Source organism: Canis lupus, chromosome 5, assembly GCF_048164855.1.
Source record: "Canis lupus baileyi chromosome 5, mCanLup2.hap1, whole genome shotgun sequence".
Lineage (NCBI taxonomy): Eukaryota > Metazoa > Chordata > Mammalia > Carnivora > Canidae > Canis > Canis lupus.
Genome location: NC_132842.1, coordinates 69,193,112 through 70,320,341, shown reverse-complemented (window position 1 = coordinate 70,320,341; position 1,127,230 = coordinate 69,193,112). Strand labels below are relative to the sequence as shown.

Below are 1,127,230 nucleotides of genomic sequence, written 5' to 3'. Positions count from 1 at the left end.
ACTTTTTTCTTTCCTGCCCCTGTAACGTTCCATGGGATAAATGGACTACCACTGATCCCTGGTGCAGGACCTTTAGGTGATTTGCATGCAGTCTCTTGAGATTCTTTTTTTTTTTTTTTTAAGATTTTATTTATTAATGCATGAGGGACACACAGAGACATAGACAGAGGGAGAAGCAGGCTCCCTGTGGGGAACCCGATGCGGGACTCGATCCAGGACCCCGGGAATCACGACCTGAGCCAAGGTAGACGCTCAACCACTGAGCCACCCAGATGCCCAGTTTCTTGAGATTCTACTAAGCTCAAAAAAACCTAAAGCTTTGTGCTTTATATTTTTTGGTCTTAATTTAAATTTTTTCTCTTTTAGTAATAAAATCAGCTTTATTGAGATATAATTTATATTTAATTATATTTAGTTACATGTACCCCTTTAAATATTACTGACACATCGGCTGCATTTAGCAGAGAGCACTCTTAGGGGAGGACCACAACGTATGGATGAGCATTTAGTCATTTTAAATTTCCCTCTATTACTTTCCTGGGGTGTGAACAGTGCCACCATGAACTGGCGTGTGTGTGTGTGTGTGTGTGTGTGTGTGCACGGCTGCTCTTACTCCTGTGAGCTGGTACTTCTGCAGAAAGAGATTCTTGTAGGAGCGATGCCTCAGGGGTGGAGTGACTGGGTCAGAACCGAAGATGGATTCTGAGGATGCACCCGAAACAGCTGGTGGTGGGGGCTGGCATGTGCTTTTCTCTCCCTGACCTGGTCTTTCTGGCTACCAGCCCTTGGAAATCCAGAAGTTTCGGGTGTCAGGAACACCTGGATTTTGACCTCCAAGAATTAGAGCGAGTTGAAAGGCCAGGCTCCCTGACTGCAGTGGGACAGCTTTTCCTGTGTCTCAGATGTCTCAAATTGAAGTGGTAACAAGCCAGAGCCTGGTCCTGACTTGGGCTCGTCCACACGTGGTTCCCAAGATCAGTGCTTGTGGGCCTCCACTGTTTTTCTCTGGCATCAGAGGGATTGTTTCCATCCCTGGGGTGTTTTGAAATTAAATGAGGCTGCCATCAATGAGCTAGTGGGCCCTTGGTACAGACAGAATGGGTTCAGACCTCAGCTTACCTGCTATGACCTCTCTGAGTTATTTTCCCCATTTGTGAGTGGGAGGTGATAACACACTTATTGCACAGTGTCAGTGACACTTAACGTAGATAAGGTGCTTTCCGTGGTGCCTGGGACGGAGCAACTCCTAAAGGAATGCCGTCTGGTTACTCCTTGAATCTCAGCACCACTGTCCGCTTGCTGGATGACTCTGGCACATTCTTGACTGCTCTAATCTCAGTTTCCTTATCTGTAAAATGGGACTAATAGCTAGTCTGTCTGTCTGCCAGAGTGTTCTTTATGGTTTCTAAAATACGTTTCTTATCCCTTCTCCCACAAAAGGCAGTCGGGTAGGAGGCAGGGTTTGGGGTGGGGGCGCAAGATATAACCAGACATTGCTAGACCAGTTATGATTGGACCATGAAGAGGAAATTCATTCTGCAGGCATTTCATTTAGCAAACTGGTCCTTGGCTTCGTGGGTGAGAGAGATGGGTAACAAGGAGCATTTCCAGGGGCGTTTCCACTCTTGGGAAGAAGGGAAGCAGAGTTGTCACTTCTTCCTGGAAGGGACCCACTACCCCCAGTCTGAAGTCAGCCCCTGTCTGTGACTCTTCGGGCGGCAGTGACCATGACAGGTGGAATGATTGTTGAGTGTCTTTCTTGAGGGAGGGCAGAGCCACTATCTTTCTTGTTCTTGACTCTTAAACACTTGAGTAAAGGGCTGGGCTGTCTTGGGGGGGAGAAAACTGATGACCAGATGTATCCGGATGTAGGCCCGGTTCCCAGAGGGGTGAGTCCTATTTCGGGATGCCAGCTGTGAATAGAGTGGCACCACCAGCCCCCAAATAATTTCAGCCAGCCCAGGGAGTGCAGGGGCTGACACCGGCTTGGGCAGAGGAGCCAGGAGAGGGAGAGGGTGAGACGGCCCCTGCTGTCCAGGACAGGTCTGGCCCCGGAGCAGGAAATCATAACTCCGCATTCCGTTCGTTCAGTGGATGTTTATCATGTGCTTGCTGTTTCTTGCAGTCTTAACATATGTCTGGGGCTATGCCAGACACTTTACCTTTGTTCAGTTGATAGTCACTAGGCTCCTGCTGTGAGTCAAGCACCATTCCAATTCCTGGGTCTACCGCAGTGAACAAAACCCCTGCCCTGGCGGAACTTACATGCTAGAAAAGGGGGGCTGACAAACATGAGCAAAATAGAAAGCCTGTCAGATGATAGTAAGTCCTGTGGAGAAAAGCCAAACCGGGAGGGGGAAAAGGAAGCGCGTTACAATGTAAAATTCCTATGAGAATTAGGTACCATTATGCTTCCCATCTTATAGATGAGGAAGCTGAGGTTCAGAGAGGTTGAGTGAGTTGTATAGGGCCACACAGCTTATCCGCGTTGGAACTGGTCTTCTGGATCTATCTTTTTTTTTTTCTTTTCTTTTTTTTTTTATACCACTCTGCCTCCTCTTATGTAAGAAACTGAGACCTGACCTTTTTGCAGCTTGGTTTCCGCAGTGCCCTTTGGGGCTTGAAAGTGCAACGGGATAACGTCTGAGGAGGAGATGTGCCCCTGCCGGGGACAGGGAGGGTAGGCTTGGCAAGGATTTGGAGACATGGAATGGGTCTGTGGTGGGTGCTCCTGCGTGGGCGGGGATGGGGAGAGGAGGCAGGGAGTCAGGGCACCATCCTGCCCTTCCACAGGCGTCCTGCCTCTGCGGCTCTGCCCCCTGCATTCTGTGCGGCTGCTGCCCCTCCAGCCCCAACTCCACCGTGACCCGCCTCATCTTCACGGCCTTCCTCTTCCTGGGAGTGCTGGTGTCTGTCATCATGCTGAGCCCTGGCGTGGAGAGCCAGCTCTACAAGGTAAGTGGCCCGGGGACCGGCAGGGGAGGGGGCCAGCCTGTGGGACCCCGGCCCACAGCAAAGGCCCTGCTGCTCCAGGCTGGGGGGCCTGGGCTTGAGGTCCCAGATAATCAAGAAGGCTGGGCGGGCATATCCTGGTGCGCCCGCTATCCAGGGTTGGTGATGGAAGCGTTTCTTCACATGGGGAGGAGAGTTTGAACCTCACATGGGAATTCTTGCCTCTCATAAGCTGTGGGCCCCTTGGAGAATCTGATGAATCATCATTGTCCCCAGGACACTAGCCCTGGGCCATGCTTTCCCCATCTTACTGCTCGAACCTTGTTTGGGGTCCTCACTCTTCCCTTCATCCCAGCGTTTCAGAGTCTGGCACAAACCCAGTGTGACATTTAGGCCAATGGCTCTGACATTTGAATGTGTGAGAAGGTATGGATGTCCTGAGGAGTGTGCTAGAAAAGCAGATTCTCAGCCCCCACCTCAGAGACTCTGGTTCTGTCCAAGAGGGGCCCTGGAATCTCTCCTTCCCCCAGAGTCCCCGGGGGTTCTGGGAAATAAGCAGAGAGTAAGGATCTGTCACTGAACCATGTGTCCCCATCTGTCCCAGGCTCACTCACAGGACTTCAGCCCCAAGGGTGGGTGGGGGTGAGGATGGAGGGGTAGGAGGGAGCTTCCCTCCTGGCCGGCCTTGGCAAAGTCAGCCCAGGGTTCTGGGGGCCTTCACGCTGCTCTGTCTCCCCACAGCTGCCATGGGTGTGCGAGGAGGGGGCCGGGACCTCCATCATCCTGCAGGGACACATTGACTGTGGCTCCCTGCTCGGCCACCGCGCTGTCTACCGCATGTGCTTTGCGACGGCAGCCTTTTTCTTCCTCTTCACCCTGCTCATGATCTGCGTGCGCAGCAGCCGGGACCCCAGGGCTGCCATCCAGAATGGGTGAGGGCACCCCCGCCTGCAGCTGGGACCCCCTCACACTGTGGTTTCTGCCCCCTGCCGGCCTCCAACCATCTCCGGGCCCTGCTCCCAGACTCCGGAGCCACCCAAGCACAGAGATCAACTCACTTAGTTCTTCCCGCTTCTCAGAGGAAGAAATAGAAGTCAGAAAGGATGAGAACATGCCTAAGACCACACAGGACTTTAGTGACACAGTTGGGACAAGAACCTGGGTGACCACCGTTACTCCGACTAAGTCCTTCCCTCTGTCCCTCAGGGTTTTTTCTAGGGCCAGGAAAGACTTTCTGTGGCCATCAGACCATCTTCACTTATACCTGCTCTTTGAGGGTGGGGGTCCTAGGAGCCGGGCCTGGTCCCCTCCCCCAACTTAGCTCCCTGGTCTGTCCCCCCCACCCCCAATAGATTTTGGTTCTTCAAGTTCCTGATCCTTGTGGGCATCACCGTGGGCGCGTTTTATATCCCGGATGGCTCCTTCTCTGACGGTAGGTGGCCTTGGTGGGAGGGATGGGGGCTACCAGGAGGGAAGTGGGGTCTCTGGAGGGAGGAGCCCTGGTGGGGGTTGCTCTTTGCATTGGCACACAGACCCTGGGCTGCTGGCCGGGTCGTCAGCCCCCACCACCCCCACCCAAGGAGATAGAGCTCTGGTGCTTGGTCACATGGCCTTGTCTGGACAACATCCAGGGTGGGGGTAGGGGGCAGGCAGGTGAAACATGCCTCACCTCTGCCCCATACCCTGCCACACTGCATCTCCGTACATAGCTAGGGGTTCTCCGAGGGCAGGGACTTTGCTTCTTCTCAGTGTCACCATTGCAGGGCATGGCATCAATGATTGTTGAATGAGTAAATGCGTGTGCAAGGGAGACAGCACATGGTATGCCTGCCGCACGAATCCCAGGGAGTCTGGCACTCAGGCTGCTCCCCCACGGCCTTGTCCCCTCACCTTTCACCCCTCTCCCCTCTCCCCACCCAGTCTGGTTCTACTTTGGTGTCGTGGGCTCCTTCCTCTTCATCCTCATCCAGCTGGTGCTGTTCATCGACTTTGCACACTCCTGGAACCAGCGGTGGCTGGGCAAGGCTGAGGAATGTGACTCCCGGGCCTGGTATGCTGGTGAGTGCCCTCGGGTCAGCCAGGTCAGCCTCCAGGTGGGCCTGGGGCTTGTTGACAGCAGGGGATCCTTGAAGCTTGAGGAGAGCATGGGGGGCTTCTAGAGCAGTCCCCTGCCTTAGGGCAACAGGGGACTGTCCCAGGCAGATAGAGGGAAAGGTGTGTGTGGGGGGAGGGGTGGCTGGTTCTGGGGGGACTTTGGTGAGGGGGTCAGAGGAGAGCCGGACCAGAGAGGCCTTGGTGGTTCCTACAGGACTGGCCATGCACAGACAGTCCAGACCAAACCCAATGACAGTGGGTCCCTGAAGCCCCGGTGGCTGAACAGATCCCTGTCCGGCTCTCTTTCAGTCCTGAGTCGATCGAGGTGAAAGGCTCACGTAGGTGCTGGTTTGGTTTCCACACCTCTCGGAAGTGGCTGGTCTCTCTGATGGGAGGGCGGGGCTTCAGCAGGTCACTGTGCCTCCAGTTGACTTTTAGAAAGACTGTTTTGTATTCCTTGTTTGTCTTTTCATGGTTAACTTATTCGTGGCAAGTGAGTCATCTCGGTTCAGGATGGGGTGGAAACTCACAGAGGCACACGGGTGTCCTTCCTCCTCCGAGGAAGCCGAGGGCCCCCACAGGGGCCTGCCCGACCAGCCCCCTCAGGGGTTGGGGCAGGGTCCCCGTGCCTCCTGACCCAGCGCTTGCCACCCCTTCTGCCCAGGCCTCTTCTTCTTCACCCTCCTCTTCTACACGCTGTCCATTGCGGCCGTGACACTGCTGTTCATCTACTATACCCAGCCCGGCACCTGCTACGAGGGCAAGATCTTCATCGGCCTCAACCTCACTCTCTGTGTCTGTGTCTCCATTGTCGCCGTCCTGCCCAAGGTCCAGGTGAGCCTGTCCATCCTGATGCCAGGCCCTGGGGTGTGGGGGACTGCTGGTAGGAGCCTTGGGGTCCTGGGGCAGGGCCATCAGTCACAGAGGCTTGGGCTAAGAGTGTGCGTTCCCAAGTCAGCCTCCCTAGGTTGGAGTCACAGCTTTCACGTCTACTTGCTGGGTGTCTTTGGGAAAGTGCCTTAACCTCTCTGTGTCATGTAAAATGAGAGTGATACCTACTCTTTGGAGTTACTCGCAGGATGGCATGAGTGTTTGTGAGTGTAGAGAAAAGGGCCTGGCATATAGATATTCATCAGACGTTAACTGTTGTTATTGGAGACCGCTAGGGAGGACCACGGAGTGATGACTCCTAGACCTCTCAACAAGTGGTGATGGGAAGTGCAGTTGCACAGTTTTCAGTCCCAGAACATCTGGGGTAACGGGTGCAGCTCCAGGTCATCACATGCTATTCAGAAAGAAAGCCCTATGAGCCCAGGGGTGCTTTGCAACTGGGGATGTCAGCCGACCAGAGGTTTCACAGGTAGCTTGGGGAGCCTTTGAGAGTCTTTAGCAGAAAGGTGGGGAACCTCCCATCTAGTCTGAGCCTCTATTTCCCAGAGAAGATTAAAGCCCAGAGAAGGTGATGCCTCTGTCTCAGCTCACACAGCAATCAGTATTCCTTCAGTGAGTACTTCCAGAGTGCCGACAGTGTACCAGGCCCTCTTGGGGTTGTTGGGGATGCAGCTGTGAGAAAGAGAGGACGAGTGACAAGAGCTGCCCATTGATAGCACCTGTCCTGTCATGTAGTCCATGCATTGCCATCGTCCCCACTTTCCAGATGAGTAAAGGGAGGCTTAGAGGAAGAAAGAGATATGCCTGAGGTCACACAACTAGTGGGGGCCCAGCTAGGGGCAGAGCTGGCCAACTGGCTCCGGAGCCTGTGCTCTCAATCATGGAGCTTAGATTCTTAATTCCAAGAGTGTGTGTGATGAGGGTGGGAAAGAACAACTGCTTCGAGATGAAGCCAAGTAAGATAATTTGGGATAATACATGCTATGTGGGAAATTAAAGAGAGTGGACAAAAGGTAGGTGAGTGGATGGGTGGGGAGCTGCTGCTAGGGTCGGGGTTTCAGGGCCTCATTGGGAACTCTGAGCTGAGGCCCGAATGCTAAGGAGAGGCTGGCTGTGTGGAGATGTTGGGGAGGACCGTGTCGGAGAGAGGGCACAGCAAGTGCAAAGGCCCTGAGGTAGGAGAGGGTTTGGTAGGTTCTGTGGACAGAGAGGAGGCCACCTTGGCTGGAGCGCAGTTGTCAGCAGGAGCTTGTGGGGGAGGGGGCGGGAGAGAAGGCAGAGGCAAACTAGGGAGGGCTTTAATTCGAATGTGAAGGGATGCTGCCCTGGGAGCGAATGTGAAGGGATGCTGCCCTGGGAGCGTTCCCAGCAGGGGAGAGGCTGGAATTATCTGTTAGGAGAAAGAATGAGGATTCCACCTTTAATGGGCAGGGTGGGTGATCGATGATCCAGGTACTGTGTTTTCCTAGAGGGTGTGGGGTGGGATGGCCCTAGGGTGGTGGGGGTCCCTGAGGTCTCTGGTGGGCTAGGTGCAGGTGGGGTATCCCCCAGGGCAGATCAGGGTCTTGCTGATGGACTGCTCTTGCCAGGATGCCCAGCCCAACTCAGGTCTGCTGCAGGCCTCTGTCATCACGCTCTACACCATGTTTGTCACCTGGTTGGCCCTGTCCAGTGTCCCCGGTGAGTATAGGCCTGGGTTTGATGAAGACTGGCTCATTCCTGGGTCTGCAGCAGCCTTCCGGGGAGTGCTGGGGACCCTCACAGGTGACAGGGACATCTTAGCCCAGCCTGTTATCCTTCTTAGTCCTTCGGGGAGGTAAGAGGACCCTGTCTGTTCCTGGATCTCCTTCTCTGTCATTTGTCTGCTAAGTTCTGTCTGTTGCTGGGAGTCGAATGGTCGGTTGTATGTCTATCTGTCCACTGGGGTTGGCTCTCTGCCCTTCCTCAGATCTGGCCCACAGGGGCTGAGGGTGACTGTGCTCCCATCCTCAGACCAGAAATGCAACCCCCACCTGCTGACCCGCTTCAGCAACGAGACGGTCCTGGCAGGCCCTGATGGCTACGAGACCCACTGGTGGGATGCACCGAACATCGTGGGACTCATCATCTTTATCCTCTGCACCCTCTTCATCGGGTATGGTGGGGGGCTGGCTTCTGGGGAGGGATCGTGACTGGGGGCCTGAAGGCACAAGTGAGGGGGGAGGGTCTGGGGTCTGGAGTCTGGACACTAAGCTGGGAGGTGCCCTTGGCAAGGGCATGTCTAGCCCTTTGCTGGTGGAAAACTGAGTCCCTCTGAGGGTACAGTGTGACAGGGTAGCAGAGGCACGGCTGGAAGCTGCCTCCTGGCCTGGGGCCCTTTCTTGCACATCAGGTTGTCTGTGTCCGGCTCGTGCAGACACCTGTGGGAACAGGGCAGAAGCATGGATGGGGGTCAGCAGGTGCAGGCTCTGTCACTCACCTGCTGTGTGGTCTTGGGGCAAGTGGCTTAACCTTTCTGAGCTTCAATTTCCTCCTCATAAAAGGAGGATGGTAACCTTCAATGTTTGGGGCAGTGGGGACCCCATAGTCTCATCTGAGAGAGGGCAGCTTAGATCTAAGGTCACATAGCAATGTTTTGTTTTTTTTTTAAGATTTTATTTATTTATTCATGAGACACACACACACACACACACAGAGGCAGAGACATAGGCAGAGGGAGAAGCAGGCTCCATGCAGGGAGCCGGATGTGGGACTCGATCCCAAGACCCTAGGATCATGACCTGAGCCAAAGACAGACGCTCAACCACTGAGCCACCCAGGCGCCCGCAACGTTTTTTTAAGAGGCATCTTAGCAGGTCTTATCAGTGTGGACTCTGGAACCAAACTGTCTGTGTTTGAACCTGGCACTGCCACTGACCAGCAGTGCAGCCTTGGGCAGGTCGCTTAACCTTTCTGTGCCTTGGTTTGCTTATCTGTAGAATAAGGATAAAAAAATTACCTACTTCATTGGAGGCACTTAGAAAAGAACTTGGCAAGTTGTAGGCACCAAATAACCATTTGCTTTTATTGCAAGTAACTGTGGACATTTGCACAGCTGGGTGGCAGTGACTGGCCGTTGTGTAAGAGTCACCAGATGATAATACTGAGTATAATTGCTGTTTACACTAAATCTGGCAGACCGATGACTGACTCTGCGTGGCCCAGCATTGCTCCAAGTGCCACTTTCTATGTCTCTCCCTGACTGCCAGGAGGGAGCCTCTTTCCTGCTCCTCTGGCCTCCCCGAGTGGTCCCTCCCTAGCAGCGCCTCTTTTCTTAAGAGCAGCACACCTGCCTCTGAACATTTTGAGGCTGTTTCACATTTAGTTTTGACTGTTTCCAAAACACTTTCTCCAAGTCAAGCCCGGGCAGTTCACAGACATCTCACTTTGTCACCTCATCTGATCCCTTTTTCAACCTGGGAAGGTCTATATTATGTCCATTTTACAGATAAGGAAACTAGAGGTTCAGGAGGGGCCGCCGCTTGTCTGAGACCATGTGCACATGGTGGCCGCAGAGCTTGAGCACACATTCCCGGCCCGCCCTGACCCAGGCTCAGAGCTGTGCCTTCTGCTGCTCCCCGGACGCATGCCTCCCTGGCCTGCAGTCCCTGGGCAGGGCCTCTGAGAGCCCAGGGGCCTGTCTGTTCTTAGCACAGTTCCTTTTTTTTTTTTTTTTTTTTTTTAAAGTTTTATTTATTTGTTTGAGAGAGAGAGCATGAGCAGGAGGAGGGGCAGAGGGAGAGGGAGAGAGAATCTCAGACTCCTTGTTGAGTGCAGAGCCCAATGCAGGGCTCGATCCCATGACCCTGAGATCATGATTGGAGCTGAAATCTAGAGTTGGATGCCTAACTGACTGAGCCATCCAGGTGCCCCCTGAGCACAGTTCTTAAAACCCAGGAGGCAAAGAAGCAAGAGCAGCCACAAGGGCAGGGACCCCTGAGAATGGCCCCCATGCCCAGCTATGTCACCAGGATCTGGGCTCCCACGCATTGGATATTGCCATGATGTTTGGTGATTAGGGGCAGCAGAAGCTCAGTGGGTGACTCCTCAGCTTGATGGAGGTAGTGGGAGCTGGGGTCCAGATCTCCTTCTCAGTCACATTTTTCCCCAAATGCAAATTGGATTTTCAAAATTGGCTCTGTGTCTCAAACTTTTAAATACTGTTAAAAACATCAAGACTTCATTACAGAAATGACCAAAATCTCTTCACTGTTAGTATTTTCCTATAATAAACCTTGAACAAAGGAGATGTCATTGATAAAACTACTCACCTAACTAATAGAAGGAAAACAAACTTAATGGCAAATGGGTATTTTTAATCATTAATATTATCAATGAACGTCATCTCTGGTATGGTCTTTTGCAGTACTAGGTACTTAGTATATGTTTATGGAAATGGCAGATGGGCAACCTGAATAATAGTGCCTGTTTCTTTAGTTTATACTCTGTGCCGGGCACAGTTCTGGGGGCTTTACGTTATTAATCCTCCTGACAACTCTTCAAGGGAGGTACTATAATCCCCAATTTTACAGAGGCTCAGAGAGGTTAAGTGTCTTGACTATAAAGCCACACAGCAAGTAGGGGTGGAGTTCGGAGTCAAAGCAGTTAGCTAATCCCTGGGCCCAGAGCCTAAGCAGTGGGTCACCAGGCCCCAAGGTTCTGGAACCGTCGTGCCCATTGTTATGACCAATGCCGTGGCTCCGGGGGCCCCCTGGAGCTTCCTACCTGTCTTCCTCTTCCCTCCCCTACAGTCTGCGCTCCTCAGACCACCGGCAGGTGAACCACCTGATGCAAACGGAAGAGTGCCCGTCCGCACTGGAGGCCCCACAGCAGCAGCAGGTGGTGGTCGGCCAGGGCCGGGCCTTCGACAATGAGCAGGATGGTGTCACCTACAGCTACTCTTTCTTCCACTTTTGCCTGGTGCTCGCATCCTTGCACATAATGATGACGCTCACCAACTGGTACAGGTGCGTGCAGCCTGGCCGGGCATGGAGGGAATCCACGGTGCTGGGGTGTGAGGGCCACATGTCTCCTCTCCTCTGCCCCCACCCCACCCCGCCCCTGGTTTGTCCTGATAACTGCTGAAGGCTTGGGCATAGAGGTGTCTGTCCAGGACCCTCCATGGAGCCTGTCCATCCATGCCTCCCGGCTTCCCAGCCAGTGCCTTAGTCTGCTCAGGAGTAAGTGCCTGAGAAGTGGGGGTCATAGGAGGTGCCGCTGAGCCTGTACAGGGCAGACGGGGCCTACAGATCAGGAGTGGCAATTTGGATTTTAAGGTCAGAGTTGGGATTCCTGGTTGGAGCATTTGGATTTAAGATATGGGGTTAGAGTCAAAGTCACAGGGTCAAGAATAGGAGTCATGAGCTCAAGGGTTGGGATTGGGGCCATATAAAGTCACAGATTGGATCATTTGGTTATAATTGGGGTTAGCAGGGCATAAAGCCAGGATTGAAGTTGCCGGGTCAAGGAACTAAGATCAGAGTAACAAGGTCAGGGCCTAGGGCTGGGGTTACAGGGTCAAGGGTTAGAATTAAGGTCAGAGATATGGGAACTTGGTCCTGAGGTCAGGGGTCGGGGATGGAGTTACAGGATTGATGGTCAGCGTCAAGGTTGGAGGTTAGGACTACAGTCAGGAGCCCCAGGGTCCCCAAAGTCAGGGACCAGGAGTCAGGTTATAATATTATAGTCTAGGACCGGGGTCAGTGTTGAAATTGAGGTCAGGGTCAGATCTGTGGTGTTTTCTAAAGCTACATCTAGGGTCAAAGACACAGCTAAGGCCAAGTGTCAAAAGTATCAGAGATGGGCTAGAGCCAGGAGGCAAAGTCAGGGCTCACGACCAGGTCATAAGGGCAGGACCAGAACTGACATCACAACACGGGGTGGAAGCCAGGCTCACTGGGATGACGGTGTGTTCCAGACCTGGCGAGACCCGGAAGATGATCAGCACATGGACGGCCGTGTGGGTGAAGATCTGTGCCAGCTGGGCGGGGCTGTTCCTTTACCTGTGGACTCTGGTGGCCCCGCTCCTCCTGCCAAACCGCGACTTTAGCTGAGGTGGCCCCCGGCAGCCTGCCCTCTTGGTGCCTCCGGGCTCAGGGAGTCAGCCACGCTGAGCCTCTGCCTGCACCCACCTCCAGGACTTGCCCCTGAGCTGGGCCCCTTGTTCTTAGTGCCTTCGGGGATGGGGGGGAGCATCAGGTCCCTAGCCTGAGCCCTACCTTCCCACTGCCCCCAAACCACAGAGCTGCCTCTTCCTTGCCCTTGTCCCCCGTCACCTGCACTCATCCTCTGGGGAAAAAAAGGCCCCTTATTCTCATGCTCCCCGGGAGAGGGACCTGAAGGAGAGAAGCACTCAGAGCCACTCTGAGAGTGGGAGCACTCCCCAGGATGGGGTGCCCAGCACTGAGCCTGGGGTGTTCCTGACCACATCCCTCAGGGCACCCCGGCCCCTTCCTGGACTCCGTGCCTTACTGAGTCTTCACGACTTTGCGCAATAAACAAGCCAGTACATGTGCCTTTCCATGTTCTGTGCTCCACACCCTGGGCATGGCTCTCCTGCCATCTGAGGCCACTGTTGGGGTGGAAACGGATGGTCAGAGCTGGGAAGGCCAGACATGAGACCTGGGCTCTGTTTTGTAGGGCATGGAGAGCCTTGGGGTGGGTGGGGGAGGTGATAGGGGAAGGAGGGGCTTTGGGAAAGGGGAATCTGGGGGCCAGGAAAGGCCCTGGAGCAGTGTCCACATGAGGGGTGGTGAGGCCAGAGTCAGGATGGAGAGGAGAGTTTTTGGGGGGTGACTGAGGGGGCCATCTTCATCATCCCACCGGTGTCCTGTCCTAAGCTCCTGCCCATCTCTGGCCTGCTACCAGGGTCCTACCCCTTCTTCCCGCCATAGCCATCGTCCTTGTCACCTGCTCTGGGCCGGGTGCCTTGGGGAATGTAGAGAAGAATCTGAGCCACACCCACACCCAGGGCACGGTGGGAAGAGCACACACTGAGTCAGCCAAGCGGGTGTGGATCTGGTGAATCTTGGAAGCCATGGGGCTCCAGGCAAGTCCTTCTGCTCCAGGCCCTAGCTCCTCATTCATTGGCCGGGAAAGTGCCCCCCACTCCCAGGCTGTTGTGAGGCTTGGAAGAAGCAGCCTGTGTGAAGTGCCCGGCAGGTGCTCGATAGTTTCCATCTCTGAAGGTGATGCAGCGGTGACAGGCTCCTGGCTGTGACCCCAGAGCCTGGTCTAGACATGATGACTGATCATAGGCCATGCGCCATCTCCATTTGTGAGTATAACAATTAGATATGGACATGACTGGGTTTTCTGGGTGCTGGGAGTGCAGTGGCCAGAGACACAGCCTGCTTCCCGGGAGCCCTGGGGCTTAGGAGTTGGTGTGAGCTGGGGCGGGGGGGCTGGGCCCCAATCACACAGGCCCTTGAGGGCCATTGTGAAGAGACCAGGTGTTATCCTCAGCGGAGAGGGGAACCATGGAGGGTTTTGGAGCAGGGTAGAAGCAGTGAAGATGAGGTCATCATGGGGGAAGCCCCAGAAGGCTTCGAGCAGAGCAGTGACATGGCCAGGTTGTTATTTTAGAAGGATTTCCCTGGATGAGATGGAGGCCGTGTAGCTGGGACAGGTGCCAGGGCCCGGGAATGAAAGGAGGGGGTGGTGTGCAGACTGGGGCAGGGACAGAGGATGGCATCTCTCAACCCTGGGACATCCTGGGGATGCTCTTGGCCCTGGATGCCTTCCAGCCCAAGGAAACCCTCTCCATGGAACAATCTGAACCTCTCCCACTCCCTGTCCCCCTAAGATTTCATTTCTTTCCTCCTTTCACCTTTGGGAGAAAAAAGGGCACATTGTGCTCCCGATAACCTTTTTTTTTTTTTTTTTAAACCAATTTGAGGAAGTGGACCATTTTGTCCTGCCTTTGTATCGCGTTGCTCTATAGTTTTCAAATTATTCACTCAACAAACATTCACTGAGCATGAGTTCTGGGCCAGTGTCTGGGCCAGGGTGGGCCTGGTGGGGAAGGAGGCAGAGGCCAGGCCCAAGAGTCTGAATGCCTGGCTATGGAGTTTAAGGTTCCAACTCGGAGGGCGCTACCTCTGGGAAGTCCTCTGAGCGCCTCCCACAGAGGGCAAAGGGCCTCCCCCAGCCATATTTCCCCCAGGACCTGTTCTGCCCTCTGGTGGTCACACTCACTCACCTGTGGGCGGTGTGGTGGGGTTGGGGGGCGGATGCCAGGGCTGACTGCTGCCCAGCACCTGTGGCTTCCACATGTCCTCTCTCCCTTCCTCCCTTTCTCTCCTGCCCTCCTCCCTCCCCCCAGCCCCCTCTCTCCTCCACCCCCACCTGCTTCCTTTCTCAATTCTCATCTCTTCCTTCAAATCCTCTCTGTCGCCTCTCTCCTCTCACACTGTCTTTTGTCACCTCCTGCCCTTCGTGGGTCTGTGGGCCAGGCGCAGAGGACACCGGCCCTTTTTGTCTGCCAGCCCCCGACAGGCCAGACTGTGATGGGGAAGGGCCACCTCCAATGGGGAGCAGCCCTGGACCTGCCTGTAGGATGACCACCTGGGCAGGGCGAGTGTGAAGGGGAAACCGGCGGTGTGGTGGACTGGAAAGCTCTCTGGGCTCAGCTCTGGTCCTGCCCCCCCCCCCCACCGTCTACTCCGCCCCCTCCCCCTCCCCACGTCATCTTGGGCACCTGGGTCCTGTCTCTGAGCCTCAACTGCAGCATCTGTAAAATGGCAACAGTAGCAGTTTTGTAAATCACGAGGCGTGGTGCCGGGGTGAGCCAGACAGGGTGCTTCACCCACAGACATTCCCAATCCGCTTCTCCCCTTCCCGCCACCATCATGAAGGCTGCAAAAATCAGCTGATCGCTTTGCAGCTTCCCTGAGAGAAGTGGGCACCTGACAACATGCTGGCTGGTGATACCCGAGGGGAGAAGGCTCAGGAGCAGTTCTAGAAGAGCTGCTGCTTCTCCTTGACAAGGCGCTGCTCATTCTCCCCTTTTCCTGTCTGAACACGAACGAGATGGCTGGGGCTACAGCAGCTGTCTTGGGACACTGAGGCACAAGCCCGAGGATGAGAAACCAGCAAGGTGAGGCTCATTGTTTGCGGATCCGAGAATTGGAGGGGCCCCGGGTCCTCCCCACGCTGATGAGCCACCGCATCAGCCCCACTGCGCTAGTCTTGGCGCTTCTGTTGTGCAAGGAAAACACACGCCAACATGTGAAAGGCCCTGTTAGTTGGGTATTAATTTCCTTGCAGCTGAATGTATTTCTGATAGAACATGCAAGACGATCATTCAGATCAGTGATAATAATAAAAATAATAAACAGGAGAATCTGCTCTCCATGGTTCCGGACTGTCGGGTGGCGCTAGTGTAGCGCACACTCGCGTCTATGAATGTATTTATAGATAACTGTATATTATATGTGCTTGTATAACCTACATCTGTGTTGAGTAGCAGGAGAGAAACTGTGACAAAATAGTTTTTTGAGATAAGTTTTTTCTCCCCTATGAAATACACTGGAGAAGAAAGTTCTAGATCTCCCTGCCTTGGGGGAGGTTTGAGGAAGTGTGGGAAGCAGGAGAGGGAGGTTACTTGCAAAATAACACTTCCCCTCCTAGCTTTGGTAACCAAAAGCTCAGTCTGTTGAGAAGCTTCTGGGCAGGGGGGGTGGGGCAGTGAGGGGGCAGCTGAGGTTGGGGGTGGTGGTGCCCTGCAGGAACCTGATGAGAGATAGGGCCGTTTCTCCGAGACCCTAAGACGTTCTCTGTGCTGCAAGAGGAGAGAGAAGGCAGTGGAGTCCCTGTGTGTCGGGGGGTGGAAGTCCAGTTTCCACCTGGCGGCAGGACGTCTCTCCCATTCTGCTCACTGCCTCACTGCTACGTGACCCCAGGACTTTTGCACTATCTTGGAGGAGCCCCCGAATGTGGTGGGGAGGACAGTGAAGGATGGCCGAGGTTGATTTTCCCACCAGCCCGAGGGGATGGGGCTTTGGATAGAAAGAAAGATGACGTGAAACAAATGAACAAGAAAAAGAAAGAAACAAACGAACAGATGCCCTGTCCTGCACACCTGTGAACTGAGCTTCATACCCACTTCCAGATCATCTTAGATACAAGGTATGTTCATGGCAAACAGTACAAGAGTGTGAAAAGCACTCATCTGCTTCACTTTTGCAAGCAGCAGCAGAGGATCCTGTTGAATGAACATTCTATCATTTCGTTCATTAATCTTCTCTTGATGGGCATTTACCTTGTTTTCAGCGGTTTTCTTTTTTCCGTTCCCTTGTATTTCGCCTTTGCTGCCATTGTGTCTATTAGGGCAGCTTGCTGGGTTGCAGGAAGAGCATGGACTCCAGAGCCAAAAGCCTTTAGCTTCTTACCTTGGCTTTGCCCCCAGCTGCTGTGGCCTCCTGGGGCCTCAGTTTCCCCATCTGCACAATGAGGATTGTAGTAGCACCCACCCCGTGGGATGTTGTCACAGTCAGTGAAAGCATGTCCACAAAGGGCCGGCTACCATTTTGGGCCCAGAGTGGGACAGGAACATAGGAACAGTGGCTCTTTCCTTTCTGTGGCTGTCAGTCCTCAGAACCTGAGACAACAGGCCAAAGCCATATTAGTTGACTGACTGACCAACCATTGCAATGAATATTAGTTGGTTCTGGAACAGCCACAGGAAAGCCCAGGGGCTGGAGGCTGTGCAGCTGAGTAGGAGGGAGAGGTGTCCTGGGCTGCATTGAGAGGTGTGCAGGGTTACAGAGATGTGTGGGGGCCAGAAGCAAACTCCAAGGCAGAGCTCTGGATTTGAGACTTACAGAAGAGTGGCGGTCTCCTGACGGCAGGGCATGGCAAGGGCTCCGCGGTGACAGGGTGGCTGGCTCAGGCGCTGAGGAGCTGCAGCCTCGTGATGAGGGGTGCATAGCCAAGGTGGGAAGGCCCAGGCTATGGTGTTTTGAGACTGCAGACTGGAGAAAGTGCATCTGGCTCGGCCTTGTTGCCTTTAAAACAGAACCATTGACGGGGCACCTGGGTGGCTCAGTGGTTGAGCATCTGCCTTTGGCTCAGGATGTGATCTCAGGGTCCTGGGATCGAGTCCTATATTGGGCTCCCTGCTGAGAGCCTGGTTCTCCTCCTACCTATGTCTCTGCCTCTTTCCCTGTGTCTCTCATGAATGAATAAATAAAATCTTTAAGGAAAAAAAAAACATCACGAAGACTGTGGTGTCTTGCTACAGAGCTCACCCTCTCTCACCCCATCCCTGCTGCTCCTCTTCTGTGTTGACCTGTGCATCATGTAAGTGCCCAGCCTGGCCCACAATGACCTCCGCTTCCAGCCTGATTCGGGGTGAGGGGACTGTGGCTGGGGTACCGGAGAGGCCTAGACCTGCCCTTCCTCCTCTGAAATGGCTCAAGGATGATGGGCTTTGGCCTCAGACATTATGGGTTCTGCTTCCCCAGAGGTCCCAGGCTGGTGAGGGTACAAGGGCCTTTGGGAGGGGCGGCACCCTGTGGTGGCCAGATCCTGAGTCGAGTCTGGCAGGCCTGGCTCCCGGCCCAGCCCCTCCACTGCCTTCCCTCTCTGAGCCTCAGCTTCCTTGCCTATAAACAAAAGTCCCTGCCCTGCAGGGTTTGGGGTAAGTCTTGTTGAACTCAGCTGAGAGCTGTTCTGGGCAACCTGCTCACTTAGTCATCCGTCCAATGTGCCAGGAGGTGAGAGTTCAGCCAACTGGATAGTTTAGGATTGCAGCCCTCAAGACCTCTCCACTTCCAACACCAAAGGCAAATTTGTGGGTTTCCAAAACCTCCCTTAAGTTTGAAAATTCACTAGAAAGACTCACAGAACTTAGTGAAAGCTATTATATTCGTGGTTATGGTTTATTATAGATAAAGGGCAAAGATTAAAATCAGCCAAAGAGGGCAGCCTGGGTGGCTCTGCGGCTTAGCCCCGCCTTCGGCCCGGAGTGTAATCCTGTAGACTCCCTGCGTGGAGCCTGCTTCTCCCTCTGCCTGTGTCTCTGCCTCTCTGTCTCTCATGAATAAGTAAATAAAATCTTAAAAAAAAAAATCAGCCAAAGGAAGATACTGTGAAAAGAATCAAAGGAAATCTCACTGAAGTGGAGTCAGGAGGCCAGAAGGAAGGGGGAGCCTTCATGGGCCACCTACCAGTCAGTGTCCATCCCGGGGGAGTTGTCAATTACTGACCCCAACAGAAGAGTCAACAGGAAAGGGGTGCCTGGATGGCTCAGTGGGTTGAGCAGCTGACTCTGTTCGGGCTCGGGTCATGATCTCAGGGCCATAGGATAGAGCCCTAAGTTGGGCTCTATGCTTGGCATGGAGTCTGCTTGGGACTCTCTCTCTCTCTCTCTCCCTCTCCCCCATCCCCCACTCATGCTAAATCAATCAATCATCTTAAGAAAAAAAAGAATCATCAATTATAGGCCCCAAAAGGAAAAGCTGTACATGTACTTTCCTACAAGAAATCGACTACCCCAGCAACTCAGCCAATGAAAAACCATCATCACTCTGAACTCTTGCTTTCCTCCAGTGGACTTTTGTTCAAAACCATCTCTCCTGGGGCACTTGGGTGGCACAGTTGGGTAAGCCTCTGATTTTGGTCAGGGTGTGAATCTCAGGGTCATGAGATTGAGCCTCACATTGGGCTTTGCAAAGCTCAGCATGGAGTCTGCTTAAGATTCTCTCTCCCACTCCCACTGCTGCCCCCCCTTCTCTTTCTCTAAAAAACAAAAACAAAACAAAACAAACCCCACCTCTCCTAACTTCCTTCTGCTCTGTAAAATAACATTCGTCTCGTTTGTTGGCCTAGCCTATGGTATGTGCCACAGCTTGCTTGTCCTGAATTGTAATTCTCTGATACTCCCAAAGAAGTTTATTTTTGCTGGTAAAATAACTATTTTGTTTTCTTTTTTTTTTTTTTTTTTTTTTTTTTTTTATTGGTGTTCAATTTACTAACATACAGAATAACACCCAGTGCCCGTCACCCATTCACTCCCACCCCCCGCCCTCCTCCCCTTCTACCACCCCTAGTTCGTTTCCCAGAGTTAGCAGTCTTTACGTTCTGTCTCCCTTTCTGATATTTCCCACACATTTCTTCTCCCTTCCCTTATTTTCCCTTTCACTATTATTTATATTCCCCAAATGAATGAGAACATATAATGTTTGTCCTTCTCCGACTGACTTACTTCACTCAGCATAATACCCTCCAGTTCCATCCACGTTGAAGCAAATGGTGGGTATTTGTCATTTCTAATAGCTGAGTAATATTCCATTGTATACATAAACCACATCTTCTTTATCCATTCATCTTTCGTTGGGACTATTTTGTTTTCAAAGTCAGCAACATGTAGGGTGGAATCCGAGGAAGCATCAGATGCTAAGCTTCCATTGTCTTCTCCCCATGAAGCCAGGTATTCATTTCCCTGCGTCCACGTCCACGAGCCACAATTTGCATGGAAGACTGCCAACGAGGGCAGCTCACCTGAACTTTGGCAGAGTTTTGATTGGCCTCCATTATGCAGGCATGATTGATTGATGACTGATTGATCCCAGTCTCCGGGTCAAATGATGTGTGACTCAAAGCCCCTACCCTAAATCACGTGGTTGGTCTTTCTGGTGTGGCCAGCCCCCACCCAAATTGCATTGTTGCTATCTGGCTAGTCCAAAAGGCCCAAGAAAGCAAAGATTACTGGCCAGGAGCTAAGGGCAAAGGTCAGACCTCTTTTTGCAAGGTTAATGTCTATTTTTTCCAGCTTTATTGAGATCTAATTGACATATAACATTGTAGATGTTTGAGGTGTACAATGTGTTGATTTGATACATTTATAAATTGCAAAATGATTACCACCATACTACTAGTTACCATGTCCACCCCATCTCATAGTTGCCATTGCTCTTTTGTGGTGAGAACTTTTAAGATCTACTCTCTTAGCAGCATTCAATTATATGATGCTGTATTATTAGCTATAATCACCAGGCTGTAAATTAGATCCCCCAAACTTGTTAATCTTGTACTGGAAGCTGTCCCCTTTGACTAGTATCATCCCATTTCCCCAACTCTCAATCTCTGCTACTATTAAATTCTTTATTACTTACAAGATCAGTCTGGAAAAATGATGTGACTTTTGGAACTTTGGAGACCCCGAGGAGCCACCTTGCCTCTGCCCACACTTACAGCCTGAGCAGTCTGGGGCTGGCAGGTTGAGGACTTATGAGGAAACACAGCAAACACTTAATGAGGATTTCCTACAGGCCAGCACAGGCTCAACCTTTTTTTTTTTTTTTTTAATTTTTTATTTATTTATGATAGGCACACAGTGAGAGAGAGAGAGGCAGAGACACAGGCAGAGGGAGAAGCAGGCTCCATGCACCAGGAGTCCGACGTGGGATTCGATCCCAAGTCTCCAGGATCGCGCCCTGGGCCAAAGGCAGGCACTAAACCGCTGTGCCACCCAGGGATCCTAGGCTCAACCTTTTTGATGCACTACATCATCTAACCCTCTTATCTTCTCCACGAGCAGGAAATGTTCATGGCCTCATTCTGTGTATGAGAAAACCAAGGCAAGGAGAGGTTTACAACTCACCCAAGGCACACAGCTAGTAAGGGGAGAGCCTAAGATTTGCACATTGGTCTGGGTGACACTCAAGTCCACCTTCTCACTGTCCTGCCTCCTAGATTATAAAACTACGCATTTGGAGTCAAATGTATTAGGTTCAGATTCTGGGCCCAGACACTAATAGGCTGTGTGATCTTGGCCAGGTCAGGGATTCTGAGTCTCAATTTCCTCATTGACAACATAGCTACTGGACATCCCTACAGTGTCCTCTCCCTCCTGCTGGTCTTCTGACTCTGTGAGATATTTACCCGACTTCCCCACGAGACCAGGGACGCCGGAGGGGAGGAATTGCAGCTTACTTACTCATTCACCTCATGCCCCACCTGCCACACTGCTGGTGTGCTGTTACTGAAACACATCAGAGCGTGCCCCCAAAAGGCCAGCAGCAATGTCAAGTTCTGCGAGTCCTGCTAAGCAGACAGAGGCGGGTCCTGCCGGGCGTCCTCAGGGCTGGGTTCCCAGTGTGGAAGGAACCCACGGGTAAAACCCTCCCTGGGAACCTGGTCACACCTCAAGTGGGAAACATGGGCCTTAGACCCCCAGGGGACTTGGCAGGGTTTCGGTCAACGCCACGACTTGCAGTGTGACCTTGGGCACAGGACGTAACTCCTTTGGCCTTTGCTTTTCCCATTAGGAAAATATGCAGGTAGGACTAGACCATTGGACAGTTTACAGCCTGTTTTCCTACATTGGCTGAATGGCCCTCAGGAGCTCTGGTCCAGGTCCTCCCTGAGGGAACACCTGTGATGGTCTTTGGATAACTGCTTCCTTCTCTCTGGTCTGGATGGCCTGTTACTCCCCTAGCAGCCCCCGATCACACAGATGCATATATGCAAGCACACGTATGCATACGTGATCCACAAGCACAAGCATACAAACAGGTACACAGCACATGTGCATGCACACAGCGAACTGCCGCTCAATATCTGTCCACCCTACCTCTCGGCCCTGTCCCTCCAGTAGGAGCTCGAAAGCTGAAAACACATTTCCCACAGCCCCTTTCAGCTGGAGCTGCAGTTCTGGGTGACTTAGTTTCAGCCAGTTGGAGACACATGGCCTTTAGAAGGTGGAAATGAGTTTTTGCAGATAAGAATTGTCTGCAGATGTTTTTTTCTGTGGCCATTTCCAGTACATGGGCACCAGGCCCGGGCAGGTGGGAGGTGGGACTGGGCTGTGTGCTGGTGCATATGCCGGTCCTTCTGATCAGTTAATTGATCTTGGCAGGAGCAGTGTGGCCCTGCAGTGGCAGCAGCAGCAGGGGCTCTCTCAACCTGGTGGCTTTAGCAGGGGTGGTGAGTGAGGGTCTAGAGACAGAGGCAGCTCCCTCAGTGGCCCACTTCCACGTGTGATTATGGGAGTGTCTCCTGAAAGCTCAATTTTTTTTTTTTTAAAGCACAGGAGGCATTTTCTTTTTTTTTTTAAGTATTTTAAAAAATATTTTATTTATTTATTCATGAAAGACACACAGAGAGGCAGAGACATAGGCAGAGGGGAGAAGCAGGCTCCACGCAAGGAGCCTGATGTGGAACTTGATCCTGGATCCTGGAATCACGCCCTGGGCCAGAGGCAGACACTCAACTGCTGAGCCACCCAGGCGTCCCTGAAAACTCAGTGTTAAATTTGTTTCTTTCAGGTCTGCTGACTATTTACAACATGTAATACTCTGTAATAACCGTATTTTCTATTTAAACTAGCTAGAGCACTTTGTGTTCTCTGCACCTAAATCCTCCTGGTTTTAGCTCCCATGTCCTGACTCCCGAGCTAGAATCCTCCACTATGGGCTCCTCGTCCTCTGATCACACCTGCCTTTTGACATCTGACCCAGGTTGTATGGTGCCTATGGGACGGCTGCTTTGTACAAGCACACCCTGAATGCCCCCCATCATGTTACCATCTTAGGAATGTACAGATCTCATCTCCCCTCTACATTCTCATCAGAGTACGTAGAAAAACATGTTGTTCAGCATTCAAGATCCAGGGCTCTGGGAAGTTGCGAACCTGGGGAGTCTCCTTGGTCATGAAGCATGTCTGGGTGCCAGGCCTCGATCTCTTTGGAGGGCTGGCTGCGCAGGGAAGGGAAGGGATGCCAGGTTAGTTGCTACACTCTAAAGGCTTGCTGCATGCACATCCCAGCCCTGAATGCTTTGTCCAGCCGGCCGATCCCGGGCTCCCCGGAGGTAAGTACCCCTAATGAAGCTATGGCTCCATCACTTCCTCCGGGTAGGGTCATTCCTTCAGTCTTGCTGGAGCCTCACCCGTCCATGGCTGAGCATCTGCCAGGGTGTAGCTACACAAATGTCCATGCTCTCAGAGCCTGGACCGTATTCACGTCCTCGCAGCAAACAGCTAGTGGCCACATGTGGACTCTGGAGAGAATAGCCATTCACAAGGTAGCCCAAAGCAGAGGCTTAGTAAATATTAAGGAAACATGCACTAAGACAACAACAACAAAAACCCAGAAACACACATACAACACACTAAACACTAAACAGGTCAACAAATTCATAAGGTAGCCGCAGATCATGAGAAGCATTATGAAAATAGAAAGGAGCAGAGGGACTGAGAGTTGGAATAATTTCTACCCGAGCAAGGGTGGTTTGGGAAAGCCTCTTGGAGAGGGGGTGATATTTGAGCTGAGCCCAAGAGGGAGCCAGCCATGGGAGGGGCTGGGGAAGATAATTCCAGGCTAGTGCAGAGGCCCCGGGGCAGAAGGAGCTTGGAATGTTTGAGGAACATGGACAGGACAGTGTGGCTGGGATGGAGTAAGGGCTAGGAGGCAGATGTAGGCTGGGTCCCACCATGTAGGGCCTCGGAGGCCACGGTGAGGAGTCAGATTATATTCTAAGTACAACAAGAGGCCGTCAGAGGCCCTTGAGGAGGGACAGGAAGTGCACAATTTAGATTCTAAGAGACCCTTAGGATGTCAGGGGTGGAGGGAGATCAGAGAGGGGGCACAGTGGCTGTTTGGGAGGTGACTAGCACACCATGAAGGAGTCTGGCTTAGTAGCAGTGGAGATGGTGGGATGTGGACAAAGCTGGGGAATATTTTGGAGGTGAAACCACTAGAAATTGCTGGTGAGTTCGAAGGAGGGCGTGAATAAAAGGGAAGAGTCGAGGATGACTCCTGACTTTTGGACAGAGCAACTGGGCAGATGTCATCATCACAATGCAGAAGACGAGTTGGTTTCAGAGAGGTGATCATATTTTCCGTTGGGATGCCTGTGAGAACATCGGGGGTGGGGGTTGGGGGGAGATCCTGAGCAAGAGCTCGGCAGCCAGACCTAGTTGGGTTGGATTTTTGGCCACCTAATAACTGGGCAAGTCAATCTACTTTCAACTAATGCCTTAGTTTTACCATCTGTAAAATGAAAATAATAATTGGTTCTCATGTCACAGGATGAACAAGGATAAAATGAGTTGATTTACATACAGTGCATAGAACAGGGCTTGGTTCAAGTGCGTGTATTCTACGTGTTGTTGGTTAATGATGATGATACTGTCGATGAGGCCACGTAGGCTGTTGGAATCGAGTCTAGAGCTTAGGACGGAGGCCAGGGCTGGAGGCGCTGACTTATGAAGACACATGTACAGTTCCCAGATTGGATGAATTCTTTCTGGGAGAGAATATCGAAAGGCATGTGGACATGCATATTGTTGAATACACCGCTGTGTCCCAAGTGCCTCACACAGTCTGTATACAGTAGGTGCCTAAGGAATGTGTGCTGAGTGAATGAATTTCCCTCCGCAGAAGGCTCCCCTCTAGTGGCCAGACTGACCACATCTGACCATGTTGGTCCCCCAGAGTTTCCGTCTCCCTCCGCCACAGACTTTGCCGGGGCTTTGGCCCACTCGCTGCAATGTTCTCAGGGCTCAGCACAGGGCCTGGCACATAGCAGACCCTCCGTAAATATGAACAGTAGTGGAAAGGATGAAAGATTGTGTGCCTAACTCGGGGATGGTCACCAAGCAGCCACATCTCCCCCTTCTGTGTTCTCACCGTGGGTGGGGACCGGACATTCAGGAACCACTTTTTCCAGGCTTTTTTACCGGCAAGGTTACAGATACAGGTCAGAGCGTCCTGAAGAAATGTTTTCACATCAATTTGGAAGGTGGAAGAGGGGTAGAAGCCACTCTTCATCCTATGGCTGCAGTGGTAGATGTGTGGGCCTCTGCAGATGGGAGTTTTTACAGTGACTGGATGACGCTGTCCCACTGCCAGTCACTTGCCGGGGACCTGCAGGACAGTGCTGATGGCAACAGGGCTCATGATATCCTATAGCTTCCCTTTCTTTCTTTCTTTCTTTCTTTCTTTCTTTCTTTCTTTCTTTCTTTCTTCTTTCTTTCTTCTTTCTTTCATTTTTCTTTCTTTGATTTTATTATTTGACAGAGAGAGAGCACAAGCAGGGGGAGTGGCAGGTGGAGAGAGAGGGAGAACAGGCTCCCCGCTGAGCAGGGAGCCCAATGAGGGGCTCCACCCCAGGACCCTGATATCAAGACCTGAACCGAAGGCAGAGGCAGAGGCTTCACCACCTGAGCCCCCCAGGTGCCCCTGTCCAGTAGTTTCTTGACTCCAGGTGGCAGCAGCACACACTGACTCTTCACACCTAGCTGTGTGATGACCCTTGCTCCTAGAAGCTGATGGCATCTCCCAATTTACTTCTGATTCCCTCTTTGGAAATAGCTAATTCTTCGTGTTAAATTCCTCCCTGTTTGAAGTTCCTGGGGAGTGGCTTTCGTTTTCTTGATGGAATGCTGTTGATAAAGCCACCTACAGAGAGTGACACTTGAGTTGCAGAAACAGCAGGGACTCTGGAGCCAGGCCAGGTTGAAGGCAAGCTTGTCTGTTTCTTCAGCCCTGTAAGCATGAGCAAGTTACCCCACCATCCTTTGCCTCCATTTTTCCATCAGTTAAATGGGTATAGAATTAAGTCGTAAATAATAATAATAATAAGTGCCTATTGAGTGTATGATATAGAATAAATACTTTTCTGAATGCTTCAAATATATTAACTCATTGACTATTCTGCAACAAGTTCATGGTCAGATTTTAGATATTGAAAACAAATTCTTAAAACCGAGGTAAAATTCACATAATGTGAAATTGACAATTTTAAGGTATACAATTCAGTGGCATGTAATATATTCATAGTATTGCACAGCCATCACCTCTCTCTAGTTCCAGAACATTCATTACCCCAAAGGAAGCCCCCTATCCATCATGCAGTCACTCCCTATTCCTCCATCCTCTCGGTCCACGGCAACCACTAATCTGCTCTCATGTCTGTAAATTTACCTGTTCCAGACATTTCACGTAAATGGAATCCTACGGTATGTGATTTTTGTGTCTGGCTTCTTTCACTTAGCCTCGTGATTTTGAGGTTCATCCATGTGGTAGCAGGTGTCAATACTTCACTCCTTTTTACAGATAATGTTCCATTGTATGAATACACCACATTTTGTTTAACCAGTTGATGAATATTTGGGTTGTTTGCACTTTAAAACTGTTATGAATAATGCTGCCATGAATGTTCACGTACGAGTGTGTGTTTGAACACCTGCTTCCATTTCTCTTGGGCATGTACATACCTAGGAACGGGTGTGAAACTTGTGCATTTGTGAATGTTGTGGCTGTCCCACACTGATAGGCTGTATCATGCGCCTGGCTGCCCAGAGAGAGGCAAGGCAGGGGATCACCACCCGCTGTACCCTGCCTCTCCTCAGGGTGATAAATCGGAATGTGCACTGTGTAGATCTCTTCTCTGACAACATCTTAACTAGTGCCTGGAGACAGACCAGCCTGAGCCATGGCCTTATCTTATCGGACTACCTATGATTCTGAAAAGGATGCCTCCACCCAGCTAGGTGTCTTTAAAACATTTAGTGACCAAGACAGGACAATGGATCCACTCACCAGTAAGGCATGAACCCTGAGGTGCTACAGGTTAAGAAGGTGACTCTGAACACATTAGTTGAGCAAATGGCGACTCGGTTTCCTCACCCATAAAATGGCAGTGATAATACCTTCTTCATTCATTTACCAGCCACGTATTATGCACCTGTTCCATGCCAGGCCTCATTCTAGGTACTGAGAATGCAATGGTCAGGAGCAGACATCGTACCTGCCATCGTGGGGCTGACAGTCTGATGGAGGAGGTGGGGGTCATACACCCAATAGCCGCACAACCACATGTGAACCACATGAATTGTGTCAAAGGCCGGGATGGAAAGGCAGCCAGTGCTATGAGCTTCCATGACAGGAAGATCCAGCCTGCCTGGAAGGGAATGGAAGGCTTCTCTGAGGAAGTGATCCTTGAGCTGAGGGCTGAAGCAGGAGTGTAGAGGTATCCTGTGATCTTAATTTACTTTTCCTTGATCACTGGTGACGTAGGGCACTGCTTTATGTGCTTATTGGACAGTTGAATAAACTTATTGACACCTGTGTGTGTGTGTGTGTGTGTGTGTGAAGTGCTTATTTAACTCTATTTCCCCCCAGTTTTATTGAAATATAATTGTCAAATAAAATTGTAATATATTTAAAGTGTACCTTTGATAAAGTGATGGTTGATATGCATGCAATAATACATATATTTGTTAAGGTGATGATTGGATATAAATATATATGTAAAATGATTCCCACATTAAGTTAATGAACACCTGCATCTACCTTGCACAGTTTCATTGTTTCTTTCTTTGGTGAGAACATGTAAGATCTACTCACTTAGCAAATTTCAAGAATACAGCATTGTTAACCGTAGTCACCATGCCATACACTAGTGCGCATAGGATCATCAGAACTTACTCATCCTATAGCTGAAAGTTTGTACTTCTTGATCAGCCTCTCCCCCCAGTCCCCAGCCCCCAGCTCCTGACAGCCACTTTTAGGAGTTTGACTTTCTTTTTTCTTTTAAAATTTTAAAAAGATTTTTATTTATTTGTTCACAAGAGACACAGGGAGAGAGGCAGAGGCATAGGCAGAAGGAGAAGCAGGCTCCCCTGTAGGGAGCCTAATGTGGGACTCGATCCCAGGACCTGGGGATCACACCCTGACCCAAAGGCAGATGTTCAACCACTGAGCCACCCAGGTGCCCCTTGACTTTCGTTTTTAGATTCCATGTGTAAGCAACACCCTACCATACAGTGTTTGTCTTTCTTTGGCTTGTTTCACTTAGCATGACGCTCTCCAGTTTCATCCATGTTGCCACAAACGGCAGGAATTCCTTCTTTTTCTTTTTCTTTTTTTTTTTTTTTTTTTTTTTAAGATTTATTCACTTATTTTAGAGAGAGAGCACACAGGGAAGAGGGGCAGAGAGAGTCTCCAGTAGATTCTGTGCTAAGCGCGGAGCCCAACGTGAGACTCCATCTCACGACTCTGAGATTGGGACCCAAGCCAAAATCAAGAGTGCCACTCTGTGGCATCCCATGGTGATTGATCTTTATCTTGTCAACTTGTAAAAGCTACTTGGGAGTAAGATTTTCTTTGGTATGTATTTTGCAAACATTTCCACCTAATCTTTTTTTTTTTTTTTAGTATTTTTAAACAATATTTACAATATTTTATTTATTTATTTATTCATGAAAGACACAGAGACAGAAAGGCAGAGACACAGGCAGAGGGAGAAGCAGGCTCCATGCAGGGAGCCCGATGTGGGACTCGATCCCAGGACTTCAGGATCAGGCCCTGGGCCAAAGGCAGGGGCTAAAACACTAAGGCACCCAGGGATCCCCTCCACATAATCTTTACCTTATTTCTTTCATGCTCTCACTGGTGTCTTCTGATGAACAGTAGTTCTTGATTTCAGTGGAATCTGATTCACTAATTGTTTCTTTTATGGTGTTTATTTTGCCCTCCTTATGACCTTTTTGCCTCCCTCAAGTTCATAAATATGTACTTTTTATTTTTTGGAAGCTTTACTGTTTTACTTGTCAGATTTAGATCTCTGATTCAGTTCGTCCTGCTGTTTGTGTGTGGTGTGAATAGAAGTCAAAGTTCATTGTTGTTCTTTTTTTCATATGGAAATCCAGTGACGGGCAGCTCTGGTGGCTCAGCGGTTTAGCGCCTCCTTCAGCCCAGGGCATGATCCTGGAGACCTGGGATCAAGTCCCACATCAGGCTCCCTGCATGGAGCCTGCTTCCTCCTCTGCCTGTGTCTCTGCCTCTCTCTCTGTGTCTCTCATGAATAAATAAATAAAATCTTAAAAAAAAAAAAAAAAAAAAGAAATCCAATGACTCAGTGCTACTTATTGAAAACATCATTTTCCCTCCATTGAATTGCCATAAGCCATATGTCATTCTGCTTCTGGGCTCTCTGTTCTGGTTTGAAGAGTTTTAAACAAGGCAGTGACATGTTCAGATCCATATTTCAGAAATGCTTACCCCAGCTGCATTGTGGATGATGGATTGGTGGCAGAATGGATTCAGGAATAGGACACAATGTGGCAGTCCAGAGAGTGATGACAGTTACCCAGACAAGGGTGGTGGCAATAGAGGTGAAGAGAAGTGGCTGCATGGAGGTATTTAGGAGATAAAATCAACAGGGCTTGGTGGTGGGATGGAAATGGGGTGGGGCTGGCAAGAGTGGTTGTCAAAAATTTCTCAAAGACTTGTGGTTTGTGGAAGGGTTCGATGGTGGGGTCATTCTTTGAAATAAGCAGCAGTGGGTGTCCAGGTTTGTATGGCATGATCAAGAGTTTCTTTTTGGACACATCAACGTAATGTATATAAAGTGCCTGAAACGTTGAGCGTGGCACCCGCAGGTGTGTGATACATGGTGACTGCTATTATTATTTTTTATTTATTTTATTTATTTCTATTTTTTTTATTTTTTTATTATTTGTCTTAACCTCTATTCTTCATTTGGTGTCCAGTTCTATTTTTTTTTTAAGATTTTATTTATTTATTTGAGAGAGAGAGACAGAAACAGAGCACAAGTAGGGAGAGAGAAGCAGATTTCCCACTGAGCAGGGAGCCCAATGTGGGGCTCGATCCCAGGAACCCTGGGATCATGACCTGAGCTGAAGGCAGACGCTTAACCAACTGAGCCACCCAGGTGCCCCCAGTGTCCAGTTCCATAATTGGCTTTTCTTTGGAACTCCCTATGACCTCTCTAGACTTACTAGAAAATGCAGCTATCTCACTGAGCATACAGTCATTCGGTCAGGGTTCAGGGGCAGGCTTGCTCAGTTTAAGCAGGAAATAACTTACCAGGCTGTTCAGTGGCTCACAGAATGCCTGGGCCAGCAGAGCAAACAGCTGAAGAAACAGGCTGAAATTTTAGGAACGACTCCCAGAACTAGGCCATCAAGAGAACTGCTCTAATCAAAAAAGCCACCAGCTCCAGAATCACTGCCCCAGCCAGGAAGTCACCATCATCGGGAGGTTGCTACTAACATAGCACACCATGCCTGCCACAGTCTTTGGTAGCAGAATGCATGAATATCTGAATCTTATTCTTTTTTTTTTTAAAAGATTTTATTTATTTATTCATGAGAGACACACAGAGAGAGGCAGAGACACAGGCAGAGGGAGAAGCAGGCTCCCTGCAGGACTCGATCCTAGGACCCCAGGATCATGACCTGAGCCAAAGGCAGATGCTCAACCCCTGAGCCACCCAGGTGCCCCCTGAATCTTTTTTTTTTTTTTTTTAATTTATTTATGACAGTCACACAGAGAGAGAGAGAGAGGCAGAGACACAGGCAGAGGGAGAAGCAGGCTCCATGCACCGGGAGCCCGACGTGGGATTCGATCCCGGGTCTCCAGGATCGCGCCCTGGGCCAAAGGCAGGCGCCAAACCGCTGCGCCACCCAGGGATCCCCTGAATCTTACTCTTAATGTCCACTAAGCGAGGGAGATCACATCATTACCCACCTTGCTCACTATTCCAACTGAGCCAGCTGGGTGCCCCTCATTTAGGATACTTTCAATTATCGCCAACAGAAAGCCCAGTTCAAACTGGTTTACAAAATAAAGAGAACCTATTGGTTCATGTAACTAAGATTAAAGGTAGGTCTCCCTGCAGGTGAGGCTTGATCAAGCTACCCGACAATGGCACCAAGAGCCTGATTTCTTGTCATCTCTCTGGTTTGACTTCTCTGATGTTGGCTTCATTTTTTTCACTTAATTTTAAATTCAGTTTGGCATGACTAAATCTGTAGACTACCTATAACAAACACCGTATACCTAATAGGATTCTGCGTACTAACCACTACCACTTACTGAGTAACTTCTACGTGTCAGACACTATGATTAAGCTCTTTAGGTAACTTACCTCATTAAATCTTCACATAACGCTTTGTTAAGTAGATATTACGTGACTTTCTCTTGTATACACCAGGGAACAGAGAGCTTCAGGAATATTTAGAATTACAAAACTTCACAAGTGTTTTACCAGTCTGTAGGTCTTCCTCACTAAGGGAACTGACCTGGAGAGCTAACAGCAGGTATATTCATTCATGCGGGTTTTTTTTCATTTTTTCTTTTTAAAAAGATTTATTTATTTATTTTGGGGGAGTACAGAGGGAGAAGCAGACTCCTTGCTGAGCAGAGAGCCCGACATGGGGCTCCATCCCAAGACCCTGGATCATGACCTGAGCTGAAGGGAGATGCTTAACTGAATAGCCACCCAGGCACCCAAGCCAATGGTTCTTAATAGCTTCTGTGCTATAAACCTCTGACAGTCTAGTGACACCTAGTGATAGAAGGTTTTTTGTTTTGTTTTGTTTTGTTTTACATTTGAGATAGAAAGAGAGAGAGGTGAGAGGTGATGTTGGACCCACTTCCTTTCGCTTCACTATCAACAAATTATGTAAACAGGGAGTCATGGAAACCAGTTGTCGTATCCAGGTCACCATTTTGAGAACATGGGATGTCGCTGTTTGGCTGCCTGACATTGGCCAGCAGGGCTGCAGGAGATCAGATGAGAAGATTTTGATCACGTGTGTTCAGCAGCAAGTTTAATAATTACCTTAATTTAGAAGTAATGGCAAACAGGTGATATTTGGAGATGTCTGCAACAATCGTAACGTGATACGAGTATCTGATTTCCATTGGTGACCATGACTCAGGTGCTGCTCACGTGGCTGTGGTTTGCTACCTATATACCTAGTTGAGAAAATGATACATTTTAGTGGGAGGCCGGTACAAATAAAGAGGTAAAACTATAGTTTTATGAACTATATTTTAACTATATATCCTGGGATGCAGGACTTTCAGCGCTAAACCAGGACAGTCCTGGGCAAATTGGGGGATGATTGGTCACCCTAAGCACCATCACTATCACTACCACCATCGTTACGGTCATCATTGTCTCATAATTTCATTATGATGCCATAAAGTCAGGACTCGTTCTCAAGAACTCAGGTTTAGGAATGTGACAGTCCTGGCTTTAAATTCCACTTATATCATCATTGGCAAAGCTCAGCAAGTCCATTTGCTCCCTTGAGGCTTCTTTTTCTTCTTTTTTCCATTCCTAATACCTTCCTCTTGCACCCTGTTGTACATCTTTGCCTCTAGCGCTGGATTTCAGGATGCCTGAGAGAAGCATTCATTTTGTTTATTTTCCTCTGTCTTTCCACCTCACTCAAGAGACTAATATATATAGAAGAAGCATCTGTAAATAACAATACAGTTGACCCTTGAACAACACAGTTTTGAACTATGTGGATCCACTTATATGTGGATTTTTTCAATAAATACAGAACAAGACTGTAAACGTATTTTCCTTATGATTTGATAATAATATTTTCTTTTCTCTAGCTTACTTTATTGTAAGAATATAGTATATAATACACATACAAAATATGTTCTAATTGATTTTTTCTGTTGTTGGTAAGGCTTCTGGTCAACAGTAGGCCACTAGTAAAGTTTCCAAGGAGTCAAGAGTTATACATGGATTTTCAACTGTGTGGGGGGGTCAGTATCCCCTAACTGTGTTGTTTACAGGTCAGCTGTAATTATTATAATAATTGTTACATAATAGAAAGACTAGAGCCCTTACTTTGTGCTAGGCTTTTTCTAAGCACTTTGCATATATCAAGTCACTTCAGGTTTCATTTATTACATTATATATAAACAAAAAAGAGCAAAGAAAAAGGGTGGACAACAAAATGATGAGTAATTTGGTATATTTTATTGTATGGAAAAGGTATCTCACTAAGTAAATACGAGAAACAAAAAAATAAGATAGGAGATATAAACGCATGTTTGTCAGTCATCACAATGGATGCAAATAGATAAAATTTACTAGTTTTTTAAAAATTTTTATTTATTTATGATAGTCACAGAGAGAGAGAGAGAGAGAGAGAGGCAGAGACATAGGCAGAGGGAGAAGCAGGCTCCATGCACCAGGAGCCCGACGTGGGATTCGATCCCGGGTCTCCAGGATCACGCCCTGGGCCAAAGGCAGGCGCCAAACCGCTGCGCCACCCAGGGATCCCTAAATTTTACTAGTTTCTCATATAGGATTAAAAATGAAAGATGGGATGCCTGGGTGGCTCAGTGGTTGGGTGTTTGCCTTCGGCTTGGGGCGTGATCCTGGGGTCCCGGAATCAAGTCCCACATCGAGCTCCCTGTGAGGAGCCTGCTTCTCCCTCTGCCAGTGTCTTTGCCTCTCTGTGTCTTTCATGAATAAATAGATAAAATCTTAAAAAAACAAAAAACAAAAACAAAAAAACAAAAAAATAAAAAGAAAGATACATCGGGACACCTGGATAGCTCAGTTGTCAGTTAAGTGTCTGACTCTTGATTTTGGCTCAGATCATGATTTCAGGATCCTGAGATCAAGCCCTAGGTGGAGCTCCTCCATGAACGTGGAGCTTGTGTGGGATTCTCTCTCTCCCTCTGTCCCTCCCCCCATCTCTGCTCATGTGCTCTTTCTCTATCTCTTTAAAAAATAAAAAAGGAATATACATCTACATACCATTTGCAAAAGTCACACCTAAAACACAGTGATGTAAAAGAGGAAAGTAAATGGATGGGAAAAGACACAATGGGCAGATGTTAGCCTAGAGAAAGCCGGTGTCTTGGTATTGGTGTAAACAAAGTAGATTTACAGGCAAAAGTCTTTAGTAGAGGTCTAAGACTCATCATTTAATGATTTTTAAAAAGTTTATCTGGAAATTACAATGAATCTAAACCTTTACAGCTCTAACAATGTAGACTGAAATTATATAAAGCAAAAATCAATAGACTTACAAGGAGAAATCTACAAATGTACAATTAAGATGGGGTTTTTAGATATATCTTGCACAGTAAGTGATATCTCAGACAATAAAATGTACGAAAACGAAAACTTGACTGGCATATACAACAACTTATGGAGATAGAGGTGGGAAAATAGATTCCTTAAAAATTAATCATGAAGGCAGATGGCATTTTATGTTGTTGGCAAGATGCAGAGAGTCGGAAGTCACATAGCTACAGCAGGCATGTGTCCTGGGGCCATTGCTTTGAAGAGAAATGAGGCAATACTGGTCACCTTGATGATGAACATGTCTATGATCTAGCAATTCCTTTGATGGAGGTTTGCCCCCAAGACTCCTCACCCACATGCATAGGTGATGTATCCCCAGATGGTTATCGAAGCTCTGTTCATAATAGTAAAAAGTGTGAAAAACTTAGCACTCAGTTCAGGATGGGTAAACAACCTGAAGTTTACACAGATAAAGGACCACTCTATAGGATTAGAAACAATTTCAGGAGAGCTCCATAAACCAATAATGATAACCTAAGAACACATGAAAGATTGAAAAACATCAAGTTGCAAAATGATATGTGATACCATTTATGTTAACATTTTTTTAAGGCACAAAAATAACACTCTGCATTGTCTGCAGTACATGCATAAGTACAAAAACATGCCTGGCAATGATACCCACCAATTTAAAGATTTCCCTGTGGGGAAGAAGAGGGAAGGGAGGGGTCCTGGCCACACCTAAGCTGCACCCTTAATCAGGACTGGGTGTTGAGCATGGGGAGAAGGTTCCTCCTCATTTCTGTTGGGTATGAGTCAGACCCGCAGAGGACCCTCATTCTGCTCTCTGTCAGGTGTGAATTTGGGCTTGTGAACCTCTGCAAGTCCTGGGACCTCTAGGGACCTTGGTTTTCCCATCTGTGAAATAAACTCAAGGTGCATGCTATAGAGAACATGAGGCTCAGGTGGACTCAGTCTTGACCTTCATGTTGGCAGAAGCTTGCCATGGACAGATGGGGTTTAGACTGATTTGTACTGTATGGCTTCAAAGAACAGAGTTGGGGGGTGTCTGGGGGGGCTCAGTTGGTGAAGTATCTGCCTTTGGCTCAGGTCATGCTCTCAGGGTCCTAGGATCAAGTTCCACATTGGGCTCCCTGCTGAGCAGGGAACCTACTCCTCCGTCTGCCTGCCACTCCCCCTGCTTGTGCTCTCTCTCTCTCTCTCTCTCTCTGTCAAATAAATAAATAAATAAATAAATAAATAAATAAATAAATAAATAAAAATCTTTTAAAAAAAAGAGAGAACAGAATTGGAAGCAAGAAGTGGAGATTTGAAACTAAACTGCTCCTGCATGAAGCCTGCTTCTCCCTCCCTCTGCCTGTGTCTCTGCCTCTCTCTCTCTCTGTGACTATCATGAATAAATCAAAATCTTAAAATAAAATTAAAAAAAATGAAACTAAATGCTATCAGCCAAAACTACCACTCAAGAACTGAAAGGAAGTGAGCTCTCTGTCTTTGGGAGTGTGCAAATGGAGGCAGCAAGATGGACACGTGGGGAAGACATTGGAGAGGGAGTTCCTGTCCTGGGACACGTCGCTAACGTCCCAGGGACCCTCCACAGTCCTTGCTGACTCTGAAAGTCTGGCCGTAAGCTTCCATGATTCTAAATGTCTTTGATTATAAGCACTTACTTAACTGCCAGGTCACTTTTCTTTACCCTTATTCTGAAGATAAGGAGACTGAGAACACAAGTAGGGAAGCCCTTACACGTGACCTGAGATCCCCTGTCACTGTCACTGTCAAGTGACACTTTTCCCCTCTGGGAGGGAAGCAGCTGGAATTAAAAGATTGTGAGCGACTATTGTTAAGTTCCCCACACAAGCACTGCTGCACCTCTTCTGTGAAGATTTACGATGACAAAGGGAATTATATAGTCTTGAGGCCCCTTGTTGACAATTATCTTCTTGCTGGATAATTATGTGGCGTATAGAGGACCTTCATCCACTCCCTTGGGTTAAGTCATCTGCTTGCCTTGCTAAGTGCTCTGTCAATATCCATGGCACCTTTCAAGAGCTTGCACATCAGTGTCCCAGTTCAGGTAAAAGGAATCTGCTATTGTCACCAAAGGCCCTGACTTCACCTCTGAGATGAAACAATGAAAGGTGGGTGGCCCTGCCCCCAAGCTCTTCAGCCCGGGTTTGGTTGTGGGTGCTGGGAGCCCTGGCTGGCTTCTGCTGCCAAGTGGGCTATACCAGCTCTGGGGATGGGTTGCTTTTGTGTGACTGAAGACCATCTCCTTCAGACAAGGAACAAGAAAATGTGGGAGCAGTTTGCATTGTAAGTAACAGGATCTAAAAGACTCCTCATATCTCACGATTTCTGGTTCATTGGAATAAAAAACATAGTATGGTCTGGTATCAACTCTAAAACATTTGGAATTTCATTTGCTGGATCTGAGATCCCAATAGATCTTGCATCATTTGCATCATGGTGTGTGGGGGGGAAGACCACCAAGCTCAGATTCTTTTTTTTTTTTAAAGGTTTTATTTATTTTGAGAGAGAGAGAGAGAGAGAGAGAGAGAGAGAGAGCATGTGTGTGCCCATTTGCGTGAGCCATGGGAGGAGCAGAGGGAGAGGAAGAGACTCTCCAGGAGACTCCATGCTGAGCTCAGAGCCCACCGTGGGGCTGGATCTCACCACCGTGAGATCACACTGAACCAAAATCAAGAGCTGGGTGCCCAACTGACTGAGACACCCAGGTGCCCCCCAGCCCGGGTCCCTGATGGCATTCTGGGCTGCATCAGTGGGGAATGGGGCTCCTTCCCTTTTCTGCTGCCAGTAGCTGAAGCAGGTGTTGGAGAAGAAGAGCCTAGGAGTCAGTCCAAGGCAGGGAGACAGAGGCAGCAAGTCTCCAGCTTATGAGAGACTGCCCTTGGTGAGCCTGGTAGCCGCAAATGGACCTTTAAAAAAAAAAGTTGTAGTGGGGCACGTGGGTGGCTCAGCCCGTTAAGCATCTGCCTTCAGCTCAGGTCATGATCCCAGAGTCTTGGGATTGAACCCCACATTGGGCTCCCTGCTCAGTGGGGCGGGGTGTCTGCTTCTCCCTCTGCTCCTCTTCCCACTAGTACTCTCTCTTTCTCGTTCTCTCATCTCAGATAAATAAATAAATAAATAAATAAATAAATAAATAAATAAATTCTTTAAGAAAAGTTATGGTAAAATATGTATAACACGGAATTGACTATTTTAACCCTTTTGGAGTGTACAGTGCAGTGGCATGAAGTACCTCCACGTTGGGGTGTAACTCTCACCACTGTCCATCTCTGAAACTTTTCTATCATCCCAAATTAAAACTTTGTACCTATTAATCAACAAATGTCGATTCTGGGGATCCCTGGGTAGCTCAGCGGTTTGGCGCCTGCCTTTGGCCCAGGGCGTGATCCCGGAGACCGGGGATCGAGTCCCACATCGGGTTCCCTGCATGGAGCCTGCTTCTCCCACTGCCTGTGTCTCTGCCTCTCTCTTTCTCTCTCTCTCTCTCATGAATAAATAAATAAAAATCTTTTTTTTTTAAATGTCGATTCTCCAACCCTTTCCACCCCGCCCCTGCCCACACCCAGTAACCACTACTTTCTGTGCCTGTGAATTTGACTACCATAGGTACTTCATATAAGTGGAATTATACAATGTTTGTGTTTTTGTGTCTGACCGATTTTACTGAACATGATGTCTTCAAGGTTCATCCGTAGTGTAGTGTGTGTTGGTGCTTTGTTCCTTTTATGGCTGAATAATATTCCACTATGTGGCTATGCCATAGTTTGTTTATCCCGATTGGATAAACTGAGGATAAACATTTGGGTTATTTCTACTTTGGGTTGTTGTGAATATTACTATTGTGAATAGAAACACGGCCCTACAGATATCTGTTCAAGTGCCTGCTGTCAGTTTGGGGGGAGCGGAATACATACCCAGGAATTGCTTGATTGTGTTTATTTTTGAGAAACTGCCATAGTGCTTTCTACACCAGCTGCATCATTTCACATTCCCACCAGCCACACATGGAATTCCAGTTTCTCCTCACCAACACTTGTTACTTTCTGTTGCTTGGCTAGTAGCCACCCTAATGGATGCAAAGTGGGATCTCACTGAGTAGACTGGGTTATGAAACTACAAACAGGCACTTTTCCTGAAAGTACAGAAGCTTGGCTGTGGCCAGAGGGCATCTGTCAGGGGGACCTGGGTGGGGAGAAAGGAGACTGGAACAGTGAACCCCCTCTGGTTGCTAGATCATGGGATAGACCAAGTCTCCTGGGGGACTCAAGGGAACAGATATTTAACAACCAGCAGAGGGGCACCTGGGTGGCTCAGTCAGTTAAGCATTTGCCTTTGGCTCAGGTCATGATTTCGGGTTCCTGGGATGGAGCCCCGTGTCAGGGTCCCTGCTCAGTGGGGAGTCTGTTTCTCCCTCTGTCTCTGCTCCTCCATCCACCATTCCTGATCATGCACTTGCTTGTTTTCTCTCTCTCCCTCTCTCTCTCTCTCTCTGTGTCTCAAAAAACAAACAAACAAACAAACAAACAAACAAACACACCTAAAATCTTAAAAACAAATAAACCCAGCAGAGGAGGGTTTTAATACTCTGGAAAACAGTCACATCCTAGTAACCATCCACCCTGACTGGTGGGGCCCAGTAGCCCGCTGGCAACCACTGTTGCAGATGCTCCAGCCTGTGTGCATGTATGTGTCCACGTGTACACTAATAGGCAGGGAGGGCATGGTCTCTGGGGGCCAACACACCCCCTCCTTGCCAGCAGGGGAGGGACAGTGTACCTCGAATCCAGTTTATTCATCCAACAGATATCTATAAAGCACGTACTGTAGGCCCAGAGTGATGTGAGCCCTGAGGACAGAGCAGTGAGCACATCAATCTCGTTCACAGAGTTCACATTCTGTGGCTCAGTCATGGGGGAGAGGTGAGCCCTCAAAGGCGTGATTGCGCACAGGTAGCTGCGGAGTTTTGCTCTGCCAAATGCAAGTGTGGGGAGGAGCTGAACTGTTGAGTGCAGGAGAGAGACTTGTGGGGAACCTCCGAGAAGATGGGGAAGCAAGGGCACCTGGCATTGCCAATAGTCTCCTCACACTAGATCCGCAGAGCATAGCCACGAAAGGGAAGATACAGACTAGAAGTTTTGTCTAAAGCTTTTTTCATTTAAAAATTTTTCATGGGCCAAAAACATGAACCTCGTGTTCTGTATCTCCATCTACCTATTTGAAACCATTTTGACAATTTTCCTTTTAATAATGGCATTATTCGTTCCTTTGTCATTAATCACTTTCGTGGGGAACTTCAGTTTTCTAGAGGCTTTGGAGCTACACTGCTGCTTACTCCTAGCTCTCAACCTGGGACAGTCTAACTAATTTACTTGAACCCTCATTTCTCTTTTGTAAAATAGAGATAAAAATAACTTCCCCCCTTGGAGTGTTGGGAGTCAGATGAATGTCTCACTTAGGATTAGCTTTTTCTTAGGCCACCCTCTTCTTGCTAGCTCTCATCCTGGGCTCTCAGTGTCTCTGCGACCCCACTCCACATCCTGAACCTTTTCAGAGCGTGGGGTAGGGTGTCCCCGGCCAGCCCACCTCTTCTATGCCAGGGTGTGTGCTGGCCACTGGGGGACCTCTGAGGCAGGTGTAGACCCAGCCATGGAGGATTGTCGAGGTCACTAGAAAGACCAGGTCCAGCTGGCTGCAGTTCAGGGTGGAACATGGGCTATTAGTCTTCAAGGGCAGGGCAGGTGGAGCACAGCCATTGGGAGGATCAGAGGGCTTCTTGGAGGGAGAGCAATGGAACTTGAAGACAGCAGAATCAGGGAGGGAAGAGCAGGAAGAAAGGGTGGTTCAGGCTATAGGAACAGCTCCGGTGAAGGGCAGAGAGGAATGAGAATAAGCATCGGCCCGGAGAACAGGTGACTGGTCACAACAGAGATGAGAAACAGAAGGAGCAGAGCCTGGGGACCCAGGGTGAACAGCTTGTCTGGGTTTATAACTGGCACTTTCCTGGCATTAGTATTTCCTCCCTTGAATCATAAAGAGCGCCCCCAATCAGTACAGCTTCAGATCCCACAAAACCTCTCAGAGTTCTGGAGGCCTCGGGAGGAAAGTCAGGTCACCGTGTGGCTGCAGGGGAGCTGGTGAAGGCCTGGGGGGCTTCCGGGAAGATCAGGGCACTCGCCACAGCCAGAACCCACCGGCCAACATTCACCTCTGACCTCGACAGCCTCCTGCATCCTTGATGTGGCCAGGCTCCTAACGGCCTGGGGGCCCTGGACAAGCCATTTTTCTGCCTGGGCCTTGGCTTCCACTTCAAAGCAAAGCCGGAAGAAATGTATGAATGAGAAAAGGGGGACCACCTCAGCTTCCTACTGCTTTCCCCTCCTGGTTCTGTCTTTCCTGGGCTCTCACTTTCCAAGAAATCCCCCTTTCAGTTAGTGGGCAAGTGGCTCTCCTTAACCAGAAGAACTAAGAACAGATAAAAGGAATACAGAACCCTTTGGCAGAGTGTGCAGAGCGGAGCCCTCCTGAGTGGGGCTGCTCCGTGCTCAGGCCTTGGTCATGCATGCCGACTGTTCAAGCAGTGGCTCTAGGAAAGCAAGAGTGGGACTGGAAGAAAGTTGAAATCTTAAAAGGATTTGTGAGCTTAGATTGACCTACTCCATTTTGATTTGGTTTGGAAGCCAGTTTAACCTGGCTTTTTCTGCCTGGACCCAACTGGCTATAGACCAGCAGGCAGAGGCAGGTTTAGGCAGGTTTGGACCAATTTTCACTGTTTGAGCAGACACAGGCTGGTTTGAGCTGGCCCCTCATCCATCACATCAGCCAAAAATGTGTAAGTAAGAACCCTTGGGGAGGGATGTTCAGGGTGAGAAGTGCAAGGGAAACTGCACATTGTCAAGTGGCACCTGCTGGAACTGGGGGTCAGTACTATTTGGCAACACTTACTAGAATTAAAATCACCTAAGGGGCGCCTGGGTGGCCTAGCTCTGCCTTTGGCTCAGGTCATGATCTTAGGGTCCTGTGATCCAGTCTCTGCGGCAAGCTCCCTGCTCAGTGAGGGGTCTGCTTCTCTCTGCTTCTCTTTCTCCCTCTGTGCTTTCACTCTCTCTCAAGTAAATAAATAAAATATTTACATAAAAAAGGAATTAAAACACAGACATGGAAGCATTTAAGCACGAAGATCTTTGGTTAGCAGCGTTGTTCATAGTAACAACACTAGAAACAAAATGCATGCCCATCTAGAGAGAAAGAGCTAATAGCTAAATAAGTTGTAGCGCCACTTTGGCACGGAATATGATGCAGGCATTACAAATAATAAATCAGACAGATCTGTTGATTTGGAGGGATTTCTCATGCTGCGTTGTAAGAATTGCAAGACACAGAGAAATGTGTATTTTTAATACAATCCTATTTTTATTATTATTTTTTAAAGATTTTATTTATTTATTCATGAGAGACACACAGAGAGACACAGGCAGAGGGAGAAGCAGGCTCCATGCAGGGAGCCCGACATGGGACTTGATCCTGGGTCTTCAGGATCACACCCTGGGCTGAAGGCAGATGCCCAACCGCTGAGCCACCCAGGGATCCCTACAATCCTATTATTAAATGAAAGGCCCCGGATGCCTGGGTGGGTCAGCAGTTGAGCGCCTGCCTTTGGCTCAGGGTGTGATCCCAGATTCCTGGGATCAGTCCCACGTTGGGCTCCCTGCATGGAGCCTGCTTCTCCCTCTGCCTATGTCCCGCCCTTATCCCTGTGGCTCTCATAAATAAATAAATGAAATGAATACAATCTTTAAAATAAATAAATAAAAGGCCAAAAGAAAGACATTTTTCTTATGGAGTTTGGTTAAAGTAAGTTACATGGGTGGCTGGGAGGGGTGGGGGTATGGGAAGAAGAGAGAGGAAAGGTGGGGGGACGACAAAAAAAAATGTTTACTTGAAAAGGTGTTCATGATAATACAGAGTACATATGGTTATGGTCCCAGTGATCTTTAAACTCTATAATAAAGATTTCCAAACATACAGAAAAGTAGAGGGTATAATAAACCTTCATAAACCCATCATCCATTTCAACAACCATAACAGTTTGCCAAATTTATTTCACCCGTCCACTCTCCCCACATACACTTTGCTTTTTTTTAGCCAGAGCATTTGAAAGTAAACTAAAGATGTTATTTTACTTGAAATACTTTATTTTTTATTTTTATTTTGCTTCATTTTATGTTTAAAGATTTATTTATTTACTCATGAGAGACACAGAGAGAGAGAGGCAGAGACGTAGGCAGAGAAGCCTATGTCCCAGAGAAGCAGGCTCCTTGCGGGGAGCCCAATGAGGGGCTCGATCCCAGGATCCTGAGATCATGACCTGACCCAAAGGCAGATGCTTAACCAACTGAGCCACCCAGACATTCCACCTTAAATACTTTCAAGTATATTTCAACAGAGGATAATTTTTTACATAACTGCCATACCATCCTCATACCCAACATGATTTAAAATTGCTTAATATAGTGTAATATCTAACCTATATTAAAGTGTCCTTGTTGGAGGCACCATGAAGAACTCTTACCTGAATCAGTTATGTCACTGGGGGTTAAAAAAAAAAAAAAAAGATGAATTTCTAGTACTCTTTCCTCCTGCATTTAATAGCTGGAATTCCTTCATAGAGAAGAACTTTTCCTCGTTCATTTTGGTTCTTTCGTGCTCCATGGTTTCCTTTTAATTATCAATTTTCAGAGAAATGAGTCAATGCCCTTGATTCCTCAGTGGTGGCCAATCAATTTCTTTTCTTTCTGGACCTCCTCTTGTCCTCTCTCGGAACTGTTGGCTAGATGCTGAAGAGCCAGTGGAGGGCTTTGGTGACCTGGTAGATGGCAAGGCCTCGTGAAGGAAGTTGTCTGGGGCCCTGAGTGACTGCATGGAGCAGATGCCTCCCTGTGACTTCAGGAAAAATGAGGCTGTCACGGAAACAATAACATTGTGACAAGCCACTGAGATCCTGTGGTTTCTTATAGCGCGAGCCTATGATGATGAATACAGCTGTTCCAACAATTTAGTTTCTAAGAGCTCTTTCTTGTCTTTTCTTTCTTTTCCACAGCACAACGTTCTTGCTATACGCATCCAACATCTCTTATTCATCTGATGCCATTTAACTTTTTATGACCCATTCTTTGCATTTTCTCCTGTTTCTTCTGAGTTCCTTTTCGTCATTTGTTGGGTATGCTCTCAATTTCAACTAAAACTCTAACTTAACACTTATTTGGAGGACTAAGCATTGCATGGAGTAACTTATTTTTTATTTTTATTGTTTAAGATTTTATTTATTTATTCACGAAAGACACACAGAGAGAGGTAGAGACATAGACAGAGGGAGAACCAGGCTCCCTGTGGGGAGCCCGATGTAGGACTTGATCCTGAACCTGGGATCACGCCCTGAGCCAAAAGCAGATGCTCAACCACTGAGCCACGCAAGCATCCCTGCATGGAGTAATTTAGAAGGGTAATTTAGAAGTTGATGGCCCTCAGCTTCACCTTTCCTGTCCTGAACAATTTAGCTCTGACCCACATTTGCACACCCTAATTAAATACAAAGCGAAAGTCTAGAAGTTACCCAGACTTAGTCCCCCAGGAAAGCAGCCTACCACCAGTCATTCTCATTGAGGCATGCCTCTTAGACAACTCCTGCCCTGAGTAGTTTATCAAATAGTGCTTCCAACGTTTTCTTTTTATAATAAAAAAAATTTTTTTTTAAGTAATCTCTACACCCAATGTGGGAGTCGAACTCACAACCTAGAGACCAAGAGTTGCACGCTCCGCTGACTGAGCCAGCCAGGCATCCCCAACATTTTCTTTATTTTCCCAGATTTTAGCCCTTCATATGATTTGGTATCTCAGCAGCCAGAAGATGAATGATGGGGAAACACTGTCTGGGCAAAGAGAGGGAAGAAACCTGACTTGGACAGAGAGAGGGAAAAATGGGTATGAGATGAGAGCGGGCATGGGGAATACATCTATTGGAAAGAAGACCAGCACTTCAGGGGAGGAGATGAGAGATCCAGGACACACGATGAGGCAAGAAAGACCGTGACAGGACAAGATTAAGCAGGACCTGGTCAGCCATGTGGAGAATCCTAAATCACTGGGAATATTTTCAAAGGGAATGGACCATGATCTTATCTCCCCTTAGAAGGGGGTCACTCTGACTGCAGTGCAGAGTGGTTTGGAGGGCAGCTCCGAGGAGAAACTGCTGACCTAGATGACAAACACGAAGAAAAGTACAAATATGGCAAATATTGCCCTGCCTCAGACAGATCAAGCTCCAACTTATTCTGTGCTTCTACTGTGGCCCAGAGGTCTATCTTCCTATGTCCAGGTAGGCCATGAAGGACATAGGCATCTGTGCTCTTTTTCCCAGAAGGCAACCAGGATCTTTTTGCTTTCCAAGGGAGGTAGCCATTGAGTTGTGAGCTCCAGACCCCTGCTTCAGCGTCTCTGGAAGACCTGTTTCAGTCAGAGAAGAGACCTGGAAAGTATCAGCCAATGGCCTCATCGCCACATCTATGAAAATCAAAGGTACTGGAGCACCTTAGGGGTGCCCCAAAACATTGCCTTGACACTGCCTTCTGAAGGGTCATTAGCTTTCAACGTTCATTAGAGAACAGAGTGCTGTATGACATTTATGATTTTTTTTAACCTTTCAATTTTCAAGAATATCACATTCAAAGCAGCCTCAACAGGTCAAACCTGGAACCCTGCCTTGGAGCATCTTTCCAGACCTCACAGCTCTGACACCGGTGTCCCCATCAGGGCTAAAATGTGTGAGGTGTTTGTGATGTGCCAGTAAACATTCCAAGGCTTCTGTGTGTTGACATCTCCTTTGACCTTCACAATAATCCAAGGGAAGCAGTTGCCACTTGGCCCACACCTTCAAACCCGGGTTGCAGCACTTTGCCCCAGTGACCTAAGAACGCAGGCCCTGGAGTCAGTCCCAGTCCTGAATCAGTGATGTGTCTTGAGCAAGCCTTTTTTCCTCTTTGAATTTCAACTTCCTCATCCACAAAGTAGGGACTTCCTTCTTCCCCATTGTCTGTGTTCATGAAGTTACCTCTTTGCTAATTTTGAATTATGTAGGAACATGCCCCAGAAACCCAAGACACAAGTCTTGCTTGGGGTGGGGCTGGACAGGCAAGCTCTGCTCCCCTGGGGTGTCCTCAGGCAGGAGTGAGTGTGGGATGATCCCTCTGGGATGGCTCTCTCTCCAGCCTCCCTGCAGGGTTACCCTGTGGAACCGAGTCATAGCTCAAGAGAACCCACAGTCCTATTGGGGTGTGCTGTTGAAGAAGCACTGGTAAGGGTGCAGAGTTTGGCTCTTGCTTTATAACCTTGGGATAAGTTTATAATAGGGATCGTTAGAGAGAAAGAGCTTTTGCAGTCCAGGAAAAAAGGGTTCATCATGCTGACAAGAGAAGTGTGGTGTATTCTGTGGGCTTGAGGTAATTTGAGATGTCTCAATCTTCCCATATGTCTTTATTACAATTCTTAGGATGCATTCTTTCCAAATAAACTTGACTTTCAAATAAGAGACCATGGCCATAAGATTTTTTATCTTAAGTGTATAGCTCAATAAATGAATACACACACACATATATACTGTACATATATACACACAGAATATATACAAAAATATATATGTCTGTATGCATGTAGGAAGATATGTACATATAAAAAAAAGAACATATAGGTTTGCCCCACTATTTGAAAGTAGGAAGCAGAGTGTTCCTATGAAAACTTTTCTAAGCTGAAATGGTGCAAATCGAAGAAACCATGGCAAATCGAACTCCAATAAAAAAATATACAAAAAAAAGAAGAAACAATTACTGTTCATTTATATGGAAACTTTTTTTGAGCATTCCCAGACCCAAAAAAATAACATTTCTGTGGCTTTTCTGATACCTTAGGACACATCTTGCAAGCAGATGAACACATTAAATAGAGATCAAGCACAGATGATCCCAGACACAGTTCAGAGCTATGGCATCTTGATGCTGAGATGCTGAGTGTAGCTCCGGGGAAAAGCTTGGTGGGGCTGCTCCGGGAGATTTCTGCCTCTGTAATTAATAGCCTCTGCAGAACAAACACTGAATGACTTTTTTTTTCCCCGTAAAAGCAAAAATCCTCTTTGGATTTCCTTCAGTTAGCAAAAATAGGTACTAATACACCTTTCATGACAGCAACGTGATTTAAGGCAAACTCTCAAAAAGCGGGGGATATCTGTAAATGTGTGTGTTCTTTATTACTATGGCCCAGAACAAGATCGAAGGTAGAACATTTCCAGCACCCCAGAAGGCTCCTTCACACCTCCTCTCAGGCAATAGTTCCCTACCCAGAGGTAATGATTCTCCTGACTAACAGCATGGATTAATTTTGCTTGTTTTTGAACTTCATGTAAATGGAATCATAAAATACGTATATAGTATTATTTTGGGTCTGGCTTCTTTTGCTCAACGTTACATATATGAGATTCATTCACATTTCTCTAGCATTAGTTTGCTCTTTTCACGGCTGGGTAGCATTCCACAGAATATACATGAATTTACTTATCAATTCTATGGTTGATAGATTTTTGGAATGTTCCCAGTTTTGGCATACTGTAAAGACACTTCTATGAACATTTTGTGCATGTTTCCTTTTTTTTAAAGTAAGCTTTATGCCCAACTTGAACTCATGACTCCATGATCAAGAGCCGCATGCTCCACCAACGGAGCCAACCAGGCACAGCTACATGTCTTTGGGAGACATATTTCTGTTAGCTATTTCTTATTTCTGTTGAATACATACTCAGAAGGGGAAATACTGCGTCATAGGGTCAGTGTATGTTTAGCTTTAGTAAATACTGCCAAAGAGGTTTTCCAAGTGATTTTACCAATTACACCCCCACTAGAAAGAATAGGAATTCCAGCTGTTTTATATCCTCAAAAACACTTGGCATTGCCAGCCTCTTTAATTTTAGCCACACTAGGGAGGATTATTAGACTCCCATGTGGTTCTAATTTTCATTTCTTTGATAACTAGTGGTGGTGCGCGCTTTTCAAGTGTTTGTTGGTTATTTAGATACCTTTCATGTGTGTCTGTGTGCGTGTGGAGTAAGGTTGTACATTTAACCGGCATTGTAATGCGGCAACTTTTATACCCAAACTTTTATTTTGATTATTGGCTCCTTTATCTCTTTGGCTGCAAGAGATGAGAGATTCTTTATAGTTTAGTCATAGAAAAGTCTGACTCTCTGGCCATGTCTTGTGCCAACAAACAACTCTGAGCTTTCCATTTTATTTCTGTAAATTCTCTAGTCGATTAGAAGTTACTCCACTCCTAATCCTTGTATTGCTCGTGCCTTTTGTGCCATGCCACAGCAGAGAACATTGGGTCCCGTACTTTCATTGGGAACTTCATTCCAGGGCACCTGGATGGCTCGGTGGTTGAGCATCTGCCTTCAGCTCAGGGCATGATCCCAGGGTCACAGGGTCAAGTCCCACATCTGCTCCCTGCTCTGCAAGGAGCCTGCTTCTCCCTCTGCTTATGTCTCTGCCTCTCTCTGTGTCTCTCATGTATAAATAAATAAAATCTTAAAAAAAATGGGGGGGGGACTTCATTCCAGTTGATAACAGGTAATAATTTAATTAATGATTATCCCACCACTATACACCACCAATATACACCACCACTATACACCAGTGACTAGAGTCACTTTTTTTCTTTTTTAAGATTTTGTTTATTTATTTGAGAGAGAGAGCGAGAGTGCACAAACAGGGGGTGAAGGGCAGAGGGAGAGGGAGAAGCAGGGAGCCCAATGTGAGACTCGATCCCAGGACCCTGAGATCATGACCTGAGCCAAAGGCAGATACTTCACTGACTGAGCCCCCCAGGAGCATCTAGAGTCACATTTATAATATTAGCTGGTTCTCATTGCCTTCAGATTATCCTGAGAGAACCTGGGTCATACTCACACATCCTGGCTGCAAGGGAGTCTGGGAAAGTCTGTTTCTTGCTTTCACATGACACAAGTGTTCAAAGATGCTGGGCACCCACCAGGACATGACAAACATCCACTATTGGGCCCACATTTTAGGATTTTTGTTTTGTTTTGTTTTTGGTTATAAAAAGAAACTTTTATTTTTTATTTTTTAATTTAAATTCAATTTGCCAACATATAGTATAACACCCAGTTCTCATCACATCACACACCCTCCTTAATGCCAGTCACCCAGTTACCCCAGGCCCCCACCCACCTCTCCTTCCACCACCTTTGTTTGTTTCCCAGAGTCAGGAGTCTCTCACGGTTTGTCTTCCTCTCTAATTTTTCCCCACTCAGTTTCCCCTTCTTCCCTTATTACATTTTAGTTTTTAAGAGAAAAAGTTTTAGAATTCCTGGTTTATTTTTTTAAAGATTGTATTTATTTAATCACTAGAGACACAGAGAGGGAGGCAGAGGCACAAGCAGAGGGAGAAGCAGGCTCTATGCAGGGAGCCTGGGCAGCCCGGGTGGCTCACAGTTTAGCGCCGCCTTCAGCCCAGGGCCTGATCCTGGAGACCCAGGATTGAGTCCCACGTCGGGCTCCCTGCATGGAGCCTGCTTCTCTCTCTGCCTGTGTCTCTGCCTCTCTCTCTCTCTCTCTCTCTCTCTTTCTCTCACATATATAAATAAAATCTTAAAAAATAAAAAGTAATAAAATAAACCCTCATGCAGGGAGCTTGACATGGGACTCAAATTGATCCCGGGTCTCCAGGATCACACCCTGGGCTGAAGGCGGTGCTAAACCGCTGAGTCACCTGGGCTGCCCTGAATTCTTGATTTAGACGCTCTCTTAGGCCCTTATAATGCCAACATTGTCATTATTATTAACTAGTTTAATGAGGTCTTAACCAGTGTCATGAAGGCACAGGGATGTGGGCTCTATATGCACTATCTCATTACTCTCCACGAGCCTAGTAAGTGAATTCTATGACTATGCTGCCTCTCTGTGCCTTGGTTTCATTGTCTATAAAATGGGGATGGTAACCATAACTACATCCATAAGGTTTTATGAGTATTTAATAGCTTGCTGCCTGGCAGGGGGTTTGGTTGTAAGCACTTGATAAATAATGACACGATTTACACCACCACCACCATTTCCATTTGGCACATTAAATTCTATGTGTGTAGCCACTTAGTTATGCTGCCTTTTATTTATTTATTTTTTAATTTTTTGAAAGACTTTATTTAGTTATTTATTTGAGAGAGAGAGAGGCAGGGATTGGGGCGGGGTGGTGGTGGGAGGAACAGAGGGAGAGAGACAACAGACTCCACTGCTGAGCGTGGAGCCTGACCTAGGGCTTGATCTCATGACCCTGAGATCATGACCTGAGCCAAAACCAAGAGTCAGGTACTTTGCCAACTGAGCCACCCAGGTGCCCCGTGCTGCTTTTTAATTCCTAAAAACAGAGACTATGAGGTCAACAGGGCTGGGTTCAAATTCCCGCTCTCTGTGTGTTGGTCACTGTATGACCTTGGGTGAGTCTCTTCATCTCCTTGATTCTTCTTGAATAGAATGGGAATTATAAGTCTTCCTCTGTGCTCTCTGGTTGTCTGTACATCTACTGCTCTTAAAACACTGGCGATTACTTGAGGAAAGAGAGCCTGTTTTATCCATCTTTCTGCTCTTCCAGGGACCATCATAATTATTGGACAGTGGTGATTCATTCCAACCAGGCCTCAGAAGGACCAAGGATGCAAGTCCTACCGGGCAGGCTGGTGAGGTGTCCTTGGGGCTAGATACTGTGTTCGTCATGATGCCCGTTTGATAAATTCTGCACTCACCCCCAGGCTAGGAGGCAAGACACAGAACTCAGGGGAGACCCAGTGCTGACTCTGGGGATCCACATTCTGCCGTCAGAGGAGTTCTGGGTAGACTTGAACTGGGGCACTCACTCCCCATGTGTCCTCTAACTCACCGTGTTACATGTGGTGAATCTCTCTGGGCCTTTGTTTCTGCATTGGAAAAACCACAGGGTTCAACAAATGGAAGTCAGATGAGAATGTCTGACCCAGTAAAGGACATATAGACACAAAATTCAGGTCTGAAGAGGTTCTGTGGGGCCTGAAAGGTAGGACACAGCGCTGATAAGTGGGAGCCAGGAGGGAACAGTTTAACTCTAAAGAAAGACCCTGACATCAGTCAGAGCTTACCAAGAACAGAGCTGGCTGTCTCGAAGAGGGGGTGAGCTCTCTGTCCCAGGGGGCATACAAGCAAACCAATGGGATGATCATCTGTTTCAGAAGTTGAAAAGGGGAATTATGCACTGGGAAACAGGGAGGTTGAATGACACATTCTTTCAGGCTTTTGTTGAAAGAGTCTGGCAATCTAAGAGTCAGTGCACTTAAGAATCTACCTTATAGGGGATCCCTGGGTGGCTCAGCGGTTTGGTGCCTGCCTTTGGCCCAGGGCGTGATCCTAGAGATCCGGGATCGAGTCCCGTGTCAGGCTCCCTGCATGGAGCCTGCTTCTCCCTCTGCCTGTGTCTCTGCCTCTCTCTGTGTGTCTCTCATGAATGAATAAATAAAATCTTTATTTAAAAAAAAAAAAAGAATCTACCTTATATATACTTATTATCATAACCCTTCTATGGGTGGGAATTCCAAGGCTTAGAGAAGATACATAACTTTCTAGGTTTCTGGATTGCTTCAAACTCAGACTTGCAGGTTTCCAAGATTTATGTTCTATCTGCTTTACTCAGGGCTGGACTGAGACACATAGGCCCCCTCTGTAGGTAAGTAATATTTCAATGCCTCTAAGTGAATATTATTTTATTTTTAATTTATTTTTAAAAAGGATTTATTTATGTATGAGAGAGAGAGAGAGAGAGAACAAGCAGGAGGGGCAGAAGGAGACGGAGAATCTTCAGCAGATGCCACGCTAAGCACAGAGGCAGACGTGAGGCTCTATCTCAGGACCCTGAGATCATGGCCCGAGCTGAAACCAAGAGTCAGAGGCTTAACTGACCGCACCGCCTAGGCGCCCCCAAATGATTATTTTTTAAAACAACATATTTTGAGGTATAATTCACATATTATACATTCCACCCATTTAAAGTATGCAATTTGATGGTTTTTACTAACATCACTGAGTTGTGCAACCATCACCACAATCTAAGGTTTGATTATGTCACTCATAAATCCTGTACCTACTTAGTCTCTCCCTATTTCATTTGGTGTCATGTCGAAGAAACCTTGCCTAACCCAAGATCATCAATATACTCTCATCTTGTCTTCTGAGGGTTCTATAGTTTTCATTCTTATATTAGGTCTTCCATCCATGTTGAGTTAACTTTTACATATGGTGTGAGGTAGGGGCTCACTTCATTCTTTTACACGTGGATGTCCAGATGTTCCAGCATTAAATAAATATTCCTCAAATCTTTGCTCACCATTGATTCAGAGGGGATTTTCATGGAGGGAGGGTAAGTGTGGGCCTGTAGGTGACAGCATCCTGCTTCTCCTGTCCTAAGGAGTTCAGCTCCACCCCACCCCACCCCCCACCGACTTGCAGCCTTTCTTCAGCAAAGCAAAAGCCCACCGTTCAGCAGACCCAGCCTCTTCTGAAGCCAGGTTGGTCACAAGAAGTGATCACATGATTATAACCTCCCTCCGAATGATCTACCAAAGTGCGATTTCCAGTCTCATACAGAGGTTTGGTCAGACTCAATTTTCTTCTCGGCTTTCTTTCTCTCCTCTCATTTTCCGGTGTTTTGATGCCTCAGCAGCAGAGCTGATTGGTCTGACCCTGACCAAATGATTCCTGGAAGCAATAGGAAGCATGATTTCAATACCGTCCAGAGCAATAGAAGGGGTTTCTGGCAAAAGGAGCACCTGTGCCCAGAAAAGAATGTCGCTGCAGCTTTGGAGAGAGAGTCGGGGGCAACCAGAGTGGTGTCTGTAGCTGGAGAGACTATAGACAAGGAGTATCCTTCAGGGTTGTGGATGTGGTAGAGAAAGAGAGGCTGGCAAAGGAACAGAACGGAATGCCTTTTCCTCCCCGGGCACCTAGCTGGGCCTAACTTGGGTCTGTATCGGATGATCATCCTATTAGAGGGGCTCTTTGGGCTCTGGATGCACGCTCTGCCCTTCTATTTTCATGTCCATAACAGGCTAATACTTGACATGTATCAGCTTCGAAGCCTGGGAAGGCTACACTCCTATCCCTCTGGGGGCCAGGCGTCTTCCTGCTTCTGCGTCTTTGCACTAGCTGCCACCTGCCCCTGGAATGTTCTTCCTAGTGGCCTGGCTGGCACCTACTCAACCACGAGGGCTCAGTTAAATGTCTCTACCTCTAAGAAGCTTCTGACTACCTGCACTCCTCCTGGGCCTCCCTGCCTCCAGATCCTCTCTCTGCCCAGCGGGGCTGGCTTCGAGCAGAGGTCAGTCCCTGGGGGTACTGGCAGGAGCCTGGGAGGCCATGGGAGGAGCCAGGGTGTGTTACCCCCTCCCCTCTGTCCCAGGTAGTGGCTCTGTGTCTGTGGTTGCAGCTTCCACATAGTGACCTCAGACCCTGGTTTGGGGAGCACCCCTTCTTCCTTTGCCTGGCCTGCCCTGGCATGGAAGCAACCTCCTTCCAGGATTCACTTGCTTCACTCTTGCCTACCCGGCCCTCAGCTCTTCCCTCTCGTGTGGAAACCTTGGTCCGCATTCAGTTGTCTTATAAGTAGTTGAAGTGGTCTTTGTTTTCTTAGTTAGACCCAAACTGACTCTCCCAAGCTAGACTATGCCCCAAATTCTTGTTGAATTCAAGGGACACGGAGACTTTCTCCTCAAGCTGCTCCGCGGATGGAAGGACTGAGGGTTCCTTCTTCCCAAGTTCTTTCTGGTTCTGGTGTGGCTCTGATGGTCCCTAATTAGCAGGAATCTAAGCTTCACCTGTGCACCTGTCATTGCAAGCAGGCCTGGGTAGGTGACTTACCCTGGCTGGCGGGACATAGTGGGGTGTTCCTCGATGGGTTCCCCTGCTTCATGGCGATCTGGGCTGGTCAGCTCTATCTGTATGGATTTGCCTGGAGCCAAGCTGGGGTCATGCATGTGGGCCTGCAGCCCTTCAGGGCAGGACAAAGTGTCAGCCATCCCTGCTCCAGGCTGGCAGTGTCACCCTACGTTGGGCAGGTGACTCACCGGAGCTTCATCCAGGTACTGAGCTTGTCCTGAGGTTAAGGTTTCAGTCCTTTAGGGAGTAGTACCTGCCTGGCATAGACTCCTGTTGTCCTGTGTCCCACAAGTATATAGCTGGCCCTGGGTAGAAGCTGCCTCATGAATTGCTAGAAAGATTCAATGAATCATCTACAAAAGTTATCTCACATAATTCCTGGGACTTATTTAGGGCTTAGTACTGTTGGCCATTGCTGGGTTGTCATCAGGCTTCCTAGAATGTGCTGGCCCTTTGCTAAACTCTTTGCAGGTGTCATCACATTTCATCCTCACGGCCACCCTGTGACATAGATGTGGCTGTCACCCCCATCTTGCAAGTGATGAACTTGATGTTCTAGAGGGGAGGTCACCTGCCCAGAATCTTAGAGCGTGTAAGAAGCTTCGCTAGAGGGACGCCTGGGTGGCTCAGTGGTTGAGCGTCTGCCTTCGGGTCAGGGCGTGATCCTGGGTCTGGGGATCAAGTCCCGCATCGAGTTCACCAGCAAAGGGGCTTGCTTCTCCCTCTGCCTGTGTCTCTGCTTCTCTCTCTGTGTCTCTCATGAATAAACAGATAAAATCTAGAAGAAGAAGAAGAAGAAGAAGAAGAAGAAGAAGAAGAAGAAGAAGAAGAAGAAGAAGAAGGAGAAGAAGAAGAAAAGAAGAAGAAGCTGCACTAGAAATTGGTTCTACCCCAATTGATCTGGGGTGGGAGTGGGCGGGGGTCTCTATAAAAGCCATGGACTTTACCATCTTGTTTGGAATCACAGATCTCCACCTCTATCCGCTACCCCCCACCCCACCCACCCTCTTACAGGTGGAATTCATGAGGCTTCTAGAGGTTATGGGATTAGCGCCCTGACCTCCTCAAATCCAGGCTCTTCCTGTGGTCCCTTCCTGGATTTTTAAGGCCACATGGCTTGGGGGAGATGGGGTGGGGGGTAGGGTCATGGGCTTCTGCTGGGAGGAGGGGTGGGGAGGTCTCAGCAAGATGAATGTGGGGCAGAGCTAGCAGAGAAGTCGGGCACAGGCAGGTTGCTGCTGGCAGGGGAGGCTCCGGGTCAGAGCACAGGTGTGCAAGCAGATGCAACAGCTGACATCCCAGAGGTGGGGCAGCTCCAAGGTGGTGGCTTCAGCCTGGGAAGGTCAGCGGGCAAACTGGTGAGACCTCAGAAGGCCACAGAGAGAGGGAGAGTGAGGAAAGGTTAAGGGACAGGATATGCCTGGACACCAAGTGACGTAGGCAGCCACCTTTCCATTCAGAGAAGCTTCCAGTGAGGCATTGAAATCTCTGGTGGAGAGCGGAGACACAGCACCAGGAGAGATCAGCTCACAGTCTGAGGAGGTGGGAACCGGCTCCTAATTGACGTCTGAGGTCCTGGTTCGCTCCCACGTCCCCTCCAGGTTTGCTGAATCATCTGAAGACCTTCGGGCCCCACGGTTCTCCATCTGTGAGGTGGGAAAGGCGGATGACAGGGTTTCCAGGGTCCCTCTACTCTGACCCTTGCTGATGCTCACTTATAACAGGAGTCTGACTTCACTCCATGGTCAGTCGTGTGGGTGACCTAGGAGGGCTCGTTCTCTGGGCCTGGGAGGCTGAGGCTGAGCAGGCAGGGTGGCTGAGGTTTTGGGGGACAGCCCCTGAGCTCTAGGCTGAGCTTCGATCTCCCTATAGGAATTTACTGGAAGCCCAGGATACCATAGATCCCAGTCCCCGTGCTGTGCCTGAAGAAGCAGGTTGTGATGGATACCAGGTGAGTCCGGGTGTGGGGTGGGGGCCATGGGTGCTGTCCTAACTGCTGAGGCAGGCAGACAGACTGGCTGCAGGCTGCCCTCACTTCGGCCTCAGGGACGTGTGGCCAACAGTGGGTCCACTCCAGTGGCTGGCTGCTCTCGGGAGCTCGGGTGCCAGTCCTAGCTCTTCCAATGACTACTTGGTGATTTTGGGCAAGTCTCCTCCCTTCTCTGAGCCTCTCGTCCTCTGTGTAAAATGAAATGTCTCCTAGGCCCTAACTCTAAGTCTCATAATCTGAAGATCGTGGACTCCTTGCTTATCCATTCTGTGCCTCTGTTTCCTCACATGTGAATGGGGCTGTGGGTGTGAAGGAGCCTGGGAAAGGATGCCAACCCTCTATTCCATATGCGTGGTGTGTGCATCTTGCTTGGTCTTCCACTATGTCTCTGAAGCAGACTGGGCCAGGCCAGTGGCCCATTCTGCAGATGGGAAAATTCGCTAGGGCTCCATGGAGCTCTCTGAGGGAATGGGAGGGCCGAAGACTGGCTGGCCCAGGGAACTCTGGACCCCGGGGCTCGCAGGGAGCTGGGAGACGGGAGGAGGCCGGATCCTTAGAGCAAAACCTTTCCAGGATGCCGGGACTGTGCCTGCCAGAGGGATCTGTTGGGGTGTCCGGGATGAGCATCCCCCATGGGAACCCGAAAGAGAGTCAAGGACCCCTTGGAAGCATGTGGCCAGAGGCGCTCATCGCCCTGGGGCCTGGGGAAACTGCCTGAAGTTTCTGATTCAGTACGAAGGAGGGGCAGGGGTGGAAGGGAGCAGAGGGCAGAGGGTCAGTCTCAGTCCCTACTTTGATGGACAAGAAATAAGACTTTCTGTTTCGTGGTTTTATAGCTCCATTTATTAGGTCTTATTCCAAGGCCCGATTCTGCTGGGGCTCACGGAATAGTTTCTCTGTCCCCTTCTCATACCTCCCGTCACCACATGGAATTTAACTCAGTGCCAGGCTAGGTGGTTGAGGATTTGGCACCGTCTTGCCCCCGCTCTGATCTACAAAGATTGTTGTTGTCCTCACATCTCCCTGATTAAAGAGTTAGAAGACCTGGGGTCGAATCCTGCCTTTGCCACGTACTCGCTGTTGACCTGGAGCCAGTGACTTCCTATTTCTGAGCCTCTGCTGCCCCATCTATAAAACGGGAAGAGCACTAGTACTGACCACGCAGGGTCATTGTGAGGACTAAGTGAGGCACCCACCACCCAGGCTCCCCGCCCTCTTCCTCAGCCCTGGCAGGACCGCCGAGGCCCCGGCAACTCATGGTTGCCGACCTGGACGTGCTGCCAGCTGCCATCGGGCCTTCCCCCGGGGCCCCGCCACGGGTCTTACCCTTCTACGTGGAGAAGTGCAACAGCAGTGCCTGGGTGCTGCACGTCCTGGCCTCCCTGGGCACCGGCTTCGACTGTGCCAGCCAGGTAAGCCTGCACCTGCTGCTGGTGGGAGGACAGGAGGTCAGCAGTTGGGGATCTTGGGGTGGCGTCTGCAGTACCTAGGACAGTGGCCACCACAGGAATTACTTGATTCTGAAGGAAGAAATGAATGAACTATGAGGGGGCCACGTGGCTGGGGCAAGCAAGGGGAGCCGGTGAGTGGAGGGGCACAGGCTTTGGGCCTGTGCAGGCCCTGTTTCTGTCCCAGCACAGGCATTTTATGCAAATTGAATACATTAAATGCTTCCTCTTTAAAATGGGGCCAACTCTGCTTTCTTGAATCCTGAAAGCCTAAGTGGCACAGATGTGCCCAGTGCAGCGCCAGGTGCAGAGGGGGTTTCAGTCAAGAGCAGCCCCTTGTGCTCATGCTCTGAGTTTCTGTCCCCAGAGAGTAGAGGCGGGCAGCAAGGCAGCCCCTGACTGTGTCATCCATGCCAGCTGGAGCTGGAGCAGGTGCGGGGCCTGGGCGCAGCCCCCTCGCACATCATCTATGCCAACCCCTGCAAGCCTGTCTCCCACATCCATACGCTGCCCGCCACGGGGTGTGGCTCCTGACCTTTGACAATGAGGGGGAGCTGACCAAGGTGGCCCAGCATCACCTCGAGGCCAGGTGAAGCCAGGTGAGGCCTGCCAGGCAAGTGGAAACAGGTGGATCAAGGGACAGCAAACCTGGGGCCTCTGCCAGTGGAGTTGGGCCTCTGCAACCAGGTGAAGGCAGTCCCATGAGGTGACTTGGGAGAGGTCCAAGGAGCAAAGTACAAGAACTTGGGTCACTGGGCCCAATGCTCCCCTGGTGCATATTTGTGGGGAAGGAACACTGCTTATGTCTGCATGGACACTGGGCACAACCTGGCATTGGGAGGTCTCGGGTCAGGCGAACTCATGGAAAAAGCACTCCCATCGGAGTCAGGGAGGCCAGTGCTCGTGTTTCAGATTCATGTGCACAGGCTGTGTGGCCTTGGGAAAGTTATTTAACATCTCTGATCTTGTAACATGGAGGCTTACAGAAAGTGTGTGTATAATTTCATCACGTTCCTGCTTTTTCTCGCCTGGGCAGAGGTCTCTAAGTGATGAGTGTTTTTGTTCCTTGAGACTCAGTGGCTGGAGAGTCCAGAGAAACTAGGCAGGGGCTGGTGGGAAGGTGGGGAGAGATTGGGGGGCAGGCTGGGCCTTGGGGGCTCATGTGTCAAAGAACCCCTGACATCTTTCACAGCCTCTCCTAGGCTGGTCCTCTGGCTCTGGACCCAGGACAATGAGAGCATCCTCCCCCTGAGTGCCAAGTTTGGGGCCCCCCTGGATGTATGTGAACATCTGCTCGGGTTGGCCAGGGACCTGGGGCTGGCTGTGGTTGGAACAAGGTAAGAGCACTGGCTTTCCCTGCCTGGGAAGCAGGGGTCCTGGTTTTCCCTGTCAGTCTCCAGTCTTTGCCCCTCTGGGCCTCAAGATGCTCCATTTGTCCTCAGCAAAGGAGCTGGGTGTTATCTGGGACCAGAGCAGGGTGATCAAAGTGAAAATTTGGGTGAAAAATTTGAGGAGATGCCAAAAAACTTAGTACTCCAGATAAATCACATTTTAATACAGTATTTTAAAAATATCAAAATTAGGGACACCTGGGTGGCTCAGCGGTTGGGCGTCTGCCTTCAGCTCAGGGCGTGATCCCGGAGTCCCAGGATCAAGTCCCACATGGGGCTCCCTGTGGGGAGCCTGCTTCTCCCTCTGCCTGTGTCTCTGCCTCACTCTCTGTATTTCTCATGAATAAATAAATAAAATCTTTTAAAAAATATATCAAAATTAATGCAAAAATTCATGATAAGGAAAATATCAGAATTTTAAATAAAGGCAGGATTGAGAGGTGCCTGGGTGGCTCAGTTGGTTAAGCGTCTGCCTTCGGCCCTGGGGCGGGGTCCCAGGGTCCTGGGATCAAGCTGTACATCGGGCTCCCTGCTGTGAGGGAGCCTGCTTCTCCCTCTCCCTCTGCCTGCTGCTCCCCCTGCTTGTGCTCTCTGTCAAATGAATGAATAAAATCTTTTTTAAAAAGGACACTTCCTTGCCTTTTTAAGAAAAAGGAAAAAGACAGGATTGAAATTCCTGTTTTTTCCTTTTGCCTCAGGGTCCAATTACTGTTACCAATTTTGTCTTTATTTAAAATTTCTGTGTTTCGTTTCTTGTGGATGTTTTTGCATCAATTTTGCTTCTTGAAAATATCGCGTTAGGGGCACCTGCGTCGCTCAGTGGTTGAGTGTCTGCCTTTGGCTCAGGGCATGATCCCAGGGTCCTGGGATCGAGTCCTGCAACAGGTTCCCCGCGGGAAGCCTGCTTCTCCCTCCGCCTGTGTCTCTGCCTCTCTCTCTGTGTCTCTCATGAATAAATAAACAAAATATTTTCGAAAGGAAGGAAGAAAAAAAGAAAGAAAAAATGGCATTAAATATTATTTATCCTGGAGGCTTAGTGTTTCGGCCCCCGCTTACGTTCTGCACCTGAGCTGAGGGCCTCACTTGCCTCCTGCTCCCTTGCCTTGATTGGTTCCTCGGCTGCCTGCTTGTGGGGGCCCTGGGATTTGGGGTTCTGATCACGTGCCCTCTAAGGAGAAGAGGAGCCCCACGATGGGGGCACTGGGAGAGGGCAGCTGAGAGCAGTGACTCGCACAACCGTCAACACCCTAACTCAAGGCCTGTCACATGCAGTGTATGCATCTCTGGGGACAGCCACGTGTACATCCAGGGGTGCGTGGTTCTGTGGGCCGAGGCAGTCACATGTGTCTCAGTGTGTGTACTCATGCTGGTCTCCACAATTTACCCATGTTGGCACTTCTGAATGTCCCCCTTCTTCCCAACCCTTATGTTTCCATGTGTGTTTCTCCACGTGTCATTGACCTACGTCCAGCTTCCACGTGGGCTCGCACTGCCAGGCAGCGCACAGCTCCATGCAGGCCATCGCTGACTGCCGGCGTGTGTTGGAGATGGGCCGCACCTTTGGGCCAACGTGACCCCCTGGACATCGGAGGGGGCTTCCCGGAGTGGAGGGCTCAGAACTGAAGTTTGAGGAGGTCAGGGGGTGGACGGCGTGTGCGTGCTTGTCTATAGGGGAGGCTCTTGCAGCCGAGTCACGTGTACGCCTGTAGCTGGGATTTGCCTTTGTGGGGAGGTCTTCGACTCTAGGCACATGGCCTGTGTGCACGTACGTGCATGTGCGTGTCCCTGGCTCCATGTCTTTCTTTAGACATGGTAGTCGCTATACCCAACTAAGCTGCAGTCAGGTCGAAAGTTCACTATGCTCCACATCCAGGGAACATCCCATCTTTGCTGACCATGTATTGATTTCTGTGGCTCCGAATTCATACATCTCAGGGTGCTACGACCTGTACGCTGGCTGTGTCCTTGGAAAAGTTATTTCCCCTCTCTGGGCCATGGTTTCTGTGTCCTCCCTAGTAAAGTGGGGACGAGAACACCTCCCCACAGTGCTGTTATGGGAATGAAGGGGGATGATGCAGGGAAAGCCCCCACATAGGGACGGGTCATGCTAGGATCGGGATCTGTCCCTGCAGATGGCGAGAGTGATCGATGCTGCCCTGGCCCAGGACTTCCCGGAGGGGAGCGGTGTTGAGATCATCGCGGAGCCTGGACGCTTCTAACGGCATCTGTGTGCATGGCCGCTGTCAATACCACTGCCAAGAAGGCTGTGCTGCAGGCTGGTGGGTGGGTCACCCTGGGTGGGGACGGCCCTGTCCACACGTCCCCAGGCCCCGGGGAAGAGGTTAGATGGAGGGTCTGGGCTCCACGCCCAGTGGCTAATTAGTGAGAAACATGTTGTGAATCGGGTATAAGGACGAACCTGTTAGTATCACTATTGTGTTGTTCTCAAGTAGCCCGGGAGGTAGAAAACCAAGACAGTCTTTACTGAGCAGCCATGAATTTATATTGCGTTATGGAGGCAAAGCCACAGAATATAGCTGATGGGGTCACAGACACCGCTGTGCTGCCCATGCGCATTTGAAATCTTCCATCCGGTGCTTTCTAACATGTGCAGATTCTTATAACGAAAAATATACTGAATAAATACAAATTCTTGCAACAAATATAGGAAAGCAATATCGTTGTGTCTTGGCCTGAAGGTCAAAGGTGACATCTACGGGGTAATGGGAACCTTTTGACAATTGGGGTCGACCGTCATGGGAGACTTGTTTGGTGGTCTGCTATTTTTGAAGCAGGCGTGGGGTGGGGTGACCGTTCCCACAGAGTGAACTAACCAGAACTCAGTTTCATGCCGAGATGGAGAGTATGGATAGATATCACCACTCTAATCTGTGGCTTTGTGATAACTGACGTATAAATATTTATAAATCCCATTAATCCTCTCCCTTATCCTTGTGACACATGCTGGTCCACAGCTTTTAATCCCAAAGGCGCTTGTGTCAACTGATTTCGTTTCCTCACAAAGTGTCTTGTTCAAGAATATGGTGATATGCAGCCCATGATTTTAGCCATCGGTTAACAGAAGTCCAAGTTATAAGTATGGGGCTTATTATTTTTATTTCCACTATAATAAGAGCTGCTAATAATTAAGTATCTATTTTGTGTGAAATACATATTTTGTCTCATTTCTGCTCAACAGTTCTGGAGGGGGATAGTTTTGGGTCATTCCTATGTTACAGGTGGAAATACTGAGGCTCAGGGAGAGGAAGAGATTTGTCTATGTGGCACGGCTCGTTAGGGATGCAGTGGGACCCCTGTCTGCCTGGCTGAAACGCTGTGCACTTGCTGAGCTCTCCGCCTCGAGGATGTCATGGCTAAGTGGCTTAGGACACCTGGGGCTGGGGTTGTGGAGACAGGATCAGTAATGGCAGCTGGGAGAAAGGGAAGGAGATGCAGAGACTGACACCGGGAGAAGATGGTGAGGAGAAGACCCAGAGGAGGAGAAAAAATCAATATTCAGAAAGATGTGAGCATCTAAGTGGTAGCTGGAATGTCCCCAGTGTTCACGGAGATCACTGTACAATTCTGAGTTTAGATTCAAGAAAGCAATATTCTGCGGACAGGCTAAGTGGTTGTGGAGAAACTGGCTTGGTAGTAGTAGGTCATGTCCGAAGGATCTCGGGGTCACAGGTGACTTCAGCTTCATATGCACCAGGAGTGTGATGGGGCAATGAGAAGGTCATCAGGTGCTTCCTTCAGCAACATCAGTCGAGGTGGAGTATTTAGGTGAGGGAGGCGAGAATCATGCTCCGCTCTGTGCTTATATGAGTCGGGCACTGTTTTTAAAACTTTCCGAGGTTTGTTTTAATCAGGGAACATGCAGACATGGAAACACTGTCCCGAAGGAAGAAGTTTTTACTCACATTGCCCTAGAAAGGGGGCACCTGGAGTGCGCCGCAGGGCCACAGGGGAAGCAGCTGGGTGGGGTGGGAACAGAAGGAGCAAGCAGAAAGCCAGGCTGAGAGGCTCCAGTGCAGGTTTCATGGACAGGAATGGGTGAGGCAGGTGAGCTGGCTCAGCAGCGGGGACAGAAGGAAGCCAGAGGACAGGCCCCAGCCTTGCATGGGGTCAGGAAGCCTCCTGGAGCAGAGAACGGGGGTTCTCTAGCCCTGGGCAACGGATTGGGGCCCCTCCCAAGGGTTCTGCACTCAGGCGTTGAGAGCCAGTGGTGAGATTGGCCACACACACCTCTTGCCACTCCCAGGAGGCCACCAGAAGCTGGTGTATGACCTCAAGGGCTACTACGGCATCTTCTGCATCTTCCTCAGGGAGCCTGTCCCCACGATGCCATCCTAGTGAAGGTAAGGGGCCCTGTGGGACTTTGGCCCTCCTAGACTCTGAAGCCACTGCGTCTAGCACCCAGTCCAAGAGAGGCAGGGATCTCTGTGGCCAGGTGGGGAGGTGAAGGAGCCCAGACCCTCCGTCTAACCTCTTCTCCAGGGCCTGGGGACGTGTGGACAGGGCCGTCCCCACCCAGGGCTGACCCACCCACCTGCCTGCAGCACAGCCTTCTTGGCAGTGGTATTGACAGCGGCCATGCACACAGATGCCGTTAGAAGCGTCCAGGCTCTGCAATGATCTCAACACCGCTCCCCTCCGGGAAGTCCTGGGCCAGGGCAGCATCGATCACTCTCGCCATCTGCAGGGACAGATCCCGATCCTAGCATGACCCGTCCCTATGTGGGGGCTTTCCCTGCATCATCCCCCTTCATTCCCATAACAGCACTGTGGGGAGGTGTTCTCGTCCCCACTTTACTAGGGAGGACACAGAAACCATGGCCCAGAGAGGGGAAATAACTTTTCCAAGGACACACAGCCAGCGTACAGGTCGTAGCACCCTGAGATGTATGAATTCGGAGCCACAGAAATCAATACATGGTCAGCAAAGATGGGATGTTCCCTGGATGTGGAGCATAGTGAACTTTCGACCTGACTGCAGCTTAGTTGGGTATAGCGACTACCATGTCTAAAGAAAGACATGGAGCCAGGGACACGCACATGCACGTACGTGCACACAGGCCATGTGCCTAGAGTCGAAGACCTCCCCACAAAGGCAAATCCCAGCTACAGGCGTACACGTGACTCGGCTGCAAGAGCCTCCCCTATAGACAAGCACGCACACGCCGTCCACCCCCTGACCTCCTCAAACTTCGGTTCCGAGCAAGCCCTCTCTCTCCTCTCCGGGAAGCCCCCTCGATGTCCAGGGGGTCATGTCGCACCCGAAGGTGCGGCCCATCTCCAACACACGCCGGCAGTTTTCTCCCAGAGTGGGCCTGAAGTCTAGGTTAGCTCCTCAGGCAGCCGCCCCCACCCCAGCCGCCACCCCCAGACCCAGGTCAGGGAGGGCTGAGAACCTTGTGCCCTGGTGGCAGGTGGCCCCAATGGCTGTGGCCTGGGTGTGAGGCAACCTGCACTGCCCGGGACCTTGAGATCTTCTTTCCCCTCCTGTCGTTCAGTTAGTGACTCCTGTGCTGCCCCAGGAGGGTCTGCGTGAGCTATGGGCACCCGCACTAATGTGAGAGCACTGGCTTTGGAGTGACCCCAGGCTTTTCCACATACCGGCAGGGGTGTCAGTGCCTCGGTTTCCCCTTGGATATTAGTATCCCCCTCACAGGATTGTTGAGAGGAGTAAGTCCAGTAATGCAAATCCTCAAGCAATGTCAGTTCATGTCCAGGGCCCTGCCCCTGGCTGCCCCTGGTCCCAAGCCTGACCCCCTCAGAGACCACCCTCTCCCCCGCCTCCTGCCCCGTGGTCAGAGTGTCTTCAGGGAGCAGGCAAAGCCTTGGACACACAGCTAATGGACCAGCCTTGTGGGTGCCTCGGACCCGGCCTCAGCCTCACAGACCCCCAGGCTGGGAGGTTGGATGGACAAGGTGTGAATACAGCCAACTCCAAAATAGTGTGGACACTACTGTGTGTCCTCCAGGCAGACTGACACTTTAAAAACGGTATTTCCAGAGTTCTGAGCTCAAAAAGAAAATGAGTCCTATAGAGAAGGAGGTTGGCAGAGGTGAGAGCGGGGACATGTCAGGATGACTAGCTGCATTCCTTCAGCCAGTGAAGGCCCAGAGGCCAAAGCCACCCACCTCCTGTGCCCTTTTTAAGTTTTTCCTGCTGTGATGTTCTCTGATCCCCAGCCTTGGCAATGGTCCTCCCGTCCACCAGAGTCCATCCCATCGATATTGTTGCTGCCTCTTCAGCTCTACCGATGCCAGAGGACTCTCCCAGCATCCCTAGGCTAAGGAGAACTATCCCCCAGCTATGTGAGAATGGATAGGCCCCGGATGCTACCCTAGGAAGCCAGTGGCCTCAGACATTCTTCAGCCTCTTCCCAATTCATCTCCTCCCAGTGCCTGAAGATTGGGGGGTGGAAATATCCACCCCAACCACCCCACCCCCCAGAAGTGTCTGGAAGCACAAACGTAAGTGGGCTTCAGGGAAAATATAAAGTTTTATTCAGATGCAAGAAATGTTGGTGTGTTTGTGTTTTGCCCTCTGATGCTGTAATTGTGGTTATCCACGCATTCATCTATCCATCCACTGATCCATTGATCCTATCACCCCTCCATCCCTCCCTCCCTCCATCCATCCACCTACCCATGTACCCATCCACCCATCTATCCATTTACTCAGCAGAAATCTGAAGGCCCAGTGTGTGCCTGGCCCTGCTCTAGGCACAGGTAACACACAATGAAAATCCAGGCTCGTGGAGCTTACCTTCCAGTTGGGAAAAGAGACAGCCTTGGCAAGCACATAAGTATATAACAAGGTACATGCTGTGAGGAAAAATAAAGCAGAGCCAGAGGATAGTGAATAAAGGATGATGTGTTATTTGAGGCAGAAGGATCAAGGGGCGCCAGTCCGAGAGGGGGCATAGGAGCAGAGACCTAAGGGCACAGAGCGAGAGGCCGTGTGGTAGCTGGGTCAGAGCCCCAGGCATTGCAAACTGCAAGTCCAATGCCAGGGACGGAGACAGTTTTTTAAAAAGGCAAGAAGATGCATGTGGGTGAGCAGAGTAAGTGAGGGGAGGTGACGGGAGAGGAGACAGGAGGAGGGCTGGCTGGTGGTTGACTTGTCAAGCCTCATGGTTAAGGCAGGGCTTTGGCTTTGCTGTGAGCTGGAGGGAAGGCCCCTGAGGGTTTGAGCAAGTCCATGCAGTGGGAATGCAGAGAGAATCTGGGGAGGCTCCTGCCAGTTTGCAGGAAATGATGGGTGGTCACAGTGTTGGTGGGAAGTGGTCAGTCCAGGACAGGGTGGATGGGTTGAGTCAAAAGGATTTGCGGAGGAGCCAGCTGGGGGGTCCCTGAGGCAAGGAGAGGAGTTAAGGGCGACTCCAGGGCTTTTGGCTGGAGCCACTGGTACATGAACAGGAGCGCTGGGGAGGAGAAGCAGGTTAGGAGGGGTTAAAACCCAGAGCTCAGCTTTGACAAGTCAGGCTGGAACAGTCTAGTCAACCTCCAAATGGAGTCACACACGAGCATCTGGTCTCAGGGCCAGGGCTCAGGACAGGAGATCCCAACGTGAGTGGCGTCAGCATCGGGTAGACTTGACCTCCCTGAGGCCAACCAGGAAGTGAGCGTAGCCAGAGAAGACAAGAACACTTCCAAAGACGGAAGGCCCAACTGTCTAATACCGCCCAGAGGTGGCTGAGGTGGGGGCCGAGGGTGGCCTTGGGAAGAGATCACTGGTGATCTTAACCAGAGGCTTTCAGTGCAGGAGAGGAGAGAGGTTGGTGGAAGTGGGATCCCGAGAGGACGGGTGGAGAGCGTGGGGGTGGGCCCCGCTTCCAGGGAGGTGTGCTGGTCCCGGCAGCTGGCGACATGGAAGGGTGGCTGGAAGAGGGCAGGTCGGGTGGGAGGTTTATTTTAAGATGAGAGCTATTACAGCTTGTTTGTAGGCTGGGGTGGGGGGTGCTCCCTAGCGGGGAAGAGAGTTAAGATGCAGAAGAGAGGAGACGGTTGCAAGAGCCCACCCTTGGGTGGGTGGCAGGGTTAGAAAGTGGAGTTCTGGGATCCCTGGGTGGCGCAGCGGTTTGGCGCCTGCCTTTGGCCCAGGGTGCGATCCTGGAGACCCGGGATCGAATCCCACGTCGGGCTCCCGGTGCATGGAGCCTGCTTCTCCCTCTGCCTATGTCTCTGCCTCTCTCTCTTTCTCTCTCTGTGACTATCATAAATAAATAAATAAATAAAAATTAAAAAAAAAAGAAAGTGGAGTTCTCTTCTGTCGGGTTCTCTTTTCTCAGTGACAAAAGAAACAAGGTCAGGGCTGAGAGGGAGCGGGCAGGAGGGCGCCTTGGTGTTTCCAGGAAGGGGCAGAGATGGGAAAGTCACAGGAGCGGGAGAGCGGATGGGCCAGCGAAACGGGGTCAGGTCGCCAGCACAAGGGCCCACCCAAGGTTTGTGAGGGTCAATCTCGAGCGAGGCTGGCCATCTGGTGTGCTTTGTCTTCAGCCGTGTTCAGCCGAACAGGTGCACACGCAGAGATCGGTGGGCTGGAGTGCGAGGTGCTCGCAGGAGTCTCTGCGGGTCCAGGCTCCAGCGACGGCTGGCCACCCCGAAGCCCCTGCGGTCCTCGAAGCCCTCTCGTGACCCCACATACTGTCCTTCCACAGCCATATCTGCTGGGGACTCAGAACGATCCCCAGGAGCTCACAGTGATGCCCACTTTAGAGAAGCCAGCCAACCAGGGGCACCCAGGGGTAAGAGGCAGAGCTGGGATTCTTTTTTAAAGATTTATTTATTTAAAGATTTTTTTTAATTTTATTTATTTATGATAGTCACAGAGAGAGAGAGAGAGAGAGGCAGAGACACAGGCAGAGGGAGAAGCAGGCTCCATGCACCAGGAGCCCGACGTGGGATTTGATCCCGGGTCTCCAGGATCGCGCCCTGGGCCAAAGGCAGGCGCCAAACCGCTGCGCCACCCAGGGATCCCAGATTTATTTATTTATTTATTTATTTATTTATTTATTTATTTATTTATTTATTTATGAGAGAGAGAGAGAGAGAGAGGCAGAGACACAGGCAGAGGGAGAAGCAGGCTTCCTGCGGGGAGCCCGATGCAGGATTCGATCCCCCAGGGTCACGACCTGAGCCAAAGGCAGCCGCTCAACCACTGAGCCACCCAGGCGTCCCAGAGCTGGGATTTGAATTCACACGCCTATCGGTGTTCTCCCTTCAGGACAGCAGGGGCGTGCACGCTGTGTTTGAGAAAGTCTTGCATCCCAGAGGGTGACAGTAAGCCAGCTTGGCCCTGCGGAGAATTGAGCCTCACTCAGGTGCTCTCAGGTGCCTTGGGAGGGCCAGACTTTGTCACGTTCAGCTGCAGTGACTTGCTGCCACCCACTGGCCACTGGCGGTATTGCACCCAGACGGACCGTGCAGGATTTGCTTAGCCAACTCTCAGCCTCGTCGAAAGGCTCAGGGAGGAGGGGTGGTGCGCACACGTCCCCCACCCGCCCCCGACTTTGACAAATGTCTCTCTCTCTCTCTGTGTCTCTTATTAATATATAAATAAAATCTTTTTTAAATATAAATTTTTTTAAATAAATTAAATTTAATTTAAAAAGGAAGGTTGTATGAAGCAATGGGTAGGTACCCTAATACCCAACTTGAAGCTATGTTTGGACACACACCAGCATCAATGCAAATTGAAATAAGCATCTCTACTTCTGAAGTAATTATCATAAAAACAAAGCTCGAGGGCAATTAATACTATATGTGTTTTATTTTTTTATTTTTTTACTATATGTGTTTTAAATTTTCATTTTAAGAAGCACCTTTAAAAAGTAAACATTCATGATATTATCATTCCATTTTTATTTATTTATTTTTTTTAAATGTTTATTTATTTATGATAGTCACAGAGAGAGAAAGAGAGAGAGGCAGAGACACGGGCAGAGGGAGAAGCAGGCTCCATGCAGGGAGGCTGATGTGGGATTCGATCCCAGGACCCCAGGATCATGCCCTGAGCCAAAGGCAGATGCTTAACCACTGAGCCACCCAGGTGTCCCTCATTCCATTTACAAGATAATTTTTATTTGGCATTTGCTTTGAGCTAACGTTCCCCTTTTTATTTTTTTTTAAGATTTAACTATGTTTTTAAACAGTTAATCTCTGAAATGTTTGGTATAACTCTTTTACAGAAAAATGTTCACTGTTATTATGGTCAATCATTAGTTTTCAAAACACATAAAGTATTAGGAAAAATAGAACAACATAGGATTTAAGCAATTTCTGAAATTTTCCTGGGATTATGATATCACATACCCAAATCCCAAAGATTCATGTCTGTTGGGAATTTGGAAATGCTTTTCAAAGTTCTAACATCTCTCATCTCTGCACGCCATCCCATCCCAAAGCCATTGCTCTAACTGCCAGACTCGTGTCATTTCTCTGCCCTTATGTGTCAGTCCCCTAGGCTCCTTTAACTCACCCCCCCCCCCCCCATGATCCTCAGAAGGATCTTTCTAAAGTGAGAAGGCATGTCATTTCTCTGTAAAATCCTTCCCTTGCTCCCTGGCACCTTCACCGGGGTTTCTTAAAATGAATCCAAGGATGACTCTATAAAAACATCTGGGAGTTTTCTTAAATGTGGCGGTCTGGGGAGCCTCATTCAGGGACATTGAATCAGAATTTCTGGGAGTTGAAGTCTAGGATCTCTGCACATTTAACACATCAAGTTCAACTCTCTTTACAGCCTTCTACCTTTTGTGCTATTATTGTATACTTCACTTCTACATGTGTTATTAACCCCATGGGACATTTCTATTATTGTTTTATAGCCGATTATTTTAGATTTGCCCACATATTTGGTTTTCTTTTTCCAGTGCCCTTCGTTACTCCTGAAGATCTGTGCTTTCATGTGAGATCATTGTACCCCAGTCTGAAGAATGTCCCTTAATATTTCTTGTAGTACAGGTCTGCCAGCAATGCATTTCCTCAGCCCCTTCTTTGTACAAAAATGTCTTCGTTTCATCTTAATTCCTAAAGGATTTCCCCCTACCCCTGGTATAGAATTCTTTATTAACAGTGCGGTTTTTTTTTTTTTTTCTTCTTCTTCTAAACTTTAAAAATGTCGTGACATGACTTTCTGGATTCATGGTTCCTGTTGAAATGTGGGCCTCAATCATATTGTCATTGCTTGAAAGATAATATGCCTTCTTTTACCTAACTTTTAAGATTTTCTCTTTGCCTCAGTTTTCAGCTGATAACAATGATACGTCTAGGTGTGGTTTTCTTTGTCTTTATCCTGCTTGGGTTTCACTAGGCTTCTTGAATTTGTGGGTTGATGTCTTTCAACATTTTTAGAAATTTTTAAGTTATGTCACTTCAAATATTCCTTCTACTCCAGTTCTCTTTTCTCACCTTCTAAGATTCCAGTTATGCAGATGTTAGACCTGACTGTGTCCTACTATTTCTTATACTATGTTCCTAATTTTTTATTTTTCTGTGTTTCAGGATGGATATTTTCTACTGAATGGTCTTCAAGTTGTTAACCCTGTCTTTTGTCTTGCTATGCTCTGTCTTCTGTTAAGCACACCCAATAAGTTCTTAATTTCAGGTGTTGTATTTCTCAGTTTTAGAGTATTTGATTATTTTAAAAAATATCTTCCAGTTCTTTATTGACAATCTCCATTTTTTATCCACTTTGTCTATCTTTCCTCTTATGCTCTTCAACATATTATCAAAGATGTTTTAAAGTTCTAGTCTAGGGCAGCCTGGGTGGCTCAGCAGTTTAGCGCCACCTTCAGCCCAGGTCGTGATCCTGGAGACCCAGGATCGAGTCCCACGTCGGCTCCCTGCATGGAGCCTGCTTCTCCCTCTGCCTGTGTCTCTGCCTCTCTCTCTCAATCCTCTCTGTGTGTTCTCATGAATAAATAAATAAAATCTTTAAATAAATAAATAAATAAATAAAGTTCTAGTCTACTAACTCCAGTATGTGGATCATTGTGGTTCTCACACTTATTGTCTATTTTTTCTTTTCATTACCAGTCACATTTTCCTGCCTGTTTGCATGTCTAGTAATCTCTGATACGTAACGTTGTTCAAATTGCGGATTATTCCAATATGATGAACGCCTTATTTTGGTCTTAATTTGCATTTCTCTGATTACTAGTGAGAGTGAGGACTTTTTCATGGCTATTTTGTCATTTGATTTTCCTCTTTTGAAAGTGCCTGTTTCAGTATTTTTAAATTTTATGTATTTATTTATTTATTACATTTATTTATATTATGTTTCAGTTTTTTTTAAATTTTTATTTATTTATGATAGTCACAGAGAGAGAGAGAGAGGCAGAGACATAGGCAGAGGGAGAAGCAGGCTCCATGCACCGGGAGCCCGACGTGGGATTCGATCCCGGGTCTCCAGGATCACGCCCTGGGCCAAAGGCAGGCGCCAAACCACTGCGCCACCCAGGGATCCCTGTTTCAGTATTTTTAAAAAATATTTATTTGTTTGAGAGAGAGAGACAGACAGACAGAAATAGCAACAGAGATAGCGAGAGAGCTCGAGTGGGGAGGAAAAGGAGAAGCAGGCTCCTGCTGAGTAGGGAGCCGATATATGAGGCTCAATCCCAGGATTCTAGGATCATGACCTGAGCCAAAGACAGACACTCAACTAACTGAGCCACCCAGGCATCCCGCCTGTTTCAGTATTTTTAGCCATCATTTGATTAGGTTGTATTTTTCTTATTGATTTTAGGTGTATATAAACTGATATATGTTCCTGATGCCTTGATTCATTTATCATCATACAGCTGTCCTCTACTCCTGACAGTTATTGTCTTAAAGTCCACTTTGTCTGACATTAATATATGTGTGTATATTTTTAGTAGGCCTCACCCAAAGGAGACTTCTGCTTTCCTTTCCTAATTTGGAAATTATACTGTTTTTATTCTTTTATTGGTTATCTTAGAGGTTATAAGCTGCACACTTTGCTCATTCAAGTCTAGAGTTAACACATTTACTCCAAGACAAAAAAAAAAACCTTAAAATAATTTAATCACACATACTTGCCTCCTGACTTGTCATTTTTGTCATGAATTTTAATTCTATAATGTTATTCTACTTTAAACACCACAAGACATTATCATTGTTTTATCCAGTCATGGTTCATTTAGATTTGCCTACATATTTGCCATTTCATTATTCTTCATTCTTTCTCACCTTTTTTATCTTCCATCTGGATTCCTTTTCATTCTACCTGAAGTCAGCCAGTGGCATAATTCTTCAGTTTCTCTTTGTCTGAAGATGTCTTGATCTCATCTTCATTCATAAAGGATTTTTTCCCGGGTGTGGAATCCTAAGCTGGTTGTTGTTTTCTTTTAAAATATTGAAGATGATCCTTCTGCCGTTTTCCTTCTTCTACTGTTGATCTTGAGAAGTCAGCTCTTAGTCCACCTTGGCCTTTGAAGATAATCTATCTTTTTCTTCCCTGATAGCTTTTTAGATTTTATCTTTATCTTTGGCATTCTACTGTTTCACCATAATATGTTAGGTGTAAAAATTTTTTTGAATTAATAGATTTATTTAAAGAGCAGTTTTAGGTTCATAGCACAATTAAATGAAAGATACTGAGAGTTCCCACATGTCATTTCCTTTTGCCACCAAACACAGCCTCCTCCACCATCAACATTCACGTTGAGTGCAGTGCATTTGTAACAATGAATCAACACTGACATATCATTATCAACCAAAGTCCATAATTTACATTAAGGTTCAGTCTGTATTTTCCATTCTATGGGTTTTGACAAATGTATAGTGACATGTATACGACATTATAGTGTCATACAAAATAATTTTACTGCCCTAAAAATCTCCTGTGCTCCACCTAAACATCCTCCTTCCCCTGAACCCCTTGGAAACCACTGATTGTTTTATTGTGTTTACAGTTGTGCCTTTGCAGAATGTCACAGAGTTGGAATCATACAGTGTATAATCTTTCTATGTGTAAATTTTTTAAAAATCCTACTTGGGATTTGTTGGGCTTTTTGGATCTTACACGAAGTCTGGGGCTCTGTACCCCCTTACTGAGACTTGGTTTCTCCGTACATGATGAAGAAGTCAGGCCACTTAGCCTCTGAGGGCCTGTTGGACTCAGACATTCTCAGACTAGGATTCCATGGTTTTTCAAACCTCTGAGATGCCAATCAGGGGCCTCACCACCTTCAGTTCCCAGATTCCCTCCCCTCCACCTGACAGGCTAGTCATGGAGAATTCCCAGATCGGCCACAATATCTGCCACAAGGGGGCAGTGGTGTGCAGAGATTGTGCAGGTTCCGAGATGAGGGCAGAGCCAAGGGCTTCTTTCTCTTTGGAGGTCTTTGCTTATGACTGCCTGAGTAAAGGGAAGATGATTAAGCCTCGGATTCAAAGACCCGTGTCCCTTCTCCTTCATTTCATTTATCAAACTCTGGCTGATGCATGGAGATAAGTCATACCCTGTCCTTAACCTTGAGGACCTCATGGTTCACTAAATCGTTCTCTCCAGCCTACACTTCAGGCTGATTTCCCATCTCCCTGTCTTTGCTCCTGCTGTGCCCCTCCCCTATCACCACCATCCATTTCCCCTCCTTCTTAAGGTTTGGGTCAGAGGCCAACTTTTCCTTGGAGGATCCCAAATACCCCCGTCAGAATTCTCCTCCTCCCCTGTGCCCTTAGCCTTGTTCTATATCTGGATTGTGTTCTGGCCATGTGCTTGTCTCACTCTCCAGATTGGAAGCTCTTCAGGCAGGACAGGGCCCCCCCAACTCTGGGTCCCCAGTGCCAACCCTAGGACACAATGAGTGCTGGAGGAAGGGAAGTGAGAAGCTCTGCTGGCTGGGATTTCTGGCAAAGCTGAAGGAGTCAGAGCCCAACACCTAGAGGGCTCCACCATGCAGCTTCTCTCTCTACCCCAGGCCTCAAGCCCTTTGGGATCCAGCTTTGTACTCACTGTTGAGGAGATGACAAGAAAAGCTGCCAGTTCCAAGGACCAATGGATCAAAAAATGAAATCATAAAAGTGCCAGAAGAAAACATAGGAGGGCTTCTGATTGACTTTATGGTTAGAAAGACCTTTCTATGACTCAAAACCAGGAGCTATACTGAAAAGGAACTATAAATGGCTTTTAAGCTTTTGAAGAAATCCTCAGCCTTATTCATAAGAAGAGACCACAAATTTAAAATACACTTAGGTTCCATTTTTCACCTATCAAATGGACAGAAACCCAGAAGTTGAATAACCTTGTTTAGGTGACACTGGAAAAGAAGGCAAGGTCATCATCACTGGGGATGGGGAGACCTCTCAGCACAACCCCTGTGGGGGACAAAATGGCAATATCTATAAAAATTACAAATACACCTACATTGGGCAGAATTCTAAGGTGACTCTCATTGGCTTTTACCTTTGTGTGATCTATTGGAATATAGGCAGAATCTGTGAATATGAGAAAATGCGAACTCAAGAATTTTGTTTCATTATGTGGCAAAGAGATTTTTGCAGATGTAAGTAAGGTCCTAAATCAGTTGATTTTAAGGTAGAGATTACATTGAGTGGGCTGGACCAGATCAGGTGAGCCCTTTAAAAGCAGAAAATTTTCCCTGGCTGGTCTCAGAAGGAGAATTCAAAAATTCAGAGTTTTTTGAAGCATGAAAAGAATTTGTCATGCCATATGGGGAAAGCCATGTGGCAAAGAAAGTAGATGTCATCTAGGAGCTGAGGGAAGCCCCCAGATGAGGTTTTGGCCCCCAAAACCCAGAGATCTTAGTTCCACAACTCCACAGGAACCAAACTCTGCCAATGACAGAAAGGAGCTTGGATACAGGTTTTCCCCCAGAGCCTCCAGACAATGAGAACTAAGCCTTGCCAGCACCTTGATTTTACCCTGAGCAGAGCACCCCACCTCACCAGGCTGGACTTCTGACCAACAGACTGTGAGCTAACCAATAGGTGATGTTTTAAGCTGCCGAATTTGTGGTAATTTGTTACACAGTCATAGAAAACGAATACAATACCCCCAAGCCAGCAATCCGTTTTAGGAAATTTATTCTGCACTTATACTTGCATGCATATGAAACAAAATATGTACGTGATTATTGCGGCAATTGTTACATCAGAAAAAAAAACCCAAGAAACAAAAAACCCAACCCCCTAGAAACAAGTCTAGGGTCCATCAATAGGGAATTTGTGAAATGAACTGTTTCAGTCTCTACAGTAGCATTACGTGCAATGGTATGAAAGAACGAAGAGGCTCCGTTTGCTGATAGAATTTTCCAAGACGCGTGACAAGCTAAAAAAAGGTACAGCACTGTGTATGTAGTTTGTTGCCTTTTATGTAAAAAGGGCATTATGAACATATACTCATTTTTAGACTCGCATAAAGAAACTCCAAAAAGTACATGAGGTGCTAATAAAAAGTGGTGTCCTATAGGGGGTGGGGGCAGGGAGTCAGAATAGGGCAGATGAAGCTCATGGGTCAGGGTGAGACTTTTTACTCATGCTTTTTAAATCTATGTTTTGAACTTTGAAAATGTATTAATGAAAAAAAATGAAATAAAAGTAATTATTTTTAAATGAATCAATGTGGGGGGCGCCTGGGTGGCTCGGTCGGTTAAGCATCTGACTCTTGATTTCAGCTCAGATTGTGATCTCAGGATGGTGAGATCCAGCCCTGAGTTGGGCTCTGTACTCAGCAGGGCCTCTGTGCCCCACCCCATCCCCAAATAATAAATAACAAATCTTTTTTTAAAAATGTAAAATGAATCAAGGGGGCACAGTCCTCCCTGCTTCTTTCTGGGCCTCAGTCTGCTCCCTCACCTTGCCCCGACAAGTTGATCCGATTCTGGGGAACGTCCTCTACGGAACTCTTGACTCTAGACATTTCCTCCTCATTCTCCCTTGTGTCTCAGGAGAATTCAATAACTGTATCTGAGCAAGTCATCTCTCTGGAACTTGGTTTTCTGATCTGTGAAATGGAGATAATAGCTCAATTGCGTTGGTGGGCAGCTTAATGAGATCATTCAAGTCCAGTGACCAGCCCTTAGAAGGAGCCCAGCCCATGGCAGGTACTCATGGCATCCGTGTCATCTGGGATGTAGGAAAGGCCCCTCCCTGCGGAGGTAGTTTATTAAGCACACACTAGATGGACAAGAAATGATAGTGCCCTTCACTTCCTACCCTCGCACTGCATGACTGTGGTTGGATTCCTCCCCTTTGCTATGAGATTCCTCAGAATCCTAGATTCTGCAGTTTCAAGCTTCTGCAGTTTCAGACGAGAGGAATGCTCACCTTTGTGAGCACTGGCACGACCACTAACTTTTGGTGTGTCACTGGAAACTCCTAAGGGTCTCCCTCATCTCATCCTGCTGTTCACTGAGCTACCAGCCTTGATGGAGTTGCTTGCCCTCCCTGCACCAGAGAGAGAGGGCTCTTGGGTTCTGGCAACCTTCCAGATCTCCATGGGCTTAGCTGCACTTCTTGTCCTTGGGTTCCAGGAGATTCCTTGAGATCCCGGAATAAGAGATCTGTCTTTTGTCTAATTCCTGTGAGATAGGTTCCTGATAGTTGCACCTTGACCTGACATAAGAAATGCATTCGTTTTAGGAGATGTTGGCTGTGTGTCTGACTGGAAAGCCGGTCTTAGTCCATCTCAGGTGTGAACCTACTGCCATGGCCCCCTGCCTGCGTGTCACTGCTTGCTCCTCGGAGTAGAGAACCCGTGTGTGAGCAAGCCCGGGTGTGTAGATCCCACACCTGTCCTAACCCCGTGTGACTGATTTAATCTGGTTTAAGTACAAGTCCGCCTCAGAGGTTTGAGTGGGTTTACACTGGCGTCACCTCGTTTTAACTGGTTTGACTCACTTTATGTCAGTTTAAATACATTTGTGTCTACTTGGCTCTTTGGAACTCATTTACGGCTCTTTTGATTTGGGTTCGTTTAATAATAGCAGACACTGATCTTGCACTGGTGACGTGTCAGCATTGTCGATTCCCAGTGCTTTATGTACATAAAGTCATATAATCCTCACACCTGCCCCACAGGTGGAGACTATGTCTTCATTTTACACACGGAGAAACTGAGGCACAGAGGGCTTAAGACCCTGGCCCCAGGTTTCATGGTTATTGAGAGGCAGAGCCAAGATTTGAACGTGTTCCATCTGGCCCCCAAGTCTGTGCTCTGAACCTCGGTGTTAAGCTCTAGCACTGCAGAGGAGTGTTTGAACCACTTCAAGAGGAGCTGATTTGAATCTGGCCAGTTGGTTCTGTTTTTGCCAACATAAGCTGCTTTGTCCTGGCTCGATCTGCCTCCAGCCCTGCATTTGGCACATCCTAGTTGACACACAGATCTCAGGCCCCTCAGATCCTCCAAATGGAAGACCACCATATTAATTTTCTAGGCCTGCTGTAGCAAACTGCCACAAATTTGAAAACAACAGATATTTATTTTCCAACAGTTCTGGAGGTGTTGGCAGGGCCCGTCTCCATCCGGAGGCTGTCAGGGAAAAGTGGCTCCTTGCCTCCTCTAGCTTCTGGTGGTCCTTGGTCATATCACTCCAATCTCTGCATCTGTGGTCACATTGCCTCCCTCCTCTTCTGGGTCTCCTGTGTGTCTCTTGTAGGGACACTGGCCAGTGGATATAGGGCCCACCCAGATATCAAGGATGATCTCATCTCAAGATGATTGCATCTGCGAGGAGTCTTTTTTCCAAATAAAGTAACATTCATAGGTCCCAGGGATTAGGACATGGACATATATCTTTCTCAGGGCCTCAGTGAACCCATCATGACCACTAAGGTCACACCAGAGTATTTCCCCTTAGGGACCCAGCTCTTAACAGTAACCCTTCCCATTAGATTGGAATTCACTCATCTGTTGGGGTTTTATCATTTTCTGCTCAGGAATGGAGAGGCAAAGTGTAAAAAGTGCTGGCCGCCATGGAAGAGCCTCTTAGACTTTTCAAGACTCATTTATTAACATTCCCGGGTGAGAAGATCAGGACTTCCCGGAAACATCAAGTGAAGTGTGGATGAGTTTCTGTAAATAGGCATTCAAAGATTGGACCAGACTTCTGAGATGTTCACTGGTGGTCTCACCAAGCTTACTAAGCCTGGGGGAGCCTTCTTTACTGAAAGTGATGCTGAGCTGAAGGAGGGAAGATCATGAAGAGATGAAGGGGCGCTTTAACCCCAGAAAATCCCATACTCCTGGCCCAGGTTTGCAAGAAGTTAACAATTTAGCTGTGGGTGAAGATGGCACAGTGGTGTCATTACTCAGCACATAGACTTTGCAAGGAAGTGGCATCCAGGGGCCTTTTGTTCGCAACAGGCCCCAACACCAGTGATGCAGAAATATTACACAAAAGGAAAGTTGCGTTTCTCTGTTCTGGATTTTCCCACTTGAACTGACAACTAAAAACCACAAACACTACCAGGTATTAGAGTCAGGTTAGCCCTTGAACACATTTCGCCTCGACAAAGGCATGTGTCCAGACTTTCAGGGCTTGGGCTCAAGGTCCTGTTCTGTCCCTAACAGCTGTGTGGGGAAGCCAGAAAGTCTTTCTGAGTCTTGACTTTCCCATCTGTAAATTGAGATAATTGGATTACCTGGGGAAAGGCTTACGCTTGGCACATGCCGTGTATGGCAGAGAACAGAGTGGCGGTCCAGGGTCATCACAAGTTCATGGGCAGCAACTCCAAAGGGCCACTCGGCACTGCTGGAAATCCTACTCTGTTTCTCCAATGGCCTTGGTAGTGGTAACGACTTCACACCTCACCCTTGATCCTCCATCCCTCCTTTGTACCTGTCTGGCTTTGGCAGTGACCTGCTCCGACTCCATTGGAAAAATGTAAACCATCAGAGGAGGCTCCCCGGTCTTTGTATGTATGGCTAAATCTACAAACCCATCTCCCCTTCTCTTCCACCTCTAGGGTCATTGTCCCTGCTCCTCTCACAGTGGTTCTGTCTTCCTGTGCTCTGGGTCCCCTCCCCTCTTACTTTTTTTTTTTTTCTCCCTCCCTCTTACTTTATCAAGCACTTTGCTCCTGAGTAATCCCTCCAATGGTCCTGCCCTCCTAGCGGTCATTGCCATCAGCGCAGACACGGTTTGTATCCTCCATAGTTGGATGAAACCCTCCCTTGACCCTCCTACTCCCTTCCAGCCACCACTCCAGTTCTCTGCTTCCCTTTGCACGAAAACTTTCTGAAGAATTGCCTATGGTTGTTCTCTCCAATTCACAGGCTCCCGTTTGCTGTTTCACTCATTCCAATCCAGCTTCCAGCCTCCTTCTTCTACTAAGACTGCTCTCAGCGAAGTCGCCTGATGTCCCTGTGGCCAAATCCACTGGACCTTTCTCTGTGTTCAGCTCATTCGACTGTTGGGTAGCCCTGCACACAGGTCAACTCCCCTCTGTCTTTTTTTTTTTTTTTAAGATTTTATTTATTCATTCATGAGAGACACACAGAGAGAGAGGCAGAGGCACAGGCAGAGGGAGGAGAAGCAGGCTCAAGGCAGGGAGCCTGATGCTGGAATCAATCCTGGGACTCCAGGATCACACCCTGGGCCAAAGGCAGGCACTAAACTGCTGAGCCATCCAGGGATCCCTCCCCCTCTGTCTTGAAATGGTCTCTCCCATTGGCTGCCTGGTCTCACATCCCTGGCTTTCCTCCTCCCTCCCTGGCCACACCTGTTCAGCCTCCCGTACCATTCTTTCCTCTCTGCCCAGCTTCTGATATAGGAGCATCCCCAGGCTCAGTCAGTCCTTTCCCTCTTTTCCAGTCTGAACTGGAAACCAGTATAGGTCACACAGTAGCCTATAAGTCCAAATGCCCTGAGGCTGCCTAGACTTGGGGGAGGGGGGCAGTGTCTGACTCTCAATGCAGAGGCAGAGCGTCTGTGGCCGTCTTCAACCCACCGGGCTGGAAGCCCAGAAGACCTGCTCGATTTCCCCTGTCTCCCAGCCCTACATCTGCTCCTTCAGCAAGTCCTGTCAACACCACCCCCCGCCCTCTGCCAGAATGGGTCTCAAATAGGTCCACTTCTCTTGTCTCCATGGCCACCAGCCTCGTTCAAGCCCCAGAGCCTCTGGCCTGGGTCCCACTGTTGCCTCCTCCCTGGTCTCAGAATCCACTTCCAGCTTATGGTCAGCTGTTCTCGCCAGAGGGGCCAGAGTGGGCTTTTTTTTTTTTTTTAAGATTTTATTTATTTATTTATTTATTTATTTATTTTATTCATGAAAGACACACAGAGAGAGAGAGAGAGGCAGAGACACAGGCAGAGAGAGAAGCAGGCTCCATGCAGGGAGGCTGATGCGGGACTCGATCCCAGGTCCCCAGGATCAGGCCCTAGGCCAAAGGCAGACGCTCAACCGCTGAGCCACCCAGGCGTCCCCCAGAGTGGGCTTTAGCTTGTGCACATCACGTTAGTTCACTCCCACACTTACATCTCTTCAGTCATCCAAAGACAGTTCAAGCTCCTCACTCCAGCCTGGGTCCCTCCCAGCCTCCAAGCCCTGCTTGGTCACCACAGTGTGGCTACTCTGGGCTTCCTTATGTTTCTCGAACAGACCACCTCGGGCCAGGCTTCAGGGCTCTTGCTCACACTCATGGACTTCCTGGAACACCCTCCCCAGGCTCCAGAGCTGCTGGCTCCTTCTCAGCCTTCAGGTCTCAGCTCAAATGTTGTCTCCTCCCCAAGACTCCGGTGACCACCACATGACTCCAGGGTCCTATGCCAGGTGCATGGAGGAGAGCACTTCACTCTGTGGATGACCCATGGAGATGTTTGTGTGCTTTTTATTTGTCCATCCTCCTGTTAGATCGAAGACTTCACCACAGAAGGATCTGGGTCTGTTTGGCTCAACCCTGAAGGGTCAGCACTTGGCACCGAGCCCGGCACGTAGTAAATGCTCAACAAATAAATACTCACTGAATGAATGAGAAAATCAGACAGGAAAGCATGCCACAGAGTGGTACGACACACTTCCACATGGCCCCGAATCTTATCTGGAAAGCTGCAGCATGTTATGGCCACACACCCTTCTGCCTGTCACACAGCCCCGAAGGCGGTGCTTTTCATTACACCGTCCAACAGGCCCCGGGGAGCCCAACATGTCACGACATGGCCCAACACTCGCAGCATGAGGCCTCGCCGGGACCGCCCAAGTATCACCGCTCTAAGCTCCAGAAACGTCTAGCTGACCATAGTGGGCCACAAGGGACACCCCCCCAGCCTCAGCTGGAGTGTCATTTGGGACCCAAACATCTGAGCCCCAGACCCCAAGTGGTGGGCCCTTGGCCACAGCCCTGGGTCCAGCAGAGAACAATGGGTCTTTGTCTTCCCAGGAGGCCCTGCTCAGCCTCCAGAGGAGAATGGCCCATTCTGAGCACCCAGGGCAGCTGTGTGATGGTGGCAGCGGGTTGGGGGGGTGGTAGTGGTGGCGAGTAGCCCTGGACTGCAGGGAGGAAAAGAGGCCTGGCCTTTGCTCTGCTGTGTGACCTTGGGCATGTCCCTGTCCCTTTTTACTTGTACCTTCCTTTGTGGAAAGAGAAGAGCATGAAAGGGCCTCTAAGGAGCATCCGGGTACAGATGGGAAATCAAGACCCAGAGAGTCACAGGTACCTAGTAGATAGGCGGATGCGGACAATGAGGGTCACACAGCTCTCCATGCACACACATAAGCCAACAAACACACAAATACTGGCGAAGAATACACTGCCAACCAATAACCCAGACATGACCGACACAGAGGCAACATCCAGACAGACACTCAGGCACACTGCACACACGGAACAGAGACAAGCAGACGCAGACAGACACACCCAAGCAGAAACACCCCACAAACACAACTTCTCAGATACGCACACATATACACACACACACACACACACACACAACAGACACACGGGTGGCATACAGGGAGTGATATGGGGCAAAGGATGAGCCAGATGTCCTAGGGCCACATCCCAGCCCCCAGCCCTAGAACCAAACAGAAACTGACCCACAGAAGTGGGTGCTCTGGGTATGAGCTCTTCGGAAGGCAGTCTCCATCTCCTCCCCTGAGGATGTGATGTGAACCAATACTGAGAGCCTGCCTTGCGCCTGATGAATGGAGGTTAGACTCCACCAGGGACTTCCCAACTGGGAGGGTGTCGAAACCTGTAGTGGGTGACTAAGGGTGGCTAGAGGGAAAGGCACCAAGTGGTAGCTGGTAGGGCGCCTGCATTCTGGCTGAGTAACCTCAGGCAAGTCTGTTCTTCTGAGCATCAAGTTCCCACTAGGCTCTGTCCTCCAGGGTCCCTGCAGGGAGCAGCTGGCCAGCTCCTGGTGTGTTCCTGCTAGCGCTGGAGCCCTAGGACATTACTTGGCCCCGCCCTGCCCCGGCTGTGCCCTGTAACAGGGTGACTCCCTGCCCAGTGCCCCCTGGCAGGGGGTAACCCAGTCACAGATGCCTGTTGTCTTGTTCCCACCGCCCCCCCCCCCCCAACCGTTCCCTAGGAGCTGGCCAGCTGAGGACATCCCTCGGCTGGGGGAGGGGTGGAGAAGTGGTCAGAGAGAGGGCAAAGGGAATCCCCAAGCCTAATGGATGCTTCCCCTTGGGGCGGATGTAGGGTGCCGGTCTGGGGACCGGAGAACAGGAGAACGTGTCCAGGTGTCAAATTTCATCCTCCCTGCTGTTAGAGTCCCAGAGCCAAAGACCCAACCTGCTGGAAGAGAGACTTGCGCAATGGTGAGGTAAAAGGTGACAGCGGGCCTGGCGGGACAGAAGTCCCATTGTTTGGGGCCCAGGCTGGCCTGCGCTAAGGGTTTATGCCCTGGGCAGGAAGGGGGGCTCTGTGGGGGGGGGGACCAGCTGCCAGGGCTCTTGCCCCTTGGGCCCTGGAGGGGAACAGGTGCCAAGCAGGATGCCCTCGGGGTTGACAGAAGGGAGCAATGCTTGGCAAGGTGCCTGGGGAGGGCAGCCCTGAAGACCAGTGAGTTGCGAGTTACTGCGGGGCAGGGAGGTGGCCCCCACGCCACACCCACCCCACCCCCTCAAAGGATGAGCCGCCAAGGCCTCTGCAGGGACCTCAACCATCCTCCAGATTCCAATCATTCCCAAGAACGGAGGCGGCTTGGGGCGGCCCCAAGCCTGGGGGGCACTGTGACGGGAGCCGGGGGTGGGCATAACTGTTTTTATTACTGATTGGAGAGGTTCTGAGAGATTTGGGCTGCCCACACCCTCCCCACCGTCTCCCAAATCTCGGAGCTCCGCTGCTCCCTCTCCCCCCTTCTCAGCTGAAGCCCCCTGGGAAGTTCTTACCGATGTCAGACCTCAGTCCTTTCAGCTGCACTTGGAGTTCCGCGCCCTGAGGGAACGGCTGTCCGCAGACACCCAGCGAGGCAAATCACGTGCTCACGTCCCTCCTCGGGTCCCAGCTCCCGGGTGAGGGGCTACTCCAGGTGTGAGCCACGGGGCCCCTCCTCCTGCAGCCCTGCCCGGCGGGGGGCGGCGCTGCGGGCTGGGCGGTACAAAAGGCGGTCCCGCCCTGCACTCACTTGACTTTTGAGTGTCCCGTGGTCGCAGGAGCCGGCAGGCGGAGGCGCGTGGGGCAGCCTGGGCACAGCCCGTCCCCAGGTAGGGACCCTCCCCTGCGCGGAGGGAGGGCGACAGTCAGAAGGAAGGAACAGAGGAGGGGGCGGGCGGGGGGAGCATGAGGGCTGGCCGAGAGGGAGTGGACCGGGCAGAGGGACACGGAGGAGCACAAGCCAGGGGCACCCAAGTTAGGAATGGCGCTTGAAAGAGGCGCAGAGGGACCCAGATAGCAGAGAAGACCTCAGTCCAGGCCATGGGTGCTGAGCCAGGGGGGCACCCAGAATGCCACAGTCCCCACGGCCCGTCCTTGAAAGTCCCCAGGCAGGTCAGGGAGGGACTCCATTTCTCGCTCAATCCCCTTCCTGTCCAGGGACGGGGCGCGGGAATCGGGGTCTCTGACCCTGCCCACCCCCCTTGGACTCCCAGCCCCAGGAAGCTGGGAGATGAGGCCTGGGGTGCCGGGGAGTCTCTGCTGCCCACCCCCTCTGACCCCTGACGTCTGCGCTCCCGGGCCCAGGAGGCACCATGTGGCGATGTCCACTGGGGCTGCTGCTGTTGCTGCTGCTGGCTGGCGAGTCGGCCCTGGGTGCGCGCCGGGGTCGCGGGCGCCGGGAGCTAGCGCCGGGCCTGCACCTGCGGGGCATCCGGGATGCGGGCGGCCGGTACTGCCAGGAGCAGGACCTGTGCTGCCGCGGCCGCGCCGATGACTGCGCCCTGCCCTACCTGGGTGCTACCTGTTACTGTGACCTCTTCTGCAACCGCACCGTCTCCGACTGCTGCCCTGACTTCTGGGACTTCTGCCTCGGCGTGCCACCCCCTTTTCCCCCCATCCAAGGTGGGCACCAGACGGCCAGGAGGGGTGGGTCTCTTTGTCAACCCGGACTCAGCAGGGCTCAGGAGCAAGGCTGATGCATTGACATTTCCAAGGGAGACTTTGTAGACTCTGAGAGAGGCCCTGCCCCCCTGTCTGTGCCTCTGGGAAGTCCTGCTCTGGTCTAACTTGAATCCCTCCAGCAAGATTGAGAAAAGAGAAGACCCTGGGTCGGTGGGATTCCCAGCTGGCTCAGGAGGAAGGCACCCTTCTGCCCTTTCTCCCAGTCCAGTCTCCTTGCCAGACAGGGAAGGTGCTGGCCCCGCCCGCTGACTCACCTGGAGGCTAATAAAGGCTTCAGGGGTTGGTCAGGCTCTTCTTAGCCATTCCTCTGCCTTTGCTCAGGATTCTCTACTGGAGGTGGCTGGTCACACCTGGGAGATGAGGATGAATCTGTTCCTGCCTTCAGCCCATGTCACCATCTTTTCCCCAGCCCTTGTCCCTGTCGCATAGAGGAATCATTTGAATCCCTTCCCGCGGTTCTGTGGGCCTGCGGGTTAGAGACTGGATACCTGGGTTGTCACCTCAAAGGGCCGTGTTATCTTAGGGGAGTCACTTGCCTTCTCTGGGCCTCGGCTTCCCCAGGCCCCTCTCACTCCTCATCTCCAAGTTTCAAGTCATTTAAATGGCAAGGGATCCAAGGAATGTTGTGGCTGGCATCCAGGTGGAGCAGGAGGGATCCAAGTTGGGGTCAGTGAAGAACTTCCCAGGGAGCAGTTGGTATGTGACCCTGCAGGAGAGGTCTTAAGAAGTGATAGTTTGACTTTAGTTTCAGTGAGGGCTGGGACATGCGTGCATGCATGTGCGTGCGTGTGCACACTGTGTGTGTGTGTGTGTGTGTGTAGGAGGATTCAGGACACCTGACTTCTGAGGACCTGGCCATCTCAGCCTATCGTCTCTGGTCCTGGTCCCACTTCTCTTCTCCTCTTCCCTCCCACCAGGATGTACACATGGGAGTCGCATCTATCCAGTCTTGGGAACCTACTGGGACAACTGTAACCGTTGGTGAGTGTTTGGATGTACAGAGGTGGCTTGCCTTGCGGTCTCTGTGGCCTACAGACTTGGCTCCAATTCTATCCCTGTCACTTACTTGCTGAGCCTCAGTTTCCTTGTCTGTAACATGGAGATTTTCACACTGACCATGTCAGCTTAGAAAACAACATTCTACAAGCATTCCCCGGGAGCATTCAGCCAAGGATGCCTGGCCCCAGGTGTGGCCCCTGACCTGGGAGAGGTTCCCTGTCCCTCCTCCTGGCTCAGGCTGGGCTACTGCCCCTCCCAACCTTTCTCCATGTCACAGGAGAATCCGGAGAAGGGGGCGCCAGGAAGGAAACCTCTGACTACAGCATCCGCTGCCCTGAACGGGATGAGGGTCAGGGATGGCTGGGCTGGAGGCCAGCCAACCTGCAGCAGGGCCTTCCCTGGAATGTGGTCTCTCTCCCTCCCTCCCCTTCCCCACCGTTCCCAGTGGGAGGATGAAGGGTCAGAGGGACCCCCCCCTACTCTAGTCGGAGTCCTGCGATGGGAAGCAGAGAGGGGTTGAGAAGGAAGCCTCAAACGCCTGATGGGAATAATGGGGACCCTGTGGCTTTGAGGAGGCAGCCCTGCACCCACTCCACCCTGTGCCCTCTTTGCCTGGGACTGAGAGGCCCGAGGGAGGAGGAAACTTTTTGGAATGCATTACACATAAGCTGTTTCCATTGCCTCACTCGGGTGAGGGGTGCTGGGTCACAGTGAGAGTGGGGACTCATGAGGTTCTGTGTGCGACTGGCTGAGAGAATGTGTGTCTGGTGTGAGTGTGTGCGAATCATGCAGGTGCCGAGAGGATGTGTTTGTGTGTGTATGGTGTGAGTGTGTGTGTGAACCACGTGTGTGTGTGTTCCGAAAGACTGAGCGTGCCTGCATGATCTTGATCCTGCTAGTTCCTGATAAGATGCCTCTGGGCTTTGACGGGTTAACCTCTTTCCCACTCCTATCCCTGGGGCCTGGCCGCCCTGGGCCCCTCTGGAATGCTGGAACCTGCTGCTACCAGCCCAGTCTAGACCTGCTTGGGGAGCCCTGAGGGCAAAGGGGGAGGTGGCAGGAAAGGAGTGACCAGCCCACTGCCCCCGCGCTGGGTGGCCCTGTTCCTTGTGCTTGACACCTGAGTGAGGGTGTGGAGCAATGTCTGTGGGCCTTCCAGGCTGTGCGAGACCTCGAGGAATGCTTCGAGAGTCAGAGAAGGAAGGGGAACGTGAGGAGAGCCTCCCCTCCCACGCAGCCTCCTCTAGCCCGCCCCGAAAGTGCCCCCGCCCACTCCGGGGGCTGAAGAGCCCAGCCATACTGGGTTTGTTCCCCTTGAGGCTCCTTAAAAGGCAACAGGGGAAGGAGGCAGTTTAGCATCTTGTAATAGCAGAGTTATGAGCTTGTAAAAGCATCGTGGAATTCACAGTATTCCCTGCTCGTCGACACCTATTTATTAAAGACCTACTATGTGCCAGGCACTGTCCTGGGCCGGGTTGATGCAGCCAAGTGGGGCAGATGGTTCTGGTCTACACGCAAAGAAACGTATTACAGCCTGTGACAGGTGTGGACGGGAAAGGAAACAATGGGGGATCCCGGTTTAGAGTGGAGTAGGGGCTTAGGAAGGCCACTCAGGAAGGAAGATAGTTATGCTGATACCAGGGAGGTGGCCAGGCAGGGAGGGAAGGTGAGGGAGCAGCTCGTGGTAAGGCCAGGAGGTGGGAAAGATCTCGCTGCAGCTGGAGCTGTGAAGTGGGAACAGAGGCCCCGAGGACGTGCAGGGCCACGTCCATGGATCTCATAGCCGTGCTGGGGGTTCTGTTCTAAGTGCCATGGGAAGCCACTTACAGGCAAACAATCTGATCTATGTCCTTGAGAGATCTCTGGCTTCAGAGCAGGTAGGGGATAGACTGAGGGGTATGTGGGGGGTTGAGAGGCAGGGAGCCTGGGTAGGAAGCCATGGCCATGGTCCAGGTGACAGGTGATAGGGACTGGAGGACGGTGGTGGCAGTGGAGGGGTGAGTGGCAGGTGAATCCAGAGCCTTCCATGATGTGCCATCCCAGGATCTGCTGATGGCGGGCATGGGAAATGGGGGTACTCCACGGACCTCAACAAGCTCTGCTTTGAACACGTGGGTAGCTAAGGTGCTGTGTCCTGAGTTGAGGATGTTAGGGACAGAGCAGCTTTGGGGGAAGGCAGTTTGGGCCATTTTAAGTTTCAGATACACCCAGAGGCGATGTGAGGAGGCTGGGTGGATAGGAGTCTGATGGGCCAGGCCCTATGCTAACTGCTTTACAGGATTTACAAAAGCCTGGCATTAAATCCCTGGAAGTGGGGATGATTCACTTCCTCATTTTACGGACAAGAACTCTGAGGGAGTTTGAGTAACTTACCTGAAGTCACGTGACTAGTCATTTCAGCCCATGCTCTTAGCCCCTTCACTACCATGTCTCACTCATTCAACCAACAGATACTTCTTGGGTGGCTCCTATGTGCCAGGTTTAGTTTTCTAAGCACTGAAGATACCAAACAAACCCTGCCCTCCAGAACCTTAGTGTCTACGAGGAAGCAGGTATGAAGAACACAAATAGCTAAATACACAGTGTGCCAGGTGGTGATGACATGCTAAGGAGAAAATAAAACAGGAAGCAGGAGAGGAAGGCGGCCAGGGCAGGCCTCCCTGAGAAAGTGACATCTGAAGAAAGACTTGGACATGGGCGCCTGGGTGGCTCCGTCGGTTGAGTGTCTGCCTTTGGCTCAGGTCATGATCTCGGGGTCCTGGCATCAAGTCCCAAGTCAGGCTCCTTGCTCAGCGGGGAGTCTGCTTCTCCCTCTCCTTCTGCCTCTGCCTGCCACTTCCCCTGCTCATACTCTCTCTCTCTGTCTGTCAAATGAATAAATAAAATCTTCCCAGAAAGAAAGACAGACAGATTTGGACAAAGTGAGGGCAAGCCTTGGGGATATGGGAAGAAAAGCAGCTCAAAGGCCCTGGGGCACGGAGCGCAGATGTTGTGAACAGTCAGGGGACCAGTCTGGCAGGGGCCTAAGGAGCCAGGACTTGGAGGAGGGGTCACAGAGAGGACAGGAGGACAGATTGTGCAGGGCCTCGTTAGCAAGGCAAGGACTTTGGCTCTTATTCTGTGATGTGAAGCCAAGGGAAGGTTTTGGGCTGGAGGATGGCATGATATGACTTGGGTTGAACAGGGTCATCTGGCAGCTGTGTTAAAAATATACCGAAGTGGGGGTGCAGGGAGAACAATGGGAAAGCTTCAGCAGAATCCAGGGGAAAGGTGATGGCTGCGGGAGGAATGAGATGGGGTTTGGATTTTGAATGTTTAAAGGCAAAGCCAGCAAGGATCTGCCAATGAATCCAATCAGCACCCGAGGGAAGGAGTAAAGGGTGACTCCCAGGCTCTTTCCATGGACTATAGGAAAAGCAGGCATGGGAGTAGGGATCAGAAATTCAGTCTGGGATGTGTGAAGTCTGAGCGGCCGTTGGACATCCCCAGTGGTGACACTGGGTAGCAGCAAGATTCTTGGATCTGGAGAGATCCAGGCAGCAGAAATAAACTGGAGAACTGTGAACTTGAGGTTGACATTGAAAGCCACCAGGCTGAACGGGATCATCCAGGGGTTGTCTCATAATTCTTAGCATAGAATGTCAGGCCTGTGCTGACTTCTGCGGCCCCTTCCCTTCAGAGGATGCCCCCCCTCCATCTCTTCCTTCCTTCTGCTCTCCTAGCACCTGCCAGGAGCAAGGACGGTGGGAGTGTGACCAGGAGCCATGCCTGGTGGACCAAGACATGATCAACGCCATTAATCAGGGCAACTACGGGTGAGAGGCCCTGGAAATGTCCCCACTGGGCACAGACACACCTACATTCCCCTGAGAGGCATGTGCTGTCAGGCACATCCTCACTTGGATCCTGGTCATCACGTGGACACTTAGCCAGTACGCGTCTCTCCCGCCCATATGCACATAGCTCCAGGGCCCCAGCCTTGGCAGGTCTGTGACTTCCATCCCTTCTCTTGCAGATGGCGGGCTGGGAACCACAGTGCCTTCTGGGGCATGACCCTGGATGAAGGCATTCGCTACCGCCTGGGTACCATCCGTCCTTCTTCCTCTGTCACCAATATGAATGAGATTCACGTAAGTCCATCCTTGCCCACCATCCTGCCCTCTCCCCGTGGCTTGGGACCCCAGGAACCCTGACACACTGCCTCCCAATCCTCCAAGGGCCGGGGCCTAACCCTCTCCAATAGGCTGTGTGTTCCTGGACAAATCACTCCCCTTCTCTGCGTCTTAGGTTCTTGCCCATAACAAGATGTGCTGTGCACGAAGAGTTGATGCTCAGATTCTGAGTTTTGTGGTCTCAGCACGAGCCCCTTGGTGGCCTCCTCAGCCTGGGAAAAATGTTATTCCTTCCAGTAAAGCTGGGTCAGGGCCCAAGGGGCCAGGAGGTCACCTTGGTATTTTGGGAAGAGAAGGACAGATAGTCCTCTGGCTTTGGCTAAAGAGCCGGAATTCTCGGAAACAAATACTGACTTGGTGGAACCCCAAGGGAGTAGGGGGCTTCTCCCTTCCTACCACTGGGACCCTCTATGGGGAGAAACAGGAACCAGACCTGGAATAGTCAAAGGGTGAGGAGGGAGAACTTCAGCAGGTCAGGGCAGGGGCATAGGCTGCACGATCTGTCCGTCAGTGGTGGGCAGGGAGGAGGCAGCCGTTGGCCAGAACGGCCCTCCCTGCAGAGGGACTTGGGCTCAAGGCTGGGGTGACCAGACCCTGCCCCTGCCCTCACTCCCCTGGGCCTCTGCTATTTTCTGCCTCTTGCTGTTTGTCTTGGCGGCCTGCCCGGTCACAGGACCTTACTCCTTCTTCCCTCCCCAGCCCTGTAGGGCCTGAAGCCCAAGGTCCTGGTAGGAAGAAGGAAGTGTCAGATCAGAAGGTGCAGAGGAAGAATGAGGCAGGAGTTGAGAATGGAAAGTGGGTGACCCTGGCTTGACCACTTCCCTGCCAGCTTTATTTGTACAACAGGACTAGTCACCCTCACCTGACGCTGGGGAGGCACTAAATGATGCTTGGGTCTTCCCCATGAGTCAGTGTGGAGATTGCTGGGATCCCTCAGCAGCAGGAATGCTTCAGAACAAGCTGTGGAAGGCCCCAGACTCTTGGTGGCCCTTCAAAGCCAACGGGCCCCTGGGGGGTAGGCCAGGGCAGAGCAGGAGGCAGATGGAGTGGCTTTTGCTTTGCAGACAGTGCTACGTCCAGGGGAGGTGCTGCCCACAGCCTTCGAGGCCGCTGAGAAGTGGCCCAACCTGATCCATGAGCCTCTTGACCAGGGCAATTGTGCAGGTTCCTGGGCCTTCTCCACAGCAGGTATGTCCCGACGGCAGAGGCTGGCGCAGCGGGAAATGAGGGCTAAGGCCTGACTCCCCTGACGGCCCTTCCTCCTCCCCCCAACAGCCGTGGCGTCCGATCGTGTCTCAATCCATTCTCTGGGGCATATGACGCCTGTCCTGTCGCCCCAGAACCTGCTGTCTTGTGACACACACAACCAGCAGGGCTGCCGTGGTGGGCGTCTCGACGGTGCCTGGTGGTTCCTGCGACGGCGAGGGTGAGCGGCAGAGGGTGTGGGCAGGGAAGGGGACGTGAGGCCTGGGCTTTAGGAAGGGCCCCGGGCCGGGCTTCTCGTGCTCACCTGGCCTCGCTCCCTCCCGCTTCTCCAGGGTCGTGTCTGACCACTGCTACCCGTTCGTGGGCCGTGAGCAGGACGAGGCTGGCCCGGCGCCCCGCTGTATGATGCACAGCCGGGCCATGGGTCGGGGCAAGCGCCAGGCCACTGCCCGATGCCCCAGCAGCCATGTCCATGCCAATGACATCTACCAGGTCACTCCTGCCTACCGCCTCGGCACCAACGTAAGTTTGTGCTTGGTTGACGGGGCAGAGGGAGGGGAGCTGGAAAGTTGGCCAGAGGTTAGAACCTCACCCTTGATGCATACTCTCATCCTCACTCCCAACCCTCCAGGAGAAGGAGATCATGAAGGAGCTGATGGAGAATGGCCCTGTCCAAGGTAAATGCCTCTCATCCCGCCCCTCTGGTTCCAGAAGCTTGTGTCTGCCTGAGACTGGGCACAGCACAGCAGCACAAGTAGTCTGTATAGCATTGAGCAGCCATTCCACTGGGGCTGGGAGTTAGGGGGACCTTGTCTGCTCCCCACGGGCAGCAGCCTGTGGGGGATACTTAGAGTCTTGGTATGGGTCTGGGCATGTATCTCCAGACTCGGGCATCTCCAGACCTGTGCTGTTGGGCTGAGCCGGCCCTACTCCGACCTCTGCCCACAGCTCTCATGGAGGTGCACGAGGACTTCTTCCTGTACCAGGGCGGCATCTACAGCCACACACCAGTGAGCCTGGGGAGGCCCGAGCGATACCGCCGGCATGGGACCCACTCGGTCAAGATCACAGGGTGAGGGGCTCGAGGGGGCCAGGGGGTGGGGGCAGCAGGGCTTGCACTCAGGGCTCTGAGCCTGCCTTGAATCCCCACCATCTCTCTGCAAAGCCCTATTTCCAAGAAGAGGAAACCAAGACATAAAAGGAAGAGGGACTTCCCAGGGTCACACCCAGAGGTGGGGGCCCTTTTAAGGTTTTCTAGGAACTCTTCCTTCCTGACACACTGGGATAAAATAACTCCTGTGAAATGCAGACACGGATTCCAGGGGTGGCTCGGGCCCTCCCCATCTCAGCACCTACCACAAAGCTGCCTGCCTCACTGACTCCCACACCCAGCATTCAGTTCCCCACCTGATATAAACACCCAGAGATGTTCCAGTCACTGATTTTCAATGGTCCAACCAATGCAATGTCCTTTGTGGTAGGAATTTGGGGCCTCCAAAGCACCCATGTTCTTGGAGTCTTCCATGTGGTTCTTAGCCCCGACCCCTCCCTGGCTCCCCCAGGGAGGATGGAAGGCAGGCAGATGTGTGAGGTCCCAGAGAACTGGTCCCCAGGCTGTGGGGCCCTGCAGGAGGGAAGCCCAAGTTCTCCTCCTTTCTGCTCATCCCCCTTCCATTATGCCGGTGATGCCCTCCCCCACAGGGTGGAGAGGGCACAGACTCCCGGAGCTGGAGACCTAGGGGGGTAGAGAGGGAGCAGAGTCTGGAAGGGGGAGGCCCCCGGGTTCCAGCCCCTGAAAGCAGGTGGAATCAGCTCTTTTCTCCCTCCGTGGCTCTGCCCCCACCCCTGCCTCTAGGTGGGGAGAGGAGACGCTACCGGATGGAAGGACGCTCAAATACTGGGTGAGTCCCCGAGCGGGGTGCCTGCGGCCGCTGCCTCCCCCCCTCCCCGGTGCCCTCCTCACCGCCCCTTCTCCTCCTCCTCCTCCTCCAACTCTTCCTCCTCCTCCTCCTCCTCCTCCTCGTTCCCAGACGGCGGCCAACTCGTGGGGCCCAGCCTGGGGCGAGAGGGGCCACTTTCGCATCGTGCGCGGCGCCAACGAGTGCGACATCGAGAGCTTCGTGCTGGGCGTCTGGGGCCGCGTGGGCATGGAGGACATGGGGCACCGCTGAGACCCTGGCAGGCGCCGGGCCAGCCGGCGGACGAGCCCCTGGGGGGCGGCAGCGCCCCGCCCCGCCCCTCCCGACGCAGCTCCGGCGCAGGCGGGCGCCTGGGGTCTAATCCCCGCGGGTTCCGCTGACACAGCGCCCGGCCTGGGAGCCGCGGGCAGGCGAGGCTGGCGGAGCCCCCAGACCTCCCAGCGGGGACGGGGCAGGGCCTGGCCCGGGAGGAGCGGGCCTGCAGACCCTGGGCCCCCGGCACGCCCCGCTCAAGACCACTGAAGCCAGGACACCCCCAAGTCTGCAGCCCCACCACCCTGTCCCACCCCACCCCTGTACTTTTATTCTCCAAAGATATTTATTTTTCTTTTCACTGTTTTAAAAATAAAAAGAGTACTGATAACTGTGGTACCTCGGGACCTGGGGAGTGGAGAGCCGGGCCCGAGATGCTGTGGCATATGGCGAGACCGTAGAAAGGACCGCCTGGGGCCTTGCTGGTTGGCAGGGGTGGGCAGACTAGAAATCTTAGCCTCCATTCAGCCCTAATTGTCAGTGGCCGTGGGCGCTGACCCACTTGGAGGTGGGGCACGGATGGATGGCATGGCCTTTGGCCCCCAGAGAGACATGGGCCCGTGGGAACCACCTTTCAGACGCTGAGTCAGCGCTGCCTGGTGGGGGAAGCCTGACCCACCAATCAGCAGAACTGGCGCCGGTGCCCAGCAGGCAAGGGGGGCACAGCCCCACAGAGGCTGGAGCCTCTGTCTCTGCAGATCAGCCTCTCCAAGCCACCCAGGCGAAGCTCACCTCCCCCCCCCCACCCCACCCTACCCCACCCACCCGGTGCCTAGGCCATACTGGACCTGCCTCTCTGAGCCCTCTCCCTAGCCCCAGGCTCCCAGTGCCAGCAAAATAAGCCAAGTCCTCAGCCCACCCTTCAAGGCCATCAGGACCCACCCCATCAGCCTCCTCACCAGAGCTTCTTCACCCAGTGTGTAGGCAACTGCGGAGTCCTCACTGCTCCCCAACTGTCAGGCACACATGCGGACTGACAGGCATTTGCACATGCGTTCCCCAGTCTAGATGCCCTTCCATTCCACCCACCCCTTGTCCCATGTCACTTCAAAGCCAACTCCAGGATTCCTTCATGCAGATAGGACCTGAGGGGGCTGCTGATGTGCCAGGTGTTGTGCAAGGGCCCCATGCTTTCCCAAACCCGGCGCCCCGCCTCCCTCCTGGACTCATCTGGCCCTGCCCTTTCACCCAGTGGTTCACGATTCTGAGTGAGTGTCTGCCTTCTTCCTCGGGGTGGAACCCCTCGAGGGCAGGGACTGGGTCTGGTTCATCGGGGGTCCCTGTCCCCACACCTGGCACGGCGTTACCGGTTGTGCAATGGTGAGTGACTGTGCCCCGTTCTCCGGGCGGCTCCCGAGACCCCCGCCCAGCCCAGCCCTCCAGGCGCTGGCGTCCCTTCCTCTCCGGGAGCCCAGGGGGGCCGCGCCTGGGGCCCGGGGCTCCCCGGGGAGCAGCCGCGACCCCCGCCCCCCGCCCCACGGACGCAGGGCAGGGGGAGCTCGCGGGGCGGGGGGCGGCGGGAGGTGCTCCTCCGGGGCAGGCAGGCAGCCCCTCGGGGCCGGCATCACCTGAAAGGAATGCGGGGCTCCCGATAAGCGGCCGCCTTTGTCTCATTTCCTGTTTGCCAGGACGTCCCGAGCCCGCTCCCCTGGCCGGCCCGCCCGTCCCCCAGGAGCCAAGGCCGGCGGGGGCCCCGGGGACAGGGGCGCGCGGGTCCCGGGCGGGGGGGGGGGGGGGGCGGGGGAGCGGGGGGGGGGCTCCCGCCCTCCTGCCCCTCGGTGCGGCCTGGGCCGCGGGCCGCGCCGGCTGCTTCCACCCGCTGGAAAAACCCTCGTCCCGCCTGGAATTTTCTACAAGGACCTTTGGCAGAGGCCGTGCGGGGTGGGGAAGGGAGGGGAACTGGGGCGCGGCTCTGTCAACCCTGCCGGGAGGCGCGGCCCGAGGGGGGCCCAGCCCTTCCTCAGTTGGGCCGCCACCCCCAGGAGCCCCAAGCCCGCCCTGGGGCGGGGGCTGGGCTGGCCAGAGCCTCGGGGACCTCCCTCAGCCCGGCTGGATCGCTGCTGTTGGGGGCAGCAAGGGAGGCGCGCCTCGCGGCCCACGGGGCAATCTCATCCCTGTCCCCGCTGTGCGTCCTGGGGCCCAGGGCTCCCTCTCTCTGGGCCAGGGGCTTGGGTCTTAAGGCGGACCTGGGTTTGACCCCTGCTCAGTTGGTTACGCTGGCCATGCTGGCCGTGCGGAATCCTGGTCCCAGAGCCTCTGTTTTCCTCTTTAATGGGGTTGGTAATTTTCCTCGCCTGGGGGTGTTGGGAGGATTGTGGGAGACAAAGCATCCCAAGCATCGAGCACAATGTTTGGAACATATTAAGAGCTCAATAAATGGTAACGGCTATAATCATTTTAGGGGTGTTGGACTTGATAATGCAAAGGATTGTCATAATGAGCTAAACACTTATGGAGCGTTTCAACCACAGCCTTCTGCTAGCACTCTTGACTGCTTCACATATATGATCTCATTTAATACTAGAAACGGACAAATTCCTCTTCCCTTATTTTGCAGATAAGGAACAGGAGCCTAGAAGAGTCTGAAGGTTGGTTGATGCAGGATTCAAACCCAGGCAGTCTGAATCCTCACACTAATCAGTATTGGATTAACCATAGTGGGTGATCCATAGTGATAGTCCAGTGTCGCTTCCCAAGTCCTTTCCCTGTTTGAAAAACTCATTCATCCTTAAAAACTCAGCTCAGATATTCCTCCTCTGAAAAGGCTTTCCTGGACCCCATCTTCTGGTCCACCAGGAACTCTAACATACCTCCTTGACAGAGACAGAGTACCTGCGGACAACCTTTGCTCCCACAAAGGGATGAGGCAGGAAATTTTTTTCTCAGCCCCATCCTTTCCTATCCACCTGAGGTTCTGCTTGGGCATTCCTTGTGGTCTCCTGTGGGGCTCTGTGGGGTCCGAGGCACCTGACTCTCGTCTTCCCGGAGCTGCTGGGTTACATCGCTTCTCAAGTACTGATGCCTCACATCTTCCTGGTATCTTGCCAAACCCCCATCCTTGCCTGGTGCCTATTAAGGGAAAGGGATTTGTGCTTTACTGAGCCTGCAGTGGGCCAGGACTTGGGCTGGGCACTTCACACGCTTTAGCTCATTTGATGCTATGCACATCCCCGTGAGAAAGTATATCTTTAGAAACCAATGCCAACCCGAGAGGTGACTTTCAGAAGCTCAGGGAGAGGCGAACTTCTAGATTGTAAGCAGAGCTAGTGGGCCCAAGCACAGCCAGACCAGGGACCCAAATACTTCTGGGACTACTGACTATCCCATTCTTTCCCCGCCTTTGTCTCGACAGACTAACTGCCATGAGGAAGGACACAGGCATTTTCTCAGTTTTAATTCAAAACAAAACAGAACAGATCAGGAAAGGCTTCTGATTGTCCTGGCTGGAGTCAGGTGCCCACCTGTGGGCCAATCACCTAGGGCCAGGGGACAGGATCATAGGAGCAAGGGACTATCCTTGCTGAAACAGTGTTTGGAGGAGGAACAGATCCCCAAAAAAGGAGAGGGCTATTGTTCCAGAGGAAGGGAGCAAAGCTGAGCAGATGGCAGAACAGTGTCCCCCACAGCTAGGGACTACTGCTACTGCCATTTGACAGACAAGGAAGTTGAGAGTCAGGGAGGGGAGGTGACTTGTTAGGTAGCACAGCTGCGAACCAGTCCAGCTGGACACAGACCACACTGCCTTCCTATGAATTTGTAGAACAAGTTAGAGAGATACCCTTTGTAGGTCAAAGATTCCTAACACCACCCCTCCTCCCGCCTTCTCCCTCGTTGCTGAGCCCTGGGAGGGGGATAACTTCTAGAATTCCACCCACTTGATGAAAATTCTGTGGCTATGACACTAACCTGGGAGGCAGTCTCTTTCCAAAGTGAAGCAAGGCCGAGTCCAATTAGGCCCTCAAGAGTAGGATCCTTGAGATGGGCGATGAGATGGTTAACAGCATATGTCACTTTATAGGTGAGAGAGATGGGTGCCACGTGAGCCATACTAGACATATGCACAATTGGTAAGGACCGTTATTACCCGCACTTACAGGGAGGAAAATGAGGCCCAGGGACTCACTGCTAGGAAGTGGTAGAGAACTTCAGTTGTCAGGCTCCAGAGCCTGGGTTTTCCCTACACTCTGTCCTGTGCGCAAGCAGCCCCTCTTCATCCTGTACCCAAAGCAGGCTCTGTGACCTCCAACTCTGCACACATGACCGGACCTGAAGTTTGGGGCTTACAGAAGTTAGTGGTCAGGGACACACCTGGCAGGAGGAGGAGTGAAGTGGGTTATGAACACTCAGGTCAACTTGGCCTGGGACTGCAGGGAGGGATCGGCGTCTGTGCAGTGGGAGCTGGATCATGGCTCATCCTGGCAAAGTCAAATTCAAAAGCCTTCTCTGAGAAGCCTTCCTGACTCTGTACTGTCATTGTCGTCGTGTTCAGTGCTCTGGGTTCCCACCCCAACCCCACTTTCTCCATCCGCCACAATATCCCTTCCTGACTGTAGGCTTCTCAAGAACAGGGCTGTGCCTTGCCCTTTCTGCTCTCAGGATCACCCCAAAGACTACTGGGCCCAGAAAAAATATAGGAGCTGTTTGTTGGCAGAGTGGAGGAATCAGTGAATGAATGGATGGACACTGGCAGGGCCCAGAGGCCTGGTCACCCTTGGCAGCAGGGCCCCCTAGTGGCTGAATCCACCAGGCACCCTGTGCAGCCCAGAGAGCGGGAAGAGGAGGGACCCAAGCCGACTCCTGGAACCGAGCAGCTGCTGTGTACTGCGTATTTTACATATATTCTCTCATAACTGCTCTGTGCTGCCTGGAGACTGGCCCAAGGGGACAGAGAAGCAAAGGGCAGAACTGGGAATAGATCTCAGCCTGTTGGCCTTCTGGCCCTCTCACCCAGATGTTGTGCCCCTGCCTGGCCAGGAGGGCTTTGGCTCTGAGGTTTGTTTCCCTCACCCACCATCCTGCCTCCCTGCCTCCACTCAGGCCTCCCTGTCTCCCCAAACACACACCTCCCTTGGAAAGCCTCTAACTCAGAGCCAGACAGACCCAGGCTCGAATTCCAGCTCCCCTGGACTCCCCGAAATTCACTTTCCTCTCTGAACCTCAGTTTCTCAGTCTGTAAAATGGGAACAGTGATCTGTGCTATCTCTGTGTGCCCTACATTGAGAATTTCCCTAACAATGAGGAAATGAGAGAAACAAGCTGGGCCCACTGAGAGTTGGACAGAAGAAATTGGTATGTGAAGAATCAGAGCAAAGATGTCCAAAGTCTTAATTTTTAAAGATTGATTGATTGATTGATGATAGACACTGAGAGAGAGAGAGGCAGAGACACAGGCAGAGGGAGAAACAGGCTCCACGCTGGGAGCCCGATGCGGGATTCGATCCCGGGACCCCAGTACCACGTCCTGGGCCAAAGGCAGGCGCCAAACTGCTGAGCCACCCAGGGATCCCCCCAAAGTCCCCTTAAAGGGACCAGGCTAATGCGGTCCTGCAGAAGCCAACAGACATTAGGTGAAAGTATTGACCCATCTAAAGTAGTAAAGCATCCTCAGACAAAAGTGAGTTCCCATGACCCCAAGATACGGAGTTTATCCAGGGAAAGGCAGCTCTGGCCATAGGACCAAGAGTCACACTGAGCATGTGTTGAAATGGACAAGGTGGGTATTACTGATGAGCTTTGGGTAGTTCCTTTCCCCATGGCAGGACAATGCTCTGGAGACCTGAAGTGGTGGCTGTCTTATCCTGGGGCCATTAACTCAGAGTATCAGCCTCAGTTGTCTTTGAAAACAGGCAGATCTAAGAGTCAGCCAGGAGTCGGAGAATAGGGAGTGGTGGGGCCTGTGCACGCTTGCCCTATAGGTATTCACAATCAATGACTTAAGACGATGCCAGCCTGCATCACTCAGGGTCCCAACAGGAAACAGATGGCATCTTCTAATTAGGGGAATTAGGGCAGAGTTTATTTCCAAAAAAGACTAATGACAAAGCAGGGTGTGGGGGAGTCACAGGAGAGAATGCAAGATCCTAAGGGAGCAGCAGCAGCAGCAAAGCTTCACCTCTAAGCCTGCAGGGTCAAAGGGAGGCAGAGGTGACCAGTACTCAGATGGAAAGAGCTGCTAGAGCAATGGTGACCTCAAGAAGAAGGAGCTGAGAAATAAATACCTCAACCCCTCTCTTTTCCCTCTGTCTCATCTCCTGCTGAGGTCCCCATTTACTGAAACCCCACAGGAACCCCCGAGGGGCTGTGGACTTTTAAGTGAACAAAAATACACTCTCTTATTTAAAGCACTGTTTTTAAAGTCTTTGTAAAATCAGCCCGATCCTAACCAATACAATCATAAAAGAAAACATCTGCCAAGAAGAGATAATAGTCATGAATTTGTATGTCTCATGAACTTATATTTATTTTGGTGAGACATATAGAGCAAATCTGGCAGATCTCCTGTAAGGAGAAAGTCATGAATCTATAAACAAAGTGGGAAACGTTGATTAAACTTTCCTAAAACCAGTGGCTCAAGAAGCAAAACATTAGTAAGGATAGGGAAGTTTGAACAATATAATTAAGGAACTTCATCTACTAGATAAACATAAACTTCACAGCTCCCCCCTCCTCCCACAGAATACCTATTGTTTTCAAGCTCAAATGGAAAACTAAAAAAATATACCACATAGGTGGCATCCAGAAAAGTCTACAGTTTTTTCAAAGAATCAATATCACTGCTGTGTTCTCTAATCCCAATATAATAAAATTAGAAACCAACAATAAAACATTGGCCAAGGAAATCCAGTATGTTTGTAACTTAAATTCTTATTTCTAAATAATTCATGAGATAAGGAGAACATTATAGTGGAAATTGCAAGATATTTAAAACTGAATAACAATAAAGCTAAAGGAAAATTAAAAGCTAAGGGAAAATTCTAGCCTGAAATGCATTTATTAAAAACAGGAAGGATTGGCAACAATGAAATAAGTGTCTGACTCCAGACCTTAGGAAAAGACCATCAGAAAATTCAGAGAGCAGAAAAAAGGAAATAATAAAGCAGGAAGGAACTCTATGGAAACCAACAAAAAAAGTTGGACTTTCTTTAAAAAGCTTAGTAAATTCATTTAAAAGCCTCAATAAAATAAACAAATTATTAGCACAATCTGTACAGTGTCAGGAACAAAAGGTAGGATTGCACTGGAGATGCACCCAAGTTTAAAAAAAAATCACTTAAGGGGCACCTAGGTGGCTTAGTTGGTTAAGTGTCTGCTTTTGGCTCAGATCATAATCCCCAGGTCCTGGGATCGAGTCCTACATCAGGCTCTGCACTCAGCGGGGAGTCTGCTTCTGCTTCTCCCTCTCCCTCTCCCCCAAACCCTCACTCGTGCTCTCTCTCAAATAAATAAATAAAATCTTTGAATAACAAAAATAAAAGTAAATTTTAAATCAGTTAAAACACCATAGAGATCTTTGGTTCTGGCAAGACGTCAAAGGAAGATAATAGGAAAAACCCAGGAAATGAACCCAAAAGGAAGAAGTAGCTTGCAAGAAGTGGAGAGAAGAAGAATGATTAAGCTTGGGAAATTCAAATGACCATGGACTTTATAAGAACAATTTTACAGACTGATTTAAGGAATAAAATAAACAAGGTAAGACTAAAAACTTAGGGAATAATCAAATTATAGGCAGGAAGCTATGATCAGAGTTTAAAAGTATTCTAAGGTCCTTGGTTGTCCTAGAGGAAGATATTGATTAACTTTAGACTCTGTGAAGTGGATGTGTGCATGTTAAAAATTTAAGGATGACTAATGAAAAAACAGAAATAGAATGTATTCTAAACCTGCAGAGAGGAAACAAAGGGAATGAAGACATTCCAATCCGTCCACCTCCAGCAGGAAATGACAAATAAAAGAAGCAAAGGAAAAGCGTGGTGTGGCTGCCGGTTTCCAAGATGGGCCCAATGATCTCTGCCTCCTGGGACCTATGCCCATGTGAAGTCCCCGCCCAAAATGTGTGGGTGGAGCTTTAGTGACTTGTTCCTGTGCCAAAGAACATGGTACAAGTGATGGTATGTCACTTCCAAGCAGGACTGGCTTTCGGGGAATACAACCCATGCCTTCACAAAGGGGCACTGTCCCCAGAAGGGCTCCATGCTTGGGTTAGTGCTCTGCTTTCGCTAATTGGAAATTCCTATTAATTTTGGGGGGTGCCTGGGTGGCTCAGTCGCTTACGCTTCTGCCTCCTGAAGTTGAACCCTGTCCCCCATCTTGGGCTCCCTGCTCAGCAGGCAGTTTCCTTCTCCCTCTCCCTCTGCCCATTCCCCTGCTCATGTACACTCTCTCTCTCAAATAAATAAATAAAATCTAAAAAAAAAAAAAAAAAGAGAGAGAGAGAGAGAGATTCCTCAAATTTTTTTTTAATAAGGGACACCATGAATTATGGAGCCAGCTTTGCTTCCAAGGCCAGGTTATAAATAGGGTTGCCAGAGAAAAATCAAGACCAGTCAAATTTAAATTTTGAATAAGCAATGAATAAGTTCTTAGTGTAAATATATCCTGTGCAAATACTGAAGTATTATCTGAAATTTAAATTTAACTGGGCATCTTGTATTTTTATTGGCTAAATCTGGCAACCCTAATAGAAAAGACCCATGGCTTTCATTCTGAATGCTCTCTCTGTGTGTGCTATCTCTCTCAGATCACTCACTCGGGGGAGGCTATGTCACAGGCATGGAGAAGTTCATGGGGTGAGGAGCTGAAGCCTCCTGCCCCTAGCCGTGGGAATGGACTTGGAAGTAGATCCTCAACAGACCCTTCAGATGGCTGCAGCTCCACTGCACCCTCTCAAACAGCCTGTGCCAGAATTGCCTGGCTACACCATTCCCTGATTCCTGTCCCGAAGAAATTAGGTGACACAATACATGTTTGTTGTTTTGAAATGCTCAGTTTGGGGGTAATTTGCTACATAGCAATAGGTAACTATTGATGATACACGTGGTAAGTGGAAAACACAAAAGAGGATTTAGGAATAAAATTTTAAATGAAAAAAAATTTTTAATGCTGCTAATCACAACCAATGTAAAGGGACTGGTTTCACCAGTTGCTAGATTATCAGAGGGAAAGAAAACACATAATCGAGCTGTCCACTCACTGTTCATGAGAGACATATCTAAACGCTATGGGGACGCCTGGGTGGCTCAGCGGTTGAGCGCTGCCTTCAGCCCAGGGCATGATCCTGGAGACCCGGGATCGAGTCCCACATTGGGCTCCCTGCATGGAGCCTGCTTCTCCCTCTGCCTGTGTCTCTGCCTCTCTCTCTCTCTCTCTGTATCTCTCATGAATAAATAAATGAAATCTTAAGAAAAAGATAAATAAAATAGAACAAAGCTATGGAAATACTGAAAGCAGAGATATGAAGAAAGACCACCCAGGTATAACAGACACCATCATGGTCTGACCAATGGTGTGCTGGAAACCTTTTGCACTTTGCTTCTGAAGTCCAATTTTTTTTTTTTCTGGGACTTGGCAGAAATCTGTTATCCAGGAGGAGTGTCTGTACCCCACCCCCAGTTTATTTCTTGTGATGTCAAAGTACTGGCCGCAAAGGATGAATCATGATTTGCTCTAAGCCAATCGTAGAGCCTCTTTTCTCTCTGTCAACGATTAGGGAAAAGATGCTCATATGTCCTGGTTCTGGAAACTGGGATGTAAAGGGAAATCTGGGAAGTGCTTTTTTTATTTCCCTTCTGCCTGGTGCATGAACACAATGCCTCAAATGTAGCAGACTTTTGGCAATCTTGACATAACCGTGAGCACAAAAGCCACCAAGCTAATGCTGATGGAGAAGAGACACACAGCAGGCCTGGGTACTGATGGTATCACAGAGCAACTAAGATAATGCCGGCAATGGCCTGACTTTGGGATTTTTGTTACTTAAAGAAAACATACCCCAGTTTGTTTCAGCCACCGTAGTTAGGTTTTGTTACTTGAAGCTGAAAGCATTTCTAATAAGCCCAGCAGGCAAATACTAAGCCAAAGGGAGCTAGCAGAGCTTTATAAATATCAGACAAAATGTACTTTAAGTCAAAAGGCATAATTATGGATAAGAGAGTCATTACATATGATTTAACATTTAAGAAAAATATTACCAGGAAGATATAATTCTGAACCTCTTTGAACCTAGCCCCTGCCTAACTAGCCCTCAGTTATATGAAGCAGAGTCAGCAAACTTCTCCTATAAAAGGACAGATAGGGGGCACCTGGGTGGCTCAGTTGGTTAAGTATTTGCCTTGTGCTCAGGTCCTGATCCCATAGTCCTGGGACCCAGGGTCTTGGGATGGCGCCTGAGTAGCTCCCTGCTCAGGAGAGAGCCTGCTTCTCCCTCTGCTGCTTTCCCTGCTTGTGCTCTCTATCAAATACATAAATAGAATCTTAAAAAAAAAAAGTATAAAAGGACAGATAGTAAATATTTTAGACATTGAAGACAGCCTCTGTCTCAACTACTTAACTTTGCCATTGTAGTAAGAAAAAAGTCATAGAGAATGCATAAACAAAAGACCATGGCTGTGTTCCAATAAAACTTTATTTACAAAAACAAGGAGTGGGCCAAATTTGGTTCACAGACCACAGTCTGATGACTCCTGATAGGAAATGAAATTTGAGACAATTTCAAAGAGACATGGTTGGATCTATAATCCTCCTGAGGATCTTATCTTTCCTTTCTCCATAGTTACTAAGTCAAGTGGCCATACGATTAGTACATATGTAGAATATTTGAATAACACGATTAAGAAGCTTGATCAAACAGAAAAATTGGCATTCTTTTCATCCAGTATGAGAACATTTACAGAAATTGTTCCCATAGTAGGTCATGAAGCAAGTCTGCCAAGGAGTGAACTGATATCACATAGGCCATTTTCTATGACCACAATCCATTGAAATGAGAAAACTAACAAAAAAGGTAAACTTATGTTTGAAAATTATTTTAAAAAATTTTTTTAAAGATTTTATTTATTCATTCATGAGAGACATACAGAGAGAGGCAGAGACACAGGCAGAGGGAGAAGCAGGCTCCATGCAGGGAGCCCGACGTGGGACTCAATCCAGGGACTACAGGATCACGCACTGAACTGAAGGCAGACGCTCAACCGCTGAGCCACCCAGGTGTCCCTATGTTTGAAAATTAAAATCAAACTTCTAAATACTTAATGGAACAAAGAAAAAAATACAAAACACGAGAGCTGTCTGATAAAGTGTTACGTCTTGAAATTTAAGTGCAGCTAAAACAATCTTTGAAGGGATGTGCATCCTCTTAAATGCCTATATTAAAAATTGCACCTTAATAAAGATTGCACATGTGACTTGAACATTCAACTTAGGACACCAGAGAAAGACCACATAATAATGCCGCCCTGCCCAAGAGCAGAAAATAATAAAGATAAGAGAAAAAAAATCAATAAAACAGAAAACAAAGAACCAACACAAATGATCGATAAAGAAAATGACTAATAAAACAGACACATTAAGAAAAAAATAGTTGGGATCCCTGGGTGGCACAGTGGTTTGGCGCCTGCCTTTGGCCCAGGGCCCGATCCTGGAGACCCGGGATCGAATCCCACGTCGGGCTCCCGGTGCATGGAGCCTGCTTCTCCCTCTGCCTGTGTCTCTGCCTCTCTCTCTCTCTGTGACTATCATAAATAAATAAAAAAAAAAAAAAAAAAAAAGATTTAAAAGAAAAAAATAGTTGTTCGGGGTGCCTGGGTGGCTGAGTTGGTTAAGTGGTTGTCTTAGGCTCAGGTCATAATCTCAGGGTCCTGGGAATGAGTCCACATTGGGTCCCCTGCTCAGTGGGGAGTCTGCTTCTCCCTCTCCCTCTGCCAGCCACTCCCTCTGCTTGTGCTCACGCTCTCTCTCTCTCAAATAAATACAATCTTTAAAAAAAATAGTTGTTCAGATTGTTCTTTTAAATCTCTCCTAAATGTGTAGTGATCATATCCTTTCATTCTTAATATTTACTTGTTTGAGGCGCCTGGGTGGCTCAGTGATTGAGCGTCTGCCTTTGGCTCAGGTAGTGACCCCAGGGTCCTGGGATTGAGTTCCGCATCAGGCTCCCTACGGGAAGCCTGCTTCTCCCTCTGCCTGTGTCTCTGCCTCTCTATCTGTGCCTCTCATGAATAAATAAAATCTTTAAAAAGAATCTTTACTTGTTTTCTGTCTTTTCTTTTTTATATGTAAATTAATCTTTTCAAATAACTCACTTTTGGCTTCGTTAATCCTCTCGGTTGTATCTTTGTTTACTGTTTTATTAAGTTTTGCTCTTACTTCATCATTTCTTCATCCTGCTTATTCTCTGCTTCATCCTGATTTATTCTCTGGTTCTTTTTTCTTTTCCTTTTTCTTTCTTTCTTTCTTTCTTTTTTTTTTTTATTAAAGCTTTTATTTATTTACTCTTGAGAGACACAGAGAAAGGCAGAGGCACAGACAGAGGGAGAAACAGGCTCCCTGTGGGGATCATGACCTGAGCCAAAGACAGATGCTCAACCACTGAGCCACCCAGGCATCCCTCTTCTTTATTTTCTAAATGAGAACAAGTGAGAACAGCATCCCTGTCAGTAATCACCCCCATCGTCCCAAAGGAAGCCATCATTCTGACTCCTGTCACTGTGGATTAATTTTGTCTGCTTTTAAGTTTCATGCAAACAGAATTACAGAGTATTTACTCTTTCCCTTCTTTCGCTCAACATTCTGTCTGTGAGGTTCCTCTAGTTATTGCCAGTTAAAATAGGGTATGTATGTGCTTGTGTAGAATGTGTTTTGGTGTGTAGCCTCCCATTGTATGAATATACTACAACTTATTCATGCATTCAGCTGTTGATGAACATTTAGGTTGTCTCCAGAGGTATGTTTTATTTATTTTTTATTTATTTTATTTTATTTTATTATTTATTTATTTATTCATGAGAAACAGAGAGAGAGGCAGAGACACAGGCTCCATGCAGGAAGCCTGATGTGGGACTCGATCCTAGACCCTGGGATCACACCCTGAGCCAAAGGCAGACGCTCAACCACTGGGCCACCCAGGTGTCCCCAGAGGTATGTTTTTAAATCTCCAAACATATGGGAGTAAGTTCTTCTTTTTTTTTTAAATTAATTAATTTATTTATTTTAAGTTCTTCTTTTTTAAAAAGATATTACTTATTTATTTGAGAGAGAGAGAGTGGAGAGAGGATAAGCAGGCAGGAGAGGGAGAAGCAGGCTCCCCGTGGGCAGGGAGCCCAAAGCGGAATTCGATCTCAGGACCTTGAGGATCATGACCTGACCCAAAGGCAGATGCTTAACCAACTGAGCCACCCAGGTGTCCCTACCACATTAACTTTTGCTTTCCATTTGTCCCATCTTTGCTCTGCTTTTCGGTTTCTATCCTTGCCTTTTTATTTTTTTTTTTAAGATTTTATTTATTCATGAGAGACAGAGAGAGAGAAAGGCACAGATACAGGCTGAAGGAGGAGCAGGCCTCATGCCGGGAGCCCGGCGTGGGACTTGATCCCGGGTCTCCAGGATCACACCCTGGGCCAAAGGCTGCGCTAAACCGCTGAGCCACCCTGGCTGCCCATATCCTTGCCTTTTTAAAAGTAGACTGTTTCTTATTCCACTTTTTCTGCCTCCTGGTATAGAAGTCATTGACCCTGTTCCTATTCTTAGAGTAACTCCTTTAAAATCTTACCTTGCACCTTAGCAAAGCTTATCAGTATTACTCAGTATCTCAACGCTCCTGCCAAGCAGTAAGAGTTTGTTTAGAATTTCCTACGTGTTTACCATGGCTTTTTCTCAACACTCCTTTGATCATTTTTCTGCTTTCCAAAGTGCATGCTTGGAAGTTCTTTTATTTTTTATTTATTTATTTAAAGTTTTTTTTTTTTTAAGATTTTATTTATTCATTCATGAGAGACACAGGGAGAGAGAGAGAGAGGCAGAGACACAGGCAGAGGGAGAAGCAGGCTCCATGCAGGGAGCCCAACGTGGGACTCGATCCTGGGACTCCAGGATCACACCCTGGGCTGAAGGCAGGGGCTAAACCACTGAGCCACCCAGGGATCCCCTATTTATTTTAAGATTTTATTTTTTTTTTATTTGAGAGAGAGAGAGTGAGAGAGCACGCATGAGTGGGGCGGTGGCAGGGGAGGGGAGACAGAGGGAAAGGGAGAGGCTGACTCCCTACTGAGCAAGGAGCCTGATGTAAGGCTCAATCCCAGGACCTCAGGATCAGGGACCTGAGTCGAAGGCAGACACTTAACCAACTGAACCACCTGGGCGCCTCTTGGAAGTTCTTTTAATATAGGTGCTGGAGGTGATTTAAACACATTTTTTTTTTTAAATTTTGAGATAATTGTATCCGAGTGCTGGGGAGAGTGGTGTACCTGAAACCATTTGAACTTACTTGCAGGGTCCCTGTTCAACCTAGGAACCTCAGGTTGGTCTCCCTATCCTGCTCTTGCCTCATCAGCTTCCCCCACCCCTCCAGTTGTGGTTCTGAACCTGCAGGTACCTTATGGATAGGACTACTCTAAATGTATACCCCTCATAGCTCTGGGTTGGCCTCATGATTTTGTTTTGTCTCTTTAGAGATTTAATTTCCTAGAAAACTAGCAATAAAATAAAAAATTATGTTTTGTTTTTTTCCCCCTCCAGCATCTGGCTCTCTGGGAGAGGGAGGCTTTTCAGAGTGCCTAGTCTGCCCTGCTGCCCCACATGGTCTGTCCTTCCCATGAAAGCTTTTTTTTTTTTTTAAAGATTTTATTTATTTATTCATGAGAGACACAGAAAGAGAGAGAGAGAGGCGGAGACACAGGCAGAGGGAGAAGCAGACTCCATGCAGGGAGCCTGATGTGGGACCCGATCTCCGGTCCCCAGGATCACACCCTGAGCCTGAGCCAAAGGCAGACACTCAACAGCTGAGCCACCCAGGCATCCCCCCATGCAAGCTTTTATAACTTTGCTCCGCTCGTACACATCCTTGAGCAGTCCATAGTAGTTTTTTGTTTTGAAGGTTCACATAATGCATCACATACCACATGTCTCTCTGCCTTTACTGTACGACTTTACGTGTGAGGTTTGTCTGTGTTAACAAATAGCACCTCACTTAGACTCAGGCAGCTGGGACCCAAGACCCCCACCCTGGCCCTCCTCCATGGGGTAAGGAGTCCATACCCACTCACAATCCTTCTCTCCTTCTTCTAAACCATGAATCCTAGAATTCCTCTACCCCCAAGGCCCAGAGACTATTTCCAAGGCCAGGGCAGTGATTTCTCTAGAGTTTTCTTCATCAGATGACCACACAGCCATACACACTCTAATCCTAAGAGGTGGCCAGGGTGGCTGGTTGTGGGAGGGTGGGGTTAGTAGACAGAGTTCAGACAAATAGGCTGAAGTATCTACATGAGTGTGTGTGTACGTGTGTGCCGTTCCTCACTATGTGGAATGGAACCAGAGTGGGAAGAAAATAGAAGTGGGCCCTCAGCCCCCAGATTACCCTTGCCTTGGGCCTCGTAAATGTTAGGGGTAGCCTGTCAATTAATATGTGTCCCTCCAGTGCATTCATCTTAACTGTGTCCTTTGTAGCTTTAACAAGATTAACTTGTACATTATTCTGTTGTTTCCAACTTTTTCACTCTACATGGTGTTGTAATGAACATTCTTGTACCTGTCAAGAGTTAGGATTTATTTCCAGAATTGAATTGCTAGGTTGGAGAGTATGCATGCACATGCTAGACTTTACTAGATATTGCCAAATTGCTTTTCAAAGTGTTTATAATTTAAACTCTCTTTAGGATTAACAAGAGTGCCTGTTGTCCCACATATTCCTCAACACATAATATAGTCGGACAGGATATGTTAGTGCTGCCAACTTGAGATGCAAAATTCTATCTCACTGTTGTTTTAATTTGCATTCCAATAATTACAAGTAGGGTTAAACATCATTTCACATATGGTTGTTTTGTTTACCTATTTATAGCTTATGCTTTTTTTTTTTTAAGATTTTATTTATTTATTCATGAGAGACACAGAGAAAGAGGCAAAGACATGGGCAGAGGGAGAAGCAGCTCCCTGCAGGGAGCCCTATGTGGGACTTGATCCAGGACCCTGGGTCACACCTTGAGTGGAAGGCAGATGCTCAACCACTGAGCCACCCAGGCATCCCAAGCATATACTTTTTTTTCTGTTGTTTGGGATCTTCTTATTGATCTGTAGGTCGTCCTTGTGCGGCGTGGATACTAATGCTTTGTCTGTTGTATTCATTATACGTGTGCCTTGGATTTTGTAATATTTTTGCTGTACAATACTTTGGAATTTTAATGTAGTCAAATCTATCAGTATTTTCTTTATTGCTTGTCCTTCTTAAACTTGGTTAAGAAGTCTTCATATTGTGGGCAGCCTGGGCCTAGGGTGTGATCCTGGGGACCCAGGATCGAGTCCCATGTCGGGCTCCCTGCGTGGAGCCTGCTTCTCCCTCTGCCTGTCTCTCTCTCTCATGAATAAATAAATAAAATCTTAAAAAAAAGAAAAATCTTTGTATTGTGAGGTCTAGAAAATATATATATATATATTTTTAAAGATTTTATTTATTTATTCATGAGAGACAGAGAGAGAGAGGCAAAGACACAGGCAGAGGGAGAAGCAGGCTCCATGCAGGGAGCCCGATGTGGGACTTGATCCCGGGTCTCCAGGATCACGCCCTGCCCCAAAGGCAGGCACTAAACTGCTGAGCCACCCAGGGATCCCCTAGAAAATATTTTTATTAAAAATTTTTAAGGGATCCCTAGAAGGCTCAGCGATTTGGAGCCTGTCTTCAGCCCAGGGTGTAATCCTGGAGTCCCAGGATCGAGTCCTGCATCAGGCTCCCTGCATGGAGCCTGCTTCTCCCTCTGCCTGTGTCTCTGCCTCTCTCTCTCTCTCTGTGTGTGTGTGTGTGTCTCTCATGAATAAATAAAATCTTTAAAAATAAATAAATAGAAGTTTTAAGCTTTCTCATCTTTAGTATCCTTTTGCACTAACTTTAGCAATCAGGGTGATATAGGAGTGCAGTTCTCTTTTTTTTCCACATGGAAAACCTATTTTTGCACCATTTGTTGGAAGGAACTGATTTAACTATCTGTTGTTGTTTTTTTTCTTAAGTAATCTCGACAACCAACATGGGGCTTGAACTCATGACCCTGAGATCAAGAGTTGTGTGCTCTGCCAACAGAGGCAGCCCGGTGCCTTATAAAAGGAACTGGCTATAGAGAGGGATGCTATCTTCCATAAACTGGACAATAAGCAAATCTGCCTTCTGCTCTGGAGGGAAATATTTATTCTATGATCTGAAGATGGATGACATACAAACATCCTTGAAGAGATTGTCCAAAAAAAAAAAAAAAAAAAGATAATCTCAAATAAAAGGGTAGAGTCTCTGCAAAGCATCCAGAAATGCAATTGACCCATGGAAAATTACTTCTCAACATGAATCCTCTCAATAATTTTAATACCTTGCCTGTAGAACCTCTTCAATTTTTTTAGGTAGACAATTACATGTTCTACAAATATATGATGACCATTCTGTTTCTTCCTTTCCAAAGGTTTGTACCATTTATTCCCTTTGTTTTCCTTAGTGCACAGGCTAAGACATCCAGGATAGCTTTGAACAGCAACAGAGGTAATGAATATCCTTTTTAGGTTTCTCACTCTAAAGGAAATTCTTTACATTTTTATCATAAAGTGGTGCCTTTACTGCAGGTTTTAGAAAGATACCCTTTACCGACGTATCACATTAAGGAAGTTCCCTCCTATTCCTAGTTTGCCAAGAATTTTTATAAACTGCTTAATTTTATCAAATGCACTTTCTCCATCTGTTTTATGTGATTGTAGGATATTTGTGTCTTTTAATCTGTTAATGTTGAGACTTAAAATAATAAGGGCCCCTGGGTGGCTCAGTTGGTTAAGCATCCAGCTGTTGGTTTCCTCTGGGGTCATGATCTCAAGATGGGGGGATAGAGCCCTGCTCAGTGCAGAGTCTGTTTGAGATTCTCGCTCCCTCTTCTTCTGCCCCTCCCCCTGTTCACTTTCTCTCTCTCTCTAAAATAAATAAATAAGCAAATCTTTTAAAATGATAATTTTTTTAAAGGATTTTATTTATTTATTTTAGAGAGAGAACATGTGTGAACGGAGGGAAGGAGTAGAGGGGAAGGGTGAAGGAAGAGTGAAGAGAAATCCAAGCAGACTCCATGCTGACTGTCCCACCTTGGGCTTGATCTCACCAACCTGAGACCATGACCTGAGCTGAAACCAAGTCTAATGCTTCACGGACTGAGCCACTCAGGTGGCTGAGACTTAAAATGACGATTTTTGGGCAGCCCAGGTGGCTCAGCGGTTTAGCGCCGCCTTCAGCCCAGGGTGTGATCCTGGAGACCTAGGATGGAGTCCCACGTCGGGCTCCCTGCATGGAGCCTGCTTCTCCCTCTGCCTGTGTCTCTGCCTCTCTCTCTCTCTCTCTCTCTCTCTGTGTCTATGAATAAATAAAATCTTTTAAAAATAATAATAATTTTCTAGTGTTGAAATAGTCTTGCATTTCTGTAATAAACCCAACTTGGTCGTTATGCATTTTTAAATATGTTGCTGTATGTAATTTGACAACTTTCTATTTAGGATATTTGAATCTATGTCCATAATTGAGATTGACCTCAAATCTTCTTGTCTCAAACTTCCTTGTCCAGATTGAATATTTACTACCCACATAAAATGCAATGGGTAGTTTTCCCTCTTTTTCTACTTTATGGAGGAATTTGGATAAGATATGGACTGTCTGCTCTCTGAACACATACCTGAGCCCAAGATGCTTGATTGTTATAGTCACATGCCACCCCGAGGGGACAGGAGAGGCAGGGCTGGAACTGAGAGCCCCCCTCTGGGGGAGGAGGGCCCAACCATCTGCTTCCAGTCAGTGATGGAGGTTCAGTTGGCGGGTCCCACAGCTCCCACTCTAAGCTGAGGCCTTTGCAGTCATCACTTTACATCACCAATAATAATTACTCTTTTATTTTATTCCCAGCATGTCAGAATCAGGCCAAGGAGGAGAGGGGCTATTGAAAGGAGACTCCCTTGGAGGCCCACACTGGGAGAAAGCTCAAGCAGTTGATTGGCCGGTAATCAACACAGTAATTAATTTGAGAAGTATTTTGCGAAGTATGGCACATGCACCATTGCTGTGGATGTTATTTGGTAGTAAATAAATAAACTTCTGTATCTTAATAGTTATGTATATAGATCAGAAAATAAAACACATCATGACAAACAACAGAAGGTACAACTGTAACATCAAACTTGCAATTTGATAGCTATAGGGTAGGACTAGCATTGTTTAAATGCTAGTTTAATTTAAACAAGAATAATACCATAAGTCAATATTCTTCCTGTTGTAGGCTCCACTGACTGGTGTCCAGATGGGGGAGTTCATGAAACCCCCAGAAGGTGGTGGTGGTGCAGGTCCTGGCCAGACACTACAGCAGTCATTGTGAAGAACATTGACGATGGCACCTCAGACCATCCCTACAGCCAAGCTCTGGTGGCTGCAATTGACTGCTATTCCCACGAAGTGACAGCTGCCATGGGTAAGAAGAAAATCACCAAGAGGTCAAAGATCAAATCTTTTGTGAAAGTTTATAACTACAGTCACTTCATGCTCACAAGGTACTCTATGGATATCCCCTTGGACACAACTGTCATCAATAAGGATGTCTCCGGAGACCCTGCTCCTAAACACAAGGCCTGGCAAGAAGCCAAGGTCAAGTTCAAGGAGAGTAGGAGACTGGCAAGAACAAATGGTTCTTATAGAAGCTGTGGTTTTTGATCTGTCTTGTTTCAGTCATTAAAAATACATTTAAAAAGGGTAAATATTAATACAGGTAGTAACAAGATATGGCAAAAATTGAGATGGTGGTATGAGAATAACCAGTTAGGAAATAATTCAAGGAAAGGCCTGTTTAATGAATAACCAGCCAGCATCCACCACTAACAATCCCCAGCAAACAAGAACAATACAGAGAAGGGAGATTAAAAAGCAAGAGGGGTACCTAGGTGTCGCAGTCGGTTAAGCGGTTAAGCTTCTGACTCTTGATTTTGGCTCAGGTCATGATCTCAGGATTGTGAGATCAAGGCCCACATTGTGCTCCATGCTGGGTGCAGAGTCTGCTTGTCTCCCTTTCTTTCTGCCCCTCCCCTGCTCTAATAATTTTTAAAAAGGTGAGAAAGAACCACTTTCTAAAGAATTTGAGTGATCTTTTTCTTTTTAAAGATTTTATTTATTTATTTGAGAGTAGGAGAGTGAGAGAGCACTGGCAAGGGGAAAAGAAGGCTCCCTGCTGAGTGGGGAGCCCAACATGGGGTTTAATCCCAGGAGCCGGGGATCATGACCTGAGACGAAAGCAAACACTTAACCAACTGAGCCACCCGGGTGCTCTGGAGTGATCTTTTTCAAAAGGACCAGAATTTCTACTCAGGGCATTGGTGTCTAGAGGAAATCACTCCTTATGTTGGCCCAGGGCGGAAACCTGGGTGTCTACTTGCCCATCTGGCCACTTTCCGCATGCCCTAAAATGAAGTCTGCAGATTGGTCTCCCCAACTCAGGAAGAATAAGAACAAATTAAAAGCATTTTCAGACATGCAAAGATTCAGAAGGCTTTCCTTCCATGCATCCCCTTTAAAAATGTTATTTGAAGATATACTCCAGCAAAACAGAGACAAAACCCAAGAAAGAGAGACCAGATTCACCCAACAGAAGAACTGACCCACAAGTGTAATGAATAGAAATGCCAGAGGTCCATAAAGCCATCAGTCAAAATTAGAACAGGAAGTCAGAGGGTTTGGAGAAAAGTGTCTTCAAGAAGAAAATGGGCTTCATTCAACAAATAATGTAATTAAGAAACTGGGAGATTTTAATGACCTAATTAAAAAGACATATGTTTCTTTTCTCAAGAAGAAAAGAGTAAAGCAATGAGAAACTCCAGGAGAGCAAGAACTTGTATGAGAAGGCCTTGGTCCAAATATGAAGTGAATTAAAACATAACATGACTTTGAATGTTGAGGGAGTGTAGGAAAATACATTTGCACTTAAAGCCGGGAGCATTTCCCTTCAGGCAGCATTGAAAATCATAAGATTATAGTTCCTTCTCTACGGGTCCCTGGATGCTAGTTAGCTCTGTGGAGAATAATGTTTACATAATCATAATATGTTTAAAAAACACTTCATTTATTTTCAATTTTTGAAATTCAGAGATGGACAACACACAAACACCAGAACATTTTCACTGTGGAGACAGAACTAGATTCACATGTAGTGGTTTAGCAAGAAGATTTAGGAGGGGGGAGGGCACGTATGATAAAGGATGTCTCATCTTACACAGCAGGAGTCAGGAGCTATTTCATAAAATTAATGGCATGAGAAAGAAGAGCTGGCAATGGGTATCTAACCAAACTCTGGAGGGAAGGTACCTTTGCTAAACTTCTCATCTTTCACAGTTGGGCACGGTGCCAGACACTGTTAGCTCAGGAGCCACCTGCCCTCCCACCAGGTACATGGCTACCCAGAGAGACAGCCTATCCCTCAGGCTCCCTTGCAGCTACATGGGATCAGCTGGTCCACTTCAGGCCAAGCAGCCTGGCGCTAGAACCTGTGCTCATGACCAGGATACTCTTCCACCCAAGCAGAATTCTGGCTTCCTGATGATTGCAGAGCCACCTGGCCAGCTCTGGATGGCCTGTGGAGAAAAGGAAACTTCCATCTTCTAAGACATTGTCATTTGGGAGTCTTTGTTGCAGTAGCTATATTCTAATACAGAAGTCCATAGCTCCTCTACGTAATTTAAAAGAATGATTTTACTCTATTTTGTTATGAGTGGTTTGAATCTATTATAAGAAAAAAATGTACTTTTTATTCATCTCAAATGTGTTTTAATTGGAGGGCATGGACGCCAATCAGTCCATATCACAACCTTGCTTAAACCCATCAGGGACCCCACTGCCTTTGGGATGGAGTCCAAGCTCCTCAGCCTAGATTCAGGCCAGCCCTTCACCTGCCTTTCTATTTCTTACTGCTCTTCTTCACAGGAGAACCCTTGGGCCCCACTAATTATTTACTGTGGACCCAGAACGGACCTTTGGCCATGCCCACTCCTCACCTTTGCTCATGTCAACCCCTCTGCCTGGAGTCCCAATTTTTCTTCCTCTCCCACCTCTGCCCAAGATCTCCCACTCAAAGCTCATCTTCGAACTCCTATTCATCCCTCAAAGCCCAGCCCAAGTTGCCTCTGGAACATTTTTCTGTTTATCTTGGTCTTTCTCTGTCCTGTTAAAGATTTTCCTCAAATGTCTGGTGATTCAGATCATAGTTAAATGAAACGAAACAAAAGTACCCAGTCTCAATGGGTTAAGCGTCTGTCTTTGCCTCAGGACATGATCCTGGGATCCTGGGATTGAGCCCTGCCCCTCGGTGGGTTGGTCCCTGCTCAGCGGGGAGTCTGCTTCCCCCCCTCCCTCTGCTGCTCCCCCTGCTTGTGCTCTCTCTGTCAAATAAATAAATAAAATATTTAAAAAACAAAAAAAGCCCTACCCAATCTAGACACACACACACACACACACACGCACGCACACACACACACACCTCTCCTAGAAGGATCAGGCTTCTTCTTTTCCTCCCCCTTGTGTGTTCCTTTGCCAAAATAACCACACCAGCACACGTTTATTGTGGTCATTTTTTATAACTAATATTATTTGTAATTTTAAGATTTAAGCCCGTTAGTAGCCTCCTGCATGGATATGTGACTCAAACCAAAACCAGTACCAGATGACAAGACAAGCATAAGGATGTCTGACAAAGCCCTGATTTTTCCCATGATGACCATTCTGACTTTTCTTAAATATTAAATTATTGCTAAGGATGAGTGTGTATGAGGATGTGAGTGTCCGACTTGCTGGTGCCCGGCGACCGCCGCTCCACACCGCTGCCTGTGCGCAGTGAACCCTTACACAAGTCTCTACGGCAAAGGTTCCTGTTGCTCTCAACTCAGAACCAGTGAGATGAGGCCCAGAGAGGTTGTATTCATTTCTCGTGGCTACTATACAGATTACTGTGAATTTAGGGCCTGAAAACCACGCAATTTTTTTTCTTGCCACATTTTAGGTGAGGAGCCCAAAATGAGACCAGTGGGGGCTAAAATCAAGGAATCGATAGGGTGAATTCCTTCTAGAGCCTCTAGGGGAGAATCTGTTCTTCCCCTTTGCCAGCTTCCAGAGACCGCCCGCCCTCCTGGGCTGTGGCCTCTCCCGGCACTGGCATCATCACTCCCACTGCTGCTCTGCCGCCACACCTGCTCTTTTTGTCCCTCCTGTCTCTTTATTACAAGGTCCCCTGTGATTATACCAGGCCCACCTGGATAACCCAGGCTAATTTCCCCATCTCAAGCTCCCGAATTTAGTCCCCTCTGCAAAGTCCCTTTTGCCATGTAACATGTCACAGTTCCCGGGCTTAGAATGTGGACTTCTTTGAGGGCCACCACCCAGCCTGTCACAGAAGTGAAGTGCCTAGTCCCAGATCACACAGTAGTAAGCGGCAGAGCTGGGAGTCTGACCCAGGTCTCTCTGGCCCCAAAGCCTGTGCTTCTAACCACATTTCAACATGAGACTCAACAGACTGGGAGGGGGGCAGTTATGTCTGGGTTCCCATGCACCAGCACTGTCCATCCCGGTCCTATCCCGTCCCCCACTCCCGACTCCACGAGCTCCCACTCTAATGCATATGACACCCACCCCCACCCTTTGGTTCACATGCGGGTCTCCCCAGACTAACCAGCAGGGCCCCCATCTTGGCAGCTTACTTGCTGTCTATGTTTGTTGAGTGACTATATGAGGGAGGGAGCAGAGACCACCATCTCCAGCCCATTCCCTTTTGCCTCTGCCCCGGCTTGAAGGTGCTCAGTAGCCTGTGAAATCACCAAGGATGCCTGGCTCTGGGCCCTGGACCCCCTGCTCTCTCAGGAGATGTCCTTCCCCTCGAGCCACCCACACCCCGAAGGAGGGTCAGCTCTTCTTGAGCAGAAGAGTCATAAATGCTGAGCACCTGGCCTGGAAACAGAGGACACGAGGTCCCCGGTCCCTCCCACGGGCAAGGCACTTTGCTAGGAGCTCCCAGAGGCCAGTGCCTTTGGGCCCAAGGACCAAACACCACAGCCTCTTCAGTGGCCTGCCAGACTCAGCCCTCAGAATCCCCCATTCGGGGCCTGCAGTCCAGCCCTTCTGCACACCTCTGCTTGCCTGCAGAGTTCTGTTCTTCTAAAAGGCACCTCTGCCCTGCTCAGAGTGTTCCCATGCACAGCCCAGGCCTGTGGCAGCATTAGCAAGTCGAAAACCCAATTATATTTTGATTATTCTAGTCCTAGCCTGACAGAGGTTACTGTAAGTCACACCAGGATTGGGCAGGAGGGGGAGACAGCACCTAGGGCCAGTGCCCGGGGATAGCACTTAAAGATGGATGTGACAGGGACCTGTGGCTCAGAGGTTCGGGATTAGATCAACCAGGCGGGGGGGGGGGGGGGGGGGGGGCGCTGGCTGGTTCCAGGAAAGAGGTCATGTGGCCACCAGTTGACAGACAGCTCAGGCAAAGCAAAGGCTTCAGGGTGGCCCTCCCCGGGCAGAAGAGGTGCCAGGGCTGAGTGCCCAGCCTGGAGATGGAGGATGTGAGGTTCCTGGTTGCCTCTCCTGGGCACTGGTGCTTTGCCAGGAGCTCCCAGAGACCACTGCTGTTGGGCTCCAGGACCAACCACCGCGGCCCCTTGTCAGTCTTCCAGAGCATCACTGGCCCCCTCCTGGGATCGCAGGATTTTCTCTGAGCTTCTACCCAGGCCAAACAACTGGGCTCTCCCACCCTCAGACCAGGGCTGACGGAGCCAGACTCACGACCAGAGGGCTCTGGGAGCCCAAAGCCTCCGGCCTGGCCAGGGTCTGCTAGGAAGAAATAGCTGTTGCCTCTGGGTAGAAAGAACCACTCCTGATCCTTTGTCCTGGAGAGCAGCCATCTCTGGGGGTACCAAAGGATGGAGAATTGGTCACTGGGATCCCTCTTAAGGGGAGATGGGACTGGCTCTGCGAAACCGAATCCTCAGCTGTGACTCCTTCCCCGTACAGACGCGTGCACCCCATATAGAATGGTTTGGGGGACCCAGGGTGTCTGGGAGGCCCTGGACTATGGCATCCTGAGCTCTGGGCTGGGCTCTAAGCCCTAGGCTGTGCTGGGCTCCGCTGGTGCCCTCCATCCACGCAGACACACATTGGTCTATACCTGTCGCATTACCAGCTGCACCTCGTTTGCTGCAGCTGTCACTTGAGTGTCCCTGCACGATGCGCCTCCCATCCCACCCTGTGCTGCAGTCCCCTCCCTGGCCTTTACATAGCAGACAGGCACAGCTCTAGCTGGGGGGTGAGCGTGGGGGATTAGATGAGTCATCGCCGTGGGGGCAGACATACCAAGTCCCATAGTTGCGGAGCTGCGGACACAAAGACATGCCCACACTCACATTCCCACACTCACAGGGGCACATGCCGGGAGGCCGATGCTTGTCAGAGCCAAAACCACACGCTCAGACACAGACAGACAGACAGACAGACACCCCCTACACACACACACATACACACTCTCCTTGTGTACACAAACACCAATACACACATCCCACTCTGGGTGACCCTCAGTCATCAACCCAGAGCCTGTTCTCTGCTCACATGCACACTCAGAGACACAAGCACACACAGTCACACATTAGATTCTCCAGACACACACTCACAGCCCTTCTAAATAAGAAAAACATACGTGCATCACACATGCACATGCCCTCACACACAGGCACATGCATGCACGCGTGCACACATACCAGGCGCTCCTCTCTCGAGTCCCCTCATTCATTCCCCTACCTCCACCAGCACCCCCGGCAGACAGGACAGAGCACTAGAACCACAAGGATGCTGTGACCCCGTTGTCCATCCTGCCCAGGGACAGAGTCGTGCCCTAGGGTCAACTTCGGTTCTGGAAAGGCGAAGTCACCGACCTGTCCGCTGTGTTGCCTCAGCTCTCACACACTCTGTGCCTAATGGCCCATCTCTAGCTCCTCTGAGAAAGGAGGAGCCGCAGGGAAGATGGAGGTTACATCTCGGGAATAGCCTCCATCGAGGGAAGGAGTACGAGTCTCCGAGGCTGAGAGAGGACGGTGGGATCTGATGTGCTAGGGAGGTCCTGTCCTGAGGCAGGGCACGGTCCGGGTGCCTGCCTGATGCCCAGGGGATTGCCCGTCACCTGCCTGCGGTTCCTGGCAGGTCCACCCTCCATACCTTTACACCTGCTGTTGCCTCCACCTGGAACCCTCTCGGTGGTTACCATAATCCCCCTTGCAAGGCCACTTTTCAGGTTCCCGAGTTCCTGCCCTGGGAAGTCTGTCCTGAGGCCCTGGCTGAATCAATCTGTCCTTCTGGGCCGCTTCGCAGCTCTCCTCATGCTGCCGTAGCTCACTTGCTGGCCTGGGAGCCTCCTGCCCCCACCCAGCCTGGGACTGCGTGAGGACAGGGCGCCTCCGTCTGGTAAGGAGGTGGGTAAACCTGGAGGGGATCACAGGTCCGGATCCCAGCTCTGCCTCTGCTGTGTGGCCTTGGGCAAGTTACTGAATCATGTGAGTTCAGTGTTCTCATCTGGAAAATGGGGCAATAGCAACCACCTGCCTGGACTGACAGGAAGGTTAGGTGAGATCATGGGGTGGGTAGGGGGCTCTATTATTCTAGCTCATTGCCGGACACACAGCTTAGTCAATGCTTGTGGAATTAGCCCCTCTGGGTCCCCTCTTCCTGCCCCCACTCACTATCCATCTTGGGAGGTGGGGGGCAGGTATGAAGGAAAGGATTGGGGGCAGATAGAAGGGGGGCTGGGAGATGGGCAGGCCGGGGCTCCCTCCCGGCCCCTCTGGGAGCTGGCTGCACCTGCCAGGGCAGCAGCCGCTCTCACCCCGCGACCCACCTGTGCCACCGTCCTCGTCAGCCAGGGGAGGCCGCGAGGGGAGGTGCGGCTGGGACCCCCCCGCGCTGTGGCCCCCCGGGGCTGCCCAGGGCCGCGCGGGCACACAGTAGGTGCGCTCTGAACGCCGAGCGGCGAGCGGACGCGTAGAAGCCGAGCGAACGCGAACGCATGAATGAACGAACGGCTGGACGCATGAATGGAGGTGGGATGGAAGCATGGAGCGGCAGGCGAGGAGGAACGAGCGTCTCCCCCGCCCTCCCGGTCTCGGGCTGGGCGACACGGAGCCCAGACCGGCTGGGGGCTCCCTCCGGCCCGCCCCTCCCGCTCGCCCCCCCTCCCCGCGGCGCGCAGCCCGGCGGAGCCCGCGCCCAGCAACAGCCCGCGGAGGAGCTGCGGCTCGCGCCCAGCCGAGCGAGCCCAGGCGGCGCAGCCTCGGGAGGGGGCTGCCCCGACCTCTCCCCCGGCCCGGGGCCCCCGAGCCCGGCCTTCGGGGGCAGGGACGCGGAGTCCCCGGTGCGGGGGCCGGGGGCCAGCAGCCGAGGACGCCGGGGTCCCGGAGCCAACAGGTGCGGGGCTTGGGGGACCCCCCCCCAGGCCCGGGGTGCGGGTTCCAAAGGACCCTCGGCGGGAGCCAAGAGCCTCGGGGCACGAGCTGGGTGCTGGGAGGCAGGGTCCCCGGGAGGCTCTGCCCTCCTCCGCGCAGGCTTCTGCAGAACCCCCAGCGCCCTCGCTCCTCCACCTTCTCCCCGCAGCCCCCCACCGCCCCCGAGGTGCAGGGAGGTCCCGCTGGGGGAGTGGGTCCGCCGGCACTTGGAGGGGGTATGAAGGAGCCCCTTGCCCTCCCCCAGGGGTCTCTAGGGACCGGTAACCCTCCTACACACGTCCGGGGGCGTCCCTGCCCAGCCCCGGGCAGGAGGGTCTGAGCGAGCGCGGAGGGGCGGGGAGCGAGGCCCGATTTATGAATGGAGAAAGCGGCCTGCGCGCCGGCCCAGCGACCCCTGGCGGCCATCGGGGCGCATCCCGGCCGCGGGGATTCAAGTGGAGCCGATCTGGGGGGCTGAGGGGCCCGGCCGCTGGGCCTGGGGCTCTCCTCTCTCTTGCAGGGAGGTCCTCAGTCCTTCCAGCAACCCTGCGTGTGTACCGGGAGGGTCCAGGTCTGGCCGGCGGGGTCTGGGTCTCCAACGCCTCCCTCGACCATTTTTTTAACCAAAATTTCAGGCCTGTGAACTGACTCAGGAGAGAACATTTGCAATCAGGATGGCTTCCCCTCGCAGATCTATGGTGTTTCGCGGATTCAGACAGACCTAGCATAGTAGCTTTGTGACCTTAAACAAGGGGCTCAGGCTTTCTGAGCCTCTATAAAGCAGGGTTCTTTATTGGTACCCGGAGTCGGCCCTGAAGCCGGCTACCCTTGCCAGTGTCTGGGTAAAGCACTTGGCACGCATTAGAGATCATTAAGCCTCACCATGGCCCTATGAGCTTGGTACAGTTATGACTCCTTTGGCGAGATGGGGAAACCGAGGCTGGAAGGGGAGACGTAGGGTATCCAAGAACAACTTGCATATGGAATTGAGATGCAAGCCACATCTGTCTTTCTCCATCAATTTCGGGCTCACCGCAACCTGACAGCACCGTGAGAATTAAGAGGGAGCTTATATGCCAATTGCCTGGCACATTCCTAATGTTCTCTCTTTCTTCCTCCCCTCCTTCCTTCAGGATCCTTGGGGCTGGGACCCCAGAGACCTGCGTGCTAGGGAAGTGGGCTGAGGCCTGGCCGGGCTCCCCTCCCCCTGCAGGGCCCAGGATGCCGCTCGGCATCAGCAACTCCTGAGCTCATGGAGCCCTCAGCCACCCCAGGGGCCCAGACTGGGACCCCCACCGGCGGCGGGGAGCTGTCTCCGTCACTGGTGCCTCCCGACTATGAAGACGAGTTCCTGCGCTATCTGTGGCGCGATTACCTGTACCCAAAGCAGTATGAGTGGGTCCTCATCGCTGCCTACGTGGCTGTGTTCCTAGTGGCCCTGGTGGGCAACACGCTGGGTAGGTGTTTAGGTTGCTTGTGGTGGTGTGGACTTCTCTGGGGACTGGAAGGTGACCTAGGCCTGGCTTCTCTCTCTCCTTCTCCCCCATCTCCCTTGGTTGGGTAGTTTGGGGATGGGTGGCATGGGGGAAGAGACTTGCTTAGGAGGATCAAGGATCCGCATGACTCTGCCCCTGGCTTCACCTCCTCCTCCTCTTCCCACCTCCCCACCTGCCCTGCAGTCTGCCTGGCCGTGTGGAGGAACCACCACATGAGGACGGTCACCAACTATTTCATTGTCAACCTGTCCCTGGCTGATGTGCTGGTGACAGCCATCTGCCTCCCGGCCAGCCTGCTGGTAGACATCACTGAGTCCTGGCTCTTCGGTCATACCCTCTGCAAAGTCATCCCCTACCTACAGGTGAGCTCCACCCAGGGGTGCTGTTCACCACCCCTCTGTCACCCCAGGTACAAAGACCATGGCCTTGCATAGACCCTAAGTGACCCTCAGACTTGCCTTTCAGACAGGACTCGGTGGCTCAGTTCCTCTGCAGTGTCATCCTCTACTGTCAGCAAGGCCAGGCCATGAGGCCTGACACTTGAGGACACAGACACAGCCCCACATATTCATACAGAGTCCCCTCCTGGTCACACCCGCAGACCCACATGCACACAGCCACTGGACACATGTACAGTCACCTCCGGGTACTTGGGCACACAGGAGAGGAGAGAGGCACAAGCCCATGGGGACAGACACAAATGCATGCTGGGCCCACTCCCTGGTTCCAGGGGGGCCACTGGAAAGTCTCTCCTCATCCCAACCACCCTGGTTCCAAAGGAACCTTCCAAAGGGCCTCCCCCCCCCCCCCAGAGGTGGGAATCAGGATGTCCAATGGGTTTGGTGGAGTGGAAAGAGGGCAGAATTGCCCTTCAGCTGCATCCCTCAGCCCTCTTCCTGTACCCCAGACGGTAGGCCCGCACTCCTGGAGGCAGTACCCGCCTCCACCTCTGGCCTGGACTCATGTCTGCCTCCCTGAGTTAGGCTCTTTCCTAACACCGGGGAAAGAATGGCATCCCTGGGCCGAGAGAAATGCCTCTTGGATTTCCATTGTTTTAAGGCTTTCCATTCAGTGGATTAACCCTGGGAACGCTGAGAACAGACAGGCTGGGGAGGAAATTCACTGGGGACAAATTATTTAACCTTTCTGTGCCCCAGTGTCCTCATCTGTAACATAGGGATGGGGTTGTTGTGAGGATAATGAGAACTGTGTCTGGCACATAGTAGGTTCCATGAGCATAAGTTATTAATCATAGTAGAGAAGCACCCACTATGTGCTAGGTCTCGAACCTAGACATTTTCCACCCACGATTTCATGGATTTTCAAAAGAATCCTGCCAGGTGGATGACATAGTCCCATTTCGCCGATGAGGCTCAGAGAGAGAAAGAGAGTGATTTGCTCAAATCGACACAAGCAAGCAGTGTGGTCAGGATCCGCACCCCACCTGAGCCTCGATCTCTCATCCCATGTCTGTGAGTGGCCCCCGAGAGGGCTGACGCTGTGTCCCCATGGGGCAGGCCGTGTCTGTGTCGGTGGCAGTGCTGACTCTCAGCTTCATCGCCCTGGACCGCTGGTATGCCATCTGCCACCCGCTGTTGTTCAAGAGCACCGCCCGGCGCGCCCGCAGCTCCATCCTGGGCATCTGGGCTGTGTCATTGGCTGTCATGGTACCTCAGGCTGCCGTCATGGAATGCAGCAGCGTGCTCCCTGAGCTAGCCAACCGCACCCGCCTCTTCTCTGTGTGTGATGAACACTGGGCAGGTAATGGTGGGAGCCTTGTGTGGGCATCCCTGAAGTGGGTGCCTCTGGGACACGTACCCTTAGGGCAGGCGTCTGTCGGTGCACTCCTGCGGTGGGCACTCCCAGGGTGGCTATCTCCCAAAAGACACCCTGGAGCAGGCTTCTATCAGGTACACTCCCAGGGTGGGGAACCCCTTGATGGATGCCATAGAACAGGTGTCCGTCCCTTGATGGATGCCACAGAGCAGACATCTGCCCAGAGATACCTCCACAGCGGGTACCTCCTCCAGTCTAGGCCTCTGCTAGGGCTCCCTCCAGGATGGACACCGCCAGGCTGCGCATTGCGAGGGTCTCTCTGCCATGGTGTCTGTGTGAGGCCCCGCTGCTTGCTTTGACTTTGTGGCTCTAGTTGGGGCAGGGTGGCATTGCTAAGTGGAACAGGCTAGAGGCTCCCAGAATGGGAGGACCTCTTGGCCTTGTATCTCTTGACCCCTACAGATGACCTCTATCCCAAGATCTACCACAGTTGCTTCTTCATTGTCACCTACTTGGCCCCACTGGGCCTCATGGCCATGGCCTATTTCCAGATCTTCCGCAAGCTCTGGGGCCGCCAGGTGAGGCCCACTCTGGGGTCACTATCTGGGTTGGTGGGAAATGGGGTAGTGGTCCAAGGGAATAGACAGTCCCTCGCCTCAGAACATGCCATCCTGGCTGCAACCAGAGAGAGGCAAGGCCGAGGGATGTGGCCAAGTCAAGGCCAAAGTGCTGGTGCCTACCCTGGAACCGAATGGTAACTAATATTGGTTTCAACATCTAATATCTGATCATCATTCTGACATCAGTACCTGCCATTTATTGTACCATGTACTTCCAGCTTTGTTTAGTCTTGCCTCCTCTCAGCCATCATGTATTGTCCTCAACTTAATATATGAGAAAACAGAGACTCAGAGAGGCATAGCAACTCCTCCTGAATCCCTCAGCCAGCGAGGGGAAGGGCCCTCCATGGCTCAGGTCAGCACCCACCCCCCCACCACAGCACCTCTGTGTTTTTGCCACATTTGGCACATTGCTTGCAATGTCTTCACAACTATCCAGCCAAAGAAGCCGCAGTACCCACGTTGCATGCGCTGAGTAAGGGCGGCCAACTAGCCACGGCCGTGAGTGGCCGAGCCTTACTGGTTCCGGGGCCCCCTTCGGGGCTCCGTTGCAGACTGACCAACCTAACGGCAGGTTCTGGGCGGGGAGGGGAATGCTCAGAGCTTCTGGGCGGAAGCAGGACTCTGTGAGAGACTGTTCACCCTCCAGTCCAGAGTGTTGGTCTTCGTCACGAATATTGGGTTCCTCCCTGTTGCAAAAGGGCTCGCTGCCTTGTCCACCTCCACCCTGCCCCAGGGTCCACCCGGAGCAGGACCTGGCGAAGGAGGAGGGCCCTCCCAGGGAGCTCCACCCACCGCTGCTCTCTCTGTGTGCCCGACAGATCCCTGGCACCACATCGGCCCTGGTGAGGAACTGGAAGCGGCCCTCGGACCAGCTGGAGGACCAGGGGCCCGGCCTGAGCGCGGAACCCCCCCCTCGGGCCCGGGCCTTCCTGGCTGAGGTGAAGCAGATGCGAGCGCGGAGGAAGACGGCCAAGATGCTGATGGTGCTGCTGCTGGTCTTTGCCCTCTGCTACCTGCCCATCAGTGTCCTCAATGTCCTCAAGAGGTGAGAGCATGAGGGCAGAGGTTGTGGCCTCAGAGGAAGGCGCTCTCTCTGCTTTGGAGAAAGACGGGGCTCTAGCCCTCACCCACTGTGTGGCCTTGCGGCAGATCATAGTAATGACCTTTTCTGGGCCTCCCAACCTCAATTTCCAGCCTGTAAAATGTGAATAATAACCGTGTGAGCTGCTGGTGGGATATTGTGACATTTCTCCCATCTATTCACTCAACCATCAGCTCGCAGGGGTTGGGGGCACGGTGACCACGTGCACAAGACAGTCTCTGCTCTCCTGGAGTCTACATCTTGGGGGCAGGGAGAGGAATGAGTCTCCACCGTCCTGGCAGGCAGCGATAGGGCTATGAAGACAAATAGGGGAAGAGGTCAGAGAGTGACGGTGACAGGGGTTGGCGGGGATTTGTGTGTTTATTTTTTCATCTTTTTTTAGACACAATGGTTAAAAAAAAATGGGGAGAGGCTCACCTAAGGAAATGACATTTGACAGAGACCTGAAGGCAGGGAAGCAGCAAGGGACCAGGCCCCGCAGGTGTCTGGAAGGATAGAGCACCAGAAGCAGGTGGGGCCACGGGGTGCAGGGAAAGAGCAATGGGCTGTGTGCCATGAGACCATCTCAGTGTGAGTTTGTGCTTGGCCACTTCCTGGCTGCGTCACTTTACTTCTTTGCACCTCCGTTGTTGAAAAAATGGATGATGTCTTGACTTCTCATGTTGCCACGAGGATGGAGATCAGATGGTGGGGTGACTGAGTAGATGAACCCTGGTCCCTGTCCCTACACCTACCCTGGTCAAACTCTCTGTGCTCAAGACCCCAGACCTAAAGGCCCAGGAAATGGTCACCTGGTGGACAGAAGGGGCTGTGGGAACCCATACCTTACAGCCACTCGTGAGCAGTGTGACCTTGGTTGACTCACTTTCCCTTTCTGAGCCTTGGCTTTCCTGTGCTTTAGATGAGGGTAGTGACTCCTGCCCCCTCCCCCCACCACACACACACATACTCCATTTCTGACTGTCCTCCCCCTGGTCCTAGGGTGTTCGGGATGTTCCGCCAATCCAGTGACCGAGAAGCCGTGTACGCCTGCTTCACCTTCTCCCACTGGCTGGTGTATGCCAACAGCGCTGCCAACCCCATCATCTACAACTTCCTCAGCGGTGAGTGGCCCGGGGAGGCAGAGCAACTGAGGGTGGTAGGTGTCCTTGGGACAGGAGTCTGCCCGCCCCCGATCCGGGCTAAATAAAGGGATGGCAGGAGAGGATGTCTCTGCTCCTGCCTGGGGGTCTTGAGCTGGCTCTGGAAAGTCCTATTCGGGGAAGATTTACCCCTGCGACCCTGGTCTGAGTGGAGACAGGCCACGCTCCCAAAAGTTGCCAGAACCAGCTGACCAGCACCCAGGATCCAGTTGTGCAGACCATACAAATCAGTGAGTGGGTGAGACAGGAAAGAGCTAGGCCAGCTCACCTCCCGTCAGCCCCTGTCTGGCCAACGCAGGCTCTGGGGGGAGCCAGGAACTATGGGAAGAGGGCCCTGAGCTCCTACCTAAGAGGATGACTGCATAACCAAGTCATCCAGGTAATGGAGGGTCACCAGCAGAGGCAGCCCTGGCTGGGGAAGGGCTTCCCCATGCCCAGCTAGACACGTACTGGCAGAGTGGCCAGGATGTGAGGGGCTGTCCCTGGATCCACCTGCCTCCAGTACCAGCCTTCTTGCTCCCCTGTCTGGAGTTCCAGGCATCCCCAGTCCCCTAGCCCTACCCCAGGCCTCTCCCCTCTGCTGTCCCACTGTCCACACCTCCACCCTCGGATGCACCTGGGCTCAGCAGAAGTGCAGCTTGCTAGACCCGTGGCTCCAGATCTAGGCCTAACAAACAGGTCCAGATGACTATTCAAGCCTGGGAACAATACTCTTTGAGAAAAGGCTGAAGAAGGAGGAGCTGGGGGTCCATATCCCAATCCTCAGTGAGACTAAGGAATTAGTCCCCAAAGGCTAGCCTCCTCTCCAGCTGGTGGTCTGGTGGTCCTGGTGGTCTCCAGCTCAGGGGGAGAGGCGGCAGGCAGATTCCTGCCGGGCATTCCAGTCTGGTCCCCATTCACTAAGCACCTACTGTGTGCCTGCCTCTGCTGGGGCCCCAGAGAGGCTTGTTGGGCAATGAAGCATGGTCAAGGAGGTTTCTGCCTCTCGGGGTGCTGGGACCGGGGGTGGGGGTGGGGGGGGCAAGGCAGAGGTGCCCAGCACAGTGCCTCTTACAAGCTGGTTCTGTCCTTCCCATCACTGTGGGGAGCACAGGTGGGGGAAAGCCTAGCCACAGCTGGTGAGTCTGAGCCCCTCCACCTACACGCCAAGGAGGGCAGAGGTGGCCCCAGGCCCCTGAGCCAGACACCACGTTTTGAGCCGGGCTCACAGCCAGAGCGCAGTCAAGGAATCAGATGAAAATTGCATTTCTCCTTGGGAACTGCTCTGGGGCCTCTGTCCTCACTCTCCCTGGCAGTGACGAGGTCGCCTTGGGGCTTTCTCTTTCCCAGCTCTACTCTGCCCTCCCACCCCCTCACTGGCAGCTTGGCTGGAGCTGCGTGGGTGTCCCTGGGCCCAAGGCCCTTCCTGCTTCATCCATCTCCTTATGGCTGTGTCTTCTGTCTCCAACCAAGGCAAATTCCGGGAGCAGTTTAAGGCCGCCTTCTCCTGCTGCCTGCCTGGCCTGGGTCCCTGCGGCTCTCCGAAGGCCCCCAGCCCCCGCTCCTCTGCCAGCCACAAGTCCTTGTCCTTGCACAGCCGGTGCTCCGTCTCCAAAGTCCCCGAGCACGTGGTGCTCACCAGTGTCACCACGGTGCTGCCCTGAGGGCTGCCCTGGTGGCTCCGGTGGGGGCCAAGCTGTTTCCTGCCTGGGCTGCTCCTCTGGCTCCTGGGGGACCCACCTCCTCGTGGAAACTGCTGGATGCAGTGGGAGGCCAGGGCTCCAAACCTGGCTTTCTGCCTGTTTAACTCTGGGCAAGTGACTTCCCTTCTCTGAGCCCTGTCTCCTAAGCAGGATTGATGGGAGGATTAAGCATGCTCGGAAAAGCGGAAAGCTCTTTGTAGATTGTGAAGTGTTGTGGACAGGATTATCATATTCCTCTTGCGTGGCTGTGCCCCATGGTATCATCCATCCCCATCATCCTTCCGCAGCTTGGCCTTCCTCCCAAAGATCCCTCTCCCACCCAATTACAGGCCTTCCCTGGAGTTTGCTCTAAGGGTCTCAGCGGGCAGTTCCATCTGGCCCAGCGGTTCCAGCTAAAGCCCAGCTGCTCTGAGGCCTACGTGAACTAATCTGGGTCTGGCCTTTCCCTGGTAGGCACACAGCCCCATCCCTAACCAGGTGCCGGGTGCACGCACCACAGTCTGGACCCTGTTGGCTTTCTGGTGTGATAGAACACTCTCCGTGTGGCCATTTGGCATGGAGGCCAACAGCCTGAAGCAATTGTAATTAAAAGCCTGGCACTGAATGTTCCCTTTCCTTGTCATTGCACAAAATCTGTGCTGCTTAGGTGAGGAGAGAGAAGGTGGGGGAGCATGGGGGAAGGGAGAAGACAAGGCAGCACTGGAATGATATCTGCTGACCCTCACCCCCGCCCCCAATACACGGGATCCCAGATGGGCTCCCAGCCAGGATTCACAGCACACGCAGTGCTGCCTCCTCAGGTGGTGCCAATCCTCTGATGCCCAGGACCTGGATCCTTGACACATCTGTCTGCTTATGGGCCCAGTGGCTTATGGGAGGTAAGGGAGATGCAGGGCCAGGGGGAAGGGCAGACAGTGGGGTTAACAGACTGATCTTCACCTTCTTGGAAATCAGGCTTGCATTTATTTTCTATGAACTCACAGGATAAAAAGAGAAAGCCACAGACGTGCTCCGTCTGCCACCAAGATGATTAGAGGGCTGCCAGAGGCCCTGATCCTCGTTGCCAGAGCAGGAAGTGGAGAGAACTCTGAAGTACTGCTCTGCCGAGGGGCGGGAGACATCTGGCAGGGGCCAGCTCGGCCGTGCGCACCACCGGCTCTGCTTAACTTGATTAATGGAGCTTCGGGCTCCTTCTGACCTCACCCGTCAAAAAATGGGGCAAAACTATGGTCCTGCCAGGAGTCCGGTCCAGGAATGCTTACGCACCCCTCCTCTTAGGCATCCCACTTCTCCCAGAGCAGGTGGAAGGTATGGCCTAAGTATCTCACCCACTCTCTGGGTGACTCACCAACCCAGCACTTGTGGGCACTTCCACAGATGGGTGGTTGCTGCCAGGGATGGGCTGCCCTGCTCCTTCCTCACTCTCTTGGTCTTGTGATCCAAAGCTGTTTGTGAAGTTTTGTGTAGCTGGGCTTGGAGGTGCAGGGGGCAGAACCATGTGTGAGGGCTGGCTCCCAAGCTCAGAACCAACCATACCCACAAGGACCAACCCAAGTCCGGGGCTCCTTAGCTAAGGGGCTCCCGGCTAAGGAGCCCCAGCTGAGCACAAGGCTAAGACTATAATTGGGACCATTCTAGAGACAGATTTCAGTAGACACTTAGCTCAATAGAAACAAAGAAATGACAGAAGCTTCCCCTAATGGCCTAATGGCCTTCATTCTACTCTACTCTGCTGGCTGAATCCAGTCCAACAGTGGGCCCGAGGCCTCTACTTTGAGGAGTTCAAATGAACTGGAGAAAATTCAGAGGACCAGGATGGCCAAGGGGAGCAATGCTCAGGGAAGAGTTGCTGAAGAACCGGAGACTACCCAGCCTAGAGAAAGGAGGCCTAGGGGAAACACGGTGGCAGGTTCCAGTTATCCAGAGGTGTGGCATGCAGAAAGGGGTGGCCCAAGAGAGAAAACTACAGTCAATGGGTGGTTTTCAAAGTGGCAGGATTTGGAATCCCACCAGGAAGAAGTTTCTGCTAGTCAAAGAGGAAGCCTGCTTCCTGGAAGGGCACTGAGCTGTCACACAGAGGCAGGACTCACAATGGGGCAAGAGAGAGGATTCTAGCCCTGGGGGGAGGTTGGCCTCGGGAACTGGATTCCATCCAAGTTCGTGCTGACAGCAGCCCAGAGGACAGAAGGGCTGAACTGGGTCAACCCAACACACCTGCTGGGCCTCACTGAGCTGCTTGCTCCCAACCACCCACCCACCTTCTTCCACTGCAGGGAGGAAGAGCTTTCTTATCTTCATCCCCAAGAGTAACAGGATTATTACACTGTTGCCCATGATAAGGTCCTCCAACAAACCACAATGTCTGGTGTCTTAGCTTTTGATTGAAATTCTGTTAGATCACTATAGACATTTGGTGTAGACTGGTTATCACACTGATCTAATGATCCAGCTAGCAAGTACAGATGTCTGTGCTTAATAAAAAAGAGGGGGGAAAGTTATGATTTAATAAATGCAGTTGTCTGGAAGATAAAAGTAGGGCTTGAGATAATAAAAAAGACCATGCTGTGAAGCTTGGGGTGGTGCCTGTAGCCCAGAGTGCCAGCCCTAAAACGGTGATAGAACACATGAACCTGGCCCGCCCCTACACTTCAGCTCCACCCTGGTAAATGGGACCAGCCCCATGTGGGCCATGTCCCCCTAAGACGCTTCTTCCTACACGGTGTGGTGGTGTATACAGCAGGTACTTAAATGGTCACTGAACAAAGAATAAATGAGTGGCCAAATGGATATGCAGATGTCTCTGTAGCTAGGAAGGTGTGATGAGACATGTGAGAGTCTAGAGTTTTGTCCTTTTATTGAAGCTTACAGTTTCACTGAACTTTTGGCCCCGAAAGAAAAAAATCACAAATAACAAAAGAGCATTGGCAGTGGGAGGTGGCAACTGTCCCCTGGGGACTGGAGCCAAGCAGAGAATGGAGGGCAAAGGAGGGGTCCAAGCTGCAGAAGGGGAGCCTGGCCAAGGATGCCCAGAGAGCAGGCTGTCTGAGCTCCCCAAGCAAGGACAGCACCCAGGCAGCCAGAAGTCAATACACATGGATTTGGGGCATGGGGTTGGTGGGATCCAAGCCGCTTGGTCCTGCAGACAAACCTCTCTCATGCTTGGTTAGCTTCCACTTTGGAGAAACTGGATTCATCTGACAAGATGAGATGCGTGAGGGAGCTCAAGTGCTAACAGCAAAAGGCTGATGACGACTACCACTGGTGTCAGGGCGCAGAAGGAAAAGCTACAGGCTAGAGCCCAGCTGACCAGACACTAACTCCCCTGCAGTGACTGGCATCTCCTGCTCCTGGCATAAGGCTGGGCCATTTAGATACTCAGGACTCTAAGGACATTCAGCTTCCAGTCCTCTCTTAGGTCAGGCCACTACCTGTGTGGCTTCAGCCCAGGTCCCTGTTATTTGGTTGACTGTGACACGGGATTCCCAGCCCTCTTTGGAAACAGTGCTGCATCAGGCAAGGATCTTTTTCTAGGAGGGGCAGGAAAAGAGGAGAGGCCCACATGCCTCTCCAACCCTCAGGAGCCAGGAAAGGTCCCCAGTACACCCACTCTCTCCAGATGGGCTGCATCATAGCATCCGAGAAGCTGTCATGGTGACGAAGTCCTCGAAGCTGAGCCGAATGTTGCCCTGCACGGCTGTGTCCTTCTCCCTGAAGGCCTCGGTCAGCACCTGCAGCTGGGTGCACACCTGGATGAAGCGGTCTAGCTGCATGGCAGGGTTGGCGGAGCGTGGGCAGTAGCGGGAGACCAGGAGCTGGGTGAACTGGGGGCTCAGGTTGTAGCCCATCTGGGACAGAGCTGCAGAGGAGGGGCACACAGAGCAGACACAAAACCTTGCCTTGAGCACCGCCATCAGCCAGCTCTGGGGAGCACGGCAGTGCAGGGGACTGTGAGGAGACACGCACCAGAACAGAGGAGACAGAAGTCCCTGGGGTCTGTCAGAGACGGCAGGAGCCCAAGAGGGGCTCTCTCTGGATGCTCCCCTTAGCTGGAAGGCCCCAATCCCTTTCTCCAAATCTCCATTACTGTCTGTTTAATCAGGCCCATAGGATCCCAGAATGACAGAGGGCTAGCCATGCTCATCTGTGACTCATCCGCACTAGAGAAGGAAGCCTGAGCCCCCAGGGAGCCCCCTGCCCAGGGCAGACATCAGAGGCAGTGTGGCCCAGAGGCAGACATGATAGGCCTGCTCTGGAGTCAACACAGCCCCTTGGGCAAGTTGCTTAACCTTGCTAATCCTCCATCTTATCATCTCTAAAATGAGGATGAGACTTAGTTTGTAGGTTCTAGTAAGGATTAAAGGAGGTTATTCTGTGAAGCACTTGGCATAGTGCTTGATACATAATAAGCACTCAGTGTTACTTGTTAAAAATAAAATCATCATCATGTCCTAGGAAAGGCTGCTGGGCAATTCCAAGGTCACAGCCTTCGTGCTCCTCTGTCCCTCCACCTGGGTGGGAGGCTTCCTTTCTTCCTCTCCGTGTATCTACCAGCCCAGGCTAAAAGCTCCCCTTTTGCTCTGTGGCCCTGAGGCAAGTCGCCTAAACTCGGCCTCGGTTCTCTCATCTGTAAAAGGGCAATAGTAAGAGATCCCTCACCTAAGAATGGGGAAGAACAGACAGTAGCTATCACACGGGGAGAGTGAATGAAGTGCTTACTTGTGTTGACACAACAAGCAGTCAGTAAATATAAATTTTGTTGTGATAGTATCACTCTCACCAATATCTGTAACGGGACTGGGCAAAAGAGGAGGTGATCAGTACAGGTCATGTCCTTTCCCCTCAATGGGTGCAGCCACGGTGAGCTCACCCCCACCCCCACTTAGTCTCACTAAGTGGGCAGGGCAAGGGGCCGGGTTCTCTGGAGAGCCCTTTCTCCCTCCCAGGTGGCAAAGCTCCCCGTCAGATTCTTATCACCCCACTAACCACCCATCTTCTCAAGTCAGTATTGGAACCAGACCTGGAGCTATGGCCTCAGGTCATCTTGGTCTACTGCAACTTTTAGTGTGATCTCGGTCCCAGAGTTGGGAAGGAAACTGCCTTCTAGCAGAGCTGGCAACAGAAACCACCTTTCTGAGTCCCTATACAGGGCTCTTTCCATTCTTTATGCTAGCAACTAGAGAGGAAAGAGCCCCATGAGCCCCACATGCTGACTTCCAGGTCCCCTGGGCTGCTGAGTTCCCATCCCCGAGGCTCCTTTCCGGCTGGGTCTGTCTCACCTAGCAGAGCCAGGAGGACCATCACAAGGGAGTGCAGGCCTCATCCTGGAACCAGGTGCTCCCTTCCCCTGGATCTTGGCTCAGTGCCCCAGCCAGATCACAGAATGGATGCGGAGTGGGCCTGTGTTGAGGACAGCACATGGACAGCTGGTAGTCAGAAGCTAGAGGAACCCCCTTCCCTGTCACAGAGAGCAAACAAAGAAGTCCAGCTTTGCCTGTCCAGGGTCCCTACCATGGTCCCCACCTTGCTGCAGTTCCGTGTGGCTAATGGAGCCTGAGCGGTCCCGGTCATACTGCTGGAAGAGGTTCTTCCACTGCTGGATGAACTTCCACAGGGCTGAGAAACCATAGACGTCGATGCGGCCTGACTTCGTCTTGTCAAACATGTCTTGGGGAGAGAAGGAATGGAGGGAAGAAAAACTTCGAGACTGAGGGCCAGAGTAGGAGACTCCCCAGAACCTCAGGCCTGGGGCCCAGATGCCTGGACCTGAGACATACTCTCGTCAAGTGCGGACCAGCCCCCACCTGGGCCACTCTCAGCCCTAGCCCTTCCAGAACTGCAGTTTCTCTGCAGGCCTGGCAGCTGACTCCCTCCATGCCATCTGCCACCAATGCAGGGAGTCCCATTCTGCAGAGCGGAAAAGTGAGCCTGTGACTCCACAAGGTCTGGAACTTGAGAAAAAAATCAAAGGGAAAGAGCTCTCCTTCTAGAGGATTTCACCTTGAACCCAAATTCCTGCCTGAAAGATTTCTCCTCCAAATGGCTGCCCACCCACCGTCAGATAGTAGGGAGCTCTCCCCCCCCCCCAAGCCCATGGGGAAGGGCTAGGACTTACTAATCATCATGAGGCATGTCTCGTCATTGAAAGAGGACCAGTTGGAGTTGACCAGAGCCTGCTTCAGCTCCTTGATGGAGATGTAGCCACTGTGATCGGAGTCCACTGACTGGAACCAGGAGTAAGCCTCAGGATCCACATTGGGAGGAATGCCACCTGCACAAAGGGATGCAAACCAGAGGAGTCAGAGGCAGGTCTCAAGGCCAATCCAAAGACATGCTGGGAGGACCAGGCCCAGTGCCTCCCTGGGGACAGTTATCCCTTACCCACAAAGCCTCACAAGTCCACCTACCCTGCCTTCCATCAAGCCAACAGCCTTGCTCTGATGGAAGAGGACCTTGGATGTAAACGCTATGAGTATTTGTATCTGGCTTCTATTCTGTGAATCTGCTGGGATTTTCCTACAGTGTTTCAGTCATTTCTCTCTTTGATCTTAAGTTTCTAAGGAACAGGGAGTTTCCAGGTGACTAACAATGCTAGGAAAAGAAGGGTTATCTCTTCCCCACAGACTGGGAACCCAAAAATGTTTGCTGAGCAGTTAACATGCACAGCCCAGAAACAGGTATTTTGAGAGTCGCAGCAGCAGGGGGCTCTCTGATGTGGGAACCAGGTCTGATCCATGTCTGACTCCCCAAACACAGCGACAGTGGACATACTCTATCAGGAGCCACGGGAGTGTATGTGGCCACAGAACACCATCTCTTCTTGTTCCCCATCAGCTCCAATGCATAAGCCTCACTGAGGAGGTGTCAGACATTTCTGTCACCTCCTCAGCCCCACGCAACCAGAGAGCTGCCCAGTTCTGTACCTCCTCCCCGCTCCTACACACCTGCCCTAGTTCAGACACCTCTCATGTGGACTGTTGTAACAACCCCAAAGGCCTAACCAAATCATCCTTATGGCTATTCTCCACCACTCTTCACTTGCTACCAAGTAATCTTTAAAATCCAGCTCGGTTCTAACCCATTCCCCCCAACCCAACTCAAAACTCTTTTGAGACTCCCCACCACCTACAAAATAAAATCCAGCATCCTTAATACAGCATTCCGAGTCCCCCTGCAATGTGGTCCACTCTTGCCTACCGCTCCATCTCTGTCCCCCTCTCAGCTCTGTTCCAGCCCAGATGAAGCATTAGTCTTACTCTTAGCCATCCCTGCTTATTCTCACCACAGAGGCTTTACTCCCTGTTCCCTGCCATGGAAACCCTTCTCCCTCATCTCTGCATCATTTCCTGTCCCCCTGCAAGACCCAAATAAAATGCTGTTACTTCCATAAAACCTTCCCTCTTCTTCCACCTCTGGACAGGCTTCCTTTTCTTCTCCTTTTATACACCTTCTCTCCTATGGCTCTGATCACCTGGGTACATGTTTTCTTCTACCCTCTTCCAGGTTAGAGTTGGAGCAACCTATGGCAAGATGCCCCCCTAACTCATTTCTGAGTCCCCAACGGCTAGCACAGAGCCAGACACAGACAGGGAAGGTGCTCAATTCATGCCACAGCTGGCCTCGTGGCTTAAGGCCCAGCTCCCCTATTTGTGTCCTTGGTTTATTTAAATTGTTTCAGTTTTCTTATCTGTAAAATGAGGAAACAGGAGCATCTACTTCATCAGGTTATTGTGAAGACACAATATATGAAAATCTTGAAGTCAGCATCTGGTATAATCTAAGTACTATCTAACTGCTTACTGGCGCTGTTGTGGTTCAAGTAGCTTTGTGTGTCTCTCAGAAGGTGGGGGAAAGTATCATTCATTTGGAAAGACATGCAGGGTAAAGGGGTGGGAGATGAAAGTGAAGTATACCGGCCTATCTTAGAGAAAAGCCAGAGCTATACAGGACTGGAGAGCCTACAGAGTGAACTGGCCACCCAGAGGGCTCCTTCCCACAAAGCAGCATCAGAGGCAGCCACCAGCTGTGGTGGAGCACAAAAGCCACCACCTAGGCCCAAAGGCGAGGCCTGAAGAAAACAGTCTGCTTGACTGAGGGCCTAGTCCTACCTCCGTGTAAGGGAAATCCAGGCAGGCCCCAAAACCCCTTCCTGAAACAGCAGCTGTACCACAGGGAGTGAGGGCCATGGCGCTGGGACAGAGTCTCTGGGACATGTGGTCTAGGCATTTTGCCTGACAAAGCCCAGGCTCTGGAAGCAAAGAGCACTGATCCTCATTAGCTGGTGTGACTTTAGACAAATGATTTAGTCTTCTGAGTACTGCTTCCCCTATTCCCAAAACAGACCTACTTCCCAGAGCTATATGATGGGTAAATGAGAGAACAGCAAAATGGAGCTCTGGCAAAGGGCGTGGCCCCGCATGCAGGCACATCTTCCCAGAGGAAGGGCCATCTGAAAGGAGGAGAAAAGAGCTACGACGGGAAGAAGGCAGGCAGGCAGCAGGGGCAAGGTGTGTTCAGAGGCACACAAATGGGACTCAGGTGGATGGCAGGGAGGGGCCGTGGCAGGCATTGGGGCTGGGTCTTGAGCACCTTTAGGATCTTTCCTGAGGGCAGTGGGGCACCTCCAATGGGCAAATGTGTCTCATCATAGAGCAAGGTGCTGGCACTTTAGATCCTGGACTCATCCAGGGGGGCTGAGGTGGGGCCTTCCAGGTGACTCCCATGCAAGTGAGCTCTGGGCCATGCTTTAAGCAGCACTGCTGCAGGGAGACATAAGCCGCACCAGAGAAAAGGCCACAGTGGCCACACAAGGGGAAGCTGCATACGGTGAGCAGCTGAGAGTCTGAGGGACAGCTTTCCTCTCTCTACAGCCCAGACATGGTCTCCAGCCTCAGGCCCCAAAGGGATGAGCCTCCCAGGCAGGGGCTCCTTTACCTGCAGCGACCTCATGAGAGCTCACAGACGAGATTTTAGAAGGATGAGTAACTTCACCATGAAGCTGCTGAGCTGAAAGCAAACAGTCAGAAACTCGGGGCTCTAACAAGATCAATGCCACTGACTGTGTTTAGAACCCCCGAGGTGTGAGCTCTTTCCTCAGGGCCACCTGCCCAGGAATGCGTGCTGAGATGCAGCAGCCTCCCCACAGGGCCATTCCTGGGAGGCCCTGCAGGTGCACCAGCGCGCAGCCTAGAAGCTTGGTCTCCCGGGAATAAGCATTCTGTGAAGAGGCTGACTAAATTAGTTTGGGAGGAAACAGGGATCTAGACACTCACCTTCCCTGACCTGGCTGAGGTCACTCTGTCATTTTCACTGAGCCTGAAGCCCTCTACCAGGACTCTCTGCCTCCACTGAATCTCCAAGCCCCCTGCCCCACCCCGCCCTCCTCATCCAATTCCTCACCTTCAGCATCTCTGCTCTCTACCTGCCCTGCATCCCATCATTCTCCTGTCTGCCTCAATATATCAATCGGGGTTGAGGCCCTTGCCACAAGTGCTATCACATGACATGCTCGATACCTCTTCGCTGAGAATGTCCCAGAATGAGTCCTCCCACAGAATATTGCATATTAAGCCCTTCCCACTGTACCCAGTGCTTACCTGCCCCTTCTCATCAAATCCTTATTAATAATCTTGTTAGGTAGTGGCATTCACCCATTTTACAGATGTGGACATTGAGACATAAAGAGGTCAGGTAATTTGGTCAGATCAGTATGTGGCCTAATCTCAAAAGCCCAGGCTCTCAGCAACTATGTTTGCCTTTCTATATAGTGGCCAGTCTCCCTCACACAGAAATGGGTTCTCCCCCACAGTATACCGCTTTCAACTATTTGCTAATCCATGCCCTCCCCCCAACCCCATAAGAGCACTGTACATCCTCTCCCCTGCCTGGTGGCTTGCAGAGCCCCTGCACGAGAGGAACATCCACTTCCATCCTACTCGTGTCAGGCTTGACCAAGAGATGTGGTTTGGCCAACAGCATATGAGTGGAAGTACTTCAGCACAGAAGCTTTTAAGAGACATTGTGCATTCCTCCTAGCCCTCCCGGTTTTTCTTGCCACCAGAACAGCATATCCCAAATAAGGGCTTCTCCTTCCGCCTGGATCTGGAAAGAAAAGACACGTGGCACAGAACCTCAGCAGCCAAATCCACAGCTGCTGACGCGTAAGCAAGAGTAAGTGCGTGTGAGCAAGCAATAGAAATAAATGTTTGTTGTTGTAAGCCGAAGTGATTCTGGAGTTGTTACCACAGCAAAGCTAACTAGCAGACTTCTGGTTCTGCTGATGCAAGCTGGAGATACAGGCAAGATGCTAGGGTGCCAGTGACCAGGCTGCCTGCGTACCCACAGGAAGGGCAAGGATGGGCCCTGGATAACCCAGCATAGTCAGAGGCACCTGGAGTCCAAGATCCTTACTTACCTGGAGGAGGTCCCTGTCCATAAGGCCCAGGATGCTGGGCACCGTAGGAATTTGGAGGTGGCTGACCATAGGGGCCCCCCGGGGCCGCACCACCATATAGTCCTCCTGGAGTTCCAGAGGGGAGCCCCCCATAGGGTCCCCCACCAGCTGGTGGTCCATAAGGCCCTCCGGGGGCAGGACCCCCTCCATAGCCACCACCTGGGGGTACCCCACTGCCATACTGTCCTCCACCATGGGGGGGTCCGGGGTAGTAGCTACCCGGAGGGGCTCCGGGTGCTTGTCCTCCACCTCCTGGGCAGCCCTGCAAGAAGAACAAAGTACTAGTTAGAATGGGAAGGCCAGAAACCAGCCAGAGTATGGCACTTTATAGTCACAAACCATTGCTACTGCCACTCTTTCAACTGATCCTGTAGGCAGGGCTAGAATTATGACGTCATTGCTCAGACGGACAACCTTCTAGAGAAAATAATACCTACCCAAGGTCATACCACCAATGACCTGTGGGGAAGGGCTGGAATCCTGCCCTCCTAGCTCCCCTTTCCATCATATCAAGAGGCTCTGTGATGGCCTGGGATCATGTCTGGTTTGCTGTTTTGTCCCTAGCCCCCAGCGCTGAATGGATGCTCAGTAAATATTTACTGAATGAATGAGGAAGCATATGAATCAAAATCCCAGATCCTCACCCCGTGCTACTTCCATCTCCATCTGGACAATGCATAGTGCAAATGCAATCTCCATCACACACACCCTGACCCTCTTCAATCATGAACACTATATCCATTGCACGGGCTCATCTCCAGCATGTCTTCCTTATCTTCCAACAGCTCGAGATACAAAAGCATTTCCCCTTCTCACTCATGACTCTGTGAGACAGGCAGGGGAGTCCCCTGATCCTCAGGCACCATAGTGGCAACAGTGAGAGTCGAAAAGGACCAGTGTGAGTTCCAGTTTTGCCACTTCCTAACCAGACTAATGACTTGCCATCTCGAAGCCTCCATATCCTTTGTTCTTATTCTCTTAAATGGGAATAATAGTGCCTAACTCCCAGGTTGGCATGTGAATGAAATGAGACCAGACACATGAAGCGCTCTGACACAGGAGGAGACTCCAGTCCAGAAAAATCGCAGATAGACTGTGTGGAGGGAGGGGTCGTGGCCAGGACCCAGGCCATCTGTACATTAGCACGTACAAGGGGTCGCTCCCTCTCTTGTCCTTGTCCCCACACCACTAGCCAGGGAGCCCCACACTCAGTGTTCATGGCTCTGAGCACAGAGCACAGCCCCAACACAGCTGCACACGGGCTGGGCTCAGAGGTCCAGGGAGCAGCAGGGCCCAGCTCTGAGGAGGTACCACCTAGACTTGTTCTAGATAAACCTATAAGGCACACTAGTAGCCCAACTGCTGAGAGCCTGGACTTGCTCTCTTTATTGTGGAGTTGTTGTTTTTTTTTTTTTTTTTTTTTTTAAGATTTTATTTATTTATGAGAGACACACACACACACATACAGAGACAGAGACACAGGCAGAGGGAGAAGCAGGCTCCATGCAGGGATGCCGGACGTGGGACTCGATCCTTGATCTCCAGGATCAGGCCCTGGGCTGAACTGCTGAGCCACCATGGGGGCTGCCCTCTTTATTGTGTTTGACAGCGTCTGGGACACTTGCCCTCAAGGCTGAGGCCTGAGGCCGAACTTATACTTCATCTTAAAGGAGGTCTGCTGGTTGAAGGAAGGGAGGCTTCAGGTCCTTCCCTCCACCTTCCCCACTGGGCATGCTGGGAGCTCTGCTGCCCTGGAAGCCGCTAGAGCTGGCAGCAAGACTTCTTTACAGTGAAGTCACAGACCAATCTCAATTCAAAACTGCACTCACCAGCTGAGTTCTCGCTGGGGGCCCCGGGCTCAATCTCTGTGCCTGCTCCCTCACAAATAAAATACAATAATCTCTCCCTCACTGCATCACTCTGCTGATTACAAGAAATAAATGCAGCAGAACCTTGCCAGTCTAACTTTTAGCTAAAGACTCTTTTGATAAAACTTTAAAAAACTGATAAAAGTGGCTTTGGTTGAAGCACGGTGGGGGTTTCATAGCCCCAACCACACAGGGCCCGCCTTTGTTAGATCCTCAGGGAGCTCTGTAAACGCCCCACAGTGACTCAAGAGACAGTCTGAAAACCACTGATGTGAGAAAACAAGTTCTTACAACAGTGCCTGGCATAGAGCAAATGATCTATAAATCTTGGCTGCTGTTTTTATCATATTCATCATCCTCAGCCAAGCCCTGGAGCAGGTAAAATCTTGGAGGGGGGTGGCGTATAAAGGTGTGAAACGGTCTGAAGGAGCTTCCAATGAACTGCAGAAGCACAGAAACACTCTCCATTAACATCTAACAAAACAGCATAAGGAACCAGGTGTTTCAAGTGGACACACAAGCCTGCGCCATGAACCAGAAAGCAAAGAGGGTGATGGAGGGAGTTTCCATGAGAAAGCAGCTTTAAGCTGGGATGAAAAGAATGAAAGAGATTCCAAGAGAGCTGGAGCAGTGTGATGGGAGGGTGCCCGGGAGGGGGCCGTCTAGCCTAACCCTTTCAGGATCTGGATGGGGAAACTAAGAGGGAAAGGGTCTTGTTCAGATCACTTGGAGCTGGAGGCAGAGGTGGAGCCAGACCACCCCCCCACCACACCCGAGGGCTCGGTACTCCCACTGCCCTGAGCTACAGTGCCGGTTCCTTAAGCAGCAGGGCACCGGACTCCCATGCTGGATGGAGAAAGGGGTGGGGGCCCTGCAGAGCCTGGGCACACCCAAAGAACAAGCCGACCCCAAGCCAAAAAGCAACTGCTCAGCAACCAGCCCAGTGAACAAAGCTATAAACTGTCCCTGGCCTAGGGCACCTGAGGCACAGGCCTTCCCCCTGGGAAATGCCCCCAGACCAACAAAGCAGGTGCTACTGGCAGGTCTTCTGACCCTGTCACTGTCACACATTCCAGGGACCTGCTCGGTTTGGTGCAGTCTGGCAGCAGCTAAATCCTTTCCTATCTGTCCTGTGTTAGAACCCTCAGCACTACGTTTCACAGAGCACTTTGACAAACGCACAAATGCCAACAGTCCCCTAACAGAACAAAGGAAGGTATTAGTCGGTTGCTTTTCAGAGGAAGAAACTGAGGCACACGACTCCAAGGACTTCATCCGGCAAGCACTTATAGAGTGTGCCGTACTAGGCAGGGGTGCAAAACTAAATAGGGCCTGTCCCTGAGGGTCCCATCAGTGATTAAGACACAGTTCGGTTGGTGCCACCAAACTCTACTTAAATGCTATTAAGGAGGCACAGACAGGAATTTGTTCTTTTTTTTGAGTGACAAATGAGCAATCAAATGAAGAAATGCATGAAGTGGGTCAAGGAAGGCTTCCTGGAGGAGGCAGGAGTGATACTGAAGCTGGCCTTGAAGGATGCCCAGGTATTCCCCAAAAGGAGAGCAGGAAAGGACATTCCAGACAGGAGGGAGAAGACGGGCACAGACCTGTGAGTGAGCCCAGAGAGATGGGGGGAAATGGCTGAAGACCAAGGGTGGGGGCAGGAATGCAAGGTGAACTCAGAAAGGCAGACTCTTTCCACACTCCTTGACCAAGCTCCCCTCCTGCCGCATCTCGGTCAGTAGGGTGAGTTACCAGTGTCTTAGAGGACCTTCTATCTGTCTGTGTCTCCTCCGTGCAACAGTGGGCACCCCAAGGCCAGACACTGGGCCCCATTCATCAGGGCACCCAGGCTCCAGCACAGTGCCTGGCACCTGCAAGCCTCCATAAATATTTGAACAGATGAATACCGCTCTGAAGAGTTTGGGCTTTATGCCTGAGGAAACAGAGCGCCATAGAAGGGTTCCCAATAGAGGAGGAACGTGATCAGAGCCCTGTTTAGAGAATTAACCAGCAGCGGGGCGGAGGATGAGCTAGCGGGGGAGGCAGCAGCCCAGGTGCTAGGCAGGCAGGGCTTGAACCAGACAGCGGACTTAGACATGGAGAGGGCAGGATGGATTCTGAAGCTATTTCAGAGATAGGCTAGACATGACTTGATAGCTAATTCGATTAGGAAAGAGATGGAGGGGGGAGGAAAGGGAAGCATTCAGAATGACTCAGGTATCCAGCATGCACAGATGAAGCGGAGCCACCATCTGAGGCAGAACCCAGACCGGGGAGGAAGTCTGGGGACGATGGTTCCCAGGGTCACTGAGTTGTTCGTGAACGTCTCAACCAGACACAAAAACTGGAGTCCCTGACTCCCTGTTCTTTTATGCTACTCCTCGCTGCCAACCCTTCTGAGATTTTTCCCAAGGGCATTTCGTGTTGATCAACACAAGATTGAGGGAGGGAGAGGGGGGAAGGAAGGAAGACAGGCAGGAAGAGTGCAGCAATCATGGTTCTGGAGCAACACAGAAAACTATCCCTAGGTCTTTTTTTGCCCTCAAGATTTTATTCTCAAGTAATCTCTACACACAACATGGGTCTCGGACGCAACCCCATGATCAAGAGTCGCATGCTCCACATGCTCCGCTGACTGGGCCAGCCAGGCGCCCCTCCTTAGGTCTTTATTGATTGCACATAAACTATATTTGATATACTGGGGCCGGTGGGGGAAGGGGCAATTAACATTTTCCTGAGGCTCTGCAAGGTGCTTGCGGTTCAGCTGGCTCCCCCTGAACTGAGTCCTGCGAAGGAAGTGCTATTACTCCCATGTTACTCATGAGAAAATTAAGGTATAGGGTTTACTAGTGTGCCTGTGATGACACAGCTAGAACTGGTGAGTTGGGATTCAAAACAGGGCCTCTACCCTACTACCTTCTGTTGTTCTCTCAATTGTGACTGAACAGGGATTGTCCTCAATATGATGGATTCCTACAGTGGACAAGGCCGAAGGGGGAAGGGCTGGAAGATGATTCAAGCCCAGAAATCAGGGAGACTCAGAAGAATCTTACTCTTTTTTCACCCCAGCACCTAGACCTGATTTGAGAGGCATGGTACTAGAAGAGATCTCAAAAAGCCTCCAGTCCAACCTCTAGGGAGATGATGCAGCATCATTTTGGATCTGTTTGCATTCCTGCAAGTGGTGGGGAGCTCACCTTCTCCTAGATAACCCACTCAGGAAGTTCTATATCTTCCTTTGGCTCTGAGGGTTCATCCCAAAACGCTCGTGAAATTCAGAGATATCAAAGGTTGGTCCATGCGGAGTCCTGATGGGGAAGGGAGTAAGCTGTCTTGCAAAAAGAGGCCTGTGCTCTGGGGCTGCCCCATAAGTGTCGGCCAGAGGAGGCTAAAGCACATATTAAGGGGTTAAACAATCAAGATGACAGGAGTGGTTTGGGCATTCACCAGCAGAGCCTCCTAAAATATTTAAAGGCCAGAAACCTGCAGCAAATAAACAGTGGGCCAAGAGCTCTCCCAAGCCTTCAATTACGGCCCTGTGCTGACACTCCAAACATGTTCTGTCCAGCTTCATCTCTCCCGGGCTGTAGACGCACGTATCCAACAACCTCCTGGACCTTCCCTCCAAACCTACCCCTCCCCTCTGTCCTCAGTCCCCCACACCTGAAGCCCTAGTGCCCTCCTGGGACCTCCTCTTTCGTCCCCTCCATCAGCCCAATTAGGGATCAAGTTTTCCCAATCCTACCTCCCAAATGCTTCTCTTTGCCAGCCCGACGTTCTCTCTAACCAAGGGGGTACTTCAACGGCTTTGAAACCAGTCTCCCTGCCTCAAGTGTCTCCTGTTTCAGTCCAGTCTCCCAGTGGCCCCAAGGTACCAGCTCCGAAGCACAAATGACAGAAGACTCTTCTACGGCTCCCTCTACAGCTCCCTCATTAATCAGGATGAAGTCCAGCCTCCCTCAAAAGGCGTGCAAAGTCCTTGAGGATCTAGTCCTTGCTTAGCTTTCTGGTCCCATTTCTTAGTCCTTCCCCCTTCTTCACGGTATATTGATCTCTTGAAATTCCTCCCAAATACTGGACTCTCGTCTGCTGACCTTTGTGCATGCTATTCCCTCTACTTTCTTGACTCAGCTAACACATACTGGTGACTCAGCTTTTGGCTTCAATGTCACCTCCTTTAAGAAGACTTCCTCCCACCCAGACTTAGTTAGGCATCCCTCCTGTGCCATTCTAGTACCTTACACTCACTCCCATTTAATGCTTATCACACTGATTCCACAAGTCATCTATTTGTATTGCTCTTTCCTTGGAGTATTTACTACATGCCAAATGCCATGCCAAACACTTTACACGAATTACCTCCTTTAATAACTCTTGAGGTAGGTACTCTTATGACCCCATTTTAAAGAAGGGGAAACTGAGCCTTGGACTTTGGCAAGAAATTTCTGCCAGGAAATGACAGAGCAGGAATGTGAAGGCAAATCTCTCAGTCTCAGACACCAAACTCTCAATCACTGAAACCCATCAAACTGCCCCCACCACCCAGGACCAAAGGGTAATTGAGTTTCACTACTCCAACACCCAGTCCATGCTCAAGGGCCCCAGGGCTGGAGGCAGCAGAAGATTAGAGTTTATTGGAATCCTGCTATGTTCTGGGCAGAGGGGAGGTGGCACTAAGCCTTTGTATGCTTTAAAACCGCCAGGTGGGGATCCCTGGGTGGCGCAGCGGTTTAGCGCCTGCCTTTGGCCCAGGGCGCGATCCTGGAGACCCGGGATCGAATCCCACGTCGGGCTCCCGGTGCATGGAGCCTGCTTCTCCCTCTGCCTGTGTCTCTGCCTCTCTCTCTCTCTGTGTGACTATCATTAAAAATAAATAAATAAATAAATAAAAATTAAAAAATAAATAAATAAATAAATAGCAAATAAAACCACCAGGTATTTTGTTGGAATACCTTGGACCAGGAGTTGGACAGGTGGACAGGGTATGATGGGGGGGATAAAAGCATTTCTTCTATTCTAGACATTGTTCTCTCCATGCTCTTTTTCAGAATTTCACTCTGAGCAGAAGCCCAGGCCATGTGGCCTAACAGTGATTCCAGCAGCAAGAGCCACCACCAGGCACTGGCACACACTTGGTATCAGCACAGTGCCAAGCTCACTGCAAGCTTTATCACAGTTTGTCTTCATTTCAGCCCTATGAAGTATTATTCCTCCCTTCTTAAAGGTGAGCAAACTGATGGTCAGAGCCCTTAGATGGTTTGTCCAAGGGCATATAACTATTAAGTGCTAGAATTAGGATTCTAGCCCAGTTGTATCCAACCTGGAAGCTTAGGCTCTTAATTTCCATGTTACTGCCTCTAAGATGCTTACAAAATACCTCCAGAAACTTATTAAGATGTAGATTCCTGGGCCCTTCCTGGGTATGGAATAGGTCTGAGGTAGAACCCAAAAGTGTGCCTTTTTATTTTATTTTATTTTATTTGAGAGAAAGAGAAAGAGAGAGAGAGAGAAAGGAGAGAGCATAGCAGGCAGGTACAGAGGGGAAGGGAGAGAGAATCCCAAGCAATCTCTGTGCAGAGTGCAGAACCTGATGCAGGGCTCAATCTCACAACCCTGAGATCATGACCTGAGCTGACACCAGGTCAGATGCTCAGTTGACTGTGTCACCCAGGTATCCCCAAAGGTGTGCTTTCTAAACAAACTTCCTGGTGATTCTGACACAGACCATCCACTAAAAAACAACGCACCATAGCAATGTTTTCCCAAACTGTGTTCCCCCAAGATAGTAGCTGTACCAAAAAATGACCAGAAATTTTTTAAAAAGGGGAGTTGGGAGTGGGAGGTAGTTCCACAGTTAAATAAGTTTAAAAATACTGCATATTCTATCCCTCAATGGCAGATTTACAAAAGCATATTGACAAATTAAGAATTCTGAGATGCCCCGTGTTGAACAAACTTATTCATGGAGTATTTCATGGAGTATCTCCCAAACTTATTTAACCACAGAATCCTCCTCTATTAGCAATACCTATTAACATTTCGTAAGACCCAACCAATGGAATGGAGCTTTGGAAGCCCTGCTAGATTATTCCTCTTAACATCAGCTTTTTTTTTCTACCTCTGCTAAAAATGCAACGAAAAGGAGCAAGCCACTTAACCTCTTTGGGCTCCTTCCTCAGCAATAACCTTGGGACAATAATCTCTGCTAGCATGCTTACAGGACCTTCATCACTGAGATTAAAAAGGTTCAAATACTGTGTACAAAAGCCATACAGGGCTGTACTCCCTCACCTCTCTTTTGGCATGGGACTATACTCAGTTGATTGCTAATATCCCATATAATTTTATTTTCCAATTTTCCCTGCATGGGTTTTTAAATATTTAATTTATTTATTCATGAGAGACACAGAGAGGCAGAGACCCAGGCAGAGAGAGAAGCAGGCCCCATGCAGGGAGCCCGACCTGGGACTCAATCCCAGGTCTCCAGGATCACACCCTGAGCCAAAGGCAGACAGACGTTCAACCACTGAGCCACCCAGGCATCCCCCCTGCATGGGTTTTACCTCCTAAATTAGTATGATCTTGGGCAACTCAGGAGCCTCTCTGGGCTTCAGTTTCTTAAAATAAAGGGACTATTTTGAGGACCCTCCTGGCACTGACCTAGGAGTCTTGAAAAAAAAAAAAAATCCAAATACTAAAATACTGTTAGACTCTTAGAAGTACCAAATGCTTTACAAGCATGACAGCTTGCTATTCACGACAGCTCTCTCAAGTAGACCCTATTTATTGGGCCCTATTTTATGGACGGGGAAACAGGCTCACAGAAGCAAAATACCTTGCTTAACGGCTCCTAACTATTTAAGAGGTGGGGCCAAGGGGTGAACCTGCTGACTCCAGGCTGAACTTAACCACTCTACCGATCCGTCATCCAACAGAGGCTTCTGGTCACAGAATCCCCTGGCTGTGGTGCTCTTGGCTGGATCGAAATGGGCTGGGGAGGGGGTAAGAGGCCTGTGCCGACAGCTTCCGGGTTCCGCTGCCCGCCCGGGGGCCTCGGGTAAGTTCTGCGTCTTCTCTGGGTTTCACTGTTCCCATGCATGAAACGGAGGGGTCAGCCTAAACGAGCAAGGTCACTCGTGGGACCCGCAGAAGCGGGTCAATCAAGATTCTCCCGATTCTTCGCACGCAGTACGTCAGGGGTGTATTTTTATCCGACGCCCCGAACGTGGCAGGCGCAACCAGTTGTCTCAGTTCTGCTGGCGCGTGTGAGCCCGTCGGCAGCCCCCCGGGAGCCCCGAGGAGGTAATCAGAGCCTCGCCTGATTACGTGGGGTCCAAGGTCCCCAAATCCTCACGGGCGCGACGTCAGAGGGGGCGCGACGCGACCTCCCAGACCCGCAGTCCTGCGTGACGTGAGACAGGCGCGACCGAGCAGCCTTTCGCCTTCCCTGGCGCGCGAGACCTCGCCGACGCCGGCCTCCGCGTAGGAAGGGCGCGGAGAACGCCCGGACAAGGCGAGGCGGCGCCTGGGCCTGGACTCGGCGAAGCCCCTACCTGGAATCGCCCGCCCCCCCGCACACTCACCTGCCCGTACGGGTAGCTGGCCATGGCGACTCGACGTCACACGTCGGCGAGGGGCGGGGCTTCCCGGCCCTAAGCCTGCCCCGCCCGGGCCGGGGGTGGGCCCGCTTGTGATTGGGTGGCCGCCGCCGTCAATCCGGGACGCCGGGACCGACGGAAGTGACGTTCTAGGGCGGTGGTCGGGTGCCTGGGGAGAGGCCGGGGTGCTAAGGAAGGCGTGAGGGTTTCCGGAAACCCTGCCAGCCTGCGGGCGGGGCCGTTCTTCCCTTTCCTGCCCTGGCGTGGGCTCCGGGGCTGCTCAGGCCCGGGTATTCAGCGAGAAACTGGAGTCGGGTGTTGCGGCGGTGGCCATGTTTTAACCTGGCAAATGGGGCGCCTGGTAGCGGGTGCTTGCAGTCGTCACGGGAAGTTTCCGCCCGCGCCCGCCGGAGGAGGGCCCGGGCGGTTGCCGTGACGACCGGAACAGACAGAGGCCTCTTGGACAGGGGGGAGGCAACGGCGGGAGTACCTCGCGCTAATGTCAGGACACCACGTGCCAGTTAGTAGCTTTGGAGTGAGACCCGTGGTCTTTGGGGAGGAAAACCCCCGGCCACCAGAGTGGGAGGAAAATTAGATCATCTGGGCTCTCTTCGTAAAACAGCGATACTGTGGTCCGGAGAGGCAGCGACTTGCCCTGGTTCACAGTGGGCGGGGGCAGAGGTGGCCTAGAGCTGCTGTCAGTGGTTACCGGGTTCTCAGCGGGGAGGTCTGGACTGTTCCCCCAAGTCAGTCCAGTTCTGTCACTGAGTGACCACGTAGAGTCATGTACTTGCTTGCTCATGGTTCAGGCTCTGCACTTGTTTGCATGCTTACTTGACTAAGGGGTTAAGCTCTTACACGTGGGCATAGGTATGTGGTTTTTCTTGTCCTATCCCATGTACCTAGGAGAGTGCCTGGCACGGTTTTGTTGTTGTTTTTTTTTTTTTAATCGATAAGTGAATAAGGTGTTACGAGGTGTTATCCATTCCAGACCATCTATCTATCTATCTAGCCAGGCACTTTTCAAAATCACTGTGCTCATCATGCTACCTGCTGGCTGGACAGAGGCTACAACGACTCCATCTGCACCTACAAAAAAGGCCCAACGTCTTCATTCTGGCCCTCGAGACCTTTCACATATGACCCAACTTCACCTTGGCATTTGGTATTGTTACTGTGCTATATTCCAGCCAGCCTCATGTAAGGGTTCTCTTTGTTATTTTCCTCAAAACGTATTCCCCTCTTTTATCCCAGAAAATTCACCCAGTCTCTCAGGCCAAAACCTAAGACTGTTCTAGTGTGGCCTCTGTCTCTCCAAATGTTTTCCCACCTCCATTTGCTCGACTTCAAAAGTAGACCCACATCTGCTCTTTTCTCCCTGTTTGCGCTATCACCGTAGTCCAAGACTCTGTCATGTGTGGCCTGGATCATTGCAGTAGCCTCCCAATCAATGTCCCTGCTTTTGTTCTTTCTCCTATTTTCTTCATGGAGCAGCCAAAATGCTTGTCTTAAATGTAGATTGGGTCATGTCATTACTGGGTTTACTTTCCTTCCCATAACTCTTAAATAAAATCTAAACTCAGCCTTCTGACCTTCATGGCCTTGCCTGTATCTCCAGCCTCACTTCCTGTCCCTGCTGTCCCCCTCAATTCACTCCAGCCATGCTGGCCTGGTCTCCACACCTGGAACTGAGCTCATTCCCACCTACAGATTTTTGGATTAGCTCTTCCCTCTTCCTGGAATGCTCTTCACTGGCTGGCGGCTCCTTGTCATCCAGGTTCTGGTTCAAATATCACCTCCTTGGGTGGTAGTGGCGGGTGAGGGGGTGGTTCTGGACACCACATCTAAAGTAGCATTGCTTCCCCACATTCTAGTCATCTATCATATTACAATATTTCATTTTTTCAAAAAAAAAACTATTTAATTTTTTCATATTACAGTATCACTTTTTTCATAGTACTTGTCACTACTTGAATTGTCTTAAAGTTTACTTGTATATTGTAGGATTGTCCTCTTATTCACTCCTGTACCCCAGTACCTAGAATAGTGTCTGGCATGAATTTAATAAATGTTATTAGGTATCACCATCGTCATCATCATTATCGTCATCATTGTAGTCCTGTATTGAATAATTAATAGGTGCCTGATGTAGTGCTAAATACAATAGTAAGTAAATAGATTTTACTATTCATTTATGAGGAGCTGAGGCAGACAGAGGCTAAGTGACTTCCCTACTAGCAGAAAGATAAATGGAGAGGTTAGGATTTGAACCCAAGTCTACCTCTTTTAACTACTCAGTAGTTTAACTACGTAGTAGTCTTGTCTTTACCACTGTAATCCCCCTACCCAGTCCAAACAAACAAAAAACAGGTAGAATTGAATTACAGAATCTCAGAGGAAGAAGTTCTAATATCTGGGCTGAAGGTCAAGGGGTATTTGCTGGGAGAGAGAATAGGTGACACCTGGACTGCAAACGGGGGTCATGCAATGCACATTTTATTCCACAAATATTTTAACCCTATTGAGTTCCCACCCCTTGCCAGGCTCTGTTCTAGGTGCTGAGGATTAAATTTCTGTGAAGATCTCACACCCTTAGCCCCTCTACCCAGCAAAGGGACTCTTAGGAGAATGTTCTGTTGGATGTCTGTACTCTTTGGGGGCAAGAGCATCTAAGTCATCTCTCAGGCACTGAGACTAGCCGGAGCCAATGTCCAGGGCTGTGCCTCTGAGGAGCTGGGGCAGGCCCAGGTGTGTTTATTTTGGAGCAGGCTGGATAACACAGAGATCAGGAATTCCAGAGCCTGAAAAACAGTCAACTGATTTCCAAAATCTCAACTACCTGAGGCAGACAGAGGTGGGTGGGGAAGTTCCTGTTATTGTTTCAGCTTTAGCCAAAGGGGAAAACTTGGATTCCAGCCCTTTTTAGAGGATAGAACACTTCCCTGAGTTCATGGAAACCCTGTGGTTGATTCTTTAGAGGTGAGGCAGAGCTTGGTAATGGAAGGCCCATCCACTGGAAAATACTGTCTCCCCTAGGGACACATCATTCCCCCCAAGCTTCCTGGCTCAGCTCCAAGCTCCAGTATTGCTTACTGAGAAGGAATACCAATGACCACCTAATTATTGTGGAATTAATTCTCTTTGATTTCAACTAGATCCATTTCTGAAATTTAAACTGCAGTTGGATGCTGTGGATGAGAGGTTGATTTGCAGCAGCTTTCCACAGAACCAGCAGAAAAACGAGAATAACAGACGTGGCATGTTGGCCACACTCTCCTTCTGTTATGGGATCATACAGAGAATACATTGATATATTCTATTCCCATAAATTATCCAAGACCAAAACAAAAAGAACTAGTCTTATAAGGGGTTAACAGGCCACATGTGAAGGAAGCGGCTAGATTCTGTTGAATTCTGGTGACCTGGGAAACTATGATGACAAAAGGGAAGATTTAAATTCCAGAAGACATCAGATCCGGGGTTTTTCTCTGCAGAATAAACATGCAGCAGCCTTTTTTCCCTCTTATAGAGCAGAGGGTTTTTCAAATTAAGGATCCTCCAATCCCTTTTTCACTTTACCATCAGTGAACTCCCCAGCAGGCAAACCTGACCCAACACCCCACCCCCTTGTATAAAATCCTTGCCTCCCACTGTCTGCCCTGCTCGCATTCCACATTCCAGCCACCAGCAGCACTGTCCCCTGCACCGTGCCCTTGTCACTCAGCAGGCCATGCTTAACCACCTCTGGACCTTGGCACGTGGTATTCCCTCCGGCTCCATTGATCTGTGTCTAGACGAGGTTAGGTCCCTCGGCCCTACGCTCCCATGGTGCCTGCTACTGCCCCACCATCCCACTTTATTTGTAATTGCTTGTTTAACTCCCTGCTCTCTCTGTAGACACTGTTGGTGCAGGGGGCCAGATATGTCTTGTTTGCCTCTGACTCTCCAGAGCCTAGGACAGTTTCTGGCACAAAGTAGTGAGAGAAAAACAGACTCCTCGAGTTAGATTTTGCTAATCTGAATGAGCTGTATGCTGCCTTTAAAAGCCTGGACTCTCATGCAGCCCATGTGGCTCAGCGGTTTAGTACCTGCCTTCGGCCCAGGGTGTGATCCTGAAGACTTGGGATCGAGTCCCATGTCAGGCTCCCTGCATGGAGCCTGCTTCTCCCTCTGCCTGTGTCTCTGCCTCTCTCTCTCAATCTCTCATGAATAAATAATAAAATAATAGAAAAAATAAAAGCCTGCTGCTAAGACATGAAGGCCAAAGAATAACAGGGCAAGAATGTGAGAAAACTGACTGAAGCTTGTGCCCCTCCTTCCTTTCTCTTCAGTTTACCCAGCTCCTGAATTTATGAGCAAAATCCATGGATTTTTTGCTGACCACAGTAACAGAAGAGACTATAAAATTCAGCTTTCCATCTGGTTCTTCATGGTCCAAGAAAATACAGTAATTCCAAACTCCAGGGAGACAAGCACTCAAATCATGAAAGCCTAAACCAGCCTGTTGTAGACTCTCCTAAGAGTAGCATGAAATGTGACTCAGGAAGAAAAGTGAAGAAAGCATCATTTACTGTGTACCGATTGGTTCCCTGGTGGCCCTCAAAGGGTAGGAGTTTGATGCTTCCCCATAGTGAGATTCCCCTCTGGCCTTCAAAGCCAACCCGCTCAGTCCAACAGCTGGTCCTAGCTTCTCTCTCTACTCCCGCCAATGTGCTCCTTATCATGAGGCCAATCGCCAGCTACCACTTTGCAGACTGGGGCCCAGAGTGGAAGCTGGCCTTCCGATAGGAATGCTTTAACATCTGTCCTCCTCCACTGTCCAAAACTGGCTGCTACTTCGGTGCAAAGATGATGCGTTTGCTTTTTAATGTTTTATGTTAGAAGGGGAGTTAACGGAAAATTGCTGATGAGGGACAAACTCAGAATCGGCGCCCCGTTGATCTAAAAGCATCACGTGAGGCACTCGGGCGTGCTTGGGCCTCTGCCTGATGTCATTCCCCTGGCCACTGGTACGCCTCTTCTCCTGGCAGGAAGAAAATAGGGCAAAGGTTCTGAGAAGCCATCAGTAGACTGGTCTCTTGGTATTCGGGGCCCAACTGAAGAAGGAGATTTTCAGAACTGTGCTAGTAATACCAGCTCTGGAGAGATGACAGCCAGTTTGAAGGCTTCAGGCAGTCTGGATAAGCATCTAGACTCTGGGTGCATTTCTGAGTCTGCTCTGTGATCCCTTTGAAGTTTATCCAACTTGAATAAACCTTCTAGAAAGCTGGGGCCAATAAAAAGGCTTTCTTTAGAAGTCCCTCTGGATGTGCCCTGTTGCTTTCTCACAGGGCAGCCAGCCCATCAGGACAAGAGATGTGAAAAGGACAGACGGAAGAGGCTTGAGACGGAATGTTTCCATAATATTCAACTTGCTGTCTTTTTTTTTTTTTTTTTTTCCTTTTCTTCCTGGCCTTTTTATATATGGAGGAGACAGGAGATAGATCACCAAATTCCCAGTGGCCTTTGACGACTTCGAGCTTAGATCTGATCATGGCTTGCCTGTGACCCCTTTGCACATATGCAAACTGTTTCTAAAGGCCGAGGCTAAGATGTGCAGGAAAAGCACCAAAAACATTAGATGAACAAAGTTTAACAAAAGACGCCATTTGCAGTCCAGGAGAGCTGGTGACAGGGCCATGCAATGGCACAGGCAAAAAGTTCCATTTCATTTCCTGGAGAAGCAGTCCCTGGTTGCCTAGGCTGGGAGCTGAAGCCTATCTTTCCTGTTTGCACAGACGTTTTAATCACAGAATTACTGGAGCAGCAAGAAGGGACTGCACGCTTGGAGATGCAGCCAGGCAGGTGAATACACCTCGGGGCTAGGTGGCGTTTCCCCAGGTGCAGCCTGAATTGGCTCTGGGCCACTCTCAAGAAGTAACTAGGGTGGGCAGCCCCCGTGGCTCAGTGGTTTAGCGCCGCCTACAGCTCAGGGCGTGATCCTGGAGACCCCAGGATCAAGTCCCAGGTCGGGCTCCCTGCATGGAGCCTGCTTCTCCCTCTGCCTGTGTCTCTGCCTCTCTCTCTCTCCTCTCTGTGTATTCTCATGAATAAATAAATAAAATTAAAAAAAAAAAAAGTAACCAGGGAGGATGGGGTACCAAACACCAGTTTCTCTAGGGAAGCAACCAGGAAGGGGCCTTTATGAGCCATAAGCAGGGTCTTCAAACCTGCTTTTGGCTCATTTATGGGAACAAGCTGAGTGATGCCCCTTCTCTGACTTTGAGAAGTGTGCCACGGAGGGCAAGACACAAGTTCCGCAGAGGACTGAAGCAGGACTCAGAAGCATCTAGAGAGGGGAGCTGAGCTGTGGGCATCCTATACAGCAGCATACCCCAGCTCCGCTGGTTGACCACAGACATGAAAGGCCCTTTTTTTTTTTTTTTAACTCTAGGAATAAATGACAGAGGGGTATGACAGAGAGGCAGTGGCAGCACCAGAGAACCCCCACTGGAAGTGGGGTTGCAGGTAGTTTTGTTCATTTATTGATAAAAAAATATTAATAGCAATTCAGAAAAACAAAACATTCACAACCCATCACAGAGTCCTGTAAGTTTCAGCCATATGTTCCCAATGGAGTCCTTCATCTGACGGAGCTGGTGGTTTCAGCCGAAAGGCCCCTTCATGTTCTTCATGGGTGGGTACTGCTGCTCCATTGGCATGGCTCCAAAGCAGTCAGAGGGGTTACAGTGGCCAGCCTTGCCCGGCTGGCCCATGGGACCTGGGGGCCCAGGGATGCCAGGAATGCCTTGCTGGCCCATTGGTCCAGTGGCACCCATCTTGCCATACCCTGGAGGGCCTTGAGGACCTAGGGAGGGAAGAGTCAGAGGAGGAACATCAGGAGACCCAGGTGTCAAGAATAGAAGAAACCATGGTCATGGTAAATAATACTTTACATTTGATAAATATTTGTCAGGTTACAACGGGTTTAACGTGAAGACTTGATCTGATCCCCATGATAATTTAACAATAACAACAATATTATTGGCTAGTTTTATTGGGAGCTGCCATGTGCCAGGCACAAGGCGAGTGCTTTTGATGCATAAGTCAATGAATCTTCACAACGATTCTGTGAGACAGAAACTATCATCTCATTTTGTAGATGAGGACAGAGAGATGAGGCTGAGAGACATTGCCCATGTGGTAAGCAGTGAAGCTAGGTCTCAGAGCCAGGCCAGCAGGCTTTGGTCACTTCTCTTTTGTCTCTACAGCCTGACTTAGTGACCTCATCAAGGTCAGACAGCCAGGATGATGCCGAGCAGGACTTGAGCTCACATCCCCGGGCCCCACCATATCCGACTGTCTTCCCCTATGTCCCGCTAGCCTAGTTTAGGACTTGAGGATGGACTCTGGGTCTTCCGCTCCCTTCCTTCAAACACCTGGCATTACTGTAAATGTTGGCTGATAGGCCTGTGTTATTTGAGGTTCTCCATAACTATATTGTGTTGCAAAACAGATCTCAGCTGCTCAAGATGCATGCTCTCAAATTCTGGCTCTTCCTACCTGGCGGGCCGGGGAGACCATTTTCTCCTGCAATGCCGATACCAATGTCCCCTTTTTCACCTTTGGTACCGGGCAATCCTGGGACAAAAGAAATAAAATAAGTCCTATTCCTGAGCAGAAAAATGACACAGCTGGTCAGATTAGTTGAAACACACACACACACACACACACACACACACACACACACAAATCAGACTCACAATAGACCTCATGCATGCTCATGCCTGCCCCCAAAGAGTCCCCCATGCACTTTGGGAACTGGGGTGGGGGCAGAGCTACCTCTCATGCCTGGCACGCCCTGCCGTCCTTCCCTGCCAATCTGGCCAGGAAGTCCGGGTGATCCCGGAGCGCCTGGCCGGCCTGGGGCACCGTCCTTCCCCGGGGGCCCTGGTCGTCCTGGAGCTGCGGCCATCTCCATGGGGAACTGCATCCTGGAGGTGTAGTAAGCCATCCTCTCTGTAAGGAAGGATGGGGACAGGTCACATGGTGCCCCAGGGGCCTCAGACGGGCACAGATAGGCTGCCAGCCTAGAGTCCAAACAGCCATTCTTCAATGGGGAGTCAGAGCGAGGAACTCTGGGGCTGATCTCCTGAGTGGCCTCCCATGCCCTCGCCTCCACCTTCCTGTGCACGGTGGTCCTTCGGCAGCACAGACCTGACGGCGGCCCCCCTCTTGTCCCACACCCTCATTAGTCCACCACTGGCTTCACAATAGAGTCCAGACTCCTTGCCCGGCATTCAAGGTCTGCTTCCCAAGCAAGATGGCCAGCCCCATCAGGACAGGGTCCATGTTCTCCCCAGGCCCTAGCATGGCAAGGTTGGATGAACAAATGTACAGGAAAAATGCTTAAAAGTGAAACCACACCAGCTATCTCATGGTTGCCGCTCGCCCCTCTATTTAGAGCTCACTGCACGCGGACTCGTTTGATTTCAATTTTCTTGTCTGTCTCCTTTGCTCCAGTGGGGGCTCGCGGAGCACGGGGGGAATCATTTTATCTCTGAACAGAGCAGGTGATAAGGTAGGTCTGACGTCTAATTGAACATATGCCTGGAAACGGAGGGGGGGTGGTGGGGGGTGACTGGAGAGGGGAATAGAGCTTTAAGGGAAAGGAGGCCAGGGCAGGGCGGAGAAACAGCTGGGAAGGGCCAGCAGCACCCACTGCCACCCAGCCAGCTGCCAATTACCATCAAACATTTTAATGATCTCTTGTCTGATGAACCTCTTGATTTCATCATAATTCACCATGTCTCCCTGAGGAAAAGGAAGAAAACCTGCCTCAATTATACTTCCAAGCCTGGTGCTCTACCCCTGGGAATACTTTACGGAGATAAAGGATAAGGAGGGGAACAAAGCTGCTAGGAGCCTCCCACAGATACTTAATCCAAGGTCCTAACCCCCAGGAAATGGTGCAAAACGTTTTGTGGAGCAGCTCGTTTTTCTGGGGAACGGGCTCCCAAACCTCCCCACTCTTCCACACGCCATTAAGAACCACTGATACGGGAGTCATGCTCCTTCCCTCAGAGGGCCAACAGGAGCTTCCAGAATGGTCCCAGCTCCGCCCTGCGTGCCTGCTCTGCGGCACGGTGCCCATGATTGCTGGCCTTCCCTCTTACCATGGAGCCAGGCACCCCGGGCAATCCTGGGCTCCCTGCAGGCCCCGGAGATCCAGGGTGGCCCCTCTCTCCTGCAGGACCTGGTGGCCCAACAGGCCCCATGGAGCCACTCTTGCCAGGCCCACCAGGCATGCCAGCTCTTCCCTTCTCTCCTGCCTGGCCCTTCTGTCCTGAAGGTCCTGGATCACCCTACAAAGACAGGAAGTCACATCCAGCATTGCCAAGTACTATCTAGTCTACTTCATGATGTCTCAGCAATCAGCCCGCCTACTTCCATCCCCCATCCTGGCCCCTGGTGACTTCCCCTGACTGTGGCCGCAGCATCCTGACAAGTTGCCCCACCTCACTGCCCCCAGAGCGGCCCTCTTGAAAAGACAGCTTTCATGCTTAGACATTCTGAAGGTTCCCGGCTGCCCTCAGGATAAACCCTGATTCCTTGGCCAGACATTCCAGATCATTCATAATGTGGTCCCAATCACCTCTTCTCCAGGCCCACCTCCCTGGCCCTGTACCTGCAGCCACGCCTCACAGGTTAGAACTTGCCTTCGGCCACACACCTTAGCCCTCCTGGCCTGGAATGCCCTTCCCCTCCTTCCACCCGGTGCACTCCTCCCGCTCAGCTAAAATGCTCCTGTACTTTGCCCTGCCTCCCTGACTTGCCAGGCTGAGGTGGGTGCTGTATCTAATCTGTAAAGCCTGCCATGCCCTAGCGTAAGTGCGACTGGACTAAGTGAGCAGCTATTGTTCAGAGACCTCGGTTTGCCCAAGGCTGGGACAGAGGGCCTGGAATCTACGTTAGATCAAGCAGATGCTTGTAGCCTGAGTGGATCAATCAATCAACTGGTCAATGAATGAATGGACTTGAGATTTCCATCCTCCCAATCATAGCTAAGAAATAGGCCCATGTGAGAAGCTTTTAGAGATGAGGTTGCTCCAAGTTTGAGTTCTGCCCACGATTTTCTTCCTGTCTACTGACCTTCCTGTGCCTCCTCTCCATGGCTACAGTCAGAGCTTGGAACAGGCCTTCATCACTCATGAGTTTTTCCCCTCAAAACCAGCCATTGTCCACTCACCTTTGGACCAGGGGGTCCATAGAGTCCCTGTTTTCCAGGGGGTCCCTAGAGGAAAGCAAAGGTCAGGGGTCAAGTCTGGGCAGCATCTCCAAGCCATTCTGGGGAGGTAGGTGCCATGAAAGGACCACCTTCCACAGCCGTAGGGCCTGGAGCTGTATCCAGCTAGGCTCTGGGTGAGGAAGGACACCAGCCTCCTCTCTGTTGGTTGACAGCTAGAAGGGAGAACAATGTCCCCCAGGGCATGGCCTTGTGTGATCATATTGGTTGGGTCCCTTGTCACAAACAAAAAGAGGTGAGAAGTCAGAGTGAAAGGGCCAGTCCATGGCATATTGGAAGCCCTTCCAAGAGCTGGGGCCCAGGAAATGTTTGTTTGGAGTCTACTACCACCACCACCTCATCACCACCACCACCACCACCACCACCACCACCACCAGCCCCAGCACCACCACCACCACCACCACCATCACCACCACCACTACCACTACCACTACCATCGTCACCATCAGCTTTCTTTGGCCAGGTACACAGTCAAAAAATAGGGAAGAACAAGTGTCATGCATCCTTCTCCCCAGCCCCCAATCCTTCTCCCCAACGCAGCAAGGGCCACCAAACTCCTGCATATCTGTCTGGAGGGAGTCTGTGCATTCAGGGAGTGTTCACTGAGTGAACAAAGAGGGGTGAGGGCCAGGCTAGGAACAAGCAGCAGCATCCCCCAGGGAAAGGAGGAGCCCAGCATGACAGTACCTCTTTGCCAGCTGCACCATCTGCCCCAGGTTCACCCTGTGGAGTAGAGAGTGGTAGACATATGATTGGCACTAACCCAGCATGGCATCACCTGCCTCCCCCTGCCCACCACCCGCACTGAGCCCTGTGCCACCAAGAGACCACAGTTCTCCAGCCCTCACCCTGAGACACTTGGGGCACAGGCCATGGAAACCTAGACATCCTCCCTCCCTCCACTCCAATCTCTCCCAGAGCCCCAGCCAACAGCCCCAGCTGCCCCCTGAATGAGCTGTACGAAGAAAGAGCACACTGCATGCTCCTTGCTCCTGGCTTGAGGTCCCAGGCTCTTGCAGGATCCCTAGCTCTGAGTTTATGTTACATGTTTGCCGAACAGAGGCAGTAATTGTGAACCTCTGTCCTCAGTGAGGTTCCAGGGCAGCCTGAGCCTGTTCCCTCCCCAGGACAGGTTGTATCTTGGGCCCAGCCTGCTTCTGGTGAGATGAGAGAGGGCCAGAAGGTTGGAGGGACCTGCCTGCCCTGGGGCCATGGCAAGAATCAGAGTGTGTAGGTGAGATTCCACCTTCTTGGCAGATGGGCCAACTATCACCCCTGTACCAGCCCCAGGGTCATGGCTACAGCTCCAGAAGAGAACACCCTGACCTGGGGGCCAGGAGATCTGGGTTCCTGCCTCAGTTTCCCCAGGAGACTTAATCCCTAAGACTGGCTGGCAATCCATCCATCTGATGTTGGTCACTTGTCTGGAACTTTTGAAAGAGGGCATATTGCAGAGTGGCTAAGGACGTAGGTTTTGGAATCAGGCAGGCTCTTCGGCTCACTAGCTGTGCAATTCCCCCACCACCTACTTAACCTTGTTGAGCTTTGGTTTCCTCATCTGTAAAATGGGGACAATCAGATCTACTAAATAGGGTTGCGGTAGAGATTAAATGACAAAATGTCAAGCGCTTAGGTCACCGTTCAGCACACAGTCACAATATATCACAGCTCTTGGTATTAAGCGCCAACTGAGACCAGGAGTGGTTTGGGTTGCCAAGAGGGCTGCGGTAATGGCACTGCATTTCTGGTCCCTGGCATTTAGATTCTTGGGGGTTGCTAGCAAGCTCCCCCAGGGAGGGGGCAGGGGCAGAATGGGCGCCAGCTCTCCCTTGCCTGACACCTGGTCAAGGGATTGGCACAAGTGGTGCGTGGTCAGAGGCGGTGGCCTGGTGCATACTTGGCAAGCACTGGCTGGCAGGGCTTGTCCTTTCTTCCAGATATGATGTGATCCTCAGGCACAAGCTCTGTGCTGCCATCTTCCATGCTAACAACCTCTCCTTCCCTGGAGACCCTGGACAAGCAGCGCTGTGCTCCAGTGACCAAGCCAACTGGCCCTTTATCCTTGGGGCTGTGCAGTAAGATGTGGGGTCTTACCGGGGGGCCAGGGTGTCCAGGGGGGCCAGGCTGGCCTGGAAGCCCTAGAAGGCCCCTTTCTCCAGTGGCTCCCCGATCTCCTTTTAGGCCCTGAAGAGAAAGGGGGTGGGTGGTGAAGGGGATGGGAGAGGCAGCAGTGAACCCCACACAGCAGAGGCAGGTGTCATTGTGTGCCTGGGACCATGCCCCCAACCCTCAGGCCCTCCAGGGCAGGGGAGCGCTGCTTGAACCTGACATAGGGCCCCATGATGGCCTCTGGCCCCCTTCAAAGGCATTTACCACGTGCCACTTGGGGAGACCCAGGAGGCAGGAGAGGCTGAAGCCAGGAAGGAGGGGGGTGGACACAAACTGTTCTCCCCACTCCCCTCTGTGCAAGGACCCCCAGCCTGACTCCCAGGAAGGAGGGGTGCGGGGAACATGTCACTCACCATTGCAGAGATCCCGGCAGGACCTGGCTGGCCTGGAGGCCCTGGAGGCCCCTAAAGATAGATGAACTCAGTGGGCTGGAAAGAGTCCTGGGGAACAAGGCCCCCCAGGAAGCAAGCGAGGGACCAATAGACCTTAAACCTCAGTGGCTCCGTCCTCCTCCCTAAACCCTCCTTCCCTCTGCTCTTGCCCTCAAGCTTCTACCGAAAGATCTGTGCTGGAGCTGACACCTAGGAAGGTCCCTGAGCTCACAGGACGGAGAGGATGATCTGGGAGCCAAGGGCAGAGGGCAAAGGCCTGAAGGTTAACTATGTGCGCCTGTGGTCTTCCGAGGCACCCCACTTCCTCCTGTTCTGTGGGAGAAGTAAAGAGCAGGAGCTGGGGGCTGCGTAGCAGGGGCTCAACCCCAGCCCCAGAGACCAAACAGATAAGCCCAGGCCTCAGCCACTGGGCCTCCCTGGTCCCTTACTCTACTGCCACTGGAGGGCAGTGGGACTCAACACGCAGGGGTGCTCGACCCTGCTGGGCTGGGGTGGTGCCTGAATGCGGTCCCCATCTCTGAATCACAGCTCATATGCCAGCCCCCTGCTGAGAGCTGTGCCTTCTCTGAAACCCAGGGCATGCAGACCGCTCTCTCAGCCTGCCCCTCCACGCTCCCAGTTGGAAAGTTCTGGAGGCATGGACTCTACTCATTGCTAGACTTCTGGGGCAGAACTGTCCAGCGTTGGGACTAGCACAGAGCAGGGGCTGAGGCTGGACAGAGAGAAGTGAGGGGGGAACCTTGTGCCCCCTTTCCCCAGCCCCCAGTGAGTCTGTGATGGGCTCACAATTCAGAGCGTGCAGTTCCTTTCATCTATAATGTGAGCGGGGAGTAGGCTAGACCCGGGGTCCCCAAGCCAGGGCCTCTGGATCCCTCATACACACGGTGATGAGGACCTGAGAGCTCCTCTTTTTGGTCATGAACTATTTTTAACATTTCCAGAAGCCTCTCAGAAACTGTAGATCTGCCACAACAGGCCTGCAATCAAACGCGAGTGTTTCCTTTGCTCAGGAACCCCATCAGCGTGGGGCCGTCACACTGATCAAAGGCGCCCATGGGCAGCCATCTCTGTTACTGAGGAGCAAATTCAGACGGGGAAACTCATTATTGCTTAATAACTGTCCTCTCCAAGTTGTCTTACCTCTGTAAGTGCGCCACCCACGCAGCTGGCCACCCGCCTACACGCGCACACAGAAGGAGGCTCCCCGCCCCTCCCCCACGCGGGTTGTCAGCACGTCCTCCAAACACGGCCCCTCTGCCTGCGGCCACCACTCCGTGCCAACCACCGACCACCGCGACCACCCCCACCACACCATCCCTCCGGACAGCTCAGCTTCCAGGCTGCCACCTGCACCCCTCCCCTCCTGATCACACCTCCAAGGTCCCAGGTCTGCACTAGGTCCTCTGCAAGCACAGCTTTCCGGCTCCCACTCAGGCCCTTCTCAAACTCCACTCCAGCCACCCTGACCTTGGGGCTCCCCCCACCCACCAGGCCCCTCCCTGCCTCAGGCTCTTTGCGTCAGTAGCCACCCTCCCAGCCCTCCCTTCCGCCTGGACACTCTTCCCCAGACTGCTAGACAGATGGCTCCTTTTGTCATTCAGGCCTTGGCTCAAATGCCACTTCTGCAGTAAAGGTGCCTCTAAAGGCGCCTCCCAGGCCCTCCCTGAGACATCACATCCCTGCCTGATGCTTGTGCATTAATCTGTTTGTTTGTTATGCCAGTGCGGAAGCTCTGGGATCAGGGGACCTTGTCGATCTCGCTCACTGCCTTTAGCCCCATGCTTGGAACTGTGCCTGGCATGGAGCAGGTGCTCAATTATTGCTCATTGAATAGCTGAATGATCTCTGTTTGATAAGTAAACTCAAAATGTGCCCAGAAAAGAAGAAAATGGCAAAAAGCCTGGGCACCACTGGATTAGGTGGGTCCGAAGCCCCTTACTGCGCTACAGGGCTGCTCCTGGGGCCAGTGCTCTCAGGCCATCACTGGCTCGCCCACCCCAGCCCCAACAGAATCCTAACTCTCATAAAGGCAGAGGCAAGAACGCTTTAACTCACAATGTGGCCTGGGGGGCCGGGTCTTCCCTGAGGTCCCATGGCACCAGGCTCACCCTGTAGGAACCAGGAAAAAAAAGCGACAGGGAAGCAGACTTAAACACATGGGGATGTTAGGTAGGACAAGGCTGAACAGAGCAAGCGGACCGCCAACAGAGACGCTGAGCTGGGTCCCGGGCCCCAGGCCCACACTTTCCAGGGCCCACCTTGGCCCCTGAGTATTGTTGGAGAGACAGACCTGAGCCCCCAGCCTGAGAGGGCCAGGCCCGTTTTTTTTTTTTTTTCCAGGCCCTGTTTTTAGACGAGTGACCCAACAGCCTGCAGTTGCAGGAGCGAAGAGGTGAGGAGGAAGAAGGTGAAGGTGTGCAGTTTGGGGCAAACCTCCCCCAGAAGGCCCTAGGAGAGAAGGCAGCATCGGCCAGTGAGTGGGAGGGGAGTGGCTGCGTCCAGGCCTCGGCAGAGCCCACAGTCAGCTTGTGCTCAACTCAGCCCTTACCTCTGCTCCGGGCCGACCACTGCTGCCTGGGGGACCCGGTTTCCCACAGTCACCCTGGAAGAGAGAGGGCCAGCTGGAGCGCCACAGACCTCTGCTGGTCTCCTCCGGCCTCATGTTGACCCCACATCCGAGGAGTCCTGCTCCCTGCCCCGCCTCCAGCCAGCAGCACCCCCGATGCCCTCAGGCTGGTGGACGGCGAGGCCTGACCCAATCTGCTGGCACTGTGGTCTCAGGAGGCTCGGACGCAGGGATGGCATCTCAGCCAAGGCTCAGTGGCACGGGCACTCCTGCAAGGAGCATAACCCCCATATCTGCCTGGGGTCAGGCCTTGAGGAGAGCTGAGAACACCTGCTCGGCAGAAGTCACCAGGCCCTCACCTTTGGTCCTGGGAGGCCAGGGTGTCCTGTTTTTCCCTTGAAGCCCTGGAAGAAAAAGTGGGAAGCTGCTACGGCCCTCGTCTCAAGCAGAGGCCACTTCCCTTGCCTCCTTCATCAGGTTGAACAAATCAGACCCCTCCAAAATCCTAACATGGTCCTCAGAGGATCTGGACTTGAGCTGCCCCACCCACCAAGGAGAGCTCACACCTGCTCAGCTTTGGGACTTCCCAGCTCCTCCTTGCAGCTCAACTTACCGGGGGTCCCATGAGTCCGGGGGGGCCAGCGGGACCAGGGTCCCCCTAGAGAAAAGACAGGATGCCCACTCATTCACCACTGCCTTCCTTCTCTCCAGGCCCCACCTCCACCCCCAGGATAGAGGGAATGTCACAGGAGGTGGAGGGAAGAATCTTGAGCCCGGATCGGCCTCTGACTGGCTGTGGACCCTCAGTGAATCTCACTTCTCTCTAGAATCCCAATTTTTCTTCTTTGGGGACAGAATGGTGTAGATCTTGATGCTCTGCCCTTCGCGACTCCCCATCCCTTTCAGATGCCCCAGCAAAACCAGATCCAAGGAGCCAGGGTGATTCCAGTCTTTCCGTATCTGCAGCCTACTCTTCCTGACACCCAGCCTAGTATCTTTAGCTGCCTGGGCTTCTGGATGTCGATCCACTCCCTTGGCTGTCTGCCTTTGGTGAGACCCAGCTCATCCAACCTGGTTAAGGCCACCAGGAGAACTGAAGAACCCAGGGGCTCTGGTGCCATCAGAGCAGTGGGGCGAGAAGCAGATGGAAGGAAGGCAGCTCATCTGGGTTCTGTTGACTTTGGCTCTTGGAAGAGGAAGAAGGAAAGGGGTACCTATCATCTCACCCTCAAGCCAGGCTTGCCGTCCTTCCCATCCAGACCATCCAGGCCAGCAGGGCCCTAGAAAGAGGAAAAAGGCATATCTGCATACTTGTGCTGGAGCCCTAGGAGGCAAGAGGCCTGACCAAGCCCTTTCACCCTATCCACCCCTCACCCAACTCCCGCCCCAACTAAGCACGCACATGCACCCCTATGCACACATGCACACAGCTCACATGCTCACCTGAATCCCAGGAGATCCTGGTGGCCCAGGGGGACCAGGCATGCCTGGTGGGCCTCGAATCCCTTCACTGCCCTGGAAAGAAGCCCACCCCACAACAAAGTCAGCAGGGCCTCGTCCCGCTGGGTGCTGGGCATTGGGACGAGGCACTGGGCACTGGGTTCTGATGATTACCGGAAATCAGGACAGCTGGTTTCCAGCCCCACTTCTGTTCTGGCCTAACTGGATATACTCCACAGCACTCCCCAGGAGGATCTGTCTTCATCTGCAAAGCAGCCCCCTTCCCACACTGTTCCACGAGGAAGGGACAGAGCCTATTCAGTCTAGCATCTTCTTCGGGTTTGATTCAGAGACTCAATGGGTGCTCAACTAAAGGCACACATTCAGTTCACGTCGGTCCCAACATCCCAAGCACTATATAGCCTCTGATCTTTCCAGATGAAAAAAAGGTGGCCCCTGTCCTCAAGAAGCTCACAGTCACTTTCAGAAGAGGGAGCGGCTCACTCCGGCCAGGGGTCAGGGAAAGTATCACAGAAGCATCACCAGACACTAGACTCTGAAGCATAGCTGGGATTTGGACAAGTTGGGGAAGGACAAAAGGGCAAGCCAGAGGGAACTTCAGAGAAGGATACAGATTTGGAAGTGGTCATTTGCCTGGGGGGCCCATGTGAGGGATGGGGTGGGAGGTAAGGCCGGAGAAAGGTAGGGCCTAAATGGGGGGCATGCCCTGAACACTGTGCTAGACTCTATCTAACAGACCAGTGCTTTTCAAACTGTACTTCTCAGAGCCCTTGACGTTCCTGGAGGAGCGTCAGAGATGGGTGCATGAAGTGGGACCCCAGAGAGTGGACCCAAACCCCTTGCCCCTGCCTTAGCCAGAGCGGCTCCACTCGTGTCTGTTTTATACATTGAAGGTTCACGTGAGCTCCTGTGTGATGAAAGGGCCCGGGGACTTCAAAATAAAGTCTGGGAACCACTGCTCCAGGTACTGGGGAGCCACCGACTGTTCAAAGCAGGGAAATGATGAGAATCAACGTGTGAACTAGAATGTTTACTGGAGAAGGGAGGGGGCAGCTTGGTGTGGAGGGCTGCCACGTAGCCTAGTGGAAAGGGAGTGGCTGCTCTGGTGCAGTGGCTGAGGACCCGCCAAGGGGAAATGATCCAGCTAGAGACCCCCTCCATGGGGGGTGGGGAGGAGAGTCCCCTGTGGCATTGCAATGCCACCAGCTACCAGGAGGGGTCAGCACAGCCCCAGAAAATGTCAGTCCCATGGGGCGTGGAGTGGGGAACCCCTGGCCAGGGGTTTGGGATTCTCTGCAGTGAACAGCCTAAGGAGAGCAGGCAAGGACTGGGGCACGGAGCCAGCCCGGAAGGCTCTGGACAGGGCTGCCACCTGGGTCCTCCACAAAGAGCCACCACCACCTCCACCATGACTGATAGGTGCAGGCTCTGGGGAGGCAGGGAGGCACACCCAGCCTCTCTGGGCCTCATGGCCTCACCAGGACAGTGAGAAGTTAGACCAGGGTGGCCCTTTTGCAAGTCCCTTCTAGCTCTGACAGCTATGCTATGAGTGTTTTCCGACGAAAGAGGCTCCACCCATGGTTGCAGGTCTCCTGCCTCTCCCCTTGGGTCATGAGCCCCCCACCCCAAGCTTAGAAGTTCATTTCGGGCCTCATTATACTACCCAGGCATCACATCTGGGGAGCCCAGAGGCTGGGCAGAGACAGGAATGTCAGCCCCCAGACCAAGGCAGAGCTAGTCTCCAAACGAGCAAGTCAAACCCAGGGGCAGCTGGTGTGGGGGCTCCCCAGGCTGCCTGACCCTTGTCACCAGCTCACGGGCCATGCCTGCCCTCTCTGGGCCCTTGGAGACAATCTGAGCAGGTTCTATGCCTGTTGTTGTCAGACCTGGAAGGTGAATGGCCAGAGCTGCTCTGGCTTCAGGGCTTAGGGGCTTAGGGAGTTTGGGTTTGCAGTCTGGATGTGCTTCCCTACTCCCTGCAGCTCCTCCTCCTTGCCCTGGAGACAAAGCCAGCCCACTGTGCTCTAGTCACCTCCTCTCACACGCCTCCCTGCGCCCCACTGCGTCCTCCCCAGCCCCTGCTCCCAGCAGGCATCCTGGGCTTAGCTGCCATCCTAGGGCCACTGGTCTGTTGCCCTGTAGTAGACATAACTGAGAGTCAGTCCTTGAATTTCCAAAGGCCTGATAGTGTGTGGGATGGGGCATGGTTGCTGCATGGCTCAGATTTGTGCCTGTGGAGGACTTGGGGTCCTGCTCACCTTCTCTGCTTGGGGGCCGGGTGGGCCAGGCGCTCCAGCCTTGCCTGGGAATCCAGGGGGACCCTATATCAACAAAGGAGCGGATGAGAATGAGAGTGGGGCAGGAGGGACAGCTCCCCTTCCTTCTTCCTCCAGGTCAGCTTCACTGCAGTTAAAGTGAAGCATTTTGACTTCCTAGAAACACCACCTAGGAGCGTTTCTGCTGGCTGGCCTGCTGCACCAGGGCCCACCCAGGAGGCTCTGCCCTCCAGGTCCTGGCTCCTGGAATCAGGCCTGGCCACCCAGGCCGTTCCTCCCATGCCTCTTCCCTCCCCAGGCCCATCTCCGTCCAGCCTGGCCTGGTCAGGCCTGCCCCTCCCAAATAGGATCACATCAGACAGAGCTGGCTTTGTGTTCTCACTCACCGGTGGGCCGGGAAAGCCTGGCTGGCCTTGAAATCCCTAGGGGGAAGAAGCAAGGGACAGTTTGCCACGCCGCCCACTCTCTCCCTCCTGGCTGCCCAGATGGAAAGAGTGACAGGGTGAGGAGGCTGCCTTGAGCCCTGGGGCCTAGCCCCTCCACTCCGCCCAAGATGACCAGCTGGTGAAACACTAGTCACGAGGTGGGAGGTTACAACTCAAGGACGGGTGAGGGCTGGAGGCTAGAGCTGGTCACCCCTCCACACGTGACGGGGGCCACCAGGGAGAGGACCCAGCCCCTCCTCTGTGCCCACCCCCCGGCCCTCCCCCACTGTCAGGACAGCCAGCTACGTCCTGCGGTCACTCACCTGGTCACCCTTCTCTCCCGAGTTCCCTTGGGGTCCTCGCTCTCCTCGGGGACCCTGTCACCACAGAAAACAATGCAGCTGGAACCCAGTCTTTCTTCCCTTCGACCCCAGGGCTGGACCAGGACAAGGAGTCCCCATGTCCACAGTCCCATGTCCACAGTCCCCATGTCCACAGTCCACAGTCCCCTTCACTCACCGCTGGGCCTGCGGGACCTGGGAGACCTTCAGATCCTGGTGGGCCCTGAGCAGACGAAGAGCAGAATCAGGCATTCTGACTGGGGGAGGTGGGAGGTCAGGGGATGGGGTGGGGGAACAGATTGTGGGGGGAACAGAGGCTCCCCTCTGTCTGACTGAATAAAGTATATACACTTTCTACCTGTGCTGGGTTTTGAGGCCTCCTGTGACCTGGTACCAACCACCCTTCCCTGCTTCACTTCCCTCTCCCTGTCTTTTCTGCCTCACTTGGTCAGACTGCTGTTCTCTGAATATACTCTATGCATTCATACCCCTGGGCCTTTGCACAGCTGTCCCTTCTCCCTAGAATGCCTACCCTTCCCCCACCCTTTCTGGAGTTCTTAAAGCCTTACCAAGAGATTAGATGGCTTCAATCTCTTCCCCCTGTGGGATTCCCCAGGATGGATAGCTATGTGCCTCCCCAACCCCTCACTCTATTCTGGGCTCAGCTCAAACAGCACCTCCCCAGAGAGGGCTACCGATCCTCTAATAGCACCCTGTACTTCAGCCAGTCCCTAACCCTGCTCTCTTTCCTCCATTGCTTTCTCATCATTTATATGCATTGGCTTATTCATCTGTTATCTGTCTCGCTCACTGGAATGTGAGCCCCATGAAGTCAAGGGGCACAAGTGCCTGTTTTATGCATTGTGGCACCCTCACAACAGCCCAGCACCCAGAAGGCCCTTGAAGAATGTCTGTTATTGAGTAAATGCACATCAGGTCTGCTATATCCCACCCAGGCCTCACTGACATGTGGAGGGAAGGCAAGACTAAGGTTGGGCAGGGTGGTCACAGATGGACTTGGGGTCAAGCCCAGGCTCTGCCCTAACTCATTCACTAACTAGCTGCAGCGTGCTGGGTGAGCCACGTCCCTTCCTGAGCCTCAGGGACAACCTCACTGATGTGATGTCCTCACCTGATAACAGCCCTTGTTCCTGCACTCACCCAGCCTGGAATGGTGGCTCTGGGCTTGCGGCATCAGGCCAGGTTCCACTCTGGGTCTGGGGTCTCAGGCCTGGCCCTCCCAAGGCCTGCCCTGCCTGCCGGCCTGCCCGCCCACCTTTGCAGGGGAGGAGGAGGATCTCCTGAGGGCCGACTCCAGGCCCCCTGCCCCCTGGCAGCCTCTGCCAGCCCATTTCCACAAAACCTCCTGGGATCCTCTTTCTGGCCTCCCCTCAGCCTCCTCTGGGCAACCAGCCTCCACTGCCTGCTGCCTGCTGCCTGCATGTGCACCCAGCTGGAGCGACCCAGGGGGCAGGGAAGCTGGGGTCACATCTCTCCCTCCACGGCTGCTGGGAAAGTCTCCGAGGGCATTAGTGGTGGCGGTGGAGGTGGGGCAGGGACCCTTTCTTCCTGACCCTGCTGAGCCCCAGAGCCCCGGCTTAAACTCACCGATTCTCCCTTCTCTCCCGGGGGCCCGATGTAGCCCCGTTCCCCCTTGATGCCCTGACAAGTGAGCAGAGAGAGAGCCGAATTAGCCCCGTGGCCCACCGTCACGGTGCTAATGCGAGGGGTGGAGGCTGCAGCTGGCACGCGCTGGCACCGGCACCGAGGACGAGGACGAGGGCTGGGGGAGGGGGGCGCCATGGAAAGCGGGGACATGTCCACCCAGCAGGCTCCTGCCCAGGGTAGGCTTCTGGTGGTCTCCCCTGCTCTCCTGCCCCTCCCCAGGAGGGGAGGTCCCAGGCTGGGGGCTGGGCGCTCTGAGAGCCTGGCACCTCAGTGTGCAGTGCCCAAGTGGGGTGGCAGGGCCAAGCTGCTCTGTCACAGGGGTTTGGGGGAGCCCCTCACCGACAGCCTGGCAGAGGCACAGGCCAAAATGCTTATGAGGGAGGGAGCCTGCTGGGGAGATGCATCAGCCTGCTCCCATCCCGACCACCACCCTGAGGCTCTGTTAAGCCACGCCAGCATCCCCATACTCACAGGCAGTCCTGGGGGGCCCATGGCGCCTGGGTAGCCAGGTTGCCCTGGAGGACCCTACAAAGAAAGGTTGACATTATGGACCAGCCCCTCAACATTTCTGTCTCCCCTCACCAGGGGAAAATAGAGTAGCCATAGCCAGGATGCCCATCCCAGGGCAGCCACCACCTGGGCAAGCACACCCCCAGAGGCCCAGGTTCCTTTGCCTGAGACCGCCACCACGAACGTGGGGCTGGGTGACAGGGCCAGCCCGGCCAGAACCCTGGGAGCTGAGCCAGAGAAAAGGCCCAGAGCAGGGAGGATGAGAAGGGGAGTGGGAAAGTGGGGCGTGGAAGGGCCAACTGAATGCTGCAGGAGGAGGATGGAGGGAGGAGCTGCCAGGAAGCTGCTGGAAGCCAGGAGGGGGCCGGGGGCCTGTTTGCCCCTTCTAGGGAGTCAGGGCACTTGGAGTTCAGCCTCCTTTGATCCTGATGGGGTGTGAAGACCCCCAATCTGAGGGTTCAGGGCAGACAGTTTCAGAAGGAGTCGGCCTCCCATCGTCCACTTGGCAACTATCCCCGAGGGCCCACATTTGCCTCCCCAGGGCTGCTCACCATCTCCTTCCCCGAGCGGCCAGTGCCTGCTTACCGGTTCTCCCTTCTCTCCTGTCGGGCCCCTGAGGCCTCGCTCCCCTTGAAGACCCTTGGAGAGAAAAATCATGAGGACCTGCCGGGGAGGGCAGTCCCCACCCAGCCCCCAACTCCTCTTCTCTGTCCTGCAGCCTTCCATCCCCAGGCCAGCAGAGCTGGGCATTGCTGATGCCTCCACTCCAGGGTCCCCAGCAGGGTGACCATGGGGTATACCCCAGAAGGATAACTGTGAGAGGCATAGACTCCCACCTAGGGGTACCTCTAAGAACATACCCCCAAGACAGGTAACTACAGAGATATGCTCCCCCTCCCCAGGTAGGTGACGCTCAGAGGGTACCTCTCAGGCAGGTGACTGTCACTGATGTGCCCTACTTCGGGAACTGGCTGGGGTGTATCTTTAGGGGGTTGACACGTGTGTGCTCCCCCAAGGGGCAGCTGTCAGGACAGGTATCCCTCTGTGATGTTCTGCTACCAAAATGTATCACTGAAAACCCAACACTTACCTGTACACCCCCACCCCCAGCCACAAGTCACCTTCTTTTAGGGATGCAGGGGAGAGACATGGGAAGGCCCCCAGAGCAGCCTGCTCCCTCCAGAGCAGTCACTGTCACTTTTTGGGGTGGAAAGGGGTATCACTTTCGATCAAAGCCAGAGCCCCCACCCCTCACCCTGACCTTTGTGGATTCGCCACAGCATTAAGGGGCTGTGTCTGCCCCTTCTCTCTCGTGCCCTCACGAGACGGTGCCCAAACCTTTCCACAACACAAGACAGATGGCTAGACGGACAGATGGCCCCTTCACCCAAGCAAGCAGAAACAGACAAGGTCCGGCCAGGATGAGGACGTGGGGACAGATGGAGCTGTGACAAGGCAGGGCCCTGCTCCCTGAGCCTCCATCACCAGGCCTGGGAGGAGAGGAGCCAGGCCCCAGGAACACCAAATCCGACAAACAGGAGGTTAGTTTCCGTGACCCAGGACGGAGCAACAGTGAGGCTGGGGATGATTTAAACACACTTGTGACGATGACGAAGGCAGAGCAATTAACGACACCCGGCAGAAGGCGCAGACCCGGGCGCCGGGCGCAGAGGGGCAGGGCCCCACGACACCCAGAAACCCGACTGGCTGGCATCACACGCCCAGCCTTTGGAGCAGCAGACGGGGCCTGGAGCCAAGGAAGAGGAGAGGAAGAGGAGGAAGCTGCGAGGTTCCTCTAGGACGATGGGAAAGGTGCAAGCAGGGCTACCTTCGGATCCCTGGGGTGCCCGTGGACGGCCCTGCCGAGCAGCGGGGCAGCAACCTGTGCCAGCCTGCAATGTGAAGCCCTAAAGCTTTGGCATCTCTGCCGGGCTCAGTGCCAGGTGCCTGGCAGGGCCCCAAGAACTACTTCCAGCAAATCTTTAGTCAACAGCAAAGGTGGGAGAAGCAGGAGGCAGAAGTGAGAAGGGAGGAATCAAGAGGCCCCTAGAGGCACCAGCTTCAAATAAGAAGGTGAAACAGCTCCCTGGCCTGGGTTGGGGGAGGGGGGGCAGTGATGTGTGGGGGAGATCATGGGCAGGGGAGGGTGGGGAGTTGATGAAAGAAGCAGGAGCAGAGGGAGAAGTGAAGGAAGTCAGAGACTTGGGAAGATGTCCAAGCGGCTGGGCCCTCAGGGAACCTGTGTCGTTATGTGCCTGCAGGGACCAAAGACAAACATGGAGGGGGGAGGGGGGAAGGGGGAGGAGGGAGGGGGAGGGCTCCACAGGAAGGGAGACAAGCAAAAGCCACAGAGAGCTGGCTGGCGGTGGTGGGGGGAGGCTGAGCAGTGCTAGGTTCTTACAGGCAATCCGGGGGAGCCAACAGCACCAGGAAAACCTGGAGGGCCCTGGTGGGAGAGACAGGCAGGTCACAACTCATAAGCACAGTCACCCTGGGCATCGTCTGGGGCAGGGGGTCGTGGGGAGAGGAGATCACAGGAATATTTCCAAGGTGGCTGGAAAAGAGACTCATTGAAGACACCCGCTCCTCCCCTTGGCTCCAGGAAGAATGGCTCCGCCATCAGCAGAGATAAGAAATAGCCCCCAGAGTCAAAGGGCCCTTGCCAAGTTCTCTCGAGTCCAGCTGGACACCCTTGCTGGGGTGCAAGCCCATCAACGCCAGCAACCTGACCTCCAGATGCCCCCAGCTGGGTGGCTCCCTGCTTCTAAGGTGACTTGCCACCAGCCACTTGTTCTCCAAAGAAAGCATTTTTGGTTCTTTCCGTCTTCCCTGATAACTTCTACTTTCCTGCCATAGCAACTCCATGGAGGACTCCAGGGGAGACATCCCTGGTCTGGCCTCTGTAGACCTGCCCTAGAGATGGCCCTACAGAGCAACATGGGGCAGTTCTGTGTTAGCCCCTAGCCCCTGTAGCGACTGGTGGCGTGGAGGCATGAAGGAATCTGGTCAGGTTGCCACACGCCTTCCTGGCAGCCAAGACCACAAGCCAGAAGTCTAGGCCCTCCCGCTGGGGAGCGTGGGACCATTGTGCAGGACAGTGTAGGGATGGGGACAGGGAGACAAGGGTGTGCCCTTGAGGGCCTCCCCCTAAGCAGAACCATAGGCAGAGCAGGATGGAGCAGGCCAGTTCCAGGGGCTCGGGTGGTGGGAGTCCACAGTCCCCACTGATGCTCTGATGAGGGAAAGGAGTGGGCAGTAGAATTTCCCTCCTTCTGCCCTGCCCAGCTTCCTGGATACAAGACAGAAGAATGGTGTCTGGGCATCAGGACCCTTTCAAGAGCTTCTCAAGTGGGCCAGGAAACCACGGATACTTACAATAGGGCCTGGAGGACCCGGGGAGCCCCTCATGCCAGGCGGACCCTGCAAAGGAAGCCAAGGGAAAGGGAGGAAGAGGCTCAGGCCCCCACAGAGCCCCAGGATCTCTGCAGCCTTCCTCCCAGCTCACCACAGCCAGAGTCAACAGAGGGATGGCAAAACAGGGCCATTTTAGCTGATAGTACACCTTTCATTCAGTTCATTCAATCATCCAACAAACATTTATTGAGCAGCTATTATGTCCCAGGCACTAGCCCAGGTGCTGGGTACACAGCAATAAACCAAACATAAAAAATCCCTGCCTGTGGCACTGACAGTCTAGGCGAGAGGTGGACGGTAACGAATAAAACAGGGGCTGGCATGTGGTGCTCAGCAGATGCTGAGATGTATTTCCTAAATAAGTGAAATACATAGTATTCAGAGGGTGACACGTGCACTGCATGGACTAGAGGTTTTAGGGTTGGTGGGGGGGGGGGCGGTGGTCAGTTTTCAAGATGTCAGGGGAAGTCTCCCTGAGAAGGTGATCTTTGTGCAAAGGGTGGAAGGGGCAAAGGAACGAGCCCCAGCGAAGAGATGCGGGCAGGCGAAGCAGCTGGCGGGAGCAGAAAGGTGTCCTCTGGGCCAAGAGCGGCCAGTGTGCCAGCAGAGCAAGGGAGTCAGAGCCATGAGACATGCCAGGTGACCTGAGACTCAGAGCCCCCCGAAGGACTCCCAAGAGACAGGGCGCCACCGGAGGGCCCAGGGGACATTTGGCAGGAATGAAACCCACCCCCAGGACCTGAGGGCCACTTCCATGGAGAAACCAGCCCCCTTGGAGCCCTGCCCAGACAGGGCCCGGCCGAGGCCTTACCTCTTCTCCTCTCTGGCCGGGCAGTCCCGGAGGACCGGGCAGGCCGGGGCTTCCAGCACAGCCTGGATCCCCCTCACCGTTGTCTCCCTGGAGTGGGATGGGGACGGTGAGCTGAGCAGCCAGGGCCCTCCCTGGGAGCCCCGGGCGCGGGCGAGGAGCAGGGGCCACTCACCCGGGCCTCCTCAGCTCTTGGGCGCTCCCGCTCCGCGAAGCACTGAGGAGGACAAGAGGCCCTCCGTCAGGTGAGGCAGCCGAGCGCTCTCCCTCCACCAGGCCACCCCGGAGCCCAGCCTCCTACCCGGGCACAGCTGTCCAGGCCTGGCACGCCGGGGATACCCTGGTCTCCCTTCTCTCCTTTTTCCAGGAGCCCCACTGGGTGGGCTGTCTGCCCCTGGACACAGTCCCCGCAGATGCTCTGACGAGAGAGACAGGAGAGGGCAGTGGGGCATGGGTCCCAGAAGGCCAGGGCGGGCCGAATGGGGGAACCCCACCCCGAGCTCAGCCAGGGCGCCCTGCCCAGCCGTTCCCCCCTCCCCTCGCCCACACACTCTCTCTCTCCCCAGCCACATCCCTGCGGTAGCTTCGCTCCATCCTCAGGGGACCCAATCCCAGCACTGGCTTTGAGTTTCCTCCAGGAAGCAGCTCTGTGGGGCCAAGCCAAAGCCACTTTCCAGACAGGCGTGTGGGAGGAGGCGGAGGGGCCCGCAGAGGGACCATCTGTCCCGGCTGTTCCTGCAACCTGCACCCACTGTGAGGACACGCCACGAGGATTCAGGCTGAAAAGGCCGGCTCCAACCACAGCTTCTCTGCCCAAGGGTGCAAAGGAGCAGCTGCAGGAGGAGCCAGGCCCTTTGCAGACACCCTCTGGGATGTGGCTTGCCCTCCTGCCCCAGTAGATCCTGACTGTCATGGGCTCCTTGGTTCACCCATCTGTAGAGGAGTGTCCCTGGACCTCTGGGCAGGATCTACGTTCACTGTTCAATGCAGAGCCCAGTGACAATGGCTGGCATTGACTCAGCACCCATGATGCCAGCCATTGTAATAGGCCTTTGCACATTATCACATTCGCTCCTGACAGTGCAATGAGGCAGGTAATCTTATAAGCATTCTGGAGATGAGAAAGCCGATGCTCAAAGAGACAGTGCGACTTGTCTCAGGTAAGTGGGAGCCTGTGCTGGACTCTGCTCTGCTTAGGTCTGAGGTGGCACTCTGTCCACAGGCCAAGGCTTCCTCTGAGGTGCCATCTGACCCCTTCTCCAGACCACACACTCAGTTCCAGTTTGAGGTCCTCCACAGAGCACTTGTCGAATCCTGCATTTGGAGTCATGCAATCACCTGCCTAGGGGCAGGACTTGGGGTATCCTCGGCTTGCCAGGAGCCAAAGGGAGAAGAACTGGGACTTCATTGCCACACTCCATGGTGATCCAACCTGCAGCTGCTGTCAGAAGGTTAATCGACAGGAAGCTACTTCTGGAGACATCTGCTGTCCAAAGCAGGGGACGGGGTGGGTGGTGGCAGGGCAGGCAGTCCTCATGCTCTGGCCTAACCAGGCCCTCGGGGATAGCGGGAGGTCCAGGGCTCTGGCTGGCCAGTACTAGAAGGGGGTGACCAGGATGGCGGGGGGGGGGGGAGCTCTGGAGAAACCCCGGAGGATGTGGAACTGGTGGAGAGGAGAATCCAGGTCTTGTTTCCAGAGGCGACTAAGCACAGGAGGCCTGTGTCACCCTCGGTGCCAGATGCTTGGAAAACGCATGTTCCCCCACCAACAGCCCCATCGTGTCTGCAGCTCTCCCTGTGTGGTGCTGAGCACTTCCCACAGCGATCCCCTTAGGAGGCTTCTCTGCCAATTCCTCCTCCTTTCCTCTTACCCTCTTACCTTAAGGAGGTGCTGTTCGATTGGTAAGGACCCCTGCAGGAGACAAGATGGGAGGGCTCAGGCAGGTGAGGGGAAGGGGGTCGGGGACTGATGGGATCAGAAGGAAGCCACAGGCCACCCTGGCTTCTCCATGCCTTGCAGGAGGGAAGGAAGAGGGCCCCCACTGCAGCTAAGGGAGCTGGCACAGGCAAGCTCGTCCCTGGGAATGGTGGGGAGGGGGCTGCTCAGGGCCCACAGTGCCCCACCAGTACCTACCAGTTCAGCGGTGAGCCCAGGCTGTCCAGGCAGACCGGTGTTTCCAGGCAATCCCTGCCACCAAGAAGATACTGAGTGAGTGGACTTGAACCCGAAGGCCACCCTGCTTCGTGCCCACCATCCCCACTGCCCCTTTTCTTCCTGCAGAACCGAGAGCCCGGCTGGTGCAAGGCTGGCATCCATCCTTAGCTCAGAATCTCCAGACCATTTGTGGGGACAGTTGAGGAGGTCCAGAAGGGTGACCTCCCCCCCGCAAAACCAGTCCAGCAGGAGTTAGAGGAACGTCCAAAGCCAGGCAGAGGGGCTTCTACATCATAAGTAATGACATTTCTTTCTCATACAGCTCCTCTATAATCTCATTGAATCACAGCGTTGGTGATTCAATGAGATTGAATGCAGAACAAAGACTTCAGAGAGGCTAAGTAACTTGCCCAAGGTCACAAAAAGAGCAAAGGGCAGAGGTGAGATTTGGAGTCAGGACCACTGACTCTTAACCACTATTCCAGCACCTTCCACAAAAGACATTCCCCAGAACACCTGTGGACACAGCAAGGTGGGGGCTTGGGAGCCAGACCTATGCAGATGTAAGCCCCTTACTACTTCACTGGTAATTTCTGCCAGCTTACTTGGAAAAAAAAAATCTCTGTGCCTCAGTTTCCTTATCTGTGGAACAAGGATGGTTTACAGTGAGGCGTAAAGGACACCGTGAGTGTGAGGAACTCAGGTGAGGTGTTTGCCACGCGGACTCCCTGTGACCCCTGCGGGCTCTCAATGCACATTTGCATATTAAATACCCCACGGAGGCCTGGGAGTATGTTCCAGACACAGAGGAGGCGTGCATTAAATACGTGTTGAGTGAACGCACCACCGCACACCCGGCTCTCTCCGCCCGGGAATTCCTTGGCCAGTACTGAGAGCTGGCCTCCCTTCAAGTCCCAGCTCCCAACGACAGAAGAACACGCCACCTTCCCCTGCGAGCCCTCTCTGCTCCAGGCCAGGCCCTACCAAGGCCCAAGGGGACTGGCGTCAGCCTCCCTCCCGCAAGCTCCTGTGCCACCAGTTCTGCATCCTGAGTGGGTTCACAAGGTAACAGGCTGAGGACAGTGCCTGGCGCAGGGAAGACACCACGAACCTGTTCGTGATCCTCATGCACCTAAATTAATCTGCTCTGCTCCACCTGCCATTGCCCGTGGGTTAGTTCAAGCCTGATACTTGGTTGACTTCCCTGCCCTGCCCTCCTGGAACTAAATGTCCCACCTGTTGTCCTACCAGAGAAGCCAAGAGCTACCCACTCACTAGCTACTACGTGGCCTCAGGCACATTGCTTGACTTCCCTGCCTCAGTTTCCCCTTCTGGGAAATGGATGGAAATTACAAGAAATTACATTACTTGAGCAAATAAATGCTCTCTCTCTCTCTCTCCCGGCCCATTTCTGAGCCTGAATACAGGAGCTGCTGGGCCCTCCCTTCCTTGAAAGGACTGCAGGGCCAACCTGACAAGGAAGAGCCATATCTTGCCTGGCACAGGGCAGGTGCCTATTCATGGCCGCCTCGGCTTGGTCTCCGGCACTGGCTCGGGGCGAGGACTCCAGTGCCTGGGACCAGACTCTGCCGCTACTCTTTTCTGCCTTGTTCTCCACCCTCATCTCTTGGCAGGGTTCACACTCCATCAGTGTGTTAATGGGTCACTTTGCAATGACTCTCATGCTTCCCCAAGCAAACTGCAAGACCCCTGCAGACAGACTCCCATTTCTTGGCGGTGCAGCAGGATGCTGGGGCACTTGGTAAATGTGTGCTTGGCCCATGGGGGACTGAGAGTTGGCTCTAGTTCTGAGCTCTTGATGAGACAGAGAGAATTGGATCCCGGCAGAGACTCCCATCAGCAATGGGGACTCATCAGAACAGATTCTCACCCCCAGGGTGGCAGCGGGGGATGTATAAAATCTCCAGGGCGGGAGGTAGGGGGTAGGGGAGCAGTTTGTAAAAAGCTTCCACGTGATTTTGCTCTGCTTTCTTCAGGAGCTGGGAGCCAGATATGCAGAAGCCACTGCCTCTCCCTCCTAGGACCTTCAGAGAATAGGACCTGGTCTGTACGCTGCTGGGGAACTGTCCTGCAGGTCAGCGGCAGCGAGGAGAAGATGCCTGGCACCAGAGAAGCCCAGTCCAGCGCTGCCAATTCCTAGCCACATGACCTCAGGCAAGATACTTCACCTCTCGGAGCCCATTTGCCCAACTGAGACTTAGGGATAACACCATCTGCCTATCAGAGTTGATGTGAGACTCAAATTAACGAGAGAATGGATATAAAATAATAAAAGTCATCACTGGCCTAATGATCGCTAATGCCTCCGAAGCATTTACTATGTGCCAGGCACGGTTCTACATGTTTTGCACATGTTAACTTGTTTAAAATTCACAAAGGCCCCATGAGGTACATGCTGTAATTATCTTCACTTAACAAATGAAGGAAGTGAGACAGAAAGGGTGAGTAACTTGCCCGGCATCACACAGCTAGCATGCGGCAGAGCTGGGATTCAAAGTCAGGCTGACGGGCTCTGGAATGCACTGTCTCATCACTGTGCCACATGGATCTCCACTCCCACTGCTCTCCCTTCCCTGTCTCTGGCCTCCCTGCTATTCCCCCAACTGTCAGGCCCAGTTCCGCCCCCAAACCTTTGCACCTGCTTTCACTGTCAGGCGCTCTCCCTCACGGGCCTACTCACTCATTTCCTGTAAGTCTGGATTCTTTCCAACCCTCTTCTCAAACATCTTCCTTGCCCTCCTCCTACTTTCTGACCCCACACCCTGCTTTATCTTCCTCCTCACCACAGATCACTTTCCAACAGGCTGTATTCCATTTTATTTCTCTATCTTGCCTATTGTCTGCCTCACTTACTAGAATGTGTGCTCTAAGAGGGCAGGGATTTTTATTTTTGCACCCTGCTATGGTACTAGCACCTAAAATAGTGGCCGGAACTTAGCGGATGTGCAAAGATATTTGTTGCACAAATGAATGTCGCACGCTGCTCCAGAACACTGGAGCGCCACAGGAGCGTAAAGGATTGTTGGACCCAGATTCTGGGTTCCTGACAGCTGACCAAGGGCTGAGCTTGGCCCGAGAGTCAGTAGGGTGTCTGGGCCAACACACAGCAGGGTGTTCCTCAAGAAGGCGGGGACTGCCCACAGCCTGCCCTAAGGGATCAATGGCCCTCTCCCTATGCCGCTCTGGGGAGCAGGAATGGAGAGGAGTGAGGATGGCATGCATAGGTGTTGGGTGGAGGCGCAGCACACAGCCCAAGCCCTGCCACCCTGCCACCCTCCCTCCCAAACTCCCATTCTCTCTCCCCTTTTACCTGTAGCCCAGGCATTCCAGGAGGGCCAGGTGGTCCGGGAACCCCTGGGGGACCCTGAGAGAGAAAAGAAGCAATCAGACCCCAAAGAAAGCTCTGCCCCACTGCTGGGGGGCAACAGCATTAGGGTGGGCAAGCCGTGGGGCGCTGGCGGACACGTGGAGACAGAGGAGACAAGCGACACACACCTGCGGGCCCGGCTGCCAGGAGCTGCCCATCCAAAGTCCCGGAGCACCCTGGGTGGGAGTGGGGGTCGCAAAAGAAGGGAGAGGTTATAGGCAACGTCCACACCAAGCGCAGAGCTGCGTGGGGAGGCAGCTGGCCGGGGCGCAAAGCCCTGCGGGGGCCCTCGCATGTTGAGCCAACACAGGAAGCCAGGCCTCGCCCCGGCTGGGGGAAGGGCTCTCAGCACCACTTACCGGCATGCCAGAGAAGATGGGATCCCCCCGAGAGGGGCAGGAACACTCCCCTGGCTCGCCCTGAAAAGACAAGAGCCTTTGTCAGAGTAGGGGCAGGGGGCAAGGATGGAGGACCTTCTGGAAACCAACATCTGGGAGGCAGCCCGGGTTCTAGGATGAAGAGGCCAGGGTTTAAATCCAGGATCTGCCTCTTATGACTGTGTCCTTGGGCAACCTGTTCAACCCTCTCGAGCCTCAGTGTCCTTATTTGTAAAATGAGGGCAATAGCACCAAACGCAGAGACTGTCAGGAGGGTGGAATGGATGAACATACACAGAGTTCCTGCCACTGGGAAGCCCTCAGCCCCAAGTTCTGGCTTCTGGGTAAGCCCCAAGTACTGTAATTCCTGTTGGTTTGGGTTCAGTGTCAGTTGCGACACAGGTGTTCTGCCTCCAGGACACTCACGGCTTGGCCACTGTTGTCCTGCTCCCCGTGGCAGGGACCCGTCCCCCAACACCTCTGCCCTCTCACCACTGGTCCTCCCCAACTTAGCTCCTGCCCTGGCCTCTGACTTAGGCCCCATCTGCAAATGCAGCTGCCCCTATGGGTGCCTTGGAGCTCTCTGGGTCTCCCAAGATCCTGGCTGTGCCCTGGGCCAGCAACCAGGTGAAATGAGAAATGTTTGTGCAGGGCCCCTGTTTCCTGGAACCAGGGAGCTGGGGGTAGCAAGGAGACCAGGATGACTCCTTAGCCTCCATCCCCCGTTCCAGAGCCAGTCCCATGTGTACAGATTCCCTAGGGGGCGGGGCTACTGTTAACCTCCCCACATATTGGCCACAGGGCCTTGGGACTCACCTTCTCTCCCTGAGGTCCCTTTTCACCCTGCAGGGAAGAAACACAGCGAGGTGAGTAGATGGGGTGTGGAGGTGAGACTCCCCCTGCTAGAGCTTCCTGCTGCCCTGAGACATCATACTCACTGGCATCCCCCTTGCTCCTGGAAGTCCAGTTTGTCCTTGCTGTCCATCAGGGCCCTGAAGGGAGAGAGCCTAGGGTCAGTGGTGAGCCTGGTCTGCAGCCAGCCACGGGGCCCACCTGTAGGGGAGGGCAATAGCCCATGTCCTGGAAAGAAGGGCCTCTGGCGCAGGAGACAAGGAGCAGAGGAAGGAGGAGACGGGCATTTCCTGAGCACCTTCTGGGTGTCAGGCACTGGGCCAAGTGCCTGTCACACAACAGAGTGGGATCCCCCTCCCAGCCTTGCAGGACAGTACTGTTCTGCTTTACAGGTGAGAAAACTCAGGCTTCAAGAAATGTTGTAATAGATTCCCCAGCACGACTGCACCAGCTACAGGAGGCCCGAGGTCCCCTCTCCCCCCCCTCCACCCCCACTTAAGCGCTTGACACACACTCTGTCCTCTGTCACAAAGGTTACCTCCGATGACTTAGACCGAGACAGGAATTTCTGCTTTTATTTTTCACCAAGAATTTGGAGACTCTGAAAGGCTGTCACTCATGTTGGGTCACACCACGAGCACAGTGTGGCAGGTGCCCCGGCAGTCCAGCTCTACCGGGCCGCACAGACTGGCTGTGTGGACATGGACAGGTTCCTGGCCCCTCTGGGCTTAGGGCTCCCTCAGGGGGCTCTATCAGTGATTGCCAAACTGGAACGGAAATTTCTCTAGGGATCCATAAAGACAGAAAAGATATCCTTCACTGGGCTATTTTCAACATTACCAAAAGCCCAAGGAAATTACACATTTGCTCACAACCTGGCATGGCACAGGCTGGCTGGAAGGTAGTGTTTCTTTGATTTAGGCTAGAATTATACCATCTCGTACAAGTCTAGTAGGTTCATGTGGAGTGGAAGCAGACTATTATACAGGTATTTGATGAATGAAAGTGAGCAAATGCATTTAATATTACTTAATCTATGTGATTTGTTCAATAGACACATCTTTTAAAATGGAATCATTAGTGGGACGGTCATAAAGAGAGGTCTTTGAGGGTAATGAAGTTGAAAGTATTGCTGGTCTCGAGACACCTGTGCTGTCCAGTAGGGTAGCCCATAGTCACGTGTGCTTATTTAAATTTAAGTTAATTAAAATTAAATGAAATTTAAAATTTAGCTCCTCAGTTACACTGGCCACAGCTCGAGCACTCGATAGCCACATGTGGCTAGTGGCTACCCACTCGGGCAGAGCAGAACAGAACATTTCCATCGGCGTGGATAGGTCTATGGGGCAGCAGCCATTTAGAGATCCCCCAAGACCCAGGGTCTGAAGTGGGGGGTGGGTGAGTTAATATACATGCTTTGCGACAGGCAGACCTGGGTTCAAGTCCTGACTCTGACTCCTCACCCTCTGGCCTTCAGCTTCCTCATCTATGAAACAGGGATAATCATAGCCACTCCCTTACTGGGATATTGGGAGGTTTAAGTGAATCTCTGTTGGTCTAGAGCTTAGCACAAGGCTAAGCTGTCACTGCTCCAAAAATTGTGATGATAAGTAATGTCCGTGGTCAGGTGCCCCAGTCCAGGCAATGTGGCCCTCCTTCTCGGAGGCTGGGCTTCTTTCCTCCCATGCCCCATGCTGCCAGCCCCGGTGGGGTCAGCCCCATGCCCTTTTCCCAGCAGCAAAAGCCTTGGCTCCAGCAAGACCTCCAGCACAGCGTGCAGAGAGGACCCTTACCGGAGGCCCAGAGACACTGGCACCAGGGGGCCCCATAGGCCCAGCAGCTCCTTTCAGCCCCGGAGATCCCTATAAAAGAGAGGACACAGAGGCTAAAAGGGACAACCAGGCAGTTGAGATGTATCAGACCAGGTCTGGGGTGGCCCTGTGATAGGCATGTCACAGGTCCTGTGCCCTCTGTCCCCTCTTCCAGGGCACTCCAAAGGATCTCAGGGTTAGTGCCTTATGAGGCAGAGGCTCACCTTGGCGCCCTTCTCTCCAGTGGGACCAGGAGGCCCTCGAGGTCCTGGAAATCCCTGCAGATGGAAGCGCAGTTGGTTAACCCCTACCCTAAAGTGACCCCTTCCCACTCCCCACCCCAGCCTCCTCCAGGCCCAGAAAAGACGTACCTGAATGCCAGGCAAACCCTGGACTCCAGGTTCCCCCTGCAAGTCAGAAAAGACAGAGTGGGCCACAGCTGCCCGAGCCAACCTGTCCCACTGACATACCTGGTCAGGGTGGGGAGTATCTACCAGCCAAACTCAAGAGAGCTCCCCAGGAAGACTGTGAGGATGAGAGAGGCAGGGGGCAGGGGGCAAAGGGAAGATCCTCCACAGAAGTAATGGCAGGCCAGGGCTGCTGCCCAATTCCTTATCTCAGAGCTGTGCCCTTGAGCATCTGAGGGCAAGCAGAGCTCTGTAGCCAGGAGATGGATAGGAGCGGGCAGCTGGCTAATGGAAGTGCTGGGGGGTCTGGGGGCAGGTAAGCAAAGGTAAGGCTAAAAACTCACCTGGGGCCCTTGGGCTCCCTTTCCTGGAGACCCAGGCTCTCCCTGAAGAGGTAGAAGGACAATCCTTGGCTTGAGATTCCCCACTCACCCTTAACACGTTTTTCTCCAACCTCTTCCCCTTAACCTCTTCACTTCCATCCTGTAGCTGATCTTCCCCACTCCAGGCCCAATGCTCCCATGTGTCTGCCCACCCCGACCCCTCACCACACATACCTGCAGCTCAGGCTCCCGGGACCAACACATACCTGGATGCCCTTCAGTCCTGGGGGCCCTTGAACTCCAGGTAGACCAGGCTGGCCCTAAAAGATACAGGTGGCCCATGGGTCCCGCAGGTGGAAGAGAAGGCAAAGCTCAGGCAGAGAAAGACCAGAGGGTGGGCAGCCGGAACTCACCGGTTTACCAGGCCGGCCCACACCTTCTGGGCCTGGTTCTCCTTTGGGGCCGGGCTTCCCAGGCAGTCCCGCCACATTCGTCACTGCTCCCTGCAGGCTGGGGCAGGCGCTGCACCCGTCACCCTGGTCAGAGACACAGCCAGGAGCCCTGAGCCAGGGCTGACAGCCAGGCCAGCAGCAGGCATCAGAAAGGGAGCCCTTGTGCCCCTTGAGAGCTCTGCCCATCCACTGCCTCCGCCTTGGTCTGGGAAATAAAACAGCCGCTGACACTCCTCGCCCTTCTCCTGCCTGCTGGAGAGAAGGGCTGAGGCCTCTCCACCCGGTGACTCTGGTATCCTGTAAGGCTCACAGCTTGACTCTGCAGTCCATCCCCTCGTTAGCTCTCAGGCTGATTATTTTTTTGCTCACGCAACAAAACACCCCCTGCCCAACCCACCTTTTCTCCTTTAGGGCCTACGGGGCCCCGAACGCCAGGCTCTCCCGACAGGCCCGGCTGCCCCATGGTGCCTGGCACTCCAGGATCTCCAGGATTCCCAGCATCACCCTGGAAGGAGTAGGGTTCACGGAGGGCAGAGGTGACCCAGCTGGGGGCCAGACTGCCCTCTTGGGGACTAAAGGCACTCGGAGCCCTCCAACGGGGCTGAAGGCTGTGCAGGGAGTGGGGAGTAGGTGCGGGGCAATCAGGAAAAGGAGGTGGCAGGCTCATCAGAGAGGCAGTGCCCCCCCACGCGCACGAGGTTCTCACCTTCTGCCCCTTCAGTCCACGCTCTCCGGCCCTGCCCTGGGGAGAAAGCATTTCTAGCACCCAGTCACTCACAGCGGACACCCCTAAACGTCCGGCACTGTCAGACCCAGGGAATACAACAGTACGGAACACAGACCAAAATCTCTGCCCTGTTCTAGGGAAGCAGTACTGTAGAGATTAAGGGAAGAGACGAGCCAGGGACCTGCCTGGGTGATCCCCGGGCAAGTTACTTAACCTCTCTGTGACTCGGTTTGCTTATCTGTCAAAGGGGATGATAAAAATGCAGCTGGCCTCTCTCCTGAGAGTCCCTGTGAGGTTAGACGAGCTAGCACACGTGAAGCAGCGCGTGGCACAGAGCGTGCACTATGGCAGTGCTCGCTGCTATCAGGAAAGCCGTAACAATAATTGGCCCCGCGGTAACTATCACTTTCTGAATGCCTATCGTGTGCTGCCAAGTGCTTCACACACATCACTCCTAGGCTCCACGGCGCCACCATGCAGAGGAAACAGGCACAGAGAGGAAAGGGAACTGGCTCAAGTCATAGAGTGAGGAAAAGGCAGAAAAGAGAATTTAAACTCAGGCCCGTCTGGTCCCAAGTTGGTGCTCTTTACACCCTGCCAGGCTGTGTCCCAGGGTGAAGGGCTGAGGTCCCTGAGGCCAGCTGCCTCTGGTTGACCCTTCCGCCCACTCCCAGCTCCTCCCCACTGTCCAGGGAGCCAAGAGACCCACGCAGGGGTCCCTCCTCACTTTGAGCCCCACCTGCAACAACCTGGGAACTCACTTGTTTTCCTGGCAAGCCGAAGCCTGGAGGCCCAGGCTCTCCTTTGTCTCCAGGAGGACCAGGCAAGGCCACCACATAGCCATCCTCGTCCTGAGGCTTGGACAGGGCTGGGCACGGCTCACAAGGCTCCCCCTGCCAAGCCAGGACACAGGGTTGGGGGATCCCGGGCCAGGCTTGGAATCTGGGGCTGGGGAATAGAGCTGGGCCTGATATAGCACCTCTGCTGGGTGAGGGATATCTCAGGAGAGATTTTGGGAGGACAGGGAACAAATGAAGGTGGGGGCCAAATCATCAAGGTCTCGAACGCCATGCTAAGGAAGAAGATGTTACCCTTAGGCAGTGGGGAGCCTCAAAGGGCTTGAATTAGTACAAGAAGTTCTCCCCACTGCAGCGTGGAGCATATCCCCTGACTCACCTTCTCCCCTTTGGTGCCTGTGGGTCCCGCTGGCCCTGGAGGCCCCTGTGTGATTAGAAAAAAGGCCATGTGTGAGGCCTAGCACCTGCCCGGGCTATGCTAGGGCACAGCCCAGGCCTGTTGTCCCCGCAGCAGCAGGCAGCACCTCCCACGTTTCCCTCTCCCCAGAGCTGTCCCAGAATTGTCATATGCCGAGCACACTTACCTGGCGGCCAGCTGGCCCTGCCTCCCCAAAATTACCCTGAGGACAAAGCAGAAAACATGGGGTCAAAGTAAGGAGGCATTACAGGTGCTGAGTCAATCCCAAACCACAAACCGCAAAAGTAGCCTGTGAGGACTGCTAGACTACCTCTCTCCCTTCCTGGCTAGGAACACTGAGGCCTAGGACGGGCAGGGGATTTCCCCAAGGTCCCCCAGAGAGTCTGTGGCAGGCTCCTGCCCCCAGCCTCACTTCCCAGAATCCCAGCCCCATACACAGCCCTCACCCCGCACACAATGACCGTTAATTCAGTTATCCAACAGCCGTGCACCAGACACCTCCACATCTGTGCACGGGGCCAGGTGTTGGTAGGATGTGGTGAGCAGCATGCACGAACACCTCGTGGAGCTTATACACTTGTGGGGGACAACCAGAACTTTTTAAGTTACCATAACACCAAACAGCGATGAGTGCCATGGAGGAAACAGGCAGGGAGGTGAGATGGGGAGGCCATTCTGGACAGGATGGTCAGAGAAGAGTTGACCATGACAGTTCTCAGAAAGATGAGAATCAGGCCAGCCAGCAAAAGCACGGCAGGGGAGAGTAGAGAGGAAAAACGTACTAGATGGTGGGAGTCACGAGTACAGAATCTAAGAGGTGGGAATGGTCTTGATGTGCTCCTGAGTGGAAGGAGGCTGAGAACCAGGGAGAGGAGGGCCAGGAGAAAGGCAGGCAGGGGCCGGCTGTCCAGGGTCTTGTAAGGCGTAGCAGGACTTTGGTACAGAGTCAGTCGTGAAGGATGTTAAGCAGGGAAATAATGAAACTCAAGTTCTTTTTACAAGGTCAGGTTATATTAGCTGCTGGATGACAAACAGGCCGTGGACGGGTTTGGTGGGTGCAGGCTGGTGAGCCACGATGGGGTTCAGACCACGGTGGTGCGCGTGGAGGTGGAGAGGAGCAGGGGACGTCAACAGAGATGCTGTTGGCAGGACTGTCAGATGGAGGAGCAGACAGGGATCTAGGATGCTGCAGGTTTGGGGCCTGAGGAGTGGGGGGAGGGGACACGCCATTTACTGAGGCTGGGACACCCCAGAGAGGAAGCAGCCGTGAGGCAGGGGTACAAAGCTCCATCTGAGAAATGACAGGTGTGGTTTGCCTGACAGAGCAGAGTCTAAACATATATTTCAGTGTTTGTCACCCTTGAACACTCGTCCACCCCCAGAAGCCCTCATTTGAGCAACGCCGCCTTGTAAGTTCAACACTGTCATTTGTCTCCGACACTATCATAAATACAAATGTGAACACGGGCCCCGAAGTTGAGCGGCGAAGATTACAGACTCCGGAGCCAGATTCCTAGGCTCAGCTCCCAGTTCTACACTCAAACACCCATGTGACCTTGGGGAACTGACTTGGCCCTCTCTGTCTCCGATTCTTCAACCGTAGGACGAGAATAATGGAGTAGCTCCCCCATAAGGTTTTAGGAGGATGAAACCAGTTAATACACGCACCAGCGCTTGGAACAGTGCCCAGCCCATTGTAAGTGGTAAAGGAGAGTTAAATACGGTTATTTTATTAAAAGGTAGCCTTACACGTGCCTAATTGTTTTAGATCATCAATAAAATAGAAAATACAACACTAAGGAATTCCCGTGGAGAACATGAGGGCTCTCACAAGTAGGTTCGTTGACTCCCGTCTGCCAAGCACTGATGAATTTTTCTCGCTGTGGATTTGAGCTCTTGTCTGTATCCACCCCATTCCCTGCCTCCCTGCCTCCCTTCCAAGAAGCCCGGGTGCCCCTGGTGGCTAACCCAGATCTCACCTTCTCTCCTTTCAGCCCTGCTGGCCCTGGAGCCCCAGTTTTCCCCTGAAAAAAACAATCAAGTCACAATTAGAGCATCCTCCCACTCCCACCTCTCTGAGACTCCACGGTCCCAGTGTCCACCCAGCAAGAGAAAGGCCAGCCTGGAATTACGAATGCCACAACTAGGCAGGTAGCTGGACAGTTGCTTCTGTTACACAGCCGGGTACTTGGAGGTTCTAGGAGGGAGCCCTAGGGCAAGCAGCTTGGGGCAGCGGAGGGAAGGAGGGAGAAACCAGGCTGCGGGCTGGGGACACCTGCGTCGGGACCTCCATCCTGGTCTCTGCCTGGAGGCTCAGAGCCTGAGGAGCCAGGGAGGCTCCCCGTGTGGCAAAGATGCGGCTGGACTGGGCCAGGCTGGTCACTCACCGGAAGGCCAGGCAAACCGAAGCCAGGGGAACCCACATCTCCTTTGGCCCCTGTAGAGGGCCCAAGATGCTGGGCTCCTACGGCTAAGCTGCAGGATGAGCAGGAGTCCCCCTGGGGAAGGAACAGAAAAAATCGGAAAGGCTCCCAGCAGTCGGGGGGTGGGCAGCCAGGGGGGCCAGTGTTCCCTTACCTTCTCTCCCTTGGGGCCTTGGATGCCAGGATCTCCCTGTAAGGGAGAAAAGGTTTATGGGCTGAGGCTGGGCCTGCAGGGGCACCCCAATTTCCTGGCCATACCCGAGGACAACAATGTTACACACCACAAACTTTTCAAATACCCAGGGGTCCTATGGGGCTCAAGATTAGCATACAGAGCCAGGGCTAATCAACCCATGTAACACATGGAGGAAATCAGGCCAGGCTATGCTACCCTACTGGAAAGTTCCAGTACCTACCCGATCACCTTTCCATCCAACAGCTCCCAGGCCCTCCTGAAAGAAAGTATGGGTGAGGGAGTGGAGTGGAGTGGGGAGTCGAGGCGAGGACCCTGACCCAGCCCTGCCCACTCCTCCACCCCTAACCAACACAGTCCCAGGAGGAGGGCACAGCCTCACTCACTATAAGGGTTGGCTCCACCCCAGCTTGCCCAAAAGGCATCTTAGAGGCTCCTCAAGAACCCTAGGAGGTAGCCATGGAGACCTGGAGGGCCCTCTGGCCCAGCCCCAAACTCTATGGTTCAGCCCCCTCCCATCTAGCTAAGAGCCGGGACCCTCTGCCCACAATCTTTCTATGGCCAAGAGCAGTACCCAGTCCCTGTGTCAAGTGCCCAACTCCTCTCAGGATCACACTCCCAGGACTTTTGTGGGGCCCCTCCATGGCCACCCTGGGCACTCACCTTGGCTGGTGCAGGATCACCTGGCTCCCCCTTGGGCCCTGGCTTTCCAGGGAGCCCCATGAAGTTCTGGAAGCCCTCAGGCAGTGTCGGGCACACTTCACAGGGGTCACCCTAGCAGAAGGGAGAGATCATGAGTGGACAAGTTGGGAGAGACAAGTGGACCCTGGGGAAGACAAGGAGCTCCAGCTAGACACTGGTGGGGGGCCCCACCCTCAACATTAAGGTGGACAGCAAGAACACTGGAGAGGCTCTCTGTTCAACTGACTCATTCATTCCACTTATGATTCCTGGACATCACAAAACTCATCCTCGCAACAAGCCATGGGAAGACATGGTGTCCCATTTACAGATGTGGACACTCAGGTGAAGAGGAGCTAAGTGGAATATTCATTAATCATGTGAGCGGCCGAGGCAGGACCCAAACCCAGCTGTCTAACTCCCAAGCCAGGCTCTTTATTCAGTAACCACACACATACACACACACACACACACGCACACACACACACACACATACACACACCCCATAAGAACCAACAAAGTCCAGCACCCCTGATGCTCAGTGTCACCTTCAGAGAGGGGCTCCCACTCCCACCCCATCCTGGTGCAACCCAGCCTGGATCTCACCTTCTCTCCCTTCAGCCCCGGCACCCCTGGCTTCCCCTGTCAGAAGAAGCAGTGGGTGTTAGTGCCAGCCAGAGGGACTGGTATGCCAAGAGAGGGCCCAAGGACCTAGCCCCCCCTCTCTCTGGAGGCCTTGGCAGAGCAGCCCTGGGCATGGTAGGCCACACACCCCCCTCCCCCTCCAGATTGGGCCTACTTACAGGTTTCCCGCCAGGACCTTCCTTTCCTGGCACCCCCGAGCTGCCCTGTGGTCAGAAGAAGTGTTAAGGGGGAGGCTCCTGGCCATGACCTTGGCCCATCCACCCCTTCCCCATCAGTCCCTTCTCTGAATCGGCAGTACAATCTCAGCCAAATCTCCCATCTCCTCATGGTCAGCTTGGTCAGCAAGCACTCCCTGCCTGCTGCCTGTCCTTCTCCACGTCTAACCCAAGTCCTTCTCCTTGCAAAGGAAGGAAGAATATGAGGCCTCTGTGTAGCCCTTCCCTCATGCAGCAGGTCCAGAGGAATCTGGGTGACCCCAGAGGAGCCAGAGCAGACAGACATGGTCAGACATTTCCAGGGCTTTCTGCTCATCAAGGCATATGACCTTAAAAGGGGCTTGGGCCCTCCGGTTATGGCCTTTCTGGTCATTACTAGACTTAGGCCTACCTGTCCCCGCGCCTAGAACCCAGGCCAGGGCTCCCAAGTCAGCAAGCAGTGGGAGGGGGACAATCCCCACTGAGGGGCCTGGCTGAACTAAGCCAGCCTTCTCAGCTGAATGCCTGGCTCCCTCCCTCCACGTATGCCTGCTGCCCTGGGTCCCCTTCTCTCTCCTTCCACCATGCAGGGGGTTCCCCAAGTGCCACGCTCCCACCTGTGCTTACCTTGTCTCCTTTAGGGCCTGGTGGGCCACCTGGGTCCCCCTGAGGGCAGGAACAGCATCAGGTAGAGGCTTCCCAGAGGCCCTACATCATAGCGAGATCCACCCAAGCCCCTTCCCCCAACCAGGAGCCCCAGAACCGAGTCTTATCTCCCCAGCCCTGGCCAGACCAGAGAAGAGTCTCTGAGGAAAGAACAGCAGGAGGGGCAAAGAGTACTCACCGGGGTCCCAGGAAGTCCTATCCCAGGGGGCCCAGGGTGGCCAGGGGGTCCAGGCTTTCCAGCCAGCCCCTCAGGCCCAACAAAACCGGGGTCTCCCTGGTACAGACAAGGTGGGTGTGAGAGAGCCATCGCCTCAGCCTCACCACCCACTCTCCATCCCACAGGTACCCACAACTCACCTTCTGCCCTTTGGGCCCCATGACGCAGATCTCCCCTGGCCGGCCCTGTGGGGTAGAAGGTGGAAGAAGAGCCTGAGGCCTGGCACCACCTGGGACAGCAGCCCCACTGAGATGGGTACGCACCCAGCTGCCCACCCTCAGAACCCCTCCCCAAAGCCAGACTCCAGCCCTGTGCCCCAAGGTCATCAGATGTCAACCTCAGGGCATCAGACGTCAAGGGTCAGGCTGGGAGTCAGGGGGCCTGAGTTCAGGTCCTGTTCTGTCCCCTCCTAGCTCTGCTTCCTGGGGCACAGCCTCCCCCTCCCTGGGTTTCCGTTCTCCTGTCTGAGCAAGGCTAGTAGGTTGGACTCTGATGGCTAACTCCAGCATTTCACTGAGGGCCATGGGGTGGTGGCGAGGAAGGGTCCCGAGCACCGTACATCGCGGCCTGGCTTTCCTGGAGAGCCCTTGATGCCTCCGTCTCCCTTCTCGCCTTTCTGGCCCTGGGGAAGGAAAAGGTAAAGTGATGGGGGCTGAGAGAATGGGCTGGAAGAACCAAACCAGCCCTATCGGGAGGAAGGACAACTGGCTTCTCGACCCCCAGTTTCTGTCTCCCCAGAGACTGAATGGCTGCAGTCACTACAGGAAGGTAGACAACAGAAAGAACTTCTGGGCCAGGGAGTCTGTGGGGGCACGTGGACAGGGCAGGGTGACAGGGAGGGACAGAGAGTATTGCCACTTCTGGCCTCCTGTGGGGATGGTACCCTCCGTCCTCTGGCAAGATTTTAGACATCTTCCTCAAGTCTGAGGGCCCACAGGCCTCCCTGGCACCCGCCCCTCCAAATCCAGGCCCATTACCTTCTGGCCTGCAGAGCCTGGAAGTCCTGAGGGTCCCTGAGTTGAGGAGGGGACACAAGACAAGGGGTGAGGGAAAGAGGGGGAGGCTGGGCCAAGACCCCGCTGCCCGGCCCTGTCCTCAGTCCCACACTCACCAAGGCTCCTGACTCCCCCTTCTCTCCCTTGGGGCCTTCTGCACACTGAGAAGGGAGATAAGGGGTGGGAGATAAAAAGGTCACCTGGTGGACAGCAAGGATACACATGCCCCTTCTCTGGGGGCTGACCCCATATTGGCCTTGCCTCCAGGTCTTTATTAAGATTTTATCTATTTATTCATGAGAGACACAGAGAGAGGCAAAGACACAGACAGAGGGAGAAGCAGGCTCCCTGTGGAGAGCTCGATGCGAGACTCGATCCCAGAACCCCAGGATCACAACCTCAGACGCTCAAGCCTCTGAGCCACCCAGGCGTCCACCTCCAGGTCTTACCTGAAGTGGGGCCTCCGGGGAGACTCGGACGCAGTCACTGCCCTAGAGGTAGGGAACCAGGGATCTGGGTGAGACCCTGTTTTGAGAAGGATAGGCTCAAGAGTCCCACAGTCCCCTAAAAAATAGAGGCCTCTGTAAACTGACTCCTAGAAAGACCCCACCCATCAGCCCCCATGTAGGCCAGGCTGCAGGATTTGGGCTGAGCTGATGGGATGGTTCACATGGCAGCCCACCCCCAGGGTACAGCTGGGGAGGGCCCTGCAGTGGGCATGGCTGGGGCACTTACCCGGGCTCCCTTCTCTCCTTTGGGGCCTGATGGGCCAGGCAGGCCTCGCTCACCTTTCCCTCCCTGTGAATGAGATCAAAACAGGGGCTGGGACCCGAGGGAGCACATGGGAGACCTGCCGAAGCTCTTCCCAGCCCGTCTTCACCCATCCACCACGCTCGGGTGTGTAAATGAGCACAGCCTGCCCCAACCCCCAAGCATGCACACAGCATATGGATTCCATATGCATTCATCCATATGGCCCTCCCACCCCAAGAGGCTATATTTGGCAGATCTATAGTCTCACAAAGAGGGTACTTTCCCCACACCCCTACCCAAGCACGCGAGCTCGCACGCAGCTCGCCTGGGGCACATGGACACATATGCATGGATACACACATGTGGGATGACAGATCCATGATGGGGAGTGTCAGGCTGCCAGAGTTCAAATCCTGCCCCTACCGCTTACTAGCATGTGACTCAGGGCAGGTCATGTCACCTCTCTGAGACTCAGTCTCTTCAGCAATAAAAAGGGACTCATGGGGATCCGTGGGTGGCGCAGCAGTTTAGCGCCTGCCTTTGGCCCAGGGCACGATCCTGGAGACCCAGGATCGAATCCCACGTCGGGCTCCCGGTGCATGGAGCCTGCTTCTCCCTCTGCCTGTGTCTCTGCCTCTCTCTCTCTCTGTGTGTGTGACTATCATAAATAAATAAAAATTTAAAAAAAAAGAAAAGGGACTCATGTTAGCCCCTCCTCAGGGGGCTGTGTCAAGGAAGAAAGGTGACAGTGCACTCAAGGTGCTCAGCACGGAGCCTGGCACTCACGCAACACTCACACAAAGGCAGCCCCAGGGGCTGTGCGATGTACCCTTGGGCACCCACAAGCACACAGCTCCACATTCACATGCGTGCCGCCTACCCCGTCGCTCATGCCCTCTGTGGTCCTGTCAGGCCCACGGGCACAAGGGCTCACTCCCCCTGCCACAGGGGGCCACACACACATGTGAACGTGTGTCCCAGAAGGCACACAGCCAGACCCCCACACTATCACCCCAATACCCCCAGGCCCACACGGGGCACTGCTGAGTCTCAGTTTTTTATGAAGTAAAATGCTAGTGGCCTCCCCGCAGGATGCCCGAGGAGGGGGGAAGGTAAGAGATGTGCAATGCAAGGCCCAAAGCCTGATGCACAGTAGGACTCAGAAAAGGGGCACCTTTAACATCCTTATACACACACAGCTCCCTACTCTCCCCAACACACACACACACACACACACACACACACACACACACACAGACACCTAATCACCCCCCACACATACAGGTTCGGGTAGCCCTGATAGAAACACACAGCCATGGGGTAACACACTGTGGGGACAGGCCGGGACTTCCAAAGCGGGCAAGAATGTCCTGTTCTCCATCTTGGACTCACCTTGGGTCCAGAGGGACCGACTGTCACCTGGGGGGCAAAGAAAACATTGTACCTCAGGGATGGAGGAAAAACCAGGGATGCAGAGAAGGCAAGCAATTAAACAGGGTCACACAGCATTGTGGCAGGACCAACACCCCAAATCCAAGACCACCAGCAGATCAACAGCTCTACCCCCAAGGCCACCCAGCATGCTGACTTTATATCCTAAGGCTGTCAGACTTGCAGAGGGGTCTAACCTACCTTCTTTAAACTGCCTGGCTTTAGCTAGTCCCACCCCCTACTTGTTAGGATTACAGGGCTGTTCGGTTGCCATGGTAACTCCTGCATATCCGGGGACCATCAGCCTTACCAGATTTGGTGGGGGGCTAGATGGAAAGAAGGCCAGGCAGCAGAGGAGTACTTCCTGTGTCCCCCAAGGTCAGGGGGCTTGAAGCAGAGGGTAACCAGGGCTGTGCCCTTTATAGACTAACGTGGCATGTCAATTCAGAATGTCAGGCTATGGGAAAGTGGTGACCTATGCCGCCCACGGAAGAGGTACAGTTGGGTACTAGCTTTGCTCACACCGAGCCCCTCTCCTTTGTCCTTCTGTACCCCAGAAGGAGGCTGGACCAGAGCCAGCTAGAGAGGGATATGAGGGGAGGTCCTGAGCCAACATGGGGTTGGGGGCCAGTGCCGAGCTGTGCCACCCTGAGTCAGCCTTCCCCTTCTCAAGGCCTCCAAGCTGATGTGGGAAGCCTTCAAGCAGGGCAGCCCTGAGTCCTGGTGGGAAGTGGAAAGCCGGGATCAGCAACCAAGGTCCTAGCCCTACCAGTCACTATCCTGTCCCCATTTCACCCCGGATCCCAATACATTGTCTGGATCACAAGGCGTGAGGCTTCCTTCCATGAAGCCCTTGGTGGGGATGGGGTGGGAGTCAAGTCCAGCTCTGGGGGATGTGCAGGGAGGGAGTGTGATAAGAGCACAGAGGTCCACTTGTTTTTAACCAGAAAGCCAACTAGCCCACTCCCAGCCCCCACCCACCCCACCCTGCACACTCTCTATTCACTCACATTGCTTTCCCGGGCACCATGGACACAGGGTGGACACTACAAGGGAAGAATGGGCCAAGAGGTCAGTTCTGAGAGCCCGGAGCCGGCCTTCCAAACCCCATTTCCCTGCATACACACAGCAAGCACACAGAACATCATGTGTGTCCTGGGTGAAGTCCAAGGGAGCAAGAAGATAGGAATCCTACCAAACAAGCCTCATCCCTCAACTTCCAGCATCCCGGAGCCAAGCCATTTCTCACATGAGGAACTGAAGCCCGGAGAGAAACAGCAGTGGGATCTGGGTCACGCAGCATGTGGGGGCAGAGTGAGGCCTAGAATCTGGGGTCCCACAGCCAAGGCTTGGACTCTTCCCATGATGCCCGTGGCCATTTGCTGCCAACTCGGCAGGAATGTCCAGGAGGAGCCCCTCCTCCTCTACCCACCCAAGGAGAGGCAGCAGGCAGACAGGGCCCAGCACTGAGCCCCGAAGGAATGCTAGGAGCTGAGTAGTCATCCCAAACCCCCATGCCCAGGCTCAAGCGCCCCAAAGTCTGTCAAAAGGGTTCATGCTGGCACCTCCTCAACCAAGCTCTTTTTGCCAGTCTAGATGGGAGGCTTACCTCATTGGCTGCTGGCTCCTGATGGGCCTGGGAAGAGGGAGGGCATGGTAATGGGCAGGAAGCAGAGGGTATGAAACGCTGCTTCCAATACTCCTACCCAAGAACCATCAGGAGCGGGTGCCCTACATTGTGCCAGGTACTGTCTGTCTCGCCCCCATTCATCCTTCCTTCTCCGAGCTGGCGCCTATACAGCCTAAGCTCTGTCCAGGAGTGGGGGCAGGTGGGAAGAGTGTGGGCGTACAGTGGCTTATTCAAGGGGTTTACAGAGGGTACAGAGAGCAGACCAGGTCACCGTGAACTCCTCTCCCCACCTCCCCCCTCCTAGCTCTACCTTTGTTCCTCTTTCTTCTTTCTGGCTGATACTTCCTGTCAGCTGGGCATCCACCTGGGTAGACAGAGTGAAAAGGAATTTTTCAAGAGGGAGCAGCACAGGAGCCCACGCCAGATAAAGGCACCCAGGTAGGGGCAGGGACCCAGGTACCCCCTCAGCTGGCACCTCCCAAGGCATCAAGAGCCTGCCCAGGCCCCTGGCACTCCCACAGGTCCCCCTCCTTCTCCCCTTCACCCATGTGATGTCGGAGAAAACAAGACCATGAATCAATGGGATCCTGTGTTCCTGCAGCCAAAGGCTGGGCATGATGCCCAGCGGACAGGGAGACTGCCCAGCCTGGGGGTGGGGCAAAGGGAGGAACTGGGTTTCCCTGCCACCCTAAAGAACCTGAGAGTAGGTAGGGCAGCTGGCCATGGTGCTGGGCGTCGAATCAGCCTGGCATTGGCTGGGGCTGGGCTCAGGAGGGCAAGCAATCCCTGAGGGAAGTAGTGTGTCCTGGCCTCTGATCTCACATAGCTCTGTCCCGGAGCAACTGCCTTTGGGTGCAAGCCTGGTCTTGACCTCGCCAGAAGGGTCTGGGGTGACGTCAGTGAGGGGCTGGGTAGTGCCAGAGCTAGATGGGCACCTCCCTCAGTGCCAACAGGCAGGTAGGCACAGGTTTACCCGGTGGGCTCTCTGCCTCCTGGAATCCTATAGGGGTGGGGCTTCCGGTGCCCTCCCTACCCCAGGCACAACTGACCCTGGTGGTCCACCTCGGTGCCACTTCTACTCACCTATGCTCATGTCTACCTGCCCTGCCCACCCACCTTGCTGTTTTGAGGCTCCTCCAAGCAAAAGCAGCGGGTGTAGACCTTGCCTTCAGTTTGTGGATTGATCTCGATGAGCTCATTGCTCTGGGTGTCCCGGCGGGCCTTGGACGTTTCTGGGGGACACTGTCCAGAGTGACAGAAGGGTTGGGGTCAGTTCAGAAGTCACGCCCTCCCCACCCCTCACCCACCATCCTGCGATCTCATTGCATCCCTATCCAGGTCCCCATCTCCAGCTCACCAGGCCCATGGAAAGTGCCCCGACCTTCCCAGCGGGGCCGAAGCTGGGTCACTCACCCCTCCTGGCAAAATCTCACAGCATCCTTCCTCCAGCACAAGCTCTGGGTCACAGTAGATGTGTGCCTGCTGAAGGTCAAACTGCAGGAGACATGCAAGTCAGTTTCCCGCTTCATTTTGTCAAATAGCTCAGTGCCCTTGGCTGCCCATGAGGCCCAGAGAAGGCCCCACCCCAGAATGCGCCCTCAGCGTTTCTGGTTTCACCGGGGGAGACCTTCAGGAACAGAACTGTCACCAAAAGCAAAACAGAACTGCACACACAAGAAAGACAGGGAGGAGGGAGACAAGGTCACTTTGGTCCAGAGGAACAGGGGCGGGGAGGTTCCATTTCAGCAGGGCCTTGAAGGCTGAGCAAATACCCTGCAGGTGGGTATGCATCCCGGGTGGAGGTGACAGCATAGGCAAAGGCACATGGGTGTGAAAGGAGCAGGCAAGATGTATGACTAGGAAGGAACTGACCAGAAGAAGCTAACGTGTAAATGAAGGAAAAGATACCATAGACATGTTAGGGATCAGGTCGTGAAGGGCCTTGAATGCCAAGTTAATATATTTAGGCTGCACCCGGAGGGCAGTGGGCAACCACAACAGGATTCTGAGCAAGGGAAGGACCTGGTCAGACAGAGATTCCCGGGAGCTCACCCAGGCTCCCAGGTGGGAACAGAGGCCAATGCCCGACCTGGCACTCACCGAGACGGGTTTCCCCTGCTCTGCATCCAGGCCCAGAAAGACGTGGCCCCCTGGCCGCATGGGTCGCCGGGGCCCCAGAGGCCGGGAGGAGGCTGAGGTGCAGTCCACGTGCACAGAGGCCACACGTTCAGCCACGCTCAGCACCAGCTTGTGCCAGCGCAGGTCAAAGAGCTGGGGCACTGGGAAGATGCAGGACACAAAGTCGCCGTCTTGGCCCCGGGCCCGGAGCTCCAGGCTCCGCTCTTGGCTGTTGACTTCCAGGGAAATCTGTGTGCAATTGAGAAAGGACCAGGACAGAGGATCAGAGCCCCATGGGCTCAGTAGAGCAAAGCTCAGGGCTCTCAAGGTCATTTCCTAGGAGGGGGCACTGAAGCCCAGAAAGAGGAGAAAGCTGGTAGGGCAGGAGCCGCTGGGGTAAGGGTAACCTTGAGGGTGGGCACTGGGGATGGGACACAGAGCCCCTGAATTCACAAGCTGGGACAGAGGTTGGACTGGACTGGGACTGCTCGATGCCCCAAGAGCCAGGGGGGGTAGTCTGGCTCACCTGTGGGTACCCATCTCCATCGGTCACTTGAAATAAATACCACGTGTGCTGGTGGGTGTGTTTCTTCAGCAATAGCGTCAGCACCAGGGCAAACTCACTGGGGAGGCCCCGAGGGAAGACTCGCCTGGGGGTAGAGCCGGGAGGGGTACCCTGAGGCTCAGGTGAGAGGCCACCTGCTGCCTTCCCTGGGCCCTCAGGACTGCTGAACCTACATGAGACACGCACAAGCCCACACCTCCAAACCGACACATGCATATGCGTGTTTGTTTAGTCTACTGACATTTATCAAGTGTCTACTATGTAGGTGGAACTGGCTACTGGGGATAACAGTGGTGAAAGCACAGAGAAAGTTCCTGCCCTCATGGAGCCTTCAAGTCTTGGGGGGGGGGAGCAGAAATAGGACCCTAAACAAAGAATCCCTGGGATGACTATGTCACTAAATCATGACAATTGTGGTTAAGTTCTTCTAAGAAATCCAGGATGCCCTGGAATCCAGGATAACCAGGACTGGGGTAGAAGAAGATGCTGGAAAAAGATAAAAAGCATTCAGCATGACTAGAGCAGCAAGAAAGAAAGAAGAACGTTTTAGAAGTTGAGGCTAGAGAGGAAAGCAGGAGCCAGACTCCCCGGGGACTTGTGGGAGTATGAACTTTACATGTGGACACATGTGGGTGCGCACACACACACACACACACACACACTCATACACACATACAGACTCTTGCCAGGTTCCCATCCCCATCCCTGGGTCTTCATGGTGCCCAGAGGATACAGACCTGTCCCCCAGGGGCTAGCCAGAGGTAGGGGAGGGACAGAGGGTGGGTCAGCCACACATTTCTTCTGTGCCTACCCTACAAGCCCCAGAAGTGGAAACCAGGTTGACTCCTGGCAACGAGTGGGAGAAGATGACCCACAGAGCCCCACACCCAGAGTTGCTGGGGAGTATTAATGCCCAGTGGTCACACTGGGGCCTTTACCGCATGGGCTGGGTGAGCGGGGCTGCCCCCAGTCGCAGGATGAGGGGCCCCTTGGGGTTGCGGATCTTCTTGATGGCAGATGTTTTCATGAGGTTGAGTCGGCGGATGAGATTAAAGCCTTTGGGGGAGACACCAGGTGAAGAGCTCAGCTGGGCAGGTGAGGAGGGGGTAACAGCCGCTCCAGCAAGATGGTGGGGGGGGGGGAACAGCAGAATGAGATGGGCACTCACCAGTTACGTTGGTCGATAAATGGCTTCTATGTTCCAACTTGAGTCCTTCCTCTTGTGAAAGTGGGCACTGCTCACCTGGAAAGGATTGGCAATGGGCCATTCAGTGGACCCTGGCTAAAGAATCCATTGGGGAACCTGGAGAGAAGCAAATTTTTGTTCCCCATTCTGGATCTTTAACCAGGCCTGCCCTGGGGGCTGCTTTTACTCTTGCCTTCTGACTCTAGCTACCCTGGGAGCCAGGAGGACTCCAGTATACAGATGGGAAGACTGAGGCCCAGAGATTGAGGCTGGGCCCAAGGCCACTAAATGAGTTCACAGCAGAGCAAGGCCAGAACTCCTGAAACTCATATCCACCAAAATGCCAAGTCAGGGGGCAGGTCAGCAAAAGAAAGAGCAAAAGAAACCCTGGGCAGTCCTAGAACTCAGATGTGGTAAAGAGCCAAATGTCTACATGTGCTCCCTCCTTCATATACACCCAAGTGGGGAGCAGAGGATCACTTCAGGGGTAAAGAAAGTCACATTATGCATGCTTGTGTTATGTACAAGCACATGTGTCTGCACATGTGTGAGTTGTGGATGCCTGTGCCCCAAGGGATGCCGTGTGGAGCTGGTACATGTGTTCTCAGCAGTGGGTGGGGTTTACTTCCTACATCTACAGCAGAACAACATACCAGACACAAGTCTAAGCCAACAGAATGATTTTTCACCTGGATAACTACCTTATGAAACAGTAAAAAGAGACTGAGGGCCCAAAGGGACCACAAACTCAAGGGAACCACCAGGATCTTGGGGCTTCCGACATGGTATATTAAGTGGGTAAAGGCTCCTAGAGAAGAATAGCTTAATTATGGTCTCCAAAACCCTGAAGGGACAGGTAGGTAGCCATGGGCCTGTCTCCTCTTAGGGTTGACTGAGCAAAAGGTTAGGAAGGGTTCTGCAATAGGAGATAAAGGCCAGACTCAAAAAAGCCTCCCCATCACTGCAGACGGGAGAGCTGGGACAGGACAATGATATTGCTCCTCGAAGCTGAGCATTGGACTCCCTGGCTGCCTGACTGGAAGAAGGAACCTTGGATCCCTCGGCCCAGTGACCCCACTGAAGTCTCCCTCCCCCAGGTCTGGCCAAAAAGACTATCACTGTCTTCAGCATCGGCAGCAGCAGTGGGTGACTCACCCCTTGGCAGTGGGCCCAGATTCCTTACAGATGTTGAAATTCTCTGCCCCAACCCCCAGGGGACCCGGTGAGGGAGAGAGAGCAAGGCACACGTGCACGCACGCATAAGCACATATGTACGCACACACAACCTGCAAGCAGTCACGTGCACCCTGGGTTCACACCCCTCTCACATCTGCACCTCGGTTTTTCTGCCTCACTCAGCTAGATTTGGGTTCTAGGAGTTCTATTTCTGCTCGGCTGGGCAGCTAAGCTATGAAGCCCAGAGGGCACCCAGCAGGGCAGGGCAAGTTGCCCGGTCAACTTCCTCTGGCTTCAGGCCCTGGAAAGCTGCACCCTCTGCTCCATCCAGCGTCTGGGTCTCGAGGCGGGCCCTTTACTCAGGATCCAGGGCCAGCCGTGGAGGAGGAGGAGCACGTGGGTTGGAGGATGGATTCTCTACCATGAAAAGGATCAGAAAGGCCTGGGCCTCCTTCAACTGTTTGCACAGGATGGCTTTACATGCCGGGGAGGAGGGCTATTCTCTCACACACACAGACACAGGAATGAGTACAGATGCACAGAGCAACTCTGCGATGCAGAAAGGCTCACAGATGTACAAACACGCAGACAGAAGCACACAGACGCTCAGCTCACCCCACACACGTACACATGGACCATGCCTCAGCCCACCCTGAGCCCACCCTGGGATGGGCTCCCTGGATGGATTCTCCATCCCTGCCCACATGACCTAGGCACATGGTCACACATGTACATTGGACCCCAGCATCTCAGAGAGCCAGTCACAGACCAGTGGCACCCCAATCTTCATGCGGCACCTCACCTGTATCTGCCGCCTGGCTGCACGCAGCCCAGAGACTGAGCAGCCACAAGCCGGGAAGCCAAGATACCCACATCCTGGTCCAGAGAGGTCGGCCACAGCCACAGCACCTGAAAACCGCAGAGACCGTGAAGGTGGATTCCTGAGCTCACATGGCATGATACATAGGCAAGTAGCAGCCGGTCCATGGGGCCTAGGCCCAAGGTGGGGTGGCAGGACGTCTGGCCAGCATCGGTTCCTCTCAGAGGCCCAACCACAGGCCTTGGGCTACGATTCGGCCAGGGTAATATTCAAAATATTTAACCACCAGTATGGCACAGACAGCGACCAGCCAGAGGAGAATGCTGGTTAGAGCACTGAAACTGGGTCGAGGCAGCATCTAATGGCGCCAGGGGATAAATGCTGGATTACTGAGAGATCTAGAGGGTCCTAGAAGGCCAGGTGAATTGGGGTAGTGAGGGGCTTGAGACAGAGACTATTTACCAAGACGCTTAGAAGTATTTCAATATTTTATCAACCTGTGCACTATATTGCTCTACGCTAGCCTGGTACCTGGCTAGCTGCACCCAGTTCATCCAGTCCTGCCAGGCACCCACAAAGGTCAGGGTCTGAATCTCCTGTCAGGTATCATGGAGTTTTGTGGGGGCCAAGGAAGCATCCCCCGTGGGTACAGTGGGTAAGAGAGCAGGTTACCGAGCTCAGGACCTTGTTGCCAACCTCCCTCGCTGATGGATGCTCGTCTTTTAGTTTTATTAAACCGTGATGGATGGGCCCAGATAAATCAATGCAGGCTCAGCAAGCCGCCAGCAGACCCATACATCATCCGGCCTCCCCTGAGACGGGCAGCTCGCACGTGCACACACAGTCATTCATGTGTCAGCATGACACATGCAGATATACACACACGTACACACGCAGACACATTTGTGCTACTGGGTGTGTACAGACCTACCTGCACACAGGCATGCTTACAGAGACCCATGTCACCCGTATACCTGGACATTCCAGCTTGCCGGTACACACGTGCACAGAGCCAGCCTGTGACTCCCCTTCCAGTAGGCCTGCCTGTCGGGAAGTTCTTGTGCAAGTCTGACCTCATTCCCCCCAGCTGTTATGGAATTCTACTTCTCTTCCCTCAGTCCTGAATAGGGAGTGAGCACCCGAAGGACCCCTCACTTCAATATATTTGGAGGTAGGACCCTGTTCCCCTCGTTCCTGGGGCAGAACTGTTCCTCCACCCCATTCATCCCCCTTCCTAGTGGTGTGCACTCAAAACCCTATCCTGGCCTCCCCGTCCTGCCAGTCAGTGGAAGAGTTGCCAGCTGTGGGAGGCATGTGAACGCATGTGGAGGCGGGAACATCGCTGTGCTTGTGTCCCCTTCCCGCTCCTCATCTCTAGCCCCTGGCCTCAGCCAGAGCAGGGGCTGCAGGGATAGGAGAGAAGCTTCCAAGGATGTGATCCCATCCCAGTAGAAAGGCACAGATCTGGAGGCAGGGAAAGCAGAACTGAGATGGAGTTTAGAGCTCCCCTAAAGAGAAGGCAACTGAGGTCCAGAGACGGGATGCCACTGGGCCCAAGTCACACAGCAAGTTGGAGGCAGAAGAGGCGCTTCAGCCCGGCCGCAGGCAGCCCACTCCACCCCCACTTACCGTGGCCGGGGATCCCCACCTCACTGAGTAATCCAGGCAGCCCAGGTCAGCCGACCAGGGGATCCTCAAGGCCGCTGGGAGGTCGCGGACCACTCGTGGCCGGCGCGGGGCCCCAGTGCCAGGGCGCCAGCTCCGGGGGGCTGAATGCGGCCCCGCGAGCGCGCGCGCCTGTCTGCCGGGACGCCGGCCACCGCGGGTGGGGGAAGAGGGGCGGTTCCAGGGGGCTGGGGACGTGCCAGGGCCGCTAATGGAACACAGCTGGACCCGCCCGCCCGCCGAGCAGGAGGCGGGACGCAGGGCCGGGAGGGGGCTCCGGCGGTGGCAGAGGCGGCGGCGGGACGCGCGCCCCGCTCCCGGCCTGGCCCCGCGCCCGCCCCGCCCCGCCCGCCTCCCGCCAGGTGAGCGAGCGGGGCGGGCCCCTGCGTGCCCGGAGCTGCCCTGCGAGGGGGCTCCGCGGCCGGCGCGGCCTCGGGGGCGGGGGGCGGGGGCGGGGGCGGGCAGCCCTTCAAGGGCCGGCCGGAGAGTGAAGGGCCTCCCGGGCCACCCCCTTCCCCTCTCCTGGCGGGGCCTCCAGAAGGCCCTGGGCGGGGGGAGCGGCGGGCAGAGGGGGTGTTGGAGACCCTCCTCCCCAGTTCCGTGGCAGCGGTGACGTGGCTGCTGCCCAGGCCTCCTCGGGCAGCTTTTTCCAGTTTCTCAGCCTCACGTTCCCAGTTAGTCTGTTCCTCTCGGTCTGAATTGGCAGGGGGGTGCTCCTGGGCTATGGGGCGTTGGGGGGGTCTGCATTAACCCGTTCTGCTCTAACCTCATGCCCGGAGAAGTGGAGCCCTGCAGGCTCCCTTAGTCTTCCTGATTCCATGAGGTTAGAAGGGCTCCAGTCCCTGTCCTCTGCGCTCTAGCTTTGTGGCTTGGAACTTACTATTTAACTCGGACTCCCTTTTTCATCTGTATGATGGGATAATGATCTCTATACCCCACAGGGTTGTTGCAAGCAGGAAACGAGTGGAAAGCTGTCAAAGGGCTTGTACAGGGTCTGGCACGAAAGAGGAGCTCGTATGGGGCGCCTGGCTGGCGCAGTCGGTGGAGCATGGGACTCTTGATCTTGGGACTGCCAGTTTGAGTCTCGAGTCGGGGGTTGAGTTTACTTAAAAGAAGTAAACATGCAAAAATAGCTGTAAACCGTGCCCCCCCCCCAAAAAAAGGAGAGCTGTAAGAAACTAGGATTGTCAAGTAATAAAAATGATATTAAAAAAGGAGCTCAAAAATAAATAAAATAAAATAAAATAAAATAAATAAAATAAAATAAAATAAAATAAAATAAAATAAAATAAAATAAAATAAAAAAGGAGCTCAATAAATATTCACTGTTATTATCATTATTACCATGAACGCTGGCAGGAGGTAGGAGTGTGGAGGGTGCTGAGGTTCAAGCATATGCACTAGGGATGGGACTTCTGAGCAGAAAGGAGCAGGTACAGTGTCTAGTTCTATCCAGATGCAGGGATGATCCCAGTGACCCTCTCAAGGTTACCTCACCCAAGGCAGCAAACAAATTTGTGGGCACCAAGGCTGAAGAACTACCTACCAAGAATTGGGTTCAAGAGGCCCATGAATGGTAGGAATGGATATGGGGAGCAGGGAGCAACTGGGATGCCCTGATGAGGGGAGACTTCCCATAGAAGCTATAGGGTTGAACCACAGCCCTGTGGCCCCATCTAACCCGAGAGAGGGGGGGAGCAGGCTTGGGATTTCCCGCCTTAAGAGCCAGAGGCGCTGAGTCAGCGGAAACCCCAACCAAGGCCACAGAAGAGCCCCACTGTCGTCCAGGCGGGGCCAGGGAGCCTTCCCAGATGTGGCTAGGACAGCGGTGGGGCCTGGGAAATGCTGAGCTCAGCAGGCGGGAAGCGGAGGGGTGGGGCTTTCTGGGCACCCCGGCCTGAGAAGTGGGAGGGCACAGGCTCTCCCTGCCCCCAGGGTGCTGTTCCAGAGGTGGGCTTTTGGGAACTCATAGGCAACACATATAGGCCAGGGTCTGTGCCAAGGACTCCACATGGGCTGACTCCTTTTCTCCTCACATCCACCCCAGGAGGGAGAATTCTATTCTTATCCCCATTTTACAGATGGGGAAACCTGGAGCGTAGGAACTATGCAACTGCCCAAGATCATGTGGCTACGACAGGTGGAACAGGGAGCCACGTCCAGCTAGCCTGCACTCACAGCACAAGTTCTTAAGGACTGTGCCATCCTGGGCAGCTCCTACCCTTTCTCCGCTCGTACATGACTCTCCCAGGCAGGAGGGGACGGCGGGACCCAGAGAAGCCAGAGCCAGAGGGAGCGGACAAGGGGGAACACAGATACCTCCACATAGCCCCGCAAGCGTACTCACCAGAACCTGGCCTAGACACACTGTAGACATGGTCTAGAAAGGTGCCCATGCGCCATCCTCCCTCGGACGTGCATGTGCACATATCCAGGAACATGCAGAGATGCTCTTCACAACAGGTGTGTAGACTTCATGTGCCTATGTAGGCACCTACATTTATATACAGACGCATGCACACACATGATAATCCCCCACATAAACACGCATGGAGACACATGTGTGAGCACATATGAACCCACAGAAACATATCCCTGGACATACTCCAGCACAGGTGTGTAGTTCTCAGAATGCATACATACAGCATTGCATGTACTTGGATATGCACACACCCAGCTATGTATGCACAAACATACATAGACCCATGCACATGTGCCCACAGGTGTAATTACTCATCTACACAAGCAGAGAAACCTGCAGATCTACATATACATGTGTGCACAGGTGGCTCGCACGGGAAGCACCCCGCTCACACGCGGACACATGTACATACATGCGCACATTTCTATGCTTCAGCCCCAGAAAGCCCTGCACACCAGCAAGCAGGGTATCCTGTGGGGCTGGGCTCAGTGCCCTCACCCCAGATGGCATCACCACGAGGTAATGAACGCTGCTAATCGCCACCAGCTGCCCTGGAGCCTGGCTGCCGCTGCCGGGTGGGGCTACTGAGGCCTCCCAGGCCCAGGGTAGTATGCCCAGATGTCCACCGCGCCCAGGGCTGCCCACCCGCCCTGTCCCAGCTGGCTATCGGGGAATCCCCATCTGGCAGGGGCAGCACAAGCTGGGGGAAAATAAAGAGCCAAGATGGGGCTTGGTCCCAGGACAGGGCCAGGAACTCCCACAGGGCCAAGCAGAGGTGGTCTGAAGCCCACATGCACGTGTCACAAGTGAGCCCTGGCATAGGTGCACACAGGTGCACATGCGTGCACTTGTATTATACACTGCCAAAACAGAACTCTCTAATTTTTCCCCACAGATCTACTTCTTCCTGTCTTCCTCATTCTGGTAAATGCCACCATAATTCATTCAGATGCTCAGGCCAAAAAACTAGGAGTCATCCTTGGTTCCTCCCCACCCCCCACCCAGTCCTGTTGACTCTACCTCCAAAATACAGCCTGCATCCATCCACTCCTCCCCACACTCACCCAAGCCACACCCTCTTCTGCCTGGACTGTTGCAGGAGACTCCCAACCCCTACCTCCCACCCAGCTGCCAGCAAGGCCTTTCCAGATCTGTAGCTGTTGCATTCCTGCTCCTACTTCAATTTTCTAGTTCTCATTTCACCTAGAATAAAACCCCAAATCTTTTCCTTGGCCTTACTAAGTCCAGCATGATCTGTCCTCCGCCTTCCTGTCCAGCAGCCTTGCCCCCCAGCTTCTGGGGCCCCCCTGGCTTCCATTCTCGGTCCTGAATTGGCAGGTTGATTTTCCCCTCAGAGCTTTTTACCAACCCCCCTTCCTCTACCTGGAAGGATCTTTCCCTGATCTTTGCTGGGCTGGCTCTTTGACAGATCTTGCCTCAAAGTTACCTCCTAGAGTGGCCTCTCCTGACCACCAGATCCAGAGGAATCTCAAGCCATTCCTGATCACATGAATCTGTTTTAAATCTCTGCATAGCTGCAGTATCTGTGTGTGCGTGTGTGTCTGTGTGCGTGTATACTGTCTTTCTCTACTAAGAAGCAAAAGGCACCCCAAAGGCCCTTGTCTACTGGTACTCACCGCCCTACAGCTGAGCGTGCTGCCCCAGAGGCATCCCCTGGTGAAGTAGCGGATAAATGCATGCTAGCCCTGTCCAAGCACTCATACACAGAGGCACACCAACAGGAGACAGCACACACCAGCACATGCATGAGTGTACACACGTGCAGAAACAGCCACATCCGTGCGGCTTCTGGGACCCAAAGGAGAGATGGTAACCAGAGGGTCAAGGTCACTCTCCGCCTCCTTTGGTTCCTCTGCGTATCTCTGTCCCATCGCCTTAAGACTCTGGCCATCTCCCACTGTCTCTGTCCTCTTTGCTGAGCCAATGTCACCCTCGGGTTCTCTAGCCTGACTTCTTCCCTGTGACTCTGGCCCCTCTGCAGCTCTCTCTCGCCTCTGCCTCTGCTTCTAACTCTCCTGTGTGCCTCTGGGAATCTACATCTCTAACTCCGAATCTCTGTGGCTCTCTATGTCTCTGATCTCTGTCTTCTTCTCCCACGTTCTGTATCTTTATGTCCCTGTCTCTGTCTCTCCCTGTTTCTATCTGTGTGTGTGTCTCTGTTTCTGGCTCTGTATCTCTGATCTCCGACTCTGTTGCCCGTTTTCCCTCCCTCCATCTCTTTGCCTTAAATCAGCCCTGCCACCATGTCTCCACGGCTGTCCGCATCCCTATGGCGGGGAGACCCATCTTTCACCTCCAGAGGCAGCTTTACGGTCCCAGCGGGTGGACTGGTGCTCTACTCTGCTAATGCGCACCTCCCCTGCAGGGCCATGGCGAGCTCCATACAGACAGCCTTGCCCCTGGCAACATTTACAGATGCCCAACCAGGGGGCCTTATTTCAGTAGCTCATGTCACCGGGTGCCTGCCTGTTTTGACCACCCTGGAGCTTCTGGAGAGGTGAGCGCAGACTCTGTGGGGCACTGCTGCAGATGTGGTGTCGGCCAGGCAGGTGGTCACTGGGGTAAGAAAGGAGAACGCACTAGGCATCGTGGGCCTTGCCTGGATTGTCCCCTGGGCTCAGCCTGCTTGTTCTGAGGGAACTTTTGGGAGGTGATGGGCACAAGAGCCCTGGATTCCAGTCCTCCCTTTACCCACTGTGTGACCCTGAACCCCTGCCTCCCCAGGGTAGCATAAGGTAAACTGTAGGCTCCCACATTAACCCACCTCACATCCTAAAGCACCTCAAAGCACCTTGTCTGATTATGCTAACTCAGCAACTCTCCACTGAGGCAATTGTGCTCCCCAGGGGACACTGGACAATGCTGGAGACACTCGTGATTGTCACAACTTGGGGGCGCGCCTACTGGCATCTGGAGGGGTGGAGGCCAGGGAGGCTGCTAAGCATCCAGTGATGCACAAGACAGTCCGTCACAATTAAAGAATTACCAGGTCAACCTGCCAGTAGTGGCAAGGTGGAGAGACCACTCTGCCCCAAGGAAATCCTGCCCCTTGGAATTCCCACGCTCACCGACCATTTGTAAACTCTTCATCATACTCTGAGCAGGGGTGAGGGCCGTTAGAAGACACTAGCAGTGATCCTGGCTCTGCCTTTAATAGCGACAGCTGAGATTTATTGAGCCCTTCTAAAGCACTGGCTGGCACCAAACATGGAAAAACTCATTTTAGTCTCACAATATCCATAGGAGGCCCAGGCACAATCACGATGCCCATTCTGAGTGTGGGGATACAGGCAGAGAGAAGTGAGTCATCAGCTCAAGGTCACACGGCTGGCAAGGATGGAGCTGGATTTGAACTGGTCATTTTGGGACAGAACCACAGGGCAGAGCCATCTCTGGGAAAAATTCCACCCAGCACGGTCCTGGGTGAGTCCTTTTGCCTCTCTGAATCTCCCTTTTTTTTTTTTTTTTTCATCTGTCAAATGGGATCTACTCTCTCATTTAACTCAGCCAGCAGCAATTCTAGGAGGTAAGGCACTGTTCTTACCTCTTCACGGGCTAGAAAGGCAAGGATTCAAGACTGAAGTCTCAAGGTCATAAGACTGCAAAGTGGTGGAGCACAGATCTGAACTCAGCTTTACCTGACTCCAGGGCTCCTGATCTGAATCAGGTCACCTGCAGTGCTACAAAGCAGGAGAGCAGAGGTCCTCAAGCTTGGAGTACTGGTCCCACCAGCCCCACCCCCAGGGTTTCTGATTCAGTAGAGCTTGCTTTTTGAGTAAGTTCCCAGTACATGCTGGCCCAGGGACCATATTGAGAACTACTGCAGTAGAACCTGGTGTTAGATCACCTGTCCCTGGGTTCAAATCCTGGCTCTGGCTGTTGCTGGCTCTGTAACGGGGGGTGGGGGGATGTCACTTAACCTCTTCCTCTGAGAAGCACAGGGATAACAGCAACATCTATCACTTAGGGTTTGCTGTAAAGATTGAAGAGGATAGTGACAAAGGGAAAGCCTCTCTCAAGGCGCTGGCACCTAGTCAATGCTCAAAGATGCTCGTTGGCATAATGATCCCTAAGCCAGGTAATTCCCCACCTCCCCAGACAGACTGGAAGCTCCCGAGGGTGAAGGTCTGACGCGTCCTCTTCTCTTGCCTACTGGCCACCTCCCCAAGCCTGCACAGAGATGACATCTCAGAACAAGCACAAGAAGGGGCAGTGGGATGTAGCCCTCCTTTATCAAGGCACTCCAAGGGGCCTCTGCCCCACAGCACAGGGCCTCCTGGAACAGGGGGAGGGAAGAGCACAGACAGCATCAGGGCCCCCCAGGCTGATCTGGCCCCAGTCTTCCTCCAAGCTCTGCCCCACTCCCCATGATCCCTTTGGGGGCAAGCGTTGGCCTCCTGAGGCCCCAGTGGGACACTTTATACCCAAGCATCCCTTTGGTTACCGATCAACCCAGATCAGTCTTGCTGTGCTGTGTGACTCTTAGCCAGTCCCTAGCCCCCTTCTGGTCTTAGTTTCTTCACCTAAAAATTAAATAAGAACAGTAGCTCAGAACAGTAGCTAAGAGTGGGGTCTCCAGCTTCAGAATAATTACCCCTTACTTACTAGCTCTGTGACTTTCCGCAAATCGCCTTATCTCTTCTGGGGCATCTTCTGTTTCCTTGCCAGTAAAACAGAATTGTCCTCAGCTCATAAGGGTGCTGTGAAGGTTCCATGAGACGATATGTTGAAAGAGCTAAGCGTGGTTCCTAGACTTAGGAGACACATATTCTGTGTATAAGTTGAGAGTAACCCGCACCACCTACAACACACCATCTGAGGGCAGGCTCCCCTGCCCGCCTGCCCTCTACACCCTTCACTTGGAGACTGTGTTGGCTTTCCTTCCCAATAGGGGGTAGGGAACAGTCTCCCAGAAGAGGTAAATCTCAACAGAAGCTTGGAAGACCGAGGGGTGTAATCAATGATCAGCCATTGATTCATCTAGAGACTGTAAGCCGTACAAAGAGCTGCTTTCGCTACCATTTAATCCCCAGAGCCTATGACAGAGACCAAGTGTTTTACAAATATTTGCTGCATGAATGAAAGAAGGGCTGAGCTCCCCTTAAAAGGACAAACTTCCCGCCCTGGAAGGCAGGTCAAGGAGTCTCCTGGGGGAGGTGTGGTTAGGAGAGGAGCAGCCAGGGACTCCCAGATTCTTCCTTGGCATGCAAAGCCTCAGACAGTTGGAATCATAAATTCTTTGAATCCTGGAATCTCTGGGTGGAGAGAAGCTTTTTGGTTACCCAGCCCCACCTCCTCCCAGTAGCGCCTCCCGGGGCTGGGCTAGGAAGGGAACTTGAGGGAGTGGGCAGGGGGAAGAGAAAGTTCAGAATGAAAATGCAATTTTTTAATTAAGGCAGAAAATAAAATCAAAGGTCAGAGAGGGTTTGATCCTGGCTGTGCTACTTCCTGGCTTTGTTCTCTTAGGCAAATTCCTTCACCTCTCTGAGCCCTTAGTTTCCGTATTTATAAAATGGGGTGATCATGATAACACCTAACCGCATGGAATTCAGGGGAGGATTACATGATCTCATGCGTGAAACTAAGCCAAGCCCATACAAACACTCAAAAATGTGCATTATTAACATTATTATTATTATTGGGGAGAGCTAGTAATTCACCAGGGACTCTTGCCCCAAACCTCACACCCACGTTCGTATCTGTCCCCTTCACTAATTACAGAGCAGATATCATGTTGCTTTGAGAGGTCAGTGACATTTCTGACATATATAAGACACAGTCGTTTTTGTTTTTTGTTTTTTTTTCCGTCCATGAAGCAGCCTAAATAATAATATATAAAGAAATAAAACCAACTGGAGTGTAGGCAGCCTTGACCATTCAGAGAAGGCCTGACAAAGCGAACAGGTGGTTGGAAGGTAGGGGGAATGAGTCTAAGATTGAGGACTTGGGTTCAAGGCCAGGGTTGGCCTTGCTGCTCTGTTTGGCTTGAGGTGGAGCGGAGGTCCCTGACTTTGGCAACGAGATAAAGCTGAACTTTGGGGACTCTTGAGCCTCTTCCATTCCTCTCAAGTCTGCAGTTCTTAGACCTGTAATGACCCAAACATGCTCCCTTCTCAGAACTGGAAACAGGGTTAGGTGAGCCAGACCTGTGTAAAGCCCAGGATGCAATGTCGCCTCTCCTCACCTCCCCCCACCTCCCACCCACTAAGAGCTAAGTGTTCCACACCCATCCCAGTGTCCCTGTGACCATGCCACATCACCTTAGCTGAGTGCCTCCAAGGCAGGGAGCTTACCCATTCATTCTCTTCAACACATCGGGAAAGGAGGAGAGATAGGCGCCAGAGATGGTCACAAGCTTTTGGGACTGGAATCCAACTCAGGTGTGAGAAACTCTCAAAATGCCTTTGCTGCTTTCTGCTTTCTAAAAAGTAATTTTTGGAGTGCCTGGGTGGCTCAGTTGGTTAAGTGTCTATTGGTTTGGGCTCAGGTCATGATCTCAGGGTTGTGAGATTGACCCTACATAGGGCTCTGTGCTCAGCACGTAGTCTGCTGGAGATTATCTCTCCCTCTCCCTCTGCTCCTCCCCTTGGTCTCCCGTTCTCTCTCTCTCTCAAATAAATAAATAAAATCTTTAAAAAATACGTAAAAAATAAAAAGTTATTTTAATCATCAGGATAATCCTAAGTGTCTGTCATGATTCCCATTTTACAGGTGAATGGCTATCATCCTCAACTTAAGCACTTTACATACAGTAAGGAAACAGGCACTAAGAAGTGGCTTGCTGAGAGGCGGAGTTAGATTTGAACCCAGGGCTATTACAGTACAGTCTGCTCTGCGATAGATCCCTTCCTCTCTTTGGGACTCAGTTTCCTCTTCTGTAGAATGGGGTGGTAGCTCCAGAATCTGTAAAATCCAAGTTGGGATTTTTTTTGCTACTCTGAGCCCAGGTCCCCACCCAGAAGCCTAGAACAGCCCCATGGGACCTGGGCGGGAGAGAAGGGCAGGTGTAGACCTGACTGTCCCGCCAGGGAAGTGGGGGGGCATCCCCGCCAGACGCACAAAAACAACTAAATAAATCAGGGCCGGGAACTTCTAATCCGTCCCGGCTGTGGCTGCTACCGCTACGCCCCTGCCTGGCCTGCCATAGTCTGGCCGGTTCCTGGGGCCTGGGAGGGGAACAAGGCACCGCCAAGAGTGCAGAGTCCAGCCAACAGAGCCCGAGTGATGCCTGGCCATCAAGTTAGCCTTGGCTCCTAGAGATGAGGGGAGGCCCCGCGGGCAGGGTGACTCAGGCATCCCAGACCCCCTCCTGGGCGGGCACGTTAGGCGCCTAGGTCTATTTTTAGAGCCGGCTCCAGGCCTGAGCACAGAAGGGCAGGATGGGGGGGGCGCCTGAGGCGGGGCGCCTGACCAGCTCCTCCTGCTCTGGGCTCAAGCCGCAGGCTCTCCAGCTGTCCACCTAGAAAAGAATGGAAACACGTGGGGGGGGTGGGGTTGGAGGGGGTGAGGTGTAGGCTCGAGAATGTGTTCCCCCTCCCCCCTCCTCCCTGCAAGGCCTGGCAGTTCCAGAGAGCTGGGCGCGGCCTCTGGAGAAATGACCTCTGTTAAGTAGGGCCAGGAGCGTCCCGACGGAGGATCTGTCTGGCCATCAGACCGGGGGCCAGCGCGGGCAGGGCTCCCGGGAGGGGCCAGGCGAGCGGGGGAGGACGCTTCCAAGTTCGGGGATCCCGACCACACCCCGCCGCCGGCCACGCCCCAGCCCGCTCTGGCCACGCCCCGGGCCACGCCCACTGCCTCCAGACTCCGCACCAGGCCCCGCCTCCTATGTGGCTCCTCCCGGCCCTGGCCCACCTTGCATCCTGTCCCCAAGGTCCAGAAAGGCCTAGATGCCAGGCTTCTGACCGCCTGGGACTGGACCTGGGCCTGCCTCTGGGTGCCTCCTCCCCCAGTGTGGGGTCTGGGAAAATGAGAGCGTCGGGGGTGGGGGTGAACCCCAGCGCTGTCGGCAGCGAGGCCTCTCAGCTGAGGGCGGACCTGGGGGAGGCCTGCGGAGTTTGAGGCCCAAGTGGCCGAGGCCCCTCGGAACACGGAGACGCTGCTGTGTTCGCGGGCACAGAGCGGTTCGCCGAGGCACCTGGGCGGAGGTCTCTGGGCTGATACCCCCACTACTGGACCCTAGAAGTGGAGGTCACAGTCCTGGGGAGTGGGGGCAGCCGATAGCCCCAAATACTTGAGCTCTCTTGGCGAGTTCAGGGACCGCCGGTTTGGAGAGGCCAAGGGAAGGCCCATCCCTTGGGGGGGCCCTGAGGGGCAGAGAATGGGAGGGGAGCCGGTCTCTTAGCACCAGCCCTCCATCTAGTGGGAAGTTTGGGAATCGCAAAGGGGATGCAGGGGGGGAGGGGTCCATTGCACCCGGAATCCTTCCTCTCCCTGGGTGTTCTGCTGGCACCTACCACCACCATCCTCCCCAATCCAATCGCCTTCATCTCAGGGATTGACCCCAGATAGTCTTTCGAAGCCCTGTCCTTCCTCCCCACCGCCCCATCCATATGGATGTTGTCCTCTTCTGTCCATCGAGGCCACCGCCCCAGGTTCAAGGCAGCCACCATCCTTTGCCTGGATCCTTGCAGCTCCTGCCAACTGCTGCCCGTTTCCAACTTTACCCTTTTCCCCATCCATTCTTCTACTTCTAGCCAACTAGCGTTTTTAAATCAGAAATCTGGTCATGTCACTTCCTTGATTAATATCTTTCAAAGGTTTTTTTAATGATCAAGATGAACAGCCAAGGCTTGGCTGGGGACTTAGGAGGCTTTTCACCACTTAACCCCACCTCTTTCACACAGGCCAACTGTCAGTTCTTCACACACCTCTGCTGGCGCTCACCAAGCAGCCTTCCCACCTGCTGTTCCGTTCTTCTGGAACTTTTCCTTGCTGTTCTCAGGGCTCAGTCGGCAGAAACTCTGCTCACTGGGAGAACTTTCCTGACTCCTAGGAATGAGTTTGGTGTCCCTTGTCTCAGCTCCCACTGTCCCGGGTGCATCCCTGCCCTCTCAGAGTCTCACAGCTTGGATCTCACCACTCAGGCACTCCTGTGACAGGATAATTTATTGAGATGCTCTGTTTCGTGGACACCCCCTCCACCCCCACCCCCAGCCCCCTGCCAGTTTCATGCTGATAGCCCAGCCCTTTGGTTTTCCTAGCCTCAGGGAACTGTGCGGGGCTGAACACAAAAGCTGTTTGAAGTCTGATGGCTCATCCTCACTTTGGAAAAAGCTAACCTTCTAGAAGTGACTGAGCTAGGCATTCCCAAGGCATGAGGAGAAGAGGATGGCCAATGAGGGCAGAGAACAGAGGCAGAGCAGATAGCTGCAGAGTGGGCGGAAGGGGGTTTTCCTGCTGAGAGTGGTAGGGACGTGTGTCCGGCAGCCCCACCCCTGGCTGGTGGCGAGAGCTGTGGAGGCCCGGTAGCAGGGCACCTGGGGAGGCTGGAGTTCTGAAGTGGCAGAGTTGAGTTGCCGAACCTCGAGCCAAGACATGGGCATCTCTGCGTGATCAAAGTACATGGGAGGCATGTGGCACCTCCTTGGTGCTTAGGCCCAAGTGGGACAGCGAGTCCTGGAACAAGACTCTGGAGGAGGTGTCAGGGGACCCCAGTGATGGCTGAGATTGCATTTTCTGCCAACTCGTAGGACAGGGTTTCGCGTGAGTCAGATTGGAGCTGACTTAACAAGAATACAGAAATGGAGTATTTCTTGAGTTTGTGCGCCAAGATTTCTACCTGCCACACCTGTCTGTTGTATCTGTACTGTGGGGCAGGGAGTGTGTGCCTCATTCAGAATTGAATCATCAGGACCTAGTGGGGTGCCTGGCACATAGTGCTCAAAATGTATATGTTAAATATACTTTTCCTTGGTAGCTATAGAAATCTTTCTAAAACGCAGGTCTGGGTTCAATGATTCCCTGGAAACCCTCAGAATAAAATCCAAACCCCTATCGTGGCCTGCAAGGCCCACTGTGATCAGAACCTGCCTCCCTCTTGGCCTCATCTCAGCAGCCCATCCCCCGGTACTCTCCTCTCTCTCCAGCCAAACCATACAATTCAGTTTCCCAGATGTGCCAGTTTGTTTCATGCCTCCCTAGCTCCTTTGCTTGCATGGCCCCCTCCCCCTGGAGTGCCCCTGCCCTTTCTCTTCCTGCTGAGCTTTCAGTTAGTCTTCAAAGCTCAGCCAAGAGTGTTGGTTTCCATCTTTAAGAAGCCTTCCCAGATATCCTCTCCACAAAGGCAGAGAATACCCCTCCTGCCCCTCCTGCTCATGTCCATATGTGACTCCCTCTTCCCCTAGCCCCAGTTCCCAGATCCCAGTTTCACTACTGTGGTGAGTCCCTAGTGTCCCGCACAATGCCATGCACACCATAGGTATTTCCGTAAATGCTCACTGTTCACTGAACATTAGCCTTGACCCTTCATAGACTCATGATGTGACCTGGAGCAACCTTTCCCCTCTTTCAGCCTCATTTTTCCTTTCTGCACAATGGGGGTGGGAGTGGAACTCTATGGTCTAAATAGCACATAAAACACCATTCACCTGTGCACACCACAGGCCAGCTAAGAGCAGAGCATGCCCGGACATGCAGCTGCACATGGAGCACACATGCACAGCCACCTGTGACAAGCCCCTGCCTATATCACTGCACGTGACACTCTTGTGCAAAAGCATGTGTGGTCTTCTGGATGTCTATGCTCTGTCTACCCAACCCCCATCCCTAATCAACCACTGGCCCTGACGGTGAAAAATTCAGCAGGAGCCAGAGCTGCCAGCCCAGCAGCAAGTTAATATGCAAGGAACGAGCCTCCTGCAATATGCATGCCCTGAGGCTGGTGTCCTGTGGGGCTTTCTCCTTCCCAGGCATGCACATGCAATACCCTCCCTCCACCCCCAGGTCTAGACAGGACACGATCAGCCTGTGGCAGGGCATGAAGGGCCAGAGCTTTAGCTTCGGGTATCCCCCTCCTGATGTCCTATGGGAACCTTAAACTCCACATGCATTCATTCATCCATTCAACAGTATCTATTAAGTTCCCATCATGTGCCAGGCAATGGTATATGTCAATGAATATCACCCTAGAGGTTCACAGTCTAGTGGGGGAGACACAAGAAACAGAAAACAAGTGCTGTAATTTCATATGGGGAAAAGCAGTACTAAGGAAGGATTAGGCTAATGTGATACAAAATGACTCAGAGGGGCAAGGGGTATGTACGGAAGACCTTTCTGAGGAGATGGCTTCAATCAACAGATGAGGGGCCAGCAAAGCAGATAACTAGGAAAGAGCCTTTTGAGTAGAGGGCACAACACATGCAAAGGCCCTGGGGTAGGAGAAGGCATGAAATGTGTTTGAGGAGTAGAAAGGAGACCGCGTTGCTGGAGCTCCATCAGTGAGGAGAGCGTGGCAGGGGACACATTAGCGCTTGAGCCATAGTGGGGAGCCTTAACTTTATTCTGAGAGCAAGGGAAGGTGCCTAGAAGGTTTTGGGCAGAGGAAACAAAATCTATCCTTTCTCTCTGCCTCTTTGGTATCCTCCTTAGAGACTATGTTTTCCTCATTTTCACATTGTCAGTTCCCAGCTCAGGGCTTGGCACGAGCTGGCATCAATGATTACTGAATAAATGAATGACCGATTCAGGCTCTCTTGGCTCAAGGCTTGACTGAGTGGCTCAGAATGGGCGAGCTAGGCCACTGGGGAGTCCCTTGGGCAGCTCGGATGGGAGTCATCTGGGCAAGATTAAGATATTTAGGAGCCCTGCACATTGAAAAGAGTCTGGTGTTCTTCATACATAATTCATAATAGAAATAATACTATTCAAAAAAAAAAAGAAATAATACTATTCTGTGAAGCATAATACTTACATGCATGCTGAAATGGAAACAACTTCTTTTTGGATTTTTCAATTGCAAAATTCTGGATAAGTTCATTGAAGCAGAATTTATTTTTGCTTCTGTTTGTGTGTGTTGCTGCCACCTTGTTGGTGCCCCAAGCTGGTCTATCTGCCCCTTGGGCCAACTATCTAGAAGGTAGGCCTGGCCCAACTGTCCCCTCAGTGATATAGTCTTGGCTTTGGGCTCAGGACAACAAGGAGTACCAAAGGTGCCACAGTGGCCCAGGCCTGATACCAAGTGACCCATAGCAGCATTGTTGGCAGCTTCTCAAGGCTGCACCAAATGTGGCAGGTGCTCAGTGCAAGAATTCTGGTAACATCCCCCTGTGCCACCAAGGCTTGCCCCTTCCCATCTCTGACCCTCTGAAAACCATACAAAGTGACCAACGCACTAAGAGACTTCCCAGAGGAAGAATCTGGGGCTCAGAAAGGTTATTAACTTGAGGCCATTCACCAAGTGGGGATCAAGTTGCAACTTAAGCATGAGCCTAGCCCCCAAGCCAATTCCATTCCCCTCCTGATGGTGGGTGGGCCAGACTAGGCAAGAGTGCCAAGGATCCCCAGAGATGACAAAAGCAAAGTATGGAGCTGAACCCAGCTCTGCCCTTCCCCCGGCCTCTTTTGCTGCCCAGCTGAGCTCTAAGTTCAAAGCACTCCCAAACTCCTCCCAGAGCCTAGAGCTGGACCTTTGTCTCAAGGTCTCCATGAGCATTATATAGGCACAGTGCTAGGCACCCAGAGGGGCTCCAGAAGCTTGAATGGAATAGCCCTTGGGCTCTGGGTCCCAGGATTCTTTGCTTCTCTCCTCCAGTGGCATACTTCACAAATTCTATCCATCATTCAATTCCAACCACACCTGCTCTGCTTATGGACCCTGCAAGGAATTAGACTCAGTCCCCACCTGGGAGGAAAGCTGAACTCCCTTTCCCATCTCAGTGAGCTCCCTAGAGACAGGGCTCAGGAAACTCAAAGCAGATCAAAGATTTCTTGGGGAGAATGGGAAGGTGGGTGGCTCAGGGTAGCACCCTCACATGCAGGCCAGTTTTCCCAAGCTAACCCCAGGGTAAGCTCTGCCTCCACTGGGCCTTAGCGCGCTCCACCCCCACAACCCTCAGTGGGTGGGAAGTGACAAATGAGCCTGAGGAAGCAGAGAAGGGGAGGCAGCGATCAATAGCATTAACATGATGCCCAAATTAAATATTGACTTTCTTGGTTGACTCTAGGGATGCCTAGATTGATGGCTGGGGCTGTGCCATGCACCACAGGGGATAGGGACATACCAGCCTAGAGCAGGCCCAGTGGGGAGGCTTGCAGGGAGGGCTCACCCCTGTTCCTCCTGACCAGGCAGTGAGGGCTGCCGACAGCCCAGGGCACATGCCCCTATCTTCATCTTGTACCCCAGAAATCCCCAGGGAATCCAAAGTTTCCTTCTCTTAGAGGTCTTAGAGCTGAGGTTTTGTTGAGCACCCACCTCTACCTTCCATCCCCTCTTCAGGAACTGCTGCTGGCCTGCAGCCCAACAAATGAACAGAATCAATCTCTATGATGATATCCATTACCAGGTCTCAGGACCCTGCCTCCCAGAATGGCAGAGCTGGTTATTTTTGGTCTATCATTATGTAGGATCTTGGGGAGGGGGTAAGGATGACCTCTTCATTTCTGGAAACATTCCATCATCCTTGCCAGCTAATTCACTTTCAGAGTCTACAGTGGGCCCCAAGTTTCCTCTCCCTTTTCACAGCCCCACTTCAAGAACTCTATATGGTCATTTCTTCATCTCCCACTCACTCTATGACCTACACCAATACGGACTCCTGCCACACCCATGACCCTAATCCAGCTCTTTGTGTTCCAGTCCTATGCATCTAACCACCTACTTCCTACGTGACATTCCCCTTTGACCATCTCCAAGGTGCCTCCAGGTTAACATACTCAAGACCAAAATCATAATCATCTCCCCCAAAGCTAGTTCTCTTCTGGTGCCCCAAATCTAATGGCACAGTTGTCTGTTGAGGTGCCTAAGGTAGAAGCCCGTGAGTCATCCTTGGTTTCTTCCCATACTGTCCATATTAGGGCCTGACCACTCCACCCACCACATATAAATTCCATGCCACCTCCACTAAAAGTCCCCTTCATGGATGGTCTCCTCACTGGTATCTGCATCCACCCTTATTCTTCACTAATTACTCGCCCCCATTCATTTCCCATCTACCCAGAGCAATCCTATTAATATATAAATCTGATCATGCCAGTCTCCTGCTTGATACCTTTCTGGACTTCCCACTAGCCTGCAGTGCCAAAGCCCTTATGGGTGGCTCCTCTGCCCTCAACACTTAGCATGTATGTTGAGGGCCTGAGAGGGTAGGGATCTTCCTGGGGTTGGTGGCCTTGGAGAAGTGCAGGAAGGAATAATAGGAGGTGCTAGGAATTGGTCCTAAAAAGCTTCATATGTGGGACCCCATGAATTGCCAGAGTGGGCAAAAAGCCTTAAGGGAAGTCAGTTCAGAGAGGCAGAAGTTGGCAGCATCCTGCACCCAGGGTCTCCCTCAGGCCTCCTTGGCCACCTAATTTCCTTTTAATTGGTGCCTAATGGAAGTGAATTAAACCCTATTGAGTTTTAATGTGTCTGTTCAAGTGCCAGTCCTAACCTGCCTCCCTTCTCCCAGGGTCTGGTGCTGCAGGTGGAAGGAAGGAGAAAATAGGCTGTGTGGTGGGGGGTAAGGTCTCCTCAGGACACCCGCTCCTTGTCCACTTGTATCTCCTGAATTACTAGATTCCAGGAACAGTGACTTAAGACCTACTTCATGCTGGCACTGTGCTGGGAATTTTCTGTGTCAACTTCTTGAACCCTTACCATGAGCCAATGAGGCAGTAGTATTTGTGTCTCCTTTCCACAGAGGACACTGAACTGACTTGTCCAAGGTCACTGCCCTTATTCTATCTAGCATGGTAGCCACTAGCCCCACATGGTTACTGAGGACTAAGGACAACACCAGGCCAAACTGAGATGTGCTGTCTGTGTAAAACAAACACTAGATTTCAAATACCTAGTACAAAAAACAACATAAAGTATCTCGTTGGTAATTACTGCTGATGTGTTGAAATGATGTTTTTGATATATTGGACCAAATATATTAAAATAAGTCTCACCTATTCTCTTTGTATAAATGGCTACTAGAGAATTTGAAATTTACAATTACATATGTGGTTTTCATTTTTGTTGTTGTTGTTGTTGTTGTTGTTGTTAGATGTTCTCCCAGGGTCTGGTCGTACAAGATAGGGCTGGCGTACTCATCCATGACCCTGCCATGGCCTGTAAGGCACGGGAAGCTGCAGCTGAGCTTGGGTAAGCCTCTCAGGCTGTCCCAGCTCTTGGGAGGGCAGTGGGTCCGTTTCAGCACCCCGGACAGCGTCCTGGAGCTCCCCAGCTAGGCACCTAGTATAGCACCATGGGCCTGGGAAGGAATAACTGGAATGAATAACTGGGACAGGGTCGATGTCACCTGCAAAATGTTCCCCATGAATAATATCAGTGAGGAAGGCTGGGTAAGAATTATCGATATCCCCATTCTGCAGATAAGGAAAGCAATGTTGGTGTGTGCATTCCATCTGTTCACTCAGTAAAGATCCACTGATGCCTGCTCTGTGTGGAGCCCTCGACTGAGCACACAAACCTGAACCAGATCGACATAAATGACACCAATTCTGTGAGCAGTGTGACAGTGAAAGTGTTTGCCAGAGCTGAGGGAGCCCAGCAAGTGCCGACTGCCGAGTCAGGGAGTTCAGGGATGGCTTCACAGAGGGGACACTTAGGCTGGATCTAGAAGGATGAAGGGATTTGTCAGTGTGAGAAGGTGGGGGGTGGGGGAGAGTCCCAAGCAGGAGAAATGACATGTGACCCTGGGCACAGAGGTATGAGAGACAGGTAGGTCATGAGAGGCAGGCAAGGGTCACATCACGAAGGGCCCTGCATTCTAGGATCCTTAGGAGGCATCTGAGCAGGGCAATGGCCAGGCCAGGTGGACAAAGGACTGGAGACAGGAGGCAGAGAGAATAGAGAGGACGATGATGTGAGAAATTCAAGTCTGGGAAAGAAATGACAAGTTAGTTATCGGCCTTGATGGGAGGGCTATCAGGCCTACAGATAAGGAAACGCAAGGCTGATAGGGTCCAGCGGCTGGTCCAAGGTCACACCACAGGTCAGTGCCTGGGGGAGTGAGGACTGAGCAGGAGGGAGGCATAGAGCCTCAGCCCAGGAAAGCTCTGCCCCCGACCACAGACGTGGCAAGTCTCCCACCTTGGGAGCCTCTGCCGCAGCTGTGGTTGCTGCTTGAGCAGAATCAACAAGGTGAATACTAAGCTGCCTCAAACCAGACTCACAGCAAGAAACCACAAGAGGGAGGGGGAAAGTGCACCATAGCTCAGGCCTGGAGATCCCAGTGGTGGCCAGTGGAGCCCAGGACTGGGAAGAAAGGAGACAGGAATACAGGAAAGACATTGAGAAGGCTTTAGAGGGTAGCTCAAAGGAAAGCCTGGCCCATGGCATGAGGTGGGTTCTGCTGGCACAAGTCAGGGCCAGCATAACTCACGATTTGTGCCAATTGTGCCCATCACAGCACCCCAACCTCTGCCTGGAGCCAATCACAGCCCTTCCCTGGGGAATTTCTGGTCAGAATTTAAGGCAAAGTCTCCCCTCTGAGGGCAAAGCCAGTGATGGGACCCGGGAGAAGGAAGTCCAGTAAGGGGTGAGAGGCTTGCCTTAAAGAATGAAGCTGAGGGCAGCCCCGTTGGTGCAGCAGTTTAGCGCCGCCTGCAGCCCAGGGCGTGATCCTGGAGACCCGGGATCGAGTCCCATGTCAGGCTCTCTGCATGGAGCCTGCTTCTGCCTCTGTCTGTGTCTCTGCCTCTCTCTCTCTATGAATAAATAAATAAAATTCTTAAAAAAAAAAAAAAAGAATGAAGCTGACACAGAGCAGCTGTAAGGGACGAACATCTGGAGCCACTCTGACCCGGGGTCCCATCACCTAACAGACAGCCACACGTGCCCACCACCTGCAAGCTGCAGCTGGCGACTCCTGAGTGAACAAAGTTCTCTTTCACCCAGGTTGGCTGGTAGCAAGATTCAGCCCCAGTATATAGTCACTTACGAGGTGTGGGAGTCTGGAAAAGTCATGTCCCCTCTGTGAGCCCTGATTTCCCCCCATCTGTCGAATGGGGGAGTCACAGTACTTACCTTGAAGACTCAAATGAGGTCATGCCTGAGACAGCACTGAGCACAGTACATGCCTGAGCTGCCCGAGGGGAGGGAGGCCTAGAAGGTTCACAGGAGCACAAGGATTCTGGGAAAGCCCAGGACCTAGGGGCACGGGTCTGAGGACTCTGCTCCTGCTCCTCTGACGAGGCCCACAGCAGGCAGGATGCAGAGAAGACTGAGGGAGCCTGTATCTCCAGGGCCACCACTCCTCCAGCTCCCCCAGGGGGCTGTCAGCTGTGAGCCCTGCCCCAGCAGCCAGTCCCTTTCCCCTTCCACCTCAACCAGGCACCTAACCCCTCCCCCTCTGATGTGTTAGCCATCCCCGGAGACTGAGTCCTGGGAGTGGCTCAGGGGTGCCGGTGCTGCTGAATGACTAGGCCGGCAGTGGCACCCAACCACAGAAGCATTACTGCACACGCTGCAAGACATTTCAGGTTCCCATCCTCTATCCCCTCTTCCTGGGTGCCCAGGAACTGAGCAAGGGTCCTCCACTTGGGCATGTGAAAAAGACACCCCGGCAAGGAGTCTCCCACCCTGGCCCTCTAGCCCCTCCACACCACACCACCCTGAGCCCTGGACTCTGAGGCTCCACACCCCCCAGTACCCTGCCACTCTCCTGCAGCCATGAAGGTCAGGTCCCAGGGAGCTGAGCTCAAGCTTCTTGTCCCGTGAGGAGGGTGGCTGATGAAGGGTGGGGGGGGCGGGCTCCACTGTCCACCAAGCCTGGGCTTAAAATCCCAGCTCTGACTGTGACAGTGGCCTTGAGCAAGTCACTTTCCATTTCTGGTCTCGTTTTCCCATCCACAAACCCAAAGCTTCCAGCAAGGTTATTCTGAGGGATCAGAGGCTGTGTGTGCAAAGCTCCTAGCACAGAGCACAGCATGAGACCAAGTGCCAAGTGATAATAGCTAAGCCTTTCGAAGTGTCTTCCATGCCAGGCCTCACTGAGCACTTTGCGCATATTAACATGTCTCGTCCTCTTAACAACCCTATGAGATCCATACTATTATTACAGTCCCTATTTCACAGAAACCAAGGTCACTAAGCTCCGTCTTGGCTCCAGCCCAGGCAGTCTGGCTTCTGAGTCCCAGTGAATAGCAGTCATGACCATCAGGGCCAAGGGGGAAGGCCAGCTGCAAGGGATCCCATCCCATGTTCCCAATCTGCTTCCCCTACCCAGGCCCCACAGGGAGACAGGATGTGTCCAAGGTCACCCCGGGAGTCAGGGGCAAAGACAGAGTCAGAGCCCAGTCAAGGTGGGCCTGACCCCATTATACAGTTTCAAGAGACCAAGTGAGGTGAACCAAGGAGACAGGGGAACAAAGTCGGGGACCCTGGGCTGGACCTTTAATCTGGGGGAAGCAAACAGCTCAGCGGCCAAATCCACAGAGTGAAGTTTATTCCCGACAAAGTTTCCCTCCCCCCTCCCCAGCCCAGGACAGGGACAGACAGCTGGGGTGAAGATGGGGGGGCCTCCGAGAAAAGGGGAAGGGCCCTGGTCCCCCAGGCCATGCCGTGTCTGGCTCCCCCAGCCCGGCTGAGTCCACTGCACCTCCCTGCCCAGCCCTCGGGAGAGGGGAGGGGGCGCCGGCTCCTGGGTGGTTCCAAAGTGGAGTGTGAAAATAGAGAGATATATATATTTATACGCAGTGGGCAGTCCGGTGTGGCACTCACACCTCTGTCTGGAAGTCACCATCAGGTGGTTCTGTGGGCTCCCAGGCTGCTGCTCGGTGCAGGGCCAGCCGTTCTCGGGGCTTGGGGGGCAGCGAGCCCAATGTCATAGACTTGAAGGTGCTCCAGCTCTGATGTCTCCGCTGCTGGGACAAGCCAGGATGCTCCCCAGGGCTGGGCTTCTCCTGTGGGAAGCAGTGGGAAGGACCCATGAAGAGGGGCCAATACCCTCTCACTCATCGTACAGGACAAACTGAGGAGCCCCAGAGAGGGCCAGAGAAGCCCAAGGTGACCCAGTAACCAGGCGCCTGAGATCTCCCTAGCTCCAGAGTTGGGTTCCTGAGCCCTGTGCTCTGAAAGGCCCCCAGGGTCAAGTCTTCCGTGTGCCCACTCTCCTCCTGCCAGAGCCCCGGGCAATGCTCCCCATTCACAGGCAGCCCCAGAACTGCCACTTTATGCATGGGTAGTCCCTTGGTGAGGCGGGCCGAGGTTGCCCAGGCAGGGGAGGAGGGTTGGCAGGGGATAAGCCCCTCAGAGCCCACCTGACCCGGATCCAGCCTGGGGGGCACTTACGCTAGACATGTTCCGTTCGGCTGTCCCACCCGAGGACACACTCCACCGCTTCTCCCTCTGCAATGGGGGCCATGGGTCAGGGTCCGACCCTGGGGGGCCCTGTAGTAGGTGGGGCCCTGAGCTTTGGGCAGGGAAACCTCGGGAGGTGCCCTCACCTTGGCTGTAGACTGGCTGCGGTAGCGGTCGAAAGTGTGGAATTTCTGGTTGAGCTCGTGGTAGAGTTCTGAGTGCCGCTTCCGGGTGTGCATCACCTTCTGGGAGCCACAGGGGGTCAGAGGAGGTGCTCCCCCACTGCCCCCCGCACTTAGCATCCTGGCACCCCACATCTCTCTGCCTCTAGGACAAGGCCTGGCTCTGCCTCTGCTTCAGAGCTCTGGGCTTGGGCTCGGGTTGGGGAGATGGTGGGAAGACCCCACAGAAACCACAGGCTCGTGGTCCTAGGGACTCTGGCTAATTTTAGGAGTGGATCCTCCAGAGACAGACACCAGACAGATGCCTCTCAACACACACACACACACACACACACACACACACACACACACCACTTACCTCAAAGTCCAGGTCTGAATATCGTAACTTCTTTCGCTGAGAGGGAGCACCAAAGAAACAGTGGAGAAGTTTTTTACCACATGCAGGGACTTCAGAGACAGGAACCCTGGCACCCAACATCTGCCCTCGCACCTCCCCACCAGCCCGGGCCTGGGAGCCAGGAAGCTTTAAGGGCAGAGGCCTGGGGGATGAGGAGCTGATGCAGAACCCGGCCGAAGGGCTTTGGCTCCGGCCCCAGGCCCACACTCGGCCACTCCTGTAATGCTCACACATACCCAACACCGTAGGCAGACACACACAGGGAGTATACACATACACACACACACACACACACACACACACACACACACACAAACCATGGACATGCAACCTAAGCCAGGAGTGTGGGAGACACAGATTCCCACATGGGACCACAGAGCAGACACTCCTTCCTCTGCTCCCTGGACTCTACCCCTCCACCCTATCTTGTCCACCTTCTGCCAGCCACAGGCTCCCCTCTCCTTGGAACCCTCCACTTGCCCTGCAAACACAAGGACTTGGGTCTCCAGTCCTTCCTTTGACCCTGCTTTGCTGACAAACCAGTTCTGTTCAAGGAGGAGCCCTTAGAGTCTTTTAATGTTGGAACCAAAAGCGCTCATGAGACCAAGGTCAGCTGTCCCGAGTTATGTGGGGGAAACTGAGGTCCAGGGGTGATGCTAAGACCACCATCCAAGATCTCCTAAAGCCCAGGTCCAGCAGACATGGTCATCACCCCCAGCCTCCATGACATCAGCCTCTCGTGGTCCTCCCAGCCCCCACCTGTCTCCTCTCCATCATCCCTGGCTTCCCCAGCACTAGGCCCTCCACGCTCTGCCCTAGACTTTCTCTTGGCTGTCACCACGCACATGTGTGTGCCCTCCCTGTCCTGGCCACATCTCTCTTTCTGGAGGCAGCAGGACATCACTTCCTGTCCTCTAAGGCCCGCAAGCACCACACACACAGCTGTGCCCAACTAAAAAAACTCTGAATTCCCCGCCCCAAACCGGCTCCTCCGCCTCCACTCCACTGCAGTTGCCTGCACCAGAAGTCTGGACGTCATCCTTGACCCCTCAAGACACCGTCACATTTATTGCTACCTCCCACACAAAGAGCCCAAAACTGGCCCCACCTCCGTGGCCCAACCCTGGGCAGGTGTCCACAGAACAAAACCTGCCGTGACGCCGAACGCGCTCTTCCCTGGTGCCGCTGTCGTTTTGTCTTTGTTATGCCTTCCTGTCTTTGCCATCTGCAGCAGGAGCAGGCACCAAATGTTCAAGAAACATTTTTGGGAGAGAAACTAAACTTGCAAATCTCTAGCTGCTAACTTAATTTCCTTTGTGCGGAGGATGGGGAGAGGTGTCTGAGGCCAAACATGAGCAGCCAACGGTGTCTGAGCTGTGACTCCTGCCCCTGTCCTTATCCACATCTCCATCATCCCTCCCAGAGTTCCAGAACCTCCCAGAGTTCCAGAGCATTCTAGAGTTCTACAGTAGCTCACTGTCACCTGCTTGTTCCCAGTAACTCCCTGAGGAGGCCAGAGGGAAGGTGGGGCAACCACAGAAAACACAGAGGCAGTGAGACAAAGGGGCTCATGTTCTCCTGAGAAGAGAGGGTCAGTGACCACAAGCCTAGGAGCAAGGGCCTGAGGCTGATTTCTGGGATGTTAACAGCATCAATTCCTAATTGCCTAGCACTTTCTACCTGCTTCATATAGAGACAAATGTTTTGTACACTCAATTAGTTCTGGAACAATTCTACAAAGGAGCTCCCCTCTTTATAAACGAGGAGACTGAGGCTCAGAGAGATTACACTCAGCATCTCACCGCTGATCAGTCAGCGCCCAGAAGCAACCTCAGACCTGCCAGACTCAGAGACCCAGGCTCCTGGCCCCCAGTGTGGCTTCTCTAACAACACACTTGGCCCAAACCACAGGCCCCTCAAAGGAAGACCTGTCCTAGCCAGTCACCGCAAAGGAGGCAGTGAATCAAGTGGGGGAATGCACGAAAAAGTGAGCCCTCAGTGTGCACGAGGTCCAGCTGAGGAGTTCAGAGGAGCCAGGTTCCCTTGTATTTGCGGGAGCACAAATGGAAGAAGAACTGCACAGTGTACACACTCCCAGCCACTTTGTACAAAGGGGCTCCTTTGGGGGCAAGCTGGCTGTCCCTTCCCAGCTGCTGCCTGTGACTCAGACATAGTCTCAGGCACATGGGGGCAGGCCTCCCCCCCACCAATGCCCTACAGCCCCTCACCTCCAGGGAGCCCAGCTTCATGGTAGAGCCTGGCACAGTGCGGGGCATGGTCCGGCTGCGTTCCCCTGGCTCAGATACTTGGCGGGCACTGGGCGTCGGTGGTGGTGGCTGGAAGGTCATCCCATAGGGGTTCTGTAGAGACCCATAGGCAGGGCCCAGCCCCAGGCCTGAGTGTTCCACAGACAGGAAGCTGGGGTAGCCTTCCGGGTGGGCCAGTGTCTTGGCAGCCCTCCGAGGGGTGCCCTCAGGCCGGGCCCTTGGGGGATCTTCACCAGCTCCGCCACCACTGCCAGGCTGCAGGCTCAGAGTCCGCCGGGGCAGCACCATGTAGTCCCCCTCAGAGCCCGGCTCGGGCCGCAGCCATGTGAGGTCCAGCTGCCGGAGGCCACCTTCCCCACACATGTACACAGGGTTGGCCTCCTGTGGGGGCGGTGGCTCCCCCAGCCCTGGCGAGGCTGCCATGGGCACCAGGATATTCCCAGGCAGCGGTGAGAAGCTGAGGCCGCCCTCAGGACCCACGAGGCAGGACTTGGGCTCCTCGTCCTCGTCCAGGGATAGGCGGGACAGTGTGCCCGTGATGGTAGATGGGTTGCAAGTGTTGACCTCCTTGAACAGAACTGAGAGCAGGAGTGGGAGAGAGGTAAGTCCTAGGGAGGAGGAGTCCCTGATGCCCTTGCCCAGGCTGGGTAGGTACCAAGCTCCTGAGCCTGGACTGAGTCCAAGGAGAAGAAACTGAGTCCTAGAGAGATGGCTAGGTGATAGGTACTCTCTCACACACCAGATGCATTACGAAGAAGTGGAGTCAGACCCGCCCAGAGACCCACAGCAAGGCAGGGCAAGGAATGAAGCCAAGGCCCAGCTCCTACAGGTCAGCTCCTGGTGCAGGTCCTGATCTCTGACCCCCGTAGCCCTCAGGCTGTCAATACAGCCTTGTACCTCCCCTCTCCCCAGCAGCTCCTCCCCAGGAGCCAGAACTGGAAAGAGATTCTGGTAAGAAGCATGAAAATGATAGAACAATGTGACAGCCACTGTATGCCAAGTACCCATGCCCTAGTAAGGCATCTGATCCCCCCTAATTCATTAAAGCTCAGAGAAGTAAACCATTGGCCCAAAGTCACACAGTAAGTGGTGTTCAGTTTGACTCCAACTTAGAGCTGTCTGACTCTACAGCTAAACCCCACAACCAGACTGTTAACGGGGCCTCCCATGATGGGGCTGGAGGGGCTCCCTTTTTGCCCACCCCTGGGGGCCATTCTCAGTCTCCCACAGACTCACCTGTCTGACAAGCCAGATCCACATCTTTTTCAAAGTCTGACTATAGGCAGAGAGAGACAGAGCAGATGGGCAGAGAGAGGATCAATGTATCAGGGTGGGGAGAAGGGACTCAGGCCCCTCCCTAGCCACCCAGAGGGGCTGCCCTTGGCATACTGCCCAACAGAGCCCACCAAGGCCCCCACATGGTATTCTCCAACCTCACCCAACAGGTGGAAAAACCGAAAGTGGAAAAGACTTGCCCAATACCAGCAGGCTGTCAGTGACTGGGCCCGAATCAAACCTAATCTCTGTCCCCTCCCTGACTCTTATCCCCTCCATGGATGGGAAGATAAGCCTGGGGCAGGAGGACTGGTGGCAAGAGGAGGGAGCAACCCACCCATACCCTTCCTAGGCCCCCTCACTCACCAGGATCTGCAGCTGCCCATTTTTACATGAGTCGGGGGAGTCTTCACTCTCATCGGCCCGGCATACACCCATCTGGCACTTCACCACGTCCTGGACCTGGGGGCAGCGGGTGCCTGCTGGGCCTGAGGCCACCACAGGGCCCCTGGCCACAGCTGGCTGGGCCTCCCACCCCAGGCACCCGGGTGGGTGTGGAAAGAGAGAAGCGCATCCTGTGTAGGGGAAGGTCAAAGGGGAAAAGGAGCCCCAGGAGACCCGAAGGCCTAGGACAAGGCTGCCCCAGGTCCCCAGCTTCCACACCCAGCTGGGGACCTGGTTGGGGCCTGGCTCCTCCCCATCTGCACAGGTGAGGTGGATGGGAGGGGGCGGGAGCAGCCCAGCCCCACCTCTCGGCGCAGGAAGCAGTGCACAGCAGTGATGACAAAGCCCTGCGCCGAGTTGAAGACAGCGAAGAGGGCCTGGAAGAGGACGGAGCGCCGGTCTGTCATGGCCAGGACGGCCGACATCCAGGTGAGCGCCAGCAGGGGCAGCACCACGCAGGAGCTCCAGAGCGAGGCCCTGAGGATGGCAGCAGAGGGCCCGTCAGGGTGACACACCAGGGGACAGGGGTAGCTGAGTCCAGGCCTGCGCTCGGCCTGAGGCCCTCAAGCTGCAGACTGGCAGGGCCCTGAACCCCAAGACCTCAGCAATGTCCCCAAGCAGACAGAGGCCGAGGAGCCAAAGGCAGAGAGGCAGAGAAGAGAGACAGAGAGCAGAAAAGAGCGGCGAGGCCAGAGCAGAGGCTGGGAGAGGTGCGAGGGGCTGAGCCGGAGCCAGAGGCAGCCTCAGGGCACAGAAACAGAGAAGGTGGAAGAAGCCCATGGGAGAGGAGGCTGGGGAGGGAGGCAGATGCAGATGCTGTGAGTTTCAGCCCCAATCTGCGTGGAATCACAGGCCTGGGCTGCACCCCCAGAGATTCCAGGAGAGGAGGGAGGGGACTGGACGAGGAGAGACAACAGACCCAGAGAGAGAGAGCATGAGACAGGCCGACACACGGAAAGATCCAACAGTCAGAGAGCACGGCACGGAGGGCATCAGAGCACACATCTTTGGGGATGGGGTCGGGCCCAGTGCAGCAGAGCCTCTTCCCCCTCTGGTCCCCAAGGAGGCAGTGCCAGGCTCGGGTGGGGTGGGGGTGGGGTCGCTCAGAGCCCAGGGCAGAAAGAGCATAGCTGGGGCTGGCGGGAAAAGCCAGGGTCATGACCAAACCCACACATCCCCCACCTTCCCTTGGCCCCAGGGAGGGCCAAGGGAAAAGGCAGACAGGCTCTGGCATCCAGGCACCAGAGCCAGCCTGCCCTCACCAGCTAAGGCCCACGTGGGCACAGCAGGGCAGGCTTGCCCTACTGGGCCAGGTGCCACGCCCAGCCTACTCTGCCTTAATGAACACCCCGGTAGGAGAGTCAGGCAGGGGTGGGAACAGCTCTGGACAAGGCAGAGAGATGGGCAGGGGGCCAAGGACCTGTCCTAGGAAGAGAAGTTCAGGGCTATTCAGCCTGGCGGGGGGGGCGGGCACAGTGGTCTCCACAGCCCCCGGGGGCGCAGCCAAGACTCAGAAAAGGCCTAATCACAGTCATAAGAGCTACCATTGATTAACCACCAATCCTCTGCCAGGCCCTACACTGAACAATTTACATACATTAGTTCACGCTGTGATCAAAACAACTCCAGTAAACAGGCATGGGGATTATTATCCCAATTTACAGATGAGGAAACTGGAGTGTGCCCAACTGGGAGAGAGACGGAGCTGGGATGCAAACCCAGCTTGGCCACCTCCAAAGCCCAGGCTTGTAACTGCTAGTTCTGAGAGACTGGGTCAGAGAGGCAGACAGCAGCCCGAGGGAGAGGGAGCTTTCTACCAGGCACAGCTTCCCAGAGAGGGTGCCAGATGCTTCCAGAAGCAGCGAGCTTTCCTGACCCCAAAGGTGTGCAAGATAAAGCTGGACCCTCACTGGTCAGGGAGGCTCCAATGGATTTCTGGCCTTGGGTGGGAGGTTGGGCTCCAGGCCCCTGGGGATTCACTCATTCACTCATTCTACTCTTACACGGCTCTGATTTTAGGATTCTCTGCTTCCAGGGGATATCTTGGTGAAGTAGCTCTCTATCTCTAAGATTTTCTGTTCTCCAATCGATTGTGAGATTCAATGCCTCTGAAATTCTAAATCTCAGATGCTATGACAAATGATAAGAGTATGATTCATTCATTCTAACATTCTTAGCTTCTGATTGTCTTATTCTAAGATTCTATCATTCTAAGGTTCTATGAGCTCAAAAATTCTAAGGGCCTAAGATTCTAAAAGCCTCTGTAGGTTGGGGGGTGTAAGGAGGGCTCTGCAGCTGTGCCTGGGAGCTTAAAACATAAGCTGGGAGTGGGGGCAGGGTGGGAGCGAGGGGTGGGCACAGGAACCCAGCATCTTCCAAGAGGCACAGACATTCACTCCCCGCTGCCCTTTGCCACATCAATGCCAAGCCCTTGAGAGTGTGTGGCAGATTGACAGGGCAAGCTTTCCAGGGCACTGGGCTGATATCCCTCCTCCCCCCCACCACGGGCACTGCCCCCCATTCTTTTGCCCCCGCCCGCCCCCACCCCCACCCCCCCGGGGGGCACAACTAACATGGCGTTCCTGGCCGAGGCTGAGCTGAGCAGGGGGCTGGGGACCGCTCCGCACGCTGAGCAGGGGAGGAGCAGGCTGGCCCAGGGGCACCGCTCCGACCTCGGGGGCGGCAAAGACACGGGAGAAGGAGGGGGGAGACACATGGGAAGCGGGAGGAGACAGGGCAGCATGAGCCCCGAGTGGGGTGGGAGGGGGAGGGCAGACGAGAGAGAAAGAGGTGGGTTAGGGTGGGCGAGGGGCTGCAGCAGAGCACTCCAGGTGCCCACCTTGCCTGCACCCTTGATGCACCAAGGTCAGGAAGCCCCGGCCGCATGGGCAAACCCTGAGTCTCCACGAGGCCCGGCCCACCCTCCCTGCACCACTGCCCACAAGGCCACGTCGCAGCCCCCTTACCCGGCCCTCTGCTTCTTGGACTTGTCCGAGATGCCATCGCGTGCCATGAGCTTGTTAAAGACGATGATTCCGATGAGCATGTTCACCTGGGGCCCAGTGGGGGTGGGGTGGGGGGAGACAGGATCACCAGGTGCCCTCCTGGCAGCGAGACCCCCAAGTGGAGATGGGGTTCAGGGAGAAGATTAGAGCCCCTATGGCCACACCCCTCCCCAGATGCTGAAGGGGGACGTACCAGGACGATGACAGCAGCGGGCCCCACAAAAGCATAGAGCAGGCCACCCTCCAGGGAGAGCCAGCAGCTGGAGTGGAGGGGAAAAAGGGGCATCAGATACCCAGGAGGCCCGCTCCTTGCACGCCACCTCTCAGGGCCCACTCCCAGCTGGGTTACAGTGAGCCTCGGTTTCCCCTCTAAAAAAGATCTGGCCCTGACAGGTATCAAACAAGGCTGATCCCTGAGCTCCGTGGTTCTTGGAGGTTACCCCCCAATCCCAGTACATCCCTTCACAGTCCAGGAAACAGAGGCTCAGAGACGGGGAAGAATTTGTCCGAAGCACGGCAGACACAGGCCAGGACCGCAGCCTAAGAAGACCCAATGCCCGGTGTGATGCCCCAACAGGTCCGCTAACCCCCGCTGCCCGCCACAGGAGGCCCACGTACTAGCTGGATGTACCGTATCCTTTGGTGCGGGTGAAGCCGACAGACACGGCCACCACCAGGGCGGGCAGACCTGGAGGAGCGAGGGGGCCACAGTGAGATGGCTGCCAGTTCCCGAAGCCCTCTCATCCTCCCAGACCCAGCGCAGCTGACCCCGGGCCCAGAGAGTGGGGCCAGGGCCAAAGTTGAACCCGTCCTGCTGCCCCGGCCCCCAAGGCCCGGTGCCAGAGTCCATCACGGGCCCTGCTCACCCCAGCCCAGGCAGAGGAAGCGCTTGCGAACAAGGCGGGTACGCATCCGTCCGATGACAGCCAGGTAGGACTGCCAGGCCTCAGTGAGCACCCAGCAAAAGGAGGAGAGGAAGAAGAAGTGCAAGAAGGCGGCAGTCATGGTGCATACACCCTGCAGAGAGAGGAAAGGGAGGGAGTGGCCCTGAGCAGCCACCAGGGTGGGAGGCGCCAGGCTTCCCACACCCGCTGCTGGGCGCTGCCGTGGCCGCCCACCCGAGCTCCGCCCCCCACAGAGCCCTGTCAGGCACCCCCGCCTTTCTGCACCCACACGCAGCACGACACGGGCCCGGTGACATGCACACAGCACTCGACATCCGGGAGGCGGGCAGGCAGGCCACCCACGCGCAGACGGGGCTGGCAGGGGTGGGGACAGACAGGAGCACCTGCCACGTCACGGCCAGGCGGGCCCCACGCCTGGCACTTGTAGCGCTGACACTGCAGAGAGGGCCGAGGGGGCTCACAGGGGACAGCCAGCCCAGGTCATCCACAGGCAGGTGGCACAAGAGGCCTCGCTCGGGCCCCACAAATGCCACCCACCTGACACATGCACAGAAGCTCAGCTCACATACGTGTCCCTAGAGGCACACATTCACCACTCAAGTACACACACACCCCTCTCCCGTGCCCTCATGTCGGCTCACACACCCTACTTCCCACACACACCCTCCCCCAACACAGGGCTCGGGTGTATACAAACAGCCGCCACCTGGGCACGTACGTGCAAACACATGCGCTGTCACCTGCAAACGCTCTCCGCCCTCAGCCCTTTCACTCCACTCTCACCCTGGTGCCCGTGACCTGCACCTGCCTTGCTCAGCACCCGTGACTGGCCCACGAGGATCAGGACGTTGGACGCCAGGATGGACAAGCAGAAGTTCAACAAGATGATGGAGCGCTCGGATTTGATGAACCTGAGAGGGCGCAGTGGCAGGGACACAGGAGCTAGCGGCCCCGCCCAAGGCAGGCGGGCTGGCTGGCCGCCTCCCACCTCAGCCTGCCCCACGTCCCACCTACCTCCAGAAGGCCGCATAGATGGCGAGGAGGGTGAGCAGCGCCATGCACGACACGGCACAGCCGATCACGAGGGGGACCGAGGGGGAGCCTGCCAGCTCCAGGGTCTAGGGAGGATGAGCAGGACTTACCGGGTCACTGGGCCAGGCAGCTGCAGGGGTGCCCTGCCCCTCCCCACTCCCCTGTCTAGGCCTGACTGGCGCCTCTATCTTCCTCACACTCACACCGTTGGATTCACATGAGCACAGGGCAGACACAGTCACACACGGAGATGTGCGTTCATGCTCGGTCACCCACACTTTACTCTACGCAGCCAGACATGCACGTGTGTGTACCCGCACACGGTCGCCCACCACCACACATCCCCGGGCACACGTCATCCCTGTGAGCACCATCCCAGCGGCACAGACTTCCCGTGTGCCGTCCCACGAATGCACCTGCTCAGACTCACATGCCGATCGCCCAGGTCCCTGCCAACACGGTCACAGATGGCTACTGGCAGCCCAGGAGCACCCCACCCCGCCCCCACCCGACCCAGGCACTTCCCTCCTGCTCACCAGGTCCTTGGGTGGCTGGGCCAGCACAGCAAAGGTAGACAGGTGCTGGCACTGGCAGCGAGTGTGGGCTGCCTGTGTCTCCAGCGTCTGGCAGCTCTCGGTGTCCCAGTCCCCTGAGCTGGCATCTCTGGAGTGAGGGGAGAGGTGGAGTCATACCCAGCCCAACTCTGTGGCCCCACCCCTAGTGCTGGCCACTGCCCAAGGACAAGGGACATCCAGGGTAAGGCCCCACACAAGAGGCAGGCAGCTGAGAGCCCCAGGATGTGCCCCTGATCCCCCGGCCAAGGACAATACCAAGGAACCCTCTGGCCTGCCTGGTGAGACAGCCCACCTGACAGATAAGCACTAAGGCCACACCCTCCCCCACATAGAGCCCCTGCCCAACTCACGCTCGGGAGTAGTCCCAGCTGGCACAGTGGGGATCCGTGGTGCCCTGGGGAGAAGTCACAAGTACAGTTTGGGGTGGGAAGCTCACCAACCCAGACTATCACCCATCCTGCCATGGCAGAGCCCCACACAGGCCAGAGGTTTAGCCCGCTCTCAGGGCAGACCACCTGCCCATCAGATAGGCCTTTAGGGTGTCCCCAGGGTTACTGTCTAGGCCCCTACTCACGTTGATGATGTAGGAGAGCTCCACTGTGATAAGAGGTTCAGCTGGTGGCTGGGTGGGGGGCCGCACAGTCACTGTCATCACTCTGGACGTGACGGCCAGCGGGGGTCTGGGGGACAGGTACTGAGATCAGCTCCTGCCAGCGGTGCCCAGACCCCATCAGGATCCCCAGAGGTACTTGGGATCAGAGGCAGGGGGCTACCAGGGAACCATGGGCCTGGGAAAGGCCTAGAATTCAGTGGGGCCTAGAACTTCAGATGAGGTCCAGAGCTCAGACCAGCAGCCCCCAGTCCCTGTGAAGCCTCTGGGAGCTGTGTGGACACCTCTGAGAATCACCTGTATCCCCAGCCAGGCAATGATGCCCAAGGCCACAGAGGGAGCTCTCCGTGGCCAGCACAGGCTCAGTACAGAATAGTACAGGCAGGCTCGGTCCTCCTCCTCTCCCCTGGGCAGCCCCCTCCACCCTTCTCAGGGACTCACCTGGGGGGTGGCAGGATGAGGCCAAGCGTGCGGTAAAGCACAGCACCGATCACAAAGTAGGAGGACGACTCCTCAGGATCTGCTGGCAGGAGGCGCTGGTGGGAGTGGCCTGGGCCAGGGGGCACGGTTCCTGGGCCCCTCCCCCTGCCAGGGCTGCCCGAGGTGCCAGAGGCAGCTGGCTTCCCAGGGGTGGAAAGGCTGAGCACCTCCTTGGGTAGGAAGAGGCGGTCCTCCGAGTGCCGCACCCAGTCCTTCATGCCCCTGCGGCCACGCATGGGGAACGTGATGTCACTGGACACGGCGGAGACCGGTTCTCGCTGAATGCTGATCACTGCAACCCACACCAGAGACAGGGGGACAGAGGCAGAGGGGAGAGTCACAGGGGAAGAAACAGATTCAGGAGAGGCAGATCCCGAGGTTGGTACATACACAACAGGTGCGGGGTACATGCACAGAGAAACCACCCAGAGGTGGGGGAGAAGAGACATGGAAAGAGATACAAAGTAGGGGCAAATGAGGGGAACAGAGGACCCAGAGAAAGAGAGAGAGAAAAAACAGGAAGAGCCCTCAGAAACCATCCCTCCCCCACAGCGGCTCAGGTTTTCCCATATCCAGCACCCACTCCCCAGCCTGCCTCCTTGTACCCAGGTTGTCTGTGACAATCAGAGAGCTCTGGAAGGCCTTGAGGGCATCTCCCACCAGGTGAATGAAGTCCTCCACAACACGAAGCAGGTGCACAGAGCCCGGGGATACCTAGAGACAGACAGTATATGAGGTTTCCAAGGCAGGGGTGGGTCACGGAGGAAAAAGCCTAGGAAGCCCTGTCCCTCACCTGCTGAGCATCATCCCACTTATCCTTGTTCTCTGCATCCACCATGAAGCTCACCACCTGGAAGAAGCGCTGGGGGAAGAGCAGTGGGTGTCAGGAGGTCCCAGCCCCAGCGATGGTATCTTCCCTGCCACAATCACACATGTGCCACCCCCAGCAGACCCTGCCAACCTCCCACTTCAGTCTAGGGTGCCCTCCTTCCTTCCAGTGGGGCAGGGCAGTACCTGCACATCATCAGCCGAGGGCACATAGGTGGCCCTCTTGAAGGTGTCAGTGACGTTCCTTAGAATGTCCACAGAGAAGAGCAGGTCCCCACTGTAGTAAGTGCGCCGGGCCAGTAGCTCTTGCAAGCTGCGCACCACTTGTGACATGCCCTCACCTGCCAGCATGCGCTGCCCTTTGGCCAGGTGCTCCCGAAGCTGCAGGGGGACAGGCGGGAGGCTGTCACCAGAGTGTCAGGAGCTGGGATCGGCCGCCAGCCCATCCCACTCTAGTCCACCCACTGCTTGCATCCAGAGGGGGAGACAGGGTGAAAAGGTCAGAGAGCAACGCTCAACGGGGCTCATGGGAGACAGAGTCCAAGAAAAAAGCCTAAAGATACTTTAAAAAGACTGAAATAGAAACAGCTAGAGAAGGGAGGTGCTCAGATGTACACATAAAAGATGACAAGCACGGCACAGGGACGAGGTGCCTCCCCATCCCAGGGGTCATGCACACTCTGAAGCGTAATGCACCCTCACTATCACTCTCTCTTTCAAACACAAGCTCCGAGTGCAATCACACAAGTACCAATTGCAGTCAGACACACACGACACGCAGGCCACATTCACTGCCAACACTCGTAGCCCATGGCAGGCCCCGGGCTGGGCACTGGGAACACAAAAGCAAATCCAACTTTGTCCCTGCCTTTAAGGAGCTCTCAGTCTAATAGGACACAGACATCGCAAAGAGCATTCATGACACCTAAGGACTGGGAAGCTCAGGGGACCAGAGAAGCACAGAAGCAAGTATCGGGAATAAGGGCAGACACTTGCGACTCAGGCTTTGAGGTATGAGTAGGAGTCTGCTAGGCAAGGAGAAGCACAGCCAGGCAGAAGTAGGCACAGCATATGTTTGCCAAGGCACATAGGCAAGAGCAAGAAGCAAGTTCCCTCCATCCCCCACCAGAGCCTGGGACAGACCCTGTGTTGCCCCAGCCCAGCAGGGCACACTCACGGACAGGTATAGGTAGCGGTACTCGTGGGAGATGCAGCGGGCGAAGCTGGGCAGACCCCAGTATGCCACGCCCTGGGCACTGAGGAGACAGCGGCGGCTGGCAGACCCTGCAGGGGGACAGGACAGGACATGGGGGGAGGTGTGGGGGCCAGACTCCACACCTCAGGATGGAGGCTCAGACAAGCAGTGAGGGAAAGGGAGCCCAGAAGGGAGTGATCGGGAATGGCCTGGGTGGGGCCCTCAGGGAGAGCCACGTCACCCCTCACCTGAGGCGTTGGGGGGGCACTTGTTATAGATGATCTCGCCAGCAGCCGCCTTCTTCCACGTCATCAGCATCACATACTCGTCCCTGCACATCTCATGGAAGGCTGTAGGAACAGGGGAGGGGCTCAGCCAGGCCCACAGGCTTGTCCCACAACCCCCTGAGTCCTGTGGCCAATACCTGGACATCTCTTCTCACTGCAAGGCTTCACCTCCTCTCCGGTACCCTCGCAGGGGTAGCCCTGCGCACCCGTGGCCTGGCACATGCGGAAGCGGCGCTGCCAGCCTGTGTCACACGTCTTGGAGCACAGGCTCCATGCATTCCATGGCCCCCACTTGCCATCTGTGGCTGCAGGAGAAGGGGGGCGTGAGTGGCCCCAGGTGTCCCCTGGGGGGCAGGGCTGCCACCTGCCACCCTTGCAGCGAGCACTCACCCGGGCACTCAAGGTTGCTGCACTCGCGTGTGTCCGTGAGGGCACCCGTACACGTGGCCCAGGCTGGGCCCGCCACACTGCACTTCCGGCTGCGCTGCTGGGTCCCATTGGCACAGGATGTGGAGCATGGGCCCCAGGGACCCCATTCTAGCCACTGGCCTTCCACTGCATGGGGAGACACAAGCAGGGGTGGCCGTTGAGCAAAGGAGTGTGGGGACCCGGGGAGCGGGGCAGGGAGAGGGCAGAGCGTGCTGGGCATTCAGACTTGAACTAGGCCAGACCCACGGGAGAGGGGTGGATGAGGGGATGCTGCAGTGAGCAGGTGGGGCCTGGCCTGGGCCCGCCTGCCTGTCACCAGCTCCAGGAACACAGGCTACCTCACCACGAGGTGGCACTTGCTCTCTTTTGTTTAGGGAAATGGGCCCCAGGGACACCTTTGGACCTCTGCCCACTCTTAAGCCCAGATTTGTGTCCCCTCACAGCCAGGCTGGCCAGGAGCACCAAAGGACAATGAACAGCAAGGCCATCGGAGGCTTAGGGGAAGGGGCAGTCTTCTTTGGATGGGGTTACAGAGTGCCAACGCCAAGTCTGGGCGGGGCCACCTCACCTCCCACGCGGGCAGGTACACTTCACCAGTCTCCCCATGCTTGGTCAAGTCTATGGGCCCCCAGGGGCAGGGCACCGGACCTGACTGCCTCCCCTGGCTCTCCCGACCCCCACCCGGCTGGGCAGCGCCCGCCTGGAAGCCCACGGGCGCTACTGACCCGGGCAAGCGGCCATACTGCAGAGCTTAGTCTGCAGCTCGGGACCCTCGCAGGCCTTGCCGCCGTGCTGGGGGGGCACGCAGGTCCGCATCCGGCTCCGGGACCCCCGCCCGCAGCTGCGGGAGCACAGGCTCCAGGACCCCCACTCCTCCCACACGCCGTGCACTGCAAGGAAGCACGTGGCCGGTGGCTGGGCGGCACCTTGGCCCCGCCCACTGCCCATCCGCCCACCAATCAGGAGCCCCGGCAGCTCTGCGACCGCTCCTCATTGGCTCTGCATTGGGCCCCAGGACTCCGCCCTTTGGGGGGATGTGGAAGACACAGGCTTCTAGTCCCAACTCCCACAGGATACCTCCTGTGGACACCAGGACAGGGAGACTAGGACCGGCCCAGGAGGGGAGCCAGGGCTCCTCCTCTCCTGGGGGCACAGGAAAGCCCAGGAAAGGGCTCAAGATCCGCCCCAGCCTATTCCCACCCCAACCCTCCGGATCCCCAACCCCAAAGCACAAATCCAACACGACAGGGCTGGGGCAGGAGTGGTGCCCCTCCCGACCCCAAGCGCGTGGACACACAAAGAGACATGAACCTCTACATGGACACTGACACACAGAGCTCACACTCTGGAACACAGCTTTCCCCCAGCCTTCTGTAAGCTCTTGCCACACCCCCAAGTGCCGAGACCCCTTCCTGGGTAGCCCTACTCTAAATCCACAGCCAGGAGTTGGGCATGGCCTGGGCACCGCTTCACTCCCTCAGTGAACAAGGAGCAGGACTGGCTGAAGCTGCCCACCCGGCCCCGCCCCCGTCCCATGGCAGACCACCTGTCCCAGGCAGGCACATGCAAATTCTCAACACTCCATGCTGGACTGAGGAGGTTCCCAGGGGACCGGGATGGGGCGCCAGAGGAGGGCAGGGATGGTCAGGCAAGGTTTCATTCAAGAAAAAAATGGCATTTGTCTTCCATCTCAAAGGGCAGGCTGAACAGCAACAGCCAAGGTAGAAGTAGTGTGGGGGGGTGCGGTATAGGATGGGAATAAGCAAATGCAGGGACCTGGAAAAGTGCAAGAGGTGCTAGTATGGCCAGAGCGTAGGGAACAGAGGGGGCAATGAGGGTCAAAAGATGAGCCTTGGTTACCGGGACACAGGCATCAGGAGAGTGGGACTAGAAGTGAGCCCCCTGGTGTGGGCCCTGGCCTGATTCATCTGCGTCCCCAGTGCCCTTTGTGGGGCTGGGCATGGTGTAGGGGACAGTCAAGTTTGCTGAATAAAAAAAAAAAAAAAAAAAAGGAGGCAACCAACCATCTTTGGAAGATTAACCTGCCCAAGTCCCAGGCAGGACCTAACCCTGCAGGCAGACCAGGCGGGAGGATGGGCATACCTGGGCAGGTGGCTGAATTGTTGCAGGGCCGGGTCTCCCGCAGGGGCCCGCTGCACAGGGTCCCATAGGGGGAGGACACGCAGGAGCGGGTCCGCACCTGCAGACCCTGCCCACACGTCAGGGAACACACGCTCCACGGGGACCACTCCTCAGCCGCCGGGTCGCCTACGAGAGAGGGACAGCGTCGGCGGCAGGGGGCACCTCCCAAGCACTCAGCCTCATAGGGATCCTCCTACCCTGACCCCAAGTGACAGGCTCTTGACGAGGCCACCCGGCCCTGCCCACAGGCCTCACGTGGAAGAGATGTGACTGAGCTCTAGGACACAGACACGGACGGGCACACGCCAAGCACACATGCCACCAGACGCCACACAGTCGGGCCCCCGCCGCAGAAGGAGGGAGGCGGGCCCGAGTTACCTGTCTGCGCCATGTACAGCCCAGGCTCATCTGCAGACCTTGGCCACTGGGTTTTCACCTTCGGTTCCTCTTCCGGCTCCTCACCTGGAACACGGAAGTGGTGGCAGGGGCTCAGCAAAGTCCAGCTCTGTCCTGCCAGAGTGGCGCAGAGAGGACAGCCTTGCTCGCCCTCAGCCTGAGGGTCCAGAACCAACTGCAGGCGATGCTGAGAAGGCATCAAGGCCTTTCCTCTGCCCCCGCACCTCCATTTCACAGATAAGGAAACTGAGGCTCAGAAGGCCACACAGGACTCGGCCATAGCCTTAGGACTCTCTTCTCCTCTTGCCTCAGGTAGACTGAGGCAGACTGGAGAGGAGTGGCTGGCCACTCATGTCAACGAGCTCTGGGAGGCTTCTGGGTCATGTGCGATCCACACCTACTCCTTTAATCCTCAGGGACCATCATCTCTGTTTAAACATGAGGACACTGAACACCAGAGAGAGGAAGTGACTTGTCCAAGAGCACACAGCTTGGCGGGCCTGAGGCCCTGGCTCCTTCCTCTCAGGGGTCTGAGTCCCAAGGCTGACAAACAGACCACCTCCCAGCCTGCCTCTGGGACATAATTCATGCCAAGCCATGGGCTGTGTTTCAGGCCTGGATTCTGCTCCCCAGGCAGCACTGGGCTGTGACCTGGAGGCACAGGTCAGAATGCTGCTCCTCTGTAGACCAAGGGCCTACAACCTGCAGACCCTCCTCCCCACAGCCCCTGTGGCTGGGAGAGCAGGAGGTGCTCCTGGAGGCCGCCGCCGCCTCGGCCCCAGCCTCACCAGGCTCTCAGCTGACCACCCTGATTTATGTGTCTGGTCTAGGCCTTGGAAGCACCACCCGTGCTCGAGAAGGGGCTGGGAGCTCCCATTCTCCAAAGCTGGCCCCTCCTGCTCAGACATGAGCTCATCCAGGCCCTCTCCCACAGACAAGGTAGCACGGAAGGGGGCCGATGCAAGCCCAGAGGGGAAAGATCCAGCCCATGCAGAGGCTGCTGGGCAGATGGGAACAGCATTTGGGACAGGACCCAGCCCAGGCCCTCTTCTATGTCTGAAAGCCAGGTACTGCATTTGAAGGAACCCAAGAGGGCTATGCTCTTTCTGCCCCCTGCTGCCCAGTCCAGGCCCTGCGTCTGAGAGAAAGCTCTCTCGGACCAGGTGCCAAGAGGGCCCCCTTGAGTAAACCCGCTGTGCAGGAGACCCTGAAGCGCCACTCAGCCCAGCTTCCGGTCTCATCAACACTGGGGCCCTTCCCTCTATTTCAGCCACTAGTCCCAGAACTCAATTGACAGCCTCCCCAAAACTTCACCACCTCAGAAACCTGGACCACCAGTCCCCCTCCTCCCCAGAACAACTTTGGAGTCAGACAACCCTGGATCCCAAAAGGGGCATGGACACTGACCAAGCTGTGTGACCTTAGGCAAGTGTCTTTGCCTCTCTGATTCTGGTTTCACCTCTGTACAACAGTACTCGGAATACCCCCTACCTTGAGGGCTGACTGGAGGACTCCCTGAGAGGAGGTCATGAAGCCCTTAGCACCCTACGTGGCATGTGGTGAAGACTCAGAAGGCAGAAACTATCTGGCTTATCTTTACCATCTCCCCTCCCCTCACAACCTGCACCTCTTCTGCATCCTCACTTCCACCCTGCAGCCCCCCGGGCCTCCTCCCTTCATATAGCATCTGCGATCCCTCCTGGCCTCACTTTGGGCCCCACCTCCACAGAGAAGGTGTCCATGCCCCACTTGCCCACTCCTGAATCCCCTCACCCAGCACTTCCACCACACCCGCTTAGCCAGTCCCCAGCCCTGGAGCCTTGTGACAAGCCGCCTTCTCCACGCCCACCCCCAGGCTGCTGAAGAAATCCACAGCTGTGCCAACTGGCACCAGGACAGATTCAGGGCTGCATATCCGCTGGGTGCCTGGGGCTTCTCAGCAGCGCTCCCCGGCTCCCCACCTTCCCCGTTCCCCACCTGGACTGTGCCAGACCTTGACCTCTCTCCTTGAGCTCATCTCTGCCCCCTCTCTCTCTGCAAGGAACTCCTTTACAAAGAAAGCAGACACTGTGTCATAGAAGTGCCCACCACCTTGCCCCTGACTTCTTGCCCTATCCCTCTAATTCCCAAATTCCCTGCAGTCCTTTTTACAAAGGCCACACATCCCACCCCGCCCCCAACCCTGGCCTGGTCCTGCGTCTACCCCTCACACCCTCCAGGAGCACTCCATCCATTACCCTCTGGCTTGGCATTTGGTCAGCACCGTTGTCTCATGGAAGCTCAAGAATGGACCTCCATTCTGCGGGGAGCCCTTCTTTGACTCTCCTTCCTCCAGCTACTGCCCTCCAGCTCCTCTTCCCCATCAGTAAGTAGTCCACAGCTGGCACTCTAGTTTTTCACCTGCCACTCACATCCTGGCTCAAATGTCATCTCGCCTGGTAATCCACTGCAGTCTGGCTTCTGACCACATCTTTCTGCTGAAACTGTTCTCGACAAAGTCATCAACACCCTCATTGCTAAATCCTATGGACGCTTTCAGCTTCGCCCCGCTTGACCCCTCGGCAGTATGGGGCCCTGCTGACTCTTCCTGCCTTAAAACACTCCCCTCCCCAAATCTCCTGGTTTCCTCCTACCTGTCTGGCTCTTCTGTCCCAGTCTCCTTGACTGGGCTGGTCTGTCTTGCTGCTGCTTCCCACATCAGGCATCCACGCTTCATTGGGCTTCCACTGCACTCACTGCACCCCCTGTACCCCCAGCCCAAGGTTTGATTTAGCCCCTCTGAATGTCTGTTCCCGAGTCATTACCCCCTGCACCCACTCTGGGCTTTGCTCCTGTGTAGCCTCCTGCCTTCTGAACAGGTCTCCTGATGAGGGAGGGGCCCCCAAAATTCAAAATAGGACCACCATTTCTTCTCAAATCTCTACCTGCTTTTCCCCCACCTTTTTCACCTAGAAAGCTCCTACCTGGGATGACCAAGGAACGCACTGCTCCTAGCTGCCCCTGTCACCCCACAGGGGTCACTGGAAGTGATCCCTTGTAAATCTGGAGTATCAGCTCCGCCCAGCAGTCCTCCACCGAGACCAGCCTCAATCCTGACACCCATTTCCTAGTAAACGTTCTGCAGATACTGCTTGACCTATCACAAATCCAGCTGAGAATCCCCTCATCCAGCTCCTCCTTTGGCATCTTGATCATCATTGTGTCTGTCTGTGGCAGCCACCATCCACCGGCCTGGCATCCAAGACAGCCAGCAAACACAGAAGTGTTGAGAGAGCGGTCTGACCCTCCCGCCAGGACTCCCACTACTTCCCAGGGCCTCCAAAGCCTCTACAAACTGTGCATCAACCCTTTGCTGGCCAGTCCCATGATATAACCAGAGGTGATGGCGGTGGCTTCTAGAATCCACCCCCATTTGAAAATCAGAATGTGTCCCAGGCCCAGCTCTGGAGTCCCCCTCCTGGCCTCCTGGGCTGGGCCCAAGAGGGGAGGGTGAAGGTGAGGGTTAGGTAGCTGGGGCCTACACTGACTGTCCTCCCTTCTGCCCTCACCCCACTGCCCTCAGAAGGGAAGCCAGCAATTTACGTCCCCCTCGTCCCAACATGTGAAAGCCAGTTCGACCTGAGTGTGAGGAACACAGGTAGGACCAGAGGAGTCACCTATGGAAACCACACGTACTCAGCACATCCCACGTGAAGGCCCACAGCTGGGGGAATCTAGGAGGCCGCTGATCCAACAGGGCAAGAAGGGGTCCAGGAAGGGGTGCGAGTGCCCCCAGAACTCCCGAGCTTGGAGGACCCGGGGTTCGGCCGCTCACCGTCCTGCAGCCTATCGGCTTTCCCCCCCTGGGAGCCCGCAGTGGGCAGGACCCACCTGCTGCCTGGGACTCACTTCCCTGCTCAACCCGATGACCTCGTAACCTTTCTGTTCTGTTGGGAATAAGGTAACGCTTACTGCTCCACCTCTGCTTGCCAGTCACCAGGCACTCTATGTCCCCTCATCTCATCCTCACGAGGGTGGGTTCTCCCCCGTTACTAATGAGGACGGAGGCCCCGAGGCCTCATCCTGGGGAAGGGCTGAGCAGCACTTGAACCGGCCTGCCAGACTCCTCCAGAGGCCACGCTCGCTCCACTGAACTGCATGGGCTCTAACAAAACACAGTCCAACTTAGACCTCCTCAGAGACACCTTTCTTAATTCCCACGGGACCTGCAGTCATTTTATCCCCCCAAAGCTCCACACGCTTGCTAGTGTTATTCTGTTTTCACACCACCATCTAATTGTTCCTTTGCACACCCACTCCTCACTCCCCACCCATGAGCCTGATTCTCTTCTGTAGCCTCCAGCATGATCCTCTGGGAGCCCAGCTGAAGCCACACACACTCCCCTGCTAAGGAACTTTCAGTGGCTCCCCACTGCTACCCGTGCAAACCTCTGAGCCTGGCATGCGCAGGCCCCTGTTGACCTCTCCAGTCCTGTTTCCTCTTCCCACCAGGCAGCTAAGCACACTCCAAGGTCATGTGGGCCAGCGGGAGGGACGGAGATTTAAGGGCCAGACATATGCAGATGTGATTCCCAATTCTGCCACAGTCTTGCTGTGTGCCCCTGGGCAAGCTGCCCAACCTCTCTGAGCTTAAAAATCTTCAACTGAAAATAAAAATGATACATCCTACCACAGGTTTAGAATGAAGTGAAACAAGATATGGACCGCCTGAATATGATAAGCTCTCCATACAAAGGGAGTGCCACCTCCTTCTTGTTATCAACACACTTTCCTCTCTGCCATTGGTGTTTCCTCTCCCTTGGAATGCCCCTCCTCCACCTCAATCTGCCCACCTTCTACATGTTAAATGCTGCCTCCTCCAGGAAGCCTTCCTAGGCTGACTAGCCAGGAGTTTGGCTATACTGGTCTCTTCTGTGGCTGAGACCCTAGGCTGCCTCCCTCTGCAGCTATGAGTATCCTGGGCTCGTCCGTCTTGTGGGCACTGTGTGAGGATCTCAATCCTCTCTTGTACAGAGGGTCTAGCTCTGAGCATCTAGACAGAAGACAGGCATTCAGCAGACATGGACCAGATATCCCTGAGGGTTCCTCTACCCCAATCACACAGGGGCCACTCTGGTTCCCCCCTGGCACTGGCAGGCAGGGTGGGCACAGGCCCTCTGCCATCTAAACAGGACTGCAGGGCAGCCCCGGTGGTGCAGCAGCTTAGCGCCGCCTGCAGCCCAGGGTGTGATCTTGGAGACCCGGGATCAAGTCCCACTTCAGGCTCCCTGAATGGAGCCTGCTGCTCCCTCTGCCTGTGTCTCTGCCTCTCTCTCTCTCTGTTTCGCTCATGAATAAATAAATAAAATCTTTAAAAAATAAAAAATAAAAAAAATAAACAGGACTGCAGAAACCTGCTATGCCACGCTTTGTAGACCCTGCCCCCAAATTCCACAAAGTGCAGCCCCCTCGGTGTCCTTTGTCATGAATGTGTTAAAAATAACCACGGTAATCATCACTTCCACGGGGAGAGCAGTGCGATTTACAAAGCAGTCATCCCTCCCAGGGCTCTCTACATCCTCCCTGAGGCTGGCCCCGGAGCCCTGAGTGGGCACCAACAGATCCCCTTAAAACATGGCTCTGTCGTGCGCCTCCATGGCTTCCCACCCCTAGCAGTGTATCAGAATGCCAGGGGGCAGGGGCACAGGGAGATGGCTTTGAACCTCCCAAGCTCTATCTCCAGTCCAATGCAACAGGGTATCCCTAGGGGACCAGGTACCCAGCCAGAATGCCAGTTCCCCTCCAATGACGTCCTCCCCCAAGCTACTGGCCTATCTGCCCAGCCTCTCAACAGAGCAAGCTGGGTCCCTGTGACCTCCCCCACGCGGCCAGGAGCTCCTGGACAGCAGGATCACATCTGACTCATTGGGCCTCCTCCACACCCAACCTCCTGCTGCCTTAAGTCCTTTGGCCAATGGGGCAGGGTCCCAGTGTCTGGGGATGGCAGTCAGAGCCTTGGCCCCATCTCCCACCACCAAGGCTACTGCCCAGTAACACCAGTCTACTAGATCTCCCTGTACTCACTCACATGCTCACACCTCCATGTCCTTGCATGGGCTGCTTCCTCCTGCGGGGTTTCCCAAAGTAAGTGGTAAGAAATGATTTGAGGTGGCTCACAAACATGCCATTAAATAACCCTGGATCATGGACTAAGGCAGTTCCCCCTTCCAAGTCTCTCTTAATCAGGACGACTTCCTGCCAATCTGCCTGGGGTAGTCTAGATGTGCCTGCCCTGATGTAATTAATAGGACCCCTTCCCCTGCTTTAAAACCTCAAAAATGTCCCCGTTTAGATGATAAATTATATGGTTGCTCTACTTTTTTTAATCCTTCCAAATGCATGCAAGATAAAGTCTCTGTACCGTCTGAGCCTTAACACATCCCCAGCACGTGCTCATTTCTCTAACAAACTGAGAGGAGAGACGAGCATCTAGCTAGAATTTACTAATGTCGTTTTGTTTTCACTATGGTTGTCTCTCCTGTTATTTTCTATTTCAAATAACTGATACTCTTTTTCCATTTATGATATGAAATTTCTTCCAAATATATCAAATTTCAGAAGCGGTTCAATTAAAAAAAATTTCATGGGCTAATGATTCTTATTTAATCCTCAAAACCCAACTCAGAATCACCTTCTTTAGATTGCCTCCCCACCCCTTCGTGTTAAAATCCCCTCCTCTTCCTCCTCCCTCGACATCTGACACATTTAATGCCCACTGCATTAAAATTATGACAACATGCAACAATTTATTAGGGATTTAGCACCTGCCAGGCACCGTGCTAAGTACTGACCCATATTCTCTTGCTTAATCTTCCTATTACTCTATGAATAGCTCTAGCAGCCCCATTTTACAGGTGATAAAGTGGAGGTGAAGGAATTTTCCCATAGTCACACAGCTAGTCAGTGGTGGGGTTGGGAACTGAACCCAGGGCTGGGCGACATTGGCCTGTGGCCTTGACCACTGTACACTAGTGGTCACCCTCACCCATCAGAGGGCAGAAGGTGTGTCTAGTTCACCTTGGGGTTCATTTACCCAGAGCCGACCCAAGGCCTGGCACAAACTCCACTCCAATAGACATGAAGATGTGTGTGAGGGGTGGCCTGGGACTCTGTGCTGCTGAGATGTCTCAGGAATCTGGGCCCAACTCCCCATCCTGTGATGGAGCACACAGAGCTCCAGCAGCCCGGATCTGGGTTGGAAGGACCTTCTAGGAAATGTATCACCCTCCCACTCCCGCCCTGAGAGAAGCCTGGCCTCCCCAATGTCTGAGCACCCCCCGCCCCCCTGCAAGCAGGTAAGGCTGCACTTCCAGCAGACAAGACTGGTGAAAAGAGGACAGCAGGGCCTGAGTGCTGGGAGGAGAGAGACCAATCAAGGACTAGGTTGGGAAGGTAGTACTAGTTTCCTAGAAGAAAATAGGGTTTGAGCAGCACTGAGAAGAATGGGAAGTTCTGGATAACTAAGGGCAAAGGGCATTCCAGGTGAGAGGGACAGCCCAAGCAAAGGCAGGGGTTCGGGGGCCAGTGAGGAGCCCCAGTCAAGGGCAGGACAGAATCAGAGGGAAGGTTGAATAGCGGGTGCGGCTGGGTCTGGGATGGGGCCAGAATGCCAGGCTCAAGAGTCTGGGCCACTATGGGGAGTATGGGGGCTGGATCAGGGAAGTGAGGCCCCCGTGGGGCAGCCCCCCATCCAAGTCACACAGCCGCAGCGGCAGAGTGGGGATCTGAACTCTTGCCTCAGGAACGGAGCCTGGAGGATGGGAGGTGGGTTAGCGGCAACCAGCCAAGGATGGGACAGTGTCTCTGAGGAGGCTGGGCGGTGTGGGAGAGGACGGGGAGGCTTGCCAGAGCGAAAGCCACCTTCCCCCGGGTGTCACTCTGCGCAGCCATCCCTCCTGGCCAGTGCCTCATCGGGACTGGAGGGTCAGTGGGCAGGAACTGCAGGGTGGCAGCCACTACCTCTTCCACCCGTTTCCTGCCCCGGCCTCGGCCAGCATCCGCTGAGCTCCTTCCTGCCTGCCTTCTCTTTCTTCCTCTCTCCCCACTTAACAGATTGCGGCAGCAAGATGGCACAAATTTATGGCTCAACTCACCAAAAATAACAAGAGATCTATCAAAGGCAGTTTGCGTGAAATTAACAGGCGCCTGTACCCTCTTGTCAAATGCACTCGGCTCTGAGGCAGGCCCAGGCACTCCGCTCCGGCACTGCCCAGCAGCTCCCGGCCTCATGGCTCTTCCAGTATCGACCCAGCCCCGCTCCACCTGGCCTTGCCATTCATCCTACTCAGGGCATCCCAGGGAAGGGAAGCATCGCTCCCCTGCTGTGCCACCTGGCAGAGGGGGGCTGGCACGAGGGGCTTACTCTTCCCCTTCTCCACCGATCTTATTCTCAATCTGGCATTTCCACGTGTGAACCGGTTCTCCTGTAGCTGGTACATGTGTCCAGCCGGCCCAGTGGGGAGGGGGTGGTGCTGCCACCAGGCACAAAGTGCCCTGAGCCCTGATGATGGCCTGGCCCTCAGACGCCCCTTGCCACATACAAGAGACTGAGCCATATGTCCATTGTCTCTTGCCCCTAAGAGATTGGGCAGAGGGAAGAGATGGCAGAGAGGAAAAGTGCCTTGCCTGCCAGGGGAGAGGAAGGAAATCTGGGCACCAGTGTGCTGTGCAAGCCCACTTAGGATGACTGATGCCATATCACCCCCTGCAATGCCCCATGAGGGCCCTCCCTGCAGGCAGCCCCATGGAGCAGCCTGAAAACACGCCAAGCAGGACAAGGGGCATGAGCAGAGGTCAGGCGTGGAACAGCTGGGAGCCTGGGGCTCCCTGCTCAGAGATGATACCAGGCCTCATGCCCAGGCACAGTCAGCATCCAATCTCCACCCATCCTCAGTCCCAGGGGCCCCTGCAGAGGCTGTGATGATGATGGGGACCCTCGTGGCCTTCCCATCACCAGCCCTCTCTGACCCCCAAAGACACCCTGACTACCAATCAACTCCTGCTTCCGGCTTCCACCAAGCCCAGCTGGCTGCTCCTGGCTCTGTGCTCCACATGGCAGCCTGCCCAGATGGTGCCCGCCCATGAGGGCAGAGCCTTCCTTCGTCCACTGCGGACCACTGGGCCGATGGACCACAGGGAAAGCCAGACAAAAGAGCCTGCCCTCTGCTGAGCACAATGGGGGAGGCCCCCACAGAGTGATAGGCAGTGGCCGCCAGGCAGGAAGAGCCAATAAACCTCCTGATATACGCCTGGCGCTCTCCGCCGATGTTCGACAAAGAAGTGAAATTCAATTTCTTCCTGCAGGCACTAAATCCCAGGCCAGCCTCCAGGGCCCGTAACCTGCCCACGGCCTGGCTGTCACTCGGACGGCTTCATCGACCAATGTTAAGGGCCAAACTGCCAGGTGGAGAGGCTAGAGCAAGGCCACTGGGCACTTGCCATGGATAGGCATGGTGCCAGGTGTCTCCTGGGGGAGGCTGAGGAGCCCCTCCCCTCCCCCACTGCATTGGGAGACGCCACTGTCATGACAACTAGCCCCTCTAATTGATTCAGAGATATCTCCCCATTTTACAGATGAGGAAACTGATGCCAACAAAATGGGATCCGCTCAAGGGAACGGTCAAAGGCAGTGCCCAACTCGAGGGCTCTGGCCTCCAAAGCAGGGGTGGGGAAAGGTCATACTCCAATACTCCTAGCGGCCCTCACACAAAAACCCCTTGTCTCCCTGTAAATACTCTCAGGCAGATCTAGATTCCTCTTGCGACTTCCATCCCTGCATGACATCCTCATGATGGTAGGCCAACACCTGTTACCACAAATAAAGAAACTGAGGCCCAGAGAGGGAAGGGAACTCTCTTTTAGTAGCAGAGCTGGGGACTGTATCCTGGATCTGCCTCCCTCCCAGCCCACTCCCTGCCAAGCCCCCTGGCCAGTCACCGACCCACACACAGGATCCAGATGAGGGACTGCAAGAAGGAGGGTAGGCAGAGGGTGGCTGTGGTGAGGGAGCTGGGGTGGGAGCAAGAGCAGGCAGGACTCAAGGGCTCGCGGAGCTTTTGCCCAGTCAGCAGGAAGCTCTAGCAGCTGGCAGCTTCGGTCCCAGAAGACAGGGGCCCAGAGGGGGAGACAGGGGATGCTGGGAGCTGAGCCAGCCCAGCCCTCCAAGGCAGCCTCGAAGCCCGGGCCTCTTCACCCAGGCACATTCTTCTGCACCTCCCTCTGCCCTGACCCTGGGGCCACTGCCAAAAATCACTGACCCATGTGGACAGGAACACATCCCTGCTCCCTGTCTACTCTCCAGCCTCCAGGCAAACTTGTCAATTTGCAGTGCCAGAACCTGCCACAATCACTCCCAGCTTGGGGCCTTTGTTTGCACTGTTCCCTCTGCCTGGAATGCCCTCATCACTTCTTTGGCTTGGCTGGCTTCCACTTGTCCTTCAGATCTCGGCTCCTGTATCGCTTCCTTCAGGAAGTCTTCCTTGATTGCCCAAGGTGGGGAGTCCTCTCCCTGGGTTCGCCACACTGCACTGTCTGGTCTCTGTCCCCCACTACCCCACCAAGACTACAAACCCCTCAAGAGGAAGGTCTAACCCAGATCCACTTCAGGGACCCCAACATCGGGACAGAGCTGGAGATGGAGGGGTTGGGGGCAAAGGACCACACGAATGGCCTGAGGATCTGCCAAGACTCTTGGGCACCCTCAGAGCCCCCTGGACACACCCACCCCACCAGGGCCCTGCCCAGACTCACCATATCTCATCTCAGTCGTAAACAGGTCATTGCTGCTCCCTGAATGCAAATCGGCCTCAGCAGGTGGGGCCGGGCCCCCAGGCACCAGGGCATTGGACAGAGTGTGGGCAGCAGGAGGGCCTGGAGGCGTGGTGGTGGCGGGACCAGCCCCCGCCTCCCCGGGGCAGCTGCAGCCCGGCTGGGCGAAGCCACAGGCCCTGCCGGCAGCGCGGCCGCACTCTTCGCTCCAGCGGCAGAGCACGCCACAGGTGAACTGGCTGGAGTTGTTGTTGTTGATGAGCAAGACCTCGACGAAGCGGAAGGCCAGGGCGGCCGGCGCCAGCAGGCGCGGGGCCTCTGAGGGCTCTGCCGACAGGCACAGCTGCACGAAGTTCTTGTCGAAGTGCAGGAAGGTGAAGGGGCCCGAGCCGCCGCACAGTTCCAGCCCCGCCGCTGCCGCCTCCTCCTCCTCCTCTGGCCGCCCTGCCTCTGCCTCGGCCTGGGCCCCCGCCTCCTCTGGGCTAGGCCGCAGGCAGGTGAAGTTGACCAGGTAGTGGTCCAGGGGCAGCAGACGGGGGGCAAAGTGAGTGCACACCTGCTCCTGGCGGTTGAAGCGCAGGTAGAGGGAGTACTTGGTGGGGTCAGGGTTCTCCAGGGTCCAGGAGCAGCCTGAGGCGATGGTGGGAAAGAGGTCCTGCAGTGAAAAGGCCCCGTAGAGCACGCCCGAGGCCAGGGCGGAGCAGGCGCTGGGGGCAGGGTCGAAGGCGGCGGCCAGGCGCAGGGACAGAATCACAGATAGTAAGAGGGGACAGGCTGGGGTCATCCTATGTCCCTTGCCCTGCGGAGAGAGACGGTGGTCAGCAGTCCCGGGCACTGTGAGCATGGGCTCTAAGTCTCCTGTTACTCGCTGCAGGGAGTGGGCCTCGTGTTAAGACTCTGAAGTCCCCCACGCCCACCTGTGTGATCTTAGACAAACTCGGAGCCTCAGTCACCTCACCTGTAAGATGAAGGCACGGAAGAGAGCCTGACTCTGTGAGCCCGTGAGAAACATCAGCTGTCATGTCTGTCACCCTCTGATTCCTCGGTGGGTCCCACCAGCCACAGGCACCAGGCCTGACACGTGGATCTAGCCTCATCCCCGCCACCTAGCTTGAATGCTCCAGAACCTTTGCCCTAAGTCGCAGTGTATCGTGATCAGCTGTGAGGCGTGTCACGCGTAATCCAGCGGTAATTGTCAAAGGAGCAATGTTTGACAACGATTTGCTTTTTTATAAATCAGAGCAATTCAAGGTTATTCCCAGAACAATGTCATTCTCACTCGCTTGCTTTACTGAGTGGGCGAGAAAGGGGAGGAGTTACCACCGGTGTGCCAGGGACTGCGCACAACCTGATCCATGCCCCTGGAGGGCGTCGCAAGTATGAACGTCATGTGTTATCACGGCTGTGGAAATGGGGAGTGGGAGGCATCTGCAAAATGGGTGCAGTATTGCCCTTAATCCCTCTTCCCTTCCTGCCACAGGGTTACCATCCAAGGCCTGGCTTGCAGCCTGCTACCCGTAGTGAGGCCACCAAGCCAGCTCACAGCCCTTGCCCGAAAGTCCCTAGCCCCAGTCACCACCTCTATCCCCGGCTCTCTCCCCAGGGCTAGCTCACTCATCTCAGGAGTCTTTAAGCTCCTAGGAGCGGAGCCCAGAGTTCACTGATGTCTCCCTCCCTGCAAAGTGCTGCCCTAAAGCCGAACTCCCAGCAGGTGTGAATGTACTCCGGGTGTGGGCAACAGCGAGGACCTCTTGGCCATACCCTGACAGCCACACAGGGCGGTCAGGCCCAAGGGGACAAAAGCTGCCCTCCCACCCACCAGGCCAGGACAGAGACACTGCCCACCCTAGCTGCCCAGAGAGCAGAGCCTGGCACCTGCTTCCAGCCCTGCCCCCGAGGTGATCCACACTGCCTCTCTCCTCCGTGGCGACAGCACAGCTCACAGCACTGAATGGGCCCCTAGAGCCTGGCTGCTCCACATTAGAGGAGAAAAGATGAGGCTCCAAAAGGGGAGGCAACCTGCTCAAGATCACACAAGAGTAGTCCAGCTGGGACTGGAACCCAGGACCTGAGGCCTCAGCCTGGGGTTCCCTCTTATCCACCAATCGCCTCTTGCTCTGTCCCCTTCCCTTGCCCAGGCTTCAGGACAGATGGACAAGCCATTAGCTCTGGGAACTGAATCACAGAGAGGATAATTCACAGGTGTGGCTGGATTTTCCAAGACCCAGAGGCTCCCCAGGCACAGATTTCCCCTTGGCTTTTCAGGAGCCTCAACAGTGGCTGGAGGGGTTGGGTTGGGGTGGGAGGGCAGGAATTAGAACCCCAGAATTCCAATCCCTGTACAGCTTCCATGGAACTCCTCACTGCCCCAGATCCCACACTTGCCCCTCCCCAGCCATAGTGGTAAGGGGGGTTGGGGGGGGACAAGCTCCAGGCAGGTTCATTGACTGGGAAGGAGCCACCCCACCATCCTCTGAGACCTGTCTGGAGTTATTCAGCAGAAGTCAGAACAAGCTGTGTCTCCCTTGCTCCCACCAGAACTGAAAAACAGGACACAAGACCCCTGGCCTTCCCTGCTCCATATCATGCCTGTCCCAAACTGTTCAGTCCGCCCAGCCTGCTGCGGCACCAGGGAAGCCAGTAGCTGATGATGAGTGACATCCAATCCCCCCGCTGCCCCCAATTATTTTTAAGCAGGCTGCAAAATTCAGGCCATAGCTGCAGCTCAGCAGAGGGGAGGTGGGGGCTCATTATAACTGGTCTTGCCTCCCCCACTTAGAGCAGGGTGGGGAATCTACATACACACACACAGAGGCTTGAACATCACTGTGCTGTGCAGGCATGCACACAAAAGCACATATGCACAGACACACGCGAAGACAGGTGTCACCAGCATTCTATATGTGAACAGACACACATGTACAAACACACACACATAGATGAGTGAAGCCACAGATGTGTGAATTCACATGCACACAAGGGTTTAGGCTCTCACATGGACAAGGTGTAAAGAGCCAGCCAGACACTTGTACACATGCAGAGATGCAAATGTACTCTCGTGTGAACACACACAGGTTCTTTGAGACTTAGCATATGACAGCTAAGTGTCAGGCAGGATCTGACTTACTGTTCCTTCCTTTGTGTGCTCCTGACGCTGGGAGCTCAGAACACCCCTTCCAACCCCACCTCCTGGGCCTAGGCTGCTCCCTCCTCCGTAGCCCCGACCCATCAAGAAGCGCTAAGTCCAGATTCCCAGAGCCACAGCCTGGCTTCTGTACCTCTTTAGAGCCACCTCTAAATCCTGCCCAAGCCCCCTCCTGCACTCAATCTCCTTCAGACACTCCCTTCACACCAATTCAGGAATTTCACCCTGGGTATGTATGACCCTGGTGGTTCCTGCTGGGACATAGACTTTTTGGGGGGAGGGCCTTTTATATATATATATGTATATATCATTCCCCCATCCACAAAATAAGGCAAAAAGCTCGATTCCAAGCTAAGTCAGAGAGAGACTCTCCTGGGAGGGGGCCTGGAAGGATCCTAACCTCACAGGCGGCCCAGGTGGTTATTAGCCATGATCACCCTCCCTGAGCCTCAGGCTCCCGGGCTGTGGAATAGAGACCATGATCCCTGCTCTCAGGACTGCTCCTATCTCTTCATTCAGCCTCCCAGTGAGTTCCGCGCACCAAGCCTGGTGCAGGCGGAGCAGAGCACGCACATGGTCCCTTCCCCTCCTTCCCTCCTTCCCAGAACCTCACAGACTCTCCCGATTTCCCGCTGAGGTCCACCGCTATCTCTGGGAAGGCCCTTTGGGCTGAACCCTGGAAATGTCTCTGCCACCTCCAAGCCCAGTAAAGCTCACAAACATGCACCAGAGCTGGAGAGGATAGGTATGGAGCTCAGCTCTGAGGAAGAACTTCCTGGGTCGCGAGGTTAATGGAGAGGATAATCTAAAGGCCTCCTCCCTCAGGACTTCAATGGGCTGAGATGGGTGAGCTGCGGGTTGGCCTAATCCCAGTCTCAGAGATCCCCCCGACTCCCACACCCACCAGCAGACCTGAGAATCCCACCCTATGCCCAAGCACACGGAGACCCCGTTCCTCCCAGACCCTGCAGGCCTGCCGGCCCCGGACTCCCCTCCTGCACTGAGGACGGAATCGGAGGCTTTTGCAGCAGCTGGCAGGGACAAGACGGGGAGACGGAGGGGGCACCTCAGGGCTCGGGCTGGGTCTCCGGGATCCCGGGGATCGAGCCCCTTGCGCCCCGCGGGCTGGGAGCAGCGGCGCGGGTGGCGGAGCGCGGGGAGCCGGGGCCGCGGGCGGGGGAGGGGCGGCGGTGGGGGAGGGGGCGCGGCGGTGCGCACGTCGGTCGCGTTTATCCACCTGGCAGCTCCAATTCGCCCGCCCGTCACTCACCCTCCGCCTCCCCGGCGCTCGCTGCGGGGCCCAGCCCGGGCCGACACGCGGGCGGGGACCCCCACCCGGGGCCTTCGGGTCCCCTGCCCATGCACTGGCCGGGTGGCCCGGTCCCCAAGGACCCCTCCCCCGGAGCTCTGGTACCCAGGAGGGTGCACACCTCCATCCAGCTCCTGGAGCTGGTGGGCAGGACCGAGGCAGGGGGCTCCCCCACCCCGAGGGCGGCCCCGCCTTCTCCACCTGGCAGAGAGGGCCGCTCCTCTTCCAGCTCAGGGGTCTTCCGGCCCGGGGAAGCCCCCCACCTCCACCACGAGGAGGTAGACTTGGGGGGCGGGGGCGGGGCCGCGAGGGCGGCGGGGGAGGGGGCGGTGACTCAGCCGCCCTCCGCCCGCCTCCCCGGAACTTTGCAGCAGCTGGAGCCGTTGCTACAGGAACCGAAAGCTTTTGTTCCCCAATGTCAGGGCTGCCCGGCAGACTGGAGGCTGGGAGGCTGCCACTCCCCGGTGGGACCCAGGCCCAGCCACCCTGCCCAGAGGACTTCCAGCAGCACAACGCCACACATTCGAGCCCTCTCTCTCCCCCTTACCCACCCTTCACCAAGCCAATCCCGGCAGAGCCAGGTTTCTTCAAACTCTTGGGGCCCTTAGGCGGGGGCGCCCCCTAACTCTGACCTGGAGCACTAACTGTCCTGGAAAGTTCCTGATGGCGTCTGACCTCCTGGGGAGAGGTAAGAGGTTCCTCTGTGCGCCATGTGCTCCTCTGTGGCTGATTTTCTACCTCGGGCCCCTTTTTCAGGCAAGCCTACCTTTGGGCACCTTGACTTGGGTTTCTCCCCTGCATTGATCTTACCTGCCCAGCCTCTGTACTTGAACCAGGACCTCAGAGACCTTGGCCTGGTTTTCACTGATGCCCCTCTGGCCAGAGCTGATCCCAGAGCAGTCCAGGGGCATGATGAAGGATGGGTGAGGGAGGGGAGAGGCTGACAGTCACAGGCTCCCTCGACCCACTCTGGTTGCTGAAGGTGGTGTCTGGCTTTATTATCCTGGGGGGTTAGGGTGAAGTCACTAAAACCCATTCTGTACTTCTCCTCTGGGAATAGGAATAGCTGGGAGAGGGGCCTGACCTTGGCCTTGAAGACAAACAGCCCAATAAACCAATCACTGTTGAGCGTTACTAGGTGCCAAACACCTAACAATCTAATTTCATTCTCCCAGCAACAATATGAGGCATTTTATCCTGACCTATTTTAGAGAGGGCCAACTGAGGCTCAGAAAGGTTATGTAGCCTGCCAGGTCACACAGCTTTTGAACCCAGCTCATCTAACCAGAAGCTACTACTTACTCAGCTCCATTACCTGGGTGTTGGGAGGGAGAGAAGAGGGCAGAGACCAGCTGGGACCTCACTTTGGGTTACAGAAATGCCTACCACATACACCCACCCCAGGCTAGACCTATGCCTTTCTGAAGAGTGATGGGGGAGGGGAGTCAGAAGAGGAAGAAGAGGGGGAAACTGTCCATCTCAGTCCAGGGAAGACCTTCTCCCAAGCCTCACCACCACCGCCATCAGGGCACACCCTGTACAGAGTCCACACTGACCCCTGTGGCAGCAAAAGGGGGGCACTCCCCAGGTGCCTGCTGTCCCAGGGCCAGGTGGACTCCCCCATCGCCTACGCCATGCCCAGACCAGATGAGCCCACCTTTGCCCCCATACCCCACCTAGTGGAAACTGCCATAGGGTAGACAGAGGCTCCCTGAGGACACCTGCCCAAGCCCAAACAAACCCATCCAGACCACCTCAAATCCAGGGACTAGTCCTGTAGGTCTATCCCTGATAGCTCAAAGGGCTCCCGAATAACTGCTGGGATGAGCCCTCCACCCCACCCCACCCCACCCTGCGCTATCCCCAGAGCATATGGCCCGACAACCAGGACTGTTCCCCCGCGGCTAGCACGAGGGGGCACCCGGCCTCGCCCGCCAGCCTCCTCTTCCCCAGGGACTTCCCAGCGCCAGTCCCGCAGCCGCCGCTGCTGCTCTGGCTGCGGAAACCCGGGGTTACCCGCGGGAGGAAAAGGGGCGGCGGGTCCAGAGCTGCGGGCAGGGGGCGCCAGAGGACGCCCAGGGGCCCGGCCGGCAGCTGGCAAGGCGGGCAGGCGGGCAGTATCTCCGGCCCGGGAGCCCCTCCCCCCGCGGGCACCAGACCCTTCGCCCGCTCTGCACCGGCCGCGGCGCAGAGGACTTCCCTCGGACCGAGCTGACTGCGGGAGTGGCCTCCAACTTCACAACCTACAACCCCCCCCCCGCCCCCGCCCCATCATGCCAGCCCCGGGGCTGCGGGAGGGTGCGTTTGGTGCCCGGCTCTATGCCCCAGGGGTGGGAAGAGAAGGATGGGGGATGGACAGACTCCGACCAAAGATGGACACGGGAGCCAGGGATGCAGGGCCGGTGGAGATCCTGGCCCAAGAGGAGGGGGCTCGAAGCCGACCCGGGGGACCCGGCCCCAAGTCCAGGCTGAGGGGGAGGAGACTTGCAGCAGAGATTCGCGAGGGATAGGGAGACTCCAGGCAGATATGGGGGAGGATGCATCGGGACAGAAATAAGAAGGGAAGCATGGTCGCGGTACTGGCGCGGGGAAAGGCAGGAACTAGGGGCAGACGTGGATGGGGACAGGAAGGACTCCAGGCAGAGATGAAGTGGAGGGGAGGAGCAGGGTCCGGCATCCAGACGAGGAGGGGGGATACAGGGGGAAGGCACAGTCGAGCTGCAGGTTGGAGAAAGGGGCTCTAATCAAGGTGGGGGGCGCACTGCCAGGATCCAGGCTAAGAGAGGAAGAGACTCGAGACAGTAATGGGGGTAAGGTCTGGGTCAGGATTGTGGGGGAGGGCTTTAGCAGAAATGGGGAAAGGGAAGTGGATGATCAAGGGACTCACCAGCGATGAAAGGGGCCTCGGCCCCAGGCTTGGAAGTTCCCAAAGAGATGGGAGTGGGTAGATGCTGAAAGAACTCAGTTCGGGAGAGGGAGGATTCAACAGAGACGGGCTGGGGGAGCGCCCCGAGTCCGGGCCGGTGCGGAAACTCGGGACCGCGCCGGGAGGGCTCGGTGCGGGGCCGGGTCGAGGTCTGGGACCGAGCACTCACCTGGGCGCCGTCAGCAGCAGGAGCGGGGGCCGGCGCTGGCGGAGGCAGCCACGGGGCGCAAGTTTGCCATCCCTAAGGCGGGGGCCTGGCCGGGCGCGGGGCGGCTCGCGGCAGCGGCGCCGAGGGGCCGAGGCTCCCGCTCCGCGGAGCGGCGGGTGCAGAAAAGGCGCCGCGGAGCAGCGCGGGGCGGGCGGGCGCCGGGCCGGGCGCGGGCTCCTGCCGCCGCCTCCTCGCCGCGCCGCCCCCCCGCTCCCCGCTCCCCCGCCCCGAGCACCGCCCGCGCCGCGCGCCGCCTCCTATTCGCGGGCGGCGGCCGCAGCCCCAGGCTCCAAAAGCCGGCGCCGCATCCTCGGTCCCCGAGCGCCGCCGCCACCACTGCCGCCACTGCCGCCGCCGCCGCCGCCGCCGCCGCCAACCCCGGTTCCTCCGGCCGCTCCGGCCGCTGCCCGCAGCGCGCGCCGGGCCGAGTGACGGCCGAGGTGGGACGCGGCGCCTGCGCGGGCTGGGCCCGGGAGGGGGCGCGCGCCAGGCCGGGCGCGAGGAGCCGCGGGAGAAGGGGCGGGGGGCGGGGGCGACGCGCGCCGCCTCCTGTTAAAGGGGGAGCAGCGCCAGCCGAGCCAAGCGCACCCTCCTCCTCCCCGCCCTGGGCCCCAGGCGCCGGCGCGGGAGAAGCCCCGGGTAAGCCCCCGCCCCGCCCGCGGCCTCCTGGACCGCAGGATGCGGCGATCCGCGACGCCCCTTCAGCGATACCCCAGGCCGGAGGCGGCCCGCCCAGCCAGGGTCTCCGGGGCCCCCGCGGGGGGGGGGGGGGGGCTGAAACACTTGCCCCACCCTCCCCCGTATGCATTGCAAATTGCATATCCCTGTGCATGCAGGTGCCACTCCCGTGCGCTGAACTTTGCATATGCTTATGCACACAGGTGCCCTGTGGGTGCACTGCAATGTTGCCTGGCTCTGTGCATGCAATTGCTACATACAGACACGATGTGTTAACATGTGTTCAGGTCCTGAATGTCTGTTGGCTGTTCCTGTGGGTAGACACGCTATGTGTGTGCAAGCTTATAAGTGCCACATATGTGCTGAGTGCTGTGGGTCAGTTGTTTGTAGGAGCCACATATGTACACTGCAGTGTGGTATGTTTGATGCATACTCTACTGTAAACTGCAATGTTGCATGTCCCTAGGCACGGGGATGCTACACGTGTGCAGTGTGTTACATGTTTTCCTGAGTGCCTATCTATTCCCACAAGTGCCTTTTCCTGTGCCAGGGGCGCCCCCATGTTGCATCTGTTTGCGTAGAAGCAGCCGGAATGTACGGACCTGCCCCCTCCCCAGCCTGGCACAGTGCGGTTGGGTGGGGCCAGAGCCCACATGGTGAAGGTGGTTCCCAGGGAGATGCCTATGGCTCAGGGCCCTGGTCCGGTGGTTTTGTGGCCTGGGCATGTTGCCACCAGGAAGGTGGGCAGACCAGGGACACACCACTTCAGCCAAAGACAAGTAGGTTAATCAGATGGTTCTGGTCAGAGGAAGAGCCAGCAGGGGGCAGCTTTGCAGTGAAGGTTGGGATGGTTTCAGGAACCCTACTTTTTGAAGGTTCTCTGGCCAGGAGGGGGCTGAGCCTGGGAAGCAAAGAAGTCCCCAGTCCACCCAATCCCAATCCCACCTCTCCACTGAAGCTCCTTGAGTTGGGTCACCCTGGAGACTAGGGCAGAATGAAAAGGCTTCACATCCCCCCAGGGACAGTACCAGGAAGACGTAGAAAAGCCCCCTGTTCACTCCCTCTGTCTCCCCTTTGCTCCAGCAGTCTTGGTGACATTTGTTGTGAATGATTGTGAGAGATTATCGACTTTAATGGAAGGAGGTAATAAGGGGCGATGAAGGAATCTCGCCCGTCACCTTAAGGGAATTTATGAGGCTGTATGAGGCAGGGAGGAGGGCTGGCACCTTTCCTTTCCCAGCGGGAGCCCGAGAAGGACTGTGCTTTACGCCTAGTACTGGCAGGCAGGGCTCCTGGGTTCTTGCTGGGTACTCTCAAACACACCCTAGGTGTCTGGGTTTGGAGGCTCAGCTGCGACTGTGAAAGCCAAGGCAGGCCTTGCCATCTATAGAGGGTGTCAAGAGCCACCCCAACAGCAGTGGAAGATCCTAAGCCTCCTTATTTGGGCAATGCAAAGGGCAGTGGGGGTTGCTGGAGTTCAGGCCTTAAGGAGGTGGACAAAGGTGGGGAGAGTGGTCAGGACAGGAGGTGCACTCAAGGATATAAGGACAGGTCCTCCCTCAGAAGCTTCCAGGACCCTATACTCCAGAGCTCCAGCCCATTCCAATCCCATAGGGAGCCTGCCTCCCTCTTTATGAATATTCATTAAATTAGCATACTAGAGACCCAGAGCCCAGAGAAACCCAGGCAGGTCCCTCGCAGATGTAGTAATGCAGCTGGATCCCTGAGGCCCTCCCGTTCCCCCCAGGATCCAGCTGGGTGCAGGGATAATGGGAGGGGCTGGCTCTGGAGAGACAGCAGCGTTCTGTCTGTTTCTGTGTTCCTTGGTAGCCCTCTGGCTTCTCAACCCCATTCTTTCAGCCACAAAAGTACAGGGAAATATAGCTCTGGGGAATACAGATGGTCAGAGAGAGTGAGGGACTGACAAGGATGGTACTGCCTACCTGGGGACTCACAGGGCAGGGTGGCAGGTCAGCAAGGCAGCAAGGGCTGCAGGAGCAGGGTGGAGAGCACAGACCTCCCCGGGGTTATGCGGGAGCAGGCTCGATTAGGGCCAACCTCGGGAAGGCTCTCCCGGAGGTGCCTCCTCGCATCAGGGCTTCCCCACCTCCTTTCCCAAGAGCCCCTGCCCTTCCAGACTCACTCTGGTGATAATGCCGCCCGGGAGGACTTGGAGTAATTACAAATCGTTTCCATATTCAAATCCAGCTGGTTGAAGAGAAATTACTTCTCTGACAGCCCAGGCGGGGGTGGGAAGAACAAGTCTAAGCCCCAGGAGGGGCCTCTAGGGAGCTGAGGGCAAGGGTAGGGGCCCTGGTCAGAGCTTGAGCACAGAGGGTTTAGGCGGAAGGAAGGGATACCTCCCACCCACCCCTCCCCCTGAAACACAAAGACTGGGTAAAGGACGATTGATCCCAGCCCTTTAGTCCCACTTGGAGCTCTGTCTGGAACCTCTGATGGGATGTTGGGGACCAATGCCACAAGGGCAACTAGAAGTCAGGCTCTCTACCATGCTTTCACACTGTATCCCTAGGTGACCTTGAGAAAATCCCTCCGGCTTCCTGGGCCTCTATTTCCTTACCTGTGAAATGGTATAAATGATCTCACCAGGGCTCCAAGGAGATAAGGGATGTGGATGTGGATTAGCGAGAGCTACATTCCTGAAAGGGGCCTTTTTAAATAATTGCTTTATTACCAATTAATTCGTATTTTGGTTAACAATAACAACCACCAGTGGTCCATTCCGGAGGCAGCACAGCCCTCAGTGGGGCAGTTCAGGGCAGGATAGTGGGTCTACCAGGGGCACAACCCTGGCCTCACCCGCCTGGCCTCAGCCCTGCCTCCCACTGGGCCAGCCACTGCTATGCTTCATTGCCCTTTAAACAGATGAGAAAATGTTCTTCTCTTCCCAATGATTTATTTGGCCCAGAGCCTGGTCAGGTTTCCTTCCAGCCGGTGGGACCTAGGAGTGTCCCTCCCTCAGCCCCTACCCTCCAATGACACTCAGCCAAGTAGGTACCCATGGCAACCCAAAGCTCTGAATACCAAGGTCCCCTTTTAATCCCCCAGCCCCACCCCAGATACCTATCAGGAGCTCATAACATGTCCCCAGAGACACTCAAATCCACATGGATCCCTTCTATCAGGGTCTGTCCCAGAGCTCGTGTGACAAACACCTTACTGCTCTGGATGTCAGGGATCCTGGAGAGGTATCCTGGAAGAGGTGGACTGGCCCTCCCTGCCTGTGGGAAGTCCTGCATGTCTAACTTCATCCATCCTGCTGTAGATGCCAAATGGATTAGGAGCCTGGGGCAGCCTAGGCTGGGTGTTTGTCATTTTCTTGGTGCTGTAGATCAAGGAGAGGAGGGAAGATTCTTTGTTCTCTAGCCAAATCCTCCCAGAAGGTTAGGGCCTGGTTTGTATGCAGCTCTCTGAGCAGTGCCTGCGTTCTCAGGCCCCTGGGGCAGAGGGCAGAGAAGACCTTTAGGGACTAGGTGATCCTCACACGCACCTTACTCCGGAGGGTGTACGCAAGATCCTGCCACCTAGAGGGTGCCTTCACTTACCCATATATATTTTTTTAAGATATATTTATTTATTTATTCATAAGAGACACAGAGAGGCAGAGAGAGAAGCAGGCTCCATTCAGGGAGCCGGATGTGGGACTCGATCCCGCAAGCCCGGGATCACGCCCTGAGCCAAAGGCAGGGACTAAACCTCTGCGCGCCACCCAGGGATCCCCTCAACTAATATTTATTGAGTGTTTACTGTGTTCTAGGTGCTGGGATCCAGGCCATCATCAAATTCTGTTGCTTCTACCTCCTAGAATATCCTACATCTATTCTTCACGTGCCCACTGCCAACGTGGGAGTCCAAGCCACCATCATCTGGTGCCGGGACCTCCTATCTTGAATCTCCATGCTCCCCCTTCTGCCTCCCTGCCCCAATCCATTCTCCTGGAGCCCACTGAGCCATCTCTTTAACATGCAAATCAGAGACCCTCTTCTTAAACCCTCTAGTGGCTTCCTGCTGCACTTAGCACCAGGAACTTCCTAGCCCGGCAGAATCTGGCCCCTACCAGCCTCTCCAGAGCCATTTCCACTGCCCTCATCTTCACCCCACCCCCTCACAATATTGGAGTAACACAAGTCTTCTTGAAAAAGTCCAAATCCTTCTTCCCCCAGCACTTGCCCCAGCTCACCAGGAAGGACTCAGTGCCAACATCACCTCTTCTGGAAGACCTCCCCAGATTACACTTCTAAAGCAGCCCTACCCGCCCATCCCTAGTCGCTCCAAACCATGGCCTTGCGTTTCCATCACAGTATCATTACTTGAAAATATGTTGTGTATTTACACACGTGTCATCTGTTCCCCCTGCTGGACAATGAGTCCTGGGAAGGCAGAGACCTTGTGCATCCAGTCACAGTTGGATCTCCTGGCACAAAGCATTATGCCAGGTATGTGATAGGTATTTGTCAAGGGAATGAATGGCCCAAGGGCAAGTGAAGACCCTGCCCGCACAGAGCTTCCAGTCTGTGATTCTTGATCCACGTTTGTCCAATAAAGCCGTGCTTCACAGTTTCCCATGTGATGACCTAGAAAGGACATCTCCCTCTATCTCTCACTGGTTGTGTGACCTTGGACAGGTCATGTATACTCTTCAAGCCTCAGTTTTCTCTTCTGTAAAATGGAAATAATGATCCCAACCTAGCAGAGCTGATGTGAGTCACAAAAGATAATAAAGCTGAAGGCCTCCCATAGGGCCAGACCCAGGGAGGTGTCCTCTGCAGGAATGTGGCCCCATCTTGAGACTTACTAAGGGCTGCAGCTGTTCCAGGCTCTGGGGACATGGACATGATTCAGAATGGGGCTCTGCCCTTGAGGCCTTCCAGGACTCCCTCCTTCCCACCCAGGGAGAGAGGAGGTCTCATCTGCCGAGATCACTGCTGTGAAGGAAGCCACCCGAGTGGCCGGGACACTGTGAGTGTGTGATCCCTGCAGAGAAACTGAGTCCAAATCGCCTTCTCTATAGCACTTCCTCTCCTCATTTGGAAGCCCTCTTCCTTTTTAGCCTTTCTTGTCTGTGTAAACACACACGCACACACACACATGGATGCATGTACCAGTGAATCCATGTCCACACACTTACACAGTCACTGGCCCACAGACATACACTTGCCTAGGAAGCACAGGTGCATAAATAACCACACACACACACACACACACACACACATACACAATCCCAGGACACAACCCTCCTCCATTTTCTGGCCCAGGGGGGACCTGTCTGGCTCATCCATCAGTCTTGTCCCCTCTCGCTCTAGGTGGAGGTTAGACATGACCCCTCCAGGCTGACAGGAGGCAGTCTAGGCTTTACCCCCTGGTAAATTCTCCTTGAGACCTAATTCCACCCTCCCATACTGCAGGCCTTAAGGACAAGGAGCCCTGGCAACCACTCGGGACACCCAGAAATGATAGCACCATCCCCTATAGCCACACCCCCCAGGCTGCTGGACATGCAGAGGGTGAAGGTGCCTGAGGAGAGCTGCTCCCACCCTCCTGCCCAGGTGGAAAGGGAAGGGGAATCCCTCAGGGAGGGTCTGGGACACTTGGCAGGCACCGGGCACACCAGCAGTAGGGGGCCAGTGTGTTCCCACCATCTGGGATGCCCCATGTTCTCTCCCCTGGGCTCTGTGCCACCTGGATCCAGCTGGACTGGGCTTGTGCCAAGCAGGACACATTGAGCATAGCAGGCAAGGGTGGGGGCAACCTAGAGGTCTAGCGGGACCAGCTCATCCTGTTGAGCCCCTCTGTGGGCTTGACCCAGTGCCAGCTGCTTTTAACTTATTGTCACAACAAACCCTTACACTGGTGTGGTCACCCCCATTTCCCAGATGAGGAACATGGCTTAGAAGGAGGCAGAGAGAACCAGAGCCCCCTTCATTCAGAAAGGCCCTGCCTTAGTCTTGCCTCTCCCTTGTCCCCCCTATGTCCCCCAAAGGACCGACCAAGCACTGACTGTGGAAAACAATTTATTTTAGGATTAGAGCTGATCTTCCAGAGAGAACCAGCTCCCTCAGGGTAAGAGATCTGAAGGGGTCTGACTCCCAGGGCCTGACTTCTGTAGGGAAAGACTGAAGCAGGATGCCTGGATTTGGGGGAGGCAACCAGAGTTGCTGGGGGTGCCAGGAAGGACCTCCCAGAAGACCACTGACATGTACACACCTCCCTGGCAGGCACAGCCACACTCCTCGCTGACACACCCCAGGAGGACATCCCTTTCTCTAGAATCATACACCACCTCATGCTGGCAGTAAAGCAGTCACTACTTGGTGAGAGGGTGGGCCTTCAAGCTCACTGCCAAACCTGGCACAACTCTGATCTCTAGGGGTCCCAGACTTGGGGGCAAGGCCTACGGATGGGGCAGGGGGTGGAGGGAGAAGGCTCTGAGTGTTGTGGTTGGAGGGGAGAGGCCCTGGGGTGCATCGCCAGCCGGTGTTCTGCATGTCAGAGTAGGAGTGAGTGGGGCTGAGCTCGGGTACACGTGTGGGTGGTTGTGTGCGTCAATGCGTGGGGGGAGAGTCTGTGTGTATGTATATGGTGTGCCTGTGCGCAGGTTTTGTATGTGTCTGCCTAGGCCTTGTACGTCAGAAGCCTGGGCCTGGCTTTGGGATCTCTGCTGTGTGTGTGTGTGTGTGTGTATGTGTCTGTCTTTGTATGCAGGGTGCGCAGTGTTTCATGCATAATTTTTCTATTTGTGTATACCTATGGCATATAATGCATACAGCCATGTGATGCTGCGGTCTGTGTATCTGCTCAGTGTCTAGGTGAATGTGGGGTGTGTTGACGGGGCCGGGTTAAGTTGTTGGAGTTTGTGTGCAACCAGTATGTGGTGTTTCTTTGTATTTCATGCTCAAGCCTGTGTGTGTGTGTGTGTGTATGTGGGGGAAGTGTTTTCAGGCCCGTGTCTGTGCCTTTTGGTGGGGTATGAGTCAGGGCATATGGCATTTGCAGGTCTGTGTGTGACTGTATCTCCGTGTGGCAGTGTTTGGTAGGTGTCTGTGCCAGCCTGTGGTGTGTTTCCCTGTGTGTGTGTGTGCGGGGGTTTGCTGGCAGGCCTTCAAGTGGGGAGGGGGGCGGCATTGTGTATAATGCTGTGTTTGTTGTGTGTGACTGTGGGTGGTTGTGGCCCCGGGTGTCCTCTGTATGTGCCTGGATGAGGCTGTGGGTTTGTGCGCAGGGTATGTCTGCAGATCTGTAGGGATGACATTGTTATTCTTGTCTTTGGGCACTTTTTAAGCTAATGCCTCCCAGGAAGCCCCCTCCTCCCCAAGGCTGAGACCTCTGGCCGGCTCTCCCTCCCAGCCACCTTGGCCGGCGCGGCACTTGCCTTTCGGGGAGAGGGAGGGGGGTGGGGGAACCCAGAAACTGGCGGCCGCGGGTCAAGGTCGAATGGCAGGAGGCGCAGGGGCTCCTCCTCCTAGGGCGCCCCGCACCCTCCCTCTCTCACAAAGGGCCCTCCCGGCGAGGCCGCCCGTGCGCCCCTCGCTCGGCCCAGGTCTCCCCCGAAATGAATTTTAATTTCCGCTCCGGGCCGCGGGCCGGAATGAGGCTGGAGCCGGGGGCGGCGGGCGCGGGCGCGGGGCGCGCGGAGCTGAGGACGAGCGCGGATTTGAATTTCAAAGGCGGCTGCGGCCCGAGCGCGTCTGCGTGGGGCGACTGTGCGGCGCTGGTGTGTCCGCCCAGGCGCGCCTGCGTGCGCCGCGTGTGTCCGAGTGAGCGTGCTTTGCGAGTGTGCCTGAGGGGCGCGTGCGAGCCCCGCGTGGGCTGCGAGTGCCGGCGAGCCCGCGGTCGGGGGCTCGAGGCCGCGGGGACGGCCACGGCGGCGTGTCTGGACGCGCTGGCGGGCAGGCGCCGGCGGCGGCGAGGGCTGTATTTTTAGACCGAGCCTGCACCACCGTCCGCGCGCGTGTGCGTGTGCGCGTGTGTGTGTGTCGGTGCTCCAGGCCCTGCGTGTGGCTGCGAGTGTGGCCGCGCGTTTGGGCGCTCGTGTCTGTGTCACTGCGTGGACGCCCGCAGGGGTGTGAGGGTGTGTCCGCGTGTCTGCGCCCACGTGTGGATGCGCATTTGCACCCGAGTCCGCGTGGGCGTCTGTCTGCAGGCACGGGGGTCCGTGTGAGCGTGCCCCGCCCCAGCCCCTGCGCGAGCCTGCGAGCGTGTCCGTGCGTCCGAGTGCCCGGGGTCTGTGTCACTGTGTCTCCCAGCGCTGGCTGGCGCGGGCGTCTGCGCGACTGTGCGGGGCTGGGGGTGGGGCAGCGGGGAGCAGGGTCGGGGAGCCAGGGCGCCCCCCACCGCCACTCTCCGCCCGCTCCCCCGCTCCCCGACCCGCGGGAGCGCAATGGGCTCTCGGGAGGCAAAGGCCGGAGAGGAGGGGCGGCTACCCGGGGGGCGGAGCGGCGGTTCCAGGCTGTCGCTCTCCCAAGGCGCGGGGGCAGCTCCGCCGTTGCAGACGAACGGCGATCGTCACCGCCCTGTGGCTGCACTGGAGGTTGAAGCCAGACACCAGGAAGGACCGCCAACCGCCCGCCCCAGGCCACGGCCATCTCCTAACAGGAGACTCGCACTCATGAACCCTAATTCAGACACAGCGGGGCACACTCCCGGGCACACCTAACACACACAGGAGTGTGGGCCAGGCTGCTGTCACCTGGATCAAGGGGTAAGGCCCACTGATGCACACCCAGGAATCCGCGCACGTGAGCAAGTGCCCACGCACACACAGGGGAGACACAGGTGAACAAACTCACCCCTCTCTGGGTCTTGGACCTTGTGGGGTGAAGAGGGCTGTAGCTCAGAAGTCCTAGGGAAGAGGGGCAGCCTGAGTCACTTCATGTCCCCTTTACTGTCAGGCCCTGGGTTGGATCCTGACAGGGATGGCTCAGCCTACATCACTTCTTCCAGAAGTTGGGGTGGGGGTGGGGGGTGGGCATAAAGACCTGAAATCCAGTTATTCCTGGTCATTCTCATGAGGAGCCATCCCACAGCCAGAGGCAGGTAAGAGCCAGGGGCTGCCTTCTCATGGGAGGTCTCCCAGCGTCCTGGCTAGAACAGGTGGGTGGGTAGGGGGGCTGCTGTCAGGAGGACCAGAGGACAACAAGGAACTAGGGATGGGATGATGGTTTCAGGTCCTCCTCTTCTGTGGAGAATTTTGAGAAGGGGTAGAGGCTGACTCCCGTCAGTAAGGCTCAGCAAGGGGCCTAGCACCAAGAAGCTGCTCCAAAAATACTATTAACTGAGGCTTTTTTTTTTTTTTTTTTTTTTAAAGGAGGGGCACCTAGATGGCTCAGTTGGTTAAGCATCTGCCTTCAGCTCAGGTCATGGTCCCAGGGGCCTGGAATGGAGCCCCTCATCAGGCTCCCTGCTCAGTGGGGAGTCTGCTTCTCCCTCTCCTTCTGTTTCTCCCCTCTGCTCCTGCTCTCTTTCAAATAAATAAATAAAATCTTTAAAAAAAAAAGAAAGAAAGAAATGAGTCAGAGAATGTAGAGGCCCACCTAAGGGCCGAGGGAGCCGTACAGAGGCATAAATAGTATATCCAGGCTCTCTGCATGGCTGTGTGTGTGTGTGTGTGTGTGTTTATGTCTGGGGGGAGGACACAGGAAGCTGAAGGTTAGCCTGGAAACACATCACTGTGGGCCTTGTAAGCTAAACCAGAGGTCACTTTTATTCTGAAAGCAAGAGTTTTATGGAGGGTTTTAGAGAGGAATCATAGTCAAGTTTGCTTAAGGAGAAACAGCTGGGCACCTGGACGGTGGATTTGAGGAAGCCAGGATTGGAGAAGAGGACCAGTGAGAGGCTCATTCATTCATTCATTTATTCATTCAGCAAATATTTATTGAGTGCTTACTAAAAGTGTCTGGCACTGGGGCGCCTGGCTGGCTCAGTCGGTGAAGCATGTGACTCTTGATCTCAGGGCCGTGAGTTCAATTGGGCGTGGAGCCTACTTAAAAAAATAAATAAATAAAACTGTCTGGCACAAAGGGTGGTGAAATGGATAGAATCTAGAACTTCAAGGAATTTCTAGAACCTGACCACATAACGGCTGAGCTTATGAGCAGTTTACCTTCTGGTGGGGGAGGGGAGGCAGATGCAAAAGCACAAATACATAGACTGTTAGTGTTGATAAGAACAAAGAAGGAAAATAGTGTTGGGTAGGGAGGCAAGGGGGTTAGAGGAGAACAGGAGGCGAGTTTAGGCGAGGTGGTCAGGAAAGGTGTCTCTGAGAAGGTACCATCTGAGCAGAGACCCGAAGGAGGTGAGGGATACTTATAGGAAGAGCAGTCCCTATAGGGGTAATTGTAAGTGCAAAGGTCCTGAGGGGGAGGGCGCCACTTATTCACAAGGGGAAAGACTTAGGGGAAATCCATGATTTCTATTTTGGACATGCTGCATTGAGGTGCCTTCAGGACATCCAGGGACAGGGACCAGGAAACAGGAGAGATGTGGGGAAAGATAGAGATTAGGGAGAATGGAAGCCCAAGCACTGCTGCAGTAGGAGAGATTAAGGATAGACCACAGGCAGGGAGCAGCCCAAGGTGTGAGAGTTGGTTTGAGGGAGAATGGCTGCTAGGGATGGGGAGCAGGGATGGGGACCGTGTGACAAAAATGGCACCCCCCCCAAGATGGTCCTGGTACTAGCTTCCCCTCCTCCCCTGCCCTGGGGCCACAGTCTCTCCCCACTTGCCAATCCACCCTCCTGCCTGGGAAGGAGTCATTGGGATTGACTCTCCCAGCCAGGATGCTGGGAGACCTCCCATGAGAAGGCAGCCCCTGGTTCTTACCTGCCTCTGGCTGTGGGATGGCTCCTCATGAGAATGACCAACAACTTTGAGGTTGTTGACAGGAGCCCCTTTCTTTTTTTTTTTTTTTTTTTTTTTTTTTATGATAGTCACACAGAGAGAGAGAGAGAGGCAGAGACACAGGCAGAAGGAGAAGCAGGCTCCATGCACCGGGAGCCCGACCTGGGACTCGATCCCGGGTCTCCAGGATCGCGCCCCGGGCCAAAGGCAGGCCCTAAACCGCTGCGCCACCCAGGGATCCCCACAGGAGCCCCTTTCAACGAGGAAGTCCCCTGGGCCCCCTCCGCCACCATCCTGGCCAGTAGAGCCAACCTGTCCACCCATAGTGCTTCTAAGGGTGACTTGATGGATCCTCAAGTCACTCTGCAGCCCCCTCAGCAGGAATCAGCCCCGGGGAGCAGCAGAACCTGGGATTAGAGTCCACAGGGCCACAGACTTCCCAGGGGGCCCCTGAGCCTCCGGGGAGCAGCAGAACCTGGGATGAGAGTCCACAGGGCCACAGATTTCCCAGGGGGCCCCTGAGCCTCCGCGTCCCCCTGTGTTGGGATTGGGAGGGACAACACCTTAGTGGGACCTTCCAGCCCTCCCAGGATCAGAATTTCCAAGGCACTTTCATCACATTTCGGATGGTTTCCTCACCGTAGACAGGTGACGTGGGCATCTGGTCCAGCTCCGCCACCGGCTCCCAGAGGGTTCTGCTCCCGACCTGTCCTCAGTTTCCCTATCTGTGAGATAAGCAGCACTTGCTGACTCTCCAAAGTTCCTTGGAACTGTGAGATGCTGCCATTTCTGTAATTTCTTATCTCAGCCCTGATGGCAACTTGGGGCCTCCTCTCTCAGAACATTTCCCCAGCCTCCTAGACCCCCCTGCTCCAGCGGCCCCCCACCGCCTCTGGCTCCCCAGGCTCCCTGATAAGGGGCCCAACTAATTACATTAGGATTTCATGCCAATTAGCAAACAATTACACGGGCAGATTGGTGCCTAATTTGGAGCAATAACGAAAGCTCCACTGGCCGAGGCGAGAATGCTGCAGACAAGACAGTTCACCCCGCCTGGCCCTCCTGGAGCCCCCGGAGGTGGGGCGCCGCCAGCTCTCCTCCACCCAGACCTGGGCCACAGTCTGCGGTCCTCCTTTAAAGGTCTTTAAGCGCTGTTTATGTTGAGGACATGGTCTGCCCAGGCCTCTGCTAAGAGAGGGTTTAGAGGAGGGCAAGGAAGGGTGGACAGGGGATCCCTGGGTGGCTCAGTGGTTTAGCGCCTGCCTTTGGCCCAGGGCGTGATCCTGGAGTCCTGGGATCGAGTCCCACATCGGGCTCCCTGCATGGAGCTTGCTTCTCCCTCTGCCTATGTCTCTGCCTCTCTCTCTCTCTTTCAAATAAATAAATAAAATATATATATTAAAAAAAAAAGGAAGGGTGGACAGTGGGGAGTGGGGAGTAGAGGCGGATAGGGCCATCTTCCTTGAGGATGTTGGGAGGAATGGGGGACAGGAATTGAGTGGCTAAAGGCTTGGATGACTCAGTGGGTCATATGAGCTCAGGACCAATGGAAAAACCAGTTAGGCCAGAGCACAGGCTCATGTAGGGGGGTGGGAGGGCCGAGGCTGTAGAGGTGGGTAAGGCCGGCCAGGGAATGCCAATACAGAGAATTCAAGCATGCTCCTGGAGGCCACTGGGGGCTCCTGGTGGGAGAGGGAGACCATGCTGAGACCCATGCTGGGTCGTGACCTTGCTTGGGCCACCAGCAACCACCCAGGCCACCTATAGCCACCCTGGGGTCTCCTCTAACATCACTGGAACCCGCTGCCCTTGTCCATGACCACAGAGACTGTGGCTGTAGCTGCCAGCCCTGCCCCTCATCCCACATTTTCCCCAAGTGATCACCCTAAGGAATAAAACAAATCGGATTCCTCATCTGCTTAAACTTTCAATGGCTCCCCAGTGCTCTCAGGATAAGTTCAAGCACTCAACCTCAGCGTTCACTGCCTTTGAGCATCTGGCCCCTGAAGACCTCCCAACCAACCGCCCCCCTCCTTTCTGCCTCCACAGCTACCTACTGTCCTGGGAACTGGACTCTGATTCCTGATGGTGCCAGGCTCTCTCCCACCTCCCAGCCTTTGACTCTGCCGTTCCCTCTGCCTGGATTGCTGTCTCAACAACCCTTCCCTGTTACCAAACGCATCCTTCAAGGTCCCCTTCCTCTGCCTCCCAGATTCCTCCAGGAAGCACTAATTCTTCTCTCCTCTGGGCTCCTTTTGTCACCTTCTGTGGCACGGTTCACTCTGCATCAAAGCTGTTGGTATCAGCGTCTCCTGTCCCACTGGACTCGGAGCTGCTCACAGGTAGGGCCTGGAGCTGATTTACTCTGTGTCTCCTTCATACAGTACAGAAAGCAAATGAACAAAGAAGACAAAGGAATGAGATAAAAACAATTTTCCCCTGAGGATAGCAGGGAAACTGAGACAGAGTCCCAGAGAAATATTCATGAATCTGGTGGACGCTTCATTTAGAAAGGAAAGCTGAATTAGCTTTCAGCCCTCTGTTCACTGGAGCCAAGCCCTGATCCCATCCCTCCAGGTTTTCTTCCTGAACAGTCTCCCAAAGCTCGGAGTACCTCCCTTCAACCTATTCTTACCCAGCTGTTTTCAGCTCTGCTTTCGACAAATGAGATCAAGAAAACCCCTACTAAGCTCAGGATACCAACCCCCCAAATAAAGGCAGCTCTTGTGAGGGCAGTGGCACAGCAAACTGAACTGCCGCATGAAGGCCTAGCGGCAGACTCAAGGAGGAACCTGCTGACCATCAGCGTACAGCCCCTAAAGTGATCTCTAAAGGAATGAGCAATGGGTAAGGGGTGGGGGTGGGGGAAGGTGGTGGGGGGGGGGTGGTGAAGCAGCGGCGCTTCAGCTTATCTAAAGGAGACCAAGCAGAGGCCAGGGATGGAATGCAGACCTTCCTGGAGGCAGGGGGATGACCTAGCTGACTTTCCCGGAGAGCTTCATTCTCACTTGGGGGGCTGCCACTCCATCTCAAGGCCCATCACTCACGTTAATTACCAAGAAAAAGCCGATTTCTCCTCATTTCCAGACTCGGAATGACAGTATCATTAGGCTTGTAATGTGCAGAGAAATTGTGTGTGTCTGTCTTGGAACATGTCCTGAGCCAGAGTGGGTGAGGGCACCCCCAGCTAGAGTTTGTCTCCAAGGCGTTCCCTGTGGCAGCGGGCCAACCTCAGGAAGAGATGCTGTGCCACCAGGGCAAAGGCCCTCTCCCTCTCTGTTTAGTGGCATCTGCCAGATGTAAACAAAACCAGCAATTCCCTGCTCAGAATTATACAAGGGCACAAACCCCCTTGTCTAAGCCAAACTTGAACTTAGGCCTCTGCCATCATGGCCCATCGCGGTCCTGTCCAGACCCTTTGCTCTGGGCTCCCTGCCCACCTCTGGACCACCAGGCTTCTGGGTACCATCTCATCTCTAGGAGTAGGGCGTTGACTCTTCCTGAACATTCCTTCCTCCCTCAGCAAAACCAATATCCTACACATGAACAGACCTCAAACAATAACCACTGCTCACAACCTTTTACACACCTCTTCACACTCTTCATCATGTTTAATCCTCACTCAAACCCACTTGACACATGAAAAAACTGAGACCCACACAAGTTAAGTGACTCGCCCAAGTTCACGTCTCAGAGCTAAGCTTGACCCCAGGTCTGCCCAATGTCAGAGCTTAGGTTGAAGACAGACTCTTCAATCCAATCCATGCAGCACTCTGGGAATGCATCCTCTGTCCCTGCTCCTGATAGAGGATTGGACCCAAACAAGCTCTGCCCTTAAGAGCCGAGGTTGGTGAGGGAGAGGCAGGATGTAAAAATATAATTATAGCTCAGTGTGTTCTGTGCATGACACAAAAGAGAAAATACAAAAGGTTTATCCTCACCAGTAATCAAAGACATGCAAATTAAAACAACAATGCAATGCAGTTTTACCTACTGAAATTAATACAGTTTTGTTTGTGTGTGTGTGTGTGTGTGTGTGTGTGTGTTTTAAAGACAGTACCAGTGTTGATGTGAACTGAAATCTGGGGCACTCTGAGACTCTGCTGATGGAGGAGTAAATTAGAACAACTTTTCTTACATTTTTTTTAAGTAGGCTCCATGCCCAACGTGGGGCTCAAACTCACAACCCTGAGATCAAGAGTCACGTGCTCTAGCCAGTCAGGCGCTCCCTAGAACAACTTTTTTGGAAGGCCATCAGGCCATGCTGTCAAGAATTTTAAAAACAGACCTCTTTGTCCTGTTAATCTACTTTTAGGAACTCAATCCAAGAAATAACCAAATACTGGAAAAGAACCATGCATAGGGATGCTTATTGCCATTATTTATAATTATGAAAAATCACAACCAACATAAATGTTTAGCAATAGAGGGTTGGTTCAATAAATGATGATATATCCATATACAAGAATATTACACAACCATTAAAAGTCACATTCTTTTTTTTTAAGATTTTATTTTATTCACATGAGACGAGAGAGAGAGAGAGAGAGGCAGAGACCCAGGCAGAGGGAGAAGCAAGCTCCCTGCAAAGAGCCCGATGTGGGACTTGATCCCACATGTCCTGAGCCAAAGGCAGACACTCAACCACTGAGCCATCCAGGCATCCCTAAAAGTCACATTCTTGAAGAACTTTTAATAGCCTGGGAAAACGGGCAGCCCCGGTGGCTCAGCGGTTTAGTGCTGCCTTCAGGGTGTGATCCTGGAGACCCTGGATCGAGTTTCTGCATGGAGCCTGCTCCTCCCTCTGCCTCTCTCTCTCTGTGTGTGTCTCTCATGAACAAATAAAATCTTAAAAAAAAAATAACCTGGGAAAATGCTCAGTATATAATGATAAGTTAAATGAAGCTATACCTATAGGATGCTCTTAATTTTGTGAAAAAAATATTTAATCAATTCATTTAAAGAAAGTCTGGCAGGAAATAAGCCAGGAGCTAATCTGAGGGGATTGTGGGTAATTTTTTGTTTCAATTGGTACTTTTTTGTTTCTTATAAATCTCCAAATCTGTGGGGAGAAGTAAAAAAATACATGCAATGGGTGCCAGGCGGTGTTGGGGGGCAGCCCAGGAGGTCATGGGAGCACAGAGGCTCCTAACTTCAGTCAGGGAAGGGTTCCTGGTAGAGGTGGTGCTTGTGCTGTGTCTCAGAACTCATAATCTTTATCCAAAGAGAAGACGACTGGTTCCAGCTTGGGAAATCACATGCAAAAACACAGAGGCAAGGAAGATCCTGATCTCTTCTGGAAGCTCTTAGTTGCTTGTGCGGCTGAGTGAAGGGGGCACAGGTAAACCCAGGCCGAGAGCAGAGACCAGACCAAGGAAGGCGTAGAAGACCAGGCTGGGAACAAAGTCAGTCAACGGTCCCAAGCAGGGGGTGTCACAGGATCCAAGTTGTGTTGTGGAAGGATCGTCATTGTGGCCACAGAATGGAGGTGAAGAGAGGGGCATGGGAGGGCGAGGCTCAACCTGGCACCGAAGGCAGGGAACGCTGAGAGGAGGCTGTTTCAGTGCCTGGGTGAGGGAGGGGGTTGGCCTGGGCTGCTCGAGGGTGGCAGAGAGGAAGAGAGGAGGGGCAAGCTGCAGCAGTGATGATGACATCTGACAGGACTTGGTGATTAATTGGAGAGGGGAGGCCGAGTGGGGGAGGGGAGGCTCTGCCTCTGACAGTGGCTAGAGCACACACACGTGCACACACTCAGAAATTTAGATCACACATCATCAGGAGTGACTTCCCCCCTCCATTTCCCCCAAGAGGCAGTTTTGGATCTTATTTTATATTTAGCTGCTGACCCTGGAAGAGGCTGACATTGGCCAGGTCGCCACACCTGACCTATGGCTCACCTGGGCATGCCTGTGCCTCCGTGCTCCCAGCCTGCATCCCCAGGGAGTGGGGGTGGGCAGGATTAAGGGAAAGCCCACAGGGAGTGGGCGGGGGGGGGCGGGTGTGGGCAGGAGCAGATATAAAAGGCCACAGCTAGATCTTCCGCAGGGACCTAATACACGCTGTCACACACATGGACCTGGATTCACAAAGAGAGAGGACAGTCACCCACGGGGACGCTGAGAGTCAAGTCACAGGCAGAGAAGCACACAGAGCCAGCCTGACGCAGGCTGTTAGCCACAGGCCTGTCACACACAGTCACACCCCCACCATCAGACAGCCTCCGACACAGCCCCAGACAGGTCTCACACTCAGCCCATTGTGCTCAGCTGGAGCCCCAGGTCCTCCGGCTGCTCCACCCCCAGCCCCACACGGCTCCTCCCTTCCCCAGGAGGACGGAAGGAGGGCTGGCAGAGGGGCCAGCAGAGGGGACTGGCACAGGGACCCGCAGCCAAACGGGGCAGCAGCCGGGAGGGAGGCCTCTGAGAAGGGGTTGCCAAGGCAACAGGCTCCGCAGAACCAACCAGGAGCTTAGATTCTTGACTCTTATTTTTAGAAGTTGGGCCTGGGCTGCTTGGGCCGGCCAGCAGCCCAGCTCGGCTCCCTTGGGCGGTGCCTGAAGACATCATACAGCGACACCAGCCTCAGCCCCCCGGGGGGCTCCCGGTAGCCACTACCCATGCCAGGCTTCTCCCACACACCCCAGCCTCCTTCCCCAGGTCATGCCTTGGGTTGGATCTTCTACTCCCTTCTGTCTTCACACAGACCTGGGGTCCTGCCCGCAGTACCCTCTAACCTCCAGGCCCCAGGAATGGGGGACACAGCCTACCCACCCCCACTGCAGTCTGTTGATATCTGTGGCTTAATTTACAGTGTGTTGGGGGAAGAAGCAAAGGGTGGACCTTGGCCAGATTTGTGAAGTGGTATATGTGAGACTTGTGTGTGAATCAGTGTATGTGTGCATTTTAGGGGTGACTCTCGCATCAGCTCTGAGTGCTTGTGCATGTGCGCGTGTGTATGTGTGTGTGTGTGAGAGAGGGAGAGAGAGAGAGAGAGAATTCTCCCTTCCACAGGGGGAAAACAGAGTTCTCCCTCTCTCCCAACTCCACTCACCACCCTTACCCCTAACCTCCACCCCTGCGTGGGTCTCTTAAAAATAGGGGGAAAGCAGAGATCTCAAGCTGAAACCATGGTAGAGAACCTGGGTCTGGGTGTCCCTCCTTGGCTGGACACTCCCTGTGTCTGAACAGGTAGCTCCTGAGCTGGGCCGAAGAGTGGTGGTGAGGGCAGGGAGGGACCCGATAGATCCATCCAGGTGGACGGAGCCTGGAAAAAGAGGGGGTTGGGGACAGCGTGCTCCAGTGAGCTGACTTTATGGTGACTCCTCCAGCTGCTGGGGATTTCTCTGTTAATCTGGGACTGCTCTGTTTGCATCTCATTTGCCTATATTTGCATAACAAGGGTCTGGCTGGCACCAGAGATCGAAATTCCTAGCCTGAGTAATTGTGTGAAAAAGCCTCTGGAGATGGAGCAATAATTTGGGGGCCAGGGAAACAGAGGCTGGGAGCTGGATGCATTGATGTTGCTGGCCCTCCCTTAATGCCTCCATTTCTCCCCTAATGCCAGTGTAGGAAGGGTGGGGATGTCACTGGGAATGCGGTTGGAGGGATAAAAGGATTGAGAGCCGGTCGCCTTTGAGAACCCTAGGCTCCCACATGGGGCTGGGCACAGAGCAATCCCCTCGGTGGAAATGGCCTGAGTTTGGTAGGAGCAGAACTGACAGTGGGGGTGGGGAGGTTCCACTTGGCTAGTTCTGCCCCCACCCCCTCCCCGGCAGCCCCCTGGCAGCCTCAGCACCCGCAAGTCTAGTTAAGAGCTGGCTCAAATCAGAGTTCTGGGATGGTCTCCTGGATCTGCCACTTACCAGTTCCAACAGTCTCAGACCTGGGCAACAAATGCCCCTGCCCTAGGCCCTCCTCTGCACGGAATGAAGAATTTCAAGGCTCACAGGCTCACAGGCCCACAGGGTGATGCTCACCTGGAGCTCCAGCCCCCCTTTAGGGCACACCCCAACCCCGCACCCCAGAATTCCCTGCCCCAACAGCCCTAATTCAGCTGCCAAGGGCCCAGGTAGCCTCTTTCCCACATCCCTTCTCAAGCTCCGATGGGTGGCAGAAGGGTGGCTAGATCCCAGGAGTGTGGAGCAAGCAGGGACTCCAGTGCTGGGGTATCCATAGGTCTGCATACGAAGCCCCTCACACTGCTGCCTGGAGCCCCGGGGTGAAGAGGAGAGGGATGGGTGGAGGTCTAGAGGTCTCCTGTTGTACTCTTGCCCTAGGCTTTTTAAACCTTTGGGGTGGCTCTGATAAGCTGTTTGATTTTGGGCAAGTTACTTAACCTCCCTATGCCCCCAAGTGGGGTTAATAATAGTACCTGCCTCATGCAGTTGTTAGGAGGAAGAACTGAGTTAATTCATGTAAAGCACTTAGAGCGGCGGTGCCTGGCACAGAGAAAGGGCTTGTAAGTGTTCGCTATTATTGTCTATATTATCCTGGGATTTGGCTTTTTTCCCTCCAGCTGCAGAAGCAGCACCTTTTCTTTCACTCTGAGAGATGGAGGAAGAAGTAGGGGATGGGGACATTGCTTCCACTCCCCCCATCATCCCTCGGAGCACAGCCTCCCCCTTTGTTTCCCTCCCCAGCTACACACCCCCACGCCAGGCTGCCAGGCTGCCAGATGCCAGGACAGCGAGGCCACTGGACTGGTTATAATGGTTTGTTTAATGTCCTTATTGGTTGAATGAACGAGTGAACAAATGAATGAATGAAAAACAAAAATCGAATGACCAAAAGTCAAACAGAAGGCTGGATTCACTGATAGAAGGACAGGCCTACAGCGGATGTTTTGGCTTTGGGGACCCACTGATCTGTTTCATATTGCTTTCATTCCACAGTAGGAGGTGGAGGGGGTTAGGGGCCTGGCCAGGCTTTCTGCAAACTCAGCCCTGGCCTTGGTGAGTGGCTCATGCATGGGGAGGGGAGAGCCGTGCCTGTGGGGGCTGGGGGGTGGTGGTGTCTGCCTGTGTCTGGGTCCCTGTGTGTCCTGTGGAAGCCTGAGTGTGTGGGGGTGACTCTGTATGAATCCGTGCATCTCTGTGTCTGTGTGTCCTGGCTTAGAAGCTCCTCCCTGCTCAATAATGAAAGGCCCTGGGGTAAGCCTCCTTTGGGTGTGGGGTGTGGAGAGTACTGGCAAGCTTCATTACTTCTTTATTTCCACCCATGCCCCGCTCTGGCAGAGCCAGGCCTCCGTGTACCAGCCTGTCAGCTGGCGGGTTAGCAGTGATAGAGAGCTCTCCTGGGGCCTGGCAGCCTCTACCATCTGGCCAGGCTGGTATTAGGTGGGTGGGGGGACCTGTCGTAGGACGCCCCTCTGGGCTCTCAGGCTTGGCACTGGGCTCATCCCAGAGAGTAATGGGTGTAGGGGCATGTGGGAGTGCAGGTGTGTGTGAGCACTGCTGCACGTGTGCCTATATGTGTGTGATTTTGGGTATGGCAAGAGTGTGCATAGGTGGCCGGGTCTGGGTGTGACTATGAGTGGAGTTTTATGTTTGTATTCATGACTATGTTTGTGTGTCCCAATGACTAGATCCTCATGGTCTGGGGTTTCTGTGTATGACGACCTATGTCACAGACAAGGGGCCAAGTGTTTGGGTTTTGGCTCTGTACGTTTTCCATGGGATGCTCCCAGACACAGGTAGGAGATAGAAAGGTGTGCATTCTCAGCTTCAATCGGGAGAAATTAACCTCCAGATCCATTTCTTTATTTTCTTTTTAAGATTTTATTTATGTATTCATGAGACACACACAGAGAGAGAGAGGCAGAGACACAGGCAGAGAGAGAAGCGGGCTCTCTGCGGAGACCTCGATGTGGGACTCGATCCTGGGACTCCAGGATCACACCTGGGCCAGAGGCAGTCACTCAACTGCTGAGCCACGCAGGCGTCCCTCCAGGTCCATTTCTTTAGAGATTGTTCTCATTTCTCTCCCTCTGCCTGGGTGAGGCCCAGTAGTGCCGAGTCCCACTAGAGGGGCTGGAAGTTCCTGTGAAGAAAACCACATTGCCCCAGGAGCCCTAGGACCTTGTTCCCTAGAGGCAGGCCCTGGTTTCAGGCACCGTCAGAACCCCCAGGCTCCCTGGGGAGCTCCTGCAGTGACTCTCGTCACCTGCCGCAACACAGATGGGACACACATAAAGCCACTCTGAAGTAGTCACACAATTATCCAGTCATGAGCGCTGGCACAGTATCACACATGAACCAGAAACCCACACAGTAGTCACAGATCCACTGGACACGAGAACATGTGCACACACCCATGCACACATCTTGACATACAAACATTCATATGGGCACACAGATGTAAGGCACATGCCTGTTTACACACAGGAACATGCCTATGAGTGGGAGGACACACATGCTTAGAGTTACATGCATGCAGACATGCTTGCTTGTGTGTTCACACACATTCTGTCCCTTCTCACCCTGGTTTCTAGTTCTTAGTCCAATACTCTGCTGCAGCTCTCTATGGATGACCCTTTGCAAGGTGGGCAAAGAAGGTCAAGTGCCACGTGCATATGGACCCCAAGAGGAGATAACTGTGTCCCTGTCTGTATACACTCCACTGTATGTCTCATAGTCTATGGGGTTCTAGCCCTGTGTAAAATAGGGAAATGTCTCTATGTGACACTGTGGATATTTTTCTGGATCTATGTGTATTTCCAGCAGGACTTGTATCTCTGTGTATACATTTTTGTAAGTGTGGATGACAGTGGGAAATGTGTGTATTCTGTGACTGGATCTTGTGGACCATCGCTCCACAAATGTATGTCTGTATATGTCCGTGCATGTGTTTGCACATATGTGTATTCCTCATATGTATATGGCTCTAGGGTCTGGAGTAAACAGGAGGGCCGGGTGGCTCCCCTCCCTACAGAGGCTATGGCCTGGGGTGGGGCTGGGCCGGACTGGACTGAATCCCTCAGCCATTGACAGTTGTATTTACAGAGCTCCGAGGAGGACGTAATTGCTTCTATTAATCTTTCTCTGGTTGTTAATTGCTCACTTATCGGGTTGTGTATTATGCCGACTGTTGCTCTTAATTCGCCTCCGTAGCTGCAGGTGTTTGCTGCCTTATTAACTGTTAATCGGCGCGGCTAGGGATGGAGACTTAATTGGCCCCCAGAGTGGGACACAAGCAGGCCAGCCGGGCACTGACAGGCTCTTAGCCTGTCCCTGGAACCCTTACCTGTGGAGTGCAGGTGGCTACAAGGGAAGGAGTTGGCCCACTGCCATCCACAGGCAGACAGCAGTCTGGCATACAGCGGTCAGAGTGACAACTGTAGGGTATAGCCTTCATGTAATCCCGACCTCCAAAAAGCCAACCAACCAATCAGAATCCAGCTCCTATACTCCCTCTCCATCACCAACAAACTTTGTCTACCCAGGAGAGGAGCCAACCTCATTTATCTTAATTATCTGAACCTAATTGAGAACTAAGAGACCAACACAGAGTGGAGCTGGTTCTCCTCCTTGAACACCTCCTCTGCCTCCCCTCTGACCCTAGCAGTCAAGGCTAAGGTTACAGAGACTCTGGGGAAAAGGAAGGCAAGAAGGCCAGAGCCGGAAGGGGTGATGTTAGACCCAGGAAGGCCTTTCCAGCTTTTGAAGAGGCTATACAGACAACTGGAGTCCAGACAAGAGCAAGAAATTCCAAGAGGAGATCTGCTACTCCCTAGCAGGGGTGCACCCAGTCCTGCTGAGCCTCTGCTTCCGTATCCCCAATGACAGAGAACTCACTGCCTTCATGGCACTGCTACACAGCTCCCGCGGTGACAGGGTTCTTCACCCGGAGCTGACCTCTGCCCTTTTTCCCCATGACTCAGCAGAGGAAACCCAGTTGTCCACAGTGTGGGGACACTGAGGCCCAGAAAGGACAAGGGTGTGGTCCTAGGGTTCCCCCCCACCCCGTCCTCTCTGATAAAGACTCAAATATTTGGCTCTCGAAGCAAAGTTTCTGTCCTTAGCCTATGGCCAGACCCTACTCCACCCCAGACATCCAGTCCTGGGGGGACTTTCTTGGTCATCACCCCCCTAGCTCTGGTTTTTAAGCCTCTTAAGCTCAGCTGCCACTGCGGCAGAGGTCTTGGCTCCAGCACCTTTGAGACAGAAATGCAAGGTTTCTGGAAGCAGATGATCCCTGAGAGGGAAAGGGGTAGAAGGACGTGCATGAGTGTGTAGTGGTGATGATGGGTGGGTGATGGAGCTCCATGCTTCACCAACCTAGCCTCCAGCCTCCAAGGACAAACAGGCAAACCAGTAGTCCTCATCCTGTGCCTTGAATCCTGACATCTGGAAACTCTTCCTGGTGTTTAGTTGTCAAGTCTTGAGCTGCGAAGGAAGTTGATTTGCTTTGGTTGGGTCCTGAGAGGAGCTGGATTCTATGGAGGGTGGGCAGAAGCTAGCCTAAGTGCCTGCTGTGTGCCAGAAGCAGCATAAGTGAATATAAAAGTGACATCTCATTGAATCCTCACATCACCTGATGAATTAGGAAGTTGATTTGCTTTGGTTGAGTCCTGAGAGGAGCTGGATTCTATGGAGGGAGAGTAGAAGCTGGCCTAAGTGCCTGCTGTGTGCCAGAAGCAGCGTAAGTGTATATAAAAGTGACATCTCATCGAATCCTCACATCACCTGATGAATTCGGATTTACAAAGAAGGAAACTGAGCCACAGAGAGGGGAACTAAACTTGCCCACGGCCACACAGACAGCAAAGGGCAGAACTGGGATTCTAACCAGGCCTGGTATTGCCTGGGGGTGCTGGGCAAGGTCTTTGGTCAAGGGTACCTGGGCCAGTTCATCCTAATGGTTCCATGGGGGGTAGGGCCAGAACCCGAGGTCACTATTACAGTTCACCCACCCACCCCAATTCTAGGAACATTAACAAGCAAAACACTCACGCATGCGCGGCCCATGTGCCCCTCAGGCGGGATGAGAGAGAAGCAAAGGGAACCGTCCAGGGATAGTTGCCCGAACAAGTTCCGGCCCCGCCTCTATGCTAATGACATGCAGATATATGTAAATGTCTACACGCCGCCGCTCAAAACCTTTGGGAGAAATGGGATGACACAGGAGCGGTTGCTATGGAAACCCAAATGCGACACCCCCGCCCCCTCTACCGCTCCAGCAAGCGCATAGACACGTGCACAAAGGCCCCGGGTTCCCGGCTCCAGAGCCCAGAGGATCCCGTCTCGGAGGGTGTGCCCCGGAAGGCCCCTCGGAGACGGCGTCCAGCCCAGGGCAGCTGAGGCCCGAAGAGAGTCGCAAGAAAGCAGCTTCGAGGGGCGCCTGCCCCTGAAGCCGAGGGGAGCTGGGTGCCTCTCCAGTCCCTGGGGACTGCTACTCGGGCCTAGCAACGTGAGCCCCGCCCAGCGTTGCTTAGCAACATCCCCCGAGCCCAGCAACCGCCGGCCACGCCCCCTAGCAACAGCTCGCCTAATCCTTGCTCCCGGCCTCTGCCACCGGAAAGCCGCGGAAAGGGGCTTGCGGCCTGGGGCCCAGACGTGGGTGGAGGTCCTGCCGTCCGCCCCGGCCCCAAGCACGCCGCAGGGTTTCGCGGTCCGCCTCTAGCCCTGTTCGCGGGCCGAGGTGCTAGAAGGCCGTCATCGCCCCCATTTGCAAGGTGGGGGGGGAAACCAAAGCTCCCAAAGGAAGTCCCGTCCCGGCCGAGAGTCCAGAGCCTGTTCTATCCCGTGTGCCCCGAGAAGGCAGCACACGCTCTCCTGTCTCCCTGCGGGGGAGCCCTAGGCCTGGGAAGAAGGGGTGCGCAGCCGTCTAACCCTCGACCTGCCCCAACTGCATGACCCAAGCCGCCGACTCAGATCAAGCTGCAGGTTGCATAGTAATTTGTGTCATTTACATATAGCACGGACGCTGTGGCGCTCACCAGCCCGTCGGAGCCGGTAGTTACCGAAGGAGCCCCGACCCCTCCCCTGGTCCCCTCCCCTGGTCACTAGTCCAGACCTCCCTCCGCGTCCTCTCCTGCCCCGCACCACACCCCGGCCCCTCTTCCCGTCCCTCCGTTTTAAGTTCCAAACCTCTCCCCGCCCCCAGCTCGTCCTCCCATCCCGCCCAGCCCCGACCTCCATCCCTAGGCCGAGGGCCCCCTCTGCTGTCAGCCGCGGGTAGGGCAGCAGCAGAGCTCATGGGGCAGAGAAGAGGGATTCCCCAAAACCAACTCCCCATCCTTCCCAGCCCGGCACCGTCCAGAGCGAGGCTGGTGCAAGGGTACACTTCCAGAGGGATGGACAGGGTACACCCCTTTAGGACAGGGGATGGGGGCTAGAAGGAGGGAGGGGGTCCTGCCAGAAGAAGTTCTCTCCTGTGAGCCAGGCTCTGCCTCTTCCCACTGGGTTAGGGAGCCAGGGGGCAGCTAGTTTCCAGGTGGGTCCCCAGACTCAGTTCTCCCGAGGTCCACTCCACACTGAAATGTTTTACAACTGTAGCTGCTGTTAGGAGCTCACTCCAGGCCCCAGGCAAAGCAGCACCATCCAGCCCTAACAGCAGCTTCCAACCCCACACCGTGAATGCCCACCCTGTCCCAGGCAAGACCCTTGGGTTTCTCCTGTACCAGTCTCTGGGAGCTAGCAAGGGATACAGAGAAGAGTGGTTCCATGTAGATCTCCCAACTTACTCGACAGAGACCCACACATAGACATGCAAGCAGACATAACATACATGCAGATGCACACCCATGCTCACGGATGCACACAGACACAGAGACGCGTGGGAAATATGGTGGTACCCAACTATCCAAATGAGAAAAATCTTGGTAATGGAAAAAAATCATTTTTGGTAACTGAAAGCTTTAAAAACCATTGCAACTTGCTCTTTTTCTCCCTAACAATCTCTAGGTGTCTGTGCCCCCCTGCAAAAACCTCACTTCTGTACCCCCCACCCTGGTCTTGCCCTCTCTCCCATCGTTTCTTCCTCCTAGTTCAGAATACTTGCAGAATACTTGCAGAATGGCCCTGGGGCACAGTGATGGTTCTAGATCTCAAGACAAGCACCTGGCACGGCTGCCCTTCATTCCCAGCCCTTTAGCTCTGCTACATCTGTGCACAGAAACTCACAGACAATACCTACCCCGACCCACACCTGCCAGCAGATGCAGTCTCACCTTTGCCAAACTCTTTATTGAACCAAAAATCAACACCAAGCAGAACGCAGAACAGGAAATTCAAACAGCTAACCCTCCCCTGCCTGCCCACTCCCTCTGGAACAGCCCAGGACTCAGTACTGGGGAGGGAATCAATGCCTCTCTTCTGGTGGGTAATGAGGTTCAGGTCTCTCTGGGGAAGGTACACTCAGAGCCAGCCCCATCTGAAGGACCCAAAGAGTCAGGAGTCTGGCCAGGGGGTTCTGGGGCTGCAGGGGGCTGGCAATGTAGGCCAAGATTTCCAGGGGCTGTAGGGGGCTGGGCAGGGGTTGCAGGATGGAACCCCTGGCCAGGGGATATCAACGAGGCTTGGAGCCGGTAGCTCATGGACACCAGGGATTCAAGATGCTGGAGCAGGGCCCAGTGGGGACATGAGGCCCTGTGGAGGTGGTGGCCACGGCCAAATGGTGCTGCTGAATAGGGATGCCAGGACTGGCACGGGCCTGGTTTGGGGGGCCACTGCCCTCTCCCAGGACTTTGCCAGGTTCCAGGCTCTCCCCACACTCTCCCCCTGCCTCTGGGGGGCCTCGGCCAAGCACAAATTCCCCTTGGAGCCAGGCTGCTATTGCCCTGGCTCTGCTGCAGAGCAGGCCTTGGGGGAGGAGAGCCCTTCGGGGCCACATTGGGACTCCTGTCCTCCGGCTGATGGCGTCTCCTCTCCACTTTTCTGTTGAAGGAGGTCATCTTTTGAACCTTCTCCCACAAAGGGCTGGACTCTGCTGTGTCTAGAAGCCCTGCCTTGGGGAGCAGTACAGCTAACACCAGACTTGAGTGAGTGGCTTCCAGGCCTGGGGAAAGAGGGAGCGGAGAGTCCAAAGGCCAGGTAGGAGAGAACATACAGTCCCGAGAAGCTACATGGTGGCTGCAGCAGGAGGTCTACAGATTAGGCCCCAGGAAGGGCTCTCCAGCAAGGAGATGGGGGCCCATGAGATGCTGGAAACAGTAAGGAGGAGGGGGAGGTCGTCTCGGTTGAGTTACTTCCAGCAGGAGAATGACTCCCCTGACTGAAGGTGGGGAACAGATGGCTGGACCTCAGGACCATATGGGTTCAGAGTCTACGGCATTGTCTCCAAGACAGGCAGCTCAGAACGGCCAAGCGCTCTGCTTGGAAATGGGTGCAGCCCACCCCTGACACCCCACCCTCACCCCAGGTGTTCTGCTGAAGCCACGCCCCATGCACAAAGGCCAACCTTGGCCTAGGACAACTGTGGCAAAAACTTCCCTCTTTCCTGTGTCAGGTGACGCTTTCAGTTGTTTGAGGGTCCCGCCCCTGTCCCCCTGTCGCACTAGGTCAGGATCAAATGTGGCTGTCCCATGAGTTTCTATTCAGGATGCCTCGTTGAAGAGGCCAGTCTGTGTGGCTGTTAGGAGCCTAGTCTCTGCAGCCGAGCTGCCCGGTGTGAGGCCTGGCTCTGCAACTGGCTGTGTGACTGCGGGCAAGCCGCCTGCTTTCTCCCTACCTCAGTGTCCTCATCTGTGAAATGGAGAAACCGATAGCACCAATCTGATGGGGTTATTCTGAGGACCAAATGAACTAGTATAGTTAAAGCTTCTGGGACACTGCCTGGCACATGGTAAGCAATACACAGCTCTCACTGCTACCCCATGTGCCCGTCGCAGGAATTCCCTCCTGAGATGGGCCTGCCTCTGTGGACACAGGGGGGACTGTCAACCATGCCCCCTCTCGTCACGGGTGAGGGGAGGCAGGGTCTGGTATGGGCAATGGGGCACTCACCGGGTCCTCCAAGAGGGCGCAGTCTGGTGGGCAGGAGCTGGAAGGCGGGCAGGGGCAGCAGGACCACCCACACGTGTTCCACGGCGGCCAGGCCATGACACTGCTTATTGTTGAGGTAGGAATAGAGTAGGCGGCAGTTCTGGGTGTCCCGAGCCCCTTGTGGGCACAGTCTGACTACGCAGATGTCCTGCAGTTGCAGGAAGGAAGGTGGCTTTGGGGGCAGAGAACACCCCTGCTCTCATCTAAACTTCTGACAATGGGCAGCCCAGGTGGCTCAGTGGTTTAGCGCCGCCTTCAGCCCAGGGCATGATCCTGGAGACGTCGGGCTCCCTGCAAGGAGCCTGCTTCTCCCTCTGCCTGTCTCTGTCCCTCTCTCTGAGTCTCATGAATGAATAAATAAAATCTTAAAAAAATAATAATAAACCTCTGACAAGGGGCACCTGGGTGGCTCAGTGGTTGAGCGTCTGCCTTTGACTCAGGGCATGATCCCAGGGTCCTGGGATCGAGTCCCACATTGGGCTCCCCACAGGGAGCCTGCTTCTCCCTCTGCCTATATCTCTGCCTCTCTCTGTGTGTCTCTCATGAATAAATAAATAAAATCTTAAATCAAAAAACCTCTGATGACCTTGTGAACATGTGTGTCCCCACTTTCCAGAGGAGGAAAGAGAGGGACTTGAGTGTCTACAGTTATAGTGGGAACTAGACCCCAACACCCTAAACCAGGTCTCTGCTCCAGAGGTGGAGAGAGGGGGACCATGCTAGAAGGGTCCCATGCTAGAAGGAGAGGGGGGAGAGGATGGCAGTTACCTTGGCCTTGGCTGGGCAGATGCTGGCCAAAAGTTCCCAGACAGTATTGGAGGGGATGCAGCCTGCTGAACGGATCACCTCAGGCAGGGCCTGGAGATAGGTAGGGATGGCCAGTCAGCCCTCAACACCAGCCACTGAGAAGCCATTGCCTTCAGTGACAAGGGTGGACCGACAGGATACCAGGACCCCAGGAAGGTCAGTGGCTGCCCAGGAAGCCGTGACTGCCACTGGAGGTCTACAGCTTGTTGGGGCCAGTCTCCTACAGCTCCTCAGAAGCCCTGTCCTCCCTCCTTGAATCTTCCACCCACATCCAACAGTTCAGCTGATTGTTCACTCAACAATCACTCCTAAAACCCTCCCCTGGGCTACAGAGGCATGAGACTCCTCTCCTGGGGCCCTCTCACATTAGGCCTTGGGTTACAGGGAGTCTGACCTCTGTGTGTCCCTGCAGGAATGGGCTGGTGTCTCATGTGGCCCATGCCCAGCACAGGGCCAGGCACAGACAGTGTGCCAATGCCTTATTTTTAGAAGGAGTAAAAGAATGAATGAAAGTGGTGCGAGGAGTTGACTGGCCAGTGTGTGAGGGAGACCCTGGCGAGCAGGGCTGGAGTACCATGAGGAGCTGACAGCTGCTTCCAGAGACCAGCTGGGCTTTAGCTCTGAACCGCTTGATGGAGAACATGTCCAGAGCTCCCTCCCAGGGTGGCTGGCCGGGCAGGGCCTCTGTGGGCCCAGCAGGCATCTGGAGCCTAGAGAGGACAGAGAGGGCCAGACAGAGCAGGCTGGCAGGACATTCCTCAGCATCTTCTGACTTTTCAGAGAAGGTCTTGTGTTCCTAATGTGGGTGCTGGAACACTCATCCAAGCATGGCCTTGTAAGAGTGGGGGTGGGGACCAGCAGACAGGGATGATTGGTTCCATTGCACAGAGGAGGAAACTGAGACCCCCAGAAGAGGCGGGGTTAGCCCAATACCACAAAGAAGAGTCCATACTGTGTCTGCTGCCCCCCACGTGGCCGCCTCCATGGACCCTCCCCCAGCCCCAGTCCCCCACCTGTCCTGGAGCTGTGTGGGAGGCTTCTCCCTAGTTTGGGGCATCTCTGGAGAGGATGCAAGGGCTGGGCTTGGGGCCCTCTGGAAGACACTGTCCCCCATCCTCCTAGTAGCTGTGAGGGAGTCTGGCAGCTCACACGAGGGCTTCCAGTCTGCAAAGAACAGAAGGGAAGCTGACAGGCAGGCAGCTAGATGAAGCCAGCCTAGGGCTTCAGAACCAGGCTTTGAACAGGTTCTTTTCGAAGTGACCTGGGACACAGGTGTACCCAGCCTGCCACCTTCTCCCAGGGCTATGAATCCCTGTTACTACTGAGCCCACCCTCAGCCCCAGCCTGTCTACCACCCCTTCACCCAGCCTGTGTCTCCCCAAACCCATGCAGATTCGGCAGCTGGGGTCCAGGAAGTGGTGCTCGTGCTGCTCCGTGGTGTCCTCGTCCTGCTCTGTGGTGGCCTTGTCCTGCTCCGTGGTGGCCTTTGATGGGGCAGGCAGGGCCAAGGTGCTGCAGTCTATGGACACCATGGGTTCCTAGGAGGCACAAGAGGAGAGAGCGGGTAGACTGCAAAGGCGCTGGGGGCGGGGGTGCGAGCAGATCTCCATGAGTGGGGAGCCTCAGGGATGTGGTCTTATTTTTCCAAATAACATCCTTTTATTGCAGAGGTACCATGAGCTTGTTATAGAAAATCCGGGAGAGGGCAGTCCGGGTGGCTCAGCGGTTTAGTGCCGCCTTCAGCCCAGGGCGTGATCCTGGAGACCCTGGATCGAGTCCCACATTAGGCTCCCTGCATGGAGCCTGCTTCTCCCTCTGTCTCTGTGTGTGTGTGTGTGTGTGTGTGTGTGTGATGAATAAATACATAAAAAGAAAGAAAAAAAGAAAAGAAAAGAAAAGAAAAGAAAGAAAAGAAATCTGGGAAATATAGAAAATATGAAAATTACCTAAATATCACTCCTCGTCCCAGCACTCAGAGACAGTGATGGGCATTCTGGGTATTCCCCGTAACGGTTTTCCTAACCACAGGGTTTGGGGGGTCCTTTGACTAGAACAGCTGGGATCAGATGTTCAACCTGTATTCTCACTGCATCCGTGCACCACAGCGGGGCCGTGCACGTTACACGGGCCTGTCCACTGGTGCGCTGACACTTGAGGCACTGCCTCGATTGCGGGACAGTGGGGTGGTTCCCACATTTTCACCACTGCAAACAGTGCTGAGGACATCCTCATGCAGAAAGTGTTTTTTGAGAATTTCAACTACGTCCTTGGGACAAGTTTTCAGCCCCAGACGGCAGAATCAGGGAGAAGGAACGTTTTTCTGAGACTTGATGCTCCGTGCCTAATCCCCCTTCTCCCTCTCAGTAGAGACTGCTTCAAACAGAAAACAAACCTGGCTTGAGGAAGATTTTAAAAGATCCTGAAACTCTTGCCTCCTAAACCACCTCCAGAGTAGCACCAAGGCACGAGCTTCAAGTCACTGCTCCCCCATGACCCACTACATGACCCTGGGCAAAGGGCTTCAGGTTCCTGATCCAGGACATGGGCTCCCCTACCTCGTAGGTCACGGTGGGATCTGAATGAGGCACTGTTGGTAAACAGTAAAGGGACACACAGCAGGTGCTCGAGGAAGGATGTTATTATGCTACTCTGCAACTCTCTCCCCAGTGGAGACTTCTTTCTGGGTCTTCTAGTTCCTCCATCTACAATTATGTTCAATGTACCGCTTGGTTTGGGTTGGGGACTCCCTTCCACACAGGCAGCCGTTCTGGTGCTTGGCCTGGATACCAGCTTGGAAAGGGTGAGGGCAGGGGAGCAGGGATTTTTGTCTTTCGTGCTCATTGTCATTTACCCAGTGAGCATGGCTCATGGGGTCCATCCGCACTGTCCATCCCGGACACATAGCTGATTAGAGTCAGGTGAACATCTGACCCAGGGAATACCTCAGCTAAGCCAGAGCAGCCTCCTGAGAGTGGCTGCAATAAGCCAAGGGGAGCTCCAATCGTCTGTGGGAGGCTGAGCTGATGATGAGCTCATTGATTTGAGGACTGCTGAGCCACCATGTCAGGCCACATGCAGGATGGAGGGGCGAAGGGGAAGAAGGAAGGAGCAGGATGGACATGAGGATGGAGCAGATCCCCAGCAATAAGAGGGGAGTGTAGCAACTGCCTTGGGCTCCAGGTGGTTCTGTGCAGCGCACATAGCATCCCTAACCCCCACCACCAAAGAGAGTAGGTCTGTATTGTTCACATCCAGAAGCAGTCACTGACTCAAACAGCATGGCCCTCCTGCTTCCCAACCGGAGATCTGTGGTGGACACAGAGATCTTGCTACCACTCATGTGGGGTGCCTTGGCAGCAGGCCAGAAGGAAGTGACTGGCACCAAGAAGGTGTGGACAGGCCAGGGCCAGGGTTCCGCCCCATGTCACCTGGACCCCCATGGTAATAGTCACCACTTTGTTCACGACAAAGAGCTTGAGACGCACAGTAGTCCAGTGACTTGCTCAAGGTCACCCAGCTGCTGAGGTGAGGAGTGGGACCCTGGGCACAAGCCCCCAACCCGAGCCAGGCCAGGCTGCCACTTACCACCAGATCCTCTAGGGTCAGCGTCTGGTCCACGTCCCGCAGGATCTCGACTTCACCCTTGTGAGTCAGCTTGAAGGCGGGGAGGCTGCACAGCTCCTTCTGCTGCTGCTCAATGATTTCCAGGCCCTGGTAGGGCCCAGCAGCCCAAACTCAGCCGGGTCAGGGGGTCTCAAGCCCCCAGGAGCCCAAGCGCGTGCTTTCCTCCTGAGGCCCCTTTCCTGTGCCAACCTTTCCTCTTCCTTCATACTTCTGCTTCCACCACTCCCCTCACCTAACAAGCCCCATGCCCTACTGCTCCATATTCTACTCATTCACCCTCCAAACTCAAGACCTGCCTCCTCCAGCAAGCCTTCCTGAACTTCACCTTCTCCCACAAGCCATTTCCGCCTCTGACTGCACCCCAGCCTCTGTCCTGGGAAGGATAAGGTGGAGTCGAAAGAGTGCAGGCTCTGGAGCATCAGTTGGGTTGTTACTAGAGACCCCCAAGGTAGTGTGGCCTTGCACAAGCACTTCACTGCTCTGAACCTCGGTTTATCTGTTCTCTAGAAATTCAATTAAGGGCATTAAATTAAACAGCAAATGTAGAATGCTTGGCTGGAGGCTGGCTCACAGTAAATGCTACCTGTCATTCTTATTGTTGATCAATGTCATCCTATCTGTAATGTTTCCTGGAAGCCTGGAGGAGGTCCCATCCTCTCTGGCAGGGCTGGCTTCATGAGTGTGGGCTCCTGCTGTTGTACAGGGCACCACACCTCACAGGGCCCCATGCTTTACACTGTCGCCACCTTGAAATTCTTAATAGTTGCTGAACAAAAGGCCACACATTTTTGTTTTGCACTGCCCCCACCAAGTTATGTAGCTGGTCCTGCTCCTGGTCCTCCACATGTCCCTGGACAGAAGCCCAGCCTATAGTGGACAGAGTCACCCAGTGGATTCTAGGTGAATCTAATCAGCCCAATGTCTTCCAGAACAGGGGCCTCAGCATGCCAACCCATCCCACTGGCCTATTCTTAGATTAGTCCCCTCTCTCTCATGGGCCACCAGCAAGCATTCCCCAAAGCTGGCTCAGTGCCCACACCTTCCCTGTCCCTGAGCAGGAAGGAGACACCCATGGACATGGGGTATACAGGGCCATAACTGTGGAGCATGAGGGCTATGGGGTCCTTCCCCCAGCCTGGGGGCAGTGAGAAGACTTCCAGTCTTTTGGAGGGCTTCTGAGGCTGAGATGGGAGTGGGGGCACCGCCGGGGGGGTTGTCTACCCCCATCAATGGTGGATGACAATCCTGGACTCCAGACTCCGGACCATCACGCCCAGTACCCCGCCCCACCCACAGCCCAGCTGCACAGAAAAGCAAGTGGACGATGACACCTCTCGGGGTTTCACCTCTCTACCAAGCTTTCCATCCCTAGTCCCTTTCACCCCCGCAGCTTCTTTTCCATTTTTTTGTGGAGAGAGTCTCTCTCTCTCTCTCCATGTGTGCCCGCTCTTTCCATTTCCTCCCATCTCTGTCTTGTGCTCCCCAGATCTCACTGCCCAGCCCCCTCACTCTGCTGTCTCTTCTGCTGCATCCTTGGGCCATCCCCTCCCTGTGTCCCTCCCCTGTCACCTATCCTGACCTGACCCAACAGCTCACCCTTTTTTCCTCCTGGTCCCGCCAGCAGGCCAGCTCTTGGGGCGCCAATTGGATTGAGCTCATCTGCACCAGGTCTTCGGGGGTGACATCTCCCCGAACCACTTTGAGAAATAGGTCCTGCAGGGGCAGGCATGGGGGCTGCACCACACTGCTTCAGAAGCCCCCACCCTAACAGGGCCTCAAGCCTCCAAGAGAGGGTCTGGCCTTGCCCCAAACCCAGCTCACTGGATTCCGGGGGTCACGCAGGTTGAACAGCAGGCTGCGGTACTTGGTCTTGTAGCGACAGCTGGTGGTTTGTGTCAGATTGAAGAGGGCTGTCTCGATGCCAGCAGCGATGCCCTCCACTGCCTCCTCACTCAGCACCAGGTCTGGGAGCTCCTGGAGGCTGTGGGGGTTAAGAGTGGAACCATGGCTCTGAGCCCATGAGGCGATTTAGGCTCTCTACCCGACGGGGAGAGTATGGAGCAGGATCTGGACCCCAATGGAGGGGTTTCCATTCTGCACATCCTCCTACATATACACATTTATTCTCACCCCAACTCTGTGAGGAGGTGATGTTATCATTCTCCATTACAGATGGGATGAGCAAGGCTCAGAGAATGTAAGGGGTTTGCCTACGGCCACATGATAATGACAAAGCAAGATCTGACTGCTCAGCCCAGGCTTTAGCCTTGGCCAGTGGAACTGTGATGGAGGAAGCCTGGGTGGGGGTGCAGTGGGGTGAGAAGGCAGGGGACAGAGCAGGGAACAGAGCCCTGCACCAGGTCGTGGGGGGTGACGTGTGTGGCTTTTTTTTTTTTTTTAAGATTTTACTTATTCATTCATGAGACACACACACACACACAGAGAGAGAGAGAGAGAGAGAGAGGCAGAGATACAGGCAGAGGGAGAAACAGGCTCCATGCAGGGAGCCTGACGTGGGACTCAATCCCGGGTCTCTAGGATCAGGCCCTGGGCTGAGGGCGGCCCTAAACCGCTGAGCCACTGGGGCTGCCCGATGTGTGTGGCTTTTGCCAAGTCCTACCATCTCTGAGCCTTGGTCTCACCATTGTAAATGAAAGCTCGGGGTTCAGATCTCTCAGATGCTCCCAGTGGAGTCTCACTGTGTCTGAAAGCATTTGCTGTGGGTGATGACCATTTGGACATGAGCAGCATTGGCAAAATGGGAGAGCATGACCTTGAAGCCAGAGAGACCCAGGTTCAAATGTCAGTTCTCCACCAGCTCACTGTGCTGGCAAAAGACTTTACAGCTACAAAATGGGGTTAGTCAGACATTCAGAAGCCCTGAGAACATGGCATGGGCCGGGGAGGTGAGCACGGCTCTCAGGATGTCACGGATGTCAGGGAAGTGGGGAATGAGACCTTACCGGCTCCGCAGCACCTCTTGCATGGCATGGACCACAGTGTTCCGTACCCCAACATCCAAGGATAGCTTCTCCTGTTGAGGCTGAAGCTGAGCTACAGAAAAGAGTCACAAATTCCCATGAGATGCAGCAGAGCAAGAGGAGGGGGTAACTCAATGCTGAGGGGTTTAGGCAGGCAACGGGGGGTCCCACCCTTAGGGACCTGAGATGTCTAGGATCCAGTCCCAGGCAGCTGGCAGCCCCCATCCCTCTGGGGAAGGACTGAAGGTGGTGGGAGTGGGGGATCAGAGGTGAGAGAAGAAAGAGTGCTAGCAGGGGCTGGGGCCAGAAGCTGGGCAGGAGGCCCTGACAGTCCCAAGCAGCCCCTGGAAGACAAGTCCACAGCCCCTCACCCGAGTCTTCTCCTCCATCTTGTTCACCAGGCTCCTCCTCTTCAGCCTTGACAGGGACAGACTGTGGGGAAGGGGAAACTGAAGCCATGATCTGGGAGCAGCTGCTCCCCCAATCACCTCCCCACCTTCTCCTTGAGCCATGCTGGGCAGGGAAGCAGCACTTACCCCAGGACACTCAGGCCAGGCCTCCTGAACAGGAGCTCCCTCCTGCCAGAGAAAGAGGATATGGGGGGGGGGGGGGGGTTGTCGCTGAGGGGAACGGAATGACTCCTCAGATGGCAAAAGAAGTCAGAGGCCACCAGGGGCCCATGCATCCCTGCTGAGGGAGGGGGCCAGAGGGCCTGACGATGGCAGGACATGCTGGTCAGCCAGGAACAAAGATCAGTGATTGCTCTTTCTCTGAATGCACTGGAAGCTCAGCCCCTGCCTTGCTCCAGTCACGCTCCTGAATTCAGGAGTACAGGACAAAGGACACACAGACACACATACCACCGCCCAGCCAGACAAGTGGCGGTCTAATCCTGTCTCTGGCTATCATGTTCTGTGTGACCATGAGCCAGTCACACCTGTGTAGTGGCAGTGACATCTCTGTGAGGCAGGTGTGAACGTGTGTCTCAGCAGGGATTATGTAACGCTGCCTGTGTGAAGAACCTGCTCCGTACCTGGCACCTGCTGGGGCCTTGGGCCATGGACCTTTCCTTCCTTCTGGGCCTCTGGACCAGTGATGCTAAGCTGACCTCCATCATGTTCTCCAGAACCTCCAGCTTTGGAGGCTGAGGCTCCCCTGCCTGGCCATGGCTGATGGCCCCCAGGAGGTGGATCACTGGCCCGGAACCAAGCTGCAGGGGTAGGAAAGCACTTCAGAACTGAGCAGCGAGGCCCTTCCCAGACCTCACTTCACCTGTACTTGTTTTAGTCTCTTTCCCCCAATGCACTGCAAGCAACATGAGGACAGAGAACTAGATGTCTTGGTCCCGCTTTATTCCCACTGCCTAGAATAGGCCTGACACAAAGTAGCATTCAAGAAATGTTTGCTGACTACATGGTCTCTGTGACAGGAGAGAAATCTGTCTTTATTCTCACCCTCTCATCTTCCCCTCTCACCCTCAGCCCTTTATAAGTATTTCAAGGTGCAGAGTGGTTTTTGGTCTTTTTGTGAGCTATAGAATCTATCCTCTTGCCCTTTTTGCTTTGGCTGCTGGGAAGCTCAGCATTAACTTTGTTGTACCTTTCCAGGATTGGCAGAGGGTGAGAGGTTATCACATCAAGATTTTCCCTTTTTTCTCCTTTCTCTCTTACTTTAAGGCTCCTCTCCAATTTCAAGTATGTTTTGATTCTTTTAATTTATTGCAAACCATGGGGAACTATTGTGAAAGTAGATGGGTCTGAAATCTAACCTTTGAGTGAATTGTCATGAATGGTGAGGTTCCAAGTTTGGGGGAAACTGGAAGTCCTAGGTTCAGCATCACAAGAAGTGGGGAGTACTACAGAGCAGGCCAGAGGGGCTTCTGATGTGAACGACCCCTCCCACCCCACCAGACCTGAGGACGGGGAGGAGGAAGAGCAGTAATAAAAGCAAAAACCTACGTAACACACGTGCTTCACCCCATGGGGCATTTTCATTTCCTCCTTGGAGAGAAAGGATGTAGAGATTAGGATTCAGAGGGCCAGTGACCCCACTGTAGGGAGTTCACAAGAAGACACTCACACAAAAGAGAAAGATGTTCAGTGTTCATGGGATTGGCAAAGACAAACAAACAAACAAAACCAAACCCACAAAAAGCAAATGAGTACCCTCCAATGTTCATCAAAGAGGAAATGGTTAATAAACCGTGACATATCATACTGTGGATTCTAACTGGCCACTAAAAAGAGTCATAATAAAAATTATCATTCATCAGAGGCTTATACAGTAGCTGCCCCTGAAGGAAGAAACACATCATACATGATCTTATTAAGGCCTCAGATCAACACCATGAGGTATATACTATTTCTACCCCCATTTTACAGATGAGGAAAACAGGGTCAGAGAGGATCTGAAAAATCCCACAGCTACTAAGGAGCAGAGCTAGGATTTGAACATACTTCCATCTGACTCAAGACCAGGCGCTGAACTGCGGGCTATATAGACAACACGGACAGATGTGGAAAGATTCATGGAAAGATGTCAAGGCTTATTATTTGGAGGGAAAAAAATAGGTTACAGAGCAGTATGTTGCATAAGCCCATTTATGTAAATATATATTTATAGACGTGTAATGGAGGTTATCTCTGGGGAATGAAATTCCAGAGGGACTTTCACTTTCTGCTTGTAGGCACTTGGGTATTTATGTTATTCAAAATGAGCATGTATTTCTTTTATAATCAGAGACATATTCTTTAAATTACAAAACAAGTTTAGAACAATGTATGTAGTGTGCTGCCATTTGTGTTAAAAGAGAAAGAAATTTTAAATTTATTTGCTTGAATCTGCATCAAATATCTCTGGAAGTGTCCACAAACCTAAAAACAGAGGCTGCTGGTAAGAAAGGGACAGGGAGCTGGAATGGAGACTTTTCACTTTTTTTTTTTTTTTTTTTAAACCACGGGAATGAATCAGCCTTTCAAAAAAGTAAATTGAGGAAAGGGAAGAGGGGAGAAAATGGGACATCTGGGAAGGAAAGCAGGGAAGATATTTAAAATTGCCTTCCATGGGCACCTGGGTGGCTCAGTGGTTCAACATCTGCCTTTGGCTCAGGTCATGATCCTGGGGTCCTGGGATTGAGTCCCACATCAGGCTCCCTGCATGGAGCCTGCTTCTCCCTCTGCCTACGTCTCTGCCTCCCTCTCTATGTCTTTTATGAATAAATAAAATCTGAAAAAAAAAAAAAAAAAGAATTACCCTCCATGGCTGAAAACTTTCTGACAGGCCCCTGTCTGGGGGTGTCTACATCAGCGTTATGAGGCTGCAAAACAACAGGCAGCCGAACCTGACCAGCAAAGACTTTAGACGCTGGATTTATCAGACTAGAATACAAAATATGTGTAATGTGTTTAACAAAACAAAAGGATTCAAACGTATGAACGAGGGGCAAAACCATATTCAACTGTAACCAAGCAGCTCTGGTTGAGAACAAGCTTCTGGAAATAAAGAGAAGATAATAATCACTAAAATGTAAGACGTTAATATGTAGGTTTGATAGCGTATTAGACACAGCTGAATAAGTTGGAGAACGAGAAGACAGATTTTAAATCATCTGGAGTATTTGCAACACAGAGACTGTGAAACACAGTGAAAGAGACAGAAGGACAGAGGGAATAGGGACTAACTGATTAATTGATCGGACTGAAATGAAGTTCCAGGAGAGAGGAGAGAGAGCTGGGCAGAGGCAGGATTTGAAGATACATGGCTAAGACTTTTCCTGAATTGGTAAGAGGCAACAATTCACAGAAAGCTCGGCGAATCTCAAACAGGGTAAGTAAAAGTAAATCCACACCTTGACACAACATAGTGCAGCTGCCCAACACCAGTGAAGAGGAGAGCCTAAGAGCATAAAGAGAAAAAACAGCAGCTAACACTGCAATAGCACGAAATTGTGCCACCATGCTTCTGAATGTTTTACATTAGCTCATTTCATCCTCACCAAAACCCTGTAAACTAGGGACTGCTTCTCCATTTTACAGAAGAGGAAACTGAGGGTCACAGAGGCACAGAGAGGTTAATCAGCTTGCTCTGTGTCTCACAGCCACCAGACCAAAGAGCTGGGATTTAAATCCAGGCAGTCTGATTCTAGAGGCTACACCTTTAACCATGTGCTATAAATGCCTCTCGCCAAGACATTTTTAGTACAAAGAATGGCAATTAGACTAACAGCTAACTTCTTGACAGTCACAATGGAAGACAAAACATAGAAGAATAATATTTTTAACCTGCTTAAAGCAAATAACCATCAACTGGGGACCCAGACAAAATATTTTTTGAGAATGAAGATCAAACAAAGGTATCCTAGAGAAAACCAAGAGAATTATTATCCTTGATAATTTTATTTTTCTCAAGAAACGAAATGTTTAAAGGATGAACCTGAAGCAGCAGAAAGGAAAAATAATACCTGAGAGGAAAGCTGAGATGCAAGGAGGAATTTTGAGCAAAGAAAATAACAAATATGTTGTTAAATCTAAATGAACATTGATCATATGAAACTATAACAGTGTGTAATTGGGGGATTAAAAAATAAGATAGGATCAATTTACTAGATAATAATACATATATTAGAAAGGCACATTTAAAGCAATTAAATGTAATTAACTACATTTAATTGAAATATTCCAGGATCCCTATATCATTTCCAAGGCAGATAATGGTAGTAACTACCTTTAAACTTTGACAAGTTAGTATTCATTTTAAAATTTGCAAAATTGCCAACAAAAGAATATAAACAGAGCATAGAAAATTCCAAACTACTAGAGGAATAAAAAGGAATAAGAAAAAATAATCCATCTAAAGGGAGGCAATAAAAGGGAGAAAAGTATAGAAAAGGCAGTATATATATATATATATGCGCAAAGCACAAAAAAAGAGAGTAGGAATAAATTCAAATAAGTTAGTAGCTACAACAAATGAAAATGGACTAATCTTTGAGATAAATAAAAAAAAATCAGACCTTTAAAAAAGAAAACCCAATGAAAGGATATTTATAAGACCCATTTCTAAAATACAAAAATGCAAAAAAGAGTATGAGAAAAAATAGAATAATATGTAAACAGGCAAATACGAAGCAAAATAAATCTTTGTTGCTATTCTAATATCTGATAAAACAAATTTCAAGGAAAAAAATAACTAGGGGCAAAGACCTCACTACATAAAGACAAGCAGTTTCATCAGGAAGCTACCACAAGTCTAAACTTATAAACACCTAAAAAAAAAAAAAAACTTATAAACACCTAATAACATAAGAAATACAAAGCAAAAAATGACAAAACTACAAGGAAAAAGACTAACCCACCATTATAGCAAGAAATTCTTATGTATCTCCCTAACTGTTGATCTGTCTGATGGACAAAACAGTAAAGATCCAAAAAGATTTAATAAAAACAATTTATTTTTAAAATATTTTTTATTTTTTATTTTTATTTTTTTTAAGATTTTATTTATTTATTCATGAGAGACACAGAGAGAGAGGCAGAGACACAGGCAGAGGGAGAAGCAGGCTCCATGCAGGGAGCCTGACATGGGACCCGATCCGGGAACTCCAGGATCATACCCTGGGACGAAGGCAGGCGCCAAACCGCTGAGCCACCCAGGGATCCCCTAAAATCTTTTTAAAAGATTTTATTTATTTATTTGACAGAGAGTGAGAGAACACAAGCAGGGGGAGGGGCAGAGGAAGAAAGAGAAGCAGGCTCCCCACTGAGCAGGAAGCCTGACATGGGGCTCCATCCCAGGACCCCAGCAGGGATCATGACCTGAGCCCAGGGCAGACACTTAACTAACTGAGCCACCCAGGCACCCTTGATAAAAACAATTTAAAAATTTCACCTGTGCACATATATAGAACACTCTTCTTCACAAATAGATAACACATATTCTTTTCAAGGATACATGCGACAGATAAAATTAAGCACAGCCTGGACCATAAAGCAAATCTCAACAAATTTCAAAAGATTAGTACTTTTTTAGACCAGCACTGCCCAATAGAAGTATAAACATCAGCTTTGTACTTTCAAGCTTTTTGGTAGCCACAGGAAGAAAAAGGTAAAAAGAAACAAGTTAATTTTAGGGACACTTGGGTGGCTCAGTTGGTTGAGTGTCAGACTCATGATTTAGGCTCAGGTCATGATCTCAGGGTAGTGAGGTCAAGCCCTTCATTGGGCTCTACCCTGGGTGTGGAGCCTACTTAAGATTCTCTCCCTCCCTCTTCCTCTGCTCTAAAAAATTAACTTTATATTGTATTTAATTCAACATACCCAAAATATTACAATTTCAATATGTAATCAATATAAAAATCTATTAGACTTTTACATTTTTTTGGTACTGTCTTTACACTTACTCAATTTTGACCAGTTCAAATGCTCAAAAGATACAAGGGGCTAGTGGCCACCATATCAGACAACTCAGATAAAAACTGCATTCTCACACCACACTGATTAAGTTAGAAAGCAATAACAAAGAGAAAGAGAGAAAAAAAAGAAAAAAGCCTAGAGGAATAGGAATTAAGGAAAACATTTCTGAATAATGTGTAAATCAAAGAAAAATTGTAATAAATATTATGAAATATTAGTAACTGAATGATAAGAAACATTATGCATTAGAGTCTGTGTATGCAGTTAAGGTGATAATTACAGGTTCCTTTATAGCTTCAAATGACTTTATTAGAAAGGGAAAAGAGACAAAATTAATAAATTCAGCATAATTCTTAAGATTTTATAAAATAAGAAAATAAATTGAAAGAAAGATGACACTAAAAACAAACATACAATGGAGAGGATCAACAAAACCAAAAATCAGTTCTTTGAACAGCCTCAAAACATAGACAATATCTGGCAAGAATAAGGAAAAGAGGGATGATACGACTAGACCATATCTGGGATGAGTAATCACAAGTGCACTGATATTAAAAAGATAAGATGCTATCATAAAATGCTTTATGCCAACTTGCCAATAAATTTGAAAAACTCAGATTAAATGGATACATTTCTAGAAAAATACAACTCACCAAAATTGACTCAAAGAAAAATGAATAAACCTCTAGCCATAGAATGAATTAAATCAGTAAGAAAGGAGACCTCATCCCTAAAGAAAACACCAGTCCAGCCTCTTTGTTACCAGTGACTCTTCCAAAATGTTCAAAGAACAAATTATTCCAATCTTATACAAATTCCTGCAGCAAGCAGAAAAGGAGAAAACATTCCAATTCATTCTAGGAGGCAAAACCTGGACACCAAAACCTTATAAAGCAGATGAGAATAAATCATTTCAGGTCAATTAACTCATCAATAGAAATACAAAAAATCCAAGCCAAATATTATGAAAATGAATTCAGAAAATATGAAAAGAGATAACATGATCAAGTTAGGTTTATTCCAGAAATGCAAGACTGACTTAACATGAAAAAAAAAAAAAAAAACCCCAACTCATTAAATTTACAATTATAAATTAGAGAATAAAAACCACATTATTTAAAAAAAAAAAAAAAAAACCAAAACATTATCTCCCAAAATGCAGAAATTATATTTGGCCAAATGTACTGTCCTGTCCATTCAGAATAATGAGCAAACCAGCAATGGAGGGGAGCGTCCTTAACTTGATAAAGGGCATCCATGTAAAAATTTAGCAAACAGGGGCACCTAGGTGGCTCATTGGTTAAGCCTCTGACTTTGGCTCAGGTCATGACCTCAGGGTTCTGGGATCCAGCCCTGCCTAGGGCTCCATGCTCAGCGGGGAGTCTGCTTCCCCTGGCTCCTCCCCTACTTGTGTGCCAGCACTCTCTCAAATAAATAAATAAATAAATAAATAAATAAATAAAATAAACAAATAAATAAAATGAATAAAAATCTTGGGGAAAAAAAACAATCAAAACATAGCAAACATACTCTGGTGAAAAGGTGACCACATTCCCTAGAAAGTTCAAAACAATACAAGGGGCTCCCTCATCATCACTTCTATTCAACATTATACTAAAGGTCTTAGCTAGCACAAAGGAAAGAGGGCAGAGAATATGCAAAAATTGGAGAGGAGAGAAGAAAACTGTCATTATTTGCAAATGATATGACTGACACACAGAAAACAAAATTTCAATAGGTAAATTACATGAATTAATAAAAGAATCCAGCAGGATTCCTGCAAAATTAATTGCATTTTTATACACCAGCAAAAGTGAGAAACTGTAACTTCCCTCTCCCTCTGCCTGTCCCCCCGCCCCCGCACTCATGCTCTCTCTCTCTCTCTCTCTCATTTTTTTTTAAGATTTTATTTATTTATTCATGAGAGACAGAGAGAAGAAAGGCAGAGATGTAGGCAGAGACATGGGCAGAGGGAGAAGCAGGCTCCCCACAAGGAGCTCGATGCAGGACTCGATCCCAGGACCTTAGGATCACACCCTGAGCCAAAAGCATACACTCAACCACTGAGCCACCCAGGCATCCCCTTCTCTCTCTTTTAAATAAATAAATAAAATATTTTAAAAAATAGATTACAGAAAAAATAAGGAGAGAGAACCTAAAGGCTGAAAGCAACTTATTTTTTTTTTAAGACTTTATTTATTTATTCATGAGAGACACAGAGAGAGAGGCAGAGAGACAGGCAGAGGGAGAAGCAGGCTCCATACAGGGATCCCGATGTGGGACTCAATCCTGGGATTCCGGGATCACGCCCTGAGCCAAAGGCAGATGCTCAGCCACTAAGCCACCCAGGTGTCCTGGCTAAAAGCAGTTTAAAGGTATATCAACCTATTGCAATGTGTGCATTTTATTCAGATCTTGACTTTAAAAAGATAAAGTATAAAAAATATTTATCTTTATGAGACTATTAAAAATTTGGATATTGAATATTAGGTGATATTATTGGAACTATAATGTCAACTTTCAGGCAAAATAACAGATAGTACAGTTGGGTGATAAGTACAAGAAACTTCATGCCAGGGGCCAGCAATTTTCTTCTGTAGAGAATCAGAGAGAAAATATTTTAGGGTTGCTGGTTATATAGTCTCCATTAAAATCCCTCAACTCGGGATCCCTGGGTGGCGCAGCGGTTTGGCGCCTGCCTTTGGCCCAGGGCGCGATCCTGGAGACCCAGGATCGAATCCCACATCAGGCTCCCGGTGCATGGAGCCTGCTTCTCCCTCTGCCTGTGTCTCTGCCTCTCTCTCTCTCTCTCTCTGTGACTATCATAAATAAATAAAAATTAAAAAAAAAAAATTAAAAAAAAAAAAAAATAAAAAATAAAATCCCTCAACTCTGCCACTGGGGCATGAAATTAGCCATAGATAATATGTAAACAAATAGTTGTGTCTGTGTTCCAGTTTATTTACAAAATCAGGTGAGGTGGCCAACTCACAGGCCATAATTTGCCAACCCCTTCTTACAATGCAGTCTATTTTTACATATATTTGAAGTTTTCCATAACAAAAAGTTATATAGAGATATATAGTATTTAGGAATAAGTTGGAAAAAATATGTAAGATTTTTTTTATGGAGAAAATATAAAACTTTATTGAAAGACAATAAAGATCAAAATAAATGGAGGAATATACCATGTTCATGGATTGAACATGTTGTACAATACTTCACAAAGATATTAGTGCTCCTCAAAATGATTTACAGATTCAATACACATCCAGTCAAAAATCCCAACAGGTGTGTGTGTGTGTGTGTGTGTGTGTGTGTGTGGAAATTGACAAGCCGATTGTAATATTTATATGAAAGTGCAAAGGAATATAAAAGTAAAGATCCTCCCGAAAACAACAAAGATGGGAGACACCTTGCCAGATATCAAGAATTTTTAACAGCAAGCTACTATAACTAATACTCTATAGTATTAGTAAAGGGAAAGATTTCTGAACAGGATGAATACAGGGAGACCAAAAACTAATCCCATATACATTGCGACTTGGTTTGTGACAGATCTGGCACTGCATATAAATGAGGAAAGGCAGAATTTTCAGTAAATGGTGTTGGAACAATTGGGTATCCATATAAAAAAGATATAGTCCATATCATTCACAAAGATTAATTCTAGACACATTATAGACCTTACTGTGAAAGGCAAAACAACACAATATACAAAAACATCTTCATGACCTGGAGAAAGGAAAGGAATTTCTTAAAATATTTTTATTTTTTCAAGATTTTAAAGTAATCTCTACACCCAATATGGCACTTGAACTCACAAGCCTGAGATCAAGAGTCACACACTCCACCAAATTAGCCAGCTAGGTGCCCCTTAAAGATTTTTAAAAATACATAAATAAAATAATGGATAAATTAAGATACATTAACACTAAGAATTTCTCCAGCAATTCTACCTCTTTTCAATTCCACTTTGATTCAACTGCCACTTCTGGGCATAGTAGACACAAAAGAATTGAAAACATGGACTTGAACAGACATTCATACACCAATGTTCCTAGCAGCATTATTCACATTAGCTATAAAGTTAAAACAACCCAATGTCCACTGGCAGATAAACAAAGTGCATACAATGGAATATTAAGTAGCCTTAAAAAGGAATGGAATTCTGATGCATGCTACAACATGAACCTTGAAGACATCATGGTAAGTGAAATAAGCCAGTCACAAATGGACACATATTGTACAATTCCAGTTACATGAGGTAACAAGAATGGTCAACTTCATAGGGATAGAAAGAATAGCAGTTATCAAGGGTTGGGGGAAGAAGGGAATGGGGACTTACTGTTTAATGGATACAGAATTTCATTTTGGGAAGATGAAAAAAATTCTGGATGGTGGTGTTGGCTGCATGACAGTGTGAATGTACTTAATGCCACTGAACTATATACTTAAGGTTAAAATGGTAAATTTTATGTTATGCATATTTTACTACAATGAAATTTTTTTTAATAATTAGCAATTTCTACCCAACAGACACTGCAAGGCAAGCAAAAACATGTGCAACACTTTGAGAGAATATATTTGCAAAACATACAACAGACAAAGGAACAGGATCTAAAATATGTAAAGAGGGGCAGCCCGGGTGGCTCAGCAGTTTAGCGCCACCTTCAGTCCAGGGCGTGATCCTAGAGACCTGGGGATTGAGTCCCGTTGGGCTCCCTGCGTGGAGCCTGCTTCTCCCTCTGCCTGTGTCTCTGCCTCTTTCTCTCTCTGTGTGTCTCTCATAAGTAAATAAATAAAATCTTTAAAATAAATAAACAAATAAATAAAATATGTAAAGAACTCCTACAGATCAATAGTGAAAAGTTGAACAACCAAAACATTTTTTTGGCAAAAGACTTAACAGTAATGGCCAAAATGTATGCAAAGATTCTCCTCAGTAACAGCAAAATGAAAATAAAAATAAAAAATTAGGGGCACTTGGGTGGCTCAGTCAGTTTAGCATCTGACTTTGGCTCAGATCATGATCTTTGGGGTCCTGGGATCAAGTCCTGTGTTGGGCTCCCTACTCAGTGAGGAAACCCCCTCTGACTCTCCCTACCAGCTCTTGCATGTGTGTGCATGCATGCGCGCACACTCTCTCTCTCAAATAAATAAAATCTTTTTTTAAAAAAAGAAAAAAATCAAAACAACATTGAGAAACCACAGCATAGGGCATCCCTGGTGGCTCAGCGGTTTAGTGCCACCTTCAGCCTGGGGTGAGATCCTGGAGACCCGGGATCGAGTCCCACGTCAGGTTCCCTGCATGGAGCCTGCTTCTCCCTCTCCTTGTGTCTCTGCCTCTCTTTCTCTCTCTCTCTCTCTGACATGAATAAATAAATAAAATCTTAAAAAAAAAAAAGAAACCATAGCATATTCCCATTTTGGCATAAAGCGCAAGTGTTGGTGCAGGTGCAGAGCTACTGGGATTTATACACTGCTGGTCGGAGTATCTACTGTTTCAATCACTTTAAAAAAAACCAAAACAACTTCTGGCGTTTGTTTAAGTTGAAGTTCCATATACCCTATAGCCTAGCAATTCCTCTCCCAGGTATATTCCATGGAGATATTCATGTCTGGGTATATGTACCCAGACATATACATAAAGCTCTTCATCATAGCAGCACCAGATATAATAGCAAAATGCAAACAACCCAAATGTCTATATGGAGTCAATAAATAAATAAATTATGGCATACTCATGCAATGGGACACTGGCAGCACTTAGGATCTGTGTAATCTTTTTTAAAAATATTATTTATTTATTTATTTATTTATTTATTTATTTATTTATTTATTAATGAGAGACACAGAGAGGCAGAAACAGACTCCTCGACGAGCAGGGAGCCAGATGGGACTCAGTCCCAGGACCCCGGGATCACAAACTGAGCCGAAGCCAGACGCTCAACCACTGAGCCACCCAGGCATCCCAGGATCTGTATCATCTTGGGAAAATTACTTAGTATCTCTGTGCCTCAGTTTTCTTATCAGTAAAATGAGAATAATACCAGTATCTACCTCATAGTGCTGATGCAAGGGCCATTATTATTTAAGTTTCTTAGAACAGTGCCTGGGACCCAGCACATTCTCTCTGCAAACACTGATTTAAGATTCCTCAGCTCATGCCCTGAGAGATCCTCTCCTGATACTTGACCACACTTAAGTTTTTCCACTTGCATTCAAGCAATATTGTCCTTGCTGATGTCTCTCATCTCACTCCTCCCTCTCTAGACCCCATTCCACCTACTGCTCCACTCCTGTAACACTCTGAGCTACCTCCTGCCTCTGTACCTTTGCTCTCTTCCTGATATGTCCTTCCTACCTTCTCTGCTTGCTGAACAACCACTTCCTTTGCCCAAACCCAACTCAGACAGCCCCCTCCTCTGCCCTACCCTATCTTAAGCCCTGCCACCCACCCTTCCCCAGGACAGTCAACTGCCCTCTGGGTGTCTAAGGTCTGCTGGGCCTCAGTCCACCTCTGGTTACTTGTTTACCTCCCCACACTGAACCATGAGATCCCTGGAGGAGGCTCCTTGCTTGTAAAACAAATTATAATAAAATCCCATCAAAATCAAACTCCTGGGCAGCCCCGGTGGCTCAGTGGCTCAGGGGTTTAGCGCCGCCTTCAGCCCAGGGTGTGATCCTGGAGACCCACAATCGAGTCCCACATCAGGCTCCCTGCATGGAGCCTGCTTCTCCCTCTGCCTGTGTCTCTGCCTCTCTCTCTTTCTGTGTCTCTCATGAATAAATAAATAAAATCTTAAAAAAAAAAATCCAAACTCCTTAGCCAGGCCTTTGGCCGCCTGACTCAGAGCACAGATTCTGGAAGCCTACAGGCCTGGATTCAAAAACTAAGTCCAGGGACACCTGGGTGGCTCAGTTGGTTAAGTGTCTGACTCTTGATTTTGGTTCAGGTCATGATCCCAGGGTCATGAAATTGAGCCCCAAGTCGGGCTCTGCGCTCAGGGTGAAGTCTGTTTGAAACTGTCTCTCTCGTGCTATAAATAAATAAACTAGCTTAACAACAACAACAGACTAACTAAATAAACTAACTAGCTTAACAACAACAACACTTACTTGCTGTGTGACCTTAACTTAACTTCTCTGAATCCCAAACGGGAGTATTGAGTATTGACACTAACTTTTAATGCTATTGTGAGGATTAAATATGAGATGATGACATCATGTGAAGCTCCTGGTATACCTTAAGCATTCAGTATAAAGAGCTATTCTCAGGCTACCCATCTGCCAGAAAGACACTCCTCTCTCGCGCAGCTCCTGACACTTTGCAGCTGCAGACAGCGCACCTGAGCCTGCACACCTGGGTGGGACCAGAGGAGCTCTGTGCCTCCCAGCTTGTGACAGGCAGAGCCAGGGGCCTGTGACAGAACTGCCCTCCCCACGTCACCTGCTACTCCACCACAAAGCAGCTCCTGACCTCACTGGCCACCACGGGGCTCAGGACAGAGAAGAAAATGACATTTCAACCTACCCTGTCATATCCTCGCAAAGTCTGTATCTCATACCAGAAGAATACAACACAACCAACCTCTCATACCAGATTCCCATTTCATAGAGGAAGAAACTACAATTCACAGAAGAGACATCTCTCATCTAGAGTTGCCCTGCAGAAAGAAGCAGGGACTAATCTTCAACCCACCTGTCTTCCCCTGACATGAGCCAGGCTGCCTCCAGGAGAAGGTGCTAGGGCCAGGGCTGGACGTTATGCCCACGCTTGCCCATGTCACACTCAGCCCTGGCCTCAACCACCGGCTGGTCCCTGTCACAGCCCCGGCTCAATTTTCCTGCAGCTGGCATCAGTTGCCATAGCAACAGGCTGTTTAGGAAGCTGTGCTGCTGAGTCAAGGATGGGGCCTGGAGGAGGGAGCAGCTGTGGGCTCCTTCTCGTCAAGGCAGGTTGGCACCTGGCACTACCACGAAGCTCCAACGAGCCCCTCAGACCAGCGCAGGCCCCAGAATCCCAATTCCAGGTATGTGGCCCAAATAAATCATCAGAAACGGGGAGAAACCAGATGCCCAGGGAGCTTCACCCCAGCATTACTCAGAACAGCACACAACTGTATATAGGTCAACAACAGGTAACATTTCTGCATGTTCATCTTGTATAAGGCTCTGCGTTTAATGCCAAACACGTGTCCTCTCATTTGCTCCCCTCCACCACCCAATCAGGTAGGTACTTTTCACACCCTCATTTTGCAGATGAGGAAATTCTGCTCAGAGAGGTGAAGCCACTTGCCTAGGTCAGATAGTGGCAAAGCCGGGACTGAGTGCCAGGCTGCCAGGCTCCAGGCTTCGGACTCTTAACTACACGACGGCGGTGGGAAATGAGAAGAGGAAGTCCCGGCCCATCCTCTGGTCCTAGCAGCGCCTGTGGCTCTGACAAATGTCTGCAGCCTGCTGCATACAGGGCACAGGAAAAGCACAGATTCAGCAGAACAATATGTACCAAGTTGGAAAGATCTCCAAATACTATAATGCTTGAAAAATAAACAAAGCACCAATCCCAGAACAATGAAACATAGCATGAGCTTATTTATATATATGTACGAGATATAGAGGCAGATGTTCATAACAATGGCCATTAACAGTGATTGTCTCCAGACGAAGGGCAATGGGGCCTGGAAGCATTTAAATGGGCTTCCTCTTTCTGTGTTAATAAATTAATTGTGAAAAAAATTTTTTTTTTAAGTAACCTCTATGCCCAATGTGGAGCTTGCACTCACGACCCCAAGATCAAGAGTCACATGCCCAGGGTGCCTGGGTGGCTCAGTCAGTTAAATGTCTGTATGACTCTTGATTTCGGCTCAGGGCATGATCTCAGGGTCATGAGACTGAAACCCATATCAGGCATGGAGCCTGTGTAGGATTCCCTCTCTCCTCTCTCCACCTCGCTCTGCCTCCCCTGCACTCTCTTCTCTCTCTACCAACTGAGCCAGCCAGGCACCTATTGTGAAAAATTTTTTAAATACCAAAAAAGTCAAGTTATACATTTGACTCACGTGATCCTATTTCTAGATGAAGAAAAGATATGCATGCACAGGGAAAAGACAGGCATCTGGGTGTTTTTTTTTTTTTAATTTCTTATTTTCTATGGTAAACACATACTAGAATTTTTATTAAAAACTAATGTTTTTGATGAAAGATGTTTTGTTTACAAAAACAATGTAATAGCATTCTAATGCCATTATAATAGCAAAGAGTGGTATATCACCCAGCAGCTCATTTGTTCCTATCCCTGTTCTATGAATTTGCTGCTTGGCCTTGAACTAGTCATTTCACCTCTCTGAGCCTCAGTGTCCACATCAGTAAAATGGGTATATAGCAACAGCATCTACCTCACAGACCTGTTAGGAAGATAAAGTGCTCAGTGTAGTACCCAGCACATGGTAAGCAGGCTAGATACTATCACTACTGTGATGCCAACAGGGAAGGTGCAGAAGCAGGCACGCAGTGGGCTCTCAGGATGGACCACCAGGGTTTATATACTGGCTCCATCATTTACCAGATGTGTGACCTTGGGCCAGTTACCTTACTTCTCTGGGCTTCATGTGACTATTCAAACAGAAGTGCCCAGCACAGAATACGTATTCATTGAATGTGATAAAAATTCCACTATGTGAGAAGACCTTCTGCCTTGTATATAAACACGTTGCTATCAGGGCACCTGGGAGCACAGTTGGTTAAGCGTCCGACTCCGTTCTGGCTCAGGTCATGATCTCAAGGTCGTGGGTTCGAGCCCCACTTCAGACTCTGTGCTCAGCACAGAACCTACTTGGGATTCTCTCTCTCCCTCTCTCTCTGCCCCTCCCCCTAATCATGTTCATGCTCTATCTCCCTAAAATAAATAAATAAAATGACGTAATTTTTAAAAACATGTAAGCTGTTATTAATAAAATAACAATTTAATTAAAGAGCAATGGAAAGAAAAGTAGTGAACTCAGGGGGAACATGACTGGACATTGACTCTCTTTTGTGTGAGCCTGGAAGAGTTTATTAATGTTCTCGAGCCTCAGTTTCCCCACCTGGAAACATGGAGCTAATGTCCATCTTATAGGGCTTTTGCTAACACTAAAGGAAACACAAATTTAACATAAATTAAGTAATTTACTTTGTGCCTTATGCGGTGCAAGGCACATTGTTTTACACCACCATCTCATTTAATCCTTAAAACAACTCCCATTAAATTGGAATTAGTATTTCCTTTCTATAGATGAGAAAACTTAGTTTAAAAAACATTTCAAGGGGATCCCTGGGTGGCGCAGCAGTTTGGCGCCTGCCTTTGGCCCAGGGCGCGATCCTGGAGACCCGGGATCGAATCCCACGTCGGGCTTCTGGTGCATGGAGCCTGCTTCTCCCTCTGCCTGTGTCTCTGCCTCTCTCTCTCTCTCTCACTGTGTGCCTATCATAAATAAAAAAAAATAAAAAAAAATAAAAAAAAAACATTTCAAGGTCACTCAGCTAGGAAATGGACAGAGGCAAGATTTGAACCCAGGACTCACCAACTCCAAAAGATAATGAACCCTCACAAGATGGGAGCAAATGTAGTTCATGTTCTCTTTCCTGACACAGTGGGTCTCAGTTGACTCATGCGTGAAATGGGTAGGAAGGCTAAAGTCCACTAAAAGCCTCTCTAGCTTACCTCTATTCAACTCCACCGCCAAGCATGGTGTTAAGATGGCCAAGCCCTTCCTATCCCAACTTCTCAGGCTCAACTTACCAGTTTGGGGAAGCTTCCTGCGCTAGATCCCTCTGGCTGGTCCTGGCTGGACTTGTCTGCCCTCCTGTCTGTGCCCCAGTGTTGGGCATGGAGCACTGGGCCTCGCCTCAGCCTCTTGGTACACTTGGATCTTCTTTGCCCCATGGATGGGCCTGAGTGAGCCTTGCTGGTTGCAGGTTCCAGAGAGCTGGAGGCAATGTCAGTGGGAGCAGCAAGTCCTTGTCCCCGCCTCACCTTGGACACTGGCTGAGCCGTGACCTCTAGCTCCTCCTGATTGTATGAGACAGCAGGGCCACCATCACAGCCAGCCCTGACTACAGACTCAGCTTCTTGCCACTCTGTGGAAGCCTTTCCAGACACTCCCAGGCACCGTACAGAGCTTTGTGAAGGATCCCAGGCAACTGGCCTGAGGGGACTCTCCTCCATCAGGCAGTAGGACCTCCATGGGGTCATGGGGGCTGCCTAGCTGGGCCCCATTCCCCACAATAGGCAAATATTCCAACTTCTCGGTCCCTGATACACATCCCACACAAGTTCCACCCAGATCTTCAGGCCCAGACCCAGTGTCTTTGGGAGAGAGAGGACTGCAAGGGTCTCCCAAGGACTCCAGGTCAGCACTTGGTGGGGGGCTTCCCTCACACTGGGGGTGGTCCCCACTGGGGCTCTAAGCAAACCACAAGAAGCCGCCTGCCCCCTCCCCACCCTCTGAGTGGGCCTCATACTTCCTGTTTTTCTTTCTTGCCCCCGCAGGGGCTGGGCCTGATGAGGATGGTAGGCTCCTTTTGGGGGGCTACTCTTTGCTGAGGGTGGGGGTTCTTTCACCACTCACACCATCTCTGGCCTCTCCTGCCTTGGAGCAGCTCGTCTCCCCAACCCCTGCCAGCCTCTCCCTGCCAATCAGAGCTCTCTCTGGGAGATCCACAGACATGCTACAAGGGTTCCCAGGTCAACTTTCAGCTAAGATGTCATGCAGAGAAATCTGGAGCCTCTCGGAGGCCCAAGCCTCCCGCTGAGCAGGCACTGTGGGCAGCTGGAAGCAGAGCTGGGGGCCAGGCACCAAACCCTGGCTTTGTCCCGTGGCTTACAGCTCCAGGACTATCCAGTGGGCCTCGGCCTCCAAGGTGGCCCCAGGAGCAGCCCCAGCCTGGGAGCTGGCACCTCCATGGGTCTCTTCCCTCAGGACTGTCTTCCTGCTGCCAGCCCAAACTCAGGGCCCGAGAGCTCGCCCCCGGCAGGTGTGGTGTCAAGCCTGCTGCGGAGCTGGCTTCTTCCACATTCTCCTGGAAAGGCCCACAGCAGCGGCGACGGGGAATGAGAACTGGGCCTTCCCTGCCGGAGCCCGCCGCAGCCCCCTCCTGGGGCATGTCTGCCCTCCTACAGGGGCCCAGAGCAGAAGCCTCCTCCATGAGGAGACAGGGAGGAGAAGGCATCATGCAGCGCCAGGCTGCCAGCGCGTTCAGAACACTGGGCTGGGGACACCTGGGGGGCACTCCCAGGGGCCACAGGGAGTCAGCACCCAGTCATGTGCGCACCCCAGCTTGGACCTGGGGCCCCAGGGGAGGCAGGGCAAACAGCCACCCTTCAGGCCTTCCCACCTCTGACGGTTCCACTTTTGCTTAAACGGGATGGAATAATAGCAGCTGCCATCTCTTAACTACCCACTGTGTGCATTTTTTCATTTCATGGGGGCAGCCACAGGCGAGGAAACGGAGATACAGGGACACTTAGCGACTCACCGAAGGGCTCGCAGACGCGAGGCGAAGAGCAGGGGTCCTCTGTCCACCGAAAGCGCAGCTCCTAACCCCTGGGTGGGGAGCAGACAGTCAGGGGGTGCCCGTCGCACCCGTCCCGCTCCGATGGACACCTCCACCAGGTATGACCCGGCGGCCCCCGGCGGCCCCCGGCGGCCCCCTGCGGCCCCCTGCGGCCCAGCCGGCCCCAGGCTCTCACCTGCGCACCCCGGGCTCCCCCTCCCAGGATGCCCCCCGGAGCTGGGCTGGAGCTGGGGGTCACGTGAGGGCGGGGGGGAGCCCGGCGTGAGAAACGGGGGCGGGGCCTCCGAAGAGACGCCGAGGACGGGCCCCCGGGCGTGCGGGCGTCCTGGCACCGGCAGAGGGCGCGATCCCCCGGGCTTCTGGGCAGGGGTGGGTGGGCCCCGACCCGAGGGCAGAAGCCTTGGGGGGCCGGGAATCTGTGTGACAGTTGACACTTGGTCCTCAGGCCGCGGGGAGTTACTGAAAGTGCCTGAACCCCGAGGAGAATCAGAATCACATTTTTGCCTAATTATTATTTTTTTAAGATTTTATTTATTCATGATAGACACACACAGAGAGAGATAGAGACAGAGACACAGGCAGAGGGAGAAGCAGGCTCCATGCAGGGAGCCCGACGTGGGACTCGATCCCGGGTCTCCAGGATCACGCCCTGGGCCGAAGGCAGCGCTAAACCGCTGAGCCACCCAGGGATCCCCTTTACCTAATTATTTATTACTTTAATTGTATCAGATATAAAAATATAACTCATACGGAGGAAAATGCCTACCCAAGCCCCACTGAAAGGTTAGAAAAAAAAGCTTAACCGTCCTCTCAGTTCCTGACTCTGGGGAGCAACCTTTCTTTCACCGTGTTTGTTGTCGTTTTTAGTTTTCTTATTACCGCTGCTTTCATAACTGTGAATAATCTCATACTCTACTACTAATTAATAATATTAATAACATTAGTAATATCCTCATATTCTATCACTTGACTTATTCATGGTAAGAGTCTCTATTCACTCCCTGCTGTGATGATTGCATTAACCACCTGTGCCCCCCTCTCCTCCTGTTTTTTTTTCTCTTTCATATTTATGTTGCTATTGTTTCTATTGATAACTATCACCACTTTGAATAATAGTCTTAAAATGTCCATTTCTTCCTGAGATTGCATCTCTTGACTCTCCTCTGTGTGAAATGAATAGTTTCCCATCCCGGCTGCTGCCCTTCCTCCAGCCACTCACCTTTTCGCTTTGTCAAGCTTTGTAGCTTGTACATCCAATCCTGTAGAGCTAATTCAGTTTGCCATACTTTGCCTGTAGATTGATTCTTAACATTAAAACCAGATGACATTTATGACATTACGGCTATGTAAATATTTTCACTGCGGAACTAGGAATCTGATAGACATCAGCGAGAGGGAAATGGAATTCACTGGCACTATGTGAGGCCAGGAGCAGCTTTCAGGTTGGGGGAATACTCTGCTGCAGTTAGAGGGAATGTGCTAGATCTATAGATCAATACGGCTGTATCTCAGAGACATAATGTTGAATTTCAAAATCAAGATAATCTCGGGGTGCTTGGCTGGCTCAGTCAGTGAAGCGTCCAACTCTTGCTTTCTGCTCAGATCATGATCTCAGGGTGGGGAGATGGGAGTTCCGCCTGGAGCTCCACCTTGGGCTCCACACTCAACGGGGACTGTGCTGGAAATTCTGTCTCCCTCTCCCTCTGCCACTCCCCCTGCTTGCACATGCTCGCTCTCTCGCTCTCGTTCTCAAATAAAGAAATCTTTAAAAATCAAGATAATGTTTACAGTGCGGGAAACTGAGTGCCAGGTATATGGGAACTCTCTGTATTTATCTTCAATTTTTTTCTGTAAATCTAAAACTCACAGAAAAAAAAAGATATTGTGTGATCCATCTCGAAAGCTATCCATCTCAATCTGGCTGTCAGGTTCACAAATGAGGTTGGAGTTGAGACTGGGTGCCACTAATGACCTCCAGTACTGCTCTAAAGAAATGATTTTTGGGGGGGGAATCTCTGGGTGATTCAGCAGTTTAGTGCCTGCCTTTGGCCCAGGGTGTGATCCTGGAGTGCTGGGATCGAGTCCCGCATCAGGCTCCTGGCTTGGAGCCTGCTTCTCCCTCTGCCTGTGTCTCTGCCTCTCTCTCTCTCTCCCTCTATGTCTATCATGAATTAAATAAATAAATAAATAAATAAATAAATAAATAAAGATTTTTTTTTTAAGTGAAAAGACCTCCCACTATGGAATGTTCCGGTCATGATAACAGAGACTTGATCAAGTCTCCTGAGAACAGGTGAACTGTTATTCTGGTCCATTTCAATAATGGAAGTCTCCCACCATTGGCAAAGAAAGGGGACGTGGTGGTGTTATTAGCACCATATGGTACTGAGGATAAAAAGACAGTGGTTGCTGGGACATCTGGGTGGCTCAGTGGTTGAGCTTCTGCCTTTGGCTCAGGTCATGATCTGGGGTCCTGGGATCGAGTTCCACATCCAGGTCCCCATAGGGAACCTGCTTCTTCCTCTGCCTATGTCTCTGCCTCTCTCTCTGTGTGTCTCATGAATAAATAGATAAATGATCTTAAAAAAAAAAAGACCATGATCACTAATACATGTAATGATACTTTGAGCCAGAGACTGATCTAAATGCTTTGCCTATATTTATCTATTTTGATTTACCTATATTAATCTTTATATCAAGTCTATGAGGTAAATATTGTTATTATCCCTATTTTACAGATGAGGGTTAGGGTCAGGGTTAATATTTGTTGTGTGCTTGAAATCATGTAAAGTCTCAGTTTAATGGTATAAGCTTTTCCTGCCTCTTTATTATCTCAGCTTTTGAATAATGTTTTTCAAATCCACAATAATCTATAGTAACTTGAAACTGTAGAAACGGGGGTTCAGTGCAAAAAACAATGACCACCCCAGCAATACGAGGTGGTGGGTGTTTACCAGGTTGCTGGAAGGGCCACAAGAGTGCACTCTAGGCCGGGCTTGGGGACACCGCCACTAGAGCAGTCCACAAATATGGCATGCTGGTAGCGAGCCAAGATCGGGACACGGCACGGTCCTGGCTGCCACTGTGTCCCAACATTCACAAAACCGGAGGCCAGACACAGGCATAGAGAACCCCAGTGGCTCTCCCACTGAGCTCGTAAGCAGCACCTGCCCAAGGGAGAGCACAATGACCTCCGCCTCTCATCCACCTTCCAGATCTTGCACAGTGGCACCCGGGGCCAGAAATTAATCCACATTTGGAACACTAGCTGTAAGGGACTCTGGGAAATCGTTTTCGGCTTTCCATCCTCTGCAAGATAAGAAAGCACGCCTGTATGTGGGAACAGATGTGGAGTGAATCAGTCCACATTATCCTCTATCGTGTTTTTAATTATTTTTTATCTACTCGATCTATCAATTTCTAGGAGAGGTGTTTTTAAATCTCATGATTTTAATGGACTTGTCAACTCCTTTTTTTTTTAAGATTTTATTTATTTATTCATGAGAGACACAGAGAGAGAGGCAGAGACACAGGCAGGGGGAGAAGCAGGCTCCATGCAGGCAGCTCGACGTGGGACTCGATCCCAGGTCTCCAGGATCAGGCCCTGGGCTGAAGGCGGCGCTAAACTGCTGAGCCACCCGGGTTGCCCCTTTTTTTTTTTTTTTTTTTTGTCAACTCCTTTACTTCGCTGAGTTCTTGCTTTTATATCTCAAACACCATTTAAGGTGCATACACATTCATTTATTTTTACCTCTTTTGGGTAGATTACAACTTTCTTTTTTTTTTTAATTTTTATTTATTTATGATAGAGAGAGAGAGAGAGAGAGAGAGAGAGGGAGGCAGAGACACAGGCAGAGGGAGAAGCAGGCTCCATGCACCGGGAGCCCGACGTGGGATTCGATCCCGGGTCTCCAGGATCGCGCCCTGGGCCAAAGACAGGCGCCAAACAGCTGCGCCACCCAGGGATCCCAGATTACAACTTTTATTTGTGCCAAATATTCTCTTCCTTCCTATCGATGTTCTTTTTTTTTTTTTTTAAGATTTTGTTTATTTATTTGAGAGGGAGAGCGAGAGCACGAGCTGGGAGGAGAGGTAGAGAGAGAGGGAGAAGCAGACTCCCTGCTGAACAGGAAACCAGATGTGGGTCTTCATTCAGGAACCTGGGATGAGGACCTGAGCCAAAGGCAGATGCTTCACCAACTGGGCCACCCAGGCGCCCCCCTCCTTTTTTTTTTTTAAAGATTTTTTACCATATATGTTCTTTTGCTTTAATTCACTTATTAGTTCATTCATTTATTATTAATAATAAACTATTACAGTAATTAGTTATTCATTTATTATTTGCTTAATTTATTAGTACCCTGCTTCCTTGTGATCAGAGTTTGCCTGGTATAATTTTTCTACCCCCACTTTTTTTTTTTTAGATTTTAATTATTTATTCATGAGAGACACAGAGAGAGAGGGAGAGACATAGGCAAAGGGAGAAGCAGACTCCATGCAGGGACCTCGATGCAGCAGTTGATCCCAAGACCCGGGGATCACGCCTTGAGCTGAAGGCAGATAGATGCTCAACCGCTGAGCCACCCAGGCGTCCCTCTACCCTTTTATTTTTAACCTTTATGTGAAGTTCTGCTTTTCACCACACCTCTTGTACATGACATATAGCTAGACTTTAGAATTCCCATCAGAGCATCTTTGCCTTTCATCGATGTGTTTAACCTAGTCATATGTCTGGGACTACTGATACACTTGGTCTTATTTCTACTCTGGCTGCATATCCTTTCTTATTACAAATTCCCCGCTTCCTTTTGTGTTCCTTTTTGCCTTCTTTAGGATTTATCAAATCACACTTAGTCCCTTTATTTTCCTCCGAAGATTGGAAATTAGATTTTCCTGTTTCTAATCTTTAGTAGTTATCCTTAACCTTATAACGCGTGTGCTTTAATTTCTCCCGGTCGAGTGTACCCTCCCGAGACACCCCTGGATGTGGTGGCCCCTCGAAGTCCTGGTTGCAGCTGAAGTGACCACATTTCCCATGCTCCTGAGCTCCCAGCCACTTAGGCAACGTCGGGTCCTCTAGGGCTCCTCATCCCCATCCTGCAGGGTTGTGGACAGACAGCCAGGAATGAACCGGAGCTGTGGCTACCCCAGGTGGGTATGCTTGTTTTATGAAAAGTGGACCTTTTCCAAGGCTGCCAGGGACTGAGGATGGACATACATCATATCGACATGACTTATCACTGTTGATGTTGACCTTGATCATGTTTGAGGAAACTCTGTTCCCCAACAGTTCTCTTAGGAAGGAAGTCACTGTGTGCAGCCCACACATAAGCAGTGGGGAGCTATGAGCCACCTCCTGGAGGGTGGAATATCTACATAAATTATTTGGAATTCCATATGGGAGATCTGTCTTTTTTCAATCACTTATTTATACCATTTATCCAATCATTTATTAATATCAGTATGGACTCATGGATATTTATTTCATACTTCGGGTTGTGGCCCAACACTGCCGTATTTATTTTGTTGCTCAAACTATTCCAGCTTGGGCCACTGGGAGCTCTTCTAGCGGACTCCTGTGTCTCTTTACATTTTCACATGTCCTCATTATTGGTGGTGGCAGTGGTGGTGGTGGTATATTTCCCCCTCCTTAGAGACTTTGACCTTGCTGATGTCAGATGCAGCTGGGACTCAGACCGACCCCCTCCTTCACTCACCTCTGCAACTTGCTACTGGGCCTCCGAACCCTGAGCCTTGGCCACACCTCTGATCAGGGGAGACCTCAGAGCTGCTGGACTCACAGAACTTGAGACCCTGCCCTTCTATCCCACCCCTAGCCACTGCCTTGCAGACACAATGCCCTCTCCCCTGACTGAGGCTTTCTACTGGTTTCAGCCCAGAAGCACTTTGTAACCTTAGTAACATTACTGCTATCCTCAGTGTGAGAATAAACTGATTTAAAGGGAAAAATTTTTTTTCATCTCTGTTATCTTTGAAAACTACCTTATCGTCTCCATTCCTGAGACCTCAGATAAATGTCCTTTTGCCAGAGACTGTTTATTACTCTGCACCCTCCTATCTGGCCAGCATGGCACCAAGGTCTCTGGAGATTCCCGTTCTGGTGGCCCTGGGTGGTCACTTGACCTCACAAAGCCTCTGTTTCCTCGTCTGTAAAAGAGGAATAACAAAAGCGTTCACAGAGCCACCACGGTTGGAGCACCTGCCCTGTATATTAGGTGATCGCTTATGAAAAGGGCCTAATATGAGGCCAGCCACACATAGCAGGTGTTCAACAAATGGAAGCTGTTATTACTGTTAGTAGTGGGGATAGCCATTTGTCTCCCTCTCCCCGGCCTTTTTCTCAAATCCACCCCCTGCTCTGAAGCTCAGACATGACAATGCCACTCTTCCACCCCTAGTCCTTCCAGGATCCAGAATACGGAGACTCCCTGACTGGGATTGAAGAGCTTTTGGGATCTTGCCCACCTCCTGACCTTATCTTCCTTCTCTGCCCAAATCCTACCAGACTATTCACTATGCCCTGAACCAGCCTCACTTCATATCTCCTTGCCTTTGCCTATGCTCTTCTTTCTGCCCACAATGCTCTTCCAGCCTTTCTCCATCTGGGGACTCCCAGGCCTGGGTTTCTCTTCTCAGTGACAGAAACCAACCAACAGCACAAGCAGCTGGAGCTTTTGGCTCCTTCTGGCCTCACAGCACCTCCTAGTATCCTGGTTGCTGCAGCCAGCCTGCCCTGCCCCAGCCCCTCACCCCCTCACCGGCCAGGCTGCCCCACAGCCAGGGGCCTGTTCTATTGGACAAAACGGTAAGGAGGAAAGTGCATGGACTCAGGGTCCCACAGACTTGGGTGTGACCTGCCTTTGGATCCTGACTCTGCAGTTTATCAGCTGTGTGGTCTCAAGCAAATCCCCTAACATCTTTGAGCCTCATTTTCCTTATTTATAAAATGATAATAATAGTAGTTGTTTCATAGGAATGTTGTAAAGATTTAGGCCGATAATCCATGTTAAGCACTTTGCATAATGCCCAGCACACAGAAAGCGCTTAATAAACAGTCCCATTCTCTCTTCTTATTAATACCAGGCAGCCAGGAGTTTGCCTGCTCTGCCAGGCTCCACTTATTGATGGATTCAAGGCTAAAAATAGAGCTGCAGCTTTGGGGAGTAGATCCTTCCAGAGCCAGGAATTGATGCCCTTGCTACTGTGGATGGGGAAGGAGCCTGCTTCTCCCTCCAGGGGTTCTCAGAGGAACACGAGTCTTGATGCCCATCTCCCATTGATTCCAGGGCAGGCATGCAGGGGCCAGACCAGCCCAGGCCAATGAGCTCTCCTAGCAGGGGGTTCTGTGATCCCACGAGCCGGCTTCTAAATCCAGCCCTGCCATCCACTAGCTCTGTAACCTTGAGCAAGCAACATTCCCTCTCTGAGGGTCACGATTACTCTCTAGCCTGGGGAATTGACAATGGCAATAACCTAGCTTGTGATAACAAACACCTTGCAGGCACAGAGGCCTAAGGCCAAGGATAAGCTCTGGGACTCTGGGTCATGATGTCCCTCTCCAAGGCTCAGTTTTCATATCTCTGAAAAAGGCACAGTAGCCCTCACCTTTGAAGGCTGTTCCGAGTAGGTCATGGACAGCAGTTGCTGACAGCAGTAACATCTGATGGGAACCTGAGTTATCCAGTGGCCCGTCATCTCCTGTCAGAGGGTATGGAGAGCAAAGACGAAACTTTATTTTAGCTGTTTGTAGCTATTGATCTGCCAGCCTTGGAAAATGCAAAGAAATGCATCCAACAGAAAAACACCTCTCTCTTGCCTTGCACCGCTAACAGGCTGGCCTGGTAGATAAGCCATTTCTGTGCAATTGACTTCCCCCTGCCACCAGTTCAGTGCTCTTGGCGAGTTATTTTGTCTCCCTGGACAAGATCTGATTTAATTAAAGCAGAATCTGAATTGGTGGCAGGAGCCCCCATTTCCCCTTGTGCAGTTAGTCTTAACAGTGACGTCAAAGGGCATAAATGTGGCTTCTAGGGGCATTGAGCCAGGCTCCTTCACATAGATAATGCGGGGTCGGGATGGCTCACAACCCCAAGGCCGCACACCCTAGATTATTTCTCTCCTTCTTCCCTTCCTGGGACAAGTCCATTTGGGCTCTAGCCCCTTACTTATTTCTGAGTATAAGATGGATATATAATTGTATAACAATACTATTAATAAGAATATACAATCTGGGGTGCCTGGCTGGCTCGGTTGTAGAGCATGCAACTCTTGATCTCAGGGTTGTGAGTTCGATCCCCGTGTTGGGTGTAGAGACTGCTTAAAAATAAAATCTTTTAAAAAATAGAAAATAAAATTTTAAAAATACACAGTCCCATCCCAATACACATCACCTTGCAGTCCTCAAGGAAGATACAAGGAGGGGAGGCAGTCATGTTGTTCTGCCCAGGCTGAGCATGGATGATCATGTGAGGGTGCCAGCAAACCCTTTCGGCCTGATCCCACCAGGTGGGGTATCACCCCAGCGGTACCTAGGATAGGAGATCAGGGTCTGGATTCTTCCTTTCCTAGGTTTGGTCCCAGAACTACCACTGGGGAACCCTGGGCTAATCTCTTAGCCTCTCAGTTATCTATTCCGGCCAGTTTAATTAGAAAGGGAATTTACTTAGGGATGTTAGGCTTATCGGATGATAGAGAAACAGGCTCTAGACGCAGCTTCACAGGGGCATCTCCAAGAAGCACACTATAAAATCGGACCGACGAGGGAGCTGCTGCCACTGTCACTGACTCCAGAACCATACTGCGTTGGCCGCCACCAGGCCAGCAAAAGGTGTGCCCCACATGCATCTGATCCCACTCAGAGCTCACCGCCTTCTTGGTATCTCCGATGGGTGAGTGGGATTGAAGGAAAGTGGGTCACATGCCTGCGCCCTTGCTTCAAAGAAGGCAGGCTTCTGCTTTGGGAAGAAGGAACTTGAGATATAAGGAATAATCAAAATGTAGAAAAGGAATTTTTAAGAACATTGGGCAAGAACTAACATTCAGTACGTTTTCTTTCTTGTCTATTTCCCCCACCTTGAATATAAACTCCATGGGGCAGGTGTCTTGAGTGTCTTGTTTACCTCTGTGTCCCCAGCACCTGACATGGAGACTGCGGGGAATAAACAGTTTATTACAGACAGTAAAATGTGGGTTAGGAAAGAACCACCTGTACTTTGAGGCTGGCTATTGGCCAACTTACAGTCTCTCAGGGGGCAAATCTGCTTCTCCTTATATCACACAATACATTTGATTCAACGGACCACAATTGGGTGGTGCTCATTCCTCCACAATCCTTTGCCTGATGGTGAAATTGTCTTCACCCTTTATTTCTCAGTGCTGATTCATCTCCTCCAGGAGGCTTTCCTTGATGGGCAACTCTATCACTATCACTGCTGCCATCACCACCCTGCCCCTGGGAGTTGGTTTGGTAGGGTGGTTAATAACACAAGCTCTACAGTCTTAACTGGTTGATTTCAAATACTGACTTCAACTCTTAGTAACAGTTGGAGCGTGGATAAGTCACGTTAGCAGTCTGAAGATCATTCTCCCTAACTGTAATGATTTTGAAGATCCTCCTCCTCCTATAAGTCACAGAGCTGTTGTGAGGTTTAAATGAGATATTGTATGCAAGTTCTTGGAAAGGGGCTGGATGCAGAGAGCTAGCTCAATTGGCTGTTGCTGCAGCTGCCATTGCAATCCTCACAGTTCTAGCCCTTACTGGGACAACACTGTGATTGTTTTCATGTCTGCATCCCCAACTTAACTGGAAATCAGGAACTGGGGTGTCCTTTACTCCCCCACTCCAAACCTCTCCATGCACCTGTCATATGTACCAGGTCCTCACACTGTATTTGTTGGATAAACAATGTACTAAGTCAAAGAAATCACAAATGCAAAGACTAATAGGTAAAACACCAAATTTTGTGTGTTAGAAAAGTAAGTAAAATGTAAATGTCACCTGGGAATGGGGAAAATGGCAAGTGGTTAATGTCTATATTATGTAAGGATTTCATACCCACCAATGAAAAATAGGTTGCTAAGAGATATCTGTCCGGACAAAGGTCACGAGCAAGCAATTCAAATGAGGAAATAGAAGTAGTAAGTAAATATGGAAGAACATTCAACTTGCGTTAGGAAATAAAAATGAGGTACAAATGAAAGCAACAATAACATAGAATATATAATTCAATAGGAAATTATTTGTAACACTACAAAATGTCCAGTAGCAGAAGAATGGTCACCTAAATAATGACACGTTGATTCAATGGCATGGTGTGCCACTGTCAAATACTTACAAAAGTGTGGAAACTAATGCTTATAATAGTTAGGTTTACAAGCATACTGCAAAATTGGATTTGAAGCATGATCACAAGTATGCAAAAAATTCATCTTGACTTGATGAAAGCCTGGCAGAAAATACAAGAAAATTAAAGTAGTCACCTTGATAATGAAGAGGAACTTCACAAAATTCCCACTATACACCACACACTATGCCAAGGGCTTATTTCTACTAAACAAGAGTACAGAGAAGAGATAGAAGAGCTCACAGAAATAAAAGCAAAAACACCAAAGGAAGTAAAACAAGCTGTCAGGATTCAGGAAAATTACAATAACACAGAAATAAAAGTTAGCGTGGATGTAGTGCCAAAGAGCACAGACTCTGCTGAAACACTACAGGGGACAGAGGATAGAAATGAGAACATGAGAGAAATGGAATGAAAAGATTTTTTTTTAAGTTTAAATGATGAGAGAAAATGACAGAGACCATATACACGTAACAGAAAAAGTAAACCAAAAAATGGCATCAAACAAATATTTCAAGATATAATTCAAGAAAATGTCTTGGAAAAATGGAGACATTGAAAAGGTAATGAGACCCAGGAAAACTGATCCATAATGATCAATATCAAATATGTCCTAATAAAGGTATAAGATTTCAAAGTTATAAAAAAAATCCTTTGGGCAGCTTAACCAAAGCAAACTAGTCACTTACAAGGGGGTGGATACCAGGCTGGCCTCTGACTTCTTCATGGCAGCATCCAGCATTCAAACTCAATAGAGCACCACCTACAAAGTCAGCAAGGAAAGAAAGTGTGACTCAAGTATTTTATTTTGAGCCAAACTGCTGATCAAGTATAAAGGCAGAAGACAACATTTTTGAACATGTGTGGGAGTTTGGAGGCTGAAGCAAAAGCACAGTCTGGATTTGTTGGAAGAACAGGACTTCCTTCCTTTCGGTAACCTAAAGTCTTAGTCAGGAGTTCATATGTGTTTATTCAACAGACACATACATAAAGACCCTAGTATGTGTTGGGACCTGTGTCCCCAGACTATAAATGAATCTTATGCCGAGTGCTGGAGTGGGCGGAAGGCAAGTTTCCTTAATGAGGTAAGTTGGCTTTTCAAAGATAAGTGGGAGTAAGTACGTGAAGGGAAGGGTATTCCAGACAAGGAGAAAAGCAGGCAGGCAAGAACGCAAAGGACAGATATTCTGAGATAGAATTTAAGATCTCATGAAGGGTGTGTTCTGGAATGTCCAGACATCTGGAATGGGATGAGTGGGTAAATCCTAAAGACTCAGAATTGGGAAAGGGTAAGAGGCCTTGAATGCTAGGCTTTTAAAAGGCTTAAACTTCATTGCACTGGGACTGTGGAATCTTGGAATGGTTGAAGCATGAAAACCACTGTTTAGTTGCAAGAAGAAAAAGATCAGAGGTTCTGTGAGGATTCAGATTTCACTATTCCCACAGCTGCTTAAGCTAGCATTCATACTTGATGATGCATATGCGAACCATTCCCTTTAAAGTCAGGAACAAAGCAAGGTTGCCTACTAATACTGCTTTTGTTCAGTGTTGCACTGGTAGTTCTGGCCAGCACAGAAAGACATGAAAAAGAAATTAAAAGCTTAAGGATTACCCTCACCATCTAAACATTCTTCATTGCTGAGTTAAGAAGTGGCTTGTATATTTCCTTCTTTCTACATCTTTATGTTTTTCCTAGAGGTTGTTTTTTGTTTGTTTGTTTGTTTGTTTGTTTTTAAGTAAGTTTCACATCCAGTATAGATCCCAACTGGGGCCTGAACTCACCACCCTGAGATCAAGACCTCAGCTGAAATCAAAGTCAGACACTTAACAAACTGAGCCACCCATGTGCCCTTTTCCTGGAGTTTTTAATTGTCTCCCCTTTATTCTTGCACTATTTGCCTTTATTATTGAGGACAGAATCTTCCCAACAACTTAGTGAGGTCAATTTTCTCATCCCCATTTTATGGATGGAGAAGGAGGCTGTGAGGATTGTCAAAGACCACAGCCAATACATGGTGGATTTAGGACTCTTTTCTTTCTTTCTTTCTTTCTTTCTTTCTTTCTTTCTTTCTTTCTTTCTTTCTTTCTTTCTTTCTTTCTTAAGATTTCATTTATTTATTCATGAGAGACACAGAGAGAGAGAGGCAGAGACATAGGCAGCGGAGAAGCAGGCTCCATGCAGGGAGCCTGATATGGGACTTGATCCCGGGTCTCCAGGATCACGCCCTGGGCTGAAGGCGGTGCTAAACCGCTGAGCCACCAGAGCTGCCCTGGAGTTAGGACCCTTTTTTTTTTTTTTTTGGAGTTAGGACTCTTATTGGTCTTGGTGAGATGACCCAGTCAAACCTAGGCTGGCCCTATATGAAGAGACCAAGTACATGTCGGGGAGATGGTGGTATAGTGAGGGTATGTCTCAGTTATTTGAACCTCACAAAGTTCAGAAAGACGAAGGTAGTGTAGAAAAATCCCAAAGGGCATCTAATTATTGAAAAGTTTATGAAATGAGGCATGGAGGACTAGCCAAATTGGCCAATACTCAGCTCCCCAGGGGGGCTAAGCAACCCGTCCCCAGTGTCAGGACTTTTGCACATTCCATCCAACATCCAAGCATGTTCCAGACACACTTCTTGTGTCTGGATCCTCCTCATCCTTCAGGTCACCACATTCTTTTTTTTTTTTTTTTTTAATGTTGGTTTATTTATTATTTATGATAGTCACAGAGAGAGGCAGAGACACAGGCAGAGGGAGAAGCAGGCTCCATGCACCGGGAGCCCGACGTGGGACTCGATCCTGGATCTCCAGGATCGCGCCCTGAGCCAAAGGCAGGCACCAAACCACTGCGCCACCCAGGGATCCCAGGTCACCACATTCTTTCCCCTCCTCAGAAAGTACCCCCTCCCATACCAGTGATTCTTCATCTACTCTTCGTCTTCACTTCCCTAGATTGCTCACAGTTTTGTTACCAAGTCAGTCTCCTTCTTCTTCCCTGAGTGAGGATGCTTCTTGGAGGCTTCCTAAGACCTGGGGTTTCCATCCCACCAGATCATCAGATTGAACCATTCCTGTAGAGGTCACAGCCTAGGTGCTAGTGGACACCATCCCCAGCACCTGTAGAATTAAGAGAGATAAAGTACTTGGAATAATCTGTGTTATTTTATATCTGGAAGCAGAGGACTTCTTTTTGAGCTCAAGTGAGAACCCCTTAGGGGTTCCCTCATCTCCTTCTCCCTAAGCCCCCACATCTAATCATCTATCTATTCGATGAATTCCTTGAATACCTCTCATGTTGCCAGGCCTGTGCCAAGCACTATGTATACAAACTGGGGCAGGTCACTCACTACACAAGGGCACTCAGTTGAGAGACAAGTGGGAGCCAAGATCCAGCCAACAGGCCAATCACCAGACTGGATTCACAAAGCTGTGTCTGCTCAGAAGGGTGCCTTTTCCTAATTCCTTCAAAAGCACTGGATGGGCTAGAAGTAGCCCTGCACATTGATGAATTGGTACCTGCCCATGTAGAGTTACAGGTCGGTGGGGGGGGGAGGGGACAGACAAATGATCCAACAACTAAATATGTAATTAGAATTACATTACACTCTTATTTTGCTGGTGAGGACACTTAGTTTCTGAGCAGCAAAATCAGTGGCCCAAAGCCACTGAGCTAGTAATGACAGAGCCAGGGTTCAAACTCAGGTCTCTTGGCTCCAAAGCCACAATCTGCTCTGCAGAATGAAAGAGGCATTTGGGGCACATCAGTATTCAAGGTGAGCATAGGTCCCAACCTTCATCATCTCAGTTTCTCCCTCTTCCTGACCACACAGGTGATAAACTTGGCTTTCTCTGATCCTGAAGGTCCTTCCTCTTGACCTTGCCAGCCTCTGCGGCTCAGTTCGCTTGGATACACCTGCTGCCTATTGCAGAGGCTTTAAATGAAATGACAGTTTTTACTTCCTGACTCATGTGTCTTTTGGATCCAGTCATTCATCCCAGGGGCTGGGCTGAGGACAGACCTGAGTGACAGCCCCTGTGCTATACTCATGATTCCATTCATAGTGGCGACTAAAGCCATCATATATCTAGGAATAAGCTGATATGAATAAAATTATAAAACTTTACTGAAGAATATTTTAAAAATGATCTGAATAAATGGAAAGACACCATGTTCCTGGGTGGAAAAGCTCAGTATTATAAAGATGTCAGGGGATCCCTGGGTGGCGCAGCGGTTTGGCGCCTGCATGAGTGCAACATGAGTGCCTTTGGCCCAGGGCGCGATCCTGGAGACCCGGGATCGAATCCCACGTCGGGCTCCCTATGCATGGAGCCTGCTTCTCCCTCTGCCTGTGTCTCTGCCTCTCTCTCTCTCTCTCTGTATGACTATCATAAATAAATTTAAAAAAAATGTCAGTTATCCCCAAAGTAACCTATAAATTTAATGTAATTTCAATCAAAATATCAAAGGTACTTTTTATGGAATTTAACAACCTGATTCTCAAGTCTAACAGGAAGAAAAAATACACAAGATTAGAAGATCCAAAAAAAATTTTTTTAGAATTTTTTATTGTAGTATAATATACATAAAATTGCCATTTTAACCATTTTTACGTATAAAGTTCAGTGGCATTACGTACACTCACACTGTTGTGCAACCATCACCACTATCCATCTCCAGAACTCTTTCATCTTCCCAAACTGAAACTCTGTCCCCATTAAGCAGTAACTCCCATTTCCCTCTTTCTCCACAAGAAAAAATAATTTTAATGAATAAAAATGAGCCAGAAATAAAAATACTTATAAAACAAGAGAATTTCTTTCTTTTTTTTCTTTCTTTTCTCTCTTCTTTTTTTTTTCTCTCTTTCCTTCCTTCTCCCTTTCTTTCTTTTCTTCATCCTATCTATCTTTTTTTTTTAAGGAGATGGGAATTTATTGACTACACCACAAGGGATCGGCAGGCAGGATAGCAGAAGAGAGACTGTCTGCCTATCTGTTTATCTGTCTTAAGGGTAGCATTTCAAACCCACAAGGAAAATATAGACTATGTAATCAATGGCATTTGGACAAATGGCTCTCTGATTTGAAAGATAAAAAATCTGAACTCTGCCTTACACACATACAAAGTACCGTTGATTTAAAGAACTGAATATGAAAAAAACCCATGAAAGCTTTAGAAGAAAAGTAGGAAAGGTGGATAGATTTGACTACATCTTCAGAATGACAGAGACCACAAGAGCCAAGTTGAAAGACAAGTAACAGACTGGGGAAAACAAGCCTGCCGTGAACATGCAGTAATGCCGCAAGTATATATCTCAAAAATAACAATTTTGCTCTTAGTTTTTCCACTTCCTCACGTCAATCAGAGGTTCCACTTTACCTCCAGGAGAATTAGTGCTTTTATATCGGGAATATAAAGAGAGAGAAAGAGCCAACGTTCAGATGGCATTGTTTTTTAACTTTCCGGATCATCTGCTGAAGCCCACATAAGAAACCACATTTTTGAAAGGCAGAGCCTTTGATCTGCAAGAAGCTGCTTTTGCTGAAGAAAAATGCTCTTGAAAATCAAAAGGGTAGATCCTGAAGGAAGCTGGAGGTAGAGTTTATAAATTAACTATAGATTGCAAAGAGGACAGAGAAGACCCAGACCAGGTGCTACCTAGAGCAATCAATGGAGAGATGGGGCGGAGAGGGAGAAAGAGAGTCGGATCAGACATGACCTTGGAAGAGGTCAAGGGGGACTAGGATGAGGGTACCAGGCCTCCAGGGCCACAAAGGAGTCAGTGCCCAAAGATGGCCACACCCTCTAACCTCACTGCCTGGGAGCTTTGTGGGGGCTGCGCCTTTACCGGCAGATCTTCTATGGCCACTTATGTAGGTGCTCCAGGCCACTTAGGCCATTCAGCTATTCACTCTCCAGCCAGGGCCTTCACTGACAGTTGTCTGGAGTGCTCAAAAGAAGTGATGCTCACCCCTGTCCTGGGATTTTGCTGAGGATCTCTGTCCACACTTAGTCCTACCAATGCCTCCCCTATTGAAGTGACTTAAGACTTTTACTCCTCCTCCTAAACCAGTGGGTGAGATCTTTGACATCCATAGATTAGGTGGTACTATGGAAGTGAAGACCCCTGGAAACCTGTACTTGGCTAGAACTAGATAATGGTAAAATCTACTTTGGGCTAAATAGATCCACAGCATACAAAGAACTCATAAATCAATAAAAAATAGATGAATAATCCAATAGAAAAATGAGAAAAGGATACGAAAAATAAAATTCCAGGAAGAAATATAAACTTGTAATAAGTGTATGAAAAGATGCTCAATGTGAGTTCTAATAAGGAAAATGCAGATTAAAACAATACGATGCAGGTTGCTTATCAAATGGGCAAAAATTAGGCAAATAAGGGGAGAAAGCATTGTCAGGTGCCACTGGTAGTAGTACTCATTGGTGAAGCCTTAATATAGAGCGAGTTGCCAATGCTATAGAAATTTTATTTATTTATTTTTTAAAGATTTTATCCATTTATTCATGATAGACACACACACACACACACACACACACACACACACACACACAGAGGCAGAGACACAGGCAGAGGGAGAAGCAGGCTCCGTGCAGGGAGCCCGACGTGGGACTCGATTCCTGGTCTCCAGGATTGCGCCCTGGGCCAAAGGCAGGCGCTAAACCACTGCGCCATCCAGGGATCCCTGCCATAGAAATTTTAAATGTACACACCTTTGAACCCAGCAATTCCACTTCAACCAAAATGTCCCTCCAGGCGATGGTTGAGAAAATCACAGGTAAAGGTGTCTGCCCAACATGAGTGCAATAGAGTTGTTTCCCAATAATGTTAGAGTGAAAAATTGGGTAACAGATTGGGAGTGCAGTTGGGAGGTGCTGCCATTTAGGGAGGGTGGACATGATAGCCTTGACTGACAAAGTGATCCTTCAAATTTGGGGGTGAGAAGTGATCCATGCAGACTTGGGAGAAGAGATTCCAGGCATAGGAATAGCCAGTGTGAAGGCCCTGAGGCCTCAGCATCTTCAGGAAATGTAAGCTCCCATTGTAGCGAGAGCAGAGTGATGGGCAGAGGAAAGAAGTATCTGGAAGGAGGGTGCACCACTGGGCACCTGTGGGAGGCGGGGTAGGTAGGCAGGTCACGTAGGGCCTTGTAGGCCACTGCAAAGGTGCTTTGATATTTGCTTTGACATTGGAAGCCAGCAGAAGGATTTATTATTAAAATTAAAAAGCAGAATATAAGATCAAAGTATAGGATGATATGTTTAGAAATTCATTTTGAGAAGACTGAAAGGAAATAACCAAAATTGACCACAGCTGCTGAGTTAGAGTGACAGGATTATTCTTTTTTTTTCCTCTTTCCAACTTTTAATGTCTCTTTATAGCGTGTTTGTAATTAAAACCTTTTTATAAGAGTCGGTTTTTAAAACTGGCTCTTGAGGTGGAAACGAGGCTGGAGGAGGAAGGACACAAAGAGCGATGGAGGGTTCGAGGCAGACGGAAGGCCAAAATGGTGGCAGACATGAAGGGGAGCCACACTGAGGGGGGAAGAGAGAGGGCTGGGAAGGATGAGTGGAGAGAGGAGAGATGGCCACCAGGATGGGGCAGGAGTGGGGGCAGAGGCCAGTCCTACTGTGGCCCTGCCAGGGCCCCCCAGAGAAACCCAGGCAGCCAAACTGCATTCCAGCATCTCAGGAGGCCCAGCAGCTGCCTGGATGATCCTAAGCAGGGAAGCAACATGAAGGAACTCCAGGGCTCACAGAGCCCCTATCTGTGAACTATCTGTGAGCAGGAACTGCCATGGCTCCACACAAGCACTCTGAGAAGCACCTGGTCCTTCTGAGAACAAGGCAGGGGCTATACAGCACTTTTTTTTTTTAAATATTTTATTCATTTATTCATGAGAGATACAGAGAGAGAGAGAGAGAGAGAGGCAGAGACACAGGCAGAGGGAGAAGCAGGCTCTAATGCAGGGAGCCTGAGGTGGGGCTCGATCCCAGGTCTCCAGGATCAGGCCCTGGGCTGAAGGCGGCGCTAAACCGCTGAGCCACTCAGGCTGCCCCTATACAGCACTTTCAACACAACACACACACACACACACACACACACACACACACACAGCACGGATGGCCCTGCACTTCCACTACAACTGCACAGCAGAAATTCTGGTTCCCAGTGAGAGCCAGGGGTATGTGCTGGAGGCAACCAGGAGGGCAGCAGCAGGATTCTTTTTGGAGCCTCTTTTGGAATCCGCCAAAATGCATACAGAGCCTGGTGGTGCCCCTTCCACATCCCCTTGGCCCCTGACTCAACTGGAAGCAGCTGGGAAGATAGTTTTGCGTGCCTTCCCTCCCCCACATCAACAGAGCCTATGTTCTTCTGTCTCAGGGCTCTCGGTTTCACTGGGGAAGGCCTCACAGCCCTCCAGCTGGGAACAATTTAGAAATGCGGGAAGCTGAGGCCCCCAAGGGGCAACCCTTAAAAAAGGGAGCCTGGAATCTTGGATAAACACCTCAGCTTTCAGTCCTCAAGTGGAACAAGTCCGAGGCTCTTCCTGGTGGGTCCTCAGAGGGACCCTGGCCAGATTGAGCCCAGTTGCCCACAGCTGTAACCAACTCAGAGAACATCCTCCCTAAAGAAATCGTTCCTCCCGTAGAAGGCTCCCCCATGCTGGATTTGTCTACTCACTTCCTCATAGTACTGTTTACCTCGTTCCTCCATCCCCGTATCTCCTAGAACTAGAAGCCAGCCCAAAGGTCAGCTCTCCTGACATGACACCACAGCAGGTGGCATCGGTGAATCATCTAATCCTCTGGGCCAGTCCTGGAAACCACTTACCCACCTGCCAGACCAATGCCCTTTCAAGTCTCGCACCCTGAGAGTATTTTCTGGTCTGGAGAGCAGCAGGGGAGCTAAGGCCCCAGTAACAGCCTTGACTAGGGCAGGGTGGGAGCTGGTGGCTCAAGACCCCAGCCTCCTGGCCTCTCCAAGAAAGTTCCTGACACTTTGCAGTCTTTCAGAGGATGATGCACAGGAACTGGACCCCAAGTGGCCCAGTGGTGGCTCATTCCTTACTTCACTTTGTTTTGGTTTTCTTCTTCTCCTGCCTCATTTCTCCAATCCCTTAAAGGTACTTTTTGGGATTATTTCCCAAGTAAACCATTTGCACCCAAATGTTTTTCCTAGGGTGTGCTTTTGAGGGAATCCAAACTAAGGCATGTACTTCACATGTAGGGCTGTGTGCACCATATGACATCATGTCAGGGACACACATAGTGGTGCTAAGATGGATCAGTGGGCTCAGGCAGTGACAACTTGACTCCCTCCATTATAAAATTACCTATCAACCTTTCATATAATAATTTCATCCACTGGTGATTATTGCCTTAATCTATTATTTTCTTAGTGGTTGTAAAAAAAACAAAGGTGATTTTCTAATCCCATCAATCCTTCTAGATTTATTAGAATTTTTTTTATAAGGAACTACCATTGCTCACAAACGACGGCTCTAGGTTGAGATGAAATAGCACAAGAATGACAGTATAAAGACCTAATTCTCTTCTTGTCACTGCTAATTCTCAGGATGAGGATTGTGGTCTGGTTACCACCAATGGTGTTTAATAGTATTTGCTTGATGTGAGGCTTTCTCTCTCTCTCTCTGTCTCTCTGAATGTCAATATGGACAAATGGGTGTTTATATATTCAGTGTGATCCCATTACTCTGTGACAATGTCCTTGCTGGCTGGCTCAACAAGATGTTTTAGGCTCCTGTTATCTATTTCCTGCCCCAGATTTGGAATCACCTGCTTCTCCAAGAAGCCCTAATTCTTGGTGGCTGGAGGACACAATCTGAGCACTAAATGTGCTCACTGATAGTGAGTTATCACTGCTTCCAAATTTTTCAGTGGATGGAACTGGAAAATACATAACTTTTGAACAGAAAAATGAAAGAATCATGAATTTCTGCTAATATTTCCAATTCAAATGCCACATTTCAAGGTTTTTACTTAACCTCTTTAGTTTTATCCTCATATCTCTTTTCTTTTATACTGAAGATCTTGGATTCTCCTATTATCATCATTACTTATTTGCCTTATGCTATGATTTACATAAAATAGTTTCAAAAAACAACATCAATATTTATACTGACAGTGAAACTTCCAAATGCAATTTTGAAATTTATTTGCAGCTCTTTTTGTCCTTAGAAAATATATTTTTAAGCATTTACTGTCAATATATTGTATTGTGAAGCCACTTCAGGTAATTATCTCCACTGAGTAGTTATATCACCAGTGTGATGTAAAGTCCTTCATTTCAGATTGTTTTCAAATTTTAGACATTGTTTTTTTTTCTCCTTTCCTTTTGATTTAATATTTTTCCTTTTTAAAAAAGATTTTATTTATTCATTTTATTTGAGAGACACAGAGAGAGAGCAAGGAGGGAGAGGGGCGGAGGGAGAGGGTGAGAATCCCAAGCAGACTATGCTGAGCACAGAGCCCAATGCAGGGCTCGACCCCATGACCCTGAGATCATGACCAGAGCTGAAACCAAGAGTCAGACACTCCACCAACTGAGCCATCCAGGTGCCCCTTGATTTAATATTATTGTTGAACGTGTGAAATATTTATCTGATCCAAGGCCAAAGCCACATAACAATATGCATTTAGAAAGTTTCCCTCCCATCGCTGTCCCTCCACCATATTCTTTCCTCCATAAGTAATTGTTTTTATTGTCGTTGAGTGGTTTGGGGGTTCTTTTGCTTTATTCTCCCAATGTTTCTTTTTGCAAATACAAACAATTTGTATACATATTTATAGCCCTTCCCACCCCATTGTTACACGAAAGATAGCATGCTAGATATTTAGTTCCACAACTTGGGTTTTTCACTTAGCAATATATCCTGGAGATTGCTCCATTGCAATGCATCTTCCACATTCCGTGTTACAGCTGGATACTATCCTTGGTTCCTCGGTGTGAATGTATCACAGCTTATTCAGCCAGTCTCCCTAATGATAGACATTTGGATTACTTCCAATATTTTGTTATCTCAAATTATGCCACAATGAATAACCTGGTGCATAAATCATTTTAACATTTTTCCCGGTGTATCATTAGGCTAGAATCCTGGAAGTAGGATCATTGGGCAAAAGGGTAAATGCATAAGTAATCAAGGATTTTTTTTATTTTTAGGTATTGCCAAGGTCACCTTCCAAAGAGTTGTACTATTTCACAATCTCCCTGATAATTAATTTTCAGTCATTCATACAATAAGCACTTATCGAAACAGTGACAAAAATCGACACGATCCCTGAGCTCAGGAGCTTACTGTCTGGTAAGAAAGCTAAAAAGAAATAGGTAATCACATAAAGAATCATCCCCAATGTGTATCAGAAAGAGAAGTATCAACTCTATAAGAGTTTACAACCAGAAGCCCCAACCTGATGGGGGACATGGTCAGGAAGATTTCCCTGAGGAATAGTGTCTAAGCTGAAATTTGATGAGCAAGGAGGAATTCGTCAGGAAAAGTGGGTGAAGGAAAATACCTGAATAAAGAGGGAATAAAAACAGACATCACAATAATCAAATTAATGGAAATTTATATCAAAATCTATGAAGCATAGTGATCTTCATTCAGAAGATAATTTACAATTTGAAATTATTTTGTTAAAATATGCTGAAAGTGAACAAACTTGAGATGCAGCTTAAGACCTGGAAAAAGAACAAGACAAAGTAGAAGAAAATTAATGAAGCAGAAAACAAAGAAAGAAAAAGCAGTGAAAAGGATAAAGAAAAATGGCTTCTTTGAAAATATCTTGTAAAGTACAGAACCACTAGTAAGCCTAATTAAGAACAAAAGTTATAGGGCTTGGAGATACAAATACATATAGATCATGGGAAAGGAGATACAGCTGTGGGGCAGACAGGGCTAAGGAATCTAGATAACATTATGGGGCGCCTGGGAGGCTCAGTGGGTTAGGCGTCTGCCTTCGGCTCAGGTCATGATTCCAGGATCCTGGGATTGAGCCCCGAATTAGGCTCCTTGCTCAGGGGGGCACCTGCTTCTCCCTCTCCTCTTCCTTTCTCATGCTCTCTACCACTATCTCTGTCTCTCTCTCTCAAATAAATAAATAAAATCTTTAAAAAAATAAAGATAACATTATGACACATCCACAGGAGGATGACACTGTATCAAAATATAAATTACCAAAATTGACTCAAGAAATAGAAAAATTGAACAGGCTAATAAAGAAAAGGTCTCTCTCCAGCCCTTCCTCCCTGACTTTGTCTCTCCCACCCTCTCACCTCTCTACCTTTATTTGTTTGTGGCCTCCACGCCTTTGGTGTTACACACAGTCTCTCTGTGACCAGTGGGAGCCCCAGAAGCCACCTCACTGACAGCCTACACTCATCCCCGTGTAAAGCAAGAAAGAGTACCAGCTGTCCTCTTAGTGACAATAGTTGTAGTAACAACACTAATAAAAATTCCTGGCTGATTGCTCTGCTTGAGTCACAGTGTTGATCAATCACAGGACTGGCCGAGGCTGGGTCATGCTCCCCGACTCCGTGGCGGTGGTGTTCGGACACCTTGACAGACAGGTCCATCCGGCTCACGCAGACCTGGAGCAATTACCCAAGAACCCAGAAGCCTGTGGAGGACCACAGTCCACTGTGACAGTCTAGCACTTTCAGATAATGAAACGGAGAGGAGCCAAGGAGAGCAGGTAATAAATTGGAGAACCGTGTAATGAATCACAACCTCGAGTCAGACAAAGCCACGTGAGGTAGCTAAAATTTAACTAGATATTATCCCAGATATTATTCACTCAGCATTTAACAAATATCTGTGGGGCATGGACCTGGCTCCAGGCACTGCTCTGAATCAGTAAAGAACAAGAGAGGCAGGGTATCCAAGAACACCTGTCCTCATGGAGCTTGGGTTCTGTTTTTTGAGTTGCGTGACCATGAAAACATGACAGAATTTTTTTTTTTTTGAGGTTTTACTCATTTATTTGAGAGAGAGAGAGAACATGAGTGGTGGGAGAGGGGAAGAGGCAGAGGCAGACTCCCTGCTGGGCTCAGATCCTGGACACACATGAGGCTTTATTCCAGAACCCCAGGATCATGACCTGAGCGGAAGGCAGAGGCTTAACCCCAACTGAGCCCAGGTGCCCCAAAACCTGACAGAATTTAAGTTCCCATCCAGTTCAAAGGTCTTTACTGTAAAATGGAAAACCATGCTTAATATCTTAACAGATAAAGAAAGGCAAAATCCATCCCCAACCTGAGTGGGAATACAGCCTTCTTTGATGAAAGAGAATTTAAGTGATTTGAGTACCTGGAATCCAGAGAGTAGCCTATAGCAAAGGTTCCCATGTTTTAAGCTACAAAGGCATCTAGAGTAGTGACTGAGCCCATAGATTCTCAGTTCAAATCCCCACTCCACTTATTGGCTGAGTGACCTGGGACAAGTTCCTTATCTTCTCTGTGCCTCGGCTTCCTCATCTGTAGGACAGAAGTACAAATCGTACTCTTCTAATGAAACTGCTTATATAAAAAGTATTCCCTGAGAGCCCACTAAATGCCAGGCATTATTCTAGGCATTTAGGAGACACTAAGGAACAAAACAAAAGTCTTGGCCTCCAGTAGGGGAGATACAAAATAAGCACGATAAGGAAGTAAATGATATGTCTTTTCTCTGGAGATGGGGAAAGCAGAGCAGGGTGAGGGGAACAGAAAGGACTGGCAGCAGGCTGCCATATTAGTAGGGTGCTTGGAGTAGGCCTCCTAGAAATGGTGAGATTCAAGTGAGGACCTGAAGGAGGTGAAGGAGTGAGGAGGAGCAGGTATCTGGGGCAGGGGCTGTCCGGGCCCAGGGAGCATCTGCTATAAAGGCCATACAGGAGGAGCTCGCTTGGGATATTGGGAGAATAACCAGGAGACCAGTGTGGCTGGAGCTGATGAGAAGGGAAAAAGAGTAGGACAAGGAATCGGATCATGAGGGTCTGCAAGGATTTTGGCTTTTATTTCGAATAAAGTAGGAGCCACTGAAGTTTTTGAGCAGAACAGGGACATGATCTGATCCAGATTTTAAAAGGATCCCTTTGGGGCGCCTGGGTGGCTCAGTTGGTTGAGCATCTAACTCTTGATTTCAGCTCAGGTCTTGATCTCAGGGTCGTAAGCTTAAGCCCTGCATTGGGCCTATTTAAAAAAAATAAAAATAGAGTTTTAAAAAAAGGATCCCTTTGGATACTATATTGAGAATAGAATGTAAGTGGACAAGGTAGAAGCAGGGAGACCACTTAGGAAGCTATTGTAATAATCCAAGTGAGAGGTGATAGCAGTGGAGGTGGTAACAAACGGCCCAATTCTGGATATATCTTTATGGCAGAACCAGCGGGATTTTGCAATTAGAATATGAGATGTAAGAAAAGAGAAAAATCCACAGATTTTGGTCTGAGCAACTGGAAGGATGCTCATCAACTTGGGGGGGCAGGTTCAGGGAGGGCTCCAGGTGAGCAGACCTGGTGGTGGGTGGAAGATCAGAGGTTCCTCTTTGAACACGTTTAATTTGAGATGTCTACTAGACACAGAAGTGGAGATGTCAAGCAGGTGGTTGGATATGTAAGCATGGAGTTGAAAAAAGAGTTCCAGGGTGATGACACAACTCTGGGAACCAGAGGCAACTAGATAAATGTATAAAGACCATGGGACAGGATGAGAGCACCAAGGGAATGAGAGGCCATAAGGAAGGGAGGAACACTGAGGACCAACACTGGGATATGTGACATGAGAGAAGACAGAAGAGGAAGAACCACAAAACAGCTAGAGTTGGGATGGCAAGGAGTTAGGAGGAAAATCCAGAGACAGTGACATCTTAGACGTGGTGTCTCCAGGAAAAGAGAGTGATCAGCTGTGTCAAAGCGCTGCTGATGGTCTGGAAGATGAACCAAGGTGATTTAGGTGGGCGTGCTGGAAGTGGGTGGAGGCAGGGGAGAGGAATAACAATGCCTTTGAGGAGTTTTGTTGGAAAGGTAAGGATTGCTTTTTTTTTTTTTTTTTAAGATTTTATGTTTAAGTAATATCCATACCCAACGTGGGGCTCAAACCCACAAACCCGAGATCAAGAGTTGCATGCTCCACCAACTGAGCCAGCCAGGTGTCCCAAGATGAGTTTCTAAAAAATGGGCTGATAGCCAGCAGAGAAAATCTGGTTTAAAAAAAAAAAGAATACTTTTATTTTGCTTTATTTTATAAGGTGGGAGAAATCACATTTGCTGTGTGACAGATCACTGGCTAATATGGGAAGGTGTTGGGAGGTTGAGAAGTGGGCAGAATGTATGAAAGAGTCACTTAAAAACATGTGAGAGTGAAGGCTCTCGTGGCATGTGGTGTGATTGCCGGCAGCCTTCGGGGCCTGCTTGAAGTTTATGGTCAAGAGTTGTGACAATTAAATAAGCTGATATATAATATATGAAAAGCACTTAGAACAGAGTAGCATATAGAAAATGCTATGTTAGTGTTAGCTATTATTATTTTAAATTAAGTATAGAGGGGCACTTGGGTGGCTCAGTTGGCTGAGCATCTGCCTTTAGATCAGGTCATGATCCCAGGATCCCGGGATGGAGCCTCAAGTCTGGGGGCAGGGCGGGGGGGAGGCAATGCTGCTCAGTAGCCAGCCTGCTTCTCCTTCTCCCTCTGCTGTTCCCCCTGCTTTGTATTCTCTCTCTCTCCTTCTCGGTCAAATAAATAAATAAAATCTTTTTTAAAAAATAAAGTAAGTATAGAAAGGCTTGGGGTGCCTGAGTGGCAGAGTCAGTTGGGTGTCCAACTCTTGGTTTTGGCTCAGGTGGTGACTCAGGGTCACGAGATTGAGCTCTTTGCCAGGCTCTGCACTAAGCGTGGAGTCTGCTTAAGACTCTCTCTCTCTCCCCCTCTGTCTGCCCCTCCCTCCTGCACTCTCTCTCTCTCAAATAAATAAATAAATCTTTAAGTATAGAAAGGCCAAAGGGAATCAAAGACTATAGCATTAGTAATGTTGTGATAAGAAGAAATTTACTCATATTGGGTGTTTTATGCAATTGTAATGTTTAAGAATATTTTCTCTATTAGAATGACAACTGTATAACTCTGATTTAAATGTGTAACTGAGTAATAGACTAAGACTTTGATTGCAAGTTGAACTCTTACTAAAGTAATGCACAATATTGGGACATCTAAGTGAGTTTGGGGCTCACCATATTTATTAGTTTAATGTGCTAGATTGATAAAAACTATTTTGTACTTAAAAATATTCCATTTGTTAAGTGAGAAAATATAAATACTTAAAAAGAAATCAAATACAATTAAGCTTATCAGAGCAATTTTCCAATGTGAAGGTGTTTAATTGAGTTTGTAAATGGGACCAAACATTTAAAGTCTCCTTAAAAATTATTCTGAAGATGCATTAGGCTTATAAATAGAATAATAAGATTTGTAACCTGAACATAAAAGTCGGAGAACTAAGGTTTTTAAATTTGTAATTTTAATAAATTGACTCCATTTTTAAAACCAAAATAAACTTTCTTAATTGTCTTCTCTGCAGACAAAAATTATCCTCAAGGGCATCTAAGAACAGGATGAACGATATCCAAGGAGAGCTGCTTCTTGTTGGAGAAGCAATCAGAGCCCAAAACAAGCTACTTTCCCGGGAAGGGTCATGTTGGGGGCTGGGCTCCAGGAGTGGGCACCGTGAGGAGATGGGGGGAATGGTGATGTGTGTGTGTGGGTGACTAGACAGAGGAGATGATGATCACCCAGCTGGGGTGGGAATTGAGGTGAAGGGCTGGATCTTCAAGGCAACTGGGAGGTGTGGGTGGGATACATGAAAGGAAAAGGAGGCAGCTTCAGATGGGAGTGCTCTTCACTGAACTCCCTTTTACATTGTTCAGGACACACCATGAAAAATGTGAGTTGCTTTTCACTTTGGTCACTGAACGTATCCCAGGCCAGAGGGACCACATGGGGCCTTGATTTAGGAGAATCCAAGGTGTCCAGGCAGCTAGCATGACTGTTGAGAAGGTCCCTGCAGCTCTGTCCTGGCAAGGGGTATGAAATCTGGAAGGCATTTGGGGTGTGGGTGCTAGAAAGGGGATGCTGCTCTGGGCAGAGATCATTCCTGAGGCTTTTCCTCAGCTTGGAAGGAGCCATCCCTGGGACTGTGCTCCTTTGGCCTGATGCCTGGTTCACCAAGTAGCTTTCTGGGTTTTGAATTGTTCTATTCTGTTTTTAAATTCTTGTCTATTTAGTGTTTACTGTGTGCCAGGCATTGTTCTCCAGTACACACACAATCATCTTGTTAAATTCTCATAAGAACTCTGGGTGGAGGTGGCTGCCTGGGGTTAGCTGGTTAGTCTAGCCCTAGAACCCAAACTCAACCACAATCCTACACTACCTTTCGTTGACAAAGTCTGCCTCCCAGAGACCTTGATACTGGGCTTAACAAGGGCAATCCTAGCCAACCTCAGTCTCCTTAGGTGTAACATGGGAATAATGCAGCTTACCCATGGGGCAGTTACATCAAGCAACAGGGACAACTGTTGGATAAAGAAGGAAATATTTCTGGTTTTCTTTAGGAAGACCCTGTGCCCCAAACTCAAGTATAGTGAAGAAAAGGAAAAGAATAGACCAACCTTGCTCATTCATGTTGATGCAAAACTCCTGAATAAAATCATGGCAGAATGAGAAACATGATATTTCTTGTACAACTGGGTTTATAGACTGAGTTCATACACTTTAAAAAATATTCGCAAAGGGGGATCCCTGGGTGGCGCAACGGTTTAGCGCCTGCCTTTGGCCCAGGGCGCGATCCTGGAGACCCGGGATCGAATCCCATATCGGGCTCCTGGTGCATGGAGCCTGCTTCTCCCTCTGCCTATGTCTCCGCCTCTCTCTCTCTTTCTCTGTGACTATCATAAATAAATAAAAATTAAAAAAAAAATATTCGCAAAGGGAACTTAATAGTATATTAGGAGAGAAAGATGCCATGATCAAGTGGTATTTATTATAGTATGTTAAGATAGTTAAATATTGATAAATCTATTAATATAATTTATTATAGAAAATAGACTATAATAATCATTTAAAAGAAAAACATACCATGACCAAGTGGTATTCTTTACAGAAATAAAAAGATAGATCAATATGAGAAAATCTATTAACATAATTTATCTTATTAATAAGTAGAAAAAGAAAGCCATACAATATTATTAAAAGATAATGAAATTGCATTTCATCAATTTAATATCTATAACTAAGTTTTACAAATATTAATAAAATAGAAGTGATATTTTCTTATGATTATTGTTTTCAAAGGTCTCTAAGCATCATGCTTCATAATGAAACTCTAGAAATAGTTTCATTAGATAAAGAATGATTAAGGATCTCTACCACAATGGTTAGTTAACAGTTCTAAATGTTCTAGTTGATTTAATTAGGGAAACATGTAAAAAGAAGTATAAATATTAGAAAGAAAGAGGCAAAATCATCATTTTTTTAATAAGATTTTATTTATTTAGTCATGAGAAACAGAGAGAGAGAAAGGCAGAGACAAGGGCAGAGGAAGAAGCAGTCTTCATGTAGGGAGCCAGACGTGAGACTCGATTTTGGGTCTCTAGTGTAGCAGGCCCTACACTGCTGAGCCACCCAGACTGCCTCAAAATCACTATTTAAAGCTAATTGATTATATATCTGGAAATCCCCCCAAAATCCATTTACAATATTAGGTAAGTCCAAGAACCTGGCTAATTACAAAATCAATACACAAAAATCAATAGCATTCCCATCAGACAATAAAAAGCAGAGGGGTCTTGTTTAGATGTTGTGCTTGCATAGAAAATATGTGGTTTTTTGGTTTGTTTGTTTTTTAAGTAGGCTCCATGCTGGGTGTGGGGCCTGAACTCATGACCCTGAGATCAAGACCTGAGTTGAGATCAATAGTTGGACACTTAACCAACTGAGTCACCCAGGCACCTTAAAAATATGTGTTTTTTTCTTAACCAACTTGGAGGGGCTCATGGATATTACAGAGAAGTGTTTTCAGTTAGGAACTGATTCAAGCAGCAGGTAAGACAGCTAATAGAGGCTTAACTGAGTCAGGGTATTTTATTTTATTTTATTTTATTTTATTTTATTTTATTTTATTTTATTTTATTTTATTTTTTTAAGATTTTATTTATTCATGAGACACACACACACACAGAGAAGCAGAGACAGAGACAGAGGGAGAAGCAGGCTTCATGCAGGGAGCCTGACATGGGACTCAATCCAGGGTCTCCAGGATCACGCCCTGGGCTGAAGGCGGCACTGAATTGCTGAGCCATCAGGGCTGCCCGGATATTTTATTTTGGCTCTAGTGTCCTTTTTTTTTTTTTTTTTAATTTTTATTTATTTATGATAGTCACAGAGAGAGAGAGAGGCAGAGACACAGGCAGAGGGAGAAGCAGGCTCCACGCACCGGGAGCTCGACGTGGGATTCGATCCCGGGTCTCCAGGATCACACCCTGGGTGAAAGGCAGGCGCTAAACCGCTGCGCCACCCAGGGATCCCACCGCTGCGCCACCCAGGGATCCCTGGCTCTAGTGTCCTAATGGTGGCTTCTTGTGTCTCCCACTCTGCCATTCTGCTATTCCAACATCATAGTCACAATAAGGAAGAAGGGAGAAAGCATATAGAAAATGCAACTAGCAGAGTCTTCCACATGGGGGATAAAATCATGAAGCCACACTTTGGCACCACCACTATGGAGCCTTGATTAAAAAGAAAAATAAGGCCTAAGAACTTTGAAAGTCAGCTAGATTAGAGGAAAAGCAGAGGGAAGTTGTAGAGAAACCCTTATCTCAAGGCTCCTCTCCATGTCTCTATCTACTTGGTGGGCAGCCCTTAACTTTACCCTTGGCTCCCAGAGAGTATATGATATAGCAGCCTTGCAGAGACATTGGCCTTCACAGGATGGGCAGTGGCAGTGGATGGGATTTTCCAAGAGCCTTCGCAAGGGGACCTCAGCAGAAGAGGAGCTAATACCATCTGGAAACAGTTTATTAGTTTGGGGACCCTTGTACTGGTAAACTGCCTCTAATTTTTTTTTTAATTTAAAAAACCATTCTGATATGTAATATTCGTTGATTTCCATGGTATAAATACTCCCAGTGTGGCCAATTTCAAGCTACCACAGTATAACAACAGTTCACAGAATTCTTGAATATTTAACAATCAGCTCTTAGGAGCCCACACAGGCTAACTCTAGCATGATACTTCTAGGAATCCTTCTTTGGGGATTCTCAGAAATAACTGGATGGTCCATTTAAGGAGAGACTGAGGATTTGCCATTATGTGGATGGAGTGTTATGTCATTTTAAGTTGAGAATGAAAAGGCACTAGGCAATTAAACTCACCTTTGTAATAACAAGCTAATGAGGTTAAATACTTGGGCTATATTTGCATTAAAATCTTTTAATGTGCATCTCATTGTAAAATAGACAACAATGCAGATCCATCCATTCAGCAAGTATTTATGGAGAACTTCCTCTGTACTAGGGATGGTTTGAGACACTAGGAATGAATAAAGTGAATAAAATGAAGTCCTGTCCTCAAGAAGTTTACACTCCAGTACATATGAAATGATGTCAGGTAGTTAAGAGTTGTTATGAAGAACACTAAAACAGAGAAGGGAGTAGAGTGGTAGGACTTTATTTTAGAAAAGGTATGGGGAGTGGGGAAGCCCTTGCTGATTACTTAATGTTTGAGCAGTTTGAGCAGAGGTGGGAGTGAAGTGAGGTAGGGAGCCAGGCTTGGTCTAGGGGGAGCACTCCAGCAGAGCGAGAGGAGAGGCCCTGAGATGGAGCGGCAGGATCCCAGTGCAGCTTGGAGAGCTCAGTGAACAGAGGCAGCATGGAGTGAAACAAAGTTAGTGGGGAGAAGCCACATTGCATACACTATGTATGGAGTTTGCATTTTATTCTAAATATGATAGGAAGACATCAGAAGGTTGGGGGGGGTAACAATATCTCTTTTGCATTATAAAAGGATATTGTGTCAATGTCATGTGGGTGGTAAGAGAGGAAGCAGAGGGCCCAATTAGGAAGCTATTGCTACACTTAGAGAGGGGAGATGATGGTGGTTTGAGCTAAATTAGTAGAAGTGGAGGAAGTAAGAAGTGGTTAGATTGAAATAGAGTTTACAAGACTTAACAAAGAACAGGATATGAGATGAAGGAAAAAGAAGATAAATCTCAGATAACTCCAATATTTTGGTACTCCCTGTCCAAATTTGGGGATTGCTAGGGAACAGCAGGTCTGGGGCAGGAAGAACTAAGAGTTCAATGGATGATGACAGATCTTTATTTTGTCTTCGTTCTTAAAGGATATTTTTGATGGATGAGTTCTGAATTGACAATTTTTTTTCATCATATTAGACCTGCAGAAGAAAAACAACCATAAAGGTGACAGTTTCAGACAAAGACTGAAACAGTTTGCCACTAGCAGATCTAAACACTCTAGAGGCACTGTACATATTTTATTTCAGGCAGATAGAAAGTGATCCTGAGCAGAAAGTCTAAATTAATATTGAATGTAAATAGTAATAATAGTAATCATGTTAATAATAATAATAGCACTTTGAAGTTTCAAAACTAAGTATCTTAGTCAAACGGCAAAGACTGCCAGATTGGATATTAAAAACCCAATTATATATTTGTTGTCTACAGGAGATATATTTAAACTATAAATATAAAAAAAAGATTGAAAGTGAGAAGGTAGAAAAAGCATGTTATGTAAATATTAAACAAAAGAAAGCTGACATAGCTAGACTGATAATAGAATAAAATACAATTTAAAGCCAAAAACATTTCACAATGGGGCATGAGGGTCATTTCATAATGAAAAAAAAATTTCATTTAAGAAGATATAACAATTCTAAATTCATATGTACCTAATAACATGCTTTTAAAAGGTATAAAGCCAAAAAATGGCAGAAGGAAAAAGAGACACATCAACCATCATAACAGTAGATTTCAACACATCCCTTTCAGTGATTGCTAGGACAAGCAGACAAAAAATAGTAAGAACAGAGAAGATGTAATGATTAACAAGCCTGACCTAGCAGACATCTGTAGAACATGGTACCCAACAAACTGTAGAATTCATGTTCTTTTTCAGGACCCATGGGACATTTACAGAAATTAACTATATCCTGGGCCATTAAGCAAATCTGAGCAAGTGTCAAAGTATTGAAATCATACAAAATGTGTTTTCAAGCTACAATGAATTTATGGTAGGAATTAATAAAGAAAAGATAACTAGAAAACCCCTATATATTTGGAAATTAAGAATTATGCTTCTTTTTAAATTAAAATATATATTTTATTTATTTATTTGACAGGGAGAGAGAGGGAGTACAAGCAGGTGGAGCCGCAGGCAGAGGGAGAGGGAGAAGCAGACTCCCTGCGAAGAAGAGAGCCTGACATATGCTCTATCTCAGGTCCCCAGGATCATGACCTGAGCTGAAGGCAGACACGTAACTGACTAAGCCACCTGGGTGCCCCAAGAATTATGCCTCTGAATAATTCATGTTATTCATTAACTACATAAAACCATAATAAAAATGTCATCTGAGGGTTAAAAAAATAAGATTGTGAAATATATATGCAACAATGGCATACAAGTTGAAGGCTAGTTATTGGGGACTCCTGGGTGGCTCAGTGGTTGAGCATCTGCCTTCGGCTCAGGATGTGATCCTGGAGTCCTGGGATTGAGTCCCACATCGGGCTCCCTACATGGAGTCTGCTTCTCCCTCTGCCTGTGTCTCTGCCTCTTTCTCTGTGTCTCTCATGAATAAATAAATGAAATATTTAAAAAAATAGAAGGCTAATTATTGGAGTTAAGATGTTTTAAGGTTGTGGCAAAGTTCAGGGGGAAAAAAGACACTGATTAATTTTAGACTTTGCTCAGATAGCAAGATGAAATTAAGAGGGTAACTATTATAAGAATAGGAACAGAAAGTATTTCTTCCACGCTAATGGAAGGGGGGAGAACAAGACAAAATAATAAACCTCTCATAATTGACAGAAGAAGTGAACAAAACTCTTAATAATGATATGTGAGATTTGAAGACATGTGGACTTCCTTGTGGATCGTGAAAATGTTGTTTCCAGCTGTATCTGGGGACTGGGTGGGAAGGTGCTGTGGTGTGGGAAGATTTAGTTCCTAGCAAAATCCTGGCCCTGAGAATATTGGTATCAAGATGTAGCAGAACAGTCGATTCCCCCACCCTCACCTCTTAGACTGATCACTTTAGTATGCTCAGTGAACTTCCACTTTCTGCATCTCATTACCTGAAGGCTTATCCCAAAGCTGCAAAAGACCTCTCTGCCCTGAGAGTATATAAATACCCCAGCTCCCTCACCCATCTGGTGAACTCACCCCAGGACATTCTCCAGAGTTTTTCCATGGACTTTAGCTTTGGTTGCCGAGAATGGTAGCTGGTGATAACATACCCTTCATTGGAAGACTTCCCTTCCCTGTGTCATTTCCTCACTCCCCTGCTGGTGTTTCCTGCACTTCCTGAAAAACTGTGTACTCTGAAATCCATGTATCAGGGTCTGCTTCTGGGGGAAGTAGGTCCTGGGTTAGAGAGAGGCTACTGAACCCGAGTGACTATTGGACACAAGAGTCATCCCTTAGCGGCTGCTGTTTCCAAGGAAGCCATGGACCTGGACCAATGGGAGGATCCTCTCTGTTTGACAGGAAAGCACAAGACTTAGGATTGGGCTGGACAGCCTACAGGCCTCAGCTGGTGAGAAAACCTGGAGGGCCCAGTGTGCTTCTCTTAGGGCAGAGAGGACAACATCCAAATCTGCTTCTCAAGAGCACAAGGCTTTAGGCAGTCATGGGCCTGATGGCTGACAGGGGTGGCCCAGATCTAAGACTTTCGGGACAGCCCTCAGGGAAGACTGGGTGTCTTTGTTGGCAAGTACATACACTTTCTTAAGGGGAAATCGATCCAAAACTTTTGGAGCTCCATTTTGTTTCAAAAGAGCTAGATAAGGGACCTTCTAGGCTCCTTGCCCACAAACCCCTTCCATCCCGTGGCTGCAAGAAAGGGAATTTAAGGAACGCTATTTCAGTAGTTGGGACACAGCACAACTGAGAGGAGAGAGGGTGGGCTGTAGAACAAACAGAGCTCCATTTAAATCCCGGTATTGTCACTTGCCGGATAATGTAGACAGATGGCTTAACCTCTCTGAATTGCAGTTAGCTCCCCTATAAGATAGGGATTATAACTGTATTACCTTATAGGACTCTTGTGAAGATTAAATTAAATAATGCTTACAACGTGCTTGGCAAGTATCTCTGGTTCATATAAAGTAATCAATAAATTGTACCATAATTATTATATTTGCCATAAGCTTGTTTATAATAACAAAAGAGAATGGAAACAACCAAATGTTTGTAAGAGGGATATTAGTTAAATAAAGAAGTTACATCCATATATACAGTGGGACTCTGTACAGTCATTAAAAATGATGATGTAGGGCAGCCCGAGTGGCTCAGCAGTTTAGCACCACCTTCAGCCCGGAGCCTGATCCTGGGGTCCTGGGATGGAGTCTCGCGTCAGGCTCCCTGCATAGAGCCTGCTTCTCCCTCTGCCTGTGTCTCTACCTCTCTCTCTCTCTGTCTCTCATGAATAAATAAATAAATAAATAAACAAACAAATAAATAAATAATCTTTAAAAAAATGATGATGTAGGGACACCTGGGTGGCTCAGCGGTTGAGCGTGTGCCTTTGGCTCAGGGAGTGATCCCAGGGTCCTGGGATTGTGTCCTGCATCGGGCTCCCTGCAAGGAGCCTGCTTCTCCCTCTGCCTGTGTCTCTGCATCTCTCTGTGTGTCTCTCATAAATAAATAAATAAAATCTTTAAAAAAAAAAAAAAAAGATGGGGACGCCTGGGTGGCTCAGTGGTTGAGTGCCTGCCTTCGGCCCGGGGCGTGATCCTGGGGACTTGGGATCAAGTCCCATGTCGGGCTCCCTGCATGGAGCCTACTTCCCCTCTGCCTGTGTCTCTGCCTCTCTCTCTCTCTCTCTCTGTGTCTCTCATGATTAAATAAATAAAAATCTAAAAAAAAAAAAGATGATGATGCAGATCTATACTGTTAATGTGGAAAATTATTCATGTACAGCTCTTCTGAACTTAAGACAGTTGACTTTATGATTATGGGAAAATGATATGCATTCAGTAGAAAGTACATCTCACATTTCAGATTTTGATCTTTTTCTGGGCTAGTGATATGCGGTACCGTACTTTCTTGTGATGCTGGACTAGCCGCAGCTCTCAGACAGCCACCATAATCAGGAGGGAAAACAACCAGTACCTTTACAACCATTCTGTACCCATACAACCATTCTGTTTTTCACTTCTAGCACACTGCTCAATAAATTACATGAAATAGTCAACACTTTATTATAAAACAGGCTTTGGGTCAGATGATTTTGCCCAACTGTAGGCTAAATATGTGTTCTGAGCACATGTGAGTTAGACTAGGTAGGCTAAGGTATGATATTCTGTAGGTTAGGTGTATTCGACGCAATGCAACTTAATATTTTCAACTTAAAATGGGATTTTGGGGATGTAATCCCATATTTTTAAAAAGATTTTATTTATTTATTTGACAGAGAAAGAGCACAAGCAGGGGGAGCAGCAGGCAGAGGAACAGGGAGAAGCCGGCTCCTGGCTGAGCAGGGAGCCTGATGCAGGTGGGAATCAAACCCAGGACTCTGGGATCATGACCTGAGCCAAAGGCAGACACTTAACCAAGTGAACCACACAGGCTCCCCAATCCCATCTTAAAAAAAAAAAAAAAGATTTTATTTCTAAGTAATCTCTACACCCAACGTGTGGCTCAAAACCCCAAGATCAAGAGTCACATGCTTCACTGATGGAGCCAGCCGGACACCTCATCTTAAGAAAGATCTATATTTATTATTTAGTAGACCAAAAAAGCAAGTTACATCTTGGCATATATACTTTGACCTGATTTTATGTTTAAATCCAACTTTGTATGACTGTGTATAGACATATGTGGAATTCCATGTATAAGTGCTTAGAAAGATGTTTGTAATGAGATACACCAAACCATGAACGCTGGTTATCACTGCAGGGTGAGTACATGAGTAGATTTTTTTTCTTTTTGCTTATCTGTATTTTCTTATTTATTTGTTATTTTAGAGAAGGAACAAGTAGGGGGAGGGGCAGAGGGAGAAGGAGAAGGAGAGAATCTTAAGCAGGCTTCACAGCCAGTACAGAGCTTAACGCAGGGCTCAATCTCAGGACCCTGAGATCATGATCTGACCTGAAATCAAGAGTCAGACACTTAGCTGACTGAGCTGCCCAAGCGCCCCTGCTTATCTATATTTTAATCTTTAAATAAGTACCACGTGTGATATATGTAACAAAAATAATAATAAAGGAAAAGATAAACATTTGCGGTCCAGAACAGGAGCTCCAAATGAGGTTGACCCACCACAAAGCAGAGCAAAAAAATGAATGAAGTTTTTGGGTTTTTTTCAAATGAAAGGGAAGTTTGATAAAGCTTTTTTTTTATGGTGATAAAATATACATAACATAAAATTTACCATTTTAGCCATTTTAAAATGTATGATTCGGTAACATTAAGCATCTTCACACTGTTGTGCAACCACCACTGCCACCTGTGTCCAGAACTCTTTAATTTTCTCAAACTGAAACTGTCCTCACTAGATACTAACTCACCATTCCCTCCTCCATCCAGCCCCTGCAGCTCCTAGTCTATTTTTGTTAAGATTTTATTTATTTATTCATTAGAGACCCAGAGAGAGAGGCAGAGACACAGGCAGAGGGAGAAGCAGGTTCCCTGTGAGGAGCCCGATATGGGACTCAATCCCAGGACCCCGGGATCACCACTTGAGCCAAAGGTAGACGCTCAACCATTGAGCCACCCAGGTGTCCTCCCTGCAGTCTACTTTCTGTCTCCATGAATTTCACTGCTCTAATATGAGTAGAAGTGCACATTATTTGTCCTTTCGTGGAAGCCTTATTTCATGTAGCATAGTGTTCAAGATTCACGAAGCATGGGTCACAATTCCGTGCTTTTCAAAGGCTGGATAATACTCCACTCTATGTCTGTGCACTTTGTGTATCTATCCATCTGTTGGTAGACATGTGAATTGTCTCCACCTTTTGACTACTGTGAATACTGCTGCTATGGAAAGACATGTTTTACCAGATTTTATTTTATTTATTTATCTGAGGGGGTTGTGCAGACGGAAAGGGAGAGGGAGAGAATCTTAAGCAGGTTCCATGCCCAGCATGGAGCCTGATGCAGGACTCAATCCTACCACCTGAGATCATGACCTGAACTGAGATCAAGAGTCGGACATTTAACCAACTGAGCTATCTAGGCACTCCTGTTTTGCCAGATTTTAAATAAAAGGTCACCATCCATTGGTCTCTGGCCTCTTTCCAGTTGCTGATTAGGTTGAGATTCAATTAAATTTAATAAGCTACTGAGCTCCCAAAAGTAAGCTAAGTGCTTGCAATCCATTGCGTTATGTAAATCCTGAAAACAGCCCTGAGAATGAAGTAAGCCACAATTATTCCCATTTTATAGAAAAGGATACTTAGGCTCTGAGGGGTCAAAGTAGCATTCCAAGGCCACTGTATCAGGATGGGCTAGGTTAAGCTGTAAATAACATATGCCCCCAAATCTCAGGGACAATTTTTCTTCTTGACAAATATTTATTTCTCACTCATGTTAACGTCATTATAGGTCAGCTTGTCTGTCGTCCAAGTGACCTTCACACCAGGCAGACAGAACAGTCCCTCTCAAGGCCATTGCTGGATTCATGGCAGAAAGAAATGAAAAAGATGGCAGCCCACAAGCTAACCCTTAGCGTGGCTTAGCTTGGAAGTGGCATGGATATTTACATCCACATTTCACTCACCAAATCAACTAATATATAATATTTATATATATAATATATGTATTATGTCTATATATAATTGTATATACATTATTAATATATAGTGCATGCATATAAATAATGATCTTGCCTGCCTATATTTTATATATATACATAATATATATGTTATATATTAAGCATAATATATAATACATACATATTATATATAATATACATATGTATATAAAATGTAGGCAGACAAGATCAGAGGAAAGTCAAGAAAGTTGTTTTTTTTTAAATTTTATTTATTTATTCACAAGAGAGGCAGAGACACAGGCAGAAGGAGAAGCAGGTTCTCTGGGAGGTGCCCGTTGTGGAACTCGATTCCAGGACCCCGGGATCATGACCTGAGCCAAAGGCAGACGCTCAACTGCTGAGCCACCCAGGTGCCCCAAGAAGGTTGTTTTTCTGGTGATTAAATTTTGAATATTTTTATTTTATGGCTATGTAGATATTTAGAAACAGTGATTTTCTTTTTTTTCTTTTTAAGATTTTATTTATTCATGAGAGACACAGAGAGAGGCAGAGACATAGGCAGAGGGAGAAGTAGGCTCCCACGGGGAGTGTGATATAGGACTCCATCCCAGGATCCTGGGAACATGACCTGAGCAAAAGGCAGATGCTCAACCACTGAGCCACCCAGTTGCCCCGAAAAAGCGATTTTCTGATCTGCATTGACAGGGACATGTCCTCACAGAGCTCCCATAGTGAGAAAGAAAGACAATAAATGAGGAGTTTCCATAAAGTGTTATGGACTCCCAAGAACCCGGGAGTGGTTAAGAGGTTTTCCCAAATTTCCCCAGCAACTAAGTGGTTAAGGGCACTTAAACAGAGTGTTTAAGAGCGATAGCTTTTTTTTTTTTAAGATTATTTATTTATTTATTAATGAGAGACACACAGAGAGAGGCAGAGACACAGAGGGAGAAGCAGGCTCCCTGCAGGGAGCGCCACATGGAACTCGATCCTGGGACTCCAGGATCATGCCCTGAGCTAAAGGCAGACACTTAACCACTGAGCCACCCAGGCATCTCAAAAACAATAGCTTTAGCTTTGAATCAAAATCCTGGTTCCCTCAATTTAGCTATGTGACCCCCACCCCCACCGGCCTCTGGCAAATTACTAAACCTCCCTCTCAGCCTCAATTTTATGCTCTGTAAAATGGGTTCTCGTAAGACTCACTGAGATAATACTTGGAAGATCCTGAGCTCGGTGCCTGGCACACAGTGAGTCACTGATATTTAAGATGACACTTGACCCAGGGTTTCCAAATCCAAGTTTGTTGCTTTTCCCAGGGCCTCGCACTGCCCCTACCTAGGGACAAGGCCTCTTTCCACAGACACCGTGGGCTCCCTGCAGTGTGGTAAGGGACCTCCTGTCTCTTCAAAGGTAATGACTGACAGGAAACTGTTGTCTCCAGAGAGAGAGGGAGCTGGCATGCAGGGATGAAGAGACTGCATATTCTTCTGACCTGTTTGAGAAGACCATTTACTTGTTCATAAATTCCTTTCAGGTTTAAAAATATGGGAATGAAATTATTTTAATGATTTGAATTCATGAACTATTCAATTACTCCTTCAGTGGAAAGCTCTTTTCCCTCTGCAGACCATGGTTTTCCTTAGTTTAGTCTGAGGACCACTTGTATTAGAATTATGTGCTCCCCCCCACCTCCCCCTCCAATGAACCAGAATTTCTGGGGCAGTAGAGGAGGAGGGAGCCTGCTTAGCCTCACTTTTAATTAGCTCCCCTGGTAATTCTTAAAGACACTAAAGTTTAAGAACCAGTACTTTATGAATCCTTCGGCATATCAAGTACTTAAAAATGCTACCTATCCTTCAGTCTACCTTCACTGAGATTATATTACAGTTCAGAAGGCCAAGAGAATCCACCTGCAATTTTGTCATTACTTACTGTGCAAACTAAAATTATTCACCCTGTCATCCCCTTGTCCTACCAATACCAGTGGTCAAATGCTGCCTCAACTGGTTGAATAAGTATAATGGAGTATTATGTAAATATAAAAAAAAGAACGAGCAGGCTCTTTTCCACTGTACTGTGGATTAAACCCAGAGATATGTAAAGAGAAAAGAATCAAAGTGTACCAGAGTGTGTTTAGCTTGCTAGCACTTGTGTAAAAAGTGCTATGCATACACACAAGATACATACACGTATGTGCTTATATTTGCAGATTTTTGTATATGCAGATATCTGGAAAAACAAAGGGACCAGGGATGGAGAATTGTGGTTGCCTCTAGGGACAGGAACTTGGTGGCTAAGGACATGGGTAAGAGAAAGACTTCACAGTACTGTTTACCCACCCTTGCTCTTGAATATTGAGCCATCTGAATGCATTCCTTTTTCAGAAATCAGTTCAACTCAAATGTAAAAGCATACTGCCCAGGTAACACTGTTTTTAAGCTCTGAATGTTCGAGACTCATTCTTAGCTAGCTCATCTTATGGCTGGCTCCCTGTTCCTCCGACTATCTTTTCCTTCAAGGCTCTCCTTCTCTGGAGTTGATCACTGCTGTGGTCTATCCACAGACATACGTTGATCACACTGTTAGGGCAGACAACTCTGTCGGCACTTCACATTCCAATCCAGAGGCAGCAAGAACACACTTGAAAAAGATTCCCGGAACGAACAAGGGGTGGTGGAAAGGGAGGTGGGTGGGGGGTGGGGGTGACTGGGTGACGGGCACTGAGGGGGGCACTTGATGGGATGAGCACTGGGTATCATGCTATATATTGGCAAATTGAACTCCAATAAAAAATTTTAGAAAAATAAAATAAAATAAAATAAAAATAAACCTAGAAATTAAAAAAAAAAAAAAAGAAAGAAAGAAAAAGATTCCCAGATGTTAGATTTTGGCAAGGAGCAAGAGGTCGGCGTGCTTATGTAAGCCAACATTGCTCTCAAATGCGACATGCCCAGGAAGCTAAGGTGTTTGCTCGGCCAACTGCGACAGCAGGACTTGCACAGTAACAGGGACAGCCCAGAAGGAGGCCAGAGGGAGGGAACTGAGTGACAGTCCTGCTGAGGGACCTTGACCAACCCTAAATTGATTGCCTCAAGCAAAAATAAAGAGAAAGAAGAAAGAAAGAAGAAAGAAAAAAAAGAAAGAAAGAAAGAAAGAAAGAAAGAAAGAAAGAAAGAAAGAAAGAAGAAAGAAAGAAAGAAAGAAAGAAAGAAAGAAAGAAAGAAAGAAAGAAAGAAAGAAAGAAAGACAGACATTATTAAGGGGCACCTGGGTGGCTCAGTCGGTTAAGCATCTGCTTTCAGCTCAGGTCATGATCTCAGGGTCCTGGGATCAAGCCCTACATCGGGCTTCCTGCTCAATGGGGAGGGGAGTCTGCTTCTTCCTCTTCTTCTGCCCCACCACCCCTGCTCATGTTCACTCTCTCTCAAATAACTAAATAATATATTTAAAAAAGAAAAAAAAGAAATACCCAGCGATTCCACTGATACGTACTTACCCAAGAGAAAAGGAAATGTTATGTCCATACAAAGACTTGTACAGGAATGTTCACAGCAGCTTTATTTGTAATAATCCTGAACAGGAAACAACCCAAATGCCCATCAATAGATGAATAGATGAACCAGTCATGGCATATCCATCCAACAAAATACTACTCAGTAGTGACAAAAGCATGAACTATTGATACTTGCCACAACATGGATGAATCTAAAAATAATTACAGAGAGAAAAAAAGCCAGGCAGAAAAGAATGCACACTGCATAATTTCATTTATATAAATCTCTAGAAAATGCAGGCTAACCAACACTGACAGCAGAGTGGCTATCCTCAAGTGGCTGCTGGGGACAGGAGCACAGGGGCTGAGAGGGAGGGATTACAAAGAGGTGGAAGAAAACTTTTCAGGGTAAATGGGGATTGATTGTGGTGAGAGTTTCACAGGGGCACACATATGTCAAAACTTAACGAAATAACACATTTTAAATACATGTCACTCTCTGTGTATCAAATATACCTCAACAAAGCTGTTTTTTTAAGTTTTTTTTTTTTAAGATTTATTTATTTATGATAGACAGACAGACAGACAGAGAGAGAGAGAGAGAGACAGGAGGAGGGAGAAGCAGGCTCCATGCCGGGAGCCTGATGTGGGACTCGATCCCAGGACTCCAGGATCACGCCCTGGGCCAAAGGCAGGCGCTAAACCGCTGAGCCACCCAGGGATCCCCCAACAAAGCTGTTTTTAAACAAAGAATCTTGGGGTATCATGTGTAACTCCAGAAACATATCATAATTTTTGGGTTGAAGGAAATGTTCTATATCTTAATTGTGGTGGTAGTTACACGACTGTATATTTGGTTTGTTTATTTGTTCTGTTTTGAATTTTATTTTTAGGTAATCTTCATACCCAACATGGGGATTGAACATACAACCCAGAGATCAAGAGTCACATGCTCTAGTGACTAAGCCAGCCAGGCCCCCCTGTATATTTGTTAAAGCTCGTTGAATTGCATACTTAAAAATCAGGGTTTCATTGCATATAAATTTTACCCCCATGACACTGGTTTTTAACCAACAGGACATACACATGAGTACTTACACACATACACTTACCTAGAGAGCAGGTTAGCAACTGGACCCCAGGAACATCTGGTGCCTACCTACCACTGCTGCAAAGATGCTCTTTTTCCATCTTTGTCTCTTGTCTCTGGTTCTCCATATGCCCACATTATTCTTCTCCCTCTTTCTCCAATCTTCTCTCCATTGATTCCTTACCAGATCTCTGGTCTAAAAGGCAGAACCTTTAGCCACCAATACTTTCTGAGCTTTATATGTTAAGGCTCTGGGATCCAAAAAAGAAAGGAACTTCTCTCTGAGTCAAGCTACAAAATTCATGGGGAAAGATTTGAAGATGTGTGTCGGCCTTTAATCCACTTATTAAAAAATATGGAGCAGCTCTTGCAGGGATTGGACCAAGTCCCAGGGTCCCATGGAGAATGATACTAATGAAGTCTCTGCTCCAGTGTGGTTTAGAATCTAGTGAGGAGACAAGAGAACAACACTCCCACTTCAAACTGTAATGAGCACTTTAAAGAACAAAAATGAAAGCGAGGGCACAGATTGTGATGGGGCATGGCGTAACTTCAGATAAGGAGGCCAAGGATAGTCTCTAAGGAGGTGACATTTGAACAGATATGAAGGGGCAGCCCAGGTGGCTCAGGGGTTTACTACTGCCTTCAGCCCAGGGCATGATCCTGGAGACCCGGGATCAAGTCCCACATCAGTCTCCCTGCATGGAGCCTGCTTCTCCCTCTGCCTGTGTCTCTGTCTCTCTCTCTCTCTGTCTCTCATGAATAAATAAATAAAATATTTTTTTTTAAAAAATGAACAGACTTGAAGGATAAGAAGTCAACTCTCCAAAGATCTGGCTGAAGAGAGGTTATTTCCAGGCAGAAGGAATACCAGGTGTAAAGCCCTGAGACAAGTGTGAGAGTCAGTGTGCTGGAGCTTAGCCAGGAGAATGGAGATGAGGACCGATCATTGAGAGCCTTTCAGGGCAGGGAGAAGAGTCCACCTCATTCCTAGTGTCTCGGAAAACCTCTAGGGCAGTTAAAGCAGAAGACTGGCTTGACGTGTTTTTTTTTTTTTTTTTTTCAAAACCTCCTGTAGCTATGAAAAGAACAGGTTGTCACCAGGCAGGAGAGGAAGCAGGGAACCAGTAGTTGCACATGGTACATGTACGGAAGGTATAGCCCACAGGACTTGTTGACAGGTCGGGTGTTGGGGAAGAGAGAGGGAGAGGCAGAGGGGAGAAAGATGGTGTGTAGGCAAAGACAGGAATAAAGTGCCTAAATGTGGCCAGGGCAGAGTCCTGCTTACCAACGAGGCCCTTCCCACAGTGATCACGTGGCTGAAGATGGAGCTGGGGTGAGCAAGCAGTCAAAGGAATATGTGCCTATTTTAAATTCCCTCTCTGAGTCCCAGTAACTAGGTCTGGAAAAGGAGATGGTTGGAATAGCTTCAGTGGTTCTCAGTGGGGGTGGAAACACCCACTACAGAATACTGACATTTCGAGGAGGGGGCTGGGGATTCTACACATCCAGAAATATGTAGGACATCCCACACAGTAACGAATGGTCCCATGTCCCACTTTCAAATGCCCCATGCACATTTATGAAGATGAAAAACCTGTAAAGTTATCTGAGTCTGGAATCTAATTTGAACTTACATACAAGTATGGTTTTAAAAAAATATTTCCCAGGAATGCAACTCAAGTGAAAATCAAAAGATTTAATCTTTTTAAAGATTTGCCTAAGGGGTGCTCGCTTCAGCAGCACATATACTAAGATTTGCCTAAGGGGCGCCCGGCTGGCTCAGTCAGTATGGCTTGCAGCTCTTCATCTCGGGGTCATGAGTTCAAGCCATGAATTGGGTGTAGAGATTACTTTAAAAAATGGGACAGGGATCCCTGGGTGGCGCAGTGGTTTAGCGCCTGCCTTTGGCCCAGGGCGCGATCCTGGAGACCCAGGATCGAGTCCCACGTCGGGCTCCCGGTGGATGGAGCCTGCTTCTCCCTCTGTCTATGTCTCTGCCTCTCTCTCTCTGTGTGACTATCATAAATAAATAAATAAATAAAAAATAAAAAATGGGACAGCTGGGTGGCACCAACTCTTAGTTTTGGCCTAGGTCATGATCTCAGGGTCCTGAGATCAAGTCCTGAGTTGGGCTCCATGCATAGCAAGGAGTTTGCTTGAGATTCTCTCTCTTTCCCTCTGCCCCACCCACTCATGCACTCTCTCAAACAAACAAATAAATAAATCTTAAAAAAAAAAAAAAAAAAAAAAAAGATCTGCCCAAGAATTGGTTTCGGAATAGCATGTCACCAATGGCAAGGGTCAGAATTTTTTGTTTTTTGTTTTTTTTCTAAAGATTATATTTATTTGAGAGAGAGAGAGAGAGAGCTAGAGAAGAGTACAAGCAGGGGGAGCAGAGTACAAGCAGGGGGAGAGGCAGAAGCAGACTCCCTGCTGAGCAGGGAGCCTGACACAGGACTTAAACCCAGGACTCTGGATCATGACCTGAGCCAAAGGCAGACACTTAACCAATTGAGTCACCCAGGCACGGGCTCAGAGTTTTTGAAGTACAACATGCCCCTGTCAGTCTGTATTTATAGCTGCAGCGTCCAGATTTCTTCTACATATAGGTACAAATACCTAACTATCTCAGTCTCCTAGGGTAATCATGCCTAGGTATTTACAGATTTAAAGTGCATTTTATAAATTTCCTTTTATTTCTTTTTTTTAACAGTTGAGATTGCAACCCCGAACATATTATATATAAACTCATTTAATCTACAACACAATCTGATGAGATAGACACTGTCATTGCCCCATTTTTTTTTAAGATTTTATTTATTTACTCATGAGAGACAGAGAGAGAGAGAGAGAGAGAGGCAGAGACACAGGCAGAGGGAGAAGCAGGCTCCACGCAGGAAGGGACTCCAGGATCACGCCCTGAGCCACAGGCAGATGCTCAACCACTGAGCCACCCAGGGGCCCCATTGCCCCATTTTATAGATGAAGAAACCAAGACACAGAGTAAGATCCCAGTTCACACAACTAATAAGCAGCAGAGCAGGGATTCAAACCTGGGAAGTTTATTCCAAATTTTATACCACCTAAAGCACAAGCACTACATCATGTAAATTTTAGGTAGGTAGGTTTCCTGTGAATTTTTACTTCAGGACTAAGTAAGGACTAAAATCATTACTAAGTATTGGTCTGCTAAGAATGAGCCCAATGAAACTAGGTGCCCTCTGGGCCCCTCCCAGCTTTAAAATCTGTTAACTTAGTTTGTGCTTCTATGGAAGCTCTTATTCAATTTAACCTCATGCTTGGAAGTACAAGGAACTTCCTAAGGAACGATGTTACACCAAGTGAATGAAGCTGGCTGATGGCAGGGCGTGAGTGACCCCTTCTCAACAGAAGTTCAGTGATATACCACATCCTTTGACTCTGGCTTCACTTCAGAAAATCTTTCCTTAGGAATATTTTTCATCATGATAAAAATACATGTTACATAAAATTTGCCATTTTAACCACTTTAAAGTGTGCAATGCAGTGGCATTGAGTACATTCATGCTGTTGTGCAAGCAGCACCACTATCTTGTTCCAGAATATTTCATCACCCCAAAGGGAAACCTCATATCCATTACAACCACTCCCCGAAAGCCTCTGGCAGGCCCAAGTCTGCTTTCTATCTCTATGAATTTATCTATTCTGGGTATTTCATATAAATGGAATCATACAAGATGCAACCTTCTGTGTCTGGATTTTTCATTTAGAATAATGGTTTCAGGGTTCATCCGTGTTGAAGCAGGTATCGGTACTGCATTCCTTTTAAAGATGTTTTTATTGAGGTAAAATTCATGTAACATAAAATTAAACATTTTAAAGTGTACAATTCCGTGTCATTTAGTACATTCACAATGTGTGCAACTACTACTTACTCTACCTAGCTCCAAGACATTTAATTACCCCAAAATAAAACTCATTCCCAATAAGCAGTTAATTCCCATTCTCCACTTCCCCCTACTCCCTGGCAACCATCAATCTGCTTTCTGTACCTAAGGATTTATCTATTCTGGATATTTCACACGAATGGAATCTTATAGTATGTGACCTTCTATGTCTAGCTTCTTTCACTCAACATGTTTTTGGGGTTCATTCACGCTGCAGTATCAGTACTTCATACCTTTTTATGGTTGAGCAATACTTCATTGTATGCATAGACATTTTGTTTATCCACTCATCCATTGATGGATATCTGGGTCATTTCCACCTTTTGGTTCTTGTGAATTGTGCTGCTACAGACATTTGTGTACATGTTTTTGTTTGAACACCTGCCTCTTTGGGGCATATACCTAAGACTGGGATTTCTGTGTCATGCAGTAACCATGTATAAGTTGCTGAGGAACCTCCACTCTGGTCCATCATTTTACATTCCCAATGGCAATGTTCCAATTTCTGTGTCTCCACATTCCCCCAACGTTTTTTAAAAAATTATTATGGCTATTCTGGTGGGTATAAGGTGGTTTCTCATTGTGGTTTTGATCTGCATTTTCCTAATGACTACTGACATTGAGCGTCTTTTCATGTGCCTATTGGCCATTTGTATATTTTTGTTAGAGAAATGTCTATTCAAGTCTTTTGTCCATTTTTAAAAATTGGATTGTTTGTCTTTTTGTTGTTGAATTGTGCAGGAAATATTTTTAAATTTGAAAAAGATATCTAAACATAAAAATATTCACCATAGTATTATTTGCAATAGGGAAAAGGTTGAAAGTGACATTAATGTCTAATAATAGGGAATACAAAGACAATCCCTGTTCTCAAGGGGCACTCTGTCCCATCAGCAAGACACAAGAAAAACAATAAATTCATTAATTTCTATATTCAGGGTGTACACAGGATGCTAAAGGAATTCAGAAGAGGGGTGGAGAGGGTGTCAGGGAAGGAAGGTTTCCCCAGACAGGTGGAGAAATGTGAGGGTAGGTGTGTGCAAGGCAGAAAGCCGGCACTCATCCATAGCTATGAAAGAGAATGATACAATTGGAGAACCACAAACAATTTTTTGGGTTGTGGTATAAGTTTCAGTGTAGTGATGCAGGAAGGAGCTGGAACAAGAGAATCTTTTGTGCTAAATCTTTACCTGAAAACTCAAGGAGCTTCCAAAGGAGGTGAATTCCAAACATCAACCTTATGGTTTGGAGAAATCACTCTGACAGCCACATGGAGGATGGGCGATGGGGCCAGACTAGGGGCCAGTCAGGAGGCATACCAAGACAGGATGAACTAAGCAGCTATCAGGAGAGAAGAGGTAAGAAGGTTGGGGAACAAATATAATTCCTAGATCATAGTTCCTGCCTGATATGGGTTGGATTGTGTCCCCTCAAGACAGATAAGGTTTTTTTAAAGATTTTATTTATTTATTCATGAGAGACACAGAGAGATAGAGAGAGAGGCAGAGACACAGGCAGAGGAAGAAGCAGGCTCCATGCAGGGAGCCCAATGCAGGACTTGATCCCGGGTCTCCAGGATCATGCCCTGGGCTGAAGGCAGTGCTAAACCGCTGAGCCACCCGGGCTGCCGAAGACAGATATGTTGAAGTCCTAGCTCCCAGTACCACAGGATGTGACCCTGTTCTGAAATAGGGTCACTGCAGCTATAATTGTTAAAATGAGGTCATCCTACAGTAGGGTGGACCCCTAATTCAATAGGACTTATGTCCTAAAAGAAGACAGCATATGAAGACAGAGACACGGAGGAAGAAGGCCATGTGATGATAAGGCACAGACTAGGGATGTGCAGCTCTAAGCCAAGGAATGCCAAAGATTTCCAGCAAACCACCAGAAGTTAGGAATAGGCAAAGAGAGATTCTCCCAACAGGTTTCAGAGAGAACGTAGACCTGATGACATAGGGTTGGAGGGGCAGAGGGAGAGAGAGAATCTTAAGCAGACTCCCCACTGAGTGTAAGTCCAACTCTGGCCTTGATAGGATGACCCTGAGATCACGACCTTAGTTGAAACCAAGAGTCAGATGCTTAACCAAATGAGCCATCCAGGCTCCCTTCAGTCAGACTGAGTTATAAGTGTTTCACCCAAAGCAACTCATTCCATCCTCTCAGTTCTCCGTGAGGAAGATTCTACTAGCATTCTTACTTTATATTTAGGGAAATGGAAACACAGAATGGTCAAGCAAACGTCCCAAGGTTTCAAAGCTTGGGAAATGGCAGAGCCAAGATTTGATGCCTGGCAGGCTGACTGCAAGCTCTAGTGCTCTTGCCCAATATGCTATACAGCCATTCTGATAAATTTGCTGTACGTTTCGTGGGATGGATGAATGAATGAATCAGTACATCTGGACATGGTACCAGCGAGAAAAATGGGGCCAATGAAGAAAAGAGAGGGATCAAGAATGAGCCCTGTGTCTGTCTCAGATAACTTAGTAAATAAAGCATCTGTATTGTAGAGGCAAAGTCAGATTTGAGGGGTAGATATTGAAGGCTTAAAGAAGCAATGAATAAAAAAAAAAGAAGCAATGAATAAAATCTTGAAATGCTGAGTTTGAGTTGCTGTGAGACAAGCAAGTGAGATGTCCAGTAGACTGCTGAACAAATGGCTCTGGAGCTCCAGAGAGTTGTGGTTAGGAATCACAGATTTAGGAGCTCTCAGGGTACTTAATGTCAGGGAATTGGATGAGATCACCGAAGCAAGATGTATGGGAAGAGACAAGCAGACCACCCACAGCAGAGCCCTGGGGAAAACTAGAATCAGGGGGCCAGCACAGGAAAAGGATATTTTACCTATTAGCACAGGATCTGTCATAGAAAGGGCAGAAGACAGCTTGTGGTAGGTTTAAATTGAGTAGAAAGTGAATCAGAGGGTAAGCAGATGAGCTGCAGGTGAGAAAGTGACAGACATGGCTTTGTGGGCTGGCATCCAAGAGTAGGTGCAAATAATGATTCTTCACAGTGCTGTGCTGGGATAGTTAATATCAACTGACTGGTAAATTTTAGGAATTTGCTAACTGTTGTTAAATACAGCCATTACTTAAAATTAGGTTATAAAAACTTACATTGAGTGCTTGCTTCAGCAGCACATATATATAAAAACTTACATTCAAATAAATTATATTTAAAGACAAAGGTCAAACTTTTCAAACTCATGTCTTTTACTATATTTTTTTTTAATTTTTTTTTGTCTTTTACTATATTTTACTATTATCTGTTGTTTCTGTATGGTGGAAGGACTATAGTGGTGCGCCACTGCATCTCTCTTCCCAGTTCTATGTTCAATGACATCTATTATAGCTTGAAATTGGCTGGGGGGAGGGGGTTGTATTTATACCATGGAAACTGGCAAGAGCTACAGATTAGAATTTGATTTTTTGTTGATTGTCTACACTTAAGAAAATAATAGAGAAAATGTTGGTAATGCATATTAAACTTTTTTTTTTAATTTATTTATGATAGTCACAGAGAGAGAGAGAGGCAGAGACACAGGCAGAGGGAGAAGCAGGCTCCATCCACCGGGAGCCCGACGTGGGATTCGATCCAGGGTCTCCAGGATCGCGCCCTGGACCAAAGGCAGGCGCCAAACCGCTGTGCCACCCAGGGATCCCTGCATATTAAACTTAAAAGTGCATAGTATCTGTAGCCATTACATTGTAAATAATGCCAAAAATTGAGGAAATAGTCTTCCTGGGATGCCTGGGTGGCTCAGCAGTTGAGCGTCTGCCTTTGGCTCAGGGAGTGATCCTGGAGTCCTGGGATCAAGTCCCACATCGGGCTTCCTGCAGGGAGCCTGCTTCTTCCTTTGCCTATGTCTCTGCCTATGTGTCTCTCTCATGAATGAATAAATAAAATCTTAAAAAAAAAAAAAGTTAATAGTCTTCCAGAATTCAAAAACTATTATCTAAATCTGTCAAGAAATCACATCATTGATGAATGAGTGAAGTTTTAACATAAATCTTCATTTTTTTACTTTTGAGTCTTTAACATAGAGGAAAATTTCAAACAACACTTATGTTGGGTTTGTCAAGTGCAACCATAGATTGGCTAGGATATAAGTTTGGCAAAAATGAACAAAAGTGTTCTGTGAGAATCAGCTGGGGGCACCTAGGTGGCTGGCTCAGTTGGTTAAGTGTCTGACTGTTGGTTTCAGCTCAGATCACAAACTGAGGGTGGTGAGGTCAAGCCCCACATTGGGTTCCACACCAGGGGAGTCTGCTTCTCTCCCGCTCTTTCTGCCCCTTCCCCATCCCAATCCCCACCAGCCTCATGCTCTCTCCCACACACTCTCTCTCAAATAAATAAAATCTTTTAAAAAGAGAGAATCTATTGGCTACATAGAATTTACAATAAAGAGTAATACATATTTTATTATTTTTAAACTGTAGGTTATACAACCTTTATATCAGTAAAATGTAAATTATTATGTGTGTGGGTACACACACACATATCATTTAACCTCCTGACTCCAGCAGAGCCAGAACAGTCTTACTCCTAGAAATGAGTCATTGGAGTTAAGGTAGCAAAGGCCTTCAATGATGAAAGGCCTGATGATGCACTAAATTTGCCCAGGATGAGAATGACTAGGGGTGGCCTTCAAGAGCCAAAGAACTCCATGCACTGAGTGATGGGGAGGGTAACAGAAGACAGCAGCAAGGAAGGGTAGTGGCTGTAACAACCTGATGGTAACTGTCTCAAGCTGGTATTACCCAACGGTGGAAGAGCAATGGTCTGGACATGGCCCCATATGGATTGCTGAGCCCTCATCTCACCTGTACTTTTGAGGTCCCAGAGAAAGCAGTGTTCACAGGGAACAACGTGGTTTCAGCTAATTCTAATAGCTTCCTCTTATTGAGTTCAAGGGGAGCATAGTGCAGTGAGATGATCAGGGTTCTTGAGTTAGACATTTCAGGTTAGGATTCCGGCTCTGCTGCTTCTTGGATGAGTGATACTGGGCAAGCCATGTTCCACCCTGTGAGCTTTCATCTAATCCATAAAATGGAGAATGACCTAACACTCAAAAGGTAATAAACTGGGGCACCTGGGTAGCTCAGTGGGTGAGTGTCTACCTTTGGCTCAGGTGGTGATTCTGGGGTACTGGGATTGAGTCCCACATCAGGCTCCTCACAGAGAGCCTGCTTCTCCCTCTGCCTATGTCTCTGCCTCTTTCTGTGTTTTTCATGAATAAATAAATAAAATCTTTAAAAACAGAAAAAAATACCTAAAACACTAAGTACAGTGCCTGGAATATGGTAAGGTTTCAATTTATAAATATTGGGCAGCCCCAGTGGAGCAGCGGTTTAGCGCCGCCTGCAGCCCAGGGCATGATCTTGGAGACCTGGGATCGAGTCCCACGTCAGGCTTCTTGGGTGGAGCCCGCTTGTGTCTCTGCCTGTGTGTGTGTGTCTCTCTCTCTGAATGAATAGATAAATAAATATTTTTTTAAATTATAAATATTACTGTGGCTGTGTAGTAAAAAAAGAAAAAAATATGTATGATTTATACATAATTATAAAACTATAATTACACATGGCAGGGGGAGGAGAGGAGGAGAAAGGAATACATCATAATGTTAACAACAGTTGTCCCTGGATGGTAGGACCGTGCTGTTTTTCTTTACTTCCTCTATATTTCCCAAAACGTCTACAATGACCCTATTTTTACATTCATTCCGAAAAAATATTTTTTAAAGCAAGGAAGGTGCATAGGAAGGAAAATATTCATTAAAAACAAAATAAAAACAGGGGTGCCTGGGTGGCTCAGTCAGTTAGGCATCTACCTTTGGCTCAGGTCATGATCCCACAGTCCTGTTCAGCACGGAGTCTGCTTTTCCCTCTCCCTCTGCCTCTCCCCATGCTTGTGCTCATATGTGCTATCTCTGTCAAATAAATAAAATATTTTTTAAAAATAAAAATAAAAAAAATTTAAAAGGCCAGTGTTGTCTCAGGGCATTAGAAAAATTTTACAGTCTTCTGTGGTAAGTACACAGGCCTATCACCTGAGTAAATGATTGCAAAGGGCAGAAAAAACATTTGCAGAATTTAGTATTCCCAAGTCATCCTTTTTCACCAGTAAAAAAATGGATAAGTTCAAAGGCTGTTTCCTCTTCTCTATTTTCTGTCTCATCCTGTGATTTTTACATTTCAGGAGGACTTATAATGAATAAAATGCTATAAATTAATCTAAACATGATTCAAATCTTTAATTTATGTATTCATTAAAATTTTACCTGTTATCAATCTTAGGGTTCCAGGTGTTAATGGCAATTCTAAATGAAAGTCAAATATAATCATTTGCATAAAAGCATTAGAAGATGATTAATTGGTATTTTCAGACAGCTGGGATCCATTCTGCACTTCTAGAGCTGAAAAAAAAATTTTTCCCCTAAAAACATTTACCTATGCTAATCCCCAGGAAGCTGCAGAATACCTTCCAGTTTTTCATGTACTCAGCTACATTTATAGTGCTTTCGTTACTAGAGCCACATTTCATATTTCCTGACTTTAAAAGACATTACAATTGTGCACCCTTGAAAATTAGGCTGATTTCCACACCATTCCTTGAATATTTATGTGTTCCATTCTGACAGGAAGCTAAAAATTAAATCTACCGATGTTAACAAATTCCCATTTGTGTGTTTTAACATGATTTGGGGGAATATATTCCAATTTCAAGGGGCCTAAACTTGAGGTACCCTAAAAAAATAAGTCACAGGACTTAGGAAGAAAAGTGCTTTCAGAAAAGTGCTTTATCTATGCTGAATAAAAGCTGTGGCACTGGCAGCTCAGATCCAGTTACGATTGCTAAAGCATGTCCAGGCTGGTTATCTAATGCCTCTGCAGGAATTTAGGCCACGCATTAATGCACTAAAGATAAAATCAATTTGAAAATTTCTTAAGTCAAATACCAATCCTGGAGTAAAACTCTATGTGCAAGAGAATCAGCCAACAGTAATAGGAAGCCAATTATAAACTCTAAACTACTCTGCTCAAACGTCCTGGTTTGTTACTGGTAGGGCCCATTACACACAGTTTGCTCAAGTTAAATCCACTGACTGGACAAAACTGCTTGCTAGACACAGGCATACATGTGCTCCCCTCCCCCACTCCACATACTTATAAAGCTGCAGTTCAATTAACAGGAAGTCATTGGGTGCAAAAACCACAGCAACGTCCTGAATATAAACATCTTCCCATTCTGCTAGGCCGTAGAGCCAGGCATTTTAGAAATAAGGCCCTAATTCATATACTGGCCTGGCCAACTTCTTGCTATTATTTCCCTTTTCGGCTTCCTCATCTATAAAATGGGGTCATAATGAGTGGAAGCCTATGGAAAATACATGAGAAAACACATGTGAGATTCCGAACACAGCTGTATTTGGCAGATGTTAGCTAGTGTCACCCCTTGTTCCTCTGTCTTCCTCACTGCCCAGACCCCCAAACAACAAAGGCATGGCACTGTTGTCACACTGGCCAGTGAACTGTTGCAGCATGGTTGACAAGGGTGCAAGCAATTTCTATTTGCTTTTATTTGCAAGTGTGACCTGCAGAGAAAATCAGAGGTGAGGGCCATTTTATAAACCTTTCTCAAGGCCAGATAAGCCAGCTGATGTAAATTAATCCCTTGAAATGTGAATGTAGATATACAGATCATCTTTTCATGTAATCCAGGCTCTGGTGGCTGAAAAAAAAAGATAGTTTTCGACCCTATTCCTCTGCTGCTCCCTTAGATCAGGCTCCAACACCTCTGTCCTGGCCTACTGCAGGCCATCATCAACCCACCACCCCATAAATGGTCTTTCAACTTCTATTCTCTGCAATTCATTTTCATTCATTCAGCTATTTATTGCATGCAGACATGAATCAAGCACTGGGTTTACAGGTACAGTCTCTAAAGAGCTTCCTCAATAGCCTCTTTAAGCACAGATCTGACAAGGTAACCGCTGTGTTTACCAACCTTCAGAGGCTCTCCATTGTGCAAAAGCAGATTCCCAACTTGAAAACCTGATTTAGAATGACCTCAGTGGTGCCTAAGCATGGACATTTTGAATAAACCACATGGTTGAGTCTGATGTTTCCTCCTGATTGAGAAACAATAGAAAAACTTTCAGATTTCTTGCTATGAATACGTAACAACCTCTGCAATATGACCCCCACCTTCCCAGACTCACTAAACACAATTTGGCCTCTGCCTAAATTTTGCCTTTCCTCCTTACTATACTCCAGCCATACTACCTACACTGTTTTGTGAGCATACCAAGCTCACTCTTTCAAGTTTACACATACTGTGACAGGCACTACTTGGGAAGTGCTTCCAGCACCTTCCCATAACATTTACACATAGTAGGCTTCTTCACCTTCCTCAGACACCTTCCCTGACCATTCCACCTAATTCATACATAACTCCAGCCACTAACCCCTTACTTACTTTACTTTCTTCCAAACTTCATAGCACCAAACATTATCTGAACATATATTCCTCATTGGTGTCCCTGTTTATTCTTTCATCTCAACTAGAATTTAAGCTCTGTAAGGGCAGAGAGTTTGTATAGTATGTGATAGGGGCTCAAATACTTAATGACGAAATCATCACTCTCTCCCTATAGGTGCTTCAGTCACAGCACTTAACATGCTGTTTGTATAATCAAAGCCTAAGCTCTATTGGTTATTAAGAAACTGACTCAAACTATTTCACAGAAGGGACAAGGGAAGGGGCAGAAACTACTGAGAAGGCCTCCTGGGAAAGTGCAACTTGGCTGGAGCCAAGGCATTTCTATTTCTCCCCAACTCCCAGGCCATCGTCTTTTTGTTTTGCTCCCCAAGCTGCTACTCCATTCTCCTCATTGTCCTTTGTTTACTTAGCTCACATATGACCTAATTTATGTACTAGCACTACTGGCTTCTCAACATTTAAGAGTCTCCCTCAGTGAAAAGTAAGAGCCTGCTGGCCACTGGTTAGCTTTGAGTCAACTATCTATCTCTGACCCAATTAATTGTAGCCTTGGGGTGGAGAGGGAGGGACAAAGGAGGAGTGTCTAGCACACTTTCTAGTTTGAGGATGATCAAAGCAGCCTGGCACAAATCCATACCCTCCAGAGATATCAAACCATGCCACTTCTCCCAAACATACCTTGCTCTTTCATACCTCCAGTCCCTTGTATTTTCTGCCTGAAAAGTACTTTCCCCATATCAACCTTTTTTTTTTTTTTTTTGTAAATGCACAATTCAGTAGCATTTAATACATTCACACTGTTGTGCAACCGTTCCCACAAATTTCGGAACGTTTCATCACTACAAAAAGAAACCCCATACCCATGAGCAGTCACTCCACATCCTCACCCCCAAGCCAACCCTGGGCAACCATTCATCCTTTCCTTCCTTTCAGGTATGTATCTAGAATTGGATGTTGGATATATTGGAATTGCTGAGCTATATGGCAAATATTATGTTTAACTTTTTGAGACGTTGTCAAACTGTTTTTATTTATATTTTTTAAAGATTTATTTATTCAGAGAGAGAGAGACAGAGACACACAGAGGGAGAAGCAGGCTCCATGCAGGGAGCCCGATGTGGGACTCGATCCTGGGTCTCCAGGATCACACCCCGGGCTGCAGGCGACCCTAAACCACTGCGCCACCGGGGCTGCCCTGTCAAACTGTTTTTAAAAGAGACTGCACCACTCTACATCCCCATCAGCAATGTATGAGGGTTCCAATTTCTACACTCTTGCCAGGACTTGTCATTATCCATCTTTTTTATTTTAGCCATCCTAGTCGATGTGAAGTGATACCTCACACATCAGCTTTTTCTACATCACCTTTAAAGCCCAGCTCAAATATGACCACTACGGAACTACGTAACATGCTCCAGGACAGTTTTAGTTACTCTCTTTTCTATAGTACCATCATTTACCTAGCAGCACCAATTCACTCAATTACTGAGCACCTACTACATGCCAAGCACTGTTTTAGGTGAAGATATAGTGAACAAAACACACACATACAAATCCCTGTGCCCTGTGGGGCTTATAGTCTGGTGGAGAGGCAAACAATAAAAAGTTAGTGAAATGGTAGTAAGCAGTATGGGGAAATCTAAAACACAGCAGGGTAAGAGAACATGCCAATGGTACAGGGGTGGGGGGCAATTCTAAAATGAAAGTCTCACTGAAGTTACAGTTAAGCGTGAATTAAAGTTTTTTGAACTCTCGGGACATCCATGAGAGATGTCAAGTAGGCTTTGGATAATGAATCTGGAGTCCAGAGAATAGAGTCCAGGCAGATATAGTGGAGATGATGAAGAACCAGAACCTCAAATTGAGGTGTGACTGCTAAACTAGGTGAAAACTCAAGAGTATGAGGTCTGTCCTAGAAAGCAAAAATCCGTTTTCTGTTGCAGCTGTAACAAATGAACACAAACGTAGTGGTTTAGGACATAAATTCATCACCCTGCTGTTCTATAGAAGTCCCACATGGGACCAAAATTAAAGTATTGGTAGGCGAGTTCCTCTTTGAGAGATTGTAGGAGAGAATGTTTCCTTGATTTTTCCAAGTTCTAGAGGCCCTCTTCCTCTATCTTTCAGCCAGCAACATTCCATTTTCCAGACCATTCTTCCTCATCCAAGAAAGATCCTCTGCTTTTAAGAACTCATGCAATTAGGGATCCCTGGGTGGCGCAGCGGTTTGGCGCCTGCCTTTGGCCCAGGGCGTGATCCTGGAGACCAGGGATCGAATCCCACATCGGGTTCCCGGTGCATGGAGCCTGCTTCTCCCTCTGCCTGTGTCTCTGCCTCTCTCTCTCTCTCTGTGACTATCATAAATAAATAAAAATTTAAAAAAAAAAAAAAAAAGGAACTCATGCAATTAGGCTAGACCTATCTAGAAAATATGAGATAATCTCCCCATTTCAAGATCCTTAAAGCCATAAAGTCCCTTTTACCATGTAACATATTTACACGTTCCAGGGATTTCGAGTATGGACATGGGGTGGGAGGTTGGGGATATCATTCCTCTTACACAGTAAATAAGGAACACATTTCAAAAAGGAGTGATCAACTATGTCATAAACTAACGCCAAAAAAAGGGATAAAGAATTGACCATTGGATTAAATATAAGTTCTAGTGATCTTTACATAGGCAGTTACAGTGGAATCAAAATCCTCAATGGAGTAGGTTCAAGACAGAAGTACAGTGTGCAGTTAGAGAACTCTTTTTGAGTTTTGCTATAAAGAGCAAAGGGGAGGAGTGTGGGCCAAACAGGATTTTTTTTTTCTTTAACACGGAAGAAATAATACTATGCAGTAGGCTAATGGCAATGATCTAGCAGAGGGAAGTTAATAAAGAGAATGGCTAAAGCTGCATCCTCTGAATGGGGATGGAATCTAGGACACAACTGGAAGAGCATACCTTACAAAGGGCAAGCATGTAACTAGAAGAAAGACAGCTTACAAGCAGAGATGCAGGTAGATGAGTAGATGTGATGGCAGAAGCCTGTGGAAATTTCCTTGCTTCTATTTTCTAAGTTAAGAAAAGAAAGAAAAGAAGAGAAAAGCAAGCAAGCCACAAACTGAGAGAATGGGAAAAGTGTTAAAATTTAAGTGTTTTCAAGGAGAGTCAAGAGTAAATGAAATAAAGAAATGTAGCAGGATTGTCAGATGGTACTACGGTCTATTTGAGGTCGTGACTTTCAACAGAAACAGAGTCAGCATGTTCAGTTGCACAAGTGCACAAGTGCAGATAAAGTGGCAGACTGAACTTAACTAATGAAGAACAGGAGGTGGGAATTTTAAAATAGCAAAGAGGATCAATTAACTCTAAGTCACACAGTACTGTATCCACATAACTCTGTTAACATCTACAAACCTAACTTCTCTTCTAGACTAAGATCCTCCAAAGTGGAAACAGTGTCTTCTCTTCTCATTCTTAGTACCTTACTAGATAAGCTTATTTTCTGAATGAATGGATAGATTATTACCCACGATCTAAGGGAAATTCCCCATCCCCAGTCCTACAATATGTAAAGTTCCTCCTTCCTCACTGTTCTCGGAGTTTGAGTAAAAAGTTGCAATGCTTCATCAAAATCTATGGTATAAAAAAAATCCCTTGGAAAGAAACAAGATGCTTAATTCCTAGAGTGTTGTGTCCAAGAACTAAACCACAAAATGTACCAGATATATCCCAACTCTGGTTAGGTTTGCCCTGGTTGAACACCTGGGTGGCATGAAATCTTTGAACTTCCCAACCTCTAATTATTTTACCTCTTTGCAGTAATTAACAGGACCCAAAACAAGCCTTGAGAATACCAAGTTTTCTAAGGAGACATAAATTAAATTCAACCTAGGGTGGAGAACGATACACAGACAAAGAGCATGTAAAATACGTTTTATTGTTCTTTAAAAGGGTTCAGGGTTTGGTTTTAAATCAGGCTGCACACCTTTCATCAGTCTGACATCTCTCTCACCATGTCAAACTGGCTTCAGCTAGCAATACTTCATTAAATCCAAAAGAAAAAAACTTTTAATTTTGAGGAAGAAAATCCAGTTCTGAGAACAATTAACATTAGTATGTAATTTAAAACAAAATGAGGGATAATGTTTCTTGTTGCTTTATACACCCTTCTCCTCATACAGAACCAGGAATGTAATTTTCCTATCTCAGGCAGGCACTGATACTGCTGGACACTGCACACACACACACACACACACACACACACACACACACACTCCCCACAAACAACAAAAATCAGAGCATGTCAAAGGGAAAAAAGTTTGTTACTGTCTTGATCAAAAAAAACCCTTGGAGTCAACAGACAGTCTGAGTTTAGAGGGTATGCTGTTTTGATCCTGAACCTATGTTAAGAATCTATTGTCATGTTCTGAAATAAAGAATTTTGGAGAGTACCATCATTTTTCACTTTAAAATTCTAGAAACAGTTTCAAAAAGCATTATTTTGTTTTGTTTTCTGGGATAGGGGAGGAAAGAATCTACAGATATTCATTTAGTTAAAAATCAAAACAACTCCAGCATAGGAAATAGGCAGTTCACATAGCCAGCCAACGTCTGAGGTATCATCAGTGTGAGACAAGGTCCCAGTCCATTCCTACTGGCCTAGCTGATCCTTAAAAAAATGGGAAGTTTATGGCTCTGCATAGCAAATTCCAGCAAGACAAGATGACCCTAAGCCTTTATTCAAATCCTTAGAAGCAGAGCACTATTAAGTAATATTTAGATGAAGAGTGCAAGAGCCCCAGATGGTGTCCTTCAAATTGCTTTGTCAATGCAGCCTGGTCACAACTGCCGTCTGCAAATGAGCAGAGAAACAGCTTCTCTAGATCAGCACATTGAACCCGGCAAAGAATCTCCAAAAATGACACTACACCATTTCATCAACAATACAGTCCCTTTGCTACTCATTGGGTTGCTTTATGTCTCTCTTCTACCCTGTATGGCCTGTGGACACATACTCACTAGGCATTGTTGGTTTGGAACCAGCAAATTATTTTTTTTTAAATCTCATAAAGAAAATAACAAGGCAATCAGTGGTTAAACTGAACTGTACATATAGGGGGCAGTTTGAAAAATACACATCACAGGCATTTCTCAAGTCCAAAATATCCTATCTTTGCTGTTATTACTTTCACCATTCCTGAAAATTCATAGTACAAGTCAGTCCTAAATAAAAATTTTAAAGTTGGTAGTAGTTCTCTGATATCATTAGACAGAAAATCAGAGTAACGCTACAAATCCACAATTCTAAGAAGTGTGCTAACTCTCTGCCTGGACACATCTTTAGTGATAACCTGGAGTGCTCCCCTTCAGAAAACAGAAGTTTCTGGGATACCCACTTAGCTTCATTGGTTGGGAAAGAGAAAAATTTGACTCTCAGCTAAGTTCTTTGAGAAGAAAGACTATTCTTAAAATGCCATCTCCCCACTAATTTACCAAAATAAAAACCAAAACAAAAGGCTCCTGGCTACTTTGCCTAATGTTGAATAGGGTTTTCAAGAAAAGAAACTAACATGAACACCCTATCATCAGTAAAGACTAAAAACCACCTGGATCATATAATATATATGCCACTGTTTTTTTTTGTTTTTGTTTTTTTTTTTGGTACTTTTTGTTTCTTTTTTTGTTTTTTTGTTTTGTTTTGTTTTTTCTAAAAGTGCCCAGGTGGGCTTAAGGCTGCCAGACTGCACACACATCTACAGCAACAAGGGCTTCTCCTATTCCATCTAAAACATGTATTAGGGGAAAAAAAGAGGGATGAAGAAAGAAGAGGGGAATAATATACGCCTACCACCAAAAAAGAGAGAAAGAAAAAAAAAGAGAGAGAGAGAAAGAAGAAAGAAGAAAGAAAAGAAAAGAAAAGAAAAGAAAAGAAAAGAAAAGAAAAGAAAGAAAAGAAAAGAAAAGAAAAGAAAAGAAAAGAAAAGAAAAGAAAAGAAAAGAAAGAAAGAAAGAAAGAAAGAAAGAAAGAAAATAAGAAAAAAAGAAAAGAGAAAGAGGGGGAGAAAGAGAGAGAGAAATAGAGGGAGAGAAATCCCACAATAGGGAGATCTATGTGCCAAGCATAATGGAAGAGTGCGCTCCCCAAACAGATGGTTCTGCACAGGCTAATGTTCTGCTGGTTTTCCTTGGAGACATATTCTGAAAAGTTAAAAAAGACAGGAGATTTTGATATAATTCAATCCTGGCAGAAATTCAAACTCCAACAATTAGGAGCAAAATCATCCTTCACTGAATTAATCCCTTTTTTCCTTCTCTTTTTCTTTTCTTAAACATTTTATTCATGTTATAGAGAGATTTCTTTTTTGTTTGCTTTTTTCCAATCATTAGGAAAGTGGTTGAGGAGTACTGAATCCATCACTACTTTGGTGACACAGTTAAGATTCCAGATTCACATTTCCAGGTACCAAGAGTTCCCCCTAAATGCACAATCAAGCCAGCCTTCGTTTACACTTCTTTCTACTGAACACAGCAGTGCCCATTGGTGTCTCTGACGCGCAATCGCATCTTAGGTCGGTATTTCTCCAGGTAAAGCAGCTGTTTGGAATTGAATGCTCCCCTTCTTTTTCTGAAAATACAAGAATGACAAACTTGATCATGTAAAAAAAAAAAAAAAAAAAATAGAGCTGTCTGACTCACTAAAATGCATTATTTATGGCCTAAGGCCTTTCTAACTCCACACAGCTGAAAACCAGCCTATTTCCTATACAATATCACTTAAGAGAAAAGGGCTGATGAGTGAGCAAGTATTATATGAAGCAGCAGGCACAGATGGTGTTCCTTGAAATATGTCACCTTCTTAGAGCTGCTACCATACATTTCGTGCCCTCTTATCACAGTCTTTTTTTCCCCCTTTTTTTAAAAAAAGAAAAGGTTGAAAGGGAAAGACAAGATAATGATTGCTAAAGAATTCTGGACAACAAAATAACATGACCCATTATTCCAGATGGATGCCAAGATTCTATCTGGGCAATACCATTCTGATTTTGTGCCTGAACAGGTCACTTAAGAGTCCTAATTAACTACTTCTCTATAGATTCTTCTCTGCCTCTTGGTCATAGTTGCATTTGGACGGTACTTTGAACATTCATTAAGAGAGTCACTAGATCACCTAGACTACTACTTAGTTATTCATTTTAAAGATTCCTAGATACTCAAAAGTCATATACTGGACATACTCTACAGTGTCCAAATTTGCCAACTAAATTAGAAAATCTTTAAATCTGGGAGCAAACAATACCATTATGAGTCTCTTCACCACATGGTCCTCTTGATTTCTTCAATCAAACAATATTTTTTTTTTCCAAACAATATTTTAAGCCAAAAAATTATTCCATACTACAAAGAGTACGTTCCATAATTCCTTCCTCTTGTATGGTCTTGTTTTATGAGTTTGTGAACATAAAACTTCATACTCACTGTCTTATAAACTGAACTGCGTCTTCATACTTCATTCCACATTCAATCAAAGCAAGTGCAACCAGCACAGGTGCCCTACAGAGAGAAACTCATTTGTAAATATCCACAAGTCTTTGGAAATAAAGGATCTTTTTTATTTTTATTTTTATTTTATTTATTTTTTTTTTAAGATTTTATTTATTTATTCATGATAGTCACACAGAGAGAGACAGACAGGCAGAGACACAGGCAGAGGGAGAAGCAGGCTCCATGCTGGGAGCCCGACGTGGGATTCGATCCCGGGTCTCCAAGATCGCGCCCCGGGCTAAAGGCAGGCTCCAAACCGCTACGCCACCCAGGGATCCTAAAGGATCTTTTTTAAACCCAGGATTATACATTACCAAAACAATGAAAAGCTCGAGCTTTCCTTTCTCCTATATACTAAAATTTTTGCTATTTTCCCTACATAGGAAAAATGTCTGTATCAGGATAGGGTCTTTGGTGTCATCTACTTTTAGTAAAGCACTTTTTTTTTTTAAGATTTTTTATTTATTTATTCATAGAGACAGAGAGAGAGAGAGAGAAAGAGAGAGGCAGAGACACAGGCAGAGGGAGAAGCAGGCTCCATGCAGAGAGCCCACGTGGGCCTCGATCCAGGGTCTCCAGGATCAGGCCCTGGACTGCAGGCAGCGCTAAACCGCTGAGCCACTGGGTGCTGCCCAAGCACTAAATTCTATACCTTCATTAAGAGATCTTTATTCTTGGCGTGCCTGGTTGGCTCAGTCAGTTAAGGGTCTGACTCTTGATGTCAGCTCAGGTCATGATCTCAGCATCGGGAGACTGAGCCCTGTATGGGGCTCCATACTGGGCATGAAGCCTGCTTAAGATTCTCTCTATCCTTTCCCTATTCCCTCCCCTGTGCATGCACACTCTCTCTCTCTCTCTCTCTAAAAAACAGATCTTTATTCTTTAAACATCATGACATTATCTGAATGTTCATATTCTATGTTATCAAAAATTCTTCATTGGTCTTTAACCAACATTGCAGAAAAAAAAAAAGAAGATTTGGGATCCCTGGGTGGCGCAGCGGTTTGGCGCCTGCCTTTGGCCTAGGGCGCGATCCTGGAGACCCGGGATCGAATCCGTCGGGCTCCCGGTGCATGGAGCCTGCTTCTCCCTCTGCCTGTGTCTCTGCCTCTCTCTCTCTCTCTCTCTGACTATCATAAATTAAAAAAAAAAAAAAAAAGAAAGAAAATTTGAAAAAAAAAAAAAAAAAGAAAAAGAAAATTTGACCAAACGTGTCATCTGTATTGAGTATCTCAAAAACTTTATTACAGGGACACCTGGCTCAGTGGTTGAGCATCTGCCTTCAGCTGGGGTCGTGATCCCGTGGTCCTGGGATCGAGTCCCGTATCGGGCTCCCTGCATGGAGCCTGCTTCTACCCCTGCCTCCGTCTCTGCTTCTCTCTCTGTGTGTCTCTCATAAATAAATAAATAAAATCTTTAAAATAAAATTTCAGCACAAAACCTTTTTATTATCTTTTCCTCATCAAATACTAAAAAGGCACTAGATTTCTTCAACAAAATCCTTTCTATGAGCTAAGAGAATTGATAATTAGAACAGTTCTCTATAAAAGTATGTTTTTAGGGTTATGGTTTTTTTTTTACATCTAACAAGGGGACACTGAGGCCTGAGCAGGTCTCAAACTGTCCATGGTTTGGGGAATGCCCTCTGCTTCATGAACCAAAAAATAGAGGGTTTGTCTTCTGGGAAGACAAAGCTGTCTTCTCCTTTGAAAAAGCCTCCAACATAGTTGAATTTGGAGTCTTCCAGGAATATGAAGGCAGGGATTGAAGCCTCATGAGTCTGGATTTTCAGCTGGGGTAGAGAAAGAAGACAATGGTTATAAACAGCAAGTCCAGGTGAGGTATAGTTAAACTCCAGGACTTGTCACTGTTAATCCAGCCTGGGTTTCAGGACAGTCACAGAAGTAGATTCCTTAACAATAAAATACTACTACACACATAGACAAAAATCTAGCAAGGGAAATGACTTTTAAAAAAAATTTCATTAGAGAGAAAGGCAGAGACATAGGCAGAGGGAGAAGCAGGCTCCCTGAGGAGCCTGATGCTGCACTTGATCTCAAGACCCCAGGATCTCAACCACTGAGCTGCCCTGGTGCCCCTGGGAAATGACACTGTAAAACATCTACTACATGGTACCAACTTTAGACTACCTGCTAGGATAGTCACCAGTTTTAAAACTGCCCAAGTTAGGACACTATCTTCACCCTTCAGAATAAGGACTGGAACTTCTGGCCCTGAAGAAGAAATTATACAACACTAAACTGCAAAAAAAGGGGGGAAAAGAGCAAAGAACAGACCTGAGCAGAGATAATAACCTGAGTCACCACCACCTGGAGGCAAGAGCACCCTGCACTACTGTTCTGAGTCAAAGTGCACATCATAAATTAGCATTTAATCTGTTGTTGATGAGACTGTAGCAACACCGTTCCATGCAATGCTCAAGGAAAAAGGCTTTAAAATCAAAGTTAATTTTTGTTCTCCATACATCTCCTTTCAGAAGTTTAAAGTTCGGCCATCGGCTCTCCACCTATTAACTTCCTGTTCATCTCAATCCAAAATTAACCACACAGTTTCTTCAGAAATTTAAAATTATTTTTTGTTGCTCATCTCAAAGACTTAAGCCCCTCTGAATATGTGAAATGAGGGGGAAAAAATCCATACTGAATTAAGACCAATTTTTAGCTCAAAAAAAAAATTTTTTTTTAGCTCAAATATAAGATAATTACATTAAATCAGTTTCAAAACAATTTCTGAGCCATCATCCACTAAATCTATCATGGGCATCAAACTCTTAAGAAACCATTGCACCAACTTTAGCTCTCATTTCCTTTTCTTTTAGGCAATTTAATATTTGGTGTAATAAATACAAACGTCTATCAGAGTGAAATTTTTGATAATGAATTCACAGACAAAAATGTAAGAGCTTACCTTCCCAATCCTGCAACACAATGCACTGCAACACAGCAACCTGGCTCTTCACGAAATTTGGTTTTTAACAAGTTTAGCCAATCGTCTACTATCTGATTAGGGGGTGGCGCTCCATCATCAAATGGCCAATCCTGGAAAGAAAAGATGTTTTACATTAAGTTGTTATTTTCTCCAGGATAAAATCTACTGCAGAATACCTGCAATAGAACACATCTAACTTTTAACTAACTGTAGTTTATATACCTATCCAGTTTTTTTTTTTTTAGAAGGTGAGTGCAGGGGATGGGGCAGGGGGTGTGGATCTTAAGCAGGCTCCACTCCCAGCACAGAGCTAGACTCGGAGCTCAATCTCACAACCTTGAGATGATGACCTGAGCCAAAATCAAGAGCTGGACACTTAACACTGACCCACCCAGGTGCCCCTATATACCTATCCTAAATAATACAATTCTGATCACTGCTGAAAAGTTTTTTCCAAGATCAAAATTCAAGTGTGCCAAGTAACTTAGCCTTCTCAATCACATGTAGCCAGCATTGTAAGCATCTAATTTTATCTTATGGAAATCTCTTATCAGAGTGGTAAGAAACTAGGGTCTTCAAATAATTTATCTGAATAAAGCAATAATTAGACATAATAGAGAAAACTATACTTAAAGCCTAGACAAAGTAAGAGAGAATACAACACCTATCAATATAATTTAAAAGTCCACTGTGGCAAAGAAGTATACCAACTGGGACGCCTGAGCGGCTCAGTGGTTGAGCATTTGCCTTTGGCTCAGGGTGTGATCCTGGGGTGCCAGAATTGAGTCCCACATCAGGCTCCCTACATGGAGCCTGCTTCTCCCTCTGCCTGTGTCTCTGCCATTCTCTGTGTCTCTCATGAATAAAGTCTTTAAAAAAAAAAAAAAAGTACACCAACTAGTATCTCACTGATCTCTACAAATATTTTGAGGATTATCCCCCAAATAGCTCTAAGTTATGATGCCTTTTCTTATTTATTTATTTATTTATTTATTTATTTATTTATTTATTTATGATAGTCACAGAGAGAGAGAGAGAGAGAGAGAGAGAGAGAGAGGCAGAGACACAGGCAGAGGGAGAAGCAGGCTCCATGCACTGGGAGCCTGACGTGGGATTCGATCCCGGGTCTCCAGGATCGCGCCCTGGGCCAAAGGCAGGCGCCAAACCGCTGCGCCACCCAGGGATCCCCTGATGCCTTTTCTTTAAAGAAAGATTCTCTCATAAGAAATCTCCAGCAGTTAGCATATCATAACAGAAATATACTATCATCTTTGGGCGTATATACTAAAAAGGCAGGAGAGGGGGCACCTGGGTGGCTCAGTCAGTTGCCTCTGCCTTCGGCTGGGTCATGACCTGGGGTCCTGGGATGGAGCTCCACATCTGGCTCCTTGCTTGGTGGGGGGAATCTACTTCTCCCTCTCTCTTTGCCCTTCCCCCGACTTGTGCATGTACATACATGTACTCTCTCAAATAAATAAAATCTTTAAAAATAAATAGCCAAGTAGCTAATATTTTTAAAGCTCTGCCTAAATCATACATATCCCATTTAACAAGCACAGTGCCACAAGATAGGTTACTAAACAAATGGAGACCTTTTTCTCAAGTATCCCTTTCTCTTTCTATATTCATTTGTACATGTGTATTTAAGTAATCTCTACCCCCAAGGTGGAGCTGAAACTCACGACCCCAAGATCAAGAGTTGCATGCTCTACTGACTGAACCAGCCAGGCTCCCCTTGGGTTGTTTTTTAATTAAAGCCAATCCCATGTGCATATAGGCAGTGTTTATCTTCCTTTCTACCTAGCAAGAAGACCTAAGTAGCCAACATAAATCAGCTTTAAAGAAAGAAGGGAAGGGAATTCACATTTTGCATTCCCTCTCTCCCATCTACCTCCAAGGACAGAAATGCAAAAACGCTGGGAACTTTTTTTTAAAACGTAGGATTACTCTAATGAGATTGGATAAGGACACTTTAAGATGCTAGAGAAAGCAAAAGAGAAAAGTGACAAAGCACTAAATTGATTCTGCACTCATTATGGGCACTACTAGAACACTTCATGTAGCCCATTAGCCATGACAACATATTATGTTTGATTTGTCAACTACGCCCCATAATTAAAGGGTTGTCAGTGTTATTATTATAAACGTCACTAAGTTTAACTGTAAATAGCAGTAAAACCAGTAAGCAAGTACCTTACTTGAGAGCTTACTTCCTCTAATACCCCCTAAAATGCACTCATTTAAGTAACAATAATATGAAACATGCTTCACTTACTCATATAAAGCAGTTTCTATCAAAAACAAATCATTAAAATTATTATTTGGAATTTGGAACTGTCTGAACTTCAAACTGACATAATGGATACCACCATTAGGCTTTTCCAATATGCCTTGATTTGCAAGAACATTAGTCAAAAGATTAAAAGATCTTATTTTGGGGATATCCTCTTACAAAGTATTCCAGGGGGTACCTAGGTAGCTCAGTCAGTTGAGTGTCCAACTATTGGTTTCAGCTCAGGTCATTATCTCAGGGACATGAGACTAAGCCCGATATCAGGCTCACCAGGAGCATGTAGTCTGCTTAAGATCCTTTCTCTCCCTCTCACTCTGTCCCTTTTCCCATTTGCACTCTTTCTCTAAAATAAATAAAATCTATAAAGTATTCCAAACCCTCTTTACCTAGCAAAAGTAGATTATCAATCCACTTAAAATCTCTGGGAAAAGGAAAGAAAGTCTAAGCTTAATTCTGTTTTTATTTTTTTAAAAGCTTAAGTTAGACCTTTAATTTTATCTGATCACATCTATTTAAAACAAAAGTGTAGATTTAAAGGCCCAGAATAAATCCCAGACCTACCATTATCTTTTACAAACTAGTTCAAGTTCTCTGGTTCATTTCTATTTCATAAAGGTGTTTATCAACATTACTGATTCAAACAAACTACAGTCAATCCATAGTTCATTTTCTCATTCATGCCATCTGTCAAAACAAACTGATTTCTCATCTGCCCACTGGAGAACATACAAGAAAAAGAAGTCATATTCAGCCTAGTTTCAGAAGTTAAAATTTTGTTTTTATAAACACAGGGTTATATTTTATACATGTTTATACTTATCCCCACAGTGATTTCCACCCAGGGGACCTTAAAGTCCTTTAGAAATGGGAATGCAAGCAAATTATTACCACGCCATTCTATTAAAATACATTTTTAAAAAACATAATGCTTGGCTATTTGGTTTTTGTGTTTTCACCAAAATGGAGGTGAGAGAACTTTATGGATCAGATATGAGACAACTGCCTTACCAACAGGACATTTATTTTCTTTGCATGAACTGCCTTCCCTACTGACCAATGCATAAAGACTACAGAACTAACAGGAACATAACTTTGTACCAGTATCATCATCTTTTTTTTTTTTTTTTTTTTTTGAAAGATCTTATTTATCTGAAAGAGTAAGAGAGGGAGCATGCGCATGCATACACAGGCAGGGGGAGTAGCAGGCAGAAGGAGCAGGAAGCAGCAGGCCCCTTGCTGAGCAGGGAACCTGACTTGGAGCTCAATTCCAAGACCTTGGGGGATCATGAACTTGAGCCAAAGGCAGATGTTTAACTGACTGAGCCACCCAGGCACCCTCAGTATCTTATTATTTTCTTCCTTTTTTTTTTTTAAGATTTTATTTATTCATAAGAGACGGGGGTGGGGCAGAGACACAGGCAGAGGGAGAAGGAGAAGCCAGTCTCCATGCAGGGAGCCCAATGTGGGACTCGATCCCGGGTCCCCAGAATCACGCCCTGTGCCCAAGGCAGGCGCCAAACTGCTGAGCCACCTAGGGATCCCCACTTTTGCGGTTTACACAACTATTTAGGGAAGAAGGTAGAAAATTTTACCTCATCTGAGGCTGTTTCCAATAAATAAAACAGTGTATTTAGGGGCCAAGGAGGAATTTAAAATTCCAATCACATTATGTTCAAACTGAAAACAAAAGAAAGCTAATCACACAAAAGCTACTTAGAAACTTACCACAAAGTGTCAGAAACTATGTTGATTCTCTGAAGCAAGATGCCTTTCCCTCTCCTAAACCTTTTTTCCAGACTTTGTCCCCTATAGGTTATTCACAAAACACTAAGTAACTAATTAGTACTTGCAAAGTGAGAGAGAATACAGCTGACCCTCAAACAACACAGGTTTGAACTGTACGGGTCCACTTACATGCAGATTTTTTCCAATAAACACAGTATAGTACTATAAATGGATTTTCTCTTATTTTTTCTTAATAAAATTTCTCTAGCTAACTTTATTATAAGAATATAGTACATAGGGCAGTCCAGGTGGTTCAGTGGTTTAGCACCACCTTCAGTCCGGGGCGGGATCCTGGGGTCCCGGGATCGAGTCCCACATTGGGCTCCCTGCATGGAGCCTGCTTCTCCCTCTGCCTGTGTCTCTGCCTCTCTCTCTCTCATGAAAAAATAAATAAAAATTAAAAAGTTTTTTTTTTTTTAAAGAATATAGTACATAATATATGCAACATACAAAATATATGCTAGTGGCCTGTTTATGTTATTGGTAAGCCTCTGGTCAATAGTAGGCTATTAGTAAAGCTTTTGTTAAGTAAAAAGTTACATGTGGATTTTTTACTATGTGAGGGTTGGTGTCCCTACCCCTGCATTCAAGGGTTAACTATATTTCCATGTAAGTTAAGAACTTCTGATGAAAATTATTTTCAGGACAGTCTGGGTGGCTCAGCATTTTAGCGCCACCTTCAGCCCAGGGCCTGATCCTGGAGACCCAGGATCGAGTCCCACGTTGGGCTCCCTGCATGGAGTCTGCTTCTCCCTCTGCCTATGTCTCTGCCTCTGTGTGTGTGTGTGTGTGTGTGTGTGTGTGTGTGTGTGTGTGTCTCATGAATAAATAAATGAAATCTTTAAAAAAAATTATTTTCAGTTAGATTGAAACCAGTAGCCTATGGGCAGCCCGGGGGGCTCAGCAGTTTAGCGCCGCCTTCGGCCCAGGGCGTGATCCTGGAGACCCGGGATCAAGTCCCACGTCAGGAGCCTGCTTCTCCCTCTGCCTGTGTCTATGCCCCCTCTCTCTGTGTGTGTCTCTCATGAATAAATAAATAAAACCTTAAAAAAAAAAAAGTAGCCTAGAAACAAAAACTAAATATTGCAATTAATTTCCTAGAGAAAACAAAATGCAAATTTCCATTTTCTTGAAGTAAATGTATATTCAATTTTGCTTTTCATTTGTTGAAAATACTCTGCATATATAGACTTTAAGGGGACAAATGAATAAAACTGCAAATCCAAAAATTTTTAAAGATTGCTGTCAACACTGTATCTCCTATAAACTTAAAAACCATACTAAGTGCCCAGTTTTAAAAATAGCTAAGTTTAAAAGGTACTAGTTGTTTGTAGTGAAAAATTAAAACACTACACACTCACTAGAACGTGGATTCCTTCTTTTTCAACTGGAGCTTTATCATATGTAGCATCACAAACTCGAACCAAAGTTGTCACTCCATACTTCTTAAGTTCCTTTAAAGAAGAACAAACATAAGGGAACATACTTTTAGAACCTGCAACCAAAACTTTAAAAATGTACTATTATAAATTGAAGCAATGAGATATCATTCTTGGACAAAGATCAAAATCATTCTCATTGTGGCAATATATCAAATGGACACTCAGGCTCTTAGGGGAAGCACCAACACAATCACCTTTCTAAAGGTAACAGGTCACAAAAACTATAAAAGCACATATACATTTTGACCTAGAAATGCTACTTCTGAGAATTTACACTAACAAAGTAATTAAAGACATATATAAAGATTCAGGTACCAGTGTGCTCAGCATGGGCTTTTTAGAATGGTAAAATGATGGAAACATTAATGGTCCAAAAACAGGAGAACTGTTAAAGTATGTGACAGCTATAAAAATAATACTAAAAAGGTTGGGGGAAGATTTTTTAAAACATAGTGTGATCCTATCTATGTGTATATAAGTAAATATACACATATATGCAGAGAAAAACATCTAGAAGTTAGGTACTAAGAGTTAAGTATTTTTAAATTGTCTTTTGCTTATATGTATCTTCTGATTTTCACATAGTAAAAATACTTATTGTTTTTGCTTTTTTAATTTAAAGAAACAAAAGCAGGGAGCCTGGCTATCTCAGTCAGTGGAGCATACGATCCTTGATCTTGGGGTTGTTGAATTCAAGCCCCTTGTTGGGTGTAGAGATTACTTAAAATCTTTTTAAAAAATTAAATTAAATTAAATTAAATTAAATTAAATTAAAAAAACAAAAGTAATATTGAAAGTAAGATTAAAAAGTGATATCATAGAGTACCTGGGTGACTCAGTCAGTTAAGTGTCTACCTTCAGCTCAGGTCACGACCCCAGGGTCCTGGGATTGAGCCCCAAGTAGAGTTCCCTACACAGCTGGGAGACTGCTTCTCCCTCTCCCTACCTCCCTGCTGGTGTTCTCTCCCTCTCTCTCTCAAATAAATAATTTTTTTAAAAAGTGGTATCATATTACAAAGCCAATAAACAAACACACAAAAAAAGCCAATAAACATACAATTACAGCCAGAGCCTTGCTCCTTTAAAAATTTTCCTATAGTAAGGCCTAATCCAGTGACTATCTATCTTCGATGGGCCACCAACATCTTTTTATAGTTGTAGGACAGTGGCCTCTGCCACTTTTGGAGTCTACAACCAAGGAATCCACAGGCTGAAAATAGGATCACATAATTCAACCAGGCTTAAAGGTGACTGAACAACCCTAAGGGCACACAGGCCTGCAATCAACTTGTACACTGTGTACACAAAGTTAAGCAGCTCTGGGAATTAGAAGTATAAATGAGCAGGAATAGTTATATCCTACAAGAGGTGTTGATTAGTCATTTGGTTATCTAAAGAGTAAAGTCATTTTAATTGCTAAAGGACTTTTTCACAAAAAGGCCTTCGAAAACAGACCTGGGATAGTTGTTATTACATGGAGTCATTTTTAAACATTTCAAAATATAAAACAAATCCTATTAAAATGAACTCCATAGTTGCCATTCCCTGAAAGGTTATAGTAGAAATTTTTATAGTATTTGTGTCCTCCAGCAATTCAAAATCTCTTCTGAACTCAGTTTTGCCATCTGTAAAATGAGACGGGTAGATTTAGAATCCCTGGGAGTTCATCCAGCTCTCTAAGTCTAGTCCATAAATATAGCAGAGAAAATGAAGGGTAGGACATAAAAATGTTACCTGTAACACCTTTCCTCCCTGAAGGTTCTGACCCTTGTATATGATGGTTACTATTGCTAAACAGTTCTGGAGTAGGTTTTTATCAAAAGTGGCCAGAATATTTGAGGCAGACATGGGTTTTTGAGTCAGAGACCATTCTACCATATGCTATAACCTTTAGGGAAATTACTAAATTGCCCTGAACCTCAGTTTCCTAATCTGTAGGAGGGACAAAATAACAGTACCCATACCTCATAGGGCTATTTTGAGTAGTAAATGATATAATACATAAAACTGCGTACTGTAATGTTGGGTACATACTAAATGTTCAATAAATGTTAATTATTTTTATTTTTAAAAATATGGGGCAGCCCTGGTGGCGCAGCGGTTTAGTGCCACCTGCAGCCCAGGATGTGATCCTGGAGACCCGGGATCGAGTCACACATCAGGCTCCTTGCATGGAGCCTGCTTCTCCCTCTGCCTGTGTCTCTGCCTCTTCTCTCTCTCTCTATCTGTGTGTGTGTCTCTCATGAATAAATAAATAAAATCTTTAAAATAAATAAATAAATAAAAATATGAACTATGTTGAAAGGATATTAAAAAAAAAAAAAAGACTACATAATCTCTAAAGTCTCCCAAAATCCCACAAATGTTCTTTTAAATATCTGTTGTAACTAATTCACCTCAATTCAAAGATTGGTAGGATGACCATCCATATCCTAATCACAGAAATAAATGGCTTTGTGATAAGAGATTTCTTTATAATGGTGTTCATTTATAACTCTATAAATTAATCAAAAAGTAAAAAAATAAATTAATCAAAAAGTAGACCATACTACAATCTTACCTCTGTGAACTTGTTGAGGGTAGCATTGGTAGGGTTGTGAGTTATCAGAAAACGCATATTCTCATAGGAGATCTCCACAGGGGCTGGACGGTTCATTATGGCAAATAAAAAGTGTGAGCGTGCGTGTGTGGGTGTGATGGGGAAAATGAAAAAAAAAATCAAATCTTGAAATGTTTCACAGCAGAAAACATTAAAAAGACCACTAAAATGCCTAATATCGATCAGTGTTTTTCTCTATTCAACTTGTTTATTCTTTAAGAAGCTTCTCTCTTCAAGGTAAGCAGAAGTATTTAGAATCCACTTGAATCCAAATTCAACTTGGGCCTCAATGTCTGCAGATGGATACCTTCGGACTCCAAAAAAATCCAACTACATTCAAAATTTAAGTAGCCTTTACTACATTTAGGCACTAGTGAGACAAGTTAAAAGTGTAGGTTGCTTTCCACTTTTGTTTACTTGATGCTTAATTTTACTGGAGTCATTAAAAGAAATATGCTTGCAATAATAAAAAAAAAAAAAAGCCAACTATTTCTGAGGCCAGTCTCGGTGTCCAGAGTCTTCAAGGCAATGTTAATTATGGCACATAGAACCCCCAAGCTCACTTGTCAGCGAAAACGCTGTGCTGAGCCTGGCAGAAGTCTGCCCTCACGCTCAGAATCGCCATAAATGTGCAACGTATATTCCAACGAAAAACCTAGAGGAGAAAAGCATAAATAAAATGAACTGGAGGTTGACAGCATAGTGAACATCATGCTCAAAGTCAAGAATATGTACTCTATGAGTCCAAAGACATTAAAGGTCACCAATTCTAATTAATTCAAATTATTGTCATCTATGAAGACTAGGATAAAAATGTAGATCAAGAGTTTTAAAAGTCAGAAATTCAAAAGTCTTTCTTTTTTCAAAAGGGAGTTCAAAAAAATTTGTGTTAATAAGATTTGTAACTCAAGTCATTTTTAAATGACCTTATTATTTTTAAATATAGTTATTGAAAGATCCTTAAAGAAACCTTCCCTCCATAGATTCTTCATAAAGTTCATAATGATCTTATTCTTCTGCTTTGATGATTAAGTCCTTCACATATACACTTTGATTAAAATAAGATATATTTGTAAATCGATGAAGGATATTTACCAAAATTTCACTTTGAGGATTTAATTCTTTCTATCCAAAGGATATGTACCGGCCCCCAATTATAACACTAGTCCATAAAGTATTTTTCAAAAAAATTAACTTATTTTCCTCACAACTCTTGAGTAGTTGTTACCACCTACAAGGAATGAGGAAAGAGGATCAGAAAGTGAACTTTCTTCATGATTTATCTAAGGCGAATGTCTTCTGTTAGTCCAATGTTTTTTCCAATGTACCAAAATGCCTGTTGCCTCAATTAATGCATAAATACCATCATTTCAAGTCCAATTTACCTTTTCTCTCTCTCAATCTCTCTCTCTCTCTCTCTCTCTTATTTATTTATTTATTTTTTTTTTTTGAAAGACTGTGAGGGGGTTTGGTAGGGTGAGAGAGAGAGAGAGACTCTTTAAGCAGGGTCCATGCTCAGCACAGAGCTCAATGCAGGGCTTGATCTCATGGTCCCAATATCATGACCTGACCCAAAATCAAGAGTTGGGACGTTCAACTGCCTGAACCATCCAGGCACCCCTAGTCCAGGTGACCTTTTAACTATTTCTCACAACACATCACTACCTCAAGAGTACAAAAGCTTATCTAAAGGTCATTGATTCACACAGCATTCTTCTGCCCATACCAAAAACAAGGTGAGAAAGTGATAGAATTTTTAATATAATTTTGGGCCTGTTGCACTGAAACACAGCAATCTTTATAGTTAGCTCAGAGTATCAACAAAATCATCGTCTTTATAGTTAGCTAATCAGAGCATCAACATAATCATAAAATCCTCTGGGGGGGGGGGATCCCTGGGTGGCGCAGCGGTTTGGCGCCTGCCTTTGGCCCAGGGCGCGATCCTGGAGACCCGGGATCGAATCCCACATCAGGCTCCCGGTGCATGGAGCCTGCTTCTCCCTCTGCCTATGTCTCTGCCTCTCTCTCTCTCTCTGTGACTATCATAAATAAATAAAAATTAAAAAAAAAAAAAATCCTCTGGGGGCACCTGGCTGGCTCAGTTGATAGAACAAGTGACTCTTGATCTCAGGGTCAAGTTCAAGCCCCATGTTGGGTGCAGCAATTACTTACATACATACATACATACATACATCCTCAGAAATAAATAGCTCTGGAAATAGGGACAGGGTCTAAGTTCTTTCACTTGCCTTTTCTCTAATCCACCAATAAATGCTTATTTAGTAGTCTCTGAAAAGAGGACTGACCAGATAGAAAAAGACATGAAAGAGGGCCATAGAACCATTTTCAGGAAGAAACTAAAATACATTTAAGAAAGAACCAAGGCCTACAAACTTTCAAGCCTACTCTATTCACAAGTCTTTTGTAATATTCTTATGGCATTATGTAAGTTACATGCTTGTGACTATATTACCATGGACAAAAGCACAAAACTAAAACATTCCTAAAATATGAAAGATATGTAAGAAATTCAAAATGGCAATCTAACCTCAGCAGAGGTTATATACTACAGTAAAATCATGAAACTTCTAATATTCAAACTAAGAAAAAAATATGTACCACCACTTTCCTAACTGTAATCCCCAAACACAGGCACCTTAGATCACACATTTCATAGGGTATTCCTTGTGCAGTCAAGGAATTTTAAAGCTAGGAGAAGGGCATCTGGGCAGTTAAATCAGTTAAGTATCTGCCTTTGACTCAGGTCATGATCTCAGGGTCCTGGGATCAAGTCCCACAGCATGCTGCCTGCTCAGCTAATAGCCTGCAGCTCCCTCTGCCTGCAGCTCCCTCTGCTTGTGCATGCGCGCGCTCTCTCTCTCTCTCTCTCTGTCAAATGAATAAAATCTTTTAAAAAAATAAATAAAAATAAAGCCAGAAGAAGCTTAGAGAGCAACAACAACTCCAATCTTTAAAATACAAACAAACAAACAAAAAACCCAAGATGATGTTTGGGAGCAAGAGAGGTTAAAATGAATTAACTAAGACCACATGACTAATTAGTAGCAGACCAAAGACAAGAACCCAGGTCTCCTAACTATTCATTTTTCCTTCAATTTTGATTATGGCGGTATCCACATATTTTTCAAGTCATAATCTTCTTCATGTAACTATAACTTTTCTGCAAATATTTGCTTGGATGTTGATCTACAACTCTGTGACCTTAAATAAGGGGAGAAAAGATTATTAAAGTAACCATTCAAGAACAATGCTCTGCATGCAGTGAAAAGCAAAACACAAGGAAATTCTAACCTGTTTGAATCCCTTTGGTTAAATGATGTTATCATGCTAATATGTGTGTCAGCTGAGTAAAGGCACTGAAAGACCTGCTTTGTAGTGATGGCCAGGCTTGAAAGGTTACATCTCTAGCATTAAGTTTTCTACCTAGTCTCCAATGTTTGTCTGCTCAGCAAAGAGAACAAGTTTTATGCCATCTTACTCCTCCAACCTCATTTTGGAAGGACCACTTCCAAAGATAAGGATTCATTATTAGATTTTCAATTCTTAACACACACTGAGATCCCCGGCAAAGGAATTTCCATCAAACGAAACAGTATGTTCTATCAATGTTAACAGATACATGATAAAAACAAGCTTCTGTTCCTTCTCCCACCCCCAAGAGTTCAACTATGCATCAACAGTTAAATGCTCTTGCACCTGTCAATTCAGATAAACTAATGTTAATTCCTGTAACAGACATAAGAATACAAAGCAGTCTGTAAAAAAAAATCATTAACAGTCTACCACAGCTGGAAAGTACTCAAAAGTTATAGCCTTGTATTTTAGCATAAACTCAGCACCTGTACATCTTACAGGAAAACTTTCTTCTAAACCTGTCTCTCTGACATTAAGTGATTTTACCTTTATAGAACCTTTTCTTTTTTTAAGATTTTATTTATTTATTCATGAGAGACAGAGAGAGGAAGAGAGAGAGGCAGAGACATAGGCAGAGGGAGAAGCAGGCTCCCCATGGAAAGCCTGATGTGGGACTCAATTCCCAGACCCAGGATCACGCCCTGAGCCAAAGGCAGACATTGAACCGCTGAGCCACCCAGGCATCCCTATAGAACCTTTTAAATGTTGAATTTGGGACATTCCCATTTCCTATGCAACATTTCCATTTTTAACCAAAGAAGGTGACTTCACTGCAGTATTAGAAGAAATGGTTTGTAACAGAGAAATCCTTTTAAATCAAGAAGGGAGGGAAAAGAGAAAGAGCAAAAGGAATGAAGAAAGAGGCTGGAAGAACAAGCAAGCAGAGGCCAACCAAGCTAAGATAGTGTACTACCAGTAAGACTAAGGAACACAACAGAGGCTACTTAAAAACTTTGAAGAGGTTTATGTTAGAGTTTAAATGTCCTGTGTTGATACTCTAGTGCTAACATCTAAACTCGATGAGAATCAAAAAACTCAAATGCATGAATACAACAACAACAATCACTTAATCATTACATATTCTTAAAATGGAAAACTATGCTGATGTTAAAAAAGAATAAAACCGATCTATATGAAATATGGAAAGCTGAGACACTGATAACTGAAAAGAGCACATGACAGTATGAACAGTACATATTGAAATATTTGAGAGTGCTACATTAGCTTTCAAACCCATCAACAATCTGGAAAGTTACAAAGAGGTAACTGGTTGTCGGGGTGAAGGTGACAGGAGCTGAAGGCCAGAAGCATGATTTACTTTATCATAGTACATACCTTTTGAAATGTTTTGTTTTTCCCATGTACATGCACTACCTCTTTTTTTTTTTTTAATTCTAGGGTGATAAAGAACCCTACGATGATTTACAATTTAACCATGTTCTCAAAAGTGCTATAACCATAGGCTTATAAAGAGCCTTAAGAGAGCTCTGTCCCAGGCAGGCCCGTACCTACACAATTCCAGACAATTTTGTTCTTTGTTAAAGAAATTAAATTACTGAGTAAAATTCAGGTTCTTTTCTGGGATTTCCAATTCTAAATCAAACATATATATAGAGAACTTGAGGGCAAACCAAACATAAGCATCCTTTTAAAAATCCTGTCAATCCTGCTTCTCTCTCTGCCTGTGTCTCTGCCTCTCTTTCGCTCTCAATGAATGAATGAATGAATGAATGAATAAATAAGTAAATAAATAAATCTTAAAAAAATAAATAAATAAATAAAAGGTCAGCCCCGGTGGCGTGGCGGTTTAGCGCTGCCTGCAGCCCGGGGTGTGATCCTGGAGACCAGGGATTGAGTCCCACGTCCGGCTCCCTGCGTGGAGCCTGCTTCTCTTTCTGCCTGCTTCTCTCTCTGCCTGTTTCTCTCTCTGCCTGTGTCTTTGCCTCTCTTTCGCTCTCTCTGAATAAATAAATAAATCTTTAAAAAAAATAAATAAAAATCCTGTCAATCCACTCACATTGTTTTCTCTTTTTTTTTTTTAATTTTTATTTATTTATGATAGTCACACAGAGAGAGAGAGAGAGAGAGAGAGGCAGAGACACAGGCAGAGGGAGAAGCAGGCTCCATGCACCGGAAGCCCGACGTGGGATTTGATCCCGGGACTCCAGGATCGCGCCCTGGGCCAAAGGCAGGCGCCAAACCGCTGCACCACCCAGGGATCCTTCTTTTTCTTTTTTTAAGATTTTATGTACTCATTCATGAGAGACACAGAGAGAGAGAGAGGCAGAGACACAGGCAGAGGGAGAAGCAGGCTCCATGCAAGGAGCCCAACGTGGGACTCGATCCTGGGACTCCAGAATCACGTCCTGGGCCAAAGGCAGGTGCCCAACCGCTGAGCCACCCAGGGATCCCCCCACATCACGTTTTCCACTGAGAAATCCTCTATTGAAGTAAATGATATAACTCTCTAATTTGATGGTTATGCCAGAATTCATCAAATTAAAACAATACATTATAATATAAATGTACAATAAAGAAGTCTAGATCTAAGAAAAAAATATAAAGGCAAAGTTCTGGAAAAACAAGGAAGCATACATTTACTGTTACTTTTCTTACCAGAAATTCTACAGGAAGTCATGCAAATTTAAGTCAGCTTGGTTTGTACAAACAGGCAACATGAAAGCATTATAGTGCAAAAAAGCTAAAACCTTTATACAGTGCATATAGGCTAAAACCTTGCAACAATTTCTTCCTAAAACAAATTCATCTCACTTCAGCAAGGACCCTGCACCTCTCTTAAGTATGAATAATCTGTCTATAGTTAAAAATTAATTCTTAGGGACACCTGTATGGTTCAGCAGTTGAGTGCCTGCCTTCAGCCCAGGGTGTGATCCTGGAGTCCCAGGATCGAGTCCCACATCAGGCTCTTTCCATGGAGCCTGCCTCTCTCTCTGTGTATCTCTCATGAATAAATAAATAAAATCTTTTAAAAAAATTAATTCTTATGAAGAGTTAAGACATCTTCCTTACAATTTGGCTAATTAACAATTTATTAATAAATTTAACAATTAATAATTCAAGTATTTATTAGACACATACTATGTGTCATAGTACTTTTTAAAAAGATTTTGTTTATCTGACAGAGAGAAAGTACAAGCAAGGGGAGCAGCAGGCAGAGGGAAAGCGCAATGCAGCGCTCCATCCCAGGTCCTAGGATCGTGACCTGAGCCAAAGGCACTCAACCAACTGAGCCACCCAGGTGCCCTGTGTTAGAGCTTAAAAGTGCAAGAGTAGTAAACAAAAATTCTTATCAGAGTGGATCTTTTACTTTAGAAGGCAGAAAAAGGCAAAATATGCCACTGTTATGGACAAAAATGCAAAGCAGGGGAAACTACAGTGCCAGAACGCAGAGGGCTTCCCATTTTAAATAAGGCTATCAGGTAAGGCCTCACTGAAAAAAGTGACATTTTATCCAAGACCTGGGGGTGTGAGCCAAACATATTTGAGGGAGCATTCTAGGCAAAGGGATTAGCTGTTGCAAAGGTTATGAGGTGGGGCCATGCTTGGAGTGTTCTAGGAACAGCAAGGGGGCCAGTGCTACCGGAGCAAAAGGGAATGGAATGAATAGGGTGTCAAAGAAATAAGAGAGCCTTACAGGACAATGTAAGTATTTGGACTTTATTACAAGAAAAATGAGACAGTTTCAATCAAGAGTGACAATTTATGTTTAAAAAGACCGCTTTCACTGCTATGTGGAGACAGATTATACAAGTAGGAAGAGTAGAAGCAGGGAGATCTGGTAAGAGGCATTGCCATAATCCAAGAGAAATAGCATGGACCACAGTAGCAGCAGTAGACAGCGTAAGAACACATTAGTTTCAAGATACACTTTAGGAAAAAAAAAAAAAAAAAAGATACACTTTAGGATCCCTGGGTGGCGCAGCGGTTTGGCGCCTGCCTTTGGCCCAGGGCGAGATCCTGGAGACCCGAGATCGAATCCCCCACGTCGGGCTCCCGGTGTATGGAGCCTGCTTCTCCCTCTGCCTATGTCTCTGCCTCTCTCTCTCTCTGTGTGTGTGACTATCATAAATAAATTAAAAAAAAAAAAAAAAAAAAGATACACTTTAAGGTAGATCTGTCCACAAACTGGATGTGAGGTCTATGAAAAAAGAGCTAAGGCCCTGAGTAACAGCAAGAACTAACAGAAACCTAACTTAATATTCTGAGACTATTCAAACAACAAACCATAAAATCATCACAATTATAAAGGAAGAAAAGTAGAGAAATTCATCCATAAAGTACTACTGTATCTACTGCATTCTGACCATTTGGGAAAAAAAGGTATCTTAAGAACTTGTTCATTAAATAGAACTTAACTTTGCTAATTAGTTTTCTAGTTAACTGGTCTCAAACTGAAATCATACTCCTCTTTGATAAATCTACTCCCATCTCATCAGAACCTTATGGAAATAATAGTTCTACTTTCTCTGCTACTTATCTTTGTTCATCCCTCTATGGTTGCATTTATCAAACTAAAATTGTATACAATTCAAATTAATGTTAGTTGCCATCCCCTACTATACAGACCCGGGGAGCTGATAAGGAAAAGAGGTATCATTAAATTCTACACAAATTGGAATCCAAAATATCTGTAAACAAGCTAAAAATAGCTTCTTTACTGCTAAAAAAAAAAGTTTCATAGTTACTCTCTTGGTTATTCCCACTTTTCCACTTCCTCATTTAAGGAGGGAACTTGAGAATCAAGTTCCAGTACAGAAATCAATAATCACTTATGTAAAAAGAAATTATGACCTTGATGGTGGGAAAATATCTTAACATTTCAGAACCAGCATGAGATACATGGCCTGCCACTCAGAAAGGAAAGGAAAGCAATTAACCAACAATCGCACCTGCTTCTGAGAACAGTAACCGTTATTTACTGAAGTCTTGTGGGCCCTGTTCCCACTCACACGAAAAGGGAGTGGTTTTCAAATTTGTATGTACCCTAGTGATTAGAAGTACTTGTCATTTTCTAGAAATTCCTACCCTCTACAAATAACTCTGAGACAAAAATTATATTAAATATTTTCATGCCATACTCGAAAATATTTAGTTTTCAATTCTGTACTGTTCTTCTAAAGATTAGCAAATTCTCCAGCTGAATTCATTGTCCGAAAATGTTTTTCCTTCTATAAATAAAATTTAAATGGAGGTAACAGGACTATAGCCAATTTTCACTTTTTCTAAAAAATTATTTGAATACCCGTAATAATATTAAAAATCCTACCAGCAGAATTCTAATATTGGGTATTATTGATTTCAGTGAATCTTTTACAAATTAAGCTAAAAAGCTCTATTAAATTGATTCTATTCATTCACACTTTTCACTTCCAGGCAAAGGTATCATGGCTATCCTCTTCGCGGACTTTATGCTTAAAGATTTTAGTTTATGTGCACTTTAAGATTCCCAAGCTTCTTTATTATAAAGTTTAAGCATATTATTTTTCTAAATAACTGTGGTAATCTCCCTTATACAATAAAAAGTAACTCAAATTCAGCAGCATTCCCATATAATTAAATTCTAATATTTGTTTTCTTCTTTTCTTACATCCTTCTTTTAACCTCAAAAGACTAAGTAATTTTCCTGGAGAACAATTTAAGTCTTAACCATTTTAATTTAGTTTCCAACATTAATATACATTAACCCAGAAACAGTGAATTGATTATTTCACTAATAAAGAAATGTATTTGAGATTCTGAACTCCAATTGTAAAAAAGCAAATTCAGTAGTGAAAATCAAGAAAGAAAGGAAGGAAGGAAGGAAGGAAGGAAGGAAGGAAGGAAGGAAGGGAGGGAGGGAGGGAGGGAGGGAGGGAGGGAGGGAGGGAGGAAGGAAGAAAGAAAGAAGAAAGAAAGAAAGAAAGAAAGAAAGAGAGAGAGAGAGAGAGAGAGAGAGAAAGAAAGAAAGAAAGAAAGAAAGAAAGAAAAAAGAGAGAGAGAGAAAGAAAGAAAGAAAAAAAGAAAGAAAGAAAGAAAGAAAAGGGGAGGGGGGAGAAAATCCAAAGGGACACCTGGATTCATCCTGTCAACACCACTTGAATATTTTCTGAGCTATATCAGGACAGTTAGAATGACTGTAACAGCTGTGAGTTCCTGAGGTTGCAAAATAGATACTTGGGAAAAGGTTATTTGAATCACCTTTCAAAATAACCTACAGCACAGGAGCAGCATGCAAAGTAAGAACTTCCAGGCTATTGTTAACATTATTTAAAATACAAGTTTTAGAGCTGAGCAGTTTATGGGTCAGCTTAACTCTTTCATTTCCCCATTTTGTCAAATGCATTGAGCATTATTTAAAGGTCTTATTCAAATATTCACCACCAATAAGAAGAGAAGGAAGCTCACTATGTACAGGATACAGAATAAAAACATTCCAAATTACATCTTGTCAGCATAAATTCTTTTGTTTGAGCCCCTGAAATTTTTCTGCTGTTAGGGCAGTTTGGTCCAAGTTTCCCCTAAAACCAGTTAAGTTACACTTCACTTCCTCTCCTAAACTTGCTTTTTATAAATCACATTGTACTTCACAGCCATCTCTCTATGTACTGAGAATAATACAAGATAAACAGAACCCAAATCATTCTATTTGGAGCTTCTGATGGCTTCTTAAAATATACTTTCTTCCCACTAATTGTCCAATAATGGCTTGATGTTTATTTTCATAAAACACAACATTTGCAATCTTTAAAAAACATACAGTGAAAGCAGTTGTTTCACATTAAAACACGAAAGTAAAAATGGTGAAATACTTCTATAATGCCATGTCAAGGGATTATTATTCTTTGCTCACCAGCTTAGTTCAACATGGATCCACCTTCCTTCTCTTCCCACTTAACGCAAAATTTAATCTCCTGTTCTCTTCCTCCAAATGCTTACTGAGACAGCGGACAATATACCACCTCTGAATAATACTAAAATGCAGCATATCCAATCTTACAACATGCATTTGTGGAGCTCTTTGTGCATACCATACAAACACTATCGAGGATTAAGATACTAGAAGAATCCAGGTGGATGAAAAACATTTTATAAAGGACATTAAAATTTCATATTAATGCTATATACTTTGAAGACCCAAAGTATGAATAGAATGGAGAAGGATTAATTAAGACTTCAGAGGAAAGGTAAAACTTTTATGACAAGATTGTACAATCAGTGAAGGGCCATGGTAACATGATTGAGAAAGGACTCTTTGGTTAGGTTAAGTCTAGGAGGCTTTGACCATGCTGAGAATTTCAAACCAATTCAAATGCAATAAAAGCTCTTAGGAATTTAAAAGTATGAGCAGCAGTAGGCAACTCTTTGCTCAATGAGAAGAAACAAACAGGCCACGTTTGTGCGCATCTTATGATCTACTGAGTAGCTTCATAATTAACAAGCTTCACAAAAATAGACAACTTACTAATTCCTATGGCATAGGTGAATTATTTTTCCTACTAAACATATAGGAGTTTAAATTCTACTTGCTGATAACCTCCAACTAAAGATCTCAGTTCATCAGAGAAACAATTTAGGTTATAGTCTATGACTTAAAATTTGAAGTGACTTTCATCGAGAAAGATCTAAATTATTTGAATAATTTAAACCAATCACCAAAAGGAAACTTGTTTGTAACTACACGTGTGGAATGAAGAATAATGTCACTATAGTCTATTGTTTCTCCATCATATCCTTCTCAATTTGCTGACAAATCCTACCGATGACTCATATCCTTCTGCACTAACCAGTCACTCTGTTCCCTCATGATAGGCTTTTCACTAATAATGGAAAGTAGAAAACACATCAATTTGTTTTCCTACTAAAAACAGTAAATATCAACATATGTATATAAATCCAATTTATGGATACTGTGATGATACAATCTAGTGAATGTCTCCTGTAAAAGACTGAAAAAAAAAAAAAAAAACCTTATGCTCAAATATCAACTAAAACTAAAGGACTACAAGAAAGCAGACTGATTGTGAATTTGAATTCTTGTCAAACGATACATTAGTTAAGAGCCAACATTTTTGACCACTGCAGAAATAAAAACACAAAGCAATTTATCTGATCTGCTAAAGCAAATATATCATGTGTGCATTTTATGCCAAAAGAATTAACATTTTCTGAGAAGAATGAAATTTCAACCCAAAAATACTATGAAAGGAATTAAATTTCTCTAAAGGTAAAGACCATTCTTATCGTCAAAATATTTTTTCAAAACAGGCTCAACTAGCAAAGAAAGGGCTGTAGAAAAGCTTAAACTTCTCTGCAGTTTCAAAAGGCAATGTTGTGCAATGTAAATATACATTCAAATGATGAGATTTAGTTTCTAGGCCACTTAAAATGGAGTGGACGCTGTGTTACAGAACCTATGGGTATAAGAAATCAGTGCAGGAAAACAAAAAACATTTGTATTAAAATCACATAAAAACTGTCGGTATAATCTGTCAACTCCTCATAGTCTTTTTTCTAGGAAAGTTTTGTTTTGTTTTTGTTTTTTTAAGATTTTCTTTATTCATGAGAGACACACAGAGAGAGAGAGAGAGAGAGAGAGAGAGAGAGAGGCAGAGACACAGGCGGAGGGAGAAGCAGGCTCCATGCAGGGAGCTTGATCCCGGGTCTCCAGGATCACGACCTGAGGCAAAGGCAGAAGCTCAACCACTGAGCCACCCAGGCACCCCCAGGAAAGATTTTGTACCCTGTCAGTCTATGTTGATTGAACAGACAGTTCGGGGGGGGGGGGGGGGGGGGGGGGAAGGGTCATTTTCTCACCTGGGTCCTGGTAACTCCACAGGGTAACTGTGGAAAGTGGACAGAGCCTGCAATGCTGTGTAGCTTCTTTCTTAGAAGTGCTAGAGTAGTGATAGTTTCTGGTTTAGCTTAGACCTCTACAACTCCAAGGAGCAAAAAACAAAACATATAATATCTACTTGAGCTCTACACCAAGCAATCCTATAGGGCTGCAAGTCCCAAGAGAGTGGCCAGGAAGTCAAGGAAGCTAGAGAATGTGGTTCAGTCAATAAAACAAAAGATAACCAGAGAAAGCTACAGACACTTCTATACATATACTAACCCTAAAGATGAAAATGGATAAAAGGCTTTTCTAACATTCCAGATTAACAGGCTCAAATCACCATTTCCCAAAAAAGTTGTAATTGCTGGTATCCACTGTTCACTAACAAACCCAAGGTACAAAATTATGTGAATTGTAGTATTACAGACTCTCACTTTATAAATTTAGAGAATAATCATCATTTCTATATAACCCAACTAGTATCTCAAGAAACATCTCAAAGCAGCAACATACCCTCACAAAAAAGGATCCAAGTAACTTTAGCATTGTTTTAAAAAAAAACCTAAAAACTAAATTTCAAACAAAAAAGGCCAACTTTAGAATATCCACTTAATTCCTATATAATGACCAGAGTTAACTAAAAAATGAAGTTTAGCAAGAGATTTAAAAGTACCTTAAGCCTCAAGGGGAAACTTTTTTCATCTACTGCCATCTATTTACTGATATTTTTAACTTAGATTTCAAAATCTGGAATTCAACAATTGATTCTATAAATCAATCTCCTTATCTGTACAAATGAAAGTGCCACTTATTCAAAGGATTATTATGAACTTCATTAAGTAAAATGATTTATGATTCAGCATAATAAAATTCTCAAGAAGGGAATGTTGAAACCTGAAACATCGTGTTGGACTTCACAAGGGTCCTAAGACCTCAAGATCTCTACTACGGCCCTACTCAATAAACATAACTAAGTCTACCGTGTTAAAATTACGGATCTTGATTTCCAGTTGCTCAGTTTTTAAAAATCCCCAACCTCTCTAAGTAATATAGCTGATTACATAGCATTTGAAGAAATTGAGCTAACTTGGGTTTCACTCTCACTTAAGTTTTACTCTTCCAAGAGCAACAGCTAAAAATTTATGTACTGTTCTTCTGCATCTTATTTGTAAGATGCAGTAAGAGGCTTCACTGATTACTAATCCCACATTCCAACAAAAAGGAACAGTACAAACCCTGTTAAATAAACCTCTACTAAATTTAAACTCTATGTGTCAAAAATCATAGTTCTATAACTACTGCATACAAAAATGCCACCTTTAAAAGACAAAATGTTAAATAAATAGAATAGAGTTAAATCTTAAAAATATTTTATCTTGTTTCACACAAATGTCTTTTCAAGGAAATATAAATATGCGATTTCCAAACTTTTTAAGAAAGTTATATGCAAAAGCATTCAAACGTTTACTCTTCCCTAGTGCCACCAAAGTTCAATGATGTTGTAAATGGTTTCTGCTTATAAATTTAGTTAGTTCAAATTAAATATTACTTGACTGACTCATGGAGGGAGTGGTTTGACTTTTGCTGTTCTGAGTCAGAATAGACCCAGTTCAGCAATTCTAAACAATTTTTCATTTGTATAGGTGTCCTAAATGCTAGCTTTTTCCAGTTACCAAATATAACAAACTGTTGCCTTAGTAAAAAAGGTCTTAGTGGTAATATTTTGAATCTGTAGTTCAATTTATAATTAACAAAGTACTTCCACATATATTTTCTTATTTGATCTTCACAATCTCCTGAGTTAAATATCTCATACAGCTGAACAGAAAGACTTTCACATAGGAGTGACAACTTCTAGTTGACTCTTAGCGCCAATAAATGCCCCAATAAATACACTCTTTCTCTCCCCCAAAATAAAAAACATAAAAGGCTGCTGGGTTTCTTTAATCAGACTTTCCTCTCCCAGACATATCCCAGGTGCCTCATAAAAACTATGTCTCAAAGCACACACCCTGGGGCCCCAAGAGTTTCAAGGCAGAATCTCCACCCACATAAAAGCCTAGCTTAGGCCCCAAAGAGCCTCAAGTCAGCATCTCCTAAATGATCCCCTTGCCTTCAGCCATCTAGTCTTCTGCATTAAATTCAACACTTCTCATCTGTACAAGCTGCTAGGTCACTGTGTGGTTGAGAAACCTCAAAGTGAGACAACCTATTGAGAGGGTGGTAATGGTGTAGTGGAAAAACCAAGGATTTAGGAGTCAGACCTGGGTTTTTAATCCAGCTCCAATTCTTATTATCTTGTGTCCTAGGACAAGTTACTTAACTTCTTCTTTGAGTCTTTAGATCTCTTCATCTCATCACTGTAAATCATCGAGGGCTCATCACTGTATGGCAAGTGCCTAGCCTATAGAAACCACTCAGTATGTGCCAAATAAATGCAACCATCTTTATAGTAACTGAGAATTAAGTGAGAGTGTGTAAAAATACCTGGTACACAGTAGACCCTTAATACTAATTAATCCAATCTCCCACTAAATATTAGTTAACAATACTATTTACTATTTCTGAAAGCACAAAGCATGCTAGTGATGAAAAAAAAGGACACTCTAGAAAAACAATTTCTGACTCCTAATTATACACTGATGTTCTGGCCTATAATTCTATTAGGTCTACTATTAAAAGGACTACCATACTCTTTGCTTATCCTATTGAAAGACTTCCAACTTCTGAGAAACTTCTCATCATTAAAGTGTAAAATCGGTATCAAGGTACTCTTATCAACAACCCCTACTTCCACAACACAAGAATCTGGCAAAAGTCTGTAACAATGTCCATTTACTATCCAATATGAAACAATTTTTAAAATGTCAAGATTAGAATATGGGCAAACAACTTCTCACCATCTTCACCAGCACAATGGCACGCTGGCAAGTGATTCTGAAGCCTTAAAAATGTGTCATTCTGTAGCCTTCATTTCCTTTTGCACACTGAACAAGGCATAACTTCACTCACTTCCTGTCTGAAATTACTCTGTAATACAGAGCATGGCAGCAAATAACTACCATATTCTAACCCAGCAGCAGTTGTAGTTTAGTAATTCCAAACAGACAAGCATGCCTACAGTAGTGGTGCTACAACTGTTAAGACACTTTATATGCTTCTTGACAAACTCCAGGGAATAATAAACTAGCCTCTGGTTGTTCTTCGTCATCAGTGCTACATTATTTTTTTTTTCTTAAAAGATTTCTCCAGAAGAGCAGAAAAGAGCCAAAAACCTAATAAAAATTCTTCCCATTTATGCAACGATAAAATACCTTTCGCCTGAAAAACTAGCAGCACTTTACAAAACAGCCTATGCTTCTGAACACTCGGAAGGCGAAAGCCTAGGACCCTGGGCAATACTACGCAAGACTGTTTTAGTTAGCTCTCAGAGCGCCAGACTAGGATGGGATGGCCACCATGTCCTTGACAAATTCAGAAATTTATATCGATGTCACAAAGCATTTGCCCCTCCACACACACACACACACACACCAAAAAAGAAGGACTTTTCTTTTAAAAATCCCAGAGCCAGAGGACGATTCCTATACCGTTTTCTCACTGTGGAACCCAAGAACTGAGGGCCAGGAGCAGGGTTCACCATCGCCACACACGGCGCCCACGACCTCTGAGAGCCTCCAGGGCGCCCGCTCACACACTGGACAATCCCAGGCACACCCTTCCACGCTCCCTCAGCTGCCATTCATCCTCTCCCCGGCCTCCCTCCTCACACCGCACTCAGGTTCCCCACACACACTCCCCCGCTCTACCCCATACACTCGCCGCCCTCCCTCTCCCACCTCCCCCCTCTCCCCCTCGACCCCTCGCGCCCCCGCGCACTGCCCCCCACGCCCCCTGTCCTCCACACGCACTGCCCCCGGACACGGCCCCCAAGTCGCTCAGCCACACTCCCCGCCCCGACTCCGTCTTCCCTCAGCGCACACGCACACCCAGCCCTCTCCCCAACTCACACCGTCCCCCCTCACGCACGCACATTCCCTCCCGACACTCCACATTCTTCCACACGCACCGTCCCCCCTTCCTCACCCACCCTCGCTCTCCACGCTTCCCGGCCGCACTCCCCCCGCCCCCGGCCCGGCCCGGCCCTCCTTCCGGGGACGTGTCTCGGGCCTGCACTAATGGCTGCGGCGCCTCCCGCCCTCCCCTTCCCCGAGGCCCCGGGAGCCGGAGCGGGGGCCGCCCGGGAGGAGCGCACTCACGCTGGCGAGCTGGGGACTGGGCATTGAAGTCCGGCGGCGGCGGGAGCGAGGAGGCGCCTCTCTCCTCAGTCACCTCGGCGGCGGCGGCGGCGGCGGTAGCGGTGGCGGCGGCGGCGACGACTCCCCCCCAGCCTCGGCGCGCGACACCCGGCCTGGCCCGGCGGCGGCGGCGGCGCGTGTCCACGAGTCCGTCTTGCTGCTGCTGCTGCGGCCGCCGCTGCGTCTCCTGCTGCCGCCGCTGGCCCCGCTGCCGCCGCTGCCCTGTGGCGTCGCCTCGCGCCGTGCCCGGCCGCCGCTGCCGCTCCAGCCGCTACCGGACGGACGACGGTTACAGCCCGGCCGATCGCGCCGCCGCCACCACCGCTGCGCGCGCAGCCGGAACCAGCTCCCGCCACCGCCCCTCAGGGGGCGCTGCGGGGCGCGGCGCGCACGCCCACTGGCCCGCCCCCCGCGCCCGCTGACTGGCTGGCCGGCCGGCTCGCGGCGCGGTTGGGCCCGCCCACCTGCCCCGCGGGGCTGTGACCCACTGCCCTCGGCGCCTCCCCCGCTCCTCCTCGTGGTTCGTTCCTCTCCGCACTCCCGGCTGCGGAAGGCGCGTCCATGTGACCGGGGAGGGGGGGCCGGTACGTGGCCAGGGGAGTCGTTCGCCCACGCCGCGGCCTCCGCATCCGCACCTGGGCAGAGGCGAGACCCGGCGGCCGCGCTGTGACCTGCAAAGTCGAGGGGCTTTTTCCCGCATCCCGAGCCGGGAGGCCTGGGGCCAGACCCTGATGGGATGGGGCGGCCACCCAGCCCTTTGCTCGGGGATTTCCAACTCTGAAGTGACAACCGGGGCAGCTCGGTTCTTGGCTGCCCTTCTTCGAGGCCCCAAATAAATAGCGTGCGTGTCTGCAGTTCTGCAGTTGCGAAGATGTTTCTGCGCCTCTCCTTGTCCCATCCCCGCGCGACACATACACATACACACACACACACACTCACATACACACACCCCAAAGAACCCTTCCTGACAGACCAGAATTCAAACTTCCGGAACGTAGCATCTTGGGCAAGTTATTTCCTCTCTCTGAGTGCTCTCAACTATTAATGGAAATAGCTATTAGCTACCTCCTGGGGCTCTTTTCACGTTTCAATGATATAATGTATGAACAATTCCTGATTAAGAGGAAATCCTGAATTTAAAGATTTCCAACCTAATGTCCTCTTTAACGACAGAGATTAGCCTAGAGATTCCAATATTCTCTCTTACTCTTGGAAGGTGACCAGAAATTCTTAAATTCTTTGTCAGACCACGAGTTCTAAGTTTTGGTTTGGAAAATGTGGTCACCGGTGAGTTAGGAGGCTGGTCTGGGCCACTGCTGGAGGGCAGCCAGACTAAGAGGTACTGGAGACTGGCTTGGGAGGATGAGGGGGAGGCTCATCCATGAGAGTTGGGGTACCAGGGCTCTGTCTTCCCTATCCATCCTAGGAAGTCATACCTGCCCAGAACTGGCATCTACCTAGAAGAGCCCCCTGCCCCTTGGGCTGCATCCTTCCCCCCACCAGACCACACACATGTTTATCTGGCCCTGTGGGGAGAAGCAATGGTCAGTAGACATCATTAGGCCATCCCCACAAGGTAGACCTGAGGCATTGCTCCTGGCCAGAAGGCTTCTATTAAAGCTTAACAGTAAAAAGAAAGGTCTTATGACTCAGCCACATCAAGCCACAGAACAGAACCCAAGATGTTCACCACCAGCAGGTGGCCCAGGAGAGGGTATTCCAGGGCAAGGCTGGCTGGCTGGCAGGACTGTGTGGGAGTTGAGAGGCCCTGAAAGGAGGGGCTGCAGATCAGAATCAAGGCCCTTGGATGAGGAGCACAGGCTCAGCTGCCCCTTGCATTCTGCCTGCCTCCAGCAGGCAGCATTTTCCACTTCCTGGAAGCACAGATTTGAAACAGAGAACTACTTCCTCCAGAAAACTTTTGTTGAGTCTTCTGGTCATTGATTCTTCCACTAAAATCTCAAAACACCTTGTGCAATCCTCTATCATAGCACTTATCACAGTGAATAGTAAATGTCTATTTTCATGATTCTCCCCCCTCCTTAGAATGACCTACTTGGGGCAATCAGGTACATGGTTGAACAAATGAATGCATCTTCCCTCATCTAGCTCTCAGCCTGGTCCTAAAATGTTAGTAAATAATACAATAACAACATAAGGAAAACAATAACGGCTATGATAGTGGCTACGAGTTATTAAGTATCTACTCTTTTCTAAGCCCTGGATAAGCTGTTTTAAAATATATTGTCAAGTTTACTCTTCAAAATAACCTTATTGGGCAGCCCGGTTGGCTCAGCAGTTTAGCGCCTGCCTACGGCCCGGGGTGTGATCCTGGGGACCCAGGATTGAGACCCGCATCAAGCTCCCTGCATGGAGCCTGCTTCTCCCTCTGCCTGCGTCTCTGCCTCTCTCTGTGTCTCTCATGAGTAAATAAATAAAATTTTTAAAAAACAAAACAAACAAACAACAACAACAACAAAAAACCACCAAAGTAACCTTATGAGGGATGCCTGGGTGGCTCAGCAGTTGAGCATCTGCCTTCAGCTCAGGGTATGATCCCAGAGTCCCAGGATCAAGTCCCACATGGGGCTCCCTGCATGGAGCCTGCTTCTCCCTTTGCCTGTGTCTCTGCCTCTCTCTCTCTCTCTCTCTCTCTCTCTCGGTCTCTCATGAATAAATAAAATATTTTTTTAAAAAAACAACCCTATGAGAAAGGTATTATTACTTTCATTTTAAAAGGAATTGGAAGGGGCAGCCCTGGTGGCTTAGCAGTTTAGCGCCACCTTCAGCCCAGGGCGTGATCCTAGAGACCTGGGATTGAGTCCCACATCAGGCTCCCTGCATGGAGCCTGCTTCTCCCTCTGCCTGTGTCTCTGCCTCTCTCTCTCTCTCTCTGTCTCTCATGAATAAATAAATAAAATCTTTAAAAAAAAATAAAAGGAATTGGAGGGGCAGCTGTATGGCTCAGTGGTTGAGTGTATGCCTTTGGCTCAAGGTGTGAACCCGGGGTCCTGGGATGGAGTCCTGTTTCAGGCTTCTCGCAGGAAGTCTGCTTCTCCCTCTGCCTCTCTCTGTGGGTCTCTCGTGAATAAATAAATAAAATCTAAATAAATAAATAAATGGAATTGGAGGGGCACCTAGGTGGTTCAGTCAGTTGAGCATCTGCCTTCGGCTCAGGTCACGATCCCAGGGTCTTAGGATGGAGTCCCACTTCAGGCTCCCTGCTCAGCGGGGAGTCTGCTTCTCCCTCTCATTCTCTCTCTGTAATCTCTCTCTCAAATAAATAATAAAATCTTTTTTTAAAAGGGGGGGGGAAGGGGATTGGAAGATCAGAGAGATGAAGTAGGAGACCCAGGATTCAGGTGTCTGCCTCTGAAGCCCAAATAAGCATCTTAGTCTTTGACTCCAATCAATAACTGTGTCTCTCAGAGTAGGCTGGAACCCCTTCTGAGATGTTGGAAACACCCACCTCTGAGAGTGAAAGCCCTGATACCATGACACAACCAGATAAGCAGGGAAATACTCTAACCTCTGACATAAATGATCTCACCCAAATGGTTTCCCAGGGATGACTGCACCCCTCAAAACAGCAGGAACTGGGCTGCAGGCACCTTTATATGGTGCGAACCACCCTTGGCAGTGAGATTCCCACATAATGAGTGCCCTGAGTTTATCCAGTACCTTTGCTGAAACCTTCCAATTGCCATTAGCTTATTAATCTTTGTGAGGTAAAGTTAGCAGTATTGTTGGACAGTTTTTTTTAAAGATTTTATTTATTTATTTATTCATAAGAGACACAGAGAGAGAGAGAGGCAGAGACATAGGCAGAGAGAGAAGCAGGCTCCACGCAGGGAGCCTGATGCGGGACTCAATCCCTGGACTCCAGGATCACACCCCGAGATGAAGGCAGATGCTCAACTGCTGAGCCACCCAGGCATCCCTCTTGGCCAGTTTTATAGTTAGCTTCTTCTTTTTTTTTTTAAGATTTTATTTATTTATTTATGAGAGACACAGACACAGAGAGAGGCAGAGACGCAGGCAGAGGGAGAAGCAGGCTCCATGCAGGGAGCCCCACGTGGGACTCGATCCTGGGTCTCCAGGACCACACCCCAGGCTGAAGGCAGGTGCTAAACTGCTGGGCCACTCGGGCGTCCCTATAGTTAGCTTCTTAAGAGCAGGAGCTGTATGGGTCTGCCACATACAGGAGTTCGAAGAAGTAATGGTAGTGTGGCAAAGAAATGGAGACCTTTGAAGAAGTGGTTTAGACAGAGGTGGGGACATAAGCCAGGTGCCTAGAACCCACCCTGGGATTGTAGACTGTTTCATCTGGCATCCTCGCATTGCCATTTAGTTCCTGGGTAGTCTTGGGAATTACTTCATCTAGTCTCAATTTCCCCATCTGTAAAATGGAAAAGGTAACAGTACTTACCTCCAAAGGTAGTTCTGAGCATCACAGGAATTCATATATATAACTTGGAACGATGCTGGACACCTAGTAAGTGTTCAATAAATATTAGCTAGTATTACAATTATTAGCATGGTACTTGGCACTGTGGAATGAATAAATGGAATAAGCACTGCTACTATGGTTGTAGAGTTTATTTCAAAATTGCAGGCTCTGCTACTTACTACTAGCTTTGTGACCTTGGACAGGTGGCTTAACTTCACGATGAACCTCTGTTTTCATCTGTGAAATGAGATAGCTCTGAAATGAAGATCTTGAAAGTGCTTTGTAAACTGTCCATCACTATATAAACATTAACCATTGTTTTGTACCATCTGCAGGAGTCTCAGCTCTGCCCCTTAGAATTCCTGACCTCTGAAGTTTCTTCATGTGTAATATGGCCATGGTGATCACGTCTCTCTCAGGGGGTTATTGTGAAAAAAATTAAATGATTAATGACAATATATTTATAGTACCTCACAGGGAAGAAGTGGACCATGCATGCTACTTCCCTACCCCCTAACAAGTGTTCCTTTTCAGTGTCCCAAAGTAAAGGAAGCTGCAGGGCACTGCAGCTGGTGGGAAATTGATGAAACCAGGGGAGCTGGGATTATTCCAGGCTCTGCCACTGTGAGGCCTTGCGCAAGTTACCCAACCTCTCTGAGCTTTCAGATTCCCTTCCTTTAACGAGACCCTTGAACTACTCTTACGGAAAGGACCCAGTTGGAAGCAAGGACCCAAATTCCCCACCCTCTATACCAGATGGGGTCAGGAGCCGCAAAAGAAGCGATCCAGGCTCTACAAAGTTGAACTGAGCTTGGGAGGCTCCCGCCCAGCACTGCTTGGCTTGTCCCAATCCTGTGGACCGGTCAGGAGAAGGCCACGGGAGGACCCCACCCCTCCCAAAGTGATAACCGGGGAGGAGGAGGAGGAGGAGGAGGCAGGGGGAGGAAGGAATGTACTGATTCACCGCCCCACCCATCCCCTGCCTCTAATCTCTCTTCCGGAATTTTACAGCCCTCTCGTACAGGGGCGGAGGCGGAGGGGGCAGGGCGCCGCACTCCGCCGGCTGCTGGAACCCCCCCCCCCCCCAACACACACACACACACACACACACACACACACACACACTCTCCCCGGGCAATCAGCGGCTGCGGGGAGCCCCGGAGAGTGGTGCACCGGCCCCCGGGCAGCGTGCCCCCCGCGGAGCGTGCTGGCGGGGGGCGGGGAGGGAAGGGAGCTGTGAATTCCCACGGGCCGCCAGGCTCGCTCCGGCGTGGCTGCCTCTCCTCTAGCCGGTAGGAGCCGGAGAGCTGGGGCGGAATCCCGGCTCGGGCCTGAGTGCCCTGGAAGGCCGCGGCCTCCTTCAGGAACTTTCCCGCGGCCAATCAGCTCTCCGGATCCCCATCTCCGCCGCAGTCAGGTGTAACTGGGTTTCAGCCAGAAACCCAGAGAGAAAACGACTTCAGGCACTGGCAGCGACGGAGAAGGAAAAGTTTAGAGACGTAGCTCAACCACCTTAGTTTAGCTTCCTCAAGATGGGACAAGGGCGGCTCGGACAAGGCGGGGATGTGCTCCAGGCGGTAGGTGCTGAGGGCCCGCGCGGTGGACTCCCCAGAGGAGCCCTGCACCCAGGCCTTGAACCAGCCCGTCCTGCTGGGTGCAGTTCACAGCATTCTCCGCTAACCTCGAGACTACATTTCCCCCGTTTGGCAGTCAAAAAATGTAAAAGAATTTGTTAATAACTGAAGCAAGTGCTGTTGGAACTGCAACTCCCAACAAAGGGATTAGGAGGTAATGATGGCCACAGCTAACATTTACTGAGTACTTACTCTGTGCCGAGGACTGTTGTTCTAAGCATTTGATACGTATGAACTAATTTAATTTTCAAAATAATGCTAGGACATGGAAATTTTTATTATCCTTCTATGGAAACTGTGATAACAGCAAAGCCACTTGACCAAAGTCACTCAGCCAATACATGATAGAGACAGGATCTGAACCCAGTGAGGATTTTTCCAGGGCCCCACACCCTCAACCACTATGCCATCTGCTGCTCCTGATGAGAATGTGGTTTGCGTCTACCCACCTGGACATTGGATTACGGTGTATGTTCTCTTCATTATGGCAACCTCTTTCAGAGTGACTTAGATTATCTGTGTGTGTATAAATGTTTAAATGTGCTCTCTGACTGTGATAATGTTTCTACACACTGAGACATCAAAGTACTAGGTTAAATGAGGCAATCAAGGTCACATTGTGAAATCGAGAAGATTCCTTCCCCAATGGTGCACAGTTGTCTTAATTCTGTCAAGTGCTAAGGCCAGAATCTTGACTTCCCCTCCAAGGGGGTCCCCTTTTACCTAGTGGTAACCTGGAGTACCCATCTCCACATCAGTGATCCTAATTTGACTACTGCTATGTTTTTCAAGGATGTTGCCCTGGCCCCCAAAACTTATTCCTTACCCTATTCTCATCTGTGTGCATATAAACTGCACCATTGGAGGTTTCTTTTTCTTTTTCTTTTTTTTTAAGATTTTATTTATTTATTCATGAGAGACACACAGAGAGAGAGGCAGAGACACAGGCAGAGGAAGAAGCAGGCTCCATGCAGGGAACCCAGTGTGGGACTCGATCCCAGGACTGCAGAATCAGGCCCTGAGCCAAAGGCAGGCACTAAACCACCGAGCCACCCAGGGATCCCCAACTGGAGGTTTCTTACTTGGTTTCAAGCCAAGATGATAGTTCATCTATTGTCAAAATGCAAACATTACAAGAGAGAAAAATAAACTGGATTTCACCAGCCATTTTCATGTAATGAGAACAAGATTATAAGAGCCTTCCTAAAAATGAGTTTTGGTGGAAGAGGGAGAGCAGAAGGACTATGAATCCCTGAATTAATGTCTGAAAGAACAGCAGAAATCATCTAGTGCAACCCCCCCTTTTATAAACCCAGGTAAAGAAAAGGAATGTCGCAGGCCTCTCAGAGATACTGAGATTCCGAGGAGAGGAAGGGGGGACCCTTGTGGGGAAGGGAACAGAAATAGAGGCAAAGGGACAAAAGACCAGGTTAGCCTCAATGTCAGAAGCCTTTCCTTCCAGTGGCAGGGGTTATTTTCCTAAGCAAGCTCTATGCCCGATGTGAGGCTTGAACTCATGACCAAGAGATCAAGAGTTGCCTGCTTCATTTACTGAACCAGCCAGGTGCCTCTCCAGTGGGGTTTTAAAAAATCTGTTCTCCCTGCAGCCTTAAAAATAATATATGCATTTTATGGTATGTAAGTTATACTTTAATAAAGCTGTTATAAAATAAGACATGCTTCTTATAAATATTTTTTAATTATAGAGATGAATATTTAATAAAGTAAAAGTCCCCCACAGTCATATCCAGAGAAGGAGCCACTTTTAACAATTTGTATTATATTGCTCCTCTAGATTTTTCTCTGCACATTCATATTTTTTTTCTGTGTATTCATTTACACATGCATGCCCACACCCGCGCTCATGGGTATGTTTAACAAAAATGGGATCGTTTCTCTTAACAATATGTCTTGGACAGTTTTCTATGTCAGTGCATTTAGATCTACTATATTCTTTTAAAGGCTGCCTACACAGTATGGATGAACTATAATTTACTTAACAGGTTCCCTAGTGATAGATACTTGGATTGTTTCCAATATTTTGCTATTACAAGCAGTACTGCAATGGACATTTTTGCACATGCATTTCGGAACCCTTTTAGGGGAATTCTGTATGACAAATTCCCAGAGAAACCGTTCCTTTTAAAACAGCATGCTTCATAAATTATCATTTTCATCCTATTCCAAGTGCTTTGACATAACAGCCTGTTCCTGATCCAAATGACATAAAGTGCTTAGGATATAGTACACATTAAATAAATGTTAGTTATTTTCATGATTATTATTGCCTTTGTTTCACAAAATCATTGGTCTGGTTGGAAGAAATCCATTCCTTCAGTCAACAATTATTGATGAGCTGCTGCCACATGATGGGCCTGAGGAGGCAAGGGTGAACAGAGGTAGATCCTGCCCTCAAGAAGTTGACAATCTCATTGTGGATGGATGTGTCAGCTGTCAGTTACAACACAGAGATAAGTACCACAAAAGTGGTATCCACAGGGGAGATAAGGGAGCAAGTAGGAAGGACACTAACCAGTCTGAGGAAGGGCAGGAATGATGAGAAAGAAGTAACAGCTTCAATTATCCAAAGAAGTAAAGTAGTTAGTGCCCCAGCCACCTAAGCAAAGGCCAACCCACCATCCCCAAGAGATACTGATAGGACCCACAAAACAAATCAGTGGTTCTCACATGTCCATCCTCAGATTGGTGCTAGTACATGGGGAAAGGAAGAAATTAAAGATAAAGTGGTGAATTTTTATATGTCAAATCTGTTGGATTTATTTTTTTTTTAGGATTTTATTTTTAAGTAATCTCTACACCCAATGTGGGGCTCAAACTCACAACCCCAAGATCAAGAGTTCTATGGTCTACAGCCTGAGCCAACCAGGAACCCCTGAACTTGTTTAGCTTAAAAGAAAGCCTTTCCACTTGACAGGATGAGCACTGGGTGTTATGCTATATGTTGGCAAATTGAACTCCAATTAAAAAAAAAAAAGATAGCCTTTCATTCTGAGAGTATATCCCTCCTTGTTTGGTGGGTTGTTTTTGTTTTGTTTTGTTTTGTTTTTTGTTCTTTTTTTTTTTTGTATTAAAATGTTCTTTCTTTTATGAAGCAGTGGTTGTAGTACATGATAGTTGTTTTTCTTGAATGTTCTTGTCTGACCAAACTAAAAGCTGGAAACCCAAGCTCAGATACCCTCCTCATTTTTTAAACTTTTGACTATTGATGACGTCTAAAAGTCTGGGGACCTCTGAGCCAAGGGACTTCTTTTATCATTATTACTGAAGTATAATTAACATACAGTGTTATATCTGAGCCAAGTAACTTCTAAGGTTCTTTCCATACCTGTGGTTATAAGATTCTCTGCTCAATAGTGATTAAGTCCCAGAGCTAAATTAAGTTTAGAATCCGTGAACCAAATCTTTTTCAACAGACCCCAGGTAAAAATAAATACATAAATACCTGAATAAGTAAAAGAAAGAAAAAAACAATTTGGTACCCTCTCAAACACTTTCATTTTTTGGTTCCCAAACCACATAAGAGTGTGTCAAGTTTTCATATAGACTTGGTCTCCTGTTCCCAGGAAATGCAGCACTGAAGAAGAGAAGCCACAGAAATAACAGATAGAAGGGATATGGGAAAAATCAATTGATGCAGTTTTCACAAACCTTTAAAATAGATCAATTTAGGTGATGATGGGGTTTCATGACCAGTGGTGACAGAGCCTCTGATGGGAATGCTGGTGTTTTTCTGGCATTTCTCTGAGTGGGCTGGAAGGGGAGGAAGGTGGGGTTCCCCCCCCTTCCACTTATAAAAAAATGGAAGTGATGAAAAGCAAAAGTTTCCTGTAATGTAGTGTTAAGAGGAACAAATGAAATGCAGCTCCTCTGCAGCCAGAAAATGCAAACCCTCTGACAGGCACTGGGCAGGCCCTCCCCACTGATGCTGCGGGCACTGGCTAAGTATTCACCACCACACCTGGCCCTGCTGTTGCCATGGCGACTTCTCACCTTTTGCATTCCTTGACTTGGGGGTTGAGAGTGGTTCAGGGCGCATTTGAGCTTTCATGTTTCTCCTTGGCTTCTGGAAAAGGAAAGGGGAGGCAAGGGAAGGATTCTAAGTTAGCTTGGCCGGCCTTGGCTGTTTGCTTTTGAGCTTATGTAACTAAAGCCTCACTAGGTGAGAGGCCTCTGCAGCAAGGGGAAGGAGTGGAAATGGCTTTGGCAGAGCCCAAAAGACCTAGGTTCAAATCCCAGCTCATCGATGAACCCCTCGTCTGGGCTGGCACTGGCAGGTACAGAGAAATGACTGAACAGCCAGAGTTGGCCCTCAGAGAGGCAGCAGTCCAGAGGGACAGCTGGGTCAGCAGAGCCAATATAAGTGTCTTCTCAGCGGCCAGTGCCCACTGCCCAGAGAGATGACCTTATAGGGAAGGGAGAACCAATATGGTACCCACATAGCATTGAGCAGCACTTTTAGGAACACTCCGGCAAGGATTCCTTCCCCTTGAGCATGAAGCCATCAAATTAAGGGTGTCAAGAACTGAGACTTCCACTATGACCCCAGGCAAATTAATTCATTCTCCCAAGCCTCACTTTCCCCATCTATAAACCAAAGCTAATGATAACTACCTTAGTCTCGTTGAGAAAAGTTGCATTCATTAATATATAATGATGAAGCAAAGAGCAGAGAGACCCAAATTCAAACCTCGACTCTCCGATGCTCAATTGAGTGACCTTGGATAATTCTGAACTTTGGCCCTTCTGAGCGAGATTCCTCACCTGTAAAAGGGTAACCATAATCATACCAACTCCTAAGAATATTGCTAAAATTACACGAGGTAATGTATAGCATCAGCATGTAGCAAAATGCTGCTTACTTCTTACTAACAAGTAGAGCTCCTGCCCCAGTGCCTGATGTGTCCTAAGTCAGATACTATTGCTGTTGTTACATGGCACCTGGTTTGCTTTTGGTAAACATTCCTTTCCCAGCCTTCTTCCAGGCTTCTTCCTTCTTTCCTCCAGCCACTCCACCTTTGTGCTTTCTTTAGCTTTCACAAGTGTTAGCTAGGTCTCTCCCAGGCCAAGGAGGGTGCAGCTTAAGATCCATGTCCCTCTCTCCCTCCCCAGTATCCCTTTTATCACCTTGGCTTAAGCCTCTCTTCCTGGTCTGAATGAAGGGGAGAGGGCCTGGGCCCATCCCCATGGGGCTCCCCTGAGAGTGAGGTGGGGAGAGGCAGGGAGTGCGTCATCCCTGATGCAATCACGGGCTCATTGCTTGGCCCACTTCCTTCTCTTTGGGTGTTTACCAGAGCCTGGATTCCACACGATCCCTTGGAAGTGTGCTCTGACAGCAGGGGCACGCAGCACAAGAAATCATGTGACAAAGCAGTACTGTGTCCACCTGGGCCTCATGCGCCATGGCTCAGGGACACAGGAAAGAGATACCAGGTGTGAGTCCTGAGGGAGCGGCAGGGAAGGCAGGCTCTAGGAGGGAGGGACTAATCCCTAGCTGATGCCAGGGCCAGCTTCCAGACCCAGCTCCCTGAGTCTTGATGAATAGGCCCTTTATCCTTGAACTGAGAAACTTAGGGGGAGGGAGCCACAGAAGGGGTCTCAGGTGACATGGAGACCCTGAACAAGCTCAGAAGATCTGGTCCCTTCCTTCCCAATAGAAATCCTAGCCGGGAAGAAGCTTGTTTTCCAATCATTTGCGTAGGATCTTCATTTGGGGTGGGGGAAGCCTCATCAATATCTCAGCCTTGGGATCCCTGGGTGGCGCAGCGGTTTGGCGCCTGCCTTTGGCCCAGGGCGCGATCCTGGAGACCCGGGATCGAATCCCACATTGGGCTCCCGGTGCATGGAGCCTGCTTCTCCCTCAGCCTGTGTCTCTGCCTCTCTTTCTCTCTGTGACTATCATAAATAAATAAAAATTGAAAAAATATAATAATATCTCAGCCTTGCTTAGGATGTTAGCAACATCCTAATAAGCACAGGTCGCCTAGTGCTAAAAAATGGGGCTTTGGGCAGTCAATTCTTAGCTCTTCCAGCTACTGGTTGGATGCCCCAAGCAAGCCACTTCCCGTCTACCTCTCAATTTCCCCTTGTCAAATGGGATAATAACAGTAGTCAACTTCAGAGATCAAGCCGGTAGGCCCACAAACAGTACAGGGCAATGGTAAAGCGCTTAATGACTGTTTGATATTGTTATTTTTATTCAGACCTTGGGGGGAGGCAGAGACAAAAAGCATCCCAGCATCAGCTGTTTGCTCCCAGATCCAAGCCCTGGAATTCTCTAGTGCTTAGAGAGCCTTTTTTTTTTTTTTTTTTTCTGAAGCTAGGGCCTCATTGTCCTTTCAATATCTAATGACTGTTTCCCAGTTATCAGGAGAGAATCTGACCTCCCCTCCCCCAGAGCTGTGAAACCAAGTAGCAAAACTTGCTCAAGTCCTGAGTCATTCAGCAAAACCGGCCCAAGGTAATCGGTGGATCAAGGAAACCAGATGCAGAGTGGGGAAAACCCAGCCACAAAGTCGGGGCCTTCTCTTAGGGCAATTCCCTCTGTTGGTCCCTAGGATGAGCTTTCACCCAGGTTCCACAAATAAGATGGCACCTGATACCTGAGAGCTTCCCAGGCCCTCTGGTGCCAGAACAAGACATTGGCTGCACCTAGGTCTCCAGCCCATGGCCAGGCCTTCCCACAGAATCTTGTTTGACACAAGATCTTGGACAAACTCTCTCTGTCCCTCCACACCCCAGTCCCAGTCCTAGGGAGAGTTGACACCTTGTCCTCCCATCCTCCCCACCCACTCATTTCTCAGCCCCTGCAACTTAACCCAGCCACTCCACTCCCATGGCTGATCTCTTAATTGGCAGACTACCTCCAGGCCTTTCCTTCCTGCCCTCTGTAAACATCCAGCACTGTTGACCACTCTATTCCTCTCTGGATTTCTCTGAGGTCATAGCTGCCTGGTTCTCCTTCCCCCTCAGCAACCAGCACTGTTCAATCTGGGTTGTTGGCTGCTCTCCATTCTTTAAAGGTTGCTTCCTGGTTCTGCTCTTAGCCCTCTTTCCTCCTAGCCTGCATTCCCTTCCAGAGTTAACCTGTGTCCAAGTCGTTAACTTCCACTGCTTTGCTGGTGACTTCTCAGTATCTCCAGCTCAGATCATCCCCCTCCCCCCCATTGTCACCTGCCTACCAGGCAGCTCTGTTTGCATGACCCCAGGCAGAGCAAAACCCATGTGCCCCAAAGTGAACTCCTTATCTCGCTCCCCCCAACCCGTTCCTCCTCCTGTGTTCCCCTGATGAATGTGCTCCCTTGATGAATGACACCACCTTTTCACCCTGTTACCCAAGCCAGCGGCCCCAACATCACACTGGCCCCCTCCCTGCCCTGCCCACAAATCACTCTACTCTTAACATCTTCTCAATCTTCCCGATTCTCTTCCATCTCTATGGTTTCTGCTTCAGTTCATGCTTTCACCATGACCTGAAGCCTAAATTTCTATGTCTTATAAATGGGATCTAGGCCTTAATTTCTCCCCCATTTGTACAGACTCATCCTGGAGTGTTTGCCCAGCTACAGTCCTTTTTCTAAGGACCCACTGTTGCCCACAGACCTTGCTGATGAGGTCCCCCCCCAAACCCCCATGTTGACCTCACTGAAGCCTACCCTGCTAACACCAGAACATTTTGAACCAGAGATGCACATCTGACCCAAGTTGAGTTGAATTCTATCTCCTTGGATTCTTGTCCAAATGTCCCCAAGGGTTACATCTGTAATAAAAAACTAGTGCAATAATCTAAAGAGACAATGGGGAATGGGCAATTGTGGCAAATGGAGAGTATGTGTCTTGTCTAAAGGTAGCAGCTGCTACTCTGCACTAGCAGATGGTTGCCATGGGAATATAAGCCCAGACTTGTCAGATATTCTGATTTTCCAGGTTTTTTTTTTTATGTGAAATTTACCAATTTTTAAATTTTGGGCAATAATTCATTCTTTTAAATGCCACTGGCTAAGCATATCTTGTGCATGATATTTGGCCTACAGGGCTGCCAATTTGTAATCAGCACCAGGGAGTCAGGTTTAAGCACTGGACCCAAAGCTAGAGACAGCCACTTCCTGCCAGTGTATGGAGAAGCAGAGAAAGCCCTCTGCATATAGAGAAAAAAGCCTGTTCCTGTTGGCTTCTTGCCCCCGATATGCCACATGCCCACATTTCCTGTCCCAACATCTCCTGCCCTTCTTTCCAGACCAGGGACTATATAATATAGTAATGGGCTCTGATGTCAGACAGACTTGGGTTCAAGTGCCAGCTCTGCAACTCTTCAGCTGTGTGCCCTTGAGCAAGTCACTTCATCTCTCTGAACCTCGGTTCCTTCCTCTGTAACATGTGGTATGTGTTTAATAGGGTTGTTATTGGGATTGAAGAAGCTATTACTCAGAAAGCCCTGAGCACAGTAAAGCACCCAGTAATCAGTGAATGAATGTTAGCCAATATCATCATTATTGCTATCAGCAGCAGTAGTGTCCTGCCTCCCAGCCTAGCCCTTGTTCCCAGAATGCTTCTTTTTTAAAGATTTTTTTCTCTAAAAGATTTTATTTATTCATGAGAGACACAGAGAGAGAGGCAGAGACATAGGCAGAGGAAGAAGCAGACTCCCTTCAGGGAGCCTGATGCAGGACTTGATTCCAGGACCTTGGGATCATGCCCTGAGCCAAAGGCAGATGCTCAACCATTGAGCCACCCAAGCATCCCTTTTAAAAAAGATTTTATTTAATCATTTGACATATAGAGAAAGCACAAGTATGGGTAGGAGCAGAGGGAGAAGCAGATTCCTTGCTGAGCAGGGAGCCCTATGTGGGGCTCAATCCCAGGACCCTGAGATCATGGCCAGAACTGAAGGCAGACACAAAACTGACTGAGCCACCCAGGTGCCCCCCCACACACCCCAAATGCTTTTTTGTCTGTATAACTCTCTGGGCTTTTACCATTTGCTCTTATTACATATCACTATTTTATCTGCCTTGGTATATTGTAAACTCCTAGAGGGGAAAAACACATTTTATCTCTCTTTATATTGAGTAAGGAAGTGTATGTTTTGTACACGATAGGTGCTCAAGAGACATTTATTTGTTGGTACACTACTGGAATTTAGGCTGTGGGAAAATAAAGACCTTGTCTCTGATTCAGTTGTGTAGCCCGAGCCTAACACAATGCTGAGCACATATAATACCCTCCATTAGGGGCGCCTGGGTGGCTCAGTCCGCTAAGTCTCCAATTCTTGATTCCTGCTCAGGTCATGATCTCAGGGTCCTAGGATTGAGTCCTATGTCAGAGTCAGCACAAAGTCAGCTTAAGATTCTCTCCCTCTCTCTCCTCCCCACCGCCCCACCCCCAGTTCTTGCACTCTCTTTCTCTCTAAAGTAAATAAATAGAATCTTTTTTAAAAGCCCTCAATTACAGACGCCTGGGTGGCTCAGTGGTTAAGTATGTCTGGCTTTGACTCAGGGCATGATCCCGGAGTATGGGGATGGAGTCCCAGATAGGGCTCTCTGTGTGGAGCCTGATTTTCCCTCTGCCTGTGTCTCTGCTTCTCTCTTTCTGTGTCTTTCGTGAATAAATAAATAAAAGTTTAAAAAAAACCCTCAATTAACATATATTGAATGAAAGAATGAAAGATATCTCTTCACATTCCACCAAGATTCTTTATCCTTGGTGGTTAGTGGTACAAATCTCAATCTACTGTTTAAAACAGTAGGTTCTGGGGATGCCTGGGTGGCTCAGTGGTTGAGTATCTGCCTTCAGCTCAGGGCATGATCCTGGGGTCCTGGGACTGAATTCTACATTGGGCTCCCTGTGTGGAGCCTGCCTCTCCCTCTGCCTATGTCTCTGCCTCTCTGTGTGTGTGTGTCTCTCATGGATAAATAAAATCTTTAAAAAATAAAAACAAAATAAAACAAGAGGTGGCAGCCCCGGTGGCGCAGCGGTTTAGTGCCATCTGCAACCCAGGGCGTGATCCTGGAGACCCGGGATCAAGTCCCGCGTTGGGCTCCCTGCATGGAGCCTGCTTCTCCCTCTGCCTGTGTCTCTGCCTGTCTCTCTCTCTCTCTCTCAATGAATAAATAAATAAATCTTTAAAAAAATAATAAATAAATAAAACAATAGGTTCTGGAATCTGTTTGGATTTTTTTTTTAATTTATTTTACTAAGAGAGAGAGCACAAGCAGGTAGACAGCAGGCAGAGGGAGAAGCAGGCTCCCCACTGAGCAAGGAGCCCAATGCAAGGCTCCATCCCAGGACCCAAAGATCATGACCTGAGCTAAGAAGGCAGAGGCTGACAGAGCCACCCAGGTGCCCCAGGAATCTCCGTTAATAACACCCCATTTTGGGGATCTCTGGGTGGCTAAGCGGTTTGGCACCTGCCTTTGGCCCAAGGCGCGATCCTGGAGTCCCGGGATCCAGTCCCACGTCAGGCTCCCGGCATGGAGCCTGCTTCTCCCTCCTCCTGTGTCTCTGCCTCTCTGTCTCTGTCTCTATCATAAATAAATAAATAAATCTTTAAAAAAGCACACCCCATTTTCCCTTTGGGGGACTATCCTTCTCCCCTTAGAAGGGCTGATGCCCCTTCAGCTCTGGGAATGGTCCTGTGACTCTGGGCTAGCCAATCAGACGCAGCTATCCCCTGACTATTGTGATTGGCTCAGGATGGGCTTATAACTCAATCAAAGCCAATCAGAGCCGGGGCTATTGGAAAGGAGAAATACGCTTTCCACACCAGAAGCTTGGTCATGAGAATATAAGGAAGGAGCTGCTAGTGATTGTACTACCACCGTGAAGAGAAAGCTTCCCTAGTAATGACACAGGAAAAGGTCTGAGGAAAGAAAAGAGATAGGTTCCTAACATTTTTTTTGAGCAAGTGGATCTAGCTGTGCCTGAAGCCAAGCCCTTGACTGTTCTGTTAGATACAGTAAATTCCTCTGTTGTTGCTGTTGAAGGCATAGTGGACATAGACATACACCTTTATGGGAATTTGCCAAGACCACAAAGATCCCCTTTCTCTAAGAACTGCCTCCTATTCACAGACTACACTAGTCACCATGTTTGTATGGTGGAACTCTTACACAGGCCACAACTGGTTGGGCCCAGAAAAGGACACGTATGGCTGCATAATCAGATAAATTCTTTGTCCTAGGGATTTGTTTTAGGACTGAGAGAACTGCATGCTTAAACTGAGGGATGAAAAATTGGGAGCTGGGAGAAGGTCACATTCACAGAGCAGCAGAGATGATCTGCTGAAGGAGAATGAGGCTGCCACACGCATGGAAGACGAAGCTGGAGGCCATGTTTTCCCAGAGATAGAGTGGAAAGAGAGTGCAAGAGAGCAGGGCTGCTGCTTCCTCATCCCTCCTGAGACTAATTACTTCTCCTCTTGGGTTCCATGAGATTTCTCAGTGTTCATAATTCTCTCCCCTGCCACCACCTCCTCCCCCCTTTTGAACTTAAAATAGCTCTAGTGGTGTTTGTCTTGTTTTTAAAGATTTTATTTATTTGAGAGAACATGAGCAGAGGGGGGCAGAAGGAGAGGGAGAGGCTGACTCCCCGCTGAGCAGGGAGCCTGACAAGCAGCTCAATCCCAGAACCCCGGGATCATGACCTGAGCCGAAGGCAGATGCTTAACCAACTGAGCCACCCAGACGCCCCTGTTTTATTTTTACTTGTAACTAAATGGTGTTCAGACAACCATCCCAGGAACAAGTCTGCTGCTAAACATCCTGTTCACTTGGCTGACAAAAACCCTGGCTCCCTGAATTGAGACAACTTCACATCCAATTACTACCTGTAACTGTGGCCCAAACACCTGGATTCACTAAACTGGCTTCCTCTTTTGTAAATTGGGAATAATAATGCCTACCATACTGGATTGTTGTGAAGACTAAATGAGATTAAGTGGAAAGAATAGCTTAGCACATTTTGGGGTACCAAGAAGCCATGTAATTGGTGTGAGCTGAAGGCAGGAGAGAGACTGGGTACAAGCCTAGAGCCAGTTCACTGGTGGGTCCCACACCGGACTAGCAAAGGAAACTTAAAGGTGCAGTCTTTCTCCCCATCAGCACCTTTTTCATCTCATTTGTACCAATTTTTCAAAAGCATTGAGGAAGAAAGGAATATCTTTGTTTTTAAACGTGTCCATTCTGGAAATCTATTCTAATAATATAGTCAAATAAGAGAAAAAATATATGCATAAGAATGCTCACTGCAGTAGTGTTTATATTAGAGAAAAATTAGAAGTGACTTAAATATCCAATACTGTGTTTCGCTTAGATGACAGTACATACATACATACATACAATATTTTTAAATAAAAAGTAAATATGGAATAGAATGAAAAATGTTATGGATTTAATGCAAAATTTGTCTGAATTTTAAGGTAAGGGCCCAATGTGTCCAAGAAGTTTTTCCCATTGTCTTACACTCCAGCACCATGCACACTGTCTCACACACCAGCCACCCAGCAATGCGTTCATTCATCTTCTCTGCCTTTGGGGTAACTTGAGTGGAAAAATTTAAGAAGCATTTATGTAAGTACAAGTCCTGAAGCCTCTAACATTAAAGGTATTGACAAGGATAAATGTCCACAACATTTTCCAAGTAAAAAAGACAGTTTACAAAAATATTGCAACATTTGTAAATAGTAGTTATATCATGCCATGGGATTTCAGGCAATTTTTTTTCTTCTTTATATTCTTACACATTGTTTGAAATTTAAAAAATGTACGTATTATATTTATGTGAAAAAAATAAAGCTATTTTCATGGGGCAGAGGAGGTTACTTTGATTTTATTTTCTCTTATATCGTCCTCGACACACGTTCTACCAGATTTCCTCTAACATATCTTTCTTCCTCAAGAATAAAGAGGTTTACCTGGCTGCTCAGTTCTCCATGAAGCTGCTCCAGACAGAAGCCGCTTCTATAGGGAAAGAGCCTGCCTGTCTGGCAGGAGTCCTAGGCAGCTGACTACTGCCCTCTCCTGGTCAAAATGGATCAGAGCCTGATGTAGCCAACACGATGTACCCAGTGCACCCTCCAAGGTCATCCCCAGAGGTATGACTTCTGGCTACTCCTGCAGTCAGCAGCGTGCTGCACATCAGTATCAGTAGCTCAGCACCTCATCCCAAAACATACTATGACCTGGGCATAACCAGGCTTAGCCTAATGACTGCAAACCCATCTGGACAATGTTGTCCATCCACTCCAAGCCAGAGGATCCTGGGAAATGCTCTATTCCAACTGCTAGAGCAAGTGATGGAGAGCTTTCCTGTCTGCCAGAAAACACTGATGGGCTTGGGATTTGAGAAAGTAGAAGACAGGATTGCAGGAGGACAAGCTGATCATAAAATCCCTTGTCCTTGTATGGTTCCTTTCACTTTTTAATGCATTTCCTGAAATAGTATAGCATGTACAAATAAATTCATACAAGGATGTCTGCTGCAGAATTGTTAATAACGACAAAAGGCTGGAACAATCTAAATATCCCTCTGTGTGGGAACATTTGGACAAAATGGAATAGGATGCAGCTGTTTTAAAAATGAGGTGGTTAAAAAAATGAGGTGGTTCTGGGGGCACCTGCCTGGCTCAGTTGGAAGAACATGTGACTCTTGATCTAAGGATTATGCGTTTGAGCCCGACATTGGGTATAAAGATTACTTTAAAATAAATAAATAACCTTTTAAAAAATGAGGTGGATTGGGCAGCCTGGGTGGCTCAGCGGTTTGGCGCCGCCTTCAGCCCAGGGCGTGATCCTGGAGACCCGGGATTGAGTCCCACATCAGGCTCTCTGCATGGAGCCTGCTTCTCTCTCTGCCTGTGTCTCTGCCTCTGTGTGTGTGTGTGTGTGTGTGTGTGTGTGTCTTTCATGAATAAATAAATAAAATCTTTAAAGAAAACAAAAACAAAAAAATGAGGTGGATCTGTACATGCTGCTATAAAAAGATTTCCAAAATTCATTAAGTTAAAAAAAAAAAAAAAAAGCGAGATGCAGAGCACCTGAATGGCTCAGTTGGTTGAGCATCCAGTTCTTGATTTCAGCTCAGGTCATGATCTCAGGGTCAAGGGATCAGGCTCCACGTTCAGTGTAGAGTCTGCTGGAGATTCTTCTCCCTCCTTCTCCTTTCCCCTACCTGAGCTCTCTTGCTCTCTTGCTGTCTTGCTCTCTTTCTCTCAAATAAATAAATACAATCTTAAAAAGGAAAAGCAAGATGTATCAGAATCAATAAGTGTGAGTATATGTGTCTGAAATAAGGATATGTATAACTGCAGAAATAAGTTTTTAGGTATATAATCAGAAGGAAACAGCAGAAACTAATAATCATGACTGTCTCTGGGGAACGAAGGACTGAGGATCATGGCAATAGGAGGGAGGACTACTTCCACTATATCTTTTTGTAACATTAAATTCTTTACCAGGTACATGTATTACTTTTTCAAGATAAATTTTTAATTTAATTTTATTTATTATTTTAAAGATTTTATTTATTTATTCATAGAGACACACACACAGAGAGAGAGAGAGGCAGAGACACAGGCAGAGGGAGAAGCAGGCTCCATGCAGAGAGCCCGACATGGGACTTGATCCAGGGTCTCCAGGATCACGCCCTGGGCTGCAGGCGGCGCTAAACCACTGCGCCACCAGGTCTGCCCAATTTTTAATTTTAAAATAATATCTTTCCAAAAAAGCTTGATATAATGGCATCAGAAAGACTTGGGTTCAAAACTAGTTTCTGATATTTACCAATTGTATGACCTCGAGTAAATCACTCAGCTACTCTGAACCCCAATTTTTTCGTATCTACAATGGAATTAGTAACATCAGTCTCATGGCATTATGAGAGTTAAAGATAAGCATTTAGCCTCAGGACAATCTTGTTGCACACCTCCAGGGGCACTATTCACATTACTTTCTGCACAAAGGCTGCCCCCGGGAGATGAACATTATGATGCCCTGTTGAAGGTGGGGCCTGATATGCAGTAGATGCAGGGAGATAAACTTATATTTTCATATATAATTTCATTTTAAGTGGTCATCTCTTCAAAGAATTTTGTACCTAAAGAAACAGGAATGGATCAGCTGCCAAACTTAGCCTGAAACATAGGTCTCCAAATTCCTACTCCAAATTAAAAGCAAAACACTAGGGAAATTAGCCTAAAGGTCATGTGTGAGAAGAAAGACAGGATAAGAGTTGGAAATCAGGCACCTAGATTAGAAGGTAAGAAGTAAAACTATTTCTATTTGCAGATAACATGAACTTATACATAGAATATCCTAAGGAATACAGACGTACACCATTAGAACTAATAAATAAGTTCATCAAAGTTTCAGGATACAATATCAAATACACAAAAATCAGTTGAATTTCTATACACTAGTGTCTTTGTCCATTCAGGCTGCTAGGATAGAATACCATAGACTGGTACAGAAAAACAAAAATTGATTTCCCACAGTTCTGGAGACTAGAAGTCTGAAATCAGAGCTGGGCCATCACAGCTGGGTTCTGGTGAAAACCCTCTTCCAGGTTGCAGATGGTGATTTTCTTTAGGGTCCCTTTTATAGGGGTTCTAATAAGCCCATTCATGAGGGTAGAGCCTAATCACTCTCCCAAAGGGCCCCCCTTTCCTAATACCATCACACTGGATCTTAGGATTTCAACATGAATTTTATAGGGACATAAGCATTCAGTCCCTAATAACTAGTAATAAGCGATCTAAAAATGAAATTGAGAAAATAATTTAATTTATAATAACAAGAAGAATATACTCAGTAATAAATTTAACAAAAGAAGTACAAGACTTATATACACTGAAAACTACAAAATATTGTTGAAAGAAAAAAAAAAAAAACAACTAGGGGCTCCTGGGTGGCTCAGGCATTTAAGCATCTAATTCCATCTCAGCTCAGGTCTTGATCTCAGGGTCATGAGTTCAAGCCTCTCATTGGGCTCCATGCTGCGTGTGGAGCCTGCATAAAAACAAAAAAATTTAAAAAATAAAAAGGCTAAGGCCCCTGGGTGGCTCAGTCAGTTAAGCATCCAACTCTTGATTTCAGCTCAGGTCATGATCTCAGGGTTGTAAGAGTCCCACATCAGCTCCACACTAGGTGTGGAGTCTGCTTGATTCTCTACCTTTCTCTCTGCCCTTCCCTATCCCTCTCCTTAAAAAAAAAAAAAAAAAAGAAAAGCCTAAATAAAGGGGGAGGGGGTGTCTCATTTTCATGGATTGGAGTAGAACAGATGACATTGTCTCTCAAAATCTCAGCTGGCTTTTTTTGTAAAAATTGACAACCTGATCCTAAAATTTGTATGGAAATGCAAGGGACACAGAATAGCCAAACATTTTTTTTCTTAAAATTTATTTATTTTAGGGTGACTGGATGGCTCAGTCAGTTAAGCATATGCCTTTGCCTCAGGTCATGATCCCAGGCTCCTGGGATTAAGTCCTGCATCAGGCTCCCTGCTCAATGGGAAGTTTGCTTCTCCCTCTAACCTTCCTCCATGCTCGGGCTCTCTCTCTCAAATAAAGTAAAAAGTAAATCTTAAAAAAAAGATTTATTTGAAAGAGAGAGAGAGCTTACACACTAGGGGGGACAGAGGGAGAAGAGAGAGAATTTCAAGCAGACTCCATGCTGATCGCAGAGTACCATGCAGAGCCCAATCTCATAACCTTGAGACCATGACCTGAGCCAAAACCAAGAATCAGATGCCTAACCAACTGCAATATCCAGGGGCATCCCTTAGTCAAAAATTTTTTTTCAAAACATAGTATATAGCCTATTACTTAGCTAAAATAATGTGTGGTACTGGTGTAAAACTAAGCATACAGATTAATGGAATAATGAAAGTCTAGGGGATCCCTGGATGGCTCAGCGGTTTAGCGCCTGCCTTTGGCCCAGGGTGTGACCATGGAGTCCCGGGATCGAGTTCCGTGTCGGGCTCCCGGCATGGAGCCTGCCTCTCCTTCTGCCTGTGTCTCTGCCTCTCTCTCTCTCTCTGTCTATCATAAATAAATAAATCTTAAAAAAAAAAGAAATAAATGAAAGCCTAGAAAAAACCCTTATATTTATGGTCAATTAATTTTAGACAAAAGTGTGAAGACAACAACGGGATATCCATGGTAAAAGAATGAAGTTGGACCCCTTACTCACATCATACAAACAATTTAATTCAAAATGCATCATAAGCCTAAGCTAAGAGCTAAACCCAAAAACTCTTAGAAGAAAACAGGAGTAAATCCCCATGACATTGGATCAGGTAATAATTTCTTAGATGTGACACCAAAAGAAAAAGCAACAAAAGAAAAAAAAGATAAACTGGACTTTCTAAACATTAGAAACTTTAGTGTTTCAAAGGACACCATCTCTTGATGGTGATAAGATAACCTACAGGGACACCTGGCTGGCTCAGCGGTTGAGCATCTGCTTTTAGCTCAGGATGTGATCCTGTGATCCCAGGATTGAGTCCTACATCGGGCTCCCTGCATGGAGTCTGCTTCTCCCTCTGCCTCTCTCTCTCTCTCTCTGCCTCTCATGAATAAATAAATAAAATCTTTTTAAAAATTTTTTTAAATAAATAAAATCTTAAAAAAAAAGATAACTTACAGAATGGGAGAAAACATTTGCAAATCATATACCAAATAAGGGACATGTATTTAGAATACATAAAAAAGTCTTAAAACTCAACAACAAAAAGACAAATAGTTCAATGTAAAAATGGACAAAGAGGGGTGCCTGGGTGGCTCAGTTGGTTAGACTTCTGCCTTTGGCTCAGGTCATGATTCCAGGGTCCTGGTATCAAACCCGACATTGGGCTCCCTGCTCAGCAGGAAACCTGCTTCTCCCTCTCCCTCTGCCTGCTGCTTTGCTTGCTTGTGCTCTCTGTCTCTCTCATTCGCTGTCAAATAAATAAATAAAACAAAATAATAAATAAATATGTAAATAAATAAGAAGAATTGAAAGACATTTCTCCAAAGGAGATAAACAAATGTTCAGTAAGTACGTGAAAAGATGCAAAGATGCTTAAAATCAAAACTACAGCAAGATACCAATTCATATCCACCAAGATGACAAAAAAAAAAGAAAGAAAAGAAAAGACAGTGACAAGTGCTGGTGAAGATGTAGAAAAATTAGAGCCTTCATACATCCTGTACATTTTTTGTGGGAATGTAAAGCAGCGCAGCCACTTTGGAAAATTATTTGACAGTTTCTCAAAATGTTACACACAGAGTTACTGTATGCCCTAGCAATTCCACCCCTAAGTACGTACCCAAGGGAAATGAAATCACATCCACACAAAAATGTGTATATGAATGTTAATAGCACCAGCATTCACAAAAGTCAAAAAAGTGGAAACGACCCAATGTCCATCAGCTAATTAATAGATAAACAAAATGTGATATATCTATACAATAGAATATCATTGGGCAATAAAAAGGAACGAAGTACTGACACATGCTACAAAATGAATGACTCTTGAAGACATTATGCTAAATGAAAGAAGCCAATCCCCAAAGTCATGTATTTTATGATTCTATTTATATGAAATGGCCAGAATAATCAAACCCATAGAAATAGAAAGTTGATTAGTAGCTGCCAAGGGTTGGTGGGGGTTAGAGGCTGACTGCTAATAAATATGGGGTTTCTTTTGGGAGCAATGAAAATATTCTGGACTTGTTCGACTCTGTGAACATATTTAAAAAACCACTGACTTGTATACTTCAGAAGAGTGGTTTTTTGTTTTGTTTTGTTTTTTTAAGAGTGGGTTTTATAGCATGTAAATTATATATCAACAAAGATACTATTTTTTTTTAAGTTGGGGATTGTTACATGGGAAATACTCATAGCTTCCTCCTGATGTTTCCCTTCCATGGAAAAGACATCCATTAGTGCCATACTCTTGGCTTCTCTCTGCCTGCAACTCACTCCTACCCTAAAGGAGAGAAGTTATGTAATTGATCTGTGTATTTGGAATAAAGAACTAACATATGAAGCTCCTCTCTTTCTGAAGGAAGCATTCTCCCTATTTCTCTCTGCCTTAAATTTTGCAACATCAAGCATTGCCTGTGAATGGATAGTTAAGTTGGGCTAATTCTGGGGTCAACATTAGGAAGCACCTACCCACAGACAAAACTCCGACATCAGCTTTATCAATACTAAGGCTGCTATTTTGGTCTCCACATGCCTTATTGCCTCATCTTATTTCTCAAGTGGCTCAGAACCTTTTGAAGCAAGGAGGGTGCTATTCATTGACCCCAAGAACCCCAGGCTGATAGGAGCTCCATCCAATAGCTACTTGTAAATCACAGACATTGAGTTTGGACAGGTAGCATGGAGCAATGGGATGAGTCAACAGACCTCATTGGGCAGCAGCGGTTTGGCGCAGCCTGTAGCCTGGGGTGTGATCCTGGAGACCCGGGATCAAGTCCCACATCAGGCTCCCTGCATGGAGCCTGCTTCTCCCTCTGTCTGTGTCTCTGCCTCTCTCTCTGTGTCTATGAATAAATAAATAAAATCTTTAAAAAAAAACATACCTTATTTCTCCCTCTAAATTCATTCATTCATACATACATTTATTCAAAAAATATTTAAGTACCTAGCATGTGCCAGGCATTGCTAAAGGAGTTGGAGAGTTAGCAATGGAAAAAAAAAAAAGTGATCAAAACCCTGCTATAATGGAGCATATATTTTAGTGGCAAGACTGACAGTAAACCAGGATATACATTATTTTAGATGATGGTAAATCCTTTTTTTTTTTTAATTTAAAAAAATTTTTAAAGATTTTTATTCATTGACCCATGAGATACACAGAGAGAGGGAGAGAGAGGCAGAGACACAGGCAGAGGGAGAAGCAGGCTCCATGCAGGGAGCCACAAAGCCGGGATTCGATCCTCGGACTCCAGGATCACACCCTAGGTCGAAGGCAGGTGCCAAACCGCTGGGCCACCCAGGGATCCCCACCCCCTTTTTTAAGATTTATTTATTTATTTAAGATAGACACAGAGCAAGAGAGAGAGAGAGAGGCAGAGACACAGGCAGAGGGAGAAGCAGGCTCCATGCCGGGAGCCTGACGTGGGACTCGATCCCGCGACTCCAGGATCGCGCCCTGGGCCAAAGGCAGGCGCCAAACTGCTGAGCCACCCAGGGATCCCCAGATGATGGTAAATCCTAAAGAGAAAGAAAAAAAAAAAAAAAAAAAAAAACATAGAGAAGGAGAATAGGAAATATCAATGTAGGATGTGAAATTTTGGAATAGAGTATCCAGGAAAGGCCCCAGCAAGCAGATAGCATTGGAGTAAAGACCTGATACAGGTCTGGAAGCAAGTCTTGGTATTTGGGGCAAGAAGTTCCCAGGCACGGACGCCTGGGTGGCTCAGTGGTTTAGTGCCTGCCTTTGGCCCAGGGCATGATCCTGGGGTCCCAGGATCAAGTCCGACATCAGGCTCCCTGCGTGGGGCCTGCTCCTCCCTCTCCCTATGTCTCTGCCTCTCTCTCTCTCTCTCTGTGTCTCTCATGAATAAATAAAATCTTTAAAAAAAAAAAAAAAAAGGAAGTTCCCAGGCAGGGTGATCAGCACATGCAAAGGCTGTGAAGTAGAAGTGTGTGGTCTAAGGAAAAGCAAGTGCAGGGCACCTGAGTGGCTGAGCGTCTTCCATTGGCTCAGGCCATGATCCAGGGTCCTGGGATCGAGTCCCACATTGGGCTCCCTGCAGGGAGCCTGCTTCTCCCTCTGCCTATGCCTCTGCCTCTTTCTGTGTCTCTCATGAATAAATAAATAAAACCTTAAAAAGAAAAAGAAGAGAAAATCAAGTGTAGCAGATTGATGGTGGGGAGGGGAGACTGGACAAGGTTAGAAGTCTTGGGAAACCGCCTTGTAGCTCAGTGTAAGGACTTTGGCTTTTACTCATCAATTTCCCCACTGAAACATTTTGAGCAGAGGGCTGACATCTGAATCTACTGAGAAAAGATTAAAGAGGACAAAGGCAGAAGCAGGGAAACCCATGACAGATGATGATGGGTTGGACCAGAAAGGGAACAATAGAGACAGTGAGAAGTAGTCAATTCTGCACATATTTTGAAGAAAGAGCTGACCAAACGTGTTGATGGGTTACAGCTAGTGTGTATGAAAAATAAGTCAAAGATAACTCAAAGTTTTTGTCCTGAGTAACTGAAAGATAGAGTTGTAATGACCTGAGCAGATAGAGGGGGGTGGACATCAGGAAGTCAGTCTTGGACATGTTCATTCTCAGATGCCCATTGGACATTCAAGTGCATGTGTCTGGTAGGCAGTTGGACAGGTAAGTCTGGAGTTCAGGAAAGAGGTTCCTCCTACTTATTAGCTTACCATTCAGCTGTTTGTTAGCCTCATGACCTTAGACAAGTCCCCTAACTCCTAGAGCCACACTCGACTCTTGTGTCAAATAGAGATAAAAATGGCAGCTGTGACACAAGTTTGTTATGAGGGCTGAATTTGATGGTTAGTAAAGTAACTGGTTCACGGGACATTCTGAATCAATGGTCACTATTATTAAGTTCAATTAAACATGCAGTAGTTGAATGAAAGATACATCCCCTACCCTCAATCCCAATGGAGAAAATTTGGCCAACCCTCTCAACAAACAAACTTGCAGGTAACAAGAGTTCTGTGGGGGGATCATCAGGTCCTAGCACCTGGTTGGACAAAGAGAATAAAGGAAGAGCCAAAGATAATGGACAACAAGCTTCAGGAAAGAAGAAATCCAGGGAACTGGAGAGTAAACCAGAATGTCTATCTGGTCCTCACAACAGCTAGCCAGGAAATGCTGAACTCACCAGGCCTCTACCTCTCACCTCCCCAATAGGGTAAACCCCAATCACCCAGGGAAATGTTCAAAGCTGCTCAGGGGGAAAACACCGATACAGTGACACTCATCACATCACATTCCCATGTCTGTTCTCCCTGCTGCTCTCTTCTGATTAGGTCCTGTCCCCCTGTCAGGACTTCTCTGGTATCTTGATGGCCCTGAGTCTGGTTCTTCTCAGCTTCTGGGCAACAGGGTATTAGCTCAGAGACCCTGCACAACATCAAAGAACCAAAAATGGCAAACACTAAGGAGACACTTGAACCAACACGAAAAGAAAAGGCAGAGAGCATAAGGAGAGAGAAGGTACCTCTGAGTTCCCACCAGCCCAGGGGCTGTGCTAGGTGCCTTCAGGACTGAGCTGTGGCAAGAATTAAATATGAGACCATATAAAGCATTGTCAAATAGAGATAAGCTCAGGGCTTGGCACACAGTAAGGGCACAATACATGTTGGCTGCATTATTTTTACTACGTCTCTTTGAATCCTCACAACAATCCTGGCAAGCTGGGCTCCAAATTGAGAGGTAGATTGTCTATTGGTGCATGCTCTTGTGTCAGACAAATCTGGGTTCAAAGTCCAGTTCCATCTAGACTTGTGACCCTGGGAAAGCTACTTTACTTTTCTGAATCTTGGTTTGCTTATCTGTAACATGGGAAAGATAATGGTACCTGTCAAACAAAGATTCATCTAAAAACCTGAGTCCAGGACCTCATATCAGGAACTTCTCAATAATCATTAGCTATTCTTAGTGCTCTTGGAAGAGAGGACACCAAAGTTCCAGAGGTTGGGTCACTTATCCGAATTTACACAGCCAAGTAGAATAGACTCTTGTAGTTTTACCTTACTTGGCATCCATGCCTACTTTTTTGGTTAGAGTATCTTTACTTTCTTTTGGAAACAACCCTCCTCCACACTCAAGCCGTGTGATTTGGGTGTGGTTGACACCTCTATTTCAAGCTCCAGGGTTGGGTATGTGACCCAGGTCTGGCCAGTTCCTTATTCCACCCGTCTGGTCACAGAGATTGGTTTGAGAGTGGACTTGTAACCCATACTGAGTCAATGAGAATGCTGGAACTTCATTGAATCCATTGGGAAAGAGATGAACCTGATTTTGGACTTAACATAGGGAAGAGATAAGCTTGGAACTGCTGGTGGGAGCTGCTAGGTGGAGAACACGCCTGCAGGCAAAGCAAATCTAAAGGAAAGAGTGTTGAAGGATGAGATGAGGCTGAAGCTGAACACTTTGAGCTCTTGCCTAAATGCTTGAACACATATATCTAAAGTCTATACCTTAAGTTTCAGGCACAGGAGGCAATAATTCTCATTCTTTCTCTTTCCCTAAAGTCAACCAAAAGAATCCTTATTTGACAAATGTATTCTTCAGGGTCCCAACTGAATACAGATGGCTTGGTCAAGTTAGAGTCATTTGAAGAGGGTTTATTTATAACAGTATAGGTGGCTTAGGAGAACCACAAGAGATAGCACAGTGACCAGGGGCTAGTGACGACTGAGGGGCTATCACCACCCCTAGGCCCGAAGGGACAGGGGAGAGTTAGTCACCTGAACCAGAAGAGGGAGCTTTCGTAAAGGGACCTCCGTAAGAAGAGCAGGGACTGTCAATCACACTACCAGCCTGTGGAGGGAGCAAGGGGAATATACCATGCATGACACCTCTCTCTCTCTCTCTCTCTCTCTCTCTGTCTCCATCCAGACTCCCCACTGGCTGAGCCCTCCCAGAAGCCAGAAGGTAAAGGAGATCCTGCCAATGCATCAAAACAAGTCAGACCCAGAAGAGAATGAAGTGTGGCTCCGGAAGAGCAGACAGGAGATAGGGGGCCAAACAGGAAAGCTACACAGCCTGATCTGGCTGTCCCTCCCACAGTCCCACGATGACCTCTTGGAAGCTCAGATGAGTGCTAAAACTCTCATAGTTTGCTTTGGTCTTTCCCATACAGTGCTCTCCCTGCTTGCATAGAGAGGACCCCAAATGATGCTGCAGAGGAGATAGGCACTCTGAGCACCTGGGAAGAAGCCACTGACTAGCCCTATTACTTGGGAGGGAGAAAAAAAAGCCTCTGGCCCAGCTGCCCACATGGCCAGGAAGTCCTGAGCTGACCCTTAAGCCCTTACCCTGCCAGTTCCCTTACCCCCACAGAAATCTGTCTGCTGGTCGGTTTGGCCCCAATCTCAGGCAGCACCAGACAGCAGCTCTGTGACTTCCTTTTCTCTCCATAGGAGACGTCTGTTCCCTTCTGCAGCCAAGCCTGAGAAGCTTCTGGGATTCCCCACTACTGGCAGGGGCCCAACAGTGCCCTGAGGACAGGGCTGAGCTGCATCCAAGTATCTCACTTTGGTCACACAGAAACCTGTTCCCTCTTCTTCCTTCCCAAAACACTCACCCTAATCTTCTACGCCAAAATACATTCCTCCCTACCTCTCAAATCCAGTTAAAACCTTCAAACCTCCTCGGAAAACTTTTTTCATTAATTTGCCTAACTCTGCACTCTTCTGCTATTATGGTGATGATGATCAGAAGTGCTTCTGCCTGTACTATAACTAATAATAACAATTCATATTTACTGAGTGTGTTCTCTGTACCCATGACTGAGCTATCCAGGAACCATCTCAAATCATCCTCACAACCACCTTATACAGTAGATACAGTAGGTGCCATCAATAGAGAATATGTTGTGATTGGCACCCCTTGGATTACACCATGAGGCAACCTGAGGAACAATTACTTTATCCATTTCTATAGAAGAGACAACTGAGGTTCAGAGAGGATAAATCACTACTTTAAATTCACACAAATAAGCAAAAGGTGGAGAGGAGAACTAAACCCAGGTATGGCCAACTGCAAAGCCCATGCTCCTAATACTGAACTGTTTTACTGTGTTTCAGAGGTAGGTGGTGGCTGGAGGAGTTCCTGAATCTTCTCCAAAACATGGATGTACATGGGCTGGCATAATGGTCAGTGAACCTCACTTCTTATGTACAGCAAATCCATACCATGTACATTATAAACAATGCAATCTCCCAAGATTTTTTTTAAAAGATTTTATTTATTCATGAGAGACACAGAGAGAGACCAGAGACACAGGCAGAGGTTGAAGCAGGCTCCCCACAGGGAGCCCGATGCAGGACTTGATCCCAGGACCCCAACTACTGAGCCACCTGGTGCCCCAATCTCCTAAGATTTTACAGCAAACACCACCATCATCTCTTTATGGTTAGCCCACTTGGCTACTACTCTGACTCCCAAGTCCCAGTGAAATGTCAAACACTTGAAATAATTTCATTAATAATGTCAGTGTGAGATTAAGAACTCATTACAGGCTAGAGCCCCTGGGTGGCTCAGTCGGTTAAGCATCTGCCTTCAGCTTAGGTCATGATCTCAGGGTCCTGGGATTGAGTCCCATGTGGAGCTTCCTGCTCAGCAGGGAGTCTGCTTCTCTCTTTCTCTCCTTCTGCCTCCTTACCCCTATTTGTGCTCGTTCACATGCACACTCTCTCTCTCTCTCTGCCTCTCTCTTTCAAATAAACAAAATTAAAAAAAAAAAAAAGAACACATTACAGGCGAAATACAGAATACAAAGGAACCCACTAGAGGTTACTGGTCAGACACTCAGGTATTAGCCTGCTGCATTTCCTGCCACCAGTAAAGGCATCTTGAGTCACTTGGAAACCCGGCCTTGCTTTCACTTCCTTTGTGAAATGTCCCTGTGGTATTTCCCTCTCTACCCCGTGTAAAGAAGTGTTTTTACATTAATCAATTTATTTAATTCTCACAGCAACAGTATAAAATAAGTACTGTTCTTGTTTTCATTTTATATGTAAGGAAAGTGATGCACAGAGAGGTTAAGCTAGTAAGTAGAAGTGCTGGGATTTGAACACTCGAGTCAGCCTCCTGAACTTGTACTTTTAGTAACTGCTACTCTTTAGTTTAACATAAAGCTGAATGAAGATAATTAGAAAATCCATCAAATATGCAAAAAGAGCTGTGTTTTTTGGTTTTTGTTTTTTTTAGAATCTATGAGTTCCAGTAACAGAGAGGGGATCTCCTACCAGAATGTGTGGCTGGTTGGATTAACCAAGGAAGAAAATCTGGAGAACAGTGAGCTAAAGAACAGCCATCACAGCCTTTAGTGGGACAGGCAGATGAATGTAAAGAAGAATCAGAAGAATCAGAACTTAAAGAAGATCCATGGCTGAGGGCAGCCCTGGTGGTGCAGTGGTTTAGCACCGCCTGCAGCTGGGGGTGTGATCCTGGAAACCGGGGATGGAGTCCCACATCAGGGTCCCTGCATGGAGCCTGCTTCTCCCTCTGCCTGTGTCTCTGCCTCTCTCTCTGAATAAATAAATAAATCTTAAAAAAAAAAAGAAAAAAAGATCCATGGCTGAGAATGTGTGACAAACCCTCAGACTAGCAAGGGTATAAGGGTATACCTGAGGATGGTGGGCTGGATGGAGCATCAACTGGGAGGGGAAGTCAGAGGAAGGATCTAGCAAAGAGAAGAAGAGGAGCTCTTCCATGTTTCCTTCCTTGAATCCCTCTTGCTGAATTCCTGTTAAGCACCAGGCACTCCCGCCTTCAGGAAGTTTGTGGTCTAGTAAGGGAGTATATTAGTCAGCACGTTTTTTGGTTGCAAGTGACGGAAACCAATTCAAATCAGCTTACACAAAGGGGAATCTATGGGCTCACTTACTTGAAAAGTCAACGAGCCGGGTGTGATTCAGGCTGATTGACCAGGGGCTCAAGCATGTCAGTAGGATTCAGTCTCTTCCCACACGACCTTGATCTCCTCTGGGTTTCCTCCATTCTTGGGTAGGCTTTCTCTTTGTGGCAACATGGTGGCTGCCACTGGCTCCACACTCTCCTCTTAGCTCATCGGTAACCCCCTCAGGAAAAGGATGTTTCTTTGTTTCTTTCCCAGTTGTTCCAGTAAGAATCCTAAGGTCGACTCACATCAAATACCTTGATTCCATGGTAAGACCCAGTTATGGGGCTGAAGGATGGAGCACACAGACTAGCCAGGCCGGGGTGATATGCACACCCCTTTGTGCAGCCCCACCTGGACCACACAGACTGGTTCTGGATGGGATGGTTCATGGGCCACTGGAGTGCTAAGAAACAGGGAGGTACTGCTGAGTGAGCAAAACAACAGCTGTCTGATCCAGAGATTCGGGCAACGATACTGGTAATTACAACACAGAGTGGTAAATGACAGAAAGGGAAGGAACTGGCGCTGGAGGGGCACATAGGAAACACCTCTCTCAGAGGAAGTGGCATGCAAGCTGAGACTCCAGAGGAGGTCTCAGGGCAGGAGGGGCATGGGCTGGAAAAAGGAAATAGGTCATACAAATTTCTTGAGCTTTATAAGATTGTGGCCTGAACCTTAACAGGGACAGTGAGAATGAATATGATGGACTGGATCATGAGTGGGCCTGAGCAGAAAGGAAGAAGAATAGATTTGGGGCTAAAGAGGAGATTTCAGTTTGGGATGTTGATCTTGAGGGGCAGGTGTGTCACCCTGTTAGAGATATCCAAGAGCCAGCTAGAAAGGTGAGTGTTGAGTTTAGGAGCAAGATCTCTGGAGGCAGCACAAACATGTGACCCGCACAAGGATGGTCGTTGACCCCTGTGTGAGACACCTCTGGGTGAGAGGATCAAGCTTGAACAGAGTCTTGGGAAAGGACATCCAACTGGCTAATAAAGATGAAAAGGCCATAGGCAAATGAAGTAAGCGTATGAAATTAATATCATACAATATCACACAAACACAATAAAATAGTGAGATGTCACTACACATCGACCAGAATGGCTGAAATGAAAAGGATTGACAATGTCAAGTACTAGCAGGGCTGTACAACAAATGGAACTCCCATACACCACTAACAGGAGAGTAAAAGACAAACCACTTTGGAAAACTGGCAGTGTTCACCAAAATGAAACACATGTATCCTCTAAGACCTAGAAATTCTACTCCCATATGCTATATAGCCAAGAGTTAAGTGATTAGTTCCACCACAATGTGTAAAAAATATTTGTAACAGCATTTTTCAGAAGAGCCAAAAGCTGGAAATAAACCAAGTGTCCATTGATAGACATTCATTCAATATAATAGCATACCACACATACGAAAATATTTAAGTACCAATATGGATGAATCCTACAGGTATAACGTTGACTTTTTAAAAAGCCAGACTTAAAAGAATATATACTGTGTGAGTCCAGTTATAAAAAGTGCAAAAACAGGTATCACTGTTTTTGGTGGTTGATGGTGCTACAGGTCAAAAATAGTAGGAGGGGTTATACCTGGAAGGGAGCCAAGGAAGCCTGCTCTGGTGCTGGAAATGCCTTAGTATCTTGATTTGGGTGGTAGTTATAAAGACATACACAGTATAAAAATTCACCCAGCTGTTCATTTAAGATTTGTGCACTATATCTATTGTGTAACTTAAGGAAGAGGAGGGAAGCTTCTCCCCTCCCCGAAAAGACACAAGAACCAAAGACAGCACTGATCCAGGGACTATGGATATTTTAGTTTTATGTTATTACATTTTGAGAGGCCCAGCTTGATGGTGAAGTTTCCCGGGGCCAGAAGTCTTGTTTTGATTTTTCTCTCTCCTGTTCCAAAGTGTACTGGGGTTCAGATCACAGCAGGTCCACAGCAGCCATGACCCAGTGTCTGCTCAGAGCAGCACACTCCAGCCCTCGACTGTCAATTCATTGCTCTTTTCCAGCACATCTGCCTTGTGCCAGACCCTGTGCTGAGAGCTGGGACTATGAAGGCAAATAAAACATTATCTCTGCATTTCAAAGCTGCCAAAGCTGCTCAAACCAAGAGGTGGGTGCTGTGGGAGAAAGGAGGGGTTCCTGCAGCAGCCAACTCATCCATCAGCACATGTAAAATAATAATAGTAACAAACAACCACCATTTATGAACTGCCAGGTGCTTTATGTGTGTAACAGATTTTTTTCCCTCTTAATTGCTATTTAAAACCACAACTGCCTGAAGCTACTTTTGTCTGTGAGGGGAATGGCATAATTTTTCTCTGGGTAGATGGCTCTTTGTTTAGGAAAATACTTAGTAAGTTGCTTTGGCATGAAGAATGAAGGTCCCCAGGGCTAGGGCCAGACAAAGGGAGCTGACTTGCTTTGCAAATTAGAGCAGGGAAAGGTGGCAGTATTGGGGGGTGGCTGAAAACAGGAGGGGGCTAACAGGTAAGAGGAATAGTTCAGGAGATCCGTGGGGTTTTCTGTTTGCCCGGACTCTGCTCCTTAGGGAACCACCCCCTTGCCTCCCTAATCTCACTCATTCTCCAGGTTTTACTTTTCAAACATCACTTCCTCATACCACACACAGCCTTCAAAAAGAACCAGGCAAAGCTCTCTCTACTGACATGGAAAAAAGCACTGGATATATTGTGAAATGAAAAAAGTCACCAGCAGAGTAAGTACATAATACAATTCCATGTTTTAAAAGGAGTGCCATAGATAAGTATTTACACTTGGCTACATGTGGGAAATTCCTTAAAAAGTCTGTAACACTATACTGACAGTTGTTACCACTACGGAGGGTGCTTGGGGATCATCAGAAGCTTCTATTTTCAGTTTTCACCTTTTCACCCTTTTTACCTTTAAAGGCCTTTTTTTTTTTTTTTTTTTAAGTAGGCTCCATGCCCAATGTAGGGCTTAAACTCACAACCCTAAGAGTCACATGCTCTACCGACTGAGCCAGCCGAGCGCCTCCTTACCTTTAAAACATTTTATCATAAGATTATATCCCTCTTTCAAAAGTCTCTTCCTCCAAGCAGTCTTCTCTGACTTCTACTGTAGAACAGGTCTTCACAGCTCTGTTGTGACATTCAGCACCTTTCTACTTACCTGTTCACTCCCTCTCCCGACCTCCCCCTCCCATACCCGCCAGGTTCTTCTCTGCCCCAAGATGACTGGCACCAGAAACTCCTGGCAGGGTAACTATAGCTGCTAACCAAATGAATGAATGCTTCCAAAGAGTTTTCTCCTGCCTGGCTTGGAATCATCCAGAGGGAGGAGGGGGCAGTTCAGCCACACCTGTGTGTGCTCCCCAGTCCTGGCTCACTGTGTTCCAGCTCATTCCCAGCCTAGGGCTGGGTGAGTTGCCCTCTCTCTTGTTCTGGAGGAAAGTGTAGAAGCAGCTCCAGCCCTCTTCACTGCCTCAGCCCTGAGGGATTCCGGGGTGCCTGAGACTATGACAGCATGTGACAGGTGTGACTAGGTAGGGGACCCAATTACTGGAACAGGCCAGAACACCCTGGCTGACCTTGGTGACAGCAGGGACGGCTTCCCTTCCATGTTCCTTTTCTTTCCAGCAGTAGGGGGAGGGGGGAGGGGACGAAAGCTTAATTGTTTTCACCTTGAGAAAAATCTGCTGCTGACTATATACAGAGAGAATCACTCAGTTATACAGCAGGGAGCCTGAAATTAGATCAGATCAGGAAGGCTGACATCTTCCCAGAGGCCCTCTGACTAATGACCAAGGGGAAGAGAGGCACTTGGCCTAATACCCCTTCTTTGCTCTACCTACCAACCAGTGTTGGCGGAGCTCCTGCAGAACCCCACAGGCAAATCTCTGTGCCCCCTCCCCACCCAGGCTTCTGTCACTAAGACCAAGCCTTCAGCAGGGCTTGCCCAGGCCACAGGTAACGTTGCTGAGAGAGAATTAGAGCTCTGTCTCACAGGTCCCTGACTGCCAGGCGGATGCCTCTATCGACCCAGCCAGTCTCTTCCCGCCGAGTTCAGACAGCAAAAGTGATGCTGGCCACTGGAAATGCGGGGGAGAGGCACCGGCCAGCCCCAAGTACCTGATTCCACCCGAACACTTCTAACAATTAAGGCAGCGGTGAACTCTCATGCTTTCTCCATCCCTGATGGAAAGCAAGTTCAAAAGCCACATACTGTCCTCAGCCCCTGGGGTGAGAAAAGAATGTGATAAAGAGAAGGTATTATAACTCAATAAAGCTGCCTTGAATAATACCAAGGCTAGACAGGGAGTTGGCCACGAGAAGCTCAGCATTCCAGCCACTGAAAATCACCCAGGAAGTATGCTACTGGCTTTATGCAATTAATGACTTCTAAAGCTTTGGAGCACTAGCTGGTCACCTATTGAGTCCCAAGAAGAAATTTCCTTTAAGAAATTCTTGAAAGACTGGGGATCCCTGGGTGGCTCAGCGGTTTAGCGCCTGCCTTCAGCCCAGGGCATGACCCTGGAGTCCCGGGATCGAGTCCCATGTCAGGCTCCCTGCATGGAACCTGCTTCTCCCTCTGCCTGTGTCTCTACCTCTCTCTGTGTGTGTCTCTCATGAATAAATAAATAAAATCTAAAAAAAAAAAAAGAAAAGAAAAGAAAAGAAATTCTTGAAAGGCAATAAAAGCCCATAGCTTCATTCATAGCCTACTTCAACTACTTTCTAGCTGTGTGACTTTGGTCATGTCACTTAACCTCTCTGAGCTTCATTCTCCCCACCTGTAAAATAGAGGTAATTATACCTACTTCAAAGGGTGTCATAAAGGGGCACCTGGGTGGCTCAGTGGTTGAACGTCTCTGCATTTGGCTCAGGGAGTGATCCTGGGGTCCTGGGATTGAGTCCTACATCAGGCTCCCCTGATGTAGGGGAGTTCTGTGGGGTTTTCTGTTTGCCTGGACTCTGCTCCTTAGGGAACCACCCCCTTGCCTCCCTAATCTCACTCATTCTCCAGGTTTTACTTTTCAAACATCACTTCCTCATACCACACACAGCCTTCAAAAGAACCAGGCAAAGCTCTCTCTACTGACATGGGGGGAAAAAAGCACTGGATATATTGTGAAATGAAAAAAGTCACCAGCAGAGTAAGTACATAATACAATCCCATGTTTTAAAAGGAGTGCCATAGATAAGTATTTACACTTGGCTACATATGGGAAATTCCTTAAAAAGTCTTCTTTTTTTTTTTTTCTTAAAAAGTCTTCAAAGAAGACATTGACAATACTGGCTTTGTCAACAGGATAGAGTCAAGGCATCACCTGAGCCTGAGCACATAGAAGGTGCTCAGGAAACATAAGCTACATTGGTAAAGACTCATCACCCTCTTTCCAGCACCCTTCATTCACCTTGTTGGGTAGTTTTTACTAAGAGATGAAAGCCTGCTCGAAATGATTTACTTTGGATAGCATATTGATTTTATCAAAGCCAGTGGTCTCTTTCCTGTTGTGATTCTTCTTGTCATCTCTGTACTACTTGAACCTGGTGGTCACTTCTGACTTTATAACTTTTTTGAGACCTCCTCTCTCTCTCCCTAACAATTTTCTTGACTCTTTGATCCCCTGGTATTTCTTTTTCTCTCCCCCCACCTTCCTTCCCAGGCTCTTCATCTCCCTGGGGTTATTCCTCTGTCCTTTGCTCTCCACATCCCACCTGCTCTCTCCTAGAGAGAAGCCACAACACAGCCACCAAAAGCAAGTTCAGTCTGTTCTTGCTTCTGATCTCAAAGCTATCATTATTCTCCTGGCCACCCACACATCAAATTCTAGATTCTGGTCTATTTCCTTTCCTCTCTTTCTGAATCCAATCAATTGCCAAGCATCTCTATTTTTTTCTTCAAAAACGTTTCTCACATCATCTCCTTCTTTCCCATCTTTCCTCTTGTCCCTCTAGACCAATATCAACCCAAGTCTGATCCAGGTTTAATGGCTAATTCCAACCCATCCTGAACATTGCAGCCTATGTAAAAAGATCACTTTTTAAGCATGCCAGATGTGCTCCTTCCATCCCCTCCCATCTCCTTCAAAATCCGATTAAGGCTTATTCCCTGGTAGATTTGAGAGCATTCAAGTCCTCCATATCTGATTTTCTAGATTTGACTTTCTATTAGCCCCAATCCAGACTGTCCATCCCATGCATGCCTCACCCATGCCCAACCTCTCTTCTTTGTCCCCTGAGTCCTCCTCCTGGAAAGTCATTCTCTCCATTCCCTCCTCTATTCAAATTCGATCCATCCTTTAAGGTCCAACTCAAAACCCAGTTCCTTCCTGTGGCTACCCCTGCCCACTCCTGTCCGCAGTTACTGCTTCCTTCCAGTTTCCTCTGCTGATGATAATGATAGTGGGCACAGAGAGCCACCTGTCTGAGGAGCTGGTCAATGTCTGTCCGCACACCTGCTTCTGCCGTCTTCACCTTGCACCTGAGGGCAGAGTTGGTATCTTCTACATCCTCCTGAATGACACAGCATAGTGTCATCATGTCACAGTGATGTGTAGCAGGACCAGACTTGTGTTCCAATCCTAATCTGTCACTTTCCCACTGGTTGTAGGGCCTTAGCAGGTGACCCGACCTCTTTCCAAGTCTCCCTCAGCTGAAAAACAGGGGTGATAGTGGCCACAGAGAGCTGTTGTGGGGATTAAATGATAATGTGTGCAAATGGCTTTGCACAGTCCCTAGCACCCATCTACATTCAATAAAAGGTAGAGATAATTTTAGTCCCTGGCACCCTGCAGTCCCAATATTACTTATGCAGCCCTGTTCATTTGCATAGCCAAACAGTAATTCCATGGACTGTGATATTTTACTATAGGTATATCTGCTTTCAAAACAGTTCTCTTTTTCCAACTTTCCATTTTTATAAATCACACCACTCTTCCAAGGCTCCAAGATTCAAATGTTGGCAGTGGACTCAGCTTTTCCTGCTCTTTCATGGGCCAAACCTGTTGGCACTTAACCATGGGCTGTCTCTAACTGTTCTATCTTGACTTCCCATTGGGACTATAAATGCTTTAAGAACAGGAACTTGCTTATACTGCCTTGGTATCTATTACACTGGCAAAGAGCAGGGACTCAATATATATTTGTATTCTGACAAGATGCTATCAATGAATTAATTTACAGAGGCAGGTATAAAGGAGAAACTAGGAGAATTTGAAACAAGGATAAGATATTCTGTGATTATGTTTTATTCTTTCCCCTTCTCTACTCCCTGAATTCCTCCTATTCATTCCTTTCTTTTTAGAATGATTTTATTTTTAAAGTAATCTCTCCATCCCATGTGGGGCTAGAACCTACAACCCTGAGATCAAGAACCCTTCCCATTGAGCCAGCCGGGCACCACACACACACACCTACTTATTCCTTAAGGCCCAAATCAATGTCTTCCTGAGATCTGCCATAAGAATTATTTCCTTGGGATCCCTAGGTGGCTCAGCAGTTTAGCGCCTGTCTTCGGCCCAGGGCATGATCCTGGAGTCCCGGGATCAAGTCCCACATCGGGCTCCCTGCATGGAGCTTGCTTCTCCCTCTGCCTGTGTCTCTGCCTCTCTCTGTGTCTCTCATGAATAAATAATAAAAAAAGAATTATTTCCTTTCTTTCTTTACTTATATTACATATTTAATAATATAGAGTTTTTACCAATTTTTTAATTTAATATTTAATTGAAAAAAATGAAAATAATACAGAAAGATACAAAGTGAAGATGAAATTTTTTTCTTGTATTCCCTCTTGCCAAAGGTAACAACTGGAAACACTTTGTGGAGTAGCCCTCCAGATCTTTTCCTGTTGCATTAAGAATTAATATCCTATCCTAAGACAGAATATGAAAATAATCTTTTAAAAATAATTGTGTTTCGGGCGCCTGGGTGACTCAGTCAGTTAAGCATCCAACTCTTGATTTTGGCTCAGATCATGATCTCAGGCTAATTGGATTGGGCCACATTGGGCTCCATGCTCAGTGGGGAGTCTGCTCAAGATTCTCTCCCTCCCTCTGCCCCTCTCCCCCTTAAATAAATACATAAATCTTTAAAATAATTATGTTTCTCTAAGATTTTGTATGCCCCTCTAAATGGCCACTTTATAGGCCACATGGGAGGGAGCTTAAAATAAATTCAGCTTGTGAAATAAAACAGTAAATGTCTCATTTGTCCCCAGCACTTTGACAATTCTATTTCAGAGCACCTAGCACACTCCTCCCAGCTAACTTATACACTGGGGCAGCAGCTGACATCCATTTTGATATTCCCAATACCTAATTTGCACGTAGTAAGTACAAATAAACATTTAGTGGAAGAATGACTGAACTTTCATCTCCCATCCTTCTTAATACGTTTTTTGGCTTGCTTTGTTTTATTATTTTTAAGATTTTGTTTATTTATTCATGAGAGACAGAGAGAGAGAGGCAGAGACAGAGACAGAGGCAGAGGGAGAAGCAGGCTCCTTTCAGGGACCCCGATGTGGGACTCAATCCCAGATCCCAGGATCATGCCCTGAGCCGAAGGCAGATGCTCAACCGCTGAGCCGCCCAGGCATCCCTATTTTTTTTTTTTTAATAATAAGCAGATTTACTTTGAAAATTTTGCATCTCACCCTTGAACGATTGATCCATCAGAGTCTCAGCAGGAAATGAAAACAGTTTCAGATGGTTCCAGAAACGTTAATGAAGGGACTATTCATGAAATGTGGGTACAGTTGAAGGAAACAAAAAGAGAGGTCGAAGTAACCAGAAGCTGGCAACAGCAGCAAGTTATTATCATGCTTGGTCCAAAAGATAAGGGGAAGGAAATGGGAGTTTTGTGAACCCGGTGAGGTCCTGAGCTATGGAAGAGGGGCTGCTGACAGGAGCTGTTGCTTGGAAGAAAAGCAGTCACTGCCAGAAAATAAGAATATCCAGCACAGAGCAGAGGAAGACCCCAAATTCTCTCTCCTCCTGCACACCAGTCTCTTGCCAGTACCTCCCATTGGTAGAACCCAAGTGAGCAATGAGTCCAGGTGATACAGTCCATGGAGCTTAGCTTCCTGGGCCATAGGACAAACAAAGGCAGAGAATAGATCAGGGTGGGCTACACAGGAGAGGCACCAAATCCATCAGTTAACAACCACCCTGTGGTCAAGTGAAGTCACCTCGGTTATTCCTCCATCTAGAACCTAAATTGTAAAGGTACCACCACCAGTGTTTTTCATGCCAGATAGTAAGGAAGTGGGGGAGAAGGAGAAACAATCAATGAATAGAAGATACTCAGAGTAGCTACAGATCCTACCTCAGCAGGTAGCCGGGAGGCTAAGTGGTACTCATGGGTGCCTCCTTCTGTCATCCATTCCATGTTGCTTACTTCTGCAAGCATATTGGCTGGAGGGGATTCTTTGCTTGGTGGGATGACCTAAACCTCCCTTTCCACAGGATTCAAGCCGTTAGCATTCCCATCTTTACTACTTTGCTACAATTTTACATTGATGGAAGTACTAGGAGGTACCCTAGTGAATCCACTGGGAACGGACAGGGTTCTCCTTGCCCCTGTTGATAGCAGCAACCTAATTTTCATTTGATAATCAGGATCAGTCACCCTAGCCAATATTGTAAACCTCCTTTCTTTCTTTTCTTTTCTTTTAAGATTTTATCTATTTATTTGAGAGACAGAGTGAGTGAGAGAGAGAGAGCATACATGAGTAGGGGCAGAGGGAGAGGGAGAAGCAGACTCCCCTGCTGAGTAGGGAGCTTGACATGGGGCTTGATCTCAGGACCCTGGGATCATGACCTGAGCCAAAGACAGGCTCTTAACCAACTGAGCCACCCAGACTCCCCTGTAAACCTCTTTTCTTCCATTGGCTGAATAGCATGAGGAGCCCTAAATGACCAGGGAAAAGTCTCAGCTTCCAATATAATGGAACCAGGTTAATGTCTGTGTTCCCTGATGGAAGCATTCTTTGGGAAAGAGCCTCCAAACTCACTGAACCCAAAGTTGCAGGGACAAAAAATAAAAAAATTCTATGGATGAGTTATTAAGTATAAATAAGTGAAAGCTCACTCTCACTTCCATTCTGGACCTTTGGATTCTGGCCATGAAGAAGATAGCACCGTATATTAGTTGCTCGTTTAAGGCATGAACCACTTCCTTTGAAATCATCCTAACTTTGCAGGTTGCTGTCTCCTAGATGGCATTCCCAGAAATCACCTGGGTGTGATTTACTAAACTATTTCTATGCCATCCAGAATTTGTCTTAAGGTGTGATATTTGTCTTAAGGTGTGAATTGGAAGTTTTTGCTTGTGTCTTCCCATCTCTCAATGAAAGGGATATTTTGGTTATTTGGGAAGACCTTGTATTTTCATCACTAAAACAAACAAAACCAAGAAAATAAACACTTTTGTTCTACAATGATCTTTTTAGATTCCACAGGCAGACCCAACTTGGCTTCTGCCATGCTATTCAATGCCTAATCTCAACTCTTGTTTTCTCACCCCATCTACTAGAGAACAAGTCATCTATATCAGCCATTTTCACAGAGATGTTTTACTTTCATTTTTTAAAATTATTTGAGAGAGAGCACACGTGCGTGCACAAGTCAGGGAGGGGCAGAGGTGGGGGCGGGAGAAGCAGACTCCCCACTGAGTATGGAGCCCAACCAGGGGACATTGACCTGAGTCAAAGTTAGACACTTAACCAACTGAGCCATCCAGGTACCCCCACAGAGATGTTTTAGATCTCTTATTAAAAACCATTTCTGGGGATCCCTGGGTGGCGCAGTGGTTTGGCGCCTGCCTTTGGCCCAGGGCGCGATCCTGAAGACCCAGGATCGAATCCCACGTCGGGCTCCCGGTGCATGGAACCTGCTTCTCCTTCTGCCTGTGTCTCTGCCTCTCTCTCTCTCTCTGTGTGACTATCATAAATAAAAATAAAAATTAAAAAAAAAAAACATTTCTGGGGCACCTAGGTAGCTCAGTCAGTTGGATGTCTCTCTTCTGCTTGGGTCATTATCCCGGGGTCCTGGGATTGAGCCCTGAGAGTCGGGCTCCCTGTTCATCAGGGAGCCCCGCTTTTCCCTCTCCAGCTCCCTCTGCTTATGCACTCTCTAATAAAATATTTTTTATTTTTTTTTTTAAATTTTTATTTATTTATGATAGTCACAGAGAGAGAGAGAGAGAGGCAGAGACACAGGCAGAGGGAGAAGCAGGCTCCATGCACCGGGAGCCTGATGTGGGATTCGATCCTGGGTCTCCAGGATCGCGCCCTGGGCCAAAGGCAGGCGCCAAACCGCTGCGCCACCCAGGGATCCCTAATAAAATATTTTTTAAAAGAAGAACCATTGCTAATGACAAGCTGGTAATTCTGTGACATTCATAAAGAATGATATGCTCTGTAACACATCAAGAAAGTGTCAAGTGGGCCCAGTGTTGAAGTAAAAAAAAAGAGAGAGAGATAATGACCCCTAGTGCTTCCTGTTTCATATTTTGATCTGATAAACTGAAAAGCAGTTTGGGATGAAAGGAGAGTCTGATTTGCTCAAAATTGTAGGAGAAAGACTTTCATTATAATAATCATTTTCATACATTTAAATAAATATCTATTTCTTAGAGCCAATCTCTATACCGAGTTGTAGTCTGAGAGCTTGGACTCCAAAATTGGACAATCCCAAGTTCCAAACTTTAACTCACCACTTTTGTGATCTGTACAAGTTATTTAAACTCTGAGGCTCAGTTTCTTCCTCCCTGAGCATAACTATAGTCCTTTCTCTTAGTCTTAAAGGCTTACACAGAACCTGACATATATTAAATCCTTTTTTTAAAAAAAGTAATTGTGATTTGCAGTAGTAATATACTAGACATTATAGGTGTTGGGCTCTAAGGCGAATGAAAGATTTTTGAAGTCTCTGCAACAGGGAGACTTACCAACAGGAAAAGACTCCAACTTTAGTTTCCTTTAGACTGTTTTTTTAGAGGGTTAGTCATTCTTCCTCCCTCGTCCTGCTCTCCCCTGCCAAAGACTTGATAAACTTTAAGAAAGCAAGCACAATTACTTACCATGAGCTTATCATAGAAACTTAATATTATAATAGTTTTAAATTAAAATTAAAACTAAAAAAAATAATAGTTGAAAACTAATTTGCTTAGGTTAACTTAATGATGCAAAGAAATTCCGTTGTTTTTTTTTTTTTAAGATTTATTTATTTATTCATGAGAGACAGAGACTGAGAGTGAGGCAGAGACATAGGCAGAGGGAGAAGCAGGCTCCTCACAGGGAGCCTGATGCAGAACTCGATCCAGGATCCCAGGATAACGACCTGAGCTGAAGGCAGGTGCCCAACTGCTGAGCCACCCAGGCATCCCAGAAATTCTGTTGTTATGGGTTGTTAATATCTTGTCTATAAATGTTTGTGTTCATAAATATCTCAAACGATTGTATTGATACCATCATATAATTACTGAATTCAATATAATCATGCCTGGGGCACCTGGCTGGCTCAGTCAGTGGAGCATGCCACTCTTGATCTCAGGGGTCATGAGTTCAAGTCCCACATTGGGTGTTGAGATTGCCTAAATAAATACTTTAAAAAAAAAGAAGTATCCAATATAATTATGCCCAATTTTATAGAACTAGAGGACAAAATTTACCTATTTATATCACTTATTATTTATATTTATTTATATCACTTTATTATTATTACCAATTTATATAGGGGTTTGTGGTTATATCCTTGTAATTAAATCCCTAAATTGGTCCCACTTGCAATGTATTGCTTAAAAATTTGGGTTGAGTCTAACTGCCTGGGTTCAAATCCCTGGTAACCTGGAGAAAGTGATATAACCTTCCTGTGCTTGTACTTTTTCAACCATAGTGTAAGAATAACAGCACCAGCTTCATAGGACTGTTGTGAGAATTATATAAATTGAACACATGGAGATGTTGACTATTATTGGTTTTCTGTGATTCCAAGTTCCTAGTAAGGACTGAATCGTGGAGAGAAGTAGGACCAGCTTCTCCTATCAAAAAAGATTTGACTGGCGCTTGCGTGGTACAGTTGGTTGAGCATCTGACTCTTGGTTTCAGCTCAGGTCTCCTCCCACTCGTGCTCATATTCTCTCGTTCTCTCTGTCTCTCTCAAATAAATACATAAATCTTTAAAAGAAAAAAGGTGGGGTGGTTAAGTCGGTTAAGTATCTGCCTTTAGCTCAGGTCATGATCCCAGAGTCTCTAGATAGAGCCCTGTGTTGGAGGGCAGGAGTGTTTGTGTGTGTATGGGGGGCGGAGGGTGTTCCTGCACAGCAGGGAGTCTGCTTCTCCCTCTGCCCCTCACCCTGTTCGTGCTCTCTCTCGCTCTCTCAAATAAATAAAATCGGTTTAAAAAAAAAAAAAAGTATCTGAAAAGTCCTAAGTGCTCTAGTGATCTTGCCTCAGGAAAAAATCTGACCCCACAGGTAGTGAACCATTATCCAAAGAAATGCAGACTAACTATGCCAGTCAGGAATCCATTTTTCTTTTTAAAGATTTTATTTATTTATTCATAGAGACACAACACAGTTAGAGAGAGAGGCAGAGACACAGGCAGAGGGAGAAGCAGGCTCCATGCAGGGAGCCCGGTCTCCAGGATCACACCCTGGGCTGCAGGCGGTGCTAAACCGCTGCGCCACCGGGGCTGCCCCAGTCAGGAATCCATTTTAAGCACAACCACCCTAGAGGTTAGGGACAAACCTAGCAAGTCACCTTATTGGAGCATAGAATCAACTGACTGGTCCTATCCTTCAACTAATAGAATTTTTCAGGAATCTATAAGAAAGATTAAAGCAGGGGCACCTGGGTGGTTCAGTTGGTTAAGTGTCTGCCTTCAGCTCAGGTCATGATCTGGGAGTCCTGGGATCCACCCTGCATTGGGCTCTTTCCCTCTTCCTCTGCCTGCTGCACCACCTGCTTGTGCTCACTCTCTTTCTCTCTCTCTGTCAAATAAATAAATAAAATCTTAAAAAAAGAAAAGAAAAGAAAAAAAGCTTAAACCAGGGGCGCCTGGCAGGCTCAGTTGGTAGTGTGTGACTCTTGATCTTAGGGTTGTGAGTTCAAGCCCATTGGGCGCAGACCCTACTTAAAACAAAACAAAACAAAACAACAACAACAAAAAAAACAGGCCCCAAGCCACTGTCCCCCTGGGCTGTGGCCTCATGGATGGTAGGATCTAAGTTGTCTCAAGCAGTTTCCCAAGTAGGGTCTTTTCCATTACTCAGAGAGTAGTGATTTTTCCCTCCACAGCCACTTCTCATCTAGCTAGGGGAAAACAGAGGTGTTCATCCAGGATGCTTTGTGCTTTTCGACACTAGGTATAATATCAGGTTCAAAGTTACAGCTCAATAGATTATTATTAAAACTAATCCAAGGAGATTAGGGAGAGGCAGTTGAGAGTTGGGCAGGCCCCTGAACTATGTCATTCTGTGCTGAAAAACCTTTCCCACACAAATTCAAAAAGCTTATATTTAAAAATAAAAGCAGACAACTTAAGACTGATTTCTTTAACAGAAGACATATGTCTAAGACCTGGCCATGCTGTACTCTCTGCGGGTCCTCAAACTCACTAAGTTCTCACTCCCCTCTAAGCCTCTCAGTGCCTGGGATGACCTTCCTCAGCCCTTCACCGAGCTGATTTGATTCCTGAGGTCCTTCGAGTTCACCTTAAATGACACCTCCTCCAAGAAGCATTCCTTAACCTCTCAGACAAAGGACCCCCCTCTGTGTTATCATGGCACCTTGTACTTACCCCATTCTAGCATTTACTGATAGACAATCCCCAGTTTTCTTGTCTGTCCTGCACTGTCGTCAGCAACTTGAGGACAGAAACTTACATCTTATTCACCAATATATCCCTATAGCATCTAGCACAGTTCCTGGCATATAGCAGATGCACGAAAAATATTTGTTGAATATTTTACTGTAACAGCTTCCTAATTGGTCTTTCTTTGTACTTCTGTTCTCTCCCATCCTGCACATCACTTTTCCACAAAAGTCAGGAAAAGGGGATCCCTGGGTGGCTCAGCGGTTTAGTGCCTGCCTTCGGCCCGGGAAGTGATCCTGGAGTCCTGGGATCGAGTCCGACATCGGGCTCCTTGCGTGGAGCCTGCTTCTCCCTCTGCCTGTGTCTCTGCTTCTCTCTCTCTCTCTCTCATAAATGAATAAATAAAATCTTTTTAAAAAGTCAGAAAAAACTTGGTGCCACAGCCCTCATGGTTATATAGGATTCTGAACCCACCACCTCACCCATCTCACTTCTATGGCTAATCCCCATGCTCACTTTATTCTCCAGCCAAATGGCCTTCTTCTGTTTCTAGAATTCAATCAGTTCCCATCTCAAAGCCCCTGCACTTGCTGTTCCTTTTTTCCAGAATCTCCTTCCTTCAGCATTTGCCATGGCCAGCTTCTTCCCCCTCATCAGGACCCTCTCAGAGACCTTCCCCACCTAAAGTATCCAACCCCACCCCTTCTTGGTCACTCTATCAAAGTATCTGGTTTCATTTTCTTTTCTTTTTTTGGGGGGGGGTCTTTTTTTAAAAAAAGATTTTATTCATTTATTCATGAGAGACTGAGAGAGAGAGAGGCAGAGACACAGGCAGAGGGAGAGGCAGGCTCCATGCAGGATGCTCAATGTGGAACTTGATCCTGGGTCTCCAGGATCACACCCTGGGCTGAAGGTGGCGCTAAACCGCTGAGCCACCCGGGCTGCCCCATGGCGGAGGGGGTGGGGCGGGGGTTGTTTTCAAGTAATACCTACACTCAATGTAGGGCTCAAACTTACGACCCCAAGATCAGGAGTCACATGCTCCGCTGAATAAGCTAGCCAGGCACCCCTGGTTTCATTATCTTCCTGAAACTTATTCTGACCTTGTTTATTTGGTAATTATCTGCCTCTCCACTTTACAAAGTACCACAAAAGCTGGGACCTGCCTATCTTGTTCACCACTTCCCTCAATGCCCAGAACAATGCTTAGCATCTATTAGGTAGGTATTTAATAAATATTTATTGAATGGATGAATGCATGCATACATAAATGAAACAAGTGCTGTCCTTGAAGGAGTTGCTTTGGGTGGGTGTGTCTACCCTTGTTCTGACAGTCATCATCGCTCAAAAGTATTTGGGGATGTCATCTTTTAGAATTGATTTCACGATCACTTTAAAGGTTACTCAAGAAAATCAGATTCACTACTTTGTCATCACACCTTTTTCTTTAAAAAATATTTCTCCTGGGTGGCTCTGTCAGTTGAGCGTCTGCTTTCAGCTTAGGTCATGATCTCTGGGTCCTGGGATGGAGCCCCACATCAGGCTCTCTGCTCAGCGGGGAGCCGGCTTCTCCCACTCCCTCTGTGATCTCTCTCATTCTCTCTCAAATAAATAAATAAAATCTTTTTGGGCAGCCCTGGTGGCTCAGTGGGTTTAGCGCCACCTTCAGTCCAGGGTGTGATCCTGGGGACCCGGGATCGAGTCCCATATCAGGCTCCCTGCATGGAGCCTGCTTCTCCCTCTGCCTGTGTCTCTGCATCTCTCTCTCTCTCTGTGTGTCTCTAAAAATAAATAAAATGTTTAAAAAATAAATAAAATCTTTAAAAAAAATCCTCCCCAACTTGATATCTTTTCTTTTCTTTTTTTAAAGCAAGCTCCATGCCCAGCACGGGGCTTGAACTCATGACCATGAAATCAAGAGTTGCCTGCTCTACTGATTGAGCCAGCCAGGTGCCCGTAACTTGATTTCTGGCTTATTCACTAACTTTGGCTCTGAATTATTTACTTCAACTTCAAGAATAAAAACTTGTCACCTTTGATAACAGTCTGAAGAATGGACTTTAGGCTCTGAAGACAATTTTGAAAAGAGGAATTCAAAACCTCTCATTTCAATGTGTAAGTTCTGAACTGTTGTGTTGATTTCAGATGAGATCGCGGGTGTTCAGGGTCGTATGGCCGTAGACAGTTGTTGATTTCAAACGATGCCCTTATTTTATAGTGAAACTCTTTATACTGGGACAATAGTATTTTCACCCCCTGGATTTGTTTTTCATTTTAGTTATTTTTGAAACAGTTCCATTTTAAAGATTTATTTATTGTTTGAGAAAGAGAGCAAGCATGCACGCATAAATGTGGGGGCAAGGGGACAGAGAGAGAGAGAGAGAATCTCAAGCAGACTCCCCACTGAATGCAGAGCCCTTGTCAGGGCTCAAACACATACCCTGAGATCAAGACCTGAGCCGAAATCAAGAGTTGGATACTCAATCAATTGAGCCACCCAAGCCCCCTAAAACAGTTCCATTTTAAAGAATTTATTTCTAGAAAAAAATCCAATGGTTTTTAGATTCACAGGAAACCTAGGGTCTAAATAATATGCTTCCTTCTCTTCTATAAAAGTCACTCCAACCCAATACTTCATTATTCCTTAAATATTCTCACCATTCCTTCCTGTTCTTTCTTCTGACTAGAATGGATCTTCCATGCTTCAACCCAAGCCCTAGCAACACTGTAAGCTTCTTTTCAGGCCCAACTCAAATGATTGGCTTCCAGATGTTAGACTCCTGTCAGAATTAATTCCTTCATCCTCTGATCTCCCAAACCACCACCTGGATGTAAGCTCTGAGTCAGAGGCGTATCTGTCTTCTTCAAAATTATATCTCAGCACCAAGCATGGTGTCTAGCAAATGGCAGGTGCTCAAAATATATCTATTGAATGAACAACTGCTTCTCTATTCTATTATCCAGCATGTAATATTTAGTTATTTATCTTTCTCCCCCACAAGACTATCAATTTCTTCAACAGTAAGAACTATAGTCTTATTCATCTTTTACCTCTCTGTGACATGGACAGGGCATAGGTGAGCCCAGAAGTTAGCATTTATCTTGCTAAAATTCCAAGATTTCCATTAATTTACACTCAGATCAGCTAGGATCAAAGTAGATTTCCTGGTTTGTTTTTATCTTCTCTTTACTTTAGTCCAATAAAAGCTGCCGATGGCGGAAGAGAGTCTCTAGGTTCTGAAGCTTCTTTCCCTCCCCCATCCCAAGCCTAGGCCAGACTGACTGGGTCCAGATGTAATGTCCCTTAGATCTAGGGGTCTCCAGCTCCTACATGAACTTCATTCTCTTCTTTGGTTCCTCAGTTCCACGGCCCTTCCCCACCTGCTCCAACCAATGGTTCCCTCTAGAAAAGGGTCACTAACTCAAATGCTTGAGTCTGGTTGGTAGTAAAAATGTCTAGGGAGTTAGAGGCAGTTCCCTCTAAAGGCAGAAACTAATTATTCCTTGAAGGAATATGAACCCAGGGTTCCTAGAACGTCTGATGTTTCAAGAAAACTAGAAATCCAGAAATTATTTTTATTTTTTTCATAAATTATTTTTAAATGTGAACTCTCCCAATGTTTAAGTACCAGCAACTATTTCATTTTTAAAAATTAGGCAAGCCAATTAAAACATATGCACGCACAAAAAAACAAAAACAGGGGCAGCCCCAGTGGCCCAGCGGTTTAGCGCCACCTGCAGCCCCGGGTGTGATCCTGGAGACCCGGGATCGAGTTCCATGTCAGCTCCCTGCATGGAGCCTGCTTCTCTCTCTGCCTGTGTCTCTGCCTCTCTTTCGCTCTCTCTGAATAAATAAATAAATAAATCTTTAAAAAAAAAAACATATGCACAGGGCAAAGCTGGCCTGTGACCACTGGTTTCCTTTTCTTTTTCTTTTTTAAATTTTTATTTATTTATGATAGTCACACACAGAGAGAGAGAGGCAGAGCCACAGGGAGAGGGAGAAGCAGGCTCCATGCACCGGGAGCCCGACGTGGGATTCGATCCCGGGTCTCCAGGATCGTGCCCTGGGCCAAAGGCAGGCGCCAAACCGCTGCGCCACCCAGGGATCCCCTGGTTTCCTTTTCTACTCTAGATCTGTGACTGTGTCACCTCACTGCTCCCCAAGGGCATCCTATTTCCTTACTTGAGCTTTGAAACACAGACTACCTCCTGAGCCTCATCTCCTGCCATTCTCCAGCACACTTCCCCTCCTCTAATCTAAGTCATATGACATGACTTGTCAAACCAGGGACCCATACAATGTTTTGTAATGTTTAAATGTAATTTTTATTTATTTTATTTATTTATTCATGAGAGACATACACAGAGAGAGAGAAAGGCACAGACACAGGCAGAGGAAGAAGCAGGCTCCATTCCATGCAAGGAGCCTGACATGGGACTCGATCCCGGGTCTCCAGGACCACACCAGGGACTGAAGGTGGCGCTAAGCCACTGAGCCACCGGGCTGCCCTAATGTAATGTTTTAATGCCTCTGCATGTGCTATTCCTATTTCTATTCATTGAGCCAACAAATCTTTGTTGAGCAGACAGTCCAGCCCTGCACTCTGCTGGGTGCTAAGACATAACCCTAAACACCACTGGCAAAGTTCCTGACCTCCTGGGGCTTACATTCAAGTGGCAGAAGCAGATGTTACTCAAACAATAATGCAAAGTAAATTTAAAATGTGATAGGTTTTAAAATAAGCCATAAGAACATATAACAAGAATTAACCTGACCTGCTTTGGGGATCTGGGAAAGATTCCCTAAAGAAGTGACATTTTGGGGCCACCTGGTTGGCTCAGTCAGTGGAGCACGTGACTCTTGATCTTGGGGTTGTGAGTTTGAGCCCCACAGTGGGTGTAGAGATTACTTAAAAATAAACTCTTTTTAAAAAGTGACATTTTAATACATCTGAAATTACAGTGACAGTATCTAAGGAAAATACGTGGTGGGGAAGGGAGGGGTAAAGTGATCAGAATTTTAGGGTAGGGAACCAGAAAGTGTGCAGTTTGGAGGAGGCAGGAATCTGCCTTCTTTGAGGAACTGAAAAAGGCCAGTGCTGCTAAGTACAGGAACTGAGGAGAAAGACCTGAGTTGAGGCAAGAAGGCCAGGCGGGGCTTACCATGTGAGCAGGGTGAGTCAGGCATCTTCAGGGTTCTGGTCTTTAATCCTGAGGGCAATGGGAAGTCAGTGAAAAGGTTTTATGAGGGATACGTGCGAGAGATAGAGAGGAGAGAGCAGGAGAGGCAGAGAGACAGTGACAGGAACAGAGACAGACACAGAGAAACAGGCAGGCAGGCATACATGATCAAATCTGCATTTTGAAAATATGCTGGCTTTTGGGTAGAGAATAGAGAAAGGATGCAGTAGTAGGAATAGAAGTAGGGGACCAGTCCAGGGATGGCAGAAGTTCAAGTGAGGCATTATAGCACCTCTGATGGAGGCAGAGGCTGTGGAGATAGGGAAACATTCATGGGATTTGCAATATTTATGCAGTAAACAATAGGATTTAGGCATGGATTGTATAGTTGGCAGTGAGGCAGTGGAGAGCAGTTAAAGAGGACTCCCAGACTTCCAGCTGTCCAATGAGTTAGGGGTGCTCTTCCCTAAGACAGGGGACACTGGAGGAGGAGCAGGTTGGTGGTGAAGGTAATGGAGAGAATGGGAGTTTAATTATTTTGCAGATATTTACTTGGTCAGCATACATTTATTGAATGTATGAAGCTGCTCTGTTCCAGCCTCTGTCTGTGTATACAAAGACAGAAGTGTTTCCTGCCCATGAGCTGCTCACCATCCAGTTGGGGAGACAAACAGAAAAGATGATTATAATCCAAATATCATGTAGGCCTCCTAAGCCTGTGGACAGAAACAAAATCACATGAACACTAATTCATCATCCCGAGTTCCAGTTGTTGGCCCTGCAAAGTCCCCTTTGAGTATTTTTGGGACACTTCTAGGGACTTTTGACAAGTGGCTGTCAGACAAAGCAGTAGGTTGTCACTGGCCACACCAACCCTGCTCTGATCCCCACTGTCCCTACCAAAGGCACCTTCTGTGAGAATGCAAAAAGCACCCTGGGACTAGAATGAGGCAAGCAAGGAGCATAGCCTTGAGAAGGAATCCCTCCTTAAATGTTGCTTGCCCTGATGCTCTCGAGGTGCTGGAGAGGCCTGGGTCCTGAAAAAGGAGCTTCTTCCAAGCTCTGAGCTCTGTTACATCATCTGGGCCATGAAGCAGTGCTGCTAAGGGCTGCAGTTGGAATGCTTCTGGGGACACATGGAGTTAGAGGAGTCTCTGACACAGCTAAACATGGGTATAAAGAGGGGTGCAATTGGCTATCTAGATTTGGAACTCAGAAGTTTGGGCTAGAGATCTACATTCCCGAGCCATGAACATGGAAAATGGAGAATAGGCACAGGAACCACACTCTGCTGAACAACCAATATTCATTCATTCATTCATTCATTCATTCATAACAACCAATATTTAAATGGCCTGCCCCCACTCCACCTGGCAACTTCCCAAAGATCCAACTTCCTTAATTCATGTCCCTGGTTGGTCAGTCACTCTTTCCTGTGCATTCCTACGGCTCTTTGTAGTCCTCTACTATAACACTTTTCACTCTACATGGTTAACTCTTAGCTTGTATATTTGTCTCCTTCACTCAGCAGTGAGCTCCTTGAGGGTATGGACTCTTTTTTTTTAAGATTTTATTTATTCATGAGAGACACACACACACAGAGGCAGAGACACAGGCAGAGGGAGAAGCACGACATGTAGGGAGCCCAACATGGGACTCGGTCCCGGGTCTCCAGGATCAGGCCCTGGGCTGAAGGCAGCAGCAGTAAACCACTGAGCCACCTGGGCTGCCCCAGGTATGGACTCTTATTCAATGTTCAATCTCATGCCATTTTCATCTACTACATTGGCAAAGACTAAAATTATGGGAAGATGATGCCCAGAATTAATGCGGAGAAGAGAGAAAAGAATGCGGCCTCCCCGGCTGCATGGCACTGTCTTTTTATATCATTTCTAGAATTAACCTATAGATATATGGATACTAGTGCACAAAGATGTTGTTCAATGATGCTCATTGCATTATGATTTGCCATACTAAAAAGGTGGAATGACCCTTACACATTTCCAAATATAAGCACCAGACCTAGTTGATGGAATGCTAGGCAGCCATGAAAAATGAAGTAGATGTATATTTACTGAGAAGAAAAAATGGCCAGAATATTTCTTTAAAAACAAGTCCGAAACTGTTCATACTGAATGCTGCAATTTTTTTAAAAAGATAGATTTGCATATAGATGTATTAAAATGTCTAGAAAGCTACACAAGTAACCATTGAATAAGGGCCTTTGGAGAAGGGTAGTCAAGTGAATGGGCAAGGTTTGGGGTGTATTTTACTTTTCACTTTATGCCTATCTTATGATTGGATTTTTTCTTTTCTTTTTTTTTTAAGATTTTATTTATTCATGAGAGACACGGAGAGAGAAGCAGAGACATAGGCAGAGGGAGAAACAGGCTTGCTGCAGGGAGCCCAATGCAGTACTCGATCCCAGAACTCCAGGATCATGGCCCGAGCCAGAAGCAGACTCAACCACTGAGCCACCCAGGTGTCCCTGGTTGGATTTTTCTTAAAACTAGAAATATATGTATATATACATATATCTATATGATTTTATTTTTAAGTGACCTCCATACCCAACATGGGTCTCGAACTCAAAACCTCGAGATCAAGAGTCACATGCCCTACTGACTGAGCCAACCAGGCTCCCCAGAAGTATATATTTTTATAGAAAACAAATTTAGAAAAAATTTAAGACATCAAATCTTGATCTCCCTTTCTCCTTCTCCACCCTCCACATATTTAGCACCAAGAAGATGTTTAAGCTTGAACAGATGAATTACACTCTTGGAAGAGAAAGTCTCCTGTTCAGATCTGGAGCCCTTCTTCTCCCAGGAACTGGCTGCAAAGCAGGAGAGGTAGACAGGGCTTGTGGATCTCCATTGGTAGAGATCACACAGATCAGGCAGCTAGACAAATTTCTACCTTTCCCAGTCCATCCATTAGGGACTCACATGAAAGTGAAAATCTGTAATAAGGTACTCAAAAAAAAATGCGTGTAGTAATAATAACAATGGTCACTATCACCTCTCAAGCACCTACTAATTACCATCCCTGGTGCCGAGTGCTTTAATCCTCATAGCCCGGAGGTAGGTATTGTTTCAACTCCTGATTTTATCAAAGAAGAGGAAGGAGAGGCTGAGTAAGGGTAAGTAATGTGCTCAAGCATCCAGCAGGTAAGAAGCAGCCAACTCCATCTGAATAACTATGCTCTCAATTGCTCCTACTACACCATAGTAACTGGATTATAGGAGGAAACAGGGTAAAAGTGTATTTGAAAAACTCTCCTTCCAAATTAATCTAGTTATAAGTCAGTGAAAGTGATACAGATTAGAGAGCAGGCCTTTGAGATCCACAACCGAGATGAAGCACCTCAAACTCTTCATTGGGCACTAGATGGCAGGATGATAATTTTTCTTTTGCTTCTAAATTCTGTCAGGAGGTTTACATTGGTATTTGTTCACACAAATTCTGCAAAGTAGATGTCATTACCAGTTACCTCCACTTTAGAAAGGAGGAAACTAAGGCTCTGACAGGCCGTGCTTTTTGCTAATGACACACAGCGAAGACAAGGCATTGTCGTGTTTGAATCTGTCTAGTAATACTCCAAAGTCAGTCTTTTCACAAGGCTTTATACTGTTAATACCTTTAGTCAAACCTGGAGAACCAGGTGATATCATGGTTAACACAAAATGAGCTCCAGACCTCTGGGCTTTCAGGACAGGAATTACTCTTCTAACCTCCAGGGAACTCCCTTCAGCCCCTGGACTGGCCCCGGCCCACCTCCACCCCAACTGAAGGCTGCTGCATCCCTTACTTGTTAAGTACAGGACAACGTCACAACCTGTTGCCTCAGAGATTACCTTTTGTCTCATCAGGAAGAACTCAAATCTCCCTTCAACCCCACTCTTTTCAAATAAGTAAAGGTTTGGCAGCCATCCGGAAAGACTGGTGATTCTAGTCTAGAAACCCACAGATACCATTACCCAGCTCCTTCTCAGACACTTCTTTATCAAAGTTTTATTAGCCTCAGCTCAAGGTACCTCCATCTGGACATCTCATTATAGAGCAAGGACACTTCAGCCATTTGTAATACCACTCCCACCCAAACAGGATTTTCAAGGACAGCAGCAGGAATGAGTTGCAAGAGAGCTATAAAATCCACCTTGCCCCCTTTTCCCCTCCTCCATGCATTTGCTCTCTCAACCTACCTATTTCTTCATAGTCTGCAATTGGATTACTTCCAGTCCTTAAACGCATCTCTGACATTCTCATTTTGAATGTTCATTTATTCACACTTCCCCTTGCCTGGAACTCATTCTCCCCTGGCCAAAATCTATCTCCTGCCTTGAAATTCAATGGCACTTAATAGTCACCTATCTTTTGGCACTGGTCACTTTACATTTTTCATTACAATTACTCAAAAACAGTTTTCTCCTACTTATAAACTACCTAATGCTACTTCAAAGTCAAGTACTAACAGTAATATATTACTGTTGTATATACATAACAGTAATATATAATAAACGTGATAGTTTATGGAGATATTTGTTCTCATTTCTGTGGGTAATCCCCCCCACCCCCAGATGGTAGCCAGACCTTAAATCTTCCCTAGTTTGAAGGCTTCTAAGTTTCAGAGCCAACAATTAAGTTTCCAGCCACACAAAAGACAATGTCCAGAAATGGTTTTGAAAAGCATGGGCTTACTAGGGGAACTGATCCAAAAGGAAAAGGGAGTGCTTTGGATGGGGGAAACACAAATCTGTGGAGGGAAAGAAAGGTTAGGGAAAGCACCAGGTTTCTGAGAATTCTGGAAGTAGAGACCTGGGCTCATTTGCATATAGCACCCCCAAGATGAGGAGACTGTTGTGGGAGACTGTCCACTATATGCCCTGGCCTGGAGAGCAGTGGTAATGCTCTTTCTGAGCAAGTCTGGAATGATCCATTGTGAAGAGTCCAACAGCGGCAGGGGGATTAACACTCGCATCAGTAGAAGGAGCCATCCTAGTGGTATAAGTAACCATCACGGATTAAGGACCTGACCTCTTCCTCACTTTTTTTGCGGAAGAAAACACTAAAGTCAGCAGAAAGCAGCACTGTATAAGGAGCTAAAATGCTTCGTCTTCGTCTTTTAAGACGACTTCTCAGACCAACAATGGCTCACCTTTTAGAGCCTACTATATTGGAAATCATGGGATAGGACTTCTGAGGTTCCTGCTCCCATCGGGCGCCCTTTTCCTCGCTAGACTTCAGGCCTCCAATCTAAACCTTCCCTCTTCGTTCGAGTCCCTGGCCCGTCCTTCCTCAGTTTCTCCCTGCAAGCGTCCCTTCCCCAACTCCACCTCGCATCCCCGAAGCAGACTCTTTCAGTCGTCCCTTCTTCTCTCCTAGTTCCCCCGAGTCCTGTACCTCCCCTCCCCCCCCCCCCCCGGTTCAGGCAGTCGCTCTCCTCTCTTCCGACCCAGACCGCCCTCCAGCGACCCCCCGCGCCGGACTCTGTTCCTTTCTACACTTCAGGGACCCCCTCTACCCACCCCATATCCACCCCACTTCACTCCCACCCGGAACCCCACTGGGCGCAGCCCCCCTCCGCCGCTCAGCCGTTGGCGGGGGCGTGGCCCCGCGAGTAACAGGTCTCCCGCCCCACACTCCGCGGGCCCGCGCGCAGACAAAGACATTCCACAGCCCCCGCCCCTTCGCGCACCCGGCCAGAGGGGGAGGAGACACGTGTCCCGCTAGCGCCGAGTCACGTGGAAGAGAAAACGAACGAAGCCCGCGGCCACTCGCGCACGCGCACAAGACTCTGGCCTGGCGGGCTCGGAGGGAAAAGGGGAGCGGGGAGGCGACTTCTTCGGGCTCCGCGGCGGTGCGCAGGCGCCGTGGCCCGACTGGAGACTTTGTTCTCCGCGGAGAGACCCAAGGGCGGTGCCGGTGGCTGGCTGCGCACGCGCGCCGCCTCATTTCCGGTGCTCTCTTTCGCTGGGTCGCTCGGGTCGGCTTCGGTCGCTGTCGCTCCCGCTCTCCCACCCCCGCCAACCGCCGCTCGGGCCTCTGCCGCTGCCGCGTCGCTTCCTCGATCCCTCGATCGCACATCCGCCCCGATGCAGCGCCGGGACGACCCCGCCGCGCGCATGAGCCGGTCCTCGGGCCGCAGCGGCTCCATGGACCCCTCGGGTGCCCACCCCTCCGTGCGTCAGGCGCCGTCTCGGCAGCCGCCGCTGCCTCACCGGTCGCGGGGAGGCGGAGGGGGATCCCGGGGGGGCGCCCGGGCCTCGCCCGCCACGCAGCCACCACCGCTGCTGCCGCCCTCGGCCACGGGCCCCGACGCGACGGTGGGCGGTCCGGCGCCGACCCCGCTGCTGCCCCCCTCAGCCACTGCCTCCGTCAAGATGGAGCCGGAGAACAAGTACCTGCCCGAACTCATGGCCGAGAAGGACTCGCTCGACCCGTCCTTCACTCACGCCATGCAGCTACTGACGGCAGGTAAGCGGGCCTCCCCGGTCCCTCTGGGTCGTCTGGCCCCCCGGGGGCATGGGTAGCAGTGGCTTTGTTCCGCCTGCCTTCCGCCCCCTCGGGGCCGAGGCCATCGTGAACTCCCCTCCTCTCCTCCTCATCCCGGGAGCCTGGATTCCACGCTCCCATCCCGGCCCTCGGTGCGAGGGAGAATTCTGAGGCTGCAGTGGAGGCCCAGAGGGGACTTGGTGATCTCTTAGCGCAAAGGTCTTGATGGATAGCGCTGCGCTCCCCGCCCCTTTGCCGACCCTTCCCCCTCCCACCTTTTGCAGCTGCCCTGCGCTCTGAGTATTCAGATCCTTCCAGAAGCGAACCTTTTATCTCCCCCTACCCCCAAAGGGAAAGCCTTCTTCATTGCAGGTGGCGGTAGACGCCTCTACTGAGGGTGTAGGGGGTGAAGACAGCCGGAGCGGGGAGGGACCGTGGGAGGGAGGGCCGGGGTGAAATGGGGTGAGGCTGGAGTGCCCTGTCCAGCGCGCCGCGTTCTCTGGGGCCGGGTCGGACTTAGCGGTAACAGGAGCTTAAGTTGCTCGGAGGCAGGAGCAACCTGTGGGAATCGGATCTTGAGGCTTTCCGAACCAGACTTCCGACTTGGGCCGATAAAATGATCATTGCTATGGACCCCTTTATTTTATAAGGTGGTGTTCATCATAAGGGTAAGAATAGCCCTAGAGACAGTGAAATGGAATCGGAGTAGGTAAAGGTTGGTTTGCAGGACATTCCTCACTCAATAAGATGGACAAAAATTGAGGGAAGTTGCAAGATGCTTGTACCTGAAAGGCTTGGTCTTCCTGTTTTATTTCTTTTTGCTTCAATAGTGAAATAGATTCTGAAAAGTAGTCTTTGTTCTGTGCCAGTAGACTAACGCTCCTTTCCTGCCCTAACTGGCTAATCACCTAGTCTAAAGCCGTCTGTTTTGCCCCCACTTACAGTTTAAACGTTGTTTTAATAAGTTATTTCTTATATGACCTGAATTTTATAAGCAAGTAAAAAGTTGCAACCTTCAACTCTAAATGAGTAGTTGGACTCTTTGGCAAGGTTGATATAATGGACTGATCGATATTTCGTTTCCCTCCCCTTTGTTCTCTATCTCCTTACATTGGTAAGGGGTCTTCGTTTTTTTAAAGCAATAAACAAATCTCGCTGTGGTAAAAAAATAAGAACATTTGGATAAATCGCTTACATTTTCAATTGGGTGTTTTGCTGTTCTGTAACACAGTCAGATTGTTTGAAACATTACTGTTCATTGTGTTCTTCTGGCAGTCGTTTTGAAGGCCAGGATGTTTTTTTTAATCTTTATATTTTTCATGTTGTCTTGCAATATAGCAAACACCAGGTGTTTGAAAGCAACTACATGCAGACTTAAGAATGTCAAGCTAAATGCTAAAGGTTGACTTGGTAGTCTAATTTTTATTTCCTTTAATCTTTAAGCAGTCCAGGTTAAATGAGTGAGAATAACAAACTTTAGAACTTAAAGGTGTTGGCTTGGGTTTGAAATTCTGACCCTTAATTAAACTTCTTGGGAAGTTTTCTGAACCTCGGTAACCTTATCTGGAAAATGGGATGATGAGAGAATTAAGTGTCATGTAAAAGCACTGGCGCCATTCCCTTTGGCCATAATAATAAAGATAATAATTTGTCACCACAGTTTTCTAATAGTTGTAAATCCGTGGTACTGAGTAAAGTATGAAAACAAGGTATTTTTTGCCTTTCTGACCACACCAAGTGCCTAGTACAGTGTTTTCTTTTAAGTAAAAGGTGATTTTTTAGGATAACCATCAAAAACTGTTGATCCTTGAGGACACCTGGGTGGCTCAGTGATTGAGCATCTGCCTTTGGCTCAGGTTGTGATCCCAGGGTCCTGCAATGGAGTCCCACATCAGGCTCCCCACAGGGAGCCTGCTTTTCCTTCTGCCTATGTTTCTGTCTCTCTCTGTGTTTCTCATGAATAAATAAGTAAAATCTTAAAAAAAAACAAAACTGTTGATCCTAAAAAGTTATTTACAGGGGTGCCTGACTGGCTCAGTCGGTAGAGCATGTGATTTTTGATCTTGGGGTTGTATGTAAGTTGGAGCCCACCTTGGATGTAAAGATTACTGAAAAAAAAATCTTTTTTAGAAAAGTTACTTAAAATTTTCACTGTTCTCTCACTGCTTAAATTCTGTTACAAGAGAGTATTTAATATTTTTTAACTTGGGTTTTGTTTTTTTTTTTAATTTTAATCAAGTTATTTTCTTTTCTTTTTTTTTTGTTTTAGATTATTTATTTATTCATAGAGACAGAGAGAGAGAGAGAGAGAGGCAGAGGGAGAAGTGGGCTTCATGCAGGGAGCCCGACATGGGACTCGATTCCAGGTCTCCAGATCACGCCCTGGGCCGCAGGCGGCGCTAAACCCGCTGCGCCACTGGGGCTGCCCTTAACTTGGGTTTTTTGATGTCTTTTTTTTTATAATGAATTGAATTAAAAAATATTTTTATTTATTTATTCATGAGATACACGAGAGAGGCAGAGACATAAAGGGAGAAGCAGACTCCTCGCAGAGAGCTCGATGCAGGACTCGATCCCTAGACTGGGATCACACCCTGAGCTGAAAGCAGATGCTCAACCACCGAGCTACCCAGGCATCCCTAAACTGAATTTTTCATTGGAGAATTGGAGTTGAAGTAATGCTGGCTCATTGAGAGAGCAGACTTGGGGTATATGTTAAGTCTTGATATACATTGGACCTGGCTTTTAACATATTTTTTAATGATCTGGAAAAGGGATTGTAGTGAAGTCAACCCACTGTGAGGAAGTGAGACACTGAGAAGACAGAATAGTAGTATTTAAACTCTAATAAGGATATGTGTAAGAAAAACATAGTTAATACTTACTGTGCCAGGCACTGGACTGAGCACTTTTAAGTCATATATTTAGTCTTTGTGACAATATTATGAGAACGTTATTCTTATCCTCATTTTTACAAGATACCCAGAGATTAATTTGTCTACAGTAACAAATTTAGAAAATCAGCATAACTAGGATTTGAAGTCAGTCTGAGCCTGGATCCATATACCTAACCTTCTTCACCCACCCCACCCCCTACTATATAACTATATATAGTAACCTGCAACAAATTGTACCTTAAAATATTTTGTACTACTTGGACAAAATATTACAATTTATTAGAATGCATTGGAGTGCTAGCTAACAGGGCAGTAAAGATGATAATGCCAAAAGAAGAAGGAAACCCAAAGAGCAGAGCCTAGCTCTTGGAACTGACTCTCCTCAGGTACCTCTGCTCATTTCCAAAGAGAAGCCTCAAGACCCAGGCCACTCCTCCCTAGCCTTTTTTTTTTTTTTTTTTTAAGATTTTATTTTTAAGTAATCTCTCTACCCAACGTGGGGCTCAAATTTAAAATCCTGAGATCAGGGCAGCCCGGGTGGCTCAGCAGTGTAGCACTGCCTTCAGCCCAGGGCCTGATCCTTGAGACCCTGAATCGAGTCCCACGTCAGGCTCCCCTCATGGAGCCTGCTTCTCCCTCTGCCTGTGTCTCTGCCTCTCTCTCTCTCTCTCTCACTCTCTCTCTCCTGAATAAATAAAATCTTAAAAAAAAAAAAAATCCTGCGATCAGGAGTGGTATGTTCTATTGACTGAGCCAGCCAGATGTCCCCCAGCTTTACTTTATTTTGTACTTAATCAGCATCTGATATACAATATATTGTAGTTATGTGTGTATTTGTTAACCACTCCTTCACAGCTAGAATGTCAGCTCTACCAGAGCAGGAATCTTTGTTTTTGTTCACTGCTATATCTCCTATTCTTGAAGAGTGCTGCCCAGAATGGACTCTTACTAAATATTTGATGAATGAATATTCATCTTCATTGCATGATGGAAAAATATCAACACCGTTCTGAAAGACTTACATATTGAATATAGACTTCTGTGTTAGCCAAATTGTTACTCAGTTATGATGACAATTAAATGCATTTGCAGACATGCAAGGACTCAGAGTACACATGCTTGTTTTCTGAAACAAAAAATAATTTATCTTGTGTTACATATTTATGTAATAAACATAAAATTCTTGTATGTGTATCAGCGTTTTTCTACTTTGTACAGTTAGGAAAATATAAGTTTGTAAATGTTTCAGGAGTAAGTAAACATTTTGAAGAGATTAACAATCCCCAGAAGATCTTGAAAATATACCTAGAAATCCATCTTTCAAAACACTCAGTAGACTTTTAAAGACAGTCTATTGAAATTTCAGAATACTTAATTCCTTTATTTCATTCACAATATGCTCTAAAAGTATATCTATTTCTTTTTTTTTTATTTTTATTTATTTATGATAGTCACAGAGAGAGAGAGAGAGAGAGAGAGAGGCAGAGACACAGGCAGAGGGAGAAGCAGGCTCCATGCACTGGGAGCCTGACGTGGGATTCAATCCGGGGTCTCCAGGATCGCGCCCTGGGCCAAAGGCAGGCGCCAAACCGCTGCGCCACCCAGGGATCCCAAAAGTATATCTATTTCATTTCATCACAGAGCTAGCAAAACCTATTAAATTCAGAAAGTGGAATTAGTTGCAAAGAACTCTAAACCAAATATAGATATAGTAGGATAAGCAGGCAGAGATTATCACTATTTGGAGCAATATTTTTGTTTACATAGGAAAGTGATCAGTGATGCAGCTGATTACAAGATAGAGATGTACAAATCAGTAGGTTTCTGATACATGAGCAGTAGCCAATTAGAAAAGAATTGACAAAATCATTTTTAGAATAGTATCAAAAAAAAAGTGTCTCTTAAGGGATCGAATCCCACGTCGGGCTCCTGGTGCATGGAGCCTGCTTCTCCCTCTGCCTGTGTCTCTGCCTCTCTCTCTCTCTCTCTCTCTCTGTGACTATCATAAATAAATAAATAAAAAGTCTCTTGGAATAGTATCAAAAATTAAAAATTTTTAAAAAATAATATCAGTTGTCTTGGGGTAAGCAATAAAAATCAGTTCAAAAATGTATGTGAAGGAACACCTGGATGGCTCAGTGGTTGAACATCTGCCTTTGGCTCAGGTTGTGATCCCCCCTGGGATGGAGTCCTATATCAGGTTCCCCGCAGAGAGACTGCTTTTCCAAACTCCGCCTATGTCTCTCATGAATAAATAAAATATATATTTTTAAAAGTACATGAATAATAACATTAAATAATATTTAACCTTGTGTAGAGCATGTTAACATGTGCCATGAAGTATGCTACTTACTCATTCAGTCTTCCTGGCCTTTATAGGAGGGAGAATTTTTTTTTATCTCCGTTTAACAGATAAAGAATTGGAATATTGTGATCATATTGTCAACTTTATTTTTTTTTGTTTTTGTTTTTTTTTATATTGTCAACTTTAAAATTTTATTGAAGGTGATAAAGATCTGAATGAAAAGAGAAATATGCCATGTCCTGGGGAAGTTGTGGGGTTGAGGGGACTAGCATTATAAAGATGACAGGACTTTTATTTTTATTTATTTGTTTATTTGTTTGTTTATTTATTTATTTATTTTAAAGATTTTATTTCTTTATAGACAGAGAGAGAGAGAGGCAGAGACACCAGCAGAGGGAGAGGGAGAAGCAGGCTCCATGCAGGGAGCCCAACGCGGGACTCGATCCCGGGCCTCCAGGATCATACCCCAGGCTGCAGGCGGTGCCAAACCACTGCGCCACCTGGGCTGCCCGACAGGACTTTTAAATTAACATGTTGATCTTTTGCATTTTCCAAACTAATTCCAACTGGATTTATTTTTTTTAAGAGATTTATTTATTTTAGAGAGAGCATGAGTGGGAGGGACAGAGGGGGAGAGAATCTCAAGCAGACTTCATACTGACTGTGGAGCTGGAGCTGGTCACGGTGATCCATCCCACGACCTCGACCTGACCTGAGTGGAAACCAAGAGCCAGACACTCAACAAACTGTGCCACCCAGGTGCCCCACCTGGGTTTATTTTTTCAACCTGACATGTTGAATATAAAGTAGATAAAAGAGGAAATGAAGAAAAATGAGGAAAAAATTTTGGAGACAGGAAAATAATGAAAATCTGAAGTACTGATGGAAATTTGGTTAAACAAGACTTAGGGTTTGAGAGTATGAGAATTAGAAGGAACTCTAAACATTGCTGGTGGAAGTGTGAATTGATACAACCACTCTGGATAACAGTTTAGCATTTCATCTGAAAATTAATTTTCAAATTCCTTAAAATTCAGCAACATCATTCCTAGGAACATGCCCAAAGAAATTTTTGTACATGAATGCCTCATTCATAAAATGGTACACCTTGTTCATAAAATAGTGCACCTTGTTCACAAAATGGTGCAACGTGTTTCACCATTGATTGGAGATTGAACTTTTCAAAATAAAATATATATTTTTTTAATTTTTTAATTTATTTATGATAGTCACACAGAGAGAGAGAGAGAGGCAGAGACATAGACATAGGCAGAGGGAGAAGCAGGCTCCATGCACCGGGAGCCCGACGTGGGATTCGATCCCGGGTCTCCAGGATCGCGCCCTGGGCCAAAGGCAGGCGCTAAACCGCTGCACCACCCAGGGATCCCCAAAATAAAATATTTATATAGCAGTGAAAACGAAAACTTACAGCTACATGCAACAACATAGAAAAATCTTGGAAATCTAATATTAGTATAATAATATTACTAATATTAGACTAATATTAGAAAAGCAAGTCCCAGTAGGCTAGATACATACAGTACAATACTATTTTTTTTGCAACATAATACTAGTGAGACTAAGTATAAAATATTGTTAGCATACATTTTTCTCTGATAAAGCAGCTTTTTACAAAACTAAATATATGTTTACCATACGACTCAGCAATTGCACTCTTGGGCATTTATCCCAGAAAAATTAAAACTTAGTTTAACACAAACCTGTGCATGAGTGTTCATAGCAGCTTTATTCATAATAGCCCCAAAATGAAAACAAACCATATGCCTCCAATAGGTGAGTAAACAGGTACCATGGAATACTATTTAGCAATAAAAAGAAATGACAAGTGGAACAACTTGGTTGGAGCTCAAGAGAATTATGCTGAGTAAAAAGAGCCAATCTCTAAAGGAAACATTGTATAATTCTATTAATTTAACATTTTTGAAAATACAAAATAGTAGAGATGGAGAATAGATAAGTGGTTGCCAGTGGTGGGGGACAGCTGGAGAGAGGGGACTGTGGCTACAAAAGGGTGGGTGAGGAATGGAACTGTTATGGAACTGTTCTGCGCCTGGACTGTGGTGGTACTCGTGTGACTGATTAAATTGCATAGAACTGAACATAAATAAATGGGTGTAAAACTGATGAAATCTGAATAAAGTCAGTAGATTGTATTAATGTTAATTTTCTGGTAATGATATTGTATTATATATGTGCAAAGTATTATGGAGAAAATGGGTGAAAGGTATATGAGATCTTTTTATTACTTGGAACTGCATATAAATCTACAATTACCTCAGAAAGCTTTTTTTAAAAAAGAAAAAGGGTGCCTGGGTGGCTCAGTTGGTTAAGCATCTGCCTTCAGCTCAAATCTTGATCTTGGGGTCCTGGAATCGGGCCCCACAGTAGGTTCCCTGCTCCGTGGAGTCTGCCTCTCCCCCCCTACTTGTGCATGTACACACATGCTCTCCCTCTCTCTCAAATAAAATCTTCAAAAAAGAACAGAGAAAGCTCTAATCTCTAAATTGTATCATAAGAAAGAAATTCAGGAGACCATGGTCTATATGTCATAATAGGGTTTGCCACTATCCTGGAATGTGAGAATTGAGCCCCTTAGAGGGCTCTTTACTCAGACTAGGGGGATTTTTCTGAACCAATACCCACTGTCAGTCAACCTTGTCTGTGAAATATTGTGTTATCTTTTCCTAGGGAACCCATCTGTACCTTTCATCAGATTTTCAAAGGAGCCCATGACCCCAAAAAAAGATTGAGAATCTCTATTGGTCTCTGCTCTTGCTTAAAACAGTTAAGTAATTTGATCAATAAAAAAAATAGAATTTTTTTATACAGAGGTAGTATGCTTACTGGACTTGTGATTCCACAAGGTGGATATCAACAGAAAAGATACAGGGCAGAGAACTACAAATTTGGGGATGCTAGTCATGAATCATTGATGGTGTTAATGGTATGTTTCTTTCATTCAGTTAACATTTATAGATGCCTATTTTGTATTAGGCATTATACTAAAAATGGCAGGTACTCAGTTTAGGATTGGAAGGGGTCCAGAAATCATTAACAAAGGAAGGAATAATGTAGTTAGAGGTATGAAGCAAGTGCATTGAGAGTTGAGAGGAGGGCATGATCCCTGACCTTTTGGAGTAGAGATCCTCTGAATCTTGCCCTCTTAAAAACACTGCCTCTGAAAGTGTTAGCCAGAGAATCTTGACCATTGTCTTATAGCTTATACAGCCCTTATCACATGTTGTTAATGAAACATACATGGTAGTCTTTTTAGCCTATCCAGTTGATAAAATTTGTATGTAATTTTCCCAAACTTCTCTAGTATTAACATTTTTGTTTATTAGATCTCTTCTTTTCTCTTCTTTTCTTTTCTTTTCTTTTTTTTTTTTTCTTTTCTTAAGTATCCTCCTTTTTTAAGAAGTAAGAAGGAGGAGTGCCTGGGTGGCTCAGTTGATTAAATGGCTGCCTTTGATTTAGGTCGTGATCCCAAAGTTGGGATCAAGCCCCACATCGGGCTCCTTGCTTAGCAGGAAGCCTGCTTCTCCCTCTTCTCCCCACTCCCCATGCTCTCTTTTGCTCCCTTTCAAATAAAATCTTTTTTAAAAATGAAAGTAAGATGGGAAGACTAAGATTTAATGACTTGCTGAAGATCACATACCAAGTATGTAACAATACTGGGAATCAAACACAGTTCCATCTAGCTTAAAATTCATGCTCTTTCCTCTGAGATATGCATTTGAGAAACAATCCTTGGCAGCTCTTTTTGCCCATAGGTCCTGTCCCTGTGTTTTAATAAAACCGCCTTTTTGCACCAAAAGAAAAAAGAAAAACCTCATTCTTTAGAGCTTACAGTCTGTGCTAAGACCAACCAAAAAAAGGAATGGTTAAGTTATAGTAAAAGAATAAAAGAAATGCCACCAGAATAGTTGAATTTGTTCTGACTGATGGAAGGAGTGACCTGGATTTAAGTACCTCACTAACTAGTCTTGTGATCTTGGACAAGTTACATAACTTTTCTGAGCCCAGCTTTTTGCACCTGTTAAATAGGGATAGTCCTGGTTATAAAGACAAAATGAAACAATAAATGCAAAATTCCTGACACAGGCACTGCATGAAATACGATTTCTGTAAGCATCTGGCTAGGAAACAAATGGGTCACCTCGCTGTTGTTTACACCTTAGCTTTCCTTTCTTTGGCTCTTGGGACATCCAAGGTCTCCAGAGGCCCAAGCAAAGATCACTTAAAGGAGTTGGTTTCAAAATGTTGTCTAGAAAGTACTTTAGCCTGAGGGTTAAACCATTTTTAGGAAGCTTCTTGATTTTTTTTCCCCTCCCCAATATAGCCTACTGTAAGCTCTCTGAGAAAAGTAAGGCCAAGGAGAGAAATACAGAATTGTTGAAGACTGTACCCAAAATTTTGCAAAATCAGCTCTTCCTTGCTTAACTAAGGTATATGTGTCCCATCCCCCTCTCCCTACCCCTGTATTAAAAGTATGAGGTTGAAGCTGGAGAAAGCCTGGGTTTTGATCCTTTTTCTGGTACTTTAACAGCTTTGTGACTTAGAAACTTTTCTCTGAATTTGTTTCCTCCTTTGTAAAATGGAAATAGTACCAGCTATTTCATGGAGTTATTTTGTAGGATAAATGAGGTAATATTTGTAGGGCATTTGATACATAGTAGACATTGAATGAGTATTCAGTCCTTCCCCTTCCAAACATGGAAGATGAGCCCTCTTAAAGACTTAAAGTTACCTCTTTGTGTTTTGCTTTCTAGGCTAAACTTCCCTGATTGATTGATTGATTTAAGAGAGAAAGAGAATGAGTGAGAAAGCATGAGCAGTGGGGAGAGGCAGAGGTGGAGGGAGAAGCAGAATCCCCAGGACTCTGAGATCATGACCTGAGCCAAAGGCAGGTGCTTAATCCACTGAGCCACCCAGGCGCCCCTCCCCTTTTTTTCTTTTCAGTTCTCGGTTTTATTTAAATCACCATTCTGTGACTTCTCCAAAAATGCTTTAATGTTCTTTTTTAAATTAAGAGATAAAATGTACAAAAGGATTCCTTTTTTTAAAACACAACCAATTCATTTTTTAAAAAATATTTTATTTATTTATTCATGAGAGACACAGAGACATAGGCAGAGGAAGAAGCACACTCCTCTCAGGGAGCCCAGTGTGGGACTCGAATCTCCGGACCAGGATCATGCCCTGAGCCAAAGGCAGATGCTCAACCACTGAGCCACCCAGGCGTCCCAAGGATTCTAATTAAGATACAGCTAGTACAGAATAGAAAGGAAGGCCGTGTTATAGAAGGAAAGGCCTGAAATGTACAGGGTACATTCCATTGCATCAAAACAAACCTTTCTCTTGGTTCAGTCTTTGCAGCCCTGCTGCCTATAGGAGTACAACAGATTAACAGGCTTAGAGTCTTCTCTTCCTGCACTGGCCAAGGAAAGTTTCTGGAAAATGGTATAAAATACAGCTGAAGGGCCTAACTAGATGATAGCAATTAGGACACACAAGAGAGAATTAAAATGAGGCATGTAATTTGTTCCACATTTTTAGAAGCTCTTTGGTGATGTTTTCAGATCACAAATGTGGCATCTTTGTTCCTAGGATTTTTGAGAGTTGAGTACCCAGCTTTTCAGCCTGGAAACTCAAGAAGAGATGTATTCAGAGATGGTAGGCTCAAAACTGGTGACTAGAAAAAGCTAATATTAGCTGTAAGTGGGAGGGGAGAATAGAGGTCAGGATATACCACCAGTAAAAGAGCAAACAAACAGGGTGTTGAATGAAGCATTTAGTCTGTTAATTTAAGGTCAAATTTATTTTCTTTTCTAAGCAGTGAAACATAGGAGTGTGTAGAGCATCGTCATCTACAGTTCTCATAGGAGTAAAGGTTTAGTTAAGAATATTTGCAATATGATTAGCAGTTTTAATTGTCAGAAAGCGAGGGAGTTTGTGCTTTTGGGCATAAACAGGTCAGTTAGCTCACCATATTCTGCAACCTCTGAAATTGGTTTAATAAGCAGAAAGCCTTCAGTTTGAAATTCTGAATTCCTATGAAAGTCTGTCAAAATCAAAAGGATTTTCCTTCATCTGTGTACTTCACAGCTGGAATTAGTCTAAACAGTTATTTTTTAAGGCTGTTAAAGGTATGGGTTTGCAGAATGTGTTTGAAATAATATATCTTTTAATATTTTAAAATAATCTCCACACCATCATGGGTCTCAATCTCACATCTCTGAAATCAAGAGTCGCATGCCCTGCTTACTGAGCCAGCCAGGTACCTCTGAAGTAATTTATCTTTACCCTTTAAACCAGTGGGTTTCAAAGTGTGGTCCCTAGATGAGTAATATCAGCATCACCTGGTAACTTGCTAGAAATGAAGATTCCTAACACAAATCCCAGCAGTCTGTTGAGTAAGCCCCCAGGTGATTCTGATGCATACTGAAGTTTGAGAACCATTACCTTAAAATTATAGAAGATAGAGAGGTGCCTGGATGGTTCAGGCGGTTGGGCATCCAACTCTTGGATTCAGCTCAAGTTATGATCTCAGGGTCATGAGATCAAGCCCTAGCTTGGGCTCCCTGCCTAGCTGGGAGTCTGCTTGAGATTCTTTCCCTCTGTCCCCACCCCCCACATTAGGGCAGACACATTCTCTAAAATAAAATATTTTTTAAAATTATAGAATTTAGAAACTGTGGGAATAGTATATAAGGAGGATATTTGGTGTTACTTAGAATGTTCCACTGACTTTAGGGAGTATAAATTTCTTTTTTGACTGTTTTCAGTGGACCATATAACCTTTTGTTGCTATTCATTGCCTTTGCGCACACTGCCCCATCTCTGTTAGTACTCTTGTCATAGTACTTAAGTGTATTTCACTGCCAACTTCATAGACTGGGATTGTCAGTGTATAAACATAGTGAAGAGGGAGATCATATTTGACTTATTTTGTTGTGTATCCTATACTTTATAGGTTAGATGCCTGGCCCTTGGCAAGTCTCCCCTAGTGGTTAATGATCATTCCTATATCTCTCCCTTATCTGCCTCTCCATAGGAAGCACTCAAATGCTTCCAATGAGTGGATGAAGTTCCCTAATTATAGGAGATCTTTTTGGATACTAAGATGATAGTTTCATCTGATGAAACTGTCTTAACCTGGGAATTGAAAGTACCTTGGTTTTCCTTTAGGACATTGAATTTGCCTAGATAATGTTGACCGTATATCAAGCACTTCCTAGGAAATGGGTTTTAGTTGGTGTGTGTATATACATTATTTTACTCGGTCTTTATAGCAGCCTCATGTGAAGTAGGTATTCCCCCCATTTCACAGATGAGGAAACCAAAAATTAGGGCAATTAATTAAACAACTTTTGAAAGTTTACACAACTAGTAAATGGCAGACTAAGAATGACGTCTTTCAAAAACTCTTAAGAACTACTATGATCCAAAGCTCTAATATCACAGTGGAATTTTAATGGAACCCTTCATTTTATTAGTAACTTTTGTTTCTTCATCAGGACTGTGCTCTTTTTTTGATACAGACTTTTTATTTTTAAGTCATTTATCCTCTTTTCCCCATCTCTCTGCATTTGTTTTGTTAAATTCATTTATTCTTGAGAAACATTTGAATGGCTCTGATGTAGAGGCTTCAGGTCGGGATGGAAGAGCAAACTACTTTCATAAGAAGCAACCTCTGGGTTTCCTAGTTAACTCTGTACACCTTTGATGCTTTCAGCCAGTCTCTATCTGAAATTAGCACATTCATCTGAACTATTTGGTCTTATGTTGTTTTTGCTTTATGCAGACTTGGATATTTGCATTTAGTTACCAGAACAAAAACTGAATTGTGTTTGTCTTATTCAGAAATTGAGAAGATTCAGAAAGGAGATTCAAAAAAGGACGATGAGGAGAATTACTTGGATTTATTTTCTCATAAGAACATGAAGCTGAAGGAGCGGGTACTGATACCTGTCAAGCAGTATCCCAAGGTAAGGCCAGACGTGCCTCACTTGGTTGTCTTTGTAGGTGTGAGAGCCACGGGCTATAATAAAGACTTCTGGAAATTGTGATGCATTAGGTCCTTGAGCCTGTGAAGCTTCTCTTCCATACTTGTAGTACTTGTTTTTGGTAGTTGAAACATCTGAGTCTGTAAGTAGCCGTATACCTATATCTAGGAAGGAAATATCAACTTTTTATTACCAAAAAGAGTTTCTTTCTCAAACATTCAGGCTCCAAGTTCAAAGAAAAAAACTGAAGAGTTGCTCTCTGTCAAAAGATTGATGTGGGGAAAAAAAAAGATTGATAAAATCTCAATACAGGGAATATAGCACAAATCTTTGACTAGATGAAGTTAATTTTATTTCTTAATCAGTGTTTTACTTTCAAATAAATACTTTCTTGTTTTTCTCCTCCTCCTCCTTTTTTCCTTTTTTTAAAGAAAAGAAATTAGTTATATTTAGTTTACCAAACAAGTACTATAAAAGAATGCCATATGTCTGTTCTGTAGTCACTGCCTTAAAAATATTTGTTTGTTGAAGCAGTAAGGGTTGCAGTGTGATAATTTGGAAAGAGCACTAGACTACATCTGGAAACCCAAGTTCAAGTCTAGGAACTGCTGCTTTCTATATGTATAATCTTAGACTATTCATTTTTTTCAGTGTATCCTCAGCATATCCTTTTCAGTAAAATAGGAATGGTAATATGCACCCTATTTTGCAGGGTTGTAGATCAAATGAGACAGTAATACATGTGGAAGTGTTTTATAGGAACATACGTATTTAGAAATCTATTTTTCTTTTCTGTCAGTTCAATTTTGTGGGGAAGATCCTTGGACCACAAGGAAATACAATCAAAAGACTGCAAGAAGAGACAGGTGCAAAGATCTCTGTGCTGGGCAAGGGCTCAATGAGAGACAAAGCCAAGGTAAGCTCACATCAGTGAGGCAAAAAGACAATGCCTCCTGGAAGCCAGTACTTATAAAAATACAGAATGTGAATCCCTTAAATTTGTGTTGGGTGTAAGAGATTACAGACCTAGTTAATTTACTTGTTTGGCAACGCTGGAAGAGGCTAGGTGTGCCCTAGTGGTTTTTTTTTTTTTTCCTGACTTTTGACTGCCTCGTAATAGAAGCAGCAGTAACAACTTTCACATTTGTAAGCTTGTCTCTGAAAACTTGGAAGGGAAGCTGTATATGCTAAAACTTATCCAGACTAAAGACACTAAAATGTGAACAGCACATTCCCTTTCCAGTAACATTGAAAAATGAGAGCAGTAATGTTGTGAGTACAGGTGAATCTGAGGATTAGTTGTCTGGGTTTTTTTAGAGCCAGTTGGAATGTAAAGAACACTAAAAGAAAGTATTTCAAAAGGAACCATAGTAATCCTGACAACAGAACCTAATGCTAATTTTTTTTCCCATGTCGTAGCCCATGAGCTTTGTATTCTTTATAAGCACTCAAAAAAAAAAAAAAAGAAAGAAAGAAAGAAAATTCTACCAAAACAGAATAGTCTTAGCATTCTAGGGTCAGCTTTTTAGATGAGATATATCAGGTACAGTCTAAGAACTTAGTCATTCAGGGCTCCTTTTATGCAGCCTAAACTGATGAACATTGTTTTCTTTTATCCACTCACATTTCTCACTAGATGAATACACTTAGGGCTGAAGTATGTTATTCTAGCTAATGAGATTTTCTTCACTCTATCCTGACTTCTTTCCTCCCCTAGAACATCCCAGACAATAAAAAGAACTGGTACTGGGACATCTGGCTGACTTAGTCACTAGAATATGTGACTCTTGATCTCAGGGTCCTCAGTTCAAGCCCCACAATGAGGGTAGAGATTACTTAATGAATAAAAAAAGTTTAGGGGCACCTGGGTGATTGATTCGGTTAAGCATCTGACTCGGTTTCAGCTCATGTCATAATCTCAGGGTTGTGAGATCGAGCCCTGCTTTGGGCTCCTCACTGGGCATGGAGCCTGTTTAAGATTCCCTCTCCGTCTCCCTCTGTCCCCCCACCCCCAAAATAAATAGTATTTTTTTTTTTTAGTGTAAAAAAAAAATGAAGAGCCTGTGCTCAACAGCTCTACCTAGGATTGATTGATTGATTGATTGATTTAAAAGATTTTATTTATTCATGAGAGACAGAGAGAGAGGCAGAAACATAGGCAGAGAAGCAGGCTCCATGCAGAGAACCCAGTGTGGGACTCGATTCTGGGACTCCAGGATCATGCCCTGGGCTGAAGGCAGACACTCAACCGCTGAGCCACCCAGGCATCCCTCTACGTGGAATTTAAAAACAAATGCTTGGCAATGAATGAATGCATGCATGCTTGGCAAACAGCTTATATCTGAATGAAGACTGGAATTAAGTTTCTCTCTTCTACACCTAGTAAGAGCTGCAGTGAATATACCATGGACTCAATACAGTGGTTAACTTTTAGTAGCAGACCAAATTACAGGTTTAGCAGGTTGTGTGAATTACTATCCTCTAGACTTTGTTTGCTTTTGTCTTACACTTTGCTATTTTTCTTAGATATTTAATTTCTTTCTCTTTGAGCTGGAAATAACTATCATTTTCTCCCATTCTATGTGATGTGATGTTTTTCTGCATTTTTCCATAGGAGGAAGAGCTGCGCAAAGGTGGAGACCCCAAATATGCCCACTTGAATATGGATCTGCATGTGTTTATTGAAGTCTTTGGACCCCCATGTGAGGCTTACGCTCTTATGGCCCATGCTATGGAGGAAGTCAAGAAGTTTCTAGTACCAGTAAGGAAATCCACATCCTATATCTTTGAGCAAAAGAGAACTGGGATCTTGTACTGTTGCTAATAAGGCAGGGGTTCTTAATCATGATCTCTGCATAACCTGAAATTGCATACCAAATTCTGTATTTATGTTCATTTTTCTGAGGTAGTGTGTTACTTATACCTAGTTCTCAAAGCACTGTGCCCCAAAGCTACTCTACCCCTCCTTGTCTAATGTGGTTTTGGTTATATACCAGGATCTATTGTTAGTATCTTGGGTCTGCAGTGTGTCTGGCGTTTTAACATCTGATTAACAAAGATTTAACAGTCTTCACTGAATTAAGTGTGTTGGTACTAGTGTGGAACCAGGAGGTTATGATAAGAAGAAGGCTAAGATAGTCGTAAACTCCTTGTACTCAGGGGTTAATGTTCTAGACTTTGGAGAGTGTAGAAGATAACAGCAAGAGGCTTCTAGCATCCAGTGTTAATATATTAAATTTTGACCTGGGTGCTTTCAGGGCTTTCTCTCCTGGAGGAATTTACTGACATGGAGTTTAATTTGAAAGAGGCATGATTTTATAGTCTTGACTATTGATATTAAACAAATTGGTGTGCAGTTCCTTTCAGAGTGTAACTGAGGCCCACAAAGAATTGGGACAGACCAGGTTACATATCTTGCTTATTTTACCACCTGGTCAGAGGGTCCATTCTTTGAATAAGCAGAAAATGTTGTGATTTTTGCTCAGCAAGACTTATTAGTTGTCAGAGTTAACAAACTACAGTTGAATGTTTAATAACCAAGGATGAATCTGGAACCTTAGGAAGTATGTGAAATACTCTTAGCTAGAATTGAGTAAGCATCCTGTTTTTATCACTAAAACTAATAGGAGGTGAGATACAGTTCTTGGTTTTCTTGAATATGCAAAATGAGGAGTTGGAACTATATGTGTCAGAGGATGTGAGAATTGGTAGAGCAAAAATTTATAGGCAGTGTGTACCTATAATGCTGAGCTTCAAGAATTTCAACACTGTCTCAGATGTCTCAGCAGCTGCTTGGCTTCCAAGTACTTCATCTTCGTTAGAATGTTCAAACATGAAACAGCCAATTTAAAATATCCTAGAGAAGAACTCAGAGCTGGTAAATTTTTCCTTGAGGGAGTCCTTTTTACTCTTTTTGAGGTGTTCTACTGAAGCATCGTGAGCCACCTAGTTCCTGAAGGACTATAGGGGAATGCCCATCTCCTCTTTATCCTTAGTCTCAGCATATTTCTCAAAAGGGATGACTTTGCAAGGTTTTGATGTAAGTGGATCTTCTAAAAAGATGCCTATCAGGCAGATCTGGGTTTCCTCCGTATTGGTGTAGCATTTCGAAGAATCTAGACAAATGGGCTGTCATTGGTTACTTGATTCTCCAGAGTGTGGGTCTCAAGCAGTAGTGTGTAAGATAGGAGGAGGTGAAGAGTTGAGGGGGGGCATCTCTATGGTGACCAGAATCTTCTGTTCTTGAAGCTCTATCCACCTGTGATATATATATAAAAAAAAAGCATGGAGTATTAAAACTGAATGGCTCTCATCAGGAAGTATGTGAAAAGATTTGCAAATGGCATTTGACTCAATTCTTCCCTCTTGTGAAGAAAAAAAAAGTGAGCCTATTTTTGCATCCATGACCAGAGCCTCCGTTTTCCCCTTAGAACCATTAACTGTACCAGAGAGGCTTCCTGGTACAGTAGGAAGAGCACTGGACTGGGACCTTTATCCGCGTCATCTTGGACAAGTTATTATTTCACTTTTCTGAGCCTCAGGTTCCTTGTTCATCCCAAACATTTGTTAAGTATCTGGTAGGTGCCTAATACTCTGCTTGGGTCTGAAGTTACAAAAATGGCTCCTTTCTCACAATCTAGTGAGAAAGACAATTCTAGAATGACGTGGTAAGTGCTTGGGTAGAGAAAATTACACGGTGCTATGGAAAAAAGAGGAGGGAGTGGGGGTGGCATCAAAGAAAGTTTTTCAAAAGAGGTAGTATTTTAGTTTAAATCTTGTAAGAGTTAGTCTCTCAGGTGGACAAGAAAGGCAGTGTAATGTAATGATTCAAAGCCTAGATTTTGGAGACAGGTAATTCTGAATTCACATCAAGTCTACCACTTAACTAGCTGTATATCCTTAAGTTGGTGGCTTTATATGCCTTGATTCTATTTCCCAACCATAAAATGGGAAGACCTGCCTACTAACTTTCAGAGTTATCGTGAAGATTAAACTGCAAAATCTATAGAGAGCTTATTATAAAGTACCCAGGGCGTAGAGCTTAATTAACGGTAGTGGCTTTTACTATTCTAGGAAGAGGGAGCTCTTTGCAAGAATGGGTGTATAAATATGCCAGGTTCTGAGCAACAAGTTGTTCTGCATGGCTTGAAAGGAGGTTATCCATGAAGAATGGGTAGAAGTGATCTGGAGAGCTAGGTAGGGACTAATTATGAAGAGCTTCAGCTGAATAATGAGAGGTCTGCCATCAGGACTTTTCCTTGAAGAGGTGACAGGTAGGGTGCCATTTGACTTCAGAGAATGCATGACCTGAGACTTCATCCGGGCATTCAGAGCTGGTCTTAGTATCCAAGGCTTATGTGGGCTGGACAACTTCTCAGCAGGAGGTGGAGACATGGCACAATAGTCCTCATTATCTTTCATTTGCAGGATATGATGGATGATATCTGCCAGGAGCAGTTTCTAGAGCTCTCCTACTTGAATGGAGTACCGGAGCCCTCTCGAGGACGTGGGGTGCCAGTGAGAGGCCGAGGGGCTGCACCTCCTCCTCCACCTGTTCCCAGGTAAAAATAATGGAGACAACTACAAACAGGATATAAATTTTTTTTTAAAGATTTTATTTATTTACTCATGAGAGACTGTCACAGAGAGAGAGAGAGAGAGAGAGAGAGAGGCAGAGACATAGACCGAGGGAGAAGCAGACCCCGTGCAGAGAGCCTGACACAGGACTTGATCCCGGGTCCCCAGAATCACGCCCTGGGCTGAAGGTGGTGCTAAATCGCTGAGCCACCTGGGTTTCCCAGGATATAAATTTGATCGGTACCATCCTGGTACCAGATGGCCGGTAGCATCTCTTTCGTAGTGGTGCTCTTACCTCTAGCTTGGAAGGGGGCCTCAGGATTTGTACCATCAAAAGTGGAATAGTAGGGATACCTGGATGGCTCAGTGGTTGATCATCTGCCTTTGGCTTAGGTCATGATCCTAGGGTCCTGGGATCGAGTTCTGCATCAGGCTTCCTGCAGGGAGCCTGCTTCTCCCTCTGTCTATGTCTCTGCATCTCACTCTGTCTCTCATGAATAAATAAAATCTTAAAAAAGAGTGGAATAGTAGATCTTAGGTACTTTGGCCATAGTCAGGTGCAGCAGTCCTGTTGAAACTTCTGGTCTTTTAATTCTGGACAGTTGTAACATTTTAAAATGGTCTCTGGCTTTAGAATTTTACCTTTTGTGAATGACCTTTATGGAATATTCAGCCTTTCCAAAGTAGTCCACCAATGAAACATTCACAGACCCACTGTGGAACCTGGGGAGTCACCAGTATGGGTCTTTTATCCACCCATATGTTCCTCTGTGGGTTTTTTGTTTTGTTTTGTTTGTTTCCTCTGTGTTTTAATAGTAGTCTGTTTAAGGCCTCGTGAAATCTGCCTAGCTCCAGATTTTGCAAACAAATCTGAACAGGAATGTGTTAGTTGATGTATTAAAAGCTCCATTTAACGTAAATTTTCTTTTTGCAGGGGCCGTGGTGTTGGACCACCTCGGGGGGCTTTGGTGCGTGGTACCCCAGTGAGAGGAGCCATCACTAGAGGTGCCACCGTGACTCGAGGAGTGCCACCCCCACCTACGGTGAGGGGTGCTCCAGCACCAAGAGCACGGACAGCAGGCATCCAGAGAATACCTTTGCCTCCACCCCCTGCGCCGGAAACATATGAAGAATATGTAAGGAGTTGGAACAGTGTGCTGTTTCCCAATACCTAGAAGGTTGCCAAAGTTGAATGATAGGGCGTTGGCCTTTGACATAGGTGGCAGGGACAACCTATAAGAGATCTGGAGTCAGTCTCTTCTCTTGCAGTGAGCATTAAAATATGAGAAGATTTTTTCCATTTTAAGCAGTTTACTATGTGTGAATAGATTAAACAGGAAATAGGCTGTACCTTGATATGTATAGTCTTTTAGTAAGGGGTCTTTTTGCTAGTACTACTGATAATTCTCAACTTCAACTGTTTACCTTGTTTCCTGCCCACAATTTGAAAGATGATTTGGTTTGGTTGGTAGTTCAGTTTTGTTTCGTTTTTTAAAAAAATAACCCTTTCTCTCTCAACAATTCCCCAGTGAGTGTAAATTTTGGAGGGAAGTTTTGCATTGTTAATCTGGGAGTCTGCCATCCTCCTATGAGTTGTAATTACCTTCCCTACTCTGTGTGATTCTGACTATTTCATTTTATTTGTTCCAGGGATATGATGATACTTACGCAGAACAGAGTTATGAAGGCTACGAAGGCTATTACAGCCAGAGCCAAGGGTAAGTCAGGCAATAGAAGTGCTGTTTCGTGTCCTAGGGATGGATGGGAGGGAGTTTGAGCAACTGAGAGATTTAGGTAGGACACATCTAAGGAGCAGCGTGGCTCCCTTTTGGAAAGTATCGCCTTTACTTTCCATATCTGTAGGGCACACAGATCTATAAGCTTAGATAGCTGTGAATCTTAATTTACAGTGTAGAATTTGGGAATAGCAGATGGAAAATTACTGAGCTGTGACCGCATGGAAATGAAGGGAAAATGCCATTAAATTGTTTTGATGTATTCTTGTCACATTAAAAGTGCATTAAAGTTTAAAAGGAAGCCTAGAATCTTACTACCATAACTTGGGTTGTTTTGTGCACTCGTCTTAAATAATAATGTTTTTGTGTATACATATTTTGTCTGTGATTGATTGAAAAGTGTCTCATAATTATACAGTGGGGACAGGAACAGCATGTTTGTTTATTCTCTTCCAATGAGCCCTATAAATGTGTGTGTGTACACTATAATTAAGATGGTCAGTTTTGGATTATGCTCTCTCACTTTAAATTATGTGGCATCCATCTTTGCTATGGTTATCAATTTTTTTTTAATAATTACTAGCTCCTTAAAAAAAATAATTACTAGCTCCTATATGTTTTGAAATGTTTTCTGGTTTGGAGATGGGGCAGAACGAGCATTTTCCTGTCTTCCACACCTATTAAAATGACTGAAATGTGAGAGGAATGAGAAATGGAAACAAGAGTTACTCTAGCTCTCTAACGCTCTGTCTTTGGCTTTCAGGGACTCAGAATATTATGACTATGGACATGGGGAGGTTCAAGATTCTTACGAAGCTTATGGTATGTCTTTATTTCCATGGTGGGCAAAGTGTGCAAGTAAGTGCCTGCAGGAATGCTGGTGACTCAATTATTGGGGGCCACCAGTCACATACTGAAAGAGGAGCTTTTAGAAAGCTGAGATGTTGGTAGATGTGACAGTAGCTGTCCTTCTCTTATTGAAATTGTGTGATGTGGCATAGAAAGAGGAGCTCTTAAGGTGAAATGGGGTACTGTTACTCTTGGAAGGCTAAGTAGGTATCTTAAACTAGGGCTCAGGTCCAGCTTGGTCTGGTTGGAGCAGCAGACTTTTAAGTTGATGATGATCTTTTTCTACGTTAGACCAGGAGAGATGGCCAGGCCTAGGTCATGTTGCAGGGCCTTTGCTGCTGGTGCCTAGGCCACATTAGTAGATAATAAGAACTTAATCATATCTAACTTTATTCTCCAGCCCCACTTCATTTTTAGCAACGATTTTGGATCTCATTGAAAAGAATCTCAATGTAGAGGAAATGTTAGCTGAAAGAGAACGAGACGGCAAGTAGCTAGCCAAAAGCAGGTTGGGTGCAAGAAGAGTGCCTATCAGCCTCAGATCTGAGGCTATAAGAGCTAGAGCCAATTCAGCTCCTTACTTGCTTGGAGACCTCTCAACTCAGTCCCTGATCCCAAAGGACCTATAGAGGCTGGAATGGCAGTAGGACCAAGCTGTCTTCCCTGAGGTTTAGTTGAAAACACATTGCTCAAGAGTGTCCTCAAGAGCCAATTATGGCCCTGTGTTAATGGGCCCCAGAGGGAGTGCCATGTGGCAATGGGTGCAGAGAGAGCAGCCTTTTGAATGCAAGGATTTTCAACATACTTGAGGGAGTTCCAGAGTGCTTGGTGAGGGGCTCAGTAATTGACAGTTCATCTTAAGACGCTAGTAAACAGTCTCTCCTTACCCCTAGCTAAAAAGGAGGAGGTGGGGAGCCTCTTAGAGCTCCCACTGACAGACAAGCTGAGCTTTACTCCTCAGCACAGTTATGTAGTAGCCAGTCAGCTGCTTGCCTAGAGAAATGGTTTTTACCAATTCTAGCTAAATGGTACTGGACAGTTGCCATCAGTAATGCTGCACTGCTCTGAGGCCACCGTTTAAAAGGGCAGTGGGATTGCCCTAGGGCATTCCATCCATTGGTGAGGCGGCACAACGGGGCCTCTGTATGTGTTTGACTAAATTACATTTCTGTTTTGCCAGAAAAGAGACTGGACTGAAAGAGTCAGACTGCTTCTTTTGCTCCTGGTGTGATGTTGCTGCAGTTAATCTGTTATGATTTCTACCTTTTATAAACAGAATTAGAAAAATAAACTGTCTTGTTAGTACTAGAAGCCACTTGGAAAGTAATGGATGTACCTATCATACTAAGGGTATAAATAGGCTTGCATAGGGTTCTGTGGGACTGCGGGTCCATATAGAGGTTTTAGACCTGTAGAGATGGAGGCTCATATTTGTGAATGCAGGCAGCTGGAGAAATACATTGGGGATGAACTGGCATAGGTAAAGTATGGGGGCGAGTGGGAAGAATAAGCTCATAATCCCAACTCCTGTTCATAAGAGGTCAGCTGTAGAAGTAAGGGATCATGTCCCTCAGGCTTTTCCCTGTATCAAAGGAAAACCATTTGAGGATGTCAACCACGTTATCTGGCTTCTCTGGACTACTGCATGAGAAAGGAAATCATGAATTCTCCATCATATCAGTGTTATGAATACATTCAATTGTACTTCCCTCCGCCAGAGCAGTGGACCAGCTCTGCTGGTGGGGAGGCCTCATGAAATGTGGCCCTTGCTTGTTCCTCCCAGAGAGCCAGAGGACACTTCTTAACAGGGAAACCTGACTTACTGGTGGAAAGGGAGGCCACCTGATTTCCAGTCTGAAAGACCTCGCAAAGTTGCCACATTACCCAAGACTTTCTGCCAGATGCTTTTGGGAACGGGAAGAAGGACATTGTGGACCCACTGAGATTCATCTCCTTACTGTCTCAAGCAAGGTGTTGGTTTATCCAGGTTTGGGGGTTGGAGTAGATCATGTTGCCAGTGGAGAACCTCTTTGCTGAAGATGATTCCAGGCCTTTTCTGAGCTGTTTCCTTCTGTCCACTCAAAATTGCCCCGTTCCAGAAGGCCAAACAGAGCGAAAAGTGAGGACCACTGGGATGTGGCAAGACACGGGAGGGAAGCAAAGCAGTGTTTTTGGTGATCTTTACCATATGACCTACTCCTGCTCATCCCAGCATGCCAATGGCACATGGTTTATAAATTGTTCTTGCTTTCCCCACAGGCCAAGACGACTGGAATGGAACCAGGCCGTCGCTGAAGGCCCCTCCAGCTAGGCCAGTGAAGGGAGCCTACAGAGAGCACCCATATGGACGTTATTAAAAACAAACATGAGGGGAAAATAACAGTTATGAGCAAAGTTGTTACTGATTTCTTGTATCTCCCAGGATTCCTGTTGCTTTACCCACAACAGACAAGTAATTGTCTAAGTGTTTTTCTTCGTGGTCCCCTTCTTCTCCCCACCTTACTCCATTCTTAACTCTGCATTCTGGCTTCTGTATGTAGTATTTTAAAATGAGTTAAAATAGATTTAGGAATATCGAATTAATTTTTTAAGTGTGTAGATGCTTTTTTCTTTGTTGTTTAAATATAAACAGAAATGTACCTTTTATAATAAAAAAAAAGAAGTTGAGTAAAAAAAAAACCACAAACCTGTTAGTTTCAAAAGTGACATTGCTTGCTTAAAGGTTCTGAAGTTTAAGGCTTGTTAACTTTCTCTTAGTTTTGATTTGAGGCATCCCGTAAAGTTGTAGTTGCAGAATCCCAAACTAGGCTACATTTCAAAATTCAGGGCTGTTTAAGATTTAAAATCACAAACGTTAACGGCAGTAGGTGCCACCATGTAAAAGTAAGCTCAGACGTCTCTAAAAATGTTTCCTTTAAAAGCACATGGCGGTTGAATCTTAAGGTTAAATTTTAATATGAAAGATCCTCATGAATTAAATAGTTGATGCAATTTTTAACGTTAATTGATTTAAAACAACAGCAACAAAATTAGGTTTGTAAAACTGACTTTTTCATTATGTGGGTTTTGAAATCTAGCCCCAGACATACAGTGTTGAGAGATACTTAGCCGGGAGTAGGTTTTGAAGAGGTTGATTCTGGGAGAGGGGCTGGCCACCTGGATTGAATTTATGCAGAGCTTTTTAGCCTTGAAAAATCTTTCAGTAATAGTACTAATACTTAAAATTTCAGTATTTAAAAAAGACAAAAGTGTTTTGTCCATCTGAGGTCTGCACTCCATGAAAAGCTCACTTGGACACTGGAGCCAAAAGCTGATGATTTTTTTAAATTGACAGTTGTCAATATTGAACTGTTCCCAAGGTAGTTAGTCAAGTATGTCTCAACACTAGCATGATATAAAAAGGGACACTGCAGCTGAATGAAAAAGGAATCAAAATCCACTTTGTACATAAGTTAAAGTCCTAATTGGATTTGTACCGTCCTCCCATTTTGTTCTTGGAAGATTAAATGCTACATGTGTAAGTCTGCCTAAATAGGTAGCTTAAACTTATGTCAAAATGTCTGCAGCAGTTTGTCAATAAAGTTTAGTCCTTTTTTAATCAAAGTAAATGTGATGAATTGTCATTTTTTTGGGTGGACAATAAAATAGTTTTCTCTTTCAAATAAACTTAAATTAACTCTAAAGTTAATGGGCTTGTTAAAAGTTGGAGACATTCTTAAAAGTGGTGGGGGGGATTTTATTTTAAGTTTACCAAAAAAAAAGTTTATCGAGTTGTTAAGTTTTAGTTTAAAAATAACCAAAGCTTTTTCACCCCCTGGAAGTTGTTGACAGCAGTTTTATCCCATCCTATCCGCAAGCTCTAATTTCTGGAGAGAGAAACCCAACTGAGCCAAAACTTGGATTGGTTTCCACACATAGGCCTCAGCGTTTAAAGTGCCAGCCACCCTCGTCTGCACCTTTTATAGAGCCCCTAGGTGGCCCTAAGCAAGCACCAAATAATCTCCGTGAGCTTGAAAAGGGATAGCACCTGCCTTTAGATAATGACAATTCAGCAAACCCTGGATACCCTTCAGGGTTTCCCTTCCAATCCCAGAAATGCCGTTAACAAATCAGATGGGCTGGGGCAGGATCTGGCATGATAGGCTGGCTCTAAACTCCCTCCTGAGAGACCAAGAGAGGAAACGATGGAATTGGTTGGCCCTGTTTCCACTCCTCTGTTAATTCTCAGGGTTCTTATGCCTTCCCTAAGGGAGCCACCTAAACTGCTCGGGGGTGAAAAATCCTCTTGTATGAAGTGCCAAGCTGCCTGCAGCAGTGCATGATGGACATTTTTTTTCTTTTTAAAACACACCAACAAAAAAATGTATTTGTAGATTGTGATAAAGTGTAAATAACTGAATTTTCAACCATGGTTTGAAGTCAGCTTTCAGGGCATTATGTCTTGTTTTGATGAAAAGAGATCACTCTATACCCCCCTTTTTAAAGGAAAATTATCGCAAGAGAATCAGGATGTGTAAAGCTAACATGCATCGCAAAAAACCAAAGGTAACCTAAATGTCTGATTTTAATAGCACATATTTCTCTTTTACATAAACTGTGACAGCAACTTGCATAAACAATTCTTTAGCTGTTAATTTTAATGTTAAAACTTTGCAAAACTTGTTTAATAAAAATAGCTGTAAAAAGAAAAACCATATGCTGCCGCATAAATTAGCCATAACTCTTAATAATCCTGCCCATCACAAGTGAACTGTAATGTAACCTGGGCACAAAGTCTGACATCTTAAATGACACATTGTAAAATTTCAATGACTGTAGATTAGACCTGCTGCTCCCCAAAGTCAAGCTTTCTGCTCAGCTATTTAAAAATGTACAAGGATGAGCCCCTATAGGTCCCCATATTGATATTCACAATGAAATGTTACTTAAAATTTCTTTAAAGTTGCATGTTTCTCTCCTGTAATGTGTAAACTGCATGCAGGATCTCTATCTTTTATTTTGTATGTCTTTAAAACTTCCTCTTCAAAAGGCTCATCTCTTACTTCTCCGTTTTCAGGTGGTTGAAAACTCCTGAGGCATTTGCTGGAGTAGAATGGGTAGTGAAGACCCATTTCAGGTATGTTAAGGTGGCTTTCTGTTAAGGATGTGGGACTTTTTTTTTTTTTTTTTTAAAGATTTTATTTATTCATGAGAGACACACAGAGAGGCAGAGACCTAGGCAAAGGGAGAGGCAGGCTCCCAGCTGGAAGCCTGATGCAAGACTCGATCCTAGGACCCCAGGATCACAATCTGAGCCAAAGGTAGATGCTCAACCACTGAGCCACCCAGGTGCCCCAAGGATATGGGACTTTTATCCTAACTATAGTTTCACCAGGTGGTGGCCTGGGAGGTGATCAGTAGGCAAATCTTTCTCACATGTCATTTGTACCATATTTACAACGCCATATTTATATGTTGGTTTATAGTCCATATTGAATTTACTTGTGATGACGGTAGTGTCAATATATCTATCAAATCCCGCCCTATCCTGTCAGTAACCTAATGGGACAGTGTTTCATTTGGAGTTCATTGGTTGTAAGCAACAAAGTGACTGGCTAGTATAAATGAGAATTTATTAGAAGGATGTTAGGGGCTCACAGATTTAGTGTGAAGCCCAGAAAATCTGGCATTGGAACAGGATTGGCTGCAGAGAACTGAGACAGCAGTGATAGACCACAGGAATGTTCTTGAAGCCAGGAGTAACTGTTTAGGTGCTATTGCTAGAATGAGTGAACTCTAGCCCTGTTTGCTTTCTTTTTCCCTTGAGGTTCAAGTTCTAGGGCGAGAATGTCAGACTGTATTAGCTTGAATCACATGTTCATACTTTACCAGGATGTGGTAAGAAAAAACTAATTCCTCAAGAGGAAGTCAGGGTGTTATTAGGAAAAAGGAATGGATACTGAGCAGGCAAACAGCAATTGTCCAGTATTATTTGTGTATTACGGAAGTGACTGAGACTTAGGTTAAGTGACTCCCCGGGGTCACATAATTAGTACGGTTATTAATCAAGCCCAAGTTTGTTGCTAGATCTTTATTCTCTATATTATACTACTTTTTTTTTTTTTAATTTTACTTATTTATTCATGAGAGACACACATAGAGAGAGAGGCAGAGACACAGGCAGAGGGAAAAGCAGGCTCCATGCAGGGAGCCTGACATGGGACTTGATCCCGGGTCTCCAGGATCAGGCCCTGGGCTTAAGGCGGTGCTAAACCGCTAAGCCACCCAGGTGTCCCTGTATTATACTACTTTTAATCTAAGAAAGAGGTATTTTTCACCCTGTGGATACCCTCGGAAAGGGTAATGTGGCATAGGAGGAAAGGCATTAAACCTGACAAACAGTATTGAATCAACAAGCTGTCTTTGTTTAGTGACCTAAAACAAATTATTTATTTCCACATCTAGCAGGGAAGATGGTGATAATGTATACTTTATAGTGATTGACAAACTGAGTTTTACTGTATATAAGGCCTGTCAATTCAGTGTCCTATACATAGCAAATATTCATGTTCTTTCTCTAAGAAAGCTTAGCCCCCTGATTTGGATTGGGCGGGGGCTCTGACAACTGAGAAAGCCATCCTGCTGATTGAAACCATCCAAAAAGCAGCTGCATGATTTTTCCCTCTGCCCCTGAGTGAGTTGTTAGGCTTAGGAGAGTACCAAAGGGACAGGTCAAAAGCACGTACAGCCTTTGACGTGAAATACGCCTTTTTGGAAATCCAGTCTTCCCACCCTGCCTCTCAGGAGCCTCTGAGTTCAGGAGACTTTAAAGAGGACTGTGTGTATTGAGCATGATTCTGGGCACCAGGGAGGTCCTAAGTTTGATACTGATTACATGAATGGCAAGGCAATTTTTAGGGAAAAGTCTCTGAATGCAGAGAATTAGTTCTAACTCTTCCTAGAGTGATCTTTACAGCAGAATTTGGGGGATGCTTCTTTCTTCATTTGGCCTATAATTTACATCCGGAAAAACAGGTTTAATTGTTGGCAGACCCAGGTTTGCCAGTGGTCTGCCTTTTCTGAGCATGGAATTTAGTTAGTTGGTCTCAGTGTTTTCTGTAGCTTTCTGTTACTACCTGTAAATTTTTATTATAGCCCTGTAAGCTTTCAAGCCAGGCAAGATTGGGGACCTATCCTGACTCTGCCTCATTATAGCCTTTGTCTTTGTTTTAACAAAACCAAACCCTTAATTCCTCTCTGGGCTTCATTTCTTTATCATCAAATGAAGTTGATAATAGTAGCTAACATCACTGTGATAATATCCTAAGCAGTTAATAAAGATGATCTCGTTTAGTCTTCTCTACCTTTCACTCTTAATTGATATAAAATTTGTGTAAATTAAAATTTACCATTTTAACCTTTTTAAAGTATACAATTTGGTAGCTTTTAGAATATTCACAGTGCTGTGCAACCATTGTCACAAATTCCAGAAAATTCCCATTACCCCAAAAGGAAATCCCATACCTGTTACCAGTCTCAATTCCCCTCTCCCAAGCCCCTGGCAACCACTAACCTACTTCGGTTTCTATGGACTTGCCTATTCTGGACATTTCACATAAATGGAACTATATAACATGTGCCTTTTGTGAGGCATCTTTCACTTCACATAAAGTTCTCAAGGATCATCCCTGTTGTAACATGTATCAGTACTTCATACCAGTGATAGGAAGCATATTACTTCCAAAGCAACCCATTTTATTTAAGACAGCTTCAAGTATTACAAGTTATCCCTCATTTTGCATGAATCACTCCAGTAACTTATACTGGTTCTACCTTGGACCCCTGAAGGAAGATCCTGTCAAGCATTTGAAGTTCATTTTCATTCATGTTTCTTTTCCAGCTCCACAAGTTTTTTTTGATAGATTTTATTTTCCAGAAAAACTAGAAATTTGGATTTTACATACTGGCAGTTGTTTGCTCAGATTAGTATTAGTCCCTGTAAAACCTATGCTGTAAGCCAAACATTTGCCCATAGGCAGCCTACCAGCTTGCAGCCTCTGGTCAGCTTCTATTAATACAAATTAAAAGACACATTAGGATTATTGAGATGCAATCATATCCATACAATTCATCCATTTTAACACAATTCAGTGGTTTTTAATAAATACAAAATTGTATAGTCATCACCACCATCGATTTGAGAATGCGTTTATCACCCCCAGAAAAGAATTCCCACGCCCCCCCCCCCTTTTTTTAATTCCTATGCCCTTTAGCTGTCTCCCCTGCCAGCCCACTTACTTCTCCAGCCCTGAGCAGCCATTCATCTACTTTCTACCTCTTGACTTGCCTGTTCTGGACATTGGGTACAAATGGAATCCTACAATATAGGATCTTTTTTTACTGACTTCTGTCACTTAACATCATGTCTTCAAGCTCCATCCATGTTGTAACATGTATCAGCAACTCATTCCTTTCCTTGTTAAGTAATGTTTCATTGTGTGCATTTTGCAGCTTTATCCATTCACCCATTGACAGATCTCTGGGTTGTTTATGCTTTTTGCTATGATGAAAAATACTGTTATGAGCACTCATGTACAAGTTTTTGTGTGGTCATAATGTTTCCAGTTTCTTGAACATGCATCAAGGAGAGGAACTGCTGGTTCTGACTGGCAGCTCAATGCTTAACTGTTGGAAGGACTGTCAGACTCTTATGCAGAGGCTGCACATTTCCACCAATGTATGAAATTTCTAATTTCTCCATATCCCTACCAGCACTTGTTATGTTCTGCTTTGTTTACTGTAGCCATCCTACTGGGTGTGAAGTGGTGTCTCACGGTGGTTTCCATTTGCACTTCCCTAATAACTGATGTTGTTGAGCTTCTTTTCATGTGCTGATCCACTATTTGTGTATCTTCTGTGGAGAAATGTTTATTTAAATCTCGTGTCAGTTTTTAACTAAATTATTTGTCTTTTTATTATTAAATTGTAAGTTTTTTATGTGATCTGCTGCTAGACCCTTGTCAGATAGGTGACTTGCAAGTGTTTTACCCCCACTTCGTAGGTTATCTTTTTATTTTCTTTAAAACACAGAAGTTCCATTTTGATGAAGTTCAGTTTATTTTCTTTTGTTGCTTGTACTTTGGCTGCCTAGATAAGAAACCATGGTCTGATTCAAGGTCCTGAAGATTTAACCCTGTGTCCATCTAAGAGTTTTAGTAATTCTTACATTTAGGTCTGTGACTCATTTTATATTAACTTTTGCAAATGGTGTGAGATCGGAGTTTCATATTCATTCTTTTGAATGCGGATATCTAGTTGTCCTAGCAATATTTATTTAAAAGACCGTTTGGGGGGAGGAGGTGCCTGGATGGCTCAGCTAGTTGAGCATCTAACTGGATTTCAGCTTGGATCATGATCCTCGGAGCCATGGGATTGAGCCCTAAGTCAGGCTCTGAGCTTGGCAGGGAATCTCCTTGAGTTTCTCTCCCTCTCCTCCCCCTCATGCACACACACTCAGATGCACGCTTTTTTTTGTTTTTGTTTTTTCCTCTCTCTCTAATCTTTTTTTTTTTAAAGCATTAAAATGACTGTTTTTTCCCCATTGAAGAATGATCTTGGCACCCTTGCCCATATTGGCACATCAATTGGCCACAGAGGTAGAGATCTACTACCTTTTTTTTTTTTTTAATTTTTTTAAATTTATTTATGATAGGCACACAGTGAGAGAGAGAGAGGCAGAGACACAGGCAGAGGGAGAAGCAGGCTCCATGCACCGGGAGCCCGATGTGGGACTCGATCCTGGGTCTCCAGGATCGCGCCCTGGGCCAAAGGCAGGCGCCAAACCGCTGCGCCACCCAGGGATCCCCATCTACTACCTTTTGAAGTAGGTATTACTTAAAGGTGATTAATATAATCTTTGGCATGTAGTAGCTACTCAATAATAAGGACTAGCTGACTGGGTTATTTTGGCACCACTAAAGGCTAGTGGTAAGCGATGGGGCTAGAATTTGATCCCACATGTGGGTATCTCTGAATCACATCTTTACCCTGTGCTTATACTGCAGGCTCTCAAGTGGAAATGAGGCTAGCCATTCTAGCTGCCATGCCAGCCACATGTAGTTCTTCAAAGGCTTTCGAGGCTGCGCCCCACATGCCATTTCCCCTGCCATCAACATCCTTTGCTCTCTCCATCTTCCTCCAGGGTGCTCCTGGCAATGACTGTCACTGCAGAGGGAACACTCTCACCCCCTCTTACCTAGGAATATGGCAGCTATTCAAGAAGCCTTGGTGTTTGTCCCTCTTGCTTTCTCTCCTATCACTTCCCACTCCCTGCCCCAAGCTACGAATGAGGGTAAGGATGCATCAGAAGCTGCTAGGGCTCTCTGGCCACTAAGAATGAAACAGATTCAGACCGTGTTTTGTTTCAGGAACAGCAGCCTGAGAGTTGGGACCGAAAAACTTTCTTGCCTGCACATATGCAGAGTTCTGTACCATGTGAATAGGGGGATAGAGGTGGTGTGGTAGTGGAAATGTTTTGCTCAGGTTTTTGAAACTTAAGTACTCCCTGCCTAGTCTCAAACCCTGAAGCTCTGCCCCTCAAGGCTTTGTCCAAAGATCATATCAGAATTAGAATCCATAAAGCAAAATATGGGTTCCCTCTTCTTGATGTCTTTTTGTGTTTTGTGTGAGCCTAAACAAGCTGCTGTTTCCTGGCAGTGTCACTGTTAAGTAGTCATTTAAATTTTCCCTCCGTCTATTCCCATTCATTGATTTTGTGACCCCACTTTGTGAAAGAAGGAAGAAGTGACAGAGAAAGTAGGCAGCTCTGCCTGGCTGAGGGAGGAGAGAACTGAATTTGCATGCCTACTGTGTGTCCCTATTTTTGTAAAGGAGGCAGCTGATAGGAGAGGTGAAGTAATTTGCCAACAGTTGTAGAGCAAGTTGTGGCATGTGCCTGTCAACATTTTTTAAACCGAATTCTCTAAGATTCAGTAAGATAACACCATATTTTCACTGATACTGAGACCATTAAGATGTATCAAGTACTGCAAAGAAAGAAAAAATACTGCCAATTAAACCAACATAGTAATTTGTTGTCGTTATCAAGTGTAGGATGCATCCTGATTTCAGGGATGTTAAAATCAGAAAAATATATATTTTAACTACTATTGCATTTTGTCCATTCTTTTTTTTTTTTTTTTTTTTTTAAGATTTTATTTATTTGACAGAGAGTGTGCGCAAGCAGGGGAAAGGGCAGAGGGGGGAGGAGAAGCAGGCTCCCCACTGAGTAGGGAGCCCATCATGAGGCTCGATCACAGCATCCTGGGATCATGGCCTGAGCCTAAGGGAGACACTTAACTGACTGAGCCACCCAGGTGCCTACATGTTGTCAATTCTAACATTGTTTCTTTACTATGTGCCATGCCTTCTCTTCTCCACCTGTAAAGGAGCTATTGTCTTGTTTTTTTTGTGTGTTTTTTGTTTTCTTTTTTGGGGTTTTTTTAAGGATCCTATTTATTTATTCATGAGAGACACAGAGAGAGAGAGAGTGAGAGGCAGAGACACGGGCAGAGGGAGAAGCAGGCTCCCTGCAAGGAGCCTGATGTGGGACTCAGTCCTGGGGCCCGGGATCACACCCAGAGCCAAAGGCAGATGCTCAACTTCTGAGCCACCCAGGCATCTCATATTGTCTTGTTTTTACAGAATGATGAAACTAAGGCCCAGAAAATTACTTACCCAAGGTCATGTAGCTGCTAAGTAGCAGAGTTGGGATTTAAGCATAGGCAGTCTGATTTCAGAGTCTGTGATCAATCTCAACTACTAGATTATGCTGGAATTTAGAAGCAGTTTTGTCAGCCTGAACCATCTCTGGGAGCCTAGGCAGCCATTCTCTATCCTTGAAGGAGGCTTCTTCTGCAGGAATATTATTGCCAGTGCAATAAACATTTGCTGATGCCACTTAGGTCTTTATTCTGGCTGTTCCAGGTCATGGGTCTCCATCAGTGCACAGTGTCTACCTATCAGAAACTCAGTCTAATGGGAGAGAGTAAGTCTTTAATAGTTGCAGTAGTGTGTGGCTGTGCTCTGTTGCTGAACTGATTACCAAGGAGCCTGGGGGAGCTGTCAGAGAAGGCTTAGGAAGCACCAGGCAGGCAGATTAACACAGCACCTTATTAATGGTTTTAAACAGACTAACATCAATTCTGCTGCCTCCAGAGTTAATTTTTCTAGCTTCAGAGCTATCCTCCCCAAGACTCAGTTTCATCATCTGTAAAATGGGGGATTATCATTTATTTCACCACATTGTTGTGAAGATTGCATGAATTCATAATAAACATTCATTGTGACTTATAGTAAGCACCCAGTAAATGTTAGCTATAAATAGAGGCTGGAAGAGAAGTGAGCGCTCATTTTGAAAAGGTAAATGCTAGGCAAAGTATTCAGACTTGATTCTGAAGTTTAGGGAGCTATTTGAAGGCCTTGAGCACGAGAGTGACTTGACCACACCCATGTTTGCCATTGTGCTGGCAACATAGGGAAGGAGGGAAGAGGCAGAAGAGCAGAGCCTCCTGTGCAGTAGCACCTATCCTTGTGGGAGAGTGAAGGGGATATTCTCCCCTCACCTTTCCTGCCTTTTGCTGTCCTCTTGCTCCATGGCCTTTTGGTTTTTACCTTTTTCAGAAAGAATAATCCTCTCTTGTCAGAGATTTGGGCTACTTGAGGGTCGGACGTTAGGCCTTCGCCATGTTAAGGGAGGCTTCCCACATCCTGTGCTTTTAACCCACCTGTGAGTTGGAGACCAGAACCTGCGGTCTCCTCTGATACAAACTTTGTTTTTAAGGAATTGTGAAAGAAGGCTTTGCTTCCTCTGAATGCATGAAGTCTCTGCCTCCATTTTAAGCTCTTAATTCTGTGCTAATTCCGTTGGAATTACCATATGAAGATGCAGTGACCCATTTAATTTTCACAGACAACCCTGTGAAGTGGGGATAATCCTGGGATCCCCTGGGAAATTGACAAATCTGGGTTAGGATGACCACAGGGCCCAAGAGCTGGAGTTTAAACCCAGGTCTCTGCTCTCACTTGACTGCCTCCTGGTCTCTATACCTATAGTGGGCACCAGAAGATCAGCTTACACGGCAAATAGTTCCCAGCTTTGGTGTACAGGATAGGTACCCCTTGCTGCGTTTCCAGATTCCTGAAATTAAGAGAATTGGATTGTTCTAAGCCTTCTCTTTCTCTCTCCAGAATTTTCTTTCCTTTTTTTTTTTTTTTTTCCTCTCCAGAATTTTCATGTACCTCTTGCTCTCTGGATTAATAGTCGTTACATGTTTAAAGCTAGCAGGCATCTGATGAATATTTAATAACCTGAGCAGACAGGCTGGATACAGCTGTCTAAGACAGCAGCTGTTGGGGGGAAGGGGAGGAAGTACACTGCCCCACCTAACTACTTGTTCTTTCCTTCCCTGAGCTAGCCCTTGTAGGCCCCTTAGGAACAAAGGCATATGGTGGGCACTGTACCTGAGTCGTGTTCTGGCCTGATTGCTCCCTGGGCTTCCAGAGAAGGCTGCCTTTATGGAACAGACCAAACCGTTTTGGAGGGTAGTGAGCAGATAAGTTCACTGATCTCTAAAGTCAATTTTCTGGGATCTCTGGGTGGCGCAGCGGTTTAGCGCCTGCCTTTGGCCCAGGGCACGATCCTGGAAACCCGGGATCGAATCCCACATCGGGCTCCCGGTGCATGGAGCCTGCTTCTCCCTCTGCCTGTGTCTCTGCCTCTCTCTCTCTGTATGACTATCATAAATAAATAAAAGTTTAAAAAAATAAAAATAAAAATAAAGTCAATTTTCTGAGGTGTCTGGGTGGCTCAGTCGATTAGGCATCCAAGTCTTGGTTTTGGCTCAGGTCATAATCTTGGGGTCATGAGATTGAGCCCCACGTTGGGCTCCTCGCTCAAAGGGGAGTCTGCTTGAAATGGTCTCCCTCTACCCCCCCACCCCTCAAATAAATAAAATATTTTATATATTTATTTATATATATTTTTTATATATTTATATATGAAAATTAAATCAATTTTCTAGCCCCTAGGCTGAAATTTTTATTTTTTTTTGAAAATTTTTTACTCTAACCTGTTTTAGCACTGCAGCTAATGACATGTTCTTATCCAATTCTGCCAACTGTAGCTCTCTATTCTAAGAGGAGGGAGACTTCTATCTGGAAGGGACTCCAATTTCCTAACCATGCTACTGGTGTTTAGCTTCTTGACATTCCTTGACTACAAACGCAGCAGCCTCTTGGCAGTGGCTCTACTGCTGTGATGAGTATCTTTGGCTACTGTTTTGGGCAGGAGATGGACAAGTAGAAGTTCTCAGATAGGTACACAAGCTATACCAGTGCTTCTCCCTTGCCGAGACCTAGGAAGCTTGTCACTTCAGGAGGCCTTGTCGGTTCCAGGGCAAACTTGGGGAGGATATGGGGACTCCTGAAAAAAGATAACTCATTTGAGAGGTTTCCAGGCAGAATATGAAGCACAGCAGGCTGTCAGCCCAGATCTGTCACCGTGGAACACATTTGCCAGGCATTAGGAGACTACTCCTGTTCTTAAAACTGCATTAAGGTGCCTGAATTAGCCATTCCCTTACAATCTCTGAAGCCTACCTATTCCACCTCAGTCTCTTCTTCCCAGACACTGTGGTGTGAGAACTTGAGATAGAAGAGTTTGGATTTAGATAGAGCTAATTCCTCCCATGGGCTTTTGGCTCCTCCAGCCTTCATGCTTCCCATTCATGGCTCAGCTTTAGGTATAGAACAGGCGCCTCTCATTTCTCAGGAGGCTTTCTGCAGTTAAGAGTTCAGAAACAATCTCTATCTGCCTTTGAGAAAGAAATGCCTTATGCTCTGATAGGATTCATCATAAGATTGTCTCCAGGGATCAATATAAATGGCCCTTTCTTTTTTTTTTTTTTTTTTTTTTTTTTTTAGATTTTATTTATTCATGAGAAAGACAGAGACATAGGCAGAGGGAAAAGCAGGCTCCCCATGGGGAGCCCAATGCGGGACTCAATCCCAGGACCCCAGGATCATGACCTGAGCCAAAGGCAGATGTTCAACCACTGGGCCACCCAGGTATCCCAGATTTATTTATTTTTAGAGAGTGTGTGTGAGTGGGGGCAGGGGCAGAGGGAGAGAGAATCCCCAAGCAGTGTCCCCAGTGGAGCCAATTCGGGGCTTGATCCCATGATCCTGAGATCATGACCTTAGACAAAATCAAGAGTCAGCCACTCAACCAAAGCCACCCAGATGCCCCAATATTATTAAACACATTGGCTAATATATACTGGAACCTCTACTATGTGCTGGACCCTGGAGATTGGTGAATAAACAGTAAAATTAGTCCCTGACTTCATGGAGCTTATATATGAAGAGACAGACACTAAACAGATATTAGTCTCATAAATGACATACATCATTTCAGTTGTGATAAGTGCTGGAAAGAACAGGGTGCTATGAGGACAGACAACAGGCAACCTAGCTCAGGGGTTCTCTTTGAGGAAATGATGTTTAAGCTAACATCTAAAGGAAGAGGTGGCTAGGCAGAGAGTTTGTAAGATGATAAGGACACAAAGCACATTCTAGGTAGAGGGCAGAACCAAGGCAGGTTTGGGGTGAGATAGGAACCTGGACTTTCCTCTGAGGTCAACACTGAAGACTACTGAATGAGACGTCAGAAACAGCATGATTAAATTTTTTTTTAATTTTTTATTTTATTTTACTTATTTATGATAGGCACACAGTGAGAGAGAGAGAGAGAGAGGCAGAGACATAGGCAGAGGGAGAAGCAGGCTCCATGCACCGGGAGCCCAACGTGGGATTTGATCCCGGGTCTCCAGGATCGCGCCCTGGGCCAAAGGCAGACGCCAAACCGCTGTGCCACCCAGGGATCCCCAGCATGATTAAATTTAAATTTCACTTGCTCCTGAGTGGAGAATGGATTATGGATAATGAGGACCTATTAGGAAACTTTGTGTTAATCTAGACAAGAAATGAGAAAGGCCTATAGTAAGTAGGGTGATAGCAGTGAAAATATAGAGAAGTGAGTGGATCCAAAGACTTTTCAGAGCTACAATAAACATAATTTGGCACCGGATTAGCTGTGAGAGAAGAGGGCATGATTAAGGAGGGCTCCCACGTTACTGGCTGGAACACCCAGCAGAATGGGGGTGCCATTTTTTAAAAGAATGAGAGCACTGCTACAGGCTTAGGCATTAGAGCAGGGCCCTGCCCTGTGCCCCAGGCTTGAGATGTGTGTCTCCTACAGATAACCCTGAGTATCTGGGGCTGAGATGAATCCCTCAAAAAGCCAAAAGAGACGGCCCCCTGCACCTAGGATTGAGGTGCTAATAATAGCTGTAAGAAGATGCTGTTTCCTCATTCTCTTTTCCTCCAAAGGTTTTAAAACTCTTTGTTAATCTCTATCTTTTTCACATCTCTGAGAGAGCAGAAATGATTTTCCCCTTCATACATCTGGAGGCCCCAAAGCTTGTATAGCTAAAGGCCCAGAGTGGCCAAGTTGATTCTGCCTTGGATCACTCAGCCCGGCATTGCCAAGGATGGGAGGTGTATAAAGTAAGACTCCATTTTCATTGCCTGACCATCAGCAAAAAGCTCTTAGGCTATGGACTTCTATTGCCTATCCATCTGTGCACCTAGAAACCTGTACCGAATGAAGTAACTAGAGCTGTGCTGTGGGATGGGGAGATTGCAAGGGGGGGGGACACCCTGGCCAAATGGGAGGCTAAGAAGCCCCCTGATAGGGTAATTTCATGTCTCTTCATTCTCTACCTGTGTCTTTGCAGTGATCAGAGGACTCCGGAAACCAGGAGAGCTGCCTGCTGTGTGTCAAGGCTGGCCTGAGGGCATCTGCCGAGCACAGAGAAACCCAGGCCACAAGAGCAACAGTCTTTTCCCACTCCACCTCTTGAGCTGTCTGATTTGCCCACAGAACACCAGCCAGGATTCCCCTAACAGAGTCTCTGAGTCCGGAATGGAGTCCTCAGGGCTGCATGGGGCTGTGATGCTAACAGTTACACCTGCTCAGGACTTGAAAGAGTTGAAGGGGACTGATGGTATCCCAGGCACAGCCTCCCAGATCTGAATAAACTGCCACCTCCCACTGTGTCACTCCCATTTTGCCTGCTTCCCCTTAGCCTCCCCTAGAACTGGCTGGAATACACACCAGCATCACCTATTTCCCACCCTCCCACACTTGTGTTGTGGATGCCAGCCTGGAGGCCCTTGGGCACCTCCAGAGGGCTCTCGGGACAAGACCGCTTGTCACCTCTATTACAGGCGGAGGAAAGCCAAGTGAGGAGGTTTATTTACTTTGAGCAAGTTATTTAACTTCTGAGCCTGTTTTTCTCTTCACAGTTGATTACTTACTTTGCTCAAAGACTACTTTTGCAGGGTAGGGCTTTTCCTATTCACCTCTGTACTATATCCCTTCCCCAACAAATAAAAGATTTGGTCACATGAAGAATGGTCCCACTCTGGTAGCTTCTGTCAGCTTTGGGAAAGACCCAAAGGCCCCTTGTCTAGCTAGTCCTCCTCCTCCAGCTATGTTGAGCTAGCTCTTGGTCCCAACACTTTGTTTTGAAGGACTGGAAAGTCTGTCCTCAGACAGACTTCTAGTTTCCTGCAGCCTGTGGTCTAGGCTGATTTCACATTGAGCTACCTGAGAGGTTAGGGATCTCTAATATTATACTCTTCCTTTAATAAAAATAACTCTTCTGGCCATTTATCCTAACAAAAGAACTGGGAGGACTAAGCCTGAGAAGAAAGACTGTCTGCATCTTCACTGTGCCTGGGGCATTCTGATGAGCTTGGATTCACTCTTAGCAAGATAAGGATGTTGAAATCAGTTGATTTACTTTGGGCAAGTTATTAAACATCTGACCCCATTTTTATTCTCATTTCTGATTATTACTATAAAGAATTACAAATATTTTGAGTGCTTATTAGTATAAACTAGGCACTGCATCAAGTGTTTATGTGCACAATTTTACTTAATCCTCCAATCCATTATACTCATTTTACAGATGAGAAAACAGAAGCTCAAGGAGAATAAACTTGTATGAGGCTAAAAAAAGAAGCTATCATATAGACTTCATAGTCCCTGCTTTTCACCCATTCATACCTTTCACCACAAGTACTTTGAAATACTAAAGCATTTGTGTTTGTGTGAGAGGTTTGTTTATGGTTCAAACCTGGTCCTGGTTTACCCAAGAAAGAGAAGGTTCCTGGGGTGTCAGACTTTCAGTGCCCAGACCAGGCAAGTCCCAGGCAAACTGAGATGAGTTTGTCAAATGTTTGCATGGAGACTCTTGTTTCGGAGCTGGCCACTAAGGTTGCATTTTCCCTGGCTTCTTGGTCCCTTAGGCCTCACCTTGTGGCTAGAGATCCTTTATATATCTAGCATTTGAAGACTTGCTTCAGTTCAGCAGGCAGGGGAGGAGTTTGGGGCAGGGAGTTAGGGATTTGGATGGCATCTGAATGATAAATGGAGGCACAAAGCCTGGGTCACTATCTGAAAGCCCAGTGCTAGTTTCATAAGCAGCCACACCCTCAACCCCCAGATGCGGGATATCTACTTGGGAGCCACGGAATTACAGTAAAGCTCACAGAGCTAAAGCCAAAGCCTACATTCAAATCCTAGCTCATCAGTTGCTGTGTATTTTTCTGGGCCTGTTTACTCCTAAAAGTAGGATAATAATCCCTGTCCACTGAGCAGGATCTGAGAAACAAATGAAATGGGTGTCAAACACCTCTAACACAAGATCTACATAGAATACTTCTCAACACAAATCTTCCTCCTTTTTTCCCGGCTTGTGTTTCTTAACCCAAGTCCTGTCACCTGTCACGTCTGTCACTAACAGCCTCCTCCCTCCTCCCTGTTCCCACTTGCAGCCCTAGGGATCTTTGAGAGCCCTGATCTAGTGGCTTTGGCTGGCCCACCCACCCAGCTGCCCTGCATGTCAGTCACCTCCCCTGCAAGCAGAGAAGGGATGACATCAACCCTCCTCCCTCCCCCATCTGAAGCCTCTGAACTGTTTTGAGCCATAAATATTTTAGCTGGGCCTTTCTCTGGCTGTTGCCAGGGTGATGGGCTCTCAGGGGACTGGGGTGGGAGTGTGGAGGCAGGGCTGGCAGCCCAGGACCTAGCAGCAGAGCTGGCTCTGGAGGGGCCATGATGAAGTCTGGCCAAGAGCCAGTGCTTGCTGCAGCAGTTCTGAAGGCTGTTGCTCTGTCTGCCCGCCTTCCCTTTCCTGGGCCCCTCAGAGTTGTTCCTACTGCTTCCAGGCCCAGCTCTGCCCTTGAGTGCTGTATGATCGTGGGTAAATTGCTAAGTGTCTTTGGGGCTTCATTTTAACACCTGTATCAGAAAAGTCCCTGCCTAACTCAGTACCGGGAAGTAGAGAAGACAAAGCAAAGGAGGTTTTATAAAAATCCTATCAAATACTAGGTTAGTTGTGATTGGAGAAGTTAGGCCCCATAACCCTTTCTGATAGACCTAATCAGAGTCCTAGGGCAGCATGGATGCCACTTTAAAGACTGATCGTCAGGTAGGGTGCTGCCTCTCCTCTCTCCTTCCTCAGGCTGCAGCCCCAGCTCCTTTTCTAAGGTTCCCAGGTCTTGCTGGACTACCTGGTCTGGCACAGGGTGTTCTAGGAAGGAGTTGGGCCCAGTGACTTATGAGAAGAGTTGATGAAAGCCTTTTTTGTTTGAGATACAGAAACTCAGAACCCCCCAGATTAGATCTGGCCTCCATCCTCTACCCCTTGTCCTAGAGATCTTATGTTTGGCCAGCTAAGTTTGTGGCAGCATGCCTCACCCCTCCTTGGGACGAGTCTACTAAAGAAAAGAGAGAGGAGGCACCTGGGTCCATGTCCCACTCACACCATTAAGAAGCTCTGGATTGGGTCCAGGATTCCATATCCTCTGCCCAACCAGGCCCACCACAATTTTCCTGTTGAGCCCAGAGCTCTGATTCCTTTGTATCAAGCTCCCTCTGGTGGTTGCCATATGCATTGCAGGAAAATAAGTGGAACTAAATTGCAGGCCATCCAGAGAGGTGAGATGGTTTGCTTTTATACCAAGGAGACAAGAATCCTTGTCCACAACTCCTAACGACAATCTTTTTTTTTTTCTTTTCTTTTTTTTGAGAGAGAGAGTGAGCGAGTGTATGGGATGTGGGATGAGAGAGAGAGTTCCGGGGATCCCTGGGTGGCTCAGCGGTTTAGCACCTGCCGGCCCAGGGAGTGATCTTGGAGTTCGAAGATCAAGTCCCACATCAGGCTCCCTGCATGGAGCCTGCTTCTCCCTCTGCCTCTCTCTCTGTGTCTCTCATGAATAAATAAAATCTTTAAAAAAGAGAGAGAGTGAGTTCCAAGCAGGCAATACGCCCAGCACAGAGCCCAACTCGGAGCTCCATCTCATGACCCTGAGATCATGATCTGGACCGAAATCAAGAGTCAGACGCTTAACTGACTGAACCACCCAGGTGCCCCTCATTCCATTTCTTATCTAGGACATCTCTCCCACCTGTTTGCTTCTGTCATTAATCATCACAATGACAATGATCCTAATTATACCAGTGAAACAGGCTTAGAAAAGTATAGTCAAATCCAAATTCTTCACTGTATGTAGCATTCAGGAACTTAACCTATTTTTCCAAGCCCATCTTCAATTACTCTCAAGCTGAAATGGACTTGCTCTCCTGCAACATACCTTGCCTCTGGGCCTTTGCTCATGCTGTCCTCTGTATCTTCGCTGCCCACCCTACTCCTGACCAAGTACATTACCTACCAAAATCCTATTTGTTTTTGAACACCTAAGCAAGAAATACAGTATTTTCTAAAGCTTGCATTTATTATCTTTGTAATCAAATACTATAAGAAATGGAAAGACAAACATCTGGATGAGTACAAATGGGTGGGGGCCCTGAGATATGGAAAATTCAGACAGGGAGACTAAGATATACATGGAAGTAAGAACGGCTTAGGAAAGTAGAAGAACACGAAGACATGGATTCTCTTGGAGCTTGTGATAAAAATCAGGTGTAAGTACTCTTGCTGGCAGAAGAAAAAGCAAATCCCTGGGGAGCTGCGACAGCGCTATGGATGACATTTCTTCAAAGTCTTCAGTCTTAAATTCACATTAGTTTTTGTACTTCATAATAGATCTATTATAATCATAGTAACTAATACTTACATAGCACTTATACTGTGTACCAGGACTATTCTAAGTACTTTACAGACTGATTTTCACCATAATCTCATAAGATAGGTACTAATACTACCTTCACTTTACACTGAGGAAACTGAGGCACAGAGAGGTTAAGGAACTCCCTAAGATCATGAGGCTTGTAAGTGCTGAAGCCAGGATTTTATTCTAAGACTAGCACAGAGAAGGCATCCTGAATAACTACACTTTAATATTGCCTCATGTTTTCGTGAATAAAACTGATACTCCAGGGTCTCCTGAGTGGTTCAGTAGGTTAAGTGTCTGTCTTCAGCCCGGTCATGATCCCAGAGTTCCAAGTCGGGCTCCCTGCTCAGCAGTGAGTCTGCTTCTCCCTCTGCCCATTCACCCAGCTTGTGCTCTCTCTCACTCTTTCTCTCTCTCTCTCTCTCTCTCTCTCTCTCTCTCTCTCTCAGATAAATAAAACTTAAAAAAAAAAAAAGAAAGAAAGAAAAAGAAAACTGACACTCCAGAAAGCAGTCCTGTGTTTTATCCTGTGGTTTCAGCACCCTCACAGGGTGCCACTAGAGGTCTACATAATCCAGGTAGAAAACTGCCAATCTAGAGGACAGAATTGCCAGCTATGGCCCCAGAATAACATGACCAAGGAAGAGATCCCAACTCTTGACACCTAATGACATAGGGCTGGCCTAGAGCCAGTGGCATTTCCTTAAAAATTCAGACTCTTGAAAAAGCCAATAGAGAGTAAGTTAATAAGGAAATAAAGATGCAAAGAAAGGAAGCAAGGGCTTTAAGGTCACAGAACAGCTGAGACATGTAACCACAGATCTGAAAAACAAGAACCTAACCAACATCCTGCCACCTTATGATTCTTTTCCCCAGGGATCCTGTAGGAGGCAGATGTAGAAGACTAAGACCCTAGATATTTCTGCTGGATACTGGAATAGAAGTGTACATTGTTCTGGATTATGTCAGTTGCAGTTGTCAGACACAAAACACAAACTGACTTTTTGTAATAAAAAAGGCCAGGAATGCCTGGGTGGTTCAGTAAGTTTAGGGTCCCACTCTTGATTTCGGCTCACAGTCTCAGGGTCTTGGGATCAAGCACGGCATCGGCTCTGCACTCAGCTGTGAATCTGCTTAAGATTCTCTCTCTCAGGGCAGCCCAGGTGGCTTAGCGGTTTAGCACCTGCCTTCGGCCCAGGATGTGATCTTGGAGACCCGGAATCGAGTCCCACATCGGGCTCCCTGCATGGAGCCTGCTTCTGTCTCTGCCTCTCTCTCTCTCTCTCTCTCTCTCTCTCTCTCATGAATAAATAAATAAAATCTTTAAAAAAAAGATTCTCTCTCTCTCCCTCTGCCCCACCCCTCTCCTGCTAAAATAGGTAAATAAATCTTAAAAAAACAAACAAAAAAAACCAAAAAACCTCCATAAAGGGTTCAGGTGTGGCTGGATCCAGGGGTTCAAATGATGCTATCAAGACAGTGTCTACCAATTTTTTACTTTTCTATATTTCTTTTATTATCTAAGTTCTATCCCCCTAAAAAGTGGCAACATAGCCACCACAAGCTCCAAGTTTATATCCTGCTTGCTTAACCATCCCAGAGGGGAGGAAATTATTTCCTAATTGTTCCAGCAAAGGTCCTAGGATTGCATTGCATCTCATTTGGCCTGACTGATATCACTACCCCACCCCCCGTACTCCCCACCCCTAACCAGTCATTGTAGCGTGGAGTGGCAGGGTTGGAATGCTTTGATTCGCCAGGCCAGGGTTATCTGCCCACACTGCAACTGCAGAGTAAGGCAGCCCCACCAGACCACATGGACTCAGAGAGAGGAACGAAGGGTAGCTCCCCAAGGGAAAATCAAAGTGTTCTAACCAGAAGGAGGAATGGATGTTGGGCAGACAAAATCAACAGTCAGCCTGTTCAAGATGGGCAAGAGCCACAGATAATGGGTTACGTGCATAGCTGTCCATTTGAGTGGCCTTAAGCTCTTACATGGGGTCACTGGGTTGTATGAATGCCCTCAAATCAATTAAGCAAACATTTCCTGAGTATTTGCCATGTACAAGGTCCAGCACCCTTCTACATAATGGTTGGACAGCAAGACATGCCGTTGTCACCAGCACCACTAAGACAATTACCAGACCCAAGCTACTGCTTCCTCCCATAGGAGCATAACAGGCAAACTCTTATTCCTCTCTCAGAAACCAGCTCTGATGTCATCTTTCATGAAGGCTTCTCTTGATCACCTCCCTGTCAGAGTTAGTCACCTTCCATCCACCTCTGGACTTGGTACATACTGGTATTGTTATCACACTGTGCCATAATTTATTGATTCTCTTGTCTCTCCCAAGATGAGTGGCACCCTGGTATCCATAGTGCCTGCACTATGATGACACTAAAATTTTTTTGTTGAACTGAGTTAAAACAAGTTCCCAGGAATAGCCCAGCTTCAGTCCTTTATGGACTATTCCTGAAACCATTTGGCATTCCTTCCCGTTCCCTTTCCTTTTAAGAGCCAGTTTGCCACTACCTGAATTTAACTCAACTAATACATATTTGAATGCCTATCATATGCCAGGTAGTGTTGGGCTTTGGCCATTCAGAAGTTAACAGGATATATTTCAAATTTAGTACTCTAAAGAGGTCAGAACCAGCTCTTCTACCAGAATTTTCTTTTAAGATTTTTATTTATTTATTCATGAGAGACACATACAGAGAGAGGCAGAGATACAGGCAGAGGGAGAGGCAGGCTCCTCGCAGGAAGCCCAAAGTGGAACTCGATCCCAGTACTCCAGGATCACGCCCTGAGTCGAAGGCAGATGCACTTAACCGCTGAGCCACCCAGGTGTCCCTTCCAGAATTTCTTTAGCTGGAAAAAGGAATCTTAGCCCTGGTCTCTTCTCTACTTTGTGAGCTGGTCATTCTCCCTCTCTGTACATCTTTTCTCTCAGAAGAGAAGGCCTGACATGGTGTAAAATCTATAATTTAATAGGTGTATACATGTTAAACACGTTTCCATTTGCCAAGGCTAAAAACCTTGGAGTGATACTTGATCTTCTCTTTCTTCCTTACACCTATCCAATCTGTCCACAAATCCTATTGACTTTTACCCTCAAATCCAGAATCTAACACATCTCCCTCACTCAATCTGTTACAATCCATCAATATCTCTTGTTTGAATCATTGCCATATGCTCTGTCTGGTCTCCCTGCTTCCACCCTTGCAGCCCTGCAGTCTACTCTTACACAGCAGCCAGAGTGATTCTTTAAAAATATAAGTTCAAACCCTCCAATAGCTCCCCACCTCATTCAGAGTAAGGAGGAGCCCTATATGGTCCGTCCCTTCTAATGTCCCACTCTCATGTCTATTTCAGCCAAGCCACACTGGTCTCCTTGCTGTTTCTTAACCACATTAGCTATGTTCATACCTGATGGCCCTTCCACTGGTTTTTCCCTCTGCCTGGAGTACCCCTTTTCTCTGGATAACCAAATGACTGACTCAGTCATTTCCTTCAAGTGTTTGGCCAAAAGTCACCTTCTCAGTGAAGCATTCTCTGACTGTCCCAATTAAAATGGCACTCTCCCATCCCCCTTTCCTGTTTACCTCCACAATTTTTCCCTTCTAACATACTACCGAATTTACTAATTTTATGTCCATCTCCTCTCACTTAACTGTAAGCTCTGTGAATATATACTAATTAAGTATCTACTAATTCATTCGATTAATTGAATATTGATGTCTGTTATGTGCCAAGCACTGGGCTAAGCCATGGAGCTACCAGGTGATTAAGACAGCTGATAGGGGACGCCTGGGTGGCTGAGTGGTTGAGCATCTGCCTTTGGCTCAGGGCGTGATCCCAGATCCTGGGATGGAGTCCCACATCGAGCTCCCTGGATGGAGCCTGCTTCTCTCTCTACCTGTGTCTCTGTCTCTCTCTCTGTTTCTCATGAATAAATAAATAAAATCTTAAAAAAAAAAAAACACAGCTGATAGGTTTTGTGAGGGAAGAAGTCCTAACAATTGGTGGTAGTAGGTCATTTATTGAGTGCTTCCTCTGTGTTAAGCACTTGCCATGTATCCTAATAATAATGATGGCTGACATTTGTTAAAACAGACTTTCTACATGAGTTATCTCATTCATTCCTCACCAACACCTATAAGGTGAATATTACCAGCCTCATTGTAAAGAGCAAGAAACAAGATTGCAAGGCTCAGAAAGAGCAGAACCAGGATTTGAACTAAGGTGGTGGCAAGAGAAAGATTTAGGACTTAGGGTGGGCAAAACTAGGTGAAATACTGGTTGTGGGGGGTCGAGGGAAAGAGGAGAATGACTCCCAGGTTTTGACTAGGGTGGACCAAAGACAAATAAGGCTGAAGACAAAGACCAAAGCCCGCGTTGAGTTTGAGGCGCCTGTGGGCCACTCAAGGATACGGTCCATCTCGGGCAGGAGCCGCGAAGCGGTTCCGGCCTCCTCCCTCGGGCCTGAAGACGCTGGGAGAAGAAACGCACGGGAAGAGCAGGAGGTGACTTCCCTCCCTCGGGGTCTCGGAGCAGCAGCTGCAGGAAGGGCGTAGGGGACCGCGAGACAAAGAGCGCGCACGCACCGCCTTAGTCCGCGCGGCCCCTTTAAGAAGCGCGCCCCCAGCTTCCAGCCCGCCTTGTATGCAAATTTGGCGGCCAGGCGGGAGCGCGCGGCTGCTACCCGGGGACTGGGCTGCGGCGGTTAGTCCTCTCCCGGCCGCCGTCGCCTCCGACATATTGCCCGCAGGAGCTGCGGCGGCGGAGCGGAGAGCGCCGGGGGGAGGAGATGGGTGAGAGGAGCGGGTCCGGCTCGGCCGGGGAACAGGCGGGCGTGGGGGTCGGGATGGCCAAGATGCTGACTGCTCCCCCACGCGGACAGGATCCCAGCGAGGGAAGGGGGAGGGGATGCGGGGCGCAGAGGGACCCCGCCCCCTCCGGTCGCTTCGCGGGGTGGGGCCTCGCTCGCGGGGGCGGGGCATTGGTGCAGGGGCGGGGCCTCTGAAACGGAGAGGGCCTGTTGGGGCTTGGGCTCGGTGCAGGATCCTCGCCCGGGCCAGAGCGGGGACGGGGCTAGGCGGGCGCCGGGGCGTTGGTGCTCGGGGGGAACCCCGGGGCTGTTGGAGCTTGGGCGGGGGCGGATTTTCTGGGCTGTAGGGTCTTTGCACTGGGGGCGTTGGGGCGGGAGGGGGACCTTGCGGACCTAGGGAGCCCATTCTGGATAAGGGCTTCTAGGCAGAAAGCCTTTATTGGCTTGTGGGCGGGTTTTCTTGGCTGACAACAGTGTGTAGGCGGGGCTTCTGGGCCCAGGGGCTTTATGTGGGTGTAAGAGCTTCTAAAGAAAGGAGTTAAGTGTGGGCAGAGTTGTGGGCTGAGGGTGCACGTGTGGGATGTTTAAGCCAGGTATAATACTATAGGAACAGGGCTTTTGGGGTGGGGGCTGGTGGGGTGCAGAGCTCCTTGACAAGTACTTTTTTGGAGACGTGTGGGAAAAGCTTCTGAGCTGAGAAGCTAGGGCCAGGGGTGTGTGTGGGTGGGGTGTGTGTAGACTGTGCAGCCGCGATTTGAATAAGGCTGTAGCTTTGATTAGGACTGGGTGGTGCTTTGAGCTTTGTACAGGACCTTTGTGCAGGATGGTGCCTGGGAGCTTGGGGTGGACTGCTGAGCCTAGAGAAATAGGTTTTGGGTCCACCACCACAGCATTCTCCCAGAGCCCACATCTTTGACCCTATGTTCAGGCCCTGCTCCTGACCATGAGACACAAGGATACTTGTTTAAGCTGGATCTCGGACTCTTGAAAAGGCTTTAAGGGTGCCCAGAATCATAAGACTTGTAGGATCTGAACAGAGCAGTGTTAAACCGACCTAACAGCTCAAGCCTCAGACCCAAACTACCTGTGACACGTTGTAAACTCAGTTTCCTAACCTGTGGAAAACTTACTTTGCTGGTTTCATTAATTCATCAACATGTAGTTCATGGCACTTTATACCGGGCACTGTGGTGGGGGTAAGGGATACAACAGTGACAAAGATGTAATGACCTCACTGACCTTCCATTCTAGTGAGAAAGACAATAAATATGTTAATAAATGAATAAGATAAATTCCAAGGGTGAATTCTTTGTGAAGAAAAAAATAGAAATGAGAATTATGGAGGCAGATACTTTAAAAACGGCAGTCAGAGAGGGGCTTTGCAGATAGGATACAGCAAGTACAAGAGGTAACAAGTTTGGTTTGCTTAAGGAGAGAAAGGATAGTATGGTTGAAGCATGGAGGCCAGGCAGAGAATAGTAGGAGGTGAGGCTGAAGAGGTAGACAGGGGCCGGATCAGAGGTCTCTGCAATTGAATCATACAATGAGACACCCAGTAACTAGTAGCCAGTATCATTGCTGTTATCCTTGATATACGCCTTCTGGCTTGAGGATCTACCTTATGTTGAGTCCCACAGGAGGACGAAGAGGTCCCAACAGGACATCCTACTGTCGAAATCCACTGTGTGAGCCAGGATCCTCAGGGGGCTCTGGTGGGGGCCATACTTCCAGTGCATCGGTCACCAGTGTCCGTTCCCGCACCAGGTAAAACACCTCTGTCTCTTTCCCCTTGCTGTGGGCTCACAGGGACAATACGAACAAGGCTCTTCTTTACTAGGCTCGGACTCTAGGATATGATACTCCAGATGGCAGATGGGGGTTTGAGTATATAGCAAGCAGGAAAAAAGCTCAGGTGGTGCTCACTTGGGTAGATGCGGCAGGACATAGTATAATAAGCCCAAAGGCCTGGATTCCAGTATACGGTCCTGCTCCTGATTTTCTCATGACTTGAACAAGTTGTTTCCTCTTTTTGGGCCTCCTTTTCCTCATCTGTGAAATGGATCTAATAATTTTTTCCTTCCTGGGACATGTTGGAAGGCCTAAATAAGATTAGGGGTAGGAAAGTCTTCGCTGGCTCCTTTGTCTGACAGGCAGGATCAGGAAACTCAATCCTTGCCATGAGCTGCCTTTCTGATCCAGCCCCGCCATCCTGTGTCCTGGAAGCCCGTCTTGGTGGGGTTCTCTGGTCAGCTCCTAATGTTTTTCCCTCTCACTTCCCAGGAGCAGTTCTGGGACGGGCCTTTCCAGCCCCCCACTGGCCACCCAGACGGTTGTGCCCCTTCAGCACTGCAAGATCCCTGAGCTGCCAGTCCAGGCCAGCATTCTGTTTGAGTTGCAGCTCTTCTTCTGCCAGCTAATAGCCCTCTTCGTGCACTACATCAACATCTACAAGACAGTGTGGTGGTATCCACCCTCCCACCCACCCTCCCACACCTCCCTGGTAGGTGCCCAGCTAGGACCAACTGTGTGCGTGTGTGTGTGTGTGTGTGTGTGTGTGTGCGCTCCAGTGCTCATGACATTTGGTTTCAGTTTAGTGTAGCTTACCAAGCGCCCTGTACACTTGGCCTCATGCTGGGCGAATAATTCCTGAACGCTCACCCCTCATTGCTCAGTACCATTTTAGGCATTTTAAAGGTAGCAGAGAGAAACCTGACAGATTTTGCCTAAAGGCACACAGAGTCTTAAGTCCTGTGCGGGATAAGAGCCACAGGCATACATGAGTATTTCAGGAGTGGAAAGATCTCCATGCAGAAAAAGAGGTTCAGGGACAGGGTCATGGGTGATCAGCAAGAGGGCTCACACACCACTCTCTTATCTCCAGGGACTGTCCCACTTCCCTCCTCTGGGTCCTGTTCTGCTCCTCTAGGTAATTTCCTGGCCTGACTCAGCTGGAGGCCTGTGAAGGTCAGAGAGTGGGGACAGTCCCTATGGAAAGGACTGGGCAGGGGGAGGTGGGTATGAAAAACACCCATCTATGGGCAGGGGGCCCATGTGACCCCCCCGGCCTCTGCCCCCTGACAGAATTTCCACCTGATCGACTTCAACTTGCTGATGGTGACCACCATCGTTCTGGGCCGCCGCTTCATTGGGTCCATCGTGAAGGAGGTGACTGGGTCCTAGAGGCTGGCCGGGGACTTTGGGACTCCCCTTTCCCCTGGGGGGTACCAAGGAAACATGCCAAACCCTTCAAGCCTCAGGCATTTCCTTGGGGCTCCCTTTGAACTTGGTTGAAGAACGCTACATCATCCCATCACTCTTTGGTGTTTGCTGGGCATTGAGGAAAAAGATTCACCTTGCCAGATTCTGCCCAGGCTGCTGTCCCCATGTTTCCCTGGGTGGGATCGCAGGCCATGCTGGGCGGGACTTGGGCACAACCCCTGTGGCCTCCATCCAAGGCCCCAGCCCGTCCTATCTCGCCCTGACCCAGGCTTCTCAGAGGGGGAAGGTCTCCCTCTTACGCTCGGTCCTGCTGTTCCTCACCCGCTTCACCGTTCTCACGGCAACAGGCTGGAGTCTGTGCCGCTCCCTCATCCACCTCTTCAGGACCTACTCCTTCCTGAACCTCCTGTTCCTCTGCTATCCGTGAGTACCCCTCACTTCACCCTTCACCGCGTAGCACCCGGCTCCTGATGTCTGCCCTGAGCGTGGCTGGGTCAGCAGGCCTGCATACCTGGAAGACTCTCCCACTGTCTGACCTAGCCTCCTGAGAACAAGGTGATTAGCTTTCTCCCGCAGGAGCAGAAACTGAGAGAACAGGCATCATTTACTCTAGTTGCCACCCAGGAGGAGGTCAGAACGGGACTCACATCTGTGTGTGTAGGCCAAAGGAACATTCCTGAGGAGGATGCATGGGCTTTGTCTCCCTCTCCCTTCCTTTTTCTCTCCAGTTCTTTCTTTTTTTTTTCTGTCTTTTTTTGTATCTTAGTGTTTATGTAATCTCTCAGTGCCTCCCCCAGCTCTGTGCATGCAAGCACCGGCGTGTGTGCCTGTTTCTGTGTGGGTGTCTGTGCATGAAACGTGTGTGTCTGCATGCACGTGTGTGCGTGTATCTGCACATACGTGTGTGTATGTCAGTCTTGGTGTCTGTTTGCTCAGTCACTCCATCTCCAGAGCCCAGATTGTTGAGGATGGGAAGGTAGTGTCTGGGAGGAGCCCAGGACTGCCCCCTTCTGGCCTTGAACTGGGGAGAACTTTGGCAAGCCATCCACTCTGGCTGAGCCTAGGGCAGGTTCATGGCTGCCTGGGCATTTACAGTCATTGCCCAACCCCTGGCCTTTCTTTCTGGTTCATGAACTTCCTCAGGCTGGGCCAGTTCTCTGGCCTGAGAAGCTTCAGAGCCGGATACTCATTCCTCTCTATCCTGCATGATGAAAAGGGCACTGTCATGGGAGGAGCCCCATCGCACCTGTTTCACTTATAACTAGTTTTTAATTATAAGAGTGAGACATGTGTCATATAAAAACATTAAACTTTACAGAAGCTTTTAATGTAGGAAAGTCCTCTAATATCAGTGTTCCAGAAAACCATTATTTGCAACATATCCTTCTAGACTTTTTTCTGTTCAAGCATATGCACATACTTTTCTTTTGTTGTTAGAAAAAAGGAATTAATTCATGCATGATGTTGCACAATTTACTACATTTTTCACATAATCATATAACTTGGGTATTTTTCCATGGCAATACATAGAGGTTGGCCTCATTTTTTTTAATGATCTCATAATATCCCGTTGTATAGGCTTTTCACAGTTGTCGTATTTGTCTTCTATTGATGACCTTTTGAGGTGTTCCTAGCTTTTCCCTATTGGAGACAATGAAGTAAGGAAACTTCTTTTGCGTACATCTTTGCCTGCTTGTCTAATAGTCCTGTATAACAGATTCCCAGAAATAGAATTACTGTGCTGAAAGGTGCAGTCCATTTATATTTCTGATATTAACAAACGGCCCTCCAGGGGTTAGTTGGTTACAGCCGTCAACAGTCACCTTAATTTTTTTACTTTGTGGTTATTATCCAGTGAATCCATTCTCCTCAAACACAAGTATCACCCAGTATTCGTATTTTGCTTTATTTTTTTATTTAACTTATAAATTTTTATTAACATAGGGAAGGCATATCACAGCAAATCAATCCAGGAGTGCAGAAAGCTTATGATGAAAAGCAGCCTCCAACCCCACTTTTCAGCTTTTTAACCCACTTCTCCAAAGCTACCCCCATAATTCTAGCATCCTTGTATCTTTATTCTTTTTAAAAACGTAGGATTGATTTTATAGTGGGATAATAGTTTACAGAGTTAAAATTCAAAATGTTTAAATATGTGTAAAATGTATATATTCAAAATGTGTAAAGAATATAGAATGAAAAAGTCTCCTTGGCTCCTGTTTGTCAGCTGCCCAGTTTCCCTTCCAAGAGGCAACCACCAATAGTTCTGATTTCTTATATATCCTGGAAATGTTTTATGCATGTACAAGCATACCATATACCCATATATGCACACATATACATTGATTCCCTTCAATTTCAGATGAAGATTTACTTAGTTCACCCTTCCATCAATACTATTCCCAGTACTTTGTAACTGTTATTGCTCTATTGATTATCTTTTCCAATAATATCCGTATGCCTGTATTTTTTTATTTCATCAACAATAGTATCTTAATCCCTTTTCTGTAGACAGTAATCTTAGGAACTCTACTTGTCCATTTTTCCTCCCCTCTTCCACCTCTCACTTCCTGGCAGGTATTCTCTTAAAGCATGACATACACATTCTCCTCTATAACCACATTCAAGTCTTCCATTCTTTGTCTAAGGTTAATTCTAAACACTAAAAAGCAGTAAGTAGTATGAATATATTATTCACTTCAGGGCCAAGTAGTATGCATAGATGATATTCCTTCTCTATAGTTACTGAGTTATAATCTTAGGCCTCTTAAAAAAAGAAAGTTCCTTGTGTCAAGGTCAAATGGTTTCTCTTTTCTTACATTCCATCAATTGCTTAAAATCATGACACATTTTAGTTTGCTTCATATTTAGATTGTAACTTTCTTATACAGCCTTTTTTATTTTCTTGGAGTTCTAATTGCCTTTCTTTTTTCTTGTTGACAAAAGAATGATGGGCCTTCAACATATCCTCAAGTTTATCCAGCCTCTCAATCATGCTACCTGTTGCCTGGAGTCCATTTTTCCCCCTAAAGACATCCCTCCTGGAGCCTTCCATCCTCCTGCTCCAGTCTGGAGTGGTTGTTCTTTAGGCCTGCTGTACAGCTCTCAGCCTGGGACTTCCCTTCGCTGCCCTCCTGGGTTGGATCCACTGTTTCCTGGATCCCATGTCTTCCTCTTTCTTGGTTTTCTCCCTTATTATGCTGGAGTGCATTATCAGGTAATTTCCTTAACAATGGGTATGTGGGAGGTTTATACATTCTAAGGCCTTGCATGTCTAAAAATGCCTTTATTCTACCCTCATACTTGATTGATGATTCAGCTAAATGTAGATTTCTAAGTTCAAATTCATATTCTCTCAGAAGTTTGAAGATATTACTCTATTGTCTCTGGCATCCAGTGTTTCTAATGAGAAGTCTGATGCCAGTGTGATCCCAGTTACTTTGCAGATGACTTGTTTTTCCCTTTGAAAGTTTTTAGAAATACCCTGTTAATCTTTTGATTTGAAATTTCACAAGGTGGTATCTGGTGTGGCACTTTTGTCATTCATCTTATCAGTACGCTAGGACTCTTTCAACCTGAGATGTGGGTATTTGTTCAGAACAGGAAATTTTTCTATTATTTCTTTGATAATCTCTTCCTTCCATTTTTTTCTATTCTCTATGGGACTTCTGTTCATCAGGTGGTAGACCTCATAGATTGGTCATCTGTTTCTCTTATATTTTCTCTCATATTTTTCATCTCTCTCCCTTTCTCTCATCTTTCTTTTTCTCTCCCTCTACTCCCTCCCTCCATCCTGCCTTCTCTGTCCTACTCCTCTCTCTTTTTACTTTGCCTTTAGAGAGATTTCCTCAACTTTATCTTTTAGCTTTTTACTGAGTTTTTCAGCAGTCATATTTTCATTTCTAAGGCCTCTTGTTTTCTGATTGTTCTTTTCTCATAGCATTCTGTTCTTGTTTTAAAAATCTCTTCTGTTCCCTGAATTTTGTCTTTCTACTAGAGTCAGTTTTTTGTTTCATGCTGCTAGTTTTATAAGCATAGTTTCTTTCTTTTTTTTTTTTTTTTTTTAAGATTTTACTTATTTATTCATGAGAGAGAGAGAGAGAGGCGGAGACACAGGCAAAGGGAGAAGCAGGCTCCATCCAGGGAGCCTGATGTGGGACTTGATCCAGATCCCAGGACTCCAGGATCACACCCTGGGCCGAAGGCAGGTGCTAAACCACTGAGCCATCCAGGGATCCCCTAAGCATAGTTAGTTTCTTTGGTTGTCTCTTTACACTTATAAATGAAGGACTGAATAGGTTGAACCACACTTCATCTCCCTCTGCCATTGTATATGTGAGTGGGAGTTTTGATCAGGAATTCTAAGTACATAAGTAGGACACACTGACTGGCAGACTTTGCTTTAGGATGAGGGAGTATGGTGCTAGTTGTCGGGTTGTGGACTCCAATAGGCCAGAAGCCAGAGTGAGGGGGTTACTCTAGGGTGCCCCCATTAGAGACCACAATTCTCCCTAGACAGTTTGTTCAAATTTTTTTACAGAAGAATCCTTCAGAGTTGCATGAGGTAAGAGAATGAGGGGACTGACTCTTGCAAATAAATACAGATCTTTGCTTAATCCCATTTGTTCAGTCCTGCTGCTTGCTTCTACCCTTTATCAGCTATGCCTACTTCAAGCCAGAGTCTCCCTTGGGTCACTGGGCAGATAAGCTCCTACCCCCCAGGGCAGCCCTCTCATAGCATATTCTAGACCTATACACTCTAGACCTATATCCAGTTTAGTAGCTTTTAACCACTTGTTACTGAACATTTGAAAGAGGCTGGTTTGAAGTGTGTTATAATCTGAAATAAACTTCAGATTCTGAAGATTTACAACAAAAAAAGAAAGTAGGTTATGCCCGGATGGCTCAGTCCATTAAGTATCCGGTTCTCGGTTTTGGCTCAGGTCATGATCTCAGGGTTGTGAGATTGAGCCCTGCATCGGCTCTGCACTCAGTGTGGAGTCTGCTTGAGATTCTCTGCCTGTTCCTCTCCCCTTTCTCCTTGCATGCACTTCTGTGTACTCTAGCTCGCTCGCTCTCTCTCTCTCAAATAAATAAGTAAAATCCTAAAATAAGTAAAAATCTCATTTGTAAATGTTGATTATATGTTGAAATGATAATGTTTTGCATATATTGGGTTGAGTATTAAAATTAGCTTCATATTTTTTTCTAATGTGGCTATTAGAAATTTTCAAAGTACGTATGTGATTCTCATTATATTTGTGTTGAACAACGCTGCTCTAGATGATGGCTTCCTTCCTCATCTGTCAACATGTTTCCATCTGCTTTCTAAATTTGTTAAAATCACTTGTGAACTGATAATCCCACTCCCATTCTTTTTGCTGATAGGAATTTCTTTTCTATTTTTATACTGTCACGTCTTAAGTGGAGAAAAGGAGAGGGAATCTGCCATCTTACATGTGAAGTTGCTTCTAACTTGTGACCTGCGGAGCAGTCACTTGCTGTTACCAAATAATTTAATTATATTTGCAGTCCTTCTTAGAGGCAAAACCAGGGAGATTCTTAAATACTTGGACTTAAGTTTGGGTCTGAATCCCTTGTATGTTCCTGTAGGTTCCCCACTCCTTCATTCCCACAGGGTGTCCTGAAGAGTGTTTTGGGAATCCCATTGGAGTCTTCTTTTCTGTCCCATACAATCACTGATCTCTCTTTTCTAAACAAAATTTTATGGATCTTCTCCTTTGGATCAAGCACCGTGCTGGGAATTATTGGAAGGTTTAAAGAGAGTATTTATGAACACTAGGTGTAATGCCTGACTAAGTGTAGAAAATCAATACAAGCTATGTAACTTAGGGCAAATTAAGGAAACTGAGGTTCATATACATTAAATAACTTGCTCTAAGTTACAATGCGAGTAACTAGCAGAGCTGAGATTTTAACCCTGGCCTATTCGACCAAAGGCTATGCTCTTGACCACAGTTCTCTAAGTTCTCTTACTTAACCTTACCCCAGGGAGAGCAGTAGCATCCCTGTTTTATAGACCAGAAAGCAAAACCCAAAAAGGCCAACTGCTTGCCCAAGAACACTCATGTATCCCTTCTTGGAACAGAAAAAAGGAAGAAAAAAATTATACTGATAAGAAAATGCAGCATTCTCATTGGCCTTAACTCCTGGGGGCAGCCCAGGGACCCTTGTGGGGCTATGTCTGAGGTCCTGGGGAAAAGGATGAGCCCCAAGCTAAAAAACGGAAAGCCTGTAAATAGCACCTATTACGGTGTTCCATGTACTGAGCTACTGTTTCCCATTTATTTACTTATTTGTTTTTTTATTATTTTACTTAAAGTAATCTTTATGCCCCAGTGTGGGGGGCTTGAGCTCACAACTGCTAGATCAAGAATCATATGCTCCACCAACTGAGCCAGCCAGGTGCCCTGGCTCTTAACTACTTTTTTTAATTATCTACTTTCCCTACTTATCTACTTTCCTGGGCTTTGGGTCCATCTAATTTTCTCTTCAAAAGATACCAGCCAAAAAAGAAGATAGCAGCGATACACCCTTTGACTAATTAGCTACAGCCCTAAGGGTACTGCACAAGGAAAGGGATTAGTACTTTTTAAGGGCCCATTTCAGTGCCTGGCACATAATAGGCACATAGTAAATACTGTTCCTAAACCACCTTCCTCCACAAGCTGATGAGCTGACTCTCAAGTATGCAGCTGTAACAACTTAGACCTCTCTTGTGGTACTGCATACATTTTTTTTTAAGTAAGTTCTGTGCTCGGTGTGGGGTTTAAATTTATGACCCCCACAATCAAGAGCCACATACTTCTCCGACTGAGCCAGTCAGGCACCCCTTGTACATTTTTAGCTAATTAATCACTCATAGTATTTGTTGAGTATGTATCTTGGTCTTTGGTACCAGATGGTTTTGGGCTTGAATCTCAGCTGTATTGCTTCCTTACTTAGGGTAACCTTTGGGAATCCACTTCAAACTCAACCTTTAGCTGAGCCACAGCTTCTTCGGAGGGATACAAAATAGTACTGAGGGGGATCCCTGGGTGGCTCAGCGGTTTAGCACCTGCCTTCGGCTCAGGGTGTGATCCTGGAGTCCCGGGATCGAGTCCCACATCGGGCTCCCTGTGTGGAACCTGCCTCTCCCTCTCTCTCTCTCTCTGTCTCTCATGAATGAGTAAATAAAATCTTTAAAAAAAAAAAAACTAAACAAAATAGTACTGAGTGCATAGTGTTCTTAAGAGAAGCAAAAGAAGACAACGTGTGTGCCCAATGAATCTGGGCTGTTAGGATCACTGTTAGTCAGCAATAGACCACGAGGCAGGGCCTCATCTCCTGCTTCCTACTCTATTCCCCGATGCTCGGCACAGTGCTTGGCCTGCACCCAATAACACCTATGTTGAATGTCTGATCAGAGAATGGCTGAATAGAAAGATGGGGGTAAATTCTACCCCTCTGAGTAGCCAGGAAAGCTAAGGCCCAGGGAGGAAAGAAGATTCCCTCCGTGGGTAAGGGTTGGGATTGTGGCCCATGGGCAGGCTTCCCCTCACCACTGTATTCCCCAGCAGGTTTGGGATGTACATTCCGTTCCTGCAGCTGAACTGTGACCTCCGCAAGACCAACCTCTTCAGCCACATGGCCTCCATGGGGCCCCGGGAGGCCGTCAGTGGCCTGGCACGGAGCCGGGACTATCTGCTGACACTGAGGGAGACGTGGAAGCAGCACACACGGCAGCTGTACGGCCCAGATGCCATGCCCACCCATGCTTGCTGCCTGTCCCCCAGTCTCATCCGCAGTGAGGTGGAGTTCCTCAAGATGGACTTCAACTGGCGCATGAAGGAAGTGCTGGTCAGCTCCATGCTGAGTGCCTATTATGTGGCCTTTGTGCCTGTCTGGTTCGTGAAGGTGCGTAGCTCAACCCAGAGAGGGGAGGGACCTGTTTGGGGCCTTACTCTGCTGCCTGCCCCCCAGGAGCCCTCCTGCTTGCATAAATAAGTGGACCACTTTTGATCAGATTGCTATCTGTTCTCTGGAGGGAACCCTGGAGGGTTAGAGTAACTACTGCCTCCATTGTAGAGTGGCGAGAACAAGGCTGTTCTCCAAGTGACCTGCACCATCTATCACCCAGCCAATGAGGGGGACATGACACTGTTGTTCATAGTACTTGATAACAAAACAGTGATGTATTTCACTATGACTATTGTGGCCCAGGCATGTCACAGTATCCAGCTTTATCATTCAGTAGGAAAGCCAGGATTCATCCAGACCTGAGTGATTCCAAAAGCCTGTGCTTTCTCTCTAGCAGTATGGTCACCTAGGAAGGTCCCTCCCCAGCTGACAGTAGGCTTGAAACATTTCTCTGGGGATGGACTGCCCTGAGTGATTTGAGGCTGAGACGACTTACTGTTTCTTGACCACCTACAGTGTTCTAGAGCTTTCATGAATGTGATAATCCTCCTAACACCTCTCAGAGATGATTGGTAACTATTACCATTTAAAAGAAGAGAAAGCTAGAGCATGGAGAAATGAAATGACTTGCCCAGCATCACATAGTTCATAAGCAGCAGAGCCAAGATTGGTACTCATGTCTGTTGGATCCCAGAGCCTGTGCTCTGGCTCAGAGAAGTAAGCAGTGGGAGCAATTTTTCTGTAAGAAGAGTTTGTAGGACTGAGTAGTGGCCACAGGGTCTAAGCTTAAGTCTTCTTTGGTGTTTGATCCTTGGTCTCAGGCCTCCCCACTCCTCCCAGAAGGCTGCCATGGTTTCTGAGGCAGGTAGAATCAGGTAAGGGGGAGGGAGGGAGGCCATTATGGACATTCCTGGCCTTATCCATCTCTCACTGCTCCCAGAACACACATTACTATGACAAGCGCTGGTCCTGTGAGCTCTTCCTGCTGGTGTCCATCAGCACATCAGTGATCCTCATGCAGCACCTGCTGCCCGCCAGCTACTGCGACCTACTGCACAAGGCCGCTGCACACCTGGGCTGCTGGCAGAAGGTGGACCCAGCGCTATGCTCCAATGTGCTGCAGCACCCGTGAGTCGCCCTCCCCTCCCCTGCCCAGTCTACCCCCTTATGGTCAGTGCCTGTGGAGTCACTGGTCTCCTCCCTTACCAGCTCATTCATTCAGTTGGCAGATAGTTGTTGAGCACATCTCATATGCTAGGCCTTGAGGCCAGAGTAGGGTATGGCAGGGCCCAAGGCAAACGTGTCCTCTGTGCTTAGGTAACTTGCAGTGTGCTGGAGGTGGGAGGAGGCCAGGCAGTAAATTCATAGACCCATTGACTTTCTCATTCACTGACCATTATTTATTCACCTCATTGACCAATATGCTCTTGCATTCATCTTCCGCTTCTCTGCTTCTGTCACCTGCTCACTCATTGTTCAATCATTAGGTCATCTGCTTTTTGGCAGACATTTACCTTCCTAGAGCTGTAACTGACCTGGTGCTATGTATTGGACAGAAGAGCTTGGATTTTGACCTACAGGCAGAAGGGTGCTATGGAGGGTTTTAAACAGTGGAGGAACCCATTCCAAGGTGCCTTAGAAACATCAGTCTGGTCAGAGGATATGGTGCCATGTCAGCCGATGGTGAGGCCTGGCCAGGGAAGCAGAGCCACAGAGAGGGAATGACTGAGATATAGTCCTTGAGGATGTTGGTGTGGTGGAGGTGATAGCCATGTACACAAATGGTTATAGGATGATGGGGAGAAAGAAGCCCAGCTGCAGGACAGCATTGCAGAGACAGAAGCATCTGCTCAGGAGCCCTGAGGTGCTAGGTTGGCCTCCCCTCAGCCTGGTTCATCCTTCATAGTACCTACCTCACGGTACATTTCATCCAGGTTACCCTCACTTTCCATTAGACCGAAAGCTCCTTAAGGCTGGGCCCACCTGAATCAAATCTAAGCCTTGGGCCCAGCACAAGGTGTGGCAGAGAAGAGGTCCCTAGGACAGGTTTTAGAGGTAGATCCACCAAGAAGCAGAGATGCCAAGGGAGGCTACAGAGGCACCTGGCTGGAATTGTGAGTTCAAGCCTCACAACTTGAGCACAGAGGTTACTTTTTTTTTTTTAAGACTTTTTATTTATTTATTCACGAGACACACACACACACACACACACACACAGAGAAGTGAAGAGACACAGGCAGAGGGAGAAGCAGGCTCCATGCAGGGAGCCCGATGCGGGACTCCATCCTGGGTCTCCAGTATCATGCCCTGGGCTGAAGGTGGCGTTCAACCGCTGAGCCACTGGGGCTGCCCTAGAGATTACTTTTAATAAAAAATAAATAATGCAGGGGAGTAGCATGGAACATTGTAGTAGGTGCTGTTTTGTTTTGTTTTTTAAGATTTTATTTATTTATTCATTAGAGACAGAGAGAGGCAGAGACATAGGCAGAGAAGCAAGCTCCCTGCAGGGAGCCCGATGTGGGACTCGATCCTGGGATCACACCCTGAGCCAAAGGCAGATGCTCAACCTCCTGAGCCACGCAGGCGTCCCATAATAGGTGTTGTTTACAGGCTTTCCTTTTTTTAGCTTGGGGCTTATCCATTTCCTCAGACACAGCCCCACAAGGGTCCCTGGGTTGCCCCCAGGACTTAGGGCAAATGAGAATGCTATATTTTCTTATCAATGGTCATTTTTTTTCTTCCTCTTTTCTGATGTTCCAAGAAGGGATACATGAGTGTTCTTGGGCAAGCAGTTGGCCTTTTTGGGTTTTTGCTTTCTGGTCTATAAAACGGGGATGCTACTGTTCTCTCTGGGGTAAGGCTAAGTAAGAGAACTTAGAGAACTGTGGTCAGGACCATAACCTTTAGAGTCAAATAGCCCTCTGTGCTAGTCAGGGTTCTTCTCAGGCTCTGTCCAAATGGTTCAGGAAAGGGGATGGACATTGCTAAATGAGCCAGAAGAGGGCCTAGCTTAGCCTTGGCCTCTGTGGGGGAAGGAGGAATAGAAAGATAAAGCTGAACATGAGGAGAAACCTGTGCCTTGCTCACAATGGTCCTGGTCTGTAGAGAAGACCCAGACCCCTTCACATGGCTTCCCAGCTGCTGAACTGGGTCCTGCCAGCCTTTTCTGCATCCTCTTTTACCCTGCCTTCCCCATTCATACTGTGCTCTAGCCAGACCAGACCGCTTCAGATCCTCAGATTCTTTTTTTTTTTTTCAAAGATTTTATTTATTTATTCATGAGAGACACAGAGAGAGGCAGAGAGACATAGGCAGAAGGAGAAGCAGGCTCCATGCAAAGAGCCCAATGTGGGACTTGATTCCAGAACTGCAGAATCATGCCCTGAGCCGAAGGCAGACGCTCAATCACTGAGCCACCAAGGCATCCCAGATTCTCAGATTCTTTGTGTATGTTTGTATCTATGCCTAAGCCACATGACGCTTGTTTTGCCTGGAATACCATTTCCAACTTTCTGTCTTGATTAATTCCTATGCATCCTTTAGCAGTTTGCTTCCTCTAGCAATACTTTCTTCACCAACCACAATGGGTTCAGGGCCCCCTCCCCTGTGCTCTCACAATCCTGTAATATCGCGATTATTGCACCTAACACTTCCTACTCTGTTTGCTTAGTCGCTTGCCTATTTTCCCAGGACTAAAGCTCCTGAAGGTCAGGATCCTTGCCTGTTAAACACTTGGCCATCTCTTAGCAGAATGCCTAGCAGAATGCCTGGCTTATAATAGGTCCACAGAAAATTTTGGTGGTTTGTGTTTCATGTTTTTTTAAGGTAAAATTTATATATGGTGAAATGTGCAATCTTTTTTAAATTTAAATTCAATTTAATGAACATGTATAATTAGTTTCAGAGATAAAATTTAGTGATTCATCAGTTGCGTTTAACACCCAGTGCTCATTCCATCAAGTGCCCTCCTTAATACCCATCACTCTGTTACTCTAGCCTCTGCCTACCTCCCCACCAGCAACCCTCAATTTGTTTCTGTAGTTAAGAGTCTGAAATGCACAAATCTTTTTTTTTTTTTTTTTTTTTTTTTTTAAGATTTTTGTTTATTTGAGAGAGAAAGAACATGAGCTGGGAGAGGGGCAGAGGGAGAGGGAGAAGCAGACTCCCCACTAAGCAGGGATCCCAATGCAGGGCTCGATCTTGGGACTCCAGGATCATGACCTGAGCTGAAGGCAGACAACCAACTGACAGCCACCCAGGCACCCTGAAATGCACAAATCTTAAAGTGTACAGTTCTTTGAGTTTTGATAGTCCTGTACACCCATGTATAGGTAGAACAAGATGTAGAACATTTACAACTTCTCAGAAAATTTCCTCTTGGCTCTTCCCAGTGACCACCTTCCACTCACCACCACCACCTAGACAACCATTTTTCTACTTTCCTCTACTTCTTCTGTTCTACAACCTAACATAAACGAAATCTTGGTTCTGTTGCTTTTTTTTTTTTTTTTTTTTTTTTTTTTTATGATAGGCACACAGTGAGAGAGAGAGAGGCAGAGACACAGGCAGAGGGAGAAGCAGGCTCCATGCACCGGGAGCCCGATGTGGGACTCGATCCCGGGTCTCCAGGATTGCGCCCTGGGCCAAAGGCAGGCGCCAAACCGCTGCGCCACCCAGGGATCCCCCTGTTGCTTTTTCATTCAGTATATTGCCTATGAGATTCATCCACATTGTTAGGTATAACATGATAACTGGTTTTTAAATTTTTTTTAAAAGATTTATTGGGACGCCTGGGTGGCTCAGCAGTTAAGCGCCTGCCTTCAGCCCAGGGCATGATCCTGGAGTCCTGGGATCAAGTCCCACATCGGGCTCCCTGCATGGAGCCTGCTTCTCCCTCTGCCTGTGTCTCTGCCTCTCTCTGTGTCTCTCTGTGTCTCTCAGGAATAAATAAAAATCTTAAAAAATTTTTTTTTATTTACATGGTTGAGAGAGAGAGAGAGAGTGCACATGTGAGCAGGGGAGGAGTCAAGCAGACTCCCACCAAGTGCAGAGCTTGATGCTTCTCTCATGAGCCATGAGATTAGGACCTGACCTGAAACTAGGAGTCAGATGCTCAACTGACTGAGCCACCTAGGTGCCCTGATAACTGGTTTTTAAATGAATGAATCCACAGGGTAGGAACCTGAGTTAGGGTTTTTCGTGGACAGCAATTCTCTGTCCTCTGGCCCAGGACCCTTGGAGTCCCTGGGAAATCTGACAGAACACTGGAAGAATCAGAAGAATCCACCATCCCACTTTCACGTGCTCTCTAAGGCCCCTCTGTGCCAGGCCTTGTGCCATGCTCCAAGGACACAGAGATGAAATGGACACCGTCCCCTCCCTCAAAGGCTCCCAGACTATTGAGGGATACAGGGAAATAAGTAACGAAACATTGAGGAGAGTGGACCAGTAGCAGGAAATCCAGGGAGGTGCTGAAGGATGCTGAACTCTAGGGAGTTGGAGAAAGGCTTTCTGGAGGATCCTGAGTTTAGAAAGAACTTGCCAGAAGGATGGGATCAGGAAGGGCAGTCCAGTTGGAGGGAGTAACTTATGCAGAGACATGAAACAGTAAACTGTGCTGGAGGAACTAGAAGCAGCTCTGAATGGCTTGATCACAAGCTGTGCAGTAGGAGGGAGTTGGAAGACCGAGCAGGGCCTCAGAGGCCACGGCGAATCCTTAGGGACTTGACTCCAAGGGCACTGAAAATACTTCCAAGGGTTTTGAGTGGAGAATAGGCTCAGCTTGGTTTTTCCCAAGACCACTCAGGTAGCTGTCTGGTGGACTAATTGGAGGCTCTAGGTGGGACTAGATGAGGGAAAGGGTTTTCTTGACAGTCCCTCAGACGTGAATCTCAACCCTAGACCTTCTGACTCCCAGTGCAGTGGATTTCTCATGATTCTTACCCCATTTTTACAGAGGAGGCAACTGAGACCAAAAAAGGAAAGTCACTGTGTCTAAATAATAGAAATGGGAGTAGGGCCCTGGTGGTCACACCAGGCCCAGTCTTCTGGTACCCCGTTTTGGGGGCGAGCTGGGCATAAGGGGCACTGTTGGGCTGTGCCTCCAGGTGGACGGAGGAATGCATGTGGCCACAGGGCGTGCTGGTGAAGCACAGCAAGAACGTCTACAAAGCAGTGGGCCACTACAATGTGGCCATCCCCTCTGACGTCTCCCACTTCCGCTTCCACGTGAGTCTCCTCCCTGGGGAAGAAGGGGCGAGGGCTGCTCTCAAGGGCGGGAGGATCTGGGGGCGGGGGATAATGTCCTAGCAACAGAAAGCCATTTTCAGCATTTCTCAAATCCAAAGGAAACTCCACCTGTGCAGCACAGGACAACCGTCCGTATGGTGACTTCATAACGGCAGCTTACTTGGTAGCAGATCTTTGAAAACATCAGGTGGAGGCAGGAAAACTGATAAAATAAAAGAGAGGTTCTCAGGGGCAAAAATTGTAACTGTTCTCATTCAGTGTGGTGTGCCAGGCACAATGGTAAGCACCTGCCACACACCCTCCATCCAACTATTGCTGGATGTGTGTGAGAGAAGTACCAGGGCTATCCTCATTTTCTGAGGCTAAAATTTACTTAGAATCTGACTTGTTCAAGGGTGCTTTGCTAGGAAACTTGGGGTCCCATAGTAAGGACTCATGGCCTCAGCATAGTGAAAAGAACTGCTCAAAATCACTGAGGCTAGTGGTCTCCATTTTATTTACTTATTTTGTTATCAAAATCCTTTTTTTCCAACACTTTAGTCATAGACTAAAGTCTGGTATATAGGATTTCATGGCACCATTCTATTTGAAAGGGTTGGAACTCCCTTTACTTCCCACTCACCACTGCTGTAGGCCCCTAAAAGGCTGCTTCAGAACCTGGGGTTCCAAGGAACACAGTTTCAGAAATCATTGATATTGGTGCCCTCTTTACATTAGAGAAATCTGAGCCCCAGACAGGAAAGGGACTTGCCCAGGGTTCTGCAGGCTGTCAGATGCAGAGCTGAGACTGGTGGGCTGGTTTCTTGGACTCCCATCTCCTGTCACATCTCTTCTTATCCTGTAAGCAGCTCTTGAGGTTTAGGTACCTTGGCCCCTGCAGAATCAAGATTCCCTAAGCATTGATCACTCTTTCAAACTGATCAAAACATTTTTCTTGAGTTCCTGCACTCTCCCTTGCTTTGAAAGCAGCAGGTCAGAGTGAGGTGTTGCCACATGCCCTGGAAGTTTCTGGCCTAAGTCAGGGTGCTCCCCATGAAAAAGTGGGTGACTCAGGCTGTAGAGTCTGTAATAACTTTCCACACCTGTGTCGTAAGATTCTAATTTGTTCAGGCCTGACTGTACCCAGAAGGATCACATATAACAAGGTGTTGATTGTAGACTAGAAAAAATTTGAGTGAGCAAGCAAGATCTCTCAAGAAAAGCTTCCTGGGGGAGGTAGAAGTTCAGCAAGATCTTAAACAACTGCTGTGGGAAGCAGTAGTCTTGACAGAAGAACGACCACAAGCAAAAGCAGAGAGGTAGCAAAGTCCACACCCAACCCTACAGTCTTCCTCCCCACCCACGTCTGCATGGGGCCCCATGAGCTTGTCCCCTTCACTGCCACCCTCCCCCCCTCAGAAGCCCTTCCAAGAGGTAGGTTATTAGAACATACTTTCCCATCCCTGCCTACCTTTTCCTGGGCAGTTCTTTTTCAGCAAACCCCTGCGGATCCTCAACATCCTTCTGCTGCTGGAGGGTGCTGTCATTGTCTACCAGCTATACTCCTTAATGTCTTCTGAAAAGTGGCACCAGACGATCTCACTGGCGCTCATCCTCTTCAGCAACTACTATGCCTTCTTCAAGCTGCTGCGGGACCGCTTGGTATTGGGCAAGGCCTACTCCTATTCAGCCAGCCCCCAGAGGGACCTGGACCACCGGTTCTCCTAAGCCCCAGGGTGACCCCAGGGACAGCATCCAGGCTTCAGCCAGGGGTTCTCTGGGAAGGGGCTGTTGGGGAGGGTTGGGTGAGGGGCAGAAAAACCCACAAAAAGAGACAAAAAAAACTTACCAGAGCTTTGTATTTTTGTTACATACTGTTTGTTTCTTTGATAATTGATGTGATTATGAGGGGGGGGAAAAGTCCTATTTTTATACTCCCATTAAGTCTGTGTGTCATTTGTTTCTTTCCCTTCTTGCCTCTGGGGCCTCTGTGGGTCCTGCCTTCTCCATTGGAGAAGAGTTGAGGCACCAGAGGTCGTGGAAACAGTGGTAGCTTCTGACGGCTGAATACTGTATATGGGACATTATCCTTATGTGTATTATAGGCCTTGTCTCAATCCAACCTTTATGACAACCCTAGGAGGTAGGTGCTGTCACTCCAATCTTATAGTTGAAGAATGAGCACAGAGAACTATAGTGACTTGCCTAAAGTATCACAGAAGCCAAAAAACACCACTATCCTAGGAGAATGTGATGTCCTGCTGCTCTCAGCATGCAGTCACTGAGACCCTGCTGTGTGTCAGGTGCTGTGGTGGACAGGATGCCAAGACAGAAACAAAAAAAGTCTTACTACACTGAGATGGGTATAACAGTTGCAAGATAGTACCACAGGAGAGAATACTCTCTGGACTTTTTGGAGGATGGGATAGTCTGAGTTGTCAGCCACTTCCTAGGTGGACAAAATGGGGGAAGGGCACTTCAAGGACACACGGAATAGCCCAGAGATTTGGAACATCCTGGTGTATTTTGGAAGGGGAAGCAGAATGTTTTCTAGAGCAGGGAGGATAAGAAACATGGAGCAGGGTGGGGTGGGTCTGCAGAGAGGTGATGGATTAGGGAGGACCAGTGGTTCTCGGCAGGGGAAGGTGTGTAAGCAAGGTCAACTACTAGAGTGGAAACAAAGATGCTTAGAGAGCTACCTGGCTCCTACAGGACAGGCTGGAGGGCTCAGGCTGGGAGAAAAGGACAGTCCTAGCCAGTCTACTCTGCTTTCCTTCGTTGAGCCCTTGTTAGCCACAGGATATGCGGATAAGACTGTGGTGGCGTATGGGAGACAGACACTACAACAAAAGTTTTTGGTGTCTCTGTTGAGGGAGGCATCATGCTAGGCATGGAACAGATACAAAGATGAGGAAGATGTTGTCCCTTCCTTAGACAACCAGGAGAGAGAGGCATACCTTGTGAGCAAATTAGGGTGCTAAGTGCTGAGGAAAATACATGTCCAGGGCACTGGGAACAGAGAGGACAGAGAGACCCAGACTGCCTGGAAAGACAGGGTTTTTCAAGAAAGGGAGGGTTGAATTGGGTCATTTTATTTTACTTAGTCATGAGAGACAGGGGCAAAGGGAGAAGCAGGCTCCATGCAGGAAGCCCGATGCGGGACTTGATCCCCAGACCCAGGATCATACCCTGAGCCAAAGGCAGATGCTCAACCACGGAGCCACCCAGGTGTCTCTGAGTTGGGTCTTGAAAGTGAACTTGTTCACCCTTTGGTCAAGGGGGAAGGGGAGGGCATTGCATTTCAAGCAGAGGAAACAGCACATAACAATGGCACAAAAGATAGCGTACTTGGGAAAGGGGGTTCCCCAAATATGGATGGAGACTGGGTTGCCTAGCGGGGAGACCAAGAAGTGAATAAGGACCAGCCTGTGTGACAGATTGAAATGTTTGGACAGTACCTAATGACAGAAGATGCTAAGCAGAGGAACAAACTTGACCATGTCTCTGCTTTATTGAGACGGTGCAAGTGGGAAAGCCTGGAGCTGGGAGACCAGTGAGAAGCAGGCAAAATCAACCAGGAGAAAACACAGAGATTCAGCCTTGAGCAGTGGCAGTAGGAAGAGAAAGATAATGCTCCCTTTCCTGGCCTGACCCTGAGTTCCAGAGTTGACTTTTTGAGTTGTTTTCCTTAACGGGCCAGGCACAAACTAGAGAAGGCAATTTGTTGCAACAGAACCTGGAAACCCAGGTCTCATTCTGCTGCCAAAAGACAGTTCGCTGTAGGACTGGTGACTTGAAGACATAGCCTTCTGTTTGTTGAGGTGGGGGACAGGACTGGCCTGTCATTATGGAGGAAGGGAGGTCTGATGTATACCAGCCATAAATTCCATGAATCAAAAGGCACATGAACACTTAGCCTCAATTTCCTCATCTCTAAAAAGGGAGATCATCCTCGCTTATTAGAAATCACGGGCTTATTTATTTGTTCCTTTTTTACTAAATTATTTATGGAGCATATACCATGTGCAGATCCTGTGCTAGGTGCCTAAGATATGGTGATAAAAATACAGAACCTATCCCGCCCACACACCCCACACCCCCCCCACACTCCCACCCTCTGCGCTCAGCTTGCTGGGGGTAGGGTGGAGGATGAAAGCGCTCTGTCAACTATAAAGCCCTGGACCGGTCTCATTATTTTTCCACTTCTTATCTCCCAATAAGGTTGTAATCGGGTTTACTCTTAACTTCATTTCCTTATCTCCATATCCTTAAGCAAATCTCTTCTTCCAGAGGATTCCTTATAAATATCTAGCTCAGGGTCTGTGATCGGCTTTAACTACGAGAGGAAGGAATGCGTTTCTGGGAGAAAAATTTTCTAGGGGAGGAGACCGCACTATAAAGAGGAGGAAAGGCTGAGAATTCCTAAGCACTCTTGATTTTCCTTAGTAAGTATCCCTCCTAGTCGCTCTCCACTACTCCTTTTATAATCCATCCCTATTTCCCCGCCTTTAGTAGCTGCGGTCTCTTTAAATGCGCTCCTCCCAGTAAACTGGGCTGTGGGGCGGAGAGCGCGTTTCTTCCCCGGGTTGAATGTTAAATTGTTTGTCCGTTTCGGGCTGCCGTCCTGCAGATCCGCCATATTGTCTGCTGAAGCTACCGCTGAAGCTGCCGCCGCTGCCGCTGCCGCCGCCAAATAGGAGCGAGCGGAGCCGCGATGGGTGAGTAAGGACGCCAGGCAATTGGGGACTCGAGCTGAGGCAGTCCTGGGGCTTGGGATCTAGCAGGAGCCTGTCTCTGGTCTGCGGAAGATGTCTGAGGCTCCTCCAGAGAGGTCTGAGGGGAGAAGCCAGGCCGGGAGAGCCGCTCAGGCCAGTTCGGGGCCGGACGAGGGCCCTTGCGGGAGCAGTCTTCGGAGGCTGGTTCCGGGAGCACCTTGCCACGCCTGGAGCCCCCACGTGGTGGCCCTGGGCCGGAGCCCACGCGTTCCCGGGGGCTGGAAGGGGGCCGCCCCTCCGGCCTGCGCCGAGACCGGGGCTGGGGGACGGGCTACCGGCGGCAGGCCGGGGCGGCGCTGAGGAGCCCTCGCCAGGCGTGTGTTTGACCGACGCGCACCTTGACTGGATCCGGGGGCTCCTGTAAACTCCGGGGAAACCCTGCTTACGTCGTGAATAGTCCTCTGGTGAGGCAGCGCCGGGCGAGCCGACTCCAGGCCCGTAACCAGGGGCAGCCATGCCGAAAGCAGCCCGGGCCGCTGAAGGCCGGCAGAACTTCCCGAGCCGCGGGCGGAAATGGGGTGGTTCGGTTGGACCCATTGACAGCCCAGTAGTAGGAAACCGCAGGCCAAGACCTCGGGGCCACATGTGGTAGATTGGGGATTTCAGGTGTGGGCCTGGCCCTGGTTAGGAGAAAAGGAGCGACCTGTTGCTCTCTCTGAAGGGACTCCGGCTGGCAAGGCCTGAGCTCGGAATAAGAAGGCGAGGTCTTTGGACTTAGCGACAGCACCATCAGTGAAGAGCTGTTTTCTCTTAAGCATTAAAAACTATTCGTCTTGCTAAGCTCTTCCTACGCGTGGGCATGGTTCTGACTGCTTTACATGTCACATTTTACTTAATGCGCACAACCCAGTGAGACAGATACAACTGTTACTCTATTTTACAGGTAAGGAAACTGAGGCTTAGAGAGGGGTAAAGTAACTTACCCAAGGTCACACACAGTTAGTGGCTAAACCAGGGTGATCCCACCAATGCCCTGGTTTATAGCTGCATTTTGTTATGGCTTGGCCACCTAGTGGTTGGGCTGGAAAGAAGGGAAGAAAGCTTTTAACCCCTAGGCAAAGTTGTAAAGGGTTTTGTTTTGGGGTTTTTTGGTGTTTTGTTTTGGTGCTAATGGGTCCACTTTGAAATCTTTAGTCTGAACAAAACGGAAAAACTCCAAAGTGAATTGCTAACCCCAACTATTGTGTGTAGAGGGGAGAGCTAAATGAGATTCTGGGATTGAGTTTTGTAAGAACTCTGATCCTGAGGAAACATAAATTTTTCCCTTGAGCTGCAGGGCAGTAACTTTAGAATCAGATCTGGTATTACAATCCTGCCTGCCACTTTCTAGCTCTCATCCAGAGAAGTCACTTAAATATCAAATGCAGTAGAAAGCATCTAGCACAGCCCACAATCAATGTTATTTTCCTTTCCGATTCTTCCTTTCCTCATCTCTAGAAGGAGGGGAAAGGGAGTGTTGTCAAGATCTTTGAGGACTAAGATAGCACAGTGTTTAGAGCCTACTAAGAGCTCCATAGGCATCAGAACAGATTTCTTTTCTACCTTCAATAGCATTCCTTTCCCTTAAGCACTTTTATTTCTAAAATCCACTGTCAAGCCTTATGGACTTATCTTTGTAACTGCAGCTTTATTTATCAATAGAAAATTTAGGGGACTTTTATGTTGTAAATTTCCTATTGGCTTTCAATTTTAGAAACACTGGTGCCTCAAAGGGAGGGAGGGAGCTAATGTTAAGTTTATCAAGCTCAGGGAAAAAAGTTTATGGATTGGGAAGCAACCTTAGAGAAGATAACACAGCTAGTAAGCTACAAAGGCAGAAGTGAGATCCTTACCCATTTTGTTGTACACAAACCTCTTAGAGTTAAGGTGTGAAGTAAAATTAGTCATTTTCTGGGAGACTTAAATGGAGGTTCTTATGTGGAGCAACAAAGTCTTTCAGGACACTTTCAGGGTCCTGAAAGTGATTTTTAGTATAGAGTCAGACAGCCTCTCTTTCTCTTCAACTCTATTTCAGGTACCTCTGCCCTGTCCCACTTGGTCTTTCTGAACATCCAGCTATTGGTGTATGTGTTTTTTTGGCTGATCCTTATATGATGTGAGTGAAACTAGTGTAAGGATATATTTAATCCTAACATGGAATCCGAGGTAGTTTGGGTTATCCCCATTCATAAATGAATAAACTGAGGCTTTGAGAAGATTAAGTGACTTGTCCAAGGCTGGTGATCTAGGTCTTTTGTGTGCTGGGGTCACTAACACAGCTTGTATACCACACCTCCATGAATCTAGAACTTGCTGTTCTCACACTGGTTCTCAGGTGAGCTCCACTCAAGCTCTGGCCCATATTTTATACTGTTAGTCCTGTACCAAACTTCATTAGCTTTAACAGACTTGTAGTGATTTCACTGCCATTAGGAGCCTGTGGGGGGTGATGCTTGCAGCTCTGGAAGTTACTTACTGTAACCTTCCCTAGCAGAGACCACAGTCTCTAAAGACTAAGCCTTGGCAGACTCTGGTTGTGTTATCACCGATTCCTGACATCTTGCTAACCAGGAACCTGGCAGCCCCTCCTCAGCCCCAGGGATAGGTCTTGATTAATATAAACTATAAACCAATTATTGTAATTCTGTCTCCCTAGGCAGTGATTGATTGGGTTTGTGATGCAGCTCTGGCTAATTAGACAGGAAGGGAAGCCTGGGGGACTTCTGGAAAATACTTCCTTATTTAAAAGAGATTATCCAGGTTTTGATTGATTGATTGATTGCCAACATCTATTTTAATTTGGGTATCAACAAAGTATGAGGGCCTCAAAAAAAAGAGAAAGAGATGGGCAAGCTATAATAGCCAGCACTTAAATAGAACTTGCTATATGCTAGGCACTAGGTACTACGGTATTAACTCCTTTACGTCTCAGATTCTCGTGTTCTAGTTGAGGAAACTGAAGCACAGAGAAGTTTAGTCATTTGTGCAAGGTCGGAGCTAGTAAATAGAACACTTAGATAGTATGGTTCTAACCAACTTGTAGGCTATTAAGGGCTGTGTTCTGCTTCTCGAAAAGAGCCCTTTTCTGACTTTGAAATTAGCATTAGTAATGGTAGGGTCGTGAGGCAGAATTTATAAATAAGAGCAGGCTGTTCTCAGGGTGAAAGAGAAGATGGGAAGAATTTGATGTTTTTGAGCAACTGAATTAGGCAACTTTGGAATCGTCTTATCTCTTGGTTTAACTAGGATACCTAAGGCCACTTCTAGTTTGTTTTTTGGCTGCAAGTAACAAAACCGTTCTGATAACACTTCCAGATCAAGAAGTAACTTAGCCCATCTCTTTTAATTTCCCTCCAACATTGCCCACCCACCCAACAGTGTATAACAGCTATTTGCAGAGCAGGCACCTAATCATCAATGACCTTAGTGTCACACAAGCATCAAACTCAAACTCCTTTCCTGGCCTGCTTTTCCTACATTTTTGTTAATGGTAGGACTACTGGCCCAGACACTAGGGCATCTATCCATCTTTCGTTCCTCACTCTTTTATTCCCTTTCTGTATTGGCAGTTGAAGATTCAGTGAAGTACTAGATATCAAAAAAGAGTAAATTGTAAAGTTAATAATTTAGAAGTCCTCCAGATCTTTTATATAGCTTCCTGTACCACTGCTGTAATTCTTGTAGCAATGTTGCTAAAACATCCATTTGACCTTGTCACTCTACTCCTTAGTTTAGGAATCTTCATGGAGTTATCATCTACAGGATAAAATCATAACCTATACAGTATGATATCCAAGGCCTTCCTATTGATTTTACTAATCTTATTCTATTTTAAAGACTTCATAATCTGCATTCCATTCAGACTACCTCCTTTGTCCTTTAGCATTGCTGGCTGAGAATGTAAGAAGCAATCCCTTCCCCGTCCATCTTTTCCTATGGAAATCTTGCTTGATTTTCTGTCTTATTTATTTACTTTAAAGATTTATTAATTTATTCATGAGAGACACAGAGAGAGAGGCAGAGACCTAGGAAAGGGAGACGCAGGCTCCTCATGGGACTCGATCCCAGATCCCGGGATCACGCCCTGAGCCAAAGGCAGACGCTCAACCACTGAGCCACCCAGGCGTCTCTCAGTCTTAATTTAAATGCTACCTTCAGGCACCTGTGTGTCTGTCACTTATTCAGTTAAGCATCTACCATCGGCTCAGGTCGTGATCCTGGGGTCTTGGGGGTCCTGGGATTGAGCCCTGCTCTGTGAGGAGCCTCCTCCCTTTTCCTGCTGCTCCCCCTGCTTATGCGCTCTCTTGCTCTGTCAAATAAATAAATAAATCTTTTTAAAAATGCTACTTCCTTCGTGAATTCTCAAATACTTTATGCCTTCCAAACTGCAAGTGAACTCTCCTCTGAATTCCATGGTACTTTGTTCTTACCCTTCATATAGCCAATTTCATATTCTTTATTGCATCAGTTATTTAATCTGTAATATAATTTTTTTTTCAAATAACTTAATCTCCACAGTCTTACAGTTATCATCTCTAAAATAGGGATAATAATATCTACCTCATAAGGGTTAGGAGGATTCAATGAGCAAAAGCATGTAGACCATTTTAGCATGGTGTTTATAGCCATGTAATAAAGTACTCATAGTAATTGCTTTTAGTCCATGAATAAATAAAGGACTTAGTATGCTTCAGGCTCTATGCTAAATACAGGTTAATTAGTTTGTCTTTGAGGGGAAGGCAGTAACATGCTATGAAAACTTGTCAGAAACATACTTTTAGGGGCCAGGCAGGCAATGGTTATTCATCAATTTCAGCAAATGTTTCTTGAATACCTAGTATGTGCCAGGGACTGTTCTAGGCCCTGGAAATACAGTGGTGAATGAAACAAACAAAAATCTGTCTCTCTGGTGCAATTTCTGAGTTTAAATTCTAATGGAGGGACGCCTGGGTGGGGCTCAGCGGTTGAGTGACCGCCTTTGGCCCAGGGTGTGATCCTGGAGACCCAGGATCGAGTCCCACATCGGGCTCCCTGTGTGGAGCCTGCTTCTCCCTCTGCCTATGTCTCTGCCTGCCTCTCTCTCTCTCTGTGTCTCTCATGAATAAGTAAATAAAATCTAAAAAAATAAATAAATAAATTCTAATGGATAATCAACCACATGGAGACTGGCAGGCCAACTACAGAGCTCCATGCGGTCTATGCAGCTCTAGCCATTTTTTGCCACGGGGACTAGAGGTCTAGCATTGCCTTATTGCATAATTTCCCATTTCTTTCCACAGTCCCTCTCCCCTTGAAGTTGGAAATCCAGATTTTCATGATATTATTGGATTAAACATTTGTAAATATTACAAGTTAACTCTTTAAGATCTAAAAACCTTAGGGCACCTGGTTTAAGCGTCTGACTCAATCTCAGCCCAGGTCTCAATCTCACCATCATGAGTTTAGGCTGTATTGGGCTCTATGTGGGGTGTGGAGCCTACTTAAAAAAAAAATACCTAAAAACCTTAAGCTAACCAAATATTTGGATATTTGAGGCCAAATATAGCCCAAGAACTGCCTGTCTTACTTGTAAAATATTAGAAATAATGTGTATTTTATAAAATATTTCTTGATTTATGTGTTTAAAAACATTTTGAAAGGATGAAGACAGGAGCACCCAGGGGGTGTGGTTGGGTGTCTGACTCTTGGTTTTGGCTCATGTCATGATCTCAGAGTCTTGGGACCCTGCTCAGCAAGGAGCCTGCATTTCCCTCTCTGCCCCTCCCCCCCAACTCTTGTGCACTCATACACCCGCTTTCAAATAAATCTTTTAAAAAAGATGCACAAGAGATTAGAAGTCCGTATTTTAAGTAGTCTTCTAGATAATTTAAATTTTTGGCTGACTATCTGATTAGCTGGCCACTGTTTTTGTTTTATTGTGATGCGGCAGGTGAAATCCTGGTACTTAGGAGTCACACTTTCAAGGACATCAGCTCTGCTGTTTTTTTGTTCCTCTTGTGCTTACATTATTATTTTTTTTTAATTTTTATTTATTTATGATAGTTACAGAGAGAGAGAGGCAGAGACACAGGCAGAGAGAGGGAGAAGCAGGCTCCATGCACCAGGAGCCCGACGTGGGACTCGATCCTGGGTCTCCAGGATCACGCCCTGGGCCAAAGGCAGGCGCCAAACCGCTGCGCCACCCAGGGATCCCTTGTGCTTACATTATTAACATTATCTCCCATTAAGTTTATTGATAGGATTCCAAGCCATTTATCCATTTTGTGAATATTTAGTTAAAATTAGATAGCTTGTAAATCCACTTTAATATAATGTAGCTTGTAAATCCAAACTACATTAGGAGGCAGTATGAACTAGTGAATGAACTAGTATCTCCACCTTCTTGGTATAACTTCCAATATTCCTTTAGGAAAAATTTGGCCATTTGACCAGGAGATAAACATTGCCACATTGACCAGGCTTCTTGTGTAGACTTGATAAGAGCCTCATTAACCTCTTCTTTTGTCACACACTCCAAATTTCTTGAAACAGTTTGCCTCTCCTCAATCATTTCTTAGCCCACTCTAATTTGCTTGCATGCCATCAAAACATTTTTTTAAAAGATTTTAAATTGGGATCCCTGGGTGGCGCAGCGGTTTAGCGCCTGCCTTTGGCCCAGGGCGGGATCCTGGAGATCCAGGATCGAGTCCCACATCGGGCTCCGGGTGCATGGAGCCTGCTTCTCCCTCTGCCTGTGTCTCTGCGTCTCTATCTGTGTCTCTCATGAATAAATAAATAAAATCTTTTAAAAAAAAAAAATGAAGAAATAAGAACTTTAGGTTAAAAGTTAAATTTAAAAGTGTTTGCATTTAACTAAGGTTTGTAGCTGTATTTGCTGAATAACTTTTAATGTAATCTATTTACTTACAGATTATAATATTGATTTGCATATGCGTCTCATGAATAAATAAAATCTTTAAAAAAGAAAAATGTCAATAATATCTAAACGAATATCTAAAAGGTATTTAAGTTGTAAATTTTTTCATGTCAAGCAGTTAAGTTTATCATTTAATTCTTTGCATATGCAAATTATCATTTATAAATACTTAACTAATCAAAAGCTTTAAAATCAAAGTGTTCATTTTTCTAATAGAAAAACAAACACTTTCTTAAAGTTATTTTAAGTGAACTTTTAACTGCTATAATTTCCAAGAAAGCATTAGGTATCAAACATAAGTAACATCTGCAAGGGATAATGATAGGTATGCACAAACCACTTCTTGTATGACTTCAAAATCCAGTGGTCAGTCAAGAGAAAGTCCCCTAGTCGTGGCCATCTATTCACCATAACTTTGTAGTACAGATTTTGCATACTTACTGTCTGCCTTCCATGAAATCAGTGTCAATAATGCTCAAGTAATACTCAAGAATGCCCAATGAGAAAAATTAAATACTAAGAAATAAAACTTGGGATACCTGGGTGGCTCAGTCTGTTAAGCATCTGCCTTTGGCTCAGGTCATGATCCCGGGTCCTGGGATCAAGTCCTGTGTCAGGGTCCCTGCTCAGTGGGGAGCCTGCTTCTCCCTCTCCCCTTGTCATGCTCACTCTTGTACTCTCTCTCAAATAAATTTAAAAAAAAAAAAAAGACTTTGTTGATAATGTTGAGCTTTGGAGAACCACATACTGTTGTAACATTTTAAGTCTCCCACTCTCCATGAACCAGTTTCACCCTTTTGGGTGCAGTATTTACCCCATCAAGAATGCATGTCTTTAAGAAACCATTTATGCCTAATATTTCAGAATTCTTTTATATTTATATATATATATATATATATATATATATAAAGATATATAATTTCTGAGTTCTGAGATATATAAATTTCAGAATTCTAATCATTTAGATTTTTTTAAATTATTTTTTAAAGATTTTATTTATTTATTCATGAGAGACATAGAGAGAGAGAGGCAGAGACTTAAGGCAGAGGGAGAAGCAGGCTCCATGCAGGGAGCTTGATCCAGGATCATGCTCTGGGCCAAAGGCAGGCACCAAACCGCTGAGCCACCCAGGCACCCCTCATTTAGATTTTAGAAAGGCATTATAGTGCATATGAATTGGATAGCACCTCCAGCAGGGTCTGGGGTAGAGTCCTATATAGTTAAGTATTAGTAACATTTTTTACCAAACCATTATGTGGGATAAATAAAGGCTGTAGTCTCATGGGTTTGTTTTTTTTTTTTAAGATTTTATTTATTTATTCATGAGAGAGGGAGAGACGTAGGCAGAGGGAGAAGCATGCTTCATGCAGGAAGCCCAATGTTGGACCCGATCCTCGGATCCTGGAACCCCGGGATCACACCCTGAGCCAAAGGCAGACGCTTAACTGCTGAGCCACTCAGGCATCCCTGTAGTCTCATGTTTTGTTCAAGTTCTGCTAAATGTTTTGAAGCTGTATTTACTAAATATTTTCAGAGCTCTTTTTCAGAATTTCAAATAAGGGATTGTGGATAGTGAATTTAAAAGAATGTATAAGGAACAGGTTTATGGAAAAGATAAATTTTTTTAACATGCTTTTTAAAAAGATATTTCTGGGGGGTGGCTAGGGGGCTTAGTCAGGTATCTTAACTCTTGATCTCAGCTCAGGTCTTCATCACAGGGTTGTGAGTTAAAATCTTGCATTGGACTTCATGCTGGATGGGGGGCCTACTTTAAAAAGATGTTTCTGGGATATGGATAGAAGGACCCCCTTGGGTATTAGGTGTGGACTGCAGATGTAGATTTGAAAATTATCACACTTTTTCAAAGATGCAATAATTGTCTAATGAGACATGATTGGAATTGCTTATTTTGGGATGAGATAAATGATAAAGGCCCTTTTTAAAAAAATGATTTATTTATTTGAGAGAAAGACTGGGGGGAGTGGCAGAGGGAGAGAATCTCCAAGCAGACTCCCAGCTGATTGGGAACCTGAAAAAGGGCCTGATCTCACGACCCATGAGATCACTATCTGAGGTAAAACCAAGAGCTGAACGCTCAATCGACTGAGCCACCTAGGTACTCCAAGAATAAGCTCTTTTTTAAAATATGGCTCGTTGGTTCTTTCAGCCTAGCTTTGGAGGGAATGAGTATGGACTAGAAGGGTAAAGATTAAGAGAAAGCTACAGTATTGGGAAAAAGGAAAAGGAAAAACCACCAATTATAGAGAGCAAGAAAATAAAGCTGTCCTCTTTGGCCCTAACTTCCTAAAAATTGTCCTCGTGGGGAATTGAGGCCTTTCAGAGTAGAAGCTGAGAAGAAAAAGAAAATACCAGTGTTTCAGCATTGAGGCCCTACATACCGTCATGTTACTTCATCAGTCCTACAGGACTATAAAGTTTATTCTTATTTTATAGATCATGGAGGTAGAGACTCACAGGTAGTGGTTATGCCATTAGGATTGCAGCCCAACCCAACTGCCTCCCAAATTGGTGCTCTTTCTCACTGAATCATTTTGGAAAGAGTTGATGGGGTTTAAGGGGCAACACTGGATGTCTATATACACAGCCTGCCTTTGAGAGCAAAAAGGATTTCCTTTGTGGCCTCTCAGTCTGGTGCTTCTCCCCCATATTGTCTTCAGCCCTTTGTAGTTCGGGCCTTAGAAGATTGCCTCCCCAAATTGGTTCTTTTTTTGGATTAATATGTATAGGTTAGAGAAATCTCTCCTGTTGATTTGTCAGAAGGACTCTTGGAAAAGCCCTTTCTCAGATTACTAACAGTTAAAGAGCAAATCAGAGAGATTTGTGAGACCAACCTACAGACAACCCAGAACCCTCCATTTAAGGACTAGGGATGGAGCAGCATCGTGCTGCAGAATAGAGGCCCAAGTAGCCAGCAGTTCATCTCAGAGACGTTTTGCCATGGACTAACTAAACTGTTCTTGTTCCTCAAAACAACCTTGGGCTCTTCTAATCTCATCTTTGTTCCTGGTGAACTGTTCTCCTTTTCTACCCCATTACCTTCAGAAGTATTAACCACCGGGATCCCTGGGTGGCGCAGCGGTTTGGCGCCTGCCTTTGGCCCAGGGCGTGATCCTGGAGACCCGGGATCGAATCCCACATCGGGCTCCCGGTGCATGGAGTCTGCTTCTCCCTCTGCCTGTGTCTCTGCCTCTGTCTCTTTCTGTCTGACTATCATGAATAAATAAACAAAATTAAAAAAAAAAAAAAAAGGAAATATTAACCACCTAACTTCCAAAGACCCGTAGAGCATATACAGGACAGATAGTTCTCACTCCCACCTTCTGAACTCATTGAACACTTAGATTCATTGTCTTTTGTATTCTTGATGCTGTAAGAATTAAGTAAGTTGTAAAACTTCCTAAAGGCAGAAACCTTTACACAGTGCCTGGCACACACATTTTTTAAAATGAATAATAAATCACTTGTCTATTTGAGTCAGTTTGAAGATGATTATTTGGATTATATTTATAATTTTTTTTACTATTTTATTTTTAAGTAATATCTACAAACAGTATGAGGCTCGAACTTACAACCCCAAGATCAAGAGTCACAAAGCTAAAAAAAAAAAAAAAAAAAAAAGAGTCACAAAGCTCTACTAACTGAACCAACCAGGTGCTCCTATTTTCTTCTTCATTCCTTGAGTAATGTGTGTAGAAGATATTCAGTGAATATTTTGGAGCTAGCTTAAATGGAAGTTGAGCTCTTTGGTTTCTGTACTTTATTTTTATTTTTTTATTTTTTTTAAAGATTTTATTTATTTATTCATGATAGTCACAGAGAGAGAGAGAGAGAGAGAGGCAGAGCGAGAAGCAGGCTCCATGCACCGGGAGCCCGACGTGGGATTCGATCCCGGGTCTCCAGGATCACGCCCTGGGCCAAAGGCAGGCGCCAAACCGCTGCGCCACCCAGGGATCCCTGGTTTCTGTACTTTAATTCATCTTAGTTCCTTTCAGCAGCTAGTGGTAGTGACAGTGGGGTATCCCTAAGAAGGTGAGAGCTGGGGTGGCTGGGTGGCTTAGTCAGTTAACCATCTGCCTTTGGCTCAGGTCATAATCCCCAGTGTCCTGGGATCATCAAGTCATTGGGCTCCCTGCTCATCTGGGAGTCTGCTTCTCCCTCTGCCTCTCCTCTGACTTGTGTTCTCTCTCTCTCTCTCTCTCTCTCTCTCTCGCTAACTCACTCTGTCTCTTAAATAAATAAATAAATAATTTTTTAAAGGTGAGAGCTGCCAGATTCTGCACAGTCTACAAAGGATAATTGGAAATTTTCTTTGGGAGAAATTGTCTGGACTATAGCTATCCTAGTCCTGTCCTGTGTTTCCAACTACCCCTTATTTCCCACCACTAGATCTGACCATTGCACTTATATATAGACTCAAGGGCCAAAAGGACTAGTAAATCTATGGGAAAATTAGCCTTAGAGAATTAGTGCCTGGGACTGTCATCATCTGATTCAGGACTTCAGTGTGCCATACTTCGCTTAGACCTTATACAAACTATAATACATAGTTTGTATGCAGATAGAGTTTTTCCATGTGGTCTTTTAGCCAAACCACCTAGTTTATAGATTCAGCTTTGTTTCCTAGAGTGATCACTGTTCAGCCCAGTCCTGTGAGGATCTGCCAGAATAAAATAGCCTAATTATGGCCCCATTGTGGTTTGACCCAGTTGTCCCATAGAAGAGCCTCTCCCATTGTCTTCGTGACTAGCATTTCTGACAGGCTGGCAGATAACACCGTGAGAGCCTCATGCTATGCTGTTTCATAATACTGTTTTCTTGTTTGCAGTATTTCCTGGTCATAACACTATGGGAGAAACTCCAGAAGTTTGAAAGGCTATTACCAAACCTAATCCTAAAGTACTTTCATGTGTATTGTTTATCTTCATCATAACTCTGAGGTAGACAGGGTAAGGATAGGAAAGTTGAGATACACGTAAGTGACACCCAAGGTTGTACATTTATTAAGTAGCAAGACCAGAAATCCAATTTTCTGGCCTTGTGGCTCCTTTTACCAGTACCACACTGTCTCCAGTATGGCTTTTGGTGGTCCATTTAGCACAGCTGTCTTCTCTCTCTCTCTCTCTCTTTTTTTTTAAGATTTTATTTATTTATTCACGAGAGACACACAGAGGCAGAGACACAGGCAGAGGGAGAAGCAGGCTCCATGAAGGAAGCCCGATGTGGGACTCAATCCTGGAACTCCAGGATCACGCCCTGGGCCAAGGCAGGCGCTAAACCACTGAGCCACCCAGGGATCCCCACAGCTGTCTTCTCTTAGCTATTTCTTTCTAATGCAAACCCTTGAAGATATTTTGTCCATTTACATAATATTGAACTTTCTATTTAAGAGTATTTCTAAATATTTTATTAATTAGAGAGCATGAGCAGAGGGAGAGTGGCAGACTTCCCATTGAGCATGGAGCCCAACACCAAGCTCAATCTCATGACTTGAGATCATGACCTGAGCTGAAATCAAGAGTCAGATGCCTGAGTCACCCAGGTGCCCCTATAATGTTCAACTTTTTTTTGTTTTTTTTTTAAGATTTTATTTATTTGACAAAGCAGGCATGTGCACAAGCAAGGGGAGCGGGAGGGGCTGGATCCTAGGACCCTGGGATCATGACCTGAGCGGAAGGCAGGCTTAACCGACTGAGCCACCCAGGTGTCCCCGTTGAACTTCTAAAAACATTTTCAAATCCTGCACCATACTTAAATGACATTTATCTTAGCTCATCATATTTCCCTCAACTTGATATCATCAGCGCAGCAGCTGTAGCCACCTCCAGGAACTCCCTTCTACACACACAAACACACACGCAGGGTGGAATACTTCTAAAACAAGGAGGATTAACTCAAATGATTGTTTTTGTTTATCCTTTGAAGTGGCAGACTGCCTTCATATGATTGCCTAACCACCTGCCAGTCCCTACAATTTTCTACTTCTGTTCTATCAGTGTTGTTGTCATCTAATATTTGTATTCCCCATTCCTGGCAGAAACTGGATCACATCTCATATGAGGGATTGAAGCAGGCAGTCGTTAGGGTGGTAGAAGGAACATTGACACTTCTTCCAGAAAATAACAGGCTGTTAAGTATATGTGGTAGGGAGAGCATTGGCTTTAGAAATACCTGGATTAAACCCATTTAATTAATTGGGTCCTTCTGCAAGGTATGCCTTTGTCTCCTTACCTCTGAAATGGGGATTCTATATATGAGTTTAGCTTTAAAAGCTAACCATAAATGTTTGGGCGCCTGGGTGGTTCAGCGGTTTAGCACTGCCTTCAGCCCTGGGCGTGATCCTGGAGACCCAGGATCGAGTCCCACGTCAGGCTCCCTTGCATGGAGCCTGCTTCTCTCTCTGCCTATGTCTCTGCCTCTGTGCGTGTGTGTGTCTCATGAATAAATAAAATCTTTAGAAAAAAAAGCTAACCAAATTATTACTAAATTGTTACTAATCAAATTTGAGTTTTCCTTGGGAATGTCTTCTCATAGATGTTAGACGTTGACTTTGGGCTATTTCAAAGATCTTTCAAAAGGGATATTTTGGATTTTACTCTGGATTTAGATAAAACCTTTTTACCATGGTTAGAGACTTTGGAAAGCATTCTGGACTGAACTTGAAGACTACACAAATTTTCTTGGCAGGAGTATCATGAGCCTTACCTGTGTTGGGGCCTGACAGAGGTCTTGCAAGACACAGAACTAAGAAACTTGACACAGGAAAGGAACATGTGTACTGCAGCAGTTTGTTGGTTTGATAGACTAGTTTAATCCTAAAAATCATTAATTTTGAAGGTATCACAAAGGTAAATTAGTTAAGAAAGGACTTAAGTGGATCACTAGTTTATTTTTATTATCCTCATGTGCTAGTTATTATATATAATGCCTAAAAAAGAATAAGTATCCATTTACAAAAGAACAGAGTTAGACATATACAAACATATACAAAATTAACTCAGTGGATTAAAGACAAATCTAACGGGCAAAAAATCTTTTTTTTTTTTTTTTTTTTTAAAGCAGAGGAAAAAAATAAATAAAAAGCAGAGGAGTAAAACTTCATGACCTTGGATTAGACAGTAGTTTCTTAGATATAAAAAAGCAACCAAAAAGGAAAAGATAAATTGGACATAGTCAAAATTTAAAACTGTGGTGTTTGAAAAGGCACCATCATGGGGGCGCCTGGGTGGTTCATTTGGTTGGGCATCTGACTCTTGGTTTCGGCTCAGGTCATGATCTTGGGGTTATGGGAGTGGGCTCCACACTCAGGAGTCTGCTTGAGATTTCTTTCAAATAAGTAAATGAATTTTTTTTAAGGCACCATTATGAATAATGAAAATTATGTAAGTGTTAACTCATTGCTTTGCTTTGGCTGCCAGGCAGCTGACATGTCAAAATGCAACTCTTTTTTTTTTTTTTTTTTAAGACTTTATTTAAAAGAGAGCATACATGTATGAGCAAGTGTGAGTGGAGGCAAGAGACAGAGGGAGAAGTAGACTTCCCACTGAGCAGGGAGCCAGACACAGGGCTTGATCTCAGGACCCTGAGATAATGACCTGAGCTGAAGGCAGATGCTTAATCATTTGAGCCACCTAGCTGCCCCAAAATGCCACTCAGTTTTGATAATTGAGCCCTGCTTACCTGTATTCATCTTTCCCTGTTTTGTTTTTTGTTTTTTATATTTATTTGAGATTGAGAGTATGAGTGGAGGGGGTGGTGAGGAGCAGAGGGAGAGGGACAAGCAGACTCTGCGTGAAGCATGGAGCCTTATACGGGGCTCTGTTTCTGACCCTGAGATTGTAACCTGAGCTGGAACCAAGAGTTGGATGCTTAACCGGCTGAGCCACCCAGGCACCCCTCATCTTTCCCTGTTTTCTATACAAATTGGTATATTCCTATTCCAGATTTTTTATTTTACATTTTTATATTTATATTGTAAACCACTTTGGATCCTTTGGGAAACTGAAGCTTAAGATGTCGGATGGAATGTTTGAGACTGGTGTGCACTGTGCTGTGGATTCTTGCTCTCAAAGATTTAGCGGTTTAGAAGTAAGAGGTGATGAGTTGTAAACTACAACAGTGTCATTGCAGATTGTCAGTAGGAAGCAATTGGGAATCCCAAGTCAATGATAAAGCTAGATACTAGTTTAAATGACTAGGACAGATGTTAATAATATACTATTACAACAGGGAAAAGTTGAACTGAATTCAGCCTCAGTTTGTACAGGAGTAACTGGGCTGTTTAAAGGGAGGATGGAAGAATAGAGGGGCCAGAGAAAGGAGGTTAAGAAAAGTCAGGGAAGTGAAAAATAACAAAATATGAGAAATGGGTATTAGTTCATGTGAAACCCATCTGGGTTTGCTAACTGGTGCTTATTGACTTTAGGCTCCTACCCTCCCACGGAGCCTGGGATATAGGGGCCTTATTTTCAGGTATTGGTGGAAGAAACAGTAACTCTTTGCAGTCTTGATTTTCTCAGGCAGGTACTTTAAGGAAGGACTAGGGTCACCCTAGTGATGCGACCCTGACACCTTAGAAACTGTGTTAGTGTTTTGTTCAACTGTTTATAGACCATGGTTGAGGCCTAGTTGAGAAAAGGCTCAGGGGAGGCTGAGTGGACTTTGGTTAAGAAGAGACTCTGGCATAGGTAAAAATCAGTTTATAAATCTGTTGAAATTTGGGGAGGAAGAAGTTCATGGCTGACTCTAAGGCCCGGTGAATGGTAATTATATTAACTAGGGAAGATGAAAGAAGAAATTGATTTAAAGAGAAAGCAAGGGGGATCCCTGGGTGGTGGCACAGCGGTTTAGCGCCTGCCTTTGGCCCAGGGCGCCATCCTGGAGACCCGGGATTGAATCCCATGTCGGGCTCCCAGTGCATGGAGCCTGCTTCTCCCTCTGCCTGTGTCTCTGCCCCTCTCTCTGTGTGTGTGACTATCATAAATAAATAAAAATTTTAAAAAAATAAAAATAAAGAGAAAGCAAGAAGGGCACCTGGGTAGCTCAGTCGGTTAAGTGTCCTCTGGCTCCCGTCATGATCCCAGGGTCCTGGGATCAAGCCCTGAGTCGGGTTCTCTGCTCAGTGGGAGACCTACTTCTGCCCCTCCTGCTTGTGTGCTCGCTCTCACTCTCTCTCTGTCAAATAAATAAATCTTTAAAAAAAATTTGTTTTTTAAATAAAGAGAAAGCGAGGTGGAGATATAGCCAGTAGGCATTGGAAATACACTTCATGTAGGAGGCAGTGATGGTAGAGATTTGGTACTTTGGTATAAAAGTGGAGGTTGAAGCCAGGGGAGATTCCCTGGGGAGCAGGGTGCTCCTGCTGAGAAGAGGACCAAAAGTAGAACTTTGATCCATACTGACAGTGAGAGATGGGCATTGAAGAGGAACACAGTATATAACCTGAGGAATGGTAAGAAAGAGAACTGGTAGAAGGGGGACGCCTGGGTGGCTCAGTGGTTTGGCTTATGGCGTGATCCCGGAGTCCTGGGATGAGTCCTGCATCGGGTTCCCCTTGAGGAGCCTGCTTCTCCCTCTGCCTGTGTCTCTGTCTCTCTTGTGAATAAATAAATTTTTAAAATCTTTAAAAAAAAAAGAAAGAAAAAGAAGTGAAAGAAGGTGGTGGTCTCAGAATCATGGGTGGAGTTTCAAGAAAGCAAAAGTGATCATCAGTGACAAATTAGAAAGTCAAATAGAATCAACACTGACAATATCACTGAATTTAGCGGTTCAAAATGTATTCTTCTGAAGCACCTGTGTCCTGCTGCTTGACAACTCATTTGTATTCAGTTTTTGTATCAATTCTAGAGGAAATCTATAATTTCTGGGTTTCTAGGAGGAAACTCTTCTAAAATCTGCCTTTGGAAGTTGTGCTCCACTCCAGTCACAGGTAGATTTCTTTGCTGTAAGGTCTTCTTAACTTACCTTACACTTAACTGGCAAATACGTATTATGCAACTGTTAGCACTAGGCCTTGTGTTTGAGGCAATGTAGGTATTCAGTAAATACTTAATAAACTTTTTGAACAGTGATTCATTAACAAATGCTTGTGAATTTATGATACTAAAATGCTGGAGATACAACAATGGTCCCTGCCTTTGCAGAATTTAAAATGTCCTACAGAAGAGAATAGAGACTGGAAAATAGTATAATGAAGGAAATAAAACAGATGTTCTGACAGAAATAGAGTAGCTTACTTTGGGTTAGGGTTATGAGGAACGGACCTAGCAATTTTAAGCGCTAGGGAAGAGCATTGTGGGCAGAGAGAAAAGAGGAAGTGTGAAGACTTCAGCCGGAAATAACCTGCAAATACTTGATAGCGCCATTGTGACAGGAGCATATGATGAATGAAGGTAGGGAGTTGAATGAGATGAATATATATGCAGGGCCTTGAATTGGGTAGAGGATTTTATTGTACATGGTGTCTATGGTATTATTGTGGTGATGGATGGGGAGTGTGGGGGAAGAGAAGAAGAGATAGAGTTTTTTTAGTAGCCAGAGGAGAGATAGTAGTGACTTGGATGACATCAGGGTCAGAAATTGATAGATGTGTAAATACATTCATGATATATTTGGAGATAAAACTAAGACATGTTTTGGCAATAGATTAGATGAAAGTGGAGAGAGTGTGTTGTATTAATGCTAAGAAATTGTAGGGAGGGACGCCTGAGTGGCTCAGCAGTTGAACGCCTGCCTTTGGCTCAGGGTGTGATCCCGGATTCGAGTCCTGTATCGGGCTCCTTGCGTGGAGCCTGCTTCTCCCTCTGCCTGTGTTTCCGCCTCTCTCTGTGTCTCTCATGAATAAATAAATAAAATCTTAAAAAAAGAAAAAAGAAATGGTAGGGAAGCAGGGTTTGGGTTCAGTAACTGGTAAATGCCGTTGAGGCTTGGGGGGGGTTAGAGTTAATTTTAGATATCCAAGTAAAGATTTTGATAGATAGTTAAATATATGGATCTGGAGCCCAAGGGAAAAGGCTGAGCTTGGGACATAAATTTGGAAGTTATAATGGGAATGGATGAAATCACCTAGTAAGAGTGGAGATAGAAACCAGTATGTAGTTGTAGGGAGGAGGAGCCAGTAAGAGGACTGAGAAGATTGGTTGAGGTTGGGAGGGGTGCCAAGAGAAGTGCTTCTGAGAGAGAACGGATTAGTAATTACTACTGAGGGCTTTAAAAGAGGACAGAAATTTCTGTCCATTAGATATGGATGGCAACAGGGAGGTTGTTGGTGACCTTCATAAAAGCAGTTTCTGTGGAACATAAGGAATAGAAGTCGGATTTGAAGAATTAGAGTGAACAGAGCACACATAGGTTAAAAAATAGTAGTAATGCCTACTTTTAAAAGTCATTTTATCATGCTTTATATCTTACATATAAAATTCTTGCCAAAAACGTATTGTCAACCCAAGATGCCTGGGTGGCTCAGTTGGTTAAGCATCTGCCTTTGGCTCAGGTCATGATCCCAGAGTCCTAGGATCAAGTCCTTGTTGGGCTCCCTGCTCAGTGGGGAGTCTGTTTCAACTTTTCCTGGCCACCCCCCATGCTCGCTCTCGCAGATCTCTCTCTTCCTCAAAAAAATAAAATCTTTAAAAAATAAATATGAATTATAAACCTGAATCTAGCCTCAAGACCTAACTTCCATTTTGCAGGAAATACAGGAGATAGGCATATAAATTAATGACAAAAAATGAAATTGTAGGGCGTTCATTAAGACAACTGACCTAGTCTCCAGAAAGTCGGTATCACAAGTAAAATAAAGGGATTGGAGGAGAGAAGGATAGGGATTTTACAGATTAAAAATGACCAAATATTGGAATAATAATATTGTAATAAAAGAATAAAAGTTTTTATTGCTTAAAGCTACATACTGAAGTATATATAGATGAGATATAGGAATTTGCTTAAGTGATTCAGGATCTGGGAGTAGATAGAAACCTGGATTAATGGCTACTAGTTGATATTGAATCTAAATGATCACATTGAGATTCATTTTACTTGCTATTCTGTCTACTTTTGTATATATCTGAAATTTTCCATAATAGTGTTAATAGACTAATATAGTGGCTGAACTTTGACTGGATTTTAGCTTGGGTTGAAAAAAAAAAAAAACCCAACAAACGAAAGCAACCATTTTGAAATAAATAAGAAAATTTGAGCACGGACTGGATAACAGGTGTTTCATTAAATTGTTGAATCTTAAAAGAGAGTTTATAGATATTTATTATGCTATTTCAAATTTTCAGTGTTTAAATAATTCATGCGGTGCCTGGGTGATTCAGTTGGTTAAGCATCTGACTCACTTTCAGCTCAGGTCATGATTTCAGTGGTAAAATGGAGCCTTGCATTGGGGTCTGTGCTGAGCATGGAGTCTGCTTAAGATAATCTCTCTTCCTCTGCCACCACCACCCCTTCCAGGTACTCTTTCTCTCTGTCAAAATAAATACATTATTTTTATTTTTTTTATTTTATTTTTTTATTTTTATTTTTTCATTTATTTATGATAGTCACACAGAGAGAGAGAGAGGCAGAGACATAGGCAGAGGGAGAAGCAGGCTCCATGCACCGGGAGCCTGATGTGGGATTCAATCCCGGGTCTCCAGGATCGCGCCCTGGGCCAAAGGCAGGCGCTAAACCGCTGCGCCACCCAGGGATCCCAATAAATACATTATTTTTAAAGTAAATCATAAAAAGGGGACAAAAAGTTCTTTTGCTCTTAATGAGAACAGAGAAATGGGGCAGTAGCTTCAATGGGGAAATGAATGAAAAGATACACTCACAAGTGACTGGCTGATTATTAGGATAAAGAATTAGGTAGTCGGGGCATCTGGCTGGTTCAGTAGGTGGAGCATGGGACTTGATCTCAGGGTTGTGAGTTCCAGCTCCACATTGGGTATAGAGATTACTTATCTTTTTAAAAAATTTCGGGTGGTGAGATTCCTGGAACTATTCATTCCCATGGTGCTGACTTTAGCTAGCAAAGTTGTAAATCAGCAATACCAAAACTTTGTCATCAACTTTGTATGCATTCACAGGAATTATCTACTAGATAGACCAGCTCTTTATAGACAGACAAAATTTAAGCCAGTCTGTGTTATATTTGATAAGAAACTGAGTAGGTAAGTTGGAGGAATGTCTTTGAAAATGTTTGAATTTACCTCTGTCACTTGTGTTTTGTGTTGTCTTCCCACCTTTCCAATCCTATCATTGCTAGCTTTATCTGTTCTAGAGGAATTTTGATTTGGTTAATTCTGGTTTGTACAGGTGTTTATACAGTGTAAGATGTACTTTAGGTTTGTGGTTAGTTGGATTTGTGGTCTAGAGAGAAGTCTCTGCAAAGAAAAACATACTATGAAAATGAGTTCCAGGGTGCCTGGGTGGCTCAGAGTGGTTGAGCATCTTCTTTGTCTCAGGTGCAATCCCAGGGTCCTGGGATCAAGTTCCACATCGGGCTCGTCACAGGGAGCCTGCTTCTCTCTCTGCCTATGTCTCTGCCTGTGTGTGTGTGTGTGTGTGTGTGTGTGTGTGTGTGTGTGTGTTTCCCATGAATAAATAAATAAAATCTTAAAAAAAAATGAGTTCCCAAAAATCAGATACGGTGGATCAGGGTGGAACTCTTAGGCAAACATCTTGGCAAAGTTTTCAGTTGCTCCCTGTATTCAGGTGCACTGTTTAGAGAATTGATTGCCAGTATTTCTCAAGTTAAAATGACTATGAGTACATAGATCAGTATAGACAGAACCTAGTCTAAGGGCAGGCCAAATTGAATAGAATTATATGTGTGGTGGGGGGAAAGAGGTAATTCTCAGAGGTTGGATGAAAAGTGGAGGCCATTAGAATTAGAGATCTAGATTCCATTCCCAGCTTCACAATTTAATGGCTGAATGATCTTGTGTAAGTAATAACACTTCTAAACCTGGTTCCTTAGCCATTAATTTGTCTTTAGTTACCGTCCAAGGGCTTAAAACCACTGATTTCACCCTAGCCCCTGTCAAATCTTGTTTGGCTGGCACAGTATTGTAAAAACTGAGTATGAGTATAGTTCCTGATGTAATACTATGACTGTCTTGTTAAAACTCACTCACCTCTTTACCTTTTAAGGCATTTAAGTTTGTAGTTAACTGAAATTCTGGGACGTGACCAGATTTGTTTCTTTATGGTGATGGAGTACCTTTCAACCCAGAATTCTGATGGATTTGTTATTACCAGTAGCTTTTCTTTTCAGGAAATAAGAACCTGGAGTTTGGGGCAGCCCTGGTGGCGCAGCGGTTTGGCGCCGCCTGCAGCCTGGGGTGTGATCCTGGGGACCGGGGATCAAGTCCCATATCGGGCTCCATGCATGGAGCCTGCTTCTCCCTCTCCCTCTGTCTCTGCCTCTCTGTGTCTATGAATAAATAAATAAAATCTTTAAAAGAAAAAAAAAAAAAAAGAACCTGGAGTTTGGGACCAACTAGGTCAGGGTTGATGTATTAGCTTCCTGACTTGTTCACTTGCCCTCTGAGTCTCATTTTTCTCATCTGTAAAATAGATTCTCAGGATTGTTTTGAAGATTAGAGATTATATCAACAAAGAGCTTGGCACATTATTAAATGTTACTAGCCTGCTAAGGTTTATGGATTCTTTTTCCTGGTACCCCCTTAGTCCTTTTTTTTATTTTTAATTTTATTTATGAGAGACATAGAGAGAGAGAGAGAGAGGCAGAGACACAGGCAGAGGGAGAAACAGGTTCCATGTAGGTAGCCTGACATGAGACTCGATCCCAGGTCTCCAGGATCATGCCCTGGGCTGAAGGTGACACTAACTGCTGAGCCACCGGGGCTGCCCTCCCTTATTCCTTTTCAGTAGCAGGCATATGACCATAGGGTTTTATCATAGGAATTGTATGTTGATACATATTTACTAGAGAATTTCTAGTGAACGTTATGAAAGGCCAACTGAAAAAAAGTCACTTCAACCTGGGAGAAATCTTGCTTTCCTGAAGGAAGAGGCTTTAAACTGGGGAGTAACTATTTATTTCTTTTATCTCTCTTCCCAGTGCCATTATGAAAACTTTAACACATCACAAAGAGTTGTAAAGCTTCTAACTGTAGCATATGTCAAACAGTCTGTGTGATTTAAAGCCTTAGCTCATTCTGAGTACCGGGGCAGCTACAATAACATTTCTTTAGAAAGCCTCCTTCTGCTGAGGAGCACCCACTCAACTTAGCACCAGGACAAGGGAAATCATTTGTAAAGAGTGATTGCTTCATAGTGTTCCAGGTCGCATCTTCTTTGAAGATTGTCAGGCCATTGCCTAGAAAATAATGCTAGTTCCCTTATTTCCTAAATATAGCTCTTCTGGGTTATTCCAGGCAGATGCCTTCAATCAATGATTGCTTGGTAGCTTTTTGAAGTACAGACCATGAACATAAGTCTTTGATTTGGAAAGCCCTAGAAGTCAGCAGGTGTACACGATGTGAGCTTGAAGGTGTAGTAGTATTCTTCCCATCCCATACACAGGACAGCTATGTGTAGTATGCCTTTTTCTGAAAACATGTGCAAAATTTTAAACATATCAGTGATTAAATGGAATGTTGCAGTAATCTATTGCTACTCCATATGTGACTTGAGACTCAGATTCTTTATCAGTTAGGGCTTACAGTAATTTGCTAGGGCTGCCATAATAAAGTACCACAACCTGTCTGGCTTAAACAACAAGAATATATTTTCCCACAGTTTTGGACGCTAGAATTCCAAGATCAAATATCAGCAGGGTTGGCTTTTTGTGAGACTTTTCTCTCTTTGCTTTATCAATAGCTGTCTTCATGTTTACATGGTATTCTCTCTCTGCATCTATGTCTTAATTTTCTCCTCTTTATAAGGATACTAGTCATATTGGATTAGGGCCTCACCCCAGTATCCTCACCTCTCTAAAGACCGCATCTCCACATAGTCATATTTGTAGGGACTGGGGGCCAGGCCTTCAACATAGGAGTTGAAAGCAGGGCACAGTTCAGACCATAACAAGGTCCATGCTTATTTTGTATTATTATTGGTGATCCTTGCAAGTTTAGAGAGTGCATGGCAACATTAGCCATTTATTTTCTAGAAATGAGAGGTATAACTTCTAGGACCTCTTCATTTTGAGAGAGTTCCTTGACTAAGAAAACCCAAAGGCTAAGACAGATATTAGGAAAAAAAGAAAGAATAAGACAGATGCTAGAAAAGGTATATTTGTATCCTAGATTTCTTGATCCAGCCCTAGCAAGTAAGGGAGTGCATAATGAAAATAGCAAGTTTGCCAGTGGTTTCTCAATGAGAGTCCAACATTCCTTTGGTTGCTGATTCCAGATGTGCTTCTGTGGTCGTTCCTTCTTCCAATCTAACCTCCCCTGCCTGGCTTCTCCAGTGAAGTCATAAGCAAATATTTGCAATAGTTTCTTGTCACCATGGTGACTAAAGAAGCACAGCCAGGTTCTCCTTCCAGCTTTGCTGTCAGCTCTGCTTGAAGGAGGAGACCGCCCCCTGGGAGAGCCCAGGCTCAGAGTCATGAAAAACCATGTGTCAGGTAATGGGGGACAGCAATCCACAGTGCTGCCTTTAGAAATCTGTCCTGTGCCTCTTAGTCTCCAGGCACAGGGGTAATCAGGAACCCCAAAGGGAGGCCACTGCAGTCCCCTACAATTTTTTTTTATATAATAAATTCACTTGGGCTTCACCACATAGTTGTGTCTCCTACATTCTAAGACCTGCTGTGATTGGTTTGCCAAGCTACTTTTCAGAATGATAGAGGCACCCTCTCTGAAATTTCATTTCCTCAGTTTCTCTACCTCCAGAATTCAGCACTTTTTTCAGCTTCCATTTTCGGTTTTCTTTCACTCAGATTCTCTTAAGACTCTTCCCTGCCCCTCTCCCATTTATGTCCTTATTGTATTTCTACCCCCAACATGACTTCGTGGTTGAAGAACCAGCCCAAATCTTGAGATTTCTTTTTAAAAACTCCCCATTACACTCACCCCAACTACTTCAGAAAGGGGGTACTCTTAGAATTACTTGTTCTGTTTGCCTGTAAAACTTATTTTTCACCCCTTTAGCAATACTTTTAGTAACTGTTTCCAGTTAGCAACTTAGAGAGTGGGGGGCACCTGGGTGGCTCAGACAGTTAGTTGTCCGACTCTTGATCTCAGGGTCATGAATTCAAGCCCTACGTTGGGTTCTCATGTAAGCTGAGAGCTTACTTTAAAAAAAAGAGAAAAAATAATTTAGAGAATTAGGAAATACCTCTAGAGGAAGCCTTACTTACTTGTGGGTTAACATAATCAGCCTCACTTTTTTTTTTTTTTTTTCTTTTCAAGGGGGAGAGAGTGGGAGGGAGAGGGAGAAAATCTCAAGCAGGCTCCATACCCAATACAGAGTTCAATTACAACTCTGAGGTCATGACCTGAGCCGTAATCAGGAGTGGGCCATTTAATCCATTGAGCCACCCAGATGCCCCAATCAGTTTCACTTTTACCAGTTTTTTACATATTGAGATTGTTTTTCAAATGTCAGTATGGGGTAAGCTATGATAAAGTCATTCTGGCCACAGGAAGGGACAGGAATGAGGTGTAAAAGAAGTCTGTTAGGTTCACAGATCAGAGAACCACTGCATGCGTATCGGGTCACAGAAGAAAGCACCAGGCAGAAGGGGAAGGGCAAGCCAATTTAGGCCAGAGCCTTTACTAAAGTTTCTGAGGGAAACCATGAAGGCAGGGCAGAGTATAAACAGTTTAGGATTGGCTAGTTTGAATGAATCCATAGGGCTTTGGCCTACAGGAGTGGTCTCTACTTGCCTACTACTACCTGACCAAGGGATGAATTAAAATGGAGGAATATTGCTTTTTGGGGTGTACAGGTAAGATAGAGGAGATGTGACCTTGGACTAGTTAGTTTGCATTCTGTTGGACAAGTTGTTCCCTTTAGGAATTACCAGCCATGGGAGGGGCAGTCTCTCCCTGGGTCTGTAAAGCTTGAAATGGAAAAACATCAAGAACACAAAAATAAGAAAATACGGTTAACATAATTGGCCCTGAAATGAAGGAATGTAAAGAGACAAATACAGAATCTTAAAAAAAAAAAAAAAAAGATTTAGAACAGGGATTCTTTGTCAGATTTAATTGGAGGAAGTGTGCTGCAATTTAAATTTTTGTGAGGGGCAGCCCCGGTGGCCCAGCGGTTTGGCGCCGCCTTCAGCCTGGGGTATGATCCTGGAGACCTGGGATTGAGTCCCACGTCAGGCTTCCGGCATAGAGCCTGCTTCTCCCTCTGCCTGTGTTGTGTCTCTGCCTCTGTGTGTGTGTGTGTGTGTGTCTGTCATGAATAAGTAAATAAAATCTTTAAAAATAATAATAATAAAATTTTTGTATGGTAAATATATCAGAATTCACCATTTTTAAATGCCTAGTTAAGTAGCATTTATTATATTACATTGTTGTGCAACCACCACCACTATCCATTTCCCAACTTTCATCACCCCAAACAGAAACTGTGTACCCATTAAGCAATAACTCTCTATTTTTTCCTCCCTGTAGCACCTGATAACCTTTAATCTACTTTCTGTCTCTGAGTTTGATTACTCTAGGTACCTCATAAATGTGGAGTCATACACTTGTCCTTTTGTGTCTAGCTTATTTCACTTATAATGCTGTCTTCAGGGTTCATCTATGTGTCAGACCTTCATTCCTTTTTATGACTGAATAATAATCCATTGTATGTATATGCTCCATTTTGTTTATCCATTCAACTTATGACTATTGTGAATAATACCACATTGAATATTGGCATATAGTATCTGAGTCTTGTTTTCAGTTCTTTTTTAAATATACCAAAGTCATGAATTTACATTCCCACCAGCAATGCACTAGATACCCATTTCTCCACATTCCTGAGAACACTTGGTATTTTTTCTGTTTTTATTGTGGTCGTTCTAGTAGATATGAAATCATATCTCATTGTAGTTTTGATTTGCATTTCCCTTAAGGTTAATTATGTTGAGCATCTTTTTTTTAATATTTTATTTATTTATTAGAGAGAATATAAGCGGGGGGGGGGGGTAGAGGGAGAGAGAGAATCCAAGCAGACTCCTTGCTGAACTGTGGAGCCACAGACCCTGATCATGACCTAAGCCCAAATCAAGAGCTGGTTACTTAACTGACTGAGCCACCCAGGCGCCCCTGTTGAGCATCTTTTCATGTGCATATTGGCATTTACATATCTTCTTTAGTGAGCAGTGCACAAATCATTTGCCCATTTTTATTTTTTTTTTATTTATTTATTTATTTATTTATTTTTTTTAAATTTTTATTTATTTATGATAGTCACACAGAGAGAGAGAGAGGCAGAGACACAGGCAGAGGGAGAAGCAGGCTCCATGCACCGGGAGCCCGACGTGGGATTCGATCCCGGGTCTCCAGGATCACGCCCTGGGCCAAAGGCAGGCGCCAAACCGCTGCGCCACCCAGGGATCCCCATTTGCCCATTTTTAAATTGGGTTGTCTGTCTTTTTGTTGGGTTGTGGAAATTTTTTTTTTAGATATTTTATTTGAGAGAGAGTGTGAGGGAGAGAGAGCATGAATGGGAGGAGGGGAAATTCTTTATATATTCTTGATATTAAATCCTTATCAAACATGATTTGGAAACAGTTTTTCTCATGCTACAAGTTTTCTTTTCACTTTCTGTTAATATCTTTTATTGCTTCTGCTTTTGATGTCATAGGTAAAAGAATCCATTGCCAAATGAAAAGTCATAAAAAACTTTCTCGGTGTATTATTCTAAGCATTTTATGGTCTTGGCTTGCATTTAGGTTGTTGATCCATTTTGAGTTAATTTTTGTACATGGTGTAAGCTAGGGGTCCATCATCTGGAAATCTAGTTGTCCCCACACTATGTTTTGTTTTGTTTTTCTTTGTTTTTATTTTTGTTTTTTTTCCCCCACACTGTTTTGAAGAGACTATTCTTACTCCATTGAATGAACATGACACCTTTATTAAAATTTGGCTCACCATAGATGTGTGAATTTATTTCTACACTCTGAATTTTATTCCATTGATATGTAAACATCCTTATGCCAGTACTACGCTATTCTGATTACTATAGCTTTGTAGTAAGTTCTAAACTCAAGAAGTGGGGATCCCTGGGTGGCGCAGCGGTTTGGCGCCTGCCTTTGGCCCAGGGCGCGATCCTGGAGACCCGGGATCGAATCCCACATCGGGCTCCCGGTGCATGGAGCCTGCTTCTCCCTCGGCCTATATCTCTGCCTCTCTCTCTCTCTCTCTCTGTGACTATCATAAATAAATAAAAATTGAAAAAAAAATATTTTAAACTCAAGAAGTATGAGTCCTCCATCTATTAAGAGTATGAGGACGCCTGGATGGCTTAGCAGTTGAGTGTCTGCCTTTGGCTCAGGTCATGATCCCAGGTTCCAGGGATTGAGGCCCACATCAGGCACCCTATAGAGAGCCTGCTTCTCCCTCTGCCTGTGTCTCTGCCTCTCTCTGTGTTTCTCATGAATAAAATAAATAAAATATTTTTTAAAAGTAAGAGTATGTTGTTAGGTTCCACATATTTGTGAATTTCTTGTTTCATTGCATATGGTCAAAGATACTTGGATTTTGATCTTTTAGAATTCATTGAGACTCTGTGGCCTACATGGTCTGTCCTGGAGAGAGCATTCCATGTATACCTGAGAAAGGTATATTCTGTTGTTGGGTGGAGTGTTCTATAGGTCTTTTTAGGTCTAACTGATTCATAATGTTGTTGAAGTCCTCTTTTTCTTTATTAATCATCTATGTAGTGTTCTGTTTTTTGTTTGTTTGTTTGTTTGTTTGTTTGTTTTAAGATTTTTAAATTTATTTGAGAGAGCACAAGCCAAGGGAGGGGCAAAGGAAGATGGAGAGAATCTGAAGCCAACTCCGTGCTGGGCTTGATCTCAAGACCTGAGATCATGACCCTAACTAAAACCAAGAGTTGGCTGCTTAACCAACTGAACTGCCCAGGCACCCCGATACATATATTTTATAATTGCCATATCTTCTTGATGAATTGACCCTTCTAGAAGTATATAATGTCATTCTTTATCTCTCTGTTTTAAAAAGATTTTATTTATTTATTTACTCATTCATTCATTCATTCATTCATTCATGAGAGACACACACACACAGAGAGGCAGAGAAACAAGGCAGAGGGAGGAGCAGGCTCCATGCAGGGAGCCCAACGTGGGACTCGATCCCAGGTCCCCAGGATCACATACTGGGCTGAAGGCTGTGCTAAACCGCTGAGCCACCTGGGCTGCCCCCTTCTTTATCTCTTGTAACAATTTTTGACTGTAAGGGTTTTTTTTGTCTGTTATTAGTATAGCTAACCTAGTTCTCTTTTGGCTACCATATGGATGAAATATCTTTTTCCATCCATTTACTTTCAACTTGTCCATGTCTTTGTATATGCAGTAAGTCTTTGCAGACAACCTATAGTGACTAGAGAGCTTAATCTGTTTACATGTAATACATTACTGACAAGGAAGAACTTCTGGCATTTTACTCTGTTTTTCTTGTCTTACACCTTTTTCTCCTGCTCTTCCTCCATTACTGCCTTCTGTGTTTAGTTGATTTTTTTTTTTTTTTTGGTAGTGAATTGTTTTGATTCTCTTCTCATTTCCTTTTGTGTATATTTTTAATTTCTATTTTGTATTTTTTTTTTTAGATATTGTGGTTACCATGGGGATTACATTTACCATTCTAAATTTATAGCAGTCTAGTTTGAATTGGTACCAGCTTAACTTCAAAAAGTATTTCTGTACAGGTCCAATTCCCTTTATGATGTTGCTGTCACAGATTACATCTTTACTTGTATGCCCGGTAACACAGATTTATAATTGTACATTTGTCCTATAAATCATGTAGGAAATAAGTGAGTTACAAACCAAAAATACAGGGATGCCTGGGTGGCTCTGCCTCTGTCTGTCTGTCTCTGTGTGTGTGTCTCTCTCATGAATAAATAAAATACTTAAAAAAAAATACAATAATACTGATTTTTATATTTACCCATGCAGTTACCTCTACTGGCTTCAAGTTACTGTGGAGTGTCTTTTTGTTTCATTTTCAGTTTGAGGGACTCCCTTTAGCATTTCTTGTCTAGCAGGTCTAGTGGTGACCTGCTTCTTCAGCTTTTGTTTATGTAGAAATGTCTTAATTTCTCCCTTGTTTTTGTTTTTAAGATTTTATTTATTCATCCATGAGAGAGACACAGAGAGAGAGAGAGAGAGAAAGAGAGGCAGAGACACAGGCAGAGGGAGAAGCAGGTTCCATGTAGGGAACCTGATATGGGACTCAATCCCGGGTCTCCAGGATCACACTCTGGGCTGAAGGCCGCGGCGCTAAACCACTGAGCCACCCAGGCTGCCCCCCACCCCCTGCCCTTTTCTTTAGTTTAAGGAATCTCTACATCCAGCATGAAGCTCAAACTCAAAACCCCAAAATTAATAGTTAGCATATTCCTCTCCCAACTGATCCAGGCAGGGACCTCTCCACTCCAGAACTTACTGGTTCTTTTTCTGTTTGATATTCTCATTTTGTTCATGCATTGTTTTCCTGATTTCCTTTAGGTGTCTCTTTTTAAAAACATTTTAAAAATTATTTTTAGCTCTTTAAATGTATTTAAGACCATTCCTTGAAAGTCTAACATGTCCATTATCTGGGTTTTTGCAGGGATACTTTCTGTCAATTTACTTTGTCCTTTTGAATGGGCCGTATTTCCCTGTTACTTTATATGCCTTGTGATTTTTTTTTTAATTAAAAACTGGAAATTTGAATATTAGAATATTGTAACTCTAGAAATCAGTTTGTTTTCTATTTGTCATGTGTTCTTGGTTTGTTTTTTTTTATAATTGCATTTTATGTCCATTATTGGCTTGTAAACTTTAAAGAAATGTTTTAAATGGGAAAAAGTTACTTTATATGTACTTATATGTTTACCATTTCTAGTATCCTTCCTTTTGTGAGGATCTGAGTTAACATCTGGTATCATTTTCCTTCTACTTAACTGTAGTTTTTGTTTTGAACAGTAGTATTTCTTTAGTACATGTCTGCTAGAGACAAAATCTCAGCTTTTGTTTGAAGAGGTTGATTTGTATTTCACTTTCATTTTTGAAAGTATTTTCATTGAGTATAGAATTCCGGTTTGACAGGTTTCCTTCAGTATACTAAAGATGGTATTTCATTATCTTCTGACTTGTATAGTTTCTGGCAAGAAGTCACATCATTCTTACTTTGGTCTTCTGTGTGTAATGAGTCAGTCTAGCTAATTTTCAGATTTTCTTTATCACTTTTTCAGGAATTTCACTATGATATGCCTCATTGTTATTTTCCTTGTTTTGTCTTTTAAAGACTGACTTATTTATTTATTTATTTGAGAGAGTGCGTGAGTGAGCTTGTGTGCAAGTGACAGGGGAAGGCAGAGGAAGAGGGAGAGAGAATCTAAGCAGACTATGCTGAGTCTGAGCCCCATATAGGGCTCAGTCTCACGAGCCTGGAATCACCACCTGAGCTGAAACCAGGAGTCTGGGACACTTAGCTGACTGCATCACCATGAGCCTTTGATTTTCTTTGTTTTTATCATACTTAAGGTTTATCATGATTTTTGGAGGTTTTATGGGATCAACTTTGGAAATTTTTCAGTCTTTGTTTCTTAAGTTTTTTTCTGTCTCCTTTCCTCTTCCATCCTACTTTTTCTCCTGTGACTCCAGCTGCAGATATATTAGGGCATTTGATAACACTTGCACTGCGGCATCATTTTCAAGTCTATCTATTAATTGATTTTTCATCTGACTGCAGGTCACGTTTTCCTGCTTGTTGGCGTATCTGTACGTTTTTAATTGGATTTTTTTAAGTATGTAGAGCTTTATAGGCAGTTGTTACATTCTTGATTGATTAGTTTAAGTCTTGCTTTTAAACTCTGGTTAGTAGTCTTTTCTGGGGGTATTTTAATGTGAACATTAAAACATAGCCCTTTTAGGGTCTTCACTCCTTACTGAGTGATCAGTAAGGAATCTCCACTGATTCATCAGTTGCCTTCCAGCCTGTGTGAGGTCTGCTTTGCCTGACACATGTATATCTTTAGCAGCACAGATTTAAGGGAACCCCAGGCAGATTTCCTGAGCCTTTTTTCTGTGTATCTCACTCTTCTCTGGAATTCTGCCTCACAATTTCCAGCTGTCTCAATCTCCTTGAGCCCTCTCCCTGCTCAGCGAAGCATATAATGTGCTTTGAGACAGAAAGCCAAGGAGATAAGTAGGGCTCCCACTCTTGGGGATCACAGGTTTTCACCACCTCATGTCCAATATCTGAAACCGTTTGTAGCAGAATGGTTAATCCAATCTCTGTTATTCCATCATGATCAGAATGGAAGCTATGTTAATGTGTAACAAAGTAAGACAAAACACATTGTTAAGGAATAATTAGGCTGTTCACAATTCGGGGGGAAAAAAACACTTGAATAAACCAGGAAGACAGGACTGTTTCTAAATGTATGTACCTCTAATACAATTGTCTTAAAATACATACAGCAAAATAAAACTACAGGTGAAATGGATACATTCAGTGTTGAAAAGTCAAGAAAACGAGAAAAAAATTTGTAAATTAATGGAAGAATTGAACAACATGGATAACAACCTGATTTAATAGATACATGGTATAGAGAAGGCCATGAACAATTATTAAAGAATACAGATTCTTTTCAAGCACACATGAGGCACTAAACATAAATTGGATATATACAAAGACAAAAAAGCAAATATGTATTTATATACCCACCCCAACTCACTATGGTTCAACTTAATAAGTTTTCAACTTTATCATGGTATGAAAGCAATATACAGAGTTCTGTCCATTCAATAAGTTATTTACTCTTATACATTCAGAAAACAAGAAGGAATTTTTTTTAAGGTTTATTTGAGAGAGAGTGAGAGTGGGGAGAGGGACAAAGGAAGAGCAGACTCCCTTGGCAAGCTGAGCCAACCCAGAGAACTAGGGGGTTCATTCCCAAGACCTATGGATCATGACCTGTGCAGAACCAAGCTGACACTTAACCAGTTGAGCCACTTAGGCTCCTGAAGAACATTTCTTTTGATAACACCAAAGAAGAAAAATAGGAGAAAGTCCTATACTTTTTTATGTCACTTAATTCTAAATAATATTAAAACATAACCAGTGTATTAAAAACTCTAATCATCCTGACCAAGTGGAGCTTATTACTGGATTTCATGTGTAATTTTATATTAGAAAATCTATAGTTCAATTATGCTTCTTAAAAAAGAAAAACTAGGGACCGCGTGGGTGGCTCAGTGGTTGAGTGTCTGCCTTCAGCCCAGGGAGTGATCCTAGGGTGCCCGGATCAAGTCCCGCATGGAACCTGCTTCTCTCTCTGCCTGTGTCTCTGCCTCTCTCTCTCTCTCTGTGTGTCTCATGAATAAATAAATCTTAAAAAAAAAAAGAAAAAGAAAAACTGCATATCTCAATAGATGCAGAAAAGGATTGGATATAATATTCAATAGTTATGATTTAAAACTTACAGAAAGGGAACCCTGGGTGGCGCAGCAGTTTAGCGCCTGCCTTTGGCCCAGGGCGCGATCCTGGAGACCCGGGATCGAATCCCACATCGGGCTCCCGGTGCATGGAGCCTGCTTCTCCCTCTGCCTGTGTCTCTGCCTCTCTCTATGTGTCTCTCATGAATAAATAAATCTTTTTTAAAAAATGTCCTTAATTGGGGGGCCTGGGTGGCTCCATCAGTTAAGTGTCTGCCTTCGGCTCAGATCATGATCCCAGGGTCCTGGCATTGAGCCCTGCATCGGGCTCCAAGAATGTTCTTGATGAAACAACAAATTCAGGGCACCTGCGTAGCTCAGTGGTTGAGCATCTGCCTTTGGCTCAGGTCATGATCCCAGGGTTCTGGGATCAAGTCCTGCATCAGGCTCCCCACAGGGAGCTTGCTTCGCCCTCTGCCTATGTCTTTGCCTCTCTGCATCTCTCATGAACAAACAAATAAAACTAAAAAAAAAAAAAAAAAAAGAAATCCAACCTTTGAAAATGTGTCTGTAGGAAAATCACCTTGTCAGTAATTAAGTTACTAAGTAAAGTATACACTTTTTAGGGCAGCCCTGGTGGCGCAGTGGTTTAGCACCGCCTGCAGCCCGGGGTGTGATCCTGGAGACCTGGGATCCAGTCCCATATCGGGCTTCCTGCATGGAGCCTGCTTCTTCCTCTGCCTGTGTCTGCCTCTCTCTCTCTCTCTCTCTGAATAAATAAATAAATCTTAAAAAAAAAAAAAAACACACTTTTTAAATTGACACCCTTTTTTTTTGACACTTTTTTTTTTTTTTTTTAATGAAAAAGAAGACAAACCAAAAAAATAGACTCAACTCCAGAGAATAAACTGGTTACCAGAGGGGAGGCAGGTGGTAGGACAGATGAAATAGGTGATAGGGATTTAGAGCACACTTACCTTGATTAGCACTGAGTAATGTATACAGTTGTTGAACCTCTGTATTTTATGCCTGAAACTAATACAGCTAATACTAACACAAAGTTTACTGTATGTAAACTGTACTGGATTCTTTTTTAATTGACACTATTTTTACTTGAAAGAAAAATTGACAAACTGATTTTCAGACCTTGATACTGGGCAGACGTTTTACTCAAAATGCTTGAAATTTAGGATAGCAGTTTCGTTTTGGTTGGAGTTGCAGTGGGGCATCCTCTAAAGAGCTTTTGTATTTTTTATCTTTTTCTAGAGACCATGGCGAGCCCAGGGAAAGACAATTATCGAATGAAGAGCTATAAGAACAATGCCCTGAACCCTGAGGAAATGAGACGAAGAAGAGAGGAAGAGGGCATTCAGCTCCGGAAGCAGAAACGGGAGCAACAAGTAGGTTAACCTGAGTATGCTCAAACATACTGTTAGGGAAACAATGCTCAGTTGGTTAAGCCATCTGACTCTTGATTTTGGCTCAGGTCATGATCTCAGTGTCATGAGATAATCTCCCCTTTGGACTCCGTGTGGGCATGAAGCCTGCTTAAGTTTCTCTCCCTCTGTGCCTCCCTACCATGCTGTCTTTCAAAAAAAAAAATTAAAAATTTAGAAAAAAAAGAACTTAGACATCATTTATGTCTTCAGTATATAACTTTCTAGGTCTAGCCCTTTGTTGTCTTATCTTTTCCTCACCCCTGTAGTCAGTATTAGGCCTGGCTGGTTCATCAGCTATGCTGACTGTCTTCAGTCCACTCTTTGTAAGTCTCCCTAGGACTAAGATTTTATTAATGCCTCATCATCTGTGCTCTGCCACAAACCACCAGACTGATGCCTTGCCCAGGTCTAGATGCAGCCACCTAACCTGCTTTTGCCCATCTTCTTGCTTTACTACTTTTTCAAAGCCTTTTTTACCCATCAACTTTTATACAAAAGGCACAGAAATCTTTAAATGTTCTCTTAGGGCCATCTAGCTGGCTTAGTAGAGCATGTGACTCTTAATCTCAGGGTCATGAATTGAAGGCCCCACATTGGGCACAGAGCTTACTTAAAAAAAAAGTTCTCTTAAAAAACGTGAACAATTAGATATAATAAAGCCTTTGAATATCTTTCCCTGTCAATACAGTAAACTTGGCATTTTCTCAGCTATGCTAGCATTTCCTTGACAGTTATTGCAATAATTTAACATTGGATCATTCTTTGTTTTCTTTATTACAGTAAGTAGTTTCACCACTATGTCTTTTTTTTTTTTTTTCCAGCTTTTTAAACGGAGAAATGTGGAGCTGATTAATGAAGAAGCTGCTATGTTTGACAGTCTCCTCATGGACTCCTATGTGAGCTCTACCACTGGGGTAAGGCCTTTGCATGTGCTTTAGGCAGCCCTGGGAAGCACCAGTGTCTATAGAACAGAAATTGGGCAGTTCACATCCTCTAGTGGTTTTGCTAACAACCATGCTAATAAGCTCTTTCTTTCATGGGTCCTTTTGTAGCTGGTTAGCATAAGGAATCAATAGGGTTTCATCTTTGATGGAGACACCTGAGGAAACACTTAAGGGAAGCCATCATTTGCCTCAGATTAGGAATCATCCAAATGTCCCAATTTAAAGCAGCCATGGATTAAACAAAACCTTCTCCTGACCTTACTCTGTTATGCCATCCTCTTGTCCTCAAGTCTTTAGAACACAGGATGCCAAGCAGACGTGTGTACTCATATCTAGCTCTGGCATTGGTTTGCAAAGTCTTAAATCTGTCTTACGTTTTAGGAGAGTGTGATCACACGAGAGATGGTGGAGATGCTCTTTTCTGATGATTCTGACCTGCAGTTAGCAACCACACAGAAATTCCGGAAACTGCTCTCCAAAGGTACAAAGCCTGGTCCTCCCCAGGGAAGACCTACATGATTTAACCTTGTTTCTTCTCACTGACCTGATCTATTACTCGCCTTCACTAGTTCTGCTCCAGCTATACTGCTTTGGTGTTCCTTGATCAAACCAGGTACATTCTTACCTTTGCATTGGCTGTTCCCTCTGTCTGATATCCTCTGGTTGCTGATATATGTGTGACAACATCTCCCTTATATGATCATATTCTGGGTTCTTCATAAGCCTTCCCTGATGCCCTATCTAAAATTGCAGGTCCCCTTCACTCTTGGCATTTTTAACCTTACCCTGTCCTACCTCTTCTTCTTTATTTCCAGTTACACTTATTAACATAATAGAATGGCTCTCCTCATTAGGACATAAGCTTTCTGAGGGCAGAGACTTTTGTTTTTGTTCATTGTTGTATCTTTACCTAGGACTGTGTGTGGCACATAGTTTATACTCAGTAAAAATTTGATGTATGATAGAAATGCTTCTTGTCTCAGGATATGAGGCAGTCCTCCCAAGAAACGAGTGTTCTTTTTAGAAGGGAAATATTTAAATAAATGAAAGAAAAAGAAAAATAGAAGGGAAATATTTAGATAAGGGTTCCTCATTTATTGGACTTTCTTCTCTTCCTTAATTCCTTACTTCAGGAATTAAGTTTCAGGAAGCCAAAGGTGAGTATACTTAATTTAGGATTGATTTTCTCTTTAGCATCCCAACTATATCACGCATTTCAAAGGTGACTAATATGAAAGCTACCTCACCAAAAAGAAGGTTGGGAATGTTGTTAAGAATGGTCAGGACAGGGATCCCTGGGTGGCGCAGCGGTTTGGCGCCTGCCTTTGGCCCAGGGCGTGATCCTGGAGACCCAGGATCGAATCCCACATCGGGCTCCCTGCATGGAGCCTGCTTCTCCCTCTGCCTGTGTCTCTGCCTCTCTCTCTCTGTGACTATCATGAATAAATAAATAAATAAATAAATAAAAGAGAATGGTCAGGACAAAAAAAAAGAATGGTCAGGACAGGGGATCCCTGCCTTTGGCCCAGGGTGTGATCCTAGAGTCCTGGGATCAAGTCCCACATCCGGCTCCCTGCATGGAGCCTGCTTCTCCCTCTGCCTGTTTCTCTGCCTCTCTCTCTCTCTCCCTCTCTCTCTCTCTCTCTCTGTGTGTGTGTGTGTGTCTCATGAATAAATAAAGTCTTTAAAAAAAAAAAAAAAAAAAAGGATGGTCAGGACAGGACAGCCTGGGTGGCTCAGCAGTTTAGCTCCACCTTCAGCCCAGGGTGTGATCCTGGAGACCCAGGATCGAGTCCCATGTCAGGCTCCTTACAGGGAGCCTGCTTCTCCCTCTGCCTGTGTCTCTGCCCGTGCCCCCTGCCCCTGTCTTCCACGAATAAATAAATAAAATCTTTAAGAAAAAAAAAAGGAATGGTCAGGACTACTTAGGAATGCACCAGCCAAAACTTCTCCTGACTTTTCCTTTCCTTTCTCCCTCTTCCAGAGCCTAGTCCTCCAATAGATGAAGTTATCAACACTCCAGGAGTTGTGGATCGATTTGTCGAGTTTCTGAAGAGGAATGAGAATTGTACATTACAGGTGAGGCCTGGTGTAGAGGGATACCAGATGAAAGCCCTTTTCCCAAGAAATTGTGGGGTGTTTCTATAGACACATGTCTCAGGAAATAGACAAGTGATATGAGGAAGTATTTAAGAGATGCCTCAGAGGTCTTGGCCTCAAATAAGAGAACCAAAAAATCTCTTCCTACAACAATCTCAAAGGAAAGATACGAGAGGGGCACCTGAGTAGCTCTGTCAGCTAAGCATCTGATTCTTGGTGTCAGCTCAGGTTGTGATCTCGGGCTCCTGAGAGCGAGCTCCTGGTCATGCTCCAAACTCAGCATAGAGTCTGCTTAAGATTCTTTCTCTCTCCTCCTCTGCTCCCACAATGCTTGTTCACATGCTCGCACTCTGTCTCTCTCTCTCTCTCTCAAAATAATAAATAAGTCTTCTTTTAAAAAAGGAAAATACCAGAATATGACAGCTAATTATGCAGTTATAAATTAAAGGTTCTAGGAGTACCTGGCTGGCTCAGTCAGCACAGCATATAACTCTTGATCTTGGGATCATAAGTTTGAGCCCCACAGTGGGCATAGAGTTTACTTAAAAATACGTAATATAAATCAAAGGTTCTAGTCCGCTTCTAAATTACCTGTGTGACCTGAGGCAAATCATTTAGCCTCTCTGGGTCTTTCTTTTCAGAAATAGGTAATAAGTCCATTAGAACATTACCAGAATCTCAGCTGAAAGAGACTTTGAAAGATGCATGTCACTCTGATCCTGGTTTCAGAAATGAAGAACTTGAAGCTCAGAAATAAAGCAACTTGCCATAAGGCTCGGGTGCTGCAGTAGTGCAGAACTAGACTTAGGTCCATTGAAGCCTGCGTCCAACTTCCCATTGTGTTACATCACTGCTCATACTGTTTTTTGCTTTTTTTTTTCTCTTCTTAAAGATTTTATTTATTCATGAGAGACGGAGGGAGAGATAGAGGCAGGCTCCCTGCAAGGAGCCCGATGTGGGACTCGATCCCAGACTCTAGGATCACACCCTGAGCTGAAGGCAGATGCTCAGCCACTGAGCCACCCAGGCGTCCCTTTTTATTTTATTTATTTATTTAAATATTTTATTTATTCATGAGAGACACACGGAGAGAGAGGCAGAAACACAGGCAAAGGGAGAAGCAGGTTCCATGCCGGGAGCCTGATGTGGGACTCGATGCCGGGACTCCAGGATCACACCCTGGGGCAAAGGCAGGTGCTTAACCACTGAGCATCCCAGGCATCCCTTTTTTTAAAAATTTGTTTTTAAATAAAGATTTTTATTTGTAAGTAATCACTTAAGTGTAGTGATTACTCACAACCCCAAGATCAAGAATTGCATGCTCCACTGACTGAAACCAGCCAGGTGCCCCTGCTTTTTGCTATTTAAAAAGTAAGAGGAAGTAGTTCCTGTGTGGTGGCTCAGTCATTTGAGAATCCAACTCTGTCTCAACTCAGGTCTTGATCTCAGAGTCGTAAGTTCAAGCCCTGCATTAGGCTCCATGCTGGATATGGAGGCTACTTAAGATAAAAATAAGGGGGAAGAGGAAAAGGCTCATATTTTAGTTTTTTGGTCAGGGGCAAGAGGCTTACAGCTCTCAACCAGCTGCAGACATGGCCACTCTGGAATGATCTCTGAATAGCGGTCTGATCTCACTTGCAGTTTGAAGCTGCCTGGGCTCTAACGAACATTGCCTCTGGAACCTCTCAGCAGACGAAGATTGTCATTGAAGCAGGGGCAGTCCCCATTTTTATAGAGCTGCTTAACTCGGACTTTGAGGATGTACAGGAACAGGTAACGCCCAAATTTGGCTTAATTCCTGATGGTACCTATATTATAATTTTAAAAAGTTTGGTTTTTGTACCCAGTTCCTAAAAACTACTAAAAACCTTGGAATTTTCTGAGTGAAGAGTGTGTTTTTTATTATTTATGATGGAACACACCTAATGAGATGATTGAGTGGGGCCCCTAGGCAACCTCAACATGAGGAGAGTAGTTATCAGAACTCCCAGCTCTACCAATGCCTCTATCCCAGCCTCCTGCAGAGAAATTCTGGGTTGGTGAACACATTGGTGTGGTGCCCTAGAGAGGGGATGGAAGTTCCATACCGCCCTGACTGCTCACCCCATACCTTGCCCTATGCATCTCTTCCATTTAGCTCTTCTGAGCTGTATCCATTAGAGTAAGCTAGTAAATGTAAGCAGTTTTTCCCTGAGTTCTGTGAATCATTCTAGTGAATTACTGAACCTAAGAAGGGAATTATGGGAACTTTTGAATTTATAGCCAGTTGGTCAGAAGCATGGCAACACTTGGGAATTGCAACTGGTGTCTTTTTTTGTTTGTTTGTTTTTTGTTTTTTTTGCAACTGGTGTCTGAAGTGGAGACAGTCTCATGGGCCTGAGCCCTTAACCTGTAGGGTCTGCACTAAGTCTAAGAGTGTCACAATTGAGTTGGATTGTTGGACATACAAATGGTGTTGGAGAATTGATTGCTGGTGTAGAAAATAACTCCACATATTTGGCATCAGAGGTGGTATTGGGGGGAAAAAAACAAAAACATCACAGTACCCATTTATCAGTACCTAGATATCACAGTGATTAAGACAACTTAATTTCTTCCAGTGGATTTTTACTGATTGGATAGAATGTAGAACGTGGCGCCTAGATTTTTTTTTTTTCCTCACTTACTACATATAGGATAGATCCTGTGAGGCTGCAGGAATGCAACTTCTCACTTTCTCTTTTTTCTGGGAAGTAGGCATAGGGAGGTCTTGGTTTGGCTTCTTTGGCTGCAGTACGGATGTCAGCCTGTCTTTCCCACTAAATCAGAAATTCTCCGAGGAAAGACCTTCATAGAGCAAGCTCAGTAAGGACGTCAGCAAAGAGAGGACCTGATCCTGTTCAGGATATCTCAGGCCTCGATATGGTTTTTGTCTAAGTTATTGGTGTGTCCTCACTCTTGTATAAAATATGGACAGAAGCCATTTGTCTCTGCATGACAGTTCCATCATCCCCTTTTCAGGCAGTCTGGGCACTGGGAAACATAGCTGGAGACAGCTCCGTTTGCCGAGATTACGTCTTGAACTGTTCCATCCTTAATCCTTTGTTAACGTGAGTAATTATGATCATCTATACCTGGGGCATCATCTATAAGGCAGCCATGTGGTAGATCCTTTGGGGGCAGCTTACCTTAAGATGTTAAGTAAATGCAAAAAAACACTAAAAGTATTTCTTTTTGAGAGTAAGAAGATTGTGCCACTGGTCTGTGCCAAGGAGGAGCTTCTGTTTCCTTTCTTCATTGCACAGTAGATTCTCATGTTGGTCATACTTACTTGCCTCATTGTTGAGCCAGGAGAGAGAGGCAAGACTAACCCATATAGAAAAATGCAACTTTCTCTACAGATGCATTAATTTGTTATTTTATGCCTAGGTACATTGGAGAGCTCTGTTGTAAACCACAGATTAAAGACACCATGAAAGGACATAGGGGGATCCCTGGGTGGCGCAGTGGTTTAGCGCCTGCCTTTGGCCCAGGGCACGGTCCTGGAGACCCGGGATCGAATCCCACATCGGGCTCCTGGTGCATGGAGCCTGCTTCTCCCTCTGCCTATGTCTCTGCCTCTCTCTCTCTGTGACTATCATTAAAAAAAAAAAAAAAAAAGACATAGGGATCCTTCTCCAATCCCTCCCTCCCATACCCTTCAAATAGAGTATCTAAACAATAGATGGGATAAGCTGTTCTTTTTTTTTTTTTTTAAGATTTATTTATTTATTCATTAAGAGAGAGCGAGAGAGAGGCAGAGACACAGGCAGAGGGAGTAGCAGGCTCCATGCAGGAAGCCCGATGTGGGACTCGATCCAGGGTCTCCAGGATCATACCCCGGGCTGCAGGGGGCGCTAAACCGCTGCGCCACCAGGGCTGCCCAGGGATGAGCTGTTCTTCAGAGACTACCACTATAACTCTTTCTTGGGCCTTTCACAGAAAGTCATTGCTTACTGCATGGCTAAAGCCCTTATACTAGATATTCAGCATTGATTTCCAAAGAGAACAGTATACTCGTCGTTTAAAACTTGTGGCCATTTAGGAGCACAATATGCCCTATCTTAAAAAGGTTTGCAGTCTTACTCAACTTCCAGCTTGCTCTTTGTCCTTACAAGCTATGGTCCTAACTAGCCACAGCTGGTTCTAATCCTCTGTGAAGGTGTAGATTGGCCTCTTGGCCCAAACAAGCTTAGTTTACTTAGGTCTGTGGGTAGAAGAACACAGTGAGGCTGCCAGAGTCTTAGGGGTCTTACTGGATTTGCTCCTGGGGTTCATAGGTGACAGCCCCATGCCAAGGTCATCATTGCTCAGGATCTGTCTGGCTTTGCTGTTTCCTTCAGACTCCTTACTAAGTCCACAAGACTGACAATGACACGGAATGCAGTCTGGGCTCTATCAAACCTCTGCAGAGGAAAGAACCCACCCCCAGAGTTTGCAAAGGTGAGAGAGTTTCTTAACAGTTTCTGAATGAAAGCAGTTTCCTTCACATGCAAGCATTTTGATAGGGAACTTTCAAGTCTTTGGGGGGAACCCCTTAGGGTTTCAATCCATGGGAAATTGAAAGAGGCAATTGTCAGTGAAGTAGGTGATCTTGTATGCTTTGGATAGCAAAGTGAAAAAGATAGTCCTGATGGTAATGTAGCAGAAATCTCTAGGGCTTAGAATTACTTGTAGAGGAGGGGACAGCAGTGTTAGGATTAGTGGGAGAGCTGATGTTAGCCCCATGCCCTCATGAGTCCCTCTCACTCTGCTTCCAACAGGTCTCCCCTTGTTTGCCTGTGCTGTCTCGCCTACTCTTCAGCAGTGACTCAGACTTGCTGGCAGATGCTTGCTGGGCCCTGTCTTACCTGTCTGATGGCCCCAACGAAAAGATCCAGGCAGTCATAGACTCTGGAGTCTGCCGAAGATTGGTAGAGCTTCTAATGTGAGTGGTCTGGTTAGAAAGATTCCCTAAAGCTTCTCCAACCTCCCACTTAAAGAATGCAGCAAGCAATCTGCTGCTCTATGCAAAGGTCTGGAGCCATGCGAGTGCTGCTGGCCTTGGTGGTTGGCAAGGCTGAAAAACTATGTGCTGGCCCTGTGCTGATCAGATCTCCCTCCTCTGTAGGCACAATGATTACAAAGTGGCCTCTCCTGCCCTGAGAGCAGTGGGTAACATCGTCACTGGGGATGACATTCAAACCCAGGTAAGGAGGGAGTTGTTTGTGGACAAAAGCCTTCCCTACCAAGGGTTTGGTCCTGTTGGGGGTGGCATGGTCCCTGAAACAAAGCATGGGCTTGAGTGAAAAATTCAAACTTCGCCACTTTCTGTATGATCATGGGCAACTTCGTTGCCTTCATTTCTTCTTTAAGTTGGAAGTAAATCTTTGTCCATCGCGTGCTTTTGAAGGAAAACTAAATGGAATAAACTGACTATCTGGGACTTAATTCTTAAGTTTTTGAGTCATGGTCCCCTTGAGACACTGAAAGTTGTGGAAACCGTACTCTTACTTCCTTCACCCTTAGAATCCTACAGACACTACCTCATGTTAATAAGACCTCCAAGGAGGGCATGGTAAGAAAGGGTTCCTTTGTTCAAAGTCTAGAGATCAGAGTATTCTTTTGGTCGTGAATAGTTGGCTTAATTCTGTGGGATTCTTGACAAATTTCTAACAGGTGAGTGATCTCATTCATACCCACAGTCATTTCCTAGGTCATTGTGTGAATTTGTATGTATGTATGAATTTTTATAACAATGTACTGCTTTTATCAGTCATTTTAGTGGCATTTAGTCCATTCACATTATTGCTTAATTGTTATCACCCCCCATCCCCACAATGTTTCATCAGCCCAAACTGATTCTCTGTGCCCATTAAATAACTCGTTTCTCCTCCCTTGTATCTTAGTCCCTGGGAGCCATCACAATGCTTTTTTTCTCTTAGGAGTCAATTGCTGTAGGTCCCTCATATAAGTGGAACTATATATAAGTTGTTCTTTTGTGTCAGCTAATTTCAATTAGCATAATGTCTTCATGGTTCATTCATATGTGAATGAAGGCATGTGAAATGCCTTCATTCCTTTCAATGGTTGACTAGTAGTCCATTATAGGCATATGTCACATTCTGTTTATCCATTTGTCTGTTGGTAGATACTTGGGTTGTTTTCACCTTTTGGCTATTACGGATAAGGCTACGTACGGTGAACAGTGGTGTACAAGTATCTGAGTCCCTGCTTTCAGTTCTTTAGGTACACACTGAGAAATGGATCATATGCTGATTTAATGTTTAAGATTTTGAGAGACCACTAGTGGACTGTTTTGTATGGTGACTACACCATTTTACATCCCACCAGCAATGTACTAGGTTCCAGTTTTTCCACATCCTTACCAAAACTTGTATTATCTGGGTTTTTTTCTTAATAGCCACCCTAACAAGTCTGAAATGGTATCTTATTACAGTTTGTTTTAGTTTTGTTTTGCTTAAGTAGGCTCCACATGCAACATGGGGCTCAATCCTGTGATCAAGAGTCAGATGTTCTACCAACTAAGCCAGCCGGGCACCTCCTTATTGCAGTTTTGATTTGCATATCCCTAATGATTAGTGATGTTTGGCGGGGGTTTTTGTATGTTTTTTTTTTTTTTTTTTTTTTTTTTTTATTTATGATAGTCACAGAGAGAGAGAGAGGCAGAGACATAGGCAGAGGGAGAAGCAGGCTCCATGCACTGGGAGCCTGACGTGGGATTCGATCCTGGGTCTCCAGGATCGCGCCCTGGGCCAAAGGCAGGCGCTAAACCGCTGCGCCACCCAGGGATCCCGATTTTTGTATGTTTATTGGCCATCTGTATTTCTGCTTTGCAGCAATGTCTGTATAAGGCTTTGACCATTTTTAAAATTAGTTTTGTTAATTTTTTGTTGTTTAGTTTGAAGAGTTCTTTGTATATTCTGGATATTAATTCTTAACAGATATAGGATTTGCTGCATATATTTTAAGTCCTATTTACAAGATTTTTCTTTTGTTCCCTGTGCTTTGGTTTTCTAGGTCATTCTTAACTGTTCAGCCCTCCCTTGCCTCCTCCACTTGCTGAGCAGCCCCAAGGAGTCAATTCGGAAGGAAGCTTGCTGGACCATTTCAAATATCACTGCTGGCAACAGGGCTCAAATACAGGTAGAACAAGCAGGAAGGAAGGGGGCAGGGCAGGAGCAGGTAGAAAGGCATGGGAACATGAAAGGTGGTGGGATTTTTGCTTCTAGAAGAAAGATTTTGTTTTCCCTTTAGAAATTGGGGTCAACGTGTGCTATTAAAGACTGTTTGTAAGAAGTCAGGTTCCTCTGTAGCCTCTTACTTCTATGGGAAGAACAAAGGACCTCAGGAAGAGGAAGGTGTCTGAATCTTAGGTGATTTTGCGGGCTAGATGTGCTTACTCTTAAAGTGACTTTCTCTGTGCACTCCCCACCCCCAACCTCTCTCAGGCTGTCATAGACGCAAATATCTTCCCTGTATTGATCGAAATCCTTCAGAAAGCTGAGTTCCGTACAAGGAAAGAGGCAGCCTGGGCCATCACCAATGCCACATCAGGAGGAACCCCTGAGCAAATCAGGTATCCTTTCGTTTTTCACTGTCTTGAGTGATACATATACTCTCCTTCTTGGTTCATGGTCTGCGGTGACTGCTAAATGGCTTTTCCCGGGATGCCTGGGTGGTTCAGCGGTTGAGTATCTACCTTTGGCTCAGGACGTGATCCTGGAGTCCTACATCAGGCTCCCACAGGGAGCCTGCTTCTCTCTCTGCCTGCGTCTCTGCCTCTCTCTGTCTCTGTCTCTCATGAATTAAGAAATAAAATCTTTTTAAAAAATTAATAAATAAAAAATAAACTGCTTTTTCTGGACAGGCCTGCCCCAGTCCAGCAGCACCAGGTTTAACTGTTAAGCTGCTAGATTGGCACTGGAATCTGAAAGAGATTCCTCTAGAGCATGTATCTCTTCTTCCTAAAGAATAGAAACCTAGGACACAGACACCCATTTCTCCTATACTTTCTACCCTCCAGAGAATTTAAGTCTATGTAATTCTCAATTATTCGTACAAATAAAGGAGAACCATGCTGTGGCTCATTCACAGCAACTTCTTTGGGAAATGATTTTTGGGAGTGACACTTGGGAGAAGCAAGTAGAAAGCCATTTTATGTGTGTATATGCTCTTTGATTTTAGTTTCCATCATCAGCATGAGTAGGAGTGATGGGAACTGGATGAGTGTTTTGCCCTCAGTTTGTAGCCCAGGAAGAGGAGTAGGAATATCTTCATCTTTATTTATTTACTTTTTTTTGGGGGGGGGGAATACTTTCATCTTTAAAGCCTTAGGAGAAAAGGGATAGCCATTGAGTTAAGCTTTGAAGAATACAGGGTTATAAAAGCCTTTTTGGACAGGAGAAAGCATTGAGCACCTAGGTGGCTCAGTTGGTTAAGCCTCTGACTCTGGCTTAGGGGTCCTGGGATTGAGCCCCATATTGAGCTCTCTGCTTAGTGGGGAGTCTGCTTCTCCCTCTGACCATCCCCTGCTCATGCTGTCTCCCCCTGTACTCTCCCCAAAATAAATCTTAAAAAAAAAACTTGGGGATCCCTGGGTGGCACAGCGGTTTGGCGCCTGCCTTTGGCCCAGAGCGCGATCCTGGAGACCCGGGATCGAATCCCACATCGGGCTCCCGGTGCATGGAGCCTGCTTCTCCCTCTGCCTATGTCTCTGCCTCTCTCTCTCTCTCTGTGACTATCATAAATAAATAAAAATTAAAAAAAAAAAACTTAAAGGTACAAGAATCAGAAACCTAGAGATGTTTACATGTTTGACTGGAATGTAGTGTCCTTGGAAGGGAATGATGGGAGGTGACACTAAAAAGGAGGATAAGAACCTGATTGTAAAAAAAAAAAAAAAAAAAAAAAAAGAACCTGATTGTAGAGGGTCTCTTTTGTCATGCCTGTAGAGCTTGGACTGAACATTTTAAGCAGAGAAGTGAAGTGTTCAGAGTGGTAACATTACAGTAAGGGGACAATAGAAACAACGTGGAGGAATCTATGGCAGCCTTCCCCATGGAAATGAACTAGACCCAGAGCATTGGAAGGTTGGAGAGACTGAGTTAAAGGATGGGTGGTTATGAAGGCTCAGCAAGTGAAGGTTGCTGAGTATTGACATGTATCAGGGAAACCCGTAGGCCCTACAGCACTTACTTAGCACCTCTCTTGCTTGCCCTGCATTAATTTAGAACTCATCTGGTCTCTGCCCCTAGGTACCTGGTCTCACTTGGCTGCATCAAACCCCTGTGCGACTTGCTGACTGTGATGGATTCAAAGATTGTGCAGGTGGCCCTCAATGGGTTAGAGAACATCCTTCGGCTTGGAGAACAAGAGGGCAAGCGCAGTGGGTCAGGGGTCAACCCCTACTGTGGCCTCATCGAGGAAGCCTATGGTATGTGCCCTGTCCCCAGCCTCACCTCAGTCTTAAGTAGAAAGGTTCTAGGTCAGGACCCTGGGATTTTTGGGGGGTCATCATTGAACAAGGTTTTAAAACCATCATTTCCTTCTCCCTCCAAGGAGCAGTAGATCACTTCTCTTTTTGATAGGATCTGCCCAGTAAGTAGGCATGGCACAGATGCAAAAATAGAGCTCCAGAATTGGTGGGAGAATCAGGTACTGGAAGGTATGTTTTAAGCTCAGATTCTCACAAATTCCAGTAAGATTGTTCATCACTCATCTCTGAGACCTTCAAAGCTAATGATTTGCCCAGGCCACACAATAGTTAAAAAGCAGAACCAGGACTACAACTTCTGATTTATAACTGACATTTTGGTCTTTTCCCTTTGGGGTCATGTAGTTTTAGGAAAAGATTTCTCTCCTCTTTCGGATCAAAGAGAGATCTGATCATATTACTTAGATTGATAATCATCAACATACCTCAGGTAAGGAAAAACAGATAAATGTTTCATGGCTCCAGAGAAGATCACAGTTTACTCTTGTCCCTCCTTCCTTCTTGCCACCATAGGCTTGGATAAAATTGAGTTTCTCCAGAGCCATGAGAATCAGGAAATCTACCAGAAGGCCTTCGACCTCATTGAGCACTACTTTGGTGTAGAAGATGATGATAGCAGCCTGGCTCCCCAAGTGGATGAGACACAACAGCAGTTCATCTTCCAGCAGCCTGAGGCCCCCATGGAGGGCTTCCAGCTATAATGTCTGCCTCCGGGGAGGGGAGGGGATGGGAAGCACCACCAACCAGCGGAAAAGCAGCCCTCTGGTGGGCGGGAAGCCAGCCCCCCCATCATCAGCCACCACACGCCTCTGCTGCCCTGGAAACTGTGCTCTTGACCTGCTCCGCCCCCTTCCCTGGAGGGAGCACCCTCTGGACAGACAGAACCATCTGAGGCTCACATTGGGGTTTTGTGACAAGAAGGGGACGTGTTGGGTTTTTCTTCCTCACACTATATTTTGGCTGCACATGTGTCTTTAACCCAGGAGCCCAGGGGTAGACAAAGGAGAACTGAGGTAATCAATTTTGCACCTTTTTTATTTTTATTTTTATTTTTTTCTTTAGTGGTGACTTCCTTCCCTTTTATCTTCCTTCATCCTTCCCAGTTCTCTGCCCTGATCTGTGTAACTCTTATCTTGGGTACTTGAGCAGATGGAATATTCCAGAGGTGGGGGGTGAGGGGTGGGGAGAAATTCAAAACAAAGTGTTCTTGCTCTGACAGAATATTAATCTTGTATGCTTGGATTGAGTTATTTAATTTTTTTTCTTTTGCACATTTTTCTTGTATTAAGATTGCTCTTTCCAAGAGCTATGAGTTCCTGGTTTTAGGAATCCCAGCTGCCAGCATGGTCTGGGACTAGAGGCTGGGGGTGGGGGGTCACCATGAGACAAAGGCCCCTTCCTCCCTCTAACCCCTTCCCAGACCTCTTAAATTTGGGAGATCTCCTTCCCTCCAGGGGCAAAGTACACCAGTGGGAGTGGAGGGGAGGAGCATAGGCCTTCAGATGGGGCTTCCCATGTGTCGCTACTGATCCCATGTTTCCTACCCACCTTCCAATGGTGCGACCCAACTTCATTTGTTTACTTGAAAATTCCCCTCAGAGTTGAATGAACCTCTGAGGTAGCTGTATTTTCTCCTAAGCATGAGACAGGGGGCTGTAATCCTTCCTCTCTCCTGAGGAGAAAGTCCTTGCTCTGGTGACCCATAAGTTGTAGAGGAGGTGGAGTGAGAGTGTCATTTATTGGGATAGCCAGGGATCCCTGCGTTTGGCCTTTCTTCTTCCTCTTCCTCTTCCATAGTTGGATCATGTATATTTTACTTCCAAAGGAGAGAATGTCAAAAAGTTCTGTATTTTTTTATATTCTATATATTAGGTAGGTCAATCTTAATTGGTCTCAAGAGGAAGAACTGTCTGTAATTTCTGTAAGTAGGATACTGTGAGGAAGACCAAAAAGAGATAGGGAAACTCCTTCGCTCAGGGAGCCTGAGCTTGGTTCTTTTCCTCTCTGCTTAGGTTCTGGGCCACCACCTGGGACCAACCCTTAGCTCTGGAACCTTTATGTAGCAGGTCAGCCTGGTCTGATTGTCCCCATACCTAAAGGGAGCGAGGATGGCCCCAGGGCCCAGTGAAGTCTACCACTCTAGTCCTTATTGCTAAGCATCCTGCTTATATCAGGAAACCCAGAAAGCAGTCTGCCTTCTCAGATTAAGTCTCAAAGGGCCTGTCAACATAAGGTATCACCTATGGCTGCCTCTCCAATTATCATAGTAACTTAACAGCCTCAGGACTTTTGTGAGAGTTATTGGTATCTTTCCTGTTTGTGATCCTTGGGTCTGGTTTGGGTTTTTCTCTTCCTTGTGACAGTTATAATTCTAATGCCTTTTCTCTTTGAGTAAAGCTAGTGCGATGCCTCAGTGGCTTGCCTATGCTTCAGTGGATTATATAATAAAGTCCAGTTGTTAGGAAGAGGGGTGGAGAAAGCTGCTGGCTAAGTGTAGACCAACTGTGGAGCTGTGGGCACAATCTGCTCTGCCCCTGCTTTCCCTCTGTGGTCAGTCAGGTGCCTGCCCTAAGCTGTAGTTTCCCTTCCCAGAGGCAGTGCTACTCTTGCTCCTGTTCCTGCATATCCCTTCTGGCTCAGGTTAAATCCCTACCCCTCTGCTTCTAGATCTAAAGTTCAGGTGCTCATTGGTCATTGGTCTTGACTCTGCCCTCTTGTAGTATTGAGATCCAACTCCAGAATCATTTGCTGAGGAAGGTGGTTTGGGGCTTGCAGTTATCCCTGAAGTGTTACACCAGTGCTGTAACCTTGTAAGTCAGATGCTGTTCTTCAGCTTAGGAATGATGACTACCAACCCACAAATAGGCAAAGGGCAGGACCTCTATCACTTGGCCCACTGGTTCCATTACAAAACTTTCCCCCTACAGTTCAAAGAAGAGCCACCTGCCCCACCCCCTTGTCCTTATCCAAAGGGCAAAGCACTTTAGTAGGACCTATTTTGTACATCTCAAGCAATAGTTGAGTCCCTGTCAGTGGGGCCAGATTTTTATTGTGAGACATACATACCTTTCTGTTCCTAGCAACTCCTCTAAAATCTTGCACTTCAGATCTGGAGCCTGTACCAGATGGAAGACTTTTTTTTTTTTTTTTTAATTGTCTCGCTGCTGCTTAGAGCCAGTTTTCTCCAAGGACTCCAAAGGCTGAAGTCTCCCAGGGTGCAACATGAGGACAGATTTCTCATCAGATAAAGTGGCCTCTAGGAGCCTTCCTTTGTTGGTGTCTTCCTCAGACCATATTTTCCCATTATATTCTTGCACTCCCCCTTTCTGTCAGCAGGTGAGGTTCTTCCAAGCCCACAGGGGCAATAACATCATCTTCAGTGTCTCCTCTCCTTTGATCCTCTTGGAAAACAAAACAGCATTTCTGTAGCCCAGCCTTGACAACCAGTCTTAGTGGGCAGCCCCCATCTGGACTTCAGACCCTGGCTTCGATGAGGTCAAAGGCTGCTTCTGGGAGATTTCTGAATGGATGTTGTAGGGATGAAGGGGCTCCACAGCCTGTTGTAGGGAGTAGCCTGAAAAGACATGTTTTTGGAATCTTCATATGTTGGCACATGGCTGGTATATCTATTTTAAGATCTCTGCTGGAGGTGGAGTATCTAGGTGTGGATTAGGGGATAAGGAGCCCTTTTCTTAGCTAAAGGGTTCAAAGACTGAACAGTGCCAGCACTTCTTTATCACCAGCCCCCATAGTTAAACACCCCTAACACCCCACCACCATCCCCTGCTGCCAACATCTTCTCATATTAATAAAGTCTCTGGTCTTCATAGTCTGCCCTCAATTCTGAGCTATCCCCAGGTGACTGCCTGGCCTTGGTATTGAGTACAAGCTTCTGGTAGAACCCACATGGGTTCCATTTGGAGCTGGCCAGCCTGGTTATTTGGGTCACTGCATACAAATGACCTTCTGAGAAGCAGGCATTGATGACCTCAGCTTTCGGGGACCCTTGCTGTTTCCTTATCCCCTTACCTAGAACCCTTATATCTACTCCTTCTACTCTTTGCCCTGGAAGCCACTTTCCAAGAGCCCTATTTTTTTGGAGCTAAACTGCACAGATTATAGCTGCTACTGTACTTGGTCAAAGAAGAGCAAAAAGCTCTCAGGCACACTTTCTATTTCTCTCAAGTCACACTAGTTTAAAATGAAAACTGTCTAGCAGAATGAACTGGATTTCCATGTTCTCATGTCTACCTGTTTCCCTCTACACCCTAGAGCCACTTGTTTCTAGCAAACTAGAAGGAAAGGAGATAAACACCTAACACTACTTCCCTCCTCTTCCCCGAGGCTCACTCAGCTTGGTATCCATCATTTTGGATTCCTCAGTAAATTCATCTGTGAGCCCAGATTCCGGATTTTCAGTTGAAGGAGGGAGCTGTAGAGAGAATGAGCTGGCTAGAGGCCTCCCTGGCAGGCTGAGGAAAGGTGTGAGGCTCAGTATGTTGAACCATAGGAAGTGCTCATAGCTAGTAGCAACGTCTTCCCGGTAAGACTGTCCTAGAAGTGAGCGAGTGTGAGACTGAGAAATTGCTCAGAGTAGGTTTCTTCCACAGCCGTTTAGGATTGCACATTTTAGACCAATCTTGTCCAGTATTTCTTGTGTCCTAACTTTTGAATTCTTTTGTTAAGCCAACAAGCTGAGAATTTGGCCCTGCGGGGATCCAAGTGGTAGGCACTAGCTACTCTTTGGCCAAGGCCTTCATAAATGATTCAGTCAATCCACTGTCTACCCCCTAGCCACATGCCCACTTTAAGACCATGACAAGGGAAGAATTTGAAGTCAATACCAATCAAGTCTGAACTAAAGCTGTTTTTCCTCTGAGAGGGCATTTTGCATCGGGCCTGAGGTATGTGCAGAACCAAAACTGGGTGTGGGAGGCAACATTAAATTTTGGTCCCAGAACACCCAGGAAAAAGATTTATGTAGTATTTCATAAAGGTCTCCAGTGGATTTGGGCCTACCTCGCTATTTTTGGGCCAGTCTGACTGCTGATGCCCATGTTAGCACATACCTGAACCCCTTTCCTAATGTTAGCCCTGCTACCCTGTGTAGGTTAAATTTTCAGCTCCTGGGTTTGGGGAGAGAAAACTGCTGTGCCGTGGGGCTGGTGAAGAAAGTCAAAGCTCAGATCCTGAGACTGGCTGGGAACCTCTTGACTCATGATGTCATTAGAGTCCACCTCTACCAGAACCTTCAGGCTGTGGAGTTAGGTATTATCTTTCTTAACTAACTTCTATGAGAACTGCCTTTGACTGAACCACTAAAGAGCAAAGGAAGGATGGGGGTCGGGTATGAGGTCCCAGCCACCTAGGACAGATGATGTCCTTCAAAAACAGCTTGGGTTCCCGGCTAAAGACCCTAGAAAGGTGAATCGAAATGTTTTCCTCATTGGTTTATTCTTTCCAAATTCATTTGCTTTTAGTTTTCTAAGAACTATAAACTCTGGCTGCTTTCCATGTTCTCAGGGCCCCTGGGTAGACAGACAAAGCTTGATGATTTCAGAGCAGACATAGGCCAAGAAACCGTGGCATTGAGTGTGCTGAGTCCAGACAAATGATATTTATATACACATCCAAATTTGAAGAGAAAATGTATTTCTTTAGGTTTCAAACACTGTACTAGATATAAAGCAAAAATAAAAACCTGTTGCAAAGTTCTAAATCGTCTTCTTGGAATCATCCTAAACTGAGTTTTTTGGTGAGGAAAGGGTGTTTTTTTGTTTGTTTTTTATGATAGTTACACAGACTGTGAGAGAGAGGCAGAGACACAGGCAGAGGGAGAAGCAGGCTCCATGCACCGGGAGCCCGACGTGGGATTTGATCCCGGGTCTCCAGGATCGTGCCCTGGGCCAAAGGCAGGCGCTAAACCGCTGCGCCACCCAGGGATCCCCAGGAAAGGGTGTTTAAACATGTGGCCTAACAGTGGAATTAGGATTGCAGCAGCCTACTCCTGCAATAAATAATTTTTTTTAGGATTTTATTTGAGAGAGAACAGAAGCTGGGGGGAAGTGAACAAGCAGACTTCCCTGCTGAGCACAGAGCCCGCCACCACCTGGCAGATCCCAGGACCCTGAGATCATGACCTAAGGCAGATGCTTAACATACTTGAGCCGCCCAGGTGCCCCAAGAATTTTTTTTAATCACCTTTATTGAAATACAATTGATACAGTAAATGGCACATATTTAAAATATACAATTTGATAAGTTTTGACATACACACCCATGAAACCATCATCACAATCAAGATGGTAAACACATCCATCACCTCCAGAAGTTTCCATATGCCCCTTTGGAATCCCCTTGCATGCCCAACTCCCAGCAAACACTGATCTGTTCTGTCACAATAGTGTGCATTTTCTAGAGTTTCTCTACAGGATTTTGATCACATTTAATCAGTTCCACTTACAGCCCTTTGAGCCACTGAGGTCATGCAAACTATTCCCATTTAGGTCAGTTCCTAGGACAAGATTAGGCTAGGACAAGACCTAGCCATAAAGCTGATTTAACCTAAAAGGATTTCGGTTGTCTGATAGTGTGTTTAATTCATTGCCAACATTTTTATTTTTATTTTTTAAGATTTATTTACTCATGAGAGAGAGAGGCAGAGACATAGGCAGAAGGAGAAGCAGGCTCCATGCAGGGAGCCCGATGTGGGACTGGATCCGGGGAGTCGAGGATCATGCCCTGGGATGAAGGCGGTGCTAAACCGCTGAGCCACCCTGGCTGTCCAATTGCCAACATTTTTAAACGATCTATCTTGAAATTTTTCTGGCACTACTAGATCTGAGTTTCTGCTTAAAAACAATCTGCAAGAGCTCTCTATTTTACCACAATCCCCAGCGTTCCCAGTGGTCTCCCCAACTGACTCAACTTTCCTTTATAGCAAAGGAGAAAATAACCTTTAACCCATGTTTCTCAAATTTTCTTATTCCTTGCCTGCCTATTTTAATCAGCTTTATTGAAATACATTTTTACCCACCTGTCCTCTGTAGGCCACTGTTGATCCTTCTAGCTACACCATTCTACCCCCTGGCCCCACAGATACCTTGTTCTTATTATCTTTATAATATTATTTGCCTAGAACATCTTCTTCCCATTGGGAAGCCATCAAGGCCTGATTATATGTAACCTCAAGAGATTTCCAACATGTTTTTTCTGGAAATAATCAGGGCCTTTGAAAGACCTGGATTCCAAGCATTTCTGGCTTGAGTTCCACCTTCATACTATATCATATTGCCTCTCAATGTTAGTTGATAAACAGCAGACTAAGGGATGGGGAAGAGCACTGGCCATAAGTCTAACTGGGGAAAATAATTGAACATCTTTAAGAGCCCCCACACTGTTCAATTTGCATGATTTCATTCTGTCTTCACTGCCCCAGACTGATGCTAGGCTTTAGGAATACAATTTAGCCAAGAGTTCTTGTAATGTTCATTGACTTGTAAGCAAATAATTTGAATATCTCATTACAAATGTTAAAGAGTTCTATCCAAAAAAAAAAAAAAAAAGGCTCTATCCAGACCTAGAGAGCTGGGACAGACTACAGAGCACTGGGAAGGGTCTGAAATGACCTTTGTGCTAGACCTCAAAATACTAGTTTTGCCAGAAGGGCATTTTGGAAACTGGACTAGCACCTGCAAAAAACTTGGAAATCCTGGAAATAGAGTATAGTGGGAGCAAAAAAGGCAAAGGGCATGGACAGAACTGACTGGAAACAAAAGCCAAGCCATTTACACATTAAATTCCAGGCACAGGGGTTGGTAGCTTTTATTCTATTATGTATAGACAGCTGAATATAGAACTGTGATCTCACATTTAGAGAAAGTTTGGGTTTTTCCCCTTGAGCCCATGGCAATTCCGATTTTGTCTGTAGAGGATGGGCCAGTCAGAGAAAATGTTCAGGAATTGGCTGAGGCCAAAGTTCTTGCAGAGCCCTGTCAACCCCTTCCAGAGAAGGACTCAAGCTGGTAACGCAGAGTTGGGGCGGGTGGGGGGAATAATTCCACCAAATTACCTTGACTCATCCTTTGAGAAAGTGCCATGGTGAATTTCTTCTGGGTACGAGTCAGGGTAATCCAGGAGGTAAAACGGAAGACTTTCTGATTTTGAATCCCTACTCACTACTCAATAGCGATGGGACAAGTTATTTAACTTTTGCCTTACTGTCCTCAGATGCAAATGGGAATAAAAAATAGTACTGAGCTTAGTAAATAGGCGGATTAAGCTAGTAGGTGGGAAAGCACACTGTAAGCAAAGAACTACTACTGTTATGAAAAGTTTTCATTTGAATACGGAAAATGAGGCCTGGGAAAGAAAAGAATGGCCCCTCAGCGAATTCGCGATGAAGTTAGAACTGGAATACAGGTCTTGATTCCCAGCCCAATGCTCTATCCCTTGTCATCAGAGTTCCTGGTCATAGATGTTCACAGCAGAGGGTTGAGGCTGGTAAGGGCGTGCGGGAAAGAACAGCCAGGCACAGGGCTCTGGACCTGAATCATAAATTCTGCACGACAGGAACCAGGCGGATTCCAGTATTCGTGCAGAATGACTAGCTCCTTTCAGACCTCCTGGGTATCCGCCTCCCAGGACTGAAGTCCTTTCTATTGCATCTTGGGAGTTGGGGGTCAGCCGCGGTGCATGGAGGGACATGTAGTCCTTTCCCTCCCCCTCCGCCTGCCCAACTCACCCGCCTCAAAGGCCGCCTCAGGCTGCCTTCGCTTCATCTTTCCCAGCAAGCCCCGCGAGAGCGCCGGCTATTGATTGGCTGTGGCAGGAGCAGGCGGCTTGGCCGGCAGCGGTTACCCAGGGTTTCCGGTGCGAGGCCAGAGCGGGCGAAGCCGTCAGGAGGTCGGCAGTGAGGTGCGTGTTGCGGAGGTTTGGGGGGAACAAGGCGACCAGCAGGTCGGTGGGCCTGAACACTCTCGGTCGGTGGAGGGAATCACGCCGATTCCGCGCGAGGGAGTGGGCTGGGGGGGGCAGGGCTGGTCCTGTGCGCATGCGCGGACGGGAGGCGCGCGGGGCGTGGGTGGCTGCGCGCGGGGGGGCCCACGTGGGGCTTGGGGGCCGGAGGAGGGATGGGAATCGAGCGTCCCGCCACGTCAGTCTCCGGCCCTGAGCCTATCCCGCGCTCGGCCTGTGGTAAGGGGGCTGTGTAGTGCCGGGAAGCGGCTTCGAGAAAAAGGAGGCCTCGCCTGCCGCGCTTCTGAAGCAGCGCCCCGAAAACCTGCCTGGGCGCGCCGTGCTCCTCCGACTGGCCAGAGAGAGAACCGTTGGCTCCCTCTGGTGAGGGACGGCCAGTGTGTCCTAAGAAGCTTTGTGCACCCGGGATTGGGATTTCGGATCCAGGCTGTGAAGAATTTTGAAGTCTGGAATATAGCGAGTGTGCTTGTTTCTATAGGATCTGTTTCCAGCCTAGCATTGCAAACCACAATGAAGAACCAAGACAAAAAGAACGGGGCTGCCAAGCAGTCGGGCAACACTTCCAACCCAAAAAGCAACCCGGGGCAAGCCGAAGTAGGACCAGAGGGAACCCAGGGGCGCCCCAGCCAGCCGGCTCCTGCGACAGAAGCTGAAGGTTCCTCCAGCCAGGCTCCAGGGAAGACTGAGGGTGTGTGCCATTTCTGCTTTCCAGCGGGCAGGGGGAGGAGTTTGTGGTGCGCCAGGATAGCTTCTGGAGTTCCAGGCCTAGGCCACTGTTTACCCAGGAAGGAGGAAATGTAGAATGAGAGGAGGACTGCCACCCGCAGATCCCTCTTTCCCCAGGGTGTTGATAGAGCCTCCCACTCAAAGCACAGGAGCAGAACTCTTAAGAGAAGGCTCTGACAGGGTTAAGTCAGGTGGCGCTCAGATGAGACACCCAACCAGCTAGCCCGGCTTAGAAATGCTGCATTCACCAGTGGGCAACTACTCTTCATGTTGGAGGCTTTCTTAGAACTTTTTTAATAGCAAGAAATGATTTTTGCAGGGAGGGGAAAGGGAGGGACTAGATGTTGAGCTCCAGGTACATGCCATCCCTATATGCTGGATGCTTTATTTCCTTGATTCCTTTCACATCTATAACAGACATGATTGGGCAATAGTGGGAAATAATCTTATTTTATGGGTAAATAAACTAAGGCTTAAAGAAAGTAGGCAACATTTAGCCCCAACCAGTAAGTTTGGGCCTGAAAAATCCCAGCAAATGGAATTAACCATCTTGTTTCTCATTTCTCATTCTGCCGCTCATCTTGCCCTGCCACAGGAGCACAAGCCAAAACTGCTCAGTCCGGGGCCCTCCGTGATGTCTCTGAGGAGCTGAGCCGCCAGTTGGAAGACATCCTGAGTACATACTGTGTGGACAACAATCAGGGGGGCCCAGGTGAGGATGGGGCACAGGGTGAGCCTGCTGAACCCGAAGATGCAGACAAGTCCCGGACCTATGCTTCAAGGAATGGGGAGCCTGAGCCAGAGACCCCAGTGGTCAATGGTGAGAAGGAGACCTCCAAGGGGGAGCCGGGCACAGATGAGATCCGGACCAGTGACGAGGTTGGAGACCGAGATCACCGAAGGCCACAGGAGAAGAAGAAAGCCAAGGGTCTGGGTGAGCAGAGGGCAGCTACTGGTGAGGTGGGGATGTTTGGGCTAACCTGCTGTCCCAGGATTCAGAGGAAATTACTTTCTGGAGCACCGAGTCACATTAGTTTGATCCAAGCAAGGGGTGTGGACCGTAGAACAGAGGGGTGTAGATGGGATCCTGTGTCAGCCAACACTATCTCTAACCTGCTCTGTAAACTTGGGCAAGACCTTTCTCCTTTCTGTTCCTTAGTTTTCGTTTCTCTACAGTAAGATTTGGACTAGCCCAGGGTTGAAAACACAAATAAACCAAGTTAGACAGGGGACCCTAGGAGGACAAGACATTGCCTACTTCATCCAAAGGGGTGATTGCCATCTGGTCCCACCATGCTGATAGCATATAATACTACAGGCTAAGTGTAGCCAGCCTTTTTTTTTTTTTCCCCCCCTCATTCTTTTTTCTCCTTTTTTCCCCTTTGTTATTATGCAGTTAAGTGAAATCTCTCTGGATTTTTAACAATTGGCAACTGAAGAAAAAAAAAAAAAAAACAATTGACAACTAATATGCTGGGAGCCAAACAAAACTCGTGTGGGTTTTGGCCTACGTGCTAGTGCTTTGCAGTCTCCACACTGATCTTTCGAGCCTCTTGGGTTTGACACTTCAGGAGCCTGGTGCTGTGCTATGTACAGGAGCCCTCCAGGGAGACAGAAGGAAGCCCCTTTGACTGAAGCACAGTGAGAGAAAGTTATTGGGGGCAGGGGACTAGTGTGTATGTTAAAGAATCAGAGTTAAGTGATATTATACCTGTGTCTTAGTCCTTAATTCCCCACCCTCTGTTTGTCATCCTAATGGAAAGGGTTTTTTTTGTTTGTTTTTGGTTTTATTTTGTTTTGTTTTTTAAGATTTTATTTATTTACTCATGAGAAACACAGAGAGAGAGGCAGAGACACAGGCAGAGGGAGAAGCAGGCACCATGCAGGGAGCCCGATGCGGGACTCGATCCAGGGGACTCCAGGATCACTCCCTGAGCCAAAGGCAGACGCTCAGCTGCTGAGCTGCTAAGCCACCCAGGCATCCCTGTTGTTTATTAATCTTGGGATCACATATCGGAAGATATATTTGTTTAAAAGTTCACTGTTTAGGAGGGAACAAATAAAGTTCACTCTTTGGCTACCACTGTTGACAAATGTTTAGTAGTTACCGAGGAAACCTATTCCTTTTTGCCTCCTTCCTCTTTCGAAAGGGCTTTCCTTGCATTGACACAGTAGCACTTAAATTGGCCATTGGGATGTCTTTTTTTTTCCTCCTGCTATTAGAGCAGGCAGGTTTTTTCTCCCACTCTCAGTGTTCACCATGGAGTCTCCACATAGACTCAGTTATTAGTCTATTAAGCATTTGTTGAGCATGTCGTCTGAGATGGGCACCAAAGACAATATGGAGCAGCACTGGGGCCACAGTAATAGGCTGAGTTCAGTTGGTGGTAACCCTCATGAACCACACGGTCTAATGGGATGACAGCCAGGTCAACAAACAGTATCAAATATGATAATGTAGGGCTGCCTCAAGGCCTGAGAGTGTGGGCCGAGGCCTGGGGAAATCCCCAGAGAAGGGGGTACATGATTTTGATCCCTGTGCTTTGCAGGGAAGGAGATCACGTTGCTGATGCAGACATTGAACACCCTGAGCACCCCAGAGGAGAAGCTGGCAGCTCTGTGCAAGAAGTATGCTGAACTGGTCAGTTCTCCCCCTTCTTCTTGCATCCGCCCTGCCTTGGAAAGTCAGCAGGCCACCTGGCATGGGGTTGAGGGTGCCGGGGCAGGTGGGTGGCTTAATTCCTATTCAGCCTCTCTCAGCCTTTTCTCCATCTGTTAAGTGGAGAGTCAAGTCCCAGCTGGCCCCTTCCATGTTGACTGTAAGAAGAAACCCTTCATATTACAGTGGTAAAACCATAGCTCCTGGCCCCAGTCCCACATACCATGTCATCTCACACCTGTGTGCCTCAGTGTGCATCTCCCCAAAAAATGCACAGTGCCATCCTCACATTTAAACTAACACTGATGTGATACTCTAATACGCATATTTCCCCATTTGTTTAAAATGTCAGTTTGATCAAATCAGGGTCTACAGGAGATCCATCTAATACTTTAGGTCCTTACAACTTTTTTTCCTTTTATTCCAAAATAGTCTTCATTTACTGCCAACCTTTTTCTCATGACATTGATTTACTGCAGATCAATCGCCCTGTGCCTCACTTCTTCGCTTTTGTGGTGACATTTAACTTCTTCCTTTACCTCCTTAGTTCCTGTAGATATAGGGGAAATTAACTCTAGAAGCTTGATCCAATCCAAGTTCAACTATTTTGATAAGAACTCTACATAAGTGGTACTCTGTAGAGAAAGTGTGTTCCTCCCACTTTTACTGATGGAAGATTGTCCACTGAGTTCAGGTGGGGCCAGCCAGGTTCCTCCCTTGTCAGGTTGCCATCAGAATTTGTATAAATGGATTAATCCACTGTGGGTCATTTCCTAACTACTTGTTTTTAAGTTCTTTCACTCCATTTTCATTTATTAGCTAGAATTCTCTAAGAAGTTTTTCTCATTTGTAAAATTGGGAAAAATCACACCTGCCTTGTGGGGTTGCTATAATGATTAAATAAAGGATAGGATATGAAAAAGATACCACCCCTTCAGAATGAGCCATCCAGGGAAAGATTGATGAAGAGAGCAGGAGCTGAGTGATGTTCTCAAGTAGAGAAGGAGCTAAGGGCCAGAGCATAAGGAGAGGGCTGGCTGTGTTGGGAAGCACCACTGGATCCTGGTAACCAGAGGAAAAGGCCGGTGCAGGTGGATGGGCAGAGGTGGAACTTATGCCCCTGTGCCTCTGGTTGCTTCCATTCTCAGGGAAATGAGAAAGATATTTTTTGCTGGGCCAAAGGAGAGCTGAGAAGGAGGAGGATGAAATAGTTCTCTGGAAGAGGAGTGTGACTAACATAAGGAATATGGTTAGGCCGCATGGCAGACGAGGGTCTTCCTCAAATGGGTAGTTAGGAATTAAAAGAGGTTCTTCTGCTTCAGTGCCTGTGCAGAGGAATCAGAGGTTGGGATATCAGGGTTGGGGTTTTGATAGGAAAAGGGGGCAAGAGAGTTGAGTGTAAGAAGTCTTAAGACAAGTATAAGAAGGTCAGTGATTATTTAAAGACACATTCAAGGAAAGTGAAAGGATAGTTGGGTCACTGGGTTGGAGGTCCAGTATGGTAGACTTTCTGGGGCCACAAATTTTGGATGGAATGAGCTAGAATGGTAGGGGATAGTGGTCCTGCCCTGGGATGAGATAATGGAGGGGTGTGTGCTTCTGGGTAATGACAAAATCTGGATCTGATGTCCAGGACAGTAACCATTAGCCAACTGAAATGTGGCTAGTCTAGATTTGGATGTGCTCTAAGTGTAAGATACAACTTAGGTTTCAAACACCTAAGGAAAGGGGAAGAAAAAATGACAATGTTCAATGACTTGAACAGTTGTCATTACATAGAGTTGCACTGTATCAGCGTTGACTAGGCTCATGGGAGGGTAGCTGATGTGGGGAAAAGACAGGGTCTGAGAAGGTTAAGATCTGTCCATAATGAAAAGGCCAAAATGATAACAGCAGTCATGTTGAGTGAAGTGGCGCTAAGTTTCAGAGCAGTGAAGAGGGAGTGACGGGGGTCTATTGAATACAAGGAGGAGTGGTAAGGGGTGTCATCTGAGGACATGAGTGTCACAAAGGTTGAAGGAATGTAATGGTCTGAGAGTCTTGAGAACTTCATCTCTAGAGTTAGAGTGGGGAGAGGCTGGGGTCTGCAGCCTCTGAATCCCTGCTTGTCGTAAGTGCCTGTTTCTGTATACTGGAGATGGAGCCCTTGGGTTTATCGGAGAAGTACATTAAGCACCCACACAGTGTCCAGCCAGAACTGTTAACAACTGGAGTCGGGAGAGGGCCGGGGTCCCTTGGGAAAAGCCCGACTAGGCACTTACTTGCCTTCCTGCTCCACAGCTGGAGGAGCATCGGAACTCCCAGAAGCAGATGAAGCTGCTGCAGAAGAAACAGAGCCAGCTGGTGCAGGAGAAGGACCACCTGCGTGGGGAGCACAGCAAGGCTGTCCTGGCCCGCAGTAAGCTAGAAAGCCTGTGCCGGGAGCTCCAACGCCACAACCGCTCCCTCAAGGTGGGCTGGCCCCTACAACTCTGGTTCCCTTGACTTCCACTTTTCCTTGGTGGGCTTTCCCCTTAAAAAGTAGCACGGAGGGATCCCTGGGTGGTGCAGCAGTTTAGCGCCTGCCTTTGGCCCAGGGCGTGATCCTGGAGACCCGGGATCAAATCCCACGTTGGGCTCCTAGTGCATGGAGCCTGCTTCTCCCTCTGCCTGTGTCTTTGCCTCTCTCTCTTTCTTTCTCTGCCTATCATAAATAAATAAATAAATAAATGAATGAATGAATGAATGAATAAATAAATAAATAAATAAATAAATAAATAAATAAATAAAATCTTTAAAAAAAAAAAAAGGTAGCATGGGATTTTGGCAGAGAAATTGATTTCCCCAGTAACGCCCTGCCTTAGGGATAGCTGCCTGTAACCACTTGACCTGTCCCTGTGTCAGGTATGGTGAGGGAGCCCAGGAGGCAGGTCTTTGATATTGTTCAGTTCACTGGCAGTCAGCAGGTAAGTCAGGTTCCAGCGCTGGTGGACAGCTCCTCTCCCAGACTTAAGCAGTCTGAAATGCTGGGTCTTTTTTCTTTGTCCTGCTTCTCCTCAGGCAGGGTCCGTCTGGTAAAGCCCAGTCACTGCTGTGACCTCTGGGTGGTTTTTATATATGTATCCTTTATATATTTGTTACAAATTTGGGTCAGTGAATATATAGTGTTTTCCAGCTTGTTTTGTTCATTTTTAGTTTGTCTTTGACAACATTTTTACTGTAATATAAACTTGATATGAGAGATTCAGAGGTGACAAAAGTATGAGATTCAAAGGTAACAGTTGCTCACCCTCCTCAGCCCCAGTGTCCAGGAGAAACCACTGGGAAGTACACCTACTTACCCATAAGTTTAAGTACAGCCTTCAGACTTCCTGCATCCATATGTAATTTTCTATAGGGTTCTTTAAATGGAGAGGTCATGTGTATTGTTTCACATCCTGTTCTGTCCTCTCACCTAACATGTATAGCTCACTTTTCCTTTTTTTTTTTTTTTTTTTTTTTTTTGAGGCTGTCTCATTCTTTTTTTTTTCCCCCTGAGATTTTACCTATTTATTCATGAGAGAGACCCAGAGAGAGGTAGTGATATAGGCATAGGGAGAAGCAGGCTCCTTGTAGGGAGCCCGATGGGGGACTCGATCCCAGGACCCTGGGATCATGACCTGAGCCAAAGGCAGACCCATCATTCTTTTCAATAGCGTTGTTGTATGCGTATTCTGTATTTTGTCAGTGCCCTAGTTAAGGAATTGCTGAGTTGTTTTTAAGTTTACAGTACTTCATACGTAGAGCTACAGTGAAAGTTCTTGTTATATATATTCTTGGGTAAGTGTATCTAGTTTGTCCCTAGGATAAACCTCAGAAGTTAAAGATCTGGGTCAAAGAGCATGCACGTTATATAAGTTTTAATAGACTTTGCCAGATTACCTCCCCACCAATATTGTCCTCATGCCTAATTCTGCACAATCTTGCCAACCCTGGGAACTACTAAATTTTAACTAGTTGGTGAGAGGTGAGAAATGAAAGCACAAAACAAGACTGCTTAGCCTGAGTCTGGAAGAATGGACTTCAGGAGACCTAGATTGCTCTAGAATGACACTTAGGTGTATGCCTGCATTCTTCTAGGGAGAGAATATCTCCCTTGCTGTCACCTGATAGAAGGGTAGAGGGGTCCCCTGGGAACCCCCATTGGCATGGCATCTTGGAGCCTGGCTGGTGCTGCTCACTGAGAGTAGAGAGGGTTGTGGGTATAGAGCATTGTGGGCTGGGGAAGAGCAGCTGATGGAGCCAGGGCTGACTTCTCTGCCCAGGAAGAAGGCGTGCAGCGGGCCCGGGAGGAAGAGGAGAAGCGCAAGGAGGTGACCTCCCACTTCCAGGTGACACTGAATGACATTCAGCTGCAGATGGAGCAGCACAACGAGCGCAACTCCAAGCTGCGCCAGGAGAACATGGAGTTGGCTGAGAGGCTCAAGAAGCTGATCGAGCAGTACGAGCTGCGGGAGGAGGTAAGGAGTCCCAAGCAGCCAACACCCGCCTCCAGGCCACCTTTCCTTTACTATCTAGAACACAAGTGTGTCCCCATGTACCTTTTCTCAACTGCTCTGACCTTTGAAGTCCCACTGAGTTCCGCGCCTCCTCCTCATTCCTGCTCTCACCTGCCCCCGGCTCCTGGGGCTCCTCAACATTTAGGACTGCCACTCCCTGAAATTTGCACATCTAGTCTTGGTCTATAGGTGGGGAGATCTTTGCCAATGGGGCTAAGCGGTTGTGTTGGTGGAGGTGTCGTTTTTGTCCTTTCTTCCCATTTACAAGGGAGTCGGGCTACAAAAGTGAGGGTTGTTAGCCCAGCGGAGTGATCTCTTGGGGCTGGAGGTTTGAGTGTATTTATTACTTGGCTTCCTGGGAGCTGATCTCATCCCTGTGCACACCTAGGACTGACTGGAGAGAAACAAGGTGAGGTTGGGAAGTAGACCTTCCAGGGATTTGGGGCCCATGTGCTATAGAACATGCGGGAGTCCAGCGTGTCACAGTGAGATGGGAGGCTGGGCAGGGTACCCTGGTGTCTGCAGATGGGACATCCATGCAGCCCACTGGGCCTCCCGAGAAAGAGAGCTGCTGACAGGTGGCCCTCCTACCATGCCTTCCTGCAGCATATCGACAAGGTCTTCAAACACAAGGACCTGCAGCAGCAGCTGGTAGATGCCAAACTCCAGCAGGCCCAGGAGATGCTGAAGGAGGCAGAGGAGAGGCACCAACGAGAAAAGGACTTTGTGAGGCTCGGGCCCTGTACAGGGGAGTCTGGAAGGCGGGGTGGATTCTGGCTCAGCTCAGAGTCATGTTTGTAAGGGAAAGTTGCTGCCTGGCCGGGCCAGGACGCAGCTTACTCAGGGAGCAGGACACTTTGTGGGTACTGGGGTATATGGCTAAAAAAGACCAGACAGCCCCTAAGGGTTTCTGACAAGATCTGGGGTCCTATCTTGAAAATAGCTCCTCAAAGAGGCAGTGGAGTCCCAGAGGATGTGTGAGCTGATGAAGCAGCAGGAGACCCACCTGAAGCAGCAGGTGAGACAGTGTGTCCTGATCCTGTGCCTCTGAGGTCACCTTACTGGGCCCCCATCCTAGGGGAGGGAAATGGGACCCTCGTTCTAGGACCACCTTGACTGCTGTGTGACCTTGCTGAGCCTTTGTTCTGTCTGGACCCGCCCAGCACCTATGGTGACCAGGTGGCTAGGTGAGCTTGAAGGACTTTGTTCCTAGTTGGAAGTGTTGTGCAGCTTTTGAGGAGGCAAAATGAGAATGGTTGTTCTTAATTACATAAATTGTACTTAATTTCGAAGAGAAGTTTGAAAACAAACATAGAGGCAAAATATAAGTCACCCCAAATCCTACTTTCTAAGCTTAACATTTTGGATTCTGTTCTTTAAAATAGCTTTTCTGCTTTAAAGAAAAATGGTATCTCGATAGAATTGTTGGGTCAGAGGTCCAAGGATAGGTCTGACTGCATTAGCCATAAGTGCATTCTAGAGAAGCATAATCTTATCTCTGGGCTTCTTTCTCTCCCAGCTTGCCCTATACACAGAGAAGTTTGAGGAATTCCAGAACACTCTTTCCAAAAGCAGTGAAGTGTTCACCACATTCAAACAGGAGATGGAAAAGGTAACTGTGTCCAGCCTGAGTGTGGCTACAGGGGCACCCTGGGCCTGCCTTCAGGAAGCCCCCAACCCCTGGGGTTCCTTCTGGGGAGCTATTCACAGTAATAGTATGATTGATACCAGGGATGGGCTGTATGGAGGGAAGGGGTCAGAGCCTTTCCCGCCTCTCAAGGAAGCATCACTGATATGTGCATCCTCCAGGTTGTCCTGGAGAAGAGGGGCAGCCTTGTCATGTGGTGGTGGTGGTGGTGGTGGTGGTGGTAGTGGCGGTGACATTTACCTTGAGATGTCTTCAGGTGGCACAGACAGCGTGCTGTAACATGTTGCCCACCTTGGAGATTCAGATGGACAGTCTGGCCCCCTGACTATTTTCTTCTATGTGTCCCATAACTCAGATGACTAAGAAGATCAAGAAGCTAGAGAAAGAAACCACCATGTACCGGTCCCGTTGGGAGAGCAGCAACAAGGCCCTGCTTGAGATGGCTGAGGAGGTGGGCCGAGTGTGCTCTGCAGCTACGGGGGGTAGGGGAGTGCAGTTTTTGAGTGACGGGCCCTTTCCTATATGTTCTGCAAGTAAGTCATGCAGCTGGCATGAGGTGGAGCTGGGACTCATAAGTCCATCTGCCCAAGTCCAAAGGCACTGCCAGTGGTCACCCTGTGGGAGATGATGAGCCCAGTGGTAGATTTGCAGTAGAAGCAAAGAGAACAAATGGTAGGTAGAAGTACAGGAACTGAAAAACCAAGGGGTACCAGTGGTGGGCACAGTTTATATGCAGGGTGGCTCAGCTAATTTGATTTCGTGGTTTGAGATGCAGAAGGGAACTAATTAGTGTATGCCAGATCCTCCTCAATGTTTTAGGTGATGCCAATTCATTGAACCTTCTTGAGATCTATGAGGTTAATGTTAGTAGTTTGTTTGTTTTTTTAAGATTTATTTATCTAGGGGCACCTCGGTAGCTCAGTTGGTAAAGCATCTGACTTCAACTCAGGTCATAAGCTCAGGGTCCTGGGATCACTCTGATTTGAGCTCCCTGCTGAGCAGAGAATCTGCTTATCTCTCTGCCCTTCCCCCCTCACTCGTGCACATGGGCATGTGCACACATACACACTTTTTGTCTCTCATCTTTTTTTTTTTTTTTTTTTTTTTATGAGAGAGAGGCAGAGGGAGAAGCAGGCTCCATGCAGGGAGCCTGATGTGGGACTCGATCCCAGGTCACCAGGATCAGGCTCTGGGCTGAAGGCGGCGCTAAACCGCTGAGCCACCCAGGGATCCCTTCTCTCAGATCTTTAAAAAAATAAAAAATAAAAAAAGATTCATTTATTTGAGAGAAAGAAAGCATGCACCTAGGTGCATATACAGGCGGGGGAGATGAAAGAATCTCAGGCAGGCTCCTTGCTGAGCACAGAGCCTGACATGGGACTTGATCTCAACCCTGAGATCATGACCTGAGCCGAAATCAAAAATCAGGTGCTTAACCGACTGAGCCAACCACGCACCCCAGTAGTCCATTTTAACAGATAAGGAAATAGGCTCCAAAAGCCAAGCCTTACTTTGCCAGTGTCACCTGATGGATAAAGGAAGAAATATGTTGTCTTCAAGTCGTGCTGCTTCTCTGCACCACAACCCTACCAACAGCCAGGTCTTGGCATATGCCAGGGCTATTTTCCTAGGAAGGGGCAGGGTTTTGATGCTGGCCTGCTCATAGTATCATTCAAGTGTGAATGTTTTCTACCAAGTGACTCTGTTGGGTGGGGGATTAATGGCATGGCACTAAGGCCCGGTTTCTCTCCCCAGAAAACACTCCGGGACAAAGAGCTAGAGGGCCTACAGGTAAAAATCCAGCGGCTAGAGAAGCTGTGCCGAGCACTGCAGACAGAACGCAATGACCTGAACAAAAGGGTGCAGGACCTGAGTGCTGGTGGCCAGGGCTCCATCACTGATGGTGGCCCTGAGCGAAGACCAGAGGCTGCAGCTGCCTCCAAGGAGCAGGGTTGTGAGGGTCCTGGGGCCCAGTCACCTGGGTCCCCAAGGGTCACAGAAGCTCCTTACTGCCCTGGAGCACCGAGCACAGAAGCACCTGGCCAAGCAGGGCCCCAGGAGCCCACCTCCACCACCGCCTAGGAAACCTGGCACAGGGGGCGTGCTGGGAAGGGAGCAAGCAGCCCAGCCAGGCCTGGCCCATGCAAGGCTCCCACCGCTAAGCAGTCCAGTGCTGAGGCCCAGGGTGCTTTAACCTGGCTGACATCTGACACTTGGCAGTTTTGGATTTTGTGGGTCAGTTTTACTTAACATATGGCATATGTGCAAGGCCTCATACATTTCTATCTATAAGTGTAAAATGGGCTTGCACTGGAGGTGGGGGTGTGTACGCATGAAGTCACTGGCTCTTCTGTGAGCTGAAGAGTCTTAAAGAAGAGCTGCCATCTGTAGCTGCTGTCACAGTGGGCTGGCAGGACAAGTGACTTGAACATTCCCCTGCCTGATTTGAGGCTCAGAGCTCAGACCCCCCCCTCCCCCTTCCTGCCCTTCAGGGCTCGTGACAAGTGGCACACACTCAGGCCTTGACTTTGTTTCCCTCGTTAACAGGGCTTGGGCGGCTCTGGCTCTCGTAGCTACCCTGGAAGCTCCTTTGCTTCTCATAACCTGGAGAAGGGGGTCCCTGGGCAGAGCCTGCAGAGCTGGGAATCCACCTGCTGTCCTGCTTTGGACAGGGGATCTGGAGAAAGTTGCTATGGGCTGGTACACTGTTAGGAGCCCTCAGGTGGTGCCAGGACCAGGCCAGCGATGCTTCTCAGTAGCCTTATCATTCACAGGTGCCTCTCTAGCCTGCACAAATGATTGACAAGAGATCACCCAAAGGATGCTTTCTGAAGGTTTCTGTTTTGTTTTTTGTTTTTTTGTTTTGCACATGACAGTGTGTGTATGGATCTGAGGAAGGAGGTGGGGTGCTGGTGCAGTTGGCCTCCAGTGCCCCCCACCCTCACCACCCCACCTGGTATCTTTGCCATGTTGGTGCTGAGCTTTTCTGTTCGGTGAAATCAGATTGTGGTTAGGAGGAAGGGAAGGGTATCTGATGGTTTTGCCACAACCTTGCCTATGTGTTTGAATCCTGGGAAGCCACTGCTGATGCCCATCACCACTGTCTCCATGCAGTAGTTGCTGGGCCCTGTGCCCAACTGCCCCCTTGGCATTTAGGAGTCTGTGTCTGCTTCTGACCCCACCCTTCATGTGCGATCCTTGAGATTTGCCCTGGTTCCATTGCCTAAGGAATAAGCTGAAGGATGTCCTCCTTGACATCCCAGTGCCTGTGTGGAAGCCCCTGGCTCTTGTCTGACAGCTGAGGAATAGACTTGGCAATTGATGAGCCTCAGAAGTCCACAGAACGACTGCAGGTATTTGGGTCTGGTGCCCCCCCTCCCTGCAACCCCCAGCCCTTGCTACTCTGGACTGGAAGTTCTGCTGGTTGCACACTTGCTAGGGTATTAACCAGTCTGTATCGAGCAATTTTCTGGAACAACAGAATGAGGCTCAGACTGGGAAGCTGGGCTCTGGTGGGCTCATACTATAGCCCACCTCTAGCCAGCCCTTGCTTCAGTGTAGCTGAGGGAGCTGTGGGCCAAGAGGCACAGGATGGTGCAGTTTTGTTTCTTGCTGAATTTCCTTGAAGCTAGTTCATTATTCTGCAGGTCCCTTCATCTTCAACAACCAGCCCACTCTCCATGCCTTTTTCTTCAATCCCTCACATAAATAGGTTCACTCAGTGCTCGTGAAATTGTCTTATGACTTAGACCAGAGATGGCAAATGAATGGCGCACCATGTTTCCTCTGCCCCCAGGGCAGGTACCACTAATTAGCCTCCGAGTGTTTCCCACTAATTTCTGGTATATCCATTTCTCAAGATTCCCCCAGCAGCCAGTACAAGTGTTGAGACCTGTTTGCCATTGCTGGCTGAGCTACTGCTCTCCCGTGGAGACGTGTTTCCTAAGATCTTTCCCTCTGAGATGCCTGTATCTGGAATAGTCCCTGGGTCTGTCTTTTCCTTTCCTGATATGGCTGTCCCCCACCTCCAATCCGTGTGTCCGGCTGAGACACGAGAACTGCCAACCCCATACAGGGTTTGCTGGGCTCTGGAAGTGCAGGGAAGAGCCAGAAGCTTCTGCCTGCCCCAAGTAAAGAGCAAGAGGCCTGCAGTAGCCCATGTGATTGCCTCGTTTGCTTCAGCTACCTCGTAGAGCCCAAGGGGATTGAAGGGGAAGGCTGTCCCCCCAGTGTGGGGGATCATGGCTGTGCAGCCCAGCTGCCCTCAGAGACCCAGTCCAGCCATTGTGGGATTGTGGGGCTACAGTGAGCAGGGTGGCCCCAGCCAGTCTTCCCAGGTCCAAAATCCAGGCCCTGGGTGACTAGAACCTTTGCTCTCAGCTCCAGCTGAGTCTAGGCATCCAGGCCAGGCTATAGGAGGATCCCATTCTCCCTCTTCTTTCCGTTGACCAAATCACACTAATCACTACAGCTGCTCTGCTTGTTCTGCTTTCCAAAGTCAACCCAGGTACCTGGGTGCCGCCCTCACCAGGGCAGGTCCCACGCACGTGACCTCAGTTTTAGGACCAAGAGCTGTGTTGGATTCTTAGATTGCTAGCTTTTCCTCCAGGGGACCATTGCCGGTGAGGCTCACAGCCCAGAGCCCTTGGCCCTGCTGAGAGTAATTTGTATTCCGGACCTTGTCCAGCTGAGAGCCTTGTACACCAGATTCTTGAGGTATCGGCAGCACTTTTTGTTTTCCATGAGGTTTTTGGACCATGGGCTGAGCTCAGGCACTTTCTGTAAGAGAATGTTGTCCGTAAAGATGGTTGATTTGCTTTCACTCCTCCACTCCCATCACAGCGGCCCTCCTGAGGGCTGACCAAGAGGCCAGTGGAACTGCCCTGGTGGCTGTGGGGGAGGGCCAAAGCCTGCTGAGCTGATTGTCCAGCTGCTGCTCCAGCCCTCCCACCTTAACAGCACAGAGGTGGTCACCCCAGGGACAGCCAGGCACCTGCCTGGGGGAGGGGTGCGCCTTCTGTCCCTGTCACTGCTTCCCATATGGCCCAACCTGGCCACCTGGATTGGTTTTAAAGCTGTGCTGACAGCCTTTTTTGTCTCCTTTTGGTATTCACAACAGCCAGGGACATGATTTTGATGTATTTTAAACCACATTAAAAATAAAGAGTCTGTTGCCTTACTTGTTTCTCTCCTAACCTTTGTGGTCATTTGGTGCTTCTGGATCCATCTAGGCATCACTGACGTGTCTGGATCTGCTGCAGAGCCCTTGGCTGTGCCCTGTGGTGCATCTTCCAGAGTGCTGCCTGCCTGCCTGCCAAGAGCCACCACAGGCAAATTCATTTGAGCTGCCTGAATAGAGCCCTTGGCAAAGTTGGCATGATGTTCATATACATAGAAGCATCAGATTTCTTTCATTCAATGAAAAGTTGTCCCTGCCCCGTGAAGGGCTAGGCTAGTGATGAAGATACTTTTTTTTTCTTTTTTTCAGTAATCTCTATATCCAACGTGGGGCTTGAACTCCCCAACACCTAGATCAAAGATCACATGCTCTACTGACTGAGCCAACCTGCTCCCTGGAGAAAGATGCTGGGTTTTTTTTCTTCTTCTAATACTTTTATTTGAGAGAGCACATGCAGGGGGAGCTCCCAAGGGAGAAGGAGAAGCAGGCTCCCCGCTGAGCAGGGGCCCTGACAGGGGGCACCATCCCAGGACCCTGGGATCATGACCTGAGCCAAAGGGAGATGCTTAACTGACCGAACTGACCGAGCTACCCAGGTGCCCCAGAAAGTTCCCTTAAGACAAAGCTGGTGGTGCCATGGAGCACAAAGGAAGCTCCTGTCCCCTTCAGCAAGGAGCTAGGGGTGGACACCTGGGAAGGCCTTATGACCCAAAGGGCAAGTAGAAGTTTGAGAACTCGATTTTAGTAGTGTAGTTCACCTCGAGGTGCAGGTGCACAGGAGGGCAACAGGAGGATGTTATCGAGAACCTGTGTGCCAGGTTAGGGGATTTGGAGTAGATCCAGAGAACACAGGGAACCACTGAAGGTGCTAAGTTGACCATCGGGAAGATCCATGAGGAAGGCATAAGGTAAGGAGACCAGAGACCTAGGCATAGGCCAATTTGGGCATAGCCCAAATCAGATGGCTGGACAGTCACCACTGCTGTTCAGGGCTGTCTGCTATGGGCAGCATCCTCTGGCATTGGCCTACCTCTGAATTCCTTTGATTTTGTACGTTCCCTAAGAGCACTTTTGCATGCAGTTCTGAAGAATGGGTTGGTTTCTTACATACTCCTGCTCACCCAACCAAGCCCAGGTACAAAAGCTGGGGCTCCTGTCCCAGCACCCTATTCTCTCTGGAGGCTGGGTTGGCCTGGCATAAAGGGTGGTATGTGAATGCCCAACAAATGGCCTGAGACAAGTAAAGGCCCCTTCCCTCCAGGCCTCCACAATGCCTTCCTCATGGAAGAAGGGGAAGAAAGTCCCCTCAGAGCCTCTGCCCCCTCTAATCAAGCTCCAAACAGGTTGATACTTCTCTGTGCTGGCCACATGGCTGTAGTCAAAGATCCTTTGGAAGGAGTCAGGAGAAGCTGCCCCAACTCTTGAAGCCCCCAAGCCAAGCATCTCTGAGAACAGCTTCACCCTAGAGCCCTAGGGCTGCACCCGGGCCTGTCACCACTTTCCTGGAGGAGCCCTGGAGCCCCTCTCACAGCTGGAGGAGAGCAACTTCCCAACTGTTCTTTCTGCCTTTGCAGACCCCTCCCTCCAACCTCTGGTTATTGAAAAAGTCCTGAATTAATGTCTCCCCTTCTGGAACCATCTAGGTGTTGGAAGCATGTGGGCAAGTCCTTGTGTGGATGCCTTAACTTACCCAGAGGCCCAGGTGCAGGGAAGCTGCTCCTGCCCTGTGGGAGGGGAAGGTGGACCAGGGTGCCCCGCATATTGCCCCGCGGCAGTTATTTGAGACCGCAGGGCAGCCAGGCCAAGGATAAGCCTGGCTCCTGTTGCATCAGATGGTTCTCCAGGGACCTGAGCTGGGAGCCTCTGCCAGGGCTTTAAACAGCTGCCCCATCGATCTGGCCTGCAAGGCGCACAGGCGGCACCGGGCCAGCCTCTGCGTGGCACTCGGGTTTCCCTCCTGGGGGCTGGGGTCAAGCGCCAGGTAATCGCCCGATTCCCTCCTAGACCTGGGGGTGGGAAAGGAGGAGGCTTAGTCCCCTCCCTCCATCAGATGCCGGCTAGAGCCCCCACTGCTTATCAATGAGGAGGAGTGACCATAGTTGGGGGTGCCTGGGTGGCTCAGCCGTTGAACGTCTGCCTTTGGCTCAGGTCCTGGGATCGAGTCCCGCATCCGGCTACCCACAGAGAGCCTGCTTCTCCCTCTGCCTATGTCTCTGCCTCTCTGTCTCTCATGAATAAATAAAATCTTAAAAAAAAAAAAAGACTAGTTGACTTTCAGCAAATGGGATGGTGACAGTATTCCTACGGGATTGTTATGAAGATTAAGCGTATGTAAAGTGCTGAACAAGCGACTTAGACCTGATAGGTGGTTGTCTTTTCTTGCAGTTCCTTCCTGCCGCCGCCGCTGCTGCTAATAGGCTTGTGTGTATATATATCCTTTGTGCTTTTATCTATTTTCCTGCTTATGTACATTTCCCTCCTCCTATCCCCCCACCCTGGCCTTCTGACAAAGCCACCACCATTTTGTAAGGGACTGTAGTTTCTCTCCAAACCGATGGGAAAGTGAGTTTTTGGATTGCCATCACACAACCAACATTTGTCACCTTAGTTCAGGTGGGGAGGTGAAGTCAGGTGAGGGGGAGAGCCTAGGAACGGCCGTAGGCTCCTCCCATCTTATGCATCCCAACCGCTAAAGGAGGTCACTTTCGCTTTAAATGCAAATTGCCTCCTGCCAGCTCCACTTCCACGGCTCCCTTCCCTAAGAGGGGAGCAGCAAGGGCGGAGGGACCCGCTCGGAAGCCTCCGTGCAGACCCCACACCTCCAGGTCAGTTGCCCCCGTCCAGGGTGTGGGAGGGTGCAGGACGTCGCAGGTCTGATGCTCCGTTTTGGATCCTGGCTCCCCCGCTGAGCGATCCATTTGGCGGCACACGGCTTTGAAGACTGAGCGTGGGAAATAGATCCCAGGTAGCCCCAGCCTTCCTGGGGAGCAGGGGTTCCTGCTCCAATTCGTCTACCGAGTCCGTAATAGGGCCAAGCTGCTGCAACGCGAGACGCAGGACGTGCTCCTGTCTCCCCTCCACCACACCCCTCGGGGCCAGCCAGCCGGGGGCCAATTCCGATGCTTATGCCCCCGGTGGCGCCACCATCCCAGAGTGCGGCCCAGGGCGAGCCGCTTGGGAGAGGCCGGGCTCCCCCGGGAGGACCTCAGCGGCCTGAGGCGCAGGGTGGAGCTGGGCTGGGGGCTGAGCAGTGCCGGCCGCGGCGGCCCTTGTCGGAGGCCGAGTGCGCCCGCCGCCCGCCGCCCGCCACCCGCCCGCCCCGGCTGCCGCGGAAGCGGAGCCGCCCTCCGGCTGCGGAGAGGGAAGCGGCGGCGCGCCGGCCCGGACGACTGGGAGCCGCCGGAGCCTTGCGGCCGGGCGCGGGCGGCAGGGGCCGGATGCCAGCGGCCAAGTCGGGGAGCCCCGTCCCCGTCTTCTGGTGGCTACTGCCCGACACCCAGGTCTCCCCAGGTGCCCCCCCGGACTTGGCCACCCCCCTTACTGACGGGGCCGAGGGGCTTGTCGGCGTCTGCCCGGACCGCTGGCCGAATAGAGGCGGGCCCAGTGAAGGCGCTGCTAGTCCGCCGCCCCGCCGCCCCGCCGCCCCCTCCCTTCCCTTGCCAGCTCCGCCCCTCCGCTACTGGGGCAGGAAATCCCAGCAGCAGCAGCGGGAGGATGGTGGCCGCTCCACCCCTCCTAGGCGCGGGCCAGGTTTTCAGGCTGGGGCTGGAGGGCAGGCGGGGGGCCTAAGCTGGGTCCTGGCAGGCCCTTCAATACACATCCAAGACCCCAGCAGGAAGGCACTGGCCTCTGGCCCTGCCCATACTGGACAGAGGAGGGGACAGTCAGAAGGTCCAGGGCCCCTGCTTTGCGGCTCTCAGGGCTTGCGGGATGAAGTGATGACTTTGCCTCTCACTGTCTCAGTGGGACCTGAGGCCTAACTGGCATCCAATGGAGGACAAGAAGAAGAAAAGGAGTCCCAAGCCCTGCCTGACCCAGCCAGCCCAGGCCCCGGGCACACTACGAAGGGTCCCTGTGCCCACCAGCCACAGCGGCTCCTTGGCCCTGGGACTCCCTCATCTGCCATCCCCCAAACAGCGGGCCAAGTTCAAGAGGTGGGTACAGAAGGAAAGCAAGGCAAGGAGGGAGGGACCCCAACTCTGGGCTGAGCCCTGTGGGAAGGAAGGTAAAGACAGCCTTAGCCTAGTTACTAAGCAACAGTTGATGCCTTCCCTGGGGCTGCCCTACTGGCTCCTGAGAACTCAGAGATGCCTCCGCCCCAATCTCTGCCCTCAGGCCTAGGGTAAAGCTAAATGGGTGACTGTGCACCTTAGAGAAGGGAGTGAGGCGATGCTGCCAGAAACTGAGAGGCTATAGGGCACACGGGAGAGAGACAATGTCAAAGCCAAAGGACCTGCCTGACATGGAAGAAAAATATTGCCCAGAAGGTTCCCAGAACCACAGGTGGTTTGTGGCCCCAGAGAATCATGGAGCAGGAGATGGTAACAGGATACTCAGGTGTACGTACGATTTGAATTTTCTGCTAAATTTTTCTTAATGATTAGGAATTTGCATCCTACCCTTCAACCTGTCCATGTGTGTTTCCCACTAAACACGAGGTGTTCTTTCTCCCATTATCATGCCTCCCTCTGGCTTTGCACACTACTAGCCTGAGACAGATGTCTGGGGATGGTGACAGTGGGGTGTGACAGAAGCTCAGAGCTGGAACAAAGACTGTAGGGAATGCAACAGGAGAGAAGGGCGGGCAGGCTGAGAAGGGTCATTCAGTGTTATCCTGGGGTGATGGAAAATTCAAAACAGTTTTGAAGTAGAAGAGGAGCAGAAAGACATTTTGGGGAGAGATAAGATGGCTGTCATGGCAATAAGGAGTAAATGTCCCCAAGTGAGGGCAAGTGATACTCGGGGTCAGGTGAAGAATGAAGGCAGGGCTCAGATAGGAATCCAAAAGCCCCCTTCCAGGCCTGGTTCTGGCCATGAGGGTCATCTGAAAACAGAAACTTCTTTTGACCTCTTCTCCCTTCTCCTCACCCGCTCCCTTCCCATCCCAATCTGGTGCTCAGGGCAGGGCCACAAGAACAAACATCCCTTTCTGTTCTGGAGTAGAGAGGAAGATGAATTAGTACATAAAGGGCATAAAAAAACCCTTTGGGTACCTGGCCACTCCCACCCTGTGACCATGGTCATACCCACCCCAACCAGGGTAGGCAAGGAGAAATGCCGCCCAGTGCTGGCTGGAAGTGGGGGCGGCTCTGCAGGCACCCCCCTGCAGCACTCCTTTCTGACCGAGGTGACCGACGTCTATGAGATGGAGGGGGGACTGTTGAACTTGCTCAATGACTTTCACTCAGGCCGGCTGCAGGCCTTTGGTGAGTTCCAGGGGCTGGGCCAAGAGGGTATGTGGCGGTGGGGGTGGAGGGCCTGGTCTCTGGGAGGTGGCTGGGGACCGGGTCCCAAGCTGCTCCCAGAGCTCAGACAGGTGCTGTCCAGGGAAGGAATGCTCCTTTGAGCAGCTGGAGCACGTGCGGGAGATGCAGGAGAAGCTGGCCCGGTTGCACTTCAGCCTGGACGTGTGTGGGGAGGAGGAGGAGGAGGAAGAGGAAGAGGACGGGGTCACTGAGGGGCTGCCTGAGGAACAGAAGAAGACGATGGCTGACCGCAACCTGGACCAGCTGCTTAGCAATGTGGGTCAGGGCTGGGTGCTGCTCTTCCCCGCGACACTGGGGGTGGGGGAGGTAAACCTAAGGCTAGTCCTGGCCCCTGGGTGAAAAGCTGGGGGTGCATGGAGCCTCAACCCCCACAAGATGGCTCCCAGAGCATCCGAGGTTTGGCCTGGTGCCTCTCCTGACAGAAACCTCCTTTTCTCTCTGTTGACAGCTGGAAGATCTTAGTAATTCTATGTATCCTTTCTGGGCAATCCTTCTGTGTGTATGTGTGTCTACACCTCCCACAGCTGAGATGAGTTCCCTTCTTCCCACCACCCTCTAGGACTATTTACAATATAACCAACCTCTCTCCCCTTTCTGTGGAACTGAAGAATTAGCCACAAACTGCCCCACACAGAGATTTCACCCAAATAGCAGGAGGAAGGTAGTTGCAGGGAATGTGATTTATGTACTTACGAAGATCTTTGCAAGTGAGGCTTTTGGCTGGCTCGGTTGATGGAGCACAGGATTCCCAGTCTCTGGGGTTGTGAATTCGAGCCCCATGTTGGATGTAGGGATTACTCAAAAATAAAACTTCTAGTTACACTAGTGAAAAAGATAATTTTTTTTTTCTTTTAAGAGAGGGAGATGGGGTGAGCCGAGGGAGAGGGAGAGAATCTTACACAGGCTCCATGCCCAGGCAAGAGCCCCCTGCAGGGCTCCATCTCACAACCCTGAGATCATGACCTGAGCCAAAAACCAAGAGTGTGACCCTTAACTGACAGAGCCACCCAGGCGCCCCCAAAATAAAATCTTTAAAAGAAAGAAAATCTTTGCAAGTAGTTTAGCTGACACCAATCCATGGCAAAGCTTGTCGGATGTCTTCCTACTCTTTCAACATTGGACAATTATTTTCACTGATTTCGGTGGGAGATCCCCATCTAGTCTTAAGCCAGAAATAGTGCAGGTGCACGTACCTGCAAGATCTAGACCAAGAGGGATCCCTGGGTGGCGCAGCGGTTTGGCGCCTGCCTTTGGCCCAGGGCACGATCCTGGAGACCCCGGATCGAATCCCACATCGGGCTCCCTGCATGGAGCCTGCTTCTCCCTCTGCCTATGTCTCTGCCTCTCTCTCTCTGTGTGACTATCATGAATAAATAAATAAAATCTTTAAAAAAAAAAAAAAAAAAAAAGATCTAGACCAAGAGAGAAGGGATAAGCCACCTAGCAAGGGGGGCAGGTGTGGACTGCAACCTGGACCACGGATCACCCGAGCCCCCGCCCCCGCCCTAGTGCAGTTGGGGAGGGGCGGACGGGGCGGGACAGACTGAGGTCCAGAGCGTCACAATCCTTGACCGGCACAGCCAGAAGCTGCACCTGGCGGAGAACGCCGAGCCTGAGGAGCAGTCCGCCGCGTAGCGTCGGCCCCAAGTCGGACCTCTCACTCCGTTTAAACTGTGACTTTTTACTGATTCGATCGGGTGTTTCGCGGCCCCCCAGGTGCTATGGGGGAGGGGGGCACTGGATGGAATTAAACCAGACAGACAGACAGACAGACACCGGCTCCGTGTGCTTCCTGCCTTCCCTGCGCCGTCACCCGGGGAAGCCCCCGGCCCCGACCCCGCGGAGGCACCGGGCGCCACACACGGTGGCACCGACGCGCCAGCTCGGGGGCTGCAATTCCCAGCGCGGGGTCTGCGAGCGCGAGGGGTGAGCCGGCGGCCCGACGCCGCGCATCACTGCGGGAGGAACAAGGTTGCCATGGAGACGGGGGCGGAGCCTGCGCGCGGCGCGGACTCGTGACGCATCTCGTAGGCGCCCGGCGAGCCGCGGGTCCGTGGGCGCCGGGATGGAGCGGGAGCGGTTGGTGTGGAGCGTCTCGGCGCTGCAGGTGCGGAGCGGGCCGGGGGCGCACGGTTCCCACCGCGGGATCTCGGACTGGGCGGCTCGGACGAGATGCGGCTGCCACGCTCAGTCGCCCTCCCTCGTGCCCCCCTCTAGAATCACCGGCCCACCCCCACCTGAAGAATGCTGGGACCCACGGACCCCCCCGCCCCGCCACTCCCCCGTACGCTCCTGCGGGATCCAGGAAGTGGGGGGAAGGGCCTCAAATTCAAAAGGGGGATCCAGTCGGGCATCCTCCCTTGAACGCTCGGAGACTGTCCTGACGCACGGAACCGCCTACCCTTTCCCCGTGGCCAGATCCCCTCTTACAGTCCCTGGGATGACCTCTCCAGGAGAATCCCCCACAAGTTCCCGCTTCTGCAGTGATAAGCATTTTCTTTCCCCTTATTCTCCACGCCAGGCCTGCGTCCGGGGCTTCTTGGTCCGACGCCACTTCCAGAGCCTTCGAGCTGAGTATGAGGCTATTGTACGAGAAATCGAGGGTGATCTGGGCACGCTTCAGTGGACAGAGGGCTGGATTCCCAGGCCCCAGTTTCTCCCAGAGGTACTAAACACCCCAGTGGAAGATGGGCGGGGAGGAGGGACCTGGGCAGGGAATGCAGAGAAATGGTAGCATCCACCCCTTCCTGTTGACAAGCTTTTCTCTGGGGAAGCGACTCCACTCTTCACATTACAGTCCTTAATCCTTACCACTTTGCATGCTAAATCTGGGCACCCAGATGTTTTTGGATGGTTTAGCTGTGAGGTTCTCATACTTCTAATTTCTTAGAAGGCAAAATACCATCGGACCCGGAAACCCCAAAGGAGGGCACCAGATCCACAGCAGGAACTTTGGAGCCGCTTCTCAAGTAAAGAACCTGAGAGAGATGTTGTCTTGGGGGAGGTGATGCTGAAGAGGTCAGGAAAGAGCTCGGCAGACTCAGGAAGTCTTCTTTGCAGAAGTGACAGCCTCTGGTTTCAGGATGAGCACAGCAGGAAAGCCAGGAATGTCAGCCGAGAGGAGATCAGAGATACGCCAAGTATGGAGAACCCAGGTACCTCTCTGCCTGGACTCAGGGCAAGCCCCTGACCTGCTCTCGGCCTCAGCTTCCCCATCTGACTTTTATTTTATTTTATTTTTATTTTTATTTTTATTTATTTATGATAGTCACAGAGAGAGAGAGAGAGGCAGAGACATAGGCAGAGGGAGAAGCAGGCTCCATGCACCGGGAGCCCGATGTGGGATTCAATCCCGGGTCTCCAGGATCGCGCCCTGGGCCAAAGGCAGGCGCCATACCGCTGCGCCACCCAGGGACCCCTCCCCATCTGAAAAGTGAAAGTCTTGTGCTCAATAAGGTGCATCCCTCTCCTCTTTCCCCATGCCTAGTTAATGGCACTCATGGGTAGGGAGGGGGAGAGTAGCCAGTACCCAGTGTGTACCCCTAAAAGCCTTCTCCCTCTTTTCTTCCCTCCTTCACAGAAGCTGCAGGTCCAGGACTGCCCTACAGCCCCACAGAGCTCCGGGAGCTCCAGTACCACCACAACCACTTGGCCATGGAACTGCTGTGGCTGCAACAGGCTATCAGTAGCCGTAAGGAGGTAGGCACTACCTTGGAGCCCTTCCTGCATGTTTAGGGCCAGGGGTGGGGCTTAGAGAAAAGCCTCCTGCTCTATGCTTAAGCAGTCCTGCCTGGTACAGTGTCTGTACTCTTCCCCAACAGTACCTGATTCTTAAACAAACACTGACATCTGGCCCAGAGGTGAGCCGGCCCAGAGACAAGCCCAACTTGTGCCCAGATGGCAGGACACAGACCTGTGAGAGGGCTGGGTCACAAACAAGCCCACCACCAAAAAACCAGTCCTACAGAGACAGGACCACTAGAGAGCCAGACTATGTGGATGACTGTTGGAGGCTCAAAGCACAACGCCACAAGTCCCTGGAAAGACTGGCCACTACAGACAAAACTACTGCTGGGATCAAGTACAGGGACCCATGCTACAGAAGAGCTGGGCCACAGCTGCCCACACTATCAGATAACCAGGCCTTAGAGAACAGGTTCACCAAAGAGCCAGACTGTGGGGAACAGACCTTTGGACGGACCTGCCCGCAGCGGATGACTGCCCTGGATGACCACACCCCCAAAGACCTCAAACCCAGGGGCTCCTATTCCGAAAAGGCCAGGACCTGGGTGCCCACACTCTGTGAAGACCCAGATATTGAGGACAAGTCTCCCACAGGGCCGGAACACAGAGAGGCCAATCGCCAAAGAGCTAGGCCACGGAAGTCGGACCTCTCAGAGGACTTTGGCATATGGGATGAGACCTTGGCAGAGTATGGTGGCCAGGATCTCTGGAAGACTAAACCACCTAAGGGCCAGTTCCCTAGGGACAAAAGCTCCAGAGACAGAACCTCCAATGAACCTAGCCATGAGGAAGGGAAAAACCAGAGGATTGTACCATGGCAATCAAGGCCGCCTGAGAAACTGTCTTCAACAGGGACACTCCACATGGGAGAGGAAGGCCCTCCCTGGGGAGCCAGGGGGAAGACCCGCTTCCAAAGGGGGGTGCTATGAGAGGGTGATGAGGGAGGCAGGGCTTCATCCTTGTTCCCTGCTACCAGCTCTACCTTCTGCCCTTGGCCATTGGTGGCTAATGGGGCCAAGAGAAGCTGGAGCAAGGAGCTGGCACCAGCATAGGGAGAGGATAGGAAGAGACTCTCTTCCATCCTCTGTCTGTAGCTTAATCCAAATTTTGGGACAGGGAGTTATCCGGGGTAAGTAAAGTGGGGAGCCTGATAGAGAATAAAGGTTTTTCATGGATTCTACACCTGGTTGCATTCATCATCTGTCTCTGTTCAGGATCGACATTGGGCCTTCCTGTTCCCTACCTGCTGGCATGCGGCATCTTCCCAGGGCTGGCTGGGAGCCACAGTCCAGGGGCTGACTGGCCATCCTTGGGAACAGCCCCCAAAGCTGATCTTCCTTTGAGCTCAGCCCTTGGCCTTCGGAGTGGCAGGGTGCCTCAGAATTCTTCCCTCTATCCAGTATTGGAACATCTGTGTTTCAGTGTTATCTCCAGCACTGCCTCTCACTAAGCCCCAGAGTCTTCCTTCCAATATAGTCATCAGACCCACCCAACTCTCGAGAGGCCCCACCAAGGGCTGACTGGCTGAGACCCAGAATGGAGACACATGCTCCTGCAGTCTCTCCCTGCCTTCTTTGGTGAGGGGGCAGGACTCTACTTATGATTGGCACTACTCCTGGCCTGCCTGGTTGCCTGGCAACAGATCTGCGTCTATGGCAGAGGACACACTATGGCTGGTGGTGGCAATCCAGCAGCCAAGAGGGTGGTGATATACCGGAACGGGGACCCCTACTTTCCAGGCCACCAGCTGGTGGTGAGTCAACGCCGCTTTCCCACCCTGGAGACCTTCCTCCAGGAGGTGACATCGATTGTGCAGGCCCCAGTGGCAGTGCGGGCCCTCTATACGCCTTGTCACGGCCACCGTGTCACTGACCTGGCCGACCTGCAGAATGGAGGGCAGTATGTGGCTGCTGGCTTCGAAAGATTCTGCAAGCTGCAGTGAGTGGGCTGGGGCTGGTTAGAGCCTTGGGAGGGAGGGAACTGCAAGAGCAGTAGTATTTGTATTTAGTACTTGTATGTGCAGGCACCTCATATGTTCTCTTCTGGAATACAGCAGCCCTATGCAGGGGGTGGTCTTATCCCTGTTCTGTAGCAGGGAAAATCAAGACAGGCTAAATATCCTGCCTAAGAGCCTACAAATTACAAACAGCGGAGCCACAGCTCTAGGGAATGTCTGACCCTGGTATTTATGCCCATCACAGTCAGGACTGGGCTGCTAGGAGAACATTCTCTGCAAGGTGAGCCCCTTTTTCCAAAGGCTCTTCTTGATTGGATCCTCTACCACCACCATTGCCCACCGCTAAATCCATCCATCACTTCCTCCCTGCTGTGATAAGGCAACCTGTGCTCTCTGCTGGCTGGGGTCATCCCCTCTCAAGGTGGGGCCATGCCTTCCAAGATGGGAGAAGAATTTTGAGTACCTGAGCTTCCAACTCCTATCTGGTTTCCAGGTGCTCCTCAGCAGTCACCTGAGGTTGCTTAGGGTGGCATAAGGAGCAAGGGGTGGGAAGCCAGGCTGACCTAGAATCTGGGCTCTGGCACTTACTTCCGTGTACTTTAGGGGAGTCACTTAACTTTCTCTGTCTCACGGAAAATGAGATACAGTTGTGAGTGAGAATATTTCTGAGATACAGTATGATGCTTAAGGAACTAGTTTCTCTTGACCTTTAATCTTAATGGTTGGTGTCTGAGACCCCAGTCTGGATGTTCAGCCTGACACAGGGCCCTAAGGCAGGTTCAAGGGCCACATCTGTTTCTGGAAAGATGTTTTGAGACTATCCCAGTGGGAATGGATACCTGGTAAGCTGAGCCCCCAGGCTCCCCAAGATGACCTGTGACCCATCTGTCCTTTCAGCTATTTACCCCCCGGAAAGAAGGATTCAGGTGGAAAGGGCAGCAGATTACCAGTGAGTACTGGGAGTCGTCCTCTAACCCTTCGTGGGGTTGCCCCCAATTCTGTCTTGGAAGTCAGGGGCCCTGGAAATAACAGGACCTGCCAGTTCCACAGGGGGCACTCTGCACACCCACTCTGGAGTCAGTTGCTGCCCTTCCTGGGGTGCAGGATTTCAAAACTTTCCCTTGATCCTTTCCCAGCCTTTTACTTTATCTCCAGATTGTGGTCCCCAAAGCAAAGAGGAAGCTGTAAAACACATGGGGGCAAGGGGATGGTTGGAATGTGACTCCAGGGAGATGGAAGGGCCCTTTGGCGAAAGATGTAATCTATCCCATCCCTCCTTGCCCCCCTTGGACTGACCCCTCCAACCAAAGGCTTCAATTCTGTCCTGATTTGAGGGCGTGACTTGGGTTTCAGGGTCCTCCTGTGACTCCCTACCCACGTGACAGGACCCTTGGATCGCAACCACCTGCAGGCTCCCCCTGCTATATCCAGTGAGTACCAGCATCAGAGAGCAGGAACAGAGATTCTGTTTCAGTAAAGACCAAGAAAACGGCAGTGGATTTGTTCCAGGAGGCCCCAGGTCACCAGCAGGGATATAAAAATTCCCAGTGTGAGACACCTGGGTGGCTCAGTGGTTGAGCATCTGCCTTTGGCTCAGGGTGTGATCCTGGGGTCCGGGATCGAGTCCCGCATTGGGCTCCCTGAAGGAAGCCTACTTCTCCCTCTCTCTGTCTCTCATGAATAAATAAAATCTTTACAAAATAAAATAAAAAGTCCCAACGTGCCTGATGGGTGAAAATGGACCCATGCACTGGCTCTTAGATCATCTTCTGGCCCCGTGCTACCCTTCTTCCTCTCACACAGGGGGTTCTAGGGACTCTTCTTACCAGACTGCTTTGTCCCAGTGTGTTCAGGAATGGGGACCTGTTAAGTCCCCCATTTAGCCTGAAACTGTCCCAGGCTGCCAGCGAGGACTGGGAAACCGTGTTGAAGCTCCTGACTGAGAAGGCCAAACTGCAGGCCGGGGCTGTGTGCAAGTGAGTGCGGAGTGCGGGTCTGGGGAGGTCCACAAGTCCCTAGAGGGAGCCTCCCTACTGATTCCGGCTGCCCATGAGGGCGACAAGGCAAAAGGAAAGCACATTTCCCCAAATGGGATTCCTTCTATGCCACAGGGAGAGGCCCCTCCAGCTGAGCACCTGAAGGCAGGGCAGAGCCTGGGTGACTGGGCCAGGTGCCCAGAGGGCCAGCAGCCAAAGGATACCTTGGAATAGCCAAACCCATGCCATCATAGTCTGCCAAATATGAAGAGGCGTCTTGTTCACGGGCCTTTACTCACTTACCTCTCTCCCAGACTCTGCACCCTGGAGGGGCTCCCACTGTCAGCAAGAGAGGCTCTAGTGAATGGCCATTATTATGTGGCTGTCGGAGAGGAGGAGTTCAAGGCCCTCCCCTATCTGGAGCTGCTGGTGCCTAACCCCTCACTGCCCAGGGGCTGCTGGTACGTATGTGTGAGGTGGTGGGGCAGCAGAGTAGGGCAGAGGAAGCCACCCTGATCCCATGTCCTGCTCTGCTTACTATAAACCTTTTTTTTGTTGCAGGCACCCCCCAGACCCAAAGTCTAGGCTCCTCAAGCAGCAGGTAGGTGACGGGGGAGGCCATGGGAGGCAGGAAAGGAAAGAAAGGGGGTGACTGGCTAACCTCTCCTCCAGCTCAGGCTCTTATCGCATCTTCTTGTGGAACAGAGGTTACCATTCCCATTTTCCAGAGGAAACACTCAAGTCACAGGAGTGAAGTCAGTTGTTCAGGGCGATACGATTACTGAATGGTGAGGGCCAGACCAGAAGCTGGGGTAAAAGACTACAGCTAGGCTCTAACGAGGACCTTAGACTCTGAGTTGCTGGACCTAATGCCTTCCTGCCAGGCTGGATGCTGGGAGAGAGAACTGGCATATCTGGCATAGTAGGGTCCAGAGGAGCTTATCAGCTCCCCAGCTGATCCCAGACCTGAGCCCTCTCAAGAGATGAGCCACTGAGCACTTTGTGGTAGGGGTTTGAGGGACATGGCCTCGCTTCACTGGGCCTCTTCACTGGCTTCACTGGGCCTTCACGGGGCCTGAGTGCCAGGCCCTAGCTGCTGTCCCTGGATAAGGCAGCTTGATGGGAAGAGGGAGACAGGAGGGGATGCAGGCTGTGAAGATGGATGGCATCTCTCCCAACTTCCCACAGGCACCAGCAGCATTCAAGCTTGGCCTGCCAGGAGTGAAGGCAAGAAGAGCCAGTACCCAGAGTCCAAGCCCCATATCGCCTCTACAGGCCCATGGCCACAGGGCACAGGTACCACAGCCCTCTTCAAAGGAGCCAAGCCAAATCGGGCCTTTTTATGCCAGACCCCAGCAGGCCATTCAGCCAAGAAGCAGGCTCCCCATACCCTCATTTTCATTTCCATCAGGTGAGGGGACCCTGGGCCCTTCTCAGCCACCCTCTACCAGTGACAGAGAATGTTCCCCACTGTTGTGGGAGGGGTCCATGAAGGCACGGATGCCCGGGTATAGAGCTGGCCTGGACCTCCGCACACATCCTTCCTGCTGCCCCATGTGCATTCGTGGCCCCTGGCATCTCCACAGGGACCTGGCAGTAGGAAAAGAAGCACAGGGAAACTCAAAGCACTGAAACTTCAGGGGTGGGATTTGGAAGGAATGGGGGCCAAAACCCTGCATCAGAGCTACCCTGCCAGCCTCCAAGATAGTGGGGAACATGGAGCAAGGCTCAGGGGAGGGGAAGGGGCTGGGACAGAAGGGCAAGGGAAGAGCTGATGGCTCCTTGGCCTACCTAGGCATCAGCCAACACTGCCTCTTTCATCAGGAGTAAAGGGAGTGTATGAGGCTCCCCACCCAAGGAAGGAGACAGCAGGGGCCCAGGAAGTGGCAGATGACCAAGACACCTGCACAGACGACCCCTTGGATCAGGTAAGCAGGAGCTGGAAGCAATATGTTGGTTCAGGAGTTCTGAGCTGGAATGGCAGCCCTGGGTCTCTGGAGAGTTCCCCGTTAGGACTGTGAGCAGATCTAACTCTCCAAGCCTGACCTTCTACCTTGTTAAATGAGAGGGTAGATCCAAATGTATAAATTCTCTTCCTTTCCTGGGGTCAGAAACTTCAGCTGAGGGCAGGAGGCGACAAAGGATGCTAATGTTCCTTCCGTATGGCCTTCCGCCTCCTCCAGAGGGCAGCGCAGATGGTGGATGAGGCCCTGTGCCCAGAAAAGCAGCCTGGGGCTGAGGCAGCAATCTCAGCCTGTCTTGGGATTCAGCAGCGCCAGTGAGGAACTGGAGTGGCCACTCAGCAGCCACCTTTCATCCTCCTCTCCAGCAGCCTGTTTCAGAGGACCCACAGCCTCCTCTGGGCTCACAGGATACTCTGTAGCCCCCTCAGCCCTGCCCCACTCTTCTGCTCCTAAACCTACAGCCCAGTCTTCTTTTCCTTCTGAGTAGAACAGCCCTACCCTTGGAAGCCATGTTCCTATGGGGTTCTCTGGCCAGAGACAGGAGGAACCAACCAAGCTTGGGGGAGAAGCTATAAACTTGGGAGCAGCGGGATCCCTGGGTGGCGCAGCGGTTTGGCGCCTGCCTTTGGCCCAGGGCGCGATCCTGGAGACCCGGAATCGAATCCCACGTCGGGCTCCCGGTGCATGGAGCCTGCTTCTCCCTCTGCCTGTGTCTCTGCCTCTCTCTCTCTCTCTCTCTCTGTGTGACTATCATAAATAAATAAAAATTAAAAAAAAAAAAAAAACTTGGTAGCAGGTCTGTCGCAATAAAAGAATACTTACTGTCCTCCGTCTGTTTAGTGCAGATTTATTTGAGGCTACTACTCTCCCGGCACCGTGCCACTTGACTGAAGTGACCTGGTTGGGACCCCAGGCTGTCTATTTGAGAGGGGCAGGCAGGTGAGTATTTCCACCCATCTCACAAGTGGAACAGGCAAGGCTCCTAGACTGTTCATCTCTACACCTGCCATTCTGGTGTACCTTCTTCCCCTCAGGTCCTCACCTCAGCCAGCCAAGGCCTCTGACAGCCCTAGAAACCTTCTGTTTGCATTTCTGGCTCAGGCTGCAGCTGGCCATCTCCATGCCGTCCATGGCCCCTGCTGCTGTGGCAGAAAGGTTGCTGGGGAGGTATGAAGTCTCTCGTGCTAAATCCTAGCAGTTGAACTGCAGTTCTCCTGTGTGAGCCACCATGAGGTAGCTAATGCACCCTAAGAGATGAGGGTGTTGAGGCTCGGAGGGGGAAGTGCTAGGTCCATCTGCTCACTGGCTGCACCTCACAGCTCAGGGAGTTCCTGGAGGTAGAAGGGCTGGAGGGTGGCATCGGCCCACTCACAGGGCAGATAGTTGCCCCTGGGTCTTGCTCACGGAGCTTGTGATGCAGAGTGCAATTCCTGTCACGGTGAGCACCATGCCTGTGAGTGCTCCTGGGAGAACGGGCAGAAATTGAGGGGCTGATCCCAGCTATGCTAGGAGGAGCTGGTGCAGGGCTGAGGGATCAGGGCAGAAGGGCTTTCCCCAGAATACCTGGAAGAAGGAAACTCTGATGGCTGTAAGGAAGCAGGAGAGCTGCAGAGGCAAGGGGAGGGATGGGAGCTGGCTCTGGGAAAGCACTAAGCAGGGTGGCAAGGCCCAAGTAGCAGCTTCCTGCACTTGCAGTGGCCTGACTTACCTTTTCCACCAATATCTTCTCCAAGGACCTTCCCAACAATCATTGTGAAGACAATGGCCAGAGAGTTACTGATGGGCACAGCTAGGGTCAGATCTGAGTAGTTGGAATGAAAAAAAATCTCTGAGTTGCCAAAAACTGTCTTTCTAGGCACAAAACACATGTTATCAAGACAGCCAGTTAAAAAAGAAAAAAAAAAAAAAAAGGCGGCAGGGGAGGGGGGAAATCTCATTTTCCAGATGAAATCACAGCACAGCTCAGGATTCAACCCAGGTTTCCTGAGTCTAAATTCAATGCTCCCTCAACTCCAGCACAAAGACCTGAACTATAAGGTGATCTGGGAACACCCTGGTTTGCTGATAAGGAAGAGCTCCTGAGATCTCAAGGATGTGGAGACAGACAGGCCCCAACACCGAAAGGACACAGTAGGATGAGTGCAACGGCACAGCCCCCCTTTATTAAGTGCCCACTGTGTGCTAAGTGCTCTGTGTACGCCTCTCCTTCAATCTTCATAACACTGCGAGATGAGCATTATCACTTCGCAGAGATAAGGGAAACAAAAGCTCAAAGAAGACACAGACACTGAGGCAAGTTGAGGACTTAAACCCAGGCTGACCTGATGCCAAAGCCTGTATCCTGACTGAACTGAATGGATGTGGACAAACCAAACAGCAAGTGAAGCATACCTGATGGTTTCAGCTCAGGCTCAGGCCTTATGGAGTTAAAGGACAGAAATAAATGTCAGAAGCCGGGAGCCAAGGATAACTGGGTGGCTCAGTGGTTGAGCATCTGCCTTCTGCTCAGGGCGTGATCCTGGAGTCCCAGGATCGAGTTCCACATCAGGCTCCCTGTGAGGAGCCTGCTTCTCCCTCTGCCTATGTCTCTGCCTTCTCTCTGCGTCTCTCATGAATAAATAAAATCTTGAAGAAAAAAAAAAAAAGAAGCAGAGACCCAGGTACATGTTCAGGATGGGCCCCACAGGGCTGGGCCTTGGGTAGAGGACACAACGGTCCAGCATCTGTCCCCTAATTTTGAAGTTCCAAGGGACTGACACCCAATAAACAAACTTGAAAGGCTAAACCAGTCAATACTGTTACCTTAAAATGTGTTACATAGGAACATCTGGGTGGCTCAGAAGTTAAGTGCCTGCCTTCGACCCAGGACATGATCCTGCAGTCCCCGGATTGAGTCCCACATCGGGCTCCCTGCATGGAGCCTGCTTCTCTCTCTGCCTGTGTCTCTATCTCTGTGTGTGTGTGTCTCTCATGAATAAATAAATAAAATCTTAAATAAAATGTGTTACATATAAGTTTTGTACACTTAAAACCTTTTAAGACAGGCAGGCACCTGGCTGAGCATGGTCAAGAGCATGTGACTCTTGACCTCAGGGTTATGAGTTCAGGCCCCACGCTGGGCATAAAACTTACTTAAAAAAAAAAAAAAAAAGAAAAAGAAAACTTTTTAAGAAAACAGATCTCAGGATGTGTGGGGGGCTCAGCGGTTGAACACCTGCCTTCAGCTCAGGGCGTAATCCTGGAGTTCCGGGATCAAGTCCCACATGGGGCTACCTATGAGGAGCCTGCTTCTCCCTCTGCCTGTGTCTCTGCCTTCTCTCTGTGTCTCTCATGAGAAATAAATAAAATCTTAAAAAAAAAAAAAAGACAGATTTCACGTTGTGTTCTTACTACACACACACACACACACAGAGAGAGAGAGAGAGAGAGAGAGAGAAGGATACATCAGAAACTGACTTCTTGATTATAAGACTTGTAACTGCCAGGCTGACTGCTCACATTGGCCCCTTAGCTCATTCCTTTCCAAGCATTCCTGGTTTATCTGCTTCTCCTCCCGAGAGTCCCCACCATGGTTGGCATTCCCCATCCAAGAAACTGACCACAATTCCTACCTACTCAGAGCTGCTTCCCTGGGCTTACGCACCTTCCCAGGAATTCCATGACTGCTAAAGACTACTCTGCAACAGTAGATAGGAAAGGGGAGCGGCAGAGAGCAGTGGAAGAGCAAGGGTGGTGGAGTGAGACCGACCCAGGTTTCTCTGTGCAATCTTGGTTAGGTCCTTGTTCACTGGGCCCTACAATAGTGATAGCAAGGGGACAGCATCTCCATACCACAGGGCTGGTGTAAGATGAAACAGGGTAACGTGTCTAGCCCCTGGCTGAATATACACATCCTTGATCTAGTGACCATTGCTGCTGATTATTACACGGGCAGATGCTAAAGAATAGAGGTAGGGCAGGTGATGACAAAACAGGACCCTAAGATTGCCATTTGCTCAAAACTTGGTAAAGGGCTAACCATAGTATAGGAAAAGGGTTCAGCATTCTTGGGCAGCAGGATGTGTGTGCCACAAGCTTTCAAACTTTCTTTTCTTTACTTTTTTTTTTCAAACTTTATTTTTTTCAAGTTTTATTTAAGCAATCTCCACATCCAAAATGAAGCTTGAACTCATGACCCTGAGATCAAGAGTCACACGGTCTACTGACCGAGCCAGCCAGGCACCCCTCAAACTAATGCAGGGCTCGATCTGACAACCCTGAGATCACAACCTGAGCCGAAACCAAGGGTTAGATGCTTAACTGACTATGCCACCCAGGTGCCTCTGTTTGCGTTTTTATTTTTAATTTTATTTAATTTTATTTTTTTTAAGATTTTATTTATTTATTCATGAGAGACACAGAGAGAGAGAGGCAAAGACACAGGCAGAGGGGAAAGCAGGCTCCACACAGGAAGCCTGATGTGGGACTCGATCCCAGGTCTCCAGGATCACACCCCAGGCTGCAGGCGGCGTTAAACCGCTGCGCCACCGGGGCTGCCCTTTAATTTTATTTTTAAGTAAACACTACACCCAAACTTACAATCCTGAGATCAATAGCCACATGCTCCACTGAATGAGCCAGCTGGGTGCCCCTAAACATAACTTTTATGCACTGGGAAACCAAAAAATTCATTTGATCTGCTCTGCAACATTTGTTGTATTTATTTTTATTTTTTTTTAATTTTTATTTATTTATGATAGTCACACAGAGAGAGAGAGAGGCAGAGACACAGCAGAGGGAGAAGCAGGCTCCATGCTCTGGGAGCCCGACGTGGGATTCGATCCCGGGTCTCCAGGATCGTGCCCTGGGCCAAAGGCAGGCGCCAAACTGCTGCGCCACCCAGGGATCCCCATTTGTTGTATTTAGTAATCTGGAACCAAACTTGCAATATCTCTGAGGTATGGCTGTAAAATGGGTAAAACTAGTACAGAATCTGATGCAGTAGAAGTCAGTCAACAATCAGTAGGAGAAAGGAAATATATATTTATTGAGCTCCTACAAGTGTTCACCAGGTATTCTGCTAGATGCTTCCCATACACTGAATTTAATCCTCTCAATGCTACAAAGACCATCATATAAAACCAATGCTCAAATAAGAGACTTGCTCAAGGTCAGCCAGGTAGCAACACAATGGAAGCAAGAGTGTCAAGGCCAGCCATTGGCATAGCAAAATGAACCTTCTCTCTTCCTCTGCTGCTGCACAAGACTGACAGGCTTCAAACCAACCCAAGTGCCCGGCAGCATACTCCTAATCAGCCCACTGTGCCCCAGCAGCTCAGAAAAGAGGGTGCAAAGAGGGAACCAGAGATGATAGGCTCTGCCTCACTCATGGAAGCAAGGTGTTTCAGGTACCCTCCCCAAGTGACTCTTCCGGGTAGCCCCCACCACTGAGCATAGCAGTTCTAAGTCAGAGACCCACCTGTCGATGCCAAGGTGAGGTAGTAGAGAAGGGAGCCACACTGGTTGAGGAAAAAGGGCATCAAATACTGGAAACAGAAGAAATCTGCAGTCACTGTGATTGATACTTGATTGAGCAGCCCTGCCTTCTTTGAGCTTCTAGATATGTTCTTCCTTGGAGGAAGGGATAGCTATAAGGGTCCAGAGAGTGGTTAGCCTTCTGAAAAGGACCTTTCCAACAAGTTACTAACAAGTTACTGACTGAACTCTGTGCTTTTGCTTTGAAGGCTTCTCCCTCAGCCCGTGCAAGTCCCTGAATGCCAATGTCACTCCCTCCAAGAAGCATTCCCGGAGGCCCCTACTCCAGCCTCCCTTCTGTGAACTCATGAAGCACTTAATCTGTACCTCTCTCATAGGCCTTAGCTCTAAGCCGTGGTTGTGTCTATGTCTTGTCTTTCCCTCTAGCCTAGACTGGCAGCACTGGAGTCAGAGGTAGTTCTCTGGATAGAGGTTATCAGAGAATAACCTTCCCTATCCTCCCTCCCGGGTCCATTTGAGCCCCAAGTCCTGCCTCAGTGAGGTCTGTTGGACAGATTACCATAATAAAATACTAGTCATCTCAACCATAGATTGAACCCTAATTATTTCCTAGACCCAATGTTAAGTGGTCTATGTGCCTCGCCGTTGAATCCTCACAACTGCCCTCATAAGATGGTTTACCACTATCATTTCCATTTTACAGATGATGAAACTGAGGCTCAAGGAGGACCTAGCGACTAAGCTGGTGGAGAGCCAGATTCTGCTCCAGACTTGGATCAGCTATGCACGAGAAAGGGGCCATTCAGAGACACACCTCAGTATTCAAGAAGAGGGTCTTCATCTCCTGCAGCAACTGCCGGGCCCACGTCCGCTCATGGACCTGCTGCAGGCTGGCGGAGGCCCGCTTCAGCAGCGGCTGTGTGCCACCCCACAGGGCGGCCACCAGCACCAGAGCCAGCACCTGCCCTGGAGGGAGATGCGAGTGACCCTCATCCCCGACAAAGGGCCACCCGCCGGGCCCAGCCCTTCTCGGGCCTCTTTTCCCCCGTCAGCCACCCCCACATCCCTCCCTCGCTCTCCGACGCCCCGGGTGCGACTGGTGGGTAGGAAAGGTCCCGGGGGGCGGGTGGATGGATCCGGCGGCCCGGAGATTGGGGATCGGGCGGAGATCAAGTTCAGGGAGGGGAGGCGAAGCGGCAGAGGAACCCCGGGTAGGGTCTGGGAAGCCCCGAAAGGGGTGGGACCGCCTACCCACCAAAGGACGCCGCCATGGCAACGCCGCTCTGGCCCACTTCCGGGGGCGAAGGGGCGGAGACCCATAATCCGGAAGTGGCGCCAAAGCCTCTTCCGGTCCTACTCACGTTGCCGCTTCCCTCGCGTCAACGCCAGGATGGTGAGTTCTGAGTTGAGGTGTTAGCCTGGGGGTCTGGGACTGGGGCAGGGGCCGGTCCGGGGCGCTGACACTCCTGTCCTGTCCCCACAGAAGCCCATCCTGCTGCAGGGCCATGAACGATCCATTACGCAGATTAAGTACAACCGCGAGGGAGACCTCCTCTTCACGGTGGCCAAGGACCCTGTGAGCGTCGGCGGCCGGCGGCCCGGCGGGACCCTGCGAGGGTGGGGGGCGGCGAGAGGGGGAGACTTCTTTCGGCCGGGGTGAGGGGTGGACAGGCCGTTTTTGCCGTGAGAGGGGAGCCAAAGAGCTCCCCATTCTGAGAAGTAGGGGGAGGCCATCCCGGGAGTAGGTGGGCGAGACATTATTCCGGGATAGAACGCAGTAGTTGGTAGGAGGAGGGAGTGGCCAGGAGGAAAAAAAAGCAAGAGACCATCACGGAAGGGGGACGGAGACCAGAGTCAGACTATTCTTCCAGGGGAGGGGAGCAGGCCACCCCTAGAAGGGGAAAGCTGCTCCTTGGGCGGTGAGGGACAACAGAGGACTTCCTGGAGGTGTCCCGGGTCTCATTTCAGTAGGTCCTTGTGGGTGTCTTTCACTGAGTGCAAACAGCCCCTCACAGCAGTGCCCTTTGAGGCACCTCCATATGGAAGATGTGTTAACTCTAGTGGCCAAAAGTGGGAGTTCAGAGGCCAGCAGACCTGATTTGAATCCCGACCCCTGCATCCAGGAGCAGTGTGACTTGGAGCGTGTCATTTAACCTTGATAAACTTGGTTTCCCTTTTTTTTTTTTATGAATTATGGGTACTAATAATTCTTCCCTTGTGAGAGTTGTCTTCAGGGTTAAATGAAGTTATTTGGGGAAGGAGTTTAGCACGGTAAATACCTCGTGTATGTTACTGGAGAATTGTTACTGTATTTTAAATTCCTTAGACATTATTTTTATTGAAGCCTCACAGCTACTCTTTGAAGAAGGCATTATTGTTGTGGCCATTTTACAGACAAGACAATCTGCTCAGAAGAGAGAAGCACTGTATTTGAGAGTTTCAGGAAAGACCGGAATAATGGCATGGAGATTTTGTTTTGTTTTGTTTTAAGATTTTTTTTTTTTTTTAATCTATTAAGGGGCACCTGGCTGCCTCAGTTGGGGCAGCATGTACCTCTTTTTTTTTTTTAATTTTTATTTATTTATGATAGTCACACACAGAGAGAGAGAGAGAGAGAGAGGCAGAGACACAGGCAGAGGGAGAAGCAGGCTCCATGCACCGGGAGCCCGACGTGGGATTCGATCCCGGGTCTCCAGGATCGCGCCCTGGGCCAAAGGCAGGCGCCAAACCGCTGTGCCACCCAGGGATCCCCAGATTTTTTATTTATTTATTCATGAGAGACACAGAGAGGCAGAGGGAGAAGCAGGCTCCATGCAGGGAGCCTGATTGGGGGACTTGATCCCGGGTCTCCAGGATCATGCCCTGGGCTGAAGAAGGCAGGCGCTAAACCACTGAGCCACCCGGGGATCCCCAATGGAGATGTTTTTACAAGCCTCCTGACTCCCCTGCCACTTACCTGCAGGAAGGAGGAGAATCCAGGAATTGTTTTTTTTTTACCAGCAGCCTACTGTTTCCCAAGAGATGAGCAGGAAAGGGGAGAATCTGGCCTGGTTAGAGGTTGCTGCGGTTCCTGGGGAACCTCTAAGTAGGAGACCATTGCTCTGCCTGGGATGTTTACTATGTGTCACACTGTCATTGACTCCTCCAGATTGTCAATGTGTGGTACTCCGTGAATGGTGAGAGGCTGGGCACTTACATGGGCCATAGTGGAGCTGTGTGGTGTGTAGACGCTGACTGTATCCTTGTCTGCTCTGAGTGTGGGATCCCAGGGTCTGCCAGCAACGGAGAGGCTGCCCATGTGGAGTTGGGAGTTTGGGATGCTATTGTGGGTCTAGGGAATGATATCTCCCGCCTAATCCCTGGTCTTTTCACTGGTTGGGGGAATATTCAGGACAAGTTCCAGTTCTATATGAGAAGGTTAGAAAGTTCTGAAGTAAGAGAGGAAGAAAGGCTGTCTGGGGCTGAACAGGGAGGTGATTCCGTTGGTTTTCCAAGAGGACAGGGGCTCAGGTGAACTCGATCATGTTTCTTTAACACTTTCTTCAGGGGACACCAAACATGTCCTTACCGGCTCAGCTGATAATAGCTGTCGTCTCTGGGACTGTGAAACAGGTAAGCCTGGATCATTTACTTTTCCATCAGACAGTGACGACCTACAGTGTATCTGTTGAGGTGAACAGGTTTTGGGGAAACAGATAATCCAGAGATGGCTCCTGTTCTAAGGAACAATAAACAGACAAGAAAAGAAGCACTACAGTAAGATATAAGCCATATTAGAGAAAGCACAAAGCACTGTGGAAGGCCAGAGGGGTGAGGGGGCGACTGACTGCCTGGAATGGGAAGGGGAGCCGGCAAGGTTTCCCAAGGTGAATGTCATACGAGCTGGGGCTTTACGGATGAGAAAGAGGTCATCACTTTGGCACATACTGGAATGAAAACATGGCAGGTGTCCTGTCCAAGTCATTTGATCTGATGGGAGCTTCTGCCTCTTGGGGAGTAAGAAATAGTCAGGAGAGAAGATGAGGCGGACTAGGGCAGAATAGGCTCCAGGCTCAGGAGCTTGGCTTTGTTCTATAGGACTTAGTGTGCCATGGAGGTCCCTGAGCAGCGGAGAGTATGTTTCATTTTAGCAAACTCAGGTAGCAGTGGGGAGTATTGGAAGAACAGACCAAATACATGGGAGCCTATTAAGCTGCTCCGTTAAGTAAATATTTACTGGGCACCCAACACCCAATTCTATGCCAGGTCTCTGCTGGGTTCCTTTTTTTTTTTTTTTTTTTTTTTAGCAAAGTGATAGAAGTTTATTAAGCAGAGATACGGAGATACAGAGGAAGCTCTCAGAAGTGAGAGGGGTCCCGACAGGGTTCCCTCTCTGCTGGGTTCTGGGGACATGCAGAGAAATTAGAGCAGATCCTTGTTCTAGAGGAATGCATTCTGAGAAGACGTATGTATTGCAATTCACTATGAGCAGTGCCATAGGAACAGGATGTCTGGGGAGAGATGGTGGGGAGCAAGTTAAAAATCTTGAGCCAAAGCCTAGCAGTGAGGAGGAAGTAGGGGTGGGTTTTGGTCACTAGAGCAGGAGAAATAGTAGACAGGAGGATAGGCGTATGGAGAGTGTCCTCCCCTTGATGGCATTAGGCAAGGGGTAGCCCAAACTCTGCTTGTCTCCAGGGAAGCAGCTGGCCCTACTCAAGACCAATTCAGCTGTCCGGACGTGTGGCTTTGATTTTGGGGGCAACATCATCATGTTCTCCACGGACAAACAGATGGGCTACCAGTGCTTTGTGAGCTTCTTTGACCTGCGGGATCCAAGCCAAATCGGTGAGCCAGCACTAGGGCATTAGGACTGGGGTGAAGGGTGTGGCTCCAGAGCCCAAGGCCTGACATCTTCTACCCCACACAGACAACAATGAGCCCTACATGAAGATCCCTTGCAACGACTCCAAGATCACTAGTGCTGTTTGGGGACCCCTGGGGGAGTGCATCATCGCGGGTCATGAAGGCGGGGAGCTCAACCAGTATAGCGCCAAGGTGAGGAGGTGGGTGGAGCCCCAAGCCCACCAGAATGATTCCCTTCAAGAGTCAGGATAGCACAGTAGTGAAGAGCAAAGATTGGGTTCAAATACAGATTTTACCACTTTTTGGTTATGTGAACTTGGCCAAATTACTTCACTGAGCCTGTTTATATATGCAAAATGTTCCGAGGATCAAATGACATAAGGCATTTTAAAAACTTGTCACAGGATACTCTGTGGGTTGTTTTTTGTTTTAAGATTTTATTTATTTATTCATGAAAGACACAGATCAGCAGAGACATAAGCAGAGGGAGAAACAGGCTGCCTGCAGGGAGCCCAGTGTGGGACTTGAACCCAGGGCCCTGGGATCACAACCTGAGGCAAAAGCAGAGGCTCAGACACTGGGCCACCTAGGTGCCCCTACTCTGGATATGTTAATAGTGATCATAAATAAGCATTTTCCTGCCACCACTGAGTGCCAGGCCTTGTGTTGGGCTCTAAGGAAAAAGACCTGAATCAGACATGGGCCCTGCCCCCAGGGAGACAGACTGGCAAACAGCTAGCATGAGTCAGGTTGGAAGTTGTGCCAACATAGAGGTCTCAGCCAATTACATTAAGTGCCCTCTGTCATAGAGAAAGTGGCACATACGTTAACCCGTGAAGAATAAATGGAGCTTTAAGCAAGAAGGGAAGGCCATTCCACAGATGGGAAAAACAGTACACACAAAAGCAGAATTAAGGGAATAGGGGGATTGTTCAGGGAAGGGTCTGGGGTTTTTGGGACATGGCATTGGAGAAAGTGGATAGCAACTAGATTTTTTTTTTTTTTTTTTTTTGAGTGTCAGGAGGTAAGGAACTGATTTTTCTGTAGGCAGTAGGGAATCTCTCTCTCTTTTTTTTTTAAGGTTATTATTTATTTGTTTGTCTATTTGAGAGGCAGAGAATACAAGCAGGGTGGGGAGGAGCAGAGGGAGGGGGAAGCAGACTCCCCACTGAACAGGGAGCCCAACATGGGGCTTGAACCCAGGACCCTGAAATCATGATCTGAGCCAAAGGCAGATGCTTAACTGCCTGAGCCATCCAGGTGTCCCAGTGGGGAATCTTTAAATGGTTATTGGTGATCAGATTTTCTCTTTATAAGGCTTTTGCAGGCTCAGTTCAGAGAATGGACCTGAATGAGGCCATAGCTCTCGGGATGTGGAGCACCTGACAGAGTCAAGAGATATTTAGGAGTGACTTGATGAGATGGAGAGTAAGCCTGGGCTGCCCTGGATTTCTCTTGGGTACCTGGGTTCCTGGACAATGCTGGCATGTACTATGATAAAGTTTAGTCGTTCAGCAAACACTGACTATAGTCCACCAGACCCCAGACCTACCCACAGGCAGGTAATGGAAACCAAGGTCAAAGGCATACATAAAGCTTGTTGCCAGCAAATAGTGAAGCTGTTCTGTGTTGTTAGATAGGCCTGACTGCAAGACTCCTGCTTGTTCCCCAAAATACAGGAGCTGGATCTGACTCTACCATGTGTCCTCACTGATGGAGGAAAGCAAAAATACATCCTTCTCACAAAATAGATAAAAATAATTCAGGGGGGACTCCTGGGTGGCTCAGTGGTTGAGCGTCTGCTTTTGGCTCGGGGCGTGATCCCAGAGTCCCAGGACCGAGTCCCACATCAGGTTCCTTGCATGGAGCCTGCTTCTCCTGTCACTACCTCTCTCTCTGCCTCTCTCTGTGTGTCTCCTGAATAAATAAAATCTTTTTAAAAAAAAAAATTTTTTTTCAGGAAAGGGACACTTGGCTGGCTTATTCAATAGAGCATGCGACTCTTGATTTCAGGGGTTGTAAGTTCAAGCCCCACAATGGGCACAGAGCTTACTTAAAAACAACAATAAAAGTAATTCAGGAAAGGAAAGTTCTCTGAGGGCCCACTCTGTATGAGGCACAGTGCTCACAAGGCCTTTAAATCATCTGACCAATGTCTGCAGAACATAGGCCAGGTTCCTGTCACAACAAAGTCAAATAAGACAGTCTCAGTATCCCTCTGGTGACCCGGGTGGTGTACTTTTAGTAATCTTGTTTTCTAGATAGAGAAATTGAGGCAGAGAGAGGTGCTTCTGAGGGCAGACTCTAAAGCTCTGCCCTTTGTACTCTACAGGCTAGCAGGTTGCTGAATGGGAAGGGAAGTAAGGAGATGAAATGACCCTTTGAAAGATCTAAAAAAAAGCTAGACATGCAGCAGTACTGGTGGACTGTGGCTCCAAACTAGCTGGGAAGGGGGTGAGCACAGGCTCTCTACATCTTACATGTGGCAGGACCTCCAGCGAGTCATATCATCCCTATGAACCTTACTTTCTTCCTTTGAAAATGTCCTTTAAGGGGTGAGCCTGGGTGGCTCAGTCAGTTAAGCCTCTGCCTTCAGCTCAGGTCATGATCCGAAGGTCCTGGGATTGAACTCCCCTCTCGGCCAAGCAAGGAGCCTGTTTCTCCCTTTGCCTGCTGCTCCCTCTGCTTGTGCTCTATCTCTCTGTCAAATAAATAAATAAAATCCTAAAAAAGGAAAAAAGAAAAAAGAAAATGTCCTTTAAAATACCCACTTCGGGAACCCTGGTGGCACAGCGGTTTGGCGCCTGCCTTTGGCCCAGGCGCGATCCTGGAGACCCGGGATCGAATCCCACGTCGGGCTCCCGGTGCATGGAGCCTGCTTCTCCCTCTGCCTATGTCTCTGCCTCTCTCTCTCTCTCTCTCTGTGACTATCATAAATAAATTAAAAAAAATTAAAAAATAAATAAATAAATAAAATAAAAAAAATAAAATAAAATACCCACTTCGTAGGATGGTTGTGAGGATGAAGTCAGCTGACTTCATTCATTATGTAGCACAATATTTGGCAAATGTGACTATTCACACAATTCAGTGACTATTTGTTAAAAGAAGGAGTGAGTGAAGGATGTCTCTACCATTGTAATGTCCTGATTCGTTAATAGGTCCATAGATTTGTCATCATGAGCATGTGTTTTCCTAGATGAACTAGCTGTGTTTATGAAATGTGTACGCATGGGTGAGGTTTAGGATGTGGGCTTGGGGGCAGTGGCGGAGGTGAATGTTGGTTCAGGGGATACTTAGGCCCACCCGACCCAGGCCTCCCCCCCCCCCCGCCCCCCCAGCCCAGACAGGGAGCAGTATAGAACAACCCCGGTGGAGCAGTGGTGCTGGTGGAGTTCAGGCCACCCAGAGCCTCACTCTTCTGCCTTCCCCAGTCTGGAGAAGTACTGGTGAATGTTAAGGAGCACTCCCGGCAGATCAATGATATCCAGTTATCCAGGGACATGACCATGTTTGTCACTGCTTCCAAGGACAACACAGCTAAGGTGAGCCTGGGCAAGGAGTCTGGTGGGGCTGCTCCTACTCCCCTACAAAGCTTTCAACTTGACCAACTTTCCCTCAAGAAAACTCCTTTTATAGATTCCCCTCCCCCCCAATCTTCTCTTTCTAGCTCTTTGACTCCACAACTCTTGAACACCAGAAGACTTTCCGGACAGAACGTCCAGTCAACTCAGCTGCCCTCTCTCCCAACTATGACCATGTAAGGGAACCCCACCCAGGCTTCCTGCTGCAGCCTCAGAATACTTCCAAGATCTAAGTGTTCACCAAGCAATTGAGATAGGAACTCTTTGGGAAATAGTGTCAGGCAGAGAGGAGATTCCCAGAGCAATGAGAAGGCTGAATTCTTGGAAAGCCCGAGGGGGCAGGGTAGGAGGTGGCTGAAGTAGCTGTTTGGGTCCTGCCCTTAGCATCCTCTCAGTCTGATGGGGCTAGGGGTGAAACACGGAAGATGGACTTGGCAGCCCTTTTGGGCTGTCTAGAGTTTCTTTTTCCCTTCAGGTGGTGCTGGGTGGTGGTCAGGAAGCCATGGATGTAACCACCACCTCCACCAGGATTGGCAAGTTTGAAGCCAGGTAAAGAGGGAGGGGGCTCTTTCACATTGAAACCCCACAGAGTGTCTTTCATGATGGACACAAACCATATACTTGTGGAGACTTCCCTTATTTCCTTGCCTGCTAGGCGGTACACCCAGATTTGTGGCCTTCCTAGGACATGTGTATAATGTAGCAGTTATGAGCATGACCTTGGGCTCACTCTGAGGTCCTGGACCCTTCCTCCTATTTATCTGTGCCTGGTTTCCTCCACTGTAAATGGAGACAACGATAATATTCTTACCTTATAAAATTGTGCAGATCAAATGCATGAGTTACTACTCGTTGCCCAGCACACAGTAAGGAAATGTTAGCTGGGTATGCAGGCAGACACTTGGGTCCAGTCTTTGCCTCCTCTTATTTTGTTCACATTCATTCCCCCTCATCCCCATTTCCCCACTTTTTGCTTTCCCTTTGGGGAGTGGTACATGCATTGTGTTTTGAGAGGAGATGGAGAGTGACTTGTCCCTTCCCACCATCCCCTTCCAGGTTTTTCCACTTGGCCTTTGAAGAAGAGTTTGGAAGAGTCAAGGGTCACTTCGGACCCATCAACAGCGTTGCCTTCCATCCCGATGGCAAGAGGTAGGGAGGGCTTCGTGCAGGAAACTGAGCTCAGCCCAGATCTGGCCTCTGGCCCTTTCCCGTGCCCTGCCCTCCCTCTCCCTCCCTCCTCCACTGGGGCCAGCCTTCCCCCAGAGGGGACACCTGACTGGTCCCTGACTTTCTCTCCCTCTCCAGCTATAGCAGCGGCGGTGAAGATGGTTATGTCCGCATCCACTACTTCGACCCACAGTACTTTGAATTTGAGTTTGAGGCTTAAGAAGCTTGGATCTCCATCAGGGCCAGGGGAAATTTCTGGGCCAGGGCTCACAAAGTTTTGGACTCTGAGAAGTAAATTAGTTTGGAAATAAGTGGTTTCTGGTCAGAAATTTTGTGGGGACTATTTCATTCATTTCCCTTCTTAGTGACACCCCAGAAAATGTATACTAGTCGTGGAGATCTTTATTATTTAGACCTTCTCCTGACACTATAAGATGCGTCAAACCTGGAGCTTCTGTATGTTTTGGATTAGGCTGGGCTGCAGACGCCCTGATCCAAGGTCCAATGGTGCTGAGGGACCCTGCGGGGTGAGGGGTGTCTCAGGAACATTACAGCCATCATCCAAGGAGCCAGCACTTAATGTTGGAGCTCAGAGGTTGTAACTGTCGGCTGACAGCCCTCTGTTTTCTCCTTATCTGTCACTATTTGCCACACCTTCTCCCATGCCACCTCTGAAGGTTCAGGCAGGCAGATCCAGTGCAGAAACAGGCCTGTGGAGGAGGACAGATGAAGCTGGGCAGAGGGGCTAGCTCCACAGGGGAGAAGGTGGGATTGGGGGTTACCTTGCCACAGTCGCAGGCTCTGGGGCTCCACAGAGGGCCAGATGGCCAAGGGATTCGGGATGTAGAGTGAGTTCCGGAGCTTCCGTTGCTCATTTGGCTGGTTGAGCCCAGACCACAAGGAGTGGGTTCAAGTCCTTACTTTACACAGGCATCTCTAGGGAGTGAGTTTCCAGACTCAGATTATGCCTTCTGGGATTCGGGACTGGGGACCCTGGTGAGTAGGGTGACAGCCACCTCCTGGGGCAGTGATGACCTGTCCTTTTTTCCTGCCAATGTTCTTGCCAGTCAGATACTGTACTGGGCACTGGAATAAAGTAGGACAAGACAAGGTCCTAGTTGTTCAGGAGTTAGTTCCATTAGTTCCGCCTGGAAGTGTCAGGGAAGGCTGAGAATGTGGGCTGGGTCTGTCTGAGGAAACTCACCAGGTGTGCAAAAGCATAGGAATATTTAGGAGGGGAGACTACAGGGCCAAGACCAAGAAAGTGGGAACAGGCCCAACTGAATGTTGGTGGATTGTTTTTTTAGAGAGGACGCGCACAAGCAGGGGATTGGGGGAAGAGGGAGAAGGAGAGCAAGAGAATCAAGCAGGCTCTACTTCCGGCACAGACCCTGACATAGGGCTCAACACTGGGCTCCATCTCATGAGCCTGAGATCATGACCCTGACATCAGGACATGAGCTGAAGTCAAGAGTCAGATGCTTACTGACTGAGCCACCCAGGCACCCCTGTTGGTATGTTTTTTAAACTGGTGGCAGAACTAGAACAGGGAGGCAGCTGTTCCAACAGCCCAAATAGGAAGAAGAGTCTGGACTGAGGTTAGTAGGAGAGGCCTTTTACAGGAAAGGACATGGTAAGAAGGTTTCAGGAGAAAGGCTGTATATGAAGGATGGGTGTGGGGGGGGGAGGTACATAAAGATAACAGGTTTTTTTTAATATTTTATTTATTTATTTATTAGAGACACAGAGAGAGGCACACATGCAGGGAGCCCGATGTGGGACTTGATCCTGGGTCTCCAGGATCAGTCCCTGGGCTGAAGGTGGTGCTAAACCGCTGAGCCTCCCAGGCCACCCAAGATAACCGTTTCTAACCTGGGTGACCCAGCAGTGGAATCCATGAAAAGTGTGTGTGTGTGTGTATGCGCGAGCACATGCACACAGGGCACATCAGGCAACAAAAGAGAGGAGTGTGAGCCCTCCCTCCCCTCAGGCTGATGAGAGAAAGATGGCTTTGGGGGGCTTGGGAACATATCTAACAAGCCAACCAGATAATAATGACCACTGCATGTGTGCCCACTGCGCCCACTGTGCCAGGCCCTTCCCATCCTTTAACTCAGCTAATCCAATTCAGCCCCACCCCACAGACATGGCTGTTACTGGAAGCCTCCTTGCTACTGACAGGAAACAGGTTTCCAGTGATCACCCAGCAGGTGAGTGATGGAGCTGGAAGTTAAGCCCAAACCACTGGACTCTTTTCAACCTCTACTCCATTGCTTCACTAGAATTAGCCCCGCAAAGTGGTGGAAAGCCCCAGAAATGATTTTGCAGCAACTTTCCCCTTCAGTCCTTATTTTTAAGCTGGAGTGTCCTTGTTCTTTGTTATGGACAGAGTGGGTAGGTCTAAAGGATTGGCCTTGGATCCATCCAAATCTGGGTTTGCAGAAGTTCTGAGGAAAGGTGAGATTTGGAGGCAGGGAGGAGAGAACACTCAAAAGTTTTACCCAAAGAAAAACTCATCCAAAAGGGAAAGAGGTCTTCTCGTGCTGACAGCAGGTACCTGACCCTGGCCTGTGCTTGGCCCCTGACCCACCTTGACTCCCCCCTTGCTCACCTCTCCTTTCTACTGTTGCAGAGGAAGGTGCCAAAAGGGGAGGCATAGGCGTGCTCAAACAGCCAACAGCAGCCCCTCCCCAAACTCCAGCAACAGCGGGAACTGGCGGCCCAGCTGCCACACACAGTGCAGGACGAGAAAGATGGGTGCCTCATGCTTGGGGCAGGCATGGGAGAAGGCCAAGGCGGCACAGTGCAGCCGGAAGGAGTGGCATGCCTGGGGAGGGGGCAGAGTGATGGGCACAAGGAAGCAGGGTTTCTGGATGGAGGGGGAGGGCTGGGGCTCAGCGGCCAGTTACCTGAATCCATTCACGCTCCACCAGTTCCTAGAATCCAGCCATGGTCCGGCTCAAGGGGTTCAGGATGAGTTGGGCCAGCGAAGTCACAAACCGGGTGCTGTCCATGCCTTCAGTCCCATGCACCAGGATGCAGGCCCCTTCCCTGTGGGCCAGGGCTTATTAACAGTGGCCAGTCCTCCCCAGCCCAGGGTGCCCTGGCCAGGAATCAAATGGGCCCGTTTCTAGGCTGTATGTGCTTACTGAGACATGGCTATGTGCCCAGGGGTAGAGAGCCCTGCCCGTCCACCCTGTTCTCTGCCTCGTTGGTGGGTGCTTAGCTTTCCATGCCCCGGGCAGCTAGGCAGGTGGTGCTCAGTGCCTCCTTCACGTGTACCAGCCAGCGGCAGCCCTCTAGTCGACTGAGCTAGCTGTCCATGCTCTATCCAGGTCCCCAAAGGCTTCCACCAGACACAAAACTCTCCTGTAGGGGGCGACCCCTGCACAAGTGGGAATCTGGTCATCCCATCCCCAACCAAGCTCTGGTGAGCACAGCCCTGGGAACAAGTGCTCTAGACCAATGAAAGAGACAAAGAACCCTCAGAGGAACCCTTTGACGAAAGGGACACTGGACCCTTTGGGGGAGCCCCCCTAAACTAATGGAAATGATTCAGTATCTTTGAGGATTTCCCAATCTGATGGAGGAGACCCAAGACCCCTTGGGGGAGACCTAGTCTATTAGGGGTGCCTGGGGAGTGGTCACACATCCCTCTCTAGATATAAGAGGAAGCCCCCAATTTGATGGAAATGTCACAGTACCCGTGAAGTAGCCCAATGTGATAGGAGCAACATGGTACTACCTGGGGGAGTCCCATCTGACAAGAGAGACACAACACTTAGGATTCTGGTATCTCTTGCTTCCCAGGAACTGCTCTGCTCAAGATCACCAATGCAACCTCCTGCTGGAAAATCTAATGAAGGCTTTTCCAGGCCTGTGTAATAAAAGCCTTCAATGGCTCCTCTCTCCTTTACGAGATAGAGTCTAAGTTCATAATCATGGCATTCAAGGCTTTTGCTCAGGTCCTGTCACCCCCTTAGCCCCATCTCTCTCTGCCTTTCACACTCGGCACTTCCACGTTTCTGAAATACTTGTAGCTCCCCAAACAGGACAAATGACAAGGAGTTCTGCTCCTATACACCTGTAGTTCCTCCCTTCCATCTGGAATGTCCTTTTGCTCTCTGGCTAACTCCTCTTTCAGGTGTCAGCAAATGCCTCCAATTCTCAGGGAAACTTTCTTTGCACTGCCTACACACAAGAGAGGGGAGCCTGCTCTGTGCTGATGCTCATCACACTGAATCCCAACTGCCTAATTACTACTGATCTCCCAACCAGATGGCTGGCCACCATCTCAGCCTCTGTGCTCAATCAACATTGGTTGAATTAAGGAATAAACAGTTATGTATTCTGGAAAGGGGAGCAGTCCTCTCTCTCAAAGCACAAAAACTCCCTGAGGACCTCCTTCTAGTACTACCATCACCTGGATGGATACAGCTGTGTAGGTAGAGCCCTCAGGGGAGGGCTGGGTCCAATGGGGAGAAGGGGGTGTGTGGTGAGGTTGTTCTTAGAAATCAAATTTCGGGGATCCCTGGGTGGCGCAGCGGTTTGGCGCCTGCCTTTGGCCCAGGGCGCGATCCTGGAGACCCGGGATCGAGTCCCACATCAGGCTCCCGGTGCATGGAGCCTGCTTCTCCCTCTGCCTATGTCTCTGCCTCCCTCTCTCTCTCTCTCTCTCTCTCTCTCTCTCTCTGTGACTGTCATAAAAAAAAAAAAAAAGAAATCAAATTTCAGTTTAATGTAAAGAGAGACTTTTTCTTTCCAGACAGAATTGGGGTGCCGAGAGGAATGAGCTCTCAGTGGGCAGTGTGCAAGTGCGGACGCTCACCGGGTAGGATGGCTACCTGGAAATGCTTAACAGTCCCCAAGGTCCGTGGAGGACACTCCCAACTCATACCCCTTCCCTGAAGAGTCCTGTAGGAGAGCCCCTAGGAGAGGATCCGAAGACCTCTCACCTCTGCAAGTGGCCAATGCAGCGGTTCCCAGCCAGGGCAGGCGCCTCTGGCCTCGGTGCCGCCGCCGGTCACAAGGGCCTGTTTGGCGGCCTGAGCCGAGCGGGTGTCCAAGATGAAGCCCCGGGCCCCAGGGCCAGCGCCTGCAGCTCGCAGCAGCTCCTTGTCCTCAGCGCAGCACCTTTTCTGGGGACCAGTCAGGGGCTGGCTGGAACGTAGCAGAACCTGCGAACCGGGACGCCACTCCGGAAGCCTTAGCCACCCGGCCCTGGCTCGGGGATTTGGCTCTGGGAGCCCCTTGGGGGTGGGGGGGTGGCCTAGACCCTCGGGCTGGTCTAGAGCTGGTGGGGGGCGGGTTGGAGCTAAAGGACCCTAGCGGCGGAACTCGCAAGGCGTGGGGCCCAGCTGGAGTGGGGTGTAGCCGGGGGGAAAGCGACCCGAAGAGTAGAACGTGGGTGGGTCCACGGTTGAGGAACACGACTGGGCTCCAGGGACCCCACGGGCCGGGGGCGGGGCCCGAGATGGGCGAGACTCGGAAGCCCCGCAGAGGGGCAGGGGCGTGGGCGGGGGGAGGGGAGGGCGCAGGGGGCGGGGCCCGTTGGAGGGCGGCTGGGGGTCGGCTAGAAACGGCAGGAGCCCGGGCTGCAGGCGCGCGACGAATTGGCCCGGCCGTGCAGGAAAGGGCCGAGAAGGGCCGCAGTTGGTCTTAGTAGCGGAGTCTGGGTGGGTGGGCCCACGGTTCGCTGGGGCACGGTGGTGGCTGAGCACCGGGCAGCGGCCTCCCCGGCGGAAGCGGGAGCTGAGCGCCAGGGCCCGGTCCTTTACAGCGCGAGCCACGATCACGGCGCGGGGGTAACTGGGGCACAAGCTGAAGTTCTCGTTCACCTCACTCAGCCGCCACGCGTTGGTCTGCCGCGCAGGGAAAGGCGAAGGCCAGGTTAGGGCGGTCAGGGAGCGCCGGGGCCTCACGCCCCTTGCAGGTGCGGCGACTCTCGCACGACCACAGGCCCGCGCGACCGCACCCACCTCGCGGGCTACTCGCTGGTAGCGTTCGGGTGGGTGGAAGTGCCAGGCGTCACCCAATCTCAAGCCCTTGGGACGGTAGAAGAATGGAAAGGAAGTGATGACCGATTCCAAAGACGACAGCGCCTGGGGAAGGAAGTCGGGGGATCCGGGCAAAGTCGGAATTGTCTCGCCCGCGCCCTCCCAGCCCCTCCGCTCCGCAGCCCCTGCTCTGCACATCCTGCAGAGCACCCCGCATCCCCTGCCATTAGCTGTGTTCCACGGTAACACTGGATGCCGGGTCGTCTTGCGCAGTAGGCCTTGTTTACTCCCCTCCTAACGAAATAGGGGTAGCTTAAGGGCCTGGGGAGCGCGGCTTGCGTACCTCCATGGAGCGGGCGATGTCCAGCGTCGCTTCCACGCCATGTCCAGCTGCAACACTCGCAGGTCCTTACAGCTCCACGTGATGGTGCTGAAGCCACCCGAGACCCTGGGGATAGACGGGCTTGAACTTAGTGTCCCCTGCCCCCCTACCAGGGGAGGAGAAACGAGTTTATTAGGATTGGACGTAATGCAAGGGGGCACCAGCTCCAACTGTGCTTGCCCTTCCCCCTCCCCCGTGGAGCAGAAAGCTCTGCAACTACGGGGACGCCCCCGCCACGTCTCACCGCTTCTCGATGGAGTCTACACTACGCAACAGCAGCAGCCACAGGTCTGAAGTGACCTGGGGCCCTGGCGACAGCAGCAGGTGGTGGCCGGTGACGCATAGCGCGCCACGCAGTGGGGGCGCCCCGGACCCCGCAGGAGCTTGGCTTGGGCCTGGCCCCTAGGGCTCAGCTCCGAGAACTCCATTCCGCCTGTCGTGGGCCTGGAGCCCAGCAGGACAGACTCCAGGAGCGTCAGGCGGGGCGAGCGCGGGCTCCGGCTCCTAAAGGGACGGGAACTGGCTGGGCAGCTGGCGACGCCGGCTGGACAGCTGTTAAGGAGGCCCCTTGGAGGAAGTGATCGAACGGTTTCACAGGAATGTCCCCCTCCTACTGCCAGCACCTCTGAGCCAGGACCCCGGGCCCGAACCTTTTAAGGAAACCTCAATTTCATCCATCTGTGAAATGGGGAGAATAATCTTGCTTAAAGCCCTTTACCTCGTGCCTTGGTCGCAGGTGGCACTAAACATTTTTTTTTTTAACAGGTGCTGGCACTCTCACTGACTTAAAAAAGAAAAATACCATCTCTTCTTGTGTACCCTGGTAGAAGGGTGGAAAGGGTAGGTGTGAAACTGGGAACTATCTACTTCCTCCCCTTATAGCGGAGGCTGGGTGGGGGAAATCCCTCAGTCCACCTTAAGTGCAAGCAGCTGTGTAGCTGGTGCCCCTCCCCCACCGCAGCTGGAAATCCCTGCCTGAGGGCGCTGTAGAGACCACTTCTGGCTTAGTCCTGCCCTCCAAAGCTCAGTCTCCTATCACTTCATCCTTCAACCAAATTTGAATGGCCCATACACTAAGCTGGACACTGTATTTAGTGAGGGGACCCAAGGATATTGGAGGAAGGTTCTGTTCACTAGACCAGAGTGTGGTCTGGCAAGAGATACACCTAAACTGATAAATTACAAGAGTTGCAAGGATTTACTGGAGGACTCATCCATCCATTTATCCATCCATCCAATTATTATTTCACTTAAAAAAAATTCTTTCAGGGATCCCTGAGTGGCGCAGCGGTTTAGCGCCTGCCTTTGGCCCAGGGCGCGATCCTGGAGACCCAGGATCGAATCCCACGTCGGGCTCCCGGTGCTTGGAGTCTGCTTCTCCCTCTGCCTATGTCTCTGCCTCTCTCTCTCTCTCTCTCTCTGTGACTATCATAAATAAATAAAAATTTAAAAAAAAATTCTTTCATTTCTTAAACACTAATGCCTACATCGTGTTAAGTGTTGATTATCAAGAAGAATAAAAAAGACCATACCTTTAAAGAGCCTTTTGGACCACTGGGTTCCAGGCTTGGTGTAGGTGCACATGTATGCAAAACCTTTCTTTTAAAACACACACAAACACACACTCAGAGGGACACCTGGGTGGCTCAGTGGTTGAGCGTCTACCTTCTACCTTCTTCGGCTCAGGGCCTGATCCCCAGGTCCTGGGATGGAGTCCCACATCGGGCTCCCTGGGCTCCCTGGGAGGAGCCTGCTTCTCCCTTTGCCTCTGTCTCTGCCTCTCTCTTTGTGTCTCTCTTGAATAATAAACAAACAAACAAACAACAACAACAACAAAAACCATACACAAAGAAAAGAAATCAGGTGGATACCCATAGTATAAACATAAAATCGAAGTAGTCTGTGAAAGGAACTAGATGTAAAAGAGTGTAAATTGTAAAAATCCGAACCAAATGGGCTGGGAATTCCTTAGAAATGTGCCCCAACCCATGTGTCTCTTTAAACAAGTTTTTCAGGAGATTCTCTTGCACAAGAAAGTGTGAGAACCATTGGAAAGTACATAAAAAAGGACAAAACTAGGAGTACCTGGGTGGTTCAGTCAGTCAAATGTCTGCCTTTGGCTCAGGTCATGATACAAGGGTCCTGGGATAGAGCCCTCCCCTAAGCAGGGAGCCTGCTTCTGCTTCTCCCTCTCTCTTTGCTGTTTCCCCTGCTTGTGCTCTCTCTCAAATAAATAAATAAAATCTTTAAAAAAAAATAGGCAAACTAATCTTCACTGTCAGAAATTGGAAGAGTAAAAAGAAAGAAAGAAAGAAAGAAGAAAGAAAGAAAGAAAGAAAGAAAGAAAGAAAGAAGAAAGAGAAAGAAAGAAAGAAGAAAGAGAAAGAAAGAAAGAAAGAAAGAAAGAAAGAAAGAAAGAAAGAAAGAAGAAAGAGAAAGAAAGAAAGAAAGAAAGAAAGAAAGAAAGAAAGAGAAAGAAAGAAAGAAAGAAAGAAAGAAAGAAAGAAAGAAAGAAAGAAAGAAAGAGAGAAAGAAATTGGGAGAGTAGTCACAGACCAGGAGCACTTCCTGGATGCTGGTAATGCTCAGTTGTTCTATCTGGGTGCTGGGTACATAAGTGGGTTCAGTTGGGGAGAATTCAGCAAGGCATGTCCTTAATTATGATGTGTGAAATTTTCTGCGTGTATGTTATAGATAAATACAAAATTTTAAAAAGGGAACAGCTCTGGTTGAAGCCCTGGCAGGGGCAGGGATAGGCCGGTCTAGGAACCCAGCCACAGCTCTGTCTTTATCACATACAGACCTCCTGAGGGATTTCCAAGGGAACCTAAAGTTCCTGAGAGTACAGGTTGAAATCATTGATCTGTCCCCATAGAGTCAGTGACTTGTCTAAGTGTCATGAGTGAGGAGAGAGGGCACCTTACCAAACTTCAATCCACTCCCACCCCCTTAACTTGGGTCTTGGGAAGAAGGCCAAGACTTTAGTGTGGATGATGCTTTTCTCATCCTGGAGCAACTTCCTTTCTGGGAACAGGGTGTCTCCTTCTGGGCAAAGACAATAAAATTCATCCAAGGGGCAGGAGGAGCCCTGCTCCTCCGCCATCCGCCATCCGGATGGGCGTCACGTGGCTCCCCAGAGTTGCAGGCCAGGAAAATCCCAGCTCTTGCACACTCGGCCTTCCATACCCCTCTATTCGCCCTCCCTGACACACTCAGCCTCTCTGACCCACCTTGAACATTCACCATCACACACTCCCTGGAACAGCTCTGTCACTCTCAGCTCCTGCCACCACTCCCCAGCAATACTGCCAGCCTTTCCCAAATTCCCAGGGCTGCAGCCTTGCCCTGTCACCCACTCCAAACCCACCATGTCCCTGGGGCCACTGAAATTCCAGGCACTAGGTGAAGAAAATGAAGAGGATGAGGAGGAAGAGAGCCTGGACTCTGTGAAGGCACTGACGGCCAAGCTGCAGCTGCAGACACGGCGGCCCTCATACCTGGAGTGGACAGCCCGAGTTCAGAGCCAGGCCTGGCGCAGAACCCAAACCAGACCTGGGCTGGGGGGCCCTGGGGCCCTCTGCGGATTCGACTCAATGGACTCTGCCCTTGAGTGGCTCCGACGGGAGCTGGTGAGTTGGGTAGGGTGGGCAGTCATCCTTAGGACCCAAGAAACATGGGTTTGGGGAGGGCATGAGAATGGGCCTCACCTCTAGCAACTGCCTACTCCTTGGCTTTGTCCTGGGGCTGAGGAGCCGTGAATGGACTCCTCCAGCGATTTATTCAGGGATACTTGCTGAAGCAGGATTCCATCCAATCTACCTACTACCAACTACTCCCGTGACTCTGGGGACAGAGCCCTGCCCTTCAGGGCCACGGGTCTTAAGTGGGGAAGGCATAGCCTCCCCTACTCTGGGAATGGCCATACCTCAAAGTTGCAGGGAGGGACAAATGACGCATTGACCACACTGTAGGCAGAATCTGAGGAAGCCAGCATTATGCAGGTGGCTCTTAACCCAACATGTGCAAACAAAAAAATGTCTAGGCTCCAAATTGGAGATTGCGCTTAGTTGACCTGGGGTGGGGCACCGGACACCTGTGTTTGTGTAACAACTGCTCCTTAGCTTAGTTTGAGAGCGAGATCTGGACGTTGGGGAGGGCTCAAGCTGGGGCGATGGGGGGTGGGGAAGACACAGCCTGTGCAAAGACCCAGGGTGTTGACAGGAAGGGAAGACTGATGCGAGTGGCTGAGGACCCGTCAGGCAGCCTCACGCCTCCTCTCTGCTGCAGCAGGAGATGCAGGCTCAGGACCGGCAGCTGGCCGGGCAGCTGCTCCGCCTGCGCGCCCAGCTGCACCAGCTGAAGGTGGACCAAGCCTGTCACCTGCACCAAGAGCTGCTGGACGAGGCTGAGCTGGAGCTGGAGCTGGAGCCTGGGGCCGGCCTCGCCTTGGCCCCGCCGCTGCGGCACCTCGGCCTCACCCGCATGAACATCAGTGCCCGGCGCTTCACCCTCTGCTGAGGGGCACTTGCTTGCCTCCTGGGACCTCTTGGGAAGGGGGAAGGGAGGGGTGCCTCAAAGGTGCCAACACCTGGCAAGGGGTGGTGGGAGGGTTGCTAGGGGCGGGGCTCCCTCAGTTCTCTGGGAGCATAAAGCCCCAGCATCCTGTTACCCTTGCTGCCCTAGATTGGGGAAGAGAGGTTGGAGGAAGGGGAGAAACTCACAGACCTCCAAGCTCTTCAATAAAGGCCCTCTCTGTTTCCCAACAAGGTCTCTGCAGTCATTTATTCAGGCCCAAGGTCACTGTGCGTCATCTGTAGCTAGGGCCAGGACTTCAACTGTGGGAAAGAAGGCCTGGGTTGGGGGTAGAGATGAACAGATGGATCCCCATATCTCTCCCAGCTCCAGCTCTGTCTCTCTATCTTATCAAGCTCAGAACTGGGCAAGAGCTTGAAATCCTGAATCACCCCTATGGAAGGTGACAGGTCAATGGGCAGCTGAAGAATGTAGGACCTAGTAGACCTGGGTTCAAAGCCAGCTCCACCTTGCATTTCTTTTCTTTTCGCTTTTTTTTTTTTTTTTTAATTTATTTATTTGAGAGAGAGATAGAACAAGTAGGGTGGGGTGGAGGGAGAGGGAGAAGCAGACTCCCTCTGAACAGGGAGCTGGAGGTGGGGCTCATCCCAGGATCCTGAGATCATGACCTGCGCTGAAGGCAGACGCCCACCGGTTCACTGAGCCACCCAGGCGCCCCTCCACCATGCATTTCTAGCAGACCTTGAGGATGTCCCTAAGCTGGCAGCTGTTTCTTTACCTCTAAACTGGAAATGCTATTTCTTACTCCACAAGTAGTTGGGGATGTCTGAAGTGAGACAACACTTAAATACTCAAAAAACATGAACTCTCTCTTGCTGATCCTTGCTTCCGCCAGTGGTATGAATGCTGTTGTGCTGAAGGCCAGAGGGGCCTGTGCAGGGCTCTGGGTCACCATAGGTTTTTTTTACAACATATCTCCTCAGCCTTTGTTTCTGTGTTACCCTCTTTGTCTGACTTTCCAGCTCAGGCTTCCTCTTCCCCCCACCCATTTCCTGTCTCCCCCTTCCCTCTGCAGCTGAGGTGCACACAGCATCAGCTTCCACCTCACAAACCCCAACAATGCTCTGTGGGCTCCCCTCCCCCAAACTGCTCGCTAAGTGTGGGCTCCAGCAGTGGTGACTGTGACACATTTATACTTTCCTATGGGTGGGGCCAAGGCCCAGCTCTTGTGCCTCATAGAGACCGTCCAGAGTTCCTCATAACACTGATAACCTGGCACTTAACCTATGATGGGTGCCACCCTCAGCTTGGCCCAGGGGGAAGGGAGATTCTCAGCCTGCTTGCTGCTCCTGACAAGGCTTCTCTGTCCTGCCTCTAACAGAAAAGACCTGCCAGTCAGCGGCTGGCACCTGGGTGCCTGGGCAGGAGTGTTTGTCTGCCTTCCACCTGTTGCAGGAGATGGTGGCAGGCCCTACATGTCTAACAGGGGCTGTGACCTTGCCTCTTCCTGAATTAGAAGTGTCGCCCTGATGAGTGGGTGTTAGCCTGTCCTCTGCCCCCAGCAGGAGCTGTTAATCTGTCATTCTAAAGACACAAGGTGGTCTAGCCTGCTTGCTTAAACAGCTTGCTGTCCAGCCTTCTGTCTGTAAGAAGCTTACCCTCTGACTCTAGTAAAGTTGTTGTCCCTTGCCCTGAGATGGCATGACAGTTGCTAGGCAGCCGTACTAGCCTGACATCTGACTGTAGCATAGGATGTTTGGCTCCCCAACTATTTAACAGGGCTAGTGTTCTCTCCTCTGACTTGGAAATGGGGTCACCTTTGCCATCTCTAGACTGCAATGAAACGTTCACTCAGCTCTCAGACTGTGACAGCTGTGCCACTCGCCTTTCACTGAAAGCTAAGTGTGTGTCTGCTCACCCTTTGCTCACTGGGGTATAAAGGCTGCCCTTGACTCTCTTGTCCAGGTGCTCCCTGGGGGGCAGGAGGGAGGTTCCATCAAGTGTCCTCTCTTCAGCTCCAAGTGCCACCCTCAGGAGGGCCTGGAGATGGTTAGGACCCCCAGGGGCTGAGGAGTGGGGGGCTCTAACAGCAGGAAGCTTGGGGTGCCGGAGGCTTGTGGTTGGGCTGCTGGGGCCCGGTTGGCTGCGGAGCCCTCAGGAGGAGGCAGGAAGTCAGGGTGGGACGTGGGCGCGCTAAGACAGACGGTGGCCACCTTAGCAAGGGGAGCCAAAACCGTGTGTAAGCAGCCAGGCCAAGCCAGGAGGACCATGTGAATGGGACCAGAGGGTTCCCGGGCCGGGCAGGTAAGGAACACTGGGAACAGGGGTCTCAGGGCTGTGCTGGGAGCCTGACAGTGGGGGCTACACCTGGGCATGGGCATGGGGCTGGGCTCCCTGGGCATCCAGCAGCCCTACAGGCTGGGGAATAGAAAAATCTTGCTAGAGGTCAGGTGGGCCTCATACAGTTCAGCTGGATCACCTCTTGCCCCTGCCACACCGTCAGTCACTGGTCCCTACCTCACTGGGAGCATTTTCTTAGAGATCTGGCACATGGACTGTCAGGTATTTTAAAAAGGCCTCAGAAATCCCTGAGTTCAAGGGCACCTGGGTGGCTCAGTTGGTTAAGTGTCTGCCTTCAGCTCAGGTCATCATCTCAGGGTCCTGGGATCGAACCCCACATTGGGCTCCTCTGTCAGCAAGGAGTCTGCTTCCCCCTCTCCCTCTGCCCCTAACCCCACTCATGCTCACTCACTCTCGCTCTCAAATAAATAAATAAATAAATAAATAAATAAATAAATAAATAAAATATTGAAGAAGAAAGAAAGAAAGAAAGAAAGAAAGAAAGAAAGAAAGAAAGAAAGAAAGAAAGAAAGATCCCTAAGTTCAGCCCCTGATCCGATGATGGGTGAACATCTTGAGGCCCAGAGAAGGCAAGACCTCCCTCCCCACAGTACTCAGCAAGGCAGTGGCAGGGCCAGTCTCTGGGAGAGGGTGGTGGCCTAGGCTAGTACTACCCCCCACCCATGGGGCAGGGTGATAGGCTTGAGTCAGGGGACCCAGGAATCCTGTTGATTGCTGGGGCAGACCCCAGGGACAGGAATCGTCTGAGAGAGACAGAGTGAGATTGAGAGAGAGAGAGAGAGGAATCCCTCGGAACATCCGGATGGACACGTGAGAAGTGATTTTAGCCTCAGTGACCAGCAGCGCTGGAGAGGCAGAGGTGTCTTCTTCGGAAGCTGCTGGATACGTGAGGGTATGTTTATCATCTGGGATGGGCCTCCAGGGCGGAAGTGTCTGACTGGAGGTCAGGGAGTCGAAGGACAGAGAATGGGAAGGGAAGAGCAGAGGAAGGGCTATTTTTATCCGAGACTGGGGTGCAGTTGGCCCTGGGCAGAGAACGTCTGCATTTCCATCTGGAAAGTTGCCATTCCTGCCCCTGCTGAGTGTCATGGGATGCCCACCCCCTTCCTCTGGTTTCACCCCTACCCCCCACTGCATGTGTAGGACCAGTTGGTCCTACTGATTGCTGCTTCAAACCCCTGGGAAGTGGAGGCCCAGGAAGGCATAGTCAGCTACCTGCCCACCCCCTCACTTTCTTCTGAACCTTCAGTTTATGGGGGGCATCCCCATGTGAGCCAGACTTTCCAGGTTTCCCTCACCCTACCCTCCACCATTGGAATTTTTTTGACACATAGTTTCCACCTAGTCAGCAGCGTATCCCAGCCTTTCTCTTGTCCCCAAGTCCAAGGCTGGTAGCCTTTTGTGGGAACTCTCCCTGTGCTTCAGAGGGGCTCATCTACACCCTGGACTTGCACCCCTCTCATCCAGCATGTGCTGATAGATTACTCAGGGTCCCTTGCCTTCATGGCTCAGGGACAGAGGTTCTCCTCAAAGGGTTAAGGACCAAGTGATGGGCAAGAGAAAAAGGTGAGGTTCTCAGAGAACAGCCTTCCCTCAGGTGATCTGGAAGGCTCCCTGGAAGTCAACACAGTTCTGAGAAGGACAAAGGCCCATTTTGGAAAGAGGTTATGACATAGCCAAGGGCACTGTCCTTGGTTTCTGTTTCTTGAGAAGCAAGAGAATAGAGCAAGACCAAACACCAGACAGTTAATGGACATGGTGTAGTGCAAAGAACATGGGTTTCAGGGTTAGGCCAACCCAGATACAGTTTTGGTCCTGGCATTTCCTTGAACAATATTGACTTCATCCTCCAGACTCCCAACTCCAGATCACTAATCTGTGAAGAGGCAATAATAAATCTCTCCCTTACAGAATGCTTGTGGGGACCTGTGACATGCCCTGGGTTGTACCTGACACATTGTAGGTACTTAACAGAGGTTAGGTAGTCCCTCCCCTGTAAATAGTGCACCAAAGGGAAGACTGTTCACACCCAGAATTACACCTATTCAGCACCTTGGCTGGCCAGTGCACCACCATTCCCTCACACTTGTGGTGTGGCTTTGCAAATGAGCTTGTTTCCTGTGTTTAGTAGGAGTGAGAACTCTAAGCTGAGCCACAGAGTCTGCTCAGCGTTAGATGAGAGTTCCCCCCACACAACTTCACACTCACCCTATCCCAAACACGAGACATATCACCAGAAAATATATGTGTGCACGAATGGGCAGAGGCAGAAGCAGGTTCTATACACACAACATACACTGGATCTTACAAATCTATACACACCCCCACAGGTCGGTGACTTCAAGGCCAAGCTCAGTTCAGTGAAAGCAATGCTGAGGGGAGCTGGGGGTGGGGGTGGGATGGGGGCCGGGAGGACCAACATACCATCCAGAGAGGTGGCCTCCAATAACAAACTTTGGTGTTGGCTTTAATGTAGCTGGCGCTGCATTTCCAACGCTTGTTCTTTTTTTCTTTTTTTAAGATTTTATTAATTTATTTGAGAGAGAACGAACAGCGAGGAGGGGCAGAGAGAGAGGGAGAGAGAGAGAGAGAAGTAGACTCCCCGCTGAGCAGTAAGCCTGGATCCGGGGCTTGATCCCAGGACTAGAGATCATGACCTGAGCCAAAGGCAGATGCCCAACCGACTGAGCCACCCAGGTGCCCTTCCAATGCTTGTTCTGAAGAATACCAGTTCCATGAGGCACCTGGAAAGGGAATCATTCTGGGGCCAAATCAACATGGCCTCAGCTACAGACTGGCCCATATTAACTTTTCAGTCCAAGTCAGCTTGTTAGCACTCTGAGAGTTCCCCCAGAGAAGGGGCCTGATCCATTCTGTCTAACTTAGCGTTTCCCAAACTACTTTGGACACAGAACCCTTTTTTCCTGGATGACCCATTCCACGCCTACCTTTGAGACAAGGAGAAGAATGGAAGGGTAGGCTATGCAGTGAATCTCCTCAAATGATTGTGTCTCTTGGCAGAGTTTCTGCGTTGGCGGTGGTTTGTTGTTTTTTGTTTTTCAATTACAAAATTAGCACATGGCTGTCGTTAAAAACTCAAACAGTGCAGAGGCATAAAAAGAAATATAAAAAAGCAGCCCCCTCTGATTTCACTTCTGGGATGTGTTCACTGAGAACGATTTGGTGTGCATTCTTCCAGATTTTCCTATGAACAGCTGCTGAAAAGGGTAGTGGTTCAAAGCTTAGTCTCTGGAGGCAAGTAGACCAAGGTTCAGCTCACTACTCCGCCACTTATTTGTTTGTTATGAGGCCTCACACAAATAGCTTTACGCTGTTTGTGCCTCAGTTTTTGCATGTGTAAAATGGGTATAATAATAGCCTTTACGTCACGTCATAGGATTATAATGAGAATTACATGAAAACATGCAAATAAAAGCTTAGCACAGATCCTGGCTTAAAAGAATACCTTATAAGAAAAAAAAAAAGAATCCCCTATATATATATATATATACACATATTTAAATGCAAATAGGCTTCTATTCTACATTCTGTTTTGTAACTTGCTTGCCATATTTTTTGTTTTTTTGGTTTTTAGCTTGCCATGTTATGTCTGGGATATCTTTCCAGGTCAATATATGGAGATCGACCTCATTTTCAGTGATTTTAGCTAAATGTCAACTTGGTAAATGGGTAGTGGTGGTGATTTTGCAATGCTACTTCCTGACAAGTATTGCTGTTTTGTGTTGCCAGTGTCGTGAGCTATAGACATTACCAATCACTGAGCTGAAGACAGGCCTATGGCCTCCTATGAAAATGGAGTGACCTGCTAGAGGGGCACTCACTCACCTCTGTCAGAGAGAGCAGGGTTAAATGGACAAGAACCTCTCTATCTGCTCACCTCTGTGTCTCCAGCACTAGATCAGAGCCTGGCACATAGAGGTACCCATTAAATTTTTGTCAGTAGACTGGCCATTTAAGAAAATTGTGCCTCTTCCAACCCACTAACAGAGGTCTAAGCCCAAAATTCTGTCTCACACTGCAGCATTTCCCAAAATATCCTGTGTACTTCTGATGTGGAGTCATTTTAGGGGGTAATGAATGTGAATTAACATATGATATTATGTGTTTTTTATAATGTATATTGATTTCTATCTATGGCTGGTAATACTGGTTTTCCATTTATAGCAGTGAAGTTTCCATTTTAGGTAAATATATTAAAGGTGAAAAGGTGGTTTGTGGAAGTGCCCAAAATCACAAAGGAAAATGAAATGAGGGCACCTGAGTGGCTCAGTGATTGATCGTCTGCCTTTGGCTCAGATCATGAACCCGGGGTCCTGGGATCAAGTCCCACATCAGGCTCCCCACGTGAGGAGCCTACTTCTTCTTTTGTCTATGCCTCTGCCTCTCTCTGTCTCTCATGAATAAATAAAAATAAAATATTTTTTAAAAAGAAAATGAAATGAAAATGAAAATTATTGATAATAGCTAATGTTAGGATTTAGACTAGAAAATGTTCAAGGCTGGTGTAATGATATGCTCATGCTAGCCTCAGTAACAGAGTTGACCTTTAAACAATAGTGGGGTTTGTGTTCTGACCGCATGTAGTTGAAAATCCACATATAACCTTTGACTGCCCAGAAGCTTTAACTACAGTTGATCCTTGATCAACGTGAGGGTTTAGAGGTGTTGACTATTAATGGGCTCAAAAATCCACGTATAACTTTGATTCCCCCCCAAATTTTACTAATAGCGTACTATTACCAGAGCCTTATTGATAATGTAAATAGTTGTTTAACAAATATTTTGTATATGTCTTATATACTATATCCTTACAGTAGAGTAAGCTAGAGAAAAGAAAATGTTAAGAAAATCATGGGGGAGGCACCTGGGTGGCTCAGTGATTGAGCACATGCCTTCCGCTCAGGGTGTGATCCCCAGGTCCTGGGATTGAGTCCCACATTGGAGTCCCCACAGGGAGCCTGCTTATCCCTCTGCCTATGTCTCTGTCCCTCTCTCTATGTCTCTCGTGAATAAATAAATAAAATCTTAAAAAAAAAAAATCATGAGGAAAGGGCACCCGGGTGGCTCAGTCGGTAAGATGTCTGCCTTTGGCTCAGGCAGTGATCCTGGGGTCCTGGAATTGAGCCCCATGTCAGGCTCCCTGTTCAGCAGGGAGCCTGCTTCTCACTCTCCTCCCTGCTTGTGCTCTCTCTCACTATCTCTGTCTGTCTCTCCCTCTCTCTCTCAAATAAATAGAATCTTAAAAAAAAAAAAAAAAATGGGATGCCTGGGTGACTCAGCAGTTGAGCATCTGCCTTTGGATCAGAGCGTGATCCCGGATGCAGGGATCAAGTCTGCATTGGGCTCCCTGCAAGGAGCCTGCTTCTCCCTCTGCCTATGTCTCTGCCTTTCTCTCTGTGTCTCTCATGAATAAACAAATAAAATATTTTTTAAAATTATAAAAAAAAAGAAAGAAAAGAAAAGAAAATCTTGACGAAGATGGAGTATTTGGCTGGCTCAGTCAGTAGAGCACGTGCTCTTGATCTTGGGGTTATAGGTTCAAGCCCCATGTTGGGTGTAGAAACTACATAAAAACAAAATCTTAAAAAAAAAGAAAAGAAAAAAGGAAAGACAAAGAAAATCACAAGGAAGAAAAATGTATTCATAGTACTCTACCGTAAAATATCCAGTATAAGAGGAGCCACACAGTGAAAACTTGTGTTATTCAAGTGTCAACCGTATTCACATTTATTTAGTTTTACTATGTGCCAAGCACATGATAAGCACTTTATGGGATCATCTGTATCTCACATGTAATGCTTACAACAGCCCTACACACAGGTCCCACTTTAATTCCCATTTTGCTGATGAAGAAATAGAGAGAGGCTCCAAAAGGTTTAGTAACCTGCCCAGAGGCCCTCTGCCAGTGAGTGACTAGGAGGCTTTGGGATTGACTGTGCATCACTATGACATGGATACGGTAAGCTGAGACTCTATGACCTGCAGACTCCCAAAGACTAATAAAACAGCATGGTTTGTCAAGCTGTAAGTAAGGCTCCAGGCAGCCCAGGTGGCTCAGCGGTTAGCGCCGCCTTCGGCCCAGGACCTGATCCTGGAGACCCAGAATGGAGTCCCATGTCAGGCTCCCTGCGTGGAGCCTGCTTCTCCCTCTGCCTGTGTTTGCCTCTCTCTCTCTCTCTCTCATGAATAAATAAATTAAATCTTAAAAAAAAAAGTAAGCTCCATCCGTCCTGATAAAACCCTTATGTCACAAAATGTGCAGAGAGGTACACAGGGAGTAGACTCGCTGAAAGGGATTTCTAGGTACGTACAAGTTACTAGTTGGAGGGCCTCTACCAAAAATAGCAACTTTATTTTTTTTATTTTTGTTTATTTATTCAAGAGAGACAGAGAGAGGCAGAGAGAGGCAGAGACACAGACAGAGGAGAAGCATGCTCCCCACGGGGAGCCTGACGTGGGACTTGATCCCAGGATCTCGGGATTATGACCTGAACCAAAGGCAGATGCTCAACCACTGAGCCACCCAGGCACCCAAATACCAGCTTTGATATATAGAATCATTGCTCTGTAGCCCATATTTATGGCAATAATTAATAGAATCAGTCTTATGGTCAAGCCACTTCCAGCTCTTGCTTGCATTTAAGAGAAACTTATCTTTTTGTTCTTTATGGATAAGAAACAAAGGGTGTTATATCACAAAGGAACACATCAAAAAGGAGGGAACTCAGGACACATCCTTCTTTTGTTTTATTTTATTTTATTTTATTTTATTTTTAAAGATTTTATTTATTTATTCATGAGATACACACACAGAGAGGAAGAGACATAAAGGCAGAGGGAGAAGCAGGCTCCCCGTAGGGAGCCTGATTTGGGACTTGATCCTAGGATCCAGGGATCAGGACCAGAGCCAAAGGTGGATGCTCAATCATTGAGCCACCCAGGCACCCTCTTTTAACCATTAGAAATTACTTACCATGCCCACCAATCTTGATTCTTGAGTACTGTGGTGAAGGAACTGGGTGGGCCTCTATAGCCAAGGCTTTTCATTGAACATATACAACTTTGCTAATAACCAAATCTCCGCCAAAGAAAAAGGCCAAGAAAGTGTTTTAAGTGATTCCTGACAGATTTTGCCACAAAGTGGCCCAGAGAACCACAATGGTCTGCCATAATATAGCCACTTGACTAAGAAACCCCGGCAAGAAACCTGCACACACTATGGACAGAATGTTCAATACGTGAATAGGTTTATAGTGTAGAGAAGGAAAAATGTTGCGGGCCCCCCCCCCCCTTTTTTTTTTTTAAAGATTTTATTTATTTATTCATGAGAGACACACACAGAGAGAGAGGCAGAGACACAGGCAGAGGGAGAAACAGGCTCCATGCAGGGAGCCTGATGTGGGACCCGATCCAGGGTCTCCAGGATCATGCCCCGGGCTTAAGGCTGCGCTAAACCGCTGAGCCACCAGAGCTGCCCCCTCCCCCTTTTTAAGGGGACAGAACACATTCTAGGCCCAGCCGAGTGAGATAATGTCTATGGAGTTGATAAAAGTAAATGGGTTGGCAAAACTCAGAACTCATGGTGATATGAATCCTAAACAGGTCTGGGTTCAGACAATCCAGTCCAGGAGCTGCACATAGCCTGGGATTTTTGGTCAGTTCTACACAGTGAACAGGGCCACTCTTGTGTTTGGTGCTATGCTGAAGGGCATGAAGGGGTGGGGAGTGAGGTCTCCTCCACTCTCCAAGTTTGAAATCCCAGGGAGGAGTGGTTCTTTTTATAATTGGCACAGAGTACTCTGTGGACCATGGGCAGCTTTGAATTTGACCAAGAACAGTATAGACCCTGGTCAGAGGAGGTCTAGATCTATAAAATTCCTGCTATTGACCTTGAATTCTGAGTTAGGAGAAGAGAACGTCCTGTTTCAGTCACCCCAGAATCTGCCCTCGTTGCTGGTTCTGAGAACCCTGAAGATTCTCTGGATCTGCTTTTTCTTCCTTTCAAACAATGAGCATTAACTAATTTTTAAAATATTTTATTTATCTATTTGAGAGAGAGTGAGAGAGAATGAGTAGGGAGGATGGGCATAGGGAAAGGGAGAAGCAGACTCCCCGCTGAGCAGGGAGCCTACCCACGGGGGCTTGATCCCAGGACCCCGCGATCATGACCTAAGCCGATTGAGCCACTCAGACAGCCCTGACAATGAGACATTTATATTAAGCTTTATTTTTTATTTTCTTTTTACTGACCTCATTTATTAACCTGGTTAGATTGCTTTGGCTCCCCAGTAATCTCTGTCAAACTAAGACCAGAAGGAGGGGACCCACATTTTGTATAGATAGATGTATCAGTACATGACCTCACAATTATATAGGGACAGGCACAAACCATACATAGTCTCATTCTGTTACACATCCATCTACACCCACAGCCTGGGACAAATCCACAGGTATGCACACAAAAGCAGGATGCTCACTGAATCATGTGCCTTCATATACACAGAGCTGCTTTCACCAGTCAGGTAAATGTACACTTAGAAACATGCATTCCAGGTGGAAGGAGAATTTTCTTGGAGAAAAAGGCCTTTGTCAACAGCACAATGATCAAATTTTTGATGAAGAGTGGCTCCCTACCCTGCCTCCCTGCCCTGTTTCCTCCAAGACCTCTCAGGATCCTCCACCCTCCCCTTTTAGACTTCCCAGGGAGTGAAGAGTAGAGGAGAAAACCCCCCAAAAGGAGGCAGGGACCTGATTTGTATTGTGCTGCTGCCTAGAGCCCTCCTGTGCTCTCATGTAAACTCTCTGATCTTTAAAACAAGGCTGGTAAAGTACTCTTGTGTTTCTAAACTCTTCCCTCTCAGACTCCATGGCCCTTTCTCTGTTGTACTCCCTACCCGCCTTGGTCATGGGTCCCATGATTTTGAAGTTTTTGCCTACTAAACTATTTTACTTAGGTACTCATTTTCATGTTTTCTCTCTTTCTTTTTAAATATTTTATTTATTTGACAGAGAGAAAGGGAGACAGCAAGCACAAGCAGGGGGAGCCAGGCAGAGGGTGAGGGAGAAGCAGGCTCCCCACTGAGCAGGGAGCCTGATGCAGGGCTCAATCCCAGGACCCTGGAATCATGACCCAAGCTGAAGGCAGATCCTTAACTGACTGAGCACTCAAGGGCCCCTCATTTTCATGTTTCCTTTTTTTTTCTAATTTTTATTTTTTTATGATAGTCACAGAGAGAGAGAGAGAGAGGCAGAGACATAGGCAGAGGGAGAAGCAGGCTCCATGCATCGGGAGCCCGACATGGGATTCGATCCCGGGTCTCCAGGATCGCGCCCTGGGCCAAAGGCAGGCGCTAAACCGCTGCGCCACCCAGGGATCCCTATTTTCATGTTTCCTAATTCAAATTTTAATCAGAGACTTCATCAAGTATGCACTGAAGAAACAATAATATAATTTGTCAAACCTTCACAAATTATAGTATAATTTTCCTTCAGGTTTTGCAATACTGAAATAACCTGGTGCCTCCCAGGAGCATGGAGCGTCCAGTAGCTGGGAGCCATTGAGCAAAATCATCTCTGGTATTGGCGGAGCCTAGGGTCTCATGACTACTGCCAGGCCCTACACTCTACAACTCACGCTTTTGTAGAGGGCAGGATACATCCACTCCCTGCAGTTGGACAGCTCCAGGAATACACAGCAAGCCACAGAGGAAACACTAGGGGTCAGATTCCCAGAAGAGTTAGAGTTCCTTTTGGCTTAATCAAGGCACAGCTTGACATTTTCCTCATTCCTGGCCCTAGTCTTTAGGGACATCAGGTCTTCTCTGGTAGGCCCAGACACAGGTCCAGGACATAGGTCTTGTCTTCATGCTGTCCTGGTTCCTGGCTCTATGCCTTGGGGTTCTTCCCTGTGCGGTCCTCCAGCCCCCTGCCCCCGCATGACCCAGTACCAGCTTCCAGCCCTGTGATCTGCAGCCTAGCTTCCTTCTGGCCCTTCCCCTGGCCTCTCCTCACTGCTGTATTCATATTCATCCCATTACCTCAACTCTAAACTTTTCTCATCTCTCTCTTACTCTTTGCTGCAACCTTTGAGAATGTTAGCCTGGAAGGGACCTTACAGATCTAAGTCCAATTCCATCTAATGTTGGCATTCTCTCTGCAGTACCACCAGTCTGTGATCTTCCAAGGCCCACTTGAGTGTCACAAACAGGATGCTCAAGACCTCACTAGATAGTTCATCTTAGGCTGCTTCCAGATTGTTATCAGTGCTTCTCTGGAGGCTTTTGCTGCTCATTAGTCCCTAACCATAATAAAATTAGCTGTCAAAAAGCCATTTGCAGGGGATCCCTGAGTGGCTCAGCGGTTTAGCGCCTGCCTTTGGCCCAGGGCGCGATCCTGGAGTCCTGGGATCGAGTCCCATGTCAGGCTCCCGGCATGGAGCCTGCTTCTCCCTCCTCCTGTGTCTCTGCCTCTCTCTCTATGTTTATCATAAATAAATAAATTTTAAAATAAAAAAGCCATTTGCAGGGATGCCTGGGTGGCTCAGTCAGTTAAGCGTCCTATTCTTAATTTTGGCTCAGGTCATGATCTCAGGGTCCTGGGATTGAGCCCCAAGCCATGCTCCACCCTGAGCAAAGAGTTGGCTTGTCCCTCTCCTTCTGCTCCTCCCTTGCTCACTCTCTCTCTCCCTGTCTCAAATAAGTAAATAAATAAATAGATTAAAATATTTAAAAAAATAAGCCACTTGCAGCCATAAATGGCTGGTTGAGCAGGATTTCTCAAATGTCTTTCCCCCACACTCCAGGATTCTTAACAGTAGGGAGGAGAGTGAATTGTACCCTTTTCCTTGAAAGTCTCTTGATTTGGCCTAAAATTCCATCTGTGGGCACCCTGGGTGGCTCAGCGGTTTGGCGCCGCCTTCCGCCCAGGGCCTGATCTTGGAGATCCTGGATCGAGGCCCACGTTGGGCTCCCTACATGGAGCCTGCTTCTCCCTCTGCCTGTGTCTCTGCCTCTCTCTCTCTGTCTCTCGTAAATAAATAAATAAAATCTTAAAAAATAATAATAAAAAATAAAATTCCATCCGTGTACATTTTGCATTTCCCTCCATAATAGATCTATGCTTAACTATATGAGTAAGGTCAGATAACATTCATGTTCTGGGAAGATGCACACCCATGACTCCTGGTACTCATGAAGGGTTCTGAGTATTTCAGTTTAAGAAACATGAGTTTCAAGGGTGCCTGGCTGGTCCAGTGGTTGAGTGTCTGCCTTTGCCTCAGGGTGTGATCCCCAGGTCCTAGAATCAAGTCCAACATCAGGCTCCCTGCACAGAACCTGTTTCTCCCTCTGCCTATGTTTCTGCCTCTCTCTGTGTGTCTCTCATGAATAAATAAATAAAATCTTTAAAAAAAATTAAGAAACATGAGTTTCTAGCAAGAAGGATTATTTATCAATCCCATTCTTCCACCCTCCAAAGTAGGTGCTGGGAGGACTGAATGAGCAGTGGTGGAAGTCTTTCTAAGCTCTAAACTAAGCTAATGGGATGCCTGGGTGGCTCAGCGGTTGAGCGTCTCTGCCTCTGGCTCAGGGTGTGATCCCAGAGTCCTGGGATCGAGCCCCACATCGGGCTCCCTGCATGGAGCCTGCTTCCCCTCTGCCTGTGTCTCTGCCTCTCTCTGTGTATCTCTCATGAATAAATAAATAAAATCTTTTTTAAAATTTAACTAAGCTAACATTTGTGTAAACTTATGAGAAAGGGATGATTATCCCCATTAGACAGGAAAGGAAAAGGAAGAACAATTTCAGCAAAGCCATACAGTAAGTGTCAGAATAGGGGCTAGAACTTAGGTCTCTCTGACTCTGAGGCCTGTCCTTGAGTCTTTTTTCTTTCTTAAGATATAATTGACATGTGTCCTTCAGTCCTGCAAACCAAAATATCTCCACTACTCCCCACTTTCACTTGATTCCAGCATGGATTAGCTTCTCTGACTTTGTTCTGTCCCAAATAGGTTGTGTGAGTTTAACTTTTTAAAAGATTTATTTATTTTACAAAGAAAGCATGCCTGAGCCAAGGGAGGGACAGAAGGAGAGAGAGAGAGAGTTCCAAGCTGGTTCCCTACTGAGGGCAGAGCCCAAGGGCAGGCGTGGGGGAGCCTTGATCTCACGACCCTGAGACCATGATGTGAGCTGAAACCAAGAATCAGATATTCAATTGACTAAGCAACTCAGGCATCCAATATGAGTTTATTTATTTTAAGATATATTTAATTTAAAAAATTATTTAATTTAGCTCAGGTGAGGATCTCAGGGTCCTGGGATCAAGCCCCACATGGGGTTCCCTGCTCAGCAGGGAACCTGCTTCTCCCTCTCACTCTGCCCCTCCCTGCATCAAATAAATAAATAAAATCTTCAAAAAACCCCAATATTTATTTATTAATTCATTTGAGAGATTGGGGGAGGAAGAGAAGGAGAGAAAGAAAAGACTCAAGCAGACTGTGCTGAGTGGGGAGCCCGACACAAGGCTCAATCTCATAACAGCAAGATTGGCCCTGAACCAAAACCAAATGTCAGTTGCTCAACTGATTGCACCACCCAGGCCTCCTTAAAGCAGCCCTTTGGGCCTCCATTTGCTCATCTAAAATCAGAAGTTAGGGGACACCTGGGTGGCTCAGCAGTTGAGCATCTGCCTTCGGCTCAGAGCGTGATCCTGGAGTCTTGGGATCGAGTCTCACATGGGGCTCCTTGCATGGAGCCTGCTTCTCCCTCTGCCTATGTCTCTGCCTCTCTCATGAATAAATAAAATCTTAAAAAAAAAAAAAAAAAAACACTTCTGTTCTGGATGAACCCCCTCCCATCTCATTAAAGGGATGGGAAAATCAGTGGGACTGACCTATAAATCAGTCTAGTCACAGCACTCAGTGCTAAGGGGACGACTGCGCCTGAGTGTTGCAGGAGCAGGGTATTTGGAGGGCTTCACAGAACAGGTAATATTTGAGCTGAGCCTTAAAGGTTGAGTTAGTTCAGTAAGCGGACAAGAAAACATTCAAGGCAAGGGAACCACGTGTGCAAAGGCATGGAGTAAGAAAATAGTATGGGGTGTTTGGGAAAGGCAATGGTAGCTCAGAATAAAGGCTCTATGAGTGTGTGTGAGTGTATGAGTGTATGCATGTGTGTGTAGCAGAATTGAGTGTGGAGGTAGATTTGGTCTTGATATTTAAGCCTCGTGTGTTGGGACGCCTCAGTGGCTCAGCGGTTGAGTGTCTGCCTTTGGCCCAGGGCGTGATCCTGGAGTCCTGGGATCGAGTCTCACATCAGGCTCCCTGCATGGACCCTGCTTCTCCCTCTGCCTGTGTCTCTGCCTCTCTCTCTCTGTCTCTCATGAATAAATAAAATCTATAAAAAATAAATAAAGGTTTGTGGGGGAATGCCTGTGTGGCTCTGTCGATTGAGCGGCCGACTCTCGGTTTCAGCACCGGTAGTGATCTCAGGGTTGTGGGGTTGAGCCCTGGAGGGCTCTGAGCTTGGTAGGGGGTCTATTTGGGATTCTTGCCTCTCCTTCTCTGTCTGCCACCTGGGTGTGAGCTCTCTCTCCAGAATGAATAAATAGATCTTTATTTTTTATTATTTTATTTTTAAAGATTTTATTTATTGTTTATGAGCAGTAAAGAGGAAAGAGAGCATGATTGGGAGAGGGCAGAGGGAGAAGCTGACTCCCCGCTGAGCAGGGAGCCCAAGTGGGCATGGGGCGAGGTGGGTGGGTGCTCCATCCCAGGACCCCAAGATCAAGACCTCAGCCGAAGGCAGAAATTTAACCGAGTCACCGAGGCTCCCCAATAAATATTTTTAGGGGTCATGGGGCACCTGGGTGGCTCCACCGGTTAGGCATCTAACTCTTGATCTTGGCTCCAGTCTTGATCTCATGGTGGTGTTTAAGGCTCACGTTGGAGCCATTGGAACTGTGCCTAGCGTGGAGCCTACTTAAAAAGGGGGTCTTGAATGGTAAATTGAATTGTATCTGAGGACTAGTGCTTTCTAAGAAGTCCGGAGGAGCAGCCCTAGGGCAGGAGGGGTCTCAGGAGTCTGAGGGGCTTCACAATGACATCTCCACTCTGTTTCAGGCAGAACAGCCTCATTTTTACCTGCTTTATCTGTGAGGTTCTGCTTGATTTTCAGCTGACAGAAAGTTTCCACTGCTTAAGCAAACAAATAAAAAAGTTATGGCCAATAGCATCACTGAAGGGTTTTCAGCTGGTGAGAATGAGAACTCTCTGAAGGAGACTTGTTCTGGGGGAGGCTGGGGCCTGACCTCTGACATTACAGAGCAGGAACCTCTTACTCTGCTTCCTTGGCCAGAGAGGGGAGTTGTAATTAGAAGGTAGGGCACACACACTTCTCTGGTAGGGGAGTACCAAATTTAGGGCTCCCCCAGAGCCTGGGAAAGTGTGTATGATCTCTAGTAGGTAGTCCTCTAACATGGGGGATGGGAGGAGAGACAGGGGTGGGGGAGAGGCAGGAAGTGGGCAACTAGGCTAACAAAGGTATCTGCGGCGGTTTGCCCATCCCAGGTGGGAGGGCGGGGCCTAGGGTTCAGTGGGGGCCCATGTGTGACTCTACTTGTGGCCTGGGGGTTCAGAGGGAGCAACAGTAGGGAGCTCCCACTGACCTGGCCTGGCCCTGCACCACCAGACCCATTTCAGCTTTTCTGTGGCTGGTGAATGGGGGTTGGGAGGCCTGACAATCTCAGGTACTTCTGGAAATTCCCAGGGCAGGTCTTAGGATGTCTGATGTTGGGGACGTAGATCTTGGGGGAGCCCCTTCAGCCCCCTCTCCATTCACCCAGGGACCATGGGCTGTAGCTGCAGCTCAAACCCTGAAGATGACTGGATGGAAAACATCGATGTATGTGAAAACTGCCATTACCCCATAGTCCCACTGGATGGCAAGGCCACGGTAAGAGGCAAGATGGGGGACTTGGTGAGGGAGATGGGTGGAGTATACCAGCCAGGAGAAAGAAATGGATCATCACTGAAAAAAGAGTGGCCCTCTGACCATAGAAAACAGAAAGGAAAGGAGGACCAGATAGGAGAAGGGACTCTCCAAAGTAGTTGGCAAATGCAGGGATAAGATCCAGGCAAGCTGGAGAAGTGGGAAGGGGAGCTAGGATCTGACTCAGGTCTCTTGTTCTCTGACCCCACTTTTGAACCTCACCCCACAGCTGCCCATGCGGAATGGCTCTGACGTGCGGGATCCACTGGTTATCTATGAAGGCTCCAATCCCCCAGCCTCACCACTGCAAGGTGACCTCACAACCAGAAGGGCCTGAAAGTTAAGGGCCAGGGATAGATCCTTGGCTGTCCACCTCCATCTCCGTATCCACTCTCTATTCCTGTCTTGCCTCTCTTGCCCCCCGTCTCTGCTGCCCTGGAACTCCTAAACTCTGTACTGCCAGCACAGTCCAAGCTAGTTCTCCCTGACATCTCCTGTCTTTCCAGACAACCTGGTTATCGCTCTGCACAGCTATGAGCCCTCTCACGATGGAGACTTGGGTTTCGAGAAGGGTGAACAGCTCCGTATCCTGGAGCGGTGAGTTCCCCCTCCGCACCACCATCCTTGCCCGACGGGAGCAAGGGACCGAGCAGTGATTCCCCAGGACTGCGGTCCCTGGGACGGAGCAGTGATTCCCAGGACCGCGGTCCCTGGGGGGGGTGCAGCTGGGATCCCCGGTACCGCGGTCCCTGGGGAAGGGGGAGCCGGGGTCCCCGGTACCGCGGTCCCTGGGGAAGGGGGAGCCGGGATCCCCGGTACCGCGGTCCCTGGGGGGGGGCTGGGATCCCCGGTACCGCGATCTCTGGGAGGGAGCCGGGATCCCCGGTACCGCGGTCCCTGGGGGGGGGCTGGGATCCCCGGTACCGCGATCTCTGGGAGGGAGCCGGGATCCCCGGTACCGCGGTCCCTGACGGGCTTGCAGAGGGCGCCTTTGGGACAAAATGGGAGGCTCCAGAGTGCTGAGCTGGAGGGTGGGGTGGCATGGCGTAACTGGGGGCTCTGAAGGTTTCCAGCCGAATCCAAGGCCAAGCCGACCCCACTGACTGCCTCTGTCGCACAGGAACGGTGAGTGGTGGAAGGCGCAGTCCTTGACCACGGGCCAGGAAGGCTTCATCCCTTTCAATTTCGTGGCCAAAGCGAACAGCCTGGAGCCCGAACCGTAAGTGGGCACTCCTCGTGGCGAAGGGTGGGAGCAGAGGTGGGGTGCTAGGCTGGCGGTGGATGCTTGAGGGCGATGGAGGAGGAACAGGCCAAACAGACGACGGCCTTCGCTTCTGCCTTGTGCAGCTGGTTCTTCAAGAACCTGAGCCGCAAGGACGCGGAACGGCAGCTCCTGGCGCCCGGGAACACTCACGGCTCCTTCCTGATTCGGGAGAGCGAGAGCACCGCGGGTGAGCGGCGGGGCGGGGCCTCGGGGCGGGGCCTCGGGGCGGGGCCTCGGGGCGGGGCCTCGGGGCGGGGCCTCGGGGCGGGGACTCGGTGGGGGCCAGGCGGTCCCAGGGAAGGGACGCGGGCCAGGGTCGCCCCTCGCAGGAGGCTGCCTTCCCCCGCTCTTGCATTCGTTCACCCATTCTTTCGTCCAGGATCGTTTTCATTGTCTGTGCGGGACTTCGACCAGAACCAGGGAGAGGTGGTGAAACATTACAAGATCCGTAACCTGGACAAAGGCGGCTTCTACATCTCCCCTCGCATCACCTTCCCTGGCCTGCACGAGCTGGTCCGCCATTACACCAGTGAGCCCCAGCGGGAGCCCCTCACACGTGCCCCTGAGGCTCTTTCACCCGTGCCCTACCAGCCTGCCTTCCCTAAGCCCCTCTCAGGGTACCCTCCACCCATCTCCGTATGCTTCCTCGTTACTCGTTACTCGCAGTGGGTGAGCTGCGGTACCCGATAGCCCGGGTGTCGGGTGACAGGCCCACACACCCCCTACCAGTCCATTTCCCCTGGGGACGGGGACTTGGCCCAGTGGGGACTGATGGGGACACCCGAGTCCACCGTATTGACGGCCCTAACCCCCTCGCTTGTGCTCACAGATTCTTCGGACGGGCTGTGCACGCGGTTGAGTCGCCCCTGCCAGACCCAGAAGCCCCAGAAGCCTTGGTGGGAGGATGAGTGGGAGGTTCCCAGGGAGACGCTGAAGCTGGTGGAGCGGCTAGGGGCCGGCCAGTTCGGGGAGGTGTGGATGGGTGAGTGAGGCCCTCCGGGGCTGCGGGGAAGAGGGGATGGGGACGCGTCCGCTGAGGTCGTGAGGGCCTGACAACGTCCTGGTTCTGGCAGCCACCTGGCTCTGGGTGCTAGGGCTCCGAGTGATTCCCCAATCCCTCCCCTCCTCAGGGTACTACAACGGGCACACAAAGGTGGCAGTGAAGAGCCTGAAGCAGGGCAGCATGTCCCCTGACGCCTTCCTGGCCGAGGCTAATCTCATGAAGCAGCTGCAGCACCAGAGGCTGGTCCGGCTCTATGCGGTGGTCACCCAGGAGCCCATCTACATCATCACGGAATACATGGAGAACGGTGGGTGCCGCCACTGTGATCGACCGCTGGGGGGCGTTGTCATCCCCTCTGCCCCTGATAAGAAGATGGAGGAGATCTACCTTTTCGCCTGGTTTAGCACCAAGAGTTCTAGTTTTCCCGGGCCCCTAAAGACTCACCACCACACCAGGGATGGGAAGAGAGTGTGGTGTCGGAGCCTGTCTGGGAGCCCAGCGTAAGGTGGCAGGCTCTGGAATAGCTTTCACTTCTCATCTTCCCTGACCTGGAGTCTTGTTTGCCTTTTTCAAAGCCCTACCTTGATCTTGGGATGCTTGATTTCAAATGTGGATCTCTTGCCACGTTTCTTTATTCCTTTTGACCCTGACTCTTGGGAGGTCAGATCTGCCTCAAATCTCTCTTTTTCAGTTCTAGGTGGGCTCCTTGCCCTCCCTTGGGCAGATTGAGAGTCCCTAAGAAGATGGATAGAAGTTTCTAGGCCTTGCTTTGTCACTGATTTGCTGTGTGACACAGGCCAAGTCTGTCCCATTACTGGTGCTCGTTTTCCCCAAGTATAACATCAGAAATCTAGAACAGTCTCACTGTTCTAGAAAGAATTCAGAATAGTCATTAAGGACTCTAGAATCTGACTGCCTGTGTTAGAATCTTGCCTTCACAATTGTGTGGCCTTGGGCCAATCACTTCACTGCTCCCTGCTATGGTTTCTTCATCTGTGAAATGGTGATAATACTACTGTAGTAACTTTCTCATAGGGCCTTCGTGAGGATGAAAGAGTCAGTGTCTATAGAGCAGTTAAAATAATGTCTTCAATATATTAACTGCTCAGTAAGTTTGTTCTTGTCATCTGGTTCTGATTTTTTGGGGGGTATAAGATCTGTCCCTCTTTCAGAAAGGGAAAAAAGCTCTTAATTGGCTAATGGATTCTGGTAGTAGCAAAAGGTTTTACCATGTGGGCCAACTTCAGTTGGTAGCTGCTTGGAGTTCTGTGTTGAGGATGCTGAGGCTCATTGGAAATGAGTGCTGGGATTGATCAGAAGCATCTGCCATGGCCCCAGTGCAGGAATGGCAGTACATGCCCACATATTGCCTGTGTCTGGGGGACCATTTTATCTTTGGCAACTAATTCAGCACTTGTAGTGGGGATACTTAGGCTAATGCCTTTACATAGGTTTTTTTTTTTTTTTTTTTTTAAGATTTTATCTATTTATTCATGAGAGACACAGAGAGAGAGGCAGAGACAGAAGCAGGCTCCATGCAAGGAGCCCGATGTGCAACTTGATCCTGGGACTCCAGGATCACACCCTGGGCCAAAGGCAGGCAGGCACTAAACCTCTGAGCCACCCAGGCGTCCCTACACAGGGTTCTAACCTCTTGAGAAGGGCTAGCAGTCACTAGCTCCATTCTAGCAACTCCCATTCCTGGTCTTCTCTCCTAGTCATCCTCTGCTACCAGATATGGCCTCCCAGGTCCCCAGGCACCTCTTTCCATACTCCATTCAATACACTCAGCACACATTTATCACTGCTTACTTTGGGCTGGGCACTTTTAGTATGAATGGACAAAACAAGGTTCCAGATTTCAGGAAAAGTTCATTTTAGTTATGTGGCACAAACCCCAGGAAAACCAGAGTCTTTGTACAGGAAAAAATTCCAGCATGCCATGGGGAATGTAGATTATGATGCAGTTTATTAGACCTGGTAACATCTAGAGAAGCTTCATAGAGGAATAATCTAGCTGGGCCATGAAAGAAAGAAAAGTAGAATTTTTAGCAGGCAGAGATGGGACAAAGAAACTTGGGGTGAGAGCCCAGTGGTCTATGTGGAAAAAAAAATCTCAAAATTGTCTAGGGTGGGTTAAGAGGCAGGAGTGGGGGAATGAGAAGAAACTACAATATGGCCTATGCAGGGCTTTGGACACCTGGCTAAGGAGTTTGGGTTCTACCGTATTGGTGACAAGAAGCTTACAGACTTCTCCAAGCATGCTCCATCCTAGTCCCCAGGAAAAGACTTTATATATCCTGGGCATCCTCACCCTAAATGCACCCTTTTCCATTCTCACCCCTTATTATTCTTTCTTCCACTTGTCAGAGAGCTTCTAGATAGCCAGTTAGGGGAGGAGGGTCTGAGAGCTTTCTGCCAAGGGCAGCTTGAGTCAGCAACTTTTGCTTTCACTTGCAGGGAGCCTGGTGGATTTCCTCAAGACCCCCCCAGGCATCAAGCTGACTATCAACAAACTCTTGGACATGGCAGCCCAAGTAAGCAGATTGGGGAGGGGCTGGGCATGCACATAGCCCACTGGGGTGAGGATATCTGGCCCAGGACTGCTGACCTCTTACCTGGCCTGCAGATTGCAGAGGGCATGGCATTCATTGAAGAGCGGAATTATATCCACCGTGACCTGAGGGCTGCCAATATCCTGGTGTCTGACACCCTGAGCTGCAAGATCGCAGACTTTGGCCTGGCACGCCTCATCGAGGACAACGAGTACACAGCGAGGGAGGGTAGGTGTGGGATATAAGGGAAGTCTGGGGGCTGTAGGGTCTGGCCAAGCAGACCCAGGTGACCTCATTGCCTCCCTGCAGGAGCCAAGTTTCCCATTAAGTGGACAGCACCAGAAGCCATTAACTACGGGACATTCACCATCAAGTCGGACGTGTGGTCTTTTGGGATCCTGCTGACAGAGATTGTCACCCATGGCCGCATCCCTTACCCAGGTCAGGGCCAAGGGCAGGAACTGAAAGAGTGATGGGGAAGAGCAGCAAATCTGTGTCTGTCCACTCACTTCATCTGTCCCTGATTCAGATTCTGAATCTTTCTAGCTGCTTTTCCTGTATTCACGCAGGACTCCAGCATGCCCAGTCAGGTGCTACATTTCCCAGGGCTGGCTTCCATCTCTGTCTCAAATTCCTTCCTCCTTCAATAATCCCAGCTCTTTACTTTTGACATGGGCAGCCTAGGATGGTAGAAGAGGATCTGGCTAGGGAGGCAAAAGGCCTGCCTTTATTATCAGATCTGCCACTGATGCTAACTTTCTGTTTGGGTTTGATCAGATCACTCTTTCTTTCCCCATCTGTAAATTATGAGATTAGAACAGTACCTGGTCCATACAAAGCACTCAAGAGTGTTAGGTTTTATTATTATTATTTTTAAAAGATTTATTTATTTCAGAGAAAGAAAGAGAGCAGGGTTGGAGGGGAGAGGGAGAAGGAGAGAGAATCTCAAGCAGACTCCCCTCTGAGCATGGGGCTCAATCTTGCGACCCTGAGATCATGGCCTGTGCCAAAATCAAGAGTCAGACACTTCACAGACTGAGCCACCCAGGTGCCACTAGGTTTTATTATTAATCATCACTTTGGGCAAGTGACTTTACCTCTCTGAGCCCCAGTTTCCTGATATGAACAAACAAGACTGTGAAAGATCTTGAATTCTAGTGGGTACTCACTAAACACTGACTTGCCTTCCCTCTGAAACTCACCATCTAAAGAATGTGAGAGACATATAAACTAATTCCTACCCTCTCCCATCCCTTCTTCCAGTCTCTGGACAGAGTCCTTTACCCCTGAATTCAGCCCAGATGGATGGAATTTTTTGAAAGGAACTTCTAGGACACTCTAGGGAAAGGAAATAGGACACAAAGACAGAGTAGAGAGGTCATGGAGCAGATTTGTTGAAGCTTCTCACATCACCAGAGCAGTATATATAGAACTTTGCTCCTAGGAAGGTAACGGCACCTTAGCAATAATCACACCTCGGATAAACCTCATTGGCTACGATACTGCCACTGGGCAAAGCTAGGTAAAGTTACTTTAGAACCAGGTGAGAGCCTTAAGGCCTTCTCTGCCTGGGATTGGCCCCACCACAGAGTCCAAGGGCAGCACGAGGACTAGAACTTTAGTCAGCCTGCCAAGGGTCATTACTGCTCCTCCACTGTGCCCATAGAGGTAAACCCATAAAGAATCTCTCTGTTAGGAAAAAAAAAAAAAAGCATGGAGCACCTAGCTGGTTTAGTCAGTATTATATGCAACTTGTGATCACATTGGTCATAGTTCAAGCCCCACATTGGGCATGGAGCCCACTTAAAATTAATAATAATTTTTAAAAAAGAAAGCATTGGAAGCATGATGATAATTGGCAACTGACACATGGCTTCAGGGTCAGAGAGACAATGGGGAATAATGGGGACCTGGGTGAACTTGCCTCTATTCAGAAGATGGTTGCTACTTAAAAAAAAAAAAAAAAAAAAAAAAAAAAAAAAAAGATGGTTGCTACTAAGATATAGATAGGAACCCCCAAAATAGATATTTTCTTTTTTAAGAGAAGCCAAAACTTGGAATTTTAGGAAAATTTGCCTATATCCAAATATTGATGATTGATTCAAATTATTTAAAAACATTGAAGAGGGGGGCATTTGGGTGGCTCAGTTGATTAAGTGTCCAACTCTTGATCTCCGCTCAGGTCTTGATCTTGGGTCTTGAGTTCAAGCCCTGCATTGGGCTCCATGCTGGGTATGGAGCCTACTTAGAATAAATAGATAGATGATAGATAGATAACACTATAGGGGTCAAACCAAAGTATGTCTATGGGCTATATTTAGTTTGGGTGCAGACTATGACTTTGCACCCTTGGCTCTAGCCATGGGCATTTAGTTCCCTTGTATGTGTCCTCTAATATCCTGATTTTAAGGGATATCCCGAAATTATTTAATCTGGGTCATGAAGGTGCCTGGTGAATCTACCTTATGCAGGGTCTGCTCTGCTGAGGTCCAGGACCCATCTGGCTTCTTGATGCAGCATCTCATGTGCCTGGTCCCCAAACGCAAGAAGCTTCACCACTGTGCTGTCTGTGGCTCCCATACTGCCCTGAGCCCTGACCACCTCATCTTTCCCACCAAATCATAATAATCACAGATATTTTTCATGAAGCATCTCCTCTCCAGGCACTATACTTGGTGCCATATATGTAGTGTCTCATTCAATTTTCATAACAGCTGTATAAGGTTGGAGATACTGTTTAATCCATTTTCCAGATGAGAAAACTGAGGCTCAAAGAGGAGACATGGCTTACCCAAGGTCTCACAGTGAACATATAGGTGTTATTGAGTGCTTGAGCCATAGCAGACACTCCAGTGGCATGACTGACATTTGGCAGGTACCTGAAGTATATGGTCTTACTTTTTTTTTTAACATTTTATTTATTTATTCATGAAAGACACAGAGAGAGGCAGAGACATAGGCAGAGGGAGAAGCAGGCTCCCTGCGAGGAGCCCAATGTGGGACTCGATCCCAGGACCCCAGGATCACGACCTGAGCTTAACCACTAAGCCACCCAGGTGCCCTAGTATATGGTCTTACTACTGATGAAGACCAAGATCCTTTTGGATTGGTGCTCACATGGTACCAGTTAAATATTCTGAGCATCACCTCTGCTGTGGGTTTCCAAAGCCTGGACCCTTGATACTGTTTCTGAACCCATCAACCTCTAGGGATGACCAATCCTGAGGTGATTCAGAACCTGGAACGAGGCTACCGCATGGTGCGACCTGACAACTGTCCAGAGGAGCTATACCAACTCATGATGCTGTGTTGGAAGGAGCGCCCAGAGGATCGGCCAACCTTTGACTACCTGCGTAGTGTGCTGGAGGACTTCTTCACAGCCACAGAGGGCCAGTACCAGCCCCAGCCCTGAGAGACTTAGGGGCCTGGACTCTTCCCTCCATCTAACAAACCTGGCTGGGGGAGAATCAGTTCTTGTGTCATACCCATGTAGCCTATGCACATCTGGACTCTGTGTGTGAATTCCACCCACGGGTGGCACGTACACTTCTTGTGTCTTATACAGGGGTTCTATAGTTGTATGGGCTCTGCATGTGTCCTATAGATGTGTGGCATGTGTATATATGTCTTGGACACCTGTTCAAGTTGTCCCCTTATGGGCCCTTCTACTTCCTAAGACCACCAGAGAGAAGAGAGACACCTGTGATTGACACCAGCTTCTGTCCGCCCCCTTTTCCCTTTCCATCAAGAAGTTCCTTGAGGCTGGGGCCTTATTTGATACCTCTGTGTGCTCCTCCTTGGTGCCTGGCACACATTAGGAGCTCAATAAATGACTCTTTTGATGAGGACTGTATATCTCTCAGTTCTCCACTCCCATCTCCTCTTCCTTGGGAGGGGGGAGTAGGGGTTCAGAAGACGGAAAATAAGTCACTCTGAATTGGGGTGAAAGATGGAATGAGGGGGGATGTCTGAGCTTTTTCCAGTTCTGCTGATTTGGGGTTCCAAAAGGAAACTCCTACAGTTTGCTGAATGGGTTCTTTGAACTCCTTCATACCCCTACCCCAAAGGCTTAAGGGTGACCTTTTCAGAACCTCCTAAGGAATGGGTGTGTCCCAGGATCCTCCCTTCTCATTATGTAAGGGCAATAGCATTTTTTACAGCTACTGATTCTGGGGCTATATTTGTACTCAGGTATGTTTTGATTCAGCTTCAAGATGTTTTTAAATATTTTAAAGTAATTTCTACTCCCAGTGTGGGGCTCAAACCCACAATCCTGAGATCAAGAGTCACATACTCTACTGACTGAGAGAGCCAGGTGCCCCTAAGATGTGTAGTTGGTTTTGTTTTGTTTTGTTTTGTTTTGAGAGCAGGAGGAGAGCGAGAACAAGCAGAGGCAGGGACAGAGGGAGAGGGAGAAACAGACTCCCCACTCAGCAGGGAGCCTGATGCTGGTCTCATTCCCAAGACTCTGAGATCATGACCTGAGCCATAGGCAGATGCTTAACCAACTGACCGCCCCCCCACAAGATGTTTTTAAACATTGAATTAATCCATTCTTTGGCAAATACTTATTTGTGATATATTTATTTATTTGAGAGAGAGAGAGGGCAAGTGCAGGGGAAGGGAGAAGGAGAGGTCATCTCAAGCAGACTCCATGCTGAGCGCAGAGCCTGACATGAGGCTTCATGCCAGGACCTCCCTGAGGTCACAAACTGGGCCAAACCAAAAGTCAGACGCTTAACCAACTGTGCCACCCAGGCATGCCTTGGCAAATATTTATTGAACATCTACCATGTGTTAGGGATGGTTCTGGGTTCATAAAATATATAATAGATTAAATCTTTTTTTTTTTTAATTTTTATTTATTTATGATAGTCACAGAGAGAGAGAGAGAGGCAGAGACAAAGGCAGAGGGAGAAGCAGGCTCCATGCACCGGGAGCCCGATGTGGGATTCGATCCCGGGTCTCCAGGATCGCGCCCTGGGCCAAAGGCAGGCGCCAAACCGCTGCGCCACCCAGGGATCCCAATATATAATAGATTAAAAAAAAATCTCTGTCCTTATGGAGCTTACATACAGTAGGACAGACAATAAATGTAGTTAGGGAATACAGACAATAAATGTTACAAAGAAGTAAATGATACAGTACACAACAAGGTGCTGAGTGCTAAGGGGAAAATAAAGCAGGGTAAGGGGAATTAGGAAAGTCGTATTTGGGGGAGGTTTGCAATTTTAAGCAGGGTGGTCTGGGAAGGTCTTATTGAGAAGGTGACTTAAGCAAATATTTGAAGGAGATGAAGGAGCAAGCCACGTGGTATGGGGGAGGAGAGGCCAGGCTGAGGGAACTGCCTGAGGCAGAGCTCCTTTGGCAAGCACAGAGACATAGGTCTTGACGGGGGGCCTGAGGGGTAGAGATCCTGTGGTGCCTTGTGGCCTTTGCAGAAACCATTTCAAGAAGACTTTGTGGAGATTTTTGCAGAGCCATGACAAGACCCGACTTACTTTTCTTAAGCCTTTTTTTTTTTTTTTTTTTTTTTGAAAGAAGAAGAGAGCATGTGCTGGCACAGGAGTGGGGCAGGGGTGGAGGGGGAGGGAGAGAGAATCTTAAGGCTCCCCGCCCAACGCAGCCCAACGCAGACGCCGACACAGGGCTCTATCTCACAACCCTGAGATCATGACCTGATCCGAAATCGAGTCAGAAGCTTAACGGACTGAGCCATCCAGGCACCCTATGACCTGACTTACATTTTATTTTATTTACTTATTTACTCATGAGAGACGGAGAGAGAGAGACAGAGAGGCAGAGACACAAGCAGAGGGAGAAGCAGGCTCCCGACGGGGGACTGGATTCCAGGTCTCCAGGATCACACCCCAGGCTGCAGGCGGCGCTAAACCGCTGCGCCATGGGGGCTGCCCCCTTGACTTACATTTTAAAAGAATACCTCTTATTACTGTCTTGAATGTGAACAGAGTGAGTTAGCAGTCAATTTATAAAACTGGGGAGATTTAAAAAAAAAAACTGGGGAGATTTTGGATAAAACTACAGGTTTCTGTCTTCTCTTGGAAAAAAAGTCTTGAAGATTTGGCTTCATTGGGCTTACCTGTCCTCATGGAGCTGATTAGTGGCCACCACCTTCACGTAGGGCTTAAGCTCTTCCTTTGCCAGGGTCTTCTTTTGCTAGAGTCCCTTTGCCAAACAGTTGAAACTGAGTGTCAGTGGTTATCATCATGCTTGCACTGTTGTTCTCATAATGAAGAGGAAAATGAAATGTTTTTCACCTCTATTTCCAATAAAAAGTGAGAAAATGAAAGGTACCTGCAGATGGCAGTGTGTTTGAGGAAAGATGGGGGAAAGGCATTTTGCTTTATGAAAGTGAAAAGAATCCAATTTTAGAAATATGCAAAGCACCTGAATCAAACTAATATAAATCCACTTATTTTTATACCACCTGCCTCACCTCTATAAAGATCTGAGGTTCTGATTCCTGTTCTGCATTTTATAAAATGCTGCCACACCCATGACCTCATCTGATCCCCACCCTCCTCTTCTTTTGGATACTGTGTGCAGCATAGAGTTAGTGAACTTTGAATTCTTATCCTCTGCATTTTACAAAGAGGGAAGTGAGGGCCAGAAAGGTTCTAGCCAGGAAGCAGCAACACAGAGCTGGAAAAAGGGATTCCCTGGCTCTTTAGCTGTTTTCTTTCTTTCTCTCTCTCTCTCTCTCCCTCTCTCTCTCTCCCTCTCTCTTCCTTTAGCTGTTTCTATAAATCTTAAATTTTCTGTTACTTTTATTTTTTTAAGATTTTATTTATTTATCCATGAGAGACATGCAGAGAGAGGCAGAGACATAGGCAGAGGGAAAAGCAGGCTCCCTGCACAGAGCCGGATGCAGGACTTGATTCCAGGACCTGGGGATCACGACCTGAGCCAAAGGCAGATGCTCAACCACTGAGCCACCCAGGCGCCCCTCTTCTATTACTTTTATAATGAGTGGCCCAAATGCAGTTCTCAAATGAGGAACACAAGTGTCTAAGTGCCCAAGCACTCTTTAAATTGTACAGGCATAGGGTTACCTGGGTGACTCAGTTGGTTAAACATCCAACACTTGATCTCAGTTCAGGTCTTCATCTCAGGATCATGAGTTCAAGCCTCCAGATGGGTTCCACTCAGGGTGTGGAGCCTAATTAATAAATAAATAAATTGTAGAGGCATAAAAATGTATCTTATCAACTATAGGACCATGAGTTTGTAACTTACTTGGCACACAAATAGTAAGTACTCACTAAATATTAATACTGTTGTATTTTATTATTTTAATAGCCCATCACAGTGCTTTTCAGTTTTTCAGATTTCAATAATGAACAGTTGATGACTGATAAATAAGTTCAGTGGTCCTCAAAGTTAGGGTGGGGGCAATTTTACACTCCTGTCTTGCCATGGAAACAGTTATGCAATGTCTGGAAACAATTTTGGTGACCACAGCTGAGGGTGGGAGTGGAGGGTGCTATTGGCATCTAATGAGTAAAGGCCAAAGATGCTGCTAAACATCCTACACAATGCACAAGAGAGCCCCTTACAGTAAGGAATTATCCAGTTCCAAATGTCAATAGCTTCAATAGGTTCAGAAACCCTGCCCTAGTAGAAGGGGACAATCAGTGTCCTCCTATGTAAAGGCACTCTTCAGTGCTCGCGGGTGACAGCATCAGGGAGGCCCCGCTTTGGAGGTAAGAAAGGCTGGGTTCGGCCCCTTCCCTACAGTGTCTCCGGTGCACAGCAGGAATTCAGAAAATCTGTACTAGTGAAAGGTGAATTTAATTCCTAATTGTGTGGCTCTGAGCAAGTCACAAAGGTCTGAAGTTCATTATCCTTATCCATAAAACGGGAAAAAAAAGCCTCTTCCAAAGCTTTTGTGAGCAATCGTTGAGATAAACGTCGGTAAAGGGGTTGCACAGCACTTGGTCCACAGCAGCTTTCTTTCCTTTGTCAAGTTGATTTCTCCTTCTTCCAAACTCAGGCTCCAAGCCAGGTTCAGCCCGGTCCTTAGCTGAGTGACCTTGTGCAAGTCACTTTCCTCCCCGCAGGCTTCAGTTGATTCTCCATAAAACGACAAAGTTGGCTTCTGGTCTCCCAGCGCACTTCCAACACCGAAACCGGACAGCGAAGTGTACGGATCCGTTTTCTTCCCCCGGGACTAATGGTACGGTCCCCGGGCAGCTCCCCCACCCCCCTGTCGCAGACCTTGGTACAGGCCCAGGGGGCCCTCGGCTGCCTCTCAGGGCTGCCCTTGCCCCCTGCCGAGTTCCGGGCCGTCCCTGCGCGAGCTGATTGGCTGGAGCCGTGCCCGGGCTGCGCGGCTATAGGTGAGCCCGGGAGGGGACGGGCGGAGCGGGCGGGAGGCCCGCCCCCTCCCCCCTGGGTCGGACGCCGAGCGGAGCCGCGGGCGGGAGGCCGGACGGACCGACTGACGGGAGGGACGGGAGGCGAGCAAGATGGCGCAGACTCAGGGCACCAGGAGGAAAGTCTGTTACTACTACGACGGTGAGCACCGTGCGCGCGGCGGGGGCGGGGCCGGGCCGGGGCCGGGAGAGGGAGGCTGAGGAGATGCGAGTGGGGAGGCTGGGAGAGGCTGAGGCGTTGGGGAAAGGCTGAAAAGAGGAGGCTGCGAGGAGGACGAGGCTGAGAGAGGAGGCTCAGAGGGAAGAGGCTGAGAGGAAAGAGGTCGAGGCTGAGGGAGGAGGCTCAGGAAAGAGGGCAGGGGGAGGGAGGAGGCAGGGGGAGGAGGCTGAGAGCAGGAGGTGGAGGCTGAGGGAGGAGGCTCAGAGGAAAGGAAAGGAAGTCGAGGCTGAGGGAAGAGGCTGAGGCCGAGCGGGGGTCTTCTGAGGAAGCCTGCGGTAACTTGGCCGGAGAGGGGTGGTTCTCAGGAAGCCTGATGGAGAGAGTTTGAGTGGGACCCCAGGAGAGGAGGCTGAGTCTGAGGGCGAGGCAGGATCTGGTGGAGAAGGGTGCAAGGATGTGTTTTCCTGCCGAGAACACAGAAGTCTTCCTCTACCCTTTTGCTTCCTCATCCTTTTTGGTGAGAGTCCTGCAAGAGTCCCCACCTCCTGTCACCAGCCTCCCCCCTCCCCCTCCGTCTCTCAGCTGGGCCTACACTTTGCTGCTGGAAATGGGGCCCCTGGGCTTGGAAGGAGAAAGATACAACCTGTTAAGACAGACTTTTTCATGTAACAGAAGCCTGTGGAATGGCTTACTCTGTACTAGGGACATTTAGGCGCTGAGGCCGTGGGGCTGATCAGGTCACTTCTCATCTTCCTCTCAGCCTGGATGGGAAGATAGATGGACAGTGACACAGAATTGCCTTCCAGGATCATGCTGGGATAAAGGAGAGCTCAGAGTGTTTGGGGAGCACGGAGGAGAGGCACCCAACTGAGACTGCCCACTTGGGGCAGGAGATGCCATCTCAGTTAGGACCTGAAGAACAGGAGTTAGTAGCCGAACCCAGGGAAGGCAAAGAGGACCGTAAATTTAGAAGAGAGAGGACAGCATTTTTGAAAGACGGCAGGTGTGTGTACAGTATAGGTTTGAGGGCAGAGTGTAGAAGGTCAGGGAATAGGGTGGAGGGAAAAGATGAAAGTCATGAGGCTGGAGAAGTAATCAGAGACTAGATCCTGAAGGGCTGGACACACTGGCTTACGGAAGTTGGACTTTATTCTGAGTGCACTTGTGAATCATTGAAGTTTTGTGCAAGGTTAGTGACATCATCAGATTTATACCTTAGAGCTATCACTCTGAGAAAGAAATTAAGTTTATGAATGTAGGGGTAAGGAAAAAGGTAAGGATCCCAAACTCCTGGGTTGGGCAGTTTAATGTGTTTGGAGAAGGCTATATCAGTTGATAACTTTGGGTTTTGTATTTCTACTCTTAAAAATACTTACTGAGGGATACCCCTACTGGGGGATATCCGCTTAGAGGTATCCAGTAGGCAATTGGCTATTCAGGTCTGCAGTTTATTTTTTTTTTAAAGATTTTATTTATTTATTCATGAGAGATAGAGAGAGAGGCAGATATAGGCAGAGGGAGATGCAGGCCCCCTACAGGGAGGCTGATGTGGGACTCGATCCCAGGACTCTGGAGATCAGGGCCTGAACTGAAGGCAGACGCTCAACCACTGAGCCACCCAGGCATCCCAGGTCTGCAGTTTAGAAGATAGAAATGAGAAGGTAGAGATTTTTGGTAGTTATCAGCATACAGATGGTAATTTTAGTTACAGAAGAGGATGTGATCATGGGGATCCCTGGGTGGCTCAGCGGTTTGGCACCTGCCTTCAGCCCAGGGTGTGATCCTGGAGACCCGGCATTGAGTCCCACATCAGGCTCCCTGCATAGAGCCTGCTTCTCCCTTTGCCTGTCTCTGCCTCTCTCTGTGTGGGTCTCTCATGAATAAATAAAATAAATCTTAAAAAAAAAAAAAAGAGGATGTGATCACCCAAGAAGTTTTTTTTTTTTTTTTTTTTTAAGATTTTACTTATTTATTCATGAGAGACACAGACATAGGCAGAGGTAGAAGCAGGCTCCCTGCGCGCAGTCTGATGCAGAACTTGATTCCAGGACCCCGGAATCACAACCTGAACTGAAGGCATATGCTCAACCACTTAGCCACCCAGGTGTCCCTCACCAGAGAAGTTGTATACAACATGGAAAGAAAAGAGGATCCCGGGTGAAATTCTAAGGAAGTGGACTGAGGAAAAGTCTAGTGTATTCTTTATGCTCTGTACTCTTCTGTCATAGTGCTTGTCACTGTGTATTGGAATTGTCTGTTTACTTGTTCATTCTTCTTAGATGGTAATCTCCTTAGGGAATGGGATCATGTCTTATCTAGCTCTGTATGATCAGCCCCCAGAACAGTGCCTCATTCATAGTGGGCTCTCAATAAATACTTGCTGATTAAATTGTACAGAGGGAATATAAGTGAACCAGAAAGTCTTTTCTTTGTTGTTTTTAAGTAGCTCCACTCTCAGCATGGAGCCCACCATGAGGCTGGAACTCACTACTGTGAGTCAGATACTTAACCAGCTGAGCCACCCAGGCACCTCATGAACCAGAAGTCTTTGTTACAGTAGCCAAAAGAAGGAGGGAGTGGCCAGGTGTTGGCAAGAACTATTTCTTATGCAGGTTTGCAGTGAAACTAGATTGCAGTAGATTGGAGAATGAATGGATGGGTGAAGAGAAGACGTCAGATTGAACCCTTTTCAAAGGAAGTTTGGTTGAGGCAGAGAGAAAGAGTTGTTTATAAAGAGGGACATTAAAAAAAAGGGACATAGTGGCTAAGGGTTGAGCATATTCAAAATCCAAATGGAGGGGTGCCTGGGTGGCTCAGTGGTTGAGCATCTACCTTTGGCTCAGGTCATGAACCTGAGCTGTTAAGTAGCTGTTGTGAAAGAGGGAGCTGAGGAAATAAGTTTGGAAGAGTCCTTCCATTACTGCTGGGCAGCAGTGAGGGCCCGTTCGAGGCTGGAGCCTTTGACTTTGTAGCCATATGAGTTTGCACAGTTTTGTGATCTCTACACCATTAGTTTAAAATGAGAAAAAGTGAAAAGACCTTAGTTTTTAGACGAAGGAGAGTTACTTTTTGAGAAACCATTTGTGAGTTTTACAGAGGTGAGCACGGGACTCAGAAGCTTTGCAGTATTGGGCAAGTTACTTTACCTTTGTAGGCCTCAGGTCACTCCTGTAAAACCGAAAAACCTTGAGGGGCACCTGGGTGGCTCAGTTGGTTAAGTGCTTTTGGCTCATGTCATGATCCCAGTATCCTGGGATTGAGCCCCTCATTGGGCTCCCTGGTCTGTGGGGAGTCTGCTCCTCCCTCTTCCTCAGCCTCCCCCCCTCCCATCTCTCTCTCTCTCTCAAAAAAATAAATATAAATTTAAAAAAAAACCCTGAAAAACATTGAGAAGAGTGGGAAAAGCTCTCTAACTATAAAGGTAGTATCTAAATAAAAAGGACTATTTCTTTTAAAAAGTCTCTCAGCGGGCAGCCCCCGTGGCGCAGTGGTTTAACGCTGCCTGCAACCCAGGGCATGATCCTGGAGACCCTGGATCGAGTCCCACATCAGGCTCTCTGCATGGAGCCTGCTTCTCCCTCTGCCTGTGCCTCTGCCTCTCTTTCTCTGTGTCTCTCTCATGAATAAATAAATAAAATCTTAAAAAATAAATAAATAAAAATAAAAATAAAAAGTCTCTCAGCAACTGGATTAAAAGCTGTTAAGAAAAGGATGGTGCCTCTGGGCCCCACGTCAGGTACTCCCCTAGCCTTCTAGATAAGTTATCTTAGTTCTCCAAGTCTAAGCCTTGGCTGAATTCAGGTTTGATAGGCAGGGGACTTGCTAGGGATTAAGGCCCTGGTGAGACCTGGGTAAGCCAGGAATCCAATTGCATAACAGTATTGGTCATGTTACTATCCGCCTTCAAATTGGGTCTGCATCTGGATGTGTCCACCAATCCCTAGGGAACCTGTTCTACCAATCGCCATGGCTGATAAGGTGGTCTGAGGGTCTCTGGAAACAAAATTTTCCACGTGCCTTCTCTGCTACTACATCTCAAAGTCTGTGTCTATATGGGACAAGAGTCCCAATTGACTGCCACCAAATACTATACTCTGGCTTGTGGCTCTTTCAGCACAGTTCTTGCCCTCACAGGCCTTACTAAGATTAACAGAATAGGGTAAAAGGATGTTAATAAAAACTAAGGGAATTTGAATAAAGCATGGGCTTTTAGTCAAAGATAGTGTATCAATATTGGTTCATTAATTGTAGCAAATGTTTTATCATGTAGAATGCTGATAATAGGGGAAACTGTCAGGTGTCTGAGAACTCTCTCTACTATCTTTGCAATTTTTTTTATAAATCTAAAATTGTTCTAAAAATAAAATCTATTAAAAAGACAGGTAAGAGGGCAACCTGGGTGGCTCAGCAGTTTGGCGCCACCTTCAGCCCAGGGTGCAATCCTGGAGACCCAGGATCGAGTCCCGTGTCAGGCTCCCTGCATGGAGCCTGCTTCTCCCTCTGCCTGTGTCTCTGCCTCTCTCTCTGTGTCTCTCATGAATAAGTAAATAAATAAAATCTTAAAAAAAAAAAAAAAAAGACAGGTAAGAGTGAGATCCTAAACATCTAGCTGTTTAGAAGTTTTCCATTGTCCCTGGCCACGTATATGACAAAGAGAATTGGGAGTGTGGTTTGGATGCTATTGGTGACATTGTCACCACAGTGCATTAGTCGGTGGAATGAAGCCTGTTACTGACACCATCCAACCATGATGCATAAGAGGTTGAGACCTTTTTATTGGTGCTCAAAAATCTGCCTCAATCTGATGGACTTCTAAGTAGGGATCCTTGGGTGTGCAGTTCACTTCATTCTTGTTTGTTTTTCAGTTTTTTTGTTGTTTCATTTATTTATTTATTTTTTTTAAGTAAGCTCTGTGTCCAAGGTGGGGCTCAAACTCATGGCCCTGAGATCAAGAGTTATATGCTCTAATGACTGAGCCAGCTGGGTGCCCCCACTTGATTTTTGGAATATTTGTGCCAGGAACTTTGTGCCAAGGAGTTTCACAGAGCTCCCTAGATTAAGGGCAAACTGAAGTAGGTACTTGGGAAACCCAATGCAACTTTTTAGGGTACTAGATTTGGAGTCAGAAGAGTTGACCCCTGCCTGCATCATTTGTTGTGTGATCTTAAATAGGCACTTAACTTCTCTGAGTCATTCAGTTCAATTCCTTGAATCTTTATTCAGCCTTTATGATGTACAGAATGCATTTGTCCTGGCATTCAAGGAGCTTCCAATCTTATGTATATAAATAGATAAAGTAATTCAGATACAAAACAAAATTTATTAAGTGATATATACAAATTGCATGGAGAGGAAATGGCCATTTATTTTAATTTTAATTCTTTTTTTATATTTTGATCAGGAATATGTTTGGCACTTAAGCTGGGCTTTGTAGTATGAGGGTCATCAGAAAAGGAAGGACATTCTGGGTCAAAGGAACAGTCTTAACAAAGACTACTTGGGTGTGAAGGTGAATGCCATGTTCAGGATGCTGATAATCATCCAGTGTGTTTAGGACAGAGATTAGCAGATTTTCTGTAAAGGGCCAGATAATATTTTTGGCCTCGTGTGCTATATGGGTGGGTCTCTGTGGCAACTGTTTACTCAACTCTGCTATTATAATGTGAAAGCAGCCATAGACAATATTTAAGCTAATGGGCTTGGCTGTGTTCCAATAAAATTTTATTTACAAAAAAACAGGCAGCTAGTTGTATTTGGCCCAAGGGCCATAGTTTGCCTTTTCTGTTTAGAGTAGAGAGCTGGGAGAGGGAGAGAGCAGGAGAGGGAGTGTTGTGAGTTGAATGCCAGGCTAGTGAAGTTGTTCTTTATCCTGTAGAAGATGGGGAGTCATTAGGGGTTTTTGAGCAGGGGAATGGTGTTATTAAAGCTGTGTGTTAGAAAAATAACTGGTCAGTGTGGCAGATAGTTTTGAGTTGAAGACAGAGGAACCAATTAGAAGTCTATTGCTATAGAGGAAGCTAGAGATGATAAGAGTTTAGTTTTCTTATCTATACAATAGGAATAATACTCCTGTTTTACCAGGTTCTTGTGAGGATCCATTAATTTTTTTTTAAGATTTTATTTATTTATTCATAGACACAGAGAGAGAGAGGCAAAGACACAGGCAGAGGGAGAAGCAGGCTCCGTGCAGGGAGCCTGATGTGGGACTCGATCCTGGGTCTCCAGGATCACACCCCAGGCTGCAGGCTGCGCCAAACCGCTACGCCACCAGGGCTGCCCCTGAGGATCCATTAAGAAAGTAAATGTAAATGTGCTTTAACCCCATAAAGTGTTTTAATATGAAAGAGGTGAACTGTGACTTATAATAATTCTGAATAGTAATGGTTATTTTTCTGTTGTGGGAGTGAATTCTTTGCAGATACGGTGAGGTGAATCACCTTGTTGCCTGCTATTCTCCAGTAGCTTTGGAATGAACCGTTTTTACACTGTGTAGTGCCTGTCGGCTAGGCTTTTTTTTTTTTTTAATTTTTTAAATTTTATTTATTTATGATAGGCACACAGTGAGAGAGAGAGGCAGAGACACAGGCCGAGGGAGAAGCAGGCTCCATGCACCGGGAGCCCGACGTGGGACTCGATCCCGGGTCTCCAGGATCGCGCCCTGGGCCAAAGTCAGGCGCTAAACCGCTGCGCCACCCAGGGATCCCATCGGCTAGGCTTATATCTTTAAGTGCTGGACTCACCAGAGTCCCCTGCTTTTTTTGTTTGTTGTTCCTGTTTTGTTTTGTTTTATTTTATTTTTATTTTGTTTTTTTTTGTTTGTTTGTTTTATTTTTATTTTGGAGTTAACTCTTCCTCAAGGTGGGTGAGAATCTTGGGGACTAGAACGAAAGAGAAAGAATATGATTAGGAGATGGTTATAAAAATTCCTGGATTCTCCTGGGAGTGTATGTCTAACTGTGTCACTGAAACTGTCACTCTTTTTTCTTCAGGGGATGTTGGAAATTACTATTATGGACAAGGCCACCCAATGAAGCCTCACCGAATCCGTATGACTCACAATTTGCTACTTAACTATGGTCTCTACCGAAAAATGGAAATCTATGTGAGTTACTGGGACCCCCACCACTCCCTAACCCCATCAGCTCTAGTTATGTTATCTCATTTTCTCAACTACTCATTCATCAGATGTGTCGAATGGGCTGTTATGTGGCAGACATTGAAAGAGATTTCTGTTTTTAAAGGGTTCGCTCCAGTGCTGGAGACTGACAGGTACACAAATAAATTGTACTACAGTCTGAGGGCGTACAATTAAATAATGTACAAGATACAGAGATAATGAAAAGTGAAGGAGGAAGGGAGCCTTGGAATGTTTCCTGGAGGTACTATCTGAGCAGAATTTTAAATATTGAATAGAATTTAGCCAGGAGTTCAGGAGGGGACTGACATTCTAGACCAAGGGAAGAGTGTAAACAAAAAGGCAAAGAGGTAAGAACAGTATGGTGTGTTTGGGGAAACTATGAGTAGTTTCTAGGTAGTGCTATAGTGTAAAGGTCTCACGGGTGTGAGTAAAGGGACCTACAGTTGGAGAGGTCAGCAAGGATTGGATATGCTGTACTATGTAATAAGCAACTCTGATGGGCCAGGATTTAAAAAAAAAAATCCAATGCCTAAAAAAAGAGCAATTGGGACTATGTTGAGCTAGACAAGTCCCTAATTACTAGAGAGCATAGACTCTAAACTGCTTGACTCAGTTCCGTCTGATTTTTGCCCACCTACCGGTTTTTATTTTATTTATTTATTTTTTAAAGATTGTATTTATTTGAGAGAGAGAGCACAAGCATATGGAGAGGGATGCCTCCACTGGTGGTGCCCCCACCATCAGTTTTTAAAGAGAAGTTAGGGATCCATATTATTCTGTAATGTGGGGCCTGATCTCAAGACCTTGAGATCGTATTCTGAGCTGAACCTGAGAGTTGGACACTTAATTGATTATGCCACCCAGGTGCTCCAAAGATTTTTTTTTTTAAAGTAATCTCTACACCCAGTGTGGGGCTGAAACTTCAACCCCAAGATGGTGAGTTGCATGCTCTACTGACTGAGCCAGCCAGGCATCCCCAAGTAATGGATTTTAAATCAAAGAGAGATAAAACAGGTATGCATTTTATTTTTATTTATTCTTAAAATATTTTATTTATTTATTGGGGGGGTGCAGCTGGGTGGCTCAGTCGGTTAAGTGTCTGCCTTCGGCTCAGGTCATGATCTCAGGATTCTGGGATCGAGCCCCACATGAGGCTTCCTGCTTCTCCCTCTGTGCCTACTTGTGCTTTCTCTCTCTGTCAAATACATTAAAAAAATGAATTAAATTTTAGAAAATAGAGTTAGTGGGTGGGAGGGAAAGGGAGAGAGAATTTGAAGCAGACCGCATTGAGTGCAGAGCCACACATGGGGCTTGATCCTGCAACCGTGAGACTATGACTTGAGCTGAAACCAAGAGTTGGATGCTTAAACCGACTGAGCCACCCAGGTGCTAAGTAATCTGCCCGGTATGGGGTGAAAACTCTCAGCCTCGAGATCAAGAGTCACATGTTCCACCAACTGAGCCAGTCAGGAGCCTCCAGGCATGCATTTTAGTAGGGAAGCCAGTTAGGCTGTTGCAAAGGTCCAAATGAGAAAATAAAGAAGGGCTGGGAGCCTATGTTGCCTTATGGTTAGAGCCTAAGAGTCTGTGGTTAAAGTCTGTGCTGGCAGCTTAAGTAACCTAGCAACAGCAGTATCCTTCCTCACCATTCCAGAGACTGAGAGGAGATGAGTCTTCTGTCTCAGATGGCCCTGTTATGTCCCTAGAGCCACTGGAGGCAGCTGGGGAAGCAAGGAGGGAAGGTAGACAGAGGAGCAGGCAGATGTGGGACCAGAGACCTTTGTCAGGTGTGAAAGGCATCTGAGAATGAAAAACATAAAAGGTAGCAGACAGAGGTTTTGAGGGACTCTAGGGAGTAGACTAGCATTTAGATAAAAAGAGGATACCTGAATGTGGAATAGCGAGCGCCGAGACCTTCCAGAGTTCCCTCTTATACATCTATACCTTGCTAATCTGGCTCTAGCTTGCCTCCTTTTCTGTCACTCCCCTCTCAGAACCCTCAGATCAGATTCTGCCTCTTTCTACCCCATCCTGACTGGGAGGATTACTCTGCCCAGTCATATTTTACTCATCTTCAAAAGTTACCTCAAGCCCTCTTTCTCTCTTTCATTCAGTATATATATATATTTATGATAGTCACACAGAGAGAGAGAGAGAGAGAGAGAGGCAGAGACACAGGCAGAGGGAGAAGCAGGCTCCATGCACCGGGAGCCCGACGTGGGACTCGATCCCGGGTCTCCAGGATCGCGCTCTGGGCCAAAGGCAGGCGCTAAACCACTGCGCCACCCAGGGATCCCCTCATTCAGTATATTTTTGTTGAATACTTGTCATATTCCAGGAACTATATTAAACTCCATGAGTGATACTGAAGTATTAAAAAATGGATCCTATCTTCAAGTAAGGAAAAATAAATGAACATTTATTGAAGCTTGCTTGGGTGGTAGGCCAGGGCTACCTGTTATTTTATATAATCCTTATAGCACCTTTAATTTATAGCTGAAGAAACAAGGTCAGAGAAGATGATTGACATGAACCTAAGACTCCAACCCATATCTTTTTGGTTCCAGAGTCTTTATGTGTCCATTTGTCCTCCTCCTACTCCCTCAACCTAAGATATATATATATATTTTAAGTAGACTCCACATCTAGTGTGGAGCCCAGTATGGGGCTTGAATTCAAAACCCTGAGATCAGGGCAGCCTGGGTGGGTCAGTGGTTTAGCGCCGCCTTCAGCCCAGGACATGATCCTGGAGACCTGGGATTGAGTCCCACATTGGGCTCCCTGCGTGGAGCCTGCTTCTCTCTCTGCCTCTCTCTCTGTATCTCTCATGAATAAATAAATAAAATTTCTTTAAAAAAAAAAAACAAAAAACCCTGAAATCATGACCTGAGCTGAGATTAAGAGTCAGATGCCAAAAAAAAAAAAAAAAGAGTCAGATGCCTAATCAACTGAGCCACCAGGCAACCCGCCCTAAGCAATATTTTAACAAGAAGTCTAAAAGTAGATGGTCTCAGAATTTTTTGGTGATATCATCAGAGACCCAGGCTTATTCTCTCCTGCTCAGTCATCCTTAGCTTATTTGATTGTTTTTGTTTGTTTGTTTGTTTGTTTGTTTTAAAGATTTTTTATTTACTCATGAGAGCCAGAGAGAGAGAGAGAGAGAAAGAGGTAGAGACATAGGCAGAGGGAGAGGCAGGTTCCCCACAGGGAGCCCAATGTGGAGACTTGATCCCAGGATTCGGAGATCATGACCTGAGCTTTGCAAAGGCAGATGCTCAACCACTGAGCCGCCCCAGGTGCCCCGATTTTTTTTTTTTTAAGTTTTATTTATTTTGTGTGTGTGTGTGTGTGTGTGTGTGTGTATAGAGAGAGAGAGTGCATGCATGCACGTGTGCAAGTGGGGGGAAGGGAGAGGCAAAGGGAGAGGGAGAGAGAATCTCAAGCAAACCTCCTGAGTTAAAAAAAAAAACAGGGGCAGCCCGGGTGGCCCAAGCGGTTTAGTGCCGCCTTCGGTCCAGGGCCTGATCCTGGAGACCCGGGATCGAGTCCCACGTCAGGCTCCTTACATGGTGCCTGCTTCTCCCTCTGCCTGTGTCTCTGCTTCTCTCTCTCCTCTCTGTGTATTCTCAGAAATAAATAAATGAAATCTTTAAAAAAAAGACAAAAAACAAGAAAACAACCTCCTGAGTACCGTGGAACCTGATGCGGGGCTGATCTTGTGACCCATGCAATTATGACCTGAGCTGAAATCAAGAGGTAAACACTTAACTGACTGAGCCACCCAGATGCCCCAGCTTATTTGATTTTATCCTTTTGTTTTTTGCCTTGAAATTCCATGATGGGTGTCTCAGCTCCAAGTGTTAAGAGTTTGTACAACAGAATACAAAGAAGGGAAGTGGTGGCAAATGGATCATTTTCCACTATCCCCATCTCACACTGTCTTCTTTATTAGAGAGGAAAACCCTTCCTAGAAGTTTCCCAACAGATTTCCCCTTAAATCTCACTGGGTCATTTGCCATCCTTAGATCATTCACCAGCAATTGGCTTAGACTAATCACATTTGATTCCTTTGGCTGAGTGCATTAACACCCAACCAAATTGAGATGTGTTAACAAGAAGAGAGAAAATGGTTCTTTGGGAAGCATCTAACAGTGGTTGTTGTAGTGATAATACCACCTCGTTGGCAAGACGCCTGCGTGGCACAGTGGTTGAACATCTGCCTTCAGCCCAGGGTGTGATCCTGGAGTTCTGGGATCGAGTACTACATCAGGCTCTCTGCATGGAGCCTGCTTCTCTCTCTGCCTATGTCTCTGCCTTCTCTCTGTGTCTCTCATGAATGAATAAATAAAATCTTTAAAAAAATAATACCAAGCAATTTCTGTATCTGTAGATATTATTGTAAACTCCTAAAGTGAAATTCCAGTATACTCTCTTAAATCTTTAAACTGGTTCTGTTTAATGTGATCTGTTTCCTTCTCTTGAGTATGGATCTTTGATCCTCTTCCCCCAACAGTGTTTCTGTGCATTCATTCTGTCTTCTCCTTTCTCTGGGCTGTGATCCTAATATTCCTTTCCCAAAACACAGATAGCTATTTTAATATCTTTCCTAAAATTGATGGCTTTTGAGAGTCAGACCTGGAAGAAGCTCCGTAGATTTCTTAAAGAAGTTGCTGTATTCTGGGGCACCTGGCTGCCTCAGTCAGTAGAGCATGGGACTGTTGATCTCAGGGTTGTAAGTTTGAGCCCTATGTTGGATGTGGAGATTACTGAAAAATCAAATATTAAAAAAAAAAGAAGTTGTTGTATTCTGTCTCTATACCTGAAGGAGACATATTGAAGTCTTTCACACAGTTGGTCCCTCCCCCAATTCTGCCTCCACACATCTAATTAATCTCTCCCAGAATCTATATCCTCATTTTTCATCCAGGAACCTTCCTATTTACATAATCAACAATTCTGCTCTCTTTCTTGCCTTGGATGCTAATTTTGTATATTCCCAGGCTTCTTATTCATCGCCTTCTGTTCTTTTGTGCTTTTTTTAAAAAATGTTTTTATACAATATTGAGTAGATATGAAAGAATTTTTATAAAATATGTGGAAGATATAAAGAATCACAATACAATTAATACCATCTAGTTTAAGCAAACAAACATTGCCATGACTGCTAAAGCCCCTATATACCCTTCCCTGATCCTCTTTGCTCTCTTCTTCCCCAGAGTTAATCTCTGCCCTGTATTTAGGGTGTGTTATTTCCTTGCCTTTTTTTTTTTTTAAGATTTTATTTATTTATTTTTAACTTTTTTTTTTTTTTTTTAGATTTTATTTATTTATTCATAGAGACAGAGAGAGAGAGAGAGAGAGAGAGGCAGAGACACAGGCAGAGGGAGAAGCAGGCTCCCCATTCAGGGAACCTGATGTGGGACTCGATCCTGGGTCTCCAGGATCATACCTTGGGCTGTAGGCGGCGCTAAACCGCTGTGCCACTGGGGCTGCCCTAAAGATCTTATTTATTTATTCATGAGAGACACAGAGAGAGAGAGGCAGAGATATAGGCAAAGGGAGAAGCAGGCTTCCTGTGGGGAGCCCAATGCGGGATTCGATCCCAGGACTCTGGGATCATGCCTTGAGTCAAAGGCAGACGCTCAACTGCTGAGCCACCCAGGTGTCCCTATTTCCTAGCTTTTTAAAGATAATTTTACCAGTATATATTCTTAAACAATACATGTTCTAGTTTTACATGTTTAAATGTTATGTGAATGGAGTCATACAGTACTGATTATATGACCTACCTTTTTTGCTCAACATGTTCTTGAGAATGATACATGTTGATGCACACAGCTGGATTTATTTTCACTGTATTTCATTGAAAGAATATACTACAGGACGTATGTACATATTTACCCTTATTAGGGAGTCAAAATGGTTTCCAGTTGCCAGCAATGTAGAAGAATTGCAGTTGCTTTAAGTCTTTGCCAACACTTGATTTTGTCATATTTAATTTTTTTGTCAGTTTAGCTTAACGTGAAATGATATTTTAACTATTTTTTTGATTTATGTTTTCCTTGATTTCAACCTAGGGAGAGTAAGGATCTTTTTTGTTTATTGGCCATTCAAGTTTCCTTATCCAAGTCCCTTTTCAAGCCTTTTACCCATTTTCCTACTTGATTGTCTGTTTTTGTTTTAATTGGAACTTGGATATACAGAATTGAGATAAAGTTATCCTTGGCTCATAAGCATCAAAGGAAGGTCATTTTTGGTCTTTTGAAAATATATATTTGGGATGCCTGGGTGGCTCAGGGCATGATCCTGGAGTCCCGGGAATGAGTCCCACATCAGGCTCCCTGCATGGAGCCTGCTTCTCCTTTTGCCTGTATCTCTGCTTTCTCTCTGTGTCTGTCATGAATAAATAAACAAAATCTTTAAAAAAAAGAAAAAAAGAAAAGAAAAAATATATTTTACTGCTTATTCAATATCTTAATGGCTGTTGAGACATCAATATTCCTACACCCTGATCACCTCTAAATTTTGTATTTATTATTTCTATCTTTTTTTTTTTTAATTTTTATTTATGATAGTCACACAGAGAGAGAGAGAGAGAGAGAGAGAGGCAGAGACACAGGCAGAGGGAGAAGCAGGCTCCATGCACCGGGAGCCCGACGTGGGACTCGATCCCAGGTCTCCAGGATCGCGCCCTGGGCCAAAGGCAGGCGCCAAACCGCTGCGCCACTCAGGGATCCCCTATTATTTCTATCTTTTAAAAAAATGTTTATCCTGTGTGTATGCCTAAACAATATATAGTAATTATTTACTTATCTTTGAACTTTTAAAAAAAGGTGTCCTACATGTAATCTTTTTTTTTTTTTTAAGTTTCTTTATTTAGGGACGCCTGGGTGGCTCAGCAGTTGAGTATCTGCCTTTGGCTCAGGGCGTGATACCAGGATCTAGGATCCAGTCCTGCATTGGGCTCCCTCTGAGCAGCCTATACTCCCTCTGCCTATGTCTCTGTCTCTGTCTCTCTTGAATAAATAAATATATCTTTTATTTAAAAAGTTTATTTATTTTTAATAATCTCCACACCCAACATAGGGCTCAAACTCATGACTCTCTGATCAAAAGTTACATGCTCTTCTGGGGGAACCAGGATGGCTTAGTTGGATAAGTGTCTGATGTCAGCTCAAGTCATGAACTCAAGGTCCTGGGCTCTGTGTGCAGGGAAGAGTCTGCTTCCCCTCTCCTTTCCCTTTGCTCCTCCCCTGACTTCTCTCTCAAATAACTAAATAAAATCTTAAAAAAACAAGCAAGCAAGCAAGCTGCATACTCTTCCAACTGAGCCAGCCAGGTGCCTCTTGTGACTTGTTTTTTTATCACACAATATTATGTTAGTAAAATCCAACTACCTTGCTGCATATAGCTATAGTTTTTTGATTATTCTCTGCTGAAAAATATTTTGTCATTATCTTTCAATTTATCCATTCTCCCATGATCTTAATTTGTATTTCACTTTTTTTTTATTTTTTTTTTAATTTTTATTTATTTATGATAGGCACACAGTGAGAGAGAGAGAGAGGCAGAGACACAGGCAGAGGGAGAAGCAGGCTCCATGCACCGGGAGCCTGACGTGGGACTTGATCCTGGGTCTCCAGGATCGCGCCCTGGGCCAAAGGCAGGCGCTAAACCGCTGCGCCACCCAGGGATCCCTGTATTTCACTTTTTAATGTTAGGAACAGTGCTTTGGATATTCTTGTACATATCTCTTAGTGCATGTATGCAAAAGTTTCTTTTGACTGTTTCTCTAGCACTAGAACTGCTGGACTGTAGGGTATGTGAATAACAAATGCTACGTTGCTTTTCATTGTAGTCAAATGAATTTATACTCCCACTGGCAATGTGTAAGTGATAGCTTGAGAGGTGTCTGGCTGGCTTAGTCAGTGAAGTGTATGACTCTCAATCCCAAGGGTGTGAGTTTTTTCCCTTACCAATTTGTAGTAGTACTTTATTTTAGTAGAGGTAGTCCAGTGTCAGTTTATTGCTCTAAATATCTTTTTTTTTAAGATTATTTATTTGAGAGAAAGAGAGAGTACACGGCAGGAAGGAGCAGAGGGAGAGAGAGAATCTTTAAGCAAACTGCTGAGAATGGAGCCCAGTGTGGGTCTGGATCCCACAAACCCCTGAGATCACTACCTGGGTCAAAGCTAAGAGATGTTTAACCAACTGTGCTACCCAGACGCCCTGCTCTAAATATCTTCTACTCTGGTTTTGTCTTTTCACTCTATCTTTAATGAACGGAAATTACTGATTTTAATATAGTCATAATTATTAATTGTTTCTGTTATAAGTGCATTTGTGTCTCTAGAAATCCTTCCCTTGGGGCACCTGACTAGTTTAGTCAGAAGAGCATGCAACTCTTTATCTCCATATCGTGAGTTTGAGCCCCATGTTAGCTGTGAAGATTACGAAGGAAGGAAGGAAGGAAGGAAGGAAGGAAGGAAGGAAGGAAGGAAAAAGAAAAGAAAAAAAGAAGGAAGGAAGGAGAGAGAGAGAGAGAGAAAGAAAGAAAGAAAGAAAGAAAGAAAGAAAGAAAGAAAGAAAGAGAAAGGGAAAGAAAGAAAGAAAGAAAGAAAGAAAGAAAGAAAGAAAGAAAGAAAGAAAGAAAGAAAGAAAGAGAAAAGAGAAAAAAATAAAATCCTCAACCCTTAGGGTCTTCTCCTAAGTTCATCCTTTAAAAGCTTTATGGGGGGATGCCTGGTTGGCCCAGCAGTTGAGCATCTGCGTTTGGCTCAGGGGATGATCCTGGCGCTCCAGGATCAAGTGGCACATCAGGCTCCCTGCAGGGAGCCTGCTTCTCCCTCTGCCTGTGTCTCTGCCTCTCTCTCTGTGTGTCTCTCATGAATAAATAAATAAAATCTTTTAAAAAATTAAAAGCTTTATAGGGGGAATGCCTGGGTGGCTCAGCGGTTGAGCATCTGCCTTTGGCTCAGGGCATGATCCCTGTCTCAGGATTGAGTCCCACATTAGGTTCCCTGTGAGGAACCTGCTTCTCTCTCTGCTGTGTCTCTGCCTCTTTCTGTGTCTCTCATGAATAAATAAATAAAATATTTTTTTTAAAAAAAGGCTTTATGGGGGGCGCCTAGCTGACTCTGTCAGTAGAGCATGTGGCTCCTGGTCTTGGGGTCGTGAGTTCAGGTTCCATGTTGGGCATAGAGTTTACTTAAAAATAAAAACAGTTTAAAAAGATAAAAGCTTTATAGGTTTGCTTTCACGTATATGTATTTACTATATTTAGAATTGATTTGTCAATATGGTTTGAGGTAGGAATCCACTGAAATTTTTCCCTTGTATTGTCCTAGCTGATTTACTGAAAAGTCTGTTGTTTCTCCATTGATCTAAGTGCCAGCTCTTTTATGTATGAGATGTCCATATTTGTTCATTCATTCCACAAATACTTAGTAAGCACCAGCTTTATGCCAAGCAGTGTGTATGGGTCTGTTTCTGGGCTCTGTGTTCTGTTGACTTGGTCTGTTTATTACCCCATATGCCAATACCCAGTGGCTTAATTATAATGGTTCTTTGGTACGTGTTGATACCTAGTAGCACAAGTACGTCTTGATACCTAGTAGCACAAGTCCTTCCACTTTGTTCTTTAAAAAAAAAAAAAAAAGTGGGATCCCTGGGTGGCGCAGGGGTTTGGTGCCTGCCTTTGGCCCAGGGCGCGATCCTGGAGACCCGGGATCGAATCCCACGTCGGGCTCCCGGTGCATGGAGCCTGCTTCTCCCTCTGCCTATGTCTCTGCCTCTCTCTCTCTCTCTCTGTGTAACTATCATAAATAAAAAATAAAAAAAAGTGACTTGCGGGATGCATGGGTGGCTTAGCGTTTGAGCGTCTGTCTTTGGCTCAGGGCGTGATCCCGGGGTTCTGGGATCGAGTCCCACATCAGGCTCTCTGCGAGAAGCCTGCTTCTCCCTCTGCCTATGTCTCTGCCTCTTTCTCTCTGTATGTCTCTCATGAATAAACAAATAAAATCTTTAAATAAAAATATAAGTAAAAAGTGACTTGCTATTTGCCTTTTGTAATTTTTTTAAAGATTTTATTTATTTATTTGACAGAGAGAGCGAGCACGCGTGTGCATGGAGCAGCAGAGGGAGAAGGGAGAAGGGGGCTCCCGGCTGATTCTGGTGGCTCAACTGGAGGACTCTGGATCATGACCAGAGAGGAAGGCAGATGCTTAACCGACTAAGCCACCCAGGCGCCATGCCTTTTGAACTTCTATATAAATTTTAGAACTCATCAAATACTATAAACAAATCTGCTGAGATTTTGGTTGTAATTTTATTGAATCTTTATATCATCTTAGGGAAAATTGATATTTTGAGAATATTTAGTCTTTGAATCCATGAACATGGCATATCTCCGTTTATTTAGGACTTTTTATTTTACTTTTTATTTACTTTTTAAAACATTTTATTTATTTATTCATGAGAGACACAGAGAGAAAGAGGCAGAGAAATAGGCAGAGGGAGAAGCAGGCTCCGTGCAGGGAGCCTGATGTGCAACTTGATCCTGGGACTCCAGGATTACGCCCCGGGCCCAAGGCAGGCGCTAAGCTGCTGAGCCACAGTGAATTGGCAGGGAAGTTCGGTTGATTGGACCTTAGAAATAAAGGTATCACTGTCATTTTAAGATGAATAAAGTGGGTTTGGAGAGAGAAGACAGAATTTTATGCGAGTTGAGGACCCATGATTATGTAACATTCTCCCAAGAAGGGGTCCCTTTTTTACTTATTTTTTTACTAGTCTTTTATTTTTTTAAGATTTTATTTATTTATTCATGAGAGAGAGAGAGAGAGAGAGAGAGAGAGGCAGAGACACAGGCAGAGGGAGAAGTAGGCTCCACGCAAGGAGTCCGACGTGGGACTCAATCGCGGGTCCCCAGGATCAGGCTCTGGGCTGAAGGCAGTGCTAAACCAATGAGCCACCCTGGCTGCGCCATAAGGAGAAATTTATAAAACTTTAGACTGACAGTCAAAATCTCAACTATTCATCAACAGTTGAATGGATAAACTGGTATACTTTACAATAAAGTATATGGCCTCTGCCTGTGTCTCTGCCTCTCTCTGTGTGTCTCTCATGAATAAACAAAAGAAATCTTTAAAAAAAATCTTAAAAAATAATAAAAATAAAAATAAAATTTTATACTTAGATTTATTTGCATATAGAAATGTTATGCATTTTTAAAAAATTAATCATATATCCAAGGTATCTGTAAATCTTTTTCTGCTATTTGTTGTTTCTATTAGCTCTCACTCTTAGGGCTTTGTTTCCTTGCATGTTTTGTGATTTTTGGCTGTGTGGTCACATTTCTTGGAACTTTGTGGCCTGGGATGAAGATAGGTTCTTAGAGCAAGATTTGTTTTTACTTCATAAAAGGGGCAGCTTTTGAAATGGGCTTTGTCCTTGTTGAATGTAGTAGATGAGGAATGCAAAATTAAGGGTGGCTTCTGTCTTGAGCAACTGGGTGAATGGTAGTGAGGATGGGAACACTGGGAAAGAAGAGCATAGGAGAAATAAGGTGGTGGATGCAGTCAAGATTATGGAGTACCTATAATGAAGGGGATAGGCAATGGATTGAAATGGAAGTCAAAGAGGGTGGAATTAAGGATTACATTTAGTTTCGCAGCCTGAGTGGATTTTGGTGTCATTAACAAAAATAGTAAAAGAGAAGTCTGGAAGTGAAGTTAAATTTGAATGCCTTTGGGCTCTCTATAAGTTGTTAGATCCAGTTGAATTTGAAGTGCCGCTAGGATTCACAAGTGGGGCTGGCTGAGAAGCTGTTGGAATTGTGAATCTGGAGCTCAGAGCAGAAAGCAAGATGGAGTGAGTCTGGGCAGGTATCTATGTAGAAGGGATAATCAAAGCTCTGTCCGCAACATTGCTGTGAGGGTAAAAGGCTTAATATAGAAAAAGCAATTTAGTATTTGGGGCCATGTCTTGCTGCTTTCACTATGACTGTGTTCTATAGAACAGTATCCATCTTTTATTCTTACATTCCTCCTTATATTAAGTGAGGATTAAACAAGAGTCAGGTAGTGCCTGCAGCCAGACCTCTGGGTTCCTAGTCAATTTTCCAGCTGTGTAACCTTGGACAAATTACTTAACCTCCCTGGGGGCAAAATGAGGTTAATAATAGTATGGAGTTTAAGAAGTTGTGGTAAGGATCACAAAATAGCATACAATGCCTGACTTAGGGTAAACAATGTTAGGTATGTATTGAAAATGCTTTATGGGGTCCCTGGGTGGCCTCAGCGGTTTAGCGCCTGCCTTTGGCCCAGGGCATGATCCTGGAGTCTCAGGATCAAGTCCCACATCAGGCTCCCTGCATGGAGTCTGCTTCTGCCTCTGCCTGTCTCTGCCTTTCTTTCTCTCTCTGTGTCACTCATGAATAAATAAATGAAATCTTAAAAAAAAAAAATGCTTTTTATAAACTAGAAAGGTATTGGTAGCTAGAAAAGAAAAGCAGAGGGTCATCTTAGAAGACCTACCTTTAAGAGATGGGAGGAAGAGAAGAGGTTTTTAAAAAGGGAAAGATGAAAAAAAAATTTAAAAAAAGGGGGGGGAGATGAATCAGAATGTTAGGATAACATTCTGGAAATTACCATGTCAAGGAAGTTTCAATGGGGAGGGTACGATCAGAATTGTTGGTGTGATGGTGATTTATAAAAGATTTCATATTTCAATTATTGTTAGTCACCCTTTTTCCTCAAACTCTTAGAGCCATTTGGCCCATAACTATATATTGTTTTATTTAGAATTAAAAAGAATGAAGAGTTTGTAAAGCACTTCACAGTTTACAAAGAGATTCAACATCTCATCCAATTCTCGTGATCCCTGTGAGGTAGAAGTTGTTCCTGTTTAGTAAATGAGAAAATTGAGGCTCACTAGATAGACTTACCTAAGCAACAGAGCTTGAGTTGCAGTCAGGGTCTTCTGATACTGAATCTTATTTGATAATCTTATGTGCCTAATTAGACTGTAAATTTCCTGAGGCCTTAATCTAATCAGTGGGTCCCCCCCCCCCCTCCCCTCACCTTTACAGCACCTAGCTCAGTGCTAGGCTGATACAGGTGTTCAGAGTAGACTGGGTGAAGATTGGCCACGGTCAGGAATAACGCGTCCTTTCTCCCCTCTGCCCTCTAGCGCCCTCACAAAGCCAATGCCGAGGAGATGACCAAGTACCACAGTGATGACTACATTAAATTCTTGCGCTCCATCCGCCCAGATAACATGTCCGAGTACAGTAAGCAGATGCAGAGATGTAAGTCCATTCTGTTCCCTCCTTACTCTCGAGGCCCCAGTCAGGTCTGCCTTTGATTTTTATTTTTTTTAAAGATTTTATTTATTTATTTGTGAGAGAGCGAGTGAGTGAGCATGAGCTGTCAGGAGGGACAGAGGCAGAAGGAGAAGCAGACTCCGCTGAGCAGGGAACTGGATGCAGGCTTACTCCCAGGACCCTGAGATCATGACCTGAGCCAAAGGCAGACACTTGACCAATTGAGCCACCCAGGTGCCCCTGGATCTACCTTTGAATTGTAGAAGTCTACCCTGTCTTCCCTAGTATCTCCTATTCAGCTGACGCTTAATTTCCCCTGCCTCTCAAGGATGCCAGAGTGCTGCTTTTTTCTCAAGTCTGGTTTTCCTTGTATCTTGATTATAAGGAATAGAGTTTGATCTTTGTCTAGTTAGATTCACAATACTATGCCAAGGAAACTGTAAATGTTGTTATGGAAAAAGCACTGACCTGGTAGAGAGACATAGGAGATAGAAGCCCCAGCTCTGACACTTAACTGACCAGGCAAGTCACTTTCCCTCAGATTTTTATAAAATGGACTGGGTGTCATCCCACACAAGTTTAACTGTTCTCATTTTTGTGAGTGTTAATTGAAAATTGAGTGGCCACTTAGACTCTAGATGATGTGATTTTTTTTTTAAAGATTTATTTATTTATTCATTCAGAGAGAGCGAAGAGAGAGGCAGAGACACAGGCAGAGGGAGAAACAGGCTCCATGCAGAAAGCCCGATGTGGGACTCGATCCTGGGTCTCGATCCTGGGTCTCCAGGATCACACCCGAGGCTGCAGGCGGCGCTAAACCGCTGCACCACCGGGGCTGCCGATGATGTGATCTTTGAGTTGAGGTGATTTTGCTCCTGCTTCCTGAGACTTGAAGCTCAGAACAGGTGGCATCTCAGAAGCTACACTCGGTTCATAGGAATCATGGGGATTGTTTCAGCTAAGGGAGAAAATGTGTTGAAATTTGGGAGAAAAACTATTATCTGACTTCTCCCTTGTGTTATATTAAAATTTTCTCTCAGCACCTGATATCTCATATAATAAAACAATGAAGCAACATTGTCCAGAGAAGTTTTTTTTCCAGAAGTTTTAATTAGCTTATAACAGCTTATTTTGAAATATCAGCAAATCTTTTTTTTTTTTTTTCACATAACAACACTTTATTGAACTTGTAATATCAGCAAATCTGTGGCACTTGTTGCTACTGGCCACAAGGTAGTCTGATTCCCAAGGCAGAAAGTTTATTTGTTACAATAATTGTTTAGTTGTAATGATTACAGAGCCACAGAGACTTTTTTTTAAAGCATCAAGCTTCTTTACCACCTACAACAATACTGTCCCCTCTTTTTTTTTTTTAAGATTTTATTTATTTATTCATGAGAGACACAGAGAGAGAAGGAGAGGCAGAGACACAGGCAGAGGGAGAATCAGGCTCCATGCAGGGAGCCTGATGTGGGACTCGATCCCCAGACCCAGGATTATGCCCCAAGCTGAAGGCAGACACTTAACCGCTGAGCCACCCAGGCATCCCAGTACTGTCCCCTCTAAGTGCAGTATTTGCTCTTTGAATTGACAAGATCTTATTTGCTTTCAAGATGAGACAAATTCCTTCCTTTGCTCTGGATGGCTTTAGGGCTTCTCATAACCTATTTAGGCCACTGATCAGGCTCCATTGTCAGCAGAGAGGATTCTCATTAGAGAAGGAGCTTGGTGTTAAAGAGAGAAAATGAGCTTTGATGTCGTGGTTTGAATTCTTTAGCTCTACTACTTAGCTGCTGTGTGTTCTTAAGCAAGCACCTAGCCTCTCTGAGCCTATTTTCTTTTCTTTATTTAGTTTTTAAAGATTTTTTTATTTAAGAGAGAGTGTGCTTATGTAGGGGTAGAGGCAGAGGGAGATGGAGAGTGAATCTCATGCAGACTGTGCTGCTGAGCCCAGAGCCCGATACAGGGCCTGATCTCATGATCCTGAGATCATGACACAAGCCCAAACCAAGAGCCAGGTGCTAAACTGACTGTACCGTCCAGGCACACTTGTTTTCTTTTCTTTAAAAGAAAGACAGGGGCACATGGGTGGGTGGCTCAGTCATTTAAGTGTCTGTCTTTGGCTTAGGTCCCTGAGTTGGGCTCCAGCCCTGAGTTGGGCTTCTTGCTCAGTGGAGAGTCTGCTTGTCCTTCTCCGTCTCCCTCTGCCCCCTACCTCACACATGCTCTCTCTCAATTAAATAAATAAAATCTTAAAAAAAAAAAAAAAAAAAAAAAGGAAGGGACACTTGGGTGGTTCAGTGGTTGAGCATCTGCCTCTGGGTCAGTGTGTGATCCCAGGGTCCTGGGATCCAGTTCCTCATCAGGTTCCCCATGGGGAACTTGCTTCTCCCTTTGCCTATGTCTCTGTCTCTCTCTCTGTGTCTCTCATGAATAAATAAATAAAATCCTGAAAAAAAAAAAAAGAAAGACAGTAATGACTTTTTCATAGTGGAGGTTGGGGGGATAGAAGTGAGAGCACTGACTGTCAATGAATAGTAACTTTTGCTGTGATGACATATTACTTTCATTATTTTCAAATCTGTCAAAGCAGACATAAAATATTAGGCCCTGAGGAATGCCCAGGTTTGGGTCTGGCTCCCAGTTTGCTCCAGTTTTCCGGAAACTAGCATTCTAAGGTTGTGTATTAAAAGATTAGGTCTGGGGACGGCTGGGTGGCTCAGCGGTTGGGCGTCTGCCTTCAGCTCAGCGCATGATCCTGGAGTCCCGGGATCGAGTCCCACATTGGGCTCCCTACAAGGAGCCTGCTTCTCCCTCTGCCTGTGTCTCTGCCTCTCTGTGTGTGTCTCTCATGAATAAATAAATAAAATCGAGTCCCTCCCACAAATAAGTAAGTAGATAGATAGATCGATCGATCGATCGATTTGGGGGGCACCTGGGTGGCTCAGTGGGTTAAATGTCTGCCTTTAGCTCAGGTCATGATCCTGGAGTCCTGGGATCAAGCTTCACGTCAGGGTCCCTGCTTAGTGGGGAATCTGCTTCTCTCTCTCCCTCTGCCCCTCCCCCTGCTCTTTCTCTCTCTCTTGCTTGCTCTCTCTCAAATAAATAAAATCTTTTAAAAAAAAATTAGGTCTGGGATTTTCTCTCATTGAAGATGGATTTGGAAGGATGAAACTCTCTAAGGACTTTAAGGCACCTTACTGACTTGATCCATAGGGTTATAGAAAGATGTCATTTAGTGAAGTGCTATATAACCAGGGGTATCTACAGAGACAATAACAGGGATGTGAGAGCCAAGCTCTTTTATTATATTACCAATATCTAACCTAGGAAGTTATATGTGTAATAAGACTAAAAGTAAGTTAGGCTTCCTTGCTCTTGGCTAGAATGTAATAGACATTTTGTGGTCATTTTGAGACCTTGAGAATCTTGATCAGAAGTTCTGACCTAGGATGTTTGGGTGGCTTAGTGGTTGAGCATCTGCCTTTGGCTCAGGTCATGATCCCAGGGTCCTGGGATTGAGTCCTACATTGGGCTCCCCGCGGGGAGCCTGCTTCTCCCTCTGCCTATTATCTCAGTCTCTCTCTCTCTCTCTCATGAATAAAGAAATAAAATCTTAAAAAAAAAAAGTTCTGACCTAATATTTTAATTAGTTAAAATGGGACCATGATGTACAGTGAGCTCCCTGACAGCCTGGCTTGATCTGCCCATTTGCACTTGGTTTCCTATCAGCCAGCCTTTGCCTGCCAGGGAGCTCATGGCCTGTTGGGCTCAGGCCTTCTTAAAAATAGTAATAAATAAATAAAATGGGTTCAAACATCAATAAATGCAGTTTTGGGTTTTTTGGCCAGATAGTTTATCAGAATGTGAAACATGGTGGAAAAATGATAAAGGGGAATTATGGTGGTAGAATTTAGAGATATTGTCGTCTATTTTATAGATACATAAACTGAAGTGAAATGACTTTCCCAGAATCACCCAGCAAGGCAGTGGTAGAATGGAGAATGGAATGTTTCCACAGAAAAGTATAAAAAGTAATAGAATGAACATCCAACTACCCACTCCCAGCCTAATAAAGAAAACATTACCAATATAGTTGAAGCCCCCTTGGTCGCCTCCCCTTGATCACACACCCTTCTCTCTTACCCTCCACTCCCCGCCCCCCATTATAGCACCACAGTGTACAAGCCCTCTCCTGAAGTCCCTGTTAATCCCATGCATCTCTTTCTGCAGTGTGCTTTTTACCGCCTTCCCCATCTCCCTCTGCTCTCCCATCTCTCACCCACTGTTGCTCCCTTCGTTCTAACTCCAGCCTAAGAGTAAGAAACGTATTTGTAGTGGGAAGAGAGAAACCCATAGAAAAGTCCTCCCTAATTTCACAGATGAGCACAAGTGAGGGTCTTCAGTCCCTTCCCCCCTTTCCATCTCCAGTCACACAGCTTGTTGAGCTGAGAATAATGGGCTGGCTCTTTGAGCCACGTGTTGGTTTGGGGCTGAAGGAAAATATTTTTTTCTCTTATCTAAACCATTTCCTGGCCCACCTGGCTGGCGAACTGAGAGTACGAACTCTCAGTCTGAGAGTCATGAGTTCCAGCCTCATGTTGGGTATAGAGCTTACTTAAAAATAATAATAAAGGGACGCCTGGGTGGCTCAGCAGTTTAGCGCCTGCCTTCGGCCCAGGGAATGATCCTGGAATCCCAGGATCGAGTCCCACGTCAGTCTCCCTGCATGGAGCCTGCTTCTCCCTCTGCCTGTGTCTCTGCCTCTTTCTTTCTCTCTTTCTCTCTGTGTCTCTCATGAATAAATAAATAAAATATTTAAAATAATAATAATAATAATAATAATAATAATAATAATAATAAAACATAAATAAAACAACCATTTCCTCCCATGGTGGCTCCACATCCCAGATGGGAGTATAAGCAAAACTCTGGAAACCTAGGCAGGCCAAACCCAATGAAGGAGGAAGCAGCTGGAAGGGGCAGTCGGTTGCCAGTGGATAAGGATCCTGGCCCCAGGGACCAAAGTTCTTATTGACACAGCCTCCCAGTGCACAACTGGGGAGTGAGGGTGATAGCTACGGACTACTGCTCACCCCCTTCTGCAGGCCGCACTTCCCCAGAGCGCTTGTCTTGGCAGGGAGCCCTCTCAGTCTAGGCCAGTGCCAGAGTGGGTAGCGTGTGTAGTTACTGCAGACTGAGCTTCAGCCCTCTCAGTGGGTTACCGCAGTCTGAGCTGGGCTCTGCTACCCTCCTCCTAGGGCTCCTCCTTGTTCTCCGTGGGGAACCCCAGTTGACAGCAAGTGCAATAGGAAGGCCAGAGCAAGGGATAAGGGTCTAGCCTACCCTGCCTGTAATTTCCTGTGTATCATTCATGTCTCAATAGTTTCCTTTTTTTGGTTGTTTTCTTAAAGATTTTGTTTATGTGAGAGAGACTGCTTGAGAGTGGACTGAGGGGGAGAGAGAGGGAGAGAATCTTGAGCAGCCTCTGTGCTGAGCCTCAGAGCCTCATCTGGCTCTGAGGTGAAACCAAGAGTCGGATGCTCAACTGACTGAGCCCCCCAGGCACCCCTCATAGCTTCCTTTTCTAGGAGAGGAGACTCGGAGCCCTGAGGTTCCTCCCTAGCTCTGTGACTCTACAGCCCTCAGGTGTGCTTCCTTTCCTGCCTCTCAGCTTCTCAGTTCATTTGCATCACTGTTTGCATGTGTTTCCTCATTATGTGTTAGTTTGGACTTTTGCCCCTTTAGGCCGGAAATAACTTGACTCCAGTTGTCACTTGGGTGTAGTAGCAAGAGCCCTGGACTGTGGGAGTCGAGACACCTGGACTCTCATTCTGGCTCTGCCACTGCCTCCTTATATAACTATGGGCAGGTCGCTTAATTCTCTGGATCTGTTTGTTCCTCTGGACAGTGGGGTTGATGTGTCTTGTCCAACTCATGGGGTTGTGATGAGGATCAAATGAGATTGTATATGAAATTATTGGGGAGAAGGCCTGAGTATATTTTCATGGGCTTTTAGGGCAGGCAGACCAATGTTTAAGATCGCCTCTGCTATTTATTAGGAGTTCACGTCTCTGAGCTGGTTTCCCCATTTATAAAATAGGACCAAATTGCCTTAGAAGGTCGTGCGAGGTATCTAAAGCCTTTAGCACAGTGTCTGGCACATTGTTAAGCATTCAGTGGATGATAGTTATATAGGTCTCAGTTTTTCTCTGCCTTGTTAGTCAGCTGGAGTGAGATCTGAACCAACCCAGGAATAAGTAGCTCAATTTTCTCCCTCGAGGAAAGAGCTAACATTTTCCAAGTACTTACTTGCTGTATTCTTCCCCAGTAAGACTTCTGTTAATCTTCTCAACATTTAGGTGAGGCAGATATCATGGTTGCTACTTAAAGGTAATGAGCCAAAGCTCTGAGAAGTTAAATGACTTGATCCAGTCACAGAATCAGTAAGTAGGGCAGCCCTGGTGGTTCAGCGGTTTAGTGCTGCCTTTGGCCCAGGATGTGACCCTGGAGACCCGGGATTGAGTCCCACATCGGGCTCCCTTCATGGAGCCTGCTTCTCCCTCTGCCTGTGTCTCTGTCCCTCTCTCTGTGTCTCTTATGAATAAATAAATAAAGTCTTTAAAAAAAAAAAAAAAAAGAATCAGTAAGTAGAGCCTGAACTAGACCAAGCCTTATGAATCCAAATTCTGTGGATTCCCCCCGCCCTATAGGCTCATATGTGTAAACAAAAACTAAAGGAATTGTGGAAACTAACCTTTCCCTTATGTCTTTCAAGTCAACGTCGGTGAGGACTGTCCAGTATTTGATGGCCTGTTTGAATTCTGTCAGTTATCTACTGGTGGCTCTGTGGGTAAGGAATATACCTCCCTCCTCACGGGCTGTGCTGGGTTGTACTAGTGAGGCCTGCCTTTTAGGCCGCTGTCCCAGTGGGGTTGATCTGGGACCCTTTAAACGGTCCTATGAGTTTTTACCTTACGTCTTTTAAAATATCCTTCTGGTTCAGTCCCAGCCTAGGTTTAGTCTCTGACATGGTACTGACAGGTGTCCTTGATTGTCCTTTCCTACCAAGAGATCTTAAATACTGGAATTCCCTGCGGACCTCATGGGGTTGTGGAGATGCTGTACATAGAAGCAATTTGCAGACTGCAAAGTGCTATGAAAATGGGAAGTGTCACCATCTGTGTCTTACAAAAGACCATAGTAATTACCTTTAGAGGTCAGAAATAGTCCCCACATATCTCCCACTTCCATTATTAACTTCTAGATTACCTCTATGATTACTCTAAACCCTTTCTTAACAAATATTTATTTTCCTATGATCCTTATTTCCTCTCCTCTCCCCTTTGGCTCCCAATATAATCTCAGAGAACAAAGATGTGCACAGAAAAAAGTTGCCCACAATCACACTGTCCACAGATAATCGTTATTACCATTTAGGTGTTTATATATCCATTCTTTTTTCTGTGTGTATATATGTGGATTAAACATATACATCTGTATTTTGCAAAAATGTGTCACATGTGTATAGTTTTGTGTCTGCATCTTTTACTTAATAAATCTTTAAAATTTCTTTAGTTCTAGTAGACTATAGCATGATTTCTAGTGGCTACATGATTATTCCATGTTATGGACCAACTTTAGTTGATATAATCAGTCCCCTCTTGTTGGATCACTTGACTTGTTCCATGTTTTTATTGCTGTTAGAATTACACTGCCACAAATGCACCTGATTACACAAGTGTCTATTTCTCTAGCTTCTGGGGCCAGTTTGTACTTGGAGCTTCTGATACCTTCAGTCAGTATCTTCATCATTTTTTGACCATGAACCCCAGTAATAAATACATTTACACGCAGTTGAGGTTCTGCATGCACATTCTTGCTCAGAAGCCAGTTTCACAGAAGAGCATTTACCTTTACTGTTATTTTATCCTAGTCTGTTTTGTTTAGTACACACATACTAATCATGACCCATTAAACCAATTTTAAGGCTTACTGATGGGTTACCACCCTCAGTTTGGAAAAAAGTTGTTTAGAGTAGCCAGGGTCATATTTACTCTCTGTTGGAATAGGGAAGGAGGGAGAGGACTGGCCTCTGGATCGTACAGTCCAGTTGTCTGATAGGTCCTACCTCTCACTGGTTTTCTGGGCTTCTTGGGGAAAGGGAGAAGATGGTTTGCTAACAGTCTTGTGTTTGCTCTCTCACACCCAGCGAGTGCTGTGAAATTGAATAAGCAGCAGACAGACATCGCTGTGAATTGGGCCGGGGGGCTGCACCATGCAAAGAAGTCTGAGGCATCTGGCTTCTGTTACGTCAATGATATCGTCTTGGCCATCCTGGAACTGCTAAAGTATGCCTGCCTGGCCTTGTCTCTTGGAGGAGCACCTTAGGCCAGGTTCCCACTTCCCTCTCCCCATGGGCTTGCCTCCCTAGTTTACTTTTCCTAGCAGTGTGTTGGCTAGGATTGTGTTCAGTGAGTGTCTCTGGCCATCCTCTCCTTGACGGGGTCCTGGTTTGATCTGAGCCCACGGCAAGATCAGGGGCAGGCACTGCTCAGATCCTGCCTCCAAAGTGTCCCTGTGTGGCTGGAGTTGACCCTGGCTGTAGAGTAGGAAGATCGGACTTGGTCGGCTTGGTCAGGCCTCTGGAGACACCCTGCCGCTCTTCCACCTTCCTTCAGCCAGTTTCCACGTCTCTGGTGCTTAGAGATACCTGAGGGAGGCAGCCAGCCCGGTAAGCTGGGACCTGGCGCCCTTGGCGCGTCCCATCCCCAGAGAGCCCCCAGACCCCTGACCCCCTTCTGATCCTAGGTATCACCAGAGGGTGCTGTATATTGACATTGATATTCACCACGGCGATGGCGTGGAAGAGGCCTTCTATACCACAGACCGGGTCATGACTGTGTCCTTTCATAAATACGGAGAGTACTTCCCAGGAACTGGGGACCTACGGGTGAGAACTCCCTTCAGGGGCCTACCAGCTCACCCTCAGCTGCCAGCTCTAACTCTCCTATCTCATGTCACCAGAAACCACTCCTGCCTCTTTAGCCATTCAGGACATCATACCCCAGCCTAGGGTACCTGCCCTGATCGCCTTCCTCCCTTATTCTGGAGGAAGAGAGGGATAGGGCTCTCATGAGAGGTCCCTCCTGGCCATAGCTAAGTTACGTTACACTACTCAGATGTCCCATAGGACTTGAATTTTAGGCTAGAAACATCAGGTTCACTCCAGTGGGCTAGGAATTGGAATTCTTATGGACCGTCTCAAGGGTTCTTAACCTTTCCCTTTGATCATCTGACTGCAAGCTATGGACTCTGTCCTCAAGAAAGTATAGGAAACCTTTTGTGTCTGATAGTGAATAGTTAATAACAGATACCTCCCCTTACAGAAGCCCATCAATAGACCTCAGGATAAGAGTCCTTGGAAGCTAACTCATCAAACTCTTGTATCTGCTTCTATTATCATGACTATGAAACAAGCCCTTTTCCATGTAACCCTCTGGTGAAAGAGTGGCACTAGTTCATCTGTTTGCTGTGGCAAGCACTAGAATAAGTGGGCATTTCCTTTTTTTTTTTCTTTCTTTCGTTTTTTTTTTAAGTGGGCATTTCCAATTCTAAAGAACTCTTCTGCCTTCTCTGGGGAGGAAAAAGGTTGTCCCAGGGTGAGTGTTAGTTCTGTGACCCAGCCACCAGCAGCTCTAACCCAATCCAAAGGTGAGGTCTTGTGCTATGGGGTAGGGTATTCCATCTCTGGCTCCATAAATAGTTCTCAGCCTGGGCGCAGGCTCAGTGGTGTGTCCAGAGATGTGAGCCTGTGTGAGGGATGGTATTAGCCAAGATGCCCCTGTTCTGTCCCTGGCTCAGCTCCAGGGCCCCACCTGTCTCTCTCAGAACCACTGCCTCTTTCCTTAGCCTTCCAGCCCCCATCTTGAACTTCTTCCTAGCTTCATCTTTCACTATTACTTTAATGTCCTTCTTGATTAGGATATTGGGGCTGGCAAAGGCAAGTATTATGCTGTTAACTACCCGCTCCGAGATGGGATCGATGACGAGTCCTATGAGGCCATTTTCAAGCCGGTAAGTGGCTTATCCACCACCCGGGCTGCAATCAGACTTAGTCTGAGGGATGGGTAGCAAAGTACCTCCAGCATACCTAGGTACTTCTCCCCCAACCCCGAGAAGCTGATTGGGAAATGAGATGTGTTTTGACCCTGGATTGTATGCTGTGTGGTCAGCTAGGGGAATGAAATTCATGCAAATATTTATTGATGCCTTCTGTGGGTCAGGCCCTCTGTTGGATACAAGAATATCTAAGACATGAATCATACCCTTGAAGACCTCACAGTCTACATTGCGGGAGGCAGGCACATACACGACAGCGTGTGGTCATTACTGTTTTTGCAAGATGAACAGAAGGGTGGGAGACAAATGGCTGCCTGGGCTGGGGGGAGGGTAGTCAGAGATGACTTCACAGAGGTGGTGATATTTGAGCTGGACTTTGAAAAATGAGTTGCCTATGTAAAGGAGGTGGAGGCTGGAGAGCAGGGGTGGCATTCAACAGGGGGAACAGCACCAGCAGAAGTACAGAGGTGCCTGTATGTAGCTGCATCTAGACTAGTTCAAATATGGGAGGACCATTGAAGGATGTGATGGGAAACATATGTTGGGGTCAGGATTTCAAAGGGGGCCTTGAATGCTGAGCTGAGGAGTTAAATCTTTGCCTGTAAGCCACAAGGAACCATCACTGGCTTATTATTAACCTAATAGGGTCAGGTAGTGAAGTGCTTCCTATATGCCTTATAGTAAGGGTAGCAGCGAAGCCCAACATATGGTCTTTGTCCTAGGTGATATCAAAATCTTGTCAGAGTGAGAAAGATGAAAGTGAGTGCCCCCTCACAATATGAGGCACAGAGTCTGTAGGACTGAAGGCAGATGCAGCTGACAGTCAGAAGTGGCACTGGAGCTTGGGCAGTGAAGGAAGCAAAAGATGAGGCTGTTCCAGGTTCAGCATTACTAGAGCTAGAAAGATCTTGAGAGCCTTTCAAATTGGAAAATTGAAATCCCAGACTGATGCTCCCTACCACCCAGCATGAGGGAGAGTGGAAAGTAGGAGTAAATGATGCCAAAGTACTGCACCCATCCTTTGTAGCCCCAAACATCACATAACCTCTTCAAGCTGGTGGTTACCGGGATGTGTCCTTTTAGGTCATGTCCAAAGTGATGGAGATGTTCCAGCCCAGTGCGGTGGTCTTACAGTGTGGCTCTGACTCCCTGTCTGGGGATCGGTTAGGTTGCTTCAATCTCACGATCAAAGGTGAGGCCAGGTAGCATAGGGATGGGTGGGCAGGGTCCTGCTGGGTGCTCCTGTAATCCAACAAACCCTTTCTTCCCCGAAGGGCACGCCAAGTGTGTGGAGTTTGTGAAGAGCTTCAACCTGCCTATGCTGATGCTGGGAGGAGGCGGCTACACCATCCGTAATGTGGCCCGCTGCTGGACATATGAAACAGCTGTGGCCCTGGACACGGAAATCCCGAATGGTGAGAGCTCCAGGGCCAAGCCAGGCTGGGCTGGGCACAGCTGAAGCTTGTGTTTCCTCAAGTTCACAAGCCGTTTCCCACTAGCTGTGTGGCCTCCCCTCTTCTGATGCTAGTCATCGATTAATTCTCCTGCCTATCCTCTTGTGATAGTCAGACCACCAGTTTTTCCTGAGTCCTTTCTTGACCCTGTCCTCTCTCCCTCCTGCTTCTGGTCTAGACAGAATTATCAGTGGTTATTTATAGCTTTGGAATTTCTACTCTGTAGGGGATCTGGGATAGTCAGTGAGGAAATGCTCCCAATGGGCATTGCCTAAATTTTTCCAAATTGGGCTTGTGCCTCTTCTCATTGTGTGTATGTTGGAGGGTGACACTGGAGAACAGCATTAAAAAGATTGAAACCCCACTAAGTACCCAAGTCTCACCATCTCAGAGGCATTCTTCTGTGTTAGATGGTTGGGCTGACAGGTCCAGACAAACCTACAAATGCTTTTTTCTTGGGGTCCTGTGGCAGCCAGGTCTCTTGACTCCTATCTCCTGCCCCAATTAGAGCTTCCGTACAATGACTACTTTGAATACTTTGGACCAGATTTCAAACTTCACATCAGTCCTTCCAATATGACCAACCAGAATACCAATGAATACCTGGAGAAGATCAAGTGAGTATATCCCCATGCACCCCCTGATTGAACATTCCAGGCTCTGGTTTGTCCCTAACCAGAGCCCAGCCACCCTCTCTACCATTGGCCATAGACAGCGACTGTTTGAGAACCTGAGAATGCTGCCCCACGCACCTGGGGTCCAAATGCAGGTGATTCCTGAGGATGCCATTCCAGAGGAGAGTGGCGACGAGGACGAAGAAGACCCTGACAAGCGCATCTCTAGTAAGACCCAGATCCGGGGGCGGTACCTTCCCGTTCAGTAGGTAGCTCTGGCTTCCCACCCCTGTTCTTGGTTCCATGTTCCTCCTAAGCTACTCATCTGTTGAGAAACCCATGTTCTAGTTCTTGGGACAATTTAGGGAGTCTGAGTTTCCTTCCCCTCTTCTTAGTCACCCCCTTCCCTTGGTGTCTCTTGGAGGACACACAGGGAAGCACTGGGCACAGACCTTGAGGTAAAGCTGATCTCCTGCTGTCTCACTTACATTTCCCATTGCCTCCCAGTCTGTTCATCTGACAAACGAATTGCCTGTGAGGAAGAGTTCTCGGACTCTGATGAGGAGGGAGAAGGTGGTCGTAAGAACTCTTCCAACTTCAAAAAAGCCAAGAGAGTCAAAACTGAGGACGAAAAAGAGAAAGACCCAGAAGAGAAGAAAGGTGGGTTTGGGTCATGCCCAGACTTGGGTCTTGAGCCCCAGGCCCCAGAGGAGGATGAATGTATGTAGGGCTCTAGGAGGGAGCTGACTCAGGCCCTGCCTTCTGTTGGGGTTCTGCCTCCACCCCCAGAAACAGCAGGACCCACAAAAGAATGAAATTCAATTTGTTATCTGCACTGGCCGGTTGAGCCCTGCCAGGCTCCAGAGCCAGGGACATGCCTAGTCTCCCCATGGTCAGGAGTGTGGCTCTCACACACCACCCAAGCCCCTTTCCCAGTGCTTCACCCCAGGTTCCCAGGGGGCTGCCCCCGCCCACCGGGTTCAGGCACTAGCAGGCTGGGAAACCGGTCCAACCTGTTTGTTCTCTGCAGGGCTCAAGGGGAGGGCCTGGGATGGGCTTTTCTCTTTTGTATGTCCAGTGAGCTGTGTTGGGGAAGGGGGTTCAGCCTAAGTGAAGATTCCATGGGTCTTTCTGGAGGGGAGCCTTGGCCATCCCTGCACTCTTATGTTCTAGAAGTCACAGAAGAGGAGAAAACCAAGGAGGAGAAGCAAGAAGCCAAAGGGTGAGGAAGGAGCTGTCGGCCATCTCCCTGGCATTGGAGCACCAGCCCCTTTGTCCGCCCTGCCGAGGGAGGCGCAGGGACAGCTGGTGCAGCTTACAAAGACCTCTTTCAGGGACCAGTCTGTCTGTCTCTGCAGTTCTAGGCAGAGCTAGGAAGCCCCAGCCCTTGGCAGTCACCTGGGCAGCTGGGGTCCTATAGAAGTCATTGTCCCCGTATTTTTGCCTCCAGGCCTCTGGGGCACGTTATCTCATGCCAGTCTCTGCTCTCTCCACAGGGTCAAGGAGGAGGTCAAGTTGGCCTGAGCAGACCTCTCCAGTTCTGGTTTCCTGCCAAGTTCCCCACCTTTCTCCCACAACCCCTCAGATTTTATATTTTCTATTTCTCTGTGTATTTATATAAAAATATATTAAATATAAATATCCCCAGGGACTAGACAGGAACCAGGGCCCTGAGCCTAGGGCACACATTATGAGTGAGCTTTTCTAGTGGCTGCCTCGCCACCCATCCTTCCCCAGTTCTTAATTTTGAACCATAAAGGGTACCGGTTCTGGAAGGCATGCTTTTAAGCAGCCATAGGACAAAATCCAGAAATGCCAAGTGCCTGCTTCGTAGCTTTGGAAAGGTGCCCTCATTGAGCATTCTAGGAGTGGCTGGGTCTTCTGGGACCCTCCCATCAGGCTCCTTAAGGTAACATCAGCCATTTTTAGATTGGTTCTCTTATCATACCTTCCCACTGGCCCCATGTGAGCCAAGGAACTCACTGCCTGCCCTCTATCCTTGCCCAGTTCTGCAGGTGGCGATTGATAAGTCAGGTATCCTTTTTTGAGATACTATTTTCATTTTCATGAGAATCTTTGTAATAAAATGGTACATTTCTACATCCTCCTGAGCTTGTCTCCTAGCAGTATCCCTGGGTTGATTTCAACTCCACTTCCCTGCCCTTCTCGTGTCCAGGAGAATCTGGGCAACTCCATGAACAAGGAAACAACCCCACAAACTTAACCTTCACCCTAATCCCTCCCACAAGGGTTGAGGTTAACCGATCTTCTCACCCTACCCCCAGAAGACCACTCATTAAAAAGCACTACTAAAGGGACGACATTTATTCCTTTTCCAAATGTTACAGTAAAACCAGGTGGAAGAGAATGGTTTTAGCAGTTAGAAAAAAAAAAAAAAGTACAAATCTGGGGTTTGGCCATTAAAAGTTATTTACAACAATGGGAGGGGGAAAAAAAAAGACAACAAGAAGTTGTTTCACATTACAGACCTCCCCCCCACCCCAAAGCCTAATACTTGCTTACCAAGTCAAAAAAGAGACACAGTCGATTCACAAGCTGGAGGTTTGAACTTGAGTAAGACATTTATAAAAACCTAGACAGGGGCAGTGTCCTCCCCAGCCCAGGTGCCACTAGGCACAGCACAAGAGACTAAAAACTCAACAGAGGGGAAGGCTGGACACTCGGGTTTGGGAGTGTAGGCACCCCACATCTGGCTCAGGGATTTGGGGAGTAAACAAAACCTACTTGGAAAAGAACTGGGGAAGAAAACCAGCAATTGCCTTCTGCAGGGGTAGGGGCAGGAGAGGTAGGGCCAGGGGCAGGAGCATATTTCACATCACTAACCTAACTCGGGAAACTGCAAGGGACCATCTTCAGCTGGCCTTAAGAGGAAGGCCAGATGGATGATGGGAGAATCCACAGGAGGGAAAAGGAGAGGGAACGTGGCTGGGAGGGGGCAACAGCCCCTTCCTTTCTGGGCACAGGAAGGCAGCCAGGGCACCAGGTCCAGGGAGTGACCTCACAAGGACAGCACAGTTTTTGCAGCTTAGAGATCACCCACCTGCCCCCACCCAGCTACTCATTCTGCTCGCCGGCAGGTGTAGGGCCACTCTCCGGCCCCGAGGGAGTGGACGGCTCTGCAGCCTGGGGCCCTGCCTCTTCTTCTGTGTCTCCTCCCTTGGAGGCAGCACTAGCCTCTGCCCCCTTGGCCTGGGGCTCCTGGCTCTCAGGGGTGGCGGCAGCCTTCCCTTCCTGGGCTGTGCCTTCCTCGCCGCAGGCACCGATCTCGCCCTGCTCCTGCTCTTCCTCTGTGGGTGAGGAGGCAGAGGAATCACCCCCACCCTCCTTCCGATTTCTCTTGAAGGACAGACCACTCAATTTGAAAGGCTTCTTGAAAGAGAATTTCTTCTTCTTCTTGGGGGTCTCCTTGGCGGGGGCATCCCCCTTGACCTCAGCGCCCTGGCTAGGGGGTGCTGGCTCGATGGCATCGCCAGTGGCCCCGGCTGCCTCCTCTGTTCCGTTCACGGGGGGCGACTCCCCTTCACCCTTGGGGGATAAGTCTCCATTGCTTTTCACGTGGCCATTCTCCTGCAGGGCAGAGGAGACAGCAATGAGGCCTGGGGCTCTACCCCTCCTCCCCCCACCCGCCCCTGACCCCTTCCAGGCAATAGGATCCCGACTCTTCTGCAACCCGGGAGGCTGCTTGTGGCCTCACCCCCACCAGGATCCCGTCAAACATCTCCCTCCTGCCCTCACGAGCGCGCGGGGGCCGACAGCGCAGAGGCCACGGCCGGCAGGAGGCGCTGGGGTCCCGTGGCCCCCCACCCACCTCCCCCGGGGCGCGCTCTCCATTCGGCGCAGACCCGCTCGCGGCCGCCGATTCCCCGCGGGCGGGCGAGCCCTGCAAGCCGACATCGGGCGGGAAGCCGCCCCGGGGCGCTCTTCTCCGCACCTGGACGGCCCATTTTCCCAGCCTCCCGCTTTGTGTAAACGGGCCCCCCACCCACCTCGGGCTCTCCCCACATCTCGACTCCCCACTAAAAAAAGGGCTGTGAGCCACCGAGGTCGGGCCTGCGGGAGGAGTGCCCTCCCCCCTCCCCGGGCACCCGCCCCGCGGCCCCTGGGCGCCCCCTTGGCGCGGCCCGCCAGCGCCTTTGTTCCCCGCGCGGCACTCGGGGCGGCCGGGGGGCAGCGCCGGGGGCCGGGACCGCAAACAAAGAAGGCGGCGGGGCCAGGCCGGCGCCCCCTCCCCGCCCCTCCCCTCGCTTCGCCCGCGGGGGCTGCGGCGCCGAGAACAAAGGGACCGGGCGGGGGAGGGGGCGCCGCGTGTCCCGGGCCGGACAAAGCGCGCGGCCCCGGCCCAGGGCCCCAGAGGGGGCGAGGTGCGGGAGGAGGGGGCCAGGGCGGGCCGTGCCGAGCGCACCCACCTGTCCGTTGGCCTTAGCAGGGGAAGCGCCTGCTGCCTCCTCGGCGGTCACGTCGCCCCGGGGAGCCTTGGAGCTCTGGCTGCCCATGATGGGGGGGGTCTGCTGGGGGGCGCCCGGGGCGGCCCCGGGCTCGCGCCGCAGGGGATAGTTCGGCCGGGTCGGCCTGGCCGGCGGAGGGGTGGGGCTCGCGCCTGAGGGGGAGGGGTATGGGGGGAACCGAGCTGCACCCCCTCTCGGCGCCCGACCCGCTGGCTACGCCCGCCACCGCTCCGCTCCGCGCCAGAATGCCGCCCGCCGCCCGCCGAGCCGCCTTATATATGCGCCCCGAGCTCGGGGCGGGGCCGGACATTTAAATGAGCGCCCAATCGAGGAGCAGAGGCGGGCTCAGGTCCCGGGCCCCACTTGCGCAGTGGGCGACGCTGGCGGTCTGATACCCCCAGCCCGCTCTCCTATCCGGGGCGGGTGGGGGCCAACGTGGAAGGGGGGAGGCGGGTCGTTAAGCGAGCTGGGTAGAGGACGTGCTCCCAGAGGAAAGGGAGAGCAATCGTTCCCTCCTGTCGCCGCCCCCGCCAGGGTGGACGCCCCCGCACCTGGAGTGGCCCCGGACGCCTCGGTCCTGCACTGACAGCCCCTGTCAGTCTCCCCCTAGAACTCCTGGAAGGGCTCACATGCCCAGACTCGCCAGAGGGCTGGTCCAGAGTTACGCTCCGGAGAATGTGGTCATAGAAGCCGCTGGGCCCCGCGCCGGGATCTGCGCCCCCTCAGGCCTGGACACCGTCACGGGTCCCACCCACGTCCCCGCCTGCCTGCCCGGGTCAGCCTGGGGGATCCGGCCCGCCGCGGAGGCACTCTGGTCAGGCTGGTGAGGCCCGGCCCCCAGCTCTCCTCCCAATCCCCTGGCAGCCGGTCACACCAAACCCCCACTGACAGGCTCACCCTCCGGCTCCCTGGCCCTCAGCCCCCCTCGGGGCGGTCCTGCGATCTACAAGGGCATTTCCATCCCCTGTGACAGCTGAAGAGTCTGAGGCTCAGAGACGTTGACACAACCTGTCTGACTTGTCAGATGCTCTCCCCCTACATCTGCTCCCCCACATTAAGGCAGAGGAACTCCAGGAGGGAATTCAACAAAACCTCAAACATTCCAGTAGAGGGATGAGACCTCACCGAGGCTCCTGGGACAGCCTGTTGAGGACAACCCCCAAGGCTACCCAGCGCAGCCTTCCTGCCCAGCCTGAGTGGAGGGGAGCCTGGACGCAGGGACCGGGAGCTGGTGGCTGGAGACCCTCCAGCTCTGGTCCCCTGCCTCTGCCTCTTCCCCTTCCCCTTCCCCTGTGTGGACAGGCCTGTGGAAACTCCAGAGTCCTGTCTGGCCCCGGATGTGCGTGTCTGGTTGCCCTCAGCCTCCAGGAGGAAGGGGATAGGGGCTGGAGGAAGGAAAGTGTTGCAAAAGCAAGGCTATGTCCTGGACAGCTCAGCACCTCCCTCCCTCCTTCCTTCCCTCCTACGGGTAAGGCCTCCTGGGAGGCCTGAGGCTGTGAGGTGTGGAGATACCCCGGGGCCTGAGAAATCAGGAACTCCCCACAGATCGGACCACAGAGGAGCGGAGGAGGGCTGAGCTGGCATTGCCACTCAGCACCCACTCCCCCCTTACTCTGAGGCTCCAGAAGGCTCTCAGCTTCATTAACACCCCTCCTCTCATTTTCCAGACTGGGACACTGAAGTTCAGAAAGGGAAACAGACATATCCAAGGGCACACAGCAGATGTCAGTAACTGAGGTGAGAAATGGTTCGGAAAGACCTGCTCAAATGAGGTGGGGGCTCTGAGGAAACCCCTGGAAAAATTCTCCTTTGACATCGGGGACTGCCAGGTCAGAGTGGGAGGTACAAAGAACCAGCTCTGGGATAGGAGGGGCCCCACGCCCCACTGCTGCTCACTGACAGAACAGTGCCTTCACCCACTGCCACTGAGCGATGGGCTCCGTGACCTGCATCTCTGTCTCGACCACAATAGGGAACCCACAATGCTGCCAGGCGCTGCCCGCACCGGCTGGCAGGGCTCAGATGGAGAGTGTGTGACTCCTGGAGGGCTCGGGGTCAGAGGTTAAGAGCAGATCCCAAGGCCCTGGACTTCCAGGCTCTGCACTGTGGGTTGACAGGCAAATCTCTGGAGGAGAGAGGAACATCCGAACTCAAGGACCCTGAGTTTCCAGAGCCCCTGGGGGAGCCTGGGCCACAGGGAGCTCTGCCTCTCCCACCAGGTGTTCCTGGAGGCTGGGGAAGGTTCATCCGGGAGCTCAGGCCCTCAGGAAATCCAGGTCCCCCAGAATCTGGCTTCTGGAAGAGGGAAGAGGCTTCGGATGCTGTGAGAGTGAGGGGGGTGGTACAGCAGCCCCCACGGCCTCCTCCGTCCACACTGTGGCTCCTTCCTCCCCAGCTGCTGCCAGCGCAGACAATGCACCCATTGTTCCATGGTCTCCAGGGGCCTGTGTGCAACTGTGTGTGTCTGTTTCCCTCTGTGTGGGACTGTGTATTGCTCTGTATCTGTCTGTGTGTGAGAGACTTTGTGACTCTGTGTGTGTGTGTGTGTGTGTGTGTGTGTGACCAGGTGTGCACGTTTGTGCTCGTGTGAGTCTGTATCTTTGTGTGTGTTCAGGGCAAGAGAGGCTTGCTGACTCTTGGTGTCTCTGAGATTTTCTAGGTGTGTGCCTGTCTGTCCTTGAGATTGTGTGTTCGTAACTGTGTCTCTGTGTGACTGGGCATATAACCATGAGTGTGTGCGGCTATGGGAGACAATCTCGATGAGCATGTATGATAAATTAGCTATTTGGTGTGAGTGTCCCCATAGGCAGCTGTGTGTGCACCCGTGGGTTCTGATGCTGTGATGGTCAGAACCTATGAGGTATGGAGCAGCAGGGAAAGGAGGATGGAAAGGACAGGATAACTCAGGAATGGACGTGGGAAGGGAGCAGCTGGAGAGACTAGAACCCCATATTTTCACCAGCCCGGGGCTGTCCCCGTTCTCAGGTGAAGCCTCAGCCCCTGGCTCTGGCCTGAGATGCCTCTAGCTTTCCTGGATGGAAGGGAATGAGTTTCCTTGGCAGGAAGCCCAGGACCTCAGGAGAGCCACAGGGTGGGGCTGAAGGTGGGAGGCAGGCAGAGAAGAACATGACCCCATAAAGGACGGCTGGGTGCACTTTGAGGTCTCCGACTGGGCCCTGTGGTGGGGATCAGATTAGATGCCAGGTGAGGTGTGAGTGGGCAAGAACTAGTCAGATGGGGGCTGGGCCTTCCTAGCAGGGGGACCCCCAGCAGGGGACTAGCACCTGGAACAGGGAAGAGACATCAGAGAATGGCTGGATCCCAAGGGAGACCTCAGTAGTGCTGGTGTGGCACCGCCCAGATTTTAGCTCCAGTCGCCCCCACCCCATCTCCTCCTGGGGAGCATCAGCCGGACCTAGAGACCTTAGTTTTGTCTCCCCCTGCTCTGTAACGGTGAGCTAGTCCTTTCTTCTTGGGCCTGTTTGCTGGTGAGTGACAGGCTGGGCTCCATGATTCATACTCACAAAGACTAGAGTATTCCTCCTCCTGCTCACAAGTGGTGGAGCACCAGCTGTGAGTCATGCAGGGCCCCTGCCCTCAGGGGTTTCCCATCTAGGGGAAGAGACTGGCAGTGCCTTAAGGGGAGAAAAAGAGCCAGACCAGGGCCTGCCAAGGGGCCTGCAGGCTGCATGAAGGAGGGCCATATGCATGGGCCGGGGATGGAGTTTAAAGCAGGACAAAATGGAAACAGACATGGGTTTGTGTGAGGGCAGGGTGGAGGGACAGGCCTAACCTGGAGCAGGGTTTGGAAATAAGATCCCTAGGACTCCAGGACCGACTGGCTGCATGGTTGGGAGGGAGTAGGGAGACGAAGTGACAATGTTGTCACCTGCATCTCTGTTATGGGTGACAGCTGGTCAAGTGGATCCTTTCGAGACAGGAAAACAGAGGGAAAGAGAACTTGGTGGGAGGGGGTGCTTGCTGAATTGAGCCTTGCTGAGTCTGAGGTGCCCCCATCCAGGAGGCAGTGCATAGACATGCCATCAGATCATGTTTCCTGAGCCACAGGCCAGGGCCCAAAGTCTGGCTAGTGACCTCATAGGGACAACAGACAGTAGGTTTTAAGTCAGAACTGACCCCAGGAAATCTGGGCCTCTGGATGCTGCTAGATAAAGATAAGTGTTGCTGAGCAGTGCATGAGGTCACCCAGGAAGCACCAGGCCAGTGAGGAGCCCTACCGTTGGAGAGGCAGGCAGCAGTACAGGGCTCCAGGGAAGGAGTCTGGGAGGGAGCCAGAGGGGAGGCACAGCAGGGGACCCCAGAGTACAGAATCATGGAGATCCTTGACCACCCGGGAGAGTTTTGAAGAGGCGGGAATGACCACCAGAAACAATAATCACAGTTCCTAGCATTGCTTACTTACACACGGTTGAATGCCAAGCCCTGTGCCAACTGCTTTCCGTACCTTACCTCGTGAGCCGGTGAAATGTGTCCCCTCATTGTTCCTTCCCATTCACAGAGGAGGGAATGAGCCCTGAGCCCTGTGAGGCGGGGTGTTTCTGGAAGCAAGCAGCAGTGGAGGGCAGCACCAGCAGAAAGTGGTTTTCAGGATCTCTGAGGAGCAGAAGAGTATGGCCAGAGTTTGGCTAGAGGCATTCCCAAAGGGCTCAGATGCTCCCAGTTATGAGCAGCACGCAGGGTGTCAGCAGGGAGAGGCCAGGTGGCCACGGGCTCAGGACCCCAGGCCCTCGACTCCCCGGGATCCTGGGTTCTGGTTTGGTTGTCAGCAGCACCCAGGGCCACAGCCTCCCTGCCAATCATGGGCCTTGAACCTGGGCCTGGATACTGGGGCACCTTAGGGGCTCTTCATAGGACCCACCATCCAACTGGTCACCAAATCACAGGCACAGGGATTCTATAGGTTCCCTTTTAAGATTTGAGGCTGCTCAGTGCTCTTATTTCTTCCTTCCCTCCCTCTTCCCTTGGTCTCTGAGTGAACATGTGTGTGTGTGCGTGTGTGTCTGTGAGCGCGCGCAAACGCATGTATGTGGGGGTGGGGTGGAGTGGTCGTGTAACCTGGCCAAGGCCCAGTCACTAACAGAGCTGTCTCTCTGGGGCCCGATTTCCCCAATAACCAAGAGATGTGTCATCAGCTCACCTGCCTATCTTCCCCAGGCTCGATGAGGTCACCAGAAACTCAACCCGTTTGACACGGGTGGCCTGAGCCTCTCCCTTCCCCCTTCCCTCCCCGCTTCCAAACTTTCAGTTTCTGTTCGGATCCTGGGTGCCACAGTGGAAGAGGCAGCCAAACCGGTGGAATGTGGATTGCTTACAACTTTCCAACCAAAATTCCCCCCCCCCCCCCGCCCCCGCGGGGAAAGTCCCTTTAAAAGGGAAACTGAAACCCTGTCTTGGTCCACTCCCCAGGCCCACCTCATCCTCTCCAAGCTATTCAGATCCCTCACTCCTCCCATTCAGCCTCTCCCTCAAATGATCTGGACCCACCTTGCAGCTTTGGGACCCTGGACAAGTCCCTCCCCTCGCTGGGCCTCCCAGTGCGCAACCCCGTAAAATGAGGACACTGGGTACCGCTTGAGGCAGCAGCAAGGGTGCGGCGAGGTATTTCTGTGTTGAGGCAATCGTAGTCATGAAGTATCGTGTCCTCGCTGTGTGGCTGTAGGGCCTCTCTGAGCCTCAGTGTCCTCATCTGTAAAGTGGGAATGATCATAGCCAGGTCTGGGGTAATTGTGAGGTAAATGAGCTAATGCCAGCAAGTGAAGCCCTTAAATCCGTCACCTGAGGCTCAGAGCACACGGGAGCATCCAGCAACATTCACTGGTATGACTGAGTGAAATGCTGCGCAAGAACGTGGTGCCAACTTGGCACTCAACGGTGTGCTCATTCTCTTCTCAACCTGGGGAGAGGAGGCAGGGGGCCAGGAGCTCCCTGAGACGACCCAGTGTCCCCTCTATCAACACTCTTCAGGGGCAGGTGGTAGAGGGACTGACCAGGCTGCTCTAAGGATGCTGAATTATTCAGAGGGAAATTTATTTGACTCAATCAATTCCTTCCATGATAAAGGAATCTGCATCTTCCCAGAACCCTAAGGATTCTCTCCGTCTCCTCTTGCAACCCCCGAGTGTCCCACTGGGACCTCCTCTTAGTGACTATTCCTAGAAAGACATGCTAGGAAGCTTGCCTCCTATACACTTCATCTGTCTGTCCCCTCCTAACCCCTTCTCAAACTCTCCTTCCCTCCCACCTGCACAGAGGCCCCTGATATCCTGGTGACACCCCTGCCCACACCCCTCCCCCACAGCGCTCCAGGGCGTACCTCACCGGGATCAAGCTCCCAGCCTCATTTTCCTGATTTTCCTCTGGCTCCCAGAACCTCAACTCTACTGGCTTATCAGTGCCTCAGAGTGTTGAGTGTGTGTGGCCTCAGGGCTTTTGAACGTACTCTTCCCTCTGCGTAGAATGCCTCTCTCCACTTCTCTATTTGTTGAATTTCTATTCTTTTCTTAAAACCTAGATCAAACAAAAACAAAAACAAAACAAAACAAAACAAAAACCCCAGATCAAACCACTCCTGAGAACATCCAGGTTTGCAGGAGGAAGGGAGGCTCTCCCCATCACATACTCTATATCTCTGAGCATAAGGTTCCCACTACTCTGTTGCCCAAGCCAGGAATCTGCTCCCCACCCTCCCAGCTCAGCTCATCATCCCCTCTCCTCCACGTCCACAACTGCGGCCCTTCTCACCTGTGCCCAAGGCCCGCAGTACAGCCGCCTTCACACTCGTCTGTCTGCCCCATGTCCAGCGCCTCCAGCTGCTCTCCTCTGCCTCGGGGTCACTTTCCAATAGAGGGTGCTCAATGAATATTTACTAGCTGATGGAGTAAATGTGCCAAGGAAGGCACAAAGGAGTGAAAGGAATGTCAAATCAAACACGTCCCCTTGGGCAGCCTGGGTAGCTCGGCGGTTTAGCGCCGCCTTAGACCCAGGGCATGATCTTGGAGACCCGGGAAAGAATCCCGCGTCGGGCTCCCTGCATGGGGCCTGCTTCTCCCTCTGCCTGTGTCTCTGCCTCTCTCTCTCTTTCTCTCTCTGTCTCTCATGAATAAATTAAAAAAAAAAAAAAAACAACCATGTCCCCTTGGCTTTAGACCTTGCTGTGGCTTCCTACTGCCCTCGGGATGTCTGCACCCTACATCGAAGGTCTTGGCCATCTGGCACCCATGGCACACTCTGGACTGTCCACCATGCTATAACCTTGCTCTCTTTTCTGCCGTTACGCAGGCAGTCCCTTTGCCTGGACTGTCCCTCCCTGCCAGGTAGAAGGGAGACACTGGGTTGTTGCAATCACCCAAGCTAGACATTATGGGGTCCTGAACTAAAGGTCCAGAGCAGCAGCCAACACCAGCATTTCCCGAGCTGGGGCCTGTTCTTAGGGCTGAGGCTTACATGCATAGCTTTGGAGTTAATGCTTGAGATGCCCATCAGAGCCCCATGGAGATAGCAGACTTGCAGTTACTGAGTCTGTGAGGCTGGACTTAAGAGTTTGGGGTGTCCCAAATTGGAATGGAACTGGATGGGATTCACCAGAAAAGGAGTGACTCAAGAAGACAGCTCCAGGGGGGGCTCACCAACATTAAGACTCTGGGAGCAGAGCTAGCAGGGGCACCCAGCCGATGGTCATTGGGAAAGGGAGCAGTCCAGGAGCAGGGGGCCCTGAAGGCGAGGGAAGCAATGGTTTCCAATGGGAATGAGTGATGTACCACGTCAAATGCTGCTGGAAGGTGGAGGAAGGCAGAGGGAGAGAGATATGGACAGTGTGCAGGGGGCAGAAGGGGCAGGACTCAGGGAAGGACCAGGGACTAAGGGAGGGAGTGCGTCAGGAGGGAGGACAGGGGATGGTGCTGAGGGTCCAGCCTAGCGAATGGGTAGATGGAGGCGCCAGGCCACACACGGAAGCCTTAGAGGAGGAGAGGTGGGCACATGTGGAGATGGAGAAGTCAGTTTGGGACAGGTTGAGGTGAGGTGACTTTGGGATGCCATTAGAATCAATGGGTCTAGAGAGCAATCTGTGCTGGAGAGGAAGATCTCACTCTCTATTTCTCTCTCTGTACGTGTGTGTGTGTGTGTGTGTGTGTATGAAAGTTTATATGCTGATGACTGAAGTCTTTGTCCCTAGCCTAGATCTCTCCAGAACTCCAGCTACCCTTGGAGATTATCCTGGATGACCCACAAGGACATACAAAACAGGAAAACAAGTCCTGGTGGGCTAGAGGGGACAGAGCTGTTGGTGAGAAAACCAGAGAGCGACTGGTCCAGATGAAAGCAATAGTGTCCGTGGCGGCGGGGGGGCGGGGGGGGGCAGAGAGGAAAAAAAAGAAAGTGATAGTGGCCGGGACAAGGTGAGGGTGGAGGGCAGAGGAGGTGAAGACAATATCCAGAGACATTCAGGGAGCAGAGAGCACCAGAGACAGGGACCGGGACCCACGTGGAGGGAGAGGGGCTGGAGGTGGAAGGGAGATGGTTCTAGGAGTCTGCTCCTGTGGGGAGCTGGAGTGGGACTGCCTTGTCGTTACCTGTTTGTGTGACTGAGTCCCCCATAAAGGGCATGGGATGGACCATACTTGGGTCTCATGGGATGCAGAAGGGGGCTGCTGTTGACCACTGAGTGGATGAGTTAAGGTAAGAGCCCAAAGACTCCATCCTCCAGCCATCAGCACCCTCAGTCAGACCTTTGCAGGGAGGCTTGGACAGGATCCACTCCTGGTCTCAGTCCCGGGTAGACGCTGGCAGAGTGTGTAAGGGGGAGCATAGGGACAGGTGCCCTGAGGCCTTGGACTTGGTTGACCGCCAGAGGCTACTCATTGCCCACCGGCATGGTCCCTGAGAACCCGGGGAAGGCTCTAGGCCTGGAGATGCCATGAAGGGCCCATGTCTCTCCCTTGCTTTAAACCTGTCCACGGTTCCCCATCTCCTCCTGGAGAACGTCCAACTCCTTGTTTTAGCAGTCAAGTCTTTGAAGCGCCAGGCTCAGTTAGCCTCACTTCAGGCAGAGGCCCTTGACTGCCAGTCTCACGATTCCCTCGGCAGGATGACCATTTCTGCCCGTAAATGACTGCTGCCCAGTCGGCCTGGAGTGCTATTCCCTCTATGTGCCTACCCAGTGCCTGCGTAACCATTAAGATTTAGCTCAAGGAACCCCTCCTGAAGTCTTTCCTGGCCCACCAGAGGACTCACTGTGCCCCCCAAAAACTAATGTCACCCTGCTGTGGCACTTTACTGAACTGGCATATGTCTCTGTTTTTCTCCTGCTGTGATACTGTGATAGTCTGGAGAGCAGGAGCCAGGTCTGGTTCATCCATTCTCTCCCATTGAAAGGGCTCGATGAAGGCAGTGGAAGGGTCAGGAGTGACAGCAGAAGATGCCACCAACCCCCCAGCCCTGCGGGTTCAGTCTATCTCAGCGGGTGTGAATGGGGAGAATTGAAAGGATCACCCCCAAAGTAGAGAGAGCCAGAGAGGTGAAAACTGCTTTATTTGGGCAGTAAAGGGGCAGAAACATGGAGATCCCAGGGAGGAGGGCAAAGGTATAGAATCTTCACCCACAGAGAGGGATACAGGATTTTGCAGGGCTCCCAGGACATCTTCCTGCTCGTCCTGCCTTGGCACGAGTCAGCCTCGGGACGTCATGTGATGAACCTGAAGCCCGGCTCCTGAAATCCCTGGAAAACAGACCTCCATGACATCCCCTGGAACCCTGAGGCGGCGGGTGTGTCACTGGGCATCCAGCACTGCCTGGGGTCACACGCAGCTCTGCCACCAACTAGCTAGGTGTCCCTGGGCAAGTTGCATAATGGCTCTGAGCCTCAGTGTCCTCTGAGGGGAAAAGAAATAACTGTGGTAGCCACCGTGAGTAGGTTTATGATACATCTTTTTTTTTTAAGATTTTATTTATTTATTCATGAGAAAGAGAGAGAGAGAGAGAGAGAGAGAGAGGCAGAGACACAGGCAGAGGGAGAAGCAAGTTCCATGTAGGGAGCCTGACGTGGGACTCAATCCCAGGACTCCAGCATCACGCGCTGGGGTGAAGGCAGGCGCTAAACCGCTGAGCCGCCCAGGGATCCCCGGTTTATGATAAATCTTAAAAAAGAAAATGCAGGGAATCCCTGGGTGGCTCAGCGGTTTAGCGCTGCCTTCAGCCCAGGGAGTAATCCTGGAGTCCCGGGATCGAGTCCCACATCGGGCTCCTTAGGTGGAGCCTGCTTCTCCCTCTGCCTCTCTCTCTCTCTCTCTCTCTGTGTGTCTCTCATGAATAAATAAATTTTTAAAAATCTTTAAAAAGAAAATGCACGCAAAATTTTAGCACAGTACCCGGCAGAGAATAAATGGGCAATAAATATCTGTTGTCACAATTATTACTATTTCTTTTTTTTTTAACTTTTATTTATTTATGATAGTCACAGAGAGAGAAAGAGAGAGAGAGAGAGAGAGAGAGAGAGAGGGAGAAGAAGGCTCCATGCACCAGGAGCCCGATGTGGGATTTGATCCCGGGTCTCCAGGATCACGCCCTGGGCCAAAGGCAGGCGCCAAACCGCTGCGCCACCCAGGGATCCTGATTATTACTATTTCATCAGGAGGCCTGTGCTCGGGTCCCAGTTCTGCCCCCTTCTCTTCTCTGGGCCTGCCTGAGTTTGTCTATGAAATGGGCGCTGAAGGACTGAATGACAAAATACATGTAGCAGAAGCTTCGAAGATGAGTGATTGCTCTGCCCCTCCCAGGTGTAGCCCGGGCGGGGGGGTGGGGGGGGGGCGGCAGGGGGGATATGCCTCCCACTCTGTCAGGTCTTTCCTGGGCCTCTCTGTCCAGGCAGGACTCCTCTGCCTGCAAGGCAGAGTGAGAGGAAGGACTGTGGTTAGGGAGCATGAAGGCCTTCCTGCCTGCTACAGGATGCTAGCCCGGGAAGGAGCCAGAGGTCATGGGACTGAGGCCGCTGGGGGGAGGGTCGGCTTCCAGGGGAATGGCTGGGCCAGGCTAGTTAGGCCAGAGCAGGCCAGGGGGTGAATCAGCTCAGCAGTGACCTCACTTCCGGAGACCCTGGAGGGGCCCTGTTTAAACCTGCCTTAGGATTCCCAAGATCACAGAGACAACAAACAGAGCCGGCAACAGGGATACAACAGGGCAGACAGCCGGAGGCAACTAGTCCTGTGCTGTTCCCTCCACTCAGAACACTCTTTCCAGGGTCTGGAGTGGCTGACCCTTCATCCTTCAAGCATTGATTGAGAGTTCCCTCCTCAGACAGGACCTAACCAAACCATTCATTCATGCAACATTTACTGAGCCTCGATTATGAGTCAGGTATTGTTCTAGACAAGACAGATTCCCTGCTCACTCCATATAAAGCAGCACCTGGCCCCCTTGTTCTTCTCAAACCCAAGGCATTGTTTATCCCTTCTTTTTATTGTTTCTCTAACCAGAATGTAAGCCCCATGAGGGCAGGGAATTCAATGTCAGCTCAATCACTCAGAGTATAAACCTAGCATAAACGAAAACAGGCCCTTGATCCTTGATAAGTAATTGTTGAATAAATAAACGGACATAGAGATCAGAGATAGATGCACACCCAGAGAAACACAGCCATGCTCAGAGGCAGAGGCATTCAGAGATGCACAGAGGGTGACTGTCAGTACTGTGCCCTCAAGGCCACCAGGACTTCCTTTCTCTCAGGTCATTCAGCTGGGTTGCTAGGCAGGAGCCTTGTTTGGAACCCTATTATACTTTATTATAATTTTTTATTTTTAAGATTTTGATTTATTTGTTTGAGAGAGCGAGAGATAGTGAGAGAGAGAGAACACAAGGCAGGGCAGGTGGGGCAGGTGGGGCAAGGGACACGCAGGCTCCCGGCTAAGCAAGGAACCTGATGCAGGGCTCCATCCCAGGACGCCGCCCGCAGCACCACCTGAGCGGAAGGCAGAGGCTTCACCCACCGACCCACCCAGGCGCCCTATTATTATTATTTTAAAGTAATTTCTATGGGCTCAAATTCAGGACCCTGAGATCAAAAGTTGCATACTCTACCGACAGAGCTCGCCAGGCACCCCTCTATTTTACTTTTTTAGGTGCCTTCTGATGAACAGAAATTTTAATATAGTCAAATCTGTCAATCTTGTAAAAAGTGTGGTGGTCAGAGAAAGGAAGGGATGAGTAATCCCGCAGAGTCCGATAGCCCGTCCCCTCCAGGTCCTGGAGCCCGGGAGGCAGCGGCTGGGGAAGCTCCGCGGACGCTGGCATCTCGCCCTGCCCCGCCCACCTCCGCCAGGCCCCGCCCACCTCCGCCAGGCCCCGCCCCCTGAACCCCGCCCCGCCGGCCGCACCCTCCTTTGGCCCCGCCCCTCACCGGCTCTCACGGGCGCAGGGGAGCTAGATGCCTCTTCCTCTTGCCCAGGAATTGGTAGTTAATATTCTGCCATCGGTGCTTCCACCTGGAGGAGGGGAAAGTCGGGCCGACAGGGTGGGGGCAAGGCTCCGCCCCCCGGCGACGCCCATTCCGCCTGGCCCCGCCCCTCCCCTCCGCTCTCAGCGGCGCCCCGCCCCCCCCGCCGGGTTCCGCCCCCTGCTCCCGCTCCCAGGCCCCGTCAGGCCCGGGCTACCCAACCCCTGACCGGCCCTCCGCCTCGGGCCCCGCCCCCGGGCCCCGCCCCGCGCGCTCACGTGAGGCGCGGGCGCGCGCCGTAGCAGCTGGGCCAGCGCGCCGAGGGCACGTCCGCCAGCCCGGTGGCCCCCGGCAGCAGCAGCAGGTTGCGCGTCGGCCAGCGCCAGGCGGCGCCCGGCGGGCGGCGGCGCTGCGGGCTCAGCCAGTAGTCGCCCAGGCTGCGGCGGGAGGCGGGCGCCGGCAGGGCCGGGCCGCGGCAGCCCCAGAAACACAGCTCCTGGTCCAGGCGGTGTGGGGGCGGGGCCCGGGGCCGCCTGCGGGGGAGACGCGGCAGCCGTCACCCCGAGCTCCGCGGGCGGGCCCGGCCTGCGTCGGAGGCCCTGTGGGCCGGGGGGCCGGAGGGCCTGGAGGACCGCGTCGGGGCGCTCGGCCGGCGCCTCCTCCCCCCGCTGCTGGAGGCCCTTTGTCCCGCCGGCGCCCTCCCCGGGGCCCCCTCACCGGGACAGAAGAAAATTCACCACGAAGTGGGCAGTCTCGGTGAAGAGCATGGCGTCGGCCCGCCTGGCCGGCCTCGGCCTCTTAAATACCCGCCGGGGTGGAGGGGGAGGCCTGAAAGCCCATACTCCCCCCGGGACGCCCGTTTTTAGCAGGAGGCGTCAGCGGGCGGAGCGGGGCGGGGGCGGGTGGGTCTGGGCGGTGGTCGGACTTCACCCGCCGCCTTGGTGGGAGGCGGCCAGGCCCCGGATTTCCAAGGTCTCCTGAGACACTCCCTACTCCCCCCCCTGCCCCAGGACCAAGGACGGGCAGCAAGATCGGCTGCCGGCTGGATAGACTTTCCCCATCCCACCCCGGGGCCCAGCCTCTGCTTGCAGGCCCACCCCGATGGCATCCTCAGGCAGGACGCACACCTCCAAAGGCGGGCCTGCTCCCAGGCTTAGGGTCCCCCAGCTCTGCCTCCCAAGGCCCTTTCAAGAGCTTTGCCCCTTGCTCCAGGGCACTTTCAAACGTTAGAGGCAGAAGGCCCCTCAGCCACCTCTAGTTCAGGAGTTCTCATCTGGAGACATTCTATGAATGAACTTCTGGGGATCCAGGACCCCCTAGACTGTCTCAAAGTTCCAAATACATATATATTTCTGGGAAGAGTTTAGAAAGGATCCCTGACAGCAAACCCTCCTCACCACCCCCAACAAAGAAAAAGTTAGAAGCCCTTGATCTGGTCTAACACCCTCTTGGGAGAAGGGGAAACAGGTTCAGAGAGTGGCAGAGAGAAGCCAAAAGTAAAACCCAGGCTTCATACTGCTCTGCCCACCCCTACAGAGGTGCCCTTGTTCTGATCAGAGCATGGGGTTCAGGGCTCAGAGCCCAGGCTGGGCCCTGCTCCCCGACCCCCTGGGGATCCAGTGGAACGTGCTGGCCCAGCTCTCTTTCCCACACTGCCAGTTTGGGCTATTTCCCCCCCAGTGACTCACACTGGCTGCTGGGGAGAGTGGGCAGCTGTTCCGAGCCCCCAGGGCCTACTACAGGCCCTGACTTGTCCCCCAATTTTGCAGCCATATTTGGGGATTTAATCTCCTGTTTTCCCCTCCTTAGGGACTCTCCCTCCCCTCATCCCTTCCTCTTTTCTCTATCTCCATCCAACCTCTCCCTCCCTGATGGCTCCTTCCCAGCAGCAAACAAACAGGCTCTAGTCTTTCCTATCTTTGAAAAAGAAGAAAGCCTCCTTCAACCCCATGTCCTTCTCCAGCTCCCCTTCACAGCCAACATTCTTGAAAGAGTTGTGTACACACGCTGTTTCCACTTCCTCACTCAGCCCCTGCAATCTGGCTTCCTCCCCCACCATTCCACAGGAACAGCTCTGCTCCTCAAGGTCACCACTGACCTCCTCCTTGCTAAATCCCAGGGATGGTCGTGAGTCTTTATCTGACTTGACCCTTTAGCAGTGGCTGACTTTCATACAAATACTCCCTCCCACGTGAAATACTTTTGTGTCCTTGTTTTTCTGGACACTGTGCACTCTTGATTTCCTTGCCATCTTACTGGCTGCTGCCATATGGCAAATTTCTCATCCTTTGCTCACTGCCTAATCATGTCCCAAGGAAATCTCATTGGTTCCCTTGCCTTGGGTGTCTACCTCTGTCAGAGACTCACTTCTCTCTTTCAGCCCTGGTCTGTCTTCTCTGCCCTATACCTGTCTCCTCACCCCTCCCTCCCCGGATGTCCCACCTCGGAGGAAACATGCCCCACACCTGCCCTTCCTCCCATGTTCCCTAGCTTGGCCATTTTCTCAGCTGCCAGAACCAAAAATCTGGGTTTTGTTGTAGCTCTTCTCTGTCGTTTCATATTCAAGCAGCTATGAAATCCTGTCCTCTCCAGGACATTTTATTTTTTTAAAGATTCATTCATTCATTCATTCATTCATTCATATTTTTATTTGAGAGAGAATGAGAGAGAGCCTGAGCAGGATGAGGGGCAGAGGGAGAGGGAGAAGCAGGGTCCCTGCTGGACAGGGAGCCGACAGGGGCTCAATCCCAGGACCCTGAAATCATGACCTGAGCTAGAGGCAGACGCTTAACTGACTGAGCCACCCAGGCACCCCAGGACATTTAAAAAATCCCATAGCTTCTGTCCATTCCCACTGCTAATGCATGCCTGGTCCAAGGCCCCTCACCTTTCACCCAAGGGGGCTGCAGCAGCCTCCTGCCGTGGTTCCCTGCTGCCACTCTCTATCCCTTATGTGGTCTATTCCCGCAAAGCAGCCAGGGTTGTCTTTCCAAAACATGAGTTTGCCCCTCTGCACAGTGTCTTTAGCACCAAGAGCACCCTTGGCACCTACCAACCCCAGTGCCAGGGACATTTCCTCCCCACTTCCTTGCCTCAGCTGCATTGTCCTTAGGGGAACCATTCTGGACCTCCTGGCTGGCTCTGCTGGTTCCTTCTCCTCGCAGCACTGCCGCCGCTCCTCTGTGGACCTATCACGCAGTCACTGGCTAGTCTAATTTGCAGACACTCTACCAACTCCTGAGCCCTGCCATTCTATCTAGGCCCCTGGGATGTCAGGATGAACATGACACAGCCCGTGCCCTCAGTGAGTCCACAGCATAAGGGGGAAGGCAGACATGCATCAGGGATCACCGGGCACACAGTGGAACAAGAAGGTGCTACGAGAGGGGAAGCACAGGTGGTCAGAGGACCTGTGTCAACTGGTAGAGACCTGAAGGGTAAGTGGGCTTGGGAGGGAGGCTGTTCTGGGCAGAAGGAACAGCATGCCTGGAAAAGCAGGTGGAAGAATGTGATGTGAATCATTGAGGGGTGTGGTGCGGCTGGATAAATGATGTAAAGAAACCACAGATGAGTCTTAAATAGGAAAATGGTATGGCTGGGTTTGTGATCTCTATTTTTCTTTTTTAAAAGATTTTATTTATTTATTCATGAGAAACACACACACACACACACAGAGGCAGAGATACAGGCAGAGGGAGAAGCAGGCTCCATGCAGGGAGCCCAACATGGGACTTGATCCTGCATCTCCAGGATCACACCCTGGGCTGAAGGCAATGCTTAAACCGCTGAGCCACCTGGGCTGCCCTGGGTTTGTGATCTTGATAAATTACTGGTGGGAAGCATCAAGCCAGGAAGGAAACAGGGAGTCAGGTTAGGGGCTTGCTTGGGCAATGATGGGCCCCTGATTCAGGGTGGTGGCGGGGGAACTGGAGCAGAATGGACTGCTGTTGCCTGGACAGAAGTGAGGGCAGAGACAGGCAATGAGAACGTTTTTGGTGGCCCCATGCCTGAAGATGGGTGGGGAGATGCCAGAGGGCACTGGGACACCCCTATACCTGGGGCGTCCAACCTACTCAGTGTCTGGCTGCCTGATGTCTACCTGTGGGCTTTCCTCCATCCTTTTCCATAGAAGAGCAGATGGAGGCCCATGAAGACTGCTGAGAAGGCCTAGGAGGAGGCAGAGGGAGCAGAAGGGGAAGTTGGGTCAGAGTCCGGATGTGACGGGGTTTCAGGGAAAGTGGCATCTGGGGTTTCCTCAGAGTCTGGAAATTCCACTGTTTCTGGCTCCACCTTGAGATGCCCCCCCCCCATTCTATGATGCTCAAACTTGGGAGCTTAGTCCTCTCTATGTTCTTGGGGGGCTGTGAGTCTGTATCTGAAGGGCCACATCCACTGACGGATCCCCAGGACCCAACAGTCCCTAAGGTCAGTGTGCGTCTCCTGTGAGCTGGCCCAGTGCCCATGACCTGCACGATCCCATGCGGTCCTCACACTCACTCTGGAGGCAGGTAGCTGATTTATCCCCATTGGAAGATGAGACTTCCAGGGCTTAAGGAACTTGCTAAAATTCCCACAGCTAAGACAGGCAGAACGAGGATTTGAACAGGGTTTGACTGACATCAGAGACTGCTTTTAACTTGTGCTATATTAAGCTCGTCGACCCTCTGGTTGATTGGCTCAGTAAGGAAAGGAGGCTTTGTGGGGTATTTGCTTGTGGTTGGGGTGGCTGCCCCCCCTCATATCAAGCAACAGGAAAGGGTAGTACTGACGTCAATTGTTGCCATGACGATACAGCAACCTTTTCCCTGCCATCTCCATGGTAACCCGGGGGGTCCATCTGTACTTCGCCCCCTCCTTCTAAAAGGGGGTCCTTTAGGGAGGGGCTAGCTAATAAGGTGTCTGAGAGGCAAGTCAGGGGAAGCCGTGATTTGAGTATGCCCCTTTCTCCAGGTCCATCCCTATTCCGTGGGCCCAGAGAATCAGCTTGGGATCTGGGGGTCCTGCCTTGGGGTCTGGGGACCACTTTATCTTCGAGGGTGAGGGAGGCAGCTCTTCCTTTCCCACCTGGGGATTCCCCTGGAAATGCCCCCCAGCCAAGTTCCTAGGCTCAGGAGCAGAACTGCTGGGAAGTTGGCAGAGGGAGGCGAGAGGGATTCCCCAACCCGCTCCAAGGCTGGGCATCACCCAGGCCCAGGGCTCGCGACTGGCTGGCTCTCTACTGCCCCTTGAAGCCAGAGGTAGGAGCAGCAGCTTCTCTTGCTTAAGTCCTGGCTGTGCCAGAGACTCCTGCCTGGTGCTGTACGCCACGAAAGCCTCCTGCAGGTGTCATTAACCCCATTTTACAGATTTGGAAATGGAGACTCAGAGAGGCGAAGTAACTAGTCCAAGTTTACATAGCCAGTGAATGGCAGAGACAGGACTCAAATCTCAGACCAGAGTTGAGTCCAGTGACTTTTCTGTGGGGGGTAGGGGAGGAAGAAACAGAGAATACGATGGAAAAGTAGAGAAAAAATAAGAGAGCAAAGTAACTCAAGTTGGGGTCTGTCATGTTCCCTGTCTCCTAGAGAACAAAGCTCAAATTCAAGGCCTCCTTGGTCCAGCTTTTCTTTTGTTAACTCATCCCCAGATCCCCTGAATTCTGAGCTCTGCGAGGGCCAGGGATCTGTGAGAGTCAAGCCTGGGTTCTCAGTACCCGGTGCAGCCCAGAGAGGGAGGTGTTGGCAGAAGGTGACTGAACGGACTTCCTGGAACTTGCCTCTACTTTCCAGTCTCCAGGGCTTTGCCCACGAGGTGCTCTCCACCTGGTGGAGCTAACTAGCCCCAGGGTCTGACCCATCTAGGCAAGGTGTGTGTCTGAAATCTTTGCGTTACTGTTACTGGTTACCCACGCATATGGGGGAGGGCTGGCAGTAAGTCTTGTCTTTTCTTTCCCTTTCTTTTTTAAGATTTTTATTTATTTTAGAGAGAATGAGAGAGAGAGAGAGTGAGCAGTAGGGTGGGGTGGAGGGGAAGCATGGAGCCCGATGTGGGGCTTGATCTCACAACCAGAGATCATGACCTGAGCCAAAACCAAGAGTCAGACACCCAGTTCAACAGACTGAGTCACCCAGGTGCCCTCTCCCTCCTTGTAAAATTGATATGTGTGTATGTATGTAAGCTCTAAACCCAGTGTCGGGCTTGAACTTACCCGACATCAAGAGTCTCACTCTCCTCCAACTGAGCAAGCCAGCCAGGTGGCCCTTTTTTTTTTTTTAAATCAGTGAAGAAGGGACTTGCTTGAGTGAGGTCTCTGGTCTGCTAGGCTGTATGAGTTCCATGAGGGCCAATGCCTGTGTCCTTCACATTTTCCGCTGAATTCCCAGTGCCCTGCACAGGCCTGGCTGGTGGACTTGTATCGACTGAGGCAGCAACAGGGCCCAAACTAGAACCCAGTGGCCTGACTCCTGGTCACACTGTCCAAGGATCTCCATTTACATGGAATAGAGTTGTTACCCTGGCTTCTGCCTCTCTCTCTCTCTGCCCAGGCTTCTTTTCCTCCCAGGTATACCCAGTGTTGACATAAGCTATCTCTGCTCCTGGAATGTTTTTTCTCCATCACTGCCCATTATTTTCTGGTGATGCTGTCAATCACCTGGCCAGGCTTCTACCTCAAGGGTAGGTTCTGCTGGTCCAGCTGGATCAGTTACAGTCTCACATTTCCCTGACTACGGTAATTGGCCAAAAGACTTCGCATGCCACTTATGAAGGGCCAATTGCTGTCCTTGCCAAGGTCAGGTAAACTGAGACAGGGAGAAAGCACCTCTTCCTTCCACGAGCAGATCTTCAAACTGCCTCAGCTATGATCACTGCCCAGAGCAGATAATCATGGACAGATGGGCAGTCTTGGTGGGCCCAGCGACCACCCTAGTTCCTAACTTATTCCCTTAATGTTCCTTTATGTATCTGGAAAGCTTATATCCTTCCCAGCCACTTGAGACGACCAATTCCTTTTTGGCATAAGCCAACTTTAGTTGCTTACAAAGGAGATACCTTATCAGTATAGAGGCCGATATTTTTTTTCTCTCTAAACTTAACAGTGGTCTTCTAAGAAGGGAGGTTACTGTTTGCAGGGAAGAAGGCCCTTTTCTGTGGGGTAGTGGTGTGGGTTCTGCTGAGTAGGGCCTGCCTGGATGCAGTTCAGTGGGGATAGAAACAGCCGGATTACTCCACTTAATGGACTGAAATGACAACCCTAGGGGCTCTCTAGGAATTAAGGGTGGAGAAAGAGAGGAGTAAAGTGGAGAAAGAAAAGAAGCCAGCATTGTGGCCTGAAGCCAGGTATTCTCCTGGTGGGTAAAAGGGAGAGGGAGGCATAGGAGAGCTTTCAAGAACTAGGACGTTTGAAGGACCAGGCACCAGATGGTCAAGTCTAAAGTCCTCACTTCGAAGTAGACCCTTTTTTGGCAAATATCTTCTCTCTCTCTTTTTTTTTTTTTTAGTGTATTTTTAAAATTTTACTTTTTTAAAGTTTTAATTTAAATTCCAGTTAACATGGTGTAATATTAGTTTCAGATGTACAATATAGTGACATCCTCTACTCTTTTAATAAGTCTCCTACATTTGGGAACTGCCTGGGAGAGAATTTGTACGGCAGTTGAGAATGATGGTCCTTTGGGAAGTTGAGAATGGTGGTCCTTTGGGGTGACTGGGATTCTGAAGTATTCTAGGGAGGGCTGGGAGTTCTACCCCACGTGGCTTAGGGGTGTTAAGTCATCTGTATTTAGATTTCAGGGACCAGGAGACTGAGCTGACCTCTGGGTCATATACTTTTGGTATATACTGGTACATATACTTTTTTCTAATATTAAGATAATACAAGCTCATTAAAGCAAAATTGAAAAGTGGAAAATACTTGTTCAGTTAAATGCTATACTTCCAGGCAGCCTTGGCTCATGGATAGATTTTAGAGTATTAAGTCTGAGGACACTGATGAGTGTGCTAGACTCTCAACTATCATCTGGGGGAACCTGGGCAAGTCTCTCAAGCCTCAGTTCCCTCAACTCTATATAAAATAGGAATGAGGGGCAGCCTGGGTGGCTCAGAAGTTTAGCACTGCCTTCAGCCCAGGGTGTGATCCTGGAGACCTGGGATCGAGTCTCATGTTGGGCTTCCTGCATGGAGCCTGCTTCTCCCTCTGCCTGTGTCTCTGCCTCTCTCTCTCTGTGTCTCTCATGAATAAATAAAATCTAAAAAAAAAAAAAAGGAATGAGAAATCAAGGTTTTTTCCCCAGTCTTCTTTTGGTCCTACCACTCCCAGGAGAAATCAAGGCTCTAGAAGGCCTGGGAGACCACTAATCCCTCCAACGAAGCCAGAGGTGCCTGGGGTCACAGAACAGCAGGTAACAAAATCTAACTCCATCTCAGGAGCATTAAACAGGCCTGTTGTGGGTGGCCATTCTCTTTATTCTAAGTTGTCTGTCCAACCCCTCCAGGCCAGAGCCTCTCTGGACCACCAGAGTCCAGCACAGCTGTGCGAATTTCCCTGGAAAACCAAGAGGGATGAGGCGAAGGATGAGGGCAGGGGAAAGGTTGCCCTGCAAGGGGTCAGGACCCGGAAGAAATGGGGGAAAGGGCTGGCGCCCACTGGGAGCGCGGGACTCTAGGGTTGGGTCCCTGCGAGGACGGCGGGCGGGCAGCTTGCGGGCCGATCGACGGGATAGACATACACGGCCAGCCCGGAGTGGAAAGAACAGTTTATGCTGTGCTTTATTAAAATGTGCATCATTCTTTTATTTTAAAATGTGCATCATTGTCTCGTGCTCGGCGCGCGCGACCTCAGCGTGGTGGCCCGCGGCGGCCCCGTCCCCGCCCGGCTCCCGCGGAGCCGCCGTGCGCAGGCGCACTCAGGTGGCGCGGGCCCGGGGGCTCCCGCCCATGGCCAGGTAGACGTCGATGGGCACGTGCAGCAGCGTCAGGCAGTGGCAGCCCGGGCAGCGTCGAAGCGGCCTGGGGAAAGCGGGGCCCGGCCCCTGCGGTTGGGAACGCGGGGGAAAGTGCACCCGCCCTGCCCCCCTCCCTCCGAGCGCTGACGCGGGGACGGGGTTCTGGACGGGGGAAGCGGACGCAGGCATCCCGGGGCCCCCACGGCAGGGACGCCCCAGGGGGCCGGGGCGGCAGGAGGGGCCGCGGGGGGGCGCCGGCCTCACCTGACCGGGTTGTGCTCCGTGGCTACCGGCTCCGGGCTGTCCTGGGACTCGGGGGCGGCGGCAAGGCCAGGGGAGTCTCCGGCCTCAATGGGGAATCTCCGACCCTGCGGGGGCTCCTGGGCACTCATGTCCGGGCCCGGGGGCGCTCTGCGCGGGGAGTGGCGGTCAGGCGCTCCCGGGCCTCCGGGCGCCCCCTGCCCGCGCCCGCGCCCGCCCCCCGGGGCGTTGCTCACCTGCCGGAGGCCGAGGCCGGTCCCGGGCGGGAAGCAGTTGCCCGACCCAGGGCGCGGGAGGACGCTCGGGTCCAGGCGGAGCCGGGCAGGTGTCTGCGGCGCGCCACGGCCCGGGCGTCGAGGGGCGGCTGCATTGTGACCCGGGCCGCGGCGCGCTGACCTCACAGAGCCCGTTTCTCTCGCCGGGAGCCCCCGGCCGTGGCACTCAGCGCGGCCGCGAGCCGGGGCCGGAGGGCTCTTGCCATGGCCCCTGGCGCTGGGTCCGGGCAGAGCCCCGGCAGCCGCGGGGCGGCGTCCACGAAAAGGAGCCCGTCCTCCGGGCGGCGCGCAGACGCCCCGGGCGGACCCCCTGCCTGGCTCCGGGACCGGGCGCGGCGGCGACTTAACCCGTGCTGGGTTTGCTGGTGGCGGGGGTGAGGGCAGGTAAGGGCGCTGCCCATTTTGGCCAAGGGTCACACATCATTTACATCACAATTGGGCCGGAGTTTTAAAATGTCTGGCCCTCTCCCTCCCCACCACCCGTGGCTGCTGTGTCCAGACGGAGAATGTTCTAGCGCTGGGGGCAGCTGCGGATGAAGTCCTTGGGGGGAAAAGGAGCAGGCCAAGGGCGATGGTGGAGTAGAGCTGCCTCACAGAGGCAGCATGAGCTGAGAGGGTGATAGGAAGGAAGGAGGCGCTAGACAGCATGGAGGACTTTCTGCTCTCCAATGGGTACCAGCTGGGCAAGACCATTGGGGAAGGGACCTACTCAAAAGTCAAAGAAGCATTTTCCAAAAAACACCAAAGAAAAGTGGCAATTAAAATTATTGACAAGATGGGAGGGCCAGAAGGTGAGCTGGGGCCCCTTTGGAGGAAGGGAGGGCTGGTTGAGGTGGGTGGGCACTTTCGCCGGTGGAAAGGATCATCCCCCGCCCCCCCCCCCCCCCCTTAGTCTGGAGCCAAGGACTGCAAGAGTTTGTGGCTCTGGGGTAGGTCAGCGGGGGAACAGAAGGATGCTGGGAGTCTAGAAACAGCACAAAGAGCTGTTTAAAACCCAAGAGCTGAGTCTAAAACCCAAGATTAAAGTGGCAGGAGGCAAAGGGTCGTCAGAGGCAGAACCCCAGCCTGCTGGACCTGCCCTATTCCGGGAGAGGGACAGAAGTGGGCACAGAGGCCACGGTCTAGGCTGGCAGAGGGCAGGAGCTGCTGCCAAGGCAGGCAAAATGGGAAAAAGGGAGACAGGGCTCATGGGAAGAACTGTGGGTAGGAGGCAGGGGTGTGAGGAGCTGGCTCACTATGCTGTGGGCAAATCAGGCCTCATAACAGATTCAGTGGTTTTGTCTAAAAATCCCCAAAGCACTTTGATATCTGTGGTATCTCACAGGTTGCTCACAGTCCCTTAGGGTGGCAGGGAGTAGTTCCTCTGAATACTATACTAACTATAAAAATAATAGTAGTGAACATTCTTTGCAACGTCCAAGCAGCTAGACATTTAAGACTGTTAATGGGAACCAGGGCACAAGACCCAGACAGACAGAAGCTGGAAGGCAGGAGACAGGAGTGAAGAGTTATCCCTTTCTGGACTTGACATCCTATCTTTTTTTCCCTTGTCTCCTCAGAATTTATCCAGAGATTCCTGCCTCGGGAGCTCCAGATTGTCCGCACCCTGGACCACAAGAACATCATCCGGGTGTATGAGATGCTGGAGTCTGCTGATGGGAAAATCTACCTGGTGATGGAGCTGGCTGAGGGAGGGGATGTCTTTGACTGTGTGCTGAATGGGGGGCCGCTGCCCGAGAGCCGGGCCAAGGCCCTCTTCCGTCAGATGGTCGAGGCCATCCGCTACTGCCATGGCTGTGGTGTGGCCCACCGGGACCTCAAGTGTGAGAACGCCTTGTTGCAGGGCTTCAATCTGAAGCTGACAGACTTTGGCTTTGCTAAGGTGTTGCCCAAGTCACGCCGAGAGCTGAGCCAGACCTTCTGTGGCAGCACAGCCTATGCCGCCCCTGAGGTGCTGCAGGGTATTCCCCATGATAGCAAGAAGGGGGACGTCTGGAGCATGGGTGTGGTCCTGTACGTCATGCTCTGTGCCAGCCTACCTTTTGACGACACAGACATTCCCAAGATGCTGTGGCAGCAGCAGAAGGGGGTGTCCTTCCCTACTCATCTGGGCATCTCGGCCGAATGCCAGGACCTGCTCAAGCGGCTCCTGGAACCAGATATGATCCTCCGGCCTTCAATTGAAGAAGTTAGTTGCCATCCATGGCTAGCAAGCACTTGATAAAAGCAATGGCAAGTCCTCCCCAATAAAACAGGGAGAGAAAGCAAACCCAAAAACCTGCTTCTAAAATGGTGATATATATTTAAGTTTACTTCTATCTTACATGTATATACCTATATATATAATATATATATTAAGTTTACTTCTATCCTATAACTTACCTATGCCCTCCCGAGCCTTACTTCTCTTTCCCTTTAAAGATCTTCATGCAACCAGAGGGCCTCATTCAGACTTCCCTTTTATTAGAGCTAACAAGTGATTTTCACACAGGTGTTTCACTCAAGTTAATTAAAAATAGACCCCAGAATCGTACACAGGGTGGGGGAGGAGAAGAGAAAAGTGACCCGAGAGCAGTGGAACCACTGCTGTTGTAACTTCCTTTCCAAATAAAAGCAGAAGCACTGGGAATGCAGAGATGGCTTCTCGACTCCTTGTCTTGGTGGGAGGCCTGCTGGGGGCCGTTCCCTGCCTTACCCCAGGGTCTAAGCTGTGTCTGAGGTAAGGATGAGGGACTTCTTCGTGACTCAGACCACTCCTCCTGCCATCCCTGCCCCTTCCTTAGGCTCCACGCAGAAGCCACCCTGCATTCTGTGTTTGTCCGGCCCTGCCTCCAGCGCAGCTGCTGCTGGGGACAAGAAGAGACCCCCAGACACCCTTCCAGCTTCTTTGAATCTCTTTAATGCTATTAACGGCAAGTCTGGAAAAGGTTCAGGACAAAGTTCTTTTTTCTTTCTTTTTTAATTACAAAACTAACAGCTGTTAGAATCTTTTTTTTTTTTTTTTCCTTTTTTCTTTTCCTGGCTACAAAATACTCTGGGGAGATGCATTATAATTTAAAATATATAATATTGCACAAACAACCAAAAGGTTAATTAAACTAAAGAAGTAATTACAAAGAGAAAAACCCCATCCCGTCAAAAAAAAAAAAAAAAAGATTCAACATTCTTTACATCCCACCCCCTCACTGAAGGTTTGAAGTGGAAATGACCACCACTCTCTTGGCATATCTGACCACAATCCTTTTAAATCATTGGTGAATACACCAGATTATGTACAAGAATCACCAGAGCAGCATCATGAAGCACCAGGGTCTCCAGGAATTCCTGCAGCCCCTCATTTCCCCAAGAGAGGAACAGCTTTACCAGAGTGAGGGTGAGAGCCACAAAGACTGGGTCTGTCTTCAGGAGGAAGAGCTTTTGAAGAAGCCTGATGAGAGTCTCAAGAGGTTCACCCCCAGCATATCCCTTCAAGAAGCAGAAGGGTTGAGGTGGAGAAGTTGGGCTTACCAGAGGTGTAAGTACTCGGCTTTGATCACTGCTCTGTACCGCTGGTAGCTGGCTTGTGTCCTAAGCTACAGGGAGGTCGAGGTGGGTAGCTGGTTGGACAAGGTATCCCGCCAGGCAATGCACAGAAGGGCCTGAAGTGACCCCCTCCCTTCTTGGGGAGGGGAAGAAATGCAAGAGCAGACTCTTGCAGGTGGCACAGCTGGGCTAAGGACTTGGGTGCATTTGACATGAAGAAGCCCTGGGAGAGGCAATGGGGACATACCAGCCTGGGCTGGACAAAAGGAAGGAGGTGGGGACTCAGGGTTTGGTCTCTAGATTCGGAACCACAAGGAACCTTTCTGGGAATGGAAAATGCCTGGGAGGGGGAGATCCCCAAAGAGAGGCAAGTTTCCCAGAGACGAATGCCTCTTACTCACTGGGCTAGGAACCAAAATGTGCTAGCCATCCCTGTCTAGTCAAGGACAGGTGGGATGACCTTCCTTGCCTGCTTATGGATGGGACAGAGTGTTGTCTCAGCTTCCTCCAAGAGACTGGTGCTTAGCATCTGTCTACACAGGTAGAAGGGCTAGAGTTATCCCTTGGGATTTCCCAGCAAGAGTCCCCAAGAACAGTGGGTGTTCAGCAGAGAAATGTAGGCTCTTCTGGTGTCGGGGGTAGGTTTCCTCCCCCTTGAATCATCCTATAGTTGGCACAAGTCAGAGTTTCTGGTTTGGATTTAGTGAGCCCCTTCCCAGATATGAGCAGAGGCCCAAAGGACCAGCAAGGAGCCACCCACAATCTGTGCCCAGAACTCTGGTTGACAGAGGCCATTGGGGAAACATTCTCAGTCAGTGTCTTCCAGGGCTGGGCTGAGACGAGCGAAGGGGTGGGAGGTTCTGTGGGTGGGGGAGCTGTACGCTCTGGCTCCCCTCATTCCCAGTCCTCCCACTCTACATCTTCCAGCTGCAGACAGGAGGGGATAATGGAGAGCACAAACACATATTTACTCCTCTGAGTCAAGCCCAGACCCCACCTCCCCTAGCTGCCTCCATTTCTGGATAGCCCTCCCCTAAACAGCAGCCCACCCCCACCCCATGCCCAAGTCCTGCCTTGAGCCATACCCTCCTGCCCTCTATGAGAGTGAACCACTGTCTTAAGGAATGTGTCTGGGGAGCAGAGCTGCCCTCTGCCTAAGGGGCAGGTCTGCTGCTCTGATCATTCCAGAACTAAAGAAAAGGCTTCCACTGACCAATAATGGATGCTAGAAGGGGACACCCTGTCTCTAGGAACCAAGCTGGTCAGTCCCTTAAGGAGAACTTGAGAGTGGCATTGTGATGAGATGTAAGGTGGCACTGCACTGCAGGTGCTCACAGTGTCTTCATTAGGGGCTCTAGCACCCTATTCCCCCAGCTGAAGTCTCCCCAGGGAACTTTCTAGTGGCCTGCTCTCAGCTGATCCCTGGTATGATAGGTTATAGAATGACTCTGCTGAAGTAAGTATATGGTCATCTGGTTTTACAGAGGGCTATGAAGATACAGAAGGCATCAAGCCCCTGTGACATGATAGGTGATCATGGGCCTTCTCAGCCTGGATATAGTGAGGTCACAGGAGCCAAAGACTCTTGGGTAGGCCTCTATCTCTCCCCAGGTTTCAGTTTTCCAGTATGAAAAATGAGGCCCTGCCTGTCTCTCTAATCTGTTCACCTCATATAGCAGATTCATGAGCTATATGATGGAAGGATCATGTGGTTCTTGTGTGACACTGGAAGAAACACTGACTTGAATCAAGTGTTTGGGCTGGACCCTCAGTCCTGTCACTTCTTATCTGTGAGAGCTTTTTTCCCTGCCTTTCATTCAAAATGACCCATTCCTGATTCTAGCAGGTAATGAAGAGTAAGAGTAGTAAGGCCTCTGAGCTTTTAGCTGGACTGGGTTTTGTGGGGGCTTTAGTAATGTTCACTGAGTCCTCCCATGTCCTAGGCACAATGCCTAACATGTCTACGTGCATTATCTATCACAGCTTACAAGCTTCTAGGACCAGTTCAATGATGAGGAAACAGAGGCTCAGGTTAAGTGACTTGCCCTAGATCACACAGTCTTTTGCCCCAAGGCCAGAAATCTGTTCAGGTCCCATTCCTGGGGACCATGAGTCAGAAGATGTGGGGTGGGGTTTGGAGTCTACATTTTTTAGTAGCTCCTCACGTGACTTTCATGCAGAGCTAATGTCAGAAACTCTCCCACCATCCAACCTGGAACTGAGGGGAAGCAGAGCCTGCTGATCGGAACTATTCAGGGCCTGAGTGGGAGGTCCCAGCACCCTTCCTGAAGCTGCCATCTCAGAAAGGAATAGGGATCCACTCTGAAGGGACAGTTGGGCCTGATGGGGAGAATCCTCAGATACTGGGGTCACTGGGCTTGCTTCCCTGAGGCCAGCCAGGCCCACTTACCTCCCCAGAGGCATCCACTTTGGAGAGTGCCATCTGCACTTCTTCTTCAGTCATGTCCAAGTCAAAGTCCTTTTCCCAGTCCTCGCTGATATCTGTGCTTGAGCCTGGAATCATGATCCACAGTGTGAAAGGCAGGAAGGGGTATGTATGAACAATTTGTAGCTGGGGGTGATAGCACTCTTTAAAAGGGGCTGGCAAATATAAATCAAAGATCTTACATTCTATTCTCACTCTGGCTCAGTGAATCCACTTTTAGGAATCTATTCTAGGGATCCCTGGGTGGTGCAGCGGTTTGGCGCCTGCCTTTGGCCCAGGGCGTGATCCTGGAGACCCGGGATCGAATCCCACATCGGGCTCCCTGCATGGAGCCTGCTTCTCCCTCTGCCTGTGTCTCTGCCTCTCTCTCTCTGTGTGTGACTATCATAAATAAATAAAAATTAAAAAAAAAAAAAAGGAATCTATTCTAAGGGAAAATTCTGGATTCAGTCAAAGACTTAGCCAATAAGAGGTTCATTGTAGTGCTGTTATAGTAATGAAAATTTAAAAACCCAACTTGAGAGTTCACTGATAAGGAATTACAAAAATAAATAAATGGTGTAGTCACATGATAAAACATTATGTGCCTTTTAAACATTAGACTGCAGAACACTTATACACATGGCAAAATAGTCTAGAATTGTTAAGTAAGAAAAAGGAAGCTACTTGAGTGGAGATGCACTTTGGCCCAGAGGCTCCCCAGAGCCACAGAAATCTTCCAGAAGACATAAACAATGAACCTCTCTTCCTCTTCTTACTCCATTCTACCTTCACTGACTTTGCTCCTCGTGAAACACACCAGACACATTTCGGCTTTTAGGGCCTTTGGATGGGCTGTTCCTTGTACCTAGAACTCTCTCCTTGGACACCCACGGGCCAACTTCCTCACCTTCTTCACAGCCTCGCTCAAATCCTCCCATCTAATTGTGGCCTACCTCAACTGTTCTACTTTATTTATTTATTTTTTTAAAGTTTTTATTTTTTTTTATTTTTTTATTTATGATAGAGAGAGAGAGAGAGAGAGAGAGAGGCAGAGACACAGGCAGAGGGAGAAGCAGGCTCCATGCACTGGGAGCCCGACGTGGGATTCAATCCCGGGTCTCCAGGATCACGCCCCAGGCCAAAGGCAGGTGCTAAACCGCTGCGACACCCAGGGATCCCAACTGTTCTACTTTAAACTACAACCCAGGGCAGCCCGGGTGGCTCAGTGGTTTGGCGCTGCCTTCGGCCCAGGGCCTGATCCTGGAGATTCAGGATCGAGTCCCGCATTGGGCTCCCTGCATGGAGCCTGCTTCTCCCTCTGCCTGTGTCTCTGCCCACCCCCCTCTGTGTCTCTCATTAATAAATAAATAAAATATTAAATAAATAAACTACAACCCACTCCCCTCACTCTGCTCTCCTTGTTCTTTTTTTCCATTCTATTTATCAATTTTCAAATATGTCACATCATAAGACTTAGTGTGCTTATTGTCTACTCATAGAAGAACTGGAATGTGAGCTCCCTGAGGGCAGGGATCTTTGTTTTCCTTTCTTATGTCTGCCAACTACTTCGAGTATAGTCTGGGCTCAATAAAATATTCATGGACCCTTTTTCTAAACTAGGGTTGGCAAACTATGGTGTGTGGACCAAATCCAGCTTACTGCCTGTTTTGGGAAATTACATTTTGGAGCACAGCCATTGCCATTTGTTTACATATTGCCCATGCTGCTTTCCTGCAACGACAGCAGAGCTGAGTAGTTCCAACAGACTAAAGTATTTGTGATCTGGCCCTATATAGAAAAAGTCTACTAATCCCTGCTCTAGGTGATTCTAATGCCTGCTAAGTTTAGCAATCACTGCTCTAAACACTCATATTTGGTATAGGCAGCATTAAAAAAAAATGTACATGTGAAAGCTATTACTAAGAAAACTATAAATATAGTTTTTTTAAAAAGTATATGCAAAAAAAAGTGTATTAGCAATGTGATTCCATTAAAAAATACGCTCACAGATCCTTATACACATAGAGAAAAGGTGCGTAACATAGCCACAAAAATACTAACAAAAGTTACCTCTAGGTAATGAGGTCAGGGAGTAATTTTCCTGTTTTTTTTTTCTCCCCCTAAAATGAACATGTTTAGATGCGTCTAAATCTAAAAGGTTTTTCCCCCCTAAAATGAACACATACTACTTTGTATTTTTTTCTTATCTATTAAAAGCACCTTTAAAAAGAGTAGGTCCCTGGGGCGCCTGGGTGGCTCAGTTGATTAAGCGTCTGCCTTCAGCTCGAGTCACATTCCAGGGGTCCTGGGATTGAGCCCCGCAGCAGGCTCCCTACTCCCTAGAAGTAGGGAGACTGCTTCTCCCTCTGCCTTCCTCCCACCTGCGCTACTGCACTCTCTCTCTTTCTCAAAAAAAAAAAAGAGAAAAAGTAGGTCCCTGATCTCCCACTGGCATGACCTGTAAACATATCCCTTGCTGCTTCTTCAGCTTGCTACTCAGCAGGCACCCAGGCTCTGACAACTCCCCCCCCAAGCCCTGCCCCTACCTTTGTCATAAGGGGTCTTGTACTGTTCTCCTTCCTAACCACCTGGCCAGCCACAAGCATCCTCTTAAGATCAAAATCTCTGGAGTCATGCAGACCTGGGTGGAATCCCTACTTTTTATCTATTGTGCAGTCTTGGGTAAGTTATTTTGGGCTTCAGTCTATTTATAAAATAAGGATAAAACCACCCTCTTTGCAGAGAACCACAGGAGGAGATAATGCAGATGCCTGCCTCCCCACCCCCCTCATTTGATTCTGCAGGTCTAGGTGGTGGCCCAGAATTCTGCCTTATAAATAGGAACCTGGGTGATTCCTTGTAGGCCTGGGCCTGCAGTTCTGAGATACAACAGTGTTAAGGTTAGAGGTATCAATGTGTGGTGCATGTAACATGTACACATAGTGGGAATTTAACAAAAGGGGCTGTTAAAGGCACTGACTCAGAGGTAAGTAATGTTGCATGTGGTCCCAAGGCCTCCAGGGCAGACTGGCAACCAAGACCCAGTTCTTCAGACTCCACACCTAAGTCTCCTATGCCTTTGGGACACTTGGTGGCACCTGATTATCTGTCAGTGCAGGGCTCCTCTGGGTTAGGTGCCGGAATCCTGGCTGATTCCTCATCCCAGAGCTGTGGCCATGATGGCTTTCCCTAACCTCAGGCTGCCCTCCAGGGATTTGAAACTCTTTTTCAGGCTTTAAATGCCTTCCAGGGGTGGAAAACAGTATCAGCTTTCAGTTTTGGAGTGCTTCACATCCACCCTCTGAGGTGGGTATTAACAGTCCCAATTTACAGATGATGAAATGAAGGCCTCAAGTGGCAGAGATAAGAATTGAGGCTTTCTATGCCATGTGCCTCCTCCCACCATCCTTTCCTGTCACACAACAAGAGTACTAAGACCTCCATTATGCACATGGCAGAGAACTGATCTGTGCCAAAACAATTTAAGCTTTCATGATGGAGTTTTACTGGTTTTTTTTTTCTTCTTTTTTTTTAAAGAAAGGGGAGTTTTCAGGTGATTACTAACCTCACAGTGCTGTCACTTAGCTCATTTTGTTCTGTTCAATTGGAACTCTGCTTCCCCAGAGAAGAAATGGAGGCAAAAGCCACTCCTAGGTCAGTCATTGGTGAAGGAGGGCCTTGAGCCCAGGGCTCCTTCTAGTCTGCAGGCCACAGACCTGTCCCCATCTCTCTTCCCCCGCCCTGCTGGTCCAGTCTCTTAAACAGATCTTGGGGCAAAATGCAGGTGGGAAGCCGCTTTGCAATGACAATGACTGCCCTAGAACCTTGGGAGATCCTGTGGCTAGGTTACCCCAAGAAACTCTGCTGCTAGCAGGGACCAAATTTTCTTATGTCATCTAAGGATATGGACATAAGAGGGAAAAGGAGTCACTGTCTCCAAGCCTTCATTCTTTAAGGTTCACTCTCTCTACTCTAGCATCTACTGTTCCCACTGTGCTCCCCCAGTTCAATACCCCAGGCTTCCCCTGACTAAGTGACTACAACTATTTCTGGTGGGTCTTCTGCAAACCCCTAAGTAGGTCAGAGGCAGTAGAGCAGGGTGATGAAGAGCTCCTGCTAGTTTCCCCATAATCTCATTTCGTCCCATTTCAACCCACCACTCATTTTTCTAATCCTGCTCTCCTGTAGCCCAATTCCCCATGGAGCCTACAGTTCTCTAACCAACCAGTTGTTTCACTGTCTATCCCTCCCTTCCCCAGCTGATTCCATGAGCCACTATTCTGATCACTTCTTGCCTATACTTGTGGACACTCTTCTTTTCTTCCACCAATTTCCCCGGGCTAAATGTGAACCCTGGTTCAATCCAACTCCCCATCTATTCTGTGCCTGCACCTACATACAGTGCTGACTGGTATCTTTAAAATTCATGACTACTACCTCGAATGGGCCCTTAGTACCACCTGGCCAGCAACCTCCACCGCCTTTTGAGTCCATCACCTCCTTTTCCACTTTCCCAAATAATTAGTAGGTAAGTGATTGATCTCTTTCCAGTAAAGAAATGGGGAAAATTACCCAGATCTCTTAGGCTTCTGTGAAGACTGAGTGGCATACATATCCAGTGCTTAGCACAGAGCTATACAGACATATAGAAAGTGCTCAGAGATGGCTCCTTATTATCATTTCCCCAAAGAATGGCTCTACTCTGATTTCTTCCCTGAAATTTTCCCTATTGTGAAACAATTACCCTTGATTTATAGAGGAATAAATGGGGCTTAGAGAAGATCAGTAACTTTTCTGAAGTCATACGGCTTAGGAGCAAGGTTGGGATTTGAACCCAGAACTGTCTGAAGCCCAGTGCCTGAGCCCTCAGCCTCTACATGTAAAGTTCTTAGTATAGATCAGGCATATAATGTGAGCAGCGTGCCATGCTGCTTTATGACATTAAGCCCAACCTTCCAAGTTTGGCATAAGGTTAAGTCCTTAAGCTCTACTTCTGAGCTAACCCATCCACCCTTCTTGTTCCTCCCTCTCCTGATGAAAGCAAAGTGTGCTTTCGTCACTGCCCCTTCAATCTGCTCAGTGGCCTCTGCTATCTGGATTGTGTGGGCCCCTCAGCCGAGACTACCACTCCCCCGCACCTGCCCCAAACTCTCCACCTCTCCTCTACAACGCCTGTCTCCTCGGTGAAACAACTGCAGATGCCCGGAGGTTCCTTCTTTCTCTGAACTCCTCCAGCACCAAGTCTGTCCCATACTGCTTCATGCTTCATCATAAAGACTGCAGCTCTTGCCCCTCCCTCCTCAGTGTCTCATAAAGAGAGGTAGGAGCTCAATGGATGACCTCACTGAATCAGAGCCAGAAGGGGAGCATTGTTTTGGAAACTGGAAACCCCACCGTTTCTATCAGGGAGCAGGATATGGGTGGGGTAAGGCCAGTTTCCCTTCTAGGGTAGCAAACCAGTCTCTCACTGCACCAGCAGGCCTGGGCTCACCTGCTGGGCAAGTTTTGTGGCTGACTGGTACCATGTGTCAGCAGAGAGAGTGAGAGAGAGAGAGAGAAGAAGCCTTGCTGACAATTAGCTCTCTCTGAAGAGGTATTCTGGATGTGGGGAAAAAAGTCAACACCAGAGCTATCACTGTCCTTTAATTCCAGGAATTAGAGAGGTTCCCTTTGGATAAACAGGCTCCAGTCTAAAATTCCATTATACAGATAAGAAACTAAAGTTTTATTATTTAAGCTGGGTCACAAGTTCATGAGTGTTCATTTTATTCTTTTTTCAACTAATGTAAGTTTTATTTATATATATTTCATACTCATAATAATGCAGTATTAGGGAAGCTAAATGACTTTCCTGAGGTCATCCAGGATAGAAGACCCTGACTTCAATCAATGTCATGGGGATTTCCAACCCAGGATAAGGCTGAATTGTCCAAATGGATGGAAACTGGCATAGCGTGGTAGCTAAGGGCATGGGCTCTGAGTTCGAGAGACCCAGGTCTGAATTTGGGCCTGCCACTTCCTGGCCATGTGAATTTGAGCAAGTTACTTAACATTTCTGAGCTTCACTTCCTTCATCTGTAAGACAGGACAGTAATACTGACCTCACTGGGCTGTGAGATGTAATGAGAAATTAAATGCAATAAATCACACTAACCTGGCACAAACCTTATTTTGTTGAACCTGAAACCCCAATAATTGTAAGATGCACCCTTATTTCAGAAAATAGGTATATATTAAATGGATGATATATGGTAATCCTTAGTAGGTAGCAGCTGTCATCATCATCAGTATCATAAATGAAGGACAACTGCTCCTGGAATCCTCACAAGGGGTGAGGGCACAAGGCTGCCTTAAGGGGTAGTAACTCTTGCCTGCCCCTCCCCCCCACTCTCTGGGCTTTGGCCTTGACTTACCTTTCTTTCCGTTGTTAGAGGGTGTAGACTTCCCACTATCCGAGTTCAGCTCAAACACCCGTAAGTCTGTGAGTACCTCCTCCCTCAGAGTCTCTACTCTGGCTGGAGGCCTGGGCTCTGGGCCAGTGGGACGGCCAGCAGGGGTGTGGGGCTTGAACTGAGCTGGGGGCGGAGGTCCAGTCTCACCCACATCCACAGCCAGGCCCTGTTCCTCCAAAGATGCCTCTAGAAGCTTTTGAGACAGGTCCTTGGGCAGCACTGGTGCCTCAGCTGCAGTGGCAGGTTTGGCAACCTGCGTTACAAGGGAGATGCTCTCGCTGCTCTCTGATGGAGTCACCTCTCTAGGAGGCTCAGCTGGAGTCACTGGATTCTCTTCACAGGGGCTCAGGAGGCCAGGTCCTCCTTCAGGGGATGTGGAAGTTTTGGCCACAGAAACCTTTGCCTCTTTTGGAGATGTGGGTGAAATGCTCACAAGCTCCTCTGTTGAGAGAGAAAAGGGAAGAGGGCTATGTGCCCTGGTCAGCCCCAAGACAACCTTGGAGCTCTGAATATTCCTCCCAAAGCCTCTAATCAAGACTAAAGGGGGCCGGATTCCTCACCCTCTCCCCATCATGGTTCATCTGCAGATACTCCCTGTTGGTCAAAGTCTCTCCTAGCCTCAAGGCCTAGCATATGTCTGGTGGACACACAGCTTCTGGCAACACAGCCCAAGATGGCATTATAGATTAGAAAATTAAGACTTGACAATGAATCAGTTCTGGATTCAGGACAGGTTCTGCTATATCCTCAGTGTATGATCTTGGACAAGACACTTAACTTTTCTAAAATAAATAAATAAATAAGAAAGAAAAAGAAAAGAAAGAAAGGAAAGAAAAGAAAAGAAAGAAAAGAAAAAGAAAAGAAAGAAAAGAAAGAAAAGAAAAGAAAGAAAAGAAAAGAAAAGAAAAGAAAAGAAAAGAAAAGAAAAGAAAAGAAAAGAAAGAACTTTTCTAAATAAAGAAAACACTTGGGATCCCTGGATGGCGCAGCAGTTTAGCGCCTGCCTTTGGCCCAGGGTGCGATCCTGGAGACCCAGGATTGAATCCTACATCGGGCTCCCGGTGCATGGAGCCTGCTTCTCCCTCTGCCTATGTCTCTGCCTCTCTCTCTGTCTCTGTGTGACTATCATAAAACAAAACAAAACAAAACAAAAAAACACTTAATAAATGTGTTAACAGCATGCAGGTGGCTCTAACATACCATCCTAAGCTGAGCTACCACATAGAGGATGCTCAGCTACTTCCTTAAGCCAACAGTTCCCAAACTTAGCTAGGCATGGACTTTACCAGGGGAGCTTGTTAAAAATACAAGTGGGGGGGATGCCTGGGTGGCTCAGTGGTTGAGTGTCTGCCTTTGGCTCAGGTCGTGATTCCAGGGTCCTGGGATCAAGTCCCGCATCAGGCTCCCAACAGGGAGTCTGCTTCTCCCTCTGCCTATATCTCTGCCTCTCTGTCTCTCATGAATAATAAAATCTTTTAAAAAAGACCAAATTGTTAAAAAAAAAAAAAATACAAGTTTGGGGGTGCCTGGGTGGCACAGCTGGTTAAGCGTCCCACTCTCAATCTCAGCTCAGGTCTTTATCTCAGGGTCATGAGTTCAAGCTCCGTGCTGGGCTCAGTGCTGGGCATGAAGCAAAAAACAAGTTTGGCCACATCCTCACAGAGTCTTATTTAGAACGGGGGGGAAGGGAATCTGGAATTTCAATAAGCATCCCAGGTGGTTCTGAAGTGGCTAGTCCATGGGCTGGCAGGACAATCCTGCTGCCCTGACACATGTGATTTCTGTACCTAAACCAGGAATTCCACCAGCCCAGGCAAACATTTCCTTGTTAGTTGAGCCTATCCTCAGCACGTACGAATGCTGTATACATATGCCCTATATTTCCCTAGGTGCCAGGTCTCTCCAGTGCTTACATAACAGCCAGACAGTCCCCACAGGCAGGACAGGACCCGTTACTTGCTCATCACCTCTCAATCTCTCTTACCTTCTTCCTCCTCCCAGCCAGGCTCTTCAGAGATGCTCTGTTCTGCCCGTTGCTTCAGGGCATCCCTCCGGGCCTGCTCCTGAGTGTGGGAGAAAACATAACCAACGAAGTCAGGGCATGCTCTTCCAGGACCCTGGCCCTGACACCAGAGTTCTTGGTACCCTGTGCCCTTTCTTCCCTCAACAAAATCCAGTGTGCTTCCCCAAGGGCCGAGTGAAGCACCTCCCCAGGCTAGGCCAGCATACCTGCTCTAGTTGATGGACTTTATAGAAATATCGATGCCAAAATTCTGCATGGGAAACAGCTGCTGGGACCTGGAGAGAGGGGACAGTGGAGATGAGACTTTGGGAAAAGTTGTATAAGGTCTGTGTCCCCAGCCTTATCAGCCTACTCCCAGCTGCTCTGGATTTCAGATGTGGTTTAGTGGCTAAGCAGTTTTCCTCAGAGCATTTACACCCTCCATCCCTAGACCCATCTTCCTGGCCCAACTTGACCAAGGAGGAAGAAAAGAATTTTCATCAGGCTTTGCTAGCCCTTCCATTTCTCACACGACTGCCAGAAGTCTGGCAAATCAGCTTTGCCCATGTGGCTTCTTAGGCTCAGGACCTGGCTGGTCTGGCTCTAGAGCATCTCTGACTGCTCTGTGAGCCAGGTGATTCTGCAGTGACTCTAAATAAAATGTCCCTCCCAACCTCCCAACACCTCAAACTGAAGCTGGGTTTCCCTGCAGCCAGCTGGGCCCTCACCATCTTGGTGTAGAGGGCCCGGATGGAGGGGCTGCCTACAAGAAGCTCTGAGATCTCCCCCTTCTTCTCTTCCAAGCAGAACTGGGAAAGCCAGGCATCAAACAGTTCTGGAGGTCCTGCAGAGGGATAGACACTGATGTCATTTTCCTGAGTCTGGAGAAAGAACACTGGGCCTACATAAAACACACTTAAGCCTGGACATGGACAGTGAGGAAAGCTTAAGGTTATTTTCAAAGCTGTTTGGCCAAAGATGGGGGGGTCAGCAAGGGTGTTGGGGTACGCAGCCCCACTGATATCATGGCATGGCACTTAAGTGGTCTCTAGAACAGGCTGCAGTCTACATGTTCTCACACACCTGCTCCTCCTTTAGCCCAATCCACCTGGCTACCGAACCCCCTCCTCTACTTGAAACTATTATTCTCAGGTCCCCAGGGGCCCCATGTTGCCAGTCTAAAGGCTACTTCTTTGCCCTTCCTCATGTGACCAACCCAGCTTCTGATCTTGGGAGCCACTGTTTTCCTGTGAATGCCCTTTTCTCTCCTGGCTTCCCAGGCTTTTGTGATTTTCCTCCCACCTTTCCAGTTGTTCCATCCATCAGTCTTCAGTGGGCTCCTTTTTCCTTATCTTGTCTCATTATCTGTTTTCTCCTAAGATAAGCTCCACTAAACAAGTTTCAACCTCTTCCTCTCCTGACAACTCAGTCTGTCTTTGCAGCCCCAGCTATCCTTCTGGGCTCCAGATTCAGAGGTCCAGGTGTCCCCTGGACACTTCTACCTGCTCAAGTACAGCAAACCCAATGTATGCTCATTTTCTTCCCTCCCAAGCTCTCCTGCCTACTTATCCACCAGAACCCTGGGTGCCCTCCTGAACTCCTCCTTTATTTGATCACTCTGGATTCCACTTTCTCAGTGTCTTCTATATGCACACCTTCCTCTTCATTCCACCTGTCACTGCCTCGGTTCTGGCTTTTACCCCTGAGTGAGGATTCCTATCAAGCCTCCTACCCACTCAGCCCATCTTCTGTCTTTCTCTATTTTACCCTTTACAACCATGCTTGATGTCTTTTACAAGATGCAAAATCTAATCACCTATCACCTCAGGCTTCAAAACCCTTCAGTAATTCTCTAGTTTGGGCATTTTGTGTGGGTGTGTGGGGGGGCTTTTGATTTATTTTTAATTTAGTACATATTTTTTCTTATTAAGTAAACTCTATGCGCAATGTGGGCCTGGAACTCATGACCCTGAGATCAAGAATTGCATGCTCCACTGACTAAGAAAGCCAGGTACTCCTCTAGGGAGGGTTTTTTGTTTGTTTTTAAAGATTTAATTTGGAACACCTGAGTAGCTCAGTTGGTTGTCTGCCTACGGCTCAGATTATGATTCTGGAGTCCCGGGACTGAGTCTTGCATTGGGCTCCTTGCTCAGCGTGGAGCCTGCCTCTTTTTCTGCCTGCCTCTTTCTCCACCTGCCTCTCCCTCTGCCTGCTGCTCCCTCGCTCATGCTCTCATGCTGTTTCTGACAGATAAATAAAATCTCAAAAAAAAAAAAAAAAAGGATTTTATTTATTTATTTTAGAGGGAAAGAGGGAGAGTGAGAGCAAGTGAGCTGGCTGGGAGAGGCAGAGGGACAAGCAGACTCTTCTTTGAGTGCCCAGAGAGCGGGCTTGATCTCAGGGCCCTGATCTCATAACCCTGAGCCAAAACCAAGAGTAGGATGGATGCTCAACTGAGCCACTCACGTGTGGGAGGGCTTTTTAAGCTAGGATCTAAGGATGGGCTTCAGAGGGTCAAAGGATTCCCCCACTGCATTATAAAATTTTGCAGAGAGCTTGTCATTTTCAACAGGTTTTTAAAGGGCTTTGTAACTAAAAAAAAAAAAAAAAAAAAAAAAAAATAAGAACCACTACCTTGTGGCATTTAGAACAAAATACAAACCTCTTAGTTTGGCACTCAAAGCCCTTCCAATCTGTCCCCTCACCCTTGGCAGTTCTCATGGCCTCCTTCCTTCACATGCACCTCTGCGGCTTTCCTCAGTATCAAAACTTCAAATGTTCTGCTGCCACGCTTGAACACCCTTCCCCCCACTGCTAAAAGTAAAATGTTTACTTCTTTTTTCTTTTTTAAGTAGGCTCCGTGCCCAGTGTGTGGCTTGAACTCACAACCCTGAGATCAAGAGTTGCATGGTCCACTGACTGAGTCAGCCAGGTGCCCCCTAAATTAGTTTACTTCTATTCCATTCATAAAACCTCAACCTAAGTGTCATATCCTAGGTTCCCCAGGTTGAGCTGCATGCTGCCCTTCTGTGGAAGAAGCACCAGATCCCTCCTGTCATTGCTTTATTTCATAGTTTCCTGCTTCTCTCTCCCTAACAGGAGGCTCCTGGAGGTTTGGACCGGGGTGAGGGTTTGATTAATTTCTGAGCTCTAGTTCCCAGCCTGGCTTGCTGCATGGCAGGGGTTTGGCCAACAAATGCCAGAGAGAAGGCAGGTGGGGCAGCAGGGTTGGGAAGGGGCCTGAGCGGAGAATGAGGGAGTGACATGAAGTCTCTGCAGACTGGGATGAACACAGTCCAGGTTGAGGGAGGAAAAGGGGTCAATTCATCACACCAAACGTAAGGTGCACTCTAGCCTCACTCCGCTCCCTCCGCCAGGGGGTGCTAAGGCCAACGTTATCAGAGACAGCAGGGTGCTCAGCCCAGACCCTCTTCATCTCCCTTCCCTGCAAGCCTGCCCCCTCACCACTACCCCCTCACCATCTGGTTCATTGCAGTAGGTTGCCGGGTCTGACTGTAGGCTATAGAGGCGAGCCTGTAAGAAACAAAGAACAGAAATTCTAGAGTGCGTAGAGAAAACACCTCCCCTCTGCCACATACCCTACCACTGTTGCTGATTCAGATGCTTTGAAGACGTCCTTTATCCATACATTTACTCCCACTGGAAGGCAACCTCAACCCAGCTTCTCCTCTGCTGGCTGCCAGACCCCCAGGGCACTTATCAGCTCACCCTATGGCTAGAGAGAGGGGAGTACCAGGCTAGGAGTGCAAAACTGGGGCTTCCAGAAAAATGGTCTTTCCCTAGTATTCTACCTTGGGAACTAAGAAAATAGTGTAAGCAGACTACAAGATTGTATGTAAAAATGCTTTTGAATTATATTTGAAATTTGAAATATATATATTTGGAATTTGAAAAACATTAGTTCAAATATATTAATAAAGTCCAAATTTATAGGCAAATTTTGAAGTAAAGTAGCTCCCCCAAGTTAAAATCATTCATCAAGAATTTCTTGGGATCCCTGGGTGGCACAGCGGTTTGGCGCCTGCCTTTGGCCCAGGGCGCGATCCTGGAGACCCAGGATCAAATCCCATGTCGGGCTCCCGGTGCATGGAGCCTGCTTCTCCCTCTGCCTGTGTCTCTGCCTCTCTCTCTCTCTCTCTCTCTCTCTGTATAAGTAAAAATTAAAAAAAAAAAAAAAAAAAAGGAATTTCTTAATTTTGGGGGGGTGGGGGATGGGGTAACTGGGTGATGGACATTAAGGCGGATATGTGATGGAATGAGCATTGGGTGTTATGTAAGATTGATGAGTCACTGACCTCTTACCTATGAAACCAATAATACATTATATGTTAATTAACTGAATTTAAATTTTAAAAAAGAAAAAGACCCCAAATAAACAAAAAATAATAATTTCTTGGGATGCCTGGGTGGCTCAGTGGTTGAGTGTCTGCCTTTGGCTCAGGGTGTGATCCTGGGGTCCGGGATCGAGTCCCAGATTGAGCTCCCTCTGGGGAGCCTGCTTCTCCCTTCTGCCTATGTCTCTGCCTCTCTCTCTTTCTCATGAATAAATAAATAAAATCTTAAAAAAAAAAAAAAAGAATTTCTTAATTTCACAGCCAGTCTGCCAAATGAATTATCTGCTGTGTTCCCGTTAAGGAACTCCAAAACAGAAAATCTCACCTTCCTTCCTCAGCATTATGTGAAGGAAAGGCTGGCTATCTGCACCAGAACTTCAGCAAGTAGCTTTGTGATTCACTGCTATTATAATTTTAAATCCTACAATTTAAGAAGCTTCACACTTCCACTCAAATGTTCACTAAGTGTGGTATTAATACTAGTGCTGAAAGATAATGCCTGAAAAATCATTATGTTTGGAATGGAAATTCAATGTGGCAAAATGCTTCAAAGGCCAAACTGCGTGACATCAAACTGTGAATTTAGGAGAAAACACTCTATGAACCATAACAAGTAATGCTGAGAAGATAAAATGTAGAAGAAATATCCTACCACTGTTGTGATCTAGGTACTCTGAAGATATCCTCCCCCCCCCATACATTTATTCCCACTAGAAATCAGCCTTGGCCACAATGTTGGGAATATCATGCCTGTACAGCATTCCTTATTATGTCTGAAAGCTGAAAAGAATCCAAGTATGCAACATTAGGGAAATGACTGAATAATTGTTATCTTCACTTGCAAGGACTTAAAGACATTAAAATGATGGTGACTAAGAAAGATGCTAATATTTTTTATATATTTTTTATAGCAGGTTATAAAAGTACATGTATAAAGTGCCTTTTTTGGTTAAAAAGAAAAAGTCCTAATTATCTTTACCAATGTTTATAAGCAAAAAGAAATGAGAGGTTAGACCCCCAACAGGAAATTGGTGGTTGTCTTCGAGGGATGGGATTATGGATTTAGGAATCATTATCTCCTTGCTTAAAGAATTCTCCAATTTAGTCATATATGTTTATTTACTTTCTGGCCTGAACACATATTACTTTTGTGGGTGCACACTGGAAGCTAGAAGCCAGTGTTGGTAGGCACCTGCAGGGGAGGCTGCTGATGAATACCTTGTTGCCATCATAAGGCTCGGCTGTACCAGAGGGTGTGCCCATCAGGGTGATGACATCGCAGTCTATGGTTTTGTCTGGAGAGGGAGCAAAGGTGTCGGAGATGACCCCTAGGAAGTCAGACAACCCCTTCTTCATTTTCTCTGTTGCCCCCGAGGAACCTTCAGTCTGCAGAAAGAAGTGAGCAGAGGAAACAAGTGGCTCAGGAATAGGCTGCAATCTAGGGTATGGGGTGTTGAGTGGTGAGGCATTGGCAGCAAAAGTGAAGGGTGGGCAGGGAAGTGCTTGCAGCCTTTCACCCCATCTCTGGGGCTGGAGAGAGACAGAGGCAGCCCAGGTCTCCATACACCAGATGGGGGTATGGAACACAGCCCCAGTAAGCCTGTGTAAGTCAGAGTAGAACTCCTCGACTGGCTGTTTCACTAAAATTTCAACGCCAGTCAGGCTGATCAAAAACTGGTAGGAGAGGATGCATGCCATACACATTCAGTGGGGAAGAGGACCTATGGGCAGAGTGGTGGGAAAGGTACTAGTTTTAGAGACCTAAACCTCTCTGAATTTGGTTCATGATCTGTAAAATGCAGATAAACAGACTTCCTTCAGAGGGCTGCTGTGAAAAATAAAAAGGATAAGGCATGTACAATGCCTGGCATATAACAAACATTTACTAAAGAGCAGTATTGTAATAGTACAAGTTCATCATCATCATTGTTCAGGAAGTAGAACATTTCGTATGAAAGGTTGAGGAAATATGGACAGCATGAGAATAGATACTCCTTCCTAGAGGCAAACCTGGGACCAGCTGAGGAACAATGTATGGATCATCTAGAAGGGGCAAGAGGAGCACCAAGCTTGAGCCACACTGGTCCAAATGGCCTCAAAGCAAACATGGGATGAGATGCTGATAGGGCCAGGCTCTAAAAACCTTGAGGAAACCATAATATTTAATCCTGATGAAGCTACCCAAGCATTTTACACCTGGGATATATCAGAGTGCCTGCCACATGCTAGCACAGGTATACAATCATATCTGCTCAATGAAAAAAAGGAATAAATAAATGGAAGAAATGAGTGGCATCTCTGCTACTGGCAGGACTCTAGCAGTTTAGCAGGATTACTACTTGTCATTCATGCTCATCAGTAGCTCTGATTAGCAGGCAGACAATATTTTATAAGAGTCAACCAAATAAGGTTGGCTAAAAGAACTCCAAAACATGTTTTTCATATCATGGTCTCTAATCACAAGGTGACTGGTTAAGTTGGTGACCAAACGAAGAAAGTGCAATTGTCTCAATACTAAAGGAGAAACTGTTCATGTAAAACCTGTGTATTGTATTTCATCAGAAGCTTGAGATTTGCAGAGATATCCAACACAATTTTACACAACAAAATTTTACAGAATTTTACACAATATTTACACAATTTTCACTTTTCACAATGACTTTAGAATCTAACTCCTGTCTCACAAGATTTTGCTACACATCTTTAATAAAAATAGGGCCAGTAAGAATATAAGTTGGCACAACCTTTCTGGAGGGTACTTTTGCAATAAATATTAAAAGGCCTAAAACTGTACTCATCCTATGATCCCTTCCAGTATTTTATTATAAAGAAAATGTGAAGGATAAAGATTAGCAATCACAATGTTCACTGTGGCTCTGTTTATAGTACTAGAAAAAAATGCAGTAGGAAACTTGGAACTGTTTGAACCCAGAAAACAAAATAACAGGCCATTTATGATGCTGGAGAGCAAGGTTTGCAATGATTAAGTCAGAAAGTAGGTTACAAAACATGATATTTGGTTGATTCCAGTTTTGACAAAGAAAGTGGATATAAAGAACAAATATATCCCCCAATTTTTTTATATCCCCAAATTTTAACAGTTGTTGTCTGTGGGAGATGGAATTATGGGTGTCTCCAGGTCTTTTTCTTCTAATTACATGTATTTTCTAAATTGTCTACAATGAATGACTTTGTTAACAGGAAAACGTGCTAAAACAATACAGAAATGGGAAAGTCTATTAATACTTATTCTATGTAGCTTGTTTGCTTGACAGACATAATTCAAAGTGGAAGCCTATGGGGAAAAGAATCACTTAATAGTAGAAAGTCTGGGGCGTCCCCACCAGGGTCCCAGGGCAGGTCCAGCTGTGGACAGCCACTCAGAGAGTGGAGGCAGTACTCACAGCGAGCTTCTCCTTGACCACGCTGGCTGTGGCTGCAATGGTACAAGCCGTGTCATGCTGCACCACCTGGGTAAACTCTGTCAGGTCTCGCTTCATGAACTCCAAGGCTTCGGAGGACTATGGGAAGACAAGAGAGGGATGACAGGCCGGCTGGCTCCACCACCCTTTGTTCCTGTGCCCTGGGCTGCTTCTGTCCCAGACAGACACATGGAAAACTCAAGTGACACGGGAAGCCTAGGTACAGAAACAATGCCTGCTTGTCCCAAGTCCATTACCTGGGATAACCGAAAAGCAGAGTACAGAGGGACTTCCTGCTGCTCTGAGAATGGGGACAAGTCTTAGCCCAGGCATTTAAAAGCTCTGAGGCCACACATAATTCTCATCTAGTCTTGATTTTCTCCTATAAAATGAGGGAGGTGGCCTAAGTCAGTGGTTCAAGAGCAGGCTGGGGAAGGGGCAATGTAGATTAAAAACAAAACAGAGGGATCCCTGGGTGGCGCAGCGGTTTGGCACCTGCCTTTGGCCCAGGGCGCAATGCCGGAGACCCGGGATTGAATCCCACATCGGGCTCTCGGTGCATGGAGCCTGCCTCTCCCTCTGCCTGTGTCTCTGCCTCTCTCTCTCTCTGTGACTATCATAAATAAATAAATATTAAAAAAAATAAATAAATAAAAATAAAAATAAAAACAAAACAGAGTCTGATACACATCGCTCTGATATGCCTTAAGTCATGACATTTGTTTCGAATTTCACATAACATGAAGAAAAGATGTGATTTTTTTTTTTATCAAAGGAAAGTGTTTCTACCTTTACTTTTTTTTTTGTTATAGGAAGATTCAGTTGAAATATGAGGCAATATGTAAAATTTATTGGGAAAGTTTACTAACATGTTCCATTAGTAACAGCAATAGTCTAGAAAGCACTTACAAGGGATTCTTGACAATTTAATACCAGTAAAAAGATGTGTGAGTTTTACATTCAACAAAGGGCGTGTTGAGAGAAATAATGGATTGGATTTTCTCCAAGGCCTTCTTGGTTCTACTACTCCAGGATTCTATTCATCCGTAGAACAGAATGAATTTTTGCTTCTGTTAGAATGACCTGCTTCCCACCCAAATGCTCAGATGGCCTGAGACAGCAGGCCTTCAGCTCTGGTCTTAAGTCTTCCCTGCTTTGTTTCACCCTTACCCACTCTAGGGTACCTTCCCAGATTACCTTTGTGTTCTCCCTGGAAAGCCCTCTCATTTTATAGATGGATAATCAGCTGCAGTTTTGTTTTTGTGTGTATGGGGGTTTTGTTTTGTTTTAGCATTTTTGAGGGTTCTGGTGGTTTTTTCCTTTGGGGAAGTGACTGCCTGTTTTTCATCAGCCTGGGAAGTCTCTGAATGGGGCAGTTTTGTCTATCAGCCAGAAGCTTCTCTGGGAGCAGGGAATCATGTCTCCATTTCAGACTTAGGACTACTTAATTGGGATGGAGGGGTCAGCTATGAATTCTCTCCATCCACTCTGCCATCACCTTGGTCTAGGCCAACCTGCTCTTTTTTTTTTTTTTAATAAATTTTTATTTATTTATGATAGTCACACAGAGAGAAAGAGAGGCAGAGACACAGGCAGAGGGAGAAGCAGGCTCCATGCACCGGGAGCCCGACGTGGGATTCGATCCCAGGTCTCCAGGATCGCACCCTGGGCCAAAGGCAGGCGCCAAACCGCTGCACCACCCAGGGATCACCCAACCTGCTCTTTTTAAGTGGATTTCTTGCAGGTTGCATCAGATACCTCTACTACTACCTCCTTGTGACACTGCTAGGAGCTTTGAAGTCAGAGCCGACCAGGTTGGCCCTGCTTTACATTCTTCAGTGCTTACACAGTATCCTATGAGCAAATATAAAATCTTTACCTTCACTTACAAAGCCCGCATAATCTCATCTCTGGCAGACTCTACCACTGTGTCCCTCACTGAGCTCTAGCTGGCTTTCTGCAAGTTTCTCAAATGCTCTAGCATCTTCCCTACCTCAGGGTGTCTGAACACACAATTCTAACTCTTCAAAACACATAAGTGAACAAAAACAACAAACAGACCCCCTCACCTGGTTAACTCTGGTTCTTCCTTAAGATCTATGCTTAAATGTCACTTCCCTAGAAAAGCTTCCCTGATGCCATCTCAGATTAGGTTGGCTCCCTGCTTCCCAGGGCATCTGTATGTTCTCTAACATTTATCATGCCGTAGGCTTATGATTACCCATACAGTATCTAACTTCCTGGATAAATGGAGTTCTGTGAACATAGAGCCTGTGATTTTGCTCACTGATCCTTTCCCAGTATGTGACATAGAACCTGGTACAGAGTAAATGCTCAGAGAATGCTTGCTTGTTAAATTTACATGTACCAGGGCTATTTCAATTATATAACCATTACCATATGATTTGATGAATGGCTGCCTCCCTCACTAGACTGTGGGCTTTGAGGGGACCAATATCAATATGAACAGGCATGGTGCCTGCCCTCAAGAAGGTCATCGCCCAGAAGGTCATCGCCCACCAGGCAAAATGCTCAAATAACAGGGCCAATGTGCAAGAGCAGAGTTGTGACCAATGTATTATCAGGAAGTTGGAAAGACTTGGTGACTGAGCACCTAAAAGAATGAGTAGTCAGCAAAAGAAGCCAGGGCATGGCAGGGCACAGGGTTTACTGAGGCCTTTGAGCACTTCAGTCCTAATGAACATTCAAGGTAGAGCCGAAGTAGTTTGGAATAAAGCTGGAGAGGCTGCCAAGGGCAGCTATGGTGGGCCTGGGTCAGCCCTGTGAGTGATGGGAAGCCACCAAGAGTTTGAAGGAGGTAGGACATGACAAGATCTGCATTTTTGATAGGTCACTCTAGTGACTGGCAGGTCCAAAAAGTGATAAGATTAGGAGAACCAGTCTATAATAGCTGCTATAATAATTCAGAAAAGAAAATAAAACAATATGAATAAGGATAGAGCTGGTCAGGATGAAAGGATGGGACAAATTCAAGAAATATTAGGCAAAAAAAGGTATATTTGGGGATTAAATCGGCGTGTTGAGTGAGGGCAAGAAAGAATCAAGGAAGAGCCACTGGTTGCTAAACTAGGGGACCTCATAGATACAGTGCTGCCAACTAAGAGAGAAAATGGGGAAGGCGGAGCAGGTTTAGAATGATGATGATGATAATGATAATGATTTTGGTCATGCAGAACATGTGATGACAGTGGGGTATCTGGGATAGCTGTCCAGCAGGAGCTATTCTCAAGCACTAAAGCTCAGAGAAAAGGACTAGGAGTCATGGTATTATGAAAATGGAGGAGGTCACCCAGGAAGAGTTTGTAGAGTGAACAGAGCAATGAGCTGAGGACAAAACCCCTCAAACATCACATCTTTAAGGGACAGGAAAGGGAAGTTATGAAACAGGAAAGAAAAGCTTGGAGATGTGGAGAATTGAAAGAGAAACATACCACAAAGCCAAGGGAGTAGTGTTTCAAGAAAGAGGGAGTGATCACTAGTGTCAAATGCAGCTGAGAGGCCCTGGAAGATAAGAGCTGAAAACCACCCACTGGATTTGGCAAAGTGGTAGGTGAAGCTGAGTGTGTTTACAGATAAGCTTACATGTGGTGGCTGCAGGGAATGGGGGGGTGGTGGTGGTTATGAAAGACCGTACTGGTTTTTTTTTTTTTTTTTTTTTTTTTTATTTATAAAGACAGACAGAGAGAGAGGCAGAGACACAGGCAGAGGGAGAAGCAGGCTCCATGCAGGGAGCCTGACGTGGGACTCGATCCAGGGTCTCCAGGGTCTCCAGGATCACACCCTGGGCTGCAAGCGGCGCTAAACCACTGTGCCACCGGGGCTGCCCGAAAGACCATACTGTTGACCTCAAATATAAAAAGTAGGAGGTGAGGTTGTCTCCTAGGGGTGAAAGAGGAAGTAGGTGAATAGGGGACCTGAGGGAAGTTAGGTTTGGGGAAAGCTCCTGAAGATAAGGGGAAGAACAGCAAATCAGAGCCTGAAAAAGATGCTTGGGGGGGGGGGGGTGCTCAGGCCTAAATAAAGTTAGGGAATCTGTCGTTGGACCAAAGAGCAATATGACCCTATCAGTGTCTGTGGGTAAATGCAAACACAGACATACACTATAGAAGAAGGTAAGGAGTAGAGGAAGGTAGATTAGAGCACCATGTCAGAACTGTATAGTCTCTAGGGCAATGTATGCTAAGGGGTGCAAAAGAACTGAAGGTCCTGGGAACTGAGTGGTCTAGATGGATCCAGGAGAGGAAGGCAAGGGAGCAAGGCCAGGAGAGCACTGAAAGACCAAGGAAAAAATTGAAGTAAAAATGGACTGGTTGTGTTTAAGAGGTTTCCCCAGCACCCTCCTCAGCACTTAATAAAAATAACTAATGTTTATGTACTACACACTGTGTGCTAAGTATTGTTCCTGATGCTTTACACACGTTATCACTTAATCCTCACAACAGTACTATCAGGCAGGTATTATCAATACTCTCATTTTGCAGGCAAGGAACTGAGGCCTAGAGAGGTTAAAGAACTTGTCCAAGTTGACATAACAGTAACTAGCTGAGAGAGAAATTAAGTTCCCTCTTTCTAATGGGGAACTGTCAAAGGCAAAAACAACATCATACCCTTGCTTCAAAAACACGGAGCTCCTCAAGAAAGAAGATGGGAAGCTAACGAACTATCTACTTTTCATGAGTTATGGTAAGTCCAGTCCCGAGGGAAACACACAGGAGGTCCTTGCCCAATGCTTGTTGAATACATGTCAGATTCTCCTCCCAGGAGATTACTCAACAGTACTTTGAGGTCTTCTCAATTGAACTTCAGTGTGAAATTCTCTTAGTCCTCATCAACAACCTAAACAACTCAGGGGATTCTCAGATTTGCTAGGCTGTAGCTGAGAGGCTATTCAGGAGTATGCAGGCTAAAGAAGGTATTAAAATGCTGCCAGAGTAGAGGATGGATTTTAGCCAAGATCAGAAGCCTCCTGGAGTCGGCCCTGAAGCAGGACTCACCCCAATTTCTTGAAGTAAACAGTAATTAACTTTTTTTTTTTCCTCCACAATTCACTTGGGCTGGTTTTGACAAACTAGCATGGAGTGGAACAGAAACACACGACAGCCTTGTCCACTGGCAGAGCCAAGGCTCACTCATCCCACAGGGACTGCTGCCTCCCCATTAGGCTGTGAGCTTTGTGAGGCCCAGGACAGCATCTGTACCCCCAGGGCCTGTCAGAGGGTGCTGGCTGTGGCATTCTGGTATTTGGATGACTATAGCAATAGGTTTCTATTGGAAGAATTCTTCTTCAAGGCCTAAATCAAAGGTTCTCTCTTCTACGAAGCTGTGAATTTCCTGAGCTGGAATAAACTGCCCTTCCTATGGATTCCTACAAAAAGGTCGCTCCAGCCTTTGTAACATTCTGTATTTCACCATGGCTAGTGTCACGCCGGTGTGAATCGGGGTCAGTCCTCCCTGAGACCCACAGGGGATAACAACAAGGCCTGGGTGGGCCTCGTCTCTGGCTGGGCGGGGCCGCTCGGACCTGCTCGCAGGAGGCGGCGCGAGGCCCCGGCGGAGGAAGGGCGCCGCCGGGCTTACCTTCTCCTTGACTGCCTGGTAGCTCTGCTGCAGCCAGCTCCGCCACCAGCCCACGTCCTCCCTGTGAAGACAGACATATCTGGCGGCCCTGCGGTGCGACTCCTGCCCGCGCATGATCGGGTCTCAGTTTCCCCCTCAGATGTGGTCCGCGGGCCGAGACTTGGCAGACCGCTTCCCCACCCCCTCACACTGCGACTCCACCCCGCCTTTTCAGCTCCGTCCACTCCCGGGCTGGCCTCTTGTTCCCCTCGGGGACCCTGGCCCAGCACCCCGACCCGGGGAGAATTCAGGCCCCAACGCCCGAGAGCTGGATGACGGGCTCACCCTTCCGCCATCTTGCCTGCATGACATCACCACTATTTACTGACCTCTGACTTCCGACACGGCACCGCCCCCTCAAGTACCGCCCCGGAGCGCTCGGCCCAATCGTCGCGCTGACACGGCCCTCGGCCCAATCACCGCTCCGCTTCATCACTAGGCCCCGCCTCCTTGAGCTCCGTCCACTTTCCGTCTGGAGTTCGCTCTTAAACTCCGCCCCTGAGCTCTTGGTCCAATCCCTACTCAGTTCGGTTCTCGGGCCCACCCCCAAGCGTTGGCCCAGTCCTTCCAACAACTACTTATCATCAGCTGACTTCGGTTACGGTGGCTGTGGTGGGCCACTTCCGCGGGCTTGGACCCCGGAAGTGCGGGAGCTCATGGGGAGCGAGGGAGGGAGCCGGGCTGGTGCTCGAAAGTTTGGATCCTAGAGCGCAGGCCTAGGACCACCCCCCTTTATGAAACAAGCCGCGTAGTCGCTGCTTGGGGTCTCTTCGGGCTAATTCACCTGGTGCAGAGCGGGGCCCTGGGCCAGGGTCGGCAGGTGTATGGAGAAAAGCTATTCATCGAAGTTGACTTCGATGCAGCCTCTGGAGGGGCCCTGAGGGTACTGTGGAGACAGACACACATTCAACCACCTCAGCTTTTGGCCGCCCAAACTAGAACTTCGCGAGCTGGAGCTGGACGTTGGATTGACTTTTGAAACGGGAGACAGAGACAGAGACTCTGGATCTGCTACCCATCAAATCCGATCACCTCTTGTACTGCTTTAGTTATCACCCCCCCTTCCCTTTTCTCTCTTTACAGGATTGTTCCTGTCGTCACACTTGCTAATTCTCCCATCTTAAAAGCGTGGAAATAAATACCAACCGTCTCTTGACGTAGTACCGTTTCCCTAATCTTTACAGCAAAACTCCTCTAAGACTTGCCTATACTCGTTGTCTCCAACTCCCATCTCTTTCCATTCGGTCTTGAATTCACTTCAGTTAGGTTTTTGCCTCCTCACCGTCCATTGAAATAACTTTTATTAAGATACTCAGAGCAATGACCAATTTTCAATCCTTTGGACCAACAGCGTCTTGACACAGTTGATCACCTTTCTTTTTAAAACACTTTCTTAAAAAAAAAACAAAAACAAAAACAAAAAAAATAAAAAAATAAAACACTTTCTTCACTTGGCTTCCAGGGCACCAATGCCCTTCTGACTTTCCTCCTACCTCACTGGCATCTCCTTCTCAGTATTCTCTACCGTTTTTTCGTTGACCTCTTGTTGCTGGAATGTCCCAAGGCTCAGTCCTTGACCCTCTCCTTTTCAGTGTCTGCAGTCATTCCCCAGATGATCTCATCAAGTCTCATGATTTTAAATGCCATCTGTACACTGGTGACTCTCAACTCTCTTTAACCCATATGTCTCTGAATACCAGGATCATTATCTCTATTTGGTTGTATAATAGTCATATTAAACTTAACATGTCCCCCAACTTCTGATGTATCAAACTCAACTTCCTGCAAACATCCTCAAAGCTGTAAATGATAACCTCATTCCCCAGTTGCTCAAATCAAAACAGGGGAGATATTTTTTATTTCTCTTTTTCACTCCAAAGTTAATTCTTTGGCAAATTTATTGGTTCTACATTTATTTATTTATTTATTTATTTATTTATTTATTTATTTATTGAGAGGGAGAGAGGGGAGAGGGCAGAGAGAGAGAAAAAGAGAGAATCTTAAGCAGACTCCACATTCACTGACGCTCCATCTCACAACCCTGAGATCATGATCTGAGGCAAAATCAAAGGTTAACTGACTGTGTTGGCTCTACCTTTTTCTTTAGCTCTACCTTTATTTTTTTATTTTTATTTTTTAAAGTTTTATTTATTTATTTATGATAGACAAAGAGAGAGAGAGAAAGGCAGAGACACAGGAGGAGGGAGAAGCAGGCTCCATGCCAGGAGCCTGACGTGGGACTCGATCCCAGGACTCCAGGATCGTGCCCTGGGCCAAAGGCAGGTGCTAAACCGCTGTGGCTCTACCTTTAAAACAAAATTAGAATCTGGTCACTTCTTATTACCTCTACTGCTACTATGTAAATCCCAGCCACTATATTTCTCACCTAGATAAACTCAAGAGTCTTTTAACTGGTATCTCTTTCTCTGCTCTTGCCTTCCTATAGTATAGTCTCAATTCATCCTGAAAGTAATGTCTTGAAAAACATAAGAGAGTGGGAATGTAAAATGGTGCAGTTGCAATGGAAAACAATATGACAATTCCTCTAAAAACTAAACATATAATTACTATATGATCCAGCAATTCCACTTCTTGGTATATGCCCCAAAGAATTGCAAGCAGGAATTCTTCTTCTTCTTTTTTTTTTTTTTAAGATTTTATTATTTATTTGAGAGAGATGAGGGGAGAGCACAGAGGGAGAGGGAGAAGCAAACTCCTCACTGAGCAGGGAGCCTGACTCCTGGCATAATCCCAGGACTCTGAGATCATGACCTGAGGCAAAGGCAGACACTCAACCAACTGAGCCACCCAGGTGCCCCGAAAGCAGGAATTCTAACATATTTCTACATCCCTGTTCATAGCTGCATTTTCTCATTAGCCAAGAGGTGTGAGAAACCCAAGTGTCCATTGACAGATAAATGGATAAAACAAAATGTGGCATATACATACAGTGGGATATTATTCAGCCTTAAAAAGTAAGGAGATTCTGACACGTGCTACAGTGTGGATGAATCTTGAACACATGTCAAGTGAAATAAGCCAGTCACAAAAGGATAAATATAGGATTCCACTTATTTATTTATTTGTTTGTTTATTTATTTATGATAGAGAGAGAGAGAGGCAGAGACACAGGAGGAGGGAGAAGCAGGCCCGAGGTGGACTCAATCCCAGGATTCTAGGATCGTGCCGTGGGCCAAAGGCAGGCGCTAAACCACTGAGCCACCCAGGGATCCCCTATGATTCCATTTATATGACATGGAGTAGTCAAAATTCATAGAGACAAAAAGTAGAGTGGTGGATACAAAGGGCTAGAGGGAGGAGGGAATGGGGTGTTATTGTTTAATAATGGGTTCAGAGTTTCAGTTTGGTACAATGAGAAAGTTCTGGAGATGGTTGATGGTTTTGGTGACACAACATTGTGAATGTATTTACCGTTACTGACCTATATAGTTGAAAATAGTGAAATCTTAAGTTTCATGTTCTATTTTATCACATTAAAAATTTTGTAAATCAGATCATAATCCTCTGCTCCAAATTCTCCAATGTCTACTTATTGCTCAGAGGAAAAGCTGGTAAGTCTTCACAATCTCCTTTAAGGCCCTGTGTAGTTGAACTGACCTCAAACTACTGGTCCCTTTAGTCACTCTATTCCAGCCATATTGGCCATCTTCATGTTCCTTGAAAGTTCCCAGGCCTCTGACTTAGGGCTTTGAACTTGTTCCCTCTGCTTAGAATGCTCTTATTCCAGATATTCATGTGCTTCAAACCTTTACCTCCTTCAAATCCTGATTCAAATATCATATTTTATCCACTCTGATCATATTATTTAGAATTGCAACTTGCATCCCTGTATTCCCATTCCTCTCTCCTGCTTAATTTTTTTTCCACACCACTTACTATCATCTGATATACTACATTTTTACTTTTTTTTTTTTTTAAGATTTTACTTATTTATTGGAGAGAGAGTGAGAGAACACGAACAGGGGCAAAGGGAGAGGGAGAAGTGACTCCTCGCTGAGTAGGGAGCCTGACATGGGGCTTGATCCTAGGACCATGGGATTATGATCTGAGCTGAAGGCAGACGCTTAACTGAATGAACCACCCAAGTGCCCTTATACATTTTTACTTTAAAAAACAAAACAAAACAAAAAACCTGCTTGCCTCCCTCTGACTAGAATATGACTTCCACAAAGATAGGGATTTTTAAAAGAGATACTCTTAGAGCAGCCCAGGTGGCTCAGCGGTTTAGCACTACCTTCAGCCCAGGGCGTGATCCTGGAGATCTGGGATGGAGTCCCATGTCGGGCTCCCTGCATGGAGCCTGCTTCTCCCTCTGCCTGTGTCTCTGCCTCTCTCTCTCTGTGTCTCTCATAAATAAATAAAATCCTTTTTTAAAAAATATACTCTTATCACCAGAGATAGACATTTTATTTTATTTATTTTCTTATTTTTTAAGTAAGATCTATGCCCAACCTGAGGCTCAAACTCACAACCCCAAGATCCAAAGCCCTGCACACCACCAAGTGAGCCAGCCAGATGCCACTGTAGGCAAGGATTTTTGTTTGTCTTGTTTACCTGTCTACCCCTAGCACCTGAAACAGTGCCTGGAGCATAACAGACACTCAATATTTGTTGATCAAATGAAAGAATAAATGTAAGGAGGTAAGGACAAAGATGGGACTAATTTGGAGCAAGCTGGAGTGATTAACATGAGAAGGGAAAAGAGGAGGTTAGAGGTGAAGTTGTAAATGTCATTAACATCTAGATTCCTCAGACCCTTGGATGGAGGGCTAAGAATTCAAACCTAATCCATAGAGGAGAGTCACTGAAGGTTTATGAATATGGAACTGGCTTGTGCTGTGAGGTGGTGTGACCAAGTGACCAGGCTCTACTGTTGATAGGTCTAATGGTGTTATTTATTCAACAGGTGAGCCACAGTACAGTGTGCCTTGTGTGATCTTCCTAGTAGCCCTACGAGGTAGAAACTTTTTAATCTCCATTTTGAGGAAGCTGAGATTCAGAGAGTTGGAGTGACTTTTCCAAGGTCACACAGCTAGGAAATGGGAGAACTCTAATTTGAACCCAATGCTGTCTAATCAAAGTTTCGGCACATCTCATATGTCTTAACTTTGTCCGGCCTCATGTCCTGCTTTCTACCCGGACGATAAGCTGCAGATAGGCAAGCACTGAAAACTACCCTTTGCTTGTTTGAATTATTTCAGTCTCCCACCCCAGGCCTAGTGCAGTGCTTGCCCATGAGGTTCTCAGTGTGTGTGGACTGAGGGGGACCCTCTGCTTGGGTCTCTGCTCCTCCTTATCTGCTCATCCCCACTCCTTGTCCCTTGGCTCCCTTTACCTCCAGCCAGCAGATCTGGGTTCAAATCCCAACTTAGTTAATTCTCAGTCATGTGGCCTTGGGCAAGTTAATGTTCCAGTTTTATTATCTTCATCATTAAAATGGAGATACTACCTCTGGTTGTTGTGGAGATTAACTAAATAAATAAAACACCCAACATATCACACGACAAAATCCTTAATGTGGTAATTATTATTATATTATCCCCTTAGCCCTGGTCTCAGAGTCTAACACAGTGCTAGTCACCAGTAGAGGGTTAATAATCATCTGTTTAATTAAACAATATTTTGAAAGAACACTGGATTATGATTAGCAGAGGTACATTTTAATCCTGGGTTATGTGTGTTGGTCACTTTCTCTCTCTGGAACTGTTTTTTCACCATTCTTGGGATCTCTACATTTTCTTCTAGCTCTTAGATGAAGTATGAATGTATAAATTCAGCCCATCCCTGACCCTCAGACCCTCCTTTATTTTTTTTATTATTATTTTTTTATTTTTATTTATTCATGATAGGCACACAGTGAGAGAGAGAGGCAGAGACACAGGCAGAGGGAGAAGCAGGCTCCATGCACCGGGAGCCTGACATGGGATTCGATCCCGGATCTCCAGGATCGCGCCCTGGGCCAAAGGCAGGCGCCAAACCGCTGCGCCACGCAGGGATCCCTCAGACCCTCCTTTAAATGACATCCCCTCTCCTGCCCTGCTGAAGCCCTCTTGGCAGAGGATTCTTGTCCTAGGATCTTCCCGGCTCAGGCTCCCAGGCCTGACATCCAGGTACCACCAGGTGGTGCTGTAGATTCATTCAGGTGAAGCTGGTTCCCAGTCTCCAGGCTGAACAGATGGGAGCAGTCCTAGGATGCCCCCTGGCTCCCTAGAGAAGCTTGGCATTCTTGGTGGAAGGCAGCTAAGCCTGGGATGACCCTGGGAAGTGAAGTGTCCAAAACCCACCCTGGTTCTGCTGTGGAGATTCCAGTACAGTGTTTGCAGCAGGACCTGCTACATTGGTGGGACCCAGTGCAAAATAAGAATGCTTAACGTTTCTAGTAGAGGCGGCATAGGGCATGCCTCAAAACCAGCATGATGGTTTCTAGTTCAGCCTCCTAGAGCTGACTTAAAATTTTAGGAATTTTATGAGCTGATTGTTGAACACAGCCATTATAAAAAATTAAATTATATGACATAAATTATATAAAAACAAAGGTAATAAATATCCCAAACTCATCACTATATAATTATTTTTTAATTTTTTTTACTATATAATTATTTTTATACATTTCATGATCATCTGTGCTTTGAAGTGGCTTACATTTATTGTGCCTATTTGCTTCACATCTCTTGCCAACTCTGTATTCAGTGATGTTACATAGGTAGTTAAAATTGGGAAAGGTTGGAGTGTTTACATCATCAAAATCTACAGGGGCACCTGGGTGGCTCAGGGGTTGAGCATCTGCCTTTGGCTCAGAATGTGGTCCGGAGATCCTGGGATCCAGTCCTGCATTGGGTGCCCTGCAGGGAGCCTGCTTCTCCCTCTGCCTGTCTCTGCCTCTCTCTGTATCTCTCATGAATAAATAAAGAAAATCTTAAGAAAATATATATTAAAAAACTACAAAGACCACAAATCATGCCCTGTCCCCACCCTACCCTGAAGGCATTTAAACTTTTACCTATACGGGATCCCTGGGTGGCACAGCGGTTTGGTGCCTGCCTTTGGCCCAGGGCGCCATCCTGGAGACCCGGGATTGAATCCCACATCAGGCTCCCGGTGCATGGAGCCTGCTTCTCCCTCTGCCTCTCTCTCTCTCTCTCTCTGACTATCATAAATAAATAAAAATTGAAAAAAAAAAAAAACCTTTTACCTATACACCCCTGGTCCTGGTTGTACTCCTAATGTGCTGTGCTGTGTGGTCTCTAGAACAACCCTCTCTTCTCTCTGGCCACATTTGTGTATCACCTTATTTGTGTATCACTTTATAATTTACAAAAGGGAACATTTGTGTGTGTGTGTGCTGGGCACTGTAGTGTCCTGTAACTCTTACAACGATCCAGGAGGTAGATAACTGGTACAAAGAACAAAGGATGTTGCCGCAGAAGAGCTGAGGACTTTGGCTCCTGGGATGGCTGTTGCCAAGATTCCCAGAAGGTGGCGCTGTGGTCTGACTCAGGGAAGCAAGCCACATTCCCTTTCTGTGCCTATCTTGTGTTGAGAAAATATTGATAATAATAATAATAATAATAATAATAATAATAATGCCTTTCTAGCAGCCTCCAGCCTTGTTCTTGGAACTTGTACATCAGAAGTCTGCTCCCTAGCTATACCTAAGAGTAGGTAGAAGAAAGATCTAGCTCCTTCTGCTCCTAGAAGGTCACAGCTGTAGGAGGTAAAAGCTGGCATTTTGTTCTTACTATAACATCAGACAGTGAGGATGTTTCCCAAAAGGGAGAGTGGGGTTGGACCCTTTAGGAATTAAGGAAATGCCAGCAAAAAATATGACGCTTTGGTATACTTGTTATTTTGAGCCTTGCACCTGAAAAAAACAGCAAATTGGGTGAGAGGCTTTCTCTGAATTCCCCCTATCTGCTCAATGACAGAACCTTCAAGAGAAACTCAGTTATTTTAAATCCCCTCCCCTGGAGCTTCATCAACCAGGGAAGATTGACTTTTATCACTGGAGAGACTAGAAGTTGATACCACACCCAGACACATTTTGTCACAAACTCCCATATCTCCTCTGTTTTCTTCTAAGGGCCCTTCATTTATTCTCTCCCCTACATGGCCCACATCTCCACTCGCCTTCCTATTAAAATGCTATATAAGCTCTCAAATCTCATTGCTTTTTTGGGGGGGTGTTTCCTTTTTTTCCTGCCTCTGATCCCCATTTGTACACAATATTAAAAGTGAATATGGGGCACCTGGGTGGCTCAGTAGTTAAGCGTCTGCCTCGGGCTCAGGGAGTGATCCCTGGATCCTGGGCTCAAGTCCCGCAAATGGGCTCCCAGCAGAGAGCCTGCCTCTTCTCCTTCTTCTTCTTCTCCTTCTCCTTCTCCTTCTCCTTCTCCTTCTCCTTCTTCTTCTTCTTCTTCTTCTTCTTCTTCTTCTTCTTTTTTAAGGATGAGAGACACAGAGGGAGAGAAGAGGCAGAGACACAGGCAGAGGGAGAAGCAGGCTCCATCCAGGGAGCCTGATGTGAGACTTGATCCAGGGTCCCCAGGATTACACCCCAGGGGCTGAAGGCAGTGCCAAACCGATGAACCACCTGGGCTGCCCCACCTCTCCTTCTGCCTATGTCTCTGCCTCTCATGAATAAATAAAATCTTAAAAAAAAAAAAAAAGGCTGACCTTGTATTTATGACTTTCCTTCCTCACTAGACCTATTCCAGGTTTCTTCTGCCTGGACAGCTAAGTTCTGAGCCCACAGAAGAGACCCCGGCTTTCATTCCTGAAAGATTTGTGCCTTGGGAGATTGTCTTTTTTTTTTTTTTTTTAATTTTTATTTATTTATGATAGTCACACAGAGAGAGAGAGAGAGGCAGAGACATAGGCAGAGGGAGAAGCAGGCTCCATGCACCGGGAGCCCGACGTGGGATTCGATCCCGGGTCTCCAGGATCGCGCCCTGGGCCAAAGGCAGGCGCCAAACCGCTGCGCCACCCAGGGATCCCGGGAGATTGTCTTGTATAGAACTTCAGCAGCCTTGCAGTGACTTTGATCCCAGGATTTACACCAGGACTAGGATCATTAGAGAATAGAGTTAAGTCTTTCACTAAGCCTCCTTGCCTTCATTATGTGGTAACTACTTATTTCCCCTTGATAGCCAGAGATTTTGACCCCATAAAATACTTTGATTTCTTTGCTTGTCTGTTCAGTGGTGTGAGGTGTTCAAAATGGTTGAGTGGCAGTTTCAACTTCCAGTTTGGTGGGAAAACGGTGTCACTTAGTGAAGACATTCCTCCGTTGGACACTACAAGCTCTTAATGCACTTCTCTTCCCTATAGTCATTGAAGCCAAGAAGCAAATAATGTTTGAATGTGTCAAGAAGTTTCATTGTGAGAGGACCCACTCCTACATCCAACCCCTTGGTTCTTGAACTGCTATCTGGCTAAAGGAGAAATAGTATGTACACTGGTTCAGAGCATTCCTGTACCTGTGGATGGCCCTCGATTTCACAAAGTGTGGTCTAAGAGCTGGTCCCTTACTTAGGCCTTCAATAGGCGTTTTCAACGTTACCGAATACTGACTAATGGAGCACATGGTAAGTCCAGTGAATCCTGCAGGTGTCAGCTCAGTATCTCACTTGTGAAGTGACTTCCATAGTCAGAAACAACATCTTATGAAATAATGAGACTGTGTATTGGGTACCCAGATGGAGGTTCTGACAGAGGCCTGAAAGGTAGGAAAAGCAAATTCAAATCTAGAGTAAGTACCTCTTCTAATGAGACAAATTCCCCATGAGGAACATGGTTCTATGTAATCCATCTGCCACTGGATAGTTGACTGGATTCCTCAAGGTATTACACCATATCAAAGATCAAAAAAAAAAAAAAAAAAAAAAACAAAGATCCATTGCTGGGTGCTGCTATGGGCAAACTGAGTGTCAGTAGTGGTGGCTGCCAGATTGGCCTTGGTGAGGGGATGTCCCTCTTCTTTTTTTTTTTTTTTTTTTAAGATTAATTAATTTATTTGAAAGACAGAGAAAGAGACAGAAAGAGAGCAAGCAGGAGGAAGGGCAGAGAGAGAATAGGGACAGAAAATTTTCAGCAGATTTCCTGCTGAGCATAGAGCCCAACTTGGGGCTTGATCTCACAACCCTGAGATCACAACCCGAAATGAAACCAAGAGGCGGTTGCTCAACCAATAGAGTCACCCAGGTGCCCCAGGATGTCCCTCTTCTTGAGCCCATGCATAGTCATCTTGGTCCTTTGTCAATGAACCCATTGAATAAGAGCTGGACTGGCTGGGGGAAAAGGCCATCTAGTTAATACCCACAGAACATTCTATTTGTTATTAAAAGCTTCCTCCAGGAGCTCCTAGGTAGCTCAGTCTGTTAAGTGTCTGCCTTCAGCTCAGGTCGTGATTTCAGGGTCCTGGGATTGAGCCCTGCATCTGGCTCCCTGCTCAGTGAGGAGTCTGCTTCTTTCTCTCCTTCTGCCTCTCCTCTCTGCTCATGCTCTCTCTCTCTTTCTCTTTCTCTCAAATAAATAAATAAAAACGAAAAACGAAACGAAACAAAACAAAAAACCCCCAAACAAAAAAACTTCCCCTGCAGTGAGTGGAGGCCTACGGTAAGCATTTGTATGGCATACCTGCTGTCTCTTGATCAGGGACCATTCTAAGAAATCTATCTTTCCCAAACCTCTTTGTCATGAACTTACAATCTTTTAAGACTCTCAGCTGCTCAAATCATTAGTCAGTGCCCATGAACTGGTATAGATCCTGACATTAGGCCATCTCTCCTTCAAGGCAAAGTGGGTAATGAGACCTACTACTTACAGTTCTGTCTGCTGAGGGATTTTCTTCTCCACTATCCTTTGAGGTCGCTTAACCATTTCCATATAATCATTTCTTGCTGTTTCAGAATCTGTCATCAGAAAACCAGGCTCTAATATTTTTCCCTTCACAGTGGAGCCGTGCTACAATCACTCACATAGGTCGGAACATTCTACTGGTCTGGGCCTATTTCAGCAGATCTATCCTTGCTCCTCTGTCCCTAGCCTTTTGTTCCCAAGTCTCTTAAATGGTTTCTTTCAGTAGCTACTGCCTACGATTCAGTGTTGATCCTAATGTCAGGCCATCTCTCTTTCCAAAGTGGAAAACCACACACCCTACTTCAAGTACTGCCATTGGGACAATCTCTTTTCTCTGCTGTCCTTCATGGTCATCCTAAGAGGGCTGCTCAGCCACAACAGTTCATTTCTGTCTCGTACCAGGACATACATAAAGTAAGCCCATATTTTTTTCCTCCCCAGGCATCTGGGTTGAAGTCACTGTAGCAGTGCGGGGAACGGACAAGCTGGGAGGGAGAACAGCCTGTTTATTGGCACTTCAGGGCTGTTTGGGCCAGGTGCTGTAGGGACCATTTGCCCCTTGAGAACTGCTGGGTCTAGGGTTTGGATATAGTTCACAGTGGGGAGCTCAGGTTACAAGGTCACCTGGGGTGCCTTTTGTCAGGTGTGCAGTCTACAGGAACCCAGCAAAAACCCACGAGCTATTTCTCAAAAGAAAAATACCCATTTATGAATGAAGCATGGCCTTGATCTCAAGCCCAAAGGGCCTGTCTACAGGGATCCCTCTCTGAGCATCTGTGGTGGGATGAAAAGCCATGGTCTTTTCAGTCATGAGGTCAAAAGGCTGAACTAGGGATCCCTGGGTGGCGCAGCGGTTTGGCGCCTGCCTTTGGCCCGGGGCGCGATCCTGGAGACCCGGGATCGAATCCCACGTCGGGCTCCCTGCATGGAGCCTGCTTCTCCCTCTGCCTGTGTCTCTGCCTCTCTCTGTCTCTGTGTGACTATCATGAATAAATAAATAAAATCTTAAAAAAAAAAAAAAAAAAAAAAAAAAAAAAAAAAAAAAAAAAAAAAAAAAAAACAAAAGGCTGAACTATGTGCATCATGTGGCCTGGACCACATAGGGAGGTCTCTTTTGCTCTCTCTCTTGTTCTGTGCCTTACTCAAAGCTGGAGACTGGCAAATGGGTAGGAGCAGTGCACCAGGATACTGTATGTCACCTCCAAAATCCAAAGAGACTCATCAAGCCCTGGGGCTCCTTCTAAGAGGAAGGAAGTCCAAAATGCAGCAACCTGTCCTTTGCGTGGGAGGGAATGTCCTGAAGTGTCTGAGATCATGTGACACCTAGAATTTTAATGAAGTGGCAGGGTATATATTTTTACTGGGTTTACCTTCCATTCTTCGGCACCCTGCTATTCTATTCCTTGGGTTATGTCAGCCTGGGGCCACCGGTGTGATAGCCTATGGGATGAAGTGTCTGATACCTGGACTGAATCTTGACCTCTAGGTCACCCTTCTTCTATGGACTTGTAAAGCTAAAAACACTTCCTAGACTCCCTTACAGCTAACATTCTGGATGTAAATTCAATTCCTTCAAGTAGATGTATACCCACATGAGATTTGGGAAAGCAGAAGTAAGGAAGAGGGCATCTTTCTGCAGCTGTGGCTGCTGGCAAGCAAGATCTGCTTGAAATATCTGGAGCAGTGTTTGTTTTCTGCACTGACCTATCTGGTATGATACAAATGGCAGTAGGGTCAAGGCTCCTACAGACTAAATTAGAGAATTCAGCAGCAGGATTGGCTTTTCTTTGAGGCAGGATTATAAGGTAATTGCTACTCATATATTCTTTGTCATAGTGGAGAAAAATACATTTGCTTTATCAAGTCCTGGGGGTGGTACTGATATATGTCCTCCCAGAAGCCACAGTTGGAACAGTATTTGTGATCGGGGTCACCACTTGATTAGGTTTACAAGATTCTTCTGTCATCTTCAAGGCTGTCTTTTCCACTTTCTAAATGAAGACATAGGTGTTAATATGATAGAAATAACCACCTCTGCATGGCGGTGATTAAGTCTTTCATGGTGGCATTAATCTTTGCGATGCTCTCAGGATCTATTATTTTATTTTTTTATGATTTTATTTATTTATTCATGAGACACAGAGATTGAGAGAGAGAGAGAGAGAGAAAGAGGCAGAGATATAGGCAGAGGGAGAAGCAGGCTCCATGCAGAGAACCTGATGTGGGACTTGATCCCATGACTCTGGGATCACACTCTGAGCCAAAGGCAGATGCTCAACTGCTGAGCCACCCAGGCATCCTGGATCTTTTATTTTAATTCACATTTTGGGGGAATAAGGCACCTCAACAACTTGGACTTTGTTTTTCCTGTACTAAAAGCTGTTGACCTATGGTCTGGAAGCCAGTGTAGGATTCTGCCAGTAGTTTAAGGTATTTATTCTAGTTATACAAATGAGGAAAAACTAGGAGATGGATTTGGGGGCTATATATATCTTTGAGTAGACTTTGGTCAAAATTCCATTTATTTATTTATTTTTAAAGATTTTACTTATTTATTCATGAGAGACACAGAGAGACGCAAAGGCAGAGGGAGAGGCAGGCTCCCTGCAGAGAGCCTGATGCGGGATTCAATCTCAGGACCACAGGATTATGACCTGAGTCAAAAGCAGATGCTCAACCACTGAGCCACCCAGGTACCCCCAAAACTCCATTTATCACCTGCCTTCCTAGGCTTCATACTGTCTCTTGGTACTTAGCCTCTCACTTGACCCTCTGTGATCTCCCCTGGATTGCCAAGGCCAGAAGCCTATTTTCTAGACTCCATCAATAGCTGGGTCTCAGTTAGGTTCTGCCAATGGGATGCATTTGATTATCTTTAAAGGTGGGAAGAAGGGAGAAACCTTTTTGCTTCAGGAGGTGCCTTTGCTTTGGCCACAGTGGACCCTCCAGCACTGTCAGTAGTGAGTGTAGGGTTGTAGGCTTCAGCCCAAGAACAGTGGCAATTTCCTGGGCTCTGGAAAGTGCCATCTGTCTCCCTCATTTTAAAACACTTCTAGTATATTTGTGACCAAATCCCCACATTAAGTTCCTCTCTGCTTGAAATATGTAGGGTGGTCTCTTTTCCTGACTGGACACTGATTGATACATTCCTGTAAAGTCCACACTCTAGTGCAGCACAGAAGCATTCTGAGTGTCCAGGATTTACTGTGGCTATTGTCTGATTGTTCCCAAAACGTTTGGATATTTGCACACAAGTTCTTTGGAGAAAGACAGGCAAAAGGCTAATGGTATGGTCCTGCAGTGTTATTGTTGGATCTTTCTTTCTTTCTTTTTTTTTTTTAAAGATTTTATTTATTTATTCATGAGAGATACACAGAGAGAGAGGCAGAGACATAGGCAGAGAGAGAAACAGGCTCCATGCAAGGACCCGATGTGGGACTCGATCCCAGGACTCCAGGATCACGCCCTGAGCTGAAGGCAGTTTCTCAACCACTGAGCCACCCAGGCGTCCCTGTTGGATCTTTCCTTAAGGGTCCTTAACTATCTTTTTATTCAGTGGTCTATGTACCTGAAATGACTCAGGTATGGGAATTGGATGAAAGATCAAAATTGTCTATTGTGTCAAGATAGGCCTTTGTTTGCTGGGCATGGAACTATTTTTCTTTTTTTCCTGTTACTGTCATAAAAATTGAATGAGAATTTAGTAGACTGTCCATGATCAGTTAATTGATCCCTGTGGATCATATCACTCTGATTTCATGGCAACCCTGCTGCTTATTAGTAACACTTCTCACTTTGTATTTGTTGGGTAACTGCCACCACCTAGGCTGTATCACTCCAGAGTCCTCTCATCCTCTTTGAGATGAGAGTGTATTTCAATTATAGACCTATCCACTATCATTCCTGGCTTAGAAATGATGGTCAGTAAAGTGCTTTTTAATGATTTTGTCACTTCCCTTATCAATTTTCCTTTAGCTTTGGTAAAGGAGGTGAATTCTGTGCCTTTTCAAAGAATAGAAGTATTGGGTTGGTCAGCAAGATGCTTAAACAGATTCAATAAATGACGGACTCTTAAGATCTTTGAATTTATTCCTCTGAATTCCTTTGAATTTATGCCAAGAGGTTTCTACTGTCATTCAAATTAATGATAGGTTGGTACTGTGTGCAGGTTTGCATAAACCAACACTTCAAATTACTAGAATAACAGCTATCAGCTGTCAGAGCAAGCACACTGGATGCAAAATCTCCAATGAGTACACTCAAACCAATAAATTCGTTTTGATCTGAAATTATATTTGGGTTTTCCTTAGTAAGTGCCCTCCAAATTCACTTCCATAAATAACCATCTGTTTTTTCATGAAATAAAATAGCAGATTCCTCTAATTGTTTTTTAGGGGCAGAATTCCTTTTCCCTAGTTTTTGTCTGCTTTTCATTCTCCAAGACATGTTATGTTTGGACTTTGGTTCTGGCCAAGGGTCAAGAAAGGACTTAAGTTTTCTTTAGCCATGAGGGTTCAATCTTATCAATTAAGGAAGGATCAAATTCTTAAGGTAAGGGAGGAGAGAACATGTCCTCGGAGCTCAGTAGCTAACATTCTACACTTTTGCTAAAAAAATTTAATCTCTCATAATCTGGATTAAATTTGTTTTAAAAATTTCTCTTAATTGACCTACACTTAGCTGACTTGCTAAATTAACTAATACTCTCTGTGATTGCTTTTTCTCCATACTTTAAAAAATAATTAAGGTAAGGGGCACCTGGGTGGCTCAGTGGTTGAGCATCTGCCTTTGGCTGTGGTTGTGATCCCAGGGTCCTGGGATCGAGTTCCACATCTGGCTCCCCACGGGAAGCCTGCTTCTCCCTCTACCTATGTCTCTACCTCTCTCTCTCTCTCTCTCTCTCTCATGAATAAATAAATAAATAATCTTAAAAAAAAAAGAATGGGGCTTTTCTGAGTGCAGAGCTCTGTGGGACTGCACAGGTGACACACTCGTTAAACTGGTCTGCCTATCACCCAGCCCCTCACCCCAGTGTCCATCCTCCTGTTTCTTAGGTATATACCAATCTGTTTTTAGAGCCTCCCTACTAGCTCTTCTCCTGCCTGGAATGCTTTTCTGTTTAGCCTTAGCATGGCTCACTCTTCATTAGGGTCTTTGCTAAAAGATCACCAACTGAGAGGCCATCCTTGAGCCTCCATCCAACATAGCTACCGAATCACTTTGTTGGATCACCAACTTGTTTTAATTCTTTGCCATGCACTTCGTATATTTCCTTTCTCTAGTTGTTTACTTGTTTATTGGCCATCTCCCAATTGTTATGGGTTGTTATGGGTTGTGTTATGGGTTGAACCACCGCCCCAACATTTCTACATTGTAGTTCTAACCCCCAGCACCTCAGAATGTGACCTTATTTGGAAAATAGAATTGTTGCAAATGTAATAATTAGTTAAGACTAGGTTGTACTAGAGTAGAATGAACCCCTAATTCAATAGGACTGGGTATTTTATTTATTATTTTATTTTAAAAGATTATTCATTTATTTATTCACGAAAGACACACAGAGAGAGGCAGAGACATAGGCAGAGGGAGAAACATGCTCCCTGCACAGAGTCTGATGCAGGACTCCATTCCAGGACCCTGGAATGTCCCTTCACCTGAGCCAAAGGCAGACGCTCAACCACTGAGCCACCCAGGCGCCCCCGACCGGGGACTTTATATAAAGGTAAATATCCACACAGATATATAGGGAGAACGCCGGGTGGACACGAAGAGGGCCATCTACGAGCCCAGGAGAGAGGCTTGGGGCAGATCCTCCCTTCAAAGCCCTCAGAAGAAACCAACCCTGCCCACACTTCGTCTTTCTAATCTCCAGAACTGCGAGACAACGAATTTCTGCTGCTCAAGCCAGTTTGTAGTATTGGATACAGCAGCCCCAGCAAACTGATACGTCCCCTAGGAGAGCCGAGCTCCACGCTGGTCTGTCTCGTTCACAGCTGTCCCACAACATGCCAGTGTTGTTACTGAGTACCAAGGGCACCCACCGCTGCCTGTTTTCACTTGTATACGTGAGACCGAAAGGTTCTCAAGGGAAGAGAGAGTTGCGGTGTTCAGTAAAAACCTGTTGAGTGGGTGAAAGCATTTCACTTAATTTTCAGAATGTCCGCGGAGCGCGGGCAAGTAAAATGTGTGCGGACTGATAGGTCAGAGCTCCTGTTCTCCGGCGGCCCTCCCGCGCACAGCGTGCTCCCAGCTCTCGGGACAAAGGCATCAACACTTGGCAGGTCCCTCAAGTGGGACTCAGAAGACCCAACGGGGCTCCGGCCTTCTGTGAGCGGCGGTTCTTGGTATCTCGGTACTTGTAGTTTCGTCCACTCTCTCTCTGGCGGAGAAAGGAACGCGGAGACCACAACTCCCGTCACCGCGCGAGCGCCGGCGCGGTCAGAGCGCAGCCTCCGAGGCGGCGCGGGCGCCGTGGACGAACCTGCTGGCCGAAGGGCCCGCCTTCCAGGCCCAGGAGCCCCTGTGATTGGTCAGCTGCCTCGCCTCTCACGGAGGGGGCGACAGGTGAATGAAGGGGGGGGGCGTGTAGGTGCGCGGAGCTCGGCGGCCGCGCGGCTGGATCTAGCTGGAAGGTGAGACCCGTGAAGCGGATTTGTGCTGCAGCTTTCGTGGGTTTGGGGGAAGATTCGGGGCGCCCCAGGAGGTCGCCCTTAGGTGGGGGGAGCGGGCAGGGAACTCCCCTCTCGGTCGGCCTCCCTCGGACCGCCCGGCCTGGGCTACTCCTGAGCCCCGCGCGGCGCGAACCTGAGCTGGATGACCGACCCTCCCTGGGCTCCAGCGTGGAGCAGGGTGGCGCGGCGCGGCGGCAACTGCCTCCCCTTCCTGGCATCGGGCTGTCGCCGCGCGTCGTCCAGCTGGGTGGTCTGGGCGCCCGCCTATTGCGACGGTGCCGGGGCGGGGAGCTAGGGCTCCGCCAGGCTGGGGCAGCGCTCGCCGCAGCGGTGGTCACTTTGTTTGCAGGAGGCCACGGGAGGGGCAGGTCCCTGTTCCCCACCCCCAGGAGCCGAAGACCAGTCCAGCAACTGGTTCCCGTGATCTCCGCAGGGTGGTCTGGCTCTGGAAGGGGGCGGAGGGAACCCCCCTGTCTTGGGAGCAGCTTAGCAGGTGAACCGAAATTTTTTCGGTGGAAATGGAAACTCTTTTGCTGTGGCGTTCCCCTCCACTCCGTGCGTTGGGAGAGGAGTGACTTCCCCAACCCTTTGGGGAGTCAGGTTGGCATTGTGGTTAGCGTGTCAGTTCTGGAATCAACCCGATTTTGGTTCCGATGCTCGCTTGGGTGTATTCGCTATAAATGTGAGCCTCAGTTTCCTCTCCTGAAAAAAAGGGTATAACGATGATATCTACTGCATTGGGTTATTGTAAGGTAAAACTTAATGCTTATAAAGTACTTTCTACAGTGTTTCATGAGAAGTGGTTTTTAGTAAATGCTAGCAATTGATGAACAGGTTTCTTTTTCTTTCTTTTTTTTTATGTTTTTTATTTTATTTTAAGATTTTATTTATTTATTCATGACCGAGAGAGAGAGAGAGAGAGAGAGAGGCAGAGACACAGGCAGAGGGAGACGTAGGCTCCACGCAAGGAGCCCAATGTGGGACTCAATCCGGCACTCTGGGATCACACCCCAAGCCCTAAGAGGAAGACAGAAGCTCAACAGCTGTGCCACCAGGCATCCCTATTTATTTATTTTAGAGAGGGAGGGGTGGGAGGGAGAGGGAGAGAGCGAGCCAGGGAGAGGTGGGGAGGAGGTAGGAGGGAGAAAGTGTCTCAAGCTGATACCGCTGAGCAGAGCCAGGAGCCGGACCAAGGGCTCCATTGATCTCATGACCCTGAAATTATGACCTGAATCCAAAACCAAGAGTCCAACGTTTAACCAACTGAGCCATTCAGGCGACCAGGCGACCCTCTCCTTCCTACCCCCTCCACCCCCCGCCCCGCACTTTTCTTTAATGAGCAGTTTTCATTATTCTTAGGTTGATGAGACTGAAGGAGTCAAGTCAGAGTCGGGGTGGAATTCAAGCCTGGTTTTGGTGCCTAAATGAACACAGTCGTGTGATCTGGGTAGGTTTCCCTGGGGAATGTGGGAGTGTGTTGCAGGGGGTAGTGTTGGCACCTGCTCTCTCCTGGGTTCGTTTTTTTCTATTTCTGGCATCTTCCTTGTGTCAGGCATTGTATATAGCCAGTAACTGTTGAATTGAATTGGAACAGTAAGAGGGCTGGGAGGGCGGGGGGAGTCCCTGCCAGAGTGTGGATAATTGTACTTCTGAGAGCAGTATACCCAAAGAGCTTCTTTCCAAGGAGTAGTAGTGATCCACAGCATGTCCCAGGGATGCAAGACACTAAAGGCAAGTGATATGAGTAACGATTTCCACAGTATATGCCAAGTATAGGGTTGGGGACAGACTTTTGCAAGGTTAGGCAGTATTTATATGACCCAATGGAATCTAGATTATTTGCAGAGAGAAAGCCAAAGGAGATGGGTTTTGGGTACTATTGCTGGAAAGGAGCATCTTCCAGTGAAAGATGGAAGTGGCCTGGGAGAAGGCCCTGTAGATAAAACTATTCTTCAGACTAAGTACTGTATCTACCCTAGTTTATTTCTCTCAGCCAACTCCTTATCCTCTGTCCCTCCTCCTTTCCTCCCTTTGTTTAAAAAGAAAAAATGAAAGCAGAACATAGACATAGTAAAACACTCTGACAGTACAGAAAGGTTGAAAATGAAAAGTGAAGGTCCATCCACACACCTCTTACCCTTAATCCCTCTTCTCAAGGATATCTGCTATTAACTCTTGCTTGTATAACCTTGCTGGGGAAAAATCACGCATATGTGGATGGTACCATAATACATTTTGTTTTGCATCTTGCCTTTTTCTCTTAATGTATCTCGGTGACCTTTCCATAATGAACACACACAGCTCTAGCTCATTAAAAACAGGATGGCATAGTATTCCCCTGTGTGATTGTTCCTCATTGATTTAACTTGTCCCCTATTGGTGGACATTTAGATTATTTTTACTTTTGCACTAGTACAAAAACCTGGTGAATGGAGATCTCTGAACTTGTAATTTGATGTTTTTTGGCAACATCCAAAAGACTAAATTTTTACATTGAAATTTCTGGGGCAAAAGAAGTGTGCATTTAAAAAAAAATTTACATTTTATATTTAATTAAAAAAAATTTTCTGGGCAGCTCCGGTGGCCCACCAGTTTAGCGCCACCTTCAGCCTCGGGTGTGATCCTGGAGACCTGGCTGAGTCCCACGTTGGGCTCCCTGCATGGAGCCTGCTTTTCTCCCTCTACCTGTGTCTTTGCCTCTCCCTCTCTCTCTCTCTCTCTCTGTCTCTCATGAATAAATAAAAATCTTTAAAAAAAAAATTTTTTTTTTTTTTGAGAAAGAGCGAGAGCATGCATATGAAAAGAGGGGGGCAGGGGCAGAGGGAGAAGGAAAGAGAGAGTGTCTGAAGCAGACTCCACTCCTGAGCCATCTAGGGGCTTGACTTGGGGTTTGGTCTCATGACCCTGAGATTATGACCTGAACCAAAATCAAAGAGTTGGATGCTTAACCGACTGAACCACCCAGGCAACCCAAATGATGTGTGCATTTTAAATTTTAATAAATATTGCCAAATTCCTCTCTGAAATGGTGTTCCAGATTACATCCATGTCAACAGTGGATATTAGCACACTGAAAAATATGGTTTTCTTTCAGTTCTTTGTTTGTTTGTTTGTTTGTTTGTTTGTTTTAAATCTGAGAGAGAGAGAACAGGAATGGGTTGGGAATGAGCAGAGGGAGAAGGAGAAGCAGACTCCCTGCTGAGCAGGGAGCCTGACCCCAAGACCCTGGGATCATGACCTCAGCCAAAGGCATACACTTAACATACTGAGCTACCCAGTTCTGAAGAAGAGTAGAGTGTGGTATTGAAATGTTGCATTTTCCTAGATCTTGTTTTCCCCTTCATATTTTGATAGCCAAAGGCAATGGGAGGAACTGATGGGAAGGCTTGGTTAGAGCTGTCAGAAGAAATGGAAATGACAGTGAAACCTTAGTCCTGTGACAACTTTCAGGGTTAATTTTTGGGGGGGGAATATTAGAATTGTGCAGATATCTGATAGTTTTCTTCCTTTCTAAACCAAAAGTTAATTTTATCCACTTCGGATAAAAAAATTCCAGAAATTATGACATAACTTCCTTGACTTTAAAAAGAATATAAATGGATAAGAATCATCTTGGTGACATAGGCCCATCAATTATAGCCCCAGGCTATAATTTAGTGCTGTCCTTAGACCATTTTGAATATGTAGGAGCATTTAATACTTAGCTACATGGCCTCAGGCTAATATTTTGAAAAAAATTCCTGAGTCTATTTTTAAAGTAACTTTTCTACCTTTTCCTAGCTGTCAGTTCTCACTTTTGTCAGTTTACTTGCTTATAGAAGCTCCTCAACTTCTCTCCCTAATTGGTTGTCTGGTTTCTTTCTTTCTTTTTAAAAATATTTAATTTATTTATTCATGAGAGACACTGCGAGAGAGGCAGAAAAATAGGCAGAGGGAGAAGCAGCTCCCTGAGGGGAGCCTGATGAGGGACTCCGATCCCAGGATCCCAGGGTCATGCCCTGAGCCAAAGTCAGACTTCAACCACTGAGCCACTCAGGTGCCCCAGTCGTCTAGTTTCCAAACTTAATGCATTACTTGCTATAAATATATAGAAAGTAGGTGTGAACTGCCACTTAATAAGGTTTTTGAGGGTCTTTAATTAGTATAGTCTGTGCAGTTAGTGCATAGACCTTGGGGAATCTATTTTGCCAGTGGATGACCCTTTTGTGGGGAGGGAGTGCCTGATTTCTGGGTGGGTGAGGTATTGTTGTGTTGCATTTGTAGAATGGAGGAGTGCTAAGGAGTTAGTTGTGCTTGGCAGCTCTAATTAGGCCTTTTGTGATTCCAAGTAGGGGGAGATGATGTACTTGGTTGTAGAAACTTTTGTGTACTCAATGGCTCAGTATGGAAAAGGGGTAACTGAAACCCAATTTTGGCTGCTTGTTACTTAAAAACCCAATACTTAAGGGAGGAGCCTGGCTACCTGGGGAGAAGGTGGACTCTTGAACAAGAGCCAACTCTGAGGTTTCTGCCTGGTACAGAGATTTTTTGACAGGGCTCTGTGCTCAGCAGAAGACTGCTTCTCCCGCTCCCTCTGCCGCTCCCCCTGCTTGTGCACTTGCACTTGTTCACGGTCTCTCTGTCAAATAAATAAACTCTTAAAAAAAAATAAAGGAGTTTAATCAGTTATGGTAGTACAGTGGTCTTTGATTATGTGCAATTCAATGATGCTACAGAATTGCCTCAGTGCACAGAGGTTGTGCAAGAAGGTCTGGTTCGATGGTACATGAGTATTCTGGGTTGTGCATGAGTATTCTGATCTTTCTCCAAAGGAGGGCAAGGTTTACAGATGCACAAAGGGAGGTCAGTAGAGTGACCATTTATGTGACCTTAAAAAAGAAAAACATTTTGTTAAAAAATTGCTGGGCTAATCAGAAAGCCAAGGCAGCTTCAAACAGACTTGCTGGTCTCTGTGGACTGGGAAAATTCTGGTTCTTCATTTTCTAAGGCCAGAGTTCTGCAAATCTCAAAGAAAGCAAATTAGTTCTGTTACTAGTTAGGTCCAGGGCCTTAAGATCAGTAAGCACGGAGTTATGTTAACTTGAAGTAAGTTAACCCTTAAGACCAGCCGCAGTGCTGTAACAGGATGGCTCTGTGGTTTGTGTGATGGGAAAAGATGGAGGAGGGATCTCAGGGAAGAAGGTCAACATCTGTCTTTCTCACCAGCGGAAGGACTTTAAACTTGATTTATACCTGTTCTATTTAGCAATTAAGAAAGGAGTATTCCTTTGTATTTAGCAAACCTACTTTGTCCAAAGTACTCTGCCAGATGCTATGGGGGATAGCAAATGAAAGAAGATGTGGGGCAGCCCAGGTGGCTCAGCGGTTTAGTGCCGCCTTCAGCCCAGGGTGTGATCCTGGAGTCCTACGATCAAGTCCCATGTTGGGCTCCCTGCATGGAGCCTGCCTCTCCCTCTGCTTGTGTCTGTGCCTCTTTCTCTCTGTGTCTCTCATGAATAAATAACATCTTTTTTTTTTTTTTTTTTTTTTTTTTAAGAAAGAAAGAAGATGTGGCTCATGTCTTCAAAGGCTTGTAGTCCACTGACTACAAGGGCCAGGACATAAAATTCAGGGGAGTGAACCAAGGATAGTGGCATCAGTCAGTTGGGAGACTCTCATTTGCAAGAGATAGAAAACCCAATTCAGACCTGCTAAGGCAAAAAAGAGACTTAATTGGCTCCTGGCACAGCATGGGTTGGGGCTCAGATGGTGTCCCTGGGCTCATCGGTTGCTCCTGCCTGAGCTGGACCGTCATCTTTGCTGGGCTGGTTCCCCTGGTGGTGAGGCAGCATCTCTGACATCCCACATACCCACAGAGTAGACAGTGCTCTTTTTTGGAACCCCCAGTAAACATTTATTGCTCTTAATTTCTGTGGCCAACCCACATAGCCATCTCTGAGCTAATCACTGAGCTCAGAATGTGGGATACCTTGATCATGTTGGTATCTATTATATCTAGAGCCTGGGGATGATGCCCACGGAGGCAAGACACATTGGCCAAGAATGGGGGAAGGGTGGTTCTAGCAAAACCAGAAAGGGCATTAAAACCATAAGAATGATGACTGTATGCTGGCTAGCCCAAGAATCCACCATGTTTCCATGAAGTGATGATAATAGGTGAGATAGGCGAGTATAGTCTCTAAGATCCATGTCAGGGTTGAACTGTAAGTATTAGATTTGGGTATTATCTATATTTTGAGTCTTGAAGAAAGTATAGTGTAGGCATAAGAGCAGGAACTCCAGGGGATAATTGACCTGGTTTTGAGTCCCGGCTCTGTTACAGCTGGGTCATGTCCTACCTTCTCTTAAGTTTCAGTTTCCTTATCAGAAAGATGGGGACAAGATGGGTATTTTATCATCAGGTTTTTCTAAAAATTCATTCAGAAAAAAAAATTCATTGAGAGATTCTATGTAAAACACTATGTACTATGCCACCTGCAGTTTGTTCTAGTTATTTTTGTTGTTTTTCAAAAATTAACCCTGTTGGACAACCTCTGATTTTTGTTAGATGCCAAATAGCCCCTGTATCAGAAAGACGGTATTGAACCAGTGTTTTCAGAAAAATGAAAAAGAAAAATTAAAACTGAACATCTTATTTGTAAGGTTGGGATTGGTGAATTAACTTAAAAAAAAAAATCTTGGCAGAGATACAGGCTACTCCAGAGCAGCAGCAGCTGGTGGAGAAATGGAGATGCAATCCTATTATGGCAAGCTCTTGGGGGAGTTGAATGAACAGCGAAAGCGGGACTTTTTCTGTGACTGCAGCATCATTGTGGAAGGGCGGGTCTTCAAGGCCCACAGGAACATTTTGTTTGCCAACAGCGGCTACTTCCGAGCCCTGCTCATTCACTACATCCAGGACAGTGGGCGGCACAGCACCGCCTCCCTGGACATTGTCACCTCCGATGCCTTCTCCACCATCTTAGACTTCCTGTACTCTGGGAAGCTGGATCTGTGTGGGGAGAATGTGATTGAAGTTATGTCGGCTGCCAGCTACCTGCAGATGAACGATGTGGTGAACTTCTGCAAGACATACATCAGGTCATCCCTTGATATCTGCCGGAAGATGGAGAAGGAGGCAGCAGTGGCTGCAGCGGTGGCAGCAGCAGCGGCGGCGGCAGCGGCGGCCGTGGCGGCTCATCAGGTTGACAGTGGAAGTCCCAGTTCAGGGAGGGAAGGGACCTCCTGCGATACCAAGAGCTTGGTCTCCTCTCCAGGCGAGGGAGAGGAGAGTGTGGACTGTCCAAGAGCATCCCCTTGCAGTGACTGCAGAGGCTGCCACCCGCTGGAACTGGTGGTGAAGGACAGCCAGGGCAGTGGCCCTGCTGACAGTGACCTCTCTATTCTGCCCAAACAGATAGAGCCCAAGGTGGAGTTTGATGCTGACGAGGTGGAGGTGGAGGTGGAGGGTGGTGCACACCTGCAGCCGTATGCCGCCCCACTCAGCCTGACCCACATAGATGAGGGTTTGCCCGGTGGCCAGGCTGTCGACTTGGCTTACAGTAACTACCACGTGAAACAATTCCTGGAGGCGCTCCTGCGCAACAGTGCTGTCCAGAGCAAAGATGATGGGGACCATCACTTTTCCCGAGGTTTGGAGGGAAGACCAGATGGTGCAGGAGGAGGCGTGAGTTCCATGATGGATGTACCGACTGACTGGTATGGAGAGGACTCAGGTGAGCTCCATTAGCATTCAGTATCTCTGGTGGTCATTTAGCATGCACATTTGTGCCTCATTGGCTTCTATCATCATGATTATCATCGTCACTGCCCTCATCATCACCGTCTTCTTCACTGCCATCAATACCGCCACATGATTACCACCCCACCAGGAGGTGTTAATTGAGTACCTGCTGTGTGCAGGCCATTGTCTCTTCTTGTATGTAAGTATTTTACCTCCACAACTAGAGTATAAGCATGCTGAGGGCAGTTCTGAAGACAGGGAGGGAACCTACTGTCTTCTACTAATCAGCAGTGGGACTTCACTTAAATCAGTAACTCTCTTTGAACTCATTTTGTTCAGGAGCTAATCATCCCTGCCTTGCCTTTCTCACAGGGTTGAGGACCAAATGAGAAGGTTCTCAGAATTTTTTCTCATGTATGGTAACATATTCTAGACAGGTAAGAAATTTATCCTTCTTTGTGTCAACCACGATGCCTGACAGATAGTAGACATGCACTTAGGGTGTCACAGTCAATGGTGCTATTTACTCGAGGATGTCTAAAATGAGTCGGCATTTGGCTTTATGTGAGTACATTTCTTATATCCTTTGGTAGGCTTTTTTCTCTCAATAATGTTGATAACTCCAAAGACATGTGTGTTTTAATTAAATCATCAACCTTAAGCTAGCTTTTATATCAGATATTTTCCTTTGGTAGGCTTTTGAGTTTTAAGAGAACTTGGTTGTTTCCCTAAACAATTCTGAGAGATGAATTGACATGACTAACTCCTCTTAACAGGTGGGGTAATTGTGCTGTGAAATGTCTTGTAGGAGATTGAAATAGACTTGGCTGCCACCGTACTGATGAAAGAACCCTATAGCTTCCAGAACTTCAAGCCAAGAAATTAATGAATCCCAGTTTAAATTTACCCTTCAAAACTGAGCAATGAAAGTATTTTGGATAAGGGAGATCAGCCACTTTTATTTGTTACTAAATGGTTGTCTTGAGACTTTAATTTCATTTTTTTAAAGCAAGAACACTCAGTATGTCTGATTAAAACTAGGCTTGAAAACTTGAAAATGCTGTTTCTGATCCTCAGGGACACTGGCTTAACCAGCATTTAGAAGGCAGTGGCTGTTTTCATGAACACATTGTGGGAACAAATTGAAATCTCATTTCCGTGCATAATAGCACTTCACAGACGGTGACCACCCTTTCACACCCAATAGACCCTCATGAGTTTGGCAGAAGAGTGTAGAGAAACTGAGACCCACAAGGGTTTGGTGAATTTACTAAGAATGCAGAGCTAAAACTAGAAACCTGAGCTGGCTTCGTTTTTTCAAACAAACTGTGAAAGCAGCACAAATGAATAGAAGATTTCAGTGCCGTGATTTTATCTTTCAACCCGTCTCTGCCTGTAAGCAAAGTATCAAGAAACAGTAATGTAGCCTACACCACCTTCATTCAGGTCCAGTCTATCAATCTGTAAAGTCACGTTTCCATCTAGAAGGTGCTATGTCAAGGCAGCCACCCTGGCCCCTGGCCGTGACAATTGGCTGCCAAGTTTTGATTCTATCCACGAGGCTCCTGTGTGAATTTATTCCAAATGCCAAGGCACAGAGTTGGACTAAGGTGTTTGGTCATTCATTTATTTGCTCAAATATTTGAGTACCTTCCTGGTAAAGACACAAAAATAAATCAGACATGGATCCAGCCCTCAAAGAACTGGTGGTGTCTCGGAGGAAATGAGAGGTGTGTCATTGGCATCATGTGATAGAAAGACACTAGTGCTGGAAGACAGATGGAGGTGTGACTTTCACAATAGTTTAAAAGCAGGAGTGCTGGCTTCCTCCTGCATTATGAAAGTGATATCTGAGGATAAGAAGAGGAAACATAGGAAAAAATTTATTGGAGTCAGGTCATGGAAAACCTTACATGCTAAGAGGTGAGTTTTTGTCTATAGGCGCAGGGGAATTTTTGGTAGTTACTGAGCTTGGGAATTTTTGGTAGTTACTGAGCTCAAGTTATCTGCTTGAGGGAGATTAATTTGGCCTCAGCACCAGATGGTGTAGAGAGGGGAGATGAGGGCAGGGAGACAGTCAGGAGGTTGTTGTAATAATTCCATATCCACATTGCATATACATCTGACGTAAATAGACACTGGCATATCATAAGGTCCTCCTATAAGCTCTCCTCCCCCAGACCTCCCAATCCCAGCTCCAGCACTTCCTATTGCTTCTTAGAAAGTTAGAAGTTCAAAAAAAAAAAAAAAGAAAGAAAGAAAGAAAGAAAGAAAGAAAGAAAGAAAGAAAAAAAGTTAAAAGTTCATCTGCATTGACTACCTCCACTGTTTTACTTCCTATTCTTTTCTCGGCCCATCACAGTCTGGCTTCTGCCCCCTACACACCACTGACACTGCTGCCATGAGGTCAGCCATACATTTCTAGAATCAGTCCAATGAGTGATTTTCAGGTGTTATCTTACTTGGCCTCTCTCAGCTGTTGACTCTGCCCTTTCTCTCCTTCTTGCAATTCTTTCTTCCTCTGGCTCCTGATACCATGGATACCCATTGCTCTGACCTCTGCCCATTCCTTTCCAGTCTCATCACAGAGTCATTTAATGCCACTGTGTCCAGAATTCTGTCATTGGCTTGCTTCTTCAACATCTTACCATCAAGGTCTCATCCTTTTTTTATGGCTGAGTAATACTCCATTGTGTGTGTATGTGTGTATATTTATTTATCAATGGATGCAGGTTGCTTCCATATCTTAGCTATTGTAAACAATGCTGCAATAAACACAGGGATGCATATCTTTTCAAATTAGTATTTTTGTTTTCTTTGGGCAAATTCCCCATAGTGGAATTTGAGAGACCTCCATACTGTTTTCCACAGTGACTGTCCCAATTTACATTACCACGAACAGTGTAGGAGGATTCCTTTTTCTTTACATTTTTGCCAACACTTGTTATTTCCTTCTGAGTCTAGCCATTCTGACATGTGTAAGGTGGTATCTCATTGTAATGTTAATTTGTATTTCCCTGATGATTAGTGATATTAAGCATCTTTTTCATGTGTCTTTTGGCCATCTGTATGTCTTTGGAAAAATGTCTGTTCAGGTCCTCTGCCTATTTTTTAATCAGATTGTTTTTATGGTGTTGAATTGTGTAAGTTCTTTATATATTTTGGATATTCATCCCTTATTGGATTTATCAGTTGCAAATACCTTCTCCCATTCAGTAGGTTGCCTTTTTGTTTTATTGATGGTTTCCTTTGCTGCACAAAAGCTTTTTATTTTGCTGTAGTCCCAATAGTTTATTTTTGCTTTTGTTTCCCCTGCCTTAAGAGACATGTCTAAAAAAACATTGCCATGACCGATGTCAGAGAAATTACTGCCTGTGCTCTCTTCTAGAATTTTTATGCTTTTAGGTCTCACATTTAGGTCTTCAATCCATTTTGAGTTTGTTTTTGTTTTGTGGTGTTAGAAAGTGGTCCAGGTTCATTTTTTTCATGTACCTGTTCATTTTTCCTAGCATCATTTATTATTATTTTTTAAAGATTTTATTTATTCATGAGAGACACACAGAAAGAGATAGAGACACAGGCAGAGGGAGAAGCAGGCTTCCCTCAGGGAGCCCAATGCAGAACTCAATCCCAGGACTCTAGGATCACACCCTGAGCCAAAGGCAGACGCTCAACCACTGGGCCACCCAGGTGTCCCCCTACCATCATTTATTAAAGAGACTGTCTTTTCCCATTTGTATATTATTGCTTCCTTTTTCATAGATTAATTGACCATATAAGAATTTCTGGGCTCTCTATTCTGTTCCATTGATATATGTATCCATTCATTCAATCATTTAACAGCTGTTTATTGAGTACCTACTATATGCCAGGCACTGTTCATCGGCGTGAACAAAAGGTAGTCCTTGTCCTTATGGAGCTGACATTCCAATGCAGAGATGCTGACAACAAACATAATAAGTAAGTATATAGGATGAAGAACTAAAGCATGGGAAAAGTTGATAGAGAGTGAAGGAGATTCTATTTTATTTAGTATAGACAAGGAAGTCTTTTCTAACAAGTTGTCTTTGAGCAGAAACTGCAAGAGAGGAAGAGAGCTAATGGTGCAGGTAAATCCGAGAAAAGAACATTTAGGGCAGAGGGAAGAGCCAGGTGCAAAGGCCCAGGTGCAGGTCACAGTTGGCGAGTGTACTAGAGGAACAGCAGGGTGCTGCTGAGGGTGGAGTGGAATGTGCGAGGCAGAGTGCTAGGAGATGAGGTCAGAGAATTTGGGTGAGGGCAGACCAAGTAGGGCCCTGAAGGCCATGAGAAACCTTTGGGTTGTCCTCTGAGAAGGGATACCACTAGAGGGTCTCAGCCAAAAGTGACTTGAAATGACATATATTAAAATGATCCTTGTGGGTAGTGTGTGCCATAACCTCCAAAAGTGGTCTTCTTGCATAGGACTGTACTATCTTTAAAGGCAGAACCGACCAGATTTGCTAATGGCTTGATGAGTGGTATGAGAAAAAGAGAAGTTAAGGATGATCCTCAGGTTTTTAGCTAGAGCAGATTTAAACACGTTATGTTTGTAATGTTCCTTGGATATCCAAGTGGAGATGTTCACTAAGTGGTTGCATCTGTATGCTTGGGGTTCTGGGGGGAAGTCATAGCTGAGCTATACATTTGAGAGTCATTAATGGATCCATGGAATTTGAAACATATACATCCCATGAACTTAGAGCTGTAGAAGAAGGTGAGAGATTTATGGACTGATCCCTGGGGAACTACAACATGTAGAGGTCAGGAAAATAGGGAGAAGCCAGTAAAGAAGATGAGGAGGAGGCAGACAGTGAGGTAGAAGGAGAATTGAGAGTGATAGATGCCAGGAGGAGAAAGTGTTTCACAAAAAAAGAAAAAGAAAGAAAGAAAGAAAGAAAAGAAAAGAAAAGAAATGGACTATGTCCAGTATTGCATGTAGATGGATTAAGAACTGATCATTGGGGAGTTCATTTGTGGGCTTGCCAAGAGTAGTGTTAATGAAGTGGGAGGCAAGAGACCAAAGGGCTTGAATCAGAGCTGAGGAAATAGATGTGAAGACAGTGAGTGTTGATGCTTCTTTCAAGCAGTTTTGCTGTGAAGGAGACAGAAATACATCAGTAGCTGAAGGGGGTGTATGAGGTCAAGGTTTTTATTAAGGTGGAGGATCTAAAAGCATGTTTATTTACTCCTGGATGGGAATGATCCAGGAGAGAGGAGGATAACTGAGGGCAGAAGAGAGAGGGACAGTTGATAGATCAAGGGCAGACAGGGTCCCTGAACATGTGGCAGGGGATGGTTTGGCTCTGCATTTGAGGAAGGCTAGTCCATTCATAGGAACAGGAGTGAAAGCAGGCCATATGTGTTCATGGGGGAGTTTGGGGGTGGCTGGGAGCACGGAGAGATTCTCTTCTGATTGCTTCTCCTCAGTTAAAGAAGTAAGGACAGTGGCTAAAGAGAGGAGGGGACAGTGGGGGTGGAGACTTGAGCAGAGGGAGGGTGTGGAATAGTCCTTGAGAAGTGGGAGAGAGTGAGCCAGGGAAATATTTAGGGTGTTTGGGCAGAACCAAGGGCTCTGATATTAGTGCTCAGAGGGTGATGGCTAGATGGATTTGAAGTGAGACCAGAACACACAGTTTTGTATTTTTCACCAGCGATGTTAACTTGCCTTCTTTCAGTTATGGAACAGGCATAGGTTTGTATTTAACTGGAATTTAGGTTTGACCAGGTGAATATAGACAGAGGGAGAGAGAGGATCCAGGCAGTTAAAGGTGGATGTGAAGAAGTGATTTCAGTGATGGATTGGGGGGCACTAAGCTGGAGAAGGAGAGGCATGAGGATCCAAGGAGGTGAAAGAGAGTAAAATGGCAGCAAAGTCCATGGCTTGGTCCGAACCAACAAGGGACATTTAGGGGGTGAGCTGGAAAGATATGAGACAGTGACTGGGAAGTGGGGTGCTTGGTATGTGGGCTGTGGAGCAAATGCAGTCATTGGAAATATCTCGGTATGGGGCCATAATTCTCACTCCCAACTACACACTATCAGGGTGCTTTAAAAATACAGTGTTTGGGGATCCCTGGGTGGCGCAGCAGTTTGGCGCCTGCCTTTGGCCCAGGGCGCGATCCTGGAGACCCGGGATCGAGTCCCACGTCGGGCTCCCGGTGCATGGAGCCTGCTTCTCCCTCTGCCTGTGTCTCTGCCTCTCTCTCTCTCTCTGTGACTATCATAAATAAATAAAAATTAAAAAAAAATACAGTGTTTGGTGGAGCACCTGGATAGCTCAGTTGGTTAAGCATCTGCCCTCGGCTCAGGTTATGATCCTGGGGTCCTGGGATCAAGCCCCGCATCTGGCTTCCTGATGAGCGGGAAGCCTACTTCTCTCTCTCCTTCTGCCTGCTGCTCCCCTTGCTTGTACTTTCCCTCTGTCAAATAAATAAATAAACAATCTTTAAAAAAAAATGACGCTTGGGATAGAGATTGGACATCGTTTTGTTTGTTTCCCAGGTGATTCTAATATGCAGGTAGAGTTGAGAGCTCTTGGTCTAGGATTGGGTAGCTGAGGTGGGGTGGAGAACAAAGTCTTTGGAGGAAAGGAGGTTAAGGAACAGAGAAGCTAGGGTGTTGGAGAGGTCATTTTCAGTATTCACACCAAGAATTATGTCAGGAGTTGTATTTGAAGGCAATGTGATCAAACCTCCACAGAATGAGGAGGTGACCTTGGGGCTCCAAGATGGCTGCAATAAGGAGAGGTAATTATGCTATCATTTGATAGTGTGAGCTTCAAAAGCTCTTAAGGTTTTTAAGGATGGAGGGAGGGACAGTGGTCTGGGGATGACAGTGAGGCACAAGGACTATCCTACTCACCTCTGACTCAGAGGCATCAGGGTGATGGGGTAAGGGAAGCAGGGTACTCAGGGGAGACCCAGGCCTTAATTAAAGCAACCACTCCAATCTGCTGAAGATTCTCAAAACTGTATTCCCATCTGTGCCTCTGTGCCTGAGCTCCAGATTTATTTGTCTAAAGCCAGGTATGCTTCCCATGGATGCTCTGGGCCTGCTCCAAACATAGTAAAATCCCAATTGAACTCCTCATTCCTCTAGTACCTGCTTTTCTTCCTGTGTTCCCTACCTCGGTTTATTTCCCCGTCATTCACCAGGCCAGCTAACCCAGAATCTGTGTCATTTTGAGTCTTCTCTTTCCCTTCTCTTCCCTTCCCCATGTAGTCATAGAGTGCTATTCATTTTCCTTCACATGAGTATCTCTTCTTCACCTCCACGGTCACTGCTTTAGTTCATGACATTTCTCATTCTCTACCACCTGTTACTTCCTGCCTTTAATCTTGCTTCTCTTAAATCCTTCCCCTTTGGGGCATCTGCATGGTGCAGTCATAACAGTGTCTGACTCTTGGTTTTGGCTCAGATTGTGATCTCAGGGTCGTGAGATCAAGCCCTGTGACAGACTCCCCACTCAGTGCAGAGTCTGCTTGAGACTCTCTCTCCCTCTCCCTGTCCCTCCCTGCACTCTTTCTCTCCCTCTCTCTCTCTTTCTCTCTCAAATAAATACATCTTAATACATAAATAAGTAAGCAAACAAATAAATAAATAACCTTCCCCTGCATTGTCTTTTGAGAGATCTTTTATTTTAAAGATTTTTTATTTATTTATTCATGAGAGACACACAGAGAGAGGCAGAGACATAGGCAGAAGGAGAAGCAGGCTCCTCCTAGGGAGCCCGATGTGGGACTCCAGGATTATGCCCTGGGCCAAAGGCAGACATTCAACCGCTGAGCCACCCAGGCATCCCTCTGAGACATCTTTTAAAACTCCAGTCTAGGGGCGCCTGGGGGGCTCAATTGGTTAAGCATCTGCCTTTGGCTCAGATCATGGTCCTGGGGTCAGGCTCCTTGTTCAGTAGGGAGCATACATCTCCCTCTTCTTCTGCCCCTCCCCATCCATGCTTTCTCTCGCTCTCCCTCAAATAAATACATAAAATCTTAAAAAAAGAAAACCTCAAATATGACTATGTACGTCCCCTCCTTAAAACTCTAGTTGCTTGGGCAGCCTGTGCGGCTCAGTGGTTTAGCGCCACCTTCGGCCCAGGGCATGATTCTGGAGACCCAGAATCAAGTCCCATGTCGGGCTCCCTGCATGGAGCCTGCTTCTCCCTCTGCCTGTGCTCTACCTCTGTCTCTCTGTTTCTCATGAATAAATAAACAAAATCTTTAAAAAAAATTCTAGTTACTTAGAGAATAAAGTTCAAGTTCCTGAACATATCAAAATCAGAAGGCAAACATTTTTGTCTTTTCTGTTCACTACTGTATCCCCAGGGCGTGGAACACAGACCAACACAATAGATGCTCAGTTTGAATTTGTTGAATAAACGATTGAAAAGTTATCTTTACATCCTGGTTCTTGCCCCTCCCATAGGGTCATTTCTCATCCCCTGACTCCCCTCCACTTTATATTCTGTATTCTCACTTACCTCTATGCCTAAGCATGTGTTATTCCTCTGTCTGAAATACCTTTCTCTCTTGAACTCATGGTGAACTCCTATTCATTCTTTAAAATCTTGCTTGAAGATTATCTCTCCCAGAAATCTTTTCTGAATTCCTAGAGTGAATTCATTAGTTTCTTGTCCATGCTTCTTCATCATTTGGAACTTTGCTTGGGTTACATTATATGTATGAATTTGTTTACATGTCTTTTTTTCCTGCTAGCCTTAACTTTTGAGGGAGGAAATGGGTGTCTTGGTAAGGATAGACCTTGATAACACAGTGTCTGGTATGTAATAGACATTCAAATGAATGGTTGTATTGGTGAAATCAGATCATGAGAGAAGAAGGAAAATGTTGTGATAATTCTTACTTTTCTGATGAAGATATAGTTAAACAGTTGGTTAGGGACTAATGCTAGACCCATCTTACTTAATGTTTTTGTAGATAATTGAGAAGGAAGGTAAAGTATAATGCCAAGCTGGTGGGGATAGATTGCAGAAAGATTCCACAACACCAGAAGAGTGAGTAAGAAACTGGCATCTCAGTTCCAGTCTGACCAGTGAGAAATGAAATAATCCAACATACATATATAGTGACAAGTTGAGAGCTACTGCTTTTAAAATAGGAAACAGGTTTTGGAATCACTATAGATTATGCAGCATGTTAGGCATTATCAATCTGGGAGCTGGAAACCAGAGAAAATAATCTCCACCTTTGTGTAGAATGATGCTGGATTCTCACTTGGGAATCAGTTTGCCATACTTTTGGCAACACTTCAGAAAAGACAAAGCTCAGTTAGGTATTCTGAGAAGGTCCCAGAGAAAAGGAGTTACTCCAGTATTGAGAGAAACCACAGAGCCTGGGCTGCTTCATCAGTAAAGAAACACCAAGGAGAGGATGGTGGTGACAAAAATGGCTGACATTTATGAGCTCTTACCATGTGCCAGGTGCTGTGCTTTAGGTATTATTTCATTTCATTCTTAACACAATCCTTTAAAGTGGGAACTACTATCATCCATATTTTACAGATGAGTAAAGTAAGACCCAGAGAAGTTAAATGAAATGTCTAAGGTCACATGGCTGGTAAATAGTAGAGTGGGGACTTGAACCCAGATTTTAATGCCTGGAAAGCTTGAGTCACTAATGCCGTTCTATAAGATATGATATGACCAAAGTCTAAAAAATCCTGAAGGGCATGGATAGAGGAAACACATCTTGGAATACTATAGTAAGGGTAACTCAGGAAACTTGAAAGCAACAGTTTTTATATAGAAGGGGATAATCAAAAAAAAAAAAAAAAAAAAAGAAGGGGATAATCATGTTGTCACCTTAATGGTTGTATAAGCAAGGTGGGGAAGAAAAAAGAGTTGGAAAAAGACTTAAGTGAATTCCTGGATTTTTGATGATTTCTGATCTATAGTTAGTACGCATTCCAGTTTAGGATGTGCATCATAGTACACCTCTTCTGCACATGCCTGGAAGCCATTCTTAGGCTCTCCTATAGCAGGAAGTATGGATCCCGATCCAAGGGTCTGATTCATCATAACAGATTTCCAAACCTTTGAGGGTCATGGAATCAATCCAGCAGGTCTGTGTTGGTTCAGGTATTCAGCAGAATACCACAGATTGAGTGGTTTAAACACAGAGAGGAATTTCTCACGGTCCTGGAGGCTCAGAGTCTAAGACCAAAGTGTTGGTGGGGTTATTTTCTTCCTGGCTTGCAAATGATTACCTTCTTGCTGGTCCTCACATGGCCTTTCCTCTGCATGAACAGAGAGAGAATGAGATCTCTGGTTTCTCTTCCTCTAATTATAAGGACACCTGTCCTATCAGACTAGGGCTCCACCTTATGACCTCATTTAATCGTAATTACCTCCCTATCTCCAAATATATAGTCACACTGGAGGTTAGGGCCTCGATGTATGAATTTGGGCGGGGGGATGTAATTCAGTTCCTAAAAGGGTCTCAGCATCGCCTTAAAATGAAATCAAAGACAATACACACTGTCAGAGTGAGTGTTATTTTGGGAAGCTTTTCCAGTTATCCACTTGTAGACATGTGAATTCTGAGATTGTAATGTAAGCTGTATCTCTAACTGTGAGCCACAGAGAACTTCGAAAGCCAGTACCATATGGCATTCCTTGCAACCTTATATCAGAAGCCTGCTTCACCCTCTGGCTGATTGGGAGCCAGACAAAGACTTGGAATTTGTAGTGTCTTGCTATTATTAGCTGGTGGTAAAGTTGATGTCTTCCCTCTGGATCTGGGCTGGCAGAATTCCCCAGCTCCAGATCACCCATTAGAGGGTGGCCAGTGTCATTGGTTGCTTACAAGTACAGTTAAATCAACCCATTTGGTTCCCTAGGTGATGTGCTCGTGGTCCCTATCAAGCTCCACAAGTGTCCTTTCTGCCCTTACACCGCCAAACAGAAGGGCATCCTTAAGCGGCATATCCGCTCGCACACGGGTGAACGACCCTACCCCTGTGAGACCTGTGGCAAGAGGTTCACTCGACAGGAGCACCTGCGGAGTCATGCCCTGAGCGTAAGTGTCTGGGCTGGAAAATCTCCTGTAGAGGAGATGGAGAGAAGGAGGGGAGGGAGCTAATGTAAGGGTGAACCAGCCTCCCTTTTACTTCTCTGTCCACTAGAGTATTTTCAGAGAATTTTATTTTATTTGTTTATTTATTTAATATTTTAATTATTTATTTATGAGAATATATTGTATAGAATATACAATTCTATATTGTAACTAGAATATAAAAAGAAAAGATGACATAGGCAGAGGGAGAAGCAGGTTCCCTGCAGGGAAGCCTGATGCAGGACTTGATTCCAGAACCCTGGAATCACGACCTGAGCCAAAGGCAAGTGTTTAACCCCTGAGCTATCCAGGTGCCCCTATTTTCAGAGAATTTTAAACATATGTTTCTATTAAATTAAAGCTGGCTTGGTGGCACTTAGAGAAAGTTAAAACTTATATGATAAGAGACTAGTTTTCTTAGACTCAAGAAAATTTAGATCCTGGTGAGGGATGGTTGTCATAAGGCAGAGAGCAGTGGGTCCTGGACAAGGGGATTGTGGGTCTGTTCTCAGGGATGTGATGCCAAAGGTGAGAAAAATGCATCCTCAGTTTTCCACCCAACCTCGGTACCTGGATGTGGGGAAAGCGTGTGCCGCCCTTCTTAAGGCGACCTGTGGGCAGCAAAGAGGGCTCCAGATCCAGGGGACCTCCCCTCCCACTGGCTGCCCCCTGGGATTCTGTCTCCCATGTAGGTGGTTAATTCCCCACCATATAAAAGGGGTTCAGGCCATTTAAGAAGGTATTGTATTTAAGATCATCTTTGAGCAGGCAGCCCAGGTGGCTCAGCGATTTAGTGCCGCCTTTGGCCCAGGGCGTGATCCTGGAGACCTGGGATAGAGTCTCACGTTGGGCTCCCTGCATGGGTCCTGCTTCTCCCTCTGCCTGTGTCTCTGCCTCTCTCTCTCTCTCTCTCTCTCTCTGTGTCTCTCATGAATAAATAAATGAAATCTTAAAAAAAAAAGATCTTTGAGCAAGGCAATCAAATCAGTCTTTGGAACATCAAACATAAAAATGATTTGGACTTCAGAGGACACTATCAATATTATGACAACCCAAAGAATGGAAGACAATTCTTGTGTATCATTTATCTGCTAAGGATCTAGTAACTAGAATATACAAAGAGCTCTTTCAATTCAACAATAAAAGACAAATAACCAAATTAAACAATGGATTTGAATAGACATTTCTGTAAAGAAGTTCTACAAATGCCTAATAAGGACATGAAAAGATGCTCAAAATCACCAGTCATTAGGAAAATGCAAACCAAAGCCATGATGAGATACCACTTAAAACACAGTAGGATTGTTATAATCAAAGCACAAGTAATAACAAAGCATTGGCAAGGATGTGGAAGAATTGGAACATTCACACACTGCTGGTGGGAATATAAAATGGTGCAGCCACTGCAGAAAACAATTTGGTGGTTCTTCAAAAAAAAAGTTAAGCATAAAATTACCAAGTCCCAGCAAATCTGTATCTAAGTATATACCCGAGAGAGCTGAAAACATACATTCACACAAAAGCATACATGCACACAAATGTTCATAGCATTGTTCATAGAAGCCAAAAAGTGGGAATAACCCACGTGTCCATCAACTGATGAATGAGTAAACAAATTGTGGTCTATCCATACAATGGACCCTTGTTCAGCCATAAAATGAGATGAAGTTCTGATATATGCTTCTACATGGAGGAACCACCAAAGCATTATACTACATGAAAGAAACCAGTCATAGAAGGCCACGTATCATATGATCTCATTTATATGAAATACGTAAAATGGGCAGACCCATGGAGATAGAGTAGATCAGTGGTTACCGGGGCCTAAGAGGATGTCGGATGGGAGAGGAAGGCAGTTAATAGGCATCTGGTTTCTTTCTGGGGTGATGAAAATGTTCTGGAATTAGATGGTGGTGATAGTAGCACAATTTTGTGAATATACTAAAAAAAAACCACTGAATTGTATGCTTTCAAAAGGTGAATTTTGGGACACCTGGGTGGCTCAGTTAAGCATCTGCCTTCAGCTCAGGTGGACCCTGGGATCAAGCCCCATGTTGGTCTCCCTGCTCAGTGGGGAGTCTACGTCTCCTTCTCCCACTGCTACTCCCCCTACTTGTGCGCGCGCTCTCTCTCTCTCTCTCTCTCTCATAAATAAATAAATAAATAAATAAATATATATCTTTTTTTAAAAAGGTGAATTTTATGGTATGTGAGTTGTGGTTTTGAAAGAATTCAGTTTTAAGATAAGTACAAGATTACTGACTGTCTCCAGTCTCAGGGCTGGCACCAGCACATCTGTCTGAGAATGGCCTCTTCTCATGGCCTTAAGTTTTTGTTTGTCTGTTTTTTCCCCAAAAATTCTTTTTTTAAAGACTTTTTAATGTATTTGAGAGAGAAAGAGAGAAAGCATGAGTGGGGGAGGGGGTCAAGGGTGGGGCAGAGGGAAACAAAGAAACAGTCTTCCTGCTGAGCAGGGAGCCTGATGGTGGGGCTCAATCTCAGGACCCTGGGATCATAACCTGAGCTGAAGGCAGACGCTGAACCAACTGAGCCACCCAGGCGCCCCTTCCCCCTCAAATTATATCTCCAGTCTGTCTTGGCAGCAGTAGGTCCCTGATGCCCCTAAGATAGTTCATTGGTTGGAATCCTTATTCCCTCTGTCTTTCCCTGTTGTACAAGGTCCAGTCTACTATAGTCCAAAGAGGTGGTGTTCAGAGGCCCTGTCAGGTTGCAAAGGTCGTATACACACTCAGGTTGGCTAAGGGTCGGGGGTTTAATGTAAAAAGCCCAGAAAACCTCATGGAAAGCAGGGATGTTGGTCAGGATGTGGTAGCAGCTCCAGTGAGGTGGGTATTGTGCTTCTGGCCCTTGTCCTCTGTCATTTCTCTCTGTCTTTACCTCTTGTTGCATCCTGCATCCAGAGCTCTCCACAGGAGAGGCTTTGGTTTACAGAGTCCCTTTAGGCTGGAGCCCCTAAAGAATTGCATGTATTAGATAGTTCCTTATACAGAGGGACACCCCCTCCTCCCACCCCCGGGGCTGCTGCCTTAAGGAAGAACTGCATTGCGTAGGAGATCAGGTTCTTTCTTCTAGCATGCAAAGTGCTTCTCATAGGTAAGGAATGCATTTATCAAAAAAGAGCTAAGGCTGGAGCATCTGCCACGTTTGGAGGAGATATCATCTAGCAAGTCTGCCTCCCTAAGAACTAGACAATCCCAGGTACATAAAAAGCCATACCTAAAATCCACATCCATTCCCCAAATGTGCTTTATATACAGGCATAGGGATATAGTAACAAATCTGACAGAACATGAATGTGGGGCAGCCCTGGTGGCTCAGCGGTTTAGTGCCACCTTTAGCCCAGGGCCTGATCCTGAAGACCTGGGATCGAGTCCTACATCGGGCTCCCTGCATGGAGCCTGCTTTTTCCCTCTGTCTGTGTCTCTGCCTCTTCCTTTCTCTCCTTCTGTGTCTCTCATGAATAAATAAAATCTTAAAAAAACAACAACAACAAAAACAACCATGAATGTGAATGGTCCCTGCCTTCTTGGATCTTATAGTTTAGGGAATTTACCAATAATTTGTTAGAAACTCAGTAACGGAGTCGCCTGGGTGGCTCAGTTGGTTAGGTGACCGACTTGATTTGGCTCAGGTTATGATCTCAGCGTTGTGGGATTGAGCCCCATGTGGGGCCCTTGCTCAGCACAGAGCTTGAGATTCTCCCTCTCCCTCTGCCCCTCTCCCCCTTTAACAAACAAATAAAATCTTTTTAAAAATTTCAAGAAAAGGAGCATAGGTGAAAATATACAGCTGGGGGCCTAACCTGGCCCAGAGCGTCAGTGAAGACTTCTTCAGAGGCATTAGTATGGGGGGGGGGGCAGGCTTGGCAATGGGGAGGTGGGCACATTTCCCATATGTCCAACGGCCTTGGGGTGGAAGCACCTTGGTGAGGCTGAGGCTGTGGCAGAGAGAGCAGGGGCGAGAGCGTTTGCTGTGTCTGCTTGTGATTTTAGGTTCACAGATCCAACCGTCCAATCATCTGCAAGGGCTGCAGAAGAACTTTTACAAGTCACCTGTCCCAGGGACTACGGCGCTTTGGGTTGTGTGACAGCTGCACCTGTGTTACAGACATGCACGACGAGGAGGACGATTTGATGCCCATCAACCTTAGCCTGGTGGAGGCTTCTTCTGAAAGCCAAGAAAAGAGTGACACAGACAATGACTGGCCAATCTACGTGGAGTCTGGTGAGGAAAACGATCCCGCTGGAGAGGATTCTGACGAAAGACGGCAAATCCGGCCCTACTTGTCAGATCGGGAGACACTTACATAGCAGTAAATTTTGATGGGGGAAGAGGTTTTAGAATTTGTCCATTTTGCGTTCAAAAGCCACCATTTGTCCAATTTTTGGGGACCCTGAGAGGAACATTTTTCACCATTACTATACTTGCATTTTTTTTTATACTTGCATTTTTGTTAGATTACATAGCAAAGTTTGGATCTTATGAGTCAAAGGACTAATAATTTCTTAGTGGAATGGCCTTGGTTTCAGAGGACTTTGCTGAGTCCATTCTGAGTGAATCAAAGCTGGCCCCAAGGCTCCCCATTCTTCCTGTTGTGTACTCAAACTCTGGTTAGGAGAAAGATGAGAAAATCTCCATGCTTGTTTTCATATTGTCTCACTCATCTACATTTTTTTTTTTTTGGTCAGCCCTTTTCTCTGTAAAAGATAAGAATATCTTGAGATCAATATCTCTTTTCCCAAGCCTCTCCTAATAGATTCCATATTTTAATTTTCTGGTGAAGTCTTAAAGGGAAAGCTTCACAATAAAAGGCAGTCAGGGCTGTTTGGCTACATGAGTGGAAAGGTATTTTCTAACTCTAAGACTGCAGTTTTAAGGACTGGGCATATTTATGTGCACACAAACATGGAAATGAGCTAAGAGGCTCCTGGGGTACTCTGACTTGCCCAGCTAAATGAAACTTTAAGTTAAGGGAAGGGTGCCTGTGGCCCAAGTCTGGTCAGTTTCCCTTCTAGTTTGATATTTGACAATTCTGCACACACACAGATCACCAGTTTTGTGAACATAAAACAAGTCATTTGGGCAAAACTCAAAATACTCCTGCTTTTTCCAGCCATTTTCAAGAGATGCTATTGTGTAATGTGGAAATGTAGCCACTGTTGACAGTTTTCTACTTTGATTATGAATAGAACTTTTTTTTTTTTTTTTGAATAGAACTTTAATTGGAAGGCAAGTGCAAGCCAATAGAAACAAGTTGTATTTCTAAATTGTTTACCTTCTAAGAGATCCTCTGGAGGGAAAGAGAAGGTTGATAGAACAGGTTTTTAAAACCATTCTGCTTTTCACCCACTTTGCAGCCATACGGTTTTTCTAACAGAAGAGGCTGTACTTCTTTAAAAGCTGAAGAGCAGGAAATACTAGGGATTAAAGATATTTAAGGCACTTTCATAATTTTGTCTTATGTTAAAGTATCCAAAAAAGAATTTTAAAAGAAATCTTTTTCTTCCTTTAATTTTAGTATAGTTGTGTTTCAAAAGGTGGCAAAACCACCTTTCTTTCTGTCTCTTGAACAAAAAAGCCAATAAAAAAACATTATAGATTGGCTTGTGAACGTTATCACTGAAGAGTTCAAACGGTATTTAAACCATACTTCTCAATAGAAGTTAGAACTCCAGAATAGTGTTACTCAAACTGTGGCTCCCAGGCAGCTGGTCTATGAATTCTTTGATACCAATCCACACAGTAGGACCACATGTTGGTCTATAGTAGATTAGAAATTTCAAAACTGGTCTTTTACCATAGATTGTTGGAAAATTACGGTTCTAGATCAAGAGTACCAAACTAGAAATTATCAAGGACCAGAAATACTTTTTCATACCTGAAATGGAAATATTAGCTATTCTTTTTAAGGAGTGATCTTAGCAAAAGGGAAATCTAACTGATTGTGTAGAAGGTATGCTTTGCAAGGAGTTATATTTGGTATTTTCACTGTTTAAATTATTTCTAGTTTTTTTTTTTAAGATTTTATTTTTAAGTAATCTTTACACCCAACATGGCTTGAACCCACAACTCCGAGATCAAGAGTCACCATGCTCCACTGACTGAGCCAGCCAGGTGCCCCATTTCTGGTATTTTAATGTGACTTTTCTACTTCACAGTTCAATTTCTCTGCCCGCTTTCTCTGGTAGACCATGATCCTCCTCAGTGATTCCATGACCTGATCATATCGCTGGGTGCAAAGTAAATTTACATTAGCAATTTCACTGTAAGATGATGACTTTCAACTGGGGGTGATTTTGTCCCCCCAGTGACATTTGGCAATGTCTGGAGATGTTCTCAATTGTTACAACTCAGGGCAGGGTGTTGCTGGCATCTGGATACAGTTGCTGCTAAACATTCTACAGTGTGTAGGAGGGCCCTTTAGAACAAAGAATTATCTAGTCCAAAATGTCAAGAGTACCAAAGTTGAGAAACCTGACCATAAGATACAGTAAGATTTTTTAAAATGACCTTTAATGAGTGAATTTAATTTCGTGTTATATTTAGGTTACCTATTACCTTCATAATATTTAGTAGGCCCGTATGCTCTCACAAGTTTTGGAAAATAGTGAAATTATTAAATGGAGAACTGAGGCCAAATTGTTCATAACAGCCCAAGCTGATTTGGTTTGTGATGTGGAAACTTAGAAATTTTGCTCTGACTCATGCTCCCAGAACCATTACTAGGCTCTGGTCATTTTATTACGTTTTCAAGTAGTAAAATCATTGGGACGAAAGCGGAACATGAAGCTTAATATTTAAATAATTCTTTTTTCCATAATGTCTCAAATTATTGCATTCATGGTTGGTTGTTTTGAAATTGCATGTTGATATTAGTACTAACTGGATCGATGAGTTCTATCACTTTTAATGGAAATAATCGCTCTATTTGGACTATCAGATCATAAACTGTCCTCTTCTAAATTTATGTTCACATATGGTGGTATTTATAATTGCACAGTGTCTGAGATTTAATTAATGGAGTTGGTGATACTTTTTATAAGTAAATTCATGGTTGGGCCCAAGACAGACCACTAATGATTTATTTTATATCTGGCATCTTTCTGGCACATTCAATGCAAGTTCACAAAGGGATTCTTGATCTTATACTTGATACATTGTATGGACAGGAACAAAATTCCTACTTGAATAGGATTTAATAATGGCATCCCTGGGAAGTTGTTTTTCTTGGGGGAAGGGAACAAGTTTTCATAGCAAGGGTTGGAAAGGAATGTAAATAAAGCCTGTATCTGTAATAGGCTAAGAAATGACATAGAGCAATGTGACTTCCGGTCATTTGGCAGATAGATGTTATTTTGATGTAAATATTTCGAATATTCCTTGAGAAAGTTACTGGCCTAGTGGTCTGCAAAATGTGAAATTGAGTATTCTGGAGGTTCAGAATACGTGATGGTATTGTTGTTAATTGATGTGAAAAAGCCACACGTATGGCTGCATGTGCTGATTCTGAGGGCAGTGGGAAGACTGGAGTGGCCTTTGGTCAACTGAATTCAGACTGCTTCATTGGACTTATAAGTTTTTCTTGTGTGTCTCTTGTGCATTAACAATAGGATTACCTCTGTGAAGTCTAGTGTAACGGGGTGGGGAGGGGCCTAGGGTTGGGTGTGTGAGAAGTTCTGTACTTCCTGTTGATCTCTTGTAGGTTGCCTTGTGCTTTCATGTGGTTGTGCTATCTTCCAGCTCCAAAAAGGGGCACTTTATTCAGTTGCTTATCATGGGCAATTTTTCATGGATTTTTGTTCAGTGTTTCTGCTACATATCACTATGCTCCTCAAACCTTTCATTATAGTGTGGAAAATTGAATTATTTTCTTCAGATAATGCTCCTGTAGAGAGAAATGAAAAGTTATTTGTTTGGCAGGAGCAGTTTGGTTGTTTTCTCACATGCCCCTAGTTTTAAAAGGTGACACTAACTTACACCATTGTGATCAGATGATATGGAATCTTCGTAACTGGAGAACTTCTAGCATCTGTTCTGACCTCCGGGTAGATTATTTATTTCTATCCCCAATTATTCATCGGCAACTGTGGTTTGGGGGAGCAATTTTTATATCTAATTTGATTTTTGGACATTTGTCATATCATATTAAAAACCAGGGGGTTAAGGTGGGGTTATGTGCTTGGAGGGAGAAGGTTTAGTAGGAACAAGCTTGGGGATTTTAAGAGAAGGCATCAATTGGAGATTTATGTCTTGGTGACATGTAATGGAGATGGATTGTCTGTCATGCAGACAGTGATGGGTGTGATTATGAATTTTTTGGAAGCAGAAAACTATGCCAGACAGTTTCACATCTCTCATAGTCCCTGTGGAGCATCTACAACAAAACAAAACACGAAGCAAGTAGTATCACAGTGGTCTACTTAGGCTCAACTGAGCATTTAGAAACATTCACACTCATAAACTGCTACTCTTGGGATCAGAGTCACTTAGAAGGATGTAGATGGGAAGCACACCTCACCAGGAGGACAGAGCCAGATGTTGCTCTTCTGTTGGAGTCCCTGCAACAGTTCATGTGTCATAACTTAGATGCAAGGAGACAGACCTACATTAGGCAAGTATGGAAACTATCCTGGCTTAAAAAGCCTCTTGTCCTATGGAAGCAAATGTCCATTATAACAATTCCATAGATAAAGTTTCCAGGGTTCCTGCAAGAGATATGTCCATTCCAAGTGTCATTGTGCTTAGGGAAGTCCAGAGTTGTGGCTTCCTTTCAGATGCTTATAGTTCTCCCATTCTGGATGCAGTTTACCAATTAGGGGTCATATTTACCACGGGTAATAATGCCAGCCGCATAGTTGATGTGCTATTCTTTATTAGGTTGCTGGGAGAACAGAGCTAGAAAATTAACCAAAGGTCAAATTCTCGTATGGAAGGGGGAAAAGCTTCTCTTAATTCATTACCAGACAGTATGCTGAGTATTGCACAATAGATACCCCATCTACTTCCTACAAAATGTAGCCAGAGGAATTTCCTACTAAAATATAGCCAACATCGATTCATCTTCCTCTCTCTTTTTTTTTTTAATTTTTATTTATTTATGATAGTCACACAGAGAGAGAGAGAGGCAGAGACATAGGCAGAGGGAGAAGCAGGCTCCATGCACCAGGAGCCCGACATGGGATTCGATCCCAGGTCTCCAGGATCGCGCCCTGGGCCAAAGGCAGGCGCTAAACCGCTGCGCCACCCAGGGTTCCCTCATCTTCCTCTCTTGAAGAGTATTCATTCTTTGTGTTTAGCTGCTTGTGGTTAATACACTGTTTGCAAATTCTGCCAAGGTGTGTCTAAGCGTTGGATAAATAGTCAAAACAGTCCCAACAAAATATCATATGTCCTTTGGTGCTACTTATAATAGGTAGGTATGGTATGACATACTACAAGGACATCATTGAATGGAAATTTGTGGGGTCCCATCCATCACACATTGATGGGAACCTATGTCTTCCTGACAACTACCAAACACAGGCTCTTGGTAGAGATGCCTCTTATTGCTGTCATGTGGTGCTACTCCTGCTTGTTTCTGTTGCCCTTGGAAGATCAATAAGTGGAGATAGCTGGCTGTTTATTCAACAGCTATCCAACAATTATTTATGGAGTCCTTACTGTGTGTCGGGTACTAGGGGTACATCAATGAACAAGCAAAATTCCTGTCCTCAAGGAATTTGCAGTGAGTGACCAAGGAGACTAGCAATTAGGCAGTTACAACGCAGGTTTGGGTGTGACACCGGGGCAAGGATGGGAAGGGTGCTCTGAGAGTGATGGGTAGAGCCGCTAGCCCAGTCTCAGAGCCTCCAAGAAGGCTTTCTTGTCTAAGCTACGGTTAATTGTGGTCCTTCCCATCTAGTAAACTTCTATCTTTGGGATATAATTTACAAGCAGTTTAAACAGTTTCTGACATTTCCTGCCTTTTCCAAACATGGTGGCTTTAGACATTAACAATGTTTAAATTACCTGTTTTATTCAGGGATGTAAAAATATGATAAGCATTTCAGAATATCCTAGTCTTCAGAAAATATGCATTAGATGCTATGGTTTTCTTTTTCTTTTCTTTTCTTTTCTTTTTCTTTTTTTTCTTTTCTTTATTCATGAGAGACAGAATGAGAGGGAGGCAGAGACATAGGCAGAGGGAGAAGCAGGCTCCATGCAGGCAGCCCGATGTGGGGCTCGATCCAGGGACTCCGGGATCACGCTCCAAGCCAAAGGCAGGTGCTCAAACACTGAGCCACCCAGGCGTCCCAGATGCTATGGTTTTCTTATTAAAACACCACCACTAGGGGAACGCTGGGTGGCTCAGGAGTTTAGCACCTGCCTTTGGCCTGGGACGTGATCCTGGGGTCCCGGGATCGAGTCCCACGTCGGGCTCCTGGCATGGAGCCTGCTTCTCCCTCCTCCTGTGTCTCTGCCTCTCTCTCTCTCTCTCTCTCTCTCATAAATAAATAAATACATAAATAAATACATAAATAAATACATAAATAAATACATAAATAAATAAGTCTTTGAAAAAATTAAAAGATAAAACCCCACCACCACCACCATCAAATAACTTCCCATTATCTCAATCCAGTGTGATGCGATAGAGCAAGGTATTGTCACTGTGACAGATGTGGAGGAGCCCCATTGCATCCGAATTGGGTCTTGGGTGGCCGTATAAACTAGTTAATACCCCACAACCAGACAGATATGGAACAGAACAATTCAGTCAAAGAATTTGAGAAATAGAAGGGACTTTTTAGAGATAGTCGAATCCAACTTTGTTTTACAGAGAGATGAAATGAATAGTCCCTAGTTCCCACACAGCTAGTTAGGGTTAGAAACCGGTTCCTGCCAGGCCAGTGCTAATAATAAACATGTTGGGACAGGCAGCAAAGTCCATCGATAGCATTAGTTTCCTTGGGTACCCATCAGACTAAAATCACAGAAGAGGAAAATGCTGTTTTAGCTTCATGTGGCTTTGTGTGATCATGGCCTGCATTCTTGTAATACTTAGGGAGGAGGAAATCACATGTTGAGAATGGAGGAGTTAATTTAATTTCTTTGCCTATAATACCCACACATGTCTGAACAACATAAACCACCACCAACACACACAGGGCAAATCAAAATCTTTATTGCCCACTTATTTAATATGTACTGTGTATTTGATTTTAATGTATTCATTTTTGTTTATAAAAAGTTTCAAAATTTAAAAATCTACATTATCTTGAAATTGCTTTTGCAAGCCTCTGAGTTTTGAAATGTAAATTAGGCATGAGTCAGGGAAGTTGTCAAGGACAATCTTATTTGAAAAAAAAAAAAAGGACAATCTTATTTGAAACAAAAACCACATATTTTAAATCAGCAGCACATATAATGTTATGGTATTGAGTGAAAATGTATTTTGGATATTTCTTGATTCAGTGGATTTTAATAAACTTACTGCAAAAGCTAATTTTATTTAAAAGTCTATGACAATATATAATAGTTATTAGTAAAACAGATTGGCCACTTTATGATCTAAAAATACTTAGAAGCAGTGATCCTAGTTGTTAATTTATCAAGTTTGGGATTAAAATTAATTCAAATCATCTTTAACTTGGTTAAATCAACCTAAGACTAAATAGGAAATAGACTCAACTAAATTTTAAAAAAGATTTTATTCATTTATCTATTTGAGAGAGAGAGAACATGTGCACCCTGTGAGCTGGGGGAGGAGCAGAGGGAGGGGGACAAGCAGAACCCCTGCTACCGCTGAGCACAGAGCCCTATTCTGGGCTGGATCCCATGACCCTGAAATCTGACCTGATCTGAAATTAAGAGTTGGTTGCTTAACTGGCTGAGCCACCCAGGCGCCCTTCAAACTAAATTTTTGTTTTGATTTATATAAAATCAGATTGGGATACCCTAATGACAAGTTTATAATAGAAACAGCCTTGTCCAGGTCCAAGAAAAAGTCTTTAAAAAAAAAAAGATTTTATTTATTTATTTTAGAGAGAGAGAGCATAGCAGGGGGAGGAGAAGAGGTAGAAGGAGAAGAAGGGGGAAGGAATCTCAAGCAGACTCTGTGCTCAGTGCGGAGCCTGATGCAGGGCTTGATCTCAGGACCCCCAGATCATGACATGAGCTGAAACCAAGAGTCATATGCTTAACCAGCTGGCTACACAGGCACCCCAAGAAAAAATCTTTTTCTTCTTCTTCTGTATTGCTCATTTTGTCTTTGGAAACCAATGCAATTTAACTAGTTTCTGTACCTTGAGAACTTAAAATTGACCTAAGTCAGATAACTGGGAATTTTGGAATGGCTAAGGTTAAAAAAGTTAAGGAAGTTTCAGAATGAATGAAATGAATTGAGGATTGATCCCCTCCTATGAATGAGTTAATAATTCTTTATAATTTAAAGTTAGTTAACTGTTTTTCTCAGTGCCATTATTTAATGTGAAATGAGGAATTCTATGAATAAGATATTAGATAGAAATAGAAAGCTATTAAATAGAGCTCTAAACAGAAGCAGCTCCCATCAAACATCTTTTTACACCTTTCTGTCCTATGGTGTTAGGACCGATTACTTCCTTAAATGAGACAATTTCTGGGCAGAGAATCCTAAGCCAGGACATTTAGAGTCTGTGAAGGAAGACTAGCTACTACTTGATGAGTAGGTAACACAGAATGCAATATAAGCCAAAGCTAACAGCAGACCAGAAAAATCAGAAAAGACACAACCATTCTAAGTCCTGAGCTCTATGGTCACACACTTTGCAAGAACACTTAGAAGGAAAATAGAAAACTTGGAAACTGCCAAGTCCCCAAGTGGATTAATTCCTCTTACAAAGGCCCCTGTCAAAACTGCTATCAAAAAGAAAAAAAAAATTTTTTAAAGAGAGAGATGATGATGTTGGAAATGGTTCTGACCACTAAAACAATAGCAACTGATACATCTTTTTTTAAGGCATGGGAAACTTTCTGCTTTTTTGGAGCTGAGTTGGTCTCTATGTTAAAGTGGCTATGTACCAAGTCTGTTTATATGATTCATTGTTGTCCAGGTTGTGTGTTGTTTTGCAACTTTTACTTTTTATATATAAAGAACTAAAAATAAGAGAGTATAAAGTAATAAACTGGTGGATATAATCTATGTCATATAGATCTAAGTTCTCATTTCTGTTGTCTCAACATTCCATTTTTAATATAAACCTTTAAGACATATATGCATATTTTTGTTTCAAAATTATTTCTGCTTAAACAAGTGTCAAATATTTATCTTTTAAGGATAGGAAGTTGGTTCAATTTTAGCTATACATTGATATAATTTTACAGTTTTTGAAAATGTTGAGGCTGAGCTTTTTTAAGATTGGCTGGGCTTACTGCCAGCTCTGGAGAAAACCTATAGATTTTTTTAGAGTCCCCATAACAATATAGAACTGCTAACACTAAATACACTTTCCATCTGTTTGAAGGCTCATTAACTTTATTTAATAATGAGGGGGAAAAAAGACTATCCAAAACAGAAGTTGGACCAAATTCTGCTTGCTGCCTATTTTTTGCAAATACAATTTTATTGGAATATCGGCACACCCATTCCATTCCTTTCCACATTGTATATGCCAGCTTTTGAGCTACACAGCAAAGTTGAGTGGTTGTGACAGATATCTTTCATCTGCAAAGCCCCAAATAGTTACTGTCTGGCACTTTACAGAAAGTTTGCCTGCCAGTGATCTAGAATAGTGGTTGGGACAAGAGATCCGTTATTCCTCATATAGGGTATGTGGGTAGGTGCCACCAATGAGGTGAGTGTCACTAGAATTAAATCAATCTGGTACGTATGGACCAATCTGTGAGCATCACTGAGATTTAAATACTTCTAATATGTATGAGGGTCAAGGAAAGGATGCAGCTGCTCTGTATGAAGTTCTTTGGGGGAAATCTCTGGAAATATCTGACCAGGAGATAAGATGGTCACTTGGCTGGGCTCCCGGGAAGTATGTCTGAGCCTTCAGTGTGAGAGCTATAGGCAGAAATTAAAGGAGCATGATCTTAAATATTGGTGAGATGCTGGGAGCTCAGACTGCACTGCTTTGAACACCTGCCAAAAGCATGAGGCAGAGCTGGAGGGTAGGAGCATTGACTGCCCTGCTTTTCACAACTCTGCACATCCTCCATGTTCCATGTATCTTTAACACAGCTAAGACAAGAGAGGTTAAACCCAGCTGGATGGACTCTATTGGTGAGCATTGCAGGGAGCTAGGATTTCACCTTTTCCAAGCACCTACAGACTCAGCAGCGACATCATAGCACCATGTTAATGTGCTCTTGGCTTCAAGGAATAGACACTCAACAAGCTGAAGGTAATGGTTCTCAATGTGTGGTCTCAGAACCAACAGCATCAGCATCATTCCAGGGGGATTATGATGCAAACTAAAGTTTGAGAGCCAATTTTTATTTTTTTAAAAGATTTATTTATTTATTTATGATAGATACAGAGAGAGAGAGAGGCAGAGACACAGGAGGAGGAAGAAGCAGGCTCCATGCCGGGAGCCCGACGCGGGACTCGATCCCGGGACTCCAGGATCGCACCCTGGGCCAAAGGCAGGCGCCAAACCGCTGAGCCACCCAGGAATCCCCTTGAGAGCCAATTTTTAAAAAGATTTTATTTATTTATTCCTGAGAGACAGACAGACAGATGCAGAGACATAGGCAGAGGGAGAAGTGAGCTGGGTGAAGGACTCGATCCCAGGACCCTGATCACGACCTGAGCCAAAGGAAGATGCTCAACCACTGAGTTACCCAGGAATCCCTTGAGAGCCATTTTAAAAGGAATTGTTTCAATATTAAAATAAGGGATTTTATGAGCATCCTAGGTGAGAAAATCAGTAGATCCTCTGGAATTAACAAGTAAGGACTGAGACTGCTCCTGACTTCCCACATCCTTGTCCATGCTCCTTGGTTGCTTCTCTCTGCCAGTGTGAAGTCCCCCAGACACTCTTAGTAGATGAGCTTTCTTCTGCCCACTCATCAAGCCCTAAATGGCTGCCCCACCTCTGACCTGACCACTGCTTTGTCCTTTAGGTAAAATCCTCCGAAGGAAAACACCACCATTTCTGTCCAGCAAGAGCTGGGTTGTCCGGGATCACATTGCACCTTGGGTCAGTTAGCAGAGAGCTCTGACCAAGAGGTTAGGGTGGGATGGGGGTGTGTTATTTGGAAGCTGTGGCTGGGTGATGGTATGGGGGACAGATGCCCTGAGGAGGGGCCCTGGATAGGGCAGGAATATTGACCTACTTGTCTCCTATATAAAAAAAATCAAGGCAGACAGGAAATTTTACCGGAGCATGCATTGTATACCTCCAGGAGTTCCTAGAATCAACGGGGAGAAAATTGCTGGTGGCTGTACAGTTTTCCATTAGTAGAAGAGCAGAAGAAGTCTATTCAGTTATACATACCCAAAAGAGCTGAATTTGAAAACAGGTGTTCAAACAAAAAAACTGTACCCAAAATGCAAACAAACATAGGAGCTCTATTCACAATAGCCAAAAAAGTGGAGACACCCAAATGTTCATCAACTGATGAATGGATAAAATGTGATACATGCATGGACTGGGATATTCTTCACCCATTAAAAAGAATGAAGTTCTCTTACCTTTCTACTGCATGAATGAATCTTTTTTTTTTTTTTTTTAAGATTTTTAAATTTATTTTTTTCATGACACACACACACAGAGAGGCAGAAACACAGGCAGAGGGAGAAGCAGGCTCCATGCAGGGAGCCCGACATGGGACTCGATCCCGGGACCCCAGGATCACGCCCTGGGCTGAAGGTGGCGCTAAACCGCTGAGCCACCCGGGCTGCCCCCCCCCCCTTTTTAATTCAATTTGCCAACATATAACACCCAGTGCTCATTCCCGTCAAGTGCCCTCCTTAGTGCCCGTCACCCAGTTATCCCATCCACCCCACCCACCTCCCCCTGTGCATGGATAAATCTCGAAAACATTATGCCAGGTGAGAGAAGCCAGTCACGAAGGACATCATATTGTAGAATTCCACTTACATAAAATGTCCCTAATAGACAAATCCACACAGACACGAAGCAGAGCGAGGGCTGGGTGGGGCGGGGCAATGACTGCTAACGGGTGCAGGTTTCCCTTCCACGCAAGGAAAAGGCTCTGGAACGAAGTCGTGGTGACGGCTGCACAACACTGAATGTATTTAATACCACAGGGTTGTCCTTAAAATGATAGGCTTTAGGTTATGTGTATTTCGCCACAATCTTTTTTTTTAAAGAGTCTGTTTGCTTCGTGTTTCTGGGGCTCCCGGAGGTGTTCCCGGCGGAGGGCGGGGGGCGGGGCGGTGTCTGCGGGCGGCGGCGGGATGCGGCCCGGGCGCGGCGCCCCCAGAAGTCCCCGGGCCGGGCAGGCGGCGGGACGCGCAGAGGCGGCCGGGCGCCATTTGCAGCCCCGGGCGCAGAGGCGGCGGCAGAGGCGGCGGCGGCGCGCCGGCTCCGAGGGGCTGGGCACGGCCACAAAGGCGGGCGCGAGCGGCGGGCGGCGGGGGCCCGCGGGGCCGGGCGGGCGGCGCCGGGGCGCACCGGCTCGGGAGCCCGCGGCCGCCCCTCCCCGCGGCCAGCGCCTCCTGCGCGCCCGGGAGGGGCTGCGGGACAATGGCCGCGCCGTCGCCGCCCGCGCCCGCCTCGCCCGGCCCGGCCCGAGCCCGGCGCGGGGAAAGGCGGGAAGGCGCGCGGAGCCTCCTGGCGGCGGCGGCGGGAAGGCGGGAAGGCGGCGCGGGGCCGGCGCCCGGCGTGTGTGGAGCCGTCGGGCGCGGCGGACTGGCGGAGGGTCGGCGGCCGGCGGGCCCGGGCTGCGCGGCGGGGGCCGGGGCCTGGCTGAGGAGGAGCCTGCGCTTCTGTGTGGTTTTGTGTGGCGATTCTGCACCGGCTCCGGGCTTCTCTGGCCGGACTCCCGCAAGAGCGACCTGCTGCGGCCTTCTCACCGCCGCTGTCAGGTGGCGCTCAATTTCGGCTTAGTCAATATTTTGTCTCCTTACTGATGCTTTGCTCTTTGATTCTTTTTTTTTTTTTTTTTTTAATTTATTTATGATCGTCACACACGACGGGGGAGAGAGAGAGAGAGGCAGAGACACAGCCAGAGGGAGAAGCGGGCTCCATGCACCGGGAGCCCGACTTGGGATTCAATCCCGGGTCTCCAGGATCGTGCCCTGGGCCAAAGGCAGGCGCTAAACCGCTGCGCCACCCAGGGATCCCCGATTCTTTCTTGTTTTAAGATTTTATTTGCTCATGAGAGACAGAGAGGCAGAGACACAGACAGAGGGAGAAGCAGGCTCCATGCAGGGAGTTCGAGGTGGGACCCGATCCCAGGACCCTGGGGTCATGACCTAAGCTCAAGGCAGATGCTCCACCACTGAGCCACCCCGGCGTCCCTCTTCTCTCTCCCCCACCCCCTTCTCTTTGATTCTTGATTAAGAAGCATGTCCCACATGCTTCCCCTTGTAAAAGGACACCTTTTTTCCTTTACATAAAGTGTTATATAGGAAGCTACCTTGAAACAACAGAAGTCCCCCATTTCTCATCAAACCTTTTAATATTCATTCTTTTATTTATTTTTAAAGATTTTACTTATTTATTCATGAGATACAGAGAGAGAGACACAAAGAGAGGCAAAGACTCAGGCAGAGGCAGAAGCAGGCTCCATAGGGAGCCCGACGTGGGACTCCATCCCAGGTCTCCAGGATCAGGCCTTGGGCCGAAGGTGGCGCTAAACCCCTGAGCCACCCAGGCTGACCCTATTTTTTCTATCATAGGGATTCATGGTTTCCTGTTTTGTCTGTTGGGCTAGAATCTGTTGCTATCATTTATTTTAATGCTCCAATTGTCCCATATATGGCGGGTGGAAGCCCATTTAAGCCAGCTTTTGTGTCCATTTGACATGTCCCTGTGGTTACTTTCTCTCACAAGATGTTCCAGGCTTATCTTGTAGTTTATCCTTGCCCCAGTCCTGGAATGAGATACTTCTCCAAGGAACCTTGGTTGTTTTAGTGGTTTTTTCCACTTTAGAAACCAAAATCTGCTCTCTGGGTGTGCTCATTGCTTTTGAAATGTTGCTGCCTTCATGCCCTCTCAGTGGACCTTTCCATACATAGTATGATAGCAAGATTGACATCTAGATACAAATAGACAGTTATAGATTGACATATATACTTAGCTCCAAAACCAGTCCAACACTACAGGGTTCATTCTACAGGCATACCATGGAGATACTGTGGGTTCAATTCTAGACCACCACAATAAATCGAATATCACAATAAAGGAAGTTAAATGAAGTTTTTGGTTTCCCAGTGCTTATAAAAATTATGTTGATGCTATGTTTTAGTCTATTAAGTGTGCAATAGCATGTCTAAAAATGTACAATACTTTGTTGCTAAGAAATGCTAATGGTGGGATGCCTGAGTGGCTCAGCGGTTGAGCGTCTGCCTTCAGCTGAGGGCGTGATCCTGGAGACCTGGGATCAAGTCCCACATCAGGCTCCCTACATGGATCCTGCTTCTCCCTCTGCCTGTGCCTCTGCGTTTGTCTCTCTCTCTCTCTGTGTCTCTCATGAATAAACAAATAAAATCTTAAAGAAAAGAAAAGAAAAAAGAAATGCTAATTGTCATCTGCTCTTTCAGCAAGTCTAATCACTAATCATAGATTACAATAACAAATATAATAATGGAAGTCTGAAAATATTGCAAGAATTACCAAAATGTGACAGAGACACAAGGTAAGCAAATGCTGCTAGAAAAGTGTCAGGATAGACTTGATCAAAGCAGTATTGCCCAAAACCTTCGATCTGTAACAAATGCAGTCAATAAAGTAGAGTGCAATAAGTAGTGCAATAAAGTAGAATGCAATAAACAGAGGTATGCCTGTAATTTTCTCCTTTTTGGTATATATGGTGTTGAGATGAATACTGCCACATTTATTCTTTGAAAAAATGTTATTTCTATCGCTAAAGAAAAATAATCCCTTCCATAAAATTTGAAATAACAAAAAGAGGAATATCAACCATAATTCATCATAAAAATACAACCACATTTTGTAGATATACTTTTAGCCCTTTCTTCTTTCTTTCTTGAGCATGGTATTTTCTTTTTCTTTTTTCTTTCTTTTTTTTTTTTTTAGGATTTACTTATTTTAGAGTTTTTGCGAGTAGGGGGAGGGGCAGAGGGCAAGGAAGAAGGAGAGAAGTAGATTCCACCATCAGTGAGGAGGCTCCACTTGGGGCTTGATCTCACAACCCTGAGACCATGACCTGAGCCAAAACCAAGAGTCAGATGCTCAACGGACTGAGCCACCCAGCCACCCCTACTTTTAGCTTTTTCATTATGTGTCAGTCTTGTTTTTTGAGTTAAGGGAAATCATACTATAAATACAATTCTGCACCCTGTTTTTTCACTCAATTTTGTATAGGTAGACAAATCACAGCCCACAGGCTAAACCTGGTCCACTGCCTGAAATCCACTAAAGTGGTTTTAACATTTTTATTTATTTTTAATTTTAATTTTTACTTATTCATGAGAGAGAAAGAGAGGCAGAGACACAGGCAGAGGGAGAAGCAGGCTCCATGCAAGGAGCCTGACGTGGGACTCCATGCCGGGACTTGATCCCGGTGACTTGATCCTGTTACTCCATCCTGTGACTCGATCCTGTGACTCGATCCTGTGACTCCAGGATCACACCCTGGGCCAAAGGCAGATGCTTAACCGCTGAGCCACCCAGGGATCCCTTTTAATAAATTTTTTAAAAGTAAACTCTACCCTCAACGTGGGGCTCTAACTCACAATTTTGAGATCAAGAGTCACATTCTCTACCCACTGAGTCATTCAGGTGCCTCTAAAATTTTATTTTATTTTATTTAAAAAATTTTTTTAATTAATTAATTTATTTATTTTATGATAGTCACAGAGAGAGAGAGAGAGAGAAAGGCAGAGACACAGGCAGAGGGAGAAGCAGGCTCCATGCACCGGGAGCCCGATGTGGGATTCAATCCCAGGTCTCCAGGATTGCACCCTGGGCCAAAGGCAGGCGCTAAACCGCTGCGCCACCCAGGGATCCCCGCCTCTAAAATTTTAAATTTTATTTCATTTTAAGATTTTTATTTATTTATTTGTGAGAGAGAGCACAGAAGGAAAGTGAGAAGGAGAAGCAGAGTCCCCACTGAGCAGGGAGCCTGATGTGGAGTCTGTTCCCAGGACCCTGGGATTATGACCTGAGCTGAAGGTAGATGCTTAACTAATTGAGCCACCCAGGTGCCCTGGTCTTTAAATTTTAAATGGTTGAAACAAAATCAGAAGAAAAATATTTTGTGACTTGTGAAAATTATATGAAATTCATATGTAAATGTCCATAAATTAAGTCTCATTGGAACATAGTCATGCATATTCATGTATATGCCTATAGCTACTTTTTGCTTCAACAGCAGGGTTAGTTATAAAAGAGAATATATTGGCTACAAAACATAAAATATTTGGCCCTTCCCAGAAATTTGCCAACCCCTGAAATATTATATCTTAATTACATTATTAAATTGGCTGCTAAATCTGTGCTTTGAAACATTATGGGAGTGACAATACTTAGCGCATTTTAGGTGCTTAATAAAGGAATTTCTTCGGGATGCCTGGGTGGCTCAGTGGTTGGGTGTCTGCCTTTGGATCAGAGCATGATCCCTGGATCCCGAATCGGTCCCGCATCAGGCTCCATACAGGATGCCTGCTTCTCCCTCTGTCTGTCTCTGCCTCTCTCTCTGTGTCTCTCATGAATAAATAAATAAAATCTTAAAAAAAAAAAATAAAGGAATTTCTTCCAAAGAATCCAAGAAGGGAAGGGAATAGGAGAAAGAAGTGGAAGAGGGATGGTTTTGGACATGTCAGTTTTCAGGTAGCTGCAGAATTTATTATTTCCAATTCAGTGGAAAAGGTATCTTCTTGCTAGTCACTGAAAAGAAGGATGTCTTCCATTAATCTTTCATGGCTAAAATAATAGTTTTTTTTTTTTTTTTAATTTTTTTATTTATTTATGATAGTCACAGAGAGAGAGAGAGAGAGGCAGAGACACAGGCAGAGGGAGAAGCAGGCTCCATGCACCGGGAGCCCGACGTGGGATTCGATCCCGGGTCTCCAGGATTGCGCCCTGGGCCAAAGGCAGGCGCCAAACCGCTGCGCCACCCAGGGATCCCATAAAATAATAGTTTTTTAAATGCCCTTTTAAAAAGTTATTGGTGGCCAAAATAATCTTGTTGCTACCAAATTAGTAATATATCTAATTTTAGCTAACTTTTCCTCTTAGCTTTGCAGAAACTTTGGTGAATTTTTTTAAATGGCGCCATAACAAGTGTGGGAACATTGTAAGTAGCTGGAGAGGCCTCTCTTACCTCAACACCCCTCCAGCCCCCAACCATGTGGTCTGAGCAGGGATAAATGCTGAGACACTGCCTCTTTAGATCTCTTTGATGCAAAAGCAGTTGTGACTTTATTATTTTTTATTATTTATGTCTGTAGTTTCTGAAAGTGGAGGAAATGATTTTAATACTTTTCCCATCAAGAGATGGAAAAAAAAAAAAAAAGAGATGGGTCTTTGGGCAGCCCCAGTGGCTCAGCTGTTTAGCTCTGCCTTCAGCCCCAGGGTGTGATCCCGGGGACCTGGGATCAAGTCCCATGTCTGGCTCCCTGCATGGAGCGTGCTTCTCCCTCTGCCTGTGTCTCTGCCTCTCTCTCTATCTCTGTGTTTCTCATGAATAAAAAAATAAATTCTTAAAAAAAAAAAAAAAAGAGATGGGTCTTTGGAGTCTGTCCTTGAATCTGGGTGGGCTTGTGACTGCTACACCCTAGCTTATGGCAAAAGTGACGCTGTGTGATTTCTGAGGCTAGGAAAGGCCATGCACTTTCCCCCCAGCTGTTTAGGAGTGCTGATTCTTGGGAAATGCCCTCTGGGTTTGCTTCCCCCCCCACCCCCCCTCAAGCCTAGCCCCTGCGCTGTAAAAAGCCAAGCCAGGTGGAGAGGCCATGTATGGGTACTCTACATGACAGTTTCAGTTGAGCCCAGCCTTTAGCCTTTCCAGCCCAGGCTCAGCCATGTGAGTGAAGAAGTCACTTTAGAGTGACTTCTGCAGCCCCAGCCCTTCTAGCTCCCAGCTGTTAGTCACTGGCTGACCTAAGGATAGGGTGGAGCAGAGAAGAGCAGCCCCCACTGTGCTCAGAATTCCTAAGGCACAGAATGTCAGCATAATAAAGTGTTTTTTAAAAAAATGTTATTTATGATAGCCTGGGTGGCTCAGCAGTTTAGGGCCTGCCTTCAGCTTAGGGTGTGATCCTGCAGACAAGGGATGGAGTCCCATGTCGGGCTCTCTGCATGGAGTTTGCTTCTACTGCCTGTGTCTCTGCCTCTATCTGTGTCTCTCATGAATTAATAAATAAAATATTTTTTTAAAAATAAAATGTTATTTATTCATTCATTTATTTAGAGAGTGTGAGGGTGGAGTGGGGAGGGGCAGAAGGGGGGTAGAATGTCAAGCAGACTCCATGCTGAGTGTAGAGCCCAATGCAGGGCTTGATCCCAGGACCTTGGGATCATGACCTGAGCCAAAATCAAGAGTCCATCGCTTAACTGACTGAACCATCCAGGTGCTTCCAAAGTGGTTGTTTTATACCACTACAAAAGAGATGGGTGTCATGAAGCAATACTAACCAGAACTCTACCCTCTCAATAAAGAGCTTTATATATGTTAAGTAAATATAAACAATAAAAGCCATGGAGAGCAAAGGGATAATGAAGGGTGAAGGGTAAAGGTAATTAGTATAATGAATATTAAATTTTTAAAATAATTTTTTAAAGTTTTATTTATTCATGAGAGACACAGAGAGAAAGGCAGAGATATAGGCAGAGGGAGAGGCAGGCTCCCTGTGGGGAGCCTGATGCGGGACTCCATCACAGAATCCCAGGATCACAATCTGAGCCAAAGGTAGACGCTCAACCACTGAGCCACCCAGGTGCCCTTGAATATTAAATATTGTGCAAGTTTTCTAGCAGCCAAATGTAGAAGCATAAGGTTGCTAAATGTCACAGTTCTCATTGTATCATAATAGGAAAGATGACTGTCAGGAGACAGGAAGTTTTTCTGGCACTAAACTCAAATAGGAATTTATTAAACAGTTGGTTTTATAAGTGATATTGAAAAATACAACGGGCAACTTTTTTATCAGCAGTTTTATAGAATTCACAAGGGCTGCTTCAAATACGGACCATCAATAAAATGCAAGTACACAACAATAAGTCATAAACTTATATTGTCTAAGTGTGTAGCTTGATTCAGAGACAGAACTTATAAAATCTAGAAGAACAAATGATTAGCACATTCTTTTGACCCTCTGAAAAATCATATCAACCTGGCTTTTAGCAAGGGCTTGTCAGCAACCAATTAATTAAAAGATAGTTTTTGGGAGGAGTAATTGGATTGAAGGAATTCCATGCTGTTGATTAAAGGTAGTCTTTTGCATGCTTTAAAACACACAAAAAAGAAAGTGGCAACACCTTATAATATCTCAATATGGAGGGACACCTGGATGGTTCAGGGGTAGAGCATCTGCCTTCGGCTTGGGGCATCATCCTGGGGTCCTGGGATTGGGTCCTGCATTGGGCTCCCTACGGGGAGCCTGCTTCTCCCTCTGCCTATGTCTCTGCCTCTCTCTCTTGTCTCTCATTTATAAATGGATAAAATCTTAAAAAAAAAAACAAATCTCAACGTGGAGATGTTGCTATAGACTGGAGGCAGGGCAAAAGCTTTCTTTGAAAAATAATTTTGGAAAAGCACCAGACACAATTCAGTTTAAGATGAGCAAAAGATTTGAACTTCAGCAAAGAAGATATATGGATGGCAAAGAGGCACAGGAAAAGATGCTCAATATCATTAGTCATCAGGGAGATGCAAATTAAAAGCACAACACAAAGTAAAACCACATCACACACCTATTAGAAAGAATCAAACCAAAACCAAAAACCCAAACCAAACTACAACCCGGTATACCAAGCACTGGCAAGGATACAGAGCACTGGAACTCTCATATGTTGCTGATGGGAATGCAAAATGACACAGCTACTTTGGCAAACAGTTTGGCAGTATTTTGTAAAGCAGAAAGCACACCTAGCATATGACCCAGAAATCCTCCCATATATTTATCTCTAAATGAATACTCTTAAGTATTTACCTAAGAGAAATGAAAACTTAAGTTGAAGCAAAAATCCGTATGTGAATATCTCTAGCAGTTTTTTTTCATAAATGCCCCAAAATGGAATTGATTCAAATGTTATTTGTTTTATGGATAGATAAATGGGTAGTGTATCCATACAATGGAGTATTTCTCAGCAATAAAAAAGGAAGGACCTGGGCAGCCCGGGTGACTCAGCAGTGTAGCGCTGCCATCAGCCCGGGGCGTGATCCTGGAGACCCGGGATCGAGTCCGCGTTGGGCTCCCCCGCATGAAGCCTGCTTCTCCCTCTGTCTGTGTCTCTGCCTGTCTCTCTCTCTGTGTGTCTCTCATGAGTAAATAAATAAAATCTTAAAAAAAAAAAAAAAAAAAAGAAGGACCTGCTGTTGCATGCGACAACATGGATGAATCTCAAATGCATTATGTTGAGAGAAACCTGACTCAAAAAATTACACCTAATGGCTAAAATGGTAAATTTTATGTTATATACATATTTTCACACACACATACAGACTACATAGTATAGGATTCCATTTGTATGTGATTCTGGAAAAAAAATTTTAAGGACAGATAACAGATCAGTGGTTGCCAGGAGATGGGGGGGTGGGGAGGTTCCCTACTAAGGTTGAGCATAAGGGAGTTTTTCTGTGGGGTGAGAGAATTGTTAAGTATCTTGATTGTGGTACTATTCCATGACTCTATGCCTTTGTCAAAGCTCATATAACTGTACACCAGAAAGAGTGAATTTTACTGTATGTTAATTAAAAAATAAAAAAATTCAATTTCTAATAGCTTAATTTTAAAAGGAAAACAATGAAATATTATTGATACTAAAATTGATATAGGGCAGCCCGGGTGGCTCAGCGGTTTAGTGCCGCTTTCCACCCAGGGCCTGATCCTGGAGACCCGGGATCGAGTCCCACGTCGGGCTCCCTGCATGGAGCCTGCTTCTCCCTCTGCCTGTGTCTCTGCCTCTCTCTCTCTCTCTCTGAGTCTGTCATGAATAAATAAATAAAATATTTAAAAAAATAAAATTGATATATATTGGTATAATTCATTTAATATTTTAACTTAGTATGTTAAAATACAATCTCAACATATAATCAATATAATAAATTATTAATGAGAGATGCCTGGGTAGCTCAGTGGTTGAGCATCTGCCTTCAGCTGAGGGCGTGGTCTCAGAGACCCAGGATCAAGACCCAGGATGAAGTCCCATGTCAGGCCCTACTGGGGCCTGTTCCTCTCTGTCTATGTCTCTGCCTCTCTCTGTGTCTCTTATGAATAAATAAATAAAATCTTTAGAAAAAAAAGAAATTATTAATCAGATATTTTACTTTCTTTGTACTAAGTTTTAGGAATTGGTAGATGCCTCGCACTTCTAAGTCATTTTTAACTTGGATTGGTCACATTTCAAGCACTTGGTAGCCACATGTGGCTAGAGACTACCATATCAGATAGTGCAGATCTAGATCATGATTTTTTTTTTTTTTTATGATAGTCAGAGAGAGAGAGAGAGAGAGAGAGGCAGAGACACAGGCAGAGGGAGAAGCAGGCTCCATGAGGGGAGCCCCATGTGGGACTTGATCCTGGGACTCCAGGATTACGCTCTGGGCCGAAGGCAGCGCTAAACCACTGGGCCACCGGGGCTGCCCTTAAGATTATATTTTTAAGTAATTTCTACACCCAACATGGGGCTTGAACTCATAATCCCAGATTGGGAGTCACATGCTCTTCCAACTGAGCCAGCCAGGTGTCCCCAGATCCGGGGGAGTAGGGGGGGAAGTAAGGGTAGTGTTTCCAGCTATAAGAAGCTATCATCAAATAAATAGTAGAATACTTCCACCAAGTAGGATATATCACTTAAAATGATCAGACTTTTGGGCAGCCCCGGTGGTCCAGTGGTTTGGCGCTGCCTGCAGCCCGGGGTGTGATCCTGGAGACCGGGGATCGAGTCCCGCGTGGGGCCCCCTGCATGGAGCCTGCTTCTCCCTCTGTCTGTGTCTCTGCCTCTCTCTCTCTCTCTCTCTCTGTATCTCTATGAATAAATAAACAAAATCTTTAAAAAAAAATGATCGGACTTTAAAAAAATTTTAAAACAATCGTAATGAAAAGTTAAAGTTAAAAATATTAACTCGGGATCCCTGGGTGGTGCAGCGGTTTGGCACCTGCCTTTGGCCCAGGGCGCGATCCTGGAGACCCGGGATCGAATCCCACGTCGGGCTTCCGGTGCATGGAGCCTGCTCCTCTCTCTGCCTGTGTCTCTGCCCCCCCCTCCCCCGTGACTATCATGAATAAATAAATAAAATCTTAAAAAAAAAAAAATTAACTCAAGGAAGTCATACTCTTGCTAATGCAGCCAAACTGGCATCATCTTCAAAGTGATCTCACCCTCTCACTGGCATCTTCTGGAATACTCCCTGAAAATGCCATTTGTTTTCATGTTGCATTTGCTTGCATTTTCTTCTGCTGGTTTATCTCTTGCTCACTCCACCCACCCATATATATACATTTCTCCACCATGGTGAAACTTTCTTTTATGACCCAGTCCCAGGAGGCTGCCTGTGCTCTAAACTCTTGCTCCATGAGGGCAGGAACCCTACCTTATTTTTTGCATAGTGGGCCCTCAATAGTGTTCTTTCTTCTAATGTTAACTGAGTCCCTCTGGGTGCTGGGGATGCATGACTAAAAGAGATACAGCCCTGCCCCCGAATGGTCTGATGGGAACTACAGACAAAGAGGCGCTTTACTACAGTTTGCTGAGTGCCAAAGCACAGCACGGTGGGGAAGCCAACTTTTTCCTGTACAACCTCTGAGATAGTCAGTCCCTCTCCTCTTTCCTTTAAGAGGTCACTGTGGACGTTAGCACAGGGTGGGCCTTACTGTGAGTCCACGTGCCTCCTCAGCTTCCGCCAGCTGTTGGCTGAGTTTTATTATGTGGGGTACACTTCAGTGAAGGTCATTGGAAGAGTGACCACAGAGATTAGACTGATTTGTCTCTTTTCCCCTATGCCAATACTGTAACATGGGTACATCACCAGCAGACTCACTCCTCAGTGATCACCACCCCCCCGCCCCGGCCCCAGCAGCCACCTCCCTGGGAAACCACCACATGCACACCTCTAAGGAAACATTTTTTGACCCTGGGATCATGACCTGCACCGAAGGCAGACGTTTAATTGATTGAGACACTCAGGCACCCCTGCACATACACGATTTCTCATTTCTAAAGATTTCTCATTTTGGAAGGATGGGAAGAAGTGATGTTGGTGACAGTACTGGTGGTTGGCAAGTGTACTGATCCTGCCCCTCTATCAGTCACAGATTTGTGTTTGAACACCTTTGGTTTTCAAGAAATTTTGCAGAAATTTAAAAGTCACTCTTAAGTCAGTGTGAGGTGTTAGAGTGAAATAATGAGATTGACATTCCGAGTCAGGGAATGAGTTTCAATGATGGTGAGAGGAAGAAAAGAAAATTATGGGTGGGAGGGCTTGGGGGGAGGCAGGAGGATGGGAGAACTTTATTGTAAAGATAATCTTTGTCTACTTTGTTTTATTGAATCTTTGTGTCAGCAAATAGATTTTAACTTATTTTTAAGATTTTATTATTGACTGATTGATAGATGACAAACAAATCTGCTCCCTAGTAAAAAATGATTTTTCCTCTGAATTCTCATAGGCTTTCAGTCAATAATACTTGTTCAATGCCTGCTATTTGCCAAATCTTGTGCCAGAGCTTTTGAATATTTTGCATTTAGCATGTTTCATCTTATATTATGGATGAGCAAAAGTTCATGAATTTAAAAATTACCCCACAAGTAGTGCTGGGTTTTCTTCTGTTGGATAGTGAGCTACCTCTGCAGGGACTGAGCCTCATTTGAGCAAAGGAGTTCATTGAAAATATTCTGGTCATCTCTGTAGCACTAAGTAGCTAGCTCAGTGCCCGGTATATAGGAGGTGCTTACTCAATGTTTGTTGAATGACTAAAAGACCTACCTATGCTCACCACCATGGAGCTGAGAAAGGTGACATGGCAGACAGGGAGAGATGTGCCACAGAGATCACTCCTCATGAAAGAACTTGCCAACAGGGCACCTGGGTGGCTCCATCAGTTAAGCATCTGCCTTAGGCTCAGGTTATGATCCCAGGGTCCTGGGATGGATCCCTGTGTCATTGGGGTCCCTGTTCAGCAAGGAATCTGCTTCTCCCTGTACCCCTCCCCCTTGGTCATGCTCTCTCTCTGTCTCATGCTAGCTCTCTACTCTCTCTCAAATAAAATAAAATAAACTTAAAAAAAAAAAAAAGAAGAAGAACTTGCAGACAGCCTCCAACTGTTAATGCCTTGAGCTACTTCAGCTTTCAAGAAACCTGGCCAAAACATGGGACTCATCCAACTGGCAATGTCTGCTCCAGAGATTCCTAATGCTTCCACTTCCTTTCCTTCATATGGGCTACTCCCTATAAATCCTTTTATATTCCCAACTCTGTCTCAGCATCTGCTTCTAGGACACCCAACCATGCTAAGCAATGTCAGTCTTTTTTTTTTTTTTTTTTTTTTTTTAAGATTTTATTGACTTATTCATGAGAGACACAGAGAGAGAAGTACAGAGACATAGGCGGAGGGAGAAGTAGGTTCTCTGCAGAGTCCCAATGTGGGACTCAATCTCGGGACTCCAGGATTATGCCCTGAACTGAAGGCAGATGCTCAACCACTGAGACACCCAGGCGTCCCAGGGATGTCAGTCTTAAACTCATTCCCTGTAGACTGGTAGGAAAACACACAATTCTGGCAATAAGCCAAAGATGATTGACTGCATAGGAGGTAGTGACAATAGGAAACATTTTCTTGGTGCTTTTGTATGAGGTTACTTTGCTGAAATGATAAATTTTTTTTTTAGAGTTTTTATTTATTTATTCATGAGAGACACAGAAAGAGGGGCAGAGACTCGGGCAGAGGGAGAAGCAGGCTCCATGCAAGGAGCCCGATGTGGGACTTGATCCCAGGAATTCAGGATCAGGTCCTGAGCCAAAGGCAGATCCTCAACTGCTCAGCCATCCTGAAATTATAAATTTTAATTTTAGTGTAAAAATGGGTGCCAGAATCACCAGAAAAAGAAATGTACCTTATTAAACTTTAATAAAAAGGTTATTCCATTTAAAATTAATGCTGTTGGAGTGCTGGGCTAGTTCCATTGGAAGAGTATATGATTCTTGATTTGGGGTTGTGAGTTTGAGCCTCATGTTGGGTGCAGAGACTACTTAAATAAATAAAACTTAAAAAATAAAATTAAACTAATGCTCTAAAATATAATACAGGGCAGCCCTGGTGGCCCAGCGGTTTGGGGCCACTTTCGGCCTGGGGTGTGATCCTGGAGACCCCAGATCGAGTCCCACATCTGGCTCCCTGCATGGGGCCTGCTTCTATCACAACCAGAAGCTCTTGAGTATATGTAAATTTAATATCTCATAAGAGTGGCTTTTTATTTTATTTTATTTTATTTTATTTTTTTTTAAGAGTGGCTTTTTAAACCCAGAAGGTAAAGATGACTTACTTTATAAACATCATTGGGACAACTGTATAACTTATTGGAAAAAATTAGATTCTATACATTAAACTTTAGGCGGATTGGAATTCTAAACATAAGGATACAGAGTTATGAAAGGATTAACGGGAAATAAAGGAAAATATTTTATAATCTTTTTCTTTTTTTAAAAAAAGCTGTGATTTAAAAAAAAAATATTTATTTATTCATGAGAGACACAGAAAGAGGCAGAGACACAGGCAGAGGGAGAAGCAGGCTCCAAGCAGGGAGCCCGATGTGGGACTCGATCCCTGGACTTTAGGATCACGCCCTGAGCCAAAGGCAGACGCTTAACTGCTGAGCCACCCTGGTGTCCCTAATCTTTTTCTTTTTAAAGATTTTATTTTTAAAAAATATTTTATTTATTTATTTATGAGAGACACAGAGAGAGAGGCAGAGACATCGGCAGAGGGAGAAGCAGGCTCCTCCCAGGGAGCCCCATGTAGGGCTCGATTCCCGATCCTGGGATCATGACCTGAGCCGAAAGCAGGCACCCAAAGCTGAGCCACCCAAGGCGTCCCTCATGCACTATATATTTTTTAAGATTTTATTTATTTGAGAGAGAGAGAGAGAGAGAGAGTGCGTGCGCGCGCGCACATGAGTGGGGGGAGGGGCAGAGGGAGAGGGAGAAGCAGATTCCCCACTGAGCAGGGAGCCCAAGGACCCAGGGCTCCATCTCAGGACCCTGGGATCGTGACCTGAGCTGAAGGCAGATGCTCAACTGACTGAGCCACCTGGGTGCTCCTGGATGTCGGCATTTTATTTTATTTTAAATATTTTATTTATTTATTCATGAGAGACACAGAGACACAGGCTGAGGGAGAAGCAGGCTCCCCTCACGGAGCCCCATGCAGGACTTGATCCTGGACCCTGGATCACACCCTGGGCCAAAGGCAGATGCTCAACTGCTGAGCCACCCAGGCATCCTGGATGTTAGCATTTTAAATATGCATATTCTTTGACCTAGAACCTCTTATTCTAGGAAATCTCTTTTACAGGAATGTAGGAAAGCGATGGGGAAGGAAGGGATGGATGTAAATGGGGAGACCAGAACCAGGCTGAACCCACCAGCAAGAGCTAGCACCCCACAGGTAAGAACTGGAACCCTTGCTGGTTTTTCCTGCTTCCAGTCATGCTGATGTAGGTGTCCTACAGAAGCCAGGGCCCTTTGTCACAGAGCAAAGGACAGGCACTTGGCCCAGGAGTCAAAGAAGCTGATGGTGGGTCTGGGGGAAGGTAGAGAAGTTGCAGGTCCAACTGCTGCTTCACCTCAAGGAGGTAAGTCAGCAGGTCACCAGCGATGTGTATGAACTAGAAAATCTATTTTCCTTCTGCCCTCCAAATCTCCCCTACGGCCCACTCTACAGGATGTGTAGTTCAGCCCAGCCAAGCTGTACATTACAAATTGGCCATAAGAATGGATATTTGTCCATGCATCATTGTACTAGGAAAATCAGAAACAACTGTAATGACCATTGTCAGGGGAATGGTCGTTAAAGTTATAGTGTACATATACCATGGAATGCCATGCAGCTCTTAAAAACGATGAGATCACCACAGTGAGATGCCACTACACCCCCACCACAATGTCTAACATGAATAAAATTAACAATACTAAATGTCAGCAAGGATGGGTAGTAATTGGCACTCTTGTACATTGTTTTTGGAAGTGTAAAATGGTAAAACCACTTCGGAAAATAGTGTAATATTTTCTAAAAACTAAACATACACCTACCCTATGAACCAGCAATTCTATTCTTAGGTATTTACTCAAGAGAAACAAAAAGTTTACATGTAGTGATCTTCCTGGGTCTCAGGCTTTCACTCCTGCCTCTGCACATTCACTCTTATCCTGTGACACCCAAGCTGGCTACGACTTCCTCCTTATCTCTGCCTGCAGCTGCATCCTTGCGACTCTGCCATCATGTTCCAGGTGTGCCTGGCCAGGGCTCAGTCCTGAGGAAGATGCTGAAAGCATTTATGGATCTCATCAATGAAGCCTGCTGGGACCAAATTTGGAGCCATGTAAACCTGCAGAACACAGACTCCTCCACGGCCTGCTCCTTGGTGCAGCTCACCCTGCGCTCCCAGGGCTTTGACTCCACCACTGCTACCACAGTTTGGCCATGGCATGAACCTCACCAGCATGTACAAAATACTAAAATGTGCAAGGAATATCTCGTTTACATTAAGGGCTGAAGATAATGCGGACACCCTGGCACTAGCATCTAAAGCTCCAAATCAAGAAAAGTTTCCGGATAATGAAATGAAGTGAATGGCTTTTGATGTGGAACAACTTGGAATTCCAGAGCAAGAGTATAGCTGTGGAGTAAAGACACCGTCTGGTGAAGTTGCATGTACATGGCGACATCTCCATCATATTGGAGATGCTGTTGTAATTTCCTGTGCAAAAGACAGAGTGAAATTTTCTGCAAGTGGAGTACTAAGAAATAGAAATATTCAGTTGTCATAAACAAGTCATGTCAATAAAGAGGACGAAACTGTTACCATAGAGATGAAGGAGCCCGGTTGGCTAACTTTCACTTTGATAGCTGAACTTTTTTTTTTTTTTAATTTTTTTTTAAATTTTTATTTATTTATGATAGAGAGAGAGAGAGAGAGAGAGGCAGAGACACAGGCAGAGGGAGAAGCAGGCTCCATGCACCGGGAGCCCAACATGGGATTCGATCCCGGGTCTCCAGGATCGCGCCCTGGGCCAAAGGCAGGCGCCAAACCGCTGCGCCACCCAGGGATCCCGATAGCTGAACTTTTTTATAAAACTCTGTTACAAAACAGGGGCAAGTGTACTTCATTCTCTCCTGCAGTACCACTATGTCTGCAGGTGCACCCCTTGGTGTAGAGTGTAAAATCACTGATATGGGACATTGGGAGTGCTATTTGGCTTTCCAGGTCGAGGATGAAGAGGGATCTTAGACATTCTTAAAATTGAAGAAAATAAAATTCAGCTCTTTGAGAGCTGCTTCTGGGATAGCAATATGTACTTAAGTCTCTTCTGCGATCAAATTTGTACCTCTGAGTACATATGTAGATATTTTCTGTAAATAAGCAATTTTTTCCTCCATTCTTTACAGTTGTTTAAGGAATAAAGTCCAAAGTCAAATCTGGTCTGGTTAACCTAGAAGTATATTTGCCTTACCTAGAAATATGATTTTCAAAGCAAAAGAGTTTTGACTCTATATGTTGTTTTTAAAAAAAATTTTATTTATTCATTTGAGAGAGAGAGAGCATGCACAAGTGGGGAAGAAGGGCAAAGGGAGAAGGAGAAGCAGATTCCTCACTGAGCAGGGGCTCGATTCCAGGACTTCAGGATCATGGCCTGAGCTACTAAAGTCAGATGCTTAACCGACTGAGCCCCACAGGAACTCCTCTAAATGTTGTTTTAAGAATTTCTTCAATTAAAAAAAAAAGAATTTCTTCAATTTATTTTATTTTTAAATATTTTATTTATTTATTCATGAAAGACTCAGAGAGAGAGAGAGAGAGAGGCAGAGACACAGGCAGAGTGAGAAGCAGGCTCCATGCAGGGAGCCTGATGTGGGACTCGATCCTGGAACTCCAGGATCACAACCTGGACAGAAGGCAGGGGCTAAACCGCTGAGCCACCCAGGGATCTCCTCAATTTGTTTTTTTACTGACTTATTTGAGAGAGAGAGAGAGAGAGAGCAGCAGAGGGGCAGAGGGAGTGAGAGAAAATCTCAAGCCGACTCCCTGCTGAGCATGGAGCTATTTGCTGGGCTCAATTTCATGACACTGAGATCATGACCTGAGCTGAAATCAAGAGTCAGATGCTCAACAGACTGAGCCACTCAGGCACCCCAGGTTTTTTTTTGTTTTGTTTTTTTCAGATTTTTTTTTCAATTTAAATAAGTCATTTGAATTTCAAACAGAAAAAAAAAAAAGCTATAAATCTCATAAAAAGATTTGTACAAAAATGTGCATAGCAGCTCTGTTCACAATTGCCATAACCTAGAAACAGATCAAGGGCCCATCAATAGGAGAATAGTTATATAAACTCTTGTATATTTGTACAGTGGAATACTATTCAATGATATAAAGTAATCAGTTACTGCTACATGCAACAATATGGGTGAATCTCAAAAACATTAAGCCAAGTGAAATAAACCCTTACACAAAAGAACACATGTTTTATAATTACACTTATATGAAATTCTAGACAGGTAAAACTAAATTTTGATGGAATAAAATTGGAAGAATGGTCACCTCTGGTATATTAGGGGCAAGAATTGACCTGGTAAGGGAGAGAAGGAAGCTTGCTGGGGTGATGATAATGTTCTATATCTTTGTAGAAGTTTTGATTACACAAATGTATAAAGTCTTAAAAATCCCAGCAAAAGTAAATTTAAGATTAGTACATTTCATTGTATGTAAATTTTACCTTGAATTAATATGTATACAAACATTAAACTCATTAATTGTATGTAGGTTGATTCTTCAGGGGCAAGTGTTCTGATGCCTGTAATTTACTTTAGAACCCATCAAGGGGGGATTGTGAGATCGAGCCCTGTGTCTGGCTCCCTGATCAATGGGGAGTCTGCTTGAGATTCAATACATAAGTAAACACAGCCTTAAAAAAAAACATACACACACATTCATTTATTCCTGAAGTGTAGTAATTTATCACATTACTGTTATTTAGCTCTAAATCTACCCTTATTTGCCCTTTTTTGGGAAGTAAGCAGGACCCTGTAAACAAGTCTTCCTTGTCAGCTGGAGCAATGTCCTTGTGAACAGAGTGCCTGGAGGGATACTACAGTAGCAGAGGCAGGGGCTCTGATTCCAGTTTCCTTTTGTTCTTGATCCTACCCCAGGGGAGTGGTGCTCCCCTTACAGCAATCCAGATAGGTGGCCTCTGACCCTCTAGTCCAGGCTTGTGGCACCTCAGTGAACTGATCATCCAGTGTGCTGCAGACACAACCTCACCAAAGTCATCTAATATCTCAGTCTTCGAAGGGGAGGGGGAGAGATGAGGGAGTCTTAAAAATGTGTTCTTAGATGGAGTATTCTTGTTCAATCCTAGATGTAATAGCTGCTCTTGGTTTTTCTGTTTGTTTTTGTCTTTGCCATTTGTTACTCCTGTTTTCTCTGAAATTCTCTTTTACCCCTTTTATTATTTTTTATTTATTTATTTTTTAATTTTTATTTATTTATGATAGTCACACAGAGAGAGAGGCAGAGACACAGGCAGAGGGAGAAGCAGGCTCCATGCACTGGGAGCCGGACGTGGGATTCGATGCGGGGTCTCCAGGATCGCGCCCTGGGCCAAAGACAGGCGCTAAACCGCTGTGCCACCCAGGGATCCCTTACCCCTTTTATAGATAATCACCTGTAATGGTTAATTTTATTTGTTTCATCAACTTAGAGGATTTTTTTATGATAATAACACTTATTTTTATTTATTTTTTAAGATTTTACTTATTTGGGCAACCCGGGTGGCTCAGCGGTTTGGCGCTGCCTTCAGCCCAGGGTGTGACCCTGGAGACCCAGGATCGAGTCCCACATCGGGCTCCCTGCAAGGAGCCTGCTTCTCCCTTTGCTTGTGTTTCTGCCTCTCTTTCTCTCTGTGTCTCTCATGAATAAATAAAAAAATCTTTAAAAAAAAGATTTTACTAAAAAAAAAAAAAAAAAAAAAAAAGATTTTACTTATTTTTTCATGAGACAGAGGCAGAGATATAGGCAGAGGGAGTAGCAGGCTCCCTGAGGGGAGTCTGATGTGAAACTTGATCTCAAGACCCCAGGATCATGACCTGAGCCAAAGGCAGAGGCTCAACCACTGAGCCACCTAGGCATCCTGATGAGAGTAACATCTAAATTTGTGAACTTTGAGTAAAGCAGATTACCCTCCAAAATGTAGGTGGGGCTTATCTGATCAGCTGAAGAGCAAAAAGACTGGCCTTTCTGAGTAACAGTCTTCACCAGCCGACTGCCTTTGGGCTGGAAGTGGAACATTTGCTTTTCTGGGTCTCAAATTTTCTTCTTCTTCTTCTTCTTCTTCTTCTTCTTCTTCTTCTTCTTCTCCTTCTCCTTCTCCTTCTCCTTCTCCTTCTCCTTCTCCTTCTCCTTCTCCTTCTTCTTCTTCTTCTTCTTCTTCTTCATATTGTTTATTTATTTGAAAGAGAGAGTGAGAGCAAATATGAGCAGGTGGAGGGGCCGAGGGAGAGGGAGAAGCAGACTCCCAGCTGAGTAGGGAGCCTAATGTGGGGCTTGATCCCAGGACCCCATGATCATGACTTGAGCTGAAGGCAGACACCTAATTAAGCGACCCAGGCACCCCGGGTCTTGAACCTTCTGAACTATAGTTCAAGTTTGGACTTGCCAACCTTTATAGTCATGTAAGCCAATTCATTATAATAAATATCTTTATATAAGTAAATAAATACATTTTGTATATATATCTCCTTTACTAGTTAATAATTCTTTATACTAATATTTCCACATTTAAATTCATGGTGTGGTTTCTGTCTCCTGACCAGACACTGATTGAGATTAGCAGTGCAGTTACATGAAGATAATCATAGTAAAATAAGAGAACACCTTCACTTAGTCGTTAAAAGAAATGAACAAAGGAAAAGTTATGAAAACATTTCATAAGAACTATTATGGACATATTTGTTTAGGCCCACGCAGAAGCAGAGAGGAAGGAACACCTACCTCATGGGATGTCATAAGGCTTCATGGAATGAGTGGTGTCTGAACTGAATCCTGAAGGAACAATTTTCCAGGCAAATGAAGGTGGAGAGTGTAGTATAATCCAGATGGAGGGGAGAAAGTATGTCCAGAGGCAAGAGGAAGCACATTACATATAGAGGAGTATAAGTGTGGTAGCTCCCTGAGGCTGGAGAACAGGAGGCAGGAGAGAATGGTAGGAATGTGAAAGATATTGTGAGTCACTTTAAATAGTTTGCATTTACGGCTCCAGGCCAGAGATTTTCAACCTACTTTGCACCCAGACACCCATCATAGATAATAGTCATACTCCTAACAGTTCCATACCTGTGCCAGGTTTTTGCTGAAACACCCCTCCCCTAATTTGAGGATGTAATGAAGCATCTGTAATTTATAGTTGCTGCAGCCAGAAATGGAACATTGGTAATGGTTGCTCATTACCGTCTATAGCATAGATAAGATAGGCTGTGTGTTACACAAATTTCCTGGCTCTAACTCCAGCTCTTTCTCTTCCATTTAAGAGAATGCATACATTCCCCTCTATCTTCTGCAACTGTTCTGATCCATTTACCAAGTAATCCAAAGGACTGGCAACTTTGAGTAGGGCCCAGAGAAATAAAAATATTTTCAACAGTTTCAGGTTGCAGTGCAGAGAGCAAAAAGCCAGGCTGTCGGTCCTGACAGACTAATGTGGGGCAGTGCCAAGTCCTACTGGGGGATTAGAGATGGGGGTGAGCTGACTTCAGCATGTGAACATTCTCTCAGCCAGCCTCTCCTCCAAATACTCAAGGCTAAGGAATTATAAGCTCATCCCAATGCTGCTTCTCCTAAACAGTTGAAAAGTAAAAGCTCAAAAGGGTTGCTGGTTCACAGGGACAGCAAATGGGAATGATCCAGAGTAGCTTTGTGGTGCCTGGCACTCCCTTCTCTGGGGCTACTCCCCTCTCCTTAAATTCATTTTGACTACATTAGTCATTTTTGCTGAGGTAGCAACCAACTTCAAAATCTCTGTGGCTTACAACAGAGGCTGGTGCACTTTTGCTGTAAAGGGCCAAATAGTAAATGTTTTGGGCTTTGTGGGACATGTGGTCTCTGTTATCGATACTCAGGATACTCAGCTCTGTCCTTTAGAGCAAGGAAGCAGCCATAGGCAATATGTAAACAAATGAGTGTGGCTATGTTCTGACAAAACATTATGAATACTAAAGCTTGAACTTCATATAGTTTATGTCACAAATCTTGTTCTTCTTTTGATTATGTTTTTATTGAGATATATTTGACATATAACATTATATTAGTTTCAGGTGTACAACATAATGGTTTGATATTTGTATGTATTGCAAAATGATCACCACAGTAAGTCTAGTTAGTATCTGTCACCTCACAGTTACAATTTTTTCCCTTGTGCTGAGAACTTTTAAGGTCTACTCTCTTAGGGCACCTGGGTGGCTCAGTGGTTGAGCCTCTGCCTTCGGCTCAGGTTGTAATCCCAGGGTCCTGGGATTGAGTTCCGCATCAGGGAGCCTGCTTCTCCCTCTGCCTGTCTCTGCCTCTTTCTCTCTGTCTCTCATGAATAAACAAAATCTTAAAAACAAAAAGATCTAGCATCTTTCAAATATACAGTATAATATTAACTATAGTCACCACACATACACTACATCCCCATGACTTACTTATTTTATAACTCGAAGTTTGTAACCTTTGACCTCCTTCACCCATTTGGCCCCTGCCCCTCACCTCTGGCAACTACCAATCTGTTCTCTGTATCTATGAATTTGTTTTGTTTTGTTTTGTTTTGTTTAGAGTCCACATATAGTTGAGGTCATATAGTATTTGTCTTTCTCTGATTTATTTCATTTAACATTATGTCATCAGCGTCCACCCATGTTGTTGCAAATGGCAAAACTTCTTTTTATGGCTGAATAATATTCCATTGTATATATACACCACATTTTCTTTATCCGTTCATCCACGAACAGACCCTTAGGTAGCTTCCATGTCTTGGCTATTGTAAATAGTGCTGTAGTGAACATGGGGATGCATATGTCCCTTCCAGTTAGTGTTTTTTTCTTTGGATAAACATCCTAAAGTAGAATCGCTGGATCATATGATAGTTCTATTGTGGACTGTTTTCCAGAGTACCTGCACCAGTTTACATTTCCACCAACTGTGCACAAACTTTCCTTGTCCTCCACATCCTCACCCACACCTTTTCTTATCTGTTAACAACAATGCTAACAGGTGTGAGGTGATAGCTTATTGTGGTTTTGATTTGCATTTTCCTGCTGATGAGTGATATTGAACACCTTTTCAGGTACCTGGCCACCTACATGTCTTTTTTGGAAAAATGTATATTCAGGTCCTCTGCCCATTTTTTAATCAGATTGTTTGTTTTGCTATTGAGTTGTATGGATGCTTTACAAATTTGGGATATTAATCCCTTATCAAATATATGATTTGCAAGTATTTTCTCCCACTTAGCAGGTTGTCTTTGTTTGCTTTTAAAGATTTAATTTATTTATGTGACAGATGGGGGGGGGGCACAAATATAGGGAGGGGCAGAGGGAAAGGGAGAAGCAGGATCCCTGCTGAGCAGGGAGCCTAATGTGGGGCTGGATCCTAGGATCCCAAGATCATGACCTGAGCCGAAGGTGGACACTTAACAGACTGAGCCACCCAGGTTGCCTTTATTTCTTTTTGAGCATTTTCTTTGCTGTGCAGAAGCTTCTTAGTTTGATGTTGTCCCATTTGTTTATTTTTGCTTTTGTTACCTTTGCTTTTGGTGTCAAACTCAAAAAAGTCATTGCCAAGTCCCATGTCAAGGAGTTTATAGACTATATGTTCATCTGGGAGTTTTATGGTTTCAGGTCCTACATTCAAGTCTTTAATCCATTTTGAGTTCATTATTGTGTATAGTATAAGATAATGGTTCCAGTTTCGTTCTTTTGCATGTGGCTATCTAGTTTTCCCAACCTCATCTGTTGAAGAGACTGTCCTTTCCCCATTGTATACTCTTGGCTCCTTTGGTGTAAGTTAATTAACCTTATATGTGTGTTTTGATTAGTTTTCAACGTTTCAAAGATGAAAAAAATTCTTAGCTTATGGGCCTTACAGAAGCAGACAGTAGATTGGGTTTGGCCCAAGGACTGTAGTTTGCCAACCTTGGTTTACAATAACCAACATCTATTTCTTGCTGTCTTTACATGTTGGTGATTGTAGGTCAGATTCTGTGGCTCAAAATGCCTCACTTTGGGACCTACATTGGATTGTAGGAGCAACGGCTCTTTGAGTCACAGTATTCATGCAGCACAGAAGAAGAACAAGAGTTGGAAACACATGATGGAAACACATGTGCCTCCTAAAGCTCCTGCTCAGAACTGCCCTGCTGTAACTGCGCATATTTCATTGGTCCAAGCAAGGTACAAAACCAAACCAGACAGACAGTGGGGCAGGGAACTGCGCTCTGTGTCTAGGGAGGCATTGAAAAATAACACAGCAATGGGTTGACATATAATCCCCTCAGAGTGAAAGAAGGGAATAGTTGGAAAGGCTAATACAATATACCACCCTGCACCAGTATCCATTCCCAGTGTGCATTAGGACAATACTGGTCAAAGTATGGTTCAAGGACTGATGTTCCTGCTCTATAATAAGTGCAGAAAGTAGAAGTGAGTAAAAATTTAAGAAGTTTTATGTAATAAATATGCCTGCAATGGATTGGGAACAAAAACAGTCCAGTTCTTCACCACAGTTTGAGAAGCACTTCATCAGCAAACAGAGTAGCCAATAGTTTCAAGGGACATGATGAGTTCACAGGCCAATATACAACCATTATAAGAAAAACAATAAACTGAATCAGACACACACATACAAATATATATAATAACCAACATCAAAATATATATATTGATATATATATTTAATCTAAAAATCAGTGGAATAAAAAATAAATTTACAATATAATCTAAAAATCAGTGGAATAAAAAATAAGAAATTTACAATAAGGATGATAAAAATACTTAGAGAACAGATTATATTAACATATGAAGTAATAACAGGCACCCGGTTGGCTCAGTCGGCTTAAGTGGCTGCCTTCAGCTCAGATCATGATCCCAGGGTCCTGGGATCTAGCCCCGGATCAGGCACCTTGCTCAGAGAGTTGCCTGCTTCTCCCTTTTCCCTCTTGCTCCCCCTGCTTGTGCTCTCTCTCTCCCAAATAAATAAATGTCTTTTAAAAAAACATATGAGGTAATAAGATATCATGAAAAAGAACCAAGAGGAAATAGTAGAATTGAAAATGGAAACAACACAAGAAATAGAATAAATAGAAGGATAGATATGGCTAAAGAAAAATTAATACATTTCAATATCATATTAAGGAGCTTTCCCATAACATCACATGAAAGGACAAAAAGAAAGAAGAGACATGGAGGACAGGAATAAAAATGCCAACATCTGGAAAATTAGGGGTTCCAGAAGGCAGGAGAAAAAACACGGAGAGGAATAAATTATATTTTGAATAGTGAAGGTAACCTTCCCAGAATTAAAGAAGGATGAAAGGTCTTAGATGAAAAGGAACCAACAAATGCCAAACAGGAGCATTAAGAAAAAATCTACACTGAGACACATTATAATAAAATGTAAGACTGTCAAATGCAAAATGTAAAAATATCAAAAACAAAACGAAAATTGTAAGGGAATTCTATGAGAAGAGAAAGAGCAAATTGGTATCATACTACTCAACAGCAACACTGGATGCAAAGTAAGGATAGAGCAATATGTTTTAAAGTATCAAAGGAAGAGATCTTTGATTCTAGAATTTTATATCCAAATTCTCATTCAAATGTTAGAGCATAATAAAAATATTCTCTAGCACACAAAGCCTTGAGAGTTTTGCCACACAGACGCTGAAAACAATCTTGAAGAAAGTAATCAAGATGAGACACAAATCTAGAAGATGCTCCAAGAGATTGGAGAATAAGAGTGTTCAAATGCTTTGGGGCACCTGCCTGGCTCAGTCGGTAGAGCATGTGACTCTGGATCTTGGGGTCCTGAGGTCAAGCCCCACATTGGGTGTAGAGCTTACTTAAAAAAAAAAAAAAAAGAAGAAGTGTTCAAATACCGTGGTAGGGGGCGCCTGGGTGGTTCAGTGGTTGAGTGTCTGCCTTTGGTTCAGGTCCTGATCCCGGGCTCCTGGGATTGAGTCCCATACCAGGCTCTTCCTGGGGAGCCTGCTTTCCCCTCTGCCTTTGTCTCTGCCTTTCTATATGTGTCTCTCATGAATAAATAAGATCCTAAAAAAAAAAAAAAACACTTTGGTAAAGTTTGTCTTTAAAGAAAAGGGTTGTATCAAATAAAATGAAAAAAAGAAAATAACATCTATAACAAATAATATCAATACTGGAGGGAGGTGGAGAAAAAGAGACATGAGCATATATATAAGTACTTTCTTATTAAGGGGAAGAAATAGATATGGATACATTTAATTGTTCATAAGAGTAAAAAACTATGAATATAGGTAATAAATTAAGAACAACCACAATGTGAATCAAATACAAATATATAGCTTTTTTCTAAACAATTTATTTGAGAGAGAGAAAATGAGAGAGAGAGAGAACATGAGTTGGGTAAGGGGCAGGGGGAGAAGCAGACTCCCTGCTGAGCAGGGAGCCCAACATAGGGCTTGATCCTGGGGCTCCAGGATCATGACCTGAGCCAAAGGCAGACACTTAACCGACTGAGCCACCAGGCATCCCCGGATATGTAGCTTTTTAAATTTTTTATTTTATTTTAAATATTTATTTATTTATTTAGAGAGCCAAGGGGGAGGAAGAGGGAAAGAATCTCAAGTAGACTCTGTGCTGAGGACAGAGCCTGACACAGGGCTTGATCTCATGATCCTGAGATCATGACCTGAGCCAAAATAAAGAGATGCTTAACTGACTGAGCCACCCAGGTGTCCCCAAATATATAACTTTTAAATCAGCCAAAGAAATCTCAATCTAAAAAAAAAAAAAAAAGAAAAGAAATCTCAATCTAATCAACATACTAAAGAGAAGAACAGTGATAATAGCATGAAAGGAATAAAACATGAAGCAAATGTAAAATGTAAAACAGGGATCCCTGGGGGGCGCAGTGGTTTGGCGCCTGCCTTTGGCCCAGGGCCCGATCGTGAAGACCCGGGATCGAATCCCATGTCGGGCTCCCTGTGCATGGAGCCTACTTCTCCCTCTGCCTGTGTCTCTGCCTCTCTCTCTCTCTGTGTGTGTGTGTGTGACTATCATAAATAAATAAAATTTTATTTAAAAAAATAAAATGTAAAACAATATGATAGAAGTAAATCCTAATTTAACTGTAAATACAATAATGTAATTGCATTAAATTTAAAATGATAAGGTCAAGATTCTCGGACTAGTTTTTAAAAATCTAACAGTATAATTTAAATTTTTAAAATTTAAAACCAAAAAAAAAAGGTAAAGTTTAAAATAGGATAGAAAAAGCTATGGCAGGCATATATGAATCAAAAGAATACAGAAGGTAGTAATCCTAGTATGTAATAAAATAGGATTTATTTTTTTAAGAATTTTTTAAAATTCATGATAGACATAGAGAGAGAGAGAGGCAGAGACACAGGCAGAGGGAGAAGCAGGCTCCATGCCAGGAGACCGATGCGGGACTCAATCCTGGGACTCCAGGATCATGCCCTGGGCCAAAGGCAGGCATTAAACCGCTGAGCCACCCAGCAATCCCCATAAAATAGGATTTAAAGTAAAAAAAAAATCATAAAAGACAAAAGATATTATGTAACTTAACATAGGAAGTAGAGGAAGGAAATTATAAATGCCAATTATCGCCTGTGACCAGTTTTAGAAACAAGGACCGTACTGGCTACGCACATTTTCTTTCTTGATTACAGAATATATTATGACTCAATAGATAAGACATGAATATTTCTTAGAGAGTGATGTAGTTCTTCATGAGTCATTGGGTAATCTCTTTCACAGAGAGAGTGAGATTTTTTTCTATGATAGTTGAATTATATTAAGTGGCAACATTTTGTTACTATTGTTTTTTTGAAATTCAAGTATGAGAAGTTTATATGGAAAACTAGTATACAAAATGATGAACTATGGGATATACTGTGTATTGGCTCATTTAACACAGTGTCCGATCCCCATTTTGTATGTTTTCCTATACAGCAAATGCTGGAAAGCTAAAAACTACATTTCCCACACTCCCTTGGAGCTATTTTTCAAATAGATGCATCCACATGATGATGAAAATGAGAAATGTGAGTCAAAAGTCATGCCTTGATGCATTAGCTCTTCCTGCAAGCATAGTTTGAAGGTACTGGCTTTCTGGGGCAGCTTGGCAGAGATTTCAGTGTCTATTCCTAATGTAGTATTACGGGGTAGCAGGATTTGGGAGTCTATAACGAATGCCATGTGGTGTGTTTGCGAGTTTCTCATGGCTGCTGTTGTCCTGAACTTTAGCATCTAAGCATGATTCTCTGGCCCACCTGGATATTCATAAGCCACCTACTGTTGTCTAATAAAGTCTTTTCTGTTTAAATTACCCAGAGTGGATTCTATTCTCTACAAGTAACAATACTGACTCTAGAAAACTGTTAGCTGTCCCTCAACATCTTTTCTTTCTTCCTTAGTAAGAGAATGTTTTACTATGTATATTACTACTTCATCTAGACACTGTATTTGCCAGATTCTCTTGCAGCTAGATGTGACCATGTGACTAAGTTCTGACCAATGGGATGTAAATAAAAGTGTGATATGGTAGATTCCAGGAATCTTCCATAAGAGACAGCAAGAACATGTTTTTTACCCATTCTTCCCCCTTTCTCTATCTTTCTGCTTTGAATATAGAGTTGATGGTCCATTTTATTTTATTTTATTTTTTAAAGATTGTATTTATTTATTCATGAGAGACACACACACACACACAGAGGCAGAGACACAGGCAGAGGGAGAAGCAGGCTCCATGCAGGGAGCCCGATGAGGGACTCAATCCTGGGTCTCCAGGATCACACCCTGAGGGGAAGGCAGATGCTTAACCGCTGAGCCACCCAAGCATCCCTGGTGGTCCATTTTAGAACAGGAGCATGAGGGCCACATGCTAGGTATGGTGGAACAGGAAGTTGACAACAGGCCTGGTTCCTTGAGGACTTTTTTTTTTTTTTTAATTTTTTTATGATAGTTACAGAGAGAGAGAGAGAGGCAGAGACACAGGCAGAGGGAGAAGCAGGCTCCATGCACCGGGAGCCCGATGTGGGATTCGATCCCGGGTCTCCAGGATCGTGCCCTGGGCCAAAGGCAGGCGCCAAACCGCTGCGCCACCCAGGGATCCCCTTGAGGACTTTATAGAATGGAGCTCCTATACTACTAGCCTTGAATCATCTACCTCCAGGTTTTTCATGTGAGAGAAAAATAAACTGATATCTTATTGAAGCCACTGTTATTTTAGATTTTGTGTTGCTCTCAGCCAAATCTAATTCAATGACTCAGTGACCAGTAAACCATAATCTCAATTCAGAAAATATACACCTTTCCTTTCTGACCATTAATCTCTGGTTCATATTTTGGGATTAGTTTAGAACTCCATATCATTCAGTCTCTGATCATGCTAATCCACATCTTACACTAACTCCCAAGGGTGTAGTTCCTTAATTACAGCTCCTTGAAGATAGTTCCTTTTGATCTGAAGTCCCATGAACTAAAGAGACAAGTTATCTGCTTCACACTTACCTAACAGGCAATGGTGGTACATCTAGGATAATCTCTATAGATATCCCTATTCAAAATGGATGGAGATGCTGGCACAAATGAATCACTGATCCATAGCAATTCTGAAATCTACCCGGACAAATGTTGGAAATTCCTTGATTAGGACTCAAGGCCTAGGGATAATCATCTATGGCTCTTAGTTCTACCTTCTGGGCTTTTGGTTCTACCCTCTGGGCTCTTGGTACCCTCTGAGTCATCCTTCCTTTTGCATAGAAAAAAATCCAAATTTACAACTGTATATGTTTCACAGATTGCATTTTACCAGTAGAATTCTGGGTGTCAGAAGATATCTATTCACTTTGTATTGCCTCTGATTCTTTCAGTCCAACTGGGCAGTGTTCCTCTGAACATTTCTTAAAATCAGGAGGCTCTTGTGAATTTTGAGGTTCACTCCATTAGACAAAAGGTATCCTCACAAAGTTCTTCAAGATAAACCCTTCTATATAGCCTTGAACTTCTGTTGAGGAACAACGAACGCCCTTAAGCTTCTCAGAATTCTACTGTTTGAATGAGGATTCATGAGTCATATCCTTAAATCTTTAGAGGACTTTTTGCTTAAATGAACAGTATTCTGAGGTTAACACTTTCAATCTTCCTTAGATCTTGACAAAGGATGTTACAGCTACTCCCTTCACTTCATCTTTGGACTGTGTTTTCCTGGCATTGCCCTGGATTTATTTCATCTTTGTTCAGAAGCCATTTCTTAACTTTAGCATCATTTGCCACTTGGAGAAGCTGGAAATTTCCAAAACCAGAAAGTTATGGCTTCCTTTTGTCTAATAGTCATTCCTTTACTTTATCTCTCTCCTTTTATATTTTACTACAAGTGGCAAGAAGAGACCAGGCAGCCTCTTCAGTATTCTTCATGTAAATCTCCTTAGGTAGATCACTGGATTCATTAGGTGTATTTTCCACTTTTCATCTTGCCGCAGGCAATAGTGTTGCTAAATTTGTGCCAGCACATAAAAAAGACCCCTTCCTTCAGTGTCCAATGAGATTTCTATGACTTTTCTTTAGGCACTCACTTGCAGCTTCCTCAGAGGCCATCAGGACTCTATTAGCTTTCCAAAAGGCTCAAGTTTCACTAACGTTCACCTCAAAGTTCTTTCACCCTTCCATTGCCACAGTAGATATTTTTAGGTTTTTGTTATGTTAGCACTTTTAGGTACCACAACTTGTGTAAGTTATCTATAGCTGCATAACAAATTGCCCCCACAACTTAATGGCCTAAAAGAACAAATATTAAATACTTCACAAGATTTCTGAGGGTCAGAAAGCTGGAAGCAGCTTAGTGGGTCAGTTATGGCTCTGGGTCTCTTAAGAGGTTTCCACTCAAGCTGTTGACTGGGACTGCAGTCAGCTGAAGGCTTCTCTGGGGCTTGAGGATCCACTCCAAGGTGGCACACTCTCATGGCTATTGGCAGAAAGCCTCAGGTCATCTCCATGTGGCCACCTGAGGATACTGTCTTGTCCCAGAACAGCAGATCCAAGACAGGGAAAGAACAAACAGGAAGATGCTTTGCCTTTTATCACCAATGCTCTGAAATTACACACTATCATTTCTGCTTTATTCCATTCTTTTTTTTTAAAGACTTTATTTATTTATTCATGAGAGACACAGAGAGAAAGAGAGAGAGAGAGAGAGAGAGAGGCAGAGACATAGGTAGAGGGAGAAGCAGGCTCCATGCAGGGAGCCTGATGTGAGACTCGATCCTGGGACTCCAGGATCATGCCTTGAGTCAAAGGTAGACGCTCAACAGCTGAGCCACCCAGGTGTCTCTGCTCATTTCCATTCTTCAGAAGCAGGTCACTAAGTCCAGCTCACCCTCACACAGGGGAAATTAGGATTGACCTCTTGAAGGAAGCAGAGTCAAAGAATATGTAGGCATGTGAAAACCATCACACCTATCCATGTTCTTCTTACCCTCTACTCCAATGGGATAGTGGAGTTTTCACTTTTCCCATGTAGGCACTGTTCCTATTTGAGATTTTGATCTTCTTCTCCCTTAATTGCAGAGATTCAGCCATTGTTAATTATTTTTCCTGTATATTTAATCTTTCCCTCTTGTCTTCATGCTTTCCATCAGCATTTAAATGTGTTAAAGTTTTTACCCACATCCCTTTCTAGCTAATTTTAAGACATGTCCTCAAAATCTCTGATATTCTTCCCATTAAGAGATAGCTATGTCCCCTTCTGCTTGAATCTTGGTAGGGTGTGACTACTCTTCCCAAAGGGATATGGCAAGTGAGGCACCGTGACTTCTGTTGATAGGTATAGAAGATCACACAGCTCCTTCCTAGTTCTCTTGGATACTCCCTCTTGGTACACTGTCGTGAGGATACTCCCTCTCAAAACCCAGCAACCATGCTGCAAGAAACCCAAGCCATATGGAGAGGCTACACGTAGGTGCTCCAGGTAACAGTCATAGCTGAGCGAGTTTTCAGGTGATCCCAGTCTTTTTTTTTTTTTAATAGAGAATTAATTTTTTTAATTAATTAATTTATTTATTTATGATAGTCACAGAGAGAGAGGCAGAGACACGGGCAGAGGGAGAAGCAGGCTCCATGCACCGGGAGCCCGATGTGGGATTTGATTCCGAGTCTCCAGGATCGCGCCCTGGGCCAAAGGCAGGCGCCAAACCGCTGCGCCACCCAGGGATCCCCCTGCTCCTTTCTTTCAAGTTTAAGTCTTCTCTGGGGTCTGTGATCTCTGAGTCGTTAAATCTAATAAGATACTTTCTCTTAAGAGAAGTATTTACCACTATTGTCCAGTTCTTCATTTTGGAGTTACTCTTCTCCTAGTTTTTATGACACCATCCTAGGTGTCATCCCAGGCCACTTCCTTGCTCTCTAGTCACTTCTCTATGTCATTTGCAATTTCACCTTCCTCTAACCAGCCACTGGTTGATAAAGTGGCTGCAGTTCCATTCCAAGCCTTCTCCTCTTCTCACTTTGCATTCCCTCTGTATCTATACCCATGGTTCTAATTCCCATCTATATGACATCAGTGACAACATTTTATCTCTAATAATTCTATTAAGTTCTACGTCATATGTCCAGATGCCTTCTTAATATTTTGTGCTGGTCAGTACAGAGACCAACTCTGTTACTAGTTGCACAGAGACTGGCCTTGGCTGATTTAAGCAGAAATGAATGTATTAAAAGTTCACAGATTCCAGGAAGAGCAGAGCACAGGGATTGAAGCCTATGCTAAGCAGGCAGAGGAAAGAGCCAAGTCATAGTACAGAGCTGGTCTGGTGATGATACCAACACTGTCTTCAGTGAACAGAGACGTGGCAGCTGTGACCACTAATAGGACTAGCCCTGGATAGTGGATGCTGCCACTAGCAGCCCTGCCACGATGGCACCTGGAGACGTTATCTTGCTATAGCTGTCACTGCTGCAAGAAACATTTCTTTGATGTTCCTGTTTCTTGGTGTCATAGCTCCCTCTTCAAAGTCCCTAGTGTACGCATCTGACTATCAAAGTGTAGAAGATGGGCACTGTCCTAGCTGTGGGGATTCTCGAAAAGCAAGTCACTGGCATTTCCAGGTCCTATTGCAGGAAACAGATTCTACCTCCCACTAATTAATCATAACATAAAGGATTCTCCAAATATATAAATGAGTTTCAGAAGCCAGGACGGGGAAAGTGAGGGGGAAAAAAAACCCCTATTACTTCCTCCATGCAACAAAGTGTTTATCACCCATCTGATGTGCTCTCTAGAGGAACAAGTTTGTAGAACTCTTTTGCATGTTTTAATTAAGGCTGAAATAAAACCTTGTGCTATAACAATGCCCAGGTTTTTCTGGGAGAATTCTCATAGGGGTTGCTTGCAGAGTAGCTTGAGCACGTCCAACCCTCCTGATACTTAGTGGTTTTCAAACATGTTTTCCATTTACCTGTTCAGAATGTGAGGAAATGCAGCTAAATAGCAAAATACCTCTACAGGAATAAGGAAGTGACATTAGGAGATCATTGTGAATACTCTGACTCCCTCTCATAGAGCATGCAATCCTCAAAATGCATACCTAATTATTGATGGAACCAAAGCAATAAACTTTGTCCCATTTGACTGAGTGTGACATAGAAGAGGCAGCCATACAAAAATGAAAGGTTTTGGCTTCTTTTTTTTTTTTCCAGTTTTATGACACACAGTGCTTTTCAGGACCTGATTCAGCATAAGACACTGGAAACTAATTTCTAGAATTCAAGTTTCTGTAGCTGCCGTGAAAATTCACTGATTTAAGACTTTAGCAAACATATAACCTGTTTGCACTTATGGTCATAAATATGTCAAAAGAAAGTCGGCATACAATGAATTTTTGTATTCGAAAACACAAAACCTGCTCTTTTTACTAGTTTTATATTTTCTCTCGACTTAAGCAAGACTTATTTTCCCTTATCTCAGATTTTCTGGGTTTTCCTCTTCAGATAAAACGCTTGTGACCTGTAGAGGTTTTAGAAAAGGTTACCCACAACCAAAACAAGTGCTTCAATCGAGGGAAAAATTGTGTGGAAATCGCTTACATTTGACGTTGCTAAACTTAAGTACAATAATGTCACATGTATTTATACAGTAATTGTGGGCACGCCTAAGTCCCTCCCTCTTTCCTAAACCAAATTCCCCAGATCCTAGAAATCCAGCCCTTCTGCCCTCCGGAGGCGCCTTTCCCAACGTAAAGTACAATTTTAAATTTAAGCTCCTGACTAAATAATGATTCCGTAGTCAACTGCCAGGGAACCCGGGCACCCCGGAGCCTCTGGAGGGTGCAGCGGGGTGTAGGCGAGGGCAGGGGGAGTGGGCGAAGCTGCTGGTTGGTGCCTGAAATCTGTGCGTTGCCCCTTTAATTGTGTCCCCAGCCCTCGGGCGTTTCTATCCAACGCCCACGTCAGCAAATACCTTTTGTTTCTCTCACGTTGGGGCTACTTGTTTTAGGGCGCAAAGGAGCGGCTTCGAAAGTGGGTATTTCCCCTGCGGAGGGCCAGGAATCCTCCCCGAGCCCGCGCGCGCGACCCGCCGGTGCGCCGCGGCCCGCGGTAAGTGGCTGCGCGCGGCGCGGGCGGAGGGCGGGCGGGGCGTCGGGGCTGTCGGGACGGGCCGCGAGCCTGGCTGCGGGCGGAGGGCGGCGGCGGGCGGCGGCGGGATGCGGCCCGGGCGCGGCGCCCCCAGACGTCCCCGGGCCGGGCAGGCGGCGGGACGCGCAGAGGCGGCCGGGCGCCATTTGCAGCCCCGGGCGCAGAGGCGGCGGCAGAGGCGGCGGCGGCGCGCCGGCTCCGAGGGGCTGGGCACGGCCACAAAGGCGGGCGCGAGCGGCGGGCGGCGGGGGCCCGCGGGGCCGGGCGGGCGGCGCCGGGGCGCACCGGCTCGGGAGCCCGCGGCCGCCCCTCCCCGCGGCCAGCGCCTCCTGCGCGCCCGGGAGGGGCTGCGGGACAATGGCCGCGCCGTCGCCGCCCGCGCCCGCCTCGCCCGGCCCGGCCCGAGCCCGGCGCGGGGAAAGGCGGGAAGGCGCGCGGAGCCTCCTGGCGGCGGCGGCGGGAAGGCGGGAAGGCGGCGCGGGGCCGGCGCCCGGCGTGTGTGGAGCCGTCGGGCGCGGCGGACTGGCGGAGGGTCGGCGGCCGGCGGGCCCGGGCTGCGCGGCGAGTGACGGGCGGCCCGCCCAATGGGGCGGCGGGGGGCGGCGGGGGGCGGCGGGGGCCGGGCGGCCCGGGGGCCCGGGGCTGCTCCCCGGCGTCCCGGCGCTTCCTCGGGAGGGCGGCTCCTTGGGCAGTGGTCCGAGTTGCTCCTCCATCCTCCATCCTTTGGTTTCATACCGTGATGCAACAGATCCGGACTCGGAGCCGAAGGCTGACTTGCTACATCTAACACATAATGAGCCATAATTTTTTTGGTTTATGACGGAACCGCACAAACGCACCTTCTACCCGTGTAGACTGGCTCTTTTGTAAGTTAGTTAGCGGTTTGGCTCCTTCCCCTTCCAATGCGCTTATTTAGCATTGATTGTGCCAATAGCCAGACTCCACAGCTTTCCAAGACGTGTTAGCTTTTCTTTCTCTTTTCTTCCTTCCTTCCTTCTTTCCTTTCTTGATCTCATTTTTCTCTTTTCTCTCTTTTTTCCCTGTCTTTCCTTTTTCTCTCTCTTTAAAAAAAAAATTGAGATATAATTGATATATAACATTGTGTTAGTTTTCGTTTAAGGGATCTTTGGAAGATTCCCACTTAGTAGGCTTTAAGCTACACATGTCCGTATTCTGTTCTCAATACACGTTTCTGTTTGCGGAACTTTGTTTAGTAAATAGAGGGTCTTCACTTATATGAATTATCTCACCTAATTTCACATAAAACAGTCAGGTCGATGGGTTGTTCGACTTTCTAGATGAGGAATTGCATTAAGTGCAGAATGTAACCCTTAAACCAGAAGGTGAGCCATGGCAGGCTCCCAAAGCCTCCTGTTCTTGTTCTTCATTTCCTCCTAAAGTCACCTCCAGAGTCTTCTGGAAAGCAGGTCGGTCACTTTGCTTTCCTGGTCTAAAATTCTTCATTGAGGGGGATCCCTGGATGGCTCAGCGGTTTAACGCCTGCCTTTGGCCCAGGCTGTGATCCTGGAGACCCGGGATCGAGTCCCACATCGGGCTCCCTGCATGGAGCCTGCTTCTCCCTCTGCCTGTGTCTCTGCCCCTCTCTCTCTCTGTGTCTCTCGTGAATAAATAAATAAAATCTTTAAAAAAAATAAAAATAAATAAAAATCTTCATTGATCTTTAGTCAGAAAACGTCCAAAATGCGCAATGGGAGAATGAAGGCTCAAATTTCCTCTCTAGTCCTACCTTCCACAAGCCTCAAGTATGGGTGGGTTTGTGGGGACCCCTGGAGCATGAGCTCCTCACTGATAAGGGCAGATCAGATATCTTTATTCCTGGGAACCTCCCTGGCTACACCAGTGATAAATGGGAAGTGATAATCTAACCTGCACCCCTTGGCCAAATGGGCACACACGGATTAGGCTACAAGATGTCAGCAGAAGGCATCCTGAGTACCTGGGCTCCTTCCAGATCATGTAGATTTCTAGAACTTCAAATACTTGATTCATCTTCTATAATTTAAGTCTTATTTTCTATTGAAAACTGGGTTTCTGTTTAATAGGCTTAACCCTTTCAGTGACATAATTACATGTTAATAATATTTAAAGGATTTGCTGTAAGGTTTTTTGACCCCTTTGAGTGAAGTTTTTGTCACTTCTTTGCTCAGGAATGTCAGTGCCTCTCCATGTTCATTGGTTCCATCTTGTTCATATTAAAAGCGAAGGCCTTAGAAAAGCTGACTCTGTGATGTCCTATCTACCACACAGTCTGCCCCTCCTTTCTGACTCCGTTTCTCATTGTTCTCTCAGTCCTAGCCTGCTGCACCTTAAAGCCTTTGCCATTCCATCTTCCTGGAACACTCTTCCCCTTGATACCACATGACTATCTCACCTCCTTTGGACTTGACTTAAATGCCAACTTCTCAGTGAGGGTTGTCCTAGCTATGGTTTTGATTCTCTTAAATGTTTTAATACTTAATTCTAAATATTTCCAAGGTTAAAAGATGTTCATCCACCGAAGAATACAATTACCATGCTAATAGCGCAAGTTCTTTATGACTCAGGGATTTTTGCTAAGGAGGCTAATGAGATTGTTTTGGTGACCCTGATGGGACACAGTAAATTCTAGTTTAATGACTATATATCTTAAAAGGGATGGTATTGCAACCCACAGCCTTTTTTTTTTTTTTTTTTTAAGAGAGGATGGGGAGGGGCTGAGGGAGAGAGAAAAAGAATCCCAAGCAGGCTCCACACCCAGCAGAGAGCCCTACCCTGGGCTTGATCTCATAACCCTGAGATCACATGGCCTGAGCTGAAATCAAGAGTTGGGCACATCAGCAACTGAGCCACCAGGCACTCCAACTTAAACTTTTCCTAATGACTTGAGTACTGGTATGAACGCAAGTTATGTTAATGTACTGTGGATGTAAATATTACCACATTGTAACCGACCCAACTTCTAGGACAATTCTTTCTTTGTGTGTAGTTCCTATTTGTGCTCCTTCCTACATCTCTACTGCCTTAGTTCAGTTCCTCACTGCATCTTGCTTTGACAATTACATCAAGCTTTAAATTGGTCTCTCTGGCCCTGTCTTTCCCACTGTTTCTCTTCCTCCATGCTGTCTCAAGTTTTCCTCTGGATACATGAATTGGATCATTGTAATGATGATACCTAATATTTAATTGAGCCCTAGCTGCACGCCAGGCATTGTGCACACGCTATGGTTAGAAGAATGCAAGACTTGGGTTTTGGGTCAGCCAGCCAGAATTCATCTCTGTTCACTTGATCCTGTGCAATTTTGGAAATTTTGTTTTATTTATTTATTCATGAATGAGAGAGAGAGGTAGAAACATAGGCAGAGGGAGCGGCAGGCTCCATGCAAGGGAGCCCGATGCGGGACTTGATCCCGGGATTCCAGGATCATGCTCTGAGCCGAAGGCAGACACTCAGCTGCTGAGCCACCCAGGTGTCCCTAATCTTGGAAATTTTTGAAAAATTTCTCTATGCCTCAGTTTCTTTATATGATGTGGATCACAGCAGCTCCTCCCTCCTTGATGAAGCTGTTGGGAGGACAACAATGAGTGTACAATGTTTACCACAGTGCCAAGTGAACATTTAAATAGTGGCTATTTTCATGGAGATGTAACTCACATGTCATAAAATTCACCCTTTTAGAGTGTAAATTCAGGGGGCGCCTGAGTAGCTCAGTTGGTTAAATGGCTGACTCTTGGTTTCAGCTCAGGTCATGATCTCAGGGACGTGGGTTTGAGCCCTGCTTGGGGCTCTGCACTCAGCGGGGAATCTACTTGGGATTCTCTCCTCCCTCTCCTCTATCCCACCTCCCCTCCCTCCACCCCTGCACAGACACACACACTTGCTCTCTCTCTCTCTCTCTCAAATAAATTGATAAATAAAAATTTAAAAAACAAAGTGTACAATTCAGTGTTTTTTAGTGTATTCATAGAGCTGCACAACCATTACCGCCCTCTGATTCCAGAACATTTTCACCATAGTATAAAGAAACCTCGGGGATCCCTGGGTGGCACAGCGGTTTGGCGCCTGCCTTTGGCCCAGGGCGAGATCCTGGAGTCCCGGGATCGAATCCCACGTCAGGCTCCCCGTGCATGGAGCCTGATTCTCCCTCTGCCTATGTCTCTGCCTCTCTCTCTCTCTCTCTGTGTGTGACTATCATAAAAATAAATAAATAAATAAATAAAATAAACTCTCACGATGACTCTCATTAAAAAAAAAAAAAAAAAAAAAGAAGAAGAAACCTCTTACCCATTAGTAGTCACTCCCCATTCCAAATCTCCCTAGACCCATGACAACCATTAACCTACTCTGTCTCTGTCATCTGCCCATGGTGGACATTTCATCTAAATACAGTCATAAAATCTATGGTCTTTTGTGCCTCGCGGCTTTCACTTAGTGCAACATTTCAAAGTTCACGTGCTTTAGCATGTGCCAGTAATTCATGCCTTTTTAAGGTTGAATAACAGGGGATCCCTGGGTGGCTCAGCCGTTTAGCACCTGCCTTCGGCCCAGGGCATGATCCTGGAAACCCGGGATTGAGTCCCACATCAGACTCCCTGCATGGAGCCTGCTTCTCTCTCTGCCTGTGTTTCTGCCTCTCTGTGTGTGTCTCTCATGAGTAAATAAATACAATCTTAAAAAAAAAAAAAAAAAAGGTTAAATAACAGTCCATCGTATGGATGTTCCATTTTCCCGTTGGTGGACATTTGGGTTGTTTCCATCTTTTAGCTATTATGAGTAATGCTGCTACAAACATTTGTATACAGATTTCTGTGGGGACATTTACTTTCATTTCTCTTGGATATATACCTAGGCATGGAATTGCAGGGTCACTGGTAATTCTATGTTTAATCATTTGAGGAACCTGCCAGATTGTTTTCCAAAATGGCTGCATCATTTCACATTTCTCACCAGCACTATATGAAGGTTCTGATATGTTCAGATCCAACTCTTCTTATTTGTGTGTATGTTTGTCGTAGTGATCCTACTGGATGTGAAGTGGTATCTTACTGTGATTTTGATTGGCATTTCCCTAATGACCAATGATGTTAAACACATCTTTATGTGCTTATTGCTATTTATCTTAATTTATTTCTTAATTGCTATTAATCTTACTTATTTTAGCTATTCTCTTATTTAATCTTTTTAACAGACTTCCTTAGAGCCTCTTAGCAGTCAGTATCCTCATTTTACAAGGAAGAAACTGATGCGGAGAGTTAAGTAACTTGACTAAGTCACGCAGTCACTGGTAGATCTATAATAGTATCACTCTTAAAATTCTTAAAAGCGGGCAGCCCGGGTGGCTCAGCGGTTTAGCGCCGCCTTTAGCCCAGGGCCTGATCCTGGAGACCCAGGATCGAGTCCCACGTCGGGCTCCCTGCACGGAGCCCACTGCTCCCTCTGCCTATCTCTGCCTCTCTCTCTCTCTGTATGTGTGTGTGTCTTATGAATAAATAAATAAAATCTTAAAAAAAAAAGAAATCCTTAAAAGTGCCCCAAACCTGCAAAAGTGGTGGGACTTCAGGGTCTGGTGCCTACATACTTTTTTCCTTTTTCTCTTCTCATAACCTTCCATAGGCCTCATGTCTCTAGCCACAGCAAACTCTTTATCATCCCTGAAGAAGTCATGCTGCCTTAGACCCACCTGTGCCTTTGCTCTTGGTGCTGTATCTTGGAATGCCCTTTGTCCTCTTTTTTTTTTTTTTTTTTTTAAGATTTTATTTATTTATTCATGAGAGACACAGAGGGAGAGAGGCAGAGACACAGGCAGAGGGAGAAGCAGGCTCCATGCAAGGAGCGTGACATGAGACTGGATCCCGGATCTCCAGGATCACGCCCTGGGCTGAAGGCAGTGCTAAACTGCTGGGCCACCGGGGGATGCCCTTTTGTCCTCTTTTTTCCTGAATGAACTTTTTACTCATGCTATAAGACCCACTCAATTGTTACTGCCTTTAGAAAGTTCTGGACACTTCTAGACACAGTCATTTGCTTCCTTGGTTTCAGAGTTCTCTTATGCTAGGAGTATTTTCTTCATTGTAGTGTAACTTTCTTTAAAAGCTTCTCTCTTCCTCTCTGTCTCTCTTTCTCTGACTCTTTCTCTTTCCTTACAGACACTAAGGTGTTTCAGAGCACTGACCTTTCCCAGAGCCACACAGAGCCTGGCACAAAGTTGGTGCTCAATAATTATGTATCGAATGAATATGTTTTACCTTTTGGTTTGAGTATCTGCCCTTCTCATAAAAATAGAATAAAAGATTATTGTTGTAAAAAGATAGGCAAAGAAAGCATGTATAGCTATATGGAGTTCAGAACAGTGTAAAAGCAATTATTGAATCAGAGGTTGAAGTTGCTCTCTTTCCATTGTTTTTCTAACCCTTCAGACAGCCTCTATTGCTATTGAGTCCTTGGCTTTCAGCAGCATTGGAGCCATCGAGGGTATGATAAGTACCTTTGTTTTTTGTTTTCAAGATTTTATTTATTTATTCATGAGAAACACAGAGAGAGAGAGAGGGAGGCAGAGACACAGGCAGAGGGAGAAGCAGGCTCCATGCAGGGAACCTGATGTGGGACCCGATCCCGGGACTCCAGGATCATGCCCTGGGCTGAGGGCAGGTGCCAAACCTCTGAGCCACCCAGGGATCCTGACAAGGATTCTCTTTGGTTGTATCCTCTTTGGTTTCCTTTCTCACTTGCTTCCATTGGATAAGGTGCAATATAAGGTCCTTATGGTTTCAGAATATTTGGAAGAAGCTTTATTTCAAAATCTACAGTGTATTTGCCATCATCAGAAGATACCACCAAACCAAACAAGGCCATAAGTTTCTCTAAGACTTTCTTAATATGTGCACTAGAATAATATTCTAAGCCTAGACACTAACATTTTAACTTTCAGATTGCAAATTTTATGGAGAGTACAGATCTTATTCTCATAAAATGTCCTCTTTGATAACATTTTTAAAAATATTTATTTATTTATTTATTTATTTATTTAGTAATAAAGAGATTTATTTTTTTATTTGGGAGAAAGCACAAGTGGGAGGGGCAGAGGAAGAGGGAGAAAGAGAGAGAGAGAGAGAGAGAGAGAGAATCTCAAGCAGATTCTCTGCTGAACGCAGAGCCCAACATTGGGCTCTATCTCAGGATCCTGAGATCATGACATGAGTGGAAACTAAGAGTTTGGACACTTAACCGACTGATCCACCCAGGTGTCTCAGTGATAACACTAAAAAAATCTGAGTAACAAAAAACAGCCTGTGTGTCTGTTAAGGGATGGATGGGTAAAGAAGATATGAGAGAGATGTATATAATGGAATAATATTCAGCCATGAGAAAGAAAGAAATCCTTTGATTTGCAACAACATGGACAGACCCTGAGGGCGTTATGCTAAGTAAAGTAAGCCAGTGAGAGAAAGACAGATACTACCTGTTATCACTTATATGTGGAATTTCAAAAACAAAGTGAAATTCATAGAAACTGACTAGAAAAGTTGTGAAGGGCTGGAGGGTGGAGGAAATAGAGGTTGGTAAAAGTGCACTAACTTTCAGCTGTAAGGTGAATAAGGTCTGAAGATGTAATGTATAACATGGTAACTATAGTTGATAGCACTGTACTGTGTAATTGAAATTTGCTAAGAGAGTAGAACTTAAATGTTCTCACAGAAACAAAACAACCAACAAAAAAAACACACCAAAACCCAAACCAACGATAAATATGTGAGTGAGGTGACGGATATGTTAATTAACTAGATGGAGGGACCCCTTTCACAGTGTATACGTGTATCAGATCATCATGATGTACACTTTAAGTATCTTACAGTTTTGTTAGTTATAGCTTAATGAAGCTGAAAAAAAATCCGAATAGCAAACACCCTGGTTCCTAGAGGATAATTAACGGAGTAGCATTTGAAATGGGAATATGGCAATATCTGTTTCTAAAGGGTAACTCTTTCTTAGGGTGAGGTCTATAATAGCTAGTTAGAGTAACCTTAACTAGTTGGCCAGCTGGAATGGAGCTTTGCTATCTTCATGTATACTGTGGTTTTGAAAAGATCACTCTCTCTGAGCATACAAATATGATGGGCCCAGTCAGATTTTCTTCTGCATCCACTTTTGTATAAGTTAGCATTTTACTGGCTACAAGAAAATGTGTGGTAGTAAAATTATAAAATGTTTACATTTTCTACACAAAGACTTTTTTTTTTTCAATTGCAGGAACAACCTGCACCCCAGAATACTTTGTTAAGAACTTATTGCTTACATAGTTAGAGACACTCATTGAATTATATCAAATTTCCCTGTGCCTGGTTCCAGGTTACTCTGTGTAGAGCTTCCCTAAGCTGTTGAGAGCTAGGACACTGCTAGGCAGGGGCAGGACCCAGAGTGAGAAGAATGGTACCTCCTAGGAGTTGTAGAGGGGGCAGTGGGCTTTGAGAGGGCCCTTGGGGTGAGCAGAGAGACCAGGAGTATAACCTTAAGTCAGGGCCCAGGGGCAGCATTCCCTGAGATGAGTCAAGCTCCAGCCCTCTTTGGAGTTTCCAGAACAAAGCTGGGTGGATATGGAGAACAGCACTGTGGAGGGAGCAGGGGGCATTGTCTCCGGGTGCTGCTGGAGCCAAGGGAGCTTGGAAGAGAGGCCTGGGTAGCAATAGGGTTTTTTTGCATTATGGTGCGGGGGTGAATGTCTCTAATGGGGTGTACCAAAGCTGGGGTGGAATAGCTGTCACCAGGCCTGGGGGCAGTGGGTCTGCCGGGGTGACCACAGGAGGCAAGGAGCCAACTGTTGCCCACACCCCACTTGAAACAACTGCATTGATGCAAGATGAGGCAGGGAGTTTCCTCCAATGGGGATGGGGTCATTTTTAGGCTGAGGTATGGATGCTCCCCAATTCCTTAGTGTGAACGAACATTTGGAAGTTAAATTTCTTTAATTAAACTCAGTCTCCTGAGGTAACCCTTCATTTACCTACTTCCAGAGACTAACTGGCTGCTCTCACTTCCCCACCTTTTGTCACAAGGCACTTGTTACAGGGCTGGCTGCTGAGGAAGGGTTGGAAGGCCTGGGAGGTGGCTCTGATGGTGGCCAATCTTCAGGGTCAGGAGTCCAGGTGGAGGTGGTCAGGGGCTAGCAGCTGCCATAATACAGGTGCACAACCAGACCAATGAGCAGTGTGGCCAGGAAGAAGGCAGCTGTGAGCTACAGCCGCAGCAGGGCTGCTGAGAACATGGCATTGACCACAAGTGAGCAGGACACAACAAACGCGTGTGATGCTGCTGCCGTGCTTCATGACAGCTGACATGAGCAGTCCATTTACTGCTTGGCTCAGTACCACAAGCGCTGCCCATCCTGAGAAACCCTCCAGGAGGCCCAGGCCAGGGCCGCCACCTGCATGCAGACCTAGATTTAGGAGCACACCAAAAGTGTAGAGGAAGAGGTTCTGAAGTGCTAGGGGCTGTCGCTTCATGAGCAGTTCTGTGTACACGGACGAGAGGCCGGAGATGAGGCAGTACAGGATGAGAAGCAGCAGTCCCAGTGGAGTGATATGCAGGGGCATGGGGCCAGCAGCAACTGCTAACGGGGATCCAGGAAGGGTGTTCCCAGGGTCCCGGAGGCCACCAGTTGCATAACAAGCCCCTGCCACCATCAGCAGCAGCAGTGCTAAGCCCTGACGTGCAGAGAGGCGGTGCCGGAGACAGAGACAGTAGAACAGGGCCATGCTTCCAATCTTGAGATTGCTCAGCATCTGGTAGGTGCTGGGGTCCATATAACGTTGAAGATAGATCCCTAGGTTGTTGTAGCTCCGTAGAGTAGGGCTGATAGTGCAAATGGGGCATCCTGGCGCCATGGTGGGGCCCCCTGGGGCTGTGCCTGCCAGCCCACCAATAGGAAGAAGGTGCACAACAGTAGTTTGGTCAACTCGGTCAGCAGCACAGCCAAGGAGGGCCGGAAGGGCACTTTGCCGTTCACATGGCACAGTACCAGCAATGGGGTGTGGGTACCATACAAGGCAGTGGATATGAGTAGCATCAGGGTCCAGCAGGCCTACCTGGGATGGCCCAGCCCTGACATACCCCCGCCCTCTACACTCATGCCCAAACCAGACCCTGGGTGGCCTGTGTAGCTAGCAAGGGGGCAGTGGGAATTGTATCAAGTTTGGGGAAAATCCGTATGGAGCCAGCTCCCCGGAGGGAGGAGCTGTGGCACACTGCTAGAGAGTATACTGAGAATCACAGTCAGCAGCAAACTCCAGTCAGGGATGGAAAAGAAAGGGGCTGGTGGCTCTAGAAGCCACAGTTTTGGGGTCAGTCCCATGGGGTTAAGGAGGGGCATCCAAACTGCTGGCTGATAAGCTGCCGTTTACTCTCTGTAGGAAGGAAAGCAAGGATGAAGGCTGTGGGCAAGTTGGAGATAGCAAAAGGGTGGGTGATAGGTCGGGAAGCCAAATATGGTGTCTGTGGTTGAAAGGCCTCTACCTGCAGGCCAGCGGTGCTCATCCTTTCTCCCCCATGGGATCCAGAGCTAGTCAGGCCCCTTTTGCAATGACTGAAGATAGTCCCTCAATGTCTTCTTCACATTGGGCACGGCATATGCCTGGGCTGCATAGATGCCAGTGCAGGTACCCACAGCAAAGCCCAATACTGCTGATGCCCTCAGTTTGGCCACCACATAGCCGGCTAAGAAGCCCTTGAGGAATGGGGAGGACAAGAGCGAGCCATCCTGGCACATCCCGCTGCTGACTTCTTCCACACACTGCTGCAGGTGTTCCAGCTGGTTCTTGAGGAATGACAGGTCCTTAAGCTTGGGCAGAGAATCCTTGTCATCCACCATCTTCCCCGGCGAACCTAAAGACGTGTTTTAAAGTGGTCTGTGCAATTAATAATAGTGATGATAAGTATTATTATTACCATAATAAGGGGCTTGTTATAAGTCAGGCACTGTTGTCAGCACTTTACCTAGACAATTTTCTCATTTACTCTGTCCTGTAGCTCTAGGAGGTATTTCTATTATTCCGTTTTATAGATGGGGAAACTGAGGCTCTAGAAGGTTAATTTCCCATGTTATCCAGTTAGTGTGTGGCACAGCCAGAATTTGCACCTGGATAGTCTGATTCCAGAGCCTGTATGCCCGCACACTGACCAGTTCTGCTGCTCACAGACAGACTACTCACACGTCTGCTTAAATTTTGAGGCAAATGATGTTTAATATGTCATCCAGGCCTCGTTGCCGGAAGAAGACACCACTCTAGTGTTTTCATTCGTTTACTAAAGGGAATTGAGTGCTTACAGAATCACTGGAAGGGCCAGGAAGAATCATTCCCAGAACCAGACTGCCAAACAGGCCCCCCAAGGGAGGGAATCAGGAGGCTACCACTGGCACTGTTGCGTTCCACATGACATGGCTAGTTCAAAGGTCAAGAAATTGCTACCCTGAAACTGCCCCTCAACACCCACCAACTGGTGATGGTTGTCTCCACCAAATTTGTCTCTGAATAGCCATGAAGCTCTGGACACTGGAAGGCTGCTGTAGGAAAATCCATTGTTTCCATAAATGTACTTGCCGGCATTAATGCCTAAGCAGCAGAACGATGGTCTCTGCCTCATTTTGGTCTTCCAAATCTCACAGAAGAACATTTGATGGATGGACCCTATTTCACATAGGGAAACTTAACCGTAAAGGAGTCTGGGAAATGTATTCTTTAATTTTCCAAAAGGGAGGTTAATACACAAACTAGCATCTGCTAGGGTAGGAGCGCCTGGCTGGCTCGGTCAGTAGAGCATGCGACTCCTGATCTCAGGGTGGCAAGTTCAAGTCCCATGTTGAGTGTGGAACCTACTTTAAAAATTTTGTTTAAAAAAAATATCTGCTAGGGTAGAACGTGGTGGTTATCCCTAAAAATGACATGTCATCGGTATCTAAAAACTACTTCCGGCACAGACTATGTTCAGAAATCACTTTTCTTAAACAGCCACAGAATTAACTTTTGCTTGCCACTGTACAGACCCAGTACTAGTTAGTGTGCTGTTAAAGTACCATTGTTGAAATAGTGAAGCTAAAGCTATCACAGTAAGTACCCTTTGCTGAGTGCCCTCCTAGCTCAGTGGGGCTAGGTAATGGATGAGCTTTTAGTATAGTAAGGAGCTGTTCTCAAAAATTATTTATTTTATTCCCCCAACTACAGTTTTCTGCTCAAAAATCTTTGTATGCCTCCAGCAACAATGTTTTGAATGGTTCAAGTTGCCAGAATTCAGACCTCCTCATGAGTGGGTAGTTGATGCAATTGTTTTACTAGTTTATTTTTTTTATTTTTATTTTTTAAAAGATTTTATTTATTTATTCATGAGAGACGGAGAGAGAGGCAGAGACACAGGCAGAGGAAGAAGCAGGCTCTCTGCAGGAGCCTGACTTGATCCCCAACCCTGGGATCAGGCCCTGAGTCAAAGGCAGATGCTTAACCACTAAGCCACCCAGGCGTCCCTGTTTTACTAGATTAAATATATTTGAACAGTTCTCCTCTCCTTGGTGCTGTTTTCAGGATACTCATTTAAAAATTATGTCAGTTTGTTTTTTCCTTCTACTGGCCTGTATTATCTAGATTTTCTGTAAGTATATAATACTCTTATAATCAGAAAAAAATACACATTACCTTAAAAAGTGATTCCATTACTTTAGTCCAGAAATTTTTGGCGAGAATTCTGAGCTTAACTGATTGGTTTAAAAAGCATCAAATTCATTTTCCACTGCCTCTGGGCATAAAGCCTAACACTGTCTTTGATTAACAGAACTTCATGGTCAATGAAGAAAATATCAAACAGATTTTTTTTTTTGGTAATTAAAAACGGTTGGAAAACTGAAAAATTTTTAACAAGTTGTTACAGCTGATATCACAATTTGTGGTACATTCTGGTACAATCTGGCAAACTGAATAAGTTATAAAAGATCTGGATGAAAAAAAAAAAAAGATCTGGATGACTACAGTAGGGCTTTCTGAACATATGTGGTAGGATTTTTTTTTCCCCACTTCCCGCAACCATACAGTTTTTAAGAAATGTCGAATTTTTCAAGTTGAGTCTTTAAAGCTCTTCTGTTTGGTTTTCTTGCAAATTGTATTAATGCCACTTGCAGGAAAAGGGTAATATGACATGTCTTGCTGTTGTGGTACCTCATCTACTGGTCTGCCTTTGAACATCTGACATCTTAAGAAATTTATTTTATTGTCAAAGTTAAAAAGTATGTCTGCTTGCAATTTGCCATACCCCATCTTAATATCAGAAATCACTTCTCGCAGACTTTAATATTAAGATTTCACTAAAAAATAAGCAAATTTATTTTTATTTCTGTTAATTCATCATCTCTGCCAATTATCTATTTTTACCTGCTAAAAAGTGGTACCTGATATAGGCTGCCATGTAGTTTAAGTAAGTATCTAGTAAGTACCTTAGCAGATGCTGCTGTCTCTTATTACAAAAATACATTATAAATAGCTATTTGCTCTCTCTGCAGGACATCCTTCACATACAGAGTGTGTTTGACTTGGAATCTTCCCTTTTTTACTCCACTCAATTGACATAGCAGGGTTTCAAGAGCAGCGTTCATAAATTTTCAGGTATGAGCAATTTTAATTCTTGATATTATACCTAACTTAAATATACAGATAGTAGAAAGTCAAGTTTTGCAATGATAGATTTTTATATATTAGCATATGGATTTATTGCTTGAAAAGTTATTGTATAAAACATTCAACATTCTGATTTTCTTGGCCAGATCTCCCTGTTCACTTTTTGCTAAATTTTTAACTCATTGCGTGTCTTGTGTATGTATCTCTTCCATTCTACCTCGTTCAAAGATTCCTATAACATAAGAGCTACAGATGATCCAAACCAGTTCACTCAATTGGCAGAGAAGGAAATGAAACCTAGAAAGGTAAAGTCTGTGGACATAGAGTTAATTGAGTGGTAGAGCTAGTGTCAGATGTTCCAGCTCTTCTTCTGACAGTTGTGCAGAGGTACAGCTCAGCAGTTACATCCTGAAGCTTTGGAATCACACGTCTGGGTTAATACCCTTTTCTGTCCAATGGGGAGAACCATACCACCTACTGGATAGGTTTATCCTGTGTGAGGATTAAAGAAGACAATATATTTTGCTACTGTTATTATTTTCAGTGGCTCTTGTTATTTCTCATTGGGTTGACCTCACTGCTTCTTGAAACTGCCCACCGTGGATAACGGTCACCATACACTCTCTCCAGATTCTCCCTGTAAGTCTCTGTAACACTGGCTTCTTTTCCCCATCTTGCTCCACAGTCGAGTCCAGGTCCTGTAGGTTCTCATCTCAGCCATGCTTCCTATGAGTTCCTCCGTCTGTCTTTGAAGATATCTTCTACTTCTCTGTCTTCAGATCTGACTTACCCTTTGAACTTCAGATCAGTGTTTCCAGTGGCCCTATGGCCATTGCTTCCCAATTTTCCACTCAACTCTCACATGATGTGCTAAAACCAAAGCCATTCTTTTTCCCCTAAACCAGTTCTTTCCTCCTGACTTCCTAATTTCTGTTAGTGATACTACCAAACTTAGTGACAGCAGTGGGGCCTTCTGAACATACATGGCAGGATTTTTCAGCTGGCCATCAAGACCCATGGATTTATTTCCCATTTATGTATTTTGCATCTTTTCCTTCCTTCCCTTTCCTGCCATCATCATGGTGTTCAGGCCATTAACCAGATGAGCTTGCAATAGAGTAACTGTTCATTTACCTGGAAGTGGCTGGGTTCCTTTTCTCTCTCTCCCCCAAGAAATACCACTTCTCGACTTTTCATAATGGAATGTCAACTTGTCCCTTGTTCACTTAGCACATGAATCTTGATTTAAGGAAAGAAGCAGAATATCATTACTCCGAGAGCTTCCAAAATGCCTTAATCGTGAATTACAACCCAGGTTTGGTTAAATGTGAGACTCGTTAATATTTACCCACTTGTTTGACAAACTTTAAAAATTTTTGTTTTTGAATATATTTTTATTATTCAGAGCTCAAAATATTTGAAAGTATACCATCTAAAGCCTTTATCCCATTCTTGTTTCCTGTCCCCTAGATTCCATCTCACAACTCAAAACCACTGTTCTGTTTCTTGTTAGTCTGGCTCAGACTTTCTGCTTATTTTTCCTTTGCATACACACACACACACACACACACATGCAAGCTCTATTTCTTGCTTTTTAAAAAATTTAACTGTGCATCATAGCCATCTTTCCAGATAACTCTCCCCTGTTCATGACATTTTTCTGATCCTTCACTATCACAGAGGGTTCTTCAGTGAATAACCATGTACATGTGTCATTTAAAAAAAAACATTTTATTTATTTATTCATGAGAGACACACAGAGAGAGGCAGAGACAGAGGGAGAAGCAGGCTCCTCACAGGGAGCCCAATGCAGGACTCAATCCCCAGACCGGGGATCATTCCCTGAGCCAAAGACAGATGCTCAACCGCTGAGCCACCCAGATGGCCATGTGTGTCATTTTGATCATGTACCAGCACACCTGTAGGATAAATTTCCAGAAGTGAAATATCTTGGTCAGAAAATATATGTATTTGTAATTTTGAGAACAGTTGCTGATTTGGCCTCCATGGAGTCGTACTAATTTATATTCCTACCAGTAATGATTGAGGGTACCTGTTTTCCCACATTCTTTTTTTTAAAAGATTTTATATATTTATTAGAGAGAAAGTGAGCATGTGAATGGGGGAGGGGCAGAGGGAGAGGGAGAGAGAGAAGCTTAAGCAGAGGTTCCATGTGGGGCTTGATCTTACAACCCATGAGATCGTAACCTGAGCCGAAAGTACAAGTTGGATGCTCAACAATACATCAGTGTGGCTTTAATGTGTGTTTATATTTTTATGACCAAGGTTAAACATACCTTTCATATGATAAGGGACGTTTATGTTTCTTTTCCTGGGAACTGTCCTTTGTCTCATTTTGTCTTAGGATTATTGTTCTTTTACTTGCCAATTTCTTAGAAGCTCAGTAGAGATGACCCTTTTCTCTGATAGACTTTTTTGCTGCATCATATGTCTTTTGCCTTTGCTCGTGGTTATTTTTTGGCCATGCAGGATTTTATTTAATTTTTATATAATCAAATGTTTGTTTGTTTTTTAATGGCTTCTGCATATTGAGTCACAGACCCTTCCCACTCAGAGTTTATAGAGTCTCCCATATTTTCTCTTAGAACTTCTAAGGCTTTGTGGTAACACTTAAATCTTTGATCCATATGGAATTTATTCTGGTTTGAGATGGGAAGTGCAAATCCAGCTTTTTTTTTTTTTTTTTTGAAAGCTAAAATTGCCCCAGTGCCACTTATTAAACTGCTCATTTTTTTCACCATAAGTTCATCATCTATTAAATTCCCACCAATACTAGAGTGTATGTCTGGATTTTCAATATACTCCATTGGTCTTTTTCTTTATCACCAGCATCACGGTTTTAAGTACTGTGGAAGTATAATTAGATAGATGTTGGTGCTAATTCCTTCTCTTTGTTCTTCTTTTTCATAATTCAACTAGCTATTCTTGTTTATTTATTTTTCCATAAAACCTTGGTAGCAACTTGTATTGATCTTAAAATAACCTGCTGGTGTTTTTATATGGTCAAGTTATGATAACATATCTTAGGAAGAACTGACACCCAATATGTTGAATCTTCCAATTCAAAAGTCTTGCCTTTCCATAGTCTTCTCTTACATCCTTGGTTTTCTTTCTTTCTTTCTTCTTTTTCTTTCTTTCTTTCTTTCTTTCTTTCTTTCTTTCTTTCTTTCTTTCTTTCTTTCTTTCTTTCTTTCTTCTTTCCTTTCTTTCTTCCTTCCTTTCTTTTTCCCTTCCCTTCCCTTCCCTTCCCTTCCCTTCCCTTCCCTTCCCTTCCCTTCCCTTCCCTTCCCTTCCCTCTCTTCTCTTCTCTTCTCTTCTCTTCTCTTCTCTTCTCTTCTCTTCTCTTCTCTTCTCTTCTCTTCTCTTCTCTCCTCTCCTCTCCTCTCCTCTCCTCTCCTCTCCTCTCCTCTCCTCTCCTCTCTCTTTTTCTTTTTCTTTTTCTTTTTTTCTTTTCTTCTTTCCTCTTTCAACAGAAAGAGAGAGATCACAAGCAGGCAGAGCAGGGCAGCCTGGGTGGCTCAGCGCTTTAGCTCCGCCTTCAGCCCAGGATGTGACGCGGGAGACCCGGAATCGAGTCCCATGTCAGGCTCCTTATAGGGAGCCTGCTTCTCCCTCTGCCTGTGTCTCTGCCTCTCTCTCTCTCTGTGTCTCTCATGAATGAATAAATAAATAAACAAACAAACAAACAAACAAATAAATAAATAAAATTTTAAAAAACAAAACAAAAAACAAGCAGGCAGAGTAGCAGGCAGAGGGAGAGGGAGAAGCAGACTCCCCACTGAGCAGGGAGCCTGACCTGGGGCTCAATCCCAGGATTCTGAGATCATGACCTTAGCTGAAGTCATATGCTTAACTGACTGAGCCACCTAGGCACCCCTAAAAAACTGTTTTTTATATTGAGCTAAAATCTGGCTTCCTAAAGTCTCATCTATTGGTCTGCTTTGCTTTTCAGAGCCACTCTGAATATTCATTCAATAAATACTGATTGAGCCATATGCCATTTAGCACCATATACTCTGTGCTAGGGACACTGAGGTGAACAAAACAGAGTCCTTGCCCTTTGGGGGCTTACGTGCTAGCCATCAGTCTAGAGGACTTGTCTATTGGAATGACTTGAAAGAATTCTGTTTCTTCTACATAACTGCCCTTCAGTATTAGAAGATAACTCTCATGTCTCCTTTGAATCCTTTCTGCTAGTTTCTAAACCATGTCTCCTGTGACAGTTTCTCTGACACTAGCCAGTGAGCTATAGTTAACTGTAGTGATACAATGACACTCCTCCCCACCCTGCAGATGGGCTTGTCCAGATAACCTCTGATGATGTGGCACCAAAGCAAAGACTTGTATAATGTTGGGGAACAGGTTGTGTGAAGATGTGAGTGAGGAGTGTTCCTGAAACAAGGGCCATGGGGAGTGAACTGGCCCTTTGGGGAACATCAAGACCAATGAGGTTAGCACTGGGGGTGGGCAGAGGGTGGGAGGAAAGGAGATCTTGCAACCCTTTTAGACAAGGGTAAAGATCTTGGATTTCTTTCTAAGTGGTGGTTCTGAGTAGAGGAATGCTATGCTCTGACTTAGGTTTGAGTAGATCCCTCTGGAAAAAGCAGAGACCAGCCAGGAAGCTAATACAGTAGTCTTCCTAATCAGATATTCTTTTATGATCCTTAGGAGGGTTTTGCCATTTTTGTCATAAACTTCCTGCATGCTTCTTATTAAAATATTTAGTTTCAACTATTTTTGTGAAAGGAATCTTCCACTATATCTGCTAATTACCTATTTGTTTTTGTGTATTAATTTTGTAAGTGGCTGTCTTACCAGATTCTTTTGTTTCTAGAAGTTTTTATTTAATTGACTTTATTAAGGTATAATTTACGTAAAATAAAGTGCACCCATTTGAAGTGTACAATTCAGTGAGTTTTGACATATATTCATGTGTAACAGTCACCATAAGTAAGATACAGGACATTTCCATCACCTAAAATTTCCCTCCTGTCCTTTTATCCCCTTATGCCTTTTTGTAGTTAAATCCTCCTGTCTCACTCACAGCCCCAGGCAGCTATTAATCTCCTAATTCTGTCACTCTGGATTAGTTTCGCCTGTTCTAGAATTTCTTGTAATGAGAATCACCCAGTATGTACTCTTTTGTGTCTGGCTTCTTTTGTTGAGGCTAATGCTTTTGAGATTCATTCAGATCCTGGTGTATATTAGAGGTTTGTTCCCTGCTATTGCTCAGTACTATTCCATGGTACAGATGTACCACAGTGTAGCTATTCACCAATTTATGAATGTTTTCTTTCCAGTTTGGGGCCAGTATGAATGAAGCTGCTATGAAAATTCTCGTGCAGGTCTCAATGTGGACATATGTTTTCATTTCTCTTGGGTAAAAACTTAGGAATGAAATTGTTGGCTCAAAAGTAGATATAACTTTATTAGAACTGCTAAGCAGTTTTCCAGAGTGACTGTCTCATTTCATATTCCTTTTTTTTCATTTCATATTCCTGCCAGTAGTGAGATCCAATTTCTCCACATTCTTGTCAATACTTAATATTGTCCATCTTTTTAGTTTTAGCCCTAATAGTATGTATTTAATGACTTTTTTTCTAAAGATTTAATTAATTTATTTATTTGGGGAGGGGAGAGAGAGACAAGCAGACTCCATGCTGGGCACAGAGCCTGAGGTGGGGCTTGATCCTATGACCCTGAGATCATGACCAGAGTTGGAAGCTTAACCAACTGAGCCACCCGGGTGCCCCTGTGACAATGAAATTTAATTGTTTTTTTTTTTTAAGATTTTATTTATTTATTCATGAGAGACAGAGAGAGAGACAAAGAGGCAGAGACACAGGCAAAGGGAGAAGCAGGCTCCATGCAGGGAACCTGACACGGGACTCGATCCTGGGACTCCAGGATCAGGCCCTGGGCCAAAGCCAGGCGCTAAACTGCTGAGCCACCCAGGGATCCCTAATTGTGGTTTTAATTTGCATTTGCTATATGAAGAATGTTAGAGATACCTGGGTGGCTCAGTTGGTTAAGCATGGGACTCTTGATTTGCGTTCAGGTCATGATCTTAGGGTCATGTGATGGAGCCCCTGGTCAGGCTCTGGACTGGGCATGAAGCCTGCTTAAGATTTTCTCTCTGCCTGCCTTTCCTCCCCATGTTTGTGCATGAACTTGTGCCCACACAAGCTCTCTCTCTCTCTCTCTCTCTTTTTTTTTTTTTCTCTCTCTCTTTAAAAAAAAGAAAAGAGGGCAACCCTGGTGGTGCAGCGGTTTAGCGCCGCCTGCAGCTTGGGGCGTGATCCTGGAGACCCGGGATCGAGTCCCACGTCAGGCTCTCTGTGTGGTGCCTGCTTCTCCCTCTGCCTGTGTCTCTGCCTCTCTCTCTGTCTCTATGAATAAATAAAATAAAAAAATCTTTAAAAAAAATAAAAATAAAAATAAAAAAAAGAAAAGAATTATGTTAAACATCTTTTAATGTGCTAATTTGTATATCTTCTTTTGGGAAATGTTCAAATCATTTCAATCATTTTCTAATTGTTCATTTACCAATGTCATATAGTTTGTCCTATTATTTAGTTGTTTGATGTCTTTATATATTCTGGATACAAGTCTTTTGTCAGGTATATGTGTTGCAAATACTTATTCTAATTCATGGCTTGGCTTCTCATTTCCTTAACAGTATGGTTCAAAGTGCAGAATTTGTCAGATTTTTCTTTATGCCCAAGATTTTTGTGTGCAATAAGTCTTTGTCTAGGGGCACCTGGCTGGCTTGGTTGGAAGAGTGTGTCATTCTTGGTCTTGGAGTCATGGATTTGAGCCCCACGTTGGGTGTAAAGATTGCTAAAGTAAATACACTTAAAAAAAAATAAAAAAGAAGAAGGGTGCCTGTGTGGCACAGTCTGTTAAGTTTCATACTCTTGATTCTACTCAGGACATGATCTCAAGGTTGTGAGACTGAGTCCTGCCTCAGGCTCTGTGCTGAGTGTGGAATTTCCTTGGGATTGTCTCTTCGTCTCCTTCTACCCCTGCCCCCTCCCCCACTTTCTCAAATAAATACATAAATCTTAAAAAACAAAAAACAGAAAAGGGTTTTTGGGTGGTTTAGTCAGTTAAGGACCAACTCTTGATTTCAGCTCACTTAATGATCTCAGGGTCGTGAGATTGAGCCCTGTGTTAGGCTCTGCACTGAACCTGCTTGAGATTCTCTCTCTCTCCCTCTCCTGCTGTCCCTCCCCCTGCTCATGCATTCTCTTGAAAGAAGGAAAGAAGGAAGGAAGGAAGGAAGGAAGGAAGGAAGGAAGGAAGGAAAGAAAGAAAGAAAGAAAGAAAGAAAGAAAGAAAGAAAGAAAGTCTGCTTACCCCAAAGTCCTGTAGATTTTCGCCTGTTTTCTTCTAGAAATTTAACTTTTACACTTAGTCTTGTGATCCATTTTGAGTTAAAATTTGTCCGTGGTGTGAAATAAGGGTCAAGGTTCATTTTTTCCCTATAATGGTTACCCAGCTGTTCTGGCACCATTTGTCTGAAAATTCAGTTATTGTGGCACCTTTTAAGAAATTTGATAAAATTGATAATATATTTGTATATTTCTGGACTCTCTTCTATTCCATTGATCTATGTGTCTTTCCTAATGTTAATACTACATTGTCAAGGTGCCTGGGTGGCTCAGTCAGTTGAGTGTCCCGACTCTTGGTTTAGGCCATGATCTCAGGGTTGTAGGATCGAGCCCCCAGGTGTGCTTTGCACTCAGCACAGAGTCTGCTTGTCCCTCTCCCTCCATTTCTCCCTGCCATCCATCTCTAAAATTAATAAATAAAAAAATCTTTAAAAAAAATACTACACTGTCTTGGTCACTGTAGGTTTTTGTTTTGTTTTGGTAACTGTAGTTATATTAAATCTTAAAACCTGGTAAGGCAAGTCCCTTTTATTCTTTTCAACATTGTTTTGGCTATTCTAGGTCCATTACATATCCTACAAATTTTAGAATCAGCTTGGTAATTTCTACAAAAAGAAGCTTTTTGGATTTTGATTGAGATTAAATGGATTCCATAGGATAATTTGAATAGAACTGACATATTTACTATTTTGGTCTTCTAATTCATGTATATGGCCTCTCTCCATTTATTTAGATCTTTGACATTTCTCTCAGCCATTTTGTAGTTTTCAGTATGCAGAGTTTTCATATATTTTATTAAATTGATCCCTGGGTTTCATGTTTCTTAATGTTCTTACGAATGCATTTTTAATTTCATTTTCTAATTGTTCATTACTAACTTATATAAGTAGAAATAATTTTTTAAAATACTTATTTATTTAGAGATTCCTGGGTGGCTCAGCGGTTAAGTGCCTGCCTTCAGCCCAGGGCATGATCCTGGAGACCCAGGATCAAATCCCATGTCGGGCTCACTGCATGGAGCCTGCTTCTCCCTCTGCCTATGTCTCTGCCTCTCTCTCTCTCTCTCTCTCTCATGAATAAATAAATAAATCTTTTTTTTTAAGATTTTATTATTCATGAGAGACACAGAGAGAAAGAGAGGCGGCGACACAGGCAGAGGGAGAGGGAGAAGCAGGCTCCATGCTGGGAGCCTGACGTGGGACTCGATCCTGGGTCTCCAGGATCATGCCCTGGGCTGAAGGCGGCGCTAAACTGCTGAGCCACCGGGGCTGCCCTAGAAATAATTTTTATATGTTTATATGTTTATATCCTGTGACCGTGTTAAATTCAGTTACTAGTTCTAGAAGAGTCTTTGTAGATATCTGGGGATTTTCTATGTACGTGATTTCTCCTGGGATTTATTTATTTGTACAGTGAGTAAACAATGACAGACTTTTTCCCTTCCTTTTCACTTTCTTTTATTTCGTTTTCATTTCTTATTACATTAACCAAAACCTCCAGGTCAATGTTGAATAGAAGTGTTGAGAACTCAAATCTTTGCCCTGTTCCCTACTTAGAGGGGAAAGCAATCTTTTGCTTTTTGTAGATGCTCTTTATCAGGCTGAGGAAGTTCCCTTCTACTCCTAGAGTTTTTATCATGAATATGTGTTTATTTATTTTTTTTATGAATGTGTGTTTAACTTTTCAAATGCTTCTTCTGCATCTATTGATAATCATTTTTTTCTTATTTATTCTGTTAACATGGTGAATTGTGCTGATTGATTTTAAACTGTTAAACTATCTTGCATTCTTGGAGTAAAATTTTGATTTGCTAATATAAAGTTACACATTTTTTGTGTCTGTGTTTACAAAGGATATAATTATGTAGTTTTCTTTTCTTAGAGTGTCTTTGGTTTAGATAGTAATACTGGTCCCGTAGAAAGAGTTGGGAAATTTTCCTCCTTTCCTGTTTCCCGGTGTTTGTATGGGATATGTATTATGTCTTAAATGTCTAATAGAATTTAATATTGAAGCCATTTGGGATTGGAGTCTTTTTGTGGGCAGATTTTATTTATTTATTTTTATTTTATTTTATTTTATTTTATTTTATTTTATTTTATTTTATTTTATTTTATTTTATTTTATTTTTTAAGATTTATTTATTCGTTTATGATAGAGAGAGAAAGAGACAGAGAGGCAGAGACACAGGAGGAGGGAGAAGCAGGCTCCATGCAGGGAGCCCGACTGCGGGACTCGATCCCGAGACTCCAGGATCGCGCCCTGGGCCAAAGGCAGGCGCCAAACCGCTGAGCCACCCAGGGATCCCCTGTGGACAGATTTTATTTATTTATTTATTTATTTATTTATTTATTTATTTATTTATTTATTTATTTTTAAGATTTTATTTATTTATTCATAGAGACAGAGAGAGAGAGGCAGAGACACAGGCAGAGGGAGAAGCAGGCATCACACAGAGAGCCCGACGCGGGACCCGATCCAGGGTCTCCAGGATCACACCCCGGGCTGTGGGCAGATTTTAAATTACATTTTCGATTTCTTTAGTATTATGTTTCTTTAATTGACATATGGCTAGTCAGACTTTTTATTTTCTCTTTTATCAGTTTTGACCATTTATATCTCTTAAGAAATGAGTTCATCGGACTCCCTGGGTGACTCAGTTGGTTAAGTATCTGACTCTTGATTTCGGCTTAGGTCATGATCTCAGGGTGGTGAGATTGAGCCCTACATTGGGCTCTGTGCTGGGCATGGAACGTGCTTAAGATTCTCTCTCTCTCCCTCTTCCTCTGTCCTCCCCTCCCTCTCTAAAAATTGTTTTTAATTTAATTTAAAAAGTATTCATTTTATCTAAATTGCTGAATTTATTGGCAAAGAGTCATTCATAAATTTTTTTATTAAGATTTATTTATTTGTTCATGAGAGACACAGAGAGAGAGAGGCAGAGACACAGGCAGAGGGAGAAGCAGGCTCCCAGCAGGAAGCCAGATGCAGAACTTGATCCGGGATTCCAGGATCACTCCCTGAGCCAAAGGCAGATGCTCAACTGCTCAGCCACCCAGGCGTCCCTATTTTTTGTTTTTTTAAATATCTGTAGGATCTATAATAATGTATTCCCTCTTTTATTCCTGATATTGGTAATTTTGAATTTTTTCTTTTTTTATTAATTGGTCATGTTAGATGTTGATAAATTTCATTGATATTGATATGTTTTATTGCTGTTGATCAATTTATTGATATTGGTATAGAGAACTAGCTTTTGGTTTCATTGATTTTCTTCTCTCATTTGCTCAGTTTCTTTTTTTTTTTTTTTAAGATTTTATTTATTTATGAGAGAGAGAGAGAGAGAGAGGCAGAGGCAGGCAGAGGGAGGAGCAGGCCCCATGCAGGGACCCCAACGATGTGGGACTTGATCCTGGGACTCTAGGGTCACTCCCCCGCCAAAGGCAGGCGCTCTACTGCTAAGCCACCCAGGCGTCCCTCATTTGGTCAGTTTCTATTTCATTTATTTCTAATCTTGTCTTTATTTAATTTTTTTCCTTCTCCTTATGTTGGGTTTAATTTGATCTCCTTTTTCTAGCTTCTTATGTAGAAACTTCACTGAGTTTTAGAACTTTTTTCTTTTTTAATATAAGCATTTGAAGCTATACTTTCCCTCTAAACACTGCTTTAACTGCAAACAAGTTTTGATATATTGTCTTTTCATGCACTTCAAAATATTTTCTAATATTGCTTGTGATTTCCTTTACATGTAGGTTATTTAGAAGTTTAGTCTTCAATTTCCAAATTTGGGGGTATCTTCATTTGCTATTGATGTCTAATGTGATTCCATACGATCAGAGAATATACTTTATATGATTGCAATTCTTTAGCTATATTAAAAGTTGTTTTATGGCCAAGTCTGTGGTCTGTCTTGGTAAATGTTTGAAATGTACTTTAAAAGAATGTGTATTTTGCTGCTGTTATGTATAGAGTGTTCTGTAAATGTCAATTTGGACACATGGTTGATAGTGTTGGTTGAGTGTTTTATATACTTATAGATTTTTCCATCTGTTCCTTCTATCTGTTTCCTAAGAGAGGACTGTTGAAATATACAATAATAAATATGAATTTTAGTATTTCTCTTCACTTCTGCCAGATTTTGCTTTCTGTATTTTGAACCTCTGTTATTTGGTACATAGATATTGTTGGTTATATTTTTTCAGTGAATTAATATTTTTATAATTATAAAATCTTTTTAACTGTCTACTTTGTCAAGTATTAATATAACTATCTCTCTTACAATTAGTGTTTTCATGGTGTCCTTTTTACATTTATTTACTCTTAACATCTATATCTTTATAGTTAAGGTGAATTTCTTATAGATGGGCATATATTTGATCATTTTTCATCCAGTCTGATAATCCTTTTAAGTGGAGTTCTGAATATTTGCATTTAATATAATTATCAGTATAATTGGATTTAAATGTAACATCTTCCTGTTTGTTTTTTATTTATGTCATCTGTTTTTGTTCCTCTTTTCCTGCATTTCCTTATTCTGCCTCAGTAAAGAATGTTGAGTAATTTTTGTATTCTCCACTTTATGTCCATTTTATCTCCACTGTTGGGCTTATTACTTTAATCTCTTTTACATTTGATGGTTATTCTAGGGGTTACAATATACATTTCCCTCATCACAGTATGCCTTTTACTTATAACTCATCACATCACACCATTTCTTATATAACAGAGTCTGGCAAACTGCAGTCTTCAGGTCAAGTCTGGTTCCCTACCTGCTTTTATAAATAAAACCACAGCCATTCATTTACATGTTGTTTATGGTATATTTTGTGCTACAGTGGCAGAGTTGAGTGCAAGAGACTGTTAGCTTGTAAAACCTAATATATTTACCATCTTGCCTTTTACAGCAAGTTTGCAAACCTCTGATGTATAGTGTATTTGTTTCTCCTCTGATGTATAGTATATTTCTGTTTCTCATCTTTTCTTCAAATATTTTTCTGCTTCCATCTTTTCCAGAACCTCAACTACAAACATATTAAATCATTTGATATTGTTCCACATGTCACTAAGGCTCTTCTCATTTTTTATCAGACCTTTTTTTATACCAAATAATCCATTTTTATGTCTTCACATTCATGGATTATTCTTCTATATTTCGTAACCTGCTATTCTTAAGCCCATCTAATGAATTTTTTATTTCAGATATTGTATTTTTTGTTTCTAGGAATTTTACTTTATTATTTTTTATATCTTCTATTTCTCTATATTATTCATATTTTTCTTTAAATTTTGAATGTATGTATAATTGTTTTTACATCTTTGCTAAGTCTAGCATTCATTTCTGGGTCTATTGATTAATTTTTCTTCTGATCCTAAACAGGACTTTTTACACATGTCTAAGTAATTTTTGATTGAATGATGGACAAAGTAAATGTGTTTTTGAGTGTCTGAATTTCATGTCTTTAAGACTTGAATTTTTGGGGATCCCTGGGTGGCGCAGCGGTTTGGCGCCTGCCTTTGGCCCAGGGCGCGATCCTGGAGACCCGGGATCGAATCCCACATCGGGCCCCCGGTGCATGGAGCCTGCTTCTCCCTCTGCCTGTGTCTCTGCCTCTCTCTCTCTCTCTGTGACTATCATGAATAAATAAATAAAAATCTTTAAAAAAAAAAAAAAAAAAGACTTGAATTTTTGGTTTGTTAGTTAAGTTGCTAAGTTAGTTGATGATTTGGGGATTCCTGGGTGACTCAGTGGTTTAGTGCCTGCCTTCGGCCCATGGTGTGATCCTGGATTCCTGGGATTGAGTCCTGCACCGAACTCCCTACATGGAGCCTGCTTCTCCCTCTGCCTGTGTCTCAGCCTCTGTCTCCGTGTCTCTCATGAATAAATAAATAAAATCTTTAAAAAAAAAAAAGTTAGTTGATGATTTAAGGCTTGTTTTTTAGTTTGGGGGACAGTTCTAGAATGATCTTTACTGTTAGGTTAGTCCTACTAAGGTATTACTATTCTGGGGTCTCTATTTAATGCCCTGAGTGTTCAGTGAAGAGTTCTTACTGTGGCTGGTCAAAACTTTCCTCTTAATTCTCTGTGAGCTCTGAGAATTTTTCTGCTTAGTCTCTTTACTCAGACTCGAAGTGTCACACCACACGTGGAGATTAGTGTTTAGCACAGATTTAGGATACTCCTTTTTTTTTTTTTTTTTTTTTTTTTCAGATTTAGGATACTCCTAAACAGATTTATTGACCCTCTTGCCTGTGTAGTTGTCTCCTCTGGTATATATTTTTTTTTAATTTTTAAATTTTTTTCTTTTTCTTTTCTTTTTTTTCCCTCTGGTACATATTAACCTACAACTTCCAGGTACCTCAGCCCTTGTGAACTTAGCTCCCGCTCCCTTCTGCTCTTTATATAGGCTCCACACCCAACATGGTGGGGCTTGAACTCCCAACCCAGAGATCAAGAGTCACATTCTCCTTGGACTGAGCCAGCCAATCAGGTGCCCCTGTTCAGTCCCCTTTTGATTTCCACATCCAGTATCATAATCCAGAAGACTAAAGTGGTTGGCTTACTTCATTTGATCCTCAGAGATCATAGTCCCACTTTTCCTGTTTTTTTTTTTTTTATTGTCAAGAACATTATTTTCACATATTTTATACAGTTTTCTAATTATTTATAGCAGTATGCCAAGTCTAGTACCAGTTACTCCAACATGACAAAAACCTAAGAATTTTACTTTAGGAAATAGTTTTCTAACTTTTGCATTTTTTTAAGTAGTCTTCATGCCCAGCATGGAGCCCAGTATGGGGCTTGAACTCATGACCGAGATCAAGACCTCAGCTGAGACCAAGAGTCGGACATCTGACTGAGCTACCCAGGTGCCCCTACTTTTGCATTTTAAAAAATATTTTATTTATTATGAGAGACAGAGAGAGAGAAAGGCAGAGACATAGGCAGAGGGAGAAGCAGGCTCCATGCAGGGAGCCCGATGTGGGACTTGATCCTGGGACTCCACGATCATGCCCTGAGCCAGAAGGCAGACGCTTAACCGCTAAGCCACCCAGGCATCCCTTAACTTTTGCATTTTAAAGATACCTATCACCTGTGATAACAATAACTTTCATCCTTTCCAATTTCCAACATTCATACTTTATATTAAATTATCTTGCCTAAGTCATTGGCTAGTGCTTCCAGGACAATGTTAAATAATAGTATGGATATTTTTCTGGTATTTTTCCCTAAGGGTAGATGGAAAGCACTTTTTTTAAATAAAGATTTTATTTATTTATTCATGAGAGACACAGAGATTGAGAGAGGTAGAGACACAGGCAGAGGGAGAAGCAGGCTCCATGCAGGGAGCCTGATGTGGGACTTGATCCCAGGATCACGCCTTGGATCAAAGGCAGGCAGGCGCTAAACTGCTGAGCCACCCAGGGATCCCCTGCTAAAGCACTTTAAAGAGATAACATCTCTCGACACCTGGGTGGCTCAGACATTGAGTGTCTGCCTTCAGCTCAGGGCCTGTTCCTAGGGTCTAAGGATCGAGTCCCACATTGGGCTACCTGTGAGGAGTCTGCTTCTCCCTCTGTCTATGTCTCTGCCTCTCTCTGTGTGTCTCTCATGAATAAATAAATAAGGTCTTAAAAAATAGTAATAAATAAAGAGAGAACACCTGGAGTTAATGAAAGTGTTGGAGGAAAAAAAAGATACTCTTCAGTATTGGTGAAGATATAAATTGATATAATATTTTGGGAAGGTAAATTGTACTCACTCAGCAACTCCATTTCTAGGAATCAGGTTATTTCACAAGTGCTCAAAGATCTGTGTGCAAAGGTATTCATTGCAGCATCATTTATAATAGCAAAAAGTTGTAAAGTCATGACCCATGACCATGTTTCAAATGAGAATAGAGGAATTATTAGATTTTAACTGACAGGACATGATAGTAAAAAATTGGGTATTGATCTGATGCTTCTCTAGCAATATTCCCGGGTGTCTTGTTTTGGCAAGTATATGACACAGCCCTGAGTATGTTTTCTGTTAGCATAGTATTCTTGTTTCTCTGTGCTCTGGAGACATACACGAACTCAGAAAAAGCTGAGTCCATACAATAAGAATGCAAAGGCCTCAATCTCTAACCATGTGATTCAATCTTTTTTATATAATAATTTCTGGATTTTGAAATGGGATTTTGAAGCCTACTATTAACTAGAATCTGGATTACATTAAACATGGACGAAACTTCATTATAGACATAGCTTCTTGAGCATTAATTTACTAGAGTGCTCTTCACTTCTAAATATGTTTATATTTATAAATTTGATACAGTACTGAATTGTAGTTAATGCATTTTTAAAATAACTGCCCAGGCAGTTCAATATAGTTAGCACTAATGAGAGCTGATTTAGCAGATTGTATGTTCCTGAGTTTGAGAGGGCGCTCTAATCTGTTTGTGTTCCTAGGCCATGGTCTCCCCTTCTGTCATTATTACCTGTTTGCTGAATGATTTTAACCCATAATGACTTATCCCAGGTATGCAAGTGTTAAGGCCAAAGTTACTATAAGAGTGTTACACATAGATAGTACCTTAGATTTTAAAATGGGTATTTTACAGTGGCTTGAGCCAGGGAAACACCTTCAAAAAACTTGTCAACTGTTAATTAGAGACTGGTGGAAGACTTCTGACATCATGGAAAGTACCATAAAGTTATTGTAGCCTGCAGAGAAATGATTCACAACTATGTAAATGAATGAAGCTAAAGGAAACTTTGCCCACAGGTATGCTAGGACTTTGGGGGATACAAAGGAAAAAGCAACTGCAACATAGCCGTACCAGAGACTATGCTTTAGTGATATCTTAATCTGCATTGCTCTGAGTACATTAGATTAATGTTTCCATTGATAGAATTGTGTTCTCTCTGCTAAATAGAGTATTCTTTTTTTTTTTTTTAAATGTTTATTTATTTATGATAGTCACAGAGAGAGAGAGAGAGGCAGAGACACAGGCAGAGGGAGAAGCAGGCTCCATGCACCGGGAGCCCGACGTGGGACTCGATCCCGGGTCTCCAGGATCCGCCCTGGGCCAAAGGCAGGCGCCAAACCGCTGCGCCACGCAGGGATCCCTAAATAGAGTATTCTTAAATGGGCTACAGTTGCAGCCGTGGATGGTGTCACAAATTAGGAATAAATAATTCGTGTTCACACATTATAGAAACTCAAATTTCAACAGAAAAGGAAATGTACTGGCTCTTGTAACTATAAACCTAGAAGGAACATCGGCTTTAGACATTGCTGGGGCCAGGAATTAGGATAATGTCATCAGGACTCTAGAACAGTTTTGTCTGGCTTTCCTCTGTATTAACATCACTCTTAGGTGGGTTTCTCACTTGTGGAAGGTAATTTTTTGTAGTCCTAGGCTTTTATGATTGTTAAGGCCCATGCCCTCCTACAGTAAGAGCTTCATTCTCTAGCTTCCATGATACACCCTAAAGGAAGACTCAGACTGACCAGTCTGGTCATGTGTCCATGGAGTCAGCAAGGCCAAGGAATGAGCAGCACCACCAAGTTGTGGAAGGAATCCTGTGCTGAGGAAGAGAAAGGGGGTGCTGTGCACACAAAAACAATAGAGGTCTAAGTATAATAACAGAAATGGAAGGAGGATCATGTAGAAGTATACCTGAAAGGTTATAGGTAACATGACTTCATGCCTGTGATCTGATTTTTACATATTCTGGGGGGAAAAAATCGAAGCAGAGAGAAGACAGAAAATTAGCAAAATTTTAAGTGTGAAAGCCAGTTATTAAGTACGCAAGCATTCCTAATATTACCTACCCTGCTTTGGTAAGTGTTTAAAATTTTGCCTAAAGAAGTTAAGGGCAAAAATAAACACCGTTTCTAATCAACTAGGATTGTTTCTAAGAAATTAAAGGTAAGAGAGACTCTGAGAGGAATGATAATATGTCATTTGTCCAGAAGGGGAAGTTTCAGGATAGATCCTTTTCTTAGACAGCTGATTTATCTATTTTTGGTCCTAGAAATGTTATCAGTCAGGGTTTAGTCAGGAAAACAGAAACCATTCTGGATATTTCGAAGAGAGGGAATTTAGTATATGAAGTCAGTTCCAAAAGTCTAAGAAAAGCTAGAACAGCAAAATGGAAAAGAAGGCCCAGAGAAAGCAAGAAGGATTTTAATTATACCTCAGAAGCTGCTGTGCCCCTCACCTGGAGCCCACAAGTCTGTGCTGGCTGCTGGGCAGTTGAGCTGCTGTTGTGGTCAGTTCTGGGTCTGCCAAAGAGGTGCCACTTTTATCAGAGATGGAAAGTCCAAATGATAGAAAGGCTATGGAGTCCAGAACCACCCACCCCTATGCCACTATATCCAACAGCCAGCAGCCACTGACAATTGCTGAATTTCCACCGCCCAAAACAGGAAACTTCTTTTCCTTCTACTGATTTCCTATCAGTGCTTCCTATTGATAGGATCAAACAGGAACCCAGCTGCAAGGAAGGAAGCCTGGGAAATGTCATTTGCAGAATTCCAATTCCATCAGTAGAGAGTAGAGCATGGCAGGCATTGAGCGGAGAGACATGTAAATATCCAGCATAGTCTACCCTCTGGGCAGCTATATACATCACTCTTCCCATATTTAAAATTCCTTTTTTTTAATAAGATTTACTTATTTATTTTTAGAGAGAGAGTGTGTGCATACATGAGTGGGAGGGGCAGAGAGTGAGAGAGAGAACATGTTAAGCAGATTCCTTGCTGAGCACAGAGCCTGACATGGGGCTCAATCTCACAACCCTGAGACCACAACCCACTGCACCATCAAGGCACCACCCCACCATTTTTAAAATTCTAAACAAATTCACGAATCTGCTTTACAATATGTAACTATCCTTGGTACCCCCTTCCCCCAAAAAAACCCTTAGCCTCTCCCAAAATGGGAGATGTTAATTCCACTTTTAGGTCAGTTATAATCAAATTTAATGGAATTGGGGGACACCTGGGTGGCTCAGGGGTTGAGCATCTGCCTTCAGTTCAGGTTGTGATCCTGGAGTCCTGAGATTGAGTCCCACATCAGGCTCCCTGCAGGGAGCCTACTTCTGTCTCTGCCTCTCTTTCTGTGTCTCTCATGAATAAATAAATAAAATCTTTTTAAAAAAATTAATGGAATCAGGACACCTAGGTGGCTCAGTTGCTTAAGCATCCAACTCTTGATTTCTGTTTGGGTCATAATGTCAGGGTTGTGAGATGGAGCCCTGAGTCAGGCTCCACACTGGGCATGGAGCTTGCTTAAGATTCTGTTTCTCTCTCCCTCTGCCCCTGTCTCCCTTAAAAAGACTTTTTAAGTGGAATTATGTGATGTTTCTTTGTGAGAAGTATTCCTATCTTGGGAGCTAAGACCTTGTCAGGTACCAGAAGTAAAAATTCTGTAAGTGAGTTATTAGAGGCCAAAGTGAAAACACTTCCAATCCTTGATTTCTATTTTTTTGAAAGATTTTATTTATTTATTCAAGGGGGGGGAGTGGGCAGAGGCACAGGCAGAGGGAGAAGCAGGCTCCATGCAGAGAGCCCGATGTGGGACTCGATCTAGGTCCCCAGGATCAAACTCCGGGCTGCCGTGGGCGCTAAACCGCTGCGCCACCGGGCTGCCCCAATCCTTGATTTCTAAAATTAAATATTGTAACTATGGAAAAAATAGCATTATATATTGGTCTGTGGTTACAAGCATATAGCACCCCTATTTCTCGGGGTATCATCTCTCAAATGGGGTCATATCGGAGTATTCCATTGGTTATTCTACCATTTTATCAGGTGAGCTGCTTCTAGGTGCCAGAGTAGATGGCAGGCTTCATGGTAGCCAGGGAAGAGGCTGGCTGACAGCCACAGAACAGGTCATCTTGTCCACCTGATTTCTGAAAGACTCCTCTGTAGTGGGTACCCTTTATTAAATATTCACTTGAGCACTAAGACTTTATACGCTGTGGCCACTCCAAGAGGTATATTCCCCTGCCTTTTCTGCACATACCTCTTCCTCACATGGCCACCAGTCCTTCTATCCAGTTCTTCCTAAATCCTTGATTGTTTGGCCAACTTGTTAGCCATTGTCCACGGATCAAGGTAAAATTTCTGCCTGTTGTCTATTTCTTCTATCTCTTTGTCCATGCAGAGTGGACAATCAGATGCTCCCTGGGGAGATTTCCTTTACCAGTATCTTTTGGGGACACTCCTGATTGGAGCTGTGATGCTTCTGCCATCCACTCCCAGCTGCTGCCAGTATATTGTGCAGAACCATCTGTAAATCAGACTTTAATTTCTTCTTCCTCAGTCAGCTAGTTTAGAGAACTCAACAACCATATGTGTGAGAGGAGGAAAGGCAGCAGTATACTAGGAGTAGGAGCTGTGGCATGTGCCCCCTGCTCATGAACTTACTTGTAGGTTCAGGACCTGTTCGGTCCAACCTTGTACATAACATTTCACCTTGATGATGGAATGCTGCTGCACATGCCCACACGTACAATTTGGTGCATCAGTAACACCCATGATAGGCAACTCAGGCATAGCCACCTGATGTCCCTGGTCAGGCATAAGAGGACCTGGTGGCATGCCAAAAACTCTTTTGCAAAAGGAGAATAGTTATCTGTTAGAGAGGTATGATGGTTAATTTTATGTGTCAGCTTGGCTGATCTACAGTGTACTCAGTAATTTGATCAAATGTTATTCTGCGTGTTTCTGAGAATGATTTTGAATGCATTTAAGTTTCAACTGATAGTAAAGCAGATTGCCTTCCCTAATATGGGTGGGCTCATCCAATCAGTTGAAGACCCAAATAGAACAAAAGGCTGATCCTCCCACCAAGTAAGAGTATTTCCTCCTTCCTGACTGCCTTGAGCTGGGACATTATTTTTTTCCTACCTTTGGATCAAACTGAAACATTGGCTCTTTCTGGGTCTCAAGCCTGCCAGTCTTTGAACTGGAACTCACTCCATTGGTTCTCCCAATTCTCAGACCTTCAGTCTTGGACTGAAACTACACTGTCAGCTCCCCTGGGTCTCCAACTTGCCAACTGCAGATTTTTGGACTTATTTTCCTCCAGAATCATTTGAACCAATTCCTTAGAATAAATCATATATATATATATATATATATATATATATATATATATATATATGCCTTCCATTGGTTCTGTTTCTCTGGAGAACCCTAATACAAGAAGTACTGAATTTTCTCTCAGATTTTCTCTAAGGGCTATAATTCTCCTATTGGGGCTGATCATAGGCTCCATACAGCATCCCCTGTTTATCACAGACCTCTAACACCACTCCTAAGGCCAGTGTAGCAGAACAACTTGCACTGTAGCAGAGCAACTTGCACATCTAAAACCTTCTGCAGAATCTTTTCTTGCTCTGGGCCACAATTAAAACTCACCATCTTATGAGTTCCTCAGTATATAGGTTGGAATAGCACCCAAATGAGGTATAGTTCTTCTTCTTCTCCTCCTCCCCCTCCTCCTCCTCCTCCTTCTTCTTCTTCTTCTTCCTCCTCCTCCTTCTTCTTCTCTTCCTTCTTCCTTCTTCCTTCTTCCTTCTTCCTTCCTCCTTCCTCCTTCCTCCTTCCTCCCTCCTCCCTCCTCCTCCTCCTCCTCCTCCTTCTTCTTCTTCTGCTTCTTCTGCTTCTTCTTCATTTATTCATGAGAGACACAGAGAGATAGGCAGAGGGAGAAGCAGGCTCCATGCAGGGAGCCCAATGCGGGACTCGATCCCAGGACTCCAGAATCATGCCTGGGGCCAAAGGCAGATGCTTAACTGCTGAGCCAACCAGGAGTCCCTGTAGTGTTGCTTCTGAACCAAAAGATTCCTACAACTTACTTTTTATGGTGAGTGGCATAAAGTACAACAGTTTGTCTTTCACTTTATCATGGGCTAATCTCAACTTGTCCCAGATCGTGTGACAACCCCCCCTCTAAAAATTTCAACAAGGAGGGAGGACCCTCAATCTTCATGGTCTTTGTCTCCTACCTTCTGCCATGCATTGATCTTACTAAGTATTTAGGATAGCTTCTGCATTCTGCTCAATATGTCCAGTCAGCATGATATCATCAATGTGTGATGTCCATGATGGGTAAAAGCAAACTGCTGCTCATGTTTCTTGCTAATTCATATAGAGACAAAAACATCTCTCCAAGCCAATGGCTGTATTCCAGATGTTGGCTACTATGTTGATTTGTTCCAATGTAAAGATCACATCTAGAAAACTGCTATAATTAGAATTATTCATTGATTAAGGACACTGTGATCTACAGTCAGTCTCCAAGACCCTTCTACTTTCTGTAGAGGCCAAATGGGGAATTAAATGCAGAAGTGATAGGAATCACCACTGTAACATCTTTGAGGCCTTTGCTGGTGGCACTAATCTCTGCATATCCCTCAGAGATGCAATATTGGTTTTAGTTTATACTGGTAGGGAGAGGAAGTGAAGAATTTATATTTGTTCCTTCTTACTGTAATAGCCCTCACACCATGATCAGGGAGTAAATGTGGGGCTTCTGGGAACTGTACTTTAGAAAGTGTAGAAATAACCATAGGTCAGATCAACTCAGGCCAGAACCCCATTTATCAATTGACCTGAATAAGCCCCTCCCTTGACTGGTGGGTCACAGTGGTGTTAAGGTACCCAGGGATTAACACCAACTCAGAACTAATATCTGGCAATCCCTGGAAAATCTAGATATTTTTACTTTCCTAGTCTTCAGCCATCTAAGTACATGCTTTCATTTACATTAATTTAGTAATGACTTACTAGGACAGTATTTCAAGTCTCTTTGAGGAAGACATGAAGAAAATGTTCTAGTATATACTTGTGGTAGTATAGTATCCTTCTTCAATTAAAGGTTCAATAAATCCAGGTCTGCGGGCACCTAGGTGGCTCAGTCAGCTAAGTGTCTGACTTTTGGTTTTGGCTCAGGTCATGATCTACCAGTTGTGGGATTGAACGCCACATTGGGCTCTGTGCTCAGTACAGAGTCTGCTTTAGATTTTCTCTCCCTCTCCTTCTCACCCACCCACACACACTCTCTCTCAAATAAATAAATAAATACAATCTTTTAAAAATAATAATCAATCAGTCAATCCAGTTCTGTAAATTAGTTTAGGTCTGAAGTATATATGACAGGCTATCTTGCTCCAAAATTGGTAAACCAGGTCATAGTCTTGCTCAAGAGACCTAAAGTTTTTTTTTGTTGTTGTTGTTGGTTGGTTGGATGTTTTGGTTATATAGATCAATTTAATGTGTTAGTAAGCTGTTCATCTAGATAATTCCTAGAGACAACATGATCAACTAGCCATCACCAAAGATCTACCCCTGCTGTGTATATGGTAATTGCATACACATTGTCTCTGGCATTTAACTACTGTCACTTGGCCTTTGTCACTCTGGGACCTCATCATCCCCATTTCAGTGAAGACATCTCCCTTTGTGTCATTTCCATCCTATAGGTGACAGCCACAATATCTTAGTGAAGGAAGTATTCTCTGGACATCTGGGTTTCTTCCTCCACATTAGGCCAGAAGTTCTAGCTTCCCAACTTCACTGAATATAGTCCACCCTTGAGTTCAAGTTGTGGTCTGCCCATGAAACAGATTTTTATTTTTTTATTTTTATTTTTTTTTAATTTTTTATTTTTATTTTATGATAGTCACAGAGAGAGAGAGAGAGAGAGAGAGAGACAGAGACATAGGCAGAGGGAGAAGCAGGCTCCATGCACTGGGAGCCCGAAGTGGGATTCGATCCCGGGTCTCCAGGATCGTGCCCTGGGCCAAAGGCAGGCGCCAAACCGCTGCGCCACCCAGGGATCCCGAAACAGATTTTTAGAACCATTCCCAAGTATTTGAAGTAACACATAAAATCCACAATCTCTGGTAAGTATACCTGTATGAATAAATCCAGCCTGTTGCAACATTGTATACCTCAGAATCCATTACAAAACATATTCCCATGTTTGTGCCAAGGTGAATTAGGAAGTCTTGCAATATTTTATGTATAAATTATCTCCTCCCACGTGATACTTTTTCATTATCCCCCTAGGAAATGCTGATTCTGGCTATGGTCTGGTGGCAATGAGGGGTGGTAAATTGTGTCTGGAGGAAAATTGGCATCCCCTTGCAAGGTCATTGCCTCAGGTGTGTTATTAAAGAGTCTTCAAGCGAGGGAAGGCTAGTCTTCTCAGACAAAGGAGATACTGCTCCCTGGCAAGGAGGAGACTCGTGGGATTGTAGGGCTTGAGTTTCTCAGATCATCCGAATCTATTCAAATGTTCCCATTCCCAATCTCAGGCTCTCTTTCACAATCAATGCCCATCACATAAGACACTTGGTCAGATGTAAAATAAACTCATGTTGGAATTTTACAACCCACACAATTATAATTAGTATCTAGGTTTTAGCTCTAGCTATCCTTTGGCTTCACAGAGTTTCCTTTAGGGCTACTGTTAAGGTTCTCTGGTTTTCTAATGGTGACTTGAGCTGACTTTAAAACTTGGAGTTTATCATTGCCTTCCTGTAAGTTCCCTAGTACAGACAGAAGCAACTCATCTGATGAGGATGAGTCCTTGTAATCATCATTACTAATATCGTGGTAAAATACAGCAGCTCCTTCCCCGCATCACCCAGAGTGTTGCTGTTGCTTTCAGTAGGACTTCACCTTAAGCAAATGTTGATAAGTAACCATAATGCTACCACATGACCTGTATTGCCAACATTTCCATTCTTCGGTGACAGTAAGGCCATCATTCTCTTTGAGCTCAAAACAGTCAGCAGACCAATCCCAGAACCCTATTTGGAAAAGTCCATTTCCTGAGACCTTTTCTGTTACTAAGATTATATAGTAAGAGTCCTATCCAGAAAACAAAAGCCATTCTGGATATTCCAGACAAAGATAATTTAGTACTGGAAATGATACAGGTGTGGGAAGATGTGGAAAAGCACAGATGAGGATGGGGGCTGGAGGAACAAAAAGAAGGGAATGATACTCAGAGATCATAGACTGCTAATGCCCCTGGAAGCTGGAGCCAATGAGCATGTACCTCCTGTTGCACTTTTGGAGACAGTCAGTCCTGGATCTGTGGAAGAGGTACCACTCTGACCAGAGCTGGGACCACCAGAAAGATTCTGCATCTGTCTGAGCTGCTGTGTCCAAAATCATGCCACCCTGCTGCTACTACAGCAACCACCAGCAAGTGAAAGAGCTAGAGCAGCAAGTTTCCCTCTTGTTCTGGTCCTCTGCATCCCATATTCCATATCCTACAGGAAGCCAGCTCATGAGAGATCCTGGGTAATGTAGTTTGCAGCCTCTCAGCCCCATCAGAGCAGAACAGAGTCTCAAAACACAGTTTGAGGGCTTAAAAACAATAGGTGAATGACCTGTACAGAAACCAAAATCAATTGCCTTAGTTATGAGGGCCCTGCTTTTTTACAAGGGCAAAGAACAAACTTCTTCAGCCATAGATGGGGAGGTTAAAGAAAAATGGCAGCTTGTCCTGCCTGTCAATGGCTGTAGTCTACCAATGAAGCAGTTTCCCACGAGAAATCCCTTAAATATTTACTGGGTATCACTATGCTGTAAGCTGAGCTCATGCTGTTACACTTTAATCTTGTGATTTAGGTGCAAAGTATAAATTAGAGTGGACCAAAAATCAGATGCACAATTTCTTTTAAAGATTTTATTTATTTATTTTTATTTTGGAGAGAGAGAGCACAGCAGGGAGGGGCAGAGGGAGACAGAGAATCTCAAGCAGACTCCACACTGAGCGTGGACCCAACTTGGGGCTCAATTTCATGACCCTGAGATCACGACCTGGGCTGAAATCAAGAGGCAGACTGAGCTTCCGAGGCACCCCATCAGATACACAGTTTTATATTAACTACTGTAATTCTACTGTATTTCCCAGATCCTCATCATTTTCACAAATAATGCTATTTTACTTAGAGTATCAAAGGCATCTGAAATGAACTCTGATATCATCTCCTTAGAGATAGGTACACTTCTTTGTTCTCTCTTCCTTTTGCAAAGAAAAAGGTCCCCTCTCCTCCTACCCCTCACTAATCCTTTCCGATGCTAACCATTTTAGTGTCTTCTCAAATCTCATTCCTCCCTGCTTTACCTGGAAATTTATTTCTTCAGGAACTTTTTTCTTTCCAGAATATTCAAATTCTTCTTCAGCGCTGACCACAACACTGTCCTCCTTATTCTTTCCCTTTACAGCAGAATTCTGTGAAGAGTTGTGTGTCTTTGTTCTTCTCATCCCATTCTCCCTGAAACCCACACAGAACGCGGGTGCACACATGCACCCCCACCCCCAACACACACACCACTGATGTATCCAGTGGTTGATTCCTAGTCCCTGTCTTACCAAAGCAAACACAGCTGATCACCCCTTCTCCTTGAAATGCTTTCTTCACTTCCAGGATGTCTTCCTGGCTTTCTGGTTTTCCCCTGGTATCTTTGCATGATCCTCATCCCTCTGTTCCCTCAATGTCAGAAGGCCAGGAGCTCACCTCTATTCTTTGTGGCCTGCCTCCTTTGATAATCACATCTAGTCTCATGACTTTAAATACCATCCAAATGCTGATTCCCAGTCTCACATCCCCAGGCTGGACCTATCTCCTCAACTCTACTCATATATCCAGCCTCCCACCCTCTATCTCTTGTTGGATGGATAACAAGACACGTGAAACTTGTCCAAACTTGAGGGGCAGAGACCAGTCCCCACGGGTTCCTCCCTTAGACTTTTCCATTTTGGCAAACAGGACCTCCACTCAGCCAGTACTCCTGCTGCATACCATGAGGCCACTTTCGTTTGTTGTCTTGCTCTCCTTGCCATGTGTCTGTTACCTGGTCATCGTGGTTCTCTGTGTGTGTCCACATGCATGGGATTTACCTTTTCCCTTTTATCTATCGAAGTCTTTTCATTCAGCCTCTTAAACTTATTCTTAATCCTATCTTGGAATTATAGCTTGCTGGACTATCTGACACTGAGGATGGAGTGTCTGGAGTATCTGACACTGAGGATCCAGCTGCCAGTGGGTATTTTACTTTAGGGAGTAGTCTTGTGACTGCCCTTTGACACCGTCTGCCGTTGGCCATTTTCCCAAGCCTCAACCTTCTCCTTCAGAGGCCCTCTGTTTCTCCTTCTGCTTCCCAAAGATGGTGCTCAGGTCTCTCCAGTCAGGAGACAATTTCCCACTTTGTTTTCACGATTAAACGTATCATCTCACTCCCTATCAACTCTCAGTTAGGAGGCTGCTTAAATTTGCACACAGTGACTACTGTTGGCAACACTTAACAATACTGATGCTCACTTAATTGCCTGGAAAGCAAATTCTTATTGAAATTTAAAATAAAAAAAAAAGTTCCATTCCCCCCCCCCCCAAGGAATTAACTTTTCACTAGAATTTTTAAGAATAGAGTTAGTGTTTTTATATGTTTTTATAGCACTCTCATGTCTGAAAAAGCACTGGCAATGTCTTGGGCATCAATTCATCATTCCTCTATGAAACCAACTTTGATTCCTTTCATAGTTAGGAGTAAATTTTAAAGAAAAGTTACACTAATAATTAGATGAAAATTATCAAAAAATTCAGAATCTTTAGAAATAACTTATAAACTGGGATTCTCTGGCTACAAGTAAAAGGAAAGCCAACTCATATTGGCTTAAGAAAAATGACATTTATTGGGTCAGGTAAGTGAAAAGTCCAAGGATGGATACAGCTGAAGGCATGGCTGGGACTAGGGCTGGGGTTGGTAAAAGGCAGCCTGTGGCTGTTTTTGTGAATAAAGCTCTATTGGGACACTATCATACCCATTGCTTCTCCTATTGTCTGTGGCTGCTTTCATGCTACTGTGGAGAATTGAGTAATATAGTGGTGAAGCTGAGGAGGTGAGAGAGACATCTGGCCCACTGTGATGTGTATTTTTCCTGCAAAATCAAGCAATTCTCCAACACAAATTCAACTTACTTCTGACACTATCTACATCGAGATGGCATCAGATTCACAGGTTAAGGGCTCAGTCCTACAAGCCTGCCTCCACTGGATATGCCCATCACTGGTCCAGGTTGTCACCTGTGCTTCTGACTGACCATAAATCAGAGGACCCCCCCTGCCTTGGGTTCGATTAGTTTGCTTGAGTGGCTCACAGAACTAAGGAAACCAATTTACTCACTAGATCACCAGTTTATTATGAAGGATATTAAAAGATACAAATGAACAGCCAGATGAAGAGATACATAGGGTAAGGTCCCAAATGTGGGAACTCCAGACCCATGGAGTATGAGGCCAGGGCCATAAAAGTGGATGCGTTCTAGTTTACCAGGCTGGAAGCTCTCAGAACTCTGTCCTTTTTTGTTTTGTTTTGTTTTGTTTTGTTTTGTTTTGTTTTATATTTTATTTATTTATTCATGAGAGACACAGAAAGAGAGAGGCAGAGACATAGGCAGAAGGAGAAGCAGGCTCCATGCAGGAAGTCTGACTCGGGACTCAATCCTGAGGCCCCGGGATCACTCCCCGAGCCAAAGGCAGACACTCAACCGCTAAGCCACCCAGGCATCCCCTTTTGGGGTTTTTTGGGGGGCTTCATTACATACGCATGATTGATTAAATCATTGGCCACTGGTGACTGATTCAACCTCCAGCTCCTCCTCCCTTCAGAGGTTGTGGGGAGGAGCTGAAAGTTCCAACCCTCTATTCTAATAAATTGAGTCTAATGGTTGGTTTCCCTGGCACGCCCCACCCCCGCCCCTGCATCTTAAGGACATTAATAAAAATTCAGCTGTGGTTGAATGGGACTTACTGTGAATAACAAGACACCCATGGCAACTTTATGGCTCTGAAGTGATTTCAGGAACTATGGATGAAAGACTAAACATTAGAACAAAAGATGCTCCTATTGCTCTTACTGCTTAGGAAATTACAAGGCATTTGGGGAACTCTGAGCCAGGAACCATAGGTGAAGTCCAAAATAAATATTTATTACAACTAATAATCTCATAGCTCCAAGCCCTGAAATATTTCCTGCCTGGCCTTTTACAGAAAAAAAAAAAAAAAAAAATCACTAGCCTAGGGAACAAAATGATGTCAGGAGAATCAGGCCTTTCTCTTTCTCTGCTCTTCTTTCCTCAGGGTTGGTCCTTTCTCATGTAGGTGCTGTCATGGTGGCAGTACATCCACAATGTCTAGTTCCCGGCTTTCATCCTCAGAGAAGTGCTCTTTTCCAGTTGCTCCAGTAAAAATGCTAGGTTCATGTCGACTGAACCTCTTTTGTTTGCCTTGTTCAGTCCATCCATCCCCAAGCCAATAGCTGGCTGTGGGAATGCATTGCTCTGATTTGTCAGGTCTAGATCACAGGTTGGCCTTTGGAGGGATGAGTCAATTCAGTATCTCCCAAACCATAGGACCTGAAAGAGGTGAAGGGATGATCCTCTTAAGAAAAGTTGTGGACCAATTACCAGAAAAAAAAAGTATTGAGTGTGAAGAGAGGGGAGTCAGAATAGAATAGTCAACAAAAGGGAAATTGTATAACAGGCTGATAAACTAAAACATCCACCAAAAGAATGAAAATAACAGCTTTTAAATAGGGGCACCTGGGTGGCTCAGTGGTTGAGCATCTACCTTTGGCTCAGGTCATGATCCTGGGTCCTGGGATCAAGTTCCATATCAGGGTCCCTGCAGGAAGCCTACTTCTCCCTCTGCCTATGTCTGCATCTCTCTGTGTGTCTCTCATGAATAAATAAATAAAATCTTTAAAAAAAAAACAAGAGTTTTTAAATAGCTACAGCTTCTGTTAATACAGAAATAAATATTTTTCCCTTTTACCAATTCATTTTGAATCAAGATTTTAGGTCAACCATATAAAATTACTATTTTTATTGGTCAAAACTGTTAAATATTGACAGTTTTTTTTCTTTTTTTTTTTAATATTGGCAGTTTTATGCAGCTTGTATTTGCTCTCTAGGGCTGTTATAACAAAGTACCTTAACCTGGGTTGCTTGAAACAACTGGAATTTATTCTCTCAGTTCTGGAGGCTAGAAGTCAGAAATTAAGGTGTTGGCAGGGCCATGTCCCCTCTGAAGGCTCTAGAGGAGAAACCTTCTAGCTTCTGGGGACTCCAGGTATTTTTTGACCAGCAGTTGTGTGACTGCAGTCTCCCAACTGTAATTTCACCAGGATTTTTTTCTTCTTTCCTCTCCTTTTCTTTTCTTTTCTTTTTTTTTTTTTTCCTCTCTTTTTCTTATAAAGACACCAGCCATTGGCTTTAGGGCTCACTGGATGTAGTCCAGTGACCTCATCTTAACTAATTCTTTCTGCAAAGACCCTGTTTCCAAATAAGGTTACATTCTGAGATTCTAGGTAAACATGAATTTTGAGGGAACAAGATTCAATCCACTATTACTTCAACCTCACATTATTGGAGAATTGAAAAAGCAGAACATTTGTCTTTTCAGTCTCTGAGTAAGTATAAAAACAAAGGTAAAGAGTATTCTAGGAATGCAGAGATCATTCAACACCCAAAATATGTAACGTATTATTTTAACAGACTGTTGTGGGTTGAATTGTGTTCCCCCCCCAAAAGATATGTTGAAGTGCTAACCTGTAGTACTTATTTGGAAATAGGGTTGTTGAAGATGTAATTAGTTAAGATGAGGTCATATTGGAGTAGGGTGGACCCTTAAGTCAAAGTTACTAGTGTCCTGGGGCTCCTGGCTGGCTCAGTCAGTAGAGCATGTGACTCCTGATCTCAGATCGTGAGTTTAAGCCCCACATCAGGTCTAGAGCTTACTTAAAAAAAAAAATGGCTGTGCAAAATGACTAGTGTCCTTATAAGAAGACATTGTGAAGATACAAGTAGAGAGCTCCTTATGAAGACACAGACACACAGAGAAGGCAGCCATGTGAAGACGGAGACAAAGATTGGGGTTTTGCTGCACAAACCAAAGAATGCCTGGAGCCACCAGATGCAGGAAGCAAAGGATTCCTCTCCCGCAAAGGATTCCGTCTCAAAGAAAGCATGGCCCTGTTGACACCATGATTTCAGATATGTAGTGTCCAGACCCTGAGACAATAAATTTCAATTGTGTTGTCACCCAGTTTATATACTTTATTACAGTAGAGCCAGGAAACAAATATACAGATTAAGAAGGAAAAAACATAAATACCAAATAAGCATTTTAAAAAATTTAGCACTCATTTATGATAAATACTTTTAGCAAATTGGAAACAAAAGGATACCCATCAAACACCTGTCCTAGACATCATTCTTCATGGTGGCATTTTAGGAGCATTTCTATTCAGCCAATGAGCAGTTGGAAATAAATTTGACAAAATTATGCAAGATCTTAATAAAGAAAATAAGGAAACATTACTGAATAATATGCAGGAATGCCTAAATAAAGGGAGAATTATACCATGTTCATGGATGGTAAGATTCAATATCTAAAGATATGAATCTTCCCATAAATAAATCTATACATTCAATTCCAAAATAAATACCTATAGGGTATATTTTTTTCTCTTTAGTGAAGCTTGATAAGCTTATCCTAATATATTTATATGGAAGAAGAAGGAGATAATTAGATTTTTTTAATGTTACTTGAAGAACTAGGTGTAGGAATACATTTTAAAGTTTGGTAATTAATACTATGAAGTATTGATGCAGAGATAGACAAATTGACTGACTGAATTGAAGGGATAGATCCATGAATTTATGTAAGCTAGATGTATAACAGATAGCATTACAGATTAGTGGGGAAAGGATACATTGTTCAATAAACAGTGCCAGAAAAATTGACTATCCACATAAAAAAATTAGAATACCATGCAAAACAGTGGATTAAAGCTCTAAAAGTGAGGAACAACTTTGTTTTTATTTTTTAAAATATTTTATTTATTTATTCATGAAAGACACAGAGAGAGAGAGGCAGAAACACAGGCAGAGGGAGAAACAGGCTCCATGCAGGACGCCCAATGCGGGATTCCATCCTGGAATCCATGATCCAGGATCGTGCCCTGAGCCAAAGGCGGCCCTAAATCGCGGAGCCATCCGGACTGCCCTATTTGTTGGATATTTAAAGGATACTTACAGGGACCCTGGGTGGCTCAGCAGGTGAGCATCTGCCTTTAGCTCAGGGCATGATCCCGGGGTCTGGGATCGAGTTCCACATCGGGCTTCCTGCATGGAACTTGCTTCTCCCTCTGCCTATGTCTCTGCCAATCTCTCTCTCTCTCTCTCTCTCTCTCTCTCTGTCTCTCATGAATAAATAAATAAAATCTTTTAAAAAAAAATAAGAAAGGATAACAGAATTGCCCCTATTCATCACCCCCTGCCAATATCACACCCTTTGTTGTGTGACATCACAGTTCTTCCCACTAACAGAACAGGTGTTTCTTCTTTCTTGACTTCACATTTGGCCATGTGATTTGCTTAAGACTATTATAGTAGGGTAGATGTGACGGTGTACCAGTCATAAGCCTAAGCCTAAGAGGCTTCATGTATTTCCACTTGGTCTTTTGTGCTTTTTGGTATTGTCATGGGAAGAAATTGGCCAGGCCAGCCAACTGGTCCCACGAGGAAGATATGAGATCATGTAGAAACACAACCACCCCGGACAAGCTGCCTCCATCAGCTAACTCCTAGGTATGTAAGTGGGCCCAGGCAAGATCAGCAGAGCTGTCCTAACAAGTCCAGCCTAAATCAGCCAACCCACAGGCTTGTGAGATAAATACTTACTGTATCACATTATTTTTTGTAGTTCATTTTTGTACAGTATTGGTTAGCAACATTGTAATGAGCAAGCAACTTGCTGATAACGGTCAATAGACATTAATTGTTTAACCCACACAAATAAAAAATGATATACCATTGTATACTTGCAAGATTGGCAAAATTAAAAAGCCTAATAATAGTAAGTACTGACAAAAATGAGAAGTGGTAATCGATACATACCATTAGTGACAGCATACACTTAAATATCGGGTAACATGGTCTGATCATTCTGTTGCAAGTGTAAGTCCCCTGGGTGAGGCATCCAGGAAAACTTTTCTTTTTCCCCTGATCAAAAAAGACAAGGGACGCCTGGGTGGCTTAGCGTTTGAGCGTCTGCCTTTGTCTTGGGTGTGATCTCGGGATCCGGGATCGAGTCCCGAGGGAGCCCGTTTCTCCCTCCCTCTGCCTGTGTCTCTGCCTCTCTTTCTCTCCCCCTCTCTCTCTCTTTTTCTCTCTCTCTCTCTCGGTGTCTCTCATGAATAAATAAATAAAAATCTTAAAAAAAAAAAAAAAAAAAAGAAGACAAGCTGGGTTGGTAATTGTCTTTTGTCTTTTCAATTCTTCCTGCCAGGAATGTGGCTATCAGGCTGGAGATGAGGTAGCCATCTTACAACACGAAGTGTTTTAATTTCACTAATTATATCTTTCATATATTAAGTCCATTTGGTTCCTCCTCAAACCTACCTCTTCTCTTTTCCCCCCTAGTTTCTTTTCTTGTGGATAATAATAAAACAAAGTAAAAGGAGAATGGCTAACATTTATGAAATACTTATTGCATGCCCAATATCTAGTTTTGAGTGTTATGTGTACATCAGCTCATTCAGTCCTCACAATAATCCTATGAAATAAGAGCTATTTTCTGTTCCATTTTACAGATAAGGAAATGAATACATAAGTTAAATAAATTGCCCAGGTTCACACAGCTATTAAGTGGTAGAGCCATAATTCCAAATCCAGCTACCTGGCTCTAGCATTTATACTCATAACCATATGCTACTCTTTATATCTTTTATCTCTTCGGCCATCTTAAACATACTTACTTCATGGTCTATTAGATTTTTATTCTATTTTCTTTTTTTTTTTTAATTAATTTATTTATTTATTTATGATAGTCACACAGGGAGAGAGAGAGAGAGGCAGAGACATAGGCAGAGGGAGAAGCAGGCTCCATGCACCGGGAGCCTGACGTGGGATTCGATCCTGGGTCTCCAGGATCACACCCTGGGCCAAAGGCAGGCACCAAACCGCTGCGCCACCCAGGGATCCCTTTATTCTATTTTCTAAAACTGTTGGTGTTCTGATTCTCCTATTCTACATGCTGATTCTTCTTTATAAAGAACAGTGTCAAAAAACAACAACAACAGTGTCCTTGTATGTTTTAATATGTTTGATGCAGGGCAGCCTGGGTGGCTCAGTGGTTTAGCGCCACCTTCAGCCCAGGGCATGATCCTGGAGACCCAGGATCGAGTCCCATGTCAGGCTCCCTGCATGGAGCCTGCTTCTCCCTCTGCCTTTGCCTCTGCCTCTCTCTGTCTCTCTCTGTGTCTCTCATGAATAAATAAATAAAATCTTTTAAAAAAATGTTTTTGATGCACGTTCAACAATACCGATTGAGCATTATCATGTGCTCAAGTGCTGCTCAAGGAGCTGGGAATACATAAGTAGGCAGTCTCAGCTCTCCTACTTTAAATTCTAGTAGGAGAAAATGGCAAACAAATAAGAGGATAAAGAATGGGAGGGTGTGATTAGATAGGATGGTAAAGGAAAGTTCTCTGATAAGGTGACATTTGAACAGGGACCTGAAAATGTGAGAATGTGAGCTATGTGAATATCTGGGAGAAGAATTCCAAAGCAGAAGGAGTAGCAAGGATAAAGATTGCACAGTAGAAACAGGCCTTGAATGTTCAGGAATGAGCAGAGGTCTTTGTAGCTAGAATGCAGTGTTGGAGGGATCGAGCAGAAGAGACGAGGGCAGAGAGATACCTGGATGGGGAGGATGTACATCATGTAGGGCCTTTGAGATCGTAAGAACTTTGAGGTTGGATGGGGAGCCTTTGGAAGCTTTTTTTGTGGGTCATAAGCTCAAAGATGGTATTTGAAACTATGAGACCAGATGGACTCACCTAGGGAATGGTGTAAGTAGAGAAGAGGTCCCAGCCCTGAGGCCTGGGGCATTCCAGCTGTAGGGGAAGAAAATTTTTCCTTGACCTTCTTCCTGGCTGGGTCTGGAAATTAAACCAACAAAGACAAATTGACATGAGACATGCATACAAATTTACTTAACATAAGTTCTACACAACACAGAAGCCTTCATAAGGAAATGAAGATCCGAGGAAGAAATAGACCTAAGGATATTTCTATGCTAGGTTCGAAGCGCCAGCAGTCGTGGAGGAGTAAGGTAGGTTAAGGAGTAGGAGATAAATTTAGTAAACAGGGAAGCTCAGCTCAGCCAGTTTGTTCAGATTCTTTTTAGCGTCCCTTTGTCTCCTGAGATAAGGATGCTCTTTCCTCTGGGTATAAGGACAGTTAGGGGTTATTTTAGTTGTAGGGGGAAAAGGAGGGGGGTATCAAAGTTACCTTTCTGCTGTTTTCTCAAAGTTCTTCAGTTCAAAATATTCAGTGTGCCAAGGTGCCATATTTTGGGGTAGGATACCATGAATCCCCTAGCACTTAGAGCTTAGGAAAATGAAAAACCGGCAAAGGACTGAGAAGGAGCGGCCAGCCAATGGGAGAAGAACATGGAGGAGTGGTGTCCTAGCACCAAATGAAGAAAGTGTTTTAGGATCAAGAGAATGACCCACTGCATCAGTAAAATGAAGACAAAGAAATGACTGTTGGATTTGACATGCAAGTTACTAATGATTTTTTTTTTAAGATTTTATTTATTTGACAGAGAGCGTGAGCATAAGCAGGGGGAGCAGCAAGCAGAGGGAGAAGGAGAAGCAGGACCCAGGGATCACGACCTGAGCCAAAGGCAGACATTTAACTGACTGAGCCACCCAGGCACTCCACTAATGATATTTTTTGAAAATTATTTTGAAAAAAAAAAAAAAGAAAATTATTTTGATGGATGGGGATGAAACCGATATAAAGAGAACGGGAGAAGCAAAGACAGGAAATGAAAAGAACAAACCAAAACTCTTTCTAATCTGTTGGCTCAGGTCATGATCTCAGGATTGTGGGATCGACCCCCACATTGGGCTGTTACTCCCCCTGCTTGTGCTCTTTCTCTCTTTGTCAAATAAATAAAATCTTTTAAATAATATATAAATAATTTTTTTTAAAGTTAGAAGATAGTAGACATAATGATGGTATGATATTGAAAATGATCCATTTTTATAAAGAGGAATGATTTGGAGTTCAGTGTAAGCAGAGATTTTTTTCCCCCACCTGCCTTAGGTCCTTAGAGCACTCCTCCTGAGCAGTTTTGCATTTGCTTCTGTGGAACCCACAGAAGCCCAGGACTAATTTCCACATTAAATTTTCACTTTGAGGTTTCCCACATCAAACAGGTAAAATAAATTTGGATTCCAGAACCTCAAAAAGCACAACCTTGGGTTTGATATCTCACCTAGGTACTTTTTTTTTCCTTTTCCCAACAGAAGCCTCGCAAGATTAACTGTTTTTCCCAGGATTTATTAGGCAAAGTTTACTTTCTCCTCCTCCTCCTCCTCCTCCTTTCTTCTTCTCCTTCTTCTTCTCCTTCTTCTTCTTCTTCTTCTTCTTCTTCTTCTTCTTCTTCTTCTTCTTCTTCTTCTTCTTCTTCTTCTTCTCTTTTTCTTCCTTTCTTCCTTTCTTCCTATCTTCCTTTCTTCCTATCTTTCTTCTTTAAGGTTTTAGCCTTTAGAGGATTCCAACTTGTTACTGATGAAAATCCAAGTCCCATATTGCTGCTCTGGCTCTGCTCCTTCACTGCTGGCACCTAGGGATTTCTCATTTTCTTACAAGACCATACATTTAAAACACAGTTTGGTTATATTTTAAGGGGTAAAAGAAAAAAAAATGTGGAGGGATGTGGGTGGGGGATGGGCAGGATGGGTGATGGGGATTAGGAGGGCATGCAATATGATAAGCACTGGGTGTTGTTTGTAAGTGATGCAGCACTAAATTCTACTCCAGAAACTCTACTGCACTGTATGTTAACTAAGTAAAATTTTAAAAAATAATAAAACGTTCGGTTATATTTTAGCCAGCATCTCTAGAGATTTGTGGCAGGAGAGTTTCAGCCCTTTCTAGATCATCATTTTGTTGGAATCTGTAGTCTTTCCCTCATTCCTCACCCAGCTAATTCCTGTTCGCCTTTGATGTCCCAGTTTAAATGTTACTTCTCAAAGAGGTATCCCTAACCCTCTCCACCCCAGTCTAAGCTGGCCTACCCTTCTCTTATACCAACAGCAGCGTCTTTCTGTTTTTTGTATTAACAAGTCCTTTATGACTTCATGTGAGTGTTGAGTGCCTGATGCCCCTCTAGACTGAACACTACCTGAATGCAGGAAGCAAGTCTGTTCAGTCCAGCACGTAGCAGAAAGCCTGATTCATAGAAGATGCTCAGTAGGAGCACATGGGTGGGTCAGTGGTTGAGGGTCTGCCTTCCGCTCAGCTTGTGATCCCAGAGTCCTGGGATTGAGTCCCGTGTCCGGCCCCCCATGGGGAGCCTGCTTCTCCCTCTGCCTGTGTCTCTGCTTCATTCTCTGTGCCTCTCATGAATAAATAAATAAAATCTTAAAAAAAAAGATGTCCAGTAAAGTTTTATGACTGAACACATCATTGTCTGAAAATCACACAATTAATAACAGTACTAAGTGGTTTTCTGTGTCTTGGAGATGATGTTCTCTAAGAAAGTGGTTTTAGTGGAAACAAGGAAAGGTTCCTGATGGTCATTTCAGTTGACTCTGCTCGGAAAAGCCGTGTCATTTCGGGTTGGTAACCACGTGTTTTTTCCTCTCCAGAATGGAGATCTCCTCTCACCAGTCCCACCTCCTGCAACAACTGAATGAGCAACGCAGGCAAGATGTCTTTTGTGATTGCAGCATTCTGGTTGAAGGGAAGGTCTTCAAAGCACATCGAAATGTACTATTCGCTAGCAGTGGCTACTTCAAAATGCTCCTTTCTCAGAATTCGAAGGAGACAAGTCAGCCAACCACGGCTACATTTCAGGCTTTCTCCCCAGACACTTTTACGGTTATCCTGGACTTTGTCTATTCCGGCAAACTCTCTCTTACTGGTCAGAACGTCATAGAAGTGATGTCAGCTGCTAGCTTCCTTCAGATGACTGATGTCATTAGTGTATGTAAGACCTTTATTAAGTCTTCACTAGACATTAGTGAGAAGGAAAAAGATCGCTATTTCAGTCTCTCTGATAAAGATGCCAATTCTAATGGTATAGAACGTTCCTCCTTTTATAGCAGTGGCTGGCAAGAAGGCAGTTCTCCACATTCTCACCTAAGCTCAGATCAAGGGACAGGTATAATAAGTGGAAAATCTTGGAGTAAGTATAATTACCACCCAGCCCCCCAAAGGAATACTCAACAGCCTTTGGCCAAGCATGAACAAAGGAAAGATTCCATCAAAAAGTCCAAACATTTGAGGTTGTCACAGCCTTCTGAAGTTGCTCATTATAAGCCAAGCAAACGAGAAGCACGAGCATCAGATTCTTCCAGCCACATTTCCCAATCTGAAGAACAAGCACAAATTGATGCTGATATGGACTCAACTCCTGTTGGCTATCCATATGGTCCAGGATCTGATGTCACATCCAGAAGCTTTCCAGGTATCTAAAAACAGTCCCCTCAGTGAGGTTCTAAGGCTCCTATATAAATCAGTCTTATCTCAACATGTCCTTACTTTGAAGTGTTATGGGCAGTTGAACCAAGTGATTTTTTAAAAAGTCATAGTCCTCTAATGAAATTTATTTCCTAAAACATAAATTTAAATTTCTTTAAAAAAATAATAAATTTCTTTTTTTAAAATATTATTTATTTATTTATGAGAGAGAGAGGGAGGGAGAAGCAGGCTCCATTCAGGGAGCCCAACGTGGGACTCGATCCCAGGAGTCCAGGATCACTCCCTGAACCAAAGACAGGAGCTAAACTGCTGAGCCATCCAGGGTTCCCCAAATTTAAATTTCTAATTAAAAATAATATTGGCTAGGGGAGGGCAGCCCGGTTGGCTCAGTGGTTTAGCTCCGCCTTCAGCCCAGGGCCTGATCCTAGAGACCCGGGATCAAGTCCCACATCGGGCTCCCTGCATGGAGCCTGCTTCTCCCTCTGCCTATGTCTCTGCCTCTCTCTCTCTATCTCTCATGAATAAATAAATAAAATCTTTAAAAAAAGAAAATATTGGTTAGGGGTACCTGACTGGCTCAGTTGGTAGAACATACAACTCTTGATCATAGAATCATGAGTTCAAGCCCCACACTGGGAATGGAGCCTACTTTAAAAAAAAAAAAAAAAAAAAAGGATAAATTTAATAACAGTCAAAACAATAGAGTTCTGAATTTCAAAGCCCAAGGTTTTCCAAACTTGTGTCAGCAGATGATTAGATTACTGTTAAGCTTTTATAGCTCGTTTTTTAAAAAGATTTATTTATTTATTTATTTATTTATTTATTTATTTATTTATTTATTTATGATAGAGAGAGAGAAAGAGTGAGAGTGGCAGAGACACAGGAGGAAGGAGAAGCGGGCTCCATGCCGGGAGCCCGAAGTGGGACTGGATCCCAGGACTCCAGGATCGTGCCCTGGGCCAAAAGCAGGTGCTAAACCGCTGAGCTACCCAGGGATCTCCTATAGCTCTTTCTAAATGGTTCAATCCCTAAGATGCGTATTTTCATTTTCTATTGTATTTTTTTCTCAGTATTCCCTCAGGAGGAGTATTTTTATACAGAAAAGTTAAACAGAGTAACCATGCATATTTACAAAGGTTCACAGGCCTAAGACCTAAAAGAAATGAGACTATATCTGATTTTATTGAGATATAAATACATAATTTAGGGCAGCCCGGGTGGCTTAGTGGTTTAGCGCCGCCTTTAGCCCAGGGCCTGATCTTGGAGACCCAGGATTGTGTCCCATGTTGGGCTCCCTACATGGAGCCTGCTTCTTCCTCTGCCTGTGTCTCTGCCTCTCTCTCTGTATGTCTCTCATTAATAAATAAATAAAATCTTTAAAAAAAATAAAATAAATACATAATTAAAAAAAAAAAACATTTAACACACAGCCCATAACATTGACCTGGTAATCCTATGTGCAACAACAACCTGAGACATTTCATTTTTATGATAGTAGTGAAATGTAGAAAGATTATATAGGTTGTTGGTTTCAGCAGTACACCCCACACTGTCATAAGACTGTCGTAGAGAACAGGGATTAGAAATGCATGCTTTACCAGGAGTACCTGGGTGGCGCAGTCCATTAATTGTCCAACTCAGTTTTGGCTCAGGCCATGATCCACAGTTGTGGGATTGACCCATGCATCAGACTCTGCACTCAGCATGGAGTTTGCTTGAGAATCTCTCTCTTCCTCTCTCTGCCCCTCCCAGTGCTGCTCACACTCTCTCTCTCAAGATAAATAATTTTTTAAAAATCTTTAAAAAAAAGAAGAAATACATGTCATACAGTTCTGCCCCAATTAATCAGGTAGCAAACTTGCTTAGTACTTTACATGTGAGTTTAAAGGAGAATTATAAGATGAAACTGCTACAGATTATAAGATTCAAATTATACTTTTAAAATTGTTTTTATTTTAGGAAAATTTCAAACATACACAAAAGGAAAGAGAATAGTATAATTCACCTCCAGGTACCCCATATCCAGTTTGAACAACTTCCTATACATGCCAATCTTGTTTCATCAGTATCATTACTTCTTACTCCTCTCTTTATTATTTTTAAGCAAATACCAGACATCATAAGTTTTCATCTGTAAATATTTCAAAATGTGTCCCTAAAATGTAGTCGTTAAAAAAAGTGATGGTGCCTGGGTGACCCAGGCATCCAACTCTTGATTTCAGCTCAGGTCATGATCTCAGGGTTGTGAGATCAAACCCTGCCTGACTCCGTGCTAGGCATGGAGCCTGCTTAAGATGCTCGGGTAGCCCAGATGGCTAAGAGGTTTAGCGCCGCCTTCGGCCCAGGCGTGATCATGGAGACCCGGGATCGAGTCCCACGTCGGGCTCCCTGTGTGGAGCCTGCTTCTCCCTCTGCCTGTGTCTCTGCCTCTCTCTCTCTCTCTCTCCCTCTCTCTTTCTCTCCTTCTCTCTCCCTCTCTCTTTCTCTCTCTCTCTCTCTCTCTCTGTGTCTCTCATTAAATAAATACATCAAAAAAAATAAATAAAATTTAATAAATAAATAAATAAATAAATACATCTTAAAAAAAAAAAAAAGATCTCTCCCTCTCTCTGCCCCTCCCCTCCCCTAAAAAACAAAGCAAAACTGAGACATGTGACTCTTGATCCCAGGGCTGTGAATTCAAGTCCCATTGGGCATGTAGCCTACTTAAAAAAAAAAAATTTAAAAAGGTGTCTTTAAAAAAAAACCTACAATACCATAATTATACCTAAACAAAATGGGAACCTTGGGTGGCGTAGCAGTTTAGCGCCTGCCTTTGGCGCAGGGTGTGATCCTGGAGACCCGGGATCGAATCCCACGTCGGGCTCCCCGTGCATGGAGCCTGCTTCTCCCTCTGCCTATGTCTCTGCCTCTCTCTCTCTCTCTCTCTGTGTGACTATCATAAATAAAAATTAAAAAAAAAATTATACCTAAACAAAAATAAGAGTTCCTTAACATCAGTAAATAGCCAATCTATTCACATTCCTGAGTTGTCACATAAATTTTTAAAAATAAGTTCGTTGTAGATAACATATTTTAAAATAATAGGCAACCAGCTAGATTTTTATTAATTGCATTTTCCTGTAGTAATAACCTGGGAATGCATGAAATTGTATCCTGTTATAGAGCTTATTGAAAGTCCCGCTGAGCTCTCACCATTGACCAAAGCATACGGAAAAAAGCAAATCAAAAGTAAGAAATCTCCGTTGCATTTTTAAACACCAAAAGAGTGATCTTTTCTCTAGATGGACTCTGTGCTTTTATAATTCTAGGTTATGTGAACCTAATTTCAATAATGAACAGCTGAATTTAACAGCTATTAAATTGATGAAGTTTGCCTCCACTCATAACTAACATCTTGAATACATGAGTTTTATTTATTTTTTAAAGTTTATATATATATTTTAGTAATCTGTGCACCCAACATGGGGCTCAAATTCACAGCCCCGAGATCATGAATCACAGGCTCTTATAACTGAGCCAGCCAGGCACCCCTTGAATATTTGAGTTTTAAAATAAAAAAAATAAAAATAAAAATAAATAAATAAATAAAATAAAATAAAATAAAAAATTAAATATATTTGACATTTTTCACCTTTAAAAGTATTATGAGTATATGAAAAGAAAAGGCAAGGAGATACAAATATGTAATAAAACAAATTACTTAAAAGCTCTAATATGAAATACTTTTGTATTGTACCAACAGTTCTTTAGTTTTTGTTTTTGTGGGGGTTTTCTGTATATCCAGTTTTAAAATCCAGCACTGCCTTTTTACGTTTCAAATCCAGTGACTCTGAAACACTGAATGACAAGGTGAGTGCAAAAGTTGAAATTTTTTCTTTTTTTTAATATTTATTTATTTATTTATTTATTTATTTATTTATTTATTTATTTATGATAGTCACACAGAGAGAGAGAGAGAGGCAGACATAGGCAGAGGGAGAAGCAGGCTCCATGCACCGGGAGCCCGACGTGGGATTCGATCCCGGGTCTCCAGGATTGTGCCCTGGGCCGAAGGCAGCACTAAATCGCTGAGCCACCCAGGGATCCGGAGAGCCGAAATTTACCCCAACTTTGTAAATGTATCAAATGCTGCAGTTACAGTTCTGGCCAGGATTGCATGAACAATCAAGTCTTCTTCCGTCTCTTTTTCTCCTGCCTTTCCAAAATTGGACTCACCAAATCCTTTGGGATTCTTTATGTTACTAGAATTGTTATGATTGGGGGCACCTGGGTGGCTCAGTCACTAAGGGTGAGCCTTCAGCTCGAGTCATGATCTTGGGGTCCTGGGATCTAATTCCTCCTCGGGCTCCCTGCTCAGCAGGGAGTTTGCTTCTCCCCCTACTTGTGCTCTCTCTCTCTCTCTCTCTGTCAAATAAATAAATAAAATATTAAACATAAATAAATAAATAGGACGCCTGGTGGCTCAGTCAGTTAAGCGACTGCCTTTAGCTCGGGTCATGATCCCAGGGTCCAAGGATCCAGTCCTGCATCAGGCTTTCTGCTCAGCAGGGAGTCTGCTTGTCCTTCTGCCCCTCTCCCAGCTCATTCTCTCTCTCAAATAAATAGATAAAATATTTATAAATAAATAAATAAATAAATAAATAGAATAGAATAGAATAGAATTGTAATGATGAACTTTCCAGTGATTTAATCGAACTATCTCCTGACAGATGATCTGCCCAGGATGCGGTTCAAGTGCCCATACTGCACACACGTGGTGAAGCGAAAGGCAGACCTCAAGCGCCACCTTCGCTGCCATACAGGAGAAAGGCCCTATCCATGTCAAGCCTGTGGGAAAAGATTTAGCAGGCTAGACCACCTCAGTAGCCATTTTCGAACAGTATGTACATGATTTCTCATCATTTTACTTCTTAAGAAATGTGTGCATTTATATGCTTTCAGATCATCTAATTTACTGAGAGAAATCTTTTCATACAACTCTACCATATTAGAATTTCTTCCAACTTCATGGTTTTACTTTGTACATAATTTATACTTTAATACATATATATATACTTTTTATTCACCTTTGAAGCCTTGAATTAGGTGATACTCTTTTGAATATCCATTTTATTTAAAAATTTTAAAAAATACCCATTGTAATTAAAATTGAACATCTTTTTATATACTGGTCTTTTCAAGAGCCAAAGACAATGTAAGATAAAGATACCTGAATCTCGGGCAGCCCTGGTGGCTCAGCGGTTTAGCGCCACCTTTAGCCCAGGGCGTGATCCTGGAGACCCGGTATCGAGTCCCACGTGGGGCTCCCTGCATGGAGCCTGCTTCTCCCTCTGCCTGTGTCTCTGCCTCCCTCTCTCCCTCTCTCTCTCTCTCTCTCTCTCTCTTTGTGTTTCTCATGAGTAAATAAATAAAATCTTTAAAAAAAAAAAAAAGACAACTGAATCTCTAGGTTAGAGTCACCACTTCAGATACTCAGCATCTACTAGTGATTCTTGATTGCTTATCTGGTAGGATCTCTGTCCAGTTTCTACTTTCCGTCCTCTGTCTACATTACCCTATTTCTAGTCCTACATAGTCTCCTCAAGAAAGGGAGCAAGGTGGCCCATAGAGCCCATTCCAGAAATTGGACTGTCAGCAGTCAGAAAAATCTCAGGGAATTTGCTGTTCAGTGCTCTGATGGGCTACTAAGGTAAGGACTTTTGGAATTACTCTACTGTTCATCTTGAGACAAGAATGTTTTCTGAAATCTGCGTTCTATTACTTATACGTCTATTCCATTTATATCAGCACTTTTTGACTTTAAAGGACAGTGGGTCACTGAAGAAGAACAGAAATCACCTTCTTCAGTGAAGGTGTACATAATTCACCTTCTCCAGTGAAGGTGATTTCTTCATGCATTGCTTTTTAGTTAGCTATTTAGCAAATATATACTGAGCATCTATGTGCCAGCTCCTTTTCTCAGTGCTAGGTATCCAGCAGTGAGCAAAACAGACAAAATCTCTGCCTTCATTAACCTAATGAAGCTAGTTTTTTTTTTTTTAATTGAAAAAAAACCTTTTATTATTATGGAAGCAATGAATATGCACTATAAAAACTAAAAATAAGGAAATAAAAATAGGGGATCCCTGGGTGGCACAGCGGTTTAGCACCTGCCTTTGGCCCAGGGAGCGATCCTGGAGACCCGGGATTGAATCCCACGTCGGACTCCCGGTGCATGGAGCCTGCTTCTCCCTCTGCCTGTGTCTCTGCCTCTCTCTCTCTGTGACTATCATAAAAAAAAATAATAATAATAATAAAAATTAATAAAAAAATAAAAATACTTTATTTTCACCACCCAAAGACTACCACTCTTAAAATTCTATCACATACATATATATGGATTTTTTTTTTTAAACCAAATTAGAGGGCAGCCCGAGTGGCTCAGCGGTTTAGCGCCGCCTTCAGCCCAGGGCATGATCCTAGAGACCCGGGATCGAGTCCCACATCGAGCTCCCTACATGGAGCCTGCTTCTCCCTCTGCCTGTGGCTCTGCCTCTCTCTCTGTGTATGTCTCATGAATAAATAAATAAAATCTTAAAAAAAAAAAAATTAGAGGGCAGCCCGGGTGGCTCAGAGGTTTAGCGCTGCTTTCAGCCCAGGGTGGGATCCTGGAGACCCGGGATGGAATCCCATGTCCAGCTCTTTGCATGGAGCCTGCTTCTCTCTCTGCCTGTGTCTCTACCTCTCTCTCTATGTCTCTCATGCATAAATAAATAAATAAAACCAAATTAAGTCATATTGTTTGTGCCTCCTCTCTTTAGTGAACAGTCTCTATCTACCTTTCCATCTCAATAAAATTTTATCTAACATCCAGTAGTTCAATTTCAAGTTTCCCTGTAATCCCCCAATATCTTTTATAACTGGTTTGTTCAAACCAATATTCAATGCAGTATCCTTTATTACCCCTCATTGTTAAGTCCCTTAAATATGTTTTTAAGAGAGCATAGTCTCCCAGCCCTCTTTTTATTTCCATAACACTGACTTACTGAAGATATCAAGACAATTGTTTTACAAAATACCCTACTTCTTGATTTCTCTGCTTGCTTTCTTTGGTGTCATTTAGCTTTTTCCTCTATACCTCCCCACCCCTGCATTTTCTAGAAACCAGATATTTTATCTAAAGGCTTAATGGAGGCGGCCTGGGTGGCTCAGCGGTTTAGCGCCACCTTTGGCCCAGGTCGTGATCCTGGGGACCCTGGATCAAGGTCCACATCAGGCTCCCTGCATGGGGCCTGCTTCTCCCTCTGCCTGTGTCTCTGCCTCTGTGTGTGTGTGTGTGTGTGTGTGTGTGTGTGTGTGTGTGTCTATCATGAATGAATAAATAAAATCTTTAAAAAAAATAATAAAATAAAATAAAGGCTTAATGGATTCAAGGTAAATACTTTCAGCTAGAACACATCAAGGGTGAAATCGTTTGTCTCATAATGTGTCACATTAGGAGACATGTAATATCTACTAGACCCATTCATATTAAGATTGGTCACTAAACTAGGGTAATGATACCGTGATCCCACCATTATTCAGTTTTAGGTGCCACCTTATGATCAGAAAGGAATCTGTGGAACTATTTTGGTATTACGTATGTTACTATACATTTCCCCATCAACTGTTCATTTTATGGTATTAATTGTCATTTGATAAACTCTGTCCAAATTACTGATTTTACTTGAGTTGTAGAATGATTTACTAATTTTATCATTTCTTCTATATTATTAGTTAGAATTCTATAAAGTAAAACTATCTTCTGGACAGCCCAGGTGGCTCAGCGATTTAGTGCCTGCCTTTGGCTCAGAGCATGATCCTGGAGACCCAGGATTGAGTCCCGTGTGGGGCTCCCTCATGGAGCTGGTTCTTCTTCTGCCTGTGTTTCTGCCTCTCTCTCTCTCTCTCTCTGTGTGTGTGTTTCATGAATAGATAAATAAAATCTTTAAAAACAAAACAAAACAAAACTATCTTCTATTGGGACTATTCAGTTACTTTGAAATACAGTTACTACAGGAGAAACAAGATAAATATTTAATTCTTTCCCTTTATCGATTATCAAAATAAAGAGTTGATTTAATAGCAGTTTTAAATGGTAATATGAATTTTTTCTGGCTTTGTATTTTTTAAGTAGCATACAGACTCATGAATTTTCACTGGTTCATTGTGTTTGATCTATAACAATTATTGCTCTTTTAGGAACTCAGATTTGGGGCAGCCCCAGTGGCGCAGCGGTTTAGCACCGCCTGCAGCCTAGGGCATGATCCTGGAGACCCTGGATCGAGTCCCACATCAGGCTCTCTGCATGGAGCCTGCTTCTCCCTCTGCCTGTGTCTCTGCCTCTCTCTCTCTCTCTTTGTGTGTCTCTATGAATAAATAAATAAATAATCTTAAAAAAAAAAAAGGAACTCAGATTTTCAGTTTTGTTCAGTGAGGATAATTTGATGTTGGTTCTTGTCTCCTTAGGTTATTCAATGGTTAGAGGTAGAAGATATATATTTTCTAAATAATGAGTTTGTGATGACATTTTCAATTTTAACATAGTGTGTTGCTTAATTTCTTTGATTGCATAATTGTATTGGAATTGATGGGATGGGGATAAACACATATCTGTGCCAGAACTTTCTAACAAAAACTATCACATATTATACCCATAACATTACTATCTGGGGAACAATGAGAGTACATTCAAGTTGTTTACTGATTAATATGTCAATAGTTAAGCAGAAAATTACTATACTGAACTGTAGTCTCATACATTTTCCTAGATATTTTACGAGACTGCATGCATTAGTTTGTCTTTGTTTTTGTTTTTGTTTTGGTGGCTACTTGGGTTTTTTTTGTTTTGTTTTGTTTTTTTGTGGCTACTTCCATACTGTTCTGATTTTATCTAAATGAATATGCCATAAATATTAATTTGACATTATAAAATTAATTGTAATGGCTTTTAGAGTACAACCCATAGTCTGCTCTGACAACAATTAAAGATGTTTATTAGTAACTATAATTATGTAATTATTCATCAGTTATAATTTTTTTCCAAAGCACTTCACACACATTAACTCATTTGGTCCTCACAACCCGAGTTGTATTCTCTCTCTCTCCCTCTTTTTTTTTTTTTTTGTATTCTCATTAGTAATAAGGAAGTAGGCAGGGATAATAATAGGCTGATCCATAGCAGAACCACCACACTTGTTGTCATGACCAATGTCCATTTTGATTGTCAGGCTTCTATTCTGTTTCGGTGGTGTCCATACCTTACTAATTGTTAAATATTTTGACTATCACCCTGGAAGCAGGTTTATATTGTTTTCAACTACTTGCTTCAAGGTACATGGCTAGTAGATGACAAAAGCAGGGCTAGAACCCAAGCCTTCCTGTTGCTAGTCTAGTCCTCTTTCCACAAGATAGTTCATTAATAGAAGTGACAAGTAAGCCTTCTATCCAAAAATATGTTTTGATAAATTTAAATTTGGGATAATATATTTTTCTTTCTCTAGCTGATAACAATAAACTAACATATGAAATGAGGTTTCTCCCTTCTCAAAATTAAGGTATATAAAGTCCTTAAAATAGTACATGTGATAAACTTAGTATTTGCAATTATTATTATTCTGAGAAGGTGTCCCTTGTTACCTCGGATATCAAAATACTGTTGGATTAAGGGATGTGTGACATTAATATGTTTTATTAATCATAAAAATGTTACAGCCATCATTTAGAGAAAGGTGTTATTTATTTGTGATGTAGATTTATCACCAAAACCTGTGATCTTTTTCTAATAATTAGATGTTAACTTAATATTAGTGCTTGGCTTTGGACATCTTAAGTTTATAAACTGGTACCTAGATATCCAACTGTGCTGCTTTTGAAAAATCCATTTTTATCACTGTCTCAATCTCTACACAGATTCACCAGGCATGCAAATTAATCTGCAGAAAATGCAAACGCCATGTGACCGATCTAACAGGGCAAGTGGTCCAGGAAGGAACCAGGCGCTACAGACTCTGTAATGAGTGCCTTGCTGAAGTGGGCATAGACAGCCTCCCCATCGATTTGGAAGCTGAACAGCATCTTATGTCCCCATCAGATGGAGATAAGGATTCCAGGTGGCACTTGAGTGAAGACGAGAATAGATCATACGTGGAGATTGTAGAGGATGGGTCTGCAGATCTGGTCATACAACAAGTTGATGATAGTGAAGAAGAAGATGAGAAGGAAATAAAGCCCAACATTAGGTAGCTGACATATGAACCAACAGAGCTGGCATGTCTGCAACTTACACTGACTTCCTGTATCTTTCTCTTTCCGTGGTCAGAGTCTGGTTCACAAATTTATCAGACTGATTTAACGGTAATGACCTAATATAACTTGCATGCTTTCTAAACAGGTCATTTTATCCATTCTGAACTTTGTTGCCCTAAAATATGTTGCTGCACTGGAAAGAAAGACCTAGCTTAAGTTGGCATGATGGATGAACAATTAATCCTCTTCCTTTTATTACAGAGTTACCTTTTTTCTTTTAATATTGAACGATCTACTTAGCAAATGTTTCTCAAAGAAAATATTTTAAATAAATTTACCACAACCAAACTTTATGTAAGATAATTTCAAGGTGTTCCAAAAACACAAACTACCAATACTGAATTTTCACAGGGAACCAGGTAAGAGCACATTTAAGGGTCTGGCACCCTACCTGACTGAACTAATAAGTCTTTCTATTAATTTCAGTTCTAAAACCACCTTTCAGTATCCCAATATCCTAGATATTGTTTTAGGATTATGGTAGGTGGCAAATCTAAAATATTTGAAACCATTCATAGTTTGATTTTTTTTTTTGTCATTAAGTTAAAGATGACTCTTTTCTAGTCAGTATTGTTTTAAAACACACACACACAAAAACCTAATGTAGTGGCAGATGGCAGATTACATACGGACATCATTTTCTAAAGCAGGAAACAAGTACTGCCTAAAAGTCAAGGCAGTTTGTGAAGATCTGTCAATATAATTAATTCTCTCTAAAGGAAAAACAAACAACAAAAAAACCCCAAAAATGATAAACAAGAAAATTGGAGGTTACCAGTTCTTGAGAGGAATTTCTAACATTTATTGTTCTTCTATATTATTTCTAAAGTACTCTCACACATTTTCTCACCTAATCAGCAAGGTAAATATTATTGTCTCTAATTTACAAATGAGGAAATTAATAAGAAAGTTTAAGTGATGGGACTGATGATAGACAGGTTTTGACTTTAAACAGCCCTCTCTCCATATTGTCTTCTGAAGTGGCAAAGAATTGAAGTCAAACCTCACCAATCTGCAGTAATTAGAAAAAAGCCTATTAGCATTAGAAAGTATGAAGGAGGAACTTCATAATCTTCAAGAACACATAATAACTTGGACTAGAGTTATCCAAGAGTGCGCAGTGATGTCCCTACAGAGTCTACTGACATGTTTTTAATGTCAGATTATTTATGTGTAAATGTTATTATAACACTCTTTGAACAAGTTACTCTCTTACATGCTTTAAACATTTTTTTAATCTTGTTTATATAATTTTTCAAAACAAACTTTTCTCCTAGGATACAAAGGTGAATTGAAACTACCTCCCTGTAAGGGGCGCCTGGCTGCGACTCTTCATCTTGGGGGTTGTAAGTTTGAGCCCAAGTTGGGTGTAGAGATTACTTTTAAAAAATCTTTAAAGTTAAATAAACTCCTCCTCTGTTTGAATTATTAAGTATTCTAAAAGTACAGTTAAATCAGAGAAGCATTATTTTAGTTCAGAAGATAAAATCTGAATCCTGGAAGAACTGTCCTTACTGAGGGTTGCTACAGATTATTACAGTTAGGCTTGATATAATTTAATTTTGATAGAGGCTCCATGTATTATACCGTATTTCTAAATATCATGACATCCCTCAAGATGATACTTTTCATTTTATTTTTTTCTCTTATTCTTTAATTAATGATTGTCCTTGATACCGATTGGAGGACTAAAATGGTTAATTTCTAAAACATTTTTTACAAATAGATGAATAACCGTTTGTTTTTGTTTCATGGTACTTAATGCTGAGACCTTTTCAAGATTCCCCTGATGGTAAATTTCCAGTTGCTTCAAGACTGGATGGTATGAACCAAGTTCATTGTTTTCCCAGCATGACTATTCCTGAATCAAGACTCTTAACAATTAAGTCATATCCAAATAAGGGAGGGAACACGTGTTGTTCTTTAGTCTCGCCAGATGGTAACATCTTTTAAAATTATTATATGAATTTTAGTCCATGGAGCCAATAGGAAAAATGAGTGATTGGAGCTTTATTCATGAGAATGAAGTAGTGCTTGCATGTGTATGCTCTAACGCACTTTAGTCTGTATCTAAATGTTCTCTTATGCTTCTGCATGCAAACATCAGCATGAATGTCAGCAAAGTCCACTGAACACAGTGCCACCAGCACCTGTACAGTTACCTGAAATAATGCTTCCTCATTGTTTATAACAAACATCAAGCTATTCCCCACAAAACAGCTATCAAGTTCATCAAACTAGACAGCATATCTGTTCTACCATTTTCATATCATAAAAGAAACTTTGTGACATGTTTGTAAGTTGTAAATAATAACCCCAGTTATCATATGTATCTAAGACATTAGAGACCAATTATTTCCTAGAGTGAGACTGTCCACTAATGGTTTCTGAGAAAACAAAAAATTCTTTGGCTTTTAAATATGAGGAAATGTTAAATAGGGGGATAAGTATATAATCTGTTACGATAAGCTTTATTTATGCCAAGGATTTTTTTTTTTAATATTAGCAAGATAGTGGGAGTTGGTCAGAACAAAGTTTGCTTTTAATAGTAAATGCTGTTTATCGGCTTCTGAAAACCCTTCTAACTCTGTGGTCCTCAAGAGTGTGTGGTGATGGGAAGAAGTTTTACAAAATAAAGCAACATTGCAGTCATGCCTAGTGGCTGGAGGAAGCAAAATGGAGTAGATCAGTGGTTTAAGAGATTTTTTTCTTTTTGACCCAAGAAACTCTTTCTTCAAATGAATTGTAGAGAAGCTCACCATTTAAGAAACTCTAAAATCAGAGGTACTCTTATTACCCCCTATGAGCCTTTCACCAGACACTCCTGCAGAGCTCAGGAGTGCAGCACTCAAAACCTTGAAACTGGGGAGCTTTTTGAATTCCCTTTGAGCATTGGGGGTCTCACTTCATTACCTCTATTACTCACTGTGCTTACAGGCTGGTAATCAGAGTGTCACATAGAGCAACAGATCACATCCTTGGTCTGTACAATGTTCCTTCTATAGTTACCATGTCTCAAAACTTTTGAAAAACAAATTTTTCAACTGCGTAATGGATGAAGAAAGTTTGGTGTGTCAATTAGTTAGGAGCTCAGAATTGAATTCATTAGAGTTACTGTGCAAAGTGAGACTAAGATATATTGAAATTTCCACTATTGGAGATACATATGTATAATCTCCTAAATTAAGTAATACTGTGGAAATGTCATACTATGGAAAAATCACTAAAAGCAATATAGTGTAAGATGTATTTAACTGGCAAGGGTGATAATAGGTGTTGGAGGACCAAACTTTAGATTATAAATGGAAAGTTCTATGTTATGTTATATTAAAGTGGATCAGTATTACTATTTATCACTTATATAGCATTTTATATTTGCAAAGTATTTAATAATTTTTATGTTATTCTTTACATATCTATGAAATAGGACAGTTATCTCACATGAAAGGTAAAGAAATTGAGGCACAGAATGGTAAAGCAACCTCCCTAAGGCAACCCAATGAAAAAATGGCAAAAATAGGAGTTAGAATGATCATATTTTCTGAATCCTAGCATATCAGCTTAATTCATTGAGGTGCATTGTGTATTACCCTATTTTATAAGATGCCTTTATACAAATAATAGTCAATTGTCTTAAAGTTGACGTCATTGTATGTGAGTAAATCCTATACAGAATAAATATTATGTAAAGGATGTGACTTTAATTATAAGAGTTTTAATGGTAAAATTGAGGTTATCACAGAAACAGCATTTAAACAACACTTAATAGCCAGCAGCTATATATATTGTGGAGTATAATTAATATTTTATTTTGATTTAGGAGTTTCTTAACTATTCATGCTAATGGAGCCATGAATAGATCAGAAAAATGAAACCACAGAGGATCTATAAACTTCATCTTCTAACATGTTAGTCTTTTCCCTGCAGAATTTGTATTCATGCCGATAATAGGTCAAATATGTTAATAAGCAATAACCACACACCAGAGAAGCCAAGGGCCTCTTAACTTTTCAAGGCTTTTAAATACTAAAATAGCATGATAAACACTTTTCTCCATCTCTTTTTTTTTTTTTTTTTTCACTCCCGTTTCAAAAGCCATTGGAAACTTACCACCTTTAAATTGGAAATCCGTGACCACGGTGATGCCGGTCACCTCTTCCTTTGGTCTTGATTAGATCATTTACAAGCATTACTCCATTACAAATGGAATACAGCTTATAAAATACATCTAAGAATGTATCATACTTTGCTTTGCTCTTCCAGATTTCTAAATACATGAATTCCTTATATAGTGTCTTGATTTTCCCATTGGGAAAAATCTTTTAATTCCTTGTTGGTATTATTTACAACTGCTTAATTTCTTCATTAAAGAGTAACTTATTTTTATTCAGAGGAAATGGAACATTTCTGCCTAGACCATAGTTCCAGCCTTGGCTGCACATTGGAATCACTTGCAGAGCTTTAAAAAATGCAGATGCCTAGGCAAATCACAATCTTTGGCAGATGGGGCCTGGACGAAGTATTTTTTAAAATCTTCCTGGTGTTTTTGTTCAAAATAGGTCTCCTACTCAAGGTTTCCCTCTGTCCTCCTCATATAGATGCCGTGAGGGACATTCAGACCATTTGACCATCCAGTTTACTGGTTCTCAACCTTAGGAACATATTAGCTTTTGTGAAATGTCAAGATACTGTATATGTTCCCTTATTTAAAGTTCTTATTAGGATAAATAATGACACTAAATTATTGGTAGTTTTAAACTAGTCCAGTTTTACTTTGGGATGCATTTGGATTTTATTTGATTACGGGTATTGCATTCTGGGAATTCACACAAAATTGCAAAGTAATAAAAACCTGCATTAGGAATATGTGCCTGAAATACTATATCCTGAAATTTTACAAGCTTTAATGTTTTCTTTGTTTCTGAAGAAGGAACCAGAACACTCTCTAAATACGATGGAACTTAATTGCTACACATTAGAATTCCATCAGTGAATTGAATTAAATCATTTTTTAAAAGATTTTATTTATTTGAGAGAGAGTAGAAGCAGGGGGAGTGGAAGGCAAAGGGAGAGGGAGAAGCAGGCTCCCTGCTGAACAGGGGATCCCAGGCCCCCAGGATCATGACCGGAGCTAGAGACTGATGCTTAACCAACTGAGCCACCCAGAGGCCCCAAATTAAATCATTTTTTATTCAAGTTAAATGTCATACTGGAGAGGTAGGACTCAATACTGAGATGTGTTAAAGAAAAGAAGGCTGAGGACAAATTTGGAAACAAAAGTAAATTTCTTCCTTCCTTCTTCAAATATTGCCATTAAAAAGTTTTGTTTTGGGGACGCCTGGGTGGCTCAGCAGTTGGGCATCCGCCTTTGGCTCAGGGGGTGATCCTAGAGTGTCAGGATTGAGTCCCACATCCAGCTCCCTGCATGGAGCCTGCCTCTCCCTCTCTCTCTGTCTGTCATGAATAAATAAAATCTTTAAATTTTTTTTTTTTGCTTTTTAATAAAGTGGCTTTTGAGTAGAGTACAATCCTCATTCCCATCTTTAAGGTTGTGCTTGCAATTCAAACACGATAGGTATATCCCTTCACAGTACTGTATACACAGACTCCATGGCTCAGTCTCCTCCAAATCATCCAACAGCGAAGTGGCACTTCTTGTGCATAGTTCAAAAAGATTAAATGCTGAAGGAAAATGGAGATACTGTGCTTTTGTTAGGTATTTTGAGTTGGCTTAACTTTTTTTACCTCTAGAGGAAAAAAAAAAAAAAATCCATGAGGAACACAACAGTGGAAGCGGCGCCTAGAAGTACTGGCACTAGTTTCTCCATATCCCCCCTAACCATCAGGAACATTTATTTGAGCTTAGGTGGGTGACCCGCCTGGCTTTCTATCTTCTTTTCAGGGAAGACTACAGCAGTGAGTAGTAGGAACCTCCCTTTTCCTTTACAGTCCTGTTTTCCTCTACAACTACTTTTTCTGGAAAGTTATCAGAGTCCCCAGCTAGACCCTGGGAGAGGCCCCGACCTACCAAACACCCCGAGGCTAGATTTTTGGGGGGAACAGAAAAGTCTGCCCTGCCACGTGGGTGCCCAATTAAAGAGCCCACATTTGGGGGATCCCTGGGTGGCTCAGCTGTTTAGCGCCTGCCTTTGGCCCAGGGCGTGATCCTGGAGACCCGGGATGGAGTCTGACCTCGGGTTCCCTGCGTGGAGCCCGCTTCTCCCTCTGCCTGTGTCTCTCTGCCTCTCTCTATGTCTATCATGAATAAATAAAAAATCTTAAAAAAAAAAAAAAAAACCACATTTGCCGAGTGTCTACTGGATCCCAGTCCCCTGAGGTAGGCATTTGCGCGGGCCCCATTTTCGAGGAACCAGCCAAGAGGGTCCCTGCCTGCGTGCAATCTAGAAATCAAACTCAAGCCAGCAGGAGGTGACAGCCGACTTTATTGAAGGTAGAGAGAGGGTGCCGGTACAGAGTGTCTGGGAAACTCCGGAGAAGAGAGCCCTCGTCTTTGCTTGGGGTCTGGGGTTTTTATTGAGGACTGTGCTCTGGTGCACGGTCCTCCCAGGCGTCCGGGAACCATTGCAAGACGGCGAGGGCGCAGGTGGTATCCCTTAGAGCCGGGGGTCTTGGCCTGGAGCAGTCCAGCGCCAGTCAGGAATGCGCAGCTGATAACTTCCGCAGGTCATTTTCTGCTCCTCAGATGTTACCTGCTCTAATGAAACCAATTCCTAACCCTTACAAGGACACACTATCTGCATGATGAAGCATGTGTAAAATGGGGGTGCACGTCCCAGCAGGAATGGAATTAGAAAAGGAACAAAAAGCAGACTTGATGGAGTGCTTCAGTTTTCCTGACTCGGAAGGAGCAAACGGGCTTGGGAAGTTGAATGACCCCAAGTCTCCCTGACAGACGGCGGGGCAGCGATGTGAGCCCATGCGATGGGACACCCCCGGGTGCCGAAAATCGTGGCCAGGCCAGAACGGCTAGTCTAGTATATCCCGACTCCCGGTTCCCATCCTGCGGCGTCTGCGACAAAGCGTTTCACTGCCTCGGCGTCCCCGACACTCACGTACAGAGGACGCCGGGACTCAGCCGCAGCGCTCAGCCAGCCAGGCGGCTCGGAGAGGCGGGCCCTAGCGGCCAATGAGAGCCTTGGGTGCTCCGGGCGTCCGCAGCCGAGCCAATAGGAGCCGGGCAAGGGCACCTGGGGCGGGGCCGGAGCCCTCTATTGGCCAGAACTCCTGCCACTCCAGAACGCCCGCTGTCGGACTCGGCCAGGACCTTGCTGCCCTCTCCTGCTGCAGTTCCTCGAGCGTGCCTGCCCTTCCTCTTGTTCTTTGCTCCTCCTCCCTCACTCCCTTTCTTTTTAGGGGGTCATGACTCCCTAAGAGAAACACTTGAGCGACAAATATTTTTAACGTGCCAGCCGTGAGGTAGGTGCTATTATGGCAGATAAAAAAACAGCCTTAGAGTGAAAAGACTTGGCCAACACCCGAATCGGGAAGTTTCCAGAAGAAAACTGGAAGCAGAGCCCCTGGCTCCTACCTTTAGGTACACATTGGAAGGTTAGGCATTTTAAATGACTTGGGGAACCTTGTGACGTGCAGAGCAGGGGAATGAAATGAGTGGAGGAACTTGACATTGCAGGTAGGGAGATGTACGCAGGGCCAATAACAATGTGAGGTGGAAAGTACCAAGTGCTGGAAGTTTATCCATTTGTTCATTCAACAGCTGTCTTTTTGGTTTTAAAACCAGTTTGGTTTTTTTTAAGATTTTATTTATTCGGGCAGCCCCGGTGGCGCAGCGGTTTAGCACCGCCTGCAGCCCAGGGTGTGATCCTGGAGACCCAGGATCGAGTCCCACATCTCCTGCCTGTGTCTCTGCCTCTCTCTCTGTGTCTCTCATGAATAAAGAAATAAAAAATATATATATAAAAAGATTTTATTTATTCACGAAAGACACACACACAGGCAGAGACACAGGCAGAGGGAGAAGCAGGCTCTATGCAGGGAGCCCAACGTGGGACTCGATCCCGGGACCCCAGGATCAGGCCCTGGGCCAGAGGCAGACACTCAATCGCTGAGCCACCCAGGCTTCCCTCAACAGCTATTTTAATATCTACCATTTGCAGCCTCCTCCAAGCACAAAGATCCCTAGATGGAATTCAAATAGTATCATGTTTGATTTTACACAGAAACAAATACAGAAAACAAAAATCGTCATTTATCCCAACATACAAATAACATCTGCTGATTTTTTTTTTAAGACTTTATTTATTTGACACAGAAAGAGAACATAAGCAGGGGGAGCAGCAGAGGGAGAGGGAAAAGCAGACTCCCTGTCAAGCAGAGAGCCCGAATGTGGGGCTCCATGCCAGGACACCGGGATCATGACCCAAGCTGAAGGCAGAGGCCTAACAGACTGAGTTACCCAGGTGCCCCACATCTGCTGATTTAAAAAGAAAAAGAAAAGATAAAGATGATTTTGAGCTATGCTTCAAATGGAAAGGACACAAGAGACACAATTAAGAGACACAAGGAAGGGAAAAGGGGGTTGATCAATATAACTAAGGAATGAGTGCAGGGAATGGGAGTCTAAGAGGAATCCAAGACAGCTGCAGTCTGGGGAGTAGGAGGCTAAGGGCGCTATAGATAGCAATAAGGAATATGGAATTTGGATATGAGAATATGACATTAAGGATCTCTTCCTAAGGAGCATGGCGCCAAGAGCTTTGGAATCCAGGAGACCTGGATTAAGTGTCACTGAAACAGACCACTAAAGATAGAAGGTTGAAATAAGGTATATAATAGAACCAGAAGCCAGTTCCCTTGCTTAAGGAACAATTTAAAGGGGAGTTGTGACTTCATATATTGACTTCAGAGCTTTATGCAGCAATGTATCCGAATTTTTAGAACATGGTCTAAGTATCTTTGGAATTTTTTTTAAAGATTTATTTATTTATTTATGATAGACAGAGAGAGAGAGGCAGAGACTCAGGCAGAGGGACAAGCAGGCTCCATGCCTGGAGCCCGACACGGGACTCGATCCCAGGACTCCAGGATCGCGCCCTGGGCCAAAGGCAGGCGCCAAACCGCCAAGCCACCCAGGGATCCCAGTATCTTTGGAATTAAAAGAACCCAGTAAAGCTGCAAGCAGGTGGGATGAGTCCAAATAGCTTCTGAAATGTGAATTTCCAGTTATTTTGAAAAAAGACAGGACCAGGGTACCTGGGTGGCTCAGCTGGACATCTGTCTTCAGCTCAGGTCGTGATCCGGCTCTGTGTTCAGTGGGAGCCTGCTTCTCCCTCTCCCTGCCACTCCCCCCACATCCCCACTTGTACTCTCTCTCAAATAAATAAAACCTTAAAAAAAAAAAAGGACAGGGTTGGCAAGTAAGAATCTGGGCGACAGAATAGACAGATCTAAAGAACATAAAGTAGATTTGTGGTTGCCTAGGGCTGGGAGGCAGCAGAGGTGGGGAGTGCTTAAAATAGTAGTGAGTTTCTTTTGGGGCAAAAATGTTCTGAAATTGATTGCGATGACAATTGCACAACTGTGGATATATACTAAAAACCACTGAATGGTACATTTTCAGTAGGCGAATTGTATAGTATGTGAATTATATCTCACTAATGTTATAAAAACAATCAGGATAAAAAAAATCAAAGGTAGGAACTGGTTAATTAAGTGAAATTAGCTAGTGGGTCACAGTGGGCTGCACTGGTCCCAAGAGGGCTCTGAAGGCGCCAGGGGGAACAAAGGTAAAGGCAGAAACAAAATTGCCCTATAACTTGTTCATCTCTCTTCCCATTACACCCTTGAATACGTAATACTGTGAGCTACAAGGGGATCAGGAAGGGACACATAGGAGGGAGCTCCTTAGAAAAAGGGCAGCTGGTTTGGCATAAAGATATGTGGACAGTTTTTGAAGATGTTTGTTCAATTCGTATGTGGAAGAAAGAAAACATTATTAAACAGGAAAAACCTGGAGCAGAGAAGCATGAAAGGAAAAGAGGTCTAAAGAGAAAACTGAAGAGGAAGCAGCAAAAAGAAGTGGCTTTTCTGCCCTTCTTCATAAATACAGACCTTAGCAGAATAGCACTGTTTACCAGGATTGTCTCTAGGCTGGCTGTGGCCCCTAACCAAACTCTGTGGACGTGTTTTTTTTCTTTTGATTTAATAAGGAGAAAGAGTAGGGAGCTGTTGGCATTTATGCTTGTCAAAGTAATACTAGCCCTCACTTATAGAGCATTTACTTTGGTCAGGTGTTATCCTAAGAGCTTTATGTGTATATTTGTTTAATCCTCTCAACAACCCTACAAGTACTATCATTATCACTTAAAATTAAGGCACAGAGTGGTAAAGCAAGGTGTTCAAAGTGGACATTAGTAAATGGCAGAACCAGGACTCAACCCCCAGTGATCTGGCTCCAGTTTGTGCTATTAAACTACATACCCCATATCCTCAAAATAACATTAGCACCGTTGTTTAAATTACACAGCTCCAAGTATTCCAAAATGACAATCCTTTTTCTTCATTTACAAAATAAAGTTCTTAACTACTCTATCAATGCGGGACCATTGCACAGCATCCTGGTTGTGACAGTAGTCATCCTCCTCATTTTACAGTTGAGAAGACTAAGCCTCGGAGAGGTTGAGGACATTTCCCAAAGTCATACAGTTCATGAATGACAGGGATCACATTGGAATCTAACTCTATAATGTCCTTAACGTTTATACTGAGAAGCAGTTTTAAAAGGACACACATTGGGGCACCTGGGTGGCTCAGTTGGTTAAGCATAGGACTCTTGTTCTTAGGTCAGGTCCTGATCTCCGGGTTGTGAATTCAAGCCCCATATTGGGTTCCACACCCAGCATGGAGCCTACCTAAAAACAAACACACACCACACACACAGTTGTGTATTTATTTGGCAGGGAGAGGAAATAATATCCACTATTCTTTACTGTCTTGTCCTACACAAAACAAATGTTTTCTACAGTTCAATTGTTTCTGGGGTGTTTGGGTGGTTCAGTCGGTTAAGCATCAGCTCAACTGCTGAGCCACCCAGGTGTCCCATAAGCATCCAACTCTTGATTTCGTCTCAGGTAATGACCTGAGAATCATGAACATCAATCAAGCCTTAGGTCAGGATCTGCACTGAGTGCAGTCTGCTTGTCCCTCTGCCTGCCTCTCTGCTCCTCCTCCCTTTGAATATATAGGTCTTTAAAAAAAGTAAAAAAGAGGGATCCCTGGGTGGCGCAGTGGTTTGGCGCCTGCCTTTGGCCCAGGGCATGATCCTGGAGACCCGGGATCGAATCCCACATCGGGCTCCCGGTGCATGGAGCCTGCTTCTCCCTCTGCCTGTGTCTCTGCCTCTCTCTCTCTGTGACTATCATAAATAAATAAAAATTAAAAAAATTAAAAAAAAAAAGTAAAAAAGAATGTTTTTGCTAAAGAGCATTAGCTTTTGAACTTTTAGGGTAAGTGCCAGAGAAAATGGCACAATCTTTGTCAGTCATCTTTTCTTGGGTTGTATCTTCCAAATATCACCCAAACATTGTCTCCTTATATATAAAAGGAGTAATAGCTGCTATACTAACCTTACAGAATTATTACCTGAATCAAAAGAACATAAATGTGACTTGTTATGTATTAAAGGATACTGTATAAAGACAATGAACAAAATCCCAAATCTGTCCTTAAGAGCCAAGTAGCTTAAGATGTTACTAATTTCCTTATTTGTAAAATGCAGGATAAGTGTACCACATACAGAAATACTGGAAGGACAAATGGGCAACATACTGAAAGCACATGGGAAAGTATTTTGTACAGATGAATCCTGGATATGTGTTTATGACAAAATATGTTGTCCTTCTTTCTAAGAGTACTTTCTTGTACTTCCAGAATTTGACATTATTCATTTTATAGGTAAGAAAATAAAAACGATTCATAGTACATTAGATGGGAAACAACACTGATAAAGTACTATAGTCACTAAATTCTGTGGTGTTTGCTCTGGAAAAAGTTTTGGAGGAGATCCTTCGAAAAGTTCTGGGCTCTGGGACTGGGGGCATTGTCCCTTTAGACCTTCTCTCTGGACCTCAGTCACACCATCTCTAAAATGGGCATAACATCTCCCAACCATTTAATGAACTGTTTTCTGGTTTCTTAGGTGAAGAAATAAATCATCTGGGAACCCTCCAGCCTTCTGAAGCTCAGGCTTCAGAAGCAGGGAGGGGTCAGAACTATAGTTCACTTGGTGCACATGCCCCACTTTGAAGAGGGTATTAAATTGTTCTTTTCCCACCCTTTTTGAGCATTCTCTATCAAAGTCCAAGTGGTAATAGCAAGGTGGAAACAAAATTAGCAAGAGTGAGCCATAGGGACACATAACCACCTCTCCCGCTTGGAGGAAGAAGCATCAGAGAGAAAAGGTCACGATGCCACAATGACTTTCCTGGAAAGCCACTGCCATGAGACACACCACTGTACTCATGACAAAGGCCATCTGATTGATGTGAATGAGAAAATGCTGATGGTATGATTTGGACATTTCAGGCTCAACGAAAAGCTATTTCAGTAACAGAAACTTCTCAGCTCAGTTGTTTAAAATACAGTATTACAGGATAATAGAAACTTAGAACCAGAAATGAATTAAAGAATTACTGGTGGGCACCTGGGTGGCTCAACTAGTTATGCGTCTGCCTTGGGCTCAGGTCATGATCCCAGGGTCCTGGGATCAAGTCCCACATCAGGCTCCCTGCCCTACAAAGAGCCTGCTTCTCCCTCTGCCCCTCCCCTTGCTTGTGCTGTCAAATAAATATTTTTTAAAAAAGGAATCCCTCGCATTTCTAATACATAGACAAGGAAGTAGGTCCAACGTCAGAGAGCAGATGGAGGGCTAGAAATTGAGGCTTGTGACTTCCGATCTGCCCTTGTAGATCTACTCAAGGAGCTGCCCCTAGCTTCTGCCTGAATTTGATGTAGCTCCAACATGCTTAGCCCAGGGGCTGTTAGGTAGTGACTGACCATCTATTATTATATGCCATCTGGGAACGATCCTATTCAGAGGGACAAGGCTGGCAAACGCTGAACAATTATAAAATAAAGCCTTCAAATCTTTAGAGGTAACTAGGGAGGCATAGTTTAAAGATCACTGAGGGCTGGAATGGTTAGGAAGGTTTCAAGAAAATGTGACTTAAGCCATGCTTTATTTTTTTTTAAAGATTTTATTTATTTATTCATGAGAGACACAGAGAGGCGCAGAGACACAGGCAGAGGGAGAAGCAGGTTCCATGCAAGAAGCCTGATGTGGGACTCAATCCTGGGCCTCCAGGATCACACCCCAGGCTGCAGGCGGCGCTAAACCGCTGCACCACCAGGGCTGCCCTTAAGCTGTGCTTTAAAGCAGAGCTTTCTGACCAGCAACCTGTGGATGAGATTCAGCCCACCCAGAATTTGTACTCTGTGATGACCCATGGTGGATTTTTTCCCCAACAAATTTGGGAGCTTTCATATGAATATCTCAATTTTGGAGTGTCACAAAAACTGCCAACAGTAGGCCTATATTCACATTAGCAATAAGGACGCAAGCTGAGAGGTAGCTGCCCCCTTAGCCACGGCATAAATCCTCAGCCAAACACCCACACATGCGTTAATTCATTACTCCCTGACTCCGTGGGCAGTGAATGTGCTGTTCATGTTTTTGGAAAAGGAAAAGATAGCCCAGACAGAAGAATAAGAGACAAAGTGAGGATGAGTGGGTATGTTACAGGGTGGGGGAATTGCTTTGCAAAGGGGAAAAATGTGTTCCCGAGGCCAAGCCACATAACTGAAACTAGCCGAAGAGTCTGGTGAGAGCCTGGTGCAACCATCTCAGTAAATAAGCAAAAATAAACAAAGCACCTGCTGCTGGTTAAGTCAAGAATGCTTTCACAGAGGGATGCCTGGGTGGCTCAGCAGTTGAGCATCTCTGCCTCTGGCTCAGGTCTCTGCCTCTGGCTCAGGGCGTGATCCTGGAGTTCCAGGATTGAGTCCCACATCAGGCTTCCTGCATGGAGCCTGCTTCTCCCTCTGCCTATGTCTCTGCCTCTCTGTGTCTCTCATGAATAAATAAATAAAATCTTAAAAAAAAAAATGCCTTCACAGAGGGCAACACTCATTTTCCTTCTATTCAGTTATCTTCATTTTGGCAATATTTAAAAATACAAACTGCATTTTAAAATTCACATAAAATTTTTAAAAATTACAAATTTATTATAAATGAAAAGGAATATAATTTGTATTGCATAATTACATTTGACTTGCTTTTAGAACCCCATTATACAGCCCTGGTGGTAAGAGGTGTGGCTATTTTTTTTCGTAGTCAAGTTTGTGTCCTACTTGGCTTAATACATCCCAAGAGTTCTTCCTATCTGGTTTCAGCTCTTCTACTGGACTCACAATATCCCACTGCTCAGCTTCACAATCAATGCCCCAAATGGTCCATGATGTTCAAAGGGGTTCATGAAGATAGCCCTATGTCAGCCTGGGAATTCATCCTAAAAAAAGGTATGTATTCATTTTAAGAGTTACTATTTAAACCATGGCTCTTGGTCTAGTCTCCATTACCTCTACTTTCTGTTAAATACCCAGAGAAAAGTATCACAGGGCTCAGAACACTTAGTAAAGCTCACAGACCATCCCTTCCTTTTAGATCAAGTTTAGCTGGCTATAATGATATCTGGCACCACCCAGTGGCAATCTTTTCTATGTATGTGTGAATAAATAGCAACTTTGCAAACTCTTGTAGTAGCAACAAAGAATGCAGCAACAGCCAACAGAGAAAAGAATAATGTTGCAAATCAAACAAAAGAAGTTTCATTTTTTTAAAGTTACCTATTTTGAAAAATTCAGATCACTTTAACATGGTTTTCCAACAACAAAGAACTTAGGGATCCCTGGGTGGCTCAGCGGTTTGGCGCCTGCCTTTGGCCCAGGGCACGATCCTGGAGTCCCAGGATCTAGTCCTGCATCGGGCTCCCAGTGTGGAGCCTGCTTCTGCTTCTCCCTCTGCCTGTGTCTCTGCTTCTCTCTATCATGAATGAATAAAATCTTAAAAAAAAAAAAAAAAAAGAACTTAGGTAATTTTTAAAAAACAAAGAAATGTAGAACAATTATTTCCTTAACTATATAAATATACTGGCTTTGATATAAAGTTACATGTTGGAAGGTCCCATCTGCAAGGGTATTTAAGGTTGCTTATGGGAAAACAGTATAGTGTCCATATATTAGCGCTTTAAAAATGAGAAAAACTCAGAACTCTTTCTAGAGAAGTCTTCCAATTGTTCAACTACAATTATTTCTTCTCAGAAAATCAAGTGGTGGGGTGCCTGGGTGGCTCAGATGGTTGAGTGTCTGCCATCAGCTCAGGTCATGATCCTGGGGCCCTGGGACTGAGCCCTAGTGTCAGGTTCCCTGCTCAGCTGGGAACCTGCTTCTCCCTCAGCCTCTGCAGCTCCCCATGCTTGTGCGCTCTTTCTCTCAAATAAATAAATAAAATCTTAAAAAGAAGAAAAAAAAAATCAAGTGGAATACAGGATGGCTCTATCCGACAGCGATCTAAAACACAACCTCTCTTAGTGCATATATTGAAAATATATGTGTTGGGGCACCTGGGTGACTTACTTGGCTAAGCATCTGATTCCATCTCAGCTTAGGGTTGTGAATTCAGGCCCCACATTTAAAAAAAAAGAAAGAAAGAAAGAAAAGAAAGAAAAGAAAGAAAAGAAAAGAAAAGAAAAAAGAAAAGAAAAGAAAAGAAAAGAAAAGAAAAGAAAAGAAAAGAAAAGTAAAGTAAGGAAGGAAAGAAAGAAAGAAAGAAAATGTGTTAACCAATTTGGGAAAAAAGCCAAGTCTTGGTAGTAGGATTTCTCAAATTATTATTTTTCTCAAACTAGATTCCCTAAGAGTGTAGCAGATTCAGAGTCTCTTGGGCTGCTACTTAGATTACTGGTCCCTTTTGGGACCAGGCATTCCACTGGAAGGGTCTGAGCACCTGCTGCTACAGACTAAGAGATGAGAAGCCATAATTGCCACCTGAAGAATTCTTTAAAGTCTGAGTATTTGGGTAGCATGGACCAAGGCCACAACTTGATGTTCCATTTCTGACAGTCACACTTTAAAAGTTTTGTTCTGCAAATCTCCATACATCAACAGACACTGTAAAGTTTCTACCATGGGATCTTCTAAAAAGGAAGAGAAAAAACAGTTCTTCATCAGAAAGGGGTCTCAGAGGGGATTTTTGGTTTTGTTTTTTGGTATCTTAAATGTCAATGATCACAAAAACTTCTGGCTTCTCTTCATCATAGACCTGCATTGCTGAGTAGGTTATTGCCTTGACTTCAGTTCCCTAAAGATAGGGTGAGAGAAAAAACAAGAAAAGGTGAACATCAAAATCAGAATCATTAACTCTAGCAACAATTGGCAGGCCAAATTTTGCTATTATTCTGAAAAACTAAAAACCCACATGAAACAAGTAGTTACTTGTACAGCGTGCCACACTCATCTGATAATGATGCAACCCGTGCACTGGTGCGTGGTAGGAGCTGGAGCTCTGAGTCTGGCTTTGTTTCCACCTGGCTACAGAGGCTGGCTGACCCCTCCAGCATCCTTTTCCATTTACCAAATGGGGTGAGCAGAGGAGGCCAAGGTTTTCCTACTGTCTGGGTTAGGCCTCCTTCTTGAGACCTCCCACTTACAGTGTGACCTGGGCCCTAGGAGCACAGACTCCTCTCTCCTCCTCAGCTGCCTACTCACTTCACCTCATGGGGCTCTCTCTCCACATGTCTGATACATCACAATCCCCTTCCTAAGCCCAGGTTTAGAAAGAACCACAGGACTAGATGTTCTCTCGGTTCCTTCCTTCTAGAAGAGAATCTATAATAATTCCATGCAGCGTAAAATGTATCAGGCAATAGGTGACTAGCACTTGCTAGCTCTGTGGCACAAAAGAAATCTGAAGACTTCACAAACAGATTTGAAAGGCACTCACCTCTGCTTTTTTGCTCTCTGCCATAATTACCTGGTGAAACCACAACCTAAATCAAATTCAACTTTCTGCCTATGGCGGCACACAATGCTAAGGGGTAGCACCTTACATTACATCCACAGTCTCAAAGGGGTACTCTGCACTGACCAATCATCCTACACTTGCCGCTAAATTCACTTTCTCGCTCTCTGAAACAATTACTTTCCTTTTTTTTTTTTTTAAATTTTATTTATTCATGAGAGACACAGAGAGAGAGGCAGAGACATAGAGAGAGAAACAGGCTCCATGCAGGGAGCTCAACATGGGACTCGATCCCGGGACTCCAGGATCCCACCCCCTGAGCCAAAAGCAGGCACTCCACAGTGAGCCACCAGGGTATCCCTGAAACAATTACTTTCCATCTTCACCTCTAGCATCCCTCTCTCATTCTCACCTTCTGGCTGTGCCTCCTAGAGAAAACAGAAGCAATGGGCAAAAACTGGCTCACCTTCCCCCATCAAATCTACCATCTCCTGCATCTGTACTCACACTAGCCTCACCTCTTGTTATTTTTTTTTCTCACCTCTTGTTATAATGAATGGTCCGTCCCCGCTCCAATCAGAAGGCTGACCCCTGAACCTGAACACACTACCCCACACCCCCCTGGCCAACTTAAGGTCTCTGCTCTGAAATTATTCTCTCCCTCTCCAGCATGATCAATTTGCCCCAAGTTCCTAGATCACTTCCACAGAGCATACACTGGTACTACAAAACCTCCTAGGTAAAACAAGACAAAACAAAAAACTTCTCCTTTCCCAACCACGTTCCCCTCTGGCTATTACTGGTTTTGTTGTTGTTGTTGTTTTAAGATTTATTTACTTATCTGAGAGACAAGAGTGAGTGAGAAGAGAGAGAGGTACAAGCTGGGGGAGAGGCAGAGGGAGGAGAAGCAGGCTCCCTGCTGAGCAGGGAACTGGATCCACAGCTCAATCATGGGATCATGACCTGAGCCAAAGGCAGAAGCTTAACCAACTAAGCCACCCAGGTGCCCCTGGCTATTAGTGTTCTATCCATACATTCCCCGTTTCTGCAAACTCTTTGAAAGAACTGTCTCAATATAGTACCTCCACTTCCCTATCTCTCATTCATTTGCTCTTTGACCCATACATCCTTCTACTGATTAGGTAAATCCATAGTCAATTGTCAATTCTCATCTCACTCAGCCTTTGAGCAGTCTCAAGAGCATGAGATATCTGGGTTTAGGGCACCCCTGTTCTTTTGCACCCCCTCATGAGGCTTTCCTTCTCTATTCCTTTTTGGCTCCATCCCTTCCAAAGTTGGTGCCCCAAAGCTCAGTCCTCTCTATATTCTCTCTTATCTACACCTCCCCCCTCCTTGATAATCATACCTAGTCCCTATGGCTATAAATATCGTCCTATTCCAGGTTGGCTTCCAGACTGAAATTTACAGATCTACCTATCTCCTGAATAAGTCATCCTACAGACAAGTGCCTCATATGTGACATCTCCATGTAGATGTCTAATATACACTTCAAACATAATAGGTTCAAAAGCAAACTTCACTATGTCTTTTCTATTAAAATTCACATGGCCCCTTCTGCTGGTTTCTCTTCTATTTATGCTTCTCTTCCAAGGTTCCCTCATCAGGCTTCATTTCATTATGTTGTGCTTAGAGAAATCATACTGCAGCTACTAGAAGCATCCAGGACCCCCCAGTCACCCTCAACTAATTTAGGTCTCCTTGGCCTAAACACAGGGGTCAGCAAACTACAAATCATGGCCAAATCCAGCCTGACACCTAGTTTTGTACAGCCTTGCACACTAAGAATGGTTTTTACATTTCTAAATGGGGGGGAGGGGCACTAAAGACTCTCATGACATTTGAAAATGGCATGAAACTCAAATTTCAATGTCCATGAAGTTTTACTGGAATACAGCCACATTCATTCATTTATGTATTGTCTGTGGTGGCTGTAGAGCTACATACAATAGAGGAGCTGAATATTGCACATGTCACTCTTGTCCCACAAAGCTTCAGACATTATCCAGCCCTTTACAGAAAAAAAAAAATGTGCCTGCCCCTCTTCCGCAGATTCAACTGGTATAGAATAAAGCCACACAGGGTAGCAAACACAGAATCTGGAAATGGCACAGAAAGCAGAAGGTACTTTAGAGAACATCCAATCCAACACCTTTATTTTTTAAAAATATTTTAATTATTTATTCATGAGAGACACACAGAGAGAGGCAGAGACACAGGCAGAGAGAGAAGCAGGCTCCGTGCAGGGAGCCCGTGGGACTTGATCCTGGGACTCCAGGATCACACCTGTGCGCTCAACCACTGAGCCACCCAGGTTTCCCTAGTCCAACACCTTTAATACACGAGGAGATACGGAAGCTCACAAAGGCAATGGGACTTTTAAGTCCCACAAAATATCTGTAACAGGGCAGCCCGGGTGACTCAGCGGTTTAGGGCCGCTTTCAGTCCAGGGCGTGATCCAGGAGACCCGGGATCAAGTCCCATGTCGGGCTCCTGCATGGAGCCTGCTTCTCCCTCTCCCTGTGTCTTTGCCTCTCTCTCTTTCTCTCTCTGTCTCTCATGAATAAATAAATAAAATCTTTAAAAAAAAAATCTGTAACAAACTTGACCCTAGAACTCAAGTACTGATACCTAATCCATCAAATCAGATGTGTGAAATCAGTCTTTAAACATAATATGGTCAGAGAAGTCTGAGGAGACTTACGGCTTTACATCAATTTATTAGAACTCACTGAAGTTTACTATCATGTACTGACTTTTTGATAAGAAAGTATAAAATATTTTTAATGGCTGGATTTAAAAACATACCTGAGGGTGCTTGGACAATGAAAATTCTTCTCCCCACCTTGAGAAGGAAAATTAGAAAATGATTAAGACTTCTAAGATTTAATATTTATTTGCCCTTTACATATTTTATTTATTTATTTATTTTAAGATTTTATTTATTCATGGGAGACACACGCACACACACAGAGGCACAGACACAGGCAGAAGCAGGCTCCATGCAGGGAGCCTGACGTGGGACTCAATCCTGGGTCTCCAGGATCACACCATGAGCTGAAGGTGGCGCTAAACCGCTGAGCCACCCAGGCTGCCCAGCTGAGCCACCTAGCCTGCCCTCCTTTCCATATTTTAAAATGAGCTTTGTAAACGTGGTTAAGATATGAAAAAGCCCAAAGAGATGGGAGGGGTATAAGGAAGCTATAAATTTCAGTTTGATTGTCAGTGAATACAGCTGTTCAGGGATTTATATGCTATAGCTATTTCAACAAGGTTGATGGTTGCCATTAAAAAAAAAAAAAAAAGCCCTAGTATAGTGTGCATGTGGTAGATTCTCAATAAATGTTGCTTAATGACTATTGTTTCATTATAGAGTAACACGTCCAAAATTTTCACTGTACTCAAGGCATTGGAGAAAGCAGGTCTGAGTACTGCAGATGCAAAATACTACATACTATAATATGATCTTAAATTGGTTTGCATTTTATAACTTTTCAGGAAATGTCCATGGCCTGTATATAGAAGGCCCTAGAAAAGTACTCTCCTAGAACCTGGGATAAGTATCTTCTCTTCTTTCAACATGAATGTGACTAGAGATCATGTAGGAGAAGCAGTAGTGGTAGCAGAACGAACAGCACTTTTTTTAATTTAGAAACTTGAGAGAAGAGGGAGAAAGCAGGGGGATGGGGGGGTACAGAGGGAGAGGGAGACAGAATCCCACACAGACTCTGTACCAAGCGCGGAACCCAAAACAGGGCTGGATCCCATGACCCTGAGCTCATGACCTGAGCTGAAAACAAGTCAGGACACTCAAGCCACTATGTCACTGAGGTGCCCCAAAAGAACAAAGCTTTAAAAAAAAAAAAAAAAAGAACAAAGCTTTAAAATTCTGTTCAACCATTTATTAGCTAAGTAAATGGTTGGAGAAGCCAGATTCCTTACCCATTAAAAAATAAAGAAAAAAGGAGAGGGAAAGAATAAAAGACCTTGCTTTACAAAAAGAAAGAACTTCAACATAAAGTGGGAAAAAATAGGCTTTATGTAGAAATAACTAAAAGATAGCTTTAAGTGACTGAAAAGAATTGGGAAACACCAAGCCCTATCAAAGAGATCTAACCGAGTGTTTGCAAACTCTGGAAGGAAAAGTGTAATTTGTTAAGAGAAAGAGCCAGTTTGAACAGAGTCCAGGTGTGAGGAGAAGGATGCATCATCAATGCTTCCTGTCACCAAGCCAGGCTTCATGCAAAAAATTTTTACGCTAAAAATCAATAAGATGGGAATCAGGTCCAAGAACCAATTATCAACTTCATTCTAACAAATTTCTAATCCTCCAAAGCTGAGGACCAAAGCCCTTGCTCTTAGAGCTTAACCTGAAGATGCCACTGGACCTCTGACTTAACATTTCTGTCTTCCTACTAGGTTCAGTGAAGAATTTTAACAACTTTCCTGACTTCTATGACTTGCTACTTAAAAGATTTTCAAAACATACCCAATTGACCGTAATTTGAAATTTCTTTGATCAATTTGAAGTACCTTCACTTCCTAAAAAGGAAAAAAAAATTTAATTTTAAAAAGTGTTCATAACAGACCATCTATTAAAACATATCTAATAATTGTCAAAACTCTATGTTGTACACCTGAACTAATATATTGTAAGTCAAATATAATTTACAAAAAAATATATCTAGGTTATCCCCTTTTCTAGAAAATCACAGCATACAACTTCTCTGAAGCAAAGAAAACTAAAATGTTAAGTAGAATAACAAACTAAATATATTCCAAGGAAATAAGGTTTTTTTCTTACATATTCAAGGGAAATATTCTTGAAAAACATACAATCTAAAAACACAAGTCAAGAAATTTCTCTGTAAAATAGAATAGGATGATAAACTATTTTAATCATTCACAGCCCATTTCAATATAACATTGTAGGCTCCTGAACTCTGTAGGACAAGTGACCAGTTAGAAGAGTGTATGTAGTGGAGCTGGGAAGGGAGAGAATGTAGAGGTTGTAGAAGCCAGGAGGGCCCCTGTGTGTTAGGTTAACAATGATGTTGGAGAGCGGTTCCCTTCTCAAGGCTGGCAACAAGCAATCTCCATTTTGCTTTTCCTTTTTCATGTTAAGGAAAACTGAGAGGAATTTTTAAATTTAGGCCAACATGGCAGAGCTACTAAACTTCACATGGGACAAAGGAACATATGGGTGGTCATAAATATAGCTCAAACTTGGGAGACATAAAAAGTTTGGGTGAAGATAGCAGGTGCATTCTTATAAAACAATCCTGATTAGTGACAAATATATGGTAATATTACAAAATGCATATACACAGGCAAAGTCAGGTTAACCAAGAAGTCCCTGTTTTCTGCAAATCAGTATCACCTTATGTATCTGTATGGCTTGGTTTTGCCTCATGTGTTCTACTCTCAATCACTTGTCCTTTTAAAATCTGAACTAAGAACCCATTTGCTCAGTAAAAAAGAAAAATCCTTGCTTACCCGGGGTATGAAGAATTCATCAGCACTGAACTTATAAAGCCATTCATCCAAAAAGTGAAACAGAAGAGACTGTAAGTCATCTCCTACATAGGATCAAGAAGAATTATGATAGTATGATGTTTAGTAATTCTTTTTTTTAATTATTTTTAAAGATTTTATTTATTCATGAAAGGCACAGAGAGAGAGAGAGAGGCAGAGACACAGGCAGAGGGAGAAGCAGGCTCCATATAGGGAGCCCGATGTGGGACTTGATCCCTGGACCCCAGGATCACGCCCTGAGCCAAAGGCAGATGCTCAACCACTGAGCCACCCAGGCGTCCCATGTTTAATAACTCTTATCTCTGAAAATTTATTTGAATTTAAAAGTGCATGGAATTTCTTAGGCTAGCTGAAAGAGGATGAACAGGCTAATAATTAATTTTGTTGTTCTTACTATGAAAATGTACTGAAATTTGGTAGAACCCTGCACATTTGCATGACAATGTCTTCCCCAGTGAATAAATTGGTTTACCTTGGGTTTCTACTTCTACTGTTTGCAGAGGCTCCACAGTCCCAGTATCTGTCATGTAACCAAACATGGCCATTGCACATTGCTCAAATGCTTCCTCCAGAGTATCTCCCCATGCATGTAACCTAAAGAAATACATTCATGCCCTGTATAATAAAATCTACAGCAAGACAGAAAACTTGACAGCAAAGTCAAAATAAGATCAGCATGATAATACAAATCCAAAGGCCTCAATCAATTTAATGGCACAGAAACCGAGTTCTTTCGAACCATCATTTTCATGTTGTAAAGGAACCAAAACAGGAAGAGAGAATTAAAACTAGGGACATCAAGATTAAAACATCAGACTTCCTACTTAAGAACATGATTTCAAAGGCATAAATTGCAGGTGTACTCACTGGACATCTGCTGTATGATCCAAATCTGAGGGGGAGAGGGAAAAATATATAGGTCATTAAATGTGACTTGCAAATCACAAGAAAACTCTAGTTCATAATTAAGAACATTATCCTTTGGAGCACCTGGGTGTCCGCCTTCGGCTCAGGTCATAATCTCAGAGTCCTAGGATTGAGCCCTGTGTCGAGATCCTGGCTCAGCAGGGAGTCTGCTTCTCCATCCTCCACTGCCCCCCAAACCCTCCTTGCTTTTTCCTCTTTCTCTCAAATAAGTAAATTTTTTTTTTAAGATTTTATTTATTTATTCATGAGAGACACAGAGAGAGAGAGAGAGAGGCAGAGAGAGAAACAGGTTCCATACAGGAAGCCTGATGTGGGACTCGATCCAGAACTCCAGATCACACCTGGGCTGAAGGCAGGCACTTAATTGCTAAGCCACCCAGGCGTCCCTGGTCCTGTTATCTCAACAATTCACAGTATATTCTTCACTGGTATCAGGACTTCCATCAGTCCTTCCCACTTAGGCTCATAGAATATTCAAGCTAGAAGGAAGCCATGTAGCTCATTTATTGTAATTCCCTCACAAGAAAAAACCTGGGGTGCCTGGCTGGCTTGGTCTGTAGAACATGGGACACTTGATCTTGGAGTCATGAGTTCGAGCCCCATGTTGGGTGTAAAGATTATTTTTATAAAATTTTTTTAAAAAGGAAAAAAATCTGAAATCCAGAGAGATCGTGTGACTTGTTAAAGACTACTGTTGATTAGAGGCAAAGCTGGGCCTAGAATTGAGAAGTCCTGGGCACCAAGTTAGTAGACTTTGCACCATAATAGACTTTCGGTGGTATTCAAAGTTCAAATTCTTCTCTAATTCACTCGAAAATATTTCCATAGACTTAATATGTTTTAGGCACTAGGAAAGGACCAGAAGAGATGATAAGCAAGTTAAAAGAAAATGACAGGCATTAACCCTAGAAAAATGAAAGCATATGTCTGGAATGCTCACAGCAACTTTTCCCCCAAAATTAAAAACTGAGTATCCACCAATAAGAAAACAGATAAAGACACAATGCAATACTGCTCAGTGATAAAACAGTGTGACCTAATGACTCACTCATTAACATGAATCTCAAAAATATTAAATGAAAACTGCAGAACTCTCAGCACGTAACCCCTCTATCCAAAACCCCTGTGCCAAGAGTGAAACTTTAGCACAGCTGGGCTTCCAACAGCATAAGCCTTGTTCCTAGGATCACCCCAGCCCAAGCTAGACTGCCTGCTGGAGAAAGCGCTACAACCACCAGAATTTACTGTTCGCTACAGCCAAAATCTGACAATAGGCCTTTAACCTCCCTTTCTCAGAGCATTTACTAAAAAGGGCTTACCACAGTGAATATTTATCTCTTACAACTCAGCAGGGTCCTTCTCAAGGACTCCTTTGAAATGTAATCATCAGGAAGGACCCTCAGTCCCTGTGGGAGGATAGTGCCTGCTACCAAATGCTGTAGGCCTAATTGAATTTACACAGACTAACCATTTGTAATGTTTCACATCTCTGACTCTCCTGAGCCCCTGCTCTCCCCCTTCTGCATTCACCCTTGAAAGGCTCCATCACCTCTGTGCAATTTGGAATGGGCTCAGCTCTTTCTCCTACTGTAGTTACTGAATAAAATCCCATTCACCACTTTAATATCCAGCTGTATTTATTTTTGATACTCAGTGAAGAAGCCAGGCATGAAAGAATCTATACTGGGTAGTTCCGCTTGCGTGAAACTCTGAAAAACAGGCAAAATTAAGCTCTGGTGATAGAAATCCAAACTGTCTCAGAGTAAGGATGTGAAGGCTGACAGGAAAAAAGCAAAAGGGGACTTTCTAGGGTGATGGAAATGTTCTATGGTCTGATTGGAGTTTGGTTACAATCCAATGTATGACACACTCCAATGATAAATACATGTATGTATCTGTTTACCGAGGTTTTTAAAAAACATTTTATTTTTAAGTAATCTCTACACCCAACACTCAACATGGGATTCGAACTTAAAAACCTTGAGATCAAGAGTTGTATGCTCTGCCAACTAAGCCAGCCTGGCGCCCCTCTGTTTATCAAACTTATTGAACTTTACACTTAAGATCTGAGCACTTTTACTATACATGTAAATCATACCTTGATTTAAATAAAAACAAGTTAAAAGGGGGCTCCTGGGTGGTTCAGTTGGTTGAACATCCAACTCTTGGTTTCAGCGCAGGTGGTGATCTGAGGTGTGAGATTGAGTCCTGTGTCAGCTCCAGCCTCAGTGTGGAGTTGGCTTGAGAATCCTTCCCTCTCCCTCTGCCCCTCTGCACTTGCGAACTCCCTCACTTTCTAAATATAAATAAACAAATCTTTAAAAAACAATTTAAACGGACAATGACAGACTGTTACAGGCAGTAGTTCTCAGTTTTTGGTCTCAAGAACTCTTTACTCGGGGGATCCCTGGGTGGCTCGGCAGTTTAGCGCCTGCCTTTGGCCCAGGGCGCGATCCTGGAGTCCCAGGATCGAGTCCTGTGTGGGGCTCCCGGCATGGAGCCTGCTTCTCCCTCTGCCTGTGTCTCTGCCTCTCTCTCTCTATGTCTATCATGAATAAATAAATTAAAAGAATAAAAAGAACTCTTTACTCAAATATTTTTGAAGACCCCAAAAAGGTTTGGTTTATATGGGTTGTATGTGTCAGTATTAACCATTCTAGAAATTTTTTTTTAAGATTTTATTTATTTATTCATGAGAGACACACAGAGCGAGAGAGAGGCAGAGACACAGGCAGAGGGAGAAGCAGGCTCTATGTAAGCAGCCTGACATGGGACTCGATCTTGGGTCTCCAGAATCAGGCCCTGGGCTGAAGGCGGCACTAAACCGCTGAGCCACCCGGGCTGCCTCCATTCTAGAAATTTTAACCCAAAAATTTAAAAATACTTATTAATTCATTTAAAAATAACAACAAGCACATGAGAAAATCCTCCGCATCACTGGCCATCAAGGAAATACAAATCAAAACCACAATGAGATACCATACCTCACACCAGTGAGAATGGTGAAAATTAACAAGACAAGAAACAACAAATGTTGGAAAGGATGTGGAGAAAGGGGAACCCTCTTGCACTGTTGGTGGGAATGTGAACTGGTACAGCCACTCTGGAAAACTGTGTGGAGGTTCCTCAAAGAGTTAAAAATAGATCTGCCCTACGACCCAGCAATTGCACTGCTGGGGATTTGCCCCAAAGATAGATGCAGTGAAATGCCGGAACACCTGCACCCCGATGTTTATAGCAGCAATGTCTACCATAGCCAAACTAAGGCAGGAGCCTCAGTGTCCATCAAAAAAAAATGAATGGATAGGGCAGCCCAGGTGACCCAGTGGTTTAGCGCCGCCTTCAGCCCAGGGCATGATCCTGGAGACCCGGGATCGAGTCCCACGTCAGGCTCCCTGCCTGTGTCTCTGCCTCTCTCACTCTGTGTCTCTCATGAATAAATAAATAAAATATCTTTAAAAAAAAAAAAAGGAAAAATAAGATGTAGTATATGTATACAATGGAATATTACTCAGCCATTAGAAACGACAAATACCCAACATTTGCTTCGAGGTGGATGGACCTGGAGGGTATTATGCTGAGTGAAATAAGTCAATCAGAGGAGAACAAACATTATATCATCTCATTCATTTGGGAAATATAAAAATTAGTGAAAGGGAATAAAGGGAAAGGAGAGAAAATGAGTGAAAATATCAGTGAGGATGACAAAACATGAGAGACACCAAACTCTGGGAAATGAACAAGGGGTACTGGAAGGGGAGGTGGGTGAGGGGGTTGGGGTGACTGGGTGATGGGCACTGAGGGGGACACTTGGGCAGGATGAGCACTGGGTGTTATGCTATATGTTGGCAAATTGAACTCCAATAAAAACATAACAAATAAATAAATTAAATAAATAAATAAATAAAACAAACAAAACTGGGGTACCTTGCTGGCTCAGTAAGTAGAGCATGCAACTTGTTTTAAGTTCAAGCCCCATGTTGGGGGAAGATATTACTTAAAAACAAAATTTTAAAAATAATAATAAAACCAGCGGTTTAGCGCCACCTGCAGCCCAGGGCGTGATCCTGGAGACCCTGGATCGAGTCCCACGGCAGGCTTTCTGCATGGTGCCTGCTTCTCCCTCTGCCTGTGTCTCTGCCTCCCTCTCTCTCTCTCTCTCTCTCTCTCTGCGTCTCTATGAATAAATAAATAAAATCTTTAAAAAAAAAACACTTTACTTAACATAAACTGCAGGACGCCTGGGTGGCTTAGTGGTTGAGGGTCTGCCGTTGGCTCAGGGCATGATCCCAGGGTCCGGGGATCAAGTTCCGCATCGGGCTCCCTGCAGGGAGCCTGTTTCTCCCTCTGCCTATGTCTCTGCCTATCTCTCTGTATCTCTCGTGAATAAATAAAATCTTTAAAAAAATAACATATTGCATAGCTTTATAAGAAAATAACCATATTTCCCCCAAAACTTTAGTGAGAAGAGTGGCACTTTTCATGGAAGTATTTTTTTAAAGATCTTAGTTGTTTGAGAGAGAGAGTGAAAGGAAGAACAGAAGGAGAAAGACATGCAGACTCTAAATTGAGCCTAGAGCCTAATGTGGGGCTTGATCCCAAGACCCCGAGACTACGACCTGAGCCAAAGGCAGACACTTAACCGACTGAGTCACCGAGGCACCCACAAATACTTTTAATGTCTGACTTTCAACGTGTTACATATAATATGTTGATTTAGCTGAAGTACATATATAAAATCAACCTCATAGGAGGAAAAGGAGTATCTTAATTGCTTTTGAAAAAACTTTATAGTCTTCCTTGATGCTACAACCAAAACTAGAAACATGCTAGGTTTTTTAAATTTCTTTTAAAGATTTATTTATTTGGGATGCCTGGGTGGCTCGGCGGTTGAGCATCTGCCTTTGACTCAGGGTGTGATTCTGGAGTCCTGGAATTGAATCCCGCATCGGGCTTCCAGCATGGAGCCTGCTTCTCCCTCTACCTGTGTCTCTGCCTTTCTCTCTTTGTGTCTCTTGTGAATAAATAAATAAAATCTTTTAAAAAAAGAAAAAGATTTATTTATTTGAGAGAGAGAAGGTGTGAGAGTGTGCAGTGGGGAGGGGGAGAGGGAGAGGAAGAGAGTCTTAAGCAGACTCAAAGCTGAGCATGGACCCTGACTAGGGGCTCCAACTCACAACCTGAGCCAAAACCAAGAGTCTGACCCTTAACTGCATCACCTAGGTGCCCCTGAAACACTAATTTTTTAAAGGTTAGTTGCAATGTGGAATTTGAAGCTGTAAAAATGAATTTTTCATACTCTGTGACATTGAAATCCATTGCTCTATCCTGTGCCTAGAATAGATCTTATCTGTGCCTGATTGCATAACAAGTCAAAAATACCAATTCATTGATTTATACAGATAATGTTGACATATTTAGTTATACAGAATGAAATTACATACAGATATACTTGTAAATATCATCACCAATCTCATCAGAAAGGTCTTTAAGTGGGGCAGCCTGGGTGGCTCAGTGGTTTAGTGCCGTCTTCAGCCCAGGGCATGATCCTGGGATCAAGTCCTACGTTGGGCTCCCTGTATGGAGCCTGATTCTCCCTCTGCCTGTGTCTCTGCCTCTCTCCCTCTATGTGTCTCTCATAAATAAATAAATAAAAATCTTAAAAAAAAAAAAAAAAAGAAAGGTCTTTAAGCACTAGGAAACTGTCAAGCTCATGATGGCAGGCAGATATAAGTTTTCCAAAATTTGAATTTTACTCCAAAGCTTGAATTTAATCATTGCCAACAAATGTATTATTTTCCTTGACATAAAGGCACTTTAAAGAAATTATCTGCCAAATACCCCTGTTTGAATAACAATACTACATCTTTCACAGTCATTCTTTGGAGGGGGAAAAAAAGGGTTTCATGAAAAATAAAAACAAAACAAAAACCCAGCTCATAACTCAATTACACAAGTTCTTTTCCTCAAGGTAATCATCAATACTTTGACAAGCAGTAGAAACACTTTATGCATACTTTCCATTTTGTTTCACAGAATATTAAAAAGACATGTACTTGGTGGTCAAGATTCAGTAAAATGGACAGGCTTTACTGATTCATCAAAGACATCTTCAATTCAAAATGACTTTTTCTTTTAAGTGCACAGTGGTACTGCACAAAGGGACTACCAGCAGAGTTTGGGGTGGCCACCTCAACCTGTGCTAAGGGGACAGCAGCTTTCTTTCCCCTACCAGTGCTTTTGCACCATTGACACAAATGTCAACATAGAGAAAGAGCATATACCTCAGTATTATTTTTTTTTAAGATTTATTTATTTATTTATTTATTTATTTATTTATTTTTTTATTTTTACTCATGAGAGACACACAGAGAGAGAGGGCAGGGGGCAAAGACACAGGCAGAGGGAGAAGCAGGGTCTCCAGGATCAGGACCTAGGCTGAAGGCGACGCTAAACTGCTGAGCCACTCGAGCTGCCCAATACCTCAGTATTATTATGAAAGTAGTTTTGATATTACAGATCCTCTGAAAAGATCTGGGAAACCCCAGGGGTCCAAAGACCACACTTTGAGAAGTGAAAAATATAGGACAAAACAGGAAATAAAATAAATTTAAGTTGGACTGAGGGGTTCAGGTAAGAATTCCCAAAGGAATCAAGACTTAACACTGTAAGAGCCAAGAGACTAAGGGTAACCTCAATCTGTCTGTTCATTCCCTTGCTCCCAATTTCTGCTAAGTGCCCAATACACAACAGGTGTTCTTAAAAAAAAAAAAAGATTTTACTTATTTATTCATGAGACACACAAAGAGGCAGAGATATAAGCAGAGGGAGAAGTAGGCTCCGTGTGGGAAGCCTGATATAGGAACCAGGATCAAGACCTGAGCCAAAGGCAGACGCTCAAACATGGAACCACCCATGCGTCCCCACAACAGGTATTCAATCATACTGCTGAATGAATAAGTGAGATGACAACTATGCTGAGTCTAAAAGGAAAAACAACTACAAGAGAAGCCTGGGGGGAAGTCTGGGGGCTGTTTGTGGAAAGAAATGAAACCAGCAGAAAATACAGACTAATCTCATATTAAATAAATTCAAAGACTGTACAAAATGTTGGCAGGTAGAATCCAGTATGACCAAGTAGGATTTACTCCTGGAATGTTAAGATCCAATTATTAGGAAACAGATTAATGTAACCCATATAAATATATCTTTATAGATATAATCATGAAATATAAAAACATTAACAGGACTTTTGAGCAAAGTTTTTTTCTGTACAACAAATTAAAGTTTAATTTTATTTCTTCTCTCATTCTTAATTGCTGTATTTACTGAATGTTTTTGTAGTATAATAGAATATATATATTTGGTCTTTGTCCCTGGTTTCTGGAAAAGCTCCTAAAACCCTTGGATTTTCCTAAGTGATAGGAGTGTCTTGTTATTCATTAATTATCCTCTTCTGTCCACACTGAGTCTCTGCTATTTTTTTTTTTTTTTTTGAGTCTCTGCTATTAAAGGTTACTCAGGGTAGGGCTCCCCAGTAGCCTTAGAACAGGGCAGTCACCATGATCAAACACATGATTAAAGAATGGGAACTTTTAGCTCCACCCTCTCACCACCCATGGGTGTGTGTCCAGCCTGTGGAGGGTGGAGCAGAAAACTGATCTATAGACTCTTAAAGAGACTTGGGAGACCATCTCATTGGTGGACTCATCAAGGTGCTAGGAGGATGACAAGTCCAGAGCGGGTACAGAAGCTAAAAGCCTCTCTCCCCATACCCTGCCCAATGCACAGTCTTCATTTGATTGTTCCTTGGTTACATCCCCCTATAATAAATGGATAAACCTAAATAAAGCTTTTACCTGTGTTCTGTGAATTGTTCTAGAAATTATTAAACTTGAGCCCAAGGGGGGCTGGAGAGGGATGTGTGGGACCGCCAGAAACTGCAACTGGCTAGGCAGAAGTATAGGTAGCCTGGGTGCCCCATTTGGGGCTCGTGTCTGAAGTGGGAGCAGTCTTGTGGAACTGAGCCCTTAACAGGTGGGGTATGTGCTAATTCCAGGGAGTCTGTGTCAGAACTGAATTGATGGGACACCTACTTGGTGTCACAGAACTGGAAAACTGCTTGATGTGGAAAAACCACACATTTGATGTTAGAAGTGGTGTCGGAGGGGGGCGCACCTGGATGGCTCAGTTGGTTCAATATCTGGGTCTTGATTTCATTCAGCTCAGGCCATGCTCTCCAGATTCTCACTCTCCCTTTTCCTCTGCTATGCTCTCTAATACTAAAATCTTAAAAAAAAAAAAAGTGGTGCCGGAGGAAAGAAAACCGTTTTATAATACAATATTATGATAATACAGTAGAGTATACAATATTCAAAGTATGCAAGGAAAAAAATTTGGGGATGATTACCTAAAAATATTTACTGAAAATTATACTAACTCTAAGAGAATTTCATAAAAAAAAGAGAATTTCATAAAAAGTCAGTGTAAAAAATTACACAACTCAATAGCTTTCACAATTATAGTCAGTAACAGGGCTGATAGATATCATGGAAGAAAAGATTATTTGCTGAGGACCTGGGTGGCACAATCAATTGAGCATCCTACTCTTGGTTTTGGCTCAGGTTGTGTTCTCATAGGTCATGGGACTGAGCTCATCAGGCTTGGTGCTCGATGTGGAGTCTGCCTGAGTTTCTCTCTCTCTCCCTCTGCTCCTACCCCCTGCTTGCTCTCTCTGAAATAAATAAATCTTAAAAAAAAAAAATCCTTTACACTTACATCAGAAACAACAAAGATGTGGGGTGCCTATCTGGCTCAGTACAGCATGCAACTCTTGATCTCAAGGTCATGAGCTTGAGCCCCACACTGGGCATAAAGATTACTCAAAAAATATATATATATATGAAATATTTAAAAATAACCTCAGGATACACGAGTGGGATTTGAATACCTTATTCCTGGAAAAAAAAAAACATAAATATTAAAGCTTTAATTCTCTTTAAATTCATAATTGATAAGAATGAAAAAAATACCAACAGTAATTTTTTAATCTGTAGTGTTTTATTTTTTCTAATTTTTATTTAAGTACTCTCCACACCCAATGTAGGGCCCAGTGTGGAGCCTAATTAAAAATAAATAAATAAATAGGAAAGGAGGTGAAAAGTGGTCAAATATATGTCACTCTCGCATAAAGATTATTTTGAGCTGAAGACAAGTGAGAGAAGATATAAGTAAAGCTTCCTATCTTCCCCACTCTATTCCTAAAACATAAATTTGTAAAGGACTGCCCATCAGGAAGGACAGAAATTAATCACCAGCGAAAACTCTAAACCCTTATCCACCAGGAGTCAGGTGGAATTTACATAATAAAGTTTCCTGGGCAGCCCCGGTGGCTCAGAGGTTTGGTGCCGCCTTCAGTCCAGGGTGTGGTCCTGGAGTTCTGGGATCGAGTCCCATGTCGGGCTCCCTGCATGAAGCCTGTTTCTCCCTCTGCCTCTCTCTCTCTCTGTCTCTCATGAATAAATAAATAAAATCTTTAAAAAAAAAATAAAGTTTCCTAACTAACCCTCATCTTCCATTAGTTCCTCCATATATTGATCTTCCCACAACTGGCTACCCTACAAGTACAAAGTGCTTTTATTTTGTCTTGTCATTTTACTATAAAATGACTGTTCCTGTCAAGATGCTATGTAAGCTCAAATTCTTCATGGTTGAAGCTCAGTGATGTGTCCATGGAAGTCATCATACTATCCCCCTAGTTTTGTATATATTTATATATAGCTGGTATTTATCTACATACAGGAAAAAAAAAAGCTAGAGTGGCAGGAAAAGTGGTGGTGGTGCTGGTGGTGGGGTAGTCCCTGTCGATTTCAGGTCATGATCTCAGGACATGGGATCGAGCCCAAGTCAGGCTCTACCCTGGGCATGCAGCCTACTGAAGATTCTCTCCCTCTGCCCCTCCCCACTCCCACTCTCTCTCTCTCTCTCAAAAAAAAAAAAAAAAAGGGGGGGAAAAATGGCAAGAAAGAGGCAAGTAGTGAGGGGAGAATGTCCTACAAGATATTAAAATATAGAATAAAGCCCCAATAATTAAAAGTACACAAAAAGAGAAGTAGAATAAAGGAACAGAACAGTTAAGTCCAGCTACAGACCTAAATATAGGTAGGGAAATTCTGTATTTGATTAAAGGCATCACATTTCAATCACAGGGGAAAAGACAGACTGCTGAAGAAATGAAGTCAGAACATCTGGTAAGAAAAAAAAATGTAAAAAAAAAGAAAAAAATGTAAAAATTTTTAAAAAATCTGGTAAATCATCTGGAAAATAATTAAATCAGATACTTAATTTCTACCCTACTCCAATCCTGATGTATTCAAGATTAAAACATCAAAAAAATATTAGAAATAAGAACAATCTAAAACTATCAACAAAAATATAGTTCTCACAAATAGGAGCAAGAAAAAGCCAAACACAAAGGACATGCTAGAGGTGCCTGCCTGGCTCAATCAGTAGAGCATACGCCTCTTGATCTCTGGGTTAGGAGTTCCAGTCCCACACTGGGTATGGAGCCTACAGGGAGGAAAGAACAAAGAAAAAAAGGAAGGGAAAGGAAGGCATGCAGGCATACTGTATTAATTCCATTTTTATAATGTACAAAAGCAGGCAAAGCTTATCTATGATGTTGAAAGTCAGGCTAATAATGGGGGGCTCCTGGCTGGCTCAGTTGGCGGAGTGTGGAACGCTTGATCTTGGGACGGTGGGTTCAAGCTCCACAGTGGGTGTAGAGCTTACTTAAAAAAAAAAAAAAAAGGGATCCCTGGGTGGCGCAGCGGTTTGGCGCCTGCCTTTGGCCCGGGGCGCGATCCTGGAGACCCGGGATCGAATCCCACGTCGGGCTCCCAGCATGGAGCCTGCTTCTCCCTCTGCCTGTGTCTCTGCCTCTCTGTCTCTCTCTGTGTGACTATCATGAATAAATAAATAAAATCTTAAAAAAAAAAAAAAAAAAGCAAAAAAAAACCTCTTCTTTTCCAAATGTACTACAAGAAAACAGGAGAGTTATTTTATATCAGAGTGGGCAACGCCTTCCTAAGTATAAATTCCCAGAAGCCTTTAAAGGGTTAATAAATTTCACTATGTAAAACTAAATTTCTACAAAGTAAAAAACAAAACAAAAAACCCAACAGAAAAATGGGTTAAGAATATGAACATACACATCCTAGAAGGGCACATACAAATAGCTCCACACATACGGAAATATGTTCAACCTCACTTATAATAAAAAGAAAGCAACTAATATGACAAGATATTTAAATTGGAAGAGACCCAAAAGGGGATCCCTGGGTGGTTCAGCGGTTTAGTGCCTGCCTTTGGCCCAGAGCGTGATCCTGGAGTTCCGGGATCGAGTCCCATGTCGGGCTCCTGGCATGGAGCCTGCTTCTCCCTCCTCCTGTATCTCTGCCTCTCTCTCTCTTTCTCTATGTCTATCATAAATAAGTAAATAAATAAATCTTAAAAAAAAAAAAAAAAAGGGAAGAGACCCAAAAGTATGGTTATGCAGCAAATAGGTAGAAATGTGCGGAAAGAGGCACACTCATACAATGCTAGTCAGAGTATAAACTGGCACAACCTCATTGGAGATCAATTTAGCAATAACTGCTAAGATTAACAATGCAGGGCAGCCCTGGTGGCGCAGCGGTTTAGCGCCGCCTGCAGCCCAGGGTGTGATCCTGGAGACCCTGGATCGAGTCCCAAGTCAGGCTCTCTGCATGGAGCCTGCTTCTCCCTCTGCCTGTGTCTCTGCTGCCTCTCATTCTCTCTCTGTGTCTCTATGAATAAATAAATAAAATCTTAAAAAAAAAAAAAGATTAACAATGCACATATCCTTTGACAAAGCAGTTTAACTTCTGTAAATTTATAGATACACCTGTACGTGTGCAAAACAATGAATGCGGAACAGGGATCCCACCTGTTGTACTTTTTTATTCAGATATATCAGATACAAGCCTTATTAAAAATAATTTTTAGGGGATCCCTGGGTGGCTCAGCGGTTTGGCGCCTGCCTTTGGTCCAGGGCGCAATCCTGGAGTCCCGGGCTCCCGGCATGGAGCCTGCTTCTCCCTCCTCCTGTATCTCTGCCTCTCTCTCTCTCTCTCTATGTCCATCATAAATAAATAAATAAATCTTTAAAAAATTTTAAAAAATAAAAATAATTTTAAAAAATTGTTGTTAAGGGGCATCTGCCTTTGGCTCAAGTCATGATCTAGGGGTCCTCTCATGCTTGCCTAGGCCTTCCTGCTCAGTGGGGAGTCTGCTTCTCCCTCTCCATCTACCCCTCCCCCATTCTCTTCTCCCCATCCACGTGCTCTTTCTGTTCCAAATAAAATCTTTTTAAAAATTTGCTTTTATGAGAAAAATAAAAGGGTTCATTCATAACCTAGTATGCCATAGTAAATAAACTACAGAGAACAATGGAAAATTAATAAGATTTTAGAGTAGAAAAATAGAAGTCAGATTTGTGCTCCGCAAACCATAGCAATCTTTAGGGATGATAGCTAAATGTTTAAATAGAAGATCAGAATATGTACTATACTTTTGTGTTTACTATTATCTCATTTACTCCCCAGTTAAGGAACTATGGTGCCATGAGAGATTATATAACTTGCCACAAGTTATGAAGCTGTTCATGGCAAAACCAGGTCTTTTTTTTTTTTTTTTTTTTTTAAAGATTTTATTTATTTCTTCACGAGAGACACAGAAGAGAAGCGACTCCTCGCAGGAGCCGGAGGCGGGGCTTAATCCCGAATCCCGGGATCACGCCCTGGGTTGAAGGCAGACGCCCAACCGCTGAGCCACCCAGGCATCCCCAAACCAGGTCTTTTTACTAAAAGCACGATCCAGGTAAAACACCAAATTACATGTCCCCTACTCAGCTAAGTCCTCTAACCTAATGATACTCTAACCACCCCACTGTTGGGAAACACATACGGGCGACCACCCGGCAAATGCTTGAAAATACGTTTATCTTTAGAATGAAGACACTGGTAAAATTCCCACGAGGTAATGGGACTAGGTAAATGTAGAAAGAATTCAAGGAACCATAAAAGTGGCAGCCCAGTTTTCTGACTCTCAGGCCAGGTGGCTGTTCCCTTCAGCACTCCCGGCTGAAGCACCTCAGGGGCAAAGCGGAAGGCGAGACCGGAAGACCTGGGCAAGGCGAAAGGGCATGAGAGAAGTGAGCCATCTACTCACACTCGTACTTCCGAATGGCTGGAGGATACTTGGCCTTGATCGCCTTCTGCTCTTCAGTCAAATTGTAATCTCGAATATCTTCCTCTTCCTGCGCCATAATTGCCGCACTGGACACTCTACTTCCGCCCTTCATTAGCTGGACTTCAGCCCTGATTTACAACTTCCGCTCTAGACTCCGCCCCTTGGCACGCGCCCTTAAAGCACCAGGACCCCATTCTCGCAGATAGACTTTATATGGTTAACACTTCTGTCCTAGGACTCGCTGCCGGAAGCACATCTTTAATAGGCTTCGGCCCTATTTCTGCGTTTCTTCATCCGTTCTAAGAACAAAGGAAACATACACACTGGAGGACGTGGGAGGAGGGAGACACTTTAGAACTAAATACCCGCTTGTCTGGGTGGTGAGAAGCCTTTTCTTTTTACCTCACAGAGTCGATAACTACACCCGAAGCCACCCTAGATTTCTCATCTGAGTACTTTTAAAGTGTCGGGAGCTGCACAGCTTTTAAGAAAATGGCTGCCCCCTGGAGAGTGCGGACTAAACCTCTCACGTGACCCGACGCGCGCACTCCCACCGGGTCCGCGCGCGCGCAATCGTAGGAAGTCGGCTCCCGGCCGTGTCGGGGCAGGGGAGGGGCGCGCACCTCGGCACCGCAGAAAGCGACTCTGCGCGTCTGGATAGGCTGCAAACGCGGCTTCCCCGCCCACCCCGCCGTTCGGGACGCTGCGATTGGCCGGTGTTGGCGCGAAGGTGCGCGAGTAGGCCCTCACGCAGGGGCAGCAGGAAACAATAGAGGCCGCGCGCGCAGAGCGAGCGCCTGTAGCCTCCCCGCCCCTCCCGCAGCGCTCGACCCCGGGATCCCCCCGGCTCGCCTGCCCGCCATGGCCGACAAGGAAGGTAAGGGTGCCGGGGCCGCCCCGGGAGGGCGGGGGGTGCCGGGCTGGCGCCGCGGCCTCGACAGGGCCTAGCAGTGAAGGCAAGCCCGACTCTTGAGTGCTGTCCCCACCATCGAAGGCGTGAGGAGAAATCGCCCCGCGGGGCGGGCTAACGGCGCGCCAGTTCCTCCGACACGGAGGCCGGTGGCCGCGGTGTGGAGCTGGTGGGGGGGCCCCGGCGGGTGTTTGGGCCCTCCCCGCGCTCGCTGTCGGCCTGCCCGCCTCTCGCGTTCTGCGTGCGCTGCTCCCTACCCCGGGGGCCGGTGCGCGGGCCTCCGCGCGGGTTCCGTCGATTCAGCGGGAACGCGAGCGTGCTCCCGAGGCCCGGCGCCGGCGCCCGAACAGCTAACGGGAGTGACGCGCCCCGCTAGCCCGAGAGTAATTGCGGGCCCGCGAGGCGGGGAGGGGTGCAGGTCGCTCCGCCTCGGGGACATTTAGACATATCTGCTCCATTTCAGAATCTTGACTTAATAAGCAGTGCCGGTAGCTTTGGAAGCGTTGGCTCGGTTTCCATTTGTGTTCGCTAACTTAATTTGTTTTTTAACTTTTTAGCAGCCTTTGATGACGCAGTAGAGGAACGTGTGATCAACGAAGAGTACAAAATATGGAAAAAGAACACCCCTTTTCTTTACGATTTGGTGATGACCCATGCTCTGGAGTGGCCTAGCCTAACTGCACAGTGGCTTCCAGATGTAACCAGGTGATGTGAATCTCTTGAACGTTATCTTGTGTCCTCCTCAGCGTTGATTTCTCACGTTGATTTTTCCCTGTCTTCCCCCAGTCACCCGAAGAGGGCACGTAATGATAACCTATGGGTGATGTTTTTTTCCTAGGCCAAAAAATAATACAAAATGTAAAAATAGTTTTGCAATGTACCTGATAAGAGAAAACTTGTTTTCTTTTCCTGATAACGAATTGAATAGCCTGTTATAATTACAGTTGGAAAATAATGTAAAATGTGTCAGTTTTCAAAAAAAGCTATGATTTCAGTTCTTTCAGCAAAATATTTGAATTGTAGGTAGTAGCTGGTTAATATAAAGAGGTATATGACATGGTACCTGCCTTCAAGGAGCACAAGTGTAATTGAGGCCCATGTAAACTAATAATTACAGTAACCTATGCTAAAAGCAGTTTTACAGAGATACTTAGGATATTTAGAACTAAGAACTGAAGATGGGGTGGTTTGGGGGTTTTATATAAGGGAATTATGCATAGTGAGAGAGAAATCACATGTAGGGAAGGTCTTAAATGTGACAAGCTTACCTCTAAGAAGGTAAGCTTAATAGTACTTAATTTACTTTCCATTTGTTTAGTCTGCTAGGTGCTATAAATTAGGGTGTACAAGTTTAGATGGACACCTTCCCTGCCTTGATTTCTTGTGTATATAGTATGGTAGATTACCACCCCCCTTATTTGTAGGGAGTATGGCCAAAGATCCCCAGTGGGTGTCTGAAACCACGGATGGTACTGAACTCTGTTATGTTTCTGAACATACATAATTGTGATAAAGCTTAATTTATAAATTAGAAACGGTAAAAGATTAATAGAACAATGGTTATATAGCTTTGTGCAGGGGGCAGTATCGTAGCCAATGAGGTTTATCCGAGGCACGATTATTGCTAATAAAACAATGGTTATAGCAACATACCATAATAAAAGCTGAGTGTGATCTCTTGCTGTCAAAATGTTTCACTGTAATCACCCTTCAAGTAATATTGTTGAGAAAATGCCTGTGTGATGAAGTGAGGTGAATGACATGGGCATTGTGATGAAGTATTAAGCTACTTATTTACCTGATAAATCAGAAGGGAGATCATCTACTTCTGGAGGGCATCGTGGTTGACTGTGGGTAACTGAAACCATGGATGGGGGTTTTCTACTGTATTACAGTAAAAAGTATCATAAGAGTAGCACAGTTAAAATGATCAAGGGAAGGAAAAATCACCTCAACTTAGGGTATCATGAAAGGCTTCCAGGAGAAAGTGACAATGCAAAGATGAAGGTGAATTTAAATAATTAAAGGTTTATCAAGACCAAAGTGCCTGTTGGAATAATGGGTTTTCTTTTATAAAATTGCTTCACCATTCAGAGTAACATTTAAAAATTATATTGTGTGCTGAATAACTAAATTCCTTCGAAATTCATCTCTTTCGAGTTCAAAATATGGTTATTAGGCTATGTTTCAGCTCAACAAGTAATAGAAATTTTATTAATTACTTAAACAGGTTGCTACCTTCACAGTGGCATTAAAAAATGAAGAAGTAGAGTTGGAAGCTTTATCATGATCCATGTTCACCTATGGGTCATCAGAATTGCTTGAGCTCGAGGAGCCTGGGTGGCAGTCTGTTAAGTGGCTGACTCTTGGTTTCAGCTCAGGTGGTGGTCTCAGGGTCAGGAGATCGAGCCTGTCACTCTGTACAGAAGACTTCTTCTACCCCTCCCCACACACTCTACTCCCTTGGGCTTGCACTCACTTGCACTCTTTCTTTTTTTTAAGAAAATATATTTATTTTATTTGAGTTCAGGTTAAGTGGAGTCATTTCTGTCAGGAGTTCTCAGTGATAGTCAAATCATTTAGAAACTGGTGGCAGGGGGGATCCCTGGGTGGCTCAGCGGTTTAACACCTGCCTTTGGCCCAGGGCGCGACCCTGGAGTCCCAGGATCAAGTCCCACGTCGGGCTCCTGGCATGGAGCCTGCTTCTCCCTCCTCCTGTGTCTCTGCGCCCCTCTCCCCCTCTGTCTATCATAAATAAATAAATCCTCAAAAAAAATTACTCTTAAAAAAAAAGGGAAAGAAAGAAAGAAACTGGTGGCAGGGATGCCTGGGAAGCTCAGTGGTTGAGCGTCTGCCTTTGGCTCAGGGCGAGATCCAGGATTGAGTCCTGCATTGGGCTCCCTAAGGGGAGCCTGCTTCTCCCTCTGTGTCTCTGCCTCTGTGTCTCTTATGAATAAATAAAATCTTTTAAAAAAAGAAACTGATGGCAGCGTATTTGATGAAAAATAGTTGAATGATGATTCCATGGTCATGAGCTATATCATACTGGATCAGTGGATCCCAAATATATTGGCCACCTACTAAGTCATTTGGGAGCCAGTATTTTTAAAAATCTTCCTATATAATTCTGTAATGATCTCAACCTAGAAAGCAGTGAATTAACTAAATTCGCCAACGTTGAAATCTATCTTAGTAGTTTTCTCATTTAGTGGAACTAGGTAAATAAACCTTTTTGCAGGGTTTGACCTTGGTCCAAATTCCTGTTCTTTATCTTCTGTTTTTTGTACCTTATACATAATGAAGATTTATTTTTTTATTTTGAGGGGGAGATTCCTGTTGAGTGTGAAGCCCCATGCAAGGCTGAATCCCATGACCCATGAGGTAATGATCTGAGCAGAAATCACCAGTTGGATGCTTAACCAACTGAGCCACCCAGGCACCCCAACGATACTAATTTTTTTATAAAGACTTTTATTTATTTGTTTGTGAGAGAGAGAGCTCATTTCATTTGCACGAACAGGGGGAAGGGGCAGAGGGAGAGGGAGAAGCGGACGCCCCGCTTAGCAGGGAGAGGATCCATCCCAGGACCCTGAGATCATGACCTGAGCCAAAGGCAGACCCTTAACCAACTGAGCCACCCAGACATTTCTTTAATTTGTTTTTTCTAAGATGAAGATTATTTAGAAACAAGCATACCTAATGTCAAGTGTTTAAATTTTTGTCTGTGGTAGTGACGGTAGTGGTATTCATATCTTTTTTTAAAAAAATACAATTACAATTCTATAACCTTCTTTGCTCATTTCCTCTGGTTCTTTGTTTAACCTTCTAAATGCAGGCATTCTCAGTTTTACATTGATGGCTCTCTTTCCTCTATTTTTCTATGTAGGATATAGATGTATATTGCCTCTGTACAGAGGAATTCCTATTGGTTATCTCTAGACCCAACCTCTGAGCTTTTCCTGAATTTACAGCTGCCTACTGGTATCTTCTTTGGAGTATCTGTTTTCCCCAACATCACATGTTCCAAACTGAGTATATTCTTTGCATAGAGGTCCCGCCCTAGCTTTCGCCTATCATTCCTATTTCTCTTTATCATACTTGACTTTGGTTTGATGTTTCCTAAGTTTTTCTCTTTTTTCCACTTGACAGTGCATAGATAACTCCAGTGAATTCTATTTGGGTAATATCATTTCTAGAACAGAGGTTTTTTTTGTTTTTTGTTTTGTTTTGTTTTGTTTTGTTTTGTTTTGTTTTAATTCATGAGAGACAGACTGAGAGAGAGAGGCAGAGACACAGGCAGAGGGAGAAGCAGGCTCCATGCAGGGAACCTGATGTGGGACTCAATCCCGGGACTCCAGGATCACACCCTAGACCGAAGGCAGGCACTAAACCTCTGAGCCACCCAGGGATCCCCTAGAACAGAGGTTCTTAAACTTGAACATGAATCATAATCAGCTGGAGGGATTATAAGGTGGATCATTGTACCCCGAATCCCAAGTTCCTAATTTATTATGTCTGGGATGAATCTGAAAATTTAATTTGCCTTTCTAGCTGAAGTTCCTAGATGATGCTAATGCTGTCGGTCCTGATACCACACTTGAAGAACCTCTGCTTTACACTGTTGGGTTAATTCTTCTGTGGTAATTCAGATGGTGCTAGATCCCTTAGAAATTTTCCATGATTGTTTGTTTTCCCTACAGTAGAGTTGTGAATGCCTTAAGATGGCATTCAGTATACTAGAATCTATTTTTTAGCCTTCTCTCTGACTTCATTTCCCACATCCAAAGTCAGATTGAGGTGTCAGTCTTAGTAGTTATGTGATCTTATTTAGGCAGGTTGCCTCATTTTCATAAACCTCAAATATATTCATCTTTAAGTGATACGTAGTTTGTAAAGTACTTAGGTATCTGACATTTTGTGGGCCTACCCTTTCTCAATTCCCTTTCCTTGGAATTCTCTTCCAGAGCCCTTGTCTCTTCTGGGTTTTATATCTCATTTTGACATCTGCCTCTTTCACGGATGCTTCCTTAATTCCAGAAGTAATCTTTCTTATCTAAATTCCCATCTTGTGTACCTTTAATGTATTTATTGGCTTATATTTTTGTTATTTATGGACATGACTATCTAATTGCCCCGGTTTTTTGAGTGCATGAATCACGTCTTAATCATTTTTGTACTTCATAGTATTTGGTGCAGTTTGTCCACTGATTAGGCACTCAGTAAATATTTGAACATTTAGTTTACCTGACATTATTTTCTTTCCTCTAATAAGATTTTCTTCTCGAAACCTGGTTGTAATAGTGCTTTTTCCATACATGTGTATCACTGACCTCATTGTCTCTCTTAGTGTTAATAATTTGAATAGTGATCATATACTGCTATTACAGACCAGAAGGGAAAGACTTCAGCATTCATCGACTTGTCCTGGGAACACACACGTCGGATGAACAAAACCATCTTGTGATAGCCAGTGTGCAGCTCCCTAACGATGATGCTCAGTTTGATGCTTCACACTACGACAGTGAGAAAGGAGGTAGGAATCTTAAAAGTGAAAGAAGGAATGATGTATGGGTAGTATCTTTCATATCTTTGAATTTACTTGAAAAGGGCGTAAAGTTTGATAAATTAGTTTGTTAAGTTAGTAGTAATATTTTGAGCTCTGGAAAACCCGAGTTTGTAATACAGGTGCAAACTGAGATGTCAGAAGACATAGTTAAAGCATACTTGGTTCTATGTCTTTTCTAGAAACCTTCCTCTCCTAAATTGGGGGGGAGGGTAGTTTCTAGAATTGAAAGAAGACAAAATCCACCATTTGTTCCTTTCTTTTCTTTTCTTTTCTTTTTTTTTTTTTAAGTTTTATTTATGTAATCTCTACACCCAATGTATGGCTTGAACTCAACCCTGAGATCAAGAGTCATGTGCTCTTCTGACTGAGCCAGCCAGGTGCCCCTTTATTTTTGTTTATTTTTAAGATTTTATTTCTGAGTAATCTCTGTACCCAACATAGGGCTTGAACTTGCAACCCCAAGATGAAGAGTCATGTTCTCTACCAACTGAGCCAGCCAGGTGCCCCCAAAGTCCACCATTTATTATTGCTGTGCATGCATGCATTCTTTCTCAGCATGGGAGATAATTGCCCCTATGGGGGGTTAAAATTGGTTCTTGGAGAGGGGGATGTATGAGAACAAGTCTTTAAATGTGGGAATCCGGGGATCCCTGGGTGGCGCAGCAGTTTGGCGCCTGCCTTTGGCCCAGGGCGCGATTCTGGAGACCCGGGATCGAATCCCACATCGGGCTCCCGGTGCATGGAGCCTGCTTCTCCCTCTGCCTGTGTCTCTGCCTCTTTCTCTCTCTCTATCTGTGACTATCATGAATAAATAAAAATTAAAAAAAAAAAAAATGTGGGAATCCCTGGGTGGCTCAGCGGTTTGGTGCCTGCCTTCAGCCCAGGGTGTGAAAGTCCTTAAATGTATAAAGTGCAGGGAATCCCTGGGTGGTTCACGGGTTTGGTGTCTGCCTTCGGTCCAGTGCGTGATCCTGGAGTCCCAGGATCAAGTCCCATATTGGGCTCCCTGCATGGAACCTGCTTCTCTCTCTGCCTATGTCTCTGCTTCTCTCTCTCTGATCTCTCATGAATAAATAAAATCTTTAAAAAAAAAATAAATGTATAAAGCACAGATAATGTGTATACACAGGATATCTGTAGTATTAAAATTTCATCAAGACTGTCAGAAATGATATCTTATAAAGTTTTTTAGAGGGAGAAAAAGATTGAGAAACACTGGGTTTAAATTACCCTTTCCATTTTGAAGTGGTAGAAATGACTTAAACGTGGTGCATAGTATGTATATAAAAATTAAATGAGCCATTTAATTATATCCTATTTTTAGGAGATAACCTTAAGGGCTTAACTATTGATGAAATATTTAACTCTTTCTCTCTTAATAGAGGTAGAAATGGGTGAATTACCTATTTGTTGTTGTTCAGAGACACAGAGAGATAGGCAGAGGGAGAAGCAGGCTCCATGCAGGGAGTCCAATGTGGGACTCAATCCCAGGACCCTGGGATCATGCCCTGAGCCAAAGACAGACACTCAACTGCTAGCCACCCAGGCATCCCCCATTCTTTTATCTAAGTTCTTTTGAGCTCCTGTTACTTGCCAGGATTATGTATACAGTTAATCTTTTGATCACTCCATATTTGCCTTAGGGTAATACAGAATGCAAAGTAGTTAGTAAGTTCTAAAGATAAAGGTCCACAGACATGATTTTGTGTCACCTAACTGTGTGATAAAATTATTGGGAAGTTATTCTCTGGGTGAGCATTAGTGTAGGGCAGGGACCCTGAACTTAAGGATCCAAAGACTTAGGTTTGATAGCCTGTTACGCCACTCTCTGTGTGGTTTTGGATAAATCATTTAACCTCTCTGAGCGTCAATTTCCTTTCTATTAAATGAAGATAAATAGGATTTTTGGTTATTTAGTGACAAAGCAAATACTCTGGTAATAAGTTGTTTTTTTTTTTTTTTTTTTAAGATTTTATGTATTTATTCATGATAGACAGAAAGAGAGAGAGGCAGAGACACAGGCAGAGGGAGAAGCAGGCTCCATGCCGGGAGCCCGACGCGGGACTCAATCCCAGGAATCCAGGATCGTGCCCTGGGCCAAAGGCAGGTGGTAAACCACTGAGCCACCCAGGGATCCCCTAAGGTTTTTTTTTTTGTTTTTTTTTTTTTTAAATCGAAACAAATAGGGGCTCAGTCAATTAAGCATCTGTCAGGCTCAGTTCGTGATCCCAGGGACCTGGCATCAAGCCCCACATCCAGCTCCCTGCTCAGTGGGGAGCCTGCTTTTCTCTCTCACCTCCCTACCTCCTACCCATGGTTTTTCTTGCTATCTCTCTCAAAAAAATAAATAAAAATCTTAAAAAAAAAAAATAGAAAACTATGGCCCCCTGCCACTGCTATAAGCTTATTCTCTCTCTCTCTCTCTCTATATATATATATATATGTATCGCTGTTAAATTGTTTTTTGAATGATTTATCTGTCTATACCATTTTTTGGCTTACTCATTCAGCATATATGTTGAGTACTTATTGTACGCCAGGCTTTTTTTCTTGGTACTGGGGATATAGCATTGAAGTGCTTTTCTGGCCTGATGAATCTTGGACATCTTTTTGTGTTAAGATGTATCTCCTTTTGATGGTTGTATACTATGTCAAAATTAACCATCCCTTCTTTGACATTTAAGTGGTTTCGAATTTTCTGTCTTGAAAAACAGTTCTTGGGGCACCTAGATGGCTCAGTAGTTGAGCCTCTGCCTTTGGCTCGGGTTGTGATCCCGAGGGCCTGAGATCAAGTCCCGCATCAGGTTTCCCACAGGGAACCAGCTTCTCCCTCTGCCTATGTCTCTGCCTCTCCCTGTGTCTCTCATGAATAAGTAAAAAAATTTTTTAAGATTTTTATTTATTTATTCATTATTCATTTATTTATTCATTCAGCCTGACGTGGGACTCGATCCCAGGTCCCCAGATTCACCCCAGGCATAAGGCGGCGCTAAACTGCTGAGCCACTGGAGCTGCCCGAATAAGTAAAATCTTTTAAAAAAAAAAAAAAAAAAAAAAAAAAAAGAAGAAGAAGAAGAAAAAGAAAAGAATAACAGTTCTTGTATCATTTGTCTTGCATAGTTTTGTTCTAGAATAATTTTCTCTAAGTTGAATGCTGATCAAAGGGCAAAACATTTTCAGGTAAAATTAATACTGCTAAGTTGCCCTCCAGAAAAAATTCCCAATCCTACAAGTGGTTAGCAATTGTTTTAAAACACTGTTTGTGGGGATCCCTGGGTGGCTCAGCGGTTTGGCACCTGCCTTTGGCCCAGGGCGCAATCCTGGAGACCCGGGGTCGAGTCCCACGTCGGGCTCCTGGCCTGGAGTCTGCTTCTCCCTCCTCCTGTGTCTCTGCCCCTCTCTCTCTCTCTCTCTCTCTCTCTCTCTCTATATATATATATATATATATATATATATATACACACACACACACACACACATATCATAAGTAAATAAATCTTTAAAATAAAAAAATAAAACACTGTTTGCTGGGGGTGCCTGAGTGGCTTAGTCCGTTAAGCTTAAAGCAGGACTCTTGATGTCAGCTCAGGTCTTGTTTTTTTTTGTTGTTGTTTTTTTTTTTTTTTTAAGATTTTATTTATTCATGAGAGACAGAGGAAGAGACACAGGCAGAGGGAGAAGCAGGCTCCGTGCAGGAAGCCTGACATGGGACTCAATCCTGGATCTCCAGGATCAGGCCCTGGGCTGAAGGCAGCGCTAAATGGTTGAGCCACCCGGGCTGCCCTCAGCTCAGGTCTTGATGTCAGAGTTGTTGAGTTCAAGCTCTATGTTGGGTTCCATGCTGGGCATGGAGCCTACTTTAAAAAAAAAAAAAAAAGTATCATTTGTTGGCAAATTGTTTTCTTTCCTGGTTGATGGGAGTGGTGTTTCCTAACATATATGCTCCTCTTTTTCTGCTAATTGAATTTTTTGAACAGCATCTAACCAATTTTTGCTTTATCCCCCTTAATGCCTAGTTATAGAGGAACAATTAAAATGCCAGTAATAATGCGTGATTTATTTGTACCACTATCACCCAATTTAATTCTCATAGGGAAACTGATATTCAGTAGTTTCTTAATTTGCCCTGAGGTTATATAGCTTATCTCCCATTTCTCTCTTTCTCTTCCTTTTACTCACTTCTCTTCCTCTTCCCCCCACCCATCATCTTCAGAGCGTTGGATAATGGTGCCTTAATCTCTTCTGAATGGTCTTAACAATGAAAGAAGTAGATAACAGCCTAATGTTTCTGGGGTGGTTGTTAGATGGCTTGCTAGTTTTGTCTTGCTCTCAAAATGTCCTGGACTCTAATTTGAACTAGATAATTAGTTACCATCTGCTTGACTCCATTTGGTTTTTGGTAATTGATGGCAGCTTCAAAAGATCATTGAACTTTCCAAGTGAAAACTAAAAACTGAATTTGTCCTGTTTTGACATTAAAAAGAATTTGTGTGTTTATATTAGGGTCAGCCTGGCTATAGTCACATTTTAAGTCCTTGTGAAATAGATTAGGTGTAACATTTTACTTATGACTCTGTTACTGAGATCTTCCAATATCTAGTTTATTTTTAGCAATTTTCTGGAGACTATTTTTTTAAAACTCTTCTGTCTTTTGTCTGAATTGTATAAAATAAACCTATTAAATCATGAGATAATTGAGTATTTGTTGTTAGAGCTTACTCTTTTTAGTAAAAAGGTGTTTATGGCTCATAGAGTGGCCTTGAGATAGAAATCAATGCTGGTGGGATGCCTGGGTGGCTCAGTGGTTAAGCATCTGCTTTTGGCTCAGGGCGCAATCCTGGAGTCTTGGGATAGAGTCCCATATTGGGCTTCCTGTGTAGAGCCTGCTCCTCCCTCTGCCTAGGTCTCTGCCTCTCTCTCTGTGTCTCTCATGAATAAATAAAATCTTTTTTAAAAAAAAATTTTTTTTTAAATCAATGCTGGAGGCACCTGGGTGGATCAGTCAGTCATGATCCCAGAGGTCCGAGATCGAGTCCCACATTGGGCTCCCTGCTCAACAGGGAGTCTGCTTCTCCCTCTGCTCCTCACCCCACTTGTGCTATCTTGCTCTTTCTCTCAAATAAATTAAAATCTTTTAAAGAAAACAAAATCAGCGCTGGTTACCTAGTTTTGGTGGCGGGCAGGTATTGGTTGGGAAGGACATGATAGTACCTTCTGAGAAAGTGGAGATGTTCTATATTTTGATCTGGGTGTTGGTTTTCCTGGTGTATATGTTTGTTTTAAAGATTTATTTATTCATGAGCAAGACAGAGAGAGAGGCAGAGACATAGGCAAAGGGAGAAGCAGGCTCCTTGAAGGGAGCCCAATGTGGGACTCGATCCCGGATCCTGTGATCACACCCTGAACTGAAGGCAGATGCTCAACCGCTAAGCCACCCAGGCGTCCCCCTAATGTATATATACATTTGTAAAAATTTGTCAAGCTAGGTACTTTGAAGACATTATAGCTCAAGCCCCCCCCCCAAGTTTTCTTAATACTTTCATAAGGAGAGAAGCAAACAAAATAGGAATACAACAGGACCTTGATAGTCATTTAATTAATTTATTGTGCATTGATACCTCTTTTTTTTTTTTTTTTTTTTTTTTTAAGATTTTATGTACTTGAGAGTGAGTATAAGCAGGGAGGAGGGGTGGAGAGAGAGGGAGAAACAGACTCCCTGCTGTGCCGGGGGGGGGGGGGGGTCCAGTAGAGGGCCACTGCAGGGCCCACGTGGGACTCTGCCGGGTTCAATACCATGACCCTGAGATCACAACCTTAGCCTAAGGCAGATGCACAACCAACTGAGCCAATACCCAGGCACCCCAGTACCTCAGTTTTTCCTATTTCAGATTTGGCTTTTCATAGATCAACTTCAACTTGGGAACCCCTAATTATTTTTTAAATAGATAAATCTTCATTTTCAATAAAACTCCATTGTGAATCCTCTAAACTGACTTATTACTGTATTTGAACTGCAGTTAGGGAGACCCTCTGCTTAGTGTGTATCCAATACCAAGATACTGCACATTATGTAATTAATACCCTTGCTCTGTGGGCTCAGTGCCAGCTGTTGCTCTTCCCTTGTTACTGGGATATCAGGCTTTTTTGTCACGGTCATCTGTAGTTATATTTTATCTCTCTGTGTTTGGACTGAAAGTTCCTTGCAATCACCTATCTTATGTCTTATTTTTTTTACATTGTAGATGATTGTAGTCTAGAGTTTTGGGGGAAAGTTGTTTAATGGTTTTTTTTCTCCTTTAGAGTCTATTTTGAGTTTTTAGATATTTAGCCTGTATGAAACATTTGCATTTCAACTTTTAAAAGTTACTTGGAAATTGAAAGTTGACTAATCTGGGGATCCCTGGGTGGCGCAGCGGTTTGGCGCCTGCCTTTGGCCCAGGGCACGATCCTGGAGACCCGGGATCGAATCCCACGTCGGGCTTCCGGTGCATGGAGCCTGCTTCTCCCTCTGCCTGTGTCTCTGCCTCTCTCTCTCTCTCACTGTGTGCCTATCATAAATAAATAAAAAATTCAAAAAAAAAAAAAAAAGAAAAGAAAGTTGACTAATCTGCCAGCCATATTACCCATCTATGTCCTTGCTTTTTTAAAAGATTTTTGTCCTTCGAAGTGTAACACTTGTATAACAGTGCTGTTGATAGCATTTTCATTTACAAGTTTCTGTCCCAACTTTCCTTAATAGAGAAAGATATTTGAGACTCCGAAATTGAAGACCTTCCCCAAATCACAAAATTCTAATAAGTGGCAATCAGGGCAAGGTCCGACTCTTATATCTTATCATGCTGCCTTCTGTAATTATTCGACTAATCATTAACCACCTTTGTTTTATGTTGCTTTGCCAAGATTTACATAATCACAAATTATATTGTTACACATTTTATAATGGTACTTGGGAGAATTAAGTGCATACAGTAGTCAAATGTGAATAAATGTTTTTATCTAGTCCTTGCCTGCCTGGTTTATTTCAACTAAGGATTATGGTTGGCATGTATAAGTGGGAGGTTAAGGAAAATGGAACTACCTGTTGTGGCTCTGTTTTTCCTCACTGTACTAAGATAAATGGTAGAGGGAATAGACAATAGTGTGATGTTATTTCAGGAAGGTTATTCCAAACCTCAGCTTCAAATAAATGGTGTAAAGGGTTCTCTTTAGTACCTGGCTCACTGTATACTTTAAAATTCATTAAAGCAGTAACTTAGGGGGCATGTGAGTGACATAGAGGGTTGAGCATCCAAATCTTAGTTTTGGCTCAGGTCCTAATCCTCAGGGGTCTTGGGATTGGGCCCTATGGGGCCCTGTGTTGGGCCTAGTGAGGAGTCTGATGCCTGGGTGGCTCAGTGGTTGAGGGTCTGCCTTTGGCTCAGGGTGTGATCCCAGGGTCCAGGGATCAAGTCCCACATGGGGCTCCCTGCCTGGAGCCTGCTTCTCTCTCTGCCTATGTCTCTGCCTCTGTGTCTCTCTCATGAATAAATAAATAAATTTAAAAAATAAAAATCTGAAAACTGCTTATTGAGAATCTTCTTTTGAAGTGGAATTGATAGTGTTCCTTATTCTTAGATAGTAGGATAAGATTTATTATTTATATAATTACCTAGAATTGGTATGGCTGAAAGAGTCTAGGAATCAGAAAAAAAATGAGAATTCGCATTATTTTCAGCCATAGTCCTATCACTGGGAACAAATTAATGTAGGTACTCCACAAATTTTTTTTCTTGGCAAAAATTTTTGGGGATGTTACCTGTGTTCCTTTCCCTACTATGTAGGGTTGTGGTAAAAATCAAATGAAATAAGAGATATGAAAACACTTTATACTACTAACACATGTATAAATTACTTCAGTATTCTAGTTTGCTGATAAAAAGCCTTGCTTGTGTCATAATTTAAGTGACAGCGAAGCTCTTACTTTGTCCTCATTTACAATTTCTTATCTACAGAATTTGGAGGTTTTGGCTCAGTTAGTGGAAAAATTGAAATAGAAATCAAAATCAACCATGAAGGAGAAGTGAACCGGGCACGTTATATGCCCCAGAACCCTTGCATCATTGCAACAAAGACTCCATCCAGTGATGTTCTTGTTTTTGACTATACAAAACATCCTTCCAAACCAGGTACCTGCCCTCTTCAGTTCAAATACAGATAATGAGTCACTCTGGGAATACATCCCTCTGCTCAATCTGAGTTTAATTGCTTGTTATTTGTATATTTTAACATCTTGTGATATATACTGGTATGTGTGGGTATCCTTCCTCTGTTCTTTGTATCTATGTTAAAACCAAAAATGCTTTTTTTTTTTTTTTTACACAGAACAGAATGATATGGTATGTTTTAAGTACTATATATTTGATCATAATAGGTCTGTATTGCTATAAATATGAAGAGCTTTAGACTACTTCATCAAAATTCCGTTATGCTTTGTAGACCCAAAGAGGCAGTGGACTCTGGATAGTTTTTATATGTCTGTTACTTTGCAGACCCTTCTGGAGAGTGCAACCCAGACTTGCGTCTCCGTGGACATCAGAAGGAAGGCTATGGACTTTCTTGGAACCCAAATCTCAGTGGGCACTTACTTAGTGCTTCAGATGACCACGTGGGTATCCTTCCCATTTTGAAGCAAATCTGGACTGGTTATCATTTGGTTTCTTTTCTGGGGTATGTGGGGAAGTGAGAATCTTCCATTTATATAATAGTTAATTTTACATTTAAGACCATCTGCCTCTGGGACATCAGTGCTGTTCCAAAGGAAGGAAAAGTTGTGGATGCGAAGACCATCTTTACAGGGCATACAGCAGTAGTAGAAGATGTTTCCTGGCATCTGCTTCATGAGTCTCTGTTTGGGTCAGTTGCTGATGATCAGAAACTTATGATGTGAGTAGAAACCAACCATGTTCTAATTTTTTCCATGTTGTCTAAGTTTTATATTGTTACCCATTTCAAGCTTTTCTCCTATTTTTCCTTTTTTTTTAAAGCTGGGATACTCGTTCAAACAATACTTCCAAACCAAGCCACTCAGTTGATGCTCACACTGCTGAAGTGAACTGCCTATCTTTCAATCCTTATAGTGAGTTCATTCTTGCCACAGGATCAGCCGACAAGGTCAGTTTGATTTATTTTAAGGAAAAAACAAAGGGTGAATTTTTCTTGCTTCCTTTGAATGCACAGATCTTTCAGTTGAGGGTTTTTGTCTCATAAAAAATTATTGATTGTTATTGCTTTCTTCCTTTTTTTTTTTTTTTTTTTTTTTTTTTTTTTGCTTTTTGTATATAGACTGTTGCCTTGTGGGATCTAAGAAATCTGAAACTTAAGTTGCATTCCTTTGAATCACATAAGGATGAAATATTCCAGGTAAGAAACTAATGCTACGAACATTTATTTATCTATCTACTTATTATAAAGGAAAACCTGGATGCACACTAGTGTTTTATCCCATTATTATCAGTAATGGAAATCTTCTACATAGCTGTGTTAATTTCCGTAGGTATTGGGATTGTTATTTCTGTACTTCCTCAAACTGGTCATTGGCCCCTTATACTCTTGAGGTATTAAGAAAATCAGTGCTTGGATAATTTTATTCTAGTTCTTGACACTTGTCTCTTCCCTTATTTCCAGAACTTGCTATGTCTATTGATTTTGCAGTTGAAGCCTAAAGTACTAGCTCTGTGTTTTCTGCCTCATCAGTTAAAGCTCCTTTCTTAACATGCAAAAAGCTCTCTGACTCAATTCAAGAAATGTGGCACTATATTCAATGCTTATTGCCAGGACGCTGTGAAGAATATGATATATAGATATATACTTTGCTATCAGAGAGTTTACAGATTTATAGCAAGGAGAGGCCCATTCAGATTCACCATAATAGAAGATTAAGTGTTAAGAACTTCAGGGTGGTCAAAGTTCATTTTGGTGTTATGAGGATGACCTCTGAATTCAGCTCTAGGTGAGCCATACTCCTGTCACTTAACAGTTTTATATATAATACTGGGTTCGTAAGTACTTGAAAGAATAGATATTGTATATGTTTTGTTCTTTAGTTCTAAGGTCAGAATTGGATTACATTTGGCCAGAAGCCAGTATTTGTAAAACTAGATTAAGACCAGATCTTCAAAAATAGGGATCCCTGGATGGCTCAGCGATTTAGCGCCACCTTCAGTACAGGGCCTGATCCTTGAGACCCAGGATCGAGTCCCACATCGGGCTCCCTGCATGGAGCCTGCTTCTCCCTCTGCCTGTGTCTCTGCCTCTCTCTCTCTCTCTGTGTCTCCCATGGATAAATAAAATCTTTTTAAAAAAATTTTTTTTAATATATATATGATGAAATAGAACAAAAGATGACAGCCTTCATTTAGTGATAGGTTAACTTCATACAAGAAATCATCTTATTTAGCTGTCAAGGGGTTTTGTGTTGTTGTTGTATTTTAATGTTCTTTTTTTTTTAAGTAATCTCAACACCAAAACTGAGGCTTGAATTTACAATCCCAAAATCAAAGAGTTGCATGCTCCACCAACTGAGCCAATGAGGCGCCACCTCCAGCTGTCAGTTTTAATTATAATGCCTAAAATAGGGATCCCTGGGTGGCTCAGCAGTTTAGCGCCTGCCTTTGGCAAAGGGCCTGATCCTGCAGTAGTCCCAGAATTGAATCCTGCATTGGGCTCCCTGCATGGGGCCTACTTCTCCCTCTGCCTGTGTCTCTGCCTTTCTCTTTGTCTCTCTCATGAATAAATAAAATATTAAAAAAAAAAAGTCTAAAATACCTTGAATTCTCTCTTATTTACAAAATTTTTTTAATTGTTAAATAAAATTTAGCTAATTTCCCCTCAATTTTCTAAATAACAACTTTTCTATTTTCTTCATTCTTCCTATAGGTTCAGTGGTCTCCTCACAATGAGACTATTTTGGCTTCCAGTGGTACTGATCGCAGACTGAATGTCTGGGATTTAAGGTAAGTCTTGTATTGGTTACTCTTTGTGGAGTATTTTTATTTATGCTTTTCCAAATTAGTTACTTAGGATAAATCTGTTTTTAACTTTAAAAATCTTTTTGTGCTAGTAAAATCGGAGAGGAACAATCCCCAGAAGACGCAGAAGATGGGCCACCAGAATTGTTGGTATGTTATTTGCACGTTGAGTAGTATTGAAATAATCTGTAATTTATTGCCATCTACCTGCTTTTCATGTCTTGTTTTCCTTTCTCTTCCAGTTTATTCATGGTGGTCACACTGCCAAGATATCTGATTTCTCCTGGAATCCCAATGAACCTTGGGTGATTTGTTCTGTATCAGAAGATAATATCATGCAAGTGTGGCAAATGGTAAGTGGTGTCATTTATTTGGGGGAAGTTAAATAAATGAGATGTAGTATCACTTCATATTTATCGACTTTACAAATACAGCTGGCATCTCTGGTTAGTTTACTCCTAAGTATGATTTTAGCATTTGCTGCACATTATCATTTTCAAGTGCCTGCTCATTGCTTTTAGCTGCTTATCACACTGCTTATCTCAGACTTAAGGAAACCACACTTCTCTCCTCCTCCTCATTCCCCCTTTCTCCCGATTTTCCTGTTTCCTATATGGCTCCAGTGTAGTGTCCCCCCCCCCCCCCCAGCGCATCCAACTTGAAAATTCAAGAGTTCTTCATTAATTTTTTTTTTAAGATTTTATTTATTTATTCATAGAGACAGAGAGAGAGGCAGAGGGAGAAGCAGGCTCCATGCAGGGAGCCTGATGTGGGACTCAATCCCAGGGCCCCAGGATCACACCCCAGGCTGCAGGCGGCGCCAAACTGCTACGCCACCGGGGCTGCCCGAGTTCTTCATTATTTATTCACCTCTAAGTCTAGTTTACTTAACAGATTTTACATTGTATGCATTGTTTCTTGTATCTGTACTCACCTTACAGATAAACCACTTACATACCCCACTTTCCTATTTCTACTACACACCCTGATTTTTTGGTCATGTTCTCATTACTACTTGCTAGACTCTTGCAATAGCCTCCTTGCTGGCCTCCTGCTTTCCCTGCTTTGCTAGCTGTTGAATCTTTGGGAATGATCATTCCTTTGATGTGGTTTGTGAACATGCCTAGCACAGTTTCTTTTTTTTTTTTTTTAAGATTTTTTTTATTTATTCATGAGAGACCCACAGAGAGAGAGAGGCAGAGATGCACAGAAGCAGGCTCCAGGCAGGAAGCCCGATGTGGGGCTTGATCCCAGGACTCCGAGATCATACCCTGGACCAAAGGCAAAACGCTCAACCACCCAGGCATCCCCCTAGCACAGTTTCTACCACAATGGCACAGAATCACATACTGCCATTTCTCCATGAAGTGTTACTAGATTCCCAAAATACTCCTGCCCCTTTTACCCCAATTGGGAATTGATTACCCGTTTTTGAATTTCCCGAGTGCTTGGAATTTAATAAGATATCTTTATTAAATTGTCTAATATATAGCAATATAAGAAACATTGGCCTTCTGGAGATGAATGGTGGTGATAGTTGCAGACAAGGTGAATGCCACTGAACTGAACACTTAAAAATGATTAAGATGGCAAATTTTTATATAATAATTTTTAAATTATTTTTATAATTTTAAATTTTTATTTTTACCACCATTTTTTAATTGCATAACTTTTGAATGATCGTGGCCTGATGAATGAAAAGATTTGGAAAAAAAGCTTTTGGTGTTTTAAAGTAGATGTAGAGGTAGGAATAAGCTCCAGGGGAAAATTTTTGGTTCAGTGTAAGGAAAAATACTTTAAATAATCAGAACTCTCTTGAAGAATAGCACTATTAATCAAAGTTAAAGAAATGAAAAGAAAGGGGATCCCTGAGTGGCTCACCGGTTTAGTGCTGCCTTCTGCCCGGGGCATGGTCCTGGAGTCCAGGGATCAAGTCCCACATCGGGCTCCCTGCATGGAGCCTGCTTCTCCCTCTGCCTGTGTCTCTGCCTCTCTCTGTGTGTCACTCATTCATAAATAAATAAATAAATAAATAAATAAATAAATAAATAAATAAAATCTTGAAAAAAAAAAGAAAAAGAAATGGAAAGAAAAAAAATGAGTTTTTGTGGCTTATGAGATTAACAAGTTACATAGTATATCCATACTTTGAAATGTTATATATCCAAAAGAAATATGCTTCGTTTTCATAAGATATTCATGACATGAAGTAGGGAAAAAAGCAGATCATTGGACAATAAATAGCATTTTATAATCCCTCATATTATTATAGCTAGTCTTGAATTTAATTATATGTAATTATTTAGGAGGCTCTTTGCCATAAGATTGGTATATTTAGGGAGTTTTTTTATTTCTTTTTTTTTTTTTTTTAAAGATTTTATTTATTTATTCATGAGATACACAGAGAGAGAGGCAGAGACACAGGCAGGAGAAACAGGCTCCATGCAGGGAACCCGACATGGGACTCGATCCTGGATCTCCAGGATCATGCTCTGGGCTGAAGGCAGCGCTAAACTGCTGAGCCACCCAGGCTGCCCTTTGGATTTCTTTATATACCTATCACTATTACGATTTGTAATAATAAGTACGTATTACACATATAAACAGAAAATCTACCTCACCTTTTTCCTTGTAATATATGCATAGATAATTAATATAAAAAGTTAAGAGCTCTTTAAACATTTTTTAAGATTTTATTTATGCACACATGTGTGGGGTGGGGGGCAAAGGGAGAAAGAGAAGTGGGCTCCCCACTGAGCAGCGAGACCAATGTCCTCAGATGGGCCTCAATCCCAGGACCCTGAGATCATATCCTGAGCCAAAGGCAGTCTTTTAACCAACTGAGCTACGCAGGTGCCCCTAAAGTTAAGAGTTCTGACAGGAGGGTGATATGTGCTGCCTTGGGATAGCCTGTCAATTAAACCTATTTTAGTTGCTGTGGAATGTTGCAGGATATTGAACTACATCATCTTCAGGCCAGTTTGTTCTTTTGCTCCGTGTTTTTAGAATAGTGGTAAAAGAACAATAGAATTGTTAAACAAGTGAATATTCAGTGTTTGTCCAAGATCCTAAAACCCTTAAGGTTGTCTAAGTGGTAGGAGTCTGTTTTTAAGGAGCCCCTTTTGGCCATACCTGAGTTTAAGCTAAGGAGGTAATTTTGGGGCCTCTGGAAGGCCTCAGGATGGGATTGGTCTCCTGAAAAAAACAGTTGGGAGAACTCTTCAGTCGTGTCACCCCACCCCCACCCCCTTCACAGAAGGTATTGAGCTGTAAAAACTCTTGAAAAGGCTCTCTTTAATCTCTTGATTCAATGAATTTATGGAGATAGAGAAGCTCCGTATTCATCACCTTGCCCTTTGCATCACTGCCATTTGACTGTTTCCGAATTGGAAGCTATATAGTAAACTGGTAATAGTAAGTAAAGCATTTTCATGATTCTGAGAGTCATTCCAGCAAATTATCAAACCTACACTGGAAAAAAAAAAAAAAAAAAACCTACACTGGCAGGGTGGGGGGTGGCCTGTTGTTGAAACCCCTGAGTTTATATAGCCAAGTTGGACAGAAATGCATGGATAGTCTGGACACTCAGGGCTTGACACAGGCCTCTGAAGTGAGGATAACAGTCTTGTGGGACTAGGCCCTTAAACCTGTGGAGTCTGACATTACTTTCAGGTGTAGTTAGTATCAGGGTTGAATTAAAATTTTAGATACCCAGTTGGGTGAAAAGGACAGTGTCATCAAGAAACATTACACAGGGGATCCCTGGGTGGCACAGCGGTTTGGCGCCTGCCTTTGGCCCAGGGCACAATCCTGGAGACCCGGGATCGAATCTCACATCGGGCTCCCGGTGCATGAAGCCTGCTTCTCTCTCTGCCTGTGTCTCTGTCTGTCTCTCTCTCTCTCTCTATCATAAATAAATAAAAATTAAAAAAAAAACTTTTCTTAAAAAAAAAAAGAAACATTACACAGAAAAAAAAAAAAAACATTACACGGTTTCATTCCTTCCTGTTCCTGCAGTCAGATCACAAGCTCTTTAAAGATAAGATTCTCCCATCCTTTGTAGCACATAGCCTCGTGATTTGTGCACAGTAGATGGTAAGTAAGAACAGTTAACTCGGCCCAAGTAAAAGTATTTTCTCTATATTAAGATTATGCCTTTGGATGCAAGTTTTTCATCAAATAACAGAAATAGTTTATTTTATGCTAGAGCAATTTTCTTTTTAAGATATTTATAAATTGAGTTTTGAAACATATGGTTGGGAGGGCTCTTAATGAATGCTTTCCCCCCAGTCTACTTTGTGGATTTGTCTGTTCTGGAGATTTATTAGAAATGAAATAATGCAATACATGACTAGCTTTTTGTTATTGCCACGTAACATTTTTATTCATTGGTCATTTGATGGACATGTGTTTGTTTTTACTTCTTGACTCTTGTGAATAATATCTAGTAGAAAGACACCTGAAGGTTAAGTATCAAGACAAATAGTAACCATACTTCAGTTTTGTGGGAATGTCCTAATCTAGTTGGCCTGTGGGCCAGCTGCCTGCTTTTACTGGAACACAGCCATCCATACCCATTCTTTTTCAGATGGTCCATGGCTGCTTTCATACAGCAACTGCAGAGTTGAATAGTTGATACAGAGATTATGGCTCACAATCTGTCTCCCTGGCCTAGTCTGTTTTTGAAACTTTAACTTCAAGAATGATTCTTCATGTTTACTAAATATCCTTTTCTCTGTTTCTTGTTTTTGGGCAGGCAGAGAACATTTATAATGATGAAGACCCTGAAGGAAGCGTGGATCCAGAAGGACAAGGATCCTAGATATGTCTGCACTTCTTGTGATTTTAGACTCCCCTTTTTTTTTCCTCTCAACCCTGAGATTGATTTAACACTGGTTTTGAGACACAGACTTTGTTTGGCTATCCCTCTGTGATAGGTACCATCAACAATGTTATTAGCCCAAACAGAGGGTGTTTTCTAAATATTAACTGGGGGACTTGATTCACTAAAGCCACAGACTTATATTTAAATTTTCTTCAGGAATTTTCTAGTAACAAAGGTCTAAAGTAGCCACAGAAAGGGGAATATTGTGTGTGGTTATTTTTCTTCTTAGGCCATATCCCCAAGTTTTTCAGACTCCTTTAAGTAAAGGCTAAAGTGAGGAAGGAATAGAGCCAAGTGAGGTAGGTGTCTGAGCCATGAAGTATAAATACCACAAGATGTCGTTTTTATTCAGGAAATAGGGGAGATTCAAGTCATATAAATTCCTATTCTAAAAACTTCACACCTGACTTTCCAGGATGCACATTTTCCTATGTAGACCAGTCTCCTCTCAGTTTCTTCAGTTAAGTCAAAACTATGTGTTCCTCTTTCCCCATATATTTTTGCTTGTTAGTGTATTTCTTGAGCTGTTTTCATATTTCTTTCCTTTCTGTGAAATGGTTTTTTTTAAAAACTTGGGACCACCAAGTTGTAAAGATGTATGTTTTTACCTGACAGTTATACCACAGGTAGACTGTCCAGTTGAGTTGAGAAGAGTGAATTGATAGCTTGTATTTGTTTTTAAAATTAAATTAATCCTGGATAAGAGTTGCTTTTTTTTTTTTTTTTAGGAGTTAGTCCTTGACCACTAGTTTGGTACCATCTCTATTTTGGGTGACCTGTTTCACCAGCAGGCCTGTTACTCTCCATGACTAACTGTGTAAGTGCTTATAATGGAATAAATTGCTTTTCTACGTAACCCCATGCCAGTGGGTTTTATTGGGTATATAACATTCATCAAACACCTGTCTGGCTTCCTGAAGAGTTGTTCAGAGGGCAGTTACTGTGTATGGTCTTTGACTATCAAGAGCAGAATTAAATATGATAGATCCAGAGCTATATAGAAAAGAGCTTTACTCCTTCCCAGGGAAAGTGCCAGACATAAAACACTGAACCAGAGATACATGGATTAGTCTTTGCTAATATAACATCTTTTTGAAATTTCTCTCCCTAGAGAACTACTTGGACTTTCAAGACTGTCAAAGGCAATGTGGCAGAGAGCATTTAAGGCAAACTTTAAATGGGGAAAAGGTGTTTGAACCTTTTCCCATAGAGGTTGAATCTCCCCAGTATGTTTTTCACTGGGGCCTGTATTTAGAGGTTACATATAATAGGCTCCTAATACAAGCCTTTATCACCAAGTGCCATAACCAAATAAAATGCCTGTTTTTTTGCCAGTCACCCTGACCCAAAATCATTTTCATGAAGCACAGTCTTTGGGAAAATCCTTAAACCTTTAGGTTCAAATCCAGATTGGTTTCTCTTTCCAAGTCTGTAGTCCTAAAAGAGTGCAGTGAAAATTATCTCAACACAATTAGGAATAAGCCATATGAGCCCACACAGACTTAAACTTTGTAAAAGGATTCATTTTAAAGTCCAATGCTCATGGCACAAAAGAATTCAAATTGTAAATCATATAATGAAAATTGGCTGCCTTTTTGACCCTACCTGTGCTCCAAAAAAAAGATTTTTGTTTTGGGTCAACACAAGCCAAGATACATTCTTTACAACACTAAAGTGTGTGCATATATCCATCCTTTAGTCTGGGCATGTGGGGATTACTGCCAGAGAACAGAAGTGTCATTTTTCCATCCCTATGCACATCGAGATTGGTACCAGCAGCCTATGAAATAGACTCCACCTAAATCTGTGACTGATGATGTTCTACCTCCAGCCAGCCTTTGAATCTTTTTAAACAAGTCAGCCAGTATTTGTAACTTTCCCAGGGTGAATTGCTTGCCAAGTCCCTGGCACTCCCTTCTCTGGAAAAAAGTATGTCCAAAGGGTACTTAGTGATCCTTTGCTAAGAAGTTTTTTGTTCTTGTTTCTGGGTTACAGATTCGGCCATATGTTTCTAAACAGCCCCTGTAAGGTTGAGAAAAGAAAAAAGAATAAGTTTATACATTGTGCAACTTGAAACAATACAGTATAAAGTTTATCACAATGAACTTTTTTTTTTTAACAAGTATTTTTCTTCTTTCTTAATATAGGTTACTATATCTTTTTTTTTTTTTTTTTTTTTTTTTTTTAGATTTTATTTTTTTCATGAGAGACATAGGCAGAGGGAGAAACAGGCTCCCCACAGGGAACCAATGTGGGGATCCCAGGACCTGGGACCTCACCCTGAGCCAAAAGTAGACACCCTGAGCTGAAGGCAGCCGCTCAACCACTGTGCCACCCAGGTGTCCCTATCACAGCGAACTTCTGAAGTTTGATTAGTGCTGGCTCAGTTGGGGAGAGATTGTTGGAGTGTGGTTTACATATAATAAAGGATGCATTTCCCCTCACCAAATGCCTATTGGAGTGCCTCCTATCTGCAAAACAATGAATGGTAAACTATGTGGTGGTGATGGGAGGGACTAACTAGAGGTTTTCTCTGCCCGGGATAATCTTACATGGGTATTTTTTTTTTCCTTTTCTTTTTTCTTTTCTTTTTTTTTTTTTTTTTTTTTTTTTTTACATGGGTATTAATAATAACTAGGATTCTGTAGTTTGCTTTCTTAAGATGAGTTGTTGCCCTTTCCCTATTGGACTTTTCCTCTGATCCACACAAAGGGGTTTAACATACCATTTTCCTCAATTAAAAGGTTCTCTAAGCTCCCCACAAAACAAATCAGTCATGCCTGGATAAAACACAGTTAAAGAAAATGCTAGTAAGTTAGGAAAAATATAAGTGTTATTTGTGAGTTTGTATCCAAGACACAAGGTTAATGAAACTAAGAATAAAATTTATGGGCATCTGTCTGTCTAGTAATGCAACTTGACCCAGACCTTTTTTTTTTTTAGACCCAGACCTTTTTTTATCCTTAGTTTCTTTATCCAAGAGAATCTAGGGCTTTATAAGAATATAAGAACATTAGTATACAAAGAAATTAATGGATAGATGTATTGTTTCATATATTGACCAATAATATAGCCTGTCCCTCAGGCTATAAACAACACCCACTTGAGCCTTTTTATGACTTAGATTAATTTAGCCTTTTGGCCTCTTTGTCATAGTCTGAATTAGGTAGCATAACTGCCTTCTCTGCTATTCTAAGGAAACCGTTTATGAATAGCAGATGGGGTAGGATAGGCCAAGGAAAAGGAATGTACAGAGGCCAGGTGTGTCATCCCATTACAGAATTCCTGGTGATAGCTAGAGCTTATTTGGGTCCTGCTAGAAACTGAAACATTCCAAGTGACCCCCAAATGCTTAAACCTGGCAAAATGTGGAGGCGTGTGTTATTCCTAAAGGCATTAGTATTAAGTTAGGAGCAGCAACAATGTAAACACCACTCTTGAACCCTCAAGGATCACCTTGAGATTGGGTCTCCATTCCACCTGCCTGAGAAGTGAGAACGTCAGCCTGTCCCAGGCTCTTGGGTAGCATAGCCCTTTTAAAAAAGAACCATTTTCCATCTGTCATGGATGAGCACAAGTTGAGAATCATTTCCAAGTCATTTTTTCACTTTTCCCTGTTAAATGGAATTTCCCCTGAGCAACATCTACCCTTCCCACCATCCCCTCAGCCAGTGTCAGTTAAGATCTGAGGAGCAGCAAAAACTGACTTATAAGTGGAGAGCTCTTCAGCAAGGCTGATCCTCAGTTGCTCCATCTCTTTGTTCTTCTGCTGCTGGAGTTGCACACTGCTCCTTAACTGCCTCTGTCGTTCTTCCATTTCCTCCAGCTGTTCCTGCAGTGAGAGGGCCAAGAACATCTCTAATGAGCAGAACAATAAAAACAAACTGTCCGTTAAAGTTGATGAAGCTCTTTCTTACACATGGTTTAATCTTCACACTGGTATGGAGATTGAGAAAGAGGTTCAAAGAGGTGTTTGAACAAAGCGATCCTGCTTTTGCAAATGGTGACTTCCCTGAAAGAAGTCTTGTCTGTTCCCTCGGATGACTACTGTTTAACAGAATCCTACAAAGGGTGGGTGGATGCTCAGAGGGACTTGAATTTGTTTTGCAGTTTTAAGTGTGGGGGAGGATTTTGGTCTTTTAGTTGGTGTGCTGAGAGTTTTTTGGACCTCTGGCTCTGTACAAGTTTGTTTCTGTTAGGATAATCCGTTTTTGTATCATCCTGCAACTTAAACAATTTAAGGTAAAAGAAACTAAGTGGGCACCCCGGGTGGCTCAGCGATTTAGCGCAACCTTTAGTCCAGGGCCTGATCCTGGGGACCTTGGATCGAGTCCCACGTCGGGCTCCCTGCATGGAGCCTGTTTCTCCCTCTGTGTCTGCCTCTCTCTCTCTCTGTCTCTCATGAATAAATATTTTTTTAAAAAAAGAAGCTAGGCATCCCTGGGTGGTGCGTGGTTTAGCACCTGCCTTTGGCCCAGGGTGCGATCCTGGAGACCCAGGATCGAATCCCACGTCGGGCCCCTGGTGCATGGAGCCTGCTTCTCCCTCTGCCTATATGTCTGCCTCTCTCTCTCTCTCTCTCTCTCTCTCTATCATAAATAAATAAAAATTAAAAAAAAATAAATTTAAAATAAAAAAAGAAGCTAAGTCTTCGGGCTCCTGACTGGCTCAGTGGGTGGCACATGCCATTCTTGATCTCAGGGTTCTGAGTCCGAGCCCCATGGTGGGTGTGGAGCCTGCTTAAAAAAAAAAACACAGGGATCCCTGGGTGGCGCAGCGGTTTAGCACCTGCCTTTGGCCCAGGGCGCGATCCTGGAGACCCGGGATCGAATCCCACGTCGGGCTCCCTGCATGGAGCCTGCTTCTCCCTCTGCCTATGTCTCTGCCTCTCTCTCTCTCTCTCTCTCTCTGTGTGTGTGTGACTATCATGAATAAATAAATAAAATCTTTAAAAAAAAAAAAAACACAGTTCTTTATAAGCCATTATTAACTGTAATTCTAGGAGAGTTCAACTAGAAGTCCAGTTGTTAACAGGAAAAACAGTAAATAATGAGTTTTGTATTTAAACCTCCTTGAAGTCCAAGATAGCTCTACCTAGTACTTAACTGTAACATCCTATGCAAATAGGTGCTTTATTAGGATGTTGGCTGTCGTAATTGTTAATTTTCTATATCCTGTACTCATTACACTAAAAGACTGAATGCATTCCAAAGTGCTAAGTTGGAAGATGAAGAAGCTATGCCCTGGAGGCCCTCAGGCACCTTCAGATAACTGTCCGCTTCCCATTCTCCCAAAACCAGACAGGATACATTCTGTAAACTGTCTCTGCCTAGGATTAATGCCTGAGGAGTGAGGTAAGGAAGATGTCTGCAAATCAGTTCTGGCATAGTTGCTAGTTGGCGTGGATCCTTAGGAAGCATGAAGGAGAAGGAAGGGAAGATTGAAGTTGGAAGGCCTATTTAAAGGGGTAATGACTTCACCTCAGATTTTGAAGAATAATAAGACAGGAATCCAGTTTGGGTACATGCTGTTATTAGAAGGATCTAAATAATTTGTTCTCTGAGTCATCCTTGATATACCTGTGGCCCATCAGTCTGCAGTGTTTGATACTCTGTCTGAATCTCAACTTTCATCAACCTTGTCAAAAGGCCTTTTTTTTAGTGCCTTAGCCACACTTCGGCACCACACAGAGATGCAGCCTTACCATCTAAGCCTGTCTTCTGAAGGGAAGCGTCTGCATGTGTCTGTGCCCTAATTTCCCAAGCCTTCCTTAGATAATCCAGCAAGGGGAAGGGTGTTTGTACCATCAGTGATAAATTGACAGGAACAAAGAATGAAGTAAATATTGCTAGAGTGACCTGCATTAAAGACAATCTCCAGTCCTAATATTGTGTAGCTCCACTAGATTAACATTCTAAAAATTGCTTTATCTTCTCAGTCTTTCAAAGGCTTTCCACCTCTTGAGTCTGGCATTCAGACCCCCTCTAGTTTGACCCCTACCTCTCACTACAACCTCCGTTACTCTTTCATGTGAACACTTTCCTCTAGACTGCACTGTGTGGTATGGAAGCCACTACTAGGGGACACCTGGGTGGCTCAGTGGTTGAGCACCTGCCTTTGGCTCAGGTCCTGATCCCGGAGTCCTGGGATCGAGTTCTGCATCAGGCTCACTGCGGGGAGCCTGTTTCTCCCTCTGCCTGTCTGCCTTTCTGTGCCTCTCATGAATAAATAAAATCTTAAAAAAAAAGATTTTGTTGTTGGGTTGTTTTAAACCTTAGTAACACTCTTTAAATACTTTTTATATTTCTATTGTACGTTTTCAGTTTGGATTTTCTTTTTCCGTTTAGGCCAAAATGGGTAAGTTTTTTTTTTGTTGTTGTTGTTTTTGTTATATTTATATTGGAAACGTTCCAGTTCACCTAGGTTTTAAAAAGATTTGCATCTTGTCATAAAAAGAAGTCTCTTGTGATATTTTAAAGTCTGACATTTCCTTCATTTGGGATTTGTCACTTGTTATTTCTGTTTTTTAAAGATTTTATTTATTCATGAGAGACACAGAAGTGGAGACATAGGCAGAGGGAGAAGCAGGCTCCATGCAGAAAGCCCGATGTGAGACTCAATCCTGAGACTCTGGGATCACGTCCTGGGCCAAAGGCAGACGCTCAACCACTGAGCCATCCAGGCATCCCTAAATAAATGATATCTTAAAAAAAAAAAAGCCACTACTGGCAACGCATGGCTATCAAGCACTGGAAATATGGCTGGTCTGGATTGACATGTACTTCTAAGTATAAATACACAGCAGATTTCTAAGACTTGGCACCAAAAAATAAAATAACTCACATTTTTATATTGACTCCATATTGAAATAATATTTGTATATATGAAGTGAAATATTTCACCTGGTTATTTTAATGTGGCTACTAGAAAATTTTAAATGCCATCTGTGTTTTGCATGATGCTTCTATTGGACAGCACTGCTCTAGCTTGACACATTCACAGATCTCTGCCTTTACTCCTTCCATGTCTGTCACTGAGATGGCATCTGCTATATTACATTACTATTTATCTTTTTTATTCATGTCTCACTCCCAGGTTGTAGGTTCCTGCCCAGCACCCTATGCATAATGCCTTGATGTGAAATATGTAGATAGTAAACATTCCATAGTTTAGCATAAACAACCTACCAATTTCAGTTTAAAAACTTGGACAACATTCTTGGTCAATTCCTTATACCACCTTCTGCACTAATCACCAGATCCTACCCCTTTTACTTCACATATCTTACACTCTCTCCCTCATGAGGTTTAAGTTGTCTTCCTGGACTCTTTCAATTCATTCAACTCCTGCCCACTGCTACTTTTAAGAGTATGTACCTATGTGCCAGGCACCATTGCAAGTGCTTTACAAATGTTACCTAACTCACCTTCCAACAGCCCTATAATGTGTATTATTACTAATCCCATTTTACATGCAAGGGAGTGGAGTCACTGGTCAAGTAATTTGTCCAAAGCTTCCCAGTTAGAAGTGTTAGAGCCAGGGGCGCCTAGCTGGCTGAATCTGAAGGGCCGCTCAAGCAGCTTTTGATCTCGAGGTTGTGAGTTCAAGCCCCATGTTGGGTGTAGAGATTACTTAAATTAAAAAAAAAAAAAAAAAAAGTAGTCAGGATTTGCCACTGGCTTAGAGCTCATACCCTAAAACTGCTTTGTTGCTGTCATATCTATCAGCTCTTTAGGGGCAAAGCTGATAGTGGCTCTTCACGGTTTTCCATGAAATCCCAAGAGGAGACCATATTGAAGTGCCTTTGCCACAATTAGAAAGTAGCTACTCAGTTTGACCTGTTTTATGTATTGGTATTCCATATAAAATTCTGTTTGGGGGATCCCTGGGTGGCGCAGCGGTTTGGTGCCTGCCTTTGGCCCAGGGCGCGATCCTGGAGACCCGGGATCGAATCCCACGTCGGGCTCCCAGTGTATGGAGCCTGCTTCTCCCTCTGCCTATGTCTCTGCCCCTCTCTCTCTCTCTCTCTGTGTGTGACTATCATAAATAAATAAAGAATTTAAAAAAAAAAAAAAAAAAAAAAAATTCTGTTTGGGGAAAAGGGTATGTGGCTCTGGAGAAATCCGGTGGTTGGTTGGTTGGTTGGTTGGTTTTTGAAAACCAGACTTTTTTTTTTTTTTAAACCACTGACTTAATACATAAAACCCTTTAAAGTCTGGTCCCAATCTACCTTTCCAGCCACATAGTCTACTGCTCACGCTCCTTATGATTCAGCCACACGGAACTCCCTTCCCTTAATGTCTTTTTGTTTTCCTGCTTTGGGGTAAGTTGTCCCCTCTGCCTGGAATGCCTTTCTCTTGTCTACCCAATGAATTTAATCTTTAAGATTCAGTTCAAACACCTTGTGGAAATTGAATGTGAACTTGAGGTAGACTGCACAGGGTCAGAATCCTCCTTCCATCACCTCCTAGCCATATAACCTTGAACAAATGACTTCTCTGTATCATCTCTTTTCTATTTTTCACACAGTACCTATCTTAATGACGGGTAGGGATTAAATGAATCAATACGTGTAAAGAACCAAAAATACATGCTAGCTATTGTTAATCATGAAATTTCCCCTGTGTTTCCCCAGGCAGGGCTAATTATACCTACTTCACTGGTACTGTGCCTTATTCCTACAAGTATTACAGTGCTTATCACATTGAAGAATATTAATTCTTGGGATGCTGGGATTGAGCATCTGCCTTTGGCTCAGGGCATGATCCTGGAGTCCCAGGATTGAGTCCCACATCAGGCTCCCTGCGTGGAGCTTGTTTCTCCCTCTGCCTGTGTCTCTGCCTCTCTCTCTCATGCGTAAATAAATTTTTTTTTTTAAGAATATTAATTCACTGATGCTAAGGCTTTCACATTTTAACATCTCAGGTCACAGTGCATCTTAAAATCAAGTGCCTTATATATTATGAAATGTATTCATTTTATCTGGTATCCTTTCTGGACTATAAGGTATTTGAGAGCAGGAACTACTTCCCCCTGCTATTTCTCATCTCTTCTGCCAGCACCTAACTCACTGCCTGGCACATGGTAAGTAGGCACTAAGTATCTGTTGAATGAACAGATAGACAAAGTATACAACTGCAAGAGTGAAGTGTACCCTTGAAAAGTAGATGCCATAGTGACCTTTAGCAAGCAGATTGGGAAGCCATTTCAGAAAAAAGAATTTGCCCACTTAGACCTTGATTCTCACTTTATGATATATATAGCAATAGGAGACATTCATCGAGTGTTTTTAATAGAATGATCTTTGGAAAGCTGCACCGATCATCAGATCTGAAACAAATCCAGTGATGAAAATACACAGGAGCGGGGTGGAATTCTACAACCAAGTTTTGTGTCAGAATACTCCCCCAGAGGGGGCACCTGGGTGGCTCAGTTGATTGGGTTGGGTGTCTGACTCTTGATAGTGGCTCAGGTCATGATCTCAAGATTGTGGGATTGAGCCCCATATAGGGCTTGGCGCTCACCACAGTCTGCTTCTGAGAGTCAACCTCTCCCACTGCTCCTCCTCTTGCTTGTGTGCACTCTCTCTCAAATGAATGAGCTAAATCTCTAAAAAGAGAGGCAGCCTGGGTGGCTCAGCGGTTTAAGCACCTGCCTTCCGCCCAGGGTGTGATCCTGGAGTCCCAGGATGGAGTCTCCTGTTGGGCTCCCTGCAGGAAGCCTGCTCCTCCCTCTGCCTGTGTCTCTGCCTCTCTCTCTCTCTCTCTCTGTGTGTGTGTGTGTCTATCATGAATAAACAAAGAACATCTCTTAAAAAATAAATAATAAATCTTGAAAAAATTAAAAAGCTCCCCCAGAGGATTCTCTGTTGATGGCACCACTGTCCCAGTTAGCCTTGCCTGAGATCTCTGCACCCTCTGTGACTTCTCACCTCTGCCCCCTTCATTCAGTGGCCACAATTATCCTGCATTTGTTTTCACATCCCTCTCCTTCCTCCTATTCCCACTACCATTTCTTCCTCTTACCTATTGTAGCTTCCTGATTAGTCCTCTAGCTTCTAGGTCTCCAGCCCATTCTATAAAATGCCACCAGTTACTTTTTCTAAAAGAGAGGCAATCATGTTATTCCCTTGAATCAAATACCTCTACTGATACAGCTGACTACTGAATGAAATCCACATTCCCTAGTCTCCTGGATTTCAGAGTCCAATATAATCTGCCCCAACCTACCTTTACAGTTCAAATCACCTTTCAGTTTTTCACCTCTCACATGCAGCAAGGTCACTATATATTTTGCATATGTTGTGTTAAATACATTACCTTCACCTATTTCTTTTTACTTTTTTTTAAGATTCTTTTTTTAATTTATTAGAGCACAAACAGGGGGAGCTGTAGAGGAAGAGGGAGAAGCAGGCTCCCTGCTGAGCAGGGAGCCAGGTGCAGGGGGTCCATCCCAAGAGCCTAAGATCACGACCTGAGCCAAATGAAGGTAGATGCAACCGACTGGGCCAGCCAGGCACCCCTCTTTTTACCTTTTTTTTTTTTTTTTAAGATTTTATTTATTCATGAGAGAGACACAGAGAGAGAGACAAAGACACAGGCAGAGGGAGAAGCAGGCTTCCATGCAGGGAGCCCGACACAGTACTCAATCCCGGGTCTCCAGGATCACGTCCTGGGCTGAAGGCAGCAGCAAACCGCCAAGCGACCCAGGCTGCCTGCTTTTTACTCTTTTTTTTTTTTTTTTAAGATTTTATTTATTTATTTATGAGAGACAGAGAGAGGCAGAAACACAGGCAGAGGGAGAAGCAGGCTCCATGCAGGGAGCCCAATGTGGGACTCGATTCCGGTATGCCGGGATCACGCCCTGGGCCGAAGGCAGGTGCTAAACCGCTGAGCCACCCAGGTGTCCCTCTTTTTACTCTTAATGTGGCTACAAAGAAGTTTAAAATTCTGCGTGTGGCGTGCATATTTCTTTTGGACAGCACCGGTCAAGATCTTACCTAAACTTCAATACCCAGCTCAAATAACACCTGTTCTTCCATGAAATGTTCTCTAATTTAACTGATAACTAAAATAATTTCTATAGCATTCTTACCTGCACCTCTCTTAAATTATGTGGTATTTTCTCCCCTGCATTATAATTATTAATGTAATGTCTGAGTACAAGATATTGAGGATAGTATTCATTTGGGGGTGGAGGGGAGCTCTTTCACTAGATTGTGAACCAATAAAAACACAGTGGGAGAGAGGATTGAGGATAGTACCCACGTACATTCATTATTAAGCCCAAAAAACCCCATTGCTTTCATAATACAAGCTCCAGAAAGCTTGATAATCTTGAGTGAAGTGAATGCAGCTATTTTCAACAGAAGTCTGTTCCTTGAAGGATGTATCAAAAGCGGAGGGGTGTAAGCTTTTTAAGTTTGTCCAAAGGACTATGTGTTTCAAAAGATGAAAATACTCCTCTAAAAGGCTCTCACAGTGGTCAGCATTGCTTACATCAGCATTTAACTCCGAGCTGGAGTGGCAGAAATAAGTAAACCATACTCCCTTCTGAAAGCTCACAGTCTGTGGGAGAGAGAGACAAAATATTGTTTTCACTTAGTATTTATATCCCACTTTGTTTATAAAGAGATTAGAACTGGCTCACACTTAATCAGAAGTAACTCAAATATAAGTGAAATGGTGATAATGCACAAAAAAGGAAAAAGGGGTGCCTGGGTGGCTCAGTCAGTTAAGTGCCTCTGGCTCAGGTCATGATCCCTGGGGTCCTGGAATCGAGCCCTATGTAGGGTTCCCTGCTCAGTGTGGAGCCTGTTTCTCCCTCTCCCCCCTGCTCATGTGTTCTCTCTCTCTCTCTCTCTCAAACAAATAAAATATTTTTTTCTGGGGCAGCCCGGGTGGCTCAGTGGTTTAGTGCCGCCTTCGGCCCCAGGTGTGATACTGGAGACCCAAGATCGAGTCCCATGTCAGGCTCCCTTCATGGAGCCTGCTTCTCCCTCTGCCTATGTCTATGCCTCTCTCTCTCTCTCTCTCTCTCTGTGTGTCTCTCATGAATAAAATCTTTAAATATATTTTTTTCTTAAAAAAAGGAAAATGAATAGAGCTTTATAGATTTCATCCCACTTTTCTTTTGTTTTTTTTTTAAGTCTCTACACCCAGTGTGGGGCTCAAACTCACAATCTCTAGATCAAGATCAAGAGTTGTGTACTCTACTGAACAGAGCCAGCCAGGTGTCCCTCATCCCAGTTTTAAAACTGGGAAGCTTCAGGCAGAGATCAGACAGGTGGGATTTGAGGATGAATATGCAGGGAGGGAGAGAAGGACCATCCCACCTAGCCTCAGCCCCTCTGGCTCTCTGTACCCAAGCAGGAATCATGTAGAATTGGAAAACTGTACCATGGAAAGTGCACTGAGATATTCAGGGTTGGTAAGACCAGAGTGCAAAACTCCACGGCTCACTCTCCTCATCTATGAAAGTGATAATACTTGATTTGGAGGATCAACGAGAGGATACAATGACCCATGGTGTTGGGAGGGCTGCGTACACTAGGAGTGCAGACGTTTTTCAGCCCCTGGCACAGGCCTGACTGAGTGCAATGAAGAGTGGAGTGAGTGGACGCCCCAAGTAATAAGCTGTTCCTGCTACACAGGAGAGGCCCCCGCAGAAGGCCGGGTCACCTTTTCCTTCCCTAGGCTAAAGGGCTGCACTCCTGTCCACGCCCATTGGGCCTACCCTGTACTGCTGCACCTCCTCATCTCGCTTTTGCCTCACGAGTGTGATCTGGTCCTCCAGGTTCCTGTTCTGCAGGTGGAGCTGCCGGGCCTCTGCCTGCAGGGGTCTCAGAGCTTCCTTCATCTCTTGGATTTCGGCCTGGGTTTTCTGCAGCGCTTTGGCCGCAGCTTCTTTCCTCTCTAGGAGGCGCAGCAGCTGAGGCTCATACTCTTCCTCCAGGCCCTGGCGGCTCTCGGCCATGAGGTTCTCAAACTGGGCAGAGAGCCGTCTGCTCTCCTGAAGAAAGTGCCCATCCCTCTGGCTCGGAGGTGCTTCTAGCTGTTGCCGTAGCTGCTCCTTCTGCTTCTCATAGGCATCCCGGAGCTGGGCCAGTTCCTCCGAGAGCTGAGCTGCCCGCGTCGTCAGCACCTCCCGCAGCTCGGCAAACTGGGCCACGTCCTGCCGGCGGCACTCCAGCTGGTACTGGTAGGCCACACACTCCTTCGTCACCTTGAACAGCTTCTGCTTGACCAGCCGGATCTCCTCCCTTAGTGCATCCCTCTCCAGCTCCGCCTGGGCATGCAGTTTGTAGGCAGCTAGGATGTCCTGATGGACTTGCTGTACCTCCTGGAGGGCCGGTTCCCGGAGCAATACGAGCTCGTGGATGAGCTGATCCCTCTCCTCTTCCAGGTGGGCCACAGCTTGGACGCATTGCTGGAAACGCTCCTCTAGCAACTCTAGGTCCTCTATGCTCAGGCTCTCTGTGCTGGGACTAGGCCCGGCACTGAGGCCTTCCTCAGGGCTAGCTTTCTCCTCGCTCGTGACCATCTCTCCCTCATCACTGGTCTGCTCTGGGCTTGTGATCTTTTCTGGCTTCGTGGGCTCTTCCACATACAGGATCTCCTCTGGGTTCACAGGTTCATCCGTGCCCAGTGCTTCACCTGGCTGCCTGGTCTCCTCAATGTACAGCGTCTCCTCAGGCTTCTCCAACTCTTCCACATAGAGTATCTCATCGAGGTCACCTGTGTCCCCCAGATAGAGAATGTCATCTAAGTTCAAAGTCCCCTTCAAAGACAGAGTAGCATCTAGATCCAAAGTCCCCACCTCATGCAGGGACTCAGAGCTCTCCTCTTCAACAGGAGAACTGGCTTCTGCTCTTGGTTCCCTGCAAGAGAAAGGTCTCAAAGTGAGAGGACAGCCACGGTCCCAGGATGGTTTGCGAGCCATTAGGGTCACACCTGGATCTCACATTTCAGACGGCACTTGTCTGCTCCCTCCACTCCATCCCTCTACCCCTGTACATCCTTTGCTCAGTTCCCCTGACAGCATCCACATTACATCTTTGTCTAGTCTCTGCTTACACACCTTTGAGGCCAGGAAACTCACACCTGAGCCACCACTATTTGTTCCACTGTCATAAGAAAATTCTAGTGTTGACGTAAAATCTGCTCTGCAATTTTTTTAAAGATTTATTTATTTCAGAGAGTGAGGGAGGGAGGATGGGGGGAGGAGCAGAAGGAGGAGGAGAGAGAAACTCAAGGAGACCTCCAACCAAGCCGAGCCTAGAGCCCAACTCGGAGCTTGATCTCACGACTCTGAGATCACGACCTGAGCTGAAACCAAGCGTCAGATGCTTGACTGTGCCACCCAGGTGCCCCTTGTCTGCAATTTTTACCTAGACTTGATTCCTCTTCCTAGCATCAAACAAATGTAACTACTTGCTCATGAAAGTTCTTTAGACATCCGAAAAAAACGAACATCTTTCAATTATTCCATGCATGCCAGTGTCTAGTCTCATTTGGGTCACCTCTTTCTGACTAGGCTCCAGATTGCCACTGTTCCTTGGGGATGGGTACTGGAAGCGGTACCCAGGTGTGTTCTGAGCAATGAATCTTTGGACACTATATTCTTATTGATGAAGGTCAATATTGCCAACTCAGGGCAGCTCTATCATATTGTCTGCAAATGCTGAGATGACTAAAAGCCTTAAGACTTTGTTGCACCAAATGCTTTTAAACCACATCTCTTGTTCTATAAAACTATTCATCTTGTTGGGGTGCCTGGGTGGCTCAGTTGGTGAGGCATCTGAATCTTGATTTCCGCTCAGGTTATGATCTCAGAGTTGTGGGACTGTGCCCCACATCGGGCTCTGTGCTGGGTGTGGAGTTGGCTTGAGATTCTCTCTCTCTCTCCCTCTGTCCCTTCCTGTCCCCCGCTCTCTCCTTCTCCAAAACAAAACATAAAACAAAACTTCATTCATCTTGTTAGAATTGGCCCATCCTCTGGCCTGTCCAAGTCTCAGTCTCTCTCTCTCTCTCTCTCTCTCTCTCTCTCTCTTTTTTAAGATTTTACTTATTTATTCATGAGAGACACCCAGAGAGAGGCAGAGACACAGGCAGAGGGAGAAGCAGGCTCCATGCAGGGAACCCGATGGGGTCTCCAAGGACCCCGGGATCATGACCTGAGTCGAAGGCAGACACTCAACCACTGAGCCACCCAGGTGTCCCCTGTCAAAGGCTCTTAAATTCAGAATCTGTGATTCTGATAAACTCCTTAACCTAGAGGCCAGTGGCCTGCTGGTTTAACCAGTTCCTGTTTCAAATGCATCTTACCTACCTTTGATCTCTGAGCAATTCTTTGAAAATACAAAATACCATGGAAATAATAACAATAAATTACAATTATAAAGGTCTTATATGTGCCAGGCTCTACTCTGAATGATTAATGTTGATCAACTCATTTAATCCTCATAACAATTTTATGAGGTAGTTATATTTATTATCCCCATTTCACAGATCAAGAAACTGAGGTTAAAAGAGATTAATTTGCTCAAGGGAACTCAGGTACTCCACAGGCACCAGTTATAAAACAGTCTAAATTTGGGTGGAGTTTTCAAGAAACTTACTTTGGATATAAAGTATAAATGAAAAGCCCCATGTATCGAAGAATTTATCTGTCTTGAATTTACTTGTGTCCAGGTTTTAAGCTCTATATCTTAGCTCTAAGTCCTCGCTACAGATTATTTTTGTTCTAAATTTTATTTATTTATTTTGAAAGAGAGAGACACAGGGAGCATGCATAAGCAGTAGGAGGAGCAAAGGCAGAGGGAGAGAGAGAGAATCTCAAGCTGACTCCATGCTGAGTACAGAACCTGACATGGGGTTGGATCCCACAACCCTGAGATCATGAGTTGAGCCAAAATCAAGAGTCAGACGCTTAACTGACTGAGCCACCAGGTGCCCTCGGATTATTTTTATTCTAAGTCACTGTGTATTCTGACCTCCTCTTTAGCACCCCAGGAATCCCTGGCTTTCCATTCTGTGTCTCACGATGGCCCTCTGGAAACTATAAGTGTGGCTTCACCAGGCCCTGGACATCACTGGCCTCATGCAACCCCCTGAAACCTAAAACTTGAATATAGCCTCAACAGTCACCCGGTTCATTCCCATCACTCTACCAGTAAGGATGTTGTTTAGATCTCTTCACCTGGTGTCACCTGGCATTTCAAACTCAACTGCCCCCAAATCATCCTCCCTGGGCTTGCTACACCTGTATTCTGCAGCTCAGAGAAGTACATCCCCATACATCAGGTTGATGAGGCAAATAATCTTTTTTTATTTTTTTAAGATTTTTTTTTATTGGGGCGCCTGGGTGGCTCAGTCAGTTAAGCATCTGCCTTTGGCTCAGGTCATGATTCCAGGGTCCTGGGATCCAGCCCCACATCAGGCTCCCAGCTCAGCAGGGAGTCTGCTTCTCCTTCTCCTCCCTGTTTGTGCTCTGTCACTATCTCTGTCTCTCTCTCAAATAAATAAATATTTTTTAAATAAAAATTATTTATTTAATTAAGAGGGAGAAGGAGACAGCAGGAGCAGGGGGAAGAGAAGAGGGAGAGGGAGAAACAGATTCCCCACTGAGGAGGGAGCCCAATGCAGGACAGATCCAGGGACCCCGAGATCATGACTTGAGCCAAAGGCAGACGCTCAACCCACTGAGCCATCCAGGCACTTGAGGCAAATGACCTTTAAGCAGCTCTTTCTCTCCCCCACATAGCCAAGTTGCTGAGAACTGACCTATCTCAGAAAGTTTCCAGTTTCCGCCCCCTCTTCATCCTCTTGCCAGGGCCCTCCTCCAAATCATTGCCGCACACCTGCACAAGTGTGCAGCCTTTGAGCAGGTTTTCTTCCTTCTCATGCCAGTCTATTCTCTAAGCACCATGGCTTGCTATAACGTAGCTGTGTTGCACCACTTCACTCACAGACAGCCAACTGCTTAGCATAGATTCAAAGCCCTTAAAGATGTGGTCCCAACATACCTTTTCAGCCTCATCTCACACCCTGCCACCCACCCAGTGCTTGACAATCCAGAACATGCGTTAACACTTTTACACCTCCTACTCCTAGCCCACTTTGTCTAAAGGTTCCAGCTGAGAAAATACAGCTCATTGTACCACATCTGATTAGAGAACAATCCTACACTACCTGGAAAGGTTAGAGCTCCTAGTGTCAGGGAGGATGCACCTGCTTCGCCAACCAGACCCATCCTGATCCTCAGTAGAGCCCCTGCTTTCTCAGCAGACAACCCTCACATGCTCCCTGGAATGACATAACTGTGTTCAAGGCACTATTCCAAGTCTTTTACACAAATAGTCATTTATATGATGCTCATCTTTTACCCCCATTTTGTAGGTGAGGAAACCAAAGCACTGAGTAAAGAACTCAGTCAAAGTTCCATGACTTGTAAGTAAGTGGTGGAGCCCAGAGAAGATGGCATCCAGCTCCAAAGCTGGACGGAGCTCCCTTCTTCCACTCTGTTCTCAGAATAGGCATGAGTTCTGAAACAGGTACAACAGCTATAGCAGGTCTAACTGAGCTTAGCATTCAAAATATACTTATCTATGGGGCGCCTGGGTGGCTCAGTGGTTGAGTGTCTGCTTTTGGCTCAGGTGGTGATCCCAGGGTTCTAGGATCAAGTCCTGCATCAGGCTTCCTACAGGGGAGGCTGCTTCTCCCTCTGCCTGTGTCTGCCTCTCTCTGTGTGTCTCTCATGAATAAGTAAGTAAGTAAGTAAATAAATCTTTATATATATTTATCTATGGGGTCCTGACTGGCTCAGTCAATTAGGCAGCTGCCTTCGGTTCAGGTCATGATCCCAGGATCCTTGGATGGAACCCCGCATCAGGCTCCCTGCTCACTGAAGAGTCTGTTTTTCCCTCTCTCTCTGCCCCTCGACCTACCTGTGTGCGTGCTCTCTTTCTCTCAAATAAATAAATAAAATCTTAAAAAAGCAAAAACAAAATATACTTATTTGCCTACTCCCAAATTTCTACTCATCCTTCAAGCCCTGTTCAAACTTCATCTCTCCTGAGAAGTGTTTCGCAGACAAACCCATTATTGCATTCTCAAGGCACTCTGTGTGTAGCTCATCTTTGCACTTAGTGCTTTGTATTATAGCAGTGTGTCAGTGTCCCCTGAGAGTCAGTTTCCTAAGGACAAGTATAGTTCTCATTCTCTGTGGATCCTAGGGTGGGGCTGTGTAGGAGGAAGGCAGGCAGAAGCCAACTGGGATCCAAAGAGGAAACTTGCCCAAGGTCGAGTGGCCAAGCTGGAAGTAGAACCCTGTCCTCCTGATTCCCAGGCAGCGCTGTTACTCCACACATTGATGTTGCCTCTGTCATTTCCTACGATGCCAGGCCTCTCTTGGATGCTGCCCTCATACCACTGCCTCTCTGTAAGGAGCTGGGGAAATGTAGAGTATGGGAGGCCTAGGGGCCAGGGGGGCCAGCTCAGCTGGGGCCCCTGATCTCAGGCGTCCTTGGACTCTGAGCAGCCTGCCTCTGCCACTCTGTCCCTGGCCCTAGAGGACTCCAGCAGCTCCCAACTCTGCATCCGGGCAGTGGCTAGGAGTGTCTGTGACCCGGTGCAGGCATGAGTTGGTGTGTATCTGACTGTGTCTGTACCTGTAAGTGTATATGGCAGTACAGGTGACTGTATGTGTAAAACTAAGCTCAGCTTAGGGCTGTGTATGACACTGAAGGAGGATGGGGTGTGTGTATTTGCATCTCCACCTCTTCAGGGCTATAGTCTGACCTGGGGCAGAAATCCTCCCTACTGGCCCCAAATCCCCAAGCCACCCTATTCCGCTAACCGGTGGTAAGCCCACAGTGTGGATGGCTGGGGGAGGGCCTCCAGTCCAGAGCATGGCTCCTGCAACCAAGGCCCCCTACTGGTCTGGGTCGGGGGACCCTCCCCACCCCACCCTTCATCCCAGGCCCCAAACAGGAGAAAGCAAGCTGCTAGAACAGACTCCTAACTCCCGGCTGGCAGCCGCCCAGCCTTGCACCAAGTCTCTTTCGCACGGTGAACTCAGCAACTGGAGGCCTCCACCTCCAGCTGCATTTGGGGTGAGGCATAAAAGAAGCCAGGAGCGTCCTTGGCCACTCTGGTCCAATGGCATTTGATGGTTGATGACACCGGTCTGAAAGGGTTAATTCCCACCCAGCCCCGGGACTGGGGGTGGGGGGCGCCCTATAAAGAGTCACAGCGGACGGGAGTCACAGCGGGGATCCCGGGCCTCCCCCATCTCCCGTGGCTCCTCCCGGCGCCAGTGGCACACCCCGGCCGGCCCACCACCCCCCGCCGGGAGAGAGGTGCTGGCGGGGGCTCGACCGCGTCCCCACCCCACAGGACGGCGACGCGGGCCCTGCACGGTCCTACCTCGCGGCCTGGGCGGCGCCGTCCCCGCCGTGCCGGGGCTCCGGGCTGGCCATGGCTGCGCGACCCCGGGCTGCGCGGCCGCGTTATTAATAGCCGGCCCCGCGGGCCGCTCCTCCGCGCCCGCGCCCGCCGCACTGGCAGCTGCCGCCGACACCGGATCCCGCCCGCCCGGGGCCAGGCGCGCCCACTTGGCCCCAGCTCCCGCCCGCGGGAGGAGGGAGGGGGGCGGGGGCGGGGGCGGCGGGGGGTGGCCGATCGGCGTCTCCCAAACCGGCCCGCCCCGAGATCTTCCCGAACCTTCTCTCTGTCCACCCTTCCTTTCGGGGGGTCCTAGGTGCGGGGGGCGGGGGAGGAGGTGGCTCTGCAGCCCCAGAAGAGCACGTCCCCTCCCCGGTCGGCGGGGGGATGGGGCAGGGCTTTGGGGTGGGGGAGTGAGGGGTCCCAGCCCCCGGACGCGCGCAGCTCGCCTGCGATCCCCACCCGCGCCGCGGAGGGGCGGGGAGGCCCGAGCGCCGGTCCCGCAGCTGTCCTGAGGGGCTGGGGGAGGAGGGATGCCGGCCGCACCCCGTACGTTTGGGGACAGTCGGGAGCCTGTTGCCGGGGTTACGGAAGGGCGGTTGGGAGGGCTTGAAGCCTCTAAGGTCGAGTCCGGATTTAACACCAGTGTCCACCCCCACGCTGCGAGGTTTCCTGGGGTGTCTCTGCTCGCTCCACCTGTCACCCCGACCCAGCCCTCCTTTGTCCACTCCCAGGCCTGCCCTCCCCCCAAGGCCTTAGCCCATTAGAGTCAGGGTCAAATTTCAACACTGGAGTCTTTCTCCCGAAGCCAGGAGCTGGCGGCCCCAACCCAGACCCGGCCTGGGGCATTCTCCCCTCTGATGCCTTTTGTCCTTAACTTAACCCCTCGGTCTGGGAAGGTCTTTGACTCGATCGGCCAAGAATGCTCTGCGCTGTAAAGAGCGAGGGGCCCACTGTGTGTTGAATCCTTGAGGCCTTGATAGGGGGCGGGGTGGGGTGGCTGTGTTGAGTGTGCGTGGGTTGTGTGTGGCGAGCAGCGTGCCGCTGCAGGCTGTGAACACCACGCGGTTGGGTGTGTTGCGGGGGGGGGGGGGAATGTGGGATTGTGTGCCGGTGCTCGAGTCTGTGAGGCCTGTAGGTCCATGTCTGTGTGTGGGCCTGTGGTTGTGTGCTTGTATAATCTGAGGGGGCGGGGGGGGGGTTAGAGAGTGGTTATTACAGGTGATGATGGGTGGTGGTGCACTGTGTGTGTTGCGTGGCGTGTAGAATTGTGTGCCTCTGAGACGGAAGTGGGTGCTCACAAGCCGAAGGGTGAGCGTCCCCTGGGCCTGGGGCCTGCAGCCGGGCTCATTAATCCGTGTGTTTGGGTGTGCTGCCTTCAGCTGTATATTTATATCTCTCTGTCTAATGCAAGGGGTTGGGAGATTAACACCCAGGGTAGCCACATACACCCTTGTAAGGCATGCACGAGAAAAAGCTGGGTTTTAAGGAGGCAGCTGGTCATTTTCTGACTTACCCCTAAAATATTCCAGGGGAGGATGTTGGCAGGATCTCAGCTGCTGGTCACTTGACAGCTGCTGCCAGTCGGAGGGTAGCTGAGGGAGCAAGGGCTAGGCCGGCCCAAAGCCCTGTTTGCTGTGGGTGCTAGGCAACAGGTGGCAAAGGTGGCATTAAGAAGGGCTGTCCCTGCCCCTCCACCTCCCCAGCCTGAGAGCTGGCCCTGGGCTGTCCCCGAGACTGAAGAGACTGAATTCCTCACCCCCTGGGACCTCCCCTAAGGCTCTCTTTGGGCTGCAAACTCTGGATCTCCCAGGGTCCCAGAGGCACTTCCACCTCCATACCTTAGTTTTGCTGTTCCATCTCTGCCTTGAACACCTTTGCAGCCCTTCACATCCCTGTTTCTACTCTTTATTTTTATTTTTTTAATTTTATTTAGGGATCCCTGGGTGGTGCAGAGGTTTAATGCCTGTCTTTGGCCCAGGGCGTGATCCTGGAGTCCTGGGATCGAGTCCCACGTCGGGCTCCCTGCATGGAGCCTGCTTCTCCCTCTGCCTGTGTCTCTGATTCTCTCTCTCTCTCTGTCTCTCATGAATAAATAAATAAATAAAATCTTTTTTTAAAAAAAGATTTTATTTACTCCTAAGAGATAGAGATAGAGAGGCAGAGACACAGGCAGAGGGAGAAGCAGGCTCCATGCAGGGAGCCCGACGTGGGACTCGATCCCAGGACTCCGGGATCATGCCCTGGGCCAAAGGCAGATGCTCAAATGCCAAGCCACCCAGGTGTCCCCCTGTTTCTACTGTTTCTGGGTCTCAGCCTACGTGTCATCTCCTCAGAGATGATGTCCCTGCCCCCTGGCATAAACAACTATCCATTTACTATTTTTGGTCCAGCACTTATCACAACCCACAATAATATTGTTTGCTTTCTATTCTCTCCTGTTCTACTTTCCCCACTAGAATGGAAGCCCCATGAGAGTAGGGACTTTGCATGTCTTGTTGACCTCTGTGTCCCCAGGGTCCAGCATGGGGCCTGGCACATAATAGGATCTCAAATACATAAGTAAAGATTGTTGGATGAGGGAAAGAAAGAAGAACGGTCCCATCTAGGCCAATTCAGACAACATTTGATGCCTGCTATGTGCCAGGCCTATGCTGCTCGCCACCAAGGAGCCTGGGTGTACTCAGGGAAACAGTCACATGTGCTCAGATTGTGTATACCAAGGCAGAGCAAGGTATGTGAGGACACGGGACTCAGGTCGGCCTGTGCTAGGCCCTGTATCAGAGCATTTGGCCCTATTGGGTCAAGGCCCCTGCCTGCAAAGAGCTCACAATGTAGAGGATGCAAGCACTCCTGTCTAGGGAGACAAACCCATGCAGAGAATAGTGTTAAGTCAGGGAGCTGAGTGATGTGGCAGGCAGTAAGAACCGGGGAGGTCAGGGGTGGGAGGAATTCCAGGACTGAGACAACCTCACAGACAGAGCAACCTAGGTCTGGAAGGAGGGTGCCTGTGTCCGGTACAAGAAAAGCATGGCTACTCTGTCTCTCAGCCTCTCCACAAAGCCAAGTCCAGGAAGAAGGCCCTGGGCTGGCTGCTCTTTGCCTGACCTCCACCCTCCATGCTTCTCTGCTTGGCTGCAGGTCCTGAGGCTGCCTCGTGCTCGCTGTCTCACCTTATAGTTTCAGAAGAGTTTGGCCAATAGGAGACATTATAGGAGATCAGTGCAAAGGAGGATAGTTAGGCTGAGATATTTCTACTACCCACCTCCCCCTGTGATTTTGGCAGTTACTGTGTTCCTCCACCAAAAGCCACACAGCTCTTGTGGGGCAGGCTGCACCCACAGGTACCACTCTCTCCAGGTTCATTAACAAAGTTTCCTCCCCTTGCCCTTCAGATCCCCGGGGACAATTCCACCCCAGTGCTGTGAGCCCCAAGATGCTTCACCATTCCTGCCCACACCTCTGTGAATAGTTCCTTCATTAATCCTTCTTCTGGCTGATGGTTTGTGTTTACTTTTTCCTGCTGAAACCCCTAAGGTAAGAACTAAACCAAGGTGGGCGCCTGGGTGGCTCAGTCTGTTAAGCATCTGCCTTCAGCTCAGGTCATGATCCCAGGGTTCTGGGATCCAGCCCCACCTTGTCAGGCTCTCTGCTCAGTGGAGAGTCTGCTTCTCCCTCTCCCTCTGCCCCTCCTCTCTGCTCATGCGCTCTCTCTCTCTCTCAAATAAGTAAATAAATAAAATCTAAACAAACAAACAAAAAAACTAAACCAAGAGAAGGTGAGCCCTCAGTAGAGAATTCAGGAAGACCCTCATTTTTTTTTTTTTTAAGATTTTTATTTATTTTTTCATTAGAGACAGAGAAACAGAGGCAGAGACACAGGCCGAGGGAGAAGCAGACTCCATGCAGGGATCCCAATGTGGGACTTGATCCTTGAACCCCGCGATCACACCCTGAGCCGAAGGCAGCCGCTCAACTGCTGAGCCAGCCAGGCTTCCCAGGAAGAACTTCTTTCTAAATTGCCACAAAATTGGAATCAGAAAAGTTGTAAACTGATCAAATCCCATCCTAGGTGAGCAGTGACCTCCTGGCCACCACTCTGGGCAGGAGCCCAATCTAAGAGGTTCCTCTCAGCTCATTTTACCCAGGCTTATGCCTACAGTTGCCCTGGCCAAGACAGTGGGGCAGGGAGGGTGCCAGTAGGGGAGGGATGGGCAGGGGCGGTGATGACTGGCAGAGGGAGGAGCTTGGTAGTGGATACACACAGGGAGTGGAGCCTTAGGAGCAGCCTCTGTCATATTCCAGAGCATGCCCTATAGGACCTTGGGACGCCAACCTCCCTGAACCTCAGTTCTCTGTCCGTGAAATGGGCAATTAATACCCTCGTCACAGGATTGTTGTATAAAGCAATCAAATGTGAGGTTCAGCACATGAGCGAGTGGAGTGAACTTGCTCCAAAAGCTGAGCATAGCGCATTCCTCATTATTACTGGTGCAGGTAGAGGCCATTCTGCTGAGTTTCTGTGTGCCAAGAGCACCCATCTAGAGGTGGGAGGAGGATAGGAAGAGCTCGCCCTGCTTCAAGGGAGCCAGGGCACAAATCCAAGCCTAAACCCTGCCTCTGCAATTCATCACCTTAGGAAAGGCACTCCACCTCACTAGTTGTTTTTTTTCTCTGTAAAATCAGATAACACTTTTAACCTCATAGGTTTGCTGTGAGGATGAACTGAGAGAACACAAAAAGCACTGTCGAGTACCTGATGCGTTCTAAGTGCCCAAGAAACAGTAACTATTATTTTAAAAACTTTTCTCCCCCTTACTCTCCCCAAAACTGAAACCAGGGCTGACTTACTGCAGTATCTTCCTTCCTTCCTTCTTTCCTTCCTTCCCTCCTTCCGTCATGCCTTTATTCATTCATTCATTCATTTCAACATTTAGTCTTTTTTTTTTTTCAATTTTCACTTATTTATGATAGAGAGAGAGAGAGGCAGAGACATAGGCAGAGGGATAAGCAGGCTCCATGCACCGGGATGCCCGATGTGGGATTCGATCCCGGGTCTCCAGGATCACGCCCTGGGCCAAAGGCAGGCGCCAAACCGCTGCGCCACCCAGGGATCCCTCATTTCAACATTTAAAAAAATATTTTATTTACTTAGAGAAAGAGAGCATGCATGGGGAGGGGCAGAGGAAGAAGGAAAGAGAGAAACCCAAACAGGCTCCACACTGAGCATGGAGCTGATGAGGGGCTCGACCTCACGACCCAGAGATCATGACCTGAGCTGAAATCAAGTCAGTCGCTTAACCAACTGAACCACCTAGGCACCCTGTTTCAACATTTATTAAGCCAGACAATGTGCTAGATCCCAAGAACACAGACTAGGAAGTCGTTAAAGCAAAAACAGTATCATATTTCTTTCTTGTTTTACCTCTAGTCCCTAGATTTTCAATAAAGGCCAAATTAGTAAATTGTATCAGTTATTTTCTTGAGCACCCACTACATGCTAGTGCCTAGTAGTTCATTTTATCTCCATTATTGCAATGGATCCTCAGAACGACAGCCCCCAAACAGAAGGCCTGTAATAAAGCTCATTGACTAATGGTAAGACTGAGGCTCAGATTGATTAGCACTTAATTGACTAAAATCACACAGGCAAGAAATGGTGGCACTCCAATTCACTATACTGCCTTGGCTAATGATTGAATCATTTTAATCATCATGGTTGTCACTATGCATGACTTCCTCGGGCTTATTTTATAGTCTAGTGAGTGTTCGGTGGCCTTTTCCTCCTCAGACTTACCCACGAGGGGCCCTGGCAAAGCTCAGACTTGGGTTCGAATCCAGTTCTGCAAGGCTGGGCTTTATTTAACCTATTTTTTTTTTTTTTTTTTTTATTTAACCTATTTGAACCTCAGCTTCCACTGCTGGGAACTGAGGTTGGGTGGGTGTTCCACGAGAACATGCGGAGGGAAGGCCCAGCACCTTGCTCCATAAATGTTCTCTTTATTTCCTCCTCCCTCCCTGCCCGCTGTGGCCACTGTCTGGGGGTCTTTGGCCTGAAGCTGTCCTGACCTACCGCAGAGGACCCCTCACTCGGCGGTCGGGCTCTCGCGGCGATTCCGACCGCTGCCTCCAGGGGGCGCCACCACATCAACCCCCCGCATCTCGGGGGTGGCTGTTCCCACCGCCGCCACGCGGGGCCGCCTGGGCCCGGAGTTTTGGGGGAGGAGGGCGGCAGGGCGGCAGGGAGGTCTGAACAGCTGGACCAGAGATGTCTTCGGCATCACAGTCATAATTAATAATAAACAATAATAATAGTAATAGCAGGGGATCCACGGGGAACCGGGGGTGACCGAGACAAGAGGCGTATTCGCTCGCGGGAGGCTGTGGGACTCCAGGGAAGGAGCCAGGCTTAAACTCAGACCCGGTTCCAATCTAGTCCTGCGACCCTGGCCCTCTCTGAACCTGCTTCCTCAGCTTTAAAAGGGAAAGTATGATAATATCATTCTTGGGGGCAGCCTAGATGGCTCAGCGGTTTAGCGCCGCCTTCAGCCCCGGGCGTGATCCTGGAGACCTGGGATCCAGTCCCACGTCAGGCTCCCTGCATGGAGCCTGCTTCTCCCTGTGTCTCTGTCTCTCTCTCTGCGTGTGTGTGTCAAAAATAAAACAAAAAACAAAACAAAAAATAATAATAAATAAATAAATAAATAAATAAATAAATAAATAAATAAATAAATAAAACAAAAAACAAAAAACATCGTTCTTGGGAGAAATAAGTGAGCTTCTGGAATGCTCAGTGAGAGCAACTTGGGAAAGTGCATTTATTGCAATCCTTACCTCTCCCTTGTAAGAGAACTATTGTCAGATCCTCCTGGGGCTTTCCCCAGGCTCCCCGGCCTACCTGTCACTCTCTCTCTCCCCCCACCAGCACAGCACAGAGACTGGTCCAGGAGCTCATCCCTAAACCGACCGACCACCCAGTACCACTCTTCTCCCTGGAGTTGCCCCTTCACCTTCAGAACTGTAGGCTTCTCTGGACACTGTCCCATCCATCCCCAGGGGCAGGCCCCGGCCAGAAAACTTCCCCTGGCTATCCCACTACACTCCACCCCAACCCTCACCTTGAAGTTATGACCCCCATGCAGTCACCTCATCCAAAAAACCTTTCCTGCACACCCTTTCCCCAGCCCAAAAGCCTGCTATTCAGGGCCCAGCTTAAATAGCCTATCTTCCAGAAAGTCCCCCTCCCTTCTCTTCCTGCTGCCCCCTGGACTTCCTTTAACTAGGTCACAGCATAAAGGAATTGCTTGTTTAAGTGCATCTAGCCCCAGCACATAGGGATGCCCTGGAAGCCACAGCTGCCACACCTGTGGAGGGCTCCGCGGTGTCACAGAGCTGAGCCTGGGGACCTGAACAAAGTGCACACTCCATAAATGCATGTCCTGTGAATGAGTGATCCACCCAGCTGGGTCTGCTCACTGAGCCTCCTCCTCGGCAGCCACAGCTCCCAGGCATATGCACACAGAAACAGAAGCACATACTCAGAGGCAACAGTCAGAGTCACATGCACACACAGTCGCAAGGAGTCCTATGCAGAAAGCTGAATTCATCCATTGCTCATTTCTGCGTCTCTGTGTTTATGCACCTTTGTGTCATTCGCTCCTTTCTTTTGTGACTTGAGGGGCCTGAGAACAGTGCTGTGTCTCCTTATCAGCCCGGTAGCCCCTTAAGAGAGGGCGAACTGCTCCCTTCAGACCAGGAATCCCAAGGGAAGTCTTATAGCTCCTCAACCGGTTTGGGGGGTTGGGCCAGGAAGTCTCTTCCCCACCAGCCTTAGAGCTTTAGAAATAGTCTGTCTCCCACATCAGACTCAGAATCCTTGGGGACAAGGCCCTTATCTCTCCCCACTAACTAGCATTGAGGACCCAAGGTCAGAACGGATCCGACTATGCTGGGTATTCCAGGAGCAGACCTGAGCTTGATCTCCCCTATCAGACTGGTGACTCCTTGGAGGCAGCAGGATCAGACCGGCTCCAGCAGGGGGTGAGCTGGCTTGGGCCAGTTTGTCCTGGCAACTCATTCATATGTCTTCCATTCACTCCCAAACCTGTCCGAGTCCCTGGGCCTGGCTCTGCAGTATGCAGCCTCTATTATGTTCCTTAGTTCCCTCGCCAGTCCAATCTGGGGGGACCTGAGGCTCAGGCAGCAAGTGACTTGCTATGAGTCACATGGCTGGGAAGTAGCAAAGCCAGGCCTCACCCTGCAAAGGCCACCTTCCAATCAGGTTTGAGGAACGCTGGGGAGATCAGTCTGACAGGGAGAAATGACTGCGTGGGGGCGTGTGTGTGGCTGTTGGAGGCAAGGACTGCCAGAGGATGGGGGTGCCTGCTGGGCAGACTGGGAACACCGAGGAGGGCAGGCTGGACAAGCAGCCAGCCAGGGCAGGCAGAAGGAAGGCCTGGAGCCCAATCTTTCCTGTCCCAGTTCCCAGCACGAGCATCCTCTGGCACTGGAGTCCTGAGTTCAAGTCCCATTCACCCTCGGACCCCTCTGTGGGCCTCACTTTCCCCATCTGAGTACAAGAGCAGAGACCTGATGAGGTCAGCGCTTGGGATTCCCACTTCTTTAAGCTGTTCTTGGCAAGGGTGCAGCCAGCAGCAGGTGAGCGAGTTGCCACATCAGCAGGGCGAACCCCGCCCCCTTCTCCCCCCCAGCTCCGGAGGGAGGCCCCAGAGGCCCCAGAGGACAGTGGGAAGTGGGTGGGGAGAGAGGGCTGAGCCTCGTTGGCTGCAGATTGGGGGAATGGCCGCAGGGGTGGGTGAGGGAGGCGGTGTGTGAGTATACCTGGCTGTACTAGCCTGTGTGTATCTGTGACGATGTCTGGATGTCCCGGAGTATACAGGAGTGTGTACACAATAAATGGGTGTCTTTGTGAGGATGTACTCGAGTGTACAAGCTGGTGTATAAGAGTGTGTGAATGTTTCAGAGCACATCTTTGTGTCCGTCCGTGTGTCTGTGTGGGTGGCCCTGGATGGGCAGGAGGGCGTACGATTGTGTCTGAGTGTGCTCCTCTGGGTATCTACGTGAATGCACTTGAGAGTACAAGGGAGTGTGTCTGTGCATTTGCCCTTTTGTCTGTGGATGTTGTGTACAGGATTGAGTGTGAATACATCTGAATGCGTGTCTTGTGTGTGGATGCACTTGAGTGTAAAATGCATGTGGATGCATTTGCCAACGTCTCTGAGTATGTCTTTGTGTCTATGGGTGACTGTGTGGATGTTCCTGAGTGTACAGGAGTGTGTGAACATGTCCGTGTGTTTTCCAGAGTGCCTTTGTGTGACCATGTGGACAAGTGTGTGTGTGACTATGTGTGGCTGGCAGGGTCCTCTCAGAAGAGGTGTGAGCCTTTGAGAATCCACCTCTAGCAGACCCCTCCAGCTGACCACAGGCCCCTGGAGGCATAAGGCCTGCCCCAGGCCTCAGAGCAGCCCAGCCCCTGCCCGCCCGCCCCCCCTCACTTCCTGGTGACTCACCTCCCTGCTGTCTCTGTCCCCTCCAGCCTCCTGCCTTCAAGGGCAGTCCCCCCTTGCTTAGTTTATCCTTCACCCACCCACAGGGAGTCTGAGTCCTTTCTTCCAGTCAGCCTGCTGGGACCCGAGAAGGGGGACCCAACACTAGTGATGCATGTTCTGTTGAACCCTCCTCACCTGACAGATGAAAACAGGCTCAAAGCACCGTGGTGACCCACTGAGATCATGCTGTGAGTACAGGTGTTTAATCCCATGACTCCAAAAGCTGAGGGTAGAAGCCCTGGCCTCCTCCAACCCCACAGATGGCCCCAGCCCAGGCCCTGAACCTGAGAAGGAGAAAGAGAACTGACATTCAGGGAACCCTCCAGCCATATGCTTGGCCCTTCCCGTGCTGTCATTTTTAAGGTGTTTTTTAAAATTAGTTTATTTTAGAGAGAGAGAACAAATAGGGTAGGGGACAGAGGAAGAGATAGAACCTTAAGCAGACTCTGCACTGAGCATGGAGCCTAACATGGGGCTTGATCTTACAACCCTGCCCTGAGATTACCACTTGAGCTAAGATCAAGAGTCAGATGCTGGGGATCCCTGGGTGGTGCAGCGGTTTGGCGCCTGCCTTTGGCCCAGGGCGTGATCCTGGAGACCCGGGATCGAATCCCACGTCGGGCTCCTGGTGCATGGAGCCTGCTTCTCCCTCTGCCTATGTCTCTGCCTCTGTGTGTGTGTGTGTGACTATCATAAATAAATAAAAATTTTAAAAAAAAGAGTCAGATGCTTAACTCACTGCCCCACCCAGGCACCCCTCATGCTGTCATTTTGTTCACTCCTGTCTTGCTCAGAGAGGTGAGGCAGCTCGTCCAGGGTCAGGAAGCAGCTGAGGGGATCCCTGGGTGGCGCAGCGGTTTAGCGCCTGCCTTTGGCCCAGGGCGTGATCCTGGAGATCCAGGATCGAATCCCACATCAGGCTCCCGGTGCATGGAGCCTGCTTCTCTCTCTCTCTCTCTCTCTGTGTGTGTGTGTGACTATCATAAATAAATAAAAAATTAAAAAAAAAAAAGGAAGCAGCTGAGGCAGGATTTGAACCCAGGTCTCTCTAGCTTCAGATGCATGTTACTAGGGGCAGGGTTGGAGTCGAGGGTGACTGGCCACCTGTCCTCAAAAGAAAGGTAGAAAGATGAAAAGGTATGGGTAAAAATGAGGAAAGGTGGCTCGAGATAGTTTCCATGCAGCATCACACCAAGAGCTGAGGTGACACAGCCTCATGTGAGTGCCAACGACAGCCTGATAGGACTTCCTGTTCTAACCAGAGTCCGGCTCCCTGCCTGGGGCCCCTTCCCCTGGATTCAGGCACTGGGTGGACTGAAAATGTGACTAAGTGGGCCCAGGCTTAAGCAGCCTCCCTACCGGCTGGTCACAAGTGTTTGGAATTCCACAATGCCACTGACCTTTGTCCCTCAGAGGCTCTTCTTTTATTTTTTTATTTTTTTTCTTCTTTTACTGTTTATTTTTTAAGACTTTATTTTTTTTATTCATGAGAGACACACAGAGAGAGGCAGAGACATAGGCAGAGGGAGAAGCAGGCTCCCTGCAGAGAGCCTGATATGGGACTCGATCCCAGGACCCTGGGATCATGGCCTGAGCCGAAGGCAGATGGTCAACCACTGAGCCACCCCGGTGCCCCTTATTTTATTATTATTTTTTAAAGATTTTATTTATTTATTTGACAAAGAGAGAGACCACAAGCAGGGGGACCAGAAGAGGGAGAGGGAGAAGCAAACTCCCTGACGAGCGGGGAGCCTGATACGGAACTGGATCCCAGGACCCTGGGATCACAACCTGAGCTGAAGGCAGACGCTTAACTGACCGCTTACCTGACCAAGCCACCCAGGCACCCCTCAGAGGCTCCTCTTTTAGATCAAAACCCCACCCAGGCTCCTGGGGAGGTGACTTGAGCCCCCAACTCAGCCTAAAGGAGTCTGGTTGGAGCCAGGGATCCCAGCTGGATGGGATGCCCTTCTGGAGTAGGGAGGGCAGCAGGGAAAATCAGATGGAGGGCCAGAGGGAGCATGAAGGGTGGACCCCAGGGGGAGGCTGGAGTGGCCTCTTGTCATCCACCATCTCATGTCATTCTTGCAGCAGCCTCTGGGGCTGAGGGCATCACTCCCATTTCTGATGAGCAGCTCTGAAAGGCAGATACGTGCTAAGAGCGGGACTTGAATCTCATCTCTGGACTCGAGTCCAGGCCTCTTGCTACCATATGTGGCTCCCTCTGGATCCCAGGGCTGGCTTGGCTGGGAGGAGGCCAGAGAGGCAGGGATGCGAGAGACAGTGTTCCTTTGGCTCTTCTGGATGACAAGCGCCACAGAAATGCTTATGCAAGAGCTCAAGGAGACGGGACTTGTAGTGAGTCTACATGGGGAAGTGAGGAAGGCAGGGACGGTGCCCCACTTCTCCGTGCCTCACAGCACCCCCTGGGTGGTCAGGAAGCAGAACACTCACATTGACCTGGACTTCTGGTCTTTGCCTTGGTTGCAGGTGCCCGACGCTGTGGCTGTGCAGTGGGGCCTGGGAATCCTGCATCCTTGTCCAGGGCACTTCAGGGTCATCTTTACCTCCAAAATCAATCAACCTTCCAGCTTCTAGGCCTGTGGGCTTGGGTCTCTCTCACATGCGTCTGTTCCTCTGTGTCCTGGAGATGTCTAGAACCCCTGGTGGTCAGCCCTGCCATTCCAGACTCAGGGGTGTGAGCACACAGCCTCTCTCTGCCTGCAGGTCGGACACTACCCCTGACCCTGGAACTCAAAGCCTGTCTCCCTTGCTCCTTGCTGCCTGGGTGTCCTTCTGTTTCCGGCCTCCATGGGTGGCCCTGCCTGACCCTGTCCTGGCCTGAGGGGTGGGGTGGGGGAATGGGAAGGGTGTGCACAGTGCTGCTCTTGTTCAGGGGATCAGGGAGGGACCAGTGCCCGCTCTTGTGTTCCAGCCCCTGGCTTGGTCTTGGCAAGCCGGAGGGTGAGCTGCAGCTCTACCTGCAGCATCATCTCAACATCCTTCCTGCCGGCAGAGCAGGCCCAGAGCCACTATGGAATCTGACCAAGAAGGCCCTTAGCTGGGCTCTCATTTCAGGCTATTACTGATCCCTCTGCCTCTAGCTGCTCTGCCTCATGACCTGTGCCACATGATGAAGACAGGATGTGGGTGGTATGGATATGTCCAGAGACACAGTGGACGCAACACTGGTCCCAGGGCTGCAGTTTCAAGTGTCCCATCTGGGAACTGGAGGTTTGCAAACAAGGTTTAGATTCGGGAGATAGGAAATCAGCCAGAGGGTGGGGCCCAGTGAGGAGGTGGGGCCCAGTGAGGGGGAATAGAGGCTCAGTGGGGGGGGATGGGGCTCAGTGAGGGGGGTGGGGGCCAAGTGAGGGGGGTAGGGTCCCTGTGAGGGAGATGGGGGCTCAGTGAGGGGGATGGGGGCTCAGTGAGGAGATGGGGCTCAGTGAGGGGGGTGGGGGCCCAGTGAGGGGGATGGGGACCCAGTGAGGGGGATGGAGACCCAGTGAAAAGATGGGGGCTCAGGGGATGGGGGCCCAATGAGAGGGTAGAATTCAGTGAGGGGATGGGGGTCAGTGAGGGGGTTGGGCTCAGTGAAGAGATAGGGGTTCAGTGAGAGGACAGAGGTTCAGTGAGGACTTGAAGTAAAAGAAATGAGTAGATAAGGCTCTGGGGACATTAACTCAATGATCCTTTCCTAACTGAGCTTAGATACCTGAGCCTACCCTGGGGTCTACAATAAGCATGACTGTTAGGGACATGGCTGGGCACCTTGGTGTCAGGCACTCCTCCTAACAGTTGGAGGGAAACTGAGACCTGTGTCTGCTGGGGAAGGACTCAGACAGACAACACTGCAGTTCTGAGCAGTGAGGACTCTAGGAGCTAGGAAGCTAGGTATGGCTTGGTGCCATGGAGGTCAAGGGAGACTTTCCTGGGAGCTCCCTCCTACCTCTGGGGTCCTGTAGGCTGCACGCAACCTCCAGCAAGGCATTTGGAATCCTGGGATGGCCCTGCCCAGGGATCTGGAGGAGTGCCCCTCTTTGCCCCTCAGGTTACAGCCCTTGGCAAGCTTCCAGAATGGAGGGGGAGAAAAGGATGGGCATTGGGAAGATAACAGGGCAGATTCCTAAGACCTCTCTTGGGTAAACTCTCACCTTTCCTCCCCTTCCCCAACGCGCTCCTCATCGCGGAGTCCTCATCTCTTTTACAGAGGCCCCCTTGCCCTTGATTGAGTCCATCCCTCTCCCTAGAGAGTCCCTAGCTCTTTCTGGATCTGCGTTCCCTGACTGAGCTCAGATTCCCCCTCACATAGCTGTCATACCAGAACTAAAGCCAGTTTTAAATTTTTTACTTGAGTGTTTTAGGCACTGTCCTTTCTCACTAGCAAGGAGGGCTGGATTGACCCTGGGCCCATTCACTCAGGCCCTATTGTCTGAAAAACTGAAGGGGGGCAGCCCTGGTGGCTCAGAGGTTTAGTTCCGCCTTCAGCCCAGGCCCTGATCCTGGGATGGAGTCCCCTACTGGGCTCCCTGCAGGGAGCCTGCTTCTCCTTCTGCCTGTGTCTCTGCCTCTCTCTCTCTCTCTCTCTCTCTCTCTCTCTATGTCTCTCATGAATAAATAAATTTTAAAAAAATCTAAAAAAAAAAACAACACACAAACCTGAAGGGGCTGCTAATGGTAATGCCCTCATTTGTGTAGCATCATTTAATATTCAAATATCTGAGCCTGGGCTGGTGAGGAATGGCTGCTGGTATGCATACTATTTGCATGCTTCCCTTTTAGTGAGGAAAAACTCAAACTCTCCTCCCCCTCCAGCTCCCCTGTTTGGAGTCTGACTTGAGGAGAGTCCCAGTTGGGCCCTACAGAGAAGGTACAACAATGCAGAATGTTAAATGGGAGTTGTTTGGGTACTAGATCGCAGATGTTTGCTAAGGCCAGGCCCAAGGTGGGAGAATACGCAAGGATTCTCTCCCCATTTGCCAGAGGAAGCCAGGTTCTAGAACAGGGAGTAGAATGAGAAGAGGAGATGTTCTTATGATGCTAAAAACTGAAGTGATTCTTAGGGGTTTCTTAGACCTTACACAGTGGCTTCACAGGATCTACAACTACCAGCCCTTCTGCATCTATGCCAGACATGATTAGTTAAGCATGGCACTCTGAGCCCAGAGCCACTTCATTTGAGGCAGCAGTTAGCATGTGCAATTATATTTGTCTTTCCTGAGGAGTTCAACCCTTCCTTTCCAAACAGGGAGACTGAGGCCCAGAGAGGATACAGGAAATGTAGGTTATATCCACCTTCACACTACCTGCTCATCCTGGAAGCACATGGGTTAATCCTCTGGAGGGTGAGGGAGGGCGGTTCTATTATGTGTAAGAAAATCATCACAAGGGATACCTGGGTGGCTCAGTGGTTGAGCATCTGCCTTTGGCTCAGGTCACAATCCTGGAGTCCTGGGCTTGAGTTCCACATCAGGCTCCCCACAGGGAGCCTGTTTTTCTGTCTGCCTGTGTCTCTGCCTCTCTCTCTCTCTGTGTCTCTCATGAATAAATAAATTAAATCTTTTTTAAAAAAGAAAGCAAATCATCACAAAAAAGTCCTTCTGGGTGGAATTACAGGTGATTTTTATAGATGACTTTGTGTTTTTCTACATTTCCCAAATTCACTTTGAGCATGAATTCATTTTGTAATTAGAAATCTCTCAATAGGGACGCCTGGGTGGCTCAGTGGTTTAGTGCCTGCCTTTGGCCAGGGTGCGATCCTGAAGTCCTGGGATTGAGTCCCACATCAGGCTCCCTGCATGGAGCCTGCTTCTGCCTCTGTCTTTCTCTCTCTCTGTCTCTCATGAATAAATAAAATCTTAAAAAAAAAAAAAAAGAAAGAAATCTCTCAATAGCAATACTAGCTTTTTTGGGGGTAAACACTATGTGGTACTTGCTTTAGGCATTATCTAAATCTCAACCCTGACATGGGGCACCAGGCTGGCTCAGTCAGTGAAGCATGTGACTCTTGATCTCAGGGTTGTGAGTTCAAGCTTCACATTGGGTGCGGAGATTACTTACAAATAAAATCTTTAAAATAAATAAATAAATAAATAATCTTGACAACCACCCTGGGAGGAAGGTAACATTATTGTTGTTATTCCCAATTTAAAGAAGAAGACAAGACTTAGGGAAGTCCAAAAATGTGCCCCAAGATCACATAGTGAGCGGCACAGCTCTGACTCTAGCCACATTAAATACAATTAAATAAATTAAAAGTCAATATCAGTGATGATCTGGGTCTATGGAAGAATGCTGGTTTGCATGCTCTTCTGAATAATAGAAGTGGAAAGCCCATTTGGGAGAGGGAAGTAACTTGCCCAAGGTCACACCGGATGTGCCTGAAGAAACGACCTGTGCCCCAAAGAAAGCTTCTGAGTAGCCTAGGACAAGAGCAGAGGTCTGGCATGGTCCTCTCGCCTCTCCTCGGGACCTGGACACCTCTCTGCTCAGGACAGTGGGAACACTATGCCCCAGCAGAGTGCAGAATGGCAGGACACCTCCTGCTAAGGCTCCTGCTATTCCTCTCAGCACAGTGGAGTGAAGAGACAATGAAAGACACTGAGGAATGAGAGGGATGGCTCAGAGCTGAGCCAACAACAGCAAAGCCAGAGCAGGGTGTGGGTGAGAAAGGAGGGTCTTCCCTCCACTGGGACTTTGGGAAGAGACCATTTATTTATTTTTAAGGGTTCTGGGTTTTTTTATTTAAATTTTGTTTTGGTAATCTCTACACTCAACCTGGGGCTTGAACTTACAACCCCGAGATGAGTCACATGCTCCTCTGACTGAGCCAGCCAGGCGCCCCCGGGGAAGGGGCCGTTTTAGCAGAAGCATGGGCCAAGTGCCTTCCCGCACTTAGCTTTGCAGTGATCACCCACTGGTATGCCAGGGCCCCTTGGCACTGTCTCCAGACACCACCAACTTCTGTGTGACCAGAGCATGGGATGAGGACACCAATAGACCAGCTCTCCATATCTGTGTGGCCTTGGCCAAGCCATTTTGTGTCTGAGTTTTCTCACCTGTGAAATAGAGGTGATAAACCCTATGTTTCAGGGCTGTTCTGAGCATAAAAGGTGGCCACAGAAGCAAAGGAGCCCCACTGGAGTGGGAGAAGCAGCCTGCCAAATTCTGGTCGTTAATAAAGCCTGCCCCTCCCAGCGGGCAGTGTCAGGACTGCCCAGGGAGCTTGTGGGGGAGGAGCCTCTTCCTTCCTACCCCTTCCAGCTGGGTATCAAGATCTGAGACCAGATGTGTGGCTGAGTGACTCAGCCCTTTCCTGCCTGGAAACTCCTCCCTGCCTGCCTCACCAGGCTGGGCCAGGGACGGTGAGACAGCACATTGGAGGTGGGGGTGGCTGGTCCTGAACAAACTCAGGGGAGCAGTGGGGGGCAGAGTGGGGGAGGGAGAGGGAAGGAGGAATGAGGATAACATGGCTTGGCCTGCAAGATGGGATGGAGGAGGAGGGAAAATGTCGGGACAGTCCTGGAAGAGATTGAGAGTGTCCTTGAGTTGAGTGGCTGGCTCAGCCTGAAATGCTCACCCCCTCCTCCTCCCAGCTGCTCGCATCCTTTCCCCAATATTTCAAAGCCAGCCCCAACCCCTTTGCCCTGCCCTCTTAAGTCCACATACCCTTAGGGTGCTCCCTTCTTTCCCGTTCTCTCTTCCTCCTCTCAGCCAACCACCTCCACTTCCTCACCTGCCACTCAGCAGGCCCCTTTACTGACTCCTCGCTGCACATAGAAGCAGCAATCTGGATGGTTGACTCTTGGTTGCAAAATCTTAAACCCAACCCAGCTTGATCCCTCAGGGACAATAGGCCCTGCTGACCCAGGCCCTGCTTGGAGCTCTTTTCTTCTCCTGACACACCACCCTGCTGGTTTCCCTTCTATCTCTTGGACACTTCCCTCTCTCATCCGGGCTTCTTACTCCCAACCTTGTAAATGTATGTGTCTTATAAGATCAGTCCTTTCTAGTCTACTGTATGGAAAAGGGATAAAGTGCATGGACTTTGGCATTATATGGACCTGGATTCAACTCCTGGCTCTGCCCTTTACTAGCAGTGTAATTTTGGAAAAATTAATTTAATTCTCTCAGTTTCAGGGATGCCTGGGTGGTTCAGCGGTTGCACATCTGTCTTCAGCTCAGGGCGTGATCCCAGAGTCCAGGGATGAATGGAGTCTCGCATTGGGATCCCTGTGGGGTGTGGGCTTCTCCTTCTGTGTCTTTGCCTCTCTGTGTGAATAAATAAATAAATAAAATCTTTAAAAAAAATTCTCTGAGTTTCAACTTTCTCTTCCACCAAATGGATTAGTATTACCTACGTCTTGGGGATGAAATGGGATAATGCCAATGATGCATTATCTGGCAAACGGCAGGTATCAGTTACTAGTTGGGTTTTTTTAAGTTGTATTTATCTAAGTAATCTCCACACCCAACATGGGGCTCGAACTCATGACTCTGAGATCAAGCGTTGCATGCTCCACCCCAGGTGCCCCCTCAGTTACTGTTAATATCCTTTCTTCCTGGATACCAGTTTACCTCCCCACTCCACTCCCAACTCCTACCTACTGAGCACATCCACCTGCATGTCCTAGTGGCACCTGATCTGCAAATGGTCAAAAGCAAAGTTTCATCCCTTCATTTTCCTCCCCACACACTAGGTTTTCCTCTTGATGCTCCTATTTCTGTTAATGCTCCACCATTCAATGTCATTCCATTCACTTAGCAAGTGCTTTCTGAGACAGCAAAGCCAGGTGCAGCAAAAAGACTTGAAAAAGAATCATTGTTTTTGCCCTTAAGGAGCTCACAGTCTGGTGAGGGAGACAGACAAGCAATTAACTATAATGAGATAATTGCTCTATTAGAGGTTTGCATGAAGGAAGCCAATCCAGGAAGCCTTCCTAGAGAAGGTAGCATTGAATTGGCACTTGTCGGCTGAATAGGAGATTGCTAAGGTGGACAAATTAGGAAGAGCCAGGAATCATTTCTGGGCAAGGGTGTGGCCATGTGGGTATGAGAGGGCAGGTCCTCAGAGCCAGAAGCTCCCATTTGTGATTGAGAGTTCCCTTGGAGCAGCACAGGGGTCTGCTGGAAGGAGGCGGAAGTGGAAGAGACTGGGAGACCCAGCAGGAGGATAAGGGTTCAAAAGTTGCCATACACAGGCTGTGCAACCTTGGGAAAATCACCTGACCTCACTGAACCTCCATCCCTCATCTGTCGAATGGAGACAATTATAGGCACCCAAGGGGATGCTGGAGAGGGCAGAGTGAGCTAATGGAAGGGAAAGTGCTGCACAGATGCAAGCTGCTGTTATTGTAGAAAATCTGCCAGGCAGTCTTCCAGCCACAGCCCCACCTCAAAAATGGCCTCCTTGAGTCTACTCTGAGCTGGGCCCACATCCTCCCTGCTGGGGGTGGGGCGCCGGGAACATGTGTATACACCTGACTCTGGATCCTGGCTCATAGGATGTGTGATCTGGGACCAGCATCTTCCCCCTCTGAGCCTCGGCTCTCCAGCTGCAAAAATCAGGCTGAGAACCCAAGGTGCAGGGCTGTTGGGAGAATTCTGTGCCACCTGGTAGGTGATCATTAATTGTAAACATTTTCCCATCCCCTGCTCTCTGGTCCCCTTCTCCCGGACCTGGCACCAAGCTAAGCAGAGTGGGAAACAGTAAATATTTAATAACATACTGGCTCAGAGCTTCTGACTAAAGGGACGTGTGGAGAGCTAGAGGACACCTGCCCCCCAGCAGGGTCTGTGCAGATGTCCCTGGGCTCAGGGACAGCCCCTGCCAGATCCTGAGGAAACTCTTGCTTCAGTGACTTCTTGGGGAATCCTGATTAGCAGAGGGGGTCCCCATCCCCCAACATGTCTCTCCTATCCTCTCTTATTCACTGGGGGGGGGGGGCAGCAAATGGATGGGCACCCCATTCAACAACCACTCAGTGAGTCCTTCTCCACTCTGCCAAGCTTGTGTAGCCACCAGAGATTCAGAGATGAACATGTTCACCCTAATGTGATGGTATGTGGCTTGATCAAAGACTGACTTTCAAGAAAATCAGACTGAGAGGAAGGGACTGAATCTCTCTGGGCCTCCATTTAACCCTCTGTAAAATGGGGACAATGGTTCTTATCTCTTCAGGGCTGTTGTAATGACTAAGGGAGACGATTATATAATGCACTTAGGGCAAGTTCTGGAAGTTCATCAGTCTATCAGTGATGATGATTTTAAGTCTTTTTTAAAAAAGATTATTTATTTATTCATGAGAGACACACAGAGAGAGGCATGGATGCCGGCAGAGGGAGAAGTAGACTCCCCATGGGGAGCCTGATGTAGAACTCAATCCCAGGACTCCGGGATCACCACCTGAGCCAAAGGCAGATGCTCAACCACTGAGCAACCCAGCCATCCCTGATGATTTTGTCTTTTTTTTTTTTTCTTAAAGATTTTATTTATTCATGAGAGAGGCAGAGACATAGGCAGAGAGAAGCAGGCTTCTTGCAGGGAGCCCGGCGTGGGACTCGATCCTGGGATCAGGATCACACCCAGAGCCAAAGGCAGATACTCAACTGCTGAGCCACCCAGGCGTCCCTGATATCAAGTCTTGAGGTGGATGTCTGCTGGGCAAACTCTGTGGAGTGGGAGTAGGAGTAGGGGTGGGGGTGGGGGCCCGGAGGCAGGGAGGGAGTCTGCCTGGGGAGTTGGGAAAAGTTCAACAAGAGGAGAATGTGAGCCGGTCCTAGAAGGAGAAGTACTTGACCAAATGGAAAAATGGGGGAGAGGCAGGCTGGGGCCGGGAAATGAAGGGCTCTATGTGTCTGAGAGGCTGGGATTTATTCTGGAGACAACAGGAAGGGATTTAAGCAGCGGAAGGACAATGTCCAGATTTAGTCTTAGGAGAGGTTCCCCTGGGGCCTGTGGAGCAGGATTGGGAGGGCAAGAGGGGTCAGGGGACTGGCAGGAGCTGGTGTGATAGTCTGAGTGTTGGAGCTGTATGTGGATCACTTAGTCACCTGCATGGTACGTACCTGGGGTCAATGATTCAAAGGTTCCAGTCCCAGGAAATACTTTTACTCCTTAACAGAAACTTACAGGGACAACGCCTGTAGCCAGAGGAGCCACCCGAGAGACCCAGAGCAGTCAGGCAGAGAGGCTGTTGGGCCTCCCTTCCTCTCCAGCGCAGAGGTGCGGCCCCTCCCCCGGCCCCTGGGCCTGGGCCTCCCCTTTGTGAATCTGTCTGTGAACGTGTGGTTGTCTGTGGGCTGAGGCAGCAGAAAGAGCATTTTGGAGAGGACCAGAGCTAAATCCACATCCTGATTCTGCCACCAATTAGCTCTATGATCTTGGTCAAATTTCTTAACCTCTCTGCTTTGGTTCTGTGGAAAATGTTTGGATTTGTAGTGTCTTTACATGCTTATGTGTAAATGCATAGAAAAAGTATATACTGCCCACTAGCACTGAGGACTGAGAACATTCTCCTTGGAAAGCAGTGAGCCCTGTGTATCTTGGGTCAGGAAATTAAGATTTGGGTGGTCAGAGGACTGTGGGTGAAGAGTCACTGCCCCATTTTATCCTGTTTCCTTCTGTATCATTTGGGCCTATTACAGGCGTGGGTATATCTACATTGTCACATTTGTAAGGAGCAGGGATACTGCTACCAACTTCACAGATTGTCCCAAAGATTTTTTTTTTTTAAGATTTTATTTATTTGTTCATGAAAGACACAGAGACAGGCAGAGACACAGGCAGAGGGAGAAGCAGGCTCCGTGCAAGGAACCCGACGTGGGACTCGATCCTGGGTCTCCAGGATCACCCTGGGCCAAAGGCAGGCGCTAAACCACTGCACCACCCAGGGATCCCCCGTCCCAAGGATTTTTAAAGGATCGTACAGATAAAACTGCTTTCCTGAGACCTGTGCAGAATTGAGCGTCAGCAGGTTTCAGCTCCTTTCTCCCCTGCACCTGGATCTGTGTTAGGTATTTGTGTGTCTGTGTTTCTAGCTGTAATCATTTATCTCTTTACATCTGTGTTTGTGTAACAGGCCTTCTGGATACCTCTCCCTGACTTATGGGTCCCTGAGTACCTGTGTTGTTCTTATGTCGGTGGGTGTCTGTAGATGAGGGTCTGTGCATCTAGGAATGTATATATTTGCATATCACGTGGGTCTGTGAATTGGCATGTCCGTATATGTGTTTGGAAGTGTTAGTAGTGTGTGTGTGTGTGTGTGTCATACATCTGTGGATGAGTTTGTGTTTCAATATGACCCCATATCTATGTGTGTTTATTTTTTTATTTTTATTTTTTTAAATTTTTATTTATTTATGATAGTCACAGAGAGAGAGAGAGAGAGAGAGAGGCAGAGATATAGGCAGAGGGAGAAGCAGGCTCCATGCACCGGGAGCCCGACGTGGGACTTGATCCCGGGTCTCCAGGATTGCGCCCTGGGCCAAAGGCAGGCGCCAAACCGCTGCGCCACCCAGGGATCCCTCTATGTGTGTTTAGATGTCAGTCTGATGCGCACCTGTGTATTTATGGGTATCTAGATATGTCGATGTGTGTCTGGGTGTGTGTTTTAGTATGTGTGTCCATATATCTGGGTCTGCCAGAGTGAACTGGTGTCAACCTGTGTTGGTGTCTCAGTGTGTTTGTATAGGCTTCTGTGTGGATTGTGGGAGGTTTCCCTGACAATCCACATCCAACTGTTTCCCTCTGATCGTGGGCAGGGAGCTCTGCCCACAGATCTTGACCCTACTCCCAGCTTCTCGAAGGCCCTAAGCGTGGGTGTTTCCCTCCTAGCCCTGCCCTTGGGCACAGGGCCAGGCTTGCCGCCAAGGACTGGTGGAGTGGGTATCTGTAGCAGCCCCCTACACAAGCCTCATCAGCTGGCCAGTCAGGCTGGTGACTCTTCTGGGGGTGAGAACTGAGAATGTTCTTCTTGGAAAGCAGTGAGCCCTGTGGACCTTGGGTCAGGAAATCCCTGGTCTCTTGGTCTAGGTCAGTGTCCATCTGGCCTGGCTTTTTTGTGCTTGTCAGAGGCAGCCAGACAGTTGGGAAACAAAACACGTCTCCATGGCAACCCGCCTCTGCCTTAGAACTTGGGCAGTTCAGTGGTTTTGCGGACCCTCCTCAGGCCCAGTGCTGGGATGGGGGTAGGCGGTGAGGATGAGTAATGAAGTTTCCACTTATGTGCACTGTACCACCCCCCCCACCACCACCACACACACACTCAACACGCTCAGATATCTCCACATGCTCACTGCTTTCCCAGGTGAAATCAGATGCTCAGGTGTGGAACCTGGTGCCCAGAAAGGGCAAGTGTCTCACCCAAGGACACCCAGCAAGTTAGTGGCAGAATTGAGATGAGAACCAGGTTAGGCTAACTTTTTGACAGACCGTTAGGGGCCATCTGCATAAGTCATTTTTGGGTAGACCTCAGAATAAAGCTTCTCGGGACATTTTTACTGAGTTGTTAAAATTCTTACCATGTGACCCCACTTGTCTGTGGGTGCAGTATTTTCTAATTACCTATTAAAACAAACTGCCAGGGGGCAGCCGGGTGGCTCAGCGGTTTAGCACCGCCTTCAGCCCAGGGTGTGATCCTGGAGGCCTGGGATCGAGTCCCATGTCAGGCTCCCCGTATGGAGACTGCTTCTCTCCTCTTCCTGTGTCTCTGCCTCTCTCTCCCTCTGTATCTCTCATGAATAAATAAATAAAATCTTAAAAAAATAATAAACCGCCACAGAAACAACTTGAAGGCTGGTTCTCAGGTAAAAGCCAAACCATCACTTATAACTCAGCTTTCAAATCTGTAGTCCATCCCCACTGACTTACTTTGTGGCAAGTAAAGGTTACAAGTTGATTTATAAACTATGTGTACATGTAGGAAACGTTTTTATCCATTTTCTCTCTCAGATAAAAGGCAGGTAGGTAGCTTTTGTATCAGAGGAAAAAGAAAATTCTACTGCTAAAGGAAAGTTTGAAAACACCTTTTCTACAGTGTGTACAGTTAAGAGAGTGACAGTCAGATCACAGAATAACTGGTCCATCTGGGGGCCTGGAGCACAGAGCTGGTGCTCAGGAGATGTTTGCTGAAGGGAATTAGAATTCGTTTCACACTGGAGACTGGGCAGTGGCAAGAGCTACCTCTCCTTTCTCACTTGCTCTCCTGCTCCCTCCCCTCTTCCCTCTCCTGTCTGTCTCTGTCTCCCCTTCCCTCTCAGCCTCCTAGGAGCTGGCACCAGTTCAGAGCTGGGAGCCCAAGGCTCCATCTCATTCTGGATCCTCCCCACCTCAAGCACCTTGGATGCTTTTTCACCTCTCAACCCAGCAGGGGAAATGGGTGCAACTAGGCTCAGGACTTGATTCTAGGAGGGGCCTGGATGATTTAAGAAGACCTCAGCAGGTGTTGTTTGCCATGTTAACCTGCTGCCTCAGATGCCAGCAGCCAGGGCAGGAGACAAGAGAATGCTCACAGTGGGGATGGGACCTGTATGCTTCCTCCCACCCCCACCCCCAGGTTAAGAAGGAGGGAGGAGGAGGGCATCCTGCAAGGGCCTTTTTCTATCATATCCTCCCATTGAAAAGGATCAAAGGGTTGATTTTTAGTTGGTTCTGAAATAGGGACACCTTTGGTAATCTGGCTAAAGCTATGGAACTTTCCCTCCCAAAATGCATACAAGTGCATTCAAATTTAAGCAGAACATTCAGGAGTCCCCAGGAGAAGGACTTTCTTTCCCCAGGATCTTCACTGTCTACCCTTTAAAGCAGCTGGCGTAGGGTAGAGAGGCTTGACCCAAAGCAAGTGCACAGTTAGGAAACACACACAAACACATGCGTGAACACAAGCCATTTTTAAATTCCACCTCTGTCCAGAGGTAACTGTGTGACTGTTGGCAAATTGCTCCACTTCTTCTGAGGTATCTTCTTAGGAATACTATTAATCACTCAGTATCTCAACTTCGCAGAACTGCTCCTCCCTGCACTATACTTTCAGCCCCTCCAATTGGTCTAAGAACTGAGGGGAGTCACAGGTGCTCTTACCCTCGGCTCTGTGATTTATGGGCTCTTCTCCTTCCTGGTGTTCCCCGTAAAATGAGGGAGGCTCAGCCACACCCTGGCTTGGCTGCCCAGTTTGGAGTTTGTGAGAAGGCCAGGCCCAGCAGAGGACAAAACTGGAGCCCATGGGAGGCAGGTCTCCTTGGAAGTGGGAGGTGGGGGAATCTTGGCTGGGTATGGGGGCAACATCAGGGTGGTTTTCCAGAAAGAGAGAGTCAAAGCTGGAGGGCTTGGGGGCTTCTGCTCCAAGCCTGGTTGCTGCTGGTCTATCTCTGGGGCGGCAGCTTCCTGCCTGGTCAGGTGACAGCCTGGTTCCAGGATGGACTTTGGGCCCTGTTGACACGGGCCACTGGAAAGTCTGTTTCCTTAGCTGCCCACAGGGCCAGCAGAGAAATATAGCTAAGCTGAGTAGTCATGAATCTAGAGGACAGAGTTGCAGGCTAGCCCTTCCCAGGCTAGCCCTCTCTGGGTGTCTTGGAAGTATGTCTGTCCGTTAGGTCAGGGGACAGGAGGGAACCTGGGGCTGCTGGTCTGAGGGTGAGCCAGGTTGGAGTTGGAAGGTGAGAATGTCTGGCTGTTGGGAGTTAGAAGCAGTGAAGGGAAAACCCTGATCTCGCCCCACTTCCCTCCTTCCCCACCTCCAAATCAGGGGACCTGATCTCTGAGCTGACTCCTGGAGATTGTGAGTTTTTTTTTTTTTTTTTTTTTCATTTTTTAAAAAAAGATTTTGGGATGCCTGAGTGGCTCAGTGGTTGAGCATCTGCCTTTGGCTCAGGTGGTGATCCCAGGTCTAGGATTGAGTCCTGCATCAGGCTCCCTGTAGGGAGCCTACTTCTCCCTCTATGTCTCTGCCTCTCTCTATCTCTCCTGAATAAATAAATAAAATCTTTAAAAAAAGAGGTTTTGTTTTTAAGTAATCTCTACACCCACAATGGGTTTCCAACACACAACCCTGAGATTGAGAGTCACACACTCCACCAACTGAGCCAGCCAGACGCCCTTCAGTTTTTTTTTTTTTTAATTAAGTAAGCTCTATGTCCAGGGTGGAGCTTAAAGTCAGGACCCCAAGAGCAAGAGGTGCATACTCTACCAACTGAGCCAGCCAGATGCACCTGGGGGGGATTGTCATTTGAGGGGAACTTTTGCTAAGGAATTATATAAGCCACCGGCAGGGCCAACTTCATAGGCCCAGTCACCCCTGACCCTGATGTCAGAAAGGCCCCCACACTTGGTTGAATGCTCTGCTGTTGTCTTCTTGAATTTTTTTTTTTTTTAAAGTAGGCTTTAGGCCTAGCATGGGGCTCAAACTCATGACCCTGGGATCTAGAGTCTCATGCCCTACCTACTGAGCCAGCCAGGGGCTTGTCTTCTTGAAAATATTAATAATTTTTATCTATCTATCTATCATTTAAGAGAGCATGGAGGAGGGGCCGAAAGAGAGAAAGAAGCAGACTCCCTGCAGAGCAGGGAGCCTAAGCAAAGCAGTCGATCCCAAGACCCCCAGATCATGATCTGAGCTGAAGCCAGATACTTAACCAGCTGAGCCACCCAGACACCCAAAATTTTTAATAATTTTTGAACAAAAGGCCCTGCATTTTCATTTTACACTAGGCCCTGCAAATTATGTAGTCAGTCCTGGCCACTGGGAAGAAGGAAATGCTGAAAGGGTTGGTGGGGGGTGAGACTGACCAATATTCCTCTCCTGATGGCTCCTTCCAAAAGCCAGAGTATGTTTGCTTTCCTCTCCTCCCTACCCAGTGCTTCCAGACTATCCACCAGGCCAAGGTCCTGCACATTGCTCTTTCTCTGAGTCTTAGCCTAGTCTATAATACTTCTCCTTTGATACTTACCAGGTGAGGAAGAGGAAGGGTCCCTAAGGCTAGTGCTGGCCCCGGTAGAGAGGACATGAAACAGAACCCATTGAGATCCTTATGTCTGGCCCAGTGCCTAAACCAGAAGGGTACTTTGGGATGTGGGCTAGACCTGAATGAATGGTGTAGAGCATCTCAGCGGGGGGAATCCGGGCCCAGGCAGAGGTGCCCTGGGGCCTGACAGGTGCCAAGGGTAAACTGAGGCACGACTCCCCTCATCTTCCTCACTAAAGGGTGAAGCGGGAACGCAGGAAGCACGGATCCCAGCTCCACACTGAGCGTTGACACTGGGGGAGGGTTAGGAGTGATGGGGAGACTCGGAATCGCCAGACTGGAGAGAAGGCCCACGGGCGGGCTCGAGTCTCAGGTGCGTCAGTCAGCAGCCTCCCCTCCGTCTCCGTCTCCAGAGCAAACCTCCGATTCCGCCCGGGTCCTGGGAAGAATTTTCTCAGAATTCCCTTATTCCAGGAGAAGAATGCCGGAACCCCCGTGTCTTCCCAGGCTGCACTCGGGATGCCTCGCTGTCCCGGGTCCAGCCCCAGCAGGTCTCCGCCCCTTCCCCGTACCTCTGACCGCCAGGCGAGCTCCCTTCCGCGCCCCCGCGGCCCCGACCCCCGGAGGCCCCGCCCGCCCGCGCCCCCGCCCTCCCGGCCCCCGAGCCCCGGAGCCCGGCAGGGGGCCGGAGGCGGCGGGGAGGGCGGCAGGCGGCGCCGCCCCAGCCCCGCGGCCGCTCCCTCCCCGGCTGCCGGCTCCGCGCCCCGCCCGCCGCCCGCCCCTCCCGCGCCGCTCCCGCCGCCCGGCCGCTCCCCGCGGCTCCGCTTCCGCCGCCCAAACTTTTCTCCGGCGCGTCTCCCCGCGGCGGCCGCCGGCCCGCGCGTCCGCTCCGCGCATGGGTGCCCGGCCGCAGGGGGCCTGAGCGCCCCCGGCCCGGAGGTCCGCCCGCCGCGCCATGGCGGCCCGCGCGCCCCCCGCCGCACCTGCGGCCGACGACCCGGGGGGCCCGGGAGGCCCGGGAGGCGCCCCGCGCAGGAAGAAGTCCCGCTCCGGCGCGTCCGGCCTCCGCCGCGCCTTCAGCTGGCTGCGGGGCAAGCGGCGCAAGAAGAAGGCGGCGGGGGCCGAGGGCGCCGAATCGGCCGCCCCCCGGGCCAAGAAGGCGGACGACAAGGCCAAGAGGGCCAAGGGTAAAGGCCGAGGTAAGGCGGCCGGGCACCTGGGCTGCGCGCCGGGCGGCGCCGAGGGTGCGGCCCGGGTGGCTCCCGGGGGCGCGCGGCGTGTGGGAGCGCTGAGCCCCGAGGCGCCGGCACCGAGGCCGCGGGAGCCCCGGCTCGGGCCGCTCCCCCGCTTCTCCGCCGCCGCCCCCTCCCCCAGCAGTTCCCAGACTCTGCCCGGCCCCATTCTAGGGGGAAGGGACCCCGGCTGGGGCAGGAATCTCCTGGCTGAAGCAGGAAGTGCTGGCCGTCTGGCTCTTGGGACGGTGAGGCAACCCCCCTCCCCCAGGCTCCACCAGGTTCTGCCCTCTGCTGAGTCAGGGGGTCAGAGACTTGCGTCCGGCCTGGGGCCCGTAGGAGAGGCAAGTGGCCTTGCGACTCTGGTGGGGATTGCTCCAGGTCCGGAAGGTCAGCTGCACCCAAAAGGTGTTTCAGCCCCACAGAGGACCCAGCGTGGGCCATAGCACGCTTTGGGCTCCTAACGAGGTTAGCCTTTCCCACCCGGCCCCCCCCTTATCGCTCCCCTGGGCCAAACCGCAAAACTACACCTCCTGGGGGTGGAGAGCTCTCCGGTGAGAACCAACCAAACGTGGCGCCCCTCCCCATCACTCCTTCTCCCAGTCCTGGTAGAAACATGCCAGCGTTGGAAGTGTGTTTACAGATGGGGGAAACTGAGGCCCAAATTAATGGAGACGCTGTACCTGGGCTGCGATGGGTACTTAAAATACTATCGCCAATTCCCTGTCTCTGGGCTCCCTCTGGCCTGATGGGGACAAGATGCTTCTGTCTGAGGGGACGGAAGGGGTGGCTGACTTGGCCCATCCCTGCTGGGGCCACTTTCCTTTTGGGCACTTGCTTGGTTCTTTTCTCATTTTCCCCCTGTTTCTGTCACCGGTTTGAGAGGCAGGGCATGAGTGTCTCTGCAAGAGGGTGGGGCTCCCTTGGGGCTTGCCCTGCTCCGAAGTCTACCTTTCCCGATGGCCTGAGCTGCAGTGCCAGAGGTGAGGAAATGGCGGTGTGTGCAGGCCCATCCCATTTTGTGTTTACCCTCCCAGTGTCCTTTAACCACCTCCTCTGCAAGAGAATTGGAAGGAACATTTGAGGGGTCAGGAAGAGGGTGAAAAGCCTCTTGTGTGATTGCATCCGGCCTGATCTTCCTTTTGGATGAGGGCCTTTGGCCCAGGTACAAATAGAAGTCAGGGTGCTAGGGCCAGGATGGCTGGGACAAGCCCTGAGGGAGGGTTTTGGGTGAGAGGTGTTTCTGAGGGCTCTACGCTCCCAACTGGATGCAGAGTCACTCCTAAGGCTGTCCCATGGGGTTCAGTCTGAAGTCATCCCCATCTCAAGAGGGCATGGGTCATAATTGCAGCAGGATGGAATCTGGTCCGATTGTCAGGATTGGAGATAGAAGGCGAGTGGTGTACTCCAGGGCAGTGGACCCTTTCCCTTTGGAGACCACCCTGGAGGCAGGGGCTGGAAAATCTGACCCTGTAGGTCCCTGCTCCAACAGCCTGGGTTGGGGTCATGGGGTCAGTGGCTAGGCCTCCCCCTGCATTGTGTTAGGTATCTGGTAGCACTGGGCTCTCTGGGCAGCAGGTCGGCCTAACTTGAGTCCACGTGCATAGGAAACACCTCCCTGCCCCTGGCTGTTGTTTCTCCATGTCTGGGGGTGGCCCCAGGTACAACTAGAGGAAGTCCTGCTCCCTTTCGCTCCAGCCTCCTATTATTCCAATTGTTTCCTTGTCACCTGCCTGGCCCAACTTCTCTTCTGTTTATTAAGAGAAATAAATCCAATCTCTCTAATCTTCATTGGCACTGCTGGTCAGGAAGGGGAAGGCCAAAGAAGGCTTAACTCTTTCTGGGGAAAATGTTCAGAATGGAGACTGGAGGAGACGGGAAGAAGGAATATACAGACAATTTCTAAGAGGTCAAGGGCCTTTGCTGGGAAGCTCCCCAATCCCAGTCTTTGAGATGCAGGGTGTGGCTCCCTTAATCTGACTCCCCTACAGTACAATGGGGAAACTGAAATTGTAGTAGAATTTTGAGCACAGACCTAGAAAGAGAGGAAATCTGACAGTTGTTGATTATTCTGAATGTGCCAGGAGCTGTGTATCCATTAGCTCACTTGAGCCCATTTGCAAATGGAAAAATTGAGGGTCGGGGACAGTGTGTGCTTCGTTTGCCCAAACTGGGATTCGAACTCACACTATCTGCTCCAAAACTGGTACTGTTGTCATGAATAGGACATGGGGGTGGGACACAGGCCATCGGGTCAGGCTGAAAGATCTCATCCAACCCATTCTATGGGTGGCAGGAGACCCCAGAGAGAAGTGAGGGAAGCTGACAGAGTGGGAGGAGTAGGAAAGTCAGGCAAATTAGAGCTGGGATCTTGGCTCAGTCACTAGCAAGCCCCATGACATTGGGCAGCAACTTCTCTGTGGCCCTATTGATTCCATTACTGTCTCAGGAAAGGGAGGAGACCTTCTCACAGGGGTGACCCTCTGGCTAACATTGCCTTGGTGGGTCTGTGAACTCCCAAGATTTCTGTGTCCATAAGATTCTCTCAAGAGTGGCAGGGCATGAGTCCTGGGTGGTTCAGTGGTTAAGCATCTGCCTTTGGCTCAGGGTCCTGGGATCCAGCCCCAAGTCAGGCTCCCTGCTCAGTGGGGAGCCTGCTTCTTCCTCTCTGCCACTCCCCCCAGCTCATGCTTTCTCTCTCTCTCTCTCTCTCAGCTGTCTCTGTTTCTGTCTCAAATAAATAAATAAAATCTTAAAAAAAAAAAAGATTCTCTCAGGAGTGAATGTGGAAATCAGGAATGTGAAATCACCACAGAAATGCAAGGGCTTAATACTATTTATCACCTTTACCTGAGCTCTAAAGACTCAGCCTGGAGGGAATGGGCTCAGAGGCTGACAGGACAACTCTGCTCCCCCTCCCAGGCCACATGATGCCAGCAGATTGTGAACCCCTCTGAGCCTCAGTTTCCTTATCTATAAAATAGGAAGAATAAATCCTGGCTTTACAGGGGTGTCCTGGGGGTCAAATCAGATAATAGACAAGCAAGTGCCTTGTGAACTGTGGAGAATGGTCTAGATGGGAGCAGGTTTCTGTAGTTGTGATGCTAAGGACTTGGACATTGGCTGATCCATATTCAGAAATCAGGTCTTGGTTACACCCCAGGAACTCATAGCAGGGGTGATGATGATTGAGGGGGGCAGCCACAGAAGCTGGAATCGACCTTTGTCCAATGGAAGATTCAGGCATAAGGAAAGGTAAACAAATAAGAATCCATATTTTCCAGAAATATTACCTGGACTCTAGACAAGTATGTGGGGAGGAAGTGTTTCTGGGACAGATGCCAAGACCAGAGCCCAACAGATAACCAGGGGAGGCTTTCTGTAGGAGGTGAGCAGAGTGTAGAAGGAGGGCAGGGTGCTGGCTAATTTAATTATTTATTTGAGAGAGAGAGAGAGAGAGAGAGAGAGAGAGAGAGAGAGAGAGGAGGGGGAGAAAGAGGAGAGAGAATCTCAAGCAGCCTGCACTGAGGAGGGAGCCAGAAGCAGGGCTCAATCCCACAACCCTGAGATCATGACCTGAGCCAAATCAACAGTCTACCGCTCAACTGACTTGAACCACCCAGGTACTCCAGATGCTGGCTAATTTGAAAAAGTAACATGACGGCTGCTATGTGTCAGACCTATGTTGGACATTTTCACAAATATTTTCCTTTGTCCTCACAATAACCTGGGAGGAGGTAGTTATTACCATTTATAGGTGAGAAAACAGACCCAGAAGGTGAGAGTAAGTTGATCAAGGTCACTCAGCTTCATTGAAAAAGACATACTCTGTATTACTCAGTGTCAGGCACTGTTTAGGGTAATGTGAATACCTGGGATGAGACGGGCAAGGTCCCCACCTGCATGGAAATCATGTTCACAGCACGGCAATGACAGAAGCAGTCTGCCTCCAGAGGCCATACTCTCGAAACAAAGCAATATGAGGCTAGGTGTGTTTCTGACTCTGGAGAGGAGTACCCACTGTAGGAGTGTATGGTGTGTAGCCCTCCCAAAGGTTGCTCTTGGGCAGTGGCAGTGGCCAGGCTGAGGCTGGGGTGTGTGTGTCAGAGTGCGGGTAGCTTCAGTTCTGAAAGAATTCAGGTCCAGTAGATTTGACCTGAAGAACTCTGGCCACTCAGGAAGAATGGTCCTTGGTGTGGGGTTGTGGAGAGACTTCTGAGTTTGAGTTCTGCCCCACTATGAGCCACACATGCCCTGTCTTGACAAAGATGGGGTTTTATGGGCTCTGAGAGCCTTTCTGGTTCTAGAATTCTGGTTTGCGAATGGGCTGGGACCACAAGAGTGGGAGCTATGCTCAAGAAAGGAAAGTCTGCCCTTTGGCCAGTCATTGACAAGACATTGGGATCCAAGGGCACCTGGATGGCTCAGTGGTTGAGCATCTGCCTTTGGCTCAGGTCATGATCCTGGAGTCCTGGGATTAAGTTCCACGTCAGGCTCCCACAGGGAACCTGCTTTTCCCTCTGCCTATGTGTCTGCCTTTCTCTGTGTGTCTCTTGTGAATAAGTAAATAAAGTCTAAAAAAAAAAAAAAAAAGACATTGGGACCTGGTGGGCTACAGGGTATAGTAAGGTGGGCAAGGAGAATCTGTGTGAATGATGCCATCTCTCTCTGAGGGAGGGGCCTGTGTAGCTCTCTTAAAGCAAAGTGAGGACCCAAAGGGACTTTGGGTAATGGACACCTTGCTTATTTAAGGGCAGGATAGTGTCTGTTTCCCTCCCTCCCTCCCTCCCTTCCTTCCTTCCTTCCTTCTTTGAGGGTCGAGAGGGACAGTGGGAGTGGGAGAGAATCTTAAGCAGGCTCCACACCTGACCCAAAGCCCTCATAGGGTTCAATCTCACAAACCCTGAGGTCATGCCATGAGCTGAAATCAAGAGTCAGATACTTAACTGACTGTACCACCCAGGCACCTCTCTATTTGCTCTTCAATAAACACTCCATGTAGTTCCACATTCTGTGCCATTGTGTGCACTGTTTCCCCTATTTAGGGTGTGCTTCTCTTTATTTTTCTATCCACTGAACTCATTCATCTCTCAAGGCCTGGTGCCAGTGTCATCATCTCTGTGATAGCCCCCAGAGAGATTACTGCCTCCAGACTAGAGCAGGGTGCTTACAGGATTTGGAATTGGACAGTCTGTTTTTCTGGCTACCTTCTTGGGTAGGACATCTCAGTGTCCTTAGCCTGGGGCCTGGACCAATGTGATAGGGGTAGGGTTCCCTCTGCTGTGGGATACATCCAATGCGGGAGTGACTTTCATAGAGGAATCTGCATCCACTTCCTTTAGGCCCCTGCGAAGGGATGGGCATTATCTGCCTTGAGTCCAGGTGGGAGAGGGAGCCTCACTAATGTACTTCAAAATACTTAGTAAGTGTTTAGGTAATAAGTACTTTGTGCCAGACATGGTCCTGGGGATGAATGAGACACAAGGTCCTAGTCCTCATGAACCTCACAATCTGAGGAAGGAACCAGACATTGAACAGGTAATTAAGGGTCAAGAAGTGTGACAAAGGAGGGAGCACAGTGATCCCAGAGGGGAGACCAGGGATGGCTTCCAGGAGGTAACATATGAGCTAAAGTGGAAGGATGAGGGGAAGCTGGGGTTGAGGGATTTGTAGTGCTGGAATCAGGCATGGCACCTGCAAGGCGCTGGAGCCAGCTGGCTGTCTGGGTTCTGTGAGCACAGGAATCGCCCTACCCCACTGTTTTTGAATACCTGGAGGGTGGGAGCTGGGTTGGTGCTCCTTTCTCTCTGCCCTGCCCAAAGTGCCTGGCACTTTGGGCCTGGCACAAAGTGCCTTTGTGTTATAGGTGGGTGATCCGAAATGGGCCCCAGAGCATGGGCATCTGCTGGTCCTAGATGCTCAGAGTTGATGGCCTGAGCTGCCACAGGCTGCCCTCATGCCACATACAGACAAGCAGTGGAGGCCCAGAGGACGAAGTGTTTTGCTCAAGGTCATACAGCCAGCCAGCATTAGAGGTGGAGCAGGAGCCCTCACCTGCCAGGCTGCCCTCAGCTTCCCTACTCCTTTGTTCAGACTTCAAATGGAAAATCCCATCCCAGAGAGTTGCCTCTACCAGGAGTGGGATGAGCTGAGCAGGAAGCTGAGGCCCAGAAGGCCTCCATCCCCTCCCTTACCTCCAGCACCTTCAGGGGCTCATTCCAGCTGCCTCTCCCTCTCCCTCCTCTTGGAGGCCCCAAATCCCCACCCATGGCACACATCCCAGCATTCTGGAAATCCCCTTCAGGCTAGGATGGGCCCTCCTCCCACTCTTCTGTCCCTTTCCTGCCCCTGGAGCAGGGCCACCAGCAAGGTTTGCTGAACGGGGGTGGCCAAAAAAATCTCCACTCTTGTCAGAAGAGGGCAGAGGGAGAGCCTCCCCTTATTCAGCTGTCCCCCAAGAAATCCCCTTCTCCCCAGCCCTCAAAGCTGTCTCAGCTGCTCCTGGCCTGTCACATGCTGATGAAAACTAATGAGAGGAGGCATTGTATATTGTTTGGGCTACAGTGAAAGTGGTGGGGTGGGGAGAGCAGGTATTCACACCTCCACCTTCCTCCTGCCTGTCTGCAGACCCAGCAGACCCCTTGACCTCCTCTAGTCCCTTGGCCAACTTGGGGGAGAAGTAGGTGGCAGCAGCTTCCTGGGGCAGGAGGGGTGAAATCGTCCATCTCTCCCATTTTTATATTCCACTGTCTCTCTGCTTTTGTGTCTCCTGCCCTCAGGGGCCGGTTCATCAAAGGCTGTCAGCTCTCTCTCTGGGTGCCCAGCCCTATGACTGGCACGGAGGGGAGACAGAGACAGCTCAGCTTGCAAAGGGTTTCAACCCCGATTCTTCTGGCAAAGTGCATAATTCCCAGAAGGCTGCTGCTGGGGTCTGCTCCAAGTGGGGCCTCTTGTCTGCTTAGGACACCCCCTCCTCCAAGCCCCTGGCTAGGCGAGGTCTTCCCCACCGTTCAGGGGAGTCACGAGGCACTCAAGCCCTGTGTTGTGGTTGCCAGGAGTTCTGGTCTTCTATCCCATCTACTTCTTCCCACGGTCCTACCCCAGGCTCTCATGCTCTTGGCTGCAGGCAGTACTCTTCCTCCTGGATCCTGGAGCAAGCACAGCCTCTGTAGTGAATGAACGTGAGACTGGGACTCTCCTGCCTGTGCCTCTTCACCTCTCCCAGTACTTAAGTGCCATCATCACCACCTATGTCAGCAGCCAAACCCCACCAGGCAAGCCCACTGTTTTTTGCCTCCACCAGTTCCTGTTCAACACCCACGGCACTCCTGCTGTGTGCCCAACACTATGCTGCTCTGCTTCAGATTACTAAAGGGAGGGAGGCAATCACTGTCTTGAGGAACTGGTTGGAAAGATACTAAAACAAACTGCTGTCTTGAGACAAGTGTTGGGATGGTGTTACACAGGGTGCTGGGGGGCCCTGAGGTATGATCCATTCTATCAGAGAGCCATACTACCGCCTGTGGGAGCACAGGGGGCTGAGCTAGGGGAGGAGGGATGCAAGGAGGACTTCCTGGAGGAACAGACTGTCCAGCAGGGTGTTGCGAATGAGGAATCTTCCAGGCAAAGGTGGAAGAGGAAGCAGCACGTGGAAAGGCCTGGAAGTGTGTAGTTGGTGGTGTGAGGGTGGGTTGGGGTGGTGGTGGTGGTAAGCAGGGTTGTGCAGCTGGAGCTCTGAGAATGAGAGGGGTGTGGTGGGAGATGAGGTTGAGCTGGGGACAGGACAGTTGCTGGAAGGCCTCCTACAAAGGCTAAGGCACCTGCTACCTTCCAGACATCCCTTGAAGCTCTTTGCATACCTGCCATCGCTCAACTCATGCCAAGGGATCTGGACGTTATCATTGAGCGTTGTCTCCGTTCCTCCACACCAGCTTTCTCCGTTATGGGCTCCATCTGTAAATTAAGGGAATTGGGCTAGCAGATACTAGCTCTCTTCCAACACTAGGACCCCCTTCTTTGTGCAAAGCGGGAGCCTGATGCACGCAGCTTGGTATATAGTGCATGCTTGACAAGAGTATTTTCTGGTTGGATGAATAAAATATAACCCCTCAGGGGCTGTACTGTTGTTAACCTCAGACTCTCAGCAAGACATAGGCCTCAAGGAGGGTGAGGTTCAGCTTTGACTCTCCAGTTTTGCAGGGAGGGACGGGGTACCCTGGAGCCACTGAGCATAAGATGCAGCATGGTGTAGTGGAGGGGCTTGCCCAGGTGGCAGAAAGGATGAGCAATATGGGGATTAGAACTGATGGCTCTGGACTCCCAGCCAAGCAGTCTCTCTGCTACACCAGGCTGCCCCTAGTTGGAGAGATGGGGCAGAGCAATGGTAAAGGAGAGGCTCTGGGCCCTGGGCATAAGGGCACCTGTAAGGACACAGAGGTGAGGACAGCCTGGAAAGTTTTTGGAAAAGGTGAAGCTTGGCCTAGGTTTGAGAAATTGTATCAGGGGAGCTGAGTGAGGGGCACACAGACATGGGTGGCTTCACGTACATTTACCTATACACTCCATTACTTCCAGTCACAGGCACAATGTGACAGAACCAGTCACAATTAGGCAGATACACAAAAGCACACATCCAGACATTTGAAAACAGGCTCCATATGGATACAGACACACAGTCACACACACAGATGATTACACAGAGGGATCCAAGTGTTCAGGATAACAGGCATAGATACAGGTACACAACTACACAGCCACATTCAAGCATACAATTATCAATGCCCAGTTTACACGCAGAGGCACAGATAAACTAGAGGGGTCAGTGGTTGTCGCAGGGTCAGTGGGTGTCGGAGTCAGTCTGGGTTTGAGTCCTAGGTCTGTAGCTTACTGCTCGACTTTGGGCTAGTCAGCTGACTTCATGGAACCTCAACTTCCCCATCTGCAAAATGGAGATGATAAAACTACCTACCTCGTAGAATTGTTAGGTGGCATGAAAGCAGTTATCAGAGCGCCTGGCACACAGTAAGCGCTATATAAAAGGGTGCTGTTATTTTGGACACGGAAATACAGAAATACGGTCAGATCGATACATTTGTACGCACAGGCACAGCGACGGGAGATACACAGACACGTGACACTCACAGGGTGGTGACTGGGGGGCCCTAGCAGCCGCGGGGCTCCGGACCCCGCCCGCCTGGGGCCCTGCTCCGAGTTCTCTGGGCTCCCCTGCAGTCCTCAGAGAGGCGGCCCCGCGGCTGGGAGAGCCCGCCGCCCGCCTGCCTCACCTGGACGCACCGGCCTTCCCGAGCGCCCTGGGAGGGGTGGCTCAGCTGGTCTCCCAGGTCCCGGGAGGGGCGGAGCCTGCGGGACGCGCGCCAGGCCCCGCCCCCCGGCCGGCCCCGCCCCCGGCCCGGCCATTGGCCGCGGGGCCCGGAGGCGTGGCTGAGCTGGGGCCGGGGGCGCCTGCGGTGGCCGCCCGCGCGTCTCTCTGCCTCCCTCCCGGGGCTGCGGGCCCGGCGGCCCGGCTGGTTGGGCTGCGCTAGGCTTTCCGCGCCGGCTCCCGCGCCCGCCATGGGCAACTCACACCACAAGAGGAAGGCCCCCAGCGGCCCCCGGGCCCGCAGCTTCTGGCGGTTCGGGCGGTCGGCGAAGCGGCCGGCAGGTAGGGGCCGGGGGTGGGGGCGGGGCAGGCGGGAGGAGGGTCTCCCTGCCGCAGCCGCCGCCACCGCTGCTGCCCCCTCCCGGGGCTTGGTGGGTGTGAGTGTGGGGGGCCGGGAATCCCCCGCACAGACCCCACCCCTCACATGCGCAAAGAGGCACACGTACATACTAATACCCACGGGCGGGCGCACGTACATGTTCACAATTCACACGGCCACACACAACACCCACTCACATGTACGGACATGGAGACACAAGATCGCATACACACAGCCACAGCATCGCCGTAGGACGCACAGACCCTGAGGCAGGTACAGCTACCTAGGTATACGGTTTGTACAGCCCCGCGAATCCTACCCCACGCGCAGGTTCACACAACCGCACACACACATCAGTCCTGTAGGACAGTTGCCCGTGGCTTAGGCACACAGATGTACACACGGGTTAAAAACTGCACGGCCAGCCAGACTCCCACACTCGGGCTGAAAGACAGACCCTCAGGCACTTGTGTACACACACACTCACACTTGTTAGCCCCCAACAGGCTGAAAGTTTGCAGGAGGGAGGGGAGACAAAGGTACAAGGGAGAAGCAGGAAACCAGGGGCTGGAGACTCCGGGGCCGCCTCCATCAGGCGTGATCGGGAGTCGGACTGGTTCTCTGGGCTCCCTCCCCACCCCCACCTGCGTCGCCGCTGCCTCTCCTCCCCCTTCCCCCCACCCGCGGTCCCCGTGGTCGCTGCCGCATGTCCCCCCTTTCAGTGCAGCCACCGAGCTGGAACGCAGCCCTTCCCAGCTTGCTGCGGGATCTCTCCGCGGGGTCACATTCCAGCCTCCAAGTGGGGGGTGGGTGGAGGGGGAGAATGGAGAAGGCCTCCAATCCTAGGGCTGGGAGATGGGATTCCTGGTTTCCCCCAGAAGGTGCGATAGTTCAGGGTATCCCCCAGAGTCCCAGGGGGTGCTGGAGGAGGGGCTGTGGGGGGTGGCTAGTTCCCTTACCTGGTGAATCCAGAGATGGGGTAGGGACATGGAGGTAGATCTACCCCTGGAGAAGATAAGGGGTCTTCCAACAGAGACAGGTGTTCCTTCTGGTCTTTGGGAGTGAAAGAATTCTGGAGAAGGTGGGGTGGGGTTCCTTCTCTTGTGGTGAGGGAATCCACCCATATCTTCCTAGGGTGGCCCACATTCCTCGAGGTTCTGAAATGATCCTGATGATCTCATCCCTCCTCACAGGGGGTGACAGGAAGAACCTGGGTTGGGAATGAGGGGATCTGGGTTTTCAGTGTGGCTCTGGTATGGGCTCTGGTGACCTTGAGCAGATTGCTTTCATGTCTCTGGACCTCTTGGCTCCTACAGAGGGGTCTGTTGGTGGATTGGGGGGGTGGCACATAGCTTAGGTGACCTCTGGGACCCTTACAGTCTGCCTAGCCATTTTGTGGATAAAGAGACTGAGGTCTACCCAGGGCGCGATCCTGGAGACCCGGGATTGAATCCCACGTCGGGCTCCCGGTGCATGGAGCCTGCTTCTCTCTCTGCCTGTGTCTCTGCCTCTCTCTCTCTCTCTCTCTCCCCCCCCCCGTGTGACTATCATAAATAAAAAAAAAAAAAAAAAAAAAAAAAAAAAGAGACTGAGGTCTAGAGAAGGTGGGCTTGTCCAAGGTCGTTTGCTAGTAGCGGTTTGAAGAATAATTATGATAATCAAAATAACAGCAAGAAAGGGTTAATTACGTTCTGGTGGGCTCTCTGAGGATTCCTCAGAAGGTAGATTGATGAGAGACTCCAGGACCTTCCAGGAGTCCCTTTGTCCCAGCAATTCTGAAATCCTGGATGTGTCCACCTGTCTTTCCTCTCGGATTCTGCACCGAGGGGTGGGGCTGGGGCTCTTCCCCTGCCTTCCTGTGGCCACTCTAATCTGATGGTTTCCTGAGAACCAACTGTGGGTCTGGACTTGTGACCATTTGTGGTGGAGAGAGAGAGAGATGAAGAGGCCTGTGTTCACTGTCTCTTGCCCACTAGCCCTGTGCTTACAGTTCCTGCTGCTGTTCAGGGACTAAGCAGGCTTTAAAGTGGCCCTACAAAACCAGAAAGCAATGTCAAGGCAACGCAGAAGTAAGTGTGGGGGCTGAGGTATATTCAAAGGCTTTTGGGTTGGGGTCAGTTTTAGAAGATGGAGAGGGGGTGGTGGTCTTAAATTTTGGTCTTTGAAGTATCTATAGGGTTAGAATGAGTCCTGAACTGTTGAGTAAACCAGAGAGATGACCAGGGATGCATTTCATCTCTGGGAAGATGGTCATCAGCAAAGGCAAATTGTTGAGCCTGAGTGTGGAGGCTGGAGAGAAATGTAGTTGAGACTCCTTCCTTTGCTTGAGAAGAGAACGAGTTCCATTGTGAATGCAGGCTCCAGTCCCTTTGGTCTCACCTCTGCTGAGGATTCTAAGGCTTCCCCAGCCTGGGCCTCTGCTGTTACATGCCTAGGTATGGGACTGGGGTTTGAGTACTTATCCATTTGATTCATCTGTGAGAAGATGAGGGAAGGAATGCAAGGCAAACAGAGAGGGATAGAGTCTATAGACCATAGGGAGCCAGTGATGGTGTTTGAGCAAGGGAGGAGCCTATGAAAGTGGTGTGTAAGGAAGATGGCGCCAAAACAGGGGCAGGTGCAGGCAGGACAGGTTGGGAGGTGGAGTGGTGAGAGTGGAAACTTAAGAGAGCAGTCTGGAGGCTATTGCAGTAATCCAGGGGAGAGGTGGTGAGGAGGTGACGGCTGGGGACAGGGTGGAGGCTGTGGGAGTGGGGAGGAGTGGCAGCTGCAGAGATACTGCAGAGGAGGTGCCAGAAGTGATAGGACCTGGGATTAACCAGATGTTGGGAATAAGGGCTAGAGAGGGGCTGCGAAGGCTCTGTGCTCAAGGCTGATTGGCTGGGGGACAGGGACAGAGATGATAACTCAGAGCTAAAAATAAGGGCCTATGCTAAACCCTTTACGTTGGTTAAATCATTCATCCCTCAACAGTCTTACAGGCTAGAAGCCATTATCGTCCCCATTTTACAGATGAGGAAGCTGGAGCTTGGAGAAGCAAAGTCACTTAATCGTGGCCACTCAGCAGGAGGTAGCTGAACAGAGATTCAAAACCAAGCCTGTCACATTCTAAAGCCTGTGCCCTTTATCACTTTGGGAATAGACGGGTTTCTTCTTATGATTGAGGTGCCTGCAGATCCTCTGGGCAAAGAAAGCTTGAGGTCCTGGGGGTTTGGACTCCAGGGAGCACAAGTGGAGGAAGCGCTGTGGGAGAGGGGCAGGTTTGAGGACAACGCGTTGAAGCCCCCCAGGGCTCAGAGAGGGAGCAGGTGGGAAATGGAAGGAGACCTGAGATTTAAGGAACTGTTGGTCCATTGGATCAATCAATGCCCTTGGATGAAAGGGAAGGATGAAGGGGGACAGGGAGAGGCCTTCTCACTGCTGGAAAGATACTGTAACCTGCTGGCATTGTTTGGCCTTCAATCTCAGGAATCCAACCCCACCATACCCTCCCTGGGTCCACTGGGCATCTCTGGTCCTGGGCAGTTTGAGGGATTGGTGGAGGATGTGAATTGGGAGCCCAGGGAGCATCGCCCACCATACCGCCTTCTTTTTCCGAGACATTGTACTGTCAGATTTATACACATGGATGGATCCTCCCCCTCCCCTGCGCCCCCCCCCCCCCCCCCCCCCCCCCCCCCCCCCCCGCAGATGAGGAGATTGAGGGAATGGACTTAAGTCATTGGTGGAGTCAGACCATCTGGAATTCTTTTCATCCCTCCCCCTATCTCTGTACCTGGAGTGCCAGGGTCTTTTGTAGGTCCCAAACCTGGGAAAAGTCTGCTCCTCTTACTTCCTACCCCAGCATCTTGCTGTCTCCCCCATTTGTATGTCTGGACTTGGTTGTGGAAACCCTGGGCTTCCAGACAAGGGGCTGACCCAGCCCTCTCTGGTCTGAGGGATCAGAGATCCCTTGCTGCCCCAGGCCCTGACCCACAGCGGGGACCACTACCCTCAGAGGGGCAGAGCTCTACATGCTGAGGGATCTTTAGAAATGGCTCGCCAACCCTCCCATCTCACAGATGAAGACACTGAGGCTCGGAAAAGACACAATCTGGCTCAGCATCAGGCTGCAGTTGAGGTTCAGGGAGAGCTCAAACCTGAGGCTCCTGACTCCCAGGGCTGTGGGGTCTCTGGTCTGGCCTTAAAGCTCCCTACCCTCCAGAGCAGAAGGGTTAGGGCTAGGTCACTAACGGGCCCATAGGGAACTCATGTGAAGTGTCCCTTATCAGACCTTATCTTAATAATGGTCCTTAATGCCACTTGGGATTTGAAGAGAGCTCCAGAAGTGGGTGGGAGAGGAGGCCTCTGGTAGCATGGGAAGAGCAAGATTTTGCAGCCCGTCAGAGCTGGGCTCATATACCCCGACTTTGCCAGTTACTAGCCGTGTGACCTTAGGTTGGTCACAACCCTGAGAGGGTGCCTCTGTGGGGTGAGGGGGGATTTCATGAGACCACGCATAAATGCCAGTTGTGAGTAGAAAGGCAGAGGGGCCCCGAGAGGGACCTTTACCCATCCCTCCACCCTTGAGAGGCAGAGGCTCCCTCTGAGCACACCACTTTGTGTTTGTACTTGGTAGTGTGATTTTGGCTTTCCCAGGCACTTGGTGAGGCAGGTGTGAGTCCTACTTTACAGATGAGACTGAGGCACAGAGAGGCTGATTCATTCGTCCGAGGCCAGACCTCCTGACTCCTGGGCTATTCCTCTCTCGACTTCATTGTGGCTGCCTCTCTACCATCTAGAAAATAGGAATAATCGTGCCTTGAAGGAACAAAGGAAAGAGCTCTTGGGAATTCAGACTCGCACCCTGGCCGAAAGAGATTATTATGTCATTGTCAGGAGCAGAGACTGACCCGGAAACTCATTATGACATTTATTAATATTATTGTAGCTAATTCCTCCCTGCACTGCTGCTGGTTCCCCCAGGTGCCTGAGGCATGGGATCCTCCTCTCCTTGTCAGGGGCACTCCCTGCTCCCCCATATTTACCTTAGAACCGGCCTGTCAGCTCTGCAGCTCAGCTCTAGGGCAGCTCAGCTCTAGGGCGGGTCTTCCACTGAGGGAAGGAAGGAGGGGGATTTCCCTTCTGCAGAGGTGGGGTGTAGAGCTCCCCCTCTTTGGGCAGGAACTGAGGTTGCGCCCCCCCCCCCCCATCCCTTAACTTCTTCAGACTTAGGACCATGAAAGTGTTGGAGACCCAGGTTTGAATGTGGGCTCAGCCACTTCCTGGTTGGGTGACCTTGAGCAAGTCACTTTCCCTGGACTCGTTCCCTTGTACTCATTTGTGAAAAAGAAAGCCATACACACCTTTCAGGTTTCTTGTTAGGTGTTCTGTGAGACAGAAGAGAGAGAAACCTTCACTGGGAAGTTTTTGTGATATTCATGTCCCTTTGTCTTATCTCTAAGAGAATAAAATCTCCGTGTGTTCTGAGGTCTGCCCCTATTAGAGGGCCCTGGTTTGTTCACCAGTACAGAGTTTGAGACTTAAGACCTCTGAACACTCTGAATCTTGGCTTCTGGGTTGGCCTGCGGTCAGGTCAGATGTGGTGGTGGGGGAGCAGGGTCAGGCCCAGGCCCAGGCCCAGAGGGTTCCAGCTCCTGAGCAAGGCCACCTGGCCAGCTGTGCCCTCCCCCCTCATTCCTCTCCCCTGAGTCAGGCCTGCCTGGTTGTGGGCGCGCCACCACCCCCGCCCCTTGCTCTGGAATGGGGCAGGTTGAGGCCTCACCCCATGCAGGATGTTGCCAAGACAGTGTGTACGCGTGCGCACAAATGTACACTTGGCCTTGGGGGTTGGGGGCTCCCTCCCTCTTTCCTCCCTGTCCCTAGGCTCAGGAAAGCCCCAGAGTGGGGGGTACAGGCACCTGCCTTTGTGTACACACAGCCACCTGGCTGGGTCCTATGTGAGTCTGTAGTCTTGTTCGTGTGTGAGGAGGACCCGGAGTAGGGTGGCCTGGGTGTACTTTGTGGATGTGGTCCTGGGAGCACACACCTGTGGGTGGGCCCCCAGGGGGACATTTTGGAGGTCCTTGCGCACATATCCTCTGCTGGTGGACTTTCTCTGAGTTCCTGAACTTGGCTTGTGTGCTTCCTGGTGTGACCTTCATGTTAGGGGTGTGGCCAAGAGCAAGGTGTCTTCTATCCCGGAAGCTTCCTTCCTCAGGCAGGTGGGGGAGGAGGGGAGGTAGAGGCTGCTGGTGAGCTTCTGCCCCAGGCTGTACCTCTGGACTGTGCTAGGGCAGAAGGTCCTGGAACAAGAACTCTAAATGTGGCCCGGGGCAAGGTCCTTCCACTCTCTGGGCCCCAGTTTTTTTGTGAGGCGCCTGCCGTCCACCTGAGACACAGGTTGCTGAGCCCCTCCCTAAGCAAGTCACAGGTGTGTGGACCCGAGCCTTGGGTGGCTCAGAGAGACCTCATGCTCTGGCCAAGCTGTGGGTGGGTGGGGGGAGGGGTGTTGCTGGAGCAACCAGATGTTATCAAGTGTGAGAGCCTTGAATCCTCTGGGAATTTGCAGCTGTGGCCCTGACCACCAGCTGGGGGTCTGGGACCTTGAGCTGATGTTCCTCCAACACCGCCACCCCTCATCCCGAGTTTCCCTGGCCGCAGAGGCAGGGGGGGGAGCTGAGGATGACTGTCCTGCGTGGTTAAAGGCCTCAGTCTTGGAGCCAGCCAGAGCTTGGGAAGTTACCTAGCCCTCTGAGCCTCACAGGTTCAGGATCAGTTACTGGAGAGTATGTTCGAGAACCTGCATTGAAGGGCCGTTGTCAGATGCACGAGGGAAGAGACTGTTTGCCTTTCTCCAGCAGCTGGCATGAATCGCCCTGCAAGTGTGAGGCTACTGCTCTCCTCTGCCTGAGCTGGGCGCATTAGGGGGCAGATGGGTCTGGCCTAAGAGGGGGGCGAGTGGAGGATTTGGCAGAGAAACCTCGAATCTCTGGGGATGATAGGGTCCCTCAGCCCTTCTTCAGAGGGGAGATCAGGTCTGTGGCTGGCATGGTAGACAGAGCATAGCTTTCAGGTTCAAGTTGTCGTGAGGGCAAATGCCACCTTGCCCTTCCCAGCTTGCCCTTTCTGGCCTCCATTTCCTCATCTGTCAAGTGGGGATAATTAAAGTACCAACTTAGGTTTGTTGTTCATATTTAAATGATCTGTGGATGTACAGATGGTACAGCTGCACAAAAGTTTGTTCTCCAGAGAGCGAGGGCTCAGCCTCTGCTTGAGTGGTCTCTGAGAGGTGGGGTAGCAGATGGGGAAGGGGCTGCAGAGGGGTCTTGCAGCGGGGGAGCCATTGTGAATTCTTAGACCCCTCGTGACTCCGCGAGAAAGATGCTGTGAGAGAGGGGTATCCTGAGGTGAGTTTGGGGACAGTCTTCACACAGTTTCTTGCCCATAGCCTCAGCTACTCTTTCTGGATTGCCCAAAGGGATCTCTTAACACTGTCATTAGCCAGTTTAACCTTCCATGCTGACCTGTGGGGCCCCACCCGTCCTGGCTCCTGCCATTCTCTCCCTGGCTCCTGCCATTCTCTCCCTTGCTCACCGTGTTTCCACCCCATGGCCCTCTGTTCTGTTCTGGGAGACCCTCCCACCACCCCCAACTTCCACCACTCCTGCCTTGAGGCCTTTACACTTGCTACTGTCTGTCCAGAAGTCTCCATGCCCACACTTGCCCTGGCTGGCTCTTCCGCTTTCTGCAGGTTTTGCTTCCAATGGTCTTTCCTTGATGCCCTCTAGAGGCACCCCCTTCCCTGTCACAGCTCCTCAGTCTTCACTGATCTAAAATTGTATTGTTAGTTTACCTCACTCATGTATTTTTTTTTGTATTTGTCAAATGTTTATTGAATCCACAGTATGACAGGCACCGATTTAGGTCTAGGGTGAACAAGTTAAAGTTCTCCTCCTTTTGCTGTAATCTCAGGTTCTAGCTTAATAAATACTTGCTGATTGAATGAATGGGCATAGCAGTCTTATAAAGAGAAGTTCATTGGTCATGTTTCCATATGAAGTCATGACTTGTGTGTGACGGAGGTGAGTTTGAACTTGGAGCTGACTTCCCTCCAGTTACCTCCTCCCACTCCCTTCCCTATGACCGGGTTTCTTGGCTAATTCCATTCTCTCTGCCTGGTGAGCCAGCAGAGTCACCAAGTCACAGTGAGGCCAGTGGGAAGGATCCTGGGCTGGAGGAGCAGGAGGTATACGATGAAGCCTGCCTCTGCTGTGTGACCTTGGAGACTTCATGGTGCTTCTCTGGGCTACTTCCCAGAAGACCAAAATGGGAAGAAAGTCCTTTGGAAAGCATGGGTCTGTACATACACATGAGGAGTTGTTCCCACCAGCCACTGTGTTTCTACTCTGGGCATCTCCCTGGCTTCCCAGGGTCCCTGGGTCCTGGCTGGCTGTCACCCCTCCACGGGCCTTTGCCAATGGCCTTGCCATGGCAGGCAGTCCTGGGCCTCTGCCTGGATTCTCCACCTCTGAGTTCCTTCCCCAGAGAATTACCCTCACCAGCCAGGAGGACTTGGGGATGGGCATCATGCCAAGTGTAGTCTGGTGGCTCTTCCACCCACCATCTGGCAGCCGGGGACCCCTGCCATGGCTTTGGCTCCTGACTGTTGAGGAAAGGACTTTGGGGACGGGATAGTGGTCTGACCCCGGGACTGAGTATTTTCAGCCCTGCCGGTCATACTCTCCACCGGAGCCAAGCGTCCGCAGGTTCCGGGCCTCAGTTTCCCCGTCAGAATGTGGGAAGGTTCCTGCTCTGCACTCCACTTGAGGGGCGGGGTCGGCGGGGGGCGGGATCAGTGGCGCAGGTGGGAGGAGGACCTGGGGAGCAGCCCCTCCCCCCGCCTGGCGCCGGCTCTGCCGCTGGGCGGGCGACTCGCTCCGCTCGGGGCCGGTTCCGGTGAAGGCGGCGCCCGGCGTCGGGAGAGGTCGGCCTAGGGGACGGCCCGAGTGGCGCCCGCGGTCATGGTGGTGTTCCTGGGCCGCCGCCTGCCGGCCCTCCTCGGGCTCTTTAAGAAGAAGGGTGAGTGGGTGTGGCTGGGGAGGGGGAGAGGAGGGACCCCGACACCTCGGTTTGCCAGACCTTTTCCTAAAAAGGGGGATCGAGGCTGGGGAGGGGTCATGGGTGGGGGAGGGGAGCAGTAATGAGGCCAGGCCGCCCTGCCCTCCGCTGCGCCTTTGTCCAGCGGCTTTTCCGCTGCCTTTGTCTGCTTGGTTGGGTTTGGGCGGCTGGATGCAGGTGTCTCTGACCTTGAAGCCTGCAGCGCTTGGGTGAGACTGCTCCGCCAGGGCTGCCCACACTATGCTGGGTACACCCCAGTACCTCAGTTCTGAGAGGCAGGGCACCCCCTCCCAGGTCAGCCAGCCCCACAGTGTGTGGGGAGCAGAGTAGAGAGGAAAGTAGTGTCCCTGGAATTTGGGGCGTGATCACCGAAATGCTGTTTAGAGGCTGAGGGCGGGGCGGTGGAGAAGTTTTGGAGGGAGGGTTCTATACCTGCTTTCTGCTTCTGGAACTGGGCTTTTAGGCCTGGATTAAGACATGGGCCACCGTTCATTGGACTTTTGATGGGGAAGGAAGGTCCTCAGGTTTTTTTTTTTTAAGATTTTATTTATTCATGAGACACACACACACAGAGGCAGAGATACAGGCAGAGGGAGAAGCAGCTTCCATGCAGGAAGCCTGATGTGGGACTCGATCCCTGGACTCCAGGATCACACCCTGGGCAGAAGGCAGACGCTAAACCGCTGAGCCACCCAGGGATCCCCAGGTCCTCAGTTTTGAGTGTGATCCAGGAGTCCCCTCCAGGAACCTGGAGCTTGGTCCTGGCATTGACTCTGATTTGCTGGATGACCTTAGGCAAGCCCTTTCCTTTTCTATCCTGTTTCCCCAGCTTGTAAAATTCAGGGATAAGGCAAGACTCCATGGGTTGGGCTGTTAGGAGACCCAGGAGCTCTGACCTTGTAGGGTTCCTGCAGGTTCCTGGGGCAGGAGCTGGCTGTTGAAGAATGGGCCAAGGAGGGAGGAATGGGCAGGTGTCTAAGCTGAAGACCCTGATCCTGGGGTGTGGCTTGTTTTGTTCCTGCCTCTCTACAAGGTGCTGCCAAGGTCACATGACCCTCCCAGTGCTTTTGCTTATGTTGTGGGTTCCATTTAAAGGGGGGCTGGGGCTGCAGAGTGCTGACACAGCCCCCCATTCCCAGGATTAGATGACCAGCTTCCCCATGGGCGGGGCCGGTAACAGGATCCTTTGTAATGGATCCCTGGCTCCTGTGCACTGGGGGCTGGGGCCTCCAGGAGTGGGGGAATGCCTGGGACTCTTCTCCCAAGAGAGGCTAGAGCTGCCTTGTCTGGGGGTAGAAGGCCCCTGGGGCCTTCTCCTCTCCCCTGCCCATCCTTCCACTAAGGGACAGCCACATGGGTGAGTATGGGACACAGAGGCCATGTCCCTGGTTTGTCCCTCCTCCAGGACTTCCTGGGAATTCTGGTCATGACCCCTGCTGGCCTCTACCCCTTTCTAGTGTCCCACAGTGTCTTCCTGGGCCTGGGCCAAGGGGGTATAGGAAGGGGGTTGTTTGTTTTCCATAAAGTGGAGCTTGGCATGTGCGAGACAAGAGAAATATACTTGCTATGGGCCATACGTATATGGGGTGCTTTGCGTCAGGCCCTGAGTGATGTGCCAGTACAGTTGTGTGTATATCTGGGTACTGTTTGAGTATGTACAGAATGGGGACTGTGGATATTGTGTATATATGTAGGGGCTAGGTGTGTTCTGTGGGACCCCCTGTTTGATGTTGGTTTCCAGATGTATTTATACTTGGGTGCTGTTTATTTGTGTACATCCTGAAACCTGTGGGTGTTGTGTGCATATATGGTGGGCTGGTGTGCCCTGGGTATATGACCTGTATGGGGTCCTTTGTGTGGTGTGGGTACTCAGATAAAAGTGTGCTTGGGGATAGTTTGTATGTGTATGCAGGGGTTGTGTGTACTGAGTGTGTAACTGAGAACTGTGAGTTGTGTGTACAGATTGGGGGAAGTAGTCTTTGCCTGTCTGTGCAGGGCTGTGTGCAGTCTCAGGATCAGGGGTGCCGTTGTTGTGGTGCCTGGTACCTCCAGGACCCAGATGCCCTCGGGCCTCACTTGTCTTCCTTCTTCATTCCACTAGGCTCTGCCAAGGCTGAGAGTGACAAACGTCTAAGTGCAGGGCCTGGCCAGGGGCCAGGGTCTATCGTGGATGAGCACCAGGACAATGTCTTCTTCCCCAGTGGGCGACCGCCTCACCTGGAAGAGCTGCACACACAGGCCCAGGAGGGGCTCCGTTCCCTCCAACACCAAGGTAACCTCCTTCCTTCCAGTACAGCTCTTGGCTCCCAAGGTCAGGGGCCTGGCTCAACACACTTTTCTGGTGTCTTCCAGAAAAACAGAAACTGAATAAGGGTGGCTGGGACCATGGAGACACCCAGAGCATCCAGGTGAGCCCTGCCCCCAGCTCAGTCCTGACTCTGCTTTTCCCTCCATGGTTAATTTCTGGCAAATAGGTCTCTGAACCCTTTTGGATTTCCATTTCCTTCTTGTATCCTGAAGGGCTAGACTAGATGACTCCTAAGGGCCAGGCCAGCTGATGTCTGCTCAGTGCTAGGTGAGGCCAGGGAGAGTTGGAGTCAAAAGCTGCCCCAAAGGGGCAAAAGCAAGAGGCCTACATAGGCTTCTGGGCTGGTCTGATACCGGGGCCTCATCTCCTTCCACCAACAGTCTTCCCGGATCGGGCAGGATGAGGATAGCATCTCCTTCTGCAGTCAGACCACATCCTACACAGCCGAGAGCTCCACAGCAGAGGATGCGCTCTCCATCCGCTCGGAGATGATCCAGCGCAAAGGTGTCTGCTCACCAGCCCACATTCTTGGACAAGGCGGGGTGGGGTGGGGTGGGTGGGCATGATCTGGGGTCCTAGCCCCTGCAGCTTTCCTCTTTTCCTCCTAATCTGGCACCCTCCTGTCCAGGCTCTGTGAGTCAGTGAATTCAGGAAACGCAGTATCCTGCGTCTTCTTGGAGACTCATGACACACACACACAGACCACAAAGCTGGACAGTTAGGAGTCAGGAAACCTGGGTTTGAGCCTGATGTTGCTACGTCGCAGCTGGGTGACCTGGGGCCAACCTATAACCACTCTGATCTTCCGTTTGATGTTCTATAAAAATGAGAATAAGAGTACTTGCATTAGCAGAATGAATGCCAAATGTTTGGCATGCTAACACATAATAATTGTTCACTAAGTGGAAATTATCCTTGGCCTAGTAAAGCCTTCCAGCAGTCTTACAGTAAAGAAGTGTCTAGCTTTGTTTAACCTAGCTTTGCCCACGCCTACTTGATTATGGAAATCTTTTTTTGCAGAGCTCTTGTTAGTTATTCTGCGAAAGCAGTGCTCTGCAAAATGTGCCCTGAGACCTGCTCTCTAATGGTTTCTCTCCCCTGGACTGGCCCCCAGGCTCTACCTTCCGACCTCATGACTCATTTTCCAAATCATCCGGGAAGTCAGGGCGGCGGCGGCGTGAGAGACGGAGCACGGTCCTGGGGCTGCCTCAGCACGTGCAGAAGGAACTCGGTGAGCCCCAGAGTAGGAGGGTCGCAGGGGGGTGTGGGGACCTCCGGCCCAACCCTCTGCTGACTCATATGTCCTCCCTGTCCCATGCAGGCCTGCGGAATGAGCGTGAGGCACCGGGTACCCCTCGGCCTCCTGGTCCCCGGGATGCCGTCCGCATCCCCACAGTGGATGGCCGCCCAGCAGGCCCAGCCTCGGGGACAGGGGCCCGGGTGTCCCTGCAGGCGCTGGAGGCACAGGCTGAGGCTGGTGCCGAGGCAGAGGCCATGCTGCAGCGCCACATTGACCGTATCTACCGGGATGACACCCTCGTTGGTCGGTCCACGGGGGCCCGGCCCCCACCGGTGACCCGGCCCATGTCCTTAGCGGTGCCTGGACTCACAGGAGGGGCAGGGCCTCCAGAGCCCCTGAGCCCAGCCATGTCCATCTCGCCCCAGGCCACCTACTTGTCAAAACTGATCCCAGATGCTGTCCTGCCGCCCACAGTGGACGTGGTGGCCCTGGGCCGCTGCAGCCTGCGCACATTGAGCCGCTGCAGCTTGCTGTCAGCCAGCCCTGCCTCTGTCCGCTCGCTGGGCCGCTTCTCCTCGGCCTCCAGTCCGCGGCCCCGCAGCCGCCACCCTTCCTCCTCCAGTGACACTTGGAGCCACTCTCAGTCCTCTGAGACGATCGTGTCTGATGGCTCCACCCTCTCCTCCAAGGGTGGCTCTGAGGGTGGGCTTGAGGGCTCTGTGGGTTGCAATAGTGCAGCTCCCCCTCCACAGGGGGGCAGTGGGAGGGGCTCCCCCAGTGGGGGCAGCACTGCTGAGGCCTCAGATACAGTCAGCATTCGGAGCAGTGGGCAGTTGTCTGGCCGGAGTGTGTCCCTACGTAAGCTGAAGCGGCCCCCGCCTCCTCCCCGCCGGACCTACTCACTCCATCAGCGGGGCTTGGCCTCACCTGATGGGCCCTTGGGGTTGCCACCCAAGCCTGAGCGGAAGCAGCAGCCGCAGGTGCCCCGGCCGCCCACCACTGGTGGGTCAGAGGGGGTGGGGTCAGCCCCCTGTCCCCCCAACTCAGCAGGCCCCTGGGTGCCTGGCTTGTCTCCAGGTGGCTCCCGGCGTCCCCCACGCTCCCCAGAACGGACGCTCTCACCCTCCAGCGGGTACTCGAGCCAAAGCGGTACCCCTACCCTCCCTCCCAAGGGCCTAGCAGGGGCCCCTGCTTCCCCAGGCAAGGCCCAGCCCCCTAAGCCAGAGCGGGTCACTTCCCTTCGGTCTCCTGGGGCCTCTGTCTCCTCCTCCCTCACGTCCCTCTGTTCCTCATCCTCTGACCCAGCCCCCTCAGATCGTTCTGGTACACAGATGTCGACCGCTCTGGGTGACAGGTTTGCCATACCTCCTCACCCCAAGGTGCCTGCCCCCTTCTCTCCACCCCCTTCCAAGTCCAAGAGCCCTAACCAAGCTGCCCCGGCTCCCGTTCCTCCTGCTGCGGTCCCTGGGCCTGTCTCTACCACTGATGGGAGTCCTGAGCCCCTGCCAGCTCTGCAGACAGCCCTGGTCCCACCACCGGGGGCTCCCATTGCCTCTAAAGACAAGTCCCCCCCACCCTCCCCACCCCCATCTTATCATCCTCCCCCCCCACCCACTAAGAAGCCAGAGGTGGTTGAGGCCCTGTCTGCCCCCGAGACTGCTGAGGAGTCCCTCCAAGACCCCCACTGGCCCCCACCCCCGCCTCCTGTACCTGAGGAGCAGGACCTGTCCATGGCTGACTTCCCCCCACCCGAGGAGGCATTTTTCTCTGTGGCTGCCCCTGAGCCTGCAGGCCCTTCAGACCCCCCAGGGCCTGTCAGATCCCTGGCTGCTTCGTCCTCTTCGGGTACCTCTTCAGGTACCGTCTCTTCCCAGAGCCAGCTCCTCAGTTCCCCAGACCCTCCTCCAGCTCCACCGGCCCCACCTCCTGCTGGTTCTGTCCCAGGGCTTTTGGCCAAGGCCCCGCGGAAGGAACCCGTGGGCTGCAGCAAAGGTAGTGGGGCTCCCAGGGAGGATGCTGCTGCACCCCTGGTCACGCCCTCCCTCCTGCAGATGGTGCGGCTGCGCTCCGTGGGCACTTCTGGGGTAGCTCCGAGCTCGGCATCAGGGCCATCGGCCCCCCAGAAGCCCCTACGAAGGGCCCTGTCGGGCCGGGCCAGCCCCGCGCCAGCCCCCTCCTCGGGGCTCCATGCTGCTGTCCGACTCAAGGCCTCCGGTCTGGCTGCCAGCCAGGACCCCGCGAGTGTCCAGCCCAATGGACCACCTGAGGCGGAGCCGCGCTCTCCCCAATCCCCTGCCTCTATGGCCAGCTTCATCTTCTCCAAGGGCACCAAGAAGCTGCAGCTGGAGCGGCCCGTGTCCCCAGAGACCCAGGCTGACCTCCAGCGGAATCTGGTGGCTGAACTTCGGAACATCTCAGAGCAGCGGCCACCCCAAGCCCCAAAGAAGCCACCTAAAGCTCCCCCACCCGTGGCCCGCAAGCCCTCTGGGGGGGTCCCATCACCCAGCTCCCCCGCCTTTCATCGGGCTGAGTCCCTTCCTGCTCCTCCCACCAACGGGCTCCATTCCGAGGACAGGACTAAGGGGGAACTGGCGGAGAATGGAAGTGTCGTGCAGCTGGTGGGCCCTGGGGAGCAGAAGCTGGGCCCGCCTGGCTCAGGTACAGTGGACAGTGTGTGTGTGGGGGGGAGGGGTGTACCCATCACTGGTGATGGGAAATAGCTGTCTGAAGTCCCACTACTAGGGATTTGTTACTGGGTCTTTAAGATTTTTCTGGTCTCTGGCTCTGGGAAGGGTGAGCTGTCACCCTGGATAAGCTAGTGAAGCAGTGTGGTGTGTGGGACTTTGAAGTCAGACCTACTGGGTTCCAACTCCAACTTTGCCATTTTCTCTGCACGTTCTGGCTTTAAGTTGCTCACCGTAAAGTGCAGGGCAGTGGTTCCCACGTGAGCGTGCTAGAGGTACTGTTTGTAAAGCATCCAGCTGGTGCTGCCTGTGGCTGGTCAGTTGAGGGGGTGAGGATGTGCTTGGGGCATCCAGAACCAAGCTGGGAGGCCCCATGCTGAACGTCCCTTTCTCCCCCCACCCCCTGCAGACCCACAGAAAGAGCTGGTCTGACCACCAGGCACCTTGCTGGCACTGCTGACCCATCCCAGGAATACAATCTCAGGGACCTGAGCAGCTCCAAGGACGAGAGGATACGGCAGACACTTCATCTAGTAGGGAGGATGCCTGCAGCCTTAACCTTCACAGCCTTCGATATTTATGCAAGCCTGGTGTTGATCTGTCCTCCAAGTCATCCAGCTCCTGCCTCTCCCCGCGCCCCCAATGGATTTCCCTCTGGCAGCTGCTGCTTGTCTTGGCCTTAGCCTCACTTTGAAGGAGGTAGCTAGTGGGAGCGGGTGGCTGCGCCCCCTGCTGGCCTCGAGGCCACACAGTTGGGAGCAGAGCACCTCACTTGTTTCTTTCCCTTGCCCCCCACCCCATGTTCAAATCATGCACATACTGTAGTCCAGAATCAAAGCACTTTTGAAAAGTGGCTGCATGTCCATCCTCCAGGGCCCGTGAAGCCACATTCCAGGGGCCTGTTTACATGGCAGCAGCATCAGTCCACAGTAGCTGGCCCCTAGCTGGGACCAATCTGTCCCCTCCCTCCGATCCAGTGTGCCCATTCCTTAGTTCTTGGAGGTGGGCGAGTCACTGTATCCCCACAGGCTTCTCCAGGCTGGAGGCAGGAGCGGGGCTGTGGAATTCCAAAGCACAAAAGGTGCAGCAGGGGTTAGCCCTCTTGTGCCTCAACTTACCACCAACCACCCTCCTTGCCTTCCAGTTTTGCCAGGTGCTCCATGTGGGGGACAAGTGGGAGATTGCCAGGGTCCCGGTGGGGTGGGGGAAAAGAACCAGGTGTCTCCGGAGAGTAGGAGAATGGAATAGGTTGACATCTCAGTAGACGCTTTGGTGATGCCAAACATCCGCCCCTTGTTTCACTTGTACAGGTTGGGGTGGGCAGGCGGGCACAACACTTCAGAGCCCATGGGCTGTGGCAAAGCTGTGTCCTTTTCAGCTGGGCAGGAAGTCCTGAGGAGGTGGGTGGAGGGGTCTGGCAAGGGGAGTGCTTATTTGGGCAATGGGCCCAGACCTAGCCCTATAGATTACATTTGTGACCTTTCTCTTTACTTGGTGCATGTTCTTTCTGCAGCTGCCTTTCAGCGCAGGTGGTTTCACAGGGGGGAGCTGACACTGAGTGACAAGGATGGGAAACCAAAGGTGCACTCTATTCCAGGCTCTTTCCTAGTCCGTGTGTGTGGGGGGGTGTTCAGTGCTCCTAGGGAGCAGGCTGGGTGATTGCCCCCTAGCCATCAGCCTCTGCTACTGATCTCTCCTCTAGGAATTTTAATGACCTATTTTCAGCCTGTGCCACCTATCTAGGTAAGCTGACTTCCCCACTGGCCCTGGTACCTCCCTCCACAGTCGTGTGGCTGCCACCAGGGTCACCCCTTCTGTCTTGATCCTCTTTCCTCAACAGTGATTTGGGCTTGAGCCTGGCAAAGAACCTCACTTTTAGCTGCTTCTCTGGAGAGACTGAACCCCTCCCAGAACAAGAGCTGGGAATATAGGGGATGTGGTACGAGAGCCCAGGTCCCTCTGGCCCTCCCTCATGACTGTCTTCTCCCTGTAGCTCTAAACCAAGGCTGCTCCCTTGCCCCGTGGGTTAGGGAGAGCCGCTCCTGGGTACTTGTCACACCTGCCCAGTGAGCTGGGGAAAGAGGATAGTCCGTATGCATGGCTCTGCTCAGAGCTCCTGACCAAACCCCCTGGGAGCCAAGACCAGGTTGAAGACTCCATGAAACCAGGCCCTGGCAGCAGCTCTGGAGCTGCTGGAGGTAGGAGGGAGCCCAACTTCTGTATTTCTTTCCCTCCCCTCCCCTCTCAATGTTACTTGAGCTCCTTATCCTCAGCTAGAATCTTCTGAGCTTGTTTCCCCACTGGGTGGGACAGAGTACAAAGGAGAAAGGAGGATCTAGAAGAGGCAGCCCTTCTTTGTCCTCTGGGGGAAATGAGCTTGACCTAGTGCAAATGGAGAGACCAAAAGCCTCTGATTTTTAATTTCCACAAAAATGTTAGAGAGAGAAGTATATATATATATATTTCTTTAAATTTTTGAGTCTTTGATATGTCTATACAAACAATCCATTCCCTCTGCCCTGAAGCCTGAGTGAGACACATGATAAAGCTCTCTGTGTGTTTCATTCGAAGGTGTTAATTAAATGATTAAAACTTGGCTGTGGTTTGCTGCTGCTTAACTGGAGAGGGACAGGGGTTGGGAAAATGTTCTTTCTGCCTGCTCTAAGTATTGGACCCCAAAATGGGCCTCTTCTGCTTTATCTTTTTTTGAGAGAGAGAGAGAATATCTTAAGCAGGCTCTGTGCTCTGGGCATGGAGCCCAACGCAAGGCTTGATCTTACAACCCTGGGATCATGACCTGAGCCCGAAATCAAGTCTGGTGTTCGACTGAGCCACCAGGCGCCCCAGGCCTCTTTTATCGTCAAAGGAAAAGTCAGTGTCTGTGATCCATCCAATTCATCACCGTCCCTGCTCCTGCTAACATTACAGGGTCAAAAGTCCAAGATACAAGCAGCCTATGCTGGGTGAGGGGCCCGGCAGCTGCTCCACACTTGTGTTTCTCCCTCCTGAGATGGTCCAGCTCACAGTCCCCATCCAGACACTCTTGTTCAGACAGTTTATTTGAATTCATGACAGTGATAGTGATTCTGATTGATGCCTTATGGAGAAGTACCCCACCCTCTCTGAAGAAAGATTCAGGCTGCACATCTGCCGTACTTCTGATATTAACCCACAGCTGGTTTAGGGAATGTCCCAACCCAGCAGGATCAAGGGAAAAAAATCACAGGAGCCCCAGGGCAGGCCCTGCCCCCAGTGCCAAGCCTCAAGCCTCACGGTTGGCAGGCACTGGGGAAAGCTGCCCACCACTTGGTAGACCACTGGGTTCTCTGTCTTCCCCTCCCTTTCCTTTTCGAATCCCACAATTTCCTGTTGGGGAAAGGCTGTAATTACCCCAGTTCAGGCACCAGATCCCAGACAGAGGCACAGCTGCTGGGATAACTCTAGGAAAACATGGGAACCAATATTTTTCCAATTAGAAGGACTGTGGCAGAAACCTTTTCTATGAGTTATATTGAAACCAGGTTTCTCCAGTCAGCTGCCAGGGGAAGAAGGTAGAGCTGGACTCCCTGCTGCTGCCCCGACCTCAATACTACCCAGGAGATCAGTGGCTCACCACAGCAGCCCCGACAGGATGTTTCTGGATTCTGGGGAGATTGAGCTGCCACTTACTGAGTTCCACACCTAATAAAGTCCCAAACTTCCTGCTTTGGTGTCCTGGGAGATGGGGAAACGGGGTGAAGGACGGAACAAACTGAGACAGCAGATGACTCAGGGTGACAGGAGAAGGGAGCAGGATGCTGGATTAGCTAGCTGATGTTCCCTCCTTTCAGTGATTTACAGGAGACGCACCCCAGCTTGGTCATGAAGTTGGTTTGCTTCCACTGTGCGATGCAATCCTCAGAGGTTTTAAAATCAGCCTGCACAAAAGAAACAAAAGCAGTGAATGTGGTGGCCACGGGGCTGCAGGAGAGCAGGCTCTTACGCTCCAGTGGTGCGGACAGACCTGCTGGACAGACCAAACTGCTCTGCCAGTGGCTCACCATGGTCTCTCATATCCAAACAAGCACATCTGAGGCATTTAGTTTAGGAAAACAGTCTTGAGTAAGTGCAAAGAACTATGTATCAAGATATCTATTGAATAGTGAAAACCTGAGAACCTCAGTGTCTTACATTAAAGATTAAATAATTTTGTTACATTATGGTAATTATGATATAATACTATGCAATCAGGTACCCCCTCTCAGTGTTTAAGAAGATGGGGAAGTTTTTCTGGCATCAAGTTAAATAAAAAAATAAACCTATAGCAGGACTCAAAGTATAAATACATTATTTCCATACATAGAGTCCACAAAGAAATCCTCACTGATGCTATTTTCTGGTACCTCTAGGCAGCAGGACTATGGATATTTTGTTTTCTTCATGTCCCCTATATTTTGGACATTTCTGCATGGGAAATTTATTTTATAGCCAGATAAAATAAATGATTCAAAAAAGCAGCCTGGAAATGTAGTAAAGAGGAAATGGATAAAACCACCAGCCTGCCACATGCAGGAGGACAGTGGTAGAAAGCACTCTGAACACCTCCCAGAAACACCTGGCGGAGCGAGGATGTGAGGGATTAACTAGGGAAAGCCACAGGTGTAATGTTAGTGCCACGAGGACAGTGAACTGTTGTCGTTTTATTCCCTGATGCAGCCTGAACCCCTAGGGCGATAGCTGCCCATCTATCGGGCTCAGTATCTGTGGGAAGAAGGAACACATTCAGGGGTCCCAGGGACGGGCTGTATGTGAGTCCATGCCCCAGAGGGCAGAGAATGAGTGCTCTAAGACCAAGGTGGGCGGGGGGATCCCCGCTCCATCACTTCTGGTGACCCTGTGTGGCCCTGGCTAATATCCTGCCAGACAAAATAGGGATAATCCTCTGATCATGGACTGAGGATCAGAAGAGGAAATGTCTAAGTCCCTCACACCCCCTCAAATAGTCTATCCACTCTCAGTAGGTGCCAGAGCTCCCGTGCTCTGCAGGCACCTCCTCTAGAAAGGTCTGGACTCAGGAAGGGAGGGGCTTAGAGGCAGGAAAGCCCAGCGTGGGAGCAAAGGCCATGGTGGACTCAGTAGCAAAGCAGTCTGGGGACACAGCACAGGTGGCCCAGGCAGGAGCCAGGGCATTGCCACCTACTTACCTGCAACTTCTCAAAGACTTTCTTCTTGGGCTTGAGCTCTTCATCTGGTTGGCCCTTCTCATAGCCCTTCACAAACACTCGCTCCCCAGGAGCAGAGCCTGGCGGAGGGTCCAGAGGCTCAACTTTGCGGTTTACTCCTTCCCTGAGAAGACACACAGGACGAGGACACGGTGAGGCTGTGGACTGCCCACAGCGGCCCTGGAAGCCAAGGCATCAGGGCCTGTATGGAGGGGCCACAATGCTGGAGGCCCAGGAGATCCTCAGCACTGAGTTACATTTCTGGACGGTATCAGCGTTGCCTTGACCCTCTGTTGGGAGAGATACCAAAATCTGGGCTTTTGGAGGAGGAAGTAGGACAGAACAGAGACAGCAAGGCCCGGACAGCTAGTCAGAATTAGGTTTGACTCCTGGCTCCATCTCTCACTGGTAGAGGGACTTGGGCATGCACAATACTGCTTTGAGCCTTCAACTTCTGTCTTAATAAAACTGACTTTGGGTAAAGTGCTTCACGCACAGTACTTGTACAATAAATAATTCCTTCATGCATCATCTTTTGGATAGTGCTTGCAGGGTTTCCACTTGGCGCATGGAAGGGCACCATGTAGGCTGATTCCCTCCTCTCCCCCCACACCCCCTTCTTGCACTCCGCCCCAAGTTCTCACTTACATAGAGGCACAAAGAAGCATGCCTTGGGACTCGATGCCTCTCATCTTCTGGGGTTTCAGATTGCACAGCACCACCACCAGCCTATCCTGCAATTCCTCCTTGGGCACAAACTGTACCAGGCCGCTCACGATAGTCCGGGGTTCAGCTTCTCCCACATCAATCTTCTCCACATACAGGCTGTCTGCATCTGGGTGCTGCCAGCAAGAGACATTAGTCCCAGACAGTGTCATATGGAATGGATCACGGGCGGGGCCCGATGAGCCCTCTGACTGCTGAAGTGGGCGTCCATTCCTCAGCAGAGGCTCCTAAGGGACCCTCTGGGGCAAACTCTTTCCAGGTCCCGACGACAGTAGAATGGGTTGTAAAGGTACATTTTAGCCTCCACCAAGAGGCAGGCTTTGAGTAGAATGAGGCGTGCAAGGAGTGTCCTCCAGGGGTGAAGACAGGCCTGGACTGTCTGGGTGGCTACATGCTGCGCCAGCCTGGTGGATGGGTGGGGGACAACGCTGGCCGCACCATCTCAAAGAGCACTGGCAGCTATCTCAAGGTTGTTTCAGTAGTTGGGTCTACAGTGAAAAACATTGCTGAGAGAGGGAAAAAAAGCCACAGCAATGGTCCCAGGTCACATAACCTTCTGTCTCTGGGAAAAAGGAAGTCCCTTCCCCATTTTCAGGGGTGGGTGGGATGGGACAGGGCGACAAAGTGCTCATCCAAGATAAGGCCTGCAGCTAAGTCCAGACAAACTGGTAGAGACCAGAGGAGTCTATGGGACCGGATTTAGCGGATAAGCAAGCTCCCTCTGACTAATATCTTCCCCCTCTATGAGTTCCTGGCTGTGGTTGGTTGCATAAGGTCCAGAGGCAGCAAAGGGAAAAGCCTGACACCTGGAGTTAGGCGCCTGTGTTCTGACTTGCAATATGACCTCAGGGATGTTACTTCCCATCCCTGGCCAGGTTTCCTCCAGACGGAAACAGACAAATGTGACCCCTATCTGCCTCTCTGGGATGTGATGAGAAATGAGTACCTTGTCCACACTAATGACTTTCCCCACACGGATATCCAGCCGGGATGGGATGACCTCCTCTGGTTCTGAATTTTTGGCAAGGCCTTTGGCAACTGGCTCTGGGAATGAGAAGAACCCGAGGGGTCAGAACTCTCCTCCTTCACCATGACAGGTCAACCGCTGAGCCCACCCAATGAGGACACCAGCAGGGGTTTAGCGCAGAATGCCCAGAACATACCCACTTTTTTATTTACTTACTTACTTTACTTATTTAAAGATTTTATTTATTTACTCATGAGGGACAGAGAGAGAGAAGCAGAGGCACAGGCAGAGAGAGAAGCAGGCTCCATGCAAAGATCCCGACGTGGGACTCGATCCCAAGTCTCCAGGATCACGCCCTGGGCTGAAAGCAGGCACTAAACCGCTGAGCCACCTGGGCTGCCCCAGAACATACCCCTTTAGTTATATCTTCTTTTTTTTCTTTTTAAAATAATCTCTACACCCAATATGGGGCTCATACTTATGACCCCAAGCTCAGGAGTCATGGGCTTTTACCAAATGAGCCAGCCAGGTGCCCCTAGTTACATCTTTAAAACAGGATCAGCAACCTTTTAGAAGTGACATGCCAGATTTTCATCTATTCTCTCCCTCAGTTATTAGCTGGAGAGGAGGGAAGAAGAGGGATGGTAGTAGTTTTGCTACCTTTAGGTATTTCCATTCATGCACTCCACATACATTTTTCGAGTCTGGAAGGTCACACAAAACCATCAATGTTAATATCTCAGCATCATGGATAAGTGGATGGCTAACTAAGAGCCACTCAGAAGCATATGGAAAGGTATTAGACAAAGCTGAAGATGAGCTTCCCTAAGGAGCTGTACAAGCTCTGCCTGAACAGCTGTGTTACCTCATGGTCTAACCCAGCTGGTCTCTAACCAAAGAACATTTAGTGAAGCATCATAGTATGTATCTCACACCAGGAGACTTCATACAACAGGATGTAATCACTTCACAGTATCGCCCAGACCTAGATCAAGATGACTCAAGTTCCATTCCAGGAGTTAATGGGGTAGGATATCCTTGCACTTCAGACCCCCTGGCTTCTAGGGCTCTCAGTTTGAGACCGACCTTTCCCTGAAGCCCACTGACAGGCTCTCTGTCTGATGTCATGCACCCGTTGGCCCTTCCCCGCTCCCTGGCTGGCCTTACTCTGCTTCGAGGGATCTGGGTAGGCAGCACTGGCCAGTTTCTTCAGTGCAGGAGTATTAAACTTTTCCCGGATAGGATCCAACAACTTGTTCAGGGCGACTTCGACAGAATTCTTGAGGTCTCCAGGGTGTACAACCTGCAGAAGTGTACAAAGGCCCAGTGGAAGGAGGTATCAGAGTGGGGCACAGGATATCTGAGTCTACTAAAGATAATGTGTATGTAGAGTACAGGCTGTTGATCCTCAGAATCACCTTAGGAAGCTGACAAAGCCAAGAGGGGGGAGAAAGGTTTAGGAAGATTATTTTACCTGTCTGAGATTTAGGTTTTTTGACTCTGAATTCCATACTAAATTGAGGATTTTTATTTTATTTTTTTTTAAAGATTTATTTATTTGAGAGAGAGAGAGAGAGAGAGAGCGCGCATGCAGGGGCAGAGGGAGAGAGTGAATCTCAAGCAGCCTCCATGCCCACTGTGGAGCTCCATCTCATGACCTGGAGATCATGACCTGAGCCAAAGTAACTTGAATGTTTTTATTAATCAAATTCTTCTAGTCCCTCCATTCATGCTTAGAGTAGTGGCATGAACCAGGTGTCATTTGCAGGCGGAGAAACAGAGAGGCAACCCAAGGAGACAGCCTGGCGGGTAGCTAAGTAAGTGAGAAGAGCGAGCAAGTGCGTTGGAGTTGAACCAGGGTTAGAGTCCCTGCTAGCTGTGTGAGCCCTGGACCAGGCACTTAATAACCTTCTAAGCTTTAGAGGGTTATTAAGATGCTTTACTTAAGAACTGAAGAGAATATCTATACCTCAGAGAGTCAGAATGAGGATTCAATCCCACAATGTGGGTAAATATGGTGAGTGATTCTAATTTTTTTTTTATTTATTTATGATAGTCACAGAGAGAGAGAGAGAGAGAGGCAGAGACACAGGCAGAGGGAGAAGCAGGCTCCATGCACTGGGAGCCTGATGTGGGATTCGATCCCGGGTCTCCAGGATCACGCCCTGGGCCAAAGGCAGGCGCCAAACCGCTGCGCCACCCAGGGATCCCTGGTGAGTGATTCTAGTGCGTGGTAGGAGCTCAGCAATTCAATTTTTCTTGTGTCCTGTGACTAGTACTTTTATACTTTTCAAATCTGCCCTGAAAGGCTCTGCTAGATATTCTAAGGGGTATCTCTTAGCCATGAATACCTGTAATACAACAGTGCCTACATTTTAGTTTCTGATGATATTCCTTCATTTCCTTAGGAATTTTTTTTTTTAAAGATTTATTTATTCATGAAAGACACACAGAGAGAGAGGCAGAGACACAGGCAGAGGGAGAAGCAGGCTCCACGCAGGGAGCCTGATGTGGGACTCGATCCCGGGCCTGCAGGATCATGCCCTGGGCCAAAGGCAGGCTCTAAACCGCTGAGCCACCCAGGGATTCCCCCTTAGGAATTTTAAAAGTGCTACTGGCTAGTCATTTATTGGAATAATAAGAAGGATAGAAGAAACATATCTGAAAAAAGAGCCTGAAGTAGCACTAGCCAGTAGCACTTTCTGTGACAGTGGACATGTTCTGTATGTGCTGTGTCACATAGGTGCCACTGGCTGTGTGTGGCAGGTAAGCCTTACTATGTGCCCAGGGCAACTGAGGAACTGAATTGTAGTTTACATTTAAACAGCCACATGAGGCTAGTGGCTATCATACTGGACAGAGGAAGCCTAAAGCTTTTCTATTATTAAAATATGGGGTTTGTGGCCTGCCTCAGGCTGGAGGGAGAGGGTTTCAGGGCAATGGCTGTGAAAATCATCCAAAAAATAGGCCACAGAGTTCATAGGTCTTTTCCTCTATTTGATGTTCAAACCCCCACACTAGGTTGCCTGCAGTGGGCTTCTGGTCTCTGCTTGAACACCTCAGTGATGAGGTCACAAAGTTAAGTGAGGCAGTCCAGCTTGTTGTCATACAACAAAGGTTGCTGCACAGCTCTCCCTGATGTTGATTCTGAACATGTTTCACTATGGTCCCCACCTGTAGACCTGGCTTAGCCCTCTGGGGCCACAGGAAGAAACCCAACCCTTCTCCCATGAGTCGGTCATGTTATCTGAGGAGGATTGGACACAGGCCTGATTCCCAGCCAAACATCCCCAGTTCTTTCAACTGTGCTTCCGTGACAAGGGTTTTGGTCTATTCCCTATCACAGCCTCCTTCCTCTCCCCACCAACACACCCCAGACTATCAAATAAACCTCATAAAACTGAAGTCCAGGGCTGAAGGCACAACTCCAAATGTACTCACAACAGTCGAGAACTGAATGGACTATTGGCTCCCTGGTTCCAGACTCCACATTTCTGATGTCTTACACCAAGGCTTAACATTTCTGATCATCCAATCACACTGATTCAACCCAAAGTCAGAGTCAACCAAAAGCCCCCATTCCAGTCCCCATATGCACCACTATCACATCTTCCCTTTATGACCTGGCCCCTCCTGTCTTGCCCACAATAATTCATGCCTCACCTTTTAGATTCATGTCAGACCATGCCATTTTGCGATTCCACATCATGCTATTTCACCTTCTGTGTCTTTTGGATGTTGTCCCCTCTGCAAAGCTTTGCCGGACAGCCAGGTAATCACTTCCCTATTTTACCTTTGGACTGTGTATACATCATCATCATATAGTCACACAGCCATACTATTTGTTTATACGTCTGCCTCTCTTTCTGGACCATGAGCTTCACAAGGATTTAATCCTCTGGTGCCTAACTCATGGGTACCTAGTAGTTCTTTTGTGAAGCTGTCTGTTGAGATCAGCAGGATCCTCTATGCTGTCCTTTCCTAGATGTTTCTTTTTTAAACCTTGACTATGCACCTCTCCCTAAAATGGTTCATCTTGCTGGGTTTGGTCCTTTATTCCAGGTTAAATCCTTTGCAGAGTGAATAGGATACTAATATATTAGTTTTGTGCCATTTGCTTGCCTAACCTGTGAACCACCCAAATCCTCATTAAGCCATTACTCACAATACACAGCCCTGGAAAGCATCAAGCAGAAACTTGGGGCAGGTACTAGAAATCTGCCTAGGCCAAGAAGGAGAGGTCCATCAGAAGGAATTCAGTGGGGATTACTCCTCCTTTGGGATTACCTCATCAGCAAAGTCCTTTTCTAGGTCCAAGTAAACGGTATAGGTTTTGTTTCCACCCCATTTCTCATCTCGAAGGATCACAAACTCTGTAAGACAAAGGATCCATGACAACAAACTCATCAATAATGGCAGAGTCAGCATTCCTAGCTCAATGTTATGGATATTTAGAGTTTTTGTTGTATATTTTAAACTTTATTATATGGCATTTTATTGTTCTTAAATCAGATGAGCTAGCAACCCAGCGGCATCCAAGCTCAAGGGAAAGGATCGTGCATTACATTTCTTTCATACTTCTCTAATTCAGCATGCCTGTGCCCACCCTCATTTCTACAACCCCTGCCCACCCTATCACCCTATGTAGAGTAACCCAGTGACAATCTCATGGGCAATGAAATGATATCCCAACTGCAAATGTACACTGGTGTATTAGAAGTCAGAGCACAGAATCAGGGAAGCCCATCTCTGAAGGAAGACTCCTGACAAACCACAAGTATGATCACAATACTAGTTTTGCTACTTTGGCCTGGCCTCTGGGAAGCAACCAAGGAGTGTCTTACCGGACTTGAGAGGAAAGAGGACATGCTTGATGAAAGACAAAACTCCATTGTTCTCCACATTTCCTGGCTCACAGAAGGCCTTCTTCAATTTTTTCTTCACATCTTCCTTCCGGTCAAGGAGATCAATCTTGGACTCCTAGAAGCCACGGAGGAGAAAGGACCTCTTATGGTGAGAAATGAGATATGCTCAAATACTCTGTGTATTTTAATGTTTTTTTTTTAAATAGTTAAACATTAACAACTTTAATAAAAGCAGAATTAATCAGAGTCAAGAACCACTCACAACATTGCCAAAAATAATGATTTCAATGTTCCTGTGTTCTTCTAAGGCCTTCAACACAGAACATTGTTACAAATTTATAGTTCTTACAAACTTCTAGTTGGAGAACAAATGTCTACCCTTTGCTTTTTCACTTGAGACTATATTGTAAGTATTTCTGAGTGGCTACCTAGTCTTTCCTTATAATTTTTATGCTGTATCATATTCCCAATTATTAGTGACAATATACTTTCTAAACTGTTAAATTATTTTCTAATTTTTGTAAATTATATGCAATATTACAATGAACATCTCTGCAGAGGTTTTTTTGTTTTTGTTTTTGCTCTCTCTAGGATTCTTTCCTTAAGCTACCTAAAACTGCTAGGCCCAAAACTATTTTCTCAAAGGAGCATACTAATCGTTACTGCCCAAAACAGTGTGTGAGAGGACTTGCTACATGGCAACCCCCAATACCAGGTACTGTCTAGTATCTAGAGCCGTTTTCCCTTTCAGGGTAATAGGTATTGTTTCTTATTTTGCAGTGAGTAAGCTTATGGTTCTTGGTGTTCAGTGGTTACCAAATTCTGGTCCATGTATGTCTGTATATGAATCATCTGGAGTGCTTTTAAAAAAAAGTAAATCACTGGGAGATGAATCAAAATCTCTTGAGGCTGGGCCAGGAATCTGTATTTTTGAAAAGCTCTCTGAGTGATTCTGATGTAGTCATGTTCAGAAACTGCTACTAACTCTGATTTCCAGGGTTAACATACAGTGAATGTTACTAAATGGTGTGAGTGGTATGATAGTTTGTCAAAGAAATAACTAATACATGGAGCATTTTAACACAGAGAAAAACAAATGAGTATATTATTCTAAAAACTCTAAGTTTCCATGCATAAATTTACTGATCTCTGTTCAAAAAACTGAGAAGCCAGACTGAAGCTAGATGAACACCCAACCATGACTTTAATCAGAATCACCTGGTAAAATATGAAAGTAAATACAGATTCCTGATATTGTCCAGAACTACTTTATCAGAATCTCTAAAAACAGTCTAATCGATGCTTTTTTTTTTTTTTTTTTTTTTAATTCCCTAGGTATTGCTGAAGCTCAGCTGTGTTTGGGAATCCAGAATTCAACCTTTCACATCTTTGGGTTCCACTAAGGCCCCCATTCTGTACCCTTAGGGATCAAAACAAAAGTGTACTTTTCCTAAGCAGGACTTTTAAATGTTAAAAGATACTGGAAAAAAAAAAAAAAAAAAAAGATATTGCAGTTATCATATTAGTTATGTCAAACATCACCTGAGAATTAAGATGCTATTTGGTAAAATGCAACCCTAGCCTCATTAACCTCATTAAGAAGGCTGAATTTTATCACAGTTCTATGAATGAAGAAATTACTTTTGCTTGTGCGTTTTATCAGCAGCAATAAAACTGTTAAAATTATGATTGGATCCCATCAGGACTGCTTCTTGGTCCTTTAGTAGTCAAGAACCACTGAAATTAATTGGATGACTTTAGGTTCCTCATAACTCAAATTTACAAGAATTCTAGTTAGCCGGGTGACTCTTTTCTCGAGCCCGCAATCTCTTCATCTCTTGCTGAAGATTTCTGAACTCAAGTCAGAGCTAGCAAACCCACCTCTTCTGAGGAACTCATTTTGCTGCCAGTTAATCCCGGAACCATAGGATTCATCAGATGGACCCGTTTTGAGTAGCCAAGTGCAGGGAGATACTGAGGAGTTAGAAAGAAATGCACAAACCAAGTATTAGTATAAATTTCTCCTAAGTGCTCCAATCTCATCTAATTTGGCCAGCAACTTAATAGTTTGATACAGTCCTTCCAATCTTTTTTTCTACCAAATATACAACCTTTCCTTCTTTCTTTTTTAAAGTTTCTTTTTAAACTTAGTTAACATACTGTATAATATTAGTTCAGGAGTAGAATTTAGTGATTCTGCACTTCCATACAATGCCCGGTGCTCATCACAAGTGCCCTCCCTCCTTAATCCCCATCACCTATTTCACCCCTCCCTTACCTCCTTCCCGCCTCTGGTAACCAGCAGTTTGTCCTCTATAGAGTTAAGAGTCTGTTTCTTGGTTTGCCTTTTTCTCTTTTTCCTCCCTTCATTCATTTGTGTTTTGTTTCTTAAATTCCACATATCAGTGAAATCATATGGTATCTGTCTTTCTCTGAGTGACCTATTCTGCTTAGCACTATACTCTCTACCTCCGTCTGTGTCATTGCAAATAGCAGGATTTCATTCTTTTTTTTTTTTTTTTTTTTGTCGCTGAAAAATATTCCATTGTGTTGAATATACAACCTTTTGATGGTGTATATATAAAGTTAGGGACATCTCGGTGGCTCAGTGGTTGAGCGTCTGCCTTTGGCTCAGGTTATGATCCTGGGGTCCTGGGATGGAGTCCTACATCAGGCTCACTGCAGGGAGCCTGCTTCTCCCTCTGCCTATGTCTCTGCTTCTCTGTGTGTCTCTCTCATGAATAAATAAATAAAATCTTTAAAAAATTATTTTTTTCTCAACCACTTTTCTATTAGTATTACAGTGTGATTTTTACATTACGATGGATTTACTCTGCCACCAGAAACAACCATAAAAGGTAAGGTGGAAATATATAAAATGACCATTTGTAGGCATTCAATAGCAATAGGTGTACACTATAAATCTTGACAGGAGGGAAAGCAAAGGTGACCCACACTCACCCTTACTTTCTCCTTGAGGGCTCTTTTCCCAAACCAGGTGTTGAGAAAAAGAGAACAGATGTCTGATGAAGCAGAGGAGACAGAGATTGGGGTTCAGGGCTCCCAGGAGGCTAGGATTTGGGAAGGGTTCCAGAGTGAAGTGAGCACCTTACCCCCAAATCTAAGTCAAAACTCCCCACTATTTCTGTGCTAACTCCTAGCTATGTGTGCATACAGAAGGATGCCAGGGAGCCTAGCAGATAACAGGTGCTGGGAGGCTGGAGATCTGCACAGAGATTTTAAACACCGTATAGTGCTGGGGAAACAGAGGTTGAAGTTTAGATCCACTCAGAGTGGAGAGGTCTTTGTGAACACCCTAAGATTTGGGTTTGAGACTCCAGAAAAGTCATATAACAGGAATACGGACCACATCACAGGAGGAAGGGCAAAATTGAAATAGACCTGTTCTGACAAAGCCTAGAACCAGCCCCATGACAGGATCAAGGTGATAAGGCAGTAATTTAACAGTCTACAGAAAGCACAGCACACTATAAACATAATCCAGAGTCTCTACAACATATCTACAATGTCTTTGATATAAAAAAAAGTATTAGAAACGAGAAACAGAAAAAAAATGGCTGATAGTTAAAACAGTCAATAAAAGCAGACCTAGGAATAATCCAGATATTGGAATAAAGATCATAAAAAAGATCTATAAATAAAGATCTATAAAAGAGAACCAACTGGAAGCTCTAAAATGGCATGATATGATTTAACAGAGGACAGGATTGGTGAACTTGAAGAAATGTCAGTAGAGAATAATCAAACTAAAGCACAGACAGGACGAAAAAAAAAAAAGGGAAACAACAGAATATAAGAGATGTGTGGGACATAGTCAGGAGGTCGACCCTATGTATAATTAGGGTCCCAGAGCAGGAGAGAGAATATGACAGAAGCAATATTTAAGGAAATAATAGGGGACAATTTCCCAAAACTGCTGAAAACACTCAGGAAGCTCAGCAAAATCCAAGTAGGATAAATACCAAGAAAACTATATCCAAGAACACCATAGTCAAATGCTGAAAATCAGAGACAAAATGCTAAGAACAGCTGGAGAAAAGCTGTATTATCTATAAAAGAGACACAATAATATTTACAGGTGATTTCTCAATGAAAACTAAGGAAACCAGAGGCAATGGGATAGCTCTTTAAAGTGGTAAAAGAAAAATAACCGCCAACCTAGAATTTGATATCCAGGGAAAACAAAAGAAAGATGTTTTCAGACAAAAGATAGCTGAAAGAACTCATTATTTATGACCCGTGCTACCAATGGCAATATTGGGGCAGAGGGGAGGAGGCATTCTTTAGGTTGAAGGAAAATGATCCCAGATGGAAGCCCAGAGCCACTGGAGTGCTGGAAGGAGTCAAGAGTACCAGGAAAGGTGAGTAGGGCTAAGTATATACATGAAAACTGATTGTTTAAAAAGGAATTTATAATAAAGTCTTGGGACTTAAAATACATGTAAAAGTGAACTATATGACAATAGCACAAATAGCAAGAAGGACTTAGAAAAAATTGTAGGAAAAAAAAAAGAAAAAATTGTAGGTTTTTACATCATTGAGATGTGGCAAAAATATCTAATTTAAACTATAACACATTACAAAGACCCATGTTGTAATCTCTAGAGCATGGGTGGGCAAACTTTTCTGAAAAGGACCAAATAATATTTTAGACTTTGGGACTTGGCACACACATGGTCTCTCCATACACACACATACCATTTTTTTTTTTTTCACACATACCATTCTTAGAGCTTGTGAGTTTCACAAAAATAAACCATGGGCCATCTCTGCTAGAATAATAAAAGTAGATTCAACTAAAAAGTTAACAGAGGAGGGCAGCCCAGGTGGCTCAGAGGTTTAGCGCTGCCTTCAGCCCAGGGCGTGATCCTAGAGACCCAGGATCCAGTCCCACTGTCAGGCTCCCTCTGGGGAGCCTGCTTCTCCCTTTGCCTGTGTGTCTCTGCCTCTCTCTCTCTATCTCTCATGAATAAATAAAATCTTAAAAAAAAAATAAGTTAACGGAGGAGATAATATGAAATACTTAATCAAAAAATTTACATTTTAAGCATTCCTCATTCATTAAATATACCCCAACACCATAAGCCAGTCTGAAAAAGATATGACCTCACTCATATGTGGAATTTAAGAAAAAAACAAAGTAGCAAAGGGAAAAAAAGAGAGAGAGAGATAAACCAAGACATAGACTCAATTCTAGAGAACAAACTGATAGTTACCAGAGGGGAGGGGGATGAGAGGATGAGGGAAATAAGGGATAGGGATTAGACGCACACTTGTCCTGATGAGCATTGAGTAATGTAAAGAACTGGTGAACCAGTATATTGTACACCTGAAACTAATATAACACTGTATGTTAACTATACTGGAAATAAAATTAAAACAATAAAAAGAAAATCCAAAAGCCATTTAAAAAATACTATATAACATTTCATCGTGATGAGTTATCATAACATATATCATTTAACAATCCCTTGCCATTGGATGTGGGTTTATTTCTAGATTTTTAAAAAATATTTTATTTAAGTATTTTTTCTTTTTTTAAGATTTAATTAATTTATTCATGAGAGACAGAGAGGGAGAGAGGTAGAGACACAGGCAGAGGGAGAAGCAGGCTCCATGCTGGGAACCCAACGTGGGACTCCATCCAAGGTCTCCAGGATCACGCCCTGGGCTGAAGGCAGCGCTAAAACACTGAGCCACCTGGACTGCCCAAAAGATTTTATTTTTAAAAAGACTTTATTTTTAAGTAATATCTATACCCAGTGTGGGGCTCAAACTCATAAGCCTGAGATCAAGAGTTGTATGCTCTACCCACTGAACCAGCAAGGCATCCCTATTTCTAGATTTTACCTTTAAACTGATAATGTGATAAAATAGTTTCATACATAACTGAAGTTGCACTTTTAAGATTATGTCCTTAGCACCAATTTGTATAATTATTATGGCAAACTACCCTCCAGAAATTGACATTTCCGCTAACAGTGTTTTCTCCATACTCTTGCCAAGATGAGGTTTTGAGAAGCTTTCAGAAATAACAACCATTTCTCAGTAGCCCTTTCTATTTTATTTTATTTTATTTTATTTTATTTTATTTTATTTTATTTTATTTTATTTTATTTTTTTTTCAGTAGCCCTTTCTAACTTACTCAAGTTCTTCCCCCAAAAAGAACTATTAAGGGTATGCTCTGATTTCCTCCTTTAAACCTTGTTAAAGGGCAGCCCCAGTGGCACAGCAGTTTAGCGCAGCCTGCAGCCCAGGGTGTGATCCTGGAGACCAGGGATCAAGTCCCACGTCAGGCTCCCTGCATGGAGCCTGCTTCTCCCTCTGCCTGTGTCTATGCCTCTTCCTCTTTGTGTCTCTCATGAATAAGTAAATAAAATCTTAAAATAAATAAATAAATAAATAAATAAATAAATAAATAAATAAATAAATAAATAAACCTTGTTAAAGAGTTTCTCAGAAATGAGTGGTTTATGTGAGATCCAGAGCAATACGGGCTGAATGCTCTGGGAAAGGCCAGTAGTTCTGACTGGTGGTCCTTGTCCCTAGAAATTATTAGGAAAGAGCAAATCCAACAGGTCTGGGGACAGCTTCCTAGTAGCAGCAAGAGCATGGGCTATTTGAGTTAGATAGGTTTGAGTGCTAATTTCTGCTCAGTCACTAGCAGTGTGACAACTGACAACTTTCTTTCTTGACACTTAGTTTTCTTGTCTGCAAACCAGGGAGAACAATACCTACCAAACAATATAGTTATGAGTAGTGGGACTGGCATATTCAAAAAAATTTAATTGCATACCCGAGGTACAAAAGGAAAAAATATAGGAAAGAGGATACGTACCTTCTCTGCAAAGGTAAAAATCTTTCTCTGATCAACACCTCCAAATTGGGCATCTACTTTCAAATACTCTTCATCTAATGCCTGTGGAAAAAAACACATGAGCATAAACTCCTACTGTATTTCTTCTATATGGATCTGAGATACCAGAAAGTTTTGAAAATCATACTTTTTTTTTTCCCAGAAAGTAGAGCCAGGAAGCAAATATAGCATCCAGCCTCCTTGTAGGCCTCAAGAGTGGCATAAACATTTGCTGAGTGCCTGAGGTGAACCGTACTCCATGTAGATGTCATGAAGGAAAATGTTAACAGCCCCTGCCTTCAGGAAGCTCACAGACTAGTGGGGCAGGGAGGGAAGAAGACACACCACAGTCATGTCAAAGGTACCCAGTGAATAAGGCAGCCTGTGACAAATGTCAAATAATGGCATAAGAGGGCCCCCTGGGTGGTTCAGTTGGTTAAGCATCTGCCTTCGGCTCAGGTCATGATCCCAGGGTCCTAGATGGAGCCCTACATTGGGCTCCCTGCTCCTCAGGTAGCCTGCTTTTCCCTCTTCCTCTGCCCCCTCTTGTCCTCTCTCTCTCTCTTTCCCTCAAATAAATAAAATCTTTTTTAAAAATGGCATAAGAAGAATGTGCTGTGAGAGCTCAGAAACAAAAAGCAAGACTAAACTCGTAAACAAACAGGTATTATCACATACTACATGCCAGGCCTAGTGCCAGCCCTTTGGATGCAGAGTTGAATTGGATCCAAACTCAGCCTTCAAGAAGCCCATTATTCAGTTGAAAAAAGAGGCATATAAACATAATTTCAGTACAGTGTGTAAAGGGCTATCCCAGATGTTCATTTAACGAACAGTGCTAGTAGCTGGTCAGACAGGTGGCAGTGAAGGCTTCCTGGAATCAGACTGTGGGCTGAGCTTGGTTTTGAAGAATATATAGATGTTTTTCACCATGGAGAGGAAACAGATGTCAGAAGGCAGGGAGGTGTGAAATGTTTAGGGAAATTATGAGTGATTTAGTTTGCAAAAGCACAAACGTAAGCGGATGGAGGAAGTGGTTAGTGAAGGCATCAGAGAAGTAAGGATCCTGAATACCACACTAGGGTGTCTAGCATCATCCTGGCCCACACTGTAGAAAGATCATACCAGTCAGAGGGCAGGGCACAGAGTGGAGGCCTTTGGACTGGAGACAAAGAGAACGGTGAGGAGGCTGCTGTGAGTCCAGGTAAGAAACGATGCTGAACGATGTCAGTGGGAATGGAGAACAAGAATATATGTAAGAGATTTTAAAAGTAGAATTGATAAGATTTCATGTCTGATTGAATGGAGGGAAGAGGAAGAAGGAGAGGAAGAGAAAGGTGAGCAAGCAGGAACAATCTAGAAGAGCACTGTCCACTAGAATATTCTGGAATGATGAATATGTTCTATGTCTGTGCTGTCCCAATAGGTTAGCCACTAGGTGCATGTGGCCTGTGAACACTTGAAATATAGCCAATGTGACTGAAACCTAAAAACTTTAATTGTAATTTTTTTTTTTTTTTTTTATGATAGTCAGAGAGAGAGAGAGAGAGGCAGAGACACAGGCAGAGGGAGAAGCAGGCTCCATGCACCGGGAGCCCAATGTGGGATTCGATCCTGGGTCTCCAGGATCACGCCCTGGGCCAAAGGCAGGCGCCAAACCGCTGCGCCACCCAGGGATCCCTGTAATTATTTTTAATAGCCATATATGACCGTAACTAGAGGAGAGGCTGCCATAGGGGACAGTGCAGATCTAAATGTCTCCAGGCTTAACACATAGAAAGCTCTTTTGGAAGTGATAAGGGAAGACTTGATATTCTTATACCAAATATATTTTTTAAAGAGTTTATTTATTTATTTATTAGAGAGAAAGAGAGAGTGTTTGTGCTCAAGCGGGAGAAGCAAAGGGAGAGGGACAAGCAGACTCCCTGCTGAGCATAGAGCCTGATGCAGGGTACCATCCCATGACCCTGAGATCATGATGTGAGCCAAAATCAAGAGTTGGACGCTCAACTGACTAAGTCATCTAGGCGCTTCTCTTATACTAAACATTATAGAAATACACAAAGAGGGGCACCTGGGTGGCTCAGTCTGACTCGGTTTTGGCTCAGGTCATTATTTTCGGGTCATGAGATGGAGCCCTGCATTGGGCTCCAAGTTCAATATGGAGTCTGCTTGAGGATTCTCTGTCCTTTCTCTCTATCCAGCCCCCCACTTGAGAGTGCACATGCTCTCTCTCTCTCATACACAAATAAAAATCTAAAAAAATATATACAAAGAAAAAGTTAAGCCTATTATCATTTTTGTCCTACCTTTTGAGCTAGTAACCAGTATTAACAACTTGGTTTGAATTTTTCTATCTTCTCCTTGCTCAACAAATACATATGAAATATGATATGTTTTGTTTAATGGAAAATAGATGCCTAAAAAATATATATATTTTGTTTTATTTTTGTTAAAGATTTACTTTTTTTTTTTTTTTTAATTTTTTTATTTATTTATGATAGTCACACTGGGGGAGGGGGGCAGAGACACAGGCAGAGGGAGAAGCAGGCTCCATGCACCAGGAGCCCGACATGGGATTTGATCCCAGGCCTCCAGGATCACACCCTGGGCCAAAGGCAGGCGCCAAACCACTTCGCCACCCAGGGATCGCAAGATTTACTTATTTTAAAGAGAGACAGAATATGCCTGTGGGGTGTGTGTGGTGAAGGGAGGGACAGAGGGCGAGAGAGAAAATCTCAAGCAGACTCCCCACTGAGTGTGGAGCCTAATGCGGAGCTCGATCTCATAACCCTGAGATCATGACCTGAGCCGAAATCAAGAGTCAGCTGCTTAACTGAGCTACCCAGGCACCCCACCAAAAATTTATCTTTACACATCACTCTGAAATTTTCTTCATTTCAGAGATCATGATCAATATAAAGAAGATGTGTGACGTTGCACAGCATTCTCTGGGAGAACTGGCTTCCATGTGTGTACTGTATTCTGCAGACATGAAAAAAAAATCCATTTACTATTTATGTGTAAATAGCCTGGTTATCAGGCCATTTTCAGCCAATAGTTACATCCAGTGTACCTTTGCACAAAAGACTTAAGGTGTGGTATGCCAGTATGATCTGTAAATAACTGGTGTGAATTCCGTGTATACCTATGTAAATACATTTGTTAACTGAAATGAACATAAAGAAAATATAAAATCTGGGGGCACCAGGCTGGCTCAGTCAGTGGAAGGTGTGGCTCTTAATCTCAGGGTTGTGAGTTCAAACCCCACACTGGGATATAGGGTTTACTAAAAAACAAACAAACAAACAAACAAAAAAACCAAAAAAAAAAAAAACAAAAAAACCAAAAAACAAAAAAACCCGAAAACATAAAATCTGCAAATAAGCTGATTTATAAATTAAAAAAAAGATGTGTGAGACGAGCAGTGTTTTAAAGGGCAGATAGATAGGGGAGGACCTACAGCTGAAAAAGTCAAAAGGCTTGCCAGAAAGGGGGAGGGAGACCAGAAGGCCTGCAGCACAGGGAAGGAACAGCAAGTACTTGGGCTTCATTACAACTGAGAGACGGATTTGTGACCCGTGGTTAGAAACAGAGCAGAAAAGGTCATTGGGCAACTCCACCCCTCCTGAGTACCTGTAATCCGGGGTACAGCAGACCACTCAGCAAAGGGTGTTCCACCTGCTTTACCACCTCAGCCCCAGCTTTCTTGGCATCGTGCTGTGTGACCACAGAGGAGAGTCTGTACACATCTAGTGTGTACTCTCTGAAGACGAAAGGAAGTGGGGAAGGCGTGAGACTGGGCCGAGACCTCACTTGATCGTAAAGCATTAATTCATTCTCCCAATCTTAAGACAATCCAAGACAACTCTGCTGCCTGGTAGCTTCTAAAATGTGACTGGTTCTTCCTTTTATACAAAATACCACTTTATTTTTATGTCTTTTTCTTTTTTACAGATTTTATTTATTTGAGAGCAAGAGAGACAGAGGGAGCACAAACTGGGGTGGGGGGGCAACAGAGGGGAGAGGGAAAAGCAGACTCCCAGGTGAACAAGAAGCCCACAACGTGGGGCTTGACTCCAGGAACCTGAGATTATAACCTGAGCCAAAGGAAGACACTCAATTGCCTGCGCCAGTTAGGTGCCCCTGTGTCTTTTCTTTTTAAACATAGCTTCAATTAATCTTCTTCACTTATTTCTTGAAATACTGCTTCTTTACCCTTCCATTCTCTTTTTCTGGAATGCCTGTTAAATAAATATCAGATTTTGCTATCTTCCATGTCTTTTTTTTTTTTTAAACTGAAATACATATAAGGAATACTGTACCCATTGTTCAGTTTAAGAAAGAGGACTTAATTACTTCTGAAGTAATTAAGCTCCTATGAAGTTTAGAAGCTTCACAGCTTTAGAAGCTCCTGTGCTCTACCACCTGCCATAATCCTATACTACTTCCTCTTCTTCCAGAGTAACTACTATCCTGAACTTTTGAGTTTCTTTCCAGTTTTATATATTTGTATCTATAAACAATGTGTTAAAAATATTGTGTGTATAACCTGGTATACAAATGCAAGTTTCTTTCTACATGCCTAGGAATAAAATTTCTGGATCATAGGTAATTTGCATCTTGAGCTTTGGTTATTAATTTTATTACCTAATATTATCTTTATTTTAAATTTTGCCAACTTGATAAGCATGAGTGGTTTTTTTTAAGATTTTTTTTTTAGGGCAGCCTGGGTGGCTCAGTGCCTTCAGCCTGGGGCATGGTCCTGGAGTTCTGGGGTTCAGTCCCACGTCAGGCTCCTAGCATGAAGCCTGCTCCTCCCTCTGCCTGTGTCTCTGCCTCTCTCTCTCAAGAATAAATAAAATAAAATAAAATAAAATAGGAATTGCCTTAAAAATTTATTTATTTATTTATTCATGAGACAGAGAGAGAGAGAGAGGCAGAGACATAGGCAGAGGGAGAAGCAGGCTCTTCCCAGGAGCCCGATGTGGGACTTGGTCTTGGATCCCGGGATCACAACCTGAGCCCAAGGCAGCCACCCAACCGCTGAGCCACCTAGGCGTCCCAACATGAGTGGTTTCTTACTGAAGTTTTAATCTAATTTTCTTTGAATAATCAAGGAGGTTCATTTCCATATATTTATTGGTCATTTGATTTCTTCTGTGAAACGCCTATGTCTTTTTCTACTGGACTAATTTTTTTGACAGTTGAATTTGTAGTTTTTGACAAATACAGGATGTTAATATTTGCCAGTTATGTGTTTTAAATATTTTCTCCCTGTTGGTTGCTTGCCTTTTTACTTTATTTTACTTTTGATTTACTGAAGGTCTTAATTTCTTTTTTCTTTTTTAGATTTTATTTATTTATTCATGAGAGACACAGTGAGGCAGAGACACAGGCAGAGGGAGAAGCAGGCTCCATGCCAGCAGCCTGACGTGGGACTCGATCCCGGGTCTCCAGATCACACCCTGGGCTGAAGGCGGCGCTAAACTGCCGAGCCACCCAGGCTGCCCCTGAAAGTCTTAATTTTAATTTGAATTCATCAGTCTTTTCCTGTAGTTTGTGCTTTTGGTGTGTTTTGTTGAATTTTCCATGCCTTGAGATTAAAAGATAGCTTTGTGTATGTACGGTCTTTTAAATGTTTCATAGTTTGGCCTTTACAGTTAAATCTTTAATCCACTTAGAATGAAGGGATCATTTTTTTCCCATATGGATAACTAATGGTCTTTGCACCATATTTTCTTAAAAAGTTCATTCTTTCTCTGCTGATCTGTAATGCTGGCTCTGTCATAAATTAAATTTCCATATTTATGAGGATCTATTTCTGAATTTTCTAGTCTGTTTCAATGGTTAATGCTCTATCCCTATACTATATAAATGAGAAAGGATTTGCTTGCTATCTAGGATACATATAAGGAACTCAAAAAAAAAAAAAAAAGAAAGAAAGAAGAAAAATGGGCTACTTGCATAGATACTTCACAGACAAGGATACATAAATGACCAATAAAAACATGAAAATAATTTTTTTAGATAAATATTTTCAGGTAATTTACTCTTACACTTGAATGGTAGTTTAGGTGGGCATAATTGTTTTCCTTTAGAATTTTATTTTCTTTTTTCTGATTATTTTTTTTGTAAAGAATTTTTATTTATTTATGAGAGACACAGAGAGAGAGAGAGAGGCAGAGACACAGGCAGAGGGAGAAGCAGGCTCCATGCAGGGAGCTGGACGTGGGACTCGATCCCGGGTCTCCAGGATCACACTCCGGGCTTCAGGCGGCGCTAAACCGCTGCGCCAACCGGGGCTGCCCTATTTTTTCTTTTAAAGATTCTTTTTTTTTTTTTTTCTTTTAAAGATTCTATTTTTAGGACGCCTGGGTGGTTCAGTGGTTGAGTGTCTGCCTTGGGCTCAGGAAGTGATCCTCAGGTCCTGGGATCCAACCCCACTTCTCCTTCTGCCTATGTCTCTGCCTCTCTCTGTGTCTCTCATGAATAAATAAACAAATCTTTAAAAAAATAAATAAAGATTGTATTTTTAAGTAATCTCTACACCCAACATGGGGCTTGAGCCTGTATGACTGAGATCAAGAGACCAAGCCAGCCACGCATCCCTCCCTCAGAAGTTTAAAGGCTTTGCATCATCACCCTTTGGTTGTCAGTGTTCCTTTTCAGAAATGCAAAGCCATCTTGATTCCTGAAATTTTGTATGTGACTTCTTTTGTCCTTTTGGAACTTTGTAATACACTTTATTTATTGTTCCTAGTGTTGTGAAATTTCAAGATAGTGCACTTTAGCATGGGTTTATTTTCATCCATTGTGCCAGGCACTTGATGGGTCCCTTCACTCTGGAAACTCAAGTCATTTACTTGTTCTATAAATTATTTCATTGATGATTTCCTTCCCTGATTCTTTGTTCTCTTTTCTGGAACAATTATTATTCAAATATTGGACCTCCTGGCCTAGTACTCCAATTTTCTTTCTTTCTTTTTTTTTCCTACTATGTTCTGTGAGGCCATAGAAACCAAAGTTCAATCCCATATAATTCAATGAGGTCTCTTGAGGTGCTACTAGTCTTAGTGTTCTATTAATTATATCTTACAGATTATAAAATCCATTTTTTGCATTTTATTTATTTATTTTTTTAAGATTTCATTTATTTATTCATGAGAGACAGAGAGAGAGAGGCAGAGACATAGGTAGAGGGAGAAGCAGGCTCCATGCCGGGAGCCCAATGTGGGACTCCATCTCAGGATTCCAGGATCATGCCCTGAGGTGGAAGGCAGACGCTCAACCATGGAGCCATCCAGGCATCCCCCAAGATTTTATTTAATTTTTTAAAATTTTTAAAAAAGATTTTATTTATTTATTCATGAGTATACACAGAGAGAAGAGAGAGAGAGGCAGAGACACAGGCAGAGGGAGAAGCAGGCCCCACGCAGGGAGCCCAACGTGGGACTCGATCCAGGGTCTCCAGGATCACACCGTGGGCTGCAGGCGGCGCTAAACCGCTGAGCCACCGGGGCTGCCCTATTTTTTTAATTTTTAAAAAAGATTTTATTTATTCATTCATGAGAGACACAGAGAGAGAGAGAGAGAGAGAGAGAGGCAGAGACACAGGCAGAGGGAGAAGCAAGCCCCATGCAGGGAGCCCGATGCGGGACTCCATCCCAGGACTCCAAGATTATGCCCTGGGCCGAAGACAGGCACTAAACTGCTGAGCCATCTAAGGATACCCCCCCAAGATTGATTGATTGATTGATTGATTGATTGATTTAAAGATTTTATTTATTTATTCATGAGAGACACAGAGAGAGAGAGAGAGAGAGAGAGAGAGAGAGAGAGGCAGAGGGAGAAGCAGGCTCCATGCAGGGAGTCCAACGTGGGACTCCATCACAGGTCCCCAGGATCAGGCCCTGGGCTGAAGGCGGCGCTAAACCACTGAGCCACCCGGGCTGCCCCCCAAATTTTATTTTATTTATTTATTTATTTTTTATTTTTATTTTTTTCCAAAATTTTATTTTTAAGTAATCTTTACACTCAACGTGGGGCTCAAACTTAAATCCCTGAGATAAAAAAAAGTTGCATGCTCTACTGATTGAGCCAGCCATGCGCCTCTGAAATAAATACCTCTGTATTCCCACTTTTGTTTGGTTTCCAGCCACTGAGTATTCTTGACTAATTTATCAATTGACTGATTTGAAGCATTCAGAAAGTTTAAAAAATATTTTATCCAGCATTTTTAATTGTTTCCCATAGTAGGTCTGGTTAGAATACCCACTGTGCCAGACTGCTGGAAGCAAAAAGTTCTTATTTACATCTCAAATACTCTGACAGTTTTTTTGTCCATCTCTCTGGGTTGCATTCTGGGTGAATCTCTTAGTACTATCTCTCACATCTACAGTTTTATTTTCAACTTTGTTCAGTCTAGAGTTGATGCCATCTATCAGTTTGTGGGTTTTTTTGCTTTTTTGTTTTAAAGTTTATATTATTATTTATAATTGTGTTTTGTTTATAATGTCTACACCTAAGGTGGGGCTCGAACTCACAACCCTGAAATCAAGAGCCATGAGCTCTTCTGAGCCAGCCAGGTGCCCCTGTAGTGTTTTTTCGTTTGGTTTGGTTTGGCTTTAATGACTGAGTTTTACATTTCCGAGATTTGTAAACGATTCTTTTATTTCTATATATTCATGTTTCGTTTTTGCCTCTCTCTCTTCTATCATTTCTTTTTAAAACATGGATGCTATTGCTTGGCATGTTAGAACTTATGTCTTTTTGGTAATATCATGGATATAACACTCATGAATGGTGGGCAGCTTGGTTTAATTCTTGGTATGCATACAGCTGAGTCTCCACAGGCCAAAGCTTGATAAAAGTCCCTAATGACCCAAGCAGGTGACTAATAGTGCCCCCACTCCCTGGCTCTACTTTCCTTGAGGGGTAGGAATGGGAATGAGAAGAGGGTAAAAAAGCCCTACTTTATCCTCTGGCTTTAAGCAGTAAGCCTGGTTTGTCTCCACCACTGGCTTCCTGATTAGAGCCCAGCAAACCTGTAACTTCAGCCCAACTCACCAATTTGCATTTCAATTCTGTTTCTCTTACCACAGAGATGTTATGCTTGTCTTTTGAATCTGGGTAGGTCCTCTGTTTCTTTAATGTTTTTATCTATCATTGCTGTTGTTTAGAACAGAGGTAGTATATCAAAGTGTATACTTACAAAGCTATCTTCCTTTGAAGTCACTTTTGTATATATAAAAATATCAAGTCACTTTGAAGTAAGGTAGCTTTATGTATCCCATCTTCCCATACCCCAAATTCTGTTCAGTTCTGGGAGAATAAAAGCCTTCCCTGAATCATTTACTGTTATAATGCCAGTACCTAGAACAGAATCTGGCACATAGTAAAAACTCAGTAAGTGTTTGCATGACTCAATCCCTTACCTTCAGGTCTCTGTCTAATATCTTCTTATCATGGAGGTCTTCTCTAGCCACCCTATCTACATAGAAACCCCCCACTCCTCAAGAACTTTCTCTCCTCTGCCTGCCTGCTTTGTAGCACCTGTCACCATCTGACACAGTGTGTGTGTGTGTGTGTGTGTGTGTATACACACACATATATAAAGTAATTGATATATACATAGATAGATAGATAGATAGATAACTTTTCATGTTTCCTTTGGCCATATTCCTTTGATGAAATGTAAGCCCCATTATGATAGGGGTTTTTGTTTTCATTTATTTTTGTATACCCAGGACCTAGATGGTGCTTACCATCTAGTAAGTGCTCCGTAATATCTGTAGAACAAATGTAAAAATAAATGAAATTGCAGGCACTCTACTGAAGCTGTGGATTCAAACACCTGTTTATGTAAGAAAGTTATGTGCCTTATTTAAAACTCTAAATGTCCAACAGTGAGGAATGCTAAATAAAATTATGATCAGGGTGCCTGGGTGGCTCAGTTGGTTAATTGTCCGACTCATGGTATTGGCTCAGGTCATAGTCTCGGGGTTGTGGGATCAAGCACGCATCAGGTTCTGTGCTTAGTGCAGAGTCTGCTTGTCCCTCTCCCTCTGTACCTCTCCCAACCCACTCGCTTGTTCTCTCTCAAATAAATAAATAAAATCTTAAAAAACAAAAGATAGGGATCCCTGGGTGGCTCAGCGGTTTAGCACCTGCCTTTGGCCCGGGGTGCGATCCTGGAGTCCCGGGATCGAGTCCTGCATCGGGCTCCCTGCATGGAGCCTGCTTCTCCCTCTGCCTGTGTCTCTGCCTCTCTCTCTCTTTCTCTCCCTATCATAAATAAATAAATAAATAAATCTTAAAAAAACAAAAACAAAAACAAAAAACCAAAAGATAATTATGATCAATGAAGTTAAAAAAAAAATGAACTTGTAGGCAAGAGATCTGGGTTCACATCCTGGCTCTTCTGTTTACCGCAAGTACGAACCTGAGAAAGTTACATCTGAATCTGTTTCCTTATCTGTGAAATAGGACACACCAATGCTTACCTTAAAAAGTTGTTCTAAGGGTTTACGTGAAAAAGTGACCAGTAGTGATGCATGGCTTAACTGAGGTTTTAAAAGTCAAACAATGTGAAGACTATGAGGCAGCATGGAGGAATTATTTAGGAAATTACTGAAGTTAAAAAAATCAGAACACAAAATCGCATCTATGCTAATATTACAAATGTGAATAAAATTGATAAAGATATGAAGCAATAAATTGTTGGGGAGGTGAGAAACAAGTGAAATATTTTTCTTTCACATTTCTTATTTTTTTTATATATTCATTCATTCATTCATTCATGAGACACAGAGAGAGAAAGGCAGAGACACAGGCAGAGGCAGAACAGACTCCATGCAGGAAGCCCAATGTGGCACTTGATCCCAGGACTCCAGCATCATTCCCTGGGCCAAAGGTAGGCGCTAAACCACTGAGCCACCCAGAGATCCCACTTTCACATTTCTTTGATCATTATTTGCTGAGGCTGGAAGGAAGAAGGGAGCTGAATTGTTTATCATCTTTCTCCCATATGATGTGGGCTCTGCAAGGCCAAGGACTTTGTTTTGGTTACATTCTTATCTCTAGCAAAATGGATAGTACACAGGCATTTACTAGTCAGTACATTTTTGATGGATGACTTAAAAGGACAAAGAATATAAATTTTTTAATAGTTTTTAATTGGTAGGGCCAAAGCACTTCTAAATCCAAATTTAAGGAGTGCCTAAATTCCACAGACCTGTAATTAGTTAGGAGCATAAGAGTCACAAGGAGCGTGGATGATTTAGAACTTACTTGCTGAGCTGGTAATCAGTGCCTTTGATGAACTTGAGCTTTTCCAAGGGCACACCAATGCTTTCCAGCATTGCCTTGATCACATTCTCATAGTAGCTGGTTCGGAGTTCTAGAAGTTCCCATGGAGCTTTCATGTTATCCAAGTATGCATGAAGGTCCGCAAATAGAATCGTTACCTGGACATTAAGAGATAAGGCACCACCAAATGTAAATTTGTCCAAGTACCTCCGAACCCGCCTCTCTGCCCTGCCCTTGTTAAATCTCTTTTTTGGCCATTCCCCAAGGAATGCTTGTTTATAGAACATTATTTCTTACCTCACATCCTGCTTTCAGGAAGTCTGCAATCTTAGACATAGGCACGAAGTAAGCCACATGTGGCTTGCCTGTGGTTGCTGTTCCCCAGTAAACTTTAAGTTCCCGCTCTTTGAGTATCTCCTTCAGCTTCTCTTCCCCTAGAACCTCCTGTTGTGGAAGCAGAAGAGCTGGTTTAATGCTGGTGCCCCACCTTGCTCATCCTTTACCTTGTGACAAGGCAAACAAAGGCATGTGTCACTGAGGGTCTAAGGTCAGAGCCAGGAGGGAGGTCCAGCCATGTTCTCAGTGCTGAGGGAGAGCCAGCCTAAGTTGGTGCTGTTGCTAGTACCACTGCAGTGATATGCCACTGATGTTAGGGAATGGGACATGTCCCTACCTGCATCTTCCCCTCCATCCACTAGAACTCATGTTCCTTCCTTTCGAGCCAATTCTTGAAATAGCTGTCACTTCTTCTGGTCTTTATTCCTCATCTCCCACTCCAGTTGAATTCCATACAGCATCACACCACTGAAAATGCTCTGGCTAAGATCACAGATGACTCTCATTGTTGCTAAATTCAATGAAAATTTTTAATTTTTTAAAATTTTAAAAAAGATTTTATTTATTTATTCATGAGAGACAGAGAGAGAGAGGGGCAGAGACATAGGCAGAGGGATAAGCAGACTCCAATGCAGGGAGCCCGAAGTGGGACTCGATCGCCAGACCCTGGAATCACGCCCTGAGCCAAAGGCAGATGCCCAACCGCTGAGCCACCCAGCCATCCCTCAATGAAAATTTTTTAGTCCTCACTTTCTCACTCCATCCCTAAATACTCCCCTCTTTTGGTCCTTCATTTTTCTATTCTCTTAAGTTTTCCTCCTGTTTCTCTGGCTGCTGCTTCAGCGTCCTTTGCAGCTGTACTTCCTAATCATTAAATATTAGCAATCCTTGCAGCCCTCTCTCTTCTCTTTACATTCTCCCTAACTGATCCCTTTCACGTTGCTTCAATTATTACTTATAAGTTAGTAACTACCAAGTCTCCTGCTCACATCCATATATGGAACAATGTACTTGTTATCAACCCAGTTAATTCAAAATCAACTTGTTCGAAATTAACCTCCTGCTCTCACCTTCCCGCCTCACTCCCCACCCATCTTTTTCACTTACAGTTTCACCCAAGTGCAGTAAATGGTACTGTCATTTACCAAGTTGCCAAAGTTACCAAAGCTCCTACCTAAATCCTCCTCCTTCTCTCTGCCTCCATACCACCACCCTAGTCTAGGTCACTATCAGATCCCACCAGGACCTACTACTACCCACCTAATAGGACTCCTGTTATCTATTCTTGCTCCCTCCAGTCTATGTTCCAGAAGGCAGCCAGAGAGATCTCTAAAATGCAAAACTTGATTAACTCATTCACCTATTTAATACTTTAATGGTTTCCTTTTGCCAGAAGACAATATTGGAAAAATCCTAATAGCTCAGTATGCTGCTAATAAAAGAGATTTTAGTGATTCTTCAAGTGATAGTTTGGGGAGGCTGTTAGAAGCCATGAAAGGCAGAAACTGTTTTGCTGGATTGAATCATCTATTAGCAGGACTTGTTAAAATCTGTTTCGAGGCAGCTGGAGTCTGGATCCTGCACTTCCAAGCCCCTGACTATTTGGAACTTGGGGGAATTCTTGCCACTCAAGGAAAGGTCACATCACTTACCCTTTAAAACCTGAGTCAACACCATTAGCTTTTTGTATCTTTTGTCCCCAACCAGCATTATTTTTGTGGAAAGAGACTAGGATAAAGAATCTGGCTAAGAGGAAGCACGTAAAAATTACTCGTTAAGATCAAGTTATGAGTGGAAAGAACCCAAATGTCCACCAACTGATGAATGCAGAAACAAAATCTAATATATTCATATAATCATAAATATTTTTCAGCCGTAAGGAATAAAGTTTGGTAGATGTGACAGCATGGATGAAACTTGAAAACATGCTAAGTGAAAGAAATGAGACATAAAACCCACACATTACATGATTCTATTCATATGAAATGTTCAGAATAGGCAAATTAAAGACAGCAAGTAGATTAGTGTTCCCCTAGGGCTGCAGGGAGGGGGGAAATGGGCAGTGATTGTCAAATGGGTACAGGTTTTATTTTGGTGATGAAAATGTTCTGGAATCAGATAGTGGTGCTAACTGTACAATCTTGTGACTATACTAAAACCCACAGAAATGCACTTTCTTTTTCTTTTTTTTCTTAAGATTTAACCTATTTATTTGAGAGAGAGACAGCACGAGCATGAGAGAGCACAAGTGGTGGAGAGGGAGAAGCAGGGTGCCCATCAAGCAGGGAGCCTGATGCGGGGGGAGGGGGGGGGGCAATCTCAGGACGGTGGGATCACGACCTGAACCAAAGGCAGATGCTTAACCAACTGAGCCACCCAGGGACCCCAAAATGTACACTTTAAAGGGATGAATTTTTTAAAGGATTAAAAAAAAAAAAACCCAAGCTGTGGCCTAACCAACGTGTATATCACTGCTCTTAGAATAAACTTCACTTTTAAACACAGCCTGAAAGGCCCTCATGACCTGGTTCCTGCCTACTCCTTTTCAACAAACAAGTAAAACACATAGTATCAGATGGTGGTACTTCAGCAGACAAACAACAGTGAAAAAGACTATAGAGGAAATGAGACAGTTCTGGTGGCAGGGGGTTTGTTATTTAAATAAAGTCGTCATGGGATCCCTGGGTGGCGCAGCGGTTTGGCGCCTGCCTTTGGCCCAGGGCGCGATCCTGGAGACCCGGGATCGAATCCCACGTCGGGCTCCCGGTGCATGGAGCCTGCTTCTCCCTCTGCCTGTGTCTCTGCCTCTCTCTCTCTCTCTGTGACTATCATAAATAAATAAAAATTAAAAAAAAAAAAAAATAAATAAAGTCGTCAGGAAAGGCCTTCTCTATATTGTGACAATAGAGGCCAGAAAGAGGTAAGGAAAGGAGCAATATAAATATTTATTAATATTTGATCTGCACTTTGCTCACTCTACTCCAGCCCAATTAGCCTTCTCTCTGAACCAGTGTTCTTTCTCCGCTCTAGGTCTTGACTTGGCTTCCTTCTACCTAAAATGACCCCCCAACTCACTCTTCTTCAGGTTAACTTCTACTCCTGCAGTTCCCGGAGACGGTAAGAACAGATGTGGAGTGAAGTGATTTGCATCATCTAGGCGCAGTTTCGAGGTTACTTCCTCAGCCTTCCCTGACACTCCCTCCAGTCCTCGCCCCTAAATTCTTTCCAAAGCCCCACGGATAGTACTTTGCAGTACTTGTTTCAAAATGTAACCAAGTTTTCGAATTAGGGGGTCTTTCTTAACGTCCAGTTCCCTCCAGACAAGCCCTGGGAGGGCAGGGCTCTGACGTATCCCCAGTGCCATGCACCACGCCTGGCACATAATAGGGTGGGTGGGGTGGGAGTCCTGGATTCAAGGCTCGACCAACACAAGGTAACTGCACACAGGAGGTGAGCCCACTGTCATTTTTGTGCGACCGACATATCGCGGCTTGACTGGCTGACCGACCGACCAACCAGCAGCGAGGGCTGTAGCCTCTGGGCTGCCGCAGCGCGGAGTCCCCCGACCCTACACACTCAGGACCCGACAGTGAGGCTCAGGGTCACTGGACCTCGAGCCCCCAGTCCCCCCCAACAGCGTAGTTCCAACCCTGAGGCCCGACCTGCAGGTTCCGGGTGATAAGGTGCAGCTTCTCTTCAGGGCTCGGAGCGTCCCCCATGGCTCCGCCGCCCCTATCTCCCGCGCTTAGCCCGGCACCGCGCCGCTTCCTCGGTCGCCGCCGCCGCCGCGTGCCGGGAACTGTCACGCGGGCCGAGTTAGGTTGCATCAGCTGAACTCGTCGCTCGGCTTGCTCGGCCTGAACCCTTCGCCTAAGAGTGGCGAGGAGAGTCCGGAGCAACTGAGAGTCGAGCGGGTCGATGAGACGGGAAAGGGGCGGAGCCAGTAGGCAGGCGAGGCGGTACGGAGGGCGGGGTTGCGGCGCCTGCGCGGGGCACAACCCCCCGAGGGGCGGGGTGGTTTCCTGCCAATCACTGCCCGTTTGCCCGCCCCCTTGCGCTGGCCCGACAGCCTCGGGTGGGGGAGGTCGGGGAGGGGGCGATAAAATGGCGCAGGGGGCGGAGTGAGGCGCAGTCGTTCGCCCAGGCTTCGGCCCCGCTTCCGGAGGTGAAGAGCGGGAGGGATGAGGGGGTCTTCGTTCCCGGCTGGGAGGGGGATGGGGGCGCCTGTTGCTTCTCCAGGGGGCCGTACATGCCCGTCCACCCCGTTGAAGGGTTGGGAGGCCTTTGCCCTGCTGGGAGAGGGCTGGTTGTCGTTCCTCAGGTGATGGCGGCGGGAGGGGGAGTGTCCCTGCGCCCCACCTCCCGTCGGCGGGCGGTAGATGAGGAAGAGGAAGGCTGTGGGGTCACCTGCGAGGCAGGGACCTCCGCCAGTCTCCCTGCCCAGCGAGGGTGGAGGAGGAGGAGTGTGTCGGGGGTGCTGGCGGTGCCGCTGTCCCGGCCCCAAGGGGGGGCTGTTGCTGGGGAGAGGATCGCGGTCTTCCCGCCGCGGCTGGCGGGTGGGGGAGGGAGAGGATGACCCACCCCTGGGGCTGGCGGGGCCGCGGTCCCGCTGAGTTGTGGGTGTGAGTGACCACCCTCGGGGGGAGGGGTGCACCACGCAGGCCTGCTGAGGGGTCAGTTGGGCCCCTGCGGGGGGAGGGGCGGGAGCAAGCCCGCGCTTCTCCCGCCTTCCGCGGGGAGGCGGGAATTCTTGGTATTTTGGGGGGAGGGAGTAGGGAAGTGCGAAGGCCCAGCCCCGAGGGCGAAGCCGTTCTGAGGCCGTCGCATTGCTAGGGGAGAGCAGGGGGGAGCCCAAGCAGTATTCTACGGAGGGTGGACATGGGTTACCCTTACTCTTGGCTCTCAGGGCTGGAGGTGCCACCGGTTCCTGCCTGGGCCGGAGGGAAGGCGGCTGGCACCGCCGGGTTGACCCCCGGAGAGGGGAAAGATGTGATTGAATTGCCCACCTGCTGATCTCCAGTTTCTTGTGGATTTGTGAGAGGCTGCAAGCTTTAGCAATCCTGTCTAAATTATTTTTGAAACCTTTCCTTTTTAAAAAGAAACCTGTTGCTGCAGCTTAGTAGTATTTAGTTTCTGTGCCCCCGTGAGATGAGGGTCCTGGAATCCTTATCTAGTGAAATGCTCAGCTAAAGCAGAGATTTCCACCCCAGGTGGTTTTTCTGTCCTACAGTAGTATTTCCATTTCAAAGGAAGTTGCAGAATTCTTACAGATAATTCCAGTTCACTTTGATTTTGTTTAAATGTTATGCCCATTTTTATGGAGTGATAAAAGCCTAGTGAGTGAGTGTCTTTTGTGCTATGTGCCGCCTTACCTGTGGAGAAGGTTGGAAATCAAAGGCTTGGAAATAATCTTTGCCCTTGGCCATTCATATCAGATCTAGCTTGGTAATGGTCTTGGTTTTAGAACCTTGAAAGGAATATGGGATTGTATCTGGTGTTGCAATTTTAGTGGCCTGAATAAAATAAGACTTCGTGTTCTAAGGCAATAGGTTTTCTTAGGTAGGATAAAAATAGCAAGGGAACCAGTTTCTGAGGTTGCAGCTAGGTGGTTAGAGAACAGAGGGAGGGGGTGGTAAACTGAAGTGTGAAGAAGGGGGTGGACAGGTGAGAGAGATGTGGAAGGACAGAATAGGGTCACAGAAGGGATGGGGAGCAGAAGAATTAAGAGATAGACTTGGGAGATGGGAAAAATATTCCTCCCTTAAAGAGATCCTCATTTTAGGTGGAAGTTACAAAGCAAGTGCCAAGAAAGGCAGTTAACAGTAAAATGGTAGAGAAGTGCCGAGGCTGTCTTATGGAACTTCACTTTAGAACTTAATTTTATCTGAGATTTTTTCCCACCCTCTGGCAAATTCATTAAATATCAACTTTCATTAGTATATGGCTTTTAGGTTTAGAATACTTTTGTGAACATCCCCTCATTTGATTCTCATGATAATCTCTGTTTCAAGTTAACAGCGTATAATTATCCCCCATTTTTCAGATGAGTGTTCTCATCTGAATTGAGGTCCAGCGACTTTAAGTGACATGTGAGGTCTCTGAATTTTAGTTCAGTCCCTCTATACAGGATACTTCAGTAACTATTAGTTCAAAGGATTTGCCTGATATATTTTTATTTATTTATTTTTATTTTCTTAAAGATTTTATTTATTTATTCATGAGAGACACACAGAGAGAGGCAGAGACACAGGCAGAGGGAGAAGCAGGCTCCATGCAGGGAGCCGGACGCGGGACTGGATCCTGGGTCTCCAGGATCAGGCCCTGGGCTGAAGGAGGTGCTAAACCGCTGAGCCACCTGGACTGCCCCTGCCTGATACTTTAGATGTCCACACAGCCTGGCCTTTAATTCAGTGGCAATATGGTTGAATGCTTGGTTAAATTAGAAGAGATTAGAGTATACTATTTCTTAACAAGCAAGGAACTAGATTAGTATTCTTTCCTGCCATTGCTATGCTTCATTAAGACTTTAGAGGGCAGAGAGGTGATGCTGGTGGGGTGAAGTAGAAACTATAACCACTACTTACTGAGCTTTTCCATTGTGCTTGCAGTAATAAGTGGTTTATGTTCATGGTCTCATTTAATTCTGGCAACACGTTGAGGTAGCTGCTGTGATGGTCCCTATTGTATAGGAGAGGACATTTGAAACTACAGAATGTAATCATTGCCTTTCTCTGCTGACTTCTTAATTAAAAAATATTTTTATTATTAATTTTTTTAAAGATTTATTTATTTATTCATGAGAGACAGAGGGAGAGAGGCAGAGACATAGGTGGAGGGAAAAGCAGGCTCCCCGCAGGGAGCCCGACGAGGGACTCTATCCCGGATCCTGGGATCATGCCCTGAGCAGAAGGCAGACGCTCAACTGCTGAGCCACCCAGGCGTCCCTATTATTAAATATTTTAAACATATGAATTTATCGGAAGTAACGTAATGATACCATTATATACATCATTCAGCTTTATCTTATTGATGTAGGCAGGCTGAATCTGAAGGGGTCTCTCAGATACCAGCTGACAGGGTCCTTGGCTTCGCACAGGATGGAAATCAAATGGGAACCAGGAGCAAGTGAGCAGAGTTCATTGAATAGTGTGATAGAGGGGATCCCTGGGTGGCACAGTGGTTTGGTGCCTGCCTTTCGCCCAGGGCGTGATCCTGGAGACCCGGGATCGAGTCCCACATCGGGCTCCCAGTGCATGGAGCCTGCTTCTCCCTCCTCCTGTGTCTCTGCCTCTCTCTCTCTCTCTCTGTGTGACTATCATAAAAAAATAAAAATTAAAAAAAAAAAAGGAAGAAAAAAAATGAATAGTGTGATAGAGTATAGCAGATGAACTGTCTGGGAGACCCAGGAAATGAAAAGTTAAGTCTGTCACTTGAGGTTGTGGATTTATATTGGAAAGAGATCCAGGGTAAATATTCCTTCAGGAACCCAAGGTAGCCTCTGACCAAAGGTGAGTGTCAGGTGATCAATAGGTGTTATTACATTTATCACTGAAGGTAGGGTGCCAGTGTCAGCCATGGTTTGTTTGAAGCTAATGTCTAAGAACATGTTTGGGATCTGCTTCTTGGATGTTATCAGGTGTTTGGGGCCTAGGATAGAACTTAGAGAATGATTAACTTTCTTGTCTCCCCTTAGAGGGGCAACATAGCTTTGTTTTACTCAGATGCAAAATATAGAACATGAGTAAATGGGACTTAGCAGAGAAACAGGAGAAATGTAATCTTTCTAACATGGTTTCTCGGTCTCATTATGTTGCTCCTCCCTCTCCCCTTTTAGCCCCGGCACAGGGCTTGAACTCAAAACGCTGAGGTTGAGACCTGAGCTGATATCAAGAGACAGTTGCTTAACCAACTGAGCCACCCAGGCGCCCTGCCACGTATATCTATTTTTAAAGTAATTTCTATGTGCCCAATATGGGGCTCAAAACAACCTCAGGGTCAAGAGTCCCAGCCAGGTACCCCTTGGCATCTTTCATATAGGTCTTTAAAAAAAATTTTAAGAAATGAAACATTACAGATATAATTGAAGTTAATCATGCCTCCTTGCCATTTCTCTTCCCCTCTCCACCACCAGAGGTAACCATTATCCTGAATTTTGAGCTTCTTATTCCCATGCACGTTTTTATAATTTAATGATACATATATGTATCCATACACTATATGGTATTGTTTCTCTAACAAATTGCAAGAAAAAAGAAAGATGAGGAATCTATAGATTAGAATATAAAACATATCAGCCAGTTGTAGTGTGTAGATTTATTTGGATGCTGATTTTTTTTAATCCTTAAAAAGTAAGATGTTAAAATAATTGGGATACCCGAACCATGTATTTTATCGTAAGGAATCCTTGTTACTTACAGGTGAAATGATGTGGTACCTGGGATTTGCTTCAGTATAATCCAGTAAAGTGGAGGAGTAGATGGGACAAGATTTGCTATAGGTTGATAGTTGTTGGGGTTGAGTGATAGGCATGTGGGGTTTGTTTTACTGTTATTTTTGTATATCCTTTAAGTTATGTGTAATAAAAGGCATTTTCTTAAATGAGGAATTAAAATTGTGGAGAGAATGATTTGTACAAGGTAAAAATTGTATTGTTTTGCATGCTTTTGCTCCCAAGCATGTTGGAACATTCCCTGAAAGAAGCTCAGGAAAGCCAGCTCTGTGCCTCTGGTTGTTATGTAGGAATTCTTTCACTTGTTATGAAGGATATTGATCATGTGTATATAGTCAAGTTTGCAAGTAACGATGTTTTTCTTCCAGTGAGACTTGGCCACATTTCTCATGTTCTTCCCTGGGAATTCAAGGGAAGCCTGTGTATAATAAAGTGGCTTAAATTATTTTTGCCAAGGGATCAGAGCCCTCTTCAGTATCTTTATCTTTCATAGTATATTAGAGAGTGTACTGAAATTAGAAGGCTCTGCCATTTGCTGACCAACCCTGGGCAAATCAATGACAAGGGTAGCAGAAAAGACATTACCTTTGGAATTAGAACTGGGTTTAGATCCTTGTTCTAGTATTAATTGGTCTGTGTGCTTGTTAAAGTGACTTAGTGCCTCTTAACTTTAGTTCCTAAGAGTGAACATTTATTGAACTCTTCATTTGTTCATGTCAGCTGCTTGAACTAGACTTTTTGGAAGGAGTTTGGATGAGAGTGGGGATAGTGACTCAGAAAGGGCTTTTCAGAAATATAGGTCCTTAACTTCAGTGCCTGTGATACTTGTGCTTGACACCTAAAACTTTAAGTAGAATTTTTCTTAGTGCAGCCTAAAGAAATAATATAAAATAATCCCGTCACTGGGCAGAGAAAATTACTTTTCTCTTCATAGAGGCACCTACTTCAATGCCTGCAGTACCTGGAACTCTCTCATACAATGCTGGAATATTGGTAAAAATAAGATAAAAAGTCTTAGCAGCCTAAGTTTAAATACAACAGAAAGCTTAGTTTATTTGGTAAGGTCTACGTTACAGAGTTATGTTGAGGAGTTAAATTTGAAGTTTTAAAATGTTTCACAGTGCTTGATTTATAATAGGTATTTAATATTTCTTTCTGTCCCATCTCATAAGATGAGTAAATTTAAGTTTCTTTTTAAAATTTTTTATTTATTTATCCCCCAGTTTTATTGAGATAAAATTGATGTATAATAGTGCATATTATTTTAAGACATATGATATAATGATAAATGTACATATTACTAAATCATTACCACAGTAAGAGAAGTTATCATACATCACCTCACGTAGTTACAATTTTTTTTTCTCGTGATGAGAACTTTTAAAATCTATTCTCTTAGCAATTTTCAAATATAAAATACAGTATGGTTAACTATAGTCACCATGTTGTACATTATATAAATCCTAACTCTAAAGTTCTATAATTCCTCTCCTTTCCTTCTCTTTCTCCAGTACTTTATTGTCCATACCATTTTGTTTTCTCATATTGGTGCATAACTTTCAATGTTATCTCCCTAGGAGGATTATACATTTTTTTTAAGTAGGCTCCACACCCAGCATGGAGCCAAATGTGGGGCTCAAATTCACAACCACAAGATCAAGACCTGAGCAGAGATCAAGAGTTGGACACTTGACTGAGCCACCCAGAGAGCTGCATTATACATTCTTTAATGGTGGAAACCATATCTTTATTTTTAAGAAGTCCTATAGAAACATATTATCTTGTTCAGTGCTATATGATGATATTAGCTCAGAAAATGTTTTCTGAAAGAATGCATGAAATAAATATAAAATTCAGGATATGGAGGGAAAGTGGGGTGGGGGGAAATTTACAGTTAGAATGCTAATAAGGAATTTTCCAAATTATTAAGTTTAATGTTTAAGCATTTCTTACAGCTTCTCAGATGTTGACATGATATGTGAAATGGAAGTTTTTATCACCTTTCCTATCTAGAAAATTATTTATTTTTAAGATTTTATCTATTTATTCATGGGAGACACAGAGAGAGAGAGAGGCAGAGACACAGGCAGAAGGAGAAGCAGGCTCCATGCTGGGATCCCGGGTCTCCAGGATCATGACCTGGGCTGAAGGCAGTGTTAAACCGCTGATTAGATTAGGTCCATCATTGACTGTTTAAAAGCTAGGTTTTAAAGTAATATACAAATATTCAAGTAGAAAAGTAGAATGACCCTGAAGTCTCCCCTTGATAGCTCTTGGTCCCCTCAGAGGATATAATAGTCATCAGTTTTGTGTTTATATTTTTCTGGATATGTTCTTGCATTTATTATATAAATTGAAAATGAGACTTTAGCATGTGTGATCATGATTAGTAGATCTTGGTGGACTTTTAGACATTGCCTAGTCCCCCTTCTCCATCCTGTCCCCATTTTATAAATGAGGAAACAAGTCCAAATGGTTAAGTGGCTTACCCAACTAATTGCAGCTGGTTAGTGACAGAACCAGGACTGCAAGCAAGGTCTCAGTACTCCCAAGCCAGTATTCATCTTTGGAGCAATGATATTCTGAAGAAAGTACAAAATTGTTGGGAGGAACAAAACTAGTTCCTTAGTTGCATAATTTTTCCTCTAAAGGTTTTTCTTTGATGTTCTTGACTCAAAATCCAACTTTCTGGTATTTAAAAAAAAATCAAGATCAAAATTAATAGGTGGAGCACCTTAAAGCATAATACAGTTGACTTTGTAATTAGCAGAGTTGAAAGTGATGAGAAGATCCTCTAATTTTCTTTGTGCCTGCAGGAAGGTGGGAGTCAATCATTTTGACAAGTCTCCTGAAAGGAACAGCTAGCGGGAGCTGAAACCTTTTTCCATTTGGTCTCGTGGCAAAGAGATCACACCAGCAGCTCCACACAGTATGGAAGACAATTCTTGTATTCTTAAAGTTTTTTTTTTTTTGTCTAATTTCAAATTATACATTTGTTTTTCTATACATTTCTATACATCCAAACACTTTACATAATATATATTTGTTTTGTTTGTATGTTGTGGATATCATTCCATCTGTGATAGTATATACTGACCTATTTCATTATGTTTAAAATAGTTGTAAAGTATTCCATAGTATGAATGTACCATTATTTCCCTGAGCAGTTCTGGTGATGGACTTAGACTGTCTAAGTCCATGGATGGATTTAGATTGTCTCCAATTTTGAGTAATGCTGCTTTGAACATTCTTATAAATGTATCCATGTGCATTTGTGTAGATATTGCTGTGGGAAAAATTCACAGAATTGAAGTTGTGGGGTCAAATGGTATTGCAGGTTACTCTCCACAAAATATTGTGCTGACTTAACACTCTTATACTGATAGTGTGTAAGGGTGCTTATTTCCTATACCCATACCAACTTAGATACTATGACATCTTAATTTTCACTATTTTGTTAGAAAAAAAGTATGTAATTATTCTAATGTGTATTTCCATGATTCTAGTAAGGTTAAATATCTTAAAATTATTTCTCATCTTACAAGTCACAGTGCAAAGAATTCAAAATATCAGGATATCACCACTGTAAAACAAATAGAAGTTTAAGGGTATTTAAATAAGGGTATTTCCTGTTCCTCAGTGAAATTGCCTCTTCTTTTTCCAGATATGACGTGCTCACTAGTGCCCTCTGAACAGTCTTCTGGAACTTCTCTCTTGCCTAAAGACAATGCCCCATTTTCTTGGGGTTCCTTGGATGAGGATGGATTGGATGACTCCTTGCTGGATCTGTCTGAGGGAGAAGAAGATGATGGCCATTTCAGTTTCACAGAGGAAGATATTCAGGAGCTCCTGAAGGATGATGACCTATCAAATGAGCACTTTTCTTGGGGAGGAGGGTTGCTTAAAGATAATAGGCATGTTGAGAAGGGAGGGAAAGGGAATGAAATTCTATTGGACACTTCCCAAGAGAAAAATTCATTGTACAGCTTGGGACCAGTAGCCGAGACCCCTGGCCTCTTAAAACTACCTCAACTAAGCACATCAGTTGGTAATGGACCAACTCCTACTAAACCATTAAACAGACACTTTGCACTAGAAAAGAATCTTATAAAAATAACAGTTGTTGCACCATTTGATCCAACAGTTTGTGATGCTGTGCTTGATAAGGACAAGACTGATTCATCCAAAGATACTGAAAAACCCTCCTCCCTTGGGGAAGAGATGAGAAAAGGTGGTCTTAGTCCAAATGAGAACAAACTCTGCAGTGAGTCTGAAGGGATCAGTCCCAGTAATTCTGCTTGGGATGCACCCCCACTCTCTTCTCCTTCAGACAATGACTTTGAACAAACTGTGTCTGATAAAAATATGCCTGACAGTAAGAGACCTACACCTGTATTCTCTCAGATCTTAGACCATTCAGAGACTCCTAATACGGGGTCATCCTGGAAAAATGGATCACATAAATCAAATTGTGAAGTGAGGTTTCCAGTTGTTTCCAGTTCATCAAACAAAGTAAGTATATTTTTTTCAAAGTAAAGAGAAAAATTATTTTCATTCATAAGCTGTATAGCAGAGCTTTGTATTCCTCAAACAAATTGGGATTTAGGTCCCAACTAGAACTATGAACTTGGGAAAATTATTTAGCCTCCGCGTTTTGTCATATTTCTTCCCTATAAATTATACTAAATAAATGCTTCATAGTATAGAAAGGATTAATGAAATAATGTATTTATAGTAACTGGTATATAAAATTACTACTTACTGAATAATTACTAAGATAATGGTGATTTTACTATTCTATTTCCTTTCTTTAGGTTTTAGCTTAAAATCTCAATCTTTGGTTGCCATGCTAAATGAGATACAGCACCTGATCAGCTACTGAAGAGCTGAAAAATCTTGGGCAATTTACTTAACCCCTTTGAGCCTGATTCCCTCTCTATTCAATGGGTGTACCACTTAGAATTTCTTTCTTTTCCTTAAAATTGCAGTCACTATGTCACTTAAAGCATCTGTCATAGTGCCTAGCACACAGGAGGGTTCAAGAATATGCCTCTGTAGCCTTTAGTTTAAGAATATGTCCATAAATAGTGTTGTCAGCTTTTTCCTTATAATTATCTTTCCTTCTACTCTGAATGAAAGCAGGATGTTCTTGACAAGGATTCTGGGAAACTGAAAGTCAATGAGAGAAGACTGGGCAAAGTCATTCCTGTTCTGCAAGCCAAAAGAAGGTAACAGTATGATAATATTCCAATCTCTATTGATTCTCTTCAATATCTTTCTTCCCTCCTCAGTTTTCCCTTAGTGTAGAAAAAACAAAAAACAAAAACAGGTATAAACGTACTTTTAAGTTCTGGGACCACTAACATGTAGCTGTGTGACCTTGGACAAATCAAATGATCTGTGACTTCCAATTTATTTGTCAACAAAACGAGACTAATGAAGCCTTCTCTGCTGCCTCTACAAGGTTATTTTGAAAACGTAAAAAAGACATATTTGAAAGCACTGTGTAAATGTAAAATTGCTTTTCCTCTGTGTGGGGAAGCCTGGTCACAGATATGACAGGAGGTTAGAATAATTTTAACAAAAATATTAAAATACAATTATGTAGAAAATACTTTTGTCATCTCTCCCAACTGGAGTACAACTGTCCTTGGGGAAAGATTCTAGTGGAGGTTGCAGATTTGGGTACCTTTTCAATCTGTTCTCTTGTTGCCAGAAGATGGCAGTGTCTCTACATGGGTTTCTTAATTAGGAAAGCTATTTTTTAGGTTGAGTCAGACTAGCTTCCTTATAATGAGATTAAAAAAATTGTTTTGATTACAAAGATCCTAAGTCTGCTTTAAATTTTTTTTAAGGATGTTATTTATTTATTCATGAGAGACACAGAGAGGGGCAGAGACACAGGCAGAGGATGAAGCAGGCCCCCTGCAGGGAACCGGATGTGGGACTCCATCCTGGACCCCAGGATCACACCCTGAGCCAAAGGCAGACAGATGCTCAACCACTGAGCCACCCAGGCATCCCCTGCTTTAAATTTTTAAAAATATATTAAAAATAAAGCTAAAGTCCCCTTTGACTACTATCCCTAATCCCAGTTTTTTGGGTTTTTTGTTTTTTGTTTTATTTGCATATTTGAAGGAAACTTTGTGACTGACTTACAATGAAAATTATACCAAGGAGCCAAGTTAGGCCACTTGGAACAGTTGTGTATTTACTATCTCAATATTCTCATCCACTGACTCCATAGTACAATGCAATCAGGATGAGCAAGGGCCAAACATTGTTCTTGTCAAGGTCACCAATGTTCTGATTGCCACATCCAGCTGGTTCTTTTTGGTCTTTATCTCATTCAGTTTTTCTGTGGCTCTGTCAAGTTAGTTGTGTCCTGATTAACCTTAAATGACTCAATAAGTGCTTTCTTTCTCCAGGGACTAGGTAACCTTCACTTTCTTATGCCTTGTTTATAGAGGTTGTATCTATTTCACATCTTCCCTTTTTTTTGTTACCTCCATACTCTATTTCAGCTTTATTATGTGACTAATACTGTCTTCTGTCACTGGATCTTAAAGACTTTTTGCTTCTGAAAGTTAGTTCTAACTGATCAGCAGTATATAACTTCTCCCTGCAAAGCACCATACTCATGGTTCTAATAAACTGTTTTTCCTCCTTCTGGTTTGCTTTGTTCAAGGACTAATGTTCCGACGTTTTCACAATCAGATCTAGAAAAGCAGAAGGAAAGTTATCTCAAGGAAGTCATTGCTCATATAGAACACCCAAAGGACACTAACCAAGGTAACATGGTAACCAAAGAATGGCATGTAAAAGATGTGATGGGATTTTTTTCCCAGTGTAATACAGATTAAACTGGGAGATTATTTTGAATTTTCTTAAATTGATGTGAAAGAGAACTTTCTTACCCAAAGATTTTTACTTAAAGGGATTGCCTAATTGAATAATATCCAAAGTGGTTTGGCTAACTGGTATTAGAGGGGGATCCAAGGAGACTTATACCAGTATATGAAGAGTGCCTTCCCCATGGTTGAGGGCTGTGTCCAGACCCATAGTTTTTAGATGGGGAATTTTTTGTCTGAAAAAATAGAAATGGATGACCAGGGGTTACTTAGTAAGTGTTAGTTTTTTTATTTATAATTACTTATTTTCCCTGTTTCCTTTAGGATATAAGTGTAAAAGGCAGGCATTTCAAATACCATTCTGCCTCTTGATATTTGAATAAAAGCTCTTAAAAGGTTTTGACTACCTTCCAGATTATTCGAGCTGAGTTCTCCCTGGTTCATTAAAGGCTCTTACAAACCAATATGGCTGGATTCTTTCTCCAACTCTCAAGAGATTATAGTCTGTGTTATTATTCATCCTGGACTAGTAGCTGATGGAAAAACTCCTAAAGGGAGGGGAACTTGTGGACTATACTGAAGATATGAAGATAAAAAAAAAAAAATCCCTTGTCATAAAGATTGCTCTGTATTCGGTCATCTCTAGCTTCTTTGTTCACTTAGCAAACCTTTCTCAACACTTTCAGTGGTGTTAGGTTTGAATATTAGGGATTGGAAATGTAAAGAGGACCAGAGTAGTGTCTTGGCTCTCTAGGAATTGATAGCCCAGAGACAGAAAAGATCATCACACCACAATACTAATGAGAGTATCTCTAATCAATGGAGATATAATTCTAATAGAGTTATGTCTAAAGTACATTAGGAACAGGGAGGAGCACTTCTGTTTGTGTTTGGGGAAAGTAGAAGATGGGGAAGGAGGAAGATGCCCTAGGTAGGCTTCATGGGAAAGATAATTTTGTTATTCTAAGATCTGTCATAAATCACTGGGAAGAGTTTTAGAGGAATTTTTGGCCAGAGATTTGGAAGAGACTCCTTTTCTTTACAAATCTTTAATTATTTAGTGGTTTTACAACTGAGGCATCAACCAGAAGGCTTGTTACCGGTCCTTTTATTTTTTAGTCAAAGATTTCGTTAAGCATTCAAATACTACTTGTACTAATTGCTCAGCCTTTTGCTTGTAAGCCCTCTTTGTATGAACTATTTTAAAGGTCTGGTGGAACTAGAGACACTCCCTCCCACCAGCCTGGACCCCCCTCATCTGGGTCATTGACTAGAGGGGCAGGTTAAAAGAAGTTTGTGTATATGTAACTTCTGTGGAAGAGACTTGAGCATTGCTTTTTCCTCTACCAGGTGACTTTCTTTTATGTCTTTGGCACTTTATACTGATGATATCCAATTATATTTTCCTTTCTCATTTGGGACATTTAGAAAATTTCACAAGAAAAGCAGTGAAAAGCTGCTCATGTTGTAGTATCTTTTCCATTCTCTTTCACATCCAGGAGTCCTTCTCACACTTTACCGTAATAATCTATATCCCACAAGGAACAGCTAGAATAATGCATGTAGAGGAAAGATAACATACTTTGTGGTTGGGAAAGTAAACTCTAGTCTAGCGTTAACATCTGGGTTTATACCCTAGCTCCACTGCTTCCTGGGTGTGTGATCTTGAGCCAATAAAAATTCAGTTTTCTCATTTGCAAAATGGGTATAATAATGAGCCTTAGCTTATGTGAATATTTTAGTACAAGTGTAAGGCATAGAATAGTACTTAGCCATAGCAGCCAGCATTTATTGAATATTTGGTATTATTCACAAGAAAGGATATCCTTTCAAACTGAAATTTTTATAGGTAAAATAGTATGAATGTCAGGTGTTTGTTTTCAAATCTTGGAAAAAAAGCCAAAACCCTAGAAAATTAGAGAAAACAGCTTTAATGAAATGTTGATGAATGAAGCTTGAGTAATAGTTATGGGGTTCATTATATTATTTTCTACTTTTGTGTGTATTTGAAAATATTCCTTTTGACATCTAAGAATTGTCAACATCAATTGTTCTAAAAATTTCACAGACCTCCAGTGCTTGCTTCTACTTTCCGGGAACCCAGTGTGATATCATGTTCTTATTACTTCCGACTGCCCACTATTCATGCATCTGAAGTTGAAAGATAATATACTAAATTGCAGAGGAGATTGGGGGGGCATATTCCTTTTCTTATCTATTTAGATATGAAGTAAAGAGCAACCAGAAGCAAACAGGAAGCATATAGTGCCTCCTGTCCTTTTTGATATGTATAGTGTTATATCACCTTAAACAAGTATAACTTTTCAGATTCTTTGTCAGATACATAGAAATTAAAATTAGTAGATTCAAATGCAGTTCCTGCCAATTCAGTTTGAGTCCTCTCCATTGGGTTAATCATCTTTCACTTTATCAGTGGTGTATATATTATTGGTATAGAATATGATAATGTAAATCATCCTTCACCTTCATTATTCTAATATACATATGATCTCTTTTTAGTTTAGTGCCACATGAATCTCTAATAGCATTAAAAGAAATACCAATAACTTCCTTTCTGACATTCCAGCTCCTGGAAAGCTTTTAATGAATCACATGTTCCTAGAGTAGAAAAGGATCATTAATATCTTCTCTTTAATTTCCTAACATATAAATCTGTCCCTATATCTTTGCCAAGTGACCATTCAGCCATTACTTAGAATTCTAATACAAAACTCATTAAATCATGAAGCAGGCCATTCATTGCTTAAAAAATTTTAGTGAGAAGAATTTTTCCTTGCATTAAGCCAAACTCTGCTTCCCTGTAGTTTCCAGTAGTAGTTTCTAGTTCTGCCCTCTGGAATCACAAAAAATAACTTATCTTCCAAATACTTAATGTATTCTAAGGACCTCTTCACATTACATATCTCAAGATTTGTAATGATTACAAAGTATTATATAATTTATTATTCCATCTTGGATAAGTAGGTTGTGCCCATTTTCATTTTAGTAATGCTGCAGTGAACATTCTGGTCAACAAATATTTATGTACAACTCTTATTTCTATAGGATGAATACCTAGAAGTGGAATTGCTGGGTAAAGTATAATAAATATTTTAAAAACCTCTGTTACATGTTACCAGATTGTCCTGCCCCCCAAAATTGTATTAATTTTTATTGTCACCAATTGATAGGTATATTTTAATATATTTTATTTTAATAATTAGTGAGGTTAAGCATTTTTATTTATGTTTATTGGAATTATATATTAAATCATAATTATTAAAAATCATCTAATATCTAGTTTATATTTCAGTTTTCCCAGTTGTCCCAAAAATGTCTTCTGTAAATTGTTCAAACAGGATCTAATCAAGGTTCTGGTGTTTAATTATTGTTTCCTTAGTCTCTCTTAATCTAGGTCACTTGTTTTGTAGATTGTCTCACATTCTTAATTGTGTTTAATTGTTTCCATGTGGTGTCATTTAACTTGTTCTTCTATCTCCCTATATTTCCAAATAAACTGGAAATTGGATCTAGAGGAGGGATTAGATTCAGAGTAAGCAGTTTTGGCTGGTACAATTCAAAAGTACTGTTATGTATTCATCCTGTATCAGATTAGGAGGCATCATCTAACAACAGGGTGTTCTAATAGGGATGCTAAGTTTGATTACTTTATTAAAGTGTTAACTGCCACATCTTTCCATTGTAAGGCACATGTAATCCCCCCTTGTAATTAGTAAGTCATCTGTGGGGTGTTGCTTCAGTATCATTTGAATACCTTGTTCCATAGCAGTTGTTAATTATTTAAGCATTCATCAATAATCCTTACCTAAATCAGCTACTACTTCATAGAGAGTTGTATAGAAAGTATTTATTTTCTGAATATGTAATTTCTTTTACAATGATTATCTACCATTTTTCTATAAAGATTTTTTTTAGTATCACTATTACCTCACAGATTTTTAAAAATTAACGTGTTGGGATCCCTGGGTGGCGCAGCGGTTTGGCACCTGCCTTTGGCCCAGGGCGCGATCCTGGAGACCCGGGATCGAGTCCCACATCGGGCTCCCGGTGCATGGAGCCTGCTTCTCCCTCTGCCTGTGTCTCTGCCTCCCTCTCTCTCTCTCTCTCTCTCTCTCTCTCTGTGATGACTATCATAAATAAATTTTAAAAAATTAAAAATTAATGTGTTATAGTTGATAATAATCATTGCTTTTTTTAAATGTATTTGTCTCAAATTTGACCAATGGGAACTCCTTCCTTCAAGTGGGCTCCTGTGTCTACTGACAGGACCCCATTAATCCTTTTTTTTTAAATTCTGGTAAGAAAACATAAAATTGGGATCCCTGGGTGGCGCGGCGGTTTAGTGCCTGTCTTTGGCCCAGGGCGCGATCCTGGAGACCTGGGATCGAATCCCACGTCGGGCTCCTGGTGCATGGAGCCTGCTTCTCCCTCTGCCTGTGTCTCTGCCTCTCTCTCTCTCTCTCTCTCTCTCTCTCTGTGTGTGTGACTATCATAAAAAAAAAAAAAAAAAAAACATAAAATTGACCAATTAAACCATATTTATTTATTAAGATTTTATTTATTCATGAGAGACACACAGAGAGAGGCAGAGACATAGGCAGAGGGAGAAGCAGACTTCCTGTGGGGAGCCTGATGCAGGACTTGATCCCAGGACCCTAGGATGACGACCTGAGCCAAAGGTAGACGCTCAACCACTGAGCCACCCAAGCGCCCCCAATTAAACCACTTTTAATGCATGCAGTTCACTAGTGTTAAGTTTATTCACATTAATATTTTTAATCTTGCAAATCTCATACTCTGTATCCATTGGAAAAAAACTAGTCTTTTCCCCTTACCCGTAGTCCCTGGTAACTACCATGCTACTTTCTGTTTCTGTGAATTTGCCTATTATAGATGCTTCATATGAGTGGAATCAAACAGTACTTGTCTTTTTGTGACTGGCTTATTTCATTTAGCATAATGCCCTCAAGGTTCATCTGTGTTGTAGCATGTGCCAGAATTTCCTTCCTCTTTATGACTGAGTAATAGTCCATTGTATGTATATACTACAGTCTGTTTATCCATTTATCCTTCAGTGGACATTTGGGTTGCTTCTACTTCTTGGCTGTTGTGAATGATACTGCTATGAACATGGTTGTGCAGATACCTCCTCAAGACCCTGCTTTCAGTTCTTTTGGATATGTACCCAGAAGTATCGTTAGATCATATGGTAGTTCTACTTTGAATTTTTTGAGGAACCTCCTTACTGTTTGACACAGTGGTTGCACTATTTTACAATTGTACTGATAGTGCTCAGGGGTTCTACATCCCCACCAACACTTTTTGTTTTTTGCTTTCTGGTAGTAGCTGCCTTAATGGTTGGTTATATCAGTATCCATCAGTATTATAGCTATGTAAATATTGCCCACTGCAAAATCAAATAGTATACTATGGTTTTATTTTCTTTGAATCATTTGTTTTTCTGGAGTGGTTAATTCACTTGTTTTTTTTAAACAATGAATTAATTTATCCTTATTTTTATTTACTTATTTATTTATTTTTTTGCAAATGCAACTTCTAATCTTTATGTTGTCTGTGTATCTGTATTGTGCCCTCCCCCCCTCAAATGCTCAGACATACCCAGTAATCTATCAGTTCCTTTAAGAAATTTTTCTGGAGGCCTTCCTAGAGCGTTGTGTCCTTCTGCTCCAATCTGTACTGCTTGTTCTTTTTTTTTTTTTTTTTAAGATTTTATTTATTCACTCGAGAGACACAGAGAGACAGAGAGAGAAGCAGAGACACAGGCAGAGGGAGAAGCAGGCTCCATGCAGGGAGCCCGACGTGGGACTCGATTCCCGGTCTCCAGGATCACACACCCTGGGCTGAAGGCGGCATCAAACCGCTGAGCGACCCGGGCTGCCCAATGTACTGCTTGTTCTCTATCCTTGCTGCAGAGCTGTCATCCTAGTGTTTCCCTTTGCTGCCCTCCTGGATTGAATCCTGTTCCTGGATCCTCGTTTCTTCCTCTTGATCTGTTTTAGTGGAGCACGTTCTTTGAGAATTTCTAAGAAAGGCTGATAGATAAATTTGGGTGGCTCCTTCATATCTGAAAATGTCTTTATCTTCATACTTGATTGGTAGTTTGGTATAGAATTCTTTTTTTTTTAAGATTTTATTCATTTATTCATGAGAGACACAGAGAGTGACAGAGACATAGGCAGAGGGAGAATCAGGCTTCATGCAGGAAGCCTGATGTGGGACTTGATCCCAAAGTCCTTCAAAGTCATTTTTTTTTTTTTTTTTGGATTTTGAAGTTATACATCTAGCGTTCTTGTTAAGTCTGTTATTCATTTAATTTTTATTCCTTTTAATGTAACCTGCCTTTTTCTCTTTGGAAGTTCTTAATCTTCTCTTCATCCATTATTTTATGCAAATTATCCGCTTCCTGGAATAATTTCCTTCTTCTTGACTTCATTATTTTTATATTCATATTTATGATTTCTAAGTTTTTTTCTTTTTCTTCCCTTTGTATATTCTTATTTTATGAACTAATTATCAAGATTTTTTGAGTAATTCAAATATAGTAATCTGCACAAATTGAACGTGTTTAACTTGAGTTTTAACATTTCTTTTTAAGATTTTATTTATTCATGAAAGACATAGAGAGGCAGAGACATAGGCAGAGGGAGAGGCAGGCTCCCTGTAGGGATCCTGATGCAGGACTCGATCCCAGGACCCCGGGATGACGACCTGGGCCAAAGGCAAACACTCAACCACTGAGCCACCCAGGTGCCCAGAATTTTAACATTTCTAAACACCCATGAAACTCACTGCAATTAAGATAAATATACCACACCACATCTTCTGCTTCCTTGTAATTCCTCCCTCCTGCCTTTCCTTGTCCCCTTCAATTCCCAGGTAATCACTGGTCTGCTGTAACTATAGTTTGTAGCTTATAGAATTTTATGTTGATGGACCCATACAGTACATATACTAGCTTCTATCCTGAAGCATAATTATTTTGAAATTCATCATTTTGTTGATAGTTTATTCCTTTTCATTGCTGAGTAGTATTCTATTATAGAAATATACAGCAATTTGTTTATCCATACCCAGATGCCCACCTATCGATGGGCAATTGGGTTGTTTCCAAATTTTGGCTATTACAGATAAATCTGTTACGAACATTTGTGTACAAATCTTTGTATGGATATGCTTTCATTTTTCTTGAGTAAAAATCTAGGGATAAAGTGATTGGGACATATGGTAGGTATCTATTTAATTTTTTAAGAAACTACCAAACGCAGGATACCTGGGTGGCTAGGTTGGTCAAGCATCTGACTCTTGATTTCATCTCAGGTCATGACCTCAAGGTTATGAGATCGAGTCCTGAGTTGGGCTCCAAGCTCAGCAGAGAGTCTGCTGGAGATTTTTTTTTTCTCTCCCCCCCGTCCCCCTACACCCTCCCCACTCATGCATGTACTCTCTGTCTTTCAAATAAATAAATAGATCTTAAAAAAACAAACAAACAAACTTTTCCAAAGTGGTTGTATTATTTTGTATTCTTACCATCTGTATGCATTCCAGATGCTCCCATCCTTACAAAGGATTGTTTGTTGCCAGTATATAGAAATTCAAGTGATTTTCGTGCATTGACAATTCACTTGTTGGTTTTGATACCTTTTTTGTATATTGCATCAATTTCTATATCTATGGTCGTGTCATGAGCAAATAAACACATTTTTTACTTGTCCTTTCCAATTTAGATGCCTTTTATTTACTTTTTTTTTTAGCCATATTGCACTGACTAGAACCTCCAGTATAATTTTAATACAAGTAACTTATTGCTGATCTTAGGAGGAAAACATTTAGTCTTTCACTGTTAATAACCACTATGTTAGCTGTATCTCCTAGATACCCTTTGTCAACTTTACAGTGTTCTCTATTTATAGCTTGTTGAGTTTTATTAAAAATGGAGTTTTATTGGAAATGGATGTTAGCTACTTTCTCTGCATCTGTTGAGATGATCATATGGTATTGTGTGTTTTTTAAAGTCCATTAATTAGAAAATTATATAATTTGATTTTCCATCATTAATCCTGTTTTGCATTTCTTGGTCTTAAAGTATTATCCATTGCATTGATTTGCTAAATTTTGTTATGCATTTTTGCATCTGCCTTAATTAGGGACATTGGTTTATACTTTTAATTTCTTGATCTAGTCTTGGTATTAGAATAATGTTGGCCTCAGAATGAATTGGGATTTTCTACCTCTTCGAATTTTCTGGAAGAGTTTGTATAGAAGAATTCGTATCTCTTTTTAGTTAAGCTTTGGTGATCTTTCAAGGAATTTTGACCATTTCATCTATGTTGTTACATTTATTAGCATGAAGTTAATAACATTCCCTTATAAGTGTTTTACTTATTTATTTTAAAGATTTTTTAAAAAAGATTTTATTTATTCATGAGAGACACAGAGAGAGAGGCAGAGACAGGCAGAGGGAGAAATAGGCTCCCTGCAGTGAGCCTGATGGAGGACTTGATCCCAGGGCTGAATGACCTGAGCCAAAGACAGACATTCAACCACTGAGCCACCCAGGCATCCCAACATGTTTGTTTGTTTATTTATACATATATATATAGAGAGAGAGCGCGCGTGTGCGCACGCTTGTGTGCACGCACAAGTGAACACGTGAGCAGGAAAAGGGGGAAAGAGAGAGTATCCCAAGTAGACTCCATTCTGAGCACAAAATCCAATGCGGCCTTGAACTCATGACCCCAAGACCTGAGCCGAAATCAAGAGTCAGGCGATTAACAACTGAGCCACCCAGGCACCCTGGCAAAGTTTATATAGTATTCCATAGTGATGTCATCATTCCCATTGTTAGTATTAGTAATTTGTATTTTTTTCTTTTCTAATCAGTCTGGCTAAAAGTTTATTAACACTATTATGTAATACTATCTTTAAAAAGAACTCAGCTTTTGTTTTACTGATTTTTCTTTGTTTTTCTGTTTCAATGATTTCCATTCTGATATTTATTATGTCCATTTTTCTGCTTATTTGGAGTTTCATTTGCTCTTTTTCTAGTTTCTTTAGTAGACCTTTTTTTTTTTTTTTTTAAGATTTTATTTATTTATTTATGAGAGACAGAGAGAGAGGAAGAGACCTAGGTAGAGGGAAAAGCAGGCTCCATGCAGGGAGCCTGATACAGGACTCGTATCCCAGGACTCCAGGATCATGTGCTGAGCCAAAGGCAGACGCTTAATCGCTGAGCCACCCAGACGATTAAGAGACCCAAGAGACCTTTCTTTTCTAATTTAGTAAGAGATGTTAGGAGCAAGAAGAGATAAATTCTGGCGGTCATTCTGTTTCTCTGGATGTATGCCTTGACCTTTTTCAAAAATCAACTTTATTGGTATGTCTGGGTGTGGCTCAGTGGTTGAGTGTCTGCCTTTAGCTAGGGTAATGGTCCTGAGATTAGTCCCACATTGAGCTCCCAATGGGGAGCTTACTTCTCCCTCTGCCTAGGTCTCTGTGTCTCTCATAAATAAATAAATAAAATCTTTAAAAAATAAAAAAATAAAAATCAACTTTATTGAGGTATATTTTCATGCAATAAAATGCACCCATTTTTAGGGTACATTTTGGTGAGATTTTTAGGGTAATTTTTTCTGAAATTTGTGCACCTGTGAAATCATCACAACAATCAAGATTGATAGAATATTCCTAGTATCCCCAGAATTTCCCTTATGCTCCATTTCAGTCATTCTGTCCCTATCGAGCTCTTGCACTTGGGAAAGCACTGATTTCTTTTTGGTAATTAGACTTGTCTTTTCTAGAGTTTCATATAAATGGAATCATCCTTTATGTTTGACTTGTTTTACTTGGATAATTTTTTAATATTTACCCATGTTGTGTGTATCAGTAGTTCTGTAGTTTATTGCTGAACTTTTCCTTGCGTTGATGTACTTTAGTCATTTGTTGAAAGACATTTGTGTTTCTAGTAGTTGGCTGTTATGAATAAAGTATCTATGAACATTCATATATGGGTTTTGTATGGGTGTGTGTTTTCATTTCTTCAAGGTAATTAGGAGTGGAATTGCTGAATCATAGTGTTTACATAACTTTCCCAAGTGATCATCTTATTTATTGTGTGAGTTTTGTGTCACAAAGGCTTAGGTTGTTTTTTGTATATGCCTGTCTAGTTTTTCTACCACCATTTGTTGAAAAGATTATCGTTTCTATGGGTTTCTGAATTCTCTCTTCTATTCCATTGATATATGTCTATTCTCATGCCAATATTATACTATTGATTACTGTAACTCTATAGCAAGTCTTGAAATTGTTTTTATTTCTATAATTTTTTTGAAGATTATTTGAGAGAGAGAGCATGAGGAGAAGGGATGGGCAGAGGGAGAAGGAGAAGCAGACTCCTTCCTGAGCAGGAAGCCTGTTACAGACTTGGTCCCAGGACCCCCAGATCATGACCCGAGCCAAAGGCAGAGGCTTAACTGACTGAGCCACCTAGGTGCCCGATGTCTATAATTTTTTAAAAAATTAACTTCAGTTTGTCAGTTTGTCTGAAAACACCTGTTGGGTATTTCATTGGGATTGTGTTGAATCTATAATAGATCAGTTTGGGGAGAACTGACATAACAATAGTGAGCCTTCTAATATGTGAACAGTATATATTTCTCCATTTATTTGTGGTCTTGTTAATTTGTCAGTAAATTTTGTAGTTTTTGTACAGATCTTGCACATATATTGTTGAATTCATTCATCTTAGTGCTTTTTTTGTAATTTCATAAATGGTCACCACCGTAAGTGTAGTCACCATCTGTCACCATATAATGTTATTGACAATACTGTATATGCTGTACTTTTTTTTTTTATGCTGTACTTTTTATCTCCATGACTGATTTATTTTATAACCTGAAATTTGTTACCTCTTAATTTCCTTTATCTACTTCACCCATTCTCGCCCTCGCCTTCCTGCTAGCAACCACCAGTTTGTTCTCTTTGTTTAAGAGTCTGTTTGAGCCTTTTTTGTTTATTTGTTCATTTGTTTTGTTTTTTTAGATTCTACATATAAGTGAACTCATATGGTATTTGTCCTCTGACTTATTTTCGCTTAGCATTATACCACTTAGGCTCATCCATGTTGGTTGCAAGTCATGAGATCTCATTCTTTTTTATGGGTAACTAAGATTCCTCTCTGTGTGCGACATCTTCTTCTTCTTCTTCTTTTTTTTTTTTTTTGACATCTTCTTTATCCATTTATCTATAATAGACAATTAGGTTGCTTCCGTATCTTGGCTATTGTAAATAATGTTGCAATAAACATAGAGGTACATTTATCTTTTCGAATTAGTGTTTTCCTTTTCTTTGGGTAAATACCCAGTAGTGGAATTACTGGATCATATGGTATATCTATTTTAAATTTTTTGAGAAACCTCCATACTATTTTACATAGTGGCTGCACCAGTTTATATTCCCACCAATAGTCCACAAAGGTTCCCTTTTCTCCACATCCTCACCAATACTTGTTATTTTTTGTTGTTTTGATACTAGCCATTCTGACTGATGTGAGGTGACGTCTCATTGTGGTTTTGATACTTTTGGTAACTTTTTAATAAATCCATTGGGCAGCCCCAGGTGGCTTAGCAGTTTAGCACCACCTTCAGCCCGGGGTGTGATCCTGGAGACCCAGGATCGAGTCCCACATCGGGCTCCCTGCATGGAGCCTGCTTCTCCCTCTGCCTGTGTCTCCGTCTCTCTCTGTCTGTCTCCGTGATAAATAAAATCTTTAAAAAAAAAAAAAATCCCTTAGGATTTTTTGTACCAACATGATAATAACTACAAATAAGGACAGTTTATTTCTTCCTTTCCAGTCTGTGGGCCTTTTGTTTCTTTTGCCTTGCTGCACTGGCTGTGACCTCTAGTACATTAAGTATGATACTAGCTGTAGGCTTATCGTAGATATCCTTTATCAGGTTTGAAGAAGTTCCCCTTCTACTGGTAGTTTGGTTGAGGAAGTTACCATTCAGTTTTTAGTTTGGTGGGAATTATTAGGATTGAATGGTGAATTTTGTCATTTGAATTTTCTGCATTTATTTAGAAGGTCATATGGTATTTCTTCTTTATTCTGTAATGTGTATTACATTTATTGATTTTTGATTGTTAGGCCAACTTGCATTCCTGGGATAAACTCACTGGCCTTAATGACTTACCCTTACTTCAATATGCTAATATTTTAAAGAGTTTTTATGTCTTGTTTATAGGATTATTGGTTTTTAGGGTTTTGTTTTGTTTTTTTGTATTGCCCTGTAAGTATCATGGTAATACTGGCTTCATAAAATGAGTAGGGAAGTGTTGTTTCAGTTTATGTAGGTTTGGTGTCATCCTTTATTTTTTTATTTTTATTTTTTAAAGATTTTATTTGACAGAGAGAACACAAGCAGAAAGAGTAGAAGAAGGAGAAGCAGGTGCCCTGCTGAGCAGGGAGTCTGATGCAGAGCTCTATCCCAGGACCTTGGAACATGACCTGAGCCAAAGGCAGACACTTAAGCAATTGAGCCACCCAGGCACCCCTCATTTCTTCCTTTAATTGTTTGATGAAGGGGATCCCTGGGAGGCTCAGCGGTTTAGCACCTGCCTTTGGCCCAGGGCTTGATCCTGGAGTCCCGAGATCGATTCCCAGATCAGGCTCCCGGCATGGAGCCTGCTTATCCCTCTGTGTGTCTCTGCCTCTTTCTCTCTCTCTCTCTCTCTCTCTCTCTGTGTGTCTCTCATGAATAAATAAAATCTTTTTTAAAAAATTAAAAAAAAAGTTTGATGAAATATATCAGTGAAGCCATCTAATCCTGGAGGTTTTTTTCAGAATTTCTTTATCCTTCAGTCCATTTTGATAATTTGTGTCTTTTTTTTTTAGATTTTAATTTATTTATTCATGAGAGAGAGAGAGACAGAGACACAGGCAAAGGGAGAAGCAGGCTCCATGCAGGGAGCCTGACATGTGGGACTCGATCCTGGGTCTCCAGGATCAGGCCCTGGGCTGAAGGCAGCGCTAAACTGCTGGGCCACCTGGGCTGCCCAAAAATTTGTATCTTATAAGGAATTTGTCCATTTCTGTCTAAATTGATGAATTTATTGGCATAAAATTATTCATAATGTTCCCTTATTGTTCCTTTAATTTCTGTAGGTTCTGTAGTGATGGTCACCATTTCATTTCTAATATTGATAATTTGTCTTGTTTTCTTGGATAATCTAGTTAAAGTTTTATCACTTCCACTGATTTTTTGCCCCCAAAGTAAATTTTTAGTTTCATATTTCTGTATTGTTTTTGGTTATTAACATTTTTGTCTTCACTTTGTTGCTTCTCTTCCACTTGCTCTGGGTTTAATTTGCTCTTGTTTTCTAGCTTTTTAATGTGGAAGATTAGATCACTGATGGTGAGATCTTTCTATTTTCTGTAAGCATTTAAAGCCATAGGTTTTCCTTTAAGTTCTGCTTAGATGCATCCCACAAATTTTGATATATTTTCATTTGGCTCAAAGCAATTTCTAGTTTCCCTTGTGATTACTTCTTTGACTTATGGGTTTTTTAGAAGTGTGTTAATTTCCAAATATTTAGGAGTTATCAGCTATATTCTAAATATTTCCAGCTTAATTCTGTTGTGGTCAGAGAATATTCTCGGTATGAATTCAATTCTTTTAAATATACTAAGATTTATTTTTATAGCCCAGCATATGGTCTGTTTTGGTGAACGTTCCATGTGCACTTGAAAGTGTATATTCTGATGTTGTTGGAGTGTTCTATACATTTCAGTGAGGTTTTATAGGTTGCTGGTGGTGTTCAATTCTATATCGTTACAGATTTCCTTACTAAAAGGAGTGTTCATATCTCCAACTCTAATTGTGGATTTTCCTGTTTCGCCTTTCAGTTCTGTCAGTTTTTGCTTCCTATATTTTGAAATTCTGCCGTTGGATGCATATACTTTTAGGAACGTTATATCCTCTTGATAAATTGACCCTTTGACCATCATGAACATTTTTTTACTCTTAGTAACACTCAATATTTACAGTCTTTTTCTTTCTTTTTAAAAATTTTAATTTATTTATTCATGAGAGACGCACAGAGAGAGAGGCAGAGACCTAGGCAGTGAGAGAAGTAGGCTCCCTGAAGGGACCCCTATGTGGGACTTGATCCTGGTTCCTGGGATAACGCCCTGAGCCAAAGGCAGACACTCAACTCCTGAGCCACCCAGGAGTCCCAGTATTTACAGTCTTAGTAATAATTTTGATTGGGAGTCTACTTTATTTCATATTAACGTAGCGATTCCAGCCTTCTCACTACTATGTGCATGATGTATTTTTTTAAATCTTTGTACTTTTAATCTATCAATATCTTTTTCTTTAAAGATTTTACTTATTTATTTGAGAGACAGCACAAGTGGGGTGAGCGGCCGAGGGAGAAGCAGATTCCCCGCTGAGCAGGGAGCTCAATGTGGGGCTTGATCCTGGGACTCCAGGATCATGACCTGAGCCAAAGGCAGACACAACGATGTGAGCCAACCAGGTACCCCCATATCTTTGTGTTTTAAAGTATATGTCTTGTGGTTCCTAGGTGGCTCAGTTGGTTAAGCATGTGACTCTTTATTTCAGCTGAGGTCATGATCTCAGGGTTGTGAGGTCAAGGCCTGTGTTGGTCCCAGGTGCTGGGTGTGAAGTCTGCTTAAGATTCTCTCTCTTGAGATTCCTGGATTGCTCAGTGGTTTAACACCTGCCTTGGGCCCAGGACGTGATCCTCGATCCCAGGATCAAGTCCTGCATCAGACTTCCTGCATGGAGCCTGCTTCTTCCTCTACCTATGTCTCTGCCTTTCTCTCTGTGTCTCTCATGAATAAATAAAATCTTTAAAAAAAAAAAAAAAGATTCTCTCAGGACGCCTGGGTGGCTCATGGGAGGCTCAGCATTTGGGCGTGTGCCTTTGGCTCAGGGCGTGATCCTGCGGTCCCAGGATGGAGTTCTACATACGGGCTCCCTGTGTGGATCCTGCTTCTCCTTCTGCCTCTGTCTTTGCCTTTCTCTCTGTGTCTCTCATAAATAAATAAATAAAATCTTTTAAGAAAAAAAAATTCTCTCTCCCTTCTCCTCTCCCTCTGTCCCCCTCCACTCCAAAATAAAATAAAACAAAATAAAGTGGATTTCTGGGAGACACTATATAGTTGAATCTAGCTTTCTTTTTTCCAGTCTTCCAGTCTCAGTCTTTTAATTTGAATGTTAGTCCAGTTAGTATGGCTGGTTTTATTTATTTTTATTTTATTTACTTATTCATGATAGACACACATGTGAGAGAGAGAGAGAAAGAGAGAGAGAGAGAGAGAGGCAGAGAGGCAGAGACACAGGCAGAGGGAGAAGCAGGCTCCATGCAGGGAGCCTGACCTGGGACTCCATCGATCCCAGGACTCCAGGATCACTCCCTGGGCCAAAGGCAGGCGCTAAACCGCTCAGTCACCCAGGGATCCCCAGTATGGCTGGTTTTAAATCTGCCATCCTATTGCTTGTCTTCTATTTGTTTATTTGTTCTTTGTGTCTTCTTTCATCTTTTCCTGGCTTTTTAAAGTATTTTTTAGTATTCCATTTTGTTTCCATGGTTGTTTTATTACCTATATCTCTTTTATTTTTAGTGGTTGTTCTAAGGTAGTAGTTCTCAAAGTGTTTGGCATCAGGACCCATTTACAGTCTCACAAATTCAGGACCCTAAAGTTTTTGTTTATGTGGGTTACACCTATCTTTACTCCTATTGAAAGAACTGAAAAATGTCTCTCTTTTTTTAAGATTTTATTTATTTATTCATGAGAGACACAGAGAGAGAGACAGAGACGCAGGCAGAGGGAGAAGCAGGCTCCCTGCAGGGAGCCTGTTGTGGGAATTGATCCCGGGTCTCCAGGATTACACTCTGGGCCGAAGGCAGGCGCCAAACCGTTAAGCCACCCAGACGTCCCTTAAGTCTTTATTAATATATTTAAAAATAAGCTCATTGCATGTTAATATAAATTTTTAATAAAAATAAATATTTTTTAAAAAGTAGACTCTGTTCCCAACATGGGGCTTGAACTCATGACCCAGAGACCATGGCAGGCTCCACTGACAAATCCAGCCAGGCACCTCTACAAATTTTTTTTTTTTTTTTTTTTAAGAGAAAGGGAGGGTCAGAGGGAGAGAGAATCCTAAGCATGCTTCACACCCAGTGCAGAGCTTGACACAGGGCTTAATCTCACAACTCTGAGATCATGACCTGAGCCAAGATCAAGAGTCCAACGCTTAACTGACAGAGCCATCCAGGCACCTAAAAATAACTTTTTTAAAACAAAACCAAAAATTGAGGGAGAAGAATGGCATTCAGATTTTCATAAGTCTCTTGTAATGCCTGGCTAGATCCTTACATGTAGTTCTGTGCTCTGTATCATGTCAGATAGCCTCTTGAGAATTCCATAGCAGGCTTTTGAGAGAATGCAAGTGGAAAGAACAAATAACATCTTAATGTTGTTACGAAAATGATTTTGACCTTGTAAAGCCTCAGAAGGGTGTTGAGAGACTCTCAGGGACTCTTGAATACACCTTGAGAACTACATTTCTATTGTTTACCAGTCTGCCTTCAAATAATACACCACTTAACATATAAAATAAGGCCCTAATAACAGTACACTTCCAAATCTCCAGGAGTTTTTTGTTGTTGTTTATTAATTTATTTAAGTACTCTCTACAGTCAACGTGGGGCTTGAATTCATGACCCGAAGACCAAGAATGCGTGTTGTTCCAACTGAGCCAGCCAGGCACCTCTCCATTCTGTTTTTTTTATGCTATTGTTTTTATACATTTTATACATACACATATTTTTAACCCTTCAATACATTATTTTCACTTTAAACAGTTATCTTGTAAAGACTTTTTTAAATGAAAAAAGTTATATTAACTCACATATTTACCATTTTCGGTGCTTTTTGCTTTTGTTTTATTTACGAAGTGTGTGTTTTGCCTTCATTTTTAAACTTTTTATTTTGAAAAGTTAGAGACTCAGAGACAAGTTTCCAGGTTCACCTCCAGGTTCAGGTTTCCCTTCTCACAGGAATAATGAGTCTGAGCAGTCTGAAAACAGTTGTTTCACATATTTTGTCCAGTTTCTAGTTACTTACAATGGGGCGTAAGCCCATTCATCTTGCCTAAAAGTAGAAGTCTCTGCTTTGATTGTTAAAGGAGATCATAAGCAGTGATGGTTACTATATACATTCTGCTTCTGCATTTGGCATTATTGTTGAGAACATTCATATGTAGCCCCATCTAATACATCACTTCAGAAATTAGTTATAAATGTAATAATGCCTATTTTTTTCTTTTTCTTTCTTTCTTTCTTTCTTTTTTTTTGCCCTGTCTGCAAGGAAAATAAGTCAAGATTTGCACTAGACCATCGCAGTTTTGTTGGCCTAGAGGTGACACATTTGCATTCTTGTTTTCCAGTTAATCTTTTTTCCTTTTTATTCGTGTATTTATAAAAGCAGTAGCTTGCACCCCTATAACACAGTTTTTTTTTTTCTTTCTTTCCCTTCTCTGTTTTAGGTATTTTTTTGATTGCAAGGAATAGAGACCTTGTGATTGCCTTTAAGTAATTGAGTTTAAGGATTTACAGGAGAAGATGGAGATTAGGCACTTAAGAACATAGTTAGTTCTTACAGTAAAAAGAATCAGCCATGGATCCAGGCCCCATTCCCCCTCAGAAATAGGTGCCTTTGTTCCCTGTTCAGGTTTTCCTTGCTAAGTTATTCTCATTCTTCTAATCCTTCTCTGTGACCAGTGCTTCTACTGCTCTCCATTAGCTGCCTCATGTGTCTGTTGTCTCCTGGAGCCCTGTGTGTTGTTCTCTCTCATTCTCATTACTAAAGCCGACAGTCACATTCCAAAAGAGAGTGTCTGATTGATTGACTTAATGACCTGTTGATGTCAGGCTAGCTCTTATGTCATTAGCGAGCTAAGAGATTCTCTGTGGGTCATGTGACAATTAAACAGGGTCATGTACAAAGTATGGTGGCATCTAAAACCTGTCAGAAGGGCCGTTGGCAGAGCAAGCATACAGCATCTTCCATTCTTCCTTTGTAACAATTGATTGACCTAACTTATTAAGGACAGTTATTAGACTGGATTGTCCCCAAAACTAGCCAGCTACTATTTATAGACTAAGGTTTAGATGAATTGCTTATCTCATTCCTGTAATGTTAAGGGTTTTTTTCCTTTTACTTTCATTCTTAGATGAATTTCATTCTTAGGCACAAAACAAAGGACAGTCTTCGCCACCTTTTAGCCACAACTTAAAATAAACCCATGGTACTGATTGTTGGTCCAAGAAAGCCCATCTGTTAGAGACTGTGAAGAGAAAATTCAGACGTTTCCATTCTTGTCAGCATCTTTAAATTTGGCAGAAGAGATAGGAATTATGAGCTGAAGTAGGGTTTTGGATTATTAGCTCCACCTGGGTTTGAATCCTGGCCTTCCCATTTACTAGATGATAGATGAGTATCTTTTCTAAACTTCAATCACTAATAAAATGGAGATCATGTTATTCGCCTCATGTGGTGGTTAGAATTGATAGGGTGAATGCAAAGCAGTTAGCAAAGTGCCTGGCATGTAATAAATGCTTGGAATGTAGCTCACATTATCTCTAGATCATTAAGTTTTATTAAAAAGAGGTTATACGAGTCCATCAGTAAGTTCTTATTGCTAAGGAAAACTAACATTTCTTGGTGTATGGGCAGAGACCTGATTATTGAATACTTGTTTACACAGTGCTGTGCGAGGTACCAACTGGTTATATACAGAGACATACTGTGATATGATTCTTGCTTTCTAATCTCCACTATGAAATATCAGTCCCAGAAAAATTTTTAAGGGAACTCCACTCAATGGTATTGTTGGAATTCAGGTTCTGTTACTGTGTGACCTTGGGCAAATTATTTCTCTGTGCCTCAGTTTCTTCATCTGTGAAACAGGGAAAACACCTCATAGGATTACTATAACAGTGAACAAGTGAGTTAATATATGTAAAGCTCGGGACGCCTGGGTGGCTCAGCGGTCGAGTGTCTGCCTTTGGCTCAGGACTTGATCCTGGATTCCCGGGATCCAGTTCTGCATCGGGCTCCTTGCATGGAGCCTGCTTCTCCTCCCTCTGCCTGTGTCTCTGCCCCTCTCTCTGTGTCTCTCATGAATAAATAAATAAAATCTTAAAAAAAAATATATATATATATATGTAAAGCTCGTAGGACAATGTCTGATAACATGGTAAGTGCTATGTATAAGTTGCTACTGCTAGATTGTGACTCCTGGCAGTTTAATTCTTGAAGCCTCCTTGGGCTTAATTGACCAGTTTTTCCCCCCTTTAGTTTAAAGTGAATTTATGTATGTATGTATGTATGTATGTATTTATTTGACAGAAAATTCAAGCAGGGGGAGGGGCAGAGGGAGAAGCAGACTCTCCTCTGAGCGGGTATCCCCCCCCCCGCCCCCCGGGGCTCAATCCTAGAACCCTGGGATCATGACCTGAGCCGAAGGCAGACGCTTAACCAACTGAGCCACCTAGGTGCCCCAGGATAGGTTTCTTTGTTAGGGGGCTTACAGTATATCTTTAGCCTCTATCATCAAGGCAATTGTATAGGATCTAGCTGGTAAGAGATGAGCGAACTGAAGGGCATGGTCTACAGATAATCTCATTCCATTTTGAGATTGGACAGCACGATATGTGTGTCTTGCAACCCCTCCTTTGGTGATGCTTTGGCAGGAAAAACATATCTCGAAAGTCTTACAAAGCTGATTTTTCACTCACTGAAACATTTTTTTTTTTTTTTACAGGCCTAGAATGAATAGGGTGCTAGTGATTTGAATGTAGGATATGGGAAAGGCAATCTGAATTGAAACCTTTGATTTTAGCTTAACATATCCAGCAGGCAAGGGGTTTTCTAATCTAAAGCTACTTCCCTTTCCTTTTTTTTTTTCTTTTTAAAGATTTTATTTATTTATTCTTAAGAGACACAGAGAGAGAGAGGCAGAGACATAGGAAGAGGGAAAAGCAGGCTCCCTGCAAGGAGCCTGATGTGGGACTTGACTGCAGATTCCAGAATCACCCCCTGAACGGAAGGCAGATGCTCAACCACTGAGCCACCCAGGCGTCCTACTACTTCCCTTATTAAAGGAGAATTTTTTTTTTTTTTTTTTAAGATTTTATTTATTCACCAAAGACACAGAGAGGCAGAGACACAGGCAGAGGGAGAAGCAGGCTCCATGCAGGGAGCTCGACGCGGGACTTGATCCGGGGTCTCCAGGATCACGCCCTGGGCTGAAGGCAGCACTAAACCGCTGAGCCACCTGGGCTGCCCTTAAAGGAGAAATTCTTTTGTGGTTTTATATTTCCTTCTCAAGCAGTGAGATTAATATGTTTTCTTCCCATATTAGTAAGATAAAACATCTTTTCATTATGTTTATTGATCATTTGTATTACTTTTGTGAATTGCCTACTTGTGTCCTTTGACCTCTTTTGTTTATGAAGAGATTACTTCTGTAGAATAAGGGCGTTAAAACTTTGCCAGCTCTGTTTCAAATATATTTTTCATTTTGTTAATTGTCTTCTTTTACCTTAGGTTGTAATTTTTTTATTTTAACTGCACAGAAGCTTGTAATCTATAAATTTTTCCTGAAGTATGCCATCTTATTCTGGTTAGAGAATTTCTGTTGGGTGTTATAAAACATGTCATAGTTTATGTGTAGACTGATCCACTTAATAAACACTTTTCCCTACAGAGAGAGAGGTGATTGTCACATGATTTGAAAAGTCTTTGCAAACTAACATAGGCTTGTGGCTGTAACACCATAACAGTAGCTAGCACATACTACACAATAGCTTTTGTCAGGCACTATGCTAAATCTTATATATACTGTGTTCGTAATATTCAGCTTCATGCTGGATAGTATTAATGTCTATATTTCATAGATGAGTCAGGTGGGCCTAGAAGAAGTAAAATGATTTGCCCAGGGTCACAGAGCTAGTTAGTGGCAGGATTGGAATTTAATTTAACTCTGTCTAATTTTAAAGTGTATACTTTCTCTACAAAGCTTGACTTCTTGAGGCTTCCAATAATTAGAGTGGTCCTAAAAGTTAAGTAAATATCTTTCACCAGAACTTGAAAAGATGGTACGTTAGCCTAGATGAACTACTTTTGATTTCTGAGAGTGTAGTGGAGAAGGTAATGAGAAGTATGTAAGCTAGTCGAAAGAAAAGTCTCTACTGTCCAGGGTAGTAGTTTTCAACGTGTGGTTCCCAGGCCAGCAGCATCAGCATCACATGGACATTTATTAATGCAAATTCTTAGGTCCCACTGGAGACATACAAAATCCAAAACCTCTGGGGTTGGGATCCAGTAATCTGTTTTATAATACTTCTGCTGATTATGATGCATGTTAACATTTGAGAACCACTGGTCTAGGGAAATTATGTTGTTCTCTCTGATCATAATTTCTGTTTTTGTGAGCTTTAGCCCAAGTCTCAGCCCTTATGTGCAAAATTAGCATTATTGGATGGTGGCAAAAGCATGGAGTCAAACAGGGGCTAGTTTTGAGATTGGTTTAATTAGCACTTAAGGCAAGTCCACCTCTGTGAGCCACAGTCTGCCATCTCCAAAAAGATGTTCATAACATCTATCTCCATATGAGATATTTATTAGAATTAAATGAGATAGTTTGAAAAGTGCATAGCATCTTGCCAGGCTCCCAGGGGTTTCAGAAATTGCCTCCAACAATTGTTCTTGTTTAGCAAAAAGCCCCAGCTGCCTTCTATTCTCAACTTCTCTTGTTTTTTGAATGTATTTTGCTGTCTTGTATCTCCGGGCCTTTGCATTAGCTCTTTCTCTTGGATACCTGCACCCCCACCCCTCTTAACCTCACTAACTTCTAGACATCCTTTTGATCACTGCTTCTGGTTTACTTCCCCTGGAGAGGGCTTTCTCAAATCCCCACCCTCCAGTCTCTGTGCTCACATAGCAGCCTATGTTTCTCCTGTCACTGCACTCATCACAAGATTTGGAATCGCCAGTCTCCTCTATAAACCTAATTGAGGGCAGGTACAGTGCCTTGTCTACCACCATATTCTAGGGACCAGTAAAGTTCCTCATATACTGTGGGAGCTAGTAAGTGTTGAATGAATGAATGGTGGCTGTCATTATTGCTGCTCCATCATCATCATCATTATCATCATCATCATCATCATCATCATCTGAAAGCAAGCTCCCCTCTCTGGCTTATAGTTTTTGTGCTGACTGCTTGTGATAATCATAGATAGTATCAGGACCAGTGCCTGTTTTCTCTTTCCCTGAAAACACATGCTTTGATCTAGGCTGACATGGTAGTTCACTGAGCTGCTTCCTAACCACGATCCCTCTGTGTCACAGGTGCCTTGGGGGAACTGTATGCCTTGATGGGTCAAGTTCATCATATGCAGAACCCAAAATGGCAGCATCCTTCGGACCTCACCATGCGGTGAGTGGGTGATTAGGAGGAGGAGGGCAAGGGTAGAATTTGGCTACAAGAGGAATGTGGTGGGTAGTTCGGGTGTAATTGTTTAATTCCAGAGGTGGGAAAAGAAACAGAGTATAATGGAATAAGAAGTGAGCTGAAATTCAGGAAATGGGTTCTGTTCTAGCTTTGCAGTTTATAATGTAGCTATATGATTTTGATCAAGTCATGCCACCTCTTTGGTCCTTACATCACTACAACTAATAAGTTGGACTTACTGATGTCAGAGGGCCTTTCTATTTTGAAATCTTCTGGATTCTTGATGTAGTATGGCTTTACAGATTTATTCAGTTACTTTGATCCAGATACTGAGAAACTTTGGAGTCACCTTGACTCCTTTCTCACCCCATATTCAACCTATTAGCAAATTTGTAAGCCCTACATATAAAATATATCCCAAATCTGATAATTTCTCATCATTTTCACTTGAACTGTTGCAAGTCTCCTACATGATCTCCCTGCTTCTGCCTTTGCCTGTCTACTATTTTCAATTCAGCAGCCAGAGATTCAGATTCTCTTCTTTGCTCAGAATGTTCCAGTGGCTTTCCATGTCACATTTCCCATCTTCATGATCCCCTAGAAGGACCATGGCCTGGGCTGACATGGTTAGCTTGCTGACTGCATCTCCTACTACTCTTCCTCTTGCACATTCTGCTCTAGTCCCTCTGGCTTTGCTATTTTTCGAATGTCACACATGCTCCTACCTCAGGGCCTTTATACTCAGTGTTTCCTCTAGAGTTGCCAAAATTATAGCATCATTTTTTTGGTAGGATTGTTATTAGCATTAAATGAGGTGAAGTATTTAAAGAATTCAGTAAGTACTTGCATATAGGGTTAGATAAATGTCATAAAATGTTTAAATTATTTTTAACTTTGGCTGTTCACAATCACTTTTGGAGATGTCTAAAAATGAAGATGTCGAGACCCTGCCTCAAGGGATTCTAAGTCATTATGTCAGGGAGTAGGGGCAAGAATCTACCTTTAGAAAGCTTCCCAGGTGGTTATTAGGAATAGCTGGAGTTGGGCATCCCTGGGTGGCGCAGCGGTTTAGCGCCTGCCTTTGGCCCAGGGCGCGATCCCGGAGACCCGGGATCGAATCCCACGTCGGGCTCCCGGTGCATGGAGCCTGCTTCTCCCTCTGCCTATGTCTCTGCCTCTCTCTCTCTCTGTGTGACTATCATAAATAAATAAAAATTAAAAAAAAAAAAAAAAAAAAAAAGGAATAGCTGGAGTTGAGAATGAGATCACATTACTTCAGAGGGTCTTATTCAGAATCCCAGCCTAAAGGACTGGTGGTGACTAAAGAAGATCAAGAAAGTTTACTTTGATTCCGTGCTATTAATTATTTAGTCTCTAAACTTGCAGTGTGATACTCACATGATGACTTACCTTCTCTGGGAATTTTATTCTAATTTTAACTCCTGTGTCCTGAGCAACCTTGAGCTGTGTCAGACAATGAAGTCCTGATGCAAGCAATGAAATATAGATCCTGTTTTAAATGTTCCTTGAGGGAGAAAATATTTTTTCACTACTAAAACATTATTATACATCATATATTAGGTTTTCTTAATATTTGTGAATATGGCACACTTCACCATAATACCTGTGCAGCAACTGGTTTTAGAGTTAGAAGGAAATAGCACTTACTCTGTGCCTTTCTTTTCTTTTAATTTTTTTTTTATTTTATTTATTCATGTGAGAGACAGAGTGAATGAGAGCATGAGTGAGGGGGAAGGAGAGAGAGAGAGGGAGAAGCAGGCTCCCCACTGGCAGGGAGCCTGACGTGGGGCTCGATCCTAGGGCCCTGAGTTCATGACCTGAGCCGAAGGCAGGCGCTTAGCCCACTGAGCCACCCAGGTGTCCCACATTGTGACTTTCATATAAATAAAATAGTATAAAAATTCTAAAATTAAGATTGAAAGGTAAAATCAATATCTGATATCCAAAAATAAATTCTTAAGATAGTTGTCTAGGCCATTTTCTGTGTACAAATAGCCATTCCAGCTGAAACTCTCATCTTGTTTTTATTTTCCTTCTCTCCTAATAGAAACTACGCTCGGTTCCGGCAGAAACCTTTGCAAAGATACAGTCTGACTCAGTGGGTCGACAGGAACATGCGAACCCACCATCGTTTCCAGCGTCTCCCGGACTTCCCAGCGAGTCCATTTGTCTCATCCCATCAGCAGTGAAGGTCCCTATCCAGGGTCTTGTTCAGAGCAGCATCTCATCTTTTGCTCTTTTGTGCTTTGTAGATTTTGAATTTTATTTTTCACAAGATTTTTATTTAAAGAACTTGTCACCTTTGGAAATTCCCATTGCTGACTTGAGAATTTTTTTTTTGTATAAGGTCCTTCTTGTTTGTCTGTGTGCATGCATTTAAGCACTGTTATTTTTTATTTTTTTAATTTAAATCAAAGGTGGCCACTTCTTGAAAGCCAGCATTAAGCCAGAATACCTAGGCTCAAGCCAAACCCCAAATGCAAACCCCCACCTCTACACAGAGGTGAAGTCTACTTCTGGTGCCCAAAAGAAATCATCTTGTAATCTCTTGTAAGGAAGAGATTACCAGGCTGCAAGCCAGTGTGAATTATTGCTGATGACTTATAAATGGACATAAGTCACTTTTATCAACCCCTCTTACTTTTTTATTTGAATCTCCGAGTACTTGTCAGTATTTTAAAGTTGGTAATCCAGGACATTTGAAGTAGGATGGAACAGGACAAAAATCCTGTTGAAAGGACAAGTTAAAAGTGTAAATGTTCTCTCCTTTTTGTACTTACTAGCTGCCTTTATTTATTTATTTTTGCTCCCCCACCCCCATTCTTTATTAAATTTGTTTTGCACAATAGATTTATAAATCTTACACATCTTAGCTCTGACATAGGACTGCTGACTAACCCTTGTTAATCTGTGGTCTTGTGACTGATTGTCTTTTCTGCCTTTTCTCAAGGATTTTCCTTCTTTTTTCCCTGGTGACCATTGTGCTCCTTAGGTTCTGTTGATGTGTTCCTGTATCCTGTTAGACCCAGTTATGCCTCTTAAGAACGCCTCCCTGCTCTCTTCATCAAGGAGCTTCCCACATAGAGTCTTAACTCCAGGAGGGTTAGAAAGCCAGTACTACTGAGGTGTGAGTTGGTCTTCAGTTTCATCCACTCAGCTCCACCTTCAGTCTTGAGTTGATGTGTCAGTCCGTAAGCTCCATCCTGTGGGAGAGACTTGGGAGAGGTGTTCTTTTGTCTCTGTGATTAGTTAACAAGCAGTGCCTCTAGCTTCTGGATGTTACCATTTTCTTTGGTCATACTCCTGGGACACAGTTTGACAGAACTGCTCCTGTGGGTCTAATGTATTTGTGATTAAGCCTATGTACAAAAGCATTACCTGATCTTAAGGTTTGGTATTCTAACTTAAGTTGATGGACTTTGTGCAGCCAGCCTGGTGGATGTCTGAGGAGTTTGTTCTCCTTTCTTTACAGACGGCTTTAGATGTCTTTCGGAAGGTCTTGCAGTCGGGCATTCATGCTGTTGCTCACCCTCTTTGAAGGCTGGGACATAGTTATCAGCATCGCCTGTGGTGCTGGGCTAGCAGCCTCTCTTGGGTTTTGTTGGTTCATCAGCCACCTTTGTATGTGAGAAACCCATCTTAAATACCCTACCCTGCTTTAGAAACTGACTTGGTGAAGGTTTGGTCATTCAAGCCACCAATAAACTTAGATGGATGTCCCTAAGTGTTTACTGTTTTTACCTAGGTGAGGATTCTCTTCCTTGGACATTAGGTTTAGATTCTGGGACCAAATGCAAAGTTCTGTTCAAAGGCAAGAGTCAAAATCTATTATTTTAGTTGGCATAATGGACATTTACTACATTATTCACTTTTCCAGATTTCCCTAAATTAGCAAGATGGAGTAAGAGAAGCAGACATCTACCTTTGGAATGACAGCATAATAAAAATTAATTATAGCTGGAATACCTAGCACTGTAGCTGTCTAGTTCTCCACAGACAACCCAAGGAGTGAAAGGACAGCATTTCGCTTAGGCTCATGTTCCTGCATTCCTGGTACAGGAGGGTTTAAGTCTGAATGTGTGATGGCAGCATTGCCTTTGCCAAATCAAATGAGTGACGGGTTAACTAGAAAATGTGACAATCACATTTCCTCTTTGCTCAAATAATTCTGTTTTTCCAAAGCGTTAGCAGCTTAATTAAATCTGTTGGACTGGGGGAGGAGAGAACTGTTCTCTAGCGGTTAACATGGTATTCTTGAAGAAGAAAAAAAACAAAGCCAAAGAAAACTCATTATCAGGCATGTTTGCCTTAGAAATGGTAGTGGGTAAAATCTGGAGTTCTAATCTGTTTTTAAAGCTGCATATCTCATATGTGGTCTTGGGCTCACAGTCTAGTATTTCCTGAGTTCTTGAGTAAGGGTTATGTGCATTTAACTGCCTACCTAGCTTTCTTCCTTCAGGAGACATTTCTCACCACAGTGGTCTTGACAAAGAGTAACAATGTGCTATTTACAGAAGTTTACTTATAAGAGCCTGCAATAACCTATAGCTTTGCATCTCTCACAGGCCTGATTGACTTGAGTTGTCAGGATCAATTACGAAACCGAAGTTTGGTGCCTCCTCTTTATCATGTTTTTTCCCTTGTACCAGTTGTGTTTAATGTCATTAAAAAGAAATAAAAGTTCTTGTCGTGGCACATGTACTGCGGCCGTCTGTTGCAGGCTTTGAAAGGAGGGTTCCATCCTTTTCTTGTGTAGGCAGGTTAGTGGGGTCTGGGCGGGGGTGGCAGTTAGTAGAATGTGGTACTGGGGAGGCGAGGGTGCACGCTCCCTATTCTTTTGAGGGTAAATTACAGTGTTGAGAAAGGCTTTCTAGCAGTCAAGAAATGTTGAAATTGATTGGGATTTGCAGCTACATATAGTGCATGTCAGGAGCCTGACATAGGGGAAGCCTGAAATATCACTGTGCTGCTGTTTTTGCAGAAGGGGGAGACGGCTCAGCCCGATCAGACAAACACTGCCTCACATTCCTTCCCATGGCTGTGTGGTTGACCCCTGTCTGCCTCTCCCAAACTGGTGCTGATCAGGGAAGAAGCTGAGTTAACCCAGAGCATTCTCCTTTTGAAGAAAGGGATATGGCAAACCAGAACTGATCATCCAAAATTGATGGTAGTTCTTAATCCAACTTCTCCAGAAACTGACTGCTCCTGAACCTGGGATGCAGGTGGAATAAGTGTGGGTAGATAGGGGAGACATAGCGTTCCTTACATCCCTTTTGTGAACCTAAGCTTCTTAGATTTACCCCAGGAAACAGGATGAAGGCAATAAAAGCTTGTCACCTATATTAGCCAATGCTTATAAAATCTCAACTCATGCTGAGTAAATAAGTACCAACATGTTTGGACAGACTCTGTCTTGCTGTTACATAAGTTTTGTCTAATGGCTGTTCTGTAGTCCAGGCAAAAGCTTCAATACAAATTTGCTAAACACTCAGCTATTTGATACTCTCTCACTCTGAGGTACTCCTAACCTATACATACCCATTTTGTTTCTCTCAGGTGCAGATCCTTTGTCTAGTAGTTGCTTATTTCCTTTTTAGCAATATGTTACTGCAGACATCAAAGGTTTCAGGGACCAGGCTGCATTCTCTGAAGTGGTGGTGTTCCTTACTTACCCTTAGTTCATTTTTATGTTATGGAAAAGTGAGGAGGAGGAGAAATGGATCTTCTCTCAAAAGAATGGGGTCATTCTCTAGCTTGTTTGGAGCTTTTTACAGGAAGAAAAAAAAAAAAAAACCCAACCATCTAAAACTAGAAAGCAGAGTTCCCTGCTTTTCTTTGTGTTGTCCTGCTTTTCTAAGAGAAAACAATTATTCCTAAGCTGGTCCTAAGGTATGCTTGCTTTGTATGTCAGAACACCTGTCAGGAAAAAAATTTCCACTTGTCACAGGAAATATCAGCTGGTCAGCAGTGGAATTCCTTAATGAACAAGCTGCGCCTTTTCAATCCTCCCCACCTGTCCTCCTCTAATGACAACTGGAACATGTCACAGACAGAAAATCTGACCTTCCCCCAGCACCCATTGAGATGGGGGTGGAATGTAACCTTTTGGACAACCTGTAAAACTCCCCATGTAGTAGTCCAGAATCATTATAGTTATCATTAAAGGAACTATTTGTATATGAGGATCTCCTCCGACTTAGCTTCAAGTGACACTTGAGGGTTTGGAAATATTGTACTGATGGAGTTTGGTGGGGCTGGAGCCAGGGCGTGTGTCCCATTTATGGAAGCAACTTGTTCTTGGAGGCCACTTAAAAGCAAAATCCTATAACTCAAAAAGATTTCAAGAAGGTGAAAAGTAACATAACAGTCTGAAATGTCACATGCCTGGAATGGTACGATACTACATGTTTTTATAAAGGGCTGAATTAAAATAAATTAAATAAATAAATAAATAAATAAATAAATAAATAAATAAATAAATAAAGGGCTGAATTAGAGTTCTTAAAAGTAGATTCTAGAAGAGGCCACTCTGAAAAGCCTGGTTTGAAGCAACAGGATCAGAAAGGGGAAAGGACTCTTGGCCCACACAAACAGGGTTCTTCTTCCTCTCCCAGACCCTGGGGCTTTCCCTCTTGTTGCTGGGAGGAAGGCCCCCTGGCACCTACTCCAGGTGGTCAGTAGGCTCTGGGGTCCTGTTCTTAACCTTTTTCTTGACAGATAAGGAAACCCACCCCCCCCAGAAGTAGCTGGCCTGAGGGGTCACTTAGGGTCAAGGCAGAGTCCCGCCTCTGTCCAGCATCTTCCCACAGGCCCTGTGTGGCCTGCAGGTCAGGCCTCAGTCTCTCAAGAACTTGCCCACCCCTGTTCCAAGTCACAGTTATAGGGTTCTACTGTATACGATGGCTGGTCCAAGAAAAACTCAGTTGTAGAACTTGGGGTTTTAGGGAGGTAACTAAAGGGAATAGGGTTTATCTAAACCAGAAGTGTTCATTAGTCTCCCGTCCCCCTTAACCCTCTGCTGATGTGCTACCGGCACTGCTAAATTTCCATTAGCAGTGGAAATTGTCAGAACACCTATCAGTGTTCTGCTAAATTTCCATTAGCAGTGCTTGCTGGCCCCATATGGCTATCTGTAGGTAACTGCTGCTGACTCAGGGGTGTCTCCACCAGGTGGCACTAGATGGGCACACAAGACAGAGGGCCCAGCAAGTACCTCTCTTGGGTTTAGAGTTCTGGGTGCTGGCAGATTTCCACTTTCCCACCCAGCCTTTAAGACTTGCTTTCCTTGGGGATCCCTGGGTGGCTCAGCGGTTTAGTGCTGCCTTCAGCCCAGGGCGTGATCCTGGAGTCCCAGGATCGAGTCCCACATCAGGCTCCCTGCGTGGAGCCTGCTTCTCCCTCTGCCTGTGTCTCTGCCTGTGTCTCTGTGTGTGTCTCTCATGAATAAATAAAAATCTTTAAAAAAAAAATAGACTTGCTTTTCTCTTGGAACCTTCCAGAACAGTCTACCCTAAGTCCTGCTCATCTGACCTTTTCTCTCCAACCTCTTGCTGGCTCTGGACAGGAGTGTTCGAGGTGTACCATTTACTTACTGGTTTGCTCATTGGCTAATGACATCATTACTCCACCCTTCAGCCTGCTGTTGGGATCCTAATGATGTTCCTTTAACCGCCTCAGACAGCATGCTGGGAACACTGGGCTGCAGCAAGCAGCTTCTGCAGTTCCTCTTCCTTTCCCTCCCCACCCTGGGGAGAAACTAGAATTGCATTCCTTCGGTCAGGGAAATCACCCAGCCCCATCCAGAGGGGAAAACCCTTCGTTCTAAAAACTGAGCACCAGCCTGTGTACCTGTGCAGCGAGGCAGCCCAAGCTTGAATTTGGGGGCCTCAGTAATAGGATGATGGAGGAGCTATTTTCTCCTCCTACACGTGCACCCCCATCTGTTCGAGATTTCCCTTCCAACTCCAGCTTGGCTGGCAGGCATGTCCCTAAGAAGCTGCAGGCCAAAATGGAGAGAGAGAATTGACTCCCTCCTCCACACATCCTGACTTGCTGCCAATTGCCAGAAAAAGAGGGCAACATTTGGGCATTTACCAGAAGACAAGGATGTGCCTTTTCATTTGTCTTTTATTTTCCATTTAAAAAGAGGTTATTGCTCTAACTGGATCAGAGGTAAGGACCTCTCCCCTAAGGAGCTTTGGCCTTGCAGCCCCATTCAGCAGGGATGGAAGTCACAAGACAATGAGTGGAGCCTCATGCCCTCCCATGAGGAAGCCCTTAGTATTGCTGACATCTGCCTTTCACCCTGTCTCTCCTCCCTCCCTGTGCTGTCACACCGGGGCGAAGCAGAGTCGTGGCTGACCGAGCCAGGAGAGCTCTTGTAGACCGGAAGGAAGGGGCGGTCATTGGGTGATGGCTTTCAGCTCTCTGGCTTGGGGGCCACTGCTCTCATCATTCAGTTCAACAGGTGTTCACTGAGCGCCTACTGTGTGCCAGGCTTGTGCTAGGCGCAGTCCTCCCACACGCCCATCCTTAGCCACCAGCGGAAGACGCAGAGGCCCATCTCTTCCCATGCAGGCATTCAGCAGCCGTAACTTGTCAGTCCTAGGGAAGAGTCTGCCTTCCCTTATCAAGCACCATTTTTTTTTTTGTTTTGTTTTGTTTTGTTTTGTTTACCAGAAAGGGGCAGTGGAGAGAGAGACCTGTCACCTCACACCACTCAGGCTCTAGGGAAGGACATGAGGACCCTGGGGAGCTTTCACAGAACCCTGGATGAGATGGCAAGATATGGAGACCCCAGGGGCCAGGGCTGCTCTGACTGTCCACGGTAATGGCCCAGGCCTGCCTTCCAACAGCTTCTACTCCAGAGTTGGTGATTCAGCTGCCCACGTGGACATACCTTTTCAGTTGTGTAAGCCGGCATTGTTACAACTCCAACAGCCTCTTCCGAAAGAAATGGGGCCAGTACCTTCCAGGTCTCTTTCCCACTTCGTCTTCTTAAGACTCCAAACTGAGGATGTTACAGTCCAGATGAGGGCCAAAGAAGACAGAGGCCTCAGGCAATCAGCTCTGGGAATTCCTCTGCCCTCTGGAGTGAAGCCCTTCAGTTGCGTTTTCCAGAGAGATAAGACATACCATCTTACACACTCGCAAAGTTGTGCATCACACCACAAACAAGTCCTTGATGGCTGGATCCAGAAAAAGGCTTGCTGGCAGCCATGACCCTGCCCCATGGCTTCCCTGATGGCTCTCGGTCTGAAAGACACAGCTGGAGTCGGTCTGGGTGCTTGTCATCTCCCAGGAACTTTGTGCATTTTCTCAGGGAGGAAGCCAGTCCAGGAGAGGCAAGGAGGCAGAAAGAAGGCTGTGTCTCATGCAGCTTTGCCTTTTCCAGAATGGGGCCAGGCCTTTTAGTTTTGTGGCTTATTTTTTTTGCAGAATTTGGGTTTGTAGTTCAGCCTCCTTCACCAGACTAGGATGGGGAAGAGGGAGAGTTGTGCCTTCCCCCACCGCAGTCCCTGTCCCTGTGCCCATGGACCTGGGGACCAGCAGAGAAGAAAAATGAAATCCTTCTCCCTGCAGACAGGCAGTCATGCTTCGATGATGTTCACCGAGGGCTTGTTTGGAAACTGGGAGGGAAAAAATGAGAGAAGCAGCCAGGGCTAATTGAATAGACTTCTTGCAAGGTTGGAGATGGGGGAGGGCACGAGAAGAAAGGAAGGAAGGGCTGCCTCCTAAAAGCCCGGCTCTTGTCCCGCGTGGAAGGGAAGGAGTGGCCCTGCCTGCACGTCTCATCTCTCTGCCTTCTCAGACCCAGCCTTCGGCCTCACTCACTTAGCAGCCAAGACTGGGTGCCAGGCCCCCAGTTCCCCCCAGCAGAGCCATCCAGCCGGCTGGTTCTCTCACATCCTGCAGACCCGCCTCAGAGCGCGGCCCCGGCCACTGACACTGTCGAGGTGCTTCTGGAGATGGGGATTACTAAGAGGCTTCGGGAAAATGCCCCAGAAAGAGAGAAGCCAAGAGAGAGGACAGTAAGCCAGGGGGTGTGAGGAGATGGAGGGAGGAGGAAATGTGGAGAGGGCCAGATGTTTGTTTGTTGGATAATCATCGTCAGAACCATGAGATCCTCCCACTTCTCTACCGTCTCTTCTGAGCTGCTCAGAGCAAGCACTGACAAGGTTGTCATATCTGTTTTGCAGAAGAGGAAATGAAGGTAGAAAGAGGTGAAGCACCTGCTCAAGGTCACACAGCACGGCAGGGACAGAAATAAGCCCAGAACCCCCTCTTTGTGCTGTCCCATACCAACCAAGAATTCTCCCCTCCCCAGTCACGCTGCATTCTGTTAACCACACTGGCCCCTGGCACCCGGCAAGAGGAGAAGGTCCAAAATCAATTTGCAGCGTCCCTGGTGTCACACAGGCTGCAGAGGCCAAGCTTGGCTCTGCCGGGCTGCAGCCCGTCCAGCCCTCAGCTGACCCTGCTACAGCCCCGGGGCCACCCACCCAGACCCGAGACGTGCCCTCACCTTGCTGCGGAGAAGACCTCCCCCTTGGTGCTCCGGGGTGCTGTTTTCTGATGCGCTCTTGGTTTTCTCCTTGTTGTTATTGGGTTCATTGTCCTTGATAATGTCATACTGGCGGCAGAAGAGAGCAATGACACCTAGGGGGGTGGGAGGAGGATGAGGAGAGCAGTGAGAGGCCAGAGTCCCGCCTGCCCGCTTCATTCCCACTGGCACCTGCCGAGCTCCTGTTAGATACTGAGCTCCAGATGGCCTCTCCCCTACACCACTGCAACGGCCTGCCTCTGGTTCCCATGTCCACCTGTCCCCCACCAGCCGTCTCCTTCGCTGCTGCTGGGCTGATCTTCCCACGATGCCCATCTGATCCCATCTCCCCTCTCCCCTACAGCTCTCCTTTCCAGTTAGGGGAAATAGAAACAGTAACGTTTGCTGAGCGTGTGCCAGGCCCTATGCCGTGCACTGACAATGCCCATGCCACTGAGTCCTCATTATCACCTCCAGGTTGCCAGTGAGGACACTGATGCAGAGAGCCTAGGAACCTACTCAAGGTCCTGAGGCGGGAGAGCTGGGAGAGCTGGGACGTGCACGCCAGGGCCTACGCTCTGCTAAATGTTTACTGTTAGCAGACAAAGAATATGTGAGTGTAATAGTTTTTGAAAGTCAGATACAATTATGGAAGCCAGCTCCAATTCTGGTAGGTGTCTTCTCCATTTTTACCTCTATGCTTTATTTATAGTGCTATTTCTTGATCTATCTGTTTTAGATACGATTTTGACTTTCTTTTTTTTTTTTTTTTTTCTATTTTGACTTTCTATCGTAGGTACAGGGTAACACCTCCCCCCTACTTCCTTTCTCGTCACCCTGACAGACTCACATCATAATCTTGGGTTGGTCCACTATGTTTACATCGTTACGATTATGTAGATACTGTCTGCACCAAGTCTGATAACATACCTTATATAAACCTCTTTTGTACAATCCTTTGTTTTTTCTGCCTTTTGTTTTTACAAGTGTCTGTTTTTCGATGTGTCTACACAACATTTTTTCCAAATGCTTCTCCAATACAGCCTGCCCTCTCAACCACCATGCTAATACAGCTCTGGCATGGTGTTCAGGTCCCTCAAAATGGGCTCCAGCCTACTTTAAAGCCTCACCATCCTTGACTGTCCCCGTTTCTACTTCTTCTCTTGGGTCATAGCTGCACTGAACCAGACTGTGCTGAATTTGTTCCTTATTTTATTTATTTGAGAGGAAGAGAGAGCATAAGAGCAGGGGGAGGGAGAAGCAGACTCTTGGCTGAGCAGGGAGCCCGACGTGGGGCTTGATCCCAGGACCCTGAGATCATGACCTGAGCCAAAGGCAGACACTTAACTGACTGAGCCACCCAGGTGCCCCTGAATTTGTTTCTTATACATGCTGTCATCAGAACACTGTTCCTTTTTTGGCTGTCTGGTGACTTCCTATTCATCCTTCAAAGCTCAATCCCCATGTTTCCTCCTCTCTGTGTTTTTCCTGATTTCTACTCCTAGCTCTAGAATTAATTCCCTCTCCTCTGCCCCCATACGTGGCACTTATCACATTGAATTATAGTTAAGTATGGGCCTGGCTTCTCCTAGACCCAGTTCCTTGCAAGCCCAGGGCTCTTTAGTCATGACTATAGTACTATTACCTGGAACAGAATGGCCATTCAGAAAATGCTGGTTGAGTACAGAGATGAAATTTGTTCTTTATCAGAGGGTAGCTCACAGACAAGTGGGAACAGGGAGCCCCATGGGCCCAATGACCTCAGCTGGGAGGAGCTAAAGGGAGGGATGAGCAGTACACTGTGAGAGCAGTAGGCAAAACAACCTTTCTCATGGATGGATGGGGGAGACCTAATGGAGGTGGTCACAGAACCAGAGCTAGAAGGATGAGCAGCGTAAGAGGATCCCAAGCCTGGAGCACCTGGAGGCCCAGCAGCCCAGAAGGAGGCATGCTCCTGCAGCCATGGCCAGAAGGTACGAGTCCGCCCAGGTGTCCAAACTATTCCGGAGGGAATGAAGGGCAAGCGCTCAAATAATCCGAGGCAGCTCTCAATCGGCTAAATTCTTTGTGAGACGTAAATTAGAGAATGGGTCCATCTCTCAGCTGTCTCCACTTCCAGGAGAGAAGGGGCCCAGGCAGGGGCCTCCGCTGCCCAGAGGCCAAGCGAGGAGGGGCCTGGAGGCACTCACCGGCCCACATGAACAGGACCACGACGATGATGAGCACCTCGCCGGTCCGCAGCTGTTGGCTCCCTGCCATCTCCTTCATGGTTACCTCATCTGCAGGGAGGGAGACACTAGGTCCGAGGCTCTTCTCATCCCCAGCCACCCCTCCAGGGCCAGCCCATGAGCTTAAATGTTTATCTCTATAAGTACCCAGACACCTAATAAAGAGATTCGAGAACATGCCGATGGGTACTTGGGGCGGCAGCAACATGGCTTGACCCAACGCTGAGAGTTGATATGCCCACTGTCTCAGGGACTAGGGTGACAGCCTCTCTTGGCCACTGCTTTACTAGACAACAGGGGCTTGGGGGCACTGGTGCTTTCCTCCAGCCACCCCCTACTCTGGCCCTGACCACAGCTCACGCCACCCCCGCTAACAGTGCCCCGGCCTGCCTTTGTTCTTGGATGCCATCTTCTCAGCCTCGCGCGGGGTCTTGAAGAGCACTGGCTCGCTGGCGGGGCTCTGGCCCTGAATGGAGATGGCCTGCACGTGCACAATGTACTCGGTGTCCTCTTCCAGGTCCCAGAGGGCACACGAGCGGGTGGTGGTGTTCACCTCCTGGATGAAGCGCAGCATCCGCACATCCTTCTTCTGCCAAGGCAAACCCCAGGCCCGCTGCAGTCAGCGCCCTGTCACCGACCCCGCCCTGCCCACCTCTCTGGCGGTGACCGGGCTCACCGGGCCGCTAGCTCAAGCCTTTACACACACAGGCTTCCCCACGCACCCCTCATCTCCATGGGCAGCTATGGCTCTTGCCACTCCATGTTACAGAGAGGGAGACAGTGCGGGTGCAGAGAGCTTGGAAGAGTTGCCCGAGGCTGTCTCCCCAGTGAGGTCTTGCACTGCGCCCGAAACTCAGGTCTGTGTAAGATCCAAACCAGGTCTTTGATTCCCAGTTTCCAGTCAAAGGCCTGGGAGCCCTCCTCACTGATCGTTCCCCTCTGGGGTCCCTATTCTAAGCCATATGTGCAGTTCTTCTGCCTCTGTCTCTCTTGCTCTCTGCTCCTTTTCCCTTTCTACTTCTGCACACCCCCCTCCGCATCCCCTGCTACTATCCCGATGTGTCCTGCCCTCCCAGACCCTCGAGGGCTACCTGCTGAGATATGGCAAATCCGATGACCACCTCATCCTCCAGGACGTCCCAGCTCACCACCGCAGAGTTGGCCTTGAGGTGCCTGACAGTGACATTCACTGGGGCCGAGGGACTGTCTGGGGGTGGGGAGGCACCTGAGCCTCAGCACCCCTTGCCGCGAGGCCCAGGCCCACTGTCTCCTAAGTGGGAACCTAGGGAAGGCCGCATGGTGGGGGAAGGAAGAACGCAAGGCCTCCGATGGCACTGACACACGGGTCTCAGTTCGTTAGTGATTGAAGAGCTATAGCCCGAGAGGCCCCGGGCTGTGCGTGTCCAGGGTGAGGAGCCCCCACTGGTCACATTGGCCCTATTAGGGGTCCAGGCTAAAACAGATGGGCCTGGCTGGGGCCAGATCTAATGGAAGGGTGTTAAGAGGTTGGGGGGGGGGGTGCAGGCACAAGGGAGGCATCGGTGGCCAGGGCTGTGAGAGCTGAAAGTTAGTCTGATGAAAAGCAGTCAAAAGGACTCCCAGTCCAGTGCTCTTTCTACAAGACCACACTGTCAAGTGAGTGACCTTGAGGGAAGGAGAAAGACCCAGAGGTGGAGAGGAGCCAGGCTAGGGTGAGGCCTGGGTTGGGAGTGAGGATCAAGGGTTGGGAGTGAGGTTCAAGAGAGGAACCCCCATACTGTAGCGAGGCAGACAGATGAAGACGGGGAGGGGTCTCTGTGAGCCTGTTCTCCACATTCTGCCAGCCCCTGGAGGCAGGGGGGAGGTCACTCAGAGCAGGATCTGGGTGGGGGAACCATGAGTATAGGGCAGGTAGTGTCTTCTGCATGTGGGAAGGAGATGAGAGCGGGTCAGTTGGGAAGGGAGTAGGAGAGAGAGTGAGGCACAGAGATGGTGGAGGGCAGGAAGAAGGGCTCCAGGAGAGGGGCCTTGTGTCTGCGACCCCAGGGGGCGAGTGCTGCAAGGGGAAGACCTGGCCCTGAGCAGCACCCTGCACCCCACAGAGGAGTGGACCCGAGGCCCCAGGGGCTGGGCCTGGGGCAACAAAGCCATCCCTGGAGACAGAGAGAGACAGAGGGACACAGACAGGTGGCAGCAGACACAGAACCAGAAAACAGACAAGTGGGCTATCAGGGACAGACGTAGAGGAAGCAGGGGGGCGGGGGAGAGGGAGGGAGGGAGGGAGAGAAGCACTGAGCCACAGAGGGATGGGTAGAGGGAGTGATGAGTGAGGCGCCAGAAGCCAAAGGGACAGATACGGAGCCTCAGGAGAGGCTGGGCTGGGTGAGGATGAGGCCGGCACTCGGGGCAGGCCGGACCCTGACTGCAGCAGGCTCAGGGGTCCACCCCACCCGCCCCGAACCCGGGGGTGCCAGTTCCCATCCCCCTCACACATGCTCACGCAGACTGGGACCCCATCCTGCTCCGACCTGCAGAGTTGTCCTGCAGGGCTTTGGGGACAGGGAGGGAGGCCCAAGGTGGGGGGACTGGTGTCCTCAGCTGCTCCCCGGGCCCGAGGAGGGAGCTCAGCTCGGGTACCTGAGGCAAAGGCCTGGGGTCAGGGCAATGGGATGGGGGGCCTGCGGACCACAAGACCCCAGACCCAGGGCTGGGGCGGCGGGGCCGGGGTCGGGGCCGGAGGTGGGGCCTGGGGGTCCGGAGGCGGGGAAGAGGCCGGGGACGGGGGGCAGGAAGGGGCCCGAGGACTCCCGCCCGCCCGGCCCGGGCCCCCTTACCCGCCTGCACCAGCGCGAGGCAGACGCAGCCCAGCCACAGGCGGAGCGCGGCGCGGGGCGGCCCGGGGTGCATGGCGGCTCCTCCCTCCGGCCGGCCCGGGGCGGCGCAGGGGGACGCGGCTCCGGCGCCCGGCGGCCGCTGGCGCTCGCGCTCCGGCCCGCGGCCCGGCCGCCCCGCGCCGCCCCGCGCCGCCTGCATGTCGGCTCCGCGGACAGCGACTCCCGCGCGGCGGCGGCGGCGGCGGCGGCGGCGGCGGCGGCGGCGGCCGCGTCCACGTCGGGCGCCCGGGGGGCGGGGCGCCCCCGCTGCGGGGAGAGGCGCGGGGCGGGGTGAGGGCGGAGGGCGCCCCCGCAGCCGCCCCTCCCGGCCCTCGGGCCGCCCCGGCTCTCAGCGCTCGCCGGCGCGCCGCCCGCGCCCCCGCACCCACCCCGGCCCCCAGCGCTGCCCTTCCCGGGGGGGGGGGAAGGCGCCCCGAGACACTCAGCGGGTCCCCCGGCGCCCAGCGCTGGCCCGCCTGCCCTCGGCCGGGGCTCCCCCCCCCACCCCGCCCGGACCCGAGGCCTTGGCGGCCCGGACGGACGTGAGCAGCGGGGAGTGTCACCGCAGGGACGGGGAGTGGGGGCCAGAGCGCCGAGGAGGTGCTGGGGTGCATACAGCAGGTGCTCGGTGTTGCCGCGGCCGGCCGGGAGGAGGACACTCAGACTCACTGGAGACTTAGCTCGGGGACCCCGGCCAGCCCTTCCCCCCCTTTGGGCCTCCATTTTTGTCTCCATGAGAGTAACAACCC

The 1,127,230-nt window shown here is 47.1% G+C and overlaps 34 protein-coding genes, 15 long non-coding RNA genes and 6 pseudogenes across 175 annotated transcripts in view; 31 read left to right on the top strand and 24 right to left on the bottom strand.

Moving 5' to 3' along the window:
• Positions 1–12,465, top strand: part of SERINC2 (serine incorporator 2) — a 17,908-nt gene extending 5,443 nt beyond the window's left edge. Inside the window, exons 2-10 of the mRNA XM_072827388.1 lie at positions 2,794–2,955; positions 3,694–3,884; positions 4,305–4,384; positions 4,873–5,010; positions 5,711–5,880; positions 7,527–7,617; positions 7,930–8,071; positions 10,707–10,922; positions 11,873–12,465. Coding sequence (XP_072683489.1) covers positions 2,794–2,955; positions 3,694–3,884; positions 4,305–4,384; positions 4,873–5,010; positions 5,711–5,880; positions 7,527–7,617; positions 7,930–8,071; positions 10,707–10,922; positions 11,873–12,008 — 1,326 coding nt within the window. The 3' untranslated portion in view covers positions 12,009–12,465. The remainder of the gene's footprint in view (positions 1–2,793; positions 2,956–3,693; positions 3,885–4,304; positions 4,385–4,872; positions 5,011–5,710; positions 5,881–7,526; positions 7,618–7,929; positions 8,072–10,706; positions 10,923–11,872) is intronic.
• Positions 12,466–56,087: 43,622 nt separating this feature from the next.
• LOC140634493 (antizyme inhibitor 2-like) lies at positions 56,088–62,026 on the top strand (annotated as a pseudogene).
• A 20,141-nt stretch (positions 62,027–82,167) lies between these two features.
• TINAGL1 (tubulointerstitial nephritis antigen like 1) lies at positions 82,168–92,113 on the top strand. Its single transcript, XM_072827387.1, has 12 exons — positions 82,168–82,321; positions 82,797–83,114; positions 84,092–84,155; positions 87,896–87,988; positions 88,189–88,303; positions 89,410–89,533; positions 89,621–89,771; positions 89,884–90,073; positions 90,183–90,228; positions 90,500–90,623; positions 91,407–91,452; positions 91,582–92,113. The coding sequence occupies exons 2-12, from the start codon at positions 82,805–82,807 to the stop codon at positions 91,720–91,722; spliced, it is 1,404 nt and encodes a 467-aa protein (XP_072683488.1). The 5' UTR covers positions 82,168–82,321; positions 82,797–82,804; the 3' UTR covers positions 91,723–92,113.
• Positions 92,114–92,960: 847 nt separating this feature from the next.
• On the top strand, positions 92,961–114,451 carry LOC140634033 (uncharacterized). Its single transcript, XR_012031597.1, has 3 exons — positions 92,961–93,102; positions 110,903–110,996; positions 111,273–114,451. It is a non-coding gene; the product is annotated as an uncharacterized lncRNA (long non-coding RNA).
• A 4,843-nt stretch (positions 114,452–119,294) lies between these two features.
• Positions 119,295–127,906, top strand: HCRTR1 (hypocretin receptor 1). The gene is made up of 8 exons (XM_072827384.1): positions 119,295–119,464; positions 120,615–120,938; positions 121,161–121,339; positions 122,495–122,738; positions 123,216–123,331; positions 124,195–124,421; positions 125,460–125,581; positions 127,073–127,906. Exons 2-8 carry the CDS (start codon positions 120,734–120,736, stop codon positions 127,261–127,263), a joined length of 1,284 nt encoding a protein of 427 aa, XP_072683485.1. The 5' UTR covers positions 119,295–119,464; positions 120,615–120,733; the 3' UTR covers positions 127,264–127,906.
• A 2,225-nt stretch (positions 127,907–130,131) lies between these two features.
• Positions 130,132–147,363, bottom strand: PEF1 (penta-EF-hand domain containing 1). The gene is made up of 5 exons (XM_072827385.1): positions 147,207–147,363; positions 137,714–138,014; positions 133,415–133,570; positions 132,823–132,966; positions 130,132–131,158 (listed from the first exon to the last, which is right to left on the bottom strand). Exons 1-5 carry the CDS (start codon positions 147,228–147,230, stop codon positions 130,929–130,931), a joined length of 855 nt encoding a protein of 284 aa, XP_072683486.1. The 5' UTR covers positions 147,231–147,363; the 3' UTR covers positions 130,132–130,928.
• Positions 146,384–167,393, top strand: LOC140634031 (uncharacterized). Of its 2 annotated transcripts, XR_012031595.1 has the most exons (4): positions 146,384–146,680; positions 159,444–159,581; positions 162,408–162,459; positions 163,345–167,393. It is a non-coding gene; the product is annotated as an uncharacterized lncRNA (long non-coding RNA). The 2 variants fall into 2 exon arrangements; XR_012031594.1 differs by having other exon boundaries at positions 162,408–167,393.
• On the bottom strand, positions 153,730–202,768 carry COL16A1 (collagen type XVI alpha 1 chain). Of its 6 annotated transcripts, none has more exons than XM_072827378.1 (72): positions 202,566–202,768; positions 200,919–201,025; positions 198,923–198,997; positions 198,693–198,810; positions 197,716–197,839; positions 197,172–197,438; positions 196,485–196,565; positions 196,188–196,313; positions 195,382–195,435; positions 195,051–195,077; positions 194,452–194,487; positions 193,403–193,429; positions 191,993–192,055; positions 191,707–191,748; positions 191,374–191,418; positions 191,240–191,275; positions 190,822–190,884; positions 190,403–190,447; positions 190,224–190,319; positions 190,007–190,045; positions 189,344–189,388; positions 189,147–189,182; positions 188,523–188,633; positions 188,083–188,118; positions 187,821–187,856; positions 187,631–187,741; positions 187,223–187,267; positions 185,410–185,445; positions 185,205–185,249; positions 184,790–184,921; positions 184,008–184,043; positions 183,699–183,806; positions 183,263–183,385; positions 183,116–183,169; positions 182,871–182,912; positions 182,491–182,526; positions 182,344–182,397; positions 182,102–182,170; positions 180,395–180,448; positions 180,273–180,299; positions 179,439–179,498; positions 179,208–179,255; positions 179,023–179,076; positions 175,671–175,724; positions 175,416–175,448; positions 173,838–173,954; positions 173,712–173,753; positions 173,540–173,626; positions 172,690–172,734; positions 171,716–171,760; positions 169,900–169,953; positions 169,276–169,329; positions 168,745–168,798; positions 167,315–167,359; positions 167,119–167,172; positions 166,757–166,792; positions 166,353–166,415; positions 164,077–164,148; positions 163,860–163,913; positions 163,247–163,291; positions 162,993–163,037; positions 162,616–162,669; positions 162,123–162,176; positions 160,029–160,079; positions 159,601–159,690; positions 158,194–158,229; positions 157,450–157,494; positions 156,377–156,565; positions 155,948–156,014; positions 155,043–155,219; positions 154,764–154,841; positions 153,730–154,068 (listed from the first exon to the last, which is right to left on the bottom strand). In XM_072827378.1, exons 2-72 carry the CDS (start codon positions 200,989–200,991, stop codon positions 153,866–153,868), a joined length of 4,878 nt encoding a protein of 1,625 aa, XP_072683479.1. In that variant the 5' UTR covers positions 200,992–201,025; positions 202,566–202,768; the 3' UTR covers positions 153,730–153,865. The 6 variants fall into 6 exon arrangements, with proteins under 6 accessions (XP_072683479.1, XP_072683480.1, XP_072683483.1 ...); XM_072827379.1 differs by having other exon boundaries at positions 202,585–202,768; XM_072827382.1 differs by lacking the exon at positions 171,716–171,760.
• Positions 170,445–177,998, top strand: LOC140634032 (uncharacterized). The gene is made up of 2 exons (XR_012031596.1): positions 170,445–171,387; positions 177,689–177,998. It is a non-coding gene; the product is annotated as an uncharacterized lncRNA (long non-coding RNA).
• A 5,910-nt stretch (positions 202,769–208,678) lies between the features above and the next one.
• Positions 208,679–212,499, bottom strand: LOC140633039 (uncharacterized). Its single transcript, XR_012030682.1, has 3 exons — positions 211,338–212,499; positions 209,650–209,797; positions 208,679–209,567 (listed from the first exon to the last, which is right to left on the bottom strand). It is a non-coding gene; the product is annotated as an uncharacterized lncRNA (long non-coding RNA).
• Positions 212,500–223,617: 11,118 nt separating this feature from the next.
• Positions 223,618–259,450, bottom strand: ADGRB2 (adhesion G protein-coupled receptor B2). 19 transcript variants are annotated; one of them, XM_072827358.1, is made up of 31 exons: positions 259,293–259,449; positions 251,726–252,542; positions 240,920–241,003; positions 240,503–240,667; positions 239,125–239,289; positions 238,361–238,525; positions 238,108–238,275; positions 237,932–238,033; positions 237,666–237,772; positions 236,675–236,869; positions 236,454–236,522; positions 236,266–236,374; positions 235,622–235,952; positions 235,145–235,250; positions 234,921–234,964; positions 234,532–234,658; positions 233,978–234,081; positions 233,772–233,874; positions 232,925–233,075; positions 232,677–232,746; positions 232,252–232,318; positions 232,020–232,105; positions 231,627–231,725; positions 229,359–229,530; positions 228,976–229,071; positions 228,571–228,610; positions 227,296–227,912; positions 225,029–225,064; positions 224,635–224,733; positions 224,480–224,536; positions 223,618–224,091 (listed from the first exon to the last, which is right to left on the bottom strand). In XM_072827358.1, exons 2-31 carry the CDS (start codon positions 252,525–252,527, stop codon positions 223,906–223,908), a joined length of 4,722 nt encoding a protein of 1,573 aa, XP_072683459.1. In that variant the 5' UTR covers positions 252,528–252,542; positions 259,293–259,449; the 3' UTR covers positions 223,618–223,905. The 19 variants fall into 19 exon arrangements, with proteins under 19 accessions (XP_072683459.1, XP_072683460.1, XP_072683475.1 ...); XM_072827359.1 differs by having other exon boundaries at positions 224,635–224,730; XM_072827374.1 differs by lacking the exon at positions 259,293–259,449 and adding an exon at positions 259,085–259,220 and having other exon boundaries at positions 224,635–224,730.
• LOC140634026 (uncharacterized) lies at positions 256,588–269,657 on the top strand. 4 transcript variants are annotated; one of them, XR_012031592.1, is made up of 4 exons: positions 256,588–256,885; positions 263,788–266,341; positions 268,493–268,728; positions 269,335–269,656. It is a non-coding gene; the product is annotated as an uncharacterized lncRNA (long non-coding RNA). The 4 variants fall into 4 exon arrangements; XR_012031593.1 differs by lacking the exon at positions 256,588–256,885 and adding an exon at positions 259,637–259,771; XR_012031590.1 differs by lacking the exon at positions 256,588–256,885 and adding an exon at positions 259,834–259,970 and having other exon boundaries at positions 268,493–268,802; positions 269,335–269,657.
• A 10,997-nt stretch (positions 269,658–280,654) lies between these two features.
• SPOCD1 (SPOC domain containing 1) lies at positions 280,655–357,678 on the bottom strand. Of its 21 annotated transcripts, XM_072827352.1 has the most exons (23): positions 357,209–357,678; positions 327,543–327,698; positions 325,280–325,353; positions 323,320–323,395; positions 323,113–323,201; positions 321,853–321,945; positions 314,188–314,255; positions 312,452–312,721; positions 297,217–297,258; positions 296,292–296,468; positions 295,795–295,836; positions 295,630–295,690; positions 295,241–295,331; positions 294,099–294,258; positions 293,874–293,990; positions 292,239–292,364; positions 290,038–290,191; positions 289,667–289,817; positions 289,228–289,363; positions 288,615–288,704; positions 287,808–287,994; positions 283,140–283,247; positions 280,655–280,902 (listed from the first exon to the last, which is right to left on the bottom strand). In XM_072827352.1, the coding sequence occupies exons 4-22, from the start codon at positions 323,388–323,390 to the stop codon at positions 283,183–283,185; spliced, it is 2,190 nt and encodes a 729-aa protein (XP_072683453.1). In that variant the 5' UTR covers positions 323,391–323,395; positions 325,280–325,353; positions 327,543–327,698; positions 357,209–357,678; the 3' UTR covers positions 280,655–280,902; positions 283,140–283,182. The 21 variants fall into 21 exon arrangements, with proteins under 21 accessions (XP_072683453.1, XP_072683452.1, XP_072683437.1 ...); XM_072827351.1 differs by lacking the exon at positions 283,140–283,247; XM_072827336.1 differs by lacking the exons at positions 280,655–280,902; positions 283,140–283,247 and adding an exon at positions 286,030–286,860 and having other exon boundaries at positions 357,209–357,676.
• Positions 357,679–373,525: 15,847 nt separating this feature from the next.
• PTP4A2 (protein tyrosine phosphatase 4A2) lies at positions 373,526–405,081 on the bottom strand. 3 transcript variants are annotated; one of them, XM_072827332.1, is made up of 6 exons: positions 404,750–405,081; positions 388,181–388,874; positions 385,540–385,632; positions 380,080–380,210; positions 377,086–377,160; positions 373,526–376,234 (listed from the first exon to the last, which is right to left on the bottom strand). In XM_072827332.1, exons 2-6 carry the CDS (start codon positions 388,274–388,276, stop codon positions 376,126–376,128), a joined length of 504 nt encoding a protein of 167 aa, XP_072683433.1. In that variant the 5' UTR covers positions 388,277–388,874; positions 404,750–405,081; the 3' UTR covers positions 373,526–376,125. The 3 variants fall into 3 exon arrangements, with proteins under 3 accessions (XP_072683433.1, XP_072683436.1, XP_072683435.1); XM_072827335.1 differs by lacking the exon at positions 404,750–405,081 and adding an exon at positions 400,469–401,021; XM_072827334.1 differs by lacking the exon at positions 404,750–405,081 and adding an exon at positions 389,315–389,450.
• Positions 405,082–408,620: 3,539 nt separating this feature from the next.
• Positions 408,621–462,871, bottom strand: LOC140634018 (uncharacterized). 3 transcript variants are annotated; one of them, XR_012031582.1, is made up of 4 exons: positions 461,688–462,871; positions 415,505–415,654; positions 414,884–414,956; positions 408,621–409,280 (listed from the first exon to the last, which is right to left on the bottom strand). It is a non-coding gene; the product is annotated as an uncharacterized lncRNA (long non-coding RNA). The 3 variants fall into 3 exon arrangements; XR_012031583.1 differs by having other exon boundaries at positions 408,621–409,187; XR_012031584.1 differs by lacking the exon at positions 408,621–409,280 and adding an exon at positions 410,500–413,247.
• Positions 440,012–460,393, top strand: LOC140634019 (uncharacterized). 2 transcript variants are annotated; one of them, XR_012031586.1, is made up of 3 exons: positions 440,012–440,217; positions 454,169–454,413; positions 459,811–460,393. It is a non-coding gene; the product is annotated as an uncharacterized lncRNA (long non-coding RNA). The 2 variants fall into 2 exon arrangements; XR_012031585.1 differs by lacking the exon at positions 440,012–440,217 and adding an exon at positions 442,373–442,635.
• Positions 462,872–463,408: 537 nt separating the features above from the next.
• KHDRBS1 (KH RNA binding domain containing, signal transduction associated 1) lies at positions 463,409–502,886 on the top strand. Of its 4 annotated transcripts, none has more exons than XR_012031579.1 (12): positions 463,409–463,959; positions 477,067–477,191; positions 478,009–478,125; positions 479,824–479,970; positions 482,637–482,770; positions 483,721–483,922; positions 484,437–484,504; positions 485,286–485,344; positions 487,631–487,823; positions 490,428–490,487; positions 500,333–500,476; positions 502,207–502,886. XR_012031579.1 is itself a non-coding variant. In XM_072827331.1 (9 exons), the coding sequence occupies exons 1-9, from the start codon at positions 463,578–463,580 to the stop codon at positions 487,726–487,728; spliced, it is 1,332 nt and encodes a 443-aa protein (XP_072683432.1). In that variant the 5' UTR covers positions 463,410–463,577; the 3' UTR covers positions 487,729–488,979. The 4 variants fall into 4 exon arrangements, 1 of the variants encoding a protein (XP_072683432.1); XR_012031580.1 differs by lacking the exon at positions 500,333–500,476 and adding an exon at positions 495,063–495,233; XR_012031578.1 differs by lacking the exon at positions 500,333–500,476.
• LOC140634016 (uncharacterized) lies at positions 477,111–481,611 on the bottom strand. Its single transcript, XR_012031581.1, has 2 exons — positions 480,947–481,611; positions 477,111–477,373 (listed from the first exon to the last, which is right to left on the bottom strand). It is a non-coding gene; the product is annotated as an uncharacterized lncRNA (long non-coding RNA).
• Positions 502,887–511,298: 8,412 nt separating the features above from the next.
• On the top strand, positions 511,299–530,757 carry TMEM39B (transmembrane protein 39B). 5 transcript variants are annotated; one of them, XM_072827309.1, is made up of 10 exons: positions 511,299–511,429; positions 513,084–513,210; positions 513,727–513,946; positions 514,528–514,611; positions 514,934–515,088; positions 522,246–522,582; positions 523,526–523,713; positions 528,693–528,813; positions 529,993–530,132; positions 530,299–530,757. In XM_072827309.1, the coding sequence occupies exons 1-10, from the start codon at positions 511,426–511,428 to the stop codon at positions 530,381–530,383; spliced, it is 1,461 nt and encodes a 486-aa protein (XP_072683410.1). In that variant the 5' UTR covers positions 511,299–511,425; the 3' UTR covers positions 530,384–530,757. The 5 variants fall into 5 exon arrangements, with proteins under 5 accessions (XP_072683410.1, XP_072683411.1, XP_072683414.1 ...); XM_072827310.1 differs by lacking the exon at positions 530,299–530,757 and having other exon boundaries at positions 529,929–530,049; XM_072827313.1 differs by lacking the exon at positions 529,993–530,132 and having other exon boundaries at positions 511,301–511,429.
• A 2,620-nt stretch (positions 530,758–533,377) lies between these two features.
• KPNA6 (karyopherin subunit alpha 6) lies at positions 533,378–585,784 on the top strand. Of its 4 annotated transcripts, none has more exons than XM_072827307.1 (14): positions 533,378–533,531; positions 567,335–567,468; positions 568,329–568,421; positions 568,833–568,932; positions 570,436–570,530; positions 572,193–572,324; positions 573,552–573,640; positions 574,913–575,012; positions 575,333–575,496; positions 575,680–575,758; positions 577,590–577,715; positions 578,021–578,148; positions 579,827–580,005; positions 580,579–585,784. In XM_072827307.1, the coding sequence occupies exons 1-14, from the start codon at positions 533,528–533,530 to the stop codon at positions 580,764–580,766; spliced, it is 1,611 nt and encodes a 536-aa protein (XP_072683408.1). In that variant the 5' UTR covers positions 533,378–533,527; the 3' UTR covers positions 580,767–585,784. The 4 variants fall into 4 exon arrangements, with proteins under 4 accessions (XP_072683408.1, XP_072683409.1, XP_072683406.1 ...); XM_072827308.1 differs by lacking the exon at positions 533,378–533,531 and adding an exon at positions 534,042–534,471; XM_072827305.1 differs by lacking the exon at positions 533,378–533,531 and adding an exon at positions 556,938–557,083.
• A 3,041-nt stretch (positions 585,785–588,825) lies between these two features.
• Positions 588,826–603,770, top strand: TXLNA (taxilin alpha). The gene is made up of 11 exons (XM_072827302.1): positions 588,826–588,981; positions 589,520–589,729; positions 590,363–590,701; positions 592,317–592,408; positions 594,707–594,877; positions 596,710–596,904; positions 597,550–597,669; positions 597,887–597,961; positions 598,463–598,555; positions 598,947–599,042; positions 600,347–603,770. The coding sequence occupies exons 2-11, from the start codon at positions 589,552–589,554 to the stop codon at positions 600,671–600,673; spliced, it is 1,686 nt and encodes a 561-aa protein (XP_072683403.1). The 5' UTR covers positions 588,826–588,981; positions 589,520–589,551; the 3' UTR covers positions 600,674–603,770.
• Positions 603,771–606,388: 2,618 nt separating this feature from the next.
• Positions 606,389–611,029, top strand: CCDC28B (coiled-coil domain containing 28B). 7 transcript variants are annotated; one of them, XM_072827327.1, is made up of 6 exons: positions 606,418–606,595; positions 607,734–607,924; positions 609,030–609,196; positions 609,318–609,511; positions 609,705–609,727; positions 610,837–611,029. In XM_072827327.1, the coding sequence occupies exons 2-6, from the start codon at positions 607,761–607,763 to the stop codon at positions 610,889–610,891; spliced, it is 603 nt and encodes a 200-aa protein (XP_072683428.1). In that variant the 5' UTR covers positions 606,418–606,595; positions 607,734–607,760; the 3' UTR covers positions 610,892–611,029. The 7 variants fall into 7 exon arrangements, with proteins under 7 accessions (XP_072683424.1, XP_072683428.1, XP_072683425.1 ...); XM_072827322.1 differs by lacking the exon at positions 606,418–606,595 and adding an exon at positions 607,407–607,520; XM_072827323.1 differs by lacking the exon at positions 610,837–611,029 and having other exon boundaries at positions 606,389–606,595; positions 609,705–610,302.
• A 146-nt stretch (positions 611,030–611,175) lies between these two features.
• Positions 611,176–614,180, top strand: IQCC (IQ motif containing C). Of its 2 annotated transcripts, XM_072827315.1 has the most exons (5): positions 611,176–611,363; positions 611,778–611,921; positions 612,147–612,411; positions 612,837–612,955; positions 613,078–614,180. In XM_072827315.1, the coding sequence occupies exons 1-5, from the start codon at positions 611,322–611,324 to the stop codon at positions 613,927–613,929; spliced, it is 1,422 nt and encodes a 473-aa protein (XP_072683416.1). In that variant the 5' UTR covers positions 611,176–611,321; the 3' UTR covers positions 613,930–614,180. The 2 variants fall into 2 exon arrangements, with proteins under 2 accessions (XP_072683416.1, XP_072683415.1); XM_072827314.1 differs by lacking the exon at positions 611,176–611,363 and having other exon boundaries at positions 611,594–611,921.
• A 145-nt stretch (positions 614,181–614,325) lies between these two features.
• DCDC2B (doublecortin domain containing 2B) lies at positions 614,326–619,649 on the top strand. 3 transcript variants are annotated; one of them, XM_072827318.1, is made up of 9 exons: positions 614,326–614,938; positions 615,855–615,906; positions 616,311–616,387; positions 616,802–616,933; positions 617,248–617,394; positions 617,495–617,534; positions 618,122–618,344; positions 618,758–618,861; positions 619,117–619,649. In XM_072827318.1, the coding sequence occupies exons 1-9, from the start codon at positions 614,670–614,672 to the stop codon at positions 619,213–619,215; spliced, it is 1,143 nt and encodes a 380-aa protein (XP_072683419.1). In that variant the 5' UTR covers positions 614,326–614,669; the 3' UTR covers positions 619,216–619,649. The 3 variants fall into 3 exon arrangements, with proteins under 3 accessions (XP_072683419.1, XP_072683420.1, XP_072683418.1); XM_072827319.1 differs by having other exon boundaries at positions 619,045–619,649; XM_072827317.1 differs by lacking the exons at positions 618,758–618,861; positions 619,117–619,649 and having other exon boundaries at positions 618,122–618,725.
• Positions 619,650–619,728: 79 nt separating this feature from the next.
• TMEM234 (transmembrane protein 234) lies at positions 619,729–625,665 on the bottom strand. 3 transcript variants are annotated; one of them, XM_072827329.1, is made up of 6 exons: positions 625,628–625,665; positions 624,356–624,422; positions 621,289–621,314; positions 620,606–620,698; positions 620,461–620,502; positions 619,729–620,360 (listed from the first exon to the last, which is right to left on the bottom strand). In XM_072827329.1, the coding sequence occupies exons 1-6, from the start codon at positions 625,641–625,643 to the stop codon at positions 620,266–620,268; spliced, it is 339 nt and encodes a 112-aa protein (XP_072683430.1). In that variant the 5' UTR covers positions 625,644–625,665; the 3' UTR covers positions 619,729–620,265. The 3 variants fall into 3 exon arrangements, with proteins under 3 accessions (XP_072683430.1, XP_072683431.1, XP_072683429.1); XM_072827330.1 differs by lacking the exon at positions 620,461–620,502; XM_072827328.1 differs by lacking the exons at positions 621,289–621,314; positions 625,628–625,665 and adding an exon at positions 625,187–625,621 and having other exon boundaries at positions 624,356–624,524.
• EIF3I (eukaryotic translation initiation factor 3 subunit I) lies at positions 625,232–634,276 on the top strand. Its single transcript, XM_072827303.1, has 11 exons — positions 625,232–625,765; positions 625,856–625,948; positions 627,521–627,608; positions 627,919–627,984; positions 629,047–629,196; positions 629,279–629,406; positions 632,649–632,759; positions 632,885–632,974; positions 633,274–633,347; positions 633,855–633,947; positions 634,104–634,276. Exons 1-11 carry the CDS (start codon positions 625,247–625,249, stop codon positions 634,183–634,185), a joined length of 1,494 nt encoding a protein of 497 aa, XP_072683404.1. The 5' UTR covers positions 625,232–625,246; the 3' UTR covers positions 634,186–634,276.
• Positions 634,147–640,903, bottom strand: LOC140634014 (myotubularin-related protein 9-like; annotated as a pseudogene).
• A 2,533-nt stretch (positions 640,904–643,436) lies between these two features.
• On the top strand, positions 643,437–645,106 carry FAM167B (family with sequence similarity 167 member B). Of its 2 annotated transcripts, none has more exons than XM_072827262.1 (2): positions 643,437–643,972; positions 644,631–645,106. In XM_072827262.1, the coding sequence occupies exons 1-2, from the start codon at positions 643,712–643,714 to the stop codon at positions 644,859–644,861; spliced, it is 492 nt and encodes a 163-aa protein (XP_072683363.1). In that variant the 5' UTR covers positions 643,437–643,711; the 3' UTR covers positions 644,862–645,106. The 2 variants fall into 2 exon arrangements, with proteins under 2 accessions (XP_072683363.1, XP_072683362.1); XM_072827261.1 differs by having other exon boundaries at positions 643,457–643,972; positions 644,634–645,106.
• Positions 645,107–647,022: 1,916 nt separating this feature from the next.
• LCK (LCK proto-oncogene, Src family tyrosine kinase) lies at positions 647,023–670,912 on the top strand. 2 transcript variants are annotated; one of them, XM_072827259.1, is made up of 13 exons: positions 647,023–647,180; positions 662,097–662,206; positions 662,472–662,553; positions 662,749–662,839; positions 663,363–663,461; positions 663,590–663,693; positions 663,886–664,035; positions 664,336–664,488; positions 664,637–664,816; positions 666,970–667,046; positions 667,139–667,292; positions 667,374–667,505; positions 670,274–670,912. In XM_072827259.1, exons 2-13 carry the CDS (start codon positions 662,102–662,104, stop codon positions 670,474–670,476), a joined length of 1,530 nt encoding a protein of 509 aa, XP_072683360.1. In that variant the 5' UTR covers positions 647,023–647,180; positions 662,097–662,101; the 3' UTR covers positions 670,477–670,912. The 2 variants fall into 2 exon arrangements, with proteins under 2 accessions (XP_072683360.1, XP_072683361.1); XM_072827260.1 differs by lacking the exon at positions 647,023–647,180 and having other exon boundaries at positions 661,875–662,206.
• Positions 657,740–665,360, bottom strand: LOC140633991 (uncharacterized). Its single transcript, XR_012031567.1, has 3 exons — positions 665,091–665,360; positions 664,334–664,870; positions 657,740–663,665 (listed from the first exon to the last, which is right to left on the bottom strand). It is a non-coding gene; the product is annotated as an uncharacterized lncRNA (long non-coding RNA).
• On the bottom strand, positions 668,524–668,584 carry LOC140634572 (U4 spliceosomal RNA; annotated as a pseudogene).
• A 4,331-nt stretch (positions 670,913–675,243) lies between the features above and the next one.
• On the top strand, positions 675,244–710,374 carry HDAC1 (histone deacetylase 1). Of its 2 annotated transcripts, none has more exons than XM_072827256.1 (14): positions 675,244–675,424; positions 682,610–682,722; positions 695,950–696,067; positions 702,861–702,935; positions 704,295–704,433; positions 704,894–705,035; positions 706,067–706,159; positions 707,288–707,396; positions 707,479–707,619; positions 708,167–708,275; positions 708,370–708,500; positions 708,780–708,932; positions 709,446–709,494; positions 709,769–710,374. In XM_072827256.1, exons 1-14 carry the CDS (start codon positions 675,259–675,261, stop codon positions 709,794–709,796), a joined length of 1,566 nt encoding a protein of 521 aa, XP_072683357.1. In that variant the 5' UTR covers positions 675,244–675,258; the 3' UTR covers positions 709,797–710,374. The 2 variants fall into 2 exon arrangements, with proteins under 2 accessions (XP_072683357.1, XP_072683358.1); XM_072827257.1 differs by lacking the exon at positions 675,244–675,424 and adding an exon at positions 675,448–675,602.
• A 208-nt stretch (positions 710,375–710,582) lies between these two features.
• MARCKSL1 (MARCKS like 1) lies at positions 710,583–712,987 on the bottom strand. Its single transcript, XM_072827258.1, has 2 exons — positions 712,700–712,987; positions 710,583–711,860 (listed from the first exon to the last, which is right to left on the bottom strand). Exons 1-2 carry the CDS (start codon positions 712,784–712,786, stop codon positions 711,348–711,350), a joined length of 600 nt encoding a protein of 199 aa, XP_072683359.1. The 5' UTR covers positions 712,787–712,987; the 3' UTR covers positions 710,583–711,347.
• Positions 712,988–733,903: 20,916 nt separating this feature from the next.
• FAM229A (family with sequence similarity 229 member A) lies at positions 733,904–736,934 on the bottom strand. The gene is made up of 3 exons (XM_072827255.1): positions 734,602–736,934; positions 734,369–734,515; positions 733,904–734,168 (listed from the first exon to the last, which is right to left on the bottom strand). Exons 1-3 carry the CDS (start codon positions 734,733–734,735, stop codon positions 734,066–734,068), a joined length of 384 nt encoding a protein of 127 aa, XP_072683356.1. The 5' UTR covers positions 734,736–736,934; the 3' UTR covers positions 733,904–734,065.
• TSSK3 (testis specific serine kinase 3) lies at positions 735,090–736,917 on the top strand. The gene is made up of 2 exons (XM_072827254.1): positions 735,090–735,431; positions 736,200–736,917. Exons 1-2 carry the CDS (start codon positions 735,287–735,289, stop codon positions 736,859–736,861), a joined length of 807 nt encoding a protein of 268 aa, XP_072683355.1. The 5' UTR covers positions 735,090–735,286; the 3' UTR covers positions 736,862–736,917.
• A 148-nt stretch (positions 736,935–737,082) lies between the features above and the next one.
• Positions 737,083–763,130, bottom strand: BSDC1 (BSD domain containing 1). 2 transcript variants are annotated; one of them, XM_072827252.1, is made up of 11 exons: positions 762,788–763,130; positions 762,420–762,480; positions 756,804–756,920; positions 754,618–754,785; positions 752,524–752,578; positions 749,773–749,888; positions 749,272–749,340; positions 749,027–749,105; positions 747,004–747,483; positions 740,573–740,676; positions 737,083–739,089 (listed from the first exon to the last, which is right to left on the bottom strand). In XM_072827252.1, exons 1-11 carry the CDS (start codon positions 762,889–762,891, stop codon positions 739,057–739,059), a joined length of 1,386 nt encoding a protein of 461 aa, XP_072683353.1. In that variant the 5' UTR covers positions 762,892–763,130; the 3' UTR covers positions 737,083–739,056. The 2 variants fall into 2 exon arrangements, with proteins under 2 accessions (XP_072683353.1, XP_072683354.1); XM_072827253.1 differs by having other exon boundaries at positions 762,744–762,790.
• A 16,669-nt stretch (positions 763,131–779,799) lies between these two features.
• Positions 779,800–831,251, top strand: ZBTB8B (zinc finger and BTB domain containing 8B). 4 transcript variants are annotated; one of them, XR_012031566.1, is made up of 7 exons: positions 779,812–779,968; positions 781,367–781,454; positions 786,692–787,722; positions 798,609–798,787; positions 802,837–803,068; positions 829,701–829,793; positions 830,603–831,251. XR_012031566.1 is itself a non-coding variant. In XM_072827251.1 (5 exons), the coding sequence occupies exons 3-5, from the start codon at positions 786,732–786,734 to the stop codon at positions 802,976–802,978; spliced, it is 1,197 nt and encodes a 398-aa protein (XP_072683352.1). In that variant the 5' UTR covers positions 779,800–779,968; positions 781,367–781,454; positions 786,692–786,731; the 3' UTR covers positions 802,979–803,128. The 4 variants fall into 4 exon arrangements, 3 of the variants coding, with proteins under 3 accessions (XP_072683352.1, XP_072683350.1, XP_072683351.1); XM_072827251.1 differs by lacking the exons at positions 829,701–829,793; positions 830,603–831,251 and having other exon boundaries at positions 779,800–779,968; positions 802,952–803,128; XM_072827249.1 differs by lacking the exons at positions 829,701–829,793; positions 830,603–831,251 and having other exon boundaries at positions 779,818–779,968; positions 802,837–812,083.
• Positions 829,716–831,562, top strand: LOC140634492 (proliferating cell nuclear antigen pseudogene; annotated as a pseudogene).
• Positions 831,563–848,836: 17,274 nt separating this feature from the next.
• ZBTB8A (zinc finger and BTB domain containing 8A) lies at positions 848,837–911,547 on the top strand. Of its 5 annotated transcripts, XM_072827244.1 has the most exons (6): positions 848,837–848,884; positions 849,145–849,245; positions 862,817–862,919; positions 900,096–900,916; positions 905,643–905,812; positions 910,864–911,547. In XM_072827244.1, the coding sequence occupies exons 4-6, from the start codon at positions 900,097–900,099 to the stop codon at positions 911,194–911,196; spliced, it is 1,323 nt and encodes a 440-aa protein (XP_072683345.1). In that variant the 5' UTR covers positions 848,837–848,884; positions 849,145–849,245; positions 862,817–862,919; position 900,096; the 3' UTR covers positions 911,197–911,547. The 5 variants fall into 5 exon arrangements, with proteins under 5 accessions (XP_072683345.1, XP_072683348.1, XP_072683344.1 ...); XM_072827247.1 differs by lacking the exon at positions 862,817–862,919 and having other exon boundaries at positions 848,842–848,884; XM_072827243.1 differs by lacking the exon at positions 848,837–848,884 and having other exon boundaries at positions 848,937–849,245.
• LOC140633981 (probable UDP-sugar transporter protein SLC35A4) lies at positions 858,440–859,405 on the bottom strand (annotated as a pseudogene).
• Positions 859,835–860,143, bottom strand: LOC140633982 (SLC35A4 upstream open reading frame protein-like). Its single transcript, XM_072827248.1, has one exon. It carries the CDS (start codon positions 860,141–860,143, stop codon positions 859,835–859,837), a length of 309 nt encoding a protein of 102 aa, XP_072683349.1.
• LOC140633983 (uncharacterized) lies at positions 890,541–902,744 on the bottom strand. Its single transcript, XR_012031565.1, has 3 exons — positions 902,538–902,744; positions 897,270–897,371; positions 890,541–891,780 (listed from the first exon to the last, which is right to left on the bottom strand). It is a non-coding gene; the product is annotated as an uncharacterized lncRNA (long non-coding RNA).
• A 13,945-nt stretch (positions 911,548–925,492) lies between the features above and the next one.
• ZBTB8OS (zinc finger and BTB domain containing 8 opposite strand) lies at positions 925,493–949,333 on the bottom strand. Of its 11 annotated transcripts, none has more exons than XM_072827234.1 (9): positions 949,229–949,333; positions 948,041–948,360; positions 942,971–943,081; positions 934,733–934,757; positions 934,338–934,459; positions 933,827–933,909; positions 932,820–932,872; positions 931,139–931,175; positions 925,493–926,355 (listed from the first exon to the last, which is right to left on the bottom strand). In XM_072827234.1, exons 2-9 carry the CDS (start codon positions 948,171–948,173, stop codon positions 926,164–926,166), a joined length of 756 nt encoding a protein of 251 aa, XP_072683335.1. In that variant the 5' UTR covers positions 948,174–948,360; positions 949,229–949,333; the 3' UTR covers positions 925,493–926,163. The 11 variants fall into 11 exon arrangements, with proteins under 11 accessions (XP_072683335.1, XP_072683334.1, XP_072683333.1 ...); XM_072827233.1 differs by lacking the exon at positions 949,229–949,333 and adding an exon at positions 948,685–948,820; XM_072827232.1 differs by lacking the exon at positions 949,229–949,333 and adding an exon at positions 948,464–948,660.
• RBBP4 (RB binding protein 4, chromatin remodeling factor) lies at positions 948,764–971,284 on the top strand. Its single transcript, XM_072827225.1, has 12 exons — positions 948,764–948,938; positions 949,529–949,676; positions 954,359–954,504; positions 962,529–962,702; positions 963,066–963,181; positions 963,299–963,459; positions 963,561–963,687; positions 963,859–963,936; positions 965,452–965,528; positions 965,636–965,693; positions 965,786–965,896; positions 970,300–971,284. The coding sequence occupies exons 1-12, from the start codon at positions 948,923–948,925 to the stop codon at positions 970,363–970,365; spliced, it is 1,278 nt and encodes a 425-aa protein (XP_072683326.1). The 5' UTR covers positions 948,764–948,922; the 3' UTR covers positions 970,366–971,284.
• On the bottom strand, positions 949,505–950,680 carry LOC140633978 (uncharacterized). Its single transcript, XR_012031563.1, has 2 exons — positions 950,625–950,680; positions 949,505–949,805 (listed from the first exon to the last, which is right to left on the bottom strand). It is a non-coding gene; the product is annotated as an uncharacterized lncRNA (long non-coding RNA).
• Positions 950,538–950,609, top strand: LOC140634568 (U4 spliceosomal RNA; annotated as a pseudogene).
• Positions 971,095–990,021, bottom strand: SYNC (syncoilin, intermediate filament protein). Of its 6 annotated transcripts, none has more exons than XM_072827202.1 (6): positions 989,856–990,021; positions 983,164–984,307; positions 981,927–981,995; positions 974,136–974,260; positions 973,885–973,961; positions 971,095–972,450 (listed from the first exon to the last, which is right to left on the bottom strand). In XM_072827202.1, exons 1-6 carry the CDS (start codon positions 989,906–989,908, stop codon positions 972,440–972,442), a joined length of 1,479 nt encoding a protein of 492 aa, XP_072683303.1. In that variant the 5' UTR covers positions 989,909–990,021; the 3' UTR covers positions 971,095–972,439. The 6 variants fall into 6 exon arrangements, with proteins under 6 accessions (XP_072683303.1, XP_072683306.1, XP_072683304.1 ...); XM_072827205.1 differs by lacking the exon at positions 973,885–973,961 and adding an exon at positions 973,154–973,208 and having other exon boundaries at positions 989,856–990,020; XM_072827203.1 differs by lacking the exon at positions 973,885–973,961 and having other exon boundaries at positions 989,856–990,015.
• Positions 990,022–992,158: 2,137 nt separating this feature from the next.
• LOC140633979 (uncharacterized) lies at positions 992,159–994,795 on the top strand. The gene is made up of 3 exons (XR_012031564.1): positions 992,159–993,410; positions 993,728–993,945; positions 994,581–994,795. It is a non-coding gene; the product is annotated as an uncharacterized lncRNA (long non-coding RNA).
• On the bottom strand, positions 993,734–1,028,515 carry LOC140633977 (uncharacterized). 3 transcript variants are annotated; one of them, XR_012031562.1, is made up of 3 exons: positions 1,028,294–1,028,515; positions 1,025,496–1,025,589; positions 993,734–993,887 (listed from the first exon to the last, which is right to left on the bottom strand). It is a non-coding gene; the product is annotated as an uncharacterized lncRNA (long non-coding RNA). The 3 variants fall into 3 exon arrangements; XR_012031561.1 differs by lacking the exon at positions 993,734–993,887 and adding an exon at positions 1,024,075–1,024,802; XR_012031560.1 differs by lacking the exon at positions 993,734–993,887 and adding an exon at positions 1,024,076–1,024,784.
• Positions 997,237–1,007,720, top strand: LOC140633976 (uncharacterized). The gene is made up of 3 exons (XR_012031559.1): positions 997,237–998,531; positions 999,487–999,630; positions 1,007,579–1,007,720. It is a non-coding gene; the product is annotated as an uncharacterized lncRNA (long non-coding RNA).
• NHSL3 (NHS like 3) lies at positions 1,017,330–1,045,261 on the top strand. 3 transcript variants are annotated; one of them, XM_072827195.1, is made up of 7 exons: positions 1,017,330–1,017,603; positions 1,038,535–1,038,705; positions 1,038,786–1,038,841; positions 1,039,122–1,039,245; positions 1,039,856–1,039,972; positions 1,040,063–1,042,639; positions 1,043,075–1,045,261. In XM_072827195.1, the coding sequence occupies exons 1-7, from the start codon at positions 1,017,360–1,017,362 to the stop codon at positions 1,043,095–1,043,097; spliced, it is 3,312 nt and encodes a 1,103-aa protein (XP_072683296.1). In that variant the 5' UTR covers positions 1,017,330–1,017,359; the 3' UTR covers positions 1,043,098–1,045,261. The 3 variants fall into 3 exon arrangements, with proteins under 3 accessions (XP_072683296.1, XP_072683297.1, XP_072683298.1); XM_072827196.1 differs by lacking the exon at positions 1,017,330–1,017,603 and adding an exon at positions 1,027,108–1,027,297; XM_072827197.1 differs by lacking the exon at positions 1,017,330–1,017,603 and adding an exon at positions 1,036,237–1,036,394.
• Positions 1,045,262–1,045,706: 445 nt separating this feature from the next.
• YARS1 (tyrosyl-tRNA synthetase 1) lies at positions 1,045,707–1,076,843 on the bottom strand. 4 transcript variants are annotated; one of them, XM_072827199.1, is made up of 14 exons: positions 1,076,611–1,076,750; positions 1,073,286–1,073,459; positions 1,072,910–1,073,056; positions 1,072,595–1,072,770; positions 1,064,939–1,065,068; positions 1,061,285–1,061,365; positions 1,056,306–1,056,398; positions 1,054,404–1,054,539; positions 1,053,847–1,053,932; positions 1,050,727–1,050,862; positions 1,049,539–1,049,636; positions 1,048,515–1,048,708; positions 1,047,849–1,047,990; positions 1,045,707–1,046,582 (listed from the first exon to the last, which is right to left on the bottom strand). In XM_072827199.1, exons 2-14 carry the CDS (start codon positions 1,073,301–1,073,303, stop codon positions 1,046,472–1,046,474), a joined length of 1,548 nt encoding a protein of 515 aa, XP_072683300.1. In that variant the 5' UTR covers positions 1,073,304–1,073,459; positions 1,076,611–1,076,750; the 3' UTR covers positions 1,045,707–1,046,471. The 4 variants fall into 4 exon arrangements, with proteins under 4 accessions (XP_072683300.1, XP_072683302.1, XP_072683301.1 ...); XM_072827201.1 differs by having other exon boundaries at positions 1,073,286–1,073,431; positions 1,076,611–1,076,740; XM_072827200.1 differs by lacking the exon at positions 1,076,611–1,076,750 and adding an exon at positions 1,076,024–1,076,276.
• LOC140633975 (uncharacterized) lies at positions 1,054,611–1,055,968 on the top strand. The gene is made up of 3 exons (XR_012031558.1): positions 1,054,611–1,054,830; positions 1,055,016–1,055,139; positions 1,055,760–1,055,968. It is a non-coding gene; the product is annotated as an uncharacterized lncRNA (long non-coding RNA).
• On the top strand, positions 1,062,377–1,115,541 carry S100PBP (S100P binding protein). Of its 17 annotated transcripts, none has more exons than XR_012031557.1 (8): positions 1,076,955–1,077,113; positions 1,084,214–1,084,326; positions 1,085,062–1,085,909; positions 1,086,537–1,086,625; positions 1,088,086–1,088,189; positions 1,091,315–1,091,342; positions 1,110,735–1,110,822; positions 1,112,906–1,112,936. XR_012031557.1 is itself a non-coding variant. In XM_072827214.1 (8 exons), the coding sequence occupies exons 3-7, from the start codon at positions 1,085,064–1,085,066 to the stop codon at positions 1,113,045–1,113,047; spliced, it is 1,269 nt and encodes a 422-aa protein (XP_072683315.1). In that variant the 5' UTR covers positions 1,076,956–1,077,113; positions 1,084,214–1,084,326; positions 1,085,062–1,085,063; the 3' UTR covers positions 1,113,048–1,113,049; positions 1,115,424–1,115,541. The 17 variants fall into 17 exon arrangements, 16 of the variants coding, with proteins under 16 accessions (XP_072683320.1, XP_072683316.1, XP_072683317.1 ...); XM_072827214.1 differs by lacking the exon at positions 1,091,315–1,091,342 and adding an exon at positions 1,115,424–1,115,541 and having other exon boundaries at positions 1,076,956–1,077,113; positions 1,112,906–1,113,049; XM_072827219.1 differs by lacking the exons at positions 1,076,955–1,077,113; positions 1,084,214–1,084,326; positions 1,091,315–1,091,342 and adding exons at positions 1,062,377–1,062,506; positions 1,075,979–1,076,065 and having other exon boundaries at positions 1,086,540–1,086,625; positions 1,112,906–1,115,541.
• Positions 1,115,542–1,118,967: 3,426 nt separating this feature from the next.
• Positions 1,118,968–1,126,561, bottom strand: FNDC5 (fibronectin type III domain containing 5). Of its 5 annotated transcripts, XM_072827230.1 has the most exons (7): positions 1,126,443–1,126,459; positions 1,126,137–1,126,245; positions 1,124,721–1,124,836; positions 1,124,020–1,124,218; positions 1,123,591–1,123,680; positions 1,121,384–1,121,517; positions 1,118,968–1,120,487 (listed from the first exon to the last, which is right to left on the bottom strand). In XM_072827230.1, exons 4-7 carry the CDS (start codon positions 1,124,201–1,124,203, stop codon positions 1,120,449–1,120,451), a joined length of 447 nt encoding a protein of 148 aa, XP_072683331.1. In that variant the 5' UTR covers positions 1,124,204–1,124,218; positions 1,124,721–1,124,836; positions 1,126,137–1,126,245; positions 1,126,443–1,126,459; the 3' UTR covers positions 1,118,968–1,120,448. The 5 variants fall into 5 exon arrangements, with proteins under 5 accessions (XP_072683331.1, XP_072683330.1, XP_072683329.1 ...); XM_072827229.1 differs by lacking the exon at positions 1,126,137–1,126,245 and having other exon boundaries at positions 1,118,968–1,121,046; positions 1,126,443–1,126,561; XM_072827228.1 differs by lacking the exon at positions 1,126,137–1,126,245 and having other exon boundaries at positions 1,126,443–1,126,561.
• Positions 1,126,562–1,127,230: the final 669 nt, after the last annotated feature.

Bases quoted from the DNA above. Each gene is read 5' to 3' on its own strand.
- ZBTB8B (XM_072827250.1), top strand. From the start codon at position 786,732: ATGGAGATGCAATCCTATTATGGCAAGCTCTTGGGGGAGTTGAATGAA. The intron at 787,723-798,608 runs GTGAGCTCCATT...TTGGTTCCCTAG, and splicing joins CTGGTATGGAGAGGACTCAG to GTGATGTGCTCGTGGTCCCT. The intron at 798,788-802,836 runs GTAAGTGTCTGG...TTGTGATTTTAG, and splicing joins TGCGGAGTCATGCCCTGAGC to GTTCACAGATCCAACCGTCC.
- EIF3I (XM_072827303.1), top strand. From the start codon at position 625,247: ATGGACCTGCTGCAGGCTGGCGGAGGCCCGCTTCAGCAGCGGCTGTGT. The intron at 627,985-629,046 runs GTAAGCCTGGAT...GCTTGTCTCCAG, and splicing joins TCTCTGGGACTGTGAAACAG to GGAAGCAGCTGGCCCTACTC. The intron at 633,348-633,854 runs GTAAAGAGGGAG...ATCCCCTTCCAG, and splicing joins ATTGGCAAGTTTGAAGCCAG to GTTTTTCCACTTGGCCTTTG.
- KHDRBS1 (XM_072827331.1), top strand. From the start codon at position 463,578: ATGCAGCGCCGGGACGACCCCGCCGCGCGCATGAGCCGGTCCTCGGGC. The intron at 478,126-479,823 runs GTAAGCTCACAT...ATTTTTCCATAG, and splicing joins CAATGAGAGACAAAGCCAAG to GAGGAAGAGCTGCGCAAAGG. The intron at 483,923-484,436 runs GTAAGGAGTTGG...TATTTGTTCCAG, and splicing joins CGGAAACATATGAAGAATAT to GGATATGATGATACTTACGC.
- FAM229A (XM_072827255.1), bottom strand. From the start codon at position 734,735: ATGCAGCCGCCCCTCGACGCCCGGGCCGTGGCGCGCCGCAGACACCTG. The intron at 734,516-734,601 runs GTGAGCAACGCC...CTCCCCGCGCAG, and splicing joins CCGGCCTCGGCCTCCGGCAG to AGCGCCCCCGGGCCCGGACA. The intron at 734,169-734,368 runs GTGAGGCCGGCG...CGCTTTCCCCAG, and splicing joins ACGGAGCACAACCCGGTCAG to GCCGCTTCGACGCTGCCCGG.
- FAM167B (XM_072827262.1), top strand. From the start codon at position 643,712: ATGTCCCTGGGGCCACTGAAATTCCAGGCACTAGGTGAAGAAAATGAA. The intron at 643,973-644,630 runs GTGAGTTGGGTA...TCTCTGCTGCAG, and splicing joins AGTGGCTCCGACGGGAGCTG to CAGGAGATGCAGGCTCAGGA.
- LCK (XM_072827259.1), top strand. From the start codon at position 662,102: ATGGGCTGTAGCTGCAGCTCAAACCCTGAAGATGACTGGATGGAAAAC. The intron at 662,840-663,362 runs GTGAGTTCCCCC...TCTGTCGCACAG, and splicing joins CAGCTCCGTATCCTGGAGCG to GAACGGTGAGTGGTGGAAGG. The intron at 667,293-667,373 runs GTAGGTGTGGGA...GCCTCCCTGCAG, and splicing joins CGAGTACACAGCGAGGGAGG to GAGCCAAGTTTCCCATTAAG.
- TMEM234 (XM_072827328.1), bottom strand. From the start codon at position 625,213: ATGAAGACCCTCTTCTTGAATACTGAG. The intron at 624,525-625,186 runs GTGTGTCTCTGA...GGACCCTTATAG, and splicing joins CCCTCTTCTTGAATACTGAG to CTATCCCTTCCTCCAAGGAA. The intron at 620,699-624,355 runs GTGGGTCTCTGA...CCAACTACTCAG, and splicing joins CCTCACCTTGGCATCGACAG to ATCTGACCCTAGCTGTGCCC.
- S100PBP (XM_072827208.1), top strand. From the start codon at position 1,085,064: ATGACGTGCTCACTAGTGCCCTCTGAACAGTCTTCTGGAACTTCTCTC. The intron at 1,086,626-1,110,734 runs GTAACAGTATGA...TCTGTGTCACAG, and splicing joins GTTCTGCAAGCCAAAAGAAG to GTGCCTTGGGGGAACTGTAT. The intron at 1,110,823-1,112,905 runs GTGAGTGGGTGA...CTCTCCTAATAG, and splicing joins CCTTCGGACCTCACCATGCG to AAACTACGCTCGGTTCCGGC.
- ZBTB8A (XM_072827244.1), top strand. From the start codon at position 900,097: ATGGAGATCTCCTCTCACCAGTCCCACCTCCTGCAACAACTGAATGAG. The intron at 900,917-905,642 runs GTATCTAAAAAC...ATCTCCTGACAG, and splicing joins CACATCCAGAAGCTTTCCAG to ATGATCTGCCCAGGATGCGG. The intron at 905,813-910,863 runs GTATGTACATGA...ATCTCTACACAG, and splicing joins TCAGTAGCCATTTTCGAACA to ATTCACCAGGCATGCAAATT.
- PTP4A2 (XM_072827332.1), bottom strand. From the start codon at position 388,276: ATGAACCGTCCAGCCCCTGTGGAGATCTCCTATGAGAATATGCGTTTT. The intron at 385,633-388,180 runs GTAAGATTGTAG...TCTTCTTTAAAG, and splicing joins CCCTCAACAAGTTCACAGAG to GAACTTAAGAAGTATGGAGT. The intron at 377,161-380,079 runs GTAAGCTCTTAC...TTCTCTCTGTAG, and splicing joins TGTGTTGCAGGATTGGGAAG to GGCACCTGTGCTGGTTGCAC.
- YARS1 (XM_072827198.1), bottom strand. From the start codon at position 1,076,775: ATGCAACCTAACTCGGCCCGCGTGACAGTTCCCGGCACGCGGCGGCGG. The intron at 1,054,540-1,056,305 runs GTGGGTTTGCTA...CGTGGCTTCTAG, and splicing joins AAATGAGTTCCTCAGAAGAG to GAGTCCAAGATTGATCTCCT. The intron at 1,050,863-1,053,846 runs GTAATCCCAAAG...ACACTTCTGCAG, and splicing joins AAAAGGACTTTGCTGATGAG to GTTGTACACCCTGGAGACCT.
- SPOCD1 (XM_072827336.1), bottom strand. From the start codon at position 323,390: ATGTCAGGTGCTGGGGACACAGAGGTAAACAAGACACTCAAGACACCT. The intron at 296,469-297,216 runs GTAGGTTTTTGC...CTACCCCTGCAG, and splicing joins GGGTGAAGCACGTGTGTTAC to CTTGGTTCCGGGCCAGTGAT. The intron at 286,861-287,807 runs GTGAGTGCCCCA...CTCTTTCCCCAG, and splicing joins GCGCCCTCTTGGAGGACCCG to GCCTGGAAGCCACTCACTCA.
- ZBTB8OS (XM_072827234.1), bottom strand. From the start codon at position 948,173: ATGAAGGGCGGAAGTAGAGTGTCCAGTGCGGCAATTATGGCGCAGGAA. The intron at 934,460-934,732 runs GTGAGTACACCT...GTATTTCTTTAG, and splicing joins GATCATACAGCAGATGTCCA to GTTACATGCATGGGGAGATA. The intron at 932,873-933,826 runs GTAAGCAAGGAT...TTTCCTTTTTAG, and splicing joins ATGAATTCTTCATACCCCGG to GAAGTGAAGGTACTTCAAAT.
- ADGRB2 (XM_072827358.1), bottom strand. From the start codon at position 252,527: ATGACCCCAGCCTGTCCCCTCTTACTATCTGTGATTCTGTCCCTGCGC. The intron at 236,870-237,665 runs GTGAGTGTGCCC...GTCCCCCTGCAG, and splicing joins ACCGCTACCTATACCTGTCC to CTTCGGGAGCACCTGGCCAA. The intron at 232,747-232,924 runs GTGAGCAGGGCC...TCGCTCCTCCAG, and splicing joins CTTCCTCTGCCTGGGCTGGG to GTCTGCCCGCCCTGGTGGTG.
- PEF1 (XM_072827385.1), bottom strand. From the start codon at position 147,230: ATGGCCAGCTACCCGTACGGGCAG. The intron at 132,967-133,414 runs GTAAGTCCTAGC...TCTCTCCCCAAG, and splicing joins GACATGCCTCATGATGATTA to ACATGTTTGACAAGACGAAG. The intron at 131,159-132,822 runs GTGGGGACCATG...CCTCCTCTGCAG, and splicing joins CCACACGGAACTGCAGCAAG to CTCTGTCCCAGATGGGCTAC.
- CCDC28B (XM_072827321.1), top strand. From the start codon at position 607,485: ATGGTGGCCGCTCCACCCCTCCTAGGCGCGGGCCAG. The intron at 607,521-607,733 runs GTTTTCAGGCTG...TCACTGTCTCAG, and splicing joins CCCTCCTAGGCGCGGGCCAG to TGGGACCTGAGGCCTAACTG. The intron at 607,925-609,029 runs GTGGGTACAGAA...CACCCCAACCAG, and splicing joins CAGCGGGCCAAGTTCAAGAG to GGTAGGCAAGGAGAAATGCC.
- DCDC2B (XM_072827317.1), top strand. From the start codon at position 614,670: ATGGCTGGTGGTGGCAATCCAGCAGCCAAGAGGGTGGTGATATACCGG. The intron at 614,939-615,854 runs GTGAGTGGGCTG...CTGTCCTTTCAG, and splicing joins GAAAGATTCTGCAAGCTGCA to CTATTTACCCCCCGGAAAGA. The intron at 617,395-617,494 runs GTACGTATGTGT...TTTTTGTTGCAG, and splicing joins TCACTGCCCAGGGGCTGCTG to GCACCCCCCAGACCCAAAGT.
- SYNC (XM_072827202.1), bottom strand. From the start codon at position 989,908: ATGGCCAGCCCGGAGCCCCGGCACGGCGGGGACGGCGCCGCCCAGGCC. The intron at 981,996-983,163 runs GTAGGCCCAATG...TCTCTCCCACAG, and splicing joins AGGAGGTGCAGCAGTACAGG to ACTGTGAGCTTTCAGAAGGG. The intron at 973,962-974,135 runs GTCAGTTTTTGC...CTTTTTTAAAAG, and splicing joins GAAGAGCTCTCCACTTATAA to GGCTATGCTACCCAAGAGCC.
- TINAGL1 (XM_072827387.1), top strand. From the start codon at position 82,805: ATGTGGCGATGTCCACTGGGGCTGCTGCTGTTGCTGCTGCTGGCTGGC. The intron at 88,304-89,409 runs GTAAGTCCATCC...TTTGCTTTGCAG, and splicing joins CCAATATGAATGAGATTCAC to ACAGTGCTACGTCCAGGGGA. The intron at 90,074-90,182 runs GTAAGTTTGTGC...CCAACCCTCCAG, and splicing joins CCTACCGCCTCGGCACCAAC to GAGAAGGAGATCATGAAGGA.
- IQCC (XM_072827314.1), top strand. From the start codon at position 611,697: ATGACCTCTCCAGGAGAATCCCCCACAAGTTCCCGCTTCTGCAGTGAT. The intron at 611,922-612,146 runs GTACTAAACACC...CTAATTTCTTAG, and splicing joins GGCCCCAGTTTCTCCCAGAG to AAGGCAAAATACCATCGGAC. The intron at 612,956-613,077 runs GTAGGCACTACC...CTTCCCCAACAG, and splicing joins CTATCAGTAGCCGTAAGGAG to TACCTGATTCTTAAACAAAC.
- TXLNA (XM_072827302.1), top strand. From the start codon at position 589,552: ATGAAGAACCAAGACAAAAAGAACGGGGCTGCCAAGCAGTCGGGCAAC. The intron at 592,409-594,706 runs GTCAGTTCTCCC...CCTGCTCCACAG, and splicing joins GCAAGAAGTATGCTGAACTG to CTGGAGGAGCATCGGAACTC. The intron at 598,556-598,946 runs GTAACTGTGTCC...CCCATAACTCAG, and splicing joins TCAAACAGGAGATGGAAAAG to ATGACTAAGAAGATCAAGAA.
- HCRTR1 (XM_072827384.1), top strand. From the start codon at position 120,734: ATGGAGCCCTCAGCCACCCCAGGGGCCCAGACTGGGACCCCCACCGGC. The intron at 122,739-123,215 runs GTAATGGTGGGA...TGACCCCTACAG, and splicing joins GTGTGATGAACACTGGGCAG to ATGACCTCTATCCCAAGATC. The intron at 124,422-125,459 runs GTGAGAGCATGA...CCCTGGTCCTAG, and splicing joins GTCCTCAATGTCCTCAAGAG to GGTGTTCGGGATGTTCCGCC.
- KPNA6 (XM_072827304.1), top strand. From the start codon at position 558,379: ATGGAGGAATATTGCTTTTTGGGGTGTACAG. The intron at 573,641-574,912 runs GTGAGTAATTAT...TGTTTCCTTCAG, and splicing joins ATCCTTAATCCTTTGTTAAC to ACTCCTTACTAAGTCCACAA. The intron at 575,013-575,332 runs GTGAGAGAGTTT...TGCTTCCAACAG, and splicing joins CACCCCCAGAGTTTGCAAAG to GTCTCCCCTTGTTTGCCTGT.
- LOC140633982 (XM_072827248.1), bottom strand. From the start codon at position 860,143: ATGGTGGATGACAAGGATTCTCTGCCCAAGCTTAAGGACCTGTCATTC.
- COL16A1 (XM_072827378.1), bottom strand. From the start codon at position 200,991: ATGTGGGTATCTTGGCTTCCCGGCTTGTGGCTGCTCAGTCTCTGGGCT. The intron at 164,149-166,352 runs GTGAGCAGGACC...GCTTCTTTCCAG, and splicing joins CCGGCCCCCAAGCAGAGAAG to GGCAGTGAAGGGATTCGAGG. The intron at 163,292-163,859 runs GTGAGATGATAG...TCTTTTCTCTAG, and splicing joins ACGGCAAGCCTGGCTTGAGG to GGGGACCCTGGTCCCGCTGG.
- MARCKSL1 (XM_072827258.1), bottom strand. From the start codon at position 712,786: ATGGGCAGCCAGAGCTCCAAGGCTCCCCGGGGCGACGTGACCGCCGAG. The intron at 711,861-712,699 runs GTGGGTGCGCTC...TCTGCCCTGCAG, and splicing joins CTGCTAAGGCCAACGGACAG to GAGAATGGCCACGTGAAAAG.
- BSDC1 (XM_072827252.1), bottom strand. From the start codon at position 762,891: ATGAAGCGGAGCGGTGATTGGGCCGAGGGCCGTGTCAGCGCGACGATT. The intron at 749,106-749,271 runs GTATGCTGGCCT...TCCCACACTCAG, and splicing joins AAGTCCATCAACTAGAGCAG to GAGCAGGCCCGGAGGGATGC. The intron at 739,090-740,572 runs GTAAGTGGGCCT...TCCTGTCTGCAG, and splicing joins AAGTGGATGCCTCTGGGGAG to CTGGAAGATGTAGAGTGGGA.
- RBBP4 (XM_072827225.1), top strand. The intron at 962,703-963,065 runs GTACCTGCCCTC...GTTACTTTGCAG, and splicing joins AAAACATCCTTCCAAACCAG to ACCCTTCTGGAGAGTGCAAC. The intron at 963,937-965,451 runs GTAAGAAACTAA...TTCTTCCTATAG, and splicing joins ATAAGGATGAAATATTCCAG to GTTCAGTGGTCTCCTCACAA.
- TMEM39B (XM_072827313.1), top strand. The intron at 514,612-514,933 runs GTGACTGGGTCC...GCCCTGACCCAG, and splicing joins TTGGGTCCATCGTGAAGGAG to GCTTCTCAGAGGGGGAAGGT. The intron at 522,583-523,525 runs GTGCGTAGCTCA...CACTGCTCCCAG, and splicing joins TGCCTGTCTGGTTCGTGAAG to AACACACATTACTATGACAA.
- NHSL3 (XM_072827195.1), top strand. From the start codon at position 1,017,360: ATGGCGGCCCGCGCGCCCCCCGCCGCACCTGCGGCCGACGACCCGGGG. The intron at 1,038,842-1,039,121 runs GTGAGCCCTGCC...TTCCACCAACAG, and splicing joins GAGACACCCAGAGCATCCAG to TCTTCCCGGATCGGGCAGGA. The intron at 1,039,973-1,040,062 runs GTGAGCCCCAGA...TGTCCCATGCAG, and splicing joins GCACGTGCAGAAGGAACTCG to GCCTGCGGAATGAGCGTGAG.
- FNDC5 (XM_072827228.1), bottom strand. From the start codon at position 1,126,515: ATGCACCCCGGGCCGCCCCGCGCCGCGCTCCGCCTGTGGCTGGGCTGC. The intron at 1,124,219-1,124,720 runs GTAGCCCTCGAG...TTGCCTTGGCAG, and splicing joins GATTTGCCATATCTCAGCAG to AAGAAGGATGTGCGGATGCT. The intron at 1,123,681-1,124,019 runs GCAGGCCGGGGC...CCCTCCCTGCAG, and splicing joins GATGGCATCCAAGAACAAAG to ATGAGGTAACCATGAAGGAG.
- HDAC1 (XM_072827256.1), top strand. From the start codon at position 675,259: ATGGTACGGTCCCCGGGCAGCTCCCCCACCCCCCTGTCGCAGACCTTG. The intron at 706,160-707,287 runs GTAAGTGGCTTA...GTGTCCTTTTAG, and splicing joins ATGAGGCCATTTTCAAGCCG to GTCATGTCCAAAGTGATGGA. The intron at 708,501-708,779 runs GTAAGACCCAGA...ATTGCCTCCCAG, and splicing joins CCCTGACAAGCGCATCTCTA to TCTGTTCATCTGACAAACGA.
- TSSK3 (XM_072827254.1), top strand. From the start codon at position 735,287: ATGGAGGACTTTCTGCTCTCCAATGGGTACCAGCTGGGCAAGACCATT. The intron at 735,432-736,199 runs GTGAGCTGGGGC...TTGTCTCCTCAG, and splicing joins CAAGATGGGAGGGCCAGAAG to AATTTATCCAGAGATTCCTG.